The following is a 1153433-nucleotide window of genomic DNA, read 5'->3' as shown; positions in this document are numbered from 1 at the left end:
TATGATAGCTATTCTGACAGGTGATATCTCATTGTTTTCATTTGCATTTCCCTGATAATTGGTGATATTGAGCTCTATTATTGGCCATCAATATGTTTTCTTTGGAAAAGTCTATTCAGGTCATCTGCCCATTTTTAATCTGATTTTTTAATATTTATGAATATCTAATTTTAATTTGGTTAAGTTCATTACTTTTGCTTTATACTGTATGTGCTTCTGTTTGTTCAAAGATATATTTCACTTCTTATCCTGAAATCATATGTTACATTGCAATTTGTTTTATTCTCTCTAGATTTTATCTTTCACATTTAAATATTAAAACTTTTGTATTTTAGTTTTGTATATAGGGTAGAATTATATAGAGTGAGTGAGTGAGTGAAGTCACTCAGTTGTGTCCAACTCTTTGCGACCCCATGGACTGTAGCCTACCAGGCTCCTCCATCCATGGGATTCTCCAAGCAAGAGTACAGGAGTGGATTGCCATTTTCCTTCTCCAGAACTGTATAACATAATGGTTAAAAGATGATTTCTGAGGACACACTCAGGGGGTTTAAGTTTCAGCTTCATCATGAACTTCTTAGGCAGTTTTCTCACCTTTAAAATGAGAATAATCGTTTATACTTAAAAGTTTTTGTTTTTTTTTTAATGAAAATTAAGTGAGTTCTGTAGGACTGGGCACAACGTAAGTGATATCATTAGGTTAGGATCCAATCTCATATCTCTTTATATAATGACATTATTTCTCCAAAAGCTGTAATTCAACTTTCTCCCCAGGACTATGTTGCCATTTCTTCCGTGTGCCAATCTCTCACCTGTGTGTAGCTCTATTTCTAGGCTACCTGTTTGGTTGTGTTTTCTTGTTTGCCATTTCTTACAAGGGATATCACACTGTTTTTATCCATCATGACTTCCCAATATATCTTAATGTGTAGGGCATGTTCTCCATTCTGAGCTTACTTTCCAAGACTACCTTAGTCTTTGGATAACTTAATTCTTTCAGATACATTTTAGAATGACTTTTTTATGCTGTCCATCAAGAAAAAAAAGAGGTTAGTCATTTATTAGTTATATTTATAGATTAATATAAGATAATTTATATTATTACAGTAAATCATCTCTTTCACACCTACGGTATATGTTTCTTTTACTCATGAGTTAAATTTTTCACTATGTTAAATATTTAGTTTAGATTAATAAATAGTTAAAGATTTAAGTTAAATATTAAAATAGTTAAAGATTTTTTGCATAATTTTTTAGGTGAAGGCCCATACTCTATGGTAAATGCATCTTCTATTATATCTAGTTATTGATGTTAATGAGGAACACAACTGATTTTGGTGTATTAATTTTTTGCAGCCCCTATGTTGAGCTCTTTTTGTAGCTTTAATAGCTTAGTGATTTTCCTGTGTTCTCAATTAAATACATGATCAAAACAATCTACAAATATGGCATTCTAATTTATACTCACCTAAACTTTCTATCTTTCTGTTTTTTTCTCAATACACATATCATTATTTTGCAAGGTTCCAAAGGTCAGTTCCAATAGATCAGTAACATTAGAAACATTTATCTCAATTCTCTCATTGAAAGAATTGCTAATACTAAAAAAAAAAAAACTAGGAGTGTAATAATTTTTGTTAATGTGTACATGTGCCATGTACTTTTAGTATATAACCTTTATCAAGGAAAGATAGTTATTATCTGGATCTAGTTTTATAAAATTTACCTTATCCAATAGACTTTGAACTTCATGGGATGCTTTTTATCCCCTCTATCTAAAAAAAAAAAATGTTCATATGATTTCTCCCTTTATTTAACTAATACATGAATCACTTTAACTGATTTGCTGATACTGAACCAACCTTGCATTCTCAAGGATAAACCCACTGGACTATATCATATTACTGTATAGGTTAACTTTTGCTATATTACAAACTACCTCAAAACTTAGTGGCTTAAAATCACAATTACTTGGTAATTTGGGACTGTATCCATCCTGTCCCAAATAGGTAGTGTTTACTTTTGGTTTTGTCTGGGCTCATTTATACAGCTTTAGCCAGCTGATAAGTCAGCTGAGTGAATGCTGGTCATAGAAAGCCTCACTCATATGTGTTTGGTGGTTGGCTTGACCAATGGGAGCACCTGGTCCGCTTGTCTTCAGAACCAAGTAGACTAGTCCATGGCAACTAAGCAGTCATGCTGATTTGCAATTATCTGGGTCAAGTATGCCAAAACCCCAGTCATTTTGAAGTGATGACCTAGGGATGAGGGTTTCGAAAGGGGATTATACTATCATTTTTGAAACATCCTATCATAATATTTTAATATACCTTAAAACTCTGTTGAATAATATTGTATTTAGATTTTCTTTACTTATATTTTTAACAGGGGAATTTTGATCATAGTCTTTTTTCTGTTATCTCTATTTGGTATGATATTTTTCTTCAGTTTGATCTCTAATTTAAAAATTGTTGGCAAGAAGTATAAACAGTGCTCTAACACCATGGCCTAATAGAACTACAGAACAATTTAAGGTTATTGGATCCAAATTCATATCTTTCATATGAAGAACCTGAAAATCATGCATTAGTGAATGATCTCTAATTCTGTCGTTCCAGATGCTATTTTCTATGTTGAAGAACCGAATTTGAGAGAAATAAGAAGGGATAAGGTCAATTTAGTTTTAAAAACTAGTGGAGAAATGAAGATTATTTACCTCATAGTTTGCTGGTAGATAGAGGCCTTCTATGACTGGTTGTCTCATTAAAATAGGGAAATATAGGACAGCATCCAGGAAATCACATCAGTAGCCAGGGCAAACACACCTTTAACTTCATTTGTATTATATAGTATTTTAAATTATGAAATTGTTTTCTCTTTTCAGATCAGTTTCTTTTAGTCATGTGGGTTTGTTCTCTATTTACTCCTCCCTCTTTCCTTCTCTTTCTCCTTCTCTTCCTTACTGTCTTTCTGTTAGTGAATTGGAAAGAAGGTTTCCTTGTATTTGCTAAATTATGCAATGCTGCTGCTGCTGCTGCTAAGTCGCTTCAGTCGTGTCCGACTCTGTGTGACCTCATAGACAGGAGCCCACCAGGCTCCCCCGTCCCTGGGATTCTCCAGGCAAGAACACTGGAGTGGGTTGCCATTTCCTTCTCCAATGCATGAAAGTGAAAAGTGAAAGTGAAGTCGCTCAGTCCGACTCAGCGACCCCATGGACTGCAGTCTACCAGGCTCCTCCGCCCATGGGATTTTCCAGGCAAGAGTACTGGAGTGGGTTGCCATTGCCTTCTCCAAATTATGCAGTAGAAAGTCTCAAATGTAACTAATATTTTATAAATAATATAACTATAATGATAACTAGAAAATATTCCAGTGAAAAATCTTGGGAAACTGGAAGGAATTTGGGAGTCTTTCTGTCTGGAAGGAGTTTGGAATGTGAATTTTAAGTTCTCTTTTTTAATGCAGGGTTGCTAGCTGAGCTTTTGTTTCCAAAAAAACAATCAGCTTACATAGGTGATAGCTTACTTTTTTTTTTTTTTGGTAACAAGGTTATCTTCACATTTGGAAATTAGTAATGATTAAAAAGAATATTATATACTTAAGTGATGTCTTCTTTTTTTTTCCTCATGAGCTCAATGTACTTCAGTTTACAGCCCTGATCTGTTTAATTTCCAACAATCCTGAGAGGAAGCAAAGGGGCAGATATTCTTCCCTCATTTCACAGATGAGAAAACTGAGGTTCGAAGAGGTTAAAGTGATTCTGCCAAGGTCATTCTCTGTCTGAGGTGATGCCAGAGCCAGAAACAGCGCCCCTAGCCTCTTATTTTCTCTTATGTGATTCTCCATTTGCTGATTCGCTCTGATTGTAAAAATGTACTGTACCAGGCCTCACACAGTCCTTGAAGTGTCCTTGTACTAGGGCACTATGATAATGAGAAGACTGACCAGATACAAAAATGCTATAAAAGAGGACTCATCTTTTCTGTTGACGCTGTCCCATAAAATTCTGCAGCCACACTTCATGAGAAACACGAGACATCCATTAAGATCATGTTCCCATTAGTTCTAGCTAGAACTCGATTTTGCAGAAATTAAAGATACATCTTGTGGCCTGACTGCTAAAAATGAGTGTCTCGGGAGTCAGAGATGCATTGCTGCTCAACTAAGTCAAGAATGCCCTTTGTTAATTGTTTCTCCTCCATTTCTGAGAGAATTTAAATTCATGATCGGCACCATATATTATACTTCAATACTATTCATCATCCATCTTGTACATATTTGCAAGAAAGAAAGTTGCCCAAGTCATTATGATTCACAATCTTATGACATTAGGTGGCAGCCCAGAGGGAGCTTCCCAGTACCTTAAATCATCCCTGTTGTGGACATACAAGAGCATGACCTCCGACTTACCAAGCTGTCTCTCCATGAGATGAAAGTGGAACTGAGAGTTTAGGGGAAAGTTTTGAAAGTGTCTGGCTCTTGTAGTCATCTAATGAGATCCTTATTTCTAGCTGCTAAGCCTGTCCTTTAACTTGTGGCTCAGCTGGTAAAGAATCTGACTGCAATACGGGAGACCTGGGTTCGATCCCTGGGTTGGGAAGAGCCCTTGTAGAAGGGAAAGGCTACCCACTCCAGTATTCTGGTCTGGAGAATCCCATGGACTATGTAGTCCATGGCTCACAAAGAATCAGACACGACTGAGTGACTTTCACTTGTCACTTTCAAATCAAAAATCAATGATACTATTACTATCCAACTCTATATTTCTCTTTGCTTTCCATCCCTCATATGCCCAATAAAGGAAGCCACCTATTTGGCCATTATCTTGTGTCACTTACTATTCAAGGATCTTTTTTGTGCTCCTTCAGAAAAGCCCTGGGATTGTATTTTTCACTTGCTTAACAGGAAAATAGCAGAATCCTTGGCACCGATTAAAGCCTCAAAAATGTTAGATGAGTGGATGGATGGTCAGTGGTTTGCAGCACATAAGCAACTACCTAACATTGTGATTTTTTACTGTACATACGAGGAAATGACTTCAGGCAGGAAAATAAATGCCTAGCACATATGCCACCACTTTTCCCTTCCATCTTCATTTCAGTCCTTACTAATTTATTATGACATTTTTTCCCATTGGATCTAGACATGACCTCAGGATCCTTGTAGAATATAAATAGGACTGCAATATAAACCTTGTACAACACAAAGGCTGCGTTGCTGTTTGATTTGAGTTGGGCCACAAGAAGAATCCTATTTTCCATTCAAAACATAGACATCAAGAATAATAGCTAGTGTTTATATAAACATACAGATTTACAGGATATAAAAAAATAATTTTTAAGAAATAACCTAGTAAAGACTCAGGGGGAAATATTTGTCAACTTGATTATAGAAATTTGGTTCAACCACTCAGCTTCATCCTTGAAAAGGCATGTAAATTTTTATTTTAAAGCATCTTATGGATCCAAGATGTAGCAAAACAAACCATACACCTTGCAAAATAGAGCCTTTCTAGATATGATCTCTTTGGGACCTGATCCACCATGATCATATCTGTAGAGAGGGATAATGGCAGCTTCCTTACTGGAAAGGTGGATCGGAGGAAGAGAGAGAGATAGAGGTAAAACAGGTAATTCTAGGTTCTCATGGTCACCAAGAATTCTTATGAAAAATAACTTCTGATAAGTAGAATAAATCAACAATGAGAAATAGAGAGGATTGGAATTAAGTAGACTCATCACTAGTCTGTGGTTATTGTGTGTGTTAGTTGCTCAGTTGTGTTCAACTCTTTGTGACCCCCATGGACTGTAGCCCACCAGGCTCCTCTGTCCATGGAATTCTCCAGGCAATAATACTGGAGTGGTTTGCCATTCCCTTTTCCATAGGATCTTCCAACCCAGGGATTGAACCTGAGTCTCCTGCATTGTGTACCATCTGAGTCGCTAGGGAAGCCCAGTCCATGGCTATTACCAGCGTACTAATTTAGCAATGAATTAATCGAGGCAAATGATGCTAGATACTATAATAAACACTCCTTAAATTCAAATTTCCTTACTCAATAAATGTTTATTTCTCATGTCAGAGACCAATGTGAATTAGGTAGTTCTTTCTTAGCAGATTGCTTTCAAGTAGTGAATCAGGAACCAATGCCCCCTCTACCTTGAGGTGTTGTCTTGAGTACATGACTACCTAAATTACAGCAAACCTTTGAACAAGAATGCAAAAATACGACATCTACCTAGCTCTAAGGGAGGTTAGAAAAGGTAATGGTCCTATGTGTCCAGGAAGAGGGGAATGAAATGCATCTCATCGTCTCATCTATAGCTGAGGGCAGGTAATCTGTGACAGAGAGCAGTGTATACAGATGGTGATACATGAAGACTGAGGAAGATTGATTCTTTAATCATTAAGGACAACTGTCTCCTCTAAATTCTGAATGGTAATAAATTAAATCATTCACTGAGAATTTACCCATTCTGTTTGTGTGCAGGATAATAAGAATTATAGTCTTATCATTTATTTAGTAGACCAACAAATATTTACATCTACTAAGCATGGTGCCAGCAACTGCAACCTACCAGTCCTTCTTTCCTGGGCCCTGGGTAAGTTCCAGGAGTTGGTATCAGGATCTGAGCTCTCCACTTGATGTGGACACTAGACCCCTTTTAGCCCTCTTGTGGGAACTGCTAACCATTCTCAAAAAAAAAAAAAAAAAAAAAAAAGAAATGGACAAGAATTCCTGTTCTGCTAATCAGCAAATGTCTCCTAAATAATTTTCCTGGCCACTTTATAATAATTCTATGCTTCTTCAAATTTCTTGGCCTACTGAACATTATAATCAAATTCTCCCTCAGTTTTTATTTTTTTTTCCTGACGTATATACAACTACATTTTCTTCAGCCTGTTTTTGAAAAAGGACAGTTATTTGGTTTATCTGTATTTGGAAAATCTAATGAGATGACATTAAAAAATCACATACTACACAAAGATAAATAGTAGTAATTCCTTCTGGGACTTTTTTGTCCCCTTACCCAGCCAATTTTAGATCTCATACCCCCTTTATTAGCAACTTTTATTAATTTCTCATGTGAATATCAGAAGTTTTCTATGGACATAGGAAAAGGTATATATGTATGCTTCAAAGGTTATTGTAGCATGAATTTAAAGAATCCAGCAACCGGAAAAAGTTATTAAGTGGTCCTGAGCACTCCATTTCCAATGAGAGAGTGTGGAGATTTCCTCACACCACCAAGCAATGCTCATACAGCTGGGTATCTTGTAATTCAATTCAATTCTGGCACCATCTCCATGCAGATAGCATCGGATCTCACAGCTTAAGGGTTCAGTCCCACAGACATGCTGAAGGAGGGTATGGTGACCCACTCCAGTATTCTTGCCTGGAGAATTCCATGGCTACAGTTCATGGGGTGGCAAAGAGTCAGACATGACTGAAGTGGCTTAGCACACATGCACCCACAGAAATGCACATACACACACACACTTCAGATGCCAGTCACCAAGTACAAGTTATGCATTGTGCTTCTGACCCATGCACTGTAGATCAGAAGTTCTCCAAACCCGCTTCTTAGCTTTAATTAATTTGCTCAAGTGCCTCAGAGAGCTCACAGAAACATTTTACTATTAATAACTAGATTAACTGGTTTATTATAAAATGATAAAACTCAGCAACGGCAGATAGAAGAAATGTATAGGATGCAGTATGGGGAGAAAGTATGGAGCCAACTCTCCATGAATCTCCATGTGCTCACCAACTGGGAGGCTCCCTGAACCCTGTCCTACAGGGATTTATGGAGGCTTTGGTACACAGTTCAGTAGCTCAGTTGTGTCCTACTCTTTGTGACCCCATGGACTTCAGCACACCATGTTTCCCTGTCCATCACCAACTCCCAGAGCTTGCTCAAACTCATGTCCATTGAGTTGGTGAATCCCTGACTTGATTGGTACACAAACAAGATTGAGTAAATCCCTGGCCACTGGTAATTGAAATCTATCTTCTGCTGCTCTTCCCTATCTTGAAGTCAAGGGAGTGGACTCTCTAAATATAAGGTTGGATCTACTGGCTACCAGCTCCCATTCAGAGGCACTTTCTAAAGGTCACTGGATGAACATAACAAAAGCCTCTAGTATGATCTCATCACTTAGGAAATCCCAAGGATTTTAGGAGCTGTAGGGCAGAAACAGGGACAGGGATCAAGAATATTTCTTATTATAAATCATAAATCACAGTTATCTAGGTAAATGTTTGTACACCCCAAATAGGCAGTGGTCACTAAGGAAAATAAGTTAATTGTGTCTTTTCTATTAATTTTTTAGAATCAGATTTAAGAAGAGATTTTTAATGGTGAATGAAAATGTCTCCTACTTTTGTTGTTGTTTAGTTGCTATGTTGTGTCTGACTCTCACAATTCCATGGACTGTGGCCCTCTGAGCTTCTCTGTCCATGGGATTTCCCAGGCAAGAATATTTGAGTGCATTGTCACTTCCTTCTCTAGGGGATCTTTCCCACCCAGGGATCAAACCCTCGTCTCCTGCATTCGCACCTGAATTCTTTACCACTGAGCCACTAGGAAAGCCTGTTTCCTAGTTTAGCTCTTGGCCTATTTCTACTTCTCATTTATTTTTTCAGTTTAGTTTTGAAAATTCTCTTTAAGTTTTTTTGAGGTTAGAACTGAACCTTCCAAGGTTAAAAATTATTGCCTGTCTTAAAAGATTCTTTTAGACTTAGTGAAATGAATATGGTGAAAGAGAACATGTGACATCATGCATAAGACCTTTTTGAATTGATTTGCATTATATCAGCTGTACAGCAACAGAAATCAATAAAGAAAAACAAAACTGATAATTAAGGCAATTTTTTAAATTGATGACATTAGATTATTAAGATCTCAGTTTTAAACCAGATTTTTTCCTCTAAATAGCAATCCAAATAACTCTAGTTTTATGAATGAATGAAGTTGCTCAGTCCTGTCGGACTCTTTGCGACACCATGGACTGTAGCCTACCAGGCTCCTCCATCCATGAGATTTTACAGGCAAGAATACTGGAGTGGGTTGCCATTTCCTTCTCCAGGAGATCTTCCCAACCTAGGGACTGAACTTGGGTCTCCCACATTGTAGGCAGACGTTTTACTGTCTGAGCCACCAGGGAAGTCCATAGCCTTCTGATTGTTTAGTGCCTTCATTTAAAGGTCTAAAATATCTTGAATATCACCAAGGTTTCTGTGGGACATTAGTAAATGTGATGTGAACAAAAATGGAAAAAAGGGGAGGAGGGAAAGAAAAGAAAAAGAATTTTGGAGTAGAATAAATTTGAGAAATGCTGGGTTCTGTAAATTTAAGCATGTTTCATGATTGGAGGACTTTTGAGATGTGGAATGAGCCATAATATGAACTGTAAATTTCCTTGTTAAGTGAAGTGTTTTTTAACTTTATTTGGCTCTACAGCCCTTTGTCACTGGAACATTTTAAATACTCTTGTTTCTAGCAACTTTGGTAAATGCTGTGCTAGTCTCAGTTAAGCCGTTGAAATCTCAGCGCTTGGAAACAGGCCCACAAGCAAGCTTATCCAATTTCCTGTATGGAAATCTACACTGTATCCATGCTATAGGCTCACTCTGCTGTACATGAGTATTTTGATAAGAAAATGCTCACTACCCATAAATCAGCTAATTTTATAGTCGGACTGCTAGTCTGTTAAGAATTTTTAACTTTTTAAGTGCCTTTTACCATTAGAAAATATTTTAAAATTTTGTCTACTGGACCTAGATCTGATAATTGGATTAAGAATAAATCCTACATAAGTAAAAGAATCCTTATTTTTCAAGGATGATTGGTACATGAAAAAAAAAAAAAAAGCCAGATAATTGAAATCATCTGTAAATTGTGACCACAGAATTATTGACAAATACATTTTAAAATAATTTTAATTTGAAACTTATGTCAATATGTTTTTATATAGATAAATCCAGTACATTTTCTCTTTATAGCCAATAAAATTTAAGTTAAATTGTAATTGATAGAATTTTTTAAAATATTTTTTAGAGTGATTACTTCAACAAAATTGAGTTATGGAACACCACCTTGCTCTTCACTGCATACTTAATGTTAGCAGCACAGTCAGACAGGCTAATTTGGTAAAATTCATCAATTTTTCCAAGGTCATTTCTCAAGTACTTAATACTCATTTTTTGTTTACTTTTATTGTATCTCTTTCTTTTTTAAATTGTTAACTATACATCCTCATTTATCAGTGGGTTTGTCTGTTTATTACAACAGAGCTCTGGTATTATTTACAATGGCTTTGTAATATTACATCTTTGAAATTTAGCATTTCACTTTACAGTTGATTTGAATTTTATTTTCATTATATGGTGTTAATGTTTATGTTGTGAATCCTTCAGTGGCTAATTTGCTGAAACAAAATGAACAGGTTGCTAACTTAGAAGGGCTGGAATCTATGGATATCTTGAAATTAGGATGTAGATAATGAATAGTTGGATGACAAAAAGCCCTGTTATATGAAAACATAGGGACACTAATTATCTCCAGTCTTATCCTTTCTAGTCTTATCTTTTCTTCAAATATTAGTTCTGGAGTCCTTAGTTCTCCTTTCAATATTAAATTGTTGACTATTTTTAGCCTTCCCACCCTTCTCCCCACTTCTAGGTTCGGGTTTGAGGAACCTTTTGGTTTCATCCTTTATTTGTTGAGTGGTGGTCTAGTCAAGCCAGAAGATCGTGCCACTAACGGTTTAGGGTTGTAGTAATTTTGGTGGCAAGGACAAGTTGTCTTTGGCCAGTCACAGTCTTCCACCCAGCCTGCAATAGAAACATTACACATCCAGACTGAATGATTGAGTCCCCGAGTATAACTACCAATTAACTTCTCAACCCTGGCTTCCCCAGGCATGCCATCCTTCCAAATCATCCTGCCAAATAAAATCTCAATCCCCTAGCTTGGCATGGAACATACTTATATACTAATCCCTCCAAATCTACTTCTGGTAGTTCTCCCCCACTTCTTTCTTTCATACAGCAAATATCCACTTACCCAATTGCAGTCAGTTATCTGGAGTACAAGTTCTTTTACTTCTCTTTTATTCTGATGTATCCTGGTTTTGTCTGCCTAGGAAGTCCCTTCAAATTCTTCACAATCCTAAATTCTAGGTGGTCTTCACTTTTCTACCTTTACTACTGGACTTTAAGAAAATGTTTGCTTTCCAAGATAAGTCAATCAATCAATAACTGTTAATAAGTTCATAGGTTGCTTCAACAAAATTCTCAATACAAAATAGCTGTCAATTTTTAATAATGGCAACTTATATTGATTCCAAAGAAGTATATTTTAATTCACAGATTTGACATACTGTTATCTAAAATGATAATATAGTGTTCTTCATTGTGCTAGTTACTTTCATGTTTTAATGTCCCTGTGACAGTAAAACCTCTCTGAAGCCTTAAAGTATATGTTATACATTTTTTTCAGTCTTTTAGTGTTTTACACTTAGTGAGTGTTCAATAAATATGACTTTAACATTGTACAGAATGAATAAAATTTTTCCTAGTCCTACCTAATCCTATGAGTGTGGGCCCCCTCTTTCTTTTCACATTACTTGTTTATGGCAGCTGGGTAGTTGTGTTTGATAGAAATTCAAGGAAAATAAATTCTGTATGTTTCAAGACGGAAGCCAGTAAGCACAGTCATATGAGGTCCATAGTCAGCAGCATGAATACTTCCTTAAACATATACAATGGATTTGCACTTTTCTGATTTTGTGATGAATTGTATGTAAAATAGCCATTAATATTTTAAATATCTTTAAGAATACAATTTTTTTTTAATTTTTCTGAACATAACAATTATTTTACAGTTAAGAGGAGTCAAAATATTACAGTTGATTTTTTCTTGTTGTTCTATTTGTTTGTTTAATCCCATATTGTATCTTGGAGATATTTGGGCAACTTATATTCTATAGTACTATATAGTATACATGCACAATATTTTTAAAATCTCATGTGTAAATATTGAATTTTACTGTCTACTAGATGGCAGATATGCAAAAAACGTGATTCATTAAAATATTTCTAATGTCCTGATTTTAAAATAGGAAGCACTTTCTCAGTGTTCATCTCCTCATACAGTCATAAAATTTCCAACCTTAACAAAAGTCACTGGGTTCTGTGCATGCCAATGAACTTGAATGTTAAATTTACAAGTTCATGCTAATGTGGTCTATGCTAAATTTGGGAAATTTCAAATATCCATTGATATTTCACTATTCTTCATGGTGGTGTAAATGTTTGGGTGAACTTGGCATAAAGCCATCCAAATTTATGGAAATTAATGTAGAAATGGGACGATAGAGTTAAATATCATAATTAATGGACTTGATCATCCCATTTTCTTTGCCCAAATGTATTAAAAGTAGACTGTTTTTACCTAAGACTTGGTCCTACATGTAGTTCATCCAGAAGCAAAATTATTCCTAACTAATCCTGTTTTTCAACCTAACCCATCAGCTTCAGCCTGCCTGTACATAATGACAAAGTCAGACCTTGATTGGTTTTTCTCTCTTCCAGCTGGGGTGTAGTCAGGAAACAGGAATCTTGTGTGAGAAGAGTTTCTCTTATAGACACAGAAAAAAAATTTAACATGGCACGGTTGTTTATGTTATGAACATAACATAATTCATTGATCCACTCATTTATTTATTCTTACAAAGTCCTATATTCATTCATTCAGTTCACTTCCTGCATACTTACCATGTACCAAATACTGAAACTATAGTGATGAGCAAAACAGGCATAGGCCATGGAGTCATGGATTTTATCATTTATCAGTGTTGATTTTATTTTTTTTCCCAACTACAATTTTATTTTATTTTTAAACTGTACAAAATTGTATTAGTTTTGCCAAATATCAAAATGAATCCGCCACAGGTATACATATGTTCCCCATCCTGAACCCTCCTCCCTCCTCCCTCCCCATACCATCCCTCTGGGTCGTCCCAGTGCACTAGCCCCAAGCATCCAGTATCCTGCATTGAACCTGGACTGGCAACTCGTTTCATACATGATATTTTACATGTTTCAATGCCATTCTCCCAAATCTTCCCACCCTCTCCCTCTCCCACAGAGTTCATAAGACTGTTCTATACATCAGTGTCTCTTTTGCTGTCTCGTATACAGGGTTATTGTTACCATCTTTCTAGATTCCATATATATGCGTTAGTATACTGTATTGGTGTTTTTCTTTCTGGCTTACTTCACTCTGTATAGTAGGCTCCAGTTTCATCCACCTCATTAGAACGGATTCAAATGTATTCTTTTTAATGGCTGAGTAATACTCCATTGTGTATATGTACCATAGCTTTCTTATCCATTCATCTGCTGATGGACATCTAGGTTGCTTCCATGTCCTGGCTATTATAAACAGTGCTGCGATGAACATTGGGGTACACGTGTCTCTTTCCCTTCTGGTTTCCTCAGTGTTAGACATTTCTCCAAAGAAGACATACAGATGGCTAACAGACACATGAAAAAATGCTCAACATCACTCATTATCAGAGAAATGCAAATCAAAACCACTATGAGGTACCATTTCACACCAGTCAGAATGGCTGCAATCCAAAAGTCTACAAGTAATAAATGCTGGAGAGGGTGTGGAGAAAAGGGAACCTTCTTACACTGTTGGTGGGAATACAAACTAGTACAGCCACTATGGAGAACAGTGTGGAGAATCCTTAAAAAACTGGATTTTATCATTTAGAAAGCACAGCTAGGACTAGAGTTACCTTTAGAGAGAATAGATTTAAATATATAGTTAGAATAATCACACAAATGTGTGAAATGAATAATGAACATATGATGCTGTTAAAGCAAAGGAGAACTAGTATTTTGGGGAGCTCAAAGAGAGACTTTTGTGTCCATACAATTCAAACTGAGATAGAAGGGTTGCATTACTAAATGATGGTGGTGATGGGGAAAGTACAGGAAGATGAAACTTTATTAATTCACATATTCATTCATTTATAACCTACTACCCACTCCAGTGTTCTTGCCTGGAGAATCCCAGGGGCAGGGGAGCCTGGTGGGCTGCCGTCTCTGGGGTCGCACAGAGTTGGACACGACTGAAGTGACTTAGCAGCATGCCAAGAATACACAGAAGAACTGTACAAAAAAGATCTTCACGACCCAGATAATGATGATGGTGTGATCACTCACCTAGAGCCAGACATCCTGGAATGTGAAGTCAAGTGGGCCTTAGGAAGCATCACTACAAAGGTAGTGGAGGTGATAGAATTCCAGTTGAGCTCTTTCAAATCCTGAAAGATGATGCTGTGAAAGTGCTGCACTCAATATGCCAGCAAATTTGGAAAACTCAGCAGTGGCCACAGGACTGGAAAAGGTCAGTTTTCATTCCAATCCCAAAGGAAGGCAATGCCAAAGGATGCTCAAACTACTGCACAATTGCACTCATCTCACACGCTAGTAAAGTAATGCTCAAAATTCTCCAAGCCAGGCTTCAGCAATATGTGAACCGTGAACTTCCTGATGTTCAAGCTGGTTTTAGAAAAGGCAGAGGAACCAGAGATCAAATTGCCAACATCTGCTGGATCATAGAAAAAGCAAGAGAGTTCCAGAAAAACATCTATTTCTGCTTTATTGACTATGCCAAAGCCTTTGACTGTGTGGATCACAATAAACTGTGGAGAATTCTGAAAGAGATGGGAATACCAGATCACCTGATCTGCCTCTTGAAAAATTTGTATGCAGGTCAGGAAGCAACAGTTAGAACTGGACATGGAACAACAGACTGGTTCCAAATAGGAAAAGGAGTATGTCAAGGCTGTATATTGTCACCCTGGTTATTTAACTTATATGCAGAGTACATCATGAGAAACGCTGGACTGGAAGAAACACAAGCTGGAATCAAGATTGCCGAGAGAAATATCAATAACCTCAGATATGCAGATGATACCACCCTTATGGCAGAAAGTGAAGAGGAACTAAAAAGCCTCTTGATGAAAGTGAAAGTGGAGAGTGAAAAAGTTGGCTTAAAGCTCAACATTCAGAAAACTAAGATCATGGCATCAGGTCCTGTCACTTCATGGGAAATAAATGGGCAAACAGTGGAAACAGTGTCAGACTTTATTTTTGGTGCCTCCAAAATCACTGCAGATGGTGATTGCAGCCATGAAATTAAGACACTTACTCCTTGGAAGGAAAGTTATGGCCAAACTACATAGCATAATAAAAAGCAGACATTACTTTGTCAACAAAGGTCCATCTAGTCAAGGCTATAGTTTTTCCAGTGGTCATGTATGGACGTGAGAGTTGGACTGTGAAGAAAGCTGAGCCCTGAAGAATTGATGCTTTTGAACTGTGGTGTTGGAGAAGAGTCTTGAGAGTCCCTTGGACTGCAAGGAGATCCAACCAGTCCATTCTAAAGGAGATCAGTCCTGGGTGTTCATTGGAAGGACTGATGCTAAAGCTGAAACTCCAATACTTTGGCCATCTCATGCGAAGAGTTGACTCACTGGAAAAGACCCTGATGCTCGGAGGGATTGAGGACAGGAGGAGAAGGAAACAACAGAGAATGAGATGGCTGGATAGCATCACCAACTTGATGAACAAGAGTTTTGGTGAATTCTGGGAGTTGGTGATGGACAAGGAGGCCTGGCATGCTGCGATTCATGGGGTCGCAAAGAGTCGGACACGACTGAGCAACTGAACTGAACTGATGTGTCTATATTATTTTCAGCCTTGAAATGTAAGGGAAAAAAAAAAAAGAATGATTAAAAAAAAAAAGTGGTAGCTGGGTGTAGAAAGGGAATGTTGCAAGATAGGGCTGATTTTAGGTAACCAGTGTAAGGAGCTCTTAGGGTTTGCCCGAATTTAGACCTAGTTGTCTCCTTTTGACTGAGGAGTTTCATGTATTCCTAGTGACTCTATCCAGAAGGATCACAGCTATGCTAATCCCTAGCTGTATTACTTCAGGCAGGTTACTTACCGGCTTAATGTCTCAGTTTTCTCAGCTATCAAATGATAAGGTTGATTGTACCCACCTTCTAGGCTCTGGTAAAGATTTGGTAAGATTTTTATGTTCACTACATGGTCTCTATATAAATATTAGATATTGTATATAATTACATGCATTTTTACCCATAGTTTGCTAAATTAGAAAAACTGACAAAAATAAAAATAATTCAATAATATTGAATATTGATAGCAGATTTATTCAAAGGAAGATGCAAGTGACACATAAAACTTTCCATACAAGTTCAAATTTCAGGTAGAGAAACAACAAAGAAAATCTTGAAAGAGGGGAAAAATGATGATATGAACTGTTTAAAATATATGCATTATAAAATGACACTTAGGCAAACTGAAAATCAATGAAGTTGTGTTAATTGCTTTTTTTTTTTTTTTTTTTTGGAAAGGGAAGATGGATGGTTGCAATAAACTTAAATGAAAGATTTTTAAAAATGGTTCCCTGGGAACAGAGAGGCGCAAACAAATGCTCATAATTTTGTGGCTTGGGCTGAAGCATTTCTCAAATGTCCTTGAAAGTTCCCAAAGACAATCTTTCCTCAGGAAAGTATTTCTCCTGTGAGTAAATAATGTTCTTGCCTAGAAATGAAATGCAGTAATATATTACATTGCCACTGAACTGATAGGAAGACCGGCAGCAGAAGTTAAAGAAAAAAATGTCAGGTCACAATCTAGAGTTTGAGGCTCCATATCTGAACTTTGACACCTTCTAAAGGGATTCCTTTCACACAAAATCAAAAGAGTCCAGAATAGAATTTTGACTACTTTACTTAATTATTAGAAGGGTTTACTTGGAATTATTGTATCATATATATTCTGCCTTAAATTTTCTATGATTGAGTTGCACAGTCGATAAGCTAAGGTTTCTCTTCACCATAGAAAGGCTTCTTTTAAGGAGTCCAGTAGTAATAACATTTGCTTGCTTTTGAAGAAAGCGTCATACTTTCCAAAGTGCTTTATAAATGCACTTCTGTAGGGCACGTGGAACACCTCATATCAGTGGTACTTTGCAGAAGAGAAAACGGAGGCTGTAAAGCAAAGCTGCTTGCTCAAGGTCATTCAGTGAGTTAGGCAAATTTTCATCACAGGAATACTCGCAGTTCAGCAGGGAATCCAGCAGAGAAAGCTTAAGCCTTTAGTCCATCTTTACACCAGCATTTTTGCATAAATGAAAAATTTTACCCCAAATGAAGTGCATTAGGTACCTAGTACCTCCTTCATGTTTCTTAGAGTCTAGTGAGAGGTTCAGTCTTAGCATATTGTATCCTGATGGAGATAACTTAGATCATCCTGAGACTGGTCTCATGCACTTTTAGAATTGAATTCCAGCTTCATCCCTTACATGAAGGACATTTCTTAACCTTTCAGAGACTGTTTCTCCATCCATTAAATGGCAGTTTTAATGCTGTCTTATATGTTTGTTAACTTATTCACTTAACAAAGCACCTGTTAGATGCCAAGTACTCTGCTAAGAATGGTGAAGCTTCTAGAATGTCAGAAGGCATTGTTCAGGGCATAGCAGAGATCAACAGAGGTTGAAGATGAAAGGCTCACATGACAAGGAAAATTGGAAAAAAAAATACTCTTATCCAGCTTAGAGAGATAGACCTGGAGACATTTGGGGTGACAAAATTTGTGACTTGGGATGTACCCCAATTCCTTCCTCAGTTTCCATATCTTAGAATTGGGAATGATGATTAAACATGTCTCACAGTATTCATTCCATAGAGATTAAATAAGCATGGAAAGTGGCACAGGGCAAATTTGGTAAATTATTATATACGAAAGTGTGTATAAATAAAATCAGCTGCCAGGACCCCTCTCTATACCAGCTGATCACAGCACTCTTTAATCTTCAGGCTGAATCTGGATATGGATGTGTAACTTTATTCAACCAGCATGTGAGGCACCCCTTAACTTTTTGATTGGTTAGAATTTTTGGCCCCTCTGTTCTAATATAATTTTAATTTTGTTTGGAAGGCATGTGAGTTAAAATAAAGGAGAATTTTAAAGAAATACAATTCAGATTTTAAGTTCAGAATTATGGGAAAACATTCTTTCCATATTTTTTGTTTTACCTTTGGGTGCACTGACCAGTGACTTCTGCAACCAGGCAAGAGGGATTCTGAAGAAAACACATTAACATTTTGATTTCAGATATGAGATAGTGAGAGCCTCTGCCTGCTTGATTTAGATTCAGCTCACCTTCAGTTTTAGAGGGGCACTACGAATTGAGGCACTTTTTATACAATTTCAAGTTATTTAATTCCTGAACTATATTCAGCCAGGATAGAGAATTGGGATTTGCCTAAAATATCCATCCTTCCTTTCCTTGTACCTTATCTTGTTCAGAGAGGACTTTTGACTATTCCGCCTTTAATTTCTCAGCCAGTTAAGTTGCTAAAATCTAATCTCCCTAAGGTGAAGCTTAGTTTCTGCTGATTTAATCTACTCAAATGAGAGTGTGAATTTCTGAATTTTTTAGCAAATATTTACTATGCCTTAAAATTATTTTTTAAATACATGGTCTTATTTGCTGATGTTACTGGGAAATAATTAATTAGGTTTTTAGTTTCACAATAAAATTGGACAGAAGGTACAGAGATTGCCCACACACTCCTCTGGTGGGAATGTAAACTGATGCAGTCACTGTAGGAAACAATATGGAAGTTTCTGGATAAACCAAAAATAGAACTGCCATATGACACAGCAATTTCACTCCTGGTTATACATCCAAAAAAAAAAAAAAACAAGAGCACTAATTTGAAAGGACATGTGCATTCCAGTGTTAATGGCAATAATATCTACAATTGCCAAGACATGGAAACGACCTGAATGCCCATCAACAGATGTGTGTGTGTGTGTGTGTGTTTGCTGTGTGCTTAGTCACTCAGTCGTGTCCAACTCTTTGTGACTCCGTAGACTGTAACCCAACAGGCTCCTCTGTCCATAGGGATTCACCAGGCAGGAATACTGGAGTGGGTTGCCATCTTCCTCCAAGGGATCTTCCCAACCCAGGGATCGAACCCAGGGCTTCTGCATTGCAGGCAGGTTCTTTACCATCTGAGCCAGCAGGAAACCCATATATTATATGTATATAATATGTGTATATCAAGTTCATAATATATATAACATAGTTAACATATATAATATATATAACATATATGAATACACACACATATATAATGGAATGTTAGTCACAAAAATGAATGAAATTAATTTTGTCATTTGTAACAACATAGATGGACCTGGAGGGCATTTTGCTAAGTGAAGTCAGACAGAGAAAGATAATACTGTGTAATACCGCTTATATGTGGCATGTAAAAAATAAAACTAGTGAATACAACATAAAAGAAGCAGACTCACAGATACAGAGAAGGAACTAGTGATTACCAGTGGGGTTGGGGGAGAGGGGCAATGTAGGAGTCAGAGTGGAGGAGTTGGGGTACACACTATGGCTGTAAGAGAGGCTCAAGGATGTATTCTGTAACAGGGAATATAACCAATATTTTGTAATAACTGTAAATGGAAAGCAGCCTTTAAAAATTGCATTAAAAGATTTTCTTATTTTTTTAAAAAGATACTTCTTACCTGATAGAAGCTTTAGAAAAGTCTATGGAGGCAGATCATTTTAAAATTGCAGCATATAACTTCTGGATACTGGCTGACATTCTCAGAGGAACCACCGTGAAAATTACTTTCAAAAGCATTCATCACCTTAGCTTGAAGGATTCTATTCCTTCAGCGTGTATTAGTCCATGCTGCATCCTTACTTTGACTTATCTGTGTGGTTCAGTTCTAGCCCCTAGGAACAAAGGCTGCCGAGAGGCAACTTGTTTAGCTTGGGAGCCTGCCCGATGTGAAAAGTTTGCAGGCAAAATCAGAAAGAACAGCTGCAGGAGGAGAGATGTGGTAGATGACAGCTAATGATTCAGAAAACAATTTGCATGAGAGCTTTCTGCTTCACAAGAGGCGGCATGTGCTGGGTGATGGTTTACTACCCACTGCCACGCTGGTTTCTATACCCTGAGTCCTCCTATCAATACTTGTGTCCTGAGGTAATGCCCAGCCACCAGCTTCTACTTATCTGAGTTAGCATGACCTGCCATCTAGAAATTCAAAGAGCTTTCCTTTATTAACCCACATGGATCTACTTTATCCTGAGGCTCAGGATGATAGTCCCATACAAACTGATTTAATAACAAATGTTTAAATGCAAATCCAAGGTTATCTAGATAATATCCTTTGACGTCTTATTGGACATGAGACACTGCACTGTGCACTTTATATGCTGTATCTTATTTCATAACAGACCTCTGAAATGGATGTTTAAGGTTCCTGCCAAGAGCTCCATGCACAAGAAAAAAACAGTCAGAAAAGATTGAAGTATTATTTATTATTAATGAGCTAACCTCTGAACCTCATTTTGGAATTCTAAATGAGGGTTTCCTTCTCTCTTTTTCTTACCCCCACGTCATGGATGAGTAGGTCTTGGGACAAGCCTAAGCTAATATGCCTTATTGTTTGAATCACAGGCTGAGCTTCTGGGACAGAACCGTGTGACAGGTCTGTCACTTTCAAATGTGACAATTCTCATTGCTCCATAGATGTTCTGGTTATTGATCAATAATGTTAGCAATTCCTCTTCTAAGAATAGGATGGAGGGGGAAGTCACTGAATCTCCTGTTCCCTCCCAAACATGTGAAGACCAAAGCATAGTGGAAGGAGAAGCAAATCTGTTTATAATATGTTTTATTCTCCATTTTTCAGAGGTGCCCATGGTAGATTCAAAAGGCTGAGTAAGTTGTCCATGTCATGTAGCTCATGCTTTTAACCCCTTTATCATACCACTTATCCTTCTCACCTATCCATTTGCCTTTTACGCCAATGTCCTGACAAACGGATCAGTGTACAGGATAGAAATAAACAACAGCAAATAAGCTGTAAATCCATTTCTGTTTCCATTAGCTAGGATAGTCACTTGCTTCTTTTAAGTGAGGTCCTCCACATTTTTAGGGTACTGAGTAACTAAGGTTGTGCTCCCATTGGTTAGGCAAGATTTCTCCAGCCATAATATTCCAAAGAGGAATCATATATGTAAGCCCTATGTATGTTTCTAGAGTTTAGATTCTAAATCAAATAGGTTTCTGTTTTTCAGTAAAAAATGAACACAGGATTTCACTTGTAAGTTTATCAACTATTTTTTTCTCTTTCTAGCAACAAACAGAGGCGGTAGTTGAGTTGGTGGATATGGTAGAGACAGCTGTATCCTTCAGAAAATCACAAATTTTAGGAATCATGGAGCTTCCTAGGTGGCTCAGGAGTAAAGAATCCACCTGCCAATGCAGGAGGCACAAGAGACACTCATTCAATCCCTGGGTTGGGAAGATACCCTGGAGAAGGAAATGGCACCCCACTCCAGTATTCTTGTCTGGGAAACCCCATGGACAGAGGAGCTTGGTAGGCTACAGTCCATGGGGTCTCAAAAACTCAGATACAACTCTGCACACATACGCACACAGCACACAGCAAGTGTGTAGCTCAGAACTTTAAAATGAGACCACAGGAAGATTAACATGCTTGAAAGTATATTACAAATCAATATTGAAATAGAGCTTAACATACAATTCATCTGGAAAGAAGCTCAGAACATGGCTTTAATATTTAATATTCTGGTCTCAAAAGAGTGGAAGTGCTATTGAAATATGGCATTTTGATTGCCATTGGAATGGTCAGGTTTCAAACAGTAGTTCATTAGTTGTGCTCAGATGGGTAGACTGTTGAATAATAAAGTGAAGATGAGAAGGGAGATTTGTATTCTAATCTTGTCTTGGCCAATGACATATGGACTTTAAACCCATCACACAACCATTTACCACCTTGGTTTTCTCACCTGTAAAATGAAGAAATGACTGTAATGATTTCTTTGATTATAGTTCTATAATTCTAGAATTATAGATTTAATACAGTTCAAGGATTTATTCCTAAACTCTAACAAGTAGAAAAATGTTCTTTTATTTCTAAAATGGCTTTGATATTGCATTAACAGAGCAAACGAAATCATTTGAGGATTGTTCAAAGAATCACCAACTTAAAATTCAACCCCACTGTTGGTTTTTATTGTCTGTTTAACTTTTACTAGATCTATAATAGTTTTATTTATTTTCCTTTGCACCTGGACTGGCAGCCTGAGTGGTTGGAGAAACACATCAACAGTTATTTTAGATATTTTGTTATCAGAGCCAACTCTGTGATCTTTGCTCTTCCTATGAATTATGTATTTAATTTGATGTGTTTTTCCCTGGATTCATAGAATTTCCTTTTGTCGTGATGTTTCTTTCCATTTGTGGGACTGTAAACACAGCTGACTGAGCCTCTCCAATGGCTGAATATATATAAGGTCTTTTGTGTGAAGGATGCTAGCTAACCTTCCTGTTCACAGGCCCACTACATTTTGAGTCATTTACTTTTTTCCAGCTCATCCCCAATAGTATCACTGTGGAGTAAATAAAATAACAATAAATACCATTTATTTAAACTAGATCAGAAAACTTGATCTTTCCCTGCTTCTTAGGTTTGCTCGCTTTGTGGCAGTGTGCACACCTATTTTCCTCTGAATCTCAATTCACCTTCTACATAGGAATTATTATGCCTACCATTCAACATGATGAACATAAAATAAATTCTACCCATCTGCTACCATTTTGGACAAAAATAATTGGATTGAGTTTCATCAAATTTGGAGGCACATATTTACAATGACTTGTTTGAAAATACTGACTACATAGGGTACAGTGGGATACTCTGAAGTCACTTTAAAGAGATACACCAATACCTCCTAGAACATCAACAACTAAAATAAAGTGAGAAGCATGTTTATTTCTCCTTAGGAGACACATGTTGTGATGTGAATGGTTCTTATATCAAAATATCCTGGGGAGCCTTTGATCATCTTAAATTTATGATCATCTTAAAATTACCAGTCTGTAATTTGTACCAATTAAATATGAATTTCTTGGAGTTGGACTGAGATACTGGTAAATTTTAAGGTTTGGAGAATGTGATGGTTAATTCATGTGTCAGCTTGACTGGATCATGGCATACACAGATATTTTGGTAAACATTATTTCTGGGTGGGTCTCTGAGGGTGTTCCCAGATGAGAGTAGCATTTCAAATGGTAGCTGGAGTAAAGCAGATTTCCCTCCACAGTGTAGGTGAGCCTCATCTAATCTATTGGGAGGCTGAAAAAAGTAAAATGTCAGAAAAAAGGAGAACTGGCTCTCTCTGCCTGAGTGCTTGTTCATATCTCCTGCCATTTGACTGTGACTCACACATTGGCCCTCCAGTTCTCAAAACTATACCACCGGCTTTCCTAATTCTCCAGCATATATTTAATATACAAGTATATTTAATACTTAGCATATGTTTAATATCAATTACATATGTTACAGCAATTATATATATATATATGTACATATCAATTCAGTTCAGTTTAGTTGCTCAGTAGTGTCTGACTCTTTGCGACACCATGAACTGCAGCACACCAGGCCTCCCCGTCCATCACCAACTCCCGGAGTTTACCCAAACTCATGTCCATTGAGTCGGTGATGCCATCCAATGATCTCATCCTCTTTCGTCCCCTTCTCCTCCCACCCTCAATCTTTCCCAGCATCACCCTCAATCTTTCCCAGCATCAGGGTCTTTTCAGATGAGTCAGCTCTTCGCATCAGGTGGCCAAAGTACTGGAGTTTCAGCTTCAACATCAGTCCTTCCAATGAACACCCAGGACTGATCTCCTTTAGAATGGACTGGTTGGATCTCCTTGCAGTCCAAGGGACTCTCAAGAGTCTTCTCCAACACCACAGTTCAAAAGCATCAATTCTTCAGCACTCAGCTTTCTTTTTAGTCCAACTCTCACATCCATACATGACCACTGGAAAAACCATAGCCTTGACTAGACGGACCTTTGTTGACAAAGTGATATCTCTGCTTTTGAATATGCTATCTAGGTTGGTCATAACTTTCCTTCCAAGGAGTAAGCGTCTTTCAACTTCATGGCTGCAGCCACCATCTGTAGTGATTTTGGAGCCCCAAAAAATAAAGTCTGACACTATTTCCACTATTTCCCCATCTATTTGCCATGAAGTGATGGGACCAGATGCCATGATCTTCATTTTCTGAATGTTGAGCTTTAAGCCATCTTTTTCACTCTCCTTTTTCACTTTCATCAAGAGGCTTTTGAGTTCCTCTTCACTTTCTGCCATAAGGGTGGTGTCATCTGCATATCTGAGGTTATTGATATTTCTCCTGGCAATCTTGATTCCAGCTTGTGCTTCTTCCACTCCAGCGTTTCTCATGATGTAATCTGCATAAAGTTAAGTAACCAGGGTGACAATATACAGCCTTGAAGTACTCCATTTCCTATTTGGAACCTGTCTGTTGTTCCATGTCCAGTTCTAACTGTTGCTTCCTGACCTGCATATAGGTTTTTCAAGAGACAGGTCAGGTGGTCTGGCATTCCCATCTCTTTCAGAATTTTCCATAGTTTATTGTGATCCACGCAGTCAAAGGCTTTGGCATAGACAATAAAACAGAAATAGATGTTTTTTGGAACACTCTTGCTTTTTCGATAATCCAGCAGATGTTGGCAATTTGATCTCTGGTTCCTTTGCCTTTTCTAAATCCAGCTTGAACATCTGGAAGTTCACAGTTCACATATTGCTGAAGCCTGGCTTGGAGAATTTTGAGCATTACTTTACTAGCATGTGAGAGGAGTGCAACTGTGTTGTAGTTTGAGCATTCTTTGGCATTGCCTTTCTTTGGGATTGAAATGAAAACTGATGTTTTCCAGTCCTGTGGCCACTGCTGAATTTTCCAAATTTGCTGGCATATTGAGTGCAGCACTTTCACAGCATCATCTTTTAGGATTTGAAAAAGCTCAACTGGAATTCCATCACCTCCACTAGCTTTGTTCATAGTGATGCTTCCTAAGGGTCCCTTGAGTTAGGTCTAAAAGGGAAATATGATCTCAATTTTAGAAGTTGATGTCAAGTCTTCTAACACTTCATCCAATGTAAAAAAGTATGCACCTGCAGAACTTTGAGGTAATTATTTTTTAATTTATTTTAAATTGGAGGATAATTGCTTTACAAATTGAATAAGCCATATCTCCCCTCTTCCTTGAACCTCCCTTCCCAACCCACATCCCACCCTTAGGTCATCACAGAGATAATTATTATCTTTTCTATGTTTGCATTTACCCACTTATATATGCATATATATTTATATAAATATATGTATTTATATATACTTATATTTATGCCCATTTATTAATAATACTATAATGCACTATTTACATAATTTTTACTTCTATTACATCTTCTCCTAATGTTATCATAACAGTTTCCCACATGATCTAACATTCCTCATCTAGATAATTTAAAAGTTATTTAATATTTCAATGTATGATATCGGTTTAAATAATGTGCTGTTGTTGGAAACAAATTATTTCCAAGTTTTTCCTTTTTAAATAAATAGTGTTCCAGTAAATGTCATGGTACCTAGATTTCTGTGAAATCCTTAGAATACATTGCTACATATGTACTCACTAGGTCAAATATCCAACTTGTACTCACATGGAAAATGTTTTTAAAAATCTACATTCAGATCTGTGCTTGAAGTTTCCTGACCAAGGACTCTTTCTTCTCTTTCCCCCAAACCCCCCACCCCGCCCCATGCCTTTCCCCCTCTTTCTGGATAGCTTTGTTTGGGGCAGATGGGTGTGTGTGTTCTCTGATCATTTTTCCAAAGGACTATCATCACCTCTCCAGATTCCCTCTGTGTTCCCCCTCCCTGCACCTCCTCTCCTCACCTGCTTCAACAATGTTTTTTCAAGGCTGATGGGGGTTGAGGGGGCAGAGAAAGAGTGAAGAAAAGTTGCAAATGTCTCCTCACTTCCTAAGCCTCCCGCCCCACCCATCCCTCTAAGCAGAAGATAATATAGTGAACAGAAGAGGCGGAGGAGAGCATGGGCAGGATGGATGCGGGCACGAGTGCAGCAGCCCTCCCATCTCCACCGTGGTGCCTCAGTCTGGGAGGTGAGAGGGCCCCTGTGGGGAGATGCTGTGACAACTTTCATTTCCCCCATCCCCTGAGGGAGCAGCGAGGTCAGAGGCCCTCAAAGACAAGACATGAATAATCCATTTCACAGAAGAAGAAACTAAGACCTTAATTTATCCAAATCCCAAAGCAAGTAAGAAGCAGCAGTGACTTGGAGCTGAGACCTTCTGACTCATTCTCAGAGATCAAGCTCTGAGCTTTTGGAGTTGGAGCACAAACTCCAAGACCCTAGACTTCAAGAGAACTAACCTTTGGGAGTATAAAATAGTGAGCATCCACACTAAAGAAAGCACTTGAACATAAGACCCGGCATCACCCAACCACCAGTAGCACCTTGTGCAGGAAAGAAAGAAAGAAAGTAAAGTTGCTCAGTCATGTAGCTCTTTGCCACCCCATGGACTGTAAGCTACCGCACTTGTCCATCCGTGGGATTTTCCAGGCAAGAGTACTTGAGTGTGTTGCCATTTCCTTCCACAGAGGATCTTCCCAACCAAAGGATCAAACCCAGGTCTCCCGCATTATAGGCAGACACTTTACCACCTGAACCACCAGGGAAGTTGCCTCATCTAAACAACAGACAAAACAAAAATACAAACCAAATCATCAGCAGACAGGATCACCGCCTCACTCAGCCTTGCCCATCAGAGGAAAAGCAAACAAACAAAAAGCCCAACACAAATCTCACCCTATGTGAACCAACCTTAGGAGGGCAGAAACCAAAGGGAAGTATGAACCAACCTTAGGAGGGCAGAAACCAAGAGGAAGAAAGAATTAAACCTTGAAGCCTGGGAAAAGGAGACCTCAAACACAATAAGTTAAAAAAAAAATAATGAAAAGGCAGAGAAACACTGCACAAATGAAGGAACAAATTAGAAGCACAGAAATACAAATAAATGAAGAGAAAATAGGGGAACTACCTGAAAAAGTATAGTCAAGATGATCAAAAACCTTGAAAACAAAATGCAGAAATCAATTAACAAAGATCTAAAAGAATGAAAGAATAAACATACAGAGACAACAACACAATTACTGAAGTTAAAAATACTCTGGAAGTAATCAATAGCAGAATATCTGAAGCAGAAGAACGAATCAGTGAGCTGGAAGATAAAATCGTGAAAATAACTTCTGAAGAGCAGAATAAAGTAAAAAGAATGAAAAAAGCTGAGGATAGTCTCAGAAATCTCTGGGACAATATCAAACACAACAACATTCGAATTATAAGGGTCAAAAAAGAAGAGAAAAAGAAAGGGTATGAGACAATATTTGAAGAGATTATAGTTGAAAATTTCCCCAATATGGAGAAGGAAATAGTCAATCAAGTCCAAGAAGCACAAAGAGTCCCATACAGGACAAATCCAAGGAGAAACACACCAAGACACATATTAATCTAACAAAGACTAAACACAAAGAAAGAATATTAAAAGCAGCAAGGGAGAAGCAACAAGTAACATACAAGGGAAAGCCCATATGTTTAACAAGTGATCTTTCAGCAGAAACTCTGCAGGCCAGAAGGGAATGGCAGGATATATTTAAAGTACCAAAATGGAAAAATCTACAACCAAGATTACTATACCTGGCAAGGACTACATTCAAAATTGATGGAGAAATAAAAAACTTTTCTGACAAGCAAAAGTTAGGAGAATTCAGTACCACCAAACCAGCTTTACAACAAATGTTAAACGGACTTATATAGTCAAGAAATACAAGAGAAGGAAAAAGATCTACAAAATCAACTTCAAACAATTAAGAAAATGTCAATAGGAACATACATATCAGTAATTACTTTAAATGTGAATGGATCAAATGCTCCAATTAAAAGACACAGACTGGCTAAATGGATACAAAAACAAGACCCATTTATAAGCTGTCTACAAGAAACCTACTTCAGACCTAAAGGCACATATAGACTGAAAGTGAGAGGATGGAAAAATATATTCCATGAAAATGGGAAGCAAAAGAAAGCTGGAGTAGCAATCCTCATATCAGACAAAACAGACCTTAAAATAAAGATTACAAGTGATAAGGAAGGACACTACATAATGATCAAGGGCACAATCCAAGAGGAAGACATAACAATTGTAAAGATCTATGCACCAAATATAGGAGCACCTCAATACATAAGACAAACTCTAATATACATAAAAGGAGAAACTGACAGTAACACGATTATAGTAGGAGACTTTAACACCCCACTCACACCAATGGACAGATCATCAAAACAGAAAATTAGTAGGGAAACACAAGTCTTAAATGATACATTAGATGAGATGTGTCTCATTGATATCCTCAGGTCATTCCATCCAAATGCAGAAGAATACACCGTCTTCTCAAGTGCACATGGTACATTCTCCAGGATAGACCACATCTTGGGTCACTAATCAAACCTCAGTAAATTTAAGAAAATTGAAATTGTATCAAGCATCTTTTCCGACCACAATGCTATGAGACTAGATATCAGTTACGAGAAAAATACTGTAAGAAACACAAACACATGGAGATTAAATAATATGTTTCTAAATAACCAACAGGTTACTGAGGAAATCAAAAAGGAAATCAAAAAATTTCTAGAAACAAATGACAATGAAAACACAACAACTCAAAACCTATGTGATGCGGCAAAAGCAGTTCTAAGAGGGAAGTTTATAGCAATACAATCCTACCTCAAGAAACAAGAAAAACATCTAATAGACAACCTAACTTTACACCTAAAACACCTGGGAAATAAGAAGAAGAAGAACAAAAACAAAAAACAAAATTAGTAGAAGGAAAGAAACCATAAAATCCAAGAAGAAATAAAAAGAAATGAAAGAAACAAAAGTAAAGATTAATAAAACTAAAAGCTGGTTCTTTGAGAAGATAAACAAAATTGACAAGACTTTAGCCAGACTCATAAGAAAAAAAGAGAGAAGAATCACATCAACAAAATTAGAGGTTACAACAGACAATGCAGAAATACAAATATAGATGAGTGGATACAGGAGTTTTGGTACCTATACACAATGGAATATTACCCAGCCATAAAAAGGAATGACTTTGAGTCAGTTCTAATGATATGGATGAACCTAGAACCTATTATACAGAGTGAAGTAAGTCAGAAAGAGAAAGATAAATATCATATTCTAACACATATATATGATTTAGAAAAATGGTACTGAAGAATTTACTTACAGAGCAGCAATGGAGAAACAGACATAGAGAATAGAATTATGGACATGGAGTGAGGGGAGGAGAGGGTGAGATGTATGGAAAGAGTAACAGGGAAACTTCCATTACCATATGTAAAATAGATAGCCAACGGGAATTTGCTGTATGGCTAAGAAACTCAAACAGGGGCTCTGTATCAACCTAAAGGGGTGGGATGGGGAGGGAGATGGGAGGGAGGTTCAAAAGGAGGGGATATATTTATACCTATGGCTGATTCATGTTGAGGTTTGACAGCAAACAACAAAATTCTGCAAAGCAATTATCCTTCAATAAAAAAAAAAATCTACATTCAGACCTTTACATTCACAACTATATCGATTGTTTCTATTTCATTTGTTTTGCTCTCTTGTTTTCACCTTGTTGATAGGTAGGCAGATAGAGAGATAGACGTTTATTTTAATACATCTTTCATTAATATCATTGCCTCACACCTCTGTCTCTTCTGAATATTTTTGCAGTTTTGATGTTAACTGGGTGTTTTGCCAAAATGTCAGTTCAATTTTCCTCTGATAGTTGCTCAATACTGCCCCCCTCCTCAGGGACTGAAAAATGAAATTCTAATGATTTGTTCACATATGTCAATATAGATAAGATTAAGGCCCACAGTTTTCTAATGAAAACTTACTATTTGGGGCTTGTTTCACAGAAATATTATAACATTATTTGCAGTCAAGTTGCATTGATATTCCATATATGCATCACAGCATATGAGTAAACAAAATCTGTGAAATGATTTAAATATGAAAATGATTATGTAAATGATAAATATTATTTATTACTAAATATAATTAGTAGTTGTCAAGCAGATCCTTTTCTGCTAGTCAAAGTGCCACATACCTTTCAGAATGAATGCTTGTAATTAAAAGTATTTAGATAGGGGAAAAATGAATTCTTCTCAACGTTTGCATCATAACCCAGATACTGCCAGGCAAACAACTTGATAGAATCAATGGAAGCTTAGTTAAACAGGTGATAATCTTCTCTTACCCTCCAATTTATCACTAACTGGCTTTTCCATAGATTGCAGTCATTGAAAGTTTGTAATTGTAGCCTTCTGCTATATTTACCATTAGAAAATTCCCTTTTAAATGGAGCAGGCTATGCTAATAAGTGGTGGGTTTGTCACAAACTTGTTTATCATTCACAGTGATTAGGTTCCCCTTATTTGAACTGGTATATAAAATGCTAGTTATTGTATTTTTAAATCTTTTTTTTTTTTTCTATCTGTTTTTCCTGTTAGTGTAACTGAAAGTGAGGTCCAGCTAGTCCTCACTCAAAAACCAATGAAAAGACAAGTTTTGTGGAATGGAAAGTTTGCTTTATTTTAGGTGCCAGCAACCTGTGGGGAAGGTATCCGCCTGTACAACAGTCAACTCCCACCCACAACAGTTGAGGACAAGAGCTGCTATATGTTGAAGGAGGGCCTACCTCAGAAATAGCACAGTCAGTTCTGACAGCCGTCTTGAAGTTGGTCATCAGTGGTCTGACCAGCGTCATCTTGATCATTGTACAGTTAGGCTTCAGTCCAGGATCAGTTTGTTTCTGTTTCTTTGAGGCCAGACTTGATGGACGTGAGTTTGATTGAACTCCAGGAGTTGGTAATGGACAGGGAGGCCTGGCGTGCTCCGATTCATGGGGTCGCAAAGAGTCCGACACGACTGAGCGACTGAACTGAACTTGGAACTGTGGCAGCCTACCTCATGGCTACAATCTTGGTCATCATGTAGTTAACTTCTCAACCTGGCGGGAGTTTCCAACAGCTCACAGAATATGGCTCAGAATATTACCTATAGCCACTGAGGAGGAACTAAAGGTCCTTGATTTTGCTTACTGCCTAAACTAGTATTATTTTGTCCAGTTTCTTTTTTTCCTTGCTTCTGCATTTTTCTCATTTTCTCACTTCTCTGATTAAACTTATTCTTTGGCTAACGTTTTTCCAGACGAAAGGCAAGCGGAGGACTTGGGGGGTGGGAAGGACTGTAGGGTCCTGCCCTGTTTCATTAGGAGCCTTGTTTAGGTGAGTAGTTAATGTCTGCCACATTTAGGCTCTGCTAGAAGAGGAGAGTGACGTAGGACACCCACGGCCGGCTTGGAAAGCCAAGAAACACTGAAGTGGGATGGCGCTGTCTGCAGCGCTCTCAGTCTGTTCTGTTCAGTGTGATATTGCTGTTACAGCACACGCTGAGCTGTCAATAAGAGAGTTAGAGCATTCTGTGAAGTAGAGGGAAGTGTGGGAAAAGGGGTCATTCCAGTTACATAAAGACGGTGCATCTGGTTGGCACAAGGGCCCATTTTATCTTTAATCAGGCACCGAGTTTCTGTTCTCCTTCCTTGTCCCCATTATTCATCTGTTTCAGTCTCCCTGCCTCCCTGACTGCCTCCCCCCACTTCGCAGCTGCTCATCTCTGTAGTTACTCTGGAGTGACTACCAGAGATGGCACTGAGATGCAGGGCCTGATCTCTGTAAAAATGAATCCGTCTTTCATGAACATCACAGAACAAAATGAGAATCAGGAAAGCAGTGACAGGGGACATAGCTAAAATTGAATAATTATACCTTGGTACCCTGTTTCTAAAGATGATACAGCCTACTTCCTGCCATATTATCACCCAGTAAGTTTTTTTTTTTCCCCAGAGAAGAGATAATGCATTTATGTCAATCTATTCATGCTTGAGACTCACGGTGCATATTGTCTATAATTGTGAGATAAATCTTGGTGGGGATATAGATGGGGGTATTTGGCTTCAATAAATTGGCTGGGGCAGGAAATGGACCCTACATCTGGTCCTGTTTACAATAAGTGCATTTATATACGAAGAAAAATTAATCAACATATGTAGCCACAGGGAGGATGGGAAGTGTTGATCACACACATTGCTCAGGTGCTGTCAGAGAGATTCCCGGGCTGGTGGAGGCTCAAGGAGCCCTAGGTCTTAGTAGCATCCAATGGGAGCAAGTCTGTCCCCTGCAGACAACCCACTCTCCCCCTTCTGAAAGTCAGGCCCCTACAAATGTGGTGTCTGGGGTGATCCTCTCGTTCTCCCTAATCCACGTGGGGCTGTGGAATGAAATAAAACTAATGTGCAGGCAAACAAAGGGTAGAGAAAATGACATGAGCTCTGGAATGCTCTCTCTGGAGGAAGACAGAACTGCATTCAAATCCCAACCCTGTCATTTTTTGTTATGTAAATTGAACAAGTTCCTTAAATTCTCTGAACTGCAGTTGCCTCATCTGTGAGGTGGAAATCGGGTCAGTCCTTACCGGATTGTTGTATGTATTATGAATAACATATGTAAAAGGCCAAGCACAGAACTGACATAAAACAAAGTGGTGATTATTACTATAACTCAGGAATACTACTCTGCCCAATGTAGACAGTCCTAAATGGAAACAATATATAATAAAATCTTATTCAGAAGAACTTGTAAGTGGGCAAGGGTTCAGTGAATTGGCGGCTGTATCCTGTGGCTATAGGTCTCAGTGTATCAATTCATATCCATGGAGAGTCTCAACATGTAGTGGAAGCAATGCATTTCCACTTAATGTCATCATATGAACTAAATCTTTGTATCTCTTTGGTTTCTAAGTGTTTGATTTTTCAACCTTAATAATGCATTAGAGTACTCCTGAGTTTAGCTCCTGCTAAATTATAAATGCTTTCATTTTATACCTGAGATGCATGGTTCTCTCAGTGCAGGTAGGGGGAAAGAAAGCAACGTGTTTTTGACTGACTGACTGACTTGCTGGAGTTCTGGTACATAGACTCAGTGGTGAAGTCAGTAAAGCTAATGAGTGTCCATTTCTAAGTGAACGAGAATTAGGTCAAGATACTCGTTGCCAATCACACATACTTTTCTGATGATCATTTATTGTTGTAGCGTAAAGATACCGCTTTCCCTTTGTTTTTGAGAACATGTTAGTTGTGTTGTCCCAAGTAAAAACTGTGATGTCGTGAAATAAATCACTTTCACGTATAAGAAATCACTTTCACACATTACAGTTTATTCTTGGGGCATCACAGCTAACATGTTCTCAGAAACAAAGGGAAAGCAGTGTCTTTACGCTCGGTCATTTCTCTCACACACAGGAGTAGCCTCAAATGCTTGCTCCCACCAGTTACTAGGATGCCCTATATTTTCCCACCATGGTTACCTTCATCATCACGTCATCACATTCATTGTAATCACCCCTATCAATTCAACACCTAGAATGAGCCAGTCTTCTTATCCACTTACAATCGTCACTGCTTTTATATACACACATACATGTATTAGCTCGGTTTGCTGGCTCTTGTTCCCCTCAAGCTGATATCAGACTGCTTATTCATTAGGGGAAAGTGGTATTAACCATTTAAATGAGGAAGGGCAAAAGAGTATCATACTGAGTGTCCATTTTGAAAGATTGGTAGTGGCTGCAAGAGCCACTGAATTAAGAAAACATGTTAAGGCTCTGTCCACTCTGTCCAGGCTTTGTAGGAAAAGAATGCCATGACTGATTCACAGTGTCTGCCTTGAAGACAGAATAGAAATAGAATGAGTTACATGCGGGACTTAAGGGATGGTGATCCTTAGGCTCAGTTTCCTTGTTTTTTATAAGCTACTTAGAGACACAAATAATGTTTCAACTTCCCATCATGTTGCAGCAGTGTTCATTTCCAAATTATTTATTTCTTCACTCATCCACTTACTCTTGCTGAGTCCTCCTTGACTTAGAAACTTCACACACTCTGTTCCCTTATGCTGAACCTCATATACTCTAAAAAGCTTCTGCAGGGAGGCCTTGTCCTGTTTATCCTAAGAAATTGCCCTAGATTAGTATATATTGCAGCATCATTCTCCTTTATGCTATAGAACTTGTATGAATTTGTAATTATTTGTTAGAATGTTTATTTGTGACTTTACTGTTTCCCTCACTGAACTCTAAATTTCGTGAGGTCAAGAACCACATCTCTCTTTCTGACAAGCCATCTTATACCCAGCTCACACATCTAGGAGAGTGTAGACATTTAATATATATTTGTTCAGATAGGGCTTCCCTGATAGCACAGTTAGTAAAGAATCCGCCTGCAATGCAGGAGACCCCGGTTTGATTCCTAAGTCAGGAATATCCACTGGAGGAGGGATAGGCTATCCACTCCAGTACTCTTGGGCTTCCCTTGTGACTCAGCTGGTAAAGAATCTGCCCACAATGTGGGAGCAGGGTTCAATACTTGGGTTGGGAAGATCCCCTGGAGAAGGGAAAGACTACCCACTCCAGTCTTCTGGCCTGGAGAATTCCATGGACCATATAGTCCATGGGGTCGCAAAGAGTCAGACACGACTGAGCGACGTTGACTTTCACTTGGTTGAAACAGCAAATCTACTAAACTTTGGAGATTTAAATTTAATAAAACACGTATCCTGGCTTCACAGAACTCATATCCTAGTGAAGGGGAAAGTTGATTAAATAAATGATTATGATTCCATGTGAAAAAAAAAGAAATACAGATATAAGGAAATTTTACTGCCTGGATCAGGAGACAGCTGTTGGGGAAGCATTCCAGAAAAGATGTCAAGATTGAAAAGTAAGAAAATGTAAACACAGACTTTTAAGGAGAATCAAACACTGCAACTTGTGCTATTTGAATCTGATATTTTCCATCATTAAAATTTTGGAGAAGGGCACGGCAACCCACTCCAGTATTCTTGCCTGGAGAATCCCATGGACCCTGACTATAGTTCATGGGGTCACAAAGAGTCGGACACGACTGAAGTGACTTAGCACTAGCACCATTAAAGTTTTGTTTTTTAATCAAGCAAGATATATTTTGTATTTGTAGTATAGCCCTAAAAATGTTTTAAAGGAAATATACCAGATATCTTACCTACAGAGGCACTCAACTGAGCTTTTCTCTCAAGGAGAGTCTTAGTGTTAACCCTTTGTATTGCTTTTTACTTGACATGTCCTCTAATTGTTCTGATTTAGTGGCCTTGATAAAGTTCTTGTCTTTTGCAAAAGGGTCATTGGGGATTATGAACAAGAGTCTTTCAGAATTTTAAGTAGAAAATTGCTCAAGCATCTCCTACAGTTAGAGTACATGTGGTTACAGTAGACTAATTCAGAGAAGTAAAATTGGGTTTGTCTTTTTAGGTTTAAAGATAGGACTTGGGGATAGTAAAAGAAAAAGTATTATAGTACAGCAAGGGATTTTTCAAATAAAAGATGGTTTTAGGTAAAACACTAACTTTCTTACAGCATCAGTGATATTGTTAGGTATTATATTGATGGTAGAAGGAGGTAACATGTCCCTTTAAGGTTAAAGCTATTTACAAATAAGCTGGAGAATTTTTTGGCAGAAATATTTGGTTATTCTTTTATAAGGTAAGGGGGAGGAATGGGAGGGATAAATCAAGGAAGTATGGAGCAAAACACTTCCTTAAATCACATGTAAAATAAGGTAGAGTGTAATAAAATACAAGAAGGTAGACTGAAAGGCAATACTAAAATTAAAAAAAAAAGCTTTTGTAATTATAGTACTTGAGAGAGCTGTGGTGCTTTGTGTAGGACTTTAACATTTCCCCCAGATATGTTCATTTGCCTTGATTCAATCATGAACACAGAACAATTTCTTTGTTGGGTTGATAAAGCAGAACTATACTCAGGCTCTAGCTGGATCCAAACATGATTGCAATTCTGTACAAACGTGTGTGACACATACAGGCAGAATCAGTAATATGTAACCCTGTTCTGCTTTGGTTCATTGATCATTTACTAAACTTATTTCACCTGTACCTGCCACCCCTCCACACATAACAATGCACTAATTAATACCCCTATAAGATATATTGAAAGTGTTGAGTTGGATGACTAGAGTGTGATCAACGTTATTCCTCCAGTGAGAGAGAGCTTTAGGTAGAATGAAAGGGAAATTGATTGAGACCCTTGAATCATCCTTTTTCTTGATTCCACAAAATGAGTAAGGCTAATCTAATTCCTTTAATAGGCAACATCCACATTGCATTTGTACTTAAACTTTGCGTTGTAAGTATATGTAGAGTAAAAGTTATTGAGTGAATATTAAGTTTATCGGGGAGCTCAGTTGATTATTGTATTTTATTTTTGTGCATAGGAAATCTATTTACATTTACATTGCTGGTTATGTCAATGCTTCAAGAAAAATGAGAAATGAACTGGTAATCTCCCACCCAAAGAGAGCCATTGTCAATATTTTAATACTATATACACTTTGTGTCTTTTTTTGGTCAAAAATGGCATTTTATTGCTTGGCTTTGCATTTCCCTAGTTAAGTATGTGATAAAACTGTTACAATTTAATTTTATTGAGGTAGTCTTGGTAGAAAGCATCACTACGAACAAAGCTAGTGGAGGTGATAGAATTCCAGTTGAGCTATTCCAAATCCTGAAAGATGATGCTGTGAAAGTGCTGCACTCAATATGCCAGCAAATTTGGAAAACTCAGGAGTGCCCACAGGACTGGAAAATGTCAGTTTTCATTCCAATCCCAAAGAAAGGCAATGCCAAAGAATGCTCAAACTACCACACAATTGCACTCATCTCACACGCTAGTAAAGTAATGCTCAAAATTCTCCAAGCCAGGCTTCAGCAATATGTGAACCGTGAACTTCCTGATGTTCAAGCTGGTTTTAGAAAAGGCAGAGGAACCAGAAATCAAATTGCCAATATCCGCTGGATTGTGGAAAAAGCAAGAGAGTTCCAGAAAAACATCTATTTCTGCTTTATTGACTATGCCAAAGCCTTTGACTGTGTGGATCACAATAAACTGTGGAAAATTCTTCAAGAGATGGGAATACCAGACCACCTGATCTGCCTCTTGAGAAATCTGTATGCAGGTCAGGAAGCAACAGTTAGAACTGGACATGGAACAACAGACTGGTTCCAAATAGGAAAAGGAGTTCGTCAAGGCTGTATATTGTCATCCTGTTTATTTAACTTATATGCAGAGTACATCATGAGAAACGCTGGACTGGAAGAAACACAAGCTGGAATCAAGATTGCCGAGAGAAATATCAATAACCTCAGATATGCAGATGATACCACCCTTATGGCAGAAAGTGAAGAGGAACTCAAAAGCCTCTTGATGAAAGTGAAAGAGGAGAGTGAAAAAGTTGGCTTAAAGCTCAACATTCAGAAAACGAAGATCATGGCATCTGGTCCCATCACTTCATGGGAAATAGATGGGGAAACAGTGGAAACAGTGTCAGACTTTATTTTTCTGGGCTCCAAAATCACTGCAGATGGTGACAGCAGCCATGAAATTAGACAGACGCTTACTCCTTGGAAGGAAACTTATGACCAACCTAGATAGCATATTCAAAAGCAGAGACATTACTTTGCCAACAAAGGTCCGTCTAGTCAAGGCTATGGTTTTTCCTGTGGTCATGTATGGATGTGAGAGTTGGACTGTGAAGAAGGCTGAGCGCTGAAGAATTGATGCTTTTGAACTGTGGTGTTGGAGAAGAGTCTTGAGAGTCCCTTGGACTGCAAGGAGATCCAACCAGTCCATTCTGAAGGAGATCAGCCCTGGGATTTCTTTGGAAAGAATGATGCTAAAGCTGAAACTCCAGTACTTCGGCCACCTCATGTGAAGAGTTGACTCATTGGAAAAGACTCTGATGCTGGGAGGGATTGGGGGGCAATAGGAGAAGGGGACGACAGAGGATGAGACGGCTGGATGGCATCACTGACTCGATGGACATGAGTCTGAGTGGACTCCGGGAGTTGGTGATGGACAGGGAGGCCTGGCGTGCTGCGATTCATGGGGTTGCAAAGAGTCAGACACGACTGAGCGAATGATCTGATCTGATCTGATCTGGTATAAACAGTATATGTTTCATGTGTACAATATTCTGTTTCAACTCTTTTTATTTATTCAGCCTCATTTTGAAATTCAGTTTCTTCTTTCTTTTTTTTTACTTGCTATGTGAAATTTGATAGGGCCCTTTAAAAAGCTTTTCCTTCCCCAGCTGGTGTGACGTTGGCCTTTACTAATAGCCTGCACCTGAGGAGCTTTGCAGAGAAAGGTGCCGCTGCGTGCCGCCCCGGTGTTTGCTGGGAAGGTCCCTGGTGGCGTCTCCAGCGTCCACTCCTGCAGACTTGGGAGCCTCTTCTGCTCCCGGGCTCAGGACTTCTCCAGTAGGCGGCTTCAGCGGCCAGCCCCAGACAACAGCTTCCTTCCGCCACTCATATCAAGCAGTTTTGGAGTAGTGTCTCAGCTGCCGTCTATGGGGTCGCACAGAGTCAAACACGACTGAAGTGACTTAGCAGCAGGAGCTCAGGTGAGAAATCTCGTCATGAATAGCTTTCTTTGGAATCCTAGATGCTGGATTTCCAGCAAGTTACAGAGGGCATATTTCCAGAAAGTTCCACCACGGCAACTTCTTTACCTTCCAGTGAGCCATAGTCCTGCTGTCTTCAACCATGTCTGGACTTCAGTCCGGGCAGGGAGGAGGTCTTCTTTCTCATCTCGGGGGTTAGTGGCTCTTCTGTTTTCTTTCTTTTTAAAAATTATTTATTTGCAATTTTTAGTTATTAACTTTCCGCTGCACTGGGTCTTCCTTGCTGGACACGGGTTCTAGTTGTAGCGAGCAGGGGCTGCTCTCTGGTTGCGGAGCAGAGGCCCTGGTGTGCAGGCTCAGTACTGTTGTGGAGCAAGGACTTAGTTGCTCCGCGGAATGTACTTCCCAGACCAGGGATAGAGCCATCATCTCCTGCACTGACTGGCAGATTCTTAACCACTGGATCATCAAGGAAGCCCTCTCCTTCTTACTTCAAAGTCTGTGTGTTTTGGAATGCTCTTGTTGCTAATCATTTCTGATTCTAAGCCTCTTTAATAATTAATAGTTTTATCGTTACACTTTCCCACATTCCATGCTCAAATTAGTGTGTTTTTTCCCCCCCACTTCTGGTTGGACCCAGAATAACAACTAAATCCCCTAATCTAATAATAGTGCATGTACTGCTTTAAAAGTATCATAAACCCCCTTTTCCACATGTTTTGTTTCTACATCATTACTCTAATGGTTTAATAGTAGTCCATGTAGTAGTAAATACTTCATGCATATTGTTATACAGTTTATAATGTATGCATTTTCATTTTCACAACTGTAGACAATGCTTTCGTGAACATCTCAGTACACATCCTTTGCTCCTATCAACAGTGGATTTCTTACTATTAACTATCAGTCTCTTGGTCATTTTAGTCAGAGAAAAATGACAAATATACCACTTAAAGTGCTTTATATATTTCTAGGAAAATACTGAACGTATTACTTAGTGTCATAATAAAACGTCAGAAAAAAAAGTGAGAAATCATGGTTTTTATTGTCTTCTTCCAAACTCTAAAAGCAGGAATCTGAAAAAAACTCTAGTAACACAACTGAAACTGAGTTTGAGATTGAGCCATTAAATGCCAGTTATAACCAATCACTGCTAGCTGCCTCTGATCAAATGCTTTCTTTGTGTTTACAATTGGGGAGTCCACCTCTTGAAAAGAATGATAAATGGGAAAGAAGTAAATGATTCGGAATATCCAGGTTGTTCTTGGGAGAGAATGCTCTTACAGAGCAGACTCTTAACCTAAATGTCTTAAGCACACTGAGCTTGATGGATTTGCTGTAGCTTCAACCAGAAACCCGAAGTCCCTGGTCACTGGCTGTTTTTTTTTTTTTTTTTGACATAACTACATCACAGGTATAAACAATCTGAAATATTGAGCTAAGAAGATCTAAACTGCTGAGAATCTTTCAGGTTAACTTGAACCAATAGACAATGATCCAGATTGGCAACCATGGAAAGTTCTCTCCCAGTGGGAAGTGCATGGGGGCATCCCTTCTACTAGTGAGTCAGACATGCTTCAGAGACTGCTCCTGGAAGCGGTCATCTTAATTCCGTGTTTGTTTCTGAGCTCCTCACAGATGTTTCTCACCAATACTTGTAGAGCCACTTGGCAGTTTCCAAAAGAGGCTATGTTAGTCTCAGAACAAGGAGATGTATTATATGTGATGTGTAATCACAGTATAATGATAAAAAATAGACACATGGCATCACTGTCACGTTCATCGTAAAAAACAGAGTCCCTGTCACTTCCTGGGTGCCTACTGTGTAGACAACAGTCTCTTGTTCATGGATTAGTTTGGTTAATCCTCACAAAGCTCTCAACAAGTAAGTACCAAAAATATCCCCATTTTACAGATGAAGACACTGAGGAAAAGGAAAGTTAAGGGTTTGTCTATGATAAGTTATCCATCTGTTCAGCCAGGGTGCAAATTAGCTGCCTGACTCCAAGATCAGGTGAGTGCAGTGGCCTGAGCACCATGCTTGACTGCTTCCCACATTTAGGAGCTAAAGGAAAACACAAGTGGGCCTTAAAGAAAACCATCTTCTACATCCTTCAACTCCTTTTGCTCTCGTTTCAGTGAAGTGTCTGACTTACTATTTCATGTAGAATTATCAAGTTGAGTGACTGCATTTCCCCCCCTTAATTGACCAATTTGAAGTGCATTGCATTGATTAACCTGATTTTTATAATGCATAGTGGCCTAGCATAACTATTGCCAGCCTCTCCCCGAACATCACCACACGTGACAAAATTCACACGTATGACATGCTGGCATGTGCTTGTCCAGAATGAATGCACAGAGCTGCAGAAATAAAAGTCTGTGGTTTCTGTACAGTTTCTTCCAGGCTAGCTGCTGTGTCTCCCACTCATCCTGGGGTCAGCAGTTAAGGACCTGCAAATCTAGACAAGAGTTGGATAACTATGGTGGGCTTGTCAGGGATTAAAAATAATAAGACAGACTAGGAGTCAGGCTTCGACACCATTGATAAAAATCACTTCAATCACCAGGTGGTGAGAAAACGAGGAACGTGGGGAGAGGAACATGTCCGCAGGGTATGCTGTGTATGATCCATTTTCAAGTTTCTTAATTGGAATTTTACCATTCAAATGTGGGCCACTTCTGGGAAGCTGTGTACCATGAGGTTTTTGCTTAATATTTAAAAAGCCTGATGGAGAGATGAACAGGAGACAAAGTAGGTGCCTCAGAAAGTTGGGTCCTTTGACAGGGGCAGGTCAAACCTGCCTCCCAATCCCAAAATTACTGCATTGCTATCCAGTAATATAGAATCCCTATTAGGATTTAGTGTTTATTAGTGGCAGCATGGCATAAAATCAGGATAATTCAGTGTATAAAATCCCTTCCTTGTGTTTGAACTTATGACTAGTATAAATACTTACAGGATTTATACTTACATGAATACTTAAATCTTATACTCTTACATTTAAATATGTTTTTGTACAAGTGAGAATCACGGAGTCACATGATGCTCTAAGGAACACTCAAGAAATAACGCAAACCTTCATTCTAGTGATAAGGAAACTGCAGCTCAAATAAGAAGTGACTTGTTCCGTGCTCAACCAAAACAAACAAACAAAAAGAAGTACAAGAGTTGTAATCAGAAATATCCAGTTGTCCAGTTTCCTATATTCTTATCCCTCTACCTCACCATCAATCAAAAAATCTAATTCTTTGAATAAGGAACACTTTGACTTGGCTTTATATAGCAAGATTAAAAAAAAAAAAAAAAAAAAGGAACAAGCAGCAAAAATTAAGTATATATGGGATTTTTCTTTTTTACCCGGGGTTGTTTGCATTGTTATTTTTAACTCAGAGCAATAGATTGATGCCACATTTAAATGGAAAGCATATCTACTCCATATTTATAAATCTTCAGATTCTGCATGTGTCATGAAAAATGTTTTACAATAGTGAGCTGTATGAGATTAATTTCTATTCTATGATGAAAAGCTCTGTGGTAGGTAATTAAAGCATGAAACACCAGCGATTGCTGCCTTAAAGACTGCATTGCCAGATGAAATTATAGATTTCAAATCTTATCATTAAACTGGTATTTATTTTTTATTTGTGTGGTCTAGGGAGTATATGGAGAAGGCGATGGCACCCCACTCCAGTACTCTTGCCTGGAAAATCCCATGGACGGAGGAGCCTGGTAGGCTGTAGTCCATGGGGTCACGAAGAGTCGGACACTTACTGAGCGACTTCACTTTCACTTTCATGCATTGGAGAAGGAAATGGCAACCCACTCCAGTGTTCTTGCCTGGAGAATCCCACGGACGGCGGAGCCTGATGGGCTGCCATCTGTGGGGTCGCACAGAGTCGGACGCGACTGAAGTGACTTAGCAGCAGTAGCAGCAACAGCAGGGAGTATATGATCTTAAATTGAATATTTACCTAATCAGTAGGTTAGGGGTATCTTCTGAGTTCTGACCCCTTCAAATCTAGAACGCATTATCTAATTGTGAATATTAACATGTTGCTTATATAGTAGGGTATTACTACTTACTATTTTCACTTCATGGAACTCCTATAAAATGATACTTGTATGCTGTAGTAGGATAAACTGGAGGGGATCTAATGGAGGTTTGTAAAAATTGTGTATCCTTTATATTAAAACAATGATAAAAGAAGTCTAATATAAATAAAAATATAAAATAATCAGCTATAATAAAGTATAAGCTGTTGGGGAAGATATCAAATAATTTGCATAAAATTTTCAAATACTATAATGTCAGGATTTTTAGTGAGAAACTTGTGCTTGCTTCCACGAACATAAGTTTTTCTACCAGCTCTTACTCTTCAAGTGGTGACTACAGTTCTAATCAAAATGTTTTAGTAACATTGTCTTTCAATTTTTGATGATCACATTAGATAAGAAAATTTTAATTTTACAATCATTCAAACATGATCATGTTTTTAAAAGAATCTAGTTTCTCTCTTATTTCCTTGCCACACAAAGACTCATTGCAGAATCATCAGATAATGTGTATGAGATTGAATTCTATCTTAAGTTTGTGGTTGCTCTCATGAGTATTTCCCAATAAGGATGGTAGAAGGCACAGGCTATGGTAGAAGGCACAGGCTGTGGTAGAGATTCCACATCCACTAGGAAGTCGTATCTTTACCTGAAGACAGGGACAGAGGGTGACTACCTAAACCCATGCTGATAAGGTCTCTCTGAACTCCCACCTCTGAGCTGCGGAATCTGTGCTGTGGAACGTTAGCAGTTCTAGAAATCTTGTGTTCACCATGAGACAGGCATCCTCACTACTACCGTTGTGGAAATTGATGCCCACTGATTGGATGAGGGGCGGACTTTGGACCCATGGGTGTGGAGTTTCTCACTGTGTCTCTCATCCGAGACCACTTTTGACCTTCTGACTTTTCTCTATTGCATAACCTTCCTGGGAAATCCAAGAGAGGCTTACTTGTGGCTGATGTGAATAGTTCAAGGGTTCCAGGTAGCCCAGGCTTCACTGGGGAGCCCCACGGGTTGAGCGAGTCATCATTTCATGTCCCAATTTCAGAATTAGACTCAAAACTGTATACCTAATCAGGCTGCTTGGGACCTTCTGGTTTAGTTATGTGATTTAAAACAGCCTTGAAGAACCTTGAAAGTAGTACCCAATATGGCAAACTTCTCTATTTTACCCTTTCTTCATTGAGATTAAACCTGCAGCTTCTCAGGAGTGGAAAAAGTATTTATTCTTTATCTTTTGCTTGAGATGACAGAAAGGGAACACAATTTTGAATGAAAAGGGACAGTTCAAATTAGGTTGGTGCTTTGTCTAAGCAAGAAAGGTTTATGGAGAGAATTGGAAGATGAAGAATGAAATAGAGAAGCTTTTTTCTTTAACCTTAATGGTTTGACTTAATTCTCTTATTTGAATGGTTTTAAATTGATTTAGGCATGCCTACATTTAAATATAAGTTCAAAACTGTATTCTCAAGTCAAATGGAGAGTAATCTATGTGGTATTGATATGAAAATAGTCATTTTATTCTCTGTATACTCTAGTCTCTCCACTCATTTATTCATACCTGTGTTCATGTATTCATCTATTTACATACTGTTTCATATATTCACAAAATATGTATTGCTGTGGATTCTGTAGTTGGTATCGATCTGGGTGCTGGGCTGAAAAGGTGAAGTCATTGTTACTATGTTAGAGGCTCTCCCAGTCTTGAGGGGAGTCATAGAGGTTAACACATCATTATTATACAGTTGAGCAAGTATCACTGTAGTCTTGTCAGCGGAATAATCAGGAGAAAATTGTTTTCTCCTTTCTTATTATATATTTGAGTGTTTACCTGCCCATATGGATATTTACATAACAGAGGTTGTGCTTTTAAGGATACAATCTGTGTTTTTATCACCTCATTTACATGTGTTGCATCAGGTACTGCTCATGCTATTAATTCTATTTTATGTTTAGCTCTTTCTTAGGATTCCTCCCTACATTCCCCTTCCCCAGAAGTGTGGGTTTTATTTTTGTAAAGAGGCAAAACTACCACAGTTACTAACAGTAAGGTTATGAGGTTTTAAAAAAATGATGCCTGGTTTTTAACAGCTTTTTGAAGTATAACTAGCATAGAATAAATTGCACATAATTTAAATAAACACTATGGTAAGTTTGGACTTGTGACTAAATCTGTGAAACCTGTCACGGCAATATCCAACACCCACAAAGTTTCCTTATTTTTGTGTGTTACTGTAGATTCATTTTGTAATCTTCTAGACACCCACAAAAGCTTGCTTAAACATTTTTTATTACTGTAGATTTTCTAAAATGTTAAAAGGAAGGACTGACACAGTTATTTGTCTGGCTTCTTTTACTCAGAATAATTGAGACTCATCCAGGCTATTGCAGGTATCAATAGTTTATTCCTTGTAACTATGGGAATAACTTTTTACATCCTATGGAAGAAACATTGTATGGAAGTAACTTTTACATCTTATGAAAGTAACTTTTAAACTTTTTAATTTATGTTAGTTTTATTTTTACCGTGGATATCTCTTATTTATTCTCTTAGCCTTATTAGTGACTAGAATCTCTAGAACAGTGTTGAAAACAAGTAGTAAAGGATTATATCATTGTCTTTTCTCTGAACTTAGGAGGCAAAACAGACATTCAGTCTTAAATCATTAAGTGTGATGTTTGCTGTAAGTTTTCCATAGGGTCTACCTACTCTTAATTTTCTAATAACTTTTATTAGGAGTGTATGTTAGTATTGTTAATTGATTTTTACATCTATTGAGATAATTTTATGGCTCTTCTTTCTGTTTGTTGATATAAGTACAGTGTTTTTTTTTTTTTTTTTGAATGCTAAAACAACCGTATGTTTTCAGAATAAAAATGCATGAATTTTTTTTTCATGATAACTGGTGTTTTTTAAAATATTGTTAGATTTTATTTTCTAAAATTTGGTATAGAATTTTACTGTATGTATGAGAGAGGTTGATGTGTAGTTTTCGTTTCTTGTAATGAAAGTGTAGTTGTACTTTCTTTCCCTCCTGATTTTGGTATCAGGGTAGGGTAACACTGGTTTCACAGAATGAGTTGAAAAACATTCCCCCTCTTCAATTTTCTGGACTTTGTGTATAATTGGTACTGACTCTGTTTTAAATATTTACTTGGTATAATTTATCAATGAAGCTGAATGAATTATCAGTTTTGCTGAACGAGCTAAATCAATGAAGAATTTATCAAATTATCTGACCTGGAGTTTTTATTGTGAGATTTTTTTCCTCCAGTTTTGATGAATGTGGCAGATACATACCTGTTCAGACTTTCTATTTCATGAGGGAGCTTTGGTAACATGTAACTTTTATCTGAGGTATCAATTTATTGGCAAAATATAGTCATAATATGCCATTATTATCCTGTTATCCTTTTAAAATCTGTAGAATCTACATTACCTCTCATTTCTGATATTGGTTATTTACATCTTTCCTCTTTTCCTACACTCAGTCTGACTAGAAGCTTACCAATTTATTGATTTCCGCCCCCCACAACCAAATTCGATTTGTGGTCACATGGATATTAACACTTTTTGGTTTGCTCTGTTTTCTGTATTATGGATTTCACTCTGACCTTTATCGGCCTCTTTCTTACTGACTTTGAGTGTCATTTTCCCTTCTTTTTCTGGCCCTTCGTGTGAAAGCTGAGGTCTTTGATTTGAGATTTTTCTTTTTCCAATAAGGGCATTCCCTGCTGTACGTCTCCTTTTAAGTACTGTTTTAGTGGCGTTCCACAAGCGTGGGTGGACTGTGTCTTTATTGATATTTAGCTCAAAATAGTTTTAAATTTCTGTTTTGATTTCTGCTTTTATCAATGGTTCATTTAGAAGTGTGCTAAAATTTACAAATATTTAGAGATTTATTTCAGAGGCCATTCTGTTACTGATTTCTAATTTGTAGAACTTTAATCCTTTTTAAACTTCCTGAGGCTTGTTTTGTGGCCCAGAATATTGTCTATATTGATAAATGTTTCAAGTTTATATTTGTGTGTTCTACTATTGTTGGGTAAATATTTCTATAAATGTCAGTTAGGTTAACTAGTTGAAAGTGTTGTAAAAGTCTAATATGTCCTTATTGATTTTTCTATCTTCTTCTGATTATTTTGCTTCATGCATTTTGTAGCTCTGTGGGTTTTTCTTTGTGTGTGCTTGTTGACATTTAGGACTATTATGTCCTGTTGATATATTGATTCCTTTATTATTATGAAATGAGTTTTATTCCTGGTAATATTCTGAGCTCTGAAATCCACTTGGACTGATCTCACTATAGCCCCTCAGCTTGCTTTATGAATTATTATGAATATAGGTTTAAGTCTGTTATTAATGATTAAATTTAAGTCTCTGATGTGTTTTCTGTTTCTCCAGTCTGTTCGTTCTTTGGTTTCGAATATTCTTGAACCTTTTTCTGGAATGAATTTATGTTACACAGAATACTTCCATTCTTTCTGGTGTTGCTTTTAAAAGTTCTGGGAAAGATCTAGCCCTAAATTTGATTCAGGGCTAATTTTCACAGACAAATGAGGCCAGGCCCTTCTGAATCTTTCTCTGGATAGTAAGAACTGGCCCTATTTCAGGCCTTGTGTGCATCTGGCTCTGTTGCCACTAATTCTTTTGTACTGTTCTCTCTGTGCTTTCTGATGTCTTCTTCACAGGCATATTCTAGTCAGTATTCTTCTAAATGTTTGGGGAGAATTGTGGGCCTATCCCTGGAGTTTTCTCCTTTCTGATTTTCTATTCTATCAGCTGTAATGCCTTTGATCTTTTCAGGCTCTCAGCTTTATCTTCTCAACTCGAAAAGCCTGCCAGGCTCTCCCTGTCTTCCCTTCCCTGCTCTGAGGTCATCTATCAGTGCAGCAAGCTGGTGCAGTCACTGGACTCGCCACATTTGTGTCCTTCTTCTTAGGGATCATGAACCTACAGCCTGATAGAAATCCAGTTTCCTGAAGAATTTGCTTTATATGTTTTGGCTTTCTTTTCTTTGTTTCAGATAGGAAGTGCAAATGCAGTTCCCATATTCCATCTTAGCTAGGATCAGGCATATGAGAGCATACACAATTGAGTTAACAGGAACATATGCCTGTCTGTCCTATAATACTCTATTACCAACATATTCATGGCTAAAATGAAGTTTCACAGTTCCCTTTTCCCAGTGTAGTCATGATGCAAAATTCTGATGCCAATGGATAATTGACTGCACAATACAACATCTGTTCTTAATGAAATAAAGACTTTTCACATTTCTGTATTAAATTGGTGAGGGTTATATGAGCTGCTTAATAACAAATCTCTATCTGTTAGTAACCTAACATTAAAAAGGCTTATTTCTTGTTTACATAACAATCCAACATGGTGTTTTAGATTTGCTGAGAACTTTTCTCTATGAAGTGAAGCAAGAATCCAGTCTTCTTCTCTGTCTTGATTCTGCTATTACCTAGGGCCTCCAGCCTTTGGAATATAGTTCGTTGGAAGACAGAGGACAGAAGGCTGTAGAGGCTCTGCTCTTCATCACCTCAATCCAGAAGTGGCATTCATGACCTTTGCTCACATGCCGTTCACAAGGGCTAGGTGTAGGAAGTGCTGGGACATGCAGCTCTAACAAGCTAATGTCTGAAAACAGTTTTAAACAAAGGAAGGCAAGCGAGCTCTGTGCTGTGTTGCTTGCCATCTCTTGACAAAAGTAAGGAGCTCTGGCCTTTTACCTCCTTCTGACATATATGATTCATAAAATTATTTTTTTCCATCCCTCCAACTCTAATCATGGGCAGCAGTCTAACTATGTCTTCAATATTTTATCCACTGGTGCTGTCAAGGGAGGTCTCTTCGGCACAGCAAGCAAGGCACATTGGGTTTATTTTTATAGCCGATTTCCCACATTCATATCAAAGCCACACATTACATCTCTCCAGGTGACTGCAGAATAATCTCAGAAATGTGGCTTCTATGTAAAAGGAAGAGATGATTTGCTTCCAACATGTTTGTGGGCCAGAATTTACTCTGCTCCCCTTAATAGATTGATTAGCACCTGTTGGGGTTGACTTGCAGGAAGACATCATAGGCTTCATGGTATCTGGTTGTGAGGGTTAAATGAGATATTTTATATCAAGTGCTAAGCAGGACCTCAGGCATATATAGAAAGCAATCCATAACTGAGGCTCTTGTCATTGCTAATTAAGGTTAGGATATTAAGCTGAAATGGAAGTGTCCTGCTTGTGGAGGGGGGTGATATATTGAAAAATTTAAACCTGTATTATATTTTGTAACTAATTTGTAATAAGATTTAAATGTGTGCTTGCTGTCTGATACCCCAAGAAAATGGATTTTCTCCCTTATCACATAGATTAAGGTCTGACTACTTGTAACTGAATTCCCTTTTAGGATTTCACTATTGGATGAAAGATGCTGCCTTTAAGAGGCACCAAAGTATATTAATAGAGTATTGGTTCTAAACTTGGAATTTAAGTTCTTTGTGCATTACTTACCAGCTGTGTGACCTTGATAAACTTGTTTCTGAATCTGTGGATGTTAGCCAGTGATTTTCCTTTGAAGGGACATTATGGCAAGAATGAAATGACATGTATATAAAACACTTTGCAGGGAAGATGACATACAGCATGTACCTAATAAAGATTACTTTAGTCACCATGATTATAAAGAAGAAACAGAATATTGAGATTAGGGTCAGATAACTTGAGTTTAAATCCATGTCCTGTTTTTAATCTTACTGAACCTCAGTCTCCTCATCCATAAAAAGGGGCTTATAATCCCTTCACACAGTTGATCTAGTGATTGTAAGGTATGTGAAAGTACATGGAATCCTGCCTACAACCTGTAAAATAGTAAATATGTGTTGCAGTTCTTTTTGTTTGTAGTATCTGTGGTCCTAGGCAAGTTGATCTTCCTCTCATATTGATTATGCCTCCTACTTGGTCTGTTACATTTAACCTTAAAAGATGAAACAAGGAAATAAACCCTTAAGCAAATGTGAAGAATAGTACTATATATAACATTATTATTTAAGAAGAGGATGGCATTCTTTTCCTGAAGGATTTGGCCATTGGAATTATGGAGGAAAACCATCTTGGAATTTGTGTGATATTTTGTTAACACATGGTGTGATATGGGTTGCTTTCATCACACAATAGGGAAATAGTTATAATTTTATAATCCTTAACCCAAGTTAATTTTAAAGTCATTAGTAAAGAGTCATTCCATTTTAATGTTTAGTACCCTGCTAGAGAATCTCTTGCTACTGAAGTTTAAAATTAGCATAAAAATCCAGAATAGCACTAGCCTATAGCACATAACATGTGTTATGGAACACCATGTTCCTGGGGAGCCCAAGTGTGAGGTCCACAGTCAAAAGGGACTGTAATCCACGAACAGTGTCCGCAGTGGGTATTGGCCGATGGTGAGGAGCTGGTGCCCTTTTACCCTCCCTGTGTCCTCAGGTGGTTTCTAATCCAGGTTAGATCATTGCACCATTAGAGAGAAGCTGTGCTATGCCCAGGTATTTTTCTCAGACTTAGGACAAACTCAGGCACCGTAAGATTTTTTTTTTTTTTTTACAAGTAGAGAAACCTGAGAGGTTTCTTTTGTGTCTCTCTTGTGCTCCTTCTCCTGTTCTCCTGCATGGATGCCCTTCTCTGTCTTATATCCCTTTCCCGGTTTAAGAACCCTTCAAGAGTAACCTCAAAGCCCATTGCTTCTATGCAGTTACTTGTTCCGCACTGTTTATGTAGGTCTGTATTCTTCTTATCCCCTTGAAGCACTATTCATGTCTTTTAGCTGAGTGTTAAATCACAGAATTCCAATCATTTAAGTGGGTTACTATGTTTTATTCAGATAACACAGGGGCTACTTTCTTTGAAGGGAGAGGCCAATCCCTGAAGGCAGGAATTGATTATGTCTTAAATTACAATTTGCAACTCCATGGTATGGAACACAATGGCTAAATAAACATTGATTCAGTTAAAATACTGTGCATTTACAAAATTTTGATGGCTTTACAAAAATGTTAAGAATAACATCATTTTCGTCAAATTGAACATCTAAAAATAGCTAGGTGAGTATTTAACCCTCCATTTGTATATATAGATATAGCATAAAGATTTGCACATTAGGACATTATGTTCATGATAGGTCATTGCAGCTGCCTTGAGTGACCCTATAAGCATCTCTTTAAGATTACCTTTGGACCCTGGTGTTTCATCTTGGGATTGTTGCCATGTACAGTTCTAAAATTTTCCATAAAGGCTCAATCTTGCTTTTATTTCATGAGACATTTCCATTTAGTTAAAATTAATCTCTGAGCTACAGGAATATCTCGCAGGACTCAGAGCTCTCCCTTCTTGATTAAAGTGTCTAACCTGCTACCTTCCTGAGAGCAGTGAGCTCAGAGCATAACTGGATGACCGTGAAATCCCAAAGCGATGTGATGTCACTTCATTCCAGAATGGGTGTTCCCTGAGGGCCATATCTAACCCATGCACAGAACCTCCCTCTGAACTTGCACTTCAATACCATTTCTAAAACGTGAACTTTGTTCTTTGCTGTCCCGTAGCTAGCACAACTTGCACAGTTGTTTTTAGGTTGTATTCCACTACCGTGTAGATTCTTCTTTTTTAAAAACTGGTTTCTGCAAGTGTCTCAAGTTAAAGCATGACTTCCTACCTACCTCACGCCCTCTCCTGTCTGCTCCCACCCCTCCCTTGCACACTGGAGCACAGTAGCAGACACCTTTCCCCACATCTACATTCTGTTGCCCTCTCCTTAGAGAACCTGATTTGACAGGAGGGGACTCTCCCGGATACTTAGCTGAGACCATGATGCTTCATCTTTTCATTCATTGAGTTGGGTTTATACAAAACACAGGGAGCAGAAGGGGCCTAATCTCTTTTGGCATGTAGCTGGCAATCCATACGGATAGAAGGACATTAAGCAAGCAGGTATGCTGCTAATGATTAAACAAGTTTATGATGAACATAGAACAGGAACTGAGAGCCAACCTGGTTGTAAGTAGGTGATCAGTTTGACTGATAAACAGTCAAACAGTTTGACTTTTTAATACCTTTATTGAGGTTTAATTTATATACATCATTCATTTCATACTAAACAGTGTGAGGTTTAATAATTGTGTAGACCCACAAACTCATCATTGCAATCAAAATACAAATTATATCATTCCAAATGCTTTCTTGTGCAGCTTTGCAATTCCTTCTCTCTATGCTTTGCTCACTCTATGTTAGGTCACATCTGGAATTTTATAAAAATGACCTCATGCTCTTTTTTCCTATTCTGGGTTATTTTACTCAGCATGATTGTGAGGTTTACCCATATTGTACATATTGCTAGTTGATTCTATTTATTTATAAATCTATATAAATATTGGGCTTCCCTGTGGCTCAGATGGTAAAGCGTCTGCCTCTAATGCGGGAGACCCAGGTTCGATCCCTGGGTCAGGAAGATCCCCTGGAGAAGGAAATGGCAACCCACTCCAGTATTCTTGCCTGGAGAACTCCATGAACACAGGAGCCTGGTGGGATACAGTCCATGGAGTTGCAAAGAGTCTGACACGACTGAGCGACTTCACTTTCACTTTCATATAAATATTTGTCTACAAGTCTTTGGATGGTACACTTTCATTTCACCTTGGTGAAGAATTTAGGAGTGGGATTGTTGGGACATACTTTCAGGACTTTGGACTGATGCAGCAGCATTAAGAGGTTGGGGCACATACAATATTGGGTGTTTGGAGAAGGAGAGTTGACTCAACTCTAGGGTCCCTTCATGGATAACTATATAGTTCTAATGTACTTCAAATTTGGCAAGTTTTGAGTCTCAGTTCTCAACTTTCTCTTTCTAATGTGGTCCCTTATCTGGGAAGTTGGGCAACACAAAATCAGCCCTGGCACCTGCCTCTCTTTCACTCCCATTATCCTGTTGGTCAAGTCCTACCATTTTTCCCTCCTGAAAATCCCTACCATTGGTACTGCCCATGCTCAAGTATGGGTCGCTGTGACCTGGTCCCTTGGCCAGTGTGCAATGGGCTCATTGCCACCGCCCCCAACACCACCACCACTTCCCTTGACTTATACTCTCCATCCATTTCCTGTGGCTAGATAAAAATGACCTTCCAACCTTGATATATGCAGTATAAACCTGGGTATATCACTTCACAGATTAAATTTTTAAATAGCCCTCTATAATCCTTAGGAAAAAACCCAGAATCTTCACCATGGTTTACACAGCCTGCATACCCATGTCCCTGCTTAATGTATACACTCAGCGTTATGACTCAGTATTTTCCTCCTGTTCCATTTTCTGTTTCACCTACATCATCAGCTTTTCCAAAGTTCTTTATTACCTGTGGACCTTGGCACTCTCAATGTCCCTTTCTTTCTCTTCACTTACATGTCTAACTCTTACTTAAGCAACTTAGAATATCATTTCCCCCTGGAAAGCTCCCATCTAAGTAAAATAACTTAAGCTTGATTTTCTGTGCCAATCTTAAGCTATTACAATGGTGGAGATTCTGGTCAGCCTCCATAATTAAAAATAGGACCTAACTCATTAATACTGCATTCCTAATACTTAGTACAGCAGCATGTCTTGAACAAATTAAGTGCTCTAGCACATTTGATCATTAAATGAGTGGTTATGACAGTGATCTAGGCTTTATATAACAGATAACCTGACAACCATTTGAAAAGTTGAGATTAATGAAGTTCAAGAAATGATTCAAAATAACCACCATGAATATCACCAGTGTCAAATACTAGCATCCATGACTTTGCTTATGAGAGAGTCCCTGGGGCTCTCATTCAAAATTTATTTTCTCCTTAGTTCATACTGTCCTTGTAAATTCAGGTATCAAGTTTCTTATACTTGAATATATTAGAAGCAGAAAATCCAGTTGTTGAAGAGAAAAAAATTAATGCAGACGTGTATAGGCACAGATGCTGCAGCAGAGAGTGAAGATCCTGAAAAAAACATGAAGCTGCAATTTAAAACTTCAGTCTAGGGTCATTTTGTCCAGGTTCAAATGATGTGATGCCATGATGTGATTAGAGTGGAGGCAAATTTTGATGTTACTAATTAAAATACTGATCTGATAAGCTACTGATAATCATAGGTACCTTTAATTGTGTTCTGTGTGACAGAATTGGAGTTAAGCTTTCTTTACATTATCTCATCATATTCTCATAAGGACCCTATAAAATTGGTATTGATTCTATAGAAAAAGTCTAGGGAAGTTAAAAATCTTGGCCTTCATTTCCTAGCTTTCAGACATGATTCTAGCCTGCTTAGTCTAAGTAATCAAGAAAGGATTAAATTATGTTCTTTTGCCTTATTTAAAGAAACAACAAAGTGTAAAAGAAGTCTATTGAAACAGACTATTTTCTTCAAAATTTGGATTCTCCAGGGGGATGTTTGACTTAACTAATAAGGTAGGAACATTTACTTCTCAATCATGCCAAATAAATGAAGTTTTTCTCTAAATGCTTTCTCATGATTACTTTACACTTACGACTATATGTAAAATTACAAAAAGATTCTAGCAGACAGTGCTTCCTGAAAAGTGCTAATAGCATGATGCTGCCACAAGACAATGTATTACTCCATAAGGGCTCATTAAAGGGCCTGGTTTTCATCTTTAATTGCAAAGAACATATATCGCTCAAATGAGTTTGTAGCCACTTTGATCAGAAGCACCAGAAGTGTAAATAGAATCTATCACCAGATCCATTTAGAACCCATTTATCTTTATGACTATATATGTTATGGATCATCAGCCCACGATCACACAGACCCCATCAACACTCATCTCCCTTATGGCAATTTTGAAATGCAGTGTCTCTACTGGGAAATTAATTTTTTTCCACACTCCTGAGTGATAGACTCCTATGCTCCTAAACAGATTTTACCTCAAGTAATTAATTCCAGCCTTGCATTAGGTAAATCTATAATCCCCAGCTCTGTCTTTTTTTTTCCTCCTGCTCTGTCTTCTAAGACATGTTCACCTCCAGGCAATGACTCAAGGACAACCCACACCCAATCCATTCCTCCTCTCTCCTCAGCCTCTTCACACTGTCTAACTTCTGTCTTCCACACTTTTTGATACATTTATGCTCTTGGATTTAATAAAGTGCCCCCCAACCTCGGTTCTGTGGTCCAAGTAGATATAAACTTTCTCTTCCCCAGCCACGACCTCAGCTTTCTTAAGCATTTCTAAAGCCAACCAGTATGGTGTATAAACAACACTTCCCACCAGTACACATCAGCTTCTCTCTCTCTCTGTTTTCACCACTCATTCATCTTCCCCCAGAAGACCAACAGGATTACTCTCACCATTCTTTTATTTCTATTTTACTTTGTAACTACCAAGAGTCCAAGCATTCAAGATATTTCAATACTGAATTTTATCTCCATAGCCCCTTAAACATTTTGATCTGATCTAATTTCCCATCTCTTTCCAATTCCTCGCTCTCCAAATAGTTTCTTATGTATCCTTTGAAATAGATAGTTTTCCATTACCAAAATTCCTAATCTTCAGTATTTTCTTCATCTTCTGGGGCTTGAATAAAAAAACCGACTTCCTCAGATGACACAGCTTTCCTTACAGTCTCCTAAGAGAAGGATAACTGTTGTAGAGCTTAAAGACTGGATTGTCATTCTCTTTCTCCTCCAGTAATCTTCTAAGACATTTTTCTAATTATAAAAAAGAAAAAAACTGAGCTTATGTGAACTATGTGCCAACATACTGTACTATCCTGGCTGCCATAATCATCTATTAAATCTCATTCTTTCTCCTCAATTCCTGGATGTGTTTGCCTGTAGCCTCCTATCTTTCTGTCACTATTCTTGTCATTGTTTTTGGAGATTTCACAATGTGCCCAGCTCATCTGCTCCAAAACGCATTCTCTCAGTTCCTTGGCCTCTGCACATTTGATGATTCTCTCCTCCACCAGCCTTGAGACATTTTTTTTTTGGATGTACCTGTCGTCATGGGTAGGAGTGCATTTGTCACATCTCCTGTTGCTAGCATCTCTCATCCTCACAGCTCCCTCTCTTTCAGTATCACACAAATAAGCTCACTCTTCTACTTTGCTTCAGATCCCTAATAACCCATCCACATCAGTTCCTCCTTGCGCAGTTCAGTAGCTACAACCCTCCTCATAACCACTGTCTTAATCATACCTTTCATTCCTTTCCTTCTTTTCCATCCATTCTACTTTCCTGGCAACTCTGTTCTAACTCTTCATATGTTAGACACCTGAATATGTGTTGAGAAAAATTCACAAGAGTTCAGACTGGTCTCACACTGGTGTTTCAGTGGACCTCCCCACTGACTGGAATTCCTGCCTCTTACCCTCTGTCAACCACACCTCCTCTCTGCTTATATGTCCATCCTATCTATACCATCCATCCTCCTTCTTCTTCTTCCTCCTCTCTCTCTTCCCTCTCCACTTTTTCTTCCCTCTTCCTTTCTCCCTTGTCTCAAACCTGAGAAACAGGATTATATTAAAACACCTTTCAACAGTCTGTGAAGACAGAACTCATAATGATTAGTAATGGTGACATATATTCTTTCTCATCCAATTGACCCATTTAATATATAAGTGAAAAGAGGTTTAACTTGAAAAGGTTTATTTAAGCACAATTAATTTGACTAGATTCACAAGACCAGTGGTGCCAAGACTGGGATTCAAACCCAGAACTGACTGGAGTTCTTGCTCTTAAATCATTGCATCATAGTGCAGAGTGAGTTACATCCCCAAAGTAGTGAAGGAGCTTTCATTAAGAAGACTCAGTTCAGTTTAGTTCAGTTGCTCAGTTGTGTCTGACTCTTTGCAACCCCATGAATTGCAGCATGCCAGGCCTCCCTGTCCATCACCAACTCATGGAGTTCACTCAGACTCATGTCCATCGAGTCGGTGATGCCATCCAGCCATCTCATCCTCTGTTGTCCCCTTCTCCTCCTGCCCCCAATCCCTCCCAGCATCTGGGTCTTTTCCAATGAGTCAACTCTTCGCATGAAGTGGCCAAAGTACTGGAGTTTCAGCTTCAGCATCAGTCCTTCCGATGAACACCGAGGACTGATCTCCTTTAGGATGGACTGGTTGGATCTCCTAGCAGTCCAAAGAACTAGCAAGAGTCTTCTCCAACACCACAGTTCAAAAGCATCAATTCTTCAGCGCTCAGCTTTCTTCACAGTGCAACTCTCACATCCATACATGGCTACTGGAAAAACCATAGCCTTGACTAGACAGACCTTTGTTGGCAAAGTAATGTCTCTGAAAAGGTTTAAGCACAAGTAATTTGACTAGATTCACAAGATCAGTGGTGCCAAGACTGGGGTTCAAACCCAGAACTGACTGGTGTTCTTGCTCTTAATTGTTATGTCATAATGCGGAGTGAGTTACATCCCCCAAGTAGTGAAGGAGGTTTCATTAAGAAGACTAACAACTGGATAAAGCAGAGAGAATTTGTTCCTTAAAAAAATGAATATGGTAATCATTTTACTTTTTAAAATATAAGCTGCTTACTTGTCTCCCGCTATTATCAATCCTGAAGTGATTGTGAGGAAGTGTACTTCAAAGTTAAATGCAGGGGAAACTGCCTTCATCTCTGGAAAACTGCCAGAGGACCCATGCTCAGTTCCTTCTTCTGCAGTGTATAATTAAAGCTTTTCTAAATAATGTTAAAAAGAGGCTAGTCAGACTTTGGGAGTCCTTATTTTCTTTGGGGATGTTTTTCAGATGGCCAGTGTTCTGCAAAGTGGGTATAACTGCTGTCTCAGCATTGCAGTTTTGCCAGGAGAGGTAAATGATTTTCCAAAAGAGGGCCATGTGGAAAACTCAAAAGTTGAAGGTTCTTAAGAACTTTTACTGGTAGATATTCAGCTTTTTTGAGCTCAGCAACCCCAAGTACCTACTTTATAATTAAAAACATCTGCATAATAGTGTTGTCAGAATCCAGATGTTTCTGGATGGGTAGAAATACAAGAATATACAGGTAGACTGCTGCCCAAAAAGAAATGTCCCTGCTAATGAGTCATAAACTGGAAAATAAAAGTGATAGCCCTAAAATTCAAACACACACACACACATACACAAGGGCATTTCTGAAGTCAGGGCATAGCTTATAATTGATAAGGACTGTAATTTAATTGGTAGAAATTTTGTTTCTTTTGTAAGAGAATGATGTGATCTACATGGGTAGCGTCCTAATTTCAATGAAATAAACACTGATATCAAGAATACACTTAGATGAATTAGCTTCCTTTTTTAAAATTTACAATGTGTACATGAGATTTTGCCAAGCTATAGTTCTGTTGGCATTTTTTCTACTTTGTACTCATTTGTTCATGACACTTCATTCCTTCAAGCAACTGCCTTCATTTCATCATTTGATTTCTATAAAGACCTTCACAATTGTTGCTTCCCAGTTGTCATCACGACTTACCAGCCCTACGCCCACTTCCTTACTCAAGGCTCAAATGAAACTGCCCTCTTCAAGGCCAGCAATAGCCTCTTAAACACCAAATTTAAAAGTCTCTTGATAGCTTTTGACACTGCTAAGCATCCCCTTCTCTTCAAACTTCCTCTTGCCTCCCGTGGTTACTTGCCCCACTTCTCCAACATGTCAGGTCCGTCCTTTACTGACTACTTCTAACACATAACAAAGATGTGTCCTAAAATTCAGTGTTTAATCCAAATCAGTACCCCTCTTTTAGTCAACAAAAGCTTCTCTTAAAAATATATAGCTAATAATTTTCATATATCTTTATATATAATGCAGATTATATATAATCTTTGTATATCTTTATATATAATCTTTGTATATATTTATATATGATGTATATTGTATGTATAATTTATGCAATGCATAGTATATGTATAATCTTTACATATAGTGTATAGTATGTGTATACTTTTTATATATAATGTATATTATATATAATCTTTATATACTGTGTAGATTATATGTATAATATTTGTATATAATTTACTTATATACATTTTATATATGTGTGTGTATATATGTATATATATACATATATAAAAGATTCAGTTTTCAGCTCTCTGCTCGTCCTTCCAAAATCAACACATTTTCCATCTTCATCTGTATTCTCTATGTTAATCCTAAAAGATTTGTTTCTGTCATTCCCTCTCTTGAGTCATGGTGTCTGTCTGATGACCATTTTCAACTTTCTTTTATGCTTTTGCATCAGCTGAAAATTGAACTCATTGTGGCTCTTTTACATAGGCTTCCATCCAGACCTCTTGGGATCTGACCACAGCAGCATCATTCTCCCTACCTCAGTGTCAATCTTGAGTGCCACTTTTTCCTTTTCTTTGACCTTATGTTGGATTATTCACTGGGTGCCACAGATGTTTTCTTCCAAATGTGTTTTATCTGCCCTTCGTCTACTGTAGTTGCCACCACTCTGACCCAAAATTCATGCTTCTGATCAATTCATCCTTGAAGGAAATCTGAGTACCAGAGAAGTGCCATGGCACTTTCTACCCTGACCTTCACTAGATTGGTACCTTGTAGAGATCAAAGCCCAAGCTCCATGTTTGGCATACAGGAGTCACTCAGCACCATTTGTCAAATTGAATTGGATTGAATTGTTCCATGATAACCCACAAAGAGTAAGGATACCTGGGAGACAGGGAGAGATGATGATTGTTTTCATATACCAAGAAGTCTGGAGGATGAGCTGATGAGAAAGAACCATGACGAGTTTCGTTCCAGGTACAGATGAAAGCAGAAAAATACATGTGCAAATGGTTATCAGACTTCAGTCCTGAGTCAGAGGAGGATTGAACCCTAAACACTGCAAGGATTTCACCACTTCTCTTGCTTCCTCAATCCTGCTAAAGCCACTTCTTTTTTTAATTTTCTAGATGCCAACATGAATGTTTAAAATCTCATTGTCTTCTCTGTTTCAAGCCCTTTCAGGATTTCAGACAGCTTTAAAAAAGTTTTGAGACAAATTTGTGAAAAGAACTCTGTAGTCATATATATGAGGTTCAATGTCACATGCAAACTAGAATTCTAATATTATTTCAGCTGCACCTCACTTAATTTTTATCCAGCTTTATTGAGATATAATTGACAGGTTAGAATTGATACATTTAAGGTATCTGTACAGCATGGTATTTTGACATACATTGTGAAATAATAACTAAAATCAACTTAATACAATATTAATACAATTAATCCATCACTTCATATGGTTACCTTTCTATTTTTATGATGAGAGTACTTAAGATCTACTCTCAGCAGATTTAAGGTTACAGTACATTATTATTAGCTGTAGTTACCATGCTGTAATTTTATGTCTCCAGAACTTACTCATCTTGAAACTAAAATATTTTAGCCTTTGATCAATATCTCCCCAATTCCTCCATTTACCTCAGCCCTTGGTAACCACTATTCTGTCCTGTTTTTATTAGTTTGATTGTTTTAAGTTCCAAAAATAAATGACATCATGCAGTATTGGCCTTTGTAGGCTTTGTCTGTTTCATTTAGCATAATGTCATCCAGGTTCATTCATGTTGTTGCAAATGGCAAGGTTTCCTTTTTTTTTTAAGGCTGAATGATATTCCAGTATATATTCTCTCTCTCTCTCTCTCTGTGTATGTATATATGTATGTATATCACAATTAAGTCTCATTTAATTTATCTTAAAAATGGAGATGATAAAGCCTGCCATACCTACTTTGTAAAGGTGCTATAAAGATCTTCTCAGTTAACATATGTAAAAGACATTAATCTGACTTCTAATGTTACTGTTGCTAATTTAGAACCTTGTCCTTTGAGAATTGTGAAACAGAGAAACTTTATTATTCATTTTTTACCTGTTCAAGACCCTTATAAAAGACTCTTTGTTGACATATTTTTTCATTAACTGCACCACCAGTAAAGTAAACTTCATCCCTCCTCTCTCCTTCAGAATTACTCCCTTTACCCTTGGCCTCATATATACTCTAATTCAATTATGAACTAATTCTTATCTAAGTGGCACTGAGTGAAGTGACTGATAAATTAATTCACATTAAGTGTGGCTTTTTGGATGACTACCATAATAATCCTTCAAGAGCTATATATCCTTAAACATTCCTTTTTGTTTAAAGGCAGTATATTAAATGCTATGATAAATTATATGCAATCTGAATGTCAGTTGTATTTCTAATTGTTGTTTAATGTTCCATTATATCAAATTAATTTTATTTTCTAAAACCTAGTCCAAAAAAGGGAACATTTCTAATTGTTGCATAGTATTCCATTCTATTTTATGATGTTAATTCCATTTTATAAAGCCCGAGAGTCTGAAAAGGGAGGTTGGTTAACTTAATTCCTATAATGAAATACCACTGAGTCATTAGAAATCATAATGTACATCTATATTGGTTTGGGAATATTTTATGAATGTTATTAATTTCATAAAAATATTAAATTATCTATAATATGATATTTGTATTGTGTATGCATTTGTACTTGTGTTTGTCTAAAAATATGTGCATTTATATATAATATTCACAGTGATCAAATTCTTTTTAATATTTTTCTTCTCTGGATTTTCAGATATTTCATGTAATAGTCAATTTAAGTCATATTAAAATTAAGTTAAATGCATTTGAAAAGACCATAAATCTGGGAAAGATTGAAGGCGGGAGGAGAAGGGGATGACCGAGGATGAGATGGTTGGATGGCATCACCAACTCAATGGACATGAGTTTGAGTAAACTCCGGGAGTTGGCTATGGACAGGGAGGCCTGGCATGCTGCAGTCCATGAGGTCGCAGAGAGTCAGATACAACTGAGCAACTGAACTGAACTGCTGTTACCTATTTTAACAGGTGCCAGTGATTTATTCATTTAGATGATATTTACTGAGCACTTGGAAGGTGAATGATAAATTAACAGACTGTACTTGTGTGTACCCCATCATTTAATGAAGGAAACCAATATAAATAAAATTATCACACATATGTACAAGCACAAAAGGTAAGAGCTGTAAGGGAAATGTTAAGTGAGTTTCTGAAACTCGCAGGTGGTATGCGTATCTTTTAAAAAGGCTTTATTGACAAAGTGGGGTGTTGGCTGAGATCAGAGGGATACAAGTAGGTGGTGTTTGGTGGCGAGATAACTGAAGAAAGGTCCCCAACAGTGGGAACTCTGTGTCTAAGACCTGGGGTGGGAGGGAGCCTGCCACCTGCCACTTGAGAGGAGCTGATTGAAAGCCAGTGAGAGTGAAGCACAGAGGGGACAGGAGGAAGCTGCTTGAGCATGGTTCTGGTTCTCTTGGACTCGACAACTTTGTCTTGCAGACAGCACCTTTCACTTCCACCTCTGATCTTCACCTGACAGCTCAGGTAGGTGCTATAAGGAGACCCCTTTTAAACTTAAAATCTTGGTCTGCCGCTCATCCTTCCCAACCCAATTTCTGTCTGCTTGAACAACCACTTTTCATTGCTTTCTGGAGAGAATAAGTGGATACTGTTCTGCTTACATCAGTGGAAGGGTCTGCTGGTAACAGACAGGGGAAGGAAGGAAGCTGAGCAACTTTCAACATTTCCACTAACAGGTCACACTAGAGATGGTAAACACTGCCCACACTGCAGAAAGTGCTTTGATCATCTGTGCCACCAAACCCTATCATTTCTGCCAAGGCGATCTGAAGGATCTTCAAACTTGGGAGAAGAATTATTTTTCAGGAACTTCCTAGAGGGAATACTGCTACATTTGGTGGTTGTATTAAGTGCCCATTAGGCTTTCCCAGCCCAGGTGCTTGTGATGGTAATTCAAATTTACTGTGATTCTACCAGTACTAGCCAGATTCAAGGAACTGTGCTCCTGGAATTTGTGTATTTCAATGGCATCATTTTAATCTCCACCATCAGACCACAGAAGAGAAATGCAAACAAGCAAAATGGCTGTCTGAGGAGGTCTTACAAATAGCTGTGAGAAAAAGAGATGCCAAAAGCAAAGGAGAAAAGGAAAGATATACCCATTTGAACGCAGAGATCCAAAGAATAGCAAGGAGAGATAAGAAAGCCTTCCTCAGTGATCAATGCAAAGAAATAGAGGAAAACAAAAGAATGGGAAAGACTAGAGCTCTCTTTAAGAAAATCAGAGATACCAAGGGAACATTTCATGCAGAGATGGGCTCAATAAAGGACAGAAATAGTATGGTCCTAACAGAAGCAGAAGATATTAAGAAAGGGTGGCAAGAATACACAGAATGATACAAAAAATATCTTCACAACCCAGATAACCACAGTGGTATGATCACTCACCTAGAGCCAGACATCCTGAAATGCAAAGTCAAGTGGGCCTTAAGAAGCATCGCTACGAAGGTGATGGAATTCCAGTTGAGCTATTTCAAATCCTAAAAGATGATGCTGTGAAAGTGTTGCAATCAATATGCCAGCAAATTTGGAAAACTCAGCAGTGGCCACAAGAGGGGGAAAGGTCAGTTTTCATTCCAGTTCCAAAAAAAAAGGCAATGCCAAAGAATGTTCAAACTACCACACAGTTGCACTCATCTCACATGCTAGTATAGTAATGCTGAAAATTTTCCAAGCCAGGCTTCAACAATACATGAACCATGAACTTCGAGATGTTTAAGCTGGTTTTAGAAAAGGCAGAAGAACCAGAGATCAAATTGCCAACATCCGCTGGATTATCGTAAAAGCAAGAGAGTTCCAGAAAAACATCTATTTCTGCTTTATTGAGTACGCCAAAGCCTTTGACTGTGTGGATCACCACACACTCTGGAAAATTCTGAAAGAGATGGGAATACCAGACCACCTAACCTGCCTCTTGAGAAACCTGTATGCGGGTTAGGAAGCAACAGTTAGAACTAGACATGGAACAACAGACTGTTCCCAAATAGGGAAAGGGTTACATCAAGGTTGTATATTGTCATCCTGCTTATTTAACTTATATGCAGAGTACATCATGAGAAATGCTGGGCTGGATGAAGCACAAGCTGGAATCAAGATTGCCGGGAGAAATATCAATAACCTCAGATATGCAGATGACACCACCCTTATGGCAGCAAGTGAAGAAGAACTAAAGAGCCTCTTGATGAAAATGAAAGAGTACAATAAAAAAGTTGGCTTAAAGCTCAACATTCAGAAAACTAAGACCATGGCATCCGGTCCCATCACTTCATGGCAGATAGATGGGGAAACAGTGGAAACAGTGACAGACTTTAATGTTTTGGGCTCTGAAATCACTGCAGATGGTGACTGCAGCCATGAAATCAAAAGACACTTACTCCTTGGAAGAAAGTTATGACCAACCTAGACAGCATATTAAAAAGCAGAGATATTACTTTGCCAACAAAGGTCTGGCTAGTCAAGAAAATGGTTTTTCCAGTAGTCATGTGAGAGTTGGGCTATAATGAGAGCTGAGTGTTGAAGAATTGATGCTTTTGAACTGTGGTGTTGGAGAAGACTCTTGAGAGTCCCTTGGACTGCAAGGAGTTCCAACCACTCCATCGTAAAGGAGATCAGTCCTGAATATTCATTGGAAGGACTGATGCTGAAGTTGAAACTCCAATACTTTGGCCACCTAATGCAAAGAACTGACTCATTTGAAAAGACCCTGTTGCTGGGAAAGATTGAAGGCAGGAGGAGAAGGGGACAATAGAGGATGAGATGGTTGGATGGCATCACCGACTCAGTGGACATGAGTTTGAGTGAACTCCGAGAGTTGGTGATGCACAGGGAGGCCTGGCGTGCTGCAGCATGAGGTCACAAGGAGTTGGACACGACTGAGCAACTAAACTGAACTGATCAGGCCACATAATTAGGAGTAGGTAGAAGGTGAAAGAGTTGTGACAATATAATCTTCCTTCTCAACTGGCTATACCGTTTTGCTGGTCAAAATAGAATAACCTTAAATAGTGGGAGAAAGATGTAAGGATGTAAGGTCGAACTAGCAACATAGAGAGTTTCTAAGCTAGGGTGTTTTCTGGGGGCTCCAGCTATGCATGGACAATCCTTTATTTTTGGAGTTTGCATTTTTTGTCCAAGGAGTGCAGAGCCAAATTCTACTGACTGTTGGACTTTCCAGAGATTGCTCTTTAGATTGGGTTCAGTCAAGAGTTTGTACACCTGAAAGTACCACATTATTGTAATTTGACTATACTTGAATTTTAAAAAATGAGTTTGTACAACCATTTCCCTTTCTTCCTATCGTCACTCTGCAAAGACACATTTTAAGATTGAAACCCATTTTTAACTTCAAGATATGTGATAAATCAGTGTGTCTAAAGCCAGATATTGAAATGGTGGCAGTAACTGATCAGTGAAGCAGAAGTTTCTGTAATTGTTAATAAACAAAATACACAGAGCCCAGATGTTGTAGCCAGAGCAGGAGTTTCATTGGGGCATCAGCGTTGGCTTTGTCATTTATAACTGATGTGACCCTTGGCGATGAGGCGTAACCATTTTCAACTTCAGGAGTCTCACCCCTAAGGAGGAATGATAAAAGCTTGCAAAATTATGATGAAAATTAAAATTGATTAAATAGTATCAAGTGCGTGAATGTGTTGTAGCCTAGTGACTAGAGCATTTTACTTGCTTTCAACCAATACTAGTAATCACCATCAGATCAGATCGGTCGCTCAGTCGTGTCCGACTCTTTGTGACCCTGTGAATCCCAGTACGCCAGGCCTCCCTGTCTCTCACCAACTCCCGGAGTTCACTCAGACTCATATGCTAAACCATAGTAAGCTCCCTCTGACTTCCTGTAGTTGGATGATTCTATTGTTAGATACGTGTCTTCTCACTTTTGTACTTCTTCACTTTTGAAGTTGAAAGGAGTTTATATAGCTATACCATAGAAATTGTTGTATTTGGGGTGTTCGTGGAGAGGGATACTGTTTTGGGGATGGGTATTTTAGCTATATAATCAGCTAGAATGGACGGTGTTTGATACTGATGTAGAACAAATTTAAAAGAAAAAACTCGTGTTTCCTATATAAATATGTGATGTCAGTGTATGATCTTGATGGCAGGTGTGGAGGCCAGACAGACCTGGGTTGGGATCCCCAGTCTATCACTTCATACTGTGGTTCTCAATCCTGGCTGTACCTTAGAATCCCCTGTTAGGGTGCCACCCCAGGTGATTAAATCAATGTCTGGGTGAGAAAGGGGGATGGTAAGAAGATCTGAGCATTGCTACTTGTTAAAAAAACAAACATTCATGTCAGGTTAAGAATTTGATAGCTATATGCGTTAAGGCCATCTGTGTATCCTCTGTGAAACTTAATGTATTGGTTTCCTGGGGCTGCCTTAACAAAGCCCTGCAAACTGTGGGGATTAGAATACCAGAAATATATCGCCTCATGTTTTGGAACCCAGAAATCTAAATAAAATCAAAGTACTGGCAGGCAGACAAAGAACTTCCTCTGAAGGTCCTAGAAAAATATATCTATTTCATGCTTTTCTCCTATCTTCTTGTAGCATTAGGTGTTCCTTGGCCATCACCTCCTTCTCGTGTCTTTTCAGTCATCTTCCTTACACACCTGTCTGTCTCTGTGTCCAAATTTCCTCATTGTTTAGGGTTACCAGTCATAGTGAATCAGGACCAACCCTAATGACCTTTTTTTTTTTTTTTTTGCATCTTATTTCCTTTTTAAAGACCATATTGTTAAGCACAGTCACATTCTCTGGTATTGGGGTTAGGACTTACTGTTTGGTGAGGACTTAATGTTATGGGTTTGGTGTTCAACCCATAACACAGGGGATGCATCTGGAACATGGAGATAATAACCATACTTCTTCCACTGTCTTGTTAATAGAATGAAATTGGATCATTTGTATGCTGGCCATAGCATCTAGCTAAAAATAAGCAATTCTAATGTTAGCTACATTGTCGGGATCATTTATTGTGATATTTTGTTCTCGTTATTTACACGGTCCTCTTCTCTTCTTAAAGAAACAGCCAAGACTTTTGAGTTGCTTTGGCTCAGGGGAGGTTTTTATTGTAGTTAAGAGGTGCCAGCTGACTGAAAATGTTCTTCTGTCTTTTGAGCCATCATGAAAAGTGTCCCAGAGCAGAAAGCCGAATCGTGCTACCTGTACCATACGTTTACCAGGAAACGATTACCGTTAGGTGAGATATGGGGCCATGCTGTCAATTTTCTTGAGCACTCCAAAAAATCCAATTTGTATATGAAAGCTACCAAAGATCAAGTGTTAGCAATTATTTCCATCTCTTCTAAACTCCAGTGTCAATGATGTCATGTTGGTAGCTTGAAATTGATTGTGATAGGTGTACTTAAACCACTGAAATCAGTAAACACCACAGACCAGAGGGTTTTGGTTTCTAGGTGACCTGATAATTAAATGTTTAAAGAACAGCCCTTTTGTTGTGGTGTTTTTTTTTTTCAGTTTCTGAAATTTGTAGTTTTAAAAGTTGGCCCCATCAGGGCAGAGTAGATAGTATGTCATAATAATGCCATAAGAATTAATATATACCTGCCTAAAGTAGGTCATGTTATAAATAAGTATGGCCCTTGACAGTTTGGAGAAATATTTGTACACATAATGTCTTTTCATCTTCAAAATAGCCATGGAAGATGATCACTATTAACTCTGTTATATAGATGAAGACACTAACTGCTCAAGGAGGTTTATGAAATTTCCTGAGGTCACACGGTTAGTGAAAGGTTAGCGAATTCATGAACATAGACTCAAACTCAAGACTTCTAAATCCACCCTCTGTGGCTCATCTCATTTAGGACGTTATAAGGAGTATCAGAGATACCAAAGGAACATTTCATGCAAAGATGGGCTCGATAAAGGACAGAAATGGTATGGACCTAACAGAAGCAGAAGATATTAAGAAGAGGTGGCAAGAATACACAGAAGAACTGTACAAAAAAGAGCTTCACGACCCAGATAATCACGATGGTGTGATCACTGACCTAGAGCCGGACATCCTGGAATGTGAAGTCAAGTGGGCCTTAGAAAGCATCACTATGAAGAAAGCTAGTGGAGGTGATAGAATTCCAGTTGAGCTATTCCAAATCTTGAAAGATGATGCTCTGAAAGTGCTGCACTCAATATGCCAGCAAATTTGGAAAACTCAGCAGTGGCCACAGGACTGGAAAAGGTCAGTTTTCATTCCAGTCCCAAAGAAAGGCAAGGCCAAAGAATGCACAAACTACAGCACAATTGCACTCATCTCACACGCTAGGGAGAAGGCAATGGCACCCCACCCCAGTACTCTTGCCTGGAAAATCCCATGGATGGAGGAGCCTGATAGGCTGCAGTCCATAGGGTCGCGAAGAGTCAGACACGACTGAGCAACTTGACTTTCACTTTTCACTTTCATGCATTGGAGAAGGAAATGGTTTCTCCCACTCCAGTGTTCTTGCCTGGAGAATCCCAGGGACGGGGGAGCCTGGTTGGCTGCCGTCTGTGGGGTCGCACAGAGTCTGACATGACTAAAGTGACTTAGCAGCAGTAGCAGCAGCACACTCTATGCTTAAAATTCTCCAAGCCAGGCTTCAGCAATATGTGAACCGTGAACCTCCTGATGTTCAAGCTGGTTTTAGAAAAGGGAGAGGAACCAGAGATCAAATTGCCAACATCTGCTGGATCATGGAAAAAGCAAGAGAGATCCAGAAAAACATCTCTTTCTGCTTTATTGACTGTGCCAAAGGATTTGACTGTGTGGATCACAATAAACTGTGGAAAATTCTGAAAGAGATGGGAATACCAGACCACCTGATCTGCCTCTTGAGAAATTTGTATGCAAGTCAGGAAGCAACAGTTACAACTGGACTTGGAACAGCAGACTGGTTCCAACTAGGAAAAGGAGTACGTCAAGGCTGTATATTGTCACCCTGTTTGTTTAACTTATATGCAGAGTACATCATGAAAAACGCTGGACTGGAAGAAACACAAGCTGGAATCAAGATTGCCGGGAGAAATATCAATCACCTCAGATATGCAGATGACACCACCCTTATGGCAGAAAGTGAAGAGGAACTCAAAAGCCTCTTGATGAAAGTGAAAGTGGAGAATGAAAAAGTGGGCTTAAAGCTCAACATTCAGAAAACGAAGATCATGGCATCCAGTCCCACCACTTCATGGGAAATAGATGGGAAAACAGTGGAAACAGTGTCAGACTTTATTTTTCTGGGCTCCAAAATCACTGCAGATGGTGACTGCAGCCATGAAATGAAAAGACGCTTACTCCTTGGAAGGAAAGTTATGACCAACCTAGGTAGCATATTCAAAAGCAGAGACATTACTTTGCCAACAAAGGTTCGTCTAGTCAAGGCTATGGTTTTTCCTGTGGTCATGTATGGATGTGACAGTTGGACTGTGAAGAAGGCTGAGCGCTGAAGAATTGATGCTTTTGAACTGTGGTGTTGGAGAAGAGTCTTGAGGGTTCCTTGGACTGCAAGGAGATCCAACCAGTCCATTCTGAAGGAGATCAGCCCTGGGATTTCTTTGGAAGGAATGATGGTAAAGCTGAAACTCCAGTACTTTGGCCACCTCATGTGAAGAGTTGACTCATTGGCAAAGACTCTGATGCTGGGAGGGATTGGGGGCAGGAGGAGAAGGGGACGACAGAGGATGAGATGGCTGGATGGCATCACTGACTTGATGGATGTGAGTCTGAGTGAACTCTGGGAGTTGGTGATGGACAGGGAGGCCTGGTGTACTGCAATTCATGGGGTCGCAATGAGTCCGACACGACTGAGCAACTGATCTGATCTGAAGGAGTAATGGGGATATCGTAGATTGTGTAAGACCTGTTTTTCTGACCTAGCAAAGTAAGTCATGCGTGAATTAATGAATTAGTTGGATAAAGGGAAATTCATCAGTTCTTGAGAGTTCCTGGGGAATCTATGAAACACCACCATGATTTTACCCTGACCATTCCTTTTCTTGGGAAGTTGGCAATTCCAACCCACACTGAGACTTCAGAGCAAGATAGTGATCATTAATTGAGGGCATAGTAGGTCCCCATCCTCAAACAGATTATCCACATGGCATTTCCTAGAGCACCAGGGAGTTACCAGCAAGAGCAAATACTGGCTATGACTGGAATGTCAGCTCTCACTTCTCCAAGCCACCTTCAGATGGTGTAAAGCAGAAACACAAATATCCTTTCCTAAGAAGTGGGAGAAGTTTCCTCCCGAGGAAAGTAAGAAGCACAGTGGACAACCCCCCAACTCGCTCCACACTGAGAAGAGAACTAGGCTAGAAGGTACCTCTTTTTGTAAAATTACAATTCCTTTTATCCAACTCATTCATTAATTCATGCATGACTTAACTTTGCTAGGTCAGAAAAACAGGTCTTACACAATCTACGACATCCCCATTACTCCTTATACAAGAAAAGAGATATTTCCTGTATTCTACCTGGTCCCTAGGAAGCAAGGAATCAAGGCATGTTTCAGCCTCAGAAAGACAGCCTCGCCCCCTGAAGCAGCTCCAAGACTTTGCTTTTTGATCATCTACAGACTGGATCTAATGTCAAAATCACTGAAGTATAGTTAGGGGCTGTTTATCTGTCAAACCAGGGTTAGCCAGGCCTCCCAGGTAAATCACTGGGTTCAAACTTCTTATTTTATCTTCAAAGGTAATTTCTTGAGTTTAAAACAAATAAACATCAAAAACAACAATAAAACACTTTTTAAATAGATCCTAATCAGTATGCATATTTTAAAAACGTTGGCTTCAAGCCATGTACATCAACAAAAAAGAAGTAAAAATGTAGTGGATATTTTAGCCTTTTATTATTTTGAAACAATTGCAAACATAAAAGGTTTAAAGTAATAATTTTTATTGAGAACCATTTGAAAATCAGTTTGCCTCCTAATGCCCATGTTGTTGTTCAGTCGCTCAGTCATGTCTGATTGTTTGCAAACCTATGGACTGCAGCATGCCAGACTTCCCTGTCTATCACCACTCCTGGATTTTGTTCAAATTCATATCCATTGAGCTGGTGATGCCATCTAATCATCTTATCCTCTGTCGTCCGCTTCTCCTGCTTTCAATCTTTCCCAGCATCAGGGTCTTTTCCAATGAGTTGGCTCTTTGTGTCAGGTGGCCAAAGTATTGGAGCTTCAGCTTCAGCATCAGTCCTTCCAGTGAATATTCAGGGTTAATTTCCTTTAGGATTGACTGGTTTGATCTCCGTGCAGTCCAAGGAACTCTAAAGAGTCTATTCCAGCATCACAGTTTGAAGGCATTGATTCTTTGGTGCTCAGCCTTTTTTATTGTCCAGCTGAGCCATGAATATTTTTAGATCTCACACACAAGAACATTTCTCTTACAAAAGCTCAGCATCACCATCAAAATAAAGATATTGGCATTTGCTACATAACTGATGTTTAATCCTCAGGCCCAACTCATTATTCGAAAGGTGTCTCTTACAGGGGGAAAAAAAAGTTAGTTCAAGATTATACATTGCAAAATATTTAACTTCAAAACATTTTAGACATATGAATACTAGCTTCCCTATATGTTTGTGTTTATGTATATTTAGCTCCATATTCTCTTTTTTTTACTATGTATTTTAATTCATTCGTTCACTCATTTAATGGAGACAGGATGTGCATTAAGAAACCCTTTTAAGAAATGAAGGGAAAAGTCCTACTGAATAAAACTAAAGTATCAACTTCTAAAGATGTCATCACAGACATTTTACTCAAACTAAAAGTAAAACCTAGAAATTAGATTTTTAAAGGACAGTTTTTATTGCACTTCTTTAGTGTAAAAATGATAATAGCAACTAATGCTTATCAAACATTGTACCAACCTTTTTACAATATATTTTCTTATTTAATCCTCACATAACTAAGCAGGTGTTATTGTTATTGTCTCTGTTTTATATTTGAGGCATCTGAATATGTTTGTCATCTTTTCCAGCTAAATTTGTAAAGGCGATTTTTACTACCAGCACAAACTTCCAACAGTTATGTGGGTTGCATTAAATGATGTTTTTCTCACCTCACTGATGTCAGAACATGTAGTACCATTCCCTTTTGAAGTGTTTTTGGAATCCCAAGGCAGAAAGGCACTCAGTTATTAAAATACTCCTGTGACTTTTCTCTGAATTAGATTTTGGTTGTGTAGCCTCTTCGTCAAACTTCTTCAGCCCTATGGAAAACTCTTTCCACAGTGAGAGAGTTCTGATTTTCTTTGTCCCTAAGTCTTCTGAAAGAAGGCAGAAGATAAGGTGAAGAAGAAAAAAAAAACTGTCATTTTTGCATAGTTGTTCAGAAATATATGATACAGCATATCTGGTGAGGTCCCTTGCTTTCACTTACTTTCCACACAGTGCCACCCCTCGGGTCCATTGGGTATCATCTGTTGGCATGTGCTGGTTTGGATTTTCTGAAAGGTGGATGCTGAGATGAAGATAGTAGTGCAAAAGGTCTATTATAGAGGAACTTGCGGGACTAAAAGAAAGGAGTCAAGAAGGGGCAGGGGGAGCCATCAGGCCGGGTCTTATATCAGAGGCGTCTGTGCCAGTCTGGTGGGCAGCCCTGGAGCAGAGGCAGGTGTCCAGAAGCATCTTACACCCAGCAGAAATGGGGATGTCCTTGTGCCATCCCCTTGTACAGTCGTTTGCATCTAGAATAGCTTGAACTCAGTTCAAAAGCTGAGGGGGATCCTGATGAAGCCAACAAAAAGGCTGTTAGCAAATCACAGCCCTTTTACTTGGACAGCAAATTACTTCTTGAAGGGGCAACTGAATGGCAAGTCTGCATCTGCAACAGGGCGGTGTACTGGTGAAATATTCTGGGGGGAGCTGAGACTGGACACAGAGCCAGAGGACGGCTTTTCCAGTTTTGGTTTCTCTATGTCCTGGTCCTGGCATCTGGAGCCTTACTTTCCTCCTTTGTAAAATGGAGCGTAATATACATCAACCATTGAGAGTGGTGGAAAGGCATAAATGAGGCTTTGCAGATGCTATTGTGGTACATAAAAATGCTTTGCATTTTATTGTGGTGGGTGTATTATTATTGTTATTCTTGAATAGCGTTCATTCATAAAGTGAATAACTTTTATGAATACACCCCAATTTACATATCCACTTCACTTTCTTTAAAGTTATCTTTTATTGGAGTGTAGTTGAGTTAAAATGTGTTAGTTTTTAGTGAACAACAAAGTGAATCATATATATATATGTGTGTGTATACGCACACACATGCATACATACATATATACCCCTCTCTTTGGGATTCTTTTCCCATATAGGTCACCAGAGTATTCAGTAGAGTTGCCTGTGCTATGCTGTAGGTTCTTATTAGTTGTCTATTGTATATATAGTAGTGTGTATATGTCAATCCCAGTCTCCCAATTTATCACCCCCCCATAACTGTTAGTTTGTTTTCTACATCTGTGACTCAATTTCTATTTTGTAAACAGGTTCATTTTACTATGTTTTAGATTTCACATATAAGTGATACCATACTTGTCTTTCTCTGTCTGACATACTTAGTATGACAGTCTCTAAGTCTGATATACTTAGTATGACAGTCTCTAAGTCTGACATACTTAGTGTGACAGTCTCTAAGTCTGACATACTTAGTGTGACAGTCTCTAAGTCTGACATACTTAGTGTGACAGTCTCTAAGTCTGATTACTTAGTGTGACAGTCTCTAAGTCTGACATACTTAGTGTGACAGTCTCTAAGTCTGACATACTTAGTGTGACAGTCTCTAAGTCTGACATACTTAGTGTGACAGTCTCTAAGTCTGACATACTTGGTGTGACAGTCTCTAAGTCTGACATACTTGGTGTGACAGTCTCTAAGTCTGATATACTTGGTGTGACAGTCTCTAAGTCTGATATACTTAGTGTGACAGTCTCTAAGTCTGACATACTTAGTGTGACAGTCTCTAAGTCTGACATACTTAGTGTGACAGTCTCTAAGTCTGACATACTTAGTGTGACAGTCTCTAAGTCTGACATACTTAGTGTGACAGTCTCTAAGTCTGATATACTTAGTGTGACAGTCTCTAAGTCTGACATACTTAGTGTGACAGTCTCTAAGTCTGACATACTTAGTGTGACAGTCTCTAAGTCTGACATACTTAGTGTGACAGTCTCTAAGTCTGACATACTTAGTGTGACAGTCTCTAAGTCTGACATACTTAGTGTGACAGTCTCTAAGTCTGACATACTTAGTGTGACAGTCTCTAAGTCTGATATACTTAGTGTGACAGTCTCTAAGTCTGATATACTTAGTGTGACAGTCTCTAAGTCTGACATACTTAGTGTGACAGTCTCTAAGTCTGATATACTTAGTGTGACAGTCTCTAAGTCTGACATACTTAGTGTGACAGTCTCTAAGTCTGACATACTTAGTGTGACAGTCTCTAAGTCTGACATACTTAGTGTGACAGTCTCTAAGTCTGACATACTTAGTGTGACAGTCTCTAAGTCTGATTACTTTGTATGACAGTCTCTAGGTCCATCCATGTCACTGCAAATGGCATTATTTATTTATTTATTTATTTTAATGGCTGGGTAGTAATTCCATTGTGTATATGTATCACATCTTCTTTATCCATTCTTCTTTCGAAGGACATTTAGGTTGCTTTAATGCCCGGACTGTTATAAAGAGTGCTACAATGAACACTGGGATGCAAATATCTTTTCAGATTAATGGTTTTATCCAGATATATGCCCAAGAATGGAATTGCAGGGTCATATGATAGTTCTGTTTTTGGTTTTTTAAGGAATCTCCATACTTTTCTCCATAGTGGCTGCTCCCATGTAATTCCCACTTAGAACATAGGTTCTGAGTGAGTTTCCCTACTGGAAACAGAAAATAGGAGTTGGTTGTGACCCTGGAAAAGAAGTAAGAGAACGTGGAGAGAAAACTTGAAGCTGGAGAGTTGGTAAAAGGCTATAGACTTGGGGACATGGCCCCTCTTCATGACGTGCAGTGTGAGCTGGTGAAATTACTGAAGTAACAAAATGCTATCTTAGGAAGGGATTTTTCCCTGATGCAAAGCTTTGCTTGAGCTAAACTTTAACCTGCCTTAGAACAAAACTAAGTTAGAAGCAATGGATACAGAGGTGAAGACAAACAGGGAGTCTTAGCAGGAATTTGGGAAAGTCATGGAATGGAGCTCAGTTAAAGTTTCACCAAAACTCTGAAGGATGTTAGGACCCAGCTGACTTCTGGATTACATATTTTTGATATTTAAATAATAAATGTGTGATTCATTTATAATTCAGATGTGTTCTTTTAGGGGAAAATATCTTGGCTTTAAAAATCTAATATAGTTACATGCACAGGCTAAATTTAAGCATATTATGTAATTCACCACAATTTCTGGACTTTTTTTCCCCACTGTGGGTGTTTTCCTCCAGCACTTTCTTTGTTGAAGGTGAATAAGGGCCTTGGAAGAAGACAATGGCATCTTCCCATCCCTGCCCAAAATTATTTAAATGAGGCTCCAGAAGTGTCCTTCGTTCCTTTTATAAATAATTGTCTATTTCCAAAGGCTGGTGTTGGTCTGTCTTGGGTGTGAAAATTGCATTGCAGGATAATTACTTGGAGCATTAATTGTTCTCCTTTGTGGAGGGAAATCGCCTCCCTCTCATGTGATTCTCTGGTCACTTGATCTCCCTCAGATTGATAGCCTCAGGTTTGCTAGACTACAGGACAGGACTGTGTATTTTTTTATTGAAATTATATTTTGATCTGTGAGGATACATGCTACAAGGAAGTCGGTGGGGAGAAAATAGAACATAGCATGTTAAAACCAACTATCAGACATTTTTTCCCTCCAACTTTCCTTTTTAAATTATGGCACAGTGAAACTGATTTTGGTGTATATAGTTCTTTAAACTTGATAACATGTATAGATCAGTGGAAACGTCAGTCAGGAAACAAAACAATCCTGTTACCCTCCAGAAAAATCCTCCCTCAAGCCAGCCCTGCATGGTCAGAGTCTTCTCCAACTGCTGACCTTGAGCAAACCACCCATCTGTTATTCACTATAAAAAATTTCATATCAGTGGAAGCTTACAGTATGAAACTGGCATTTTTCATTCAGCATAATGCCTTTGAGATTCATCCAAGTTTGTGCATTTCTAGCTTATTTATTATTGCTGAGTAGTATTCCATTTAAGGATATACCACAATTTGTTTATTCATTCATCCATAAAGAACATTTGGGTTGTTTCCAATTTCACGATGTTATTCATAAAGCTATTAGGGATATTTATATACAGGATTTTGTATGCATATACTTCTTCATTTTCCTAGAGTAAATACTCAAGAATGGAATTGTTCATATTGGCTTTTGAAAACAAATTGGTGGCAAAAGTTATTCTTAAATTATTTTTGATTATCAATTCATCTCTACTCTTCTTTTAGAAATTCTCCTTTTATTGATTTTTATCCTTGCCCTGAATATGCAAACATGAAGGATTGCGGAAGTAATAGGATTGCTAGAAAATTTAGGCCCAAGCAGAAACCACTAAAAAGTGGTACATGTCTCTGACTATTCAAGAGTATTTGGGAAGAAAAGTTGCCAAGTTAATTAATAAAAAGGGGAAATGATAAGTTATGAATAGTTCATTTTCAGGATAATAGTTTCATTTTCATGGCACATTAAATCTGGCATTACCATACTGGAGTAGAACAGGATCTGACATAAACCCACCAAGGAAAACTTTGAGGGTTTCTGTGGTTAGGAATCTTTGTGGGTTGGTAGAAGGAAGGGTTTACCCTGCTTAATGGTTTCAGAAAGTTGGTTTGTCGAGTACTAAAGGGACGCATCAGTGACACTTTGTGAATTAGGTGTTTACTGAGGGTCTCATTGTTTAGCATAATTGTCATATGTAAAATGAGCTCAAGGTTTATTAAAAAACAACAAAGTTTCATGTTTCAGTGGAGTGTTACAAACCTGTAAATCATTGTAGAGTATTTCTTTTTTCTGGCTTGACATTGTGAACAGTGCATTTCATGTACAAGTTAAACATTGTGGAAGAATCCCACTTTTGTAAAATTCCTGTTTGAAGATTTAAATACATTAAACTCTATCTACAATTCTACTCTCAAATGACTTTTTTGTTTTGTTTTCTCAGTGCCAAAAATTGATTTTATGAAAAAGACTGCCTCATTTAATCCATAAAACTACCAGAATCATCCTTGCATGGTTTGTTTTCTTATAGAACAAAGACCTTCTACCAGCATAGGACAATGACAGGTGGACACTTTCATGGCATAACTTGAAGGACAAATCAAAGCTCACCTGTTAAAAATATTTCTCTTGCTTCTCTGCCACATTTGGTATTTAAGGACCTTTATATATTCTTTAAACAATTATCTCCAATGAACCTGGCTAAAATTGGTACCTTATCTTGGGGACAGTATACCCTTATAGTTAAGAAAGTGATTTATAAATCCAGTCACTCAATGAATGTACCTATATTATTATTATTGTTTCACCAGTTTCAGTTCAGTCCCTCAGTTGTGTTCGACTCTGAAACTCCATGGACTGCAGCACACCAGGCTTCCCTGTCCATCACCAGATCCCGAAGCTTGCTCAAACTCATGCCCATTGAGTTGGTGATGTCATCCACCCATCTCATCCTCTGTTGTCCCCTTCTCCTCCTGCCTTCAATCTTTCCCAGCATCAGAGTCTTTTCCAGTGAGTCAGTTCTTCGCATCAGGTGGCCAGAGTATTGAAGCTTCAGCATCAGTCCTTCCTTTAGAATTGACTGGTTTGATCTCCTTGCTGTCCAAGGACCTCTTTAATGACAAAAAGCAGAGTGGGGAAAAGGAATACTATTTCATCAGTACAATTAAAATCTCTTCCATTGATAATCCTGCTGTCTCATATGTATTCCCCTAATTCTTTTAAAAGTCGATGTGTTAAAATGACAGTCCTTATTAAGGAATAGATAGATTTCATCCCATCAACATTTATTGAACTCATCCATAATCTATTTTCATTAACGATTGATTGCCAGGCATTTCATACTAATCATAGTAAAAAGCAATGTATCTGTGATACAGAAATTAATTTTTTTCTTCCCAAAGCTCCTTTCATTCCCCCACACAATCCCATATCCACTGAGAACACATCTTCTTCTATTTTGCGGTAGAACAGACATTCTTCTGCATATTGCAGTCACCCTGAATGTTTTCTTTAACCTTTATGGAGGGAAATTGTCAGACCGCCCTTCTGGTACACTGCACATTCTGATGATGGTTCTGAGGTCAGAGTTTGCCAGAAAATAAAGTGCAAGAAAAGTGAGGCCATAGACTGTTGAGAAGCTGTTTCTGGACTGGAATTAAGCCTTTCCCCATTGAGACCTAGAAAGTAGGCTGATGACTTAATGCATTTCATGATGATGGGTCTGCATGTGCCAAACAGTTTGTGTATATGTTTATGGAGGAAAAGCAGCCCTTTTCAGTTCCTCATCTTTTTCTTCAGCTTCAGACAGACCACAGAGGCTGGGGCACTGCTGGAGGCAAGGCTCACACCTCGCTTTGTTTTTCTGTCATTCGTCACGTTGTCAGGGTACATTTCCAAACCATTTCCACAAGCATCACATTGTTTAATCCTTACCACATGCTTGTAGGTGTACCTTATGGGTTCTGTGGTATAGACGAAGAAACTGAAGGGTTACATGACTTGCCCAGTGTCACAGGGCTCATAAAAGGTAGACCATGGGTCCCTGTTTGCCCATTGAGCTCCATGTCCCTTTCCACTCTTCCACAGCTGAAGTGGAAGGAAAGGGATGCAGGTCCTGGCACAAGCCCTTTGGTCTCTATGTACCAAGAACAAGTGCCAACTCTGGGAAGGAGCTTGACACCAAAGGGGTACATTTATAAAGATACATGTGGTACCTCAATATTTTTCTAAAATAATGTGTGAGAAGAGCCTCTCTAGAGATATCACCAAGACTCACGTTCACCTAGTTCAGTTCAGTTCAGTCGCTCAGTCGTGTCCGACTCTTTGTGACCCCATGAATCGCAGCACACCAGGCCTCCCTGTCCATCACCAACTCCCGGAGTTCACTTAGACTCATGTCCATCGAGTCGGTAATGCCATCCAGCCATCTCATCCTCTGTCGTCCCCTTCTCCTCCTGCCCCCAATCCCTGCCAGAATCAGGGTCTTTTCCAATGAATCAACTCTTCGCATGAGGTGGCCAAAGTACTGGAGTTTCAGCTTTAGCATCATTCCTTCCAAAGAAATCCCAGGGCTGATCTCCTTCAGAATGGACTGGTTGGATCTCCTTGAAGTCCAAGAGACCCTCAAGAGTCTCCTCCAACACCACAGTTCAAAAGCATCGATTCTTTGGCGCTCAGCTTTCTTCACCTAGTTAGGGACTTTCAAAACGCCCAGTAATCCCACCATAAGCATTTATTTAATTCCCAAAACTCATTACTTGTTTTCCTCACGTGCTCTGGGGTCACCTTGTTGAGGTTCATACCTGGCTTCTGCCTCCCACCTGACTAGTTATTTCATGATCATGGAATTAACCACGATGATTTTCTAAGCACTCTTTGCTTCTGCCCCTTGAACCCCTGTCTGGAATAGACCCTTGCCGTCTTTCACATGACTAACGTCTGTGTGCTCATTAGAATGCCATTTTTCAGGAAGCCTGCACTGGCTTCATGAACTCTGTGTGAGGGTCAGAGGTCCTCTTCTGAGTGTCACAGCCATTCTTTTCATGTTTCCATCTCAGCGCTCTTCACCCCTCTGTCATTCACCTCTTTTTTCCCTCTCTAGTGAGTGAGTGAGCTCCTAGGCCAGGAGTATCAGGCCTTTCATCTCCATACTTACAATTCTTAGCATAAGTCCTGTTACTTTGTAAGCACTTAATAAATGCTAAATTAATTAATACATGATGTATTTTTCCAAATTTAATCCTGACCTCTGTTACTTAGTTCTTCACCCATTCAGATACAGTTTTGTCTCCTCCCCATCCCTCTTAAACCTTTTTTTTTTTCCAGTTTATTTTTCGCCTCTGTCACTTCCCTACCTTTCCTTTCACCTCCCTCCCTATTTGCCTTTTCCCCTCATTCCTTCTAGCCTTCCTTTCTACCTTATGGACAATTGCTTCTGGGTACTTGCTATGTGGTAAGGACACACAAGAGTCCCCAAAACAAAATGGTGAAAAATGCAGACAATTTCCCTACATTTAGGGCACTAACATTCTAGTGATCAGGGAGACAGACAATGGGCAAATAGTAAAAAGAAAATAGTTTTAAAATTTGTCGCTGCTGCAAAGAAATAAATTAATAAATTTATTGAAAATAGCTGACATTACCTTAAACAAGGTGTGTTACAGAGTCCAACCTTGCTCTGCTCATTGCACAATAGGCCAGTATTCCAAGAGACAAGGTTTGAGGCAAGGAAGAGACTTTAATTGAGGAGCTGGAAGACCAAGAAGATGTCAGGCTAGCACCTCAAAATAACCATCATATGGGGTCTGGATGCCAGGTTCTGTTATAGACCAGAGATGAGGGGAGGTTAGGAAGCAAAGTGAAAAGGCCATTAATCTTCAAACGTATCCTGGAATGGCAAGCCTCAGGCTGGGGATGGTATTAATTTCTTCCTTCCTGCCATCCGCAGGTGGACAGGGTTCTGAACAAAGGCACTCTAGTTTAACAGGCAGAGGGGCAGAATTCTCTGAGGCAGGCCATTCTGTATGATTATAATAACAAAATCAACAAAAAGCAAGTCATAAAACAGTTCCAGCACGAAATCAGAATTGGCTTCTCCCTGCAACAGGTGGGCGGGGAAGACTTCTCTAAGATCGAGCCAGCTGAGTTGAAACTTGAGTGAGCTGGAGGTGTTCGAGGAGCAGACAACAGAGGAGTGGACGGACACCGAGGGAACGTTTGAGAGCACAAAGTGAATGCCTTGTGCCTTGTACCACTGTTTCTTAAGTGCAGTGGGAGGCTGGTAGATTTTCACAGGAAAGTGGCATGATCAGATAACCATGTTTAAAATGTAGCAGTGAGTGCTATATGAAGAGTAGAGTATTAGGGCCCAATGTGGGAAGATTTCTGGAAGAGAGACTGGAAGAAGGCTGTGGACGTGGTCCAGGGAAGACCTGACAGTGGTCTGGACCAGGTTGGTAACTGGAAACAGAGATCATCTTTTTGGTATCTTTGCTTCTTTTCAGAAGAACAGTGTAACCTTCAAGGCCCATACAGTGTAACCTTCAAGGCCCATAGTTAGACTGCTTTTCTTCGTGAATTGGCCCTGAGAATCAGTCTGGCACTTAGGGGAGCTACAGGAATTCAAGCTTTCATCAGTCATCGTGGTCATTCTGGACCACTCTTTTAGGAAGTAGCAGTTGGACCTTTTTGAATGATCATCAGAAGTTCCAGCAAGCACCAGATAAACCCAGTGTTCTCTGAGAACTGTCCAGTCACTGAAGGTATTAACTTTCTTAAAGCACTATGTTTCTTTTCCTACTTACTGAGTCTCCTAATGACAGGTCTTAATGTTATTATTGTAATTATTAACTGTAAAAGAATCAGCACTTCTCAACGCTAGTTCAGTATACAGAATAACATATACTTACTGTGTTCTTTCCACACAGAACTTTATAATGTTTCATATCATTTTTTTTTCTATTTCATACAACAGTGTTAGAGATTGATGTATTATAATTTAATTTGCAGATCTTCCAAACAGGAAATTCTCATAATGTGCCAAATTTTTCATTTGGACTGTGAGTTCCAAATCATTTATATTTTCTGTCTTTTGAATTGCAAATTATCAAGAAAGTTGGCAATGTTTTCACTCCATGTACATGAAAGATTGTTGTTAGGCCATGTAAATAAATGTTCCTAAGGCAGCATTTCTCAAAGACTCAAGTTGATGCTTGAGCTATTAATAGATATCATTGCCAAATAAAGCTCCTGATTTCCTGTCATTTTTTTAAAATGATAGTTTAACTGAAATCCACTTCTTCAGGAAGGGATTTATTAAATGAGATATGCTGTGAAGCTCTCAAAGTGGGCATGAGGTGGGGAGAAGGTACCATATTTCTCAAAGTAAATCAACAAAATAGCCCGTCTACACAAAGCTTCTAGAAGTAGTGGTCTGTGGAATACACATAAGGAACATCATTTGAAGGTGTTTATATGTTCCAAAAGCAGTTTGGAAGATTATTCTTTAGACCAGAAGAAATATCACTTCAATGTTTAATACACTTCATATACTTGACTGGATTTACTCATGCTATTAATACTACTTAGATCAACATAGAATAGTAACTCCACAACATGAAAAATTTTAAAGGCTACTGTTTTATGTTTATAAATGAGAAAACTCAGAGTCATTAGATGAGGTGAATTGCCTGTGGTGGCAGCTGGTTAGAGGAAGAACCCAGTATTTTATTCCTTATTCTGCTATGTTGGTGTCCACCATAAATGAGTGAAAGACTTAAGCTTATCTCAGACTTCCTTCCTCCTGTTAGGACCTCTCTTCCTTTTCCCAAATCATTACTCTGGATCATACACCTGTTAACAATTATGATGACAAATACATAAGTTATCTAAAACCACAAAGTACTGTAAAGGGGATTGTCCAAACCAAAGAAGCCAGAAGTGAATGCGGATAGGTAGAAGTTCCAAAATTTAAGTTCAAAAAGTCAATAACTCATGACTTTAGGAGTGTTATTGGCTAGAGGAACGCTGGGGTCTTATTGATCACTCACCCAGTATGAGTCATCAGTGTAACAGAGCTGTGAGAAAAGCTAATGTTCTCTTAGGATGCATGACCAGAAATACAACTTCCAGGATAAAAGAGGAACACTCAGATGTGCTAATGTGTCTTCTCCTGGAACACTGGCTAAACATTCAGAAATGTGAATAGCAGTTGCTTCCATTATCTTAAGAGAATCTCATCCCTAGTTTGCTCTTTTTCTGTGACTTCCTAGAGCACATGATGCCAGCTGACTCTCCCACTTCCTCTTTGATTACCTATATTCCTTCGTTTCTAACAAGCTGTGTCTTAACAGAGCAGTTAATTGTTTATGCCAGTAGGGGACATCCCTTGGATTTTTTTTTTTTTTTTTTTTGGTGTGTTTTTTTTTTTTTTAACTCAATGATTTATTTATTATTATTATTATTTTTTACTTTACAGTATTGTATTGGTTTTGCTGTACATCAGCATGAATCCACCACGGGTATACACGTGTTCCCCATCCTGAAACTCCCTCCCTCCTCCCTCCCCGTACCATCCCTCTGGGTCATCTCAGTGCACCAGCCCCAAGCATCCAGTATCATGCGTCGAACCTGGACTGGGAGCCAGATGCAGGCAATCCCTTCCCAGCTTCTCCTTTTATCTTGAATTCCTTGGAAACTGAAGGCAAGTGGCGGGATTCAGGATTTGATCTTTATTTTGCCAAAATCTGTGAATGATGGAGGTCACCTAGCCATATACTTTAGTCCTTTGCTTCCTTGATATTTAAAAGTTTCATGAGGAGAAAATACATTCAAAGCAAGCAAACAAATCTAATGGTACAATTTCACATATTATTTCGGGGTGGGGGTGGTAATCCAAAAATGAATAAATTTTACTTGTTAAGGTCTATTAATTCTGGATTAGGAGACTGTAGTTAAGAATTACATAGAAAAAATACATATATATTTGTTTTTTTTTTCTTCCAAATGCCAGACATCCAAGACATGTAAAAGTTACTACTGTTATCCCAGTTTTCAAAGTTACTAGTGGGGAATATAGACATGTTAATAAACATTTTGTTTCCTTAATTTTGGCATTTAAGGAGAAACAAGAGGATTTGGAGAGATGGAAACAGGAAGACGGAGAAGGAGGTATTGTCACCGAAACAAAGGCAGAAGTGGAAAGACAGGATACTGGGAGATTACAAGTGTAGCGACAAAAGATGCATGTTAGTTTTGAAAATGGGCATTTGTCAAAAAATTGCTCGTAATATTCTTTCCAGGCCTTGTCTATTGTGCTGTGTGTTCTGTGACATAATTTACTACTATTCAGTAAACTCAATTTAACAAGTATTTATTGAGTCTCTGTATGTGCTGGATAGTCTGTTGATTATTTGGAGTCTCAAAGATAAGTATTTAACTAGAAACCACTTACAGTCAAATGGAAGAGATACTTTGCACATACATATAACAGAAATGCAATGCAGAACTGGCCATAGGTCACCAAAATGGGAAGAAATTGCCTTTGGTGGCTCATAAGTGGGTTATGTCACCATTTCATATCAATAAGGCTGCCAACAGGGAACAGAATCCAACTCAGATGATTCAAAAAACTTTAATGAAGAAACTATTTTTAGAGGTCTGGATGGGTTCAAGGGAGCTAAAAAGGGATGTTGAGGTTGCAGAAGTAGCAATCACGGGAAGCTATTAGCCCTAAAGCGGCCAGGAGAGGAAATGGTTTCCTGAAGCCAGGGGAGGAGAGAGGCATGGAGACCTGCCCCACAGGAGCTGGCGTCATCAGGAAAAGCAGCACTGCCTGAAAACATGGCCTCAAACAAGGAGAGAGGGAGAAGTATCTCCAACTGTCTCTCTTCCCACCTTCTCATTTCTTGCTGCCTCATCCCACTGGCCAAGGCCAACTCACACTTGGCTGCTGTGGGAGGTTGGATAATGCAGTGAGTGAGGTCAGCTTTCTGGGACACAGAGTAGAGCAGGGAAAGATAGAAGAGCAAACTAAGGATGACGAAGGAGATAGAGGTATCAAAAAGGAGCAGGTCTCATAATGATACAAGCCTTGGCACTTAATGACATGGTTGGTATCAGGGAAGGGCATTCCCAGGGCCATGAACAGATTGAGGAGAGGCAAGGGAGTAGAAAATCAAGAGACAATAATTCAAATTGGCTAATATATGCAATATAAAATATATGGCATATGTTGGGTAAGTGGTCTGGAGAAGAGATGGAGGGAGGAAGCCTTAGATGTCTAGCCAGATGGTTTGTACTGTGGTTAGTAGTCAAATAGTTTTGACCTAAAATAATAGCATGTTGGAAGAAGTAATCTAGTGTCACAAAGGAGAGCTTGGTGCTGTAGAGACTCTACACGGAAAAACCAGGCAGGAGTATATTGCAGTGTTCAAAATTTGCAATTATGTTGGTCCTAAAAAGGTATTGGAAAAGGGAATAAAACAGGAAATTATGGTTCTGGAACCAACAAGGCTTAGCAATGGGTTAGACATGGAAGGAGATGTAGGAATAAAGGCTTTGGACCTGGGTGATCTGTGTAATATCCTAACACAAGGAAGGAAGTCAGCAAGAAGTCGGACTGAGGAAGGCAGCAGTGAATTCATTTTCTTTTACTTGATGGGGGATGATAATTTGGAAATGGGTTGCAGCATGAAGTTGCAGATTTGGGAGTCAATCGCATAGAGATGGAAATTGCCTAAAATGAAAAGGGTTGTCAAGAATAGACAATAACATTAAATTTGTTAGAGGAAATTTAGTGAGTAACATCTTAGTAAATGTAATTATTAAAAAAAAGAGTTTAATACAGGATGTAGACAGAATTATTTTGAAGTAAAAGAAGAATGGGGGATACATACTGGGCCTTTAGAGTACATTAAAAGAGGTATTTTTCAAGGTAAAATATTTCTGAGTGTTATTTTCTCTGACAGGCAAGAGATTGTTGGGTTGGGTTGTTCTGTAAATTACTCTTCCAGAGACTTTGATGGTCAAGAATCAGCATTAGCAGAGATCAAATGTGGGGAGGTGACAGAATGAATGTGGTTTTGTTTTTCTGGTAAAGGAGATATGAGCCTGTTTACAGGGAGAGGGGAAGTGATTCTGCTGGTCTCATGTTTTCTGCCTGCTTTTGTGTAAATGAAACAGTGTTTGTTTTCTTTAATAGAATTTATTAACAATATGCTGCTGCTGCTGCTAAGTCACTTCAGTCGTGTCCGACTCTGTGTGACCCCATGGATGGTAGCCCACCAGGCTCCCCCGTCCCTGGGATTCTCCAGGCAAGAACACTGGAGTGGGTTGCCATTTCCTTCTCCAATGCATGAAAGTGAAAAGTGAAAGTGAAGTCGCTCAGTCGTGTCTGACTCTTAGCAACCCCATGGACTACAGCCTACCAGGCTCCTCCGTCCATGGGATTTTCCAGGCAAGAGTACTGGAGTGGGGTGCCATTGCCTTCTCTGAGCAATATGCTAAAAGTCCATGAGATGGAGACACTAGTTTTTTAAAATGACCCAATAAGCAATTGGGGCTTCCCTAGTAGCTCTACTGGTAAAAAAAAAAACCACCTGCAATGCAGGAGACCCCAGTTCAATTCCTGAGTGGGGAAGATCCTCTGGAGGAGGGAACCCACTCCAGTATACTTGCCTGGAGAATTCCATGGACAAAGGAGCCCAGCATGCTGCAGTCCATGGGGGTGCAAAGAATTGGACATGACTGAGCGCCTTTCAATGAGTAATTAAATTGCCATAATATCCCAATTTTTAAAGTAGAAAGCTAAAGTTCTTTTTTTGTTGTTGTTGAGAATTTTAAAAGAAATTCTTTAAAGGACACCAGTAGCATGTTTTTTCCTGGACATACAGTCTTTTTCTCTGAAACATCACAATTTTTTTGAAAAGTCGACTTCTTGCAGAGTATGATTTTTATTTTTGTGGATTTTGACCAGTGATGGTGACATAAAGTATTTTCTGCCACCCTTTTAATGATCATATGGTAGATGCTTAAAAAATACCTTTTAGTATTTTTCTGAGCTCTTTCATAGTGAAATTGTGTGTCTGGATTGCTGAGTTTTGTATTTGTATGTTTAGAAGTAGATTTTTAAGGATGTGCAGTTATTCTTTCAGTTGTCTCTACCCAGAGCACTCAGGTTACACTTCCTGCTGTCTTGAAGTCAGTCAGGGTCACATGAGTTGCTTTGGCTAATGAAAAGTAAGTAAAAGAGACGCATTTAAGAGTTGGTACACCTCCCCATGCTCTGTTCTCCTTTGGCTAATCCATGTTGGCATCAGAAGGCTGGAGCGATGAAGGCTCATCCTAGCACCCTGAATGACCTTCAGCCTGTGTTCTTCATGAAACCTAAGTGATAAACTTTGTTACTATAAGCATAGGTTACCAAATGTTTTCTGAAGAAGACAGGAAAGAAAATGTTTTTGACTCTTTTTAGGTCATACAGTCTCTGCCACAACTATGCAACTCTGCCATTGTAGCAAAAAAAGTAGTCAGGGAGAATAAGCACCCCCACCAAAAAAAAGGAGCATGGTTCTGTTTCAATAAAACTTTATTTGTAAAAGTGGGCAGCAGCCAAATCCATCCTGTAGACCATATTTTAATAACATGTGCTATAAGCCACTGAGTTCTTGAGTTTGTTATAGCACATATAACCTAGGCTATACTGTCTGATATGATACTGCTATGTCAAAGGAATTCTTTTTGAGGTCTGAAGAAATACAGTGGTAATTTGTGTTTCTCTATGAGACTTTTTTTTTTAAAGGCACCATGCACAATTGATTTGGGTTTAGATCTTTGCTTAATCTGACTGAGTCATATCTGGAATCAAAGAAATAGTGACATAAAAATTGCATGGAAGAACTAATTTTTAAGTGGTGCAAACATTTAGAAATTTTCATCAAAATAAAACACACAGAAGAGAACACCAAAAGAGCACCTCTCTGAGAAGATACGGTGAAGGTGAGAGAATAGCATCTAGGGAAAAAAATTATGTCCAACCAGGGGTCAGAAGGAGGTTTTCTCACTTCTTCCATTTCACTTAAACCCTATTAAAAATGAAATTTGAGTTCACATGATAATTTTTGAGGTCCACAAAGAGCCCCCAGTAGGCTTCAGGGACACTAGTAACTTTCTGTTTGTTGAGTTCATTGTCAATTGTATAGTTGTGCTCTCTTTGTAAAAATGCATATAACTGCACAGTTGCAACAAATGCCCTTTTTTGCACTTAGTATACTTAAAATTTATAATGAATTATTTAACGAAGTGAAGTAAGACAAATTGTTTCTGAAGGCAGTGGTGAAGCTGGGTGATGCTGCATTTGTGAACTGGCTCCCAAACTGCCTTATTAAAAAAAAAAAAAAACTTCCCTTAGTCAACCTTTCAACTATTGGATATCTTTTTGGTGAGAAAAATGCATTGGATTTTCTCCTTACATTAACAGTGAGAGTCATGTCAGCCAAATTTGTTCCATTCCTCACATTTTCTGATATAAAGGCCAAGGGTATCTTCTTCCCTTCAGCCATTATGTCTTATCTCCTGTCATTTATGTGGCTGATTTCTTACTTCTTGCAAACAGAAGTCTGAGCCAAGGATTCCTAATGGGAGCTAGAGGGTCTTATTCAGCAGAATCAAAATCCATGGCAAATAGATCCAGGGAAAGAGGCAAGCACAGAGGCAATGAGGAAGGAAAATTATGCACTTAATTGTCTGGTCTACAAACAGTCTGAATCCAGATAAAATGGCTTCACAATAAAAAAAAATATATATATGTATATATGTATCATATATCTGGAACATAGTAAGTAGGAAATTCTGATTAAAAACAAAAACATATGCCAGTAATTTTAGAATCCTGTTTTTAATTATATTTTGCTCACTATATGTAACAGTAAAAATTTTAATATGTCCATAGTTAATTCATCATTCCATAGATGTCATATTCTGTCTTTTTTTGTTTTAAACCTGGTTTTATTAGCCATATTGGACAATTAATATTTTCTTAGTCCTGTGCCATGAATGACGTTGATTTTCTACAGGGATAATTTATTTCATCTCCTTTTAATAGAAACTTTGGCTTAATATCTTGATAGCATAAGTTAATATGATTACATTATTTAAAATAAAAGATGTGTTAATTTTGTTTTTAAATTAAACTTTGGAACATAGCATACGTTTTTAGTAATAAACTACACTGAATTCATTATGCACTATATGAACATAGCAGAGTGGCTTACATAGTATTTTTCAAGATCTATTTTCTCATATTGAAGTTTTTATAATAATTTTTCATCAATATGAATATTTTCAAAAATAATGATGCAGAGTTTGACATTTTACAAAGCACGTGTTGAAGTTCCTAACTGTAACAGGAAAAGCACGAACTAAAAGTAGAAGTAACTAGCTGCTGCTCAGTCGCTTCAGTTGTGTCCGGCTCTGTGCAACCCCATAGACGGCAGCCCACCAGGCTCCCCCGTCCCTGGGGTTCTCCAGGCAAGAACACTGGAGTGGGTTGCCATTTCCTTCTCCAATGCATGAAAGTGAAAAGCGAAAGGGAAGTCACTCAGTCGTGTCCGGCTCTGTGCGACCCCATAGACGGCAGCCCACTAGGCTCCCCCGTCCCTGGGATTCTCCAGGCAAGAACACTAGAACTAAGTTTAATTTCCATCTGTACTACTTGTTTACTCTGTGGTCTGGAACAACTTAGTTTCTCTGAACATCAGTTCCGTTATGTGTATAACAAATACAGATTCCTACCTCATGTAGTTTTGTCTGAAACAAATGGGATAGTGCACATTCAATACATGGTCCTGTCTCTTGTCTTCCAAAGATTATATCTCCTTTAAGTTGCACAATAGCCCTATTGGAAAATGATTGTTTCAATCAACTGCTTTAAATAACAGTCCTGAAATGCTGGTGGCTTACACCCAGAGGTCTTCTGGCCTCACACCCAGAATAGGCCAGCAGCTTTGTACTGACTTAACACATTTCCAGATCTTTTTCTTGGAACTTAGGCTCATGTAGGGTTTGGGGTGGCATTTTTCCATGGAGTAGGGAAAGCAAGGGACAGAGCCAAACTTTTGCTTGAACATGACCTATGACACCTCTGCTCACATTCCATTGGCCAGTGCAGGTTAATGAAGAGGATATGTTAATGAAGACGAAAAGGTGAATCAATAATGGGAAATAATATAATATGCCCCATGGTGTTATCAATTAGGCAATACTCAATGCAGTAGTGAGTAATGCAGTAATGGCCTTTTTCATAAAGTTCTAATCAAAAGGTGATGGTAACTGATACCCCAGCCAACATAACTCAAAATGAAGAAATACATAATAAAACAAACAAAAAAAGAAACTATGGGAGAATTTACAGTCATGTAAAGGTTTATAAAAGCTATATTTGTGTACCTATAAATATGATGTAGTTTGAAGGGGGGCATATATGTTACTTTTATCTATGTATAACTTATACATGAGCTAGTTAAATATGAATTTATCTGTGTATCTTTTAAGACCAAATTAATATATATAAATATGATGTAGTTTGAAGGGGGCATATATGTTACTTTTATCTATGTATAACTTATACATGAGCTAGTTAATTATGAATTTATCTGTGTATCTTTTAAGACCAAATTAATAATATTTATATATATATAATATATATATAAATCAGCAAACAGGCTTTTCCCATATATAAAGAATAGATTGTTTCAGAGTTTAAAATATAATAAGATTAACTTTTAAATTGAGTTGAAAAAAGTATAAGTTACAGATAAATTGAGTTACTAGAATGGTTTCACTTTTAAAAACTGAATTAAGGGTTTTGAAATTAATTTATTTTTTAACAAATTATACTCAATGAAAGTTTCATGTATTAACTTGTCTTTTGACCAACTGTTTTGAATAAAAAACAATTATTTTAAAACTTAAGTTTTCACATTTATAGCCCTGCCTCAAAGTTTTCTCTGTAATAAACATGAACTGTAGTCTCCTGGCAGGTAAAGGCTCCATTGGCATTGGGCTCATATTGCATGGACAGTTACCATAGTATGCACTCAGTCCTCCAAACCAGTAACTTCTTTGAGATAATTCATTTTAATCTTATGCGTTTTTGATTAATGTTGGGAATATTCTTAAATTACATCCTTAATATCCCATTTTAATTAATGGGAAACATTTTGGGACAGTTTGAGAGCCTTGCTTACATATCTTTTGTTTTAGTTTTAAAAAGTATATGTGTGAAAAGCATTCTGAAGAAAGACTCATACCTTGTCACTTAGTGGTTAGAAGCATGGACCTGTAATCAAACAGACCTGCCTCATTTCTGATCTCACTCTACTACTTTCCAGATTTGTGTTTGGGAAAGTTTGCATAGTCTTTATTAAACTCAGTTTCCTCGTGTGGAAAACAGTATAACAATAGGTTTGCTCTGATAATTAAATTAGAACTCCTGTGCCTGGCAGGTTGTTGCTGTTCAGTCACTCAATCGTTTCTGACTCTTTGCGACCCCATGGACTGCAGCACGCCATGCTTCCCTGTCCTTCAACAATGCAGTGTCAGTCATTAAATCATAACCTTTGTACTGTCCACCATTTAACATAAGGCATGATGTTTGGACATACAGATTACTAATAAAGAATCACTAATACACACCTGTAAAATGCTTAAATATATTTTGAGTACATAAATGAAAGGGCATTATTAAATACCGACTTTATCAAGAGCACTCTATTAGCTGCTTAAAGATAAGAGAGATGTGAAAAATCACCAGTGATGCCTAGCCTAACGGAAGGGGCATTAATAGTTACAGTGCTCTGCATTAAACATGTACAGTAGATAGACATTTCTTTGCATAAAACTCTATACAGTGATCTAACATTTTTGGATAGGCCTCAGAGAATTGTAATATACAAAAGTCTGAGATGTTGCTGGAAAACCACTATGTATTTTCTCATTGTAAGACCAATATGTAGAAATGAATGACTGAACTAGTGATTGACTCTAGGTCTCTGTCAAGCAGATGCTTCAATTTTGTTTTCTTTTGCAATTTTAAATAAGTGCAGACTGATTGCTATTATAGCAGTAATGTAGTGTAGTACTATAATAATGATCCAAGGCACTGGTGTATGTATCTGTTCCTGCGTAACAATCTCCCCCTTAAAAGTAGTAGCTTAAAGCACCAGTAAATACATATTATTTCATGTACTTTCTGTGAGTTAGGAGTTGTTAAAGTTGCTTAACTGATTCAGGGTCTCTTAAGAGGCTTTAGTCAAGTTGTCAACTGAGGCTGAAGATCTGGTTGGAATTGGAAGGGCCACTTACTAAATGCTACGTTCACATGCCTGGCAGGTTAGTGCTGGTTGTAGGAGAGAGGCTTCAGTTCCTTGCTACCTGGACCGCACCAAAGGGAAGTTTGAACATCTTAACATTATGGCAGCTGGATTCCCCCAGAATAAGTAATTCCAAAGGGCTCATGGCAGAAGCCACATAGAGTTTTATGATCCAGCCTTAGAAGTCATTTATGCAGTATCCCATAGTGATACATGCAGCCATAGGTGATAAAGGAGGTGACATAATGAAAGAACAAGTAAATGAACAGTAAGACCTGAGGATAACTGGGACGCATAGTAAGAGACTGACTATAACAGTAAAAAATGAAAACCCAGGGTGTGTATTTCCAGTACGAAAATACAAGTGAGGTTGGTGAAAATATCCTTTTTTAAGTATAACTTGTAGAATAAAAAGTAATAGGACAGATATATAATACTGAAAAGATAAATTTTTAAAATAAAATCATTTAACTTATTAGTAATGAAAAACTTACATGATATTTACATGTTTCAATGCCATTCTCCCAAATCTTCCCACCCTCTCCCTCTCCACAGAGTCCATAAGACTGTTCTATACATCAGTGTCTCTTTTTTGCTGTCTAAAGTACACAGGGTTATTATTTACCATCTTTCTAAATTCCAAATATTTATGTAATACTCCGTTAGTATATCATTTATTTTCTGAGTTGAGCTGTAGGAGTTGCTTGTATATTTTGAGATTAGTTGTTTGTCAGTTGCTTCATTTGCTATTATTTTCTCCCATTCTGAAGGCTGTCTTTTCACCTTGCTAATAGTTTCCTTTGATGTGCAGAAGCTTTTAAGTTTAATTAGGTCCCATTTGTTTATTTTTGCTTTTATTTCAATATTCTGGGAGGTGGGTCATAGAGGATCCTGCTGTGATGTATGTCAGAGAGTGTTTTGCCTATGTTCTCTCTAGGAGTTTATAGTTTCTGGTCTTACGTTGAGATCTTTAATCACTATATTGATTCTTCCAATCCATGAACATGGTATATTTCTCCATCTATTAGTGTCCTCTTTGATTTCTTTCACCAGTGTTTTATAGTTTTCTATATATAGGTCTTTAGTTTCTTTAGGTAGATATATTCCTAAGTATTTTATTCTTTTCATTTGCAATGGTGAATGGAATTGTTTCCTTAATTTCTCTTTCTGTTTTCTCATTATTAGTGTATAGGAATGCAAGGGATTTCTGTGTGTTGATTTTATATCCTGCAACTTTACTATAATACCATATATACCCATTTAAGAATTACATCAAATTAGGTTTAAAGATTATAACAGCTCTTTCTTTTCAATTTGTTTTGATAATGTGGATGGATTTACAATCCAGTCACATTTTTTCCAAGTCTAGTGTTTCAAAATAATGATGAAGCTCTAATTTACAAAATGCATTGTGTTGTTGGATTAGGGATGTGACAACAGGTTTGGATGCCTATTTTTTTTTTTAATCAGAAAAATGCCTCTAAAAAATACATCAGAAAGTGGACAGACAAATCAATATACAGTTATACAATATACAAATATGTAATATACAAATCACTATACTTGAATTTCAGGCAGCTGACTGGAGTTGTGAATAGCAGAGAATAACAAACAGAATAACCTTGTTTGCCATGCCCAGGTATAGTCCCCTCTATGACTTACACAAGACTGCGTGCTCGACACTATAAGTCTGATTGTACACCTTATACACATGGGGAGGTCCACATTTTACAGTCAGTTGGCTGTTGAGATTGACGTTCAGGTGGTAGTTCATGATGTTTGCCAAATTTCCACATCATAGTGAAGCAGCGAAGACTAGATGTGGTTCATCATTCCTACTGCCAGTAAGGACCAAGGGCTTTACAGTCTTACTCAGTATTTCCTTCTGTGTAAACCTAAAGAATCTCCTCACAGGTGGAGAAGGCTGTCCTGGGAGATCCAGCCAACTAGACATTGGTTGATTTTACTTCCACCCAAGAGAACGGAATCCACATCCTTTGACAGAGTTATTTATGATGCTCATGCAACATGTTAGTACAGTCACTCAGTCGTGTTCGACTCTTTGCAAACCCATGGACTACAGCACGCCAGGCTTCCCTGTCCATCACCAACTCTGAGAGCTTCCTCAAACTCATGTCCATCGAGTCGGTGATGCCATCCAACCATCTCATCCTCTGTCGTCATGTTAAGAGTCTGATAAATTAATTTTTTTCTGTAATCCAATTCTGACATCTTTAAAGTTCTGGAAGTGTCTCAAACCTTTCAGTCATACTGCATTTTATGAATAAACATATTCATTCTTAATATGCTAATTTGAATGTTTGAAGATACATTAAGATATGCTCCTTTAAAATATTTCATACAGTGGTTTTCTAACTTGGCTGATCATGAAACTCAACTGGGAAGGTTTGTATGGTTTTTAAAAACTGATGATTTTAGGCATTGTTATTTATGACTGTTGCACTAGTAAGTATCCAAAATTGAATTTAAATGTAAAAGTCCAGGATTACTTCAGATGTAGGACAATCCAGAAGGATCAAAAATGATACCAGAATATTTGCTGGAACTCTGCTGTCTCATCTTATAGGCAGCAGCAGGCTTATTTCCTATGTTCACACTGTGCTTAGACTAAAGAGGGTGTCTGTTTCCTAACAGCTCCCACAAGGAGCTCACTACTGAGTCTCATTTTCTTACTGCTGAGCCATGCAATGTGGTCATTACAGAGCAGTGCTCTAGCTGGCCAGAGCTGTCCCATGTGCCCACTCTTGTAATGAAAAGTAGAGAGTCAGTTCCATCCAAACTACATCACTGAGATGCAGGAGAAGGAGTGCTTAGTTGCTAAGTTATATCTGACTGTGACTCCATGGAATATAGCCTGCCAGGCTTCTCTGTCCATGGGATTTTCCAGGCAAGAATACTGGAGTGGGTGGCCATTTCCTCCTCTAGGGGATCTTCCCGACCCAGGGATCAAACTCATGTCTCCTGCATTGCAGGTGGATTCTTTACCCGATGAACCATCTAGGAAGCCCCACAGGAGAGGCAGGATTCCTCAAAGGAAACATGAAATGGTATAATCAGAAAAAATAGATACTTGGCGACCCTCCCACTCTCCCCCACCCTGCCCTCCAAATCCATTATATCAGCTAGTCTGAATTTTAGAGGAGTAGGATTTGGATCTTCATTTTGAAAGAGTTCCCCAGGAATTTAGAAACCACTGGTCTACTGTATATTGTAGCCTTTATAATTTCTAGATAGATAGGATAACAGAAAACTAAGTGGACCATTAATTTTTACTGAAGCTGAATCGATAGCCTGAGCTTCAAAGTCACACCAATTAGATCAGCAAAAAGTGTGTGAAGAGCACGGCTCTATCTGCTGTGAACCATTATCTCAGAAACTGTGTCACTCAGCATGAATGTCCATTGGATAAATCCCTGTTAATATCATTTCTTCATGACTTGATGTGCATCTTTCCTTCAGATCAAAGAGATTGCTTATCTAATTGTCTTAGCCTTTTTACTCTAGATGCAAGGAAGGTCAAAGGGAAAGTTATTGTCTTGCCACACTAGTAGCTATAGTCTCTGTAGCTGTTATATCTTCTCTGTCTTTCATCATAACTTTGTTATTCAGTGTCTCATATTATAATAATAATAGAAAACACAGTAAATCATATTCAGAGGAGAAATTTGAAATACTCATTAAGTTTCATAGCTATAAAAATAATTTATAAAAATGCCTATACACATGTGAATATATATATATATATATATATATATATACACTTACAACAAAAAGGCAAAAGGGGAATTGATTTTACTTCATTAACTACAAGTATTTCTAGTGAATTTAGTTAAACAAGCTCTTACTTAGCACCTACTAGATGTTGATGCTGCTGCTGCTAAGTCGCTTCAGTCATGTCCGACTCTGTGCGACCCCATAGACAGCAGCCCACCAGGCTCCCCTGTCCCTGGGATTCTCCAGGCAAGAATACTGGAGTGGGTTGCCATTTCCTTCTCCAATGCATAAAAGTGAAAAGTGAAAAGTGAAAGTGAAGTTGCTCAGTCATATCCAACTTTTAGCAACCCCATGGACTGCAGCCTACCAGGCTCCTCTGTCCATGGGATTTTCCAGGCAAGAGTACTGGAGTGGGGTGCCATTGCCTTCTCCAACCACTAAAGACCTGTGTAAATAACTGCAAACCATGCAGACTCTCTCAAGGTGTATATGAGGGTCCATTTATTAAGAATAGCAATAAATCTTAACATACAACTGGATAGAGCTAATGTGACAGTTATTTCTGGATAGATTGAATATACTGCACCAAGGTATTTCAGCTTGGATCTGAAGCTTAAATGAGATTTCTTAAATGATTTAGTGACAGTGTGGCCAGTGATGAGAGGGCTCATATCTGGGGCAGGTGACCTTCCCTTGACTCTTGGCTCTGCCATTTAAAGCTGCCATGTGTCCCTCATCAAGTTTCTTTGGCTCTTTAACCTTCTGTTTCCCATAAATCAAACCATATCTGCACCTACTCTGTAGGGTGACTGCAAAGATTTAATGGCATAGTTTACATAAAACAGCATAAGCATTAATAGAAATATTGGTTATTGATATTATTGGTCTTTGAGATATACCCTATAATTTTAACTCTCCTGTAGCTGATATTATACACCCAAAATAGAGATAATATCTGTTAACTTACTCAGAGACCCAAGTCTAATAGCAAATCTCTCTCAATATTTGAAATAATTCAAAGTCCCTAAGCACTAGTTATCTCACACTGTCTTTACTTTCCCAGTTCCTGCCACTGCACCTCATGGCTTAAGGTAGCCACATGGCTTAAAATAAAAAGTTTGCAATCACCAACCCCTGTCTGAATTTGCTCTGAAAAATTTGGTGTGCATTTTCCTCTTACTAGAAATTTTGATATTACTTGTTCAGTTCAGTCGCTCAGTTGTGTCTGACTCTTTGCGACCCCATAGACTGCAGCAAGCCAGGCCTCCCTGGCCATGTCCAACTCCTGGAGTTTACTGAAACTCATTGAATTAGTGATGTCATCCAGCCACCTCATCTCTGTCATCCCCTTCTCCTCCTACCTTCAGTCTTTCCCAGCATGTGAAAAGGTTTTAAATTTTCTGATGACCCACAAAAGTTCGAGTTCATGCATTGATTGTTCCTTTCTTGAGACAGAAAACACTAAGTTACATACAGTAGTTGACACTGGCTTCAAATTAAATCCAAACTGAAACCGCAGGTTTAACAAGTTTCAATATTGGGGAGGAATCTGTTTACTCATTAACGGATAGTTCACACTGAGGACATTTCGTCCTTGATCCAATTGTCCCTTCAGAACTAGGAATACAAGAAATGTTCAAAACACTCCCTCTCTTCCTGTCCTGCATTCAAATTAAGGTAAATTATATTTTTTTTTTTTTTTTTTTTTGAGGCCAAACGTTCATGATATAACAAGGAAATGAAAGATGTCACAGCCTTACCATGTGTCATAGCTAGATGGAACAATGTTTGCTTGAATGACATCTGCAAATTACAATAACAATGTAACTGAAAGAAATCAAAGATGACACAAATTGATGGAGAAATATAACATGTTCATGCATTGGAAGAATCAATATAGTGAAAATGAATATACAATCCAAAGCAATCTATAGATTCAGTGCAATCCCTATCAAGATACCAATGGTATTTTTCACAGAACTAGAACAAATAATTTCACAATTTGTATGGAAATACAAAAAACCTTGAATAGCCAAAGCAATCTTGAGAAAGAAGAATGCAACTGGAGGAATCAACCTGCCTGACTTCAGGCTCTACTGCAAAGCCACAGCCATCAAGACAATACAATACTGGCACAAAGACAGAAATACAGATCAATGGAACAAAATAGAAAGCCCAGAGAAAAATTCATGTGCCTAAGGACACCTTATCTTTGACAAACGAGACAGGAATATAAATGAAGAAAAGACAATCTCTTCAACAAGTGGTGCTGGGAAAACTGGTCAACCACTTGTAAAAGAATGAAACTAGAACACTTTCTACCACCATACACAAAAAGAAACTCAAAACGGATTAAAGATCTAAATGAAAGACCAGAAACCATAAAACTCCTAGAGGGAAACATAGGCAAAACACTCTCTGACATAAATCACAGTAGGATCCTCTATGACCCACTTCCCAGAGAAATGGAAATAAAAGCAAAAATAAACAAATGGAACCTAATTAAACTTAAAAGCTTTTGCACAATGAAGGAAACTATAAGCAAGGTGAAAAGACAGAATGGGAGAAAATAATAGCAAATGAAGCAACTGGCAAAGAATCTCAAAAATACACCACAGCTCATGCAGCTCAATACCAGAAAAATAAATGACCCAATTAAAAAATGGGCCAAATAACTAAACAGACATTTCTCCAAAGAAGACATACAGATAGCTAACAAACACTTGAAAAGATGCTGAACATCACTCATTATCAGAGAAATGCAAATCAAAACCATGGGGTACTATCTCACACCGGTCAGAATGGTTGCTATCAAAATGTCTTCAAACAATAAATGCTGGAGAGGGTGTGGAGAAAAGGGAACCCTCTTATACTGTTGGTGGGAATGCAAACTAGTACAGCCACTATGGAGAACAGTGTGGCAATTTTCTTTAACAGAAACTGGAAAGAGAACTTTCATATGACCCAGCAATCCCACTGCTGGGCATACACACTGAGGAAAGCAGAATTGAAAGAGACTCATGTACCCCAGTGTTCATTGCAGCACTGTTTACAATAGCTAGGACATGGAAGCAACCTAATTGTCCATCGGCAGACAAGTGAATAAGAAAGTTGTGGTACCTATACACAATGGAATATTATTCATCTATTAAAAAGAATGCATTTGAATCAGTTCTAATGAGGTGGATGAAACTGGAGCCTATTATACGAGTGAAATAAGTCAGAAAGAAAAACACCAATAGAGTTTATTAACGCATATATATGGAATTTAGAAAGATAGTAACAATGACCGTATATGCAAGACAGCAAAAGAGACACAGAGATAAAGAACAGATTTTGGACTCTGTGGGAGAAGGCAAGGGTGGGATGATTTGAAAGAATAGCATTGAAACATATATATTACTATATGTGAAATAGATCGCCAGTCCAGGTTCAATGCATGAGATGGGGGCTCAGGCTCAGTGAACTGGGACAACTCTGAGGGATGGGATGGGGAGGGAGGTGGGAGGGCGGTTCAGGATGGGGGACACATGTACCCCCATGGCTGATTCATATCAATGTATGGCAAAAACCACTATAATATTGTAAAGTAATTAGCCTCCAATTAAAATAAATTAATTAGTTTTTTTAAAAAAGAATGCAACTGAAAAAATAAGTAAACTCTTCTTTATCCATCTGACATTTAACCTAAATGTTCATGGACATTTAGTTTGTTTCTGTGTCTTGGCTGTTGTGAATAGTGCTGCTGTGGACATAGGAGTACATGCATCTTTTTGAGTTACAGTTTTATCTGGGTATATGCCTAGGAGTACTACTGTGCCAACAAAGGTCCATCTAGTCAAGGCTATGGTTTTTCCAGTGGTCATGTATGGATGTGAGAGTTGGACTGTGAAGAAAGCTGAGCACCGAAGAATTGATGCTTTTGACCTGTGGTGTTGCAGAAGACTCTTGAGAGTCCCTTGGACTGCAAGGAGATCCAACCAGTCCATCCTAAAGGAGATCAGTCCCGGGTGTTCATTGGAAGGAATGATGCTAAAGCTGAAACTCCAGTACTTTGGCCACCTCATGCAAAGAGTTGACTCATTGGAAAAGACCCCGATGCTGGGAGGGATTGGGGGCAGGAGGAAAAGGGGACAACAGAGGATGAGATGGCTGGATGGCATCACCGACTTGATGGACATGAGTTTGGGTAAACTCTGGGAGTTGGCAATGGACAGGGAAGCCTGGCATGCTGCGATTCATGGGGTCGCAAAGAGTCGGACACGACTGAGCGACTGAACTGAACTGATGTCGAGGAGTGGGATTGCTGGATAATATGGTAACTCTATGCTTAGTTTTCTGAGAAACCTTCATACTGTTTTCGATAGTGGCTGCACCATCTTGCAGTCCCACCAACAGCGTAGGAGGGTTCTCCACACCCTCCCCAGAATTTGTTATTCATAGACTTTTAAAAGATGGCTCTTTTGACCAGTGTGAGGAAGTACTCTTTGTAGTTTTGATTTGCATTTCTCTAATAATTAGTGATGTTGATCATCTTTTCTTGTGCCTGCTGACTATCTGTATGTCTTCTTTGGAGAAATGCCTATTAAGGTCTTCTGCCTATTTTCGACTGGGTTAGTTTTGTTATTTTTGTTGAGTTGTATGAGTTGTTTATATATTGTGGAGATTAAGTCCTTGTTGACTGCATCATTTGCAAATACTCTCTCCCATTCCATAGGTCGTCTTTTCATTTTTTTGTGGTTTCTTTTGCTGTGCAAAAGCTGCTGTTGAGGAAGTCCCACAATGGAATACTACTCAGCCATAAAAAGAATGAAATAATGTCATTTGCAGCAGCATAGATACAACTGGAGATCCTCATATTAAGTGAAGTAAGTCAGAAAAAGAAAGGCAAGTACTGTACTTATATATGGAATCCACAATATGGCACCAATTAACTTATCTAGAAAACAGACTCACAGACATAGAGATCAGACTTGAGGTTGCCAAGGGCGAGTGGGGCTAGAGAAGGAATGATTGGGAGTTTGGAGTTGATAAATGCAATTGAATGGACAGAGTAAAATCCTACTGTATAGCACAGGGAACTACATTCAGTCTCCTGGGATAAACCATAATGGAAAATAATATTAAAAACAATGTGTATATGTATATAACTGTGTCGCTTTGCTGTACAAAAAGAAATTAGTTATACTTCAATTAAAAGCGAAAAAATAAATACAGGTATCCTTTGGTCTCTTTATCCTCTTTACAGTAGATGGATTCTTTCCTTTTAACGAGGTATCTCTAATCCAGAAGTCATTGTAGGACTAATTGGCTTTGAAACATCTACACAATATCCTGACACCTCAGCGGAAGCCAAAATTTGCAACTGTCTATTGTCTTTGTCAAGAATGGACTAGTTAGTTGATTATATTCAAGCTCATCCTTGTGTAGGGTCTGGGCTTTATGGAACTCACTTGGTATTCAAAGCAAACACTTGGGGGGGACTCTGATGACAGCTCACATCATCATGGGAGACCTTTGGACACCACTACACAGATTTGCCAAATGTGTTTACATTTAATTAGGAGAACTCTTCTCAACCAGGAGAAAGCTGATGAATGAGAAGCTTAATTATTTGGAAATTTGCATCCCCTCCAACAGACAAAAGGAAACAAAATTAAAATACCATCTTGTTAAAGAAAAATGATTTGCAGAGAGAAAAAAACTACTGGATGATGAAGTTGTTCCCCTCAAATACTAGGTTGTACTTCCAATTTAAAATGAAGTGTTGTGTTTTTATCCCATTTTAGGGAGCTCAGGTCACCTTAGCCTCTGATCTCCTTTGTGGTCCTATTCTCTCTTCCTCTCTCAGAATGAGCTCAGAACTAATGGATAAGATCCCGATTCTATCTGTGCTGCATATCAGTAGTATGAATGTCAATAAAACACCTGACTTCTTTCAAACTCAGGTTTTCTTATCTGTAAAATGCCAGTGATGATAATAACTATCAGAAAATTTATGTGAGGATTGAATTAAACCAAGAATATGAAAGGACCATCTCCAAAACTGTGAGTCTTTATTATTAGCATCTAGTGACTTCTTTAAAGGAATAATATCAATATTAATTCATCATTGCCGTCATGAAGGCCTTTGTTTATTCCAAAGCAAATAGTTGCTGCTTTATTCATTTAAGCCAGTTTCTACTTTTCTGTCCCCAGAAATGAAACAACTGGTGCCTCCTTAGCCTTTCCTTGGTTTTATTAGGGTTCATCATGTCGTAGTGATAAAAACATCTGTATCATCCTGTCTTCACCATTTTCATAAGTATTTCATGAGTATTTACTGTGCTGAGCATTAAACCACATTATATAATTAACACTCCAACAACTGTGATATGATAACTAGAATTAAGACAACTTTAGAGATGAGGGGATTGGAGTTTGTAGAGAGCTTGTCAAGGTCATAGAGCTGGTAGGTGGCAGAGCCAGGTGCATACCCTCCTGTGTGCCTGATCCTCTGTGTACTGCCTGCTTTCCGTTGTTAGAAAGGATTGATGTGCTTTTGACACTGCATGTGGGGTAGTCACAAGAGCGAGAGTTCTTACCCAAGAGTCTAGGAGAGCCCTCAGGTGGGCTTTGAGAGTCTGATAAATCTATGGAATTGGATGCAATTGTTTTGGTAGTTGACCAGCTTATGGATTCTTAGACTCAACTCCAAAAGACTAGGACCCAGAGCCATATTCTAAATTACCTCTAACTGCTTGGATCTTTATCAAAGGAAACCCTTTCTCTAAATTCAGCATTAAAAACAATGGGCTTTCCAGCTACACCTGCAAAGCTGCACCTGCAGCAGGAGATGGGGAGCCAGTGGGGAGGGGCAGCAAACCTCTTTCAGGGTTCAGTCTCTTCGCAGAGAATTTACTGGGCAAAATTATGGATATCTGAGGCCATAGAACGATCAGGAAATACAAACACAAAATTTTCCTGCAATACTGCCCCATCAGCAGAAGGACCACAGAAGCAGAGTCAGGGGTGAAGGGTTTTCCACATCCTTTGAATCACATGGTTGATAACTTAGTTTAAGAAAAATAGAGCGGTGCACATAGGCCAAGAATGTCAGAATGGTTAGAATGTCAAGTCATAGTGTTAGGTCGTATCCTGTTTTTCTTCTTGATTAACTCTACGGTTTATGAAGATTTTATACCCAAAACCTTGGTTCTCTTATCTGACATAAATGTTCAGGTAGAGAGGTTAATAACCATAATTAATCTGTAAAATTGTTATGTGAAATACATGATTCATACATGCAGCTAGAATGGTACCTTGCATATGTATTAATGTTATTATTAATAATTATAAATAATAGTATTAGCATGGACATAATTGAAACCCCTATACCCCCTCCTCTTTTAAGTAAGAGGAGGCTTTCCTGGTGGCTCAGTGGTAAAGAATCAGCCTGCCAAGCAGGAGACACAAGTCCGATCCCTGGGTTGAGATGATCCCCTGGAGAACAATATATAAAAGAACTTTCTGCAAATACAAGAAAATAAAAACTTTGTTATCTTTAGCTAATTGGTCTCTGGTGTTCTTAGTGTTGAGTTTTCTCTTTAAAAGCGTTTATACATTGTTCCACTAAATATCTTAATTTTTAAATGAGCTTTTTATACAGTGGTATATGACCACCATGAGATGCTTTTTTGGGACCAGTTTTAGTCTTTGCATCCATTTTCCCCCATTTTAATGAAGAGAACAGACAGGGTAATTACTTCCTATTTTTCACTTACTCAATGCCAGTGATTTTTACAGAGAAAAATGTGTTTTATCTAAAATGACATCCATTTAAAAACATCAAAAACTTATTCCTATAATTGACTAACAATTGAAAGCAAACCTAGAAACAGAAAAAGGCAGAGTTTCCTGTACTAAGAGCCCTGGTATTATAATTGGAGTCTCTTTTCTTCAGTCCTGAAGGTTTAAAAAGAGATTTTAAAATGTTAAGTGAATCTGTAATAGAAACAGTAGGAAAGGTATCATTTTATATTTTAGCTCCTACAAAAGCCTTAGGAAATAGCAAATCAGCCATTTGAGTGTCTGGTGGTTCATTTTTATTCTGTCCTTTGTCTTGCAAATAAAGGTTACTCGAAGAGAGCTTTCCTCTAAAATAAAGCTTTTGAATTAACCTCAAGAAGAGGTTAAAATGTTGAAATCAGATTAACCCTGCCTGTGAGTTGTGTCTTGGGCTGTATTCTCCTTCCTGGCCACTAGAGCACCAAATTACAGCTTTGGTTTCCAAGGTGGTGCTGCAGGAATGTCTAGTTTCCCTAGAGATCAAATACACTTACTGTCCAGAAATATAACAAACAGGAGTGAAGCTGGTGCAGCAAAGGCACAAGAAGCAATGAGGTCATGGTCAACTTGAGACAGTTCTATGTGAAGAAGAGATCTCTCAGCTCTCAGGTCCAATTCCTCATTGTCTGATCCTTGGATATCTTTTAAGAGGATTTGAAAACCAGAGTTTTAATGGAAATATCCTATTAAAAAAAAAAGATTCATTATTATCCCAAACACATATAAAAACAGAAAACAGTATTTAGTCTTTTAATTTTTTTTATTTTGTATTGCAGTGTAGCTGGTTAACAATGCTGTGATCATTTCAGGTGAACTGGAAAGGTGTTGCAGGAAGGGGGCTGCAAACTGGGCCCCTTTCCAGGGCCCGAAACGGGGCTCTTGCCTAACACTCAGGAATGAATTGTCCAAGGAGACACATGTGCTGACAAAGCAAGAGATTTTATTGGGAAAGGGTGCCTGGGTGGCGAGCAGTAGGGTAAGGGAACCCAGGAGAACTGCTCTGCCACATGGCTGGCAATCTCGGGTTTTATGGTGATGGGATTAGTTTCCAGGTTGTCTTTAGCCAGTCATTCTGATGCAGAGTCCTTCCTGGTGGTGCACACCTTGTTCAGCCAAGATGGATGCGAGCAAGAAGGATTCTAAGAGGTGGTCGGACATGTGGTGTCTCCTTTTGACCTTTCCATAACGCTTCCGGTTGGTGGTGGCTTATTGGTTTCCTGTTCCTTACCGGGACCTCCTGTCGAAAACAACTCATGCAAGCAGACTGTGGTGTCTGGCCAGGGCGGGTGGTTCTAGTCAGTGTGCTTCCCCTAACAAAAGGACTCAGACATACATATACGTGTATCCCTTCTCCCCTGGATTCCCCTCCCATCCAGGCTGCCACATAACATTGAGCAGGGTTCCCTGTGCTATACAGAAGGTTCCTGTTGGCTTTCCATTTTAAATACAGCAGCATGTACTTGTTGATCCTTAACTATCCCTTTCCCCTATCCTTCCTCACCCCCCACCCCAAGCATAAGTTCCTTCTGTAAGTCTGTGAGTTTATTTCTGTTTTGTAAATTACTTCATTTGTATTATTTCTTTTCAGATACTCCATATAAGGGATAACATATGATATTTCTCTGATTTACTTCACTTAGTATGACCGCTTTCTGCTTTCAGTTTTATAAGGAGCCTCTGTTCTCTTCTCCACAGTGGCTCTATCAATTTACATTCCCACCATCAGTGTTGGAAGGTTCCCTTTTCTCCACACCCTCTCTCAGCATTTACTGTTTGTAGATTTTTTTATGATAACCCCTTTGACCAATGTGAGGTGATCTGACTAATACGTCATTGTAGTTTTGATTTGCATTTATTTAATAATTAGGGATGTTGAACATCTTTTCATGTGCCTCTTGGCTCAGGTCTTCTGCACATTTTTTTAAATTGGATTGTTTTGATGATATTAAGCCTCATGAACTAAAAAAAAAAGGAAATAACATTTAATGAAACTCCATTTACTCATCACTGAGCTTCCAAATTTATCAGTCCCTAGTCTTTCTTGTCCCTGTTCTTCATTCTGCCTGATTGTTTTGAGGCAAAGCTCAGCTATCATATTACTCCATCTGTAATAATTTCAGTAGATGTCTGTAAATGTCAGGGACTTTTTAAAAATTTGGTCAAAACATTATGATCCCTGCTGCTACTGCTAAGTCACTTCAGTCATGTCTGACTCTGTGTGACCCCATAGACGTCAGCCCACCAGGCTCTCCTGCCCCTGGGATTCTCCAGGCAAGAACACTGGAGTGGGTTGCCATTTCCTTCTCCAATGCATGAATGAAAAAGTGAAGTGAAGTCGCTCAGTCGTGTCTGACTCTTAGCGACTCCATGAACTGCAGCCTACCAGGCTCCTCCATCCATGGGATTTTCCAGGCAAGAGTACTGGAGTGGGGTGCCATTGCCTTCTCCAAAAACATCATCAAATATATACTCAGTGTTCAAATTTTAATAATGGTTTCATAATTTTCCTTAGTTTTAAATATGTATCTTTTTTCGCTTCTAAGAGTTTTTTTTCTTTCTTTCTTCCTTTTTTTTTTTTTTTTTGAGAGCTAAATAAAAGCAATGCATTGTAATTGGTTGGTATATAAGTTAAAAAATTTTAACCTATCAATACAGGTTTTCTTATTTTTCTTATTTTCTTATTTTTCTTGATATTAATTAGTGGAAGAAACTACATTATTTTTCCACAGTTTGGATTTTTCTCCTTGTGATGTTTACATGTTTGATCCTCCTTGTAGTTTAGAATATTGATAATTATATATATAATTTTTATCACATTCTGTTTTTTTAAAGAATATGTGTACAACCATAGTGGTCTTTTATATACTTCCATTTGCATACATGTGGGGTCTGAATGCCTGTGTTTTAGTAATGTTGCATCTCTTGATCACAGTTGCCTGAGTGTTAGTATACAAGGGTATTAAAACAAACAAACTAAAGCCCTGGGTACTGTCATCACTAGCTTCTGACTCTGCTCTAGGTTTTCTTGCTTCTTTTGAAGCTGGGAAGAAAATCAGTTCAGTGTGTACCAGTGTGACTAAATCCATGACATTAGCATATCTGTAAAAAACTTAATGTCAGCTAAAATTTACTTTACCATGTTCTACCTCAAGTAATTTATCAGATATTTATTGTATAGTTACTGCTTTACTTACCTTGACTGTAAGCTCCATAAGGAGAAGGTCTGCGTTGTATTCCACTATCATATCCCCAACATCTGGAAACCACTTGAAATGTAGGTTCTCAATAAATGTTTGAGAAATGGATGGATGTGAGAATGACTAAGTCATTGAATGAATATATTAATACATCCTCTTTTAGATCCTTTGCTTTCAGTCTATTAGAGAACACAGATGAATAATAATGTATCAGTTATCTCTTGCTGCTCAAAAAATTAACAGAAATACTTAGCAGCTTAAAACCATAAAAATTATTATCTCATAGTTTCCATGGATGGAGAAGGAAATGGCAACCCACTCCAGTGTTCTTGCCTGGAGAATCCCAGGGATGGGGGAGCCTGGTGGGCTGCCGTCTCTGGGGTCACACAGAGTCGAACACGACTGAAGTGACTTAGCAGCAGCAGCAGCAGTTTCCATGGAAGTGAATGAGATATCACTGTAGAGGGGAGAGCAGTGAATTTAGGGTTTTAAATCTGGGTTGAAATACAGACTGTCTCATTAGAAGCTAAATGTGTGAACTTGGGCAAATTATTTTCCTTCTTTTGATCATAATTCTGACCATTGAAAAAGTACAGAATTGAACTTGACTGAAATAGTAATATGGAGAAGGAAATGGCAACCCCCTCCAGTATTCTTGCCTGGGAAATCCCATAGATAGAGGAGCCTGGTAGGCTAGTCCAGGGGGGTCACAAAGAGTTGAATATGAATAAATGACTGAGCACATGCATGTAAAAGTAATAATAATAATATCACTGGTTACATGTCAATAATAGCATAGCACTCTAAGTGAAGTATCTTTCTGTCTTCTTGGTAGTTACTTCTGTTTTGTTTTTGAGGAGAGGAGATGAGACACATGGAGATTGAGTGACTGGTCCAGGGTATGGAAACTTCCAGTCATAAATATAATTCTAGATTCTGTACATTGTGAAAGATAAATACATTTAAAAAAATGAAACTTTAGATATGTTACTGTAGTAAGACTATTGATGTTTTCACATCTTTCCAGACAATTAACAAAGTTAAGGAGCAACATTTAGCCTTTATAAAGAGATAAAAATTTGATATTATACTTTAATAATTATACAATACATAAGACAAGGGTTTGAGAAAATTCTGTCTTCACACCCAGAAGAGAATGAAAACTTGTTTAAGTTGCCTAAGCACAAACACCTACAGACTTCTAGAAACTGTTAGTTGTCTAGTCTGCTAGCTGGAGCTGGGTTGATTGATGCCAGAAAGCATTCAGACATCCCTCAGACAAAGGTATTCTAATGAGGAGGATCTGAGGCCCCTTTACAGTGTTTAGCATTTCACAGTAATGGTTTAAACAATGTTCATGCAAGTCATTTTTGCTAATTAATATTGAACAAAATCTTATAGAAATTGAGAAAAGTTTCAGAGCATTTGACGTTCATAAGTAACTACAGGAAAGGTAATAGTGTTCCTAGAGTCTGTCGTTCATAGTCATATCTCCCCACGTTCAATGTGGATAAGATAAGCTGTCTAGACAAGCTTTGCCACTGATTCTTCACTGGCTACACATTATAACCACATGGGAAGTTCCTAAAAACACTGATGCCTGGGCTCATCCCCCAGAGATCCTGACTTACTTGGTCTTCAGTGAGTTCCTCTTATCAGAATATTTCCAAAAGCTGCTCACATAGTCTAATTTGCAACCAGAATTTTTGACTTAGAGAATGACTGAGAAGGATGATTTATCTTTGTTCGTCCTGATGGCTGGGTTAATGCTGGTTGAATGGGCAGAAATGGAGATAAAATGAAAAGTTACATAATCATCTCTTATCTCTTGTCCTGGTAGATTTATTGGCTGGGTCCTTTGGTTCCAAGCACCCTAATAACTACCTGTGAGTTAATAAAGAGGCAATTTTCTGAAGGGTGTGGGATGGTCCACAAAGCTGATAGTAGTGCTAGCCAACGTAAATGAGAACTACTACAAATCCAGTTTCTAGGAGCCATGCTCTTTAAGAAAAAAAAAAAAAAGAGTAAAAACAACCAGGTAAGAATAATCATGTATTTTATTTAGCTGATAAAATTATCGTTTTAAAAGCCCTCTATTTCCATTTTCTACTCTACTCTCAGTACTTCTGATATCAGATGTGTGTGAGCTTTTCCAACATCAAGCAGTTCTCCAACCTGTTCACTACGTGGGCTTAGCACAGACTGCACAGGTTAAGGTTTCAGTCCCAGAAGACTGGTCTCCACCTGTTCACTGAACTGCCTCAAAAGTCCAGGTTGTCATCTGTGCTTCTGATGACAGGCTGCAGGTGGGAGGTTCCCAAACTCTCTGCTCAGGTTTAATAATTTGCTAGAATGGCTTACAGAACTCACAAAAAGAGTGTACTTCCTAGATTATCAGTTTATTATGAAGTGATAGAACCCAGGAATAGCCAGAGGGAAGAGGGGCATAGGACAGGGTATTGGGGGAGGGGTGTGGCTTTCCATCTGTCCTTCCGGTGTGCCACCCTCCCACACCCCCATGTGTTCAGCAGCCCAGAGGCTCCCTAACCCTGTACTTCAGGGATTTTCATGGAGGCTTCATTACATGGGCATGACTGATTAAAGCTTTTGACATTGGTAAGGGAACTCAGTGTCTAAAACCGTCCCCTTTGAGGGGTTGTGGACACCAGGGAAGTTGAACTTTCAAAACCTCTAGTTATCTGGTTGGTTCCCCTGATAACCAGCCCCCTTAGGAGACTGTTCTGGGTCACCTCATTAACGTAAACTCCAGATGGGATTGAAGGGGGGCTTCAGTTACAAAAGTCACATTTTTTACCTTTATCATCCTTAGCACTTAGGGAATCCCGAGGGTTTTAAGAGCTCTGTGACAAGAATGAGGATGAAGACCGAATATACATGTCTTACTGTAAATCACAATATCACAATTGAATATATTCCAAATAGCATTTCAACATGTAATCAATATAATGTTATTAAGAAGGCATTTCTGTCCTTTTTTATACCAAAATCTTTGAAATCAGGTGTGTATTTTATATTTAGAGCTCAACTGAATTTGGACTAGATGTATTTCATGCCAGTTTATTTGGGAAGTGATTGCATAGAGTTGGAGTGAGGAAAGGGTAGAATTAAAGAGAAGGGGGAAAAACGCATTACCAAATTGGCAGCACCTACAGGCTCTATGGTGTTTACCTCATGGAACCTTCTGAGGAATCTTGCTAAATATGCCTGAAAATTTTGTACCTTGGGATGAACAGAGAAAAGTCTTATCCATCATCCCCTGGGTGAGGATGGCCTGCATGTCTGGGTTGCCTAGGCCTATGGGACAAGCTGGTTCCACTGGGTCCTTTGGTGGAGCCTTTGGGCAGCACACACCCTGCGCAGGACGTAAGCAGAAACGTGGCGCAGGAACGATGCGATGTGCAGTCAGTGAGCTTGTGACGGACTGGGAGCCGAGAGGAAATCGTTGTTGCAGCTGTGGTTGGAGTAGGGGTGGGACTGAGCAGCTCTGAGTAGCACAAGAGATGTCCCACGTTCTAGACAATGCCAATTTCTGGGCAGTTAATGGTTAGAATTTTGTGAAGTTAAAATTGTGACAATATATTGTATAACTTTACCACTTTTAATGTATAACATTATAGTGGATATTACCATATCTCCAAGAGTGAGTTGTAGCATACAGTCCTGAAAGTGTTCATTCATCCAAGGAACACTTTTGGTGAGATGTGTCTTGTAAGACTAGTATATCATGTATCACATTTTAGAGACATCCTATACATCTTTGCTACTCCAGGTGTGCGTTCCATGGAACCGGCATCCTCCGCATGTGTTTATGTACATTGCCTAAATGCTCCTGGGAACATACAAGGGAAATAGAGAATTCGTCACCTTAAGGGGCATAACTGGGAGCTTTTCGGAATGCGGAATTCCAAGCTCACCTCAGACTCAGTGAGAATCTGCATTTTAACAAGATACCTGGTAATTATGTGCACAGTAAAGCTTCAGAAGAACTGTACTGCTGCATGATTTGCTGAATTAAGTTTTATGATGCTCTTATAATGATTCTTTCAGTGTAGAAAGTAGGTATGTTTCTAAAAAGTAAATCATAACCTGGATGTACAATCAGATGCACCAAAGAAGACCTCACTGTTTACAATAATGTTTCTCAAATTGTTTATCAGAGAGTAGACTTCTGTGTTCAAAGATCCCTGCCTCATACCTTATAGCTATGAGATCATAATTTCTCATGAAGCCTGCATTTAAAACCAACTACCTATACAAATAATGCATCCATTAAAGTTTGAGAACTATAATCCAAAGGAATGTAATTATGAAATCTATTGCCTAAAGTCCCCCTTTTAGTCTAAATACAACATCATAAATATTATCCTGATTACCTTATATGTAAACATGGAATTTTAGTGTATTGATGCTTTCTGATGTATTCTTTTCTGAGTGTCTACTACATGCAAAACTCTGCTTAGATGCTGGGAAACTCATGATAAAATATTATCTCTTGTCTAAAAACGCTCAGTTTGGTTGACAGACAATAGATTTTCATTAGCTTGCTGATGGCCAAGTTATACAATGGAAAGTTCTGAGAGTCATGGAGAGAACATCCCAGCTATAACTCTGGATAAAGTTGTTTAGTGGGATAGTGAACCAGATTTCTTTTTAAAATGATACATGCAAAATGATGAGGTCAGATCACCATAATAAACTCTGCCAAATTATGTGTTTTCCAGATACAAATTTTTATTGATTCATTGATCATGAATATAAATGTGATAATAATTACCAAGTCATTATTTTCAAGCTATTAAATATTTGCATTTTCTCTCTCTTCTCAAACAACTATATAGTCTTTAAGGTAATGAATTCTCTATTTCCCTTGTATGTTCCCAGTAGCGTTTAGGCAAAGTATATAAATGCACAGATTGTCCAACTAATTCAAAAATATCTTGTTATAATACACTGAGAAGCAATTTTGTCTAATGGAGAAAAAGCCACTATTTTAACTGATGCCTTTTTTCTTTCTCAGGGTGGGGATAGGTATAGCCTGCTCACAATTATCCATTTAGTATATCAAAACCTTAAGCAAATGAACTTAAACTTACTAGTCTTTGGGTTACAGCAGTGTCCTCTTACCTAGAAATAGTCACGTGTGTGGAAATTGTCAGTGGATTGCAGGCTGAACCTCCAGAAACTGTCTCAGGTCTACACAGGTCTCTGGGGAGGAAGAATAGTTCTGATGAATGAACCAGAGGTGACCTTTGCCTAGGAACTCTTAGAGGGAACCTTGGTTTTAAAGGTTTTAAGCCAAGTTTTGTTTAATTTAAGCATTCTTATCTTTCTGCTTGTTAAAGATAATTTGTGGAATGCTTGCCATTTGCTGTATGTTGTTTCTGTAGTACATCACACGGCTGGAAACTTGGTGTGACCTCAGCATTGCCCACTGTGTTACAGCACTAAGAGCCTTTCGTATAGAAATGCATTTCACACCCTGCCAGCTATGTAGTTAACCAGATGTAGTCCTAGCTGAAAGAAAACTCTAAAAAAGACGTATGGACACTGTGAACTGTGTGGTGATGTCATGAACCTCTGTCCCAGCTCAAAGAGTTCCGATTTTGTCGGGTTGCGCAGGATGTACTGAATTATTCAACAGGCTTCTCTGGTGGCTCAGCAGTAAAGAATCTGCCTGCAATGCAGGAGATCTGGGTTCAATCCCTGGGTTGGGAAGAACCCCTGGGGAAAGGTATGGTAACCCACTAGAATTCCATGGACAGAGGAGACTTTTGGACTATAGTTCATGGGGTCGCAAAGAGAGTCGACTTAGTGACCAACATTTCACTTCAATCAGTCCTGGGGCAGAGGCTGCATACATCTAGGAGCCCAATAAAATAAGATCCACAGGAAGAAATTGAACTTCTAAGTTAAAGAAAATGGTTGAATATATGATCTTAATACATTAATCGTCATACCAATGCAGTTGTAAAATATAAGTTTTTTTTTTTGTAAAGGAAGAGACCCAGGCAAGCAAAAGTAACAACCCCATGAAGGACATTGTGCAGCCATAGCAGCAAAAACAGGGCCTCACTCAGTGTCTGGGGGTCTCTTCTTTTTTGACTTACAGGCTTCCTTCTGAAGACTATTAGTGTCCTAGATCTACTATAAAAAGGACCACAGACTGGGTGGCTCCAGAAAACAGAAAGCTGTTGTTTCACAGTTCTGGAGCCTACAAGTCCAAATGCAGGTGTTGGTAACCTTCTGAGTGTCAGTCCATTTCATGTCTGTCTTCCAGCTTCTGGTGACAACTGCTAGTACTTGATTTCCTTGGTTTGCAGCTGCGGCATCTCAGTATTTGCTTGTCATCACATGATATTCTCCCTGTATGATTTTATCCATTTTCCTCTTCTTATAAGGACTCGTCATATTGGATTAGGGCTGGCCCTAAAATTGTTTCCATGGGGTAATCGGAAGGGCACCAAACAGAATGGGTGGTACCCTCCTGAGGGCAGAGCAGTGAGATGCTGGTAAAAGTCATCATGGGATGTGTTGGTGACAGAAGCCCAGCCTCTTGTCTCCCGTCAGCTCTGTGATCCTGTAGTAACTAGACCACACAGGCCTTTATCCCAGAGCAGCAGGCCCACTTCCTTGCTGGACAGTCTGTTCAAATAGCTCAGATAATGTCTCTCCTCCAGGTTCTTTTTAGTTCTCAGAATATCTTACCACCTCTTCCTATTTCTTTCAGAGGTGATCTTTCCTCACATCTTCCTCCTGTCTTATTAACAAGAGACCTATTTAACTGAAAGTTTAGTCATGGAAAAGCTATTTCCTCTTACGTAGGTCAGAGAAGTCTTAATGTTTAAACCTTCTCCAGGAGGGAGGGGTAGTAGAAACCTTCTTGCTAGTTGGCAAAGAAACAGCAACCAACCCAAACCCACCAAACCAAACACAGTCATTTTGGTTCCCAAGTAAAGCAAACTAATCAGTTATACCCTGATATCACCATCATGCCACAGAGGAGAGAGTTCGTTCCTTTTTTCTGAGCAGGAAGACAGGGGGCATAAAGGCCTCGTAGAGGAGATGGTGAGAAATTGAGGACTGCCGGGCACAGAGAGAGAACTTCAGGGACAAGCCAGTGGGGAGAGGATCCCAGGCAGAGCCCACAGCATGAACAGAGACCCCAGGGTGACAACAGATGACAGATTCACAAAACGGCAGTCGATTGTGGCCACAGGACTAAGAGTGTGGGGGCACAGAGCAAGAGCTGAGCCCAGAGAGGACTGTCCATTAGGCATCATTTTACCATTACTCTATTTGGGGAGCTATTGAACATTTCTCTGTAGAACTATCTCTGTTCCAGGAATCTCACTACATAAAAGTGATATTGCAGTTGCTCATGGGGCATTTTCCATGGCTGCTCTAAGTAATAACCATGAACTTACAGGCTTAGAACCACGTAAATTATTTTATCATCTGAACACCACAAATTGAAGTGAATTGCATTGGGTTAAGGTATTGGCAGGGCTGTGCTCCTTTCAAGAGGCTCTGGGGAGGAATCTGTTTTCTTACCTTTCCAGCTTCTGAAGACTAACTACCTCTATTCACGGCCCATGTTTGTCTTCAAAGCCGCCAATGGCTGCCCCCGTCTGTCTCGCATTGTATCACTAGGTTGCTTTCTTCTGCCTCGCTATTCCACTTAGGCAGCCCTTGTGAAGACGGTAAACCCACCAGGATCATCCAGGATATCTCCCCCTTTTAAGGTCAGCCAAGTAACATCCTCAGTTTCATCTACAATCTTAATTCCCCTTGCTATTGACAGATGTGTCCTTGGGCTCCCGGGATTAGGGCATGGTCCCCTCTGGAAGAGGACTATATTCTTTTCACCATAAAGTTCCTCGTGTACACAGAGCTGGTACAAATCTTTAAATGACATCACAACATCCCCTGAACTCCTCCCAGTCAACTCTTTGAAGGCTGGGCCATCATCTCCTGAATCACGCCTTTGTTCCTGTGAGTATGTTTTCAGAACAGGATTATAGGTGCACCCCTCTGTCCTCTTTCTCTCTTCTGTATCTTCCCTGGTTTTTCTGTTTCTGGCCTTCCTACAGGTGTGCTTACTCTGCTTACATCTTATTCTAACAGCAGCCTCCTGTGCTCTTCTAGAAGCCTCATTACCCAGACATCTAGTTAGAGGGAATTAGCAAGTGACCATGACTGGGAGAATGGCATTTGTAGCATCTTCATTTGGCAAATCCTACACTGCATGGAGATCTACTATTTAGTTACAAGCAGCAGGAGTCTCTGGCGCCAGGATTAATGCACTAATGTATTTAAACCCCTTACATAGCTCACAGTACCTAGCTTGCAAAGCCTTGTATGACTAAGAAGATACAGCTAGGTGATCCTTATGATTCTTTATTATCCCCCTACTCCCTGACAGTGACTAACCTGCATTTTCTCAAGGGTGATTACCTACTTCATACTCCAAGCAAAAAGCAGGTGGAGGCAGAAGGACTGGATTATGGCAGTGTCACAGCTGTCCTATTGGAGAGCCTGACGAGACCTGATGCAGCCTGGTGATTTGGGGAACATGACTCTTGCAGCCTCTCTGTCTGAGGCAAGCTGGGGTGCACTCTAGGCAACAGCTGAGATCGTTACCTCTCAGGGCCAGGCACCTTGTGTGGTAGGATCAGGAGTGATGGCTCAGCACTTGGCAAATCCACTCCGTTTGGAAGAAATAACCACACCATGGATAGCGTTAGGCTTCTCTTTCAAAGGAGGATGGCTGAATCCTAAATCAAAGGCCTCTTTGAGGTTCCCGTAGTGTCTCCTGCTTACAAATACTGTAGGGCCAGAGGACTCATGGCATTGAAGGTTCAAGGGCTTTTCTAGCCCTGGGAGTTTGCTGTTTTTGAAAAAGAGATTAAGTGTGCCTTTAATCACAGTTTGGAGTATTTATCACCATGACGCCTATCTAAAAGAGAAACTTCCTGCTGGCACTTAGAAGAGGGAAGAGAAATCTCTCATTTATGAAAATGCATGCTCAGAACTTATGCTTGTGTGAAAGTAATCATTGATCATATCAACTCAGTTTTTCTCCAGCAAGTTCTCTCTTGCCCTTCAATTAGTTGATTTAAACATCTAATACAACAGTTGCTAAGAGAGCATAATTGTTGAGTCACTATTCCCTGACTCTATCTCATGGGAAAATATAGGATCAGTTTATAGCATGTCTGCATTGAGTTTCATAGCTCCCCGAATTCATGTGTTTGACCTACTTTCCAGTTTGATTTACTTGTACTCTATTATCAAACTTCTCATTCTAACCCGTGAACTCATCTTAATCCTAACAGCTCTTGGGTTTTCAAAACTCATTGATTTGGCACTAACTGTGGCTTCTGTCTAAAATGCCCTCCCCATGACATTCTGCTACTTCAGAACACGTAGCCTTCAAGGATCACTGCAAATTCCACCTCTTCCATAGAGCCATTCCTTAGCCCCATCGTCTATCTCATGGTCACCTTTTAATCTGCAAAATTCACAACACAGATTTCAGTCTCTCTTTTCCCAGATATCTATATCCAGCCTTCAAATTCTTTTGTATTATCAGTTGATACCAGGGACCACAAACTGTTGGCCCTTAATACTATCCTCTCATACAGACATTTTGAGGCATTCCATAAGGTATTCCAGAATTAGAATGTCTTAAAAATCTGGGTGTCTGGACCCTTGAAGCATTAGAGTAGTTGGCAATATTGGGTCTATATAGAGTGTCCGTAATTAACCAGAATGGAGTGGCAACCATTCTCTGTGGCTAGGAGTGTATCCTTCAGTTTGCTAAAGATCACACCATTACCTTTTAGTTTTATCTGGCCATCTTCACTCACTCATATTCTTTCATTATCCCCCCCTAGCACTCTGCATTAACACACAAACTGGCTTTTACCCTTGTTTCTGTTTTTTTCTTTTATTTATTATTCTTCCTCCCTACTGTTGGCCATTCATGAAGAAAGTGGGATCATCTTTTTTAAAGGGCAAGGAGACAAAAAGTACCTAAAAGATTGTCATCACTTTATTGGTTAGCCTCTCCCAAACCCCAGTGATTTTCTGTTGACTTAGAGAAATTTTCATATTCCTATGACAGCCTTGGAGAGGAATATGAGACCCTCACTGGAGACGCCTCTCTCAGTCACTTCAGCAATATTGTCTTTCTTCCTCTTCCTTGAATATATCAAATTGTTCCTCCTAACATGTTTGTTTTTTCTCCAAGTCTTTTTTTCAGTTTTACTGAGTTATAATTGACATGCAGCATTGTGTGAGTTTAAGGTATACAGGAGAATAACTTGACTTACATATATTATAAAAGAATCAACACATATCAACACAAAAAGATAAATTAACATCCATCATCTCATATGGATACACTCAAAAATTTTTTCCTTGTGAGAAGAACTTTTAGGGTTTACTCTTTAGCAAGTTTTATATATACCATTCAGAAGTGTTGACTATAGTCATCATATTAGACAATATGCCCCCAGTACTTATTTATCTTGTGTGTTTTGACTGCCTTCATCTAATTCTTCCACCCCTCCCCTATACCTCACCTTGGCTCTCTGCTCTAGTAACCACAAATCTGATCTGTTTGCAGTGAGTTTATTTTCAGATTCCACATAGACAGTGTTTGTCTTCCTCGGATTATTTCACTTAGCATAAAGCCCTCAAGGGACATCCATGTTGTCAAAAATGGGACTGAATCATACTCCATTGGGTGTGCGTGTGTGTGTTCATCTGTTGATAGGTTCTTTTCATGTCTTGGCTATTGTAAAACAGTGAACATGGGAGTGTTCAATGAACATTCAATGAACATGGGAGTGTATATATCTTTTCCAGTTAGTGCTTTCATTTTTGTTGGTTAAATATCCAGAAGTAGAATTGCTGGATCATAAGCTAGTTCTGGTTTTAACTTTTTAAGAACCACCATATTAGGGTAGTTTTTCATAGTGGCTGCACCAGTTTACATTCCCAACAGTGCACCAGTGCACAGGAATTTCCTTTCCTCCGTAATCTCACAAACACTTGTTATTTCCTTTCTTCTTGGTGATAGCCATTCTAACAGATATTGAGGTAATATTTCATTGTGGTTTTTTTTTTTTTTTTTCATTTCCCTAATTATTAGTGTGGAGAAGGCAATGGCACCCCACTCCAGTACTCTTGCCTGGAAAATCCCATAGGTGGAGGAGCCTGGTGGGCTGCAGTCCATGGGGTCGCTAAGAGTCAGACACGACTGAGTGACTTCACTTTCACTTTTCACTTTCATGTATTGGAGAAGGAAATGGCAGCCCACTCCAGTGTTCTTGCCTGGAGAATCCCAGGGACGGGGGAGCCTGGTGGACTGCCATCTATGGGGTTGCACAGAGTCAGACATGACTGAAGTGACTTAGCAGCAGCAGCAGCAGCAGCAGCAGCAGCAGCAGCAATGATTAGTGATTTGAGGCTTTTCTATCCTGGTGGCTCATGGACTTCCCTGGTCACTCAGAGGGTAAAGAATCTGCCTATAATGCAGGAGACCTGGGTTTGAGCCTCTAGTGAAGAAGATCCCCTGGAGAAGGGAATGACTACCTAATCCAACATTCTTGCCTGGAGAATTCCATGGAGAGAGGAGCCTAGTAGGCTACAGTGCATGGGGTCTCAAAGAGTCAGACAACTGGGGCGGCTAACACTTTCATTTCCAAATCTTGACTTCTTGGTTCCTTCTCACCATTTAGGTCTTAGGAATTATTTGACTAAAGAGCCACTCTTATTCCTCCCAAATCTTATTTCCCCCATTATCCTACCTTATTTTCTTCTGTTGCTTATCTAACACGATCATGTGTAAGTATTTCCTGATTCCTTCCACTGGAATGTAAGCTCCTGGAGGGCGGAGAATTTATCTTTTTTCATTTTGGTTGTCCCTCTGCTTAGCACAAAGCAGGGCAAACCTAGGTGGGCGATAAGTTAAAAAGCCAGCTTACTGAATACTTCTTATCTATCTGACTTCTAACTTACAATGTCATATAAAAACTGTTTCTCATTTTTCTGCCAAGTGAGTTTCTAAGCCTCTTGTAAATGAGCACCTGTCTTTGCTGATAATTTTGAAAGCACTAAAAAAGGAATTAGCTCTTTATAGTATTTATGATACATTTGACAATAAGTTTATAGGTTGACTCAAGAGTTAATTTAAAAGGCCAGGGTGAGGAAATGTACTTGTTATGTTAGCTTAAAAACGTTCATATAGTAACAGCCTTGGCTCAAAAATAGTCAATCCAGACTTCCACTTTCTGGCCAAGATGGAGTACCAGGTCCCAGATTTATTCCCTTGCCTGAAACAATGGTTAAGAAAAAGAAACTATATATAATAAACTAATGCTTTTTAAGACACTGAAAATCAGGCAGGTAAGAACAGATCTTCCTGAGGGGTGGGAAGCAAGGTGTGATCCCTGTGGTCATGTCAGCTAACTGCACAAGTAAATGCAGAAAATGATGCTCAACACAGTGAGTCATTAGGGAAATGCAAATTAAAATAAAAACACCATGAAATAGCGCTACACACCCATGAGAATCTTTAAAATGAAAAAGACTGATCATATGAAGTGTTTGCAGTGACACAGAGAAGTAGGAAGTGCTAGATGGGATGTGTAATAATGCAACCACTTTAGAAAACAGCTTGGTGGTTTCTTAAAAAGTTAGACATTCAGAAAGAAATGGGAACTCTTTCACATTGCTGGCAGGAATATAAAGTGGTACAGCCTCTGTTGAAAACAGGATGGCAGTTCCTCAAAAAACTGAACCTAGAATTGCCCTATGGTCCATAAGTTCCACTCCTGGAATTGAAGGCTAAAACTCAAACAGATATTTTACACCAACATTGAGGGCAGCACTGTTCACAATAGCCAGAAGTGGGAACAGCCCAAATGTCTTTTGAAGTATGAATAAAATGTGTATGAAATTCTGATGCCTGCCACTGTTAATGAACCTTGTAGCATTAGGTTAAGTGAAATAAACCAGTCACACAAGGACAGATAGTGCCTGATTCCAGTTATATAAGGTACCTAGAACAGTGACATTTATGGGGTGAGTATGATGGTGATTTCTAGGGTGTGGGAGAACACAGAGATATTTTTAATGGGTACAGAATTTCAGTTTGAGAAGATAAAGTTCTGAAGATAAATGATGGTGATGGTTGCAAAACAATGTGAATGTACTTAATGCCATTGAATTTTACACCTAAAATACTTAAAATGATAATTTTTTGTTTTGTATGCTTTACTGCAATAATAAAGTTAGGCATTGACTTACAATGTGACCCAGCCATTCCACTCCTGAGTTTTCACCCAAGAGAAAAGAAAGCATACATCTCTACAAAGACTTGTACGTAGATGTTCTTAGTGTTTTACTTCTGGCCACAACACTGGGGACAATCCAAGTATACGCCCACAGGTAAACAGATTAAAAAATTGTGTTATATGCACAATAAAAGAATGCTAAGCTGTTAAACATGAATGAACTCTCAAGCACACACTGATAATGAATAACAAAATAATTGTTGAGTGAAAGAAGTCAGGCATACAATCTATGATGTTATTTGCATAAAACTTTAGAAAATACAGTTGAGTCTCTAGTGACAGAAAGCAGGTCAGCTATGGCCTATGGGTTTGTGAGTAATAAGGAGGACGGAGCGGGCAGGGTAGCAAGGCAAGATGGGTTCCCAAAGAGCAACTAGGAAATTATGAGAAGTGATGGATATTGTCCTTCTGTATCTGGCTTATTTTACATAGCATTATGCTTCAAAGTTTATCCCCACTGTAGCAGGTGTATGAATTTCAGACTCCACATTATGCTTTCCTCTTCATGTCATAGGGTATTTGGGTTGTTGCCACTTTGGGCCATTATGAATAGTGGTCATTGTGGTGGTTTTCTAATACTTAGTATTATATATGTCATAGAACACCAAATTGAACACATTAAATATGTGTTATTTTTCTGTTGTACGTAATAAAGGGTGTTAAAATAGTAAATCTAACTTAATAGCCATCCTGTTGGATACATGTGTTGGATGTTTCAGAAGGCTTGCCTTCTGATCCAAAAGCCACTGTTATTTGTGAAGGGCAGAGCCAAGACCTGGCTCATAGTCACAGTAATTTGATCAAGCTAATACTGGTAATCATTGACTTTGAGAGATGGAATATATTTGGTGTCCATGCATCTTAATGAAAATTAATGATAATGATTTATAATTTAATGGATCTCTTGCAGACTTATTGAAATTTAATAGAAAATGGTATAGTATAATTTGAAATCAATTTAAATTATCCAAATGAATAATTAATATGCCTGTCATAAAATTGTCTAGTATCTATTATTTAGAAGCAAATGATTCCGAATCAGGTTTACCAAGTATTCTAGCTCTCTTGAAGTGTAATGTTAAAGCATCTTTCTCTCTTGGCTCTCTTTGGAAGTTCATGATACAGAAGAAAGAGGAGATTCTATGTTGTACTTACAGAAAAATACACTTGTAGCAAGAATTACCTTATTTTGTATGACATATGTATATATATATAATGCATATTCATAAACACTATTGCATTATTCCTTATGTAGGAAATAAAAAAATTAATGCCACTCTGCTCATTTTATAGTTGTAAAAATTTCAATATCTGTAAATTAAACTCAGGATAAAAATGCAGTCACTTCATCCCATGTCTCCCTCTTCATTGCTTTTAACTTTGCTGTGCTTGCTTGCTTTCAGTTCAGTTCAGTTCAGTTCAGTCGCTCAGTCGTGTCCGACTCTTTGCGACCCCATGAATCGCAGCACGCCAGGCCTCCCTGTCCATCACCAACTCCCAGAGTTCTCTCAAACTCACGTCTATCGAGTCGGTGATGCATCCAGCCATCTCATCCTCTGTCGTCCCCTTCTCCTCCTGCCCCCAATCCCTCCCAGCATCAGAGTCTTTTCCAATGAGTCAACTCTTTGCATGAGGTGGCCAAAGTACTGGAGTTTCAGCTTTAGCATCATTCCTTCCAAAGAAATCCCAGGGCTGATCTCCTTCAGAATGCTTTAGCATCCTTCAAAACACCAAGTCCCTTCCCACATAAGACTCCTGCAAACCTTTCCTCCCTTTCGCTTAACTTGCATGGTACTTTCATGTCTTCAGAGTGACCTTCCTTACCCCATACACTTTTTCTTTATAGTCCTTGATATTTTTAATATCATGTGCTATTTATGTGTTGGTGTGTTAATATATTAGTAGATAACTTTATTTAATTTTTTGTTTCCCCAGTATACCAGACGTTCTGTTTCCATTTTGCTCACTAATTTATCCCTAGTATGTACCACCAGGCCTAGCACAAATAAGCATCTGGTAAATATAGGGTGGAAGTCAATCAGTCAAACAGAGGCATGGACAAATTTAGTGACTTGGCCAAGGACCTTCTGACTTAAGCCTTCTCTGTCAATACCCTTGGACTCTTAACATGAATTCAGGGAATGGTAACAGTGCTTCTCTTTCTAAGGGAAAGGTTTGCAGATAAATACTGCATTGGAAGTATCTGATCTCCTAAAATATGTAAAAGACATCTCACACAGATGTCAGCTGGGAGTCAACTGGGGAAACCAGCTTGTGGAACAATATGTTCTTATGGTTTAAATTATGGTTTTGCTGTCTAAAATGTATGTAGGCCTTCTGCTGGAGAGGAATGTAGAGTCTATACTTCATCCCCAAACATGACTGATTAAATAGCTGTGGACACGTGTGACTTTAAGCCTGAACTATGCTTATATGCTGAGAAGGCAATGGCACCCCACTCCAGTACTCTTGCCTGGAAACTCCCATGGATGGAGGAGCCTTGTGGGCTGCAGTCCATGGGGTCGCTGAGGGTCAGACATGACTGAGCAACTTCACTTTCACTTTTCCCTTTCATGCATTGGAGAAGGAAATGGCAACCCACTCCAGTGTTCTTGCCTGGAGAATCCCAGGGACGGGAGAGCCTGATGGGCTGCCGTCTATGGGGTCGCACAGAGTCGGACATGACTGAAGCGACTTAGCAGCAACAGCAGCATGGACTGTAGCCCGCCAGACACCTCTGTCCATGGGATTCTTCAGCCAGTAATACTGGAGTGGGTTGCCGTGCCCTCCTCTAGGGGATCGTCCTGACCGCCTGGGATAGAATCCATATCTCCTCCAGTTCCTGCATTGCAGGTGGATTTTTTTTTTTACCACTGAGTCACCAGGGAAGGCCCACCTCTATAATATTTCATTTCAATTCCATATGACTGTGGACAATTAAAGAGGATAATATGAACAAAGCACTTTAGAGATTAAAACCTAGTAAGTACTCAGTAGATGTTCATTATTATTATTACTCCCTTGCTTAGGATAAAGTTGACCAGAAATACACTTGGAGACAGACCCTGTCTCCTTCCCAGCAGGTGAAAATCTTCTTCCCAACTGTATTTTCAGTCAGATTTCCTAGAGTGTGTTTTAAAGCAGGAGCAGATAGACATCTTGAGTTTCAAGTTATTTGTTCTGAGAAACTGTTGTTTGTGTTGTGAGTAGAAAGTGACTGGTAAACCTAGTGACAGAATGGTAATACAAAAATAGCTAAAAGATTCTCTCTGATCGTGAATTACGAGGGGTTGGAGGAAATTCTTTGAAAATCATCTCATTCTACTCCATTTTCTCATTTTGCAAGTGAGGCAATTAGAACCCAGTAAGTAACGTGTTCAAAGTATTAAACAAACAAAAAAAGTGAGCCAAAGACAATACTGGACAATACTGGGATTAGAATTTAGACTCTGTTTCCTCACTGCAGTGGTCTTTCCAGTGCCCTTCAATGTATCCACTTCTACAGCCAGTTACTTTGCAAGGGCTGACATAAGGAATTATCACAACTGGGTGGAGATTCATTCTCTCATGGTTTCAGAGGCTGGAAGCCTGAAATGAAGGTGTTAGCAGGGCTGGTTCCCTCTGGAGGGCACCGGGGAGGGTCCATCCCATCCCTCTCTGCCTGCTTCAGACAGTTGCTAACAATCCTCCACATTCCTTGGCTTGAAGACACATCCCTCCAGTCTCTGCCTCTCTCTCCACATGGACTTCTCCTGTTTGTGCATCCATGTCTCTGTCTCTCCTTTTAAAGGGTCACCAGTCATTGAGTTTAGGGCCCACTTTAATCTAGTAACACTTCATCTTAACTAATTGGAAAGAGCCTAAGTCCAAATAAGGTCACTTTCTGAGGTTTCAGAATGGATATGAATCTGGGGATATGCTATTCAACTCACAAAATACAGAAAGTTATCATGACCTGTTAAAGAAAAGAAAGAGTTTAAAGTCAAGTTTTCATTGTTTTGTGCTGTTACTTAGTCATAAATATCAAAGTATTGATATTGCAAAGCAATACTATTTATGTAAACACTTTCAACATATAACTGCAAATCTAAAGTTCCTCTCATGCTTAACATATATATTCTCAGGTTTATCCTTGAAAGGTACTTTGTTCACAGCTCAGCCATTTATAAATGCTTCTGAAAGGCATCTCCCACTGCCAAGGGTAGGCCAAGGGGGTGATTTTCCTCTGGGTAAGATTTTGCCAAGTGCCTTGAATTATCTCATTCATCATTGCTCATTTGTTCCTAAATTGGACTCATTACCCATGTCACTTGGGGGAACATCTTTGGGGGGAAAATTTTTTTTCTGATCCCATCTCCAGAAGTTTAATAAGTCTCTGGTAGGGATTAGAAATCTGTGTATCAGAAGCTGTCACAGGTACTTCTGATAATCAAAGAAATTTGAGAAGAAAAATTAAATCACTGAAATATTTGACTTACATTTGAATTATCAAAAAAGAACCCCAAAGCATTGACTGAACAGATAACTTTCACAAATAGAAGTATTTCTACTTGATTTACAGCTATTTTAGAATAAAGCATAAAAACAATAATAAAATTTGAATATTATGGCTTCTTCTAGAGTTTAATAGCCATGTAATTTGAGAACCCTAGGCTCATCACGCGGAGAAGGCAATAGCACCCCACTCCAGTACTCTTGCCTGGAAAATCCCATGGATGGAGGAGCCTGGTAGGCTGCAGTCCATGGGGTCGCGAAGAGTCGGTCACGACTGAGCGACTTCACTTTTACTTTTCACTTTTCATGCATTGGAGAAGGAAATGGCAACCCACTCCAGTGTTCTTGCCTGGAGAATCCCAGGGACAGGGAGCCTGGTGGGCTGCCGTCTATGGGGTCGCACAGAGTCAGACACGACTGAAGTGACTTAGCAGCAGGCTCATCATGAATGGTACTCTCTTCTCAGTTTTAAAGATTGTAATCTCAGAGCCTAGGAACATATGTCTGCAATGAAGGACAATAAAAAGTCCGATCATGTGTGTACAGTAAGCAGTATCCAATGCAGCTATAGCATGACTGGCCAAGTCCATTTCAGGTGGACGGTTGATGTCTGCGTTGATCTCCTACCCTCTCCTAAGGTAGGAGATAATATTGTAACATGGCTTAGACAGCATGGCGGTATGGAGGGAGGCCTCTCCGATGTTTAGGAAGTATGAGGCATCCAGAGAAAGGAAGGAGCCGGAGGATACAGACCTGAATCAGGCTTGTACAGAGAACACAGCTTCATGGATGGTGGTCTTCACTTGGTTCGTGGGGAGGCCCCCAGGTATGCAGTTGGAAGAGCATGTGGATGTATGAGTCCTAGCACTGGCCACCTTTTTGGGACTGAGCAACGGCACCCTCTGAGGGACTGTGGGCTTACCCTCCAGCAGGAAGGATAGCATTACTTGTCGATAGAAAATTCCTCTCTGACATCACGGATGCACAGTGCCTGAAACACCAGAACTCTGGACCACTGAAATAGAGGCAGGAAAAAAATGAAATCAGAAGAGTCTAGTTAGAGTTTCTGGCTGCTCAGTTAGGGAAGATGACATTGCAGCATCTTTCTCCAGTAACGTAGAATCCCATTGGAATACAATGCAATCACCTTCAGAAGAGGACAAGAATAGAAAAGGTGGTTTCATGGTCTATACAAAGAGTTGCATAAGAAAAGTACTCTCTGCAAGGAACAACCCAAATATCACGTTTTCTTTTAGACCTAATTTAAGAGGAATTATCATGACTATGATCTACCTTCTCATGAGCCTATAGACATGTGAAAGTGAGGAAGTGTCAAAGGTATGAGAGACTTTCAGAGACTAGTCCCAGAGCCACCTTTTCAGCTTCCTTGTCTTGAAATCTTCATGGTTTCTTTAAATCCAGGAAGAAGACGTATGTGACTTAAGCTTGCACTGATTTTTTCTATGTGTTAACATTTCATTGAGTGTGTACTACATACTAGACTCTGTTGCTAAAGTTATGACTACAGTCCCATGTTGAGGTGGCATGTTCTGTTCCCTTTAACTTACATCATTTTGCTTATTCTTAGCCACAAATGATAGTGTTTTTATTACTCCCATTTTAAAGATGAGACTAAGAGTGGGAGAGCCGAATTAATTTGTCTGAGGTCAGAAAGCCAGAGAAGGACATAAATCTAGGTTGACCAAACTCCAAGTCAATTATTGTGTAGCCCACGTTGTAGAGGTTATTGTATTATGATTTGTAGTTTGTACAATAAATATCTCTGAAAAGGGGTGATAAAGAAGAGGCTGATAACTGAGTTGTGGCCATTGGTTTAGAGTAGAATTGAAAAGAAAAGCAGAAAATAAGAATGTTACAGCATAAGGACATTTAGATGTAATTTCCATGGCTGATTTTATTTATGAAAGTGAATTTGCTTGTCTTTTGGGGTTAGAACACACCTCATATTGCTTGAACACTGTCTGAATGATAATTTTGAAAGTGAGAAGAGCTCCGGAGGTCATAATCTTCAGGACAGCATCCAGATAACCATTCTAGGAGATGATCATGGAATCTCTACCTTGTGTATCTGATCCTGTGGGAAAGGGGGAGAGGAAAAGCAAAATACAATTAGAGTTTAACAAATAGTTAATTAAACTATAAAACGGACATTTTATTTGGACAGCTTTTTTGTTAAAATCTTCTATACTTTCACTTTACTAAATGGCTAGAAAGAATTTCTATTTAATACAGTAATGACATCAAATTTTATTTTCTTTGTTAGTGTCATAATTTTGCAGTTTAAACCATTGTTTTTCTAAGACATAGAAACATCTTTATTGCTTTTTCTTAGCAGAGTGAATAGCAGTTAACAAACTTACCAATTTTGAATAAGATTCAGTTAAGTCCTGAACTGTCCCATGTTTCAAATCCCTCCATCTACAATGCTCTGGCCAAAAAGTTCCTGGAAATTTATGAAACGAGGGAGGGTGAGAGAATGAGAGCCATGTATGAGTGGGTCTATCTTGAGTGTCAATTTTCTCCAAATGTGAAACAGTCTAACCAGTGAGCCCCCTGAATTACCTGAAATGAAGATGGCACAGCACTGTGAGTAATCAGTAGATGGATGGCTTAGGGTGTTGCAATGTTTATTAATAGTTACAATGATGCTTTATCAAGTACCTAGGGATACCTTTCGGAGAAGGCAATGGCACCCCACTCCAGTACTCTTGCATGGAAAATCCCATGGATGGAGGAGCCTGGTGGGCTGCAGTCCATGGGGTCGAGAAGGGTTGGACATGACTGAGCGACTTCACTTTCACTTTTCACTTTCATGCATTGGAGAAGGAAATGGCAACCCACTCCAGTGTTCTTGCCTGGAGAATCCCAGGAATGGGGGAGCCTGGTGGGCTGCCATCTATGGGGTCGCACAGAGTCGGACACGACTGAAGCGACTTAGCAGCAGCAGCAGCAGCAGCAGGGATACCTTTGGCCTTGGATAAATACCTAGAAATATTTAAATAGCTGTATGAGTTTTTTCCCCAACCAGATGAAAAGACATCAATATTTTACTTGAGTTTACTGGCTAACTCAACTGATGAGCCTCTGGTGGACTTTATGTTACCTATATTAAGAACAAAGTTGTGCTGATCAGGTTAGAAGACATCTGCTCTGTACATTACTAAGTTGTGAGGAATCAGGATACCAGACTCCATGGGTTTTAGTAGCTTTGTCACTTATTACCAGTAAATCTTCAGGTAAATTATTTAACCTGCTCCTGTCTCAGTTGCCTCATCTTGAAAACAAGAATGATGAAACTATATCCTGGTCTTGTTTTAAGAGAGTTCATGCACGTGAAGTGTTCAGAATAGCGCCTGGCACACAGGAGATGCTGGATCAGCATAAGCTCTTTACTTTTCTCACCTCAGTTGGAACCAGGGTGCCCTTCTACAGAGACATACAATCTTTACCACACTTCTTGAAACACTGAAAAGAACTTGAAACACAACATATCTGATTGAAAAAAAGGAACAAAAAAGTGTATTTGATACTGTGCTAAATGCCTGTAGGAACAGGAAAGTTTTACTTGATGCAAATATTCTAATTTCCTCAAGAAATAGATTCTGTTACTGCAGCAACAGTCACACATCTGACTACAATGAGTTCATAAGATAAAAGAGAGTAGTCATAGAAACCACAGAGGGGAAATTATATTCTAAGCAGAGTTTCAAGCCTCTAGTTATTAAATAATAAACTCAGACCTCATAAACATGGAAATATATTCTAAATGTAAAGTACTCAGGCTTTCTTACACTAATTTAACTAAACTCTTAATTGTTTTCCACATTAAAGAGATAGCCTTTTTTTTAAGCCTGCTACTGTTATGCTGATGAAATACAAGAAATATTATTTCAGTCAATAAGAAAATTGTTTCAAACTAATAAAAGTTTTCTCCTCACATTTCAAAACCCATATGTTGACTGAAGATGGGTTGATCCACTTCAGCTTTTGATAGCTCTGTCCTCAGGGACCAGGATGTCCAATGCCTGAGTGTGTGCATGCTCCATCCTGTCCCACTCTTTGCTACTCCATGGACTGTAGCCTGCTAGGTGCCTCTGTCCATGGAATTCTCCAGGCAAGAATACTGGAGTTGGTTGCCATTTCCACCTCCAGGGAATCTTCCTTACCCAGTAATAGACATTACATTTCCTGCATTGCAGGCAGATTCCTTACCACAGAGCCACCTGGGAAGCCCTATCCAATTCCTAGTGCCCCTATATAAACTTAAATTCTCTTGAGTAATATTTGGAAAAACTATCCCAACCAACTTCCACTCTATAGCCAGCCTGGAAAGGAGGCTCCAAGGCATTCATCAGCGCACAGCCTAAGAGATCAGTCTTCTTAAGAATATGGATTCTCCCTCTGCACTCAACCTTACTCTCCTGCCAACTATGGACAGATTTGCTCAGTTCTCCTTTCCCTTTCTTATGTCCTTGAACTCAAAAAGACTTTTACGAACAGATGAAAGAAAAGCAAAACTCATTGACTGGCTGCTACCCAAGAAAATGCTTAGCTTTGAGAGTCAGAACTCATGGGTAGGAAGGGAAGAGCTTCATACAGTAAGGAGGTGGGAAATGATTCACCTGGCTCAGAGACCGAGGTTCTCCTTCCCTAGAGGCTGCGTAGCTAGTATCTATGTGATTAACTGCTGTGAATGATGATGGGTTGGCTAACATTTATTCATGCCTCCATCCTGCCATGCAACGATAAATTTGTTACAAGCATTTTTCTTTATAATTCTCTCATCAGTTAAAAAAAAGGCATTAATACAATTATTATGTTTATTTTATTGATGAGGAAGCCGAGGCTTGGCCAGTACTTGCACTGGGGGTTGAAGGAAGATCATAAGGTGGTTAATAAATACCCAAACTGTTTTGTTTTAGTCCAACACTCATGTTCTTAAGTTTTATGCCAGTTCTTCTCAAAGTAGAGTCTCCAGAAGGCATCAGCAGCATGACCAGGGAATTAGAAATGCAGACTCCCAGGCTCCATCCCAGACCTTCTGAATTAGAATATCTGGATGTGAAAGCCCAGCCATCTGTAACTCAACATGTTTTCCAGGTGGTTATGATGCATGCAAAGAGTACAGACTACTGCTTTATGCTCCATTGCCTCACTGTTTAAAAAAAAAATCTCTTGGTTCAAGTATCAAAAAATGACAGCTGAGCTTGTTGGGTTTCTTTTAAGCTTGTAATTATGGAATTTGCACGGTTCCTTTGAAGAAGGAACAAGTTGTTAAGAAAGACTTGGGGTAAACCCAAGACTTCCACATTTCCCAAATTCCTGTCATGTGGTGGCATGCAACTTATGATTCTAACTATAAAGGAAGGCAGATGACATGGGGAAAATTGACTTAATCTCAAATGAGAAAGTGTTTTTTTATGTTTTGTGACAGGTATTATATGGATCAAGAAATTCCACTTATGTCTTTATTTCTCTAATGAAGTGCACTGAAGTAAAAAAGTAACCTTCCTTATCCTGAGCATTTGTGACAGCTTATTTCCTTTCAGGGAATTAGAGCAATACATATGCTAATAAATCTATAGCGGCATCATTTTACTTGCAAAGATGATGATATAGCAAATGCATGTTACATGTATAACATTGGATGTGCTGTGATAGGAGAAAGCAAAAAAGATAATTTACACCTAGGAAGTGTCAATCAATACAAAGTTGACATTTAGTTCAGGAGAAATGTCATTCTTTTGTTATTCTGACAGAGTAACTAGGGAAAAAAAAAAAACAACAGAAACCTCTTTGAGAATTCCTAGAGAAACTACAATCTGTTCCCCCAACTGTGGATTTGATCTGTTGTTGCTCATCTGTCTTTTGTAGCTGAGTGGCTCTTGTGAATATGAAGACTGGTATTTCCTTTGATATTTAATGTTTTGCAGTGTTTGTGGGTAGGAAAGCATATCCAGTTTTCCTGGTCCTATCCATAGCATTTTAAAAATGATGGATTTGCCAAGTTCTGGAATGCCAGTCATATTTGTTACTTTAGCTCCAGTACCAGGCACACAGCGACAGTTTAATAAATATCTGTTGGGTTAGATGGATGCTGCTGCCTTCGTCTGTGAAGTTATTCCCTAGCCTGTGGCCAGCCCTTGTGTTGTTTTCACAAGGCCAATACAGCCTTTCTATGGCCACCTTCCAATACTGAGAGTTTATAAAACATATTTTTTGATGTTTCAGTTTATTGAATCATCTAATTTTAGCATTGCAAGGAAGCTCAGAAATATTGTAGTTCCATCATCTCTACAACATGACTGAATACTGATGACTTTTTCAACACCTCTAACAAAAACCTCACTGCTCCACTGAGGAGTGTGTTTCATGATACTACCTTCTCTCTGCCACCCTATAATCCTAACCTTGTTGCCTAGTTCTGTTGTCTAGGGCACCAAATACGACTCTGGTCCCTTGCTGCTTCAAGGATTGTCCTGAGACCAGCAACATGGTTTGCATCAGGCACATGTTAAGAGATGCGTAGGAGTCTCAGGTACATTCCAAACCCGTGACTCAGAATTGTCATTTTAAGAAGTCTTCAAACATTCTCTTCAGAGGTCTCTAGTCTACTTTAAATTTTATCCAGTGTATTTTTTCGTGTTGGACATCATAGTTTTCATTTTTAGAAGTATTGTGTGCATCTTTTTCTCCAGTCTCCCAAGTCTCTACTTAAAATGAATAGTCCTTCTAGCTTCTTGAACATATGAAATATAGTTATAGCAATTGTTTTAATAAACTTGTCTGCTAATTCTATCATTTCTATCATCCCTGGGTTGATTCCAGTTGATTGGTTTTCCTCCTCTTTGTAGATCAAAATTATATATATATATATAAATTTTCTTTAGGTATAAATGATCATTTCTGACCCACTTGTTTATTTTTTATTTTGTTTACTTTGCTTTTGGAATCTTTACCAAGTCTTTGTCAAAGAACTTACCCTCCTATATTTTCTTCTGAGAGTTTTATGTCTTTAGGTCTTATGTTCAAGTCTTAAATTCATTTTGAGTTGATTTTGGGGTTTGGTGTAAGATAGTGGACTACCTTCATTTTTTTTTTTTTTCCATGAGACTATCCAGTTTTCCCAGCACCATTTATTGAAGAGACTATCCTTTTCCCATTGTATATTCTTGGCTCCTTGCTTGTAAGTTATTTAACCATATATGTGTGGGTTTTTTCAGGCTTTCTGTTCTGTTTCATTGATCACTGTGTCCCTGTTTATGATGGTTATTTTGCTGTTTTGAGTATTATAGCTTTGTAACATAGTCTGAAATCAGGGAGTGTGAAGACTCCTGCTTTGTTCTTCTTCCTCAAGATTGCTTTGGCTAGTTGAGATTTTTGTGGACCCACACAGATGTCAGGGCTTTTTTTTTTTTTGGTCTTTTTCTGCAAAAAAATGGCATTCAAATTATTTACAAGGATTGCCTTGAATCTATAAATTGCTTTTAGTAATATGGACATTTTAACAATATTAATTCTTCCAATCTATGGGCACAGAACAGCTTTGCATTTATTTGTGTCTTCAATTTCTTTCATTAATGTCTTTTAGTTTTTAGTGTACAGGTCTTTCACCTTCTTAGTTAAATTTATTCCTAAGTGCTTTATTCTTTTTGATGCAATTTTAACAAGACTGTTTCCTTAATTTCTCTTTCTGATAGTTCATTATTAGTGTATAGAAATGCTGACAATTTTTGTATATTGATTTTGTACTTTGCAACTTTATTGAGTTTGTTTAGTTCTATCATTTTTTGACAGTCATATATATATATAAAATCATGTCATCTGCCATTAGAGATAGTTGATTTGGATACCTTTTATTTATTTTTGTTTTCTAACTGCTCTGATTTGGACTCTAGTACTATATGAGTAAAATGGAAGAATGGGTATCCTTGTCTTGTTCCTTATCTTGGAGGAAAGTTTTCAGTTTTTCAACGTAGAGTATGATGCTAATTTGAGGCTTAGTATATATGTCCTTTATCTGGTAATTTTTGATTGGTTATCCAAACTTGTGGATTTATCTTACTGAGTTCTGGATCTTTTTATGCTTTTACAAATGTTATTGAGCTTTGTTCTAGGAGGTACTTAAGTTGCCTGGAGCCAGTATGATTCTTTTTTCATCTTTGTTTTAAGCTTTGACAGGTGGAACCGGATCAATGTTAAGTAAAGAGATACTTGCTCCTCCACTGATGAGAAAAAACATTCTTCTGAGTATTCTATCCAGTGATCATGAGTTGTGAGGTTTTTCATATTGGCTAGCAGAGAACTAAATTCCTTAAGTTACACTGAATGAGAATGAGCAATTTCAACTCTTAAGTTCTCAAAAAGTTCCAGAATGAACTTTATCTGATAAAGATCACTCACGCTCATAAAGATTTTTTCCTATCTCTTTAGTGAACTTGTATTGATATTTCTTTTATAAAGCCCAATTTGCAGGTCATTTATTATTCTTATGTCTTGACAGAGTTTTGCCATGAAATAAGTTGAAGTATTTAATTTCCATTCCATTGATACTTATCATTGCATCACTGGCCAATTTTTCTTTCTAGTTTTAGGTTTTAGTATGAAAGTTCAACTATCAAACATACAAATAAATGAAGTTTTATAAAAACTACTCTCAAGTGCACTTGTGACCACTAATGCCATGTGTTAATGTGGGAAAAGGTGATGTGCTTTTGATGTGTGATCTGTCCTTGTTCATTACTGAGAAATGTTACAAGGTTGAATTTCCTAAGTTTTATATTATAACTGCTAACCTCAGCTGTAATACATTACACAAAATCTCCATGGTGTAACATCTAAGCGTATACATTCTAATCAGATGTATCGATAGACAGCCTTCAATGTAAGGTGCCTTCCATCTTGTGATATGGACATCTTACAGGACCTCCTCCTGAATCTTCTGCACCTGCATGGGCAACAAAGAAAGAATGCAAGAAACCTCACATTTCAAGGCTTTACCTTGCATGGAGGAGAATTGGGGCTCTTCTTGAAGACCATGAGGAGGAAAGAGAAATCAGTGAGCTAGCCAGATGCAGTCACAGAAGAGGAGGCGTTTTAGACTGCTCTCACTATTTACCACACTGCTAAGAGTTTTTAACATGCTCATTTTTTTTTTTTTTTTTTGGTTATACTTGCTACTCCATTCCTGCACTGCATAGTAAAAGTCAGCATTACTCTGATGTGGTTGGGCACTGGTCTCATGGGGTTTTTACCTCACTTGTCTATTAATGTCCCTTCTCAGTTTGGTGACTGGACAAAGCATTGTGTTATCCTCTCTATCACATTTGTCTGACTCCTGAGCCTGTGGTGTGTTTCTTAGGATCAAGCAGGCCTTAACAACTCAAAGAAACTCACGCAAGTGTTTGATGAGTAATCCTCTCTGGCACAGTGGTGAAGAGTCTGCCTGTTAATGCAGGAGATGCAGCTTCAATCCCTGGGTCAGGGAAGATCCCCTGAAGGAGGAAATGGCAATCCACTTCCATATTATGGCCTGGGAAATTCCATGAGCAGAGGAACCTGGCCAGCTATAGCCCATAGGGTTGCAGAGTTGGATACAACTGAGTGGCTGAGTGTGTGCGTGAGTGCACACACACACACACACACACACACATAATGCTCTGAAAAAACTGGATAGATTCCCTCTTTTTCCTTTTCCTTTCTGCTGCCCCTCACTAAGAGTGTTGCAGGAGATCTTGCTTTTGAGCATCCCATTAGGATTTGAAACTGTTGCTAGTTGCACCCTTTGTAGACTTTCTTAAACAGGGCCCTAAGGTGAATTTGAGGTCGTGAGTGTGAGTAGCTAGCAGAGTTATATTATGGAGAGCTGCAGCTAGACTCATTCCAAATAATTTGCATGTTACACTATTTATAACTTCTGTCAAATATCAGTGTTTCTTCAACATGAGAAACTACATAAAGTTATTAGCATTTTGCTTGCAGTTGGAGGTTGATATGATGGGAAGATGGATTTTTTTTTCAGAGTTTGCCTTTGCTTGCTGTCATTTTCAAACTTTAGCAACAGCCAGGTTTGTTGCATATTCTGGTTTGCAGTTTTGTCATTTCCAGGATATTTTGCACATTGCACTCCTCTTCAAGAGGTGGAGTTTATATCGGTAACTAGCTGTCCTGTCCTAAAGATTTATTCTGAGCGATAAAGTCAGGTGGGTGAGCGAATCTAGATGCAGATGATTGAAGAGAGAAGGAATGGATACTTTTGCAAGAGTTCAGAGGCAAAACCTTATCTGATTGATGAAATTTAGATCCTGGAAAGAATAATCTGGCATGGAAGCCTTTGGATCCATCATTGCCAGAAAGTATTGCATTTTTGTTACAAACTGTGTTCTAATAAATTCTGGGAAGTAAATCTGTAGGGGCAGTGAAGTGGTTTTTATAAAGAAAGAGAAAGACAGAATAGTATATAAACAAAGAATGAGTGAAGGATAAGGAAATGAACTCTGAAAAGAGATATAGAAATATTGATTACATATGTCTGAACCATTTGGGCAGGTCCAAGGATGGAATTGAGGTTTTTTATTTGCAAATCCATCATTGTAGTTGCTATGGTATATATCAGAGACTGGAAAAATCTACTGTATGGGTCGTATCTGTTCCACCACCTATTTTTGTAAATAAAGTTTTATTGGAAAACAACTCACTAATGTATTTTAATTGCTACTTTTACTCTACAGTGGTAGAATTGAGTAAGTATTACACAGAGACTCTGTAGCCTAAAAAGCTGAAAGTATTTACTATCTGGTATTTTTCAGGAAAAGTTTGTCAACACTATAATACACAATAAACATATAAGTACTAGAGAATTGTTGTTACTCAAATCCAGTGTGAATGGTCAGGGCTTCCATGCAACTGGGAAATAGGTGTCTGACTTTAAAAAGAGCTTGGTGGTTTGTTGGAGTGTTCAATCCAACCTCCATCTCTCTTGCCAGGATAAAACCAAGAAAGATGAATTGACTTGCCCAAGGTCACAGCTAGTAAGGGACAAAGTCAGAATAAACCTCCAGGCCTCTACATTTTCAGCCAGAACTTTTTTCAGATGTTGATAAAGAAGGTGTATCAGTTCAGTTGCTCAGTTGTGTCTGACTCTTTGCAACCCCGTGGACTGCAGCACTCCAGGCTTCCCTGTCCATCACCAACTCCTGGAGCTTGCTCAAACTCATGTCCATTGAGTCAGTGATGCCATCCAACAATTTCATTCTCTGTCATCACCTTCTACTCCTGCCTTCAATCTTTTCCTGCATCTAGATCTTTTCAAATGAGTCAATTCTTCATATCAGGTGGCCAAAGTATTGGAGTTTCAGCTTCAGCCAGTCCTTCCAATGAATATTCAGGACTGATTTCCTTTAAGATTGACTGGTTTGATCTCATTGAATTCTAAGAGACTCTCAAGAGTCTTTACCAATACCATAATTCAAAAACATCAATTCTTCTGCACTTAGCTTTCTATATAGCCCAACTATCACATCCATACGTGACTACTAGAAAAACCATAACTTTGACTAGACATGCCTTTTTTGGCAAAGTAATAATGTCTCTACTTTTTAATATGCTGTCTAGGGTGATCATAGGTTTTCATCCAAGGAGCAAGTGTCTTTTAATTTCATGGCTGCAGTCACATTATAAATGAATAAATGGTCTCTCTTATTTAGTAAAAATTTCACCGATTAGGGAGCTGATGCTTAGTGGAATGCTATATTCTGGATTCTACCTAAAGATGATTTAATCTTTAGAAATGATAGAAAGACCTCACTGTAATGTAGAGTTATTATTTAGTGAAGATTATGGAAAGAACTTTTGGGTCACCATTATCATAAACCTTGAGTCATCTTTCACAGAATATCTGTATTGCTTCCAAAGATGATTTTGCTCTTAAAAATCTCTATCTTTATTTTGAAAATTTCTATGAGACTTCAAATTCTCAGTTCTACCAATGTAATTCAGACCCTTGCTGCTTAATTATATTTCTTTTCAGTTGCACTTTCTTGATGCTAAGTATTGGCAATGTGAAGATTTGGATGCTAAATAACTTCCTCTGACACGAACATAATTAATGATCTTTATTTTGAGTTCAACATTCAATGAAATGGAACACAGCTGAATGTGTGCATCAAGTTCTTGGAATATTAAAGTCCTCCACAAAAGTTTGATTTCCTATATTTTTAATTATCTCCGACTTACATTGTCAAGCAGAAGAGATAAGCAAAGTAACAGATTACATTCCAAATTTTCTCGCACCTGATCCAAGCATAACTGAATCATTGTTTTTTTAAATGTCAAAGCCTGTAGCTCAGAGTTGGGTTAGCATCTACCAATGGAGAATGGCATAGTTTTTTCTTCCTTGTTTATTGTGATATTGTTTATACGAGATGTACACAAAATTCAATACCTTGTCATTAAAATCAGTGTCTGATGTGTTCTCATTAAATGAGAGTTCATTGAAATTTATGCTGAATTGATGCTTGTATTTTTGTTTTGCTGACCAAAATAGATTTAGGTTATCAGTTTAAAGGGGAAAAAAAGGTGGCAGCAGCAGCTTTGGGGTGTATTAACTTACTTAGAATTAAGTAAGATTTGTAGGTTTAAAAAGACAAGCTTTAATTCTCCTGTACAATTTATTTCTCTTAAGAATTCTGTTCCTCAGGTAAAGCCAAGTGTGTTTCTGGAAGTTGTATAAGTGAATTATCATAGTGTGATAATTCAGGGATTATACACATACTAAAATCTCGAAATGAAGCATCTCCGTCATCCACATCCATGTATTCTTTTCACACTCACTCGTTAAACAAGTGTTGATTTAGAGTTCATTCCATGAACGGTGACCCAGCCAGACGCCGCTGTTCTCACACAGCATGGAACATACACAGTGAGGGAGGCGGCTATTACTAAAGTCATCCCACAGAAGTTACCATAGGAGTATAGCCTGAGAAACGTGCAGAGGAAAGAGCATGCACAGAAAACTGGGCAGACTAGGTATTCAGGGCCCCTTCCTGTTTTCAGATTTTACTGAACTGAAAGCTAACGGATAAGTAAGGTGTTAATTAAGGGGAGGATGGTTCAAGGGTCAACTAGTGCCCCATGCAGAGTAAGCTGCTTGTATAGAGATTCCCTTACAGAGGAGGCAGATCTCTGACTTGTCCAGAAAATGAAGACCAGCCTAGTTCAGTGTGAGAAGCTGTGGACACAGAAAGTGGAGATACCATCCTGCTACAGAGTTTTGTCTCTTAAGGATCACAACCACTGGAGGGTTTGATCAGAGAAGTCCCATGGTGATGTTTTAGAGTGTAAATGCCTCTCCTGCTGCCAGGGTGGTACTGAATTAGAACAGGGGTGAGGGTGGAAGGTCATGGGAGGTCTGTGCTGAGTGATACATGCAAGGGGATGTCGCTTCATGCTCCACTCCTTCAAGACTATTAGGGTTTTCTGTGGACCTCATGCAGGTGGTTTTTTTGTGTGTGTGTGAAACAGAAGACTTCTGCTAATGAAGAAAGAAGAAAACTGATGCAAAGGTCGGCTCTGAACCAAAAGCCTCCATGCATCGAACTGTTAAATGTCAGCTTCACATTCCATAAGGGAGTCCCATTCTTCTTAAGAAGAAATCAAGCTTTAGAAATCTTCAGGGACTCTCAAAGTCACATAGCTGCTTTAGCTTGGGATTGAAATTTAAATCCATGATAGTTTTATTTCTAAACCCATTTTTTTCCCAATTTAGTCACCTCAGATTCCTCCCTTAATGGAAATACTTGAATAGGGATCAGTGACCAAATAGATTCTTTAGTAGAATCTAATAAAGTTCTGGAAAGTTAATCTACATTTTTTTTTCCCCCGAGGTACAGCAAAGAACCTCAGGGGCAAATTAAATCATAACCTAAAAAAATGTAGGGAGGAAATCCATAGAACTTCATTTCAGTGTACTCTCCAGTAATTTGTACAGAAGTGTTTTTATACTGAATATTGCTTATGTAATGTGTTCTTCTGCCAGAATTTAGAATAGAAGAGCACCCAGAATGTCTTGTTGTTACAGTAGAATTAAATGATGTTTCTCCTTTCTCCACAGTGTTTAATTCTTCATCAATTAGATGCCAGTTGGAAGAAACTTTCAGTTGTTTTGAAGTCAGGATTCTCTTTATTTTACTTTGGGTTAAATGTGTCTACATGTGAAAGATCCTCAGGAAAGTGTGGGTAAAAAAGTATTAGAACTTAATTTTCCCCATTTATAAAATGTCCTATATATGTAGAAACTACATACCTTTACACATGTATACATGTACATACAAACGTGTTCTTAGAGTTTGAAGATGGCTAATTTAATTTAAGGTAAAAATCTGATGGTGTTTGCCTTTGAGGAAACATGGAGTTTACAAAGTATGCAGAATCAAAAGCATCGTCTTGGAGAGGAAAATTCCTTATCAAAAATCCTTTAAACTTTCCAAAAATGCTCACTTTTCTCATTTGATATTTACTGCAGCCCTGTGAGATTGATTTGGTCATTAAAAATAATGGTTGGCCTGAATTTCATGAACCAGGGTGGTTCATGTCTGGTGAGCAGAAGTGCATAAATTCCTGCTCAAGCTCAATGTGAGTGTAAAGTTTCCAATGAATTGTAAGGGAAGATAAAGTGAAGCTGGAGCCAAGATAGTGATCTATGAGTACCTTCCCTTCTATCTTCCAGGCCCTCAGAGCACACATCTCCAGATGTGAAAATCTGGATGTTTTGGAGAGTTTAGCTGTGAAACACATAAGCATTTGAGTCTTAAATGAGTTTTTCCTTTTAACTGAAGCTACTGCTAAAGAAAATTCTTTGAGAAAGTTGGTTCATGGAAAATTCCATAGTTAGAAATGTATGGAGTGTGAAGAGACTCCCACTGCACAGGTTGGTCAGCACAGACCTCCCCGTGGCCTTGCAGCCTTGAAGTGTCCAAAGGAATTAGGTAACCATGATGCTTTCTCTTTTTCTCCCACCTCCTTGTGCCCATAGTTTAGCAGATTGATTTCAGTTTTTTAGAAATTAAGATGAAGTCAGCAACTTAAAATACCTTTTTAATGCAAGAGCATGTCTTGTGTTCTGCAGTGGTTCCTATTGATTTCGGCCAGAACAATATTTCTAGAAGGATTCAGAGTAGATAATGAAAACAGGAAGAGATGCTGACCTGCTAGATCAACCTATAATCTCAACATCAACCTGCAACTTTATTTAATAGTTTAGGAACTAAATAAATCTAATCTAATTAACTTGCTCAGCTGTAAAAGATATTTATGTGAATGAATTTTTAATTCTTTGTGCCAGAAGGCACGATGATGCTCCCCACCCCCTTCATAGAAGCAGAGTCTTAACCTAATAAATTAGTTAATCATGTTAGGGAAGAGTGATCTCACTGCTTTAGAAATTCTCTTTCTTCTTATACTTTGCTCCATGGGGCTAATTTTGGAGCTCCCCAGTTATGAAGAAATCACAGAATATTTTGACCAAAACTGTATTTTTTTAAAATTAATGATTGTTGCAAATGATTGTTTACCTTGAAGTTTGATTGCCTTGATTTTTAATTGACATCTTCATTACCTGAGATACCATGTGGTCAAAACTATTTATCCATCTTGCTTAGTTCTCTGCTTAAGGAGAGTACCATAAAAGTTCCATATTATACTTTACCTGTTGGACTCTTTGAGAATTGTCCAAATCTAAGTATTTAAAATTTAACTTTCATTGACTTTTTTCTTCTATTTTAATATTTTCATTAGTTTAACCATAGTATAATTTACATATAAAATCATCAGCTTTAGTGTATAATTCTGTAAGTTTTGAAAATCTAAATCCCCACCCCAGTCAAAATATAGAACTTTTCCATCATCCTCCAAATTTCTTTGTGTTGACATCTCTCTAAATTCAGTTCCCTTCTCCCACCCCCAGACCCTAGCAAACACTGGTCTGCTTTCTATTCCTGTAGTTGATCCTCCTCCATAAATGAAATAAAACAGTATTTTGAAAAAGTTAGTTCATGGAAAATTCCATAGTTAGAAAAGTGTGGAGTGTGAAGAGACACCCTATTGCACAGGTCAGCCAGCACAGACCTCCCCATGGCTTTGCAGCCTTGAACTGTCCAAAGGAATTAGGTAACCATGAAGCTTTCTCTTTTTCTGAGTGGTATTGCATTGTTGAGAGACATCATGGTTTGTGGGTACTCGTGTTCACTACATGATGGATATTTGGATTCTTTCTAGTTGAATATTAAGAATAAAGCTGTTGTAAATGCTTTTGCACAAGTCTTTGAGTGGACCTATGTCTTACTTTCTCTTGGCTAAATACCTAGCTGCATATTGCTAGGTTTTATGTTAAGTGTGCATGCACCTTTAAAAGAGTGTTAAACTAAACTGTTTTCCAAATTGGCTATGTCATTTTGCATCCCAACCAGTATCTTATGAGTAACCATTTTTCTGTATCCTCAATGACACTTGAGTTTTCTTTTTTTAATTTTAGTCATTCTAGTTGGTGTGTTGTGGTATTTCACTGAAGTTTTCATTTGCATTTTCATAAGGCTTAATTATGTTAAGAATCTTTTCATGTTCTTATTTGCCATTCATAAATCTTTCTACTGTCTCCACAGTTTTACCTTTTTCAGAAAGGCATGCATTTCAGATTGGCTTCTATCACTTAGGCATATGCATTTAAGGTTCTTCCGTATTTATCCTGGCCTTTATAGCTCATTTCTTTATAATGTCAAATATTCTATTGTCTAGATACACCACAGTTTATTTATCTGTTTACCTACTAAAAGACATCTTGGTTGCTTCTAAGTTTGGGCAATCATGAGTAATGCTCCTGTGAATGTCCTTGTACAGGTTTTTGTGTGAACATACGTATGTACCTTCATTGGGTGAACACCAAGGAGCGGAATTCCTGGATCATATAATAAAAGTATGTTTAGTTTTCTAAGAAACCTCCCAGCTACCTTCCAAAGTGTGCCTACCATTTTGCATTCCCATTGAAAATGAAAGAGAGACCCTGCAGCTCTTCCAGATCCTCACCAGCATTTGGTGCTGTCAGTGTTTCAGATTTTGGCCTCACACTAATAGGGGTATAGTAATATCTCATGGTTGTTTTAATTTACATTTCCCTCATGGACCATCTGTTCATATGCTTATTTGCCATTTTCTTTGCTGGGATATCTATTAAGGTCTTTGGCCCATTTTTAAATCACATTTTTTTCTTTAACTTTCTTTATTTTTTTTTATTAAACTTTTTATTTTGTATTGGAATATGGCCAATTATCAATGTCGTGATAGATTCTGGTGGACAGCAAAGGGACTCAGCCATACATACATGTATCCATTCTCCCCCAAACTCCCCTTCCATCCAGGCTGCCTTTCAGATTGGCTTCTATCACTTAGGCATATGTCTCCTAGCATTTCTGTCACATAATGTTAGGCAGAGTTCCCCGTGCTATATAGGCCCTTATTGGTTACCCATTTTAAATATAGTAGTGTGTACCTGTCCATCCCAAACTCCCTAACTGTCCCTTCCCCCACCCTTCCCCTGGTGACCATAATTTGGATCTCTAAATCTGTGAATGTGTTTCTGTTTTGTAAATAAGATCATTTGTATCATGTCTTTTTAGATTCCACATGTAAGAGATGTCATATGATGTTTCTGCTTCTTTGTCTGACTTCACTCCGTATGACTATCTCTAGATCCATCCATGTTGCTGCAAATGACATTATTTCATTCTTTTTGGTGGCTCTGGGTGATATCCATTGTATATATGTTCCACATATTCTTTATCCATTCATCTGTTGATGGACATTTAGGTTGCTTCCATGTCTTGGCTATTGCAAACAGGGCTGCAGTGAACATTGGACTGCCTGCATTCTTTTGAACCATGTTTTTCTCTGAATATATGCCCAAGTGTGGGCTTGCAGAGTCATATGGAAGTTCTATCTTTAGTTCTTTAAGGAACCTGCATACGGCACTCCATAGTGGCTGTACCAATTTATACTCCCACCAACAGTGTAGGAGGGTTCCCTTTTCTCCACACCCTCTCCAGCATTTATTGTTTGTGGATTTTTTTTAAATGATAACTATTTTGACTGGTGTGAGATATCTCATTGTAGTTTGATCTGCATTTCTCTAATAATTAGCAATGTTGAACATATTTTCATGTGCCTCTTGGCCATCTGTATGTCTTCTTTGGAGAAATTTCTATTTAGATCATCTCCCCATTTTTCAATTGTAAAGTTTGTTTTGATGATGTTGAGCTTCATGAGCTATTTGTAGATTTTAGAGACTAATCCCTTGTCGGTCACATCACTTGCAACTATTTTTTTCCATCTGTGGGTTATCTGTTTTGTTTATTTTCCTTTGCTGTGCAAAAGTTTTTGAGTTTAAGTAGGTCCCATTTGTTTATTTTTGTTTTTATTTCCATTATTCTGGAAGATGGATCAAAAAAGATATTGCTGCAATTTATGTCCGAGAGTGTTCTACCTATATTTTCCTCTAGGGGTTTTATAGTGTCCAGTCTCACACTTAGTTCTTTAATCCATTTTGAGCTCATGTTTATGTATTGTGTTAAAGAATGATCTAATTTCAATTTTTTTTTACATATAGCTTTCCAGCTTTCCCAGCACCATTTGTTGAAGAGACTGTCTTTCCAACATTGTGTAGTCTTGCCCCCTTTGCCATAAACTAATTGACCATAGGTGTGTGGGTTTGTTTATGGGCTTTCTATCCTGTTCCGTTGATCTATATTACTATTTTATAGATGTGTCAGTACCATATGTGTGTCAGTACAATATGTGTCAGTGCCATATTGTTTGGATAACATTAGCTTTGTAGTATAGTCTGAAGTTGGGAAGCCTGGTTCCTCCAGCTCTGTATTTCTTTCTCAAAATTGCTTTCACTATTCAGGGTCTTTTGTGTCTCCATACAAATTTAAAATATTTTTGTTGGAGTTCTGTGAAAAATGCCATTGGTTATTTGGTAGGGATTGCCTCCAATCTCGGAGAAGGCAATGGCACCTCACTCCAGTACTCTTGCCTGGAAAGTCCCATGGACGGAGGAGCCTGGTAGGCTGCAGTCCATGGGGTCGCTAAGAGTTGGACACGACTGAGCGACTTCACTTTCGCTTTTCACTTTCATGCACTGGAGAAGGAAATGGCAACCCACTGCAGTGTTCTTGCCTGGAGAATCCCAGGGAAGGTGGAGCCTGGTGGGCTGCCGTCTATGGGGTCGCACAGACTCGGGCACTACTGAAGTGACTTAGCAGCAGCAGCAGCAGCCTTCAATCTATAGATTGCCTTCAATCTGTAGATTGCCTTGGGTAGTATAGTCATTTTGATAGTATTGATTCCTCCAATCCAAGAACATGGTATGTCTTTCCATCTGTCTCTTCTTTCATCAGCGTCATATGGTTTTTAGAGTACAGGTCTTCTGCCTCTTTAGGTAGGTTTGTCCCTAGATATTTTATTATATTTGATGCAGTGGTAAATGGAATTGCTTTCTTAATTTTTCTTTCTGATCTTTCATTTTAAGTATACTGGAGTGCAAGAGATTTTGTATCATGCAGCTTTACCTAATATATTGATGAGCTGTAGTAGTTTTAAGGTAGCATCTTTAGGATTTTCTGTGTGTAATATCATGTCATCTGCAAACAGTGAAACTTTTCATAATTTCAACTTTATAGAGGTATAATTGGTGAATAAAAGTGTAAGATATTTAAAGTGTACATTGATGTTATTTTATATATATATATAATGAAAGAATTCCCCATGAAGTTAATTAACACATTTATTATCTCATATTTATGTTTTATTTGTTTGGTTTTGCTGAGAACATTTTAGTATACTCTTTTAGCAAATTTTGGTTACAAAAACTATTGTCACCGTGTTTACATCAGATCCTAAAAGCTTTTTCATCATAGATGTGGGTTTATATTCTGTTACGAACTTTTACTTGTTTTCCCCTATCTCAAAACTACTGATAACCACTTCTCTACTTTCTGTTTTGATGAGTTTAACTTTTTCTTTTGTTTATAGATTCTGCATATAAGGAATACTATGGATGATACCACTCAATATTTACCTTTCTCTGTGTAGCTTATTTCACTTAACCTGATAACCTAAAAATCAATCTGTGTTGTTGCAAATGGCAAGATTTTCTTCTTTCTTAAGGCTGTAAAATATGCCTTACATGTTCTTTATCCATCTGTTTATTAATGGACACTTAGATGCTTTCCGTATCTTTACTACTGTGAATAATGCTGTAATGAACATAGAAATGTCAATCTCTTTTAATATCCTGTTGTCATTTCCATTGGATATCCTACTCAGAAGTGGGACTGCTGTATCATATGGTAGTTTTATTTTTATTTTTTTTCAGGAACTTTCATACTATTTTCTGTGATGGCCACGCCAATTTAGATGCCCGTCGAAAAGTTCACGAGGGTTCCCTTTTCAAAAATACTTGTCTTTTGATGATAACAATTTTAACAGTTGTGAAATGATGTCTCATTGTGGCTTTGATTTGTATTTATCTCATTAATAATAACACTGTGCACCTTGTCATATACCTGTTGGCCATTGAGGTGTCATCTTTGGAAAAATGTCTATTCTGCCCATTTTTTAATTTTTTTTTTTAAATTTGAGCTGTATGAGTTCTTTATATTTTGTATACTAACCGCTTATCAGATATAGATGGTTTCCTACTTATGGTCGGTGGTTCAGCTTCTGACGTTTTGACTTACTAATGGTGAGAAGGCAATACGCATTGAGTAGAAACCATACTCTGAATTTTTATATTTTCCTGGCCACTGATATGCAGTATGACACTATGTTCTGAGAATGTTTAAGGTAGCTGAGGATAAGCTAAAATGTTTGATAGATTAGGTGTATCATATGCATGTTTGAGGTAGGCTATTTTCAACTTATTATTGGTTTATTGGGATGTACCTCCATTGTCAATCAAGGGAAATATGTATATGATTTTTGAGATTTTCTTCCATTGCATGTGTTGCCATTTCATTTTTGATCCCTCATAGCTCAGTTGGTAAAGAATCTGCATGCAATGCAGGAGGCCCTGGTTCAATTCCTGGGTTGGAAAGATCCCTTCGAGAAGAAAATGGCAACCCACTCCAGTACTCTTGCCTGGAAAATCCCATGGATGGAGGAGCCCAGTAGGCTACAGTCCATGGGGTCGCGAGGTTTCGGACACAACTGAGCGACTTCACTTTCACTACTTTGCTGTGCAGAAGCTTTTCAATTTGATGTAGTCCCATTTATTGATTCTTTTGTTGCCTTTCTTTTGGAGTCAGCTCTAAAATTTCAATGCCAAGACCTATGTCAACTTATTGCCTATTTTTTTTTCCCCAGGAGTTTTGTGGTTATAGGTCTTCAGTCACTCAGTCGTATCCGACTTTTTGCAACCCCATGGACTGCAGTGTGCCAGGCTTCCCTGTTCATCACCAACTCCTGGAGCTTACTCAAACCCAGGTTCATCAAGTCAGTGATGCCTTCCAACCATCTCATCCTCTGTCATCCCTTTCTCCAGCCTTAACTCTTTTCCAGCATCAGGGTCTTTTCTAATAAGTCAGTTCTTCACATCAGGTGGCCAACGTATTGGAGTTTCAGCTTCAGCATCAGTCCTTCCAATGAATATTCAGGACTGATTTCCTGTAGGATGGACTGGTTGGATCTCCTTGCAGTCCAAGGGACTCTTAAGAGTCTTCTCCAACACCACAGTTTGAAAGCATCAATACTTTGGCACTCCACTTTCTTTATAGTCTTAACTCTCACATCCGTACATGACTACTGGAGAAACCACAGCTTTGACTAGATGGACCTTTGTGGGCAAAACAACGTCTCTGTTCTTTAATATGTTCTCTAGGTTGGTCATAGCTTTTCTTCCAAGGAGCAAGTGTGTTTTAATTTCATGACTGCAGTCACCATCTGCAGAAGGAAATGGCAGCCCACTCCAGTCTTCTTGCATGGAGAATCCCAGGGACGGCGGAGCCTGGTGGGCTGCCATCTATGGGGTTGCACAGAGTTGGACACGATTGAAGCGATTTAGCAGCAGTAGCAGCAGCAGTCACCATCTATAGTGCTTGTAAAGCTATGAAAATAAAGTCTGTCACTGTTTGTATTGTTTTCCCATCTATTTAACACGAAGTGAAAGGACTGGATGTCTTAATCTTAGTTTTCTGAATGTTGAATTTTAAGGCAACTTTTTCCCTCTCCTCTTCTACTTTCATCAAAAGGCTCTTTACCTCTTCTTCGCTTTCTGCCGTAAGGATGGTATCATCTGCATATCTGAGGTTATTGATGTTTCTCCCAGCAGTCTTGATTCCAGTTTATGCTTCATCCAGCCCAGCATTTTGCATGATGTACTCTGCATATAAGTTAAATAAACAGTAACAATATACAGCCTTGACGTACTCCTTTCCCTATTTGGAACCAGCCTGTTGTTCCATGTCCAGTTCTAACTGTTGCTTCCTGACCTGCATACAGATTTCTCAAGAGGCAGGTCAGGTGGTCTGGTATTCCCATCTCTTGAAGAATTTTCCACAGTTTGTTTGATCCACACAGTCAGGACTTCTGTACACATTTTAAAACCATTTTGAGTTGATTGTTATGTGGTGTAACATGTCGATCTAGTTTTTTCTTTTCTTTTTGTATGTGGCCATCCAGTTTTCTGACACTTTATTGAAGAGAATGTACCTTCCCCACAGCATTATTATATAGGAATGTTTCTGGGCTCTATATTCTGCTCAGTTGGTCAATGTCCTTGTTTTTGTGTCAATATCATACTATTTTGGTTACTCTAGCCTTGAAATGTGTGGAGAAGAAAATGGCAACCCACTCCAGTATTGTTGCCTGGAGAATCCCAGGGGTGGGGGAGCCTGGTGGGCTGCCGTCTACGGGGTCACACAGAGTCGGACATGACTGAAGCGACTTAGCAGCAGCAGCCTTGAAATGTAGTTTGAAATCAGGAGAGTTGATGCCTCCAGCTTTGTTCCTCTTTCTTAATATTTCCTTGGTTATCTGGGATCTTTTGTGTTTAATACAAATTTTAGGATAGTTTATTCTATTCCTGGGAAAAATGTCATTCTTTTCATTTTTTAGGATTTTATTCCGGTACAGTTAAATTACTTGAAAGGCCTTTTATTCTATTGAAGTTTACTTCTTCAGTTCAGTTCAGTTCAGTTGCTCAGTGGTGTCCGACTCTTTGCGACCCCATGAATCGCAGCAATATATGAATATATATATATATACATATGTATTATATGTATATGTGTATATATTCATAAAAATATTTATTTTCACATTTAGTCATATGAATTATAAATACATAGTCCCATTTTCCTGTTGCCTCATGTGACTTTACAATGTGTAAATCTGGTCTCCGTTATCCCATTGGACCCCAAAGTAAAAGTTCAGTTATTGGTTTTCTATCAATCTTTTTTTTTTGCCTTTCTCATTTTTGTTTGTCTGTTTCTTGCTTGGACCAAATACAAATCATCTATAGTTTCTGAATGATATTTCAATTCATTCTCTAGTATTACAGTTAAGATATCTAATAATATGTTGGAATTTTCTTTTTCCCCTCTTTCCCTTCCTTCCTTGCTTCCTTTAGGGCAGGGTTGTTAGTTTTCGATACCTATTTCCCATAACCCTTTTTAAGGCTAACAATTACTCTTAGGTTGCCAAACAAGCTGGCTGCATCCTTATTTAAATCATTTATTTTACAGGTGGTACCATTATCTTGAATTCATGCTTAATGACTATCATCTTTACACATTAAAACCAGGAAGTTAAGTACATGTATTCTGCATTTGCGCACACTCATGGTCCTCTTATTGTTGACCAGGAGAGTCATTAGGCTTTGTTGAATAAGGGCCCTTCACTGCTCACCTGAAACTGCCACGACATTGTTAATTGGCTATGCCCCAATACAAAATAAAATGTTTAAAGTTTGGATAAAAAAAATAAGGTCCCCCCACGCTACTCACCTTGGAATAACTATGCCCAGTTGTTCGAGAGAGAAGCAGCTCACGAGTAGATCGACTTTGAAGCAGCTCTGGAAAATGACTGTTTTTTTAGTTTGTGGTCTGTTTTCTATCCCAACTCAATCACTATGGGATCTCTAAAGAAAACTTTCTGTGTGCCATGTTATCTGTTTGTGTTAGATATGACATCAAGATATTTTTTAAAAATTTTGTATCACTTTTCAAATAGTGAGGTAACAAAGAGACACAAATCTGAATTATTTTTCTCTAAAATTAGTACAATATTTTGTTACATCATCAGCTTGAATTTGAGTTGTTATAGTAATGTATTTTAGTGCTTGATTTTACTGTAGCCCTTGTAGATGTCCTTATTTGTTATAAGGTTTTGAAAATGTCATTTTCTTTTTTTTATCTGATTTAATTTTCTACACTAAATTAAATATACTAATTTGACTTTCAGAAGTCTGTATAATGATGTGAATTAATGAAAATATTAAAGGAATTCAGTTCGGTTCATTTCAAGACCATTTGGTATGAAAAGCTATACTGATGAAGTAAGCGTTGTCTAGATAGATTCCCTAGGAAACGTGTTTGAATTAGTAGATTGGAATGATTTTCAATTAACATATGGGTTGTTTCTATGCAAATAAAGGTTTCTCAAGTGCTTAAGGGAATGTTTGAGAAGTTCATTTAATTACAATAGTTCTGAGTATTACCTCTGAAATCTGTTTACCCCTGTATTTATACATATCTTTTGTTTTATAGATGATCCTTCATTTCAAATAACCTATTTGAAACTGGAATTCCCTGATAGCTCAGTTGGTAAAGAATCTGCCTGCAATGCAGGAGACGCTAGTTTAATTCCTGGGCTGGGAAGATTCGCTGGAGAAGTGATAGGCTACCCACTCCAGTATTCTTGGGTTTCCCTTGTAGCTCAGCTGGTAAAGAATCCCCCTTGAATCTGGGAGACCAGGGTTTGATCAGCAGGTTGGGAAGATCCCCTGGAGAAGGGAAAGTCTACCCACTCCAGTATTCTGGCCTGGAGAATTCCAAGAGCTGTATATAGTCCATGGGGTTCCAAAGAGTCAGATACAAGTGAGCAGCTTACACTTTCACTTTTCATTTGAAGTTAGTATAGTACAAATGTAATACAGTGGTTATCTCTAACTGTGTAAATATGGATGATTAACTTTCTTTTTTAGCTGTTATTTGACTGTTTTTTGATACATTTAGTCACCTTTTCCCTAAATAATTAATTCTCATCCACATTGTAGGTGAAAATGCCCAAAAACTTTTTCTCTAACAAATCATTTTCCTTTTAATAATTGAATTTTGGCAAGTCATTGCTTTTCACAAAGAAAAATATACTGTGGTATTTCTAGAGAATATATGATCTATAGCATGTATGCTTTAGAAGACTGGGATGATTCAGTTAGATGAACTGATGGATAAGCTTTTTTTCTAATTTGAATTTTCCAGTTGGAGAAGTTGAGTCTCAACAAGATGTTCCGGCATATTGTGATAGCCTCCTTTGAAGTCGAGTGAATCATTCGGATCTTAACTTTTATGAGTATAACCACATTGAGCATTCTGTATTTTGTAAATTCAGATCCCCTTTTATTGAAATCCAGAAGCTTGGCCTTTGTGAGATGATTGATTATATCAATTGTTCTTTGAGCTTCCTGTACTTCTAGGTAACCATCTATACAAATGTTTACAAACTAATTATAGAAAATGTCAACTAAATATTTTTTTATTTATAGATTTATATTCTGTGCATTTTACGTTTGGAAGAGGTCAACAGAGACATTAAAGCTTTTGGTTCCGTGTAAATTGCGTAATTTAGGATCTTGCATTGATCCATACCGAATGTTATTTTGGAAAGACTTGGCTCTGTTTGGTCCCACTGAGGTTTTTTGTTTTTCATCATGCAGTACTGCCTTTAGGTGCTTATGAATCTGGGGTTTTGATTGTTGCCAATTTTGTCAGTTATTCGGTTTTACATTTACTAGTATTTTAGTATTACATAATTTAAGAAGGACAGAGTGAATCCAAACAAGATTGAGAATGTTTAATTTTTGAATGTTACAGCAAAATGGTTCATATCTCTGAGCTGAGCCTAAAGAGTGAATATAGGCTGCCTCTTTTTATACACTCTCCTCCTTCATTTCCTACTACTGTTCAACTTACAGATGATAGTAATTGGAAAAGGTAAACTTTATTTTAGAAAACTTCTTATTCAATTTTTTCACTGTGATATAAGAAAAAGGAGATCTCTCGAGATTAAGAGGTTTGTCTATATTAGTTCTGATCACTCATCATTGATCATGACTAGTATTGAATATTCCCCAGAAGATTGCTAGAGTTCTCTAAATGTAACCTAAATCTTGCTAAAATAGTTTCTTTTCTTAAAAGTGGACAGTGTTCATATGCTTGGCAAAACCCAGCCTCAGTTCTTTCCCTGTATTCTACAGTTATTTGAGGGAAAGAAGGACAGCATCTAAGAAGATGGAACTAAGTTTCTTAGGAGGTCTCTTCCACTTGGACTTGATTTCTTTCCTTTTGTTGCCTTTAAACTATTGGCAGAACCCTTGGACTCAAAACTGCAAGTGTCTCCTTTAGAGCATTTAGCTGGTCTATGTGCGGCAGAAGGAGACCAAGATACCAAGGTTCCAAGACTGTGGTTCCTGTGCTGTAGTTTGATATAAAACCATCGAGAATGGCTGTCTGGAGGGACTGACTGTACAGCTGCCACCACTGTCACATCACAGCATCCTCGCTTTTCAGGGAGACTGTATAACTAATTTCTGCTACCTGAGTAGGGGTGGAAGGATACAGCATTGTAGGGACAAGATGTGAGAAACAAATGTGTGTTTTCTCTCTTCCCTTCCTTTGTTGACTGAGCCCAGAGGAGGCAGTGGTTGTGGGAGTCACCAATCTAACAGTAGAAGCAATCCCTTTGGGGACAAGAGCTGCCTATGAATCAGGACCATCCTTAACGAACTGTTACAAGAATGAGAAACAAACGTTGGTTTTGTTAAGCTACTCCAGTTTAGGAGTTTGTTTGATGCAGCCACTGACATTACAGTGACTCAAACGTGCCTTTTTGGATTAATCATGTCAAAGAAAAATAATATGCTTATTTCTTTACTGCCTAGATATATTTCCCTGTGTCTATAAAGGAAAGAATAGCCTTATTTTTATTGTGAAAAGTAGGGAAGAACAAAAATCGTATGGGGAATCATAAAGGCTATGTCTTTGAAGCATATGTTTATATTTATATACATTGTTTATCTCTCAAGCAGTTTTCCCATATCACATGAGAGGCATCATCCCCTTTCACAGAGCCTGCTGTCATACTGGGTGACTAATATATACAACACATTGCCATGGAATCCTTAAGCCTTCTCCAAAGCTATTTCTGTGAATGTAGCGTAATGCCCTTTAAGCTCTATTTGGAATTCACTGTCGTGTTACTACGGGCGTTTTGTGATGTGCTTTCATAAAAATACTAAGATTTATATGCAGGCCAGACTCCTGAAAAATCACATCCCTCATACGAGCATTTGGGGTATGTAAGATAAATCTCATAAGGCTTTACATGAAAAATCAACATGATATGGATACAGCTCTTTTATATTGGTTGAATTGTTCTTTAGTACTTATAGAGTGACTGCTGTTGGCTATAAAACATCACAATAATAATTTTACAAGCAGTTACAGTAATAATAGCTAGCCTTCTTAGAGCTTTAGCTATGTGTCAGATACTGTTCAAAGTTTATAACATATAATTAACATTTAATTTTTCATAGAAAATGTCACTAAAATTTTACACATTTACAGATGAATAAAGTAGGGATCGAGACTTGAAGTAACTTGTGTAAGTCTCTGCAGATAGTAAGCTGATGTTCAAACTTAAGATTGGTCATTGTTACTCATCACATTACACTACCTCCCAGTTAAGACCTGGAAATTGTGATAGGAAAGAATAAAAGTTTATATCTTGCTCATCCTTTATGGGAATAGCCAGGACTGCACATGAATTAGATTCCTCACCAAAGAAAATGATAAATCATCGATTTAATGAGACGCTGCACATTTGATCCTAATGCTGGCTGGTATAAACACTATTTGACAGAGAAAGAGAGAAACAGGAACTATTATATGGGATTCTTTACATGTCCAAATCTCATTTACTATCCCACGCCACCCCCCACCAAAAAAAACAACAACAACAACAACAAAAAACCCAGCATTGTTTCTGCTATTGAGTTTTGAAGCAAGGTATCTGAAGCTCAAGGAGGTTAAGTAAATTTCTTACCAATCTAAGAGTAAATGTAAGAGGTGAGATTTGAACTCAGCCTTTTAAAACAGTAATAGCAAATTTCCCACATTGTTATCTATATAGTGTGTTAAACAGGCTTTCCAGGAAGGAGAGTGGTATGGGAACGCTTACAGAAATTAACATGGTAAGAATCAAGCAGCTTAGAAGGATTTTAGACAATGAGGGAGAAAAAGCATGGGAATCAGGAGATGAGTACTTAAGGGACAGGAGAAAGCTTTATATTGAATATATATGAACATGTGTACATCATTGAACACACACTATATATGTATGTGTGTGTATATATTTTTTTCAGTGAATATGAACAAAATAGTGTACCATTTTAGTCAGAGTAGGGCCACAGAGTTTCATTACACTATTTACTATATGTACAATATTACACTAAGTTTTAGAAAAAAATAGAAATATAAAATGTGGTTTCTGTAATTCATCACCTTTAATTGTGCCAATCAATCCAGAGTGTTTTCCATTTTGAAGAATGTGACCCAGATAATGGGACAGCAAGGCATAATTTGATAATGGTAATAAACAACAGAAAATTTCAAGTACAAAATATACTTTTAGCATATGTGTCTAAAGCTGTATTCTCAGATCTCAATTCTATGAAATTGTCGATCTGTTCAAAAACAGAATCTCTATCAATATTAGTTATCATCAACAAACTTAAATTTAGGTAATGTGCCAAACATAGTACATAAGAGGGATTTGCAAAATACTTATTTTTTCTGTGCCTCTTCATAGAGGAATAGTTCTATAAGAGGGGTAACTTATGGTTAGCCATGTCCCTTGAAAAACTGTACTAAAACTGTAACTGAGATAAGTAGTGATTGTCTGAGGGGCCATCTGATTTCTGTCGGTGTTCTGGGGAGCCATGAACACCAGGGCCATACCAAGAAAAGGGCACTGTGAAGCATCTGTTTCCTGTCTCCCCTTCGCAAAGTAGCACAAACACGATTTAGTTCATAAGGCTGCCATTTTGTCCGCAGTTCGTCTACTGTTTCTTATCCTGCACACACTCCCTGATGTGTAGCTATCTTGTGGGCTAGCCCTCTCCTGCCAAGACCAGTTGGTCGATAAAGTAACACATCAGGAGGGCAATTAAGACCTGAATAAGGCTTGGTATACAGGCTCACTGAATCAGAGATAATCTTCATGTATTAGATATATATTCTTTTTTAGTGTCTTTTCCATTATAGGTTATTATAAGATACTGAGTGTAGTTCCTTGCGCTATACAGAAGGTCCTTGTTGTATATCTATTTTATATGTAGTTGTGAGTACATTTTAATCCCAAACTCCTAATTAGCCCCTACCCCCACCGTTTCCACTTGGGTAACCGTGAGTTTGTTTTCTGAGTCTGTGGGGCTATTTCTGTTTTGTAAATAAGTCCATTTGCATCATTTATTTCTAGATTCCACATATAAGTGATGGCATATTGGTCTTTCTGTGTATGACAGTCTACTTAGTATGATAATCTCTAGGTTCATCTATGTTGCTGAAAATGACACTTTTTCATTATTTTTGATGGCTGGGTTATACTCCATTATATATATGCACCATATTTTTATCCATTCATCTGTCAGTGGACACTTAGATTGCTTCCATGTCTTGGTATTATAAATAGTGCTGCCATAAACATTGGGGTGCATGCATATTTTGAAATTAGTTTTCTCTAGATATATGCCCATAGTTACCTCTGTCTATAGTTTGCTTCCTGGAAAAGGCCCTTTTTGTAAATTGCTTTAGTCAGTTAAGGGGAAGGTAAAAATAAAAACTTCATGGTCTTATGTTTCTTAAAAGTAATCAGCCTCAAATAATCATGCCAAAAAAATACATTTTAGGGTGGTAAATGTTGTTCCCCTATACCATATTGGACCATGAGCCTGGTGAGTTAGCAGGGGAAGGTAGTGGTTGGAGAAATGATGGGGTGGACATGTGGAAAAAGCAGGAAAAAAAAAAAGCTGTGCCTAATATGCAATAGATTTTTCAGTTCCTGACATATGCTGATTTCTTTGCACAAAGTTCATTATCCATAAATTTAGTAAGACTCTATATACCTTAAAATGATTCCTTTTTTGTGAAATAATTTGGAAAAGTTTATAATCCTTATAAGCAAAAGTGTCTTGGTTAAAACACATCAACTAAAGAAAGAAACCTGTTGGCAAGTAGCTGAAACTCCCTGCTGGATCAGCCCCCAGATTGTTCCTCATGCACTTAAGTGCTGGATTACATGCTAATTAACACAAAAATTTTTTAAAGTTACCTTTTGGGTCTCCATTTGAGTTTTCAGTTTTTGAATACAAACCTAATGAAGTCCAACAGAAGCTGTACATATTAGTTAAGGCACCAAAAGGTGGTATAACAGATGAATCTAGATGTCTCTATGATTTAAAGCAATGAGAACTGGTTTCTAACTCATGTAGAATAAAAAATGGTGGGTCCATAGGTTCAGAGCCTCTTACCCTGCCAGTCATTCAGGGGACTAAGCTGACAGAGAGTCTGCCATATTTAATGTATGACTCCCTAGAATACTATAACTGTCATCAGACAGCAAAGAGAGAAGGGGAAAAGAGCATGGGGGCTGGAAAGAGGCATCCGTGGTTCAAGTCTGTAAGGATGACATGCTGTTTGTGTCCAAATTCCATGGGCCAGAGTTTAATCATAGGGTCATACCTTATTGCATGTAAGCCTAGTTCTGTGCCTAGAAAGAAAGGAAAAAATGGGTTTGTGCCATGATATCTCAACTTCTATTATCCATCTTGGTTACAATGAAATATAATAATTATGATATAAATATATCATCTTTCATTTAAAGTAAAGGAACAGTTTGACCCGCACCTCAGCCTGTTTATAGCAACTGCTACCTGGTGATGTAGTTGTTATAGAGAATAGAACATTTTAGATATATTTTCATTCATGAAGACTTCCCTGGTGCCTCCGATGGTAAAGCATCTGTCTACAATGTGGTAGACCCGGGTTCCATCCCTGGGTTGGGAAGGTCATCTGGAGAAGGAAATGGCACCCCACTCCAGTACTCTTGCCTGGAAAATCCCATGGACAGAGGAGCATGATAGGCTACAGTCCATGGGGTCTCAAAGAGTCGGACATGACTTAGTGACTTCACTTTCACTTTTCACTTTCATTCATGATGCGTCAGGATATTGCATTTATGATGCTGAAAGAAGAAGTCTTTATGACAAATCATCAAAGACTGGGAGATTGCATGGAAATGAAAAACCAAATTCAGGTGTGCTTTTAAAATACTTAAAAGTAATTACTGATAGACTAAAGGTAATGTATGTGCTACATCACCAGCAGAACAACTGAGCAAAGGGAAAAAATGATAGCTTTGTAGAGGTACAGTCTGTTCTGGTACAACACGTGCTCCTGAGATGTGAATTAACCCATAAGTTATTTGTAAACAGGAAAAAGATGACAGCACAATATGGAAGTCACCTTGATTTATACACTTTCCCCCCAGCTTGTTAAAGGCTTTTGCCATCTAGTAGCAGTAGCTAAACAGAAAGGATACTAGCAGAGCTGCTTACAGTACACAGTGGGGCACGGTACTGTCCTGTGCACCCAGTACATATTATAGACTTCTCTGAGGACCAGTTTTGATTATATGCTCTTTTATTAAAGCAATGTCTATTTATTTATTTGGCTACACCAGGTCTTGTTCTGGCTTGCAGGATCTAGTTCCCTGACCAGGGATCAAACCTGGAGCCCCTTGAATTAGGAGCACAGTCTTGATCATGGAACCAACAGGGAAGCACCCATATACTCCATCTTGAAAATATTTTGTGCAACATCGCTTACCTCAGTTTGTTTATATTGAAAGTACAGTGTATTTTTCAAAAATGAGGTGGTGTTTTATTAGGATTATTTTTGCTTGTGAGTGAGACACAGAGTTATAATTGTATAGGTTTTGAATGCTTTGCCCTCAGACCTCCTTTTTCTCATAAACCGTGTAATTTTTATTGATGTTGCAGAGTATGAAGTTCTCAGCACTGCATGCATTCCATTATAGTCTTTTCAGTTGCCAGTGCCACAAACCCAATCAAAAATTAACCTCAGAGAAAGTGGAAATGTACAAAATCACATGACTGGAATGCTCAGGGGTTTACCTGAGTTCAGACATCCCTGTACCCATGCTTAAAAACTGATTTTTAGGTATTTATCACTTTTTTTCCATCCCTTAGCTGGACTTCTCTCAGCTGGATTTTAGCTTGAATGCAAGCTTTTTATGTAAAGTGGATCAAGTCTGCATTTTCAGACTAAGGCCTTTTTTCATAATGTCTGTCATACATGCATGCATATATGTGTAAGTATATACACAGACACACATACACACATACATATCAGTCTAGAATACAGGAAAGCTACAGGAAAGAAATGGCATGGTCAAAGCGATAGTTAAAGAGACTTAAATGAGGAAGCGGGTTTGCAAGTTTCAGGCAGGTTCACAGACGGCTACTAGGGGTGGTGGGGCAGTGTGGGGTGGTGGGGGTGGGAATGTTTGCAGTCACAGACTGAAGGAGTAAGTGGTGGATTGGGTTACCAGAACCATCCGGTGCTGCAGTTACAAGAGAGGGCCACCAAATTGCAGCTGCAGACTTCAGTAGAAAAACACAGCCACCCCCAACCTGCAGTTCAGGGAGAGAAACCGGGTGCAGAGTCCAGCCTCTCTCTTCATTCCCTCTAACCTTCTAGTGCCTCCCAGTGCCAAACCCACCTGAATGTAAGAGAATCCAGTTGGTGCCGGCTGTAGAGGTCAGCTTCCAAAGGTATGGAGCAGGGTGAGGATTAAGTATTGAAGGGGAAAAAGAGACTGTCTAACATGCCCAGGTTAGACACTGGAGTAAAAAGGTAGTTTTTCTTCCAGCAGGTATGTGTGATTTTTAGGAATACTTCTCATTGGCTCTGTGTGGACCACACATCCACACACGTGGCAGTGGAGATCTGGTGCTCTGGTCCCATGCCTCTGTCAGTATGGTGTCTGGATAGAGTGATTAACAAACTGGCTGAAAGCTCGTAGATGGTGGAGGAACTTTCAAATAAAACACGTCTGTGGATTTAAGAAGCTGATAACACAAGACAGCGACATGGTAGACCCTGTGTTAGGTCTTGAGACACCAGTTTTCTCCCACAGGTGACTTACCCCAGCAGAGCTCAAGTATTTTGCATTCATAACAGTCTGATGATTCACTTTTCCACAGAGAAGGAAGAGGAGTGGATACTGAGGGTGAAGGGTGTACATTAATCACAGTATTTTCCTTTGGGAAGACAAGTTAAGTAGCCTTTGGGAAAATGTATGGAGATGGAGGAAGAGCACGCTTTCTCATAACTCAATAAATATTTATATCCTCAAAGTCTAATACAACATTGGAAGATAAAATCTTGTTAATAAATGTTTTAGAAAATGGGGAACAATATATATTACAAGAGTAATCATTTCCAAACTGTATTGTTTAAAATTCCCTAGATAGCTGAGAAAAAGGGAAACTCACCTGTTTTAGACTGCTGCTACTGCTGCTGCTGCTAAGTCGCTTCAGTCGTGTCCGACTCTGTGCGACCCCATGGACGGCAGCCCACCAGGCTCCCCCGTCCCTGGGATTCTCCAGGCAAGAATTCTGGAGTGGGTTGCCATTTCCTCCTCCAATGCATGAAAGTGAAAAGTGAAAGTAAAGTCGCTCAGTCGTGTCCGACTTGTAGAGACCCCATGGAACTGCAGCCCACCAGGCTTCTCCATCCATGGGATTTTCCAGGCAAGAGTACTGGAGTGGGGTGCCATTGCCTTCTCCGTTTTAGACTAGGTAGTGTCTAAATCCACACTCCAAATGCTTAGCACTTTGTCCTTATGGAATAAATATTTGTTTAAATTCCAAATGAATGCTAGAAGTTAAATTGATTTGCTATTAATATATTTTATAGTCAGTGCTACAGAAAAATACAATAGTATGTAAATACTATCCAAATCTGAGTACATAAGTTGTTTTTCAAGTAAAATCTGTTCTTTGGTTTGATAGAAATAGTCAGACACATAACAAAAATTAATAAAAAAAGCTGTGGGAATGTAATCAACATCAGCCTGATTTTTCTCCCTTTTCCAATGGTAATTTGTACCTTGAGAGAGCTTCTGAATGACTTAGTACAGACAGTTGCTCATAATTCTTTTTTAATATTGTGAGGATGCAACTTTAAATGATTGAGGGGTAGAAGAACAGAGATATGGACAGCACTAATGAAAATTTTGCACATCAAATAGAGGACTATTGACTTAAATATATATATATATATATATATATATATATATATATATTTCCCCCACCAAGAGTACTAGTATGACACTGGGCTTATGAATGCTAAACTGGGTTCAGTTCAGTTCAGTCTCTCAGTCATGTCCGACTCTTTGCGACCCCATGAATGGCAGCACACCAGGCCTCCCTGTCCATCACCAACTCCCAGAGTTCACTCAAACTCACGTCCATTGAGTCGGTGATGCCATCCAGCCATCTCATCCTCTGGCGTCCCCTTCTCCTCCTGCCCCCAATCCCTCCCAGCATCAGTCTTTTCCAATGAGTCAACTCTTCGCATGAGGTGGCCAAAGTACTGGAGTTTCAGCTTTAGCATCATTCCTTCCAAAGAACACTCAGGACTGATTTCCTTTAGAATGGACTGGTTGGATCTCCTTGCAGTCCAAGGGACTCTTAAGAGTCTTCTCTAACACCATAGTTCAAAAGCATCAATTCTTCAGCACTCAGCTTTCTTCACAGTCCAACTCTCACATCCATACATGACCACTGGAAAAACCATAACCTTGACTAGACAGAATTTTGTTGGCAAAGTAATGTCTCTGCTTTTGAATATGCTATCTAGGTTGGTCATAACTTTCCTTCCAAGGAGTAAGTGTCTTTTAATTTCATGGCTGCAGTCACCATCTGTAGTGATTTTGGAGCCCCAAAAAATAAAGTCTGACACTGTTTCCACTGTTTCCCCATCTATTTCCCATGAAGTGATGGGACCAGATGCCATGATCTTTGTTTTCTGAATGTTGAGCTTTAAGCCAACTTTTCCACTCTCCACTTTCACTTTCATCAAGAGGCTTTTTAGGTCCTCTTCACTTTCTGCCATAAGGGTGGTGTCATCTGCATATCTGAGGTTAGTGATATTTCTCCTGGCAATCTTGATTCCAGCTTGTGCTTCTTCCAGTCCAGCGTTTCTCATGATGTACTCTGCATATAAGTTAAATTAGCAGGGTGACAATATACAGCCTTGACGTACTCCTTTTCCTATTTGGAACCAGTCTGTTGTTCCATGTCCAGTTCTAACTGTTGCTTCCTGACCTGCATATAGGTTTCTCAAGAGGCAGGTCAGGTGGTCTGGTATTCTCATCTCTTTCAGAATTTTCCACAATTTATTGTGATCCACACAGTCAAAGACTTTGGCATAGTCAATAAAGCAGAAATAGATATTTTTCTGGAACTCTCTTGCTTTTTCGATGATCCAGCAGATGTTCACAATTTGATCTCTGGTTCCTCTGCCTTTTCTAAAACCAGCTTGAACATCTGGAAGTTCACTGTTCACGTATTGCTGAAGCCTGGCTTGGAGAATTTTGAGCATTACTTTACTAACGTGTGAGATGAGTGCAATTGTGTGGTAGTTTGAGCATTCTTTGGCATTGCCTGTTTGGAATTGAAATGAAAACTGACCTTTTCCAGTCCTGTGGCCACTGCTCAGTTTTCCAAATTTGCTGGTCAACTGTGTTGCTGCTGCTGCTGCTGCTGCTGCTGCTGCTAAGTCGCTTCAGTTGTGTCCGACTTTGTGGGACCCCATAGACAGCAGCCCACCAGGCTCCCCCATCCCTGGGATTCTCCAGGCAAGAATCCTGGAGTGGGTTGCCATTTCCTTCTCCAATGCATGAAAGTAAAAAGTGAAAGTGAAGTCGCTCAGTCGTGTCTGACTCTTCATGACCCCATGGACTGCAGACTACCAGGGTCCTCCATCCATGGGATTTTCCAGGCAAGAGTACTGGAATGGGGTGCCATCGCCTTCCCCGGGTCAACTGGGTTACCAACACTCAAATGACTGTTTTTTTTTAATTTGCCTTTGAAATTATTGTCCATGACTTACCATTTCAAGAGTGCTGAGAGTTTTCCATTTTAGATCCTCTGGTGAGACAAAATGTTCCTTCTACACAAAAATAGTGTGTTCATTTAAAAAACTCAGCTTCATGTTCTGCAGTGAGCTAAACAGTGGGTCCCACTTGAGTTAACTGTTAGCAAGTGATGGTGGATTTTTTTTTTTTTTCTCTTAGATTCTTACCTAGACCCATTTATCTTTCTGAGTATTTTTTACAGATGCTTCCCATTTTCCAGTAGAGTATTTCTGTCTTAGGGGAAAAGAGTCAGAAAAAGTTGATGGGAATCAAATAGGTGACATTTTTCTGTCACTGTTAAAATAACATTTTCACACATCTCAAAGGAGCATCTAGGACTTGAGAGATCCAACAAGTTTCATCTGGATAAAACTTCCTACTTCTGTCCTCTTTATTGGGGAGGAAAGGTATTCTAACCCTTGCAGAGGTGAGGGAACATTTTCCTCTATTTCCTAAACATTGTTAGGTTTCTCAGTGTTTTCTCCTCAAATGTTGGGATGGTTTCATGACTCACTGCCTTTGCATTAGAATGAGCTATGTCTAAGAAATAGATGAAAACCTCTTGTTCCTCCCCCTGTGGATAGAAAGATCCATCACAAAAGGAACCATAAAACAAAGATCAGGTCCTTTGCTTTAAGTATGTACAATTTTTATCGATTTGGAATCATACCAGTCAAGATTTACTGTTTTGACAACAATTGGATTATTTTTGGTATCAATCAGTGACTCAAGAAGCTGCCTCTGCAGTCAGCTGATGCATGAAGTTATTATCAAATTCTTATGGGAATGAATTCCATTTGGTCATGTTAAACCTACAGAAGCATCACTACTGATTTATAATAATGCTTAGTATTTACTCAGTGTTGCTTAATCCAGAGAACTAAGAAAAAAGTAATTGAGTGAAATGTTAAATTCAGCCCCACTGTTACCATGACAACTGTGAGGAAAAGAAGACATCTGTCTGCCCCTTTCATGGATAAATTCCCATTATATCTTAAGATTTCCTCCTGCTAGTAGTCCCGGGTCACTCTAGGTGACAGTAAGATGCTCAGTTCCTATGAGGTGAGGTTTCTGTTTGGAAATAACCTGTAGCATCTCTTGTATGTGGGTCTGGTGTCAGTGTAATCCCTTCCCCCACTGCTTTGTTCATGATCCTAAACTTAAGCATCTGTCATAGGGGCTATTCTCTAAGTCCATCAACCCTTTAGTATTTTTGGTAAGTTATCGTCTGTGAGTTCATGTATCTGGTGGACTGTGTTGTACCTAAAGGTGTCACCTCAAGTTACTAAAGTTGAAAATGTCCTTTAATACTGTGCACCAAAAAACTGTGAAAGATACTGATACTCTTAGGATTTCAAAATGTGTATCATTGTTTGAGGGCCTGCTGGGTTTTTGAATCATATCACCCTGGCTGAAGTCTGACTAAATTTAGATCATGATACTGAACACCCTCAATGTGAGTGCTTTCCTCTGATTTTTGTGGGGGCCTTTAAGAAGGATATAAGGGGTCAAACGGGGAGATTCCTCTAGTAAGTAAACCTTAAGATAGCTAATGAGATATATTTTTACATGGTAGCAAGGACTACAAAAATATTTTTTATCTTTTATACTTATTTTTATTCCATGTCAAGAACCACTATTTTAATAACAAATATACAAAATGCATAAGCAATGTGGTAAGGATCCTTTCAGATTGATAAGATGATAAAATAGTTAAATGGATCTGTGATATGAAGAAAGAGCTTTGAATACTTTGCCTCTTATATCTCAAAGTGATGCATCTCTGTGCTACACCTGTTATCTTGTCAAAATGGGTGCTGATTAGCTAATGGCAATACAGTTTGAAAATAATGGTTCATATCCCATTAAATCCCCATAGCTGGAAAGTATTCATGACAAGTGAGTGGTTAAGCCCCTTGTTCCAAGGCAGCTCTAGACCTTAGTTCTACAAACAAGTAGACCATCTTCTTGTTTATTTGAACAACAAAACAATTATAATCCTTCCTTCATGATTGCTGGCCAGGTTTGAAGAAATCTTTGATACCCAAGTGACTGTGGGATACTTTAAAGATTCATTATAGAAAAAGAAACAAAGTCTCCATGTTCATTTAATGCAAGACACTTGAGTTCTGTCAAACGTACATGTTAGTCCCTTGTAGATAGTTTATGCTACAATTTCCAAGTTTGACAGGTTATTGGGACTTTACCTTAGTAAGTATTTACTGAGCTCTGACTAGCTTTAGGATAGATGAGGCAGTCCTGATTAAGATGAGGAAGATGCCCTCATGGTTTCTTGCTCTCATCTGTAAGAAATAGACTGGCTAAATAGAGACTGTGTCCTGCCTTAGACAAAAGCTGTCTCAGTGCCCTGAAGGAGGTACAAGGGAAAGGTTATTGAGATGAAGCATTTCATAAATGTTCCCTTACTGTTGGATTTTTTCTAAATCATAAAGATAAAATAAAAATATACATTGTGGCAATTTAAAGAGAAAGATCACTGGATAGTGTTGACATGTAAAGCAGCACTGCGAGGGCCATACATGCGGCAGGAGGAGAGGGATGAGGAAGAAGAGGTTTATGTTGTTACAGTTAATATTGTAGCAAAAATCACATTCTGAATGTTTCCAGTGTACTAAACTGTATTCTGAGCGTTTTACCTTCATTGGATCATTCAGTCTTTAGAATAATGCTCTGGAGTTTGTTCTGTCGTTATCCCAGTTTTGCAGCCAGAATGAAATGGGGCTTAGAGTTTGATGCACTTGCCTAAAGTTGCCCTAGTGGTGAGTATTAGAGCTCACATTCAGATCCGATTAGTCTTATAACTGTCAACATGAAGTTAAATCATTCTGTTTGAATCACAAGGCACAGAGAGGTGACCAGTAGGAGCTAAGAGTGGAAGCATTCTTTGTCCTTTGTCAGATGCAGTATGTGAAACATTGTTTTCAGATCTGTGTGATGCAGGGAGCACCACTTGGAGTGTGCTTCATGGACTTGTGCCAGCGGTGTTTGTTACTGTTACGTAATTGCAGTGTTCGACCTAGAGATCATCATACTAAGGGAAGTAAATGAGAGAGAAGTATTATATGAGATATATATATATATATATATATAATTTATATGTGGAATCTAAAAAAATAGTACAAATGAACTTATTTACAAAACATAAATGGACTCACAGACATAGAAAACAAACTTATGGTTACCAAAGGAGAAAGAGGTGGGATAAATTAGCAGTACTGGATTAATAGATACACACCACAATATATAAAATAGATAAACAGTGACCTACTGTGTAGTGCAGGGAAATGTATTTAATAGATTATATTAACATATAATGGAATAGAAATAAAAAAGAATATAGATACATAATATGATTATGTATAACCAAATCACTGTACTATACACCTGAAACTAACACAATATTGTAAATCAACTTTACTACAATTAAAGAAAAAGGAATCAATATTTCAATTGTAATGACAATTTGACAGTAATTTTATGTCTGTTGAATCTACTAATAATTTTAAAACATCTAAAATTTATATTTTTTTATTTCATATTTCTAGGGCTTTATTTTTTAATGTGTTATACAAGTTATGATTGATAACATTTAGGAGAAATTCTTGTTAAAAACTGGTATTTTATGGTATATCATCTGAATACCACCAACGTAGTATAAAGACCATCCTGGTTTCAGTTAGTCTATATTATTCTTTCAGTGGATTTAATGTCTACCTAGCAATATTGTTACAGAATTTAAGAGCATGAGCAAATTAGCAGCTTTTAACACTCTGTTTTGCAGAAGGTAGGTTATTTCGATCAATGCTCACTAAACTAAACGTGTCACCATAAGAATGAAAACCAAGAGTTGCTAATCAGCATTTTCACTGCGGCTCAGTGGAGAGAGCACTGTGGCTGCAGGAGGGGAACTGAAGCAGAAACTCCTCTCTGGCAGATCCTCCTTCAGCCAGGCTGTTTCTGTAATTTGATCCCAGGGGAAAGAGGCAAATGAGATGAAAAAGGCACCAGTCAGAGATTTACGCAAAAAGAATTTGCAAAGAATCTGGAGTCAAGAAGGACCCAGAAGCATCTTCTGCAGTAGTTTGCAGTGAAAATTGCTGCTTTAGGATGAGGACTGGAGCTCGAGGGACAGCTGTCGGAGGGGATTGCCCTCATGCTCGGTATGTGCCCAGAATGCGCCCCACCACCCCCACCAAGGCAGTGAGGGGAAGATTTTGAACAGTAAAGTAAGGAGGCAGCCTCAGCTGTTGCCTTCAGGGATGTCAGCCTCAGGTACCATTTTGCTGGGATCATCTTCCCTTTGACTTCTGGGCCTCTGAGGCCCATTCTCTACCCTCCTTCACTCCACATGGATGGTTTACTCTTGATCTCTTTTCTCACTACCAATCATCCCGCTTCAAAGGCCTGAATTGCTACATGACTTTTCACAGAATATTCTAGAGTCTTTCATTGAACATTCTGGTCCCACTGCAAACTTATTTTAGCAGTTCTCTGTGCCACATGCCTAGAAGAGAGAATTTTCCCTCCTATGCTTCAAAATGACTTTATATTCTGGCTGTCTTCTTCCATCCCAGATTCTGAAACCTTAATGAAAGTAATTACATTTTGGATTTTAAAGTAAAAAAGAAAGGAAAACCTTTACTAAATGAATGAGTACTTTGTGAAAATTTACTGTTTCTTCTCTGTGCAAGGCCCTCTGCTGGGTAGGAGGAGAATGCAAATATAGATCAGTTACTCATTCAGTACTTATTGAGGAGCCCACTGTAATACACAGTAGGGATAATTCTAAAGTGTAAATGAATACACCAATTTAAATAGAATAAGACAAAATAAAGAAAGTCCATTGTTTTCTTCTGTACCCCGTGAACCATCTGGACCACTGCTTAGGCAAGTCTACGCCACTGTAAAGACCATGATTCAGAGATGATCATACAGATGCTAGATAAATTTATCACAAAGTAGAAAACTATGTATCTTAAGAGTTGCCAATAAAATGATATGAAGTGATCGATTGGGAGCTATTATGTTAAACTGAATGGATCGTAACCATTTGTTTTAAAACACTCTCTATACATCTGGTTCTGAGTATTTATAAAACAAAATTAACATGACAGAGGGCGATGCTTAAGAGCAGAAGTTAGAATACTCTTTCAAAAGAAGGGACCTGCTAGTAAATATTTTAGGTTTTGCAGGCTGTGTTGTCTTGGTCTGAGCCAACTCAACTCTGCCATCTGCAGCATCAGTGAACACAGCCACAGGTAACGCTTCAGTAGCAGGGTCTGGCTGTGTTCCAGTCCTGCCTGCGGACTTCAGTGTACTGAATCCTGCTGAAGAGTGCAGGCTTTGGATTCATACTGGGCGATGAACTCTGGAATCAATGCAGGTGTGTGGAAACGCGCCAGTTATGTAAACACCCCGAGCCTTGGTTTAACGCCTCGGTGAGAACCCCCTGGGTGTCACCTAGGAAATAGTTAGAAGTGCAGAATCTCAGGCCTTGCCCAAGGTCTATAGATTCAGAATCTGCCTTTGAACAAGCTCCTCAGGGTATTAGTTTGTACTTTCTAGTTGGAAGAACCCTGGGGTCAGTAGTGGTGATGGTGAGAATACCTGCTGACTAGGACTGCTTAGCTGTGGTTAGTTGAGATGATACTCTTAAGGGCCTTCCAGCAAGCCTAGGGCTGAAACAATCTCTCCTGCGATGGTTGCTCATGGTGACTATGTTAGGACTTCTCAGAGAGCTTAGAGTCTAGTGGAATATAGAAAGGTATTTTATCAAACTGCCCTGGAATGATGAGTAGGATTTGGGTTTCCCCAGTGGTACAGGGGTAAAGAATCCACCTGCAATGCAGGAGACACAGGTTCAGTCCCTGGGCTGGAAAGATCCCGTGGAGGAGGTCATGGCAACCCTCTCCAGTATTCTTGCCTGGAAAGTCACATAGACAGAGGAGCCTGATGGGCTATTGTCAGCAGGGTCGCAGAGTCAGACACGATGGCAGCGACTGACCACACATACACATGATGAGTAGTATTTAGTCCTGCAGTGATAAGGGCTACAGCTTAGTAGGGTCACTGTACATATGCGCAGGTTTAAACAAACATAGCTGCACTTTCAACAGTGAGTGAGTAAATGGTGTCTATGAATGGGAAAAGCTAGGCCTACTCCCTGTTGGCATTTTTTAAACCCTCTTGGAATCCTGATTTTTTTTTTTTTTTCATTGCGTGCTTGTGATAACTTGAGTTAATAGATGATACAGAGCAAGAACTCAAAAAAAAAAAACATTATTTGTTATTATACATAGAAAGCCTGATGCCAGTTTATTTGACAAATGGTATTTATGTGAAAGAAGGAGTTGTGGATTTTCTTAATGTAGCCGCCTTTACTCTTTCTACCCCTTACAGGCAAGCTTCTAAAAACACCTACTCAGCAACATCCCTATGCAGACTCTTTGTTACCTGTTTTCTAGTACTTATAGTGTCTCCATTTCTTCCCTCCCATTCACTCCACAAACTTCTCTAAACTGCTCTTTCCTTCACAAAACTCCATCAGAAAAAGTGGTCCCCAACCACTTTGGTGTTTTTAAGGTCAAAGATTGGTCATATTAAGTCAGTCAGTATTTTCAACACTCAAGGATTTTTCTGTTCATGAAGCACTTTTCCTGCGGGCTTTGTAATCCTCGACTTTCCCTTGGTCACGCTTGGTCCTCTGCTCACTGTACACTTTGCTTTGGAAATGTCATCTGTAACCATGAAGTTATTAACTAACCTATGACAAGTTCAACAGGGAGGTTGTCAGTTGGTTTTCACTCTGACTTCACACTAACAGATAATCCTACTTATTTGGCATCTCTTGTTAGCTGTTTCCTAGGCAACTAGACTGTAACAAGTCCAATCTACATTCCTGAATATGACATAGTCATCTTTGTTAGATAATGTACTCTCCTAGACTATAGTATTCCATTAGCTTCATCTCATCCTGTGATTAGACCTCAAAATACATGGTGACTATGTGGTCTTTCCCCTCTAGCAGACTAAAAATGGAAACAACCTTCCTTCCTCCTTCAATTCCTCCCGTTCCTCCTGCCCTTCCTTTCCTAACTCTCTTCCTTCTCCTCCTTTTCTATTATCCTTACATGCCCTATACCTAGATAAGTATTCACATTTGACACTCAAAATATTCACTGAATGAATTAATCTGCTTCAATGAAAAAAGCATAGTCTAAGCCACAGAGGCATACAGACTTGACTCAGGATCCTAGGCCCTGCCTCATGCCTTTGTTTTTTTCAAAGTAATTATGTGTCTTTCCTGAGTCCTCCTCTTATTCTCTTCAATTCAGTTCATTTCAGTCACTTAGTCGTGTCTGACTCTGCAACCCCATGGACCACAGCACACCAGGCTTCCCTGTTCATCACCAACTCCTGCAGCTTCCTCAAACTCATCTCCATCGAGTCAGTGATGCCCTCCAACCATCTCATCCTCTGTCATCCCCTCTTCCTCCTGCCTTCAATCTTTCCCAGGATCATGGTCTTTTCTAAAGAGTCAGTTCTTCGCATCAGGTGGCCAAAGGATTGGAGCTTCAGCACCAGTCTTTCCAATGAATATTCAGGGCTGATTTCCTTTAGGATAGACTGGTTTGATCTCCTTGCAGTCCAAGGAACTCTCAAGAGTCTTCTCCAACACCACAGTTCAAAAGTGTCAATTTTTTGGCACTCAGCTTTATGGTTCAATCCTCACATCCATACATAACTACTGTAAAAACCTCTTTTCCTCTTATACTCTTAGTACTATTCATAAAAACACCTACAGTCCATGGTTCTTGTAAGGTTATAAATGATGCCATAAGGGAAGTATCCATCATGGTGCCTGATACAATGCAAAGTAAATACATATTAATCCATCACTCCTTTTCTAGGGCTATATCTATTTATTTTTTCACTATTTGTTCCCATAATGTATGAGCAGCCACTATGTGTAAGAGGATGCTGTTCCAGATGCTGAGGATCCAGCAATAAACAAAATGGGCCATGTTTCTACTCTTGTGTTTACTTATATTTTCATGTGGGGAGGCAGGAAATAATTAAATACATTTACTAAGTTTTAAATACTTTCTCTGGGAATGCTAAGAGGAAATAGGAAAACCATTCTGGTAGGGTGCCATTTGGAGAAGGCAATGTGGCATCCCACTCCAGTACTCTTGCCTGGAGAATCCCAGGGACAGTGGAGTGGAGCCTGATGGGCTGCCATCTATGGGGTCGCACAGAGTTGGACAGGACTGAAGCGACTTAGCAGCAGCAGGGTGCCATTTGCACATTCCTGGGGAAAGCAGCCTGCCAAAATACAGAGGGTGAGGATTGCAGGCAGAACCACTGGCAAATTGAGCAGCACTGAGATGGGAATGCATTTGGATATTCCCGGAGCATCTCCCAGTACAGCTGGAGAGGATTCAGTGGTGAGAGGTAGGAGGGGGCCTCGGTGCTGTATAGGGATCTATAATCTAGGTCATTATAGAAACTCCCGATTTCTCTCTGAGATAGGAGTCATGGGTTGATTTTTAAGAAGAGAAGTCACATAATTTGACTTGGATTTAAAGCAGATCATCTGGACTACTTTCTGGAGGGAAAAGTTGGCAGAACAGGGGCTGAAAAGGGAAAGCAGAGTGGTGTCTGTCAGTCTAGGTAGAAGATAATGGTGATTTAGTCTATGATGGTCTTTCTCAAGGGTGTATCCCAGAGCAGCATCAACATCACCTGGGCCCAACTTTCTGAACTGCAGAGACTCTAGAGGTTGGTGAGGCCCAAGAATCTGTGTTGTAACTACCCTCCCAGGAGATACTGATGCTCAGCAACAGTGGGGAACCCCTGCTCCTGGTCATTAATGTCTTTAAAAGCAGTTAAAAAGTGGTCAGATTCCTGATATGTTGAATGTAGAGCTGATTGAATTGACTGATTTTCTGTAAAGTATGTGTGAGAAATGGGTGATTATGTGGTTTTTGAATGAAGTAACTGGTAGAATTGAGTCACCACATGATGAGAGGAGCCCCTCAAGGAACATTTGGAATGGGATCACTTTAGTTATGGCTGTATTCATTTCAATGTATCCATTAGACATTCAAGTGTGGTTTTTGAGTAGGCAGATGGATATTGAAGTCTAGAGTTCTGTTTCTCTTAATAAATCTGAGTAAGTTGTTATGTGGAGACTGATAGATTGCTATTCTGGAATTTTTTAATTCAAGAAGTGAAACTAGAAGAGGACCTACAGAGATTAAAGAACTATCTAGGGCAGCATTTTTAAAATTAGCTCAAAAGGAAAAGTGAATTCTGAAATTTCTCCAGAGACGAATTCCTTCAACTTGTCATATGCTGTGGATCACCTAATAGAGTCCCTTAAATGTGTAAGTGTGTTTTAATGAGCCCGGAAATGAAAATCATTCCATGATTACTTTGAAAGACAAAGGTGTTATGAACAGTTCATATCCTTTGGTAGCACTATGTATCTGATTTAATAGCTTGCTGAGGGGCTGGGTTGCTTTAGAAGTCCATAGTGTGGCATTTTTATGTAGATCCTACTAAGGATTTTAATCGTCTGTGAAGTCTGTTTCACATTAGATCTTTTCAAAATCTTCTAGGCCTAATTTGCACCAATCAATTTAATTTTGAACAGCCCAGGTTCAAAGTTATATTGGATAGTAATACATAATTTCTTTTTTTACAAAATTCACATACCCGAATTATGTATTGTGCTATCCAATTTCCTCTTTGTTTAAAATACAGTAGATTTTCTTTATCTTGAAAGAATTGAATGTTTTTATTTTTTAACTCACCATATGCCTAAATTTATAATAGAATGATTGTATTAAAACTTGTTGCTGAATTAAGAATCTAAACTCATGACATTATTATTTACCTAAGTGTAAGAAAGAGTACTTGCATAGTTCTGCCCTGAATTATGGTTCTGACATATTTTGATGCTCCAGAATTTCAAAAGTGGCAAATTTAGAAGGAAGTGTTGGAAAATAGAGTAAACTCTCAAACTAAATATTTTTGGTGTCTTGAAAATTGAACAAAGATGTATTCAGTGCAGCTAGCTTTTAAAAAAACTTTTATATTTTTAATTGAAGTGTAGTTAATTTGCAATGATGTGTTAGTTTCAAGAGTACTGTAAAGTGGTTCAGTTACATACATAGACACACATTCACACATGTATTCCTTTTCAGATTTTTTTTCCATTATAGATTATTATAAGATATTGAGTATGGTTCCTTGTGCTATACAGTAAGTCCTTGTTTGTCAACTAGATTTTTTGCTGAGTCCCAAAGTATGAGCAACAGACTGGTTCCAAATAGGAAAAGGAGTTCGTCAAGGCTGTATATTGTCACCCTGTTTATTTAACTTATATGCAGAGTACATCATGAGAAACACTGGACTGGAAGAAACACAAACTGGAATCAAGATTGCCGGGAGAAATACCAATCACCTCAGATATGCAGATGACACCACCCTTATGGCAGAAAGTGAAGAGGAACTCAAAAGCCTCTTGATGAAAGTGAAAGTGGAGAGTGAAAAAGTTGGCTTAACACTCAACATTCAGAAAATGAAAATCATGGCATCCGGTCCCACCACTTCATGGGAAATAGATGGGGAAACAGTGGAAACAGTGTCAGACTTTATTTTTCTGGGCTCCAAAATCACTATAGATGGTGACTGCAACCATGAAATTAAAAGACGCTTACTCCTTAGAAGGAAAGTTATGACCAACCTAGATAGCCTATTCAAAAGCAGAGACATTACTTTGCCAACAAAGGTTTGTCTAGTCAAGGCTATGGTTTTTCCTGTGGTCATGTATGGATGTGAGAGTTGGACTGTGAAGAAAGCTGAGCGCCGAAGAATTGATGCTTTTGAACTATGGTGTTGGAGAAGACTCTTGAGAGTCCCTTGGACTGCAAGAAGATCCAACCAGTCCATTCTGAAGGAGATCAGCCCTGGGATTTCTTTGGAAGGAATGATGCTAAAGCTGAAACTCCAGTACTTCGGCCACCTCATGTGAAGAGTTGACTCATTGGAAAAGACTCTGATGCTGGGAGGATTGGGGGCAGGAGGAGAAGGGGATGACAGAGGATGAGATGGCTGGATGGCATCGGTGACTCAATGGACATGAGTCTCAGTGGACTCCGGGAGTTGGTGATGGACAGGAAGGCCTGGCATGCTGCGATACATGGGGTCGCAAAGAGTCGGACACGACTGAGCAACTGATCTGATCTGATCTGAAAGTATGAGCTAAGTGGTTGTCATACTAGGTGGTAACTATTAAGTTAAAAATCTCTGCGGGAGGGTGGGGGGGTGGGCTTCAGTGGTCCTCTCAGTCTCTTACTGAGGAACCGTGTCAATGGCCAAAATATCTACCTTCTCATCTAGAAGTGGAAATGACCCAGTCTGGAAACATGGATCTTGTTCAGTTTTTAAAAGTCATTAAAGGCTATTCAGACCCAATAGAAATGTCAGCATACTTTAAAGATGCAAATTTATGAGTCAGATATAAAACAATATGTGATGTGCATAATTAAGAAGATAAAGTACGTGATAAAAATTGTTATGGCAAACTTTGAGCTGTAATGACTTGGCTTTAAGTTGGTAAGGATAAAGTTCTTTCCTGGGTGAAAAGTTTGCTGAAATTGATTCTTTGAGGAAAGACCCATTAATCCTATGTATCTAATAACTGCTAGCTCTGTGTGCTCGTGGCTGTTCCTGCTTATCCTCATGTATTCTGCAACCGCATTTCTCTGTGCCCTGTAACTTTTCCATTCACGCCTGGCTTAGCTCTTAGCTGCTTCACCTTGACATCAGCTGCTTGTAGTGCAGCAGGCGTTCATGCAGTGCACTGACTTGCCCTTCCTTGCTGCTGCTCTGGCTTTGTGAGAGACTCTGTTCTGTTGTTCAGTGTGTGGAGAGACTCAGAAATGATGTTTGTGAACGTGCTTTCCCTGATGGGTATGTTTTGCACACCTCTTCCATGGTCTCCTCTCTGGACGTGCAAAGGTTTTCTTTCAAGTTTAGTTGGAAATATGGATAGGGGTTGTGGCAGGGGTGTTTTGTTTTCAAAGTGAGATGACAGGATATTGCCCTCTGCAGTTTTGGCTGGAAAGTGTCTAGCCCAGATAAGAGACTGTGGTAATTTTCTGCTGTTTTACAGCTATTACAATTCCAATTTGTCTGAATAGGTTTCAAAATAATAATCCTTCTAATAATAAACCCTGAAATAAAGGGGATAGCTCATACTGAATTCCTTACAAACTCCTACAATGTAAGGCTCCTTCTTGATTTATTTATTTAGAGGAATATTACACTGCTTACAGAACACAAGGGAGCCCAAAATAACCCGAATCAATGCTCGTTTTGGGTACTTACACAGGTTATGTAACAACCACAGAGAAAAGTTAAAAAGAAAATTTAGATAGATTTGCTATATACTTGTGAAAATATTACCTCACAGCTATAGGTATTTGGTATCATTGCAAACATGTCTTCAAATTCACTTTACAAAGTAGTAAGTAGTTACCTTGTAGCAATAATGATTATATACTTATGGGTCAGTTGAAAAAAAATGGTGCGTTCTAATATTATGGAACTCCATGTTTTATCTTGGGATAACATTTTTAGGAATAGGATTATACTCAAATTGAATAAAAATCATCTTAACAAAAAAGATAATATAAGAAAATATATTACAACACATGCTCTAGTGAAAACAAAGGCGGCAATGTTGAAGCACAAGTAGATGTTTAAAATAAAACTGTTTCATGAATCTTTAGTGGAAGTAATAAATGTATAAATCTATTTATGTACATGTAATACAATTATATATATATACACACACACACATGTATATTAGTTACTCAGTTGTGTCCGACTCTTTGTGACCTCATGGATTGTAGCCAGCCAGGCTCCTCTATCTATGGAATTCTCCAGACAAAATACTAGAATGGACTGCCATTCCTTTCTCCAGGGGATCTTCCCTACCCGGGGATCGAACCTGAGTCTCCTGCATTGTAGACAGATTGTTTACCCTCTAAGTTACCATTATATTTGTATATCTTTTAAAGCACAACCTTAGCTAAACAAATATTATAGATAAAATTAATCATATGTATATCCTATCATATATATATACAATGTACATGTGCACGTGTGCTGACTGTATATAGTTGGGTTGGCTAAAACATTTTATTTTATTAAATTTGAGATCATAATGAAAAGAGACGATCTGTTTAAAATTTGAGTGATTTCTTTTCTGGTGCAGATGGTGTTTCCTTATTGCTCTTCACATTTTATCTCTCAGTATGTGTAGTTTACATTGTTATAATCCTTTTTAAAAATACAAATGTCCCCTGGGAGGACAAACATAGTATCAGTTATCTTTACAAGCATTGTGTTTTTAACATTTAGTTGAACAATGAATATGTTAGTTTTTACTGGGCAAAGCAGTAAAGGGCTGTGTGATATTTTTGGAGAAGCGTGAGGAATTGGAACTGAGTTTTAATTTCACCATTGTAAAATTCGAATCTATTGCTATTGTTGTTAAACTCTTTCTTCAAATGTACTAAAAAAATCTCTGCTCTAATTATGTTAGTTATTAGGAAAATCCAGAAAGATTGTAGAATCTTAGAAATGTAAGACAACCTTCCAGACTATTATATTGAACCAATGCAGCCTTTTTAACTTCACTCCTAGTTCTCCTCCCTGGAACCATACTGTGTCTATAGATATCTTGCAATTTGTGACTGGCTGGGTTTTGAATTTATTTAGAATGGCCTTCCAAAGTGGTGCTTTATAAGGATCAATAAATATGCATGTGAGGGTGTATGTGTGTAAATCTATATGTGTTTATAAATGTTAAGACTTACAAAGCCTTTTAGGAGCACAAGTTCTTGTTCTTCTTAAACATGCATCAATCCTGCTAGATTGAATTTCAGCATTCAGAACTTTTGTTAAAGTGAAGAACTACATGAGAACATTGGATTTCTAGAAGGTAAAAGTGAGGGATAAATAAAGGAAGTATTTCCAAAGAAATATTTCCTGTCCTTTGTGATAGTCACCTGCTACCCTGGTGACTCCGGTGCAGATAACTCTTGATTGGAAGGACTTGGGCACAGTCGGATTGTTGTTCAGTTGCTAAGTCATGTCTGACTCTTTGTAGCCCCTTGAACTACAGCACACCAGGCTTCTCTGCCCTTCACTATCTCAAACTCATGTCCTTCGAGTTGGTGATGTCATCCAACCATCTCATCCTGTTACCCTCTTCTCCTCCTGCCCTCAGTCTTTCTCAGCATCAGGTTCTTTTCCAGTGAGTCGGCTCTTCGCATCAGGTGGTCAAAGTATTGAAGCTTCAACTTTAGCACCAGTCCTTCCAATGAGTATTCAGGACTGATTTCCTTTATGATTGACTGGTCTGATCTCCTTGCTGTCCAAGGGATTCTCAAGAATCTTCTCCAACACCACAGTTTGAAAGCATCAATTCTTCAGTGCTTATCCTTCTTCATGGTCGAACTCTCACTTCTGTACTTGACTACTAGAAACACTGTATCTTAGATTATATGGACCTTTGTTGGCAAAGTGATGGCTCTGCTTTAAATATGCTGCTGCTTATGTTTGTTATAGCTTTTCTTCCAAGGAGGAAGCATCTTTTAATTTCATGGCTGCAGTCACTGTCCAGTGATTTTGGAACCCAAGAAAATAAATCTGTCATTGTTTCCACTTTTTCCCCACCTATTTGCCATGAAGTGATGGGACCAGATGTCATGATCTTAGTTTTTTGAATGTTGAGTTTTAAGCCAGCTTGTTCACTCTCCTCTTTCACTTTGATCAAGAGGCTCTTTAGTTCCTCTTGCTTACTGTCAATACAGTGGTATCATCTGTATATCTGAGGTTGTTGATATTTCTCCTGGCAATCTTGATTCCAGTTTGTGCGTCATCCAGTCCAGCATTTCACATGATGTACTCTGCATATAAGTTAAATAAGCAGGGTGACAATATACAGCCTTGATGTATTCCTTTACCAATTTTAAACCAGTCTGTTGTTCATATCCAGTTCTAACTGTTGCTTCTTGGCCTGCACACAGATTTCTCAAGAGCAGGTAATGTGTTGTGTTATTTCCATCTCTTTCAGAATTTTCCACAGTTTGTTGTGATTCATATAGTCAAAGACTTTAAAGCAGAAGGAGATGTTTATTTTCTGAAATTCCCTTGCTTTTCTGTTGTCCTGAGGATGTTGGCAGCTTGATCTCTGGTTCCTCTCCCTTTTCTAAATCCAGCTTGTATACCTGGAAGTTCTTGATTCATGTACTGTTGAACCCTGACTTGAAGGATTTTAAGTATTACCTTGCTCACAACTGGATATTAACTCATCTACTCAGCACTTTGTTCATTTTTCAAAATGAGACGCGCCCAGGAGATCTAGGAGCTGCTTACCACAGAAAGCTGCAAAGGGCCTAGCATGTGTCAGAGAACTGAAGGGAATAAGGAGTTAGCCTCATATTTGTCCTTTATTCTTAGGCTTGTGTAATTAAAAGACAAAATAATAGAAAGAGGAAATCTGGGCTCAAGAACTCAGGACAGGAAACTTTGCTTCCTGGGGAAATCCCCTCTGGCTGTGATGGGGGAGCCTGGGCTCCTGTTTCAGAATTGCAGCTTATCACGATTCCAGTTGGTGTAGCTGCTATCCTGGGTCTTCTTTCTGAAAATAAATAAGGACATGAAACAGGCACATTTCCTGGATGAGGCAATGAATGCTAAATAAAGGAAGACATTACAGAAGGCCAGAATGAAAGTAAATAGAAGTGGAAAACCCTGATTTGTAAATTTAGGGGCCATACAAAAATCACTGTCAAATATCTGATTGATAGGCATTCCTTTTATTTTTAAACCTAAGAGATCTTTTTAATGATTAAGAGATTTTGTTAACCAAGAGAGTTTTTCCAAGTTTTCTAGATAAAATAACCTTCCTGAGAGGTTAAATTTTGTGGAATGTATCCCTTCTGTCTTCTGAGTAAACAGTTCTCTTAATTGCATTAAGTTTTTGGATGTGACTGATGGTTCTATCTGATGAGGGCCAAGCTCTCTGCTAAGTGATTGTATATCTTCTATGTTGGAAAAGACTCAGTTTTTTTCAACCTAAATAAAAGATTATTTATAGCCAGCATGACCTTTTTCCAATTGATAGTTAGTACAAAGACAAGCTCATTTACAGCTGAGAGAAGAAAACTTTCATTATGTAGGAACCTGAGAGAGACAATTGAAGGTAAAGAAAGATAGGAATTTTTTCAATATTTTTTATTCTCTGGCAATTTGTCCAAAATCACCAAAATTTTAAATATTATTTTAAGTCAATACTCTTTTGATGAAAGAGATTAAATGAGGAATGAATGATCTCAGAGCTAAGAGCTGCCTAGGGAAGATGTATTACAGAGGCAGTGCAAGGACTCCGTAGCACTGGGGTTTCTCACATTAATATATCTGTAGCAAAGGAATGATACTTTGCCTACCTATGAAAAAGGTTGTACATGACCTGGTTAATATTGCTATAAAAACACTACTATTTGGCCACATCAGCTAAGACTTATCAGAGATACAACATGGTTTCCTGGACACAACAGCTGGATGAGCCATACGTTTTGTAGTCAAAGAGGCCTGATTTCTTTACTGCTTCCTAACTATGTGCCCTTGGGCAAAGTACTTGACATCTTTGAACCTCACTTTTCTTTCATGATCTGTTAAAATAATAATGTCAAACCTTAGGTAATGGTCATACTAAGAAGACTAATGTATAGTAACTAGTAGTAAACCTGTAAGTGGTCCACAGAACTTACCCATTAATTTCCATTACTCAGTCCATTTGATAAGGGTTCCACACCATTATCCCACTCCTGGCACATAGACCTGAGCTTCCCTACAGAGGGGCCTCAGGATGGAAGAAAAAGTCAGTCCATCCTTTCTTTATGGATGTCCATCCTTTCTTCTTGCCAGAATCTGACTTCAGGGAAGACACTGCTGAAATATATCTTGAAGGAAAAGCTAAGAGAATCTTTAAAACATCTTTCAGTAGGGATCTAAAATGGATTATGAAGTCAAGAATTTGAGATTTACATGGAATTGAAAGTGGCAGAAGCGGGTACATTATAAATGATGTTTACCTACAGTAGATGGGTTTGGGGGTTTTGTTTAATGGCTACCATTGTGCCAGCGATAATATGAATCACAGTTATCTAAGTATGTGGCTTGGAAAACTCATGGTTCCAGTTTCTACCCTTAAACTCTGAGTGTGAGCTGTTGAGAGAACCCCTTTATTCCTTTTCTCCATCTCTAAAAGTCACCCAGATCCATGGTGGATCCCTGCAGTTTCACTGACTTCTCATCCCATAGGAGCCCCAGTGGTGCCAGTTGGTCCCCTCCATCCTGGCACCCTTCTGATCGAAAGATTGGAGAATGGGAAGCTACTTTTTAGAGCTACATGCAGAGGATGGAAAAAGGTTTTTCTGTTTTAAACAATTAAAAAAAAAAAAAAAAAACTTAGTTAAGACTTTTCTAAATGCCCTCAACTTATTATTTGGTGAAGATAACATCTTGAGATGATGTATTTGTGTGCACATACCACTGGTAAAAGTAAGAACTTACACATTTGCCAACTTGCTACTGCTCTTGCTCAGAAATAAAAGGTCAGCTTTCCACAACCCAAAGGAAATGTCAATTACAGAAATTGTGTGAAGTTTTCATTGCTTTTAGTATAAACTCTCAGTTTCCTGGTGATTTTGATAAAAAGTATATCTTTTGGGAAATTCTAATTTCTCTTGCTAGAGTTATTTCAGAGTATTCACCTAATGCCTCACAGAATTCAGTACTACCAGGCATAGCATAAAATCTGTAGAAGAGAAAATAGGATAAAGAAATATTATAAAGAAAACATCAAGTCATAAAATCAATGATAAAGGTAAAAGTACAGACTTATGATATTATATAATTTTCTTGAATCAGCTGTGAGTTCCACATAATAAGCTGTTTTGTGTATCCACTTCTTTTGAAAGCTGTTTGTGTTTCTTTCACAGTTCTCCAAACATATTCATTCTTACTGAATAGTATTGGTTCAGCTAATGCTGACTGTGAGCTGTGAGAAGGCAGTAAGTGAGAAACAAAATAAATGATCTCAAAATTTAATGACATAGTCAGGAATGAGGATGGGACTATGAATTGACTTCTAAACTTTGTTTGAAAATTTGGAACCTATACTACATCTTCAAAGACCTTGTGTTGGAATTGTCAGAGAAAGAGGAAGATACAACATCAAAAAGTTGGAAAATAACTGTATTTCAAGGAGTGCTGAGATAGGCCTTACTAGAGCAGTTATGGAAGACAAAGCCAAATGCTTCTATTAATATTGAAATTACATGAATTATAAGGAGTATAGTGGTTTTTTAAGTGGATAGGCACGTGATGAGTGGGATTGGTGTATGGCAATGATGTCATGAGGACTTGGGTTGTTTTTGTGTGTGAACAATGGGCAGGCAGCCAGTGAGGAGGATGGTCTGAAAGATTTACTGGTAAACTGTGGACAGCTTAGTGGACACAGAGCATTGTTAGGAGGCTGTATGGGTGTAATCATGGCTTTAGTGAAGTGCTGTTGGAAATGGAACAGGGGTGGATGTAGGAAACAAGAAAGTTTCCAGAACGCGGTGTTGATTCAGAATGCAAGACTGTTCTCAACTGTGACGCTGCTAGGAGACTCCACCCACCTCTTTCTAAACTGAAGACTTTGACCTACAGCCACTCAGATCTGATAACTGATTAATTCATTGATACTCTATGATTATTATTATCATGTCTGTAGGCAGGTATGCTTTTTTCTTAATATTGATTTATTTTTTAATTTCTTAAAATTTTTATTGAAATACAGTTGATTTAAAATGTGGTAATTTCAGATGGACACCAAAGTGATTTGGTTGTCTGTGTAGGTGTGTGTGTGTGTGTGTGTGTGTGTATACACACATCTCTTGCATCTCCTGCATTGGCAAGTGGATTCTTTACCACTGTACCATGTGGGAAGCCCATATATATTTCTTTTTCCTTTTTTTGCATTCTCTTTCATTCCACTATGGCCATAGGGAATTGATAGTATTCCAAATCAAAGACTAAAAAAAAAGGATTTCATTATTCTATAGACAGAGAACTCTTATTTCTACCATCTGTTGTCTTTAAGGAACTCAGTCTAGTAACTTGTGATAGGTAATAAAGTAAAAAAAGAAAAGACAATAAATTCTTGGATTGAGAAAGTGATTCTTTAGCATATGGTAGCTTCTAACTCAGGGTCAGCAATAAGCCTTTAAAGTTCTAAGGAAAATGAATTTAGCTTCTTGCAAAAAAAAAAAAAAAGAAACAAACTATTATGGGAAAGTACAGAGCTTTTTCAAGCAATAACTTAAGAAAATAGCATGGAGGTTAAGAAATATATTAGAATAATATGGACATGTTGAGATGAACATGAAAATTTGACTCTTAAAATGATTAAAATACTAAATATACCTGTAATTATTTATCCCAAGATACTGACATTGTATGTTTCCTATTTTGGAACATCCTGTGGAATTTATATTATGTAAAAAGTAATTCATTCAGCTGTTCAGAAAGATAGAGGATGCGTGCAGTTTCTTTTTTTTTTTTTTTTATTTAACTTTGCAATATTGTATTGGTTTTGCCATATATCAAAATGAATCTGCCACAGGTATACATGTGTTCCCCATCCTGAACCCTCCTCCCTCCTCCCTCCCCATACCATCCCCCTGGGTCGTCCCAGTAAGTATCAAAGGATCCATCTCTGGGTCCAGTGGTGACCTGCCAGAAGGTACCTGTGATGGAGTAGCCGATGAATTTGTTCAGTGCTGATAACTAAAGGTAACTCTTGGGACTTAAACATCCTCAACGTCCTGTAGCAACATAGAAGGATACCACAGCAGGTAGCAGAAGCACAAGACGTTATTTCTGCCATTTGATAGAAGATGTTTATTATCTTCGTCAAACACAACACATAAAACACCTTATAAGTGGCTGCACAGCACATTATGAAGTACCTCCTGGTGAGCTGATGCTAGTCCATTTTGAACACTTCCCTGTGCTACAGGCATCAAGAAATGACCTTTTTGGCAGCATCTGCTCCCTTTTGGATTTGCACTCTCATCTAGAGTCCCATTATCTCATTAAATCATTTATGTGCAGGAGGAGAGCTGCAGTGGTGAATAGCAAAATCTCACAATTTGTTTTTGATATGTTCTGTCTTTTCGACAAACACATTTGGAATAAAACCTATATAAATAACTTAATTAAAGTCAGGCCTTTTATGTCAAGAGTGAGTGTTTTTGACAGTGTGGTACAAGCTGAGTTTAACAACTTAGAATAATTTTAGAAGCTCTGAATGATCCAGTAGCTACTTAGGCTACTTTATACTTTAGGTAAGATTTTTTTTTTGCCTTAGCACAATGTAGGCAAGCTCTTTCCTGATGAATTTTGCAATTATCAACCCCTGACCAGTCACATGGGGTCACTTTGCTACTTGGAACTTCGATTTTCTCATTGGTAAAATGGAAAAATACATTGAAAAGTAAAGATTTGTTGAAGCCATAGAGTAAAGGAATCAATGAGACAACGATAAAACAGTTCAGTATCTAGTTACAAGTGTCCGAATCAACTTTTTCTGATCCTAAATTAGTCACCTTCAGGACAGAATGCTTAATATAGTTTTAGTTGATCTTAAATTAGACAGATTTATTGTTCTGCTCCTAGTCCTAAGAGCAGAAGTTTCAGCTGCAACTTGATGATTCATTCTGGAATTCACTAGTTGCTAGTTCTGTGTTTTTAGACAATTGATTACCATTTTGTACTTCTGTTTATTTTTCTATAAAATAGTTTATTGGAAGTTTCCGGTAAGATCATCTGCATTAATGGCTGAATGCGGACTGACACTTAGTGAGCATGCAGACTCAAATAAGTTCCTTTTCCTTTTTATCTGTGTGGATGTTTTCAGCTGTTATACTCTTCTTTGCATGTGGGCATTCAATACCTTCATAAATCCCTTAAGATTCTGAAGGAATCCCAGGGCTCTGATAATTACTGTGCCCAAGACTGAAGATTAGGGTAATTTGTAAGAAAGATGGCAGTCAAGTTTATAAAAGTGCCACTGGAGTATTTGGAGCTAAGCAGAAAGGTGGGCCCTCTATACTTTCTCCCAATATTAAATGTAAAGAAGTTACTGAATCTTTAAACTCTGATTTAGGAGGGCTGCATAGAACATTGCCATTTACTCTCATTCACTTAGAAACTTGAGGTGATTAAAATAATTTTAGTTTTTCAGTGAGGCAACTTAGGCCCAGTTTGGTTGATTGACTTTCCAAAGTCATATAGTCAAACAAAGGTAGAGAAGTTAAATAATACTAGGTCTATGGCCTGGGAGTGAGAGAGAGAGAGAAAGAGTGAGTGTGTGTATGTGTGTGTGGGTGTGGGTGTGGGTGTGTGTGTGTGTATTGGGAGAAAAGAGAGGATTCTTATACTCTTTGCTTAAGTACCTGTTTTGCTTTTTAAAATGTGAGATATTGGAACCAGGTAGAGTTTTATGCTAAGCTGCAGGGAACCTCTATTGAGTACGTACTGTGTACCATGAACTATTACAGTTATTGGCTTCTGTGCCATCCCACTTGATATAATGTGGTTAGAGACTAACAATCCGAGAACAACTAGCCCAAGTGTAGGAGTTTAAAATATATACATATATATATTTTCTTGCTGTATACTACTAGTTTATCTTGGATATTGAATTCTTTAATCATTCTCTCTCGTTGACTTACTCATTCAGCAACTGCTTAGTAAATGTCAACCAACACTATTCTAGATGCTAGAGATACAGAAGGAGCTAATATAAATTAGCCCACTGCCTTCAGAGAGCTTTCATTTTAGTGAAAGAGCCAGTAAATAAATGGATGACTAATTTAATGTCAGGTAGTAGAGATGGTGTGTAGACAAGTAAAACAGGCTAAGAAATGCACGATTCCTTAAGGCAAAGAACAAGTGTGACACACATTATCTTATTGAGTTGTCTGCATCCCGTCTACATAACTGACCGCACAACCTACTTTATGCATACCAGGTTTAGGCCAAATTATGACACAAAACCATTTTATACAGGAAATGGCTTTTATCTCAAGGATGACTCAGAACAAGTAAAGACTTAGGAAATCTCCTAGGCCATTTTCTTAGTTCACAGATAGATTACTAAGAATTAACTTGACCAAAACCGAAGAGGTAGGTAATGGCAGAACTGGGCTTAAAATATGTCGCCTTTCTCCCAGATATAATACTCTTTTCCTTGTACCAGATGGACTCCCATCTGGGCTACACTTTTGCCTAAACTTAATTATCACATGGAAAAAGTTTAAATAGCTTTTGTAGGAAGTATAATTAAAATTTTAGGCTATGGAGTTTATACTTTGGCTCTGCTACTTCGCTATATAAATTGGGGCAAAATAATTTAACTTGTTGAGGCTCCATTTTATAATTTGTAAAATGGGAATAATAAAATGTATTAGAAGCACTATAAATTGTGGAAATTAAATGAGTTCATACATGTAAGTCACTTTGCACATAGTCTAGAATAAAATAAATGTTAAAAAATATTAGAACTTTATTTAATCACGAGTCTCCTAATTAATTAATGCATTGCAGTGTTTAGTGCAGGAAGAACATTATTAATGTTTGATGAATAAGATAGAAAAGTGCTACTTCAGTTGAGACTGAACACTTTTTTTTTAATCTGGAGAGTCTTTTCCATCCCTTTTGTTTTAGTTACTTGTCCCCTGTAATATGCTCTTGGGTTGCCTTAGTGGAATCTCTCCAGTCTCTAGTGTTAATTTATGGAAATGCCCTATCTCATAAGCAGAAGGAAGAGAATTGCTGAAAGGAAAAATATTCACCTTCAGCATATTTCAAGAAATTAATTAATCATCTCTAAATCTCTCAAAAAAGGTAAATAACTTTAATTGTGTGACAGATGGAGAAATAGAAGCAATGAGTCCCTAGACTCTGCTCTTTTGCTTAGATTACTAAGTGGCTTTAGTTCATCTATAAACTCATTAACTTGATACTTGGCACTTTCTTTTTCATAGCAGTCCTCAGTGTGGAATTTATCACAAAATTGATACCCCTTTTAAAGAAATGACCAAGTTTAATGTCTGTCATTTTGCTTGCTTTGAATATTTGAATATTTGCCTGCTTTTGTTTGTAACATAAGAATTTATTCACATTGGTTGTACCCATTTTGGGGAGCCTCAGATTTTGGGAGAGGCAAAACAGCATCGTTTTCTACTGATTGCTTGGAATGTAAGTCAATGTTATCTGTTTTATTGGCAATAAAAAACTTCTCATTTCATATAGAATATATTCTATATTATCTTCATGGAACACAGAGATGAAATAAAAGTACAAAATGTCCTAATGAATGGGGTCAAAATTTTGGTTTCAGAGGAAATGTTCTTTTTGTGTATACTTGGCCATATTTCTTTCTGGCTGCTGGTTTAATTTCTTTACCAACTTCTCTTTGGATCCTCTAAGATGTTCATTTTCTCAAGGAAAGTAGCAGACTTATTAAAAACCAAAAATACTAGTTAAAAAAAAGGTCTTACCTTAAAATAATAAATAGTGCATAATTACTTTTTGCATCAAATTCTAAATAGTCAAAATTAAAGTATAGTGGAAAAATTGAATAATAATTGTTCCTGGAGCTTTGGGAAGATGATTATAATGTTAGTTGATTATAATGTTATATATCTCTTGAATCATATTAGGTGTATGAATTTGTCAGAACTTGACAAACATCACTCAGAATTTGTGCTTTACAGTATATGTGAATGTTACACAAATTTAAAAAAATATTGAAACTAGGTAATTATGTGCATTTTGAAGTATTTAGAGGAAAGTATTCTGACATTTATAGGTTACTCTGAAAACATGAAAAGTAACTTAGATTGATGGATGGATTAGAGGAACAAGTTTGTGATAGGGAATATGATAAAATGCCAGTGGTAGAAACAGATAATAAATAACATGGGTGTTCTCAGTAAATATTTTTAAACTTTGATACTTGTTTGAAAATGTCTATGAAAATACTGAAAGTATTTGGAACAAAGCTAAAGAGCTGAGGACTTTCAAGGGGTTGCGTTTCAAGTGAACTTTGGATTCAGAAGCTATCTATTCCAAATCTCAGGTGGTGCTGGTGGGAAAGAACCCACCTGTCAATGCGGGAGACAGAAGAGATGCAGGTTCGATCTCTGGGTCAGGAAGATCCCCTGGAGGAGGGCTTGACAATTCAGTCCAGTATTCTTGCCTGGAGAATCCCATGGACAGAGGAGCCTGGCAGGTCTGTGGACCATAGTGTCACACAGGGTCGGACACAACTAAGCAACTTGGCACACAGAATGAACTGAACTGTAAAGAAAATGAAGATTTGTGACATTTGGCTGTTTGGCAGATAAACACTCATCTATCTTTAGGAAATTCTAAACCACATGAGTGTTGCTGGAAGGCAAAGTCTGACTTCCACCAAAGAAGCCAAAATTGCTTCGCTTGTAGTTTGGTTAAAAACCTTTGCAATTTATGAACATGAGTTCAAAGCTCAGTCCATGAGGCTCATTTAATCTCAAGCTTTGAAATGGAAGTTCATGAATCAAAACCACAGTGTTGAACTCATTTTTAGCTGCGACAACCAATTTCCAAGGAGTGTTGTGGTTATAGTAACAGGCATCCATATTCTATGCTGGTGGTGATTCTAGCAACAGACGTTATTTCCTTATGACATTAATTTATCCCTATTTTGACAAGGTTCAGGCCAATTTTTACACCTGCTTTCTGGCTTTCCTGTCATTTCTGGAAAAAACTACTTAATATCTTCTACCCTTTGAGAATATGTGTGTGTGTGTGTGTGTGTGCCTATTTTATGTATGTATATGTATGGGTGTCTATACATGTAGTTGCATATACATATATATTTATAAACATATATACATGTATATTTATATAAAAAGATAAATATATATATGCACATAGGGGGTTGAGCTCTCGTGTGTATATATGTGGCTTCCCAGGCAGTGCTAGTAGTAAAGAATCCTCCTGCCAATGCAGGAGATAAAAAAGGACATAGGTTCATTCCCTGGGTTGGGAAGATCCCCTGAGAAGGGCATGGAAACCCACTCTAGTATTCTTGCCTGGAGAATCCCATGGACAGAGGGGCCTGGCAGGCTACAGTCCATGGGGTTACAGAGAGTCAGACATGACTGAAGTGACTTAGCATGCATGCACATGTATATAAGTATGCAAAAACATGTAAATGTATATATAAGTATATACACACATATATATTTTACACACACACATATATATTTACACATAATATACATAGTAAAATATACCTACACTATATATAAAGTATTTGTGTGTTTATATGCACATATAACACACATATGCTTTCCATTACTTGAAACCAAGGCTCTTGAAAATAATGTATTAACTTTGTAGTTATGTGAATCAGTTATTTTATGAATATATTTCAAATATCTTCTGTATAAACTTCTTTATCATGTCTTCAAAAATAGTCTGGTCTCCTCTATCCTAAAGATATCTAAGCCAGCTGGTTTCTTCAGGTTCTATTCTGTTCTAGCCCCGTTGGCTAACATCAACTAGGTGTACAGCAATATGATTCTGATACTAACACCAGAAGTAAGCACAGACCTCTTCAGTTAAGGGCTCAGTCTTCCACAACACTGCTTTTCCTTCAGATGCCAGCAGCATGTGGAGGGCCTCCAAGTTTTCCACAATTCTGAGATACCCCAGTAAATAAGTAAATCCCATACTCCCATCAGGTTCAGATTTCTAGGGTGACTCACAGAACTCAAGACAGAGTTATACTCAGTGATCACAGTTATTTTAAAGGATTTCATGCAGGGTGAGGGCTGGAAGGAGCACAGGGTTTCCATGCTCTCTGCCCTGGGGGCCAAGGTACATCAACCTCCAGGAATAACAGTGTGTTCACCAACTAAGAACCTCCACTGAGTCCTGATGTTCAGATTTTATTGAAGTTTTGTTGCATAAGAATAACTGAATAAATTATTGGCCACAGGATTAAACTAAATCTCCAAACTCCATCTCTTTTCCAAGAGGTTGAGATGGTCCAAACTTCCAGTGCTTGACTCCTATCTTTCAGCTGATGAACCTGCATCCTGAAACTAGCTAGGGGTCTATTGTAGGTCATTCATTTGCAAAACAGACATGCTTCCATCATTCAGGAAGTGCCAATGGTTTTTAATGCTTTTGCTAGAAACCATGGACAAAGACCAGGTACATTATTTATTATACTAAAGATATTTGTAATCAAAATTTCCAGTAATTGGGAAATGAAGGCAAAAACAAGTGAGTATTAACAGAATTGTGGAGCATCCTTCTATGACCTTTCCTTCCATCTGAATTATATAATTAATCAATAACAAATACAAAAGACTTGAATGTGGAGCAAATGACAATACAGTCTGGATCTAGGGCCTAAGGGAACGTTCTCACAACTTCACTGTTCTATTGAAGCCATCATGCTTGCAGGACAAAGGAAACCTTTTCTTTTACCCACTTATGGATGAAGAAGAATGGCAGATAGAGCCAACCCAGATGTTGAGAACCTGATCCCCTCACCTTTTAGAAAGACTGATAAAGTGAAAAGTGTGCCTACACGCTGTCATGTCTAAGAGCATGTGAAGCAATTAGTGAAGCAAAAGTGGCTATGGCTGTGTTTTCCAGTGAGGTAACAATCTACTCTGGTGAAAAATATGAACCTTCAGATACTAGTCCCTTTTTCCAATCAGATTAACTGTTCCCACAACATTGGCCTGAAAGGAGTGTTTTATGGAAAACTGTAAACAGTCCCTGAAACATTTCTTTTGCCTAGGGAGTGGTGTCTCAGTGTCCTTCAATCAGTGAAACCTTGAGGACAGCATTGAACTCATCCACTAACAATAAAGTGTCAGTAGAGTGGTATGGAATATGAAAGAATTGGGATAACTGGAATAAAGAATCTCCGGTTCACTCTACATAACACTGTGAATAAATAAAATACTTTCCACTACTTCCCTTCTGTTGTCATGCTTGCTAGTTTGGTCTCTATACTCTTGACACTACTTAGAAATTCTTCTGATAAGTCAATTAGCTCAGCTCAGTTGCACAGTTGTGTCCAACTCTTTGCGACCCCATGGACTACGGCACGCCAGGCCTCCCTGTCCATCACCAACTCCCGGAGTTTACTCAAACTCATGTCCACTGAGTTGGTGATGCCATCCAATCATCTCATCCTCTGCCATCCCCTTTTCATTCTGCCTTCAATCTTTTCCACCATCAGGGTCTTTTCCGATGAGTCAGTTCTTTGATTCAGGTGGCCAAAGTATTGGAGTTTCAGCTTCAGCATCAGTCCTTCCAATGAACACCCAGGACTGATTTCCTTTAGGATGGACTGGTTGGATCTCCTTGCAGTCCAAGGGACTCTCAAGAGTCTTTTCCAACACCACAGTTCAAAAGCATCAATTATTCAGTGCTCTGCTTTTTTATATAGTCCAACTCTCAAACATCTATACATGACTACTGGAAAAAAACATAGCTTTGACTAGATGGACCTTTGGTGGCAAAGTAATGTCTGTGCTTTTTAATATGCTATCTAGGTTGGTCATAACTTTCCTTCCAAGGAGTAAGTGTCTTCTAATTTCATGGCTGCAGTTACCATCTGCAGTGACTTTGGATTTATTTTAGAAGAAAATAAAGTCTGTGACTATTTCCACTTCTTTTCCATCTATTTCCCATGAAATGATGGGACCAGATGCCATAATCTTAATTTTTCTGAATGTTGAGCTTTAAGCCAACTTTTTCACTCTCCTCTTTCACTTTCATCAAGAAGCTCTTTAGTTCTTCTTCACTTTCTTCCGTAAGAGTGGTGTCATCTGTGTATCTGAGGTTATTGACATTTCTCCCGACAATCTTGATTCCAATCTTCTTCTAGCCCAGCTTTTCTCATGATGTACTCTGCATATGAGTTAAATAAGCAGGGTGACAATATACAGCCTTGACATACTCCTTTCCCTATTTGGAACCAGCCTGTTGTTCCATGTCCAGTTCTAACTGTTGCTTCCTGACCTGCATACAAATTTCTCAAGAGGCAGGTCAGCTGGTCTGGTATTCCAATCTCCAAGAATTTTCCAGAGTTCATTGTGGTCCATACAGTCAAAGGCTTTGGCATAGTCAATAAAGCAGAAATAGATGTTTTTTCTGGCACTCCCTTGCTTTTTTGATGATCCAGTGGATGTTGGCAATTTGATCTTTGGTTCCCTGCCTTTTCTAAAACCAGCTTGAACATCTGGAAGTTCATGGTTCACATATTGTTCAAGCCTGGCTTGGAGAATTTTGAGCATTACTTTGCTGGTATGTGAGATGAGTGCAATTGTGTGGGCGTTTGAACATTCTTTGGCATTGCCTTTCTTTGGGATTGGAATGAAAACTGACCTTTTCCAGTCCTGTGGCCACTGAGTTTTCCAAATTGGCTGGACTATTGAGTGCAACACTTTCACAGCATCATCTTTCAGGATTTGAAATAGCTCAACTGGAATTCCATCACCTCCACTAGCTTTGTTTGTAGTGATGCTTCCTAAGGCCCACTTGACTTCGAATTCCAGGATGTCTGGCTGTAGGTGAGTGATTACACCATTGTGATCATCTGGGTCATGTAGATCTTTTTTGTACAGTTCTGTGTATTCTTGCCACCTCTTCTGAATATCTTCTGCTTCTGTTAAGTCGATACCATTTCTGTCCTTTATCGAGCCCATCTTTGCATGAAATGTCTCCTTGGTGTCTCTAATTTTCTTGAAGAGATCTCTAGTCTTTCCCATTCTTTTGTTTTCCTCTGTTTCTTTGCACTGATCTCTGAGGAAGGCTTGCTATTCTTATTCTCTCCTTGCTATTCTTTGGAACTCTGCATTCAAATGGATATATCTTTCCTTTATCCTTTGCTTTTGGCTCCTCTTCTTTTCATAGCTATTTGTAAGGCATCCTCAGACAGTCATTTTGCTTTTTTGTGTTTCTTTTTCTTGGGGATGATCTTACTCCCTATCTCTTGTACAGTGTTACAAACTTCTGTTCATAGTTCATCAGGCACTCTGTCTATCAGATGTAGTCCCTTAAATCTATTTCTTATTTCCAGTGTATAATCATTTGGGATTTGATTTAGGTGATACCTAGATGGTCTAGTAGTTTTCCCTACTTTCTTCAATTTAAGTCTGAATTTGGCAATAAGGATTTCTTGATCTGAGCCACAGTCAGCTCCTGGTCTTGTTTTTGCTGACTGTTTTTCTCTTCGTCTTTGGCTGCAAAAGATATAATCAATCTGATTTTGGTGTTGACCATCGGGTGATGTCCATGTGTAGAGTCTTCTCTTGTGTGGTTGGAAGAGGATGTTTGCTTTGACCAGTGCATTCTTTTGGCAAAACTATTAGCCTTTGCCCTGCTTCATTCCGTACTCCAAGGCCAAATTTACCTGTTACTCCAGGTGTTTCTTCACTTCCTACTTTTGCATTCCAGTCCCCTATAATAAAAAGGACATCTTTTTTGGGTGTTAGTTCTAGAAGGTCTTGTGTGTCTTCACCATTGTGAAGTCCACTGGAGACTTCCAATGTAGTCCACTGTAGTCCACTTCCAATGAAGACCAATGTAGTCCACGGGAGAAGGGAATGGCAAACCACTTCAATTTCCTACAAACTGTTCCATTTCTGCTTTTGCAGTATTACTAGTCAGGGCATAGACTTGGATAACCGTGATATTGAATGGTTTGCCCTGGATATGAACAGAGATCATTCTGTCATTTTTGAGATTGTATCCAAGTACTGCATTTCAGACTCTTTTGTTGTCCATGATGGCTACTCCATTTCTTCTAAGGGATTCCTGCCTGCAGTAGTAGATATAATGGTCATCTGAGTTAAATTCACCCTTTCCAGTCCATTTTAGTTTGCTGATTCCTAAAATGTAGATGTTCACTCTTGCCATCTCCTGTGTGATCACCTCCAATTTGCCTTGATTCATGGACCTAACATTCCAGGTTCCTATGCAACATTACTCTTTACAGCATCAGACCTTGCTTCCATCACCAGTCACATCCACAGTAAAGATTTACTGAGCATGGCCCCACCCATGAGAACAAGACCCAGTATCCCCTCAGTCAGTCTCTCCCATCAGGAAGCTTTCATAAGCCTCTTATCCTTCTCCATCAGAGGGCAGACAGACTGAAAACCACCATCACAGAAAACTAACCTATCTAATCACATGGACCATAGCCTTGTCTAACTCAATGTAACTATTAGCCATGTCGTGTAGGGCCAGCCAAGATGGACAGGTCACGGTGGAGAGTTCTGACAAAATGTGGTCCACTGGAGAAGGGAATGGCAAACCACTTCAGTTTTCCTGCCTTGAGAACCACATGAACAGCATGAAAACGCAAAATGATAGGACACTGAGAGAGGAACTCCCCGGGTCGGTAGGTGCCCAATATGCTACTGGAGACCAGTGGAGAAATAACTCCAGAAAGACAAGTCACTGAACTTCTCAATTGGAAAATTCCGTGGCTTAGTCTACATGTAAAAATTAAGGACTCCTCTGCCTCATTTAACACTTGTAATCACCCTTTTCTTCTTAGAACATTTTCCTGTTTTAGTCATTACCCAGCATTCTTTGAATTTGCTGTTCCTCTGGCATGTAGAAGTTCATAGGAAAGCACTGAATCTCTTTGAGGAGATGGGTAACTGATGAAAGTCCAATGTATTATATAATCTCTGCTATACCCTGATGACAAACATTGAAGTGGCTATGGGACAAAAGCAAAATAAAGACTGAAATGTATGCATTTTGTGTTTTCAAAGTAGCTGTTAATTTTCAAAATTGAAACTGAATCCCCAGAATGATTTTTAAATTCTTTACAGAATTCCCTTATTTCCCTAGTAATAGCTGTTTCCGTCTTCTGGTGATTCAACTTCGTGTGTCATGAATGTTGAAATGGTATGCCAGGTAGTGTAATCCATAGCACTTAGAGTGATTGGGTGAATAAATGAATTTCAAATCTAGTGGACAGTTATTTGTTGAGTCCTTCTTATGTTAAAATAATAACAGTAAAACCCAAATCTGTAGAAAGATGGATTAGACTACCTTGAAAATCTAATTCACTGTTTTGTATTACATAATTCTGTGGATAAACTAGCACCATCTAGGTTCACTTCTAACCTGTTAAACAAATAATGATGTTATTAAGAAATGTCCACCAATCCTAAAATTTAGAATCAGATGTTTTATTCTTACCTGTGAGTTAATTTCATATATTGTGTTCCACATATTTATATGGTCCACTAAAAAGCAGGGAAGACAACTGAAGAACTTCAGGGTGAAATTATGTCCTTCATTTTTGGTTTTACTCTTCAATGAGACTATAATCGTAGCTCTGGTGGAGAAAGCTGTTAAATATTTTAGGTGAAATTGAACAAAAACAAACATTTAAGATGGGTAATAGACTGATGGGAAGAGCTGACTCATTGGAAAAGACCCTGATGCTGGGAAAAATTGAGGGCAAGAGGAGAAGGAAGTGACAGAGGATGAGATGGTTGAATGGCATCACTGACTCAATAGATATAAGTTTGAGCAAACTCAGGGATATAGTGATAGACAGAGAAGACTGATGTGCTATAGTCCAAGGGGTCTCAAACAGTCAGACATGACTTAGTCTCTGAGCAATAACAACAAAGATGGGTAATAACCATAGGATGGGCGTTGTACTGCAAGAAGGTGTCACAGTCTCTTTGAGCTCGTTATGGTGTTTGGCTATGTATACGGTGTACTTTTCATTTGAGGAAGAGATGAGACTTGACATGTATACATGTTAGATGAATAATGCTTTATTTCTTCCCTTGAGAAATAGTGTTCAAACACAGGCATGCTTAAGTAGCTGTGAAATATGTTCTCTGATACTCAGGAAGCTTTCTTTCTTCCAGCACTTATTAAAAAGTTTTAACATCTTTATTTAATTACAGTTAACTGTTATTGGACTCTGAGTTTGTTAAGGCCAGGATCTGTATCTTCTTTCTTCTTGAACTTGTTTTACCCTAATATTCTTTTATTGTAATAGTTTGGCAACTGTTGTGATTGAATGAATGAATAAATACATGCACAAGGAATGAAGAAAGGCATTAAGACCAGAAAAGTTCACAGGTTTAATGACAAAAAGAAACATGCGCAGTCTTTAATTTCTCCACAGAATGTCATAAGCACTAACTCACTTAAATTTTCAGTGGATGTAATAGGAAAATGGAAGAACCTAAGCTTTTATGACGTGCTAACATATTCCTGTGTACTTTTCATTTCTTGTGATGACTACTTAAGTACGAGCTTTAGAAAATTACTTGGTGTTCATGGACTGCATCCTTGGTAATACGGGAACTGAACGTCTATCTCTGGAATCAAAATTCAGGCATTTCTTGAAACTGTGTTAATTGGCATCCCTGTAGTTTTAAAAAACCTGATGCAGTTTCCCAAGGGATCACTTCTTCCCCCGCACCCCCACCTTCATGGGAAAAAAAATGCATGAAAGGAAGATGTTGCTATTAAACAGAAACTAGGAAATTCTTTGATAAGCCAAAAATACCAGCCTAAATTGTAGTATAAAATCCCTGGCTCCATGTAATGTTAGCAAGTACAATGTGGAAAAGTGAAAAAAAGTATGAGGCTTGAATTTAGATGAGCTTTAAAATTTCAGTTCTATCATGATTCAGAAACATGATTTTTCTCATTTTAGAAAAATTTACATACAGTGAAATTCTCAGATCTTTTTTTTATTTTTAATTCTCAGGTCTTAAGAGTAAAACAATGTGTGTTTTCATAAATGTCTATTCCCACATAAGCATTTGACCATTTGTCTTAACAAGATGCAGAACCACTACACCTACTAAGATTTAGAACATCCTGTTCAACACAAAAGGCATCTTTTGTGTCTTCGGACCAATCCCTACCTCTAAAAGCAAGTCATATTTTGATTTTTATTGAAGTATATTTGTTTTGCCTATTATTTAAAGTTACATGAAGGTAATAATATACTATGCACTCTTTTGCATCTAGGCTATTTTGCTTCATGTAGTTTTTTTTTTTTTTTCTCTCTTCTCTTAGTATAGGTTTTTGAGATTTGTCTATATTGTTGTGTGCTTTAGGAGTTTATTTCCATTGCTGAGTCATATGCCATCTTACAAATAGCCCACAGTTTATCTAGTCATTCTGCAGTTGATGGACATTTATGTAGATTTTAGTTTGGGGTTATTATGAAAAAAGCCATTCTATGTCTTCTGTACAAGTCTTTTTGTGGACAGTGTTTTCATCCTTTTGGACAAATAATCAGGAGTGAAATTACTAGGGTATATGGTAGCATCATTTAAAGGGGGAAAAAACCTGCCAAACTATCATCCAAAGTAGTTGTCCCATTTTTTTGATTCCAACAAATAGTGGGTGAGAGTTCCAATTGTTTCATAGCTACTTCAACTTTTGATATTGCTAGTCTTTTAAATTTTAGCCTTTCTGATTGATGTGTATTTGTATCTTATTTTGGTTTTAATTTGCATTTCTCTGTTTGTAGACTTGTCAGATGTGAATATAGACTATCAGCTTTCTTGTGCTCACTATTTGCATGATTTATCTTTTCCCGCTTCTTATTGTCCTTCTATTTAAAGTGCAGGTCTTATCCAGGGGTCTCCAACCTCAGGGATCTTTTGTCTGATTCTCTAAAGTGGAACTGATGTAATGATAATAGAAACAAAAGTGAAGTGAAGTCACTCAGTCGTGTCCGACTCTTCGCGACCCCATGGACTATAGCCTACTAGGCTCCTCTGTCCATGGGATTTTTCAGGCAAGAGTACTGGAGTGGCTTGCCATTTCCTTCTCTAGCGTTTAAACCTTGTAAATAAGCATTGGCCTAACAAAACTAAGATGGTCAGCCTGAGTGAAGTTGGACAGGGTGAGAGCAGAGTTGAGAGCACGAGAGTCAGTGCGGGGCTAGTGGGGCCGCAGTGGCCCCAAAAACCCAGGACAGGAACTTTCTAAAACGCATCTCCTCCAATGTTCCTTTCCTGTTTCATAGTCCAGTGAGTCCTTTCTTCCTTCTGCCTGCCCATCCATTGTGGGAAAGTTTCCATCTAAAAATTCTCACCGTGAAGCATCAGAGTAGAGCTCCCTTTAGTTTCTAGTCTAAAAACCTGAACAATCCTTGCCTCTAACTTCTTTTGGAAACTTGCTAGAGCTGAGTCAATATCCAGAGAGGACGCTACGATTTTCCCCATCCCTTATTCATAAAAAACTCAGGTGACTCAAATGTCATGTCTCCGGGGCCTGTTTCTGGTGACTGAAAATGCGACTTCCCAGCATTATGTTCAGAGGAATTGGACGGGGAGCAGAAGTGGGCACTGAAATTGCCGCTCAGAGGGAAACGTGAGTGCAGGGGCCCCGCAGTGACGTCCGACTCCAGCAGCTGCTCCTGATCAGGGACCCCCGAGGCCAGCCTAGGGGACGGGAGGTCCTGTCGCCGTCATCCACGTGTGTGCTGTAAAGGAGAACACGGTGGAACATACTTCTCAAGGAGAGACCCCAGCAAGCGAGAAAAGAAACGTGCTCCTCCGAAACCTCTAGAGGTGGGGACGCTGGTTGTTCAGCTCGCCGACCATCCTGATAGTTTCCGTTTCGTCGCTGACATAGAGGAGGGAAAAGAGGAATAGAAACGAAGTGTGCAGTGAATGTGATGTGCTTCAATCATCCCCAAACCATCACCCCAACCCCAGACCATGGAAAACTATACTCCACGGAACTAGTGCTTGTTGCCAAAATGGTTGGGGACCCCTGTTAGACAGTATATAATTGTGGCTGTGTTTTGTACTTAGTTCACTTGAATATTAAGTACAGTTCCATGTGATATAAACATCAATATTGTTGAATCTACCATTTTCGCAGTATTTTTATCCTATTTCTTTCTTAAGTTGAACTTTTCCTCCTTTCACACCTGATCTTGGATCAATTAAATATCTAATGGCTTGTTTTCATGGCTTTTGGCTATAAATTTTTGTTGTTATTTAGTGATTTTTTTTATGACTAGCAAATGGAAAAGGTCAGTTTTCATTCCAGTCACAAAGAAAGGCAATGCCAAAGAATGTTCAAACTACTGCACACTTGCACTCATCTCACATGCTAGCAAAGTAATGCTCCAAATTCTCCAAGCCAGGCTTCAGCAGGACATGAACTGTGAACTTCCAGGTGTTCAAGCTGGATTTAGAAAAGGCAGAAGAAGCAGAGATTGAATTGAAAACATCCACTGGATCATAGAAAAAGAAAGTACAAGAAAAGTGTCTACTTCAGCTTTATTAACTATGCTAAAGCCTCTGACTGTGTGGATCACAACAAACTGTGGAAAATTCTTAAAGAGATGGGAATAGCAGAACACCTCACCTGCCTCCTGAGAAATCTGTATGCAGGTCAAGAGGCAGCAGTTAGAACTGGACATGAACAACAGACTGGTTCCAACTTGGGAAAGGAGTACGTCAAGACTGTATATTGTCACCCTGTTTGTTTAACTTATAATCAGTGTAGAATGCGAAATGCCAGGCTGGATGAAAGACAAGCTGGAATCAAGATTGCTGGGAGAAATATGACACCACCCTTATGACAGAAAGCGAAGAACTAAAGAGCCTCTTGATAAAAGTGAAAGAGGAGAGTGAAAAAGTTGGCTGAAAACTCAACATTCAGAAAAGTAAGATCATGGCATCTGGTCCCATCACTTCATGGCAAATAGATGCAGAAACAATGGAAACAGTGAGAGATTTTATTTTTTGGAGGCTCCAAAATCACTGCAGATAGTGACTACAGCCATGAAATTAGAAGACGCTTGCTGCTTGGAAGAAAACTTATGATCAACCTAAACAGCATATTAAAAAGCAGAGGCGTTACTTTGCCGACAAAGGTCTGCAAAGTCAAAGCTATGGTTTTTCCAGTAGTCATGTATGGATGTGAGAGTTGGACTATAAAGAAAGCTTTGCACTGAAGAATTGATGCTTTCAAACTGTGGTGTTGGAGAAGACTCTTGAGAGTCCCTTGGACTGCAAGGAGATCCAACCAGTCCATCCTAAAGGAAATCAGTCCTGAATATTCATTGGAAGGACTGATGCTGAGGCTGAAACTGCAATAGTTTAGCCACCTGAATCGAAGAACTGACTCATTGGAAAAGACCTTGATGCTGGGAAAGATTGAAGGTAGGAGGAGGAGGGGCCGACAGAGGATGACATGGATGGCATCACCAACCTGTTGGACATAAGTCTGAGCAAACTCCAGGTGATGGTGATGGACAGGGAAGCCTGGTGTGCTGCAGTCCATGGGGTCACAAAGATTCAGACACAACTGAGCAACTGAACTGGCTGTCTACATTCTTAATTTATCAGTCCATTTAGAGATGGTATTGTATAACTTCATATAAAATAAAAAAGCCTTGCAAAATTATACATTCCCTTAACTTGCCCCTATCCATTGTGAAATTTCTGCAAGCTATTTCACATCCACATATATTATATATCCCATAATACAATGTTAAAATTTTTGCATTCAACAGTTATCTTTTGCAGAAACTAAATAAAAATAGTCTTTCTTTTCTCACATATTTACAGTTTCTGTTTCTGCTCTTTCCTTGTTGCATTCAGCCTGAAAAAACCTTGAATTTCTTTTATACAATTCTGCTGCCAACCAAATGTCTTAGCTTTTGTTTGTCTGATAATGTTTTATTTTGGTGGTTGTTGCTGTTGTTTGTGTATGTTTTGCCTTCATATGGATGATTTTTTTTAAATTTCTGAATATGGGATTTTAGTTAAATGTTCTTTTTTTAAGACTTTAACAAGTCTATTCCATATACTCTGGCTGCCATTGTCTGAAGAGAAGGCAATGTTTCTTCAAAACTCAGTATTCATTCCTTTATAATGTGCTATTTTTCTCTGACTGTTTTTGATATTTTCTTTTGCATTTTTGGTTTGCTACACTTTGACTATGATGTACCTAAGTGTGATTTTCTTTTTTTTTTTTTTTTAATCATGCTTGGAATTTATCAAACTTCTTGAATCTAATGGTTAAGGTGTTTTTCTTAACTATTTGGGAAATACATGGCTAGTGTTTCCTTAAATATGTTTTCTATGCATTTTTCTCACTCCTTTCTTTCTGAGACTCCAATTTTGCATATGTCTGATTATCTGATGATTTTAGCTTGTCCTGTAAGTCACTAAGTCCAGTTTAGGGGTCAGCAGGGATTTGAGTTTGCCAAAGTAAAGTTTTTGCAGCCCGTGTTTTCAGTACACTTGGACACTACACCTTTCTGGCCTGGATACTGCAGATATTTGGATTCCAACACTGAGTTCTATTTGTCTGACTCCTTATCTTTTCTTAAATTCATGTCCATAATCTGATTTATTTCTTCTTTCCTTATGTTATAAAATTATATAGAATGGGAGGCTCTTTTAGCTGTAATGCATAGATAAAAAGTGGAGACCTTTTTCAAGAAACTTCCTTTCTCCTCATTTTCCAGGCATTCTGACACCTGTAGATATTCTTCCCTATAAACTGGGCAGTGTCCCCGTGTGATAAACCAAATGGACAGTCGACCTCAACCAGAGTAGTTCTTTTCTTCCAGAATCTCCAGTTCCTACCTGGTGTTAGTCACTTTCCAGTATCAGTTCAGTTCAGTCCAGTCACTCAGTCATGTCTGACTCTTTGTGACCCCATGGATGGCAGCACGCCAGGCTTCCCTGTCTATCGCTAACTCCTTGAGTTTACTCAAACTCATGTCCATTGAGTCGGTGATGCCATCCAACCATCTCATCCTATGTCATCCCCTTCTCCTCCTGTCTTCAATCTTTCCCAGCATAAGGGTCTTTTCCAATGAGTCAGCTCTTCGTATCAGGTGGCCAAAGTATTAGAGTTTCAGCTTCAGTGTCAATCGTTCCAGTAAATTTTCAGGACTGATTTCCTTTAGGATGGACTTGTTGTATCTCCTTATAGTCCATCCAAGGAACTCTTGACAGTCTTCTCCAACACCACAGTTTGAAAGCATCAATTCTTCAGTGCAAAGCTTTCTTTATAGTCCAACTCTCACATCCATACATGACTACTGGAAAAACCATAGCTTTGACTTTTTGGATCTTTGTTGACAAAGTAATGCCTCTGCTTTTTAATATGCTATCTAGGTTGGTCATAAGTTTTCTTCCAAGCAGCAAGCGTCTTCTAATTTCATGGCTGTAGTCACTATCTGCAGTGATTTTGGAGCCTCCAAAAAATAAAATCTCTCACTGTTTCCATTGTTTCTGCATCTATTTGCCATGAAGTGATGGGACCAGATGCCATGATCTTACTTTTCTGAATGTTGAGTTTTCAGCCATCTTTTTCACTCTCCTCTTTCACTTTTATCAAGAGGCTCTTTAGTTCTTCACTTTCTGCCATAAGGATGGTGTCATCTGCATAGCTGAGGTTATTGATATTTCTCCTGGCAATCTTGATTCCAGCTTGTGCTTCATGCAGCCCAGCATTTCTCACGATGTACTCTGCATACAAGTTAAATAAGCATGGTGACAATATACAGCCTTGACGTACTCCTTTCCTGTTTGGAACCAGTCTGTTGTTGCATGTCCAATTCTAACTGTTGCTTCCTGACCTGCATACAGATTTCTCAAGAGGCAGGTCAAGTGGTCTGGTATTCCAATCTCTAAGAATTTTCCAGAGTTTGTTGTGGTCCACACAGTCAAAGGCTTTGGCATAGTCAATAAAGCAGAAGTAGATGTTTTTCTGGAACTCTTGCTTTTTCGATGATCCAGTGGATATTGACAAGTTAATCTTTGGTTCCTCTGCCTTTTCTAAATCCAGCTTGAACGTCTGGAAATCCACGTACTGTTTAAATTTCCAGTATAGTCGAGCATTTTGTCCTTAATGTTTTGACCACATGTGAAAATTGTTACCTGTGGAGTTTTAGTCCAATACGTGTGAGAAGTCTTCCACTACTGAAATAATATTTTTGAAAGTGAAATTTTTTTAAGCCTCAGCTTTGTCATCTGACAAGTCCTTAACAGCTGTTTAAGATTAAATTATGCAAATGCAAATTTGTTGCGATTAACGTCACGTCATTGTGCAGTTGTTTTTCTGAAGCCCTAACCTAGAGATTGAACTTTTCAGCATGCAGGGTCTCCCTCGTGAACCTAACTCTAATTTCAGTTTTTTGAGATCTCCTAGGGATTTTTCTCTTCAAGTCTTTGCTATTATCATGGATACTTCAGACATTGTATGCATATCTCTTTCAAGGAATGAATTTGTGGACATACAGTTACAATTGAACTAGCTTTATGAGGGTCCTAATACATTAGTCCTTCTAGAAATTGGTTGCTGATATGTGCCCTGCAGTTAGCCTGTGAACTCATTTCTTTATCTTCTTAACATTCTTTATCTTCTTGGGGAGACAATGGGTAAACAGAGAGCACTATCCTGTAGTTGCTGCCTGCCAACTCAGACTTCATTCAGCATTGAATGTTAACAAGTAAAATAATTCCATAATCCCTTATTCGTTTTTTAAAGCAAATCAAAGTATGCTTTGCGAATGAAAAGATCTTTAGTCAGGGGAAAAAATACTATTGATAATAAATCAAAGTGGGATCATGAAAAAATGAAGGAAATTAAAAAGAAAAAAAAAAAGATTAGAGAGGCAGAGATTTCAACAGAGGCAAGCTCATGATTGCCCGTAAACATTCAGTGGCCTGGAACCTATGCCTCAAGTCAATGATGAGCAGGCCTAAAACAATGCATTCCTTTAGGGAACAGGGATAAAACAGGCCAGACTTGCTCTCTGTATTCAGCCTTCTATGCCATGCCTCCTCAATCAAACACGTTTTTATGTTTCATTGCATATCTTTTACACACCATGCTTATGGGCTGCTCCTTAGCCTTTGATTTCTTTTTCTTTTTCCTGTTCTTCACTTCTGTGATGTAAATCTCATGAATACTTCCTGAAATCTAGAGCCCACCAAATTAAAATTGTTTGTGCCAGTGTTTTCAATATACCCACTCAATGACCATTATGGTTTATTGCTACAGATGTTTAAAATTTCAACATTGGTTTCTTACCTTTCAGTAGCTTCATAAATTCTCCTGTAGTATACTATGGGTTGAATTCTGTCTGTAGGATTCATATATTGAGATCCTAATACCTATTGTGTTAATATTTGGAGATGGAGGCTTTGGAAGGTAATTAGGTTTAGATAAGGTCAAGAGGGTGGAGGCTTTATGGTGAGTTAAGTGCTCTCATAAGAAGAGACACCAGAGAGCCTACTGTTTCTCTCTGCTATGTGAGCATACAGTGAGATTGTGTCTGTCTGCAAGGTAAGAGGAGAGCTCTCATCAGAACTTGAACACACTGGCACTCTGATCCCAGACTTTAAGCCTCTAGAACTGTGAGAAAATACATTTCTGTTTTTTTAGCCACCCAGAGTGAGGTATTTTGTTTTGGCAGTTGGCACTGAATAATACACTGCACTTTCAAAATTTGTTTGCCTTTATTTTTTTTTTTTTTCCTGTTTATAAAAGTTACTGTGTGAATTGCGTTCCATTGACTACCACTGCAAAAACAATTCTCAAATCTTGGTGACTTCAAATCTTGAAGCTATACAGTTTGTTTCTTGTGCATCCAATGAATATAAGTTGGATTGAAAGGCTACTAGAAGGGAAGAGCAAAGTAAGACTGTTTCACCATCCTTTGAATTTTAAAAAGGTTAGTTGCCAGTTACCAGGAATTGGTGGTTTCCCCGATGATTGATTATGCCTACATTGCCTCCTTAAAAGAGACGAGATTCTGACACATGCTACACTGTGGCTTGAATTTGAGAACATTATGCTAAGCAAAGTAATCTAGACATAAAAAGGAAAAAAATAATCAATGGTTCCAGTTAAATTAAGTGCCTAGAATAGTCAATTTCATGAAGATAGGGAGTAGAATGGTGGTTACCAGGGCTAGAGGGAGCAAGGAAGGAGGAGTTATTATTTAATAAGTATAGAATGTTTGTTTCAAGATCAGAAGAGTTCTCGAGATTGGTTGCATGACCGTGTGCAACTTAACACCACTGAAGTAACACTTAAAAATTTGTTAGGATGATAAATTTTGTTAGGAATATTTTAGCACAAATAAAAGTTGTTTAAAAAACATATTTCTATGACATTATGTTCTGGATGCTACTGTAAGTACCTAACATATTGTCATTTAATAGTCTGTGATTTCATAGTTTGTTCCAAATGCATGCAGTTATTATCTTGCTCTTGCCAAGTAGGCATAAGGGATTATCAATAGATGCTTATATGTTTCATTTTCCGTATTTCTGAGATATTCAGAGTTTAAATCCTGACATATTGTTTAGCATTCGTCACAGTGATGTTGTAATAAAAATAAGAATCTTAACATGTATAGAAACTGAAGATTTTCCATAGTTTAGGATGGCCAGGTATGGGTTGTTGGCCTAGAACTAATTGGCAAATTTGGTTATCTAGAGTGAATGAAAATCGCTGATGTCCTGCATCTGTAACCACCTATCTACCCAGAGATCCAGCTGTGATGTTGACCTGGTTTCGGTTTTGCCTCCTTTGAGGTCATCCTCTGGCTCTGAACTCTCTCTCTCTCATTTTAGAGCACAGGCAGTGGTGCCATGACCCAAGTCGTATTACAGCAAGTTTTCCAGGTCCCTCCTGGAGGAGTTACTTTTAGAACTGTTGGTCCATTCTCCATGTTTTTTGTTGGTTTTTCTAGCCTCGTTCAATTGACTAAATTGACTAGACATCTGCAGTGTTAGAGACCAACAAGCTGTCTCTTAAATCTTTCAGAGATTTATGTTGTGGAAACTATTCTTTCTTCACTTACTAAAAAACGAAAAAAAAATTTTTTTTGAGATCTTGGAAATGTTGATAAAATCTCATTCATTGATTTTGTCAGCTATCACATCTACCATACCTTCATTTCCTTTGTTTGCTTTAAATTATTTCACGTATTTGGTGAGATAGTGGAATAATAAAGTTAGGGCAAACTTTTAGAATGGAGTGGGAGGAATAACTTAAATGATTTTTTAGATATAATATTTGAGATTTTTTTTAAATAGAGAATTTTGATTACTATTCAATGTTCATGATAATATGTTAAAAATCAATATTGCAACTTTCTTTTACTTAGCAGTAATATTAGCATAGCTTGAATTTAATTTCAAATGTCCCTTGTTTGGAATTAATAGTGGTCTTTATTGACATTTTCTCTTTAATTCAAATTACATAGTACAATTCTGCCTGGAAAGTCATTAATTTCTCAAAAACCTTATTTGGAAAATATACATAGGTTTTATGTTCCCCAGTCAACTCATTCCTACTTTTCTGTTCATTCATTCACTCAGTTAATATTCACCAAATGACATGCTTTTAAATTAAAACTAGTGACTTAAATCTAAAATAGAAATATCAGGTATTTTGTGCAAAATTTAAATCTTTGAGAAATTGAAAGAAATCGGAGAAGGTCAGTATAAATTTCTTTAATATAGTAATTAAGATGTTTTTCTTATTTTTGTTCTTTTTTGAAGCCATTCAGTTTCCTTACCAGCCACACTTTTGGTCCATTTTTTTTTTCATCAAATGCCTGAGTTTTCAAACTGCTTGGACATTTCTATGTTAGGCAACTATCAAAAAAAAAAAAAAATCCAAATGCAGATGATAATTTTCAGGAAAACAAAGCTCCAAATGAATGGGATGCCTATGCATTTCCAAGAATGGGCCAGTAATCAACAAATGAATAATGGCAACAGCTGAGTTGGAACACACACAGGATGATCCAGCTGAAGCAAAGGCTACAATTGGATTAATTTGGCACTAGGTCCATTTCAGTTCTGTTATTTGGACCACATTTGATTTCTGCTAGTGACCTAGTTCCACCTGCATTTGTCATTGCTACTTTTAGACACTTGACAAACTATTTGTGGAATGAAATTGGAATGGTAATCTGGACTAAGGCGAACACATATTGTGTTTTCTATTCAGCCATTTACTGAATGGCTACGAGGAGACAGATTGTGTGTAGCACACAGGTAATAAGCAAATCTCTAGCAGTATTGTCTGCCTGAGACAACACTCAGCAAATGTCTAGAGAAAATCACTCTGTTCACTGAACAAATGATTCAATGTTTAGTGCAAAGTCTGGTGGTTTCCTAGGGAAGTAATTGTGACCAAAACCAACTGTCGTTAAGGCACTAAGCTGGGAAGGAGTTACCTTTTTAAACTGATGTTAGGCGCAGGGGATCATGACATATGGATTGAGGGGCATGCTAGCCTGACAGTGTTGATAAGACAAGACAAACTTAGATCATGTTGTGTTTATTTTCTTTCATTTAACTGAGCGTTACTGAGTGCCCTTTGGAATGGAGGTCCTCTCTTAGCCACTAAGCAAATGGTATAGAGGTAAACAGACATTCCTTGTTCCTGTTCATTCTTGGATGATACAGTCTATTTTGTTCAGTAGTTAGATAGATGTCTGCTGCCCAGTAGGAGCTTAGTAAATGTCTGTTGAGTGAATATTCAGCAAATATTACAATATTCTAACTGTAATAGACTTTGTAGTCAAGTCTACACCGGTTTTCCCAAGTGGTCCTGTCCCACAAATCTATTATTTGAATGGATATATTTTTAAGGGGGAGTTTCCTGAGGACAACAAAGATGTCAATTATCATAGCCATGTGCATATCAATGTACTTTGTGCTAAGTGAGATACCAAAGATATGTAATAGACATTTGCCACAGTAAAATTCAACCCTGGAAAAATATCCTGTGAAATAGCACTAATCACCCATGAATATTATGGAAAAGATGCTGGGCTAAGTTCTAGTAGAGCCAGTAGCTTTGACATTTTATATTTTCAGAAGGTATACTGATAAAATAGTTGTAAGTAAAGTGTTGTTCATCATGCAGTTGATTGCAGATAGGTTGGCAAGACACCTTTACAATAAGTTAACAGTTATTGAAGAATTTCAGAAAGGAAAAGGTGGTCATTTTCACCATACTACCAGAAGGACAGGCAAGATAGTATCTAAAAGGTAAAAACTAGGTTTGGGATTAGAATATACACACTGCTATATATAAAAGAGATAACCAACAAGGACCTTCTGTATAGCACAGGGAAATATACTTAATATCTTCTAATAACCTATATGGGCTTCTCTCATATCTCAGTTGATAAAGAATCCACCTGCAATGCAGGAGACCCTGGTTCAATTCCTGGGTCAGAAAAATCTGTTAGAGAAGGAATAGGCTACCCACTCTAGTATTCAATAACCTATCAATAACTCCAGTATCCAATAACCTATATTGAAAGATAATATAAAAAATGATCTTTACATTTATATATGTGTGTCACTGAATCACTTTGCTGTATACTTGAAACTAACACAACATTTTTAATCAACTCTATTTCAATAAAAAATTACTTAAAAAAAACAAAACACTAGACTTGGCAAGCTAGGAGTTACTTGGCCTGTTACTATGCTGGTTTAAGTGGCAGGATATTGCCAAAGACTCAGTTTCAAAGAACTGAAATAAAACAAAAACAGGACATGTTTTTGAATATTATAGGATGCTTGACAGTGAAAGTGAGGTAGGCAGAGAGAACAACAATTTGTGTGCAGGTCGAGAAGAGGTACATGTGAGCCTTTGGGGGAGAGTTATTTTCCTTTTTGTTATTCACTGTTCCAAGCAATATGGTTGTTTGCTCGGGCAGTAGCATTTTTAGTGGGAATGGTTTTGTACAATGATTGGAGCTGGTTTAACTTTATAAGTAGGTGCTGGTTGATATAGTGTTCAGCAAACCATTGAGTCTTCTACAATCTATATTTCAGAGTAAAAATTGATTGTCAACAAGCATATAAGGGAACTGTGTTAGGCTCTCTGACTGCAAAAACGGAGTGATATGGCCTGGTGGCCTTAAGTGACGGGGGTTATGAAGGAGTCTTAGAGCAAGTACAGCTAGGTTCTGTGGAAACCTGGAATGTTGCTGATTTATCATAGACTATCGACCTGCTCCTCTGATTCTGAGGAAACAGTGGTCTTATCTTCCATTAGAAACACTGTTTGCTGTGACTTTTCTGCACCTCAGACTCAACTGTTTGTATTTTCTGATTTTTCTTTCTTTCTTGTCCTCTCTCAAGATCTCTGCATCTCTATTACTGTGCTGTCTTTTCTCTACATCTTGTGTTCATGGTGACAGCAGAGGAAAGATGGGTGCTGTCACGCCCCATCCATTACAGACTCTCCCCTTTGGATTTCTAATGCCAAGTAGACAGAGGATTCTGGACTCTGACATCTGCCTTGGGCCAGCAGGTAGTTTCCTGGTCCAGTTCATTATGGCTGAAGTGATAGAGGCACAGGCTACACAAAGCAGACCACTTCAGTGGAGTGAATGTCCCAGTGTATTAGTCGTGGAAGGAGCTTGCCAGTCACGTCAGGTAGATTCAATGTAGATGAATCTCCCCCATTTTCTATACCACGATTTGACTCAACATAATAGTAGCAGAATTCATGAGTAAATTTTTCTCAAAGGTAGCACACTATTGGAGATTTCATGCAGTATCTTTCCCCAAGAGTAATGTTAAGTCTTATTTTTTTTGATTTAGAAAAGTATCTCAGGGACTGATAAGTGATGAAGGTCTGAGTAGACAGACTCCTAAATAAACATCTGTGACCATGCCCTGAGGACAAGACGGGCTGATACAGAATGGGGAGGCGCCTACATTCTTAAATTTGTTTTCCCGAATGAAAGTGGTTCAAGAAAGTGGTTACTTTGAAGTTTGATCATCAAGAAAAGCTATGAGGAGAGAGCTACACTTAGAAAAATCAGAAGCAAAGATTAGTCTCTGTTTTGTTGTTTAGTTGCTAAGTCTTGTCTGTCTCGCCACCATGTGGAGTGTAGGCCACCAGGCTCCTGTATTCATGGGATTTCCCAGGCAAGAATTCTGAAATGGGTTGCCATTTCCTTCTCCAGGGAATCTTTCTGACTCAGGGATCGAACCCACGTCTCCTGCATTTTCAAGTGGATTCTTTACCACTGAGACACCAAGGAAGCCATTCTCTGTGTTAAATCTGTGCACTTTATGTTGTTATATTGTTGATATAAAGCTATTAATTTAACCAAATTCTGTGCCATCTCTGAATGTTTTGCCACCTCCCTCCACTCTGCCAAACTACTGTCCACAATATAAATTTAAAGTCAGTCTCATAAGTTTTTAAGTCTAGCTGTTTTGTTGGTTGTATTTTGCTGAGACATGTGATTATCTATAGGAAAAAGAATCACTGCCATAAGCCTACTGTTCAGGAATAGACAAACAATGGCCCACATATGATGCTCCTCAGGACATTCTCTACCATTCTCCTCTGCTGTTTCAATTCAGCACGGAGGAGGTTAGACGCTTTTTCATCTCGTCTGCTATATTCAGTTTTACATGCTAAAAATAAAGGCTTGCTATACAAATGAATTGATTCACTTGCCAGTAAAAGGAAACTTCCATCTGTGTATTTATTTAATCTTTTTGGAAATGGATGCAGGTAATACTAATTTAGAGAAAGACAACACCATTGCATGTAATTATGACAATTTCCCCCTTCTACCCACCATCATGAGGAGCATGTCCATGATCCCATTATAAATGCAATCTTCTCATCTAGAATGGATTTTTCTTTTCTCATGTTTTTATCTCCCACTTTTAAATTAAATCAGTTTAGCTTCCCTTAAATTAGATGAACAAAAATCAAAGCCAAACTGTTCTATCTACAAATGCATTTCATTGCTCCTCTGACTGTAAATAGCAGTATTTAAAAAAAAAAATTCTATAGGACATGAGGGTATTTCACCCTGGAGACTAAATCTCATTATTTATTTTGAAACGTTGAAGCTGCAAAACTTCAATCCATTGATTGTGGAAAATCATTTAGTGGCCAAGTAATTTAATACTGTACCTAAATTTCCAACAAGTTTTGCTTATGGCAAAAACTTTTTAAAGACTTCAGTGCATGATGTTCAACCAATTCATACTATAGGCATATTGATTATATAGTATTCGTTATAGGAAACTCTGATGTAAAATATAGCACCAATTTGTAGAAATGAATAAGAAACATGCCAAAAAATCTCACAAACACATGGAATGAGCTAATTAAATTAACTTGCTTAGACTTAGGTTAATTATTGCAATTTAATTCTTGCTAGAGGAAGCCTCCCATTTCAGTGAATCTTCTGGTGTTCATTTCAGTTCATAAAGCATTAATAGATCACCTACTAAGTGCCAGATGCTAGACTGAGAGTGACAGAGTGAACAAGATGTATAGAAATATTTGTTGACTATTTTGGGGATGGAGCAGGGGAGGAAGTATAAATAAACAACAAGTGATGACAAGATCCACAGAAGTGTACACACTCTGGAAGTGAACGTAGATGAGGCACATTCAGCACAGCATGGGTGGTGAAAGGCCTTGAAAGATTCTTCCAGAAGATGATGTCTGAGATACTAGCTGAAGTACAAGCAGTGAGCCTGAGAAGTAGGGATGTGGGTAGGGGCTGGGAAGAGGAGTTGGGGTGAGGAAAAGAATCCTGTTTCAAGTCAGTGCAGCAGCTGGAGTGGAGCCACAGGATAGTGAAATGGCCTGGTATAAGGGGAGCTTCATCAATTTGAGGTTAAACTGCAAGGCAAGGGGTGATGTTGAGAGGTTGCAGAGGCTGGCCATGCCCTGATAAAGGTTTTTGTCTCTCAAGCTCAGTGCTGATCTTGCCCCATGGACGGGTCCCCAAAGTAGCTTGTTAAGCAGGGCCTGGCATGCAATTGAATTGATTCCTTCAGGGTACATGGCGACTCAATGGCTTGCAAGTAGACAAGACTAGAGCCCAGAATGCTTTCAAGTTATTCTGTTACAGAGGTCCAGGGAGGAAACTATGAGGGCCTGATACTAGGGATAAAAGTCAAAGACCAAGTCAAGATGCATTTATGAAATCAAATCAGTGAGACTTGGTAATTGCTTCAAGACAAGGAGAAGAGAGAGAATGGAAGAAAGTATCAGTAACCCATTTCTAACAGGAGTGGCTGAGAGGTGGTCTTACCCTTCACTTTAGATTTGAATGAGCAAGAGGTTCAGTTTAAAGAATCATTATAGTTGTAACTAGATCTGTTGTTATTAAATAGGAAAAATAAATATATATTTGATTATTGCTATATTTTCCCTGTATTTTTCTTCAGAATATTTCAAGACCTTTTTAGATTTTAAATTATAATATGTGTTCAGAAAAGTACATGTATCATCACTACATAATGGTTTTCACTATGTGAAAAACTCATTGAACTGAAAAATTAAGATTGGTACACAGCTCCTTTTTTTTTTTTTCAAAGTGAGCATAGGTATGTAAATAGCACCTTGGATTAAGAAGCAAAAAAGATTATCTGTCCTCCAGAAAGCCCCATTTCAGGGCTTTTTAAAGATAAGCCTGAGACTGACTTTCTGTAAAAAGCATGTTGCTCAGTTTGCCCAGTATTTTTGGCAAGGGGCTAACATTGATGAGATTGAAATTTAAGTTGGCAGGAGGGCAAAAGGCAGGGGATTTATGGAAGCTGTTAATACTATATGGGGCAAAGGGCGGATCTCAGAGGAAGTGAGGGTTATGCAGTTTGTACATGACTTAATACCAGGAGGTCATTTTTATGGAGGGGGATATGCTCCCTGTTAATAGTCTGCCAATTTAATTTCATATTTTATCATTTTTTAAAATAAATTTTTGATTTTTTTAAATCTCTGACAATGAAATGTGTCCTACAGCTGCCTACTAAGTTCTGGCCATTTGCCTGGCAGGTAGCAACTGTCACTCAGTTGCCTGCCTCCTGTGCTTGCAGCCAGGCTGAGCTCTCACCGTCACCAGCTCAGCTGAGTTGTGTGCATGGCTGGTGCCACATATGTTGGTGCCATGTGCTGAGTAGTGCCACCAAAAGCAGGAGAAATCGTTCCACTTCTCACATAGAGGAAAGGAATGTCAAAGTCACCATTGACTGGTGTGACCGTTTCAGCAGGACTGCTGGGAACCCCTGGAACAATAGTACTGTCTTTGAGCAGAAGCTGCCTCACTTGCAGTGGCTTCTGACTCACTAAGTTGTGTGTGTGCTCGTGCTCACTTTCTTATCCAAGTCTTTGTGCCCCTAAGTATTGTGCCCACCAGGCTCCTCTGTTCATGGCATTTTCCAGGCAAGAGTACTGGAGTGGGTAGCCATTCCATTCTCTAGGGGATCTTCCTGACCCAGAGATCAAACCTGCATCTCCTGTGTTGGCAGGTGGATTCTTTTACTGATGAGCCTCTGGGAACACCAGTGGCTGATTCATTAGAGAAAGAGACAAAACTGAATTTGGTCAGGTTGGAGAGTGCTAGCAGCAACACTTAAAATGAGCTTAGATGAAAATTCTGTAGAATATAGTAGAGCACAGACGTTGATGGTTCCCAGGGGAAAAGTGATAGAGAAGAGCTGGATCTTGCATGTGATGGAATGTTATAAATTAATTTGTATTGAAGTATAGTTGATTTATAATGCTGTGTTAGTTTCTGTTGTACAGCACACTGAATCAGTTATACATACACGTATATCCGCTCCTCTTTAGATTCTTTCCCCGTACAGGTCACTATAGAGTGCTAAGTTGAGTTCCCTGTGCTACACAGGAGGTTCATACTAGTTACCTATTTTATAAATAGTAATGTATATTCAATTCCAATCTCCCAATTTATCCCTCTCCCCCCTTTACCACTTGGTAACTATAAGTTTTTACATCTGCGACCCTATTTTTTTTGTAAGTTCATTTGTACTTTTTTTTTTAGATTCCACATGTAAGCAATATCATATAATATTTGTCTTTCTCTGATTTCACTTAGTATCATGATCTCTAGAGTCATCTATGTCACTGCAAATGGCATTATTTCATTCTTTTTATGACTGATTAATATTCCATTTTACATATGTAAAATATTCCAATTTACATTTTACATATGGATAAAATCTTTTTATCCATTTAGGAATACCTTAACCACTTCATTTTTTACACTTTTAAGCCATACACTAAAAAAAAGTATGTGATTAAAATGTTTCAATAAGTGTAAAATAGGACTGCATATAAATGCAAAATAATTCTAAGTAATAAGAACATGTGTCATAGCCTATTTGTAGCATTTTATATTATTGTTGTTCATGTGAAAGTCTCTCAGTCGTGTCCTACTCTTTGCGACCCCATGGACTGTCCATGGAATTTTCCAGGCCAGAATATTGGAGTGGGTAGCCTTTCCCTTCTCCAGGGGATCTTCCCAACCAAGGGATTAAACGCAGGTCTCCTGCATTGAGGGGGATTCTGTTCTTCAGTTCAGTTCCGTTCAGTCACTCAGTCATGTCCGATTCTTTGCGATCCCATGAATCGCAGCACGCCAGGCCTCCCTGTCCATCACCGACTCCCGGAGTTCACTCAGACTCAGGTGCATCGAGTCAGTGATGCCATCCAGCCATCTCATCCTCTGTCGTCCCCTTCTCCTCCTGCCCCCAATCCATCCCAGCATCAGAGTCTTTTCCAATGAGTCAACTCTTCGCATGAGGTGGCCAAAGTACTGGAGTTTCAGCTTTAGCATCATTCCTTCCAAAGAAATCCCAGGGCTGATCTCCTTCAGAATGGACTGGTTGGATCTCCTTGCAGTCCAAGGGACTCTCAAGAGTCTTCTCCAATATCACAGTTCAAAAGCATCAATTCTTCAGTGCTCAGCCTTCTTCACAGTCCAACTCTCACATCCATACATGATCACAGGAAAAACCATAGCCTTGACTAGATGAACCTTTGTTGGCAAAGTAATGCTTCTGCTTTTCAATATGCATTCTAGTTTGGTCATAACTTTTCTTCCAAGGAGTAAGCGTCTTTTAATATCATGGCTGCAGTCACCATCTGCAGTGATTTTGGAGCCCAGAAAAATAAAGTCTGACACTGATTCCACTGTTTCCCCATCTATTTCCCATGAAGTGATGGGACCAGATGCCATGATCATAATTTTCTGAATGTTGAGCTTTAAGCCAACTTTTTCACTCTCCTCTTTCACTTTCATCAAGAGGCTTTTTAGTTCCTCTTTACTTTCTGCCATAAGGGTGGTGTCATCTGCATATCGGAGGTTATTGATATGTCTCCTGGCAATCTTGATTCCAGCTTGTGCTTCTCCCAGCCCCGTGTTTCTCATGATGTTCTCTGCATATAAGTTAAATAAGCAGGGTGACAATATACAGCCTTGACATACTTCTTTTCCTATTTGGAACCAGTCTGGTGTTCCATGTCCAGTTCTAACTGTTGCTTCCTGACCTGCATACAGATTTCTCAAGAGGCAGGTCAGGTGGTTTGGTATTCCCATCTCTTTCAGAATTTTCCACAATTTATTGTGATCCACACAGTCAAAGGCTTTGGCATAGTCAATAAAGCAGAAATAGATGTTTTTCTGGAACTCTCTTGCTTTTTCAATGATCCAGTGGATGTTGGCAATTTGATCTCTGGTTCCTCTGCCTTTTATAAAACCAGCTTGAACATCAGGAAGTTTGCGGTTCACATATTGCTGAAGCCTGTCTTGGAGAATTTTGAGCATTACTTTATTAGCATGTGAGATGAGTGCAATTGTGTGGTAGTTTGAGCATTCTTTGGCATTGCCTTTCTTTGGGATTGGAATGAAAACTGACCTTTTCCAGTCCTGTGGCCACTGCTGAGTGGTGTATTAAAGGACAATGGTGCATCTTACAGTGGATGGAACTACATGTGAGGAGTTACAGTAAGTCTCCCACCTGTCCAGCTCATAAGCCATCACCAGGATCCTGTGCAAGCTATTAACAGTTGGCCGTTCCATGATGATGGCTAAAGAGAAGATGTGTGTCTACTCAGCTTTGTCTGACTCTGTGTGACCCCATGGACTGTAGCCCGCTAGGCTCCTCTGTCTGTGGAATTCTCCAGACAAAAATACTGGAGTGGTTTGCCATGTCCTCCTCCAGGGGATCTTCCCAGCTCGGGGGTCAAACCCATGTGTCTTGAGTCTCCTGCATTCTCAGGTGGGTTCTTTACCACTTTGCCACCTGGGAAGCCCAAAGGAAAGATAGCAGTTGGCATTTGAGTACTTAGTATTCATTAGATATTCTGATAAGTGGTTTGCATGTATTAATTTTAATGATAGCATCTCTATAAGATATCTTATTATCCTCCTTTTATAGATTAAGTACCTTCTCAAAGATATACTAGATCTTCAGGTTTGGATTTTCAACCTATATCTGTCTTATTTCAAAAGCCTTGAATTTAGTAACCATGCATATTGTCTCTTAGACAAGTAGAGACCAGAATCTTTTCTAACCAGCTATGTCACAGAAAATATTGTAAGAATCCAACTTACTGGAAATAAAACTTCAAATTTGGGAAAAACATTTAGGAGTTCAAGATTTTTTTTTTTTTTTTGTAGTGTTTTGGTTACTGAAGTTCAGATGTGAACAGTAGCACATAACTACTAGAAGTGGAAATCTTTGTCTCACTCTTAACTCCGGGAGTTGGTGATGGACAGGGAGGCCTGGCGTGCTGCGATTCATGGGGTCGCAAAGAGTCGGACACGACTGAGTGACTGAACTGAACTGAACTGAGCACATAACTACTAGAAGTGGAAATGTTTGTCTCATTCTTAAACTTTAAGAGTTCAGTGAGCAGCAAGGTCATCACATGAACACAGCTAGTTTTGAAGATGTTCAGTCCATTCACATACCTCACTTCAGAGTCTTTTTGCCAATAATAATAACAACAACGATGCCAGAAAGTCTGTATTCTATTAAAACCTCTTCTCCAATATGTGGCCAGAATTCTTAAGCTCTTAGTTTATATGTTCACATTTGATGGCTCCCTGATAAACTCAGGAACTTTGTTCTAAAACCCAGAAGAATATATATATATATATATATAAAATAAAGTTTATATAATTATATATAAATAAAACTGACAGATTTATTTTGTATAAATTAATTCATATGAATAAAATAAAGGTGTACATCTAGAAAATGCAGTCTCCTTCTGCAAGAGAAAAGGATTTCTTTTCTAATAAAGCCAGAAATAGTATCAACCAAGCTATTTAATCCATCTTGGTGTAAACAAAAAGGGCTAATTGATAACCACACCCCCCAAATTTACCTGGTTCTGCTGGAATCACCCCAGAACTTGTGTCCTTGGCATGCTTAAAAAGTCTGCACTCTGGGGAAGCTGTGAGTATATCACTAATTAATCAGTTGCGAGTAGAAGGCTGAGAGTCTGGGGAAAAAGTCAGAATCGGGCCTGAACCAAGTTTCATCAGTTTCCAGTGCCTGTTTCGGGGTGCTCTGACCATTTCTGGTCTCAGGCCCAGCTGTCAAGCATCATTGCCCTCAGCTCATGTTTCACCCTCTCCTGGTAATGGCATGCCCATCTCCCCAGGTCTGCCTGTAATTGGCTGTTCATGAGAAGGAGGATGGACGAGGTGGTGAAGACCACCACTTGATGAGCACTGGCTGTGTGCCAAGTGCTGAGAGACAGAAGGTAGCATGAGTCTTCTTTGTTATCTTACCTCCCACAGATGTGATCCCAAGTCGCAGAGGGTCTGTGTTGTTGATCCAAAGTCATGTGTTAGATTTTAGGATTCATGGACTTGAGGAGGATTGGACAGTCTTGGTTCGTAGTCTACTTCAGCTTCTTGCTCCACATCCCTGTGCAAATTGTTTAATCTTTCTACTCTGTGACTTCCATATCCATGAAACTCACATTGACAGATTTGCTGAAGTTTTGTAAAGAATGTTTATGACAGTGTGTGCCAAATAACTGAGTCAGTGCCTGAAATATTCTAGTTGCTCAGTACATGTCAGCATCTCTCAAGTTCCTTTACTCCGGTGTAGTTCTGAGCAGAAACTTACCATCTTCAACTTTTAGGTATTTTTGTGCTTTGTGCCAACTGTGAGCTGATAGATGGATGCCAAGGAATATTTCCTAGAGCCCTTTTCTCAGGTTAGGATCTATAAAAGGCCCGTGGATGATAAGCTTATATCTGTTTTCCAGCCTGTTTATGTTCATTCGCTTAGTCGTGTCCAACTCTTTGCAACCCCGTGGATTGCAGCACGCCAGGCTTCCCTGTCCTTCACAGTCTTCTAGGGTTTACTCAGACTCATGTCCATCAAATCAATGTTTTGGTGAAAGTTTTCACTTTTGTCTCAGGCTCAAAGGATTTGTTAACAAAATAAGCCACTCATTATATACAAAGAAATCATACAAATATTTATCAGATAATTAAAGAAAAGAGAAATAACACAGAGAATACAACCAAATTGGGTTTTGACCAACATCCAGACTTAATCAGCACTGGGAAGTCCTATGTCACAGCACATCTAGAGTCCCAGTTGGGAAAGGGTCCCAGTCAGCACATCTGTTCCACGGGTAAGACTTCAAGGATTGCAGTTCAGGGTTCCCACCTATAATCCCAGGACAGACACAAACTAATACAATCATCAATCTGTGACCAAATTGCAAGCCTGGTTTCCTGTTAAAGTTGTTTGTTTTGTCTTGTAAAATTTCAGTTCATTCATTCAGTTGTGTCTGACTCTATGTGACTCCATGGACTGCAACACACCAGGCTTCCCTGTCCACCACCAACTCCCGGAATTTGTTCAAACTCATGTCCATTGACTTTGTGATGCCATCCAACCATCTCATCCTCTGTCGTCCCCTTCTCCTCCTGCCTTCAATCTTTCCCAGCATCAGGGTCTTTTCCAATGAGTCATTTCTTCACATCAGGTGGGAAAATACTGGAGCTTCAGCTTTAGCATCAGTCCTTCCAGTGAGTATTCAGGATTGATTTCCTCTAGAATTCACTGGCTTGATCTCCTTGCACTCCAAGGGACTTTCAAGAGTCTTCTCCAACACCACAGTTCAAAAGCATCAGTTCTTTGGCACTCAGCCTTCGTTATGATGCAACTCTCACATCCATACATGACTACTGAAAAAACAATACTTTTGACTATAGAGACCTTTGTCGGCAAAGTAATGTCTCTGTTTTTTAATACGCTGTCTAGGTTGATCATAGCTATTCTTCCAAGGAGCAAGCGTCTTCTAATTTCTGGCTGCAGTCACCATCTGCAGTGATTTTAGAGCCCAAGAAAATACAATCTCTTACTGTTTCCATTGTTTCCCCATCTGTTTGCCATGAAGTGACGGGACAGGATGTCATGATCTTAATTTTCTGAATGTTGAGTTTTAAGCCAGCTTTTTCACTCTCTTCTCTCACTTTCATCAAAAGGCTCTTTAGTTCTTAGCTTTCTACCATAAGGGTTGTAAAACTTGAATGTTGCTAAGCCTGGGGCTGGGTTGCCCAGGCCCCCTTCAGGGGCCAAACAATCACTAGATTCCTCCCCCATCATATCTGTGGTGCTGCAAGTCTTACACTCACAGCAGACAGTGACTCACAATCACTCCCTGTCAGGGCAGTGTCCAGGCAGGTTAGAAGCAAGGTCAGAGGCCTGTTCTGCTTTGTCTCTGAAGCCTAAACAAGATTATTTATTTAATTTCCCTAACAATCAATGATGCCATCCAACCATTTCATCCTTTGTAGTTGCCTTCTCCTCCTGCTTTTAGTCTTTGCCAGCATCAGAGTCTTTTCTAATGAGTCGGCTCTTTGCATCAGGTGGCCAAAGTATTGGAGCTTCAGCGTCAGTATCAGTCCTTCCAGTGAATATTCAGAGTTGATTCCTTTAGGATTGACTGACTGGTTTGACCTCCTTGCTATCCAAGGGACTCGAAAGAGTCTTTTCCAGCACTACAGTTCAAAAGTATCAATTCCTCAGAAGGGCTAATCTACTACAAATGTTGGTCTTTCTTGGAGACTGTTATGGAAAGTTGCTCAGGACAGGTCTCTGTAGCAGTGTCATTTAGATCACCTAGTGAAATGATGTCTAGGCTCTGACTACTCCAGAGAGTGCCCAGAATGGAATGCAATGCATTTACCCTTTTCTAGAAATATTCCTGATAATTCTAAACAAATGGAAAGGCTGGTAAGAGAAAACTTGAATCAGTAATGTATATTGCCAGGATTGAAATGAGTCTTTCAACCTCCTAGAAACATCTAACTCGTGTAAATTAATAACCTGGCATGACTTCCTTTGACCACAAAAAGGACTAAGAAATTATGTTGTTTATACATTGTCTTTTAAGTGTCTGATCATGGCCACGCCAGAGGGCTATTATGCAGGGCTCCTGGCAATACAACTGCAACTGTGGAAGTAAGGATTTTAAGGTCTTAAGAGTTGTGAGGATTCTTTCCTAGACCTCTTATCAGTATATTCCACAGGTGCATGCTTCTTGTGTTTGATGCAGATACTTGGACAGTCTGAACAGAGTGGTGGCAAAAAGAATTCTTCCCATTTAGAATGGATAGTTTACTTGAGGGGCAGTTTTACCTTCTGCTTAAAATCCCAAATTGTAGTGATAACTGAGGTGCAACTAGCATTGATCCAAGGCTTTATTGTTTGTTAGGCACTGTTAGATACTCGACTTATATTTACTTCCTTGAGTATATACAGCCTGTCATCATGGCCCTTATGCAGATGAGGAAACTGGGGTGCAGAAAACACGGCTAATAAGTAGAAAACCACAACTTTGCATAGAGTGACCTGACTCTGAAACTTAGCTCTGCCCCTCACCATCTCTCACTGTCTCTATTCATACCTTTAAGAGTGAACTGCCTTGCATTTGCAAATAAGTGACATTTCAGATCCTAAAAGAGGATGCTGTGAAAGTGCTGCACTCAATATGCCAGCACATTTGGAAAACTCAGCAGTGGCCACAGGACTGGAAAAGGTCAGTTTTCATTTCAATCCCAAAGAAGAGCAATGCCAAAGAATGCTCAAACTACCACACAATTGCACTGCTCTCACACACTAGCAAAGTAATGCTCAAAATTCTCCAAGCCAGGCTTCAGCAGTGTGTGAACTGTGAACTTCCATGTGTTCAAGCTGGATTTAGAAAAGGCAAAGGAACCAGAGATCAAATTGCCAACATCTGTTCAATCATCAAAACAAGCAAGAAAGTTCCACATAAACATCTACTTCTGCTTTATTGACTATGCCAAAGCCTCTGACTATGTGGATTACAACAAACTGTATAAAATTCTTCAAGAGATGGGAATAGCAGACCACCTTACCTGCCTTCTGAGAAATCTGTGTGCAGGTCAAGAAGCGATAGTTAGAACTAGACATGGAACAACAGACTGGCTCCAAATTGGGAAAGGAGTACAAAAAGGCTGTATGTTGTCACACTGCTTATTTAACTTATATGCAGAGTACATCATGTGAAATGCTGGCTGGATAAAGCACAAGCTGGAATCAAGACTTCTGGGAAAAATATCAATACCTCAGCTACACAGATGACATCATCATGGTGGCTAAAAGTGAAGAGGAACTAAAGATGAAAATGAAAGAGGAGAGTGAAAAAGTTGGCTTAAAACTCAACATTTAGAAAACTAAGATCATGGCATCGGGTCCCATTACATCATGGCAAATAGATGGGGATACAATGGAAACAGTGAGAGACTATTTTCTTGGGCTCTAAAATCACTGCAGATGATGACTGCAGCCATGAAATTAGAAGACACTTGCTCCTTGGAAGAAAAGCCATGACCAACCTATACAGCCTATTAAAAAGCAGACACATTACTTTGATGACAAGTGTCTGTATAGTCAAAGCCATGATTTTTCCAGTAGTCATGTATGGACATGAGAGTTGGACTATAAAGAAAGCTGAGCGCCAAAGGATTTATACTTTTGAACTGTGGTGTTGGAGAAGTCTCTTGAGAGTCCCTTGGACTGTAAGGAGATCCAATCAGTCAATCCTAAAGGAAATCAATCCTGAATAGTCATTGGAAGGATTGATGCTGAAGGTGAAACTCCAGTACTTTGGCCACCTGATGTGAAGAGCTGACTGACTGGAAAAGACCTTGATGCTGAGAAAGATTGAAGGAATGAGGAGAAGCCGACAACAGAGGATGAGACTAAACTGAACTCATATGATTACTTTGCCCTTACAAGAATGCAGTAGCTTCTCAATAAAATAGAAAAGCAATGACTTGAAGTGGTACCAATAAAAAATAATTCTACACCACAGTTACTGTACAGATGTTGGTCTTTGGGAGGAAAATCTAAACCTCCTTTTTTCAGATGATCCTCTAGTTTGCTGCTTCTTTTTATATAATGCCAATGTTGGTAAAGAATTGCCAGTGCCAATGCGGGAGACCTGGGTTCTGTCTTTGGGTTGGGAAGATCCCTGGAGAAGGGAACACCTACCCACTCCAGTATTCTGGCCTGGAGAATTCCATGGACGGCGTAGTCTGTAGTCTGTGGGGTCTCAAAGAGTCGCACACGAGTGAGCGACTTTCACTTGTTAACTCACTGATTTTCATTTTGCTGTAAAACAATTTCATCAACACAACACAGTACTCATAATTTGGATGCCTTTTGAAAAAGCAATTGGAAAGTAAATGGGCCCTTCCTAACTATTCAGTATTTCAATGACTTGTGATTGTGGAAATGGATTATTTACCATACCCAGAAATTGTTGTTGTTTAGTTGCTGAGTCATGTCTGAGTGTTTGTGACCCCATGAACTGTTTTGTGGTCCACTGGAGAAGGGAATGGCAAACCACTTTAGTATTCTTGCCTTGAGAATCCCATGAACAGTATGAAAAGGCAAAATGATAGGATACTGAAAGGGGAACTCCCCAGGTCAGTAGGTGCCCAATATGCTACTGGAGATCAGTGGAGAAATAACTCCAGAAAGAATGAAGGGTTGGAACCAAAGCAAAAACAATACCCAGTTGTGGATGTGACTGGTGATAGAAGCAAGGTCCGATACTGTAAAGAGCAATATTGCATAGGAACCTGGAATGTCCATGAATCAAGACAAATTGTAAGTGGTCAAACAAGAGATGGCAAGAGTGAATGTCGACATTCTAGGAATCAGCAAACTAAAATGGACTGGAATGGGTGAATTTAACTCAGATGACCATGAGCTGTAGCCCACCAGAATTCTCTGTCCATAGGAATTTCCCAGGCAAGAATACTAGCGTGAGTTGCTATTTCCTTCTCCAGGGGATCTTCCCTACCTGGGAATTGAACCCACATCTCCTGCATTTGCAGGTGGATACTTTACTGTTGAGCCACCAAGGAAGTCCTCAATATTTTATCAGTTAATATATTAAGTTTAGGGCTTGAACCCAAGTTGGATAGTAAAGCTTTGGCTTTGGCAATGTGATTTTGCATGTTAAGGTGAAACTATAAGAAGGAATTATTTTTATTTTTTTTATAAAAAAAATAAAAGACGCTTACTAAAAAAAATTAAAAAATAAAAAAAAAAGAAGAAGGAATTAGTAGGAGATGACAACACCTTTCAGCACAGGCAACCTGATCACCTTTGGGGATACAGAGAGAAATCAGTCCCTGTCTTGAAGCTTTCCGTCCACTCGAGGAGGTGGAGGAGCACCACCAGGAGAGCATTGCAGGGAAAAGGATCACAGTGTTCAACCTGGTGCGGTGTTGTTTCCCCTGGGATCTCCATCATCATGGGATTCAGGGTGGAAAAAACAAGTCCAGATCAAAATGCCTGATCTTTTTATCTTCTCCTCCTTTTCTAACAGTGTCTGAAAAGAGGAAATAACAATGCAGTTCTTGCTCCAAAGGCCTTTGGTTCCGGTAAAATTCTGAACCTAGCATTTCATCTTCTGTTCTTTTCGTTGGAAGCACACGGGGACCACTTGTATCTACGATGCTGCGTGGACCTTTCCTTTGTAGAACTTGCTCTCAGTAGAGGGTGGCATCTGATTCCTTCATCGGGGTGCCTGACGTAATATCCTGAAGCTGTATCCTCCCTGGTGTAAGAAGACCTGGAGTTGAGTGCATTGCCCCTCCACTGCCCTTATCTTCCCCACTCAGTTCCTCAGTCACTCCATAGTTCAAGGAAGAAAGAATGTGATCATTCATTTAAGAAAATCTAGTTTAAAAGCCCCAATTCCACCCCTACCACTGTGTGAAGTTGGGCAAATCCTTGGTCACTATAGGCCTCAGTGATGTCACTATAAACTGGAACATCAGACACCACTCACATGTTTGCACTCGAGAGTGAATGAGGTTTCTCCAAACACTTGGCTCATAGAAATCACCCAGGATTAAGTTCTTTCCTCCTCCTTCTTTTACTTACTAAAGCTAAAACCCTGTTTCTTGCCATCAACATACCTGTAGGACCATTTTGATTTATCTTCTGTTAGATTTCAGAAGGCCAGGGCCTTGTATGTATAGGAAAGAAACTTAATAATCACACATTACAAAAAATAGAAATTTCCATCACAGGAAAAATACTTTCCAAATATAGAATTTTGTGTAAAAGCTAAGAACTTTTATCAGTATAGTAAACCTTTTTGAGATAAGGAATATGATTTAATCTAGTCTTTCCTTTTGCTGTGGCACATAAAAAAAATTGTAGGAAACACTAGTTTTATTTTGATTTATTATCAAATGGCATTATATGTGGTTGATTTGGGTGTTGGACCAGCTCATCCCTTCCAAATCCTATAAAAAAGAAAAAAGGAACAAGAGGATGAAGGAAAAAAAAACCCATATTCCTCCTTTCTAATGATGAGATAAAAATGCTATCGTTCTCTGTGGTTTTTGTGACACTACCTGCAGATGATAAGCTAGCACCTTTGGAAACTTGCCAAAGATACTCTTTGGCTTTTTTTTTTTTTTAACTTTACAATATTGTATTGGTTTTGCCAAATATTGAAATGAATCCGCCACAGGTATACGTGTGTTCCTAAAACACTGAGAACCAGAAAGCTTTTTCTTTTTTTTTTTTTCTTTTTGATCATAAGAACATCAACATGTTCACCTTCCCAAATCTTTGTACATCTGCGTTGCATACTACATGGGAAGTTACACTTACATCTTAGAAGTGTAACATTTATAATCATATCTTGGCCTGCCTTAAAGCAATAATTAATCTCTCTTTCTCCTCTTTTAAATCTTTGGGAGTTTTCCAGTTTCTTGACTTTAAGATCTAGCAACATCTTTCCTATAGAGTTTTGTTAAATTTGGCTACCTCTGAAGAAATATGGTAGTTTCCTGCCTCTGAATAACCAATAATCTCTCATCTAGACATTTGGAGTATCAAAATTATTTTATAGTGTGTTTTTGCAGGTCTAATATTCTTCATCACTGTAGGTATCAGGGATTTACTTGAATGTTAAATAGCTCTGAAATTATGAGTTGGAAACACATTTTTTAAATATATATTGGGGGAGTTATATATGCTCTGAGTAGTTCATAAATAATAAACTCTTTTTTTAAGTTATTATGAGCAAGATTGCTTATTCCTTAAGTAGCTTTTAACATTCAAATAGGCCCTTATTGAAAAGATTCCAAAGCTTTCTGATATACAAATTTCTTTTAGTCCTATTGATTTCTTTAAAAAAAAAAAAAAAAAAGAGTTGAATTTCCCAGCCATTCTTTGTTGTTTCTTCCCTTATTAGAAATTGTATGTATGTGTGTGCTGTTGCATATTTATAACCAGGTATATCATTCTAGTGTCCCAATGCCATATAGACTTCTGCATAACATGCTCCCCCATTTTCTTTAAAATTCTCTATTATCATTTTCCCATATGATACATTCACATTTTTAGGGATGGATTTGGTCCATCATTTCTTTTTGCCTCCCTAGAACTTTTCAAAACTGGACCCTTAAAAACATTGTATGATGATTTTACTGAACCTCTTCTATAAACTCGTATACCTGCTAGGTAAGAAGTCCTTTGTGCTTTCCTGAGATGTCATAGACCATTAGGCTTGCAGTGCATGCACCTTAGAAATCTGGGAAGGTGCCTGGACAGAAGAAAAGTAGCTGACACTCAAATTTACTTTGCTGTTTTAAGCATTATTAGATATTTGGGATACACAGTGAATATTCTAGGTGGATCATTTGAAACACGCTTTAACATCTATAATCTGGGAATGGATATTTCCATGTGGCCACTCACATTACACCAAATTCTGGGTATTAAATGATTAGTCTAATTGTTCCTGTCAGCTTCTCCACTGTTCTACTTTGAATCAGGAAAAAGTTTCACTCTTTTGTAGATGAATTCAGATTAGATTTGTTCCAAGTAGAGCAAAATTGGGTTCCTATATTAGAAGATGACTTCAGCTCCCCTTCACTCTGGTGGGAGCTCTGATTTACATAGCTCATTTCCTCCCATTATAAAATCTGTTTACATGACATTTTGTTTTGTTTTGATTTAATGTGGTTTTTCCTTGTAAGTGTTCTAGAGAGGACAATCTCTCATTAAGGTAGCAAATGATGACTTTTTTTTTTTCTCCAGTCTTTCTTGCAAATAAATCCCAAGAGAGTGAGAAATAACATAAGCACGCACAAAAAGTTTCCAGTAATATTTAACAGTACTGAAGACCTTTGAGATTTTGTCTCTGGTGGACAGAGCTAAGAAGAAAGGGGTAACCAGACAAAAAAGGCTGGAAAATCCTGATGATATTCATATATCAGAAAGCCTATCACAAGGAAAAAACAAACAAACAAACAAAAAAACTCTGGGTCAAGTGTGGAAAAATTGAAATTTTTGTATGGGAGACTAGAGTTCTGAATGTCTAAGATCTCAGCCTCCCAAATTCACACTTGAACGGTAGGTAGTTGTCAAAGTTTACCTTAGGGTAGCTAACGTGTTTAAGTAGTGAAAAGCTGGGGAGATTTTTAATGCTCATGCTCTATCATCATTATCATCAATATTAACTTAATGTTTCTCCAAGGATCACACAGAATACTGCTCTTGCTATAGACGTGCCTAATACTCTTAGGGACTAAACGTTTTCTATCAGACACTTATAGTTTTGTGGGAACATGATAAGATTGTGTAGCAGTTGACTTTAGTAGATAATTTTATAAGATTATGCCTTGATTCTACTGCATGTATTTAGATGTATTGCAAGTATTGTAAAGGTGATATGCATATATATGTATATTTATAGTACTATACATATATATATATATGTTGTCCCATATATCTATATCAACAAATATGTGTATATATATATATATATTTCACATAAAATATGCCAAAATTTTCAACCACATGTGTGGATCAAAGACTTTTTGCCATTTCTAATATCAACCAAAACCATAAATCCATTAGCTTCTTAGATCAAAAGTATTCATTTGACCAATAACCTTAAAACCCATATAATATTCTACATGCCTGGAGCCAGTTTTATACTTAGCCCTCAATAAGGTTACCTTTATAACTTCCTAGAAAAATAACTTTTCTTAGGACAGTTGGGATGATAAAACTCAAGCAGCAGAGAATCTTAAATTGTCACTGAGCTCCATCAAAGCGTATTTGCCCTGCGTCTTGCCCTCGTTAACATCCTGTACTTTACTAGATCTCAGCACTCGTCATGTTCCATTATTGTGACCTTTTCTTCCCCTTCTCTCTCCAAATCCACAGATTAATCTCCTTAGCTGTTACACGCTCCCAGTCCTAGCAGGGTTCCTGACTCATACAGAGCTCAATCAGTATTTACGGAGTGAACCCTAGGTGAAAATAGCATCATAAGGTCCTTCCACGGCTACCAGGGATATTCTTTTGGACTTGGCCCCCGAACTCAAGGTATCTTATGACAGATTACATTAAGAGGGAGTGACTAAATGGCCTTTAGCCCCAGCTGCCACGTATAGAAAGCCAGACCATTTGAATTTTGCTCTAGTTTTAGTTTCTTGCGTGGTTTCTGCCATTTCCCATCTACCCATTCATCCATTTTAAAGAATGATGTTTATGTTACTTTGCCTGTTATGGTGTAGATTTGTTGATGAATGTGTGACTGCCTTCTTGAAGTTTTTATGATGCATTCTCTCTTAAATCTATGCCCCATTCTGGTGTATTTAAGTATCACCTTAGTTCAGGCTGCTGTAGCAGAAAACTGTGGACTAGGTGTGTGTCTGTTGCTCAGCTGTGTCTGACTGTTTGTGACCCCATGGACCGTAGACAGCCAGGCCCCTCTGTCCATGGGGTTTTCCAGGCAAGAACACTGGACTGGGTTGCCGTTTTCTTCTCCAGACCATGGACTAGATGACCTACAAAAAACAAATTTATTTCTCATGGTTTTGGAGGCTAAGTTCCAGATGGAGGTGCTGGCAGGTTTGGTGTGTGGGGAGGGCTCGCTTCCTGGCTCACAGATGACCATCTTCTCGGTGGTCATGGCTGATGGGACAAGGGGTCTTCCTGGGTCTCTCTCTTAAACTACTAATCCCACTCATGAGGGCTCTTCTCTCATGATCTAGTTACTCTCAAAGGCCCAAACTCCTCAAACTCTGATGGTTAGGATTTCAACATATGGGGAGAGGAGAATAAAAAAAATTCAGTCTGTTGAAAATATTCAGGTGTGGATTCTCTTCCCCAGATACCCTTACAACCAGGCTCTGATTTGAGCCCCCACTTCCTCCTACTTCTGATTCTTTTCAGTCTCCCACTCAGTCCCTGTGAAAGGATCCTCATAGAGCAACTGGACATACACTGAACATCTGTAGATATAAGGGCACATGAAACTACTAGAAGGTAAAGACCAATGAGGGAGCAGAGATGGAATTTACGGATGATGCTGAAAATGATAGCAACACGTGCTGGCCAAACCCAAGCTTGGGCAGAGACATAGCTCGGGTAGCTGTGGGTGTCCCTGCTTGGGAAGGTGAGATTTAGCAGTCCATCTGCAGACATGTTAGTAGGCAGTACAGTCTTATATTTACTACATTTTCCCAAAACATTGAGTTCTTTATCGTAAAGACTGCTTTGCCTGCATTGCAGGCAGCTTCTTTACTGTCTCACACAAGGGAAACCTGTCTAAAGAAGTAATAACCATAAAGAACAAAATGTGTGCATTGTACAAAGTGATTATTTAAAATTCACTGAATACTGTGTATAATAAACTGGTAAGCTGTCAAAACAGATTAGAAACCCTTTCTCCAAAGGACAAAATGACTAATATACATATTAAGAATTAGTCAAAGTATTGTTATATGTGATTAGTATGGTTAGCTCTTTAAACTGTGCAAAATAATTTGGTAAAACTACGTATTTCACCAAGATGACTTTTGCAGAAAATGGTGGTAAAAATGCTTTGAAAACTCTGGCTAACTTACCTATACAGTAATTATCTAACTTTTATTCTGCTTTGAAAATACTTACGAGCAAAAGATATTTCAGTGCTAACATTTTAAATTATTGAAGCTTATAGTAAGAGAACGTTTTCTGCATCTAGCACATGTTATTTAGCAAACATCTGTCAGGATAGATTCCTGCCATTAGATACAAATTAGTTTTCAAAAATAATAGTTAGCTTTTAAGTCTCAGGTAAATCGAAGAGTGAAAGCAACTAATAAGCTCTTAGCGAGGATGTTATTGTGAGAAGGGGCATCTGTTTAACCTTGAATGTCAGCAGTAGGATCAACCCAGTAGCTATAAAAAAGCAGCCCTGGGAATTTTTGAAAGGGTTCCATTTTCCCTGTTGAGAAACATATGGAAATTATGCACCCTTGCTCAAAGTGAAATTGGTAAATTGGAATTACTGTAATAAGCAGCTCATCTTTGAATGTGTCAGTGGTGAATACACAATTCACACATGTAATTTGCCCATCGTGTATTCTTTTACACTCTTTCTTTCTCCTCCTCTATTCAGATTCACTTCTGTTTATCAGCAAAGGAAGGTTTGCCAAAAATTTGCGAATGCATTCTTCTATTCTTTTGGCTGCTTAGATGAGGATGACCAATGTCTTGGGGGAAAATGGAGTTGGGGAAATTGATGTGTTTAAACAGTGAAAATCAGGTACCATACCTTATTGTCCATTGTACAGGCAATGGCACCCCACTCCAGTACTCCTGCCTGGAGACTCCCATGGACGGAGGAGCCTGGTAGGCTGCAGTCCATGGGGTTGCTTGAGAGTCGGGCACGACTGAGCAACTTCACTTTCACTTTTTCTTTCACGCATTGGAGAAGGAAATGGCAACCCACTCCAGTGTTCTTGCCTGGAGAATCCCAGGGACAGGGGAGCCTGGTGGGCTGCTGTCTATGGGGTCACACAGAGTCGGACATGACTGAAGTGACTTAGCAGCAGCAGCAGCAGCACCCTTGTTAAACAAGTGGGATGCCTCGTTGTTCGGAAATACACTACCTTGGGGATTATCCTTGTGACTCCCTCACTGGCCACTCTAGTGGAGGCTCCTTAATAATGCAGTCATCACCCTTGGATCTCAGTGTTTTCTGGGCCTGTCTTTGTCTTTAAAAGAACAACATCAATGCCTCTGTCTCATGGGGGGGAAAATCTTGGCTGTTTAGGTCTTGTCTGCTGGGACTTTGATCCAGCCATCAGTTCCTGTGGATCAGTTCCCTGTCCTGCCCTACTGTCTGTTCGTTGGGGTGTCTCCGTTTCACTGTACTTCTGTTTTTAGTATACTCCTGCCTGGACCCATTCCTATGCCTTCATGTCCCACCCTTGTCTTGATCTATTGTCTGTTCTAATCTTAGCACTTTTGAGTGTATTTCTCCCCTTTCTCCTCACCCCTAATCTGCTACTGCTTACCCTGTAGTATAATATATAATTACCTGTGATGGAGCTGCCAAGAATATGTTTGTTTTTTATGGCATTCATCAGTATAGTTGAAATAAAAGGTATTATTAAATCAGAAGTTATACCTCTGACCTGTAAGTGTACACCTTGATTTTGACAACATTGTGGTTGAAGAAGCAGCCTGACTTCAGGAAAGTTACAAGTGAAGTATAGAATCCTTAGATTTAAATAAATGTGGTGATGCAGGCCCTTTTATTAATATTTTTAAATGAGAGCTCTAGAGAATCCAGAAATTAGGAAAAATTAAGACTTGGAAGGGGAGGTATATTAGAGATAAGATCTGGAACCTGGCTAGCCCAGAATCATTTTGATTAAATTATCTAATAATAAAAAGCTCATTTATTTTTCAGGATAAGTATTACTAGGAGCAAAATTTAGCTTGTTTTCAGTTTCTTGGATTATACCAACTATGCTTTTGTTTAGTAACAGAGAGGTGGTTCAGACATTTGTTCATAGACTGACTTCAATCCAGGGCTGTTTCTCCTCAAAAGGAACAACTTTTAGAAAGAAAACAGATCCAAGAAAGAAACTATTTCAGAGAAGGCAATGGCACCCCACTCCAGTACTCTTGCCTGGAAAATCCCATGGATGGAGGAGCCTGGTGGGCTGCAGTCCATGGGGTCGCCAGGAGTCAGACACGACTGAGCGACTTCACTTTCACTTTTCACTTTCATGCATTGGAGAAGGAAATGGAAACCCACTCCAGTGTTCTTGCCTGGAGAATTCCAGGGATGGGGGAGCCTGGTTAAAAAAAAGAAAAAAAGAAAGAGACTATTTAATATAATAATTGAATACACCCATGATACAGTTGCACAGGCTAACCTAGTGCTGCCTTCTGTATATGAGACATACTATGCTAGCCTAATGCAGCAAGGAGAAGGAAATGGCAGCCCACTCCAGTGTTCTTGCCTGGAGAATTCCAGGGATGGGGGAGCCTGGTTAAAAAAAAGAAAAAAAGAAAGAGACTATTTAATATAATAATTGAATACACCCATGATACAGTTGCACAGGCTAACCTAGTGCTGCCTTCTGTATATGAGACATACTATGCTAGCCTAATGCAGCAAGGAGAAGGAAATGGCAGCCCACTCCAGTGTTCTTGCCTGGAGAATCCCAGGGACGGGGGAGCCTGGTGAGCTGCCGTCTATGGGGTCACACAGAGTTGGACACCACTGAAGCGACTTAGCAGCAGCAGCAGCATGTTGGCCTAAAGTGAATATTATTTGTTTAACTTACAGTATTTCCTTTATTTTTGTCTCATCCCAATCCTCACATATGTACTTTACTCTCTGGGCTTTTCATAGAGCATGCATAGAACAAAGATTGCCCATTGTGGGCAAAAATAATCTGAGATTTAAAAAAATCTCTCAGGCTAACAGATTTTTAGCTTGTATCCAAATGACTAAAGATAAGAAAGCTATAATGTCTCCTTAATCCATTCTGAGCTAAAATCTCATATTGCAGCTGAGCGGTAACGTGTTCCCACCACAAGCTACCCGCTTGCTTGTTTTGTGTCTTTTGAACGGTAGCTCTCATTTATCTCTGTGTCCAGCGCGCTGACATGACAGCTCTGAGTTAGCCTCATAAGGGCCACTTGCTGCAGTGGCTTTCACGTCACTCCACACCATATTAGAGTCAGACTGGCAGTAAAATTACTTACGGCAAGGGAGTCCTCTCTTTGTTCACGTTTTCCCCTGTTGTACTTGCTGTCATCTTTGTGACTGCTTCCTTCTCGGGGCAGTGAACCAGCTAACGACAGCATCCACACTGTATCTGTTTTGAAGGTGAGAGGCTTGCCTTGCTTGCATGGATAGAAGTGGGGTTTATCCATGACAACTGACAACCGAATTGTCACCTTCCCTTCAGGTGGTTTCCTAATTATAATTTGTTCTGTGCAGTGTCAGGGAACCCAAGAATAGAAAAACAGAATCTCTTTGTTGCAAAGTGAACAAGATCAGGACAGCCTGGGAGCCAAGGAAAGTGAGACTGGAAATAGCTCCAAGATGCTGGCTGGTTGTGAAGATACGCTACTTGGGAAGGCTACTCAGGTGGCTCAGATTGCCTGAACTTGACTGATGATGGGCTCCGTGATTTCTGTCTCAAAATAGGCTGGTGCTCTGGTAGTTTGTTAAGATTTGAGATTGCCTTTTTGAAAGTGCCATCTATTACTATAACTTTGCACTCAAACTCCCACTTTTAAATAGTCAGTAGAGGTCAAATGTGCAACACTCAGAGAGCAGTGAATTCAAAATAACCCTGGACATGTCCACCGCCAGGCTCTAGACAGCATAGGTTGTTTTTTAAATGGCTATAAGAACCCACCAGTCACATAGGAAGTGTGACTGTCAGCTTTGATGGAGTCATGATTTGGTGGTTGAAAGAATGATCAGGCTTATAAATGCCTGAGTATCTTGTTTTCCAGTTCTTGTTTCATTTATAACTTTTCAGTGTTTCCAGGACCATGTGAGATTTGGAGGGTAAGTTAGTTAATTTCTGTTTACAGCATGGGGAACTTGAAAGGATACTTAGTTTACAAAATATTAAACCTCCCAAGATAAAAGTTATTGTCTTTTTAAGAAACTGTTTGAGTTACTCTCCTCCTTCTTTCTCTTTTTCTCCCTCTTCCATGTCTCTTTTTCTCAGTCTTTCTGTTTCTTTATCCATTATTAAGCTCTCCATTTTCCACTCTCTCTCTCCCCCTCTATGACTTTCCCCTATTTTTTCTCATGGTCATAGAATTTGTAGTTTGTTTTTTTAATGCATTTGGATACCTTGACTCTGAGATATTGGAAGCAAGTTGCACATAAGCCTCTTCTAACAGATTGAGTAAGTCTCAGTTATCTAAACCTTTTTCTTCAGAACAGTCATGCAAAGGTAGGCAGTGGGCAGAGCTGCAGGCTGCTCCAGACTGACCTGGTGCTTGTCTTCAAAGAGTTCACTTGTGGAATTATCTGGAATTCTGGTGTTCTACTGGGAAGGTTGAAGAAGATATTTAGAGAGAGACTCTCCGTTTTGTATTTAGAGACATCTTTCATATATTTTTGCATTGTCATAGCTCTCTGTCCCCTAAAGAGAGATCATAGCTCTTGGTATCCCTCATACTGTCCACACAATGGCTCCAGTGAAGTGTTCAGTGACGAGAGCTGATCAGAGAGAGGATCAAACCAGTCACTGTGGCTGGATTCACCCTCACAGCTCCACTGGTAAAGAATCTGCCTGCAGTTCAGGAGACCAGGGTTCGATCCCTGGGTTGGGAAGATCCCCTGGAGAGGCAAATTGCAACCCACTCCAGTATCCTTGCCTGGAAAATCTCATGGACAGAAGAGCCTGGTGGGCTGCAGTCCATGGGGTTGCAAAGAGTCGGGCACGACTGAGTGACTAACACTTACTTACTTACTTACTTACAGAGAAAATGGATTAGAGCTTCCAGGTCAAACAACAATGCTGTATCATCTCACACAAATTAGAGCTAATGTTTCCACATTTTTTATACTGCCAACTGCTAAATTCAAGATGATTGCTTCCTATTTCACTTTAAAAAATTTTTATTTTATACTGGAATATGTAGATTTACAGTGTTGGGTTAGTTTCAGGTATATAGCAAACTCTGTTTATATACATATATTCATTCATTATCAGATTCTTTCCCCGTGTGCGTTATTACAGAATATTGAGTAGAGTTCTCTGTGCTTTACAATAGGTCCATGTTGGTTATCTGTTTTATATGGAATAGTGTATATATGTTAATTTCAGACTCCTAATTTACTACCTCACCTTCCCTCTATGGTAACCATAAGCTTGTTTTCTATATCTGGGAGTCTGCCTCTGTTTTGTATATAAGTTCATTTGTATCTTATTTTTTTAGATTTCACATATTGATACAAGGGATATCATATAATATTTGTCTTTCTGTCTGACCACTCAGTATGGTAATCTCTAGGTCCAACCATATTGCTGGAAAGGGCATTATTATTTCCTTCTTTCCTATGACTGAATAATATTCCATTTTATGTATTTATTTCTGTGTGTATGTGTACATACACTGTGTATTCTTCACCCATTCATCTGTTGATGGATATTTAGGTTGCCTCTATGTCTTCGCTATTGTTAATAATTCTGCAGAGAACATTGGGGTGCATGTTTCAAGATACAGTTTTATCTGGATATTTTATCCCCAGGAGTGGGGTTACTGAATCATGTGATAGCTCTGTTTTTAGTTTTTAACCAACTCCATACTGTTCTCCATAGTGACTGTAGCAATTTACATTCCCACCAACACTGTAGGAGTGTTCCCTTCCCTCCACATCCTCTTCAGCATACATTGTTTGTAGCCTTTTTAATGGTGATCATTCTGACCGGTGTGACATGATACCTTATTGTGGTTTGACTTTCATTTCTCTAGTACTTGGTGATGTTGAGCTTCTTTGCATATGATTTTTGGCCATCTGTATGTCTTCTTTGGAGAAATGTCTAATTAGATCTTCTGCCCATTTTTGATTGGCTTGTTTCTTTTTTTGATACTGAGCTACATGAGCTGTTTGTATATTTTGGAGATTAATCCCTTGTCAGTCACATTGTTTTTAAATATTTTCTCCCATTCTGTGGGTTGTCATTTCATTTTGTTCATGGCTTCCTTCCACTATTAATGTTCTTTAGAAAAGCTTTTAGTTAAAATATTCCTTAGAGTGTAAGTGGGTTTTTAGGTTTATTTTCTTATACTAACTAGGAAGATGTAAACTCTGAATTACATAATAGTAAAATAGAAAGGTAGTAAATATTACATTACAGACACAAGCACACATACACCTACACATGCTGCTAACTGCTGCTGCTGCTAAGTCGCTTCAGTCCTGTCTGACTCTGTGCGACCCCATAGACAGCAGCCCACCAGGCTCCCCTGTCCCTGGGATTCTCCAGGCAAGAACACTGGAGTGGGTTGCCATTTCCTTCTCCAATGCATGACAGTGAAAAGTGAAAGTGAAGTTGCTCAGTTGTGCCCCCGACTCTTAGCGACCCCATGGACTGCAGCCTACCAGGCTCCTCCATCCATGTATTTTCCAGACAGGAGTACTGGAGTGGGGTGCCATTGCCTTCTCCGACATACACATGGGATATGTACAAATATTTCAAAACCTAAGAGCGACTAGTGTGGAATTTTCTCACGTTTGTTTTATTTAGAATATTATTTGCCAAACTCCAGTGGTCAGTTTTCAGATTTGGAAAGTTTTAGGTGAATTATCTGTCAGAAGCAGAGAAGTCAGCATTCCTTAATATGCTTATTGATTTTACTGTGGCAGTAGATTAAGATCAGAATGAAAAGTGAACCCTTTTCTCTGAGGTATAATAGAGCCAGCCTGGGTAAATAGGATTCTTTTAAGTAGGAAGCACATACAATGCAATATTAGACAGATAAAGTTAAAAGATGGCTAAGGGAAGACTAGAAAAGTTCAAAATTAAATAAATGTATGTGATCCTTTGCTTAAAAAATCTGGCAGATATAAAACAAGATGACAAGTATTGAATAGAAATTAGAAAAAAATCTCTACCTGCCATCATAGTTCTTTAACTTTGAAAAAGTTACTTAACAGTTATTGATCTTGAGACCATTTAAGATTTGTGACTTAAAAAAAAGTACATCCATTCCCTGTAAGAAATGAGATATGTCTTTATAGCTTTGATATTTTAGCAGGAAAATTATATTTTATTTCTATTTTATTTTCTGTGCCTTAATGTAAACATGAGTCTGACTGCTAGAAACCAGATACCTAACACCCATAGGCATAGGGTACCTAACATAGGTACCTAACACCTTGTAGCTCATTGCTACAGGATATATGGCGTGATCATAATGATAACCAGATATCATGGATCTTTTATTTGGGATTATGTTTTATAGCTTTAAGTGTTTTCCTGCCACTGGTAGTGAAGAAATCAAGAGTTGCAGCTTAATTGCTCAAAGTGGTGAAGGTTAAGGGAGCTATCTTTCCAATCCATAGAGGGACATTATTGCTGGAAAGAACCAGAAACTTGACTGAATTATCACCAAGTTGTGATAAGTTGAAGTTTGAAAAAACAAATATATATAAAATTAAACTTCCCATATCATAAAATTTTTTAAAACAGTCTCAGGTGGTAGAAGCTTGAACACTTTTATTAACATCATGGATGTTCATAACAGAAGAAATGGGGAGTTATAAATAAAGGTCATGCCATTCAGTTCAGTTCAGTCACTCAGTTGTGTCTGACTCTTTGTGACCCCGTGGACTGTAGCATGCCAGGCTTCCTTGTCCATCACCAACTCCCGGAGCCTGCTCAAACTCATGTCCTTTGAGTCGGTCATGCCATTAGATGCACACAGATTTAGTGCCCAGAAAGTTTGGATGTGAATAGGAGTACTGCATGGGGGTTATTTGTAAGCTAATCCTAATGGTAGGGCTGCCATCAGTATTTATCACCTGCGGTCGATATATGGTGAGTACCCTATTAGGGAATTATTGACTGTTGATTGTTTTCTTTGCCTTGTAAATAATTGTTTAAAGATTGATTTAATCATATCTAAATTGTCAGCTGTATCTACTTAATAGTTCCTGCCCTAGAGCCACACATGGCCAACTCATCCATCCTTCAGGATTGTGGCAAGTGATAGTCACTCTCTTCCTATTAATTCTACTTCCTTAGGGATAAACCTCAGTTTTATTTGGGAAGACAGTGTACACAAATAAATGACTACATTTTTTTTCAAAAATATTTTCCAGCAATTAGGTTTACCATGAAACTATTTTGGACACTGGTGTACAGATGGAAGTGTTGTGTGCAAAGCTTGGAAGTTGCCATTGAAGGACTTTACCCAATTGCAAAAGGTGCCCTTTTGTCTTTGTTCATATATCCCATCTTGCTGTCAGGAATGAGTCTATGGCTGCTGGAGCTTTGACAGTGTTCAGGACCCTAAGTGGCCTTGAGTATGGCAATAACTTGATATGATGCTGGAACAGAGAAGTATAAAGAGCTTGAGTCCCTGGAAACCATGGGACTTTCAGGCCAGCTCTGGACCTTTACCTGTCAACTTCATGTGAGAGAAATAAATGTTGAACAACTGTTATGTGGGATTTTCTATTTTTACACTCAAATTGGTTTCTAATTCTTACTGCTTAAAAATCAAAATGTCACACTAACTCTGAAATATAACACAGAGAGGGACTGAACACTTGAAACAGTAGAAAATTTTAGAAGATCACTATAGGACCTAGTCAAACAAAGATTTTAGTCCTTTCCCGGTCACTGTATGACAGTGTGTGTTTTGATAAATTACTGTCCCTCTCTGAGTATCATTTCCTTCTGTAAAAGTAGAGATCTGAATCCATTAGCACTAACATTGTATCCTTGACCATTTGAGAAGCATTGTCCTTGCAACCTGACTTCTAAAGAAAAGGTCAGGAAGAGGACAAAATGCTGAAGTCTAGCCAAAGCTTGCCTCTACTGAGAATCCATGCAGTGTGGAGGGGATTAACAGTTCCATCTCTCTTTCCAGAAGCAGCTGCATTAACTAACATCCACCTAGTAGAGCTCCATTGATGACATTCTCTTTCTCATCCTCAGTCTCCACAGGCAGCAGTCAACCTCAAATTACATGTAAAAATATGCAATCATGGTAATTAGAAGATGATATGGTAGCAGGTAATGAGATAGCAGAAGCTACAGGATATAGGGAAGGATTCTTAAAAATGGTAAATTCTGGAACAAATACATATTTCTGACAATGTGCTGTGAAGAGAACCTACCAGGCTACCACACCCTGAACAATATCTTGAGAATTTTACAGTAAGTACTTTGTCACATACATATTTAACTGAGAAACAGTCTCCTGATTCTAAAAGCTGCAGCTAAAATAGGGGTGGGTGAAATAATTTTATTTCTAGAGGGAGGTGTTTGGGCCAATGAAAGACGTGAGAACAGAAACCATTACAAGCCCACTGGCTTGCTGTTTGCATTCTGTTTAATATAAATTCAAATATTTAACAGCAGTTATATCAAGTTCTATTAATCCTAGATGAACGTCACAATATTTTGGATGTCTGGTTAAAGCATAACCATTCCAAACCTTTACTGTTTGTTTTCCCTTATATCTTCTTTGTCCATCCAGAGACTAGGAAGATGGGCTGAGAGAAAATAGACAAATGTTCAGCTTTGTTTCTTCCACCATTCCCTGTGATCTGCAGGCACTGGAGTTCCTTATGAACAAAATCAGCAGATTCCTTATTGCCCCTAAAGCAGGGAATAGCCTGCTTCTGATACCAAATGAACCATGTGAACCTTTCATCCCAGAGACCTCATTGAAGAATCACTGACATTTTCCCTGATTGTATCCATGTTAAGAGATGCAGGTATTTGAGTGAAGGCGCCCCTTAATTATTACCGTGGAGGTATTTGGGACTTAGTAATAACTCTTGGAATTTCTGTTTATGTGTCACCTAACTGTTCTCCCGAGAGTGCTGTCACTGATGTTACAAAGATGTTTCATGTTTTCTTAGCCTATAAGAATAATTACTGTAATAAGAGAAGATACAAAATAAATTTAAGTAGACATTAAGTTTACTTTATCATCTTATCTTATCCTTTTCTATAAATAAAGTGGAATTATGGATTCTACCATCAAGCCATACAAGTTTCTCTATTTTCTTAAGAAGAAGCCTGCCCTTCATTACTCTCTACATTTGTCTTTATCCTATCCAGAGCAGGCTTTTCTTTGCTTCTTTGCTGGGGAAAACCGCCTTCTGTCCTCCACTTAGCTTCAACATCTCTTGGTCACGTCTTCTCCAAAATTCCAGTTTCTTAGGGTTGTTCTCACCTTAGTGACCCTTCAGTATTTGATTTAGACCAGTTTCCCCCACCAAAGTGGTTTCTGGGGAACAAGACTAATCTAATGATTCTGTGGAACAAAAGGATGGTAGACCAAATATAAAAGTCACGCATTATATTCCATCACATGTGAGTAACAATGTGTGAATGCATTCAGGGAATTCTTTATGCATTCTTCAAAAAAATTCTTGCATGCTGCAAGTATGTCAAATTCAAGTTAATTTTTGTGTCTCTTGCCATGAGACACAATTATTAATTTGCCAAATATTCACTTATCTATCTTCTTTCCTGTGAAGAGAATCCAGACTTTCCCCGTAGAAAAAGGAAACCCATCCTCAGGGGATGAATCATAAGTCAGTCATGGCTATCATCGCTTAGAGGAGGGATGATAATATGATGAAGTTTCAGCCAATGAGTTCTGAGGAAAATATCATGAGGAGAGGAACATTCCAAAATAAAATCTCCTTGGTCAGAAATCAGATAGATAAAAGCGAAAGGCTTTGTCTACCAGAGCTCTCCCTTCCTTCTCTATTGTTGTTCTTATTAATTGGTGGGGGCGGGGTTGCTGCACTGGGTCTCTGTTGCTGCCTCTGGGCTTCCTCTAGTTGTGGTGAGCAGGGCTACTCTTCACTGTGGTGCACAGGCTTCTCACTGTGGCAGCTTCTCTCACTGCAGAGCATAGGCTCTAGAACGTGTGGGCTTCAGTAGTTGCAGCGTGGGGCTCATTTGCTCCTTGGCATGTGGCATCTTCCCAGACTAGGGATCGAACCCACGTCCTGTGCATTGTTAGGTGGACTTCTAACCGCTGGGCCACCAGAGAAGTCCTACCTCCCTTCCTTATCTTAATGTCATGTGGAGTGTGATGCCTAAAGCATCAGGAATCACCTTATGAATCTGACACAAAGGTGAAGAGAACATCAGGGAAAAAATCTAATGCCCTGGCATGGTTGCGTCACTAAACCAATCTGAAAACCAGGTACCTCCAGATTTATTTTGTGATTTTATTTTCTAAGTCACTGCTTATTTATTTATTGAAGTATAGTTGACTTACAGGGTTGTTTTAGTTTCAGGTATGCACAAAGTGATTCTGTTACACATATATATGTATCTATTTTTTCTTTTCAGATTCTTTCTCCTTATAGGTAATTACAAAATATTGAGTATGGTTCCCTATGCTCTGCAGTAAATCCTTGTTGGTTCCAACTCACTAATAATTGAGTAATATACATCACTATAAGGTTACTTGTAGCCCAAAGTATCCTCACCTGTGACTTTCAGATACCAATGACACCTCAATATTTCTGCACATTTATATTGTACATGATGTGGTCTGATAAGATACATAAAAGAAAACATAGTTTCTTTCCTCATGGAATCTCATAGCATGCAACAATGGTAATAATAAAAATGGGATGAGAGTTGAGTCACAGCAGAGAGTGATGGAGGACCCAAGAGAGAAATCTTTGCTGTGCTGGAGAGGATCAGGGGAAATTCCACAAAGCAGTTTGTATATAATACATCTGCATCTTGAAGCAGTATTAGGATTTAAATAAGCAAAGATAGGAGGCAGTTATTTCAGACCTGTACATAAGCTTATATTTAAATAAGAGAAGGCCACAGTGAAGTAAGTGCATTAGTCTGTAAAGTGGTAAATAAATGTATTTACTGTAAATGGTCTGTAAAGTGGCCTGGGAAATGTATCTGGTCTGATAAACTTAATTACATATGTATTTTGGAATAACTTGGATGTTTTCTGTGAGTGTGTGTGTGTCTGTCTGTCTGTCTATGCTTTAGGACACTTTGGAGGCTTTAAAATGCTACTTAGCTCAAATTTTACCTTCTCCCTTTCTATGGTACCACTCCAAGTTATTCTCTTATTTAACCATTTTGTTTTCTTCACAGTCTGTATCTCTGTGTGTGTGTGTGTGTGTGTGTATAATATGCTGTGTGTGTGTGTGTGTGTGTGTGTGTGTGTGTTATAAGCATGTGTATGTCTGGGTACTTTTATGGTTGCATGTATATTTGTATGTAAACACACGTGTGTGTGTGTGTGTGTATATATATATATGTATACGAGGTACTTATGTGTTTATATATTAGGTTGTCAGACTTCTAAAACTGGTTTATCTCCTTAATTATTATGTATATAGCTTCTAAACTTTACAGCTAAAAAATGGTCATATGCTTCTTCTGTAGTTTTGCATTATCTGAATTAAATAATAGGAATTATTTACTGTGCAAAACTCTTATGAATTATCTTTTTTGCATTAATGCATAGTCATCAAATTCTTATTTACTTGAAATTTGAGCCATATGAAAGCTAAAACAGGCAGCATAGTTTTCCTCTTTTTTTTGTGAGGGGAAAAAGTAAATAAGAAATGTTTGTCAAGTAAGCCTCTTTCAGGGAATCAAAGGATCAGCACAGATTTGACTTCACCTTCTGGAATGTCTGCATCTGTAGTCTTATAAAATGAGAGTCAGGGTGCCTGCCGCCCTGCCAGACCCTGACCCTGAGAGTGGTTTCAGAATCGTTGAGAGAAGATTGCATCCTATTCAGGAGCATTTCGCAGTACACTCTATTACGCTCTTGCTTTTTCACAACTGGAATTTACACAAAGGCTAGCTCATAGTTTGCTAAAATATTCAATTAATTATAGTGCTTCATTTTCAACCATCCATAATAATCAAGTTTTTTTTTAAACTATAATGTACTCAGGAAGGTGGCAATGGTTCTCAAACAGAAAATAAGTTTATTTTTTATTTATTTTTTTTCAATTTTATTTTATTTTTAAACTTTACATAATTGTATTAGTTTTGCCAAATATCAAAATGAATCCGCCACAGGTATACATGTGTTCCCCATCCTGAACCCTCCTCCCTCCTCCCTCCCCATACCCTCCCTCTGGGTCGTCCCAGTGCTCTAGCCCCAAGCATCCAGTATCGTGCATCGAACCTGGACTGGCATCAGTTTAGATTTAATTTCATTCTCTCCTGAAAAGCACTGTCTTCACTTTAAGGGTTTCCTGGCTGCATCCCTGTAAAGGACTGAGCCTTTTGGTAGCACTGTCATTGTGCTCTCTTCCTAGAGACCAGATGACTGAGGTGGCTGGGAACACACTGAGCTTTGGGTAAGTGGGAAAGTTGGCAGGTAGAACAGAAAAACAGATGAGATAGAGAGGCCACAAGACAATAAAAAAGATCTCCTTTTATTTTCACTTTGTGACCACGTTGCTGTGACTGTGGTAGTCCCTTTGCCCCGACAAACCTCGCCCAGTGGTTCTCAACCACAGCAATTTTGAACTGCCTCCCTGCTCCCTAATGCCACACACACACACACACACACGGATACTTTGCATTGTCTGCAGTCATTTCTGATTATGAAAACTGCTAGATACACTACTATTATCTGGGGACAGAGGTCAGAGATACTCCTGAATAGCCTACACTGCACATGATGGCCCTTCTTCCTACCACACAAAGAATTATCTGACCCCGACATCAGTAGTACCAAGGTCAAGAGAGGTCATTCTGTAGAGATTTGACATTTATCTGTTGGAGAAACACCTTAAAATAGCTAGGGCATGGAAGCAACCCAGATGTCCATCAGCAGATGAATGGATAAGGAAACTATGGTACGTATACACAATAGAATATTACTGAGCTATAAAAAGGAATGCATGTGAATCAATTCTAATGAGGTGGATGAAAGTGGAGCCTATTATACAGAGTGAAGTAAGTCAGAAGAGAAACACAAATACTGTATATTAACACACACACATATATATAGAATTTAGAAAGACAGTAACCATGATCCTATATGCAAGGCAGCAAAAGAAACACAGGTAAAGAACAGACTTTTGGACTCTGTGGGAGAAGGCGAGGGTGAGATGATTTGAGAGATTAGCATTGAAACAGGTACATTACCATATGTAAAATAGATGGCCAGTGAAAGTTTGATGCATGAAGCAGGGCACCCAAAGTCAGTGCTCTGGGACAACCTAGAGGGATAAGCTAGGGAGAGATGTGGGAGGGGGCTCAGGATGGGGGAACACATGCACACCCTTAGCTGATTCATGTTGATACATGGCAAAAACCATCACAATATGTAAAGTAATTACCCTCCAGTTAAAATAATTAATTTAAAAAAAAGTCAGCCCTTTGGGTTTGAAACCAAACCTCTAGGTGTAAATCTGAACCTCAGAGGCCGAAAGAGACCTACGATCATTTCTAATGTATTAAGAAATGCTAAGTATTTATGTTGATTACTTTTTGTTTCTTAATATATGATTGTGTATAGGAATACTGGACAGAAAGAAATATTTCATAGACATGTAAGATTAGTATGAACCCTGAAAGGTCGTAACAGTTATTTCTGTACTTTTCTTCTCTTTTTGTTTCAAATATATGCTAGTGATTTCTGTGGTGCCATGTTGGGAGGGAAATTTTGCTTTGTCCATTGTCATTTTATGTTATGGAAAGATAGGTAGAAGTGTTTCTCTAATCTACAGAAGGCCTCAGAAAGCCCGTTTACATGCTGCACACACACACACACACACACACACACACACGTGCAACCCCTCACACACTCGTAACCAGAGTGCCTATCTAAGTAGATAGCACCGGACAGAACAGCCCTGTATGTGACTATGATATGTACCATTTTCATTTGGAAATAAGTCATGTTTTCCCTGAGGTACATCTTAGGTCCGTCTGATTAACTTCATTTTATGGATAGAGAAATAATCCTGGAGAGTTTGTCTGACCTGATGGCAGATCCAGGTGTTTCTGTTTTGGCTGCTATAAACCACCCTGGAGTTACAGTTTTCTCTTGATCTTGTGTTTGAAATGGGGAGAGACAAGTTTTATCTCCAGTCTTGTTTCTAAGATTTGCCACCTGTGAGATGTGAAGGCTTTCCTCCTTTCCCCCAGCAAAATCATCTTCATTGTCATCACTAACCACAGGCTTAGATTATTATCTCTCAGACATTTTGGTAAGAATGTTTCTTTTGTCTGTTAATTCTGACCTTGCCTCAATACTGCATCTCTCGTGTTCATTCACCTTGGCCTGGATCATGTGTGATTCCCTCTGTCAACCATGTAGCTAAAGGAATCCTGTGTTTTTGTTGATCAGCTCTTGTCACACAAAGCATGTGGACCCTTCTGTACCGTCATCTCTATGCAAGCTACAGGAACTCAGTGATGTGGAAGGCAAAATAGTCACTATTTGTGGTAATATGTGTATCCGTTACATTGTTTAGTCACTAAGTCATGTCTGACTCTTATGACCCGAACTGGAAGACCCGAACTGGACGACCTGGACGGTAGCCTGCCAGGCTCCTCTGTTCATGGGATTCCGTAGGCAAGAATACTGCAGTGGGTTGCCATTTTCTTCTCCAGGAGATCTTCCCGACACAGGGATCAAACTCCCATCTCCTGCTTGGCCAGTGGGTTCTTTACCACTGTGCCACCTAGGAAGCACGTGTCTATTATAGGGTGTTGCAGAATTCCATGGAATTCTATATGTAAAGTACTGCATACCCCAAAGCCTGGTAAACAGATATTTAATCAATCTATAATAAAAATAACATTCTTTGAAATATGCTGCTGCTGCTAAGTCACTTCAGTTGTGTCCGACTCTGTGCGACCCCATAGATAGCATAGATGGCAGCCCACCAGGCTCCCCTGTCCCTGGGATTCTCCAGGAAAGAATACTGGAGTGGGTTGCCATTTCCTTCTCCAATGCATGAAAGTGAAAAGTGAAAGTGAAGTCACTCAGTCGTGTCTGACTCTTAGCGACCCCATGGACTGTAGCCCACCAGGCTCCTCCATCCATGGGATTTTCCAGGCAAGAGTACTGGAGTAGAGTGCCATTGCCTTCTCCATTGAAATATGCATTAGACTTATTTGCCTTGCAATCTATGCATAAAATTACTTGGTTCCAAGAAGATGGTTACTACCACTTATAGAATATTGAAGGTATTTGGTGTCATGCAATTAAAGAAATAAAAGGCAAAGGAAAAAGAGCTGTAATATTTGATGATAAACTCTGTCATGAGTAATTTAAAGTTGAGTGAGATTCCAGACTTTAAATGCATTCAAAAGTATTAGTCATTCCTCAGTACTTTGAAATAAAGAACCCTATCAAAAATCAGAATTGAAACCCACCCATCCTAATGTGAGCAGAGGTGTTATCTAGGGAAGATATACGTATAAATCATGGAGAGTGATGCTTCAAAGAATGAACCTGAAAGGATTATTTCACCATTTCTTCCTTTTCAGGGGGATCCATATCAATAAAGCTTAATAAGAACTAAGAGTAGAATTACTGCCAGCTGTGAATTTAATAGTGCCCCACTGGGAGTTCATTAATATCTCAATAGGTACACTGAAGCATTATCTTAATTGCTCATGATACTTCCAAAAATTGCCTTTTACAAGTTTTGTGGAAACTGCCCTCTGGAACAAGTGTTAGTACATTTTGGATTGCCTTTCTTTACTGTGCAAATTCCCCAGGAACATGGAACCATAAACCTCATTTACTTTTCCAAAAGTAAGAAGTTCCCAGGTGACTTTGTTATAAGCACTTCCCTTATAGCATAAACAAGAAGAAGCTCAAAATGTGTGAAACAGTTTCAGATCTTTGATTTCTTTCTGTGTAAATGAAATGGTTCTTTCATTTTTATAAATACTTAGGCATTTACTTTTTTTGATGGCAATCAAATTTGTGTCAGAATACTGGCAGGAAGAATTTGGATGTTTAAAGTATTTATATTATTGTAATCTGGTCCACATCTGGATTTGGGTTTTTGACAGATGTTGAGACTAAGATGATAACTGCAGGATTGTATTTCCAAGCCCATGGGATCCCTTTGCCTTTAGAGTGATTATGGAATAAAACTAAATTTAGAAGGAGTCTATCTTGACAACACTTGGAAAGTGAAAGTGCTTCATAGCAAGGTTGTCTTGCAGAGTTAGCCTGAACTCTGGGTACTGTGGTGTATGTTGCTTGGAGTTGTCCAGTCTCAGACATAAGAGGAGGAAAAAAAAAACAGAATGAACAGTCCCTAAGTGACTCCCTAGGTCTCTTTATCTTTGAACCCTGTCTGTGTCAGCATATCCTATATTCCAGTGATGAAGAGGGGAATCCAAGGGGAAAATGTGCCAGGAAAAAGAAAGAATAAGAATAGCGCTTGCTGCTGTGACTGTCGTTGCCCCTGAAAGCCACTGCTTGCAGGCAAAGGCCACTCACAAGTGTTGAGGGTCCCTATGGCAGTAACAACCCTATGCATGAACGACTCTGTTCCCTCCTGATTATTCCATTCATTACTTTACTGGCTTTCCCTTTCATTCAGTAAATAATGATAAGGTTCATATTCTATACCCAGTGCAGTGTATCTAGTAGTGATAAAATGATGAAGAAGGTCTTTACCCTCCACAGGGGCCAGTATACTCCAGGAAAGATGCAAACAACAAACAGACAATTTTAATAAGTTGTGACACTTGTTATCAAAGAAAACGAGTGCTCTAAGATAACCCGTCAGTTGACTCATGCTTTCTAGGCAAATATGAGAGAGATTAGGGGGGAGCCTTGAGCGCCGCTTAGTGACTGGTGTGTGCCACTGATTGGATAGAATTTAACTTTGGAAGATTCCTTCAGTTCAGTTGCTCAGATCAGATCAGATTAGTCGCTCAGTCGTGTCCGACTCTTTGCGACCCCATGAATTGCAGCACACCAGGCCTCCCTGTCCATCATCAACTCCCGGAGTTCACTGAGACTCACGTCCATCGAGTCACCGATGCCATCCAGCCATCTCATCCTCTGTCATCCTCTTCTCCTCTTGCCCCCAATCCCTCCCAGCATCAGAGTCTTTTCCAGTGAGTCAACTCTTCGCATGAGGTGGCCAAAGTACTGGAGTTTCAGCTTTAGCATCATTCCTTCCAAAGAGATCCCAGGGCTGATCTCTTCAGAATGGACTGGTTGGATCTCCTTGCAGTCCAAGGGACTCTCAAGAGTCTTCTCCATCACCAACTCCTGGAGCTTGCTCAAACTCATGTCCATCGAGGCAGTGATGCCATCCAACCATCTCATCCTCTGTCATCCACTTCTCCTCCTTCTTTCAGTCTTTCCCAGCATCAGGGTCTTTTCCAATGAGTCAGTTCTTTGAATCAGGTGGCCAAAGTATAGGAGCTTCAGTCCTTCAAATGAATATTTGGGACTGATTTCCTTTAGGGTGGACTGGTTGGATCTCCTTGCAGTCCAAGGGACTCGCAAGAGTCTTCTCCAACACCACAGTCCAAAAGCATCAATTCTTTGGTGTGCACCTTTCTTTATAGTCCAACTCTCACATCCATAGAGGATTACTGGAAAAACCATAGCTTCAACTAAACAGACCTTTGTTGGCAAAGTAATGTCTCTGCTTTTTAATATGCTATCTAGGTAGGTCATAGCTTTTCTTCCAAGGAGCAAGGGTCTTCTAATTTCATGGCTATGGTGATTTTGGAGCCCAAGAAAATAAAGTCTGCCACTATTTACTCTGTTTCCCCATCTGTTTGCCATGAAGTGATGGGACTAGATGTCATGATCTTAGTTTTTTGAATGTTAAGCTTTAAGCCAACTTTTTCACTCTCCTCTTTCTCTTTCATCAAGAGGCTTTTTAGTTCCTCTTCACTTCTGCCATAAGGGTGGTATCATCTGCGTATCAGAGGTTATTGATATTTCTCCTGGCAAACTTGATTCCACCTTCAGTCTACCTAAATTCAGTCAACATAATCACTTGTATTCAGTCACTTCAGTTAAGTTGCTCAGTCATGTCTGACTCTTTGCAACCCCATGGATTGCAGCACGCCAGGCCTCCCTGTCCATCACTAATTCCCGGAGTTTACCCAAATTCATGTCCATCAAGTCAGTGATGCCATCCAACCGTCTCATCCTCTGTAGTCCCCTTCTCCTCCCGCCTTCAATCTTTCCCAGCATCAGGGTCTTTTCCAATGAGTCAGTTCTTTGCATCAGGTGGCCAAAGTATTGGAGTTTCAGCTTCAGCATCAGTCCTTCCAATAAATATTCAGGACTGATTTCCTTTAGGATGGACCGGTTGGATCTCCTTGCAGTCCAATCACTTGTGTTGGTGAGATACAAATATTGATGAATTGAAAGTTTTTTATAGTGTGGAGAAGATGTAAGTTATCTATATATCCATTTTAACTATCTTGAAAGTATTTTTCCCTTAACCTATTTCTTAGATTTATAGAGATTCTTGGTGTGTGTTAGACACTCAGTTGTGTCCAACTTTTTGCAACCCGATGGACTGTAGCCTGCCAGACTCCTCTGTCCATGGGGATTCTCCAGGGAAGAATATTGGAGTGGGTTGCCAGTCCCTTCTCCATGGGATTTTCCCAACCCAAGGAACGAGCCCTGGTCTCCTGCATTGCAGACGGATTCTCTACTGTATGAGCCATGAGGGAAGCCATCATAGAAATCCTTAAATGTGCATAAATATTTCAAAAGTTAAATAGAGTGAATTGGGCCTTTATTCTCCTCCTTTAAGAATAATACACAAACTGGAGAAATTTTACATGTGATGACTTGAAGGATTATGGTTTTTATTTCTTTTACTGTTTGGCTTTCACTGTTTAAAAAGGGTCAGGAAAATTGACTTCTACATAGATTTTTGAATGATAACTTTGAGGTACGAGATGATTTTAACCTGATTTGGCATTCATCATTAATAAAACCATTTTTGTGTGATGGACAAATTTTTATTAAAAGTAAAGAATAACAATGAGATGAAAATGTAGTTCTATGATAAAGATGAAAAGTGTTTTTGGTTTTTAAATCAGAGAAAGGAAAGCTCAAAGGGAGATGGGATTATTTTTATATAGCAGAAGTGTGATTATACTAAATTGTCTTCATCAAAAGATTAGTTCTGCATTTCTAAAGGAGACTGGCAACAGGGTAGAGTTTCTATAGCAGAAAAAGAAAGTATATCTTACCAAGTGGAGTGTGTCAGTTAATCACTAAAGATGACTAGTAAGAATTTGGTCAGTTTCAGCTACCAGTTATAATAAGCAGTTCAAACATTTTGTAGGCTTAAACATTTGTTTGAAAACAGGTAATTACATACACAGAATAACAGTTGATAAGTAATAGCATATTTTATAGATTACATACATTCTTACTCTTTTTCATCTCTTATTGCTGCTGGGAATTTCTTTATATGGCCATATTTTTATCTCAGAAATGAAATCTGTTTATTCATTCATTCCTTATTCTAGGATCATTATATGTATAATATACAAATAAGTATAACTGAATATAGGATGTGTATGTGTGATCGTAAAGGAACCCTGTGAGTCTTAATCCAGTAGGTGTTTCTTATTTGTAATGAAAGGGATAAACCACAGACAGCAACCATTTCAAAGGGTATTGAGGAAATAAATCTGCTACACTAGGATTGTCATTACTAAAATTTGGGGTGAAGTTTAGAAAATGCATTTGCGTTGGAGGCATTTCACAGCTGCAATGTTTTACAGCAGCTACATAAATGCAAATTTAAGTAGAGAGTGGATGTATCTTTATTAGTCCTCCTTCAAAGGTAGAAAGGGATTTTGGCAAGGAAGTCATCTGTGCAACCACACAAAGATTTTGCATTTCCCCAAGTTGAAATTGATGGAATTGTACTGCCATGCTTGGCTTCTTCTCTTTTTATTTCTTGTAAGAAAAGTATTTTTCTTGCTGCTCCCCTTGTTTCCTTTAATTTTTGCCCAAAGCCTTTATTCAGTTGATATTTTTTTCACTTAAAATTTATAACCCCTCAATGAAACATAGGATACTCAATCTATTTACATATCTGTATAATCTTTAATAAGACACCTAAGTAAAATGTTTGAACAATAGTCTAAGAGTGACCTGTAAGATTATTTTCAGTGGCTCTAGAGTAGGTGCTGTGCATGAAACGTGACTTACACTCCACTAATATACTACTCTTTCTTCTTTTATGCTTATTGTTAATAAGTTTTAGCAGTAATTTAGCAAAGTATAATAGTTAAGAGTTCAGAAGTTTGCATTGGGTTAAGTTTGAATATGGCTCTTTCTTACAAGTTTGTGACCTGAAGCAAGCTTATATTCTATTTTTAAGGCTCAATTTCCTCTTTCATAAAATGATTTAATAATTGTATGACATGAAGTGAAAATGTTAGTCACTCAGTCGTATTGGACTTTTTGCAACACCATAGACTGTCTCCTCTGTCCTAAAGGATTCTCCAGGCAAGGATTCTAGAGCGGGTAGGCATTTCCATCTGCAAGGGATCTTCCTAACCTAACCCAGGGATCAAACCCAGATCTCTTGCATTGCAGGCAGATTCTTTACCATCTGAGCCACCAGGGAAGCCCTAGTGTAGTATAAAAAGTATAATGAAGAATGTTTACTGATGGTTAGATAAGGGGATGCATATAGAACTTTCAGTGATAACCAACAAAGACCTATTGCATAGCACAGGGAGCTATACTCAATATTTTGTGTTAATCTGTAAGGGAAAAGAATCTGAAAAGGAATATATTTATGTGTGTATATCCCATGGACTGTAGCCTGCCAGGATCTTCTGTTCATAGATTTCTCCAGGAAAGAATAATGGAGTGGGTTGCCGTTACCTTCTCCAGGGCATCTTCCTGACCCAGGAATTGAACCATGGTCTCCTGCATTGCACGCAGATTCTTTGCAGTCTGAGCCAACAGGGAAACCCTATATATGCACACATAGGTGTGTGTGTATGTTTGTGTATCTAAACTACTGTGCTGTAAAGAATCCACCTGCAATGCAGGAGACCTGGATTTGATCCCTGGGTTGGGAAGATCCCCTGGAGAAGGGAAAGGCTACCCACTCCAGTATTCTGGCCCAGAGAATTCCATGGATTGTATAGTCCGTGGGATTGCAAAGAGTCAGACACAACTGAGTGACATTCACTTCACACATATGAAACTAACATGATATTGTAAATAAGCTATATTTCAACAAAAAAAATGAATAAAACAAAATCCCTCTCTAAACTTTTAGAATATTCCTGTTACATGATGAAGATTTAAATAAATACTAAATATTATTTCTAAAGCAATAATACTAGGAATATGTAAACATTTTTTAGGACAGTAAGTGAAATGCTTTTGCTAGTGTGTCACAGAGAAAATGGGAAGTCAAATGTAGAAAATGGGTAAATATATTAAGAAAACACATGATTTTCTCTATTTGATTGTTGATACCCCATGTAATAAGTGCCCACACTGTTCCAGGAATCACACTAAGCAATCCCCATTTGTTATTCCAATGCAATCTTATTCTAATTAATAATGTAACCAACTCAATGAAGTGAAATACCCAGTAAACACAAGTGAAGAGAAACATCAGGCTTCTATTCCATATATTCTAAATACAAAATCCCATTTTCTTTCCATTGCCCTTCATTCCCCCTGTAATTGAGAAATTACTCAAATGAAGACCATCAGGAGACTTGGAGACTTTCTCAAAACTGGCTTTGGATTTTGAGGCAGAAATGGAGAGCCTGCTCCTAGTGGTCATAAATCAGAACTGCATCAGGGACCGGCTGCATGGGAAAGTTCAGTTCAGTTCAGTTGCTCAGTCCTGTCCGACTCTTTGCGACCCCATGAATCGCAGCACGCCAGGCCTCCCTGTCCATCACCAGCTCCTGGAGTTCACTCAGGATAGCATCACTCACGTCCATCGAGTCAGTGATGCCATCCAGCCATCTCATCCTCTGTCGTCCCCTTCTCCTCTTGCCCCCAATCCCTCCCAGCATCAGAGTCTTTTCCAGTGAGTCAACTCTTCCCATGAGTGGCCAAAGTACTGGAGTTTCACATGGGAAAGGGTGGGTCATCTATTCCCAAGTGGTTCAGTTCAGTTCATTTCAGGCTTAGTCATGTCTGACTCTTTGTGGCCCCATGGACTGTAGCATGCCAGGCCTCCTTGCCCATCACCAACTCCTGGAGTTTACCCAGACTGCAATGGCACCCCACTCCAGTACTCTTGCCTGGAAAATCCCATGGATGGAGGAGCCTGGTAGGCTGTAGTCCATGGGGTCGCTAAGAGTTGGACACGACTGAGCAACTTCACTTTCACTTTTCATTTTCATGCATTGGAGAAGGAAATGGCAACCCACTCCAGTGTTCTTGCCTGGAGAATACCAGGGATGGCGGAGCCCAGTGGGCCTCCATCTCTGGGGTCGCACAGAGTCAGACACAAATGAAGCAACTTAGCAGCAGCAGCAGCAGCAGCAGCATGTCCATTGAGTCGGTTATGCCATCCAATCATCTCATTCTCTGTTGTGTTTCCCAGCATCAGGCTCTTTTCCAGTGAGGCAGTTCTTTGCATCATGTGGCCAAAGTATTGGAGTTTCAGCTTCAATATCAGTCCTTCCAATGAACACTCAGGACTGATCTCCTTTATGATGGACTGGTTGGATCTCCTTGCAGTCCAAGGGACTCTCAAGAGTCTTCTCCAACACCACAGTTCAAAAGCATCAAATCTTTGGCAGTCAGCTTTCTTTATGGTCCAACTCTAATCTGGAAAAACCATATCTTTGACTAGATGGACCTTTGTTGGCAAAGTAATGTCTCTGCTTTTTAATATGCTGTCTAGGTTGATCATAACTTTCCTTCCAAAGAGTAAGCGTCTTCTAATTTCATGGCTGCAGGCACCATCCCAGGTGGCTCAGTGGTAAAAAAATCCACCTGCCTATGCAGGAGACACAGGTTTACCCTGAGTAGTGAAGATCCCCTGGAGTAGGAAATGGCACCCCATTCCAGTATTCTTGCCTGGAGAATCCCATGGACAGAGGAGCCTGAAGGGCTACAGTCCATAGGGTCTCAAAGAGTCAGACATGACTTAGTGACTAATCAGGCATGCAATACTGTTAGGACCACGAGACCTGCTAAGTCACTTCAGTCGTGTCTGACTCTGTGCGACTGCATAGATGGCAACCCACTGGGCTTCCCTGCCCCTGGGATTCTCCAGGCAAGAACACTGGAGTGGGTTGCCATTTCCTTCTCCAATGCATGAAAGTGGAAAGTGAAAGTGAAGTCGCTCAGTCGTGTCCGACTCTTCGTGACCCCATGGACTGCAGCCTACCAGGCTCCTCCGTCCATGGGATTTTCCAGGCAAGAGTACTGGAATGGGGTGCCATTGCCTTCTCTGATAAGACCTGACTACAATGCTAACCTAGAGAGGTTGGTGGAGAAACTTGCTTTATAGAAGTGGTAACCAGCTTTAAACAATAGCAAATGGGTAAGCTTTAGGCCAAATGCCCTCAAAGGAGAAAAATACATTAGTACTGGGTAGAATTTTCAGGGCTCAAAGAAATAACTTGAGTATAGCTTTGATGTCTTTGGGGCAAAGAGTTGGACTGTTGGTCTTTGAGCAAATATCGAAACCGGTTTTTAGATACATGAGATAACCTTATGCTACAGCAGGGATAAATCCTAGGAGAGTTACAACTGGAGTTTTGTAGAAGTTGGTCATTCTTACTGATAGGTAAATTGTACCTTTCATGGTCTACTGCATGCTATTGTTAAGAGAAAGAACTGCAGTGTATTGCATTGTAAAAACAACTAGCCTAGAGATCCTGGAGTTAGACCCTAAGCTATGTTCCTCATCTATGGCTGTTTCGGGTCTTTCCCTAGTGTATTTGTGATCCCAGGTAAACATTTTTTTTCTAGGCTTCTTTCTATGCACAATTGGCTTTAACTAAGATCACTATATCAGGACTACTCAGGTATTGCAATCTCACATGATCCTGGTACATAAATATTTTGCCAGCCAAGAGGAGTATTCTGTTCATTAGACTGCACTCTTGGAACCAGGGTCTTGGTATAGGATGACTCATATAGACACAAGTTCTAGAATTCTTGAGACATTTGGTTAATCACATGTGAAGCTGAGGGTCAGATAATTCTGCAAAGGGAAAAAAATAGGAATCAGAGGTCACTGTCATTCAATCAAGACTGTCAGCCTCTCTCAGCATCCAAATGGAAGCTAAAAAAATTTTGAGAAAGGCCTTCCAAAGTGCATAAGCCATTGAAGTGATGGTGGGGCAGGGAACCCTCTTGCCTTGGTCTTAGGGCATTAGTGATCTACTTCATAATGTTCTTATGAAAAATAAATAACGCATGAAGCTTGCTTAGATATTTCCTCACAGGTGATCAGCACTCAGTCAATGTTAGATAGCTAATTACATCCACAAACATTCTCAAGATGTGTCAAATAAATCAACCTTTATATACCAGATAGGCTGTCCTGTCTTTTGTTTGTATTAGTGTATAGTAACTAAAGCATTATTCACAATGTTAGAATGGTTATATTACATCATTTCACCATGATGTAAGTAATTCCCACTCCATTCCCATTCCTTTCTCCAAGAGGAGAAAAATAAAAGGTCATAACACAAAAATAGATGCATTTGGTTGCATTTAGGTGGTTTACACTTTCATGCAGTGTTTGGCAAGCACACATTCTCTTTGGAGCTCAAGACCTGTATTTTAAGTAAATTGTCATAAGTACAAATGAAACTCTCCCATCTTGATGGTGCCCTCATGTAGTGCTTTCTTGTCTTTTCAGATCCCCCAGATTAGTTATGCATCGACGGCACCCGAGTTAAGTGATGACCGACGCTATGATTTCTTCTCTCGTGTGGTCCCTCCCGATTCCTTTCAAGCCCAGGCCATGGTAGACATCGTGAAGGCCCTGGGTTGGAATTACGTGTCTACTCTCGCATCGGAAGGAAGTTACGGAGAGAAAGGTGTGGAATCCTTCACCCAGATTTCCAAAGAGGCAGGTAGGATGAGATCACAGTGGTCAAGATGTCCTCTCTAAATGTCTGTGGCTTTAGGCTTCTTTCCACCATTAGTGAACACTGTTGACCATAACCCTGTTCCTACCTTCACATTCCCCATTGCCGGTGAAGCGAATCTACAGAGTCCTCATTTATAGCACGTTGTGATTTGGAAGATAATATTTTCAAAGATGTGAAACTGAAATGCCTTAAAAGTGGAAGAAGTAGAGAGAAAATAATAGGTACTAAAATTGCTGTCTGACTTCTGTGCAATAGCTGGTAGTGTGGATTAGATTATCTCTAAGGAAAATAAGCAAATATGGCTGAATATGCCTCTTCATGTGTCCTTGCTCTTTGCCCCTCTCCAAAATGAAGAGACTTGCTTAAATTATGAAAACCCAACTACAGTCACACTGGGCTTTGAAGGTGAGTGATGGTAAGGGCTCTGAATGACTTGGCCAAAACAAATTAAATGAATTATCCAGGCAGTAGAGTGTACTTAGATATCCTTTGAAACTGTAGATTCTTTTGAGACAGTTCTATTAGAAAGCATTTGGAGAAGGTTCTTTTATGTTTGCTTATTAAACTCAAAATGGAAGGTAACGGGTTCAAATGTTTGACAGATTTTGTAAAAATGAGACATAATCTTCAAACTTAAGAATCATGACAATGCATCTGCTGGCTTCCCCATATGGAAATGTTGAATCTAGTAAATATAGATTTTTTTTAAAATTGCATGCTTCGATATTCCTAAAAAGTTTTTAGGCTAAAGTCTGGTCCTTGGTTTTGGTGTTAAGGATATTATCCAAACTGTCATTTATCAGTATAGTTAACTAACTGTAAGGCCAACAAACAGAGCAGTAGAAACAGAGGTTCTTTTCATGAGGATAGATGCCATAAATCCTGAAGACATGGCTTGGAGCATTTGACTTTCAGTCTATGTCCTCAGATATACGATGCTCCAGCATATGGATGGTGTGTCTGTACATGGCTGCTGAAAGAAGGGAGCCATGACTTCTTTATGAATCTTGTGCTTCTTACTCAGAGCCTTATCATTATGTCTCATCTGAAAATGTCACTGGAGGGCTGGGTTATTATACTCTTCCTTCTGGCTGAAATCCTGTTACTCTCAGCACCTTTGACTGCATAGCTCCTAATGATTTACAGGGTTCATCCCTAATGCCATTTCTAGGTCCATACACACGTGTATACAAAAGCTTCTGGGTTCTGTCAGTTTGGTCTTGTGTTTCTAGTGACCTCTTCCACACCAGTTATCACCAGTTAGCATAATTTGTTGTTGCTGTCATTTTCTCTCTTGCCTCATAGACTCTAAAAGAGAATGTGTCTTTCTGAGTCACTGTTGTACTCCCAGCTATGCTGTTTCTAAGGGAAACATTTCTGGAGTGATTCAGTGGGAAACTTTCTGATTAAGAAATAAGTCTTAACTCTGGCCTTGTGTCTTCCATGCTGTGATTTATAAGACTCATTAACAGCTGAATTCATGACTCTTTTGAGAACAGCCTAACCACTTTTGATAACTATGCATTTCTTTCTTTCTTTGTTTCTTTGACTTCTGCTTTAACGAAAATAATGTTAGAGGCTGACTTAAAGGCATATCTAAAATATGGGCATAATAACCAATAGGTAGAATAAAATGAAGAGAAAATATGGGTAAAGTAGTAAGATAAAGCTCAGAAATAAAGTTCAGATACCATCTTGTCCTACAGAATTTCCACAGGTGAATCTCAAATTTAATACTGAACTTTGTACTGGACAAAGCAAAGGGTACTACCCACTTTGCTGCAAAATGTGCAGTGTTCAAAAGGCCAAAATCATGTTGAATGTTTAGTAAAGGACAGGATCAAGACAAATGTTGGCCTTTATAAAAGTCTGTATTCTATAGTCAGGTCAGTGCTGAGTTTCCAATGGTTGTTTATACTTGGTGAAAACTTTACATATACAAAGTCTGCTGTATCTGACTCTTCAAAAAGGAAAGGACCTTGTAATATGACCTGAACTCCCCAGCTTATCATTTTAGCTAATCATACATTGAAATGACCCAGCTCAAAATAAAATTATTGGCAGCCATTTGGGATAAAACCCTTCAATCTGAAAGCCTTTGAATTTGGGTATGAGGGTAACTAAAAAGCCAGCTGCAGAAATGCCAGAAAACACTGTGAGTTCAAGTAATATCTTGCAATAAGTTCTTCTTCATTATGACAGTTGACATGCATTTATATTAAATTTCATTGGAACCATACCATATGTACAATGAATTTAAGTAAATTCATTTGTGTGCTTAACAGACACCCCAGCATTCAACTCCCTCCTTTCTCCCCAAGAAAGGAGGAAAAAAGAGGAGGGAAACTTATAATTGAAGTGGTGTGTGATAAGCCTGCTCACTCAATATGTGTATTTCTTAGGAAAAAAATGTGAGATGGGAAGCATGATTCCATCATTTCTTAGGTGGGTGTCACTTCTGCGGGCTGCTCATATTGTGAGCACGTTGCCAACCCAAAGGTGATTCCAGTGTATAGAGGTAAATATTCATTTTCCACGACTTGTAAGAAGACTCCAGCTACCTTCTCTGGCATTCAGAGGAACAACAATATATTCTAATTCAGAGTAAAAGAAAAAGGATTGTAAAAATTTGCCCTATTGAAACTTCAGGAAAGTATACATTCTTAGGGAATTTTAGGTAACTTTCAAGGGTAGTTTTCAGTGTTTACTTTTTTTCTGTGCTAGTTCTAGAACTTGATCCTCTAGAAAGACACAAGTCAAAGTGCATGTAAGGAGAGGTAGTGTGGCATACTACCACTAATGATAAGCTAATGCAAAGGTATCAGAAAGACATGGATTTGGATAATGATTTCCATCACTTGTATTCTGTGTAATGTTTGACACATAATTGAACTTTCCAAATCTCAGATTCCTGTTATAGAGAATGAGATTAATAAGAATAAGATAAATTAAATCCTGTATGGGAAACACAACACCCAATGATGCCTAATTATTAGTGTTTCCACACTAGTTTCTTATAAATCAGTGAAGTTATTGAAGTTATTCTTGAGTTTGAAAAGATTGAAAATAACTGGCGTGATAGATAACACTTCCCTTTAGTCATAACTCAAAGGTTATGTATGTATGTGTGTGTGTGTGTGTGTCTGTGTGTATATAAAATACAGCTGAGTTGCTATTCTTACTAACATGCTTTCATTGTATAAGAAGCATACCAAGAAAAGGAAGTGAGCTATTCAGGTTGACCTATTCATGTGGTAGGTGTGTGTATTTGTGTGTATGTGAGGGTAAGTGGGGAGAGCAAGCGTAAGCTCAAGGATAATGTTTCTGTGTTCTGCTGGAAGGTTCCCAGGAGTTACTTCCATTCTTTCAAACAGTTTGAATATTGTGGTTCTTCTTTATAAGTGTCTGTAAAAGTTGCACTGTTTTAAAGTGTTTCAGTTCCAAACTTTAGTTTTACTTATAAAACTGGATCCTAAAGGATCTTCACCATGCATGTAGGCATAGCACATCGGGTACGTGCTCCTTTGTTAGACTGATAGGACAATTCAAGACAATGTCAGAAAAGAAAGCTGTCCTTCAACAAGGGGCCATCTAATTTGTCTGGGACATGAAAGTTTATATACAGTTTCTCTAAGCTGCCAGAAGACCTTAATAATTGTCCTCTCATGTATAGTCATGGGATATTTAAATATGCATGGAAGCTTCTCCTTGTTGAACTTTCAGAGAGGACTGTAACATGATTTTCTCAGATGATGAGATTTTTGTAAAACAGTTATATTTGCATAAATTGCCCTGTTTATTTGAATGGCTGCACATGCAATATCAACAAAAGCAATTTATTGCTTAATATCCACAGAATGAGAGCCTATTCACTCCCAATGTGCTTTAAAATTCAGGTCAGCATAATAAAATAAGTAGTGTAAATTAGAAATAAAGACTTCTTTTCTCAGTGAGGGTCAAAAGAAGTGCTTATGATCGTGTAAGGCAGTAATATAGTCCAGAGCTTTTGAACCAAATTTGGGTCAAGGATTATGAGAGTAAGGACATCACATATAACTACTCTAGTTTGTCACAATTTTCAGGGGAATCTCATGACCACTGCTTCATAATGTGACAGAAATAGTCACACTCCATTATTGTCATGGTGTCATGAGACGTATCAACTTTTCAAAACCAGAAAGAATATTTGAACTATCCTTTGGTAGTTCATGCTAGTCACTTAATTATTTCAGCTGGTCTTATAATTATTAGGTAAACTCTGCTGCTGCTAAGTCGCCCACCTGGCTTCCCTTCCTGGGTGTCCAGCTCTGTTGCGGCCCCATAGACAGCAGCCCACCAGGCTACCAGGCTCCCCTTCCTGGGATTCTCCAGGCAAGAACACTGGAGTGGGTTGAAATTTCTCTTGACCTAGAATAGTTCTCCAAAGCATGTATTAGTGAAAAGTGAAAGTTGATTTGTTCTGTAGGATTTGGTTATAAGGCATGTCCCTCTCAGATGCAATGACGATCCCATGAACTGCAGCCTACCAGGCTCTAGCCTAAATTTTTTAGAAACTATTGCTAGTAAGATATTTGAACTCCTTCCATGGGATTTTCCAGGCAAGAGTACTGGAGTTGGGTGCCATTGCCTTCTAGTATGATGCAACAGGGCTATAATTCACAATATTCCCATCTATATTTCTATGCTAACTTTCAGGATTTTCCAATTTTGTTTTGCCTCTGTCTATATCATGGTGAATATAGAAAACTCTGAGACAGTTTAATATCTGCTTGGAGTGTTTCCTTAATGAACTGTTCAGTGATCCCATTTTAAATTACAGGTGTTGAATAAGGACTTAATTTCAAAACACAAAATCACAAGCACTCTCATGATATCATTTATTTTCAGTTGTGATTAAAATGAAACTAAGTTCCTCAAGAAGAAACTTTATTATTTTAATTTTTGGACCTTTAGCAGTTAACACAGTACTTCAGATTTTAACCCACACCCAATTTGTTACCACATCTTGGGTATATCCCTTATCCCCAACTATCATTACAGTTACTTTAGTTCTGAGCCCCACTTTATTCATAATGGTTCATAGCTTCAGTTGTCCATGCCTCCAGGTCAGCTCTTCCAATATAGGATCTGTTTAACTAAGATGATCATCTTTTCAAAAAACAAATACAGAAATTACGTTATCTGTCCCAGGCTTCCCTTACTCCATCAGTTCAGTTCAGTTCAGTCTCTCAGTCATGTCTGACTCTTTGCAACCTCATGAATCGCAGCACTCCAGGCCTCCCTGTCCATCACCAACTCTCAGAGTTTACTCAAACTCATGTCCATCGAGTCAGTGATGCCATCCAGCCATCTCATCCTCTGTCATCTGCCATCCAGCCATCTCATCCTCTGTCGTCCCCTTCTCCTCCTGCCCCCAATCCCTCCCAGCATCAGAGCCTTTTCCAGTGAGTCAACTCTTCACATGAGGTGGCCAAAGTATTGGAGTTTCAGCTTTAGCATCAGTCCTTCCAATGAACACCCAGGAATGATCTGCTTTAGGATGGACTGGTTGGATCTCCTTGCGGTCCAAGGGACTCTCAAGAGTCTTCTCCAACACCACAGTTCAAAAGCATCAATTCTTCGGCATTCAGCTTTCTTCACAGTCCAACTCTCACATCCATACATGACCACTGGAAAAACCATAGCCTTGACTAGACGGACCTTTGTTGACAAAGTAATGTCTCTGCTTTTTAATATGCTATCAAGGTTGGTCATGACTTTCCTTCCAAGGAGTAATCGTCTTTTAATTTCATGGCTACATGCATGATATTTTACATGTTTCAATGCCATTCTCCCAAATCTTCCCACCCTCTCCCTTTCCCACAGAGTCCATAAGACTGTTCTATACATCAGTGTCTGTTTTGCTATCTCATACACAGGGTTATTGTTACCATCTTTCTAAATTCCATATATATGCGTTAGTGTACTATATTGGTGTTTTTCTTTCTGGCTTACTTCACTCTGTATAATAGGCTCCAGTTTCATCCACCTCATTAGAACTGATTCAAATGTATTCTTTTTAATGGCTGAGTAATACTCCATTGTATATATGTGCCACAGGTTCAATGCACGATACTGGATGCTTGGGGCTAGTGCACTGGGACGACCCAGAGGGATGGTATGGGGAGGGAGGAGGCAGGAAGGTTCAGGATCAGGAACACATGTATACCTGTGGCAGATTCATTTTGATATTTGGCAAAACTAATACAATTATGTAAAGTTTAAGAATAAAATTTAAAAAAAAAGAAAATACATGGGGAATAATACTCAATATCTTGCAATAACCTATAATGGAAAAAGAATCTGAAAAAGAATATATGTATGTATAATCGAATCACTCTCCTGTACACTTGAAACTAATAACATTATAAATTAATTATATCTCAATTAAAAAAAAGAAAATGACAGAAAAAAATAATAATAATTTCATGGCTACAATCACCATCTGCAGTGATTTTGAAGCCCGAAAGAATAAAGTCTGACACTGTTTCCACTGTTTCCCCATTAACTTCCCATGAAGTGATGGGACGAGATGCCATGATCTTAGTTTTCTGAATGTTGAACTTTAAGGCAACCTTTTCACTCTCCTCTTTCACTTTCATCAAGAGGCTCTTTAGCTCCTCTTCACTTTTTGCCGTAGGGTGGTATCATCTGCATATCTGAGGTTACTGATATTTCTCCCAGCAATCTTGATTCCAGCTTGTGCTTCTTCCAGCCCAGCGTTTCTCATGATGTACTCTGCATATGAGTTAAATAAGCAGGGTGACAATATTCAGCCTTGACATACTCCTTTCCCTATTTGGAACCAGTCTGGTGTTCCATGTCCAGTTCTAACTGTTGCTTCCTGACCTGCATACAGATTTCTCAAGAGGCAGGTCAGGTGGTTTGGTATTCCCATCTCTTTCAGAATTTTCCACAATTTATTGTGATCCACACAGTCAAAGGCTTTGGCATAGTCAATAAAGCAGAAATAGATGTTTTTCTGGAACTCTCTTGCTTTTTCGATGATCCAGTGGATGTTGGCAATTTGATCTCTGGTTCCTATGCCTTTTATAAAACCAGCTTGAACATCTGGAAGTTCACAGTTCAGGGTATTGCTAAAGCCTGTCTTGGAGAATTTTGAGCATTACTTTACTAGTGTGTGAGATGAGTGCAATTGTGCAGTAGTTTGAGCATTCTTTGGCATTACCTTTATTTGGGATTGGAATGAAAACTGACCTTTTCCAAGCCCGTGACCACTGCTGAGTTTTCCAAATTTGCTGGCATATTGAGTGCAGCACTTTCACAGCACCGTCTTTCAGGATTTGAAATAGCTCAACTGGAATTCCATCACTAGCTTTTTTCGTAGTGATGCTTTCTAAGGCCCACTTGACTTCACATTCCAGGATGTCTGGCCCTAGGTGAGTGATCACATCATCATGATTATCTGGGTCATGAAGCTCTTTTTTGTACAGTTCTTCTGTGTATTGCTGCCACCTCTTCTTAATATCTTCTGCTTCTGTTAGGTCCATACCATTTCTGTCCTTTATCGAGCCCATCTTTGCATGAAATGTTCCCTTGGTATCTCTAATTTTCTTGAAGAGATCTCTAGTCTTTCTCATTCTATTGTGTTCCTCTATTTCTTTTCATTGATCGCTGAGGAAGGCTTTCTTATCTCTCCTTGCTATTCTTTGGAACTCTGCATTCAGATGCTTATATCTTTCCTTTTCTCCTTTGCTTTTCGCTTCTATTCTTTTCACAGCTATTTATGAGGCCTCCCCAGACAGCCATTTTGCTTTATTGCATTTCTTTTCCATGGGGATGGTCTTGATCCCTGTCTCCTGTACAATGTCACGAACCTCCGTCCATAGTTCATCAGGCACTCTGTCTCTCAGATCTAGTCCTTAAATCTATTTCTCACTTCCACTGTATAATCATAAGGGATTTGATTTGGGTCATACCTGAATGGTCTAGTTGTTTTCCCTAAAGAATTCAGAAAGAATCAAGGGATGGAACCAAAGCAAAAACAATACACAGTTGTGGATGTGACTGGTGATAGAAGCAAGGTCTGATGCTGTAAAGAGCAGTATTGCATAGGAACCTGGTATGTCAGGTCCATGAATCAAGGCAAATTGGAAGTGGTCAAACAGGAGATGGCAAGAGTGAACATTGACATTCTAGAAATCAGCAAACTAAAATTGACTAGAAAGGATCAATTTAAGTCAGATGACCATTATATCTACTACTGTGGGCAGGAATCCCTTAGAAGAAATAGAGTAGCCATCATGGTCAACAAAAGAGTCCAAAATGCAGTGAAAGAAAGTGAAAGTGAAGTCGTTCAGTCATGTCCGACTCTTTGCGACCCCGTGGACTGTAGCCTACCAGGCTTCTCCATCCATGGGATTCTCCAGGCAAGAATACTAGAGTGGGTTACCATTTCCTTCTCCAGGGGATCTTCCCGACCCAGGGATTGAACCCGGGTCTCCCGCATTGGAGGCAGACGCTTTAACGTCTGAGCCACCAGGGAAGCCAAAATACAGTACTTGGATGCGATCTCAAAAATGACAGAATGTTCTCTGTTCGTTTCCAAGGCAAACCATTCAGTATCACAGTAATCCAAGACTATGCCCCAACCAGTAACACTGAAGAATCTGAAGTTGAATGGTTCTATGAAGACCTATAAGACCTTTTAGAACTAACACCCAAAAAGATGTCATTTTCATTATAGGGGACTGGAATACAAAAGTAGGAAGTCAAGAAACACCTGGACTAACAGGCAAATGTGGCCTTGGAGTATGGAATGAAGCAGGGCAAAGGCTAATAGAGTTTTGCCAAGAGAATGCACTGTTCATAGCAAACACCCTCTTCCAAAAACACAAGAGAAGACTCTACACATGGACATCACCAGATGGTCAACACTGAAATCAGATTGATTATATCCTTTGTAGCCAAAGATGGCCGAGAAGGCAATGGCACCCCGCTCCGGTACGCTTGCCTGGAAAATCCCGTGGACGGCGGAGCCTGGTTGGCTACATTCCATGGGGTCACTGGGAGTCGGACACGACTGAGCGACTTCCCTTTCACTTTTCATTTTCACGCATTGGAGAAGGAAATTTCAACCCATTCCAGTACTCTTGCCTGGAGAATCCCAGGGATGGGGGAACCTGGTGGGCTTCCATCTATGGGGTCGCACAGAGTCGGAAGACTGAAGCGACTTAGCAGCAGCAGCAGCAGCCAAAGATGGAGAAGCTCTATACAATAAGCAAAAACAAGACGGGGAGCTGACTGTGGCTCAAATCATGAACTCCTTATTGCCAAATTCAGACCCTTACTCCATAGGATTAAGCAAAAGATGCCTAGCCTGGAGTATAGGTTATTTCTGACCTGGTACCTGATATAGTCACCAGTCTTACTCCATACAATGCCTGTAATCTTTGATTCCTACTTCAAGCCCCCATATATTCATTTCTTGTCCTACCCCAGTCAGCCTTCTGTGGGTGTTAGGTTATTCTGTGCCTTTGTTAGTCCTTTGCTTTCTGACTCGACTGTGAGCTAAGTCTTTTCCCAAAACATAACACCTTGAAAAAAGTTACCCCTGACTTAGTCTCCCTTCATGGTCCTGTTTTGGATCACAGTATGTACATGTGTCTTTTTTTAATAGCACAGCACTGTAAAGTCCCTCTCCATGAATAAAGTCATGGGATAGACCAATTGCCAAGTCATGATGAGACAATGAGGGTGCATATCATGGTAGAGCCAAAAGGCCAGCAATTCTTGTTCCAGCCTCCCTTGAAGTTAGGACACAGCAATGTCACCCAGTCTTGGTGAATCAGACATACTCAGGCATACTTGCCATAGGTTGTTCAAGAGCTAGAGACACAAAGGAGGGACAGTGGAATTCCATTTTATTGACAGCAACATCAGTAGCATCCAGGATCCAGGGGTAGATGTGCTATCCAGCATGAAATGGCGGTGGTAGCAGAATCTCCTACTTCCCATTTCCAAGAGTAGCAGCAGCAGGGCCCAAGCGAACTTGGCCCTGTGGTACATTATTATTATTTTTTTTTACCTTTGATTCTAACAGCCTAGTCATCCTTTGCTTCATCTTTTGACTTTGGTTCCTTGGTCTCCCCAGTGATTCTGGAGATTATCTAGAATAATTTCAATCAATATTTTACTACTTAATGTAGAAAGTCTTAGCTTATGTTATTTGGCTTCCATCTTCATAAATGTAATTGAGTGTTGCTTCTAAGAGTTCTGTAACACTTTGTGCATAACTATTATGGTATTTGTTGCATGTCATTTAATCATTATAATCTATCTAATCCTCTCCTATTTGAATATGAGTTTATTTTTTTATTTTTCTTAGCATGAAGATTTGACTTTTATACATCACAAAATGATTATCACGATAAGTTTAGTGAGCATTCATCATCTCATATAGATTCAGAATTGAAGATATAGAAAAAACATTAATTGTGATGAGAACTCTTAGAATTTAATCTCTTATCGAGTCTCATGTATAATATATAGCAGTGTTAATTGTGTTTCTCATGTTGTATATTACAACTCTGATACTTATTTATCTTATAACTGGAAGTCTGTACTTGTTGACCACCTTCACCAGTTTCCCCTCCTTCCGTCCCTTATCTCTGGTAACTAGAAGTTTGACCTGTTTTTCTGTGAGTTTGTTTTTGAAGTGTAGTCGACCTACAACACTGTGTTAGTTCCTATCATATGATGTGGTGATTCAGTGTGTCTGTACATTTCAAAATGATCATGACAAGTCTAGCTACATAGAGCATGTCACGACACAAAGATATTACAGATGACTGTCTTCCCCACACTGTACATTGCATATCTGTGACTCATTTATTTTAGAACGTAAGTTTACTGAAGGTAGGAATTATGTTGTGTTTGACTTTTGGTACTCTATATCTAGGATAATGTCCAACAGAGATTAGGCTCAGTATATGTACACTGAATTTAAAAATACAATAGTATAAGAGTATACTATTATAAGAGTGTATGAGTATAGTAAAATAATATAATGGTATATAATAGTATAACTCCAAGGTTATAGTTGGAAATTTCTTCCAATTTTAGCTTTCAAGGTTACCATTAATATGCTATAGTAAACTTATGAGAAGAGAAAAACGGGGTAAAGCATCTGGTGGTGTGTCTTATACTGTGCATGTCTGAATACTTTCTTTGGGTAATGTACACTATGAGTAAATAGGAGTTAGCAGATAAGACTGCCCTAAGGCTGCCCTAAATGGGGTAGTGAGTGACATTTTAGGAAGAGGTTGTCATGTAAAAAAACCCCAAGAGAAAATTGTTTAATAGCATTTAACATTTTAAATGTTTCAAATGAAACAGAATCACTTTGAAAGAATTTTGACTCAGATTTCTAAATGGAGAGTGCTCTTTCTCTCAACATAAAAAGTACTGCAGAAAATGTTTGGGCTCTGGGGTTAAGAACTTGTGCTTCCAGCCCTAATAGTTTTGGTAACTGAGAGCCGGCATCTTGCTGCTTTGGTTTGCAAAGTCATCACCTATTTATTGTGAAAAGTAGCCTCTCTTGGTTCAGAGAATTCTAATCCACCTTGATTGAAAAAGATATGTTTCCTCTGGGCAATAGACCATAATTGTTGATGTGGGACGAATGTGGATGATAACACTATTTTCACTGCAGGTAGAAATACAGTGAAAAAGTGTATCTCAGCAAGTCCTCCTCATGTCTTCCACCTACCTTCATTGCAGCTGAGCAACGTGGAGGAATGTGAAAAGATATGAATACGAAATGAACCCCTCCTTTATTCATTGACTTAAGTATGATTACCATAAGTTTCATGTGCTGAGGAGAAAAGGGATATAGGATTCTGGCATCAAAGTTAAAGATGTAGTGAAGAGGCACATAGGTCATCTTTTAATATAGGAGTGGAGACTCAAATATAGAAAATTCTTTTGAATAATAGAATTTTTTGGTCATTTGAGTAGAGGGAAAGAGAATCGTGCTTCTGTAGTAGTTATCATCATACCACTGAACTTCAGAGGCAGAACATGGAACTTATTGCCCCTGTTGAGTGACACTGCATTTAGCATTCAAGTGAACTTTTCTTTTCCCAGTCTTTACAAAAATGCTCATTGCATGAGACTCCCAGTTTTGAATCTCATAGGTTTTGATAAATGTCAGCAAGAGAGAGAAAATATTGGAAGAATATTAGGTAGCTTATAGAATAGGAGGAAGCTATATAAAACCTGAGTGCTTATGGGGCATACCTATACTTTGCTTGTGGGAAAGTACGACATTTTGATTTTGAGTCCCACTAAGACTACATGGCAACCCACTCCAGAGAACTCCGTGGACAGAGGAGCCGGGCAAGCTAGAGTCCATGGGGCCACAAGGAGTCAGATAGAACTGAGCAATTAACACACATACAAGACTATACACAGCAAGGAAAAGTTATTTCCATTGTCATTTCAGTGCTCTAACTGAAACTGGGGTGGTCGGAGTCTAAACAATGCTGTCTTTTTGGTTGCCTTTGCCAGAGTGTTCCTCTACATTGGAATAGGCAAGTACACACACCCATGTAGAAAAATAGCAATGCTTAGCAAAACAGAGGCAAGGAGGGGGGTCCTGGAATTAGTCAAATGGATCAATGTCAGTTCAGTTGCTCAGTCGTCTCCAATTCTTTGCGACCCCATGAATGGCAGCACACCAGGCCTTCCTGTCCATCACCAACTCCTGGAGTCCACCCAAACCCATGTCCATTGAGTCGCTGATGCCATCCAACCATCTCATCTATTGTCCCATTCTCCTCCTGCCCTCAATCCCTCCCAGCATCAGGGTCTTTTCAAATGAGTCAGCTCTTTGCATCAGATGGCCAAAGTATTGGAGTTTCAGCTTCAACATTAGTCCTTCCAATGAACACCCAGGACTGATCTCCTTTAGGATGGACTGGTTGGATCTCCTTGCAGTCCAAGGGACTCTCAAGAGTCTTCTGCAACACCACAGTTCAAAAGCATCAATTCTTCAGCACTCATCTTTCTTTACAGTCCAACTCTCATATCCATACATGACCACTGGAAAAACCATAGCCTTGACTAGATGGACCTTTTTTGGCAAAGTAATGTCTCTTCTTTTTAATATGCTATCTAGGTTGGTCATAACTTTCCTTCCAAGGAGTAAGCATCTTTTAATTTCATGGTTGCAATCACCGTCTGCAGTGACTTTGCAGCCCAGAAAAATAAAATCAGCCACTGTTTACACTGTATCCCCATCTATTTGCCATGAAGTGATGGGACCAGATGCCACGATCTTCGTTTTCTGAATGTTGAGCTTTAAGCCAACTTTTTCACTCTCCTCTTTCACTTTCATCAGGAGGCTCTTTAGTTCTTCTTCACTTTCTGCCATAAGGGTGGTGTCATCTGCATATGTGAGGTTATTGATATTTCTCCCGGCAATCTTGATTCCACTTGTGCTTCCTCCAGCCCAGCGTTTCTCATGATGTACTCTGCATATAAGTTAAATAAGCAGGGTGGCAATATACAGCCTTGATGTACTCCTTTTCCTATTTGGAACCAGTCTGTTGTTCCATGTCCAGTTCTAACTGTTGCTTCCTGATCTGCATACAGGTTTCTCAAGAGGCAGGTCAGGTGGTCTAGTATTCCCATCTCTTTCAGAATTTTCCACAGTTTATTGTGATCCACCCAGTCAAAGGCTTAGACATAGTCAATAAAGCAGAAATAGATGTTTTTCTGGAACTCTTGCTTTTTCAATGATTCAGCAGATCAAATGGATAGTTCTGAATAATAGATGGATACTCCAGCCCAAGAAATATTAAATTGATGGGTCGTTCCTTGAAAAATATCTATTTACTGGAGTTCAGTCTTTCCTAAATTATTTTGTGGTTTGAACAACTTGATGCCTGTAAATGTAATTTCTTTGGGACCTGCACAGAGGGATCTGTTTACCTTTTATTTGGCAAATAGACCCCTGCTGTTAAATCTTTCAGGAGATTATAGGAAATTCTACAAAGCCCCATATCAATTGCATTACTGCTCCCCAGGCAAACTGAAGCCAGCTAGATGATCAATATCTCAGCAGTAATAGTAGCCATCCTAAAGAAGTACCGCACTGACTGACTGAGGTCCCGGACCACATATAGCTCCAAATTTGCCTATTCCCAATTCTTCACATTTCTTGTTACCTATAAATAGCAAGCACTTAAAACATATTGCCAACAATCATTAGATGATATTATTCCACTGAATGCATTAATATGTTAGATTCAGCATGAATTATCAAGCAGGCTCTTTATAGGTTGGTATTACTGGGATGTCATCACAGTGTACAAGCCATAGTACTAGGGTGATCCTTTGAAAGACTAGCAGAGAGACTAAAACATAGGATTTCCATAAAGGGGCAAATATTAAAAGTGAAGTCATCATAACAACGTTAAAGGTCTCAAGAAAAATTCAAGGTATTTATTAAAAGGACTTAAAAATAAACAGTATCTACTAAACATGTCAACAAAAAAAAAAAAAAAAAAAAAAAAGGTTAATTTTCCTAGAGTGTTGGTGATCTTTTGGATTTAAATATAAAAGTTTAAAAAATCAACATCACAGTGACATGCTGGTATATTTTTTAATGAAGACAAATTCTCTTGGTTTTAATTCTGTTGAAGTTGTCAGAATTAAAACTATAGAACTTTTGGTGTTTGGTGACTAATTATATAGAAATATGTTATTACCAATGTCTTAATCCTAGAGGCTACAGAAATCATACATTCCTCTGGGATAATTTTTTTTTTTTTGGCTGAAAGTACTTAATACTTAGCTCTCTAAAAGGATCACACGTGTTATTTTCTAAAAACCTGATATATGGCGTTGCACTTAGTACAAATTCTACTGCACACTTTTGATTAACTAATATAAATTGTGTTGTCAGTCTGTTCTTATGGGTGCTTTGTTCAACAGTTACTGGTAATTAAGATCGGAAGTAGACATTAGAATGGCTTACAGTAGACTCACAGATGGCATCCTGCTTTAGGTGTTCCATCATTTATCTCTTGGGATCCCACTCTATTTCCCCCCAGCTTTCTTGAAATATAATTGACATTTAATGTTGTTCAAGTCTAAGGTGGACAACCTGATGATTCGACACTTAATATTTCAAAATGATTGCCACAGTAGGGCTAGTCAGCATCTGTCATCTCACACAATGACCATTTCTTTCTGTGGTGAAAACATCAAGTCTTACTCTCTCAGCAGCTTTCAAGTGTGTAATAAAGTATTATTGACTATAATCATCTTGCTGTACTTTAGATTCCTAAAATTTATTTATATAATAACCAAAAGTGTGTACCATTTGACAGACGTCTCCTGATTACCTCCTCCCTATCCCCTGGAAACTACCATTCTACTTTCTATTTCTTTGGGTTCAGCCTTTTAAGCTTCCACGTACAAGTGATATCATATAGTAATCGCATTTCTCTAACTTATTTCATTTATCATAATGCTTCCAAGTTCCATCAATGATTGTTGCAAAAGTCAGGATTTCCTTCTTTCTCATGATGGAGCAATAGTCCATTGTTTGTATGTATGTGATTATAGCACATTTTCTTTATTCATTCATCCCTATATGGACATTTATGTTGCTTCTTTATCTTAGCTCTTGTGAGTAATGCTCAGTAAACATGAGAGTACAGATATCTCTTTGAGATCCTGATTTTATTTGCTTTGAACATATACCCAGAAATTTAATTGCTGGATCATGTAGTAGTTCTATTTTTAATTTCTTGGGGAGCATTCCTACTGTTTCCCATAGTGGTTGTACCAATTATATTCCCACCAGCAGTGCACAGGAGTTCCTTTTTTCACCGCATTCCTGTCAACACTTGTTATCGCTTACTCTTTTTGATAATAGCTTTTCTAACAGATGTGAGATGCTATCTCATTGTGGTTTTAATTTTCATTTCCCTGATGATTAGTGATGTTGAACATCATTTCATGTACCTGGTGGCCATTTGTTTATCTTTTTTGGAAAAATACAAATTCAGCTCTTCTATCCATATTTTAATCAGACTGTTTTTTTTTTTTCTTGGTTTGTATGTTTGTTATTGAGTTACATGACTTTCATATAAATATTTTGGATTTTAATCCTGATAATGACTTCAACTTTTGTAGGTTGCCATTTCATTTTGCCTTTTGAATAGATAATTTAATCTATTTACATTAATGGTAATTATTGATAGGTAAAGACTGCAAGGAGATCCAACCAGTCCATTCTAAAGGAGATCAGTCCTGGGTGTTCTTTGGAAGGAATGATGCTAAAGCTGAAACTCCAGTACTTTGGCCACCTCATGTGAAGAGTTGACTCATTGGAAAAGAGTCTGATGCTGGGAGGGATTGGGGGCAGGAGGAGAAGGGGACGACAGAGGATGAGATGGCTGGATGACATCACCGACTCGATAGACGTGAGTTTGAGTGAACTCTGGGAGGGAGTTGGTGATGAACAGGGAGGGCTGGCGTGCTGCAATTCATAGGGTCGCAAAGAGTCCGACACGACTGAGCGACCGAACTGAACTGAACTGAAAGACTGCTAATTTCATTTTATTGAGTGTTTTCTGGATGTTTTATAGTTCCCTCATTCCTTTTTCCCTCACTACCTTCCTCATTTGCTGGTTTTCCATAGTAGCTTTGATTCTTTAGTTTATCTTTTGTCTGTCTACAGTAGGTTTTTGTTTTGTGGCTACCATGAAGTTTATATAAAGCATCTTATAAATATAGCAGTCTTTTTAGGTTGATAGCAACACAACTTTAATTGCATATAAAACTCTACCTTTTACTTCCTCGCTCTTTTATATTTTGATGACATAATTTACCTATTTTATATCATGTATTTATTAACCTATTATTATAGCAGTAGTTTTTAATTTTTTTTATTTTGACCTTTCTACTAGAGTTATACATTTAAACACCACCACATTGCAGTATTAAGTATTCTAAATTTGACTATATACTTGAATTTAATTACTTACCTTTACTAGTATGTTGTATATTTTTATATATTTTAATATTAGCTTCCTTTAATTTTAGGTTTGAGAATTCCTTTCATCATTTCTTGTAAGACCGTTCTGGTGGTTAAGTAGTCCCTCAGATTTTGGTTACATAGGAAAGGTTTTATCGCTTCTTCATTTCTGAAGGATTGTTTTGCTGGATAGAACATTCTTGGTTTGCTTTTTTTTTTTCCCTCCCATCTCTTTGAACCTGTCCTCTTAATCTCTTCTGCTGAAAATATGACAATAATCTTCTGGGGGTTCCCTTGTAAGTTACAAACTTTATTCTCTCTAAGATTCTTTCCTTGTCAAAATTCTTTGATTTTGACAGTTTAATATAATGTGTCTTGGAGAAGATCCTTCAAGTTGAATTGTTTGGCAACCTATGAACTTTACAAACATGGATATCCAAATCCCTTTCCATATTTGGGAGGTTCTGAGTCATTATTTTTAAAATAAGCTCTTTACCCTCTTCTCCACTTTTTATCCTCTGACACTCCAGTGATTCATATATTGCTTCTTTTGATGGTATCTGATAGATTGATCACATTGGCTTTCCTCATTCTTTATTCTGTTTATTCCTCACTCTTTATTCTTTATTCAATTATAAACTGAATAATTTCAAAGTCTATAGATTCTTATTTCTGGTTGATTTATTCTGCTATTGATGTCTTCAGTTGCATTTTTTATTTCATTCATTGTGTTATTTAGCTTTAGATTTTATTTGGTTCTTTCTTATGATTTCTCTTTATTAGGCTTCTCATTTTGTTTCTGTGTTTTTTGTTTGTTTTGTTTCATCAAACTGTGTTTTCTGTAGCTCACTGATCTTCATCAAAACAGCTACTGTGGATTCTTTAGTGGATGAGTTGTAGCTCTCCATGTCTTTGGGATTGGTTATTGGAAGATTAGTGTGATCCTTTAATAGTGTCATCTTTCCTTTATTTTATACATTTCTTGAGGTCTTACAGTGCTGTATTTGCATTTGTTGTAGCAGTAACTCCTCTAGTCATTGCTGACTGACTTCAGGGAAGGAATATCTTCCATCAGTCCTGATAGGAAGTCTGAACCTTTTCAGTCCCTCTGTGGATATGCCTGCTCCATGCTTGTTGCTCCCTCTTGTGGCAGAATTCTTAAGCTTATATGTCTTTTTTTCCTCCTTCAACACAGGTTGCTGGGTGCTGGCAACCTCCCTTTTGCTTTCCTAAGGGTGGAGCATAAGCTCAAGTTTGTGGTCTATCCCTGGTCACAGATTTTTATGAGTTTTGTACGGAAGTTCACTAGATAATCTGCCAAAGATCACACTTGCTATCATCAGGAGCACAGATAGAGAGCCATTCTCTGTTTAGGGGTTTGTGGGATGAGCTACAAGAAGCACTGGGGAGTGTCCATGAGCCAATAAAGGGGATCTGTAGGCAAGTTGTCCCCAGCTATTCATGGTAGACTTCTTGATGGTGTTTGTGATGCACTTAGCAGGACCTGTATCCCTTTAATGCCTTTTAAGAGTCCCATATACTTCTTTCCCAGTGTATTTTTATCCTCCCAGTCTTGAAACTCAGTACTTGGGATAGAGTGAGATAGCAGTGAGCCTCTTTAGAAATGTCCCATGTAGTGAGCTGGGTACTCACTCCTCTTCCTTCCCCTCTGGGAGATACCATGGGCCAAGAAGCTTTCCTCTGGCTCTGAGTTGAACCTCCATGAAGGACAGTTGATGTGAGTAAAGTAGAACTGTTTCTGTTGCCTTCTCCGGTGCATCTGAACATACTTTGTCACTCCACCACTATGTGGGAACTTCTCCACTGAAAATCTGAACTTCCAGCAAGGGCTCAGTTGTCTGTGGCAGCTTGTCTAAGACTGTTCTCCAGGGGCTCATGGGCCATGGCCAAGGGGAGCTGTCTTCAGTTAATGGGCCACTGTAGAGTTCATATCCAAGGTCTGTACCCTTATTCCTCATTGCGTGAGTGGTCCCTGAATCCCTTGATGTATTGTGCTGGATCCCACTGACAAAGACACTTTTGTCTGTGGATAGATGACTAACTGTTTTTACTGAGGGAGGGATATGATGTGGGGTGTCTTACCCATGTTGCTAACACCACTCCTCCTACATTTTTAAAGAATTGAATATTGAGTTTTACTTGGGTATCCTAAGTCTAAATTGAAAGGAAAAGATAGAACAAGCATATTTTTTTAATAAAAACATGTATGTCAATGCAAGTGACTGTTTTTTGAAGAATTTTTGCTGGATCAACTTTCACATGTTTCACCATTATTCTGTATGTTTTGCTAAATCAATATAGATCACTCAACCAAGTTGTAGTAGTCTATTCCAAACTTCTTAAAATTTCTAAATAGAATTTCTTATTGATTAGACAGACAGAAAGGCAGACAGAAGATGCTGGTTGGAGGTTAAGCATTAGTGATGAAAATTACTAGAGTAAAGATACTGAAAATGAGGAGGAAGGGTATGGAGTATAGAATAATCAGGAGATAAAGGGCCCTGGTAATAAACCCCTTCTCTGCTTCCAATGTTCTCCTTGGAGAACAGTGGTTTCCTAGGTGCTCCCTTAATATTATTGAACAAAGCAAAGTTTCAGTTTTCCTGTACATGGTAAACTAAGGTTTAACAGTAGCTTGCTTTCTCTAAACAAATTCTCTCAGCCTTAGAATACTGCATTCATATTAGAGTAATGGTTTTGGTGGCAACCTGTATGAATAACATAAGACATTTCTACTGAGCTGTCTGATTTCCAGTTTAACTGGCTTTTGACTGATAATTATTATTTGCTACCTGGCTTGTATCCACTCCTTTAAAAGTGGAACTCATCCTCTATTCGCATCTATTATGTGAAAACATAAAACCTTATTTACATTGGAGTGTGTACAAAAAACAACTTTAGCCTTGAAGTCATCCTCCTAAGTGTAAAATGCATGCATTACTTCACAGTGAAATACTGTTTTCATTTTTATATCATGACCTTGTATTAAGCTCCACAGAGACAGAGCTGGTGCCATGAGTCATAACAGTAGGATTTCTAGTTATTTTGAAAGTTGTTTTTAATCATTGTGGTTTCATTGTTGCTGTTTTTATTTGTTTACTATTATTTAAATAATTTGGTCAAAAATTTTTGAGAATTATTAAAAAAAAAAGCTAAGTATAAGCAACATAAACTAATGATAAATGCAAAAGAGAAAGATGGATCTATCTGGAAGGTTATGCAGCAACCCAAGGAATTAGAGGAAAGAACAAGGAATTAAGCTTAAAACAGACAAGTAAAAGTCGACTCTAATAACTCAAAAAAAAAAAGGAGATGATGATCTCTTTGGGGAACCACCAACAGGGTGAATCAATTCCAGCTCAGTTTAAGCCATCAGTCCTATTCTCCAAACTCAGCTTCCAAGAAGATGAGAAACCAGTGCTCTGCCGTTGACCATGTGCCCATTCCATTGCAGTTGATTGACAGTTCTGCCAGACAGTTTTTTGGAGTTATTATAGACATCTAAGGTAAACATCAGATCTGAATATCCAAACAGTAACTAGTAGGGGGTTTGTGACAAAGGCACAGTGCCATATATGATATGGTAATGTCTTACCATGCATATATAGAATGTTCTAGTGGAAGCAGTTCTGTTAAATTTCTGAAATACAAGTGTTTTCCTTTTCCTTTAAACAGATCCTCAAGAGAAATAACTAACTACTTAAATATTTGTAGAGAATTCCCCAAACTACTGGCTTTCTAAAGACATAGAGAATGCAATTTTCCAAGCTTTACATCTGCGACAGCATTCATTGAGAGTCAGATTCCAATCATCTGGTGATCCGATTAGCTGTACTTTACCCCATGACTTGAGGTATAAGAAATATGAGTAGGGCACAATTTATCACGACTGCTGGAAAATCCCACAGTATCTGAGCACTCACTCTAATGGCAAAGGTCAAGAAGAGCATTTTTACATGATAAGAATGTGTTTTTCTCATTTATGCTGAGCAGCTTGGAAAAAGAAATGCGATTTCATTTTTTTTACAATCGCAGATTTCCTCCAAGCCAATCTTTCTGGCTGTAGGTTTTTGATAATGGAAATAAATAAACTTTCTTTGAAATGTAGAAGTACCAATAGACAGGGCTCATTCCTAAGTTCTTCCCTGTAGGGAGATGAATTTAATAAGGTGGCTGAACATTCTGAACATTGAAGCCCAGGAGGAATGAGACTTGTTGAGAAGGAAATGACAGGACCCACTGCATGCTAGTATAGGGATGAGAGACTTCTGGTTGTGTTTGGTATGAAACCTAATAAATCACTTTTCAAAAACCGTGAAAGACAATTACAGACAAAAAAAGTTTATAGTAAAACTAGCTTTATAGAACCTACCTTTAATTGCTAAGTTGAGAAAATGCTATGGGAAAGAGGAGTATTTAAAACACATGACTACTTTTCCAAGATCTGAAAAGCATGTATAGAATTGAAATGCAAACACTTAGGTGTGAGTTATTCTGTTACAAAACAAAGTTCAATGCATGGGATGATGCAGAGAAAGAAGACCGACACCCTTTTCTTCTGGTTTAAATTTATGTCCCCTTCTCTCAGCTTCTTTTGGCCACTGGCCTAGTTTTTCCTTTGTCCTTTATTTTCCCTGGACAAACCTGTCCCCAAACACCAAATATTGCACCCCTCTAGGCTTTGACTCAGCCAGTTTCTTCTGCCTGGAATACCCACCCCCATCAAGCTTTGGTGACTGGCAAAATCCCTCAGTGAAGTTTCTTCAGTATGTTCTTTTCTGCTCATCTCTTCTCCTGTGTTTTGTTCCTCGTGCTTAGACACATACGTGTAGCAATACTTATTTCATGTTGTCACCATTAGGATACAAAAGATTATGAACTCCTCAAGGGAAGCTACAGATACTAAAAATGATAAAGAAGAAATGAAAATTCTTGGGTGTTTCCCTCAATCCATATGCTGACCAGAGCTTCTAACACCAGGCCATGAAAAATGTTAAATACTAAATAAACACTTGTTTAAACCTAGTGTTAACATTGTATACGTTTTGTAATTCATCATAAACTCTCAGCTAAACCAGCCTTAAGAAATGAGGGAATACATGTTTCTCTACCAGATTGCCATGGCAGCTTGTCCCTAGTATTACACCAGGTGGGATGAAAGGCTCTCTGGAGAGGTGAGATTTACAAAAGATTTGAATGAAAAGGGCAAAGATATTTATGGATTTTAGATGCCAGAATTTTACTATAATTTAAAGATTGTAAAATTAGTGAATTTTTTTTATCAGTGTTGTTGAGTTGTTATTTTTTTTTAAAGCAAGACCTAATTTAGTTATATTTTAAATTGAAATTTAAACTAATTCTGCCCATGGACTAAAGAGTTTTTTTTTTTAATATATTCAGTACATGAAGTAGATTTTCGTAGATTTGTATGTGTGTGTTTGTGTCACAGAAAGGTTAAGAGTAAAATAGACAAATGATACATGTTTGGAAGCAAGATAATTAACAGCACATTGATTCTAGTAAGTTGGGAGATCAAAAAGTAAGTATTTTTTCTCTAAATTAAGAAGAAAAAATTTACCATGAGAAACAAAAATCACTAAGCTTCAGGTGAAATCTCTATCTCATAGGGCAGAACTAGTACCTGATTCAAGACCAACTTGCTTTAGCTTTTGCAGCATTCAGATTCTAAGTAGACTCATCAGAAAAGGGAAGGGGGTGACACTAATTTCTCTTTTATTTATTTTCTTCCAAAGAGGAGGGGGCTTAGTCAGGGAGAAAAATCAAATTTCATTCTAGTTCTTTGGGGGAATAAAGAGACTGCTACAAGGAGATGGGGAAATACTCAATACTTGGCACCTATTCTTACATCCTCCTCTCCCTTTTTTTCCCGAATTTTCCATCATGTGCCCAAACATCAATACAACACTCACATATTCTTGTTTTATAGTGGTTAAGAGCATGGTTAAAAGTGAGATGTACCTACATTGAAAATCTAACTTTGCTCATTAGTGAAATGTGTGAGTCACTTATGCTCATAAAGGATCCATTTCCTTGTTTATAAAACAGAAATAATACTAGTTCATTCTTTCAGAGGCTTTTATGCAGAATAAGTGAGCTAATCCAATGCATAAAATTGCTTGCAGTAGTATCCATCATAGAGTAGACGTCCCATAAGCATTAGCTGCTACAATGATAATCCTAATCATAAAGATTATGCCTATAATTATATAATTATAATCATAAAATTGGACTATAAAGAAAGCTGAGCACCAAAGAATTGATCCAACCGGTCAATCCTAAAGGAGATCAGTCCTGGCTGTTCATTGGAAGGACTGATGCTGAAGCTGAAACTCCAATACTTTGGCCACCTCATGAGAAGAACTGACTCATTTGAAAAGACCCTGATGCTGGGAAAGATTGAGGGCAGGAGAAGGGGACGACAGAGGATGAGATGGCTGGATGGCATCACCAACTCGATGGACATAGGTTTGGGTAAACTCCAGGAGTTAGTGATGGACAGGGAGGCCTGTCATACTGCAGTCCATGGGGTTGCAAAGATTCAGATACGACTGAGCGACTGAACTGAACTGAACTGAATCATAAGGAGAAAAATAATAATGATAATCCTTGTCTTTTACTTCTATTTTTCACATATTTCATATATTTGTTGGGTGTCTATTGTCAAGCATGGTTCTGGATGTCAGAGATGAGAAAGAACTAGTCCTTTCCTGTACATTCTAGAAAGATGAGAAAAAAGTAAACATGTAATTATTTGTTGGGGATAGATCAGTGAGAAACAAAGACAGAATTCATTCATTTTTTTTCCATGCCTCTTTATTTCAGTGAGCCCCTAACTGAAATTTGGGGTTTCATTTGATTATAAATGTGGACAACTGACTATAGAAGTAGGAGAAGTTCTTTTTTTGTTTGTTTGTTTTTATTTATATATATATATTTTTTACTTTACAATATGGTATTGATTTTGCTATACATCAACATAAATCCACTGTGGGAGAAGTTCTTGTGACTTTGTAACCGTTAATAGAGATAACACAGTGCAGTTGTTGCAAATACTGCAAAATATTCAAATAGGATCACTCCTTGGAAGTTATGAAAGTTATTTGCTACAACAATGAATTTGGTAATGTCTTTTCACTTTTGATGCTACATTATAATGGGGGACCCAGATGGCTTTAGAGAGGGTAAACGGTTTGAGACGGTGACAAGCACTTGGTTCAAGGTAGAACTAAGAGTACTCATTAATCACTGGGATATGGTGTTTGAATGACATTCATTATGAATCAGAGGTGTTTGTTGTATGCAGCTAATTGGATGTTGACACTAATTGGTGCCTTTTTACTGAGGTGTCGGAAGCAGGTTTGGGGAGAAGAGAGAAAATTAGAGCCCTATTTTGTTCTTGTAAAATTTCAAATGCCTTCTATATATCCACGTGGGAAAGCTGAGTGAGAATTTGATTGTACAAATCTAGAACTAAGAGGAGAGGTTCACAATAGAGATCTCATTTTGAGACTTCACGAGGGTATAAATGGTATTTAATGCTGCAAGAGGGGATGTAATCACTTTAGCATAGAAGACACTGAAGGACTGAGCCAATATAATAGTTACAAGTCTAGAATTGGGATGGATCCAGCACAATGGACTCAGAAGTGCCTGAAGAGGTAGAAAGAATGCCAGGAAGTTTGGTGCCCCAGATACCAAGTTTAAAGTGTTTCCAAGAAGCGAAAATTGAGGAACTGAAAATCAGACAAGACCAGACCTGAGAATTGATGATTGGATTTATGAAGGCGGAGGTCATCATTGGCTTTGAAAGAGGTACTGGTTAGAAGGTGAAGACAAACTTCAGTAGCATAAGTTCAGTAAAGAATGAGAGGAGATTACATTGGACAAACTGAAGAGAGAGTTTAACAGAGGAGTATCATAAAAGAAATGAGAAAGCTGAGTTGTGAGGGGTCTAAGAAGACATTTTTGGAGTGTTTATTTGTTTTTTACATTTACTTCCTGTTCTGTTAATCCCATGTTTATTCTTCCCATTCCTCTAATCTCCCCCCAACACACACAAAAACACTCCTTTCATCCTTCCTTTTTTCCTTATCTTCTCCCTCTTTCAAAATTCTGCTGCTCTGAATTATGGTGGACTGAGGATACGCATATGAAATGACCGGGCCTGTCTCTCAATTACTCATTGCCCAGGTCCAATCCATGTGAATAGTATCACAGGGTATCCTGGCTCTAGGGCGGGCTTTCAGGGATAGATAGATAAGCTCAACAAAAGTTGCAGCCTGGGTATTTGTCTCCGGTAGTATTAAGGAATGTTTTCTTCCTGATCATAGTTAAATGGAAACATAAGAGTCTTGTTCAGAAGGTGTAACCAGCAGCCCCTCCTTTCTCTTGAACAAGTATAGAACTGAAAGTATAACTTTCCTTTATATTTATTCATCAAATGATTAGTGAATGTCTGCTCTGTGCTCATCACTGTTAGAGTTCTTGAGTTATCCGTGTTAAATAGTCATTATCCTCATGGATTTTATTTTACTAGGTGAAGATAACAATAAGCAGATAAAAGAGATTCAAGGGAAAGAGGAAAAGGAGTCTGTGTAAGATGTTGTTTTACATAGAATGGTTGGAAAATCCTCTCCAAAGAGATGTTTGAACAATAGATGAATAAGGTGAAGAACTGAGCCATTTTAAAATTAGGGAGAGATTATTCCAGGTGGAAGAAACAACAGTGTTTAAAGAGCTTGAGGTAGGAATGTCTTCAGTTCAGTTCAGTCACTCAATTGTGTCCAATTCTTTGTGACCCCATGGACTGCAGAGCACCAGGCCTCCCTGTCCGTCACCAAATCCCAGAGTTTATTCAAACTCATGTCCATTTAATTGGTGTTGCCATCCAACCATCTCATCCTCTGTCATCCCCTTCTCCTCCCACCTTCAGTCTTTCCCAGCATTAGGGTCTTTTCAGTTCTTCGCATCAGGTAGCCAAAGTATTGGAGCTTCAGCTTCAACATCAGTCCTTCCAGTGAACACTCAGGCCTGATCTCCTTTAGGATGGACTGGTTGGATCTCCTTGCAGTCCAAGGGACTTTCAAGAGTCTTCTCCAACATCACAGTTCAAAAGCATCAATTCTTCGGTGCTTTATAGTCCAACTCTCACATCCATATGTGTCTTACACCTCCAAAGAAAGGATCTCATTGTGTGGAATGATTTAGTTGAGATCATGCATCTGCCATTCTTTCAAACGTTTATTTGATCCTTTCCTAAAATCTTTATAGCATCTTTGAAACAAAAGGCTAACTCCTGAGGTACTAGTATAACCTCCTTTCCAGTTCACAAGTCCTCTTGACAGCTTCCCTGTTGGATGAACTTCCTTACAGCCTCTGTGGTTAAACTTCACTGGCTGCCTCTGAGATCATCCCCTTTCATTGCTTATCAGGAAATAAAATCTCAGTATAGACTCAGATTTAGTCTCCTTATACCTCTGGGCACTTATGAGAGTGAAGCAACTGAGAATGGTGAGACTTTCCTCAAAAGTGCATTTCTGCAGTCAGTTATCACCCATGCCCCAGGCCATCAGTCTAACACGTCCTGCATCCAGCATCTCCAGTAACAGTCACACTTTCACCTCTTCCTTTGCACTCCCATTAGTTGCTCTATGTTATTCTTTTCCATTGATGTTGCCATAGAAATCAGAATTCTTTGGTTGCAAACAATAGAACCAAACTGTCACTGATTTAACTATTAAAAAAAAGTGTATTGAAATTAGCAAGAGTAAAGTACCTGATGAGAACCTGAAAGTTTTAGTAAGAGTCACCCACTTCCTACTGGCTTTGCTATTGAAATGAATACATTTCCACTTCTTCAGTCCTTCTAACACTTGGCGATTATTCCAAGGCAGTTCTAGGAAAGAAGGCTTCAGTTGGGTCCACTGGGCCCCTTGCCCATGATCGGGTGATAGGAGTGTAATGAGAACCAGTTGAAAAACAAATAAAGAAAAACAAAGATAGAAAAATAAGTCTCTAGGAGCCATGCTGTTCCCGTAGTGGGAAGATAGACATTTGTATTTATTGCTTTGCTAACACTGTGTATTTTCCCATAGATGTTATCAGGATGCCACTAGAGATGGGAATGAATCCAGAAAGCAAATATACCAGGTATCCACTTTAGATTTTTATTAGCCCTCACTTGAGACACTGAGGTAGCGTTTCCTAGAATGCTTTTATTCTTCCCACCTTGCTCACCAGCCCTGACTCGGCTGTCCAATGAACTATCCCAAGGCACACTCCCAACAACCACATTTCTTGTTTAGACACCTTTAGTGATTTCAAGATTAAGTATTCTGTATAGAGCAGTCATAAGCCAGATTTGCTCATAGAAGACAAGTCTCTGGCTTTCTGGTAGAATCATGTATAATATGAAAAAAAAAAAAGTTTAAACTATCAGAGTAATTTGAATCAAATGCTGTATTTTCTATGTTCAATTCACTATACCATTTGAATATATAAATATATTTTAATGTGTTAGTCTGTGCTCAGTTTATATTTTGGTTCAACTTTCATGAAGTTTTGAACAATAATGGACTCAAGATACACCCGAGAAGAAGAAAATCTTTCATTAATATAAACTAACAGTAGAATTGCAGTACATACTGGATAATTTCAGTATATATGCAGATGACACCAACCTTACGGCAGAAAGTGAAGAAGAACTAAAGAGCCTCTTGATGAACATGAAAGAGGAGAGTGAAAAAGTTGGCTTAAAGCTCAACATTCAGAAAAATAATATCATGGCATCCAGTTACATCACTTCATGGCAAATAGATGGGAAAACAGTGGGAACAGTGGTTGATTTTATTTTTGGGGGCTCCAAAATCACTATAGATGGTGATTGCAGCCATGAAATTAAAAGGCGTTTACTCCTTGGAAGGAAAGTTATGACCAACCTAGATAGCATATTAAAAAGCAAAGACATAACTTTGCCAACAAAGGTCGATCTAGTCAAGGCTATGGTTTTTCCAGTAGTCATGTATGGATGTGAGAGTTGGACTGTGAAGAAAGCTGAGCACCGAAGAATTGATGCTTTTGAACTGTGGTGTTAGAGAAGACTCTTGAGAGTCCCTTGGACTGCAAGGAGATCCAACCAGTCCATCCTAAAGGAAATCAGTCCTGGGTATTCATTGGAAGGATTGATGTTGAAGCTGAAACCAATATTTTGGCTACCTGATGCGAAGAACTGACTCATTTGAAAAGACCCTGATGCTGGGATAGACTGAGGGCAGGAGAAGGGGACGACAGAGGATAAGATGGTTGGATGGCATCACCAACTCAATGGACATGAGTTTGGAAAAACTCTGGGAGTTGGTGATGGACAGGGAGGCCTGGTGTGCTGCAGTTCATGGGGTCACAAAGATTCAGACATGACTGAGCGACTGAACTGAACTGACACTTATTAAATTCAGTAGCTATACTTAACACAATAAAGAACTTAGGTACTTATGATCATAACATTAGGGGGAAAGTATTGGTTACAACAGTCTCTTTAGGAATTGTTATTTAAAAACATATATTAATGATAAACTCCTTTAAAGCTCTAAATGAAATGTTTAAAATTTCATTTGAGCCATCTAGCTTTCCAAATTTATATTCTAATGCCAACACTTATATTATTTATTTGGCTTTGCCAATTAATTTTTCATTTCCATGAATTTTCACAGTAATTGCAAATTCAATTTTGCTTTCAAAGTAGTTTTAAATTTTGAAGTATTTAAAGATGTCAAGAAAGGAGGAGAACTTGGTTTTGGTCCATATAAAAGTTAACTTTGCTTTATCTTGCTGTTATTCTTAATATGTTATTTGGAAAGCTCATTGATTTGGCTAAAGGTTACCACCCATTTTAAGAGTAAGAGAAACTGAGGCAGAGAAATTTTGTATAATTTTATACTTAGCAGTCTTTCCACACTGAGGGACAAGGTACTGGACCTGGTATTTGAATTTGTAGAATATTACAACATTTTTCCTCTAAGAAAATGAGTTATCCATGTGTATAAATAGGAAAACATTTTTCTTTCATGTCTAATAGAGGCATTGGTGAGTTCTTTTTCCCTGTCCATATGTTACACCTTAATCATTGTAATATTTTTGAGGACCAAGGAATTGTGTTCCCAGTTGAGCCAGTAGCCTTAAAAGCATTTTAAATAAGAGCCATTGATGTATTTTTGTTGCCCACCCCCACATTAACTGATGAATGAGTAATCCAATAGTTAACAGGAGACATTTTCTCTGGGATGACAAAGGGGTGTGACCCCTCCCTTGCCCTTCTCCAGTCACTGCCTCTGCGCAAATTAGGAGGCAGTTTTAGTGTCATAAAGACTTTCATTCCAAGGCAGACTGAAGTGACAGTAACAGACCTGGGACTCTAGCCCAGAAATGTGGACTCAGCCTGCTGTTCTAACCACTAGAGCATGGACACCAAATCCATGCATTTTCTAAGCCAATTCCAGGGCAGCTGCTTATTAACAAACAGATGTCATTCGATGGCATTGACATCCATCAGAGAAAATGATTCTGCGTGAACCAGTCCCGGGCAGTGTAGAAGTCACCATTGTGAACATCATCCCAGGATTCCTGCATTTTGCTTTATTAATAATGAATGCCAATGTTGCCTTGGCATTTATCTGACTTGAGGAAGTGAATAAAATTTGACTCTTTGTGTTTAAATGAAATGCCTTGTAAATCACGGCAACCTCTGCATTTTACTCTATTTCGTTTATTACAGAGTAAAGTAAGCTCTGGCCAGCTGAATGGGATGGAAGCTCATTATACCACAAACAAACTGATAAAAGAACAGTTTTTTAATAACACAGACAACATGACTCTTTGTGTTGTAGTATTCACTATTCTGTTGTTAATGGAATCTTAAGAACATGATTTTGTTTTCAGTCAAATATTTCCAGTCACAACTCTAAGCAAAAATACTATAGTAGTCTCTGTTCTTTAAAAAATATTGTCCACGTAAGAAATGGCATCCCTAATAAGTGTAATTTGCATTAGCCACACAGTAAGCATTCTGTTTTGAAACTTGTTAGTTTCTTATGCTGCTGCTGACATACCATCTCTAATCAGTATACAGTTGACGATAGCTACACTTTTTCTAAGCCTTACTGACATTAAAGTCTGCAGTTTTTCAAATATCCCTACTGTGTCTTTGCAGCGTGCCATTTTGTGCTTAGTTAAGAGTCCTTTGGGACTTCCTGGAGGTCCAGTGGTTAAGATCCTGCACTTCTAATTCATGAGGTACAGGTTCAATCCCGGGTCTGGGAAGTCAGATCCCACATGTCACATGTGGCGCAGCCAAAAAAAAAAAAAAGAGTTCTTTGGTTGCAAATAACAGAGATTGATTTTTACCAACTTAAAGAAAATGTTGAATTTATTGAAAGAATACTTGCCTATGTCATAGTAATCAAGGCAGATTAGAATAAGTGGCTCCTGGAAGGATAAGATCAAAACACACCAGGACCTCTAGCAGTAGGTGTTCAGGAGTCTTCTTTTTAGAATCTTATCACATCAGGAACAATGACTGAGTCTGTCATACTCAAGGGGAAAAAAAAAATTCAAATCCCTAAGACACTGGGCCAATTAAAATCTGATACTCTTTTTCAGATCAGGATCATGGTGGTAGTTCTGAGAGAAAAGGAGGTTAGTGTGATCTACCCAAGAGTGCCTGCTATGTTCCACCCCAGTAGATTCTGAGAATATATAAGCACCTCCTTTTTATATAAAACATTTATTATAGCACCTGCTGCTGCTGCTGCTAAGTTGCTTCAGTCGTGTCCTACTCTGTGCGACCCCATAGACGGCAGCCTACCAGGCTCTCCCGTCCCTGGGATTCTCCAGGCAAGAACACTGGAGTGGGTTGCCATTTCTTTCTCCAGTGCATGAAAGTGAAAAGTGAAAGTGAAGTCGCTCAGTTGTGTCCGACTCTGAGCGACCCCATGGACTGCGGCCCACCAGGGTCCTCCGTCCATGGGATTTTCCAGGCAAGAGTACTGGAGTGGGGTGCCATCGCCTTCTCCATTATAGCACCTAGCACTTTATAAATGTGCAATTAGGTTTCCATTGTTATTTTGGTGATTGTTATATGATCTTTATTTTTGTGGCTTATTGACCCCATTTAAATGCATTCCTGTTAACATAATTTCAATGTGTACACAGCGTTAAACATTTATTTGCCTTTTTCTAATGGGAGAAAATGCACAGTGCTACTGATGACTACATTCAGAAGTGATGTTATGGAATAACTTCCTCGGGTTAATAAGCGACTGCTTCATGGTAGGATTTCATCTTGTTTTGATATTAGCATATAGTGGACTGAGGTATAATATGATCACCTTTGTGTTACCTAGAGAGAAAGAATGAGAACAGAAAAGAAACAGTATTTTCATTCTTCATGTGCATGAATATTCTCACATACCTTCATTTTTGTCTAGATGTCTGTGTATATTCAGAGGCTTTATAAACCACTTGTAAAGCCACGTCCTGTATTCAGGACTTCAGCTCCCTGCCACATCCCTGCCAGGACCTCTCCTGCTTTCCCTTTAAACCGATTCCTTTCTCTTTCTTTGCCTAGAGTGTATCCCCATCAGAGCTTCCCTTTTATAGAGAGTCTTGTCTGTATAGGGGTGGGATTATTTGTTGGAAGCCTTTCTCTCTGGAAGTGGAAGTACACAGCCGCTCTAGGTTTTCCCTGGGATTCTGTCCAATACCACTGGGCATCCATTTTGCAGAAGTACCCTTTAGTCTCTGTGTTAATAAAGGTTCCTCATTCCAGTCAACAATGTGACTCCAACTGTTGCCCACCTAATACCTTCGTGTTATGAGGAGCTCCCAGCTTCAGCTACGTGGTTCCATCTTGGCGTTGCTGGGTGAAAACAGTATTTACTTAAATTGAGTCCTTAAACTTCCAGACCAACTAAATTTAAAAAAAAAAAAGAAAAAGAAAATTGGGTGTGAGGTAGTGTGAAGAAGTCTAAAATTATATCCTTGAGTGAGATGTAAAGAGTTATGTTATCTGAGCTTTGAAAGGTAAATGAGGCAGTAAATAGCAATGAACATAAGTAGAATTTCAGGTAAAACTATACTTTAGTTTTGTCTTGCATAAAGTATTTGATCCATGTACTATTATTTTATACATTGTTCTTAGGATAAAGGTCTATTGTCATGCATCCACTTATGATACAAACATGGTAGACAGGATTCCTGAGGCAGTGATTTGCTCATTTTGGCACAAAGAATAAGAGAAATGTTTCTTTGCCAATCATTAAACAATTGTGCCAGTTGACTCTAAACACTGAGGATATACGTATAAGACAGGGGTTCCCCCAGGAAGCTTGGAGTCTGATAGGAAGGAAGACATTTTTAATACCAAAAAAAAAATTATTTAAAATGGGAGTATATAAAGGACAATGTTTTGTGACTTTTAGTTTGTATCAGAATAACCTAACAACTTGTTAAAGCAAATATTTCAGGGCCCCGTCCCTAAAGCATCTTATTCAGTTGGTTCAGGGTTGTGCCTGAGAATTTCTGTGTCTAAGTCCTTCCTGGATGTTTCTGGTCTGAGGACCAAGCTCTGAGAACCAATGACATGAGGACCTATGTAGGCATGATGGAGGTCTGTCCTCCTCACCCTGGGGCAACTAGGAGAGCAAGTCAGTTATTAAGGCTCTGGGTTATATAAAGCAGATTGTAGCTGTTTTTGGTATAAAGAAGATTAAATAGATACCAGGTGGTTCATGGGGAATCAGCTTGGAGGCCAGCTCTCTAGGAATGGTGCACCAAACCACACCAGGCAAGCGGTCTGATGACTAACTGGCCGACGAGACCTGAGCAAAGGTTACAGCTGCAGCTTCAGAACTGCCAGGGGCCTCACTCCCCAGCAGTTGTGGTTTTGCCAATGTGGAGATCGCTTCTTAAAACTACTAGCATCCCTGAGTGCCAGATGCCAGAGCGTTTTCCTCACTCTTGGATTCTGGGTGGAGGTTTCTTTCCCCCCACCTTGCTTTATCTGAGACTAATTGTCACAGAGTTGAACCTAATTGGTGGATCCTTGTCATATACATAGACATTAGATGTGAAGGAAGCTGGGGAAGTGACACTGTAACCAGCCTAGACCTATCTTCACACATAGCTGCTAAGTCACTTCAGTCACGTCCGACTCTGTGCGACCCCATAGACGGCAGCCCACCAGGCTCTGCCATCCCTGGGATTCTCCAGGCAACAACACTGGAGTGGGTTGCCATTTCCTTCTCCAATGCATGAAAGTGAAAAGTGAAAGTGAAGTCGCTCAGTCATGTCCGACTCTTGGCGACCCCATGGACTGCAGCCTACCAGGCTCCTCCGTCCATGGGATTTTCCAGGCAAGAGTACTGGAGTGGGGTGCCATCGCCTTCTCCGATCTTCAAACATAGCAGGATTATACAAATGGGACTGAGCATATGGAAAATGGTAAGGAATCCACCTGCAATGGAGGAGCTGCAGGAGACTCAGGTTTGATCCCTAGGTCAGGAAGAGCCCCTGGAGGAGGAAATGGCAGCCCACTCTAGTATTCTTGCCTAGAGAACCCCATGGACTCCAGGAGCAGCCTGGCAGCCTACAGTCCATGGGGTCACAAAGAGTCATACACAACTGAAGCAAGTTAGCAGCATACAGAAAACATGTCCACTTCAGGGAAGTGTTATGGAAATTTGACTGCTTCTGCTTAGTAGAGAAGGTTAAGGATGGCCTGTTTTATAGACTGAGAGAAAATGCAAGAAAAAGATAGAGCTCCAAAGAGAATCCTTAGTGAGTCCTACATAGCTCTTCATGATCTGGCTTCAGCACCCATTTCCCACATCTTTTTTCCTTTCGTTTTCTCCTGGTCCTTAAACTCCAGAAGGGCTGACTGTCCTTCAGAGTCTTATAAGTGCTGAAATACTCCCATTCCCATCCTTCTGGGAGGGGGTAGGATTAGCAAAGTGATGAGGTAGGCACGTAAAATTCTTAAACGAAATCACTGGATTTACAGTCCTCTGTCATTTATACATTACCTGTAGTTGTTCTAGAGATACGGAAATGAACTTGGTGATTTTCCAGTCATATTTCTGTGACACTGTGACTTTAATTCATAGAACCGTAATTCCAATAATCTTTGCTTATTTTTTCCAGAACTCAGCCAATTTAGTTGAATTCTGTTCCCTGCCCCTGGAGTAATTGTTTTCTATCTGTTTCCTATCCTTGGGGGCCGGACCTGTGTTATGCCATAATGCAGTGCCACAGACTGGGAGGCTTAAACAGCAGATGTGTATCGTCTCAGTGTTCTGAAGACTGGAAGTCCAAAATCAAGGTGTTGGCAGGATTGATTCCTTCTGAGGGCTGTGAGGGGAGAGTCTGACTCACAGATACTTGCCTTCGTCCTGCATCTCTTCACATTGTCTCCCCTGTAACGTGTGTACATGTGCCTGTGGCCCAGCTTCTCTTTTTCATAAGGACACTGGTCTTATTGGACTAGGGCCCACCTTTATGACTCATTTTAACTCGATTACCTCTATAAGAGCTGACTCATTGGAAAATACCCTGGTGTTGGGAAAGATTGAAGGCAAAAGAAGAAGAGGCAGCAGAGGATGAGATGGTTGGATGGCATCACCAACTCAATGGACATGAATCTGAGCACACTCTGGGAGATAGTGAAGGACAGGGAAGCCTGGTGTGCTGCAGTACGTGGCGGTCACAAAGAGTCAGACATGACTTAGTTTCTGAAGATCAACAGTAACATCACCTCTATAAAGAGCCTGTCTCTAAATGAGGTCACATTTTGGGGGACTGTGGGTTAGAACTCCAACAGATCCTTATCTGCAGGGCACTATTCAAGCCTTACCAATAGGTGTCATACACCATGGAGTTCTAATTCTAGAACACATTATGCTTATAATGCTGTTACTTATGCAGTGATGTGTTTGTCTATCTCCCACTGGATCATCCTCCCTAAGAACACAAGGTCTGCACCTCAGAGGTGCTAGAGGGTACGTGGTAAATAAACAAAAGGGAAGAGACCTGCGTGCCAGGCTCAGCTGTTTGGTCCTGGTCATGTGGTCCATGAGCCGCAGCAGCCTGACTTGTTGAGAACTCTGGTTTAGGAAGTGGAAACAGCACCTCCTCCTTGGAAACCAGCATCAAGTCAGTGCCAAGTGCATCATATGTTGCCAAGTGAGGGTCGTGTGCAGTCAGGAAAGCTTCACAGTTTAAAGCTTCTCTATGCAGCTTCCCCTCAGAAACAGTCCATCAGCAATGAAGTGGAAAAAGTATTTGGTGTCTCCTGTGTACTCATTCCCGCTGCAGCAGTAGGTTTAGAGTACATTCTTGCTAGAAATATGTATCTTTCAGCACGTATGTGGGAAAAGGACTTCCATGCTGGTACTTGAAATTGTCAATGTGCAGCACGCCAGGCCTCCCTGTCCATCACCAACTCCCAGAGTTCACTCAGACTCGTGTCCATCAAGTCAGTGGTGCCATCCAGCCATCTCACCCTCTGTGCTTTCAAAACAATGCTGACATCTTCTGCAGCTCACAGTCCCCAGACCACCATGATAATCATAATGTAGTCTTCTACCCCCCCATTAATATAGTACAGTGTTGCATATTTATCACAACAGGACATCATTGGGCATTGTATCCATGGCAATAAACTTAATTTCTAGTGTTATAGTTTTGGAAAGAACACATTCTGAGTATTTGGTGGCATGATAGTAAGAATTTTGAGTTCTCTGGGAAAATAGAAACTTCCTTTGAAGGATTAAACCCAGTGGTACCATTAGATTAAATTTTAGAAAAAGGATGTGTATAATAAACTGTAGGTTTTAATGTATCTCTATTGATTCTCTGTTAGAGTCAGAAAATATTTCTATGGTAGTCCCATCCTTAAGAAGATAAGCATTTTACCAGGCGAGGATAAATATATACACGCCTACAGTATCATAGTAAATATAATAACAAATATGCACATATAAACATATATATGTATTAGACATCATATTCAAAAGCAGAGACATTACTTTGCCAACAAGGTCCGTCTAGTCAAGGCTATGGTTTTTCCAGTGGTCATGTATGGATGTGAGAGTTGGACTATAAAGAAAGCTGAGTGCCAAAGAATTGATGCTTTTGAACTGTGGTGTTGGAGAAGACTCTTGAGAGTCCCTTGGACTACAAGGAGATCCAACCAGTCCATCCTAAAGGATATCAGCCCTGGGTGTTCTTTGGAAGGAATGATGCTAAAGCTGAAACTCCAGTACTTTGGCCACCTCATGGGAAGAGTTGACTCATTGGAAAAGACTCTGATGCTGGGAGGGATTGGGGCAGGAGGACAAGGGAAAGACAGAAGATGAGATGGCTGGATGGCATCGCCAACTCGATGGATGTGAGTTTGAATGAACTCCAGGAGTTGGTGATGGACAGGGAGGCCTGGCTTGCTACGATTCATGGGGTCGCAAGGAGTCAGACACGACTCAGTGTCTGAGTTGAACTGAGTTGAACTGAACTGAACTGAACTGAGTTCATATAGAAGATATGTATCCTAAACAGTCTTTAAGGTGGGTTCTATTTTCCTTGTCTTCCAGGTGAAGCTACTGGGGTATCGTCACTTGTCCAAGATCACAGAGCTAGCAAGTGACAGAGACAATATTTGAACAGTGGCTGTTAGTTTGGCTTCTGAGCTCCTGCCTTAAATTGCTGTTTCACCCAGAAGTGTTACTAAGTCACTGGTGAATCTAACTAACTACATTTAAATTAATCATCAAGTTATCTATCTTGCCTTTACTACTTACAGTCTTCTTAGATTCAACCACTTCTTTCCACTTCTGCTGCCACTTCCCTGGTCTAGATCAATGTAATGCCTGAGATCATTACAGGGGACCACAGCAAAAGCTTACCAGCTCCTTTCTCCACCTCCTCACTTAGTCTCACTGATCCATATGGCACCCGTAACAGCTTTATACAACACGTTGCATACATCATTCTTTCCTAAACCTGTCCAGTGAATTACCAATCCTCCCTGGATGAAGATCAAAATCTTCATGTTTGCAAGGCCCTTTAGTGATCTGACTGCCACCTGGCTTAGCACAGTGTCATGTGTTCCTGTGTTGCTTGTTTGTGTCCTCATCACACTGGCCTTTTTCATTCCTCGGATGTGCCATGCTATTTTAGACTTTAGGATTAAATATATCTTATTCTCTCTACCTAGATTTTCCCCCCAGTTCCCTCAGCATCATCGATTATGCATTTGCCAAATAAATTCTACCCATGCTTCACAGCTTGGCTCAAATTTCATGACCCCATGGAAGTCTGATTTCTTGCTCCAGACTGAGACAGGCCTCCATTTAATCAGTTGACTTAGAAACCTACACTCCCCTTTATGTCAGTTGATATCAAGTCATGGTTTATTTTGTCTGATGTCACTCCCCTGTAAAATGTAAACTCATAACTAAGAATGGTCTTCTCTTTTGTTTCCTGCTGCAGCCATTGTAAATAATGTACAGTCTTTCATGGTTGAACTGTTGAATTTCTATTGAAGGACCAGAGTAAGAAAACTATTTCTATTGAGGCAAGTAGAAAGCAGCATTGGGAAGTCACATTTAATCTCCATTTTGAAGGGTGACTAGGATCTAAATAAGGCTAAGGTTAGGAGTGGGGAAGAAGTCTTTCCAGGAAACAGAAATCACTTGAAAATGTTAGTGATAAAAAAACACAGTGTTTAAAGATGTTGAATAGTGTAGATTTATTTGAATGCAGGGTGAGAAATGACAAGTAGCCCATGATTTTGAAAAGTTCGCTTAGGTCAAATCAGAGAGTTGAGTCGTACATTTATTCTATAAATAATGAGAAACCACTACAAATATTAAGGATGGGACTGATAACATGGTGATTTAGGGAGAACTATTTGCTAGGAATGTGCTTAAAATTTAAAGTCTTATAACCAGATATATTATGTTTCAATCCCAGTTCTCATCTTTACTTGCTCTTTGACCTTGGAAATTATACTGAAGACCTGTATTAGTTAGGGTATTGGCTTTTCTATCAAACAAATCCTAAAGTCTCTGTATATAATAAAAGTACAGTGTAAGTTAATTTCTAGCTGTTGTCCAATATGGAAGTCCTTGGTAACTATTCCTTAGTCTTCATTCCTTTCATCTGACGTTGTGCAGTCTTCTAAGAGATTGCGGTGTTCAGCTGGCACAATGGGATAGAGGAGGAGATCTGCTTGCTTCTTCGAAGTTTTATCTTTACCTTCAGTGGGTAAAAACTTGTCACACGGTCATACCTGGATGCAAATATACTTGTTGACTGGCTAGATGCCATCTGGACAACTCCTGTGTAAAGAGGAATTTGAAATTTTGACAAGCTGTCAGCCAACTTTGCTGTGTACTCTAAGCCACAACTTCTTTTTCAGTAAAATGAGGATGTGAATAATATCTAATATAGAGAGTCATAAAGAAAAACAGTGGTATATTATATATGAAATGTCCCAGTATAGTGTTAAGAATATAAATGATCCACTCCTTTGATTAAGGGGAAAGATCAGAGACTAAATGCCACTGAAGAGACTAGAAAAGGAAAGGCCTGGGAAGGAAACCAGGAAAAGTGTGTGTTAAACTTGGTTCTTAATTGATGTTTTCAGTTTCGCTTTTGGAACATATATTTAAACTCTTGAGAACTTGAATGAAAATGATAACTTTCCTGTATTCAGCTAGAGACAGCTCTGCAATGCAGCCAGCAGCTGCTCTCAGCAGTCCTATTCTATGCAAATATCATAGTCCTACATCTATCGTTAGCCCAGTGTTCAAAGATTGCCAGGATTCTATAATCATTAGCAATTTTAATTTATTTTTTAAGATTCATTGATACTGTTTAGTGTCTCAGTGAAACAAACATTACTGGACTTTGCTTGTAACATGGAAGAGATGATTATATCACTTCTTGCTGTTATTGTTTAGTGGCTAAGTTGTATCTGACTCTTCTGAGACCCCATGGACTGTAGCCTACCAGGCTCCTCTGTCTATGAATTTCTCTGTCTATGAATTTTCCCTATGAATACTAGAGTGGGTTGCCATTTCCTACTCCAGAGGAATCTTCCTGATCCAGGAACCAAATCCACATCTCCTGCATTGGCAGGCAGATTCTTTACCACTGAGCCACTAGGGAAGACCATATCATTTGAAAAAATATGAAAACAATTTAATAATGGATAACTCTGTAAATCAACTTGAAATTTTATCAGTAAATATCATCACAAGTAAAACAAAATTCCTCTAGGTTGATACATAGCCCCTGTTTGAGTTTCCTGAACCATATAGCAATTTCCCACCTGAGAAGTCAACACAAAATCCTTAAAAGTAGAAGTAGTATCTTCATCATTGGCCAGTTTTGTTGATGTCTCTTTTCATCTATCTGTCTATCCATCCATCTATCCAATCTACCTACCCTATCATTTAATCATTCATATATTAATACATGCATTTGAAATGTTATACTTGCATTATTAGTTATAATCTTTTCTGTGTGTTGTCAGATTTTGACATTGGCTTGACTAAGATGATATCCTGTGACATGGAAAGCTTAGAAAAATGGATTTGCATTTGTAGACTAGATTTTAAAAAATCAAATAAAGCTACAAAATGTGATACTTCATGTTGCAATTTTACAAGCTCATCCTTTCATCTTTATCTTTCAAAGAAGAAAACAAATGGAATTGACCTGCTAAATTTATCTGCAAAACCAAACTCTTCTTTTAAAGAGTTATTAAATATTAAGCGATTTTAATGACTCCTAAAAAAATAAGATAGTTAAAAATAACCTTTCCAAGTACTCAAACTGAAAACCTTGCAGTTATTTTTCCACCTGTGTTACTTCCTTGTTTCTTTGAGCTGTTTTACTGGCCAAAACTTTTGAGTTAATTATATCTTGGTCACACTCCATCCTTCTGTCTTCACACTGTCTATGTTTACTCGTGTCCTTACCTCAACTAATAGCCAATTAGCTCAACCAGTTTTCCATTTTGCATTCGTGACTTAGTGAATCATCTTTATTCATGTCACTTAAAGTTCTGTGACTCAGTATTGCCTAAAGAAACATAGAAGCTAATTTTATGATGAAGCTTTGTTTATTCTTGTCCCTAATTTCTTACCTAGCATTTGAGTGTGAATTTGTCATTCTTCTCCATACAGACCCCAACGTTTTCCGAAGACTTCTCTGTGCTTATTCGGTTCTCTTCTTTCTTAACTTCTAATCTCTACAAGTAAGGGTTCAACCAATTCTTCAAGTCCTGAGGAGTCAATGTTGGAAGGACTAGGAATTCTTAAGCTAGAATTCCCTAATTCTGATCTCAGTGCTGCTTTTTTTTGTTTGTTTGTTTGAAGATCATTGAGCAGGCTGTTTAACTTCTGCAGCTTTGGCTTTCTCATTGCTTACATAGGCCCCCAATTGCATGGCATTAGGGCTCTTGGAAGTTGAAATATCAAGGTGGAAGTAACATCTATTCCTTCAGAACAACCAGGGCATGTTTTCTGTTTTTCTAAAATGATAGGAACCTTTTCTATTTATCTTAGGTACTGGTTTTATTCTACGACCTGAATATGAGCTGTTTGAAAATATAGTAATTATGTTTGTCATCTTGGTATTTATTTAGCCCCTACATTTATAATGACAAAGACCAATGTCTGATTTCTCTGGGTATCCCATTAATAGAGTGTGATTATTAGTTGAAGGAAGGAGAAAGAAAAGAGAAAAGGAGGGAAGGAGAGAAAGAAGGAAAGAAAAAAGAGAAATAATGTTTTTGTTTTTACATTTTGAGAATATGGTCATATAATGTGTTTTTAATCCTACTGCTTATTAAACCACTTGTGTTCATGTATGCTCTTAGGACTCAAAAGTGACACTTTCTTATCATTACTATAATTCATTATTAGTTAAGTTCCCAAGTTTGATTAAATTCTGTCACAAATGAAGAAACTTTTAAAATAGCTTTAAAGTAAAAATTTTCATTCTAGTAGTTATATCCTTTCCTCCCAGAAATAATTTCTTTTACATCTTGTTCAAAATATACAGTCTTGTGTTAAATGTTAGTTTGCTTTTTAGCTTAATTTCTTTCTTGCTTTTGCTCAGGTTTGTTGATTAATTGCCTTCCTTATTAGAAGATGTCTCTAATAAATTTAACATTTTGTGTAAGTGTATCTTTCAGCTAATGTGAAAGCAGGATTTCTTAGAGCATAATTTGTCTGTGTTTTATTGAAACCAAAGTCATATTGCGGCATCAGAAAGTCTAGACAGAACGTCTAAGAACATTTACTAGTTAATTGAAATTACCCAAGGCAACACTTCTGATGTATTGGGCAAAGACCAAGATAAAAATTGATTTAGAAACCTTTTTAGTCTTCATCAGGACCTAATTCCTGCCATTGTCTTCCTGACTTATTATACATCATTTATTTTACATTGTGTTACCAAACTTTTCCTTCTTTTTGCACTTTGAATTTAAATGGCCAAGTGGTCCTGCTCTGCCTTAAATACACCCTATCCATGTAGATCACTAGCTACACATTAGCTGTGTAATAAGAATATCTCAGTGCTTAGCCCATGAGCACACCACAGCCCCAGCTCTGATTCCTCTCCTCTAAAGAGAGGGGTTTGTATAGGCAGATAAGCCGAGTAAAATGGTTAGGTCAAGAGTCAGCCCATGAGGCAGGAATTGTATACTGCCAAAATTATCCTTGAGAATCCCATACAGAAGGACAAAAGTTTCAGATGGACCCATCTTTCAGTTGGTCTAACACAATTTTTTTTTTTTCCTTACTAAAACAGATACCTATTATCCAGTGGAATAACAATTAACTGTGTTTGGTTTGTTTCAGGGATAATAGCTAAAAAATACCTTGATACACTAGAATCTAACTTAAGACAGCTCATTATGGTCAGAGAAACTCAGTATCTGAAATCTGTGGAGGGAATGCCAGTCATGGCTTCCTCATCCCTAGCCCCATGGATACTCACAGGAAACATTCACCACAGGGTATAAGCAAGTGGAAGCATCTGCTGTATTTAATTTCCCTCCTCCTAATTATCTTTGTTTGTTTCAACAAACAAACTTAATTCATGGAAGTGACTACTATATCGGAACTATAGTAGAAGACTAAATCTGGATTTTCTATGTGGACAATCCCAGCTTACCTATGTATTGGTTTTCTTCACAATAGCCTCTTGTAGATTAGAGAGATTAACCACTGGTTCTATTTTCTACTCTGTATTTTAAATTCAAAACAGTCACTGGAGTTGAAGAAACCTCATATCCCTGAAGAAAGATGATCAATTTTATCTACTAACTTGTTAAACTGAAGTGACTTGTTTGAATTTAACAAGAGTTGGTTGAACTCTTCTTCCCTGTAGACACCATGTAACTTGCCTTCTCCTTGTCTCCTCTTGGTGACTTGGGAGTTCTAATATATCTAGGGCTGAGTAAGATGTGTAAGGTTCATCTTAAACTTTATACATAACACAAGCTCTGTCACATTAAAGGGAGAACAGATCTAGCTAGGGATTTAGTTCAGTTCATGCAGACACAACCAAGTCATAGAGGAAAAAAACAGTTTTACTTCAGTATTTTTTTTTTTTTTTGCTTTACCTGAGAAACAAAACTTTGAGGAGTCTTCAATACCTTATTCACAACTCAGAGATTCACTGTATATTTCTTTATTAGCAGTTTTAAGAAGCCTTGAGTAGATAACTTTTACATTGATATCTCACTTTGGTTTTGAGTTGCATTTCCCTAATGATTAGGTCTTCCCTGATGGCTCAGTGGTAAAGAATCACCTGATTGTGCAGGAGATGTGGGTTCGATCCCTGGGTCAGGCAGATCCCCTGCAGAAGGAAATGGCAACCCGCTCCAGTATTCTTGCCTGGGAAATCCTGTGGACAGAGGACCTGGTGGGCTATAGTCCGTGGGATCACAAAGAGTCAGACAAGACTGAGCATGCACGCAAGTCATACCCATGACACAGTTACCTCTCATAGATGTAATTCATTCCCATCACAGCTTCTAGTTTGAAGAGCTAGAGTTCAAATCTAGAACCCTAAATTCTGACCACAAATTTCAGATTCTTTTTTCCAGTAGACCACGAGTCAAGCCAAGGATTTACAGATGCTTGTTTTTAATAAGGAAACCCTCTAGCAGATGGCTGTCAAACTTATGTCTCCCATTACTCTTGAATATGTTTTCTGTGCCTGTCATTGAGTTAAGACATATCCCATCTGATTAGGTGAGTGAAGTCGCTCAGTCATGTCCAATTCTTTGCAACCCCATGGACTATAGCCTACCATGCTCCTCCATCCATGGGATTCTCCAGGCAAGAGTACTGGAGTGGGTTGCCATTTCCTTCTCCAGAGGATCTTCCTGACCCAGGGATCGAACCCGGGTCTCCTGTGTTGTAGGCAGACGCTTTACCCTCTGAGTCACCAGGGAATTTAGGAGTCTGCATCTAATACCTTTTTGCTTCTAGTTAATTGAACTTTTCTTTCCTATTTGTTACCTTTGAATTTTTAATTTTAAGCCCGTCTGTATTTTCCTAAATGCATCTGCTACTTAAGTTCTGTTTCTAACAAGTCATTTTGTTTTTAACTGAGCAAAACATGCCATGATAATTTTTAAAAATTTATTATTTGACTTTGCTGGGTCTTAGAGCATGTGAGATCTAGTTCCCCAACCAGGGATGGAACCTGGGCCCTTTGCATTAAGAGCACAGAATCATAGCTGCTGAACCACCAGGGACGTCCCCCATGATCATTTTTTAATAAATGAATCCGATTAAGCAAAGCCTCAGTAATTGCTGAATTATTTCCCCCTATTCCAGTCTTCAGATCAGATCAGATCAGTCGCTCAGTCGTGTCCGACTCTTTGCAACCCCATGAATCGCAGCACGCCAGGCCTCCCTGTCCATCACCAACTCCCGGAGTTCACTCAGACTCACATCCATCGAGTCGGTGATGCCATCCAGCCATCTCATCCTCTGTCGTTCCCTTCTCCTCTTGCCCCCAATCCCTCCCAGCATCAGAGTCTTTTCCAGTGAATCAACTCTTCGCATGAGGTGGCCAAAGTACTAGAGTTTCAGCTTTAGCATCATTCCTTCCAAAGAACACCCAGGGCTGATCTCCTTCAGAATGGACTGGTTGGATCTCCTTGCAGTCCAAGGGACTCTCAAGAGTCTTCTCCAACACCACAGTTCAAAAGCATCAGTTCTTCAGTGCTCAGCCTTCTTCACAGTCCAACTCTCTCATCCATACATGACCACAGGAAAAACCATAGCCTTGACTAGACAAACCTTTGTTGGCAAAGTAATGTCTCTACTTTTCAATATGCTATCTAGGTTGGTCATAACTTTCCTTTCAAGGAGTAAGCGTCTTTTAATTTCATGGCTGCAGTCACCATCTGCAGTGATTTTGGAGCCCAGTCTTAGTCCCTACTTATTATCTATGTTTTGAGCAGGAATATTCAATCATAGATATTAAATATGGTTTCAAATTTCTTTCCAGTCCTCCATTGTAAACTACCGTAGACATCTTAAGCTAGTGCTCCTTTCTCTTCTTACCGTACCTGGTGGCCTCCATAATGACTGGACGCACTGCATTCTCACATTTGTCATGCTGTGTTCCCCCTACACTTTTCCTTTCAGTTGAGGGACCCCCTCAATTAGATTTGTCTCTCTTTAGCATAGATCCATTTTTGCCAGGCTTTAAATGTTTTCTTTCCCTGAATGCCCATCGTTTTGGAGCCTTAGCCAAGGTTTCAAAATCCAGATTCCACATCTTTGGCCCTAACTACCTAGACAGTTGTTAATTTCCTCTTTTCTTGTGTTTCTTAAAACATGTTGAAAGTAGCAACAACAGCAAACAAAAACCTTTCTTTTATAAGCTCTGTTTGACACGCCTTATAGGGAAAATGTCTTTGGCCCCAGCTTTTAAAGCAATGTTAAATTACACAAAACTTAAGAAAAACTATAAGCATTTAGTCTAAGGGACTAATGTGATATGCTATCAATCTATTATTTTCTTATCTGAGTTCACAGCTAGAGATGGCCCAGGCCCAAAGTGGTGTGGTTTTATTCTGCTTATGACTATTCTCAATGTTTACATCTTTTGCCCACTTACTTCATTGTCCTTGTTTTTACATACCTTCAGTTTTCAAGTTAGAGAATTATGTAGGTAATAAAAAAAACTTCTCAGAATGTACCGATAATGCAAAAATCACCCTATTTAAATAAAAGAACATTTTAATGTATTTTACCCTTTAGATCGCCTAAAGCTTTTCACCCCTTAATGTGCCATTATCCAAGCATTGTAAAACTAGCTACCCTGCAATTAGCTATTTTGTCGTAGCTTGCAGATTTTCCTCCCTTTGGTATCTTTTTGGGTACCTTTTAAACATTATTGCTTCAATAAAAATCTTTTGGACAAGATTACTTTTGTTTTAAGTGTGTTTATTTATTTATTTTTACCTTTAGTTTCCCAATAAAAAAGGAAGAGAGATCTCAGGGGAAAAAAATGGATGCAGTTGCAACCCAATAAATCTAGCAGTTTGTGTTCTGCTTGTAGCTCCTGTTAAACATCAAGTTCAGAAACGGCACCAACTTCTTCAAAGTCGCTTTGTATTTCCAATTGCTCAAGTAGGAAAGGTTCACTTAATTGTAACAATTTTTTTTTTTTTTTTTCCTGAAGAAGCAATGTTCTGTAATCTCACCAATAGTAAGAAGTCATGCTCAAGGTAAAAGAATTCTCTCTAAAGTCGATGGAATTCTTTCATTGATAATGTCTTCCATTGCTGATGTCCACAGGGAAATAGACTATTTTATGAAATCATGTGTGATTTTATGTAGTAGCTTTTTTTGTGACCCTACTTTGTGCTAGGTATTAGGTACAGGGGTGGAAAATATGTTACAAAGATAAGAAAACTGTGGTTTTGAACTCTAAGTTGTTTTCAAGGAGAGTATAATTCAACCGATAACATCACATCTTGGTAAGTATAGCAGAATAGCATGGTGACGGTGACTCTCAAACAAGCTGGGTCAAAGTGAATTATAAACCTTTAAAATATATATTCTTGGCGTAAGAAAGGGAGGGATAGGTGAAACAGCATTTTTAGGACAGTGGATGTATTTCATATGTTGTAATGGTATATATGGTATATATCTTATCATTTTTCCAAACCCGTAGACTATATGATACCAAGAGTGAACTCTAATGTAATTATAGGCTTTGGATAATTATGATGTGTCCATGTAAATTCATCAGTTGTAACAAATGTACCCCTCTAGAGGGGAATGCTGATTAGAAAGGAGGTTGTGCATCTGTAATCTCCAGGTATATACGGTTAATTTCTGTGTCTTACCATTAACTTTGTGGTGAATGTAAAACCACTCTAAAAAATTAAGTCTTAATAATAGTAAAAAAAATAGATGAATAAAATGATAGAGTTAGCTCAAAAGGGAAAGTGTGGGTGATATGAATCATCTGATTAAAAATTCTCATCAATCAAATAAAGCTATTAAGGTCTTTCATTAACTCTCTCTGTAGATAGGTAGACAGATTGATCTATCTACCTATTTATCTATCTATATATTTGCCTTATTCCAAGAGATTCTGGTTCTCTAGTTCTAAGTTGTACCTTAGCATCCATAGTTTTTAAAGTTCCACATGTAAATCCAATGAGCATTCAAAGATAAATGTCAGTGATGTCAAATCAAGTGTCTCGATGTCAAAGACCAAGACATTGGTTGACGAAAAATCCATAGCTAAGTCTTATGTATTGTACTTCCTAATTCTATACCAGGGAGAAAAATACTTCATGCCTTTAATACCTGAAGTTTTATATTTTAATGCAACTTGGAGAAGTAGTGATGCATAGAAAGGTCTCGTCTTGGGCCTGGAACTACGTAAAGTGAAAGTGAAAGTCACTCAGTTGTGTCCAACTCTTTGTGACCCCATGGACTATATAGTCCATGGAATTCTCCAGGCCAGAATACTGGAATGGGTAGCTGTTCCCTTTTCCAGGGGATCTTCCTGACGCAGGGATCGAACCAGGGTCTCCTGCTTTCCAGGTGGATGCTTTACCAGCTGAGTTATAAAGGAAGCCCTGGAAATAAGTAAGTGTTCACTTACTGTTAATTTTTATTTGTACCATTGTTTTTAATGTGGTTATTGCGGGTGCCATTAACAAAGATGATGTGAGTACACACGCGTGCAGTGTGATAAAAACTCAAAGAAACAAAACAGTTCAGGGTGGAGAAATTGAGATAGCCTTTAGGAAGGAAGAGAAATTTAATATGAATTTCAGACAATGCATTGAGTTGAACTGATGGGAAAAATAATACTCTGAAGACAGAGAATGGGTTGTCCTGAATGTCACGTTTAGAAACATGGCCCTGCTGAAAGATACCACTTAGAACAATTAATGTTTGTCAACAGATGAATGGATAAAGAAGATGTATATGTATGTGTGTATTTTTTTCCCAATGGGATATCATTTAGCAAAGAGAAAGAAGGAAACCTTGCCATTTTTGACAACGTGGATGGACCTTGAGGATGTTGTGCTAAGGAAGACAGATAAGACAGAGAAAGAGAAAAACTGTATAGCATGACTTTCATCTGGAATATAAGAAAGCCAAACTTATAAAAAACAGAGTTGAATGGTGGTTGTCAAGGGCAGGGAGACGGGGAAAAGAATGTTTCTTAAGGGTATAAACTTTCAACTAGTAGTAAAGAAGTCCTAGAGATCTAATGCACAGCGCAGTGAATAGAGACAATATTATAATCCTCAAACTTTCTAGGAGACTAGATCTTAATTACCATACTACAGACAAGAAATGAGAATAACATGACATTAGAGAGGTCCCGACTATCTCTACAGTAGTGATTGTTTACAGTTTATAAATGTGGAAAATCAGCATGTTCTTTACCTTAAAGTTACAATGTTATATATTAAATACATATCAATAAAAATGAACTTTACATGCATGCAAAAGAAATAAAACTAATAAACATATATGGCAAAAAATGTGACATCAGATTTGTGTTTTTAGGTGATTAATCTTATGACAGTGGGGAGAGATAATAAGGGAGGGAAGATGAGAAGATGGAATATAAAGTAGAATGAGAGAGACTAGAGGCAGAGCCATTGTATTAGGGGTACAACATACTCAGTAGCACAGGTTTATAGTAGAAGATGCAGCTTTAAATGGAAAAGAATCTTGTCCCATTTTTGAAACAGTAAAAAGAAAAGAAAAAATTGTGGCTGTCTACATATATCCTGTTCTAAAGAACTATTCCCCTACTGTGATCTCTGTCTTTTTATATAGCTCCTTGTATTAGCTGAATTAATTGGTTTTATGTATCAATTTCCAAAATAGAAGTAATTTTATTGTTTTAGCCTAATAAAAACAGTGAACCACAGTTTAAAATATATGCACATATGTATGTATACGACGGAATATACTATATATACTTTTACATTTATATTGCAAAGGAAAAATATTCATATGATAATGTAAAATATGTTAATTATCCTGTTGTTCAGTGATAAATACTATTACCATTGTGGAGTATAACTACATTCTAATGTAATTCTTCTCTGACTTCCTGTGTGCATCTCTTCCTCTATTTTGTATGCTCTTTTTTTTCCCACTCAATGCATCATAGTATTTTTACATATAAATAAATTAAAACTACATTATCATTTTTAATGACCATATGCTATTTCACCTCATGAATGCTGATATATTTAAACAGTCTACTCATGATGAATATTTATATATTCAAATATATTTGTTTTTACAAACCATGTTGTGATATACACCCATTACATTATTGATTTCTGGTCCTATTCTGCCTTTTTAGTTCTTATTGTTGATCCATTTTTATTTCACTTTGTGTTTCTACTTACTGATGTTCTGTGCTCACCCAATTGTCAACAATAGTAGTAATAAACAAAAAATGTTGAGTATTTAGTGTCTCAGGCACTGTACTGAGTGTTTTAACACATTATCTATGTTTTTAAGTAAGATATTGTTAGAGTAGTTTTAGTTTCACAGCAAAACAAAGGGAAGGTATGAGTCCCTTAGCCCCACATACACAGCCTCCCTCTCATTAGCATTCCCCAACAGAGCTGTGCCTTTGTTATAATTGCGGCACTTACATTGATACATCATCATCATCCAAAGTTTACTCTTGGCATTTTGTATATTCTATCAGATCAGATCAGATCAGATCAGTCGCTCAGTCGTGTCCGACTCTTTGCAACCCCATGAATCGCAGCACGCCAGGCCACCCTGTCCATCACCAACTCCCGGAGTTCACTGAGACTCACGTCCATCGAGTCAGTGATGCCATCCAGCCATCTCATCCTCTGTCGTCCCCTTCTCCTCCTGCCCCCAATCCCTCCCAGCATCAGAGTCTTTTCCAATGAGTCAACTCTTTGCATGAGGTGGCCAAAGTACTGGAGTTTCAGCTTTAGCATCATTCCTTCCAAAGAACTCCTAGGGCTGATCTCCTTCAGAATGGACAGATTGGATCTCCTTGCAGTCCAAGGGACTCTCAGGAGTCTTCTCCAACACCACAGTTCAAAAGCATCAATTCTTCGGCACTCAGCCTTCTTCACAGTCCAACTCTCTCATCCATACATGACCACAGGAAAAACCATAGCCTTGACTAGACGAACCTTTGTTGGCAAAGTAATGTCTCTGCTTTTGAATGTACTATCTAATTTGGTCATAACTTTCCTTCCAAGGAGTAAGCGTCTTTTAATTTCATGGCTGCAGTCACCATCTGCAGTGATTTTGGAGCCCAGAAAAATAAAGTCTGACACTGTTTCCCCATCTATTTCCCATGAAGTGGTGGGACCGGATGCCATGATCTTCATTTTCTGAATGTTGAGCTTTAAGCCAACTTTTTCACTCTCTACTTTCACTTTCATCAAGAGGCTTTTGAGTTCCTCTTCACTTTCTGCCATAAGGGTGGTGTCATCTGCACATCTGAGGTGATTGATATTTCTCCCGGCAATCTTGATTCCAGCTTGTGTTTCTTCCAGTCCAGCATTTCTCATGATGTACTCTGCATAGAAGTTAAATAAGCAGGGTGACAATATACAGCCTTGACATACTCCTTTTCCTATTTGGAACCAGTCTGTTGTTCCATGTCCAGTTCTAACTGTTGCTTCCTGACCTGCATACAAATTTCTCAAGAGTCAGATCAGGTGGTGTGGTATTCCCATCTCTTTCAGAATTTTCCATAATTTATTGTGACCCACATAGTCAAAGGCTTTGGCATAGTCAATAAAGCAGAAAGAGATATTTTTCTGGAACTCTCTTGCTTTTTCCATGATCCAGCGGATGTTGGCAATTTGATCTCTGGTTCCTCTGCCTTTTCTAAAACCAGCTTGAACATCTGGAAGTTCACAGTTCACATATTGCTGAAGCCTGGCTTGGAGAATTTTGAGCATTACTTTACTAGTATGTGAGATGAGTGCAATTGTGCAGTAGTTTGAGCATTCTTTGGCATTGCCTTTCTTTGGGATTGGAATGAAAACTGACCTTTTCCAGTCCTGTGGCCACTGCTGAGTTTTCCAAATTTGTTGGCATACTGAGTGCAGCACTTTCACAGCATCATCTTTCAGGATTTGGAAAAGCTCGACTGGAATTCCATCACCTCCACTAGCTTTGTTCGTAGTGATGCTTTCTAAGGCCCACTTGACTTCACATTCCAGGATGTCTGGCTCTAGGTCAGGGATCACACCATTGTGATTATCTGGGTCGTGAAGATCTTTTTTGTACAGTTCTTCTGTGTATTCTTGCCATCTCTTCTTAATATCTTCTGCTTCTGTTAGGTCCATACCATTTCTGTCCTTTATCGAGCTCATCTTTGCATGAAATGTTCTTTTGGTATCTCTGATTTTCTTGAAGAGATCCCTAGTCTTTCCCATTCTGTTGTTTTCCTCTATTTCTTTGCATTGATCGCTGAAGAAGGCTTTCTTATCTCTTCTTGCTATTCTTTGGAACTCTGCATTCAGATGTTTGTATCTTTCCTTTTCTCCTTTGCTTTTTGCTTCTCTTCTTTTCACAGCTATTTGTCAGGCCTCCCCCAACAGCCATTTTGCTTTTTTGCATTTCTTTTCCATGGGGATGGTCTTGATCCCTGTCTCCTGTACAATGTCACAAACCTCATTCCATAGTTCATCAGGCACTCTATCTATCAGATCTAGTCCCTTAAATCTATTTCTCACTTCCACTGTATAATCATAAGGAATTTGATTTAGGTCATACCTGAATGGTCTAGTGGTTTTCCCTACTTTCTTCAATTTAAGTCTGAATTTGGCAATAAGAAGTTCATGGTCTGAGCCACAGTCAGCTCCTGGTCTTGTTTTTGCTGACTGTATAGAGCTTCTCCATCTTTGGCTGCAAAGAATATAATCAATCTGATTTCGGTGTTGACCATCTGGTGATGTCCATGTATAGAGTCTTCTCTTGTGTTGTTGGAAGAGGGTGCTTGTTATGACCAGTGCATTTTCTTGGCAAAACTCTATTAGTCTTTGCCCTGCTTCATTCCATATTCCAAGGCCAAATTTGCCTGTTACTCCAGGTGTTTCTTGACTTCCTACTTTTGCATTCCAGTCCCCTATAATGAAAAGGACATCTTTTTTGGGTGTTAGTTCTGAAAGGTCTTGTAGGTCTTCATAGAACCGTTCAACTTCAGCTTTTTCAGCGTTACTGTATATTCTATGGGTTTGGACAAATATATAAATGGCATGTATCTATCATTATGGTATCATATAGAGTACAGTCAGTACCCTAAAAACCCCATGTTCTGCAAATTCATCTCTTCTCCCGCCTCAACTCTTAACAACTACTAATCTTTTTTGCTATTCCCATAGTTTTATTATTTCCAGTATGTCGTATATTTGGAAACATACTGTACGTAACCTTTTACTTTGGCTTCTCTCTCTTGTAATACACATATGCATCTCCTCCATGTTTTTTGTGGCTTGATAACTCATTGGATGTGCTGCAGTTTACCTGTTCACCTGCTGAGGGGCATCTTGCTCCCAAGTTTGGGCCAATTATGAATAAAGCTGCTATGATCATTACTGTGCAGGATTTTGTGGGGACTTAAGCTTTCAACTCCTTCAGGTAAATACCAAGGAATGCAACTGCTGAATCACTGTAAAGATTTTTTAAGTGTTATTAGGAGTTGTCAAACTGCATTCCCACCAGCAATAAATGGGAGTTCCTGTTAACTCGGCATCCTTAACAACACTTGGTATTGTTGGTGTTCCGGATTTTGACCCTTCTGATAGGAGTACAGCAGGACCTCGTCTCATCATTGTTTCAGTCTGCATTTGGCATATGGTGTGGAGCATCTTTTCCTGTGTTTATTTGCCATCTGTTTATTATCTTTGGTGAGATGTTTGTTAAGGTCTCTGGTCCATTTGTAAATCAGCTGGCTTATTTTCTTATTTTTCAGTTTTAAGAGTTCTTTTGATATTTGGATACCAGTCCTTCCTGAGATGTGTCTTTGACCAATATTTTCTCCCCGTCTGTGGCTTTCTTATAGTTCTCTTTAAAAGACATGCAATTTCATATTATTTTTATGAGTTAAGTGGTTATTACCAGTATCTTACAGATAAGGAAACAGAGGCTTAGGAAATTTAAAAAGACTTGCCCAGGTTGACGTATTCAGTAAATGCTGAAGCAAATATTTGAACTCTAGTCTTTTTGAATGCAGGTACAGTGGCCTTAATTATTAGACCGTATTATAATGAGGGTGAGGAAAATAGCTTCTACTTTTATCCTTTGATATTCACCTCTCCCAAAATAGACCTCAGTACTTTCTCAGGGAGTTTGGAAGGGCTGGTTATATGTCACAGTGCACAAAGGGAGTTGAGAAATGACTTTTTTGGCCACAGTTGTTATTATGTCCAGAAGTTTGTCTGAGCCTGCTAGCTAATTAAAAACCTCAGAGAAGAACTGAAGACGATTTATGCCCCGTAGAAAATAATCATCTTGGCTAGGTTTCCTCAGTGTTCAGTCGATCCTACTATGCAGTGCTATTTGAACATTTTAGTTAGGCTTCTGTAGCTGTTTTGCTGCTACCCACTAAGAGTGAGCTCATTAAAAAGCAGTATTGTTTCATAGGAGATGCTGTCCAGGCATCCTCAGACTGTGCTATTGAGATAGCTCTTGGGTATGGTCCCTGAGCATCTACGTCACTGATGTCCTGTGAGACATGCAACATTCTTGGGGTTCACATCTCACCCACTAGCATAGAAACTCTGGGAATGGGGCTCAGTGATCTAATTTACTAAACTCCCTAGGAAATTCTGATACTGCCAACACATGAGATCCCGTGCATTATGCCCGATGTCACTAACTGTGGGTACCTGCTCTTAAAAGTCCCAAATTGTGCAAACACTCGTATCTCTGGGGCCAGAGCCAAATACCTTTCCAGGAAATTGAGAAAATTGTGTCTCTGAGGATATTTTGGCCTGTCCTTTCTCACTTTTTCTGGTGGAAGTTATACGGTCTAACTAAAACTACAAGTCAAGATCTGTAATTTTCCTAATAAAATTTTGCTAGTTTCTGCTGGAGCAGGATATGTCTTCTGTACACCAGGAGACAGAACCTGTTTTCCAGTCATTCTGTGGAGAACGGACTCTCTACAACCATGTGGCTTCTGCCAGAAGCCTCCCTAGATCTGTTGGCATTCAGAGTGATGCTGAAGCAGAGTAACGGGTGCAATAATCATCCACAGTTCAGATTGTGTGTTTGTCTTTTTGGTCTAGCACTCTGTCATTTAAAGTCAACAGAAAGTCAAGTGCTTGAGATATGTGCTTTTTTTGTTTGTTTGTTTCTTTCTTTTTTCCTTAGGGAATTCAAGTACAGATAGGTACTTCAAAATATGCTATATTCTAGAGTTGTCCTTTTAAATATTATATATGAACGTTTTATTTGTCTTTGTATGAGAATCGAATCCAGGTAATAAGTTCTGTTGAAAGTTTACTGCCAGGAGAAGTGTGAACTGAATACCTTGATGTCAATCCTAATTGTTCATTAAATAAATTTTAGTGAGATTGATTAAAATCTGTAAGTCCATGGCATAGTTATTAAAAAAACAATCTCACCAAGTATTTCAGCCATTCTAGTTAACTGATTCTCTTCCTTTAATCAGACAATGTTATCTATCTCTTGCTCTCTATTGTGTATTTTCATGTATTTTGTGTTAGTTACTGTCTAGCTTAGGGAAATATTTAATACACTATTGTAATAACCTTCTTTAGTTCATCTCTCTGAGATAATCACAGTTTCCCCTGGACTATATTACGTTTCCATTTTTATTTTAATGATCCTGATGTTAATTAGTCTTCTGTTGTTAGTAATCTCAAACTTTTCCTGGAACTAGTATAATTATAAATAATGTTTTATTTTATTCCAGGATACCAATGTGTGTAAGACAGCCTTCATATAAGCAAGCCACAATTAACCATTGGTTTGGTCTGAATTCTTGTATCTCCATCAATTGAATGCTTCTCGTTCCCTCAGCAAGAGAGCAGAACACACACGCACACATGCAGGCATACACTCATGCACACACCATCTTCTTTTCTCTAGCTAGGACCAAGATGTGTCTTTGAAATCAGACAGACATGGCAGGAGAGAAAACTATTACCTGCATACTTCCCAGGCTACTCTCTGATTCCCATTGTCATCACTTACAGTCTTGTATGATCATTGCCTTCTGGTCTTCCTATGGGTTTCCCTGGGGCTCAGTGGTAAAAATGCACCTGCCAATGCAGGAAACATTGGTTCAGCCCCTGGGTCGGGAAGATCCCCTAGAGAAAGAAGTGGCAACCTACTCTAGTATTCTTTCCTGGAAAATTCCATGGACAGAGGAGCCCTGCTAGCTACAGTCCAGGGGGTTGTGAAAGAGTCAGACATGACTTGGCGACTAAACAGAAACAACTTGTGTGGTTTTTCTGGTTCTTCATTCATTTCTCAAAGGCAAGGGCTGTGGCACATGCATTGCTGTAGTCTCAGTGGAGAATGTACAGAGTAGATTCCCAAGAATAAAATTGGTGCTAAACAGTGTGATGCAGGGCTTCTCTCTCATTAACTTAGACGAAAAACAAAAATAGAAGGATCAGAGTTTCCTGGTGAAGGTTTATAGTGGCAAAGACATGGCCTGGACATTGCCTGAGCAGCTGTTGTATTTGGCATCGAACATGGGCAGAAGCTTAGATATGTGTTGTCCAGGGGAGGTCTAACCTAGGAACAAGAGATTTGTTTGTAGTGGAAAAGAGATTTGTTTGTAGCGGGGAATGAAGAGATGACTTATTTTGGGGGTGGTAACTGGAAGTAAAATGGGGAAGTCTGCATTACCGGCCTGAACAAGAGCCAAAAATCTGGGAGAAAACTTTACAGCTGAGAAACAGAAAGCATATGTCCAAAGAACTTTGCAAGTGGGTATGCAGTATAATTTGTAATTTAACTTTTAGTGTGGCAGCAAATTCTAAGTTAGGGGTTGGCAAGCTATGGCCTGCAGGCCAAATCCAATGCACAGCCTCTTTTTGCGGGTCCCTCAAGGGAAGATTTTTTTTTTCCACATTATTAAAGGGTAATTAAAAATAGAATATAAAACACTGAACTTTTGTGGCTCTCAAGGCCTAAAATATTGTCTGACCAGAAAAGGGTTTCCTGGTCTCTGCAGGTGAAAGAGGTAGGGAATGATGAGTAAAGATGCTGGAGGAAAGGGTTTACTTGAATGTGTTAGGGCAGGAAAGATAGCAGTAACAGATGGAGCCGTCTGTTTCAGCAGCTAAACACAATAGTTTCTCTCTCACGCATGTTTTTGGTGGGTGGTTTCCTCTCTTGTGGTGATTTCGATAGCCAGGGTCCTTTCTTCCTGTGGCTCTTAGGTTCTGTAGGATCTCATCATTATTGTATCCGAATAGTGAAAAGAAAAAGAGAGTAACAGACATACCTGCTTATTAAAAACCTTGTTGTAAGCTGACCCATATCCCTTTTATTTACTTTTCATTAACAATAACTTGTTGTGGAGCCTCACCTAGAAATAAAAGCCTTGGAACTTTTGCTTCTTGGCTGAGTAAGATGGGGGGTCAGCCACTGATCTGTGTTTGGCTATCTATCTAGATAGATAGATCTATCTCTATCTTTAGCTCTGTGTTTGTCCTTTCTCTCGGGGTAGGAGGTGGTTGTGTCAGTTAACTCAGCTGGGAGGGGATTGTTTCCCATAACAGTAAAACCAGAGCCATAGAGTAGCACATAGATCATGTCTGTGTGTGTCTGTATACACATTTATATATGTAATTATACACATGTATGCCTTAGGTACACACACATACACATGTATAAATGGGGAGGTGATGAATGAGGGTGGGTTGGAAATTGAAAGCCTGGATCTCTCCTACTTTCTGCTGTCCATTTTCTGTATTTCTCTCACTTCTCTTGGAACTTCTGACTTTCCTAAATTCCAGTTACGATACTGAGCAGTGTGTTATCCTGTCTCATGTACTTTTCTCCGAATGAGGATTATGTAGCTCTTGGCTTGTAGTGAAGGTTACTGCTATGAAGCTTTAAGATCACTGCCTGGCCAAATAGTAAATGCTCAGTAAAAGCTGTCTGCTACTGCTATAGTTATCACTATTTATGTTGTGATTGCCTTAAAATATCCTAAGGAACATTTATGGGGCTTATCAACAGCTGGCTATGGATGGATGGAAGAGAGACAAGAAGCACAATGGCCTCGATATTTTGTCTTATATGATGGGATAAATAGCAGGGAAGATGGGAAGAGCTGGTATTCTGGGTGAATCTGAAATATGTGTCTATCAGTCAGGCAGAAAGGGTAATGAAAATAATTTGTGCACCCATGTGCTTCTCAGGGACTCTGGAATTTACTGGTCATGAATCAAACATAAAACATCGCAGAAATGCCACATTGACAAGTAAGGAATAAATAGTGATTGCTCCAGCACCATATTAGAATGACTAAATAGTGCCTCTTTTGCTATCACACTGAGTATTTTATACACACGCACACACATGGTTCACAGTTTTCATGATAAGCAACTTGTTTTTTTTTTTTTTTCTTTTCTGAGAGGTTGTTGAATGTTGATAGAGTCTTCCTGTCTGTATCGGTCCTGTCTTCTGTCCTAAACCAGAAGCCGTGGTCCTGATTGTGATGACGCTCTAGTCAAATAACAAGTCCATGAGTGATTTTTGCAAATATCCTTTATGCATCCTTCGTGGTCCTCTCTAGTGTGTACAATTTTTAGAAGCACGTTGATCAGAGGAAAGCAGGTCTTCAGCCTCATTTCATGTAAACCAGTTTATTCCTTGACCAACTTAAGTCTTTCCAATAGTTATTCTCCACATACAATATATCTTCTGGTAACAATCCCAAGCGGATGTTTTCTTATGAAAAATAAAGACTCAGAGGCAGATTTCAAAACAGACACCTGCTGTTTTTAGACACATGGATTCCTGGGCCTATTTTTAAAGCCAAGGGAAATTTGAACTCTCTTGTTTTTTCCAGTGTGGGAGCAAGATCTGACAGACCATGGTTCCTTCCCTCTTACTTCCTAAACACATTTGCTTTATTTTGTTGAGTTGTTTATGGAGAGCTCCACTCATACTAAAACAATGCTTTTTTGTGCCAGTTCTTCTGATTTCTGGTGTGAGGCAAGACTCTAGGAATCACCATTTTGCAAGCTTGTTACTGATTGGTGGCTGCCTCTCCTGCAAAAAGAGTACTTATGGTTCTTTTTTCCCATGGGAATCCCCATGCCGCACACAAAGACAGGGTGGGGTCCGCAAGTAACACATGCTGTTGAGTGAAGCATTCTGTTAGACCTGGGGAAGGACAGGTGCAGCTCCTGGCTCACCCTCGCCAGAGATCAGACAGACATCTGGCAAAAGCTGGGCCCTGTGTGGGAATCTATTTCCCATCATCCCCAAACCATGATTTCACTTCATAAAAATGATGAAAGTGCACCTGATCTCACTTCCTACAGCATTAATGACAAACAGCTTTCATTGCTACCTTCCCACCTCTTTTGAAATAGGCATGCCCTTTGATGCCTGAGATATATATTTATTTTATATATAATCTCCTTTATTCTTTACCAAGCCTTCACTGACTGCATATTATATGATAATCTTTTGATACAGTTGTGAACAAAAATATCTCTATGAAGCTTTTTTAATTTTAATTTTTACTTGATTCAGATTGGTTATTGCTTTAGAATCTACATGGTCCTATAGTGCCAACTATATGAGAACAGAAGATGGTCCTTCCATATGATCACACTGGCCTTGAAGTTGAATATCTTGATATTCAACCCATAGGCATAACTTCCATCTTGAGCCACTGCATCTCAACCCTTCCTTCAATATTTTGTAATAACTGTGTGTATGTCTATATCTCCCACTTTGTTTTGAAGTACGTTCTGCATCTTTTTCAACTTTGTGATAAGTCCTGTATATCTAGACAGTTAAAACTTCATTTTATACACAACAGCGATTCAGTAATAATTTGCTAATGAAAAAAGACATCATCTTTGTAGAAATCTCACTCCTGGATATTTATGCTAAAGGAATAAAAGCTCATCTTTATACAAAAATCTACACAGGTGTTCATTGCAGCATTTTTCATAATCATAAAAGCTGATAACAATTGAAATGTCCATCAATTGGTAAATGAATAAACAAATTGTGATGTACCTACATATATGTGAATACTAGTGAGTCATCTGACAAGTATTTGTCTGACTAGTATACTAGTCAGATCAAACATGGTGGCTCAGATGGTAAATAATCTTCCTGCAATGCAGGAGACACTGGTTTGATCCCTGAGTTGGAAAGATGCTCTGGAGAAAGGAATGACTACCCATTCCAGGATTCTTGCCTGGAGAATCCCATGGACAGAGGAGTCTGGCAGCGTATAGTCCATAGGGTCACGAAGAGTCAGACATGACTGAGGGACTAACACACACAGCAATGCAAAGGAAATATATTGACAGGAGCAAAAACTTGTCTGACTCTCAAAGGCATTATACTGGGTGAAACAAGTCAGTCTCAAAAGCTTATACCTTAGGATTCATTTATATGACATTTTTAAAAGGGCGAGAGTATAGAAATGGAAAACAGATCTATTATCAGAAGTTTGTGATTAGGGGAGAATTTGACTACAAAGCGAAATTTAGCTTTTTATGGGGATGGAGGCTGATAGAACTGGTGTAGTTGTGACTATAAAAATTTATGAATGAGCTAAAATTAATACATGCCAATTTTTCTAGGTATCAATTAAAACAATACAATGAAAATACCTTTTGTGAACTCATATGGCACAGGTAATACTCCTAAACAGGCTCCGTCACATCTAAACTTTAGCTCAGTGTTCTTAAACTTGACTGATCATCAGAAATATCTGGACCTCTCATTAACAGTACAGACCCCAGAACTCTGCTGAAGATGGTGACTCGTAGATCTGGCTGAAGGTCAAGAATCTACACTGTAACCAGCATGTGGGTGATTCTGGGGAGTGAGAAAGTTTGAAAATTGCTCTAGGTCAGTGTTTTAAACTTCAGTGAGAAAACCTAGTATGGTCTGGAATGGCACCTGTACGTCAGCATTATGAGCAAGGACTCAGGGGGGATCCAGCTCAGGAGGTGTGTGAACACACCTTGAGAACTGCCAGTCTAGCTCAGCGCTATCAAAGAAATGTCCAACTCAGCTGGTTCTCTTGTGTCTTCTCAGTAATTCTCAGTATCCTCGTTTGGCCCTCTCTCCCATTCTCCAGTGTAGGTCTGTCATGCGTGCCCCAGCCTCTTCAAATTCTCTACCCGACTCTCCTGTGTGTGCTAGTTGCTCAGCCGTGTCTGACTCTTGGCGACCCCATGGACTGTAGCCCCGCCAGGTTCCTCTGTCCATGGGATTTCCCAGGCAAGAATACTGGAGTGGGTTGCCATGCCCTCCTTCAGGGGATCTTCCCGACCCAGGGATCAAAACCAGAACTTCTGCATTGTGGGCAGATTCTTTACCATCTGAGCCACCAGGGAAGCCTGTACCTCACTCTCCTGAGTAATTGCTTGAATCTTGCCTTTGCCACCTGGAAAAACAGCATTTTGACATGAACTCTTCTTCACCTTCCTGGTCTTTTACTTAAAAAAAAAAAAATGTAGGGGATTACATGTAATTCCATCCTGTTTCCAGTACCCAAGAAAGAGTGTGTCTCACCTTCAGAGCATACATGTTTCTGCCTCTGCACTCTTGATCTGAGTGTCTCTTGATCCCCTACTCTCTCTCTCCTGCACCTTCAATCTCTCCCCCTTCACCATCTATGCATGTGTTCAGGTCACTTCCGTCTTACACTATCCACTCTCCTTTGACTTGAAATATCCTTTACTGCTCGCCCTTTCTGTTTTTCTTCACAGCCAGACTCTTCAAGTAGATAATCTCTGATTACAGTTTCTATTGAGTGTTTGCCCTTCACTTTTCAACCCATCGTAATCAAGCTTTTATCTCCAGCCTTGCACTGAGATGTCACAGGTAAAACCTTCCAATAACCTCCTGGGTACCTAATCCTCTGGACCAATTCAGTTTTCATCTGACTGCATCTTGCCTAGTCCTCCTTTCTTATTAAAAATGTTACACCTTTTCTGTTCTTCTAATTTTCTGTATGTTTATTCCAGTTTTTCTTCTCTATCTCACAATTCTTTATGCTTCAGTGTCTGCATTATTCAGGGCTCTGTCTTAGACCCTCATTATTTTTTAAACTGGATTATTTTTCTTTGGGAAATTGCTTCCAGGCCCATGACCTCAGCCACCACCTACAAGCTCATGATTCCTATAACTGTACTTCTGGTTAAGATTATTGGCCTGGAATGAATAGGTGCTTAGTGAGAGTTGGTTTAGAGAATAAATGGGCAACTTCCTGGGTGGGTTGATAATGGAATGAATATAGTGAACTAAAGAAACATCACAGAAAAAGGAAATTTGTTGTTCAGTTGCTCAATCATGTCTGACTCTTTGGGACCCCATGGACTGTAGCATGCCAGGCTTCCCTGTCCTTCACTATCTCCCAGAGTTTGCTCAGATTCATGTCATTGAGTCAGTGAAGCCTCCAATCATCTCATCCTCTGTCATACCCTTCTCCTTCTGCCTTCAATCTTTCTCAGAATCAGGGTCTTTTCCAATGAAATAGGTTACTGATATCTGATTGTGTGAGTTTATTTATAGGCAGAGACAAACTTTAAGTTGCTTATTTGCTTTAATTAATTATTTTATCAGCACTTAGGGATAATTAGGACATTACATTATGTTTATTTTGGAAGCTCTGTGACGGAACCTAAAACCTTGTTGACCACTGGACACTTTGGGAAGGGCGAGAATTCAGTGGACCTCTCATTCTATTTTCTTCCAAAGACCTGATTGTCATTACAAATTAATGATGACAATAAAGCTATGAATTAATGGGGCAAGCAAATGGCAATATATGGGTATTGCATCTTTGAAACATCCCTGATGACTAAGATATTTTGTGACATACCCATTCATATCCATTCTGTGTGTGTGTGTGTGTGTGTGTGTGTGTATGTGTATATGAGATCCCCTCCCTTCTGTCTCTTATTCCCTCTCTCTTACTCTTATACTCTATTTCTTGTTCTCTCTCTCTCTCATTCACTCACATAGACTTACAGGGATATGTTGGGATAATTTATTAAACTAAGGAGCAATATTTTCAGAAGGACTTAAAATATAAGCTATGACAAAAGTATAGGAATTTTGACACACAAATGCATGTGAAACCAGAAACTAGTCTTGTCACAATTAGAAGAAACTTCATAGAACCAGGGATTGGTGAGATAATCATGAATGTGAATGCAACCTCAGGACCTTGATCTGCTAGTGGATATCTGGACTATTTGAAGCTTCAAAATTACAATCCATTGGCTCCAGAAAGCAGTACCTAATATAGAATAGAACACAGAATATAGAATTGGAACACAGTACCCAATATAGAATAGATACTCAAAAAATGTTTGGTTCTGTTCTCTTTTATTCCTTTTCAAAAAGAGAAGTTCTCTCTGCTTTAAACATCCTCATGTAGGCCAACCATTTCATCTCTGTTATTTAATGGAGAAATTAATTCTGTGTATTAAATATGTTTTCTGTTCATTTAAGTGACTTTGCCTTTTCTGGTCTGTAGTCTTCAGTTCACTCCCTTATATAGTCTTCAGACTTTTCCAGAGTCTGTAAGTAAAATCAGTCCTTGTCTTCTGCTGATTCACAACAGGCTCTATGTTTCTGTGAGTCTCTCCTTTCTCCTCATGAGAACAGGGAGAGGAGAGGTGGAACTGCCTGGTAGGAATGGTGTGAGATAGGATAGGCTGGAGCCTACTGGTGAGCTTACCACAGAGTTTGGCTTATAAGGAGCATTACAAAAATGACAGGTGATATTATTGATGGCAGATGTCTATTTAACATATTGGGCATTTTCAGTCCTTGCATCCTCCATACTAGTCATGTCTCAGTCCTTAGGGGGACTTTTCTGGTTATCCTATCTAATGCGGTACCCCAGTATCCTCCTCTCACAGCACCCAGTGGAGCATGAGAGTGAGGATCACACACTGTGGAGCCAGAAAGCAGATCCTGGCTCTACCTAGTTTCAGCCAAATTTACTTACCTCCTATTGACTTAGTGCCCTAATCTGTTGAACAAAAGTACTAATAGTACCTGTCTCGTGGCGTGTGATGAGAGTAAAATGAGTTCATATGAACAAATTGCTTAGTATAGTTTCTGGCACAAATTGTATGTTAAGTGTTTGTTCTTTTTATCATCACAATCACAGCACTCATTGCTTTCTGAAATTACCTTGCTCAGTTATCATATTATAGTCTCCTACACCCCTCCAGAAAAAAAAAGAAAAGAAAAAAAAGAGGAGCCAGTGAAAGAGGGAAAGATTCATGCTTCATCTCTCCTTCTTCACTGCTCTGTCCCCAGAGTCTTGCATGGGACTTCGCATCCATCATGTCTTTGTGAAATGAATGAAGGAGTGGTGTACATAATCAGTCACTCAGTCCCTAGTATCTGGCCTGGCACATTGTGAAGAGTAAGTTATCAAAATACACTGGATGATGATAACATTTAAATGCTGTCTTTTTTTTTTTTTTCTTTTCTTTAGTAGAAGTCATGCAGGCATTGTATGGTAAGAAAGTTGAGTGACATTATTGCTATTTGAATTGTGTGGATTCTTTGAGAAGAATCCTGACCTCCCTCCATGCTCCAATGAGCCAGAGGGGCTACCTTTATCACACTTCATTTAGTTTGGTGGCTTCCCTTGGATGGAAGCCAGGAAAAGAAATTATAAGAAAACCCCCCACTGTGTACCTTAATTCAAAGAAAGTTCTTCACAGATTTATTTCTAGTAGGAAAATAAATTGATGTTTGTCTTAACTTGAGGACCTGGACTGAATTTTTCTTGCCATTCCACTATACTCCACATACAAACTCTGGAGAAAAAGAAATTTGGAATTTGGAAACTGTGTACTTGGTATGCTGGGGGCCATGGAATTAAATTGGCTTCAAAGCAGCTGTATTTTTGTGATTTGTCCAGTAAAAGTTTTAAAGCAGGCAGCTGCAGAAACTTTGAGATTGGACTTTATTAAATAATCGGAAGGTGCGAAGCTATAAAGGGCATACCAGAGAATATTAAAGGGATAAAGGGACTTTGGGAAGGCTGTGAATCTGGCAGTCCTTTCTAGAAGTCTGTTCTGATCTACTAGGATAAAAAAACATGTGCAGACTAAATATGTGATGGTCATTATTTGCTAACAGCATTTGTCTGCAATAGCTCCCAATTCGAATCTTAAGTCTTACTGTATTAGAGTTCTCTAGAGAAGCAGGACTGATAAGATATGTGTATATATGATATAAAAGTCTTGTAGGTCTCATATCTAAAGGGTAAGTCAGTGGAATGGAGATCCAGGGAAGGGCCAGCATTGCAGTTCAAGCCAAAGGCCTTCTGACCAAGCTCTCTCTTGCTAAATGGAGACAGGCTTTTGCTCTATTTAGGTCTTCAACCTATTGAACAAGGCTGACCCACATTGTGGAGAACAGTCTCTTTTGCTTCAGACCCACTTATTTAAATATTAATCTCAACCAGAACATTCTCACAGAAACACGAGAATAATGTTGAACAACATACCTGGGAACTCTGGCTCAGACAAGTTGATACATGAAATTAACCATCACCCAGAGCATGGTGTGGCTCCTTGCTGACTCTCTTTTGGGATCAGTCATCTGCTTCAGACACAAGGGCCTTCTTTCATTTCCTCACAAACACATTTCTTCTCCCCACTCTGGGGCCTCCTTACATGCTCTTCTTTTTGTTAAAAATGCTCTTCATCCTACTTGTGGCCTGGAAAGCCCCTCCCTGTACTTCAGTCTCAGCATAAATGGCATTTATTTAGTGGAGATGTCCTTGATTTTATTAAGATCTTCACTTTAAGCCTCATACTTTTCTCATTACACTTATCATAGTCATATTTATAATTACAAGCATTTTCATGTAGCTTTTCACCATAAGACATAGGTATTTCTTGAAATAAGAGAAGTCTTAGATGGAGGATCCTGGTAGGCTGCAGTCCTTGGGTTCGCTGAGCGACTTCACTTTCACTTTTCACTTTCATGCATTGGAGAAGGAAATGGCAACCCACTCCAGTGTTCTTGCCTGGAGAATCCCAGGGACGGGGGAGCCTGGTGGGCTGCCTTCTGTGGGGTCACACAGAGTTGGACAGGACTGAAGTGACTTGGCAGCAGCAGCAGCAGGCCCTTGCTTAAAAAACAAAACATATTCTTTAGAACCACGCCCCATGTGTGTCGGTAGATTATGAGGTAGAACTAGAGAATCTTGCTTTGTAAAAGGGGCCCAAGTCACTGATGTTTCTAGTTAATATACCAGCATCTCTTGTTCAGTCTCTCAGTCGTGTCCGAGTCTTTGCGAACCCGGGGACTACAGCAGCCAGGCTCCCTGTCCATCACCATCTCCTGGAGCTCGCTTAGACTGATGTCCATGGAGTCAATGATGCCCTCCTGTCACCTTGTCCTCTGTTGTCCCTTTCTCCTCCCGCCCTCAATCTTTCCCAGCATCAGGGTCTTTTCTAATGAGTCAGCTCTTTGCATCAGGTGGCCAAAGTATTGGAGCTTCAGTTTCAGTATTAGTCCTTCTGATGAACATTCAGAACTGATTTCCTTTAGGATTGACTGGTTTGATCTACTTGTAGTCCAAGGGACTCTCAGGAGTCTTCTCCAACACCATAGTTCAAAAGCATCAATCTTACATGTTCAGCTTTCTCGATGGTCCAACTCTCACATCAATATTTGACTACTGAAAAAACCATAGATTTGACTCAGTACAGTTCAGTCCGTCAGTCATGTCCAACTCTTTGAGAGTAAACTGCAGCATGCCAGGCCTCCCTGTCCATCATCAGCTCCCAGAGTCTACCCAAACCAATGTCCATTGAGTTGGTGATGCCATCCAACCATCTCATCCTCTGCCATCCCCTTCTCCTCCTGCCCCCAATCCCTCCCAGTGTCAGAGTCTTTTCAAATGAATCAGCTCTTCACATCAGGTGGCCAAAGTATTGGAGTTTCAGCTTAAACATCAGTCCTTCCAATGAACACCCAGGTCTGTTCTCCTTTAGGACAGACTGGTTGGATCTCCTTGCAGTCCAAGGGACTCTCAAGAGTCTTTTCCAACACCACAGTTCAAAACCATCAGTTCATAAGCACTCAGCTTTCTTTATAGTCTCACATCCATACATGACTACTGGAAAAACCATAGCCTTGACTAGATGGACCTTTGTTGGCAAAGTAATGTCTCTGCTTTTGAATATGCTATCTAGGTTGGTCATAACTTTCCTTCCAAGGAGTAAGCATCTTTTAATTTCATGACTGCAGTCACCATCTGCAGTGATTTTGGAGCCCCCAAAAATAAAGTCAGCCACTGTTTCCACTGTTTCCCCATCTATTTGCCATGAAGTGATGGGACTGGATGCCATGATCTTATTTTTATGAATGTTGAGCTTTAGGCCAACTTTTTCACTCTCCTCTTTCACTTTAATCAAGAGGTTCTTTAGTTCTTCTTCACTTTCTGCCATAAGGGTGGTGTCATCTGCATATCTGAGGTTATTGATATTTCTCCCAGCACTCTTGATTCCAGCTTGTGCTTCTTCCAGCCCAGTGTTTCTCATGATGTACTCTTCATATAAGTTAAATAAGCATGGTGACAATATACAGCCTTAACATACTCCTTTTCCTATTTGGAAACAGTCTGTTGTTCCCTGTCCAGTTAACTGTTGCTTCCTGACCTGCATACAGGTTTCTCAAGAGGCAGGTCATGTGGTCTGGTATTTCCATCTCCTTAAGAATTTTCCACAGTTTATTGTGATCCACATAGTCAAAGGCTTTGACTAGACAGACCTTTTTTGGCAAAGTAATGTCTCTGCTTTTTAATATGCTATTCTTTTTGTCATAGCTTTTCTTCCATGGAGCGTCTTTTAACTTCATGGCTGCAGTCACCATCTGCAGTGTTTTTGGAGCCCAAGAAAATAAAGTCTGTCACTCTTTCTATTGTTACCCCATCTGTTTGCCATGAAGGGATGGGACTGGGTGCCATGATCTTCTTAGTTTTCTGAATGTTGAGTTTTAAGCCGCCTTTTCACTATCCTCTTTCACTTTCATCAAGAAGCTCTTTAGTTTCTCTTCATTTTCTGCCATAAGGATGGCATGTGGCACATCATCTGCATATGTGAGGTTATTTGATATTTCTCCCAGAAATCTTGATTCCAGCTTGTGCTTCATCCAGCCCAGCATTTTGCATGTTGTACTCTGCATGTAAGTTAAATAAGCAAGGTTACAATGTGCAGCCTTGACATACTCCTTTCTCAATTTTGAACCAGTCTGTTGTTCCATGTTTGGCCCTAACTGTTGCTTCTTGGCCTACATACAGATTTCTCAGGAGACAGATAAGGTGGTCTGGTATTCCCATCTCTTGAAGAATTTTCCACAGTTTGTGTGATCCGCACAGTCAAAGGTTTAGGCATAGTCAATTTTTTCTGGAATTATCTGGCCTTTTCTATGATCCAGTGGATATTGGCAATTTGATCTCTGGTTCCTCAGCCTTTTATAAATCCAGCTTGAACATCTGGAAGTTCTCGGTTCACATACTGCTGAAGCCTGGCTTGGAGAATTTTGCGTATTACTTTGCTAGCACATGAAATGATTGCAGTTGTGCAGTAGTTTGAACATTCTTTGGCATTGCCCTTCTTTGGCATTGCCATGAAAACTGATCTTTTCCAGTCCTGAGGCCACTGCTGTGTTTTCCATATTTGCTGGTGTGTTGAGTACAGCACTTAAACAGCATCATCTTTTAGGATTTGAAATAGATCAACTGGAATTTGATCACCTCCACTAGCTTTGTTTGTAGGGATGCTTGCTAAGGCCCACTTGACTCCACACTCCAAGATGGCTGGCTCTAATTGAGTGATTACACCATCATGATTATCTGAGTCATGAAGATCTTTTTGGTATAGTTCTTCTTTGTATTTTTGCCACTTCTTCTTAATATCCTCTGCTTCTGTTTGGGCCATATCTTTTCTGTCTTTTATTGTGCTAATCTTTGCATGAAATGTTCCCTTGATAGCTCTAATTTTCTTGGAAGAGATTAGTCTTTCCCATTCTGTTGTTTTCCTCTATTTCTTTGCATTGATCACTGAGGAAAGCTTTCTTATCTCTCCTCGCTATTCTTTAGAACTCTGCTTTTAGATGGGTATATCTTTCCTTTTTTCCTTTGCCTTTCACTTCTCTTCTTTTCTCAGCTATTTGTAAGGCCTCCTCAAACAGCCATTTTCCCCTTTTTGCAGTTTTTCCCCTTAGGGATGTTTTTTTATCACTGCCTTCTGTACAATATTACAAACCTCTATCCATAGTTCTTCAGGCCCTCTGTCTATTATACCTAATCCCTTTAATCTATTTGTCACTTCCATTGTATAGTTATAAGAAATTTGATTTAGGTCATACCTGAATGGCCTAGTGATTTTCCCTACTTTCTTCAATTTAAATCTGAATTTTGCAATAAGGTGTTCATGATCTGAGGCACAGTCAGCTCCCAGTCTTGTTTTTGCTGACTGTATAGAGCTTCTCCATCTTTGACCACAAAGAATATAATCAATCTGATTTCAGTATTGACCATCTGGTGATGTCCATATGTAGAGTCATCTCTTGTGTTGTTAGAAGAGAGTGTTTGCTATGACCAGTGTGTTCTCTTGGTGAAACTCTGTGAGCCTTTGCCCTGCTTCATTTTGTACTCTAAGGCCAAACTTGTGTGTTACTCCAGGTATCTCTTAACTGCCTATTTTTGCATTCCAGTCTCCTATGATGAAAAGGATATATTTTTTTCCTGTTAGTTCTAGAAGGTCTTGTAGGTCTTCATAGAACCATTCAGGTTCAGCTTCTCTGGCATTACTGTTTGGGGCATAGAGTTGGATGACTGTGATATTGAATGGTTTGCTTTGGAAACAAACAGAGATCAATCATTCTGTCATTTTTGAGAATGCACCTAAGTACCACTTTTTGGACTCTTGTTGACTGTGAGGGCTACTCCATTTCTTCTAAGGGATTCTTGCCCACAGTAGTAGATATAATGGTCATCTGAGTTAAATTCACCCATTCCTGTCCATTTAATTTACTGATTCCTAAAATGTCAGTGTTGACTCTTGCCATCTCCTACTGACCACTTCCGATTTTCCTTGATTCATGGACCTACCATTTCAGGTTCCTGTGCAGCATTGTTCTTTACAGCATCAGACTTAACTTTTACCACCAGACACTTTCACAACTGGGCATTGTTTCTGCTTTGGCTTAGCCATTTCATTCCTTTTGGAGCTATTTCTCTGCTCTTCCTCAGTAGTATGTTGGACACCTCCCAACATGGGGAGTTCATCTCTCAGTGTCCTATCTTTTTTCCTTTTCATACTGTTCATGGGTTTTTCAAGACAAGAATACTGAAGTGGTTTGCCATTCCCTTCTCCAGTGGACCATGTTTTGTCAGAACTCTCCACCATGACCCATCCGTCTTGGGTGGCCCTACATGGCATGGCTCTTAGTTTCATTGAGTTAGACAAGGCTGTGGTCCATGTGATCAGATTGGTTAGTTTTCTGTGATTGTGGTTTTCATTTTGTATGCCTTTTGAAGGATAAGAGCTTGTGGAAGCTTCCTGGTGGAAGTGATTGACTGTGGATAAAACTGGGTCTTGCTGTGGTGGGCAGGGCCATGCTCAGTAAGTCTTTAATCCAATTTTCTGCTCATAGGTGGGGCTGTGTTCCCTCCCTGTAGTTTAGCCTGAGGCCAAACAATGGTAGGGGTAATGATGACCAGCATCTGGGAACTATGTTATTAGTGTCCATGCATGCTAAGTCACTTCAGTCGTGTCCAACTGTGTGCAACCCTATGGACTGTAGTCCACGAGTCTCCTTTGTCCATGGGATTCCCCAAGCAAGAATACTGGGGTGGATTGCCATATACTTTTCCAGGGGATCTTCCTGACCCAGAGATCGAACTCAGGTCTCTCATGTCTCCTGCATTGGCAAGCAGGTTCTTTACCACTAGCGCCACCTGTCTGAGAAGATATGTTAGTAGAGCAAATTTTAAGTCAGGCCGATTCCCACCACTGGTGATGGGAGTACATGGAGAGCATACTTTCAAATAATTAAAAACATCTCTAATCGCCTCTGTTTCTTCATGTTCAAAATAAGATTACCTCAATGATGATTGCTCCTTTCTGGACCCTTAACCTTCTCTTATTTCTTCAGTTCTTTAATACATGGTTCCTCCAAAGCTGTAATTATGAGACTTAAGCAGTACTCTTTTTCTTGAGGTATTCCTAATATAGAAGAATGAGAGTTTCTTCAAGGTAATGTAGTCCCATACATAGTGACCTCTGTTTAGTATTTTTTTCCCTTGACTTCTGCTCCTTGACTTGTTCCTAATCACCTCACGTGAAGAGTTGACTCATTGGAAAAGACTCTGATGCTGGGAGGGATTGGGGGCAGGAGGAGAGGGGGACGACAGAGGATGAGATGGCTGGATGGCATCACCGACTCGATGGACGTGAGTTTGAGTGAACTCCAGGACTTGGTGATAGACAGGGAGGCCTGGCGTGCTGCGATTCATGGGGTCGCAAAGAGTCAGACATGACTGAGCGACTGAACTGAACTGAAGTGAATCAGTTTATATCTTTGAAATCTCAGTCAAGTTTTATGTTTTCAAAATCCCTGCTTGTAATTGAGGTAATACCTCTACCTCAAGAGAAAAAACTTTATACCTCAGTGTTTCTTCCAGATTAGCAAGAAACAACATGAACTTTCTTGTGTTATGATTTCTTTACTAATCAGCTAACAGAATACGTAGTCACTGCAGTGTTTAAAAACTCAGAATCAAAAGCCCAACCAACTCAGGGCCATGGAAATCAGTTTCTCCATTCTAAGACCCAGGGAGGCTGAATGAAAATGAAAATTTGGTGAAAGCTGAAGATTATGGGAGACCCAGTTGAGTATTCTGTTTGTTGAGCAATGTAATATTTTAAAAATAGATTGGTATGATATTGTGGGGGCTAGCTATGGATTTATTTTGAAAGTAGTAGAGAACCAGTAGAGCTGATGATGAGTGTAGACACTGTGAGAATTCCATGCCTAACCATTAAGAGAGCTGGAACCTTCTACTCTCTTGGGAGATCTGTCCGTGGTGCTAGAAAGCAATCTCGTTTACACTGACAAATGCTGAGGCATCACGTGGACAGAGAGAGCTCTGAGAGACCCGATGTGTGAATGAGGTATTCATGCATCTTCCAGTTCAGCTGTTATCAGAAGGCAACTGAGGGAGTGTTGGGGGCTGATGCCACATGGAATAGAAGAGCCACTCAGCCATCCCTTTACTGAACTCCTGACCCATAGGAACAAGTGCATGGTTGTTAAGTTCCTAAGCTTTGGAGTAGAGTATCACACAGTAATAGATAAATGCAACCATTTTCTTCTAGAACAGTGGCTCTCAATGGAGGATGAGGGGATTTTGTCCTCAAGGGGACATCTGTCAATGTCTGAAAACCTTTTTAATGGTCATAACTGGAGAGGCTGTTACCAATACCTAGTTGGAGGAGGCCAGGAACATCACTAAACTTCCTACACAGCTCAGAATATTCCCACAACAAAGAATTCCTTAGCTCAAAGTCATTACAGTGTGAAGCTTAAGAAGTCTTGATGCAGAGCAATGATTCATCACTTAGGTAGTGCCCAGAAATTTTTCTCTAAAGCTATATTTTTTTAAACATTTCTTATATAATTATCTGGTATTAATGTTGTATATAATTTAAAATCATCCCAGACTTTCAGAACCAGAATCTCTAGGGAAGGGACTTGGGAAGTTATATATATTTTTACTTTAATGGAAGTTTAAAAAAAAAAAAAAAAAACATTGCCTTAGTCCCCGATTTCTCAGATTTCAATGTGTGTAGAAAAAAATCTGGGCATTTTGTTAAATTGTAGAATCTGATTTCCTTGGCCTGAGATGAAACCCAAATTTCTGATATCTAAAAAGCTCCCAAGTGATGACCAAGCATTATTTTTGGACCACACTTTGCATAAAAAGACCCTGGAGCAGTGGTTCTCAAAATCTTAGCTTTCCTCAAACTTTAGGATCACCTGGAAAGTAGGGACTGCTGGATTTGCCCCTAGAATTTGATTCTGCAGGTTTGAGATGGGGCCCAAGAATTCGTAATTTCAGTAAGTTTCTACGTGATGCTAATACCAGGAATGAAACTTTGAGAACCAATGCCCCAGATTATTATTTAGCACATCTAAGTGTGTATAAAGTTTCACCTAAGTGACTACAAACACTGAAGTTTCTCAGAACTCTCCCCATATCATACTATATATCTTCCTTCAGAAGAAATGAAATAATTCACATTTTAATAAGGTGCCTCACCTGGAGTGATTCTAGTATTTGTAATAGAGGACGACACTTTACAGGGATGTTAGAATATCTAGAGTTTGAAGGAGGAGCATGGGTATTTTGGAAAAATGCATATGATTTTATAAGTGGTTTAATTTGCATCTAATTCCCATTCTGAACTTATTTTGAAATATCAGAAACTATTAAAACAGTAGAGGACATTTTTATGCTTATCAAAGGTGTCCATGGCTTATATACTAGAACCAGAAGTCCTGTCTTAGGAAGGATGTTTTCTCCCTGGGGCAGTCACTCAGTTTTTTGTACCTAGATTCTCTGTAGCAGCTACAAGTGGGATGCTGCTGCCAGTTTAGAAACAAGGCATTAAGAATAATGACTGCAATTCAACTTTCTTGAAATTTTGCTGTGAAGACATTATGTCAGTCTCTTGCCAGTGCTGTCTAAGATGATACACTAGATAATCCCTTCATATGCACTTATTATCCCCATTGAATGGATGGGAAAATGAAGGCATACCAAGTTTAAGATACTTGCCTAGGAATCTATAGCTAGTTGTTAATAATATCAATATCAGTAATAATATTAATCTAATGATATCAAAGTCAAAGTTTTTCACCTGGTCTAATGCATAACTAATAGGCTAACTGGTAGATGGATAAGAGATAAGATACAAGCTTCTGTTTTTCTTGTTGTACTAACCTTTCCTAATACATTCATATATTCTTCCTACCCTAATATTAGGAGTGAGACTTTTGAGGATGTGCGTTTTTCAGTAGTGCTTTTAAACTTGTTGGCACAGTTAAGAAAGTTCATAGTCATTTTGTGTCAAGTCACATATAGTTTTCAGGGTTATCTTGCTCTCCACTCTCTGATTATGTAGGAGGTGAATGTTTTCCTGGCCATATGCTACCTTCTTCTACTTAATACCTGCATACAGGTGAGGTTTCAGACAGACTTTTGCTCTTGTCATTTGTCAGGTCCATATTCCCAAGCCGAAATACAACACATTTTAAGACAAAAACACACATGTAAAGTTTATTTTGCTGCTTTTATAAAAATATAACTTCCGATTCTCAGTGACATCAAACATACAATCACCATCTTAAACATATCTGAAACCTTTTGAATCAAAAATCTTCATAAAAAAGATTTATAAAATTGTTTTGAAGCTTTATGGAGCTTTGAGCTTGTACATTAATCTCTGTTTCCACAATCTGGGTTTGAGCTGCAATTTTTTAGAAGGCTAGTGGCATTTTAGAAGCGATTCTTACTAATTTTTTTTTCAAAATGCATTCCTTTTTGAGTCCAGACATTAAAAAAAATAATATAGTAATACCTTCTGATATATTAGGCATCATATAATAAACCAAATATTGTGTACTCATACACAGCAAATGGATGCTGTTGTGTGCTCTTATTCTTACCACTGTAAATTTTTATACTGGATGTTATATTGATTTCAGGACAAGCAGGGGGACTTGCTTGGATGGATGAAATTGAACTGTGCTGAAAGAAATATGCAGTTGTTAAGGTCCAGGCTTTTTAATTTTAGAGGAAGGCAGGGTATCAGTGTTTGAGTTATGAATGGTGGGAAAGAAGAAAGTTCAGACTCACCCAATATAGGGAATATATTGTTTCAGTTAAAGGAAGAAGTTCAAATATCTGGGCCTCATGCTGGGAGACAAAGTTGAGAGGAGATGGTCACTCCCAACAGTTCTCTCTTAGGAATAAGGAGATGTGTTCTTCAGTGCCTGGAGCAATAGTTCAGTAAGTTATATTGGCCAATATTGGGTTGCCTGCCAATTATTTAACCAGTCCCCTTAGCCAGGAAAATTTCATGAAATGCATTGGCTTAGCCCTGCGTTCCTGAGCCCATCGCTGGCAAAGGGAAAAGGATGCCCTTAGCCTTATCAGGTCTGAAGATCAGGGCAGGTCTCCCTAAACTGTGCAGACTACCTCACAAGGAAGGATGGACACATACATGAAAACATGAAGAAATGGGCTCCGGGAAGACATAACCAGTATCGAGGACTTGCCCAAGTCAGAAGTCTTCTTGGTTGCGTCATACATCATAAACTGACTTCTCCATTGCTGGAAGCTCCCTTGCTTTTTAATAGAAATGGAAAAGTACTACATCTAGTGCTGCATTAATTGTAGAGCAGTGTTTCTTATGCCATTTATAAATGAATTCATTAATAATTACTCATATTAAAACTAAGTTTATAAGAGGGAAATATATGAAATGTATGTTCTGGGTCAATTTGTTGGGGATTTCTGAGGTGTTTTTCACCTGTGAATAACTAATTCAGTGAAAATCAAAAAGGTTTGGCTCTTGATAAGTAAATAATTAATAATCAGCTTGCTTTCTGGGTGATTTATTTAAATATTGTCTTTAAAGTTAAACATAGGAAGAAGAAAGTAGTGTGGAAGGATGTTGATGTATGTTCTGTATATTCAGATTGAATCACGAGAATATGAAACTAGGGTTTTAGACTCCCAACAGTGTTAATTTCTCTTTTTTGTTGTTATTGTGTTACCTCTGTAAGAGGGGTGTGTGTGTGTGTGTGTGTGTGTGTGCATGTGCTCACTTATGTCTAACTCTTTGCAACCCCATGGACTGTAGCCCACCAGACTGCTCTGTCCATGGAATTTTCCAAGCAAGAGTACTGGAGTGGGTTTCCATTTTCTAGTCCATGGGATCTTCTCAACCCAAGGATCGAACCCACGTCTGTTGCATCTCCTGCATTGGTTTCTTTACCACTGTGCCACCTGGGAAGCCCAACTGTATAAAAGAGCTGTTCCCAAACACCATGTTCTATCTTTCTGGGTTAACATCAATGCTCATACAAAGTGGTCATCAGAAACATACTAAAAATAATAATGTAATCATTTCAAAGGACCTGATCTGGGACTCTTAGGTTGCAAATGGTACATTCAGTTTATTGTCAGCATTTTCCAGTGCAGTTTATAATTTTGAATTAATAACTTGGGAAAGATCTTTAAATAGGGCCATAAAATTGTTCACTTAAACTTCATAGCTAGGTTAACCAGTTAACATACCCTCCTAGTGCCATTAGGGAATGGAGAGTCAGCCCTGAGGGATGCTTCCTAGTTCAGGGACACATAATTCATCAGGTGCCAGATACTAAGTGGGACTGGTAAGCTGTGCTGTTTTTATGCAATACTTTTACATCATGTTTCTTTTTTTTTTTTCTGTTTTTAAATTGCTTCCCAATAACAAGACTCATTGACTTTAATGTTCTCTAAAATAGTAAATCTTTGAGGATGACTTCAATATTTGAAAATACAACAAAGCCAACCAGGATGGTGTGTGGTTAATTACATGAGTATGGTAACCCATTGCAGGGAAGCAGAGAAGGACAAACCAAGGTATGAGCATAGAGTAATGATTGTGATTTTCCTGTAGGGCTAGTAAATTGACCATAAGGATGATTTCTGCAAAGGGAAGTAAAATGATAATCTGCTCGTTTTCACCGCATTGAAGACTCATTTGAAGGACCTACATTTTTTGTTTGTTTTGTTTATTTAAACATCCTGGTGAAAGTAAGAATGGCTAGAGTTATGTTATGTATCTTTAAATCCTTCTTAAATTTCCCCCAGCTCCCTTAGTGTATCAGACATCATTGCCTTGGTTTTAAGGTGAATATACACTGAAATTTTTTAATAAAGAGAGAAGGCTGTGCCATAGTCCTCATTGGTGTAACTTGGCTTGTGGGGCTTGGAATGTACTTTCTTCTATGTTCCTTAGTCTTTTTTGCTCTATTTTCCTTCTCTTTCTCACTGCCTACTCCTGGCCACTTCTTTGCTCGTTAGATCTCTCATTACAAGGCAGATAGGGAAATCAAAAGGTAATGAAACTTAAATCTGCTAATTTGGCAACTTGTTAGCAGCTCGTATAAAATGTTCAGTGGGAAAGACACTATCATTATTAGCTAAAAGGAAGCGTAGGGATAATCTATGGAATGTATTTATCTGTTACTAATTCATTAATAATTGATCATTAAATTAAGCCAACTTAATTTATTGCACGACTAAATTACATCATGTGTACTTTCTCTCTGCCCATGGTTAAATTTTTTTCCTGGAATAGAAATCAAGTTTTATGTAGTTAATAAGCCATAGATTTCATAAAACAAGGTTCATGACCTGGCAAAGCCAACCTCTCTTATCCCCTGGCATGTATAACAAGTGCTAATAATGGGGACGCTGAATCATCTTGGACCAGAAAAAGAAAAATAACCCTATAGATTCTGAGGTGCAAGACAGGAGAGTCTATATATCTGCTAAACCTTTGCAAGAAAAGAAAAGCAAGAGATAGCATCAGAGAAAATCCACAACTATTGGTAGATTTCAGGGCCCAGCTTGTGATAGTGTGACTCTAATTGGTTTCAAGAACAAGGTGATGTAAAGGAAATTTGAAGCTATTTCAGCCTTCTTTTATCATTTGATGTGCTCTAATGGATGCTTGCTTCCAAACAGCTGGCTTTGTAATAGAATCAGAACCCCCAGGTGCCAGGAAAGGCTTCAGTAGCTCTGGAAAAGGAAGTGCCACCGCACTCTCCTTTCCATCCACAGCTCCTTTTTATATCCTTTTTTGTATAATCTGATTTTTTTGGCAAATTCTTTTGAAAATCTGGACAAGATACCTATGTAAAGTGAAGTAGAAATTTCGGCTTAGAAATCATTTCCATATGGACTGTTTGCATGGAGAGAGAGTAAAACGATGAAGAAAGTGAGCGTGAGCAAATTAAATGTAACCTGAAAGAGAAATAGAAGAAAGTAAGGGAGAACAAAAGGTTGTCTAGGGAGCATGCAGTAGATTAGAGTTACTGAGCTTCTCTCTGGTTCAGTTTTCTCATCTGTGAGGTACAGATTTATTTATCAAGTGTCCATTAGCACCTTCTGGGTGCCGGACATGGTGCTAGGTGAGGGAGGCACAGAAGGGCATAGCAACAGGGAACCTTGCCCACAGGGCATCTGTTACACAATTCTTACTGTAATGAATACAAACCACCATCATTATATCATCACAGGACTCTTTTGGGGGATTCAGGACATCACAGGTGATTACTGTTATATCCTATGACAGTCCTACTAGACAAATTATTTTCTTTGATTTTGTTTAACCAAATGGTGACCTCACTCCATGCAGCTCTGAAGTGTGTCTTCTCTAACAGCACTCAGGCATCAGGGTTGGAAACAAAGAACAAATGTTCAGCATCAGATCAGATCAGTTACTCAGTCGTGTCCGACTCCTTGCGACCCCATGAATCGCAGCACGACAGGCCTCCCTGTCCATCAAATGTTCAGCATAGTCTTGGATAATTTTTTTTTTTTCCAGGAGGATGTGATAGATAGAAATCAAGTGATTCCAGGATTCTATGTTATCATGGTGGAATGTACCTCCTGCAAGTTGAGATATCTTATCTATGCTACTTACTACTGGGTTCCCAGGGGTGAGTGATGTCTGGCAAACACTAGGATGGAAAGAATTGATTGAATGAGTAAATGAATCAAATAAGGGACCTAAGTGGGGTAGATAAAGGAGTAGGACATGAGGGGAGGGGTTTGACCTCCAGAGTCAGTGTGCTTGCTGTAAGCGAGGGAGTTCGAAAGCTGGAGAACATGAAGCTGGTTGTCAGAGGTCTAGGTGTTTTATTTGAAGCTGAAAAAATATCAAAATCCAATTAGTGACTGCACTGTGGCATGTATAGCCAATGTTTTATGTACAAGAAAAAAAAATTCTATGGTACTAAGGAGCTGCCTCTTGATTGGGTAGTTTAAAGGCAGACAGAAGTCATCTGGGAGTGAGTGTTCAGGATTGAAGAGGCAGAGTATGAACCAGATGTGACATGTTCAGGGAACATGGAAGTGGGAAGGAGATGAGCCAAGAACCATAATACAGGGCAGGAGATGAGGTGGGGAAACAGCTGCTGCTGCTGCTAAGTCGCTTCAGTCGTGTCCAACTCTGTGCGACCCCATGCACGGCAGCCCACCAGGCTCCCCTGTCCCTGGGATTCTCCAGGCAAGAACACTGGAGTGGGCTGCCATTTCCTTCTCCAATGCATGAAAGTGAAAATTGAAAGTGAAGTAGTTCAGTCGTGTCCAACTCTTAGCGACCCCATGGACTACAGCCCACCAGGCTCCTCCATCCATGGGATTTTCCAGGCAAGAGTACTGGAGTGGGGTGCCGTTGCCTTCTCCAACAGAGGAAGGTATAATTGGTTGGCATGAGACTGAAAGGATAATGCTCATTTTAGTGCTTTGCAGGAGGACAGAGAAACAGTAGTTTAAACTTGGCAGGAGAGACGTGTCATCTCACTTTAAGGAACAAGGACGAGAGGAGTGAAGCAAAAAGACCCAGAAAGTAAAACTTCTCAGCAAGATGGCCTCACATGTACTAACTCACTCCTGTCTTTGTAGAGAGGATCCTTTAGGCATGCTGATGAAGTGTTTCCTTTCAGGCTACTCAGGAGCCTGTTCTTCATCAGGCCATTCACAGTCCGATCATATCCAACATCCAACACCTCTTTGCATTCAACTATTGCCACATTCTTGGAGATAATTGGAAGTGGCTTGGGTGCTGAGTCAAGGAATCCTAGCTAAGAAACTTCTCAATGAGCTTTGGCTGCACCGAGCCAGCACAAGTATTATCAGCTTAAACAAACGGAGGATTTGCTCTGTTCTCATCTCTTAGCTGTGGTAGCTTCACAGCCATTAGAAATGTATCCAAAAAAGTACTCCCACCACTGTCTTATAAACCTTAGTGTGCCATTCAGCATACAAATGAGGCTTGGGTTATCTTCAGAGGGTTTGTTATCGAGAATGTAGAGCCCTTATACACATACACATATTTATACACATGTTCTTTAACTGATATGCTTTAGGAAATGTAGGGATGTGGAAGCATAGGCCAGGTGTTACGGAACAAATATGTTTTTAAGAAGCAAGAACAAAAGTGCTGAAAGCACCCCAGATGGGATTTTAAAGGAACTTCCCTTCTAATTTAAAATCCTACTCTCCAAAAATAAAAGGAGTATTCAAGAAATGTAGTATAAAATGAAGTATCTGCATATCTCAGCATCAAAGTGAAACTTGAGGACCGTATTCACCACAAAAGCCTTCAGTGACCACTCTGCTTTCGGCTCACACATTCCAGGAGTGTGATGTGACAAGACACAGTGATACAGCTGATGGACAGTTATGCACGTGTTGCGTGTTGGTGTTTTTGAGGAATTACAGTGTTTTTAGTTCCATTTTGTACCTTATAAAGTTTAAACCATTGTTACTTTGGTGGAAGGCTGGTGTGATGAATAATTGAATAAATAGTAAATAAAACTGAGGCTATACAATATTAAAAATGGAAACCATTCCAGTATTAAATGGAAAAGTTTCTTACCCCTGGGGGTGCTGAATCAGGAGAGAAATATTATTCACCAGTTTTACTCCCAAGTGAAAAGGCAGCTCCACAAATAAATACATGATCCACTAGGTGCTTATTTGTACTCATTATTGAGGTGTTCAGGCTTTTACACTGTATGATATTTAGCATGAATAAAGAAAAAAGTAGACTTTTCCTTATTCCTAGACAATTGATGAGAGCACCTCACCTTTGATAAAATACGTGTATGATTTGATGAAGCTTTCTAAAAGGGAAATGCACAAATGTGAGTTCTGCGTAAATCCGGTTGTGGTTTTGCAAACTGCAATGCACATGCAGAGCTCCTGGGGTGCTTATTATGTTTGCAGAAGCTCCGATTGGACTCCCCATTCAGATTCTTTACCGGGAAGGCCCAGTCCCTCTGGAATTCTGATGCAGGTTGGAAGAAAAACAGACACTGAGAGAAACTGGGTTTGGTGACGATCATTGTGTGTTTCTGAGTGGAACTTCTAGAGCCTTGAACCCATAACTGGTAAAGCCTGGCTGTAGTTCTTACCAGGAAGAGTAAGGTAAATCCACCACCTGTGAATGTCAGAGGTAGGATCTATTTTGAAGACTGAATTTTATGTAAACCTTTAAAGAGGGCCAATAAATTCCCAGTATTCCAAATTAGCCTTCTGAATTTCTGAAAAAAAAAAAAAAAGGTACCCAGGAGAAAATATGATATGATTTTGCATATCAGCTGGGAATAGCTATACAAAATAAATATGGACAAAAACTCGTTTTGCATTTTAGGCTTCCCATTGAATTTAATAGCGGACATGATTAATGAGGAATGTGAGGGAGCCGGCTCTTCTTCCTGACCCCGCTCTTGCCTTTGCCACCACTAAGCATGGCTGCTTTCATTAAAACTCTCCCACTCTTGGCTTCCCTGACCGTTCTTTAGCCTCCCTGGATCTCTGACCATTTTTTGACTAACTTCTTTTGGGGGGCCAGCAACTGTTCTTTCCAAATTAACAAATGTCAGTCCCTCCACATCAGCATTTGTTTGTGAACAGGATCCACTATTACAGGCAGGCACATCCCCTTCTAAACCACCTCCCCAGACTTGACTTTGTACATGCATACTCAGCTGCTCAGTCATGTCTGACTTTTTTGTGACCCTACAGACTGTAGCCCACCAGGGTCCTCTGTCCATGGGAATTCCCAGGCAAGAGTACTGGCATGGGTTGCCATCTACTTCTCCACGGGATCTTCCAGACCCAGGGATTGAACCTATGTCTCTTGGCATCTCCTGCATTGGCAGGTGGATTCTTTATCACTGCGCCACCTGGGAAGCCCATTATCTTGACTTCCCAAATTATGTAGGTTCCCAATTGAAGACGCATTCTTGTATATCAAACAATGAAATTAATCCCCCCTTTCTCAATGAAGCATCATTTTCCAAACTCCTCTTTGTCCTCTTTCATTGTCTTGCATCTTCTTTCTGTGTTTTGTTTTATTTTATCTATTTATTTTTTACACTGAGCTTTAGATCCTTTCCAACTTTTTCATTTTTACCAAGTGGTAAGAAAAGCAATAGGCGTGCTTGGTTTCCCTGATTCTTCTCCCTTCTTTTTCTTCTTCTTCTTCTTCTTTTTTCCCCTCTTTCTTCATTTCCTCCTCCTTTCTGTCTCTTTCTGTCTTTCTCCATGTATCCACTCAGTACTTATACACCCATCCATACACTATTCTATAAATATTTAAGTGAAATCTATGTGATAGAAATTGTGCTCATTGCCAGAGATATAATGGGTAAAAGAGAATGGTGTGTGCAGCCTTTAAAGGAACTTTAAAGATTAAAAGTTTAGTGAAATATTGGCTCAAATATATAATTGCAAACTTTGAGCACTGACAAATGTCCAGAATGCTATGGAATCCATGAATGAACAACCTGATCTCCTGAAAGTTCAGGAAGGGATGAAGGAGGATATTTCTGAGAAAGATACTTTCTGACCAAAAGACAAGGAGAACTTACCTGGCTAAAGTTGAGTATGAACAATTAAAGAACATTCTACACTTTTGTGTTTTTATTTATCCATTCCTTCATCAGTCAAGTAGTAACCATTATTTGAGTGAATATCTTTATGGTGCTAATACCTGGAGATTCAGTGGTAAGCCATACCTTCAACAATTCAATCACTATTTATCATATATCTATTATGTGCCAGGCACTGAGAAGATACTGCAGGTTGAGTTTCCATTCCTCATGCACACATGTGTATCCCTGCAGGGACACACCACCTTTTCTCTGATGAAGATCTTATGAAGTCTGTATTGTATCCAACCTAAACTGTCTGAAAGGGCTGTCATAGCTTATCCCAACCAGACTGTAGTATTGGATTACTGAGATTCCAGTATTTTTGGTTAAATGTATCACTTTAGGATCCTCTGTGACATGGTATTTTTACTTTGGTACTTACTTGTCTCCCAGTATATTTCCTTGGCTTGGACACTGCCCTCCAGGAAGTGGCACAGCTAAGAGGAAAGAGAACAAGTCATGGAGACAGATTCAACTTAAATCCTATCTCAAGCAGTCACTTGTCATGGACCCTTGGGCCAGTGACTGAACCTCTCTGACTCCCTTTTTATCACCTTCAAAAATGGAGAAGAAAACAAGCTTGCCAAGTTATTTTTCATGATTAAGTAGGACTCAGTTATGCCTAGTACATAGTGTGTGTCCAGTGAAAGATAGTTGGGGGTGAACAGACTGTTGGTAGCATTATAACAGCGATGATTGCAGTTGCATTGCACAATTTGGTCCAAAGCATTTAACTGTTTAGAGGACTTTTCGGATTTTCACCATTTGATTCTGTTTCATTTTTACATGTTCGTTTCCCCATGCTTTCGCTAAGCTCCAAGTGAGATACTTACTAGCCAGTTCCATCATTTCTTGCTCAAGTCAAGGAAATCTCCTTTATACATCAGCTCAACAAATCAGAAATGAAATTGTTAGAGGATTGTCTTTTTGAGTTATTTTTTGTGTCATCTTGATATGAAAATTGGATTTGAACAGTATTAGCCACATACTCCCTCCCCTACAAGATTGATAATAATCATGATTTCTTTCTTCCAAAAAGTCTATGGACTTTACCACTCATTTGTCTCATAATAACATTATTGAATGGGAGACTCATAAAACTGTATGGGTAGGGAAGTCCTTGTAGTTCACCCACTTCAATCTTTTCTTGTTACACCTAGAATAAAATCCAAGTCCAGGGGTATGAAGGGACTTCATTATAGTTATGCAAAAACCATATACAACCTTAATACAAGGTTGGATTGTCTGGGATGTAGGTATAGGATACCTACAGATGTGTGTGCAGGAGGTTTATTGAGAAGAACTCTTTGGAACACTTGTGAGGAAGTGAAGGGAACAGGAGGGTAGAGGAAGATGTTGAGCATCCATGCAGTCCCAGTGAAAGCCTCATATGGTCCCATAGTGGGCTCTGGGCGAGGATGGCCCTTCAAAGACAAACTGCCTTGAGGTCTTAGATTGGTGCAAAAATAATTACAGTTTCAGATCCTGGATTTTAAATTATTCTAACTAGACTCAGGCACATCTTTATTAATCAAAATAGGGACCAATACAATAAAGCATTTTTGGCAATGAGAAATAATTTTGTTTATTCCGGTAGCATAAAAATCCATGCTTCAGGATTTGACAAACTCTTGGAAAGCATTTTCTGCATCCTGCTGGTTGTGGAAGCATTTTCCTTGCCAAAAGTTGTCAATATGTTTGAAGAAGTGATGGTGAGAGGACAGGTGAATGTGGAAGAGGAGGCAAAACTCTATAGCCCGATTCTTTCAACTTTTGAAGATTGGATGTGCGACATATGGTCGGGTGTTGTCTTGGAGAAGAATTGGGCCCTTTCTGTTGACCAATGATAGCTTCAGGCATTGCAGTTTTCAGTGTTAATTTGCTGAGCATACTTGTCAGATGTAATGGTTTTGCTGGGATTCAGAAAGCTGTAGTGGATCAGAGCTGCAGCAAACCACCAAATAGTGACTGTGACCTTTTGGTGCAAGTTTGACTTTAGGAAGTGCTTTGGAGCTTCTTCTCGGTCCAACCACTGAGCTGGCTGTCTCTGGCTGTCTTATAAAATCCACTTTTCGTTTCATGTCACTATCTGATCAAGAAATGGTTTGTTGCTGTTACACAAAATAAGAGAAGATGACACTTTAAAATGACAAGGTTTTTTGTTTTGCAGTCAGCCGATGAGGCAACCATGTATGGAAAGTTTTCACCTTTCCAGTTTGCTTCAAATGCTAACTATCATAATATGGTTGACATTGAATTCTTGGACAGCTTCTCATGTAGTTGCAAGAGGATTCGCTTCAGTGATTGCTCTCAGTTGATTGTTGTCAACTTCCAATGGCCAGCCACTGTGCTCCTCATTTTCAGGGCTCATGTCTCCTTTGCAAAATTTCTTGAACCTCTAATGCACTGTAAGTTCATTAGAAATTCCTGGGCCAAATGCACTGTTAATGTTGCAGGTTGTCTCTGCTACTTTTTGAACTTGACCCCTTTTGAACTTGAAAAAGAAAATTGTTTTTCATGTCATCTAATATCAAAATTTGCCTTTTGTCTAATATCATTTCCATAGTCTAAAATACATATAAAATAAACAGCAAGTAATAACTTATTAGCAAAAAAAAACCATAAAGCAAGAAATATGCATTAAAATTATATATAACATAACCACATTTATTTAAGAATGTATTCAAATATCAAATGGAAAAGTTCAGCAATGCAAAACTGAAATTACTTTTGCACCAACCTAATGCATGTACAAGCAACAAAGTGTGGGCTGTCTCTGGGGAGCGGACATGACCTTGGACAAGGACAATTCTAGGAATGCCATGAGTTTCCAACAGTTCTGGCCACTGGAGGAATGAGAGTCTTGGTCCTGAAAGGAATCTAGGAGGCTCACTACAGCATCCATCATACAGGATGAGCATAATTTCATCACTTTATCTTCCAGTAAAGAGAAGCAAAAAGCCTATAATTGATTCCTTAGTAAGTGTCCCATTACTGGGCAATATCTCCATTCTTGTCTTTTAAATAAAGAGTAGTATTTGAAGAAGATCCATTTGCCTGAAAACCTCATTCAGTAATAGTTTGTGATGTTCATAAAGATCATATGAAAGAGGAGGAAGAAACACTTAGTGATGGTTATTGGGGATAGGAGCCCACAGTCAAAAGAGTCAAATGCTATTTGAACTGCATTTTGGAAATTCACCTACAAGGCTCTACAATGAATGTAGAGGTCAAAAGTATACACCATACAGGAAAGTGAGAAAAGCTTATCTCACTTTAAAAAGATAATTGGACAAGAAATTACTGTTTCTCAAAGTCTTAACTCCATAAATCTTTGTTGAGCCCCTCTGTTCCTGGTGCTGTTCTAGGTTCCAAGATTCAGCAGCAAACAAAGTCAAAGTCCCTGCCTTTAGAACCTCCACTCTTATAGGTCATTCTATGTGTTTTTACAGGTCTTGCCCTGTGTTGTGAATTTCTGAAGGATGGAGCTGTGTTCCATTTTTCTTTATATCTCAAATGCCTGAGTTTGTGTCTGGCATGTAAATATTTGTTGAACGAAACAAGTTAAATGAAACGAGTCACAAGCTCTTCTACACATGTAGACAAGTACCTGAGCTTCAAACTTCACACTTCTAAATATTTAATTGCCCAACAAGTATTTCATCTTGAGCCAGATTTCAGAGATCTCATAAATCATCTGAGGCGGACTAGAAGGAAAGGAAATGCTGCCAGGTTTGAAAAATCCATGCAGAAGAAAAGAGTATGATTTGCTAGTCACTGAAATAAGAAATCTTGGCTTTGATATTTTTTGTTTGTTTGTTCTCATTTTCTTGACATAGTTATTCAAACGCCTACAGACTTTACCTGAGAAGGTTTCAGAGTTTGTAACATTAAATTTCTTGTACATCCCAGGACTTGTCTGACATTAGTGTTCAGAAAGACCTAGAAGCCTCATTTGTCAATGATTATAAAATACGCCCCCATTGGAACTTCTTTCAAAGTGAGTAAATATATTTGCTGCTTCATAAACTCATGTTTTATGTGTTTTAAAAAAGACCTCTGCAAAAAAAAAAAAAGACAAATGATTTTATCACACGGTAACATGCTTAGTCTTATATAAGCCCCCTTGTAAAATTAATTAAATACATATTTCCCTAAGATTTTACCCTAAAGCTCTGATTTTAAAAGTTGGGCAAAACCTTGTAATCATTCATTGCTGAGCATTCAGAATTGTTTAATACGTTGGAAAGAACAGAGACTTTAATGTCAAAAGTGAAGTCTGTGTCCTGACTCTGATGCTTATTATTTCCTGGCTCTAGGCAAGCCCCAGCCAGGAGCTTACCTGTGCCTCCATTTCCTCGATGTGTTTGAAGTGATATTAATGTTAAATGTCTTTTATACTCTTAGAAGTTTGTTAGCATATATTTAAGATGTGAGTATGCATAGAAGTGTTTTATAAACCTTAAAAACTACGCATATGACCTTGTGAATGAAGTGCTAAAGAACTAGACATGATGCTTCTAACTCACTACCCTCAACACAGCTGTTGCAAAATTAGCCAAAGCTCAACTTTCCCACCAAATGAATGTCTAATATCAACTGGGAGATTCCATCCAGTTGTCCTTTTTTGGAAAACCTTGCAAAGATATCCCATATCACGGGACAAGATTAAGAATTGTCAAATAGTCACCATTTAAAAAAAAAAAAAAAAAGTTTAGCCCTATGTCTGTGTAAAGGTTTAAAATTTTTCTGATCTCTTTAAAATAACAAAGTGAGTATTTTCCCTGATCTGCTCTGATTCTGTTTTTATTTCCAAAAGGTTTTAGGAAGGCCTTGGAAACTTATCTCTTTCTGCTAATCTATTCACTTTATTTAACGGGTGGTTGAGTGCCAGTGTTTGTCATTTAGAAGCTGAGGAAAGCACAAGGTGTGAATTTTCTGTTTTCACACTATTATCATATGTTAGCATCAGCTCAGTTCAGTCACTCAGTCCTGTCTGACTCTTTTTGACCCCATGGACTGCAGCACTCCAGGCCTCCCTGTGCTTCACTATATCCTGGAGCTTGTTCAAATTCATGTCCATTGAGTCAATGGTGCCATCCAGTTGTCTCATCCTCTGTCGTCCCCTTCTCCTCATACCCTCAGTCTTTCCCTGCCTCAGAGTCTTTTCCAGTGAGTTGACTCTTCACATCAGGTGGCCAAAATATTGGAGCTTTAACTTTATCATCAGTCCTTCCAATGAATATTCAGGGCTGATTTCCATTAGGGTTGACCTGTTTGATCTCCTTGGTGTCCAAAGGACTCTCAAGAGTCTTCTCCAACACCACAGTATGAAAACATCAATTTTTTGGTGCTCAGCCTTCTTGATGTTCTAACTCTCACATCCATACATGACCACTGGAAAAGCCGTAGCTTTGACTATACAGACCTGTGTCAGAAACGTGATGTCTCTGCTTTTTAATATGCTGTCTAGGTTTGTCATAGTTTTTCTTCCAAGGAGCAAGCATCTTTTCATTTCATGGCTGCAGTCACCATCTGCAGTGATTCTGGACCCCAAGAAAATAAAGTCTGTAATGAAGTGATGGGACCAGAGGTCATGATCTTAGTTTTTAATGTCGAATTTTAAGCCAGCTTTTTCACTCTCCTCTTTCACCTTCATCAAGAGGCTCTTTAGTTCCTCTTCACTTTTTGCCATTAGGTTGTAGTTGTCTGCATATCTAAGGTTATTTATATTTCTCCTGGCAATAACAAGGGTAGTCTTAGTTAATAGGAAGCCAATGTGTGTGTGTGTGCATGCATGCATGCATGTGTGTCTGATGGACTTCTGAGTGTAGAATTTTAAAAATATAATTTCTCTAAGATAAGTAGACACCACAACTGAAGACAGAGTATTTGCATGCTGTCCTTGCCAACACTGTGAAGAGATGAGACTGCCTCAGCTCTGAGTGGTACATAGAATTTGAAATTGCTTTAAAGTCCCGTTGAGAATTAAAAAATAACATCTTTTTGTGGCCACATTGTTTTATATGCAGTACTAACCAATAATCACCAAAACAAAATGCTCTCTATTCTTGCAGAAATTTGATAACAAATGTTTCTGCTAAAGTTGAAAGTCTGCATCTTTCAACTTTAAGGGTGTGTTTAAGGGTGTGTGTGTGTGTGTGTGAGAGAGAGAGACCCAACTGACAGCTTTAGAGATGGCATCAGATATGCCAGTACTCAGTTCTGCTCCATCACCACATGTTAGGATATTCATGTCATTGCAGACATCAATCTTTGATCCATGATTCAGGCATCCCTGTAACCTGTTAGATGTAATGATGTTTTTAGTAATTTATATAATCACATCATTTACTTTTTGCATCCTGAGGGAATGGTTCCCTCTCTTTAGGCAAGCTGGTATACCTAGGGTCATTTGTCTGCTTTACTGTTGCTGAAATTGAGGGGAAAAAAAAAGGAAAAAAAGGAAAAATAAAAAGTCAAAATGCCTTTCTTAACAAAAGAGAGCTCATTTGAAACAGAAATGAGGGACTGAGATGCCAGACTGAGATAGGAAGCAAAGAGGCTCTACAGCATTACAAAGGGGCCACCAGTCAGCCTGCTGATGGGATTCTGGCAAGTTAGATTTTTGCTCCAATGGAGTATTGACTTGCGTGTCTGCTGACTGACCTAATTCCCACTCAGCTGGCAGAGTATGGAGTTATGACTGTTTCCCTATGGCTTCCTGGTTGTCCTCTTCAGCCTTATTACCTGCAACTGATTTTTCCATTCAGGTTCAGGTTCTTACTACAGACTTTTTAAAATGGAAATGATTATCCAAACCTAAAATTTGAAGGAAAAGATTATAAATCACCGAGGCTGTTATACTTTTTTATTTCCTTTAAAAGACATTGAAATAAAAATAGAATTGTGAAAACCATAATCACTCATAGTCCTTTATTTATGTATTAGTGAGGATTTTCTTCTTTACACATCAGATCAGATCAGTCGCTCAGTCGTGTCCGACTCTGCGACCCCATGAATTGCAGCACGCCAGGCCTCCCTGTCCATCACCAACTCCTGGAGTTCACTGAGACTCACGTCCATTGAGTCAGTGATGCCATCCAGCCATCTCATCCTCTGTCGTCCCCTTCTCCTCCTGCCCCCAATCCCTCCCAGCATCAGAGTCTTTTCCAATGAGTCAACTCTTCACATGAGGTGGCCAAAGTACTGGAGTTTCAGCTTTAGCATCATTCCTTCCAAAGAAATCCCAGGGCTGATCTCCTTCAGAATGGACTGGTTGGATCTCCTTGCAGTCTAAGGGACTCTCAAGAGTCTTCTCCAACACCACAGTTCAACAGCATCAATTCTTCAGGGCTCAGCCTTCTTCACAGTCCAACTCTCACATCCATACATGACCACAGGAAAAACCATAGCCTTGACTAGACAAACCTTTGTTGGCAAAGTAATGTCTCTGCTTTTGAATATGCTATCTAGGTTGGTCATAACTTTCCTTCCAAGGAGTAAGCGTCTTTTAATTTCATGGCTGCAGTCACCATCTGTAGTGATTTTGGAGCCCAGAAAAATAAAGTCTGTTTCCACTGTTTCCCCATCTATTTCCCATGAAGTGGTGGGACAGGATGCCATGATTTTCGTTTTCTTTTTTTTCTAATTTTATTTTATTTTTAAACTTTACATAATTGTATTAGTTTTTCCAAATATAAAAATGAATCCATCACAGGTATACATGTGTTCCCCATCCTGAACCCTCCTCCCTCCTCCCTCCCCATACCATCCCTCTGCGTCGTCCCAGTGCACTAGCCCCAAGCATCCAGTATCGTGCATCGAACCTGGACTGGCAACTCGTTTCTTACATGATATTTTACATGTTTCAATGCCATTCTCCCAAATCTTCCCACCCTCTCCCTCTCCCACAGAGTCCATAAGACTGTTCTATACATCAGTGTCTCTTTTGCTGTCTCGTACACCGGGTTATTGTTACCATCTTTCTAAATTCCATATATATGCATTAGTATACTGCATTTATGTTTTTCCTTCTGGCTTACTTCACTCTGCATAATAGGCTCCAGTTTCATCCACCTCATTAGAACTGATTCAAATGTATTCTTTTTAATGGCTGAGTAATACTCCATTGTGTATATGCACCACTGCTTTCTTATCCATTCATCTGCTGATGGACATCTAGGTTGCTTCCATGTCCTGGCTATTATCAACAGTGCTGCGATGAACATTGGGGTACACGTGTCTCTTTCCCTTCTGGTTTCCTCAGTGTGTATGCCCAGCAGTGGGATTGCTGGATCATAAGGCAGTTCTATTTCCAGTTTTTTAAGGAATCTCCACACTGTTCTCCATAGTGGCTGTACTAGTTTGCATTCCCACCTACAGTGTAAGAGGGTTCCCTTTTCTCCACACCCTCTCCAGCATTTATTATTTGTAGACTTTTGGATCACAGCCATTCTGACTGGTGTGAAATGGTACCTCATAGTGGTTTTGATTTGCATTTCTCTGATAATGAGTGATGTTGAGCATTTTTTCATGTGTTTGTTAGCCATCTGTATGTCTTCTTTGGAGAAATGTCTATTTAGTTCTTTGGCCCATTTTTTGATTGGGTCGTTTATTTTTCTGGAGTTGAGCTATATGTTGAGCTTTAAGCCAACTTTTTCACTCTCCACTTTCACTTTCATCAAGAGGCTTTTGAGTTCCTCTTCACTTTGGGCCATAAGGGTGGTGTCATCTGCATATCTGAGGTTATTGATATTTCTCCCGGCAATCTTGATTCCAGTTTGTGTTTATTCCAGTCCAGCATTTCTCATGATGTACTCTGCATATAAGTTAAATAAACAGGGTGACAATATATAGCCTTAACATACTCCTTTTCCTATTTGGAACCAGTCTGTTGTTCCATGTCCAGTTCTAACTGTTGCTTCCTGACCTGCATACAAATTTCTCAAGAGGCAGGTCAGGTGGTCTGGTATTCCCATTGCAAAAGTAATATGTGCACATGATGAAATCTTTAAAAAATTTATAAACAAGTATCTATAAGATGAAAAAATACTTTATAACATAAAATTATATTTCATATTTAAAATGACTTATAACTCCTAAACTTAAAGGTTATGGTTGTTCATATGTGCATAGGGATATATATGTAGCTGTGTGTGTATGTATGTATGTGTATATATAAAACATACACTTTTTTTACAAATAAAATAAACCCTACATTATGTAATTATGTTTCTCTTAGGACTTACAATAATGCAGTCATCCTCTGATATCCTTCTTATCCAAGATTTGTATTTCTTTAAAAATTGTGATTTAAGTACCATAGTATTACACCTATTATATGGCTTTACCAGGATATATTAAGCCAAATCCTATCGTTGAACTCAAGGTTGTATCTTATCGTGACCATGTGTGACTGAGATGTGACTGACTTTGTAGCAGTTAGTTTTATAGGTAAGCCTTCAAAAATCCCAGATTATTTCTTAACATAAATTCCTAGAAATTCGGTTGTTGATTGAAAAGCATATGTATGTTTAAATATTTGATGTACATTTTCACATTCCTACAGAAGTCTCTTATGGACTTACAGTCTGAACAGCACAGATAACATCAGTTTACTGAGTATTATCCATGTTTTTCAGCCTCGAAAATGTCTTAGGTAACACAAGATATTGCCTCAATTAGCATTATTTTGATTTCTACTGAAATTAAAAATATTTCTTATTTTCACATCTTGACTGTTATCACAGTGCTACAGGCAGTGTTTTTGCATGTCATTTGTACATGTATGAATCAGTCTGTATGATTGAAATTGTTGGATATGTATTTATTTTTAAATGGCATTGTTTTCACTGATAAAACAGGATGTTATGGTAAATAACATGATAATTGAGTACAGTTGGAGACATCAGTATAAATTCATGTTTAGTTTATTGTAGTCACAGATGGTTACACATAGAAATATTTACAGCTATCTTTATATGTGTGAGTTAGTGTACACACACATTTTCTTGCTCTGTTCGTGTCAACTGAGAGGACCTGGAAACAACTACACCTCAGTAGAGTTGTAGGAAGGGGGACCCCTTCTAGGGCCCAAAACTGGGCTCTTGTCTAACACTCGGAAATGCATTTCTGAGGAGACACATGTTCTGACAAAGCAAGGGATTTTATTGGGAAAGCAGGAGGGTAAGGGAGCCCAGGAGAACTTCTCTGTCACATGGCTTGCAGTCTTGAGTTTTATGGTGATAGGATTAGTTTCCAGGTCATCCTTAGCCAATCATCCTGACTCAGAGTCCTTCCTGGTGGTGTGCACCTTGTTCAGCCAAGATGGATGCCAGAGAGAAGGATTCTGGGAGGTGGTCAGACTGGTGGTGTCTCCTTTTGACCTTTCCCAAACTCTTCTGGTTGGTGGAGGCTTATTAGTTCCCTGTTCCTTAGCAGGACCTCCTGTCATAAAACAACTCATGCAAATGGTTACTATGGTGCCTGGCCAGGGTGGGCGGTTTCAATCAGTGTGCTTCCCATAACAGTAGCATCAATGTACCTGGCACCCAGGTCTTGGTTTCCATACCATTCTCCAATAAATAGAGCCAAGCCTCCTTGGGAAAATGGCTGATTTTATGATTGGGTCAGAAAATATATGAAATGAATCTGAATCATTTTACAGTTTTAGAAAGTAAAATTTTTTTTTTAAGGTGCTCAAAATTTTAAAAAGCCTCAATGATAGGAATATATAAATGGGACACAGGAACCAATGAAGAGAGTTCTCAATGGCCAAATTTGTAAACATCATAGCAACACAATGAATAAAGCAGTATCAAATTATAACCTGAAGTGTACAATGAGTATCCATCAGTCTGTACTGATGTAAATAAATGGCTTACTAAATAAGAAAATGGAAAAGAATAGAAAAGTCTCCCACACTAAAGAATTCCAAATGCAGTAATTTCTATAACTACTCCATCTTTAAGGAGTTAAGAGGTCAGTCTCCATTCTTTAATATGGGCAGCATAAAGTGACTTTCATTTAAAAAACACAGTATGACAAGGAGGGGAAAGAGTAACTCATAGTGGAAAAACCTGACCAACTATTTCAGTCAGGTGATTGAGGTGAAAAGCAGTAGTAAGTTGTGTTGATAGTACATTCCCTTAAAACGAGATCATGAGAATGACACTTCTTGCCTTCGCAATCATCTTTCCAAAAATGCATACCCACACTAATAATTAAAAAAAAATGCAAGTCCCTACTGAGGGGCTTTATGCAAAATACCTGTTCAGTACTCTTCAGCATTGCCAAAGTCATCAAAAACCAGGAAAGTTTTAAGAAAACACCATAGCCAAAAGAAGCCTAAGGAGGCATGCTGACTAACTAAAATTGTTAGCTGATACATCTAGAACAGAAAAAAGGATGTTAGAGAAAATAAGGAAATCTTAATAACGTGTGGTGTGGACTTCCATCAGTGCATCAATACTGGTTCATTAGTTGTGATACATGTACCATACTTATATAAGATACTAATAACAGGGGAAATTAGGTGAGAGGTATCTGCAGACGTTTTCACAACTTTTCTATAAATTCAGAACTGCTCTAAAATAGTTTCTTTTAAAAAGAGAAAAAAGAGAGAGATTGCTCAGTCAGCCTGCTCTGAGGTTTTATGCATCTTAACTCCCAGCAGCAGTAAGAGATGTTTCCATTACAAAATACACATCAGGCATTTTTCATTTCACTACTCCGACAGGCTAAAGATAGAATCTCTGTTTCAAACTTTATTTTTCTTCTAATGAGTAAAGCTGAACAGCTGTTTAAATGTTTAAAAAAAATTTTGTATGTTTTTCTGTCAATGCTCCATCCATTTCCTTTGCTTATTTTTCCACTGAGTTTCTTTCCCCTGCTTTGGATTTGTAGGAACCATGCAACAAATAGTTTTCCACTGTGTCTTTTATTTTTGTTTCTTGATATGTAGATGTTTTCTCTTTATTTAGTTGGCATAGCCAATCTCCTTTTACATGGGTTCTGTATTTTATATCATAAGTGCTTCTCACTCTGTGGTTATTTAAATAGCCTTCCACATTTTCATCTAGTATTTTTATACTTATATTCTGTACTTATTTTCATATATTGTCTCTAATAACAAATTTTATTTCTTTCTAATGTTTTTGTTACATATTTACTTCCTTCTGTTCTCCTTTATCTGTGTTGGTATCTGGTTTGCTTTCTCATTTCTCTTGAATGATTTGAAGGAGACACATCCTATTTTTAAATTTCATAATAATTACCTTTAAGTTAAAAATATCTTGAAGTTATATTTTTGAGTCATCACCAACAATATGATAATACATCTGAATACTTCCTTACTAGATGTGATCGGCAGGATTTCAAGCTACCCCTTGATCATTCCTCTGATCATTCAAACACTAAGTGGTGCTGTAAGGAGATTTTGCAAATGACATGAGTTGATATGAAACTAGGTAGATGGTCAAAGATTATCTGAAGAGGTCCCATATATCTATGTGAGCCCTTACATGTGGAAGAGGAAGGCAGAAGAGTTAGTCAGGGAGACATGTCTGGAAGAAGAGAAGAGATGAGGCAGAAGAGAAATCTTTAAAATAGATTGGAGAGTATCTGAAGGACGTGTGTGTGTTAGTCGCTTAGTCATGCCGCACTCTTTGCAACCCCATGGACTGCAGCCCACCAGGTTCCTCTGTCTATGGGATTTTCCAGGCAAGAATACTGGAGTGGATTGCCATTTCCTTCTCCAGGGTATCTTCCTGACCCAGGGATTGAACCTGGGTCTCCTGCACTGCAGGCAGATTCTTTACCATCTGAGCTATGAGGGAAGAATGAGAAGGACCCAATTCAACTCAAGGTTTTGAAGATGGAGAGAGGGTCCATAACCTAAGAAATATGGCAGTTCCGGAAGCTAAGACTGACCCCCCAGTTGACACCAACATGGAAGCAGGACCACAGTCTTACAACCACCAAGAACCAAATTCCTGCAAGCCAACAGCCTTGCAGGAGAGTCATCCCCAGACTCTCTGTAAAGGAATGCCAGCCTTGCTGACACTTGGATTTCAGCCTGTGTGACTCAAAACAGACAAACTAGTAGCGGCCACCAGCCTCCTGACCTACAGAACTAGGAGATAATAAAGGGATATTGTTTTAAAATGCTAAATTTGTGATTGTTTATTGTGGCAGCAATAGGAAATTAATACAGCAGGCAGTGAAATTAGCTTGATCTCAGTTTCCTTTTACACACTACTCCAGCCTAGATTTGTTGGTGTGATCTTGCAATTTGCATTACATTTCACAAGTGTTAATTAGAATTCATTTTATTTTAAAATTATTTCTGGGTTCATTGCCAGTCTTTCAGTAATTTTACCCAGTTTGTTTTCTTAGCACTTGGATATGTACATGTACGAATATTTATTTCTTGCCATCAACATAAATGACAGCATATCTGGACAGTGAATTTTGGAGTCAGTTTCTTTCTCGTAATTTTGTTCATATTATTAAACTAATGTTGGAGGGGAAACAACTTATTTTTCCCTATCATCTATGGTATTTGTCTATTTAGATACTTGTTCTTCAAAATAATGCTGATATAATTGTATATATGACTTTTTGCTATTAATATTTCCTATTTGCATCTATACTCAGAAAATGTTTGTGTGTTATTCATTAATGATTATCTGACTTCCTTTTATTTAGTCTTTGAGGACTGCCAACATCTCAATTTTTGTTTTCTTCTGATATTCATACTTCAGTTTCATAACTCTTATTTTATGGGCCCTTGTCTTTTTTCCTTCTGGATGGAACTGTATGAATGCTTAAGCTTCCATCTCCACCACCATATTGCTTATTTTCTTCACTGCTTCCAGGGCTACTACTTTTAGTTCTGCAAAGTATCAGCAGATTTTGTCCCATGGTTCATCTCTCATTTCATGCTCTATCTTCTAATTTTATTGTAATCACAGGGTATAGTCTCTGTAATATTCTTTTTCCCCATAAGGAATTGTTTTTTCAAAAATAAATTTCTCCTTCTTGAGTTATATATAGTCATCCCTTTTTACAGAAGCTTTTCGTGGTTTGGATATTTTTGGTTTATTCTTCTGTACATGGAGAAGTCTATTCTGGTCTGATCTTCTCTATAAACATGGCAAGAAAACTCCCTTTTTCTGTATCATTGCCCACAAGGACACTCTTGAATTTTTGTTGTTATTGTTGCAACTTAATATGGAGAGACCAATAATAGAAATACATATGGCCATTGTAGGAGCTTTCTAGCTGGGAGACTGAGGAGGCAGCTGCAGGTTACTGGGCAAAGGAATTTGATCTCTTCATGGTTTCTTCTTTAAGTTAGTAAAGTTACTCTATTATCTATTTTTTATACCTTTATTTTTAACTGGGTCTTCATTATTTTATAGAGTATAGCTAGTCATTATCTCTTTCCTGTTGCTTTTATTTTTGTCTCAGGGAATATTTCTTGGCTTTCTCTTTGATGTCTTTTTTGGCTTGGATCATCCTAGAGCAACTACATTCAAAAGTTGCTGTTTGAGAATAGGAGATAATTGCAGGGTAGTGATCCCTTGTGGATTCCACAGCTAATCCTATTGACCAGTGTTTGTTTGTTTCCTATTTAAGAAGTGGAAGAGAAGAAGAGAGACTACTGAGTGTGTTTATTAAGGAAATTATATTTCTTTCATTCTCTAAACCACTGATCCTAGCAAAGTACCTCAAAATCTTTAGATATGTTTTCAGTGCCAGCAATTATGGAGGAACTTTTTTCTCTGCATGTATGTGTGCTAAGTCACTTCAGTTGTGTTCCACTCTTTGTGACTCGCTAGGCTCCTCTGTCCATGAGATTCTCCAGGGAAGAATACTAAAGTGGGTTGCCATTTCATCCTCCAGGGGATCTTCCCAACCCAGGATCGAACCCGCATCTCTTATGTCTCCTGCATTGGCAGTCAGATCATTTACCACTAATGCCGCCTGGGAAGCATGTTTATAGTTTTGACCGTGTGGTAGATGTGTATTTGATGCAGTGTGTATAGTGTGGGAGGTAGGGGACAAGTCATACAGACGGGTGGGCACATACACCGAAGTCACCACTTATTCCCAAGTATCAAACATTTCATATATCCCATGCTCAGTAGTTTTGCTCAGCCTTATGTGTCCTTCTGTTATGCTTTGTATATTACAAATTGTGTACTAAAATATTAATGTTCTTTTTAGTTTTGATAATTATAATTTTATAGCCATTTAATATAATATTCCAGTAGTTTGTGCGCCATAATATATAAATTGCTTCCTTGCTGACTCATTATAGTTTACTCTTTGCATTAATAGAAAATACTGAAATTAATAGTATCATTTTAATGTTACTTTTGGCTTTTTTACTCACATATATTTTAAGAAAGAGTAGGGTTAATATATTATAGTGTAATTTTACCATTGGATTCTTCACTCATACTTTTCAAATTGCTTTTCAAGATATTTATACCAGTTTATTTATGAAACATCTTTAACAATATGTAACCATGCTTTCTATTCAAACTTAGCAGCATCTGGTGTAATGTCTTCTATATGTTAACTGAATCAATAGCAAGAAATGGACATGTCCAAATTGGCAAGGTGATTATTTTCTTAGCTTATTATAAGTTTGCTGGTAGATTAAACATATATAGAATAGTTTTTAAAAATTAATATGTATATTTAATTATCTCATTTATGTGATAGTGATGTCCCATGAACTATTTGAAGGGAGATTCTGAATTTCTGGAGCTGAAACAGTAGTTTACAAATGGTACCTAGAACATCAGCTTCATCTGATAATCTACTTGTAATAACTATTTATATGGCTCTCTGTGAGAATAGCAAAATCTCTGGTAAGCAGTTTAGAAAGTTTATATCATGCCCTAAGATCTTCATGGACTTTTTTGAAATGAAGAGTACCAGTGCCTTCTCTTGGTAAGGTTGTATTCTCAATTATGGCTTCAAAAAAAATGACATTCACTTGTTAAATATTTGCTGTGTACCTATTCTATGTTGGGTCTTCAGACCCATCCAACCTACAAAACAACACAAATTTCAGAACAGAATGTAGATCAGTTTTCTGTCACTATGTCACAAATTACCATAAATTTAGCAACACACGTTTCTTACCTCACAGATACTGTAAGTTACAAGTCAGGGCAAAGTTACATGTCTGCATTCAAGGTGTCGGCCTAGGCTGGCGTGTCATCTGAGACTTGACTGGAGAAGAAGGCAATTTCAAGCTCACTGAAGTTGATGCCACAATTCATTTCCTTGTTGCTCTGTGACTAAGTGCCCTGGCTTTTTACTGGCTGTCAGATGGAGGCCACTATAGTCTAAGGCTCATGACAGTTCCCTCCCATGTCGATCTCTCCATGGATATTACTTCTTCAAGGCCAGCCGAAGAGACTCTCTCACTTCAGTGTGCTAAGAGGAGTCCCATAATATGTAAACATAGGCGTGATGTGCCCAGTACCTGTGCCGTAGTCTAGCGATCAAAATTATCTCTCTGCACTCAAGGGGAAGTGGTTATACAAGGTTTCATATCATCATGTCACCTTAGTGTGTATCCGAAACAGAAGGTCATCAAGAGAGTTTGAATGTTTCTCTTTGAAATTATATAAAACAAGAGCCTCCCGCCCTGTTCTTCTTTATGTTCAATTGATTCTCTCATTTATCTACTTTGTTTTTGTGAAACTCCTCCTGCTGTGTTACACTCTTGAGTCTGTACTTGGGGAATTTGCATGATAATAAAACTCTATTTTAAGGGTTTTTATTATTTCATCACAAACATTTGTTTCAGGATCAAACCATACAAAGCCTAAGAGTGGCATTGCTTTAATTTGTTCCCATAAATAAATTTCACTTATCATTAAGCATATTCAAAGGGCACTCTCATGGTCATTTTGATTTAACTAAGACTTGCTGGAAGTTAACGAATTACCTATCCATTATTAGAAGAAAATAGATTTCAACTGTAGTATATGGTTGTAATTTTCATCTAAATTATTTTAATATTTATTAAGGTGTCTCCTGCAATATTTAGCCAATTATTTAACTATAGAAGTCTTATTTAGTCATGTATTAATCATTTTCTGTATTAGATATCATGATTTCTTTTTGAGTTACATTTTGCCATTTGTGATTTTACCACTTACACTAATCCATGGGAAATCATGAAAATTCAATTTATGTGAGTGAATGTTTATAATTCAGGCACTTGAAGCAAAGGACAGTCATTCATTCTAGAATAATTGGGCAACTCTGTACAACATGGTTGTTGGAGTTCTAGCAGACAGTGGTATAGCTAGCTGTTGCCTCTGGAGTGCCTCCCCTCGTATGTCTGACATCTTCTTTCATTTTCTCATTTAATTCACTATGTTGTCCCTCAGAAAGTACAGTCATTGAGATCACAGAGACCTAGGATTGTGCCCACCTCTTTCAGTACAACTTTAGATAAAATACTATTCTCTCCTTTGAAATTCTCATGGGAATAGTCATACATACATCATGGGAATAGTAATACTACCTTCTTCCTGCAGATGTGACTGCTCTTAAAGTGAAATGTCAAAACAAAGTGCCTATCACTGAAAAAATACCAAGAACTCAACAAACAGGAGCTGTTTTTTTTTTTAAGTCACAGTTATTCCTAAAAGGCATAAAAGGGCAGCATCACCGCCACCTGTCAGCATTGGAACCAAATTGTGAAAGAAATTTTCACTGGCTATCATCAGATAAGACTCTTTTGGTTGTAAGTGACATAAATACAACTCACAAAAAAAGGCAGGGAATATAATTTCTTAGAAAATACAAAAATCCAAGGGGGTTCCTTGTTTTAGGGATTGTTGGACCTCCGGGCTCAAATACTTGGTCAGACTTAGGTCTCTTCCATTGTCTTGCATATACTTTACAATGAATAGTCTTCGCTTAGTCACAGTCACTCCGTTTACCAAAGTGACCAGAAAGGTATTCCTTCCTAATATGTTTCTTAAAAAAAGTACCTGTCTTTAGCTCTGGTGTTACAAATTTATGTCATATTTCCATCACTGATCTTACAGCTGAAGCACATGGACCAAGAATAGATGAGGAGAAGTGCTGATAACCTGAGGGAGAAAGGGTTAATGCTGGATATTATATCAATAAATAACACAGCAGACATTCATTATAGCTATGTTTAAGGTAAATGCCCAGGTATATATAAGTTACAGGGGTTTTGGCAGTAAGAAATAGATATTGATTCTAATTAACACTAGCAAAAACTTTATTAGTGGGTAAACAGGATTTAGGAATTTCAGCATTTTCAGGAATCCAGTCTTGAGCTCTTGTTTAAGGAGAATGTCCTCTAAATCTTGCATTGTTGAAATAAAAAAATTAAATTATTGGGCAAGTGTGAATGATTCACCCAGCTTGGATCATGTTCCCATCCTTTGCACAGCAGTGGAGGCCGTTGTGAGGCCACCATGCCCAGCACTGACTGCATTCAGAATGTTTCCACAAGGAGGGGGGCGTTTCCCAAATCATAATCGAATGGACTTTTCCCAAAAAAAGTGGAAATGGACACTTGACAGGCGAGAATAACAGAGGACTCCATAGCCATGTTCTCCACGCTCATGGTGGAGTCCTTTCCATAAGACACTCAAGGAATGTACAATCATATATTCTGGCTTTTAATCATGGCTCTGCTACAAAGTATGTTGTATTACTTAATATCTCCATATTGTGGCTTTCTTGATGTGGATGGTATTGATATCTATGATTTGAATATCTAGAACAGGAAATGATAGTAGCTTTGATAATGATGAAGATGTGGTCAACCCCCTGTTGACTAGGGTGATATATTAATACTTTTGAGAAGGGCATGGCAGCCCACTCTAGTATTCCTGCCTGGAGAATCCCCATGGACAGAGGTGCCTGGCAGGCTACAGTCCTTGGGGTCACAAAGAGTTGGACACAGCTGAGTGATAAAGCACAAAGCATACAGATGAATACTTTTATCTAAAAATTTGACAGTGTTGACATAGTAGTGAATGTGTATTTTTACCCCAAAGGAATAGAAATCAGAATCTTCTTTTAGCTTCATAGCATCATTCACTGGAAGGATCCATGGGGTGAGAATGAGTAGATTGAATGATTTCCCTGATGTAGATTGTGATCAGCTATATGACCCCCTGGTGGCTCAGATGGTAAAAAATCTGCCTGCAATGCAGGAGACCCAGGTTCCATCCTTGGGTCGGAAAGATTCCCTGGAGAAGGGAATGGCAACGTACTCCAGTGTTCTTGCCTGGAGATCCATGGAGAGAGGAGCCTGGAGGGCCACAGTCCATGGGGTCACAAAGAGTTGGACACGACTGAGTGACTAGCCCTTCACTTCATATGACCCCTTAGAAGAGGTCTCATAATATCCCTGGGCTCAATTATTAATCTGAGGGGTGGTGTGGGAGAATGCATGGTCTTGTATTTACCTTCTAGCCTTAAAATTTATGACAGTGAAACAGACAAATGAGAGACAGGTTACTGTATAGAACTATCAATATTTTCACCATAGATAGCCTTTTGAGCATTGACTAAGAGATATTCATTTAAACATGTACATGTATTAATTCGTTCAGTCTTCATAATGACCCTATGAGGTAGACTCATCATTTCCTTGTTAGAACTGAGGAAACTGAGACACAGAGAGTTAATAAGATTGTCCAGCTTCTTCCATGTAGAAGTGGCAGAGTAGGGTTCAAACCCAAACACTCAATAAGTATTCTGTAAACTGTCATCCATCTACATGCAAAAATACTGATTATTTATCCACTATACTGACTAGTAGACTCAATGGGATTTTTGTAAGATGTTGAGGTGGCTTGAATATAGCAAAAAATAATGAAGAGTGGATGAATTTTAATGGGAAATTCTCTCTGGAGAAGAACAATAGCAGTGGGAAAAAGAGAGAAAACAAATGAGCGTCTTCCCATTCCCCATTCAGCTTCCCCTAGACACACTTTTTCTTTGGTTGACAGATGTTTAATGCTTCTTTATGTTTCTAGACTCCATGTATCAGCAGTTTCCCACCTTTTACCCCTATGTAGCAAAGAAATTACCTACTCAAACTGATTAAATTAATAATGATATAAATACAGGTTCACAGATTTAATAACCAAAACAAGCACAATGTTATACCCAGCACTTGAAATAAAATTAATATAGAAAAGGCACCATGAAGATGCTTATCATTTTAAAGTAATACATATCTTAAGAGCAGCCAAGATCATATAATGCAGGGTTTTTTTTTTTTTTGCATCCTCTTTCAGAGGTCACCAGGTTGCTCTTCTGTAGAAGTTACATGAATCATTGTCATCTGATTAAGTATGTGCCAGAACTGCTCTTTAGTGTTCAGCTCTGAGTTAAGGTTCATTTTTCAGTAGGAGGCACTTGGTATAATTTTGGTTCTTCTCTTGTAAATGTTCAAGATTCCTCTGAAGTTAATGAAAGCAGTGGAAAGTAAGGAAAAACTCAATCATACAATAGAAGTTGGATATGGGCCAGTGCTTGAAGGAACTTTCAAAGAGATTTTGTTTATGTAAGAACACACACACACACACATATATATATATATGCATATATATATATATATATATATATATTCTGAACAACATTTGTGAATAGACAGTAGTCTGAAAGAACTTAAAATATGTGTTAATGGCATTGAAACATGTATAATATCATGTGTGAAACGAGTTGCCAGTCCAGGTTCGATGCTCGATACTGGAGGCTTGGGGCTAGTGCACTGGGATGACCCAGAGGGATGGTATGGGGAGGGAGGAGGGAGGAGGGTTCAGGATGGGGAACACATGTATACCTGTGGCGGATTCATTTTGATATTTGACAGAACTAATACAATATTGTAAAGTTTAAAAATAAAATTAAAAAGAAAAAAAAATTTTACAGACAGCATTAAGCATGCCTCAGGGGAAAAAAATAATGGAGTGAACCAGGCTGTGAATGTAGGAGTAATTCTGGGACATGGCTATTGCTCAAGACCCTTGTGGTCCATTTATGAATCTCTTAGTGGGGAGATGGTGATATGGGTCATTACCACCTCAACTGGACTACACGAAATAGTACTTATACCCGCCCATTCATTCCTTATGAGCATCAGCACTGAAAACCTTCCCAGCAATAGGCTTAAACATGGAGCTGTCACAAATTGTGTATGTAGTATGGGGAGGGGAGTGGGGAGTGGGAAGACGGAGGAAAAGAGGAGGACTCTGGTGGGCAGTACTGCAAGGAAAAAAAAAATGTCTGGATGTCGCCCCTCCTTTTGGAAGTTTCTAGCAGTGAGGCCTGAATTAAGCATTTGGCAAGTGGGTTAGTGATTCTCGGCTTTCAGTCAGTTTTCTTGTTCCATACATAACCCATCCAAAGAACATGTGCCCTACAAAAGTTGTTCAGATAAGCTCAGCAACCAATTGAAAGGTGTTTCATAATACAATATCAGCACTTAAATATTTCCTTAGAATTTCATCAAATTGGCCATATGAGCATATGAACAGATGGCATTCTAAAATATTTTTATCTGAAGTCATTTTTTAATTGGGAGTGTATTTTTTCCCTTCTGGAACACCTTGTGTATTGGCCAAATTCCAAGGCTAACCAATGAAAGCATCTTTGCTGGGATCTTCCTGGGCAGTGACGTGAGGGATCTGTAGAGGCGAATCACCATAACGACTGCAGCGACAGAAATCACCATAGCAGGTGGCGTATACGGAACACTTACTACGTGGGAGGCACTGAGCTGAGGACTCTCCGTGCACTCATTATTTAATCCTACAACCTGTCTGTGAGACAGATACGATCATCTGTTTACAGAAGGGAAAACCAAGGCATTTGGTATTTGAGTAAGTACCCAAGATTCCACAATTAGGAAGAGGCAGATTTGGATGTAAACAACAGTCAGGTTCTAAATCTGCCCCCCTTAATACTGCCCTCTAGCGGGGCAGTGCCTCAGTTCACCATTTATCAGGACCCGGTCTATACCAGTCATGCTGCACCGGATGCCCATGACAGAAAGGAACCCCAAGCCCCTGTGAGCGGCTGGGCGAGACAGATGTGAGCAGATAACTACAGCACCACACTGAACAGAAGTGTATCATAGATAATCAAGTCAGAAAGAGGAGTAAGTGATTGACTGTAAGGAAGCAGGAAAGGAAAGACTTTCTGCATGTGGTTGCATTTGAGATGCTTTTGATGCACAAGTAAGAGGTTTAAGAAGTAACGATACAGAAGGGAGACATGAGCATATGGGCACAGTGCAGAGACATGAGAAAGCTCTCTCCTGAACATGGGGAGAGTCTCTTCCAACATCTTTTCTCACTCTTCCAACATCTTTTCTCACTTAGATCTTGTTTTAAAAAAAATGCCAAATTCACAATGTTGGCTCTGGATTGAACCAAAATATACATCAATTTTTCACAAAACATAGGGCAACTTTCCCAAGTTAGACTGAGCTTTTTTTCTTATTTGATTAGTGCTTTAAATTATTTTAGACTTTATAAAGACAAGTTTTAGGTTCACAGCAAAACTGAGAAGATGTAATTTCCCCATCTACCCCCTGCTCTCATACATGAGTAGCCTCTTCAATTATCAACATCCCTAGCCAGAGTGGTATGTTTTTTACAATTGATGAACTTACAATGACACATTATAATCACCCAAAGTCCATAGTTTACATGAGGATTCATTCATTCTAATACTGTACAATCTATGAGTTTGAACAAATGCATACTGACGTATATTCATCAAAACAGGGTAAGCTTTTGATCATAGAAGTTGGAGCAGAGACATGATAAAAAGTAGGGAGATAAAGTCTGAGCATTTACCTCCCCTTTGCCTACTATACACTTTTTCTAGACCAGACCAGATGACAGTAATCTAGATGCAAGTGGAAGAAAGTGGACTGAAGTATCAGAGGGTAGGAGGAGAAGTAAAGAGGGAAGGATTTCTCAGAGTCAGTTTGTTTGAAAGGGATATGAATCAGTCAGTGTCATTTTGAAGCTCTTGCAATTCCTGAGAGATGTATGTGGGACTCTCTTACAGTGATATGATGAAAAACTAGTATGTGGGGGCATTTGCCATGTGCCAAACACTATGCTGAGTGGTTTGTCAGTTATAATTATTAAAGTTCAATCTACCTGCTCACCTACCTGACTGCAGTAGCTACTTTTATTAGTGACAGTTTGCAGATGAAGACTCTATAACCACTAAGAAGCCAAGTTAAGATTCTAACTTGAGGCCTGATGGACTCAATTTTGGTTGCTTAGGATGGACTTTCAGCCTCCTGACTTAGCATTATCACAGTCCTTTCTAGGTGACTCCTTTCTGTGAATCTTCAGATGATAGTGGAATCTGGATATTTATGGAGGAATATGAGTACCCTAATGGGACTACTCAGTAAATTAAGAGCTTGTCTGAATACAGATTCTTATTTTCACAACTATAGGGAGAGTAACGTTAAAATAATTCTGTGTTGAACAAATTTAAAGCTGTTACCAAGTTTTGGTTCTGACTTTTTTTTTGCTTCAGAATCTGATTATGTGTCTTGAAATAGAGACTAGAATATATATGTCCTAGTTTAGAATTCTGGAAAACTTTGTAATTGAAGTTAGAGAATTACATTTTGAATTGAGAAAGCGCAATTTATTTAATCTGCTTATTTCAGCTTTCCAAGATAAGATTTGTCGGAAGGCTAAAAAGTCTTCCTGACCACTGGCAAGTTCTTCTAAATGGGCACTTTGATTAATTATGATCCTTCCCCTGATTAAACATCAATGACTGATTCTCTAATACAGGGGGAAGGAAGCACTGCTATAATTGCTGGAAAATGTGTGGATAGAATTTGGAGAAAAATATAGTTATGATTATGATATCAGATTGTACAAGCTATTGTAATTAAAGTTTCTTAAAGTCTTCCACCTTATTTAATCTGTGCAAGGAGAATAAAAATTTGTAATAGGAGTTTTGAAAGACTCTATGATCTTTTTGTAATTGTACAAACTATAAGCAATACAGCAATGGGTACTTAATGAATATCCATTATGTGGGAGACATTTTCCTGGAGGAAAGAAAAGTGTGAAATGGCTAAACTGCTCTATTAAGTTTTCACAAGTATCATGACTTTTGATCAAGTCAGAACCTTCCTTTTACAAAATGACTCCAAACTGCAGTGAGTAAACCCAATGATGGGATTTCCATGGAATATCTTGGCTGAAGGGAGGCCATCAAATCCCTTCCCACTATTATTTAATATCTTCTTATCTTCAACATTCCTTTTGGGCGACTACCTCGTCTTTTCTTGAATACTTTGCACCATGAGCAATTTATCATATCCTAAAGTGGTTCGGGATACTTTTAAGGAAAGTGAAGAGGAACTAAAAAGCCTCTTGATGAAAGTGAAAGAGGAAAGTGAAAAAAGTTGGCTTAAAGCTCAACATTCAGAAAATGAAGATCATGGCATCCGGTCCCATCACTTCATGGGAAATAGATGGGGAAACAGTGGAAACAGTGTCAGACTTTATATTTGGGGGCTCCAAAATCACTGCAGATGGTGACTGCAGCCATGAAATTAAAAGATGCTTACTCCTTGGAAGGAAAGTTATGACCAACCTAGACAGCATATTAAAAAGCAGAGACATTACTTTGCCAAAAAAGGTTCGTCTAGTCAAGGCTATGGTTTTTCCTGTGGTCATGTATGGATGTGAGAGTTGGACTGTGAAGAAGGCTGAACGCCGAAGAATTGATGCTTTTAAACTGTGGTGTTAGAGAAGACTCTTGAGAGTCCCTTGGACTGCAAGGAGATCCAACCAGTCCATTCTGAAGGAGATCAGCCCTGGGTGTTCTTTGGAAGGAATGATGCTAAAGCTGAAACTCTAGTACTTTGGCCACCTCATGTGAAGAGTTGACTCATTGGAAAAACTCTGATTCTGGGAGGGACTGGGGGCAGAAGGAGAAGGGGATGACAGAGGATGAGATGACTGGATGACATCACCAACTCGATGGACGTGAGTTTGAGTGAACTCCAGGAGTTGGTGATGGACAAGGAAGCCTGGCGTGCTGTGATTCATGGGGTTGCGAAGAGTCGGACACCACTGAGCGACTGAACTGAACTGAAGTGTTCTTCCTGCAATTGCTCCCTGTGGGTCCTAATTTTAGTTTCACTATAGTCTAGTATTTGTTACACATTTTTTTTTTAAGTGGCTTTCAATTATTGGTTTAGATGTTCATGGGCTTCCCAGGTGGCTCAAGTGTTAAAGAGTCTGCCTGCCAGTGCAGGAGATGCAGGAGACATGAGTTTGATCTCTGGATCAGGAAGATCCCTTGGAGTAGGAAATGGTAACCCACTCCAGTATTCTTGCTGGGAAATCCCATGGACAGAGGAGCCCTGTGGGCTATAGTCCATGGGGTCGCAAAGGGTCAAACACAACTGAGGACACAGGCATGTGAATTCGATGCTTATGTGATCCATAATTCAAAAATGCACGTTAAGTTACCATTTGGTGCTTATTGTAAGTTAGCAAAGACCAAAGAGGTTAATGTCACAGTGTTGGCAAGATTTAGAAGAACAGGCATCATCAAACACTGTGGATGGGGAGAGTAAATCACACAAGCTCTTTGCAAGGCAGTTCAGCAATATCTGTTAAAACTGCAACTGCACACACACGATGACCCTCTAATTCCATTTCCAGAAGTTTATCCTATAAATGTGCTGTGTGTGTGTGTGTGTGTGTGTTAGTCACTCAATAATGTCTGATTCTTTGTGACCCTATAGACTGTAGGTAACCCACGAGGTTCCTCTGTCCGTGGAATTCTCCAGGCAAGAATATGGGAGTGGGTTGCAATTCCTTTCTCCAGGGGGTCTTCCCAACCCAGGTTTCGAACCCAGTCTCCCACATTGCAGGCATATTCTTTTTTTTTTTTAATGTTCAAGCTGGTTTTATTTTTTTAATTTTATTTTATTTTTAAACTTTACAAAATTGTATTAGTTTTGCCAAATATCAAAATGAATCCGCCACAGGTATACATGTGCGCAGGCATATTCTTTACCATCTGAGCCATCAGGGAAACCCAAGCATACTGTAACAGTTTTAAAAGTCTAAAGTAGAAACCTTTATAATAGCCAAAGAAAAGGAATCCTGATGCAAATTGCAATGGAATTTAGGAAAACGAAATTATGTCATATTTAAGCAGAAGGAAATGGCAACCCACTCCAGTGTTCTTGCCTGGAGAATCCCAGGGATGGCGGAGCCTGGTGGGCTGCTGTCTATGGGGTCGCACAGAGTCGGACATGACTGAAGCGACTTAGCAGCAGCAGCAGCAGCAGCAGCAGCAGCAGCAGCTTCATTAGTATTAATAATTACCTACAATCACCTGTGTGTGCACGTGCATACTCAGTCATGTCCAGCCCTTGGGACCTCATGGACCATAGCCCTCCAGTTCCTTTGGCCATGGGATTTCCCAGGCCAGGATACTGGAGTGAGTTGACGTTTCATACTCCAGGGGATCTTCCTGACCCAGGAATCTAACCTACACAGGTCTCTTGCATCTCCTGCATTGACAGGCAGATTCTTTACCACTGTGCCACCTGGGAAGCCCATAATCAACTATACTCCAGTATAAAATTAAAATGTAAAAAAAAAAAAAGAAACTTTTAGTAGTTAAAGTGGATTCCGACTGCCTGGTTTGGGTTCCCCTCTCTACCATTTACCATCAGCACCTCTTCTGATGAGTTACTTATGTCTCTGGGCCTCAGTATCATATCATAGAATCCTTGTATGATTGTGATAAGATAATGCTCATAAAATACTTAGCATTGGGCCTAGTCCATAAGACCACACTCAATAAAATCATCCTTTAACAAATGTCCATTAATGACACATGTATCAAGTATCTAAGATTGATTCTTTATATGACACAGTGTGATAACCTATCTCAGGGGAAAATGCTTTTTTCCACATTTTTTTTTTCCTGGCAACACTAAAAGATGATATTTTCTTTATGTTTTGAGGAAATGAAACATTAGGTTACAGACACTTTTTGGTTGCAAAATAGTGCAACCACTGGGATTTTCAAAAAATCCTAAAATAATTATTGAGGGATAACTGTTAACCTAACAGATAAGAAAAAGGTTTGTGACGTGTTTCCATATATACTCTCCATTAGAAACGATGTTTTGCTTTCCTCTTTAATATTCTTGAAAGAAGTCAGATCAAAGATTCTTTCATTAAACACATAGAAGTTTTTTTTTTTTTTTAAACCCGTCTTAGGCCCGGCCCCTGCAACATGACATTCATCTTTCTTTGTACTGCCTATAATGAGACTGCACTCTTCAAAATATTCATTTATGTGACCCCACTCTAAATCCATGTTGATACCTAATTAGTATCTAAGCACCTCCCTTTATTAGAATACAATTTTCAGTCTTTAAGTTAGATAACCAGGTTTTAAAGCCCTTTGCTTTAAACTGATGTTACCTTGCTTATTGCTACTAATCAACTAGGCAGTGAATAGCAGGAACAGCCAGTGCTTTTCTTCCCTTCTATTTAGATGTGGATGTCCTGGGTATTTGTAATAGTCCTTCATGCATTGTGCTGCTGTAATTTTCTGCTCCTGTAAATAGTGTTTTTCAGCTCCTAGTATGTAAGCCAAGTTGCTCAGTATATTTGAGACAGCATTCTCTGTACACAGGCAGGTACAGACTCTTTTGCTTCTTAAGTTTCTCTGAAGAAACATTTATGCTAGTAACTTGGCCACCACGTACATGGATGGCAGTGCTGGTCAGCACTCCCTGCCTGTCCATGCTGCTCAAGTATTGACCAGGCTTCGTCTCCAGTCCTCAAGGACTGTGACACAGAGTTACACCCGCACCTCCAGACATTCGACCTCAGCCGCCAAGCAGACCCTTCCCAGCAAGGCACGGTGCATTCCTTATCTTGCATTCCCATCTTGCTTCTCTGTGTACCACTGTCACATGAAAGATGCAAATGCATTCAACTCTCAATGGAAACATAGCCTATTTTTGTGCTGCCTACACAGATAATAGCCATCATTTCTCAAGTAGGTGAGAAGAATATACATATAATTTGTTCCTCACCCAGAATTAACTATATCTGGAGCTCAGAATTTCTTTGAAAGGAAAAATACAACCTACTTAGAAAATGTTTGAATGAATCATAATGCATAAATTAGATCGATACAGCAAAGGCAGCAAGATTTCCTTACTGGGTGCCTAGAATGTGCCACACAGTACTTAGATCTTTTAAATATCTTATCTCATTTTATCTTTACTACAGATGTGGATGGATATTAGCATTTTCCTTTTTCAAAAGAAGGGAAAAGAGGAGGTATGGAGGATTGATTGTAGTTACAATATTTTGTCCTTCCCCTGGCCATGCCTCAGGCAATGCGACTCGATAGCAACTCTTATCGAGAGAGAATTTTCCCCACTGCTTGAATATGGGCTGCCCTGGTGACCTGCTTTGACCATTAGAGTATGTTGGAAATATAGACATTATGCTAGTTTCCAGTGCTAGCAAGAGGCAGTGCCTTCTTTTACTTTCTGTCTTTGAACTCTGCCCAGATGCCTTAGCAGCATAGATGGGCCGTTTAGATGATAAGAGATCCAATGCTCACTTACTACACTTGTCGGGACAAGAGCCAGCCACCCACCAGGCAGATGAGCCATACCTTTCCTAGAACATCCAGTCCCAGCCTGTAACTCAGCTGACTATAGACCCATGTGCCAGCCCTAAAAGGGCAGCCATGCCCGACCCAGATTGGCAAAACCACTCACAGATTCCTGAGCAACAATAAATGCCTGTCGTTTCAAACTGCTTAGCTTTGGGGTGGCTCATTACACAGCAACAGCTCTCTGATACAGGGAGCTCTCATCCTTTAATTCTTCCTTCTCAGCCACACACGGCACCAATGCTGTTAATTTTTAAAAAGGAATAATTAAGGGCTTATTCGTGTACAAGCCTGTGAGGACCAAAGTTCACTCATTTGTTCCTCAGTGAATGTCAGAGAACAGTATTTTATCTCCATTCACGATCAGAGGAGGCCTCTTGCCTCAGTCACTGGGTCATTAGGGGCAGTGCTTGAATTTAAGCAGAATCCTGAGGCCCCTGTCCTTTCCCTTTTGACACTTCTCTTGTCTGCAATCCCTTTCTGATGTTGATGGTTAGCAGTTGTCTTAAGAAATGTCTTTGCTGGGGATTCCACAGAATGTCTGGTAGACAATTACTCTTTTTTTTCTGTCCTTTGCAATTTGGGGCCACCTTAGGTGGTAGGGAAAAACCCAAAACATAAGACCCCATTTCTTCTCTTGAAAATCCAACCCTACAGTATTAAAGGATATATTGCTCACACTACAGAAGTGGATCAAAATGATGTCTAACACAGCATTCTTCAAATTGTGTGGAAAGTTTCTTTTTCTGGGTGTGGTAGTTTGCTCCTCTATAAACTATCAATATGACTGCTGCTGCTGCTAAGTCGCTTCAGTCGTGTCCGACTCTGTGCAACCCCAGAGATGACAGCCCACCAGGCTCTCAGGATTCTCCAGGCAAGAACACTGGAGTGGGTTGCCATTTCCTTCTCCAATCCTACCTTATAGACTGATTGTAAGTATGAAATGAATAACTCTCATCTGGCATGTAGCCCAGTATCCAAAATATGATAGGCTCTGAATAAGGGAAATTTCTCCTATCACTGTTCCTTCTCAGTTTAGTTCAGTCACTTAGTCATGTCCAGCTCGTTGCAACCCGTGGACTGCAGCATGCCAGGCTTTCCTGTCCATCACCAACTCCCGGAGCTTACTCAAACTCATGTCCATCGAGTCAGTGATGCCATCCAACAATTTCATCCTCTGTTGTCCCCTTTTCCTGCTGCCTTCAATCTTTCCCAACATCAGAGTCTTTTCCAGGGAGTCAGTTCTTCTCATTAAGTAGCCAGAGTATTGGAGCTTCAGCTTTAGCATCATTCCTTCCAATGAATATTCAGGACTGATATCCTTTAGGATTGACTGGTTTGATCTCCTTGCAGTCCAAGGGCCTTGCAAGAGTCTAATCTAACACCAAACTTCAAAAGCATCAGTTCTTTGATGCTCAGCTTTCTTGATGGTCCAACTCTCATATCCATACATGGCTACTGGAAAAACCATAGCTTTGACTGGATGGACCTTTGTTGGCAAAATAATGTCTCTGCTCTTTAGTATGTTGTCTAGGTTGGTCATAGCTTTTCTTCCAAGGACCAAGTGCCTTTTAATTTCATGGCTGCAGTCACCATTGCAGTGATTTTGGAGCCCAAGAAAATAAAGTCTCTCACTGTTTCCATTGTTTCCCCATCTATTTGCCATGAAGTGATGGGACCAGATGCCATGATCTTAGTTTTTTGAATGTTGAGTTTTAAGCCAACTTTTTCACTCTCCTCTTTTACTTTCATCAAGAGGCTGTTTAGTTCTTCTTCGGTTTCTGCCATAAGGGGGGTTTCATCTGCATATCTGAGGTTGTTGATATCTCTCCCGGTAATCTTGATTCCAGCTTGTGCTTCTACCAGCCTGGCATTTTGCATGATGTACTTTTCATATAAATTAAATAAGCAGGGTGACAATATACAGCCTTGACATACTCTTTTCCCAATTTGGAACCAGTCTATTGTTCCATGTCCTGTTCTAACTGTTGCTTCTTGACCTGCATATAGATTTCTCAGGAGGCAGGTAAGGTGTCTGGTATTCCCATCTCTTTAAGAATTTTCCACAGTTTGTTGTGATCCACACAGTCAAAGGCTTTGGTGTAGTCAATAAAGCATAAGTAGATGTCTTTCTGGAACTCTCTAGTTCCTCTGCCTCTTCTAAATCCAGCTTGAACATCTGGAAGTTCTCAGATCACATACTGTTGAAGCCTAGCTTGGAGAAATTTGAGAATTAATTTGCTAGTGTGTGAGATAAGTGCAATTGTGCAGCAGTTTGAACATTCTTTGACATTGCCTTTCTTTGGGATTGGAATGAAAACTGACCTTTTCCAGTCCTGTGGCCACCGCTGAGTTCTCCAAATTTCCTGGCATATCGAGTGCAGCACTTTCACAGCATCATCTTTTAGGATTTGAAATAGCTCAGTTAGAATTTCATCACCTCCACTAGCTTTGTTCGTGGTGATGCTTCCTAAGGCCCACTTGACTTCACACTCCAGGATGTCTGGTGAGTGATCACACTCATTAAGATCTTTTTTTATGTAGTTCTGCCATGTATTCTTGCCACCTCTTCTTAATATCTTCTGCTTCTGCTAGGTACATACCATTTCTGTCCTTTATTGAGCCCATCTTTGTGTGAAATGTTCCCTTGGTATCTCTGATTTTCTTGAAGAGATCTCTAGTCTTACCCAGTCTGTTGTTTTCTTCTATTTCTTTGCATTGATCGCTTAGGAAAGCTTTCTTATCTCTCCATGCTATTCTTCTCATACCTGTCCAAATTTAAGTGAAGCAATGATCTGAATAGGAGTTTGTGTGGGCAGACTTTATCTCAAAGGGTCACACAACTTCTATAACAGCTACCGGAGTGTGCTGTTGCAGTGCAAATATAGCCATGGTCGATATCTAAATAAATGGATGTTGCTGTGCCAAGAAAACGTTATATACAGAATCCAGACAAGACTCTATGGGCCATGGTTTGCTGAACCCCTGATCTGAAGTCTGTGTTACGTTTTGTATCAGTTCTGCCTTTATTTTGGCTTTTTCTTCTTTGGCTTGGTTCTAGGTTTTGTGAAGTTCAACAGAAGCAGAACCTTCCCAAGACTTAACCCTCTAGGTTAATTTCTACTCTAGGAGTCTCCCTTCCTAGCCCTTGAATTTTCTACGAACATCCTCCTAAATATCCATAAGTCACACCACCATCTCTTAAGAACATAATTTCTGACCCTGAGCGTTATAGGTAGAGGAGGACATTTTTTTTTTTTAATCTAGAGAATTTTCCTGAGGACTTTTAAGAGATACTGTTCATTTAACTGGTTTTCAAAAGCCAGTGTCTGAGAGCAAGAAACACAGGGGTTAAGGCTTTGTGCTACTTCTTTCAGCATGAGGCTTTCTCTCAAGGCTTCAATTCACAAGTTAGTTCTGCCCTTCTTCTGAAATTAGAGCATCACACACAGTACCAAGTAGCCTGAATGTAACTTTTGATCACATTTTCAATTACTTTTTGCTGCAAGCAATCACCCAGATTTTAACAAGCATCCTGAGTAAAGACACTATCATTTTATCAATTAATTCTCCATACCCTACTAGAGATAGTGCCTAATAAGAGCAGATATCCACTCTTCCCAGTGGATTTCCATCGAACATCTGTGAGTTAGGAGGGGCAGCAATCTTTTAGCATGGGTTTTTTGTTGTTGTTGGTGGTGGTGGTGAGTTTTTCATTCTAGTCTGACAATCTCTTAGAGACAGTGGAGGCAGATATTGGTGGTATGGAACTGAAACTTAGTTCTGGTGGTGGGAGGCCTCAAAAAATAAATGCTGATAGTGATATAGACACAGATATAAAATGAGGTGTAGGACCTTGCAAGGATCTGTGTTAGTGAGAAGCCCTGCACTGAACATTCATTAACTTTGCATTGCATCATGGTCATCGAGGAGGGTAGTAGAAATCTATGGATATAGGGCAGAGGTCACAGTCTCTAATGTTTGGATGGGCTGAACAAGTAATATAAGACAGTGAAATGAGCTCAGTGTATGCACATTCATGGGGGGAGCGGTAGGGCTCTGACACTCTGTAGAAGACAAACCTTTTCTAAATAAGGGGGCTGCTAGTCCTCTTCAGGGCTACCCTAGTGGCTCTGTGGTAAAGAGTACACCTGCCAATGCAGGAGACACAGGGGATGCAGGTTCAATCCCTGGGTTGGGAGGATTCCCCTGGAGAAGGAAATGCCAACCCACTCTAGTATTCTTGCCTGGGAAATTCCATGGACAAAGGAGCCTGCGGGCTACAGTCAGTCTATGGGATCGCAATAGATTTGGACACAACTTAGCAACTAAACAATGACAAAAATTCCCCTTCAGCTGATTGTGGCCATGCAAGCCCTCTACTGCCACATCCTGGAATTTTTTTAAAGCATCTAGACATATATTTTTTTTTTTTATTCTTCCAATATATTTTTTTAATTAATTTTTTTAAATTGAAGTACAGTTGCTTTATGATGTTGTTAATTCCTGCTATACAGCAAAGTGAATCAGCTATCAGTTCAGTTCAGTTGCTCAGTCATGTCCGAATCGTTGAGACCCCATGGACTGCAGCACGCCAGGCTTTCCTGTCCATCACCAACTCCCGGAATTTGCTCAAACTCATGTCCATCAAGTCAGTGATGCCATCCAACCATCTCATCCTCTGTTGTCCCCTCTCCTCCTGCCTTCAGTCTTGAAGACTGAAGAATGATTGAAGGCAGAATCAACTATACCTATACATATGTCCACTCATTTTTAGATTTCCTTTCCATTTAGGTCACTACACAGCACTGAGTAGAGTTCCCTGTGCTATACAGTAGGTTCTCATTAGTTACATAATTTATACATAGTATCAGTACTGTATATATGTCAGTCCCAATCTCCCAGTTCATCCCACCCCTTCTTCCCCCCTTCTATCCATTAAGCTTTTTCTCTACTTCTGTGTCTCTCTTTCTGCTTTGTGGATAAGTTCATCTGGAACATTTTTATAAATTCCATATATAAACAATATTGTACACTATCTGTTTTACTCTTTCTGACTTACTTCACTCTGTATGACAGTCTCTAGGTTCATCCACATCTCTGCAAGTGACACAAATTTGTTGCTTTGTGTGGATGAGTAATATCCCATTGTCTATATGTTCCATATCTTCTTTATCAGTTCCTCTGTTGATGGACATTTAGGTTATTATTTTTAAATCTTAAGGCTCCCAATTTTAAGATGCACCAAATAAATATATCTGTTGGGAGTAAATTTAACCTACTGATTTATAGTCTCCAACCTCAAAAATATTTTTTATTTGCAAGAAGACATTGCAGTAGTTTGAAATATGGATGATGGAATTATATATAATAATTAATTATATGTAACTATTAATATGTGGTTAAATGTTGACATATACTGAAGGTCTAGCTTGTAAGAAGGACAATACATCTCACTCAGCTCTCAAACCTGAAATACCTAAGTCTCCCACTTCTGGTATTGATACAGGATGTTAAAAAAATAAAAAAATGTTTTACCTTTTCCCAGTACTTTTCTAGAAAATTTCAGTCTTATCTCATACTGCTTATTCCTTCACTCATTCTTTCTCAAATGGTTCTTAGCACAGTGTCTAGCACCTAAGTAATCAGTATATGGTTATTGAATTCATTAAAATGTAATTCAGCCAAGGTTTCCTTAATGTGGACTTTCCTTATTTGATTTCAAATTTGAGAGGACCTTAATCAATGAATGACATAGCACATGACTTCATTTGATCAGAAAGGTTTGCTTTGATTTCTGTGTGGGTTGTGAATGAAGGTATCTATATGAATTATAAACATGAATAATAATAATAGTACTGCCAATAATAATTGTGATTATAATAATTACTTATGCTTATATATGTGTCATGCACTATTTGAATGAATTACACATATCAGTTAATGTAATACTCATAATTGGCATTATTGATAACCTATATGATAAGGTTACCTACACAATAACTACCTATATAGGAAGTTGCTTTTTTAAGTTTAATTTAGGAATTTTTAAAAACTGTGAAATTATTGAATAAGACCATCCCATAAGCCTGAGATAAAGCAAGGAAAAGGAAAACTTAAAGGCAAGACTATTTACTTTTGTGTTAAATATACTCAGTCAAGATAGATTATTTACCTAGTGTGAGCTGGATGCTGGATTAAATACCAGACTACGCAGTTTGGTGAGCTGGTTATTGAAGGTGTAAGCAGATCTTGAATTTCTAAAGTTGTTCCAATCTTCTGTCAGTATGAAAAATGGGAGATGTAGGAAGCTGGTGGTACTTCAGATTTGCCAGCTGAGTAAGTCACATGGTTTTTCTGACCAGCTTTCCAGGGCACCTCTCCTGATTCCCGTGTAGGCACAGATGCGTGTGCTACATGTTAGAACATTTCCGAGATCTGTCGGCTTTTAAGGGTCCCAGCTCTGTCATCGTGCCTTTGGGAGCAAGTTTCTCAGCAGTGCTGGCTTACAGCGGCAATTGCTATGCCTGTTTTTTTTCCCCCTAAATCCCCTGCTGAAATCCCTAGTTTTTACTTATGGAACTTTTTTATAGCTTCAGTGTAATGGGATGGAAACAATGTCCTTATTTCTGAGAAAAGTGAACAGACACTGGTACCACCAGCTGAGCTGTTATAACCCCTTTTTGTGCTTGATCTTTTTATCTGATTCCCTGCTGGATATATCTTAGCATCAGAAGAAGATTAAACAAAGATGTCAACTTAAATCATGGTTCTCTGACTGGCTAGAGCTAAACGGTCCAGAGAAATAGGGCATGCTGTTTACTTCCCAAGGAACCCCTCTGCTCACGATACGGGATCTCTTACAGGATGTGTATGACAGCCGTGGTGGAGGGTAATGTGGCCAGAGAACCTATATGGTTCATCAGAAAATGATCAGATTGCGAATGGCCCTTCTCATCTTTAAAATGACAGAGTTGAGTTAGCGTATGGGTTAAAATCTCTTCCCACATCATGCAGTGGGTCTTTCTCCATGAAATTTGATATGACCACCTTCAAACTATGCCTTGTCCTATGCAGTAGATTATTTGAATGCTGTTGCCTTTATTTTTGCAATTGTTTTACACATGGTAATGCAATTATTTAAAAAATGGTGAGTATTATTCAATGATGGAAACCTTAGTGTTCACTGGGCTTTAGACTGAGTATCTACTTTTGGCAAGTTTAAGACTTTGGGGTGTAGGATTTTCTCAAACCTGGACTCTGCCACAGATCATCTAGGTTTAAGCTGAAGGACACTGACACATTTTAGAAATTATTTTTCTGCAAACTCATCTCTAGTCCCCCTGAGTGTTCCAGGGTTGTGTGTTAAATGTCTTTCCATTTGTTAATTATGCCTTTTAATTTGTTTCTTTCAGTGTTTACATAACCCCTTTCCCTTCATGCTTGTACAATATGTCTTCAGACTTTGCCCTTGGAATTTTGCATACAGAGCTGACAATATGGAGTCATAAAATGATATAGATTAAAAATCCATTAAAGAGCTCTTTCTCATTTTTCATATTATAAAAGTGAAGTTAGATACACTAAATGGTTTGCCTAAGGCAGTGCTTTACAAACATTTTCATAGCAGTGCACAGACAGAAGATAATGATATGTATATGACAAAACTGAATAACCTTTTGAGACTATTAGTGGCTTAAACTGACCAGCCCAGGGCCTCCAGTGACTGAAAGTCTTTTCTGGCCTTCCTAAAGGTGGAAAGAGTAATATTAAGCATAGTTTTCACTCATTTATGACACATTTCATAATACATTAGGCTTCCCTGGTGGCTCAGATGATAAAGAATCTGCTTACAATGCAGGAGACCTGGGTTTGATACTTTGGTCAGGAAGATCCCCTGGAGAAGGGAATGACAACCCACCCAGTTTTCTTGCCTGGAGAATTCCACGGACAGAGGAGCCTGGTGAGCTGCAGTCAATGGGATCACAAAGAATTGGACATGACTGAGCAACTAACACTTCATAATGTTTCATTCGCAAAGCTCTGACCTAAATTCACCTGGTAACAAAGCTACCAGTAGGCTAGTGTCTATTGGCTTACGTTAAAATGGCATTTATTGCCTCATGCTGGAGAAGGCAATGGCAACCCACTCCAGTACTCTTGCCTGGAAAATCCCATGGATGGAGCCTGGTGGACTGCCATCTATGGGGTCGCACAGAGTCGGACACGATTGAAGCGGCTTAGCAGCAAGAGCAGCATTGCCTCATGTAACATAGATCAAGTTGAGACTTGTGCTGTGTATCCAGCTTCCCTTGGAACATCTTTAGTCCTTAATTGCACTGGTTCCTGTCTAGTGTGCCAGCCATCTGTTGGCCACATTCTCAGGAGGTCGACAGTGTCCTGATGGCAGCAAAGTGGCATCAACAGTTCCAGACTTTTCAGACTCCTAGGTTAAACTTCCACAAGAATGAGAAGCTCCTTCCCAGGATTCCTATAGAAAATCTCATGTCTCATTGGTTCTGAATGGAACATGAGCCCAGCCCTAAATCAATCAGTGTGCTCAGAGAGTGACTTGTGAGCCTGACTCAAATGGGAAAATAATTTTTCAAAGCAAAACTACAGTGCCCCAAAGAAGAAGTGATTCTCTGTAGTCTGAAACCTGGATTTTCAGATTTCTTTATCACCTAAACTTTGTATTATAATCAGGAGAAATACAAAACAATTAAAATAACTAAATGGAAACCTAGAACTGAAAAATTCAATATTTAAAGTCATAAATTTATTAGATGAGATTAGCATAATGTTGGACTTAATAGATCTTTTGTTCAATGAGCTTTAAAAAAAGGCAAACAGGAATCAATTAATGGAAGCCCAAATGATTGGAAAAAAAACCAAACAGCTGAATAAAACCTTAAAAAGCTATGAGATAATATCCAGTTGCATAATGTATGTCTGTTTAGATTTCCAAAATGGGAGGAGAGAGAAAAAGAGGTTGAAGATATATCAAAATAAATAATGCCAAAGATGTTTTAAAATGAAGAAAACAATACCTTCCACATCAAAGACTCTTACTGACCCTCAGGCAGAATAAGAAGAAGAAAATCATATCTAAGCATATCATGGTCACTTGCTGAAAACCAAAGAAAAGGATATTGAAAGTAGGCAGAGAGAGAGAAGAGAGACATGAGAGAAAAAAAAGAAGACATGATCAGCGATGCCTGACTTCTTATGAGGAATAATAAAACATCCTTAAAATGTTGAATTGGAAATAAAATTTAAAAATGTTATAAAACCCATAAACCTTGATTCCTAGATCCAGAAGAAATATCTGTGATGGTTAATTTTATGTGTCAACTTGACTGGGCTAGGGGATGCTCAGAAAACTGATAAAATGTGATTTCTGGGTGTGACCCTGAGGGTTTTCTGGAAGATACTAGCATTTGGATCAGTAGACTGAGTAATGGTGACAACCTGAGCACTGCAGGTGGGCATTACACAGTTCCAAGAGCACCCAGAAAGAACAGAAAAGTGCAGAGAGGGCACTATGCTCCCTTCGTGATCTGAAGTATCTGTCTTCTTTCCTCAAAAATTGGTGCTCATGCTTCTGAGGTCTTTGCCCTTGAACTGGGACTTAAACTATTGGCCTCACTAGGTTCTCAAGCCTTTGGACTTGAGCCGGGCTCCCCTGGTTCTCAGGACTACAGGTTGGGATTAGAATTCCAACACCAGGTTTTTCTGGGCCTGCAGTTCACAGATGACAGATGATGGAATTTCTTAGCCTCCATAATTGCATGAGCCAGTCCGTCATATATGTACACGTCTATATATGTATATATGTCTCATATATGTACACATAGCCTATTGATCTGTTTCTCTGGAGGACCCTGGCTAATACAGTGTACTTCAAAAATAAACATGGGAACTTGGAGAATTAATCTCAACAAACTTGCACCAGAGGATATGACAAAGGAAATTCTATAAACATTAGGAGAATAATGCCTAATAGAAAGTTTTATCTTTGGAAAGGAGTGAAGAACACTAGAAATGTAAACAGTGATAAAAATTATGATTTTGTTCTATTCTTAAATTCTTTTTTTTTTTTTTTGTTATTTGGAGGCCTTAATCTCAGAAGTATCATAAACAGTCCATCTTTGATTCTGAGTATTTACTTTCTCTTTCTGATAATTTACAGTAATTACAAGTATTTCTATGGTTGTTTAGTTTTATGATGATATCAGGAAATCAGAGTCCTGTGCCCACTACAGCTCTATTTAGCAACCCCTTTGCCCCAATATTACCGAAATTTCTATCTGTATTATCCCCCTGGGAGGCCACATAGCAGTAATGTGTGTGGTCTGTGCCTCAGAGAGCTCTGTGTTAAAATCTCTGCTACTTAATGGCTGTATAATCTTGGACAGAGGTTCATTCATTCTTTACTTCATTAAAATTCACTTTCTTCATTTTCAGAACAGAGGACATGTAACTGAAAAGCTTGCTGTGAGTTCTACATAAAAGAAAACATATAAACTAGCAGTGTGTGGCATATATTAGGTGCCTAAGAAATGTTAATTGGACTTCCTAGGTGGCTCAGACAGTAAAGATCTGCCTGCAATGCAGGAGACCAGGGTTCAATCCCTGGATCCGGATGATCCCCGGGAGAAGGGAATTCTCCAGAATTCTTGCCTGGAGAATTCCGGGGACAGAGGAGCCTGGTGGGCTGTAGTCCATGTAAATTCTTTACAATTAATTATTGAAAGCAAAAATGATAGCAGTTGTTTAGGGGCTTCTGATATATGGGCAGATACAAATTGCAGTGGTAGTAAATTGTTCACTTGTGAGTTTCTTAAATTGTTAGTGTCCTCTGAAATATCATCAAAATAATAAACTACTTAGTAATAAATTGAACACATTATGTGTGTGACTTTTACCCTGAACATTTCAAACATTGCTGAAAGAAATGGAAGAAACTATAAATGACTGGAGAAATTGAAGTTGCTCATTGTTAGAAAGATTTAATATTATTCATGTGCCTTTGAATGCATTTTAAATAAAATCTTTTCCCCTGTGTTAGAACCTACATTTGTTCTCAAAACAGAGCATGTTTCTAACCACAATGAAACTTTATTAGAAATACAAAAAATTATGAGATTTCTGCAGTTTTCTAGCTCTTCTCCCTTGGAAATGTGAAAGAGTTGAAGCACCGGTGATATGATGATTGTGAACGTTAAAGTGTTGGTTGCTCAGTTGTGTCTGACTCTTTGTGACCCCATGAACTGTAGCCCATCAGGTTCCTCTGTCCATGGAATTCTCCAGGCAGGAATACTGGAGTGGGTTGCCATTTCTGCCTCCAGGGGATCTTCCCAACCCAGGACTCGAATCCAGGTCTCCTGCATTGCAGGCAGATTCTTTACCATCTGAGCCACCAGCGACTGTTTTTGATAATTGTAACCCCAAGCAATTAGCTTATTGCCTCTACCCAAGAAGTATTATAAATTGCTGGAGGAAAGCCTTAACTTTGGACTTCCTTTCAGTTCAGTTCAGTTCAGTCGCTCAGTCGTGCCCGACTCTTTGCGACCCCAAGAATCGCAGCACGCCAGGCCTTCCTGTCCATCACCAACTCCCAGAGTTCACCCAGACTCACGTCCATCGAGTGAGTGATGCCGTCCAGCCGTCTCATCCTCTGTCGTCCCCTTCTCCTCCTGCCCCCAACCCCTCCCAGCATCAGAGTCTTTTCCAATGAGTCAACTCTTTGCATGAGGTGGCCAAAGTACTGGAGTTTCAACTTTAGGATCATTCCTTCCAAAGAAATCCCAGGGCTGATCTCCTTCAGAATGGACTTCCTTTAGTGAGCGGCATATCTCTGGAAGGAGCCCTAGATACTGTGTCTATGAAGTTATTACAAGAGACATTGGCTCCTGTGTGCTTAGAGCTTCTAAGGAAAGTGAACCTCATGTCCACAGTGGGGATTGTGTCCCCTTTCACCCCAGCTGTCATCACTTTGTAGATCAAAGACAGTCATTCCTGGATGGCTATTTAAATAGACATTAAGTTCTACTTTGAACAGAACTATACCCTGCTGACAAGTTCTTACCCGATCTAAATCCTTTCTCATAGACTGGTAACAGTGTGGCCAGCTTGGACCATGTGAGTCTGAATGAGACACAAATGAGACATTAAATCACTTCCTGGTATAAATCACTGTCAACTTTCTAGTCATCTATAGATTCACTGCCATCCCAGTTGAATTCCCAGAAGGACTTTCTTGTGCAGAGATTGTAAAACTGATTCTACAGTTTATATAAAAATGCAAGTGGACTACAACAGCCAGTAGCCAAAACATTCTTAACAAGGGAAAATATTCTTGGAGGATTTACAGTCCCAGATATCAAGACCTATTATAAAGCTACAGTAATTGAAAGACTATCACATTGACATACAGATAGAAAAAGAGATCAATGAAATAGAGTCCAGAAATTGCCATTACTCATATATGTCAATAGATTTTCTACAAAGGTCCCAAGATAGTTCAGTAGGATTAGGAAAGTCTTTTTAACCTATATTGCTTGAAAAACTATGTATCTCTATATATTTTTAAAATGACCTTCAACTCTTAACTTCTCAACATACATAAACATCAAACAGAAGCAAAAACATTAAAACTATTAAGCTCTTTGAAACAAGGGGAAAAAAACACATAATAGTATACATGCATGACCTTAGGGTAAGCAAATATTTCTTAGGATATAAAAACCACTAATTATAAAATAAAAGAAAGAATAGGTAAATTTGCCTTTGTCAAAGCTGAAGGTTCTGATCAACAGAAAGGCAAATCACAAATTAGGAGGAAACCTTGTGTATAAATATCTTGTATATATTGTGTCTTAGGAAGAAAGAATGCCTGCAAATCAATAATAAAAAAAGACATAATCCAGAGAAAAGTTTGAAGACTTAATGAAAACTTCACAAAAGAAAATATGCAAAAGGGAAATAAGCATGTGAAAAGCACCCACAATGTCATTATCATCAGGGGAAGGCCAGTAAAACTGTGTGAGATGCCACCTTGCTACCACCAGGATGGCTAATAGTAAAACTCATACTAAAAACAGTTCTGACAATATCAAACTGGAACACTCACGTATAACTGGTGGGGATATACAATGGTATAGCTGTGTTAGAAATGTCTGGCACTTTCTTTCAAAGTTAAATACCTGGTCTATAACCCAGCTGTGTCACTGCTGGTTTGTTTTTTGAAAAAAACAAAAGCCTGTGTTCACTTAAAGACTTGAACATAGATGCTGCTAGCTGGTTTACTCCTAATCATCAAAATTAGGTGTTACTCAAATGTTCATTAAGAAAAAAGGACAGTAAGGATTGTGCTATACTCATACATGGAAATAATATTTACCAGTAGAAAGGAACAGACTCCCAATATATACATCCAGATGGATGGATCTTGAAAACCTGTGGAATAAAGGAAGTCAGACATAAAAAAGGCATACTGAATAATTTCATTTCTATGACATTCCTGAACATTGAAACCCAAAATATGGTGATTAAAGTCGGGTTTATACCTGACTTTGGAGAAGGAAGTGGGTTTAAAGATGATTTGGGAGATTGATAGAAATGCTCCTGGTCTTGATTATGTTTGTCAAAACCTGTTGAAACTAACAATTCTGTACATTACATAACATGGAAATCATTCAGTTAAGAAAAGTTTTTGGATATACAATTAACCAGTAAGGTTAATTTTATCCAACATGATAAGGGGGTTTTGAATTCTGGCTCCATATTAAATGATTTTAGTTTCAAATATGTCACTTTTTATAGGGTGAAGGCTTTGACCAGTGATAGAAATTATCTATACTTCACATACACTATGTGTAAATTAACTACATAAGATATTTAGTTTGAAGGTCAAATAAGACAAGATGTATTTAGTACCTAGGGCACAGGAGGTCATCAGTACTGATAGCTTTGCTCCTCTTATTGCTTTTCTCACCTTTATCATCATATGTAAGTGAAGATCAGAAGGAGAACACAATAGTTTATTTATTAAGCACTGTTATTAAAAATCTAGGAGACAAATATATAGTTTGTGATAAAAATAGAGATACAGATACTTAAATAAATGTCAGTCTAGATGTTTACTCTGGAATTCACATCTGGTCTTCTACAAGTCTGTGAAGTGACTTTAAGAAATTAAATGTTAAGTGCATGTGTGTATTGATATGTACTTTTGCAGAGATAGATCTTCCAACACTTTGTTGAAATTTTCAAAGAGGTTTTGTGACCTCCACTAAAAGATAAATTATATGTATTCATGGAATTACCTGTCATTAGGTTATTTTATTCCAAGCAGTTATCCAGCTTTAAAAAAATTTTTCTATTGGTGTATAACTGATTCACAGTGTTGTGAGAGTTTCAGGTGCACAGAAGAGCCACTCAGCCATACATATGCATGTATCCATTCTCCCCCAAACTCCTCTCCCGTCCAGACTGCCCCATAACACTGAGCAAAGTTCCCTGTGCTGTACAGTAGGTCCTTGTTGATGATCCATTTTAAATACAGCAGTGTGTACATGTTGATGTCAAACTCCCTAACTGTCCCTTTCCCCCAGCCTTCTTGAAAATAAAGGCAGAAAGACTCTGGAGAATAACAGTTAGTTCGTCATCTGCAGACCTCCTCACGTATGTTTATTGGGCTCCATTTAGCTTTTACAATTACCCATCATTTCTTGGAGTGAAGGTAAATGAGCAGGGAGAGAGAAAGTTATCTCACTATTATTATGGACAGAATAATCCTATGTGTTATCAGCCACATACATATAAACAATTAGAAAGTGTGGGTAGGGGACATTTTTGAATGCTTATCTTCAAAACCATAGTGTTTTATGATATTAAAACTTAAATATGGTTTAATAAAATAGAAACCAATTCTGATAAGGGAAATATAAATAGATTTAAAGGCAGAAAAGAGCATGACTGAACATATCACTTCTTAATCACCAAAATTAAAAGTATCGTTACAGACAAGTTACCACATTAGAAAGTGGTTGCTTCCTCCTGAATTTTCCATGTGAAAAATCTGTGGAAATACTCAAGGATTGATATTTCTGTATTTGTTATAAATACAACTGTGTGTAAGGAGGTTGATTCAGGTTGGATTGTGAGGTACCTTCCAAAGCTTAGTAGGAAATTTGAATATTATTCTGTAGGCAATTGGGAGACATAAAGTGAATGTTATGTTATTAGGTCTTCACTGATGATATACTGAGAGGGAATTAGGCAGAGTTGATGGAGTTCAACAAGGGGCTATTAAAATTGTAAGAAGCCAGGAGAATTTTAATGCTTCCAAAGAAAGGGTAAAAGGAATGCGGTTCATTTACTGAGAAAAGTGTACTTAGCTAGGAGTCAAGAGAATAATTATTCTCTCAAAGCCTGACCTTAAATCACCTACTTTTTTTTTTTTTTTTTTTTAAGGTTTCAGGGTCAATGTGAGGGTATTGTTATGCTTTTCACAAAGACAGCGCGGCAATAGAATGACAATATGCATACAACTATGGGAAAAAATACTACATGGGATTCAAATCTTATATGCTTTGATCATTTAAATATAATCATAACAGAGCAAATAGATGTTTAGGTTAAAGTAGTGTTAGGCTATTCTGGTCCTTTTGGTTGTGATAACTTGTTATGAAATAGAGAACCACTGTAGGCCACTTTTTGGTTTAGATGGTAGCAGCACAATAATATTCAGAGCAAACTGGCCACTAGTTGGATTCACTCCCAAGACATTCACTTTTTTATTCCATGAAGTCAATTCATGTGCCTGATCCTCTAATAGATCCTGCAAGTAGAGTGACTCGCTCACAATATCCCTGGTCTGCAGGTCAGGAAGCAACAGTTGGAACTGGACATGGAACAACAGACTGGTTCCAAATAGGAAAAGGAGCTCGTCAAGGCTGTATATGGTCACCCTGTTTATTTAACTTATATGCAGAGTACATCATGAGAAACGCTGGACTGGAAGAAACACAAGCTGGAATCAAGATTGCCGGGAGAAATATCAATAACCTCAGATATGCAGATGACACCACCCTTATGGCAGAAAGTGAAGAGGAACTCAAAAGCCTCTTGATGAAAGTGAAAGTAGAGAGTGAAAAAGTTGGCTTAAAGCTCAACATTCAGAAAACGAAGATCATGGCATCCGGTCCCACCACTTCATGGGAAATAGATGGGGAAACAGTGGAAACAGACTTTATTTTTTTGGGCTCCAAAATCACTACAGATGGTGACTGCAGCCATGAAATTAAAAGACGCTTACTCCTTGGAAGGAAAGTTATGACCAACCTAGATAGCATATTGAAAAGCAGAGACATTACTTTGCCAACAAAGGTCTGTCTAGTCAAGGCTATGGTTTTTCCTGTGGTCATGTATGGATGTGAGAGTTGGACTTTGAAGAAGGCTGAGCCCTGAAGAATTGATGTTTTTGAACTGTGGTGTTGAGAAGACTCTTGAGAGTCCCTTGGACTGCAAGGAGATCCAACCAGTCCATTCTGAAGGAGATCAGCCCTGGGATTTCTTTGGAAGGAATGATGCTGAAGCTGAAACTCCAGTACTTTGGCCACCTCATGTGAAGAGTTGACTCATTGGAAAAGACTCTGATGCTGGGAGGGATTGGGGGCAAGAGGAGAAGGGGATGACAGAGGATGAGATGGCTGGATGGCATCACTGACTCGATGGACGTGAGTCTGGGTGAACTCTGGGAGTTGGTGATGGACAGGGAGGCCTGGCGTGCTGCGATTCATGGTGTCTCAAAGAGTCGGACAGGACTGAGCAACTGATCTGATCTGAAGATTTAAGACCTTTAACCCCCTTGTATGTATCAAAAGTCATATGGATAACCTGCCTTCAAGAATGAATTATCAAAGTGATTTATTACTATTCCATTTCTGTTGCTAGAAATGAGAGGCCCAAAATGGATGAATAATTTCCCTTAGCCAAAGGACAAAGGGCTTTTTTTTTTTCCAATTATCAGAAGTAAATATTTAAACTGAGGGTGGAAGCACAGGGAATCCGCTCTCTGCCTCCATCCTCCAGAGTAAACATCAATGCAAGATGTCTGACTTATATTCAGATTAAATTATAGCTCTTTCCTCAGCTGACTTTTGATACTGAAAGAGAGAAGAAAAGATTATGTGTATGAAATCAGGCAGAGAAAACAGAAAGTGTAGTAGAAAGGAAGCCCCCTGATGCTAAAAGCTAGTTTGAGAGGGTTCTGATGTTGGCAGTAGAAATGACTGTATTAAAGAGAACAAGTTGTATTTCCCTTGTCACCTGTTTCCCCCATTGCCCTGGTGTCCTTCTGGATGCAGAGCTCCACACCATCGCAGAAGGTCTTCTAAATTAGAACAGTTTTCCCTGGGCTGAGGAATGTTGGTGGTCCACTGATGCTCTAGAGTTGGAGTTCTCACTCTTTTTTGGAGCTCACACCCCTTTGAGAATCTGATGGCTGTTACCCAGCGAAGCTTGCACAATGTTTGACTAGAGGATGAGGTTAGATGCCATTTGACATGCCTAGGGTATTTAAATGAAATTGAATTCATTGTCAACATTGAAAACTTGGGAGATTTCTTGCAAATATCTAGATGTCTGGCTTTCTAGGGAAAGAGAGTTGGTCTCACTGGCTATAAAGCTGAGTGGTTGATGATCCTTCAGAAAAAGATACGCTTTCTTCATTATAAGCATTGCCTGCCATTCTATTTTTAAAGTACCAACTTCATTTATTTGCATTCATACCGTATTGATTTAAGGTAGATATTTTAGTTTATAATCTCTTGCTTTTAGTTCCAGCTGCAGGAAATGAGGAGGAGGGTGAGGATGGTGGTGGTGATGAATACTTCTGTAGTATTCAACATTTGCCAGATGTTATTGTAAGAATTTTACACATTTAAGTTCATTTAATCCTTTAAGGCATCCCTATGAGTCAGTTGTATTTCGAGTCCCACTTTACAGCTGAGGAAACTGAGACACAGAAGTTAAGGACCTTGCCCAAGGTCACAGTGTTGCGATGTAAAAGACTAAGGATTCAGGTGCAGGCGTTAGACTCCAGAGGTAGGGCTTTAAAACTGTTCTAATAATTTTGCTGACCATTCAGACTAGACTGAAGTGCCCCCAGCCTTTTGAGGGACGCCCCACAAGGATTTCTTGGGCAGTGGGTTAAAGGCCTCTCATAAAGTTCATCATGAAATAGACAATTATGGAAACTGGAAATTGAGTTGTTTCATTACCCTTTTATAAGAGTTGACTGTATCAGAACGTGAAACCAAAATTGTTCATCATTTATGTAATCTGACAAATGATGGCTACGTAAGTATTGCTTTAAAAAGGGAGATAATCAGTGAGTGAGCACTGCCGAGTATAAGGAACAAGGCTTTGCTATTGTGACCCCTTATGGTATGTGACCATTATGGATGGCCTTCTCCCCCATCCCAGTAGCTCATCCAGGACTGAAGGTGTGGGAAAGAATCACGTCCCTTCCTTAATCATGGAGATCACCATGCCAGGCTCTCTTGGGCACAGTAGTTTCACAGATGATATTATCAAGGCTGTATAAGGAGCAGGGCCATCTTCATCCCACCGGGCCCCATGGTTGCTTCAAGGCTCTGCTGTTGCCATTTGGAACCTATAAATATGTTTTTTTTTTTTTTTCTTCAAGGTCTCCATTTTCATTTTGTACTGTGCTCCACAAATTCTGTAGGCAGATCTGATCAAGAGGCAGCAGGTCTTAGGGTATCACTTCCCAAAGGCAGGGAGCTTTATCCATCTGTTTACTGAACTTCCAGAGCACCCAGAACTGTGCCCCCACACTGTAAGCAGCCAATGAACATTCTTAAAGAATGTTCAGAGTACATGCTCCAGTTCAGCAGATGTTTTCTGTGAAAGGCAAGATAGTAAATATCTTGGCCTCAGCAGCAATATGATCTCTGTTGCAAATTCCACAACTAAGCCACTGTAGCTCAAAAAGCAGCCATGAGAGCAAAGGAAGCAGTGAGCTCAGCTGTGTCCCAAACTGTATCTGTTGATTAGTAGATAGTGGAAGGCAATGGCACCCCACTCCAGTACTGTTGCCTGGAAAATCCCATGGATGGAGGAGCCTGGTGGAGTCCATGGGGTTGCAAATAGTCAGACACGACTGAGCGACTTCACTTTCACTTTTTACTTTCATGCATTGGAGAAGGAAATGGCAACCCACTCCAGTGTTCTTGCCTGGAGAATCTCAGGGACAGAGGAGCCTGGTGGGCTGCCGTCTATGGGGTCGCACAGAGTCGGACATGACTGAAGTGACGCAGCAGCAGCAGCAGCAGCAGGCTGGATGTGGTCAACAGGCTTAGTTTGCCGAGCTCTGCTCTAGAGTCACACTGCTCAGATTCTAACTCTAATGATACCATGTACTCTGTGACTCTGGGGTAGTTGTTTAACCTCTCTGAGCTTTATTTTTTTGTAAAATTGGGATAATAAGAGTACTTTCTTCATGAGATGGTTGTGAGGATTAAATTGAAGTCATGTATAAAAGGCACCAAGCCTAGCTCAGCACATGGAAATAATGTAGTTGTTACTTCTCTAATCATTGCTATTAATGGGTTTACCTTCAAAACTCTAAGCATTCTACAGATGATAAACAGATAAGACTCAATTTCATCTGATCCTTTCCTGGATCAGTTTTGAGGGAAGAACAAGTATTCTGTTAGTTATTCCAAGGAAGTAGCCTATCTCCACTTTCCTCGGCAAAATTTTTCATGGTGAGGAAGTAACAAGTTTGGTCTTCATAAGGCATCCATGCTTACTGGAACTAGTCAGTGAGGGGAAAAAGACCTCCTTTTTCCTCTGCAGGAGGCCTACTGTCTTTGAATCTCCGTTTCTCACCAGTTAAAGAAGGGGCCGCACTAGAAAAGCGTCCAAGGCCCATTTTGAAATGGAAGAGGTACCATAATGTAGACATTAAGCACTTAGACTCGGGAACTACATTTTTTTGTTTGTTTGTTTTTTTGTTGTTGTTGTTTTTTTTTTTTTTTCTATGTATGGATGTCTTTTTTTTTTTTCTCTCTAATTTTATTTTATTTTTAAACTTTACAATATTGTATTAGTTTTGCCAAATATCGAAATGAATCCGCCACAGGTAAACCTGTGTTCCCCATCCTGAACCCTCCTCCCTCCTCCCTCCCCATACCCTCCCTCTGGGTCGTCCCAGTGCTCCAGCCCCAAGCATCCAGTATTGTGCATCGAACCTGGACTGCCGACTCATTTCATATATGATATTACACATGTTTCAATGCCATTCTCCCAAATCTCCCCACCCTCTCCCTCTCCCACAGAGTCCATAAGACTGATCTATACATCAGTGTCTCTTTTGCTGTCTCGTACACAGGGTTATTGTTACCATCTTTCTAAACTCCATATATATGCATTAGTATACTGTATTGGTGTTTTTCTTTCTGGCTTACTTCACTCTGTATAATAGGTTCCAGTTTCATCCATCTCATTAGAACTGATTCAAATGTATACTTTTTAATGGCTAAGTAATACTCCATTGTGTATATGTACCACAGCTTTCTTATCCATTCATCTGCTGATGGGCATCTAGGTTGCTTCCATGTCCTGGCTATTATAAACAGTGCTGTGATGAACATTGGGGGTACACGTGTCTCTTTCCCTTCTGGTTTCCTCGGTGTGTATGCCCAGCAGTGGGATTGCTGGATCATAAGGCAGTTCTATTTCCAGTTTTTAAAGGAATCTCCACACTGTTCTCCATAGTGGCTGTACTAGTTTGCATTCCCACAACCAGTGTAAGAGGGTTCCCTTTTCTCCACACCCTCTGTAGCATTTATTGCTTGTAGACTTTTGGATCGCAGCCATTCTGACTGGCGTGAAATGGTATCTCCTAGTTGTTTTGATTTGCATTTCTCTGATAATGAGTGATGTTGAGCATCTTTTCATGTGTTTGTTAGCCATCTGTATGTCTTCTTTGGAGAAATGTCTATTTAGTTCTTTGGTTTTAAATTCTGTCTCCACTAGTCTCTATTCTGTGATATTCATTTAACTCTCAGAGGGCCCACTGCCTTTTCAGCTCTGGGAGTAAATAGTCTACCCACTTCCTTCTCGTTTGTCAGATTCTTCATGTAGAAAATAAGAAATCAACACATTATCTTGACTATTCAAGTATGACTTTAAATTAGGGCTAGTATTTTATAAGAGGATGCTCAGAAATGTCTCCATTTAAACTACATGCTTTGGCAACACTGTTTATTTGTTTCAATATTTTCAAAGAACAGAACCACAAATGGTCTCAAAACCAAGTTGTATACTCATTCAACATGTTTAAACCATAAATTTTCAAATACAAAAGATGATGGAGAGAAGTTGGTTGGGTGAAATTTTTAGCAGTAATAGTTTGATTTTTCCCTTAAAGATAATGTTGATGAGAACTTAATTTTTTTTTTTTTTTTAAGAATTAACTCAGCTTCTATCTGGATTCCACAAAGCACACCAACCAGCTATAAATGTTATCCCCAAATGACTTACCACAGATTTCCCCTGTGGGGTTTCTGAGTTTACACTCTTGTTTTCCTACAGTCTGTTTCTCTACAGAGCTGTAGAAGTCATCTTATAAAACTGCAGATCAAAGCATGCTGCTCCCCTGGGTAAGTTGCTCCATTAACCCACAAAAATGTGCATCCCTCACCAGGTCACAGGCCTAATATGGATGTTCCTGCCTCATCCTTTCTGTCCCTCACTCTGTGTACTGACCTCTTCTCTGTTCCCCCAGCGTGCCATGTTCATCTGCTTCCACGGCCCCTGCCTGGCTGGTTCCTCTGTCTAGAACAATATTTTCCCAGATCTTTGCATGCTTGCCTCCTTGTTACTCTCCAGGGATAATCTCAAACATCAGATCACACTTACTACTCTAGGAAATTCTCTGTTTCATTCATTAATGTATAGTTTTGTCTGTTAGAGGGAAATCACCATGAAAAAAAGACTGTCCTGTTTAGTCCCTAGATCACTTCCTGATACATGGTAAGTGTACAGTATTTTTGAGTGGATAAATGAAAGAATAAGAATTATTTCTATTTGGAGTTTGTTTAAAGGAACACTTTTGAACAAGTGGAAAAGCTTACCTGCTCACCATTTTATCACTTCAGTATCAGAAAAAAATGTTTGGTGATAACTGGAGTGCCTCTATGGTTTTCTCTAGTTAGAAGTTTGGGGAGTTTTTATAGTGAGGTGACACACTTGATGTAATATGATGGTTGTTTTGTCTTTGAGACTGTAGACTTTCTACACACACACACACACACACACACACACACACACACACACACTCAATAACAGACATCAAGTTCCTAAAGAAAGGTCCCAGGAACCATTTGCTGAGCACCTACTGTGTCCTAAGGAATATTCTAGGCTCTGGAAATGCAAAGCTGAATAAGCATGACACTTATCCTTGAAGAATTTATCATCTAGTTTAGAGACAATTCAATAAATAAGTATTACTTTGATAAATTTCTGGTGAAGATTGCTAAAAGTTGCCGAGAGAATCTAAGATAGAGTGATTACATTTCTCAGGGAATTTGAGAAGCCTTAACTAGATAACTAGATCTCAACAGTAGGTTTTGCCAGAAAAGATGAGGGTGTGATTTCAGAGTATCTGCATAAGCAAAGGCTTGGAAGTATGGAAGTGGATTGTACATGATATTATTTCCCCCTTTTCCCATGTCTTACATTAAGGTTCTGGCTACTGAGTAATGCAAGTCACTCCTTCATTAGTTATCAGATTCTTTTTTGGAAGTCCTAAATGAGCGAGGCCCTTGAGATAGGGGCAGGTTGGGTGAGGGGCCTATATGGTTTTTTTATGGAGGGCCTCTCTGCTATCAAAAGTGTGTTCTTAAGAGACCATGTCCATTTCATTATTAATATATCATCTGCACAGTGTTTATTTTATCTTCAGTCTTAGCCATAAAGGCATTTTCTGAGGAGATCTTGACCACGTGAGATTAAGAATCTTCCTGGTCAAGAGTAACCTAGCATTTTAACTACCAGACCAAATTCCTATGAATGGCAATTAAAATGTGCTTACTGCTTGTCAAAAAATTTAGGAAGCTCAATACCTCACATGAATGCTAGTATCTGGAGAGTAAATCTGTGTTTGCTCCAATTTAGCTTCCACTCCTTTCTCCTTCCCCCACAAGAATAAGAATTGAGCAATGAACACAAATGTACGAAATGAACTTTTGGTTACCAAAGTGGAAAGGAGGGGAGGGATAAATTAAGAGTTAGTAGCATATATGCACTCACGTCAGTTCAGTTCAGTCACTCAGTCGTGTCTGACTCTTTGCAACCCCATGAATCGCAGCACGCCAGGCCTCTCTGTCCATCACCAACTCCTGGAGTTCACTGAGACTCATGTCCATTGAGTCAGTGATGCCATCCAGTCATCTCATCCTCTATTGTCCCCTTCTCCTCCTGCCCCCAGTCCCTCCCAGCATCAGAGTCTTTTCCAATGAGTCAACTCTTCACATGAGGTGGCCAAAGTATTGGAGCTTCAGCTTCAGCATCATTCCCTCCAAAGAAATCCCAGGGCTGATCTCCTTCAGAATGGACTGGTTGGATTTCCTTGCAGTCCAAGGGACTCTCAAGACTCTTCTCCAACACCACAGTTCAAAAGCATCAATTCTTCGGTGCTCAGCCTTCTTCACAGGCCAACTCTCACATCCATACATGACCACAGGGAAAACCATAGCCTTGACTAGACGGACCTTTGTTGGCAAAATGATGTCTCTACTTTTGAATATGCTATCTAGGTTGGACATAACTTTCCTTCCAAGGAATAAGTGTCTTTTAATTTCATGGCTGCAGTCACCATCTGTAGTGATTTTGGAGCCCAAAAAAATAAAGTCTGACACTGTTTCCACTGTTTCCCCATCTATTTCCCATGAAGTGGTGGGACCGGATGCCATGATCTTCGTTTTCTGAATGTTGAGCTTTAAGCCAACTTTTTCACTCTCCACTCTCACTTTCATCAAGAGGCTTTTTAGTTCCTCTTCACTTTCTGCCATAAGCGTGGTGTCATCTGCATATCTGAGGTTACTGATATTTCTCCCAGCAATCTTGATTACACCTTGAGCTTCATACAGCCTAGCATTTTGCATGATGTACTCTGCATAAAAGTTAAATAAGCAGGGTGATAATATACAGCCTTGACGTACTCCTTTTCCTATTTGGAACCAGTCTGTTGTTCCATGTCCAGTTCTAACTGTTGCTTCCTGACCTGCCTATAGGTTTCTCAAGAGGCAGGTCAGGTGGTCTGGTATTCCCATCTCTTTCAGAATTTTCCACAGTTTATTGTGATCCATACAGTCAAAGGCTTTGGCATAGTCATACATATATGTGTGTATATATATATACATATATACATACATATATACATACATACAAACATACACACACACACACACACACACACATATATATAACTGAATCACTTTGTGGTACACCTGAAACTTAACACAAGGATTATAAATCTACTATACTTCACTTAAAAAAATATAAAGAATTGAGTCATGAATATAGTTTTCTCACATCTATTCCATGAGCTTATTTATTCAAATCCAAATAAGCCTAGATAAAAACCCAGCAGTAGGAAACCAATTTTGTACCTAAAAATTAACTAAGGTAATCAATGCTTTTGCAAAACCATTCATGTTATTATTAATTGGATTTCATATGTCCACCTGTAGCCTCTTCCATAGATCCCATTACAGTTCTGTGAACTTTTAAGTGTCTTTCATTGACCCATACAAGGGATTTCCAGATGTATGGCAAAACCAATACAATATTGTAAAGTAAAGTAATAATAATAATAAATTAAAAAATTAAAAAAGAAAAGTTTATACTCTACAAAATTTCATTCCTTCCCCTCTTCTTTTTTGCAATTGAGTGACTTCTCATAGGAAATCACAGGGACTATTATCCAGCTACCTTCTTGCTCTTCTGCATTTTTTAGTTTCTGGTGATTGAGTCATCCATGTATTGAGTGTTGTGCAAAACCTTTTATTTAACCCTTACAGTTTATCCCTAAAAGTGAGGTAGTGCACATTTGCATCATATATTTTTCCAGTTGAGGCTACTCAGGCCCAGAAAATATAGTATTCAGGCACGTGCAGTGAGTGACATGGTGGCCTGATTCAAAGCCCGTTATTTAACCACTTTTATTTACTTAATTTTGTTAAACCATTATTTAACACAGTATTTCCTTGCCAGCTTATTCTCTTTCTCTGTCTTTGCACTTCCCTGTTTCTTAGCTAGCTCTCTCTACTCAATCCATTTGTATTGTGTCTTGTAGCATCATTGGAGGTTGGAAAGAAGCATGCTTAAACCTGGAGTGTAGAGGACCAAGAAACAGGTGATCAGGTTGAGAAAGTAGGCTTTATGCAAAAATTCAAAAACCTAAAGGCCTAGAATCAAAATAGATAATACTGCCAAGAAAAGCAGACAAAGAATGAAAGCAACGGGAAATAGTATGAACAAGGGCAACTGGAGGGTCCACATCCTTGTTAGAAATGAAACTCCTGTTCACCCTTGGACAAAGGGACCCATTGGCTAAGTCCTCTCATTCTCGAGGAAGAACCGTAAATCCAGATTTTTCTAAGAACATTCCAGTTTTTGACTTTGTGACCACTAATTTGAATCTGTGAAGACAAAGTATAAACAAAAAACTCATGCAGCCTAAGCTTAGGCTGTGAACTGCTAGTGTACCCCTTTATGTACTCTAAGACTAGGGATGTTTGCCATCATTCTTTGTATCCTCCTATTTTATTTCAAGGAAATCTGTGTTGTACATCGAGTGTTTTGTTGCTACTCTAAGAGCTTAGAAAGAATCAGAAGGAAAGGAATATGGCAAAAGGGTCGTTGAGGGGGAAGGAGAGTCTGGATCTTGGACACAGGTGCTGAGAGAGCAGAAAATAAAGATATGGAAATCTGGTAATCCAAGGTGAAGACTGAAATCCCCAAGGCTTTTGTAAAAGTACTTTACCAGACTCACTTAGGGTATGTGTGGAAATGAATGAGGTTCCTGCAGCAGGTTCCAGATAAATAGTATTGGCACTGGTCTTTGCTAGGCTGGAGCCAGATAGAGCAGACAAAGCTGACAGTGCAAATGATCCATTTGTGGTCACAGCTCTTCATCCCCTCATTTGGAGTCTCTTTTTTACCTCTTTTCTGCTAGAGCATTTGGATAGCAGCAGGCACTGCTTAATTGGAATTCTAAAGCCCACCTTGCTTGCTTGATACATTTTGCACTTTTTAAAGAATGTTACTTTATTTGTGAAACAGAGGTCTTGGAAACACCCAAGCCACATGGAGGAGCCTTATGCTTCATAGGATGTTAGAAATGAAGGGGAAAAAAAAACAGAAATGAAGGGGGAATCCTGGAGAAAGGTTGTGACTGGAAATCTACAGGGAAGTGGTCACTGGAGGTAGTCAACAGCACTGATCCTTCACTGTTTTTTGTGGGGAGGGCTCTGGTCAGCAGTTCTGATTTTCAGCAGTCACAGAACGTTAACTGCACAAAAGCCCCTTGAGATGCTCCACCATGCTCCTCTCATTTTGCCGATGGAGAGGTGAGACTTGGAGATGAACTGAGTCTCCATGAAGAGAGGCTGCATCTTGTTCTCTGCATCCCAAAGGCTGGGGCTAAGGGTCTGCTCTGATTATGGGTACCATAAGCAGTGGAGTCTCTGAGACTAAAATCCAGACTCTGCTAGCTTCTAGCTCAGTGACTTCTTGGAGTTGAGTGCACAGCTCTATAAACTGAGGATTACTAAGTGTGTGAATAAATGAAAAGCTCTTGGCACTAGATATGTCAAAACATATTAGAGTCACTCTCTGGGGCTCAGTTCCCTGACTGTCAAGTAAAGGTAGCCCAAAGTGGTGAATGTATTTAAGGCAGCTTGCATTAAACCTGCCAGTGAATTAAGAGTCAGTAAATGTTTACTTGATTATGAGTGAAGAGTTAATATTTTTTTTTTTTGCTTTTTGTTGGATCTGTATGTATTTTTCCCAGTATGTATTGAGAATATTCATGTAGTGACTGGTGAAGAGACAGTTGTTCAAATTTAATTTTCAAATCACTGGTATGCGTCTCAGCAGGCACCTTTTCTTTTCCAGGTGAATGGGCAGTTGGGTATTTGTGAATTCTTTCCCAAGAACTCAGGCCACATTCACATAAATCCTATGCTAGATAGGGGGTCAGAAATGATACAGCCCAGCTGCCTTTGTACTAGGATATAACACCCTAGCTATTTCTGTTTGGAATGGAAACCATTTTAGTCTGAATTTTTCAATTGACTTCAGGTTAAATTAAGGGCAGACCTTTAAAGGAAGTACCTATATGATTCTGGAGAAAGAAACGGTAACCCACTCCAGTATTCTTGCCTGGGAAAACCCATGGACAGAGCAGCCTGGCGGGCTACATTCCAGATGGGGTCATAAGAGTCAGACATAACGTAGTGACTAAACAACAACAGTCTATTTGTGATTTACTTATTAAAAAATAGAAACAATGTTTATAATCTGCCAGACTCTTCTACAATCATAACTCATAATAATTCTGTTCAGTTCAGTCACTCAGTCATGTCCAACTCTTTGTGACCCCATGGACTGCAGCACGCCAGGCCTCCCTGTCCATCACCAACTCCCGGCGTTTACTCAAACTCATGTCCATTGTGTTGGTGATGCCATCCAACCATCCCATCCTCTGTCATCCCCTTCTCCTCCCGCCTTCAATCTTTCCCAGCATCAAGGTCTTTTCAAATGAGTCAGTTCTTCACATCAAGTGGCCAAAGTATTGGAGTTTCAGCTTCAACATCAGTCCTTCCATTGAATATTCAGGACTGATTTCCTTTAGGATTGACTGGTTTGATCTCCTTGCAGTCCAGAGGACTCTCAAGAGTCTTCTCCAATACCGCAGTTCAAAAGCATCAATTCTTCGGTGCTCAGCTTTCTTTACAGTTCAACTCTCACGTCCATACATGACCACTGGAAAAACCACAGCTTTGACTAGACAGACCTTTGTTGGCAAAGTAATGTCTCTGCTTTTTAATATGCTTTCTAGGTTGCTCATGACTTTTCTTCCAAGGAGTAAACTTCTTTTAATTTCATAGCTGCAGTCATCATCTGCAGTGATTTTGGAGCCCAAAAAATAAAGTCTGCCAGTTTCCACTGTTGCCCCCGTCAATTTGCCATGATCTTAGTGTTCTGAATGTTGAGCTTTAAGCCAGCTTTTTCACTCTCCTCTTTTACTTTCACCAAGAGTCTTTTTAGTTCTTCACTTTCTGCCGTAAGTGTGGTGTCATTTGCATATCTGAGGTTATTGATATTTCTCCCAGCAATCTTGATTCCAGCTTGTGCTTCATCTAGCCCAGCATTTCTCATGATGTATTCTGCATATAAGTTAAATAAGTAGGGTGACAATATACAGCCTTGACATACTCCTGTTAGATGATAATCCTGTTAGATGGATATTATTATTATTATTCATATGTTATCCATCTTTTAATTTTATGTCTACAGTCACTGTCCACAGTGATTTTGGAGCCTAAGAAATGCTCTGGGAGGCCAGGTGAGGTTACAGGGAAGGGTATTTGGCCATCTGATGTTGCTTTAGGACCCCCTGAGCTAGACAGTGGTGAGTGCCACGTATGGGGCATTGTTTCCATCCTGACTCCAGGGCCACTGGGTAACCCTCTGAGCCCTTTGTCTCCACAACAATGAAGTGAAAAGTTAAAAATGGTTCTAAAAAATAGAAAAGAAAAAGAGACGGGGGTGGGGAGAGAAGGAAGCTCTGATATATCTCACCATGATGAAATGACCAAAGGAAGGTGTGATTGGTATAATAATACACTAGAAGAATGAAAAATACTAGTCTGTTGTTCAAGAGGAAAAACCGAATCTAAAATACAAGTTAAAGGCAGTGCTATTAAAACTCACTTTTTTCTGGCTAAAAATTGAAAAATTCAGTACAGCAAAGTGTTACTTTTCAAAAGAAAGCATTTAGTTTGAATACACCATGCTTGACAATCACCTAAATTACTGCATGAAATTACAAGAACTGGTCTTGAACAATAAAACCATGTCATGGAACATGGAGTTTCTCATTGGGGACAGAGGCTGCTGGAAATTGCTTTTTGCAAGGAAGCCCAAGTGACATCAGAAAGGATTGTTTGTGTGTGACCAGAGTTGCACCCAGAAATTACATGCAACAAACAAATCTCTGTGAATTAGAAATGCTTGAACATTGTTATTACTCACCCTTGAAAACCTTATGTAAGGAAAACAATGTGCCTACTTACTTATTTTTTTTTACCAAACAAAATGATTTCTATTTTATTCTATTTTTTCAATCCAGCAGAAAATATTCAGCTCAGGATTTTTGGCATGAACTCTGAAACCCAGAAAAATGTATCTATTTTATGACAGTCTAAACAGAAACCATGCATTGTATCACTTTCAAGTTGCTGAATGTACTTGAACCTCCAATCATAAAACCACATTCGCTTTTTAAACTTGAATAATTCACTTTTTTTTCAACAGAGGTAACTAACTCTTCTGAAAATAAGCTTTATTCAATATCCATATGTAACTTGAGCTTATTTTACATCCCCTGAACTGATCCTTTGACTTTGGAATTGTATGAGGCCCGTTTAGTGTCTTAACTGGCCATTTAATTAGTTTTGTAATAGCAGTTGATAGTTTTCCAAACAGAGGGGAGATATTTGCTGAAATTGGGTATTGTTCTCTGGTGCTTTTGTCTGTTGTTTCAGGGAAACTCATAACACTTATTGTGCTCTGAAATTTGTTAATTGTATTTTTTCCTTTTTTTGAGGGGAAAAAAAAGAATAATGTTGGAAATTGCTTCTTTGTGGAAAACTGAAATGCACTGATTTATACTGGTTATAGGAACTTAAAAGGCCCACATTGATTTTGGCAACTATTGATTAGGCCCACCTCACTACCTTTGGTTAGCAAGGAGACAAGAAAACTGAAGTTTTCCTTGTTGTTTTTCTTTCTCTATTAGTAAAAAAATTCAGAAAGAATATTCTGTCTCCCATAATGAAATCATGCTGTTACCACAAGGCCTTGAAATGTTAAAAGTGTAGAATGGGTTAATGAGAAAATTGTATCAGTTGATATTCTAATGAGAAATCCAGAGGCAAGGGGTTAAAATTGTATTGTTATGAGAGCTTAGTTTTGCAGAGTCTGGGAAAGAAAGGAATAGACACTGGCCCGTTGGTTATAAATACCCCTTGAGGCTTTCCATTGGACCCCGTAGAGACTCCTCATGATCCCATGTCTCTCAAATGTTTTCACCCCTAATTTAGAGTCAGTCATGTTTAAATATAATCCTGCAATAATGGTGAAATCATGAGTCTCATACAGATTTAAAATGAGCCCATTGAAGTTTTTATTTAAGTATTAACAGAGGACCCTGGGTGATGTTACAGCCAGTTCAGAAGAGAACCAAAGAACAGACACATTTAGAGATTAGGAATACTGAAACACACTTGCACATGGATTCAAAATTGACTAGGGGGAGGGGTAGTCAATAAAACTTCCAGCAGGTAAAGCTTCCATATATTCGCATGTCTTTGGACTAGATTATTATTTCCTATTGCCATCAGTTATCTACAGTTTGAGATTGTGACCTATCTCAAAAGAAATAAAAGCACAAAACCCCTGTATAATCAGAAGCAGATGACCTAGAAGGAAGGATGTTCTCTGAACTAGGCTGTCTTCCATGGAAGCATATGGTTTATACTACAGTTGTATGGTGGGATCCATGATTCATTTTGTTCATGAAGATACACCTACAGTTTAACAGAAAACTTTTCCCAGTGTGAAAAGATAGGACCTGAACAAGAAATGGGCACTCCTGTATTCTTTTTTGCCTTTTTGTTGTTATTCAGTTGCTCAGTCTTGTCCTACTCTTCGCGACCCCATGGACTGCAAGCCTGCCAGGCTCCTCTGTCCTTCACTATCTCCTAGAGTTTGGTCAAATTCATGTCAATTGAGTCAGTGAAGCTATCTAGCTATCTCATTGTCAGCCACCCTCTTCTTTTGTTTCTTGCCTTAAGCAACAGCAAAGATATTCTACCAGAAGCATAACTTTGCTGACTCATTCTTTCAAACTAAATGGTGCATCAGTCAACCCTTGCTGCTCATTAGAACCATCTGAGGAGCTTTAGAAAAACCTGATGCCTGGACCCAGCCCCAGATATCGAGTTTAATTGTTCTCTGTTCACCTCCTGCATCTGTTTAGAGCTCCTAGGGTACTTGTAATATGTGAGCAGGCTGAGAACTACTTCCCTAAAGAGTTGAGTACCATTTCTCAACTGTTTCTCCTGTGATGAGTTAGCCAAAGTTGCAAAACCAAAGGCATTTAGGGACCAGGCTGATGATGAAAACGCATGAAGAAGACCTGCTTCTCCTTCTCAAAATAAAGTTGAGTTTTCTGCTGCCTAAAGGGATAAGAGCAAAATCAGCCTTTGGGCTGCTCTTTCCTGATCCAAGTCCTATTGCTGTGAAACATTTCCCCTCTTTCTTTCGAACCTTCCCTCCCCTCCACTTGGTCTTTTGCAGATTAACTCCTACCCTTCCTTTAGGCTAATATTTCACAAACTTTAGCATGCCTAGGAATCACCTGAAAGGCTTTTAATGTGCATACCCCTGGGTCCCACCCCAAGATTTTCAGATCCAGTAGATGTGGGATAAAGCCAGAAAAAGTTGCATCACTGACAAATTCTTGTGTGATGCTGATGTTGCTTATATGGGACCATAAGCTCAGAACCGCTGTGTTAAATCTTAACTTGTTGTGATTTCTTCGTTGAAGGTTTGAAAACTGAATTAGCTCTCCACTGGCATTTAGCTAGACTGTGCCTCTTGTGATCAAAGATGGTCTTTTGGGGACCATAGTATCTTTAGTGTGTGTACTGAAGTATGGACAAAAAAGACATTGGTGGATAAACATGAATGCTTAAGAAGCAGTCATCTTAAGACATCAGTTTTTCTCAGCACGTCCTCATTTTCTTTGAGTTACTTTTTTCCAATTCTCAGTTTATTACATCGCTTCTTATCTATTCAGAGATAAGCTGTGACACCTCAGCTTGGTTTAAAAATGGTTCCCTCTCCAAGTTGCATGTTCTTTATCCTCGGAGCTTCACAGCTTCCTCATCACCTGGTATTTGTTAGAAATCCAGAATCGCAGACCTCACCCTGGGCTCCCCGAATCTGAATCACACTATATTAAAATCCCCAGCTGAGCAGTACAGAGGACCACACTTCCAAATTCAAGAAACACTCTTATCAGCCTAAATGCATCCTCAGTCTACCCTGTATTAGTATTAAAACAAAACAAAACAAAAATACAAAGCCTCTTGAGCTAGTTGCTGCCTTTGTTTTCAGGGCCGTCTTGGCTGAGTGCCTTTCGAATCTTACCACATTTGTGCTGCACTCTTGGCAGCTGATAACTGCTTCATGTATCCTTCCTGAGAGATCTGTGTTCCTGTTTTAACAGGGTCTTTCTCAGCCCCATCTAAAAGAATTAAGGAAGCAGAACTCTTAAATATTGTGACAGATTCATGGAGAAGACAGACATAGAGAGCTTTAAATCATATACACATTTTATGGAAGAAAGCCATCTCTGCCTGGTTATGATACAATCATTATTTTTACACCCCAGCTTCATCTTATTTCCCCACTGTCATCTTTTTGATCCCTCTTCCCCACCTCTTTCCTCTCTCCCCTCCATGACCTTTTCTCTTCTTCCTCTCATATTCTCAGACATTTTTACATTATTTTATAATGTAAAGCAACTCATTTGGAGTCTCAGCTTCCAAATGACATAGGCCAGAGAACACACATAATCAATTTCCACTTGAGTAACTACGGCTAGAATGATGCAACCTTCTGATACACTAACTGGAGATCATGAGTTTGACCTAGTCCTTTCAAGCTCTGGCCCCGGACACAGCAGTCATCACAATGTTGGTGCCCAAGAAGAACCAGATTGCCATTTATGAACTTCTTTTTAAGGAGAGGGTAATGGTGACCAAGACGGATATCCACATGCCTAAGCACCCCGAACTGGCAGACAAGAACATGCCCAGTCTTCATGTCATGAAAGCCATGTAGTCTTTTAAATCACAAGGCCATGTGAAGGAACAGTTTGCCTGGAGACACTTCTACTGGTAGCTCACCGAGGGCATCCAGTATCTCCGCAATTACCTCCACCTGCCCCCCTGAGGTTGTGCCTGCCACCCTGCACCACAGCCGTCCTGAGACTGGCTGGCCATGGCCCAAAGGTCTGGAGGGAGAACATCCTGCAAGACTCATACAAGGGGAAGTCAATGGAGACACCTGCAAAGCACCATGCCCCCTGATACTGACAAGAAACCCAAGACTGGGGTTGGGTCAGCAACTGAATTCCAGTTTAGAGGTGGATTTGGTTGAGGACGTGGTCAGCCACCTCAGTAAAGTTGAAAGGGATTGTTTTGTGTTGAATAAACCTGTAGCCAGGAAAAAAAAAAAAAAAAGAGTTTGATCTAAACTTCCCATGAGTTGCCACTGAGAATGTAACCTTATGTCGTAGGACTGTATTGGAGGGCATGTTTTAGGTGATTGCAGAAGATGATGCACTACCACACTATTAAATTTCTCGTTTTAACCACTACCTCTTTAATGAAATACATGTATAAAAATGCTTCTCTTTATTGTAAACACATTGCCTTGATATAAGAGAAAATGAACAACCTCTAAATTTTAGTATCTCCCTTACAAAAGTGTGACTTCCATCCCAACACAGTTAATTACAAAAGGCTAATTTGTTTGTTTTTTCCCTTGATTCCCTGCCAAGATGCACTTCTAAAAGAATATCCTGTGTCAGGCTCCCCTAGGTGGGAGCCTCTTTGTATGCTAGACTTAATCTTTAATGTACTCCGACTCCTGGTCTGACGAAGGACTTAGTGCATGCTTCATAACTATCTGAGATGAAAATTGCTGCTGGATCAATTGCTAAGATACAGGACTAGAATATACCCTTAGAGTTCTAATTGTCAAGTTCTTTATGGGTTATATTTCATACTAGCTCAAACCAAAAATGAGGCCACATGATCAGTTACTCATCTTTTTGACCCACTGAAATCTAGCCCTAGCCCTTTTGATATATAAATGCCTAAGTATTTTTGACTTTTTTTTTTGATTGTACAGCAAGAACCACATATACAGTATAAAGTATAGAAAAATACTTCGTTGGTATAGTAATGTGTCATATGTTATTATTATTGTTGTAATATTGTCGTTATGCTCAAGGATCATTGGTTTATTGTAAAAGTGTTGCCAAAAGGAGTGTGGGATTTGGCTGCTCTCTGCTCAAAAGCCAATAAACAGGCTAGGTTGATGGCAAGGAAAGTTTGCTTTATTTCAGATGCAGGCAACTAGGCGAGGAGGGGCAGACATTTGTCCAAAGACCAACACTCAAGCCCCTGCACTGGCAACCAGTGGGCAAGAGCTTTTATAGAGCGGGGGAGGGGGGAAGGGGGGGAGCGCATGTTACAAGCAGAGGCCTCACAGTCAGCATTTGTCTGAGGACGAATCTCAGAATTGTGGCAGCTCATGTCCTGGGTGCACTCTGGTCATCATGTAGTTAAGTTCTCCCCCTGGTGTTTTAGTATCTGTAAGATAGCTCAAAGGATGTGCCTCAGAATATTATCTGTAACCCTGAGAAAGAATTAAAGGTCCTTGACCATGCTTAATGACTACATTATTATTGAGTCTCCTTTCACTGTTTTCCTTTTTTCCTGCATTTCTCTCTTCTCTGATTAAACTTATTCTTCCACTAAAGTTTTCCACAGACAAAAGGCAGGCAGAGGACATGATGGGGGGCAAGGGCCATAGGGTCCTGCTCCCTTAAAAAAATGCAGCGCCTTGCCAGCTTAGCTTACAGTTAGGTTTTGTTATGAGGGTTGTTTGGTTTGAACTTGAACCAATGAAAAACAATATTACAATTCGTCGTCAGTCCAGTCAAAGGAAGGATGCTTAATCTACCACGTGATCAAACTCTCATTGCTTGGGCTTCAGTGAATATATAGACACAAGCAGTGCACATGTGCACGTGTGTGTGTATTATAATATTTAATCTCGGCACCCCAGGGCCCAGTCAATTTGACACATAAAAAGAACCATTACAACCTAGAGTGCAATTTTGTCCTCATGTTTTCTCCCACATAAAGTCTTTGGCTTGCCACCCTATCTTCTGGAATGTTAGGTTTCATGAACCAGACAGTTTTCTAACAGAACAAAAGTGTGAGCTAGAAGGAGATTTCCAATGCTTTATTTTGCCATGACCATTTAAAACAGAATCTATTTCTATTTACTATCCACATTATTTTGTAAAAGATGAGTATCTCTTATTGGCCACATTTGATCAGAATGGATATTCTGAAACAGTCAGTAGTGGCCTGGGGTAAATGTTAAAATGGTATGAATCTAGCTGTCTGGATCTATATCTATTCATTAAGAAGAAATAGTTGCTCCTATACATTTTAAATATTTTCATTGCATTGTCTATGTTATTATGGTTTTCCTTTAATAAGACTTTAAAAAGGAATAAGTTGAGAGAGAATAAGATGAAGAGGAAAGAAAATGGACAGGAAGATATTGGCATGTTTTGCATTTTTTATAGTTACTAGCTAAGAAAAATGATTGTGATACATATATGTTATATTTGAATCTCTTTTTCTCCCTAGGCTATTATAAGACAAAGTAGTAATTTATGATTTTTCAAGATATTAAGAATTCTATGTAATATATTATTGTGAGGACACTTTTTTCTTTGATATCTTGTCTTTTTAATATTTGCATTTCAGTTGTTATTGAATAGCATTTTGATTTCTTTTTTTTTTAATTTTATTTTATTTTTAAACTTTACATAATTGTATTAGTTTTGCCAAATATCAAAATGAATCCGCCACAGGTACACATGTGTTCTCCATCCTGAACCCTCCTCCCTCCTCCCTCCCCATACCATCCCTCTGGGTCGTCCCAGTGCACCAGCCCCAAGCATCCAGTATCGTGCATTGAACCTGGACTGGCAACTCGTTTCTTACATGATATTTTACATGTTTCAATGTCATTCTCCCAAATCTTCCCACCCTCTCCCTCTCCCACAGAGTCCATAAGACTGTTCTATACATCAGTGTCTCTTTTGCTGTCTCGTACACCGGGTTATTGTTACCATCTTTCTAAATTCCATATATATGCGTTAGTATACTGTATTTATGTTTTTCCTTCTGGCTTACTTCACTCTGCATAATAGGCTCCAGTTTCATCCACCTCATTAGAACTGATTCAAATGTATTCTTTTTAATGGCTGAGTAATACTCCATTGTGTATATGTACCACTGCTTTCTTATCCATTCATCTGCTGATGGACATCTAGGTTGCTTCCATGTCCTGGCTATTATAAACAGTGCTGCAATGAACATTGGGGTACACGTGTCTCTTTCCCTTCTGGTTTCCTCAGTGTGTATGCCCAGCAGTGGGATTGCTGGATCATAAGGCAGTTCTATTTCCAGTTTTTTAAGGAATCTCACACTGTTCTCCATAGTGGCTGTACTAGTTTGCATTCCACCAACAGTGTAAGAGGTTCCCTTTTCTCCACACCCTCTCCAGCATTTATTATTTGTAGACTTTTGGATTGCAGCCATTCTGGCTGGTGTGAAATGGTACCTCATAGTGGTTTTGATTTGCATTTCTCTGATAATGAGTGATGTTGAGCATCTTTTCATGTGTTTGTTAGCCATCTGTATGTCTTCTTTGGAGAAATGTCTATTTAGTTCTTTGGCCCATTTTTTGATTGGGTCGTTTATTTTTCTGGAGTTGAGCTGTAGGAGTTGCTTGTATATTTTGAGATTAGTTGTTTGTCAGTTGCTTCATTTGCTATTATTTTCTCCCATTCTGAAGGCTGTCTTTTCACCTTACTAATAGTTTCCTTTGATATGCAGAAGCTTTTAAGGTTAATTAGGTCCCATTTATTTATTTTGCTTTTATTTCCAATATTCTGGGAGGTGGGTCATAGAGGATCCTGCTGTGATGTATGTCAGAGAGTGTTTTGCCTATGTTCTCCTCTAGGAGTTTTATAGTTTCTGGTCTTACATTTAGATCTTTAATCCATTTTGAGTTTATTTTTGTGTATGGTGTTAGAAAGTGGTCTAGTTTCATTCTTTTACAAGTGGTTGACCAGATTTCCCAGCACCACTTGTTAAAGAGATTGTCTTTAATCCATTGTATATTCTTGCCTCCTTTGTCAAAGATAAGGTGTCCATATGTGCGTGGATTTATCTCTGGGCTTTCTATTTTATTCCATTGATCTATATTTCTGTCTTTGTGCCAGTACCATACTGTCTTGATAACTGTGGCTTTGTAGTAGAGCCTGAAGTCAGGTAGGTTGATTCCTCCAGTTCCATTCTTCTTTCTCAAGATTGCTTTGGCTATTCGAGGTTTTTTGTATTTCCATACAAATTGTGAAATTATTTGTTCTAGCTCTGTGAAGAATATTGTTGGTAGCTTTATAGGGATTGCGTTGAATCTATAAATTGCTTTGGGTAGTATATTCATTTTCACTATACTGAGTCTTCCAATCCATGAACATGGTATATTTCTCCATCTATTAGTGTCCTCTTTGATTTCTTTCACCAGTGTTTTATAGTTTTCTATATATAGGTCTTTAGTTTCTTTAGGTAGATATATTCCTAAGTATGGCTGAATGGATACAAAAACAAGACCCCTACATGTGTTGTCTACAAGAGACCCACCTCAAAACAGGGGACACATACAGACTGAAAGTGAAGGGCTGGAAAAAGATTTTCCATGCAAATAGGGACCAAAAGAAAGCAGGAGTAGCAATACTCATATCAGATAAAATAGACTTTAAAACAAAGGCTGTGAAAAGAGACAAAGAAGGTCACTACATAATGATCAAAGGATCAATCCAAGAAGAAGATATAACAATTATAAATATATATGCACCCAACATGGGAGCACCACAGTACGTAAGACAAATGCTAACAAGTATGAAAGGAGAAATTAACAATAACACAATAATAGTGGGAGACTTTAATACCCCACTTACACCTATGGATAGATCAACTAAACAGAAAATTAACAAGGAAACACAAACTTTAAATGCTACAATAGACCAGTTAGACCTAATTGATATCTATAGGACATTTCATCCCAAAACAATGAATTTCACCTTTTTCTCAAGTGCACATGGAACCTTCTCCAGGATAGATCACATCCTGGGCCATAAAGCTAGCCTTGGTAAATTCAAAAAAATAGAAATCATTCCAGGCATTTTTTCTGACCACAATGCAGTGTGATTAGATCTCACTTACAGGAGAAAAACTATTAAAAATTCCAACATATGGAGGCTGAACAACACGCTGCTGAATAACCAACAAATCACAGAAGAAATCAAAAAAGAAATCAAAATTTGCATAGAAACGAATTAAAATGAAAACACAACAACCCAAAACCTGTGGGACACGGTAAAAGCAGTCCTAAGGGGAAAGTTCATAGCAATACAGGCACACCTCAAGAAACAAGAAAAAAGTCAAATAAATAACCTAACTCTACACCTAAAGCAACTAGAAAAGGAAGAAATGAAGAACCCCAGGGTTAGTAGAAGGAAAGAAATCTTAAAAATTAGAGCAGAAATAAATGCAAAAGAAACAAAAGAGACCATAGCAAAAATCAACAAAACCAAAAGCTGGTTCTTTGAAAGGATAAATAAAATTGACAAACCATTAGCCAGACTCATCAAGAAACAAAGGGAGAAAAATCAAATCAATAAAATTAGAAACGAAAATGGAGAGATCACAACAGACAACACAGAAATACAAAGGATCATAAGAGACTACTATCAACAATTATATGCCAATAAAATAGACAACGTGGAAGAAATGGACAAATTCTTAGAAAAGTACAACTTTCCAAAACTGGACCAGGAAGAAATAGAAAATCTTAACAGACCCATCACAAGCACGGAAATTGAAACTGTAATCAAAAATCTTCCAGCAAACAAAAGCCCCGGTCCAGACGGCTTCACAGCTGAATTCTACCAAAAATTTAGAGAAGAGCTAACACCTATCCTGCTCAAACTCTTCCAGAAAATTGCAGAGGAAGGTGAACTTCCAAACTCATTCTATGAGGCCACCATCACCCTAATACCAAAACCTGACAAAGATCCCACAAAAAAAGAAAACTACAGGCCAATATCACTGATGAACATAGATGCAAAAATCCTGAACAAAATTCTAGCAATCAGAATCCAACAACACATTAAAAAGATCATACACCATGATCAAGTGGGCTTTATCCCAGAGATGCAAGGATTCTTCAATATCTGCAAATCAATCAATGTAATACACCACATTAACAAATTGAAAAATAAAAACCATATGATTATCTCAATAGATGCAGAGAAAGCCTTTGACAAAATTCAACATCCATTTATGATAAAAACTCTCCAGAAAGCAGGAATAGAAGGAACATACCTCAACATAATAAAAGCTATATATGACAAACCCATAGCAAACATTATCCTCAATGGTGAAAAATTGAAAGCATTTCCTCTAAAGTCAGGAACAAGACAAGGGTGCCCACTTTCACCATTACTATTCAACATAGTTTTGGAAGTTTTGGCCACAGCAATCAGAGCAGAAAAAGAAATAAAAGGAATCCAAATTGGAAAAGAAGAAGTAAAACTCTCACTATTTGCAGATGACATGATCCTCTACATAGAAAACCCTAAAGATTCCACCAGAAAATTACTAGAAATAATCAATGACTATAGTAAAGTTGCAGGATACAAAATCAACACACAGAAATCCCTTGCATTCCTATACACTAATAATGAGAAAACAGAAAGAGAAATTAAGGAAACAATTCCATTCACCATTGCAACGGAAAGAATAAAATACTTAGGAATATATCTACCTAAAGAAACTAAAGACCTATATATTGATTTCTAAATTAAGTTTACAATAGCATTTAAATATTATGGGGAATTTGATTTACTTAGCAAAAATATTGTTAGCAGTGAAAAGATGCATAAATTCTATATTTAAGATATACTCAAAGTGATAAGGTCATGTTTAATAGAAGATGCCCTAAAGCAATTTCCAAATAAAAATTGTTAATTAAGCAGTATTAGGCTCTTGGTTTGATTTTGTTTTTATCTTTAATTTTATCATGGTTAAACTAAATATAAGATATAAATGAAAATTTGATAAACCCCAAACTACAATTTGTCTTACTTGAGCAAACCAGTATTCAGATAAATTTAAAAATATATATATAATTATTAACTGCATAGTATTTTATGTTTAAAAAGTGAGTGACATCATTGCTTTAATTCATCTTGTTAAGCTTCTTAAAGGACCATCTCATTTCCTTTTTTCTATTCTTCTTTCTAACTTACTTATTGATTATTTAATATATAGACTTTTGGATTCATTTACTATTGATCTGACAAGCATCTATTGAACACCAATTTACATAGGCATTTACTTGGTGTTAAGGACATATGATGAGTCAGTTGTGACTGCTGGTATAATATGGTAACTATCCAGTTGGTAAGAAAAGTACATGATCAAGCTCAGAGCGTGTATGGCATGTGCCATGATGAAGTATAAGGTTGAATTGAAAAGAATGTTAGGAGAAAAGATATAGTTAGAAAACAGGGAATTCTCAGGTCTTTGCTGAATGAATTGAATATAAACTGAGTCATTTCAAAATAAATAAGACATATCAAACAGAGTTGTCATTTCGTTTTTTGGGAAGGCTAAGATGTAGTCAAATCTCTATGACTATATATAGAGAGTAGGACCCTAAATAAGGCTGAGTGCCTTCTGTGGATGAGTGAAAGCTCATGTTATGAGGGACCAGAAACCACGAGGAAGCAGAGAAAGTTCTCTGTGAAGGTAGGAGTATAAAGTTGAAAGAAGGTAGCAAGGTAAGGCATCAAACAGCTGTAAGGTGTGCCCCAAAGAGAAAGTGGGGAGTGGCCACCCTTGACTTCGGGCCTTTTTAGCTGCACTCCTGTAAAACTCAGCTAAACACCATTTCCACAGTGTGAATGCTTCTTCAGGACTTCATACTTCCTGATGTGTGTGTCTGTGCCGGTGTGTGTAAGTGGAAAAGCAAGCTTTACTTGGTTTATATTCATTGAACCCGAAGAACTGCTTCTATGAAACGCCTGTTGAATTGTGGTTATGGTTTTTCCTGCTGGGAATCAGTTTTATGAAATAAATGGTCACATCTGGACTGTTTATCTTGGTCCTGAAAACCATGGCCCATGTTCTTCCCTATAAACTTCTCTCTTGGTTCAGTGCCAGGAAGGGGACCTCATGACCACAAGGGAACTTCACCAGCCTGAGTTTCTTCCAAGGCATGGATGGTCCCATCAGAAATAGGTGTGTTTGCTCTGTTAAAATAAAACTTAATTTATTGTCTAATTGGAAAGTCAGAAACATTTAACACTTTGTATACTCATTAGTTCTAAAAAGGCTTGTTGATATTGTTGTTGTTCAGGTACTCAGTTGTGTCCAGCTCTTTGGACAGCAGCACACTAGGCTTCCCTGTCCATAGTCTCCCGGAGCTTGCTCAAACTCACATCCATTGAGTCGGTGATGGCATCCAACCATCTCATCCTCTGTCATCCCCTTCTCCTCCTGCCTTCAATCCTTGCCAGCATCAGGGTTTTTTTCCAGTGAGTCAGTTTTTCACATCAGGTGGCCAAAGTACTGGAACTTCAGCTTCATCATCAGTCCCTCCAATGAATCTTCAGAGTTGATTTCCTTTAGAATTAACTGGTTTGATCTCCTGGCTGTCCAGGGGACTCTCAAGAGTCTTCTACAGCACAGCACCACAGTTCGAAAGCATTGATTCTTTGGCGCTCAGCCATCTTTATGGTCCAACTCTTAACATCCATGCATGACTACTGGAAAAAATATAGCTTTGACTATATGGACCTTTGTTGGCAGAGGAATGTCTCTGCTTTTTAATATGCTATATAGGTTTGTCATAGCTTTTCTTATTCTTATGGGTAAAAGTTGAATCTATCTACACCTATCTATTGGCCCTTAAAACCACGACCCATGTTCTTCCCTATAAACTTCTCTCTTGGACCAACTTGGACTCTTGGACTTCTTGGACTCTTCTTCTCTCTTGGACTTCTCTCAGGCCAAACTATCTATTCATTGAGCAAAACTCAGTGAAAGGTAGCATGCTGACTCACTGTATCTGGAACAGTTGGAAAGTCCTTGATCTCTGAAAGGCAGAATGCTGCCTTTAAATATGACTTCCTGTGTATGACACTTGGCATGCCACGCTCCCTGTGTATCAGTTTCATCATTTAGACAATTTTGTGTCTTTTTTAATTATGACAACAGTTATATAATTATGAAATGAGTTCTCTCTGGAACCGTATCCTGGATTAAAGTCCTGGCTCCTCTGCTGGTTAGCTGTGTGACCATAGGCAACATATGTGGTGATGGATGTGGTGATTCTGTGTTTTGGCTTGTGCATCTACAAAGTTAAAATTGTGGTGATACCTATTTATAGACTGTCATGAAATGTAAATATGATAAAACATGTAAAGCCCTGATACAAAGCCTCAGCATGCCTGGCACAGTAGCAAGAGCTCAGAAAATTGTTTCCAGTAAGTGTTGACTATTATAGAGTGCTTTGTAAATTCTACAGCCCTGTACACATGTGGTAATGTTGAAACAAAGGTGTCTCGAGTCACGGAACAATGTATTTTGAGTTAATCTTTAAACTACCTACAATCGACAGCTTGCTAATGGTTGAGCTTGTAATATCTATCTCCTTATATAAAGACCAGTTAAGTAGAAATGGTCCAGAAATGAGCTCTCCTGTGGGACTGAGCAGTTTTATGAAAAAGCTTTTATCACCATTGCCAGACTTGCAGGTAAGGAGAATGCATTCGTTTCTAGGGATTTTAACTTGGCACCTTTCACGGACACTAAATTTACTCTGAAAAGAAAAAAGAAAAAAAGCATCTGTTCTTTTTGTGCTGGCAAGGTAGCAGAGAATGGTTCTCTTTGGCATCCTCTTTATTACTTAAGCCCTTTTTCCTCCCCCAGGCAGGTAAGAGGTGAGATAATTGATGAGGCTTTCTGGTTCCATCCTCTTGGGTGTTTCTAAAGCAAGGATGAAACATCGGGAATAAAATTTGTTTTAAAGTACAGTTTTTAAGAGAATAAGGCATAAATTTCCAGAGTCTTATTTTATATTTTATTTTATTCTGTGTGACTCTAATTCTTTTTACAGTGCTAAACAATTATTTTAGGTGGCTTTGTGGTCAAATTGAAAATATTTCGTAAGACCTCCTCTTGTGCCTCATGCTTCTTCTGTCTTATTAGTGATGCAGATTATTTCTAAATTGTTAGAAATAGGAGACACCAGTGAATTGTGACATTTCCTTCTGCCCCCTTTGTGTAGAAATTTTTCTGTGTCATAAACATTGATGGATGAAGCAATACTTACAAATCTATTTCCTTGATTGTTTGTCTTCAGGTAGTCATTTTCTGTTTGAAACTTCATGGGATTCGTTTTACCAAAGTTTTCCTCAGAAGGCTAGAGTTGTTTTGGGTTTGTTTGTTTGTTTGTTTGTTTCTTTTTTGGGGGGTGGGGTGGGGTGTACACTTTTAACTTTGCTGCTCTAAATGTGAATGTCAACCAGCAGCATCAGCTCCAGTATCACCTGAGAGGTTTTCAGAAATGCAAAATTTTAGGTCCCACCCTAGACCTATAGAATCAGAATCTGTATTTTTAAAACACTCCCACACAATTCATGGTCACATTAACATTTTAGAGAAACTATATTGAAATGTCAGATTTCCATTTTCCACAAGCTTTTAAGATGTGTCTCATCAAGCCAGGATAATGGACTAGGTCTGTATTTCCAAAATTAAGTTTGACATTGGGTGTTGCAAGGAGCATGGTGTATTCGTTTCCTGTGTACCACTGTAGCAAATTACCTTAACAGCAGTGGCTTAAAACAATATAAAACAAGATGGACTATCTTATCGTACTGAAGGTCCAAGGTCCAAAAGGTGTCTCAGGTGTCTAAAACCAAGGTGTCTGCAAGTTTGTCTTCCTTCTGAAATTTGAAGAAGAACTTGATTCCTTCTATTTTCTGGATTCTAGAGGTTGACGCCATTCCTTGGTTCGTGGTCCATCTTCAAAGCCAATAGTGTAGCATGTTTGAAATTCTCTCTGACTCTTCTTCTTTCTCTCATACAGTGACCCAGGATGAGCCCACTGGATAATCTCATCTCAAAGTCAGTTACCTAACAGTCGTAATTCCATCTACAGTCTTATACTTTCCTTTCCATAAAATCTAACCTAATCAACATTTCTGAGATGTAAGCAGTGAACATCTTTGGGGCATCATTGTGCTGCCTATACACATAGGATCTGTGAACTAGTAAATCTGAGCAACATTGATTAAACAGAATTAAGAAGGTGTCTTTTATGCAGGACTTGTCAAAATCTTTGTAATATTAAAGTCACATTATGAAACACTGAGAGAGAAATATTGTGCAATAATCCCCAAATGTGTTTGTCAAATTACTCTTCTGTTCACATCTCCCAGAAGAGGGAGCTTCACTTGGGAAATCTGGACCAGAGGAATTTCCCTTCTTCCTTTCTATCCTGTCCAAGGATTAAGCAGCAGACAGAGGGCTTGGAGTTTTAGACTGTTTTCATCACTGGACCTGATCTCAAATTGTAGGCAAGTTAGCTTACTCTTCTGTTTCAGTTTTGATTGGTTTATTGGAAAACTTGTATTCACATCTTCAACCTACCATTTGCTTTTTGCGGCCTTGATTTTATTCTAATTCCAAGTTCTGAGCTGTGGGAAATGTCAAGAGCATGGGTCCTAGGGTCAGACAGCTGGGGTTAGATGTTAATACTATAGACTACAACACAGAAAAAGGGTCTTTTTCTTTAACTTCTTTGTGCTTCAGTTTTCACATCTGTTAAATGAAGGCAAGAGTGGTGTCAGCCTCATAAAAATGTGAATTTAAAGTAGGTAGTGCCCATGAAATGCTAGATGCAAAGCTTAGCACACACTAAGTTCTCAGTTCAAGTCTGGATGAGGATCTTATTTTTCAGTTATTATCATTAATATTAATAGTAGATAAAGACAAACACCAAAGTTGTATGCAAACTACAGTGTAAGAAGGACAAGCCCCATGTTTATGGGATCTTGATTTAATGGATATGAAAGAGCACTTTTGACTCTTTAAAATAAGAAAGAATTTGAAGTTAAGCTTTACTGTTAAATGCAAACCAACCAGGGAGAAGAGTTTGGAAAGGCATTTCATTGTATAAATAAGAATTGAGTTTAAAGGCTTTGGGGCATTAGTTGGCAGAAATACTTTTATCAAGAGTATCATTCCAGAGCAGTATCTACACAAATGTAACTTATTGGAGCCCAAATCACTGAAAGAATCTTCAAAATTGTACACATGGATTTTTCCTGGAAGTTAAAAATTTCAGAAAGAGAATTATTGACATACATAAACCACTTCAGCAGTTTTTCTAAAAGAAATAAATAGGGTTCCTGACATGATATTTTATTTTAAAATTCTAATAAAACCAATTTTACATGAAAGCTTATTCCAGCAATATACAAATCAAACCAATTCAGAAGATTAGGTCTTGTAATTAAAAGTGCTGTATATACCTTTGTAAAGTGACAGTTTCAAATATAACTGGAACTAGGGTGTCAGTATCTTTCTGAAGAAGGAGAACATAATCGGAAATCTTAATTTGTCTCTATTGCACCCTAATAACTCATTTAAGTTGTGATAGAAAAATGAACTTTGAAGGAAATTGAGAGAAACACACTAACTTCCCTAGGTTTAATTAGCTAAGTAGAAATCACAAAACTCATAATCACAGATACACATAGTCATGAAATACTGATTACCAAAATACTAGAATATTTGGCTTCAGGAGTGAGAATGTGTGGTGTGTGTGTGGTCATGGTGTGTGATGTATATTTGTGTAGTATGTGTGGTGTGTGTGTGTGAGAGAGAGAGATATAGGTGTGCACTTGTGATATCTGTGTGTGTATATGTGTGATGTGTATTGTATGTGGTACATGTATGTGATATGTGTATGTGGGTATGTCATGTGTGTGTGTGTGTGTACTCAGATCAGCACCCTAGTGCATAGAACTGATGCTAACAGTCAAAATGGACAGATTTTTTAAAAATCAGTACTGTATTACGTAATTAATAGGAAGTGCTATGTCATCTGCTTTGAATAGGGAATGTAGTTTGGGAAAGGTTGGACTAGGTGAATTTATAAGTTGTGACCTCCTTCTGTCTCTTTATTGCAATTCATATTTAATCAAGTCTCAGTAGATCACTGGGTAGGAAACCTAGGGCTGGCTTTCCATGTTATAACTCAGGTTTGCTCCAAGTCATAGCTATTGTTATATTCTGTTTATAGTCTGTTTATGATGTAGTGGGATATTATGTTATATAGTTAGACCTACTTTTTTTCCATTATGGTTCATTATAAAATATTGAATATAGTTATCTCTGCTTTACAATAGGAGCTCATTGTTTATCTGTTCCATAAATAATAGTTTGCATCTGCTAGTCCCAAACTCCCAATCCAACCTTCCCCCCACATCCCTGACCTTGGTAACTGCAAGTCTGTTCTCTATGTCTGTAAGACTGTTTCTATTTCATAGATAAATTCATTTGTGTCATAGTTTAGATTCCCATGTAAGTGTTATCATATGGTATTGGCTTTCTCTTTCTGATCATCTCTAGGTCCAACCATGTAGCTACAAATGGCATATTTTCATTCTCTTTTATGGCTGAGTAATATTCCATTGTATGTACTGTGCCACATCTTCTTCAATGGACATTTCAGTTATTTCTGTGTCTTGGTGTATGTGTATTTTCAAAGTATGGTTTTGTCCAGCTTTATGCCCAGGAGTGGTATCACTGGATCATGTTGTAATTCTATTTTTAGTTTCCTAAGGAACCTCCATACTGTTCTGCAAAGTGACTGTAACAACTTAAATTCCCACCAGCAGTAAAGAGGGGTTCCCTTTTCTCCACATTCTCTCCAGCATTTCTCATCTGTGGACTTTTTAATGATGGCCATTCTGAGCAGTGTGAGGCCGTACCTTGTTGCATTTTGATTTGTATTACTCTAATAATTAGCGATGTTGGGTATCTTTTCAAGTACCTATAAACTTACTTTTGAAATCAGACTTAATTTACCTCACAGCTACTCTTGGAAAAATCACTTTCTCATCTTTTCCTCCATTTTTGAAAGAAACATGCCATTTACCTTTGGTGTTCTTAGCCTATTTGACACTGTCACAAAATTTCTGATGACTTTTTCCTCTACATTACAAAATTATTTCAATAATAATCATGACATGAAATGAATAATAGTAATAATGAAAAAGTTCTAGCAGTAAACTTAACTTATTGCAGTTCATATGTCTACACAGGCTTGTAATAAATATACAAATAAATTTACAGTATAGAATGGAAAAACAGTAAGAGAAGATGAAATTTAAATGTATCATCTTTTTTACTAAAAGGAAAAATCCTAAATGTCCATATCTGTTGGCCTATTGCAGTAACAGATAACATCCCAGTTTCTGTTTGCAGGCTTTAACTTTAGTGAATTTAACTATTTTGTAAAAATTGATCTTCTTTGCATATTCATGTTCTTTAGACAGCTTAACCAGATTTGTTAATCTGAATTTGTTCACAGTTGATCAGAGAGCCCTTTTTACTCATTTTATTTCAAAAAGAATTTTTCCCCCACAAGAAGCAATAAATAAACAACTAGCAAAACTCTTATAGATAACCATAAAATACAAACTTCATGAAATTCTATAAGTTGTCAGAACATCAGTGTCTGTACTTCTTTGATATGAATTTTTCAAATGTTTTCACCTTTGGATATTTTCCCCTGAAATATGTTTGTAAAAACAAATCATTAATGTAATCCATATTTTGTAACACTTTCTGAAATTTTATTTCTATAAAATAAGATAAAATGGTGACTGATAAGTCATTGACATTAATCCATTGCTTTACAACAATGAACAGAATTGAAGTATTAAGTGTTCTTCCTGTCTGCAATCATCGTGTGGTTATTATTACAAATGTACTTTTTAAATCTGAGAATATGCAATGCTAGAGGAATTGGAGGGTTTCCCTGATAGCTCAGTTGGTAAAGAATCTGCCTGCAATGCAGGAGACCCCAGTTTGACTCCTGGGCTGGGAGGATTCTCTGGAGAAGGAATAGACTACCCACTCCAGTATTCTTGGGCTTCACTTGTGGCTCAGCTGGTAAAGAATCCACCTGCAGTGCAGGAGACCTGGATTCAGTCCCTGGGTTGGGAAGATCCCCTGGAGAAGGGAAAGGCTATGCACTCCAGTATTCTGGCCTGGAGAATTCCATGGACTATATAGTCCATGGGGTTGCAAAGAGTTGGACATGACTGAGCGACTTTCACTTCATTTCACAGGAATTGGAGGCATGAACTATGCCTAATGTGACTTGGTTGATTCCTAGCTATAATGAACTTATTTCTGAAATGTGTACATGTATGTGTGACTAAATCTGTGTAAGTCCGGAGCGGATGCATAATTTGGGATTCTCTGAATTCAGCTCTATGTAGGTGATGTTTGTTAAAAAGAGTAAATGATAAAAGTTGCACTCATTTGAAGCTTGTGTATATATTACCAAAACTCAACAGTTACTGCAGTGTGTAGAACTTAGACCAAGAGTGGTCAGTAAACTTTGACCTTTGGGTTAAAGTTTTTCAGCTGTCTATTTTTATAATTATTTTTTTAAATTACCATTTTTTTTAACATATTGTCTAGGGAAAATGGCTGCTTTTATGCTAAATTGAGTAGAATTGAGTAACCACAACAGAGATCACGTGACCTACATGGTCTGAAATATTTACTATCTGACCTTTTACAAAAAAAGTTTGACAGATCCTGGTTTTGACTGACCAGAGTTTTTGGAGGGGAGCATATTTTTCCTGCCATTGTTTAGAATTGCTAGCCCAAGTTTGTAAAAAAAAAAAAAAAAAGCAAACAGATAACTTGTAGTTATTTCTTGTTGAGATTCCCTACAAATAGTGAATCTCTTATTGCCTGACCATTTGTACCACCCCATTTCAGTATTCCTTTGATTCATCCTGTAGTATTCTTGGGTTATTTTATTGAATGAAGGTCATACCTAAACACCAAGTAGGGTCTAATGCATAGCAAACCTCCCAGGATTATTAGTGTGCTTTCCCTTGCAAAAGCACATGACTGTAAATTATAAGGAGAGAGAGCCTAAAAATATAGATAGCAGAATTTTGGGTAAAATGTTGTAAGGCGCAGTGCACATACGCTTACAACATCCAGGTAAACCCTATATCCCTGAGGGCCAGGCAGGACGCAGTGTGTGATGGATAGCCGCTGAAATTTTAGATCACCCTCACTTACACCTGGGGCTTCCCGGGTGGCTCTGTGGTAAAGAATTTGCCTGCCACTACAGGAGGCACAGGAGACCCAGGGATAAGATCCCCTGGAGGAGGAAATGGCAACCCACTCCAGTGTTCTTGCCTGAAAAATCCCATGATCTGAGGAACCTGGCGGGCTACTCAGCCCAGTGGGTCAAAAAGAGTCAGACAGTACTGAGCAACTGAGCACACACACAGCTTCCACATAGTCCACTCCTTTATAAAGCTGAAATGTGATGTCAACCGTCTTTTGGTTTTTAATCTGTATTTCATATTGAACTATAATTGATTTACAATATCGTGTTAGTTTCAGGTGCACAGCAAAGTGATTCAGTTATTCATATACATGTATCTATTATTTTTCTAATTATTTCCCCATTTAGGTTATTACAGGATACTGAAGAGGTCCCTGTGCTATACAGTACGTGCTTATTGGCTATCTGTTTTAAATATATCAGTGTATATATGTCAGTCCTAACCCCTTTTTGATTAGACAACTCAAACTTTGGTTTGAAAGGAAAGAAGATTCTTGACTTTTTTTTTTTTAATGTCTTGCCAGTCTTCTATTTATCATCTTGTTTCATGTAATTTTCTTCTTCCCATTTATCTCTTTGAGTAATTCCTGAAGCTTGCAGTTGATTTCAGTGGGGATACAGGGTTCAAAACTGAAGTCTCTGTGTCGTTCACAAGTAACATGAGTTGAATCCACATTATATGTGAATATAGAACATCTCTTTAGATACAAATGATCTGTGTGTTCATTCCATTCTAATTCTCAACACTGTCAAAAAAGTAGCAATCTAGATCTGACCCTAGTCTCTAATTAAGGTATATGAGTGACATACAACATGTACCTTCCCCTTAAAGGAAGGAAATTTAACAGAGCTAGCTCAAAGCTTGGAGCTCATATCATCACAAAGGTGATTGCTTGGTTCAGCCTAAATTAAAACCCCTATTCATTGTTACAAGATTACATGCATTTTCTTAATATTTTGCGAAACACTGGTTGATTGCACTGTATTTTGTATAATCACATTTCAAGATGTAATTTGGCATTATTGGGACAATCAGTAAACTTGAGGTTTGTGTGATTGCTGACTTACTATGCTCTGGGTGGAAACGTTTGTTCTCTTACATTCTTTCCTTGTGGGTGTTGCTCTAACACTCACCTGTAGCTCTGCCTACCAAAAGCAATCACATTGCAAGCCCAGCCGCTTCAAAAACCTCAGTTTTATTTTTATGCATGAAACATAGACTTCTCATTAATTATTTCATTTGTTTAATTTAAGTAGCCCTTTGCATATGCAATAATAGGTGGCTGTGATGCCTCATCTTCTCTTACTCATTTTTTCTCCACTTTGTGACCCAAACATAAATCCGGTCATGTTAAAAACTGGTCATGTTTTATTTAGTCACTCATATCTCTTTCTGGAGAAGGCAATGGCACCCCACTCCAGTACTCTTGCCTGGAAAATCCCATGGACGGAGGAGCCTGGTAGGCTGCAGTCCATGGCGTTGCTAAGAGTTGGACACGACTGAAAGAATTCACTTTCACTTTTCACTTTCATGCGTTGGAGAAGGAAATGGCAACCCACTCCAGTGTTCTTGCCTGGAGAATCCCAGGGACAGGGGAGCCTGGTGGGCTGCCATCTATGGGGTCGCACAGAATCGGACATGACTGAAGCGACTTAGCAGTAGCAGCAGCAGCTTTTGAATATATTCTGTCTTTAAGAATGAAAAATTGTTCATTTCTATTATCAAATCACAATAAAGAATGAATATGTCACTAAAAACAAGTATGTTTGCAAAGGCATTGAAGGAAAAAGAAATGTCATCCTGGTTTAATACTAACAGCCCTGTCTTAGAACAGGACCTAGGCTTTATCTGGTACAACTTTGACTAAAACTTATGAAATGGTTGTAGAAGGATCTGTTTCTTGACTCCTGATGGAAGCCTTGCACCCCATCAAAGCTAGAGTGGTTGATAATGTGGAAGGTGGTGAATTAGATATGTCAAAATAATCTTGTCAATAAACTCATATTTCATTTGCAAATGGTAGACTGACCTATCGGGAGAAATTTATTGCAGTAAATTCTTCACACTCTTAAGTGACCTGAGAACTCAGGAAGTACTGATTTCCCAAACTTGATGGCCTGGTTTGTGACTTGGCTTGTGAGAATGCTCTAAAGAAAATTGAGTGCAAACAGGATTTCTCCAAGGGCAGACTAGTAAATTGGAAGATGGAGGAATTCACTTCACATGTCTTATTCTACCCAAGACCCCTGGAAAACTCAATGAACACTTTACTACTTTACTGTTAATAATTCAGTCATCTCTTGGGACATGAGAAGCATTTACACCAAGCCACCTGCTTTAGTCACATAGATGAAAACCCACATGTGACCCAGCATCCTGCTTATGTCTTGTGCTTAAAGAAACATTATCTGTGTGCACATTAATCCTGATAGAAGAGATCACCAACAGAGACCTACTGTGGAGCACAGGGAAATATACTCAATATTTTCTAACAACCTACAGGGGAAAAGAATTTGAAAGAGAAGACATATACAAATAACTGAGTCGCTTTGCTATATACCTGAAACTAACACTATGTTGTCAATCAACTATACTTCAATTTTTGTTTCTTTTTTTTTTTAAAGAAGCATTATCTGGCAAAAAGCCTTAAATATACCCTCAGTGAGGGAGGGGAAGACTTTCTTCTGAGTATGTGAAAAATGGTGGGAGTGACATATTTCTAAAGCCATTAAATGCAGGATCCATTTGTTTCCACTTCTTTGGTTTCAGACATACACACTGATAAATAACAAGGTTCCTTTAACAATGATAAATGCTTGATTTCTTCAAAAATGTCTTTTATTGATATGTGTACTCTTTCAAGTCTCAAGAGAATAATATTTTGCTGCAAATCTAATCTATCTTAGCAGAGACACCAAAGGGAGATGGGGAAGAGAACTACAGAAAAAGATGTTGAGAAATAGCAGAATACTAAAAGTTCAGTTTAATTTCATTTTTTGCATGCAGAGGTCACAGTTTCAATGACAGCTGGTCACATGAGAGAAGTCTAATTTTGATATTCACCATAGTAAACTGTTATCCAAATTGATAGTTAATCATATGAAATTGATGATCTCTTTATGTTTTATAAAGATAAACTCCATGTATTTAAATATTCCATCAGCAATGCTGAATGAGCCTTGAGATCTGAGTATAATTATCCCTTTCTGATGGTGAGGATGAAGACTCAATCAATTTTATCCTCTAAGGATATACAAAGAAACATGTGATTTTTTTGGGGGGGAAGGGGTAGGGATTGAGTTAAAATCTCAGGCACTGATTCATTAAATGAAGAGACACTCTTATAAAAGGTTTAACAGAAATGTTCACTGTATAGAGAAGTTTGATGGGCTAGGTCAAGGGGGTTACATGTGTTCCATCTGTGCTGGTTTATTGATTCATTTAGAGAAATATGATGGAGAAAAGAGTAAGGGTTGGAGCAGTGGGGAGACCCTCATCTCATCAGAATCCTGAGAGCTGGTGGGGACACAACAGGACTAAGGATCAGCTGACCTCGGTTTTTGTCCCAGCACTGATTTTAGCTATGCAGGGTTGGACAAATCAATTTCCAAGCTTCTCTCCTCTCATCTATAAAATGTATGAGTAACCCCACATTTCCCCACCTCTTCCAGTACTTGGTAGTGTTCGAATCTCCTTCATGGATCACAGCCTTGTTGTGGTAAAAGAGTTTGTGTAACTCAGTGAAGCTGTGAGCCATGCTGTGCAGACCTGCCCAAGACAGATGGTTCAGAGTGAAGAATTCTGACAAAACATGGTCCACTGGAGGGGGAAATGGCAACCCACTCCAGTATTCTTGCCTGGAGAACCCCATGAACAGTATGAAAAGGCAAAAGATAGGACATCAGAAGATGAGCACTCCAGGTCAGAAGTGTCCAGTATACTCCTGGGGAAGAGCAGAGGGCAATTACTAATAGCTCCAGAAAGAATGACAGAGCTGGGCCAAAGCAGAAATGGAGCTCAGTTGTAGATGTCTGGTGCTAAAAGTAAAGTCTGTTGCTGTAAAGAAAACTATTGCATAAGAACCTGGAATGTTAGGTCCATGACTCAAGTTAAATCAGATGTGGTCAAGCAGGAGATAGCAAGATTGAACACTGACATCTTAGGAATCAGTGAACTAAAATGAATGGGAATGGGTGAATTTATCAGATGACCATTATATCTACAGCTGTGGGCAAGAATGCCTTAGAAGAAAACTACAGTTGCTCTCATTTCACATGCTAGCAAGGTTATGCTCAAAATCCTTTAAGCTATGCTTCAGCAGTACATGGACCCAGAACATCAAGACATACAAGCTAGTTTTGAAGAGGCAGAGGAACCAGAAATCAAATTGCCAACATTCGCTGGGTCATGGAGAAAGCAAGGGAATTTCAGAAAAAGAAAAAAACCTACTTCTGTTTCACTGACTATGCTAAAGCCTTTGACTTGTGGATAACAAAATCTATGGAAAATTATTAAAGAGAGATGAGAGTACCAGACCACCTTACCTGTTTCCTGAGAAACCTTTATGCAGATTAAGAAGCAAGAGTTAGAACCAGACATGGAACAATGAACTGGTTCCAACTTGTGGGAGGAGTATGACAAGGCTATATATTGTCACCCTGCTTATTTAACTATTATGCAGAATACACCATGCGGAATGCTGAGCTGAATGAATCACAAGCTGGAATCAAATTGCTGGGAGAACTACCAGCAACCTCAGATACACAGATGATACCACTCTGATGGCAGAAAGTGAAGAGGAACTTGATGAGGGTGAAAGAGGAGAGTGAAGAAGCTGGCTTAAAACTCAGCATTCAAAAAACTAAGATCGTGGCATCCAATTCCATCACTTCTTGGCAAATAGATGGGGAAAAAATGGAAGCAGTGACAGATTTTATTTTCTTGGGCTCTGAAATCACTGTTCACTGTAAGTACAGCAATGAAATTAAAAGACACTTGCTCCTTGCAAGGACTTCCCCTGGTGGCTCAGATGGCAAAGAATCTGCCTGCAATGCAGGATACCTGCTCCTTGGAAAGAAAGCTATGACAAACCTAGATATCATATTAAAAAAGCAGAGACATTACTTTGCTGCCAAAGATCCATATAGTCAAAGCTATAGTTTTTCCAGTAGTCATGCACTGATGTGAGAGTTGGACCATAAAGAAGGCTGAGTGCTGAAGAATTGATGCTTTCAAACTGTGGTGCTGGAGAAGACTCTCGAGAATCCTTCTTGAGGACAGCAAGGAGATCATACCAGTCAATACTAAAGGAAATCAACTCTGAATATTCATTGGAAAGACTGATGCTGAAGCTCCAAAACTTTGGCCACCTGATACAAAAAGTCGACTCACTGGAAAAGACCCTGATGCTGGGAAAGCTTGAAGGCAAAAGAAGGAGGTGGCAGAGGATGAGATGGTTGATGGCATCACTGAATCAACAGACATGAATTTGAGCAAACTCTGGGAGATAGTTGAGAACAGAGGAGCCTAGTGTGCTACAGTCCATGGGGTGTTCAAGAGTCGGACATGACTTAGTGACTGAACAATAACAAAAGTGTTCAAATGAGGTTTCCAAATGGGGAAAGGGGTAGGGATAAATTAGGAGTTTGGGGTTAATATATACGCAGTCATATACCTATAATAGGTGGTCAATAAGAACCTACAGTATAGCACAGGGAACCCTACTCAACACTCTGTAATAACCTATATGAAAAATAATCTGAAAAAGAATAGATGTATTTAGACATATATATGTATGTATGTCAAGTAAATCACTTTTCTGTAAACCTGAAACTAACTCAATATTGTAAATCAACCATATCTTAATAAAAAGAATGGAAAAATTAAAAAGGCTTTGGAACCAATAAAAGGAGTCATTATGGGGACATATACTACTTTAGTGAAAGAACCAATCAAGACTCTGAAGACAGAAATCAATTATTAGTTTATTCTGAAAACTAATAGTGTGGAGATTATTTTAAAAATCACTCTAATAGAGTTCTGCAAGAAATGCACATGCAGATTACTAGAGAATTCACAAAAGTAAGAGCATATCTTTAGAACCACTGCCCTAGTTATATAATGAAATAGTAAAATAGTTTATACACACATATGTATATGTATTTACACACATATGTGTGCGTGTGTGTGTGTGTGTGTGTGTGTATGTCTTCCCTAAATTCCCACTGAATTTGAATTATCTGGATGGATTTCCACAGAGATACAATATCCGATTATCCCCTAATTTTCAAGATTTAAAATGAATCACAAAATGTGTCTGCTCCATTTCCCCTATACACAGCCAAGTGAGAACTTGGATAAATGCTACCAGTGGTTTGGAAATACCAGTCCTGTTTGAAATCCATGGCTGACCTCCTTTTTACTGTCCAGGGATGTGTACTGGGCCAGCCTCACAGAGTCGCTGCTTGGAGACAAGTGACAATTGCTTCAGATGGCCCAGGCTCCTCAAGCCACAGGGAAAACCAGTGACTGCAAACAATCAGCCAATTTCTTAGTTCTTGTTTGGGGAAAGGAACAGCTTGCCTTCCAAAGGCTTCCTGAATGAGAGCACATTCTTGATTAACCTGTTCACAACCTGCCAAGGTACCAGCTGTTGAGGAGAATAACTTGATGTTTCACACTGGCTATTAATGAAACTCAGAGCATTCTCAGAGGCCATCAGTTTTGAAAGAGAATTAAGAAGAAAAGTGGTGTTATTTGTATGCATCCCCATGAGAATGAATAGGATGTTTGTCTTTTATGTTGATTTCTTTATCCCTAGCAACTTAAAGTAAGACGTACATACAAGGCAGGTACTTGGTGAATTTTCTGTTAAAGAGTGAATGTGTGGCTATAAAATGGCAAAGGGTAACTCGGAGGGTAACATCACCAGCTGAGAGAGGGTCAAATCTGAAATTTAAGAAGAAAAGCACATTGCTCTCAGAGCATCAGCTCTGTTCCCAAGTTGCCTGGTCAGCTGCCCTTTCCAGACCATTGTCACCATCTTTAAAAGGAGAGGGTTGTACTGCAGCTGCTGCTACTAAGTCGCTTCAGTCATGTTCGACTCTGTGCAACACCACAGATGGCAGTCCACCAGGCTCCCCATCCCTGGGATTCTCCAGGCAAGAACACTGGAGTGGGTTGCCATTTCCTTCTCCAATGCATGAAAGTGAAAAGTGAAAGTGAAGTCTCTCAGTCATGTCCGACTCCTAGTGACCCCATGGACTGCAGCCCACCAGGCTCCTCTGTCCATGGGATTTTCCAGGCAAGAGTACTGGAGTAGGGTGCCATCGCCTTGTCCAGAGGGTTGTGCTAAGTGTCATTAAATCTCCTAGGTTCTCAGATCAAGCCAACTAGAATATGCATGACTGCGTTCAAGTTTGCTTTAAATCCCAGCGTCTCCCAAAGTAAGATGCAAATTCTTCTCAGATACACGATGCTCCTGAAATTGCTGAACATGTTTAAGTGAGATTTGAGGTCTGACATTTCTTGGCTGAAAGATATGATGAATTAACCTGTCATTATCTTGTGCAGACACCACGTGAGTTCTGCTCTCAGCCAGACACGTAGTGCTCCCTGACAGCGACAGAGATTTTTCACCCAAGCATATACTTTCTTCTGGTTTGTCTCATGAAGTCTTGTGCAGTCCCTCCCCAACTCCGTTAGTCTAACCACTGATTTTCATTCCACTTTGCTACGGGCAAGCTCATCTATCCAAGCTCCCCCAATATTCCTTACATTCTGGCTGCTGAGTATTTTATTTTAGTGTCCTTGCTTCCTGCTTTCCATCCTCTCCCCTCTCAATCTAGAAAGGAATATGTGTATGTGAAAGATTATGCAGACAGTTAGTGACTTTGAAAAATCAAGAACCCTGAACTTGTTATTCTCAGGCTTCCAATAAATGTGTCCCCGTCATCAGACTTTTTGCCCTCTCTTCCTCTGACCCTGGGTACCACTTCATTTTTCCATGTGGCAGCTTACTTTCTTCCACTTTGTCTTCCTCTTGCCCACAGATCCATGCAGGTGCCAGTCAGACCTTTGCCACAGCATCCCCCACCACCACACCGTGATTCCTGGCCTTTATTCTGCCTCTTCCCTTTATTTGACTCTTTTGAACCGTCAGGAATTTTCTGTCCTTTTTAATGGGCTGGAAGTTCTTTAAAGGCAAGGATAAATTAGGACTGTGTTCAGCTGCAAGTAACTGGAAACGGAATGCTAGTAATTAAATGAGAATGTGCTTTGTTTCCTCACATATCAGAGGTCAGTGACTGCTGGCAGCATGGCTTCTGCGCAACCATGCATAAGATCAGGGACTCTAGTTCTTTCTGTCTTTCTGGTTTACTGTTTTTAGTGTATCGCTGTTCATTATTCTCCTTGTGGCTGGATGGTGTCAAGAAGGCAGTAAGAGCTCTAGACATAACACCTAAAGGCTGGAGGAGGAGGAATGTCAGCCTTTTTTTTCTCTCTCCTTTTCAAAATGAGCAACTTTTTTCCAGAACTGTCCTCAGCAACCCCTACCTGCATTTCATGGTCATTTCTACCTTGAGACAGAGGCTAGCAAATTTGGAAGCAGAACTGCCCATTTATGTATAATCTGTGATGAACTGTTGCTTGGGACCAGACATCTCTCCACCCTGAGCAAAACCAGGAATCTGTGAGCCAAGAAGCAAGGGAAGGCTGGGTGATCTTATCCATGATGACTTTTCCAATTTGACTTCTGTCTTCCCTCCATTAAGTGTCCTTCCACTGACCCCCTGCACAGATGTGAAACCTCCCATCTGAGACTAAATTTCTTTCATTACACCTCTGGTGATTCCTCTAATTCAATGTGTCAGCTATGTCTTTTTCTGCTTGTATGATATTTGTCATCCTCTCTCCATAATTTGTGAGGTATATTTTGAAAGACAAACATCCTCGCACTCCTCTGTTGTTGAATTTGTAACTTGGGATGAGTTACATCAGAATGTGTCTGTTTCCACCTGTCCGAATGGGAATGTTAGCACATTCCCATTATATGTTATATGGGTTATATGACCAGCCGGTATGAGAGAAAGTACTTAGGATGGCATCTGACACGCACACAGGATTCAGTGAGTGACAGTCCCCCTGCTGTGACCAATACCATTGCTATCAAACTCTATGGACCTCAGCTTCCCTGTTTGTAATAGAGAATGGGACAAGGTCATTTCTGTCTGTTTGTACTGCTTTTATATATTCCTTCAGAAAAATAATTCCTAGAGGACCCTTCACAGAGTAGAGTCTCAATAAATATTTGCTAAGTTGGATTGGCATATCTAAATAGCAGGCCAAATCCTCAGTGGGATTGTATGATGTGGAAGCTCTGACAGGATTGAATTTCAAACTTTAAATGCTTTCCTATTGCTTCTGCTTATTAGATGGGAGAGAATCTATAATCATTTGGGAGAGAAAACTATTTTTAATGGAAGCACTCTTTGGCCTGACTCCTGAAGTTTCTCTTGCAGTTATAGATTGCTTGCTACCACAGGCAGACAGAAAACTGACCAGTTTTTGCAGCTCCAAATTGAGAAGCAGATTGATTCCTGGGATGCTGGAATTATTTCCATGACCTCAGTGGCTTTAGTCCTCAAGCTCCTGACAGTGGGCTTATTCAGTCAGAGCTGACTTGTCGAGAAGGAAGCTGTCCTGGCTGTGACATGTCTCTCCATTTGCAACATGTATGATGATACTGTCCAATTTTCCCCACACCTTTGATCCCCTCCACAAATGTGAATTGGCAGTTGCAATGCCACCCAGCACTGCCAAACTCCAAGTGCTCTTTACACACAAATGAAATATCCCTCAGATGCTAGATTCTTAAACTCAAGGTGCTGAACCAATATTTTCTCAGATATAGATTGCTTATGTACTGTGGTGACTAACATCAGGTATGTAAGAGAGAGAAATCTGAATCCACTGTGAGCGATCACGCTAGAACACAAACCATAGAAAGTTCGCATCCAATAGGGCGGTAGCTTAAGATGAAAAAATTGGCTACATGTCACAGGGTGCTGGGTTATCACCATGAATGAGAAATAAGGTAACTGATATTCAAACGCCAGAAGTGCATGTGTGTGCGTGCGTGTGTGCCTGTGTGTTAGACCACTTCCTTTCTTGCTGGCACACACACAAGACCTGAATTGTTTTCTCTAAGTGGCCCATTTCTGGCAGGGCATGGTTGGTCTGAATTGGATGCTTGGTTTAAGTCACCTATGTGTGATATACGTACGTTTTTCATCCTGCCGCATTCTCCTGTGGATCTGAGCAAATGAAATGACTGTTTTTCCAGCAGGTACCATTCAAGTCTTCCAAGAGAAGATGATCAAAACAGCATGTTTCTCTCTCATCCTCTGTTTTTCCATTTCCCTTGCATTTTACATTTTAGCTTTATGAACACATCCATTCTCATTACCACATTAATAGCCAGTGTCTCTCCTCTGTTGAGTTGTTTGATTTTACTCACTGTGGGCAGTTCTCTGTAAGACAGGGTGAGCCTCTCAATTCTGCAGTCACGAAACTCCATGCATGGGTTCCCCTAGTGTGAATTGGCTGAGCCCAAAACCCACAAGTGCAGACCGCCCCTCCACTAATCATGGTGCCAAATGGAGTTTGCTCTGATTTGCTTAATCACTCAGCTGTAAATGAATCCTGATGAGAAGCTGACTTTCCATCCAGAATTATTCCCCTTCTCCTGCTGAAAAGGTGGTAAAGTGGCCATTTCTTTTCCACAGCAGCCCCAGAACACTTTGCTCGTGGTTTCATCCATCTCTACTGCCTGATATTTTCCAGATTTGGAGCCATTACAGCCTTGAGACTGTAGTCACCATTACCCAGGGACACTTCTCTAATTCTCTCTCTGCATCAGTGGAAACATTATGATAAAGTGCAACAATCCATCCCTCCCTTCTTTCTGTCTCACTATCCTAAATAAGTAAGTGTTAGTCATTCAGTCATGTCCTGCTCTTTGAGACCCCAGGGACTGTAGCTTGCCAGGCTCCTCTGTCCATGGGATTTACGAGGCAAGAATAGTGGGGTGGACTGGCATTCCCTTCTCCTGGGAATCTTTCCTACTCAGGGATCAAACCCAGGTCTCCTGCATTGCAGGCAAATTTCTTTACCATGAGAGCCACCAGGGAAGCCCTAAGAGTTCCCTAAAAATTTTTGGTGAGGATACCCATGCATAAATTCTTCTTCTATCTAAACTGGCTACAACCAATTGGGAGATACCTAAGAGGAGATCCAACCAGTCCATTCTAAAGGAGATCAGCCCTGGGTGTTCTTTGGAAGGAATGATGCTAAAGCTGAAACCCCAATACTTTGGCCACCTCATGCAAAGAGTTGACTCATTGGAAAAGACTCTGATGCTGGGAGGGATTGGGGGCAGGAGGAGAAGGGGACGACAGAGGATGAGATGGCTGGATGGCATCACTGACTCAGTGGACGTGAGTCTGAGTGAACTCCGGGAGTTGGTGATGGACAGGGAGGCCTGGCGTTCTGCGATTCATGGGGTCGCAAAGAGTCGGACATGACTGAGCGACTGAACTGAACACCAAGCGACCTGGAGAAGGAAATGGCAGCCCACTCTGGTATTCTTACCTGGAGAACCTCATGGACAGAGGAGCCTGGAGGGTCCATGGGGTCACAAAGAGTCAGACACGACTGAGCGACTGAACTGAACTGAACTGAACTGAAGAGAATATTTCTCAGAATCTGATCCCCTGGCTACCTGCAGCAATGTCACCTAGACCAGTGATCTCAAAATATGGTCCCTGACCTGCAGTATCAGTATCACCTGGGGACTTGTTAGAAATGCACATTCACAGGCCTCACCCAAACCTGCTGATGAGAACCTCTGGAGGCGAATGATACATTAGAATCATTGAGCTAAGTGTGTTAGTTGCTCAGTTGTGTCTGACTCTTTGTGACTGTAGCCTGCAAGCTTCCTCCGTCCGTGGGATTCTCCAGGCAAGTGTACTGAAGTGGGTTGCCGTTTCCTTCTCTAGGGGATCTTCCCGACCCAGGGATTGAACCCACGTCTTCTGCATTACAGGCAGTTTCTTTACTATCTGAGCCAGCATGATAAAGCTCTAGTTTAAAATTCAGATTCCTGCATCTGATTCACTACTTACTAAATAAGTATTCATTATAGAGAAGAATGGACAGTCAGGTAGGTATAGATTGGTTAGATAAACAGATGATACACACACACACACACACACACACACACACACACTTGTTGTTGTTTAGTCGCCCAGTCATGTCCGACTCTCTGTGACCCCATGGACCTCAGCATGCCAGGCCTCCTTGTCCCTCACCATCTCTTGGAGTTTGCCCAAGTTCATGTTCTTTGCATTGGTGATGCCGTCCAACCATCTCATCCTCTGACACCTTCTTCTCCTTCTGCCCTCAATCTTTCCCAACATCAGGGACTTTTCCAGTGAGTCATCTGTTTGCATCAGATGACCCAAACTACTGACACTTAAGCATCAGTACTTCCAGTGAATATTCAAGTTTGACCTCCCTTAAAATTGACCGGTTTGATCTCCTTACTGTCCAAGGGAATTTTGGGCGCTTTCTCCAGCACCACAGTTCAAAGGCATCAATTCTTTGGTGGTCTGCCTTCTTTATGGTCCAGCTCTCAAAACTATGCATGACCACTGGAATGACCATATTGTCCACTTGACAATATGGACATTTGTTGGTAGAGTAATGTCTCTGCTTTTCAACATATTGTCTAGGTTTGTCATTGCTTTCCCACCAAGATGCAATCCTTTTCTGATTTCATGGCTGTAGTCACCATCCGCAGTGAGTTTGGAGCCCAAGAAGAGGATCTCTGTCACTACTTCCACCTTGTTCCCTTCATTTGCCGTGAGGTGATGAGGCTGGATGCCATGATCTTAGTGTTTGGCTTTGTTTTGTGTGTGTGTGTTTTAATATTTAGTCTTAAGCCGACTTTTTCACTCTCGTCCTTCACCCTCATCAAGAGGCTCTTTAATTCCTTTTCACTTTCTGCCATTAGAGTGGTATCATCCGCATATCTGAGGTTGTTGATGTTTCTCCTGCCTGTCTTGAGTCCAGCTTGTAAGTCATCCAGCCCGGCATTTCTCATGATGTGCTCAGTGTATAGGTTAAATAAACAGGGTGACAGCAGACGGCCCTGTTGTATTCCTTTCTTGATCTTGAACCAATCAGTTGTTCCGTACAGGGTTCTAACTGTTGCTCCTTGACCCAGAAGACAAGTTAGACGGTCTGGTATTCCCATCTCTCTAAGAGTTTTCCATAATTTGTCATGATCCACACAGTCAAAGTCTTTAGCATAGGTGATGAAACAGAGATAGACATTTTTCTGAAATTGTCTTGCTTTCTCTATAATCCAGTGAATGTTGACAATGTGATCTCTAGTTCCTCTTCCTTTTCTAAATCTAGCTTGAACATCTGAAAGTTCTTGGCTCACATAATGCTGAGGCCTAACATGCAAGATTTTAAGAATGACTTAACTAGCTTGGGAGATGAGTGCAATTGTCTGATGGTTAGCACATTCCTTGGTACTACCCTTCTTGGGAATTGGAATGAGCATTGACCTTTTCCAATCCTGTGGCCACTGCTGGGTCTTCCAGATTTGCTGACATAATGAATGCAAAACCTTGATGGCATCCTTCTTTAGGGATCTCAATAGTTCTGCTGGAATTTCATCGCATCCACTACCTGTATTAACAGCAGTGCTCCTTAAGGCCCACTTGACTTCCCACTCTAGAATGTCTGGCTCTGTGTGACTAACCACACCATCATAGTAATCCAGTTCATTAAGATCTTCTTTATCCAGTTCCTCTGTATATTCTTTCCATCTCTTCTTGATCTGTTCAGCGTCTACTAGGTCTCTACAATTTTTATCCTTTATCGTGTCCATCTTTGTGTGCAATGCTTTCTTGATGTTTCCAGTTTTCCTGAGGAGATCTCTAGTCTTTGCCTTTTGCTGTTTTCTTCTATTATTAAGCATTGCTCATTGAGGAAGGCTTTTGTGTCTCTTATAGCTGCGTTTTGGAACTCTGCGTTTACTGGGAGGTATTTCCCTCTCTCCCTTGCTTTTCGCTTCTCTTTGTTCTTCCACTTTTTGTAAAGCCTCCTCAGGTGACCACTCTGCCTGCTTGCTTTGCTTTTCCTTTGGGATGGCTTTATTCACCTCCTCCTGTGCAGCATTATGGACCTCCGTCCATAGTTCTTCAGGCAAACTGTGAACTAGACTAGTCCCTTGAACCTATTCATTACCTCTGCTGCAAATTCGTACAGGATTTTATTTAAGTCATACCTGGCTGGCCTATTGTTTTCCCTGGTTTTCTTTGGTTTAAGCCTGAATTTTGCTATGAGAAGCTGATGATCTGAGCCACAGTCACCTTCAGGTCTTGTTTTTGCTGGCTGTATACAGCTTCTGCATCTTTGGCTGCCAAGAATATAATCAATTCGATTTTGGTATTGACCATTTGGTAATGTCCATGTATAAAGTCATCTCTTGTGTTGTTGAAAAACAGTGTTTGCTATGACTAGTGCATTCTTTTGGCAGAATTCAGTTAACCTTTGCCCTGCTTCATTTTGTTCTCAAAGGCCGGACTTGCCCATTACTCCAGGTACATCTTGACTTCCTACTTTTGCATTCCAATCCCTGATGATGAAGAGAACATCTTTTCTTAGGTGTTAGTTCTAGGAGGTCTTCTAGGTCTTGACAGAACTGATCACCTTCAGCTAATTTGGCATCGGTGGTAGGGGCATAGACTTGGATTACTATGATTTTGAATGGCTTGTATTGGAAATAAACTAAGATCATTCTGTCATTTTTGAGGTTGCACTCCGCTACTGTATTTTAGACTCTTTTGTTGATTATGAGGGCTACTTTGTTTCTGCTATGGTATTCTTGCCTACAGTGGTAGATATAATCTTCATCTGAATTAAATTTGACCATGCCCATCCGTTTTAGTTTGCTGACTCCTAGGATGTTGATGTTTATTCTTAGCATCTCCTGCTTGACCATGTCCAGTTTTCCTTGATTCATGGACCTAACATTCCAGTTCTATACACTACTGTTCTTTGCAGCATCAGACTTTTGTTTCATCCCCAGACACATCCATGACTGAGGGTTGTATCCACTTTGGCCCAGCTGCTTCATTCATTCTGGGGCTATTGGTAATTCTCCTCAGCTCTTTCCCAGTAGCATAGTGAACACCTTCAGACCTGGGGAACTCATCGTTTGGTGTCATATCTTTTTGGCTTTTTATACAGTCCATGAGGTTCTCACGGCAAGTATACTAGGGTGGTTTGCCATTCCCTCCTCCAGTGGATCACGTTTTGTCAGAACTCTCTGCTATGACCTGTCCATCTTGGGTGACTCTGCATGGCATGACTGGTAGCTTCATTGAATTATGTAAGCCCCTTTGCCACGACAAGGCAGTGATCCATGAAGGGGACATGTGTACGCACACATGCACACACATATATATAAATACACACACACACACACATATATGTGTGTAAATTTAAGTTTTACTTTGAAATTTTAAATTTATAGAAGAGTTATAAAGAAAATTCCCACAGACCCATCTAACAAATGTTAATACTTTAAATAACTAGTTTATCACAATTGAGAAATCAACAATGCAAAAATACTCTAAACTACAGACATTTAAACTTCACCAGTTTTTGCATGAATGTCTTTTCTCTGTCCAAGGATCCAATCCAGTTTCCCATGTCTAAGTCTTGTGTCTTGTGACCTTGACAGTTTTGAAAAGTGCAAGTCAGGAATTTTGAAAAGTAGAATGTCCCTCAATTTGGATCTTCCTGACATTTTTTCATGGGTAGATGAAAGTTATGGATTTGGGGGAAGAATGACATTCAAGTGGGGCCACCCTTATCACACCCTCTCAGGGTGACTTAGCACTAGTGATCTTAACTTAGTGGTCCAGTTACAGTGGGTTTCTCCACTATTCAGTTATTCTTTTTCCTTTGCCATATTCTTAAGAAGTGAGGCACTAAGTCCAGACTACATTTAAGGGCAAAAACATTATTCTCCACCTCTTCAAAGGAAGAGTATCGAAGAAGTTGTAGGCATATGTTTAAACTATCTGAATGACTGGTAAACATTTGGAGCAAGACTCTTTTAAGCTGTATAAATGTTCACTGTCTTCTTAGAGTTTCCCATCCTTATTTTAGCATTCATCAGTGGACCTTGCATGCAGCAGTTTTTCCTCTAATGCTCTAACAGTGATAGTCTATCCTCCTTATTTGATTCTCCTTATCCTTCAACACTTGTTAGTTTGGATTTTTCTGTGAAGAAGATTCATCCCATCTTTCCGATTTATTGATTGACTTGGTCATTTTTAATAGTATGGATTCCTGAGCATGTATTGTAGTTTTTGGATAGTCACTAATTACCATCATTATTTATTTTGTTGCTAACATTATTCTAGCTTTGTTCACTGGGATCTCTCTTAAGTTGGTTCCTATGTCGTATTGACCTCTCCCCCTTTACTGTTTATTTTTTCTCTTTTGTGAACTTCTTATTGCCTGACATTGTCTTTTATATGCTTCCCCTCAACTTGAGAATCACTCATTTCTCCAAAAGACCTTTGGTTGAAAGATGGTATTTCAAAACCAGTATCACCAGGTGTGTTTGCTGCTGTGGAGTATCATTATTTCTAGACTCTCTCACCGGATAGTAGTAGGGTCCATGTGTATATATGTATATAACCCATGTGTACATGGATTTATGTATAAAATGACCCATCCATGGAAGGATCTTGCTATAAACCATGAGTTTACACTATATCTAACTCTTCCTCACACCACATGGTCCATTCTTTCCACATTCTTGTTTATATATAAATTCTTTATCTCTCTCTGAGAAACCTGCCTCCCCTTATCTACAATTCATTTCCTGTTTTGTTCGCCTTGAGTATGGAAAGCTGTTCCAGTATTGCTAACTCCTGTGAAAATTTTACAAATCCAAGTACCATTTTATGTGCAGTTCTTGTCTTTATCCTTAGTTGCTGGTTGCACACTATTTTAAAAAGTTGCTTAGGCCAACTCCCCTTCCACCCATCCCCTTCAGTGAAATGCTCTGGAACATTCTTAATGCCATTCATCTCATTTGTCACAGTCCACATCTCGTAATATCTTGGTTGATTTTGCATATAGTAAAGTCCGGTTGTTGTGACACATCGTTCTTCGGGTTTTAACAAGTGGATAGAGTAGATTTCTGCATCCCATACCATACAGACTGCACGCACTGCCCAGCGGTCCTTGTGCAGTCCCTGTGTGGTCAACCCCTCCTCTCGCTCCTAAATCTGGACATCCACTAATCTGTTTCCCAACCCTATGATTTTGCTTTTTTTTCCCCCTGGAATGTCATATGAGTAGAATTATGTAATATGTACTCTTTTTGGTTTGACCTTTTCACTTAGCAAAATGCATTTTTGAACCATTCATGTTCTTCTGAGAATCAGTAGTTGCCTTTTGTTGCTCAAAAATTTCCTATCACCTGCATGGGCTATGGGTCATTTATCCATTCACCTGTTAACAGATGTCTTATTGTTTTCAGTTTTAGTGATTAGGAATAAAGTTTCTACAAACATTTTGAGCACATTTGTGTGAACATAACTTTTCAGTTCACTTGGAAAAGCACCTAGCCTCGGAACCACTGCTTTATATGTTAACTCTATATTTAACATTTAATGCCAACCTGTTTTCCAGACTATTTGTACCATTGTGTGTTTCTACCAGTGATGAATGAACATTTCTGTTGCTCTGCATCTTCTCCAGAATTTGAAATTTTCATTGTTTTTAAAAGATATTTTAGGAGTTATGTAATAATATACCATTGTGGCCTTTTCTGCCTTTTGGGAAGTGAGTTATTTAACTCTTCTTTGTCTTATTTATTAAAGTGGAAGCTTAGGTTACTGATTCTGTGTGTTTCTTCTTTACTAACTTAAGTGTTTGATTATATCTATTTTCCTGTAAACATCAGTCTAGCCATAATCTATACATTCTGAGATGTTACAGTTTAGTTTTCATTTAGAGATATTTTAAAATTTCTTGGTACTTCCTCTTTGACCCATGGGTTATTTAAATGTGTGCTGTTTAATTTCTAAGTGTCTGGAGATTTTCCTGTTATCTCTGTGTTATTCATTTCTAGTTTGATTCTCTTATGGTCTGAGGTCATAAGGTTCTTTTAAATTTGAGGGTATTTTTCTCTTTTATGACCCAGAAGATGGTCCAGCTTCATGAATGTTCCATTTTCACTTGAAAATAATGTGTATTCTTCTGTTGTCCTGGGGATTATTCTGTAAATGTCAATTAGGTCAAGTTGGCTGACAGTGTTGCTGTACTTAATAGGACCATTGGTGACTTCAAGCACACTGAAGGTTGAGAGCCACTTACAGAGAGCTGACACTGATTAAGTACAATGGATTAAAATGTAATGGAGGCTCACTTCTGGATTAGAGTTTATATTTTTCTATATTTATGGAAACCTGGTAGCATCCGCACAGTTGTCCATGCTTTGGATATAAGCTCATTGGTTACGGGCATCTCCAGGTTACAAAGAGAACAAAGCTTTCCTCTTGTTCTGCCCCTAGGCCTTCTGCCCATTGGATGACCTTTGAGGCTTGACCTCCAGATATCCTCTCTACCCCTTTTGCCTATACCAGTCTTTCTTAAGGTGTATACAACACTACATCAGGGAGTAACTACTAAGCAAGAGTTGGGGTAGTGAGGAGGATATCAGTTGCTTCGTAAATGGCTGCGTATTGATAGCATGACAGCCTTGAGAAGTCTGCAGTAAATACATCTATTTATTTATTTAATCAGATGGTGACTGCAGCCATGAAGTTAAAAGACGCTTACTCCTTGGAAGGAAAGTTATGACCAACCTAGATAGCATATTCAAAAGCAGAGACATTACTTTGCCAACAAAGGTTCGTCTAGTCAAGGCTATGGTTTTTCCTATGGTCATGTATGGATGTGAGAGTTGGACTGTGAAGAAGGCTGAGCACCGAAGGATTGATGCTTTTGAACTGTGGTGTTGGAGAAGACTCTTGAGAGTCCCTTGGACTGCAAGGAATCCAACCAGTCCATTCTGAAGGAGACCAGCCCTGGGATTGCTTTGGAAGGAATGATGCTAAAGCTGAAACTCCAGTCCTTTGGCCACCTCATGCGAAGAGTTGACTCATTGGAAAAGACTCTGATGCTAGGAGGGACTGGGGCCAGGAGGAGAAGGGGACGACAGAGAATGAGATGTCTGGTTGGCATCACTGACTCGATGGACGTGAGTCTGAGTGAACTCCGGGAGTTGGTGATGGACAGGGAGGCCTGGCATGCTGCGATTCATGGGGTCGCAAAGAGTAGGACACGACTGAGCGACTGATCTGATCTTATCTGATTTATTTAATCCCCTTCTCTTCCAACATGAAATGGGCAATGCTAACCACCTTTAAGGTTTTTAAGATCAGGTAACATACATAAAGCACATTATTTGTAGCCTGAGTATATAGCATATAGTCAAAAAAATTCATTACTGTGATTTATAATAGTTGATCTTTTTCTTATTGTTGTTTTATTTTTTTGATTTATTCCATTGTCTGTGAGCTTGAAAAGTTGAGATGGATATGAAGGAGGAAAATTATGAGACTGTAAACACCAGAAAAGTAATAGAAATTGACATGAGTTTTATCTCTTAGAGTACTTTTCTTTAATATATATATTGTAGCTGACTGTGGTTTTCTTGTAGCATATAATGTTCATTTTAAAGGCCTCCCATCCAGTTTGTCTCCCTAAACCTACCTCCCCAGAATCACTATCATTGGTATTCCTGGGCATACCTGGCTGTTTCCAAGTACCTTGAGGCTATGCCATACCATGGAAGGCATGCCAAGTATGAATGACCGCTCAGGACTCAGCTTACTAGCCTAAGCCTTCCTCATTCAGCAAGATCACCAAGGAAGAGCTGTGTACTCAGAATTCATAATTCCCTCCTCCCTGTCTACTTTCCCTGGTTCCTTTGGTATTTCTTCAGGAACTTAATTGACATTCTGCTTTCTTTTCTTGAACAGGTGGGCTCTGCATTGCCCAGTCCGTGAGAATCCCCCAGGAACGCAAAGACAGGACTATTGACTTTGACAAAATTATCAAGCAGCTCCTGGACACCCCCAACTCCAGGGCCGTCGTCCTTTTTGCCAACGATGAGGATATCAAGTAAGGCTGCCTGGTGAAATTCATTAACATGCATGTTGTAGTTTAGGAGACAGAAAGAATCGAGTGCTGGCACAGAAAGGGAGAAGATAACATAGAATCAAATTGCTAATTACACGGTGGCAAGGTCCGTTCGTGCTTTCTACCCCTACAGAAGAAGTCAGAGCGAACCGTGGAAGCAGCAGCCTGTTGCTGCCATGAATTTCCCCCTCATATTTGCTAAAGAACTGCTTTCAGTTACTTGTAAAAGGAGAAAACCACTGGACTTTGCAAAGGTTCTTTTACTAAAAATATATATACGCATGTGACAGACTTTTATCTAAAGAATAGTTCTTCTAATGTATAAGAAAACATGCCTTATATTTCTGGAAGTATTGCTTCTGCTTTGGACTTTGTATGTTCAAAACCAAGCTGGTCATGTGTCTGCATTCTCCAGTCCACGTTTTCTTCTGTCTCTTTACCTTGATGCTCTTTGACGTCAAAAATCTGAGTACAACCTTGACTTTCCCTTTTAGCTCATGACTTGCATTGTTGGCCAAGCCATGGGGTGCTAACCTTTGAAATTGTTTAGAGAATACAGATTTGCCCTGTGTTGTTTCCTGACCACTGCCACCTTCGTCCTGAATCCTTAACATTTTTTTTTTTTTTTAGAACAAACAGTAATTACCACTGATTTAAAAAATCAAAACGTGTTGAGAAATCTAGAAATGAAAAAAAGTTGGATTCATTTTGTCCTCTAGCTAACAGGTTCTCCTTTCCAGATGCGAATAATAACTGTGTATTTTGTAACTTTTGTATTTTGTAATGCCACTGTGTATTTTGTGATATTTGTGTATTTTTCTAGAGGCAGTGTGTGAATTTTTACACAAATGGTGGAACACTGTGTTATCTTCTACCCCTGCTCTCACCTTGGCTTACTCTTTCATCAGGGAGGTCTCCGAACATCAGTACTTTTCAACAGCCACACAGAATTTCATTTTATGTATTTGCTGTAATTTATCTATCCTCTCTCTTACTGACTGACATTTGGTTACAGAATTGTGTGATTATTAGGGGCTTCCCTGGTGGCTCAGATGGTAAAGCGTCTGCCTACAATGCAGGAGACCCGGGTTCGATCCCTGGGTCGGGAAGATCCCCTGGAGAAGGAAATGGCAACCCACTCCAGTACTCTTGCCTGGAAAATTCCATGGACAGAGAAGCCTGGTGGGCTACAGTCCATGGGGTCACAAAGAGTCAGACACGACTGAGTGACTTCACTTTCACTTCTTCTTGTGCAATTATAAATTACCTTGTGGTAACCATTGTTTTCCACAAATCTGTGTGTGCCACAATATGACATTAATGTGCACACCCTTTACAATGTATGGATACATTAACATAATGCAAATAATAATACATAAATATATTACTTTTTGTATTAATAACTATTTAAAACATAAATTCCTGGAAAAGGAGCTTCCAGGACAAAGATGTGTGCTTTTTTTTTTTTTTTTTTTTAAATTTTATTTATTTTTAAACTTTACATAATTGTATTAGTTTTGCCAAACATCAAAATGAACCCACCACAGGTATACATGTGTTCCCCATCCTGAACCCTCCTCCTCCTCCTCCCTCCCCATACCATCCCTCTGGGTCGTCCCAGTGCACTAGCCCCAAGCATCCAGTATCGTGCATCGAACCTGGACTGGCAACTCGTTTCTTACATGATATTTTACATGTTACAATGTCATTCTCCCAAATCTTCCCACCCTCTCCCTCTCCCACAGAGTCCATAAGACTGTTCTATACATCAGTGTCTCTTTTGCTGTCTCATACACAGGGTTATTGTTACCATCTTTCTAAATTCCATATATATGCGTTAGAATACTGTATTTATGTTTTTCCTTCTGGCTTACTTCACTCTGTATAATAGGCTCCAGTTTCATCCACCTCATTAGAACTGATTCAAATGTATTCTTTTTAATGGCTGAGTAATACTCCATTGTGTATATGTACCACAGCTTTCTTATCCATTCATCTGCTGATGGACATCTAGGTTGCTTCCATGTCTTGGCTATTATAAACAGTGCTGCGATGAACATTGGGGTACACGTGTCTCTTTCCCTTCTGGTTTCCTCAGTGTGTATGCCCAGCAGTGGGGTTGCTGGATCATAAGGCAGTTCTATTTCCAGTTTTTTAAGGAATCTCCACACTGTTCTCCATAGTGGCTGTACTAGTTTGCATTCCCACCAACAGTGTAAGAGGCTTTCTTAAATGTGAATATTGTCTTCCAAAGAGGTGGTGTCACTTTACACCTCTGCAGATGGAAAAGCTCTGTTTGGATTTTTTAACCTTTTGTCTTATAGTTCAAATAATAACTAATTTAATTTGAAAGTGAGCATCTTATATGAAGGGCAAAGTTGAAGGGTCCAGGCCATTACCACCCCCCTCCACAACCAGTCGGCCAGTCCTGTGTCTCCCTTCCTTGTGTGGCCTCCATGCTCCCCCTGAGTCCACCCATCTTCCCAGCCCTGAGCTCTGACTGTGGGTGGCAGGACTATTAAATGAGAAGAGCATTAAACCTCAAGTCAAGATACCTGAGGGTTTTTTTTTTTTTTTTTGCAATGACCACTGTCTCACCTTGGGCAAGTCCCATCCCACACCCTACTTCTCCAGCTCTTTGAGGTCTCAGTTTTCCCATCAGTAAATCCATTTGCACTCTTTCTATGATAATCTGGACTTCTACTTTTCTAACCTTATTTCATTCCATGCCCCCCTCATGGTTTGTGTGCTGTAGGTGAGGGCGCCCTTGTGTTTCTTCCTTCCCAGGGTTTTGCTCATTCTCTTCCCGCTTGCTGGAATGCTTCCCTTCCCCACGTCATCATTCCAGTGCTGTCAGTAGCGTTGCTTCTGAAAGATGTCTCCAAACAGTGTAGCTTTGGAAAATTTGTCATAACAGCTTGGTTGCATGGTTAATGTCACTGAGGGCATTCTGTACTCTTGGATCATGTAATTGGAGTCTATATTCTCCACTAGTCTGCATGCATCATTAAGATGGAGGTGATGCCCCTTCTGACTTCCTTTCATATCCTTAGCCCCTAGCACATTGCTCGGTTAGTGGTGGACGCTCAGTACACATCACTGAATGAATGTATGCAGTGCCCAGAGCAGTGTCCGCTATTTAAGTACAAGCCTCTCTCTCTGAACTTCATGATGCTTTAAAATACAGTCCTGTTTTTGCATGTAGACCCCACCTTCATGCACCCAGTTCTCCACCTAAGATGCATGACTGACACATCAGTGTACCTTAACAGCTCCTCCATCATGGTCTTGGCTCGTGGTGTTTCTTCTTTCCTTCTCTACCTGTTGAAATTCTGTTTTTCAGACATGCCCTTTTCCGTGAAACCATTTCTGTCACGCCTTAAATGTGTGTTTGTCTCCTTACAAAACACTGATTCTGCTGCTCTTAGGGCATTTTCTGCCATACTTTGTGATTTAGTTATTCAAGGCACTTTGTTTTTATGACATGACTCTTTCTCTTTTTTTTTGCTCCAGATTTGTCAACTCATACTTCTCTTAATCATCTCATATATGATTTTCATACATATTTTGTGCATTTCAAAATATGTCATATGTTGATAAAGGTGGCCCCGTGTTCACTTTCATGTACATGGCACTTAAAAGATTTGTTACTAATACCTATGATGCCTAATTGGTCATAATATCCTTGATTTGCAGATTGTGTGAGGTTTTAATTGGCAGTGTTAAAAGGTATATAGTCAGCTCAATAGCTGTGCTTATCATTTTTTGCATGGGGATTTGTTTGTTGGAACCATTGTGTACTATGACTCACAGAAGTGATAGCAGTAATAGTTCTTGGCTACAGTAATAAAAATCAAGTGCATATCTTCCAAAACAGGAGCTTAAGCCCACTGATGTCTGATAACCCACAATGTTATGTTATTTCTTTTCTCAGAAGATTTACACTGTAGATGGGAAATTTGGAGATTTCTTAGAACATTAACTTCAAATACTTTGCCGGAGAATACCAGTGAGAAGACATTAATATCTAGATTTTGAAGCTAAGATAAATGCTCAATTGTTATGGGTATTGATAATTTGAATGTTAGACAAGAGTGTATTCTGTTCCTGAGATACTTTTTTTTCTGATTATAAAAGTAATATTACCTGGCTATTTTACTCCATTGGAAACTAATGGAAATATTTTTGTTGTTGCATTTTAATAAAAGGAATTCTACCTTTACTCTGCCCCTGATTATCTAAAAAAAATGAAAGGTTAGAGAGAATAATCACAAACCATGATTGTAAGTAACCCCCTATGACACTTAATATCTTAACACTCGGAGATAACCACTAATAAAATTCCTGTTTAACATTTGCAGTTATTTTATTCTAAAAATTTTCCCTAGTGGATTCAGATTCACACAGAGTTTGATATTCTATTTTTTGCAGTTCACATCTCACTTTCAATACTATAATATGTTTAAACAGTTTAATCTTATTTCTCTTAATAAATTAACCCACATTTTTATGTAAGCATATTAAGGTGAATTTTTTTTTTCTTTTTGTATGGGTTTGTCTTTCTTACTTTGTTTCAGTTGGATTCTCCGCATCCTTTTCATACTTCATCAGTAGGTTCTCAATGAATTGTCATTAACAATGAATTACCTATTATCCATATTTTTCTGTGCTCTCATACAACCCTATACTTTTTTTTTCATGGAATGTTAATATGCATCTATTCATTTATGCAGGCCAGTTTTCATTATTGTAAGAAATGACTAATCATTTGCAGTATTTTTAATTTGACTTTTTTTATTCTTAACAGTACCCTGCAGAAATCCAGCTCTGTGTGTTTTTCATTGGCCTCTGATGCATCCTTTAGATTCACTACCATTTCTTTAACCACTTCCCTGCTGCTCTGCATTTAGGTGGTCTCCAGTAATGCACATATGATTTTGACAGCATCAGTGATCATACCCTTTGGTTAGATTAATAGAGATGGTATCTCTAACTCAAGAGTACAAATGATTGTGTGAAAATAATAAATGCACATAATTTAAGAGTAACAAAAATGTAATTAAAATACTTTTTATGCAAAGCCCTAGTATCCTTTTCCATCCCATCCCACTCTCTGGTTCTGTTCTTCTTGAGCAATTATTTTGATTCTTGAAACTAATTCTTTAGGTCTTCTCGAAATGTGCCTGTATTGCTATTTTGGAATCATTAATTTAAAATATTGTCTATGAATTCCTCTTATGTTATTTAGAACTTGTCTCATACCTCCTTTATCTTCCTAGCATTATACTATCAGATTTCCATTTAGTAAAAATCAGAGTTGAAATTTTGAGCATGTAAATATTATGTACTACAGCAGTATTTTTTCCATGATGTGATTTTACAGGTAGCTTTTTTTGTTCATCAAGTTAATATGACAGATTTTTAACTTGCACGGTTACCTTTAGTATTTTATTATTAATGTCCTAGGTCTATCACTTTTCTCATATGTTTATACACACATATATATATTTAAAAAATAATCTCTGAGTTCCATTGTTTTTCTGTACATTTCCCTCCAACTCCATCTTTCTGTTTTAAACTAGGCTAGTCTTTATTATTTTAACTTTTTTGTTTTCTTTCTCTTTCCATTTCTTTTATTTTTATTCATCATTTAGTTTATTTTTTTTGGGGGGGGGTGGCTAGAATGTACCCTCCAGTAATTTTCTTGTAAAGGATGAATTAAAGAAAAACATTTTTTGTGTTTATGACTAAAAATATTCTTCACCTGCCTCCATACTTAATTACTAGTTGGATATGTAAAGTGTGGTCACATATTTATTTTTAAATACATCATCCCAGGCAAATAAATGATTTATAGCAACTATCTATGGGGACTAATAAGTTACAGAACTCATAACTTGCAAGGAATTTGAGATTCTGAGTTTGGATAGAAAAATCTTTAATATCCCCTGAATATCTATCTATCCATCCATCCATCTATCCCTCCCTCTCTCCATCCATACCCATCTATCTAGATGCCAGTTCTATTTGTATAGAGATTCTCTATTTGCATAGAGATTCTATATGTGTTAAATATTAGAATTCTAGATTACAAATTTTTTTTCCTCATAATTTGGAAGGCATTACTCCATCATCCTTTTTTTTATTTTTTCCTCTCTCTGGAGAGGTTGGTAATATTCTGCTTCTTATTACTTTCCAAGAGTCCCAATTTTCCCTTGAAAGCTTTATTCTCACTTTATCCAGAATTTGTAATTCTGTGACATTTGGTTTTTCCCTATTAATTTGCTGGATGTGTGTGTGTGTGGTTTAGTCATTCAGTCGTGTCCGACTCTTTGCAACCCATGGACTGTAGCCCACCAGGCACCTCTGTCCATGGGATCCTCCAGGCAAGAATACTGGAGTGAGTCCCTTTAATTTGGAAAGTCATACTTTCAGTTCCTTGGATTTTTCTTTCATTAAGAATTATTTTAAAAATTACTTTAATTTCTCATTATATTTGTTCTTGAAATATTGTTAGTTGGATGTAAGTCCTTCTGTGTTTCTTTCTTTAAGATACTCATCTTTTCTTGTATATGCTATACCTTTTTGCTATTGTTTTGCTTTCTGAAAATATTTCTTCACTTTATATTTTATCTCTTCTAACATAATTTTAATTTCATACTTTTAATAACTAAGATCTCTTTTTTATTGTTGTTTGTTTCTTATTCTTGATAATCTTTCTTGTTCCTGATAATAGAGATCCTGATTCTTATTTAGCTACATTTTTTTTTTTTTGGTATAATTTCTTCTCCATACCTCACACCAGTTTCCTTTTTCTTATTTATTTGGTTTCTGTTTTATATTGTGGATTTTCCACAATGATGGGTCATTTCGGGCAGTTCCCATTTGAGTAAGACACAAGAAAATTCTACATACATGGGCAAAACTTGTCAGCTGATAGGCCTCTCAGTGGACTGGTCAGGTATCTAGGTGTCCATTCGCTTAGAAAAAGTCTCTATGTCAGTATCTAGAATCTTTTTCATAGGGTAGTTCAGATTTTTCCAGAAAAGTTGTTTTCTGCCTGGGGCAACACACTCCTGATTTCTAGAATTCTATAAGCAGAGGTGAAATTTTTCTTCATGAATAATCAATTTCCCTTTTTTTTTTTAATTCCTCCTTTTTTTTTCTTGCCCTTGCTATTTACATACTATTTTAATTTATAAACATGGATTGTACATTTTTCAAGCTTAATGTGAAGCTCTGCTTATTTTAATAAGTAATTTAAGATGCTTCCTATAGACTGATACATTGCTTTCCAGAAATGATATGTACCACCAGCAGTGAATGAGAGTGCTCATGTCTCCAGCCTCATGTCAAAACTCATGACACAAAATAAAACCAAACAAACATTTTGGCCAAAATAAGGAGTGAATTTGATAGATCGTTCTCATTCACATTTTCCTCCTTTTTAATATATGTGAATAAGCAGCTTATTACTTACTTATATTTCCCCTTTTATCTTTTGACTTTGAATACTCTGCCTATTTTCCTCAAGCTGCCTCGAATTTTTTTATTGGCTTACAATATCTCTCTATATACTAAGAATGAAAATCCTTTGGCTTACTACCAGCTTATTTGCTTTTTGAGAAATAGTAGCTTGTTTTCCTTCTGCTTGATTCCGAATATGTCTATGTATAATAGCTGCTCTTTATCATTAACATATCTTTTTAATGTTCCTCTCCACAGGCAGATCCTTGCAGCAGCCAAAAGAGCTGACCAAGTAGGCCACTTTCTCTGGGTGGGATCAGACAGCTGGGGATCCAAAATCAACCCGCTGCACCAGCATGAAGATATTGCAGAAGGAGCCATCACCATTCAGCCCAAACGAGCAACTGTGGAAGGTATGAGTTTTGTCAGTAGTAGGATTTGCTGAGAGAGCGGCTGGTGCTGTGTAGAGTGGCTGGGGCATGAGTCTCCTTGAGGGTTGGGTGTTTTTACATAATTTATGCAGGATCTGTTCAAGCTTCCAGCTGTGAAATACAAATGAAGCCCTATATCTGGTCTGTTATTTTAGTTGATAGTCTTCTCTTGAAAAGATCATGTTATTCTCATAATAATATCACCATTAGCATATATCTTTGTTTTATTATGCTGCAAGAGCTTTCTGTGAGATCATTATCTTTAATAAGAGGTGAAATAATAACACAGTCCAAGTATGTGTAAGTGAGGTGCATTTTTTTCTGAGAGAATGTTTTCCCTTTGTAATTTGTCATTGCTTCCGTAGCAGGACACCTTTTTTTTTTTAATGCATTTACTTATTTGATTGTGCCAGATCTTAGTTGCCGCATGCAGCATCTTTGACTTGTGGCATGTAGGATCTTAAGCTGTGGCATGTGAACTCTCAGCTGTGGCATATGGGATCTAGTTCCCTGACCAGAGATCAAGGCTGGGCCCCCTGCAAAGGAAGTCTGGAGCCTTAGGCTCTGGATTCTTTCCCCCATTACCTCTAGGGTCTCCTCCAGTCCCCAGGATCATATGGCATACCACCTGTCCCAGGCATCACCATCATTTTTCCTTCCTGGGTCTCTTTTGTCCTTGCATTCTTTTTCTCTTAAGCTTCCTGCCCCTTTTCTTTCCCTTTGCCTTCCTTGTAGCTACAAAGATTCTTTAAGAGGTAGAAGGAGGAGAGAGCATTTATTGGCATCTTTCTGATGTAACAAAAGTTGCTGATTACAATTTATGTTCTCCTTTAATTTGAAGATAAGTTACTTCTGAAAGAAGATACTGTAAAGAAAAGGAACTCCTCTGCTGGTTTTGGGTCTTTGTCTTCCTTTTCTGATGGGCCAGGTCTCCGAAGATTTCATAAAGCATGCTTTGCATGTTAAAAGAACTCTATCCACTCACTCAAAAAAGATCAAATATTTGTCTTTCTTTCTATTCTGTCTCTACTCCAATCTAATTAATTATTCTCCCTAGAAGGCTGCATGGTCTATGTGGGCTTTTTAAACAAGCCAGGTTATGGTTTTGTCACTGTTCCCTTTCTGTGTTATCTCGGGGAGATAAAAATCCTATAAGTCACCCATGTGGTCATGGAGAGCCTTTGAATTAATTGCAGTACAAGTCCAAAGAAGATTGCCCATCTTCCAAACCAGACCAGTACATCTGCAGATGAGCTGCAAAAACAAAAGACAGTTTAACTATTTCCATTCCTTTTCACTCAAAAATTTAAGTATTTACTGTGTGCTTTGCTTTGTGCTAAGTTGGAAAAATAAGGACAAAAATCCCACCCTCAAAGCAAACACAGCTGAGTAAATGTATCAGAATGTAGTTGTTGACTGTGTAATAGAAATACTATAAACACAGTTTAGAATGGATGGTTTAGGTGAGGTAATGTGCCAGCTTGTCTAGGGTGGTGATGCTGTGGTTGTGGAAGACACCTGAGAGATGGAACAAAATGATGTGCTAATGCTCATCGGACCATAAGAAGCTCCTCTACTCTCAACCCACGTGGTGGGAACAGGAGCAATGGAGCAGGGCGTACTGGGCAACATTAAATCATTCATTCGGCAACCCACACCTTCTTTGTAGCCATCCTAAACTTCTTCCAGCTCTTCAAAAATGTTCTCACTGATGTTCATTGGGAAAGCTCTTCCCTCTCCTACAGTTATGGTCACTGCACTGTTTGCCTGATTAACTCCTTTCTAACATATGTGTCCCTGATTAGATATCATTTTTCCTTGGAAGCCATCTACAACCATTGCACTCCAGCCAGGTCTGGTTAGGGGCTCCATGTGTTGCTCTTATGGCACCTTCCCATAGCTCCTACCATTGTAACATCTCTTTGTCTCTTTCTGGAGACTTATCCTTTACATGCCATCAAACCACAAATGCCTTGATCTTGGCCTGGACTGGAAGGTGATCAATTGGTTTTCAAGTGGTTGGATGCCTGGCTGGATGGAGGAAATACATGCCACATAAGGACCTGGCACAAATGGCTGAGAAGTGGACCAGGGTTGGATCATAAAAGGTCTTGTAAACTACTCTGAGGAATTTGTATCTTACTCTGAAGTCTAGGCAGCGTCTGAGGATGAAAATGGGATGTTGTAAAAGGGAATGAGGAAGCTCACTCAGATGACTCTGTAGAGGGATGAAGTGTCGAATTTGGGTGAGGACCAAAGCAAAGCACATTACAGGGTCTGTGCTGAGGCCCTCTCTTCCCAAGCTGTAGACACGTCATAGGCATATTAGTAACTCCATGGTTGCGAGATCCAGGTTCAACATGTCTCAGGAAATGACTAAGTAGCTTAATACAAATTATTGAAACAAAATGCATTTTCATATGTTTCTAGGGATACTCAAAGTTGTTAAAGTAGACACAAGATAGCATCCTGAATCTGCTAAGCAAGAAATATGGCCTCAAAAGCAAGATGGTGAGGAAATGCTCTTATCAATGAAAGTACTTTTGAAATGTGGCAAAACAGCATCTCTTCATGCAAAACTCTGCATGGCTACCCAGAAAGAACACGAGGCTTTTCATTTTGTTCTTTAGGACTTGTGTGGCTTCTGTCTACCCATGTGGTCTTGTGCATTGATACAGAGTGGAGATTTGTTCATTAATATAGAGGATGGGATCACAGGATTGTGGCTGTTTATTTGGTGTCACTCTCCTAAGGAAATGAAAAAAGAAATGCCTTCAGTTGCATTAAGGTTTCTAAACACAGCTGTGAAATATATGAAATGAAACTACAGAGCATATTCCATATGGGCAAGTATGTTTTCCTCTCCTACTTTTTTATCTTTTTTCATTTTGGGGATGTTCCGTAGTGGACTCTACTGGAATGGAGCATTATCCAAATACTCAGAACACTATTGCATCCCTTTTAATCTTTGACTGTGTTGTATAATGTTGTACCTTCAAATGGAAATAAGAAAAAGCCAGTCAATAATCAACATGATTTTTTTCCCTTTAGATCCATATTTGGAACACATTTAGCAAACATCTATACTTTTGGCTCATCATCTCTATATTTGCATGAACAATTAACAGTACATTGCCTTAGGCCAAAAGGCTAGCAAGGGCATGGGTCCTGTGAAAATCATGTTCATCAACTTTTGTCTTCTATTTGTATTTATTCTCCATTTATAGAAAACAGGGCCTCAGTGCTTGCCAGCTCAGGGGGTCATTTCCCCTATTTTGAATGAGACAATGATAGCAACTGTGCCCAGGAAAGGTCAGCTCTGGCCCCTTTGGCTGCTCTCTACATGGGATATAAAAGAATGTCTCTAGATTTGGCAGCGCTTCTCCAGCTCCTGAGCCAAAACAGCTCCATGATTTTTAATCTTTCTGTATTGTCTGATGAGCCAAGGGATCCCTAGCATTTTTCTATTTTCTGTTGCCCCATTAGCAGGGTCCCCCAGTCATCCTCTCCAGCCCTCAACAAGTCCTCAAAGCAAAATGGCCAAATCGCCATGGACTCTGCCATCTAGGGTGCTCAGCTTCTTCTAGAGTAGGCTGTCCTAAACATCCTCTAATTATAGCCAGCAAGGATCATTGGCCAGGCTCTTTTCGTCTCTGACATAATCATTAGCATCAGGGAGAGAACATAATAAAGGATGAATTTTCAAAGACAACTCTGACAGCTCTGACTATTGGTGATGATTTTCCAGTGGGTCTATAACACAGCTTGGTTCTTGAATTAAATCAGTGATGTGTGTAAGAAGAGACAAAAAGTGCTGTGGATCTGGCATGAAAAAGTTGGTTATTTAATGCATTTATTTTTTTTTTTACTCAACATAGAAAGACATTCTATATTTTTCTCAAAACCAGAGATCAAAGCTATGAAGAGCTGAATGAAAATATTTCTGGCTCCAATATATATATGCCCTACTTTAGTCTTTCTGATTACCTGAAATGTTCCACACACATCACAGAGTTTTGTTAGGGGAATGACAGAAAATGCGAAGCAATAAAATATCACCTTAAATCACAATAGTATTTCTAAGCAATGCTATAATTAATAATAGACCTATAACCTTGTTTGATGAAAGAGAAGTGAGAATATTGCATGTTCAGTGTTATGACAATGTTTTTCATTAAATCTGTCATAAATGTTTATAAGCTTCTAGCACGGTATCAGCCCTTGATCTAAAAACTGAGATATATAGCAGATGACAATCAGATCACACCCCTGCACTCCTGAAATTGCCCTCTTAATGTGGAGGTGACAGGTGATAAAGAAAAATGTAAATAAGAAAATATCATACTAGAATAATTACTATCAAGTGCATTTCCTTAAGAACCAACTTGTAAATCAGAGAGATACAGATGGCAAAGAAAGAAGAGAGACAAAGCACCAGTATACCATGCAGGCTGAAAAAACATCAATTTGGAGGATGTATAGGGAGGTCAGCAGCTCAAGCCTCTCTGACCTGTTCTCAATTCCTGGCATACATTCATATCAGATCCTTTCATTGCCAATATGCCAGGGCTTTCCATTGCACCGTTTCTTGTTGATCTGGAAAATATAGGTTATTTGTGTATGTGTGTGTTTGTGTGTGAGAGATCAAATCATTAATTTTTTTTTGAAAGAATTTCTCCTTTTTTTCAGAATTAGCCTACCCTGCAAAACCAAGCAATACTCCTGCAGTTCAAAAGGTATCACATACCCCCTTTATGGCAACACAGATTATACTCTCGGGCTTCACACCCAACTGGAATCTGATCCTTCAGGGCAGTGTCTGAGACCCATGGGTTCCATGGGATTATCCATCCTTTTTTTTTTTTTTTTTTTTTTTCCCTGAAACTTTGGCAATTACTAATAGACCTAGCATATATATGACTTGACGGATATGGTTGAATATTAGGATGTCCTTCTTATAACCCCTGGTAGCTCAGACAGTAAAAAATCTGCCTGCAGTGCAGGAGACACAGGTTTGATCTCAGGGTCAGGAAGATCCTCTGGAGAAGGAAATGGCAACCCACGCCAGTATTCCTTCTTGGAGAATCCCATGGACAGAGGAGCCTGGCGGGCTACAGTCCGTGAGGTCACAAAGAGTCAACCATGACTGAGTGACTAACACTTTCACTTTCTTGTTGCCATCTTGTTTCACCCTTTATCTTGTCTGAATTGCATTCTTTCCAAGTGTCATTTACTTCACAGAGATGCCCCTCTCTCCCTTTGCCTCTCTTATGTATCCCTCTTCTAAGAAAAACTATACATTCTTCAAGTCTCACCATCAGTCTCATCTCCATTTCTCCGTTGATGTGTTTGGTCCTTCCCTCATCACCTCAGCCTCGCTCTGTACTCATCACATTCAGAAACTTTCACTTTACAAATATCCTTCCCTCTTTATTTTACCTACCTACTCCAGAGTTGTATTCACTGTCTTCACATCAAAGTTTAATGTTTCTTTGTATCAGAGAACTATAGGTAATGGGCTGTTTAATGTGGAAGAGACCATTTATTGTCAATCAGTTAACAAAGGTTGACTGCCTCCTATCTGTCAAGCACTGATTAGGTACTGGTAACCAGGAAACAAAAATTACTCTCCTCGTGGAGATTAAAGCACAGCAAAAGGAGAGTAATAATAATAATTTATTATTATTATTAATAGGCATAAGAAATAAGTAAATAGTAGTGTTAACTGTTGGTAAACAGTATAAATTCTATCTCTTTATGAATATTCTCATTTCATATATTCATCATTTTCCTAGTGTTTAGTTCCTTGCTCATTATTTTCTTCAAATATTTGAGTATATTTAAGATGTTGATTTAAGGTCTTTATCTGGTAAGTCCAGCATCTTACTAATCAGGGCATACATTAGGTCATACCAATGGATAGTTTGTATCATTTTTTTCCCTTGAAGTGGACTGGACTTACCTATTTTATTGTACACCTTTTGATTTTTTTGTTGATAACTGGGCATTTGAATATTGTACTGTGGGAACTCTGGAACTAAGATTCCCCATTTGCCAGGGTTTGATGTGCCTGTTTGTGGAAGGCTGAAGTTGTTGGTCTGTTCAGAGATTTCTCCAAACTTAAAAAGACACTATTCCTTATCATTTGTGTAGTCACTGAAGTGCCTGCTCTGTTAGCTTGTATTCAGTTAGCATTTTGACAAAAATTTCCTTAAATGCCAGGAGCTAAATCAAAACAAGATAAACAAAAACAACAACAACAAAACATGCCCTTCACAGCCCTGATTAGTTAGTTAGGGCTTCCATAACAAAGTACAGACTGGGTGACTTAGACAACAGAAGTGTGTGTGTGTTTTTTTTTTTTTCCCCGCAGGTTGAAATGCTAGAAGTCCAAGATGAAAGTGTTAACAGGGTTATTCCTTCTCAGGGCATGAAAGTATACCTGTTCTTTGCCTCCTGCCCATCTTCTGACAATTTGCTGGCAAGCTTGGCATCCCTTGGGTTGCCTTCATCATCACATGATGTTCTTTCTCTGTGGCCTGATTTTCCTTCTTATAAGGAAGCTGTTCATATTGGATTAGATCCACTCTGAAGACTTCATCCTGACTTTACTAATTACATTCATCATGGCCCCATTTCTGAACAAGTTCACATTTGAGGTACTGGGGTTTTGGACTTCAACATATGAATTTTGAGATAGACTTAATACATAACACTCAGTCTTGGTGGTTTTGCTCTGTTCTGAAACATGCCTTTAACACTTAGCTAGGTTATTTGCAATTTTGCCTTAACCTTCACTACCTGCTTCTGCTGATCCTCAAGATTAACCAAAGATGAAAGTCTTCTCATGAGTTTTCTCAGCCTCCATCCTGCTCTGGGTATGTATGTGGCTTTCTAAAACCCACCCCTCTCTAGTGTACACAGGCATTTGCTAATGCCCTAATTTCCCAAGGAAATACTCTTTCAGATTTTCCTCCCAGGGTTTCAGGTATCACTTGTGTGTTTACATAATAATCGTTTGCTCCAGGTGACTGTAGGTTGTTCAATCACTTTATAATGTGTATAAACAATGTCTGCCTTTTTCTCTCTCTGAATGAGTCCCAGGTTAGGTAAAACAGAGAGAAGTGTGTTGTACCCATCCTTCAGATAGTCTCCAGAAATATTACAATAGAGAAAAACAATACTTTGCTAATAAAGTCTGCTATGCACTCTCTGGTATGTACTAGGGTCCCCCCCAAGAATGTGGGCTGTGGTCTTCAGGTCTTCAAGACTGCCACTGAGAGAGGGTAGGGGTTGGAAAAAGAAAAAAAAAATCCACAAAGCTTTTCTATCATTTTCAAGCTCGTCTTTTTCTTAATTTAGCATTCAGCATTGTTTGCTGCAAAACTTTGGTCATCTTCCAGAGTTATAGCAAAGTTGCTTTTGACAGTTTCTGTTGTTTTCAGTTTTTGAATTGAGGGACAGGAGTTTGGAGCTGCCCACTCTGCCCCTTTGCTCACATCACACCTGGCAAGTGCTACAAAGAAAGAAAAAATAGAGAAGGCTAAGGGGCTCATCAGCGGTGGTGGGAGCACTGCGGTGTTAAGTAGACTGGTCAGGATGAGCCTTATTAACAAGATGACGTTTGGTCAATGACTTAAGGAAGTGAAGGGACCATCCAAGTTAATACCTGGGTGAAGATTATACAGAGTATAGAAAGCAGCACCGGTGTGCTAGGGCTGGAGAATCTCTGGTATGTGTAAGGAACAAAGATGCTTATGAGGCTGGAACAGAGAAAGAAATCTGAAGTGTGGGGTTGATGTTTACATATTACTGTATATAAAATTGATTATCAGCAAGGACCTACTATATAACATGGGGAACTCTATTCCATATTCTGTAATAATGTATATGGGAAAAGAATCTGAAAAAGAATGGGGATATGTGTGTATATAACTGAATCACTTTGTTGTACACCTGAAACGAATGCAGTGTTCTAAATAAGCTATACTCCAATATCTAATCTGAATTACAACAAGAGATAATGCGAGAGTTGGGTCACATAGGACCTTGAAGGCCATTAAAAAATGTTATCACTTTATAGAATTAAAGTAGAAGATCTTTTCAGCACTAAAGCACAGGAATAGCTTGTATTCTCCAAATGTTAAAAAGAATAATACCGGCTCTTCAGTTCAGTTCAGTCGCTCAATCATGTCCAACTCTTTGTAACCCCATGAATCGCAGCACGCCAGGCCTCCCTGTCCATCACCAACTCCCGGAGTTCACTCAAACTCACATCCATCGAGTCAGTGATGCCATCCAGCCATCTCATCCTCTGTCGTCCCCTTCTCCTCCTGCCCCCAATCCCTCCCAGCATCAGAGTCTTTTCCAATGAGTCAACTCTTCGCATAAGGTGGCCAAAGTACTGGAGTTTCAGCTTTAGCATCGTTCCTTCCAAAGAACACCCAGGACTGATCTCCTTTAGGATGGACTTGTTGGATCTCCTTGCAGTCCAAGGGACTCTCAAGAGTCTTCTCTAACACCACAGTTCAAAAGCATCGTTCTTCGGTGCTTAGCTTTTTTTCACAGTCCAACTCTCACATCCATACATGACTACTGGAAAAACCATAGCCTTGACTAGACGGACCTTTCTTGGCAAAGTAATGTCTCTGCTTTGCAATATGCCATCTAGGTTGGTCATAACTTTCCTTCCAAGGAGTAAGTGTCTTTTAATTTCATGGCTGCAATCACCATCTGCAGTGATTTTAGAGCCCCAAAAAATAAAGTCTGACACTGTTTCCACTGTTTCCCCATCTATTTCCCATGAAGTGATGGGACCAGATGCCATGATCTTTGTTTTCTGAATGTTGAGCTTTAAGCCAACTTTTTCACTCTCCTCTTTCACTGTCATCAAGAGGCTTTTTAGTTCCTCTTCACTTTCTGCCATAAGGGTGGTGTCATCTGCGTATCTGAGGTTATTGATATTTCTCCCAGCAATCTTGATTCCAGCTTGTGCTACTTCCAGCCCAGCGTTTCTCATGATGTACTCTGCATAGAAGTTAAATAAGCAGGGTGACAATATACAGCCCTGATGTACTGCTTTCCTGATTTGGATCCAGTCTGTTGTTCCATGTCCAGTTCTAACTGTTGCTTCCTGACCTGCATATAGATTTCTCAAGAGGCAGGTCAGGTGGTCTGGTATTCTCATCTCTTGAAGAATTGTCCACAGTTTATTGTGATCCACACAGTCAAAGGCTTTGGCCTAGTCAATAAAGCAGAAATAGATGTTTTTCTGGAACTCTCTTGCTTTTTCCATGATCCAGCGGATGTTGGCAATTTGATCTCTGGTTCCTCTGCCTTTTCTAAAACCAGCTTGAACATCTGGAAGTTCACGGTTCACATATTGCTGAAACCTGGCTTGGCTTGAAGAATTTTGAGCTCTACTAGCATGTGCTGCTACTGCTGCTAAGTCACTTCAGTCATGTCCAACTCTGTGCGACCCCAGAGATGGCAGCCCACCAGGCTCCCCTGTCCCTGGGATTCTCCAGGCAAGAACACTGGAATGGATTGCCATTTTCTTCTCCAATGCATGACAGTGAAAAGTGAAAGTGAAGTCTCTCAGTCGTGTCCGACCCCTAGCGACCTCATGGACTGCAGCTTACCAGGCTCCTCTGTCCATGGGATTTTCCAGGCAAGAGTACCGGAGTGGGGTGCCATTGCCTTCTCCGACTAGCATGTGAGATGAGTGCAATTGTGCAGTAGTTTGAGCATTCTTTGGCATTGCCTTTGTTTGGGATTGGAATGAAAACTGACCTTTTCTAGTCCTGTGGCCACTGCTGAGTTTTCCAAATTTGCTGGCATATTGAGTGCAGCAGTTTCACAGAATCATCTTTCAGGATTTGAAATATATCAACTGGAATTCCATCACCGCCACTAGCTTTGTTCATAGTGATGCTTTCTAAGGCCTACTTGATTTCACATTCCAGGATGTCTGGCTCTAGGTGAGTGATCACACCATTGTGATTATCAGTACTGGCTCTTAGGTTGACTTTAAAATATAGGAGAATGAAGGATGAAGTCTAGGAGAATGGTTCTGATGCTATTAAAATAAACTAAGTGAGAGATGATAATGGAGTGAAACAGGGAGGTAGCAATGAAGATTCTGAGACGTGTATGGGCTTAAAATACAATTTGAAAATAAAGTCAACAGAATTTTGGACATAAAAAAATATATGAGTCAAGAATGATTGCATGTTCTTTACATGAGCAACTGGAAGAATGGAATTGTCATTAGGTGATGGAAAAACTGACAGCAGAGCCATTTTTAGGTCAACAAACAAAATTTGGATGTGTTGAACTGAAAATATTTACTAGATAACCAAGTGGAGAAATGAAGTAGACTATTGAGAATGTGAGTCTCAAATTTATAAGAGGCTTTTGGAAATAGAATTATTTTCTTGGAGTCATTGACGTAGAGATGGCACTGAAAGAAGTAATATACAGAATAATAGGGAACCAAAGAGTGGTTGCTCTGACATTTCAGCATTAAGAGGTTGGAAAGAGGAGAAAGTAGATTGACCAGTGAGATCAAATGAAAGTAACATGAGCCTGTTTCCTTGGAACCAGGCTAAGGAAACATTTCAGAATATAGGGATTTTCATCAGCATCACCAAAATACTACTGCGTAGTTGGGTAGAACTATGGAGAATTGATCATTTAACCTGGCAGTGTGGAGCTCATTGTGATTTTTTTTTTTTTTTTTTTTGCAAACTGTTTCATCTGAGTGGTGTTAACAAAAACCTGGTTTAAGAGAGAATTGGAGGAGTGTATTCATAGTTAAGTATCATCCCCTTAAACTCCTACTACCATCTCCCAGTTTGCATATCATAGACCTCAAGGAAGGAAGACATGGTCACCCAGATCTTTTGAGTATCTTCAAAGGTAAATGACAGAAAAGCATAACTGTATGGGACAAGTAATAATCCTGTCCTCCAGAATATCAAGCTGGTTTTGGACGTGAAGTTATGTCATGACATATAGAGTGAAAGCCTTAGGGGAACTTCCTAAGGCATGTATTTTTTCTATTCTAGCAACATGATGCAGTGTCCTTCTAGGCATTTGTTTCATACTATAGAACTTGATTATATTTTGCCTTATAGAAAATATGGGGTGTGTATGTGGTTTAATCATCGCCAACTGCATCGCTAGATACAGAGATAGTGAATTTACATATGAATCTGACCAACATCAATTGTTACATTTCACCACCATCAAGGTAGGGCGCTACGTAGCCTGGGAAATTTTTTTCCGCCAGTCCAGTTTTCTCACGTTGAAAATGAGTGGATAGTATTAAAATGATTGGTGAGAAATGTTACAGCTCTAGTTTTCTCTTATAAGCTATTGAAAAAAACGTGTGTGTGTGTGTGTGTGTGTGTGTGTGATGTAGTTAAAGATAATGAAGGCAAGAGTGTTGCTGAGAGGAATAGGGAAAAGAAGAAAGAGAGGAAATCACAAGTAAAGAAAAATACTAGGGGCAGAAGTAAAATAGATGGAAACAAAATTAAAGTACCCATCTAGACTTTCCTGGTGACTCAGATGGTAAAGAATCTGCCTGTAATGCAGGAGACCCAGGTTTGATCCCTGGGTCGGAATGTTCCCCTGGAGAAGGAAAAGGAAGCCCACTCTAGCATTCTTTCCTTGCCAAGGACACAGGAATCTGGTCAGCTACAGTCCATGGGATTGCAAAGACTGGGACACAACTAAGCAACTAACATCATCTGAGTTTTATTCAAGTACAAGACAGTTAGAAAACAATGAAATGAATAGAGGAAAAGTTGAAGAAGAAGAAGTAAAAAGAAAAGTTATCAGGGAGAGGTAAACTGTAAAATCGGAAGCTGAGAGAAAGGAAAAGGGAAAGTATTAAGTCGCTCAGTCGTGTCCAGCTCTTTACAACCTGTGGGCTGTAGTCCACCAAGTTCTCCTGTCCATGGAATTCTCCAGGCAAGAATATTAGAGTGGGTTGCCATTTCCTTCCCCAGGGGATCTTCCTGACCCAGGGATTAAACCCAGGTCTCCTACATTGCAGAGAGATTCTTTACTGTCTAAGCCATCAGAGAAGCCCAGATATATATAAATTGAGTGGAGGGGAAGAAAATCACAAATACCTTAACAGTTTGAAAAGCCTATCTTTGAAATTGATGAAGCTAATACATAATTTTCTTCTCCTTTCAGAGCTATTTTTAACTGCTTTTTTTCCCCTTATCACAAGGAAAAGGAAACAATTTTTATTTTTTCAAATTATCCTTATATGTGTATATGATCTTTTATACTTTACTTTTATTATATTTATTTTTAATTGATTGATGATTGCATTACAATATTGGTTTGCTTTCTGTCATCCATGAACATGAATTAACCATAGGTGTACATCACCATTTGTGAGAACATGGACTTGACCCATTACCTCCTTCCATCACCGTGGACTGAGAATAAGATTTCCCTTCTTTGTGCCTGGGGGGTGGGGACGGGAGGAGGGGTTATCCCAGGAGCCCACAGACTCACCTGTGGTCTGTGAAGAACTGCACCTACAGTAGTTAAAAATGTCATTAGTTTGAGTAAGTGTTAATAGTAAGACAGAAGCCCTTGAAACTATTAAAGGCGGAACTGTGAAAGCAAATCTGTAGTAAGAATTCAAAGGGCCATTAACTTAGCCATAAGGGTGGCTGGAAGAAAAATCATTTAAAGAAATTAGAAGACTGAAGAGGCTTCTTTCATGTTCTTTAACAAAAACTAGATGTTTGATAATCTCTTCTTTCTTGGATAAGAGGAGGAACAGAGATCCTTTATTTTTTTCTCCAGTTCAGCATGTTCTTGATGTTAGGTATGTGCTATTATGTTAAATAAGATTTTAAAGTTAAAATTACCTCCTTCCAAATTTACATAGAGACTTTTTTCTTCTCTTAATCAATTGTAAAAGACTTTTCACACTTGTCACTTGACTTAGAAAATTGCTTCCCTAACCTCTTAACACCCTGTGCCTTTTAAAATTGCTAAAATTATTTTTTTTTTTTCCCTTACAATTCACATTTTAGACAGAAATACCAGTTTGTCTTTTGGATTCAAGGAGCTTTGGGCACAAGACAACATGTTATTACTTAACATAAATTCAACACACTTCACCTGAATACAGCCCAGAAATCTTAATAAGTGCTAGTGATGAGATAAGATGCCACCCCCATAGTGAAAGTACCCCTGGTGTATTTGGGAAATCAGAATTTTTTTAAAAAATCAGATTATCAGACTAATCTTGCAGAGAGATTGAGCAATCCTGAAATAAATGAGCTTAGTTCCCTGCCCAGGAATTGAACCTGGGTAGCCTGAATGAAAACCAGAAATTCTAACCACTAATCTAGGGGTTGGAGGCTAGAAGCAGAGTAGCCCTGGCTCTTGCTTCCATTTGAAAGCAAGAATGTTTCAAGGGAGGAAAAAAAAACCAAACAAGCAAACAAACAAACCAAAACAGGTACACAGTTTATTATTAGAGACAGAAGTCAGGGAGCACACAGAGAAACAGTTTTAAGATTGAAACAAGGCGGAATTACAGGCCCAGAGAGAAAGTGTGTGGACATCCTCTAATGACGAGGAGCACAGTAAAGAAGCTGATAAATCACTTACGTGGGGCAGTTGTTCCAGGTCTTTGTTTACCTTTAGCCAATTATCTTGTTTCTTTTCCCACATCCAACCTGTACGAGGATCCTCCATTTTCAAGCGTATCTTTTCACCAAGATGGATTCCAGTGCAGAGACCTATGGGGGGCTTGACATCACCTATTATGAGCATTGCCGCCCCCTTTTTGACCCTCAAGGAGCCTTCCTGCACATGTGTAATCAGGAAAGTTTTCCTTGACCTTTCAAGTGGTCATCTTATCTCTACCTCAGCAGAGCTCAGCTCTTGCCACCAGCTTTGTCCTTGAAGTGTCTTGGGAAAACAAAGCTTCAGTTTTACTACACTTGACAAACACCAGCTGTCCAGCCCAGGGGCCCATCCGTCTCCTACCTCAATAATGTCAGAGGATGAATTGTGATAATAGGGGTTTCTGTGAACACTAACAGGTAGAGGGCATTATCTGACAAAAATAGGTGACACACGAATTAATCCTTAAAGGACTAATAGAAGTTGACCTAGTAAAGAAGCAGTTGAGGTGTTGCATTTAGCGAGAGCAGATTAACAATTTACAAAGGTCTCAAAGCAGCAAATGGCATGTCGACATGTTAAAAAGAGCTGGAGGTTGTGAAGGAGTTTGGGTGAGTGGTGGAGAGACTGGCAGGAACTGAATCATAAACAGCTCTGAACATGCTCTCCTGGGAGCACAGGGACTGACCTGAGCCTTCGGAATTTTGATTCTAGGACTTGATATCAAGGTAGAGCTGAGACTAGTCTTTCCTTTGATTTCTAATGGATACCAGAATATATCCTAAGATAACCAGGATGCCTATGATGGAGCAAAATGCTCCAAGAGTGACTTGCTACTTGGAAGTATCTAGGTCCAGCCTTTCCAAAACTACTAGTAAATTCTACACAAGTCAATAAGCTAAAGATAAGTTAAAGTGACCAAGTTAACCTATAATAAACATTCTTGTGTTCTCACAAGAATGTTTCTTGTGTTCTCTAGGTGCACTTCCTATAAAAATTAATTTATCTTTCTATCCTGTTGGCTTATTTTTTTAACTTTTTTATTGAAGTATAATATGCATAGATGAAAATATGTAGATCTTAAATGTACCACTCAATGATTTTACACACACAGCTACATGTGTGTGAATATATGTGTGTGTGTATATATATGTGTATACACATATGAAGGTAACCACCACATAAATCAAAACAAAAAAAAATATTTGTCACACAAGATAAATCCTCTTGGTTCCATTTCCTATGACTAATAGATTAACTTTGTCTTCTCTTTTACTTAATGTAAATAGAATTATTTATCTTGAAAAGTGAAAGTGAAAGTTGCTCAGTTGTGTCTGACTCTTTGTGACCCCATGGACTATACAGTCCATGAAATTCTCCAGGCCACAGTACTGGAGTGGATAGCCGTTCCCTTCTCCAGGTAATCTTCCCAAGCCAGGGATCGAACCCAGGTCTCCCACATTGCAGGTGGATTCTTTAGCAGCTGAGTCCCCAGGGAAGCCCTATTTATCGTACAGAAGATCAATTTTGCCTAATTTTGAACTTCACTGAATCACATATATTCAAATGGAATCAGACTTTGTATGTGTGTTTTGTGTACATGTACATGTGTACGTGAGTTCCTTCACTCAGTATAATGCTTTAGAAATGCATCTTTTCTATTATATATAATAGTAGCTTCTTCCTTTTATTGCTGTGGAATATTCCAGTATATGAATATACCACAGAGTGTTTATGGCTTGATACATCATAAACATTTGTTTGATGGTGCTCTGCCAGTGTCATTCCTGATATTTCCTATTTCAAGCTGAAAGACTGTATTAAGAAACAAATATCCCTGTTTTATTAATTTTGAAGAACATGTCTTACTGGGTAAATCCATATTCTTGCACATTTTTCAGCTAAGATACCATTTTAACAAAGTATCCCACTGCTTTTTTCCATCATCTTATGTCTCACTGTCATTGAGCACCCTTGATGAGCTTTTGATGCAGTCATAAAAAAAGCTACAAAGAAAAGCAATTCAGATGGATGGAAAATCATGGGGAAGTCAGAGAATGCAGAGAGAGGTAGCTATATAATGCAAGCTGTATTAGAAAAAGATTATTTATGATCTAAGCCTGAGTTGTCTCACAAGTATTATGGAGTTCATAAGTTTCTGATATTAATGATAAAATTAAGAGGTTTTAAGTTCAGATGAATTTCTGTTTGTAGTTATATGTATAAACTCACTTGCCTCATGACTTGTGTATATACATAGCAAATGTACATTAAGTAGAGAGTTCAATTATTTGATGACTATAGAAACTAACCTCTGATAAGTACTTAAGGTGGAATAATTTCCTTCTTAGAAAAAAAATTTTTTGTTCTACTTGTGATCTCTCTGTTTTATATTATTTTCTGTCTTTATTTTTCTTTTCCCATTTTAGTACATAGTTTAACACTCTCCCGGAGAAGGCAATGGCAACCCACTCCAGTAATCTTGCCTGGAAAATCTCATGGACAGAGGAGCCTGGTAGGCTGCAGTCCTTGGGGTCACCAAGAGTTGAACAGTGACAATGATGATGATGATAACAGGAATGGCATTAGTACACCTCTTAAACCCTTGTAATATGCCAGGTGCTATGAAATACAATCTTGAAAGTATGAACTGCTTTATCTGCATCTTATAGATCAAGACAATAAATGTGTGGGTTACATAACTTGCTCAAAGCTAAACAAGACAATGTCTGCATTTCTGTAAGAATCACTACATATTGAGTCGTTTAAATATTTGTAGCATAAAAATTAATATGGATATTCTTATCCTTCCAAATGATGTAGCAATGAAAGCTTTGGTGTTTGTGGGCTTTCTTTTCACTTATTTAATTTATTTATATATATATATATTTTTTTTTTTCTCTCTTGGCCATGAAGAAATATTTCCCTCAACCAATTCATGGGTGAGAAAGCACACAGAAACCAGACTGGAGCATGTGTCACATCCTAATGCATCATTGCTTAAAGGAGTACAGTTAACCCTTCACATCCAACACCATGTTGAATCTGCAGATGCAGAACACATGGGTTCAGACAGCTCACTGTATCTTTTGTAAAATGAAATCTACATTGTCTAAGGAAAACAAGCTACCCCTTATATTCTCCCTAGACCAGTGCTTATATTAGCCCTAGACCAGTGAAAAGAGTTTTGAAATTAGATTTCAGGGACAACCACACTCATTAAGGGTTCCAACATCTGTTGAACAACAGTGTGTGCATGCTGAGTCACTTCAGTTGTGTCTGACTCTCTGCGATCCATGTACTGTAGCCAACCAGGCTCCTCTGTCCATGGGATTTCCCAGGCAAGAATACTGGACTGGGTTGCCATGCCCTCCTCCAGGGGATCTTTCCACGCTGCAGATCAAGTCTGCATCATCTGAGTTTCCTACATTGGCAGAGGGGTTCTTTACCACTGAGCCACAGGGAAGGCTGTTGAATAAGACCCTCCAGTCTTTTTTCACTGTTTTTGAAAGGAAAATAAGAGCTTAATCATGCAGTTTTATACAAGAAGCTCTACTTAAAATTTAAATGATAGTTATTAGATAAGAGTCTCTTTCTTTCAATGTTAGGCTAATTTTGTTATGAATACTTATTCAGTGTAACTGCAGGTGAATTGCTAATATAGTCTTTTTACCTGGGAATGGTGATATGTCACAGTGACTCTAGCGTTTTTTATTCGAAGGGCTCAACAGTAAAGGTGTTTCCAGATGACATTTTTGTTAGTTATTGGCTGTATTGTTCAGTTCAGTTCAGTTCAGTCACTCAGTTGTGTCCTACTCTTTGCGACCCCATGAATCGCAGCACTCCAGGCTTCCCTGTCCATCACCAACTCCCGGAGTTCACTGAGACTCACGTCCATTGAGTCAGTGATGCCATCCAGCCATCTCATCCTCTGTCGTCCCCTTCTCCTCCTGCCCCCAATCCCTCCCAGCATCAGAGTCTTTTCCAATAAGTCAACTCTTCACATGAGGTGGCCAAAGTACTGGAGTTTCAGCTTTAGCATCATTCCTTCCAAAGAACACCCAGGACTGATCTCCTTCAGAATGGACTGGTTGGATCTCCTTGCAGTCCAAGGGACTCTCAAGAGTCTTCTCCAACACCACAGTTCAAAAGCATCAATTCTTCGGTGCTCAGCTTTCTTCACAGTCCAACTCTCACATCCATACATGACCACAGGAAAAACCATAGCCTTGACTAGATGGACCTTTGTTGGCAAAGTAGTGTCTCTGCTTTTCAATATGCTATCTAGGTTGGTCATAACTTTCCTTCCAAGGAGTAAGCGTCTTTTAATTTCATGGCTGCAGTCACCATCTGCAGTGATTTTGGAGCCCAAAAAAATAAAGTCTGACACTGTTTCCACTGTTTCCCCATCTATTTCCCATGAAGTGATGGGACCAGTTGCCATGATCTTTGTTTTCTGAATGTTGAGCTTTAAGCCAACTTTTTCACTCTCCACTTTCACTTTCATCAAGAGGCTTTTGAGTTCCTCTTCACTTTCTGCCATAAGGGTGGTGTCATCTGCATATCTGAGGTTATTGATATTTCTCCCAGCAATCTTGATTCCAGCTTGTGCTTCTTCCAGCCCAGCGTTTCTCATGATGTACTCTGTGTATAAGCTAAATAGGCAGGGTGACAATATACAGCCTTGACGTACTCCTTTTCCTATTTGGAACCAGTCTGTTGTTCCATGTCCAGTTCTAACTGTTGCTTCCTGACCTGCCTATAGGTTTCTCAAGAGGCAGGTCAGGTGGTCTGGTATTCCCATTCTCTTGAAGAATTTTCCACAGTTTATTGTGATCCACACAGTCAAAGGCTTTGGCATAGTCAATAAAGCAGAAATAGATGTTTTTCTGGAACTCTCTTGCTTTTTCCATGATCCAGCGGATGTTGGCAATTTGGTCTCTGGTTCCTCTGCCTTTTCTAAAACCAGCTTGAAGATCTGGAAGTTCACAGTTCATGTATTGCTGAAGCCTGGCTCAGAGAGTTTTGCGCATTACTTTACTAGCATGTGAGATGAGTGCAATTGTGTGGTAGTTTGAGCATTCTTTGGCATTGCCTATCTTTGGGATTGGAATAAAAACTGACCTTTTCCAGTCCTGTGGCCACTGCTGAGTTTTCCAAATTTGCTGGCATATTGAGTGCAGCACTTTCACAGCATCATCTTTCAGGATTTTAAATACCTCAAATAGCTGTATTGTTAATGAGGTTTAATCAAGTGGTCTGTGTATCAAGAGAGAAAGGGAGAGACATTGGAGAGAAGTAAAGTACATTTAGAAAGAGGAGTTGGGACTGAGGTCTGGGTAACAGGGTAACTGAGAGGGATTGAGAAAACAAGAGGTTGAATGGTGATCAAAGGGGAGATGGAAACAAATATAGAGAGAGGAAGTGGACAGACACATGTGGAAAAGAAACAGGCAGACAGACCTATGGGGAAAAAAAAAGAGAAAAAGTTAAGACAAGCTCCAGATTCATGACCTTGTGGTCAAGATTACATGGGGTGGGGATTGGGGATGGAGGGAAGAGAGTTGTGTGTGTAAGTCTGCTTTGAAAGGAGGAACTTTCCAGGTGAATATACATTATACAGCCAGTCACAGAGCAACATTTTCAACAAAGGCAAACCACTGGAGTGGCAAGAGAATGTTTATTTTTATCTTTTCATGTCGAATCCAGTCCTTCCTGGTTACTGTGGAACTTGCTTGGGGAGGCTGAGATCATGTGACTCTCCTTCTCAGGTCCTTCTAAGCAACCCTCATTTGACTGGGTCCTGTGCTTTGTGATGGTCTTCAGTGAGCGCAGCACCACGGTGTACCAGCTGAGAAGGGGCTTAGTCCCTAATTATGCAGAGAGAGGGGCTCCTCTGGGCAGCTACGCAGAAGCAATACTGTGACCTACTACTTGGGGGACGGAGGGGACTTTGGAAATATTTAGTAGTTTCTCTTACCTGCCTACAGTGTCTACTTGGGGGACGGAGGGGACTTTGGAAATATTAGTAGTTTCTCTTACCTGCGTACAGTGACAGCCTGTTTATTGTAGCTTTTTAATTGAAAATGCTTATAGTTCATACATGTAAATTGCTTGAGAAAGTGCCTTGTTGTTGTTCAGTTGCTCAGTCATGTCTGACTGTTCGCAACCCCGTGGACTGCAGTACCCCAGGCTTCCCTGTACTTCACTATCTCCCAGAGTTTGCTCAAACTCATGTCTACTGAGTCAGTGATGCCACCCAACCATCCATCTCATCCTCTGTCACCCTCTTCTCCTTTTGCCTTCAATCTTTTCCAGCATCAATCAGAGTCTTTTCCGAGTCAGCTCTTCGCATTAGGTGGCCAAAATATTGGCGCTTCACCATCAGTCCTTCCAATGAATATTCAGGGTTGATTTCCTTTAGGACTGACTGTTTTGATCTCCTTGCTGTCCAAGGGACTTTCAGGAGTCCTCCAGCACCACAGTTTAAAAGCATCAGTTCTTTGGTGCTCAGCTTTTTTTATGGTCCAACTCTCACATCCATAGATGACAACTGGATTAAACCATAGCTTTGACTGTACAAACCTTTGTCAGCAAAGTGATGTCTCTGCTTTTTAATACACTAAGTTTGTCATAGTGCCTAGCACCTGTTAAATATTCAAAGGTAATTTTTTATTGTTGCAGTTGCCAGGACTGTCTAAGTTATTACTACACCATTTTATCTCTACAGCCACTTATCTACACACCAAGCATGCACCCATCATTGCTCAGCCTTCATCTCTCTGCATGTCTTCATATCTGATTGAAGAGCCTTCATTTGTCTCTTCTCTGTCTTTCTTGTTGACCTTCTAGCATGTATCCATCTATGCACACATAAAAAATAGTATTTAAAATGCACTTTGCACTTTCAATGATGTGAAGTCTTTGCCATTTCTTTTGCCTTCTGCAAAAGCAAAATATTTTTTTTATTCATTTCCATAATTTGTATGACATTTGATTGGGACATGAAAGTCACTGAGAAGAGAGGTGTCAGATTTTGGCTCCTTCTCACCTGAGGCCAAAAGAGCCCTGGATGACTTGACCTGCCTCCTTCTGGGCCACATCTGGCCCCATCCCTTGCGATTACAGAACTCCAGGTGTGCTGACCTTCCCTCGAGGTTGCAAGTGTTTCCAAGTTCCAGGACAGCTCATCTTTAATATTTACACATTTACAATTTAGCCTTGGTCAACGTGTTCCCTGTGCCTCCAGTGTTTCTAACAACTGATTTGCCCACCCCTCTTTGATGTATCTCTAAGGACCCTGTGCTTTGCTTCACCACAGTAGTGGTTTCTATTATATTTTAGGACTTGTCTGCGTAAACATTTGTTGACTGTCTCTCTGTGCTAGGATTGAAGCTTCGGGAGAGTACATATTGGTCTTTCTTGTTCACTCCCAACATGGGGCCTGGTATGTAATAAGTACTTAAGAAACTGTTTAATTAATTAATTAAAGTGATTTTCTGATACCTCTTGGCCAAAACATAATAATCCTGAACATGCTTGTGAATTCATTGTTAATTGCTTAAATTGCATTTTCTCAAAAAGGAAAAAAAAATCAGTGAGGGAAAAAATTGTTGCATTGAGTATCTCATTGCCAGACCTTGAGTGTCCGTGCCTGCCTGCTAAGTCTCTTCAGTGGTGTCCAACTCTTTGCGACCCCGTGGACTGTAGTCCACCAGGCTCCTCTGCCCATGGTATTCTCCAGGCAAAAATACTGGAGTAGGTTGCCATGCTCTCCTCCAGGGGATTTTCCTAACCCAGGGATCAAACCCACATCTGTATGTCTCCTGCCTTGGCAGGCAGATTTTCTACCACTGCGCCTGGGTTGTGAATTCCCTTTTTTTTATACCAATCAAAGATACTGGTAACTCCCCTCTGCCTCCAGAAAAAGATACAGAGAGAAAGAAGTAAGAGAGAAGGGAAGAAAAAAAAAAAGTAAAGAAGGGAAGGGACAGATAGAGGGAGAGAGAAAGGGAAAAAGAAAGAAGGAAGGAAGGATGAAAAGAAGGAAGAAAAAGAACATTATTATGGACCTTTTCCCTCAGATTGAATATAATTCAATGATGCAAAATTCACTTGGGGTCTACATGATAAATATTATACCTTCAGGATAACATTCATATTTTTCTTTCTTTCTTTATTGAAACTTTGACCTTAATGTCATCTAAGTGCAGAATTCTCTTTCTACATTTAACCCCAAAGCTCATCTTGCTATTCCCTCATTAAAAATACTCTTACAATGAAAAAACAGTTGGACTTCTTTGATTTTTCACATCAAGCTTTGTGCTTTAATCTCCATTGTAGCTTATTATAAAATAAACATGCCTGATCCCTATCTGATTGACTAGATAAAGAGGTCTCATAATAATTGATTCTTTATTTTTTATTGAAACATAGCTGATTTACAGTATTATATTGGTTTCTGGTGTATAGCAAAGTAATTCAAAGTGTATTATACATACATATATATATAATAATCTTTTTCAGATTATTGTCCACCATAGGTTATTACAAAATGTTGAATATAGTTCCCTGTGCTATACAGTAGGATCTTGTCATTTACCTATTTTATATTTAGTAGTTCGTGTCTGCTAATAGCAAACTCCTAATCTATCCCTCCTCACCCTTCCCCTTTGGTATCATGTTTGTTTTCTGTTTCTGTGAGTCTGTTTCTGTTTTGTAAATAAAGTCATTTGTATCATTTTAAAAATTAGATTCCACATTTAAGTGATGCCATGTGATACTTGTCTTTCTCTGCCTGACTTCCTTCACTTAGTGTGATCGTGTCTATGTCCATCCATGTTGCTGCAAATGGCATTATTTCGTTCCTTTTAACTGTTTTATATATATATAAATATATATATATTTATTATAAAAATATATATATATATCACACTATATATATATAGTGTGATAAATATTTGCATTAAAACAAATCTATCAGGTCATCCTGATGTGTATTCCAACTGATTTTAAACTCACATCTATTTCCAGAAGCAGTCATTTAATGAGCATGTGTTTTGAGCTGGACAGTGTTCTAAATAATGTATAAGAACAGTGTAAGTCCTACAGGAAAGCTATGAAAGGAAGGTGGTATCTTATAGATGCACAAAACGGGACTTTGAGAGGCTGTGATTTTTGGTCAGGGCTGTTAGCTGCCAGTGACAGGGTTTGAACCCAGGGCTCTGAAATGCTGAAACCCCCAGTTTTCTATCACACCCCAGCATTGCCTCCTAAAATCCAGTCTAAACCACAATCATGGAATTAAACTCTAGGGTTAACAGAAATTTCCCCGTGGAATGCCTTGTATTGTACATGGTCGACTTACCAAAGATAACAAATTAGGAAAAATTTACTAACTCCCTTTCATGATTTTATGTCCTGTGGTTTTTAAACAGGGGCTCTGTATCAATCTAGAGGGGTTGGATGTGGCAGGAGATGGGAGGGAGTTTCAAAAGGGAGGGGATATATGTATACCTTTGGCTGATTCATGTTGAGGTGTGACAGAAAACAAAAAATTCTGTAAAGCAATTATCCTTCAACAACAACAAATAAAAAATAAAAAAGTTATAAAAAACAGATCGAGTTCAAAAAAAGAAAAATACTGTTGACACTATGCATACCCTGATCATTTGGCCTAGTTGAGAAATCCCTGAAGAAGGATTTAATTTTACAGAAACTATTGACTTGTGTGCCCCAAATCACTGCCAGTCTCTCCCAGCTAGGCCACGTCTAAATATTTTAGCTTCCATGCTGCATAGAGGTACCAGGTAACTAGGTTTTTCCAGGAGACGTGAGTAGCACAGCCCTCTGTACCTTGAGCTGCCTCCATGCCTTACACATGGACGTGATGCCTAGTCCTGCCATCTTTCTCCTGTGAGTCCTTAAGCCAACGTGGTAAAGACAGCAGGGTAGAAATTTAAATAAACCTTCATCTCTGATGACATCATTGATCCTTAACACAGGCCTAAGACTTAAGTTTTCAGAATATTTGTTAGGAAAAAAAAAAAAGTCTGCTGTCCTTTTATGGCCCTCTTAGCCATTTATTCTATGCCTTTTTAGCTAAATGCATTTCTCTCTGATGTGAATTTTATTAGATATAGAAAGCCACATGGTAAGCCCCTCATAGGTCAGGTTTCTGATTTATTTCTACAGTGTCTCAGATTGCGGTTTCCACATGGTAGGAACACTGCAGATTTTTTGTGTGGGGGGGGATGGTATGTGTCATGTCTGTTTGATGTTTCAGTGTGTCTGCCTCATATGCACTGGGCCTGCTAGTCTCTCTGTAGAGTCTCTTCCTTCAGAACATAAATTAAAGTTTACTGGGAGTTAGCGTCAATAAAGAACTTAAAACCATATCCCAGGCCCCCTTATATTTATAACCTGGCCTGTGTTAAGGATGCTAGCTGCATGACATTACTATTAATCATAGCCTGCCTTCCACCACCAAAGACATCATCAAAATATCCGAACCAAAGCCACGAGTCACTAGAGGAACATTCTGATGACAAATTCTCCCTTGGACTTGGTTACTTTGCTACTGCTTCTGCAAGGAGAGGAACAGATTCCCCAGATGCTCATTGCAAGTAAGCCTGCAAGACAGAAAGCTGCTCCATCCATCATTCAACACATGGGTCCCTTCAGCCCTGCTTCCCCATAAGGTGCTTTAACCTGCCACCCTCTATCATTAGACCTTGCCGAGGCTACTTGACCCAGGATGCGTGGAACTGTACCGCTAGTAATTGAGGAGTTGCAGTCTGATTTATTCTGAGTATGTACAGCCCCTTACAGGTCAGCTACTCTTTTCTTTGTCCTGCTTTGAGGAATTGAGACAGGTTTTCAGAATAAAGCCAGGTGAATCAATTCAGACCATAGCTTTGGAAAGGACAATGTGTATCTTCAATAAAATGATTTTAGGTATACATAAATGAAGGTTTAAAAAGTTTTAAACACATGCATTTTATGTGGTTTAAGATATATCTAGCCTATCACCTAGACAGCATATTAAAAAGCAGAGACATTACTTTGCCAACAAAGGTCAATCTAGTCAAAGCTATGGTTTTTCCAGTAGTCTTGTATGGATGTGATAGTTGGACTATAAAGAAAGCTGAGCATGGAAGAATTGATGGTTTTGAACTGTGGTATTGGAGAAGACTCTTGAGAGTCCCTTGGACTGCAAGGAGATCCAACCAGTCCATCCTAAAGGAGATCATTCCTGAATATTCATTGGAAGGACTGATGCTGAAGCTGAAACTCCAGTAGTTTGGTCACCTGATGCAAAGAACTGACTCATTTGAAATGACCCTGATGCTTGGAAAGATTGAAGGCCAGAGGAGAAGGGGACAACAGAGGATGAGATGGTTGAATGGCATCACCAACACAATGGACATGAGTTTGAGTAAACTCTGGGAATTGGTGAAAGACAGGGAAGCCTGGCGTGCTGCAGTCCATGGTGTTGCAAAGAGTCGGACACAACTGAGCGACTGCACTGAATTGAGCATATCACATTCCTGATTTCATAGATATTCAGTAGTGTATTTGCATCTATGCATGGTTTGTTTCCCTTTAACACATGATTATATGTGTGTATGTGTGAATGTACATATACATATGTACATGTATGTATGTATTTCCTTTAAAATAGGCTTATTTGAATAAGAGGTGGTTTGTTTTAGAAAAATATATCAGTCACTGGTACAGATGATACATGAATTTAGGTCCATGAATGATACTGTTTGGGAAGCACAGGATAGAACCAATATTAACCCTAAGAATACCACTGGGGAAAAGGAAATGTAATTATGCAACACAGAAGATAATTTTAACATTTCCCAATCACATAAATTGAGACGTGAAATATCCACTTTAGATAGATGCAGTCCTTCTTAAATGAACCCCAAATGTCTCATAAATGTCATATTATATTCAGTCACTCAGTCATGTCCAACTCTTTGCAACCCCATGGACTGTAGCCCACCAGCCTCCTCTGTCCATGGAATTTCCCAGGCAAGAGTACTGGAGTGGGTTGCCATTGCCTTCTCCAGGAAATTTCATGTTACATTTTGTCAAATAGGTATTGAATTTGTACTATTTTTTTAGCCGTGTCTTAGTCCTGTCAGAGGCACAACGAATGTCCAAGATGCACTTGATGTCTCCAATGATTCTGTAATAATACAATGGAGAGCTTGCATGAAACCCTCCAGTGACCTCTGTTTTACTCAAAAAAAAAAAAAAAAAAACCAAGTTTCTGTGTTGATTTGTGAGGATTATAAGCTGACCTCCATTCTCATCTTCTAGCCTTCTGCTATCTGTCCCTTTATATCAGTCATATAGGCTTAGGGCAGAAGGAGATATGTTATAGTCAAAGATAATCCATCTTGAGACAATAGTCTATCTTCACTATATCAAATAGCTTTTCTAAGTAACATACATACACTTTGAAATTGTGGATTTATGTCTTTGTCTATTTCCCCTCAGGGTCATCTGTGAATCTGTAACTGAATCAATAACAACAAAGTTTTGAAAGATCCTTTCCTTCAAGTAAGGATACATTTCTTCCACATGAATCTTCATAATAGTTGGTACTCAGGAAATCTGAGCAGCATCTTATGACTACCCAGAGAACAGTGACCTTTTGAATTTCATGATCATGAATGCTTTATAAAAGCATGAGTATCGCTTGGAGTCACTGTTCCATGGGTGTTAAAATTAGCAAACTCTCCATTTGAGAACATAACCATGGGGATGATTGTTCATCATCCCTCAAACACAACTATAAAGTTGAGTATCAAAACCAGCAAATTGTCTCTGTTTGTTTTCATCAGTGTAGAAACAAAATTTGGCCTGGAAGCTTGACCTTCCACTAGCTGAACACCAATCTTGCCATCATTTCAAAGACTATTCTCCAGGCCAGAAAAGCTCCCCATAATCAACACCCCATACTATTATCTTTTCAAATCTCTATCAATTTGGTTCAGTCACTCAGTCATGTCCCACTCTTTGTGACCCCATGGACTGCAGCATGCAGGCTTCCCTGTCCATCACCAACACCCAGAGTCTACGCAAACTCATGCCCATCGAGTCGGTGATGCCATCCAACCCTCTCATCTTCTGTCATCCCCTTCTCCTCCTGCCTTCAATCTTTCCCAGCTTCAGGGTCTTTTCCAGTGAATTAGTTCTTCGCATCAGGTTACCAAATTATTGAAGCAGCATCAGTCTTCCCAATGAATATTCAAGACTCATTTCCTTTAGGATTGACTAGTTTGATATCCTAGCAGTCCAAGGGACTCTCAAGAGTCTTCTCCAAACCAAAGTTCAAAAGCATCAATTTTTCGGTGCTCAGCTTTCTTTATGGTGCAACTCTCACATCCATACACCACATCTCTATAAGTCAGAAAAAACATCAGAATTTACAAAGTAACATTTTAAAAATAAAAAATCCTTAAGGCACAGAAAATTGTGTTTAAACCATAGTTTGATAATCCACAGTAGATCATAAGAGCTGTATCTCTAACATGCACCAGGCAGAGATATAAATACTTGGAATCTCTGAGAAAAAGCACTGGAAAAATCCATTTCAACTATTATGAAATTTTAGAGTAATAGTGACTGTTCAGAAGTCACTCGAGTAGCCTCTAGACTTAGATTGGAAACCAGTAAAAAGGACAAAGATCAAGACAGTTAGTAAGTGCCAACTTATACTCCATTTCTGACTTGCCACCCTTTCCCTTTACCAAGCAAGCTTGAGACATACAGGAATATATCTCTTCAGTAATTATAGTAATTGTACACAGGGTATAAGCTTTCAGTGAAATAGACATTTCACATAAATATGGTGTCTTAGGCTTACTGGTCTCTGATAGAATCTATAACGTCTGCTGTGGAGTTAGGGTAATATTAATTTCTGGAGGGCTCTGTCAGAATTTTAAGATGGCCTCTCTGAGTTCTATCATCTTAAGCTTTTAGAATCAACTGGAACAATAGTTAATGGCATCTAGAAGATTAGCTTACCTAGTGTACAGTTTCCATGTTTCAGAGGAATTGACTTAAAGGAAAATTGAGCTACCTCATGGAAAGGAACAAGGTCAGTCATATCTCAGCAAGGATGGGAAAGATGAATTGATGCACTTTGCTGAGAACTTCCAAGGTGTTTGGAAAAATGAGCTATGGGACTGTTTTCCCTAAATAACTAGGGAGTCAAGTTTGTTCAGCTACCTCGAAGAACATGTTCTATCAAGTATACGACACCTCCAGTGACAGCTGACGGCTTACATCCATTTGGACAGCAAAAGAAGAAAGACATAAGCCAAAAAACAGTATATTTTTGGCTCAAAGATTGTTATCCAAAAGTCTGGATCTTTGGGAAGCTGAGATATAACTTTCCTAAATATAATCTTAAATATGCAGGACAAAAGTAATATGATTATATTTCTTCTGATTCAAACATTCAAGACACACTCCTTATATGTTGAATAAGCAGTCTAACATTACAGTCACTGGGATAACTTTTGATCTTCCTTCTGTAAAATAATAAGCCCTTACTTCTGAGAAAGAATGGCATTACACTCATCTTTTTTGGATATCTTAACAGCATGCCAAGTCAGTTCAATCTACTTGAATATTCTACATTTTCCATAAACATCTGTTACTGTGAATTCGTATTTCCTCCTGGTTAGGAGGAGGACATCCTCACAAGTGAAAGCCCTTGCCTTCAACCACGATATTATGTCAGTTTTAGGTCAACCATTTACATTGTTTTATCCTGGAGAGGGGAAATGTAAACATCCATGATGAACAATAGATTTAGTAACTGCCAATCTCTGACCTGTTAAGTAAGAACACAACAGAAGAGAGTAAGAAGAGGTGGCAAGAATACACAGAAGAACTATACAAAAAAAGGTCCTATGACCCAGATAACTATGATGGTGTGTTCATTCACCAACAGCCAAACATCCTGACCCCATGGACTGCAGCATGCCCAGCTTCCCTGTCCCTCACGATCTCCCAGTTTGCTCAAACTCATGTCCATTGCATTGATGGTGCTATCTTATAATTATCTCATCCTCTGCCACCCTCTTCTCGTTTTGCCTTCCCAGCATCAAGTTTTTCCCCGCATCAAGCTCTTTTCTCAACTGGTTACCCTGTCTCAAGATTACCTGCTTGGACTCTGCCTGACTGTATGTCTGGGCTGGAGCCAAAGAATTCCTGATTCCAACAAGTTACCAGGTTTTGCTGATGTTTCTTGGCCAAATATCACACTGTGAGGACCATTGCTATTTAATTAGGATTATCAGGGTTGAGGTCATGGGCTCCAGAGCCAGATTACTTGCTTCATTGCCAGCCCCACCACTTACGAGGTGTGAGGCTTTGGTCAAGCTATCAGGCTTCAGGGTGCCTGAAATCCCTGAGAGGTAAAATGTGGTAATAATAATGTCCCTCATGGGGTTATTGTAGGAATTAAGTGAGTTCAAATATGTTAAGTGCTTTAAAGAGACTGGAGCTTAACAGGTTCATTAAAATATGTCAGCTAGTATTATTTATTCATGGTGGTTAATGCACTTGGCATTTACTCAGATGCTCAGTTTATGGGAATTAACATTCCTTCCAAGGAAAATGCATTTGATATCTGGCTTCTTTCAGCCACAGGGGACACTGAGATTTAGGAGGTTACCATAGTTTACAGCTATTTTAGGAGATTATTTTTACTTGAAATGTTAATTTACAGACTACATTACCCATTGTTTGAGTTTTTTGATTATGAAGTTGATTGGCAAAGAGAGGAAGTTATTGATGCTCAGGAAAAAAAAAAAAAAAAGGCAAACACTTGTTGTAAAGAAGAAAAAGTGAACTGCTGAAACTTCTTCCGTGCTGCCCTCTTGTTAAAAGCAGAGCAGGATATTTCTTTTCAGAAATGGTGGGAGAGCTTGAAAATAATTGTGTTGTCACACACACAAAAAATAACCAAACCATTGTTTTATGACTGGCACTTCTCATGATGTTGATTGAAATCTGTCATCTGAAATCCTTTACTCTTTTCATCATTCCTTATGTGTCCACAGTGATGCAGTGGTCATGATACTCCTTTTAAGCTGGCAAACAACAGCAGACGGGGAATGAGGGACTTGGGGATTTACTGCCCTGATGCAGAGGCTGCAGCTGAAAGGGTGACTGTCTGAACCTAAAATCAGAACACACAAATAAGCAAAAGCTTCTTTTCTCTGACTTGTGAGGTTTTATATGTATACATAACTGTAGTTGTATGTTTACCAAATTATGTTTACTAAGAAAAAAGAAAAGAAAATGCATAAAATGGAAAGTGATGAAGAATCTAGAATGTACGATTATTGTAGAGAGAAATTGATCTGCTATATAAGAAGCAGATCAGGAAGATCCCTTGAAGCAGGAAGTGGCAACCCTTCCCAGTATACCTGCCTGGGAAATCCCAAGGAGACAAGAGCCTGGTGGAGTCACAAAAGAGTCACACACAACTTGGCAACTAAATAGCAACAAATTCTGATAGGTATGAGGTGGTATCTCATTGTGGTTTTTTTTTTAAATTTTATTTTATTTTTAAACTTTACATAATTGTATTAGTTTTGCCAAATATCAAAATGAATCCGCCACAGGTATACACGTGTTCCCCATCCTGATCCCTCCTCCCTCCTCCCTTCCCATACCATCCCTCTGGGTCGACCCAGTGCACTAGCCCCAAGCATCCAGTATCATGCATCAAACCTGGACTGGCAACTCGTTTCATACATGATGTTTTACATGTTTCAATGCCATTCTCCCAAATCTTCCCACCCTCTCCCTCTCCCACAGAGTCCATAAGACTGTTCTATACATCAGTGTCTCTTTTGCTGTCTCGTATACACAGGGTTATTATTTACCATCTTTCTAAATTCCATATATATGCGTTAGTATACTGTATTGGTGTTTTTCTTTCTGGCTTACTTCACTCTGTATAATAGGCTCCAGTTTCATCCACCTCATTAGAACTGATTCAAATGTATTCTTTTTAATGGCTGAGTAATACTCCATTGTGTATATGTACCACTGCTTTCTTATCCATTCATCTGCTGATGGACATCTAGGTTGCTTCCATGTCCTGGCTATTATAAACAGTGCTGCGATGAACACTGGGGTACACGTGTCTCTTTCAATTCTGGTTTCCTCAGTGTGTATGCCCAGCAGTGGGATTGCTGGATAATAAGGCAGATCTATTTCCAGTTTTTTAAGGAATCTCCACACTGTTCTCCATAGTGGCTGTACTAGTTTGCATTCCCACCCACAGTGTAAGAGGGTTCCCTTTTCTCCACACCCTCTCCAGCATTTATTATTTGTAGACTTTTGGATCGCAACCATTCTGACTGGTGTGAAATGGTACCTCACAGTGGTTTTGATTTGCATTTCTCTGATAATGAGTGATGTTGAGCATCTTTTCATGTGTTTGTTAGCCATCTGTATGTCTTCTTTGGAGAAATGTTGCATTTCCATGAGGAAATGTTGAGCATCTTTTACTGTACCTGTTGAGCATCTGCATTTTCTCTTTGGAAAAATGTCTATCTGCCCATTTTTTAATTGGGTGTTTTTTTTTTTTTTTTTGATGTTAAGTTGTATCAGCTGTTCTTATATGTTCAGCATTAATCCCATATAAGTTATATCATTTGTAAATATTTTCCCCCATTCAGTAGGTTGTCTTTTCATTTTGTTCATAAAGCTTTTGAGTTTAATTAGGTCTCATTTGTTTATTTTTGGTTTTATTTCCTTCATTTAGGAGACGAAGCCAAGAAATTATTGCTGCAATTTATGTCAAAGAGTGTTGCAAGATGTTTTAAACCTTAAAAATATTGATGTATTAATGTAAGGTACAGTTGCCGCTTTTAAGCAGAATATAAACACATTATAATTAGCAATGTCAATATAGAGAAGTAATAATAAACTATAAATCAAGCCATATTCCTCTCCCACAAGTAGATTGACCACATTTCGCGAAAGCTACTAATTATCGGTTAGCCACTAATCTAGCCATTCATACACATAGCAATATGCAGCAAAGACCTTCATTATGTTCTATTTGAATTAAATGACGGTGACCGTAGTTGAGGGAGGAACATTCTCATAATGCATTTTCTATCACTGATGGTCTCTGTGCCTTGATAATTTCAATACCGTGGAAGCGCGGATTTCAGATGTGACGGTTTATTTGTCTGCAGCTAGCCTTTACTATATCCACTGTCACGTGCCGCTCTAGCAGCTCTGAGAATCCGCCTCAGTTTTCTCAATGTGGGATTTCATGAATTTCAAGAGTGATCGGACCTTCGGGTTTCAATTTGTGTAGAAAGTAGATGACACGACTCTCATTTTTCAAACTAAGCAAGAGTTGAAATACTAACAAAAATCCCATGAATTGCCCTAGGATGGCTAGTTTGATTTCTCCAGTGAATCATTTTCTTGTGAGAAAAATCATATCTGCAGTGATGCAAAAAGAACAATGACTCCCTGGAATGTCTAGATACAGGTGCAGTGGTGTGGGAGAGAAGAAAAAAAAAAAAGTACTGTGTTTTCATTTATTACTCCTCTGGAAATGGGTAATTATAAGATTCATATTTTTCTTCATCTTTCTATTCTTGTTCTGTTATTAAGTGAGCCATAAGGCACCCACTGGTAAATGTATTGCCAGTGAGCAAAGGACACAGGATATACTTCCTTTTTAAAAATAGCTTTCCCAATTTTTGTAATTTTATCATTTAAGCTGCATCCTTTGTATCTAATATGATACTTTCTTTTAAGATGGGAGATTCTAGTTGTGCTCTGGCACCAAGAAAGACTGTCCGTCTTAAAACATGAAATCTTAAACCTGAATGACAGCTCCTAACTCCTACCTTGGGACTTTTGACTTCAGATTTAGTGAGATCCCTTGCAATACCTATACTCTTTTAGAAATAAACCAGATGGATAAAATGATCAGGCAGATGGGCCATGGAAGAAAAACACTGCATTGAAAACAAATAGGACATCCACCAGGGAAAAACGCCCTTGAGGAACTTTTAGTGTTTAAAGCTTCTCCAAGTTTTCAATCAATCCAGGTCACTTAGTGAAATCGATAAGATGTCATCACAGTTCCAAAGAAGCCTTCAAGTATGTTTAGAGAGAAGGATGCCTCTGAAATTTAAATGGAGTGTTGTTGCCACAGTGTGATCACCCCACATTTGGAAATATTCCACGGCTGCTCCTTAGAGTAGTTTTGAGTTTATGACAACATGCCTGGACTTCTGTCCCACCTGCCTATTTCCTGGGTAAATGGATATTTGGATCTTACTGTATACCACGCAGTAACCTCACAGTGGATATGCCCACTTTCTGAACCCTTCTTGGGTTACTTGAGAATCTGCTGATGTGCCAACAAAATATGCTTGGGAATGAGTCATCTTAATGTGGAAAATATTCTCTCCACTGCCATGAACGAAATTTGGAGAAAATCTTTTATCATAGGTAAGTAAGTATTAGTCACTCAGTCGTGCCCGACTCTTTGCGACCCCATGGACTGCAGCCCACCAGGCTCCTCTGTCCATGAGATTTTCCAGGCAAGGATACTGGAGTGGGTTGCCATTTCCTTCTCCAGGGGATCTTCCCAACCCAGGGATTGAACCTGGGTCTCCTGCACTGCAGGCAGATTCTTTACTGATTGAACTATAAGGGAAGCACAAGGTAGGCCTATGATTATCTGTTAATCCAATTACCATGCAGTGAGTTCTTCTTTCAAGTAAGTATGCCAACCATGGCCTATTTTGGCTATGGATGTTTGGAGGTGTGTAATATATTTAATACAAACATCCCAAGTTCAGGGGTGTCTACCAATCCACTTTTTGTTTTTTTTTTACCAATCTACTTTTGACCAAATGTGAACAATAGATAAAGAATAAAAAACAGAAACAAACAAAAATACAACAGGTCATTGTTTTGCATCCTCCTATCTTTGCATCTTCTGCTTTTCTATCATTTATCATATTCTTTGTAGGCATCCCAGGTTAAAACATTTAATCTGTGTCCCAGTCATCCCTCTCTAATATGCAATTGGTTACAGTGTCCTCAAAATGCTCCTTTGATACTGAATTTATTCCTTCCATTTCTTTCATCTAAATTCTGGCCTTATAGCTCACAGTTATTGTGGGTTCACAGCAAAACATTTGTGCCAGATGTTTTTCATACACATTTGCATTTAATCCTTGAAACAACGCTGAAAGGCCATTTTCTTATTTTACAGAAGAGGAAACTGAGGCTTTAATTGATCAAGGGATCTTGTCACAAAGTCACCCTGCTAGTAAATCTGAATGGCTCTGAGTCACGGTAATGGGCTTCTACAGGGCCCACTGAGCTCTCCATCCTCAGCCCTTTAATCTAAACTTCAGGACATTATTCTTCTAAGCAGTAATTTTTAACAGCCTGGTTGAACTATTTCCTTATAAATTTCTTTTCATTCCTTCTTTTGAGTTAAATTTCCTATCTATGACTTTCTAGGCTATATTACCAAGGACTCTAGTTTATATCTGGAGACTTAGATACTCATCACTTGTTAATGCAAATTGTTTTCTTCAGCAGAGTCACTCTCTTTGTTGACATGTCCCAACCATTCCAGGACCTCCATTTCCATTGTCTCCTGTTGAAGTGAAGTGAAAATTGAGTGAAAATTGCTCAGTCGTGTCCAGCTCTTTGCAACCCCATGGACTGTATAGTCCATGGAATTCTCCAGGCCAGAATACTGGAATGGGCAGCCTTTCCCTTCCCCAGAGTATCTTTCCAACCCAGGGATCGAACCCAGGTCTCCTGCATTGCAGACATTCTTTACCAGCTGAGCCACAAGGGAAGTCCTTGTCACCTGTCAGTCGCTCCTTTTTTCCCACCCCCATCATTGTTTTTTTTTTTTTTTTTTTGGCTTATATTTGTTCTTCCTAGAAATATCTTCTCTTGCTTATTTACTTCAAGTCCCAGTTAAATATGAACACCATGCTTGAACATTCCTTATTCACTTGCTTTATTGTTTAGAATGGCAGTGACTGCTTTATCAGTGTATAAAGTTGCAAGTATAATAGAAACATAGAAACATATGTCCATGATCAGCAGGTGGTTTTGTTGATGCAGTTACTCAAGGACCCAGACTCCTCTTACCATCACATGGCTCCTCCAGCCCTCAGATAGTGGTCCTCACGCCAGCAACATCCACATCACCTGGAAACTTAGAGATGCACATTATAACACTGCATCTTAGATCTACTGCATCAGAAGCCATGGAGAACAGGCCCAGAATTTTGTGTTTGCACAACCCTCCAGGAGATTCTAATACACAGTCAAGTCTGAGAATCGTTACTGTCCAGCCTCATAGCCATCTGTATCCAGCCTGTGGAAATTCAGAAAATGGGGACAAGATATACATGCTTCTTATAAGTGTTGTCTCAGGAACAATACACATCACTTCCTTTCATGTCTTACTGGTGAGTGCTAATTAAATGGCCCTTCATAATGCAAGTGAGATGGGAAATGTGATCCCTGTAGTCCTCATCTTAGCCACATACAGGTGGACAAATGTGAGTGTAGTCCTTTAAAAAAAAAAAAAAAAAAAAGCTGCCTTCTATCCCTTGATTTTCGTAAAGCACCCTCTCAGAATGCCTTCTGACAGGCTGCTAAAGTCTGTTTCAGGGTTTTCTTCAGCTTAGTTCCTCACAATGAACATTTTTATTTCTTTTTGCTGTAGCTTGATTTGCTTAATCATGTCCTTGGTGAAAGCTTGACATAAATTTTCTCTATTCATCAATGGGCCAGCCACTGCAAACTTTCCCATTGCAGGTCGTGGGAACACGTCAGCTTATTTTCTGTCAGCATAAAGTGGTCCACCTGGTGAGCTTGTGTTGCAGAACTCGGGGACGAGGTGATAAGCTGTTCCTCAAGCACAGGCGCAGTGGTTCTCATTTTGAATTTGTCTTTTCCACACATATTCTACATGGAGACTCACTGCCTTTCAGGTCCTGAAGGTATTCATTGACAAGAGGGGGCGTTTTTTAACTCACAGTATCAAAATAGAGAAAGCACGATATTTTTGTGCATTCTGGCTCTGTGCAGTAAGTCTAGTTCATTACTGTGACTAGGTGTGGCCTACAGAAAGCATTTAATGGTTTAGGGGATGACCCAGTCACAAAATCAGATATATAATTAATCCCCTAATAAGACATAACCTTCTGTGTTCCCTAGAACACAATTCAAAAAATTTTTTTTTTTGCTAATTATATATGTAAATATCAAGAATAGATGGAATTAATCAAATATCTATTTATACACTTTAATCTACTGACTTTGTTCTCTATGTGTATTTAATCTATGTATAATATATTATTAGTTCAGACATACTCTTCTTGTTCTTTTCATAATTATGTTCAAATGTTTCCTGAACATCTTTTGTTCAATTTCCTTGTCTTCTCTAGAGCGGCTTTTTTAAACATCTTACAGTTTTCCAGAGCATGCTATCTTTACTTCCACCTGTGTTGTCAAAAATACCATCCTAAATCAATCAGCATATGAATCTGTTGCTGGGCCATTGATCATAGTACAAGTAGTCAACCATAAAACATAAGGACTCTGTGGTTTTGTGTTGTTCAGAGTTTACTCCAAGTGTTTCTGATGTTCCTTTGCAATATAACATGGGATATTGTGTTCTATAATGACTTTGAAAAGGTTCTTTTTAAGGTTGCTAATACGTTTCACTTTATAATTCACCCCACCAAGAGTAATCCATAATTATCTACTACACTTCTTTGGCTCTTCTTTTAAAAAATTTTTTTACTTTTTTAATTGTTGACTGTCCTGGGTCTTTGTTGCTGTGCAGGCTTTGCTGAAGTTGCAGAGAGAGGAGACTCGTCTCTACTGAGTTGCACGGGCTTCTCATTGCAGTGGCTTCTCTTGCTGTGGAGCACAGGGTCTTGGTTGCAAGCGCTCCAGTCGTTGTGGCACATGGGCTCAGTAGATGAGGCTTCCGGGCTCTCAAGCCCAGGATCAGTAGTTCTGGCGCATGGGCTTAGCTGCTCTGCAGCAGGTGGGGTCTTCCTGGACCAGGGGTCGAACCTATGTGCCCTGCATTGGCAGGTGGATTCTTTACCACGGAGCCACCAGGGAAGCCTTCTTTGTTTTACATGCAGCTTGATCATACACTAAACTGTCATTAATATTATTGCATGTTAGACTTTTCCCTGATGGTGTTCTGCTATTCCAAAATAAACCAGAGAATGTATAATTATATGAATGATTTATACGGATTCAATTATAAGCAATTTCCATCTAGTTTAAAGCATAAAAGTAAATATGTTTATGATCAAATGATTAAGGGATAATCTCTGAGATCTGTAGGTTGCTGCTGCTGCTGCTAAGTCGCTTCAGTCATGTCCGACCCTGTGTGACCCCATAGACGGCAGTCCACCAGGCTCCCCCATCCCTGGGATTCTGCAGGCAAGAACAGTGGAGTGGGTTGCCATTTCTTTCTCTAATTCATGAAAGTGAAAAGTGAAAGTGAAGGCGCTCAGTCATGTCCGACCCTTAGCGACCCCATGGACTGCAGCCTACCAGGTTCCGCCGTCCATGGGATTTTCCAGGCAAGAGTACTGGAGTGAGTTGCCATTGCCTTCTCCAGAGATCTGTAGGATATCGCACTAAATCCTCATCACTGAAGACACATCACCCCATTTATTCTTATTGGCCATATGAGATTTACATTTATCTTCCTGTCTGTTAGGAGGATGCTGAAACTTAAGTGATTTTCACAGTTCCCAGTCAGTAAATAATGAAGCCAGGACTCAAACTCTGGTTGGTCTCACTCCAAAGAGCATAAGATTTATCTCTTCTTCTCAGAGAAAGGAGTTTTTAATGGGAACAGGCTCCTTGCTTCCATCAGAGGATAGTGATAGGATAGTGTGCTTGTCTTTGGATATCAGAGCTTATAGAAGACATTGATCTTCTGTCCCAGGAAGCTCAAACCATCCCATGGACTACATGCAATTTTCATGACATGTTCAGGATCCTTTCCCCAGCTTCCCCTCAGCTCCTTTATAAACTGAACCAGGTCCTCTCCATCATCATAAAAATAACATGTATGCCTTTTTGGAACCCCCACTGAAGCTGTGACTCACACAGTCTGAAAGGCAAACATAAGCAACAAGGAACCTGATGCTTTTTACAGAGTCCTTGAAGAATACAAAAGGGGAGGCAGTTCACGAAGCTCAGTGACACCACTTGGCTTCCATTCTTGTCAGTTTTCTTTCATCCTGAAACACTTCAGAACTTCTTAATTACAAAGACTTTTCCAAAATTGCCATTCCTCCCCATCTCTTAAGACATATTTCTCTTCTCATCTTTTCCTTATCCTGAAATCTCAATCTTAGAGAAGACATGTTTTCTTTCCCAGGGTGCTACAAAAATATTGAGGCAATATTTAAAAGCCAGAGATTTCTCATAGCATCTGAATGCCTGGCATCTCTGAGAATCAAATAAGAATGGCTTGCTGCACTGCCTGTTTTCCTGGATGGTGACAGAGCCGGATAGCTTCCTGCTGCTAAGAATAGCATCTTTGGTCAAGGCCTGTGCCACCAGAGCATCAGAAACCCAGTCATTTTTATTCCTTCTCATGCTCAAGCTGGCTGGTCACTGGGTGTCCCAGATTTTGCACTCTCACGTTCCCCTACAATAAGGAAACATATTTCTGTGTTCATGTCTTTATCAAAAATGGGAAATTGTAAATCTGACCAAGAAGATTGCACTTTAGTTCAGTTCAGTCACTCAGTTGTGTCCCACTTTGCAAGCCCATGGACTGCAGCTCATCAGGCTTCCCTGTCCATCACCAACTACTGGAGCCTACTCAAACTCATGTCCATCATGTCTGTGATGCCATCCAACCATCTCATCCTCTGTCGCCCCCTTCCCCTCCCACCTTCAATCTTTCCCAGCAGCAGGGTCTTTTCCAGTGAGTTAGTTCTTTGCATCAGGTGGCCAAAGTATTGGAGCTTCAGCTTCAGCCTCAGTCCTTCCAATGAATATTCAGGACTGATTTCCCTTAGGATTGACTGATTGGATCTTCTTGCAGTCCAAGGGACTCTCAAGAGTCTTCTCCAACACCACAGTTCAAAAGCATCAATTCTTCAGCACTCAGCCTTCTTTATAGTCCAATTCTCACATCCATACATGACCACTGGAAAAAGCATAGCCATGACTAGATGGACCTTTGTAGGCAAAGTAATGTCTCTGCTTTTTAATAAGCTGTCTAGGTTGGTCAGAGCTCTTCTTCCAAAGAGCAAGCATCTTTTAATTTCATGGCTGTCACCATTTGTGACTTTGGAGGTTTGAAGTTTGGAGGATTGCAGGTAATAAGCAAATTAGCTGTTTGTGGCTAGGGAAAAAAAGCACTTTCAGTCCAAGAAGTCAATGTTCAGACTGCTTACCTCATGTTGGTTTCCTGCATGGGCCCTGTAGACATGAAAATAGAACCTCAAATATAGATCTATATAATGTTTTGCTCCATCCCTCCCCTATTTCTTCGTCCCCATCCTCCATGGATCAGTCTTCCTTCAACCCATTCCAAGATGACACATTACAAACTCCTCAGGGCTGGAAGTTGAACACCAAATTACCACTTTAGGGATGCCCTTTGGAGAATTTGGGGAAAGGGACAAATCTATAAAGACCTCCAGGAGTAAAAGGAAGGACCTTTCACATGTGGAAGATTATGATTCTAGAGTCCCTATGATGTTAAAGTAAGGAAGGACAGACTTGAGATTATTAGCAGAAATCTAGTTAGGACCACACCCAAGAATGCATGAATGGAGTCTCAGGACTTCATCATTTCATTAATAACAACTATTCTTAAAAGTTGAAGGGATTCAGTGATCCTGTGGACCAGAGTTTCCTAAATGTCTTTCATAAAGCTCTAGTGTTCAAAACTCTGCTCTAAAAATTCCCTGGTCAAAATAATTTGGAAAATAGATATTTACTTTTTATTTTTTCTGAAAGATTCATAATAGATTTTAAAACCGCAAAGACTCTGAAAGGTCTGTAATAAAAAAACCAATTTAACTTTAACCTCTTTTCAAACCTTATTTTGGTATAGAACTCTTCTATGCAAATATTTTTTTAACTTCCTACAGAATTTAAGTTCCACATTATGCCTCTTGTGATGTATTTCTATTGAATACAGATTGTATTTATGGGTGACCATCGCTTTTGTCAGTTCTTTTTATTTATAAGCTTGTCTTTTACTATATTGTACAAGTGTTTTGTAAATTTTAACTTAGAGCAGTTCCTTACGTCTAGGGACTTTGTTTTTACCATTTTATCTGTGTGTGTGCACACGTGTTTCTGCATGCTTGTGTGTGTGTGTGTGTGTGTGTGTTTCAATTTGTTACTCAAGTTTTCCTTTTTATTAGACACTTCCTGAAAAATAACTGAACTAAATGTTTAGTAACATTCTTACTAAATGTCTCTATCCAGAGAATATACTCATCTCTTCTCTCGTTACTTTTTTCTTTGTAACCCAATTTTTAAAGTTGACTTTGCATCCTCATCTCATAAATGAGTTCTGCTCATGATCCATGATAGACATGAAGAAAACGTTTATGTAACTACACAGAGTAGATTATAAATCTCATGATGAGTAAGGCTTTTATTCCCATGATTCTTGCCATTTGCCTATTATTTACTGTCTTTTTCAGAATTCAGGCTCAAACAGGATTCTCCTTCTGGGTTTCTTCTAATGAATGAGAAGTGAGTTATTAGGCAAGGCAAATAAAATCTTTATCAGTCACTGAGATTTTTAGGAGACATCAATTGCCAGTAGAAATCTGGCTGTTATTAGAGATCTGTTTTACAGTGATCAGTGTTTCACTCTGACATGGGGGAAAACTCAATTTTATCTTTAACTTTCAATTGTGTAAAATTGGCAGGGATGAGAATGCCTTTGCAGTATCTGTGTGTGTGTGGCATGGGGAATGGGGATAGAATGTAGAGAGAGTGTAGATCCATGACTTGACATACATCTTTGGATCAACCTACATGTGTCTATTCACAAGTCATTTGTACCACAAAAGAGAGTGATATTAACAAGTACTCAGAAAATAAACCCTGGAATTTACACTTTAAAAATCATCTACATTTAGGTTATCTGAAAAAAGGGCAATTAAAATTAGTAAACAGTCATAAAATATACAAATACACTCTTAAGAGAAATAAAACATGACAAAGAATGAACCTTTTAAAATACACTTTAATGTATTGGGTAAAAATATTTGGGATTATCATAAAAATTATGTAAATTGTTTCCAAAGTAGAGTAGTGGTTTGGGGAGTCAGTGATATTTAAATATTTTCCTAATATTGCTGCTCATCAGTATCTTTATTAATCAGTTCCGTTGTTTACCTCAGCTTCAGGAATTCCAGTCCATTGGGAGCAATAATCTCCTAGGCAAACAAATGAGACCTGCTAAACCATTTTTCCCATTCATGACTGAAAAGAAAGGTATTATCCCAATATTGCTAAAAGTTGGGTTCTACATATACTCTGGATGCTGCTGCTGCTGCTGCTAAGTCGCTTCAGTCATGTCCAACTCTGTGTGACCCCATAGATGGCAGCCCACCAGGCTCCCCCATCCCTGGGATTCTCCAGGCAAGAACACTGGAGTGGGTTGCCATTTCCTTCTTCAATGCATGAAAGTGAAAAGTGAAAGTGAAGTTGCTCAGTCGTGTCCGACTCTTAGGGACCCCATGGACTGCAGCCTACCAGGCTCCTCCGTCCATGGGATTTTCCAGGCAAGAGTACTGGAGTGGGGTGCCATGGCTTCTCCGATACTCTGGATAGAGCTTGTTAATTATGCCACTCAAACTTTCTTTCCCCTAATAGGTACATTTATGTAATCTCTGTGTTTCTGAGAAAGATGTGGTAAAATGATCCATTGTGATTGTGTGTGTGTGTGTGTGTGTGTGTTTCAAATTTCTCTATGTAATAATATCAATATTACCTAAGAGAGATAGAACATTTGTTCTTCCTGGTGAACTTTCCTTTCATATCACTTTAATAACTTTAGTTTTGGTAACTATTTTTGCCTTAAATTTTGTTTTGTCCCTTATATAGGCTCTCTCAGTTTTGTGTTCAATATTATGTTTACTGAAGGTCTCCTGTAAGCCACAGCTATCTAGATTTCTAAAAGTTAGCTTGGGCATCTCTGTCCTTTTAGTAGAAAATTTAAGTGGGCTCGCTTTATTGTGATTATTGGATTTAATTTCTACTATTTTATTTGTGTTTTCTATAGTCAACAGTTTATATGTCTTTTTATCTTTTTATACTCCTACTGGAATTAACATTTTTTCAATTCCTTTTCCTTTTCTCTTTTAGAAAGTTATACATTATATTTCTTTACTGATTACTGTGAAACTACATGTTTGACTTAAAAATTTTAAGTCATTTGATGCGTCTTTTCTCCTATCAAATAATACTAGATATTTTGAAGACTGTAAGCTGCCCACCTAGTTCCATATTCCATGCTTGATGTCCACTTTTGTTACATTCCAGTGCTTATAAATCTCTTAATACATGTCCTTATTTTGACTAGTGTTATTTATAACTAAAATTTTGATTATCATATGATAGAAAATTCCTTTTATATAATCATGGCATCCAGTCCCATCATTTCATGGCAAATAGATGGGGAAACAATGGAAACAGTGAGAGACTTTATTTGAGGGGGGCTCCAAAATCACTGCAGATGGTAACTGCAGCTATGAAATTAAAAGATGTTTGCTCCTTTGAAGAAAAGCTATGACCAACCTAGACAGCTTATTAAAAAGCAGAGACAGTACTCTGCCTACAAAGGTCCATCTAGTCAAAGCTATGATTTTTCCAGTAGTCATGTATGGATGTGATAGTTGGACTGTAAAAAAAGCTGACCATTGAAGAATTGATGCTTTTGAACTGTGGTGCTGGAGAAGACTCTTGAGAGTCCCTTGGAGTACAAGGAGATCCAACCGGTCCATCCTAAAGGAAACCAGTCCTGAATATTCATTGGAAGGATTGATGCTAAAGCTGAAACTCTAATACTTTGGCCACCTGATGTGAAGAACTGACTCATTTGAAAAGATGCTGATGCTGGGAGGGAAAGGGGTGACAGAGGATAAGATGGTTGGATGGTATCACCAACGCGATGGACATGAGTTTGAGTAAGCTCTGGGAGTTGGTAATGGACAGGAAGCCTGGCATGCTGCAGTCCGTGGGGTTGCAAAGAGTTGGACATGACTGAGTGACTAAACTGAACTGAGAACATTCCTTTCTCATCTTTTCTTTTGCATCCTCCTTGCTCACCTACTTCACTTGTTTTTGTTTTGTTTTTTTTTTTCTTCCTTAAGTATAGTTTTTATTTATTTCAGTAAAGGTAACTGAATGGTAATTTTTGTCTAAGTTCCCCCTACTTTCCCTATGCCTTGATGGATAATTTAGTTAGATATAGAAAGAAATTAACAATTGGTTATGTTTGCCTCTCCACATCATTGGGGATAAAATTCTATAGTTCTTTGGTTCTATACATGGTGATTGGTTTGCTGCCTGTCAAATTGTTTTTCAATTTGAAGTAATCTGCTTTTCTTTTTATTTTTTTAAGGCACACCCTATCCCTTTGTTTTCCTAGAATTATTTCTCTTGGATAAATGCATAAGTAGTTTACATGTATAAATGAGTGTGCTCTTTGAAATTGAATTTAACATATTTCATAAAGTTAAGGAAACTCTTAGTCGCCAAAAAGAATTAGGGTTAGGGTTAATTAGGGTTAGGGTTAGGGTTAGACTATTGGCTATAGTCTATCTTAGACTATTGGCTCTGTATTCTTCCTAGTTTCTTCTTATGGAAGTCCTTCATAGTGTCTCCATCCCCATGCCTGGTAATATTACTTTCATTTTTTTTCTTCTGTTCATTTCATTGTGCTAAATTCCATGAAGTTTTCTCAAACTGTTTTCTAGTTAATGTATTATCTCTTTTTCTGCATCAATCTGATATTTAACCCTTCATTATGCATTGCTTTATTCAAATTAAGGTTCTTTTCTATATTTTTCATTGTCATCTCAGATAATCTGCTTGCCACTCTCTATTCTATCTTTCTTGTTCACCACAGTGTTCTGTTTTGTGTTTGTTTTTAATTGTATACCTGTATTTTGGGCTTCCCTGGTGGCTCAGAGGTTAAAGCATCTGCCTGCAATGCAAGAGACCTGGGTCCGATCTCTGGGTCGGGAAGATCCCATGGAGAAGGAAATGGCAACCCACTCCAGTATTCTTGTCTGGAGAATCCCATGGACAGGGGAGCCTGGTGGGCTACAGTCCACGGGGTCGCAAAGAATTGGACACAACTGAGAATTTTATCTCATTAATAGTTTAGGCTCAGTATGTTGTAGTCTGTTTCACATGACTGTACTACGTGATTCATGAAGGACTAGTTTAACTGTTTGCCTTCTCCATCAACTCTCATTCTCTTACATGGTTTATCATTTTTGCTAGATAATCTATGCACAAAGTGCAGAGATTCTGGATAACTTGCTGTATGAAAGAGTGGCTACAGAACAGATTAGTAGGTAAGTTGCCAGGGATCTGGGAATATCATCAGTCTAGGACCAGTTTTAATGTTAAATACTCAGTGTGAGAATCTCACAGTCCATCAGTAGAGTGAATGTAAGCTACAAAATAGTACATGATACAAGCTTGATAAATTTTTCTGTTGTCACTTTTCTGGACTGGAGAGGCCAATTATGTTTCCTTTTCCTTGAGTATATGGAACTACCTTTTCCAGTTTCTATCTCTATGCAGAAGTCTGTTGTCTCCTGTTGACCAAAGTCATAGCTTCATTCCCAAGAGGACTTTAGTAGCGTGGGCTATATCTGGCTGCTATTACCTTCTCTGCCTCTCTACTCTGACCTCTGTGGCTTTATAGGTCTGTCTTCAATTTTCTATATATTTTTGACATATGGTCACTTTGTCTTTACACTATCAAAATCATCAATGTAACTGAAAAATGTAAAGTTTTCTGTCATCCACACTGTTTTTTTGTTTTGTTTTGTTTTACAACTACTGAAAAATAGGTAATGGTTGAAAAAAAAAGAAAAACTATCTAAATACTTTTCAATGTTTGTTTTGCAAGCTCACCATGTTGCTAGAAATAGGAGTAGTTCTTTTCAATGTCACAAACACATTGTCATAAAGACTTTTTGAGTAAAGAGCATTCTTAATTAGGTTAGATTCAAGTAATGAATTGGGGAAATTGAATTTTCTCAATCATGTTCTATGTTAGCCTGATTAGAAATTATCAAAAATCATTCTCCTTATTTTTCTATAAATGTATACCATTTAATAATACTTAAGTCTTTCTCTGGTGTTGAAGGACCTTGCATAATCTAAGATATATCATTTGTGACATAATCTTACTGTATAAAATGGAAGAAAAGATTGAGAAAGCTACAAGAGAAGATGGCTGCATGGGTTCTGAATCACATTGACTAGAATTTCTGTATATCATAAGACTGTCTTATCATTTCAGTCTTTCTTCTAAAAGTGATATTAGCAAAAGCCATGGGAAATTAATATTTCTATTTAATCAAAGTAAATAGTAATAGGAACTGGTCAGATAAATTATAGTGCTCGGTTATGTTATACATTTAATGAGTTATTTTAATTAACTTCAAAATTATCTTGGAAGTATCTTTTCCTACTTTTACTATGAATCCCCCTAAGGATTCTTGTAGGAATATAATAAAATTATGTTCAAAGTGACATGTAGGTGCTCTCTACAGTTGTGCTACTTAAGGTTTCCTAGGGTTTGTCCATCCATTTTTAGGTGAGTCTATTCTTACTCCAAGAGTGTTGACATGGTTATTCGATATGCTTTCTAGATAAGAATAATCTTACTGAAGAAGGGTTAGGATTATAACGCATTACCCTTTTTCCTCCTTCATGACATTGTTTTTTGAACTTTTTTTTTCCCCAGCATGCACAACATCACTGCTATGTATCCAAAGACATTTGTTGTTCACAGTTTATCTTGAAAATGAATTTTGGTATTATTGAGCTCTTTTTGGAGGATATTTTTATTTGTAAGAATAGTATTGATCTAAAACCTGAATGTAACAAGAATCAATTTATTTTATATGCCAACTCCATTACTGAATATATTGAGAATTCCTGACAAAATACTAGAACAGTGTTTTAATGTGTTTACTACAGTATGACTGCTATTAATCTTTACTCTAATTTTCCATTCTGTATTTTCTTTAGAAGAAGTTGAAACCTACAGGAGAATAAGCGTGGGATTGGGGGATGGCCCTGAATAAATATTATACCTGAGTTAAAAAAAAAACAAAAACTTCCATTAGCTTCTCAAAATGCAAGTGTATTTTAACCATAGAGTATGGAATGATTGTTCTAAAAGAGAGGAAAAGCAAACCAAAAAAGTAGACTCACAGTTGAAAAAGTTCTAAAGAGAGTCTGGATAATCAGGCATGTAGAATTGTTCCTATTGGTAGCTAATCCAAACCTTTCTTCAAAAATTCATATTCTACATTATTTGCCATAATTATTCCTTAAACCTGCCCCTTAATGATAAAACAGCATCAGTTCTCAAACACAGAGAGAAATAAACAATAAGTAGATTAAGAATTATGAAAAGGCTTAAGAGAATCAAGGAAATAATATCTTTATTATTCTTCAGTCACTCAGCCATGTCCAACTCTATGCAAACCCATGAACTGCAACACGCCAGGCTTCCCTGTCCATCACTATCTTCCAGAGCTTGCTCGAACTCATATCCATTGAGTCAGTGATGCCATCCAACTATCTCATTCTCTGTTTCTCCTTCTCCTCCTGCCTTCTGTCTTTCCCAATATCAGGGTCTTTTCTAATGAGCCAGCTCTTTGCATGAGGTGACCAAAGTATTGGAGCTTCAGCTTCAGCATCAGTTCTCCCAAAGAATATTCAGAATAGATTTCCTTTAAGATGGACTGGTTGGATCTCCTTGCTGTCCAAGGGACTCTCCAGTCTTCTCCAATACCACAGTTCAAAAACATTGATTCTTCAGTGCTCAGCCTTCTTTATGATCCAACTCTCACCTCCTTATGGTCCAACTCTCATATTCATACATGACTACTGGAAAAACCATGGCTTTGACTATATGGATTTTTGTTGGCAAAGTAATATCTCTGCTTTTTAATACACTGTCTAGGTTTGTCATAGCTTTTCTTCCAAGGAGCAAGCATCTTTTAATTTCATGGCTGTAGTCACAATCTGAAGTGATTTTGGAGCCCAAGAAAATAAAGTATGTCACTGTTTTCATTGTTTCCCCATCTATTTGCTTTGAAGTGATAGGACTTGATGTCATGATCTTAGTTTTTTGAATGTTGAGTTTTAAGCCAGCTTTTTTACTTTCCTCTTTCACTTTCATCAAGAGATTCTTTAGTTCTTCTTTGCTTTCTGCCATAAGGGTGGTGTCATCTGCATATCTGAGGTTATTGGTATTTCTCCTGGCAATTATGATTCCTGTTTGTGCTTTATCCTGCCTGACATTTCACATGATGTACTCTGCATATAAGTTAAATAAGCAGGGTAACAGTATACAGCCTTGACATATTCCTTTTTCCCAATATGGAACCAGTCCTTTGTTCCATGTCTGGTTCTGTTGCTTCTTGACTTGCATACAGGTTTCTCAGGAGGCAGGTAAGGTGGTCTGGTATTCCCATCTCTTGAAGAATTTTCCACAGTTTATATTTGTTGTGATCCAGTGGTCATGTATGGATGTGAGAGTTGGACTGTGAAGAAAGCTGAGTGCCGAAGATTTGATGCTTTTGAACTGTGGTGTTGGAGAAGACTCTTGAGAGTCCCTTGGACTGCAAAGAGATCCAACCAGTCCATTCTGAAGGAGATCAGCCCTGGGATTTCTTTGGAAGGAATGATGCTAAAGCTGAAACTCCAGTACTTTGGCCACCTCATGCGAAGAGATGACTCATTGGAAAAGACTCTGATGCTGGGAGGGATTGGGGGCAGGAGGAGAAGGGGACGACAGAGGATGAGATAGCTGGATGGCATCACTGACTTGATGGACATGAGTCTGAGTGAACTCTGGGAGTTGGTGATGGACAGGGAGTCCTGGGGTGCTATGATTCATGGGGTAACAAAGAGTCGGACACAACTGAGCAACTGAACTGAACTGAACTGAACACAGTCAAAGGCTTTGGCATAGTCAATGAAGCAGAAGTAATTTTTTTTAATGGAATTCTCTTGCTTTTTCTATGATCCAATGGATATTGGCAATTTGATTTCTGGTTCCTCTGCCTTTTCTAAATCCAGCCTGAGCATGTGAAAGTTCTCAGTTCATATATTGTTGAAGCCTAGCTTGGAGAATTTTGAGCATTGCTTTGCTAGCGTGTGAAATGAGTACAATTGTGCAGTGGTCTGAACATTTGTTGGCATTGCCTTTCTTTGGGATTGGAATGAAAGCTGACCTTTTCCAGTCCTGTGGCCACTGCTAAGTATTCCATATGTGCTGGCATACTGAGTGCAGCACTTCAACAGCATTGTCTTTTAGGATTTGAAATAGTTCAGCTGGAATTCCATCACCTCCACTAGCTTTGTTCATAGTGATGCTTCCTAAGGCCCACTTGACTTTGCATTCCAAGATGTCTGGCTCTAAGTGAGTGATCGCACCATTGTGGTTATCTGGGTTATTAAGATCTTTTTTTATATAGTCCTTCTGTGTATTCTTGCTACCTCTTCTAATATCTTGTGCTTCTGTTAAGTCCATACACTTTCTGTCCTTTAAGTCCATACACTTTCTGTCCTTTATTGTGCCCATCTTTGCATGAAATGTTCCCTTGGTATCTCTGATTTTCTTGAAAGATCTCTAGTCTTTCCCATTCTATTGTTTTCCTCTATTTCTTTGCATTGATCACTTAGAAAGACTTTCTAATCTCTCCTCACTTCTCATCTTTTTCAGCCATTTGTAAGTCCTCCTCAGACAACCATTTTGCCTTTTTGTATTTCTTTTTCTTGGGGAGGGTTTTGATCACTGCCTCCTGTACAATGTAACAAATGTCTGTCCATAGTTCTTCAGGCACTCTGTCTATCAGATCTCATCCCTTGAATCTATTTGTCACTTCCACTGTATAATCGTAAGGGATTTGCTTTATGTCATGCCTGAGTGGCTTAGTGGTTTTCCCTATTTTCTTCAATTTAAGGCTGAATTTGGCAATAAGGAGTTCATGAACTGAGCCACAGTCAGCTCCTGGTCTTGTTTTTGCTAACTGTTTAGAGCTTCTCCATCTTTGGCTGCAAAGAATACAAATCAATCTAATTTCAGTATTGACCATTTGGTGATGTCCATGTGTAGAGTCATATCCTATGTTGTTGGAAGAGGGTGTTTGCTATGACCAGGGTGTTCTCTTGGAAAAACTTTGTTAGCCTTTGCCCTGCTTCATTTTGTACTCCAAGGCCAAACTTGCCTGTTACTCCAGGTATCTCTTGACTTCCCTGTTTGACATTCCAATCCCCTATGATTAAAAGGATATATGTTTTTGCTGTTAGTTCTAGAAGGTCACGTAGGTCTTCACAGAACTGTTTAATTCTTCAGCCTTAGTGGTTGGGGCATAGACTTGGATTACTGTCATAGAGAATGGTTTGCCTTGGAAATGAAAACGACAGATATTGTCGTTTTTTAGATTCCACCCAAGTACTGCATTTTGGACTCTTTTGTTGACTACAAGGGCTACTCCATTACTTTTAAGGGATTCTTGCTCACAGTAGTAGATATAATGGTCATCTGATTTAAATTTGCCCATCCAGTCCAATTTAGTTCACTGATTCCTAAAATGTAGATGTTCACTCTTGCGATCTCCTGTTTGACCACTTCCAGTTTACGTTGATTCATGTCTACTTGGAAATAATGTCTACTTGTAGAAAGTAGAACAAGCGTAAGAGATTCACATCAGATGGAAGACCATCACTCTTTAAGGAAATGTTTTACCTCAGTGGGTTTCTCACCTTCCTGGAAGTGTGCTTAAGAAGAGTAAGAAGACATTTATGGGAGTTCTGCTCCCTGGAATATAATAGCTTGTCAAGCTACAACTTATAATTATGCCACTAATTAAAAAATGGAAGTGATTTGCAAAGCTAGAGTGACACATGATTATATTCCTCAACACTTCACAAAGCAAATTATTTTTCTTTATATAGGGTTTATTTTTGTATTTTTTTAAATTTTGTAAAGTTCATAGAGTTTGTTGGAAACAGGTAAAGTGGAACTCTGTAATAGTTTTTTTTTTTTTTTATTGGTAGTAATGGATCATTTACTTTAATTCTTTTCCATTCATAAGGCACATGCCTTTGGGTTGCTTCATCATATACTGTTGGAAAATAGGAATTACCTAGTTCCTACTTTGCCTCACATTACTCCATGGGGAATTGCATGATTTAGTTTGTGAAAGTATGGGCTTTAGCAACAAGCAAGCCAAATTTGGTTCAGGGTACTTAAAAATCCTCTGAGATTTGTCCTTCTAATCTGTAAATGTGTGATGGTTATAAGCCATGCGGTCTGGTTTTTTTTTTTAATTTTTATTTTATTTTTTAACTTTACAATATTATATTCGTTTTGCCATATATCAACATGAATCCACCACAGGTATACACATGTTCCCCATCCTGAACGCTCTTTCCTCCTCCCTCCCCATACCATCGTTCTGGGTCATCCCAGTGCACCAGTCCCAAGCATCCAGTATCGTGCATTGAACCTGGACTGGCAACTCATTTTATATATGATATTATACATGTTTCAATGCCATTCTCCCAAATCATCCCACCGTCTCCCTCTCCCACAGAGTCCAAAAGACTGTTCTATACATCAGTGTCTCTTCTGCTGTCTCGTATACAGGGTTATTGTTACCGTCTTTCTAAATTCCATATATACGCATTCAGATCAGATCAGATCAGATCAGTCGCTCAGATTAGTCGCTCAGTCGTGTCGGACTCTTTGCGACCCCATGAATCGCAGCACGCCAGGCCTCCCTGTCCATCACCAACTCCTGGAGTTCAGTCAGACTCACGTCCATCGAGTCAGTCATCCAGCCATCTCATCCTCTGTAGTCCCCTTCTCCTCCTGCCCTCAATCCCTCCCAGCATCAGAGTCTTTTCCAATGAGTCAACTCTTCACATGAGGTGGCCAAAGTACTGGAGTTTCAGCTTTAGCATCATTCCTTCCAAAGAAATCCCAGGGCTGATCTCCTTCACAATGGACTGGTTGGATCTCCTTACAGTCCAAGGGACTCTCAAGAGTCTTCTCCAACACCACAGTTCAAAAGCATCAATTCTTCAGTGCTCAGCCTTCTTCACAGTCCAACTCTCACATCTATACATGACCACAGGAAAAACCATAGCCTTGACTAGACAGACCTTTGTTGGAAAAGTATTGTCTTTGCTTTTCAATATGCTATCTAGGTTGGTCATAACTTTCCTTCCAAGGAGTAAGTGTCTTTTAATTTCATGGCTGCAGTCACCATCTGCAGTGATTTTGGAGCCCCAAAAATAAAGTCTGACACTGTTTCCACTGTTTCCCCATCTATTTCCCATGAAGTGATGGGACTGGATGCCATGATCTCCGTTTTCTGAATGTTGAGCTTTAAGCCAACTTTTTCACTCTCTACTTTCACTTTCATCAAGAGACTTTTGAGTTCCTCTTCACTTTCTGCCATAAGCGTGGTGTCATCTGCATATCTGAGGTTATTGATATTTCTCCCAGCAATCTTCATCCAGCTTGTATATCTTCCAGCCCAGCGTTTCTCATGATGTACTCTGCATATAAGTTAAATAAACAGGGTGACAATATACAGCCTTGACGAAGTCCTTTTCCTATTTGGAACCAGTCTGTTGTTCCATGTCCAGTTCTAACTGTTGCTTCCTGACCTGTATACAAATTTCTCAAGAGGCAGATCAGGTGGTCTGGTATTCCCATCTCTTTCAGAATTTTCCACAGTTTATTGTGATCCACACAGTCAAAGGCTTTGGCATAGTCAATATATGCATTAGTATACTGTATTGGTGTTTTTCTTTCTGGCTTACTTTGCTCTGTATAATAGGCTCCAGTTTCATCCACCTCATTAGAACTGATTCAAATGTATTCTTTTTAATGGCTGAGTAATACTCCATTGTGTATATGTACCACTGCTTTCTTATCCATTCATCTGCTGATGGACATCTAGGTTGCTTCCATGTCCTGGCTATTATAAACAGTGCTGCGATGAACATTGAGGTACATGTGTCTCTTTCAATTCTGGTTTCCTCAGTGTGTATGCCAAGCAGTGGTATTGCTGGATCATAAGGCAGTTCTATTTCCAGTTTTTTAAGGAATCTCCACACTATTCTCCATAGTGGCTGTACTAGTTTGCATTCCCACCAACAGTGTAAGAGGGTTCCCTTTTCTCCACACCCTCTCCAGCATTTATTGCTTGTAGACTTTTGGATTGCAGCCATTCTGACTGGCGTGAAATGGTACCTCATAGTGGTTTTGATTTGCATTTCTCTGATAATGAGTGATGTTGAGCATCTTTTCATGTGTTTGTTACCCATTTGTATGTCTTCTTTGGAGAAATGTCTATTTAGTTCTTTGGCCCATTTTTTCATTGGGTCATTTATTTTTCTGGAGTTGAGCTGTAGGAGTTGCTTGTATATTTTTGAGATTACTTGTTTGTCTGTTGCTTCATTTGCTATTACTTTCTCCCATTCTGAAGGCTGTCTTTTCACCTTGCTTGTAGTTTCCTTTTTTGTGCAGAAGCTTTTAAGTTTAATTAGGTCCCATTTGTTTATTTTTGCTTTTATTTCTAATATTCTGGAAGGTGGGTCATAGAGGATCCTGCTGTGATGTATTTCAGAGAGTGTTTTGCCTATGTTCTCCTCTGGGAGTTTTATAGTTTCTGGTCTTACATTTAGATCTTTAATCCATTTTGAGTTTATTTTTGTGTATGGTGTTAGAAAGTGTTCTAGTTTCATTCTTTTACAAGTGGTTGACCAGTTTTCCCAGCACCACTTGTTAAAGAGATTGTCTTTAATCCATTGTATATTCTTGCCTCCTTTGTCAAAGATAAGGTGTCCATAGGTGTGTGGATTTATCTCTGGGCTTTCTATTTTGTTCCATTGATCTAGATTTCTGTCTTTGTGCCAGTACCATACTGTCTTGATGACTGTGGCTTTGTAGTAGAGCCTGAAGTCAGGCAGGTTGCTTCCTCCAGTTCCATTCTTCTTTCTCAAGATTGCTTTGGCTATTTGAGGTATTTTTGTATTTCCATACAAATTGTGAAATTATTTGTTCTAGCTCTGTGAAGAATACCGTTGGTAGCTTGATAGGGATTGCATTGAATCTATAAATTGCTTTGGGTAGTATACTCATTTTCACTATATTGATTCTTCCAATCCATGAACATGGTATATTTCTCCATCTATTAGTGTCCTCTTTGATTTCTTTCACCAGTATTTTCAAGGATCAGATGGGTTGTGCATGGAAGAGAACTATTCTGGTAGCAAAAGTATAGCCTTTGCTCTCAGGGACTGTGTCTAGTCTTGATTCCAGTTATACTTCTAACGTCAAACACAGAGTTTAACATAGCTTGCTGCTAAGTTGCTTCAGTCGTGTCCGACTCTGTGCGACCCCATAGACGGCAGCCCACCATGCTCCCCAGTCCCTGGGATTCTCCAGGCAAGAACACTGAAGTGGGTTGCCATTTCCTTCTCCAATGCATGAAAGGGAAAAATTAAAGTGAGTTCACTCAGTCGTGTCTGACTCCTAGTGATCCCATGGACTGCAGCCCACCAGGCCCTTCCATCCATGGGCTTTTCCAGGCAAGAGTACTGGAGTGGGGTGCCATTGCCTTCTCTGTAGCATAGCTTAGTCTGATAAAAATTTCTTGAATACAAAAAATAATAATGTTAGTAATCAGTGTTTTCCATGTTCTCCCCTAACCCACCAACTTATTATTCCATTTTCAAAAATTCTGCTAAGTACCAAGCATCTTTAGTGCTCACTTATTTGAACTTACCTGTCCTAGAGTTCTCCCCATATTTCACAATTCAACTGGAGAGTTCTTTCTAAGGGACATGAGTAGTAATGTTGCACACTGATCTTAAGATGACATCCTAATGTCTTACATAGCTTTAGGATCCAATATGGCCCAGTTCCTATCTCATACTTCCATCTCCTCTTTCACCACAAGCTTCTGCATGCTCTATTATCCTTTACACTAAATAGACCCAGAAAGCTGACCCAGGCTTTCTGTTAGTTAAGGTATATTTTAAGCTGCTGTAATAAAGAGACCCCATAAAGAGATAGCTTAAACAAGATAAGCTCTCTCTCCTTTATATAGCTGGATAGAAGTGAGTAAGTCAGGTCTGGTGAATGACTCAGGTCTAGTCAACATGTGTTTTCATGTATGGGCCCTTCTTGTGTTTAGTGAGGTGGAAGGAGAAAAGAGGTCCAGACAAGAAGGGCATGTGTGCATTCCTTTCCAGAGCGGCAACCTTTACTTCTTTTTACATCCCCTTGGATGAAACTTTTTTATACGGCCACAGTCAATTACAGGGGGAGCCGGGAAGTAGAGTATGTAGCTGGGTAGACATGTCCATAGTCACAACATGGGAAATCTGTTAATAAAAGGTGAGGGGTGGATGTCAGGGTAAAATTTTCAGTCATTCCCAGAGGAAATTTTATAATTCCCCCCTTACATCACATTTTTCCTAAAAAGTTGTCAATTCATCTTGTTCCATTGTATCCTGCTACAGTTTGGAGTTTCTGAAGAAAGGAAATATGCTTCCTTCCTCTATCATTTTATCACTAATACTGACTATAGTTTCCACTCTACAATAGGTGCTCAATCCTAAGATCAAGGTACATCTTGCAGAAATATGTGGTAAAGAGTATACATATGGAATAGCACAACTGTTCTCTGCTTTACCGTTTCTTTTCTCACATTTTTCTTGTCTGTATTCTTAACTAATCAGGGATCCTGTAGATAAAGGAAATAGCTGAAAATCCCTCATAGGAAATTTCTCTGTGAGAAATAGCAACAAGGCAAAATTTGATTATAGACACTCTGCCTAGCATAGTCTATGGGGTGACTACATAATGTATTAAATGAATTCTGTTGAAAAGGTCTACTTTCCTGAGTTAAAAAAAGAAAATGTTTTAGCTCTTTCAGAGAACTGAAAGATATTTTGGTATCTGAACCAAGACTTAAATAGCTGATAATGAGGGATTTTTTTTCCCTCCAAATTAGTCAATGGAAAGTTCTATAATAAATTGCCCAATGTCCATTAGTGTCATATGTTAGTAGAATATCTCCCTCAACTCATTCCTAGAGAAGGCAGTGGCACCCCACTCCAGTTACTCTTGCCTGGAAAATCCCATGGGCGGAGGAGCCTGGTAGGCTGCAGTTCATGGGGTCTCAAAGAGTCAGACACGACTGAGCGAGTTCACTTTCACTTTTCACTTTCATGAATTGGAGAAGGAAATGGCAACCCACTCCATTGTTCTTGCCTGGAGAATCCCAGGGATGGGGGAACCTGATGGGCTGCTTCTAGGGGATTGCACAGAGTCAGACACAACTGAAGAGACTTAGCAGCAGCAGGAGCAGCAGCAGCAGCAACTCCAGCAGCAACTCATTCCTCACATCCACATATATATCAAGCTTGGGTGATTTGAATCCAAGTTGGAGGAAGGGAAAGGGTTAAAGATGTCCCCAGAAAAACCCAGCACCTGAGGGGCAAATAGCTAAATGGCTATAAATGAGACCAGAAATAATCCGTCTTATCCCTTTTTGCCTTCTTAGCTCACTTTCCCTCATGGAAGGAGTGGTGCCTGTTAATAGGATTGACACTTCAGGGAATGTGTGTGATATTACAAACATTAAAATCAGAGTTCATAATTCCTCTTTCATTCTTAAGGTAGTGGTGTGGTAGTGTGTCTTACACATGGTCGAAGATGTTTTTAAATTAATTTTTTTAAAAGGATAGAACAGTCTTTTGGACTCTGTGGGAGAGAGAGATGGTGGGATGATTTGGGATAATGGCATTGAGACATGTATAATATCATATATGAAACGAGTCGCCAGTCCAGGTTCGATGCACGATACTGGATGCTTGGGGCTGGTGCACTGGGATGACCCAGAGGGATGGTATGGGGAGGGAGGTGGGAGGAGGGTTCAGGATGGGGAACACATGTATACCTGTGGCAGATTCATTTTGATATATGGCAAAACCAATACAATATTGTAAAGTTAAATAAAATAAAAATTAAAAAAAAAAGGTTCTGAAATTCAGGACCCAATAAATTAATCCAAGTTTAAATCTCAAGTCTTGAATTTGATTTCAGAAGTCTGACTCATTGTTTATCTGTGTATGCTGCTAACTTGAGCAACAACAGAGATTCTAAGTAAAGCACTATTTTAAATATTTTTCCTTCACTCAGAACCTAGTGAGTATTCAGTGAGCATCTACTGTAGATCTGTCTGTGGAATGTACATAGTCTAGGACAGTGCAACTCAAATCTTCAGTAAAGCTCTATTTTTTATTTTTTAGTAATTTAATCCATTGCAGACTACTGTTCCCTGTGAAATAGAAGTAAAGTACTATAGGTAGCTTCTGTCTGCCCTCTGATTAATAAGGATAAGAGCCTTATGGAAGCTTCCTGATGGAAGACTGACTGTGGGGGAAACCAGGTCTTGTTCCAATGGGCTATGATGGAGAAAAGCTATGACCAACCTAGATAGCATATTAAAAACAGAGACATTACTTTGCCAACAAAGGTCTGTCTAGTCAAAGCTATGGTTTTTCCAGTAGTCTTGTATGGATGTGAGAGTTGGACCATAAAGAAAACTGAGTTCCAAAGAACTGGTGCTTTTGAACTGTGGTGTTGGAGAAGACTCTTGAGAGTTCCTTAGACTTCAAGGAGATCCAACCAGTCAATCCTAAAGGAAATCAGTCCTGAATATTCATTGAAAGGACTGATGCTGAAGCTGAAACTCCCAATAGTTTGGCGACCTGATGCAAAGAACTGACTCATTGGAAAAGACCGTGATGCTGGGAAAGATTGAAGGCAGGAGGAGAAGGGGACGACAGAGGATGAGATGGTTGGATGGCATCACCAACTTGATGGATATGAGTTTGAACAGGCTCCAGGAGTTGGTAATAGATAGAGAAGCCTGGCGTGCTGCAGTCCATGGGTCACAAAGAGTCAGACACGACTGAGTGATTGAACTGAACTGAAGTAGCTTCTGAAAGCTCTTTCGAATTTTGAAGCCCTCTCACTGTGGATCTCAGTAGCAAGCAGTCCACAGACAGACTACACTTTGAAAGCACTGATCTTGGAAACAGAGAAATTGTATTTCTCCTCTCCAGTTGCTGACAACTTGGTGAGAGACAGCCATAATTAATTCATAACTAAGAGAGATAATAATTTCAGTAAGTGGCTTATAACCCTTGACCTGAGCATGAAAGAGTGTTTCAAGATAGAGGCTTGTTAAGCTAGATGTGATTAATGGTAGTAGCTAATAATTCTTAATTGCTTATGGTATGCTAGGGACTAGATTAAGCTCTCTTTACATGTATTGGGTCATTTAATTCTCAGCAATGCACGAGGAGGTGGCAGCTACTGGTAGCCCAGTGTTGTACAGGAGAAATAGACATTTCTCTGCCTCTGTCACTCATTGTCCCTCTCTGTTTCCATCTCTGTTCTCTCTCTCTGCCTCATCCCACCTTCAGTGTGTGCATACCCACACACACATGCACAGTAGATCTTGGATTTACACTCAGATCAGTCTGACTCAAACAGCTGTCGATGGACTTAACCTCTTTGCTATAATGCTTTGTTTAAAGAATTGAGTTTTGAAAAGGGAAGATGTTACTGAGACTCAGCAAACAGAATCAACCAAGGTATAAATCAGTGAGTTAGTGGGCTTGCTGTATATCAACCAGTGTTCTAGAGTGGAAGGCCCTGAAGATCTCAGTTGAAGATGATCCTAAAGAAGTAAGAGATGCTCAGAAAGAAGAGAGAAGTCATTGGACCTGCCAGAGGCGGGGAGGTGTGGGGCGATGTCTGAGTCTGAAGGAGGAGATACCCACTCAGAGACTGTGTTGCTGTAGGTGGGGGGTCTCACCTAATGCCGTAGAAGCTTTAGCCATCGGCAGGTCTGATGGGCAGAAGCACAGGCGCTGTAGGAGCGAGGTGCTGCTGCTGAGGAGAGTGAGGGATAACTAAGGAAAAAAGCATATTGGGGGGCAGAAGATAGAATTCACATTAGAATTTGTTGGGTTTCAAATATTAGCAAGGCAGTAATGTAAAGATGTATGTATATGTGGAATTTCTCAAGCCCCTAAAGCATTTCAGACACTCCTGGTGCTGGAAATATTCACCTTGTATCCTCAGGTTGTTCACACGCTGTTGACATTGAACATATGTTGAGAAATCCAGGTATGGAGTCACAAGTGAAGTCTTATCTTTAAGGCTCATGGTCTTAGAACCAGAATTGTAGGAAGCAGTCTGCATTCATCAGACCCCAGCCTATCTTTGAGGCTGTAACTGTACTGGACACCCTCGTGCCCTTCATTGTAGGCTCTGCTCCCAGTTTAGAGGCTGTAATATTTCCACAATTAATCATCCTTGTACCCTGTATCAGAACGAATCAGGATGAGAGCTCCCCAGGAGGAGCAGGTCTTTCTGAATTCAGCACTTTGATACAAAACAGGTAACTATTGATACTTGGAATCTTCAGCATGCCGTGTCTTCCCACAGCAGTTTTGATGTACATCAAATTATACCTACGATGCATGTGAGAGGAGTGTGTTAAGAGTGGGGGATAGGAGAGAAAAGAAGAGAGCAGAAAGCCCTCCCCCTTTTTTTGTTTAATTTTCAAGGAAACATGTCCTTGGCAGTGGAGGACAGTTGCAAGATACTTTCTCCTTCTATTTAATGTATTTTCCTTGAAAAAAGAAAAGCCTTATATAATGTACCACTAAGCCAACATAATTCAAATTGCCATTTGGAAAGCATAATTAGATCAGCATATTTGAAATCTTCCTGGAATTTGGAGTTATGATCCAGCCATATAAGAAATCTGAAGGCACTCAAACTGTTTCATTTTCTCTCAAGGACACTTTGAATAGTCTTATAGTTCAAAAGAAAGCTCCCACTATCTGCTTAATACCTTAATTATTTGTGATACCTTATCTTGGTTACCACTGATACCTTGCTTTCTAAATCCTGTTTGCCAAGTTTTTCTTTCAATATCACAAGTAGCTTTTATTCTTGGTACCCAGAAAATGGGTCATTAATTTTCTTTCCAAGACTGCCTGATTTGGTTAGCTTGAGTTTGTTTGTGATATTATCTCAAATGATGTTCATTTGGCCAGTTTTATTTTATTCTATACACATGGGTATATTAATATGAAGAAATCAGATTAGGTGAACACTTAGACTAAGCTTTAATCCCCCATATAGTGTCTGTTAGGTAGACCTTCTTTATCCATCTTCTTTAGTTAATCTCCAGTTTCCCTTAAAAAGCATTAATAAACATAGCACCAAGAAGCGGGACCTTTATAAGAAAATCCCAGAACATCTTTGCCTAAACTCCTCTCTCTCATTCATACTCTGCTTTCCCTTGTTTTACTGTGGAGCTCGTATCCACAGATGGGTCTCTGCTGCTGACGGAGACAGAAGATGAAATGGCAGCCGATGCCCCTTGGATCTGGTTTTTGACATCAGAAGTCTGCTTTGAATCTTCTCCTTTAACAATCTTAAATGAGGCATGCATCTTTAGAATGTCATACTCCAGAGGAGCCCCACTGTTTATTAATAATAGAACTTTCTGCCAGGATGAAGTGTCTTCTCTCTCTGCTGTGCCATTTGGTCTCCACTTGTCATGTGTGGCTACAGAGCACCTGAAATGCTGCTTATAAGAGTGAGGGGCTGCATTTTTCAATTTTATTTATTTTAGGCCATTTAAATTGAAATAGCCACATGTGCCCAGTGGCTGTCATGCTAGGGAAGTGCACTTCGAAGAGTAGTTATCTTGTGGCATGCTCTACAGGAGAAGCAGCGTGGTAGATTGGAGTCCAGCCTTTTCTTGTTATTATCTCTGGGGTTTTAGGCATGTTACATGTGTCTCTGAACCTCAAATTCCTTTCTGGAAAGAGTCCATGTAAAAACGCTTCCTTGCATGAGATAAGTCACTCACAACATGGGTATAACACATAGAGATCCAGCACATAAAGGCACTCTGGAAATAGTTATTTAAAAATAGAAAAAGGAGAGCATGAGATAGAGGACCTGAATTCAACCTCAGCATCTATATTTGAGATAGTAATTAATAACTAAAATTTTCAGAGGTTGTCGTCTCTTATTTAATTCAGTGAGTTGGTAATTCCTGGCCTGCCTATTTGGGAGGATCTCTAGGTCCTGAAATTGTTGCCGCCTGTCTTCACTGAGTCTGAAGTCCCTCCTTTCATCCACCCCTGTCTCCTCTCTTTTGTGGAGGACACAGCAGCCTCCTCCCCAGCCTCCTTGCCTCCACTCTCCTCAGATTTCAATTTTATACTGTGACGTGAGCTTTGAGATTTGACCTCTGTGCTGTCCTTCATCTAAAGATTCAAGTGTGTACCCTTCCAAATGGCAACAGAAGACAAACCAGGAACTGGCTCTCATGTAAACATCCATTCTTTATTTTATTTCCTTCCCCAAAGGGAATCTTGGGCTTCCTGACCTCCTTTCATGCTCCTATCACACACCACATGTCCTGCTGTTTCTCACCCCTGGTTTTGCTGTCCCTGTGTCTGCAAAGTCCTCCTTCTCTCTGCCGCCATCAGCACCCCTCACTTTTGATTGACTTCTCATGCACTGATTTAGCACTCAACTCAAGCAAGACAACCTGCCCAAAACCCTGTGACCCCATCTTCCCTAACCCTCCCCCCCAAACCAGGCGACATCCTCATTTTCTTCCAGATGAAGGACTCTCTGACTGAACGTACACCATCGTTCTCTCTCTTTCTTCCCTGTGAGACCAAAATGTTCCTGAAAGAAAATCTCAATGCTCACTGGCCTTTGTAACCTAAATATGTGTTAGTTCTAGCTCAGAAAGATTTATTGAGGAGATGAGATTGTCCCAGGGATGCCATGGAATAATGCAGGTAGAGGCATTTTCAAAATGGCAAAGCATGCCAAAGATAAAAGGTGGGACTGTTTTAATTAAACGGTCCCGCTGACTTGGTGTCTGTCTCCTGCTGACCAGCTTTATCACAAGTCAAGAGCTCACCCCTCATGGTTCCAGCTGTCTGAATGTTTCTCACCAGGTAGGCCAGACAACTCCATTTCAAACAGAATGTTTCCTCTGCCCTCTGCTTCTCACTTGCTAGCTCATGGCCCATTGCCGCAAGTACTCTTGTTTACTGTCCACTCATAAATGCTGGAATCCTCAAACCAGGCTGTGTCCCTAATACATGCCAGGTATATATTTCTTCCTCCTGTACAAAACAGCCTTCAGGTTCAAAAGGAGGACATAATAAAGTATTTCCAAAAAGCTAGGATTCCCTGGTAGTGTGAGTTGAAATGATTGCTTACTGGAAAATAGTCTTCCTGAGAATATGTGTAATAGATAGACCTTCAGCCACCTTTGAGTCCAGCTTAGGCAGCTTCAGAACCCCTCTTGACTAGAGACTGGTAGTGTATGACTCTCAGGACAAACCTCACCCGTTTCTTTGTACGCCTGTATGCGTGGTGAAGCTTTTTGGAACATAGCCATGTCCATTTGTTTATGGATCATCTCTGCTTGCTTTCACACCACAGAGGTTTACTTAAATAGTTGAGCTAACAGTTAGTTGAGCTTAACAAACTTTATGACCTGCAAGGCCTGAAATGTTTACTGTGTAGCTCTTAACAGAAAAAAAAAAAAAAAGACCTGACTTCTGTTCTAAAGCAGGTTATTTTTTTAAGCTTATTTTTTTCAGTTTTATTGAGATATAACTGACATTCAGATAAGTGTGTATAAGATATGCAACATAATGATTTGACTTGTGTACACTGTGAATTGATCACCACGATAAGATTAGTTGGCATACTTCATCTCATACAGAAACAAAAGAAGAAAAAAAAAGAAAGAAAAAAAAAGATTTCCCTGTAATGAAAACTTTTAGGATTTACTATCATAACTTCATATATACCATACAACAGTGTTAACTAGAGTGATCATGTACATCTCTAATACTTACTCATTGTATAACTGGAGGTTTGTAGATTTTGACCACCTTAATCCAATTATCCCTCCCTAAACTCCCATCCCCCCCATCAAATCTCTAACCACAAATCTGATCTCTTTGAGTTCCTTTGTTTTTAGATTCCACAGGTAAATGAGATCATATGGCATCTGCAGTTCTCTGTCTTACTTATGTTGCTTAACATAATGCTCTCAAGGCCCATTTACATTGTCACAAATACGAGGACTTCCTTCTTTTTTTCTTTTTTTTTAAATGGCTGAATAATAGTCATGTGTATATGTACATATCACAATTGTCATCCATTTATCTTAAGTGTTTCCATGTCTTGGCTATTGTTAATAAAGCTGCTGTGAACATGGGGTTGCAGATTTCTTCATAGTAGTGTATTTGCTTCCTTTGGATATATTCTCAGAAGGGAACTGCTGTATCATAGACTTTATTTTCTTGGGGTCCAAAATCACTGCAGATGGTGACTGCAGCCATGGAATTAAAATTGCTTGCTCCTTCGAAGAAAAACTATGACCAACCTAGACAGCATATTAAAAAGCAGAGACATTACTTTGCCAACAAAGGTCTGTCTAGTCAAAGCTATGGTTTTGCCAGTAGTCAAATATGGATGTGAGAGTTGGACCATAAAGAAGGCTGAGCACTGAAAAATTGATGTTCTTGAACTGTGGTGTTGGAGAAGACTCTTGAGAGTCCCTTGGACTGCAAGGAGATCCGACTAGTCCATCCTAAAGGAAATCAGTCCTGAATATACTTTGGAAGGACTGATGCTGAAGCTGAAGCTCCAATATTTTGGCCACCTGATGTGAAGAACTGACTCATTGGAAAAGACCCTGATGCTTGGAAAGATTGAATGTGGGAGGAGAAGGGGACGACAGAAGATGAGATGGTTAGATGACATCACGGACTCAATGGACATGAGTTTGAGCAAGCTCCAAGAGTTGGTGATGGACAGAGAAGCCTGGCGTGCTGCAGTCCATGGGGTCCCAAAGAGTGGGACACGACTGAGAGACTGAACTGAACCGAACTGATGGTGGTGTATTTTTAATGTTTTGAGGAATCTCCATACTGTTCTTTCTACTGGCTGTATCACCTCAAAGAACCACTAGCACTGCATAAGAGTTCCCTTATCGCTACATCTTTTCCAGCATCTCTTATCTCTTGTCTTTCTGATGATAGGTATTCTATAATAATAGGAATGAAGTGATATCTCATTGTGGTTTTACTTTGCATTTACCTTATGATTAGTGATGTTAAGCATCTCGTTCCTTGGATAAATATCTATTTAGTTTCTTTGCTCATTTTTAATTGGTTTGTTTTTTACTATTCAGTCATGAGTTCTTTATATATTTTAGATATTGACCTTTTATTGAATATATGATTTGCAATTATATCTTCCCATTTCATAGGTTGTCTTTTTGTCATTTTGTTTATCATTTATTTTCCATGTAGAAGCTTTTTAGTTTGATATAGTCTGTCTTAATTATTTTCTATTTTATTTGCTTGTGCTCTAGGTGTCATATCCAGAAAATAATTATCAAAGATCCATGTCAAGGAGATGTTTTTTCTATATTGTCTTTCTAGTAATGTTATGGTTTCTGGTCTCACATTTAAGTCTTTAATCTATTTCAAGTTAATTTTTATAAGTGATGTGAAATGGGGGTCTAGTTTCATTCTTTTACTTGTGAGAATCCATTTTTCCTGGTATTATTTGTTAAAGATGCTATCTTTTCTCCATTATATATTCTTGACTCCCCTTGTCATATATTAATATTGCATGGATTTATTTCAAGGATCTTGATAATGTCTCATTGATCTCTATGAGTTTGTTTTTATGCCGGTACCATACTGTTTTAATTATGTGTTTGCGCTCAGTCACTTCAGTCATGTCTGACTCTTTCTGACCTTTGGACTGTATCCTGCCAGGCCCTTCTGTCCATGGAATTCTCCAGGGAAGAATACTGGAGTGGGTTGCTTTGCCTTCTCCAGGGGATCTTCCTGACTGAGGGATCAAGTCTCCTGCGTCACAGGCAGGTTTTTTTTTTTACCGTCTGAGCTGTAACCAGGAACTACCTGTAGAGGTCTTTTACTTCTGTGGTTAAATTTATTCCTGAGTATTTTATTGTTTTTGATGCCACTGCAAATTGAATCATTTTCTTTATTTCCTTTTCAGATAATTCATGGTTAATGTATAGACGCTGAAGCAGTAGTTCTTAACCTCAGAAATACTGCCATTTGGGGCAAGATAGTTTTTTGATGTGGAGGTGGTCTTGTTCAGTGTGGGATGGATGTTTGGTAGCATCCCTGGCTTCTAACTCACTAAATGGGCAACCCCACCTCATGTGTGACAGCTAAAAGTGTCTCCTTTGCTTGTGTGCTCAGTCATGTGGAATCTTTGGGATCCCATGGACTGCAGCTCACCAGGTTCCTCTGTCTGTGGGCTTTTTCAGGCAAGAATACTGAAGTGGGAATGGCAATACTGAAGTGGGTTGCCATTTCCTTCTCTGATTGGTTGGTTTAGTCACTAAGTCTTATCCGACTCCTGTGACCACATGGACTGTAGTCTGCCAGGCTCCTCTGCCCATGGGATTCTCCAGGCAAGAGTACTGGAGTGGGCTGCCATTTCCTTCTCCAGTTTCCTTCTCTAGTTTTTGCCAAATGCCTCCTGGTAGGACAAATGCCTCCGAGTTGAGAAACACTGCTCTAGAATAAATTAACCCAAATATATTTTAGCAGAAAGGGCAAATCATCCATTTAAAAATGTAAACAAGTCAGGTATATCACATTCTTTCTTTCCTTTGGCAAATTCATTATGCAGATCCTATTGACCTAGGGCAATATCTTCCTATTTGCCTGGTCGGGAGAGGAAAAACTCAGATTTTTCTAATCTGGTCCCTATTACTGTCCTTCAAGCAGAAGTTCAAGATAAGTAGTCTGTGTGCACTGGCAGCCTGGCCACAGGGTGTGGAGCACAGCCTGTGACACCTACAAAAACTGAGTTTGAGCCTGAGGCTTTACAACATACCGACTGTCTAAATTGGGGCAGTTTACTTTATTTCTCTGAACCTGAATTTCCTCATTTGTAAAATGTTACTAGAATTACATGAGATCAAGTTTTTATAAAGCACTTTGTGATCCCAGGTGGCCTTGGCCTGCAACAGCTTAAAGTGGGGCTTGAGTTTCCATCCAGGAGGTGAGGTCATGTCATGGCGGTGAAAGCACCAGATTCCAGCCACTAGACCGGTGCTCAGTGACAAGGGCCCTGGTGCTTTGCCTTTGCAGAAAAGAATTTCCACAAAGATGGAACATGGTGAAACAAGTAAAGTGTTATTAAGAGGAGAAAGAGTATGCTATGTATGGATAGACACACACGGGCAGACTCAGAGTCGCTGAGTCACTCCCTCGCAGCAGTTTGACTTGCTTTTATGGGGCATTTCCTCTGTGTATCCTTTGGCCAGTTATTTTGATTTGCCTGGTCCACAGTCCATATTTGGTATACCTCAGGATGCTCCCGTGTGTGTGCCTGCAGCTCTTAGCCAAGATGGATTCTAATGCAAAGGCATGTGGGTAAAGCATCCTTTGACATTGCTACCCCTTTGACCTCCAAGGAGCTTTTCTGTGCATGGATGGTCGGTAGGTCTTATGACCTTGAGAATGAGAAATATGTGGTCTGGGCAAGGCCCAGCCTCTTCTCTTAACCATCCTGCTGTTCTTGGAGTTTCAGTCCAAACGGAATGGATCTCCAATCAGTTTACCCTGAGGAGGTCCATCTACCTCCTGCCTCATTAAGACAATGATGATAGCAGTGATAAGAAGGGTGGGAGTGGTGTGGGGAAGAAGGAACAGGCAGGGAGAAGAAGGAGGGAAGGCGAGCCAGAAGAAACTAGTCCTTTCATGCACCACCTGGAGCCACAGAAATAAACATTAAAACTGTAATGTGTTAGGATTGAAAACCATTAAAGGAGCTTCAGATGTTGGAATCCCTGCCATGCCTGTGTGTTTCTGTCCCTTGCAAGTTGTGAACTAGGTCTTTTGATGCAAGACATGGTCCAATTATTCTAGCAGCTACTCTAAAAGACCAAATAGAAATACTTACATAACAAGAAATTATATAAGGAGAGTTAAAAATACTGAACACTGGTTGTGCTCATGGAATACAGAAATCTTGCCTTTAGAGTCTCAAAGACATCAGAAGTTTCCACTTAGTTAACTAAACAATACAGTTTTTTATTTGCAGAAAAATCTCTGATCTTTAGTTCGGCATCTCCCAATTGGCCCTTTCTGGCTCTCTGCATCCTTAGCTGTGTGGGATTCAGTGTTTCCATAGAGGCTGATACAGAGTCTTCCTCATCTGTTTCCTCAGTGCAACCTCACACACTGCTGCCTCCCCTTCTGTCATCTCCCTGGGTCTCCAGCTCTCTAAGGCTTCTCCCCTTATTTTTTGCCCACTGAGAGAAAGCAGTGCAAAGTTAGCTTACACCTAACTTTGGTTCCACACCAGCTCTAAATGAGGTTTCAAAACTAGTGAAAGAAACTTGAGCAACAAGCAGGGAAGGCTGGCATGGCTTGAAATGTGAGAGTTCATATTCACAGATAAAAAGATGAATGTGGGTTGCCCTTTGAGAAAAATATGGTATTGTTCAGAGGCATGTTAGATGTGTCCCACATGAATGCAGACAGTGCTTTGAATGATCTACTTTGGACACAGTCTTAACATCCTGCTGTGGAAGCTCTGTGCTCTTGAGGCTAGGAGGTCAGTAACAAGAGGAAAAGAGAGAATTTGTACCATGCATATTATATTCTGTTCAGAACATGTTATATTCTATTCAGAAGATATTGTGTATCACATAGGCATCGACTAGAGTTGAAATATTGATGGATGAATACCCTGATGGAGAATGAATTAGTACACCATCAGGTTGATGCCCTGCACATTTATTCTCTCTTGATGTCTCTATTCCTTTTTCTCTGGCTTATGATCCATCCCACATGGATAGTATAAACATCTACTTGGTAAGTCAGTGAATTATTAACTGTCTGGGTCTGAGATGTTGTACCAAGATAAGTACAAAGGACCCCTGGCCCCTTCTAGCCTATTCAGGTGGTAACATTCAGTCTTTTGAGTTCTGCTCAGTTGTGACCATGCTAATTCAACTTGAAGATAGTGGAGGGGAATGCAACTAAATATGTGTGCCCCTCCCCCCCCACCCCCACTGATCTAGCCCATGAAGGTTCAATCCCAGGGTCAGAATTTCCCTACATCCCATCGGAACTGCTCAGCCAGGTAGGTTTCTGCTCCTTCTGTTCTGTTCCTCTTCGCAGTGTATAACCTTTGGGAAACTGGTATTTTTCCATTGTAACATTGAAAATTTCTGTGAAAAGAGATGTGTTAAGGCGAAGAATATGAAAGGAAGGCTGTGTGTTTTGAGGTCATAAGATAAGGTGTTCAAAAATGGCACATTATAATTGAGGAAGGATAAGGTGACAGAAAAACTCAGATTTGGAAGTGGGATTCATTTTCCTCTCGCAGCTCTGGCCAGTGGAAATGCAGAGCCAATTTCACTTGCCTCTCATACATTTTTGTATTTCATCTGTCTCCTTCCCTGGTTTCATTCTATTATTTAGTGTATTTATTTTTAATGCTCAACCTCATTACTCTTAAAATCTTATATATTTTAAAATTTATATATGTGTTTTATTGTTTCATCTGCAGTATCTGTGGCCCTGGGATCAAGTAGACCTGGATAGGAATCCAGGCTTTCCTACTCAAAAGCTACGCAAATTTGGACAGACTCACTCCTAATTCATTCCTTCTTTTACCTATTCATTAATTTATTTTGCCAATATTTATTGAGTGATAGCTAAGTCCTGCTGCTAAGTCGCTTCAGTCATGTCCGACTCTGTGCGACCCCAGAGATGGCAGCCCACCAGGCTTCCCCATCCCTGGGATTCTCCAGGCAAGAACACTGGAGTGGGTTGCCATTTTCTTCTCCAATGCATGAAAGTGAAAAGTGAAAGTGAAGTCGCTCGGTCCTACATAGTGTATAAACATTGGAGTTTCAGTGGTGAACAAAATTAGCTAAGGTCTCTGTTCTTGGAGATTATAGTCCATTGGGGAGGCAAGCATAAATTTATCATACAAAGAGGTGTAAGTATAAACTGAGACAAAATCTCTAGATAGAAGAAAAACAAATGATAAATAAGTTGGTTCTGTGAAAGTATTTCCAAAGAACCTGACCATACTTAATTACTTGAATCACCTGATTTCATTAGGCCTCAGTGTACTCATCCATAAGGTGGAACCAGTAAGAGCGACTAGAGTGTGTGTTTGTTGTGAGGATCAATGTGATACTGTGGAGAAAGTGTTTAGCATAATGCCTGGAAGAGTAGGATCTTATTAACATAAATGTTCAGTACTACTGTGATTTTTATTGTATTTTATTCATATTGAAATAATAGAATAATTTCACAGTTAGAGGAACATTTGACATAATACAGTTGAGAATAAGTGGACCTCAGAAGAGACCACTGTGATCAGATACCATAGAGCTTTGTGTATGTCCATTTATTTCTAGGATGATGATCCATAGGTTACATCAATTTTTTTAATCTACAACTCAAAATAAGAATCACTGACCATCAAGTCCTTAGATAAGAAAACCAAGACACATTTTTCAATAGTGTTTTGTGAAATGTTCCCTAATTATCCTTCATCTCTCTCTCTTTTTTTAAAGTACTGCCCCCCACTGCCACTCCCCACAACCGGGTTACTCACAGTTTCTTTTATTGTTTAAAATGGGATATTTATTGAGATTTCTACCTTGTCCTTATGATATGAATGAAAGTTGTTAATTTCGACTTGTTCATATTTACCAAGCACTGTTGTGAACTTTTATTACCTCTAGATCGCCGTGGATTTCAGTGTATGAAGGTATTTTGGATGCAAAGTATGATGAGTTTGTATCTTTCTTTCTAATCTGTCTGTCTCTGGTTTCCTTTTCTTCTTTCCTTGTGGTAGAGAAGCTACTGGTTGTGGTGCAGAGGAGGGCAATGGTGCTGTGTCCGTTGGCCTTACTCTTGAACTTTCCTTATCCCTCATCCAACCTTCAGAATTTATTACAAGCAACAAAACCTGTTTTGGGATCCTTAAGAAGAATGTAAACGCTATGAGGCAAAAATGTTCATCTGTCTCATTCCCTAATATTTGCATTCACTGTGAATAATAAGTGTCACAGAGAAGACCCTCAAAAGTTTCTTTTTTTTATTACAATCTTATTTTTATTATTTTTTAATATAAATTTATTTTAATTGAGGCTAATTGCTTTACAATATTGTATTGGTTTTGCCATACATCAAAAGTTTCTTGAATAAAAAAGGGGAACCAAAAGCAAGAGCAGAATAGCAAAGAACAAATTGGTCTAAGAATGGATATTTGTCCATATTTCTTTAGTTCTTCAGTTTTGTTGTTGCTGTGTTAGTCGCTCAGTCCTGCCCGACTCTTTGCGACCCCATGAACTGCAGCCTACCAGGCTCCTCTGTCCATGGGATTCTCCAAGCAAGAATACTGGAGTGGGTTGCCATTCCCTTTTCCAGGGGATCTTCCCAACCCAGGGACTGCAACGGGTCTCCTGCATTGCAGGCAGATTCTTCACCGTCTGAGCCACCATGGCTTCTTTATTTTAGAAGCGGGCAGCTTAAAATAACATTAGATGAAGGTTGGGAAGACTTCCCTCTCAGTTATGTGAAGGAATCAGACTTGGAAGACAGTTAAGAATCTGTATTTCTGTATTCTTTTTTTCCATCTGCTTCTTTGGTTGGTTTGCAGAACTGTGGTAGTGAAGAGGACATAGGAAAAATAGGAATGACAGGATGATGGTGTGGGGTGGAGTCGAAACTATAAACTTTAGGATCCAAATAGGGAAAAGTGAAAAATGAGCGTTAAAGCCACTTCCATGTTATTAAAAAGTAACACCTTGTGTATATAACCATACAAAAAAATGATACAAATTCACTTACTGCTTATATACTTTCTTTCCTACTGAATTATTGTAGAGTAGTATTTACCTGTGAAATAAAACGTTTCAAAATCCAACAAAGTTTTCTCTTTAGTACACAGATTTTTTTTAAATTTTATTTTATTTTAAAATTGTATTAGTTTTGCCAAATATCAAAATGAATCCGCCACAGGTATACATGTGTTCCCCATCCTGAACCCTCCTCCCTCCTCCCTCCCCATACCCATGCCTCTGGGTCGTCCCAGTGCACTAGCCCCAAGCATCCAGTATTGTGCATCGAACCTGGACTGGCATCTCGTTTCATACATGATATTTTAGATGTTTCAATGCCATTCTCCCAAATCTTCCCACCCTCTCCCTCTCCCACAGAGTCCATAAGACTGTTCTATACATCAGTGTCTCTCCATCAAGAAGCAGTTCAATGTGAAATGTCACAGATTTCCCCAGAGACTATTTAATGGATCTTTTGGCTTTCTTCACTACATTGGAAGGCAAAGATATTCAAACAAAAACAGATCTGCATTTAAGTCATCCAAAATTAGCCCAATGAAATAGACATAAGTAGACCCATACCACAGTGGGAATAGAGAAGTCTACCTCAAGATTTATTTTAATTAACCTTAATGTTTACCTTTTTAAGTGGAACTATAATTTCCCTAGCCTCTCTTTAGCTTTGTGGAGTTTCTTTTTTATACCTAGACATATAAAGACTTTTCACTAGGAATAAGTTAACTACCTAGACCTTACTGTAAGTATAAAAATGAACTTCTATGACATTACAGACCAAAAAATAATAATGCATTTATATTCATTTGAGGAATATAATGAAATAAATATATGAATGGGGAAAGAACTATGGAGTTTTAGAATATTTTATTTTCCCTCTACCAGTGCTGTTCAGTAAAAATATAATACAAGCATATATATAATTTTATAGCATTAAGAAAAGTAAAAACTAAATTATCTCTAATAATGCATTTTATTTAACCCATATATATCAAAATAGGATCATCTTAACATATTATCAAACTAAGTCTTCAGAATCTTGAATGTATTTTCTATTTACAGCACACCTAAGCTCCTCTTGCCATATTATTATTGCTCAACCACCAATAGCCACAGTTGTTGGGTGGCTACCTAGATGGATGGTGCAGGTGTTTGCACAGCCAGCAAACAGCTAAAGTCTCACTGCCTTTTGGAATATAAGAGATCGTTTAGGAGGGTATCACCTTTGCCTGATCAAAGCTTTTCATTGCCCTTCCCTTAGGACTTCTCTGGTGGCTCAGACGGTAAAGTGTCTATCTACAATGTGGGTGGGTTCAATTCCTGGGCTGGGAAGATCCCCTGGAGAAGGAAATGGCGATCCACTCCAGTACTATTGCCTGGAAAATCCCATGGACAGAGGAGCCTGGCAGGCTACAGTCCATGGGGTCGCAAAGAGTTGGACATGACTGAGCGACTTCACTTTCCTTCTTTTTTTTTCCAGTAAGCATCAGAAAGGAACTTACTACAGAAATCAAATATCTTACAAATATATTTTAATAATGCATTCTACTAATAATTACTTTAAAAGACAATGTTTAACCTTCCTTTGTAAACTTCCTTTAAATAGAAACTATTTCATCTGTAAAACCTCAAACTAATATTCAGTGCTCACATTTCCCCTCAGGAGTAAAGAAGGAGATTAAAGACACCTTTTAAAAATGCAAACAATACTCTAAAAATCCTGTATCAAAATAAGGAAAAATATATTTCTGGGAAATTAAACTGAGTTCCATTTGATCATATAGAATGTGACTTTATTTTAATATAATTTATGTTTTTTTGAAAGGAATGTATTAGATATATTGATTTTAAAATAAAAGAACTTATTTGTGGTCAAGATATATTGGCAAACCTGAGTTCATATAAAATACGTTCAGCTGTTATCATTAAAGTTTTTGAATCATTTTTATATGTATATCTTTATATACAGAGGTGTCAAAAGAATAGGTTTAACTTGCATGATTTAGGTTGTATGTCTTGGCAATGGAAAATAGAAAATAATTTAAATAACAACTGTAATATACTTTTATGATTGTTCTTCCATGTGCACACAAATGCACTGTAAGACCTGAACAAAAATATCCATAGCATTCTCGTCACCAAAAGACAAAGATTGGAAGCAACTTAAATCATCTACCAGTGACAGAAAGGATAAAAACACTGTGATACATGCGTATCCTAGAAACTATATAATAAAAATAAATGAGCCGTAATGGAATGCATCTATAGGAATGACTGTTCATATTGTAACAAAACACTGATCAAAAGATGCAAAATACTAAATGCATGCAGTATACTTCATTTATATCAAGTTCAAAATATTATCCTGCATTTCTACATTGTACCTGGTGTGTACTGTAGGCTAAAATGATAAAGAAAAACGCAGAATGCAATGGTGAGGGGACAGCTCCTGGGGGCGAGCAGCGTTATCCTCCTTGACCTGCTTGTTGGTTGCACAGATGCTTGGTTTATAAGTATTCATTCTACCATGCAATTAAGTTTTATGCAGTTTTCTTCATGTGCATTATACTATTAAAATGGCTTTTTGAGTATGCATATTTGTTCCACTGAATTTCATCCCATTCATTTCTGACTCTGTGTGTCTCCTAGCGCGCACTTAACTTTCTTCTACATTTCCAACTGCGGAAGAATACATTCAGTGTATGAACTCAGTCTTAACTCAGTCAGCTGTTGATGAGAACCATGAAAAGATCGAGACCAAGGAGAGGTCGCAGTAACATACCATTTAGCTACCTCTCCTCAGATGTAGTGGTAGTGGTAATACTCAGTATCAGTAATGATAATTAGAGCAATAATCAAATGGTAGATTTTCCTCAGCTTCGACACTACATATTTTACAGTACCATTTTATATAATGGAAAGTGTTGTTGTTTTAAATCCCAAGTCATTATTGCTATCCTTACCTTAGAGCTAAACCCGGGCTTAGAAAAATTTAAACAACATTCCCAAGGTCACAGGGCTCTGAGGGAATAGAACCTGAATGTGAACCCAGATTTGCCTGATTGCAAAAGCTGTGTCCTTTCTACCCCTTTGCCTTAGTGCTCTGTTTTGAATCATTATTCAACAATAGTGTTTAGTTCAGTCATCTGTAAATCAACCTACTCACATCTCTCCACATGGTAGATTTACACAGCATTTTTTTTTTTTTTTTTTAATTTCAGTATAGTTGAATTTCAGTGTTGTGTTAGCAAAGTGAATCAGTTACACACACACACACACACACACACACACACACATATGCACACACATTGTTTTTCATATTCTTCTCCCTTAGGATTTAACACAGAGTATTGAGTATAGTTCCCTGGACTATATAGTAGAATGTTGTTTATCCGTCTTATGTAATAGTTTGCATCTACACAGCATTTCTTTTGTCTGTTCATGGGATCTGTAAAAGATGGTAATGAAATGAACATGCCCAATGAGGACACATAAAATGTTCTACATGTTTTTCCTGCATATCTTGCCTGGTCAGTGAAAGAGAAAGTCCATGTACCTTGTTTTTGTCAAGATCCATTCAAGTATTTTATTATGTTTACCTATCACTTGTTATTTAAGTGTAGAAATTGTCCAAAGAATGGCATCTTTTTTTTTTTTCTACAATTCATTTTTCTTTATTCTATCCTTTTTAAGACAGGGGAAATATTTTCTTTTTTCTGTCTGAGATGGCAACTCTCGAATTCTTAGAGTTGTCATCAATTTCTGGAAGTCTTCCTTCAATCCTACCAGCATATTCATAGTATAATTGGTCTGGACCTAAATTTGAACTCATTAAAAGTGACAGGACACCCTCTTAGTCTGTCCTCAGCTGGTTGGAGATTTAGTTCCCATTATATGTATATATATATATATATTTTTTTTTTCTACTCTAAGTATAATTTTCTTTAAATGAAAAAAACAAAGTCAAAATAGACTTTGTACAGCCTCATTTACTTTTCTTTTATTTGAATCACATCATATTCACCAAATAGGGTCCACGTTTGTTCTTAAAATATATTTTAAATGACTTTTATTGCTTGTTTTTTTCTCTTCCACGTCAAGTACAGACTTTAATTCAGCATCTCTTCTTTTCATCATTTTTTCACCTAGTTAAAAAAAAAAGATTAAACCCAAAACATCATGTTTCCTCTTTATCTATGATTTTCATAGACCCTTTCCTATAAACTATAGGATATAAGTTCTTTGTAAACAAAGGGGAAATACAGAGTCACACAGGAATCTGTCATGTTAATCTTCCTTGAATGTGTCAGGCTTTACCCTCTTCCCATCCACATGTTCATTTTTTTATTTCAAAATTTAAACACTTTCTTTTCCTCTGATTATAAAATTTTTTTCTTATTAACAACTTAAAGAGCATGGAAAATGTGAATAAGGAATAACTCCCCTGCCCCAAAAAAAAGTATAAAGAGGAAACTGAAGCTCACCCTATTCAGGGAGGTTTACCATATTGAAATTTTAATTACCATCCTTCCATGCATCATAAAATTCGTATGTAACTTGAGAAACATGATGTCATACACTAGACACATTTTTTTACATTCATTTTTAAGCTGATTTAAAGAAACCTGTAATTCAGTGAAGCAAATACTGTACATCTATTAAAGACATTGTGTAGAATTGTTTTGTTTTAATCAGCGGTTCTCATCCAACAGTGATTCTGCCCCCAGGAAACATCTGACAATGCCTGGAGACATCTGTTTGTCACTTTGTGGTGGAGAAGATGATGCTGGCATGTAATGGGCAGAAAGCCTGGGATGGTGCTCACCATCCTGCGATGCACGGGACAGCCCCCCCTAGTTAGATGGGACCTCAAATATGTGGCACATACCCAAGTTACAAATGACCTGAGTGATGGAAAAACTCCCTGCCTTATCGTTTTTGAGAAAGTTGAAGAAAATGAGAAGATTCTGTGTAAAAATGACTGTTGCGATCCCAAGCTTCCTACTGTCAGCCTCGACTGCGCATGCTCTTCGCCTAGTGTGGGCCACAAGTTCAACCCTGCAGGAACCAAGCGGCTGCAACGCCGAGCGGAGGAGGCAGGAACCCGAAGGCAAGCAGGAGCTGGGTGGGGACCATGGCCGGGACCACTGTCATGGCCGCGATCGCCGTCACTGAGGCAATGAAGTGCAAGATCCAGGTTCTGCAGCAGCAGGCCGATGATGCAGAGGAGAGGGCCAAGCGCCTCCAGCAGAAAGTGGAGGGAGAAAGATGGGCCCGAGAACAGGCTGAGGCTGAAGTGGTCTCCTTAAACCGTAGGATACAGCTGGTTGAAGAGGAGCTGAACCGAGCTCAAGAGCGCCTGGCCACTGCGCTGCAAAAGCTGGAGGAAGCTGAGAAAGCTGCTGATGAGAGCGAGAGAGTTATGAAGGTTATTGAAAACCAAGCCTTAAAAGATGAAGAAAAAATGGAACTCCAGGAAATCCAACTCAAAGAAGCTAAGCACATTGCAGAAGAGGCAGACAGGAAGTATGAAGAGGTGGCTCATAAGTTGGTGATTATTGAGGGAGACTTGGGCGCACAGAGGAGCGAGCGGAGCTGGCAGAGTCCCGTTGCCGAAAGATGGGTGAGCAAATCAGACTGATGGACCAGCACCTGAAGTGTCTGAGTGCTGCTGAAGAAAAGTACTCTCAAAAGGAAGACAAATATGAGAAAGAGATAAAGATTCTTACCGATAAACTCAAGGAGGCAGAGACTCGTGCTGAGTTTGCTGAGAGATCAGTAGCCAAACTGGAAAAGACAATTGATGATTTGGAAGATAAACTGAAATGCACCAAAGAGGAGGACCTCTGTACACAAAGGATGCTGAACCAGACTCTGCTTGACCTGAATAAGATGTAGAGCACCCCAGCCCCGCCCTGCCGCTGCTCCTCCCTCTCATCCGACTCCACTGGGGCCAGCCTGCCCGAAGCTGACCTTTAAACGGAGCGCTGATCTTTAACTGGAAGGCTGCTTTCTCCTTTCGCCACCTCCCCCACCCCCCATACTCCTGTGTCCTTTTCGCCAAACAGTCTCTGCCTCTCCCCAGAGATTCCAGTTGGGCTAGAGGCTGAGCACCTTTGGGAACAACGTTTAAGGGAATGTGAGCACAATGCAAAGTGTCTTTAAAAGCATGTTGTGATGTACACATTTTGTAATTACCTTTTTTGTTCTTGATGTTACAACCATTTGTAAAAAAACATTCCAGATAATTCCGTAGAACTGAAGCAGCAGTCTAATCCCTTTCTCACTTTTGGAAGGTAACATTTCAGCTTAATGCATATTGCCTTCTCCAGAGAGAAAGGGAAAAGGTTTGGGCCTGTCTTACTGAGAGCCTAGCAGCCCAGAGAAAGGCTCCATTTGGGGAAACCTCATTGCCCTGTAAAAAGTACCTGCCAAAGCAGAAAGATGATTCCAGAAGGAGTTAGCCAAAAAAAAAAAAAAAAAGTGCTGTTCAGGTTTTCAGCTTTACGGTATCTTTGGACAACTTTTTTTTTTCTTTTTTCATCAGAAGTGACCAAACAATTAAGATGGTAAAACCTGTGAGACCAAATCCTTGTCCCAGCTCTACCCTGTTCCCAACTGCTCACAGAATGGATCTTGTGCCCCTTATATTGAAGTGACCACTTATTTGCTCTCCTGCCTCCTTGAAAGAAAGGAAAGAAAATTATGTTTTGCCACTGATTTAGCCATATGAAACTCATCTCATCACCCTTTTCTGGGTCTGAAGCTGCTGTCTCTAAAAGTGCCATCTCACTGTGCTTTGTATCGGTTAGTGCTAGAGAAATCTTGAAAAGCGTATGTACAAAACTTGTAAATTTTTATACTTTGGAACTTTGCTTCTTTGGGGTTGAGGCAAACTGGTCACCCCTCTGCCTGTGAGAGCTCTCTACAGTCTGTGGGCTAGCAGTGTGCTGATCTTTTAAAGTTTCTTTCCCTACTCAATCCCCCTTTTTTGATGAGGTTTCAGTGAGGTCTGTTAGGGGTGCATCCTGCAGCTTAATTGGCTTAAAATGTTCTCTCCTTTGGTGTGGTCTCTTTGGGGACCAATTGGGAGAAAAAAAACCAATAGTGTAACTGTTTTGATACTGAAAATTGATAAATGTCTTTTTGAAATAACCAGTCCCTCCAAAATAAATAAATCCAATATGAAAAAAAAAAGAAAAGAAAAAAAAAATGACTGTTGCCCTTCTAATAACGTTTTGGGGTTGCCATGTGGAGATTAATTCAATTTACAGTGATGCATATTCAGAAACGTTAAGTTGGATGGCTTGACCCATAAATATTAACACATTGAGAAACCATCTAAGTGGTTCAGAACCACTTCCATTCATTAGTATTTACAGAGTGCCTACTATGTGCTAACCTCATTCTTGGCAGTTGGCAGGAAAGATTATAGAGTGTTTGTGGGGCACAATGTTTGAAATCAGGTAAATCATGAAAGAAGTGACACAGCAATGCAATTAAAACATACTTTGTTTCTTCCAATCTAGGACCAAGACAACTGTATACATGTTATACAGAAACAAATTTTAGATTACCAAAAGATGCATATAGGAATAAAGAAAAAGGTTCCTATAAGCCCAAGAATCCACTCAGCAAGGAGCTAGCCCCAAGATATAGCAAGTTCCTTGTGAATGGATATATTAATAGAGACATTTAATAGCCCATAGATGGGAAAATTTTAAAGAAAAATTTATTGACTGAGAATTGGAAAAGATCAGACCTGAGATCTTCCTAGGATTGGCTACATATTTTTGTGGGCTCCAGTGTAAAGTAAGAACAGGACCCTTGCTCAAAAATTATTAAGAATTTCAAGATGGTGACATGTGAGAAATAAAGCTGAGTGCCAAAGAATTGATGCTTTTTTTTAAATTTAATTTTATTTTTTTTTTATTTTTTTTAAATTTTATTTTATTTTTAAACTTTACAATATTGTATTAGTTTTGCCAAATATCAAAATGAATCCACCACAGGTATACCTGTGTTCCCCATCCTGAACCCTCCTCCCTCCTCCCTCCCCATACCTTCCCTCTGGGTCGTCCCAGTGCACCAGCCCCAAGCATCCAGTATCGTGCATCAAACCTGGACTGGCGACTCGTTTCATACATGATGTTATACATGTTTCAATGCCATTCTCCCAAACCTCCCCACCCTCTCCCTTTCCCACAGAGTCCATAAGACTAATCTATACATCAGTGTCTCTCTTGCTGTCTCGTACACAGGGTTATTGTTACCATCTTTCTAAATTCCATATATATGCATTAGTATACTGTATTGGTGTTTTTCTTTCTGGCTTACTTCACTCTGTATAATAGGCTCCAGTTTCATCCACTTCATTAGAATTGATTCAAATCTTTTCTTTTTAATGGCTGAGTAATACTCCATTGTGTATATGTACCACAGCTTTCTTATCCATTCATCTGCTGATGGGCATCTAGGTTGCTTCCATGTCCTGGCTATTATAAACAGTGCTGCGATGAACATTGGGGTACACGTGTCTCTTTCCCTTCTGGTTTCCTCAGTGTGTATGCCCAGCAGTGTGATTGCTGGATCAACTTTACAATATTGTATTGGTTTTGCCATATATCAAAATGAATCCACCACAGGTATACCTGTGTTCCCCATCCTGAACCCTCCTCCCTCCTCCCTCCCATACCATCCTTCTGGGTTGTCCCAGTGCACCAGCCCCAAGCATCCAGTATCGTGCATCAAACCTGGACTGGCGACTTGTTTCATATGTGATATTATACATGTTTCAATGCTATTCTCCCAAATCATCCCACCCTCTCCCTCTCCCACAGAGTCCAAAAGACTGTTCTATACATCAGTGTCTCTTTTGCTGTCTCGTACACAGGGTTATTGTTACCATCTTTCTAAATTCCATATATATGCATTAGTATACTGTATTGGTGTTCTTCTTTCTGGCTTACTTTGCTCTGTATAATAGGCTCCAGTTTCATCCACCTCATTAGAACTGATTCAAATGCATTCTTTTTAATGGCTGAGTAGTACTCCATTGTGTATATGTACCACAGCTTTCTTATCCATTCATCTGTTGATGGACATCTAGGTTGCTTCCATGTCCTGGCTATTATAAACAGTGCTGCGATGAACATCGGGGTACATGTGTCTCTTTCCCTTCTGGTTTCCTCAGTGTGTATGCCCAGCAGTGGGATTGCTGGGTCATAAGGCAGTTCTATTTCCAGTTTTTTAAGGAATTTCCACACTGTTCTCCATAGTGGCTGTACTAGTTTGCATTCCCACCAACAGTGTAAGAGGGTTCCCTTTTCTCCACACCCTCTCCAGCATTTATTGCTTGTAGACTTTTGGATCACAGCCATTCTGACTGACGTGAAATGGTACCTCATAGTGGTTTTGATTTGCATTTCTCTGATAATGAGTGATGTTGAGCATCACCCTTCACGGTTCAACCATCACCTAAAGCACAGTGATTTGGAAATCACACCATCTTTCTAAAAAAAATAAAATAAAATCCTCAATCAACCAACCAATTATTTTCTCAAGTCTTTCTTGAAGCTATGCTCAACCTCAACCATTTTTTTTCCCAAACTCTAGATTGAATTACCAAGTGTCTGTTTTTTCTTCCCTGCAGTTTCTTGTTTTCCATCTATACCCATCAGATTTTTCTACTCTAGTTGACATGCTCAATAGTTGGTCAGTTGCCTCTGTAATTGAAAGGCTCATAGGAGAACAATGAGCACAAACTCTAGAACCAGAGAATCTAGATGAAACCCCATTTCATCCAGAAATGATAGAATGTTTTGCCCATCTCCATGGGCAAATGACCCAAGCTATCTCTGCTTCACTTTTCTCATCTGAAAAATGTGGTTAATTCAGTTCATATGTCAGGTGTTTGTGAAGATTTAAATACATAATTTCATGTATGTCACATAGAACCTAGAAATAGTAAATGCTCATCAGTGTTAATTTTTATTACAGATTTCCAATGTCTCTTTGCTTAGTGTTTTCACATTGAATAGTTAATTAAGAGTCTGGGTTTTCAAGTAAACAGGCCAGGACTAAAATATTGTGTCCACCTTTGCCGTTTGATGACCTCAAAAGAGGCATCTTCCCTGACATCCAAGTACGGACATGATCGTTTCTACATTCCAGGGTATGACAAGAGTTATAGTAGACCTCTCGTATGAATGCTTCTGTCACATTTTCACAACAAATAAGAACCCTTCTCCTGCTCTGGCTAGTTCTCCTCAAGTCCTTCTGTTATCATGGTATCCACTCTTTAAGAACCAACCCTCAATGACTTCACAATGCTTGTGAGATAACATCCAATCCCTTGGCTTTATGACCCTCCAGCATCTGATTCCATAGCGTCTTTATGTAAGATTCTCTGCATAAAGCCTTCATTATGGTCAAATTGGTCTGTTCATCACCCAGAAACATGTACGATACAACCATCTCACCTCTTTATTATTGTTTTTATCCTCTGCCATCTGTAGTCCTTCCCATGTATATGAGTCTGCATCTTCAAGGTGGGACTTAGATCAGAGTTCCTCCATGGTATAAATACAGATAACTCTAGTCTGGCATTCCCCTTCTGTCCCTGAATTCCTGTAACATTAATAGAGCACTTTTCAAAATTTTATATGGATTTATTTTCTCATTTCTTCTTGGATCGTGGCTGGGAGTTTACCCTTTGGAATGAGGCAGATTGTGTTCAGGTTCTGCTCATTAGATATGAGCCTTTGGGCAACTTATTTACACTATGTATGTTTCAGTGTATTCATTCACAAAATGGGTATAATAATGGTGGCTAATTCATACAGAGGAGAGTGAAAAAGTTGGCATAAATCTCAACATTCAGAAAACTAATATCATGGCATCTGGTTCCATCACTTAATGGGAAATAAATGGGGAAACAGTGGAAACAGTGTCAGACTTTATTTTTGGGGGCTCCAAAATCACTGCAGATGGTGACTGCAGCCATGAAATTAAAAGAAGAAAAGTTATGACCAACCTAGATAGCATATTCAAAAGCAGAGACATTACTTTGCCAACAAAGGTCCGTCTAGTCAAGGCTATGGTTTTTCCAGTAGTCATGTATGGATGTGAGAGTTGGACTGTGAAGAAAGCTGAGCACTGAAGAATTGATGCTTTAGAACTGCGGTGTTGGAGAAGACTCTTGAGAGTCCCTTGGACTGCAAGGAGATCCAACCAGTCCATTCTAAAGAAGATCAGTCCTGGGTGTTCTTTGGAAGGGATGATGCTAAAGCTGAAACTCCAGTACTTTGGCCATCTCATGCGAAGGGTTGACTCATTAGAAAAGACTCTGATGCTGGGAGGGATTAGGGGCAGGAGGAGAAGGGGGGAGGACAGAGGATGAGATGGCTGGATGGCATCACTGACTCGATGGACGTGAGTTTGAGTGAACTCCAGGAGTTGGTGATGGACAGGGAGGCCTGCGATTCATGGGGTCACAAAGAGTTAGACATGACTGAGCAACTGAACTGAACTGAACTCATACAGTGTTTGTGAGGATTGAAGTAACACATTTAACACTAAGCCCAGGATAATGGTTTATATTTTTTCGGTAAACATTACTCAGTATTACTGGTATTGTTGTTTGTATTTTCTTATCTGCTTTCAAAGACTGAAAGTGACTTGGGGGTGAAGATTGCGTATTGTATGTTTTCATAATTTCTCTGCTGTGGGGCCTTTTGCTTTAATTAATGTCTGCTGTGATTAATTGCTCTATTATGCTATTTTCGGATTTCATCCAAGACACATTTGAAGTTCAGATAACAAAAGAGCAATCCCTGGTGACCAAAATGGGAAGGTATTCCTTTGGATAATGCCACAGACCTGGGTTAGCAAGCAGAGGCTTTGCCTGTAATGGTCACAAAACTCTCCCTTAGCACTCAGCGTGCTGCCTGCTCCTTAGAGGAGGGGAAAGCCCTGAGCAGGGCTCTGGTACAAACAGCGCTGACCATACTTAGTTGTGGGAAGCATCATGTTCAAGGTGACACCATGTTTATTATATTGCCATATGGTTTGAATACCAAGTGCATTCCATAGCTACACTAAACTGCAGAGCATGAGGCCCTCCCTCCAGCAGTGTTCCACAGTGGGAGGAAAAGCAAGGGTTTCTGTGCCTCAACCAAAGGCAGAAAACTGAACTTGTACTCCTGCAACACCAATTACCTAGGAAAAAAACTGAAAGAAAAAAGCGTTTGTTATCATTCTAGACATGTTCTAGACATTGATTAGATATCACTGTGCTAAAAACTTCCCTGATCTACCTTTACCAGAGCCAGAATGTTTGCTTGTTCTTGTGAAATTATCTATCATCTCATCTCTATAACTTTTGAAACTGTCTCCCTTTGATTAAAATTATCTGTGTGTATCCTCCTGCTTGGCAATCTCCTTGAGAACAAGATCCATATCTGACTTATCCCTACATCAATATTAGTTACAACCCTGGTAATTGGCAATCGATGGAAGATACCCATTGGGATTTGTCCAAGCACAAAGGAAGTGGGATGATTTATCGTAAAGAGATATCTTATAGAACCCAAGGGAAAAGAATATATCTAGGTATTAGAAACAGATTAGAAGCACATATTTGAGCCCTGTAGAAAATGCAAGACACTCCTCTTTTTTAAAATATTTATTTTACTTGGCTGTGCTGGGTCTTGGTGTGGCGCGTGGGATCTTCCATCTTCCTGTGGTATGCAGTTCTTTAGTTGTGGCATATGAACTCTTAGTTGAACTCTAGTTCCCCAACCAGGTTTCGAACCCTGGCATCCTCTGTTGGAAGTGTGGAGTCTTATCCACTGGACCACCAACGAAGTCCTGACATTCTTTTTTTTATCTCCATGTCTCTTCTCTCTTGGGCTCTGATGGTCTCATTTTGCTCTCGCAAAGCAAACCAACTGTTTCAACCGTCCAGTCTATTCAGTTGCTGTCAGGAACGTATCTGAGTTTGCCTCCTACTATTAAAGGAGTCTGGGTTGACACTGAAATTTTATCTTTTCGAATTTTGAGTTCCTAAGAAAGGGAAGTTGACTGACCCTGATTGAGTTAGACACTCAACCATAACTCAGTTAGTGGACATGTAGTATAACCATATGAATGTGTAAGTAGATTCCTAGAAATAGGATATAACCCAAAAGCAGAGGAGAGCAGAGTTCAGAACAAATAACCATTCTTATTGTAGTAATTCATGCAGTATCTCCATCTCAGAAATACCTTGGTAATGGGTGGTGAAAGGATAAAACAACCTGAATCTGCTTCCTGAACTCGATCTCTGCATGAAGACATTTATTCACATGGGACAGCTATTCTCAGGTTGTTTTTACATTTCTGAAAGTATGATGTCTTTATTAGTATGGTAAATAACACACAGAAAATATACATCAAAATAGCAGGCACTCGGAGCTGCTAAGGTAGAAATAAAAAAATGAAGATATTGAACAGTTTTACTAAAACCTGAAAAGTACCCCCAAATAAAAGTCACCTATGTCATGAATTATTAGGTAATATTTTAAGTAGTAAGCTTTTCTTGGTCTATATGTTTTCTTCTCCTTTTGATTTATATTCCAAATAATTCAACTAGTAACAGTCACATATTTGGGACACTAGAATGATTATTCCACCAGGTTTTCTCTTCCTTATTTTTATCTTTTCTTTTTTTTTCCTGTCTCTCCAATCAGCATAACTAAAGCCCTTCCTTCAAAATGTTTTTTTTTTTTTTTTTTTTTCTTTCACTTGATGTTTAGTCAGTGGCTAAATCTATGACTAGGAAGAAAATGGAATATCATTTTGAATAAAATTCCTTCTGCATTGTTATAGATGTTTGATTATATAAGTTTAGGTGTGGAGCTCACCGAAAACTTCTGGCTGCTGAGACATTTTTAGATCAGAGTACAAAATGAAGATGGTAACCAGGCAACATGGTTCTTGTACGGTTATTAAAAATAAAATGTGAAGCTTCCACGATGCAGAATAATTTTCTGACAACTTTGCCTGGTTTTTGCTTTGTCATTGGCTGGAAAAATAGGTAGAAATTCCATTTGTTGAACTCTGCATTGCTTTATCTGGGTTTAATTCATTATTTAAGGTCATGATTTTTGGAAAATCATATATATGTACATGAATGTAAGCATGGTAATTTAGTATGACTCAGAAAATTCTTAAACATTTCTGTACTATATATGTAGTGCAAAAAATTAATAATTTAAATTATATATATAATTATATATACATATATGCTTGACAAATGTTCACAAAATTTACTATGGAAACAAATGTGATCTTGCATTCATTAGAATGTTTTGAAGCTTGATTAAACATATGTATATTCCTTATATATCAAGGTATTGTTGATTAAAATCTTGGAAACCTTTCATATAATGGATACTTTTCAAAGACTGGCATTGAGATGCAGTCAGTTATGGCAACATGCTTCAATACTATCTTGATACATATAGCAAAAATGGATACACTCAAAGTACCTTGTCTTCTGTTTCTGGTATCCCTTGGACCACTCTTCTGAGGCTGTGTGTAAAAATGGACATTTGAGTGATCAAGTCAGATAATATTCTAGAGCAGGTTTTGTCAACCCAGACTGCACATAAGAGTTACCTGGGGAGTTAGAAAGTCAGTGCCTAAGCCCACTAATAGATACTCTGATTTAGTTGGTCTGACTTGGGCTCCAAGTAGAGTTCCACTGTATAGCCAGGTATATGAATTCTGTTCTAGACATAAAACACTCTGCAAGCACTCATTTAGAACAGAGGGCAGTTCCTGGAAAGAGGAGCAATGCACAAAGGATCTGTGCATTGTTGTCAGTCCAAGGTGGATGTGTCTGTAGCCTCAGGTCCTGGCAAACACTGCTCTTCCAATTTAAAGGCTGTCCTCTATGAAAGATGAATCTAATTCAGGAACTTTTCTAGCAGATCCTTCGTGATTGTCTTTGATTTCATAGGATCCTCTCTAGCTAGGTTATAGGGCCAACTGCCTCTGTGAGAACTTACTTTCCAGTTTCTTCCTGAATATTGAGAAAGTATAGAAATTAAGACAGGGTCTTAGAGTTTAGGAGACAGACAAGGAACTCTGGTAGATTCTTGAAGATTTGCTCTTTGAAAAAAAGGTAAAGAAGGAACTTCCCTGAGATCTAATAATCATAAGGCAGGTCTTCAATGTTGATGGCAACAGAGATAGAATATCTAGTTATGTTCTTTGAAATTTAGAAACATTCAACCTAATTCTTCTCTCCTACCACAAAGCCTATTGGGACCTAGTAGAAACTCATAGGAAATCTAAACTCTTTGAAGAGCTATAAGGAAAAAAAAAAATCACCTTTATCATGCAAACAATAAAATCAAATCTAAGACACTGACTAATCAATAAACAATGTTTGCAACACACCCTACCATTCTTATTTTTCCATAAAGACAATCTCTACAATCTGCCACATTGATTTTGTGAATGTAATTAGCAGATTATATTTGGCAAAAGCACCATATGGTTTTCCTTAGTATTTTCTAAGATATATTATTGGACTAAGAGTTCTTTGAGAGCAAATAATGATGTTTTTTATGTGATGTCCAATATGTGAAATGCATACAAGGTATTCAGGCCAAAACTTCTAGAATTGTAGTCAACTATTAAGTATTAGATTGTATTATCATTAATTTATTTAAATATCCATATACAAGAAAACTAGACTGATATACAGTAAATTTCCAGGAACAATTGCTTGAAAATATACAATCATATCAAGGATATCAGGCTTCCCTGAGAGCTCAGTTGGTAAAGAATCCACCTGCAATGCAGGAGACCCTGGTTCATTTCTTGGGTTGGGAAGATATACTGGAGAAGAGATCGGCTACCCACTCCAGTATTCTTGGGCTTCCCTTGTGGCTCAGCTGGTAAAGAATCTGCTTGCAATGTGGCAGACCTGGCTTCAATCCCTGGGTCAGGAAGATCCCCTGGAGAAGGGAAAGTGTACCCACTCCAGTATTCTGGCCTGGAGAATTCCATGAACCGAATAGTCCATGGGGTCACAAAGAGTCGGACATGACTGAGCGACTTTCACTTCATTTCACTTCACTTCATCAAGAATGGCACATAAATTTATCTTATAAAAAGCCTGATAAACATTAGCTTTCTGAAGCACTGACTGTAGGAGTTGGAGACCAGGTTCCTTATGACTGATTATCATGATTGATTGGTGATGTCTGCTATGGTTGTAGATGCAGGAAATGATGACATGAGTATATTTACTATGCATACTTTACATAAAGTCATAAATAACAGATTCATAAATTGTACTTGTGAAAATCTGATATATATGGAAGCAGAAATTAACTTACCTTGGAGGAAAGCTGTTCTTCTGCAAAGTATTATTTCTTGCAGGAAACTGAATAGTATGGGGAATGGGTGTATATTAATATTCTGATAATATATATTTATAAAGTATATGTATATGTGTATATATACATATATGTGTATATATATGTTTTTATATGTGTGTATGTTTTTGTTTATATATATAATGTATCATAATATATAAAGAAATGGAAAACATGGTTGAGCTAAAGTAAAATAAACATCATCTACTCTCCAGTTAATAACTAACTATTGATATTTGATGAGTATTACATATGAAAAATAGCCATACTATCAAATTATTTTTAAAATTTTAATATAGCACACTAAGTTTAATTTTTGGTTCCTAGGTATACTCTTCAAATTATATTAAGTTGGTGAAAAAGTAATTGTGGTTTTAGACTGAATTTTAAATCATTATAACTAGGCTCAAACACATCTTTATTAATCAAAATAGGAACCATTACAATCAATGCATTTTTGCTAGCAAGAAATGTTTGTTTATTCCTGTAGATTAAAAATCCATGCTTCAGGATTCAGTGAACTTTTGGAAAGCATTTTTTGCCTTCTGCTGGTTATGGAAGTGTTTTCTCTACAAAAAAAAAAAGTTGTTAAGATGCTTGAAGAAGTGCTAGCTGGTTGGCAAGAGGCCAGGTGAATATGGTAGATGAGACAAAACTCTGTAGTCCAGTTTGTTCAACTTTTGTAGCATTGGTTTTGTGAAGTGCAGTCGGGCATTGTCATGGAGAAGAATCGGGCCCTTTCTGTTGGCCAATGCCGTCTGCAGGCTTGGCTGTTTTCAGTGCATCTCACTGATTTGCTGAGCATACTTTTCAGATATAATGGCCTCACTGGGATTCAGAAAGCTGTATTGGATCAGCCAGGCAGCAGACCACCAAACAGTGACTATGACCTTTTTTTGGTGTATGTTTGGCTTTAGGAAGTGCTTTGGAGCTTCTTTTTGGCCCAGCCACTGAGCTAGTTGGTCATCGCTAGTTGTTATATAAAATCCACTTTTTGCCGCACGTCACAATCTGATCAAAAATGACTTTTTAAAAAAAAATTTGCGGTCAGCTCATACTTATTGGGTTTTTTCACTTTTCAAATTATCTTCAAATGTTGGATGACCATAGAATGCTCTACATTGAGTTCTTTGGCAACTTCTCACATACTTGTAAGAGGATCAGCTTCAGTGATGGCTCTCAGTTGGTCACTGTCAACTTCTGATGGCCGGCCACTGCACTGCTCATCTTCAAGGCTCTCATCTGCTTTGCAAATCTTCTTGAACCAGCCCTACACTCCATGGTCATTAGCAGTTCCTCATCCAAATGTGTTGTTGATGTTGTGAGTTGTCACCACTGCGTTATGACCCATTTTGAACTCAAATATGAAAACCCCTGAAATTTGCTTTTCATCTAACATCATTTCCCTAGTCCAAAATAAATATAAAATAAACAGCAAACGGGCTTCCCTGGTGGCTCAGTCAGTAAAGAAACCACCTGCAATGCAGGAGACCCAGGTTTGATCCCTGGGTTGGGAAGATCCCTTGGAGAAGGGAATGGCAACCCACTCCAGTATTTCTACCTAGAGAATTCATGACAGAGAAGCCTGGAGGGCTACAGTAGCCAATGGGGTCACAGAGAGTCGGATATGACTGAGTGACTAACAGATAGCAATTAATAAGTCATTAGCAAAATAAACATTAAGTGAGAAATAGGCACTGAAATGATGTATAATATAACTACATTTATTTAAGAATGTATTCCTGTATAAAAAGGCCAAGGTCAACAATACAAAACCGCAATTACTTTTGCACCAACCTAATACTTTCCTGTCATCAGATTCTAATGCCTACATATACTTGCATCATATAAATACTGTTTTGTCATGTCTTCAGAGTATTTGTGATGATTCTAGGTTTTCATTGTTATTAACAGTGTGCAAATCCTCATTTTCATAGCAATTTTAAAATATTCTATTATAGAATTTATCAAACATACATACAAGTATAGAAAATTGTGTAAATAACCTCCCATGAACTGACAACCCAGTTGTAAATGCCATCAGTATCCTGCAAATCAGGTATAACTGTCCCCTCTGAACTTTTATTGTGAAGGGACAATTGAAATTGAATTTCAGACATTATGTCTTCTTACCAGATTGAATTTCAGACATTATATCTTCTTACCTAAAGTATTTCAGAATGCATTTCTAATTGATAAGAACACTATAATCACCATGCTGCATATCACACCTGAAAAAATTAAAAATTCCTCAATTCACCTAGTACTTGACACATTTTTTTCTGAAAAAAAAAATGCATGTTCTACTTCTATGAGCATAGTATCTTGAAGTAAAATTGCTAGAGCAAAGAGTTTGCACCTTTTTTATGACTTTTGATAAGTAGTATCAGTATCTGTCATGGTAAGGATTGATGCAGTCAAGATTGCTCAAATGTAGTGTCACAGCTCTGATATTCATTGTTACTGGGGAGGAAAGAAAGATATGGAAATTTGGGACATCTTGAAAATAAAATAATATGGATGTAGGAAGGAGAAGATGAGGAAGACAGAATGGGAGGAAGGCAAGAAATTACAATGACAATAAATACCCGAACGAAAGAGTAATGCTGTAATCTTAGTGACTGGTGCTTCTGAGTCAGGTTCTTTACCAGGGTTCTGTACAGAATATTGAAACAGTGAAGTTAGGGTTTCAAGTTGAGCTTCATAGTACAGGTTGGGTAGCAGAAAGAAGAGCAGGGATCTTCTAACATGCCCTGACTCACCACCCAGTTCACACACTGCAGAAGCAGCTTGTGGCCTCCTGGAGCTGGCCTCTTCAACTCTTACTTCCTAAAGGATCTGCCAGAGGGATGCCCTTGTACCTTTCATCTCTACTGACCTGTGCATCCTGAGCTGCCCCTAAAGCAACAGATGCTCATGCTTTGAAGTTGACATGACTGCACATGGCATAGGAGAACAATGAGGGACTTGACTCTCTAGTGTCTATGACTGATACTAAAACTGCAGACTTAGAAAACACAAATATATAGTTGCCAAAGGGGAAAGAAAAGGGAGAGGAGGGTAAATCAGGAGTTTGGGAATAACAAATAAATGCTACTATACATAGAATTGATAAGCAACAGTGACCTACCATGTAGCATAAGGGACTGTATTCAATAATTTGTAACCTACAATGGAAAAGAATATTAAAAAATTACATAATTGATTCATTTTGCTATACACCTGAAATTAGCACAGTATAACCAACTATACTTCAATTTAAAAAAAACAGCTGTACACATTAACAAGAGAAAATGAACCATCATTTACCATCATTTAATGAACATCATTTACTCCACAACCACAAAGGTGTTAGTGGTTTTTGACTTAATATTTTTCAATCTTTACATCTATCTGTAAGGAAAGTACTACCATCCTCATTTTTATACATGAGAAAAATGGAAGTGTCGCTTAAAGTCTTTTCTGGAATGAATGAAAGAAAAAATAACTAAATGAACAAATATAGAATTCATCAACAAAGAACAAGTCATAGAAACCTGAGTGATTAAATTTATATAAGATAAGTTAAAGAAAATAATTTATTTGATAGAGCCAGGATTCAAACTCAGGTCTATGTGAGTTCAAAGCCAGGTCTATGCATGATAATTGAGTATGTCATGCATAGTCCCTAGTGTTTAACTCTAATTTTCCTCTTCTTGTCCATTACCACCTTTTCTGTGTGAATATATGTGTTAATTTTCTATTAACTTAGTTAACATTTATACTCTTACCCTGCACCATGAGTGTGACTTTGTTGTAAACACTGTATACATCCCCACGTGGAAGCCTGCCATCAATCCTGTGGAGTAGGTGCTATCGTCATCCATATTATAGGTGGAGAAACTTAGACTGATCAAGTTACTTGCTCAAGGCCATCTAGCTAGCAAGTAACAAAGTCAGGAACCGAACCCTAAAATTCTAGTTCCAGAATCTGTTTTTAATCATTTTAACTATTAAAATATCAATTTAACATGTGCTGTTTACATCCATATTTTTTCTCATATAACTATACTCAGATTGTATAAATTGCCCTTCTATTTGCCAGGCAGTTTAAAGGAATGAAAGATGGCAGGCATTCTCTCATTAAATAATATGCAGCAGCCCTTTGGAGGCATTTTGTGAGATAATATTGCAAACATTATTCCCTCCACCTCATCCATAAATGCCCCACATGGGATTTGTGTTCTTTGTGGAATAATTTCCATTGCAATAATTCTTATTTGTTTTCTCAAAAATAATGGCTGGTTTCTACCACTCTCATCAGTAGATACAGCCGGCAAATTTGTGGGCGCTGCTGAGAGTCTAAATTTGTCCCAATAGATCAGTAATGATTTTCTTGCCAAACTGATTTACATGTCTCCAACTTCAATTTACTTCAGTAAATGTTTACAAAAACTTGAATCGGGGAGGCAGAGATAAGCAGGGCACAGTCTTTTGTCTGCCAGGAACTTCGAGTTTCTGGGAGAAAAGGACAAAGAGCTGTCTGCCCACAGCACTGGCCCAGTACCAGCAGGGCCAGTGCAGGGAGTATCCGAGAACACACCACATGTACGGAAACCCACTGCAGACATCCTGCAGTAGGTGACCTCAAACCAAGGGCGAAGGATCCCCAGTTTATACAACTGTGCAAAAGTCCTCCTCTTGTGAAGACTGGAAACTCCACATTCATGGTTAAATCCATGCACTGCTTTCCATATTTCTTATGGATTAATGCAGTGTTAAATGTCTGCCTGGGGTCCAATGTGATCCCTATACAATTATGTTGGAGGAGTTTACTTGGAGGATTTGACCTTCGATTGACTCTCAGGCTGGACCTACCATTCCCACAGTGGGAGCCATTTTCCAGGAAGCAGACTTGAGAAGGAAAGGCATAATTGAGACCATCTGAATGGTATAAAGGCCGGTATCTCAACTTTTAAGATTCTGGCAGGTGGACACCCAATACTAGCCTCGTCTGTAAGTTCCTTGGCTTATTAAAGCTGCCACCTACCCATCAGAAGTGCTCTGTCTCTTTCTTTGGTCTCTCCTTGTGCTCTGTATACAGGGGCCAGTTTCAAATTTCACCCAGGAAACTCCCAAGTTTATAAACCAACAAATATCCTACAGGTTGATGTTTGTTAGATTATTATTAAAAGGTTACTCTGTTTGTGGTGATTTGAATTACTACCTTTATTTTTTATTATAGGAAATTTTCATATGCAACTGGATCTATTTCTGAACTTTCTGTTTTATTCCAACAGTCCATTGATCTCTTTGGTCTTGTGTCAAATTTATTATTTTTCTTCCTGGGTATTTATAATCTGCTGTCACAATACCATACCGGGTAGGCTTTGTCTTCCTCTACTTCACCTCCATTCATCAGCTTCCCCAAACACTCATGCACACTTGCTCTTCTTTTTCAGAGTTCTCTTGGTTTTTATATTTTCTCCATATGAATGCTAAAAGCAGCTTATCTAGCTCTAGAAAAAGTAAATGTGTATCTTTTCTATTAAGATCACAGAAAACTTACAAATTAGCTTCAAGGGAGTAGACATAAGGGAAATTTTAAAATTCTAATGAAAGACAAAAGTCAACCTAATTAAATGAAAAGATACACTTGTTCTTGGATAGGTGATTTTTTGTAGCTATTTTAGTGGTGGTTCTCTCTGACACATCTTGTTAGTGGTTTTCTTTGTGTATGTGAAAATAATCTCTCAATTTTATATCCTGATGCTTTTCAGCTTTCCTTTATAGTAGCTTTTTCAAGGATGTATTCTTGAGATAATGTTTCTTTTTTTAAAATTTTATTTTATTTTTAAACTTTACAATATTGTATTGTTTTGCCAAATATCAAAATGAATCCGCCACAGGTATACATGTGTTCCCCATCCTGAACCCTCCTCCCACCTCCCTCCCCATACCATCCCTCTGGGTCGTCCCAGTGCACCAGCCCCAAGCATCCAGTATCGTGCATCGAACCTGGACTGGCGACTCCTTCCATATATTATATTATACGTATTTCAATGCCATTCTCCCAAATCATCCCACCCTCTCCCTCTCCCACAGAGTCCAAAAGACTGTTCTATACATCAGTGTCTATTTTGCTGTCTCGTATACAGGGTTATTATTACCATCTTTCTAAATTCCATATATATGCGTTAGTATACTGTATTGGTGTTTTTCTTTCTGGCTTACTTCACTCTATATAATAGGCTCCAGTTTCATCCACCTCATTAGAACTGATTCAAATGTATTCTTTTTAATGGCTGAGTAATACTCCATTGTGTATATGTACCACTGCTTTCTTATCTATTACTCTGCTGATGGACATCTAGGTTGCTTCCATGTCCTGGCTATTATAAACAGTGCTGCGATGAACATTGGGGCACATGTGTCTCGTTCAATTCTGGTTTCCTCAGTATGTATGCCCAGGAGTGGGATTGCTGGATCGTAAGGCAGTTCTATTTCCAGTTTTTTAAGGAATCTCCACACTGTTTTCCATAGTGGCTGTACTAGTTTGCATTCCCACCAACAGTGTAAGAGGGTTCCCTTTTCTCCACACCCTCTCCAGCATTTATTGCCTGTAGACTTTTGGATCATGGCCATTCTGACTGGTGTGAAATGGTACCTCATAGTGGTTTTGATTTGCATTTCTCTGATCATGAGTGATGTTGAGCATCTTTTCTTGTGTTTGTTAGCCATCTGTATGTCTTTTTTGGAGAAATGTCTGTTTAGTTCTTTGGCCCATTTTTTGATTGGGTCATTTATTTTTCTGGAATTGAGCTGTAGGAGTTGCTTGTATATTTTTGAGATTAGCTGTTTGTCAGTTGCTTCATTTGCTATTATTTTCTCCCATTCTGAAGGCTGTCTTTTCACCTTGATTATAGTTTCCTTTGTTGTGCAGAAGCTTTTAAGTTTAATCAGGCCCCATTTGTTTATTTTTGCTTTTATTTCCAATATTCTGGGAGGTGGGTCATAGAGGATCCTGCTGTGATGTATGTCGAAGAGTGTTTTGCCTATGTTCTCCTCTAGGAGTTTTATAGTTTCTGGTCTTACGTTGAGATCTTTAATCCATTTTGAGTTTATTTTTGTGTATGGTGTTAGAAAGTGCTCTAGTTTCATTCTTTTACAAGTGGTTGACCAGTTTTCCCAGCACCACTTGTTAAAGAGATTGTCTTTAATCCATTGTATATTCTTGCCTCCTTTATCAAAGATAAGGTGCCCATATGTGCGTGGATTTATCTCTGGGCTTTCTATTTTGTTCCATTGATCTATATTTCTGTCTTTGTGCCAGTACCATACTGTCTTGATGACTGTGGCTTTGTAGTAGAGCCTGAAGTCAGGCAGGTTGCTTCCTCCAGTTCCATTCTTCTTTCTCAAGATTGCTTTGGCTATTCGAAGTTTTTTGTGTTTCCATACAAATTGTGAAATTATTTGTTCTAGCTCTGTGAAGAATACCATTGGTAGCTTGATAGGGATTGCATTGAATCTATAAATTGCTTTGGGTAGTATACTCATTTTCACTATGATTCTTCCAATCCATGAACATGGTATATTTCTCCATCTATTTGTATCCTCTTTGATTTCTTTCACCAGTGTTTTATAGTTTTCTATATATAGGTCTTTAGTTTCTTTAGGTAGATATATCCCTAAGTATTTTATTCTTTCCGTTGCAATGGTGAATGGAATTGTTTCCTTAATTTCTCTTTCTGTTTTCTCATTATTAGTGTATAGGAATGCAAGGGATTTCTGTGTGTTGATTTTATATCCTGCAACTTTACTATAATTACTGATTAGTTCTAGTAATTTTCTGGTGGAGTCTTTAGGGTTTTCTATGTAGAGGATCATGTCATCTGCAAATAGTGAGAGTTTTACTTCTTCTTTTCCAATTTGGATTCCTTTTCTTTCTTTTTCTGCTCTGATTGCTGTGGCCAAAACTTCCAAAACTATGTTGAAGAGTAATGGTGAAAGTGGGCACCCTTGTCTTGTTCCTGACTTTAGAGGAAATGCTTTCAATTTTTCACCATTGAGGATAATGTTTGCTGTGGGTTTGTCATATATAGCTTTTCTTATGTTGAGGTATGTTCCTTCTATTCCTGCTTTCTGGAGAGTTTTTATCATAAATGGATGTTGAATTTTGTCAAAGGCTTTCTCTGCATCTATTGAGATAATCATATGGTTTTTATTTTTCGATTTGTTGAGATAATGTTTCTAATTTCAGTGGAGTTTGTATATTGCTGAAGTTTCAGCCAATGTGTGTTAGAGAGAGATGCTTTTCTTGGTGGTGGAAAGCTCAGTGTCTACCAAACCACACCCATCCTACTGAAGATAAAAGAGACTCAGGTAGACACCATCAGAGGTGGTAATGATGGGAGAACAGATACTGTAAGCTGAAGAGCTCAGGCCACCTGAAGGTATAGATGTTCTTCACCACTTGCTGACAGCTGCCACTGTAGGAATGGGATCTGTGTTCCCAGACTGTCTTTTCAAGGAAAGCTAGAAATCTGGACTTAAAAATAACTCTCCTGATTCTCTAGTTGGCTTTAAAAATACTCTGAGGCAAAATAGAAAGGACATGTCTACAAGTTAAATATATTCCACAAGCCCTCAGTGTATCATATTTGGGAAACAAATGATGTCATTCAGATGAGAGAGAAGTTGGAAGGAATGATAGATGGGATTTTTGACTTGTTATGGTTGTATTCTGATGACAAAGGCCCATATAGTCAAGGCTATGATCTTTCTAGTGTTCACATATGACCATATATGACCATATGAGAGCTGGACCATAAAGAAGGCAGAATACCAAAGAATCAATACCTTCAAACTGTGGTTGTGGAGAAGACTCCTGAGAGTCCCTTGGACAGCAAGGAGATCAAACCAGTCAATCTTAAGGGAAATCAACCCTGAATACTTGCTGGAAGGACTGATACTGAAGTTGAAGCTTCAGTATTTTTGTCATCTGATGTGAACAGCTGACTCATTGGAAAAGTCCCTGATGCTGGGAAAGATTGAGGAAAGAAGGAGAAGAGGGAGTCAGAGGATGAGATGACTGGATGGCATCACTGATGCAAAAGACATGAACTTGGCCAAACTCTGGGAGATGGTGAGGGACAGGGAGACCTTCCATGCTGCAGTCCACGGGTTTGTGAAGAGTCAGACATGACTGGGTAAGTGAAAAGCAACAAATGGTTGTATTCATTTCCTGGGGTTGCCAAAACAAGTGACCACAAACTTGTTGGTTAAAATAAGAGAAATTAATTCTATTACAGTTCTGGAGGCTAAATGTCCAAAATTAAGGTGTTGACAGGGTCGATTCCTCCTCTGGAGGCTCTGGAAGATGATCTTTTCTTGCCTTTCCAGCTTCTGGTGGCTCCAAGCATCACTTGACTTGTGGCCACATCACTTCAGTCTCTGCATCACTTCAGTCTCTGCATAACTTCAGTCTCTGTCTCCATCCCCACACAGTCTTCTCCATGGCCCTTCTCTCTGTGGGTGTCTGCTCTGTGTGTCCCTGTTGAGGATACTTGTCATGGGTTTCAGGGCCAACACAGATAATCCAGGATGACCTCAACTCGAGAGTCTTAACTCCATTTGTAGTATAACTTCTTGTTAGGTAGACACCATCCAAATGCTTTCCCTATAAGGTTATACTCACAAGTTCAGGAGGTTAAGAAGTGGACATATCTTTTGGGGTCCACAGTTTAACATACTACAGTGAATTATGTAACCCCTGGTGGCTCAGAGGTAAAGAATCCACCTGCCAAAGCAAGAGATAAAGGAGAAGCAGGTTTGATCCCTGGGTTGGGAAGATCCCCTGGAGAAGGGAATGGCTACCCACTCCAGTGTTCTTGTCTGGAGAATCCCATGGACAGAGGAGCCTGGCGGGCTACAATCCACAGGGTTGCAAAGAGTAGGACAGTGCTGAGAGATAGCACACCTATGCACAATGCACAGTGGGTTATAGAAATAGAAGAAGGTATAAAACAAATACTTGTTTTCAGAATATATCATTCTGATTGATCCTCTCAGAAGGAGAGAATGTGAGTTCCCTGCTGTTTTTCTTTGTCAATGTCTCCATCATCCCTTCCCACCCTCCATCCTCTACTTCCTGTCCTTGCTTCTACTTGCTCACTTTTCTTTCTTTGTCTCCTCCCTCTCCTCTCTCTCTTTCTGTCTCCATCTGTCTTTTCTCCTCTTCTTTTTATTTGCCAATTCATTCTTGTCTTAGTGTTGTGTCCCTATGATGTGCTAGGAAAGGTGTTTCTGAATCATGACCATGCCCTTCCTGTGTCAGAGGCAGACCAGGAAAAGCTAAGCACCTCTTGTTTACAGGTTCCTGCATAGGAAGCTTTGGGTCCTCCCTGCCAAGTAGACTAAACATGAATATTCTACCCTGCAGTTCATGAGCTGTGTGGATAAGCCAGTGATCAAGGCTACTGGTCAGTTTCTGATGCCTCATGAAGCTCCATTAGTACCTGACAAGCTCAGCTTCACCCTGGCTGAGCTGGCAGCTGTGTCCTCTGACCCCCTCTTGACACTCTGATAGTTTTCCTTTCATCTACACATTTGTGAGAGCTTTCTTCCTTCTCAGCTGGAAAGGTCACCTCCCAAACATACTGCCTGGGATGAATTATGTGTCTATTGATTTGCACATTCTTGTCTTGACTGCAAATTTCAGGAGTTTAAGGGCAGCACCCCTGTTAAAAGAACAAAGAATCAGATAAAGGTAGTTTTGTAATACTAGCTAAAACCTTGCTCATTATGTCTATGCTGATCTTAGTTTACTTCCAGGATTATAGGAATATTGTTCACCACGTACCCAATGGGATATTTGCTTTGGCATCACCTGCAGATTTAATTTCTGAAATTAAAATTGTCTGTCTAACAAAAGAAGAATTTAATATAAAACATTTCATCAACTCCACATAAAAGATGACCTTTCTTCCTGAATATAATTTTTACTGTGTTTTCTGTGAACTGAAATCATAGTCTTTTAAAATTCTGGTAATTTAACTAATAATAAAGGGATATCTGTACAGATCACTTTTCTTCTGAGCTTTCAGAAAATGAGAAGAAAATATCAGTTGACTGTTATTCACACAGATACACATCAATATGCATATATTATTAGATTATAATTATTCTAATTTCTGCTTCAATTCCTGAATCTCTGTTGCTCCTTGGTGACTATGGTGACTACACTTAAGTAGTCTGTTCTTTAAAAAAATAGGAATATAATATAAAAAGTGTATATAAGTTCCACAGAATCATTTTCAAAAATGGGAAAGGAGTAGGCCAAGGCTTGTCACCCTGCTTATTTAACTTATATGCAGAGTACATCATGCAGAACGCCAGGCTGGATGAAGCACAAGCTGGAATCAAGATTGCAGGGAGAAATATCAATAACTTTACGTATGCAGATGACACCTCCCTTATGGCAGAAAGCAAAGAAGAACTAAAGAGCCTGTTGATGAAAGTGAAAGAGTAGAGTGAAAAAGCTGGCTTAAAACTCATTACTCAAAAAACTAAGATTGTGGCATCCAGCCCCATCACTTAATGGCAAATAGATGGGGGAACAATGGAAACAGTGACAGACTTTATTTTCTTGGACTCCAAAATCACTGCAGATGGTGACTGCAGCCATGAAATTAAAAGACGCTTCCTCCTTGGAACAAAAGCTATGACCAACCTAGACAGCTTATTTAGCTGAGACATTACTTTACCAACAAAGGTCCGTCTAGTCAAAGCTATGGTTTTCCAGTAGTCATGTATGGATGTGAGAGTTGGACTATAAAGAAAGCTGAGCACAGAATTGATGTTTTTGGACTGTGGTGTTGGAGAAGACTCTTGAGAGTCCCTTGGACTGCAAGGAGATCCAACTAGTCTATCCTAAAGGACATCAGTCCTGAATGTTCATTGGCAGGACTGATGCTATAGCTGAATCTCCAATACTTTGGCCATCTGATATGAAGAACCGACTCATTGGAAAAGACCCTGATGCTGGGGAAGATTGAAGGCGGGAGGAGAAGGGGATGGCAGAGGATGAGATGGTTGAATGGCATCACTGACACGATGGGCATGAGTTTGAGTAGGCTCCAGGAGTTGTTGATGGACAGCAAAGCTACAGTCCATGGCGTTGCAAATAGTCAGACATGACTGAGTGACTGAACTGAGTCATTTTGCACTACAGCAGAAATTAGCGCAGCATCATAAATCAATTATACTTCCACAATGGCAAAAAGGATAAAAATAAACAAATAAAAATATAAGTTAAATTGCGAGACTGTAGTAATTGTAATGAAGTGTGAAAGTGGTTAGTCGCTCAGTTGTGTCTGACTCTTTGTGACCCCATGGACTGTAGCCTGTCAGGCTCCTCTGTCCATGGAATTCTGCAGTGAATTTAGTGATCTGTGATGAACTTGAGGGGGTAAAAATAAAATAAAGACCAAATCTGACCTTCATTGAGCCTGACCTCTGTGTTATCAGCTCTCCAGTTGTTGTTGTTATTGTTTAGTTGCTGAGTCAGTCAGACTCTTGCTACCCCATGGACTGTAGACTGCCAGTCTTCTGTCCATGGGCTTCTCCAGTCAAGAGTATTGGAGTGGGTTGCCATTTCCTCCTCCAGGGGATCTTCCTGACCCAGGGATCAAACTTGCATCTCCTATTTTGGCAGGCCAATGTTTCCCCACTGTGCCACCTGGGAAGCCCAACTATCTCCCACAGTTTGCTCATATTTTTGCCCGTTGAGTTGGTGATGCTGTCTAACCATCTCAACCACTGCTGCCTCTTTCTTTGTGTTCAGTCTTTCCCAGCATCAGGGTGATTGTGAGACCTACCCAATTACATGAATAGTGATTCATATAATTCATGATTCATATAATTCATTCATATAATGAATAGTGATTCACTGCTCTACATGAGAAGAAACACCAGGGTCTGGAATTAGCCAGACTTGGACCCCAAATTCCTCTCTGAGCCTTAGTTTCTATCTCTAAAGTATAAATAACCTAAATTTAGTACCTAGTTTCTAGGATTTATGTGACACTTAATAAAAATATATATATAATACTTATTATTTTTCTAATTATAACTATTGGTACAACTTTCTATATAAACAAATATAAATCTGTGTGACATCAGGATTTTTAACAAGTACTTGGGAGACTTATTCATATATTTATTCATTAGATAAACATTTATGCCTTGGTTTATTAGAATTTAGTAGCAATACTAGATAGCATATACATGGAAGATGGTCCATTTATATGTGTTGATTTTGAGGCCAGCTGTCCTGGGTGTTGTGTAATGTGAGAGTGACTTTGATATTCCTGTTGTTGTTGTTCAGCCACCAAGTTGTGTCTGACTCTTTGCAACCCCATGGACTGCAACACGCCAGGCTTTCCTGTCCCTCACCATCTCCTGGAGTTTTCCCAAGTTCATATCCATTGAATCTGTGATGCCATCCAACCATCTCAACCTCTGTCACCCTCTTCTTCTTCTGTCTTCAGTCTTTCCCAGCATCAGGGTCTTTTTCAATGAGTCAAGTTTTCTTTGCACCAGGTGGCCAAAGTATTGGAGCTTCAGCATCAGTCCTTCCAAAGAGTATTCATGGTTGATTTCTTTTATATGGACTGGTTGGATCTCCTTGCTGTCCAGAGGACTCTCAAGAGTCTTCTCCAGCACCACAGCTCAAAAGCATGAATTCTTCAATGCTCTGCCTTCTTTATGATCCAGCTCTCAAATCTGTACATGACTCCTGGAGAGACCAGAGCCTTGACTATATGGACCTTTTGTCAGCAAAGTGATGTATTTGCTGTTTAAAACACTTCTTTCCTGCCAAGAATCAATGATCTTCTAATTTCATGGCTACAGTCACCATCTGCAGTGATTTTAGAGCCCAAGAAGAGGAAATATGTCCCTACTTCCATCTTTTCCCCTACTACTTGCCTTGAAGTGATGGGACAAAATGCCATGATTTTAGTTTTTGTTTGTGTGTGTATTTTTTAATATTGCATTTTAAGCTGGCTTTTTTACTCTCCTCCTTCACCCTCATCAAGAGACTCATTATTTCCTCTTCACTTTCTGCCATTAGAGTGGTATCATATGCATGTCTGAGGTTGTTGATATTTCTCCTGGTGATCTTGATTCCAGCTTGTAATTCATCCAGTCTAGCATTTTGCAGGATGTGCTGTGTATAAATTAAATAAACAGGGTAACAATAAACAACCTTGTTGTACTCCTTTCTCAGTCCTGAACCAGTCAGTTTTTCCATGCAAGATTCTAATTGTTGCTTCTTGACCCGCATACAGGTTTCTCAATAGACGGGTAATATGGTCTGGTATTCACATCTCTCTAAGAATTTTCTCTAGTTTATTATGAGCCACACAGTCAAAGGGTTTAGCATAGTCAATGAAACAGAGGTAGATATTTTTCTGGAATTCAGTGAACGTTGGCAATTTGATCTCAGGTTCCTCTGCCTTTTCTAAACCCAGCTTAAACATCTGGAAATTCTCAGTCCATGTAATGCTGAAGCCTAGCTTGCTGAATTTTGAGCATAACCTTACTAGCATTGGGAATGAGTGAAATTGTCTGGTGGTTTGAACATTCTTTAGTATTTCCCTTCTTGGAAATTGGGATGGGGATTGACATTTTCCAGTCCAGTGGTCACTTCTGGGTTTTCCAAATATGCTGACATATTCAGTGAAACACTTTAATAGTATCATAACTTAGGGTCCCATCACCTCTACTAGCTTTATTGGCAGCACTGCTTTCTAAGGCCTACTTGACTTCACACTCCAGAATGTGTCTGGCTTTAAGTGAAAGACTACATCGTCATGGTTATCCAGATCATTAAGATCTTTTTTTATACAGTTCTTCTGTGTATTCTTTTCATCTCTTCTTGATCTCTTCTGCTTCATTTAGGTCTTTACTATTTCTGTCCTTTATTGTGCCCGTCATTGGATAAAATGTTCCTTTGATATTTCCAATTTTCTTGAAGAGATCTCTAGTCTTACTCTTTCTGTTGTTTTCCTCTACTTCTTTGCATTGTTCATTGAAGAAGGCCTTCCTGTCTTTCCTTGCTGTTCTCTGGAACTCTGCATTTAGTTGGGTGTACCTTCCCCTTTCATCCTTTCTTTGTGCTTCTCTTCTTTCCTCAGCTATTTGTAAACCCTCCCCAGACAACCACTTTGTCTTCTTCCTTTTCTTTTTCTTTGGGATGGTTTTGTTTGCTGCTCCCTGCACAGTATTATGGACCTCTGTCTATATTTCTTCAGGCACTCTGTTTACTAGATCTAACCCCTTGAATCTATTTGTCGCCTCCACTGTATATTCATAGGGAATTTGATTTAAGTCGTACTTGACTGGTTTAGTGGTCTTCCCCAGTTTCTTTAGTTTAAGCCTGAATCTTGCTGAGGCTGATGATCTGAGCCACAGTCAACCCCAGGTCTTATTTTTACTGACTGTATTGCTACATCATCAGCAACAAAGAATGTAGTCAGTCAGATTTCGGTATTGACCATTTAGTGATATCCATGTGTAAAGTTGTCTCTTGTGTTGTTGGGAGAGAATGTTTGCAATGACCAGGGCATTCTCTTGGCAGAAATCTGTTAGCCTTTACCCTGCTTCATCTTGTACTCCAGGACCAAACTTGCCTGTTACCCCAGGTATCTTAACTTCCTGCCTCTGCATTCCAATCTCCTATGATGAATAGAATATAGTTTTTTGATGCTAGTTCTAGGAAGTCTTCTAGGTATTCATAGAACTCATCACCTTCAGCTTCTTTGGCATTGGTGGTTGGGCCATAGACTTGGATTACTGTGGTATTGAATGGTTTGCCTTGGAAATGAACTGAGATCATTCTGTCGTTTTTAAGGTTGCACCCAAGTACTGCATTTCAGACACTTTTTTTGATTATGAGGGCTACTCCATTCCTTCTATGGGATTCTTGCCCACAGTAGTAGACATAATGAATTAAATTCACTATTTTCCATCCATTTTAGTTCACTGATTCCTAAGGTGTCAATTATTTACTTTTGCCATCTCCTGCTTGACCACACCCAATTTACCTTGATTCATGGGCCTAGAATTCCAGGTTCCTATGCAATATTGTTTTTACAGCATCGGATTTTACTTTCATCACCAGACACATCCACAATTGAACATTGCTTCCGCTTTAGCCCAGCCACTTCATTTTGGGGCTATTGGTAACTCTCCTCTACTCTTTTCAGTAGCTTATTGGACACCTTCCAATCTAGGGGGCTCATCTTTCAGTGTTAGATCTTTTTACCTTTTTATACAGTTCATTGAGTTCTCATGTTTAAGATACTGGAGTGGTTTGCCATTCCCTCCTCCAGTGAATCATGTTTTGTCAGAACTCTCCACTATGACCCGTCTGTCTTGGGTGGCCCTACACAGCATGACTCATAACTTCATTGAGTTACACAAGCCCTTTGCCACGACAAGGCAGTGATCCATGAAGGGGATATTCCTAAGGCATAGCTATTCCATGTGAATGAATGTCCTATCTCTGCTCTTATCTGCTCCCTGGTTTTCCTTTTTTTTTTTCTACCTACGTATCTACTCTCTCCAGGAAGCCCTCTCTGACTCCCTAACACAGTTCTGTCTCTGTGCTCCCCAAACATCATGTAGCCTTCTTTCATAGAAGCCATCATAGTTGTAATTTTATATTTATTTAAATGGTGCTTGTTAAGTCTATCTTCTCCATCAGACTGGCTCTTAATCTCATGAAGGGCCATGTATGTTTTAATCCCAAGGTCTGTGAGTACAGAGTAGAGTACCTGTCACAGGGTAGCTGCTCCATAAATGTTTAATGGATGAGTGTGTTTACTAAAGAACAGTTCGTATTTTACTGGAGCAGGCACAGTGCTAAGTGCTTGACACATAGTGGATTGTAAAGACCCACAGATCCGTAGCAGGTCTCCTATGGGTTAGCAGTTCCAGTCTCTAGAAAACCATCCAAAAGCCAGTTTATGCTAGGTTGGTACCTGGCTAAGGGCTCTGAGTTTTCCTTGAAGGCGATGGGCCTTCAGAAAAGGTAATTAACATGTGACCAAAATTGGGGTCTGGCTGCTTGCCACTCAAAAGCCAATAAAGAGGCGCAACTCGTGAAAAGAAAAGTTTGCTTTATTTCAGAGGCCAGCAACCAGGACCAAGGGTAGACTTGTGTCCAGAGGTCAACTCCTCCACTGACAATCAGTGGGCAAGAGCTTTTAAAGGGGACTTTCAGGGGTGCACAGGCAGAGGAGGGGCTACATGTAGAAACAGCACAGTCAGCTCTGACAGTCATCTTCAAGTTGATCATGCCATGGTCTGATAGTGTCATCTCAGCTGTTTTGAGTACAGTTAACCTTTAGTTCCAGGGTCAATGTGATCCCACTTTGTTGAGGCCAGTTCTCAGAATTGTGGCAGCGTATGTCATGGCTACACTCTGGTTATCATGTAATTAACTTCTTCCACATGGTGGGGGTTTCAGTATCTATAAGACAGCTCACAGGACATGGCTCAGAATATTATCTGTAACACTTAAGGAGGAACTAAAGGCTCTTGACTTTGTTTAATGCCTAAACTATTGTTATTTTGTCCTGCTTGACTCTTTTCCTTTCCTTCTGCATTTTCTCACTTCTCTGATTAAGCTTACTCTTTGGGTAAAGTTCTTCTACAGGCAAAAGCAGGCCGATGACATGCGGTGAGAAGAACTGTAGGGTCCTGCTCCATTTCAAAGGCACAAGGCTATTTCAGGTTAGCTTCTTAGAATCATTAAAACATTGAACCAGGATGAAAATTCCTGAGGTGGGGAGTCCAGGGCATTAACTGGAGACATGGGTGAGGAACACAGTCTTTGAGGCTGCAAAGGAGCTCCAGGCAACAATGAAGCAAAGACAGTAGGAAAATTCACTCATAGGCCACCCCGCACCCTCCACCTCCCCCCAGCCATCTGCAGGCCACAGGAGGCAAAGCATGGCTCCTGCCATGCTGAGCAAGGTATGGTGCGAAGCAGAAGTCTCAACTGCAAAATGAAGACTCTGGCATCTGAACCAGGGCAAACATTCAAGGTTGAGAAGGTAACAACGCTGAGAGTTAACAAATTGGGCTGAACCCACTTGAATCCCAGCTGTGGAGACTCCAGAGTTTCTCTCGAGCCCTGCTTCTCACAATCTAGGCAACAAGAGCAACACCTGGAGCTTGTTAAAAACCCAGGATTGGAGAAGCCCTGCTTCTCAAAACCCGAGATTCATGCACAGCACCTGGGGCTTGTTAAAATCACAGCCTCTTTGGTTTCACCCAGAGCCTCTGCATCTTATGAAATGCCCAGCAAAGTTGGTCACTCATTCCTGGGGGGGCATGAAAGCCAAATTCAGCCTACAGGTGAGTCCCTGATGTGAGAAAGAAACTGAGAGTGAACTTGGTGTGTGAGGAAAGGATGGCAGTTGCAACGAGGGAAGCCTGCTACTTGTCCTCTTTCTGTTAGAGTGCAGGCTTTCTGGGAATCGTTGGTTCTAGAGGGAGGAACCTGCTGCTTTCTCACGCTCGCCAGCGTGTTCACTAGCTGCCCCTTGGTCCTTCCTGACCCAGCATGTCTTTGCATTTCCAGCAGATACCAGGCTGAAGAGAGAGGTGTTTTGAAGTGATGGACTTTTTCAGTGATGAGGATTCCTCTGAAGATGTTTTCTTCTGAGCTGGGGAATGTAGGTATGGATGCAATGTTTTGAGCCATTTTAGAAGCTGCTCTTCTGAGCCTGGTTTGAGGCTCAGACCTGTGGCATGTGGCCAGGGAGTTTATTTCTATGTGTGTTCTTTTGAGGCTGTGTCTTCCTTAAGGGTGTGTTGTTCAGGGCTCAGAGTGCTGTGCCTAGGCAGGAGCATTTCACTTTGTCTGTGGCTGCAGAAATAAACCACCTCAACTATCAGTGATTGAGAAGACGAGTCACTCCAGTTCTGCAGCCGGGGATGGTCTCGGCTGAGTGGTTCTGCTGCCATCGGCAGCAGGGGTGTGAGGTTCCAGAGAGGCTTGGCTGAGAGGGTTGGGGTCTGGCTGGGCTCTTCTCTTTGCACATGGTTTCCTATCCCCCAGGCATTCCTGTTAGAGCCTGGTAGCTGGATTCCAAGCAGGAGACTCTCACAAGGAAGGGGCGCAGTGAGGAAAGGGTTTTCCAGACTATTTGCATCACACATGCCAATGGTGCATGAACAAAAAAGCCACCTCCATAAGAGGGGATGTCACAGGGCATGGAGCTTAGGAAGTATGGTCTGCGGGGCCCCCAGGGCCACTGTTGCTCCCCTGTCTCAGATGGAGGGGCAAAGATGGAAAGAGAAATGAAAGTTTAGTCACCTGTGTGAGTGGATGTGTGTATTTACATGACCAAGGGTGTATGTGCAGTATTCCTGGAAACTTTTGGGGACTCACCTGTGTTTTTCACAGAGATTCCTTTTATGTAGGAATTGTCATTTTACTGAACAGTCATTTGGTCTCAGGGTTATGGGAGAACAGTGAGGCAGGAGGGGACTTCCAGCAGACTCACGAGTCTGTCAGTACCAAGATCAGGCTGAGATCAGACGCTATAGCTTGATTACATCAAATCAATGAAGTCAGGAGCATAGAAAGACTAGATACTGGGTCAAGGATTGTGTTCTGACAACACCCTAGAAAATAAGCAAGAGATGTAGACTATTCTGTTTATTTTCCCTAAAATATTATGCAGTCTCCTTTTTTCTTTGCTGTTTCTTTGTCTCATTTACTTATTTCAAGTTTTCCACTTATAGTAGGGTTACTGTGTATTGAGCCAGGAAGATAGTGTGGATAAAATTAAATCAATGTGCTCCTCTTGTGAAATTTAGTTGGGACCCGCCCCTTTCCTTAGGGCTTTAAATAAGTTTAACTTTGAATGATTTAATTAATGTGAAAATAAATCCACCTTCTGTGGTTCTTGATCTTAAAACCAGTGAGTTTCCAAAGTCTTGCCATGGCTAGAAAATAGATGCTGTGAGGGAAACAGGTAGTGCGGTTTTCATTCTACAAGTAAATGAAAGGGAAATAAGACCACTCCAGCCTGTACTTGTTCATGTTTCCATGACTTACTGAGATTTGTGGAGTTGGGATTCAATGCCCGCTCTTCTGATTCTGAGTCCAATTTGATTCTTGAAGGACCATTGGATCATTTAAGGCTGAACCATACTAAAGAGGTAGCTAAAGATTTCCTAGGAACTTATACTCTCAAGTCTGTTCATCTAATGCTCTTCATAAACAGCTTTACACTCATGTTAGGGTCAGTTTACCTATGATCTCTACATAAACTTACTTTTTGAGTGGAAAGTCAGTTCCATAATGGATCCTTACTAAATGCAGGAAGGTTCTTAGAATGATAATCACAGGTCATAACTTACATGATTAGGGATGCAGAATATGGCATAATGATTGACCTTAGGCATGGTGCTATTTCTTCTCATATGACTATATTAAGTTGCTAGGTCACGTTTGACTCTTTGTGACTCCATGCACTATATAGCCTGCCAGGCTCCTCTGTCCATGGGCTTCTCCAGGCAAGAATACTGGAGTGGGTTCCCATTCCCTCCTCCAGGAGATCTTAGCGACCCAGGGATCGAATCCTTAGTCTATTACAGGTAGTTTCTTCACCATCTGAGCCACGAGGGAAAGCCCTATTTCTTCTAAGGCTCTGTTTTTTCCCTGGCATAATGGAAGTGGTAGCAGCTGGCACACAGGTTGTTAAGAAAGAACGACCTTTCATTTCTCAGTGAATGAAAGAAAGAACCTATGTCAAGCAGAGTCTAGTCCATAGTAAGTACGGGAATGATCACTTATTATCTCAGTGATGATAAAGATGCTTTGTCCCTGGTCTAGTTCCCAAGAGGCACAAGGGATGCTGTGGTCATCATATTATCGCTAAGATCTGTAACTCAGATTTCTCTGTGAAATGTCATTTGTCCGCCACGCATCTGCCTGACAGAATGAAGTAAAGATTTAGCAATGTGTGTTGGCATTAGAATTTTTTACCTTTTTCTTATTCTTTTTTTTTTTTTGATTGACACAAAAGAGCAAGCATCCAGTCCACTAAAACAAAGAAAAACTATTATTGGTATTTTTATTTCCAAATGTTCCAGCAGTGCCCCGCAAGCAATGACCTTTTCATTTAACTCTGTTTAGGGTTCGATGCCTATTTTACATCCCGCACTCTTGAAAACAATCGAAGAAATGTGTGGTTTGCCGAATACTGGGAGGAAAACTTCAACTGCAAGCTGACGATTAGTGGGTCAAAGAAAGAAGACACAGATCGCAAATGCACAGGTAATCTCATTCTCGTTGTCCTTCTCCTGTTACTCTACGTGGCCAGCATTGAAATTTCTGTAGAGCTGACAGAAGGAAGCTTGGCTGGAGACAAATTGAAAAAGTAAATTGAATCTTACTAGATTATTCAGAAAATGGAACAGGAGCATGAGTCTTGCAGGACAAAAACACTACGGACAAGAATGTATTCTTTTCGGCCTGTCCATCTAGTGATAATTGACATTTTCATTGATTCTTTGAATTCAAAAGGGGTCATGTTGCCTTGAATGCTTTCACTGATAAATATTAGTTTATGTTGTAGCCAGGAGTATAAAGTCATTTTCACAGAGGCTTAAATCTCTTACCAATTCCATATCAGCATCAGAATGAATGGTCAGCAGAGACATGACTAAAAATGCTAAAATAACATATTTGATGAAGGAAACAAAGTGTATGTTGGGGTCAGAGTAATGAGGATTTCAGTGGATTTTCATAATGTCCAAATTGAGTTACCTGCTATTTAAAATATGCTTTAAGATACTAAGCCTCATATATAACCTTATATAAGTATTCTAAATAAGAAACACAAGTGTTTACCATTTATTTATGTGTAGTCCATAATCAAAAAGCAGAATCACATATTTATTCATGGATTCATTCATAAATACGTATTGAGTGACTCCTTTCTACTCATCACTGTGCTAGGTCCTCCTGATCCAATGGGGAGTAAACCAAGTAAGTAAACCATGCTTTCATGCTGCTAGAGAAAGTAGGGGGGAAAATCTACATTATTCCAGTGACCTTTCTATGAATACATAATTATATACTGTAATAAATATTCTGAGAGTGTATGGGCATATAATCAAGGAATTTTACTCATCTTAAAGGTAGAAGCTTTCTCAAAAGATGAGTAGACACTGGCTGGTTAGGAATGGAGAAGAACAGGCTGGAGAGTTTCTGAGAGAGGAAGAGCATGGCACAGGGCTCATAGCAAGAAAAATGATGATGCCTCAGAGGACTTGAAAAGCAGAAAAACATGCTCTAAAGAGAATAGGATGCATGTGTGAGTCAAAGCTGGATGTATAAAGATATGGACAAAGGAATAAGCTGTGATGGGACATGTGTGGATTTGGGTCTTTATCCTTCGGATACTGGAAATCGGGGGAGATCTTGCACCAGGGTGTAGCCTATCCTGCCGTCTTACCACCTAGCCCTGTATTACATAACATTCACCGATTTTATGCTTAAGTGGGCTTCAACATTTGCAAAGATGACCTTGAGGTAGCACAAACACTGAAATGTCTTTAGTATGATCAAGAAAGAGACCTTCATATTGTATATACTCATGAGGAGTCTTTCTCTGCAATGTAGGTCTTTGAATATTGGCCATCCAGATATTATAGATTCACCCATTCAGCAAACATCTCACACGCTAGTAAAGTAATGCTCAAAATTCTCCAAGCCAGGCTTCAGCAATACGTGAACCGTGAACTTCCTGATGTTCAAGCTGGTTTTAGAAAAGGCAGAGGAACCAGAGATCAAATAGCCAACATCTGCTGGATCACAGAAAAAGCAAGAGAGTTCCAGAAAAACATCTATTTCTGCTTTATTGACTATGCCAAAGCCTTTGACTGTGTGGATCACAATAAACTGTGGAAAATTCTGAAAGAGATGGGAATACCAGACCACCTGACCTGCCTCTTGAGAAATTTGTATGCAGGTCAGGAAGCAACAGTTATAACTGGACATGGAACAACAGACTGGTTCCAAATAGGAAAAGGAATTCGTCAAGGCTGTATATTGTCACCCTGTTTATTTAACTTATATGCAGAGTACATCATGGGAAGTGCTGGACTGGCAGAAACACAAGCTGGAATCAAGATTGCCAGGAGAAATATCAATAACCTCAGATATGCAGATGACACCACCCTTATGGCAGAAAGTGAAGAGGAACTCAAAAGCCTCTTGATGAAAGTGAAAGTGGAGAGTGAAAAAGTTGGCTTAAAGCTCAACATTCAGAAAATGAAGATCATGGCATCCGGTCCCACCACTTCATGGGAAATAGACGGGGAAACAGTGGGAACGGTGTCAGACTTTATTTTTTTGGGCTCCAAAATCACTACAGATGGTGACTGCAGCCATGAAATTAAAAGACGCTTACTCCTTGGAAGGCAAGTTATAACCAACCTAGATAGCATATTCAAAAGCAGAGACATTACTTTGCCAACAAAGGTCTGTCTAGTCAAGGCTATGGTTTTTCCTGTGGTCATGTATGGATGTGAGAGTTGGACTGTGAAGAAGGCTGAGCACTGAAGAATTGATGCTTTTGAACTGTGGTGTTGGAGAAGACTCTTGAGAGTCCCATGGACTGCAAGGAGATCCAACCAGTCCATTGTGAAGGAGATCAGCCCTGGGATTTCTTTGGAAGGAATGATGCTAAAGCTGAAACTCCAGTACTTTGGCCACCTCATGCAAAGAGTTGACTCATTGGAAAAGACTCTGATGCTGGGAGGGATTGGGGGCAGGAGGAGAAGGGGACGATAGAGGATGAGATAGCTGGATGGCATCACCAACTCGATGGACGTGAGTCTGAGTAACTCTGGAAGTTGGTGATGGACAGGGAGGCCTGGCGTGCTGCGATTCATGGGGTCACAAAGAGTCAGACACGACTGAGCAACTGATCTGATCTGAATGTATATTGAGCACAGTACTAAAATACCATGAATGGTGTGAGGATGCTGAAATTTAGACCTTTACTTCAAGGAGTGTTCTTTGTGTGTGTGTGTGTGTATGTATGCATGTGAAGAATGTGTGTGTATGTATGCATTTGAAGAAGGGGAGATAAGATATAAAGAGACATGAGTTACAATAATGATTTGAAAAATCTGTACAATACACAACTGGATGTGTGACTCAGTTACCTAGAATATCAGATTAACCACATTCTCTAGACCATAGTGTATAACAACAGTGTTGTCAGTAATAGGATCCTTATAACGTTGTAGGGGGTTGGGGAGAAAAAAAATTAATTCAATGTTGACTAGACCTGGGTGACACAAAGCTTTCAAGTGGAAACCGAAAAATTAGTTTGACATGTGGATAATTTGTCTCTATGACAGGGGACATCCAAATGTGCTGGAAGTATCCAAATGATTGATGACAGTTTTCTGGCTCTTTCTGACATTTGATGTTTTGTAGAGTCTGAAAGGGGGACTGAATGCTCTAATGGCCATTAGGATCATTCTCAGGCCCATCTCCAGTCTGTATAGATACTCTAACCAGACTGTTTTGTCTGCAGTCATATTTTAGTGCTGATTATCGAGAGTTTAAGTTTATAAAAACATGCAAGCTCATTATCCAAACCACTACTTTCAGAAATAGAAGCAGCAGTGTTTGTGTTCTCATATCATGCTTCCTCCATGCGAAGAGTCCATGATCACATCTGCTAAATTACCTGTGACCCCAAATTATGTAAATATCTTCTGTTTTCTTACTTCCCACTTCCCTTGCAGTAGCAGCTGCCATCCTACCTGAAGGTAGATGTTACCACTATCAGTGTGTCTTTCGTTCTTCCCATTATTGGCTATAAGAACATGGCTGGTCTGTGCTTGTTATTATTTCTTATACTTTCTTTGCCCAAATTCAACTAAACTTGTATTTTCTTTGAAAGTATCCCCAAAATACTATTTCAAAAATCCTGACACTTTGGAACTTGGAAAAATGGGGGAAAGGACAGACTGAGATTTGCTAGATCACAGGGAAAGAAAACATGGAGAGAAATGACATAATAAATGTATTAATGAGAATTCTTGCATTGAGAAATTGTTTTAATTAAAGAAAAGAGTGGATGGGAGTGCCATCCACTTAAGTGCCATTGGTGCACTTAAGGATATGGGGTGATGTGAGGCAAAACTTGTGTTGGTATCAGATTTTGAAGCATCAAGAGAATGGGCACGTGGGGAAGAAGCAACCAGAGGTGGAAGCAGGCTGAATCATCTGGCAGTGCAGAGAGTGTAGTTAGTAGATGTCTTGACCTGAGGACTGCAGAAAACAGCCCCCTTCGAATATCTGTCTGTGACTGGTCTCTGCTGAAAAAGAAGAAAGTCTTGAAATATCCATTCCTAGTATTTGGACACAAACTAGCATGCACACCTTTTTTTTTCTGGAATATATATTCTCTTTAGCCATCAGTTCAGTTCAGTCGCTCAGTCATGTCCGACTCTTTGTGACCCCATGAATCACAGCACACCAGGTCTCCCTGTCGATCACCAACTCCCGGAGTTCACTCACACTCACATCCATTGAGTCGGTGATGCCATCCAGCCATCTCATCCTCTGTCATCCCCTTCTCCTCCTGCCCCCAATCCCTCCCAGCATCAGAGTCTTTTCCAATGAGTCAACTCTTCGCATGAGGTGGCCAAAGTATTGGAGTTTCAGCTTTAGCATCAGTGCTTCCAAAGAACACCCAGGACTGATCTCCTTTAGCCATCATGAGCTACTTATTATCTATTAGTTCCAAGTAGTCTTGGATCATTCAAGATCATTACATAAGTTATGAGGTGTGGTATCCATAACTATTTAGAGAGAGCAAGTCCCTGAGATCAGGGGAAAACAGTGAGATCTAAAAGACCCAAGATGGTACAAAGTCACAAAAAGGAGAATAATTGTTAAACAAGAAATTATCATTAAAAAAAAAACTGTGTATGCTTTATAATTTAATGTGCTGTTACTTGTGCATAGATTCTTTTTTTTAATTTAAATGTATTTATTTTTTTAATTTTATTTTATTTTTAAACTTTACATAATTGTATTAGTTTTGCCAAATATCAAAATGAATCCATCACAGGTATACATGTGCATAGATTCTTATAGGAACTTACGTGAACAACCATATAATTTCTATTCCTGTAAATTTTCCGTATGCACTTAAAGTCACCTTCAAACAAGGAAAGCTACCACATTCCTCAGTGTTTTAACAAATCCCAACTTTCCCTGATACCCAGTTCCAAGATCTCTCAACACTGAGAACTGGACATTCTTCATGCCGCCTTCCCCAGAGGTTGCCTAATTGTTACTGATATAAATTAAGACTCGCCAGGGACCGATGCTGCTTGTTGGTTGCCTTGGCTGCCCTTCCCCAAGGGGTCATGTCCTTGAGATTTGTTGGTGTTTTAAGCTGTCACAGAAAGCACAAACTCTACCTGACAGGTACTAATGCCATTCACGCTACTTCGTGGAAGAGTTCCGTCTCCTTATGCATGCAGTGGCAGCTACACACGTCATAGAGGAGGTCATTTTAGATAGTTCATTATAGATTATGTGTCACATATGAAAAGAAAGAGCGGATGTGATATGTTTTTCAGGTTAAATGTATGCTCTGCCACCCCCGCCCCACTGGGTAAGTGTTCACCCTTAATGCTCACCAGTATGTTGCTGACGTAGAGACCAAGCCAGTGTATGATCTCTTTGGGAACAGTATGTTTTTGTGGAGATACCAAGGTCAAAAGAAGTAGGAAAACACATAAAGTGATGTGTCTGCAGAAGAGATTGAGGCCATCTTGACATCAGAAAAATCACTCTACCAAAATGGTTGTGAAACTGTCTGTCATGAAAGAGGCTAGGACTGTGTTCCAGGGCTGTATCTTCACATCCCTGTGGGAGATTGGAAAATATTGCTTAACCTCTCAAAGCTTTTCCTCATCTTTGAGATGGGAATAAGAAAAGTTTACTTCCAAAGTTATTGTGGGGATTAAATTAGATCACTCAAACAGGGGATCTAAAATGATATCATTACGTAGTAATAGCTCAGTGATGGCAAGTGTCTGCTGTTCTGGGCTGAAAGCAGTTACCTGGGATGTAGGGGTGGCAGGTCATGAAGATCCTACTGCCTTATGTCAGTCCTATGGAAAATCAGCATGCATATCAAATTCTAACAGGAAAATAAAGTCAAGGATTTGAATAAGCATGTATGTATACACAGGAGATTCTCACTGGAGTGCACATTGCACAGCAATGTACAGAGGCATTGAACAGTTTGTAGGCAGGCAACATTAAACTTTGTTACAAATGGAATGATGAAATGAGGCTCAAAGATTATTTAATTTCAGCGCCAGAAGGACTTCCCTGGTGACTCAGATGGTAAAGAATCTACCTTCAATGAAGGAGACTCGGGTTCAATCCCTGGGTTGGGAAGATTCCCCTAGAGATGGGAATGGCAACCCACTCCAGTATTCTTGCCTGGAGAATTCCATGGACAGAGGAGCCTGGAGGGTTACAGTCCACTGGGTTGCAAAGAGTCAGACATGACTGAGTGACTAACGCACACACACATGCACACACTCACTGGTAGAGTGTCCCCAACCATTTTTGGACTTTGGACTTGCTGAACACCTCCTGCCTCAACTTTTGTACCATTTATCCCTGACGCACCATATCCCTATGTGGTTAGTAGCATCCCCAAGGTCTTTGCTTGTAAACCCATTATTTAAAGTCAGAAGGTCCTGAAAATCTGAATGTGCTTGCCTGTGGCAGTCCATAAAAATTATCACTGTGTCATATTTTAAGGCTCACACAGACATTTGTCTAACTAACATTATCGTCCTGCCAAATGTCACTTTGTAAATACTGATTCATCAGAATTATCTCTGTTGAAAAGAAGGAACTCAGCATTTAGAAATCCATCATCCCATGAAGGGATAATTTGACTTTCAGAGATTTGTTCTTCTTTTGAGATGACAGAGGAAGAATAAATTGGTGACATATTTTTTGTTTTGTTTTGTGGCAAAAATATAATGTATTCCAATTTCAATTGGAATACAATTGAAATGTATTCCATGTCTGGAATTCAGTTGGACGTGACTGCAGCAACTTAGCCCACACACACATTTTCAAGTCACACAATAGGCAAATTCAGTTTTGATCTGAGTCACTAATCAACCAATATTTACTGTGGATGTATATCAGGGACCAGAGAGTATCCTTTGGTAAATGCCCATGTTTTGGGAGGCCAGTATCATTAAGCTGTGTTTACACCTTACTTGTCAAAATTAATAGTTTAAGTAAAGGCCACTCTATTGGGAGTGGGAGGTGGCAAAACCCTATTAAGAAGTGCTGTTAGTGAAAATGGATTAAAGATCTAAATGTAAGATCAAAAACTCCTAGAGGAAAACATAGGCAAAACACTCACTGACATAAATCACCACAGGATCCTTTATGACCCACCTCCCAGAGTAATGGAAATAAAAGCAAAAATAAACAAATGGGGCCTGATTAAACTTAAAAGCTTTTTCAAAACAAAGGAAACTATAAGCAAGGTGAAAAGACAGCCTTCAGAATGGAAGAAAATAATAGCAAATGAAGCAACTGACAAAGAATTAATCTCAAAAATATATAAGCAGCTCATGCAGCTCAATACCAGAAAAATAAACAACCCAATCAAAAAATGGGCTAAAGAACCAAGCAGACATTTCTCCAAAGAAGACACACAGATGGCTAACAAACACATGAAAAGATGCTCAACATCATTCATTATCAGAGAAATGCAAATCAAAACCACAATGAGGTACCATCTCATGCCAGTCAGGATGGCTGCTATCCAAAAGTCTACAAGCAATAAATGCTGGAGAGGGTACAGAGAAAAGGGAACCCTCTTACACCGTTGGTGGGAATGCAAACTAGTTCAGCCACTATGGAGAACAGTGTGGAGATTCCTTAAAAAACTGGAAATAGAACTGCCTTATGATCCAGCAATCCTCCTATTGGGCATACACACTGAGGAAACCATAATTGAAAGAGACACGTGTACCCCAATGTTCATCGCAGCATTGTTTATAATAGCCAGGACATGGAAGCAACCTAGATGTCCATTGGCAGACGAATGGATAAGAAAGCTGTGGTACATATACACAATGGAATATTACTCAGCTATTAAAAAGAATGTATTTGAGTCAGTTCTAACGAGGTGGATGAAACTGGAGCCTATTATACAGAGTGAAGTAAGTCAGAAAGAAAAACACCAATACAGTGTACTAATGCATATATATGGAATTTAGAACGATGACACTATATGCAAGACAGCAAAAGAATCACAGATATAAAGAACAGTCTTTTGGACTCTGGGGGAGAAGGCGAGGGTGGAATGATTTGAGAGAATAGTATTGAGCCATGCATATTACCATATATGAAATAGATCACCAGTCCAAGTTTGATGCATGAAACAGGGCACTCAAAGCTGGTGCACTGGGACAACCCTAAGGGATGGGATGGGGAGGAGGTGGGAGGGGGTTTCAGGATGGGGGACACATGTACACCCACGGCTGATTCATGTCAGTGTATGGCAAAAACCACTACAATGTTGTAAAGAAATTAGCCTCAAAAAAAAAAAAAAAAAAAAAATACTGGAGTGGGTAACCATTCCCTTCTCCAGGGGATCTTCCCAGCCCAGGAATCAAACCCAGGCCTCCTGCATTGTTGGCAGATTCTTTGCTGTCTGAGCCACCAGGGAAGCCTATTCCAATATAAAATAAAAAGTTAAAAAAATAAAATTTTCTTCCCATGTGTTAAAAAAAATGATATTAGTGAGAACAAAGCAAGCATTTCTCAAGTCTTTTGTTTTTACCTGAGACCTGGGCCCAGGAGAGACTATATAATTTGTTAACTATCAGGACAAAGGAGTTACACTAAAGTAAGTTAAATTCTCTGAGACTATACAGGCATGGCGGAGAAGGCAATGGCACCCCACTCCAGTTCTCTTGCCTGGAAAACCCCATGGATGGAGGAGCCTGGTAGGCTGCAGTCCATGGGATCACGAAGAGTCGGACGCAACTGAGCAACTTCATGTTCACTTTTCACTTTCATGCACTGGAGAAAGAAATGGCAACCCACTCCAGTGTTCTTACCTGGAGAATCCCAGGGACGGTGGTGCCTGGTGGGCTGCTGTCTATGGGATCACATGACTGAAGTGTTGGACATGACTGAAGCGACTTAGCAGCAGCAGCATATAGGCATGGGGAGAGGAAGGATTCACTCTACTAATTAGTTTTCCCTGTCATTTTATTATTCTATTCTGAATTGACCTTTAATAGTTATATAGATGTTATATTGTGATTCCTCATGTATTCAGCATGATTAAGGGATCCACATCAAAATGCTATAGACAAATAGTCTTACTCCTTGTTGCTCTAAGACTTTTTGAAGCCATTTTGATGAGAAGTAAAGTAAAATGTATTTTTATTCCCTTTTGCCTTGTTAAACTAAGGTTCGATGCAGATTAATTGTGATTTAATCTGCATAGAACATCCATTATGGATTGGATTGTGTGTTAATATGGTTCTTGGTTAAATTTTTAATTCTCTTCCTCTTCTCTGAACATCAACATCTTGTTTGATGTCTGTCTTGCTACCATCACCCCTAAGTCTTCCCCTACCTCCCTCCACAGTGATTGGTTTCTATCTGTGTGGAAACTGGAAGTATGAACCAGATTATTATAATTTTTACATGTTGACATTGTTTTTAAAATGAATATTAAATATGTATTAAGTGTCTCAGAATCATCTCAGAATGGCTTTGTGGATATAGGACAGCATTTTATAGCAACTCTTTGGGTGAATTAACTAATAAAATTTAGCTAGATGAAATGGTAATCACTATAGTATTACCCAAATTAGAATTACCTGAATGTCACATCTGAAGTCATCATTGTTCTTGGAAAACATATTTTAAATACTTTTTGGAATAGAAGTGTTGAATAAAAATCCCACGTTCATAAAAGATGATTATAGGTATGACTTTGGGTCCCTGTATGTACTAGGTGACAGAAAGACTTCAGCGGAGCATTAAATCATATGAAAGGCCATCCTGATTCTGTGGCTTTACTGTTAATTCAATTAGATACGAAAGTTTATCTTTCTAAAGAAATTTTAGAACGAAAGGGTAGCCTGATTTCAGTGGACATCTTTCATCAAATATGTCAGTTAGGCCACTGGACAAATTTGAAAGAAGATAATGACACGTGGTAAGGCTGCTTCTGAGAGCGGTGATCCCTGCACTCTCTCCTGCAGCTAAGTTACAGAAAATACAACTCAGGGCCACAAAACCAGTAGTGCAAAAACTACCACTTTTGATTGTTTTCTGTCACTTTGTTTTTGCACTTCCATTCCAGTGATGTGTAAAAGTTTAACCAGTCTTTTTAGAGTCCCTCCTTCCTTCATATCAGTGTGGTTGAGGCTTAGTTACAGAGGGCTCTATGAAGGTGGGGCACTGGAGTTGTTTGTGAGGTCCCTTTGCTCTGAGCCTTTGACATTTTCCTGTGACTCCCGCCTGCCCAGGAATCCATCCCCAGGAACGTGGTACTATCTCTTAGCAGTGGAGATGTGGTGGTGAGCACAGCATGGTCTCTTGACCCCGCCTCAGGGCTTCTCCGGACTCACCTCTGATCATGATGGCTTGTCCAGCTCTCCTGAGGCCGCGAGGTGGGAAAGCATGGAGCCAAGGACTCTTTCCAGGGGTGCACAACCCCCTTAAACTTAGAGGCTTCCACTCAGTCTCTTCCTTTTCATCTTCTATTCCTGACTGTCTTTAGTAGAGGCTGAGAGAGAATGCTAACTTAGGTCCAGCCATGTCCTTGTAATTCTTTGGCATGTGGCAACCCTGTATGTCTTGAACCCTCCAGGACTCCAGCCTCTGAAGCTCAGAGCTTTCTATTGACCACATGATGCAAACTCAAATCAATCTTTTTTTTTTTTTTTTTTTTTGCCATGTTCTGTTATAAACATCTTAAAAGCAATGGATAAGAGCTTTGGAGCTTACAATGACATATAAATATATAAGGATATTACCGCCAGGCTCCTCACTCCAGGCAAGAATACTGAAGTGGGTTACCATGCCCTCCTCCAGGGCATCTTCCTTACCCAGGGATCGAACCTGCATGTCCTGAATTATAGGCAGATTCTTTACTGCTGAGCCCCTACCTTAGCAGGAATATTGCTGGAGAGCACTATATCCGTACAAGCAAAGTTCGAAGAGTCATGCATGGCAAGCCAGGCCCTTGTGTTTAAACAGTGCGGGTGTAGCACTAAATTCTTAAAGCTCACTTTCCCACGTCTTGACCAGATGTGTAAGGTAGAGGCTAGCTGCCTTCAGCCTTCTCAAATAGACGTGTAAAGACGGACTCTGCAGAAAAATGGATTCTTCTTTCTGCCGCTGATCCTCCAAAGCATGAAAAGGGTTCTCCAGCACACACCATTGTACTTTAGGGCATACGACTCACCAGGGGATCGATGGTGCCAGGTTAAATTCTGTGCAGAATCAGGCGGATTGTGGAACACCATATTGAAAGCCCAGGGGGATCCAGGCAAAAACCATTTCCATAAATGGTAGAAGGGGTAATTATTCAAAATTAAATGTGTGTCATTTCTTTCTCATTAGCTTCCATAGGCGATGGCTTTAAAAACTGAAGTTGCGGCCTTGCCACATTTTGTAAACTCTGTCAGGCTGCGCAGTTAATGAGAAGGAATTCCCGAATGAGGGGAATTAATGCATCGGTGTCATCTCAGCAACAGTCCTTGTAAACAAAGTGCCTCTTCTAAGCAATAGAAGTATTATAAATTGGCTGCTTAGACTCATTCTAGTAGGTATGAGAAAGGGCTGTTGCGTGACTTATCAAGTATCATCAAGAAAGTTAGACTGGAATATAGTTTTCCTTTGGAAGCATTTCTAGTAATACAAGTTTCCCTCCCTGCCCCCCAACCCTTTTACTCCTTCCAAAGAGAAATATTGGTACTAAAAGCATTTTAGGCTTTTACAATGTGTACAGCATCATATTCATTTTTTCTAGAGAATAAAAACTGTGCTCACAAAATAAACATCTACCCTTTATATTAACCCAGATAGAACTGTCCAGGGGTACTTCTAACTTTGGTTTAGTGTTTCCAATCACACCTGATCAGGTATCTGGTGAACACATGGGGAGGCTTCCCATTTCCTCATCCTCAAATAGTATATGTTTGCCCTCTTGGTGCACAGAGCTGTTATGTAGAAACAGTATTCAAGCTGCCTGATATAGTTACACTAATTGACGCATGAAAAACGGTTGAGACCTGAAGAGTCCCAGTGCCAGGTGTAAGCCCCAGCTCTCTCCCATACTGTGTCACCATGGACACGTCACCGAGGCTGTCTCAGCCCCATGTTTCCTCAGCTGTAAAATGGGGACAACAGTAGTCCCTGCCACGTGGTCTCACTTGCCAGGACTTAATAGAATGATGCCCAGTGGGAATAGTTTATGTGCCATTATTGTGGTGGGTGGTGGTGACTAAAGTTAACTTTGGCTTTGTTTTTATAAAAAGCATCTCCCCCATGACTGAAACCCTCTGTCCTTTTTAATGTTCATACTCAGTCTTATTTCTCTCTTGACGTTAAACACCCTTGGTCTTGTAAAGTACTATGCACAGGTTAGAGAAGGCAACGGCACCCCACTCCAGTACTCTTGCCTGGAGAATCCCATGGATGGAGGAGCCTGGTAGGCTGCAGTCCATGGGGTCGCGAAGAGTCAGACATGACTGAGCGACTTCACTTTCACTTTTCACTTTCATGCACTGGAGAAGGAAATGGCAACCCACTCCCATGTTCTTGCCTGGAGGATCCCAGGGACAGCAGAGCCTGGTAGGCTGCCGTCTGTGGGGCCGCACAGAGTCGGACACGACTGAAGCGGCTAGCAGCAGCAGTAGCATGCACAGGTCAGTATACCTTTATGTGTTTATATCCTCCCGAGTGGTGCCCCATCAGCCTGGTGAGATAAACAAGATGTGTATCATCCTCCTTTTACAGATTAAAACAGAAGTGAACCTTGGAGCAATTCTGTGACCTGTCTGAGAACCTGTTTGCTAATGAGAAAAATAACCCCAGTAACTGGTGATACACACTCATTTTCTCTCACATTCTGTCCCTCATTCATTCATTTGGAAAATATGTGTCAGGTACCTGCATAGGGTGAGCAACTGAGCTGGAAGCAAGATATAGGCTCTGCCCTCAGGGAGCTTCTATTCCAGTCCAGAAGGCAGGTGGAAAACCAAAAGCAGACGAATAAAATCATTGCAAGTTATGATTTGTGCAGTGAAAGAAATAAATAAGAGGTTAAACTAGAAAACAACAGTTAAGAATTGTTCCAAGAAACCTTAAACACCCTTGGTGTTTAAGGGTGTTTAAGTTCTGCCGACTTAAGAAACCATTGCCACAGCCCTGACTGTCTGTAAGAGGTTACTATTCCCGTTATACAGATGAGGAAAGCATGGGTCAAAGGAATCAACCACATAATAAATGCAGCTGATATCTCCCTGTGCTCTTTTTCCTCTGACACCTAATTGCCTTCCTAGACCCTTAGGATGTAAATAGGCACATTCTCCTTTGGGAATCAGTTTCTGGTTTTGTTAATGCAGCAGTTTCCTCATTGCTGACACAGAGCCCATAAAGGATTTTCAGTAGAATGCCTCTGATCATGATCCTGGATGAATCCCTCTGGTCCTCACTTAGAAATGGCTGTGATGAAGAAGTGAGTTGACCTGGTTTCTTCTCTCCTCTCCTGAGCTCAAAGCAGGGCAATACTTTCCGGTTTGTGCTCAAACTTTGTTATGTTGATGAAAAGCTAGTAGCTTGTACCAAGAAAAAAGACACAAATACACATGCCCTGTCTAATAGGCAGCTTAATCACACAACAGGGAATTGCAGCCTGAACTATAAAGTTCTCTCTGAGTGTGTCTCATGCTGGTGGGACTCTCTGTCCTTTTAGGATGGGGCGAACAGTCCTGCCACCTTATGAAAACAGATGGTGGAGACCGAAATCATGAGAAACCATATGAAGTACAAAATAATACCTTTAAGGAAAAGCATCCCAATATCAGAGTAGCAGTTATAAATTGAGCTACCAAAGTGGTCTGATGCTCTGGCAGGAATGGGCAATTTACTATGGTAGGAAAATGTCGGAATTAGGAGATGCTGTTGCTTTTTTCATTTGAGAAAAATGCAACTGTCACAAGCAAGTTTCAGGCAAGTTTGTAACAAATGGCTACATTTTAGAATTAAATTTTAAACCACCAAAGAATCAAAGGAAAACTATGCCAAGAGCGAAGCGGAAGCAGTTCTCTTTCTGTGGATACAAGTGTACAAAAATCATTAGGACAAATAGTTATTGGACTTCAAATGTCTGACAGCCCGCCTGTTAACTTGACTACATTAATCATGCCTCAGGCATGGACTATATTTCAACAGATTCTCTCTTTCCTTGGACAAGTTTTAAGATTGCAGAAGTGTTATTGAATTTCAAGAAGGGCTCAAAACCTAAATCAGTGCTATTTTTAGCATGCAGAACTAATCCTGCTACTGCCAATATGTAAGACATGTTATTGTTCATACATCGTTCACAGGAAGAAGACAAGCTCTGAGCATGTCTCTAGGGCCCCATCTCCTGTTGCTGCAGCTCTGACCTTCCTTTATTTCTGTAAATGCTACTGAATTCTTGCTACCACAGGGCCTTTGTACATGCTATTCCATCTGCCCAGAACTGGTTTTCCTCAATACAAGACTTGATTAGTTAAGACCTACTCACACTTCACATCTCAGAGTGTCACCCCATTTAGAAAGACTCCACTGATGCTCCCTTCCATGATCAAGTCAGTCTCTCTGCTGTCTCTTCTCCCAACTTTCTTTCCTTCTGAAGGTTACTGGCCTCAGTTTGTGATGTTACCCTCCTTAGTGTGAATTTGTGGTGAACACCTCTCTCCTGTACTCTGCTGCAGGTTCAGTGACACCGGACACTCACTTTTTTTTCAATACCCAGCTCAGGTCAGGCATAGAGTAGAAGTTTAATAAGTCAGTGTTGAGGAATTAATTTTACTTGCCATGCTTAAAAATCTGCACAAAACCTATCAATTCAGTTGATTAGGTTGGGAGAGGAGGGGCAGGTGGTATGTGCCTGTGTTTTCCAGAAGGTGCTCAGCTTGCTGCTCCTTTCAAGTACTGAAACAGAATCTCTTGTTTGGAGAATCAACCTGGGCAAATGTATTGAATCAGGGGCTCTGTAGGATTTATGTGCTGCACATGTTAAATGTTTCATAACTCCATTATGTTGGTTTTTATATGACACTGAAAAAAAAATGCAAGATCTGCATTTATTTGAGTTGACGTGCTCCATTTTAAGTAAAAAAATGAGAAATTCCCCAAATTCAATAAAATATGATGTATAAGCCATCCCTGCTTTAAAAGAAAAAAGAATCACAGGAACAGAGGACTAAGGGATGCATCAGCCTCCCAGGTTTGACCATATCCTTCCCTCTATTATTGTTATTCTCATAAATGAAGAATTGTTACATTTTACATCCTATGAGGAAGAAATTAGATCTAGGGCTAAAACTTTAGTAATAAAAATTACAAAATAATCAATGCTTATTAGGTCCTTACTTAAATGACAGTCTCTCATCATGCAAAAAAAAAAAAAAAAAAAAGTAGATGAATACAAATCTAAATGAACAAAAACCTTCAGCTTTTTGCAAATGTTACACTTAAGATTTTCATTTTGAGTCTTTTTTTTAAATTTTATTTTATTTAACTTACAAGTAATATAGTAACTAATATTTATTGAATGCTTGCCAAATGCCAGCTACCAGACCAAGCGCTTGACATAGATAATAATGATCCTCAAAATGGGAATTATATTTTTAGCCTCACTTTTTTAATTAAAAGTTTTATTGAAGTAGAATTGGTTTACAATATTGTGTTAGTTTCAGATGTACAGTGAAGTGATTCAGTGTGTTTGTGTGTGTGTATATACACACATACACATATATTCTTTTCTCACATTATTTTCCATTGTGGTTTATCACAGGATATTGAATATAGTTCCTTCTGCTATACAAGAGGACTTTGTTGTTTATGAAAATGAAAGTTGCTCAGTCATGTCTGACTCTTTGCAACCCAGAATTCTCCAGGCCAGAATACTGGAGTGGGTAGCCTTTCCCTTCTCCAGGGGATCTTCCCGATCCAGGGATCGAACCCAGGTCTCGCACATTGCAGGTGGATTCTTTACCAGCTGAGCCCCAAGGGAAGCCCAAGAATACTTGAGTGGGTAGCCTATCCCTTCTCCAGCAGATCTTCCTGACCCAGGAATTAAACCGGGGTCTCTTGCATTGTAGGCGGATTCTTTACCAACTGAGCTATGAGGGAAGCCAGAAAATATGGATCAGTTCATGAATTTGCTGTTTATGTCCATCCTAAATTTGCATCTGCTAATCCCAAACTGCTGATCCGTCTTTTCCCGTATCCCCACCCGCGGCACCCACGTCTGTTCTCTCTGTGACTTTGTGTCAGTTTCATAGATATGTTCATTTGTGCCATATTTTGGATCCCACTTATAATTAGTGTCATATCATACTTGTCTTTCTCCGTCTTCGTCCGTTTAGTATGTTCATCCCTAGGCCCATCCATGTTGCTGCAAATGGCATTATTTTGTTCTTTTTTATGAGTGAGTAAGTCCATGGTGCATATGTGCCGCATCTTTATTCATTCACCCATCAGTGGACATTTTGGTTGCTTCTGTGTCTTGGCTGTTGTAAATAGTGCTGCAGTGTATGTTGGGATGCATCTATCTTTTCAAATTATGGTTTTCCCTGGATATATACCCAGAAATAAGATTGTAGGTTCATATAACAACTCTAGTTTTTTTTTAAAAAACCTCCATACTGTTTTCCATGGTAGCTGTACAAATTTACATTCCTTCCAACAGTGTAAAAAGACTCCTTTTTTTCCCACACCCTCTTCAACATTTATTATTTGTAGACTTTTTAATAGTGACCGTTCTGACTGGTATGAGATGGTACCTCATTGTAGTTTTGGTTTGCATTTTTATAATAGTGAGCAGTGTTGAGCATCTTTTCATGTGACTGTGGACCATCTCTATGCTGTCTTTGGAGAAATATCTGTTTAGGTCTCCTGCCCTTTTTCCTGCTGGGCTGTTTTGTTTGTGTTGTTGTTGTTATTGAGTTGTAGGAGCTGTTTGTATATTTTGTAGATTAAGCCCCTGTTGGTTGCATCATTGGCAAGTATTTTCTCTCAGTCTGAAGCTTTTTTCATTTTGTTGATGGCTTTTCAGTACAGAAGCTTTTAGCTTTGAGTAGCTTCCACTTGTTTGTTTTAATTTTATTTCTATTGCTTTGGGAGAGTGACCTAAGAAAACATTGGTACTGCTTATTTCAGAGAATGTTTTGCTGCTGTTCTCTTCTAGGAGTTTTATGGTGTCTTATCTTATATTTAAGTCTTTAAGCCATTTTGAGCTTATTTCTGTGCATGGTGAGGATTTCTTCTGGTTTCATTGATTTGCATGAGGCTGTCCAGCTTTTCCAAAACCATTTGCTGAAGAGACTGTCTTTTCCCTATCCTCAACTTTTAGTTGATGAAAGTGAAACACATATTACCTTCACAACGACTCTCTAGCATAGCTAGGGTTTTCATTTTTCACCATTTTATAAATGAGAAAATGGAGGCAGGCGGAGGTGCCGCTCTTTGCCCAAGCTCACATGGCAGGAAGCTGCAGCCCAGGCTTAGGGAGCTCCATTCTGCCTTCAGCTCTGGGTCATTCAGTCAGAAAGAATGCAAAACCCAGGTCTGGCCATCTGGAAAGGCTTTGTCAGTATTTGTTTCTGCCGTCCTGTGCCGCCCTCTAGGGTAGAGGCACTTCATGGTAAATACGCTATAATGTCACAGCATTCGGAGCCCAGGAGGGGCTACCACTGTGGCAGCAAAGAAGGATGACCCGGCTGACTCCAGGCTTCTGGGCTTTTTGTTTGTTTGCTTCTTGAGTGTCTGTTCTAAACTTGGGTGTCTGAGAGGAGCTCTGGTCCCCAGGTTTGTCTTTTGTCGATTTAGCCAAATGAGAGAGGTCTGTCTGCCTACCTTTAAATCCCTGAGCCACTTTTCTACACATAAGTAGGGAAAGGGCATGGCCAAAGGAAAAGCCATTGTCCTTGAAAGAGAGGTTCACTCCTCTGATGGAGAAAGGTTGCAGTGAAATAAACTTCAGGCTTGTGTTCTGATAAGAACTTTCTTCCTTTCTCTGGGGACAGCATATCTAACTGTTCACTTATATCTGGCTTTCTTCTGAGGTTAACACCAGAGTGTGTAAGCTTTTATTAAAATAGTGAATTCTGTCTCATTGGCTCTGTCTTATTCGTTAGCACTCATAGAAAGAAAGACTTGGGGATGATGTTGTTGGGCTTCCTGACCTGGATTTGTCGTTTGTAGGAAAGAGACCTTTATAGTCCTTGAGAATACATGGAATGCTGGCATGGGCAGCACTAGGAATTCTGGCAGTCTTGTAGTCCTAACATGGTGATGATAAGAAATTGAGGTAACTTTGAATTTAAAAAATACGGATCATAAATACTGTCCTTATTGCTAGTTTTCTTGATTATTTTAAATATCATGCAATAGTCAAGTGATTTGGTTTGCCATAATTTGCTGAATCTTTACTCATATCACTTCCAAAATTGGTGGGTATATGTGCTTCAGTCGTGTCTAACTCTTTGTGACGCCATGGACTGTAGCCTGCCAGGCTCCTCTGTCCATGGGATTCTCCAGGCAAAAATACTGGAGTAGGTTGCCATGCCCTCCTCCAGGGGATCTTCCCGACCAAGGGATCGAATCCACATCTCTCACATCTCCTGCATTGACAGTGGATTCTTTACCAGTAGAGCCACCTGGGAAGCTCTCCAAAATTGGCAAGTATATACAAAACACATTCAGAAATATCTCTAAGACCTCTTGTTCTTTTCTTCTGTTGGATTACTTTCTGAGGATGAATTTATAAAAATCATTAAATGAAGTAGTAAAGAATGAGGACTTTGAAACTAAATCACCTTACATCAATTGTGTTTCTTGCCCCCATTCTGTTGGATTGGCCAAAAAAGTTCATTTGGGTTTTTCTGTAATATGTCACAGAAAAACACAAACTTTTTGGCCAGCTCAATAGCTATGAAGCCTAGCACTCATGAGCTTGCATCTCTGTGCCCCGTTTCCTAATTTGTAACATGTAAATGATAATCAGAACTTAATAGAGTTTTGTTTTGTGTTTTGAGGAGAAGTTCTAAATGAGCTTGTACGCTTAACCCTTGCTGAAGACCTGTTTGAACTACACAGGTCCACTTGCATGGAGATTTTTTTTAGGAGTAGATACCATGGCACTACACGGTGCGTGGTTGGTTGAATGAGAGGATAACAAGGAACCATGGATGCAGAGAGTTGACTGTAATCTACAGGCAGATTTTCAACTGCATGACGGGTTGACACCCCTAGTCCCCACATGGTTCAAGGGTCACCTGTCCAAGTAGAGTGTTTAGTACAACACCCGACATATAGGAAGCATTAGACAAGCAATAGTAAATGTATGTTTAATAATATCAATAGTAAATAATGAAAATACTATTTTTATCATTGCAGATTGAGAGTAGAAAAAATTTTTGATCAATTGAAGAGTAGTTAAAATTTTTTTTTGAAAGCACTGTACTTATTTATTTAGCCACTGGCAAAACTACTGAAATATTGCCTCTGTTTGGTTTGCCTTTCTTGGAAAACTTGCAAGGTGAAATATTTTTTTTTCCATCTCTGTGGGTACTGATTTATCTTTTTTATGAGATGCACTTTAGAGTCTTTAAATTGTTTTAGTATCTCCTGTGTCATTTGATCATCCCTACAACTCAGCAGAGTTGGCAGAGCTGGTAATATTTATAGTCAAGTGAAAGGGAAGATAAAAGCAAAGTTCATAAAGGTCTGATGAGTGGTTTTCTCCCAGTCACTTGGCTAGTGTCTAGCAGTACTGGGATTTGAACCAAAGCATTTTGCTTTACTCTTGAAAACAATGACTCAAGAAGTGGTACCTATTGGCATGAAAGGATTAACATTTCATTAAAAAATGGGGTAAAAAAACCCAAAAACATAAACTATGCATAACTTTTTCCTGTAAAAAGTTTATGACCTTAGGAGAATATGATTTAAACAACCTATAAGCTGCTTTATAGAGACCTTACATTCTAACTGACTCCTTGAAAGATGAATGAAGTGGCAAAGGATCACATTTAGAACTTGAAGGTTATTGTGGTCTTGCAAAGTATAATTTAGTGGCTGCAGTTTATTATAATTTTAAAACAAATTATATACATATACCTAAATTGAATTATTATAATTGACCTACACCACTATGTTAGTTCCAAATGTATAATGCTTTGCTATCTGTATACTCTACAAAATGATCGTCAAAAGTCTATTTACCATCTGTCACCATATGAAGTTATTACAGTGTTATTGACTCTATTCCTCAAGTTAGAGATTTCACCCCCAACAAACATTTATTTTGTAATTGGAAGTTCATACCTCTTAATCTCTCTCATCTGTTTACCCTATACCCCCACCCCTCTCACAGCCACGTTTGTGATATGTATCTATGAGTCTGTTTCTGTTTAGTAATGTTTGTTTAATTGTTTTTTAGATTCCACGTATAAGGGATATAATATACTAATCTTCTTTCTCTGTCTGACTAATATAATGTCTAGTAGGTTTATCCATGCTGTTGCAAATGTCAAGATTTCATTCTTGTTTATGGCTAAACGGTATTCCATTGTGTGTGGCTGTGCCTGTTTGTATGTGTATATATCACATCTTCATTCATCTATCAATGGACACTTATGTTGCTCCCATATCTTTGCTATTGTTAAAAAAAAAAAAAAAAGACTGCAATGAACATGGAGGGGTACATATCTGTTTTCAAATTAGTGTTTTTGTTTTTTTCAGAAAAGTACCCCAAAGTGGAATTGCTAGATCATGTAATAGTCCTCTGTGTGTGTATGTATGTGTGTGTGTTTAAACATATGTTTGCAAATGTGTACTTGTTTTTTGACTAGGTCTTCATTTCGGCTTTCTCTAATTGCAGCAAGTGGGGGCCACTCTCTAGTTGCGGTGTGTGGGCTTCTCACTTTGGCAGCTTCTCTTGTTCCTGAGCGTGGGCTATAGGGTATGTGGGCTTCAGTAGTTGTGGCACATGGGCTCTGGAATGTGAACTCAGCAGCGGCATCTCACAGGCTTCATTGCCCCATAGCATGTGGGGCCCTCTCAGACCAGGGATCGAACCAGTGGTCCCTGCATTACAAGGGGAATAATTTTTGAGGAACCTCCATATTGTTATCCATAGTACTAGCTGTGCCAATTTACTTTCCTTCCAGCCTTACACTAGGATTCCCTTTTCCATACTTCCTTGTCAACACTTATCATTTGTTGTCTTTTGATAATAAACATTCTGATAGATATGAGGTGATCCCTCATTATGCTTGTGATTAGCCAGGTTGAGTATCTTTTCATGATTCTGTTGACCATCTGTATGTCTCTATGGAATAATACCTATTCAGGTCTTCTGCCCATTTTTTAATCAGGTTGTTTGTTTTTGATAAACTGTATGAGTTTTTTTTTTTAATATTAACCCCTTATCAGACATATTATTTGAAATATATTCTTCCTCCATTTGGTAGGTGGCCTTCTTTTTTTAACAGTTTCCTTCACTGTGCAAAACAGTTTTATAGTTTGATGCAGCATCATTTGTTTAGTTTGGGGTTTGTTTCATTTTCCTGGAGTGGTATATCCAAAAAATGCTCCTAAACAATGTCAAAGAGTTAGCGTATTGCCAACATTTTATTCTAGGACTTTCCTAATTTCAGGTCTTACTTTCAAGAGTTTAATATATTTGAGTTTAGTTTTATATATGTGTAAAGAGTAGTGCAGTTTAATTCTTTTACATGCAGCTATTCGGTTTTCTTAACATCATTTATAGAAAAGTTTATTTTTTCCACATTATATGCTCTTGCTTTCTTTGTTGTAGATTAATTGCCTGTATAAGCATAGGTTTATGTCTGGGCTCTCTATTTTGTTCCATTGATCTATTTATATGTTATTGTTGTTAGTACCATGCTGTTTCAATTGATAGTTTTAAAGTATAGTAACTTTAAAGTATACCTTGAAATCAGAGTGTTATATCTCCAGCTGTGTTTTTCTTTTTCAAGATAGCTTTGGATATTTGGGGTCTTTTGTATTTTGATACAAATTTTAGAATTATTTCTTCTAGTTTAGTGAAAAAGTCCATTGCTATTTTGATAGGGATTGCATAGATGATGTAGATAGCCTTGGGTAGTATGATGACTTTCACAATATTTTTTTTTTCATTCCATTAACATGGTGTATCTTATCATTTGTTTGTGTCATCTTCAGTTTCTTTCATCAATATCATGGATTTTCTAGTACAAGTCATTGTCTGTTTCATTAGATTTATTTCTAAGTATTTTATTCTTTCTGATGCCATAATAAATGGAATTGTTTCTTAATTTTTCTTTCTCATGGCTTGTTGTTAGTGTAAGAAGCAAAACAAAGTTCTTTATAGTAATTTAGTCTCCTGCAATTTTACTGAATTCATCCTTTTAGGTACGGTAGTTCTTGATGGCATCTTTAGGATTTTCTATTTATAGTAGTGTGTCTTCTGCAAACAGTGACAGTTTTACTTATTCCCTTCCTACTTGAATTCCTTGTACTCCCTTTTATTATTATTACTATTTTTATCTGATTGTTGTGATTAGAACTTCTAATTCCTGTGTTAATAAAAGAGGTGATGGTGGGCATCATCCTTATTTTGTTCCTGATCTTACAGGAAATACTTTCAACTTTTCACCATTGAGTGTTATGTTAGCTGTGGGTTTATCATAAATGGGCTTTATCATGTTGAGATATGTGTTCCCTCTGCACCCACTTTATTGAAAAATTTTTATCATAAATGGTGAATTTTGTCAAAAGCTTTTTCATCATCTATTGAGATGATCAGATGATTTTTATTCTTCACTTAGTTAATGTGGGATGTAACATTGATCAACTTGTGGATATTGAGCCATCCTTGCATCAGTGGAATAATTCCCACTTGAGGATGGTATATGATCCTTAGAATGCATTGCTGAATTCCATTTGCTCACATTTTGTTAAGGATTTTTGCCTCTGTGTCTATCAGTGATATTGGCCTATAAATTTCTTCTTATTATTTATTTATTTTGTGTGTGTGTGTGTGGTGTCTTTTATCTGATTCTGGTATCTAAGTGATGCATAAATCATAGAATTAATTCAGAAGCATTTCTTCCTCTTCAGTGTTTTGGAAAAGTTTGAGAAGATTAGGTGTGAAGTTTCCTTTAAATGTTGGTAGAACTCATCTTTGTAGTCCAGTCCTGATATTTTTGTTGTGGGGAGAGTTTTTAAAAATTACTGATGCATTTTCATTGCTGGAGATTAGTCTGTTTATATTTTCTATTTCTTCTTGATTCAGCCATGTGTAATTGTGTATTTCTAGCAATTTATCCATTTCTTCTAGGTTGTCCCTTTTATTGGTAAATAGTTGTTCATAGCAATCTGTAATGACCTTTATATCTCTGTGGTGTCAGCTTTAAATTCTCTTTCACTTCTGATTTTATTTATTTGGGCTCTCTTTTTATCCTAATGAGTATGGCCAAAGGTTTATCAATCTGATCTTTTAAAAAATCTAGCTCTTAGTCTCATTGATTTTTTTTAACCATTTATCATTTATTTATTATTATTGTTTTTTACTTTACAATATTGTATTGGTTTTGTCATACATCAACATGAATCCGCCAGGGGTGTACACATGTTCCCCATCCTGAACCCCCCTCCCACCCCCCTCCCCGTACCATCCCTCTGGGTCATCCCAGTGCACCAGCCGGAAGCATCCTGTATCCTGCATCAAACCTGGACTGGCAATTTGTTTCTTATATGATATTATACATGTTTCAATGCCATTCTCCCAAATCATCCCACCCTCTCCCTCTCCCACAGAGTCCAAAAGACTGTTCTATATATCTGTGTCTTTTTTGCTGTCTTGCATACAGGGTTATCGTTACTGTCTTTCTAAATTCCATATATATGTGTTAGTATACTGTATTGGTGTTTTTCTTTCTGGCTTAGTTCACTCTGTATAATCGGCTCCAGTTTCATCCACCTCATTAGAACTGATTCAAATGTTTTCTTTTTAATGGCTGAGTAATACTCCATTGTGTATATGTACCATAGCCTTCTTATCCATTCATCTGCTGATGGACATCTAGGTTGCTTCCATGTCCTGGCTATTATAAACAGTGCTGCGATGAACATTGGGGTACATGTGTCTCTTTCAATTCTGGTTTCCTCACTGTGTATGCCCAGCAGTGGGATTCCTGGCTCATAAAGGCAGTTCTATTTCCAGTTTTTCAGAAAAATAACGACCCAATCAAAAAATGGGCCAAAGAAATAAATAGACATTTCTCCAAAGAAGACATACAGATGGCTAACAAACACATGAAAAGATGCTCAACATCACTCATTATCAGAGAAATGCAAATCAAAACCACAATGAGGTACCATTTCACGCCAGTCAGAATGGCTGCGATCCAAAAGTCTACAAGCAATAAATGCTGGAGAGGATGTGGAGAAAAGGGAACCCTCTTACACTGTTGGTGGGAATGCAAACTAGTACAGCCACTATGGAGAACAGTGTGGAGATTCCTCATTGACTTTTTAAATGTATATTTCACTTATTTATGCCCTGATCTTAATTATTTTTTTCCATCTACTGACTGAGTTTTGTTTGTGGTGGTTTTTCTAGATCCTTTTGATGTTAGGCTAGGTTGCCTCATGTAGGAGATGTTCTTTAGGATTGAGCTACACTCTCCCCTCTAGTCACGAGGGCTCTCAGGGTGCCCACTGTATGAACTGGGTGGCCCCTCTGTTGTGGGAGAGCTGACTACCATTAGTATGCTGGTGGGCAAGGCTGGCCTGACCTGGTTGGCTGTCAGGAACTGCTTCATGTGGAGACTACTGCCCTGATGGTGGATGAGACTGGGCCCCAGTGCAATGGACTGTGTGTCTAGGGATCCCAGGCTGGGTGCAGGCCATTGGTGGCCTGGGTCCCAGGGCAGTTAGCTGTGAGGTCTGGGGTCCTGGGGCTGGTGTTGGCCCACTAGTTAGTGGGGCCAGATCCCCACACCACTTGTTGCTTGGTCTGAGGAATTCCAGGACTGGTACCTACTAGCTGCTAGACAAGTAATCCCCCAGTACTAGTAGGTTCGAGAACAGGATTCCAAACAGCCTCATGGTAAAATGATCTGCCCAAAATGGCTCCTGCTAACATGTGTATCCCTGGGAGAGTTGCATTTACCTCAAGTCTCTCCAGGAGGCTTTCCAAAATCAGAAAGTGGTTCTGATCAAGGCTCCTTTCAAGTTACTGTGTCTGTACAGGGTCGTGGAGTGTGAGTTTTGTGCACAGCCTTTGAGAGCAGAGTCTTTGTTTCCTATAGCCCTCTGGCTTTCCCGCACACCAGTTCCATTGAACTTCAGAGCCATATGCCCTGGGGGCCTTTGCTTTTCCTCCTGGAGTAGGACCCTGGGCTGGGGAGCTCAATGTGGGGCTCAGACTTATTACACCTTGTGAAAATTTTCTGCAGTTATGATTTGTTGTTGTTGTTCAGTCGCTCAGTTGTGTCCAACTCTTTGCAACCCCATGGACTGTAGCATGTCAGGCAATTATGATTATCCTCCTGTTTGTAGGCTGCCTCCCGATGGATGTGTGTCTTGACCCCACTTATTGTCTCCACCCCTACTACCTGTCTCATTGTGACTCCGTCTTTATATCTTTAGTTGTAGAAAATATTTTCTGCTAATCTTCAGATTGTCCTCAATGATAATTGTTCTGTAAATAATCATTTTAGTGTGCTTATGGGAAGAAGTGAGTTCAGGGTCTTCTTACTTAAGCATTTTGGCTACACCTCCTTCTTAAATAATACCATTTAACCATCATTCAGGCATTAACTCTGTGCTCTCTTGGACTGTTGTACTACTCTGATAGAGAATCTGCATAGCCTGCGATGCTGAACTTCTAAGACACTTAGAACATGAAACTGTTATGTCTAATACAAATGGTCAGTGGCATATAAAGAAATTGAAGCTCCTCATTACTCATTAGAAATGCTTTAAACCACAATGAGGTTCTAATTCACACAGATAACATGGAAAAGACTGATAGCATCAAATGTCGGAGAAGATATGGAGAAGCCTGCATTGCTATTAAAATACAGTGGTATAAGTTCTTTAGAACATGGTGACACCTTTAAATGTTAAACATGAGCTTCTAATATAGCAACACTTATTCCTAAATGTCTCTAAATATTTACTCAAGAACAGTCACAACATATAACCACAAAACTCTTGTTCTGAAATACTCATAGAAGCTTTATTCTTAATTGACCTTTGGGGGGACAGTCCTCTATTGGTGTCCTTTGCTATACCGAGGGCAGAGGAACTGATTATCTTTCCAAGATATTTTTATATAGCAAATGGCCTTGGAAGATACAGATAGCATATCATCAAGAAGCACAGGGATGGTTTGTTTACTATTCAGTATATGAAGATAATATCTCTCTCTGGAAAAAAGGTCAGGTAGCTTTGCTTGAAGTCCTTTATAAAAGATTCAGACTCCCGAAGCTCAGAGATTGAAAGTGTTACTATAAGCTCATTGTACGTACCTGGACTGTGCTTTGTCACCACCTTGGACTTGAGGTGGTAAGGAGAGGACTCTGAGAGCACATTATGTTCTTACTGTACCCAGCTCTGAACCAGGAGCCTCGAGTCTTCAGCCAGTATCCACACAACTGTAGCAGGCTGAACTCTTACACATAGAATAAACTCTCAGAGCCTCCATGGGGCTTGACAAGCCCCAAGCTAAAGATAGCCCAGATGTCCATCCAGAGGAAAATGGATAATTAAACTCTAATACATCCATTCAGTATAATGGTACTTAGCAATAAAAAGAATGAGTTTTGATACATGCCACAAACTGAATAAATATGAAAACTATTATTCTGGGTGAGAGAAAGGAGAGAGAAAAATGCATATTGTATAGTCTTTATATGAAATTCTAGTATAGGCAAAATTAACTTAGGTTACAGGTCAATGGTTACTTTATAGTAGAGGGAGAAGGGTTAATTGTAAAGGGACACAGGGTAACTTTCTTGAGTGATGAAAACATTCTGTATAGGGCTTCACATTTGTCCAATTTGATTAAACAGTTCATTTATGACCCAGTGTTTCACTATATTCAGAATGTATGACCATTAGAAATACCACAGTTTGAACTGAGAGTCAGACAACTGCACTCAGCTCTTTACTAGACACTTGTTATCTGTGTAATTCTGGGGATAAGTTATTTAAATAAAGCTTCAGTTTCCTTACCTGTAAACAGCAATATAACAACAGCATCTTCATCATTGTGTGATTATGAGAATTAAATGAGCTAATGCATGTAGAGTGCTTAGAATAGTTTTTGGAGAATAGAAAATAATGAATGTTAGCTATTGTTTTTCATTGCAGTACTCTCTATGAATACCAGACAACTTGAATTTTGTAAAGTAGTCTGATAAAAAGTTATATAACTATGCTTTAGTCACAGATAAAATGCCTGCAGAGGCAGAATCGCAACCCAGATATGTCTGATATCAGCCTGCATGTTCCTAACTCTTGCCATGGTTGGTCTGAAGATAGGAGAGATGGAAGTACCATCACTTTGGTTTCAAAATATTGAGATTTTTTAAGAACTTTTTTCTCATTAAATCATACTGGCTACATGTGTAAATTTCTAGATTTTACCTCAAGAACCTCCTCTGCACTGGCCCATGGAGGGGTGTCATCCAACACTACTTAACTTCCTTCCACTGTAGCATGGATATGTAGCTAGTTGCTCCTCAGCCAAATCACCCTGTGTGTTCTGGATGTTGAACTGTCAGTTTCAGGCTTCTGGTTATTACTTGGTTAAGATTTTTTTTCCTTGCCAGTTTAGCTGTTCTATATTTGTTTTTTATTACAGATGACATGTGATATTCCTAGAAGCTCAGAGCCTTTGTCTGAGAAGCTGAGAACTGCCAAGTTGAGAACTGTATCGACTTTATTTCTGTTATGAATGTTGTTAGGGTTCAGTAGGAAGAAACCTATCTATTTCATTTCTGAATGATAACAATTAAATGGTCAATAGAATATATTATAAGGTATAGGTACATGTGTATAAAACAGTGTAAAATCAATCTTGCCTTGAAGAAAGCTAACTCAATATTTTTTTTATCATGGTCACTTGAATAACTTAATTGAAACCAGTGAGAACAGTGATAAGTAGAGTTTTTAGGCACTAAGAACCCTGTCTAAGAGAAAGATCCCAAATATCAGGGTTCAGTGACCTCCTATTTTCTCAGCATCTTTGTCTGCAGCCATCTGCTCACCTAAACTAGGTATTCCTTCTCAGTCATTGGCTATCCATGGTAAATGATTATAATCTTTGTTTTCTACCTTTTTACAAAAGTTACTTTCGTATTATTTCCCTTTCCTTTCCACTATATTCACTCATCCTTTCCTCCTTTCTGGATGCCCACTATACCCCAGGCCCTTTTTTGGAGTTCTGGGTATATAACAATGCTTAAAAATCAGACTTGCTTTTGGGGAGTTCCACATAAATATATACATTTTTCCTTTTTATTTATAGTCACCAGCACTGGATATGGAACTCAAATGGAGCTAAGCCATGGCTCTTTCTTTTTATTTATACTTCATTGGACTGATGATCCCACAAATCCTTTCAAACCTCCTCGTGGGATCAATTCCCTTATGCCCTTTCTCTGCATCTCTCAAGGCAAAGAGGCATTATGCCAGTGAGATGAAATCATTCCATCCCCACAGCATGCTTACCTTGCTTCAGGAAATGACTTTGGACCCTAGGACCCTGCTTGTATCTGTACTCTGTATGCATGTGTGTGTGCTAAGTTGCTTCAGTCGTGTCCAACTCCTTGTGACTCCATGGACTGCAGCCTGCCCAGCTCCTCTGTCCATGGGATTATTCCAGACAAGAATAATGGAGTGGATTGCCATGCCCTCTTCAGGGGGATCTTCCCGACTCGGGGATCGCACCTGTGTCTCTTACGTCCACCTGCGTCTCTTACGTCCACCTGCGTCTCTTACGTCCACCTGCACTGCAGGCGGGTTCTGTGTGCTCCTCCCTATGTACCTGTGGAGCAGAGTCATACTCTCAGCCCTGAGGTGAGAGCTGGAAGCTCCACATTTCAGCAGAAACACTGGAGTGGAGCTGTGAATAGGGAGAGCAGGGGAGGGTTTTGTGTTCATGTCTGTGTCTCTTGGCTCTCTTGGGTGTTTGGCACGTAATTCCAGGCAGCTGACTTCACCGCCTCTGTTTTCTCCCTGTTTCCCCTTTTCTTCAACCCAATTGTCTTCTTTTTCCTCCTCCTCCTCTTTTTCCCATTTCCTTATCCATCCTCTTCTTTTCCCTCCTTGTCTTCCTCTTTCTTACCCCCGTCTTCCCCTTTCCTCCTCCTTCTCTTCTGTTTCTCCTCTTCCTACTCTCTCTGTTTTTCTCTCCTCCTCTTGTTATTTTTGTAAATATGTGATCTTTCAAATAAACACAAAAAACAGAGGGGATACTGCAGTAAAGCCCCGTGTATTCATCACAGAACCGCAACAATAGTCAATATACAGCCAGTGTATATTCACATGTACTCCACATGTTTTTCTCTCACCTCTGGCCATTTCAAAGTAAACCCAGAGATTTTTTTTTTTTTTTGATACTTCAGTATGTTTTCTAAGAGATACTCTTAATATGACACACAAACACACACAGTAGTTCCCCACAATCATCCCATTGGCTCTCCTTTTTCTCTTGAAGTCTTCTTAAAATTTTTAAAATGTTTTTTCCACTTTTTTAACTTTTGCAATTTACTGTTGAAAAAAATAGATTACTTACTATTTTTGTAGAATTTCTTACATTTGGATTTTGCTTTCATCTCTGCAATGTTGACTTGCATGTGTATTTTCTGTACTTCCTGTAAATTAGTTAATACCTCCAAAAGTTTAGTCAGGGTTTACGATGTTCTTTCTTTCTCTTTATTTTCCTCTCCTCTCCTTTTCTTTTTATTTCCTCTTTCTTTCATACTCTTTCTCCCTCCTTCCTTACTTTCCTTCCTCCCTACCCCCCATTTTTTCCCTTTCTTTGTGTGGGAATCTGTTTATTGATCTGACAAAACATTTACCAGTTGGTACTGTACATTTACCATTGCCTCATATCCAAAGACAGATATCTGCCTTTAATTTTGTGAGATGTTAAGATCACAAATGAAAATGTTTCTATTTAGGGAAGAACAAATACTGGGGGCAAAGAAGCTAAATTGATGTTTAATTTTTACTCTGAAAACTTATCTTTTTGTATACTCTTATGCAGACTCACATATACAATGTCATTGTCTAAATTAAGGCAAATAACTTATAATTTCTAAAACAAACAAAGAAAGAGGATGGTGGAAGAGAAGGAAGAGGACAAGAAGAAAGGGAAAGATTAGCAATAGTTCCAGTATCATCCCCCTGACCTACTGTCTCTAAAGTTCTCATCAGCCTGCCACCTCAGGGTTTTAGTAGCTATTGGTGATGATAGTAGAGACCCAGTATTTCACCTGATGTTTAATAAGGTGAAATTTGATGTTTAATTTCTAATAAGTTGACTAGTATTCTAAAATTTCAACCCAAACATAATTCTTGGAATGGCATAAACAGAATTTCAGAGAAGTAGAATGTCATTAATGAAGGGGTTCTGCTGAGGGGTCAGTTAGCAGACAAGGCATCTATGAGTGTCTTTTTCTTACTCTTGTAGTCATTGCCAGAAAGATTGTTTCACCAATAAATTTACTGTTTGTGTAGAAGAAGCAGCCTAACCCATATAAACAGAAACTTAGCCTAAGAAATCAGAAATGTAGGTGACAGAGGAAATCTAGGTGAGAAGCGGAAACTGAATCTGCGCACTGTAAGAAGCCCCGTCTTCTTGTTTGGTGTATCAGGGTTTCTTGTGTGAGTTTCAGAAGCACTGCTCTTCCCTGTGCTCAATTGGCTGGCAGTACCCACAACAGACTTCTCTTGGAAGTCAAGTCCTTGATTGAGTCTCTCAGAACACCTTCTACACGTTGGGGGTGGGTGAAACTTGGGTCTGAACTATAGTTCCTTCCAATTTGGTGCCTTGTATGCATTGTGTAATAGATATATATAGGTTTTTCCCTGGTGGCTCAGACGGTAAAGCGTCTGTCTACAATGCGGGAGACCCGGGTTCGATCCCTGGGTTGGGAAGATCCCCTGGAGAAGGAAATGGCAATCCACTCCAGGACTATTGCCTGGAAAAGCCCATGGACAGAGGAGCCTGGTAGGCTATAGCCCATGGGGTCGCAAAGAGTCGGACACAACTAACTGACTTTGCTTTCGCTTTCTATGCATTGTATAAAACCTACCCCTGCTAAAACATGTTGACTCACTGCATGTATCATTGCCTGCACCCATCATAAAATAAAAAATGGAAGTGCAGAGAAAAACCCAGCTGTGCCAATTAAGTGGTCTTCTGGGAAGCATTCTCCATGGAAAATGGTAAGAAATGAGGGTTTGTGGTCAGACATTCTTTTATTCTTTGCTAGAGTTGTTTTGCAATGGCACCCCATTCCAGTACTCTTGCCTGGAAAATCCCATGGGTGGAGGAGCCTGGTAGGCTGCAGTCCATGGGGTCGCTGAGGGTCGGACACGACTGAGCGACTTCACTTTCACTTTTCACTTTCATGCATTGGAGAAGGAAATGGCAACTCACTCCAGTGCTCTTGCCTGGAGAATCCCAGGGATGGGGGAGGCTGGTGGGCTGCCGTCTATGGGGTCACACAGAGTCAGACATGGCTGAAGTTACTTAGCAGCAGCAGCAGAATTGTTTTTGCATCTATAGCAGGATACTTACTGAGTTCACTGCAGAACATTACTGTTAGTGGTTTGAGTCACAATTTAGTCATCCGAAGTGGAGGATCAATTATTTTATTGTGTTCTTTTGTTGCTGTTCCTCTGCCAGCCTTTTGGCAATGTCTCTGGGCATTAACTTTTCCACTCAAGAAAAGGTCAGGGGAGACTATGATGGTGGTTGACAAACTGTCCATTTTCTCCTTTCAGGAAACTCACGTGAAACATTTGTTGGAGTATGAGGATGTAAAACTCAGGGCTAGCATGAACTTTGAGGTTATTTGTGGTTCTAAACTCAAGTTGGAAATAGAAATAAACAAAGGGAAAGCTCCAGGTTCGTGGCTTTTCCATGTGCAGCTGTGGACGGAACCATTTAGTGAACGGTCTCTAAATGAAGTAACAGAGGGATGGGAAATGGTACCCACGAAAGCGCTGGGAAGTTTTAGCGTGAAACCGTGAAAAGTGCTTAGCACAGAGCTGTTGCCCAGGAAGAGCATAGTAGGTGCAGGCTGCCTATTGCACTATGACAAAAACCACCATTGTTCTTTGCACAAGTGGCTTGACTCATTCAGTTCTTACTTAGCCTCAGCTCCAAACAGAGGCCCAGTGGCAGTGAAGGCCTTTGGTCTCAATCCAGAACTTCTGACTTTTCTTCTACTGGTGTTTCTTGGCATGATTTGTTACCAGATTCTATGAATGGGGAGGTCACTGTCAAAAAAAAAAAGAAAAAGCCACAAAATAAATTTGCATAAAATAGAGTTTTATTTTACCATTGACATTCATCTTAGAAAGCTGGACCCATGAGAGAGAAAAAAAAAAAATCTCTCTGAGGTAGTATTTACATATTTTTAAATTATGGGAGGGAGTACAGTAGCATTTTCATAAGGCTTGCCTGGTCACTGTAGTGTTTTGAGAACTTGCAACATTTTCTAGTGCTCCAGGATATCCTCTTTACCTAGCTAGATGCTTTCCCTACATCCTCTTTACCCGGCATCTAGCAGTTCCGTCACCACTTGAATATGCCCCGACTCTCTCTGCGACATATCTTTTTCTTGTTTTTGTTAAAGCATTTATCATTTGCAAACTACCCAAGCATTAATATTTTAGTTAATTATATACAGTACCACTCAGGACTTTAGCCTCAAGAAATTTTTACGTTTGTGGCTTTATGGTCAATAAAATGTATTTCTGTAGTGCAGAAGCCCAGTCTGCAAGAGCATGTCTACTTCCAAGAGGTCTTCCTGATGCAAATAACTGCCATTAATATGTGAAATCAAAATAAAAATTATAATTTATGAATCCGCTAGAAACATAGGATAAACACCTGGCCAGTTGTTCATATCTGCTTTTGGGTAGGTTTCTCAGTTCACACTGGCAAGTATCTTTGGTTTGTTTCCTGCTTAAGCCCAAACCCCTCTTTCTTTTAGTTTAATTTTGCAATAGGATTATTTCTATTAATAATTTCAGATCCATAACTTCTTACATTTTCTATTCTTTTTTTCTCCCTAATAGTTTGCTCTTACAGATTACCTAAAGCATATATTCTGAGAAAATAGTATATTAAAATCGGCAAGATAAGTAGGTCTTTCAAAGAGAGAAGACCTCGCTAGCAGACCAAACACTAGAAATTCTGGTTGTGAGAGAGTTTGTGTAGAGCAGCTGACAGTTTATTCAACAAAAGCTTACAGGAGTGTGCATTTAAAGATAAATACTGGACTGTTTGGGTAAAAATAAAAATACATCAGAAAATCAGGAGATTTTAAAAGGAAAGCTTCTTTGCATGCTGAGGAAATAAATAATTAATGCTTTAGAGTTCTCATTTTATCTAAATCTCAAACCCTTTCCTGGGAAATGTGATGAAAAGGATGAACTTCATTCAAGAAAAGAATATAACGACATCTCAGTTCATCAGAAAGCCTGAAAGAATGAGGTGTTAACTGTGAACTGACTGAAAATGTTTTCTTTTTTTTTCTATTTTAATCTACATTGTTAAAAATATTTCTTGAAACTACCCTTCTTTGCAATTTTGTTGGGGAGAAAGCGTTCTTATGCTTGTCCCTTGAGATGTTATAAAATGGTACATGGATAAGAAGTGCAGTGTTCAAAAAAGCCTGGGAAACATTGATTATCAAGCTTTTTAGTTAAATAGATATTGAATGTGTCACTTAGAAAAAAGTGTACAGTATTCTTGGCTTGGCTAACTCACAGCTCAGTAGTATTTTCACATCACTACCCCATTTTTATTCTGCTGTTATTTGTATGCTGGGTAATTGGCTCAGGACCACAAAATGACTAGAGTAATTGCAGAATGTGTGTGTGCAGATATGTGCGTGCCTGTATATGTGTATGTGTTGGGAGTGTATGAAACGTCTGATACAATTGAGTTCCATCTCTCTTTGAGAGCAAATGAACTTTCTCAGGAATTCTCCTATATACTTAACATTTTTATTGACATATAGTTGATTTATAGTTTTGTGTTATTTTCAGATATACAGCAGGCGATTCAGTTATATCTACATAATTGTGCTCTACAGTAGGTCCTTGTTGTTTAACTATTTTATATACAGTAATGTGTGTCACTTAATCCCAAACTCTTCATTTGCCTGACTTTCCCCTTTGGTAACCATAAATTTGTTATCTGTGTCTATGGGTTGATTTTTGTTTTGTAAATAAGTTCATTTTTGTTATTTTATATGTGGAACCAATAAACTCTTTTCTTACATCTCATCATGTAGAATTGTAACCCTGGCCTGTTCCTAAATTAGTGCTCGTTGAGGAGGAAATTGAGTTGTCTTAGTAAATGAGGATTGAGTCAGTGAGGCTCAGGAAACGTCCAGAAGCCCGTCCTCCTGCAGTGGCCGCCGGTACCAGAAGAGGCCAGATCTCAGTTAGGGGAGGAGGGTAGGGTGGTAGATGAAAAACCAGAGACTCTGAACTTGGTACACAGTTGCATTTACCACGGTAGGGGAAATAAAGTTAGCCTTTTGTTGTTGTTAATGAACTCGATGTTGTTGCCGAAACACAGCCTCTGATCACTGGTACTGAACAGAAATGCAGAGACAGAGTTTTGGGTGAAGTAGAAAAGAGTAGCTTTTATCGCTTTGCCTGGCAGAGGGGGCCCACAGCGAGCTAATGCCCTCAAGACCATGTGAGGGGGTTGTGAGGAGTTTTATAGTGTTCAAGAAACAGGGCGTGGTCAGCAGGAGGATCATTCTCTGACTGGTTGGCATCAAGGTGGAGTTTCAAGCATCCTCGTTCTTCTGGTTTCAACCGTCTAGGGTCTATGTACTTGTGGTCAGCAGTTTTCCCCTGGAGGGGGTCTGCTTCCTGTAAAAACAGCTTAGACCTTTGTCAATATCTTTTGGGTAACTGGGAGTTCAGTGATTCTGTCATGTGGCAAATTTATGGTCTAAATTCTTACCAGTTCTCCAGCCAACAGCAACTCTTTGTTTCTACATCTTCACATTTACCAAACATTAACTCTTCAGCTAGCATTTTACTTAAGATAAAGACACAGGGGCCATACACAGTTTCATTATGAGGCTACATTTTTCAAGTCCTAGTGGCCCCAAAGACAAATGTGCACCTTTTCCTCACAGCCTTTAATAAGCTAATATATCTGTCTGGTGACTGTTCCAAAGAGGGATAAAGCCTATAATGTTTCACACATAATAAAGTATTTCATCATTTAAAATATTGCAATTATTTTTCAAGGCATTCCATCTGATATGAATGTCTTTATAAAAGTAGTTGAAAAAGTGCTGTCTTGAATTACTAGTCTGAACCTGTTTCATAATGTATATTTTGTAATGGTCATAACACCTTCAAGATTGCCTTTTTAAGTACTATAAAAAATAAGAGAAATTTGTAAAGTAGCAGGTTATAAAAGTAATATTAGAAAATGAATTGCCTTATATCCGTAAGTATAGTAAAATGTTAATACGAGAACCTAGTGAGTTCACTGTAAAATTCTTTCATCCTTGCTCTACATTTAAATTTTTTCATGGCAGAAAGTTGGACAATAATAAACAACCACAACAAAACGAGGAATAATTTTTTGTATGCAACCATAAACCAGTGGAAGTACTCAGGAAAGAAAGCCATACTTATAATTGCAAAACCAAGTAAAATACCAAATGCTAACTTTCCACAAAACACTCAAAACTCACGTGAGAAAAATTTTAAGACAGCATTAAAGGAAACAAAAATAGACGAGCAAATGGAAAGTCACACATGGGCATTCTCACCTTTGTAGACTTGTGTTCTAGCTAAGTGCTACAGCATATACAAATACAGTGTAAACCCAGGAAATGTGATACCAATTTTTTTTTTCTCTTCTCAAGATAGGTAAGTAGTTAGTAAAACTCATTTGAGTACATAAACAAAAACTACCAGAACATTTGGGGAGGGGGAGGAATAATAATTATAGTGAGAGAGAGGTTAAATCTACCAGTTATTAAAATACATTATAAAGACTTTATAAATGAAACTGTAGTGTTGGCTCATGAATAAACAAATCAAACAGTGAAATAAATGTTAAAAATCCAGAAATATATCTAATTACACATGGAAATAGTATATAATAAAGGATACACTTCATATCAGTGAGAAAAGTTGAACTGACATACGTTACAATAACTAGTTATATGAAAAAAGATAAAATTTTAATTCTTCACATTGCACACCAGAATATATTCCAGGTGGATGAAACATCTAAGGTTAAAAAATAAAATTATATAAGTGCTAGAAGAAAGCATGGATAAAAATCATTCTATACTCTGGGAGTGGGGCATTTTTTCTAGCTATGATTGAAAATCCAGAGGCAGTAATAAGAAAATAAATTGATTTTTTTAAGAAAAAGTATTTTTATCTAATATAATTTTATGCAGAAAATATCTAAAGTGAGTAAAAGAAAAATGACAAACTAGGAAAAATATTTGCAACTTAATCTGAAAGAATGAATATACTTTATTAATAAAACTATTTTTTAAAACAGAAGAAAATGACTTTTAATTAAAACATATAGCATAAAATAAATACAATAGCTTTGAACTGTATGCAAATATATTCAACCTCCCCTGTAGTAAGAAAAATGCAAATAAAAATATACTGTTACAGCATTTCTCACCTATATGACAGAAATCCAAGTTTGAGGACATGCTCAGTTGTCAAGTTGTTGGGAAATGAACTCTCACTCTTTGCTCGTGGGAGAGCAAATTAGTGCAACCCCATTAGAGGGGAATTTGCCAATATTTAGCAAAAAACTCTTGAGCACAGCAATCGCCTTTCTCAGACTAAATGACCAAAATATTCAGATAAGAACTGAGAAACACACATTTTCCAAGGCTGTTCATTGCACTACATTTTTAGACTGTTGGTTAGCATGATTATTATTCTAAGAATGTTACCTGTTTATTACAGAATTGAGGAAATAAATAGTTGTAATGGTGTCATTAAGAACCAGGATTTTCCTCATTAAAAAAAAAAAAAAAAAAAAAGGCAGACGTGTAAGGGTGTCGAGATAAGCAAAAACCCTGTGGTCCAGAATTTGAATTGGAGGGAGCAGTGTGGATTCATGACAGATTTTATCTTCTCCCAAACAGATCCCTGCTCTAAACACACTGCACAGGTCTAGACCCAGTGAAGAGCAGTGAGCACAAGGTTGATTGGTACTTGAATGGTATACATATGAAACACAGAAGTGTCTGCCATTTGAGATACTAACGTGTGCTCTGTAAAGCAAAAATACGAATTCACATAATTTGGGGAAATTCTGAACTTCCACCTTGGAAATTATACTTTATGTTAAATACTCTGAAACAATCTCTCAGTAAAGAAATCAGGTAATGTTGAACACAGTGGCTGTGGGGAGCACTCTGTTTTGTAGGGGAATGGACTGGGATTGTAGAATCCCTGTTGTTTCATTCCTACACAAATGTGTCATTGAAAATAGTCTGGGCAGTGCTGCTGTGAAAGTGAAACTCAGTCTGTGGTTCACTATTTGTTGTAGAGGTTTGGGAGGTCTAAAGAGAGTTCCTGGTATTATCATGTACTTAACAAATGACTAATACAAGTGTTTTTTAGAATCTATCAGATATAAATTCTGTGTTCAGTGCTGGGAATGTAATGGGTGTGAAAAGGAAAGGACAGTCTGGTAAAGCATTAAAATGCAGTGATACTATTAATTTGATTATAAAGATTTGAAACATTTTATGAAGATCTTTGTGATCAAGAAGCTAAGTATAAGCAACAATTATACTATGCCATGGAGTGAGAATTAAATTATGATGAGCAAAAGCAAGGAGGGAAATTTCTGGCAAAGCAAAGAGCTTGAGCAAAGATAACCTAATATTAAAGTTGATGTTTACAGGAAAAATAGCCATACTTGTCTGGAGCAAAATATATGTGTGTGCGTGCCTGTATGCTAAGTTGCTTCAGTCGTGTCCAACTCTGCAACCCTATGGACTGTAGCCCGCCAGGCTCTTCTGTCCATGGGATTCTCCAGGCAAGAATACTGGGGTTGGTTGCCACACCCTCCTTCAGGGAATCTTCCCAAAATGTGTGTGTGTGTGTGTGTGTGTGTGTGTGAGATTGTGAATTCTAGGAAGAAGGTGAGGTAGGGCCAATGAAGTCAGAGAAATGTTGCTTCTGGGTTCTGGAAGCGGGGGTTGTTATCATTGCTATTCCCATACATGACCTTGGGAAGGTGATTTCATTTCTGTGAGGCTCAGCTTTCCCATCTGTATAATGAGGACTAACGATATTTAAGTCACAAAGTGAGGATAAAATAAAAAATCATGTAAATAAAGCTTTCAGCACAGTGGAGGGCACTTAATCGCTGCTGGTTCTTACTGTTACTAGGCAGAGAGGAACAAAGTGATGACTATCCTCCATTGTCAAGGGAAAGCATTTGGATTTCATTTTGCAGGCAGTGAAGAACCATTGCAGAATTCTGAGCATGAGGGTGAAGTGTTTAGCTCTGTGGTTTGGAAATATGAACATGGAAGAATGAGTGAATGAAGAGGGACACCTGGCATTGTGTCCTGATTGGAGACGAGGAAGCAGAAATGGGACACTTGTAGTGTGGCCAAAACTGTTCACTTTTTAAGAGATTTTGGCTATTCGTTAGATATATGTATGTAGGAGGGTGGACTGAGAGACAAGAAAGAATTAAAAAAAAAAGACATCAGGGTTTCCAGCCTGAGCATCTGAGTTGCCAGTAATACCAAAACCTGAGACAGACAACAGAGGAAGAAGGGCAGGTATATAGAAGGTAGTGATTTCAGGGGTAGTATTTAGTTAGTTTTCTCTTACTTTTTTTGGTCCATCCCCTTCTAGAATAAGTGAGCTTTGAAGATTTGAATGTGGTGGCCCAGCTTCTAATCCCATTAATCCCTTGACTCTCTGGGACCACTGTGTTTTAGAAAGAATGTTGGCTTATTACAAAGGTTGTGATTGTGATCATTAGAAGTGCTGCTTCTGAGATCTATCAAATATATCAGAAATGAACTCCCAGTAATGAACTCCAGTAATGAACAAATAGCCAGGAATGAACTCCAAAGTCAAACACCCAAAACCATCAAAGCAACCCAACATGGTAGCCAAATGTAGATATGTGGCCTGCAGGACTGTGTTCCTCAAAGCATTGCTTTCTTTAAGCAGAGTTGAAAGTAAATGCAAATTGAAACATTCTCCTCAACACCAGTGTTTGTGTGTGTTCCTTGTTTCCATGTGCAGGACAGGAGAGAATTGGGAAAGACTCCAACTATGAGCAGGAGGGCAAAGTTCAGTTTGTGATTGACGCAGTGTATGCCATGGCTCACGCCCTTCATCACATGAACAAGGATCTCTGTGCTGACTACCGGGGTGTCTGTCCAGAGATGGAGCAAGCTGGGGGCAAGAAGTTGTTGAAGTATATCCGCAATGTGAATTTCAATGGTGAGTCTCTGTGTATTTTTATCCCCCTCAGGCTGACATGGGGAGTTTATGTTTTAGAAAAACAACACCTAGAGAATGCCATGCAACTCTAGTATGTCTAAAGTATTATATGTAAAACGCTCATAATGACAGTGAAGCATTGATACCAAAGTACTTTATGAATCTAAGAAGTCACATTATGGCAAGTATGATTTTAATGCTCTTATATATTTACCAATATTCTAATATGCTGACATGTGGTAAACCAGATAACCAGAACATCCAATAGTATAACTCTGGGTGATATATAACTTGGTGGCATTTAAGTCTTTTGGCAAGACAGAAATGTGTCATAATCATCTGGTATATTTTTAAACAAATATTTCAAAATTCCAATATCTTGATCATGTGATATATTTTGCTTGCGCTCATTAAACATATTTAAACATCTCTATTCCAGTCTTTTTTGGAATCCTAAGTGCTGATATTCTGGTTTCATTGGTTAAGTAGTCAGATTACAGTTTACTCTTGAGTATGTGGATTATATCATTTCAAATTATTGTATAAATGCTAAATGTATTATTTAGCAGTGAGTGAGCAAATGAATAAATAAATTGGGGAGGGTTGTAGTTTACCTGGGGCTGTCCTAGTGGCTCAGAGGGTAGAGAGTCAGCCTGCAATGTGGGAGACCCAGGTTCGATCCCTGAATTGGGAAGGTCCCCTGGAGAAAGAAATGGTAACCCACTCCACTCTTCTTGCCTGGAGAATCCCCACGGACAGAGGAGCCTGCAAGGCTACAGTCCATGGGGTTGATAAGAGTCAGACATGACTGTGCGACTTCACTTGCACTCTCATGGTTTACCCTCTTTTTCTTAAAACAGAAGTTTTTTTTTGTTTGTTTGTTTGTTTTTTTTGCTGAATTTTTCCTTGGTGAACATCAGTAGGAATGGGAGTGAATAAGAGGAAAAGGAAGGGCCAGTTCTCTACGTGCTCAAGTTAATTGAAATAATGATTATGATTTTCTGTAACACCAAAATCTCATATTAGAAACTTATTTCTCAAGGTATAATACTTTGGTAGAAATTAATAAAGAAAGAAAGTGAAGTCACTCAGTCATGTCCAACTCTTTGTGATCCCATGAACTGTAGTCTACCAGGCTTCTCTGTCCATGGGATTTTCCAGGCAAGGGTATTGGAATGGGTTGCCATTTCCTTCTCCAGGGGATCTTCCTGACCCAGGGATCGAACCCAGATCCCCTGCATTGCAGGCAGACGCTTTACCCTCTGAGCCACCAGGGAAGCCGAGAAATTAAATAAATGAGTAGAGATGAGTAAGGAATATAATAGGAGATTTATAATGAGCATTGGCTGACACAGTTTTGGAGACTGACATGCCCCCACGACCTGCCACCTATAAACTGGAGAACCAGAGAACCAGCGGGGTGCTTTAGTCCAAGTGCACAGGCCTTGGGGTCAGAGGGTCAGTGGTGTAAGTTCTGATCTGCTTCTGAAAGCCAGAGAACTAAGAGCACCAATGTCTGAAGACAGGAGAGGATGGGTGTCTGCTTAAGCAGAAAGTGTGAATTTGCCCTTCTTCTGCCTTTGGTTCTAGTCATACTTTCTAGGGATTGGGTGGCGCAACCCCACATTGGGGAGGGTCACCTGCTTCATTCTGTTCAGCAATTCAACAATTCTTTATTCGCTTTAACCATTCTTCCAGGAACAACGTCATATATACACAGAAATCAAGTTTTGCAAGCTGTCAGGGCTTCTGCAGTCAAGCTGACACATAAAATTAACCATCTTGAATGTCAATTATATCTTGATTAAAAAAGTAATCTCTACATGGGATAATGCAAAATTTTATACAGTAATAAACCTAATATATTGCATATGAATAATGTAACCATACTGCAGGGAGTGAGGGAAAAAAAAGAATGCAAGTAATTTTTGAAGACAGTATTTCACTGTATACTGTCAGTCTGAAGATATGAAGAGTAGTACACAGATAGTGCACAGTAGCTAGAAGTTAGTATGTTTTTTCCCCACAATTCTGAGGCTTATTTATGTGCATAAGAGAACTGAGAGATTTAATAAAAAATATTGCAGATAATGAGCATCAGGTGTCTCATTGTCAGGGAGAGAAATGACTAGTAAGGATGGGAGAAAATTAAAGTAACACTGTGTTGACTATACCAACATGCAGTATACGCACACAGTCGGAGAGATACAGAAATGGATAGGGTTATGTCTGTATGCGCACAAACCTCTACTGTTAGTTCTGTCCACTGAGAGTGCCTAGGAGTGATGACATCCTGATAGAAATAACTGCACCTTCATTCGCATCTTATTTATAAATACCATTCTCCAACGAAATAGAGCTAGGGATCTCTAGTGGAACTCGTAATTCAGGGGCTGGAGCAGGGCAAGTAGAAGATGAGCTTGAAACCGTGTTGCGCCACAAAGTAAGAAAGTGCTCAAAAATTGATGGGACCATGTCGAAGGGGCAAAGGAACCAGCTTGAAGAAGATCCCACCAGCTAATTCTAGACCAATAATGGATTTAACTGATATAATATAATAAATATCAATGAGTTCATGCTCACAGAAATAAATAATTGAACACACACATGCGGGAGAAGGGACAACATGATGGGAGGATGCAAAAATGGAGATATGAAATTCACCAAAGACTTCAGTAATAATTACTTAAGGCAAGAATCATCAATGGATGCTAAAATTCTGGGGCTAGAGTAAGATAAGAAATAAGATATTTTCATAGCATCAAAGTGTCATTCATCATGGAACATATTAATTACAAAGGGGAAAAGAGCAACTTTGAAGTAGAAAAACCTGGAACACAGTACTTAACCAAGTTATCTAGGTTAATGTCACCAATAATGAGACTTAACAGCATCACATGCTGCTAATCATTAGAGATATATAAATCAAAACTTGAGTGAGTACCACTTCACACGAGTTAGAATTATCATTATCAAAAAGTCTGCAAATAATAAATGCTGGAGAGTTTTTGGAGAAAACAGAATCCTCCTACACTGTTGGTGAGAATGTAAATTGGTGCAGTTACTCTGCAGAACAGTATGAAAGTTCCTTAAAAAATTAAAAATTGTGCTACTATAATATATGATCCATCAATCCCACCCCTGGGCATGTATCCAGTCAGTCAGTCAGTTCAGTCACTCAGTCGTGTCCGACTCTGCGACCCCATGAATCACAGCACGCCAGGCCTCCCTGTCCATCACCAACTCCCAGAGTTCACTCAGACTCATGTCCTTCGAGTCAGTGATGACATCCAGCCATCTCATCCTCTGTCGTCCTCTTCTCCTCCTGCCCCCAATCCCTCCCAGCGTCAGTCTTTTCCAATAAGTCAACTCTTCACATGAGGTGGCCAAAGTACTGGAGTTTCAGCTTTAGCATCATTCCTTCCAAAGAAATCCCAGGGCTGATCTCCTTCAGAATGGACTGGTTGGATCTCCTTGCAGTCTAGGGGACTCTCAAGAGTCTTCTCCAATACCACAGTTCAAAAGCATCAATTCTTCGGTGCTCGGCCTTCTTCACAGTCCAACTCTCACATCCATACATGACCACAGGAAAAACCATAGCCTTGACTAGATGGACCATAATTTGAAAAGATACATGCACACGAATGTTTATTGCAGCACTGTTAGAGTACTAAGACATGGAAACAACCTGAATGCCCATCGGCAGGTGAATGGATAAAGAAGACATGGTAGATATATTGATATGTACAATGGAATATTACTCAGCTGTAAAAGTGCAACCATTCCATTTGCAGCAACATGGATAGACCTAGGGATTATTATATAAAGTGAAGCAAATGAGACAGAGAAAGACAAGTATCATATGATATCACTTGTATGTGGAATCTAAAAATAATGATACAAATGAACTTATTTATAAAACAGAGACAGACTTTGAAAACAAACTTATGGTTTCTGAAGTGGAAAGTTGATGGAGGGGATACATTAGGATTTGGGAATAATATACACTTATTACTATATATAAAATAGATAATGAACAATGACTTACTATAGCACAGGGAACTAAGTATTTTGTAATTATCTATATGGGGAAAAAGCTGTGTATATAAATCTGAGTCACTTTGCTGTATACCTGAAACTAACACAACATTGTAAATCAACTATACTTTAACAAAAATAAATTAATTTTAAAAAGATGCCCTGAGAAGGTTACAGCATCACTTCTGAGGTCTTATTGCCAAAAATATATAACCTCCATTTAATCATGAAGGAACATCAGACATCCAAATTGAAGGGTATTTTAAAACATAACGGGCTCATACTCCCAGGTCAGGAGAAAGACAGATGGATGAATTGTTCCAGATTGGAAGGAATTTAGGAGACATTACTATTAAATGCTATATGGAAACATTGATCTTAAACCAAAAAAAGATATGAATGGGACAGTTATTTTAAGAACATCTGTTGATTAGTTTTAACTGGCATGATAACAATGTTAATTTCCTGGTTTAGATAATTATGGTTTAAAAAATCTTCTTGCTTCTTTTAAATAATAACCCATTTAAACCCACAATATTGAATCAATCTTTCAGGAGTTACTTAGCATCAGGGTGAAGAAAAATCATATCCAGTTTGGGAACCAACAGTTTCCAAGCTGAGATGGAGACAAAATTGACTGTGAATACAACCAGAAAAATAATTCAACTACAAATCACCTTCTTTTTGTAGTTTTCTTGCTCATCATACAGAATCTCCTAAAATATATAATTTTCCCAGAACCAGGTACATATAAATTTCATCATACATCCTGGGGTCATTTGCTAGGCTTTGTATTCTGGTCCATAGATAAACATCACCATTCAGAGGCCAGTAACAAAAAAAATTGGTCATTTTGAGAATATTTTTGGTGACTCTCATCTGATTCTTCTTCCATAGAGTGCTTGTAGACTCATTTAGTTAAGATGGTCTTACCCGCTGATGAGCCAGAATTGCTGAGTTACTGACTGAACTCAGGGTCTATGTCCCAAATAAATATGTGCCAGAAACTGTTCTAAGTACTTTTTTGTATACTGGCTTCTTTAATATTTATAATCCCAGATGGCTTAGGTATAGTTATTTTCCTTCTTTTTTTTTTTCAACAGATAAACTAATTTATAGAGAAACTAAGAATCTTGGTGTGTAAAGCCACGTGGTTTTGTAGTGATGATGCTGTTATTGTTACCTCGGGTACCTAACTCCGTGGCCTGCTTTCTTGACTTTAATTAAGCGTTTGAGAGAAATGGCTTATTCCTGCTATTCCATCATGGAACACGGACTCTGTGGGAGAGCACAGGCAGGGCCAATTCATTCCCTTTCTCTGTTGTCATTGTAATCATGCTCTGATGTCAACATAATCTCCTTTCTCTGAGGAAATTCTTTCTGCCACATGGACAGGCAGGAGACTTCCAGGGCCGTGTGACATTTGTTAATAGCAGGGCTCAACGGTTTTATAAAGCAAAAAAAAAAAAAAAAAAACTGTTAGATTTAGTTAAGTGGCTTTCATGTCACTTTAATTGAGCAATTATTAGGGTGAAAAGAAATTTGACTTTTTGTACTCATTCAGTGTCCTGACTTTTAGACAAATTAATCAGATGCTAGGGAGGAGAAAATATTTGTCCAACACTTTACAGCTAGCACATGACAGAGACAGACCTATAAGTTAAGATTCTTTTTTGTGAAAAATGTCACCTCTCTTTTGTATATTTTAGAAAAATATTGATGTTTCTTGATCATAGTAAGCTTAGTTGTGCTCTTCTGTTACTTCAGTACAGAATTTTTCATACCCCTGGGAGTTTTTTTTTGCAGTACAGTTTAATAACCTCAACCTTCACGTCTACAGAAACGTCAATTTAGGAAGTGATAATAGAATGCTCTAAAGGATTGCTACATCTTCACCAAGCACTTAACCTCCTCTTGTGTACCAACAGAAAAGATGGCTAATTTTGTCTTTATGACTTCTAGCCATCTTTCCTGCATCCCTCATGAATGCAGTGACCTGAGCCTAAATTTTAGTTATCTCAACGTTTGCTTATCCAACCAGATGTCAGTATTTGTAAATTTACCAAATTTGTTCTCATGGGTACATGATCATAGATAATTGCTCTATTGCGAAGTATTTAATCTGAAGTATGTCTGTACCTAGAGTTAGTTATTACTTTCCAGAAAACACATTGGGTTGTGGTAAATTTTGTAAAGATGATGCATCTCTTGTTGTCGTCTTGAAATACGTAATTACCTTTCCTTCATCAAGGGTGAAATCTGAGTCCCCTCTCCTTGAATCTGAGTGAGCTTGTGTCTAATACCGAAGTTGCAGTCTGTGAATTTTAAGCCATAAACTGTCATAGGGCCGTTGCATGGTTCTTTTGTGACTTCTGTATTACAAACCCAGCTAGCACGTTAGGAGGAAGCCTAGAAGCTAAGAAACAGGTTGCATGTGAGTGTTCCTTTCATGGCTCCAGCTGAGATTACAGCTGATAGTCAGCATCAGCCTTTAACCATGTGACCTTCAAGCTGCCCCAGCTGATGTGAGTGAAACAGAGAGACCCTTTTTTCTTTGTTTAAAAATAATCTTATTTATTAGTTTTTGGCTGTGCTGGATCTTCATTGCTGTGCAGGCTATCTCTGGTTGCAGTGAGCGGGGACTGCTCTCCACTTACGGTGCTCGGGCTTCTCATCGTGGTGGCATCTTTTGTTGCAGCTCCTGGGCTCTAGAGCACAGGCTCAACAGTTGTGGTGCACAGGCTTAGTTGCTCCAGAGCAAGTGTGATCCTCTGGGATCAGGGATCGAAACTGTGTCACCTGGGCTGGCAGATGATCTCTTTACCACTGAGCCACCAGAGAAGCCCCCAGAGAGGCCCTTTTTGTGCCAAGCCCTGCCCAAATTGCAAAATACACATTGTCCTTTTGTCAGCACTCCCTGTTAGGATGGTTTGTTGAGAAGTAAAAGGTAATAAACAGAAATCAGTGCTGTGTTTCTGAAACCTATGTTCACTTCAGTTCAGTTCAGTCGCTCAGTCGTGTCCGACTCTTTGCGACCCCATGAATCGCAGCATCCCAGGCCTCCCTGTCCATCACCAACTCCTGGAGTTCACTCAAACTCACGTCCATCGAGTTGGTGATGCTATCCAGCCATCTCACCCTCTGTCGTCCCCTTCTCCTCCTGCCCCCAATCCCTCCCAGCATCAGAGTCTTTTCCAATGAGTCAACTCTTCACATGAGGTGGCCAAAGTACTGGAGTTTCAGCTTTAGCATCATTCCTTCCAAAGAACACCCAGGACTGATCTCCTTCAGAATGGACTGGTTGGATCTCCTTGCAGTCCATGGGACTCTCAAGAGTCTTCTCCAACACCACAGTTCAAAAGCATCAATTCTTCAGTGCTCAGCTTTCTTCATAGTCCAACTCTCACATCCATACATGACTACTGGAAAAACCATAGCCTTGACTAGATGGACCTTTGTTGGCAAAGTAATGTCTCTGCTTTTTAACATGCTATCTAGGTCATAACTTTCCTTCCAAAGAGTAAGTGTCTTTTAATTTCATGGCTGTAGTCACCATCTGCAATGATTTTGGAGCCCCAAAAAATAAAGTCTGACACTGTTTCCACTGTTTCCCCATCTATTTGCCATGAAGTGATGGGACCAGATGCCATGATCTTCATTTTCTGAATGTTGAGCTTTAAGCCAACTTTTTCACTCTCCTCCTTCACTTTCATCTAGAGGCTTTTTAGTTCCTCTTCACTTTCTACCATAAGGGTGGTGTCATCTGCATATCTGAGGTTATTGATATTTCTCCCGGCAATATTGATCCCAGCTTGTGCTTCTCCAGCCCAGTGTTTCTCATGATGTACTCTGCATATAAGTTAAATAAGCAGGGTGATAATATACAGCCTTGACGTACTCCTTTTCCTTTTTGGAACCAGTCTGTTGTTCCATGTCCAGTTCTAACCGTTGCTTCCTGACCTGCATGTAGGTTTCTCAAGAGGCAGGTCAGGTGGTCTGGTATTCCCATCTCTTTCAGAATTTTCCACAGTTTATTGTGGTCCACACAGTCAAAGGCTTTGGCATAGTCAATAAAGCAGAAATAGATGTTTTTCAGGAACTCTCTTGCTTTTTCAATGATCCAGAGGATGTTGGCAATTTGATCTCTGGTTCCTCTGCCTTTTCTAAAACCAGCTTGAACATCTGGAAGTTCACGGTTCACATATTGCTGAAGCCTGGCTTGCAGAATTTCGAGCGTTACTTTACTAGCGTGTGAGATGAGTGCAATTGTGCGGTAGTTTGAGCATTCTTTGGCATTGCCTTTCTTTGGGATTGAAATGAAAACTGACCTTTTCCAGTCCTGTGGCCACTGCTGAGTTTTCCAAATTTGCTGGCATATTGAGTGCAGCACTTTCCCAGCATCATCTTTCAGGATTTGAAGTAGCTCAACAGGAATTCCATCACCTCCACTAGCTTTGTTCGTAGAGGTGCTTGAAACCTGTGTATGGGTTGGCAAAAGGAGAAGAGAGCCTATCAGGTCAGTGCTTTGATGCCGAAAGGCTGTTTTGTCACTGGAGCAGCCTACATCCCAAATCATTCTCCATCCAAGGAAAAAAAGAAAAGTTTCACTCTGTTGCTCTCATTGGGAAGATTTCCTCCTTGCATGTGTTCCGTCACCTATTCTCTCCTTTCAGCCTCCCACCTGATCAAGTGGCCCTGCTTCCTTTACCTTAGGACACTTCTTTTCTGGCCTTGATACCTTGTAGACATTTCTGCAGGGAATCACTTGTCCTTTGATAATTTATTAATCAAATAAATTTCCTCTGCAATTTTTTGATCCTTTTTTTTTTTGATACAGATTTCATTGAACACAAATCCCCTTTTTTCTCTTACAAACAGTTCAGGGGTGATGTTAAAAGGGAGTTTTGTGTGTGAAAGGGCAGGGTGAGGGGGGACTGTAAAAAAAAAATGCCAGTTGCATTGTAGAATCCATCAAAAAGGTCAGAGCCACACCATGCATTACACCTCACTTAGGCAACATATTCAGCTCTTCTGCCTTATATGTTTTTAAGAATGATCTTTAATGAGTATGGAAAGGGCACTACAAGAATCATTTCTCCTCAAAAGGATTGTAAGGAGGGAGAGAGATGAGGCAGTCTATACCTTTTTCATGAATATTTACTGGGTAGGGTGAGATCCTTTGGAGCCCCAGGCCTCTGATATTCTTCCTCTGTCCTCTCACAGACTCTGAAAAGCTCCCATCCTATTATTTAATGAGTAGAAGCTGCAGAATTATAGCAAAGCACAACATGAATCCTAGTATCCAATGTGAAAGAAAAGAGCTGTATCTGAATAGTAATGTCTTTCTGAAAAATAATAAGAAAGACTTCTATTGATTCCTACACAGAGAGGGCTTGGGGGGTGTCTCTGTGGACTGTGGGGCTAGTGTCTAGGTGAAGCAGAGAAGAAACACATTGAAATGGAGCCCTTGGCCACACACAGATTCAGCCACTGATTCAAGTTATTAGGACCAAATCAGTGTTACTCATAGATGAACACCCATTCCCAGAATGGATTCTAGCCTGCTGTTTGGAAGTTTTTTTTGTTTTTTGTTTTCAATGTGTACACCAATGGAGAAATTTAAATTAAATGCCAGTTAGAAGAGACAACTTTGATGCATTGGGAAAAGTGATTAGTCTGGGAGGACTTCCCTGGTGGTCCAGTGGCTAAGACTCCATGCTCCGAATACAGGGGGCCCAGGTTCAATCCCTGGTCAGGGAACTAGATCCCACGGGCTGCAACTAGAAGATTCCACATACCACAGCAAACATAGAAGATCTCACGTGCCACAGCTAAGACCCAGTGCAGCCAAATATATATATATATATACACACACACACACACATATATAATATATATACACACACACAAAAGATTATTAGTCACATGTTTGTATGCATTTCAGCAAAGTAAATGATAATAAAAGTGAAAGCTATTTTTTAAAAATGACCATCTATTGAGCATTTAGGGCATAAGATTAAGCACCTTGTGCACATTATTACATTTAATTCTCTCTAACCTCTTGAGGGCTTCCCTGGTGGCTCAGAGGTTAAAGCATCTGCCTCCAATGTGGGAGACCCGGGTTCGATCCCTGGGTTAGGAAGATCCCCTGGAGAAGGAAATGATGGCAACCCATTCCAGTATTCTTGCCTGGAGAATACCATGGACGGAGGAGCCTGGTAGGCAAAGGTGTTATTACTTACAATAAGAAGTAGAGGGAGTATGAATAGCTTGATTCAAGTCACACATACAGGAAGTGTTAGACCTGGGATTTACAGCCTTTCTGGTGGATTCCAAGGCCAGTTGTTGTGTACTCTTCTAGTTCAATGAGCTCAGTGGACCTGGGGCAAGTGACTTGCCATCTCTGAACCTAAAGTAGCCGTCCTCACCCGTAAAGTTAGGAAGTTTATTGTTCTGTGTCCTCCAGGTCTATATTGGTTTCCTGTTGCTACCATTAAAACCTACCATATATTTGATTGCAGTTGTCCAGTCTCTAAGTCATGTTCAACTCTTTGCGACCCCATGTTCTGCAGCACGCCACGATTCCCTGTCCTTCACCACCTCCCAGAGTGTGCTCAAACTCAAGACGTATATTTGGTATTAACAGCTTAAATGCCATATGTTTATTGCCTTACAGTTCTGTAGTTTGGAAGTCTGATACAGGTCCCGCTGAGCTTCGGTTATGGTGAAGACAGGGCTGGATCCTTTTAGAGGCTCTGAGTATCTGCTCCCTCGGTTTTTCTGACTTCTGAAGTCCACCTGCTCTCCTGGACTCAGGAGTCCTTCCTTGCATCCTCCCAACCTCTTGTTCTCATCCTCTCACCTCCTTTCTCTTTTGACTCCTGCTGCTTTACTTAAAAGGGCCACTTGTGATTAGACTGGGCCCACCCAGATTATCTAGGTTAATCCCTCCCATCTCCTGATCCTTCATGTAATCACACCTACAAGATGTCATTGCCAGGTATGGTGACATTCACAGGTTCTAGGGGTTAGAACTTGGACCTGCCTGGGGGACCATTATACATCCTGTCACAAGCTCTGATTTTTTTTTTTTTTGTAATAGGCAGAAGCTATTACAAACTGTGCCTGACACTTGTCGGATAGTATAGAGTTCCTTTTAGTTGCCTCTGTACCCTGTCTACAAGCTGGACCGTCTCTTCCAGCAGGGGTAACTGGCAGGCCCAGATTGCAGTTCTGTATACCTCTTGTCACTGGGTATATTGTCCTACTTTCTGGACCCTTTTTTAAACTTCATTGTTGTGTTGATTGATCGTTTGTGTGGAATCACTCTCAGCATCATGCTTGCTCCCTGAAGTGTGTTTACACACGTGTGTGTGCTCATTTGTGTCCGACTCTTTGCAATCCTATGGACTCTACATAGTCTACTAGGCTCCTCTGTCCATGGGATTCTCCAGGCAAGAATACTGGAGTGGGTTGCCATTTCCTAATCCAGGGTATCTTCCCGACTCGGAGATTGCACCCGAGTCTCCGGCATCTCCTTCATTGGCAGGTGGATTCTTTACCGTTGTGCCACCTGGGAAGCCCTTCCTGAAGAAGACATCCTTTCTTACTGGATCAAGCATTCTCTCTCCTTTTCAGTTAACATGCCTTAGTTCTTTCATCCATGTCATTAATTCAAATACCATGTTGGCCCAAGTTCTGTAGAAGCTAACAACTACTAGCCATATGCAAAGCTCTGCCACCATCAGCATCTTAAAATTTTTAATGAGAATTATCGAAAGTGTTTCATCTCTTTACCCAAGATTTACTTGGCCCCTCCCCCTAAAACTAGCAAAATGTTCTCAGTGATTCTGTTTCAGCCTGTAATTGATCTATGAACTTCCTTGTAAACAGCAGGAAATAGAGCACTGTTTTCTGTTGGAAATATAGATCATGTATTAACTTATAGGCAGAGCAGACATACCCTGAAGTCACATACCCTGAAGCCAGTATTATTTTTCCTATTTCTCAGAGATCATGAGTGAAATAATGCTCAGTTAGAAACTTCTGGTGATTCTTCTTTAACTGTTGGTAAGGTAACTAAAATTCACATCTTTTATACTTTGTATGTGATTTGCCTCTTGTTCCCTATGGTTAATATTAAGGAACTTTTCACTCATATCCAACTTTTAAGTTATATATTTTTTCAAAACAATGCATTAGTCTTTTGAAATTGGCTTCACTATCTAATTGTTTACAGTCTTAAGATAGATATTTTAAATAAGACCCAAATAGAAAATTGAGAAAGAATCCATTGTTTGTTAAGCATTCACCAGGCAAACTGCTAAGCATTTCAGCTGCTTATCGTTTAAAGCCAATTAGAAATAATCAGCCAAAAATACTTTTAAATGCAATCAGTATTCAACTATGTATTTAAGTGAATTTTTGAGCTTGTTTTTCACTTCTCTTGTATTTCATTTTAAAAATATATTTATTATGTCTTGATTCTTTATGCACAATTTAGTGTTTGGTAGAAACTAAAATAATAATAGTAGCAACAACAATAAAGCTTAAGATTTTCTCTGAAAAATAATGCATTTAATTTTTATTCCTTACAAGAGAAGACAAAGTAGAATAAAATGCTTTAAGACATTAAAGAATTGCGCTGTTCCAAGGAGGAAACAAATTGTCTTCCCACCTTATCTACTGATTCACAGAGCATAGTGATGACTTGTCCAGGAGTTTCAGGGAGCATGCTGGGGAACCTGTTAAACAACAGGGCTACCTCTAGGCTACCTTGCTCATCACTAGGTCTTCAGACTATTCCCCAGGGCACAAGAGATTGATGGAATCTTGTTTAACTATAAAATTTGTCACTGTCTTGTCTTCCCCAGGTAGTGCGGGCACCCCAGTCATGTTTAACAAGAACGGGGATGCCCCTGGGCGTTACGACATCTTCCAGTATCAGACCACAAACACCACCAACCCCGGCTACCGACTGATTGGACAGTGGACAGATGAACTTCAGCTCAATGTGAGTTTTGCTGGCCCCTCTTCCTTTGCCTGTGAAATGAGTGAGCAGGTTTTTAATATGCTCCATGAGGCAGATATGTTTATGAGTATCCGCAAGTGCACTTGCAGCTTGTTAAGAGCATCAGTAGGGACTGATAACCATCATAATGCAACAGTGAGAGCATTGATGATGATGGTGGTGATGGGCATGCATGTGGAGTTCATGCCTGACTGAACTGGGCAAATCTGTGCATCATCTCATCTAAACTGAGGCTCAAGTTGCTTAACCAACAAGGTAGCAGCTAATACTTCAATACTTTCATGAGATCTTTCTCATGCTCAAATTATTTTCCTTCCTCCCTTCCTTTATTTGCTCGTAGATTTTTTTTTTCTTTTAATTCATTTTACTGAGTCACTTTGACTTACACTGAGGTTCTCTGGGTAATATCAGTGTTGGTTAATTTCCATAACCTCTCTTTCATTCTGTAAAGCATGACCTTGAGTGAGTAACCAGTTATTTATGCAAGGTTATGTCAGAGTTCACCAGGCACAGCCCATCAGGAACTCACCTGTAGTCAAACACAGTGAGGTTTATTTACCCCACTACATGAAAAACAAACTCCTGCCAGCACTCCTCTTCTTCAGGGTGGAGGAATTCAGATGAGATTTGTTGAGTTGGGAATTCTAAGGAGGTTTTGGGAAGCAAGGACCAGTTTTGGGTTGGGCCATTCTTAGGAAGTAAAGACCAATATAATGATTGGGTGTCTTGGTGATTTTGAACTAGGAGGTGGGAGGATAAGAGCTGGGCAAGAATGGTCACTAACAAAGGAATGGTTAGATCTCATGTGAACTGGAAAAGGAAATGTCTAGATATTTTTGTAGCTGCAGAGTGTCCTGTGTATCTAGTTTCACACATGATGGCCGAGTGGCCTTGCTTTGTCTTGTTCTCCCATAGTCATGGGATGGCCTCATCTGGTTAGCATTTATATTCTTCTGAAGTTTGAAAGATGCCTGCCTAGGTATTAACTGACAACTCTTCAGCCCCTTTTTTATTTATTTGTGTTTTAATTTCTTACTATTTCAGGTTCAACATTCAATAATGTGCTTATAATAATTCTTACAATGCCCTATTTGAAGTTAATGTTTAGTCTAAATGAATATGCTTGTCTTCCTGAGGAGTAACGAACACTTGGGCCAGGATCCTTCTACCCTGGCCGGGCCCAGTACAGCTCCTCTTTCTCCCCTCCTGAGAAAGGATGTCAACTGTCCAGCCCTAAGCCTGGTGGCTGGGGTCCTGGAGCCTGAGGGCTGTGGCAGGGATGCTCTAGGGCCTCTTTTTCTGAGATATGTCGACTAGGGGGTTGTACTTCAAGAAGTTCTACAGCAGATCCCCTGATGTGGCCTTGAGCTCACATACAATGTTCACCTGGGATGCTGTGGACAAATACATTGGGTTGGGCTTATGAATCAGGTAGGGCTCCTTAGTTCCAGAGACCTACTTTGAAATAGTAATATATACAATGCATGATTGTCTTACGAGCCCTGTATTACTATGAGTTCTCCAGAGAAGCAATAGGATAGGCCGGTAAGTAGATAGATAGAGAAATAGATATGTTGTAGAAATTGGCTCACATTTATCATAAATGCTGAGAGGTCCAAAGATGTGCAGTTGCCAAGCCAGGGATCCAGAAGACTCAATGGCTTAAGATCCAGTCTGAGTCCAAAGGCAGCAGAAGACTGATGTCCCAGATCAAAGATAGGCAGAGAGAAAGGGTTCTCTCAGGCTCAGGCTTTCAGTTCTGTTCAGCTCTTCAACAGGTTGTTTAAGGCACACACACATTGGGGAGGACAATCTGCTTGAATCAGTTAACAGTTCAAATGTGCATCTCAGCCAGGAACACCCTCGCTGTCTGTAACCACATACCAGGGCACCCATAGCCCATTCAGGTTGACACATAAAATGAACCATCACAGGCTGTGTGCCAGGGAAGTCCTTCTAATGTCTCTTCCAAACCTGGAAATGATGCCATTAGCCTTTCCTCGTGTAGACCTTAGGAGGCACTTTGGAAATGATTGAGAGTATGGGTTTTTGACCATAAAACACAGAATGGACGTCTTGGGGCTGGTACAGCTTGGGTTATGGTTTTTAGAAGAGAGGATTGTGCATGAGATGGGTTGGTCAAGCCATGATAGGCCATTTACATCCTTTGAACATTGTCCCACCTGGTTCTGCTTGTATCTGTTCAGTTCTTTCCCTCTCAAGGTCCACCGTCCCAGTGAGCTGATGGGAAGGTTGTTCTTTGGTTTGTATTTTAATACAAATTGTGTTTATCAGCCATTCAACAAGTCTTTGTTTTGTTTTTTGTATTTTTAAGTACCTGTCCTGCAATAAGCATTGTACAAGGCAGTGGGTGCATAATGGAAATCAAGACATACATAGTTCTTGTTTGTACATAATTGAAGATCTTGAATAGCATTACATGGTAAACAAGAGATATGAGTGTGAAAATTCCGAAGTGTGGTAAGAGGCATGGCAGGAGAAAGAATGATGGAGGTGAAGAGAGGAGGTGAAGAGAGGCCTTGCAGATGAGGAGCAGACCATGGGGAGAGAATGAGTGATCCACAGAGCAGGTCAGAAGTAGACACAGCGATGGTGTAGCTAAGGGAGCGGATGGGAAGGAGGGATGAGAGGAGAAGTTAGGGCATTAGGTAAGAGCCAGAGCCATCCCTTGTAGACCATGATAAATATTTTAAAGATTCTATTCTGAGTACATTTTAAAACCATGAAGAAATATTAAACAAAGGAGTGGCTGGCTCAGAATTAGGAATAAAATATTGCTTTGTCTACTGAGAAGGTGATGAATAGTAAGGGGCAAGCATGGGAGTAGAAAGACTAATGAAGACTACACTGCAGTTGTCCAGCTAAAATAGGGTGGCTTAGTGAAGGAGTTCTCCACCTCAGTATCCAATGGAAACCATCTGGAGGGCTTGTAGAAACACATCTGCTGGGCCCATTCCCAGGGATTCTGATTCAGGACATCTGGGAGTGCAAGGAGGCCCAAATATATGTCTTTCGAAGGAGTACCTGTGCTATGCTGATAGTACTTGGAGAACCACTGGTTTAGAGAATGTGGTACTAGCAGAGATACAATGAAATGAGTGGAAACATTTATATGTGTACTATATATATATATATATATATATATATATATAGTATGTATATGCATATATAGCTATAATTGCATTTCTTACAGGAAGAATAACATAATTGGGATTTAGTACTGGAGGCAAAGGAAGAGTAATACTGGGATTGGAGGAAAATAATCAAGAGTGAATCCCAGGTTTATAGCTTAAGGAACCCTGTGGATGCTCTAACAAGAGAGTAGGGAGACAGCTTGGAACAGGAGGGAAAGATTGAGAACCCTGATTGAGTCTTTCCAAATCCATGAGGGCCAAAATGAAATGGATATTAAGTCTGAAGCTCAGAAAAGAGTTTGGGGCTATAGTTATTAAAAAGAAAAAAAAAAAGAAAAGCAGTTGTTAACCTATAAATGGCCTTGAAATGCATTAGAGAAAGAGAGAAAATGTAATAGCAGAGAACCCAAGGCCTTGAAAACCTCATAAAGAGTGTCACAGTTCCAATCCAACTACTCCAAATAACACCCAACTTAAAAGAGTCTGTCTCATTTGCCTGGAAAGTTGGGCCAAGCTGTATTCTTTGAATTTTTATTTTTGTTTATGGAAGCTAGACAGGCATATATGCTTGATTTAGCACTAAATAGGAACAGCTTTGATTCTTCCTTGTCATGCTGAGAGGTTATGGTAGGAAGAGCAGACAGGACCACAATTCCTCAGCTGAACCCAGTGACTGATGCTTGCTATAGCATGCACCTTAAAATTGTGAATGGCTGAGCCAGGGGGAGGACTGGTTTTAGACCCCTGAAAGGCTGAGTTAATTCAGAGGGTGACCACTGAGATAACTGGCCTTGCAAAGAGGTTACCCTGTTGATGTCTTTTATAGACTCCTTAAGATACTGTAAAATCTAATTGGAATCACAAAGAAAAGACTTGCATGCACTCCCCAGAGGGTACTCCACCCATCTCACCTGGAGCCCCAGGCCGCAGCTGCCAGTCTGTCCATGGTGCGTGTCCTGTCCATCCAGGGCCATCCTGCTCCCGATGTTACTTCTGCTCTAATTATTCTGATTCACCTCCAAGTTTGGTGAGAGTGGACTTTCCACAAACTTAGTTTGGTAGGTTTTCTTGCTCCTTGTCAATGAGATAAAACAAGTATTTTAAGTAACATGTATGCTTATCATTTAGAAAGACTACAGAGTACTGTTTCAGCCCCCAGTGAGATCATCTCAAGGAAATGGAGTTTTCAGGAGAGCTTTCTCTGTGGTCAGTAATTGCAAATACATTTCTTAGCTAGGAGGTGAATGTTTTAGAATCTCATGATCCCAGGGTTATAGACCAGACTGCCTGGCATTCTGTATCCGATCCTCTGGAATTTAGGTGTCTGAGAGCGTCCGGTCTATTACAGAATGCCACCCTGAGTCCTCACTGCTGAAGTAATAGCTCTAGGCCCTGCTTCTTCTTGGGCCAACAGATGACCACAGGGTTTGCTATTTGAATGTTCCTTCTCCCAACAAGAATTCATCAGAAGGACGTCATTAGGAAGAAAGCCATTCATTCTCCCACTTGCCACCCCTACAGAAAGAACTCTGCTTTTTGCCTCAGGTTTGTGTGGTACCATGCAGAGATGCTGGAAAATGTTATTCCTGGCAGAGAAACAGTCAAGGGAATAATGCAGTACATATCCATTGCTTACCCACAGGGTGTCAGGAAGGATGGAACTACTGGAGATGTTGGGAGAAACAAGGGGACATGTCCCTGCACTTGGAATTCCCAGGATAGGGTCAGGGCTCTGTAATAGATAACCTCCATGTCAGGGTTTATTTTATTTATTTCCACTTTATATATATATATATATATATATGTTTTAATTGAAGGATAATCACTTTCCAACTTTGTGTTGGCTTCTGTCATATGTCAACATGAATCAGCCATAGGTACAGGCATGTCCCCTCCATGTTAAACCTCCATCCCATCGCCCACTCTATCCCACCCCTCTAGGTAGTCATGGAGCACTAGGCTTGTGCTCCCTGGGTCATACTGCAACATTTACAGGGTTTAGATATGCGCCGATTTAAGGCACTGACATATATTTGAACTGGAATTTGAAGGATAAGTCATAGTTCCCAAGATGGAGATGAAAAAAGTATTTGAGAATGAATAATGCAATACTATGTAGAAACTAGGATGGAAGTATGTTGGGGATAAGGGCATAATATGAAAGGTAGAGAGTTATAAAAGCTATACATTTATGATGTGATTAAGCTCCACAATTATTCTGCATATTAGAAACAAAATTTCTGTCATCTTTCAGTTATTTGCAGTTAGTAGGACATTTAGATATGCCTGCAATGTAAATTTTTCTAATTAACTGAAATCCTTTAAAATCCAAAAATGTTAGTTTTTTTTGTTGTTTTTTTTTTAGGAACTACCCTTAATAGGCAACTTCCTACAGTGAACTGCACACACTCTTAAATGGAAGACTGAGTAAATATCACTTAACCTTTTCCGGCACCTTAGTCGTCAGTCACTCTACAGGGTAGTCCACCTTTATAATCTTCTGAGGTGTGTGGGGGGCTTTTTAAGAAATTTGTTCCCTATTAAATTTACCTTCTAACTAGAGATTGAAATCTCCTAAAAGATAGAATCCGTGTTTTAATTATTTTTTTGTACAATTACTAGCATACTACCTGGCACTCACCAAGCATTTGTGTTTGTTACTGTTGTTACTATATAAAACCGTGGTAAGATTAATATGATCTCTTTAATGGTAGAGATTTTCTGCAATAAGCAGCCACACTTCTTCCCTCTGGGAAGAGCACCCAAGCGTCCTCTTAAGTCATGTGGTCTGCCTTGCACAGTTCCTAAATCCAGAGGCAAGACTGCATTTAGCCTAAACCCATGACCCGTGTTCATAGTGATGACAGGCAGTAAACTGTCCAGTTCGGATGAACCACTTGATGCCTGTCAGCTAGTCTGAGACCCCACCTCTTAGAGGAAGCGGGTGTGCCTCTCAGGAGCCACAGGCAGACATTTGGAGGCCACAGAGCAGGAGCTCCAAGGAAAAGGAGGCAGAGCTTAGAGCACCTAGGCTGGAGGCAACATGCTTTGAGCCCTAGGAAACCTTTGCGTGCATGCTAAGTCACTTCAGTCACGCCAGCTCTTTGTGACTCAATGGACTGTATCCTGCCAGGCTCCTCTGTCCATGGGATTCTCCAGGCAAGAGTACTGGAGTGGGTTGTCATGCCCTCCTCCAAGGGATCTTTCCAACCCAGTGATCAAACCTGCATCTGTTATGTCTCTTAGGTCCCCTGCATTGGCAGGCAGGTTCTTTACCACTGAAGCCCTGGAAGGCATTTATAGTGCTCTCTGGATTGTTCCCTTATCAGTAACTGAAGGAAACTTAAGTGTCTTACTTTTCTACTTGCAACTATTTCACTACAGCAATCAAAAATTAAAAAAAAAAAAAGTTTTTGTTTTAGTACACCCAAACTTGGGTAAATAAAATGTCAGTCTACACTTAATAAGCTGAATTTTTAAAATTTCATTAAACTAAGGTGATTAAAAATTAATTTTAAAAGTTGTAATTTTGTTAAATATTTGAATCTTTCACTCTGGTTAGAATTTTGTCTTTCACTGGCGTTTAAAGACAAAAAGTATGGTTGATTGCAGCAATCACTGTTTAATCAAATTATCTCTTCCCAAATCAATACTTACTTATACTGCCTATAAAACTCCTAATCACTCTATTGTTTCATAATTGCAGCAGTAAAAATGTTTTAGAAGTCTAATCATGCTTATAATTTACAAAGTATTACATGAGATATGGGGTAATGGATAGCCATAATCAAAGTAATGTTGCCAAAGAGAAAAATATGTAAGTTGTCAAAATCTAGTACTTCTTTAACTTCAGTTTAAAGGCTGCTTTTATGAAATTACCCCACTGATCATCATAATGAATGACTCATATCTTATAATGTATAGTTTTGTTATTAGTAACTAGGGCTACAGGCTTTGTAGCTAATGTGATTAAATGGGAACTGAGTCTTCGCTTCACCAGTTATGAGCTGTAGAGGATTACAGAAGTACCAGTTTCATAAGGTTATTGCTAGAATTAAATGTAGTAGTATATGTAACAAACTTAAAACAGTGCCTGGCACATTGTAAATATTTAACAAATGTTAGCTGTAATAGCAAAAGTAATAATAATTTAATATCCTTAGTTTATCACATAACTGTTGAAAGTGTCAGTTTCTAGTGCTCCACTGTATTTTGTTTTCTTTATCCCCCTACACCTAGTAAGATGCTTATAAAATGATTGTTCTATATGAAATAGATGAGTGGATGAGCAGACAAACAGTTGGGTTATATTATAAATTACTTAGGAATAAGGGTGTCTTTTTTGATTTAGAATCCCCAGTGCCTATTGCATGAATGGATGAGAAGATGTATCCAGAAATCTACTGCAGTCAGCAATTCTGTACAATTCAGGGATCCACTTAAGACCTTGGTTCACCAGACAGGTTTCTTAAGAATTGTATATGTGGTCTGTAAGCCAGTTCACATTGCAGAGATAGATTCTTTCAGTCTCTGAATGATGGAGCAGGGCGGGGAACGATGAAAAGGAATATAAGAATTGGTTTTAATTTTTTCCAATTGATTTTTCATTTTAGAAACCTACCTGTGGCTATTTGAGAACATAGGGTGGGATAACTGTTCTTGAGGGATTGTGTCAGGGTGTGAATGGCTACATTTGTGTTAGTGAAAGTGAATTGAAAATCACACCACTGAAACTGATTCCATCCACCGCCTACCTATCTAGTTTTTAATGTCTCATTGGAGGAAGAGTCAAAACAGCAAAGGATTTAGGATCGTGGCTCTCATGGCTGGGCCCAGATCCTTGGTCTGTGAACCAGGACAAGAATGGCCTCTCTGACAAAATGGCATTTACCCTGAGACCAGAGGGCCAAGAGTTATTTCCATGTGTCAATATCTCTGAATGTGTGGCATTTTACACAGGACATGTACAAATCCAGAAGTACTGCTTCCAGTTGAGGTGCAGCCTGAGACTACAGATCCCAAACTGAATACAAACAGCAGGAGCGTTTAAAAATGTAATGCCTTGCTCATATTTTAAGAATCAAGAAATTTTCAAGAATAACTTTTTGACTTTTCTTTTCAAAATCAGATCAGGCAGTAATGTGCCTTTATTCGATGCTATAATAGCTAGTTGGATCTCAGGAAAGGTTTCCCACTTCTCTGTGTCTCCACAGACCCCACTCTCCCCCATTGCCTGACCCCCCTCCCCGATCTCTGCTCCCTCACCTGTTTCCTTATGCCCATAGGTATCTCATTTCATTCACTAAATCTAGATGTAGATTTCAACTTATTTCCACTAATTTGGTTTCCAGATATCGTTGACTTTTTATAAATGATCTCTAGGAATTGTTTTTCAAAGTCTTCAATAATATACTAATAGTGTCAGTGACTCAAAACAGCCGTAAGAATGTAACAGCTTTTTTAAAAAAAATGGTAAGTACAGCCTTCTAAAGAGAACTGCTTTAATGAAGACAGTGCTTTTGTTTGGAGACATGTATTTGTGCAAATTCTGAAATATACCGAAAATGAAAGAAACCAAGATCACCCTTTGTCGTGAGCATTTCTTCTTGTAACCAATGGTGCATAATTGTATTCTGTCTATGAATGTCTAGAAGATGCATAGTATTTATAATTATCAATATGTTTTCATAAGCATGTGCATTACAGAAGCCTGAACCCCCATTATTTCTTGTTTGCATTGTAGGCGTTCCAGCAAATCACTCTTGTTTATTAATATACAACTATGTTCTGTGGGGAAATTGTTGAATTTCATTACTTACTATGTTTGGAGCTCAGGCAAAATACATTTGAAAGAAGAAGTAATAAGGATGAGTTTAGAGAGCTCAGATGTTATAACAGGGATTCTCACTTGCTATTGCCAATCCAAAATTAGAAAAGGGAAAAGATGAGCTTATGTACCCTCTGCCTAACCATTTGCTCTGGGAAGCCAAAAATCCAAGGGTGACATGATGATGTTAAAAAGGAAATGTAGGGATTAGGTTAGAAATGTTTTCAACATGCTGTGAGATAGTCTTATAAAGTGGGATAGCATCAGAAAGCCCAAGTTTGAGTCCTACGTTCTCAGCCACTTGTGGCTAAAGCAAAGCATACACTATCCTTGAACCCCAGCCCCTTGTCTATTTAAAATCTAATCAAGCCAAGCAAAAGAGCTACTTCACAAGGACACTTTGAAAGTGAATTGCTATAATCTTCCTGATAGAAGTAAGCATATGGGATTCATGGTCATACTTCTTGTTGTATTTCTTGCTGCCGTAAATAATTACCAGAAACTTGGTTGCATAAAACAGCACACCTTTCTTTTCTTGTAGTTCTGAGGGTCACAGGTCCCATAGGGATCCCACCGGGCTAATATCCAGGTGTCAACAGAGTTGTTTCTGGATACTCTAGGAGAGAATATGCGTCCTGCTCATTCTGGTCCTTGACAGTATTTAGTTCCTTTTGGTTGTGGGACTGAGAGCTCTGTTTCTTTGATGTCAGCCATGGGTTGGCCCTGGCTTCTCGAGGCCACCTTGGTGCATTGGCTGGTGTCCATGTCTCCATCTTCCAAGCTGGCAGTGGTGGGTTGAGGCCCTCTCATGCTTCCACTGCTTCCTGCCTCCTCTCCATAAGTTGTATCTCCCACTGACTCTTCTGCCTTCCTCCTCTACTCCAAGGGCCACTGTGATTATCCTTGGCTCATTCAGATAATCCAGAATAATCTTCTTATTTTTAGTCTGTAATCTGTTCCATGTGCAAAGTCTCTTTTGCTGTAACATATTGATAAATGAAGAAATTAAGATATGGAAATCTTTGTTGGGGAGAAAGGTAAAGGGGGCAGATTATTTTGCCTAAGTACTGTTCTTTACTACCTAAATTTGTTTTTCTGTGAAATCTGTAAAATCCATATTGTCATTCAGTCACTACGACATGTCCAGCTCTTCGTGACCCCCATGGAGTGCAGCACACCAGGCTTCCCTGCCCCTCACTGTCTCCCAAAATTTGGTCATATTCATGTTTATTGAGTCAGTAATGCCATCCAGCCATCGCTGCTGCCCTTTCTCCTTTCGCCTTTAATCTTTTGCAGCATCGGAGTCTTTTCCAGTGAATCAGGTCTTTGCAACACATTTTCATTATTCTTTTAATTTTTTATTTTTATTTTCTTTAATTCAATATGCCTCTATCATTGTCATATTTTAATTAAATATTTTTGTGCAGTGAAAGTTTGCTTTCCAATTACAGTTATTAAAAATGTTGCCTGGTATTCCCCATGTTATAAATGTATTGTTAAGCCTATCTAAAATAGATAACATAGTTGTATAAATAGATAAGATTTGTATGAGATTTTCTTAAGCATCTTTAGTATCTATCTTGACTTCCTTGGTGGCTCAGATGGTAAAAAAAAAATCTGTCTGCAATGCAGGAGACCAGCATTCTATCCCTGGGTTGGGAAGATCCTCTTGGAGAAGGGAATGGCAACCCTCTCCAGTATTCTTGCCTGGAAAATTCCATGGTCAGAGGAGTCCGGCGTGCTACAGTCCACAGGGTTGCAAAGAGTAGGACATGACTGAGCTACTAACACTTAGTAGCTAATTGAGCTAATCTGTTTGATAAATGTTCTAATCACATACCTAGAAAAGCCTAGAGAAGAACCCTGAATTAAGAACCCTAAATTAATGATAAGCAAACATAATCCCTCTCAAGTGAGGAGTCAGGATTGAAGAGGAACAAAAGAGTAACACCATAGGAGGCTTAGCTAAACCTCCAGCCTTGTCCTAGTTTAGCCTCTACAATCCTGAGCATTTTGCTTCCATTGCATTATTTCTCTAAATGACAAAGCAGAAATGCAGGGAAAGAGAATAGATTGGCAGTTTCTGAAACAGTTAAACATAAAATTGCTGTATGAACTAGAAATTCCACTCTTGGATGTATACCTTGTTCTGACCTTCTTTGGTCTGTATTAAAGGTCATGGAACAGTAGAACATCATAGTAAATAGCCTGGAATTTGGAAGCTGTTGACTGCTGACTCCCTGACATGGCTACCAAAGTTGTCTATTGATAATGCAAAGTTGAGTTTGTAGTTTACTCAGTAAGGGGGCCACCATCTCCAAAGAGTCTTGGTAGAGTCTCAGGAGAGGGAGGTCAAGGGCAGATACTTTTGAAATTTGGGGGTCTGGAATAAGGTACTTCTTTCAGTGGGGGAGGTTTGATCAGAATTGGGCAAAGTCCAAGATATTTTCGTTTTGTATTAGATCCAGCGAGGAGGGTTTTAAACCAAGTCTTTTAGCATAAACTCTTGTTTGATGAGAGACTATATCCCAATTGAGTGATAATTGATCCTGAAAATGAGCTATTTATCCTAATGGAAATTTATTTTTTTTTTTTGGAGTGATATATTGTGCACATGGATGGATTTTCAGGGAATTCCTAAAACAAACCTTAAAAAATACATATTTGTAACTTTTATCTTCCTGAATAAGAATTTCTTAGTTTGTAAAATCACATTAGCATAGACAGTTTTACTTTCCTTGATTCTTTTAAGCTGGGTAGTTGCAGGCAATCTGTTCTGAGGAGGTAGACAGAGTTAGAATCCTTTAGTCTCTGATAAACCATCTGCGTTCAGAGCCATCCCCGATGGAGGTCTGGGACACTTCGTGGTGGGCTACTTGGTGGCATCATTTTTCCCCACCGTCAAGGTTCATTCTTGTTCCAATGTCTTGGGCCATAATGAAAAGTGAAGCTTCTCTCCCTTTTCTACTGTCCCCCACCCTTCAGAACCAAAATAGCACAACCACTGAGCACATGTCATCCTAAACTACTCCAGCTACTTAAGCAAGCCAGCCCCGTAATCGATGCTATTACTGCCTTCCTGTTTACATTACATTGTCTGTCCTAAGTAGGGGCCTTCGTCTAAGAGAATTCATTTTTCTGGTTACTGTACCTGGAAGACCCCCACCCCCAGTTTTCTCTGGTGAGCCCTGCCATTCCTAGGGATGTTTTGCTCATTCCATCTTTAAATGTCGTGAATTTGATAGGATCCTGTCTACAGACAACTTCTCCAAAAGATTCTTCAGTTGAGAGTAGTAAACAATCCCCTAAAATCTAAATGAGCAGCATCCCCCCACCCCACCCCCGCCCATCCTTCAATTGGACAAATTCATGAGTGTGTTTTCCATGCCTGGAAACAGGATCTGGCTGGTCTTTACACAGCTGCACAGCCAGTTTCCCATTGTTAAGAATAAAAGTGGCTTCAGTGAACTTCTGACCCCAGAATTTACCCTCTCTCATTTGATTGATTCTGGAGCCCAAAGAGATTTCCAAGACAGAAATCTCTGTCCTTGGAAAATGGGGTAAGGGGAGCCTAGGAGAAGTAGTTGTCTCACCACACCCTTTGTCTCACGTCTCGGAGTCATCTCACCCGCTATTCAGACAAGCTCTTTGGTCAATAAGTGTTCATTCCTTACAACCTCCTGACAAACATTCATCCACTCATCGATGTAGGGGGTGTTTTCATTTCCCTACTGAACAGTCCTTTTAGCTATGACAGTGAGGAAGAAATAACAAGCAGAGAGCAAGAAAGACAGAAAAGATGCAGTGAGAAAATACCAAGAAGGCAAAACTTCTCATAAATAACAAAGGCATTCTTGATTTATCATGTGGCATTAGTATAACAGAGCCTTCACAGTAACTGAATGGGACACGAAGGTCTTTATCTTAGCAGGGAACATGATGTCTTCCATTTGAAATCACACCGTGGAAGCGAGCTTTAACACAGTGATGGATATGCATGGGAAAGGTAAGTGGTTCTTTGAAATTGCCCTGAAATCATTTATGCTCCAACAAGAAGCTAGCTCGCACCAAAGTTGGTAAATAGTCAGTTGCATGATTTGTGTGTATATTTCCTGATAGTTAATTTTTTTTTCTATTAAAAGTATAGATCACCTTGACTATAAATGACAGTTTACAGGATTCAATCAAGAGTGCCAGATTATAATAACAGGAGTCTGGCAAGAAGGGGTGGAACCAGTAGCTCTTCTCTCTCATCACTGTTATTGTTACACAAATGAGTTCATCCCACTTGATGTGACTGTCTGCAGAAGACTAACTGATCTGCTTTGTAGCCATTAGCTTGCATTTTATAGTGAAACCATTGAAGATTCCCTGAAAGCCTCGCAAATTTTCACCATCAAGCATCTTACTAGGAATAACCAATATTATGAGCATTTTGATAATGGACTATTCAGGATTTAGGGATTGTCTATTGTAGGCTTTTTTTTTTTTTTTTTTAATTTGTCCTGACTTGAAATTTTGAAGTTCCACCAGGGGATTCCCTGGTGGCTCAGACAGTAAAGCGTCTGCCTGCAGTGCAGGAACCCCGGGTTCTATCCCTAGGTTGGGAAGATCCCCTGGAGAAGGAAATGGCAACCCACTGTAGTACTCTTGCCTAGAAAATTCCATGGATGGAGGAGCCTGGTAGGCTCCATGGGGTCGCAAAGAGTCGGACAAAACTAAGCAACTTCACTTTCTTTTCTTTCTTTCAACTTTAAATTTGTCGTTAGAGATAAGCAGAGCTAAAGTGGCTGAGAGGGTTATTTGTAAACAGAAAATACTAGGGCTTCTCTGTGTGACCTTTCTAGACTCTTACCTGCTTTCTCTGCCTTAATTTTCCTTTCTGAAAAATGGAGAGGAATTTAGTAGGTTAATGTTAACGGATACGATATCTGCTGACACAGGTCATCTCTGAAGAGGTGATATGACACAGTGTTAAAACACAAGGGTTGGGGAAGCAGGCTGCCTCCTTGTCAGGCCCAAGCTTCAGCACTCTCTAGTGCTACCATTCAACTTGCTTCACTTCACTTAATTTGCCTCACTTGCCCTGTCTGTAAAACGGGACTCATAGGGACCTATCCCATAGGACTGTTTTGAGAATCAAGTACCTGAAAAGTGGTTAGGATGATGACTGATACAATAACATAACCCAAACTCTTTACTAACTTGATGTTTGTGTGGACTGCTACTGTATTTGTTACTGCTTTTCTTAAAACCTGAATTGACCTTGTTTCTTCTTGGTGGTAACATCCCCGCCTGTCTCCCTTTCCTCTCACCTCCTGCCTTCTCCCCCTGTGGCCTTTGTCTCCCCCAGCCTCCATGCTCCCGTCACACAGCCCACCCTAATGTGTCTCGAATCTGTCACATGCTCTCTGACCTTTCTATATCTTGTCACATCTGTCAAAATGCCATAATCCACTGCTGAACCGAACACTGGCCCGGGAGGACATTCCGGCTTCCTTGGAAAGACCTGCATCAAACATTTTCTCTACCTTTTCCTCGCAAGAGGGGCTTCCCCTCTCCCTATGGCAGCTTCATTTCTTTTACCTCCTCCATGACGTTCTCAGAGGTCCTGGCCCTCCCAGCGCCCAGCACATGTTAGACACCGAACTGATGCTTACAAATTAAGTTGCACAATGGTCAAATAATACAACCTTGGATCTTTTCTCTGGAAGCAACTTGCTTCATTTCAGAGAACTTTGCAGTTGCAGTATAGGGAGAAAGGATATTGGAGCAGGCTGAAGTGCCTTGAGCCTAAGTTTATTCATAAAATGCACCCAACAGAGTAAGGTGCCCTGAAAAATGCAGCTCCCAGAGCCTCAGAGCACAATGTCACCCCAAGAGACAGCTGAGTGGGGACAGGAAATTTTTCCATAGACAGAGACTCAGGTAATGTTAATTACCCTTCCCCTATCCTTCCCAACCCTGGGGTATACTTTAGACATCTTGCCTCTTTAATTCCCTGATTCCACCTGGCTTTCAGAATGAGTCAGTGGAGACCAGTTACTATCCGAAGTGGCTATTTTCAAAAGACACCCGTGTATATGTGGCCAGAGATAATAGACTGAGCTGTGTTAGATAACTTCTTTAGGCATGAAAAACCCTCTGCAGAGGCCATAGCTCTGGGGCTTCCATCAGCCTGCTGCGCGTGTTGATCGTTTCTCTCTGAGATGTGTATCTTCATTATTTCTGTTCTCCTCCTCTTCACTGTGATTGACACAAAGAAGAGTCATCCCGGGTTTCTTTCTAAAAGATGCCTTTTGAAATTTAATTTAAACGTCTTTGACTCCTATTTTGCAGCCGTTTCTCATGGGATTGCTAATTTCCCTTTCTCCCTGCAAAGTCTGTATCTTCCAATTAAAAAGTGAAATCACATATGAATATATTCAGGAGACTTCGGTACATATCAGTTTCTAAGCTACAGTGTGACATGAAAGGGGTTCTGATGTCCAGTTGTTGCATCCAAAGGAAGTGTTGGTCTTTAATCACAAGCCCTCGTTCCTTCCCCCAGAAGAGCAAGCTCAAAGTGTCAGGAAAGGTGACTTCATTAACGTGAAAAATGCAGCTGTCCAAGTCTCAACGTGAACTTGGCCGCCGTTGTTTATCTGTTCTGCTGGTACTTCCCTTGCAGTCATTTTCCTTTGCTCAGATCACCGAACTTCACACTGATAGCGCCTTTCAGTAACCGTGAATTTGCAGGCTTAGTCTTTCGCAGGCCAACTGGAGGGAAATCTGGGAGTTACTGACCTGTTGAAACACCATATGTTTCTGCCATCTTAGGTGGAAGTCTTCACAGCTAAGCACTGGGCTGTGTTTCATCAGCTCTCGTGCTACGGGAAAGGCTCTGACTGGGTAATTGCTCATGGCATTAAAAATTTATGTTGGCCAACGTATCACACAGACATTTATTTTTCAGCTGTGAGATGAATGGGGCCTTGAAAAGGAAAAGGAGGGGAAGAAACATGGGGTTTAACTAGTAAATGTCTTTGCCCGTGCTCCTCCTTCTTCCAGGAACATCGACTGCAAATATTGAGTAATGAGTGAAGTAGACCAGTAGTCACCAGTCCTTGCTGGACAGGAGTCCTGGGAGCTGCTTACTGCTGTTAACCCTTAAGCCGCTGGATCATGGGCAGACCTAGCAAAGCCCTGGAGGAAGGGGGACCCTGGAGGGAGGAGGGCGGTGCTGTTCACCAACTTGGGAGAGGGCATGTTTGTATTTTAACAACTCACAAGATCATTCCTGTGTATCTGATTGCATGTGAGTCCTGTCTCAACCTGCCTCCTCCAGGCATGTCGTTTCCTATATGTCCTTGCATGTGTGGATCCAACATCACTCTCTCTGCAGAATCTTCCCTAATTCCCAGCTTATTTGACTTAGCATCCCCAGAGCGCTGTAACCATGACTGAAGGCATATGCCCAGGACCAGAGAACAGTTCCATCATGGAGGAGAAAAGAGTATGGCCTCTGGAAGGCAGTTAACCTCTCTGGGCCTCAGTGGATACAACCTGGAAAGTGAGGACAACAATACTGTCCTGAGCTACTTCCCCCAGAGGCAGATTATGAGACAAGGGTTTGGGTGAAGCATTAAGGAGATGATGGCAGTAAACTTGCAAGAGGATAGGTGAGGAAGAGGGGCCGGACAGAGTGTGTTCACAGATAGGCTCCCATTGCGAGTGCCTGGAGCCAAAGCTCACTGGAGACTCTGAGAGAGTGTCTGGAACATTCTTACAATCATAGCAAGGAAGCTGCAGGACTTCCTCTGCAAACTTCCATGCCTTGCAGGCTGAGGGATGCTCCATGGACACTGTCTGCACAGCATTTCCAGCTACTCGTGGCCAGAAACCACCATCAAGCAGGTGACAAGCAATGCCAGGGTCAGCTCGTTGGCAGAGCAGTTAGCGTGTACCAGAACTGTCTACCAGGGACTGATGATGTGGGCCAATAACAAGCAACTCCTCTATAATTACCTCCTTTGTAGAGTTTCTGTGATAATCTGTGCAAAGGAGCTAGCTCCATGTCTACCACATAGGATCATGAGATCTGAGATTAATAACAATTAGTCATATAGGGGACATTTTGATTACCGACTGTATGCTGAACACTGTGCTGTGTGCTCGCTCGCTTAACTCTCAGGGATAATTTATTAGGTAGGTACTATTTTCATCCCCATTTTACAGATGAGGAGTCCTAGATCTTCAACTACATTGTCGGTCAATGTTGCCTAGCTGATTAATGAAGGTGATATGCACACCAGGCCTTCTGGTTTCATAGTCTGCACTCATAACCACTGTTGGCACATGGTCTGTCTGTGAGTAAGAGGAAAACAAAAATTGGTTGAAAAAGAGCTTTAGATTCACACAAATGTTAACTTACTCTTACCTTACCCTTTTTTTGCTGCTCAGGAAATGTGTATGACCCCAAAAGCAGACCTCTAGGATAAAGGTCTTGGCACTTCTCTGAACTTGGACCAGGCCCTTTCATTCTCATGACGTGGTGGCTACTGGGCTTGTGGTACACAGAGGCCATCATTGCTGCTAAGTCCCTTCAGTCGTGTCCGACTCTCTGCGACCCCATAGACGGCAGCCCACCAGGCTCCCCCGTCCCTGGGATTCTCCAGGCAAGAACGCTGGAGTGGGTTGCCATTTCCTTCTCCAATGCATGAAAGGGAAAAGTGAAAGTGAAGTTGCTCAGTCGTGTCTGACTCTTCATGACCCCATGGTCTGCAGCCTACCAGGCTCCTCTGTCCATGGGATTTTCCAGGCAAGAGTACTAGAGTGGGGTGCCATTGCCATCATTAGTCAGAAGCATTTACTTCAGGTCTCTCGTGTGCACAGTGTGATTGCCAGGACTGTGAGGAGTCACAGAAGGGGTGGGGGAGATAGGATGATCCATCACAGAGGCTAACAGGCTAGTAAACATGCCCAGATACCTCCCTGGGTGGCAGAATTGAAAACTAAACAGGCAGCTCAGCCAGGCCTCTCAAGGTAGCAGAATTGGATTCTTCTTCTGCCCCTGCAATGTCTCCCCCAAGTTCCAGCTGGTGAAAATACAGATCTCAGGCCACATAATAGAAAAAGAAATCAGAGAGTCGGGTATGGAAAATGGAAGGGCCTGCCTCTTCATACCCAGTAGAGAAAGCAGTTACACCTAAACAAACCTCCCAGTGAGTGGCATTAAGCTGGGCTTTAGATTTAGAGCTGTATTAACAGCAACTTAACCACTCTTAGATTGAGCTTCGAAGTATGAAATTGGCCCGGTAATATTCAACTCACCAATGTGTTGCATTGTTAACTAAAGAACTACCCCACAACATGATGGTCCATCAATGTTATTTTCTTCCCTTGCTTGCACTCTGGAAGTAGTGATTCACTGTGAGTGTTGAAGACTCATTGCTGGTTGGGTATAGGAGATGTTAAATGTGGAGTTTAGAGTTTCAGTTATTATTGTTATTTTGGTCGTGCTGGATCTTCACTGCTGTGCACAGGCTTTTTGTAGTTGTGACGAGTGGGGGCTTCTGATAGCTCTGGTTTCTCTTGCTGCAGAGCACAGTCTTTAAAGCACAGGCTCAGGAGTTGTCGCTCACAACCTTAGTTGCTCCACAGCCTGTGGGCTCTTCCTCGACGAGGGACTGAACCCATGTCTCCTTCAATGGCAGGTGGATTCTTTTCTATTGAACCACCAGGGGAGTTTTAGAGTTTCCATTTTTGCCATACATGTGGATAGATTGCCATACATGCTGCTGGGAGTGAATGAATGGGATGGATGTTGAAATTGAGTTTACCAGAGGCCACAAGCACCTTCAAAATTCTGATTCACTAAAAGCAACATCATTTAGTGATGGAGATAATTCAGAGGTAGATGAACTGTGGCCCATGCTTTGAGAAACACTGGCCCACATAATTAATATAATGGTCAAATCACTACTTACTTATGTAAATTTAAAAATGGATTTAGAAAAGGAGACACATTTTAAAATGGGACTATGTCTATTAGGGTCCAGAATGGTTACCTAGATTAGAGTGGTGCAAAGGGTGTGAGTGGGTGGGTAGGCTTGAGAGAAGGCCACGGGTTGCATCAGTCTTTTTCTTTCTCAAATCAAGTTCAAAGTCATCCTTAATTCAGTGCATATGATAGGCAGCTAGTGAGATGGACTGGGAATCCTAGATTTGTCAAATAATGACTACAAAGCCTTAAGCAACTTTTATGGCCTCTCTGGGCCTTAGATTCCTCAGTTGAGAAAGAGGGAATAATATCCAGCTAATAGGGTTGTTTAAAGGATTAATGATCGTTGTTATCACTGTGACTAAGCTCTCGGTATTATTTGGCAGCAGAAACCTTTGTCAGAGAGAGAAAAGGACTCATGTCTATTACAGTGAATATTGACCATGCATAGTACATGCTCAAGGCTCTCAGAGAATCCAGAAGCAAGATTTTCAGTGTCTCTGGGCTGAGCATAGGCTGCCGCCGTGCAGACTGCCCTGCTGTGAGCTGCAGAAAGCACTGGAGCTGTGAATGCACTTCAGAGGTCAAAGCGTTTTGCTAATTAGAAATGAATATTTCACACCATGGCAGGTGAGTTGGGTCCTGTGAACCCAGTGAGTTTGATTAAATGTGTCTCAATCTCATAGACACTGCTCTAGACACAGTATCTGCCACTTGACTGCTTCCAAGTATCATCACATGCCACCTTGTTGAACTGCGAATAGGAGAATAAATTGAGAGTTGGTACCAGCAATTTGACTCTGCCTGGGGAAACTGGGAAAGGTCATTGAGAGTCAGTGGCCTGGCGTGCTGCAGTCCATGGGGTCACAGAGTCAGACACGACTCTCAAGGAGGCCAGACCCTGGTGGGTCCTGAGAGCTGAAGTAGCCACTGGGCTGGTGGAAGGTGAACAGGAGGGAGAGGGACAGGTGACAGGGTCAGTGGCTGTCAAGGACCAGTATGTCTTGCATCCTGGGAGGAAGTGTCTATACTTCCATCAAAGTACAGTGGGAAGTCATAAGGCTTTTAATTAGGATTCTATCACTGGTTTGGGGACTGAGGCTAAGTAGAGAACAGAAGTAGGAAAGGTAGTTAGGCCACTTGGTTTTTATTATTCCAGGTGAGACAATGATTTATAATGACTTTAAACTGGAAATCTCAAGGAGTAGAAATATCTTTTAACATTCTCAGTTTCTCCTACTTTTTCTCTATATAGGTAGATAGGTAGACAAAGATATATCAGTATATGCTTATGTCTACACACATATATTAATATATCAGTATGTGTATATATAATATATATAATATGCATATAGATGTACATAATATAACATATATGTATAAAATAAATTATATATTAAGTACTATAATGTTATTTAGAAATTATAAAACACAAAATAAATATTAGGAATCTGCTAAAGAGGAAAGAAACATTTTAAATAATTTATTGTTTTAAAAATAAAAAATCACTCTTGCTAAAATCTTATTAAAAGCACTGGTGGCTCAGATGGTAAAGAATCCACTTGCAGCATGGGAGACCTGGGTTCGATCCCTGTGTTGGGAAGATCCCCTGGAGAAGGGAACTGTTACCCACTCCTGTATTCTGGCCTGGAGAATTCCATGGACAGAGGAGCCTGGTGAGCTACAGTCCATGGGGTCACAAGGAGTTGGACACAGCTGACCAGTTTTCAATATGATGGAATGTGCTCCATCCTTTGAAAAAGTCAGTATTTGGTTTAATACCTTCTGATCAAGAGACTGAGAGACCTGGCTCTTAAATCAGTTTATTTCCAAACTTGTTTTTGAATGGTGAATAATTTATTTATGAGAAAGCACTTCATAAAGAAACAGTATGTAAATGTGACATACATAGGCTTTAGTGTGTTACTAACAGTAGTGGAGCAATCTTTACTTTCGATTGCCTTCCTGATATGTTTGATTTTTATGTGTGAACTTTGTCAAATCTAATTGGATCAGAATATTTTATACACTTAAATGGCACTGAAAAGTGAAAATGAAAGCCGCTTGGTCATATCTGACTCTTTGCGACCCCATGGACTCATGCATGGAATTCTCCAGGCCAGAATACTGGAGTGGGTAGCCTTTCCCTTCTCCAGGGGATCTTCCCAACCCAGGGATTGACCCCAGGTCTCCTGCATTGCAGGCATAAATGGCACTGAAGAAAGAATTTTTAAAGTGACAGTTGTGCTATTATCTTAATGTTCAATTGTCTAGTAGTAATATTTTTATTCAGTCCAAGGTCCCATTTGAATCCATTTGTCCATATTGTGAGGCTTACTTTACATTGAATAATGTCAGTATACTAAGTAGAATACACGGCAGTTCTCATAATGTGTGAAAATACGTCTCCTCCAATGCCCAGATCTGGAAGAATCATAGAATACACTCCAAACCCCTAGATGTGAAGATGATTGAAGGGAGGTCCAGACAGGAGGCATGGCTTGGAACATCCTCCATGCATTGTTTCTTCGAGTTATGTGTCAGGCACTGTGCTTAGAACTGGGATTCAGTAGGATCAAAACAGAAGAGAAATAGTCCCATGTGTAATATGCTTATACAATTTCCTTATAACTCAACTTCACTGATCTCTAATGCTGAAAAATTTAGGATTAGATCACGCCTTCCAGTCTCTTGTGGCAGGGCTTCTCCAGTGATGCTGAGTGGTCCTCACCTCCTGGACTCACGCTCTTGAGAACTCCCTCCCCTGTGTGCATCAGCCAAAACCAGTGACTCACTTCTAACGGATAAAATACACAAAGGTGTGGATGTTCATTTCTGAGATGTGGTTACATAATGACTCTGGCATCTTCCTCGGGTGTTCTGTCTCACGCTCACCCTTGCTTACTCCGAGAGAAGTTAGCTGCTGGGTTGTGAGTTGTACTGTGAAGAGACACACATGACAAGGAGCTGAGCCTTCCCGCTGACAATCAGGAAAGAACTGAGGCCCTCGGTTCAACAGCCATGTACTGTCAGCAGCCACGTAATGAGCTTGGAAGACCACCCCCTATCTGAGACTCCAGAAGAGACAGTCCCAGTTGTCAGGTGTAGAAGTCAGTGTAACAGACTCTGAGCCAGAGGACCCAGTTAAGCTGGGTCCAAATTTCTAACCCACAGAATATGTGGCAAATAGATATTTGTTGTGTTAGGTCAGGAAATGTTGAGGTGCTTGGTTACAGCAGTAGGTATAACTAATAAGCCTCCTTTACCTTAGCTTCATTCTTTTAATGCATACACTCTCAGGAGGATTAGAACTTACCAACAAAATATTCCTTAATGAGCTTCTCAGTTCACCTAGTGCCCAGGCACATCAATTAGATCCATCTCGTTGGGGAAGTATGCCATACAGCAGGATGAAGGAGCTTAGGTCTAACATCGCCAGTCCTTAAGTTTCTGGGAGATAGATTTGTTCAGATTGTACTTGTCATTTCACATCACTTGTCTCAGTACAACACCAAGAGAACTTCTGGTGCCTCTGTGTAAGAAGTTAATGGCATAGATTGTTAACCCATGTTCATAGACTATCTACGTGTAAGAATGAAGCTGAGAATTGGAAATACTTAAACATTTGGCCTTTCTCCAGCAGTTCACAAATAACTGCTGCTACTAAGTCACTACAGTCGTGTCCGACTCTGTGCGACCCCATAGACGACAGCCCACCAGGCTCCCCTGTCCCTGGGATTCTCCAAGCAAGAGTACTGGAGTGGGTTGCCATTTCCTTCTCCAATGCATGAAAGTGAAAAGTGAAACTGCTAATAGAAGCTATAACTTGAGGCACCTTTAACATGTTGACGTAAGTAGATGTATAATTCGGAGAAGGCAATGGCACCCCACTCCAGTACTCTTGCCTGGAAAATCCCATGGACGGAGCAGCCTGGTAGGCTGCAGTCCATGGGATCGCTAAGAGTCAGGCACGACTGAATGACTTCACTTTCACTTTTCACTTTCATGCATTGGAGAAGGAAATGGCAACCCACTCCAGTGTTCTTGCCTGGAGAATCCCAGGGACGGAGATGCCTAGTGGGCTGCCGTCTATGGGGTCGCACAGAGTCGGACACGACTGAAGCGACTTAGCAGCAGCAGCAGCAGCAGCAGATGTATAAGTAAGTGCATATGTGTATAAACAGATATATGATACATGCGATCAAGTCCTCCAGAAGGTTTCTAGAGGCAGAGTTTCATAGACTTTAAGCAAATGCTTTAAGCTTTTTGAGAGAGTTCAAGAACAAGGTGAAAATGTGGATTTTAAATGTTGCTTCTTGATCTGACCCTGATCTAAGAATATGGTTCACTCTGCTCTAATGAAATACAAGTAATACATAAGATTTTCATCGATTTTAGTGTATCTGGTTAACTTTATTAGTTTTTTTTTTCCCCGTTTTATTTGTGACATTTTCTTGTTTCTTAAGAAATGATGATGGTAATGATGGTGATGATAGGCTGTCTTATTTGTTTTTATGCCCTTGGAAAAATAGAAAGTTAGTTGTTTTTTTTTAGACTCCTCTCCCTACCGTTTGTCGTTCTACATTCTGGAAACCACTGATCTAGAAAGATCTTTGTTTTTTATTCTAAAATGAGGCATCGGTGGTAGACAAATGGAGTTAGAGTCACATCAGATAACACTCCTCACATAGATGGGGGTCTTCCCTGGTAACTCAGCTGGTAAAGAATCCGCCTGCAATGCAGGAGACCCTGGTTCAATTCCTGGGTCAGAAAGATCCCAGGAGAAGGGATGGACTACCCACTCTAGTATTCTTGGGCTTCCCTGGTGGCTCAGCTGGTAAAGAATCCACCCACAATGCCAGAGACCTGGGTTTGATCCCTGGGTTGGGAAGATCCCCTGGAGAAAGGATCGGTTACCCACTCCAGTATTCTGGCCTGAAGAATTCCATGAACTGTATTGTCCATGGGGTCACAAAGAGTCAGACGCGACTGAGCGACTTTCACTTTCTCATTTTTGGAGACAGAAGGACAGTAACACTGATACCAACAATAACTAATAACTAGTAATTGTTAACCTGCAACAGGTGCTCACCTTGTGCAGGTGTTGGTTCAAGTACTTTAGCTGTTTAACATTTAGAAACAACCATATGAAGTAGGTACTGATACCATCCTCAAAGTATCAAAGTGTCTACACAGATATATTTTTGGAGATTTTTTTTTTTTACTTTGGTACACAGTAAGAAACATATCTTACATCACAACTCACACACATACATACTCTTACTACCACACAAACACACCCACGGAAAAATATTTTCTAATTCAAAATATACATGCCTCCCAATGTTCATTGCAGCCCCATTTATAATAGGCAAGACATGGAAGCATCCTAAATGTCCATCAACAAATGAATGGCTGGAAAAGATGTGGTACGCATATACAGAGGAATACTCTGAAGCCATAAAAAGAATGGAGCGATGCCATTTGCAGCAACACGGATGGACCTAGAGATGATCATTTTACATGAAGCCTACATCAGAGCACATAAACAAGGACCTTAGAAATATAAAAGAAGGAGTTCGGTTCAGGTCAGTCACTCAGTCGTGTCCCACTCTTTGCGACCCCATGAATCGCAGCACGCCAGGCCTCCCTGTCCATCACCAACTCCCGGAGTTCACCCAGACTCACGTCCATTGAATCAGTGATGCCATCCAGCCAATCATCCTCTGTCGTCCCCTTCTCCTCCTGCCCCCAATCCCTCCCAGCATCAGAGTCTTTTCCAATGAGTCAACTCTTCACATGAGGTGGCCAAGGTACTGGAGTTTCAGCTTTAGCATCATTCCTTCCAAAGAAATCCCAGGGCTGATCTCCTTCAGAATGGACTGGTTGGATCTCCTTGCAGTCCAAGGGACTCTCAAGAGTCTTCTCCAACACCACAGTTCAAAAGCATCAATTCTTCGGCACTCAGCCTTCTTCACAGTCCAACTCTCACATCCATACATGACCACAGGAAAAACCATAGCCTTGACTAGATGGACCTTTGTTGGCAAAGAAATGTCTCTTCTTTTGAATATGTTATCTAGGTTGATCATAACTTTCCTTCCAAGGAGTAAGCATCTTTTAATTTCATGGCTGCAGTCACCATCTGTAGTGATATTGGAGCCCAAAAAAATAAAGTCTGACACTGTTTCCACTGTTTCCCCATCTATTTCCCATGAAGTGATGGGACTGGATGCCATGATCTTCGTTTTCTGAATGTTGAGCTTTGAGCCAACTTTTTCACTCTCCACTTTCACTTTCATCAAGAGGCTTTTGAGTTCCTCTTCACTTTCTGCCATAAGGGTGGTGTCATCTGCATATCTGAGGTTATTGATGTTTCTCCCGGCAATCTTGATTCCAGCTTGTGTTTCTTCCAGTCCAGCGTTTCTCATGATGTACTCTGCATAGAAGTTAAATAAGCAGGGTGACAATATACACCCTTGATGTGCTCCGTTAGAAGGCAGCAATCACAAAACAGATGCCTAATATAGAAACTGTTCCACTTGTCCAGAGGTGGGGGGAAAAAAACGACATAGAGCAACTGAAACATGAACTTGGATGGTATTTAAGTATAGGGGACCCCAGCCTCCAAGATCTAATCCTGGATGATCTGGGGTGAAACTGATGTAATAATAATAGAAATAAAGTGCATACCAAAAGTAACATTCTTGAATCATTCCAAAACCATCCTCCTACCTCTCTAGTCCAAGGAAAAATTATCTTCCATGAAACCAGTCCCTGGTGCCAAAAGAGCTGGGGACCACTGAAGACATATACAAAGATACTGACAACAATTCATGGTCTCATAATTAATGGTAGTGGTCTGTAGTTCTTGTTTTGTGTATTGGCCTTTGCAGGATTTTGTTATCAGAGCAATGTTGACTTTATAAGATGAGCTGGGAAGTGTTTCCTTCTTTTTTCTAGAAGAGATTAGATTAAATTGGTGTTAATTCTTATTTATATGTTTGGTAGAATTGTTCAGTGAAGCCATCCAGGCCTGAAGATTGCTTTGTTCAGGAGATTTTAAATTACAGATTCAATTTATTTGATGGTTATAGCACTATTCAGATTGTCTATTTCATCTTAATTGAATTTAGGTAGTTTATAGTTTTCAAAGAATTGGTCTATTTCTTTTAAGTAGCTGAATTTAGGAATGTAAAGTTGTTGGTTGTCTTCACTTATTGTTTTAATGACTGCAAGATCTGTTGTTATAGATCTTATTTAATTTCTGATGTTGTTAACTTGCATTTTCCCTTCATTTTCATCACTCTTGCTAAAAGTTGATCAGCCTTATTGATTTTTTTGAAGAGTCAGATTTCTATTTCATGGATTTGTTTCTATAGATTCCCTATTTTCCAATCATTTCTATTCGTATTACTTCTTCTTTCTGCTTGGTTTGTATTGATTTTGCTCTTGTTTTTTTAATAGTTCCTTGCAGTTGGAACTTTTTTCATTTCTAAAGTAAGCATTTAGTGTTACAGATTTCTCTCTTGGCGATGTTTTAGCTATGTCCTAAATATTTTGATATGTCAGGCTTATGTCCATTCATTTCTTGGATATTTTAAAATTTTCTTTGAGATTTGCCCTTCAACCCATGAATTGTTTAGAAGTGGATTGTTTAATTTTTTACATGTTTAGAGATTTTTCTCTTGTCTTTCTCTTATTGCTTTCTTCTCTGATTCCATTGTTGTTGTAGAACTCTCTTTCTGATTTTAATTCTTAATTTATTGACACTTGTTTAATGACACAGGATATTGCCTACCTTGGTGAATATTCTGGTGACACTTTTTAAAAATCTGTTTTTCTCTTGTCAACTGGATTCTTCCCATTGACTTTATTTTTGCTATGTTCAATATCCTTGCTGCTTTTTCGTCTACTTATTTAACCAGTTGCTGAGAAGGAAGTGTTGAAACCCCCAGCTATAATTGTGGGTTTATCTGCAACACTTTTCTGCCATATTAATTTCTTTCCATGCATTTTGGCACTCTGTTTTTTTGATGACAGTACATTTCAGATCATTGTGTCTTCCTGGTGGACTGATTCTTTCATTATTGTTATAACATTCTCCTTTGTAGTAACTATTTTTGTTCTGAAGTCTGCTTTATCAGATATTAATATAGCAATTTTTTAATAATCATTGCTTGTTGTATTATTCCCCCTTTTAATTTCAGTGCATAAGTAATAGAATTTGAAGTGAGTTTCTTTTAAGCAGCATATGTTTTGGTCATATTTTTATCCATTCTGCCAATCTCTATCTTTTGATTGGCATATTTAAGCCATTTACATTAAGGATAATTATTGATATATCAGTGCTTCATTCTGCCATTTTACATACATGACTTATTATAGTTTACTAGAATCAACCATTTACCCCTTTGAGTGAATTTTGGAGGTCTCACTTCTGTTTAGGTCTCTTTATCTTCCTCACTTTTAAACATCATTGACTTGTATGTCAGGCAGTGTTATAATTTTTGTTTCAGTTTCAAATCTTACCTATGAATCTATGAGGGAGATGATGAAGAATTTGACAAAATATTAAAAGTTGGTGGAAAAGTATCTGAAGTTTTTCTGCATTGTTTTTTGCTACTTTTATATAAGTTTAACAGTGTGGTGTGAACTATTTTTAGTGGTGTGTGAAATTTATGTCGCCTCAGTAGATAAACCCTGAGGTGCTTCAAAGCCGTCCAGACACAGCAAATCACAGCCAAGCCATGACATGAGTGCGTAAGTACGAAACGTGACAGGGGTTTCTCACAGTGTATCAGAAGCCACGTACAGGTCTCTCGTGGAGCCTGAAGCCACCTGCAAGATCTGTTAGGCCTCATGAATCTTTCCTTCCTCCCAGCGGCTTTTGATTCTTAGATTGCTCTCCATGTAGCCATTGTCTGTAGATTTTAGTGCTTATCTAGATTTATCTTTTGGTCTCAGGATCCTGTTTTCTTACAGATTACATGTAGCACTCAGTATACAGAGCATATCCACATACTCCTTGTTAAATGATTTTCTCTTGCATCTAAAAAAAACAAATGGAAGACTAAAGTGTTTTGTAAATATTAATATATATATTCTTATATATAATTCTTATGTATAATCATAGTATGTATATTCTTTTTACTTCTTTATATGCATTATATATTATATATATATATACTATTTTCCATTATGGTTTATTTCAAGATATTGATACAGAACATGTATATATATGTATTTATGTGTATATATCTATATACATTCACACCCACACACATGTCTATACATAGATGTATATATGTATAGTTCTCTGTGCTATACAGTAGGATCTTGTTATCAACTCTATATATAATAGTTTGCATCTGCTAATCCCAAACTCCCAATCCATCCCTCCCTTATCCTTCTTCCCCTTTGGCAACCACAAGTCTGTTCTCTGTGAGTCTATTTCTGTTTCAAAGTTAAGGTTTTTTGTGTTGCATTTTAGATTCCACATGTAAGTGATACCATTATATCTATCTTTCTCTTCTGACAGACTTCACCTAGTATAATCGTCTCTAGACCCATCCGTGTTGTTGCAAATGGCATTATCTTATTCTTTTTTATGGTTGAGTAGTATTCCATTGCATATGTGTACCACATCTCCTTTATCCATCCATCTGTTGATAGACATTTAAGTTGTCTCCTTGTCTTGGCTATTGTAAACAGAATCACAGTGAGCATAGGGGTGCATGTATCTTTTTGAATTACAGTTTTGTCCAGACATCATCCCAGGAGTGAGATTGCTGGATCATATGGCAAATTTATTTTTAGTTTTTTGAGGAAGCACTCTACTATTTTCCATGGTGACTGCACCAATTTACATTCCCATCAATGGTGTATGAGGGTTCCCTTTTCTACGGGTTGGGAAGTATTTTAGAAGCCAGATGGGTCATGTAGTAGCTTCTCAACTTACAAGTGGACATGGCCTTCGTTCATAGTTGTCCTTAAGCAGCATGAACACTGTTGCTTGGTAGGCAGTATAGTTCACTTCAGGAGTGTTGTTGTGTTATTCTAATTGGAAGTGTGGGCCCTGAGATCAGGATATCTGAGTTCAGATCCTGCCTCTGTTCTTCTGCAGTGGATTTATCTTGGGATGGTGGGGATGGTGAACATGTAAAGATTCATTGTACAGAAAACACTTGGCACTCTGTGTGTAGCTTCAGATTCGGGCATTGCTATTACTCAATGTGAATTTCAATTTTGAAACTGTGAATCTAGAAAATATTGGAAGTATTACTGGCTTCAATAGCTTTCACACATTTTCTTTGATCAGTAGAAGCCTTGTTTCCTTAAAATGAAAAAAAAAATGTATAAATAATTCCAAACTTCTGGGAGATGGTGAGAGACAGGGAAGCCTGTCCATGGAGGTGCAAAGTTAGACACGACTTAGCAACTGAGCAGCAACAACAGAGAATTCGAGTGCAGGAAAGCCAGCTATCCTAACTGACATAGAGTCAATCAGAACCCCACCCACTGTGGCCACCCTGGCCCTTTTCTTCCGCTGCAGTGGCTATAGGATCACTGCCATCTCATCTGGGTCTGTTGGTCCATGATGCATCATGGGGAAGCAGTGAATTAAAACAAAATCATTGACTTTGCCCCTGAATCTAAAGTTCACTAGATCTGGTAAGACAGGTCTCCAGATTCCACCATATAGTTGCAGTCAGGTGGTGCCTGGGCCTGGCAGACATTGAAGTCTTTGCTCCAAGTCTGATTCTGGGTATGGATGAAAAAGCTGGTCACTTAGAGCATCTCTTACTCTCTGTAAGGTCTTGGGATGTGGCCTTTCTGTGTGGCTGCCTTAAGATCTCTGGGCTTTTTACACGGCATCTGGCACCTCCCAGAGAGGGCACCCCAACCAGAAACCAGCAGAAGCTACAGGCTGTATCTTGTCTTGCCTCAAGAGTTACCTGGAGCTTCCAAGATGTTCTATTCCTCTAAGTCACAGACCCACCAGATTCAAAGGGAGATGGCTCAAATACTGCCTCTTATTGGTCTATGAATTTGAAGATCCTTATCAAACACCACCCCTTACAGTCTAGAGATTCTGTTTTGAAGATCCCTGATAGAGTAAATTCCTTTACACTCTCGTTATAGATGCAATGATGGTCATGCTGCTGACATCCATAAAGTCTAATATGAAATGAGAGATTACTCTCTACCAAGTACTACTTTAAACACACAGACATACAAACAATCATAAGATATTATGAACAATTCTATGCCAATCAAATGGGCAACCTAGAAAAATGTGGATATATTCCTAGAAACATGCACTCCCCTATGGCCAAATCAGGAAAAAATGGAAAATATGAACAGACCAATGAATCAGCCATTTTCAAAAACCTCCCACCATATAGCAGTCCAAGACAAGAATTCATAGGTGAATTCTCACCAAATATTTAAAGAAGAGTTAACACCGAGCCTTTTCAAACTTTTCCAAAACATTGACTAGGAAGAATTACTTCTTAACTCATTCTCTGAAGTCAGCATCACCCTGATACCAAAGCCAGAAAAGAAGACCACAAAAAAAGAAATTACAGGTCAGTATCTCTGGTGAGCAGAGATGCAAAAATCCGCAACAAAATGTTAGCAAACCAAATTCAATATTACTTTAAAAGGATCATACATCACGATCACAGTTAGGAATTAAAGCTCAAGTCTTGACCACTGCAAAGGTAAAACTGCTGAGCCTGAGAAATCAGCCACCAGTCAAAATAGGACACTTTAATTACAGAGTAGGTGCTAGACACTGTGCTTTCTCACTTCCCTATACCTCACACCATTTCACTCTCACATTATTCCTTATGAGCTATTTTTGCAAACCTGTTTTGACAAACTAGAGTAAGGTGCCCCCTTAAATTCACTCTGAAACTCATGTGAGTTCATGTCTTTTTGGGTTTAGGCCTCCTTTTGGTCCATTGTATATTAAACAGTCTATTGAATCAATTTCACGGTATTCCTATATCACCTGTCATCTGATCTGGAAAGAAATGGGTTTTGTTTTGAGGTAGATTGAAAGTGTCATCTCTTAGATGATAATCAGGGTTGGGAATTGGCATTTGCTTCACTGTGCAGTGCCCTAAGCTCTGACTTTCCTTAATTGGAGTTTCAAATGCATCCTGGCTGCCAGAAGGTCAGTTTTCTTCAACTTAGTATGCAGGAAAAGCTTTAGAGAGGAATTGAACCTGCCCTTATCCAGTTCTCTAAATCCTAAAGGTTTAGCTGTCTGGAGACCTGGAGGGAAGTTTACTTGATACTGGATGATAGTGATTACATCGGTCTATCCAATTTGTGAATGCTTGGAATCCAACCATCATGAATTTGATGAGTAGTTATCAGATCTTCATTCCCATCCCTCACCCCTTCAGGCAGATATACCTCTCTTATCCACCTTCTTGCTTTGGGCCACCTGACTTGCTGTGGTCACTAGACTGAGGCATGATTTGGCTAACGGCTGCATTCCTGAAATTCACAATAAGATAAACATGTGTTGGGGATCCACTGGTAAAGGAGGATGAGAAAAACACAGATCAATTTCAGACTCAGCCTGCAGCCTACATCCAAGTCCAGCCATCCCATTTCATGAAATGGAGCTGCCCAGCTGAGGCCAGCCAACCTCAACCAAATCAGTCAACCTGCAGATCCGTAAGAGTAAGAAAATATTGGTCATTGTAAACCACTGAGGAATTTCTCTTTTAGCTTCTTTTTCATAGAATTAATGAAGCAGAAGATAACTGATGTACCAATTAACATTTTAGGAACTAAATAGTTGTGATGTGATTTAAAATAAGAAGTATATATTTATATTTGGGTCCCCTTCCTTTCTAGCACAGAGACTCTAAAGCCCTGGGAATTTCCTAAGTGAAGTGAAGAAAGTGAAAGTGAAAATCGCTCAGTTGTGTCCAACTCTTTGCGACCCCATGGACTATAGTCCATTGAATTCTCCATGCCAGAATATTGGAGTGGGTAGCCTTTCCCTTCTCCAGGGGATTGTCCCAATCCAGGGATCAAAACCATGTCTCCCTCATTGCAGGTGGATTCTTTACCAGCTGAGCCACAAGGGAAGCCCAAGAATATCGGAGTAGGTAGCCTATCCCTTCTCCAGCAGATCTTCACAACCCAGAAATCGAACAGGGATCTCCTGCATTGCAGGCAGATTCTTTACCAACTGAGCTATTAGGGAATCCCAAGTGAGGAGACCAATAAAAATGTCTTTGATTATGTTAAAGAGGTGACTTTTGGAAAGCACCAAAGGTTGGGGCTGGTTGCCAGCAGTCAAGCATGTGATTAGAGGGTTTGAATTCTCAGTCCTACTCCACCCAACCTCCAAAACCCAGTCTCCAGGGAGGAGCTGGAGATTGAGTTCAATCACCAATGGTCAATGATTTAATCAGTCAGGCCTATATAATTAAGTCTCTTTAAAGACCCAAATGGAGAAGGAAATGGCACCCCACTCCAGTACTCTTGCCTGGAGAATCCCATGAATGGAGGAGCCTGGTGGGCTGCAGTCCATGGGGTCATACACAGTCAGACACGACTGAAGCGACTTAGCAGCAGCAGCAGCAGCAGCAAAGACCCAAAAAGAGTTCAGAGAGTTTCTGGATTAGGAAACACCTGGAGATGCTGGAGAGCATGCAAGCCCCACCCCCTTTCCCTGTACCTTGCTCTGTGCATCTCTTCCATATGACTGTTCTTGAGTTACATCCTTTTATAACAGACAAATAACATGAGTGACTAAAATGTTTCTCTAAGTTCTGTTAGCCACTCCAGCAAATTAATTGAACCCAAACAGAGTCAAGGTCATGGGAGCCCCAGATCTATAGCTCTGTGATCAGAAATTCAGGGAATAACCTGACCTTACAATTGGCATCTGAAGCTAAGATGGGGGTAGTTTTGCAGGACTGAGTCCTTAACCTGTGGGATCTGATGATTTCTCCAAGTAGGGAGTGTCAGAATTGAGTTGTAGGACTCCCAGCTGGTGTCAAACATTGCTTGGGAGTGTAGAGGAAACCCCCCACACACTGGACTTGGTATGTCAGGGTCTTAATATAAGGTGTTGGCTATTTTAAAGTTGGTCTTAGTATGTAAGATGTGGTGTCAGGCACCACCCAAGCGTGTCATTCACTAATTCTCAAACAAGTCTATAAAGCAGATAATACCATTATCTCTGTGTTAGTCTTAGTGAAGACTTTTCCTTTGATAAAAATGATAAAAATAGTTAATCAGAACTTTCACTTTTGAACAAGGAAACAAAGTGGGTTTTGGGAATCCTTCTTAAGATCAGAAAAGCAAATGCTTCTGAAATTCTTAGGAACACTGACAGCATATGCCTTATAAGAAAAGATCCTGGTAGAGTCATGCAGCAAACCACTGTCATAGGCATAGCTGGTAAAAGAGCAGTGATCAAGACTGCTGTTTACTGATTGCTTGTGTCAGAGTGGATGCTTTGATCATATTCATGAACCCACAGTAGCCATCTGGGGTTGCTAACCTTTATCCTTCTGTATTATAGCTGGACAATTGAAGTTCAGAGAGGTTATGTAATGTACTTAGTCTCACAAATTGTAGATAACTGAAGTGAAAAGTGAAAGTGAAATTCGCTCTGTTCTGTCTATTTTCCACCCCATGGACTATACAGTGCATGGAATTCTCCAGGCCAGAATACTGGAGTGGGTTAGCTGTTCCCTTCTCCAGGGGATCTTCGTGACCTGGAAATTGAACCAGAATCTCCTGCATTGCAGCAGATTCTTTACCAACTGAGCTTTCAGGGAAGCCCATAGGTAACTAAAATGGAATTCAAATACAGGCCCAAATTCTTATCTAATAGACTAGCTACCTATTAGTAGCCAACAGTCACTGGATCATAGAGAAAGCAAGAAAATTTCAGAAAAAACATCTACTCCTGCTTCATTGACTATGCTAAAGACTTCAACTGTGTGAATCACAACTGTGGAAACGTCTTAAAGAGATTGGAATCCCAGACCACCATACCTGTCTCCTGAGAAACTGAACCCTGTATGTGGGTCAAGAAGCAACAGTTAGAACTTGACATGGAACAACAGACTGGTTCCAAATAGGAAAAGGAGTATGTCAAGGCTGTATATGGTCACCCTGCTTATTTAATTGATATGAAGAATTTGTCATGCAAAATGCCAGGCTGCATGAATCACAAGCTGGAATCAAGTTGCCAGGAGACATATCAACAGTCTCAGATATGCAGATGATGCCACTCTAATGGCAGAAAGTGAAGAAGAACTAAGGAGCCTCTTGGTGAAGGTGAAAGAGGAGAGTGAAAAAGCTGGCTTAAAACTCAACATTAAAAAATACAAGATCCTGACAACCAGTCCCATCACTTCTTGGAAAATAGAAGGGGGAAAAGTAGAAGCATAGTGGATTTTATTATCTCAGGCTCCAAAAATCACTTAAACAGTGATTGCAGCCATGAAATTAAAAGATGTTTGTTCCTTGGAAAAGCTCCAATAAACGTAGACAGCATATTAAAAAACAGAGACATCACTTTGCTGACAAAGGTTCATATAGTCACAGCTACGATTTTCCAGGAGCCATGTACAGATGTGGGAGTTGGATCATAAAGAAAGCTGAGTGCCAAAGAATTGATGCTTTCGAATTGTGGTGCTGGAGAAGACTTTTGAGAATCCATTGGACAGAAAGGAGATCAAGCCAGTCATTCCTAAAGAAAATCAACCCTGAATATTCATTGGAAGAACTGATGCTGAAGCTCCAATAATACTTTGGCTACTTGATGCGAAGAGTCAGCTCGTTGGAAAAGACTCTGATTCTGGAAACAATTAAAGACGAAAGGAGAAGGGGGCAACAGAGGATGAGATGGTTTAATAACATCACTGACTCAATGGACATGAGTTTGACCAAACTCTGGGAGATAGTGAAGCTGGGAGAGAGTGAAAGACAGGGGAGCCTGATGTGCTGCAGCTCATGGTATTGCCAATAGTTGGGCACAAATCAGTGACTGAACAACAAAACCTATTACAGTAGCTATTTCTTTGCTGCATGATTTACCACCTTGCTCACAATGATTTCTCTGTATCAATGTTACAGTTTTATTTAAATGATTTTAACTTATTTTGCAATTTTTCCTTACACAGATAATTATTGAGAATATAGTTTGTGCCAGGCCTTGGACATACATTCTAGTGTTATCAAGTTGGTCCCACTGCTCACCAGTTTACAAAATCACTACCCACAGATGTTGGTAGAACGGAAAAGTGCCAATAAACAGAGTGATCACAATCTAGGGAGGTGGTGGACTCAGTGTTTCCCCAAAAGCCACCCCTGAAGATTCTGTTCAGCCATGAAAGCTTTTTAAAGAAAGCAGGGAAGTCAACTCACTTTATCACTGAGATAAGGGCTTGGAGTCTTTGCCATCAACCCCGATGCCTCGTGATCTGTGTTTAGATGCTATTTGTTCACAAGGTTTGTTCGCTAGATTACTGAAGGGGAAGCTAAGGAAGAGATCTGCCATCTATTGCTTACTTACTTTTCATTTCTACTTCTTTGATCTATGGAAAGAACCAAGAAGTTAGGCAGAGTATTATATGATCAAATGACGTGAAAAGTGTGCTAGGGCCATAGACAAGTAGAGCATGGGGGTACCTGGTTGAAGGTTAGTGACATGACAAAGGGGCACCTCTTGCAGAGACCCCTTTCATGCAAATAGCTTTTTCCTGCCAAAAGCTGCTTCCACTGGCTCTATGTGTGTGTTTAGTTGCTCAGTTGTGTCCTAGTCTTTGCAACCCCATGAACCACAGACCACCAGGCTCCTCTCTCCATAGGATTTCTAGAGTGGGTTGCCATTTCCTCCTCCAGAGGATCTCCCCAACTCAGGGATCAAACCTGCATTGCAAGTGGATTCTTTATCCACTGAGCCATCAAGAAAGCTCACACTGGTTCTGCTTCTACCTAAGAACTTGGGCAAATTACCTCACCTTGCTAAACCTCACCATCTTTTATCTCTGCAACTTTAAATATAGAGCACATCTCTTTTTTATTTTTTTTTTCTAATTTTATTTTATTTTTAAACTTTACATAATTGTATTAGTTTTGCCAAATTGCTGTGGAGTGAAGTGTGGAAATGTGCTAAAGCTCCCAGGTCAAAGACTGCCCCCAGTAAACAATCAAGAAATTATATAAGAATAATCTCTATTGTCTCTGAGGGAATTTTGTTCAGGCCACTCACCGTCTGGATCATTCTCATTGGAATATATCCTCATTTGAAGGCATTACTCCTAAAAACATTACAGAAGTGAACACCTTTTTCTAGCTGATTTTCAGCAGTGGGTGTGTGGACACCAAGCGGTTATCAAGTCTGTTCCTATCCTGGGACCTCAGTTCTTTGACATTAGAACATTTGGATTAGGTCAACTTTGGGATCCTTCTGTCTGTAGAACAAAACCAAACCGAGTAATAAACCAAAATGTATGATTCAAAGAGGAAATCTGGGTGAATATTGATTCTAATGTTTTTGTGTATATCTATGCATGGCTGAATGTTTCTAATTGGTCATTTTTAATAGGTTCACTGTTATCTCTGTCTCGTGAAATGTTTTGTGCCCCAAGAGGCTCAGAGGAAATGTATGGTATGTTGGTATTTCTTCAGAAAAATGCTTCTCTTCTGCTCACTAAATAGCTGCTGCTATCCAAGTGGGTGAGAATCTTGGTTGCAATAAATCAAAAGCAAAATACAAGATTTTTTTGTTTGCTGAAGTGGTGGTGGTTTGAATATTCATCAACATCCATTTGAATTCTGAGGCAGCTCTTGAAGTGTGATAAATCCTGTTTCACAGATGATGAAACTCAGAGAGAACACGTAACTTGGTGGTTTCCATTCAGTTTTATAGTAAATTATGACTTGTGATCCTTACATTCCTGCTGCTTTTTTGTCCATATGTAGACTTAGTAATAACTGATGGATGTAACTCATTCTGTATGTGCATGCTCAGTTACTAAGTCATATCCAACTCTTTGCAACCCCATAGACTATAGACTGACAGGCTCTTCTGTCCATGGGATTTCTCAGGCGAGAAAACAGGAGTGGATTGCCATTTCCTTCTCCCAGGGTCTTCCCGACCCAGGGATTGAACCCATGTTTCTTATGTCTCCTCCATTGGCAGGCGGGTTCTTTACCACTCAACCACCAAGGAAGCCCATTTGGTTCTGTAGGATATTACTGTTCCTGTCATTAAAAAGCAGGGAGGGTGAGAATCATCCTGGGTGGCATGATTGCTTTCCTAAGGTAAAGATATCCCCCCATATCAATATATCTAACAAGGTCGAACAGCCTAAAGAATTCTTAAAATTCATTAACAAATGAAGATAATGTTCATCTCCCTCATTTTCCTCTACTGTGGCCTCCACACCAGGAGGAAAAAGAGAGACATTTTCCAGGATTTGCCTGAGACATCCTTGTATATTACATCATATGCAATCTGTTTGAGTTCCATCACTTTCTAGAAGCATACCAGACAAATCACTTACACACCCTTTGGCATATCTCTAGTGATTATTCCTTAAAAAAAATATATCAGTTGTGCTGGAAACATTATCTTTTAATCATCTCCTATAGGGGGACCCTGCACTTGGTAGTATGTTACATACACCCTCTGTGTCTGGTGCTAATGCAGTGTATTAAATGTGGTTATTTCTGGGTGTTAGCGAGATTGGAAGGATCTGTGTGTTTGTCATTGTTAGCTAAATACTGTGAGGTCAATGGCTAATTATAAGAGATTGTAACTTTAGGGACTGAGCTGATGAATCCGATTGAACTGTCAGCCTTTCTAGGCTAGATTGGATATATAAAGAATCTCCATCCTAATTGCTTTAATTAATGAATGCAGAGATGAGGCCACCCATAGAGGGAAACACTGCAGCGTCTTTACAGCTTCATTGCCACACGTGGTGACAGACTAGCAATGATATGGCCTGGAGGGGTGCTTGGCATCTCAGTTGCTCCCGTTTTATGGGACACCTACCATGACCATAATGTGTGGGATATAAACAAAGAGTCTGACATCTCCCAGGCTCTGAAAAGGCTTATAATTTTTACTAAGAAACAAGCCTCAAGTGTACCTAACAAGTTTAGAATAAATAAAAATGTGTTAAAATAATTTTAGAGAAAAGGAGATGTTTCTTTGGAGTGGGGTTTGCCCCCAGGGATTTTATTGCCTCGGGTGATTACAGGGGCAGATTGGAGAAATCAGGGCCCATTGACTGGATCAAACCCTTCATCCTCTCACCTGGAAATTGCCAACTTCTTTCCTCCTGTCTTTGTATTTAATAGTTATTCTACCCTTCATATGGATTCTTGTTGTCCCAGCTATTCACATGGCTGCCTCCCTTTCTGTGGTTGGGTCTGAACTCTATCATTACCCCCACAGGTTCATCTCTCCATCACCCTATCCAAAAGGACACGCTGTTCTTCCTTGTCTTCTACCCCTTGTCTTTTACCAGTCAGCCCTCACCACCGTTTTCATAATCACCTCTTCTAGGCTGTGCGCTCCTGTGAGCAGAGACCTAATGTTTGCCCATCACTGAATCAAAAGCACCAGACAGATGTGGGCATTTAAAAAAAAAATTAGTGGAAGAAATGGTTTGTCAGCTAGGAACATTTTATTGTAAGCAGTAGACACAGACTCTGGTTAGTGGAAGCAAAAGAGAATTAAATGGTGTTTTCTCTTGTAAGGTTGGAGAACCAGGCTTGGAAACAGGCAGTAAACAGCCCAGTCTTAAGGACTAGGAGGCAGGAACTACGTAGAGGGCTCAGCAGGGAGCATCTGCTCAGGGCACAGCTGTTGGAGTTTGTAAACACCAACCACATCTTTTAACTTTGAACATGCACAGATTTGCATTTCTACATTGAGAAGTTTGAGGAGATAGGAATCAAATGAAGTCCTGAGAGAGAGCAGCTCCGACCCTGTGTGTCTTTATTTTAGGGAAAGCTGCTTCTGGGAAAACACTGGCTATATTCCAAAGATTTGTCAGGCTAAAGGGACTACCATAGTTGTAATAAGGTGCACACGCTAGTGAAAGCCAGTTAACCTGGCAGCAGATGAAAGCTGAGGCCACATCCTCTCTTAATGTAGAGTCCGACTAGAAAACTGATCCCACTAACTTTACATAGGATAGATGGAGTAAAGCTTGAACTGACTATTATTTGGTCTCCTTAGTGGCTCACATAGTAAAGAGTCTGCCTGCAATGCAGGAGACCTGGGTTTGATCCCTGGGTTGGGAAGATCCCCTGGAGAGGGAAATGGCAACCCACTCCAGCATTCTTGTCTGGAGAATTTCATGGATGGAGGAGCCATGAGGTCGCAAAGAGTCAGACACAACTGAGCAACTAATATTACTAATTAAAATAGAGACAAGGCTTGTTGTTCAGTCGCTAATGTGTTCTGATTCTTGGAAACACTGCTTATCTTCAGACTTCTGTGTACTTTATTTCTCTTTTAATGATTTCATAATAGATCATGCAGCGTTTGGTTTTATTTCAAAAAAGGTATAATTTGTAATATTTTTATGTCTCAATTTGGTTAGAAAAAGAGATAATTTCTGGTTACCATTTGCTTATTCAATGCCTATTTGCATTCTTCTGGTAATAGTATGTTGATATTTAATATGAGCAATCACTCCTCTTCCCATATCCTCTTTCCAAGAGTAGATTTGTAGTATCTGAAAGCAGAAAAATGCCTTATGTATTATATGCTTATTAAGTATATTAAAGACCAAAGTGATATTATGAATGTCCAGGCACTAAAAACACTGGGCTGCATTTTTTCCTTCTCAGATATTTAATTAATGCATTACTAATTTCTTATACTTAAACAAAAAGTCAAATAATTGGTCCTTGTGAATGGAGGTGGTAAGGGATATAGCTGTAGTGAGACTGTCAAAATCAGAATATGTATGTTAGCCTGTGAGTGATAAAATAGCACTAGAAGTAGAAATCACATTTTTAATAAGCCCTATTGGAAATACAGAAGGAAAGTGAGGATTAAACTAGGGAGTGGTAAATAATGGTTGAGATATCAGGGAGAAAACACAGATCTGCTCCACAAAGTTGTATAACTTTAATGTTACTTCAAATAGTGTTTTTTTTTCTTTTATTTAAATGTAATTATCCAAGTCAATACCTTGTATGACCTGAAAACAAATACCAGAAAAACAAACAACCCAGTCAAAAAATGGGCAAAAAAATGAAACATATTTCTCTAAAGAAGATATACAGATGGCTAATAAACACACGAAAAGATGCTTAACATTGCTCATTATTAGAGAAATGCAAATCAAAACTACAATGAAATATCACCTCACACTGGTCACAATGGCCATCAGCAAAAAAATCTACAAACAATAAATGCTGGAGAGGTGGTTAAGGGATATACCTTACCACCTCTTGCCCTGTTGGTGGGAAATGTAAATTGATACAGCCACTATGGAAGACGGTATGGAGATTCCTTAAAAAACTAGGAATAAAACCACCATATGACCCAGCAATCCCACTACTGGGCATATACCCTAAGAAAACCAAAATTGAAAAAGACACATGTCACCCAATGCTGACTGCAGCTCTGTTTACAATAGCTGGAACATGGAAGCAATCTAGATGTCCATCAACAGATGGATAAAGAAGCAGTGGTACATATATACAATGGAATATTAATCAGCCATAAAAAGAAACACATTTGAGTCAGTCCTAATGAGGTGGATGAACCTAGAGCCTATTATACTGAGTGAAATAATTCAGAAAGAGAAAGACAATGGTCTTATCCTAAAGCGTGTATATGGAATCTGGGAAGATGGTACTGATGAATCTATCTGCAGGGCAGCAATGGAGACAAAGATTGAGACAGACTTGTGGACCTGGCTGGTGGAGGAGGGGGAAGGCGGGGAGGCAGAGAGATAGTAGCATGGAAACGTACATTATCATGTGTAAACTAGATAGCCAATGGGAACTTGCAGCTTATGTTTATGTTTATCTAGTTTACCATGTCTTAAGGTCAACCCAGCAGCAGTCTTTAGTTGTACTTCAGAACAGCTTGATAGAAAAGGCAGCTGCAATTCATTTCCTCTGAGTATATGGCAAGTGGGCCTAGGCTTATATCTTCAGCTGGTGAGATTATCTTTAGTATTAAGAAGATGTTCCCAAAGCTAAATATCAAGGGGTAAAATTAAAAAATATGAAAGATATGCAGCCATCAATAAGGAGTTGAAAAACCAAAACCTTGGTTCTGCTTGTTTAATTGTATATCATCTTGGAAGAGAGTTAGATAAGACCCCTTTATTATATGTGATTCTGTCCACACCTGGCAAACCATGAAAGTAAGCCAGTGTGATCACTAATATTTATTTAGTCAAATATTATTTTAGTTAATATTATTTCTTTGGTTAACTATTAAAAATGTCTTAAATTGAATGCATTTTTTTACATTGATTTTTGAGATTTTGATTGTTTATTCCTTTACCTTCTCACTAGTGTTTCAAAGTCCCTCTTTGGTAGACTTTACCTTGTTTCTATTTCTAGAAGCTCAATCATCTGGGCTTTCTCTTGCCATTTAAAACTTTGTAATTTTCCCCCTCTGAACATGCCTTTGGAACATCCAAGCTCCCCAGGGAGTGTCCTGTGCAGCCACAGGTGATAATTTAAACCCCTATCTTTGTTTCCCATCAGGATGGTCCATGCCTGCAGTATAGAAAGCTCCCTGAGGAAGACAGGATGGTGTTGCCCTAAATTATGGCTGTATTTTCAGTGCCTGCTACATACAGTCCCTGGAGCATAAAAGGTTCTCAACACAGATTGAATGCATGAATGAACAAAGAAGGAACTGAATAGTATTCACTGGGGAACCTTGTAGCCAATGTTCTTTAGATCCAGATGAATTCAGTGCACATTATAGTCACACTTCTTCCCTTGAAGGCAAGAGAAACTGACTGCAGTTAGATTAGGTAAAATGAAGGGAGTTAGTAGAGGGAAGTGCCTTGGCCCAGAGGGAGTTAGGGGTCAGGTCAAGTCAGTTCCTCTACCTGTTTTTATAGCCCACAAGCTAAGGATAGTTTTTACATTTGCAAATAGTTGAAGCAAATCAAAATAAAAACAATTTTCTGACAGCGTGACAAGTACACACAAGTCAAATTTAAGTGTCCCTAACTAAAGTTTTATTTTGACACAGCCATGCCTTCTGTTGATGGATTTCTGGGACTATATCTGCATTGTGATGGCAGAGCAGAGTAGTGGTGACTGAGACCTTATGGCCAGCAAAGCTCAAAATAGCCTCTTCTTGGTCATTTTCAAAAGAAGTCTGCTGATTCCAAAGTTAGCCTATGGAATTCAAGCCAGGCAGTTAGAGCTCAGGGAATTCAGAAACCAGAATACTGTTGGGAATTTAGGTGGCAGAAAGGAACAGATGGTGTCTGTTGCATTGCCACCATCAGAGGAAATCTGTTCACCCCCATCTTTATTCCATTCAGATCTCAAATTCCCGTCAGACCGGAGCCTGGTTGGTGTGGCTTAGGGTCCACGCCCACTCCTTGACTATAGGGATGAGGATGGAGGGAACCTTGGTTAATATCCCCATCAAGAGACTTAGCAAAAAGAGCAGATGTTCACTACTTGAACAGCCACAGCAAGATAAAATCATAGCTAAGCCTGTTGGCTTCTGCTTCCAAAGATACACAGTAGCTATTTGCTACCTGGTCACATTCAGAGGCTGCTGAGTGGTGGTGGATACATACCTGACCCCGTGACCTCTTGTCATTAAGATTGAGTGGACTCCTCATTATGGAGTGTGTTCCCATTCATCACAATGTCAATTTCCATCTCTTCAGCTGTGTGCTGTTCAAGCTGATCATACCCAGAGTTGCACCATCTCATGCCAACGTAGCCCAGCACCATGGCAGGCACTGGACTTCAGTTTTAAAGATTTCTTTTGATTTTCAACCAAATTTCAAAACTGCTTTCAATCAGTTTTGAATGGAGCTAAACTGGCAATGTCTAAATGAGACCACAGAGGCATCAGTGCTTGTCCCAAGAGGTGAAAGGAAGGCAGACTGGGAAGCATAGGCCTACTCAGCATCCTGTCTTTGGTGTGTGTCCAGCCTCCCCGCTCAGGAGTTGGTAACATGAAGTTTAAAAGCATCCAATCAGTGACCATGGAAAGGCTTATTATAAGCAACAGGTCTCAGTGCAAAAAACATTTTACTTTTGTTCTTTCTCAGAGACTCATGTTAAACAGGATAGGAGATGTAGGTTACTTCCAAGCCTGAAAAATTCAGGCTTGAATTTGAATGTAAAAATTAAGTTTTATTAAAAATATTAAATGTTTTTAAATTTTTAATAAACAAACAAAAAAAAATATTAAATGTGATAGAAAGATGAGAGTTTGATTATTACCTTCCGGTATAAGAGTCAGCAGAGTCGAACATGACTGAAGCAACTTAGCATGCATGCATGCATGCATTGGAGAAGGAAATGGCAGCCCACTCCATTATTCTTGCCTGGAGAATCCCAGGGACAGAGGAGCCTGATAGGCTGCTGTCTATGGGGTCGCACAGAGTCAGACACGACTGAAGCGACTTAGCAGCAGCAGCAGCATAAGAGTCAAAGTTTCTCTGAAAGAAACTCAACTTCTGTAGAGCCCATGTGAAGCTGTTAGAGAAAATGAGCCTGAATGTGTGTGTGTTGTATATAATGATGTGAAATATTTGACATTTTCCCATGGCCTTGACATGAACGTGTTGTGACTCAATCTTTATTTTCCTTCTTCCTGGGATCCAGAGGAAGAGACCTGTTTTGAGGAGTCTTTTTTGGGAGGAAGTGGATATGCAGGAAGGGAGGTAGTATTTATCTTTTTCTTTTTTATTCATTTATTGTTTTTGGAACTGAGGAGTCTTTTGGGAACTTGAGGGTTTGGAGAGAATTTCAAAGTGCTGGTGGGTATACTTCCTTCAAGTCAAAGATACTAAATGACGTCAGTTTCTATTAAAATGCCTTGCACTGATGCTGTGGACAACATTTTAACCCAACCAGGAGCTCACTTGGGAGCAACCCCAGCAACTGTTGCTCTGAGAGGAAGAAGCTAAGATAGGCATTCTTGGGGAGGATGGAGATGAGGCAGGATGGGGAGAATGGGACTGGTCGGTCTGGACCCTGGGGCTGTCCTTCCCCACCCAGACAGTAGCTGCGGTCACCATGTTTAAAAAATTCATCAATGTGACAGAGGCAGGAATACTAATTAAGTGTTTTGAGCATAATAGAAAATCAATTTTAATTGTCCCAAATGGAACTATTGTTTACAGTTACAGATGGCTGCCAGGCAGTACCTGGAGAAGATAAATGAGTCTGGGGAGTAGGGAATTGCTTTCAGTTCTTGGGAGTATTGCAGAGAAGCCGTTCGAGAATTCTGCGTAAGACGGTTATTGCCCAGAAAACAGATTACCTATAAAGTCTGAAAAATAGTGTTTCCATTAGGACCCTGCAGTCCGTGGTATCATCGATTTGCACGTTCTCACCTGCGGCCTGGTGTTTCTATAGAAAGACAGAGCGCCCAGAAATAATTATGTCTCCACGTGGATTAAAAACCACAGAAGCAACCAGCACGGCCTTACCCAATGTTCACTAGGTTAAAACTGTTGCATGTGCTCAAGGCTTATCTTTCCCCTCATCCACCTTCTTCTACTTCTGTGCTGTGTCTGCCTTAAGAATGGTGGAATGGATGACCACATACCCCGCACCCAGATTCACAAAATGTTTACCACTTCACAAGGGGGGCAAAACCAACCCTTCCATGACTGAGCATGTAGAGACCAGTTCAGTTATCTTCTTGTCCCTTTTCTTTGAAGAAATATTTGGATTCTACTACATAGAAAAATGTATAATTTTCCTGTTGAAAAATTCCAGGAAAGGACAAAAATAAGAGGTTGGAGACAGAGGCTCACTGTAAGAAATGCTCAGTATGGGCTGAAAGCAATAATTATAAGAGCTTCTTGTGACAGAACTACCTGAGGTACTTGTTAACATTGTCGATTCCTATTGAATAGGAATCCCTGAAACGGGACCCCAAAATACTTGGATTTTTCATAAGCTACCCAGGTCATTCTGATGAAAGCTAAATTTGGAGATTTTTGTCAACGAAAAATGATGAGCCATGAATTTACTAAGAGGTGAAACCCAAGTGCTGGCTATGATAGGGGCCAATTTGTTTTCTCATCAAAGGGCCCTCCGTTGAGATGGCTATAGCCAGTCAGCATCCTAATTGGTTTCTGCCCACTCCCCTGAGGATCACTGATTTCTCAAATAGTCTCCTGAAGCTTTGGGGCACTGCTCCTAGGACTTCCCTGTCACAACTATCAGACCACGTCATTTGTAGGGTGTAATAAGGAACATACATCATGGCATGGTACCATCTCAGTTCAGGGTGAGCCCAACTTTGCTCTGAGTATGAACTGCAATTGAAGGAGACATTGTGGCCCTTCTCCCACTGTACCCCAGTGGAGTACTTTTCATGAGACACTAGCACTTGAGTTCCAGAGAAGGCAATGGCACCCCACTCCAGTATTCTCGCCTGGAAAATCCCGTGGACGGAGGAGCCTGGAAGGCTGCAGTCCATGGGGTCGCTAAGAGTCGGACACGACTGAGTGACTTCACTTTCACTTTTCACTTTCATGCATTGGAGAAGGAAATGGCAACCCGCTCCAGTGTTCTTGCCTGGAGAATCCCAGGGACGGGGGAGCCTGGTTGGCTGCCGTCTATGGGGTCGCACAGAGTCGGACACGACTGAAGCGACTTAGCAGCAGCAACAGCAGCACTTGAGTTCATCCTCCAGAGTCCTTCTCACTGAAACTTTGCTCAGATTCTAATACCGCTAAAACTTAATTGGCATTTGAGAATTAGCTGGATATTTTTTTTCCCAATTTTGAATTAGGAATCTGAATTCAAAGAGGATATCTAGTGTATCAAACAAATCTGGGTTTGAATTTTGTTCTTCTGTGACCTCAGGCAAGTTCTTCAACCTTTCTGACCCTCAATCACCCCATGTATAAAATGGGAATGCTGATGGATACCTCAAAGCACCTTGTGAGACTTAAGAATACATGTAAAAGTACTTGCTACCCTTGCAGAGTCCCACAGGTGGTAGTTTTTTTGTTCTGAAACACAGGAGCAGTGTTAGAAGACAAAAAAAGAGAAAAACATTCTCTCTTAACTAATGGTTTCCCAACTTCAGGACTATGACTTCGTGAGCAAGATAATTGATTATGTGTTTGTTGTGGGGTGGCAAGGGGTGGGGAACAGGGATGACGGAAGCTGTCCTTTGCATTGTAGGAGGTTTAGTAGCGTCCCTGGTCTCTCCTCACAGGATGTCAGTGGAACACTCGTAGACCTATTAGGATGTAGCAAAAGAATCCAAGTTCATCCCCCGGAGGACTCACAAGCAATCAATGACTTAGCCACAGCAAAGGACTAGATTCTCAGCCTTGAAAGGCCATGCCCTCAGACTTTCTTATGTCCTGGATCTTAGGGAACTAGGGCTGGGTGTCTCTCATTGCACAAACTAGAGAGCAATGACCCTGGCCTGAGGCTGATATAGCAGTAAGATGGTTGTTTCATTGCTCTGGAAAATGAGCTGCAACTGTCAGGAATAGCTTCATTCAAGTTAGTGTGCACAGCGCAGTTGATGCCTAAAATAATCGCAGTGGAAGCCAAAGCTGCCTGTAAGAAGCCTGGAATGTTGGGTGGCACCCAGACGTAGGAACCTAATGAATCTATCCCTCGATGGGGCTGTTTACCTGTGAGGCACTTGTAAGTTCTTTGATGGGTATAGCCGACACCGCCTCAGCCATCTGACTCTTCCTCTGCTTCCATGGTCCTCCTTCCACTTCAACGTTTTTTCACTAAGATTTAATCCAATCCTATTAGACTTAATGCCTTGTTATTTGCATTGAGACAATTTTGTGAATCTCTATAGGAATCTAATGTGTTTTTATTGGAGAAACTTAATTCCAAGTTTCAAGGAGGCACCTCTTTCTAGATCCCCTCTTCCACCTACCACCTGGAAAACCACAGCCTCCCCAGAGTATGCCAGTCACATCCAAAATTTCTGTTGCAAGTAGGGCCATGATAGCTTTCTCACTCTGTGACTCTCCTTGCATCACAGTCACAGGACATGTTGAGAAGGGAGACAGCAGACTAGCCAGGGCTGTGTGAATCACACTGAGACCCCAGCTGTGCCCTTGCCTTCCCTGGTGGTAAAGTTTTGAGGTGGGAGCCTGGAATTCGTTATTCTTGTTTTTTGTTTTGTTTTGTTTTAACTGCACAGAAGTTGTTTCATTCTCACTTCACATGTAGTTATGAAACATTAATAAATATTGATGGAATGAGGAATAAATGCTATTTGCCTCAATTAACAAATGTTTGGTAGGATTGTTATAACATTGGTTATTACTTATTGATATTAGGTGCTGGTTCTTTTTAGGGCTTATGTGGCCCAGCGAATCACATTTTGTATGGACTATCCTAATTCATGTACATAATGGTCCAATGAATCAGAACTTCTTGTCTTTTTTGGGGGTGGTGTGTGGGGAGCACTCAGCATGTAGGATCTTGGTTCCCTAACCAGTGATCAAACCCAAGCCCCCTGCACAGGAATGCTGACTTCTAGACTGCATAGAAGTCCCCATAGAAGTTGACTGACTTATAGTCAACTTCTAGACTAAATAGAAGTCCCCAGAACTTCTTTTATCCCCAAGTTTTAAGTGAAGTACCCAGAGGATATGTGACAGAGGTGGGATCTGACTGCTGCCCAAAGGGCAGATTTCAGGTGGCTGATGACCCCAGGAGATAGTCTGCCTGTCATAGCTAGATGGCTCCTGTCAGATAATGTAACTCAGGCATCATCAGCTTCAAACAAGAGTACAGAAAGATACTAGCCACATTGATCTTTCCTCTCTTCCTAGGAAACGATTCCATATCTAAGACTGCCCTTCCTAATTTTACCTGGCTCCTTTCACTAAGCCTTTAACTCACTGACATTAAAATGCTAAGTAAAATATTTCTGAACCAATTGGATTTGTCAAACATAGAAATTACGATACTGTAGCCACCAGCCCTGGTTTCCTGTAGCTTATGTTTTGACTAAAAGCCTAACATCAGCCTGTCAGACTCTGAGAAGCCAGGGGAATTTCAAATAATAGCCGCCTAAATAGAAATGAATAAGACGGTTATCAGTAAATGGAAAATAAGTGTCATGTAATACCTCTGAACATAGGTTAATGAAGTAAGTCCTTAATTTCCCTCAGTGAAAACGAGACCTCTGACTATGCTAAAATTTAGCTGGCTATCTTTAACATTAATCCTTTTCTAAAAAAAAAAATCTCTTGAAATAACTCTCATAATTCTCATTCATGTAATAATTTTGAGCACTTTTCTCTCTATTAACCCACTTAATTAAATTTTCACAGGAACTTTGCTATGAGACATTATTCTCAACCCAATTTGAATTTCAGGAAACTGAGGTCTGGATACATTAAGGGACTTGCTCAGCTAGAAAATGACACTGTAAACGTTTCAACCCATCTTTTTCTCCCTGTAGAGGTACTGCTCTTCATGAGATCAAGTGGCTTCTCAGTAGAGCTTAATAGTATTTCCTTGCATTAGTAAACCTGGTTTACTATAATTTTGCCATTATATCCTTTATGAAAATCAATATGTTCATCTATCATGTAGTCTGGGTCTAGAGCCTTTGTTGTTGGGTGGGACTTGATGTTAACTTTAATATCCAATTCAGATAACAGTATTCAACTAACAGTATATGGTTAATTGAGGCAGAAGGGTCAGAGGTCAAAGGTCTTAGATAATTCCAAGTTACCAATGAAGCAAAAATAGGATCATTTCTGGATGAGCCAGGGATCAATTTATTAGTACCTTTCTGTGCCTGAGTAATATTAGGCACCTGCATTTGTTGGCTTGGGTTTCTATAATAGAGTATGTAGAATGGATGGCGCAAACAACAGAGATATATTTCTCCCCGTTTTGGAAGAGACCTATTCATCAGTAAGTTACCTCTAAGCAATATAAAAAATTACTCTGAAATTTCATGGTTCAAAGCAAGATACATTTAATTTGCTCATGAATCTGTAGTTTGGGCAGAGTTTGCAGGGGCTAGCTCATCTCTGCTCTACTTTGCATCAGCTGGGGTAGCTCAGAGCCTGAGCATTGGACTCTTCTGAAGCCTCATTCACTTGCTTCGGTGTTGCTTGATGCTGGTTGTTGGTTGGGGGCCTCAGTTCTGCTCCACATGGGCTTGTGCATGTCATCTATCTGTGGCTAGGTTTTGCTTCCTTATAATATGGTTGCTGGTTACTGAGGAAAAACATCCTAAGAATGATATTGAGAGAGACAGGTGGAAGCTGTAGTCCAAGGACCCAGCCTTGAGAAAAAAAGTATAGCATCATTTCCACTATACTCTGTCATCTGGAAGAAAGATGAGCACTGAAGAACTGATGCTTTTGAACTGTGGTATTGGAGAAGACTCTTGAGAGTCCCTTGGACAGCATGGAGATCCAAACAGTCAATCCTAAAGGAAATCAGTGCTAAGTATTCATTGGAAGGACTGATGCTGAAGCTGAAGCTCCAATGCTTTGGCTACCTGATGTGAAGAACTGACTCATTGGAAAAGACGCTGATGCTGGGAAAGATTGAAGGCAGGGGGAAAAGGGGATGACAGAGGATGAGATGTCTGGATGGCATCACCAACTTGATGGACCTGAGTTTGAGCAAACTCTGGGAGTTGGTGATGGATAGGAAAGCCTGCCGTTCTGCAGTCCGTGGAGTTGCAAAGAGTCCGACAAAACTGAGCAACTGCACTGTACTGTCATCTTGGGCAATCCCATTCCCTGACCAGTATCCAAGAAGAGGGAACGAAAATCTCACTACCTGAGGGAGAAGATGTCAGTAATATAATAAGAAGAGCTTGTGTGATGGGCTGTCTTTGGGACACATCGTCTTTCCATAACAGCTGGGTCATCAGTTTTCCATGGTGTTAGAACCCTGCAGGAAAGGCAAGACCACAGCAAAGAGGCAGACACATTCCTGCTGAATTAACAAGTTTAAGAACCACTTTTGTGGTTCACTCGGTATATGTCTGGTCTTACATTTATTAATCCTCCTGACTTCTGATCTTCCTTGTATATCACTTAGTTCTCTTAAATTCCATCCTATTAATGTCCCAAATTCAAGTGACCATTATCTGTCCATTAAGATAAAATGTATCTAAAACCCACAGTCAACTGAAACTGACCCCAACACAGGGAGTAAGCCAGGCTCTCAAGCAATCTATATAGCTTCACCAAAGGGCTCTTACAACCTTGTGTGTGCGTGCATGCTCAGTCACTCAGTTGTGCCCGACTCTTAGTGACCCCATGGACTGTAGCCCACCAGGCTCCTCTGTCCATGGAATTATCTAGGCAAGAATACCAGAGTGGGTTGCCATTTCCTTCTCCAGGGGATGTCCTCAACCCAGGGATTGAACCCCATCTCCTGCCTTGCAGGCAGATTCTTTACCACTGGGAAGCCCTTCCTGGCAACCTAGAGGAGACCCCAATCCTGAAGGAAGAGCAAACTTTCCTGATATGCATTGAGTATCTGTTTAGTGGTTGACTTCCATCTTCCCCCTGGCCTGGTTGAAATCAATAGGAGACTTAACGAAGTGAAGATGAAATCAATAGTTAATTCCCACAGGTAAGAGATACTTCCATGGTCTACATTCAGCTGCCAACTTCCCCCAGCTCCAAAGGCTAATAGGAGATGGTCCATCTCCACCTCATACCCAAGACTTATCCCTATGCTTTCTTCCTTAGTGATTTATTACTTTCCTGGTATGTGTCAGGCATTATGAATACAATTTTACTGCACCCACACAATAACTCCCACAAAGGATTTGTTGACTGAGCATTAAGTAATAGCACAGATCAGATCAGATCAGTTGCTCAGTCATGTCCAACTCTTTGCGACCCCATGAATTGCAGCACGCCAGGCCTCCCTGTCCACCACCAACTCCGAAGTTCACTGAGACTCACGTCCATCGAGTCAGCGATGCCATCCAGCCATCTCATCCTCTGTCGTCCCCTTCTCCTCCTGCCCCCAATCCCTTCCAGCATCAGAGTCTTTTCCAATGAGTCAACTCTTCGCATGAGGTGGCCAAAGTACTGGAGTTTCAGCTTTAGCATCATTCTTTCCAAAGAAATCCCAGGGCTGATCTCCTTCAGAATGGACTGGTTGGATCTCCTTGCAGTCCAAGGGACTCTCAAGAGTCTTCTCCAACACCACAGTTCAAAAGCATCAATTCTTCAGTGCTCAGCCTTCTTCACAGTCCAACTCTCACATCCATACATGACCACAGGAAAAACCATAGCCTTGACTAGACAGACCTTTGTTGGCAAAGTAATGTCTCTGCTTTTGAATATGCTATCTAGGTTGGTCATAACTTTCCTTCCAAGGAGTAAGCATCTTTTAATTTCATGGCTGCAGTCACCATCTGTAGTGATTTTGGAGCCTAGAAAAATGAAGTCTGACACTGTTTCCACTGTTTCCCCATCTATTTCCTATGAAGTGATGGGACCAGATGCCATGATCTTCGTTTTCTGAATGTTGAGCTTTAAGCCAACTTTTTCACTCTCCACTTTCACTTTCATCAAGAGGCTTTTGAGTTCCTCTTCACTTTCTGCCATAAGGGTGGTGTCATCTGCATATCTGAGGTTATTGATATTTCTCCCGGCAGTCTTGATTCCAGTTTGTGTTTCGTCCAGTCCAGCATTTCTCATGATGTACTCTGCATAGAAGTTAAATAAACAGGGTGACAATATACAGCCTTGACATACTCCTTTTCCTATTTGGAACCAGTCTATTGTTCCATGTCCAGTTCTAACTGTTGCTTCCTGACCTGCATACAAATTTCTCAACAGGCAGGTCAGGTGGTCTGGTATTCCCATCTCTTTCAGAATTTTCCACAGTTTATTGTGATCCACACAGTCAAAGGCTTTGGCATAGTCAGTAAAGCAGAAATAGATGTTTTCAGAGAGTACTAAATACCTTAAATACACCATCTCAGTTAAGTCTCACTGCCGCACTCTGAGGTAAATGTTATTATCTGAGTCTACAGAGGAGGAAACTGGGCACAGAGAGTTAAAGAAATTTGCCCTGAATATTGCAGAGCTTATATTTGAGCCTATGTCTGGCTAATTACTCATCATGGGTGTTTAACACCATTCTTTGCTATCACCCATTTTATAGACAAGGAAACTGAGTCTTAGAGATGACTTTGTAGGCCACACAGAGCTAGTTAAGTAGTCCTTCACTTTCGAAAGTCTGTTCCTTTGAAGTACAAGTTAAATATCCAGTGTCCCATTTGTCCTGTTTATTAAGAAGCTACAGTGAACACGGCTCTATACTCAGTCCTGTGGGAACTATAAAGTTGAAGGCATGGTCCTCGTCCTTACAGAATGTATGGTCTACTTGACATCCATATGAGAAGTGGAAACAATAAGCAGTATGTGGGAACCCAGACATGGCTCAGGTGGTGAATTCATCAGCTGCCTCTGGCTGCAAGAAACAGAAATCCATGACTCAGGCTGACTCAACACATAGGAGTTGCATTTCCTCACAATGTAATGTAAAGACCATAGGCAAGTGGGCTGGGGTAATTCATTCTGAATCTCAGTATTGTTAAGATGCAGATACAGGCTCTTTCCCCCTTTCTGCTTTTCCACCTTTGTTTTGTCATTTGTAATCCAACTGATCTCCTTCATTGTTTCAGGGTCATTGTGTGAGTATTAGGCGTTCCCTTCAGAAATGACCACAAATGGACCACACACCATCCCTTCCCATTGTCTCTTTTTCAAGAGTGACAAAACCTTTCCTGGGTGTCTCCCTGAGACCCCAGGGCCTCTTCAGCCAGAAGTACTTACTATGCATCCTCCCAACTATTAGTGTCTCAAGAAATGGGACAATAGTACTGACTTAGAGGACTTGAGGAACAGTACTGAGATAACTGGAGGAGGATGGGTATTGGAAAGAAAAATGAAAATTCTGTTTGAAACAAAGTAGGGGAAAGTTTCAGAGCATCAGAAGGGGACAGTATAGCTTTTAGTAATAAACCTGAGATGGTCACGTGGTAGGTGTAGGACCTTGTGGGATGACTGTTACTGGCTTTGGGAATGTCATGAGAGGTCAGAGGGAAGCTTGGGGCCATAGAGACGACAAGCACCTCTGCCTTTTGGGGGACTTATAAGGGCAGCACACAGGCAGGTCAGCCATGCAAACTGGAGTGTGACCTTCATACCTCTGAGCTTCAGCTTTCTCTCCACTTTCTGCCAGCTACTCTGGCATGTCCCTTTCCCCTCCCTCTCCATTTCTTTTCTCTGACTATTTAATCCTTGACAGATTGATTTCTGATAGCATCCACTTTCCTGACAAAAGCTAGGGTTCTTGACTCTCAGCTGAGTCCAGCCCTGAAGAGCTACCTATGCAGACTGAAGGTGGATGTCAGCTCTAATGAAAAGCTGTTTTGTGAACTGAGTGTGTGATTCTGTGGCTTGAGGCAAGCAGCCGGGTACACCAGGGCAGATGCTGGAGAACTGGGAGGACAAAGGGAGTAACTCTCCAACAAATTAAACAATAGATGAAAAAGGCAGGTGGATTGCTGGCATTTGATCTCAATGCAAATGCCTGCAGGCCCTTGCTTTTGTTGTGAAGTGAAGTGAAGTCGCTCAGTGCTGTCTGACTCTTTGCGATCCTGTGGACAGTAGCCTACTAGGCTCCTCCACCCATGGGATTTTCCAAGCAAGATTACTGGAGTGGGTTGCCATTTCCTTCTTCAGGGGATCTTCCCGACCCAGGGATCAAACCCAGGTCTCCCACACTGTAGACAAATGCTTTACCAACTGAGCCACCAGGAAACACTTGTCTCGTGGTTCAGACCTCAGGTCAGCCCCATAAAATGTGCTGGAGGCCTGATAGATGCAGACAATGCATGAGCAGGATTATTCCCCAGAGATGGATTGCAGAAGCTTCCTCCTCTCTGAAAGGCAGGCTGGTGGAGAAGGGGGCCTAGAGGTGATCAGTTTCATATAAATGCTTCACCTGAGGGTGTAGATGTCCATATTTAAGAGAGAAAGTCTACTGCTTTTGACAGATTATGTTAAGGACCCCCATCAAAGTATAAGAACCACTGATCTAGGGCAGTACTGTCTACAATTTGGATCAACATGACAGAAAATAAAATTTCCGCAGAGCTTTAATTTTTTTTTAAAGAGTCGTGGCAAGATGAAAAGAGTATTTCAAAAGAATGTGCCCAGTGGCAGCATCCAAAGTTGAGCTGTGTTTAAGCTTATCGTTTCCTTGTTTCTGCTGTTTGCATGACTCACTCAGGGGTTTGTGCCTCTGCGGGTGATGCATTTTGATTTAGGAGCATTTTCTCTGGCCCAGTTTGGCTACTATTGCCTCTGGGCTAGGAGCACATAGGCCAGACCTGAGGAACTGTGTCAGTAAATGCCCTCTTTACACAAGTCTGAAAAGTATCCAGGTTGAATTGAGTCAGCTTTGTTGATTGGTAAAAGCGTATTAGTGTGTTGGCAGTTTTTGAAGTATTGGTAAACTTACATTCAAATAAGGAACTGTTAGATAGTGGCAGCTAGATGTCAGATTGAGGGCTCTGTAGCAACTAGAAAGAGGGGAAAAAAAAGAAATGTGACAAAAAGAACATATAATTACACACAGCACAATAGTTTTTGAAGGATTCAGAAGGACTATTGACTGTTTGAGGAGCATTACATACAGATTTTGTTTTTCCTTTTGTTTTTCCTCTTTTCCTAACAAAATCAACTGAATAAATGCAGGATAAACCTATGTTATTAAGCAGGTTGTCAGAACAGGGACTTGGCAGATCAGATGTGATTTTATGCTTGACTGCAGCTCATTTCAGTTCAGTTGCTCAGTTGCGTCTGACTCTTTGTGACCCCATGGACTGCAGCATGCCAGGCTCACCTGTCCTTCACCAACTCCAGGAGCTTACTCAAACTCATGTCCATAGAGTCAGTGATGGCATCCAACCATCTCATCCTCTGCCATCCCCTTTTCCTCCTGCCTTCAATCTTTCCCAGCATCAGTGTCTTTTCAAATAAGTCAGCCCTTCGCATCAGGTGGCCACAGTATTGGAGTTTCAGCTTCAGCAGCATCAGTCCTTCCAATGATTATTCATGACTGATTTCGTTTGGATTGACTGGTTTGATCTCCTTGCAGTTCAAGGGACTCTCAAGAGTCTTCTCCAACACCACAGTTCAAAAGCATCAATTCTTTGGTGCTCAGCTTTCTTTAGAGTCCAAGTCTCACATCCATACATGACTACTGGAAAAACCATAACTTTGACTAGATGGGCCTTTGTTGGCAAAGTAATGTCTGCCTTTCAATATGCTGTCCAGGTTGGTCATAGCTTTTCTTCCAAGGAGCAAGTGTCTTTTAATTTCATGGCTGCAATCACCATCTACATGATTTTGGAGCCCCCCAAAATAAAGTCTGTCACTATTTCCATTGTTTCTCCATCTATTTGCCATGAAGTGATGGGACCAGATGCCATGGTCTTAATTTTTTGAATGTTTTAAGCCAGCTTTTTCACTCTCCTCTTTCACTTTCTTCAAGAGACTCTTTAGTTCTTCTTCACTTTCTCCCATAAGGATAGTGTCATCTGCATATCTGAGGTTACTGATATTTCTCCCAGCAATCTTGACTGAAGCTTGTGCTTCACCCAGGCCAGCATTTCGCATGATGTACTCTGCATATAAGTTAAATAATCAGGGTGACAATATCAGTCATGACATACTCCTTTCCCAATTTGGAACCAGTCTGTTGTTCCATGTCCAGTTCTACCTGTTGCTTCTTGACCTGCATACAGATTTCTCAGGATGCAGGTCAGGTGGTCTGGTATTCCATCTCTTTAAGAATTTTCCACAGTTTATTGTGATCCACACAGTCAAAGGCTTCAGCGTAGCCAGTAAAGCAGAAGTAGATGTTTTTCTGGAACTCTCTTACTTTTTCAGTGTTCCAGCAGATGTTGGCAATTCGATCTCTGGTTCCTCTGCCTTTTCTAAATCAAGCTTGAACATTTGGAAGTTCTTGGATCACTTACTGTTGAAGCCTGACTTGGAGAACTTTCAGCTTTACATTGCTACTGTGTGAGATGAATGCAATTGTTCAGTAGTTTGAACATTCTGTGGCATTGCCTTTCTTTGGGATTAGAATGAAAACTGATCTTTTCCAGTCCTGTGGCCACTGGTAAGTTTTCCAAATTTGCTGACATATTGAGTGCAGCACTTTCACAGCATCATCTTTTAGGATTTGAAATAGCTCAACTGGTATTCCATCACCTCCACTAACTTTGTTCGAAGTTATGCTTCCTAAAACCCACTTGACTTCACATTAAAGGATGTCTGGCTCTAGGTGGCTGATCACACCATTGTGGTTATCTGGGTCATGAAGATTTCTTATGTATACTTCCTCTGTGTGTTCTTGCCACCTTTTCTTAATATCTTCTGCTTCTGTTAGGTCCATAACATTTCTGTCCTTTATTGTGCCCATCATTGCATGAAATGTTCCTTTTGTATCTCTAATTTTCTTGAAGAGATCTCTGGTCTTTCCCTTTCTGTTGTTTTCCTCTATTTCTTTGCCTTCCACTGAGGAAGGCTTGTTTATCTCTCCTTGCTGTTCTTTGGAATTCTGCATTCAAATGGGTATATCTTTCCTTTTCTCCTTTGCCTTTCACTTCTCTTCTTTTCACAGCTATTTGTAAGGCCTCCTCAGACAACCATTTTGTCCTTTTACATATCTTTTTCTTGGAGATGGATGTTCTTGATCACTACCTCCTGTACAGTGTTACAAACCTCTGTCCATAGTTCATCAGGCACTCTGACTATCAGATCCAATCTCTTGAATCTATTTGTCACTTCCACTGTGTAATCATAAGGGATTTGATTTAGGTCATACTGGAATGGTCTAGTGGTTTTCCCTGCTTTCTTCAATTTAAGTCTGAATTTGGCAATAAGGAGTTCACGATTTGAGCCACAGTCAGCTCCCAGTCTTGTTTTTGCTGACTGTATAGAGTTTCTCCATCTTTGGATACAAATAATATAATCAATCTGATTTCGGTATTGACCATCTGGTGATGTCCATGTGTAGAGTCTTCTCTTGTGCTATTGGAAGAGGGTGTTTTCTATGACCAGTGCATTCTCTTGGCAAAATTCTGTTCACCTTTGCCCTGCTTTATTTTGTACTCTAAGGCCAAATTTGCCTGTTACTCCAGGTATCTCTTGGCTTCCTACTTTTGCATTCCAGTCCCCTATGATGAAAAGGACATCTTTTTTGGGTGTTAGTTCTAGAAGGGCTTGTATATCTTCATAGAATCATTCAACTTCAGCTTATTCAGCATTACTGGTAGGGGCATAGACTTGGATTACTGTGATATTGAATGGTTTGCCTTGGAAAGGAACAGAGATCATTCTGTCATTTTTGAGATTGCATCCAAAAAGTGCATTTTGGACTCTTTCGTTGATTATGAGGGCTACTCCATTTCTTCTAACAGATTCTTGCCCACGGTAGTAGATACAATAGTCATCTGAGTTAAATTTGCCCATTCCAGTCCATTTTAGTTCACTGATTCCTAAAATGTCAGTGTTCACTCTTGCCATCTCTTGTTTGACCACTTCTAATTTCCCTCGATTCAGGGACCTAACATTCCAGGTTCCTATGCAATATTGTTCTTTAGACCATCGAACTTTACTTCTATCACCAGTCACATCCAGAACTGGGCATTGTTTTAGTTTTGGTTCCATTTCTTCATTCTATTTGGAGTTATTTCTCCACTCTTCTCCAGTAGCATATTGGGCACCTACTGACCTGGGGAGTTCATCTTTCATTGTCATATCTTTGCATTTTCATACTGATCAAGACCTGCCTTTGAGTGGTTGAGTGTCTCCTGTGGAGGTACAGGTCAGCAGTTGCCTACTGCAGGGGCAGAGGTTCTGGGTGCAGCAGACCTGGCTGTGGCATAAGCCTTCTTGGAGGAGGTCGCCATTAACCCCACCACAGAGCCACCAGAACTTACACGGGACTGGGGAAACAGACTCTTGAAGGTCACAAACAAAACCTTGTGTGCACCAGGACCCAGGAGAAAGGAGTCTCCAGCAGAGGCGTGGGTCGGGGGTGGCCTGCTGCAGGGTCCAGGGTACTGAGTGTGGCAGTGGGTGCACAAGACCTTTTGAAGGAGGTCGCCATTATTTTCATTACCTCCACCAAAATTTAGTCTCAGGTCAAACAACAGGGAGGGAACACAGCCCCGCCCATCAGCAGAAAATTAAATTAAATTAAAGATTTGCTGAGCATGGCCCTGCCCATCAGAGCAGGACCCAGTTTCCCCCACAGTCTGTCTCTCCCATCAGGAAGCTTCCAGAAACCTGTTATCCTTATCCATCAGAGGGCAGGCAGAATGAAAAGCACAGTTACAGAAAACTAATCAAACTGATCACGTGGACCACAGCCTTGTCTAACTCAATGAAACTATAAGCCAAACCATGTAGGTCCACTCAAGATGGATGGCTCATGATGGAGAGTTCTGACACAATGTGGTCCACTGGAGAAGGGAATAACAAACCACTTCAGTATTCTTGCCTTGAGAACCCCATGAACAGTATGAAAAGGCAAAAAGATATGACACTGAAAGATGCCTGCAGCTAGTAGAAGGAAAACCTGAATTTTCACTGTGCTGTGCCTTTGTTTTTTGGAGAGGAATGCATAGCAGCCTCCACCCTCAATTTAAGTGTCCCTTCATCAAATGATGCAGAATTTGGTTCCTCTTCATGGACCTCTAAAATTAACTTTCAGATGGTTGATTCTTATAGATGAGCTCTGGGATTCTAAATACACAGAGGTTGTCAAAAGTATCTGCTGAGGTCATTCATTGTGTCCAGGTCAGCAGAGAAATGAGCTGCATGATAAAAGGGCAGACCACAGGACTCTCCACCCAACCCAAATCTTGACATTTATTCCCTGGCCTCTGGCAGAGTTTGATGCAAGTTTCTAGGGAAAAAAATCCTAGAATGGATAATGTGCACATTTCCATGAAAAATAAAATGCACCTTTCCTCTTACAACTTACAGGAAGTTCCTCTAAACATCTTACTGAACATTTTTTTTTTTTTTAAACCCAGTCCCTCATCAGTCACTGATAGCCTGGGAAAGGCAGACCACAGAAATGGAGAAGGAGAGGTTAAAAGCTTAAATTGTTAGGGTTCTTTCAGCCTTAAGAGTTCATTAGAATTGTAAATAACATTGGCACTGAATTGAATTTCAAAGATCACTTGTCTTATTTAGTTATTAAAATATCGTGTGTGTCTCTGTAGCACAGGCAAGAAATACTCCCTGTATTTTCTTTCCTCTCCTTGCTTCTATTGGTGTAATAAGGACAACTATCAATTTAGAAAGCATTTTCATATCTATTATCATATTTGCTCTTCTTAATAACTTTGCAAAGTGGATTTTCTTATTATACCCCTATTTAAAAAACACAAAACTCTCTGTAATCAAAAGACAAGATGGTAACAGGTGTTGGCAAGGATGTGGAAAAATTACAAACCACGTACATTGCTGGTGGGAATGTAAACTGAAGGAACTGCTTTGGAAAATAGTTTGGCATTTTCTGCAAAGGTTAGCTATGGGTTTACCAGATGGCCCAGCATCCCCACTCCTAGGTACATATTCAAGAGAGTTAAAAACTTATGTCCACAAATAAACTTGTACATGAATATTCAGAGTACTGTTGTTCATAACAGTATGGATGTTATGGAAACAGTGCAATTGTCATCAACTGATGAGTGGATAAATGTGGTCTTTCCATTCAATAGAATATTGTTTGACAATAAAAAGAAATGATACTGATCCCAAAATGATTAAATATCAACAATTTCATAAAATACAGTTTTTTACAATAAATGTAAAGAGGAGAATACTAATTTGGGCTCAAACATTCTGATCCTAAATTTAACTTAGTATACACTGCAGATGGTGATTGCAGCCATGAAACTAAAAGACACTTACTCCTTGGAAGGAAAGTTTTGACCAACCTAGATAGCATATTTAAAAGCAGAGACGTTACTTTGCCAAAAAAGTCCGTCTAGTCAAGGCTATGGTTTTTCCAGTAGTCATGTATGGATGTGAGAGTTGGACTGTGAAGAAAGCTAAGCACCAAAGAATTGATACTTTTGAAATGTGGTGTTGGAGAAGACTCTTGAGAGTCCCTTGGGCTGCAAGGAGATCCAACCAGTCCATCCTAAAGGAGATCAGTCCTGGGTGTTCGTTGGAAGGACTGATGTTGAAGCTGAAACTCCAATAATTTGGCCACCTCATGCGAACAGTTGACTCATTGGAAAAGACCCGAATGCTGGGAAGGATTGGGGGCAGGAGGAGAAGGGGATGACAGAGGATGAGATGGCTGGATGGCATCACTGACTCGATGGATGTGAGTTTGGGTAAACAACAGGAGCTGGTGATGTACAGGGAGGCCTGGCGTGCTGCGATTCATGGGGTCACAAAGAGTCGGACACGACTGAGCAATTGAACTGAACACTTTTGGGGTTAAGTTTTGTACCAGACTTTGTTAGGTTCTGATGAAATAATGTTAACATTAGCAAGAACAGTCAACTTTTTATTAGGTGCTTATTATGTGCCAGGCACTGAGTAAACCTTCATAGAAAGTCTGTTATTCATATTTCACAGGTAAAATTGTGGATCAGTTTTAAGAACTTATCCAAAGTGATTTGGAGTGCTAGTTCCTGTGTTTATGTTTGTTTGTTTTGAAGTATAGTGGCTTTACAGTGTTGTGTTTGTTTCTACTATATGGTGAAGTGATTCAGGTATCAGTCCAGTTCAGTTCAGTCGCTCAGTCATGTCCGACTCTTTGCAACCCCAGGAATCGCAGCACGCCAGGCCTCCCTGTCCATCACCAACTCCCGGAGTTCACCAAGACTCACGTCCATCGAGTCAGTGATGCCATCCAGCCATCTCATCCTCTGTCGTCCCCTTCTCCTCCTGCCCCCAATCCCTCCCAGCATCAGAGTCTTTTCCAGTGAGTCAACTCTTCGCATGAGGTGGCCAAAGTACTGGAGTTTCAGCTTCAGCATCATTCCCTCCAAAGAAATCCCAGGGCTGATCTCCTTTAGAATGGACTGGTTGGATCTCCTTGCAGTCCAAGGGACTCTCAAGAGTCTTCTCCAACACCACAGTTCAACAGCATCAATTCTTCGACACTTAGCTTTCTTCACAATCCAACTCTCATATCCATACATGACCACAGGAAAAACCATAGCCTTGACTAGACGGACCTTTGTTGGCAAAGCAATGTCTCCGCTTTTATGTATACATAAATCCCCTCTTTTATGGATTTCCTTCCCATTTAGGTCACCACAGAGCATTGGGTAGAGTTCCTTGTGCTATACAGTGGGTTCTCATTAGTTTATTTTATACATAGTATCAATAGTATGTATATGTTATTCCCAGTCTCCCAATTCATCCCACCCTGCCTTTCCCCCTCGGTAGCTATATATGTGTTCTCTATGTGTCTCTATTTCTGCCTTGTAAATAAGATCATCTGTACCAGCTTTTTCAGGTTCCACATATACACGTTAATATAAGATACTTGTTTTTCTCTTTCTTACTTGCTTCACTCCATATGACAGTCTGTAGATCCATCCTCATTTCTGCAAATGACCAAATTTCTTTCCTTTTTGTGTCCGAGTAGTAACACGTTGTATATCCTACCTCTTCTTTATCCATTCCTCTGCTGATGAATGTCTAGGTTGTTTCCACGTCCTGGCTATTGTAAGTAGGGCTGCAGTGAACATCGGGGTGCGTGCGTCCTCTTGAATTATCCTAGGTTTTTACTGAAGTCCAACATAGAACTATAGGCTCCAATTAAAACAAACGAACGAGCTAGCCCTTTCCATTTTTAATGTAACAAACAAGGCACCATCATTTTTTGTTTTTTGTTTTTCTCTCAGCTACTGCAAGTCTCCAGTATTCCCCACTGCCTTTTTGTCCTGTCTTCAGTCACACAGAATAAAATCTGAATTCCTTCCTGGCATCTCTGAGTTGGTGTTTGTTTCCTAGAGCTTCCATAACAAAGTGCCGCTGGAGGGCTTAATATAACAACAACAGAAATGTAATCTTACTGTTCCAGGACCTAGAAGCTCTAAATCAAGGTGTCAGCAGGGCCATTCTCTATCTCTCTGGGTGAAATCTTCTTGGCTGCTTTATAGCTTCTGGTAGCAGCTGAAAATTCTCAGCATCCCTTGGCTTGTGGCTACATCCTTCCAATCTCTGCCTCTTTCATGACATTCTTTTTGTATGTCTGTCCTGTATCTTTAAAAAAAAAAAAATATGTCAACTAAAATATATGCACAACTTGAGAGTTGTGAGTTAAGTTTTAGTTGAGGCAAAACGAGGGCTGCAGCCTGGGAGGCAGCACCTCAGTTAGTTCTGAGACACTCACTGCTCCAAGGAGGCAGGAGGGCAAGTCCAACTATATACAAGCTTGTAACAAAGGGAGCAGGCAGTCTGAACATCAAAGATCAGGTATCAAGTTAAGGAATTTAGCATTCTTTGTATGGGAAGATGCAAGCCTCTGGGCTCACTGAATTCATTTGTGTGGGCGGGGGCAGCATCTGTTGGATCACAGTTTTGGGAGGCCTCATTCACATTTGGAGGCCAGAAATTGCTGATAGCTGTGACATTTGGAGAAGGCAATGGCAACCCACTCCAGTACTCTTGCCTGGAAAATCCCATGGATGGAGGAGCCTGCTGGGCTGCAGTCCATGGGGTCGCGACTGAGTGACTTCCCTTTCACTTTTCACTTTCATGCATTGGAGAAGGAAATGGCAACCCACTCCAGTGTTCTTGCCTGGAGAATCCCAGGGACAGTGGAGCCTGGTGGGCTGCCGTCTATGGGGTCTCACAGAGTCGGACACGACTGAAGCGATGCAGCAGCAGCAGCAGTGACATTTCTTGCTTATAGATATGGCAGGAGATATTTTCATTTCATAGGACATGGATCATATTTGATTCGTTGTCGTTGTTCAGTCACTAAGTTATGTCTGATTCTTTTGCAACTCCATGGACTATAATCAGATTCCTCTGTCCATGGAATTCCCAGGCAAGAATACTGGAGTGGATTACCATTTCATTCTCCAGGGTATCTTCCCAACCCAGGGATCAAATCCATGTTTCTTGCATTGGCAGCAGAGTCTTTACTACTGAAGGCCCAAATACTGGGCTTCCCTGGTGGTGCAGTGGTTAAGAGTCTACATTCTCAGTGCAAGGGGCCAGGGTTCAGTCCCTGGTCAAGGAACTAGATCCCATTTGCCATAACTAAGACCCAGCACAGCCAAATAAAGAATCTGGGGGCTTCCCAGGTGGCACTAGTGGCAAATGTTGTGGCCTGTGCATGGGTTGGAAAAGAATTTCAAGACATGAGGCAGGATTAGAGGAGAACAAAGTTTATTAGAGTGGGAGACACTGTTAGAACCGCGGGCCGGCTCAAGGGAGAGCCGACATTGAACAGGGGGTCATTAGTCCATTTTTATACCCAGCGTACAAGGGGCAGGTTAGAGATCTTGCAAGTCATTTGCTGATTGGATGAGACATGTATACTGGGTGGGGGAAGAGTAGGGCAAATACCTTCTCTCTATGGGGTAGGAGGGGGAGATAGGGTATGTTGCTCCAGAGGACCTGAAATTCAGTAATAGTTACACACGGGTGCGGGGATTGGGGGGAAGGACAATAAGGGACTAGTTTTTTCCATTCCTGCATTCCAAGGCCCTCCTTGTTTTTTTTTTTTGTTTGTTTGTTTGTTTTGTTTTGTTTTCTGTTCTTTTGTCCTTGGGCTGCTACCACAGTAAAGAACTTACTCACCAATGCAGGAAACAGAAGAGACCCAGGTTTGATCCCTGAGTCGAGAAGATCCCCTGGAGGAGGGCACAGCAACCCACTCCAGTATTCTTGCCTGGAGAATCCCATGAACAGAGGAGTCGGGTAGGCTACAGTCCACAGGGTCGCAGAGAGTCAGACATAACTCAAGCGACTCATCATGCATGCACCCTAATCAAGTGTGACCTCATCCTAATTTGATCTTATTAAGACCTTATTTCCAAATAAGGTCACATTCTGAGGTTCCATATATAGTTATGGAGGACACAATTCAACCTATATCAGTGGTCTTCCAAGACCCAGTGCCCATCTCCCCAGTATGCTACTGCACTGACCTTTCACTTCCTAGACAATCCAAACTAGTTTCTACCCCAGGATCTTTGCATTTGCTACTCTCAGCTTGCAATATATTCCCTCAGCTTTTCTTGACTTTCTTGTTCTCCATCTTTAGGTCTTAGTTTTAAATAACAGCTCCTCTAAGATGTGTTTTCTGCTCTACTCTCTCTCTTAAGCAGACCCTTATTCCTCTTTATCATTCCATTTATCTTTATTCTCTGACAGTTTACTTCAGTTACACCTAAAAACAGTTTATAAATATTTAGTGATTTACTGCTTATTTTCTGCTCCTTGCCCCTCTCCGCCCAAATATAAATGCTATGAAGGGCAGAAATCTTGAGTCTTTGGTTCTTGATTGTAGCTCTCTGCTTGGCACACAATGAGAATTTCAGTTTTTTTGTTGTTTGTCTATTTGAGTAAATCAGTGAGTGAACAAATAAGTAAATGAATAAGTTTGTATTTAGTTTGTATATGGTACTTGCATACTATACTAAGCAAGTATAGTTGGTCTTCTCTGAAACACACAGCTCTATTGGGAAGTCAGTTTTATATAAAAGGTTCAGAGCAGAGAGGTTAAAATGAGACAGACCTTTCATTTCTACCACTTAGTATATGACCCTGACTTATTTGTAAGTCTCTGTTATACTGTCCAGACAGCGAGGTTGATCATAGTACCTACTCAGCTCAATAAATAAGGAGCAGGAGGAGCAGCGGGGGACATAGGTGATGGAGGAGGTAGTGGTGGAAGGACGATTGGGGAATTTATCAGAAAGCAGAGATGTAAGTCATAGCCAGCCCAGAAGCTCCCAAAGGAGCAGTCCTGTCTCCCTCAGGTCATGCACCTGCTCCAGAAATCTGGAAGAGACAATTATCTTGAGGCTACTTTGTGTGTGCATTTCACTTTTGCTGGCACATTTCGGCTGTTTGGTTTTTCAACAATTTTGCCACCAGGCTGGCAGGTCTGGCCATCCATCCATCACAGATGATAGTTCACATCCTTGAAGCAGGAAGGTGGGAGTCCAGGAACTGGAAAAGTTACATATACTTCTGATAGTATGAAGGAAAAAAAAAAGAGGCTATGAAGGGAATATTAGCCAGGATTTAATACAAGAAAGGGATTCTATGCATACACATTTGTCGGTGTGTGCTCAGTCCCTTCAGTTGTGTCCTGCTCTTTGAGACCCCATAAACTGTAGCCCGCCTCTCTGTCCACAGGATTTTCCTGGCAAGAATACTGGAGAGGGTTGCCATTTCCTCCTCCAGGGGATCTTCTGGGCCTGGGGATCGAACTCACATCTCCTGTGGCTCCTATATTGCAGGCAGATTCTTTACAACTGAGCCACCAGGGAAGCCCTGGATACACCTTGAAGAGGCAATAAAACACCACCAAAGTCTGCAACCAAGGGAGAGCACTTGCCCTGGGGCACAGGAGATAAAATTCAGGTCTGGGGATGGCTCTGCACTAGAGATTCCTTTAAATGAAAGGCACAGATTCCTTCCAGTGACGCAGTAAGAGCTGAGTCTCTGTGCGCTCTTTAGCAAGGATCTTAGCTGTTCCTTAAATTAGAGCTTTTCACAATCAATCATATAAATTCTACAGTTACATCTAAAAAGTACCTAGACATGAAGTTCTTAGTTGATTACAGGCAGGATGGAGTAAAGTCAATGTTTGGTGTCCAGAGAAGACAGACTTGAGATAGAATTCCAGATCTGTCCCTTGTAAGACCAGAGAACAAATGCTCACTTGAGCTTAAATCAGTTAGAAAGACAAACTGGCGTGAAATCAGATCAGCTTGCTTACCGGGAGGGACCATCTAGTAAAGGCTATGGTTTTTTCCAATGGTCATGTATGGGTGTGAGAGTTGGACTGTGAAGAAAGCTAAGCACTGAAGAATTGATGCTTTTGAACTGTGGTGTTGGAGAAGACTCTTGAGAGTCCCTTGGACTGCAAGGAGGTCCAACCAGTCCATTCTGAAGGAGATCAGCCCTGGGATTTCTTTGGAAGGAATGATGCTAAAGCTGAAACTCCAGTACTTTGGCCACCTCATGTGAAGAGTTGACTCATTGGAAAAGACCCTGATGCTGGGAGGGATTGGGGGCAGGGGGAGAAGGGGATGACAGAGGATGAGATGGTTGAATGGTGTCACTGACTCGATGGATGTGAGTTTGAGTGAACTCCAGGAGTTGGTGATGGACAGGGAGGCCTGGCGTGCTGCGATTCATTGGGTTGCAAAGAGTCGGACACGACTGAGTGACTGAACTAAACTGAAACTGAACTGAAGTAATCTTAGATGATTAGAAACCTAAGTGAGCACAGTATCTCATTTGTAGATCAGAAGATGATAATTGCTCCAAGAATCCCTTTAGGTGGCAACCTGAGATCACATCCACATCTCCACTTATGAGGACTTAAGAGTTTGTTCTTCTTGGGGCCCCCGCATGGCTTCTGTTCTAATTTGCATGATTTAGTTTTAGTGCTGTCTTCTCCCATAGCCTATGTGTGTCTCTTTGTTTTTCACAACCGCCCATTATGGAGTATTTTTGACTTTTTCTTTTTTTTCCTAATCGTGCTCTCTCTTCCCCATGATATTTTAATACCATAGATATTCTCTATATCAGTTTGTACACTGTGGTCCTTTGAAAGGCCATGAAACTTTCTAAGATTTATCAATCCAACCCCTTTAAGTCTATTCTTGTCCCCTTGGGGGCAATATTGCCCCCTGTTGAGAACGTGTGCCTCAGATTGTAAGCTAGAAATCAGCAAGAAATATGTGTCTTATGTACAAGTTTCCTCAGCACATGACATATAAGAAATGCACAGTGAGATTTATTGGATGGGGAGGAGGTGTGAGTCAATAAATGGACAAAAAGATTAATTGAGAAGAATGTCAAGAAAATTCTTAGTCTTATATCAGCTACATAGTAGGTAACAAATGCATGTATTTATTCCTTCTGCTAAAATCCAGTCTGAACCTTCTAATAACCCTGATCAAAATCACATCCGGTCTTTATTTTTATGAGTTAATGCCTAACCCTCCTATTGATAATGTTGAGGGCCTCTGTTAATTGCCTATTGCTCTGTATCATCTGCCTCATCTGTTCACTGTTTAATAAGTGAATACATGCAAGGAAGAATGGAAAAGTAGTGCTCATCTCATCCTTGGTTGGACCAGTTCTGAGTCTGATGACCTCTGCACTGGCCAAGGAGTGGAACCTCAGATATGCAGATGACACTACCCCTATGGCAGAAAGTGAAGAAGAACTAAAGAGCCTCTTGATGAAAGTGAAAGAGGAAAGTGAAAAAGTTGGCTTAAAGCTCAACATTCAGAAAACAAAGATCATGGCATCCAGCCCCATCACTTCATGGCAAATAGATGGGGAAACAGTGGAAACAGTGGCTGACTTTATTTTTTTGGGCTCCAAAATCACCACAGATGGTGACTGCAGCCAAGAAATTAAAAGATGCTTACTCCTTAAAAGGAAAGTTATGACCAACCTAGACAGCATATTCAAAAGCAGAGATATTACTTTGCCAACCAAGGTCTGTCTAGTCAAGGCTATGGTTTTTCCCAATGGTCATGTATGGATGTGAAAATTGGACTATAAAGAAAGCTGAGCACTGAAGAATTGATGCTTTTGAACTGTGGTGTTGGAGAGGATGCTTGAGAGTCCCTTGGACTGCAAGGAGATCCAACCAGTCCTTCCTAAAGGAGATGAGTCCTGAATGTTCTTTGGAAGGACTGATGCTGAAGCTGAAACTCCAATACTTTGGCCACCTGATGCAAAGAACTGATTCATTTGAAAACACCCTGATGCTGGGAAAGATTGAGAGTGGGAGGAGAAGGGGACAGCAGAGGATAAGATGGTTAGATGGCATCACCGACTCGATGGACATGAGTTTGGGTAAACTCCGGGAGTTGGTGATGGACCGGGAGGCTTGGTGTGCTGCAGTCCATGGGGTCACAGGGAGTCGGAAATGACTGAGTGACTGCACTGAACTGAACTTTCTTCCCCGAGCTTCAGTTTCCTTCTTTATAACACAGAATATGCCAGCACCTCCCTCACTGGTTTGATGTGAGGATTGAATGAAACAGAATACAATTCAGTCAACAGTGTCTGGTGTCTGGTTCCTTGTTTATTTGTTACTATTAATTAATTTGTATCCATTATCATTATTCATTTAGCGCAAATTTATTGAGACCACACCACAAGTGTCAATCACTGTTAAATCACGTGCAGGAAGGGTCTAAATACAGAAACGGGGTAAGATGAGTTTTTTCTTTCTCTTCAGCAGTCCATCACAAAAATTTTCAAACACACAGAAAAATTGAAAGAAGAGTACAGTGGACTTGCATAGCCTTTTCATACTCAACATTTTACTGGATTTGCTCTTTCATGTAGCCATCTATCTGCCCTTCCCTTGGACCATAATTGGGCTTCTTTTTGCAGAGACCTGACCAGGGCCCTGGGGTAGAGACAGCCAGGGAAATTTAGTATGGAAAACAATGCACTGGGTTCAGGATATGTCCCAGATAAACTTACCCACGTGGTGGCATTGAATAATTCAGGTCTTCCCACCCAAACCTCTCAGCAGTACAGAAGCAAAAGAGCTTGCTTTGGGAAATGGAGGTAACACGGCTTCAAGGCTTCTGTATCCTCCACAGAAACAAAGCCTTCGGCTGACCTTGGCTTGGCTAAGCAGCCCAAGAAGTAAATTCTCCCTAGGAACTTCTGAATTCATGAATTAACACTGACCTTAAATGAGCCATATTTTCCACTGAATGAATACTGAAAAACCTAGCATTATTTTTCTCGCCACAGACATGCTGAGTTTCTGTATTCTAATTTTTCTATAATGACTATGGATCATTTGTACAGTAAGAGCATTTGTTTGGGTTTCTGCTTTAATAAATTGTGGTTCTGCCTTAATGAACAAATACAAATAATTTGTAATTGGTCCATTAATTATTTGCATGTAAATGCCTCTGTTAGAGTAACTTAATACGCCATTGAAAAACATCCTGCTTTGCCAACTGAGTTATATGCTATTTAGAAAGCAACTCTCTTTTGGGGAAGGTTGTTTATTTTGTTTAAAAACAGGGAGCCATTGGGAAACTTAATCAGACTGAATCTCACGCATCTGAATCCTCGTGAATCCATGAAACCTCAGGTAGTAAGGGGGGCTCCATGAAAGTCTGATTAATTGAAGGGTTAACTAATGAGTCTATCCTTCTGAAGTTGATGAGAAAGCCCCTAGGAGAGGGCTGTTTCCAACGCAGGCGTCCACAGACTGAAGTTTCAATAACTAGAACAGTGTTTGCCAAATTTTGCTGCACAGAATCACCAAGAGAATTTCAGAACATCCCAATGCCCAGGCCCCACCTCCTACTAATTAAATCTGAAATTCAAGGGTGGGAACCCAGTATTAGTATTATTTTATTTATAATATAATGGGCATGTGACATTGTATTAGTTTCAAGTGTCCAACATGCCTTGATATTTGTCTATATTGCAGAATGATCGTCATGTAAGCCTTGTTAACATCTGTCTTCACACGGAGTTACAGACTATTTTTTCTTTTGAGGAGAACTCTTCAGATTTATTGTCTTAGCAACGTTCAAATATACCGTACAGTGTTATTGACAACAGTCACCATGTTCTACACTGCATGCCTGGGACTTGTTTACTTTATAACTCAAGTTTGTTCCTGTGGACTCTCTCCACCCATTTTGCTCACCCCTCACCTTAGGCAACTGCCAATCTGTTCTCTGCAAGTTCATTTTTATTTATTATTATTTTTTTAATTCTGCATGTCAGTGAGAGCATAAGCATTTTTCTCTTTCTCTTTCTAACCTGTTTTACTTAGCATGATGCCCCTAAGATCCTTCTCTGTTGACAGGCACCACTGTTTGTTGCTGCTACTGCTGCTGCTAAGTCGCTTCAGTAGCGTCCGACTCTGTGTGACCCCACAGACGGAAGCCCACCAGGCTCCCCGTCCCTGGGATTCTCCAGGCAAGAGCACTGCAGTGGGTTGCCATTTCCTTCTCCAATGCATGAAAGTGAAAAGTGAAAGGGAAGTCGCTCAGTCGTGTCCGGCTCTTAGAGACCCCCATATGGTTCCCAAGTATAGCAGAGTTTGTCAAATGCTGGCCTGGGAGCTGATCCTCCTCCTTCATCTGTTCCCCCATGTACCCAAAGGAAAAATACAGTAATGAAAACAAACAAATACAGGCATAAATGCCCCCCTAGGCACATACATAGTGTAAGAAGCGCCCTTCTTTTGGCTTTTGAAAATACAGGTGACTTGCAATCAGGCTAGTCATTTGGATAGCCGGAGATCTTTTCTTCAAGAGCTAGTTTGGAAGGGGAAAAAAGGGCAGACTGTGGCTCCCAAAAGGAAACCCCAGGAAAGGACAGTGCTGGAGATGGGTGGAAGTGGCAAGAAGGAGGGAAACAGCACAGGTAAAGATGTGTTGAGTTGGAATCCTAAGTGATTCCAGCCAGCACAACCAGCACCCCAGAGCGTGACAGAGAAATATTCCAAAATAAATCTAGGTTTTATCTAAATGGGAAAACTGAGGCAAAAATATTTTACATAATTTTTTTAATGTGTTTTTTGGGGAGTGTCTGAGATTTTTTTGACTCTTCTCTCTACCTTGACCACCTGGAATTACCTCTCATTTGTCCAACTCAATTTAAATCACACCTTGAAGACCTTCTAGAGAAGCAGAACAGGAGAGTTAAGAACAGGCTTGCGTCTGGCTTGGGCTGCCGTGCTAGGTGTTCACCTTCCAAAGAATCATGCCACCCCCCACCCCCTCCCCATTTTTGTGTTGGGAACCCGGAGATGAAAGTTTGTACAGTTAATGTGAAGGTAAAATGAAATTGTGACCAAAAGCACTTCTGAGTGTCTAGAACTTTGTGGGACTCAGTACATGAGGATGATGGCTATCATCCAGTCAGCTTATGTGGGTGTCTTAGTATTTCCAAAGTTCACTTTGTGAGCTGAGTGTAGAAAGAGCACGTGCCCTTGAGATCTCTGGTTGGTTGCATGGGAGACCTTATTCTTACCATCTTGTAACAGCTCATGAGGGCTGCCTATTAAATTTCTAGGATATTAGTGAGTTTGTTTTTATATATTCTTTTTCAGGTTCTTTTCCATTATAGGTTATTACAAGATATTGAGTGTACTTCCCTGTGCTGTACAATAGGTCCTTCTTGGTTACTTGTTTCATATATAGTAGTACGTGTATTTTAATCTCTAACTGCTATTTTATCCCACTTCTCCCTTTTCCCTTTGGTAACCATAAGTTTGTTTCCCATTTCTGTGAGTTTATTTCTGTTTTGTAAATAAGTTAATTTAGATCAAGTTTTAGATTACATGCTTAAGAAATATCATATATTTGTTCTTCTCTGTCTGACTTCACTTAGTATGATAATCTCTAGGTTTATATGCTACAAATAGTATTATTTTATTCTTTTTTATGGCTGAGTAATATTCCATTGTCTGTATGTTACCACTTCTTTATCCATTTGTTTCCATGGACACTTAGGTTTCTTCCAAATCTTGGCTGTTGTAAATAGTGCTGCAATGAACATTGGGGTACATGTGTCTTCTTCAATTATGGTTTCCTCAGGGTATAGCCCAGCAGCAGGATTGCTGGGTCGTATGGTGGTTTTATTCCTAGTTTGTTTTGTTTTGTTTTTCGGGAATCTTCATACTGTTCTCCATAGTGGCTATATCAATTTACATTCCCACCAACAGTGTGGGAGGGTTCCTCTTTCCCCACACCCTCTCAGGCACATATTATTTGTAGACCTTTTAGTGATGGCCATTCTGACTGGTGTGAAGTGATACCTCATTCTACTTTTGATTTGCATTTCTCTACTAATTAGTGGGTTAGTTTTTAAACAATCATTATTAAACTTAACACAGACTTTCAATTGGTGGTGATGGTGGTGGTGGTTTAGTCAATAAGTTGTGTTCGACTCTTGCAACCCCTGGCTACAGTCCATGGGATTCTCCAGGCAAGAATACTGGACTGGGTTGCCATTTCCTTCTCCAATTAATTATAATAAAAATAACAAATACTCAAATTTATAATTTCTAGTTATTTCACTACATTTACCATTATCTCTGTGCTTGGGACTGTTTATATCATTTGAATAGTGGAAATACTATTTAAGGGTATGCTATGCCACCTCATGGCATCGTATTAGCAAAGTGAGACTGTCTATTTATAGCATAGAAATCATCAAATACTACAAACTGAGGTGTTTCCCTCTGAAAGCTTATCAGAAACATGCAGGCACACCTCCAGGGAAAGGCAAGTGTATGAGGAAAGGAAGGCTTAGGTACAGCTGAAGCATCTTTGCTATTTTTAGGAAGCACAGTCATAAGTTAGAACTTCGAGGAAGATTTTCCCCAAAGTTTTCTAGAAAACCAAGTAGAGAGACAGGGGGGTGAAAAAAACTCTTAGCCCCTTACTTAGAAAAGGCCAGACGAGAAAAGAAATCCAACAACGAGCTGCGGAATCCACACTCTACTTTCAAATGGCAAAATCAATCTGTTTCCATGAGTGATGATGCCAGAGAATTTTGCAGTTGCCTAGTGAAGACCAGCTTTCTCAAATGCTGAGACTTGATCTTACAGAACAGATAATCCTTGATCATAAATTTTTAGTGTTTACATTTTTAAATGTAACCTTTAGAAGAAATGTATTAAGGTGGCCCAAACAATCAGAGCTTATAGAAAATTATGAATGTGTCTGCCATCTTTCTAATATCCCCACCAGTAGTATCATTCCTGTTCTTTTTATACATACTTTCAGGTTCTTTTTTGCACATATAAGTAATATAAACATAGATTTTGATGACTGTCATCCTTTCCCTTATTACACAAATTGTCAAGTAATATACTGACTCTTCGGTACCTTTCTATTTTTCCATTAATAATAGTTTTTGGGTACCTTCCCATATGAGTGCATACAGAGCTCCTTCATTTTTTAAAATAATAGCTGCATAGTGTCCCATTAATCATATGAGCTCTAATTTATTTAATCAGTTGCTTAGTTGTTGATCCGGGATTATATCCAGTCTTCTGCTATTGCATAGTACAATGATAGCTAACTTTTTATAATGTTGGCAGCCTAAGGGGTGCCTGTTTCCTCACAATCCAGCATAGTGAATGAGTGGTCAGAGTTTTGGGTTTTGCCAATCTAAGAGCTGAACAATGGTGTATCCAGGGGATTTAATTCCTAGTTCACTTCATTCTGAGTGTCAGGGAGCTCTTTTCATATGTTCAGAAGCCATTCTCATCTCTTTTTGTCTGGCTTGCTTTATATATGTATTCTCAATGTGTTAGCTGTTCCTACCCTTTGCTCATTTTCCTTTGTGTTGTTGCTGTTGTTCAGTCTCCAATTCACGCCCAGCTCTTTATGATCCCATGGACTGCAGCACCCTAGATGTCCTTGTCCTTCACTATCTCCTGCAGTTTGCTCAAATTCATATCCATGGAGTCAGTGATGCTATTTAACTCTCTCATCCTCTTCCTTGTCCTTCTCCTTTTGGCTTCAATCTTTCCCAGCATCAGGGTGTTTTTGAATGAGTCAGTGCTCCTCATCAGGTGGCCAAAGTATTGGAGCTTCAGCTTCAACATCAGTCCTTCCAATGAATATTCAGGTTGATTTCCTTTAAGATGGACTGCTTTGATCTCCTTACTGTCCAAGGGACTCTCAAGGGTCTTCTCCAACACCACAGTTTGAAAGAATCAATTCTTTAGGGCTCAGCCTTCTTTATGGTCCAGCTCTCACATCCATACCTGACTACTGGAAATCCATAGCTTTGACTAGATGGACCTTTGTCAGCAAAGTGATATCCCTGCTTTTTAATACACTGTCTAAGCTTGTCATAGCTTTTCTTCCAAGGAGCAAGTGTCTTTTAATTTCATGACTGCAGTCACCATCCACAGGGATTTTGGAACTCACGAAGAAAGAAATCTATCACTGTTTCCACTTTTTCCCCTTCTATTTGCTGTGAAGTGATGGGACCAGATGTCATGACCTCTTAAATGTTGAGTTTTAAGTCCATTGTGGGAGTTGTTTGATTCATTAGAAAGCCTGTAGACATCACCTCACAAGTCTTCTAGGACAGAGCCTGTATCTGATGGCTGGCGCCATCTAATCTGTGTTGCTCTTCCATCATGCTCTGCTCTCAAATGGATGGAGGGGAGGCAGTCACAGTGTGGTGTGGCACAGGCAGGTTAGCTAATCTGAGAAGAGGAGGCAGGTCCCTCCCCAAAATGTCTGTCCATTTGGATACCTCCATTTTGAATCGGATGACTGCTCAGGGCCTGAAGATAATAAAGTTAAAATCAGCCTCCAAAGTCAGGTCTGGCTACTCCTTCCCTCCCCCTCCCTCTATCCATCTATCCATCCCTCTCCTGGTGTTCTTCTACTTCCTCACCACGGGGTCTTCCCCCTTCATCTTAGCAAATGGTGCTTCCTGTTCTCTCCATGCCTTTCTTCACTTTCTTTGCTTCTCTTGAAATGCCCTGGGTCTCCCAACAAACTCATGGGGGGGTCTGGTGTTTGGTCAGTAGCTGTGGTGTGAGGGGGAGATGACCCAGTCTCAAGTTGGATGCTGTGGATCAAATCTCACTTCACTCATACACTTAACAACCTTCATCTACTTACTCCTCAATTCCTCTAATCCTTATTTCCTGCTCAAAAAAACCTGGAAGCAGTGTTGCTTCATGGCTGGGGGTGTGACATGTAGAGCTAGTCTGACCATGGTTGAAATCCCTTATCATCTTCCTAGTTATGAGTTAGTTGGCTGGGTGAATTATTTAATGACACTGATCCTGTTGACACATTTGTGAAATGGTTGAAACAGATCTCCATGGATCTCTCACATTTCGGCACATTTTGTGAACAGATAAATTCAGCTTTTGTTTCAGACTATTTTTTTCAAGGATATTTATATAGAGAACACTCTAGAAGGTAGTAATAAGAGTCTCCTTATATGGAACATGGGATGGATTTGTTTTCTGCCCCAGATAATGAAAATAACATCTCTATCCATGGCAGAGCTTGAACAGGTTTGCGTGTCAGCCCTGTAAGATACTGGAGTTTCCTGAAATTAGGGTTCTGTGCTTGGAATGTGACCCAGAGCATGTGCAGCATCCATCTGGCTGTCTACACCTTGCCCTGTGGGAGTGGGGCTTGGGAAACCAGCGCAAATGACGTGACTCGAGCTCTTGCTATGACTGTGAATAGTAAACGGCCTTTGTAAGGACGTAACCCAGAGGTCACATATCTTCTTCCAGTGTCCACAAGACCGTGGCAGGCTAACTTGATAGCAGGTAGGGTCAAATCCCAGAAGCTTTATACTTCTTGACATTTACTTCATGGATCTGTTGTAATAATTAAATGTAAAAATGTGTAAAGCACATAGGATGATGCCTTTGCCTCATTCATAACAGTTATACGATAAATGTGAGCTTGCCTTAGTATTTTCCCTGTTATTAATGTTAAGATCATCTCAGATGATTGACTGGGGACTAAGGTAAATAATACTAGCATAATGTCTGGCCCACAGTAGGCTTTCAGGCACAAGATTTTTCCTTTTATTCATATATTGTATCATATTAGGGAGGCTACAATAGCAGGAAGGGACTGCAGACCCACCTGGAAGGTGAATTTAGTTCTTAATCTCTTTTCCAAAACTCAGCTGAAGGAAGGTGGCTCCACAGGGCAGGGGACAGGGACCTCAGGCCTCCTTGAAGCTTGCTAGGACTGTGCCCTCCGTTCAAAGCCATGGTGAATCACACCAGACAGAGTCCTGCCAGATCGAGGGACAGCCCTTGGTGCTGTGTTCTAATTCCATACAAATTCCCCTCTCTGAGAAGAATATTCTCTCCTTGCACCTAAGGTTTCCATTTAAGTAAATGTTTGCAGACACTAACACTCTTGCTTCTTGAACTATGCTCTGTCCCATGCAGTCACATGTCACGGGAGGAAGCGCTGTGTGACCCAGTGTCCCTGACCACTTGCACTCACTCCTTAGCCTTCCAACCTTGATCTGAAAAATCTGATCACATGTTTGCCAGAGGTTGGGCTTTTGCTGTGCTCTAGCTACAGTGGTGGAGGAAAGAGACTTGGCCCCTGCCCTCAGGGAGATTAAAATTGAGCAAAGAAAGCACCACTGAGTAAGTAACATCCTAATGAAATAAGATTGTAACGGTGATGATTGCTGGAGGAGACCGGCACTGTTGAGTCACGATGGCTTTGAATGGAGGGCATGGTCCTAGAAGCTGCAAGGAGGCCTGAGTTAAGGAACCCACTTGCAAATTTCAGCAGCTGAGCATCATGAAAGTGTGTCTCTTGCTTATGTCACAATCCAGTGTGGTTCGACAGTGGGGATTTGGGTTGAGGTGGGTATGGAACGGCCTCTTGTCCTTCAATCTTTTCAGGATCCGGACTGTTGCTCTAATCCCTGCGCTCCTCTGTGTCCAGCTGGCAGACAAGCCTGTCAGTGGCTCACTTTGCTACAGTTTATATTATAAATTCAATAGAGGCTCAGAAACATGGTCTACCCAGGTGCCTAGAAGAAGCTCTAGTTGTTTTCTGACACAGAGGAGATGGCAGGAGAGAACCAGGTTGTCAGGGATGGCATTGCCCATAAAGAGTCTTTGTTAAGACCCCAGATTCTGGAGGCATACTGCCTGAGTCCCCTCCTGGCTCTTCCACTTGCCAGCTGGGGACCTTGTGTTTAGTTTTGCAGTAAATTATGCTTCACTCTTCTCAGCTATGAAATGTGGGTAAAAATAATAGAGAGTTCTGAGAAAGCAAATGAAATAACCTGTGCACTTCAAGAACATTTAGTACAGGGTTAGCTCATTGGTTTATTCTAAGTACACTGGTACAGTTAAATTATTATTGTGGTCATCATTAGTAATGGTAAGGCAAAACCTGAAGGCATTAGAACGTTAAGCCCATGTGGCAGAAAATACTGTTGTCTAACTCTTTGGTGTCCTACCCTCCATTCCCTCCTCACCTGGCGCTTTGCTAACTAGTACTGGAATAGCCTACAGTCTCCTCCCTTCTGGTAATTTCTCTGGTTATATCAGATTCCCCATGCCTGGCTCTGAATTAGCACTCTGGATCCGGGTAGGTGTATGGTTTTAATTTTAACTCAAATTTTGCCAATTTTGTTGTTTCTTTACCCTCTTTAAAGTGTTTCCAACTCACTTTTCTCCAAGGTTCCATTTTGTCCTAACAATCTGTGTAACTTGTCATGGGAAATTAAAACATTATGATGACTGCCTGGATTCCAGGTCTTGTGTTTGGCAGTAGGAATCTTAAATGGGCAAATAGTTTCCTGGACTGGCACTTAGATTGGAGGCAAACACCAAGAGTTGAGTAGAATCGTGACTTGTCACAGTGGAATGACTAGCTGCCCCTCAAGTCATCAGTCTGCTAAACGTTTTCCTTTTGTGCTCAGTAGAACCAGCTTAGACTCCTGTCACTCGAGTAGCTGGACCTCCATGTAGTCAGAAGACTGCCCCTTCTACCCGCATGAAAGGCACAATCTGCATGGGCCAGGGGTATTGTTAAACTTTATAAAATTAATCTCTAGATTAAGTGCTTAAAGCAGCACTGGCATTTCAGACATCATAGACTAGGCTGTATGTTGGCATTTTCTTCACCTCTGTGACGTAAGGTTCACTTTCGTCTTTATTGGCTGTCTGTTTCATGCCCAGCACTGTGCTGGCTGATGAGGACATTTGATGAAACAAACACTGTCCCTGCCCTCAGTGAACCTACCACTTGGCAGGAAGAACAGATGACAGCCAAATGCTAACTCATAATACAGTACCTAGTGGCATCATAACAATGAATGAGGCTGTAAGTGTCCATTGCAAGGCGATTTCACTGACATGGCTGATGAGGAATACCTTCCTTGAAGAGGTGGCCCAGGAGCTGACAGCTGAATGATGGAGCAGGAGTTATCCAGGCACAAGGGGAAGGAAGGCCATCCATCAGAGGGAGCAGAATGTGCTCAAGGGACTCAAATGTGGGTCAGCCTTTGAAGAAAGTTCACGGGACCTAACAGAAGCAGAAGATATTAAGAAGTGGCAAGAATACACAGAAGAACTATACAAAAAAGATCTTTATGACCCAGATAATCAGGTGTGATCACTCACCTAGAGCCAGACATCCTGGAATGTGAAGTCAAGTGGCCTTAGGACATATCACTATGAACAAAGCTAGTGGAGATGATGGAATTCCAGTTGAGCTATTTCAAATCCTAAATGATGCTGTGAAAGTGCTGCACTCAATATGTCAGCAAATTTGGAAAACTCAGCAGTGGCCACAGGACTGGAAAAGGTTAATTTTCATTCCAGTCAAAGAAAGGCAATGCCAAAGAATGCTCAAACTACCACACGATTGCACTCATATCACACACTAGTAATGCTCAAAATTCTCCAAGCCAGGCTTCAGCAATACCGTGAACTGTTAACTTCCAGATTTTCAAGCCTATTTTAGAAAAGGCAGGGGAACCAGAGATCAAATTGCCAACATTCGCTGGTTCATCAAAAAAGCAAGAGAGTTCCAGAAAAGCGTCTGTTTCTGCTTTATTGACTATGCCAAAGCCTCTGACTGTGTGGATCATAGTAAACTGTGGAAAATTCTGAAAGAGATGGGAATACCAGACCACCTGACCTGCCTCTTTAGAAACCTGTGTGCATGTCAAGAAGCAACAGTTAGAACTAGACATGGAACAACAGACTGGTTCCAAATAGGAAAAGGAGTACGTCAAGGCTGTATATTGTCACCCTGCTTATTTAACTTGTATGCAGAGTACATCATGAGAAACACTGGGATGGATGAAGCACAAACTGAAATCAAGATTGCCAGGAGAAATGTCAATAACCTCAGATATGCAGATGACACCACCCTTATGGCAGAAAGTGAAGAGGAACTCAAAAGCCTCTTGATGAAAGTGAAAGAGGAGAGTGAAAAAGTTGGCTTAAAGCTCAACATTCAGAAAACGAAGATCATGGCATCTGGTCCCATCACTTCATGGCAAATAGATGGGGAAACAGTGAGAGACTTCATTTTTGGGGGGCTCCAAAATCACTGCAGATGGTAATTGCAGCCATGAAATTAAAAGACGCTTACTCCTTGGAAGGAAAGTTACGACCAACCTAGACAGCATATTCAAAAGCAGAGACATTACTTTGCCAACAAAGGTTTGTCTATTCAAGGCTATGGTTTTTCCTGTGGTCATGTATGGATGTGAGAGTTGGACTGTGAAGAAAGCTGAGTGCCGAAGAATTGATGCTTTTGTACTGTGGTGTTGGAGAAGACTCTTGAGAGTCCTGTGGACTGGAAGGAGATCCAATCAGTCCATCCTAAAGGAGATCAGTCCTGGGTGTTCTTTGGAAGGACTCATGTTGAAGCAGAAACTCCAGTATTTTGGCCACCAGATGCAAAGAGCTGACCCATTTGAAAAGACCCTGATGTTGGGAAAGATTGAGGGCAGGAGAAGGGGATGATAGAGGATGAGATGGTTAGATGGCATCACTGACTCAATGGAGATGGTTTGGGTAAACTCCAGGAATTGGTGATGTACAGGGAGGCCTGGCGTGCTGCAGTTCACGGGGTCACAAAGAGTCAGACCCGACTGAGTGACTGAACACAAGGGGACTGTGGCATATGGGTGAGGCCAGAAGGGCAGGTGCTGCTGGAGGCCACCATGTGAATTATGTACTTTCACTACAGAGCAATGAAAACCCACGTAAGGACTTTGCACAGAGAACTGCGCGGCTGCTGTGACTAGGTCAGATTTGCCTCTAGAGAAGATTGCTGGGTCTTGAGGGTGGAGTGGATGTATGTGGACCAGAGGAGAGGTTCTTCTATTGTCAGGGCTTCATGAGAAATGAAGAGAGCTCAGTGTCTGGGGGATTGAGGTAGACAATGAGAAATGTAGGCAGCTCTGGCAGGTAATTGGATGGTGAAATCTACAGGACTTGACAACGGATCACATGTGGAAGATGAGAAGGAGGGAGTGTCCATTGAGACTCTCCTAGGATTCTGACTTCCTGACTTGCATAGAAAGCCTTGCCATCCACAGGCATGGTGCCAAATCTGGTGAGGGAGAGCACAGAATAGTTTTGAAGTTTAGAACATATGCCATCATTTGTTGATTCGCAAAAAAAAATATATTGTGGAAAGAAAGAAAAGGAAATAAATTATTATGTCTTCACCATCTCCTACGTTTGGAGTGCTTTTAATGTATCTTGGTTTATCTTTCTAGTAACCTTGTAAGGCAGACACCACCCTCATCTATCAGCTCAGAAAAAGGTCCTGAAAAATATGCTGACTGGCCTGTGCTGTGCCATGCTTAGTTGCTCGGTCATTGCCGACTCTTTGTGACTCCATGGAGTTAGCCTGCTGGGCTCCTGTCTATAGGAGTCTCTAGGCAAGAATACTGGAGTGGGTTGTCATGCCATCCCAAGGGGATCTTCCCAACCCAGGGATCCAACCCAGGTCTTCCACATTGCAGGCAGATTCTTTACTACTTGAGCCACCAGGGAAGCCCAAGAATTCTGGAGTGGATACCCTACCCCTTTTTCAGGCCCAGGAATCGAACTAGGGTCTCCTACATTGCCTTCGGATTATTTACCAGCTGAGCTATCGGTGAAGCCCTGAGAACATACAATTAATGATTAGAAAAATATGGTTTTGATCACAGGTTTTTGTGAAACCACAATCTTCTACAGGCTTTTCCAGCACAAAATATTTTATCTGTATCTACTTGATGTTGGTTTTCTGAGAAACAGCATGGAATTCTGGCTCTCGAGAAATTTACAGTGATCGCCTAGGAAGGTGTTGGTTATAATCCCACAGTGGTGGATGAAACAAGATGTCCTGGGTTTATGGAGGAAGAGGTTTGGGACTGCGGTGTGCACGTGACGGGATCTGAGCTGTGTCTGAACAAGATATTTACTCTGACCAGGGGCAAGAACATATAGAGCTGCAGATGTGCTCTGGCCTGTACAGGCTGGAGAGATTGATGAAGGGGAGATGAAGAGAAGGGAAACAGGGAGAGGAGAGAATATATAAACACATATCTGAGTAGTGAAAACTCTTTGCTATATTGAGAAACTTAATTTTGCCCATGAACTCAGTAACCAAAAGTCAAAATTAAACAGACTTGGTAACAGTAAGAGACTTGAACTCCTTAACAGTCTTCAAATAATTTATAATTAGTAATATTAAGAAGAATTCTGAACAGGGTCATGAATATGCAAAACTCCTTTGTGTTCCCTTAAGCCAGCAATTTCCAAACCCAGACACTCTCTTCCTATTTGCACATAACCTCAGAGGGCCACAGAGCTGGGTGAGGAAGAAAACAATTCTTACAAAGAAGCTGGATCAATATTTAATGATTACCATTTTGACCAACCTAGATAGCATGTTCAAAAGCAGAGACATTACTTTGCCAACAAAGGTTTGTCTAGTCAAGTCTATGGTTTTTCCTGTGGTCATGTATGGATGTGAGAGTTGGACTGTGAAGAAAGCTGAGCACCGAAGAATTGATGCTTTTGAACTGTGGTGTTGGAGAAGACTCTTGAGAGTCCCTTGGACTGCAAGGAGATCCAACCAGTCCATTCTGAAGGAGATCAGCCCTGGGTGTTCTTTGGAAGGAATGATGCTAAAGCTGAAACTCCAATACTTTGGCCACCTCATGCGAAGAGTTGATTCATTGGAAAGGACCCTGATGCTGGGAGGGACTGGGGCAGGAGGAAAAGGGGACGACAGAGGATGAGATGGCTGGATGGCATCACTGACTCGATGGACGTGAGTCTCAGTGAACTCCAGGAGTTGGTGATGGACAGGGAGGCCTGGCATGCTGCGATTCATGGAGTGCAGAGTCAGACACGACTGAGCGACTGATCTGATCTGATCTGATCTGATTTTGAACCTCTCAGAGCTCTTCTTTATTTTTCTTCTTGTATCTCCTGGAAAACACACGCACACACACACACACACACACACAGACATTAACATAAGCAATGCAATTAATGCAGGTATTTTCACAAACCCACTACAACACATGTAGGAGACTGCTAATAGCATTTGCCTCCACAAAGTTGGTTGTAAGAATGAAAAGGCGACCAGCTTTTCATTGTCTGTGATTATGCACCTCTTAAGTTTTTAGAAGATGAGTAACGAAATACACTTTCAAAAGTCCATTATGTTTGTGGCTTGAAAGGCACCAAGAAGTAAATAAAAAAGTTATGGACTCAGATTCATACTACCTGAGCCCGAGTTTCCTTATTCACAGAGTACAGGAAATAATTCTTACCTTGCATGTTGTTTCGTGTGTGTGTGTGTGAAGTTTATTTATTCATTTTCGGCTGTGCTGAGTCTTCGTTGCCGTGTGAGCTTTTCTCTAGTTGTGGCAAGCAGGGGTACTCTCTGGTCTCAGTGCATGGGCTTCTCATTGCAGTGTCTTGTGTTTTTGTGGAGCGAGGGCTCTGGAGCACATGGGCTTCGTTCAGTAGTTGTAGCGCAGAGCTTGGTAGTTGCGGTCGCCAGGCTCTAGAGCATGCAGACTAGGCAGTTGTGCTGTGCAGGCTTAGTTGTTCCATGGCATGTGGGATCTTCCCTGATCAGGGAACAAACCCATGTCTCCTGCATTGGCAGGCGGATTCTTTACCACTGAGCCACCAAGGAAGCCACCCCCCCCCGCTTGCGTGGTTTTCAATGAGGTTTTAGGGATAGAGTGTATTTAATACCTGGCACAGAGTGAATGTTCAATCATAAAAATTGTACTATTGACAAATGCAAGTCTTTTTGATAGTTTGTAGCTAAATAAACCATTCTCTGGCTAAGTTTTAGGTCTCCAGAGGTTTTGCAGGTCGCAATACTGATCTGGTTCAGAAAGGAAAAGAAAAGGCACCTGGCTTTGATGTAGTGCTTCTGAGTGATGGGAGAATTCCACAATTTCAGTGCAATTAACCTGCTGGGAGGGAAGACAACAAAATAATAACAATAGCCATTACTGTTATTGTTATTAATGGCCCATTATTATGCCCAGAAGGCTTATTTATCTGACACAGGCCCAACCTAATTTCATCTCCATCTCATGTATTTAGTAAGAGAATTAGGCGTTCATATATTTCAGTGAATTGTGTTGCTTCTATGTTATTGACATACTCTGAGCATTAAACTATTATCATTTTCAAGCCCAGGATTAAGAAACTAATTACGACGCTTTAATAGTTAAATCCTAGCTGCCAAGTCTTACGAATATTGCAGCACTGTCTATAAGGCTGAATAATTGTTTGATCTGCTGACACGGTAACTCTTTTGCAGAAGCAATCTGAAAGGTTGCCTTCAATCTTTGAAGCAGTCCTCAAGCATTGTGTTCAGATATGGCCACTGCAATCTGGAAGGCTTGTTATTAAAAGCATGACCAGAAAAGTGGTTAATTTTCCTGTGAGAAGATGTCAATTAACCCTAATAGAGTTATTTGGGGGCTGATTTTGTTTAATCAAACATCACAAAATAATTGAGCTGTGAACAAATGGCTTATCATAGAAATGTGTAGGTTGGCAAAAAAGCTTGGAGAGTGCCTTTCAGTAACTCCCATTTATTAACAGTTACTTTTTTCATTCAAATGGGCAATTACCAAGGGGCCTTGTGCTCAGAGCCTTAACAGGATCCTGTGGCCCTTACAGAGTGCTTGGCTCCTCATCCAAGGCAAGGTCAGATGCTTTGACAGTGGACACTGGGAAGTTTGAAGGAAAGGGAAGCTTTACTTCTTATTTATCACCTATCAAGTCTGAAGAAGGACAAATCCAAGGTTCGTGTCCCACTTTTATTTATAGACATCATACTTACTGTCCCTCTGGGTTCTCCAGAAGCATCTTTAAAAACATAATTTAACCCATTGTTTTAGACTTCTTAATGCATTTAAGAATCATGTGTGTGGATGTGTGTGTGTTTTGAGGAAAGTTTTCACTTTCATCTCAAAGGATTTGTTAACACAATAAGCCACTCGTTATATACAAATAAATGATACAAAAATGTATTAGAGAATTATTTAGCTTACTTTCAATATACTAACGTTAAAAGAAAAGACAGAAAGCAGAGAATACATCACCAAATTGGGTCTTGACCAACATCCAGATTTAAATGGCGCTGGGAAGTCCTGTGTCATAGCACAGCTGGAGTCCCAGCTGGGAAAGGGTCCCAGGCAGTGTGTCTGCTCCATGGGTGAGACTTCAAAGATTGCAATCTGGGGTTCGCTCTTATAATGCCAGGAAGATCGCAAACTGCTATCACCATCAATCTGTGAATATGCCTAATGGCTGGGACCCGTCCCTAAGCAATTAAATCAGAATCCCTCTGGGTGGAGGCTGGGCATGGGTATGTTTCTAAAGCTCCCAGCAAGTCCTGGGCAGAGGACCATTGCTTTAAGCCATCCATCATTTCTGGGATCATTTCTCAGCTCATCTGCATAGGTGAGTGAGCACAAAGGATTAGATTGTCAAATGTGATTTGCATTGGTGATCTTACCCAGTGTACCAGTCAGCTGGGACTGCTGTAACAGAATACATGGACAGGGTGGCTTCGATAACAAACATTTGTTTTCTCATCGTTCTGGAGGCATCACCTTAAAGCCTCTGTCTCTAGTTGTTTTGCAGGGTTAGAGCTGCAACGTAGGAATTTGAGGAAGGCGCTCTTCAGTCCTTCGCAGTAATCAATGTTACTCCTAATTTCAGAATTAAAAGTAATTGTAGATACAGGCAAATTTGGGAGAGGTCCAGAAGTATCAGTATCCCTCCCCAAGTCCTTTCTTGCCTAAGTTCATACTTTGGCCCAGGATAATAAATTAAATTTTTAAGTAATGTATGGGTCTGTATACAAAAGTGAGAACTGTTTTAGTCGTGAAAAATTATTAAACTTAGGTACACGGCTTCATGATGTTTTCCAGGGACTCATACGCTATAAATTGACTGACTCCGGATTTATTTATCAAAATCCATCCCAGACAGACTACTACGTACATCCTGCTAAAAGCATTCCATAGATACAAAATCTCAAGTTAAAATACACCAGTTGTTTGTTCTCCATGAGATCTGTTGTTAGCAAAGGTCTCCATGGACATTTGATCAAACGACCTTTCTTGTATGTTTCTGGAAGATCCTCCCATATTCACTGCACTCCTGCCCCAAGAAAGGAGGAGGACAAAATATAAGCCTTCTTCTAAACACACCCTTTCAAATGGGGCATTTGCCAGTCTTGAGCTGACCTTATGCATCCTGACACTCTCCTGGAGAGTGTTGTTTCCCTTACCACGAAGCTCCAGACAAACCCTGTGACTTGTTTCCTCTAACAACTTTGGCCCTAAAGTGTGCTTCCCAGACCTGGACCATCCCCTGGGAGCTTGTTTAAAATTCAGACTCTCAAGCCCACCCCAGGCTGAGTAAATCAGAAATTGCATTTTAGCAAGGGTTTCAAGGGATTTGCTGGCACATTCAAGTTTGAGAAGCACAGTTCTAACACCCCAGGTCTTCCCTGCTTCAGGGCCTTTACACCTGCCCTGTGTCCTCACCTTTCAGGGTCACAATTTAAAAATCACCTTTTTTGCCTCTCTTGTCTTCTCTTTAAAGTAAATGCACCAGTGTTACTCTAGCACTTGCATTCCTACTGAAAACTTGCTGTTGTTCAGTTGCTAAGTCATGTCCAGCTCTTTGCGACCCTATGGCCTGCAGCAGACCAGGCTTCCCTGTCCCTCACCAACTCTTGGAGTTTGCCCTAGTTCATTTTCCACTGAATCGGTGTTTCCTTCCAATCATCTCATCCTCTGCCACCCTCTTCTTCTTTTGCCTTTTGTCTTTCCCAGCATCAGGGTCTTTTCCAATGAGTTGGCTCTTCACATCAGGTGGCCAAACTATTGGAGCTTCAGCATCATTGACTAAACCAATCAATCCTAAGGAAAATCAACCCTGAATACTCATTGGAAGGACTGATGCTGAAGCTGAACACTTGTTACAATATACATTTTATTAATTTGTTGTATTGTTGCTTCAGCTGTCCCAACAATTCTAATTCAATTCCTTGAGGTCAGAAGTCTTAACCAACCTGTTTATAAGCCGTCTCCTAATGAATATCACTTGGTGTATTGGGTGGGCAGTGAACAGTTGTTGACTCAAAATGAGTAAACTGATAGTCCACGATTTGGTACCCACCTGCATCTCTAACATTATCTTCTTTATTCCTTTCTTGCTCTCAACTTAAACTACCTATAGCCCCTCATCCTCATCCCCATCACTGAATCAAGTGCCTTCTTGGATTTCCTTAAGCTGCTCACTCTTCCTGAATGATTTTCCCCATCTACTCCCACTAAAGGACACTTAGTCATCCTCAGAGACTCTGCTCCAATATTCTAGAAAAGACAGCTTAGGGATCATTTGGGTCACAATTGTATTTTGAATTATACTGAAGTTTAGTGAGTTTGCATGCATTTTCTACTATGACACCAAGATCCTCTAGGGGGAAATGGAATCGTTGTTTGTCATATCTGTATTATCACTGCTTAATGTAGTGCATGAGACACAGGAATGGCTCAGTAAATGGCCTTTGAATCATGAGCCAGGAGAAATATAAGAGGATGTGAGAAGGATAATAGAAAGAAAGCCCATCTGTGTCAACTTCAAAATCCTGGCATAGAAGGAAGAGAATAGTCCCTGTGGTCTCATGTGGACTTTTCTTGATGAAAAAGTACTTTTCATCTCCCTCATCTTCTAGCAGTCCTGGAAATAGAAGCTGAATCAAGTAAACACTTCATTTGTCTCACTTTCCAAAGAAAACTTAACTTCTCAATGTAAAAATAAGCCAATAGGCTGTCTTAGACCATTCAAGCTATTAGAACCCAATGCCATAGGCTTTGTGACTTACTATAAAATAAATGGATTTCACACAGTTCTGAAGGCTCAAATGTCCAAAATCAAGACCCCAGCAGATTTGGTGTCTGGTGAAGCCTGCTACTTGGTTCATGGATGTCTGTATTCTCCCTCTTTCCTAACTGATACAGGGACTCTCTGGGGTCCCTTTCTAAGGGTATGAATCCTATTCATGAGGGCTCCACTCTTACAACCTAATCACCTCCTAACAGCACCCCCCACCCCCAACACAGACATTCAGTCCATAGTATGTGCTGTTGGTAGAAGCCACTTATGTCTTAGCTCGTGGACTAATAAGTGTATGAGACAGTAGACTCAATTTCTGAAATAGCCTAATGTTGTTGGTATACCTGTGGATATAGACATCAACACACATACATCTCAAGAGCTTTCTGCAGAACTGCTTAGGGCATGGAACGAATTCAGGAACAGTATGTGACTACTTACTTAGATGCAGTATGAAGGGTAGCAAAGAATCACCCACCCAAATATGTCACATCCACCACATCTTCTGAGCTGGCAACTGAGCATAAGAGTCTGACTATTTGTGTTGTTTCCTTAGATTAACATGGAGGTGTCAAACAGATGACTGTTCAGCTCTTCATTGGACAGTATGTGCCCTGAAACAAAACTTGTGGGCTTATACTCAGTCTTTAGGGAGTGGTACCCAGGTCTCTGTAGTACAGAGGTAGTCTTTTTAGTTTGACTTCACTTGGTGTTCACCTGGAGACATATTTGGCTTAGTCTTGATGAACTGAGTAGGGGAGAGGACATGCCAGTGAGTAAGGGTTTCGTGAACCTATGGAGACGTTATGCAAGAGAAATCTGAAAGCCATGTGAAATGAGATCTTCTTTGTCTTATAATGAAGATCTGAAAGGCAATGCTAGAATCCCAATCAACATATTACTTAACCAGTGTCACTGTTTCCTACAGTCTTACTGGAGGGGTGCAGATTCTGCAGTGTGTGGAGATAATAAATGTTACAAGAGAGGACTAAATTATTTGGTCTGGACTCCAGTGAATTAGAAAGCACTGTCTTAAATCAAAGCATGTTCTCTCCTTAATAGCATTACTTCTCAGGGTCTTTAATAAACTAATATGCATTCTGGCTCCCCTGACATTGTGATATTGAACCGTGTGGTTTTCTATGTTCAAAAGATAATGTTTCAGTGCTCGTATTCATCAGAATGAAATACAGGAAAATGGTGCTAAATAATCTGTATAAAAACAGTTTCTATCCTCTAGTTCAGAAAATGGAACCAAGAGATTCAGAGGCTTGGGGCGGGGGGGAAGAAACTAGAAAGGAGGGAAAAGGAAAAAAAGAAAACAGGAAATCAAATGCTCTTCCTGTCTCCGTGGGTAAACTTAACTGATCAGCATGCTTCCCCACTTACCTGGCAGAGAGCATGACTCAGCCCAGGTGAGTGGGTGAAAAGCAATTTGCAAGTTGTCTGGAGTGTGAAAACCTATGATGAGTGGCTGAGCTGGATAGAAAAGAAGATTTAGTAGCAGGAGTAGGAGGACTTCTTTTGTTCTCGCATGTATAGTTTGTCATATTTAAGCAAGTCAGAGTTGGAAGGCTCAAAAAAAAAGGAAGAATAAGGAGCATTCAATGCAATAAAAGGAGGCATCCTCTCCTAAGGATTTATACCTTTATGTCTTTCTTGGAATAGAATTTGCCCAAGTTCCATTCCACCTTTCAGGCTCTATAGGAGATTTCAAAAAATGCATAGTAGCCCTATTATCCCAGTGGAAGTAGAAGAGGTAGAATAGTATAGATAAAATGCCAAGAGATTTCAAAAGAAAGTAAGGACATCAGAGAAGGACATCATCAGGACATCAGAGAGGACATCAGCTTACAGGCATCAGAGAAGATTTGGGTTATTTGAATGGTTGCAGAATTAGGGGAAAAACATGACAGATAAAACGATGCATATAAACTAAATAATGCCAATAGGGGAGCCATGGGGTCTTGAAGAGAAGCACAAACATAACCCTTTACTAGAAGGAAAATGGATGTTGTGGGCTGGAGACTGATGAGGCTGGAGGAAAGGGTTAGGGGTTTGCTCTGCAGTAACTTGAAGGCTAAAATGAGGCATCTGCACTGTCTCAGAGAGTAATTAAGAGAACACGATAATGTAACTTTAATAGAGCAGCATTTAAGGACAAGAGGAAAGGGGTTTATGGAAATAAATTGGAACAACTTATGCTATTTTTTCAGGGGAGCAAGGTGGAAAGGGTGTCAAAGATGACAGTGTAGTCACTAATAATAATTGCGGTAGATGTAACTCATTCAGCTTTTTACTTTGGCCCATACTGTGTGCTTATATATTACTTTTCTCATTAATTCTGAAGCCAAATCCAATACCAAATTAATTCTAAAATACAGTTTTGGATGAAGTATAAAAGAATAGATTTATTGATTTGCCAGGTAAAAGGGACAGAGTGGGCTAGTACCCTCAAAACTGTGTGTCCTAACGGGGGTGAGGGGAATGGCATGAGGAATTTTGTAGTCAAAGGGCAGGGTTGTTGATAAAAATTAAGGTGCCTAAAGGGCCTGAATACCTTCAATCAGGAAATCTTCTGGCTTCAGATGATGATGCATGAACTGGAACTTTCTCTGGAATGAATGGAGTTTCATCAAGTAGTCAACACTTTCCATTTGGTGGAGGTTTTAGTTCTGAGGACTTCCCTGGTGGCTCAGATGGTAAAGCATCTGTCTACAATGCGGGAGACCTGGGTTCAATCCCTGGGTCGGGAAGATTCCCTGGAGAAGGAAATGGCAACCCACTCCAGTACTCTTGCCTAGAAAATCCCATGGACAGAGGAGCCTGGTGTCCATGGGGTCACAGAGTCAGACACGAACTGAGCAGCTTCACATTCACATTCACGTTTAGTTCTGCAGAAGAGCTCAAGAGATTGTTAGGTGTATCCCTTGAGGAGAAACCAGGATGCTGTCCTAGTGAGTGAGTGAAGTCGCTCAGTCGTGTCCGACTCTTTGCGACCCCCATGGACTGTAGCCTGCCAGGCTCCTCCATCCATGGGATTCTCCAGACAAGAATACTGGAGTGGGTTGCCATTTCCTTCTCCAGGAGAGCTTCCCGACCCAGGGATTGAGCCCAGGTCTCCTGCATTGTAGTCAGATGTTTTACCATGTTTTGCCACCAGGGAAGTCATTATGCTATTCTTTGCTCCCATATCTCTGCAACCTGTCCCTTCCCTATTTATAATCTGAATCTGCCCTTTGGATTTCAGGGAAGGGGACACAGAAAGGCTTTTCTTTCCAGGAGCCCCATAGAGTCATCCTCAGTTTCAACTCTAGGAGGTAGTTCATGGGGTCACAAAGAGTTGGACAGGACCGTGTGACTGAAGAATAGTTCAGTTCAGTTGCTGAGTGGTGTCTGACTCTTTGTGACACCATGGACTGCAGCATGCCAGGCCTCCCTGTCCATCACCATCTCCCAGAACTTACTCAAACTCATATCCATCAAGTCGGTGATGCCATCCAACCATCTCATCCTCTGTTGTCCCCTTCTCCTGCCTTCAATCTTTCCCAGCATTAGAGCCTTTCCAATGAGTCAGTTCTTCACATCAGGTGGCCAAAGTATCGGAGCTTCAGCTTCAGCATCAGTCCTTCCAATGAATATTCAGGACTGATTTCCTTTAGGATGGACTGGTTGGATCTCCTTGCAGTCTAAGGGACTCTTAAGAGTCTTCTGCAACACCTCATTTCAAAAGCATCAATTATTCTGCACTCAGCTTTCTTTATAGTCCAACTCTCACATCCATACATGACTACTGGAAAAACCATAGCCTTGACTAGACGGATCTTTGTTGGCAAAGTAATGCCTCTACTTTTTAATATGCTGTCTAGGTTGGTTATAACTTCTTCCAGGGAGCAAGTGTCTTAATTCCATGGCTTCAGTCACCATCTGCAGTGATTTTGGAGCCCAAAAAGATAGTCTCTCACTGTTTCCCCATCTATTTGCCATTAAGTGATGAGACCAGATGCCATGGTCTTAGTTTTCTGAATGTTGAGCTTTAAGCCAGCTTTTTCACTCCCCTCTTTCACTTTCATCAAGAGGCTCTTTCGTTCTTCTTCACTTTCTGCCATAAGGGTGGTGTCATCTGCATATTTCTCCTGGCAATCTTAATTCCAGCCTGTACTTCATCCAGTCCAACATTTCTTATGATGTACTCTGCATATAAGTTAAATAAGCAAGGTAACAATATACAGCCTTGACTGAAGAACAAGAACAAATCATAACTGTGTTTCACAGATAAAAAAAATAAGGTTCAGAAAGTTCGAATGGCTTGACCAGTGTCACTCTGCTAGGATTTGAACCCATGTCTGTTGGAGTCCAAGGCATGTGTGGTAAGATTTGGAAAATGAGAAGGAAGGCAATACTTACAGGCTCTGAAATGCCATTATTACATTAATTGCTGATACTATGTGACTGTAAGAATAAAAGCTCAAGAGAGAGGCGAGGCCTGACAGTGGCCATCTTGAAGTTTTTGCCTAGATTAAGTTGATCATTGAAACCAAAATATCATAGCCATAACACTCCAGTAAAAATAATAATTATTTAGAAAGCTACTCAGGCACTTGCCTTGCACATGTTATCTCTTTTATAACAAATGTCTCAGTCATAACAAATAAGGTTGGGCAATGGATGCTCCAAGTTGTTGACTTGCCTTTGGTCACAGTGTCTGGAGAGACGAAGCCTGCCTTTGAACCCAGGAAAGGCTGACTTCGTAGCTCCTGTTCTTTCTATTTTGAGCTGTAGCAAAGTTTACCAGAGGAGAATGTACAGAGAACAGTCAGCTACCTATTGAAACCCAGTTGTGTCCTTGTATGCAGACTGTTGTTTGTTTTTTTTTCGCTCTCCATGGTGTATTAATTATGTTCCACTACCTAGCAACTCGGTTCTCCAGATTTAATTCCCTTTCTTCCCTCAAAATGCCAAGGACATTTCAAGTGTAAACGTACACTCTATAGATGTGTGTGTATTAAATGAACAAAAAATAGATGAGACTCACATAAGTCCTTATGGATCCTTTCATCAAGTCTAATTACAATAAAAGTGCATAAAACTGCAATTTTGGCTGGGGAAAAATCCCTTCTAGAGGAGGGGTCAATCTTTTCTCTCACCTCTTTCACCTGCCAGGGCCCTTGAGTCCACTCTCAGATACTGAGCATCCATCACTGAATAAATGGACAGAAGGTCTGACCTCATGGAGTTTACAGAGGAGTTGGGGGACAGACTTTAATGAGTCGCAGATTTGCATAATTACAAATGGTGCTAGAGTCTTTGAAGAGGGATCCACGAGGGGTTATAAAAGGAGGAATTAACCCAGTGGGGTGAGTGTCCTGAGCAAGAGCTGAGTGGGTCGAGGAGTTGCTGAACATCCCGTGACAGCAGAAGGCGCTCTGTGGGACAAGATGCTTCCTGGGACTCACGTAGCCAGCCAGGAGAAGCCACCTACTGTGTGTCCCTGACAGACAACACTCGCTAACAGGTCTAAGAGCAAGAAGAAGTCACTGAGGAATAAACAAAAAGATGACCTGGTCAGATCTCCACTTAAATCCGTCTAGCTGTAGTCAGAGGATGGGATTAGAAAATGCCAGCAGGAAAGGGAGGCCAAGAAACCCCACAGAATACTTTTGCAGAGGAGGTGTGATAACAAAGGCAAGAAAAGAGAATTCACTTCTCGAAAGTGTTCATTTTTGACTCCTTTGGTCCTGACCCAGGAAGCTTACTTACTATACAGTTTGTTGGATAAACTAATTAATGTACATGATGACAAGAGATAAATCCAGCACAGGTTGTTGATCACTTGGATATGGGAGGGGGAGTAAAGGAAGGGAAGAGGTCTAGGGTGACACCACTCCTGATTTATGGACTGATAAAGCTGCCATGTGCTAGGGCTTTGTTCTTCTCTTTTCATTTCCTCTGAGTCAGCCAGAGTTTTCTGCAAAAGACCAGATAGTAAATAAGTTGGGTTTTACAGGCCTTGCATTCACAGCTCCTCCATTCTCATTGTAGCGTACAGTCAGCCATAGATAATATGTAAATGAACAGTGTAGTGAGGGGGGTCCGATAGAACTACTCATGAAAATAGATGGTGAGCAGGATTTGGCTCACTGGGGCCATAGCTGGCCAGTCCCTGGTGAAGATCATAAGTTCAGTTTTGACCAAGCTTGCTTGAGGTATTTTTGAGGCATATATGTGAATATGTTTATGTTATACATTATCCTAAAGTCTATGCTTTAAAAAAAATAAACTACTTTCAGTTGTTTTTAATAAATAAAGCACGATTAAATGCCTAATGTTTATTGGTAAGCATCATTTAGAGAACTGTGTCCCCGGAGAGGGATTAAATAAGAAATGATTTGTGGTTAGCATGTAAATTATAAGGAAATGGCTCCTCTCCTGGCAGTATTGTTTCCAAAAGAGATAGCTGACCAGTGTCAGCTCAGTGTGGCCATCTGAGTGTATGGTATTTTTGAAGCATGTCAACATTGTGAAAAATTGGAGGTTCCACAGAAAGCTGATTCTTCTGGGGAAAAGATAAATAAAAGGAAGTTCTCAAGCCAAGTCAAGTCAACCCTTTGTAATTAGAGGGATAGAAAGGTTTGATGAAGAAAGAGAAATCTACAGTTACTGTAGGGATAAACTGTTCAGTCAGTCTGGGAGCTTTTAATTATGCAAATGTAACAAGAACTACCCCATTTTCCATTGTGTTTAAGGAAAATGCAGGCATTGAAACAGTAAATGCAGATCATTTAGGCAGAATTGTTATGAAATCTGTTCTTGATGTGTAATTTAATATATATATTTATATGGACATATAATTTGATTTGTGTTCCTTTAGCCTTTGTTTTTTGGAGCAAGAATTATTTCTTACTCCCACCCACATCGTTTGTTTATGTGCTGGGCCTCTGTAGGCATTTTCTGTTATTTGGCCAGTAACATTATGAAACATAAGTCTGGAGACCTTTCTGAACTGTGGAAATTTGTAATTCCACTACAGCTCCATACTTTCCCATTAAATCATAAAAAGAGCATAACTGTACATTTTAGGTGACCTTCTCAGACTTTCATTAAAAGTGCATTAAAAGAGCGAGTGCATCGTAAGGTCAAGAATAGAAGCCTGCGGTCACTAGGTTCTCTAAACAACACAAATATTTTCTTCCAAACCCCAGCCCTTCAGAGAGTATAGTTCATCAGTTCCCAAACTTGTCTACATATTATCAAAGGAGCTTTTAAACACAATGCTGCCCCAAGAAGATCCCCAAGTGATTCGTATGTACAAGCAAGCTTGGGAACAACATCAGAAAAAAATGTCTCAGTAACAATACAGAACTATCTACATCTCAGAGCTCAAGGGACTTGATAGTGAGATGAAGCTCTGAGTCCCTCTGTGGATGGCCAGTGACTACTGTAGTTAAAAGCCAATCTTTTACATACTCTTCTATGTATTAATCTTTTATGTACAGTTTTATGAAGCAGGTGTACAGTACTTTCTTCCTTGAGTACATTAAAAATGATGAATTGTACAAGTAATTACACATTTTGAATACGTAGTATCCGAATTAAGTGTGTTTATAGCAGTCCTGAAATTCTGTTTTATAGTCCAGTCGTGCTGCCTAAGGTTTAACAATCAGGACTGAGTCTCAAAAAATAAAAATAAAAAAAAAGGCATAGACATGCTACAAAACTCCTTGTGAAGCCGTTCCCCCTTACCCACTCCACACTGGAACCTAAAGCTGGTTCTTTTCTAGTGTTAAGTGTTCCACATTCCTGTGCATTTTTCCTGAAAAGATTTTTCCATAAATTAGCCAGGACAAATATATTTTAATGAACAAATGGAGTTTTAATAGAAAGCTCTTTTTTAAATTAGCTCATTCTGTTACGGTTTTAATAAGCAAAAATAATATTGCAGGGAATTGTGCAATAAAAGCACCAGCCAGCCTGCTCTACAGAGCATGCGCTGGAAAGATGCACATGGAATTTCACAGAAGAAGATATCTCTGGAGTGACACAATTTTCTTTCAAAGAGAAGACGTCTGTATGGGGAAAGGAACAGATCTCTTCTAGATAAAAATGGATGCACTGAACAGTGTTTATAAAAATCCTCTCAGTTTGATTCCTGCATTTGGCAGTAAGACAGAAACTCATTGGGTTTTATTTTAAAATTCCAGTGATTATAAGGTTTCTGCACCCCCTATGGAGTATAGAGCCAGACCTTTTTTTCTTTGCCAGCACATGTGCTAAGAAACTTCAGCTGACAGGTGCTTTTTCATTGTCTCTGTATGAGCCAGAAGCAGCGGGATCACAGCTGATTTTCTGAGTCCAGGTCTTCCCCACCCTCTTTTCTGAGTGCTTTCAGGAGACAAAACCAAGTGTTTCTGATTTCGTGTAATTCACAAGTTTGCTTTTCTTCTGGAACTCTCTACTAATCATGCAAGAGCTTGAATTGTTGGCTAACTGTCCACTAGTCTCAGGCCTTCACATACCAGATGCAGAAATAAGAAAGAGTGTATTAGAGTGTTTGACTGTAAGCAGTGGGGTACCCATGAGGTGTTGGTTAACCAAGGGAAGTTTATCATTTCATGTTTACAATTCAGGGTTGGGTGGTACCAGTATTGGTTCATGTGGTTGACATCATGATGTCACTGTTAAAAAATGATTAAAGAAGACAATTTAGGTGGTACCAGCACACTTTACTTAACACTTTGTGGACAGTCTTCTTTCAGAGAACTGAAAAATGGGTGGAAAGCAGAAAGCTCCTATAGGATAAAAAATGAAGAACAAGGAAAAGACATATAAAAATTATCTGATTAGCCCACATAGTCTTTTTGGGGTGAGAAGCTCCTGAATTCACTTAGTCTTTGAAGATTGGCTAATGGCTAAGTGGACATACTGCATTCCTGGCTGAATGAAGCTTGTTTATAGGAATGTGAAAGTTGTGTAAGTGTTGGCTTACTAACATGACACCCCATAGAGGAGTGGCTCCATGTTGACCCTAGAAAGTTATTTCAACCCCATCAAAGATACAAATTCCATTTTGGTTTCTTTTACTAGCCTCAGCATGTTGGCTTTATTCCTTCAGTTTGTGTCTTTGTGGTGGCAAAACGGCTGCTTCAGCTCCATGTTTCACATCTGTGCACATCAAAGACTGATGACACCATGTCAATTCTTTGTGTCTCTTCTTTAAAGAGTAAAGAACACTTTGCTTGGATACCACAAAAGACTTATTTTTGCTTTCATTAGCCATAATTGCCTAATTTTCTCTTTATTAAACTTTTGATTTGCTTACTTATAAAAATCTATGTGCCACCCATGGTGCTAATTAATGGTACTAGCTCTACAGCAAGCTCTCTTGCCAAGAACTGAGATCTCAGCAGGCCTTCTCCGTGAGCCAGCTACTGAGCTGATCCGGTCTCCATTAACCATAAACTTTGGGTGCCCAGGAAGGAGATGCATCCTTATCAGGGAATTTAGAACTGTCTTCTACAGAAGATAATGGTGACCATCCTAACATTTTTTCTAGTCTTTGCAAACCTGAAACAAATAGACTGATATACATTGTTCCAGCAAAGATGGGTTTATTTGAACAAGGGAATTATAATTTGAAATCTGAAACTATGGCAAGCCACATGCAAGATCCCTCACAGCAAGGGAAGGAGAATACTTTTATGGTGGGGAAAAGGAAGTTGGAGGGCAAAGGGTCCCTCAGCTCTTCATTGGCTGAGTCCTTGCCAGGGAAGAGAAGTCTTCCTCCTTTTGAATTCATCTGTGGGCACAGGGCTTGGAATCCTCCCTTTTTGGTCACCTGACACTCTTTGAGATTTCTATTTTCTTTTTTTTTTCTCATCTTTCTGCAATTTTATTTTGCTTTCTGGCTAACTGAAACACAGTTTTGTTGCATAGTTCAGAGCAAACTTCAAATTTGCATTCTTTCTAGCCTTTTGACAAAGTCAATTGACATTATAGTCGAGTATTTGTCAAAGGATGAGATGGCTGGATGGCATCACCAGCTCAGTGGAGATGAGTTGAACAAACTCCAGGAAATAGTGAAGGATAGGGAAGCCTGGTGTGCTGCAGTCCATGGGGTTGCAAAGAGTTGGACATGACTGAGTGACTGAACAACAACAAATCCATAGCCCTAAATTATTATTCTCTTTTAAACAGGTGCCCATGACATTTGCAGCTGTTTATTCTTATTAAACAAGGCTCTGAATTTGTGTGGATAGGTAGAGATACAGACAAATCATGTGTATTGCTTTAACAAAATTCTCACTTACTGGAGTTCTTAAAGGTTAGTCAGTCCATTTATGGAACATAGATTATATTTTCAATAATGATTCTTGTTGTCAAAGCAAGTAAATTAGACTTTTGTTCATTTGGAGCAAGAGGCAACTTTGCTGCTTTAATATATACAATTAAATTGAGTGGAGATCTACTTTAAATGAAAATTGAAAACAAATTAAGTAATCAGTCAATGTAATGTTTGTGGTTATAGCTTTTGTATATATTTGGTTAAGTCTGAGGGAAGAAAATCTGTTCAACTTTGCTGACCATTTTGTTTGAAAGGAGGAGGGGGTTGCAAGTTGGCAACACTTGAAATTGGCTTTAAAATATTACATATAATGATAATTTGTTTTTATATTTGAGCCCTACATCTGTTCCATAGATCAAGTTTAATCATATGACATTTTAGTTTCCACTCATGTTGGAATCAGGCCATCTCAAGCTTAGCTAATGAAATTTATTTGTAAGTTTTTTGTTGTTGTTGTTAATATTTCTTACTGATCATGAGTAGGGCCTTTTACTTTGACATTTGGAAACATTTGTATTAATAATAGCAATTTTTTTAGGCTCCCACTTCTTGAAATTGGACATTTATAAAGTTAATGCATGTCTCATTCTCTCTTATTACAAATTATTTCCTTAATTTTATGATTTTGGGACAGCTGCCAGTGACTTACTGGCTCAAAAATGATGATGTTGAGAAAGAAATGATTACATTTTAAATTTAGTTAGATTTATTAATGCTGGCTTGGGCTTTGTGTTCATGCAAATGAGTTCATAGAAGTCATCCGAAGATTCTTGGGTCTCTGATTAAAGTTTAAATTCAACCACTAGGTTATATTTTATAAAGTTTAATCTTTGAACCATTCTTTTTTTCCAGAGTTAACTACATTTGATTTGGATGTTAAATGTAGTTCTCATTCAAGTTTTGATGGAAATATCACACCCTGCTATACACTGCATCCTGTTTTAACACAGCAATGGAATTTCACTGTGCAATAAATTAGTAACCCCTCCCTTATCTCTTAAAAGTAGGCATTTTTTTAAAAAGTCTCAGACTTTCCAGTATCTTTCTAATCTATATTTTAGTTCAAATATCATAAAAATTTAATTAACTAGATATGGGGATTATCAGCCAAATTTTTTCATTGGAATTTATTCTGTATTTTTCTCTTTTAAGTGAATCTTTTTTGCAGATTACAGATACTGAAGTTATTAGTTGGTATATTCTTCAAGACCCTTCAGTTCAGTTCAGTCACATCCAACTCTTTGCGACCCCATGGATGGCAGCATGCCAGGCTTCCCTGTCCCTCACCAACTCCTGGAGTCAGGACGTTTGGTGATAAGTAATATAAATGCAATTTAAAGTATTTAAGCATCACAGAATTTCCTGGCTCACATAATGACACAATGTATGGAAAACCTGCTTCAGGCACAGCTATATCCAGGAACCTAAGCAAGCTCATGGATAGAGAGTCCTCTTCAACTCTCTGCTCTGTTTTCCTTTACATTGGCTTCCTTCTCTGACAAATGCCTTTCTTCTTGTAGCCATGCACACCACATCCATATATCCTGGAAACTGCAAGTCCAGCAAAAGCAAAGATTTTTGTCCTATGTAATCTCTGTAAAAGTAACAAAGTTAAATTCTGCATCATGCCATAATGACCCCATTCCTGATGCAGTCTCTGTGACTGGGAGGTTGGAACATGTCAGTGTTTACAAGGTGTGACAGAGAATCTCTAGATACACCATCTGAGATTTTGTTAGAAATACATACTCTCCAGCCCCCTCCTAGTCCCAGTGAATCAGAAAATCTGAGAGTGGGGCTCAGCATCAGTTCAGTTCAGTCACTCAGTTGTGTCCAACTTTTTGTGACCTCATGAATTGCAGCACACCAGGTCTTCCTGTCCATCACCAACTCCTGGAATTCACCTAAACTCTCAGTGATGCCATCCAGCCATCTCATCCTCTGTCGTCCCCTTCTCCTCCTGCCCCCAATCCCTCCCAGCATCAGAGTCTTTTCCAATGAGTCAATTCTTTGCATGAGGTGGCCAAAGTATTGGAGTTTCAGCTTTAGCATCATTCCTTCCAAAGAAATTCCAGGGCTGATCTCCTTCAGAATGGACTGGTTGGATCTCCTTGCAGTCCAAGGGACTCTCAAGAGTCTTCTCCAACACCACAGTTCAAAAGCATCGATTCTTCGACACTCAGCTTTCTTCACAGTCCAACTCTCACATCCATACATGACCACTTGAAAAACCATAGCCTTGACTGGACAGACCTTTGTTGGCAAAGTAGTGTCTCTGCTTTTGAATATGCTGTCTAGGTTGGTCATAACTTTCCTTCCAAGGAGTAAGCGTCTTTTAATTTCAGTCACCATCTGCAGTGATTTTGGGGCCCCAAAAATAAAGTCTGACACTGTTTCCACTATTTCCCCATCTATTTCCCATGAAGTAATGGGGCCAGATGCCATGATCTTCGTTTTCTGAATGTTGAGCTTTAAGCCAACTTTTTCACTCTCCTCTTTCACTTTCATCAAGAGGCTCTTTAGTTCTTCTTTGCTTTCTGCCATAAGGGTGGTGTCATCTGCATATCTGAGGTTATTGATATTTCTCCTGGCAGTCTTGATTCCAGTTTGTGTTTCGTCCAGCCCTGCATTTCTCATGATGTACTCTGCATAGAAGTTAAATAAGCAGGGTGACAATATACAGCCTTGACGTACTCCTTTTCCTATTTGGAACCAGTCTGTTGTTCCATGTCCAGTTCTAACTGTTGCTTCCTGACCTGCATACAGGTTTCTCAAGAGGCAGGTCAGGCGGTCTGGTATTCCCATCTCTTTCAGAATTTTCCAGAGTTTATTGTGATCCACACAGTCAAGGGCTTTGGCATAGCCAATAAAGCAGAAATAGATGTTTTTCTGGAACTCTCTTGCTTTTTTCATGATCCAGCAGATGTTGGCAATTTGATCTCTGGTTCCTCTGCCTTTTCTAAAACCAGCTTGAACATCAGGAAGTTCACGGTTTACAATTTGCTGAAGCCTGGCTTGGAGAATTTTGAGCATTACTTTGCAAGCATGTGAGATGAGTGCAATTGTGCAGTAGTTTGAGCATTCTTTGGCATTGCCTTTTCTTTGGGATTGGAATGAAAACTGACCTTTTCCAGTCCTGTGGCCACTGCTGAGTTTTCCAAATTTGCTGGCATATTGAGTGCAGCAGACTCAGCATACTGGGTTGTAAAAACCCCTCCAGGTAATTGTCAAAGAACCTCCCAATATCTCGCAGGAAGCACGTGGTGGGGATGAAATTCAGAGGACTGATATCAGGAAAATAAAAATAATAGATGCTGTGCTGGAAAAGATGAGATGTCATCCCAGCGATAAAGCTCTTATTTGTATCTAATGCCTTTACTTCTCAGAAGACTTTTAATTATGAATTCCCCTCCAGAAAGCCAGTATTCTAATTAAGTAAGCATACTTTCATCTTCCTCTAGGATATAGTGTTTCAGTTTAAATTTCATCTTCAAATAGGTACATGGCTAATCTTTAGAGGTTTCCAGACTGTATTATTTTCTTATCAAATGCTTCCAGAGCTACAATTAAAACTTTTGATAATGAACCTTATCACTCCTCTGTGAGAAATAGAATAGGTTCATTCAGTTCGAAACTTCTCAATGAAATGGCAGTGATGCTTACAGAATTTTAGAAAAAGTGGCCAGCTCTGACATATCTTCCAAAAGAACTGAAAAACACTTTTTTTTTTTAAAGCATCTAATCAGAGAAATGAGTGTAGCATTTCATATTAAAGATTTTTAACTTAACTTGGGACATTTGCACTTCTTGTCCAGGAGACGGCAGTAGAGAGCGTGTCAGTAATCACTGAATAATTTTAAGAATCTTCTGAGTACTTGTTGAAAATAAAGCTCCAAAGGCTCCTTTTCAGGATATTCTTATTTTGGGGTTCTAGGTGGGAACATGAAATTTGTACTTCTGAAAGCTACCCCAGGGATTCTTATAATCAGGCATGTTCGGCACACTCTGTAGTAGTTAGGAGGATTTCCCTGGTGGCTCAGATGGTAAAGCGTCTGCCTGCAATGCGAGAGACCCAGGTTCGATCCCTGGGTCGGGAAGAATAAGGATGCTGCAGTGAATGGTGTGGGTCGAATCTTGGTTGTAGCTTCTACCAGCTGGGGTTAGTTAGTTTACCTCGCCAGGTCTCACATGTTGCTGTAATTACTGTTTGTTTTTTCCTCTTAACTAACCTACCTGTTTCACCCTCTTATTTCTTGCTACAGATAGAGGACATGCAGTGGGGTAAAGGAGTCCGGGAGATCCCCGCCTCTGTGTGTACGATGCCCTGCAAGCCTGGGCAAAGAAAGAAGACACAGAAGGGAACTCCTTGCTGCTGGACCTGTGAGCCCTGTGACGGCTACCAGTACCAGTTTGATGAGATGACGTGCCAGCATTGCCCCTACGACCAGCGGCCCAATGAAAACCGAACTGGCTGCCAGGATATCCCCATCATCAAACTGGAATGGCACTCGCCTTGGGCTGTCATCCCCGTCTTTCTTGCCATGTTGGGAATCATCGCCACCATATTCGTCATGGCCACTTTCATCCGCTACAATGACACTCCCATCGTTCGGGCGTCTGGGCGGGAACTGAGCTACGTTCTGTTGACGGGCATCTTTCTCTGCTACATCATCACCTTCCTGATGATAGCCAAACCCGACGTGGCAGTGTGTTCTTTCCGGAGAGTTTTCTTGGGCTTGGGTATGTGCATTAGTTACGCAGCCCTCTTGACCAAAACCAATCGGATTTACCGCATATTTGAACAGGGCAAGAAATCAGTGACAGCCCCCAGACTCATAAGCCCAACGTCACAGCTGGCGATCACTTCCAGTTTAATATCAGTTCAGCTTCTCGGCGTTTTCATATGGTTCGGTGTTGACCCACCTAATATCATCATAGACTATGATGAACATAAGACGATGAACCCCGAGCAGGCCCGGGGGGTTCTCAAGTGTGACATTACGGACCTACAGATCATCTGCTCCTTGGGATATAGCATCCTTCTGATGGTCACGTGCACTGTGTATGCCATCAAGACTCGGGGTGTCCCAGAGAACTTTAATGAAGCCAAGCCCATCGGATTCACCATGTACACGACATGTATAGTTTGGCTTGCCTTCATTCCAATTTTTTTTGGCACCGCTCAATCAGCAGAAAAGGTAAGTGAAAACGCACACCACACCACACGTTTCAAAGACGTGTTTCTTTTTGTAAATATTGAAACCAGATTGAATGTATAGAGCGAGAGGTTTTAGAATGTAGAATGATATTCCCAAGCCTAGGCAAATCCTAAATTAGTACAGATGGATGCTGCAGAAGTCTAAAACCTGCGTTGAGCTGAGCTACATTCATTCCACTGGAAACCAACCAAAGGTAAGCCTTTTCAAGTTAACTTATTAGAGTGATTCAGTGTAGCAAGAGATTATCCAGCATAAAATAATCTGTCTCAACTAAGCCTTCGTATTCATTCATTACCCACTCCCTCTTCTTTCATACCTATTTCCTCAGGATAAGAGAGGAGGGCATAGTCCATTATTCCCAAGGATGAGGGTGATCGTTGCCAGCTCTCTTTCTTCGTAGCAGCTGTGTAGGCACTCCTTGTGGATTAGGTCATGTATGTGAGCTATACAACATGTATATCTACATGGATCTCTAAATTGGTGGATATAGGAGAACTTTGATGTTGATTCTACTCTAGGCTCCTAACAGCTGGATGTATATTAATTGTTTCAAATGATGGAGTTAATGTAGCTGGATTAGCTATATTCAGCCACAAAAGTTCAAAGTTTTCAAAATGATTGGGCTTTACTATGTTGGTCCAAGGTATGTTCAGTATACATGCTCCCATCATATAGTTACATGTTTTATAGGAGTCGGTAAGTTTAGCAGTTGTAATATGTTGAATCTTAATGCAATCAGTGTGTGTCTATCTGGAGATGTGAATGTGGGCAAATCATGCAGTGCTACAGTGTTGATTCTGAATGTGATTTATATATATCTGAGTTCTGTGCTTACCCGTGTATGGTTGTGGGTATATGCAAATTGGGCAGTCCTAACAGGTTGATCTTAATGAGCTGTCTTGTCCGTTCCTCACTGAAGTTGGCTCTGATTGGCTGGTACGGCTGAAACCAGAACTGGGACTAAGCCCTCACTGGATGCTCTAGAGAGAAAGTGCAAGTGTAGCTTGATGAGAGGTCAGCACATCAAATGTGGAGCCTGATTCCATGCTACTTTGGAGAAGTCTGTTAAACATTGAAGGACTTAGTGCCCTAAATGGGGAAAACAAGGACTGAAGTCGAAATGGCTACAAATTTACATATCCTTGCTTCTCAAATTAGTTGAATCTGACTGCTTACATTGTTACTTCTGTTCTCTGTATAATCATAGAAGGGATTAGTGGACTTTGGCTAGTTTTCCAACTGAAAATATGTCTTTCCCCTAAATGGTTTGATTCAGCAGCTAGAAGTTGGGGCTGTCTTTAAAATGAAAATGAAACCACATAGTATTCTAAAACCAAGGACTGTGAATGGTTCCAGATTACGGTTTGAGTCATAAAAGGAAGTCCTTAGAGTAAGTTCTTCTAAAATATATGCTCAAGGAGCATAGTATGTGTCAGAAATGTGTTTCAAATTCATAACACATGTGTACTGTGAAATCAATTGAATATCATTTCATTACTTTATCTATCCTTGGGCCAGAGGAATAGTGCCATGCCAGTTGGAGTAGTGAAATGCAGTGTATGCCAGTAAGTTGATAACCATGGACATGTTCATGGGGAATGATGTGCAGCATCAAAGTCTATGGACGTGATAAGTATTACCCATGCAACAGGTTAAAAACATGAAATCTTTTTCTTGGAAATTTATGCTTGAGAAATGTGAAAGGCAGGCATCATTGCAATTGTTCTATAGATGAGCCTTGTTTTAATGAATATTTGGCAATATAGGTCTCTACCATTTCATTTATTATTTCTGGTCATGATTTTTAATCTTGTCAGTTAACATCAGGGATATAATTTACCCACTTAAAAACTTGAGAAGTATAAAAGTTTTCAGGATTTGAATTCACTGATTCTAAGTGTTCTAGAAGACATTGCATTGGGAGAACAGGATTACAGGAATAATTAAGCTGTCTTTAAGCAATATGCTCTGTACACCAGGGTTTAGAAGGCATATATTTCTATTAGTGTATTCTCAATGGATTATAATGTTTTACATTGTTGATTCACACAGTTAAAGGTACTCAATTGCCAAATGGAAACAGTGAATTTTGTATGAAAATGTGCATGCCTTTGTGGTAGGCATATGGCTAGAGAAGCATGAGTGATCAATTAAAAATATTTTTCTTCTGTAAATGAAACCATGAAATTTGAGTTGTGGAAGGCAGCAAATTGCAAAATGCAAAAAGATATCACACTGAAGGCGTTATTGCCAACCTAAAACATACAAAATCACAGTCCTTCCATTTTTGTTTAGATTTAAGAGTTGAAGTATTTCAAATGGAAGAATTCCATTGTTATAAGACACACAAAAAAAGGCAGATTAAGCAATGAGCTCAGTAATAACTGTTTACTCTTTCAGGAAATTGAATTTGTTTTGATTAACGATATCTTTGTGAAACTTCTCATCAGTTGAGTTCATTAGCACAGCATAAAGTACGAGTACGTACATTAGCACAATATGAGAAGTATTGTCTTGCAAAACATCAACCCTCATGAATTTGATTTTTGCTTTTGTTAAGGAGGGCACAGAATATGACCATTGTCTTCTCTTTTCCTTGCTAACCTTGTGACGTCTAGAATGAGGATCTTGTGACATGGTCAGGGATGGAAGAGGGAAACTCTAGCCATAAAATAACGTTTCCTTATCTAAGGATTAAATTTATGTGTCTGAAATGATTCAAGGAAACACTGTAAATGGTAGAACAATAGCACAGCAAGAGCTAGCTTGTCTAGAGAAGTGCTCTGATATCCTGTTGTTGCACACTGGCACAATCTGTGAGAGCAGTCTCACAGATTCACGGAAAACAGGCGTGGCTTGTGGGCATATCTTTACAAAAACTTGTGTGTGCACCCAGGGACGGATACAGGTTACCCTGCCCAAATCTGGGAAACCCTATAGATGGTGTGTTTATCTGGGGTTTTTAGCCAGTTGTCTGGAGAACTTTCTAGGTAAGCCAATATTTCGTTTCTTACACATGGTCAAGAAGACAAGTTTTGTACCCATTGGCTCTACAAAGGCAATAAGAGAGTCCCTTGGATTGCAAGGAGATCCAGTCAGTCCATCCTAAAGGAAATAAGTCCTGAGTGTTCATTGGAAGTACTGATGGTGAAGCTGAAACTCCAATACTTTGGCCACCTGATGCGAAGAACTGACTCATTTGAAAAGACCCTGATGCTGGGAAAGATTGAGGGCAGGAGGAGAAGGGGACGACAGAGGATGAGATGGTTGGATGGCATCACTGACTCAATGGACATGGGTTTGGGTAAGCTCTGGTGATAGAAAGGGAGGCCTGGCGTGCTGCGGTTCATGGGGTTGCAAAGAGTCAGACACGACTGAGTGACTGAACTGAACTGAACAAAGACACTCTCTAAATATGTCCTGATTTCTAATTTAAGCACCTTTTGGAATAAATTAATTATCATGCCAAAGAAATGAGGGATCCATCAAAGAACCAAAAGGTCAGAAAGATACTATCCATGGTCAGAGACAAAGTATAGAGTCAGAAGGTCTGAGTAAAGCATCAACGTCATAGTTTGGACTGGAGCTCTTAAAAGCTAGGCCCAAGGCACTGGCTCTGAACCAGAGATAACAAGAGAGCAGGCAGGGAGATGTGTTCCCCAGGAGTATTTCCTGAAGGACTAGGACTACACACCAGACCTTCTGATTTTTCATTGATAGCAGATAACACCCCAGAATCTGAACAAAAAGCAAGACCAGCCCAGGATCAGAAATATTAGGCAGGGAGGTAATCATCCCCTAATCCATGCCCAAGGCAGACATCACTAATCAATCATGGCATGCTTCCCCTGAAACCCTGGAGTGGGGTTTAAAATCTTAAGGTCTTAAAATCCTTATCGTTACAGTGTTTAGGCAACCACTACCAATGCATCTGAACTAGAAGGAACTTGACATCCATATGCTATTTCTGACTTAGTGTTGGGTTCCAACGAATGACTGCCGATACCTCTTCCCATCGAGCTGTTTGTTGTTACTGTGCTAAAGACATTGAACAGTTTTCATTAAGATTAATCTGATTAAAGGCAAAGAATAGTCAGGGAAATGGGATGTGCTTTAATTAGTCTTCCTTTTGTCTCTGATCATACATCTCTTTTTTTTTTTAATTGCCTAGTGCCATGCAGGAAGGAAAAGACCTAGTTCTCTTGGAAAGTAATATATTACTTTATGCTTCAACGCTATTTGAATTGATTAAAAATTTCTTCTGGTTTTCCAGCAATTGAAAGAACTATTATGAAATACCTAGTATGTCCCTAGTGCTCTGTGAAGGTCTCTGATGCAGATGTAAAGACGACACCATCCTTGTAGGATGGGAACGGGAAGCTAGTGGTCCACACAGGCCTCTAAAAAACATCAACTTGTATAGGATAAACTATAGTTGTCACACAAAAAGTACAAGATGGACACACAGAGAAAGGGACCTCCAGTTAAGTGTCAGGAAAAATGCAATAAAGAACCAGAAGTTAACAAGCAGAGGAAGTGCTAAGACAATCCAGTAAGAAATTATATCCAGTGTGAATAAATAAAAGGAAGCTGCTTTAAACATATGGTCTGTGGAGGGAGGAATTAAGACTGCATTTAGGATATTTTGACTTTGCAAACCTGAGAGGGTGTAATAATAAAATTTAATTAAAACCTCATCATATGGGCAAAGTTTGACACAATGTGAACACCATGTTTCCTTCTCATATCAAGCTTTTGGCAAGAATCACATCTTTTGGGTGGGCCAAGTGAATTTTAAATACTATAGCGTGTAAACTGAAACTCCCAGTGTTCTTTCTTAGGATGAAATACTCCCTTACGCATATGTTGACTTAGGCATGGTCTTCCCTGTGATGTGGGGCTTCCCCGGTGGCTCAGATGGTAAAAAATCTGCCTGCAATACAAGAGACCTGCATTCGATCCCTGACTCTGGAAAATCCCCTGAAGAAGGGAATAGCAACCCACTCTGGTATTCTTGCCTGGAGAATTCCATGGACAGAGGAGCCTGGTGGGCTACAGTCCATTGAGTTGCAAAGAGTCAGACATGAATGACTGAGTGACTAACACTTGTTCCCTGTGATGCAACCCTCACCTTCTTCTCCGGTTTTGGGGGCCTAAACTCTGAAACAGATAATGATGAAGTGGAAGATTAACAAATCCAAACTGTGAAGGGCTGTGTTTGGACCTTGTCCTTAGAGCTATGGAGATCCATCAAAAGTTTCCAAGTGTGGGAGGAATGTCAGCATAGGATATCTTGGAAAGTGAATCCCAGCAATAGTACTGGAGGATGAACCAAGGTGAGGCGACTAGGTGACTAGTTAAGTAGCTATTGTCATACATGGATAAAAAGATGGCATTGGCTTGAAGGAAGCCTGAGGGACTAGAAAAGACAGCAGGTCTAAAAGCTGTTTTGAATGGTTTGAACGTTAAAAGAATATGTAAATAGGCTTTACTTTATCTTTCTTTTTGTGTTATTCTGCTTTATTGTTGAAATAAGAGATATGGACTTTTTTGTGTATGTAGGTTTTTGCAAATAACATTGCCCACTTTTAGTCTTTTCAAATAGTAACTAAGTAAGGAAACAAAGGGCTCTTACCATCCAGCCCTCTAGAGACAATCATTGTCAACAGCCTGATGGCTCTACCTCTATATGTATGAGTACACTCCCCCACCCACACACACACATTTTAAAATAAAAGTTATTATTTTCCCTTCTGAAATGCTCACTAAGAACTTCACCTCACATCCAAAGATAGTGGAGGGAACTATCCTAGGCAACAGACGATGCTGAGGCCCTCTCTTCATCCACCCACACTGTGATGGGCATGGATATTCATGGTAGAGATGTTACTTCTGCCCTTTAGTCTTGTCCATTCAAATCTTTATCAAAAGCCTGTGAAACCATCTCTTCTCTGCTTCCTACTGTGACCTTGGTGGTAGCTGAGCTTCTCTCCTAACAGTCCTCTGAAGCCGGCTGTTTGCACATCTGATAGTACCAACAGCATGAGATAGGACAGTCCTCCTGTCTCCCTTCATGATGCATCAGCTAATTTCAAGAGCAGAAAGCTAGGACAGTTGGTGTCTTCACCATCTTCGTCCTTTCCTTTAACCAGAAAAGGTCATTTGACAGGTAAAACCCAAGATCCTGCGTAAAACTGAACTGAGCTAGAACTAATAAAGAAATAACTTAGTACATTAAAACAAAGGCCCCAATCGTTAAAGGTTTGAACACAGTGTCCAAACCTTGTTTTACTCAAGAAAAACATCTCTGCTAAAAAGATGACTCAGCAAGAGTCTTGAATCTGCTCCTCCCCACAGTATGCTCCCTGGAGCCCAGTTTCCCCATTAGAAGTCTTTCATTTTGAGACCTCAGCCACTGAAATACTTGGTAACAGAGACCAAGGCCTCACTGTTATAACTAGGATAAGGAGAATCAGACAAATCTCTGTTCTTAGGCAAGTCTAAAAGTGTCACAGACCACTCATCATTATGAAGTAATGTGAGAGAGTGTAACGGGGAACTCTTCTCAAAGCACAACTCTTCTCAAAGCAACTCTTCCTACTCTTTTTCATTGGAAATCCCAACGAAGCATGGTCTACTCATGAGCAGTCAGAGGATTGCCAAATCCAGGCTTGGGGGCCTGAGGTCCCCGTACTGTAGATCATAATACTGGTCCCATTAGGGTTTCTTTCAGGTCCCAGTTGCCCTCTGGTCCTGAAAGACCATTCCTCCCTACTCAATCCTCCTGTGGGTCTCTGAATCTAATCATCACACATCTGGAGGTGTGTCATTTAACCTTTCTGATCCTAGGGTTTATCATCTGCACAATGGGTATAATTATTTCTGCTCCGAGGTTTGTTTAAGACCAAATGAGCAAAACATTCAAAAGGCTGAAGAGACCAGATACTAGTGAGGCTGTGGGGCAGGAACTCTCATACTCTGCTGGTGGGAGTGTCAACAATAGGATAATCACTTTGGAAAACAGTTTGGCGGGTTCTTAAAATGGAAAGCATGCACCAACCATACTCCTAGCCTTTTCTCCTGTCTTCACCCATGAGGCATGAATGAATAAGTACACAAGGGTGTGCAAGTGAATGTTTTTGTAGATTTATTTTTTATTGTTCAAAATTGAAGACAATCCAAGTAAACATCAGGAGGTGAATTGATAAGCAAATTACACTCTATAAGATAGAATACTACTCTTCAGTAAAAAGCATTGGGCAGTTGATACATCCAGCACCATGTACAAATCTGAAATAATTATTCCAAGCGAAAGAAGGCAGACTAAAAAGAGAATGCATATTCATGATCCCATTTATATCAACTTCTTTTTAATATACAAGTGAATCTATAGTAATAACAGATCAGTTGTGGGCTGCAGGTGAAGATGGTACTGAAGAATTACCAGAAGCAGGAGGAAGCTTGGAGGGTGATGTATGTATTCGTCTCTTGATTATGGTGATGGTTTAGTGTGTGTGTGTGTGTGAAAGTTCATAAAATTGTATCCTTCAAATGTGTACAGTTTATTATGCAACAGTTCATTGTTAACTGGCTCAGTCATGTCCGACTCTCTGCAGCCCTGTGGACTGTAGCACTCCAGGCTTCCCTGTTCTTCACCAACTCCTGGAGCTTGCTCAAACTCATGTCCATTTAGTAAGTGATGCCTTCCAACCATCTCATCCTCTGTTCTCCCCTTCTCCTTCCACCTTCAATCTTTCCCAGCATCAGGGTCTTTTCCAATGAGTCAGTTCTTTGCATCAGGTGGTCCAAGTATTGGAGCTTCAGCTTCAGCATCAGTCCTTCCAGTGGATATTCAGGACTGATTTCCTGTAGGAATGACTGGTTTGATCTCCTTGCTGTCCTTATATATCAATAAAGCCTTTAAAAATTGCTTTGCACAGAAACCCTTTTCTGCCTCTCCTTTTCCTTCTTTATCTCCAAATGTAATAGTAGTTTTTTTTTTTTTTTTTTTTCTTTTAATATAAATTGATTTATTTTAATTGGAGGCTAATTACTTTACAATATTGAAGTGGTTTTTGCCATACATCAACATGAATCCGCTACGGGTGTACATGTGTTCCCCACCCTGAATCCCCCTTCCACCTCCCTCCCCATCCCATCCCTCTGGGTCATCCCAGTGCACCAGCCCTGAGCATCCTGTACCATGCATTGAACCTGGACTGGCAATTCATTTCACATATGATAATATACATGTTTCAATGCCATTCTCCCAAATCATCCCACGCTTGCCCTCTCCCACAGATTCCAAAAGACCATTCTATACATCTGTATCTCTTTTGCTGTCTCGCATACAGGGTTATCATTATCATCTTTCTAAATTCCATATATATGTGTTATTATACTGTATTGGTGTTTTTCTTTCTGGCTTACTTCACTCTGTATAATAGGCTCCAGTTTCATCCACCTCATTAGAACTGATTCAAATGTACTCTTTTCAATGGCTGAGTAATACTCCATTGTGTATATGTACCACAGCTTTCTTATCCATTCATCTGCTGATGGACATCTAGGTTGCTTCCATGTCCTGGCTATTATAAACGGTGCTGCAATGAACATTAGGGTACATGTGTCTCTTTTTTTTTTTTTTAATTTTATTTCATTTTTAAACTACAATATTGTATTCATTTTGCCAAATATCAAAATGAATCTGCCACAGGTATACATGTGTTCCCCATCCTGAACCCTCCTCCCTCCTCCCCTCCTCCCTCCCCATACCATGTGTCTCTTTCAATTCTTGTTTCGTCGGTGTGTATGCCCAGCAATGGGATTGCTGGCTCGTATGGCAGTTCTATTTCCAGTTTTTTAAGGAATCTCCACACTGTTCTCCATAGTGGCTGTACTAGTTTGCATTCCCACCAACAATGTAAGAGGGTTCCCTTTTCTCCACACCCTCCCCAGCATTTATTGCTTGCAGACTTTTGGATTGCAGCCATTCTGACTGGCGTGAAGTGGTACCACATTGTGGGTTTGATTTGCATTTCTCTGATAATGAGTGATGTTGAGCATCTTTTCATGTGTTTGTTAGCCATCTGTATGTCTTCTTTGGAGAAATGTCTGTTTAGTTCTTTGGCCCATTATTTGATTGGGTCATTTATTTTTCAGGAATTGAGCTGCAGGAGTTGCTTGTATATTTTTGAGATTAGTTCTTTATCAGTTGCTTCATTTGCTATTATTTTCTCCCATTCTGAAGGCTGTCTTTTCACCTTGCTTAGAGTTTCCTTTGTTGTGCAGAAGCTTTTAAGTTTAATTAGGTCCCACTTGTTTATTTTTGCTTTTATTTCCAATATTCTGGGAGGTGGGTCATAGAGGATCCTGCGGTGATGTATGTTGGAGAGTGTTTTGCCTATGTTCTCCTCTAGGAGTTTTATAGTTTCTGGTCTTACATTTAGATCTTTAATCCATTTTGAGTTTATTTTTGTGTATGGTTTAGAAAGTGTTCTGGTTTCATTCTTTTACAAGTGGTTAACCAGTTTTCCCAGCACCACTTGTTAAAGAGATTGTCTTTTCTCCATTGTATATTCTTACCTCCTTTGTCAAAGATAAGGTGTCCATAGGTGTGTGGATTTATCTCTGGGCTTTCTATTTTGTTCCATTGATCTATATTTCTGTCTTTGTGCCAGTACCATACTGTCTTGATGACTGTGGCTTTGTAGTAGAGCCTGAAGTCAGGCAGGTTGCTTCCTCCAGTTCCATTCTTCTTTCTCAAGATTGCTTTGGCTATTCGAGGTTTTTTGTATTTCCATACAAATTGTGAAATTATTTGTTCTAGTTCTGTGAAAAATACCATTGGTAGCTTGATAGGGATTGCATTGAATCTATAAATTGCTTTGGGTACTATACTCATTTTCACTATATTGATTCTTCCGATCCATGAACATGGTATATTTCTCCATCTATTAGTGTCCTCTTGATTTCTTTCACCAGTGTTTTATAGTTTTTTATATATAGGTCTTTTGTTTCTTTAGGTAGATATATTCCTAAGTATTTTATTTTTTTCATTGCAGTGGTGAATGGAATTGTTTCCTTAATTTCTCTATTTTCTCATTATTAGTGTATAGGAATGCAAGGGATTTCTGTGTGTTGATTTTATATCCTGCAAGTTTACTATATTCATTGATTAGCTCTAGTAAATTTTCTGGTGGCGTCTTTAGGGTTTTCTATGTAGACGATCATGTCATTTGCAAACAGTGAGAGTTTTACTTTTTCTTTTCCAATTTGGATTCCTTTTATTTCTTTTTATGCTCTGATTGCTGTGGCCAAAACTTCCAAAACTATGTTGAATAGTAGTGGTGAGAGTGGGCACCCTTGTCTTGTTCCTGACTTTAGGGGAAATGCTTTCAATTTTTCACCATTGAGGATAATGTTTGCTGTGGGTTTGTCATATATAGCTTTTATTATGTTGAGGTATGTTCCTTCTATTCCTGCTTTCTAGAGGGTTTTTATTATAAATGAATGTTGAATTTTGTCAAAGGCTTTCTCTGCATCTATTGAGATAATCATATGGCTTTTATTTTTCAATTTGTTAATGTGGTGTATTACATTGATTGATTTGTGGATATTGAAGAATCTTTGCATCCCTGGGATAAAGCCTACTTGGTCGTGATGTATGATCTTTTTAATGTGTTGTTGGATTCTGTTTGCTAGAATTTTGTTAAGGATTTTTGCATCTATGTTCATCAGTGATATTGGCCTGTAGACCTATTGGCCTTTTTTACCAGTGCTGACACTAGAAATTGCATTGGAAGTAAAACTAGAATTATATGAATAAGAGTATAGAGAGCACTTCAACACTCTATGATAAGTACTCAATAAAGAACAACTGTGTCCTCCCATGCTTGGCTCCCCGTAGCAAAAATCTCTCTTTAAGTCAAGGCAGGAGGGTGAACCTAGGTAAAATAGTCATGTATTTGGGGAAACTGTAAGTATAGGCTGTTGTGTGGATTAGAGGGAAATCAAGAGTTAACTCAGGAGAGGTGGGTAGAGCTGAAATCTTAAAGGATCCTATACACTTGACCTTGTTTTCTGGGGAAGAGGGAGGTGTGCTTCAGTGATTTTTAGAACAGAGGTGTGACCTTGTTGGATTTATATTTTAGAGCGATTACTCATGGCTTGTGAGTAGTGGTTTGCATGATAGTTGTCATATGGTGATTTATAAAATGAAATACATATTTGATCTTCATCCCATTTATGGCACCTGCCTTGTGCCACACTCAGTCACTTTAGTTGTGTCTGACTCTTTGCAACCCCATGGACTGTAGCCTGCCATGCTCCCCTGTCCATGAAATTTTCCAGGTAAAAATACTGATCAGATCAGATCCGATCCGATCAGTCGCTCAGTCGTGTCTGACTCTTTGCGACCCTTTGAATCGCAGCACACCAGGCCTCCCTGTCCATCACCAACTCCTGGAGTTCACTGAGACTCACATCCATTGAGTCAGTGATGCCATCCAGCCATCTCATCCCTTGTCGTCCCCTTCTCCTCTTGCCCCCAATCCCTCCCAGCATCAGAGTCTTTTCCAATAAGTCAACTCTTCGCGTGAGGTGGCCAAAGTACTGGAGTGGGTTGCAATTCCCTTCTCCAGGGGATCTTCCTGACATAGGGATCAAACCTGGGCTTCCTCCATTGCAGACGTATTCTTTACCAACTGAGCCACCAGGGAAGCCCAATGGTAGCTGATACATATTTCGGGCATTAGTAAGAGTTTATTTTGAAGAGTATCTACATGCTAGAAATACTGTCTGTGTGTTGCCACTACTCTGTTTTCTTCCGAAGATAATGGTTCTGTGGGTTTTGAACTGTAAACAGTGGTTGCTAATGAATAAAGCTGTCCTCAGCTGATTGGCCTTGTGTCTTGAGAATCAGGGTGCACATCATCTGCTGTGGAGTTATACACCCTCTGATTGTGCAGCTTATTATCCTATGCCTTTGGTTTCCCCCTCTCCCAGCTCACACTGCACTTGACTCTCTAGGTCTGACTGGGTTTGGACATAAAACCATTGGGAAGCCAGTGTATCAAGAAGCAAATTGTCTCAAATGGCATGCCACTTATAGACTTTGAAGAGGCTCATGTGGAATTTCTCACCTCTGATTGAACAAAAGTCACATTTCCCCATTTGAGTCTCAGGCAGATACAGGTATTAGAGAATGGAGGGGGGCCACCAATAGCCAAAGAAAAATCTGGGGCCAAGGCTGAGAGTATGCTGTAGCAAGGAATTTAAAGGACAAGTCTGTGCCTCTCAATAAGCAGTCCTGTGAGGTTTTCAAAAGTCTAGATACACAGGCATAGAGAATAGATCTGTGGTCATTGTGGGGGAAGGGGAGTGGGGGATGACTTGGGAGATAAGAATTGGCATATATACACCGCTACTGCTGCTAAGTCACTTCAGTCATGTCCGACTCTGTGTGACCCCATAGACGGCAGCCCAACAGGCTCCCCCGTCCCTGGGACTCACCAGGCAAGAATACTGGAGTGGGTTGCCATTTCCTTCTCCAGTGCAATAAAGTGAAAAGTGAAAGTGAAGTCGCTCAGTTGTGTCCGACTCTTAGCGACCCCATGGACTGTAGCCTACCAGGCTCCTCTGTCCATGGGATTCTCCAGGCAAGAGTACTGGAGTGGGGTGCCATTGCCTTCTCCAATATATATACACAACCATGTGTAAAACAGATAGCTGGTGGGAAACTGCTGTATAGCACAGGGAACTCAGTTCTCTGTGATGACCTCGAAGGGTGGGAAGAGGAGGTGGGAGGGAGGTCCATGAGGGAGGGGATTTATGTATAGCTGATTCATTTCATTGTATGACGGCAACTTACACAAAACTTAAACTTTACCCATTGTAAAGCAATTGTACTCCAATGAGGGGGTGGAAAAAGCCTTTTTATGTGTGAAGGAAGAACCTCAGACACAATGGATCATCAGTAAAAATCGTTTGGTGGACAGTTGAATAATGAAACATAAAGTCCTATTTTCTTTTCTGTATTCATTCTTCACTGTGAATGTAGACACAGTCATCTAACTTTTCTGATTTCTTTCTTGCAAGAAGCTAAAAACTGTTTCCAAAGAGGCTTTATTTATATATAAGGAGTCAGTTTTTCACACCTGGGAGATTCTGGCTAACAGACCTAAAGCCCAGATCAGTTTGTGGTGATTGGGTTTTCGCCTCCAAGATCGGATATGTAGGCTAGCTAAATCTACCTTCCAGTTCTATCAATTTTGTTGGGTTTCTCCAGCAACCTTCCCAGTGCCACGTCAAAGTGACTAGATTGGAGTACCATGGCCAGACTGCTCTGTAGATGTGGTAAGGGCTGCTGCCGGTGCTGACCCTCATGCCAGATGAATGAGTTGCTTAGTTTTAACCCAGTAATCACATCATTATCTCCCTGTTTAACATTCTAGATCTTGAGATTTAGAAGTATGTTGTGCAATTTTTTTCTATTTTAAGAAATTTAACTAGAGGCAAGGAACCACCCACATGTTTCAAGTAGAAAAAAATTAAAAATTTAATTTAGGAGTAGAGATTAGTGTATAGGACTTTGGTATTTTCATATGTTTTGAAATTGAGGCATTACTCAGTTATATTGTAGTGGGACATGGGCTCAAAATCTTCAGATTTTCCACTAGTGAAAATAGGGCACAAGAGCTTATGAAGAAGAAGAGCAAATTGCTGACACAGGAATTGAACTGGACACTCTAGGAATACCCATGTAAGAGGAGGAGACGTCACCATCTAATTTCAGGATTACGAGCTGTGCAGATTTGTAAGAAAGCTCGTTCAATTTTCAATCCTAATAAAAAAGCATTGGAGAATGGAAGGGACTATAATTTTGTCATAGAAATCCAGTTTCACACTACAAAAAGAAAATGTAAGAAAATGATTTTTTAATGGTGATGTTGGCAATCGGTTTGCCTGATACGGAAGCATCGGTATCTGTAACGGGTCCTCAGATACCTAAAATTGAAAATTGTGTCTCTAATGTGTCTGTGCATTCCATTCAGCTGTATGTTCCAGTTGAATGCTTGGCTTATAACCAACAGTCAGTTTTTGGATACAATGCCTCCCACTGCACAGGTCTGAAAAAAAACAGTTTAGTAGATGTACTGAAACCAGAATATATGAAAGTTGTTTTGGTTTTTTTTCCCCCCAACAGTGGCACCATTTTTTTTTCCCCTCCATGCCTACTACCTCTGAGCTAGATATTGTAGGAGAGAGAATTTTAAAATGGTTTCCTTTTCTTTTACAATGTCCCTTGTTATTTAACAATTGATTTAAGTGCCTGTAACATGAAAGGTCCAGAGACCTCAACAACTGAGGATCATATACCTCCTTTAAAAATTATATGTATATATTCAGTGGCTTCTCATTGATAATAATAATAATAATTACAATAATTACTATTACTCCCTCCTTACCAGTATCAGAATTAGAATAGTATTTAAGCACTTCCTTAGAGCCTATGAGACTTAAATCAAGGGCCATAAAGCCCATGAGCCAAATCCAACCAGCTGCTTGTTTTTATAAATAAAGTTTTATTGGAACACAACCATGTTCATAAATTTACATATTCCCTATGACTGCTTTCATGCTACAAGGGCAGACTTGAGTAGGTGTGGCAGTTAGTATGTCTGCAAAGGCAAAAATCTTTGTAATCTGATTTATTAACCAAAACAGTTTTGTGTCTCTGACTTAGATAATCTCGTGCCTTCATATTTCTCTGATCCTTGTGTCCTATGCATTTCATGCTCATTGACTTTTTCTTTTTTCGATTGGAGGGTAATTGCTTTACAGTGTTGTGTTGCTTTCTGCTGTCCAACAATGTGAATCATCCATAATTATATATATGTATCTCCTCCCTCATAAGCCTCCCTCCATCCTCCAACCCTACCCCTCTAGGTCATCACAGAGCACCAGGCTGGGCTCCCTGTGCTATACAGCTGCTTTCCACTAGCTAGTTACTTGACTCATGATGGTGGACATATGCCAATGCTACTCTCTTGATTCATTCTGCCCCCTCTTTCCCACTCTGTGTCCACATGTCTGTTTTCTATGTCTGCATCTCCATTCCTTCCCTGTAAATAGGTTCATCAGTATTATTTTTCTAGATTCCATATATATGTGTATTAATATGCAATACTTGTTTTTCTCTTTCTGACTTACTTCACTCTGTATAACAGGCTCTAGGTTCATCCACCTCACTACAACTGACTCAAATCTGTTCCTTTTTACTGAGCTAATGGTGTATTAGCTCAGTAATACACTATTGTATATGTGTACCACTTTTCTTTATCCATTCATCTGTTGATGGACATCTAGGCTGCTTCCATGTCTTGGCTGTTGTAAATAGTGCTGCAGTGAACATTTGGGTACACATGTCTTTTAGAATCATGGTTTCTTCAGCTTATATGCCCAGTAGTGGGATTCCTGGGTCATATAGTAGTTTTAATCCTAGGTTTTTTTTTTTTTTTTTTAAGGAATATCTGTAGTGGTCTCCAATCTCTTTGGTCTTGCTGATATTATTTCTTCTCCTCAACATTCTGAGACCATTTCCTTCTCAGGACCTTTACTCAGGTGTTCCCTCTGTCTCAGATGCTGTCACCTGGACCTTCTCACGCTGCCTTTTTCATCACTCAGCTCTCAGTTATAGACATATCAGAGGGGTCTTTCAACTCTCCTCCATCCAAGTTCAAGTCCTCTCTATCCCAGATATATTCTGTTTCTTCCTAGCACTCATCACTACCTGCCGTCGGTTATTGTTTTGTTCATGTGTTTTTCACCCAAATGCTTGGTTTGTCCGGTTTTTCTCTGAATCCCTGGGACCCCAGGCAGTGACTAGCCATAGTAAGCAATCAGTGAATCTCTGTGTGTTGAATGAATGAATAACCAGTCAAAGGAATTACTCTCTTTTGAAGTAAGATGCAGTCCTGACCTCAGCAAACTGTTTAGAAGTAGGGAGAGTCAAGTAAACTAATGTCTGTGAGAAGTGCTAAAATATAAAACCATAGGGAACTTGGTTTATAGATAGAAATGAGAGAAATCAGCCTCACTGAAGGAATATATGCATGAAGACAAAGCAAATCTTCAAAGATGACCATGCATTGTTGGACAGAGAAAGGCTTTCTAAGCTGGAGAAATTTTCCATGTACAGATTTTTATGTGCTTGGTAACATTCATCCAAAGGTATTTCTTTTTTTTTCCCCCCAGCAATTATAAATGGATTGTTTTCTTAATGTCTATTTCTGACAGTTTGATAGTGGTGTATAGAAACACAACTAATTTTTTCTATATTGATCTTGTATCTTTGTATCTTGTACCTTTACTAAATTAGTTTATTCTATTAGTTTTTATGTTGAAGTCTTCGGAATTTTCTATAATATAATGTCATCTGCATATAGACACAGTTACTTCTTCGTTTCCAAATTGAATGCCTTTTATTCATTGGCCTAAGTGCTTGGCAAGTCTTCCCGTACTGTGTTGGATAACAGTGTGGTGAGTGGACATCCTTGTCTTGTTTCTGATCTTAGAGGAAAAACTTTTAGCTTTTTCTCTATATTAGTTGTGGACTTGTCACTGTGGCCTTTGTTATGTTGAGAGATGTTGTCTCTCACCTAGTTTGGTGAGAGTTTTTATCATAAGTGGATGTCAAATATGGTTTGTCACATACTTTTTCTAACACCTATGGAGATAATACAGTATTTATTTTTCATTTTGTCTCTGTGGTATATATCACATTGATTGATTTCTGCATCCCAGTTAATCATGGTATGTGATACTTTTCACATACTGTTGAATATGGGTTGCTAAAATTTTGTTGAAAATGTTTGCACTTAGGTTCATCAGGGATATTGGCCTATAATTTCCTTACTTGTTGTGTCCTTGTCTGGCTTTTGCATCGGAGTAATGCTGGCCTTGTAAAATGAGCTTGGAAGTATTTACTCTTTCAGTTTTTTGAGGAGTTTGGAAAGGATTTGTATTACTTCTTCTTTAAATGTTAGGTAGAATTCAGCAATGAAGTCATATGGACCTGAAATTTTCTTTGTTGTGATGTTTCTGATTATTGATGTCATATCCTTACCAGTAATCTATCCTTTAAGGTTTTGTATTTCTTCCTGATTTGTTGTTTGTAGGTTGTATGTTTGTAGGCATTTTCCATTTCTTCCAGGCTGTCTAATTTATTGGTATGTACTTGTTCATAGTAGTCTCTTATGATCCTTACCCGGGTTTAATTACTTAACCATTTTGTGTATCAACTCCTTTATTTATAAAATGAGAATGTCAATAATATTTATATTAAAAGATTATCAGGAGGATTGAATTGGTTAACTCATTTTATATGTGTATTTTGTTGTTCAGTCTCTAAGTCATCTTTGACTCTTTGCAATCCCATGGACTGCACCACAGGAGGTTTTGCTGTTCTTCTCTATCTTCTGGAGTTTGCTCAAACTCATGTCTGTCACGTCGATGATGCCATCCAACCATCTCATCTTCTATTGCCCCCTTCTCTTCCTGCCCTCAATCTTTCCCAGCATCAGGGTCTTTTCCAATGGGTCAGATCTTCACATCAGGTGGCCAAAGTATTGGAGTTTCATATTTGTGTGTATATGTCATATATGCATTCCATATATATGGGATATATATATGTGTGTGTGTGTGTATGTGTATATATATGTGTGTATGTATACAATACACACACCAGATATGGTTGTATATGGTGAGGAAATAGCAGGAAGCAAAAGAGATTAATTTATCAGTCTACGTTCCAATGCATGGAAGAAAGACTTTGAATAGATATAAGAAACATGTAGAGAATGTCAGACTTTGGCAGGTAATATGGAACAAAGTAAAGGGGAAAGTAAGTGCCAGAATCAGGGGAGGGGCAGTATTTGAGATTTTACATAGGTACTCAAAATCAACCCCAAATACTCTTTAGAAAGACTGATACTGAAGCTGAAGCTCCAGTATTTTGGTCACCTGATGGGAACAGCTAATTCATTGGAAAAGTCCCTGATGCTGGGAAAGATTGAGGGTAGAAGGAGAAGAGGGCATCAGGGGATGAGATGGTTGGATGGCATCACAGATGCAATGGACATGAACTTGGGCAAACCCCAGAAGATGATGAGGGACAGGGAGGCCTGGTGTACTGCAGTCCATAGGGTCACAAAGAGTTGGACATAACTGGATGACTGGACAACAACAACTCAAAGAAGGCCTCACCGGGAAGATGAACTGGGAGCAAGAAGCAAACTATGAGATCTGGGAGAAGAACATTCCAGGTTGAGGGAAGAACATTGCACAGACCTGAGGCAGAAGGAGGTCAGGAATGTTTGAGAGAACACGTAGGACAGTACCTGTAAGGAGGTGAATAGTAGGAGACATAAACAGAAGGACTGGGAACACAGCACTGACTCACGTGGGAATTGGGTTTGATAACAATGGGAAAATCTTAGAGGGTCTTGTATGAGAGCAAATTCATTTCACTTAGATTTTTAAAGGATCAGTCTGACATCCATTTTATTTTCTGTGAAATACAGTCATGGCCTGGTACATATTAAGTAGATTAAATGCTCCATCAATTCATTTCAGTCTCCCAGTCATGTCTGACTCTTTGTGACCCCATGGACTCCATGCTTCCCTGTCTTTACCAACTCCTGGAGCTTGCTCAAACTCATATCCATCGAGTCAGTGATGCCATCCAACCATCTCATCCTCTGTCATCCCCTTTTCCCCCTGCCTTAAATCTTTCCCAGTATCAGGGTCTTTTCCAATGAGTCAGTTCTTTGCATCAGGTGGCCAAAGTGTTGGAGTTTCAGCTTCAGCATCAATCCTTCCAATGAATATTCAGAAAGATTTCCTTTAGGATGGACTGGATGGATCTCCTTGCAGTCCAAGGGACTCTCAAGAGTCTTCTCCAACACCACAGTTCAGAAGCATCAATTCTTCAATGCTCAGCTTTCTTTATAGTCCAAGTCTCACATCCATACATGACTACTGAAAAAACCATAGCTTTGACTAGATGGACCTTTTTTGGCAAAGTAATGTCTCTGCTTTTTAATATGATGTCTAGGTTGGCCATAACTTTTCTTCCAAGGAGCAAGCATCTTTTAATTTCATGGCTGCAGTCACCATCTGCAGTGATTTTGGAGCCCAAAAGAATGAAGTCTGTCACTGTTTCCACTGTTTCCCCATCTATTTGCCATGAAGTGATGGGACTGGATGCCATGATCTTCGTTTTCTGAATGTTGAGTTTTAAGCCAGCTTTTTCACTCTCCTCTTTCACTTTCATCAAGAGGCTTTTTAGTTATTATTTGCTTTCTTCCATAAGCATGGTGTCATCTGCATATCTGAGGTAATTGATATTTCTCCCTGAAATCTTGATTCCAGCTTGTGCTTCATCCATCCCAGCGTTTCTCATGATGTATTTTGCATATAAGTTAAATATATAACTTTGACATACTCCTTTCCCAATTTGGAACCAGTTTGTTGTTCCATATCCAGTTCTAACTGTTGCTTCTTGACCTACATACAGACCTCTCAGGCAGGTAAGGTGGTCTGGTATTCCATCTCTTTAAGAATTTTCCAGTTTGTTGTGATCCACATAGTCAAAGGCTTTGGCATAGTTCATAAAGCAGTACTAGATGTTTTGTTGGAACTTTCTTACTTTTTTGATGATCCAGCGAATGTTGGCAATTTGATCTCTTATCCATCTGCCTTTTCTAAATCCAGCTTGAACATCTGGAAGTTCTCAGATCACATACTGTTGAAGCCTGGCTTGGAGAATTTTGAGCATTACTTTGCTAGCATGTGAGATGAATGCAATTGTGCAATAGTTTGAGCATTCTTTGGCATTGCCTTTCTTTGGGATTGGAATGAAAACTGACCTTTTCCAGTCCCGTGGCCACTGCTGAGTTTTCAAAATTTGCTGGCATATTGAGTGCAACACTTTCACAGCATCATCTTTTAGGATTTGAAATAGCTCAGCTGGAATTCCATCACCTCCACTAGCTTTGTTCATAGTGATGCTTTCTAAGACCCACTTGACTTCACATTCCAGGATGTCTGGCTCTAGGTGAGTGATCACACCATCATGCTTATCTGGGTCATAAAGATCTTTTTTGTATAGTTCTTCTATGTATTCTTGCTACCTCTTCTTAATATGCCCCATAAAATTTAGATATTTTTGTTTGAAGAATTAGAATCAGCAGCAGCAGCAGCATCTAGCTTGAATACATTTTCTAAAATTTACCAACACACACACACACACACACACACACATATATATATATACACATACACATTTTTATTTTTTTAATAAGAAAACCTTCATCTTCCCTCATTCCCTTACACACCTATACTCACACCAAGGTCCCACCATGTAATTCGTGCACCAGCCCTGCCCAGAAACTCAGCCTAGAAGCAGTTAAACCCAAGTGGAGCTGGGCAGACTGGTGACTTCATTCCTAGGACCAGGCACTAGGGCTCCTACATGTCATCATGCAGTAATTTGAATACAGTGTAACAGCTTGGAGAGTCTTTTTACAACGCATTCATCTCTACAGCTTTGATCTGACAATAAGAATTTGGCATTTCAAATACTGTTTTGATGCAATCATTGCTCTGGCAACTGCCCCACTGTACTTCTCTTTTGGCCTTTTGTTAAGTGTAGCTTCATCAGGTAGCTATAGTGAGAGAATGGTTCCAAATCCACAGCCGTGTTTTCCTGTGATTTTCTGTTTATTCACTCTGCTTTTGACAGTTTCCAGTTTCCAACAATACTCATTCATCCATCCCACACATATTTACTGAATGCCTACTATGTGGCAGGTAACTTTTCCAGGTGTTGGGGGAATAAAACAGAAAACAAGACAGTTCTCTGGTCTCATGGAAATTACATTCTGGTGGAATAGTAAGAAAGTCCACAAACAAATGGATGATGATGAGAAGAAAATTGGAGAAACACAGGAGAGGTTGGAATAGACTTTTCAGGAACTCTGTTTTAGGTAGGACTGATCAGGGAGGGCTTCTTGGAGGAGGTACTTTCCAACCTGCATGAAATGAAATAATAGAGGGAACAGCGTGGATAGGGTCCCTCGGAGGAGAGGGACTTGGCTTGAAAAAGAGAATGGGGGGTTTAGAGGATGAAAGTAGGAGGCAGAGTCAGGGAGAGTGCTGGGACTTTAGAATCCATTCAGAGCAGGATGGCTAACAACAGGAGGCCTCAGAGTATGTTGTCTGATGTATGTTGTAGAAAGACAACTTTTACTGCCTGTAGAGGGGAAAGGAGAGGATCAGAGAGGCCAGACAGAGGTTTCATAATCACCTGCACATTTGATAGAACTTTTGAAATCATACCCTTAACACAATCCATGGAATGAATAAAGACAGTGATCTACCTACAACATAAGCATCACACATTCCTACCTTTGGGGATCCCATTTTTATCAGCACAATCAGGCAGGCAAGGTTCTACAGCTTCCCTCAAGTCGTAAATCCCATGGGCAGTGTCCCAGGGTTCCTGACCCTAATTGGCCCTCCCTTCTGAAAGGTTGCCAATGCAAGTCCTGTGCTACCCTGGGATTCGTGACCTCCAGAGGAGAGGATTTTGATCTAGGGTCAGAAACCAGGCCTGACCACTGGAGCTTTTTGTATAACAGAATTTTATTAAAGTATAAGAGAGAGAAAGCTTCTGATATAGACATCAGAAGGGGGCAGAAAGAATACCCCCTTGATAGTTTTTAGCAAGATGTTTTATGTCTGTTAGCAAGCTATTAATCAGATAAGAGAGACACGTCAAGGCCGAGGGAGTTTCACCAGGCCCCTCTCCCACAATATGCATTTTTGAGATAAAATGGCAGGAGGTGTGTCATCCCCAGCCTTAAAACAATTGACATGAATACTGGTTTGTTGAGCCATTATCAGCCCAAGGTTTGAGAAAAGAAAACAAGTTAGTCTTAGGAGGAGCCATTTTGAAGAAAGGCAGATTCCAAAGCAAATACATAGGTTCATTAACATAGCTTAAGAGAAACATTTCCACACGAAAAACACATTGGTTAGTTCAAGGCAGAACCAGTTGTGTCAACAGAGAAATAAAAGAAGCCTCTTTGAATTTTGTGTAGAGAAGGAAAAGAGAAAAGTCTGCCACTTGGAGACCTCTGGCCTTCCTACCTGTTACCCTCTCACTTCTCTGAAAAGATGCGGGTGTTGCAGGCCCTCCCGCCTGCACAGAGCCACCTGAGATAGTTCCCAGAAAGCAGCGGAGCCTCCCAGGCTTTCCTGCCGCGAAGCCCACTCAGCACATTTTCTAGTGCAGCTGCCGGCCATGAATCAGGACCACGAGGAGGGGGCATGTGACTGCCTCCCGCGCATGCCCGGGGCTGCCGTTCACACAGCCTGTGAGGAGAATTCTGTGGACTTGCACAGTGAGCAGCCTGCCGAGCAGTCCTCCGCGTCCTGCCTCTGTGCTAGGCAGAGAGAACAGAGCTGACCAAAGACATCGTCTTTTCTCTTCCTAGGGGTTACACAGTATTGACTTTCTAATGAGTTCACTTATCAACATTTAAAATCTTTTTATTTATTTATTTTTCTCTGTGCTGGCTCTTCGTCGTGGCATGTGGGCTTTCTCTAGTTGCGTTGTGAAGCTTCTCATTGCAGTGGCTTATCTTGTTGCAGAGCACAGGCTCTAGGGCACACAGACTTCAGGAGTTGAGGTGCATGGGTTTAGTTGCTCTGCAGCATATTTTATCTTCCCAGACCAGGGATTGAACCCTTGTCCCCTGCATTGGCAGGTGGATTCTTACCCACTGGACCACCAGGGAACTCCCTATAAACATCTTTTATGTAAATATAGGAGTGGCTGGACTAACAGCAGGGTGCATTTCCCAAAAAATGAACTCCCCAACCTGTCTCCTAGACAGGCCTGGAAACCCATCATAAACGTGTTATATCAAAGCAGGTAGCAGAGGCGAGCTTCAGCCTGGCTGATTGGACATTCCAGACACACCCCTGAGCACCATCTGGGCCTCTGCTGGAGCATCTGCAGTCTCTCCTCAATGCTCAGGGCCCTCCCACCATGAGCAAGATGAGATATATGATCTAGGAGAAACCAGTAGATGGCAAGTTGCCTCATCTCTCTTGGGGGTTAAAAGCATCAACTGAACATCATTGTGGGAGGAGAGGTAAAGTTGCCATCTATTTGCAGACCTTTTCTCTGTGTGTGTGTGTGTGTGTGTATACATGTGTGTTTCTGATGTAGTCCATATTTTCTCATCTTACGTGCTCTGGTGCCTTTTATTACAAAGAAATCATCTGTTCAGTCAGTTGGTTCATTCATTCATTTATCCATCCCTTCTTTCACTATGTATTTAGGAACATCACTTTTGTGCCTGGCACTGTCTAGGCTGTGGGAACAGTGATCAAAATTGACAAGGCTCATGTTTTCGCAAAACTTACATTCTAGTGAGAGAGAAAGCTTAACATACCGTTTCAGAGAGTCTTGGGTATTCTGAAGAAGTAAAACAGACAATGGGGGAATAGAGAGAGCAGTGCAACTTCAGATTTGATGACCATGGAAGGCTTCACAGAGGAGCCATGATATTTAAGATGCACCAGTGATGAGAAGGTCCAGGGGGTAAACATGATCTGTTCAGCTCACTCACACTAAGGAACCAAATACTTCCCTTTATCCTTCCCCGCCCCCCATACCCTTGTTTCCTTTGTTCACCAAATATGCATTGGGCATCTACTTTATGGCATAAAAGAGTTAAAGAGTCATATTACCTGTTCTCATGGTATTTCAGTTCTAGAGCAGGAGAAACATATTAAATTTAGCAAATGAATGTGTAATATAATGCCAGTTGCTTAAATGCTGTGATATGATGGGCTTGAGAGAGGAGAGGCCTTGGTGGGGGGTTACATTTGAGCAGAGAACAAGGCAGGGGAAGGATCTATGAATATTCCTGGATGTGGGGGGCAGAGGATGGAGGTGGGGGAGATGAATGAGCAAATGCAAGCTCAAGAGCTGAGACAGGAGCATCACTTCCTAGAGGAGGAGCAAAGAGGCAGAGGGGGTAGGAAGGGTCCAAGAGGGCAGGAACCAGATGGTTTAACTGTACGGGCCATGGTGAGAAAGTCTGATTTTATTCTACATTGTATGGAAGTCACTGGAAAATATTGAGCAAGGACATGATGTGACCTGACTTACATTTTACACAGACCATCTGACTGTTGTAAGGAGAATAGACTCTAGAGGTTAAAGTAGAAGCAGGGACATGAGGTAGGGAGATGAGGAGGCAATTACTGTAACTCAGGCGAGAGATGACAGGAACCTGGCTCTGGAGGAAAACTGGAAGAGCTGACACAAGGTCATTTGATAGGGAGATGTGAAGATGAGCCAGACAGAATTTGGTGATCGGTTTTATGCGTTAGTCACTCATCCTGCCCGAATCTTTGCGACCCCGTGGACTATAACCTGCCAGGCTCCTCTGTCCATGGGATTCTCCAGGCAAGAATACTGGAGTGGGTAGCCATTCCCTTCTCCAGGGGATCTTCCCGACCCAGGGATCGAACCTGGGTCTCCCACATTGCAGGGAGACAGAGGCTTTACCATCTGAGCCACCAGGGAAGCCCCTGGTTTTGTATGGGGAATGAGCAAAAGGGAGAAATCCAGATGGCTGTGTGGCTGTCAGTGTGAAGAGTTGGGTAAATGGAAGTGTCACTTTCTAAAATGGAAGCGACTAGGGGAGGGGTGGATGTGGTGAGCGTGGGGTGCCCTTGGACATGTGAGATGCCCACGACAAATGGTGACAGTGTCAGGAAGGGCGGGATATACGATTCTGAAATCCAGGAGAGATGCTGGGGGTTATCGAATTACCAATGATGCATTAAACCTTGAGACCTCCATGAGATCATTTAGGTGTGAGTCTAGGCAGAAAGGTCAGAGGAATGATCCTGAAGATGTGCTGATACTTACAACTAAGGAAGATGAGGGGGAGGAGGTAGCAGAACAAGAACATCCAGGTAGAGGTGAAGAGAACTGGGTGAGAACCATCTGCCAGAGGCCAAGGGACAGGAAATGATCAGGAAGAGGAGTAAAAGGTCAGATACTGCAGAGAAGTGGAGTAAGATAGAAACCAAGATTCACCCATTGGATTGGGCAGTGGGGTCATCGGTGGAGACCTCAGAGAGTGGTCTGATGGAGTAGCAGAAATGAAAAGTTAGAGTAGATGCAAGGGAGAATGGGAAGACAGAGTTACATCAGTGAGCATAGTAAATGCTATGAAAGGGCCTTACTGCAATGATTCCATAGAACATCCAAGGATAGCTGTAAAGACCCAAATGGTGGGTGGAGAATGGGGTAGGCTCGAAGGGGAGGGTGTCTTTGAATGTTTGTGTGGAAAAGACAATGATCTTGCAGAGAGAGAAAACTGAGAAGAACTAAAGAGCAAGGGGACCATTATAAGACTGACATGATTGTTGTCATTTGCTTATTTGTTATTTACAATCTTTTAAACGTGTTTAAAAAAATGCTTTTACAGCTTTCAGGTCATACAAAAACAGGCTAGGTGTACAGGTCACATTTGGCCCATGAGCCATGGTTTGCTGACCTCTGCTATCCGGTGGACTAGTGAGCTATCTTCCTTGACTGGAATTGGATACTCTGGTTTTAGCACATTACTTCTGTGTGTGGAGGTGTCTTCAAACTCCAAGCCACTGCCAAGTACCTCCTGTCAGACCAGCAGCGGCGTTAGATTAGAAATCTAGTATACAATCCCTGGAGAAGGAAATGGCAACCCACTCTGGTATTCTTTCCTGGAAAATCACATGGACAGAGGAGTCTGGTGGGCTGCAATCCCTGGGTTGCAAAAAAGTTGAACACGACTTAGCAACTAAACAACGAAATTAGTGCACGATAAATGTGATGTGCTGGAATCATCCTGAAACCATCTACCTTCACCCCTTTGCCCCTGTCCATGGAAAAATTGTCTTCCCCAAAACCAGTCCCTGGTGTCAAAAATGCAGAGGCTGGGGACCTCTGCATTAGACAGTGTTCATAGTAAGGCTTCAGATCGCTTTGTTTCTTGGTGTGGCTCTTTTTTTGTGTTTCCATGAGGATGAGATTTTTCCAGTGTGTTATGTGCTGGAACGATGTCCATCACTAGAAGTTAAAATTGCAGCTGTCAACAAATCGATCCCATAGTGCTGGCTGATGCCAGGGAAGGAGGAGAGCGAGGATGGAAGCAGCACACGCTCTGGTTGCCCAGGACGTGTCACAGATAAGGAAAAGGGCAAGTTCTGGGACAAACGACAGAGCCCTTATTGTATCCGAGACAGTAGGGATCTCCCTTCTCTTTCTGCCTCCTACTCTCCCAACAGCTGGCGAGTGAGAGAGAGCTTCATTGTTAGGAAGGCCAGAGGACAGAGGCCTCTTGACCATTGACGCTGGGTGTTTTAGCCTCGTGAACAGTAAAATCTGCATGCATATCAGGACCTTCTCTAGATCTCAAGATTCTCTTCTACAGTCATCAATATCTAATGTAAAGATGTAAAGACCTAGTCAGTCCAGCCTAGGGAACAAAGACCAATCCGCACATCCCAGTGGCTGCTGACAAGGTCAGGTTTGATGAAGGTTGGGCAGAGACTCTCTATCCTCTAGGGATGCTTTCTAGAACACGTGACTTCAGAGGTTGCAGTAGCAGAGGAGGGTAGCAGAGGAGATGCAAGGAAGGACCTGGGAACTGGGCAAGCTGCAGCTCTGCCCCCAGGATCTGCTGTCACCACCCACCTGTCTTTGGTAACACAGGTACAATTCGGTCATATTCCCACCCACTCATCCAGCATCCTCAGTGAAGACACAGTGCCCCCAACCCTTCCAATAGAAGAAAGATACTTTCTTTAAAACATTTTAATGGTACCATTGAAGGAGTCTCTTGCTTATGAACTTTGATTACGGGGTCTTTCTAAATAGGAGTATAATGACTTAACAATGTTGTATTAGTGTCTGTGGTACAGTGAGGTGAGTCAGCTATATGTAAATATATATCCCTTCCCTCCTGGACCTCCCTCCCACTCACCCGCCATCCTGCTAATAGGATTTTCAGAAAGTTGAGCAAGAAGTTGTCCTTCAGAAGACACTATACCAACTAGAACTTTTTAATCCTTGGAACAACTGTAAAGTTAATTTTAGAAGTTGTGACCTTTGTTCAAGTTTCTGAAAATTCTGTTGGCAGTTCTGTAGTTAATCAGGCACACTTCAAAGTGGTCTAGACACCCGTACGTCCTAACAGGGTGGAAGAGTTGCTCCGTGCTGAAAAAAATACGTATTTACATCAATGGTGAAATAATTAGTAACTGACTTTGGTGTATTAAAAATGGATCAGTGATGACTTGAAATGTGCATTTGACTTTCCAGAAGAACTACCAGTTTGAATATAATGAAGATATCTAGAGTTAATGAAAGCAAAAGATAGGAATGCACGGGCTTTTTTTCTTAAATCTTCATATTTGCCTCTTGGAAAAGAATTCTCACTCACAGGATATTTGAACTGGAAGGAAATATAGATGTAATCCGGTGCAGTTATTTTAGTCTCTACAGATCTGAGGACAGAAACTCAGATTGGAAATGACCTGTCCAAGGGTCCCATCAACATTGGCACCCTTGATTTCATCTAACTGGGGCTCATGTAAATTATCTTTCCCATAATGCACTGAGAACACCTCAATATCTTTACTAATGGCCTTTTTCATCATTTTTAGAAATCATTCTTGATTTTATTTATTATAAAAGTTATGTTTGCCATTTGACCTAAATCAAATCCCTTATAATTATACAGTGAAAGTGAGAAATAGATTTAAAGCACTAGATCTGGTAGACAGAGTGCCTGATGAACGATGGATGAAGGTTCCTGACATTGTACAGGAGACAGGGATCAAGACCATCCCCAAGAAAAAGAAATGTGAAAAAGCAAAATGGGTGTCTGAGGAGGCCTTAAAAATAGCTGTGAAAAGAAGAGAAGCCAAAAGCAAATGAGAAAAGGAAAGATATACCTATTTGAATGCAAAGTTCCAAAGAAGAGCAAGGAGAGATAAAAAAGCCTTCCTCTTCGATCAATGCAAAGATATAGAGGAAAACAATAGAATTGAAAAGACTAGAGATGTCTTCAAGAAAAGTGGAGATACCAAGGGAACATTTCATGCAAAGATGGGCTCGATAAAGGACAGAAACGATATGGACCTAATAGAAGCAGAAAATATTAAGAAGAGGTGGCAAGAATACACAGAAGAATTATACAAAAAATAGGATTTCATGACCCAGATAATCACGATGGTGTCATCACTCATCTAGAGCCAGACATCCCAGAATGTGAAGTCAAGTGGGCCTTAGGAAGTATCACTGCGAACAAAGCTAGTGGAGGTGACTGAATTCCAGTTGAGCTATTCAAATCCTAAAAGATGATGCTGTGAAAGTGCTTCACTCAATCTGCCTGCAAATTTTGAAAACTCAGCAGTGGCCACAGGACTGGAAAAGGTCTGTTTTCATTCCAATCCCAAAGAAAGGCAATGCCATAGAATGCTCAAACTACCACACAATTGCACTCATCTCACACGCTAGTAAAGTAATACTCAAAATTCTCCAAGCCAGGCTTCAGCATTACATGAACCGTGAACTTCCTGATGTTCAAGCTGGTTTTAGAAAAGGCAGAGGAACCAGAGATCAAATTGCCAACATTCTCTGGATCACCGAAAAAACAAGAGAGTTCCAGAAAAGCATCTATTTCTGCTTTATTGACTATGCCAAAGCCTTTGACTGTGTGGATCACAATAAACTGTGGAAAATTCTGAAAGAGATGGGAATACCAGACCACCTGACCTGCCTCTTGAGAAATCTGCATGCAGGTCAGGAAGGAACAGTTAGAACTGGACATGGAACAACAGGCTGGTTCCAAATAGGAAAAGGAGTACATCAAGGCTGTATATTGTCACCCTGTTTATTTAACTTATATGAAGAGTACATTATGAGAAACACTGGGATGGATGAAGCACAAGCTGTAATCAAGACTGCTGGGAGAAATATCAGTAACCTCAGATATGCAGATGACACCACCCTTATGGCAGAAAGTGAAGAACAATTAAAGAGCCTCTTGATGAAAGTGAAAGAGGAGAGGAAAAAGTTGGCTTATAGCTCAACATTCAGAAAACTAAGACGATGGCATCCGGTCCCATCACTTCATGACAAATAGATGGGGAAAAAGTGGAAACAGTGGCTGACTTTATTTTTTGGGCTCCAGAATCACTGCAGATGGTGATTGCAGCCATGAAATTAAAAGACGCTTACTCCTTGGAAGGAAAGTTATGACCAACATAGACAGCATATTAAGAAGCAGAGACATCACTTTGTTAACAAAGGTCTGTCTAGTCAAGGCTATGGTTTTTCCAGTAGTCATGTATGGAGTAAGAGTTGAACTATAAAGAAAGCTGAGCACCGAAGAATTGATGCTTTTGAACTGTGGTGTTGGAGAAGACTCTTGAGAGTTCCTTGGACTGCAAGGAGATCCAACCAGTCCATCCTAAAGGAAATCAGTCCTGGGTGTTCATTAGAAGGACTGATGTTGAAGCTGAAACTCCAGTATTTTGGCCACCTGATGCAAAGAGCTGACTCATTTGAAAAGACCCTGATGGGAAAGATTGAAGGCAGGAGGAGAAGGGGACAAAAGAGGATGAGATGGTTAGATTGCATCATCGACTCAATGGACATGAGTTTGGGTAAGCTCCTGGAGTTGGTGATGGACAGGGAGGCCTGATGTGCTGTGGTTCATGGGGTCACGAAGAGTCGGACACAACTAAGCGATTGAACTCAACTGAACTGAATATTTGCCCTAAAAATTAAACACTGGAAATTCTATAGTCTTTTGTTCTTTTTCTTTTTACTGTGAAACCTTAGTACTTTAATGCTGCTGCTGCTGCTAAGTCACTTCAGTCGTGCCCAACTCTGTGCAACCCCATAGACGGCAGCCCACCAGGCTCCCCCGTCCCTGGGATTCTCCAGGCAAGAACACTGGAGTGGGTTGCCATTTCCTTCTCCAGTGCATGAAAGTGAAAATGAAGTCACTCAGTCGTGTCCAAATCTTAGCGACCCTATAGACTGCAGCCCACCAGGCTCCTCCATCCATGGGATTTTCCAGGCAAGAGTACTGGAGTGGGGTGTCATTGCCTTCTCCGAGTACTTTAATACATTTACATTAATATAATGTATTAATACATTATGTAATGTAATACAAATGTATTAATACAATGTACATGTATTTTAATAATAATATATTTATTAATACAAATACATGTATTTTTAAAATTTTTTTATTTTTAAACTTTACATAATAGTATTAGTTTTGCCAAATATCAAAATGAATCCACCACAGGTATACATGTGTTCCCCATCCTGAACCCTCCTCCCTCCTCCCTCCCCATACCATCCCTCTGGGTCGTCCCAGTGCACTAGCCCCAAGCATCCAGTATCGTGCATCGAACCTGGACTGGGAGAAGGTGGGAAGATTTGGGAGAATGGCATTGAAATATGTAAAATATCATGTATGAAATGAGATGCCAGTCCAAATACATGTATTTTAACACATTTACTTCCTACTAGCTATTGTACCTTCTCAGAGTGGTTCAGAGCATCACTTGAGGATATATTATGGGCATATGTTTACACCTTAGTCCCTGTATCCTGAATGAGTGATGAAAAATCTGGTCCTCGAAAGACTGTCATTCAGTTTTTGCACTGACACCTGGTGTGTGAGTTCTCATAGTTGGGAGCCTGCTCTTCTCCTGTACACGGTGGCTGGCACAGGGACATCTCTGCTTGCTTCAGTATCAGAAGAAAAATGCAGGCTCAGTGACTAGCGGGGCACCACATGGAGAAGCAGTCTTTACATGACTGTGAAAGCTGGGGAGGGATTGTCTGAAGGACACGTGGGAGCAACTGACAAGGGATCTTGGTGTCTCGAAGTTCTTGTAGATTACTGGCAGCTTGAACCTGTGCAGCCCTAGGTAAGGTTCTCACCTACCTGCTATGATTTCAGGGTCACACAGTTGGAGGCTGGGTTTTTAGACCCTGACATATGTGATTAGGGATATGTGTTTCTAGTGAGAAGTTAAAGGTTGTTCCGACCCTTTGAAAGTTCCTCCTGGTTTTTTTGTTTGTTTTTGAATGATAGAGTGGTATATTTCATCAGCTGTTTTGCCACCTTAGCAACAGTTCAAGCAAACAGGTCACTTATCATTGGTCATACAAAATACATATCTGGACAACTCAAGTTTTTACTGAAGCTGATGAACTGCCCAGAAATGTTGCCACCATAGAGATACAATGGCTGTCTCCAGGAAAGGAATTCGTTCTCATAGTTAAATTGTTCAAAAGGCACACAACGGCACCATGATTTTTATGCTTCTTATTGTTTTTTTCTTCCAATGGATAATTAAAAATCAATTTATTTTTATTCTGGTGTGTACCAGGGGTATAGTGTTGGTTAGGATGAAAAAGCAATTTTAATTTAGTGGGAAATGGATTTTCTTTATCACAGAACAAAGTGTAGACTAGATGAGAGACACACCAAATAAAACTCTCATTCTCCATCCCAGGGGCTGAGGTGGGGAGATGGGCCTGACAGGAGGACGAGTTGAAATTTTGATAATTCTGTTTGAATCTCTCCTTAGAGCTCTTAGTTGTCAATAAAAACTCTTGGTTAGCAACACAAATGACCTAGTTATTCCTTTCCCGTTGAACTGGGTGTTCAGAAGCAGCAGAATACAATGAATTAAAGGCCCAGGGCCTCCAGCCGGCTCTGCATTGGTCTACCTGTGTCGCCTCCAGCAACTGATCTCTCTTCTCGGGGCATCAGTTTCCCCATGCATTAAATTGATTTTACCACCATCTTGAGTCTCAGATTCTTAAGTTAACGGAGAAAATGTCTTCTAATTTGCCCATATCATCTCAATCAAGGTTTTTTGACGATAATTGACTATAGATGATAGTGACTCTGGGAAAATTGGTGTTTAACTGAATTGATGAATAGACCCATTCATTTCTAAGGCTGCATCTGCAGTTTCCTTTCTATAATTATTTCGTTGTCCTTTCCTGTCCTATTTCAGCCAATTCTTATGCTATTTCCTTATTATAGTTATTTAAGTGTGCGTGTGTGCATGACTCTGTGTGTGTGCACACGCACGTGAGTGTGTGTGTGTGCATGAGAGGGACAGAGAGGAGCAACCCATCTTCACTGATGCAACTTCATTCATCGCCTTCTGCTCTTTTTCTGTTATCCAGTTACTCCGTCCTCAGCCCCCAGTACTCGCCACATTTCGCCCTGCCACAAGGCCTTTGCACATGTTAAAAACTCACAGACGTGTTCAGATCACATTAGACTCATTACAGCTACCTAAGTGTATCACTGCTGTTCATCACTACTTTGTAATTCTGCTGGCTATTAAACCCTCCACCGTGATCTTATTATTCAAGGCATTGATAGGGAAGCATGTATATGATAATATCACAGTTTTAGAAGCACTGTCCTAACTTTAACATATCTTCTTCTTTTCTAACGCCCTGTATCTTATCCTATGCATCTAAAGTCAGTATTAGGAGAAAAGGTCCACAGGTTTCCCCAGGTTGCCAAAGAGACCTTTGGGTACCTCAAAGCTGAAGAAAATCTGTGTGAGTCCATAAGTTAGAGAGAGCGGGAGTTGTGTCTGACTCCATGCATCAGAGTTTTTGGCAGACTACTGGTGCTAAATAATTGCATACTGAGTTAAAAAAGAAAAAGAAAGAAAAAAAAAAGCAGAGATAGAAGGTTAGAGAAGATAAGTATTCAGAGATTTAGTTATTTGATATAACCTCTGAAAGTTGCTCGGTCAAGTCTGACTCGTTGCGATCCCATGGACTATACAGTCCATGGAATTCTCCAGGCCAGAATACTGGAGTGGGTAGTCTTTCCCTTCTCCAGTGGATCTTCCCAACCCAGGGATCAAACCCAGGATTCCCGCATTGCAGGCAGATTCTTTACCAGCTGAGCCACAAGGGAAGCCCAAGATTACTGGAGTGAGTAGCCTATTCCTTCTCCAGCGATCTTCCTGACCCAGGAATCAAACTGGGATCTCCTGCATTGCAGGTGGATTCTTTATTAGCTGAGCTGTCAGGGAAGCCCTGATATAACTTGCTGAAGTTTAATTCTTGGAGAAAAGGTATATTAAGCCTTTTGTATATTTAAAATGGTTAGGCCACAAAGAACAGAAACCTGACTCAAGCTGCCTAGAAAACCAGAGATGTGTGTTCATGAGTCCAGAGGTGGCCAGGCTTCGGGTAGAATGTGGTCAGTGTCTCCACAGGCCATCGGGAGTGCGGCTTCTGTCCATGTTTGTGTGCTGCTCTCTGCATTCTAGATCACAAGATGCTGCAGATGACAGCTTCTTTGTTTGTGTCCAGTAGCAAAGAGAGATCCTCATCCCATTTACAGGAAATACATTCTCCCATCAGTCTTGTGAAGCTAATGTAGAATTCATGCCATTCCCTGGACCAAAAGTAGCTGCCAGGGGAATGTCACATGTCAGTTGGGTAAGACCACACAGAACCCAGCATGGCAGCCGAGGTGGGGAGATTAAGGAAAGAAACAATAGGGCATGTAGGAAGGAGGAAAGGAGACAGGTTGGGTGGGCAACAGGCAGAGTCAGAGACTCGTAACTCTTCAGGAAGGCTCATCAGAGAACACATACTAGCAGGCCAAAAACAAAAACAAAAAAACTGCCATTCTATGTATGTTCAACTCTCATCTTTGTCAAGGACAATACAGGGAGAGCCAGTCTGAAAGGCAGTATGCTCCTGCCCATAATGACGTACAGTTTTGCAGGCCTGCCCCCTGAAGGGGAGATGCTGTCTCACATGTGAAGTGACCATTCACGTGTTTCCAGTCTTGTCCCCTGCGTCGTAGCATTCAGCATCAGGGAATGACTCATGCATAATTAGCCTTCCATTGATTTCCTGAAATTTCCACTCTTGGAGTAGAAATCTTTATGAAGATGCCATTGTAGTTAATTTGCCTGCTACTGTTTCATAATAAAGAAAGGTACTTCGGGAGACATTATGCTTTTATAAGCTAGAATTCTCTAAGGTAGGCTGGTAGTCAGTGTGAAATTCTTTGAAGCTTGCAAGTTTTATGCTTTGATGGGTTTTTTTTTTGGTAGAAAATCGGTATTCTGCCATTGTTGCCAACTATGAGTAATTATTCCAGCCACCTATATACTATTTCCAGAGGTTTGTTGGCAGCAGGGTATAAATGAGTGAGTTAAGCTTGTAAGTTTTAGGTTCTCTGACAAGCAAAGCGTCTACTGTCAAAAGAGGGGTTATCTTGTGAAATTTTTATAGTAGGAAATGAGACATAAAATCACAGGCATCCAATTTCCTTTAAAAAAAGATGCGTACCTCAGAAAGAAACCGTCTGGTACAACCACCGTTGAATATGGCAGTAATGCTCAGGTTGTTGTTGTTCAGTCACTAAGTTGTGTCCGCCTCTTTGCCACCCTGTGGACTGTAGCCTGCCAGGCTCCTCTGTCCTTGAGCTTCTCCAGGCAAGAATCCTGGAGTGGGTTGCCATTTCCTTCTCCAGGGGATCTTCCCAACCCAGGGACCAAACCTGCATCTCCTGTGGCTGCTGCCCTTGCAGGTAGATTCTGAGCCACCTGGGAATCCCAATGCCGAGATAGGTACCTTTTCATCAAACGTGTCTATTTTCAGTTAATATGCAAGAGTTTAGATCTCTTTCCTGAAGACCCAGACATACACCTTGCTCAAGTGCAAACCTTTACTTATTTAATGGGGGTGGGGGGAAATCTGTCCAGTCAGATGTTGAATCCACAAGCCTGAGGCTGCCTTTTGTAACCTGGGAAAAGGCAGGTCGTTGCTGGTTACTGTGGTGTGCCACTTAATGGAAGTTGTTGTTGTTATTGCCTATTTGTTTTTTTCGCTGCCCTCTGCTGCCAAGTTTATATTATTTTATGATACATATTGACTTCCCAGGTGACGGATGAAGAACCCGCCAGCCAAGGCACGAGACTCAGGTTTGATCTCTGGGTAGGAAGGGTCCCCTGGAGGAGGGAAAGGCAGCCCAATCCAGTACTCTTGCCTGGGAGATCCCATGGACAGAGGAGCCAGGCAGGCTACAGTCCATGGGGTCACAAAGAGTCGGACATGAATGAGCGACTAAACAACAAGAGAAACATAATACATGTCACAGAGACCAGGATCCCTAATAGGGCAGAAATAGCACTAGAGTAAAAGAGTCATCCTTCTGAATTTTGGTGCCTCCCAGAGAATGAAATTGTGCAGTTCAGTTGTTTCCAGAATAGCAGTTCATGGCAGTGGCATCCTGTATTTTCCTTATGGTACTGTCACATTCAAATGCACTATCGGACTTACATACTTATTTTATTCGTTGTTCCTGTCCCTCCTTTAGAGTGTAGGTTATAGTGAAAGGATTTTGTCTATTCCACCTGATTGTCATATTTGTCATATGTTTTAGTCAAGCACGAAGGTGGGATGGAAGTTAATTCGATACTTTTGAAAAAAAGCCCAACTTTGCCAGCAATTTCCAAGAAACATTCCTGTGTATGCTTCTTATTTTATTGTATAGCTGCTCCACCCAGATAGCGCAAGCAACTGAAAAGAGAAAACCAAAGAAGCACAAATTTGTGTGGAATAAACTTGATATGAATGTATAAATAGATCCAAAATTGGCTTTTGCTTTAGGGTCGGGGTGGGGGTGGTTGGAAAAAATCAATTTCACTCCTGGAAATACTGCACAGACTTATCTCCTTGTCTGTAAACAAGAACTATTTTACATTAGTGAGTTAACTGTAAGTTATGGAGTGTACGATACCTGAAAGGCAATGAAAGGCCGTCAGGTAACCAGAAAGGCTTGCTCTAAAAATGCAGTTTTCCACTACACATTTCCCTAGTTTGTCATCATTTTGCATAATCTCGGTTTTCTTAGTCTTCTTCCCTTTGGATCACAGAAATCTCAAAGTTTATTCTTAAAAAAAAAAAAAATTAGTATAGTTGAATTACAATGTTGTGTTAATTTCTGCTGTATAAGAAAGTGATTCAGGTACACCTATATATATATATATATATGTTATTTTAAAATATTCTTATCCATTATGGTTTATCATAAGATACTGACTATAGTTCCCTGCACTACACAGGAGGACCTTGTTGTTTATCCAGTTTTTCTTGACTGCAAATAAGCCTGGGCTCATGAGACTTGGCCTGGTTTTTGACATAGGTGCAGCTAGTGTTAATTTACTGTCTGCAACAGCTTAAGTTTGTTCTGTTGGAAGTCTTTGTAAGGAATCCAAGATTGGACCTTGAAAGGCTCTACCATTCACCATTCTGAGGCCAGAAGGCCAGCTCCAATACTGCAGGGGAAGCCTGCCAGATTTCCCCTTCAGTATTTATAAATTTGGGTAAGTTGATCTCTTCTTGAGTTTCCTGAATTATTCCAGGACTCTTGGCCTGCCAGAAAGTGACATTCCTTATCACTTGCAGTGCTGAGACCCCTAAAGCCAGATACCAAACTCTTTTTCTTGTGAGGGCTCCAGAAAAATGAAAGTGATAGTTGCTCAGTCGTGTCTGACTCTTTGTGACCCCATGGAGCGTACCCCACCAGGCTCCTCCGTCCACGGTATTCTCCAGGCAAGAACACTGGAGTGGGTTGCCATTTCCTTCTCCAGGGGATCTTCCCTCCGCACAGTTTGAACCCCGGTCTCCTACATTGCAGGCAGATTCTTTACTGTCTGAGCTACCAGGGAAGCCCCAGGGCTCCAGAAAAATCAGTGTTATTTCCTTAAATGTGGCTCACCCTACTCGATTAAACAAGTATCATCCTCAAGTATAATATACTGGGCAAGGCGTTGGTTGCAAAACTAGGATTTCCTATATATTTTGGGGAAAAAAGGGGGACAGACTCTTATTTAATCTCTACAAATAATGATACAGTTATGTAAAGTAAGTAAATTCAGTAAGTTTCTGAATTGGGGATGGGAGAGTCAGTAAAGAAGCACAACTCAGAGAGCAGTTCAAATGTTTCATTTCCGTTTACAAAAGCAGAACCTACTGAATCTGTTCTGAGTTAGAGAAAGCTTAAGGAGGAAGAGTCACCTTATCTATTCAAAAGTTAGGACTTTAGGCCACATCAAGCAAGTAACAATACAGTTTATCTCATTAGTCCATTCAGTCCTAGGTAATTCATTTTTATTCCATTTGGACTGTTGGGTAAGACCTTTATGAAGCTGCCTTTTTTTTTTTTGGTAATTGATGAGTTCTGGAAATCTTGATAAGGTCTGAAAGTTGTGCTGATGATACTGTCCAGGTCAGATAGAGCCCTTTCCCTCGGGGTTCTGAAAAGGTCTGTAGCTGATTACAAAGCCTTCAGGGAAAAGGCAGAAAGAAATGAAGAGACTTATAGTGGCTGTGGTTAACCTGAAGGTCCACTGAAAGTTCAAATCAAAAATAATGCAACTTGCAAGGAAATGTGGTTGTTCCTGTATCATGTAAAGCCAGATGAAAAAGCTAATCCTGGAAAAGTTTTAGACAGGATATCTCTAAGAATCATGGTTAAGGCTACTCTCAAAGAAGAGAATGGCTGCTGCCTATCTTTCATATACAGTAAATGAAAATAATTTTTACAGAGGAAACAATGTGAATGTGTAACATAATAATTTTGAGACCTCATTTATGTACAATACCAGTGATGTACCAAGAATATGGCAGGGATGTCAATTAATGAGATTCAGTAGTTCTGAAGTAGGTCGTAGATGTCTACACTTTTATAAAACTCCTTAGGTAAGGCTGCTGTTTATCCCTAATTAAAATCCATTGTTCTAGAAAATGCTAGATTTAAATGAAAGAAGTGATGCTGTGGCCAAGTAAGCCTTTTGATTAATAAATGAAATTATGGAAGGTAACACTGTACAAGGAAATTGCACACATTTTTGGTAGAAGGTCAATTGGTACATCTTTTTGCAGGTGGGGTGTAAGCTCTCTGTGACTGCCGACTACTCAACTTTGCTGTAATAGTGCAGAAGCAGCCATAGACAGTATGTCGACAAATGAGCTTGTCTATGTTCCAGTAAGACTTTGTTTATAAAAACAGGCAGTGGGCTATTGTTGACCAGTGTCTGTCCTGTGCTGTTTTTGCCTGCTATCATCAGAGAAAGCATAAGCAAAAGTCTGAAGAAAAGAAACAGACAGAGTGAAGACACTGGTGACTCTCTAGGAAATGCCCACAAGCCATGTAATTTCTGATTATTTATATTTGTAACATTGACCTCATACAAATTTAATCTGGGGAAGGCTCATCAGCTTTTCTAAGTTAACTTTCCCCCATGGAACTCATAAATAGTAACACAGCAAATGGATCTATTTCTAGCCCCTCTTTTTATAAGGTGAGAGAGCAAATCTTTGTGATTCTAAATGTTCTCTATGAAATCTCAGAGATAGTTTTAGGCATAAAAGATAACCTGAGAGCTTTGCTCTTTTTCCTACATTAAGAATCTCATTTGTGGAAATTTTTTTTTTTTTTTTTTTTTGTTAGAGATGATTTGCACTCTTGATGATGTGATAGTAAAACACAAGGTAAGCATACAAACTAATACCACTTGTAAAGAAATATAGGGTCTTTATAAAAGTGAGAAAGCTTTGTTTTCTTAATAATCAAGGCATACTAGGGTTTCCCTGGTGGCTCAGACATTAACAAATGTGTCTGCAATGCAGCAGACTTGGGTTTGATCCCTCAGTCAGGAAGATCCCCTGGAGAAGGGAATGGCAACCCACCCCAGTATTCTTCCTGGAAAATCCCATGGACAGAGGAGCCTGGTGGGGGCTACAATCCATGGGGTCACAAAGAGTCAGACATAACTGAGCAACGAACACTTTCACTTTCTTTCAAAGGCATAATAAGGTCATCAAAAAGCATAGAAAGTCTTGCAAAATGAAATATTTGTTACCTAGGTAGATTAAACAGGAAAAATGTAAGTCTTCATATTGCAGCTTATTGAGTTAATCAGTACATGAAAAAAACGTAGTGCACCATAGCTGAAGAAATTTATTAATATTTGAATACATTTATAGCTTTTTAGATTCAGGTCTCATAAACAAGGGCAAATACATTTTATCCTCCAAGTAGTGTCAATCATGCTCTTTGTAATTCTGGATAAACCAACACTTCATTTTAGGACAGATCTCAAGAGGTCCATGAGGTTGGAACTAATTGTACATTATCCCTAAGATGTTTTTAATACACAGTGTTGTCATATGTGGTATCATCACCTTAATCATTATATAAGCTTTGTAAAAATGGTTTCCTTTACATTTCCAACATGGTAAATATTGATATTTTCAATCTACAAATAAAACCTCCTTTGAGTCTTCAGTAAGTTTTAAGAATGTAAGAGTAGATGGTGTGTACAGAGTGTAAAGTTTAGAGTCTAAAGGAGACAAAACCAACAACAAAAAAGTGATTTTCCACTTCCCTTGAAAATAGAGTCTCTAAGTAGGAAGCAAACATAATTAAGTTAGCAGTACAGTGTTCTCTATTAGAAATGATCTAGATATCCAAAACTCCAGAGAGGCTGGGAAGTGGTATTTTAGGCAGTGAGGGAATTGGCATATATGTATGTGGATGCGGAGATTTAGTGGACAGATGAAAAGTGATGTTGAGGCAGGCTGGGTGGAGGGGGGTAGTGGAAATTGCCAGAAACATTTCCTTGAGTAGGGGAGAGTAGATGAGCCCCAGAGCACCAGTGGAACAATTAACTGAACTGAGGATAGATGGGCCATCCTGTCTCCAGGAGGGAGGCAGAGTCTGTGGGCACAGATGTATATCACTGAGTAAATGTGGATTTGGAAGATGGTGGAAATTTCTTTTTGGTGGCATCTATCATGGCAACCCACTCCAGTATTCTTGCCTGGGGGATCCCATGGATGGAGTAGCCTGATGGGCTACAGTCCACAGGGTCACAAAGAGGTGGACACGACTGAGCAACTTCACATCCTGTGAACTAGAATGAAAAGTCATCAGATGAGGATGAAGGCTAGGGGTGGAGGTGTTGAGGTCTTAAGGAGAGGGGACAGTATATGAAATGGTCAAGGGAGCTGGAACGCATAGCGCCAGCAATACAATCTGATGGTTGGGTCATGTCCAGAACACAGTAGAGTTGTTAGTGTTGAATTTCAAGTAAAAACGGCCAACTTGGGGAATCCACTTGAAGAACACCTCCCTTAAACCAGGAATACCAAATAACTGATGCCAGAAGGAATCACATTCAGAATATAAGTGGCCCATTTATACCTACGTGTTCACACCACAAGATTCCTAGTCTGTTAACACTGGTTCTCAGCTGACTTTGGTTTTACTTATACAAGATAGACTCAGTACTGCTGTCCTATGGCTGGCGCATATATTTTACCTTTATGAGAAGAGAGGTGATCATCCAGCAAGTGTGACTGGGCATTTCTCTCACTGAATAAAAGGCACTTTGACAAGTTCTTGGCTAACTGCCTTGAGCTTGAATTTTAAGTCTACAATAGCATAGGATTCTAATGCCTCAAAGTGGTAGTTAGCTCTAGGAATAATTCTTTAAAAATGTGCAAAGTCACTCATGAATTGTCTACTGAATAAAGAACTAACTATAATAGAGACGCTTTTCCAAGTAATTTGAACACCCTCCCTGGGAACGCCAGTTGACATGTCAGTTCATTATCAGGAATTTCCAACAGCCGTGCTGATACTGGTTTAATCTAGTCAAATGAAGCAATTACCTTGCAGATGAAACAACCAGATAGTATGTTTTTAATCTCTCCAATGTCATAAGGCATTTTCTTTTATGTTCTAATTTCTATTAAAATACACAGCAATGGCCATGAAACTAGTCCTTAGAATTAAAAGATCTGTTCTGTATTTGGGGGATTTTTTTTTAGTTTTCAGTGAGTGGTTGGCCTAACCAAAAAGAAGTACACCAGAAAAATGCAAAACAGCTATTGCAAAGGAGACAAAGTGGATGAGGTGTGAGTCCAGAAGAAGCATCTTTAAATTTTGTTTCTTATTTTCATGATTCAGGTCTGGTCTATGCTGTTGTCTTTGTAGAAATTTAAACTTTAGTCTCCCACAACCTCCAGATCCTCCCCAAGGCTACATGTTCTTAGATGTGAAGGATTTTTTGTTTTGTTTTTGGTTTCTCCTATAGGCATCACATTATTTGATGTAGTGGAAAATCATAACCAATAGGATATTGTTAGCAGGAACAGTTCTTGGACCATCCTGCTCTGAAAACAATACAAAAAACAAATATCAGTAAAAATACTTTTTTAATATAAATTTATTTATTTTAATTGGAGCTTAATTACTTTACAATATTGTATTGGTTTGCCATACATCAACATGAATCCGCCACGGGTATACACGTGTTACCCATCCTGAACCCCCCTCCCTCCTCCCTCCCCGTATCATCCCTCTGGGTCGTCCCAGTGCACAAGCCCCAAGCATCCAGTATCATGCATTGAACCTGGACTGGTGACTTGTTTCATATATGATATTATACATGTTTCAGTGCCATTCTCCCAAATCATACCCCCTCCCTCTCCCACAGAGTCCAAAAGACTGTTCTATACATCTGTGTCTCTTTTGCTGTCTTGCATACAGGATTATCATTACCATCTTTCTAAATTCCATATATATGCATTAGTATACTGTATTGGTGTTTTTCTTTCTGGCTTACTTCACTCTGTATAATAGGCTCCAGTTTCATCCACCTCATTAGAACTGATTCAAATGTATTCTTTTTAATGGCTGAGTAATACTCCATTGTGTATATGTACCACTGCTTTCTTATCCATTCATCTGCTGATGGACATCTAGGTTGCTTCCATGTCCTGGCTATTATAAACAGTGCTGCGATGAACATTGGGGTACACGTGTTTCTTTCCCTTCTGGTTTCCTCGGTGTGTATGCCCAGCAGTGAGATTGCTGGGTCATAAGGCAGTTATATTTCCAGTTTTTTAAGGAATCTCCACACTCTTCTCCATAGTGACTGTACTAGTTTGTATTCCCACCAACAGTGTAAGAGGGTTCCCTTTTCTCCACACCCTCTCCAGCATTTATTGCTTGTAGACTTTTGGATTGCAGCCATTCTGTCTGGTGTGAAATGGTACCTCATTGTGGTTTTGATTTGCATTTCTCTGATAATGAGTGATGTTGAGCATCTTTTCATGTGTTTGTTAGCCATCTGTATGTCTTCTTTGGAGAAATGTCTGTTTAGTTCTTTGGCCCATTTTTTGATTGGGTCATTTATTTTTCTGGAATTGAGCTGCAGGAGTTGCTTGTATATTTTTGAGATTAGTTGTTTTTCAGTTGCTTCATTTGCTATTACTTTCTCCCATTCTGAAGGCTGTCTTTTCACCTTGCTTATAGTTTCCTTTGTTGTGCAGAAGCTTTTAAGTTTAATTAGGTCCCATTTGTTTATTTTTGCTTTTATTTCTGATATTCTGGGAGGTGGGTCATAGAGGATCCTGCTATGATTTATGTCAGAGAGTGTTTTGCCTATGTTCTCCTCTAGGAGTTTTATAGTTTCTAGTCTTGCGTTTAGATCTTTAATCCATTTATTTAATCCATTTAATCCATTTATTTTTGTGTATGGTGTTAGAAATGTTCTAGTTTCATTCTTTTACAAGTGGTTGACCAGTTTTCCCAGCACCACTTGTTAAAGAGATTGTCTTTTCTCCATTGTATATTCTTGCCTCCTTTGTCAAAGATAGGTGTCCATAGGTGCATGGATTTATCTCTGGGCTTTCTATTTTGTTCCATTGATCTATATTTCTGTCTTTGTGCCAGTACCATACTGTTTTGATGACTGTGGCTTTGTAGTAGAGCCTGAAGTCAGGCAGGTTGATTCCTCCATTTCCATTCTTCTTTCTCAATAGTGCTTTGGCTCTTTGAGGTTTTTTTGTATTTCCATACAAATTGTGAAATTATTTGTTCTAGCTCTGTGAAAAATACTGTTGGTAGCTTGATAGGGATTGCATTGAATCTATAAATTGCTTTGGGTAGTATACTCATTTTCACTATACTGATTCTGCTGATCCATGAATATGGTATATTTCTCCATCTATTAGTGTCCTCTTGATTTCTTTCACCAGTGTTTTATTAAAAAGACTTTTAATATGCAAGGAGAGTGTTCTGTTCCCTAGACATAGCTGAGCCAAAGGAGTACTGTCAACTCTCACATATTCAGATAGCATTTGAATACAAAGCATCCTAGATACTATGTAGAAAGGACTTGTACATTTCCTCATAGGCCACACCCAGTTTAATTCTACAATGTTCATGTTACTTAAGCTTGCTGAACCTTGTATTCCTCATCTACCAAGTATAGGTGCTAATGGTACTTATCTTCTTGGACTGTTGCTGGGATTAAATGAATCAGTCCACCCAAATTCCTTGAAACAGTGCCTGGCCAATAGTGAGTGCTAATAGTAATTATGGGAAACTGTTCCATTACTGTATGAAGGAGTCTCTTACTTTGTAGAGAAGGGTGGGTGTGAGATCATTGTGCTGTGATATGTAGATGAAAGCCCTCTGTGTGATGAGGAGGAAACAGGAAGTTGGGAAGGACCCATGGGGATGCAGAAAGTCCTTTGAGGACAGTGAAATAGCCTCTGATAAAGTCCTTTCTGAAATCTGTGTCTGTAATCCCACTGTTTTTCCTATGTCCACTGCAACCACCTGAATATGTGCTGCCATTTCCCTACGACTGATGACACCCTCTGGACTGGGAGCTCCATTTGCATCCTAACATCCTCTCTTCTCCAAAAAAGTGAGAGTTTTTTGTTTTTTGTTTTGTTTTTTTTTTAATTTAAAACAAGAGATTATGTTTTTACCCAGGTACAATTTTCTAATGCCTTCTCAGTCATCCACTATTATTTGTAGAAAGTCTAGAATTTCAAAGACCAAAAGGACTCATGGTATTTCCGTTCTAACCAAGCTCACCCACTGTCTTGTCAAAGCCTTCACTTTCTTTATCCCCAAGTTTTCTCTTTCCATTTCTTGGGACACATGATGCTCATTCCCTATTATACTTTGACTACTTCTGTACCACCTCCTGATAAGTATAGAACCTGCTTTCTTCAGCTGCTCTCATACCTCCAGGCTAAACACAAAGGCCTGCTCCTCAGAGAAGCCCTCCATGGCTGCACTGTGGAGAGTGGCTCTCCTTCTCCCACGGTCAGGGCCTCCCGGGTCCCTGTAGGTCACAGTTGTGTTTAGTCATCTCCACAGGACTCATCAGTGGGTGTAATTAGGTTCACTCGTGTCAGTTGTGGGACCATCTGATTCAATTCCCACCTCTATAATAAGTCCACTCTAATTATCCTAGCTCAGGAGACTGATGTATAAAAACAGAACTAGCAGACTATTAGTTTGCAGTGTCAAACAGAACTGTCACAGAAACCAGCACGTCCAGCTCAATATGAAGAGTCCTTTTTCTTATAGTCAAATGATGTGGCAGCAGATGGCTGAATGGTTAAGGGCTTCAGCTGAGTTAACCTAGTAACTCTCTCCTCAGTCCAGATACTCTTGCGGAGAGAACTGGACACACCTGTCAGTACCTGGCTCTTAGATGGTACCGTCTCTAAGTTGACCTGGTGGACCAACCCCCTCATTTATTCCCTGAGGGTCTTTTGGCCTCATGTCATCTTTGGCCTTAGACTTCTAGGCTTGGTCTTCTTTTCTAAGGTGGCTTTGCATATACTGATCCCTTATGGTGGGCTTAAAGATTGAAGAGAAGCATCTTATTTTGGGGACAGTAGTGAGAGAAGACTCTATATACTCCCAAATAATAATAATAATGGTTACAGTGGGATTGAAAAATGATGCTGGTAAGCTGTAAATAACTTTTGAGAAGGCAGGTTATGTGCTTGAACCTGTAATTTACTTGAGAGTGGTGTCGGAGAGGAGGGGACAGAAACTAGCATCTGTTGAATTTCTACAATGGGTCAAAGTGTAAACATCACCCATGGGATCCTTTTGGCCACCCAGTATAGGTTAGGGATTACTTGTGTTTATAGAGAAGGCAAGCAGAGTTGGGGATGTCCCCATTTGTAAGGCCTTTCTCATCCCTAACACACTTATTGGAATCACACCTAAGATACCAAAGAGTCAACCAAAAAAAAAAAAAAAAAGAGGCCAAAGAGAAAGAAGATGTCATAGACTTAGGAAGGCTGGACAGGGTCTTCATAATTCCTGAGGCCCAGCCTCCCAACAGCTGGAAATGGAAATGGAGCCCACAGGACTAGACAGCTGTGTCCTTGCTTATTAAAGTAGACCCATGGACCCAAAGCCTTGGCATCCTCTGAGAACCTGGGAGAAATGCAGAATCTCAGGCCTGGCTCCAGACTTGCTGCATCAGAATCTGCATGTGCCCCTGAAAGGCACAAAGCACAGTTCTGTGGTCTAGGCCCTGAGAGGTCTAGACATATGGACCGCTGTTGTTGTTCAGCGGCTCAGTCATGTCCGACTCTTTGTGACCCCATGGACTGCAGCATGCCAGGCCTCCCTGTCCTTCACGCTTCCATGTGGACCGTGGAAGGACACAAATCATTAGCATATGGCTCAGAGAATTTTCTCAAAAAGTACTTTTTCTATAGTATGGACATTCTGGTGATTTAATTTTTTTTCTGTGTCTGTTTACTTAAAAATATTTTTGCCTTAGTTTCTGCATATAGCATTCTGGTTTCTCCACTATCTTCTCACTTGCATCATTTCCAACAAGAAATCTGCTATCATGCTTGTCCCTGTCTAGGTAACACTTTGATTTTCTCTTGCTGATTTTAAAGGAACTATTGATAATTTAGGCTTGAAAGTGTCAGTCACTCAGTCAAGCCTGACTCTTAGCGACCCCATGGACTATAGCCCACCAGGCTCCTCTGTCCATGGGATTCTCTAGGCAAGAATACTGGAGTGGGTTGCTGTTCCTTCTCCAGGGGATTGTCCCGACCGAGGGATCAAACCCAGGTCTCCCACATTGCCAGCAGATTCTTTACTATCTGCTCTTTAGGCTTGGAGAATACTCAATCATACATAATAATTTTTAAAAGCAATGGACAATATTTTTCTTAGATATTCACAATTCTCATGAAGACTTTTATAGAAAGAGTTTCAGCCTAAAAGCCTGGAATTTTGATCCTAACTTTTTTTTTTTTTTTTTACCTTAAAGTCCCTTGACCTCTCTTAGAATCACTCCTTTACCCATGTGGCTTTGCTTGATGCTTTCTAATATCCTTCTGAAAGACTTGGATTATAATTCTATATTCATGGTACTAAGAGTATAGGAATAATAAGATGATTAGAGAGTAGCTTAGCAGCAAAAAGCCTAGACTCCAGAGTCAGATCTCAAACACCCTGATACCCGCTTACCACTGTTGGGTTATATGCCCTTACTCAGGTTTCTTTAACCACTTTGTGTCAGTATTTTTGTCTGTAAATTGGGTGTGTCAACAACAGTAGCTACTTCCTAGAATCTGTTTTCAGAATTAAATTAGTGTTTACTAAGCATTTAAAACCATTGAAAAACATGTGTTTCACGTGCCAGGTCCTGAGCTAAGTTAAGGTGATCAGAAGTGAAGAGAAGCCCCTACTTTTGAGCAGGAAACTCCAAGCTGAAACTCCTTGGGTAGATTGGACTCAGGTTAGGGCTGGATTAAAGTGAATGACCGAGTTTAAGAGGATCACTGAAAAACTAAGCTCTAACTCAGGGAGGAAATAGGATATATTTAACTCAGCCAAAGAGACATAATAGCTTTCTTAAAATAGACAGCAGGTTGTCAGGGAGCAGAGGCTCAGATTTGTCCCTGTGGCATCAAAGTGCAGAATGAAGATAAAAGGTGGAAGCGGTTGTGGATGGGTGACTATGAAAGATCTGGGAAATAGCTGTTCAGATTTGTTAATATATGGGAAGGCTTAGATTTAGAGGAGAGAATGCTATTTATTTGGGCACCAAGGAAGAATCCTGAAGACAACTTCAGTAAAACTGCATGAATTTGAATGAGTTCGTGGAGAGGACCAATGAGATTCAGTAAAAAGATCCATTGCTTATCTTCAAGGAAGAAGAATTTCATTTCTTTTCAAATATGCACAGTAACTTGAACCAATTACTCTTTCAGAGCAAATTAATGAGCTGCTTTAATGAACAGATAACATGAACATATAATTATCAGCAATATGAATATATAATTACTGTTTCAAAGTCTTTTCTCACATATTTATGTGATGTAAGGACCTTATAAACAATCTCCCAATGTATTTACCCTTTCAGTTTGCCTGGAGAATACTTTTTATCAGCCGTGTTGAATTCTGCCAGTTTTGCTTTGTCAGAATGACTGTGGATATGAAATCGAGGGCTACAGGATGCGAGAGAGTTTGCTTAGACAGTGAAGGCGTTTGGTTAACTTGACCATAAAAGACCTGCCCTGACTCTTGTCCTTCACCTTCTGGAGAGCATTCAGCCTATGCAGTCATTGTCCTGAGCAGAGAGCATCCACATGTCAGGCATATTTCAATAGGATTCAATTATAGCTGACAAAACATTTGTAAAGGCAACTAAAATTCAGCCCAGATGGTGACTGGGCATTTGATGAACACTCCCAATATGTGGCATTATTCATCCCTGACACTCAGAAAATAAACATAAGGCCAGCATTTCTCCCGGGGCAGGGAAGCAGAGAACAAAAAGGTCCTCCTCTTCCAAATGTACAGAGTTGCTGTTTTTCTCTAGGAGTTGCAGAATGTTTTTGGCTTTTTAATTAAACAGTTTAGTTCAGTTCAGTTGCTTAGTCATGTTCAACTCTTTGCGACCCCATGGACTACAGCACACCAGCCTTCTCTGTCCATCACCAACTCCCAGGGGTTGCTCAAACTCATGTCCATCAAGTCGGTGATGACATCCAACCATCTCAACCTCTGTCATCCCCTTCTCCTCCTGCCTTCAGTCTTGCCTAGCATCAGGATCTTTTCCAATTGGTCAGTTCTTCACATAAAGTGGCCAAAGTACTGGAGTCTCAGCTTCAGCATCAGTCCTTCCAATGAACACCCAGGACTGATCTCCTTTAGGATGGACTGGTTGGATCTCCTTTCAGTCCAAGGGACTCTCGAGAGTCTTCTCCAACACCACAGTTCAAAAGCATCAATTCTTTGGCACTCAGCATTTTTTATAGAAACTTTAACAAGGGAGGACATTCTTAAATGTTTTCCCCAGGATATGTGATTTGTAACTAGGGAAGTAAATGACCCAGCCTGGGTTTTTTTTCTATGGCTCCTTCTAAACAGCATGAACAGCAGAAGATGGTGATATTCAGTCTTAACTTGTGACATGAATATCCTGTGTTGGAATTTTGATTAATCTACACACCCTACCTAGGTTATAGTACAGGAAAAGTCTGGAAAAACTTATTTTTTTAGTATTAGAAGTTCTGATAAGATCATTTAACTTGTGGAAAGCCCTAATTTAAAAAAAGAAAATCAACAAGTTGATTAAAGAAAGTGCCTGAACCATATGGGGACATCTCAAAGAATGTTCATGAAATGAGTACCTACAGATAACCCTGGCCCAAATAGGTAATCAGATTAATTATCAGCATTTAGAAATCCCTTTTGTCCCCCCCTTTCTGTCACTCACTCCTTAGTAGACGTAGTGATGGCAGAAACTGAAGAAGCTGGTGGAAGGTGAAAACCCAGAATCCCCAATCTTGGCCCCTTCTCAGGGGGTTTAGAGTAAATGGCCAAGTTCAAGAGGAATATCTCTTCTCCCCTTTTACTTTCAACTTTCTGTCCTCTTGCATTTAAACTATCAGTATATCACTGGATTTTAATTTATAACTTAATCTAGCAGGCTTGATCTTTTACTCTGTCACGCTTGATTAATCCAGAGGAAAGCAAGAAAGGAACATAAAACAGATGTATACTTTTTTCATCACCCTCTCCTGCATTAATCTGTTATGCAGGTTTTTAGTGACTGCTAAAAGTACAACAGGCAATCTTGAGTCAAATACTAATAGAAATAATTACCTTTACCATTTTTTTCTCATAGTGCTGTGTCTTGGACTAGTTACATGAACTAATTACACAAACTCCCTTCCTTATTTATCAGTCACTGTTGTCATGCATTCTATACCACAGAAGTCAATACTGTTGTATACTAGATTTAAGATTCATTTATACCTTCCAATTTATGTATTCTTTCTGGCATTTCTTTTCTTCTTAAATCTCTGAATGATGATCTGAACTCATTCTTCCTTTTGTCTGTCATACTATTGGACAGTTCAGTTTTTGTTGAGAAATTTAATTCCACTTAATTTTTTTTTTATTTTTACGGAAATACACATGACTTACTATGTTACACATTATACCTCTATCCTTTTTCAGATTCTTTTCCCATATAGGTTATTACAGAGTATTGTGTACCATTCCCTGTGCTATGGGTCTCAAGGTCCCTGTATAATAGTGTGTATATGTTAATCCCAAACCCCTAATTTATCCCTCCCCCTTTTGCCCTTTGGTAACCATAAAATTGTTTTCTATGTCCGTGAGTTTGTTTCTGTTTTGTAAATAAGTTCATTTGTACCATTTTTATTTTTTAGGTTCTACATGTAAATGACATCCTATGATATTTATTAGTTCCACTTTAAAGATAGTGTTTTATGATATATAAATTATATTGTTTTTGTTGAGAAGTCAGCCATAGTTTCTCCTTTTTGAAAGTAATATGCATAATTTTTTTTCTGTTTTTAAGATATCCTCTTTGTTGTTCATCGATTGTGTGTTGTGTGTGCGTGCAGCATGTGTGTGGGTGTGTGTCACCATCCTGCCAGAGAGTTCTGCAGCACTTTTTAAATCTGTGTATCACTGTCTCCATCATGTTATCAGTTTTGTACATTCTGACCCATTATCTAATTACGTATTATGTTTTCCCCATGCTTGCTCAGTTTTAATTAATACTGAAATTCTAAGTAACTTAGAATGATTTAATGCAACCATTCTTTTTCATAATTTTCTGCTTTTGGTTATTTTCTTCTGACAAATCTTCTAAATCTGTTTTCTCTTGAGCTCTGTCCTAATGCACTAAATTCCGAAAAAGCACTAAAATTGTTGTCATCTCTAACAGGATTAATCCTGTTACCTTGACCTTGGATACCTAATAATCAATGCCTGCCTGCTGACACTGTATGGAAGAAATTGTACAGATAGGTTGACATAGTAGATACTAATACTTTATCCAGAGAACACTGACCCTTGCTTTTAAGCACTGCTAAGCTGATTCCCTAGGCATCCTTATGACACTAAGAGGTCTCAAACTAAAGCCTGGATGTACCGGAGGATTTTCCAGAATAAGCATACCCTTGTTGAGGAAAAGCAAAATAGAAAGGGGAGAAAGACGGCCCCAATACCACAATTGCTTCACTATGATTTTTTTTTTCTGGCTTCAAATAATCCACCTGGGATTCTTATCTGCCTTGTTAGCTCTTCAGTGCTTAAAACTGACTAGATAATATATTTAGATATATCTTAGAGCGATAGACGGGTGAAAATATATTTAATTTTGTTCAGTTTTTTCTGTTGTCCTCAGTGGAAGGGTTGCTCTGAAGTAGGTTGTAAGCCATTAGTAGAAATGTCCCAAAATGAAACTTTTAATGGTATTCTATTTGGATATTATTTTAATTTATGATAAAATTTTAGAAGTTTACTTTCTATGTAGAAAATGTAATATCTTGCACTAACAGACTTTACCACTGGCAACAATTTGCACACATTGTTTTAAGTTTCTAAAGTGAAAAGCACAGAGCTCTTTGAACTCTAAAGACCACCCCCACCAAAAAAAGTTTTCTTCGTGACTCAGAGTATTTTCAAGTATAGAAATCTGTGTATTGTATGCTTGTTACACACAACATACACCGTCCTTCCCAAAACCTTAAAGCCTGGGATGCTAACCTAGAGTTCCTGTGTATGTGGGAGCTAATGCCTTGTTGATGGCACAGGCTGCTCCAGACTTTCAGCAGGTCTGTAAGGACTGAGCTCCTTTCCCCACCTCTGCCAAGTCCCACTGGGACTCCAGCCACACTGAACTCGCCTCACACAACAGGCCAGCACTCGTGAACTCCTGCATCCTGCAGCTTCTTCTTGTATGTTTCTATTTTCTTAGAAAATATGTACGTTTGGTTTCTCCTACGTATGTGTAATAAAATTCTTAAGGAATAGATAGGACACACAAGAGAACCTCAAAAATGTTTTGAGCATCACAATGGGAAGCCTAAAATTACTAATTAAAGGCACTGATTAGCTCAGAAACCCTGCCTTAGACAATATGTATGTTCAGTTTTATTGCTATAATGAATGACTTCAGGAGGGGAAACTTAAAAAGATGCCTTATGAATTGAGAGAGAAGCTTTAGGAGGGAAAGCAGAACTGATTATTCAGTTCCAAATTCACCTATAGATTCAATGTAATTCTGATGATAATTGTAAATGAATTAGGTAAACTGATTTAAAGACAATCTGGAAAAAAATAAGAAAGATAATTTTGGAAAAATGAGTGTTAGTGACTTACATATCACATGTCAGGATATACATCCAAGCAGATGCAATTAAACTGCTGTGGTATTATTGTAAGAGTGATAAACAGTTCACATGAACATAACAGAGAGCCCAGAAAGAGACTCATGTTTTTGGGAAAATTTGTTTTATAATAAAACTGTCATTGCATATCATGAAGTTAGGATATTCTGCTCAGTACAAACTGTGAATTGAGCTGAAATATACATTATGGAAGGAAAAAGATTTCAACCCATATTTCATGTCTTATACAAAAAAGAAACTCTAGATAAATAAAGCAGCTAAAATTAAAAAGAAAAATCTATAAATATAATAAATTTGAGAAATATTTGAAGGCAATAACTTTATCAGAAAAGCAATAATCAAGAAGCTGTACGTAGATATACACACACAATACATACATCTACATAAACCATATATATGTAATTATTGCAAGTAAGGAAAAAAAGTAAATCAAGGAGAGGAAAACAAAATGAAACATAAAACAACTCCGAGACAGAGCAGACAGGCTCAGTAAAGTTAGAAGAACAAAATGACGGAGTGAAAGCAGGAAGATTCCTAATATAGTAACTTACTGGAAATCAAGATCTTGGAGAGATTTGAGGGGAAATCTTCTGGGCAGACAATTTCAGATATTCACCCTTTATTAAAGGATATGGATTTTTAAAAGTAAATCAAAAGCATTTCAATTTAGTAACAAATACCCCAGTACGTGGGGGCACAGTGGTGGCGGGACAGGGGAGGGGGTCCAAGTGTTGGTGTTAAGAGTGCTGGTCTGACCCTGCTGTGCGGGATGCAGAATTAGACCCTGGGCAATCCATGAAGGCCCACTGGGCCCCAGGAGTGCACAGTGGAGGGGGCGGGGGGAACACTTGTAGCGCAGGATGCTTATCTCGGTGACAGGCACACAGTGCGTGCATTGTAATTGTTGGCTGATATGGTTATTACTTTTCCTTTGTTTAATTTTATATACCGCCAAAAATCAAGCCCCATCTCTGCCTGAAAGTAGAAATAATTTAGAGTGAATCGTTTACCTTTCTGGCCTCAGTTCCTTCATCTGTAAAATGGAGAAACTGTGGTATCTGTTTGCATAAGTAGGGTTCCATGATCATTAAATAATACTTCGAATCCTGGGTGTTCTTTGGAAGGAATGATGCTAAAGCTGAAACTCCAGTACTTTGGCCACCTCATGCGAAGAGTTGACTCATTGGAAAAGACTCTGATGCTGGGAGGGATTGGGGGCAGGAGGAGAAGGGGACGACAGAGGATGAGATGGCTGGATGGCATCACTGACTCGATGGACATGAGTCTGAGTGAACTCGGAATTGGTGATGGACAGGGAGGCCTGGCGTGTGCGATTCATGGGGTCACAAAGAGTCGGACACGACTGAGCGACTGAACTGAACTGAACTGAGAAAGCACTTTTGTTTTGGAACTGCCATAGCATTCATTAGATCCTATTTAAGTTTTTTTTGTTTGTTTTATTAGAGTATAATTGCTTTACAATGTTGCATTAGGAACATTCTGTTGTACAAGGAAGTGAATAAGCTGTAAGTATACATACATGCCCTCCCTCTTTGACCTCCCTTCCACCCACCTCATGCCTGTAGGACATCCCAGAGCACTGAGCTGAGCTCTCTGTGTCACACAGCAGCTTCCAACTAGCTGTTTTGCACACGGTAGTGTACATATGTGGAGAAGGCAATGGCAGCCCACTCAGTGTTCTTGCCTGGAGAATCCCAGGGACAGAGGAGCCTGGTGGGCTGCCGTCTATGCGGTCGCACAGAGTCGGACACGACTGAAGCGACTTAGCAGCAGCAGTGTACATATGTGAGTGCTATTCTCCCAATTCGTCCTACCCTTCCCTTCCCACTCTGTGCCCATATATCTGTTTTGTGTATCTGCCTTTTGTTCAAAGAAAAATGCTGGGTCTAGCTAGCCAAAAATAACTGTAGCAAAGGCTGTGGGTTAAATGTCAAAGGGAACAGTTGGGAAATTTAACAGTTAATTACCATTTTCAAAGTAGGAGGGACAGGGGAGCAAGGCTTTTGTTTTTTGATTTTATTGTTGTTAGTAGGTCCAAGTAGGTTCTTTTCTTTTCTTTTTAATTTTTATATTGGAATATAGTCAATTTAAAATATTGTGTTAGCAGGCTTAGAAAACAAACTTATGGCTGTTGAGGGGGAGGTGATAGTTAGAGACTTTGGGATAGTCACGTACACAATGCTACATTTAAAATGGATAAGCAGCAAGGACCTACTGAGTAGCACTTGGAACTCTGCAGTGTTATGTGGCAGCCTGGATGGGAAGCGGTTTTGGGGGAGAATGAATACATGCATATGCATGGCTGAGTCCCTTCGCTGTTCACCTCAAACTACCACAACATTGTTAATCAGTTATACCCCCAATACAAAATAAAAAGTTTAAAGTTGGGGAAAAAATAAAATATTGTATTAGCTTCAGGTGTACAACAAAGTGATTCAGCTATATATCATAATATCCATTATTTTTCAGATTCTTTTCCCATACAGCTTATTACAGAATGTTGAGTAGCATTCCCTATGCTATACAGTAGGTCCTTCTTGATGATCTATTTTGTATACAGTAGAGTGTATATATTAATACCAAACTCCTAATTTATCCCTCCCCCATTTTCCCCTTTAGTAACCATAAGTTTGTTTTCTACACCTGTGAGTCTATTTCTGCTTTATAAATAAGTTCATTTGTATCATTTTCTATATTCCACATGTAATATCATATGATATTTGTCTTTTTCTGACAAGCTCACTGAGTGTGATAATGTCTAAGCTCTTCTGTTTCCAAAGTGACTTAATGAGCCCAGTTAAATATTGCGTATAGAGTAAGAGTAGACTGTTGAATTGAATCAGGATGAACATTATTTTCCAGAGTCTATTTTGACTGTAACCTAGAATCCCTTGCATAACTCACCAACACAGATCCTCACACCTTTCAAGGGAGCTGTCAGCAACTGCTCCATCCGCTCACTTTTGTAGACCAACAGACCTTGACGGGTGTCAGTCACAGTGGGACAGGCATGTCCACAGCTCCTTCACGATATTAACATAGAAAAGCCATTGGAAGGTTCGGTCCTCCTGACCATGGGCAGCAGTCTACAAGAAGAAATTGCCTACGTTCAGCTGGAGAATGCAAACCTATAGTGAATGTTGCTTGGTAAAAGGTTCATCTCTGGTGGTCCAGAGACCGTATTTTCAGAAATTGGTCATGTATCAGACTGGAGAGTATGTGGGTGATTTTTCCTTGAACCCTAATGCTAGTGAGGACAAGGTGACAAGGCAGAGGCACAAGAAAACCCAGGATGTTCAGGAAATGAGATGCACTATGCAGCGCTGTTACCCGTAATGAAGGTAATTAAACGTAATTTGAAGGCAAATATTCTTCCTCTTGAGTGGTATGATGCAGCTCCTGCTAACAGTTTAGGTTATTGACCTAATGTGAAGGCTAAATTGGCCCTAAAGGATAAAATTGAGGAGTCTGAATGTCACTCAAATTTCAAATAAGTTCAGTTCAGTTGCTCAGTCATGTCCAACTCTTTGCAACCTCATGAATCACAGCACGCCAGGCCTCCCTGTCCACCACCAACTCCCAGAGTTCACTCAAACTCATGTCTATCGAGTCAGTGATGCCATCCAGCCATCTCATCCTCTGTCGTCCTCTTCTCCTCCTGCCCCCAATCCCTCCCAGCATCAGACTCTTTTCCAATGAGTCAACTCTTCGCATGAGGTGGCCAAAGTACTGGAGTTTCAGCTTCAGCATCAGTCCTTCCAATGAACACCTAGCACTGATCTCCTTGCAGTCCAAGGGACTCTCAAGAGTCTTCTCCAACACCACAGTTCAAAAGCATCAATTCTTCGGCGCTCAGCTTTCTTGACAGTCCAACTCTCACATCCATACATGACTACTGGAAAAACCATAGCCTTTACTAGATAGACCTTTGTTGGCAAAGCAATATCTCTGCTTTTGAATATGCTATCTAGGTTGGTCATAACTTTCCTTCCAAGGAGTAAGCGTCTTTTAATTTCATGGCTGCAAACACCATCTGCAGTGATTTTGGAGCCCGAAAAATAAAGTCTGACACTGTTTCCACTGTTTCCCCATCTATTTCCCATGAAGTGATGGGACCGGATGCCATGATCTTCATTCTCTGATGTTGAGCTTTAAGCCAACTTTTTCACTCTCCTCTTTCACTTTCATCAAGAGGCTTTTGAGTTCCTCTTCACTTTCTGCCATAAGGGTGGTGTCATCTGCATATCTGAGGTTACTGATATTTCTCCAGGCAATCTTGATTCCAGCTTGTGCTTCTTCCAGCCCAGTGTTTCTCATGATGTACATTGCATAGAAGTTAAATAAGCAGGGTGACAATATACAGCCTTGACGTACTCCTTTTCCTATTTGGAACCAGCCTGTTGTTCCATGTCCAGTTCTAACCGTTGCTTCCTGACCTTATATAGGTTTCTCAAGAGGCAGGTCAGGTGGTCTGATATGCCCATCTCTTTCAGAATTTTCCACAGTTTATTGTGATCCACACAGTCAAAGGCTTTGGCATAGTCAATAAAGCAGAAATAGATGTTTTTCTGGAACTCTCTTGCTTTTTCCATGATCCAGCGGATGTTGGCAATTTGATCTCTGGTTCCTCTGCCTTTTATAAAACCAGCTTGAACATCTGGAATTTCACGGTTCATGTACTGCTGAAGCCTGGCTTGCAGAATTCAGAGCATTTTTTTTTAACTTTACAATATTATATTGGTTTTGCCAAATATCAAAATGAATCATTTCTTTACTAGCGTGTGAGATGAGTGCAATTGTGCGATAGTTTGCGCGTTCTTTGGCATTGCCTTTCTTTGGGATTGGAATGAAAACTGACCTTTTGCAGTCTTGTGGCCACTGCTGAGTTTTCCAAATTTGCTGGCATATTGAGTGCAACACTTTCACAACATCATCTTTCAGGATTTGGAATAGCTCAACTGGAATTCCATCACCTCCACTAGCTTTGTTCGTAGTGATGCTTTCTAAGGCCCACTTGACTTCATATTCCAGGATGTCTGGCTCTAGGTGAGCGATCACACCATCATGATTATCTTGGTCATGAAGATCTTTTTTGTACAGTTCTTCTGTGTATTCCTGCCACCTCTTCTTAATATCTTCTGCTTCTATTACGTCCATATCGTTTCTCTCCTTTATCAAGCCCATCTTTGCATGAAATGTTCCCTTGGTATCTCTAATTTTCTTGAAGAGATCTCTAGTCTTTCCCATTCTGTTGTTTTCCTATATTTCTTTGCATTGATAGCTGAGGAAGGCTTTCTTATCTCTCCTTGCTATTCTTTGGAACTCTGCATTCAGATGCTTATATCGTTCTTTTTCTCCTTTGTTTTTCACTTTTCTTTTCACAGCTATTTATAAGGCCTCCTCAGACAGCCATTTCGCTTTTTTTTGCATTTCTTTTCCATGGGGAGGGTCTTGATCCCTGTCTCCTGTACAATGTCACTAACCTCCATCCGTAGTTCATCAGGCACTCTATCAGATTAGTCCCTTAAATCTATTTCTCACTTCAACTGTATAGTCATAAGGGATTTAAGTCATACCTGAATGGTCTAGTGGTTTTCCCCACTTTTTTCAATTTGAGTCTGAATTTGGCAATAAGGAGTTCATGATCTGAACCACAGTCAGCTCCCAGTCTTGTTTTTTGCTGACTGTATAGAGCTTCTCCATCTTTTGCTGCAAAGAATATAATCAGTCTGATTTTGGTGTTACCATATGGTGATGTCCACGTGTAGAGTCTTCTCTTGTGTTGTTGGAAGAGGGTGTTTGCTATGACCAGTGCGTTCTCTTGGCAAAACTCTATTAGCCTTTGCCCTGCTTCATTCCGCACTCCAAGGCCAAATTTGCCTGTTACTCCAAGTAGCTCTTGACTTCCTGCTTTTGCATTCCAGTCCCCTATAATGAAAAGGACATCTTTTTTGGGTGTTAGTTCGAAATGGTCTTGTAGGTCTTCATAGAACCGTTCAACTTCAGCTTCTTCAGCGTTACTGGTTGGGCATAGGCTTGGATTACCATTGTATTGAATGGTTTGCCTTGGAAATGAACAGAGATCATTCTGTCATTTTTGAGATTGCATCCAAGTACTGCATTTCAGACTCTTTTGTTGACCCTGATAGCTACTCCATTTCTTCTAAGGGATTCCTGCCCACAGTAGTAGATATAATGGTCATCTGAGTTAAATTTACCCATTCCAGTCCATCTTAGTTCGCTAATTCCTAGAATGTTGATGTTCACTCTTGCCATCTCCTGTTTGACCACTTCCAATTTGCCTTGATTCATGGACCTGACATTCCAGGTTCCTATGCAATATTGCTCTTTACAGCATCGGACCTTGCTTCTATCACCAGTCACATCCACATCTGGGTATTGTTTTTGCTTTGGCTCCATCCCTTCATTCTTTCTGGAGTTATTTCTCCATTGATCTCCAGTAGCTTATTGGACACCTACCAAGCTGGGGAGTTCCTCTTTCAGTATCCTATCATTTTGCCTTTTCATACTGTTCATGGGTTTTCAAGGCAAGAAAACTGAAGTGGTTTGCCATTGCTTTCTCCAGTGGACCACATTCTGTCAGACCTCTCCACCATGACCCTCCCGTCTTGGGTGGCCCCACACGGCATGGCTTAGTTTCATTGAGTTAGACAAGGCTGTGGTCCATGTGATCAGATTGACTAGTTTTCTGTGATTATGGTTTCAGTGTGTCTGCACTCTGATGCCCTCTCGCAACACCTACCGTCTTACTTGGGTTTCTCTTACCTTGGACGTGGGGTATCTCTTCACGGCTGCTCCAGCAAAGTGCAGCTGCTGCTGCTCACCTTGGACGAGGGGTATCTCCTCACAGCCGCCCCTCCTGACCTTGAACGTGGAGTAGCTCCTCTCGGCCCTCCTTTGCCTGTGCAGCTGCTGGTCCTTGGACATGTGGGGTCCTCTCAGCTGCCGCCCCTGACCTCGGACGTAGGGTAGCTCCTCTCTGCTGCCACCCCTGACCTTGGACGTGGGGTAGCTCTTCTTGGCCGCTGCCCCTGACCTCGGATGTGGGATAGCTCCTCTCAGCCGCTCCTGTGCTGTTGCAGACTGGCACTCTCGGCCACCGCCCCTGACCTCAGACATGGGGTGGCTCCTCTCTGCCGCTGCCCCTGACCTCGGACGTAGGATAGCTCCTCTCAGCTGCTCCTGTGCTGATGCAGCCTGGCACTCTCGGTCGCCAAATGTCAGGTGTCAGTAAATGTCTGAATTAGACTGTGCAACACAGTGGCAGAGTCTGCCTGTGGGCACTTACATGGAAGGGAGAAAGGGGTGGATTTCAGAAAACATTGGCCTTTGCATGGAAAGAGCCGCCTGGTTTCAGGAGGTTGGATGAAGAAGACAAAAAGCAAGATATCAAGGGTCTACGTGCTACCCAGTGTGACTTAGTGGAGTAAAGGAGGTCGGTTTTAGAACAAAGCGAGAGTGTGAGGTGTGACTCCAGAAGCCACTCCAGAGGGACCCATCCAGCAGGGGCTCATTGTCAGCCGCTGTGCTGGCCATGTCTTCCGAGTCAAAGCACTGAAACATGGATGTTATCCAGGGATTGATGTTTAAGACACCATTCTAGCTATAGATGATGTGCCTACGTAGGCAGCACTGAGTGTGCGGAGGGCCTCCTCAAGATTGATGTCTGTATCAGAGCAGGCAGCATACTGTCATGTGGGCCCAGCACCAGTATTATAAATACTCCCCATCCGTGTGTGTATGTGACTTTGGTCCTGAAATGACTGTTATATGCTGGTGGAGGCATGTGGCCTGTTACTTTTCTCTTCATTCTGATATCCAGTTATTGAGCACAGAAATTGCTTTAAAATGACCCAAAAGGTAAAAACTCCCATTTAGCAATTCCTGTTCAGGAAACAGATTCCATCTTCTTGCCAGTTGCGTTATAGCAGCCTTGTCCAGAATTCAAATAGTGTGCCTGTGTTTCCTTGTCAGCAGTGGAGCAGACTCTGGTGGTAAAATGACCAAAATGAATATTCTTGCCTCACAGGAATAAGGAGGAAAACCCATCTCAAAGAAGCAGGTGAATAATTAATTTCCTGGTTGTCACAGCACTAGCCTAACACATTTTTATCTTCTCCTTGTTAGACCATAGAATAGGGATTCATTTCCCCACCCCCATGGTGAATTCAGATCTATTTTTATGAACTTCAATATCTCTCTAATTGAACATAAATAGGAAGGACCTGGAAATGATTAGAACTTGGCAAACCTGAGTGAAATGAAAGACTCCTTATAATGACATGTGTCAGAAATGAGGAGCTTCCCGTTTCATTAGAAAATGACCAAATCCCCATTTAGAAATAACCATAAACACATGCTGTGCAGAGTTGTGTGCTTGATGGGCTCCAAAATAAAGCCATCCTCATTTTAAGAATTATGATGGAGCCAATGGTTTCCATGGCTACCGTTTGCTCTAATTGTGATACATGAGTAGAAACAAGGATTGGATGGCTCAAGTCATTTAGTTAATTAAACACAGGATGTGGACTCTGCCAGAATTATGCATGAAATTCACGTCCACCGGCATGTACCTGTAAAATGTGTATCACATTAGTCCTGGCAGTTGAGGGTGAGAGGGAAGGGATGTGCTTGGATATTCAAAACATGCCTTTCTTACCCATATTCCATCACAGGACTCTCTTCATCATTTAGTTTTATAATGCCTTCTCAAATGAAAGACAACAGCTCGTATCAATGAAACGTGGTTTCTTGGTTGTGGCTGCTCAGACCAAGGAAATATGTGAGATTTCATTCATGTGTTGGAAGGTGACAGCTCACAGCAATTACAGAAAATGATGAAACCAGAGAGTCTCCACTAGCACACTGAGCTCCTGAAAATAGGAGTTTATAATGGAAAAAGCCGACTGAGGCGTAACTGTGGCAGCCTGCTCTGTGCTGACATCAGGGGAAGCCCAGTGGACTTTTCACCAAGAGAAGCCGGGACATGATAGTTGAGTTCAAGATAAAGGGGTGTGCTGCTGCTACCGCTAAGTCGCTTCAGTCGTGTCCGACTCTGTGCGACCCCATAGATGGCAGCGGAGGGGGTTAAATTCTGCTGATGAGTCTGGGGGAGAGCCTAGAACGGCAGCCCTCTCTCCTCATCAGACTTTGTAAGTTTATGTCTGGATCCATTATGTCACTTAATAGGTGCAGTTCTAGAAAAAAGGTATGATAACCTCCATTTATTTGTTTTATTGGAGTATAATTGCTTTACAATGCTGTGTACAGTTTCTGCTCTACTGCAGATGAATCAGCTACATGTACATATATCCCCTCCCTCTGGAGCCTCCCTCCACCCCACTATTCCACCCCTCTAAGTCATCCCAGAGCCCCGAGCTGAGCAGCCTGTGCTGAGCAGGTTCCCACTAGCTATCCGTTTTACATACAGTAGTGGATATATGTCAGTCCTAATCTCCCAATTTGCCCCACCCTCCCCTCCTCCCTGTGCTCACCTCTGTTCTCTACATGTGTTTCTATTCCTACCCTGCAAATAGATGCATCTGTACCATTTTTCTATATTCCATGTATATGTGATAGTATACACTACTTGTTTTTCTCTTTCTGACTTCTCTCTGTATGACACTCTAGGTGCATCCACATCACTACAAATAACCCCTTTTTGCTCCTTTTTATTGCTGAGTAGCATTACATTGTAAAAAATGTACCACATCTCCTTTATCCATTCAGGTAATCTCCATTTTTCAGACAAAAGAGCTGAAGCCTGGAAAGGAGTAACCCCAAATCAGACACCAGAATTATTCCTGTCCTGAAAACTGCAAAGCAGAGAATCATAAATAGCTCAGGGATGGATTTTAGGGCGTCAGCTTGTTCAGTCATTTAGTGATCATATTCGTTAAGCACCTGCTCTGAGGTAGGCACACGGGGTAGAAAGCTGAGCAAAATCTAGGCATGAAACGTGCCCACCCACATCATCCTGCCTGTGCCGTGCCGCCCTTTCTTTCAAAGTGCAGGAGGGCACCTTGGCTTTGAACATGTGCTTTCTCACTCGTACTTTCCACAAATATCCATTGAATGCACACCCTGAGGAAGGGTCCCGCTGTGAGCAAAATGGACATGGCCCTTGTTGTCAGGAACTGTGGGCAGGTAGAGGACATGGCGGTTCTTTTTGTCATCCCACAAATAAGTGGAAAATTACAGTGATGATAAATGCTATGGCGACAGATGTAATGTTCTGGGGCACAAAGCAGGGTGCAGCTGACCCAGTTTGAGCAAGGATGGAGGTGAAATCTGAAAGCAAACTAGTGCAGGCTCAGTAAGAGGGGCAGAACCACCAGGGGGCTGCGGGAGCTGGCGAAGCAGTGTCAGTAAGACAGGAACTTGATGCTGAAAAGCCAAAGCCCCCAGGACAGGCACAAACCCCTCTGAGTTGCAGCCCTTTATAAGGAGAGGTAATCAAGTCCAATAAACAAGACTCTTTGAGAATTAGATACAGCAACACACCAAACTCATCAGAGTTCACATTCGACAAAAATGCAAAAAGTGAGCTGACGGCAATTGCTGTGACGAAGAGTAAAGCGTGTGAGAGATCAGAGCGGAGGGTTGCTGTTTCACACGCGGGCTGAGGATGGCCGCTCTGAGTCATGCCATGTGAGGGTCGGCGACGGGATGTGAAGTAGGACCTGCAAAGAAAATTGTAATTGTGCCTACACACTCAGCAACTGCAAAACTACAGATCACTCACATCTGGTTTTAGAATAACAATGCCGTTACACTTGGTTGTGATAATCCTAGTATCCTGTAAGAACTGCTAAGAACACCGGCAAAACCTGCACGTGGAGTTCAGTTTACAGAATGCTTTTTCACACATTATAAAATTTTAATGTACAACTATGGCTGACTCATGTTGATGTTTGGCAGAAACCGACACAATTTTGTAGAGCAATTATCCCTCAATTAAAAATAAATTTAATTATTAAAAAAATTAATGTCTAGAAAGTGCTATATAGTAGCTTGCAGGTTTTCCACTTAAGCTATTAGCAAATTATCTGTAGAGACCTGGGTTCGATCTCTGGGTTGACAAGATCCCCTGGAGAAGGGAAAGGCTACCCACTCCAGTATTCTGGCCTGGAGAATTCCATGGATTGTTTAGCCCATGGGGTCGCAAAGAGTTGAACACAGCTAAGCGACTTTTACTTCACTTTGCTTCGCTTCACTTCACTTCAACAGTGATGTAACCTACTATTTTTGAATTGTCATGAGGTTTTAATGAAATCATGTATGGAGAGTACCTAACTCAGAGTCTGAAAAGTTTGGGGGCCTCAGTGAACCTGAGTGTATCTTAAATTTTTTTTTCTTACTGCAGATAGGTTGAGTTATAACCTTCTGACTGTTCTTCTTTGTCTTTTCAAAGTCTGTATTTCCCCTGGCTAACAACCCTGGGAAGATTGGAGCAGGAAGGGAAAGTCGGGCTTTAGGAAGGCCTGTTTAGACACATCAGTGCTGACAGTGGCAGTGGGAACACTTCCAGGACAGGAGGACTCTTTCAAATCCTCTAGTAGTCACCCATTGTGTTGAGGGTGGGCTCTGAAGTGGCGCCTTGGGAATGCTGAGTCACATCCATGCAAGGGACCTTTCAAAGATTTGAACAAGATTTGTTGGAGAAAGTAGGAATGAGAAGAATCCCAAATTCCACATCTGGAGGGCCAGAGAAAATGATGAAATTCTAGCATAAAACAGGGCAACAAGTACAGCGGTTAGATAGATATAGATATTTTATATCTGTTGGCATCAAGGCACTTCACTAACAATATCAGCAAAGGGGAGAGGAGAGAAAAGGTGAGCAGAGACAGAGTTAAAAGAGAACAAGAAGGCAGAGAATGTGCAGGTTATATATATATTGTCATTAGAGCCCAAAGAAGGGTCATTTCTTTTTTTTTTTTTTTTAAGAAGGGTCATTTCAAAGGGGGCATGTTGTTGGTCATCGTAGAGCTGTTCTCTGGGGAGAATGGGAGCTATTTTAGGATAGCAGGAGATCCAGAGATCTTATCACAGGAGAGGAAGGAGGCCCATTTCAAAGGCCAGTTTCTCTGGCAGCTCTCTCTTCTGGGACTCCTCCAGTGTCACCCTGGGCCCCTCCCTTCCAGGCCTTACCTGACATGTGGCTCCCTAATTGTACTGGGTGGAAGTAGCCATCCTGTTTGGTAGTAAAAAGTAGTTCTGTGAGGTAACTGGACAGACTGGATCCTCCAGAATGAAATGTCTGGAAGGCAGACCCCCTCTATCAGTTCTAACACCATTATCTGAGGATCCTTGGTATGAGGACTGTATCATTTGCAAGGACACTGAATCAAAGGAGCACAGACTAGGTGGCTTAAACCACAGAAGTGTGCTGTGTCACAGCCCAGAGGCGGGGGGTCCTCTGTGGGTGGGGCTGGCTCCTCTGAGTGCCAGGGCAGGTACTGCTCATTGCCGCTCCCCCAGCTTCCGAGATTTTGCTGACAGTCTTTGGTGTTCTTTGTAGAAGCAACACTCCATCTTCTGCCTCCTCTTCACCTGGCATCCTGTCTGTATGCGTGACTGTGTCCAGATGCCCCCTTGGCATGAGGGCACTCGTGCACATGGCTAAGTCTTGTCTGATTCTTTGAGACCCATGGATTGTATACCATCAGGCTCCTCTGTCCATGGAATTCTCCAGGAAGAATATGGGAGTGGGCTGCCATTTCCTTCTCCAGGGGACCTTCCCGACCCAGGGATTGTGTGACCCCATAGACGGCAGCCCACCAGGCTCCCCCGTCCCCAGGATTCTCCAGGCAAGAACACTGGAGTGGGTTGCCATTTCCTTCTCCAATGCATGAAAGTGAAAAGTGAAAGTGAAGTCTCTCAGTCGTGCCCGACTCTCAGCGATCCCATGGACTGCAGCCTACCAGGCTCCTCCGTCCATGGGATTTTCCAGGTGAGAGCACTGGAGTGGGGTGCCATTGCACTAGTCCTACTGAATTACAGGCCCACCCACTCCAGGATGACTGCATCATAACTAATTACATCCACAGCGGTCCTCTTTCTAAATAAGATCACATTCTGAGGCATCAGAGGGTTCAGACTTCAGTGTGTGAATTGGGGTGCATGCAGTTCAGTCCATAAGAAGAATCAAATAGTTGGTCATATCAGGATCTAACCTTACTAATGTCTTACAGTAACCAAGTCCAAGGGCCTAAGCAAGAAGTTCTTTTAGTTTGCCTTTTCTAGATACTCTTAAGTAATAACTGTTGCCTGCCTTTGGCTGGTTTAAAAGGGTCAGTGGTTGAGTGGGAGAGAAGCATCATTGGACCACTCTCCTATCTCAGCTGTTACCAGGCTCTTCAGTTTTGAGTAACCTTTTGAGCCTCAACTTTCTTGTCTATAAGTTGGAAATTCATCCTTCCAAGTCTGAGTGTTGTGGTTCAGATCAAATCAAGTGCACAGGTCGGAAAAGCGATAAAGCATACTCCATGTTATTTTTGGCACTTACAGTTAATGCATATAAAACCAAGATGAAATCTGGTCTTTGCAATTTTTTCTCACATGGATCAAAGTATGTTTGAAGTCATGCACACACCTAAGGTGGCAAGTTCATCTCAAAAACATTACCTGGAATACAAATGAATGCTCTGGCTTTCAGAGGATGTGGATCAGGGATCATGTCCTCTGTTTCAAATGGTATTAGTTCCTTAAAGTTAGATATCTTAGGAAATAATTGTTCTCTATTGGAAGAGTAGCAGCTCATAGTCAAGACAATGAGAAATGTTCCTTTTGAGGTGAGAAAGGTCAGCATGACAGATCTACACACAGTGTTAAACCCACAAGATCTCAACTAGTCAGAGGCAGAAGCTTGTTGCGGTAACTTGCTGCAAACACTTGTGTCTCAAGTTATGGGTGGGGTGGGGCTTCATCATCAGAAATGCATCGTCTCACAGACCTGGATGCTGGAGGTCGGAAAGGAAGGTGTGGGGTTGGTTCCTTCTGAGGTCTCTCTCCTTGGCTGGCAGAAGGCCATCTTCTCCCTTTATCTTCACATGGTCTTCTCTCTACTCATGTGTATGTCTGTCCCCAGATTTCCTCCACTTAAGGAGACCCATCATATTGGATGAGGGCCACTCTACTGACCTCACTGTAACTTAATTAGTTCTCTAATAACCGTTTTTCCAAATACAGTCACTTTTTGGATCTATTGTGGGTTGGGATTTCAGCATATAAATTTGGGGGAGTACAATTCAGGCAATAACACTCAGCCCTCTGACCCCTCCAAATTCATGTCCTCCTCACAGGCAGAATATATCTGCCATTTTACTTTAGAACCCCAAAGCATGGCTCCCAAGATTTCTTTTTTTTCTTTTTAGTGAACTGAGGCAACTTTTCCTCGAAACATCAAGGGTCACTGTTCCTTCCTCTTAAAAATAGGTGGGAAAAAAAAAAATAGGTGGGGTATACACCCATTATTGGAGAAGGAAATGGCAACCCACTCCAGTATTTTTGCCTGGAGAATCCTATAGACAGAGGAGCCTGGTGGGCTACAGTCCATGGGGTCACAAAGAGTCAGACACGACTGAAGCGACTTAGCACATACATCCATTATAGTATAGGTATGAGCTGATGTAGCCAGCACACTTTTCCTGAAGGCCTACTGTGTACCAGCAACTTCAGATCTAGTCCTTACTCCAACAGCCTCCGGGGTGTTTCACAACTTGCTGAGGCCATGATTTTACAAAGAACTGGACCTATTTCTTCTCCCTCTCCCTATCCTCGGTGCTTGGCACTCAGTACTCATTACCAACTGGCTCTTCTCCTTTCAGGTACATATTAAAATTATTCCGGGTATAAATATTTTAATGTGCAGAGGTAAAGTGTGGACTGGGAGTCCTGATCCTGTGAGCTCATTCACCTTACATTTTTCAGCTGTACAATAATGTAATTTTGATCAGAAATCTCTAAGTGCATGTGCAACTCACTAATCCTATGTTTATCTCAAGTGTGTGGAATCGAGTCTCGGAGGAGGAGGCACCTGTGATCCACCCCCACATGTTAGCGTGAGTTGGTTGGGGGGCACTCTGTGCGGTGGCAGGATCAGGAGTGACAGTGGTCCCAGTGAGCTCCTAGAGCTTGACCCACCACCCCACCTCGCTGGTATTTGAGCCCAAGTCAGGAAGATTCCCCGGAGGAGGAAATGACACCCGCTCCAGTACTCCTGCCTGGAGAATCCCATGGACGGAGGAGCCCGACAGGCTACAGTCCGTGGGGTCACGGAGAGTGGGATGCACCCGAGCACACAAGCACAGGAGACACGTTTAGCTGTCACACATGGGGCAGGGTTGCCCACCCAGTGAGGAGAAGCCGGGGGTGCTGCAAAACGCCCCACACTGACTGCAGTGAAGTGAGAATTCATGAGGAGGGAAGGGTACGACCCAGGGCTTCCCTGGTCACTCAGCAGTAGAGAAGCCACCTGCCAGTGCAAGAGATGTGGGTTCCGTCCCTGGGCCGGGAAGATCCCCTGAAGAAGGAAATGGCAACGCACTTCAGTATTTTTGCCTGAGAAATCCCATGGACAGAGGAGCCTGGTGGGTTACAGTGCAGGGGGTCCCTAACAGTGAGACACGACTGAGCCACTGAAGATCAATGCTCACCTCTAGAGAGAGGCAGAGGCGTCATTCCAGCTACACACTGACCACTTGGTTGTGCATCTCCACTGATTCATTCCATTACCGGCCTTTACTTAGTGTTTGTTTTGTGTGTGTGTGTGTTTACCCTCAACTGCTGTCCTGTTTCGAGTAGACACGAGGATTTATAGTCTGCATCTCCAGCAACCCTATACCTAGAAATAGCAACAATCTAGAAAAGACAGTGTGATTCCAGTAGGCTAATAGATAATATTATTTATGAAGACTCTGTTATGGAGGAAAGAGACTTGACTCTAACAGCTTAAAATATGTGGACTTTGGGACAGCTGTTTTCATTATTTAATTCCTGTAAATGAGATTTCACTGCCTATATGGTGCAGTGCTTATCGGATCAAACCAGAGGAGTAGGTTGTTGTTCAGTCGCTCAGTCACATCTGACTCTTTGCGACCCCATGGACTGCAGCACACCAAGCTTCCCTGTCCTTCACCATCTCCTGGAGCTTGCTCAAACTCATGTCCATCAAGTCGGTGATACCATCCAGCCATCTCGTCCTCTGTCGTCCCCTTCTCCTCCTGCCTTCAATCTTGCCCAGCATCTTTCTAATGAGTCGGCTCTTCACATCAGGTGGCCAGAGTATTGCAGCTTCAGCTTCAGATCAGTCTTTCTAATGAATATTCAGAACTGATTTCCTTTAGGATTGACTGGTTTGATCTCCTTGCAATCCAAGAGTCGCCTCAAGAGTCTTCTCCAACACCACAGTTCAAAAGCATCAATTCTTTGGCGCTCTACCTTCTTTATAGTCCAACTCTCACATCCATACATGACTACTGGAAAAACCATGGCTTTGACTAGAGAGACCTTTGTTGGCAAAGTAATGTCTCTCCTTTTTAATATAAGATAAATTGGTAGAGTTGTGTATAATATGCTCAAGCTGTCAGGGCAAAATGCCAGAAGAGTGGCTTAAACAACAGACGTGTATTTTCTCACAGTTCTGGGAGCTAGGATTCTGCACTCAGGATTCCAGCAGGGATAACTTCCAATGGGTTCTCTTTTCTTGCTGTGTTTTCACGTGGCCTTTCCTCTGTCTGCTCATCAAGAGAGAGTTGTGTGCCCTCTCCTCCTTTCCCTATAAGGGCACATTCCTATCTGATTAGGACCCACCCTTATGACTTCATTTATCTTTAACTACCCCTTAAAGGCTCTTTCACCAAATACAGTCACAGTGCCGGGGGGTGGGGGGGCGGGGGGCGGCAGTTAGATCTTCAGCCTATGAATTTTTGGAGTATGTGTCCACTTCAGTAAGCATCTGTCTTGTGTTAAGTACCATATGGACCAGGTAACCAGAGCGCATCATCTAAAGTCTAAAATAGTCTCTCAGAAGGCAATTTTGAAAAGATAACCAAATTTCTTAATTCTCTCTCAAAGATGAGAAAATTATTCTACATTCCGTCCACCCCACCCCCACCCCCTGCCTCTCTCTCAGCCTGGTGCATTTTAAAATAGATCTGAAACCCAGGAAATTAACACCTTCAATTTATTCCCAGAGCAGAAAGCTAATAAGTAGGGAAAATTAAAATTTTCAGCCAGCTCACTTTCGTGTTTTATAACACATACCACTTTGGCTTTGGAGTAGTTTAATTTGAATTAATCATTAGACTCTCTTCAGAGTTAGAAATGAAGTGGTATTTAAAGTAAGTTATATTGTTAGTATAATCTGACACGGAACGTGTAGCCTGAGGTGTGCAGTCATACATAAGCCTGATAGTCTGCCTAATTTTTGTCCCCCAAATTTTAGATGACAAGGATGATTTCCAAGCTCCAGGTTAAATAATTTGAGGGTGAGGGGAGACACATGAACAGGCCCCTCAGGAACACAGACAACAGAGTGGAGGGTTTTCCACCTCTTCTTCAAGCTAAGGAATCCTCCCTGGGATGTTTGCTCAGCCACAAGGAAGTGTGACGATAGAATGGGCTGGTCTGCCGCAGCATTTTCAGCATCTGACCAAATCCACACCAGTTTACAAAGACCGCTGACCGTCCAGTCACATTTCAGTGATGACCTGCATCTCGGGTGAACCTCCCCCCACTCTGCCAGAACTAGCTACACATCCTCCTGACCAGAGAACAGAAACTCAGGGGACAGGGGCTGCTCCTTTGACAAAAATGTTCTCTCATTTTGCTGAAGATGTTTACAAATCACTTGGAACTGGGAAGGCAAATGTGCCTAGTCCCTTAGAATATAGTAGAAGGTGGGCCCATCCTAACTCTCCAGTCTGGGAAGCTGACCTCTGCGTCCTTTGAGAATTGTTGACATTATCATGAAAGCCAAGTGATCTCCTTATAGAAAGGAGAGCAGGACACTTTCTAAGAAGAGTTAAGTACATGTCCCCTTTCTGAATTTCATAGACTTGCAAGTTTGGGTGAATCCTGTTGACCCTGAGGGAGCACTTCACATTCACTGTTACTTGGCAGCCGGGGGCATGTGACGTATGTCATTTCCTTTTTAATCTCTGTCCTGTCATCTATGTTGCCACCATATGCATAGTCCAGTAGGTAAAGGAGGAGTGTGTGCTTCTAATTGAGGTTTTTTAGTTTAATTTTCATTGGAGCATAGTTGACTTACAATATTAGTTTCACGTGTACAGCAAAGTGAATTAGCTACACATACACATAGATCTATTCCATCTCATATTCTTTTCCCATAGAGGTTATGCCAGTGCTCTGCAGTGTTCCCTGTGCTCTGCAGTAGATCCTTAATGATGATCTATTGTATATGTGTTAGACTGTATACAGTACTCCCAAACTCCTAATTTATCCCTTCCTCCCACATTTCCCTTTTGATAACTGTTAATATAAGTTTTCTAGGTCTGTGATTCTTTTCTGTTTTGTAGATAAGTTCGTCTGTGTGTGTGTGTGTATATATATATATATTTTTAGATTACACATATAAGTGTTATCATATATATTTGTCTGATTTGCTTCATATGGTATCATATGGTAATTCTACTTTTATTTTAAGGAACCTCCATACTATTCTTAGTGTCTTGCACAAATTTACATTCCCACCAACAGTGTAGAGGGGTTCCCCTTTCTCTACCTTCTCCAGCATGTATTGTTTGTTAGACTGTTTGATATTGGCCATTCTGACCTGTGTGAGGTGATACCACACTGTTATTTTTGATTTTTCTAGTAATTAGTGATGTTGTGTGCATTTTGGCCATCTGTATGTCTTCTTGGGAGAAATGTGTTTAGATCTTCTGCCCGGTTTGTGTTGGGTTGTTTATCTTTGATATTGAGCTGCATGAGTTGTTTGTATATTTTGGAGATTAATCCCTTGTTCATAGTTTCATTGGCAAATATGTTCTTCCATTTTGTAGGTTGTCTTTTTGTGTTGTTTATGGTTTCTTTTGCTGTGCAAAAACATTTAAGTTTACTTAGGTCCTGTTTATTTTTGCTTTTATTTGTATTATTCAGGGTGTTGGAGCCAACAAAAATGTCTTGCTGCCATTTTTGTCAGAGTTTTCTGCCTATGTTTTCCCCTAAGAACTTTATAGTCTCTGGCCTTCAGGTCTTTAATGCATTTTGAGTTTATTTTTTGTGTACTGTGTTAGGGAGTGTTCTAATTTCATTCTTTAACATGTAGCTAGCCAGTTTTCCCAGCATCATTTCTGAACAGACTGTCTTGCCTCTTTTGGCAGATTAACTGACCCATAGGTGCATGGATTTACCTCTGGGTTTCCTATCCTGTTCCATTGATCTATATTTCTGTTCTTGTTGGGCCAGTACTATAGCTTTGTAGTATAGACTGAAATCACGGAGCCTGGTTCCTCCAGATCCATTTTTCTTTCTCGGGATTGCATTGGCTATCCAGGGTTATTTGTGTTTTCATAAAAAAATTTTTAAACTTTTGTTCTAGAGGAATTTTGTTTTTTAATGATGAGGTGATTTCTGCAGAAATGCCACATATAATCGCCACTGAAATCCTGAGATATTACAGAAGGGGAAATGCCTGAGAAGTTCTCATTTGGGTCCCCTCTGGATCCATACATAGTCTGTTTCAGAGCCGAATGCTGGCGTCTAAGTCAAAGATGTTTCATGTTTTCAGCTGTGGGGGCCTGACAGTATGAATACAATTGGTCCCTCCAATGACACAGTGCTGCACTGCTGCATCAGACCACTAGGGGGCAGTCAGCAGGCTGGTATCCACTGTGCTTTGTCTGTGCCCGACAGGCCTCACCTTTGGGTAAGTCTGTTTTTGCTGTAGATCTCTAATTTTGTACATGACAAGATTTCCAACAGAGGAATACTTGATGCTTCAGGTATAAGTAGACTTCAAAGGGGAGAACTGGAGAATCTCGGGCAAGGATGCTTGTTTTGACGGAGCCCATCCCAACAGAATGGGATTCCAAGTAAAATGTGAGGTCTCTGTGTTCGGATAGTTTCTGCTCTGAGGGACTTCATCTACCTTTTTCTCCTTGATATTATCCACTCATGCATCCAAGAGGGTATTTTCTAGGTTCTGGGACCACAGATAAATAAGCTGGGGAAGGCACTGCCTTCATAACGCATTTCAATACAGTGGTAGAACTAGACCAAGGTTTCTCAGCTTTTGCAATATTGACATTTTATGTTGGATAATACTTTTATAGGTTTGTGAGGGGGAGAGGTGTCCTGTGCATTACAGGATATGTAGAAACATCCCTGGCTTCTACCCAGCATTTTCCATTAGCATCCCCCTTTACCTGGTCATACCAACCAAAACTGTCTCCAGACATGGCCAAATACCATCCCACGTCCCCTGAATCCAGTTGTGGGTAGGTATAACTAGGCTAAAATATAAAAAATAAATAAGTATATATACACACGTTTTTATATGTATATTTTAAGTGATAATTAGTACCACAAAGGAAACGAAGTGGTACTAGTTGAGAGAGAAATGTGAAGAATGGGCTTTGATGCTGTTTGGCTGGTTAGGGACCATCTCTTTAAGGAAGTAATATTTAAGGAAGACCTTCAGGAAGGTAACGGTGAATAACATTGGTGTGTTCCAGAGAAAGAACAGTGGGGAAACCCTGCAGAGGACAGAGCCTGATCTGTTCAGGGAACTAGAGCCCGTCGGTGCACATGGAGATTCTAGAGGGAGCCACAGGGGCCGTGTGGACCATGGTGGGAGCTTGTCTTTTATTGTAAGTGTAGTGGGAAGGCTTTGGAGAATTTTGAGCAAGGAAGAGAGATGACTGAACTTACAAGCAATGGTTTTCTTCTGTGATGTCACATATATATCTGGCAGGGATGACGTGGGATAGAGGGTAAGTCACCATCATCATTCTCATTCTCTTGTGTGAAGTTTTTCTTAAGTTTGGTGCTTGTGGGTGGAGAGTGTAAAGGAATAGGACCAGGAACAATCTGGAAGAACCTCATCAATAAGGGACAGAGATTACTTATGTACCAGTGAAGACTGAGGTCAGTCAAGCTTTATTCCAGTGACAGAAACGAATCCCTCAAATGGCAGTTAATAACAGTAATTGAAGTAATTATGCCCATGAGAACAATTTAACGTTAATCCTGTTTAAAATTTATCCCAGCGAATTTTAAGATCTTACTGGTTTTATTCAGTGATTCTGAATCGTGCATCATCCAGTCTAACAGATGGGAAGGAACTGTGAGGAGCTGTACAGGGAGACTTTTTCAGTGACATAGAGTCAGTGTACAATGTTGGGGTGGTTAGTCTCAGGGGGACAGCAAAGTGACTCCGTTATTCACCCATATACATAATTGTTATATTCTTTTCCATTGTGGTTTATTACAGGATAATTAATATAGCTCCCTGTGCTGTATACAGCAGGACCTGGTTGCTTATCCATCCTGAATGTAATAGTTTGTATCTGCTAACCTCGAACTCCCAGCCCATCCTTGCCCAGCCCCGCCCTCTTGGTAACCACAAGTCTGTTCTTTGTCTGTGATTCCATTTCTGTTTCAGAGACGGGTTCATTTGTGCTATATTTTAGATTCCATATATAAGTGATACCCTATGGCATTTCTCTTTCAACTGACTTCACTTGGTATGATCATCTCTAGGTCCAGCCATGTTTCTACGAGTGGCATTATCTCCTCCTTTTTTATGGCTGAGTAATAATTCCATTGTATATAGGTACCACTCTTCTTTATTCATTCATCTGCCAATCTGCATTTAGGTCATTTACATAGCTTGGCTATTGTAAATAGTGCTACTAGGAATGCATGGGTGTGTGTGTTTTTTTAATTGTGGTTTTCTCTGGATATACACCCAGGAGTGGGGACTGCAGAATCAGTCGGTAATTCTATGTTGAGTTTTTTTAAAAGAACTTTTCTGCTGTTCCCCTCCATAGCGGCTGCAACAACATACATCCCCTACCTCTCCACTCTCTCTGCAGCAATTATTTGTAGACTTTATGATGATGGCCATTCTGACTGGTTATAGGTGACACTTCATTGTAGTTTTATGTGTATCCCACGGACGGAGGAGCCTGGTAGGCTGCAGTCCATGGGGTCGCTACGAGTCGGACACGACTAAGCAACTTCACTTTCACTTTCATGCATTGGAGGAGAAAATGGCAACCCACTCCAGTGTTCTTGCCTGGAGAATCCCAGGGATGGTGGGGCCTGGTGGGCTGCCGTCTATGGGGTCGCACAGAGTCGGACTCAACTGAAGGACTTAGCAGCAACATACGTACACATCTCATCATCTTCATCCATCCATCCGTTGATGGACATTTGGGTTGTTTCTGTGTCTTGGCTGTTGTGGATAGTGCTGTTGTGAACACAGGGGTACATGCATCTTTTTGAATTATAGTTATTGCAAATCAAAACTATAATTAGGCACCATCTCGCATTGGTCAGAGTGGCCATTATTAAAAGGTCTGTGACAAATGCTAGAGAAGATGTGGAAAAAGGGAAGCCTCCTACACTGTGGCTAGGGATGTGGAGCCTCTATGGAAAACAGCATGGAGGGTTCCTCAGAAAAGTAAGGACAGAATGAAAGATGTTATGGGTGGAAGGGCGTGGGAAGAAGGCAATTTACACTAGGCTAAAAAGCAGGTTCGTTATTGCGGGGTTCCTTTCCTGTAGAGGATGGTAGGGCTCAGTCAGGCAGATGACCTAACTAGTGGATCCAGCAATTCCTGATGGACTGGTTGAAGATTCATTTCTAGGAGAGTCAAAACCTTCCTTAGGTTAGGTCTTGGTTTGCTGAAGTGGAACTTAGTGTAAGAAACTCCACTGTGTGCTTGTTTCTCCTTGTGTTTAACTATTTCCCCCTTGGAAATCAGACTCACAGTCTGAGAGATGTGATAAAAATTTAAGGTATCAGCGCCCCCCCACCACCAGTGATGGCTCTTACAGTGTTTTGCTGAATCTCCGTGGCATTCAGAGGTCACAAGGTCAGATCTGCATTCTTTATGTTGCTCAGGCTCTTCGATCCTTTCCTCATGTTCCAGTCTCAGGGTGATCATTTGTGTGGTGGTGATCAGCTGTGAACATGCATTTAAAAGCTTTTGAGAGTATATCTCACTAGGGAGACCACTATGATTATCAGCAGAATACCCAATGTCTGTGTGCTGCAGAGACATGCTCCCCAAGTCCCAAACCTATCAGAGAAAGCCAAAGACAGACCCCAGTGATAGTCTGGGGAGCTGGGTCGCAACTTCCTCAAAATGTCGATTCACCAATAGCAAGCGGTGTTCATGTCCCATGGCATGGACACCTTGGTTAGTTAAGAAATAATGAAAGGTTGTCTCATTATCAAGAACAACTTTGAGCAAAGAATCTGGGAATTTCTGTCAGGCAGCTCTTGCTTTAGCAGCAGATTCCAAGAGCAAGGAACAGTTTCTGATCATAGCCTCATTTGCAGTAAAGGTAAGCATACTAGTCAGTTTAGTAGGAATCTGCTGAAGGAAGTAAAGTTGGATTCATGAAGGCATCCTGGTCATTCCCATTTGAGTCTGTGGCTCTGGACTGGAAAGATGACAGTCATGGAGGCCAGTGAAGTATAGGGTCTGTGAAACGGCAGATGGATTTATTGTGTTTCTCCTTGCCTCGTGTCCCTTTCTTTGTACAGAGCCTAGATGCAAAGTTCCCCAGGCTTGGGAGTCTAACATGAAAGATAAAGAGGCTGAGTTTCTTTCTTTGAGAAACCCGAGGCTTTGACGGAATTACAGAAGTACCAGAATCCTGGCAAATCCAGCAGTTCTTTGAAGGTTGGATTAGTATCCTCTCCACCCTAGTAATGGGCTGAATAGAACCAATGGCATTATCTTTCCAGGCCAGAGCCAGGCAATAAAAGTAGACAAATGAATCGTAAAGACCTTCATAATGTAAGATGTAGGAAAAGGATGATCAGAGGAGGAAGGAGAAATTAAACATTCTTGATCTGACTTCTTACCTCTATGTCAGCTAATTCTCTTTCTACTCAGTGTGATTTTTGAGGTCTCCATGTTGGCACAGGACCGGATGTCAGGTAGAGCCTATGTCACCTGTGAAAATGCACCCAAGTTTCAATAGCTAGTAATTTGGCAAGTGCTGTCAGTGATCAAGAGTACACGGTAGGATTCTTTTCATGAAGTTGACTTTTGCAAACACAGGGTGAAATGAAAATAGACTTAAAAATGTCCATGGTTGCATTGCGTGTATCCTAAGTCGCTTCAGTTGAGTCTGATTCTTTGTGACCCCATGGTCTGTAGCCCACCAGGATCCTCTGTCTGTGGGATTTTCCAGGCAAGAACACTGGGCTGGGTTGCTGTGCCCTCCTCCAGGGGATCTTCCCAGCCCAGGGATCGAACCTACATCTCTTATGTCTCTTACCACTGAGCTAGCAAGGAAGCCCTTACCGGGAAATGAACATGGGCTGTGGTGGTGAAAGTGCTGAATCCTAACCACTAGACCACCAGGGAAGATTTAAAAATGTTCATGGTTAATCAAGATAATAGCTGGGAAAATATGATAACATTATTATATAAGAACATATCAAATTTCTAGGATGTTACACAGTTTCAGAACATTAATATTAACAGCATCAGTTCAATTCAGTTCAGTCGCTCAGTCGTGTCTGACTCTTTGCGACCCCAGGGACTGCAGCACGCCAGGCCTCCCTGTCCATCACCAACTCCCAGAGTCCACCCAAACCCATGTCCATTGTGTCGGTGATGCCATCCAACCATCTCATCCTCTGTCGTCCCCTTCTCCTGCATGCACCCATACAAATATAACCTAAGAAGGCTTAGCATCACTTCTTATTTGATAATGCTTCCTGCATAATTTAACATATCAAATAAACCTAATTTATTTTAACATCTTACCATAGGAGAAACAAATCCCTTGACATTTCCCAGAGATCCTCTGGGAAATATCAAAGTTAGTTTGAGGTCAAAAAGACTACATAAAATTTGATTTGGGGAAAATATCAAAAAGTTTGAACATTTGATTAAATAGGATCACAGATCATTATTAGATAATGCTTTAGTCATTATCTACTTAGCTGAAGTTACAATAAAAGATGGTAAAGGTAAAAACAATTATGTAGTTATAAGCAAAACTTACCTCTTTTAATATTAAGAAGGTTGAGTTTTCTTAAGGAATTCAAGACCTAATAGAGATAACATGAAGCACAGTCAGTTAATTTGGTCAATTATAAAACTTTGCAGTCCAGGCAGATTACTTTTAAAAGGTAAATTTTCATAGTCTTTATGAAAAGAAGACCAAGAGTACAACACTTGGCTATTTTAATGGAGAGGAAACCAAATTCTGATTTTTCTACAGTGAACTTAATCCATTCCAAACTAGCTTGACCACACATAAAATTCCTTTCCCAAGAGTTCTTTTCTGCAAACCTTCTACAATTTTTCTTGTGTTCAATCAAATTGTGTCCTATTTTATTTTCAGTTGGGAACAACCAGTTTTTTCCTTTCATACTTATTATTTCTAAGTCATTATAATTCCATATAGTGATTAGAAGTCTTATCCTTTAGAATCCTTCCTTCCTGGTATAAACTAAGAAGTGAGCAATTGTAGACTGTTAAGCATTCTGGGGATTGGTATAACATTTCATAATTTCCCGAAGTATATTTATCATAATACATTTTTCAATGTGGTGTTTACTACTAGATCCAAATATCTTTAGTTCCTCAGTAAAAGGAAGCCAAAAATAAGTTTGATAAACTTATATTCAGTAATAGTTTCAGTATTTTATGGTATTTGAAAATAATCTAGATATTCAGTAAATATCCATCATTTGACTTATTTCAATACAACTTTAGGGTTCCAAGTTACCAAAAAAGACCTTGGAAAAGACCATAAAGCATAGTTACTGTTGAAAAGTGTATTTATAAATTTCTGTTTAATTACATTTAGATACTGATGAAAAGTTCATGAGACATTAAACAGCTAACCATCACCTTAAGTTACCTTTCTTGCAAAAAAAAATTCCATAATACATTACATGAGCTTATTGGACTTTTAGTAAGCCTAGGTAGAATAAAAGTATTATATTTAATATTGGTAACTCTAAAGCATGCTTGTTTTAATTAAATCAACAAGCTTAAACTAGCTTGTTTATTGAAGATTATCATAGATCACATGATCTTGGAAAGTATTTGTGTGAGTTTTTATATTTCTGAAAGTATATTTGATTAATAGAATGTGTGTTTGTCTTTAGGCCAATTCAGCAGAGCTCTTTACATATTAACATTGGTAATACCATCTGCATGTAGGAAAATATCACACATCTATAGCATACACGGGCTTCCCTGGTGGCTCAGAGAGTAAAGAATTCATCTGCAATGCAGGAGACCTGGCTTCAATCCCTGGGTTAGGAAGATGGCAAGTGGAGAAACCCATGGACAGAGGAGCCTGGTGGGCTACAGTCCGTGGGGTCGCACAGAGTCAGACATGACTGAGCACATAACATACACACACAGATGGATGCAGACAGAAATCTTAATAGATTTTGTTTTACAATTTTAGCCATGAGGCAGGTATGATCATTCAAAAGTCACTAGTTTATAAAAAAAACAATTGGATACAAATTCTGGATTTGGCAGATGGAGTAAAGTAAGGTTATGTACTCAGATGGTAAAGCCTTTTCACTAATCAAAGATTTTCTACCAGGCCTAGGTTTCAAATAGCTATTCTTTTACCATTATTTCTTCTTTGAGTTGTTTTTTCTTTTTTCTTTCTGATGAGAAGTATCTTCCTTCCTAGAGAAGACCAGGCAAAATATCCGCATCTCAGAAGGCACAGGGAAAGGACGTAAGTCCCCCCGAGAAGGCCTGGCTCCTAAGTCCAGGTCTTTTACAGTCTCCACAGGCTTTCTGGCTCTGTGCGTCCCCATGGCTGGGCGAGGTTTGGGGATTGATAAGGAGGATGGGTGGCCCTTGAATTGCTTTTAGAGCTGCATTTCTGTTGTTGTAAGACTTAAGAACAGTCATTTTTTAATTCTTCATAGACTGGGGGTTGCAGCCTGAATGACATCCTAGGCTGACCCACCCACCCAACTACATTATCTTCAAATCACCTCTGAGTATCCTGGAGAAGACCTTCAACTAAGATGGAAAAACAAAGCAAACAAACAAAAAAAAAAAAAAACTTGTATTCTAGACTTAGAGCTGCTTGTTTTTGAAAAGATTTCTTTCCCTCCAGGTACTTAGGTTCATTTTGGCTTAGGGGAGAGGGCCTAAGAAGCATTTTCCTCTGATTCTGGTGTGTGTGTGTATATGTTTAGTCACTCAGTCGTGTCCGACTCTCTGTGACCCCATGGACTGCAGCCCGCCAGGCTCCTCTGTCCATGGGGATTCTCCAGCTGATACCAGCTTCCAATTTGGACAACTTCTGGCAAAGAAGCTGCTTAAAAAAAGAAACCTTTCAAATATGTTTGTCAGGTTTCAGCTGGGACAAACAGTAGGTATCCCCGGCAGTACTGAACCCACCCCAAGGACATGAGAGGTGTCTCCCAGAAGGGTTCAGAAGACACCACCCTCCCAAGATCTAGTGCTGTGTGCTAAGTCACTTCAGTCATTTCTGACTCTTTGCAACCCTACGGACTGTAGCCTGCCAAGTTCCTCTGTCCACTGGCTTCTCCAGGCAAGAATACTGGAGTGGGTTGCCATTTCCTTCTCTAGGGGATCTTCTCGACCCAGGGATCAAACCCATGTCTCTTATGTCTCCTGCATTGCCAGGCAGGTTCTGTACCACTAGCGCCACCTGAGAAGCCCACCAGGGTCCAGAACTTCGGTTTCAGAGCCACTCCCATAGATGACCAAAGGAAAGCAAAAATGATGAGTAGGCCCCGACCAAAAATGGAGCCCAACCCAAGTTCTCAGGACAGGAAAGTAGACAAGCAAGATGAAAGATTTGTATCCAACTGTTCTTTTATAAACTAATGAATTTTACAGTATCACACCTACCTCCTGGCTAAAGTTGTACAACAAAATCTACTAAGATCTTGGTTTGCATCATGTGTTTATGTATGTAGATATGTAACCAAGATTTAGAGAGAAAGGGACAGGTAAAATTTCTCCTTGCTCCCTCACCTAGCCACTGCACACATTCAGGAGACGACCCTAGTAAGGATGCTCAGCTTCTGTCAGTTTTCCTAGGCCCCTATCTGTAGCTCCAGATGACTGAGGTTTAAAGCAGAGAGCATAGCCCCAATATCTACCAGAATTTTACAAGATTGTCCACTAATGTTAGTTTTGCATTAGCTTTTTAAAGGTGCAATTGGTAGCGGTTTACTTGAGAATCCTTCAGAGTCCCATCACCCCTGGAAGGGACCCTCCTTCCAGGGTTGATATGGGGATGTCCATGGGGCCACTTACTTGGAAGACTTTGGTTTCAGTCTTGGAGCCTCTTCAGAGTGGAAAGTCAGTCCAGGTGGAAGACGAGCAGATTGCAAATGCTTAGGTAAGGAGCCTAGAGAGGAGAGCAGGAGTCATGTTAGTCTTCCCACCCTTTGTTCTAGGTACTCTTGCATCTTTGATCTCTCACTAGTCTTCCGGAGACCTCTGCAAGACAATCAAAACAAGTACCCCATCCTGCCTGACTTGGGGGTCTTTGCTTTCAAGAACAGTTAAGTGAATGGTGGCGTTGACCCGGAACATTCATCAGCATGGCCACTGTAGTTCTAGGTTGTGTCAGGAAGGTTTTACCATCCTTCTAGGACCTCAGTTCTTAGACATACAAATAATAAGCCGTTGTGCCCAAAGGGGGTGCACTCAATTATTTGAAATGTGTGGATCTCACTTCTTTGCCTAAGCTTGGGTTCTACTAGAGCCAAATTAATATCCAATTAATGCGCCTGTGTTTGGGATTGTAAAGGGTATGATGTTTTAAATGTTCATCAACAGAAGAAAGGATAAAGGAGATATGGTACATATATACAATGGAGTATTAGTCATCAGATCAGATCATAAAAAGAACAAAATTAGATCACTTGTGGAGATATGGATGGACCTAGATTCTGTCATAGAGTGAAGTAAGTCAGAAACATTGAAACACATATTATATATTAACACATACATGTGGAATGTAGAAAACGATGTGTGGGGGGGGGCTTCCCTAGTGACTCTGATGGTAAAGAATCTGCCTGCAATGTGGGAGACTCAGGTTCGATCCCTGGGTCAGGAAGGTTTCCTGGAGAAGGGAATGGCAACTCACTCCAGTATTTTTGCCTGGAGAATCCCATGGGCCGATGAGCCTGGTGAGCTACAGTCCATGGAGACACACACAACTGAGCGACTAACACACACACATTCCTGCATTGCAGGTGGATTCTTTACCATCAGAGCCACCAGGAAAGCCAGAAAACACTATCGACTATCTTATTTGAAAAAGAGAAATGAGAGACAGACATAGAGAATGAATGTGTAGACACCAAGAGGGGAAGGCAGCTGGGATAAATAAAGTGTACCTGGTCGCATGAAAGTCTCTTTGAAATTAGGGTGATGTATCATCACTGTAAGTCATTCTGTGAACACCTGACTCTAGGATGGGAGTCCGAGTTGGGTGGCAAGCACTCTGATGGCTTTTTAGTGCTCAATCCATGCCCGCTGGTTTTGCAGCTTTGCCTTCTAAGATTCCCATTAGCAGGAGGACTATTATTCTCTTCCTGCATGTACACATTAACAAAATCCAGTAGTAGCTGGGGAAATTCAAGTGTGGATACCAGCAGTCACCAGTGAGGTGGTCCTGGGGACTGGCCAAGAGAAGGCCTGAGGTGTGCGCCAAAGCGGCTCCCAAGTATAACTGGGAACTGATGTGACTGTGGACTGACAAGGGCTGAGGACTAGCACTCTGCTACAGCCTGTCCAGACTGACCCAGGACTGAAAGGCCAGTTGCATAAGGAGCTCAGACCTCAGGGGAACTCACACAGTGCACTTGGGAATGATGAGAAGCCAGCGAAGTTGAAGGGTTCATGGGGACAGATGTCTGTGTCTCCCATTGTCCTCAGAGCCATTGGTAGTCTTCTTCAGATTCAACCACTGCCATCAAACTGTAAACAAACAAAATTCAACTAGGTAAACTTTACAGATTTCATTGGCTTTATTCAATAATTCAAGAATCAGGCAAAATCTAGTCTAGAAGATAAAAGGATCTCCAAGGAGCTGTAGAAAATGAAAGACTTCTGAAGGCAGAAAGGAGCAAGAACAAAGATGTTATACTAGGCAGAAAAGTAGGCCAGCTATTGCGAGGTTGCTCTCCTTTAGGGGATGGCAGGGGTCTGTCTGGCAGCTGACCTAACTAGTGCTGGTCCAGAGATGCCCAATTCTCTGGTATAAAATTCTGTTTCTGGGAGGGCTAAAACTAACACAGTTAAGTGTGGAGCTTAATGGGACTGTTTTTGTTTTTATTTCCTACATATTTCTCAAATTCATCTGCTCTATTGACCACCATCTTTCCCTTCCTCTACCTGGACTTAATCATGGAAGTTTGCATGAAACACATTTTAAACTTTTTTTTAAAGACACTACATAGTAAGTTGCATACATATTTATTTATTTATTTATATATATATATATATATATATATATATATATATAAAGAAAAAAAGAAAACCCTGCAGCGGAACAATCTGGCTTCTTAATATCATTTATAGCATTGATACCCAGTCTTGAGTTTTACAGAATGAACCTAATTATACCCCCACGTAGAAAAGGGGATTATACTTTGACAGAAACAGAATCAGGACCAAACTGTGCCCTGACGGATCACCCGGGGAACGTAGAACCAAGCAGTCATTCATCCACAAATCTGGACTGATGGCTACTCTGAAGGGGCTACTTGCCAGGTCTTGGGGTAAGATGGGCATCAATGTCTAGAATGGTCCAGACCAGTGCAAGAGTGCAGGAGGCACACATGTATACATAATGATCACCAGGATTCAATGTGAATTTGAGTATAAAAGTACTGCCAGGCTTTCCTGATGAGGACATTGTGCTACTGATGACATATACAAATACAGCACTTACTGTGTGCCTAAGAACATTCATAATTATGCTCTTATTCATTTAATACTCATAAGAACCTGACAGAGTAGGTATCATTTTATAGAAGAGGAAACTGATGACTTCGAAAGATTTAGTCATGTGTCCAAAGCTACACAGTGAACCAGGACTGAAAATTAAGAAGTTTCTTTCAGAGTCAGTATCTTAATATCATAACCATTATAATACACTGCTGCAGAGATAAACCCACATACCTTTGGTCACCTAATCTATGACAAAGGAGGCAAGAACATACAATGGAGAAAAGACAGTCTCTTCAGTACGTGGTGCTGGGGAACCTGAACAGCTACTTGTAAGAGAGTGAAAGAACAGTCCCTAACACCATACACAATGCAGAAAAGACCTAAATGTAAGGGCAGACACTATAAAACTCTTAGAGGAAAATATAGGCAGAACACTTAACATAAGTGGCAGCAGGATATTTCTTGCCCTACCTAATGAAAAACAAAACTAAACAAGAGAGACCTAATTAAACTTAAAAGTTTCTGCACAGCCAAGGAAACCATAAACAAGATGGAAAGACAACCCTCAGGATTAGTCTCCAAAATATACAAATAGCCCATGTAGCTCAATATCCAAAAAACAAAGAACCCAATCAAAAAATGGGTGGAAGATATAAAGACATTTCTCCAAAGAAGACATGCAGATGGCCAACTAACACCTGAAAAGATGCTGAACATCACTAAATACTAGAGAAATGCAAATCAAAACTACAATGAGACATCACCTCACTCCAGTCAGAATGACCATCATTTAAAAAATCTACAGATGATAAATAGTTGAGATGGTGTGTGGAGAAAAGGGAACCCTCCTACCCTGTGGGTGGGAATGTAAATTGATACAGCCACTATGGAGTGCAGTATGGAGTTTCCTTTAAAAAACTAAAAATAGAACTGCCATATGCCCAGAAATCCCACTACTAGTTACATACTCTTAGAAAACCATAATTCAAAAAGACACACATGCCCCAATGCCTGTCACAGAACTACTTAAATACAATAGCCAGGACATGGAAATAACCTAAATGCACATCTACAGACAAATAAATACAGAAGATGTGGTACAAGATACAGTGGAATAGTACTCAGCCATAAAAAGAAATGGAATTGGGTCATTTGTAGAGATGTGGATGGACTTAGAGTCTGTCATACAGAGAGAAAAAGAAAGAGAAAAACAAATATCATATGTTAATGCATATATGTGGAATATAGGAAAATGGTACCGTTGATCTTATTTGCAAAAAGAAATAGAGATAGAGACGTAGAGAACAAAGACATAGAGAACAAATGTATGGACACCAAGGGGGGAAAGAGTGGGAGTGGGATGGACTGGGGGACTGGGATTGACATATATACACCACTGATACCATGTACAAAATAGAATCTACTGTATACTTCAGGGAAATCCGTTCTGTGCTCTGTGGTGACCTAAATGGGAAGGAAAGCCCAAGAGGGGATATATGTATACATACCAGCTGATTCACTTTGCTGTACTGCAGAAACTAACACAACATTGCAAAGCAACTATACTCCAAGAAAACCAATGTAAAATTAGACAACTAACAAGGACCTTCTGCATAGCACAGGGAACTCTACTAAGTAACCTATATGAGAAGAGAAGCTGAAAGAGAGTGAATATATAAACGTGTATATCTGATTCACTTTGCATAAGACCTGAAACTAACACAGCGTTGTAAATCAACTACACTCAAATAAAAATTAACTTGAAATACATATATCTGCAAATTAGGAAAACGGGTGAGAGAGAAACAAACTGGGCCTGAAGACCAGTCAAGTTAGTGCTTAGGGGGAGGGAAGGATACAACCAGAATTGCTGGTGCCCCAGATACTGAAGCCCCTTCTGATTCTCCACTGCTTAGTTTCTGAAAATAAGACAGAACTAGTTCCATTCTAAGCACAGTAGCCTATTAGAAAATGCTAACAAAAAATTCCAAAATGATGCTTGATGCGCTTTTCCCTGCAAGGCATCGCTATTTCTTTCTTTCTTTCTATGGATCCCCATGGTTTCCCAACAAGACCCTTTCGGGCTGACCTTTTCTTCTTCATTTTTTTTCTTCTTCTTTCATTACAGCTCATTCTCACCAACTCAATTACACCTCAATAAGTAGGGCTCTTTCTTAATTAGCTATGTCCTCCTCCTTGACCTTGGGGTATATGTATAACAATAGATATTGCCAGCAGCCTAAGAAAAAAATACCCCAGTTCATCTTATGCTTCCTTTTCATTCACAAAGATGCTGCTGCTAATTTAGTGTTCAAAAAGCCTTGTAAACTTCATTTCATCTGGAATAAAATCATATATTGGGAACTCCAACATTGTGTTTAGTATATATGGTATCATACTCAGAGGTCCATTCCCCTTTGAGTGTAGAGTGACATTTGGATGACTTGGTCAATAATGTAATAGTAATCTTAAGAAAACATTAGGTTTCAGCTCAGAACTGTTTAATCTTATTCTACACCAGGTAGTTTATCAAAACTTTTCTTTCACCAACAACTGCTTATAATATACTAAATTGTCACATATCAACTTATTCTTCCCTAGGTCAGTTGGGAACCTGTGTCCTCAACAACAGCAAAGAAAATATTGACACTCCAGTCTTTTTTCCATTGCAGAGTTAAAGAATATGCTATTAAAACATACTGTCAGATTTTCATGAAGGGTGAGAATTGTTGGGATCCAATGTTGTACTTCCCCCCAGCCCCAGAATCTGCCATCTGGCAAGGTAACTGGTCAATTGTCCAGGTGTTTGAATATACTAGCCACAAAAATCAATATAGACAATCTCTTGAAGAGCATAACATACTTCACTTATGATATGGGTAGGTGGGATTCCCAGGTGGCTCAGTGGTAAAGAATCTGCCTGCCAATGCAGGAGATGTGGGTTCGATGCCTGGGTTCGGAAGATCCCCTGAAGAAGGAAATGACAATCCACTTCCGTATTCTTGCCTGGAGGAGCCTGGTAAGCTATGGGGTTGCAAAGAGCTGGACATGACTGAGCAACTGAGCATGCAAGCATGAAGATGGAAATTTTCTACAAATGAATTGTCCAGTATGGTAGCCATAGACTCAAATGCCTATTGAGCACTTAGAATGTGATTGGTGGAATAAAATACTGAATTTTTAAGCTTAAACAGCACATCTGTGTAGTGTCTACCATATAGGACAGCCCAGCTATAGATAGTTTCTTGGAATAAAAGTGAAAGGAAGAAGCCAGGAATTTGTAAATCCTAAAACAACTGGCAACGAGTAATGGGACTTGGAAAGCCTGAGAAATGACTTCAGCAGATATACATAGATTCAGTCTCTGAAATTACTAAAGAAAACTTTGGCTGGAGTCACGCAGAACTTACTTGATGGATGTTAGGCACTGTGTCTGTTTCATCAAGAACTTTGAGGCATGGGGCGGTCACATTTTAATGAAATGGCATCTTCAGTTAACTCTCCTAGAGGATACTGTGTCATTAGTGTTTAAGATGGGATTCTTTATTTCTCAGCTGAAACCTATAGATTTCCTTGTTGCCTTTCGATGGAGCATCTTTAGAAGATAATTACTCAGATCCTTTTTTGGAGTTGTTCATGCTGATTGATCTAAGGCCCAGAAGAATCCTCTAACAGCGTCCTGATCCAAGGCCAGTGGTGCTACAGATATGTATGAGCTAATTCACTCTGCCACAAAAGTACATCTGATAACTTTATCATTCTGAATATATACTACAATATCATACCCAGAAAATTTTAACTATAGGTTGTTCATCTTGATGCATGTTTAACTTGTGCTTGAAATGCCCTTCCTTATCGTGTCCACTTGGCTAATTCCCATCCATCCTTCAGTATTTAACTTGAGCCTCACTTATTTAGTATCATCTTTTCTTGCCTCGCTCCCCAGTTCCTAGACTTTTTCTCAATCATGATGAGATGGCAGTGATGCAGGGGTTACATATTTTGTTACTGTACTTCAACTACATGAAGCCAAGTTCTCTGTCATATTTATCTTTGTCTTCCTTATAGCCCAGTGGTGCTTGGGCACAATAAACACACTCTAAATGTATGGCAGATTAATATACATTTACTCTAAAAGTTACATAAACAATTGCTTGAGAAAAATGCCATGAGAAATGACAGAACAATTTCAAGGGTCAGGTCTCAGTCAAGATGATAAGTAGACATCTGCTTGTCTATATATCAAAGTCATCAACTGGAAAGATAGACCAGGCAGGTTTTTATAAATGGTCTTAAGGAGCTTTGCCTTTAAAAAATATGCAGTAGACCCTTGGCATTCAAGATAGATTCTGGATGCCTTTTTTAAATTAATTAATTTATTTTAATTGGAGGCTAATTACTTTACAATATTGTAGTGGTTTTTCCCTAAAACCAATGTTTTCTAGAAGATACAATAATTTCCTCAAAGAGCATACTCTGAAATGCTCCTTTGCCTTGATATGGAAACAGCCTTTAAGTTGGTGGTCACAGCACAATATTCCAGATGAATTGAGGCACACCAAATTTTTGATCCCTTGTTTTTCAAATAGCTACTACAAAAGAATGGTTAGCATAAATCCATGTGTAAAGGGGCTACAGATATTATGAATAAAGTATCTGCCCCCCCCCAAAAAAAAAAACAAGAAGACCTAATCTCCTAAAAGAGATGTATTAGAAAGGTTCTTGATAGGATATCCCTTAAAAAAATGATCATACACCACCAGCCATTTGGTCAAGGAATGTCTGGTTTCCTTTGTTGAGTAGCTGTCCCGGAGAATAGCAAGTCTAAAGCGCCAGGCACCACAAGCTATTAAAAAAAAAAAGTCCAAAAAAAGCACAATACACATTGGCTTCAAGTGCACAGGGAACATTGTCTAGGATATATCACATGCTAGGCCAAAATAAGCCTTAACAACCGAAGATGACAGAAATGATATTAAGCAGTTTTTCTAACCACAGTAATACGAAAGTAACCTTCGATTACAGACAGGAGAAATGGAAAGAGAACAAATACGAAAAGACTAAACAATATGCTACTAAAAACCCAGTGGGTCAATGAAGAAATCAACAAGGAAGTCAGAAAATACCTCAAGAAAAATGGAAATACTACAGTCTAAAATCTGTGGGATGCAGCAAAGCAGTTCTAAGAGGAAAGTTTATAGCAGTAGAGCCCTTCTTCAAGAAACAAGAAGAATCTCAAACAATTTAACCTACCACCTAAAGGGATTTGAAAAAGAAGAGCATAAGTCAGTAGAAGGAAATAATAGAACAGAGCAAAGAAACCAAGAGCCGGTAGAATAAAAAGATAACTACAGGTGATCAAACTGTAGCCAGGCTCACCAGGAAGAAAAGAGAGAGGCTCCAAAAAACAAATTAAGAAATGAAAGGAGAGAAGTAACTGAGACCACAGAGTTACAAAAAATTTTAAAAGAATACTCATTATAGTTATATGCCAAACAACCTAGAAGACAGCCGACAAATTGGACAACCTAGAAGAAATGGACAGATTTCTAGAAATATACCACCTGCTGAGGCTGTAGAAGCACTAGACAATTGGAACATACCAATCACTAGTAACAAACTTGAATTTGGTGTACACACACACATACACACCTCCCAGCAAATAAAAGTATAGGCGTGGATAGCTTCACAGGTTAATTCTACTACACATATGAAAAAGGAATTAACACCTATCCTTCTCAAATCAATCCAAAAATTTAAATAGGCTAGAATACTTCCAAATTCATTCTATGAGGCCACCATTACACTGACATCAAAACCACACAAAGATGCTACCCAAAAAATTACAGGCCAAATCTCTTATGAATACATATGCAAAAGTCCTAAATATTAGCAAACTAAATTCAATGATACATAAAAGAGTCATATACCTGAACCAATTGAGATGTATTCCAGGGGTGCAGGGCGTTTCAAAATCAAATGGTTCAAATCAATGAATGTAATACACCACATTAACAGAAGTATAAAAACCACATTATCATCTCAATAGACTCAGTGAAAGCATTTGACAAAATTCAACATCCATTCATGATAAAAACTTATTAAAATTGATACAGAGGGTACATGCCTATGTAAAAGCCATTTATGACAGACCCACAGCTAACATCATATTCAACAGTGAAAAAGCTGAATGTCTTTCCTTTAAACTCAGAATTAAGACAAGGATGCACACTTTTGCTACTTCTATTTAACATCATATTGAAAGTCCTAGCCCCAGAAATCAGACAAGAAAAGAAGGTGACATGCTATTATACATAGAAAATCCTAAAGTTTCCAGTAGCAAACTATCAGAACTAATAAATGAATTTAGCAAATGGGCAAGATACATGATTACTATACAGAACTTTGTTGCTCTTCTATACACTAATAATAAACTATCAGAACAAGAAAGTAAAAATAAAATTCAGTTTAAAATAACATCATCATAAAATACCAGGAATAAACTTAACCAAGGAGGGGGCAAGACCTATACTCTGAAAAGCATGTTAACACTGATAAAGGAAATTGAAAATGACAGAAAGAAATGGAAAGTTAAATCATGCTCTTGGATTAGAAGAATATTGTTAACAATGGATACACTATGCAAAGTTATCTAGATATTTAATGTGATCCCTATAAAAATACCCAACACATTTCCCACAGATCAAGAACAAATAATCCTAAAATCATACAGAACTCCAAATACCCCAGTGTGAAAAAAAAATGAGAAAAAGGAACAAAGCTGGAGGTATGACCCTCCCAGATTTCAAATTATGCAACATTACTATAGTAATCAAAACAACCATACTGACACACACAAAAATCATAGTCTAGAAATAAGTCCACACACTTAGGGTCAATTAATCTACAACAAAGGAGGCAAGACTATACAGTGGAGAAAAAACAGTCTCTCCAGTAACTAAGTGGTGGTAAAAAAGCTGGACAGTTCCATACAGAACAACCAGGCAAGCATTTCCTCACACCATCTACAAAAATAAATTCAAAATCTATCAAAGACCTAAATGAAAGATCTAAAAACCATGAAACTCATGGAACAGAACATAGGCAGACCACTCTTTTGACAAATTGTACCAATACGTTCTGGATGTCTCCTAAGGCCAAAGAAATAAAAGCAAAAATAAAGAAATGGGACCTAATTAAACTTAAAAGTTTTGCACAGCAAAGGAAACCATTCAAAACATGAAAAGATAGCCTACAGAATGGGGAGAAAATGTTTGCAAATGGCGTGTCCAACAAGAGGTTGATATGTTGTTGGACATATAAACATATAAACAAAAATATATAAAGAGCTCATATAACTCCGTTAATATAAAAAAACTCATAATTATTTTAAAAATTTTGTTATTTAAAATGGGCAGAAGATGTGAAAAGACATTTTTCAAAAGTAGACATACAGATGAATAGCAGGCACATGAAAATATGCTCAGCTTCACTAATTGCTGCTGTTGCTGCTGCTAAGTCGCTTCAGTCATGTCCGACTCTGTGCAACCCCATAGACGGCAGCCCACCAGGCTCCCCCGTCCCTGGGATTCTCCAGGCAAGAACACTGGAGTGGGTTGCCATTTCCTTCTCCAATGCAGGAAGGAAGAGTGAAAGTGAAGTCACTCAGTCGTGTCCGACTCTTCGCGACCGCTTGGACTGCAGCCAACCAGGCTCCTCCGGCCATGGGATTTTCCAGGCAAGAGTACTGGAGTGGGGTGCCATTGCCTTCTCCGAAGGTAAAACAGGAGAGTGAAAAAGCTGGCTTAGCACTCAACATTCTAAAAACTAAGATCGTGGCATCCAGTCCCTGCCTTCACGGCAAACAGAAACAGAAAAGTGGAAGTAGTGACAGAGTTTCTTTTCTTGGGCTCCAAAATCACTTCAGATGGTGGTTGCAGCCATGAAATTAAAAGACGCTTGCTCCTTGGAATAAAAGTTATGACAAACACAAACAGCATGTTAAAAAGCAGAGACATTGCTTTGACAGCAAAGGTCTGTGTAGTCAAAGCTATGGATCATCCAGTAGTCATGTATGGATATGAGAGTTGGACCCTAAAGAAGGCTGAGCATCAAAGAATTGATGCTTTCAAACTGTAGTGTTGGAGAAGACTCTTGAGAGTCCCTTGGACAGCAAGGAGAGCAAACCAGTCTATCCTAAAGGAAATCAACCCTGAATATTCATTGGAAGGACTAATGTTAAAGCTGAAGCTCCAATAGTTATGGCTACCTGATGCGAAGAGCTGACTCACTGGAAAAGACTCTGATGCTGGGAAAGATTGAGGGCAGGGGGAGAAAGGGACAACAGAGGCTGAGATGGTTGGATGGCATCACCAAGTCAATGGACGTGAGTTTGATCAAACTCCAGGAAATAGTGAAGGGCAGGGAAGCCTGGCGTGCTGTAGTCCTTGGGGTCACAAAGAATCGGACATGACTTAGTGACTGAACAACACCAGCAGATGTTTATAGCAGCATTATATATGATAGTCAATACATGGAAGCAACCCAGATGTCCATCAGCAGATGAATGGATAAAGAAGATGTGGTATACATACACAAAAATAAACTTACAATGCATTAAGCCTTAAATGGAAGGATGGATAGTGTAATGCTTAGAGGAAAACACAGGCTGAACATTCTCTGACATAAATTGTAACAATATGTTTTTGGATCCCCCTCCTCCAGTAATTAAAAGCAAAAATAAATGAAATCTAATTAAACTTAAAAGCTTTTGCATAGCAAAGGAAACCATAAACGATATGAAAAGACAACCCACAAAATGAGACAAAATATTTTTAAATGATGCAACTGACAAGGGATTAACCTCTATAATATACAGACAGCGCATGCAGCTCAATATCAAAAACAAACAAACAAACAACCCAGTCAGAAACTGGGCAGAAGATCTAAACAGACATTTCTCCAGAGAAGACATACAGATGGCCAAGAAGCACATGAAAAGATGTTCAACCTCACTGATTACTAGAGAAATGCAAATAGAAACTACAATGAGGTATCATTTCACACTGGTCAGAATGGCCATCATCAAAAAGACAACCCAGAGGGATAGGGTGGGGAAGGAGGTGGGAGGGGGTTTCAGGATGGGGTGCGGGACACATGTATACCTGTGGCTGATTCATTTTTGTATGGCAAAAACCATCACAATATTGTACAGTAATTATCCTCCAATTAAAATAATTTGTAAAAAAAAAGTCTACAAACAATGAATGCTAGAGAGGATGTGGAGAAAAGGGAATCCTCTTGCACTGTTGGTAAGAATGTAAACTGACACAGCTGCTGTGGAGAGCAGTATGGAGGGTCCTTAAAAAGCTAGAAATAAAACTACCATATGACCCGGCAATCCCAGTACTGCGCATATACCCTGAGAAGACCGTAATTCAACAAGACCCAGTGTTCACTGTAGCACTCTTACAATAAAGCTAGGATGGAAGCAACCTAGATGTGCACCAACAGATGACTAAAGAAGCTGTGGTACATATATACAATGGGATTATTCAGTTCAGTGCAGTCGCTCAGTCGTGTCCGACTCTTTGCGACCCCATGAATCGCAGCATGCCAGGCCTCCCTGTCCATCACCAACTCCCGGAGTTCACTCAGACTCACGTCCACTGAGTCAGTGATGCCATCCAGCCATCTCATCCTCTGTCGTCCCCTTCTCCTCCTGCCCCCAATCCCTCCCAGCATCAGGGTCTTTTCCAATTATTATTCAGCCATAAAAAGAAATGAATTTGAATTGGTTCTAGTGGAGTGGATGAAGCTACAGCCTGTTATACAGAGTGAAGTAAATCAGAAAAACAAGTATTGTATATTAACGCATGGAGTGAAGTAAAAGTCACTCAGTTGTGTCTGGCTCTTTGCGACCCCATGGACTGTACAGTCCATGGAATTTTCCAGGCCAGAGTACTGGATTGGGTAGCCTATCCCTTCTCCAGGGGATCTTCCCAACCCAGGGATTGAACTGTGGTCTCCTGCATTGCAGGTGGATTCTTTACCAACTGAGCTATAAGGATAGCTATAAGCTATCCATATTATATCCATATTAATGCAGGTATATGGAATTTAGGAAAGTGGTTCTGAGGAACCTTTTTGCAGGGCAGGAGTAGAGACGCAGACAGGGAGAACAGACTGTGGACACAGTGGGGAAAGGAGAGGGTGGGATGAACTGAGAGAGTAGTACTGAAACATTACCATATATAAAATGGATAGCCAATAGGGATTTTCTGTATGATGCAGAGTGTGTGAGCTTGTGCTCTGTGACGACCTAGAGTGGTAGGATGGGGTTGAGGTGGGAGGTTCGTGAGGGATGGGACATATGTATACCTATAGCTGATTCATGTTGATGTATGACAGAAACCATCACAATATTGTAAAGCAATTCTACTGTAATTAATTTTTTTAAATCATCTAAAAAGGTAGACTTGAGATTAAAATTTACACTGTATAAAGAAAAGGTCAGGAGAAGAAAGAGCATTAAATGAAATATGAAGCATTAAAAAAAAGTCTACAAACAGTAAATGCTGGAGAGGGTGTGGAGAAAGGGGAACCCTTCTACACAGTTGGTGGAAATGTAAATTAGTACAGTCACTGTGGAGAACATCATGGAGATTCCTTAAAAAACTAAAAATAAAACTACTATATGATGCAGCAATCCCACTCCTGGGCATATGTCCAGAGAAAACCATAATTCAAAATGACACATGCACCCGACTGTTCACTGTAGCACTATTTACAATATCCAGGACATGGAAATAGCTGAAATGTCCATTCGAAGGATGAATGGACAAAGAAGATGTGGTACATGTATACCATGAATCTGTCATAAAAAAGAATGAAATAATGCTATTTACAACAACATGGATGGACTGAAAGATGGTCATACTAAGGGAACTGAGGTGTGATATCACTTATGCCAAAGCCTTTGACTGTGTGGATCACAATAAACTGTGGAAAATTCTGAAAGAGATGGGAATACCAGACCACCTGACCTGCCTCTTGAGAAACCTATATGCAGGTCAGGAAGCAACAGTTAGAACTGGACAAGTAACAACAGACTGGTTCCAAATAGGAAAAGGAGTACATCAAGGCTGTATATTGTCACCCTGCTTATTTAACTTATATTCAGAGTATATCATGAGAAACGCTGGGCTGGAAGAAGCACAAGCTGGAATCAAGATTGCCGGGAGAAATATCAATAACCTCAGATATGCAGATGACACCACCCTTATGGCAGAAAGTGAAGAGGAACTCAAAAGCCTCTTGATGAAAGTGAAAGAGGAGAGTGAAAAAGTTGGCTTAAAGCTCAACATTCAGAAAACGAAGATCATGGCATCTGGTCCCATCACTTCATGGCAGATAGAAGGGGAAACAGTGGAAACAGTGTCAGACTTTATTTTTTTGGGCTCCAAAATCACTGCAGATGGTGATTGCAGCCACGAAATTAAAAGACGCTTACTCCTTGGAAGGAAAGTTATGACCAACCTAGACAGCACATTCAAAAGCAGAGACATTACTTTGCCAACAAAGGCCCGTCTAGTCAAGGCTATGGTTTTTCCAGTAGTCATGTATGGATGTGAGAGTTGGACTATGAAGAAAGCTGAGTGCTGAAGAATTGATGCTTTTGGACTGTGGTGTTGGAGAAAACTCTTGCGAGTCCCTTAGACTACAAGGAGATCCAACCACTCCATCCTAAAAGAGATCAGTCCGGGGTGTTCATTGGAAGGACTGATGCTGAGGCTGAAACTCCAATACTTTGGTCCCTCGTGTGAAGAGTTGACTCTGATGCTGGGAGGGATTGGGGGCAGGAGGAGAAGGGGACGACAGAGGATGAGATGGCTGGATGGCATCACTGACTCGATGGACGTGAGTCTCAGCGAACTCCGGGAGTTGGTGATGGACAGGGAGGCCTGGCGTGCTGCGATTCATGGGGTCGCAAAGAGTCGGACATGACTGAGTGACTGATCTGATCTGATCTGATCTGGATAGCATAGGGAACTCTACTCAATATTCTCTAATAACCTATATGGGAAGACAATCTGCAAAAGAATGGATATATGTATAACTGATTCCCTGAGTTGTACGCCTGAAGCTACTGCAACATTTTAAGTCAGCCATATTCTAGTGAAAGTAACTCAGTCGTGTCCAACTCTTTGCGACCCCATGGACTATACAGTGATCCCATGGACTATACAGTCCGTGGAATTCTCTAGGCCAGAGTACTGGAGTGGCTACCCTTTCCCTTCTCCAGGGGATCTTTCCAACCCAGGGATCGAACCCAGATCTCCCACATTGCAGGCAGATTCTTTACCAGCTGAGCCACCAGGGAAGCCCAAGAATACTGGAGTGGGTGGCCTATCCCTTCTCTAGTGTATCTTCCCAACCCAGGAATGGAACTGGGGTCTCCTGCATTGCAGGCGGATTCTTTACTAGCTCAGCTACCAGGGAAGCCCTATAGATCACCATACTTTAATTTAAAAAAAGGCAAATTAGTTAGACACGATGCCTCTCTCAAATTCCAAAGAAAACCAACAAAGACAGAACTCAGTTCACGGAAATTGTCTCTGGCATGGTTTTGCCTTGGCTCTTCAAACATGCCTGGAAGTCCACTGACATAAATACACCTAAGGGGGTGGGGACACCCTCAGTGGCCCATTTGCTGAGGCGACAGGGTTGGCCAGTCTCAACAGCAGTGTTGCCCTGTCACTGTGGCGTGTGAACCTGATGTCCTAGTGACAGCAAACAGCTACTACAAAACCAGCAGTGACACTCAAAGGCACAGACCGACAGGCTGGGTTTCTGAGTAGCTTCTCCCCTGGGAACTGGTTTCAGGGCAGTCTTTATTCACAGAACCTGATCTGACAATTCTGACATCAACTTCATCAGACTTGTAAAGCTGTATTTGCCCCTGACAGCACTGCGGTATACAGCTGCTGAATGTCCCCCTGAGCAAAGCCCGATGACTTCTCCCGGGCAAATCTCAAAGAACTCAGCCACAGTATAAGAAGCCAAGAGAAAGAAACCCCAACCCCAAAAGTGTATCTGATTATGAGTTCAACAGTTATCCACTTCTCTCCCACTCATTTCCACACTTCTTCACTCTACTAAGGCCCTTTCGGTAGAAGGTGAGGTCAAGTTCCAAATGCACAAATTTTATCTTGGCAACAGACTAACCTGCCTTGTTGTCCTGGGAACCCACTCAGCAATACAGGAAGTAGCGGCACCACAAAATACAAGGACTTGGTCATGATGAAACAGGATAGCAAGTATTCAATCTTCTTCCATGATTTGGGGTTTATAATGCATTTTGACACTAATTAGATGATACTCAAAATAACTCTTTAAGGTGGACATTGTTATCTCTGTCAGAAGTGGAAGCTAAAGCCCAGATGGAAAGATTTTCCTAAGATCACAACTTGACGATGATAAAGATCGGTGGCCTTGATTCTTGAAGTTCCTCCCACACAACCCCCCCGCAAAACAGTGAGGCTTCCCAGGAAGTGAAGCCCTTTTTTTTCTGGTGAAGGATTAACCTGGTGTTTGGGTGTCTCAAGTTTTTGAGGTTGTCATGCCATTATCCCTGAGTTGGGACTGGTTTCATCATCAAGGTGGAGGCCCTTTTCAGGGGATCATCTTTGAAGGAACATTCATATCACCCAGATGAGTTTAAAAGCATGTATACCTGTGGCGGATTCATTTCAATATATGGTAAAACCAATACAATATTGTAAAGTTAAAAAATTAAATTAAATTTTAAAAAATAAATAAATAAAAGCTGAGTCCTCAGGATATCAGAAGGAGCTCAGCACAGAAAGACAATGTTGAAACAACAGATGCAGCTGTATTTGCTTCTTAGATCAGTTGTATCCAAGGGCTCAGTGAAGGAATTTAAGTCCAAAGAATTCCAAGGAACAAGAGAGCAAAATATGTGGCAGAATCTCCTAGGAGCCTCTGGTCTGAGCTGCTCGACTTTGCTGACTACTGACCGTGTATTCAAAACATGCTTACTAATACTGAAGTACACAGTGGAAAGTTGCTAAGAGAGTCCATCTTAGAAGTTCTATTCATAAGGAAAAAAAAACACAGCAACCAGTAGTGACTGATGTAAGTTAGACTTCCTGTGGTGAACCTTTCACAGGGCACACAGCTATCCAGTCACAATGTTGAACACCTGAAACTAACAATATTCAATGAGAATTATCCATCTTTTTTTAATGTAATTATTCACCAGCCCTGGTTTTTCTCTTACTTAAGATGCCCAGCAGTTCCTCTCTGACCTCTTTTTCTTCCTGTGTCACTCATTTGCTGATGCCTCCTTCCAGCGACTTGTAAACCTTTGACCTGTCTCCCTGACCTGCCACAACCAGACACCTCAGAGACAGCCCCATGCCAGCATATTACACTTGTTCCTTCTCTCTGTGCAGTTAGTTCTCATTAAACAGGTGCAGCACCAACCTTTGCTTATTCAGAAACTCTAGCAGCCTTTTCACTCATTTTCATCAACCTCCTCACCCTCCTCCCAGCCGTGGGACACACTGGGGCCTGACGCATCATGCCCAAGTGCGGATACAGTCACATCTCTCTGCTGCCTGCAAAGAGGTAATGGCACTCCGTTGACCTGACAGACAGCTCCCACAACTCTACTGCAAATATTACTTTAACAACCGCCCTGTGCTCACAAGACTCACTGAACTGCTGAGCCTTCCATGGACACTCCCTGAAGTGGTTCTCTGCGTCATCCCATGGAAGTGATCTTATTAAACACTATTCCTTTTCTGGCCCATCTCAGTGTCACTGCCTCCTAAGTCTTTGCAAGTTTACCACTTCTCCTGCCTTCAAACTGCTATAGCACTGTTTTTAAAGGAATGATTATACACACATAAACACACACACCAAAGTGAAATACACAAGTTTTAAGTGTATTGGGGATGAATTTTCACATATGCCAAAGCCTTTGACTGTGTGGATCACAACAAACTATGGAAAACTCTTCAAGAGATGGGAATACCAGACCACCTGACCTGCTTCTTGAGAAACCTGTATGCAGGTCAGGAAGCAACAGTTAGAACTGGACATGGAACAACAAACTGGGTCCAAATAGGGAAAGGAGTATGTCAAGGCTGTATACTGTCACCCTGCTTATTTAACTTATATTCAGAGTATATCATGAGAAACGCTGGGCTGGAAGAAGCACAAGCTGCAATCAAGACTGCTGGGAGAAATATCAATAACCTCAGATATGGAGTTGATACCACGCTTATGGCAGAAATCGAAGAACTAAAGAGTCTCTTGATGAAAGTGAAAGAGGAGAGTAAAAAGTTGGCTTAAAGCTCAACATTCAGAAAACTAAGATCATGGCATCTGGTCCCATCACTTCATGGCAAATAGATGGGGAAACACTGGAGACAGTGAGAGACATAATTTTGGGGGCTCCAAAATCACTGCAGATGGTGATTGCAGCCATGAAATTAAAAGACACTTGCTCCTTGGAAGAAAAGTTATGACCATCCTAGACAGCATATTAAAAAGCAGAGACATTACTTTGCCAACAAAGTTCCGTCTAGTCAAAGCTATGGTTTTTCCAGTAGTCATGTATGAATGTGAGAGTTGGACTGTGAAGAAAGTTGAGCATAGAAGAATTGATGCTTCTGAACTGTGGTGCTGGAGAAGACTCTTGCGAGTCCCTTGGACTGCAAGGAGATCCAACCAGTCCATCCTAAAGGAGACCAGTGTTGGGTGTTCATTAGAAGGACTGATGCTGAATCTGGGACTCTAATACTTTGGCCACCTGATGCAAAGAGCTGACTCATTTGAAAAGACCCTGATACTGGGAAAGACTGAGGGTGAGAGGAGAAGGGGATGAGATGGCTGGATGGCATCACTGACTCAGTGGACATGAGCGTGAGTAAACTCTAGGAGTTGGTGATGGACAGGGAAGCCTGGCGTGCTGCAGTCCATGGGGTCGCAGAGAGTTGGACATGACTGAGCGACTGAACTGAACTGAACTTCACATATGTGGACACTCATTCACATCAAGGTAGAGATTTTTAGAACCAAGAAAATTCCCTTTGTCTCTTTGCAGTTATTTTGCAGTTTCACTGTGTTAGTCACTCAGTTGTGTCCAGTGCTTTGTGACCCCATGGGCTGTAGGCCATAGGCCACCAGACTCCTCTGTCCATGGAATTGTTCTGTTAGGAATACTGAAGTGGGTAGCCATTCCCTTCTCCAGGGGGAGCCCCCCAACCCAAAGATTGAATCCATGTGTCCTGCATTGCAGGCAGATTCTTTACCATCTGAGCCACCAGGGAAGCCCTCTTTCTAGTTAGCACCCTATCTAAATAACTAGTATTCTGACTTACATATTCATTCTGCATATTTTTGAACATACAAATGCAATTATACCGTACGTACTCTTTAATATCTAGTCTCTCTTAACCCCCCAGAATTTTTTTTTTTTTTTTTTTGAGATTTCATCTTGTCATTGTTCATGTATCTGGGTCTGAACTCCTTGGGCACCTTGCTGCCACATCTTCTAAGAAACCCTTACTTTCCTTCATCCTTTTTGTCCCATTGCTAACAATTACCCCTTATAGGCAGTGTTTTCAACCAGTTTATCTTTTGTCTCCCACAATACCCACACTGGGTTCTGAAGTATATTGGATGCCCAATACATATTTCTTGAATGAAACTGAGTAAATGATCAATTCCTTTACTGGGTTGCCAGATCACTTCAGCAGAAAGGATCACATCTAAGCAGGATAGCATGTCCTATTGTGAAACAATAAACCACTGGAGAGCTATTTTATAGAGATGATGGGTTTATTAGGCATGATGTGAAGAGGGAGGCCAAGCAATATCTGAAGCAGTTTATCACATTCGGTGAGAACTGAGAGCAAAGCCTCAACACGTCATGCAATGAAATTCTGTGCTGTGACATGACCGTATGCCTGAGATAAGTTTCCATGCCCTGGATTCTGTGGGTATTGCATGCTAAGTTGCTTCAGTTGTGTTTGACTCATAGTGACCCCATGGACTATAGCCCAACAGGCCCCTCTGTATCTGTGGAATTTTCCAGGCAAGAATACTGGAGTGGGTTGCCATTTCCTTTTCGAGGGGATCTTCCCAACCCAGGGATCAAACCCCGGACTCCCACATCATAGGCAGATTCTTTACTGTCTGAGCCACCAGGGAAGTTCTATATTACAATCACAAATTTGAAACTAAAATGTCCAAAATTCTCCTTATTCTCAAATAGTAGAATATGATGAAGTTCAAGAATTTAAAGTCTGAATGCCACTCAAGCAAATATTCAGAAGGGGAATATATTGTTTGCCCTTTTAGTCTGTGTAAACAGTGAACTTAAAGGGAGGCAGAGGTATTATTTATCGGAGAAGGCGATGGCACCCCACTCCAGTACTCATGCCTGGAAAATCCCATGGATGGAGGAGCCTGGTGGGCTGCAGTCCATGGGGTCGTGAAGAGTAGGAGACGACTGAGCAACTTCACTTTCACTTTTCACTTTCATGCATTGGAGAAGGAAATGGCAACCCAATCTCCAGTGCCTGGAGAATCCCAGGGACGGGGGAGCCTGGTGGGCTGCCATCTATGGGGTCACACAGAGTTGGACATGGCTGAAGGGACTTAGCAGAGCCTGGGACTTCAAGCTACTCAAGTCTTAGGAGGGAGTGGCAATGTAATGGGACAAAGAAAACAAGAGGACTTTCGCAAAGGCTTAAAAGCCTTCTGCAGTGACGCCATCTGCTTTCATGGACAAAGGGCATATTACTTTGTCTCCAAGCTGAAGTTAGGACTCCATAATGCACTGTCAAGACCTCTGCCTCTCAAGTAGAGCATGACAATGGCTACACGAGATGCCTCCGCTGGTGATAGCCCCTCTGTCCATTCATAAACCACCTTAGACTCAGGAGAGGAATCAGTTATATAGCAAATGTTCAAGAATAGATTCTTAGAGGCTCTGGAGAGAAGGACATTACCTCTGGGCCATTTGGGTGATTATTATCAAGACTGTGATTGAGTCTCTCTAAACTGAGCAATTTACTCGGTTATATTCACCAGTTCAGTCAGTGAAAAGCTAAGTTTCCAACAGTGCCTGTTTGCAAATGAAGCAGTAAATGCAGTTCTAAATCCAATTCTTCCTGCTTCCTCCTCAAACTGTGAGGCCAGAATTTATTACTTCTCTGGTGTTACTTTCTGACCCTTAATGACTACACTGAAAAGTCATCTCGAGTTTGCCTGTGAGACCAAATTATCTATTGGAATTAAAAGGAAAAAAAGTAGAAGAGAAAGGTGAGCTGAGAGTATTATTCAAAGAGTTCAAATATATCCTGGTTTGACCCCAAGATTATATCATAAACTAGAGAAACAGATATAAAATAAAACCATGAAACAGTTAGAAGCTCATATGGGTGAATGCCATCTGATCTTGCTACAGGGAAGGCCTTTCTGAAGCAGTAGTACTCAACTCTGATGTCACGGTAGAATCAGCCAGGGAGCTTTTGAAAACCCTGATACCTTTGTAGGACACCAGACTAATCAAATCAGGGTACCTGTGGGTAGAGAAAAGAGGAAAACTCAAGCACCAGTAGTTTTCAAGGCTTTCCAGGTGATTCCCAAGTGTAATCAAAGTTGAGGATCACTGTTCACTGCTCTCAGCACAATCAGAACATAAAGAAAATAATAATCAACAACTTTACTACATAAAAACAAGAAGATTTTTATAAACAGTACAAAAACCAGGGAAATACTGACAGCACATGTAAAAGACAAAGTGTTAACATCCTTACTGCATAAAGAATCAGCGGAAGACAACATTTTTTGCATTTTTAAAAACTTTTCTATGTGCCCACACTCTACCACTTCCCCACTGTGTTTATTTTAAATCAAGATGGGGGAAAATGTCATTAAAAACACCAACATTTTCCAAGCAGGCCATCGTGTAGATACCCCAGATACTTTATATTCCCTACTTCCTAGCTCATTTGCATCTGAAGATCCTTATGATATAAACCCATAAACCAAATCAGACACATCTTGGGACATGCCCTCCATCACCAACCCCATTTTGAGATGTAACAGACATAACAGTTTGTAAGCTGAAGTTGTACAATCTGACAACTTAAGTACATATATGGAAATGACGACCACAAGAAGGTTCACTGGGACTGTTAACACAAAATCTTACTCAGGGCTTTTCAGACATCCATGTGCGTGGAAGTAACCTAGGGATCTTGTTGAGTGTAGCTTTGAGCCTGAGAAACTATATTATGAGCAAACACCTTGAAAGTACTGACTGATACAGATGGTCCTGGGACCACATTTTAAGTATCTAGTACTTAGTTATCTTTGAAAATTTTACAGAGTGCTAGAGTTTATATATATCTTTTGTTTCCCTAAGGATTTCAAATAAATAGGGGCAGTATACATACAAGCTAACTTGGGTTTCCTAGGTGGCTCACTGGTAAAGAACTCGCCTGCCAATGCAGGAGACATAATTAAGAGATGTGGGTTTGATCCCTGCATCGGGAAGATTCCCTGGAGGAGGGCATGGCAACCAGTATTTTTGCCTGGGAAATCCCATGGACAGAAGAGCCTGGCAGGCTACAGTCCATGGGGCTGCAAAGAGACATGACTGAGCAACTGAGCACGTACATACAACCTAACTTAGGTACATGCATCTTTATACTCTCAGAGACTAAGGCAAGCATTACAGTTCTTGTGGTTTAACATCATCAAAACAAACAACCCAATCAAAAACTGGGCAGAAGACCTAAATATACATTTCTCCAAAGAGGATATACAGACGGCAAAGAGGCACATGAAAAGATGTTCAATGTCGCTAATTATTAGACAAATGCAAATCAAAACTACAATGTGGTATCACCTCACACCAATCAGAATGGCCATCATCTACAAATACACAAATAATAAATGCTGGAGAGGGTGAGGAAAGAATGGAACCCTCTTCCTCTGTTGGAGGGAATGTAAATTGATGCAGCCATTATGAAGAAGAGTTTGGAGGTTCTTTAAAAAACTACAAATAGAGCTACCATATGACCCTTCAATCCCAGTCCTGTGTTTATATCCAGAGGAAAACATGGTTCAAAAGGACACACACACCTCAATGTTCATAGCAGCACTGTTACAGCTAAGTCATGGAGGCAACCTAAATGTCCATTGACAGATGAATGGATAAAGAAGATGTGATATGTATATATAATGGAATATTACTCGGCCACTAGAAAGAAGAATATATATAACGGACTATTACTCAGCCATTTGCAGCACCATGGATAGATCTAGACATTGTCATACTGAGTGAAGTCAGTCAAAGGAGGAGAAATATTGTATGATGTCCCTAAAATGAAGAATCTAAAAAAAAAATACACAAATGAACTTATTTACCAAGCAGGAACAGACTCACAGACAGTAAATGAACTTAACAGTTGCCAAGGGAGAAGGATGGGGAAGGGATATTTAGGGACTCTGGGATTGCTGTGTACACACTGCTATATTTAAAATGGATAACCAACAAGGTCCTACTGCATAGCACAGGGAACTCTGGTCAACGTTACGTGCCAGCCTGGATGGGAGGGGAGTTTGGGGGAGAATGGATGCATGTTTGTGTATGGCTGGGTCCATTTGCTGTTCACCTGAAACTCTCACAACACTGTTAATCGGCTCTGTGAAGGGAAGTGAAAGTCGTTTAGTTGTGTCTGACTCTTTGCAACCCCACGGATTATACAGTCCATGGAATTCTCTAGGCCAGAATACTGGAGTGGGTAGCCTTTCCCTTCTCCAGGGGACCTTCCCAACCAAGGGAAAGAACCCAGGTCTCCTGCACTGCAGGCAGATTCTTTACCAGCTGAGCCACAAGGGAAGCCCAGGAATACTGGAGTGGGTAGCCTGTCCCTTCTCCAGAGGATCTTCCTGACCCAGGAATTGAACCGGAGTCTCCTGCATTGCAGGCAGATTCTTTACCAAGTGAGCTATCAGGGAAGCTCAATCGGCTATACTCCAATACAAAATAAAAAGTTTAAAAAAGAATAAATGTTTGATGAATAAATAAACAGGGTATTTTTCACAGTACCCAAGTGGCATAGAGAATATAATGATCATCAATCGTTTCACAGATAGTGAATGAAGCTAGGGTCCCCAAAATGTTACCCCACCCAGAGTCAGAAAGCAGAGTCACACACATTCTCAGTGTGTGACTGAGACTTGAGGGTTCAATGACAGAGAGGCAGACTAGTTTAATCAAAGGACCAAGGGGACCCTAGGTCTCAGACTCCTTCGACAGGCCCTGGGTATTTTCAAACAGTCTAGTGTTTTAGTCACATTGCAACCTGGGTAATTGTTCAAAAGGCAGATTTTCAGACCTCATACGTAGAATTCTAAGATTCCAGGTCATTCTGAGACCTACTCCATAGAGACAGAAGTAGAGATGGACTTGGTACCAGAGTTCTGATTTCAATTTTCACTTCTACCATTAATTGGCCATTTGATCTTAAGTAGATGTGTTATCCTTCTAGAGAACTGGTGACAAACTCTAGTGATCACAGGAACTGGGCACAGAGCTTAAGAAAGGGTGGGGTATAGTGGGGCTGTGATAAGCTAGCACACACATGCCCTGCTTAGAAGAGGTCACCCTTACCTAGCTCCAGAGAAGTGGTGGCTTGGCCTTGAATTTTTTAAGGAGAGATTGGAAATCCAGAGCTTTACATGAAAAAGAGACTTTTAAATGTTTGTAATTCATTCACAACTCTTCAACACACTGCATGCAGCTCTCTGGGTCAGGATCTGTCCGCTGGCTTATGTACTTTCTCTTAAAGCTTTGCTCTTTTGTCTATCTTTTTAACTGTCAAAAAAGGCTAATAACACCGTAAAGGATTGTGTGGCAGGGGTCAGATAATGTGAGTGGGAAGCACTTTAAACTGCATAAAGCATAAAAGTAAGAAGCTATTAATATCAGTATCATCATGACCATCATTGCACCTCCATGTCTAAGTCTTTTACACATTGAGGAGGAGAGAGACTGCGATTTCTTTTTGAAGACCATCTACCCACTGAGAACAGGTGCTGTATATCCCTTCCCTTATCAGCTTCTTCCTGTGTAAGGAGTGACTGGATAGTCATCTAATGGGCAGTGCCATTCCTTGGTCTTGGTGATTCAGAATCTGGCCTTGGAGAGAAATTTTTCATACACACACACACACACACACACACACATATATATATAATGTATAAATACATATATACATGACCCTCATCATGGCTATAAGTACAGTTAAGTATATGTCATGACTGAGATAGCAATAGAAGACAGAAAGAAAGAAGATACAGCCATAGACATGCATGAACATGTTTCCATGACTACAGATCCACTGACATGACAGTCTGCAGAAATGGTCTTAATAGCACAGACTCAACCCCTCCCTCATCTCCTGGTCACCATTTGATATATATTATGTCCAAGAGTAACATGATTTTTCTTAATTCTTTTTGTCAAGCTAGCTAAATAATTGAATTGCCTTCCAGACTTGTTCCCAGAATATTAACAGACATGGAAACTGAGGAACATTCTTTACTCCTAAGTCTTTATCCCTCCTGATGCTTAACAATCTAAAATGACACTTCACCACACACTCTCTGAAGGACAGTCACTAGAACGCCAGCAGGAGATGGTGACAGTGTGAACCTCATCATCATCATTTACCATAGGAAGTTCCTTGGTCTCAATGATCTGGATTTCTCCAGGTAGTTCTTTAGTCCCATGTTATCTGGAAAATTGCCCCTAACACTTTGCCAGTCCCCAACTGGTCTATATAATTTTGTTGGTTTACGAAAAAATGGTTTCTTTTTTCCCCCAGAGGGAATGGCTTGGCTTCCACGCTCCTGCAGCCACAAAATTAAAAGATGCTTGCTGCTTGGAAGGAAAGCTGTACAAACCTAGACAGTGTATTAAAAAGCAGAGACATCACTTTGCTGACAAAGGTCCATCTAATCAAAGCTATGGTTTTTCCAGTAGTCATGCACAGATGTGAGAGCTGGACCCTATAGAAGGCTGAGCATCGAAGAATTGATGCTTTTGAATTGTGGTACTGGATAAGACTCTTGAGAGTCCCTTGGACATCAAGGAGATCAACCCAGTCAATCTTAAAGGAAATCAACCTTGAAAATTTATTTGAAGAACTGATGCTGAAGCTCCAGTACTCTGGTCACCTGATGTGAAAAGCTGACTCATTGGAAAAGACCCTGATGCTGAGAAAGATAGAAGGCAGGAGGAGAAGGGGACAACAGAGGATGAGATGGTTGGATGGCATCACTAACTCATTGGACATGAGTTTCAGCAAACTCCGGGAGACAGTGAAGGATGGAGAAGCCCGGTGTGCTGCAGTCCATGGGGTTGCAAAGAGTCAGACACAACTGAGTGACTGAACTACTCCCTCTGGGTCAGGTCCAGAGGGAAGAAACCTCTGCTTAGTCTTGGCCGAGTTCCATACATGTCCACCTCCTGCCTGGATTTCTAGCCAGACTCCAGTCTAAGTCCCCTCAGCATCATTCTCATCAGGCATGCCTTTCTGCAGAAGCCTCATTCTGCATGTTGATTCAGCCTGGAACTGGGGTATGAAAGGGAGGGAGATTCCATCCCCTGAAGGCTGAGCTCCTCACACTAAGTCCAGCTCTCTCTCCCCTAAATGACCCTTGCGTCCTGTTAGGCAGGAGGAATAACTGAGGCATGGCCTCGGGAACCACTGACTGCTTCCCTGTGCCTCACACTTTCCTGACCTGAGGAAGAGGAATCAAAGCTAATTCCGAAGAAATTGGATCCCCTGCTGTCAGCCCCCAGAAAAATGAAATAAAATTGACCAGTCTACATTCTCTGTCTTCTAGACCCTGGAAACCCAATGGACAAGCCAATCTCTACAAGGCAGGGTTGTAAGACATGCAGTCTTAACTTGGATCTCAGAGTGCCGTGTTGGAAGCAGCCCCTGTGGTGGTGTGTGTTGCTGGGAGACAGTCCTGAACTTGAACCCTCCTGGACTCCTTGATGAGCTCAGTAGCTCCATGCGTGGTCATCCTCCCCAGTTTGACCTCAATTTTCCTTTCAGTGTCCAAAGCCTCCTGCTATTCAGGAGGACATTGAGGCAGATTTTAACAACCTCAGTTCCTGCCTAAGGAAGCTTTTCTTTTTTTTTTGCCAATGTCTGGGGAGTATCTAGTTGGTTGTTCTAAATCCTAGGGTTTTTTGGCTAAAGTCCTTATAAACCCTGTTAAAGAGCTATCAGAATATTACATCTTCATTTTTCTTTCTTGCTTTTGGACTTAAATCTAATGAGCGGGTTCCAATCTAATGAGAAAAGAGAAGTCTTTGTAGCGATGCAGGGTCTCTGAGCCCCAGCTCTCACACTGGTTGCTTTTCCTGTCTCCACATGTGTTTGCTTGGTTGGGCCACAGTCCATTTTCAAGGCATCACCGGGCAGTTAGCCCTGTCAGATCCAATATCCAGTTTCTTGACAGGCCCTGTTAGTGCCATGCAGGACACTTGGGGCCAGACACATGGTAGTAATTTTCCGTCAACCTCTTCTGCCTTATTTCCCAAGCCCAACAAAGCCGCATGCAGAGTTCTCTCTGCTTCAGAATTTTTTTTTTTTTTTGGTGGGGGAGATGAGTCTGTGTGTATGAGAAGAAGGGGGGCCTCAGAATCTCTAATGACAGTAAATAGCTGTGGCTTGAAACCCCGTTTCTGGTCAGAAGGACACTTTCTTAGGCTGCAGTCATATAATTGCACAGCCCAACGGTTTCATTAATCCGAGTGGGGTTTCCTTGGGGAGCCATGGGAAGTCTGTATTCCGGAGTTCATTTTAAGGGGTGAGGCAGGAAAAGAGCCGTGTCCCTGCATTCCTAGCTGATGCTTTTAGAGGCGAGCTGGGTTTCCAGCCAAGGGCTCGTCCTCTGCCTCTTTCTTTTGTCTCAGTGTCTCCTTGCTCTTTCGCTTCATCCACCCATAGTCACTGCCTTATGAGAGTTGGCCACATACCTGGACAGACGACTACACAGACGGAAAGAAAGAAGAACCTAAATCTGTGTGATGAGGTCGGTGTGGACATGGGTCCCCTCAGAACAGCCGGGCAAACCTCTTCTTTTTCCTCCTGCTCCTAGGTCATGGGGTCCCTGACTGACCCTGGCCTCCTACTCAGTCAGTTCTGGAAGAGCCCCATCCTTGACCTTAGGGAGAGTGGGTGCATACCCCTCCCTTTGCTTCCCTCCCATTATTCAGAAAGCGGTTTTCTACTGCTGCTAACCTTGCCCACTGACACAGCACATCCACCTGAGCCTCCCTGTCCATCTAACTCAACCAGAGAAGAGAAGGACTCTTTAGGGACACAAACATGGAGGACAGTGTGTTGAGACACTCAGGCAAAGAGAAGGAAGGGGCCAGGCTGCATAATGTAGACCCTACAGAGGTCTCTGGAATTTAACGCAATCACAATGGAAAGGTGAAGGATTTTAAGTGTAAGGGTTACATAATTTAATATTAATAATAAACAACCTCCCCCTGCATCATAGAGGAAAAGCAAGAATGAAGATGGAAACCCCTCAGGAGTCTTCCAGGATAATGGCGGCAGTGGAGACAGAATTAAGTAGACAGAGATATGGGTCTGGAATCACAGATAGAACAAGCTGCTGGATGGTGAAGTGGGTGAGGAAAGAGAAGGGAAGATGGAAGGACCATGACTGGCTTTAACAGATGATCTCGCTGTTGAAGGAAAAGTGGCAGACTAAGGAAGAAATGGGTCTTGGAGCAGGGACAGATTGGAAGTCTCCAAATCTATTTGGGATTTTAATCATTTATGTTATTCATATTATGTGTATTCCTATTATCTATGTAGCCCTGCAAATAGAGGATTTCAGCAAGAGGGGAGTTCTCTGGCTTTTGAGGCTCACTAGGCCTAACCTCCATTTTATAAGTTTATGAGCTTGGCTCACCAGCCAGCTGAGAAATAAAATAGGACACAACTTATTTATATGGCAGGAAATCCAAAGCCATGTGTAATCTTTCTCTATCCTTTGAGTCTAAGTGTGTTTAGAGCTCCCAGAGGAGGTTCTGACAAAGAAAAGAAAGAGAAAACCCTTTAACTTATTTTTAGTGTGACTATAAGTGTAAATTATTAACTATGTGTAGCTTTACTTCTGATGCCTGTACCAGAAAAGAGAGTTGTTTTGGTGGGGAGGGATAGGAAAGAGGGGGAAAAAAAACTTAATAGAGAAAAGAAAGGCAGAGAGATCCAGGACACAATAAGGATCAAGAAGAGGCTGTTTCCCTTCACAGTCGGGGCACAGAAGTTTCCTCCTGTGAAGATATCAAAAAGGTTTTCAGATTCAGCTCAGCTAAGCTGTGCACAAAGCATGCTTTCTTCCAAGGTGACAGGCTTAGAGATACCACAAAAACTAGGTCTCCTGGGAGATGCGCATGCCAGAGTGTGGTGTCCACAGACAAGTGGATTGCAGTGGGTTTTTCTTATTCTCCTTCCAGAGTTCTGAGAACTGAAGCCAGAGGGGCCTGGGTCTCTGGTTAATTTCCTTTCACCCCAACCACTCAGGATCATGTGTCTGTCTGACAGCGCCAGGCTCCCTCTACAGAGAAAGTAACTCCCTTGAAGAAATCAAGATGCTCTTCAGCTTACCCTGCCTTTCATTAGACTATTGTGGGAAAATAAACCTTTCTTGTAAAGTTTTCAGTAGACACAGAATGTCTGCCTTCTTGTCGAGGACGATTGTTGTTAAGAGGTTCAGAGGGGCAGAGAAATACCAACGCGGTGAGTGTGTGTGTACTACAGTATTACCCTCCACACACCAGCCCCTTGCTTGGCTGCATGAAATGACTATTTTACACCATCACATTTTTCATAGAGTCAGTTTGCCCTTCTATGGGGAAGTAAGCAGCATTGATATTTAGGTAAAAAATATGAAAACATTTTTCAAACTGCTGTATTATCTATATATCTATATCATACATACATAATATACATGATATGTATATACATATAATATCACTTTTCTGTATATATGAAACTATCACAACTTTGTAAATCAATTCTACTTCAATTAAACAAAAAAGACTGCAGACATTCTTCCTGCCCCAAACTATCGCTAATCATATAATATGGCCTATGTAATTTTCCGCACAACTTTATTTCTTCTACTGGTTAAAAAAAATAAAGGGGGAGTGGGGATAAGGGAGTGCTACCTTAACAAGGAGAGATGTTCTAAGCCAAGATGAATTCTGTTATTGCCACTGATTTCATAGTGGTGCTAATAGATTGTTATGTTTATAATAATTACAGCACATCATTATCCAGGCTTCAGCCGGAAAATGTGAGGAGGGTTATTTGTTGTTATGTTTGCTCTTACATTATTTTGATTTGAATGCTTATGTCTGCATATCCTGCTTATTCAATAAGGAGAGGAACATTTTACCCTGCATAAGGAAAATATGGCAGTTTGAAAAATGTTTTCATATTTTGAAGCCAGTGACCCTAAGCAACTATCAGTGTTTCTCAGGACCTCCCTTGCACTAAGCACGCAGGCTATGGAGTGAAGACTCCCGGGTGGCTCTGGGTCTGCCACTCCTTGGCTACAGGCCCTTCCATTAGGCTCTGACTACTCTGAGTCTCCCTCTCTCCTCTGACCTCTGGTGGTACTAACAGGCCCCACCTGCCCATCTCCCAAGCTGTGCAGAGTTTAAGTGTGGCACGGTGCACACCACACTGAGCCTGTTGGTTATTACACAAGAAAGGTGACAGTTCTTCACATCAGGCCATAGGCGACGTCACCATAATTCCTTGTGCCAACAAAGAAAATACCTCTTTCACCCTGCAGAAGGTGTTCGCCTGGTCACCCGCGGAGGCTCTGGCCTTAAATTGGTTTCAAACATGTAACAATATTAATGACTGTAGGACTACTGGTGTTGTGTGGCATTCATTTCCATTTTACAGAGACTGAGCAGAAGCCATTTTCTAAGAACAGACTGAGAAAATGCAAAGTCCATATTAATATTCATCATAAAAACAAAGTTGGGGCTCCTTAAAATATCGTAGCAGGGATGCCAAAAAAATTGAAGGCCAGGGTCTTCTGATCTCACCCCAACTCCAGCTGGAGTTCCTATTTTTTGAAAGAAATCTGGAAAGGAAAAAAAGTAGCTTCTTCTTCATTCAACACACGAAGTTCAAATAGCACAGAGTGTTCCTACAGCTCAGGTCTACTCTGGATAAATGACAGGATCCCACAGCGGACAGACCCAAAGGGTTTCTTTCTTTCTAATGGAGTTTACCTTCAAGTACATGAAAAAGAGAAATCTAGCCATGGATCTTGTGCTGGGAAAGGAATTACAGCCACAGCAAGAAGGAAGGTGGGGAGTAAGGCAGGAGTCCTTTGAATCCTCCAAAAAAAAAAAAAAGAAAGAAAGAAATGAAACACTTCCTTTGCTTCCCAAGGCATCACGCAAGCTACACCCTTCAGTATTCATTTGCATCGTCTGTGAACTGCCAGTTTATTTGCTTGTAACAGCAGCTTCTCTGCTATTATGGACACGTGGGAATAAGATGGTTATTTATAGGCTTCTTACTGTCTGTCTTACTGGACCGGAGAGGTGGATTTCTAGAAACTGGGAGAACTGGCAAGGCTCCCATTGCATAATTGAGAAGGCCAGTGCCAGAGAGGGTGGGTGGGGGAGAATTATTTACATACATTTCATTAGACCTCCTCAGGAAAGAATATCCAGTCCTGGCTCTGGCTCTGTGTGAAGAATGCTTACTTGCTTCCACAGAGGGAATTTCAACCAAGCACATTTGGTCCAAAGAGCTGCCCATTCCATGGGCTGCCACTGTGAACATGTGGGAGGCTGAGATAACAGAGCTTAACCCTTCACTTCAAAGAAGAAACAGCAACTCAGAGGGAGGAGATGATCACGTGGCAAGTTCATCTCCAGCCCACACGAGTGGGTCTTGGGGTTGAGAGAGGATTCTTTCCTCCGAGCTGCACACTTGCCCAGCATATTCCTCAACCAGTGAGCCCCGGCCTGCACTGGTAAATATTCGGCATAGCCTGTCTGCCTCCGCCTGCCTCACGTCCCTTTGGAATTGGACAGGATCTTAATAGCACACTTTGATCAACATTTGCGGGGGGGGGGGGTGGGGGGAATAATAAGCCTTAAATCTTCCTGACGTGACATCTCTCCTGGCTTCCCTCATTCTCTTCTGTGCCCAGAAACTCAGAATTGTGCTCTAACGCTCATCGCTTGTACCTATCCTTCCTTAGGCTCTTTTTCTGTCTTTTTTTTTGTTGTTGTTTCTGTGAAGAACAGGAGTGTGTGAGGTGTTCAAGGATGAGATACAAATAAAGGCAAAAGGAAAGAAGATAAAGAAACAATAGAGAAAAGCGAGAGGAAAGACGATGGTGAGATGATTCTAGGTGTGTCCAGTGATGGTGCCCAAAGACCCAGCGGTGTGTGCACACCAGCCTTGGGAACATGCATGTGTGGCACTGCATGTGGTTGACCTGCACACAAATAAAGTTACTTCTGCAAAATCGTTGCTGCCGCACTTTTACCACATTTTATATTCCCAAAAGAGTGAAAGAAAGACATGGTGATGCATCCTTTTTCAAAATGGTGTCTTCTCTACTTGGCATTCTTGGGGATCACACGCATCATCTCCCCCATCTTGTGGCCTCAGTGCTGATACAGCACACACCCTCCCCAGGCTCAGCTCAAGGACCCGGGGCTGATGAGAACCCAGATCATTTCACAATAGCTTCTGAAATCTACATGTTTTAAAAATAACGTAAATAGTAGCAAAATGTTACAAATAATATAGCAAAAATGGAGCTAAATAATAGTTACATTTGAAGCCACTACTTCCCATGGCCCTTTGGATAGGTGGTGTCACCAATATTTCTCCAACAATTCCCAACTTTACCTCCATTTGACTTTGGTTCCTTCTCACCATCTCCTCCCATTCTCTATTTTGATGTGTTCTGGGCTTTTTCCTCTGAGCTTACATAGTTTTATGGTAAGCCCCTGAAAAATATCTTTGAAAAAGACCTTTGTGGAAATAGAGGGAACACATAAATAAGTTGCAAGATAATTAATACTATAAGACTGCCACAGGACAGACTTGGACACAAGAATGACAAAGGACGGTGGGGCCAGCTCCGTGCATCACTCCCACAGCTGCTGCGGGTATGTTGAGTCCTTGTGCAGTCTCTGTAATTACAGCATCACCAACGCCAATCATTATTTCTCTCTTATGTCTTTACCTTATGAATGAATGGCCCCAGAAACTTTTTTTTCCTTAAATTAATAAGGTGTCTAATGGAGGGAACCAGAAGTTTTGTTTTGCTTTGTTTTGTTTTCTGGATGAGTTACAGGTATGACACCGTTTTTTCTCATTTTGGTTTGCCTCCAAGTAAAGAGGCTGAAACCTGGGCTTTGGAAATGGAGAGCTTGGCTTGGTCCCCCTTCTGAGTTTATAGGTCTCAACATAGGAATGGGGGTCAAACATCTGAGGCTGATTTTCTGGTACTGAAGTGAGCTAATGTATACATTACTACACACTACACAGAGCACAGCCCTGTAAGTGCTCAAATACTGTTGCCACAAACTATTTGTTGTTCCTATGAAATATTGTCCATTACTTTATTCCTGACTCAGTAGTAGAAAATAATCCCACCGGACTGCCTTCATTTATGTTCTTTGCGATCATCTCTACTGATTGAGAAGACCAGAAATGTACTTCTTTTCCCCACTTTTGTCTCCCTCGTTTCTTCTTCCAGCAATGAAGGAAGTCAATGGGCTTAAATAGGGACATTCTTATCCACTGCTTCAGTTGTTCCTACTTCTGTTTCTGTGAATGGAAATATTTAAGTAAAATGAAATTGCTAAAGACCCAGCTTAAGTCTAGTTTGGACCCTTTCCATCCCAAGAACATACAGGGTAGGTTCTTTCAAAGTAATGTAGAAAAACCAGTAGATGGATGCTAAAATTTCACACATACACAAAAATAAATATACATATATGTGTGTGTGTATGTGTGTGTGTATATATATACACACATATACATACATATACATATACATATATATACATATACATATATATATATATACATATATATATATATATATGAGGTTGATTGTTGTCAAAAACCTGAATGAGATATACAGTTAACTTTGATGCAGAAGAGCAGGAAATTTTCATCAACATCTTCCAAACTGGAAAGACCATGCCTGTTTCTTGAGCTTCTCTAATGAACTACCACCCTGTTGGCTGACAGCTAAACTGCCAAAGAGTAAATTTCACAGACCTGGGCCTGCAGCATTAGCAGGCAAGCTTGGTTTCCTCCCCTCTGAACTCCCAAAGCTGTGGTATTTTGCAGACTCCATTGAGTCTTCTCTTTTGTCTGTGTATAGTCCATGCAGCGGGGGCAGGAGGAAAAGAGGGGAAGGAAGCTGGAACAGCTAAGGGAAGAGAGAGATTGCCCTTCCTTCAAATAATAGCAACAACAAGATCTCCTGTATGTGAACCATTTTCTAAATGCCAACTGATGTATTCACCCACCTATCATATGCATCACTTCAATCATGTCTTATTTCACACACAACAATCCTACAGAGTTACCGTCACCCCCATTTTATAAAAATGAGGCTCAGAGGAATTAAGTCACATGGCCAAGGCCCACCAGCAGCAGAGTGGTGGAGCTCAGTGAAAGGCATGTGGTCATGCTTAATGGACATCGGAGAGCTGGACTCCAAAGACACAGCAGCCTCACACTTTATGCATACTTTGGGGCTGGTTTCCTGGGGATGGCTGCCCCGATCCAAGAGCAGGAATGATTTTCTCACACTGACTTCTCATCAATGATATCTGTCAGCCTATATTTAGTAGATACCTATTATTGATAAACAGAGGAAAGTCTGCATACCAGATCAAGATTATTTAATGTTCTTCACAGAATATCAAAATTAGCATAAGCTTGAGAGGATTCAGGCAAGCTTCTTTCAAAATACAGCCAAAGGGCCACCAGCCTAGATATTACAGGAACTGTTAAAATTCCAGACCCGCCAGACTAAAGGGACAAATGAAAACATATGTCCACACAAAATTACACGTAGACGGTCATAGCAGATTTATGTAAAATCACCAAAATCTAAATATCCCAAATGTTCACCAACTGGTGAATGAATAGACAAATGGTGGTCTACCCCTACAATGGAATACTAATCTGCCATAAAAGTAACTACTGATCCATACAAGCAAATGGATGAATCTCAAAGGCATTATGCTGAACCAAAGGAGCCAGACACCAAAACCAGCAGGCTACGTGATCCTGTTTATATGAAATCATAGCATAGACAAAACTGCAGAGATAAAAAAGCAAATTGGCATTTCCAGGGTGTAGGGAGAGAGAGAGAACTGACTTCAGTCAGGCACAGAGGAACTTTCAGGGATGATGAAAATATTAGTTGTAGTAGGAGTACATGGCTACATGCACACGTGAAAACCCATCCAATTATACAGTTGAAATTGGTGATTTTTACTGTATATAATTATATCTCAATGGAGTTGACCCAAAGATGAAAAACGAAGGTGTAGGGAGAGACAGAATACTGACTTCAGTCAGGCACAGAGGAACTTTCAGGGATGATGAAAATATTGGTTGTAGTAGGAGTACATGGCTGCATGCACACGTGAAAACCCATCCAATTATACAGTTGAAATTGGTGACTTTTACTGTATATAATTATATCTCAATGGAGTTGACCCAAAGATGAAAAATGAAGCTGTAGGGAGAGAGAGAATACTGACTTCAGTCAGGCACAGAGGAACTTTCTGGGATGATGAAAATATTGGTTGTAGTAGGAGTACATGGCTGCATGCACACATGAAAACCCATTCATACAGTTGAAATTGGTGATTTTTACTGTATATAGTTATATCTCAATGGAGTTGACCCAAAGATAAAAAACGAAGGACGTAGGAAGGAAAATGAGTTCGGACTATCTGTGCTTTCTCCCAAAATTTACATGTTGAAGCCCTGACTCCCAGTGTGATGGTATTTAGAAATGAGGGCCTTTGGGGTAGGTGACTTCTCAAGAGCGGGGCCATCATGATGGGATTACAGAAGACAGCTTGCTCTCGCTCCCTGCCAGCACAGAGAACAGGGGACCTTAACTCCATATGAGCCAAGACAAAAGGTCTAAGAATGAAACCTATATGCCAGCACCTTGATTTGGGCGCCAGCACCTTTTCAGCCTCCAAACTCTGATAAATACATTTCTTTTGTTTAAGCCACCCAATTGGTGGTATTCTGTTATGACAAAGAAAAAAAGAAGGAGAGGGAAAAGAAAATAAAGGAAAGGGAAAGGCACCAAGGAGAGGAGGAGGAAGAGAAATCTGTACCAGGGCCATGGTGTCCATGGAGACCCTGTGGTTTGCATAAGTCCCCAGGTCAGCTATGTTAGTTTCCTAGCGTGCTTGTATGTACGCTCAGTTGTGTCCAATTCTTTGCAACCCCATGGACTGTAGCCCGCCAGGCTCCTCTGTCCAAGGGCTTCTCCAGGCAAGAATACTGGAGTGGGTTGCCATGCTCTCCTCCAGGGGATCTTCCCAACCCAGGGATTGAACCCAGGTCTCCCATGCTGCAGGCAGATTCTTTACTGTCTGAGCCACCAGGAAAGTCTGAAATGAAGGAGCTGCCACCAAATTATCAGGAACTTGGTGGCTTAATAGAAACAGCGATGTACTCTCCCACAGTTGGGAGGCCAGAAGTTCTAAATCAAGGTGCTGGCAGGGCAGGTTCCTTTTAGAAGCTCAAGGAAGGGTCTGTTTCTGACCCCTCCCCAGCTTCTGAAGGCCACCAGGCCTCTTTGACTCCACATGTGCAGAAGTCCAAAACTAAATGCATCCATTTGCATGGTTTCCTTATAAAGGAATGATGGGCAACACAGATCTGGGTTATATATACATACTATCTGACCATACCTGTGTTACATCAAGAACCTCAACTTATAATCCATAGTATGAGAATAATACCATGTTCGAAGGCAAAGTAAATTTTTTCTTGAAAAAGTGAAGCATAAAAAATAATGGTCTAGAAGAGGTTCTAGAAACACAAAATAATTGGGGGCCTTCAGATTCTACCCTAAAATATCAGGATAGCAACTCAAGTAACAGATGCTCTAAAATGGGCATAATTCTCTAGTGATTGAGCTGATAAGTGACTGTGCATTGACTAATGCCATTTGAACACTTGTGGTTGTGAAAACATAGTAAGTATTTACTTTGGGTGAAGTACAAGGTTATTTTGAAATTGACAGAGGAAGATCTACAGTGTTTTTATGGGAACGGATGTACTTAACCAGGTAATGGCTGCCCAGCAAGAGATATGTCTGTGTTTAGGGAAGTAAACCCATTTTCCATGCTTCCTGCTGTGTCAACAGAATGTGTTATTTACAAATCAAAATCCCCTTGCAGGGGTAGTGTTATTCTGGAATTGCCCCATTCTACTATCACTAGACTCCCACAAATGAGAAATACATGTTCTGAAAGTAGAAAGGAAAATAGAAAGAATTGGGGCAAATATGGTGTTCCCAAAAAAGTGACTATTTGGGTCATGCCTTTGTGATATCAGAATACCTTGAGTAGAAACCAACGGAGATGACAAATCTCCCATCACGTGTAAACTTAGGTATAACACATGGGCAGAGTTCACTACTGATGTCATATGTTGTTCTGTACTCAGTTGACAGCAAAAGAAATTTTTCAAGTAGCTGGAACATGCTCCTGGAAGAGGAAAAGGGGTTTCACTCAATTTAATTTCTATTGAGGAAGGGTGGAGTTGTGAAATATCAAGGCAAAGAAAAAGATAAGAATTTCCTCCATTTTTTTCAAATAAAAACATAGTATCTGCTACTTTGCTAGTCACTAATGTAAAGGGCTAAATTTCAGAATGAAGATTTCATGCTGCAGAAAGCCTTGAAGTCCAGGGTGGTGGTGGAGGGGATGAGAGATCAAGACATCAACTGCTCCATCCAGTAACTACAGGAGAGGGAACACCTTACTCTGTGGGACAGTTGGAAAGTGCCGTCGCCTTCTCCGATTAAGGACCCCACCCCCCAATAAATGTTCACTATATATCTTTTATGGGTTTTCCAGGTAGCTCAGAGGTACAGAATCCACCTACTAATGCAGGAGACCAGGTTGATCCCTAGGTTGGGAAGGTCCCCTAGAGTAGGAAATGGCACTCCACTCCAGTGTTCTTGCCTGAGGATCCCACAGACAGAGGAGCCTGACCAGCTACAGTCCAGAGAGTCACAGAGTCAGACATGACTGAGCACGCATGCACACATATGTCTTTTAAATAGACAATATTCTAAAGAGTAGGAGAGGAAAACACTTGATTGTGAGACCCCAGGACTCTTCACTTTTAGGAAATGAAAGGTTGCCTCCATGCCATTATGTGGTAGCCTTTTGCCCAGATAGAAGTTGGCAATAATTTTGGTTTGCTTCATCTTATCTTGTCAACTTATTCAATCTGTGACAAACCTAGCCACAGTGAGAGATCCCAGCAATAGGAATGTATGAAGTCCAGTGAACTTGACTCACAGTCAATTTTTGGAGAGAGAGCTAATATAAAGAAAGTTAATGATATCTTCTGTGGTACATGCTGCCTAAACAATTTAAGAGTATTTTGGGGTGAAAAAGGAGTCTGTAAACAGTTTTAACATATCTTAGGAAAATCCATATCATTGTTTATCATATAGTCCACAAAATGGCAAACACCAAAAAATAAAGTGAAATCATCAAATAGTTACTATAAAATACGTGACCTAGATCTATTTGAGTCTTTCAAGTCTTCCAGCACTACCATCTACTTTCAATTTACATTCATTTTAGCTTTTTCCTAGTGCTGTTTTTTAATTAAGCACTAAAATTAAAATTTAATTTTAATTATTATCTTAATAATTATTAAGATATAAGGCATGCAAGTTTTTAAAAAGTTTTTACAAACATTCACACTCACATTGTCTATAAATATAACATTGGTGTATACTTGATAGCAAAGATTTTTTAAATTTCTGCAAATTGAAATTTTTAAATAGTCAAAGGAATTCCTATTCGTCAGTCCAGTAACTGAATACCTCTTGTCTGAATTGTTCATAATTCTGTCTAGCTATCTCCTTTCAAGACCTGCTCTGATTCAAGTCAAATGAGGTGAACAATAGCTGTCACTTGCTGAATCTTGGCAATTTTCCCCATGAGCAAAAAATAAATATTACAGCTTCCCCACAATTTGCAGTACAGCTGTTGACTCAGGTCTTCATGGATGAAAAGGAAGGAAGAAACGCTGTGTGCTGGGAACACTGTGGAGCATGCAGTTTGAGAACAGACTAGCTGCAGAAATGGACTTTTTCACTCTCCTCTTTCACTTTCATCAAGAGGCTTTTTAGTTCCTCTTCACTTTCTGCCATAAGGGTCGTGTCATCTGCATATCTGAGGTTATTGATATTTCTCCCAGAAATCTTGATTCCAGCTTATACTTCATCCAGCCCAGCATTTCTCATGATGTACTCTGCATAAAAGCTAAATAAGCAGGGTGACAATATACAGCCTTGACATACTCCTTTTCCTATTTGGAACCAGTCTGTTGTTCTATGTCCAGTTCTAACTGTTGCTTCCTGACCTGCATATAGGTTTCTCAAGAGGCAGGTCAGGTGGTCTGGTATTCCCATCTTTTTCAGAATTTTCCACAGTTTTTTGTGATCCACATAGTCAAAGGCTTTGGCATAGTCAATAAAGCAGAAATAGATGTTTTTCTGGAACTCTCCTGCTTTTTCGATGATCCAGTGGATGTTGGCGATTTGATCTCTGGTTCCTCTGCCTTTTCTAAAACCAGCTAGAACATCTGGAAGTTCACGGTTCACGTACTGCTGAAGCCTGGCTTGGAGAATTTTGAGCATTACTTTACTAGCGTGTGAGATGAATGCAATTGTGTGGTAGTTTGAGCATTCTTTGGCATTGCCTTTCTTTGGGATTGGAATGAAAACTGACCTTTCCAGTCCTGTGGCCACGGCTGAGTTTTCCAAATTTGCTGGCATATTGAGTGCAGCACTTTCACAGCATCATCTTTCAGGATTTGAAATAGCTCAACTGGAATTCCATCACCTCCACTAGCTTTGTTCGTAGTGATGCTTTCTAAGGCCCACTTGACTTCACATTCCAGGATGTCTGGCTCTAGGTGAGTGATCACACCATTGTGATTATCTTGGTCATGAAGATCTTTTTTGTATAGTTCTTCTGTGTATTCTTGCCACCTCTTCTGAATATCTTCTGCTTCTGTTAGGTCCATACCATTTCTGTCCTTTATGTATTAGAAAGGCTAAAATTTAAGAAGACTGACTATACCAAGTGTCAGAGAAGGTCTACAGGAACTGAAAGTCTCATAGTCTGCTGATAAGAATCTAATATGATACTGCCACTTGAGAATATACTTTGGAAGTTTCTTAAAGAGTTAATTTTATACCTACTATATGGTCCAGCCCCTTTTCTCCTAGGGGGTGTGTGTGTGTGTGTGTATGTACGTGTGCATGCGTGCAGTAACATCTGACTTTGCAACCCCATGGACTGTAGCCCACCAGCCTCCTCTGTCCATGGGATTTTCCAGGCAAGAATACTGGAGTGGCTTGCTGTTTCCTTCTCCAGGGGATCTTCCTGACCTAGGGATTGAACCTGAGTCCCTCACGTCTCCTGCACTGATAAACAGATTCTTTACCAGTAGGGCCACCTGAGAAGCCCTTCTCCTAGGTGTTCATGCAAAATCAAATGAACATATACCCTTATGAAGTCTTATGTATGATGTTCATAAGGGCCTTATTTATAGTAGCCCCACACTGAAAACAACCCAAGTGTCCATGGACAAATGAATTGTTAAATAAATGCAGTACTTCCATACAATGGATACAACTCAGGATTAAAAAGCACTAGACTTGAACTTTCAACAATATGGTTGAATCTCAATGCTGCTGAATTAAAGAAGCTCAACATACCAGAGTACATATTATGATATTCTTTATATGAAGTTCTAGAAAATACAATTAATTCACAGTGACTAAAGAACAGATCATTGGTAGTTTGAAGATGGGGCTGGGTGTGGAGGGGTTAAGAGGACAGATTAAACATTGGTAACAAGGAAGCTTTCGGAGATCATGTGTGTGTTCGTTATCTTGATCGTAGCAATGATTTCACTGGGCTGTATGTATCTGAACATCAAATTTTGCTCTTTTAATATGTGCAGTTTATTATTTACATCAATAAAGCTATTTAAAGACCAAAAGGATGAGGACCACTCAGGAAGAATCTAACAAAATATAACCAACTGTACTGCATGAACCTAGGTTGAATTTTGAACTGGAGAAAAATCATATGAAACATTTTTTTTTAATTGGGGAACTTGATTTTTGTGTATTTGATGACACTATGTAATTACTGTCAGATTTCTTAAGTGTGGTAACAGTATTGTGGTTATACAGTAAAATACCCAATTTTTGGTGATTCGCAGAGTCTGACACAACTGAGCAACTGAACTGAACAGAAATAAAAAAGAGAAAAAATACAATGCATATGGCTTTGAAATTGTTTAGCAGAGAGAGAGAAAGTAAAAAACACTGTGGTGGGATCTCAGTGGGGACTGTCCAGATGTTCTTCATTCTGTGTCTGAGTTTCTGAACATTTGTAAGTTTTTAAAATTGGGGGGACATATGTGTAGTGTATGTGCTTACATTGTATCTGGATGAGAAAGAGGGGAAAGTTTCAGTCAATAGATAGTCCAAAAAGATATTACTCAGCCATAAAAAAGAATGAAATTGGTCATTTGTAGAGCTGTGGATGGGCCTAGAATCTATCATACAGAGTGAAGTAAGTCAGAAAAGCAATAATCATATATTAATGCATATATGTGAAACCTAGGAAAATGGTACAGATGAACCTGTTTGCAGGTCATGACAAGAGGGGTTGGACAGTGGGGAGGTTAAAGAGGGAGAGGATATATGTATACACATAATTGATTCAGTTGGTTGTATGCCAGAAGCTAACACAGCATTGTAAAACAGTTATACTAAATAAAAAAAAGAAAAAGAAAAAGTCAACAGAGAATCTGGAGAAACTGCTCTGGGGAGAGAGCTGGGTCTTGTGTGAGATAGCATGTACTATGAATGTTGTAGGGTTCTCAGTGGGTCTTTGAGGGTGTATGCTGCAAAAGGAATTACAGACTGAGTTGCATTACAAATGTTCTTGATTGCATCAGAACTGAGATGCATGTTACAGTTCTAAGTGATACACCGAGTCTCAGCTTGGCCTCTTAGGAGCACAGGTGCAAGTTTATTTGGAGTATCAACACCAACCAGCAGAAGGAAAGAGGTCCGGGCCAAGGGAGAGGTGGTGCTGTGATGCAGACTCAACAGGGTCTCAGTTGAAGGAGAAGGGGGTGAGGCTTAGGCAGCAGGAGTCTCCTCAGACAAGGCAATTCCCACAGAGGGCCACCAGCTGAGAGCAGAATCCGCAGCATCTGGGGGAATAAATCCAGATTCCTGCTGATCCTGAAAGAGGATCCCACTACAGGACAGCGTGACATCCCTAACACCCTGCCCCCACCCCCAGCTCTTGTACCTGTTGTTCATACTTGTACAAGTTGCACAGGACTATATGTTCACAATGCTTGTGAACTGGTGAATAATTATCCAATCACTTCTATACATTGTGGTATACTGATTTCAAAATTTAAATTTTATTCAAGTCATGTCTTAACTTTCCTCAATTCATGTCATAAAATGGAGACTATAGGTTTTATTTTCCTTACCTGTTGTTAGCTGGAGAAAGTAGGCACTTTCTGGGGTTCAAGGGTAAAGACTGCAATACATTGTCACAAATGTCTTTACAAATGGCCTTGCCCAAATTCCACAACTATGAAGTGGAAGAGAAAAATGAGAATTCAGGTTTCTGGATACCTGAGTCCAGTGACCTCATCTCTACACCCTTAATGTCTGTCTTAGTCCTAATAGTGACACAGACAGCATCACTTTTCTGACCACAAGGGAAGCTTGTCCTGAAACGTCACTGCTGGGTATTAGCTGCACACTGAAGCTTTCTGGTGGAGGAACAAGTGGAACAGTCTCCCCTGTAACACCCTGTAAGCCAAGCCCCCCAGAGTCCAGGAAGATGTATAACTGCTCAGTTCCTTATGGTTACAGCTATTTTCCAAGTCTGAACAGTCTCCTCTCCCCTGGCCAGCTAATCTCCCCAGCTCCTTGATGGGCAGAGGTGTTTGCATATGAAGCCACCCCCAAGGCTGTCTCTGTTTCATGGTCACTGGAGAATGAACCCCCTTTGGTCCTCTCCCTTGACTTGGATCGCCTTCCACAGGGTGCTAGTTCTGGGCCTCATCCCCTAGTCTGTGTAGTCCGCATTTTCCATCTGTTCTGAACATCCATAAAGGATTAGACCTTTCCCACTGCAAGGATGGATCTCCTTTCAGCCTGTCTCTTTATGGGTATTATGCACAAAGAGTCTCTTCCTGGAGAGGAATCGCCAAGTGTCCTTTATCCCATGTTCTGTATAAGCTAAACAGCTAGAAGGTGGATGAAGGGAGACAGAGTACTGTCTCACCACACAAAGAAAAAGACACCGGGGTAGTCAATGTTTACTGGCAAATCACAGAATTCCAACGTCCCTTCCCAGTGAGGCTTAATCCCCCTCCTCCCCTACACCTGGTGTCTTTGGTCTACCCTCGACTTTCTCCAGTCAGTCAGTAATCATCTCATAAACACTTTGACAGAACCATCAGACACTGCAACCTGTTCATGCTTCAGACAATATCTACATTCCATCTATGTATTACTTTTTTTTTTTTTTCTGCCTGCTCAAGCACACTTTTACTATTGGGGCATCTGCCTTGGTGTAAGTCTGTGTACCTTTGGGGAAAAGATAGCAACACTGAATCCTCTTGACAAGCAGCTGGATTTGGCAAGGAAATTGGACACAGTTTCAATCGCATGCAGAGGGTGTTTGCTCATTATTCTTAGTAGGGAATATAGACTTAAATAGAAAACATACTTACACAAATATGCAATCTGTGGTCAAGAAAGGGAATTTTCTGTCAGTTCCCTTTAGAAATAGTTAGAGCTGTTTGTTTTTCCAAGCATTGGCAATTAAAGCCTCGGAGAATGAAAAATTAAACAGTTCTGTGATTTACTCTTTTATTAGATACGCTTTTTAGTTGAATGTGAAAATCAGTGTAGTAAAATAAGCTGTAGAATCAAAAGGATTCAACTTACATCTTAGCTTTGTTCCTGATTACTGTGACCCTGCACAAGTCATGTGAGTGCTCTGCTAACTCAGGATTTCAACTTAACATTCTCTGAATGTACTCACTCTAAGAACCAACTTCTACTCAAAATGTATTTATGGCTCAGAAAGAGAGTTTTACTCATTGGGATGCTTCTATTTGTACCTCACTTTAAAATTACTTTCTGGACTGTTACCCTTATTAGTTAAAATAATATTTTTGAGGTCATTTGTTACAGGTCTATTCCTGCCATCATAACCTTAAATTCCTGTAGGAGAGAAACTGTTGAGATAAATGAATCCATGATTATGTTGATGATCACTGATTGTAACATGCACTATGAGTAATAATAATAATAATAATAAAACAGGCTGCTATGTGAGAGAATCATGGAAGGAGAAAATTCAAGTTGGTGGAGCAGTGGTGTGGCCATAGAAAGTCTGTTCAAGAAAATACATGAAGTTAACCTCAAAGATGGGACAGGAGTCATTTGGATAAAGAACTCAGGCAAAATATCATTGTGGGCAGACAGACTGGTATGTATGGTGTGTGCTAAGTCCCTTCATTGGAAATAAGCTTGAAGCGCCCAAGCAGCCAGCACAGATAAATCTTAGTCAAGAGACTAATCAAGAGGCTAGAATTGCAGCTGGTCCAGAGACTACAGGGCAATGGGAAGTCTAGAGGGGACCAGGTTGTCTGATTTTCAGTTTTTATAGAGATCATCTTGGTTACTCTGAAGAGTACTGCTTAGAGGGAGGCAAGAAATGGAAGAAATGAAACCAGTTGGGATGCTACAATAGCACCCTAGGAACAGTGTCCAAGTGCATCATTGTCTTCACCATCACCGTCATCTTCATCAACCATGAACAGCTCCCACCTGAGAACTTACAAATATACCCTCTGTCCTCTGTGCTTAAGTGTGTTAACTGGTTAATCATACTTAAGACAAGGGCTGGGGCAGTGGGAAGAGAATAGATTCCATAAGTATTTTACAGATAATACTAGCTAACGGAGTAATAGACTACATATAAAGGGAAAATGTGAAGGAACAGCAGGTTTTTAAGAACAACCCTTAAAAGTTCAATTTGTGCAACCAAGTAGATGGAAGTCACAATCCTGAGATAAAGAATATTAGTATTACTTATGTACATATTTATATCTATCTACCTACCTGTATACATACATACACAACAAGGGAATACTACTGAGCTATAAAAGAGAGTGAAATAATGTCATTTACAACAACATGGATGTACCCAGAGATTATCATACTAAGTGAAGTAAGCCAGAAAAAGACAAATACCATATGGTATCACTTACATGTGGAATCTAAAATATAACACAAATGAGCTTATCAGCAAACCAGAAACAGACTCACAGACATAGAGAGCAGACTTGTGGTTACAGGGAGGGGAAGAATGGGGAAGGGATGGACCGGGAGTTTGGGGTTAGCAGATGTAAACTACTCTGTATCGAATGGATAAACAGCAAGGTTCTACTGTTGAGCACAGGGAACTACCTTCAGTATCCTGCAATGAACCATAATGGAAAAGAACATAAAGAATCATTTGTTGTATAGCAGAAATTTGTACAACACTGTAAATCAATGACACTTCAGTAAATTTAAAAGAGTATAAGTACAAAGCCAGGTTTTGCAAGAAAATCTCCACTTTCAACATGGTTTGAGATGCTGATTTGATTGTGGCAGCAGCCCTATGAAGTTGATGAAGATGATAAGCCTTGCATTAAAGATGATAAATATGTACCTGCACGTAACTGAGAATAACCTTTACAGAAACTTCTTCAGGACACTCTGCTCTGTGGGCCTGGACTCTATGTAGATAGTACTCCCACACCATGAAGACCTTTCATGCTTTATCTTTTTCCCATAAATAATGTATGGTGATTTCATGAGTCAAGATGGAATAGAAAATTTGCCATTAAAATTATTTTTTTAGACTCATTCATGCATTTTTCTTAGTTTATATCAAAGTTTGACATGGTTTCAAGAAACAATAGACCTCTTTTCTCCATAAGTTATAATGGCTCTATACATGAGCCTGGGCAGTTTCTGTTGAGAGAATCTACTTGCATGCTTGCCATTTAATCATTTTGTGGATCTCTTTAGCTCTTTCTAGAGAAAGTAGGCTTATTTTCTTAAGAAGGGAAGATTGAGAATTCCAGTTGGGAATACATGCAGGGTAGAAGCTTGGAAAGAGACTCTTAACCAGAGATGTAAATGATGGTGAAGGATTAGCTTTGGGTGATTGGGATTAGATTAGGATATGAGCTCATGAAGCTTGGAGGAGATGAAGCTGGCATAAATTTCTGGGGCCTTGCACTCCAGAAGAGTGGCAGGACTGAACTGTGCTGATATCATTTGAAAGCCTTTGCAAATATTTTTAGTCAGGTTGCTTGGAAAAGGGAGACCACATTTATTTTTTAAGAGAGCTCAAACCTGCTCTGGGTTTGTATAGTGTTGGTGTGATTTCAGTTCAGTTCAGTCACTCAGTCATGTCCGACTCTTTGCGACCCCATGAACTGCAGCACGCCAGGCCTCCCTGTTCATCACCAACTCCTGGAGTTCACTCAAACCCACATCCATCGAGTCAGTGATGCCATCCAGCCATCTCATCCTCTGCCGTCCCCTTTTCCTCCTTCCCCAATCCCTCCCAGCATCAGAGTCTTTTCCAATGAGTTAACTCTTCGCATGAGGTGGCCAAAGTACTGGAGTTTCAGCTTTAGCTTCATTCCTTCCAAAGAACACCCAGGGCTGATCGCCTTTAGAATGGACTGGTTGGATCTCCTTGCAGTTACTAACTTGGGGTTTGCATAAAAGGAGGTAGAATATTAAGAAAGTGAGTCCTTGGTTTTTCCCTTACTTTTCTTTCTTCCCAGTCCAGTCCATCCACATGTTCTTTTATTTTTCCCTCTCAACGTAGCTATCATTTGTCCCCTCAGCACCCCTGATCACTATTATCTTAATCTGAGCCATTCCACTTTCTAAAGGTGAATTTTTTAAGTGATACTTATTGATGATTCAGAAAAGCTCCGGGAGGGATCTGAATTGAACAAACAAAATGCATATACATTAGTAGTTAAGTCAAAGTCAGCATTTTTTGGTCAAAAAAAAAAAAAAAAAAGCAAAACTCAATGACTGAACACGTCATTGGGTTGTCATGGCAACCATTTCTTTTTTTTTTTTTTTCCCTATTGTGAGGAGACAGTTGGGTGCTGACCTAAGCGTTAGCCTATGCTTTTTGAAAGAAAAGCTCCCATCCTTCCAGAAGGGCAGGGTTGTTGATTTTTAGTGCAGTTTCAGGCTCTAAAAGGGTCACTCTTGATAGTTATACTTTCTTGTCTAGTGAACACATGACGGGGGGTAAAGAGGTTAAGTACCAGCGCCCCAGGACAACACAGTCCATCCTTCCCCTTTGCCAAATGAGAAGAACCCCCTTTACAGGGAATCCACAGGAACATTGCACACTTACTTCTTTCTGTCAGGTACCCTTCTGAATCTGTTCTCTGGGATCACCCAGAGACAAAGCCAAAGACCACAAATATAACCTCTTATCGTTGTGTCCCCCATATTTCCTTCCTTACCAGTATCAATGAGGCCCCTTGAATTTGCCACCACAGTGCTAGGTACTGGGGATACGACAGTGAGCTAAGCAGATGCTTCCTGGTGGCAGAAATAGATGCTAATCACACACACACACACACACGTGTTTAGATGTGAATTACTGAGATTGCTTTGGGAGCCTGTAACAGGATGGAAAGACATGGTCTTGGCTAGAAGAGTCTTGGATGAGGAAGTGATGCTGGAGTGGTGAGAGCTGAAGAATGAACAGATGAGGGAGGCGGTGTGGGAAACACTGCAAGGAAAGGGATCCAAACATGCAAAGGCCCTGTGGCAGGAGATGGGCCTCCCTGTTGACTCAGTGGTGAAGAATCCTCCTTCAGGGGAGGAGACCTGGGTTCAATTCCTGGGTCAGGACAATGCTCTAGAGAAGGAAATGGCAACCCACCCTAGTATCTTTGCCTGGGAAATCCCATGGACAGAGGAGCCTGGTGGGCTCCAGTCCATGGGGTGGCAGAGTCAGACATGACTGAGTGACGGACTCTCATACACTCTGGCAGGAGAGAGCAGGGCAGATCCAGGGAAGTGAAAGAGGCCAGTGTGGCTGGGGGCATATGATGAACTGTGACATGGAGATGAGTGAGTGGCTTTGATTTGGGCTTGGGTTTGGCAAATGAGTGAAGACCATCTCATTCATCAACCATATATGCAACTTGTTCCCTGTACCAGGCATGAGGATGCCGAGATAAATTAAAACACGGTTCCTGCCTTGAACTGCTCACTTCTGAATGCTCCCTCCCTCCCCGACATGCACAAAGTATTCTGGTTCTGTTCCTAGTGTAGGGGACAATTTATCTCTGTGCTTTAAATCTTCTGTTTATTAGCTTTGAATGCTTTGACTGGATCAGAGCAGTGCCTCTAGTTACAGGACTGGGGAAGACAGGAAGCCAATGCAACTGCTAGAGGAAAAATTATCTGGAAAGATGGGAAGAAATGCAGCTGTTTGGAAGCAAACAGCCTCTGGATGTGGTTACACCATCCAGCGCACATAAATTGTACCGGGGTGGCATTTAGACCATGGGTTCAGGGTTTAAGAGGTAGGACCACTTATAAGTCATCTCCTCTGCCACCGCTCTGGGAAGTGAGCCCATGCATCTCATGGTGCGTCACTATCCATGCTTGCAAATGCTATGTGAGCTACTTGAGAACCCGCAGGAGTTAGTCAGTGGCAGATCCTACCTCCAGACCCAGAACTTTTGACTCCAGTGCGAGTGCACTTGTCATATGTTTCACTGCTCTTGGCTCACAGTGTATATGTCCTAGATTGTATTCACTCATCTGTCCAGCTGCTATGAACTCAGTACTTTTAAGTTCCAGGAGCTCTGTAGGGTAGGTCAAAATATATGGTCTGTGCTATCAGGAGGATAGTCTATTGAGGGGATACTTATTTATTAAATAGACACTCAACTGAATAATCCTAATTTGTGATTGATGTGATGAAGGGTGACAGTATGTTCTGTGAGCAGGCAGAAGAGGAAGGACATAGTTTCCATTTGAGGGTCAGAGAAGCCCTCCTCAAGGAAGTGAGACTGAGACCCAAAAGGCAGATAGGAGGGAGCCAGGAACAGATGAGAGGGAACAGCATGTGAAGCAGAGGGAACAGCATGTGAAAAAGTCTTGCAGATGAACAGTGCACTGCATATCAGAAGCACTTAGATAAGGTGAGGGAAGGTGGAAGGAGGGCCCTGCAGAGTTCCTGGGGCCAGAAGCAGTCTCTTCATCCAAAGTGTCATGGAAGGTTGAGTTAATGCAGTAAGACAGCTGGAGCCCCCAACACTATAGGCCTCAGCATTGAGTTTTAAAGAGGAATGAGACCTGCAAAAATCCCTCTTAGGTCTGCTAAGAAGTGTGGGCAGGTTCAGAGGGCAGATTCAGGAGGTACAGACAGAGGCAAGACTCTAGGCCCTCGGGAGTGAATGGGTAAGAAACTGTACTTTTGAGATCCATGATCCAGGACCTCAGAAACAACAAGAAAGGAACATGGATCTGGTGACAGTAAGATCAAAGCATGAACCAGTCGGCCACTCCTCTTCAGCCCTCCTCACTCCCTCTTGTTCTGTTTCTTCCTGCAGGATGAGTGTTATTTCTCTGCCCCCATCTCAGAGCCCTCACCATTCCAGTAAAGGGCACAGGCTGAGCAACTTTTTATCTACAATTTGCTGAGCAGCTGGATTGTAGTTATTTTCTCCTGTTAGATTTAAACTAAACCTCAGCTGAGGTCCTCGCTGAGGAGTTCAGAGCACAAGTTACCCCTGGGTGGGCAGTTCTGGCCCTGAGGTCTAGCTGTTAGCCACTCTGCCCATCAGCCATGGCCACCGTTGGCTGAGTGGGTCCCACAGCACAGAGTGGGGCCCACTGAGTCAGGAGAGAAGTTGAGGAGCCTGTGCCTGTCCACACCCACAGTGCTGCACCAGAGACAGTGGGAAAGCAGGGAAGCAAAAATGATACATAAAAAGTATGAGCTAATGCAAGGGGAAGGGCGAATCTGAAGGGAAGGAAGGGAGCTGCCACAGGTCAGCAGTAAGATGGGGAAGGTACAGTCCAGAGCGGACAGAGGAAGACAGACAAAATTAACAGCTAGAACTAAGAGGAGGAAAGACAGCTGCTGGATGATGATCAAAACCTGCCAAAGTTCATCAGAAAGTCATTGCCAATGTCTCTGAAAACTGAGAGAAGGCCCCTCTTTTTATAAGGATTCGACACTGTCTTCTTGTCAGTGACACTCCAGGCCGGTCTCAATGAACACTTTACAAGCCCAATTTAAAACACGTGAACTATTCCCAAGAGATGCCAAAACTGTCTCTCTCTCTCTCAGCCATTAATTCAACATCAGTATTTTCATTGGATTCCTGTCTTTTTTATGTTCACAAGAACCTGAAAGATGACTTTAAAAGTTGGCAAGATGAGACAGCTTTGCACTTCTATAAGTGGAATATTTCAAATGACAGCTTTAGAAGTGGAATATATTAAGTTCTTTTTAATGCCCTGGTTTACTTGCAGAGTGATACAGAACATCATCGTATGTTACCTAATGTGTTCCCCAGTGAGGTACATGTCAGTACTTTCTTATTATAAGACAGGATCCGACACTGCCTCCTACAAAATGCTGCTAGGTTCAGTCTTGAAGAATACGGCCAAGGGTTCCTGGAGAGCCAGGGAATCTGGCAGAAATGTGTCTCTGCAGGCTGACAGCGGGGTGGGGAAGGGTGAAGGGGTTCACCTTTGTATGTTAAATCACAACAAGGCGGGGACCTAACATTTGTGGGGCTCTTGAACCAGCAGGAATGGTAAATAACCTTCTAGATAATATAACAGAACAGACAGGGCCAGTGTTGGCTGTATAAAAGAGTGAAACTCCTGCCTTGTAGCTGGAGGAGGAAAAAAGCTTGAAATCAAAATTGAGGGATAGCAGGGCCGGTGAGGGGGGAAAAATCCTGTGTATCAGTGTGTGTAGGCTGTGCTCATAGGTGCCCAGCAAAATCAGAAGTGACTGCCTGGAAGAATTAGCTATGAGGACGGCCCACAGCTCGTTCGGATGACACGGGGAGTGAAACCCCGGTCTTCCCAAGGATGTGTCAACTGGAATAACAGCATCTCTCTGATGAGGTGACACGGGAATAGACAAAGCATCAGGCTTTTGATCAGGAGAGCAGAGAACTGAGATGTAGGTGATTTCAAGCATAACATAATCCCTTATTTCATGCTCCAGGAACTGATTTGCATTCACCTGGAGTGTGTGTCCTTATGTCCCTCCAAAAAAATAATGTGATTGTGTGTCGACTTAACATCATGTCTGCCTGGAGATACTAAATGAGAAAAACAAAACAGTCAAATGAGGTCTTGTCCAATAATCATCCAGTTCAGTTCAGTCGCTCAGTCGTGTCCGACTGTCTGCGACCCCATGAATTGTAGCACGCTAGGTTTCCCTGTCCATCACCAACTCCTGGAGTTCACTCAGACTCACGTCCATCGAGTTAGTGATGCCATCCAGCCATCTCATCCTCTGTCGTCCCCTTCTCCTCCTGCCCCCAATCCCTCCCAGCATCAGAGTCTTTTCCAATGAGTCAACTCTTCACATGAGGTGGCCAAAGTATTGGAGTTTCAGCTTTAGCATCATTCCTTCCAAAGAACACCCAGGACTGATCTCCTTTAGAATGGACTGGTTGGATCTCCTTGCAGTCCAAGGGACTCTCAACAGTCTTCTCCAACACCACAGTTCAAAAGCATCAATCCTTCAGCACTCAGCTTTCTTCACAGTCCAACTCTCACATCCATACATGACCACTGGAAAAACCATAGCCTTGACTAGACGAACCTTTGTTGGCAGAGTAATGTCTCTGCTTTTCAATATGCTATCTAGGTTGGTCATAACTTTCCTTCCAAGGAGTAAGTGTCTTTTAATTTCATGGCTGCAGTCACCACCTACAGTGATTTGGGAGCCCAGAAAAATAAAGTCTGACCCTGTTTCCACTGTTTCCCCATCTATTTCCCATGAAGTGGACCAGATGCCATGATCTTCGTTTTCTGAATAATCATCCAGTTGCTTCCATTATTTATAATTTCACGCCGTACACCTGTCCACAGAGTGTGTCCCAAAATATTTGGAATGTGCATCTGTATTGTTTTATAGATATTGTCTGTTACTCTTTACAAATTGCCTATTCAAAGATAACAGGTTTGAATGGAACAGCATGAAAATCATGTGCCAAAGATGGGGCCATGCTCTCTCATAAAGACTCGTCCACTTTTTGTGCATGCCACCAGGCAGTATACTATCTTTTAATATTCCAAGTGGTCAGAAGGTCTCTATGGTCATGGTGGAATGAGAGTTTTTATATCAGACACTCTGGTAACAAATTTCTTTGGTTTGAATTTTGACTGACTTGTCAGACGTGAAGTAGTTTGCCCACAGTCACCAACCAATAATCCAAGGCCAAGTTTGAAATCACTTCTAACAAGAAAGATCTTGTTTTCCCATTACACCATCCCTCCAGAAGATGCAAGTATCTTTCCTCATCATTATACTGAATCCTTTTATCATCAGGCATTATTTCATTACTGTGCAAAAGCCTTCAGCATGTTGACCCTCTGGAAACTGAGGAAGTCTTACTGGAAACACCCTGTCTTATTTCCAGCCATGTGTCATTATTATTTCTCACAAATATGGTGACTCTGATTAGGAACCAAGGGGTCCAGGTGGCAAGGATCAAAAACACTGGTCTTAACTGCTAAGAACTTGCATTTAAATTTAGACACATGGGTGTTCCAGACATTTGTCAGATAATAATGCATGCTTTATCTCTACTCTGCTTACATCAGACACAGTTTTCATTTTTGTTGTACAGACTTTGGGATGTCATGAGAACTGTGAAACTTCTCCCATCCTACCAAAGACTCTATGAAAGCCTCCTTGTCCCAGTTTTCAGTGGTCACCTGGGAATGTATTTAATTGGTTATTTCTCATAATAGTCGATGACAGGATAGGGGTTTGAACAGACTTTCAAACAAAATAGAAGCAAACTTAATGAGATGTTTTTCCCTAAAATAGGTTGTCATTCAGTGGATTCCATAAGAAAGATGATCATTTCAAAGTGTATTAATACTAAAATGATATGAAAGAGAACAACATAGAAAACAAGTCATTTTATGTTATAGCTAATAAATCAATCATCGATACAGACAGCCTTGGTTGAGTGGTTCGTACATGCTAGGCACCCTCCTGTGTATTTCACAATGGCCCACCAATTCGATCCCAACAACCTTATAAGACAGCTAGCATTACGGCCTCAACTCTAGAAATAAAGAGCTAGAGACCCACTGCTGCTAAGTCACTTCAGTCATGTCTGACTCTGTGCAACCCCAGAGATGGCAGCCCACCAGGCTCCCCCATCCCAGAGATTCTCCAGGCAAGAACACTGGAGTGGGTTGCCATTTCCTTCTCCAGTGCATGAAAGTGAAAAGTGAAAGCGAAATCGCTCAGTGTGTCTGACTCCTGGCGACCCCATGGACTGTAGCCTACTGGGCTCCTCCATCCATGGGATTTTCCAGGCAAGAGTACTGGAGTGGGGTGCCATTGCCTTCTCCGTAGAGACCCACACACAATAGCAAAATAACGACAATGATGATGATGATGACTAACAGACTACAGATAATCGCTTTCCTTAGAACAATCCTCCATGAATGCCAAGGCTATTTCTAATATCCAACACTTGCTTCAAGTGTAGAACTTACTGTGCAACCAGAATTTAGTGAAGTGCAGGCAGTGAGTTTATTATCCAGTCAGCTCTGCTAAATGTGACATATGCATTCTTAGAAGTCACCATGCTTTGCAAAATTACACAATGAAAGTACTAGATTTATGGGGGAAATTGGGTTATAGGGACACTTTAAGTACAAGGAGACTTTGGACTGAACATCAAATGCAAAACAGGGTATCAGAGGTGAAAAGGTGAGCAAAGGACATGCCCAGGGACAAGCAGGCGGGGCCGAGTACACACTGTGGGAAAAAGGACTGGTGAGCAGTGTCGACACCTTGCATATTTGATTCTAGGCTGTGTTCCTTCTGCCACTAGAATGTGGCTCCCTGACTACAGAAAGAATGCTCTGCCACTGTTACAGCGGCCTGTGTGGCTACTTGGTAGTGGCCTACTGCTGTCCACCACTGTGGATACCTCTGTATCTATGGGTTTCACATCCATGGATTCAGCAAACTGCAGGTGAGAAATATTTGGGGAAAAAAAATTTCCAGAAAGCTCCAAAAAGCAAACTTTGAATTTTCAGCATATTGGCAACTATTTACATAGCATTTACGTAGTATTTATGACTATTTACATAGCATTTGGGCTTCCCAGGTGGCACAGTGGTAAAGAATCCACCTCAATGGAGGAGATGTAAGAGACACAGGTTCTTTCTCAGGGTCAGGAAGATCCCCTGGAGAAGAAAAGGGCAACCCACTCCAGTATTCTTGCCTAGAAAACCCCATGGGCAGAGGAGCCTGCTGGGCTACAATCTATGGGGTTGCAAAGAGTTGGACATGACTGAGCAGCAGGTGTGGCATGGCATTTACACTGCATCAGGTATTATAATTAATCTAGAGATGATTTACAGTATACGAGGGTACATATATGTATACTGCATCATTTTATATAGGGACCTGGGCCTCCTCAGATTTTCGTATCCTCAGGAGGTCTGGGTATCAATCCCTCATGGATGCCGAGGGTGACTAATCTCACTGAAAATGCGAGTGGTAAGTGGATGATGTACCAACACTGGAAAAGAAAAGTCTCTGTCACATAGCCTATCTGGAAAATACAGCTACCGGTGAATTTATACCATGAAGTCGTTAGCGACATGCCCAGGAATCTCTCAAAACTGTCTTCAATTAAACTGATTCTGAAACTTTGACGAAGAGTTGGCAACATGCAAAGTTTGTTCAGGAGCAATCTAGACTTTTTGAATTTCCTAGTATTTTACCGATCAATACTTACAGGAGGAGAACGCCAATAACCCTCAGTGCAACATCTATTTATAAAGCAACAATGACATCTCATGGGGCTTTGCAGTCACATTTATGTGACAATGAACTTTTAGACCAAGATGAGAAAATGCACGGGGCAGATTTAGCTGGGCTTTTCCTGGCCCTGAATTCAGCACAAAGCTGTGTCTCTAATGGTATACTTGCTGGCACATGTCAATCAGACAGGACATGAATAGGCCTGGCTTTTTAGACCCTACATTCTAGTTAATTACTAAGACGTACATTAAAAGTTTAAAATATATGACAGCGAATACTAAGGAAGACTTATCTTAAGGTCTACACACCAATATCCTGATATAAATATTCGGCAGAATATAAATATTAGCAGCTCATATTTCATGTATACGTGTTTCCCAGGCATTGTACTAAGCACTTTCCATATATAAAATGAATTAGGTCATCAGAGTCAGCATTTGAACCCTAAACCATTGTTATCTTCAGTTTGCAAATGAGGAAACTGAGAGCCAGAGGTTCTGTTTATCAGACTTGAAGAACACTGCTTGGTAGAGAAATGTGTAAAACACCACCTGACTTGGAACCCTTTGCCCACATTTTCCTTAGTTGTACAAGCTGGGTTACACATGGTGCTTGGGAGGAAAGCCACATTCAACCAAGGAAAAGAAACTGGTGGAAATGTATTGAAGTTGATAATAAAATTCAGGCTTAAGTATCCCAACACTGCGAGGCAGGGAGCTTCTTTCCCATGAGCTCAGGCCATCAAGGATGGACCATGGTGAGGCAATGAGCCTCAGACAGCCAGATGGGACAAGGGCAGTCTGGGACAGGGGATGGGGGAGGAGCTGACCCCAGTAAAGCTGTATGTGCTAGACCCCTATGTGCTGGTAACAGAGACCAAAATCAACCACTAACACCTTTACATCTCTCAAGAAAGTATAAGGAAGATAAAGCAAAATGATATAAAATATCGAAAATCAAACAGGGTAATTCTACAATCCGCATTGCTCATTTGACAATAAGCATTGGATAAAACAGGAATAGCCTTGAGACTAAAAAATAAATATGTTGTAATCCACCACAGATTACCACGCTGAGCTCCCTGCATCATACAGCAACTGCCCACTAGCTACTTGTTTTACATATGGTAATGTTTATGCTCACTGCTGATCTTTCAATTCATCCCACCCTCTCTTTCCCCACAAGTCCGTTCTCCATGTCTGCGTCTCTGTTCCTGCCCTGCAAATAGGCTCACCAGTACCATCTTTCTAGATTCCATAAATACGTTTTAATATATGATATTTGTTTTTCTTTTTCTGACTAACTTCACTCTGTATAAGAGACTCTAGATTCATCCACCTCACTTAAGTGGGGAGTGAGGAGCAGGGGGAGGTTCAAGAGAGGGGACATATATGTACTTATGACCGATTCACATAGTTGTATGGCAGAAGCCAACACAACATATTGTAAAGCAATTATCCTCTAATCAAAAATAAATTAACTGTTGGAATTTGCTTAAAAAAATTGTACTAAAAGGGCTGCTAGGGTGAAAACTCAGAGTCAAAAAGCAAGCATCCCACCAAAGGCCAAGAAGAGAGCAACTGAGTTCCCTTCCTGGGGCTGAGCTGGGTTGTATCCCCATGAACAAGTAACTCTGGGTTCTCTGCAGACTGGGGTCTTCCTGTCTTTCTACATATGTAACTTATTTAAAAATCCTTTCATAATACTTACTACATGCTAGGTCCTATCCTACTTTACAAATACTCATTTAATCACCACAACAACATCATGAGGTAGGGGGGCTCATGTTATCATCCCCATTTATAGATGTGGAAGCTAAGGCAGACAGAGGCAAAATAATTTGTCCCAGGTCACAAAGCTAGTAAACGGGAATTGAACTCAGATTAGCTCTGGAGTCTTCATTCCTAACCACTCTGCAACATAAAGGATTAAGGGACAGAAATTTGTCCCTTAATGGTCAATGATGTTCCTGTTGGTTTTCACAGATTCCTGAAATGTCCCCCGAAATTACAAAAATGTCAAAACAAGTATCAAAGTCTTGATAGATTCTAGCTTGACATGAACAAAATTACAGACTCCATAAAATAAGCAACTTTGCTACTAGAGTCCTAAATGACTAAGTAGTCTTTCTTGAGAAAAAGCATGTATGTATACACAGACCAGCACAAATATTTACATATGTATAAAGTATACAAATTATGTATATAAGTCATAAACTCAATAAACTACAGATGGTTTCTTCAACTGCAAAATTTGCTTTTGAGTGGAGAAATAGAAGGAAAGCTTAAGATCCCATGGGTCAGTTTAGATCCCTTTCTTTCTTGGACTGACTAATCCATGGTTTGCAAAGCCCTCATTAGCAGGATGACAGCAGTGACCATGGGGGACAAAATGACAGCGTCTAAGTTCATAAACCTCTGTTTCAGGGTAAGACTTTCTTGGACAGGGTGGGCAGCAGGGTAGAATGAAGATGAAAGTCTAAAGGTATTCTAATAGGAAAAGATGAGCTTTAAACATATGGTCTAGTTCACAACCAAAAGGATCATTAATTCAATATTGTTTTGTCTTTATATTTTACATTTATTATGCATTATACAGTTAACGGCTGCCAGCTCCTGTAAAGCATTCAGAAACATGCACATTCAAATTAATGTTTGCTGGAAAACAGTATTCCTTCCAGATGAAAAGCAAAGTCTCTTTTAATTTCTTCTCCAGAGACCCAGATTGAAGAACTAAAGTCAGAAATGGCCAGGCAGCTAATAGATCTGATGGCAATCCCTGTATATTTAGAGAAAGGCTGTCTGACCACTGAGTCATCAGGAGGAAGAAGGTGCCTCTTATCCAAACACAGGAGCTCATCCACTGTGTGCTTCTTAAGTGCCTACTGTCCGTCAGCACCGCAGGCACAGTGACACCACTACCCATCATCACTGCCTTCACTGAACTTGTGGCTCAGTTTGAGAGATGGGCGTTCAGATGATCAGGTTAGTGGGTAGAGGATTACAAACAGGCAGCCATGACCTAAAAACAACAGTGTTTTGAAGGCCTGTATGTAGAAGAGGGCAGCAGAGGACAAGATGGTTAGATAGCATCACCGACTCAATGGATATGAACTTGCGTAAAACCCAAGAGATAGTGAAGGACAGGGAAGCCTGGCGTGCTGCAGTCCATGGGGTCACAAAGAGTTGGAAATGACTTAGTGACTGAACAACAAATGTCATTAAACAAGCTGGCTGAGAGTTAAGGTCGTGGGGGAGGCAGGCTGGAATGGATGTTCTAAAATGTAGAGGAACATTCCACACAGAAGGAAACAATAATAAATAAAAATCACACACCTGCCTGTAGAAAAGTCTGTGGTTGAATAAGCATAGCATCTTCAAGAACTTAAGGAGGGCCATGTGGATGAAATCCTGGGGAGAGAGGAAGGAGAGAGGTGAGGAGAGTGGTGGACAATTAGTCTGAGAAACCAGACAAGGGGAAAGACCATGTGGGCCCTTGTAAAACCCATTAAAGATGGGGGATTTTATCCTCAGACACATAGGAAGACACCGTTGTGGAAAACCATGATCAAATGCATTGTCAAGAGACTAGGTTTTCCACTGATGTAAAAGGCTATAGGAACTGGTCACTTGAACTTTTCTTTTTAAATGTACTTGAAGTGTACTAATTTATTTACCTACCTATTTTTTACCGGTTTATTTATTTATTCATTTATTTTCAGCTTTACTGAGGTTATCACTGATTAATACAAATTGCATATGTTTAGGTTATATAACATTTTTTAAGAGGTACACTGTGATGATGTAATATACATATGTAGATATTGTGACATGATTTCCACAATCAAGTTAAGGAGCACACCCATCACCTCACAGTGAGTCTAGGCTTTAGAAGTCATGAAAACCACAGACGTATCTAAGTGAATGGTGGGCTATGAATCATGACAAGGCACTTCATAAATGCAAACGGACCAAGTCAAGCTGTCTGTAGCTTTCCCCTTACTGATCTTACTCTTCCTCATCCGCTTCAACCCTCATCTTTTCCACTTTAGGCAAGACAATGATATAACACAGTGAAGAATGAGTGAATGGGTGGCTCTACTGATTTCTCAAGAAGCGAAAGAACACAAGGACAGCTGCGAGCACCATCTGAACTACACATAACACATGTCAGGGCAAGGTTTTGTAGCCCCTTAGCAACTCTATAAGCCAATATCACTAGGTCTTGGTCTTGCCCATTGATGCTTTGTAAACCAGAATGAAGCAAGAAGGGCTTACTTTCCAAGGAAACTCAGCTCACTACTCTGTAGGCATGATGAAGGTGAATCCTTTCAAAAAAAAAAAAATACAGAAAAATACATGTGTTGACATAATGACTTTTTCAAATAAGGTCCCAGGGTATCTGTGCAGTAAGAGATCATGTAATGTTAATTGTTTTGTTAATGTATGGGGGGTAGGAAAAAACTACCCCTTACTCGAGATTGCAAATATGACCTTCCTGGTTTCATATCCAGTTGCCATTCTGAGTAAAGGTACTTCAGATCTGATGCAAGGTTGACGCTGAACCTCTACAAAGCAGACTTTCCAGGACAGACCGGCACTCAGAGCTACCCTATGACTTTAAGCCAATGATATTTATGTGTAAACTCGCCAAGAAATGTGCAGAGCCATTCTGTCTCCCCAGGGTTTATGCTTCCTCTCCCTGTCATGGTCGTGCTTGGCATCACGTTAGGTGTTCAGCCTCCCTCTGCAGCCATTTTATTTGTAATAGTGTCTTGTGTGTTATGTCTCCTAGCTCTACATACAAACCACCACGCTTACAATCTCCATGAACCTAAGTGCATCAGTGGCGCTGGGGATGCTATACATGCCGAAAGTGTACATCATCATTTTCCACCCTGAACTCAATGTCCAGAAACGGAAGCGAAGTTTCAAGGCAGTGGTCACGGCAGCCACCATGTCATCACGGCTGTCACACAAGCCCAGTGACAGACCCAACGGTGAGGCCAAGACAGAGCTTTGTGAAAACGTAGACCCAAACAGTAAGTACCTCTCCTTTCCTTCCGTCTCCTCATCCTGCATCTGGAAGCTCTGGCAGATGTGGTGTATGCTTGCCTTTCTTTGGAGAAAGGCCGTGCGCGCTCTTGTCTTCTCGGCTGGGTTGCCTTGGCGAATGCTGCCATTTGCTCCTAAGAGTGTGCTCACCACCTCCTTTTTGCTCCCTGTCGGGAAGCAGCTTTCAGAGGCTCTGCTTCAGATGTGTGAAATCTCCCCCATCCCTGGCTTCTTATCCTTTGGTCCCAAGCCCTCCAACTGACATCAACACAGCTGTTGAGCCGCCTTCCTTGTTCCCTTCCTCTTAGGGGATCAACTTCCTGCTAGGGAACCCCGGACACCCCATGGAACTGTAGCAATAGAGATGAAATTGAAATATTTAAGAACTTTGGAAGCATAATTTCTTTCCACTGGAGCATGAGTGTGGAGAAACTTACGATTCTTTACTAAGGAAGCCTTAGTAAAGAAAGCACATCAGATATTTAATGGAACAGGCAAACTTCCATCCAGGTACACAGGCCCAGACACCACCATGCTAATGGCCTCCCCATGTGGGAAAGCATCTGCCAGATCATTGCAGAGGAGTTTTAGCCCATGAAAAATAAAGTATTTGAGGTGAGATTAAGCAGGAAATGCCAGATTTTATATCTTTGTGGCTTGTCTGCAAATCCTGCATGGCCTTTAGCCATCCCTGCAAATGACTGCAAAGAATATGGACATACAGACGCTAGTTTGTTTAAAAAAGGAAAAGAAAAAGAAAGACAATTTTAGCCGGATTTAAATGCTTAAAATTCCCACTTGCTAACTTTGTTAGTACTATGGTGGTAAGAGTGAATTGCAAATTAAACATACTACTTCCAGGATTGGTTTTCCAAGACAACACTTCATAGGGCTGCAAAGAGTCGGACACAACTGCACCAACTTAGTGCGTATAGAATGAAGCAGATTGGTATGTTCCTGATGTTTCCTGTTTTATTTAGAGGAGGATTCGGGCTAGCCATTAAGCCATTCAAGACTCACTGTCCAGTTATGACCTGATTTTGTTGTACCCAAAGATGTACTGCCAAGCAGAAAGCAATTCCTGTTCTGGATACTCTGAGGTACTCCTTGATGCTCTACAACTGAGATCTTTAAAAACCAGCAAACAACTGAGTTTGGCCCTGATAGCTTTTGACAATAGCCATACAAAGATCCATGATCTCAGCCCAATCCATTTCTCAATAGTTAGCTGAATAAATACAGTGAATGCTTGAAAGTCTGTAGACAAGGAAACAAAGGCCCATTACCAACATCATGGGCTTCACTTAGATGTTTCAATAGAAGAGATTTGGGGACAGGGGAGAGGAGGGAGAAACCGTGGAGGTATAGGCTCTGTTCTTATGTGTGCAGAACAAACGGTCAGTTCCAGGAAGGGGAATAGAGAGAGAATCACTGTGACAATCACTGTGGTATAGGAAAAGACTTTGGGTTGAGACAGACCTCAGTTCAAAGCCCAGCCACTCCACTCAGCAGCTGTGTGCTTTGACAGTCACTGAGTTTTCCTCAAGCTCAGCATGCTCATGTATTAAATGGAGATAATAATATCTAGGTCATATGCATATCATCATGTCTCAGGCATCTGGAGATATGTATGTCAATTGCATGTTAATTTTCTTCCACTTCTGAACAGGTAAAAAGGTTAAAGGCATACCAAACACCACAAGGTAGATGAAACTGGCCAATAAACATACTTCCGTGAACATATTGATGTATCTATTTATATGTATTGTTAAATATACTACATGGTTATACGTCTATAGCATTTGATTCTAGGACCCCTTGCAGGATTTGCATTGTACAAAACCCTTACCCTGAAGATGCTCTAATAGCAGTGTTACATTTATATTTGTGCAGACATACACATTTAACAACATATGGCCAATACTGATAAAAAGAAAACATGATCAAAAGTCTATATGTATTTAAAATTAATGATCAAATTAGCAACTTTGAATTGGGATAATTAATCTAATACTGCGCTACTTAAAAATAACTAGCTTTCAAATAACATTTCTACTGTTTCTAGCCTTTAATGATGAGGGTCTACCCTTGTTGAGGCTGTGTGGAGTATGCTACTGGCTGTTAAAATGTTCATATTCACATGACCCTGATAATAACAAAAACACATCTGTTATCCTTTGAGATAGACATTAAATAGAATGCTCTGGGTGGGAGATCTCTCTTACTCTTCCTGATAACTCTGTAGGCCAGTGACCATTGTTGTCCTTTTACTGAAGAATCCCAGGCTCAGGAAGATCAGGGACTATCACCAAAGTCCTACACCACATAGCAGGGCAGCTTGGTCTGAAACCCAGGTCTGATCCCAAACCCACGCTTGCTGCTCTCTGCTGCTCTGTTTCCCACAACATGAGTGATATGTGATAATCCTAATGCAGAAATTCCTCTTTGGGCTTCTCTGTTTGGCACTCCAGCTTGCATATACAGAATATGATGATGTCTGGTGGCCGACTCTGGTGAAATGTGCTGTGGGACGCATTGCTGTTTGCTGTGTTGTCTGCAAAGACAGGAGCTCAAAGGAGGCTGCCTGGGTAGAGGCCTCATCTGACAACTCAAAAATCCAAGTATCTTAATTACCTGTGTCAGTCACGACAATCGTTCTATTTGGGATTCATCTGATGCCTTCCCCTTGAAAAAGTTTTGTTGGGTTTTGTCATTGTTGGTATTTTGGTGTCTACACAGAACAAAGATAAATAGTTCAAGGAGGGGGGGAAAAAAAAGAGATGAAATCCAAAAGAGCCTTTGTCTCACAATAAATCCAAAAGATGTTTTAAAAATTATTTTAGTTATTTTGGCTTTGTGTAGACACTCCCTGAAAGTAACCATCAATAATGTGCCCAGATATCATCTGAATTATAGGAGGAGATTCATGTACCTCCAAACATTGGGGTTTCTGATGACCCAGCTCTCAAAGGTCCCTAAGAAAAGTCAGAAGACCTTTTCTGCACAAAATCTGTCCAGTAGAGTTTTCTGCAATGATGGAAATGTTCTCTGTGTTGTCCACTGTAGAAACCACTGGTCACATGTGGTGATTCAGAACTTGAAATATGGCTACTTAACTGATGAAATACACTTGAAATTTTTACTTCATTTTAAATAAATTTAAATAGCTATCCATGACTCCGAGGACTCCATCGGAGAGCAGAGCCAGAGATCATAAAAGCAAGGATTTCACTCTGGGACACTCAGTTTGAGCCCATTCTGGAAATACCTCCCAAGGTTTTAGCAATGATGCTGAACTGGGACAAAGTCAACTTAACAGAATGAAATATGTGAGGTAAGACAAAAATGCAAACCTATAGTTACTTTAAATGAGCCCTAAAGAGCCATTAAGATGGAAAATGGTGACATCATAGATAGCCATTATATCCGGAAAACCAGTCCCTAGTAATAGAAAAATGAGTATATAGAGAGAAAGAAGAGTAGTGAAAATTCAATCAATGAAAACAGACCAGGCTGTTTTGATGAGAGAGAATATTATTATTGCATTACTTAATACAAAATGTAGCTCCAAGTCATGTCAAACTTCTGAACTTTGGTAACAGAGACAAATAAATTACTGGCTGAAAGGAAACTTTCTGGTTAAAAAGAAACAAGTAAAAGCACAGACCATGGGCCTGAAGAAGGACTCTCTCTCCAAAGGGAGAGTTCTGCCTCCTGTTCTCAGAGGGAGTGTGTCTGGAAGGATGTTGAATTTATAGGATGAGCTACCTTCCTGTTTCCCTAAACACTTAGTCTCAGTGTATTTCAGTCTTCACTGTTTTCATTTTTAATCATTGCAGTTTATCATCTGGCGCATGCTCACTTCTATTCATCCAACTCCATACAGCAAGTATACATCCATATAAAAATGAATTTGTTGGCATAATATGGGCAGAAATTAAAGCTGCCCCCTACACTGCTTGATTTTTTTCCCCAAGAAGTTTGGTTTTCCTCTTAGGTTGCCTCTTCAGTTCAAATTTCATTGCTTGAAAGAAAAAGTTATTTCTGCATGGATTCAACAAAAAGTAAATCTCAAAAACTGTCATGCATCTCTGTATTGCTGCCATATGGAATATCCAGAATTGGGTCGATGCTGGTTGGTTTCTGAGCTCAGATGAAAAACAGCAGGGGGTCTAAGGGTGTAGCTCCGCCACTTACTGTATTTTTATTTATACAAGCCGTAGTTCTGCTGCTAGAGGACCACGAGTGTGTGACCTAATGTGGGGAGCTTTAGATCTGGCCACCTTGAAGACTTCTCCACACCCCTTCTCTGCAAAGAAGGGCACCTCAACCTCTGGTTCTCGCACCTGCATCCTGAGTTAGGCTCGTCTCTCCCAACTTTCTCTTGTTGACTGGGCAGATATATGTTCATGGCAAACTTGAAGATGCCAGATCAACTGGAGGACTTGGTTCTTGGCTTATGTATGGCCACCAAGACCTTTTTCCAGTTGGATGAATAATATGAACCGAGGCAGCATGGCTTTATTGAGATGGTGGGTAGGAACTGCTACCTTCCTCGCCTGGTGTGGTCAGAATCAGAAGATGCTCTGTGAATTATCCTCTGATCAGATGCTTTCCTTGTAAAGGATTGCAGTGCACAGAATGAGCAGCCCTAAGCTACCTGGTTCTAAACCACCATCCATTTTCTAAGCCAGTGCCCCAGCCAGTGCAGAGAAGCTGCTCAAGTACCCGGACTGGTTACAAATAGTTTACTCTGGACCTTCCTAGTGATTAGAGATGGCAGGAATGTGGACAGCTGGGGCACACCGCCTTTTTGGATATGGGGCAATATGACTGATAAACTGACTTGAGAGAGAAGCTGGACACACACTGTGCAAAAGATTAATTTAAGACAGTGAGCGTATTGTGATGAAGCACATTTTAGAAGAATGGCCTTTTACTACCAAAACAGAAAATCAATAATAAGATTTTAAATATAAGTTTGTATTCTGGTCCTTTGTTGAAAATTATCATTTTGCATATACTTAAGGAAAATATATAAATAAAAACTTGTGCTGCTCAATAAATCCCTCAACTGCTAAAAAATGGATGAGGGGACCACAATCTTCCCAAGTAACAATGCCAAGAAAATTCTGGAACATGCTCCTGTGCTGTGTCAATTAGTGATGGCTTTTGTTTTGTTTTGCTTGTTCATTTGTTTGGATCCCTGACATTCTCTACATTATGTTACTTGTCTCATTCTTCTGGACTAATCATGCAGGTCAGCATGAAAGGTCTAGGCTGAGTCAAAAATAGGATATCAACAAGAAGAAAAATAACCTTCTGAGCAGGTAGATACATTATTTTGGAGCTGGTTCCCTCACCTGCTTCACTTCAAGTAAAGTCCAAATGCTTTAAACCATAAGCCACCCATACTCCCATGTTCAGAGGTACCTGAATTGTGGTCAACTGGTCTACCAAAAGCTACTGAACCCACTGAGAGAGTGGGCATAATGTCTGTGGTCTCTATCGCAGCCTCTTCTCCAAAAGGAGAGAAAAAAGAATAAAAATGAATATTGTGTGCACATTTATTTTATACATACCTATATATTTACTTTTCCTGTAGACTGTATACCACCAGTAAGAAAGAGTGTACAAAAGTCTGTTACTTGGTACACTATTCCACCAACAGTATAGCTTTTGCCTGCTTTCCAAAAGGTAAGAAACAATCTACTTTTTGTTTATTTGTGTGTTCTTGTCTCCACTGAGAATTAGAAATGTTTCCATGAAAACTGTGCATGATGACCTCAAAATCTATGTATACAAAGAAATACATTTTCAAAGATGATGTTTGCTAAGTTTAGTGTAGATGGCTGCTGTGGATCACGTGTCTGGTTTATTTTCTGGAGAACAGGTGATTGGGTGTGTGCATATGTGTATTTCCTGAACCAGATTCAGTAATGGCAGGTTTGGTGCTGGTCACTCTACTTTAAAAGTCTCAATGGTGAGAGCTTATTTTTATATGTATTTGTTCATACTCTGGTTTGAGAAGACAATATGGAAAACTTGGATGAGAAGGTAAAGCTTAGTAAAAATATTTGTCCTGGTTTACTTTTTTATTAAATATATTTTGAGAAATATCAATGAATGACTGTACCACCTCAAACCCAAAATGGTCATGGTTCCTTTTTTGCAGCAAAGAAATAGAAAAGATTTGCTGGCTGGGCTTGATGATGAATTAAAGAGGATATGGGACTCATAATTCTGCCTAAGAGAAACAAGGAACCACCTTCACTTATCCGAGAAAGCAGGGAGAGGTTCAGTGAAAGACCTAAAGAGTCTAAAGATAAATTTCAACATTAGTCAAACCCAAGAAATACCAATAAATACCTCGGGTATTCAAACTTATACCTTAGAACAAATGGTCAATTGCGTGATGTGTGAACAGGCATGGGAATGGTCTGCTCTGAGAGTTGTTACTGACTCACCACTGATGGTTATGTTGGGTTGGCCAAAAAGTTCATTCTGGCTTTTCTGTAACATCTTATGGAAAACACTTGAACAAACTTTTTGCCCAGACCGGCGTATCACTTTGAGCCCTTACTAAAGGATAAATGCTATGAAATAGTAGTAGTAGTAGTAATAGTACCTCCCTGTTTCAGCCTAAGCAATATGATAGAATAGTAAAAAGTAACACTTGCTTTGGCAAGCATCCTTGTCCACCTGGTCAGGGCAATTCATACTGAAGGAAAACAAACAATAGAAAACTGTGGCGGATTCATTTCGATGTTTGGCAAAACTAATACAATATTGTAAAGTTTAAAATAAAATTTAAAAATTTAAAATAAATAAATAAAAACAAAAAAAAAGAAAATATGGAATAGTGTCATTAAATTCATGGGGTGGCTGTGAATAAAAGGCCCCCTTTTGTTTTCCTCTAAACCTCCTACTATACTAATAAAATCAACAGAAGCACTTCTCTCTAGAGATGTCAAGTAAGAGAGCAGACACAGGAGGGGGAAGTATTGCGTCATAATGTGGGCTAGTCTTCCTCTTTCCTATCGAGGACCATTTTGTCAGATCATTGCTATGCTTCTTTCCATCTTTGTTTTTATAATGGTATTCTGAGTACCAATCATATTCTTTTCCTTTTAATCCATTTAGAACTGTAAGACAGGACAAGAGTGCTTTCAAAGTATAATTACATTTACTGTTGATTTAGATGGATGCCAGCAACTCAGTCTTTAATTTGAGATGTATTGTTCACATAGCTATTCCCTTTTCCATATTAACACGGTCTGTCCTAGTTTTTAAATAGGGCATTCTTCTGTCCCAGTGAATTTATAACTGTATTCCAGTGAGATTTCAAGTTTTCCAGTACAAGTACTTGTCAAAACACTGCAGCTCATCACTTTAATAGTCCTCTTACATGAAACTGCCTGAGCATAAATGGGAAGGAAGTTTCCCTGGGTAAAAATGATAGATTTAATCCAAATCCATTAAAAATTCTCCCTAGCTCCATTCTCAGTCGATGCCTTTTGGTTTAAAGGGTGCAAGATGAAAATGTTGTAAGTCAACCTTCCGGTTAAAAAGTACTTTTAGGATCTGCTGCTTAGAAACAAACTTTTTTCTAGGATTTTCTTGTTTCAAAGAGTTTGATTAGGTGCTCACCTTTTCTGCCAATTTAAAAATGTATAAACCTTAATTAGGTTGAATTGGTTAACAGTGCTTTTCAGGTCTACTACATCCTTCTACTTTTCTATCTATTCATTCTATTAATTTTTGAGAGCTTGATACTAAAACTCCAACCAAAAATATTCATCTACTTAAAAATAACTGTAATACATAGTAGAACTATATGTAACTTTGTTCTGTATTTTCCAAATCTTCTGTAAATGTGTTATCATACTTTCATAATTTAAAAACTAAAAAAGAAAGAATATTCAAAGATTATAGAAGTGGCTTCATAAATTAATGATAAACATCTTACACAGTTACTTAAAAATAATTGAGAATGGAAGTTGGTCTAAGTTACAGGTATTCAAAGAGGGGAGTATATGACCATGTTCAAGTTCCAGTGAGACTGGACAGCTTGGGCAAAGAGTGAAAGAAGGCCTGTCATGTTGCTCCTTCAAATCCATCTCTGTGCCTATTTTCAGGGCCACAAAACAGTAAAGAAAAACCTATCAATTCTAGAGTGAAATTCTGTAAAACTTCAGTGTAGGCCACCATGCCCCAACAAAGGCAGATGATATTGAGCAAATCAAACATCTGCTTTTGGGGGATTTAGAGGAAGCAGGTTCAAATTCAGACAGAACAGAATAACCCGATTTGAAAATACTTTCCCTGAAACCCACTCTCCTTTGACAGATACAGTAGATCAGATATCACCTGACTCAGCACTGCCTCTATCTCTTGTCTGAATGGTGTTTAATTTTGAAATTCTGCAGTATTATCAATCCAGTGATATTTATTTTAAACTTCAATGAAGCAAAAAACAAACAAAAACTGATCACATATAAATTAAAATCCTCCATTAATCTGGCATCATCACCAGATCAGGAAACACGTTGTTGTGTTAGGAGGTGTATTTTCATACCACAGGATGGTTTTTCTGATTGGAAAACTTTGAGTTGAATTCAGCCTTGCAAATATGGACAGTCCCAAGTCTGATTTTACATTCTGCTTAAACAGTACTGAATCCTGTTTTGTCCAGGTATATTTGTCCAGGTTCTGAGCAAGTGCATTGGTTACAATATTATGGACAGTTCACTAATGTATTATATGGTATTGTACATCATTTATGTTTTTTATAATTTCTTGTTTATCATTTCTGCATTGGGGTTGTTTCACATTTTTAAGCTTTTCAGAGGTGTGCAATCTCAGTTTTTGTAATGTGTTGAGACGCCCCCCTCCTCTTTGACATTCAAGGTAGTAACCCTGAGTTAACTGAAGATGCCTTCAACTGAAATTCCATTTAAGAACACTCTATAAGTACAGCTTAGCAAGGAATATATGTTCCCTGGCCTTTTACATAGAACCACCTTAGAAATAAATGCAGCTATAAATCTTGCCAGCATATTTCTTTCTGCCTAAGTGCTCTGTGAAGTACCCCCGTTTCTCTCATCAGGGTTTGGTCTCGGCATCCTCAAAAACCAATTAATATCTTCCCTCCCCATTCTGTAACTTTGGTTGGACTTAAAGAATGGAATGAAAAGTCCACATGCCTAGGATGTCTACTAGTTCATGACATCAAAGGAACATATACGTCATTTCCCCGAGTCCTGAAAACTATGTCAACTTTTACATTGAAATCTGGCACCACACCGTCTGGCCAGAGTCTGTGAAACAGAAGAGTGTTTTTAAGTTGGGTCAGTCAGAAAAGTGTTTGTCGAGCACCGGTCCCCTGAGTCAGCCCTAAACTGACTAGGAATGGGGGAGAGAAGCAGACAGTACCCTCAGGGACCTCAGATCTAACAGAGGACTCGCAGGTAAGCAATTTCAATTCAGGTGACAGGGGATCTTAGAAGAAGTAGCAGGAGGGAGTGTGGAGAGCATCACCCAGAGGGGTTTGTTTGAGCTGCTCTTAGATGAAGGCCTCCAGGCAGCCATAAAGAAAAGGCTGGAGGCAGGAAACAAGGAAGCACAAACAAGCTGAGATACAAAGAACGTGCTGGGTCATGGGGTGGGATCACAGTTCTGCGAGACTGCGCTACTACTGTGTACTGAGGCAGAGGGTTTTGAGGATGACAGAAGCTGTGTAGAGAGGGACTGAAACTTGCTCATCTCTGTGCTGTGAATACGGTGCCTGCAAACACTGAGGCCTCAGAAAATGTCTGTGGCATGAATGGAGTGTAATGTATCACATATCAAAGGCTCCCAGCCTCACCCAGGATGCAGTAGGCAACAGTAAATACCTACCAAGTGGGGCTTCCCTTGTAGCTCAGCTGATAAAGAATCTACCTGCAATGCAGGAGACCCCAGTTCAATTCCTGGGTCAGGAAGATCCCCTGGAGAAGGGGCACTCCAGTTTTCTTAGGCTTCCCTGGTGGCTCGGATGGTAAAGAATCTGCCTGCATTGCAGGAGACCTGGGTTCAATCTCTGGGCTGGGAAGATCCCCTGGAGGAGGGCATGGCAACGCTTATTCTTGCCTAGAGAATCCCCATGGACAGAGGAGCCTGGCAGGCTACAGTCCATAGGGTCGCAAAGAGTCAGACACAACTGAGAACAGCATAGAGGAGTTATTAACAATAAGAAAGCACCAAGTCTACAGCTTCAGCAAGCAGAGGCGTAGTCTTCCAGATAAAATTTCTAAAGTCACAAGAGGCAGTATTTGACCCTGTTGTCACAGGTCTCAAAACACTGTTTTTATTGATAACCCTTAAAACTGATGGTCAGCGCTATTCCTGCACTTGCATAAATACCATTCCTACTGATGAGCTACCCTGTGGATGAAACCAGCCAAGTTTTATGCCCATTTGTTTCCTTGTATGGACTGCGGAGACCAGTTTTCATTTGAAGGGAACATCAACTTCAAAATAAATTTATATTTTAAAAATAATAATAAAAATAAAATAAACAAAAAACAGAAAACAAAGTTATCTTTGGAAATGAATCCTAAGTGCTTGAGTTAAATGGTTATAGCTTCTCATTTGGTAAAAACAGAAACATGATCAATGTAATTTTTTTTTTCTTCTAAATATTCAGTGCATTTTCTCAGAGACTGGCATTCAGGACAGAGTTTGTGTTTTAGACCCCCCGTTTAATTTGCATTTGAAAAGAAAACAGCATGTCCTAAACCAAGGTCAGTTAAACTCTACAATCTTTCTTCCTTCCAATTACTGTGAATGAGCATCTTCTCAGGACACAAGCAATGGTGACTCTGGTTTCTGCTACTAAAGACATGTCTCAGCTCCGCAGATGTTCTTTTTTTTTTTTTTTGGCTGTACAATGGAATTCGGATGCATTTTAAATTAACTTTCTCTAGGAATCAAAGGTAATCATTATTTCTTTTTATGATCCACATGAATATTATCATTGTCTTTTTTTTTCTTTTCAAATATAAGATTATTTTTCAGTTCCTTTTATATCTCTGTCCTCTTTCAGAGTAACCTCTGGAGACCCCAGCTTGTTCAAAGAGGATTGAGAAGATCACTCCAAAGCCTCTTCTTGTTGAGCTGATCCAAGCATTTAGAGGACATAACAGGAGTCAGCCATCCCATTCTCTGTAAGTTGTGGTCCTGATATCACTTATGACCTTGTGTGTGCTGTTTCTTTTCTCTGGCTAAGAATAAGGAAACCTGCAGCAGGGTCCTAACCATGGCGCTGATACTCTGAGCGGCATAAGCTTCACCACCTCATGGACCTCTGTGACCTTGAATAAGTCATGTCCTGTATCACCTTTAGGCTCCTCTTCTGTGAAACAGGAGGAAGCTTTCCTTGCTGAGACACTATGGAGATGACATGGAACCACGTACACGAAAACCTTCCTTTATGAACGGCTGTGCATATATAGGGCAGCATTGTTGGTCTGTGATCATCTCTCTGTGTCACTGTAATTGGCTTTTCTTTCCCTTCTTCTTTCATGGTTACATTTTTATTTTATTTTATTTTTTTTGTCTACTGTGAACCATCAGAGTTGGAAGGAATGACATCTGGATTGCTATGAAGTCAGGAACCTTTTCTCTAAGTACCATAAGCTCTGTTTTTGAGATGGGTCACGGTGGTCTCTGATGGGTTATTAATAGTCTTTGGGCTAGGTAAAATTGACACAGAAGGTGATCAGTCACTCAGCAAGACTGCTGTGGGACAGCTAGGCTCATACCACCTGATATAAGAACCACTCCCTGTGATTAACTCTGACAGGTCACTCCAGGCCAACTGGCAAGCTGAAGTGCATTTTAAGTACAAATAGTACTTCTGGGTATGTCTTGAGTGATAGACTAATGGCTGAGTGGAACAGAATCACTCAGTCTTCACTTGTGAAACACATCTGATTTCCTTTCTAGGCCGAGATATTACAACAACATCAATTAATAAGATCTCTAGGATCTCCATTGATACTTTGGTATTTATCAAGCTTACATCAAATACAAGACTGACCCAAAGGGCCAGGCTCATTCATCTCATTATCAAAGGGCCTAGAATTGTGCTTCAAAGCAATAACAATAATATCCATTCTGATGGTTGTTATAACTGCACCATATTATGCCTATAGACTTACAAAGTGCTCAGCCATCCAGTGAGACAGGTCTTACTGTCCCCACTTAACATGGGAAGCCTCAAATGAGGAAACTGAGGCTCAGAACCATAAAGCAATTTCAAGTGACTCACACACCACGAATACGTGCCTGAACTTGGCTTTCGTGGCCAGAATTCTTTCTCATAAACTTCTCTAAAATTGAGTGGAGTAGGACAGAATGTTTCAGTCTACCATAGTCTATCACATGAGCATTTATTGTTCTCATTAGTTGATTCTAGGAGTCTTCAACTTCCTGAAGATGAGAGAGGCCCTTCAGGGAAGAAATCATAAGCTGTTTCCAGGGCCATTTTAGAATAAGATGTGTTTTGGTTTGTTTTTTTCCTTAATGGTACTTTGAATGATAAGGCTTCTTGATGTCATGTCTCCTACTATTGAATTCTTCTGGTGGTCTGAAAAAAGTTAAAGACTATTGTTTCTGCCTCAAAGAACATGGCCTTCTGGAGTTAGAAATGTCTAACTCTTAAGAATGCATCAAACTCCACAGAATAACATACTTGGGCAGGGCGCAGTCTGTTCAGAGTAAAAATCACAGGTCATGCATTTTGATGACTATAAGCAGACTCTACCTCTGCATCAGGTGATCGAATTTGGCATGGGAACCTAAGTGAAGGAAATTAAACTCAGAAAAGGATTTGCTAGCATTAAAAAATGGCACTTTCCTGGCTTACAAAGGTGTAGAGCTAATTCCCTCCCCAGCTTCATCACCTGCTCCTTCTCTCTTCTGCTTCTGCCACCGCAAAGCTCTACAAAGAAGTGGGCCACCAGGGTCATTACTGTCCGTGTTAGCTGAAAATCTGATTAAGCTGGCTTCCTAGGGTTAGCATGAGAAATGTTAGATTTTCATGCTCAGAGCTTAATTCTTCTTTCCCTCGATTCTGTCATGTTTGCAAACTTCATTTGCATTTTAATTTCCCGTGGTTTGCCAAAGTCCAGACTGAGACTTGAGCTGTTGTTTCTGTTCAGGTGAAAAGTCCGACCACAGTGGAGCATCTGCAGTGGCACTCAGTCAGGCAACTGGCCAAGGCAAGTATTTGCTGCCTACTTCTGAGGGTCCCCAGGGAGCTTCGCCACCCAGCCCGCCAATGCACTTAATGAGTAGAGGAGACTCTGTCCAGTTTCCAGAACCATCTTGGTCCTGGGTGGTCCTTACTACATACTAACCAGTCCTCTCAGCATTCCCAAATAAGGGGAAATTATCGTAAATGGGAGTTGGGATCTTGGTCTACTAGGATCATATCATGGGGCTTTATTTAGGGGAGACATCAGTGCCATTAAGTAGGAAAGATCCCTACCGTGAGTTACTGTTATCAATTACCAAGGAAGGCAGTCTCCTCCTGGGGGCTGGATGCTCTGCCTTCTGTGTTCTAGAAGCAAGGATGGTAGTATCAGTGGGGCATCATCCCTGCTCCCAGAGGAGGCAAGATAAATGAAAAAAGGGAGGCATTTATGCCAAGCAGGCAAAGATGATCTTCGGAAAAGGTTATCTCTGCCTCCGTTTTGTCATTGGTAACATACGCCTGCATACAACAGTCGTTCTTGTTTAGTCGCTCAGTCATGTCCAACTCTTTTTGACCCCATGACCTGTAGCCCACCGGGCTCCTGTGTCCACGGGATTAACCAGGCAAGAATACTGGAGTGGGTTGCCATCTCCTTCTCCAGGGGCTCTTCTCAACCCGGGGATCAAACCCGCCGTCTCTGGCATTGGCAGACGCACTTTTTACCACTGAACCACCAGGGGAGCCCTCATACAACAGTAAAGCACTAAGAACAGCGTTGGCACCATGGCCAGCTCTGTTGGAAAGTTAGCCATCAGCGTTGTTACATTACCTACAATTAACTGAACTTTTCTCTGTGTCTTCCCTCTAGGAAAGAACTTGGAGATTTCAATCTGATCCTCTCCCCTGTGATCTCTTGTACCCCTCTTCCTCTGTACACCAACACAATAAAATCCAAGACTGTCAAATAATCCACGTGTGTCTGATGTTTATTTGGAAAAACCTGCCAGATTTTCCGACTGCGATATCAACCCACATCTTCTCTTGTCATATTTAGTATTGACTGTTTAATGAGCAACTGTGCCTTAAAGCCAAAATTTCACTGCACTATCAGAGACCAGAGAAGCTACCTGGGAATGGACATTCAAACACACTTAGTTTCATTTCATTTCATAACAGAGAAACTACTGTCCCAACTTTTGGCATAAATGCATTCAACACAGTCACCATTGCAGCAATGTTTACATTGCTATTACCACCTGTTAATACTCAGATATTTAAGAAAATACCAGGGACCAATTTAAATATCCAGTGTATAACAGAAAATCTGCCGTTAAGAGATCTGAAATGCATTTTAGTTTGTGCTTCTAATTTAAATCTTTTCTTCCCTAACCTGCTGCTCATCAAATGTCACCTGTATGTGTCCTCCCCGGGGACTCTGATGCACATTCAGGTTTGGGAACTCTTTTTTAATCCCTTCTTATAATCAACATGTGCAATGTGGCTGGTGCGATGGTGACACTTACAGAGCAGAGTTTTCCAGAATATTAAAAAGACTAATTAAAAACATATATACACACACACATATTCAGGTTTATCACACCAGCAGCATCCACCACTCACGTTCCCAGGAGCCATCTCTAGCCGTCTGCTAGCACAGTGAGAAGCTATTTCAAGGTCTTCTCTCAAGAGACTCTTCCAGACTGGTACCACAGACTAAATAAAGATGAAGCTAATTGCTGAGCTCTATTATTGGAGCAGAAAACATAGCACCATCTTTGTTTAAAGCTGAGTCTCCATGACAACAGCAGATAAGAAGCTGGGTTAACAGTCATCTTTCCTGCACTTAGTGAGCCCCAGGTCATGCCCTTCATGGGCAAAATGAATTGATACATCCTTATGCAGTCGTTTCAGACTGCTCAGCAGGGCAACTCTGATTTTGTTTAGCTGGGAGGTCCTCAAAGAGATAAACTATTTTCATACTTTTCTTGATGTTTTTCATGCCTTCTTACCCAATCAGAAAGTGAAAACTGTCAGAATAACCACTGTTAAAATGGCCATTGCTGTTAAAAATGCACCGTGATTTTATGAAGTGGCAGCCTAGATGCTAAACCCTACTTTGCCCTGTTCTAGATTGCTTAACTCTCTGTGCATCGGTTTTCTCATCTTCAAAATGGGTATAATATTATTAACTACCTCATACATGTAGGGTTGTTATTAGGATTAAATTAGTTCCTATGTTTAACACAATGTTTGGTATATAATGGCCAAATAATTAGTTGATATTATGAGCATCACCAGTGAAACAATAACCGCTCAGTTCATACAGTAGCCATTGGCTACCTGTGGCTAATGAATTAACTTGAAGTAAATAAGTTGAAAAACTTGTTCTTCAGTTGCAATGGCACATTCTAAGTGCTCAGTGAGTACCTGTGACCTAGTGTCTACTCTGCTGGAGAGCAAAGATGTGGTACACTGAAATCATCACAGACGTCTACTGGACAGCTGAGCCATAGCTCAGGAAAAATAGAGGAGAAGAACTTCCCTTACAGGAGAGAGATGTGTTGTTCTCAGCAGTCTCTGTTGACTGTGCAAACAGTCTTCAGACTCTCTGGGAGCAGTGGGGCTGATTTCTTTTGTAGCATCTAGTCAAGAGTGGTTTCCAGTGTGAAATATGCAATCATCATTGTCAGTTTAAAAAAAAAAAAAAAAGTTTTCTGAAAACAGTTCTCTCTCAGTTGGCACAGTTCCCCATTCCTTTCATACACTCTTTTAATTGCTGTATCTGTTAATTCTATAGTTGCACATACTTCTCGAAAAGCAGGTCAGGTGGCAACTTCATAGCCATCACATGTCTTGCAGTAGAACCCCATGGCTACTGGAGAGGATGGTTTTCTTAACCGCCACTCAGAGGGGACTGATGGGAATGTTTACCTGTCAGGTCAGTGATGCTCAGAAAGAGAAGCAAAGTTAAATATTTAGAGATGGAGACACAGACCTTTGCTCCATCTCAGGAAGCAAGTTTCATTGGTGAATGGTCAATTGTGGATTCTAATGTTGGCTGGAAAATGCTTGGTCCTTTTCCTTAGAGTCAAATTGCCATGTCTTGTTCGTCCTATGTCTGGTTAGGCCCTGATATCATTGCCTGGAAGGTGCTTTGTGAATGTTTGAGAGTGAGAGAAAAACATAGGCAAAGCAAAAGATGTCCAACATTTCTAACAAGTAAAAGTTTTATGTGCATCATGGACAGTTAGTGATGTTATACATGACCCAGAGGAGTCTTTGCTGCCAATTTATATTTTGGGAGAACTTCTACTATAAAACTAGCTTGGGAAGTTGGGAACAATAGCCAGTGAAATGTCCTTAATCTCAGGCCAGTTCTATCAAACTGGTTGAATACACTACAGCTCTGCTGCAGAGAAACCTCTCCCAGTATTTCCAATGCTCTTCCAGACCTCAAGATATAAAAGGGCGGCATAGGGAGAGGGAAAGCAAAAACTTTCCCTTCCTACTCTTGAATTTTCTAAATTGGTTTGGCCAAAAAGTTCATTCAGATTTCCTGTACCATCATACAAAAACCCAAATGAGCTTTTTAGCCAATCCAATAAAACAAAACAAAATAAAATTGATACTACAGGTAACTAAATACTCTCAATAGAAGAGTATCAATGCATCTATGTTTCAGAAAAAGATTTTTTAAAATCCACACAATTGAAATCACATCAACAACTAATGCTTACAGTCGCCTCACCCTTATATGGCATTTCAGCATTTCATAGTTGGGTTTTAACATGCGCTTACACAGACAGCATCTTATTTCGTTATCAGGGCGGCACGATGTGGCAGGTGGTCTCACCCTCATGCACAGGTGCATAAACAACGGCTCCGGGGGTTACAAAAATTGGCCAAGGTGTCACTGATGGAAGAGGCGTTAGAAGCCATTCTGACCCCAGTACACCCCTGCATCCTTTCATTAAAGAAGTGCAATATCTTAGGACTGACAAGTTCATCTTTAAGCAAAAGAGAGAGAGAGAAAAAAAAATCCCTCATTATAGAAGATTTAGATTATAGTGCAATCTGGAAAAAGAATTTGTCTTTCCTGTAGATAATCACCAGCTCTGCGTAGCCATTGGGTCACCTTATCTACGAAAAGGTATATAGCTCAGCCAGGATGGAGAATAAAGATGGATGGCTATAGGAGGAGGAGAGAATTATTAACACCAGATAAAAATGCAGGCCGTTTCTCTCTCCAAGGCCAGGAGGCTGGAGCGGCTGGAGACGCGTGTACTGTGTGTGATGGGAGGAAACAGGGTTCTGTTGGCGCTATTTTAGCTGGCACCTTTCGATGCGGTCACCACATGGGTGATAAAGACACCGCAGAAGCCCAATTTAAATCCAGGGCTCTTACATTTAATCAAATAGCCTTGTGAGGCTGATTAAAGAGATTAAATTAAGTCTGAAAAGAAAGGGAGACATTTCCACTTTTTGGCATCGACTAATCTTGATTCTAATGGAGCCTGACTGAATCCACCCCACATGATTTATGGAGTGCTTACTGCTGTCAGGGTCTGGGTGCACATAGTGGAGACACGGCAAGCTGCCACTCCTTCAGGAATTTATATCGTCCACAGGAGAAGGGAGAACAGCTAGCCTTATTAGACACGATACACGGATGCATGATAGAAGTGTGTGAAAAGGGCTCGGGACTTCTCCAGTGGTCCAGGGTTCCCAAGGCAGGACCTGGGTTCAATCCCTGGTCAGTGAACTGAAGGCTGTGAATTAGACCCCACATGCCCCAAGTAAAGATCCTGTGTGCTGCAACCAAGACCTCAGCCAAATAAATAAATATGAAAAGAGGGCTCAAAGTGGCCCTTGGCTCTCATGAGGGGCACAGGAGGACATTTTCCTTGTGGCTTAAAGAATGGGGCAGTATGGGAGAGGGTGTTCCACACAGAGGGAGGGGAAATGGAAATGACAGACAAGTGATGAAACGGTAGCAGTAGTATCAGCAGTGCTGTGGTAACAGACCTTGAGTGTTTTCCATGGACCCACCAGTGTTCCAAATACTTAACATCTATTAGCTCATTTAATCGTATGAACCTTCTCAGATAGGCATCATTAGGCCCGTTTTACAGATCAGGGAAGTAAGGCACAGACATGTTAAGTAACTTCCCCAAAGCCACCAGGAAGTAGAGAATTCGGTTACAAACTCAGCCATCTGGGCCCCAAGACCATGATTCTGACCAATGCAGTGCCTTACAGGGATAGGTATGTGGTGTGTTTGAGGAAGATCCATTTTCCAGTTCAGCTAGATTGCAGAGCTTCTCAACCCTGGCACCAGTGACATTTGGGATTGGACAGCTCTTTGTGGTGGGGGGCTGTCTGTCAGGGGCGATGTTCGTAGAAGGTTTAGCAGTATCCCTGTCCTTTGTCCACTAGACAAAGATGCCTGTGGCATCTCCATCCTGCAGTTGTGCACATCAGCGATACCTCCAGACACTGCCCAGTGTTCTCAGGGGCACAACTGCCCCAGTTAAGAATCACTGGACAAACGTATGATATGTGAGATCCGAGAGAGGCAGGAAAACGTTATCAGAGCCCCACTGTGAATATCCTCCAGGTCTATGCTGAAGGCTGTGCGAATGCAGACTACAGAAGGAAAGGTGCCACCTGGGGTTTAATAAGTGAGGAGCTACAGAAAAGATATAACTTGCAAAGCATCAGGGCAGGAGGTCCTGTGGGAGTCAACACAGACTTCTGAGTTCTCAGGTTAGGAGCAGGATGTGTTCTCAGGCTTTATAAATTATATGTTCAAAAATCCTAAAGCTAAAGATAGCAAAGGATAATACACAAGAACAGAGGACAAGTCCAGACACTCATTTCACCGACTGGTCCCTGGAATGCAGCCAATCTCTGACCCGAAACCTCAGAACTCCAAGTTTCATTTTAGGTAAGAAAGCTCCTGGATCTGGGAGGAAAAAGAAAAACTAACCACTCAGTTTTCCTAAGAGGCTGCAATGTCAGATCCCATGGCACTGTATAAGTGTGAACACAGTTGTGGTTCTGTCAGATTCAGAGAGTACATTTTTGCATAATTATTTACTGGACACTTGGCCACCATGGAAAAAAAAATGGAAACATTTTATCCCCAAGTTTCTATGTGTGCTAAGCCGTTTCAGTCATGTCTGACTCTTTTGCAGCCCCATGGACTATAGCCCGCCAGGCTCCTCTGTCCATGGGATTCTCCAGGCAAGACTACTGGAGTGAATTACCATTTCCTTCTCCAGGGGCTCTTCCCAACCTAGGGATTGAACATACGTCTCTTATGTCTCCTGCACTGATAGGCAGGTTTCTTTACCACTAGCGCCACACAATTGCAAGCCAAGGATGTTTATGATCAGAACAGCAATTTTATAAACAGGAATAAAAGGCGTATGAACCTTCTAAATATTCTACAATAAACAGACTACTTTTGTAAAGCCAAAGATGGTTTTAAAATGATCTAGCTCAGAATTGTACCTCATGATAAACACCCACCTAATTAAACAATTACATCCATTCCTCAAGCATCCTTCTTTTCCATTACCTGTTTTGATTTCTAGTGAGTTCTTTTTCATGTCATTGGGAAGGATTATACAGAAGTATTTTCTTAGCCCTCTTTACAAAGCTGCAATGACCATTTTGAATCTCGTATAGTTGCAGGCTTCTGGCTTACTTCATAGTTTTGAAGATGGAATTCTCCTGGGGAAAAAATAACTTGATTGCCTAAAGAAAAGTAACCCAATCTCTGAGAAAGCCAACAGCACATCTCTGACAGAAAGCCATCCGAGGGTCAGGGCCCAGGGCTTTGGAATCAGACGTGGCATAACTTTGAGGCCAACATCTTCCCATCTCAGCTGTCTTATCTGGCAATGCAGGGATGTGAATAACTTCATTAATCAGGTTCTTTCAAGGCTGCATGAGGTGGCTGGCCTGAACTATATGATCAGGAGTATAGATAACGTTCAGTCCTAGGTATCCCTTCTGATCCAGAACTTAGAATCATTCAGGACTTTGGGAGATCACACCAACCTTGCAATCTCTTGGAGATGTTTCTTGTGTTTCTTGGAGATAAGGAAACGACCTACCTTCTATAAGAGCACATCCCAGTTACTTTGTGAACCTCTCACAAGTTAAGGGCATAAAACTGCCCCCACAACCCATCTCACTTTGGTCCCAGTGAGATGCTGGAATTGTGAGATCCAAGCCTCTCTCTCAATACCAGTGCTCCCAGGAATAATCTCAGACTCCTGGCTTGCACTATAGTGGAAAAAGATGTAATAGAGAATGCTGTCTCTTCAACAGCTTTGTTTAAGAAAAAAAAAGATTCTCAGGTAGAATGGTGAAGTCAAGTTCAGGCATTAGACTAATACTTTGAAATTTTAAATTTCAAGCTTTACAGTTTGTCTTTGAGGAAAAATGCTAAGCTTTTAGATTCTTCATAAGTATTAAATAGGTTTAATCATAAATACCCTGCAATATGTGCTTTGTTCCTTTTATTTGGAGTCAAATTGAAATTTCCGATTAAACAGGATAAATTATTACACAGCAGCCATTGTAACGGAAAAGCAGTTACCAAGAAGTTTAGTTTCTGTACTGATGAAAGGCGTGTAAAGACATCAAAACTCAAACATCTGCAAGGCCCTGTTGGGAAAGGCGACACTGTGTGATGCCTCGTGACATTTTAAGGGCAGCAGACAGCTGGTGTGAGTGTAAGCAGTTTTAAGATGTCAGGAAGAAATTCAGATCACAGGATTAGGGGATCAGCCCTCATTTCATAGGTGACTTCTTCCTTTGCTTCAAAAATGAAAACACTTTCTTCTTCTCTAAGACAGATGTTAACAGAACAGAAGGCAAGCAGCCAGAAAGAGCAATGGATAAACTCCCGAGAGGGCAGTGAAAATGAGGCTCTCCAGCCCCATCTCCTCCAGAGAAACAGGAGCGTGACATTGTTCAGACCATCTGGGGACTCGGTTGCTGGGTGTGGGGTGGGGCTTTTGTGCTTATGGCTGTGCAGTAGTGAAGGGCTTAGGCAGAACACAGTTGGGACATTTGTTGGCATGCTGCCCAGCCTTTCCCTGAAGATGCTTTTCCTTCTCAACACCAAGGCTCCTCCTCGGCCATTGGAGGCCTGGGCCTAGGAGCCCCCACAGAAGATACATGACATATGTTTGTCTCTATTTCACATCATCCCTTCTGGCCTCAATAACAGTTAGAGGAGGAGTATAATCCAACCAGTGGTATGAACTTCATTCAGCCAACTGCCTCTTAGCCTGAAGAGCGAATGGTCAGTGAACAGGGATACCTAAAGGAAGATGCTTTTTACTAGAATTGTTCAAAAATCAAACCCTAGGTTGAACAGAGAACAGTTCAGTTCAGTCGCTCAGTCATGTCCGACTCTTTGTGACCCCATGAACTGCAGCACGCCAGGCCTCCCTGTCCATCAGAAATCAAACCCTAGGTTGAACAGAGCACAGAGCGATTCATGAAAACCCAGTCTGCTAATGACCATCTCTGGGTAAAGATTTCCAGATGCTGAGCTTTACGGTGATAGGAGCTGCTCTCTTCCTTCTTGTTGCTGCATGTTCACCACTGAGCACCGTCTCTGGCAGGTGGTAGCTGGGCGGTCCACTTTTAGAACTAATATATAAAACACACCAGGCGTGGTGACGCGAGTACTTTCAACTAACATTAACACCACCCTGTGGATTCTGTAGAAGCAGAGGGTAAGAGCAGAAGAGGAAGAGAAGGAAAAACTTTCTTCTTGCTCTTCCTATTTAACTGGGAGCCAAGCTTCTGCTCTGAGGGGAAAGTGAAGCCTCAGCAAAAATGCAAAGAGAATCCAAGTAACTCATTCTGGACACTTCTGCTTGTGCAGTCCCAGGTCCTAGCAATTAAGAAATAATTGAAGAGCTTCTCAAACTCTAATGTCCATGCGATCACCCAAGGATACTGTGAAGTTGCAGCTACAGAGATGCATCAGCTCAGCACGTGTCTAATAAGCTCCTGGGCGATGCCCTCAGTGAAGGTCTTTGGACTGCATTTGGGACTGCGTGGGCTGAAGGGATGCTGAAGGAAATTTGGGCCGATCATGCCCAAATTTCCCCAAACATGCTGACTTTAAAGCCTAACTCTTATGAAAGATGTGAGTCCACTAGACACCAGCATTTAATCTAGCCTCAGGGAGTCACCTTATAATTAAATTAAATAGTGAATGTGAAAACTTGGTGTCATTCAACTGGCTATTGTTACGTGAAAGTGTTTCTGTCTCTCTCAGCAGAAAACATAAAAATATGGAAAGTTGTAATTTCACTTACAAGGTGTTTGAGGTTAATCTCTCATGGATAATGGCACTTGCAGCTAAAGTAATAAAAATATAAATAATAGCATATTCAAGACCCATCTGCACTGTCTTATATATCGATCTTAATTACAGACTGCACATTTTCATCTAATTGCTAATAGTAAGTCAGCTCTGGAATAATTAGGAAGAGGAAGACTTATCATCGTTGGAGCAGAGTACGAAAACACTTTTGTTTTTTTCAAATGTCACTATGACATTAAAAAAATTCAGCAGAGAAAGACAGTAATAACAATGTGAATGCAAATATTAGTCCAAGATCAAAGTCAAGGAAAGGGGGCTCAGATGATCCCTGGCTGAAATACAGATGTTCTGATGCTTTGGTTCTTAGCACTGGCTGTCCCCTGGAAGCACCTGGAGACCTTTTAACCTACACCCATGCCTGGACCCTACCACCCCAAGTTCTAGGTTGTTGCATTAGGATGGGGTGCGGGCAGTTAGAGTTAAACGTCTCCCCCAGTGAGTCTACTGGCAGCCGGGGCAGAGACCCTTGCTCTCTTGTAGAATGTCTCCATTGTGGTCCCCAGCCAGCAAGATCAGCATCACCTGGGGACACAGGCCAAGCACACATTCTTGGCCTCACCCTGGACCTGCTGCAGCAGAAGTCCTAGGCTTGGGGCCCATCCATCTGCACTTTGACCTGTTCTCAGGGTGAGTCTGGTGCATGCTCCTGGAAGTTTCTCCCTGAGAATTCTGAGGGCCCTGTGCTTCTCACCCAGAGATTCTTATGTGGGGCCACTGAAGTATCTCACATAGAGACCTCCCTGCTGGATATCTTACAGCCTGGGCTCTGGTGTTAATTCCAGAGAGGGTACCACCACCCCCAGTCTGGGAGTCTCAGTAAAGGAAGGAAACCTAAGGTCACTTAATTAAAGATTTAATGGCTACTATCTGACTCAATGGATGTGAGTCTCAGTGAACTCTGGGAGTTGGTGATAGACAGGGAGGCCTGGCGTGCTGCGATTCATGGGGTTGCAAAGAGTCGGACACAACTGAGCGACTGATCTGATCTGATGTTACCCCCAAAATATGATCTTGTATAACAGGCTTGAATACTTTTATGATAAGAAACTTGCCAGCATCCAGTCTACTCCTCTTCATCTTCTGATGCTCACTAGGTACACACTCTCTACTTAACGTATTTACAAAGATGACTCGTTTACACTTGGCCATGGTCTCCCATGATGAATGCTGTAATCTGAATTTGACCCCTGTATGAGACGCATTTCAGGGAGGTTTTGAGATATGCAAGGGTCATGTGGTTTCTTACAAAATAGACACCAAATTCTTTGTCTTGAGAACACATAGAAAGTTCATTTTTCAGCACCAATAACTTAAAAGCTGTTGTTAGAAAATCAAACCGATGCTTTCCATTCTCTTGTCTCCAAAATAAATATCCTTTGCTGGTGGTGGTTTAGTCACTAAGTCGTGTCTGACTCTTGTGACCCCGTGGACTGTACGTAGCCTGCCAGGCTTCTCTGTCCATAGGATTCTCTAGGCGAGAAAATTGGAGTGGACTGCCATTTCCTTCTCCAGAGGATCTTTCCAACCCAGGAATCGAACCCAGGTCTCCTGCATTTCAGGCAGGTCCTTTGCTCCTCATACCCAGTATCTAGGACTCTTATCCCTGCTGAGTTCAATTGATCAGCACACAAAACAGCAAGACTATGAGTAGATATTCACACATTCCACGTATACATTAGAATGATACTTTTCCATGTCTTGTTGGCACATGTAAAAAAAGATAATATTCATAAGGCATATTTGGTAAACTGAAGAAGATTTGGGGGAATCTGTATAAAACTTATTAAAAAATCCATATTATTTATAAGTATATTACTCAATAATCAAAAGCTTTAAAGAAGAGGTTAAATACTGAATTTGTGTCAAATTTGAAAACCCAACATTTTCCATTTTTTAAATGAAATTTGGGGCTTCCTTTCATGAAAAGAGAGTTCCTAGCAACTTAAATACACAAAATGGCTATGAACAATTCCCAGTTAAGACTTTGATGATGATCTCTTCAAATTCTTAATAGAGAATATAAATGAAAAACTTTGTATGAGGAGATGATAGAAAGTTTGAAAGCATTTTTTTTTACAAGAATTCAGAATTGTGTAACAGTCAAATCTATATTTAAAGACTACAATAGCTTCTTAATTTAAAAAAGTAATACTAAAATGTCTTGTGAGCATAATAATGTGTTCACATTTTGTGAACACATTATTTGTGAACAATACTGTGAACACATTTTGAATTTAGTTCACGCGTTTTTCCTCTCACATGTTTTAAATAATCATGATGTTTTAATTCTTTGATGCACTTGTATGGTTAGAGCAGTTACCACGTTAGCATGCCTCCAAACATGTGCATCAGTCACAAATGGACGGAAGTATCGATGCATGCGTGAATGCAAATAAAGGCGTCAAATATACGGATGTGGACCTGCAAGGAGGCCCACCGACCATGGTGCTCAGTCGATCCCAATGCATGGTTCCCTGGGCACATCAACAGGGACCCCCTCTCGGAGCTCTATGGGCTCCTGCCCTCCCAGGGGGCACATGATACAGTGAACCTTATATCCAGGTAGGGGAGCACCCTGGCCAAGCCTCCTGGAAGAATGGGGAGAACTGTTACTCATTTACTTTGCACTTCACCTTTGGGAACCTGAGACAAGTCACATTTCCTTCTCTGTTCAGAAAGCCTTCCTGTCCTTGGCTTGAAACACATTACTGGTTATCCCAGGCCTCAGCTAGCTGCTGCAAAAGGGATTATTGCATCATGACACTGCATTTCTGGAGCCCAAGATGGCAACACCCTGGTCAGCTGTCCTACCCATGTCATCCTTGGACATCAAGCACATTTTTCTGAAAGGAGTGACTCAGGAAAAATCCAGTAGGAGGAGAACACCTGAAAGCACCTGCCAGGTACAAACCATGATCTCAGATGGCTATGTTATTATACCATCACTCTTTCCGACTAATATTCGTCCCCAAAGGACTGCTGCAAGCATCCTGCCTCACCATCACTATCTGAATAAAGCTCGGTCTGAAGCCCACCTGCCTCAAAGTGACCTGAAGCTCTTCCTAAAAGTTCAGACCCATAGATACACCCAAATTCAAATTACCCAGTCTAGTTGGGGATGCAGATGGTCAACTTATTGCTAATAGATATGAAACTACAACTATGAGAATACTTTGCTAACAAGAAGTACAGGGAACTAGGAAGATCAAGGAGTACTAACTACACAGATCAACAGTAGCTTTTTTTTCTCATTTAAATTATTTATTTTAATTGGAGGCTAATTACAATATTGTGGTGGTTTTTGCCATGTGTGTATTATGTGTGTTAGTTGCTCAGTCATGTCCAACTCTTTGTGACCCATGGACTGTAGCCCACCAGGCTTCTCTGTCCATGGAATTCTCCAGGCAAGAATACTGGAGTGGATTTCCATTCCCTTCTCCAGAGGAATTTCACAATCCAGGATCAAACCCTGGTCTCCTGTGTCACAGGCAGATTCTTTACCATTTGAGCTACAGGGAAGTCTGTGGGTTTTGCCATACATTGACATGAATCAGCCACGGGTGTACATGTGTCCCCTGCTCCCGAACCCCCTCCCACCTCCCTCCCCATCCCATGCCTCTGAGTTGTCCCAGTGCACCAGCTTTGAGCACCATGTTTCATGCACGGAACTTCAACTGCTGATCTATTTCATATATGGTAATATACATGTTTCAATGCTATATTCACAAATCATCCCACCCTCGCCTTCTCCCACAGAGTCCAAAAGTCTGTTCTTTATATCTGTGTCTCTTCTGCTGTCTCGCATTTAGGGTCATCATTACCTTCTTTCTAAATTCCATATATATGCATTAATATACTATAGTGGTGTTTTTCTTTCTGACTTACTTCACTCTGTATAATAGGCTCCAGTTTCATCCACCTCATTAGAACTGATTCAAATGCATTCTTTTACATAACTGAGTAATATTCCATTATGTATATGTACCACAACTTTCTTACAGTAGCTTTTTAAGGCTTGGTCAAGGGATGTGTGAACTTCCCAGGTGGCTCAGTGGTGAAGTATCCACCTGCCAATGCAAGAGATGCAGGAGATATGGGTCAAGAAGATCCCCTGGAGGAGGAAGTGGCAACCCACTCCAGTATTCTTGCCTGGGAAATCCTATGGACAAAGGAGCCTCATGGGCTACAGTCCATGGGGTCACAGAAGAGTCAGCCTACTGAGCACACATGTGCACATGAAGGATGTGTAGGCATTGGTAACACAAAGTGAGGGGAAAGGCCTCCAGGCAAAGAGAAGAACATGTGCAAAGGCCCTGTGGTAGAAGCATGGCAAATACAAAAGACTGAACCAAGGTCGGTGTGACTAGAAGGAAAAGATCAAGGGCAAATGTAGTTCTTGATAAAGATCCCTGAATAATTGTCAAGTCACACAGAAATGTGTAGAACAAATTAGAAACATCAGTCTTCAGTCTAAAATTGCTGCAGAATCCTTGAAAAGTTTTAAGCAAAGGAAGTGAGAATACAAAGAACAGATAATGCAGTTTATCTTTTTAATATAAATCACTTCAGTAACTGTGTGAAGTAATAGGTACATGTAGACATCTAGAATTTGGTTTGGAGATATTTCATTGGTTGAGGTGATGATGTTAGCTTTGATTACAGAGGTGGTGATGGAGATTAAAGTAATGGGAGATAATGCTTCAGAGGTGAAAGCAACAAGATTTGAAGATTAGTTGTCTTTCAACTCCACTTCTTCACCTGTAAGAAATTCCACTGACTTGCACTCCAGTGCTAACTTACACGCTGACTGCTGTGGCCCTGGACATGCGTCCACAAAGTGGGTTGGTGCCATATTTACAGAATGCAGTGCCCGGATTCAGTTGGTTGGATTTGTTATCACTTAACTGTGCTTTGAAGTGGAGGGTAATCTCCCCAGTTCATAAGGCCAATTGTTTCAAGAACTTTATGAAAATATCGTTATGTTTGCCTCTCTATATTATATGCATGACTCTATGCATTACTTTATATTTGTGAAGAGTTTAGGTCAGTTACAATGTTTAGGGGGAGCAGTCCTCAAAACTGCCCCTGCTCTTACACAAAATGCAATCCTGGAGTATCCCCAAACCACCCTGAGACTTGTTAATTTGCTAGAAAGCCTTGCTGAAAGCTGCTAGACTCACAGTTATGGTTTATTATGTGAAAAGGACACAGGTTAAAATCAGGCAAGAGAAGAAGTGCATAGCACAGAGTCCAGGAGACAAGCCACACAGGGACCTTTCACTGTCCTTTCCCTGCTGGAGTCAAGATGCATGAATGTACCACAATCACAACAAAAGATGTTCACTCCAACCTCAGAGTTTCAGTTAGGGCTCCCTTCTATCTGAATGACTGTGACTGACTGTAGGGTTGAACTCAGTCTCCAGGTCAACTAATATGACCCAAAGTTCCCTAAATCACATTGTTACTATCTGGATAGCCTGAGGCATCCAGGCAAATAAAGGTTTCATCCCAGGATCCAATAACAAAAGGTCAGACCTCTTTTTCTGGAAAGGTTTAATTATTTATCATATGTGAATAACATCAAAAGCTAATGATTTATGCCACTAGCAGTAGAAAAGTAGCTCAAGTTAATATTGCATTGAAATGAGAGGATAAACTTGTGGAAACATGCTCTTTTTCTTATAAAAAGTAGACTACACAAACCAAGGTTAGATCCCACGTTACCCAGAATTAGTTTCGTTATCTGTTAGAAAGCTTCCCTTAAGAATTTCTCTGTTTTTCTTTACTGACCTCAAAATCCTACTTCCTGTGGCCGACTAGGGAAAGTGCAGTTTTTTAAATCGCTGAAAAGGGAAGTCCATTTTAGCATTTTTATCTTATTTCTCCAAATTCTGAGTTTCTTGATTTAGTCATTTCTTGCTTATTGTATCGGTTAATGGGCCAGATTCTAAGGTCTTTCCTTCAGTGGCTGAGGAAAAACCACAGGGAAACAGAGAGACAGGATGGTTTTCTGTTTAGAACGACTTCTCGTTCTAAAGAAGTAACACCCAACAGTTTCCACAGTAAGTTGGCACAGTCACTGATACTCGATCTCATTTTTTTAATTGACATCATCAATTTCAAAGAAGGATGAAAATGTTATTTACAAGATACCAGCAGATGGTGGAACCATTATGGTCACCACAAGTTTCCAGAACTATTTAGGCCAGATGCCTCCAGAGCATGCCTTGTAACTACTCTGACACTTGCTATCTCTGAACATGGAATGTGAAGTTCACAAATCAGGGTAAATTGGAAGTGGTCAAACAGGAGATGGTAAAAGTAAACATCAACATCTTAGCAATCAGTGAACTAAAATGGAGAGAAATGGGCAAATTTAATTCAAATGACCATTGTATCTACTACTGTGGGCAAGAATCCCTTAGAAGAAATGGAGTAGCCCTCCATAGTTAACAAGAGAGTCCGAAATGCAGTACTTGGGTGCAGTCTCAAAAATGACAGAATGATCTTGGTTCATTTCCAAGGCATCCATTCAACATCACCGTAATCCAAGTCTATACCCCAACCAATAATGCTGAAGAAGCTGAAGTTGAACTGATCTATGAAGAACTGGTCATAGCAAACTGGTCACAGACAGCAAGCAAACTGGTCATAGAAAACACCCTTGTCCAACTACACAAGAGAGGACTGGACATCCCCAGATGGTCAATACCAAAATCAGATTGGTTATATTCTTTGCAGGGGAAGATGGAGAAGCTCTATACAGTTGGCAAAAATAAGACCTAGAGTTGACTTTGGCTCAGATCATGAGCTGCTTATTGAAAAACTCAGGCTTAAATTGAAGTAAGTAGGGAAAACCACTAGGCCATTTACGTATGACCTTACGATTATACAGTGAATGTGACAAAAGGATTCAAGGGATTAGATCTAGTAGACAGGGTGCCTGAAGAACTATGGATGGAGGTTCGTAACATTGTACAGGATGTGGTGACCTAAACCATCCCCAAGAAAAAGAAATGCAAGAAGGCAAAACTGTTGTCTGAGGAGGCTTATAAATAGCTGAGGAAAGAAGAGAAGGTAAAATCAAGGGAGAAAGGGAACAATACATACAACTAAATGCAGAGTTCTGGAGAATAACTAATAGAGATAAGAAGGCCTTCTTAAGTGAAGAATGCAAAGAAGCAGAGGAAACAATAGAATGGGAAGGGCCAGAGAACTCCAAGGAAATTGGAGAGGTTAAGGGAACACTGCATGTAAGGATGGGTACAATAAAGGACAGAAACAGTAAAGACCTAACTAAGAAGCAGAAGAGATTAAAAAGAGGTGGCAAGAATACACAGAGCAACTATACAAAAAAGATCTTAATGACCCGGAGAGCCACGATGGTGTGGTCAAGTGGGAAGTCAAGTGAGCCTTAGGGAGCATCACTATGAACAAAGCTAGTGGAGGGGATGGACTACCAAGTGAGCTATTTCAAATTCTAAAAGACAATGCTGTGAAAGTGCTATGCTCCATATGGCAGCAAATTGGGAAAACTCAGCAGCGGCCACAGGACTGGAAAAGGTCAGTTGCACTCCAATCCCAAAGAAGGGCAATGCCAAAGAATGTTCAGACTACTGTGCAGTTACACTCGTTTCACATGCTAATAAGGTAATGCTCAAAATTCCTGAAGCTGGTCTTCAGCAGTATGGGAACAGAGAACTTCCAGATGCACAAGCTAGATCTAGAAAAGGCAAAGGAACCAGAGATTAAACTACCAACATTTGTTGGGTCATAGAGAAAGCAAGGGAATTCCAGAAAAAAACATCTACTTCTGCTTTGTTGACTACACTAAAGCCTTTGACAGTGTTGATCACAACAAACTCTGGAAAATTCTAAAGAGCTGGGAATACCAGACCACCTTACCTATCTCCTGAGAAACCTATATATGCAGGTCATGAAACAACAGTTAGAACCCGACAGGGAACAATGGACTGGTTCCAAATTGGGAAAGGAGTATGTCAAGGATGTATATTGTCACTCTGCTTATTTAACTTCTATGAAGAATACATCATGCGAAATGCCAGGCCGGAGGAATCACAAGCTGGAATCAAGACTGCCAAGAGAAATATCAACAACCTCAGATATGGAGAATTATACCACTCTAATGGCAGAAAGTTGAATATAAACTAAAGAGCCTCTTGATTAGAGTGAAAGAGGAGAATGAAAAAGCTGGCTTAAAACTCAGTATTCAAAAAACTAAGATTATGGCATCCATCCCATCAATTCATGGCAAATAGATGGGGAAAAAGTGGAAACAGTGACAGACTTTATTTTCTTGGGCTCCAAAATCACTGCAGACGGTGACTGCTGCCACGAGATTAAAAGACACTTGTTCCTTGAAGGAAAGGAGTCCACCTAGAGGGTTAACTGGGATGAAGACTTTGAGGTCAGTAGTAATGGTTGGAAAACATTCATCTGCGTGACATCTGATGTCCTATGGTTGGACAATATTCCCCAGCTTATTCAGCAACCTCCAGTGGACCTAAGAAGGGTACCTGGGACCAGGTGTGCCTAGCAGGGTACATCCGGTTGAGCTTTCTTTCTCAAGGAAAACATTACATATAATTATATTGTCTATTATTTATGTATTTTATGAGATATAAAACATCTAATTTTAACATTGCAAATCATGTTTTAAACATGGCCTTGGGTCATCAGGAAGTAGCCCAGAGAGTAAGGCGGCAGCGGGTGGAGGTTGCTGCATGGGCCCCTCTCCTCTGTATCAACCAGAGCAGCTTCTCCATCTTCTGATATATATATATGTGTGTGTGTGTGTGTGTGTGTGTGTGTACATATTTGTTGTCATTGTTTGTTTTTGGCTTCCCAGGTAGGATTCATTTGAGTTAGGATTCTAAACAAGTGTGAAAGCTTGTGATTTCAATAAGCAGCTCAGTGTTTCTCACACTCCCTGCATTGGTTTAGAGACACTTATTTGAGGGGTTCTGGGATTCCCAGGTGGCGCCAGTGGAACTTGCCTGTCAATGTAGGAGACATAGAGATGCAGGTTCGATCCCTGGGTGGGAAGATCCCCTAGAGAAGAGCATGGGAACCACTCCACCATTCTTGCCTGGAGAACTCCATGGACAGAGGAGCTTGGTGGGCTACAGTCCATGGGGTCACAAAGAGTCGGACATGACTGAAGTGACTGAGCAGGCACTCACCCTATAATTTCTGAACCCCTTTTCCTCATAAGAGGGAGCTGGTGTCCACAGAGGGTGGTAAATAGGTCAGTGCAGATGGACCACTGGACTATTCTGGGTTCTAGTCTCACTCTCCGTCTTTCAGCCTTGGCATGCACATTAGCTACTCCCTTCTGCCTGCCCCAAGCTCCTTTTTTCTCTGTCACCTGTCGTTGTTCTAAGAATCCAGACAGACCCTGGGATGGGACCTCTGGATTCTAAATGCTGACCAGCTGCACTGAAGTATAAGAATCATATTATTGCATTCATTTCTAACTTAGGCATACATTTTTCAAAGAGGTTCAGTGTATCTCCTTATGAAGTACATTTAAATAACCATAATTAACCTCATTATCTGGGCAAAACAATGCCTAATGGCACAGATCTGAGCTATTTTCATTAAAAAAAAAAAAATACTCTCAGACTTGAGAACTTCCCAGGATGCATTTTGCTGCAGTGAAAGGTTTTGCACCCAGTACAACCCTGTCACTCACAAACACAGCAATCGCTGGAGATTACTCGTCATTTGCATTAAAGGTAATTTCAGGGTGCTGCGTTTCACCTTGTCACTCATGTTCCTGGGTCCTTGCCAGAGGGCACCACAAGGAATAATTCAGGACGCCAGCCAGAGCCCCAGACCCAAAGGATAAACCTGGATATTCCAGAGCAGACAACATCTCCCTAAATGACAGGGTGGAATCTGGGGTGTTGGTCCTACAAGACAAAAAAAGCTTAGTAGAAGATGCTGGGCTCTTTCTTTCCCCTGACTCAGGCTTCTGCTCCACTGAGTAGGATATGTTTGTCCAGCCTCATCAGCTTGGGATGGCAAAATGCTTGTAAGATATCAGCCTGTCTCATCTCTCCCAACTCCCCGTGTGAATGAAGTCAGAAGGCAGCACAAAGCATCTTAGAACCTGAGCCCTGCAGAAAACTTGGACTCATCCTGAATGCTGTACTAAACCAAGGAGACTTGGGGATGAGATGATGGCACAGCTTCTCTTTAAACATACGAAGCAAAGAATAGAGAATTGTGGCAGCCATTTCGGTACCTCAATCTTAAGACCGAAATCAGACCTGGGTCCCATGTCTGATCTACCAACTTTTATGAATTGCACAGTCTGGTGTGAAAGGCAAGTTCTCCTTTTAATTACATGTGCCATCAAGGTCAAGCCTGATAAACAGAACTTGGCAGGGCTGTACATTTCCAGAAATGTCTGGTCGGTGGGCCAACAACAGCAGCATCACCTCAGGCTTGCTAGAAACGCATACACTGAGGCTGCATCCCACGTTAACTAGGTTGGAATCTGCAGTCTAACAAGATCTCCACGTGGTTCACAGGCACAATACAATATGAAAAGGGCTCTCTGACACCAGTCTGCTTGCCCAGTCCGCCTCATGCTCGTGAACATGTGTGTGTGTATTTGTTTGTTTATCTACCCTGCAGCCTGGCTGCATCAACCGAGGGCCACCAACACATCCTTCCCTCTGTGCAGAAACTCCCCTGGTGAAGAGCTGCTTGGATCCTGAAAGGCTATAACTGAGTCCATTCATTCCCAAGTCCGGAAAGACACCACCACCAGGGTCAACACTGTCCAGCAGAGATAACGGTGCTGCCTGGCTTAGCTCCCACCGATGAGACATGCAGGTGGAAAAATACTACATCAGTCTTGGTTCCAAGCCAAGAGCAGATGAACAGCTACCCAGCTGGTGGCTTCTGTTTCTGGCCAAAGCACCGGCTGAAAACAAGCTTCTCCTTGCCAAAATCATGGGCATTCCAGGCTCTCACAGGACCACAAACATGCCTCTCCATTTCAGAGAGAAATGATCCATTCCTCTCACCTTCTGCTGCTGTGGGTTTTGAAGAGACTATCGCTGAACGTCCCAACCAGGAATTTTGTCACCCTCACCGACAATATTTCAAGCCGAGTGTGATCCGGACATTCAAGGGTCAAAATGTTTCACATCTAATCTGTAGAGACTGGACAATTGTCCATGGATTAAGCTGATACTCTCACTTGTAGAAGTTGATGTAAACAGCCCTAAGAAACAAGAGCACCTACAAATTAAAGACAGTATGATTCCCAATGTGATAATCCCTTGCTCCACTTCAGTGGAAAAAGAACTTTTTTCAGCCCAAACTGGATTATGGTAAAATAGATAGATATCACATACCACGCCTCCCCCACAGCAGTATTCTGAGTTTCCTAAGGACTGGAGCAGTAGAACATGGACTTTCAAATTTTACACCCCAACAGCCAGCAGGCTGACTAGAATGCACAGGATCCATCAGAGTGGCTTTCAGCGCTTCCTGTGATTTTTATCCATTTCTTCTGTAGTCAGTCCTGCCCTTTCCATTCTATATTTTTCTCACTAATTTATACAATGGTTTTGAGAAAAAAAAAAGTTTTCAAATTTAAAACATGCTTACAAGAAGACTATTTCTTTTTTTTTTTTTTTAAGTTCCTTGTAAACTAAAGGAAACTGTGTTTAGAGGAGGGGCAGTGGGGCGGAGGCGGGTTAGACAGTAAGTCTTTACCTCAGGGAATCAGAAAGACATTGCATACCCTTCTCCTTTGAAATCTTTTGGGGAATGTCTATGCAATTCTGAAGATACATACATTGCTTCAACTGTAAGCGTTACTTGGGACCCAACTGCTCTGTGCGGCGGTAAATACTTTCTTAGGTGGAAGAGTCTTAAGGAGACTTAAGGAGAGCCATTATGTAATTTGTAAAAGTAGTGAAGTGGCTATATCCATGGAATGATTACAGCACACAAAATACGGTTGATAGCCATTTCTAAGGAAGCATCTTAATGTTCTAAGAGCCTGATACACCACACAGTCAGTGTTGGTGTTCCTGGTACTCAGAGGTGGCGCTGCGTGCTATTCAGCTTAAGGGACTATGACAAGAAAAGACTGTTTTTGCTATAGGGATAAGGACTTAGTTGACCATGAATAAATAAGAATGATTAAAGATTACTGACTGACAATAAGATCTTTTAGAGTAAGGAAAATATATTTGTTACCTCTGAATGAAAAAGGAGTGATGGCTAGTGAAAAAGATGGAGGCCACGTGAGGATCATCTAGACTCCCTGAGAGGTCGCTAAGGGAAGTAAGTGTTTAGAGCTCACCAGAACAGCAGGGCAATGGCTTGTTGATGCAGCTGGGTCTTCATCACCAACTCTTATGTTCGAACTGAGGTCAAGACACAAGGGAGATTCCTTTTATCAAAGATGGTGGTTAGGAAAACAGATCAGTGAGGTGTGTCTTATAAGAACTGGCTCCGCTGCACTCCCTGGGCAGCAGCCCCTGGTCTGGTTTCTCTGGGCCCCATGGAGGAAGAGTAAGACAAGCCACAGAGCAGGGAAGATGAACCTGGGTTCCTGCCTCTGGGCTTGTGGGAAGAGAAAAATCGAAACCGCCACCCTCCCAGCGAACAATCTTGAAATAGCCTCTGGAAGCTCTACCCCCTGGGTGGTGGGTCTGTGCAAGGCCCAGAAATGGTACCAGTCTTCCTGGGGAGGTTGGTAGCATTGAGAGCAAACGGAGAGGCACAGAGGGCTACTTACAGAGGTCAAAGCCAACAGCATGGTGCTCAACAAATGCTCCCTGTTAAATCTGAACAAACATTCGCATTGCTCTAACAACACACAACCCTCAGAGCATCTGTAGGGAGGACGCTCCAGAGACGCACTTCGGCTGCCCAAGCAGAACAACCCATACCACTCTGCGCTTTAACTTGCCAAGTGAAACACCACACATGCCAAAGGTTGGGGACACAAGTGAAAAACAGTCCATAACCGAAAGCTACATATAGTCCCTTAGTAAGCAAACCTGAACTTCAGAATCGCTTATGGCTCCAAAATGAGTTTACAAAGGAATTCATTACACAGTTCCTACTAAATGAGCAGCCTGTCTCTTATGATTGAGTAATTTATTTCTATACTATGTTTCCAGCTGAAATGAAGGAGATGGAAATCTACTTGCCTGTTAATCAGGAACTGATAAAATACTAATAGCGAATGCTTTTTCAATGATTCCTAAGTGCCAGTGTTATGTGATCCTTAGAACCCCTCAATGAATAGTTTCTGTTGGTATTCCTAGTGAGCAGTTAAGTAAACCAAAGCACAGAGGGGTGAACTGAACTGCCCGACATCACACAGGAAGTGGCAGAGCAAGGATTCAGACTCCCAGTCCCATCCCAGAGTCTCAGTTATTACCTCGTCCCTCCTAAACATGCCGAGAAAGAAGAGAGCACACGAGAGATTACAAATTCAGCTCTCTTTTAATTTTTTAATTACAATCTTCTCTATTTTTTCATCATCTCTCACCATATTGTGTGTGTGTGTGTGTGTGTGCATGCACATACCTGGAGCTCCCAGGTGGCGCTGGTGGTAAAGAACTTGCCTGCCAATGCAGGAGATGTAAGAGACACAGGTTTGATCCCTGGGTGGGGAAGATCCCCTGGAGGAGGCAATGGCAGCCCACTCCAGAGTTCTTGCCTGGAGAATCCCATGGACAGAGGAGCCTGGTGGGCTGCAGTCCATGGGGTTGCAGAGAGTCGGACACGACTGACTGAGCGAGCATGCACATGTGTGCCCTTTCCATTTTGCTCATCTCTACCTCCTCCTACAAACAAACTGCAGGACTTCAGGGGACCGCCCTGGGCCAGGCTCTCCTCCTCAGTGTTATTCCTCCCACCAAATTCTTCACCAGTATCTCCCCTTGACCCACTTGTCGCTGACCTTCCACTGAAACAACCCTGTGTGCTAGAGCACAAGCAGAACCTCAAGGTTTAGTTCAAAAGTCTGGAGCTTTGACCAGTGGAGAGCTTTCCAACATGCTGTGGGGGACGTCTTCCTAATTCAGAGATGTGAGGAATGGAGACACACACCTCCCCACTCCCCACCCCGCCCATTCTCATCCCACTGATGGCCCACAAGCTGTCTCCTCTTTATGGTCCATTCTAAAATGCCTGCTCCTCTGGCCAACAATTCCCCACAATCATTCCATAACCACCCAAGGGCTAGGATGCACTGATTGCCCTCATTTCCATTTCTTCTGCCTACAGAGAAAATAATGCTTTTCAGAATATGAACGGGGGCCTGGAAATTGACCATTATCCACTCCCATTTCCCACAAAAGTGATACTAATATTTAGGACTTCATATGTCAACATCTCAAGGCCCAGGGTGTGCATTAAGAAGAGGAGAACATCTGTAAGCTTTTATGGAAAAGGGAATACAGGGGGCATGGGTAGAGCCGAGTTTGCTCATGCAGTGCTGCCGAGGACACTGAGATGCAATGAAATAAACAGCCCCCGTCCAAGCTGAATACATAATATAGTTAATTTGGATACCCTAATCCCATGGGTTGAATGATTTCATTTTTTATGGTCAGTTCTGTTGCAGAAATGGATATTTGGACTGTATTTACAGGACATCAAAACAGCCAGTTTAAAAGTAAGTAGATTCCTTCAAACTGATTCCAGCAACACTCTGATTAAGTAGTGGGCAAGGGAAGGGATGCGCAAGGCTTATTGAATTTTCTGGTTTGATGGGGTTACCTGGTAACCTCTCTTTGTTTCATCCCTTACCGTTGAAATTCTTATTTTCAAAAACATATCACTTCACTCTGTTTATTTGGTGAAGCATGTTGAGCATGATTTAATCTTTTTCTGCTCAGATGGGAGTTCTGAAAGGGCTTTGGGTTCATTTTTCAGACTGCTGGTGCTAACTGTAGAAAGACTGAAAGTGTAGAAATTCAGAACATTGGTTATCTTCCTGGAATTTTCTTAATTTCTTGAAAATGGATCGTTCTTTTCTATCACTCTTCTCAAAATGCTGATTGAAGACTGTTTTCTTCTTCCCTATCTAAAAATGTATGAACTAGAAGTGGGCCAATGTGAGTTTTCATTTTGAAATCATCAGAAAAATGTATAGAAAATACTTCCAAAATGTTGATCTTAAAAATATAATTGAAATAAGACTAATGTCTTTCCTAGTAATAAATGCAAAGCACAGCCTTCTTGCTGACTGCAGATTTGGAAAGATCAGATTGATTGGAAAATTTACAGCCAGTGATAGAATGTATAGCAACTGCTGGTATATTTATTGTCCCCCTACCCCGCCCCGGGAGAGACCAAAAACAGTCAGCCGTTCAGCCAAAGGTTTTTCCTATCATAGAGTTTCAGTCCATGACCTTTCTGAACTGGTCTTCAGAGAGGCAACAGGTAGATTATCCAAATGCAGAAATTATAACAAGCTAGAAACCTGAATTCAAATACAAGGGCCTGAGACAAATCAAACACCTGTCCTATTGAAAACTGATATGTCCTTGCTTCTGGACATCTGCTGGCAACCTGTAGCTCACCAGATACAATGGCTCATTACCACCAGCAAGGGAGAAGCCTCGGTGCTGGACAGAAATGAGATTCCATTTCCAGGCATGAGCTTTTTCAGAAGCAGGGAGAAAGGATAAGGGTATTTAGAATGGCAAATTCTGCCCACCAGAATCCTACTCTCCACTTTTCAAAACCTGCTACATTTTCTCAGTTCTCTTTTATGGGGCAGCTATAGAGATGCTAGAGCCGGCCAGCTGGAGGGGCCTGACCTGTCACCGAACCCCGATCATTCATTTTCTCCACTCTCCAGCTTTTCCATTTCTTAGAATTTTCTAGAAGTAGGTGAGCAAGAACAAAGCCCATCACAAGAGGAGGTTCACAGTGGTTCAGACATGGACTCTGGAGTCAGATGGCCTGGCTTAGCTAGCTCTATGGTTGTGGAGTCCTACTTTACCTCTCTTCTCCCATCTGAAAAATGGGAAGAAAGAAAGCACCTTCTCAGACCACTCATGTGATGAGCTGGGCACAGCAAGCACTCTACAAATATTAACCCTTACCACTGATTAAACAAATTATCGTTAACTAACCATTTCAAATTATCCCTTCACTCCAATGTCTAACAGCTTATGACTCTTGTTCAACTCCATCCCATACTTTCCCTCCCTGTCCACTTTTCTCACAACTGACAAAAGAGCCTTAATCCTAATAGTTAACTGGTTCTGATTGATCACTGTAAGGGAGTGACAGGTAACAAGAGAAGGCCTTAGCATAAGACAACACTAAAAAGAGTAGGAAACAGTTATCCTAAGTTTCCAGGAGACCTCAGACACGAGCACATGGCATTCATGGAAGGTAGCCAAAAAAGAAAGAAATGATTCACCTAGACACTGGGGATTTGAAAACTAAGACAGTATACCACCAGCATACCAAGACTGGAGGGGGACAAGAAAAGCCAGGAGTCACCCACATAAAAAACCCGGGGTGGAAATTTGAGCAAGGCCTATTGACCACGTCCATGGTCTGGACCTCCAGGTTGACAGGCTGGTGCTTACATCTGCTCCAGGAAACAACACCATGAGTAGAAGGTCATGGAGGACAGATTAACAGCAAGTGACGGCCTTCAGAGCAGTGGAGTCTTTGGTGACCATTTTGCTTAAGTCTGCAGCCTTGGCATGTGCCTACATAGTTTAGATTTTCTACCAAAGCAGACATTCTTCGAAGGTTATGGGGATTCCTTCTATGTCTGTGTACCATCATCGTCCTAGAACCTAGAATGAAAGATGGCTCACATTAGGAATCTGGCAAATGTTTATCGACTGATTGCTATTTTATCCCAAAGAGACAGGGAGTCATGGTGGTGCAATAGTGTGACTGTCACTATAGTTTGAGGTGACATCTCCCAGGGAACAGATGCCTGGAGAATTCCAGGCATAGGGGAGCCTGGTGGGCTGCTGTCTATGGGGTTGCACAGAGTCGGACACGACTGAAGCGACTTAGAAGCAGCAGCAGCAGAGAACAGTTAACAGGAAATACTGTCAAAAAAAAAAAAAAAAAGAGTTCTGTTCTCCTTAGCAATGCAGCAGCCTAGATTTTAAGAATTTCCTGTGTTGCTGTCACCAGAAGTAAAGGAATATCCTAGAAATTAAAATAGTTCTTTAGCCTAACCCTATCTCTCAGGGCCCACTGTTGTTTTCTGAAATGATGTGAAAATCTACCTGCTGTGTTCCTGTGTTTTCTTTGCAACAATACAGTCTCCTGCACAGTGTAACACAGACTCAGAAAGCTACCTCCTCAAGGGTCTAAGGGTTTGCAATGAAGACTGAGTTCAGAGTTTAAAACTCTCTAGTACATAACAGCACAGTTGGCAATTCCAAGTGTCACATCGATTTCTTGTTTAAATGACATCCTATGAAAGAAGTTTACCCTATGAAATACAGGACACCAGCTGAGTTCAGATATGACCATTTTCCTGAATTCCATTATCGTGTAGAGCTGACTAGCTTTCAGTGCTGATCTTAAGATCGTTGCACAATGGAGGGGACGGTAGTGGTGCTGGTGGTGACAACTGCGTTTTCTTTAAAGTCCAACACTGTGCCAATGAACACATGACATCTGATCCTCCCAGCATCGTCAGTATCACCATCTGGATTTTGTAAACAATTGAAAGGCAAGGAATCTGAGGCTTAGAGACCTGTCACAAGATCACGGCTTATGGAGCACAGCTGGGGTTTCAATCCCAGAACTCGGACATGAGAGTCATCTTGTTAACCCCAACTTCACATCACCTCCCACACCACTAAGTGGATCTTTCTCATCTTTGGAGGAAGGCAAAGTCCGCATGATCTTCAGCATTTGTCCTCAGTCATCGTCTTTTCTCTGAATTTAAAGAGGGATCTGTGATCACAACGTCTATTTCAAACCTTCCCTCTAAGCCTGAACAAACATCCCATTTCTTTTTTTCAAAACATTTGTTCTGCACTGGCTTCCTTGGGGAGAAGGAGGGGGCTACTGAACAACCTTGCCCACCAGGTTTTGCTGTCAAGAGTCCCTCACTGCTCAAAGGAATACTTCTCAGTCTCCTGAAATCTATGTATCCAGAATGCCTATTCAGTCATTACCGAGACCTCCTGCAAGAGTCACTGCCTCCTACAACAGGCAGAACACTCATGGGAATTGGGGCGTGGAATTTCAGGAAAGAAGTCAAGGGGTGGTGGATGCTGAAGATCAGAAAGCAGTAAGCTGCAGAGAAGTTTCCTTGGAACTTCCTGTCCAGCTCTGCCTGGTAGAGAGGAGATAGTTGGTAAACATTTGAGTGAGAAAGATCTATGACCCCTGATGTCAGCTTCACCTCTCTCACCCTACCAATAACTAAAGTTCAAAAAAGGTGGGGATATAGGATGTGTTCGTTAGTCTCCCTAACTTGTGATGTCTTTTGTAAGTTCAGTTCAGTCACTCAGTTCAGTTCAGTCACTCAGTCTTGTCTGACTCTTTGCAACCCCATGAATCACAGCATGCAAGGCTTCCCTGTCCATCACCAACTCCTAGAGTTTACTCAAACTCATGTCCATCGAGTTGGTGATGCCATCCAGCCATCTCATCCTCTGTCATCCCCTTCTCCTCCTGCCCCCAATCCCTCCCAGCATCAGGGTCTTTTCTAATGAGTCAACTCTTCACATGAGGTGGCCAAGTATTGGAGTTTCAGCTTTAGCATCATTCCTTCCAATGAACACCCAGGACTGATCTCCTTTAGAATGGAGTGGCTGGATCCCCTTGCAGTCCAAGGGACTCTCAAGAGTCTTCTCCAACACCACAGTTAAAAAGCACCGATTCTTTGGCGCTCAGCCTTCTTCACAGTCCAACACTCACATCCATACATGACCACTGGAAAAACCATAGCCTTGAATAGACAGACCTTTGTTGGCAAAGTCATGTCTCTGCTTTTTAATATGCTGTCTAGGTTGGTCATAACTTTCCTTCCAAGGAGTAAGCATCTTTTAATTTCATGGCTGCAGTCACCATCTGTAGTCACTCAGTCGTGTCCAATTCTTTATGACCCCATGGACTGCAGCATGCCAGGCTTCCCTGTCTATCACCAACTCCTGGAGCTTGCTCAAACTCATGTCCATCAAGTCAGTGATGCCTTCCAACCACCTTATCCTCTGTCATCCCCTTCTTCTCCTGCCTTCAGTCTTTCCCAGCATCAGCCTTTTAGTAAAGTCGGGATAATATTGGTACCTGCCTCATATGGCTGGCTGGAAGGATTAAAGAGTTTGCAAATACTAGGTGCTTGAGATTTTTTTGAACATATTACATGTTTAACAAATGCTACTACATTCAGAGCCCAAGTTTGGACTCATTGATGCCTTGTCCAAGAATCATAGGTTTCTCAACTTCTTGGAAAGAAGAACTATCAAGAGAAAAAAATGTTCATGTCCCGTCAACTCAGCAGTATTGATTGTTTCCACAAGGACTCACCCCACTCCCTTTTTAGTCAACTCAGTTGGAATGCCCTTTGGGATATTACAGGTCACTTGTGGTGTTGTATACATAAAAGCTGCCTGGAAAAAAATGTGGTGGAGTGATAACAGCTCAGTCTGTTTCATAACTAACCTGAGTAACATGGACCCAGAGGTCATAAACATTCATATGTCACGATCACCCGAGGATAGTTTTGGTCTCAGTCTTTCTGATAGAATTGGCTTGATTCTTGATCCAATCTTCGCTTTATCAATGCAGACATAGCTCAATTCCAAACTGCAAATCTGAGCACTGAATGAATAAAGGAGAACTCATCTCAACTAATCTAACTGACAGTCTTAGGACACTCATCAGTAGATATCCAATTTTTTCAATCAAAATGGAAAAATGGTATATATAAACAGATGCACAGTTAAAAAATTCCAGCAATTGATTTTGCCAAAAACCCAACAATAAGTGTCCCTGGAATAAATGATTACCAGCTCCAATACTGCACACAGAGACTGTCTGTAGGAGTAGCAACAACCATTGATTAGGTGTACATGTCTGTCTGGCACAGTAAAAACCCGTCACTGCTGCCACAATATAAAACACCACGCTCTCCAGGTGACCAATAAAACCTCTCATAGCTCAGGATTTCAATATCACACTTCTTCAGAGATGAAATGCTGGCTGATGACAGTGGTGCAAATGGATGGAAGTGGCAACGTGTTGACAATGACTTGACAGATCACGTTCCCAATGAACAGATGAAATCTACAGGTGCTCTGACCACTCCTCAAACCTCCTCAGGGATTGCTGTCAGCACCCTAACAAGCATCCAGTCATCAGTGAGTTTAGTCTCACTATACAGGCAGCCTGACCTGCTTTGGAGGAATTCTTTCTTCCAAGAAAGAAGAATATGCACACACGAGTCAGTGTTATCTATGCGAGAGGAGTTCTCTACATGCACTCAGAGAGAAGACTAATTACAGCTACACATGGTAAAATTACATGTGACCCCATTCTGAGTGTCTTACATATGTTACCACCTTCAATCTTCCTAAGGACCCTAGAGGTTGATACTATTGTTAGGTCCATTTTCCAGAAGAGGAAACTAAGCCACAGAGATGATAGTCCCTTGCCCAAGGTCATACTTGATCAATGGCTATCCTTGTACTTCTTATGTCCTTACATTTTCCCACTGTTCTTTTACTCTGGTAGGGGTTTTCATGATCACTCTTGAATTATGACCAACAGAATTCTACACCAGGCCATGGACACTACTGCAATTCTTTTTATTTTTTCTCTGAGATACATGACTTTGTCAAGAGTATTACTTCTCAGTGGCAGATACTATAAGGTAAAGGTAGAACTATCTCTGAGCAAAGTGCTAAAGCATACATTTTGCTTTGGACATGAAACTTCTCAAACATTCAGAAAAGTTGAAAGAGTGGTGGTATAATCCACTACTGAGATAGTCGCTGTTAATATTTTACCATTTTTGATTCATGCATATCTATCTATCTCTGCCTTGAACCATTTGAAAGTTGGTTATCAGATATCATGAGACATTACTCCAAAATATTTTAGCTTATTACAAAATGCAGACATTCTCCAACTCTACCATTACCTCATTATCACATCTAACCAAGTTCAACATGATTCTCTAATAGCATCTAACGCTCAGTGCCTGGTCTTCTAGCTTCAGTCTCTTTATCCCTCCTGATAGCAAACAACGTTTCAGCTTCCCCATCAAGTCTCTCCAGACCCAGTGCTTTGAATCCAACTCAGTGTTCACTTCCACAAACCCCTGCTGACTTCTAGTAAAGGAAATTTCAGTCCCCTATCAGAATCAATCAAGTTATACCCCAAGTGCTCTAACCAAGACTTCAAAGAGGAACAGGCACTGTGGACAGATCCATTAGACAGCCTCAGGGCAAACAGAATACATTGAAAGAAAGACTGTAAACCATCCATTTAAAATTAGGAATTTGATCATTTGAAAAATCCCAAGGGATTGTTAAATACATTCATATACCTTGAACCTGAAGGGGTTAAACTTCAATGCCAATTGCAATTCACCCTATTCAAATGAACAGATTTGCAATGTGTTTAAGAAAAGGAGAGGAGAGAAAGCACTTTTACACAGAGCAAAGAAGGTAGAAAATCTGGAAGCATTGTAGTTAAGCACAGTTTGTGTGGTTATGGTTGGTAATGGGAGTCCACAGTTAGAGAACCAGGCTCACTATCATCAGACCCCAACCATGACCAAATTCCAGTGCTTTCCTTCCATTTCGCCAATAGAAGCCCCTGTCTGTATTCAGAGAAAGGATGGTTAGGGGTTTGCTCCATCCATCTTTTATGTGACCTTTCTCTTCCGTCAGCTAATACTTGTGATTACTCTTGATCATGCTCTGTAATAAACAACCCTTCAGTTTCCTCTGACTGGGGGACTAGGACTGCTCTATAGCTATGAAGATCAGAGGACTTTCATGCTGCAGGGAACAATCTGGGTCAGGGCTACCAGGTTCCTCATCCCGATTATCTCAGAAAGGAGGAGAAAAAAGCCTGGCAGAAAGTCTAAAGCCAAAAGGAGAAGTTTTAAGGACTATCAAACAGATGTGAATAGGCCCCTTGTTATCAGTTTCAACTGACCCTATCATCTTTAGTCATCCTGTGATAAATGTAGGTGCGTACATACTGAGGGGCACCTGGTCTACCTGACTCCTTGAGGACAGGGGCATGTCTTATTCCCTCTGCATCCCAGGCAGCCCGTGTTTAACACCTAGCAGACATGTGTTTTGCATTTGCTGTAAACTAAAGCTCTGCCTGATTTCTGTCACCTGAAAGAGAATCTAATCCTTCCACCTTCCAAAGCCAGGATCCAGATATACAGTCCAGGGGATGCTCCTGCCTGCACAGAGCTTTAGTTGTCAAGCCCTGCTTTTTATCCACAGGTTAAGCTGAGTTGGATTCCAAAGAAGGAAGAAAAGTGAAGGTTTCCTTTGTCTCTTTCCTTTGCCAAGACTAAGAGTCTTCTCTGGTTTCCCCTCCTTTGAGCACACAGGTCCTCTAAGATCTGCCACTGCCAAACAAGTCAGCTGAACCAAACACAACAGAACTTGATTGTCATGTCACATACAGCCACTCCCAAATTAAAACAAACAGCACAGCTCTGGCCTCAAGGATACCTCCCCACCACAGTGACCAAACAAGCTCTCGCCTACGTCCTCATCCCCAGGACAGCATGATGCTGCTGAGGGCACAGGTGGGCCTAGGAGCTGCTTGCTCACGGATGGCCCCACTGTGGTTTCATCTTGGAATCCCACTCACTACAAATACAATCCTCATCTCTCTGTCAACTCCAAGCTGATCTCCCTTCCTGCACTTCCCATCTTTCACCTCTCTCCTTCTGTCAAATATGGGTAAGATGCTCACAGTTTATCCAAAAATCCAGAACCTTATACCCAGCATAAAATGCTCTTGGCAATCAGATTAATTTCCCTTCCATCTCTCTCCCAGCATTCTTTCTTCTCTTGGTGAACCCTCACCAAACTCCTCAAACTCCTCAATTTTTTTTTTCTCTTCTCTCAAAACCCTGAGCTTTTTCACAGAAAAAACTAATGTGGCACCCTCCAGGTAAAAGTGTGCCCTGACACCCATGTCTCCAGGCAGGGAAATATCTCTAGTTCAAGACACAATTCCGTATTCCCTCTACTTTGAAACCTCTCTCGAGTGTCTCAGGCAAGATTTTCCACCTTCCTCGGTGCACACATTAGTGATGTCACCTCCTGGCAGGGTTGGAATTCTCCACGCACGTTTCACTCTTTGTTCCAGCCACCCTGGCCTGTCAGCTGCCAGCTTCACTCAAGGCTTTGCCCCTGCCATCACTCTGTGGCCCAAATATCTGCATAGCTCCTCTCTCATCTCCTTTCAAACTCTGCTCAAATGACATCCCCTTCTGAATCTCAACGGCCACCTTTCCGAGGACAGAGGTCTTTGCCCGAATCCCTCTCTACTCGCTTTGGCCACCTTTTCCCTGGTGTTTGAGATCACCTGACCTTATCATGGTATTTGAGTCTCAGTATTCATGGACCCCCAATTTGCAGACTCGACTATTTGCTGAAACTGATTGTAAGACTGAAAGCAACACTGCAGTGTTTTCGCAAGTGTTTGTGCAGGGCAGGGGGATATTTGTCACCGAACATATGAAGTCTCAGAGTAGATCAACAGGGCAATATTTTACCTTTTTTCAGCTCTAATGTGCAAAAAAAAAAAAAACACCCAAAACAGTGTGCTCCTGGTCTATTGAATGCCTGTGCTTTACGTATTTGTACTTTTTTGGGTGATTTTACTGTTTCACTGAGCAGAGTACAGTGCTGTCTGAGAAAAGTGAAGGTCACTCAGACTCTTTGTGACCCCTTTGATTGTTGCGATCCCACAGACTGTAGCCCGCCAGGCTCCTCTGTCCATGGGATTCTCCAGGCAAGAATACTGGAATGGGTTACCCTGCCCTCCTCCAGGGGATCTTCCCAACCCATCTAAGCCACTAGGGAAGCTAGAAGTGCTATCTAGGGTTCCTTAAGTAAGGGAAGGTTAGATGTGCATTCCAGGGAAAAAGAAACATGTTAGATAAAGCTTTGTTCAGGCATGGATTACAAACTCAATGTTTGCAGTAACTTCACAGGCTACAACTGCCATTAACAAGAATTGGCTGTATCTATTTTTTGTAGAAAATAATCCGCCTTCCTGCAGTAGACTGTAAGTGCCTCTCTCAAAGGAGAGAGCGCACCTCAGCATAACGCATCTATATTGTCGCTGCCTGTAACAGTGTCTCACACACAGCAGGCGCTCCATAAATGTGTGCTGAATTGCACTGAACCACAAACTATTTCAGAACAGAGACGACTTTTCTCTGCCTCCATGCCACCAGTTTTTAGCCAAACTACTATCACAGTTGAATTTTTGGTAACAGCTGATGAAATAAAGGGATGGATACATAGACTTGTGAAACTCCTGTCCCCAAAGAGTAAGGCCTGGATTTTAGGTCCAGCTTTTCGTCCAGGATCACTAGTACTATTCTGCTACTATTTTATCACTATCGCCTTACTTGTAATGGTACCCTTAAGAAGGGCTTTAAGGCACATCTCAGTCTTGGAGACATCACTGCACTGCATTCAAATCATGCTCCAAAATTCTGGGATCCATGATATACTGAAACCGCCAATACACAAAAGGAGCTCACTGCCTTGGCAAAGTGCATATGAAAAAGTAGAAATCTGTGATGCAGTATTTCAGTGCATCTTTCTTTTCCAAGGCCAAACGTATTTGGCCTCAATCAAATTACCTAGATATCAGCTTTACTAAGCAAAAACCTGTTTCAAAACAGAGACTTTGTATATTTTGCCTTAAATGCACATTTTAAGAACTGTGTAAACCTGTGCTCGACATTCTACATCTTAAAGTACCAATTAGGTTTTTCCAAAGAAACACTAAAATGTTCATTGACTCCTTTCATGTCAGAATTGGAAATTGATGTCTCAATTTTAGCTGGCCTATTTTGGCCCTTCTTGGATGCTAAGTGGGGGAAAATAGTGCTGTGGTTTAACTTAGAAATGAAATCTGAGGAGCTGGAACAATGGTTAGTTTTGTATATACCACCACCACAGGGACGCTGTGGGGAGGAAAAGAAAAAGTGTGGCCAAGTCCATGAGGTTTCCATGGATTTTTTTTGTGCTCTGTTTTTGCCTAAGATCCTCCCAGAGCTGACAGGGACTTCAGAGAGCAGAGGCCCTTCTATAACAACACACATTAAGTAATACATACATTATTACACACATTAGTAAACATGGGCCAGTGACGTTGTATGACCCATTTCCTAGGCACTTGGAAGAGAAGGTCTCTACCTTCCTGACAGTGACAGGTATGTACATCTACACACACATTTGAATTTTTTTTAAGTGCTCAGTAAAACACATGGTCTTTGCGACTAAAGTATTGAATTCCTTGTTATTTAAGAAAAATAAGAAATTAAATGTCGATGAGAGAAAACAACTCTATTTAATTTTACTTACTCCCTGTTTCCCATAATTCATTGGTTCCTATTATATCCATTAGATTATGTCTTCTCCATTTTTGTCCCTTATCCTTTATTTCCTATAGTCTGAGTGACAAACATTTCACAGAAAACACTTTGAGAAATTTTTGTGGGACAAAAAGGCTCAGATAAAATTCAAAAGAAAACAACTAGTTCAGTGAAGTTAATTGAGCTTGATTTTGACAGAACAGCAGAATAAGTTGGGATGTCTGAGCTTTCTTAACTAGCAAAAGTGAATTAGTAACTCATTTCCAAACCAGTGTCTGCAACACTGTCTCATTGTGAATACCAGCTCCTAAAGGTTCTCTTGCTTTCAGAACTTCTGATACAGATGGCTTTAAAAATTCCATAGGGACCATGCCTAATACTCATTGTTCTTCAAACTCATAATCTTATAAAAGAACAAAAATTCTTATTTAACAATAAAAAGCATACTTCCTTACTGAGTACTTCACTGCATGACTATTTTGAACTAAGCAATTTTCTTTCCTAGGCCATTGCTATTCAAATAAATGGAATTATCAGACACCATAGGCACTTATTTTATTTACTTATAAGGCTAGAATGGTTTAAAAATAAACATTCTAATAATTGGACAGTGCTCTGAAAAGTACAGAAATTGTCATTCTAGGAGTTTACGGTTTGTGAGCCCAAGCTAATGAAACTGCCATTTGCGGCAACACAGAAGGACCTAGAGATCGTCATACTGAGCAATGTCAGACAAAGACGAATATAACACCACTTAGGTGTGGGATCAAAAATAATGTTACAGATGAAGGTCCTTACAAAACAGAAACAAACTCACAGACTTAGAGAATGAATTCATGGTTATCAGAAGGGAAGGATGGGGAGAAGGTATAGTTAGGGAGTTTGGGACAGACATGTACACATTGCTATATTTAAAATGCATAACCAACAGGGATCTACTGTACAGCACAGGGAACTCTTCTAAATGTTATAGGGCAGCCTGGATGGGAGGGGTTTGGGGGAGAATGGATACATGTATATGTATGGCTGAGTGACTCTGCTGTGCACCTGAAACTCTCACAACTCTGCAAATCGGCTATACTTCAATATAAAACAAAAAGTTTAAATAAAATTAAAAAATACTCATGGTAGGATCTACACAACTCTATGATTTTGCTGCCAAGTTTCTAAGCTGTTCTGCAGAGAAAGCACGCATGGGTACTAAGCATATGTATGGAACTTTGCAATTTAAAGAGACAGTTATGCATTATGTTATCAGACAAGAAACTGGGATATTTCATACATTTGTACCATTAACAACCTGCAGGGTGATAATTATTCTACCTACTTTCCAAGGCTCGGAGAAGTTCAGTGTGTCATGGGACAGGTCTAAGTCATACCTCGAGTAAGGGCTAGAGCTCAATCAGACCCTGGGTCAGGCGAGCCCAACACAGCATCAGGAGCCCTCATCCCAAGGTTACTAGAGAACACAGCAGACAATCCACTCCAGGCAACAGTCAATTCCCATGATCATTCTCACTTCTGGGTTTTTTTAATGTTCTTTTTTCTTTTTTTTTTTACTATGACCTCATCTTTAAATGCAAATGAATGCTCAGATTTGCAACTCATGGACAATATCTTCTAGCCTACTTACTCTTTGTACTAAGACTCTTACAATGAATATTCCTCCTGAATAATGTGCATTTTATAGTAAAAAGCTTGAGGAATTTCAAATACGTTGGGCTTTTTCCACTAGATGGCTACAGTTATGCAGAAAACAATCTTAATTATCCATGCAAAGAAGTAGTCTCAGGTATCTAGGTCGGGATCAGTTTCTGGGTTTCCTGTTTCTTTTTCTTCCCTTTGTCTTGAGGATGATTACAATGTGGGCGTTTGACAAGGCATGCTGTCACTATTTCTTGCAACTGTAAAGCTGGGGTTTTCTAGATGCAACACTGTAAATAAGCTTCAGAGTTTTAAAATATATATATATATACACACATATATGCATACATTTAGAAAGTTTTCCTTTGTGACCGCAAACCAAGAACTGTTGAAGACAGTGAAGGCCATGATAACAATGGGAACATTTTTAGAAGACTGAGGCATTAATGGAGTCATGCATTTATTGACTGATGATGCACAACAACTAGCCTCATGATCCGATTCTGGGGGATCCCCAATTTCATATAATTATATTGAAAATCTGTATTATATATAGCAACATAATAGTTTTCCCTCTAGTTTTAGTTAATAAATGCAACATGATTTAATAGGGAAATAAGCCTATGTCTTCAAACCAGAGTTTGTCAAGAGACTCTCAATATTTAATCCAGAACCTAAGATCAGCTTTGTTGTAGGCTGTACATGAGCGTATATACTTCTGTAACATACTGACTGCCTTACTCCAAGTACAGAGTCTCTTTTGGTATGTCGCTGTGGCTCTTCCTTGCCTCTGAATTCACACCTAAATCCCTACTTACTATAAAGCACAGGAAGCTCAGCTCAGTGCTCCGTGATGACCTAGGTGGGGTGGGGCTAGGGATATATATATGTACAGCTGGCTCACGTCACTGTACAGCGGAAACTAACACAGCATTGTAAAGCAGTTATACTCCAATAACAACAAGGAAGTTCTGGAAGAATTCTTGCTACACGTTTGCATTAAATGGGCAAAAGATTTAAAACCTAAGAACAGGAAGGAATCAGTAAAAGCTACATGGTGGTTATCTTGCGTCCAACAGAAGCTGATGCAAAACCACAAAGATTTAATGAATAAAGACCATATCAGTTGACAGCAATGTGTATGACTTGATATTGGGAACTAGAATGCAGAGCAGAGACATACCTTGGGATCTCAGTGTCTTTGTTTCCATCAGGAGGACAGGAAAGGGTCTGACTTGCTCATCAGCTGCTCCCCAGTGCCTCTTGTCTGCCATATGGTAGGCAACTGACGCATACCTACTGAAAAAAATGAATGAATGACTGAATGAGTGAATTAGTGAAGATGAGTCCTAAATTCACTGCACCAAATATAAAAAGAATGTAGTCTACATTTAAGGAAAACAAAGTAGTCTATGCACGTTGAGATTCCTGGCAGATTTAAGTAAGCTTCAAACCTTGATGGAAACAATCCTGCAAATGACCATTTACAACTTACTGATGAGAACACTATAAAAGTCAATCTATAGTAATTTGATTGTGTAAATCAGAACCAGAGCAGGCACTCTGGTTGGTCTAGCCTCCTGTCAACCTAAATTAATTCCAGTGACCCAGGACAGACCTTTGCCAAGCAAGAGCCATTTATTATAAGAAGGTCTGGGAGAAGATCACAAAAGGAAATTTACTACAACATGGGTGGGTCCTTTAAGCTAATTGGAAAGCATGAGACCCACTGAGAAATTTACTAATGGTATGGACCATAAAAAGGATTGGAAATAGGTCAGAATAGAGAACCCAGCTGGTTTCAGAATTGCCGGGCATAGCAGATTCTAGCAGATAAAATCCTACAATTAGGCAGAGGAATCCAGCGCCATTTGCACGGTCCCATCTTGACTTGGCACGCAAAGTCATCACAGATCTAATTCTGCTTCTACCCTTGTACATAGAGTCACTGTCACAACTGATTCTTTCACATTTATCTTCCAGGCCCTGCTGCAAAAAAGAAGTATGTCAGTTATAATAACCTGGTCATCTAACCTGTTCCATTCCATGGAACAATGGAGGAGGACGACCCTCAGTTCTTTTGTCACCCAACCTGGCATTGGACTCTTTTGGTCCAGCCTGCTGCCCATCATCGGAGGAGCATCCCCGGCCAGGAGACCAACGGTAGAGGATCCAAGTGTCCTACACAGCTGCTTTATGAAATATTCTTACTTTATCTTGGCTTAATAAGTCACTGGCATCAGCACTGCCAACTCGGCTGCAACTCTGGACTTTTCCCTACCAAAGGGAGCATTGAGACTCAAGTCCCACCCAGGCTCTTGAGGGCGAACCCCTTGAGAGCCTCAATGACCGTTTTTGGGGCTGCCCAGTCTTTCTACGTCTGTACTTCCAGGCTGCAAGGTTTTGAACTTTTCTGTACAGTTTGTGAGGACTTTTGCACTTTGCCATCCAATGTTGTACCTCGGTTCTCTGTTTGTTTTCGAATGCCCTGTTTTCATAGAACCCTATTCTTTCAGACAGCGGGATCTTTGGGGAAAACTTTGAAACGATTAAAATTTTAAAAGGCTCTCGGCAGACTAAAAAGGAAAAATGTGTGTACATGACTGTATAATTATGATTATAGTACCGCTGCAAATCATGTTATTTTTTTTTAAGACAAAAAAAAAAAAAAAGATATTTAAAGACCAAAAACTGTGCTGAGAAAAGTATACCCTACCTGTCTTTGGTATGAGATAGGTCACAAGGGAAAAAGGTATTGGCTGAACGGAATAGAGGTCTTGATCTTGGGAATGCATGCCAGTAATGTATTTTACAGTACACGTTACTCATTTATGTTCAATATTTGTATTTGTGTTCCCTTTTGTTACTTTAATTAGGATATGGGTATTTTGCAATAATTTTAACAATGATTAAACTATTTGAAGGAAAGAATATGGATTTTTCATGTCTTGAGGTTTGGTTCATGCCCCCTATGACTGATCAGTGTGATAAGGACTTTAAAAAAAAGAGCATGTATGTTTTTTACTGTTTGTAAGAAGTACTTTCGTTAATCCTGCTGCTCATGTGCCAATTTAGTGGAGAAACACCCTTGCTGAAAAATCACCCTTTCCATTCTCTTTCAATTCTGTGATATTGTCCAAGAATGTATCAATAAAATACTTTGGTTAACTTTTTTATTTCCTGCAATAAATATTTTTAGTTGTTTATCCCTTTTTAGTGACAGCTGCTTCCATACTTATTTTAAGTTAGGGAACCACGTGGACAGCCAAGCCTGTTAAAACCTCATATCTGAGTCCACAAATGAAGATGTAGCTGACAGACATTTATTAATCCGTTGTCATCATTTAAGTCCCTAAGTTGTGTCTGACTCTTCTGTGACCCTATGGACTGTAGCCCACCAGGGACCTCTGTCCATGGGATTTCGCAGGAAGGAATACTGGAGCAGGTGGATCATTTCCTTCTCCAGGGGATCTTCTCTACCCAAGTATCAAACCCACATCTCCTGTACTGGCAGTTGGATTCTTTACCCCTGAGCCCCCAGGGAAGCCCATATATTAACCCAAAGGTGCTAAATTCTCTCCCAGAAGAGCTGCTTCTAAGCCCACACATTCCATTTCTTCATAATTGAAGTTGAGACCTAAACATCTCAGACACTTTCTCAGAGTTATCTATCCAAAATAGCAAGAATGCGAGAAAGAAGAGAATAATTCAAAAGCAACACAAGCTTCAATAAACAGCAGTCTAGGTCAATGTAGTAAAATGATAAACATACCCCCAAAACTTAACCAAAGGAGAAGTAAATAAAGATAACTACTATACAGCATTTGTCTATATTTTCAAATAAATAGGTGGGCCATGCAGATGATAAGATTAAGATTTGGGGTTACCAAAGCTCAACAGGAGGAATGGCCTCATAGATCAACTTGTAGTAACTTGGGTTTCAGAGCACAAAATAATGTCCCTTTGCAGAGATACTGGTCCTTAGAACTCAGGATTAGACCGTAAAATCCAAAGTGAATTTCAAGAAACCACTGTGCATCTAAGTGTAACTCCTTTTCAACTTTGATTAATAAAACCCACACCTAATCCACCTTTGAAGAATTGATGCTTTTGAACTGTGGTATTGGAGAAGACTCTTGAGAGTCCCTTGGACTGCAAGGAGATCCAACCAGTCCATTCTGAAGGAGATCAGCCCTGGGATGTCTTTGGAAGGAATGATGCTAAAGCTGAAACTCCAGTACTTTGGCCACCTCATGCGAAGAGTTGACTCATTGGAAAAGACTCTGATGCTGGGAGGGATTGGGGGCAGGAGGAGAAGGGGACGACAGAGGATGAGATGGCTGGATGGCATCACTGACTTGACGGACGTGAGTCTGAGTGAACTCCGGGAGTTGTTGATGGACAGGGAGGCCTGGCGTGCTGTGATTCATGGGGTCGCAAAGAGTCGGACACGACTAAGCAACTGAACTGAACTGAACTGGACCTCTTCCTGCCACCCCTTAGCTCTCTCGGCCCAGGTAAGGTATGTGCAAAGAATAGAAAACTCATTTCATTATCAGCTGAAAAAAACTAATCTACCCCCCAGGTTTTCCTATCCCTCAAACACCCTTCAAATTTTGCCATTTTGCAAACCTCCACTCATTCTGGACTAAGGATTAGGGTTGTAGGTTCCCATCATTGTTTCATGGACATCTGTGTTTTTGCTCCCTAGAGTTCTTTAAAATCAACTTCAGGCAAAGTTTTCTATGTACCCACTTGGGTCTGTTTGGATTGTTTTCCTCTCTTTTTCTGGAATCAGGACCAGACAACTCAGAATTCTACACTTAAGTGTTTCCCCCGCTCTTGGGATTGCCATCTTTTTGTTTCCAGAGTCAGGCTTATTACCATATTTTAACTTTTTGAAATCTGTCTTTCCTAAGTCTCATGTGGCCACCAGGCTACACCAGGCTTCTGCCCCAGACTCCAGAGCCCAGATGACACTGGTGTTTTCCCCTAAGCTTTCTTTTGACCAGGTCCTCCTTGCTGGTCCGAATCATCAGGTTCAAGAAGCGCTTATCTTCTCTTCACCACCCCCTTGGGTGTGAAGGCAGTGGTTCAGCATTCAGTCAACAAATGATTTGAGCACCTACTGTGTATCAGACACTGTTCTATATTCATGGGGAAACAGCATTTAGACAGGAAGTCACACCCCTTGCCCTCAAAAAGCTTGCATTTAAGAGGATTATCAAGCATTTCTTGGATGCTTCTCTTTGACCCCAAGCTTCCCTGGTGGCTCAGATGGTAAAGAATCCACCTTCAGTGAGAGAGATCTGAATTCGATCTCTGGGTTGGGAAGATCCCCTGGAGGAGGGCATGGAAACCCACTCCAGTATCCTTGCCTGGACAATCCCATGGACAGAAGAGCCTGGCAAGCTACAGTCCATGGGGTCGCAAAGAGTCAGATACGACTGAACAACCAAGCACAGCACAGCACTTTGACCCGGAGGTGATCTTGTTAGAAGAGACACTACAGTAAGATTCACTGTAGAAATACACAAATTTAGAGCTGGCCTTTCCCTAGTGAGCTTTTTCTCTTCCTCCACTGAGTTTCTTCTCTTTCTCCACAGCCTCCTCACTTCCACTTAGAAAGTCAGACCATGCCAATTCTTTATTCTGCTTGCTGTTCCTTTGTGTTTGTTACCCTGTGGGCTCCAAGAGCACATGGAGAGCCAAGGAGGAAGACCCCCAGCCATGTACACACGTGGTTCCATAGCTGAGAAACTGCATTTGCCTGTCAACTGCAGAGATCTATTTAGGACAAGAAAAGGAAATCCCAGGGAATGATTATTCTAACTTTGAGTGAGCCAGGAAGCCATATCCACTATTAGAGTAATTGGCACATTACTGTTTACCTTCTTCAAACAAGCAGGGCTTTCCAGCAAGTTCTGCACTGGCTACTGAGCAGGACAATGACAGAGTCCATCACAGTGACTGGTACCCCTCCAGTGAACATTTACTACCAGAGAAACTGGTCAGGCAAACCGTACTGGCCCTTGAGCCAAGGGAGGCGGGCTGCCTTTGCTATTGCCTGGACATTTCGTGCATAAGTTCATCAGGTACTTGGTATGTGCTTAGAATTGTGTTAACTGATTTTTATTCATCCCACTTAATCTTAAAAACAGCTCTGTGTGGGAGAGATTAATATTATCCTCATTTTCAAGAGTAAAAATGAGAATGATTCCCCTACCATTGATAAGTAGCAAAGCTGGGACTGGAGGGCTTCCCAAGTGGTGCTAGTGCTAGAAAAGCTGCCTGCCAAGGCAGGAGACATAAGAGAAATGGGTTCAATCCCTGGATTGGGAAGATCCCCTGGAGAAGGGCAATCCACTCCAGTATTCTTGCCTGGGGAATCCCATGGACAGAGGAGCCTGGAGGGCTACAGTCCATAGAGGGTCACAACTAGTCAGACATGACTGAAGTGACTTAGCACACACTCACACAAAGCTGGGACTAGAAGCCAGATCTCACTGACTCTGGACCCAATACTACAAAACATTCTATCGTAATGCCCAGAACATGCTGTCCTGTTCTCCCTGAAACAGCAATTGCAATCACCATAAATAAAATAATAAATCTCTAACTACAATAAGATTTTACAAGATAAGTATTTGTATGAAATATACACTATAATAATTACTATAAGGATAGATTCTTAAAACAGTATTTATAGTAATTAAGAATGTTATAGAAAAATGCCCATACAGTTGTTTTCAATACAATTCTAACTATATCAATACACGTTCATATGCCAAGGTAAATTGAACAAAATATACAAAATGAACTAGGCAAATATGAATGATTATTTTTTACTCAAGTTGTTTTTCCTGTACTTGTTTCCTTTGCAATACACACACTACATTTATAAATCAGTGGGAAATGCTAATTTTAAAACCATCCTGTGGATTTCTGCTAAGATGGCAAGCTAGCACAGCACGTCCTGGCTTCATACTTAAAATCATCTCTGGATGTAAATTCTACAGCACCTCTTCTGGACTCTGCACTGATGTCAGAATTTCCTGGGACTTTTGAAAAATACTGATTTGCAGCCTCTACCCCAGGCTGATTAAAACAGAAATTTTGGAAGAAGACTTAGTTTTAGAATAGATGCAGTTTTTAAATCTCCCCACACATAGTTTTAAGAAAACTGTGGATATGAGGGATAAGGACTTGAATGGATACTAGGAATTCTGAATGATGAACTGTCCCCACCCACCACATCACTCACCTCCCATGGCCCCCTAGCATGGATTACTGAACAGAAAAGCCAACACCCCAATAGGCCAGAGTGAGGGCCCAGAAATGGAGTTGTGCGTATGGATCTTTCTCACAGACAAAATTTTACAAAAGCAGTACACTCACCCATATTATACACAATCAATTCCAGAGTGATTAAGGATAAAAATGTCAAAAATTTTTTTAAAGGCCCATAGAAAAAAATATAGAGGAGTATATTTCTGTCCTTGGGTGTAGAAAACATTTTCTTACAGAAGACAGAAAGAAGGATCAGCGTGAAAGGAACAATTCCTTTTGACTATATTAAAATTGAGTACTGTTCATTAAAAAACACTTTAAAGCAAGTTCAAGCAATCTACTATCTATACGAAGGTATTCACAATACATATACCAACAAAGGATTAATATTATAAGTATATATTAGGAATACATCTACATATACACAAGGTATATACGAGAAATATATTCATTGGAAAGACCAATGCTGAAGCTCCAATTCTTTGGCCACCTGATGTGCAAAGCCAACTCATTTGAAAAGACCCTGATGCTGAGAAAGACTGAGGGCAGAAGGAGAATGGGGTGACAGAGGATGTCATGGTTGGATGGCACTACTGACTCAATGGACATGAGTTTGAGCAAGCTCTGGGAGATGGTAAAGGATGAGGAAGCCTGATATGACATAGTCCATGGGGTTGCAAAGAGTCGACATGACTGAGCAACTGAACAGCAACAACAATCAAATAAAGGTCCTAAACTTCACTATGACTGGATTAAATGAAAAAGATACCCGTTGATGAACTAGTCACTGCAACAAGAGGGTGGGGTTAAGCGTAGGTCCTAACCATCCATCCATAAATTAGAGTAGCTGGTTTTGTCAAGTCATATCTGACTCTTTGTGACCCCATGGACTGTGACCTACCAGGCTTCTCTATGAGATTTCTCAGACAAGAATCCTGGAGGGGGTTGCCATTTCCTTCACCCAGAGATCTTCCCACCCCAGGGATCGACCTTGCATCCCTTGCATCGGCAGGCAGATTCTTTACCACTGAGATGCCAGGGAAGCCCTCAACTACAGTAAGGAACCTACACATGAACCTTCAAGTTCTGAATTTTGAAAGATATGAATGTGCTGACTGTTGTACTGTACTACTCTACTGTTCAGGGAACTATATGGTAGGAAACATAATCTTTATTTTTTATGTTTGTCTGTTTTTTAATGCATTATTTATGTGAAAAGTATTATACACCTATTACAGTATGGTGATATATAGCCAAACGTGTTAGCTGGATACCTAGGCTAACTTAACTGGACTTATGAACAAATTGGACTTTAGAATGAACTTCTGGAATGAAACTCATTCACATGTAGGAGACATGCTGGTTGTGACTCTGTGGCTGTGTATGCGTGTGTGCAGATGCACGTGCACTCAGTCGTGTTTGACTCTCTGCAACCCCATGGACTGTAGCCTGCCAGGCTCCTCTGTACCTGGGATTTCCCAAGCAAGAACACTGGAGTGGGGTGCCATTTCCTACTCTAGGAGATCTTCCTGACCCAGGGATCAAACCCAGGTCTCTTACATCTGCTGCATTGGCAGGCAGATTTTTTATCACTAGCACCACCTGGGAAACCCCATCTCAGGGAAATTGAGATGGTTGATTCTATTAAATAGTAATCCTGAGCAAGTCATTTAACTCTGATATTACTGGCCTCCTGCTCCTTCCTTCTTGAACGGAAGAAATCTTGACCATAGGTCAGAATAACACTCAGGTTTCATACCTGGGTGAGGTCATGTGTATATTTCCAGAGGGAACTTGACAGAGCTATGTATAAATCTAGTATTAAGAGTTCTTAATGCTACTCATGCCGGTGAGGAAGCCACAGTTAGAACCATACATGGAACAACTGACTGTTTCAAAATTGGGAAAGGTGTACGACAAGGCTGTATATTGTCATCCTGCTTATTTAACTTATATGCAAAGTACATCATAAGAAATGCCAGGCTGGATGAAGCACAAGCTGGAATCAAGATTGCCAGGAGAAATATCAATAACCTCATATATGCAGAGGATACTTCCCTAATGGTAGAAAGTGAAGGGGAACTAAACAGCCTCTTGATGAGGGTGAAAGAGAAGAGTGAAAAAAACTGGCTTAAAACTCAACATTCAAAAAACTAAGATCATGGCATCTGGTCACATCACTTCAAGGCAAATAGAAACAGTGACAGGTTTTATTTTCTTGGGCTCCAAAATCACTGCAGAAGGTGACTGCAGCCATGAAATTAAAAGACGCTTGCTCCTTGGGAAAAAAGCTATGAAAAACCTGGACAACATTTTAAAAAGCAGAGAGATCACTTTGCTGACAAAGGTCTGTACACTTCAAGTTATGGTTTTTCCACTAGTCACGTACGGATGTGAGAGTTGGACAATAAAGAATGCTGAATGCTGAAGAATGGATACTTTTGAACTGTGGTGCTAGGGAAGACTCTTGAGACAGCAAGGAGATCAAACCCATCAGTTCTAAAGGAAATCAGTCCTGGATATTAATTGGAAAGACTGATGCTGAAGCTGAAACTCTAATACTTTGGCTACCTGATGCAAAGAGCTTACTCACTGGAAAAGACCCTGATGGTAGGAAAGATTGAAGGCAGGAGGAGAAGGGGGCAACAGAAGATGAGTGGTTGGATGACACCACTGACTCAATGGACATGAGTTTGAGCAGGTTCTGGGAGATGGTGAAGGACAGGGAAGCCTGGAGTGCTACAGTCCATGGGGTCGAAAACAGTCAGATATGACTTAGCAACTAAACAACAACTCATGTTACCACTCACCTGTATGTTTTCTCCATACAAAAACCCTCATTTTGATTTAAAAATGACTTGTATGACTTATTGGGATACATACACCTTCCTTGAACAAAATGTTCTGGGCCAAAGTGTCTGACTTTCAAACATTTGGAATGAGGTTATTACTGACTTCTTACCGTGGAAGTGAAAAACTTGGCTTAAAGCTCAACATTCGGAAAACAAAGATCATGGCATCTGGTCCCATCACTTCATGGGAAATAGATGGGGAAACAGTGGAAACAGTGTCAGACTTTATTTTTGGGGGCTCCAAAATCACTACAGATGGTGACTGCAGCCATGAAATTAAAAGACGCTTACTCCTTGGAAGGAAAGTTATGTCCAACCTAGATAGCATATTCAAAAGCAGAGACATTACTTTGCCAACAAAAGTCCGTCTAGTCAAGGCTATGGCTTTTCCTGTGGTCATGTATGGATGTGCGAGTTGGACTGTGAAGAAGGCTGAGCGCCGAAGAATTGATGCTTTTGAACTGTGGTGTTGGAGAAGACTCTTGAGAGTCCCTTGGACTGCAAGGAGATCCAACCAGTCCATTCTGAAGGAGATCTACCCTGGGATTTCTTTGGAAAGAATGATGCTAAAGCTGAAACTCCAATACTTTGGCCACCTCATGTGAAGAGTTGACTCATTGGAAAAGACTCTGATAGTGGGAGGGATTGGGGGCAGGAGGAGAAGGGGACGACAGAGGATGAGATGGCTGGATGGCATCACTGACTCGATGGACGTGAGTCTGAGTGATCTCCGGGAGTTGGTGATGGACAGGGAGGCCTGGCGTGCTGCAATTCATGGGGTCGCAAAGAGTCAGACACAACTGAGAGACTGAACTGAACTGACTTCTAGAATTACACACAGTTCATTACCTCATTCTCTTTGGAAAGAAACTAAAAAGTGAGAAAGACAAATGATATGTAAACAAGAATTCCCCTCAATTGTCATATACGGAGCAGAATGCCACACTCGTTGCCAGCTCATCAGCAGTGCAGAGGTAGCAGTGTAAATATTAATTTAGCAAGTCTGCTGCTTTTCATTTTATGAGACAACCAGCACAATTATACTAATGATGGCAATTGACACTCAAGAAGACCTGACAGTCGAGTTGAACATTGTCTACAACAGATCCACCGGCCCCCCCATAGGACTGCACTTTCCTTTTATAGTGGTATGCCATAATCTATCCTCCATGATTCTGCTTTTAGGAGAACAAATGTGCACAGTCTATCTCAAGTCAAATTATAAGAAGGAATACATAAGATAAGTTCTCAGCCACTGCTACTGCTACTGCTAAGTCACCAGTCATGTCTGACTCTGTGCGACCCCGTAGACGGCAGCCCACCAGGCTCCTGCGTCCATGGGCAGCCCACCAGGCTCTCCAATGCGTCCATGGGATTCTCCAGGCAAGAGTACTACCAGGTGGGTCTGAGTACTGGAGTGGGTTGCCATTGCCCTCTCAGCCACTACCACCTGATATTGTTTGGTTGTTTTTTTAAGAATACTAGCTGTCTAACTACAATCAACCCCTCCAGGAAGGCTAGCTAAAGGCAGATTGAGGGCTCACTTGCAGCATCTCTGATATGCCGGAATCGAACCTGAGAATCTGTAAGTCCAGCTGATCCTGCTCTGGAAGAACCACACTTAGAGCACAGGGCTTTAGAAGGACTATGGAAACAGGTGGGCCAGGAACACAGGAAAACCACACCCATCTCTAAACTCAGTTGTTCCCACACCCAGACAAGTCCAAGTGTGGCAAAGAAGCCAAATCTGACTCCATGTTGAAAACTTTCTTTGAGTTGCTTTTCATTGCTTTTGTTATTATAATCATGCAGAATGGCTTGCCTCAAAGGACCTGCCACTCTGCCTGACTGTAAACTAAAGTGCCTTTGCTCAGCTCAAAGAGAGATAATCTGACCCCGCCCACCTGTTAACAGAAGAGATTAACATACTCCTTCCAAAGGCTGGTGAGGTGATGTTTTTCAAGATTGAAGACCCTTTCACTTTGCTTCCCCACTGCCTCTTCCTCTCTATTCTGCCTTTTGACTTTAATTCCTCCTTGTTTCTTTCTCTCTGACTCCCCTGGCATCCAGACCATGACAAGATGGTTACTCTGAGACATTAGTCTGCCATCTTCTCAGTCAGGTGGCTTTCCGAATAAAGCTGTTTTCCTTGCCTCAACACCTTGCCTCTTGGATTCACTGGCCTGTAGTGTGACAAGCAGAGTGAGCTTGGACTTGGTAACAGAAGTCTGTATGTCTGTAGGGAGCTTGGCAGAGCCTCACATCACTCTCTCTCAAAGATTCCTTAATACTCACTAGCACAGGGTCCTATATTCCATTGTTGGGAATGGCACATGGGCCATGATCCTAGCTCTCAAGTGGTAATAGAGTTACATGATGAAGCAAAATCTAAGTGGATGATTTTATGAAGTAGTAAATGGGAGGTCACTGTATAATGTTGCCAGTTGTGTGTGCTTCAAAATATCATACTAAAAAAGTAATACCCAATCTCATTTCCAATGTTTGAGTCCTATCTAGCATGACCCCAAAACTCTTTGACCTTAAATGTATTACACTTTTCCCCAAAATGTTTTAAGGGACTACATAAATAACATATGCCTGACACACATTTAAAAATATTTTAAGCCCTGGGATGGTAAGGGTTGGGGACTGAGCTGTCAATGGGTCCATGTGCCCATGTGTGTACGTGTGTGCAAGTGAGACGTATGGGAGAAAATGGACTGTCCACATGAAAGAGGTGGAAGACAGAAAAAAGTTTAAAATACTCAACAAACTGGATGAAACAGGACTGCATTTGGCTACAACCAACAGAAAACTCAACATATATAGATTTATTTTGTAAGAAACCAAATTATTTAGGTAAACAGTTGAGGTCTGTTGCAGTTGGTCAAAAATGATGTTAAGAACCAGAGTTCTTTTCCTTTTCCTGCTTTGCGTTCCTGATGTGTGTAACTTTAATCCACATAGTCACAAAATGGCTACTGCATCTCTGGACAATACACATACTCTCTAAGCAGTAAAAACAGAAAAACTATAAAGATTTTGAGATTTGCCTTTTATTCAGTAAGTGAAACTTTTCTCCAAGAGTCCTTACAATCTCTTGGCCAGAAACATACCACTTAGCCCCCTCTGAAACGTGGCCTCTTCCAACATACAGAATAGAGAACAGGAGTAAGTGGGAATGCATTTTGACTGAGAAAACAGTATCTGTCAAGCTTATGTCCTGGGAAATGTTATATAAACTCTCCCTACTTCTAGCAACGTCTCATAAAATAGTGGTGACAACTATTAAGGACACAAAATCACTACGGCCAATAAGACAAATGTAGGAATTTCCCAGGCAAGAATACTAGAGTAAGTTGCCATTCCCTTCTCCAGGGGATGTTCCTGACCCAGGTATTTAACCTGGGTCTCCTGCATTGCAGGCAGATTCTTTACCTTCTGACCCACCAGGGAAGCCCAGAAAATCTTCAAATAACATCAAATTCTGAAAAACCTACCCCAAACGTTGAGATTTAGGGTAAGGAGAGACTTGTGTGTCGATTTGGATGGGGGCCTGCCTCACTGAGAATTCCACAGAGCAGAGGATCCAGGTGGGCGGCATTCCACAAATCTGTTAGGAAGCTTCCTTAACTGTGTGCTACCCTGAGAGTTGTTTAACTAAAACTCACCGTGGGAAATACCAGGGCTGGCGAGGACCACTCAGATCCATTTTGCATGGCTCATTAGGCTCTTTCAGAGGCCTGCTTGCTCTCTGGGTAGCAGCAACTGTCCGCATATTCGCTCTCATTCCGGGCTGTGTTTGAAGGCAAATTATCTACTCAGCCAAACTCCTTTGCTTGCACATGAGCAATCACAATGAGAAGCTCCATATCAGGCTGCAGTTTCAGTGCCAAGCGGTCTTGGAACAGAACCGAGCCCGGATCTAATTCCTCCCCTCCCTGCTTTAGTCCACTCTCGTCTGCCATATACCAAAATGAAGAGCATTTCCAACTTGTGGAGGTATGTTGTTTCCTTCCAAACTGGAGGCAGAACTCACCCCAGATACAATAAAGAAAGTGTATTTTCAACCCCATCAAATCAGTAGTGAATGGGAGGTATCAGATATCAGATTGAAACCTTTTAAAAGCCTTTGCCCAGGTTACCTACTGATTGAAAAGTTTTTTTCAGTTTCTTTTGCTGACTTGTGTTCCCTCTTCCCAGTTAATTACCTTACTAGACTAGACATCCTGACATGCCTTCAAAATCAAAACAGAAGCCATACAGTCATTTCAATAGTTCAGCCCACTCAGCACACTACTGGCATATTGTAAAAAATACAAAGGTATCCTAACGCTGATGTTTACTCATCAGCAAGTTCAATTCCCAGGCTTATAGTCATCCATCCATCACCTCCAAGCACCTGCCCCATTCTGGGAAGACTCTGAACACACAGAGTGACTCTTGCTGTGTAATGATGACAGGGAAAGTAAGAGTGTCACACCCCTGGCAGCCCAATCTGTGTGTTGATTACTATGGAATTCCTCTCTCAGGTCCCTTCCAAACTTCTAAATGGGAGGAAAAGCTAGATACATTTCCCAGATGCCCTTGCAACTATGACTTTGGATCTAAATTAGTTTTCACTCTCCAAAGGCACACACAGGGGATTTTGACAAGGAAATGCAGTGAATAATAAAAAATATTTTATTCATCCAGAAGGCAGCAAGAAAGGAGAGGAAAAAATAAAATGGTAGGACAAACAGAAAACAACTAGTCAGATGGTTGCTTTATACCTCAGTGGGCACTTTTGTTGAATATAAATGAGCTAAATATGCCAATTAAAACACAGGGACTGTCAGACTTCTTTTTTTAAAAGAAAAACTAAGTTGCTTACAAGAGATATTCCTTAAATTCAAGGCACAGAAAGGTTGCTGACTAAGGGAGAGACTTTTTGGTAGTCCAGTGGTTAAGAGTCTGCCTTGCAATGCAGGAGACATAGGTTCAATCCCTGTTTGGGGAACTAAGATCCACTTGCCATGGAGCAACTAAGCCCATGTGACACAACTAGAGAGAAGCCCAAGAGCTGCAATGAAAGATCCTGCATGCCACAGTGAAGATCCTGTGTGCCTCCACTAAGACCCAATGCAGCTAAAAGAAAAATAAATAGTTTTTAAAAAGTCATCAATGGATATATGGTTAAAAACAAAAAAGAAGAAGAAGAAAGAAAAAAGGGAAAAAAAGTCTAATAGACTGGGCTGAATGGTGGCTCCAAAGACATCAGGTCCCCATCTCTGGGATCTGAACTGTTACCTTATGTGGAAAAACAGTTTTTGCAGATGTAGGTGAATTAAGGATCTTTGGATATGGAGATTATCCTGGATTATCTAAGTGAGACCTAAAGGCCATCACATGTATACTTGTAAGAGGGACACTGAGGAGTGTTTGATACACAGACTAGGAGAAAGCTCCTAGTTTGATACACAGACTAGGAGAAAGCTGTGTGATCAGGAGGCAGGAGCTGGAGTGATATAGCCACGAGCCAAGGATGCTGGCAGCCACCAGGATCTGGAAGGGATTCTCCTCCTAAAGCCTCTTGGGGGAATTCAACCCTGCTGACACCTTGATTCAGCCAGGGGTTTCAGACTTCTGGAATCCACAGCAGTGAGACAATAAATTTAGGTCTCCCGCATTCCAGGCAGACGCTTTAACCTCTGAGCCACCAGGGAAGCCTTTTAAGAAACTACATTTGTGTTAATGTCTTACAGATGCTCTAAGAAACAAATGCAAGTGAAGAATGGCCAACCAAAAGAAAACTAGTGTGACTCTAGTTTGCCAGAGTTACAATCTCTAGTATTGTCTCTTGCCGTAGAGGGGGCACTGCATAACAATAAAGGGAAAATAAAATTGAGAGCCATATTTCTGCTTTGCTTGCCTTTTCTCCTGGAAAAGTAAGGTCTGGGAATCATCAAGCTTTCTTGAGATCTCCTGCAGGCTCTGTGAGCATGAATGCTGTCAGTAATTAATTAAACAACGTGAAAGCATAATCACCAAATAGCCACAGAGCAGAACACCAGCAGGATACCAAGGCACTGAGATACATTAGCCAGTGTGGTCTTAATGCTATGACCCACCAGGGAAGAAAAGGAATATAGACACACACATCTTTAAGGGACAATGCTTCAAATCACCTAAGTCTGGATCCTTCCATGGAATAAGGCAAAGTGCCCACTAAATTTCTTTTCCACCAAATATCCACCATCCACCACAGGCCTTTCTTAAAGACACACAATGAACAGCTCCCTTGACATACGCTGTCTGAGTCTGTTTGGGGCAATCTAACAAACATACTAGTGACCAGGCTGCTTATCAACAAATGGAATTGCTCACAGTTCTGGAGGCTCTGAGCCTAAGATCAAAGTGCTGGCAGATATGGTATCTGGTGGGGACCCATTTCCCAATTCATAGATGGCTGCTATTTGCTGTGCTAGACAAGGGAGAACTCTGGAGTCTCTTTTATAAGAGCATTAATCCCATTCATAAGGACTCTACCCTCATCACCTGATCCCCTCCCAAAGGACCCATCTCTAAACACGGTCATACTGAGGGTGAGGATTTAACATATGGATTTGTGGGGGGAAACACATGTTCAATGTGTGACAGACTTTATTTTCTTGGGGTCCAAAATCACTGTGGATGGCAACTATAGCCATGAAATTAAAAGACACTTGCTCCTTGGAAGGAAAGCTATGATAAACCTAGACAGCATATTGAAAGCAGAAATATCACTTTTCAGACAAAGGCCCATATAGTCAAAGTGATGCTTTTGCCAGTAGTCATGCACACATGTGAGAGTTGGACCATAAAGAAGGCTGAGCACTGAAGGATTGATGCTTTTGAACTGTGGTGCTGGAAAAGACTCTTGAGAGTCCCTTGGACTGCAAGGAGATCCAACCAGTCCATCCTAAAGGAAATCAGTCCTGAATAGTCATTGGAAGGACTGAGGCTGAAGCTGAAGGTCCATTACTTTGGCCACCTGATGTGAAGAGCCAACTCACTGGAAAAGACCCTGATGCTGGGAACGTTGAGGAGGGCAGGAGGAGAAGGGGGCAACAAAGGATGAGATGGTTGGATGGCATCATGGACTCAATGGACATGAGTGTGAGCAAATTCCAGGAGACAGTGAAGGACAGGGAAGCCCTGGTGTGCTGCAAGTCCATGGGGTCGCCAAGAGTCAGAGACATCTTACTGACTGAACAATAGCACACGTTTAGTATACATATTTCCATGAGGAATGTGTGTTATCTTATTATGCCCTGAATCACATCCCAACCCCCATGAAGACACACAGGAAGCATCAACACATACTTGTTAAGTGAATAATGCAAATCAGCATTAACAGTGGCCCCAGTCAAGTGGCTCTGTGGTCCACACTGAGCTCTTATGAGACCATTCACAGTGCAGTGCTCGTGAGAAAATACAGTCCGTCAGAACAAATGGTCATGTGGGACACTACCCAGGGCTTAGACCATGAGGGTAGAACCCTCAGGAATGAGATTGCTGCTGCTCTTCTTTAGCTGTTAAGCTGTGTCCGACTCTTTTGGGACCCCATGGACTGTAGCCCATTAGGCTCCTCTCTCCATGGGATTTCCAACGCAAGAATATTGGGGTGGGTTGTCGTTTCCTTCTCCAGCGGATCTTCCCGAACCAGGAATAGAACTTACAGCTCCTGCATAGCAGGCCAATTCTCCACCTACCTCTGGGCCACCAGGGAACCCCTCGGAATAAGATGACAGGGTTCCCTCACCTCTGCCACCCTGTGAGCTTACAGACAAAGTGGCTTCCTATGAATCAGGAAGCTGGTCCTCATCAGAACCAAATCTGCCAGCACTTTGATCTTAGACTTCCCAGGCTCCAGAACCCTGAGAAATAAATGCTTGCTATTTATAAGCCACTCAGTCTTCCAGCACTCATATCAGTACACATGGACTTAGACACTTGATAGGCCTGTTATGTGAGGACAGAGAACCTGTAGACAGGATCTGTTGGGAGACAAGATAAGACACAGCTAGATAGTTCTACATGAGAGAGAAAGAGGATGAGCCAGAATAGGGAAGAAAAGAATGCTAAGCAAATCGGTGGAGTACTGGGCTCTCAGCAGTGGAAGTGACTGAGGAACAGTTAAAAACAGAAATAGGTAAAACTGAACTTTAAGTATATTTTTTTTTTTTTTTTTTAAATTTTATTTTATTTTTAAACTTTACATAATTGTATTAGTTTTGCCAAATATCAAAATGAATCCATCACAGGTATACATGTGCTCCCCATCCTGAACCCTCCTCCCTCCTCCCTCCCCATACCATCCCTCTGGGTCGTCCCAGTGCACTAGCCCCAAGCATCCAGTATCGTGCATCGAACCTGGACTGGCATCTCATTTCATACATGATATTTTACATGTTTCAATGCCATTCTCCCAAATCTTCCCACCCTCTCCCTCTCCCACAGAGTCCATAAGACTGTTCTATACATCAGTGTCTCTTTTTCTGTCTCGTACACAGGGTTATGGTTACCATCTTTCTAAATTCCATATATATGCGTTAGTATACTGTATTGGTGTTTTTCCTTCTGGCTAACTTCACTCTGTATAATAGGCTCCAGTTTCATCCACCTCATTAGAACTGATTCAAATGTATTCTTTTTAAAATGCTGCGGTATAAATATCTTCATCATTACCAATCTTAAGTCATTTATGATTATAAAAGTCTAGTAAGAGAACTGTCTGGAAGCAGAGGAATACATGTATACAAATTCAAGGAGAACACCACATTTCCACAGGCGGAGGAACAGCTCCCAACATCTGAACTGGCAGGAAGACCTTAGTTGTGATACAAGTCACATTGGTAAGTGACCTTCTGAACTGAAATCTTATCATGTTGTCTACCATTTTAGTCCTTTCCTTTGGACCCACAGGAAGCCAGAATATGCCCTCTGACCTGTGGCCACCCAACAGATGGCCTTCTCTCTCCAGGTAAAGCTGGCCTCTCTCACTAGAGACTCAGCTTTGTCTGTGACACTGAACTTCCTGTCCAGCAGACAAACTACATATTTCAATTTATTTAATGGAAATAAAAACAAAAATAAACAAATAGGACCTAATTAAACTTAAAAGCTTTGGCACAACAAAGGAAACCATAAGCAAGGTGAAAAGACAGCCCTCAGAATGGGAGAAAATAATAGCAACAAAACAACCAACAAATAATTAATCTCAAAAATATATAAGCAGCTCATGCAGCTCTATACCAGAAAAATGAACAGTCCAATCAAAAAAGGCAAAAGACCTAAACAGACACTTCTCCAAAGACGACATAAGGATGGCTAATAAATACATGAAAAGATACTCAACATCACTCAACACTAGAGAAATGAAAATCAAAACCACAATGAGGTATCATCTCACACGGGTCAGAATGGCCATACTCAAAAAGTCTACAAGCAATAAATGCTAGAGAGGGTGTGGAGAAAAGTACACTACTGGTAGGAATGCAAACTGGTACAGTCCCTATGGAGAACAGTGTGGAGATTCCTTAAAAAACTGGAAATCTGGGAATAGAAATGCCGTATGACCCAGCAATCCCACTGCTAGGCATACACCCCAAGGAAATCAGAACTGAAAGAGACACATGTACCCCAATGTTCACTACAGCACTCTTTCCAATAGCTAGGACGTGGAACCAATCTAGGTGTCCATCAGCAGATGAATGGGTAAGGAAGTTGTGGCACATATACACAATGGAATATTATTCAGCTATAAAAAGGAACCCATTTGAGTCAGTTCTAATGAGATGGATGAACCTGGAGCCTATTACATAAAGTGAAATATGTCAGAAAGAGAAAGACAAATACTGTATATCAATGCATATATATGGAATTTAGAAAGATGGTATCTATGATTCTATATGCAGGGCAGCAAAGGAGACGCAGACAAAAAGAACAGACTTTTCGTGTTTGTTAGCCATCTGTGTGTCTTCTTTGGAGAAATGTCTGTTTAGCTCTTTGGCCCATTTTTTGATTGGGTCGTTTATTTTTCTGGCATTGATCTGCATGAGCTGCTTATATATTTTTGAGATTAATTCTTTGTCAGTTGCTTCATCTGCTATTATTTTCTCCCATTCTGAAGGCTGTCTTTTCACCTTGCTTATAGTTTCCTTTGTTGTGCAAAAGCTTTTAAGTTTAATTCAGTCCCATTTGTTTATTTTTGCTTTTATTTCCATTACTCTGGGAGGTGGGTCATAGAGGATCCTACTGTGATTTATGTCAGAGAGTGCTTTGCCTATGTTTTCCTCTAGGTGTTTTATAGTTTCTGGTCTTACATTTATATCTTTAATCCATTTTGAGTTTATTTTTGTGTATGGTGTTAGAAAGTGTTCTAGTTTCATTCATTCTAGCCTATGTTTTCCTCTAAGAGTTTTATAGTTTCTGGTCTTACCTTTAGATCTTTAAGTCATTTTGAGTTAATTTTTGTGTATGGTGTTAGAAAGTGTTCTAGTTTCATTCTTTTACAAGTGGTTGACTGGAGACACAGGGATAAAGAACAGATTTTTGGAATCTGTGGGAGAAGGCAAAAGTGGGATGATTTGAGAGAATAGCACTGAAATATGTATATTACCATATGTGAAACAGATCGCCAGTCCAGGTTCAATGCATGAGACAGGGCACTCAGGGCCAGTGCACTGGGATGACCCTGAGGGATGGGATGGGGAAGGAGGTGGGAGGGGGCTTCAGGATGGGGGACATATGTACACCCATGACTGATTCATGTCAATGTATGGCAAAAACCACTACAATATTGTAAAGTAATGAGCTTCCAATTAAAATAAATAAATTATTTTTTTTAAAAAAAGAACAGATTTTGGGATGCAGTGGGAGAAGGCAAGTGTGGGATGATTTGAGAGAATAGTGCTGAAACATGTACATTACCATATGTAAAACAGATGACCAGTACAAGTTCAATGCATAAAGCAGGGTACCCAAAGCCGGTGTTCTGGGACAACCCCGAGGGATAAAGTGGGGAGAGAGGTGGAGGGGGTGGTCAGGATGGAGGGGACACATGTATGCTGCTGCTAAGTCACTTCAGTCGTGTCCGACTCTGTGCGACCCCACAGACGGCACCCCATCAAGCTCCGCCATCCCAGGGATTCTCCAGGCAAGAACACTGGAGTTGGTTGCCATTTCCTTCTCCAATGCATGAAAGTGAAAAGTGAAAGCTCCTCCATCCATGGGATTTTCCAGGCAAGAGTACTGGAGAGGGGTGCCATTGCCTTCTCTGGGACACATGTATCAGATCAGATCAGTCACTCAGTCGTGTCTGACCCTTTGCAACCCCATGAATCGCAGCACGCCAAGCCTCCCTGTCCATCACCAACTCCCGGAGTTCACTTAGACTCACATCCATCGACTCAGTGATGCCATCCAGCCATCTCATCCTCTGTCGTCCCCTTCTCCTCCTGCCCCCAATCCCTCCCAACATCAGAGTCTTTTCCAATGAGTCAACTCTTTGCATGAGGTGGCCAAAGTACTGGAGTTTCAGCTTTAGCATCATTCCTTCCAAAGAAATCCCAGGGCTGATCTCCTTCAGAATGGACTGGTTGGATCTCCTTGCAGTCCAAGGGACTCTCAAGAGTCTTCTCCAACACCACAGTTCAAAAGCATCAATTCTTCGGCGCTCAGCCTTCTTCACAGTCAAACTCTCACATCCATACATGACCACAGGAAAAACCATAGCCTTGACTAGACGGACCTTTGTTGGCAAAGTAATGTCTCTGCTACTGAATATGCTATCTAGGTTGGTCATAACTTTCCTTCCAAGGAGTAAGTGTCTTTTAATTTCATGGCTGCAGTCACCATCTGCAGTGATTTTGGAGCCCAGAAAAATAAAGTCTGACACTGTTTCCACTGTTTCCCCATCTATTTCCCATCAAGTGATGGGACCAGATGCCATGATCTTCATTTTCTGAATGTTGAGCTTTAAGCCAACTTTTTCACTCTCCACTTTCATCAAGAGGCGTTTTAGTTCCTCTTCACTTTCTGCAATAAGGGTGGGGTCATCTGCATATCTGAGGTTATTGATATTTCTCCCACAATCTTGATTCCAGCTTGTGTTTCTTCCAGTCCAGCGTTTCTCATGATGTACTCTGCATATGAGTTAAATAAACAGGGTGACAATATACAGCCTTGACCAGTCTGTTGTTCCATGTCCAGTTCTAACTGTTGTTTCCTGACCTGCATACAAATTTCTCAAGAGGCAGATCAGGTGGTCTGGTATTCCCATCTCTTTCAGAATTTTCCACAGTTTATTGTGATCCACACAGTCAAAGGCTTTGGCATAGTCAATAAAGCAGAAATAGATGTTTTTCTGGAACTCTCTTGCTTTTTCCATGATCCAGCAGATGTTGGCAGTTTGATCTCTGGTTCCTCTGCCTTTTCTAAAACCAGCTTGAACATCAGGAAGTTCATGGTTCACATATTGCTGAAGCCTGGCTTGGAGAATTTTGAGTATTACTTTACTAGCGTGTGAGATGAGTGCAATTGTGCGGTAGTTGGACCATTCTTTGGCATTGCCTTTCTTTGGGACTAGAATGAAAACGGACCTTTTCCAGTCCTGTGGCCACTGCTGAGTTTTCCAAATTTGCTGGCATATTGAGTGCAGCACTTTCACAGCATCATCTTTCAGGATTTGGAAAAGCTTAACTGGAATTCCATCACCTCCACTAGCTTTGTTTGTAGTGATGCTTTCTAAGGCCCACTTGACTTCACATTCCAGGATGTCTGGCTCTAGGTCAGGGATCACACCATTGTGATTATCTGGGTCGTGAAGATCTTTTTTGTACAGTTCTTCTGTGTATTCTTGCCATCTCTTCTTCATATCTTCTGCTTCTGTTAGGTCCATACCATTTCTGTCCTTTATTGAGCCCATCTTTGCATGAAATGTTCCCTTGGTATCTTTAATTTTCTTGAAGAGATCTCTAGTCTTTCCCATTCTTTGCACTGATCGCTGAAGAAGGCTTTCTTATCTCTTCTTGCTATTCTTTGGAACTCTGCATTCAGATGTTTATATCTTCCCTTTTCTCCTTTGCTTTCGCTTCTCTTCTTTTCACAGCTATTTGTAAGGCCTCCCCAGACAGCCATTTTGCTTTTTTGCATTTCTTTTCTATGGGAATGGTCTTGATCTCTGTCTCCTGTACAATGTCATGAACCTCATTCCATAGTTCACCAGGCACTCTATCTATCAGATCTAGGCCCTTAAATCTATTTCTCACTTCCACTGTATAATCATAAGGGATTTGATTTAGGCCATACCTGAATGGTCTAGTGGTTTTCACTACTTTCTTCAATTTAAGTCTGAATTTGGCAATAAGGAGTTCATGGTTTGAGCCACAGTCAACTCCTGGTCTTGTTTTTACTGACTGTATAGAGCTTCTCCATCTTTGGCTGCAAAGAATATAATCAATCTAATTTTGGTGTTGACCATCTGGTGATGTCTATGTATAGTCTTCTCTTGTGTTGTTGGAAGAGGGGACACATGTATACCTGTGGCCAATTCATGGTGACATATGGCAAAAACCATCACAATATTGTTAACATAATTATCCTCCAATAAAAATTAATTCATTAAAAAAAAATAAAGCACAAAGGGAAAACAACATCCCAGAAGTAGCTGATCCATCCTGTGAGTACCAAGGATGCCTCAGATCATATTGACACATGTGCTGCCATGACACCAATGAATAAACATTACTGAACCAACAGCAAATTGAAAGCTCACACCATGGTTCAGTGTGCTACTTCTAACGGATGCTCCTCATCCTGTTCCCAGGATGTGGCACTTAATAGTTTTCTTTGGACCAAGTTTTGGACCAAGTTTTCTTTGGACTCAAGAAATTACAGTCACCCCTCCTAAATTTAGTCTTGCATTAGGCCAGTTATTCCAGGCAGTTGAAATTATTTTAGAATCTGATTCTTGTACCTTTTAAATAATTCTCTCAAAATTTATCTCAATTTGTGATTCATGAACTCTATCCAAGAGCCTGTGACACACACATAAAGAACATCTCTGCAAGTTAAACAGTGAATCTTGGGTACAATGATCCACCCAACCTCAACATTTGCCTCTCGGTTCCTGTTGCTCTGAGCTGGCCTTGCGGACTTGCATGCCCAGGAGGCTCTGGAAACCCACTGTGTGTGCAAGCCTTGAACTTGATGAGCAGCTGTGAAAGGGTATAAAGTACACAACATTCCCTAGTGATTGGCACAGTGCCTTGCACGGAGCAAACACTCCAACAGCCTGCAAAGTGGTGCTCCACATAGTCCTCTATTTCTTGCCTCCAGGGAAATTAGCAGAACCGATACATGAATCAAGTTGAACATGATCTCCACCTCACAATAACTCAATGTGCAAGGAGACAAAACAAGCCTGATTATTGCCAAGCTTTCTTTCTTCTGCTTATTCAAAAAGCTTGCAAATGTCACCCAATTTGTTTCTAGCCAGCCAGAACTTTCACTCAGGTTTCTGCCATCATCAGATTGAACATTTTAGAGTTTGTGACGTGGAGCCGCAAAAGAAAATGACAAAATTGGAAAGGCAGAGGGGTGGGGACAGGAAACATCAGGCCAATGCGCAGGAAAGGAAATGATGGGAGCTGAGAGAGAAAGGAACAGACAGTTCTGGGCTGTAAGGGGAATGAATGGAAATTCTAAGAAATAGCGCAATGGACTATTTCCCTCTTGCTTAGTAAGTCAGAATCACAGGTGAAATTTTTCAATTATTTTGGAATAGTCCTTTGGTCTTTGGTCCATGCTTCTTTGACCATGGCAGAACTCAACCTGAACCACACGCATCTCTAACTTTTATATATCTGCCCTTTATAGAATGCCTCCATTTCCATTCATCTTCTGGTGGAAGAAAAGTGTTCACACCTTTGCTTTTACTCTTTTTTTTTTTTTTTAATTTTGCCAAGAATACTGCTGAAGGAAACATGAGAAATGGACTTGTGGTTCAATGGTTACAGTGTCTGAAGTTTATTTAAAAAAAGTGAAGATCAAATAGGCTATTGCCTTCTTGGTGTAACTGTATTTTAAAGTGATCCAAAAAGCTCCATACCCTTCTTCCTGGTGTAACTGTATTTTAAAGTGATCCAAAAAGCTCCATACCCTCAAAAAGTTTCCTCAATGTCTACTCATCTAACCTCTTATTCCCACATTTTGAAAAACAATAGATATCTAAAATTCTATAATATATAAGCCCATATATGGTACCTCAGTGGTAAAGAATCTGCCTGCCAATGCAGGAGACTTGGGTTCAATCCCTGGATCAGGAAGATCCCCCTGGAGAGGGAAATGGCAACTCACTCAGTATTCTTGCCTGAGAAATCCCATGGACAGAGGAGCCTGATGGACTACAGATCTTGGAATCGCAAAGAGTCGGATACAACTTAGCAACTAATAGCAACATATTTATATATTATATATTACATATATATAATGTATATATAATACACAATAATGTGTATATGTATAATGTATATATAATGTGTGTGTGTATATATATATATATAATGTGTATATATACACATGGGATTAAGGTATTATCTCCTAAAATAATCTTATTAGGGAAAACAGCATTTCCTGGCATCTACTACACTTCAGATACTTCACGTGCATTCTTTAATTTCTTGCCCATGACATGGGGTTTATTTCCACACTATAACAACTGGTACAGGTTGAATCATATCCCCCAAAAGACTGTGTTGAAATCTTCACTCTCACCACTTCAGTGGGATCTTATTTGGAAAGAGGGTCACTGCAGATGTGATTAGTTAAAACAAGGTTGTACTAGGGTAGGATGGGCAGCCCCTTCATCCAACAGGACTGCTGTTGCCCTTACAATAAGACAGACACAAAAGGAGAAGATAGACATGTGATGAGGAAATAGGAGTCTGGAGCCATCCATCTCCAAGCCAAGAAACGCCAGAGGCTGGAAGAGGCAGAGAAAACTCTCCCTTTAGGTTTCAGAAGAAGCCTGGTCCTGCTGACATCTTGGTTTTGGACTTCCAGCCCCCAGAATAAAGAGAGAGGACAAATTTCTGTTGCCCAGAAGAACACCCATTTTGGGGTTCTTTGTTATAGCAGCCATAGGAAGCTAATACAACATCCAAAAATCAGGTTCTAAAGCCCTATGGAACTGGGGTCTCCATCCCAGCTCTGTAATTACTTGTGTAAATTACTTGGGGTGTAGTAAACCTCAAATTTCCTCATCTATAAGAGACAGATAATGCTGTCTACTACCACACAGTTTTGGGGTTTTTTTTTTAATAAAATGGTAATCTTTGTGCCCTGCTCACTGTAAATTATTGCATTTAATAAATGGCATCCTCTTCTAGGATCATCCTCACAATTGACTTTTCTTCCTCTTTATGAATGAAGAAATTGAAAAACAGGTAAAAACCGTGCCCAGCAGCAGAGCGGGAGTTCAACATGAGGTCTGCCTGCCTCCAGACAGTATGTGGGACTCCAGAAGAGCTGTGAGGAGAGACATTAACATTCGCTCAGGAATCTAGGCATGTACTGAGGAGCTGGATGGTGAGAGGTAAAATCTTTGAGATAAGGCAAGAGGAAAAATGAACTTATAATTCAATATACGGGGTGAAGTCCGGGTGGGAGCCTCTAACAGGCAGTCAGAAATGCTAGGATCACAAGTTTGTCTTCCCCGCTCTGGCCGGCCTCGTCCCCGCACACTGGTCCCCACTGCTACCATCCCGTTCATGTTAACGATATCACTTCTTTCTAAAAACCCTGCTTCATCCTTTCAACATGATCAAGTTCCTAGAAGCTACCCAACTCCACAAAGGCCTCCTATTCCTTAAGAAATCCAGCATATTTCCTTTCATCCAGGCGTGCTTGGTCCCCACCTATGGCAGCACCCCAGGCAGTATGCGACAGGCTCTCGGGGCCAAGCAGAGTCTGCAAAGCCAGCCATGCTCTCCTAGTCTGCAGGCATCTTGGCTTCACACACAAATACAGCACTGGTCCCTGAGCCAGGAGCACCCATAACACTCGGGCAACGATCAAAGTTGGATAGTATCTAAAACTCTTAAAAAGCTAGCCGACACAGCTTCATGAATATCATCCCACAGATTATTTTAAAACCAGAAGAGATTAAAAGGATAAGAGACAAAAGTCAGGGAGATCAGTTTGTTACAATAAATACTGAAGAAGTGGTGCTAGTGGTAAAGAACATACCTGCCAATGTAGGAGACGAGATTCAGGTTTGATGCCTGGATCAGGAAGATCCCCTGGAAGAGGGCATGGTAATCCACTTCAGTATTCTTGCCTGGAGAATCCCATGGACAGAGGAGCCTGGCGGGTTATATTCCGTTGGGTCACAAATAGCTGGGCATGACTGAAGCAACTTGGCATGTACACACTGTCTGGTCCAACTCCCACATGATATATATTTTCCATATAGGCAATGGGAGACTCCGACAAAACCTAATTCCAGCTCTGCCACTAGTAAGCGGTGTGTCCCTGACCCCAGGCTGTGCACAACTAGTGAGTGACGAACCACTCCTAAGACTCAGTCTGATTCTTCTCCCCACTCTGTTCATTCCCATTTTTCCAAAAGATTGCACCCAAAAGTCAACAAATGCAGAACAAAAACTGGAAACTGCATCAGTGAGCATGGGATTCACAGTTCTTGGTCTCTGTCCTCCTTGATCCCAGATTAGCCAGTGAGATTTGCTATCTACCTGGGAATAGGCCTTCCTCTCATGAATACCTCACCCCTTTAACTGTGCTGTTTGCAAAGCTAGACACACAAAATTTTAAACTATTGAACAGTTTAATCTCTCCCTTTTATGCCATAAATACCAGTGAATGCAATTTCTAAGACAAACATTTAAATATTACATTTCTATGTGGAATCTAGAAAAATGGCTTAGGTGGACTTATTTGCAAAGCAGAAATAGAGACAAATACTAGAGAACAAATATAAGGTCACCAAGGAGGGAAGGAGTGGTGGTAGGCATGAATTGGGAGACTGGGATTGACATAAATACACTGCTATGTATAAGATAGATAACTAATGAGAACATTAAAAGACGCTTACTCCTTGGAAGGAAAGTTCTGACCAACCTAGACAGCATATTAAAAAGCAGAGACATTATTTTGCCAAGAAAGGTCTGTCTCATCAAGGCTATGGTTTTTCCAGTAGTCATGTATGGATGTGAGAGTTGGACTGTGAAGAAAGCTAAGCACAGAAGAATTGATGCTTTTGAACTGTGGTGTTGGAGAAGACTCTTGAGAGTCCCTTGGACTGCAAGGAGATCCAACAAGTCCATCCTAAAGGAGATCAGTCCTGAATGTTCATTGAAAGGACTGATGTTGAAGCTGAAGCTCCAATACCTTGGCCATCTGATGTGAAGAACTGACTTATTTGAAAAGACCCTGTTGCTGAGAAAGATTGAGGGCAGGAGGAGAAGGGGACAACAGAGGATGAGATGGTTGGATGACATCACCGACTCAATGGACATGGCTTTGAGTAAACTCCAGGAGTTGGTTATGGACAGGGAGGCCTGGCGTGCTGCAGCCCATGGGGTTGCGAACAGTCAGACATGACTGAGTGACTGAACTGAACTGAATGAGAACAGACTGTATACAGGGAACTCTCTTCAGTGTTCTATGGTGACCTGAATGGGAAGGAAATTCAAGGAAGAAGGGATATATGTGTATGCATAGCTGATTCACTTTGCTGTACAGTAGAAACTAACATTGTAAAGCAACAATACCTCAATAAAAATTTTTTTAAATAAATGCATATCATTTCTATGGGAAGTAGCAATAAGCTGTGAGAGCAAAACAGGGCAGCCACTATTATAGGAGCACATTCCCAAATGGAGTTCCAGGGCAGGGGGAGCACCTTCAGATCGTATAATTCCATGAACCTGTAACCAGCTGTGTAGATGATGACTCAGTTTGCATCTATGGTCAATGGCAGTTGAACTAAATTAAAAGAAACATAGCCTTAAAAACCTAATAACTTCTTACTGGTTATTAAAGTTAAAAATAAAATTAAAAACCTGCTCAAAGTTGCCTATGACAGAGGAGGTTGAGAACTGAAATGTGAATGAATCTTTTATGACAAACCCAAGCTACAATTCTCTCTCAAAATGCCAACAGGAGCTTGCTATCTCGTATCTTAAGGCAAAATGTGCTCCCTTGTCTCCTTTTGTTCTTGTCCTTTCTTCCCTCTCTGTTGGACACTTCTTTTCTGTATTTAAAATGCATGGGGTCATAGAAAGGCCTCTCTGAGGAGACCTACCAGACCCGAGCTTGTGCTATTTGTGGGCTCCTCTCTCTCCTGCCAGGGTCTGCTCTGTTATCTGATTCCTCATGCACCTCACAAAGCCAGATTCAATGCACTGAGATGTGGAGCCTGAAAAACCAGCCAAAACTGCGGGTCTCCACTGCGATGGAAACTCCACAGTGATGACCCGGCTGAACCTGGGTCGTTGAATCCAGGAATCGTGAGGCACAGTGTGAGGAGGAACGGGGAAGGCCATCTTTGAACTTCACCCTTGCCTGACAAAGTGGCAAAGACAACAGGAGGCCCCTCGAGGGGTCTTTGTGGAGGCAGAGCAAACAATGTGAAAATAATATGAGTCAAGGTAAGAAGCAGCTGCCATCGACTCAGAACGCCAGGGCCTACATTCATGGCATCCATTTCCTCAACAACTGAGCATCTTGGCACCTCAGGCAAGCTCCTGATCTCTCCAGAGTTCCTTTTCCTCAGTGAAATAGGGGGAAGGTCAAAACTATCCTGAGAGGTCCTTGGAAGGATGAGTTAAAAGACCTGAAATGAGAAGAGGATGCAGCTTGCCCAACACAGGTTTACAGATCCCAATTCTCTTTTGCTTGCATCGCAGGGACTTGGGAATGGTATAACCATTCCCAACACTGGGCTGAATGAATGCCAGCACAAAACTCAACACTCTGATTTACTCCTTATGGGAGTGTAGACACACATTTCACACTCCAGGGAGGTTTGTAGTAGTGGGAAGGAGCAGAAAGAAAAAGATAGGGAGAGGTGAAAAAGAAGACGTTAACAGGTCACTGAGATGGGATTGCCAGGTTATGGGTGGCAGGTCCGTGTTTGGTCCGTGAACTGAGAACCCGCTGCGTGCACCAGTTTTGAATTTAGCCATGGGGATTCATGGGTGAATAAAGCAAATACAGCAAAAGGAATAAAGCAGCGATAAAACTCAAAGTATGGTCAAAGGCTTGAGGAAACACAGAAAGAGTGTAACTGGTTTTTCCTGGAGGTGGGAACATCATTTCAGTGTGCACAGTGGAAGAGACATTTCAGCTGGAATTGGAAGTTAAAGGGGAACACACCAGCGGGCAGAGAGGAAGACAGGACTGCTGAGAAGGCAGAAAAATGTCCCCTCCCCAGACACCCAGGTCCTCATTCTTAGAACCTAGAGACATGCTGCTTTTCTTGGAAAAGAGAACTGGCAAGTTAACAAAGAGTGCAGACCCTAAAGTAGAGACAATATCTTAGATTATCTGGGTGGAGCCAATCTCATCATGATATCCCCTACAAAGGAAAATTTTTCTCTGGCTCAACTTTTAAAAATGTGAGAGATAAGGAAGTTGGACATATCTGAAGCTTGAGGGGATTCAAGCTGCCATTGCTGAAAGGGGGCCAGGGGTAAGCATGAGAAGGCACATGTGCAGTCTCTAGGAGCAGAGACAAGTTCACTGCTGACAGTGAGCAAGGAAATGGAAATCTCAGTCCTACAACCACAGGGAAATGATTTTAGACAACAATTTGGATGAGTCTGGGGAAGTGATTAACTCTTAGAATCTCCAGAAAGGAATTTAGAGGTGGTGAAAATTTAGGAAGCTCAGTAAGAGTTATTGCAGCCTCCAAGCTTTGATTCCACTTTCATTCATGCATATCTTTTTCATTAAAAGTAATAAAATTCTTAAGTTAAGGGGCACTTGCAGCCTTAAATCATCTCTTGAAGAGCCAGGCAGAAGTTAAGACAAGGACTGTGCTTTTGAATAGAGACTCTTTTAAGAACCACCAAATAAAAACCTATCAATTACTTGAGTAATGCCTCATCTTCACAAAAAAAAAAAAAAAAGAAAGAAAAGGTACTATCCACCTTGCTAATTACACTCAGTTCTAAACATGATTTGGTTGCTTCTAATAACTGATGTACCACCCCAGGACACAATGTTACCAACTACAGACTGTCACACACAGTAAGTCAGAAAGATGAAAACAAATACCATATATTAATGCATATATGTGGAATCTGAAACATGGTATAGGTGATCTTATCTGCAAAACAGAAATAGAGACGCAAATGTAGAGAACAAACATACAAACATCAAAGGGAGGGGGGAGGGATGGGTGAGGATAACTAGCAGCTTGGGATTGGCATACATATTGTACTGCTGGTGCTGCTGCTAAGTTGCTTCAGTCGTGTCCGACTCTGTACGACCCCATAGACGGCAGCCCACGAGGCTTCCCCATCCCTGGGATTCTCCAGGCAAGAACACTGGAGTAGACAAGTATAAAATTGGTAACTAATGAGAACCTACGTATAGCTCGGAGAACTGTACTCAGTGTTCTGTGGTAACCTAAATGGAAAGGAAATCCAAAAAAAAAGAGAGGATATATGTATGCATATAGCTGATTCTGCTTTTGAACTGTGGTGTTGGAGAAGACTCTTGAGAGTCCCTTGGACTGCAAGGAGATCCAACCAGTCCATCCTAAAGGATATCAGTCCTGAATATTCATTGGAAGGTCTGATGTTGAAGCTGAAGCTCCAATACTTTGGCCACCTGATGCAAAGAACTGACTCATTTGTAAAGACCCTGATGCTGGGAAAGATTGCAGGCAGGAGGAGAATCGGATTACAGAGGATGAGATGGTTGGATGACATCACCAACTCAGTGGACACGAGTGTGAGTAAACTCCAGGAGTTGGTGATGGACAGGGAGGCCTGGCAGGCTGCAGTCCATGGGGTTGCAGAGAGTCGGACACGACTGAGCAACTAAACTGAACTGAACTGATACCTGATTCACTTTGCTATACAACAGAAACTAAGACAACATTGTAAAGCAATTATAGTTCAATAAAAATTGATTTAGAAATTATCAACTGGTTCAACCTAATTTGAAGCTTGTTGGAAAAGGCAGTTGTACAACTGATGCCTGGACAGGCAAAAAAAAAAAAGCACCATCCAGATTTTCATAGACTTCCACATTTCAGGATGATTTACAGACCACTGTATCAGTTATTATACTCCAGTCTCTATCTGGAACTATACTTTAAGGGAAATTACACCTGGGGAAGCCTGTTTTGACAGATATCAATTAAAATGATCTACAAGTGGATAACAGAACTCATGAGCGGATTACTTCAAAAACTAACTGAAAAACTAGTAAAGTAATTCTTAAAAAACTAAGATTAAAAGGCATGTAGCTGAGCGGTAAATCAGCTTTGAGTTTCTTGAAAGAAGTAGAACTAAGATGGATGGATTGAGGCCAGAGGAGAGAAGAAGGAAAGCTTGCTAATTGGGATTTGTGAGGATGGAGAAGACTATCCTAGAAGGCAGGCATACCTTAATTAATAGCCGCATGTAAGCCTGTCAGAAGGACACAGTAAAGTCAACAGACAGAAAATATTTACCGGATGCCTATTATGTTACAGCAGATCGGAGACAAATAAAGATATGAGATGGATCACTGAGCTAGAGGATCCTCAAGGTTCCTCCTAAAAGTGATTTTCTTTAATTCTCTGTGTCTTATAGTTAGGTGCAAATATCAAGATGCAAGTTAAAGATCTTCAACTTTCTCTAACAGCAGGTATGTAGTCTCTCCAAAAGATTCCTGTTGTACCTCCCCTCTACCATTGTATGTATCTTCAAAACAAAAAGATTAAGAGAGACAGGAAAGGATGTACACATTTTGTAAGCTCTGAGCCTTTTTCGTGCTGAGGTATTACCCTGATCCCCCAAATACAGGGCCCAACACAAATTCAAGACATTATACAGCTGAGAGCCAGATCTCAAAATTAAACTGTCTGCAAAGCTACTCCATTGAGGATGATACACAAAATTTCTAGCTTTACGGTTGGGTGTTGGTGGGGTATACAGGGACCACCAGTATAACCCAACCACCAGCTGGGTTAGAGAGTGAGTATGTGCATTCTACTCCTAGAAATAACTTCCTGCTTTAAGACAGAGACATTCAATAATCCACACTGATAAACTATTAAGCCAGTATAATAGAAATTGAAGGCAATACAATAGTTATGGACATCAAAGACAGAAGAAAGAAAGAAAAAAGTGGGAGACAGGGCCTCAAAGATCAAGACATCTCCCCCAAATCCATCCCTATTATAACCTACCCTTTCCTGGTATCCTTTGTTATAAAATGTTAAGGTTCTTATCTCATTCATTTGTTTACAGGCCATTTGGGCTGATTTTTGTGATACATGCTTAGAGGATCAAAAATATTTCACTGACAGTCTTGCTTTGGATTTATGGATACAAATGATGGAGTGAAAAAACAACAGCAAAACTACACTTGGAGATAAGCAGGAGTGTCCAATGAACAACCTCAGATACTTTCTCTAGGTTGCCTGGCAACAAGCTCTCTAGGATGCCGACTCTGTCACCTCACCTGGTAGGGCTGCAGTCAAACTCACCTTCATATAGGCTTGTGATCCCCTCAAAGAGACATCTTGCTTTAATGGGTCTCCCTGCTACATGATATTTTGGCCGAGGTTTCCAGGTGCTGAGCAATTATCTTCTGTTGCTGCTGCTAAGTTGCTTCAGTCATGTCCGACTCTGTGTGACCCCATAGACAGCAGCCCACCAGGCTCCTCTACCCCTGGGATTCTCTAGGCAAGAATACTGGAGTGGGTTGCCATTTCCTTCTCCAATGCATGCATGCATGCTAAGTCACTTCAGTTGTGTCTGACTCTGTGCGACCCTATGGACAGCAGCCCACCAGGCTCCTCTGTCCACAGGATTCTCTAGGCAAGAATACTGGAGTGGGTTGCCATTTCCTTCTCCAATAGTATCTTCTAGAACTTGTATAAATATCTCCACTGCCTGGAGTCCAAGCAATCTGGTTGTCTGTGGCCCAATAAGATGCCTCTCATTCTTGGTACATTAAAGGGGATTGCAGCATGGATTAGAATCCTTCTGCTTTTCCACAGCCATGTGATGCTCCCAGACACACTCTGAACCAACCACACTTCTCTGAAGGGTGATGCAGAACCAAAAGGTCCAGCCTTCTGCCCACAAATCCAACATGTATTAAGTGACTGTCATTGCTGTCCATGACAAGTCACTTCATATGACAATGAAGAACAAGTTGTAAATTAAACTTCAGCCAAATTCACAATAAATAATGTTAATGCAAAAACAGCACTCCACAATCAATGAATAGGGAAGGCAAGAACATCTCAGTGGAGTTGTACTTCAATGTGTTATTGTAACATACACCAGGCAGGTGGAAAAGAGGTAGCAGGTAAGGCCAGAGCAAGTGAAGTTTCTTAAATTTGACACCTGTGAGCAATCTTCACTGTTCCTTCCTTGCAAGAAAGGCATGGAATCATGTGAAGGAAAAACTGGGTCCGGGGCTAGATGTGTCCTTCTCTGTCCACCAAGAGACAGAACTCACAGTAGAAAAGGTCTTATGCATGGTCACCATCCATGGAGAGTGACAAATAACCACATCTAGCATGATGTTTTCTGCACATTGTAATGTGCCAGAACCCCAGGGGGACTTCTTCAGCTGTGTTATCTTTCTATTTGAATGCTTCTCTCCCACAAGTGACTAGCTGTTCTAACCAAAAGCCAGTAACTAGTCAGAGTGAGTAAGAAGACTAAAAAATACCGGCATTCAACATTCACCTCCCAAGCCCCGGGTCTCTGACAGGCACTGTAGATGGGAGAACAGAGGCACAGTGCCTGCTGAGACCAGCTCCGAGGGTGATGGAGGAGGAGGAGGTGAAGGGGCAAACAGGCCCCCATAAACAGAAAGTCAAGACAGCCAAGATGTACAGAAGACCATTTCCTCAGCACGTGCAGGTGCCCGATTGACTGTATCTGGTTTAGTCCTCACAGCTAACCTACAGTTGAGCATATTTCTGTCTCCCAGATGTTAAAAACTGTAACCTAGAGAAGCAAAATAACCTCTAGAAGATACACATTATCTCTAAGGACTGTAACAGTGGTATATATGTCGGGGCAGACTCCCTTTGACCACACCTGAAAAACCAACCAGAGGAACTGAATTAGAAGTTAGAAACACCATAACAAGAAGACATTCATGAGATGGAAAGGAAAGGTTGGGCATTCAGGAAAGAGGAAATACCATGTGCAAAGCCATGAGATGAACAAGGGAAATTCAGTGACATTCAATTCCATGCAGCAGATTGGGAGATAAGCTGTGGCTGGATTGTGGAAGGGCATGTGTGCTCAACTAAAGAACAAGAGGTTCTGTAGATGGTGGGCATGCTCAAGACTTGTATGCAGGAGAGAGACAGGTTAAAGCAAGCCACTGGGGTGCCTCATTGCTTATGCGAGACTTAGGCCGCAGAATCATCAACAAGGAGAAAATATCAACATGCAGAGTGAAGGAGTGATGCCCTCCTGAATCTGAAATGAACATCTGCAAGATACAATCACCAAGCATCTGTGATGTGCTGGGCTTTGGTGTGCATGTACAGAACTTTTTTTGAATTCTTCTTCCCCTCCTGATGTGATCTTATAACTCCCTACAGAGATTTTGCTACAACTAGATAACATAGATTTCGTTTTTTGAAATCTTCATCCCCTAGATACTGGTACAAGCCGCAAGATCTAGTTGGAGATAGGAGATGAAGCAGCCCAGAGGTTTAGACTGCTATCGTGTCTTAGCAGGTGGATCACATCTGCCGTAGTCCTCTGCGGATGATGGTGTTTGATGAAGTAATGACTACGTTAAACCCCATCCATTTAGACTACTTGTGGAATGGTCTGTATAAATTAATGAAAACAACTGTGAAAAGAGAGCTAGTTTCTCAACAGCAGATTTTCTCAATAGCAGTGTCAGGAGACACCAGTCCTCGATACTGTGGGAAAAGTGACAGCGGTGGGAAAGTTGAGGGTGAGCATGAAGCTTCTTCCAATCATCTACTGCGGTGTCATAAAAATTCTCCCTGAGCTCAGGAGCTTAAAATATCAACTATTTTATTGTATCTTATGTGGGTCTACTCAGATAGGGCTCAACTGGCCAATTACACCACTGCATGCACCACCGACTAGGGTCACGTGATATTCCCCAAACATCTGGGCTCGCCCATAGGCGCCAGTCTGTTTTCACTAACATCTGTACCCTGATGGGAATGGCTGCAAGGCTGGGCTGGCCTAGGCCACTAGCCCTTTCAAACTGGCCGAGGGCCTATTGATTTTTCATGCAGCGCCTCAAGATGACAGGAGACTGGTGCTGGAGACTGCATTTTCATAAAGGTTAGGTCCCAAACTGCCATCATGTCATTGATGCCATAGTCTATTCGTCAAAGAAGTCCCAGGCCAGCCCAGACGCAAGAAGCAGGAGACAGACATCACCAGCCATCACCTTTGGCGCGAAGTTTGTCTGCAGATCTAAGAGGGGAAGGGATTGTTGATGGCCATCGTGGAGATAGGCTACCATGATGGTGGCCAAGATGATAATGATGACGATGCTATCCGAAGGCAGCATTTGGTCTGACAAACTTTCTAAAGGAAAGGACAGATAGTAAATATTTTTGGCTTTGTAAGCCATCTACAGCCTGTTGCGTATCATTCTTCTTTTTATAATTCATTAAAAACATAAAAAAAAAGATTATTAGCTCACAGGCTAAAGAAAAATAAGCCACAGGCTGGGTTTGGCCCCTGGGCTATAGTTCATCAACCCCAGTTCTAGGGGATTCTGTGGCCAAATAAATTTGTCAAGCTATGTGCTGTAATTTTAAAGCTTCATAACATACATTAATAAACCCAAGATGCTGAAAAGTCTTAAATAAAAAATGTATTTAATACCACCATTTACAAAGTTATATTGATTCTTTTGCACCTAAAACCTACATTAAACAGTGTTTCATAATACATAGTTCTATAGCATATGAAATTAGACTGTGACCAGGAAATAGCTGTAGGACCTAAAGATTTTAATTAACAGATTGAAACAACTCATTAACTTCCTCTTTACAGTAATATTTTAAGTTCATACACATTTAAAGAATATCTATTGTCCTAAGCTACAAAATTTCAGCATATAACTAAAATCTCCCACACTGAAAATTAAAGATTTCAGATGAATAAGCTAGTAAGCGTCTTTTAATTTCCTGGCTGCAATCACCATCTGCAGTGATTTTGGAGCCCCAAACAGTATTCTTCACAGAGCTAGAACAAATAATTTCACAATTTGTATGGAAATACAAAAAAACTCGAATAGCCAAAGCGATCTTGAGAAAGAAGAATGGAACTGGAGGAATCAACCTACCTGACTTCAGGCTGTACTACAAAGCCACAGTTATCAAGACAGTATGGTACTGGCACAAAGACAGAAATATAGATCAATGGAACAAAATAGAAAGCCCAGAGATAAACCCACGCACATATGGACACCTTATCTTTGACAAAGGAGGCAAGAATATACAATGGATTAAAGACAATCTCTTTAACAAGTGGTGCTGGGAAATCTGGTCAACCACTTGTAAAAGAATGAAACTAGAACACTTTCTAACACCATACACAAAAATAAACTCAAAATGGATTAAAGATCTAAACAAAAGACCAGAAACTATAAAACTCCTAGAGGAGAACATAGGCAAAACACTCTCTGACATACATCATAGCAGGATCCTCTATGACCCACCTCCCAGAATATTGGAAATAAAAGCAAAAATAAACAAATGGGACCTAATTAACCTTAAAAGCTTCTGCACATCAAAGGAAACTATTAGCAAGGTGAAAAGACAGCCTTCAGAATGGGAGAAAATAATAGCAAATGAAGCAACTGACAAACAACTAATCTCAAAAATATACAAGCAACTCCTACAGCTCAACTCCAGAAAAATAAATGACCCAATCAAAAAATGGGCCAAAGAACTAAATAGACATTTCTCCAAAGAAGACATACAGATGGCTAACAAACACATGAAAAGATGCTCAACATCACTCATTATCAGAGAAATGCAAATCAAAACCACTATGAGGTATCATTTCACACCACTCAGAATGGCTGCGATCCAAAAGTCTACAAATAATAAATGCTGGAGAGGGTGTGGAGAAAAGGGAACCCTCTTACACTGTTGGTGGGAATGCAAACTAGTACAGCCACTATGGAGAACAGTGTGGAGATTCCTTAAAAAACTGAAAATAGAACTGCCTTATGATCCAGCAACCCCACTGCTGGGCATACACACTGAGGAAAGCAGAAGGGAAAGAGACACGGGTACCCCAATGTTCATCGCAGCACTGTTTATAATAGCCAGGACATGGAAGCAACCTAGATGTCCATCAGCAGATGAATGGATAAGAAAGCTGTGGTACATATACACAATGGAGTATTACTCAGCCATTAAAAAGAATACATTTGAATCAGTTCTAATGAGGTGGATGAAACTGGAGCCTATTATACAGAGTGAAGTAAGCCAGAAGGAAAAACACCAATACAGTATACTAACGCATATATATGGCATTTAGAAAGATGATAACAATAACCCTGTGTACGAGACAGCAAAAGAGACACTGATGTATAGAACAGTCTTATGGACTCTGTGGGAGAGGGAGAGGGTGGGAAGATTTGGGAGAATGGGGTTGAAACATGTAAAATATCATGTATGAAACGAGATGCCAGTCCAGGTTCGATGCACAATATTGGATGCTTGGGGCTAGTGCACTGGGATGACCCAGAGGGATGGTATGGGGAGGGAGGAGGGAGGAGGGTTCAGGATGGGGAACACATGTATACCTGTGGCAGATTCATTTTGATATTTGGCAAAACTAATTATGTAAAGCTTAAAAAATAAAATAAAATTTAAAAAAATTTAAAAAAAATACAGTCTGACACTGTTTCCACTGTTTCCCCATCTATTTCCCATGAAGTGATGGGACCAGATGCCATGATCTTCGTTTTGTGAATGCTGAGCTTTAAGCCAACTTTTTCACTCTCCTCTTTCACTTTCATCAAGAGGCTTTTTAGTTCCTCTTCACTTTCTGCCTAAAAGAGATCAGTCCTGGGTGTTCATTGGAAGGACTGATGCTAAAGCTGAAACTCCAGTACTTTGGCCACCTCATGCAAAGAGTTGACTCATTGAAAAAGACCCTGATGCTGGGAGGGATTGGGGGCAGAAGGACAAGGGGACGACAGAGGATGAGATGGCTGGATGGCATCACTGACTCGATGGACATGAGTTTGAGTGAACTCCGGGAGTTGGTGATGGACAGGGAGGCCTGGCGATTCATGGGTCACCAAGAATCAGACACGACTGAGCGACTGAACTGAATGCTATTAGATCAGTACAGCACCATCAAAACAGTATAGAACTTGAACTTGGGGCCTCTGGATTATGTCACAGTGTTGCCACTTAAAAGCTGTGGACTAAAATAAGTGACTGAGTCTTTTCAATGCTGGTTTCCTGGATGCTGGGAGAGAGAAGGCCATTTCCCTCTTAAGAATGTTGTGGACTGCAGTGAACATCAGCACACATGTGGAAATGTCTCACAGACTCCTAAGCCTTATATAGAGGTAATTTTCCAGTGTTCTACAGAATGGTGTTTTCTGTAAGAGCAGTCTCTTGTTTTAGGTGACTTCAAGTTTATTTCATTTTGTTTCTCTTATGGATCAGTTCAGTTCAATTCAGTTGCTCAGTCATGTCCCACTCTTTGCAACCCCATGAATTGCAGCACGCCAGGCCTCCTTGTCCATCACCAACTCCAGGAGTTCACTCAGAGATAGCCAGCGGTAAAACTGGATGGTGTATAGGTCAGCCTGCCTACGTTTGAATCCTGATTTACTGTCTGTGCAACCTTGGGCAAGATTCTTAACCTGTCTGAGCCTAGACTGTCTCATCTGTCAAAGGACAACACACTGCTTAATGTGTGGGGTCAAGAAAAGAATTCAGCAGGTGGAAATATAAGGAATTTAGTGCCCAGTCTGCAACAATGTAAGCTGCAATCAAATGTAAGTACTGTTACTGTTAAAACTAATAATTATCAATGACCCTACTAAAGGAGGGATTCCCAGGTGGTGCTAGTGAACCCGCTTGCTAATGCAGGAGACAAAAGAAACACAGGTTTGATCCCAGGTTGGGAAGATCTCCTGGAGAAGGAAATGGGAACCCACTCCAGTATCTTGTCTGGAGAATCCCATGGACAGAGGAGCCTGGCAGGGTACAGTCCATGGTGTCACAAAGAGTCAGACATGACTGAAGCGACTTAGCACTGACGCACACTACTATAGGAATGTGATAACTGACTTCAGATTTTAATATTCACTTTCCTATTTTGTCCAAGGAGAAGGAAATGGCAGCCCACTCCGGTACTCTTGCCTGGAGAATCCCATGGACTGAGGAGCCTAGTGGGCTACAGTCCACGGGGTCACAAAGTGTTGGATACGACTGAGCGACTTCACTTCACTTCACTTCACTTTATTTTGTCCAAAATTATTTGATAATGGAAACCAACAACAATAATAATATTATCAGTTAATACTTACAGAGCTTTTACTATATTCTTGTGCTCTCGTCTAGAAGATTTACCTGCAGGAAGGTACTATCATTATCCCTCTGAAACAGGAATGCTACATGATTTACCTGTGGTCACAAAAATGGTTAAAAGCAGAGCTTATATGCCAACTTTGGAAAACTACTTCAAAGTGAAGATTCTCAATGACTACATGATACTGCTTCTGGATGAAGACAGACTGGGAAGAGAAAATCAGACTTCAGTACCCCAAAGAAAAGAAACATTGTCAGCAATATTCAACTGGCAGCAAATAGCAACATCAGTCTACAACATTTAATGCTCTTGTCTGTACCAGCTATACCATGGGATTTCCTTCTTAATGCTCAAGAGGCACATAGCATTACCTATGGCCAGTGTCACAGACAATGCATTCCCTGGAAAATATGAAGCCATGTCTAAACTATTTAATATCTTTCCAGTATCTCCCCAACCTCCCAAGTTTTAGCAGCAGCCAATGCTGCCTGAGACTATGAAAAATGTGACATGACCCACTTGGAATACTAGTTACGTGGGCACACTGCAGTTATCCTGACAGGCTTGTGCGTCCAGGGCATCTCATTTCATCTCTAAAGCGGGCATTTTCCAGCAACCTATCATACACAAGATAAGCCATGTCCTACTAGCTCCTGTTATGGATTCCCTGAGAGTAAATTTTAACTCTAATAATAAGCCTTAGAAAATAGGATTAGGAATATATTAAATTGTAAGCAGTGCCTCTATGAGGCATATTCACTGATTCAATATTTACTGAGTATCTGCTATCAGCCAGACATTGCTCTAAGCACTGGAGATCCATCAGCAAACATGGCAGAAATAAACTCTAACATTCTTATGAAAAAAGTCAGGTAGTCAACTTCAGATAGTGAAAAGGAAATAGAATATACATAAAATGGTGACATAGTGAGGTGAGGCCTTTGGAAAAGAGGGTTGTATAAGTTAGCTACTGCTGTGTAACAGAGCACCTCAGAAATGCTGACTTAAAATAGAAAGTATTTCTTTTAATACAGTGGCTTAAAGTAGCAATTTTCTTTTCACATGGGTTGAGGGGTAAGCTAAGCAGTTCTGTTGATCTAGACCTGGTAGGGCTAATCTTAGGCTCACTAATGAATTTGCAGGCAGGTAAGTGATCAGTTTGTGGCTGGCTTCAACTCACATGTTGCCTATAAGCTGGGATAATGAGATGACTGGGCGCTGTGGTTCTCATAATCCAGCAGGATAAAATCTGGGCCTGTTTATATGGTGGAAACAGGGTTCCAAGAGAATAAGAGAAACATGCAAGCCTCTTGAGGCCTGTATCTAATATTGTGGAACCTTGGCGGCATACTATTGGTCAAAGTTTACATGCCAGCCCGGATTCAAGGGAGCAAGATACATACTTCACTTGTTAATGAAAGAAGCTGCAAAGCCTCATTGCAAAAAGCAGAGGTACTAAGAGGAATAAAATAAGGGACATGCTTTCTATAAACCACCATAATAGTCAATACAGGTCTTTCTGGAGTAGTAGCATTTGAGTTGAGACTTCAATGATGGAAGAGTCAGGGGGACAAAGGGCTTGCCCTAGTCAGACAGAAAGCAATTGCAAATGTTGGGGTGCACTTGTGCTTGAGCACATGGACTATATTCACTGGTGCACATACATGCACATGTATATAAATGTGCATAAGCATGTAGATGGCATGTGATGAGCATGTAGATGGCATGTGATAAACATGAATGGAATGTTCTGCCAACTGAATATGCCTGTGGGCCCCTTTACCCTACCTTCTCTCTTTCAACACTGAAACATTCAACATCAATAGAAACATATGATTTAATGTACTCTAGTTCTACTTCTGACATTGACTGTCTATGATTTTTGATCAAGCTACGTCCCCTCTCTGGACATTATGTTCAAGAATGGTGCCAGCAGAGCACGTTCCTTCCTGGGCTATGAACCTCTTCAATCAATCAGAAATTTACCAACATTTGCAGCACTGTCAACCCTCTCTCTTGTTTTCCCTGTTTCTATGAGAAATAGCAGAGAATCTTGTTGCTAACAGGCAACTTGTCAGAGGAAAGACTGAGCAACACCTTTTCTCCTTAGACAAGAAAACCCTGCCAAAGCATTTTTAGGAAAAAAGTAACTCCATAGTTACTCAGAATTTGAAACTCTCATAGTGGGTAGATTCTAACACATCACAGGACTTGGTTCTCTTCCCAAGTTTTAACATGGACACTGTACTTGGGTGAATGCATAGACACTCCCTCAAGTCCATAAGGTAAAATCTATTCAAAGACAATTAAAAAGACACCCTACTTTCTCACACACTATCATTCACAAATTACGGACAGAGTTAACACCTATTGAGTTCTAACAAGGAATGTAATGAGTTATATTTTCTCATAGCAGAAGTGTTCATGCATGGCCGCTAGCAGGTAAAAAAAAGTTAAATGACAAACTACAAAAAGAATACCATTTATGTAACACAGTGGGTCTCCAAGTTTGGGTATCATATCAGCAGCATCAGCAAAACCTAAGGAATTTGCTAGAAATGCAGAATCCCAGGTCCTCACCCCAGGGCAACCACTTCAGAAACAATGTGAGGAGTCCAGCAATCTGTGCTATAACAAGCCCTCCAGGGGATACTAAGGCATTCTTAAGAAAGTCACTGATTCCAGTGAGAAAAGTGTCACTGAAGGTGGCCCCTATGCATTCAAGCAAAGCTTTACACCAGGTCTCTGTTTTCCTTTGCATTGTCCTGTCTACCTTTCTTGGGGAGTCCCACCATGATTCCCGTTTGGATAACCACCCATTCTCTACTGCATACACTTCTGAAGAGCCTGTCCATCAAACACTCCTGTTTTATTGTAACCAAAGGGTCAACATGGAACCCATGCTGGGCCAGTCTCTTTTCCCTTGGGAACTCTGATTTTGAGTGAAGGCATAGGACACAAGAGGGCTGGAGTGGCTTCACCTCAACAGCTGACACTAAAGAGCATGTCCACCCATTTCTGCTTACTGGCCCCAGAGGGCTGCCAAGACCCTGTATTTTTCAAGTTCCAGTGACTCAGTTTTTCCCTCCATCATATGATTTACCCCATATCCTTCCACTCCAGTATTCCTGCCTAGAGAATCCCATGGATAAAGGAGCCTGGCAGGCTACAGACCACGGGGTGGCAAAGAGTCGGACACAACTAAGCAACTAACACACTTCTTCCATAATAATGTCATATTTTCCCCCCAAATCTGCCAAAGGTAGCTGTTTATCCTTACAAACCATAGAATAATTAGCAGATATATTTTAATTGCCTGAAAGGATCAAGTACCTGAATAGTGAAGCCTGTTGCTAAGCCATTCAATAAGATCAATCTACAGGAAGAACATGCCAACAGTGAGCAGAGCAAACCCCAGCATCCATGGCGCAGGGGAACAGAGGCCAGCGGCAGCTCTCAGCAGTGTAAAGGGATGAAGGCCCACTCAGACGGTATCAGAGTAGAGCTGGAGAAGCACTCTGAACGGGGCTCCAGGGGGAAAGCTTCCACAGCCCCCACTGTTTGGTGGTGCAAGAGATTGCAAGTCCCCCAGGCTCATCATATAGGGAAGAAGACAAGTCACTACATCAGCATCAGTCACTGAAGACTCATCATGTTGCCTAGAGCAGAATTCCCAGTTCAAATGGAATTAAATGACAAAGGAAGTTATTTGTTCATATAACCAGCAGTCCTGAGACTGGGCAGGGTTCAGTTCTACCACAGGTTTCTGAGAGCTTCACAGTCGTGACCTAATCTACCTAAAATTCTTCCAATAATTCCCCCCAGCAACTCCTTGGTTCTCCCACATGCATATACCAGGAAAGAGAGAACATTCCTTACTTCACTCAAACTCTGAGCTTCATGGGTAAAGAGTTGATTCTTGGCAAAGGACTGGAGCCAATACCACTCATATAGAGAAAGGTTAGGTGAATGCGGGGGACAGCTACTTGCTCCACGTGATCAGTCAGGTGATGTAACCTGCAGAGAACTTTAAATAAGCTTGTTTAGAACAAAGAGTGTGCTGGTCAAGAATGCACAGATTGTTGGGGGTGGTCAGTAGGGTTAGTTAAGACTGTCTGAGCCATGTGGTGGTGAAGACCCTGATAAACTAGAGGAAGGCTTGGTGAGTATTTTCTGCTAAGGGTCAGATAATAAATCTTGTAGGTTTCTGGCTCATATGGTCTTGATTTCATCTACCCAACTCTGCGGCTACAGCACAAAAGAAGCCACATATAGTATGTGAATAGTGGGTTGGACTATTTTACAAAAACAATTTACCGAAACAGAGGGTGGCTTGGATTTGGCCTGCTGGCTATAGCTTGCCAACCTCTGCACTAAAGAAGGAAACCCTGTGCTTTGCTACTATTAGTAACAGCAGGTGAGCAGAAGCACCAGAACCCAACCCCTTCATCCCTCGTCAGACAGCACCTGGAGTTTGTTGGCACACGCCTAAGCACTTCTCTCATTGAAGCCATACATTACAAATGCCAGCTTCTGTTCTTGTCTGTCTGGAAGTCGGATAACAAAGGTCCATCCTTCTTTATCTTGGAATCCCTGCCCTACTCCAGTTCATGTGTTCCAGACCAGCATCCCCAACCTGTTTGGCACAAGGGATCAATTTTATGGAAGACATTTCTTTCACAGACCGAGGGTGGGAGAGGGATGGTTTCAGGATGGTCAGGCACATTACTTTTATTGCACATTTTATTTCTATTATTATTACGTCAACCCCACCTCAGATTATCAGGCATTTGATTTCGGAGGCTAGGGAGCCCTGTACTAGACTGACACTGACTACAAAGAGCCAACATGTGGGGTCTAACCTGGCACATTCTGGCCTTGGCTGCTGCCTTGACGACACCCTTTGGCCCCCACGCCATGGCTCTCTCTAGCTGCCAACTGAACAGACATTTCCTTTACTCTCAGCCATCACCACTTCCAAGTAAATGTGCATGCAAACCACACTCTTCCTCTTTCTGCCAAAACCTACCCCCCATTTTATCATCCTGTTTTCAGCCCCACCCCTGTTATTATTCTATGTCCTCCTGGCCTCCTTTTCCATGGATCTCCCCTTTCAATCGGCCATCTGGTCCTGCTGATTCTTCCCATACAACTTGACTTGTGATGGCCTCCTTGTTTACAGCTCCACTGCTGTCATGCTACTTCTGGCCTATAATTCCTCCACACCTTCTCTATTATAATTAGCCTCTGTGCTGTGCTCTTCCTTCTCAGTTTTCCCTCTCCTAATTATCTTCTCTCCATTTCACTGGGAACCCTACCTCTTAACAAGCCATGCTAATAGAGCATTTTCACCATGCCATGCCCCACTTCTTGTTAATTTAGACAAAGCTAGAGGGTCAAGCCCCATAAAACACTTGTTTTGCCTTCTGGCTATAAATTCTTAAGATTTCATGGTGCCATATTGACCCCTTTGATTCAATTCTGGACTTAATGAACCTATTTTTCTCATTGATGAGTCAAGCTCCACTGTCAAATTGAGCATCATTTTGACCATCATCTTTCTCCATGTTACTCTAGTTCCTGCTGCTGCTGCTGCTAAGTCGCTTCAGTCGTGTCTGACTCTGTGCGACCCCATAGACGGCAGCCCATCAGGCTCCCCCGTCCCTGGGATTCTCCAGGCAAGAACACTGGAGTGGGTTGCCATTTCCTTCTCCAATGCATAAAAGTGAAAAGTGGAAGTGAAGTCGCTCAGTCGTATCTGACTCCCAGCGACCCCATGGACTGCAGCCCACCAGGCTCCTCCGTCCATGGGATTTTCCAGGCAAGAGTACTGGAGTGGGGTGCCATTGCCTTCTCCGACTCTAGTCCCTAGGTCTCAAAAACTCCTCTCCTGCAGTCTCATTCAAATCAGTGAGAAGGTATTGCTGGCGATAAAGCTAAAAATTCACATATTCATTCCAACCACCATTTCCCTTTGGTAAGGCACCACTAGGACCACTCACCTTGAGGCCGGCAAGAGCTTCTTATTTCCTTTTGTGTTCTCAGTCCTCATCCAGTCCATTTTCCCACTACAGGCAGACCTGTGGTGGATTCATTTTGATATTTGGCAAAACTAATACAATTATGTAAAGTTTAAAAATAAAATAAAATTAAAAAAAAAAAAAAAAACTGAAATCTGATCAAGTCATGTCCCTGGTTAAAATTTTTCAGTGGCTTTCCACTGCCCTTTTCATTGGTTTTCAGCTCCGGATCAATAGTAGAATGACCTGTGGTTTTCCTAAAAATATGATGCCAGGGTAAGAAACCTGAATTGTCGTTGACAGATTGCTGAAGGCTCTGTGTGGACAATTCCGAGAGTGAAAATACCTAGTGGGCAGCCAGTCATTTGAGTCCAACAATATCGTGATATTTACCTGCCCTGGCTGGACCCAGGTCCCACAGTAAATACCAGAGAAAAAGTCCCCTCAGGCTTCTGGTAAAGAGAATGGAAAAAGAACAATTCTGAAACACACCAGGGCAGTTTGCTTCCTTCAAGAGATCTGTTCTCAGACGAAACTAATTCACTAGAGACAAACATTCTGGGGTATTATCAGACCCTAACTGACCTGGGGGAGGGAAATACCCACCTCCAGCCCACCCTATCCATCCTGAACCACCTAAGGGGGAGAAAGAACTGGGAGATTCTTGTGTGGTTTATGGTCTGGAGGGACAGGCTGTGACCTCATCACAGAACTCTAGAAAGTGTCCCCTCCCCTCACACGTCACCACCCCAGTACTAAGGACCTATTTAGAGCAGTTTCTTTTCCCTGGTACATCATGTGTGGCAACCAAAAAATATAACAAGGCATACCAAAAGGGAAACATCACAATTTGAAGAGGCAGAGAGAGAATCTGAATCAAATGTGGCAAGGATGTTGGAATGATCAGACCAGGTCTATGAAAACAGCTATGATGAACATGCTGAGGGCTCTAATGGATAAAGTAGACAGCTTGTAAGAACAGATGCTCAATATAAGCTGACAGACAGAAATCCTTAGAAAGAGCCAGAAAGGAAGACTAGAAGTAAAATTCACTGTAACTGCAGTTAAGAATGTCTTTGATGGGTTCATTAGTACACTGGACTGCAGCTCAAGAAAGAAATCTCTGAGCTAAAAGATATATCTAGAGAATACTCTAAATCTAAAAAGCAAAGAGAAGATGGAAACAACAACAACGAAAAACAAGACACTATATGCCAGGACTTTAGAACAACTACAAAGTATAGAACACATGCATAATGGGAATACCAGAAGAAGAAGGAAGAGTGAAAGGAAAAGAAGAACTATCTGAAACAATAATAACTGAGAATTCCCCCCAAATTGATGCCAGACACCAATCACAGAGCCGAGAAGCTTGGGAAACACTTATTAGAATATGTGCAAACAAAACAAAACAAACAGAAAAGTTCTACACCTTAGGCATATATCATCTTCGAACTACAGGAAATCAAAAATAAAACAATTCTGCAAGAAGCCAGAGAGATAAGGAATATCTATAGAAGAACATGCTAAAAATTATACCCAACTGCTCAGAAGCCATGCAAGAAAAGATACAAGTAAGTGGAGTGCAATATTTACAATGCTGAAAGCAAAAACAAACAAACAAACAAAAACCCATCCCAACAACAAAAATGAGTAAAGGGTTATGTATCTTGTAACACTATCCTTTAAAAGTGAAGGAGAAATACTTTTGCACACAAGCAAAAACTAAGGAAATTTGATGCCAGTTGACTTTTCTTGCAAGAAATGTTATAAGAAGTTATTTATAGAGAAGGAAACTAATATATGTCAGAAATTTAGATCTAAAAGGAGAAAGAAGGAGAACATCTAAGAAAGAATAAAAAAAGATAAAATAAAGATGTATTTTTCTCCATTGAACTAATATATAACTGTTTGTTCAAAATAATAATACCAACAACATACATGATCATGTATGCTTACATATGTATATATCTGATATATGTATCAATGTCCTTATGTACGTTTATATGTAGGTGAAATAACAGCAATGATTAGGGACAAGAGGGAGGAATCAGTACCATTTTTATTAGCAGAAGGTATTCATTCTACCTGTGAAGTGCTACAGTATTATCTGAAAGTGAACTTGGATTAGGTGCAAATGTATACTGCAAACTGTAGGGCCTCCACTAAACATTAAAATGCTGCCCCATCGGCTTGGCTTTCCCTGACATGGATTCCAAACCAGTTTTAAAGGAAGGGCCTGTGTCTCACACAACTCCATTTATCTGCAGAGTCAGAGCTGAGCTGAATCTTGATGTCCTGATTACTATTTTGTTTCACTTCTTCCATAGGTTGCCTCCGTCACCGCTGACTATCCACACAGTGAGAGAAAGCAGGAAATGATAAAGGCATCTAATCCAGTGACTGCCAAACTTGAACGCACATCAGCATCAGCTGGGGGGCTGGTTGAAATAAACATATTGAGCCTCTGACTCAGTAGGCCTGGCCTGGTCCTGAGAATTTTCATTTCTAACAAGTCCCCCGGTGATGCTGGTACTGCTGCTTCCATTTACCACACTCTGAAAACCCTCCATCTAATCTCATCCCAGTCCCAGTCAGACAATGCTGATCTGTCCAACTTGGTTCAGAACACTGGCTGCAAAGTATCAGCCAGGCATAGAGCTACCCAGACTCCACGTGTTGTTTTAAAATGTGCAAGATGACTGTGAATTAGGACGTGTCACACTATAACTCAAACTCTCAAACTGAGAAAAAAAATTTTCGGGGAAAAAAAGCAGATCTGGATTCTTCCTCCCTTATGACACTGATGGGTTGGAGTTGGTCAACTTTTCTTTGGATCTGGTGTTCTTCATCTTGGCTTCATATCTGAATGGCTTGAGCAGCTTATAAAGCCTGCATGCTCAGACTGCATCTCAGCCCAATTATGTCAGAATGCCTGGGGTGGTACCCACATCTTCTATAAAATGGTAGGTGGATAATTTTACTCCCTATTACCACCATGAAGAATCATGAATGTTTAAAATTAGAACACGAGAAATCTGTCCAGAAATACAAGAATGCTTGAATCCGTATTAAAGGAGTCTACAAGATATCTGTTAAATTTAACAAAGTATAATCAACCCCAAGACATATCCTAGACAGAAATAGCCTGATGGGATTTCAGTAGTGATTGCACTCAACTATGGACTTCCCTGGTGGCTCAGAGGGTAAAGTGTCTGCCTGCAATGCGGGAGACCTGGGTTCAATCCCTGGGTCAGGAAGATCTCCTGGAAAAGGAAATGGCAACCCACTCCAGTATTCTTGCCTGGAAAATCCCATGGACAGAGGAACCTGGTAGGCTACAGTCCACAGGGTTGCAAAGAGTCTGACATGACTGAGTGACTTGACTTTCACTTTCCACTTTCACTTTTATAGATGAGTTACAGAACTGCCATGTGAACAATATTGAGAATTTCAATTCATAAGCATGGGATGTGCCTCTTTTATCTACATCTTTTGTCAGTAATGCCTAACGCAGCTCTCGATCTGTCAGGAGCCGCGTTAGGCATTACTGACAATCTTTAATTTCTTTCTGCAATGTTTTGTAGTTTTCATTGTATAGCTCTTGCCCTTGTTCTATAAACTTATTCCTAATTTTTGTTTGTTTGTTTCTTTGATACTACTGTGATTTGAATTTCTACCTTTCTAAACTTGCTTGTTAATTGTAGACATCTGGCAGATTTCCTAGGATTTTTTTTTTTTTTACACACAAAATTATGTCATCTGAAAATAATGATAAATTTTTTTATGAAACAGGAACAGGCCCAGACAACTAGAGATCAAACTTCTGTTTGCTAAGTGGGAGGGATCAATTGGGAGTCTGGGATTAGTAGATGCAAACTATTACATATAGAATGGATAAATAACAAGGTCTGACTGTGTAACACAAGGAACTATATTCAATATCCTGTAATAAACCAAAACGGAAAAAGAATATAAAAAGAATGTCTCTCTCTCTCTCTCTCTATATATATATATATATAACAGAATCACTCTGCTATGCAGCAGACCTTAACAGTGGAAATCAGCTATATTTCAACTTAAAAAAAATTCACGTTAGCTGTGATCTTTTCATAGATATACTTTATCACTTTGAAGAACTTCCCTCCTCAATTTTTTGAGAATTTTTTCCTCTTATCATAAATGGCTGATAAATGTTTTCAAGTGCTTCTTTTCCATGTGTTGAGAGGATCACATATTTTTGTCCTTTATTCTATCAATATGGTATATTACATCAGGTGATTTTCAAATGTTAAACAATGTTTTATTTTCTTAACAATAAAATTACTAAACTTGATTGTTTGAATTCCTTAGATAAATCTGTTTGCTTATGGTGTATACTCCCTTTTTAATTACTAGATTTTATTTGGTAATTTTGATAAGACTTCTGTGTCTTTGTTCATGAGAGATATTGGTCTATAGTTGTCTTCTCTTTTGGTTTTAGTATTATAATTTTGGTATCATAAAATGATTTGAGAAGAGTCCCCCTCCTCTTTTTGTTTTTAATGAAAAAGTCAGATCAGGCTAAGGATTTTTTCTTAAGAAAGGACCAAAAAAAAAAAAAAATGTTTGCTAGAATTCAATCTCATTCTTTTCTCTTGGTGGGGCAGAGAGAGAGAGCAGGCAGAACCAAGGCAGCAGGAGCTTTTCTGTCCCAGGCATGCTGCTGACCCCTCGCCACATCCGAGTATTATGGAACATGTTCAGTGCAGTCACGCCACGAAGCACACGAAGTCACGTGTGTGCGTGCTGGGGCTGTGGCAGATGAAGGTGAGGAACTTTGAACAGTGCCAGTGACCCTATCTGACCCAGTTAATGAGCACAAATGTCCCAGCAGGAGAAAGAGACAAGGGTATTTATCTGCTATATCCACTGTCACTTTATTTCCAAATGCCTCTAACAATAGCAAGGCGCTTCCCTGATGGCTCAGATGGTAAAGAATCTGTCTGGAATGCAGGAGACATGGGTTCGATCCCTGGGTCAGGAAGATCCTCTGGAGAAGGGAATGGCAACTCACTCCAGTATTCTTGCCTGGAGAATCCCATGGAAGAGTAGCTTGGTGGGCTCTTGGCCATGGGATTGCAAAGAGTTGGACACAACTGACTGACTAACACTTACAATAGGAATTTGTGCCTCTCACATGCTAAGTGAAATATATTTCAAAATGACAGTAGATATTTATCATTCATAGGATCCATCCTGTTTGTTGATCAATCAAAGGAACTCTGACTAGGTGTAACGCTGCCAGGGTGGGGGGAGACTGGTTAAGTGTAACTTATTTTGAGATAGCACACTATTAGCAATTTGTTGACAAGAGTGGTTTTGACTCTCCTAGAGGTTCACTGTTCACCTGAGTTTAGAACCTAAACTTCGAGCCTGACCAGACTTAGGTACATGTGGCATGAACCAGGGGCCAGTAATGAAGCTCAGTAATACAGAATACAAACGAGTGTGCCCTCCAAGATGACTGACTCACTCTGGCAGAGGCGTGAACAAGTCAAACAAAAATAGCTCAGATCTACAGTAAACATCAAATCAGAGGACTTCCTAATATATGTTATCTCAGTGGAATCCTGATAAAGAGAGTGAGTTTCCACAAGAGGAGAGAAGAATAAAGGGAATTCTACGCTTGTGTAATTTAAGAGAAAAGAGAAAAATATCTGAGAAATAGATTTCTCTGTCCACTCTATTTGGACATGTAACCTTGTAAAAGAATAGGGAAATTCAGCATATTCCATGATCATGCAAATAAAATGAGCCTACCACGTCCAGGCACACTAGAGACACACACTCCTACATGTGTATGAAAAATCACGTTCATTTTCTTCACAGCTTTGCAAAAATGAGAAAACAGCCCAATTACCTACCAGCAGGTGAATGCATAAACAGACATACAGTGGGGAGTAGCAGTTAAGGGCAATGAACTTGAACTACTGGGAACAACCAGGCTAGATCTCCACAGATACAGCTGAAGGAAAAAAGCAAATTATGGAATTATATACACCTTATTATGTTATTAATGTGAACTAAAATAAACATAGAATAAAACCATATATTATTAAACTAACAATATGCAACAAAACCAAAACAGTGGTTACTTCAGGAGAAGGTAAGAGGAAATCAGGATTGGCAATGATTATTTTAAAAACTTCAGTTTTAACTGTAAACACGTCCTCTCTTCTGGGGTCTATATTTCCTATATGACTTTTTAAATTCTCTTCATCACTTTTATAAGTAAATAAATAAGTAAACACAGTAAAAATATACAGACATGTACTTTTTAAAAAGTTGGAAGAATTTCTGACAATAACCAACAAGAATTAATTCCAGATAGAACTCTCAATACTATCTGTGTCTTGTGCTTTTCAGATATCTTCTCCATCAATCAAAGCTCTACCCTTCCCTAACCAAAAGCATATAATTAAAATTTGAAAGCACAAAGGAGCTGGAGGCCAGTGGGGAGGATGGTTTGACAGGAACACCACAGAAACTAGAAGATGGGGTCAAAACTGGTACTTGGTTCCAAAAGCCTTTAAATGCAAGGTTAAGAAGTTTAGACTTCATCCTCTGCCCACTGGGAAGCATTACTTGTTTCTGAGCTGGAGAACATCATGGATCAAACAAATAAGTCAGAATCCAACTTGGCCCCCACCTCTCAAAGAGGATCCATTCAGCATCATATCCAACCTGATAGAGCTCTGAGGGGCTCAGACGCTGGGCAGGAACTCTAAAGTTATCTTCTCTTTTCTCCAAAGAGTTTACTGTTTAAGCAAGGATTCAGACTCTTAAGACTTTAAAAGACTTTAAGAAATGCTCTCTTCCTCTCCTGGCTCACGCTTATTCCGCAGCCTGAAAGATCCTAAGGTACTTGAAGATGATACAGTTTTGTTTCGTTTTAACTACAAGGAATTGAAGACATGTAGTGGGCATGTTCAGCCATCATCAGGGGAAAGCATCATCACTTTTCTCTCATCTGCATGGTCCCCAAGGTCCTGACTTTTAAAACAGAAGTGAGCAATCAACTGTAGCGAAAGGAGCAAAACAATTATGAAGAGGATGATCGGGGGAAAAAAAAGAAATGTCAGCTAACCTCATTCCTGAAAGGCCGGGATGTTGCTGCTTAGTTAGTGGAGGCTGAACAGTGGGAAACTATGAGCCAGGCATTAGCTTTCCAGGTTTCACCATGTGCGGAGTGCACATGATCTAGCCCCAAAGTACACTATGGGGAGACATAATCAGATGATTTACAGCAGGGCTCCCCACCCTTTCTGGCACCAGGGACTGGTTTCATGGAGGCCAGTTTTTCCACAGACTGGGGGTGGGGGATGGCTTTGGGATCCTTCAAGCACATTACATTTATTACACTGCCGCTGACCTGACAGGAGGTGGAGGTCAGGCAGTAATGCGAGCGATGGGGAGAGGCTGTAAATGCAGATGGAGCTTCAATCCCTCAACCACAGCTCACCTCCTGTTTTGTAGGCTGGTTTCTAAGAGCCCACAGATGGGTACAGGTCTATGGAACAGGGATTGAGGAAGCCTGGTTTATAGAAAAGGATTCAATGTGAAACACAATCAACCAGAATGAAGGGTCTGCTGAGGGTCTTGTCTTTCAGATTTAAAACAGCCCCATTCTTAATTCTCTTGTCTATAAACTTCCAAACTTTTGCTCAAAATGGCCGAAGAGAGGATGGCAAGAAAACACTTGTGAGAAATAAGACTAAGACAAAAGACAAAAGGAAGTGGTAGGAGCCAGAGAAGGGAGGACACCATCGTGCAGTCAAGCACCTGCTCTCTGCCTGACCGAGCACTAGGGCCTTCATAACTGATGCCTTTCAACCTGCACACTGGTTCCTGTTCAGCCATTCTTCCACCAGCTTCCTTCCACACACCAGACGCTGTTCTGTACACTGGGCATCAGTGGTGAGGCAAACACAATCCTTCATAAGTCTTATTTTCTATTGGGGGTGCAGTTGGTAACAGCTCTAGCAGAGGTCAGGAGACCACCTCCTGTCTAAGGTCCTGGGCAATGCTCCCACCATGAAATGTTCTCCTAGGGATGACAATAAAGTCATTTCACAGAGGCCACTGTGTCCTGTACTTTAATAGGTTGATACTCACAGTGGGCCTCTGTCTGATAGAAAGAAAATTTGTTGGAACAGCCAGCAGGCAGCCTGTTTTCTGAATCTGAGTGAAATACAAAATATTGTCACTAGAGGGCAAGTGGATGTGTGCTTAAAAAATAAAAAAAGACAAAAACAATAGTACATTCTTGGAAACAGAAAACCTTTGACAGGGCCCATGATTACTATGTTATTCTCATGGCTACCAAAATTAAATGTGGAACTGTGCCTGCTAAGTGTTATCCTGACGCATCTCTTACCAAGCATCATACAGGGTTGAGATGTCAAATTACAGTGTGAAGCTTCTTCCCCTCAAAACCACAGGTACATTGGTTCTCACACTTGATTTTAATCATAAAGATTTTAGTGCAAGGCTTAAGGGAAAGTGGATTTTTGTCCTCTTCCTCCCTGCCTGCCTGAGGGATGCCCACTGTGCCTTCTGGTTAGCTCACTCCTCTTTGAAGCCTTTTGCATCTCCCCTTCCCTGAAGGGTCTTGCCATCTTTTATAGGCTGGGTATCCTGCAGGCAGCTGTCACTCACAGCTCAAGCAAGGCTTGAATAATAAACTCGAGAGATGGAGCATCTACCTGGCCTGTGCACTTCTCACCCGGTGACTCTTCTGACATTCACCATCACCCTGTAAGGAGGAGTTACGCCTTCCCCACTTGACGTGTGTAGTAAACTTAAGCCCAGAGTGGTTGGGTATCTACAGCCCTGGCCCTGAGCTATTAGTATGATCATCTGTTAGCAGATGTTTTTACTAGACTGTGTACAATTCAAGGGCAGAGATCATCATGGCATTCCTCGGGACATAGTACTTTTGTCTGCAACACATCACATACTCTATAAATATGAGTGAACAGATGCTCTAAGAACTCCTATCGTATGTCCTTTTTGAGGTTGTAGTCAATATAAATGACATGAGATATGAGAAATGCCTGGCTGTGTGGCTGGCAGAGAGGAGATGCTTAAAAAATTCTAACAAGTATGATTAGCATGTTGTTGGTCTTATGATAGATACTGGTCAGCTGTTAGCCTGACTTCAAATTCAACTTTTTATCTATGATCCTTTAAGATCTGGTCTCTGTCTAAATCTCCAAGTCTGTCTCATGCTTTACTCCAACGCCTAGGCCACACCAGTCAACTGTCTGCTCCTCACATGTGTCAGCTGGCCCCTGCCTCCAGGTCTCGTAGTTGCTTTTCCTTTGGCTTGAGCCACTATTTTCTAGTTCACCATGGATGACTTCTCATCCTTTAAACCTCATTTCAGCCATAATCTCTTCAGAGAAACCTTTCCTGCCTACCCTAGACTCTCACCTCCATCCCTCCTGCCCTGTTTCAATACCTTGCTTTCTTCCTAAGTCCAGCCTGAGACTCTTTCATCTATCAATTGACTTGCATTGTTTCTCTCTCCTTCAACGAGGTTTACAAGGCTGGTTCCCTGTCACCTGCGTGGAACATCAATTCACTGCAATGCTTGATGCACAGTAGGCCATCACTGACTGTGTTTTTGATTGGGAGGATGGATGTAGAGAAAAAGAAACAAATAATTATCCTATGTGAAAACTTGAAGCCTGGAAAGTAAAAGGGAGCCTGAGAAAAGAATGGGCAGTGTTTCAAGTTCAATTCTGTTCCCCCAAATTGTATTTTGAGGTCTTAATCCTATTACTGGAAAATCCCATGGACAGAGGAGCCTGGTGGGCTGCAGTCCATGGGGTCATTAAGGGTTGAACCTGACTGAGTGACTCCACTTTCACTTTTCACTTTCATGCATTGGAGAAGGAAATGGCAACCCACTCCAGTGCTCTTGCCTGGAGAATCCCAGGGATGGGGGAGCCTCGTGGGCTACTGTGTATGGGGTTGCACAGAGTCGGACATGACTGAAGTGACTTAGCAGCAGCAGCAGCAACCCTATTACCTGTGAATGTGACCTTATTTGAGAGCATGGTATCTCAGATGCAATCAAGTTCACATGAGGTCATTAGAATGGGCCCTAATCCAATAGGATCACTATCTTTATAAGGGAAAAAAAAAATCTGGATGCAGACAGAGAGAAGAGGATGCCATGGGATGACACGGGAACAGAGGGAAGACAATCATGTAAAGAGAAGGGCAGAGGCTGGAGTGACGCTGCCACAAACCTCTCCTTGAGCCTTCTGAAGGAGCATGATTCTGCTCATAACACTCTGATTGTGAACTCCAGGCCTCCACTGCTGTGAGAGAATACACTGCTGCTTTTTAAAGCCACCCTATTTGGGGCACTTTGTTCCTGGAGCCTAATGAAAGGAACAGAGGTGGCCAGAATGCTGCAGGGAGACATATACAGGTTTGCTATCAAACACAGCAACTCTGAGCCCCAGCTGTGAGAATGCAAGGTGTCTGTCTTCTGCTCCCCAGTATATATGATAACAATCTTTCTTAGAAAAAGAAACATTTGTGTCTCTGCTCCAAAAGTCCAACAGAACCAGCGACTGAGCTCTCAGAGCAAGGGTAATAATAGTAGACTTTTCCTTCTGCCACCTTGATGACCTCTGCTGACCTCCAACCTTGGGGCTGCGTGTGGTGGGTACTCAGGCAGACTCGCCACCCCAGTCTATGCAGCCTGGGGCTGGCTCTCTGGGCTGCCAGTCCTCCAGCCAATATTGCCATGGCTGTGTGAGAGCCTCCTGGGGCCACCCCAGGCCTCACAGTTCCTGATCCAGGGAGTTCTAAGAGCTCCCACTCAACACTTAAAGTCAAAAAGTCAAAGTGTTAGTTGCTCAGTCGTGTCCAACTGTGTGAGACCCCATGGACTGTAGTGCAATCGGATCCTCTGTTCATGGGATTCTCCAGACAAACATACTGGACTGGGTTGCCATTTCCTTCTCTAGGGGATCTTCCTGATCCAGAGATTAAACCCCTGTCTTTTGCATTGACGGGCGGATTCTTTACCATCTGAGCCACCAGGGAAGTCCCAACCCTTAAAGTACTCAGCACCAAAGCCTGCTCTTTCACTAAAGCTCAGGTCTCGTTCCCAGAAGCTTAGCCTATTACTCTATGAAGTGAGTTCAGTCACTAGACCTTGAACTTACTCTTTTGTTCCCATCTGCAAGTTGATAATTGCATTCATCTCACATGCTAGCGAAGTAATGCTCAAAATTCTCCAAGCCAGGCTTCAACAGTATGTGAACCATGAACTTCCAGATGCTCAAGTTGGATTTAGAAAAGGAGAGGAACTAGAGACCAAATTGCCAACATCCATTGGATCATAGAAAAGCAAGAGAGTTCTAGAAAAACATCTACTTCTGCTTTATTGACTACACCAAAGTCTATGACTATGTGGATCACAACAAACTGTGGAAAATTCTGAAAGAAATGGGAATACCAGACTACCTGACCTGCCTCCTGAAAAATCTGTATGCAGGTCAGGATGCAACAGTTAGAACTGGACATGGAACATCAGATTGGTTCCAAATTGGGAAAGGAGTATGTCAAGGCTCTATATTGTCACCCTGCTTATTTAACTTAGATGTAGAGTACATCATGTGAAATGCCAGGCTGGATGAAGCACAAGCTGGAAACAAGATTGCTGGGAGAAATATCAATAACCTCAGATATGCAGATGATACCACCCTTATGGCAGAAAGCGAAGAACAAAAGAGCCTCTTGATGAAAGTGAAAGAGGAGAGTGAAAAAGTTGGCTTAAAACTCAACATACAGAAGACAAATATCATGGCATCTGGTCCCATCACTTCATGGCAAATAGATGGGGAAACAATGGAAACAGTGACAGACTTTCTCTTTTGGGGCTCCAAAATCACTGCAGATGATGACCGCAGCTATGAAATTAAAAGACACTTGCTTCTTGGAAGAAACGCTGTGACCAACCTGGACAGCATATTAAAAAGCAGAGACATTACTTGGCCAACAAAGGTCCATCTAGTCAAAGCTATGGTTTTTCCAGTGGTCATGTATGGATGTGAGAGTTGGACCTTAAACAAAGCTGAGTGCCGAAGAATTGATGTTTTTGAACTGTGGTGTTGGATAAGACTCTTGAGAGTCTCTTGGACTGTAAGGAGATACAACCAGTCCATCCTAAAGGAAATCAGTCCTGAATATTCACTGGAAGGACTGATGCAGAAACTGAAACTCCAATACTTTGGCCACCTGATGTGAAGAACTGACTCATTTGAAAAGACCCTGATACTGGGAAAGATTAAAGGCAGGAGGAAAAGGGGACAAGAGAGGATGAGATGGTTGGATGGCGTCACCAACTTGATGGACATGAGTTTGAGCATGCTTTGGGAGTTGGTGATGGACAGGGAAGCCTGGCGTGCTGCAGTCCATGGGGTCGCAAACAGTTGGACACAACTGAGCGACTGAACTGAACTGAACTGAAATTTATCTGGAATCTACTATACCACAGAACTCCTCTAAGCAGGAAGCAGCAGAGCTTAGAGAGTCACATAATAAAAGTCAGACAGACCAGCTTCAAATCCAAGCTCTGCTCAGTTAACTCCTTGGTCCATATGTATTCTCATCAGTATAAGGACTCAGAATGGCTGTGAGAGAGCAAAGAAACAGCACTGACCATGACTCACAACCAACACCAGACACTGGCATCTGCTGTACTCTTCCCCATCTTCCTCCTAATGCTGAAATAGCCTAAGGAAACAGAAATACTTACTTGCAGGTTCCACTGAAGCAGACATCAACTACCAGGGACTGGGTTAATAGTGTAGCTCTGGTTTGACTGAATACAAGCTCTCCTCTGACGTGGGGATGAAAGGAGGATTCCCAGGGAAAATCCACTCAAGTACCACTCTCAACTTTCTTTGACTCAAATGTGAAACTGTAACAGGGAAGAACAAGATTGACTGCATATTAGATACCTTTCTTTTACTTTAACCTTGTGGTCCCTTGCCTTTGCTTAGTCATGCTGACTCTGCACCTTTCGTTGAAAGAATGCTGTTTGTAGCCCAAGATATACAGGAGAGCCCATTGTCTGATCTTTAAGAGTCCATTCATATAGAGACAGAGCTGCAGATCAGAGCATAACATTTGTCTTGTCAGAGGTTTATACGAACATCATGACCTGACCACATGGGAAGCTGCAAGAACGAAGGATTCCAACAAGAAGTTTTCCACAACCAACCATGCCCCTTCCTCAGCTTGTCTTTCAAAGTGCTTTCCTGAAACCCTTTGAGGAGTTCGGGGTTTGGGGGACATGAGCCACGCATCTCCCGGCATGGCCCTGCAACAAACCTTTCTCTGCTTCAAACTCCAAGGTTTCAGTTTGGCCTTACTGGGCTTCAGGCACATGAACTTATGTTCAGCAACAAAATCTGCACTTCGTACACCGCTATGATCCTTGCCACAGGAAAATAAAAACAGTGCTGTCAAATCTAGAAATTTGAAAATATACATCAGCCTTCCCAATGCAATGCTCCATCCTGGGTGGAGGATGTATGTGGGTTTTGAAGGCAGAGGATCTGGTGTTATTTTGGGACCATGTTGGCAACAACAGGAGGCAGCATTTACTGGGTCAGTTCCTGTTCTCAGCACCTTCTACATATTCTCTCTTTTACTCTGATCAGAATTCCATGAGATTGGAACTATTTTGTCTCCATTGTACAGATAAGGAAAGTGATGCACATGGTATATAATTCTCGGGTCCTTGCTTTTCACCACTACCAACACTGTTTCCTTAAGGACGGCTACATGGTTTGGGCACCTTCCTGGTCCATGCTGGGTGCTCTCTAAACTTACCTCTGTGAGGCAGACTATCAGAAAACACCACCATGCCATCTGACAAGTGTGAGGTCATGCTCAGAAACATGTATTTTAAAGAATTTTGCAAGCTATCAAGTTTTTTTTTTTTTTTTGAAATTCTATTACCATAAGGCCAGTTGGAAATATTAAAAAGAATTATGGTGTCCCCAACTGGAAAACACAGCAGGGTTTCTAAGCCCATTTTTCAGAGTTATCTGCTTCTACCCTTCTATTGTCCTTGAGCTATATTACCTAAGTTATGTATGTTATTGATACTGCTGCTGCTGCTGCTAAGTCACTTCAGTCGTGTCCAACTCTGTGTGACCCCATAGACGGCAGCCCACCAGGCCCCTCCGTCCCTGGGATTCTCCAGGCAAGAACGCTGGAGTGGGTTGCCATTTCCTTCTCCAATGCATCAAAGTGAAAAGTGAAAGTGAAGTCACTCAGTCGTGTCCAACTCATAGCGACCCCATGGACTGCAGCCCACCAGGCTCCTCCGTCCATGGGATTTTCCAGGCAAGAGTACTGGAGTGGGGTGCCATTGCCTTCTCTGTTATTGATACTACAGCTTAACAAATCATATCTACAGACTTGCAAATACATTCTGTGGCACAGGATCAGTTGACTTCACCTCTTTGCCACAGAAAACAAAGATTTTGGTGTTCACATACACACTCATTTCAACCTTCTTTACTTCATATAAATTGTACTTCTGAGACTTCTCCTGTGAGTCTATGACAACAGCTGTCTGGTTCACTTGCTAATAATAAGTTCAATAAAATTTTTTAACACGTGCTCCTTTTATATCTGTAGGAGAGTCACAATTTTGCATTTTGGGACATAATTATCCTTTAAGATGATTTATTATTTCTATGAAAGAAGAGAAATTCTCTCATTTGTTTTGGCTTACTAATTCTGTTTGTCTATGGGTCTCACAAGGCTTTCACTTCTATGTGCACTATGTTCAACCGCCTTTACCTTAGTGGATGACAACTGGTAGAACACACACCTTGATCTGCTTTCATATGCAGGGGCATCATTGTAAAGTATCATACAGCTGTTGCATCCTGTGTTAAAAAACATAAGTGGGACAATCTGCTGAGATTTGCAGATTTCTGTGAAAATGCAGAAACACATCAACTGTAAACTGGCTTTGCCCTACAAATTGAAGCAAAAAGGAACTCAGTGTAACTGTCAGGAGAGATGCCAGAGAAACAGGTTTCAGAGCTGGCATCTAAGCGGATTGGTACAGACTAGCAAGAGAAAGAAAAAAAAACATCAAAAAGAACAAAGACTCCATTTCCACATATGATATGATATGGTCAGATGAGATACTGAAAACAAATCCTCTAATAACACACAGTTTGAAACAGAAGAATGTGGTAAGTGAAACGGATGAGTTCTTGCTATGACCAGAGAGCTGATAAAGCCCAAAGAGAAAAGGGCAATGTTCTCAAGAGATACTCCACAAATATCATCTTGGAAATGAAAAATAGAATCGAAAGCCAGAGTGGTAATAATCTAGTCTAGCAAGATAGAATGGAGGAAATTTACTTGGCTGGAAAAAAAGGTAGAGCCCAAATAAATGGTTGTAATATGATCCATTTCACTTGCGAGAAATAGTCAAGCCCAAAGCTATTTTTGGAAGGTGTTGGAAAAGACATATGATACATTCCTCTCAATATTTTTTGAAATGGGAGGACAAGTAAGTGTGCAAGAAGTAGACATACAAGCAAACAAACACATACTGTGAGTGCTTAAACACGATAATTAAACACAAGATTAAAGTCAATGTTATTTAATGAAATGGCAGGAGAACAGTTCAGGGTAAACAGAATCAGGACTGAATAAAAGCAGTGGTTTTCACACTTTAGCATTCATTGGAATCCCCACCACATATATGTATTCACATCTCCACATCTTCTGATTCAGGGGATCAGAAGTGGGATTTGAGAACACTGGACTAAAAGAGGTAACAACCAAATGTGAGATATGAAATTTGGTCAGATTCTGATTTTAAAACAAACTCTGAAAGATTTTACAGGGACTGTTTGGGAAAACTGAAGATAAACTGCAAATGAAATATTATTATGCAATTCTTCATTTCCATGGGTTTCATAATGGTAATGGGTTGTGGATAATGTTGCCTTTAACCTGAATGCTGAACGGAGGTAGTTCATATTTCCTGAATTTCTATTGGCAGGACTAAGTTTGTTTGTTTTTCAACTATTCTGTAGAACTCAATTGGTGCAATTCTGCATTGTGATATAATTTAACTTTTCTGCTATTTAACTTAGAGATATTTCCTTTAGACTTCCCTCCAAAGACACTCAGTTGCTCAAGTGTGAGATGCAGATATCAAGCTCACTTTTTAGTCATAAATAACTACCATAGGCATATAATACTTCCTGACTATTCTTGAATATACCTTATGACCTACCAGAAGTCCCTGAATAGAAAAGAAATGCAATTATTTAATAATTAGCATATAATTCTTTAACTCTTAGAATTGCAATTAATGCAGAAAACAAATCTATCTGTATTTCAGTAGAAAGGACATTTAAATGACATGAGAATTTTCCCCCCTGAAATTTCACATTTTCCCCCCTAATTTTATATCATTAATGTGAGCATTATGCTGTCTGGGTTTTCATAAATACTGAAGGATGTCAGTAACAAAAGCTGTCATATCCTGCAAACAACAGATCAAAAACCAATCCTCCCAAAATGTGCCCATGAAAAGTCATGCTTTATTACTTGAGGACCTGAAAACCCATCCAGTATTGATGTCAGGGCTCCCATTTTGTTGATCCCCGTCAAGGCCTATCAACTCTATTTTCACTTTCAATTTCCTCTGTCCTCGTCTAAGCAGTCATTAGCTTTCATCAAATTTTCTTCCACAGAACTGGGCTACCTGACTCTAATCCCTACCTCATCCTTCAAATCCATCTACACCCTACCTACTGTCCGCATGATACTTCTAAACCAGAGGCTGACAGACTATGGCCTATGGGCCTAACACAAATTCTGGTCTTTTGTGTTTTTTTTTTTTAAATAAAATTTTATTAAAATCAATTCATTTTCATATTATCAATGGCTGCTTTCAATCTGTAATGGTAGAGTTACATAGCAACAGAGATGCATGACCTATGAGCTTGAAAATAATCACTATTCTGGCCTTTATAGAAATATTTGCAGATTTCTGTTTTAGACTCTTTCTCCAGGGATCAACAAAGCCTTCTCCAGGGATCAACGACTGATATTAGTACCTCCTGAGAATTTGTTAAAATTGCTTATTACTAGCCCCACTCCAGGACTGCTGAATCAGATGACAATTTAGTAAAAATCCTTAGTAGACTTATATGGATAATAATGTGGCACAAACACTCTTCTAAAGGAGACACATGGTCATAGCATTCCTCTGTTCAAATTTCCTTCTGAAATGCCCTGAACTAGTATCACTAAGAAGTGTGATAGATATGTGTGCAAACAGGCTTTTTTTTTTTTCACACCCAACAGATCCCAACACAAGAAAGACTTAGCCAGAAAGTCATACCCAGGGGATCTGTGAAAAGTACTTCAAAAACTTTATGTAAACTGGACATAAAGGGTTTGCTAAGTAACACAGGGATGACAGTAGGGAGTTTTCATAGTGAAATGAGTAGTGTCTGAACACAAGTAGGGGCACTGGGGGGCAGTGCAGAAAAACAGAACCAGGACTTCCTCCCACAATGAACAACATTTAAGGCCTTGACAAGCCCAGTAGCTTTATACATGTGAGCAGTATCCTAGGTTGGGATGACCTCTTTGGTGCTTGTATAATCAGACTACCCAAAATGGCTAGTCCCTTGCTCTCTGTACATTCCCTAGACCAGTGCCTGCTTCACCTACACTCAACTCACATGACCTTCCTACATATGTGCCCACCCCCTACCCCCGGGACCCCAGTGAAAGACTGTTCTAAACTTAAGACTAGAACATCTCTGCCATGATAGCTTATTAAAGAAGTGGTGAGAGGTGACCCTCTGCTAGTTGGTAACTGATGAGCCAACCTGATGTCAATTCCCAATGTGGTAATCTCCACACTCCCACACCGCAGGAGTAAAGATCGCCACCCTGTCCTGCCAGCCATCTGCCACACACAGTGGAGTAAATAAAGGCTCCAGGACCTTGTTTCAGATATATAAGCTGCCCATCCATCAAACCATGGATGTCTCTGCAGCTGACTCTGGCCTCTTTCTTGGACCTTGAAGCCAGGCAAATACAGGGCTTATAGGCCTGTGGGGTACAGAACAACAGTCCTGCAACCCTCCTCTTTCACAGAGAACTCCTATCACCTAATCCCACAGAAAGCCAGCTGATCCAGCCATGGAAATACTGGTGCATCTGCCTTACAGTGCTTGCCCTAGTGAATTCTTTAACAAGTCTTCAGGAACTGGCTAGTCTTCCTTATGTCTGTTTACCAACACTATATAAGAAGCTGACACTCTCCAGGACTGCCTGTCACTAAACCATACTCTCTCTTACAGGAAGATTTCAGGGGAGGAGACTAGGTACCTTACATTTAATTACTGGGGTCAATTAGATATTTGCCAAAAGAAAATGGCAACCAAGTAGTCCAAGTGGCTTAGGGAAGTTGCTACAGGTTCCCATGGACTACTATCCAGATGCCCTAGATGTTAACATGGTCTCATCTTGTTGTTAAAGGATAAATTTCATAAAAGGTAAAATCACCACTCTACTTTTAAATCATATATAAAATGAAGACACATTAAAGATTTTACTTAATCCATGATTAATGAGGAGATAGGTAAAATTATTACAACCAGTCTGAAGAAGTCAAAGGAGCATACATTTACATGGACCAAAGGAATATGGAAATGAATTTACAAATAAATGAAAGGGGTGGAAAAAGAAGTCAACTGATCCCCCAATTTGGACAGAATTTATTTGCATGCACATAGACATGAATTATTTTGCATTACTATTAGTTACAATGTACTGAGTTGCAAAATAACTCAAAGGCAATAAAAGGCTAGAATCATTTAACCCAGAAAGTTATATGCATAATTTTCCATTGGAGTCACCTAGCACTCTCTTCTGCTTATTCCACATTTCACTTCCTGTGACTTGTTAATCTCTCCATGGTAACATTGGGAGCAAGTCACAGGTCTCCAGTGCCTACAGGGTCTGCAGACCCCTGTTCTCTTTTCTCTGAGCTTTGCAGCACCTTCCTTGGTCATGCATCATCTTTTCAAGAACTTGGCCTGAAGGGGAGAAAAAAACACAGAAGGCCCAAAGGGAAAAGACTGGCTCAGCGCGTAGCATGTAACCTACGCTGTTGTTTCAGCAACACAACTTCTCTTGAAGCCGAAGGAGCTGAATAAAAGGCGTTCAAAGAATGGGGTCTCCAGGGAGAGAAAACACAAACTAGCTCCCCAATAAATTATCTGGCCGCACTGTGAGATGTCTGTGGAAGAAAAGCAACTGGGAGCAGTTTCTTACTAGAATCTATCTAGTATCTCTAACCCTTGGTATCCTTGGCCCTTATTGACAGACATGATCAATAGCCAAGAGGGATTTAAGAACACAGTTCAATGACTCAGCATAATATACTCATGCTGACCTGACAGCCCAAGGATAGCTGAGCTTTTGCCATTTTCACAAACACAAGGCTTACCTTGAACCTCAGCTCTGGTGACAAGCTCCAGCTCTTCATTCCTATCTCACACCCTAGAAATTGCTTCAGTCATCAAATGTCATTACTGCGGAGAAGTGGAAGGATGCTTGCCTTACTCTTGCTGGGATCCCTCTCCACATAAAGTGCATTCTTGTGATGGGTTCTGGGTCTTGTTGCAGCTTTCTGTGATTTGACTCTCCTAGTGAAGCTGAGGTATCCATCCCCTGTTGGACTCCAAAGGCTCCCCAGCGCTTTGGCAGAGCTCCACTCTGGACACCATGCTAGGTTTCCCTCAGCCAGCTGTATCTTGCACCTGACATCCAAGCCCAATCACAAGGTGGAGTTCACCACCAAGGCCTTTGTGGGACCATGCTATCCCCCTTTCCTCCCCTTCCTACCCTGTCATGGGGCAGACCTCCCTAGGCCAGCTCCCTCCAGTCTCAGCAATGCTTCAGAGAACTGACATAACCCTATGTGAGCACAATTCTGAGGTTCTTTCTTGGTGGTTGATGCCACCAAAGGGGACTCTGAAGTAGAGGTTAGCTACCCACCTATATCCTCTTTACTGTGTGTGCTTAGTCACTCACTCACATCCCACTCTTTGTGACCTCATGAACTGTAGCCCACCAGCCTCCTTTGTACATGGGATTCTCTAAGGCAGGAATACTGGAGTGGGTTGCCATTCTCTTCTCCATGGGATCTCCCTGACCCTGGGATTGAACCCCAGTCTTCTGCATTGTAGATAGATTCTTAACCATCTGAGCCACCAGCAAAGCCTGGCTCTCACCTCATTTCTAAGTTTCAGCAAAAATGAGTCTCAGGTCAAATTTTGTCATATCCACACATTTAAAACAAACATCTATTAGCAAATGAGCCAAATCAGTCTGTATAGCTATTCTATAAATTATTTCAGTTTTAGCTCACTGTACTTATAGAGATTCTGCCCACCAGATTTCCAGAAAGATCAACTGGAAACAGATATAACAATATCCTAGAGATATTACGTGTCAGCCTAATGTCAGCATCACTACCCAGAAATCACCTGAAACTGGACTCCAGACCATCTTCACACCTTCCCTGAGGATTCACCTTAGAGACCTCATTAGATTGTTTTTAATGGGAATTTTACACCACATAATATATAGAGAAAAGTTTCACCACTCCCTATATGCCCCTTGCCAACAACTATCTGTATTTTGCCAATTTCATTTTATCTATACTCCCAGGTATTTTTCGTTTTTCTTTTTGATTTTTGTCATCTGTTTTTGTTTGTGGTAGAAAATGTGGTTAGAGTTTTAAAAAACAAATCCCAGATATAAGATACAATATTATTCCATTTGTAAAGACTTGAATACATATCTCTAACAGATAAAGACTTAAAGAAATAATATTTTTTTTAATATCATCTAAAGCCCAGTTGACATTCAGTTACTTCAAATGCCACAAAGGGGTGTGTGTGTGTGTGTGTGTGTGTGTGTGTATACACACATATGTATATTATGTGGCTTGGCTCAAATATCAGAAAATATGATATATATATATATACACACATGCTATAAATATAATGTATCATATATTATCTACAATATACATATCATATATATCATATATGACACATATGATATTTCAAGCTACATAATTCAAATTTTCCTACTTTCACAAATGAGAGCTCATTTCTATCAACCACTATGTTAGTTAGTAAGCAACCAGTCTCTCCAATAAACTCACTTACTAGGCTAGTGAACAAAATGTTTAAGCTACTCAGAAATAAGAATAGCTTAAGCCTCTGCAGGAGGCACCTTCAGAGTAGAACTTTTCTAATCATGATGCTAGTTGATCACTCTAGAGTGTAAATCTCTGATCAAAATTCTAGCTACCTCTACTAACATACATACAGCATGTATCAGGGTGTCTCTGAAGTATTTTTGAGGAATCGCAGATCCTGTTAAGAAGTGCCAGTGTACCCATGGCTTCTCTTGCCATTGATTCATCCGATGATATTTAGATGTGAGTCAAGAGCCAAGACATGGCAAGTCACCAGTAGCCAAGCCAGCGCCTGTACTCCTTTGACAGGAAAGCTAAGAAGGAAGAGGCATTTCTCCCTGCCAGCTGGACACTGCAGCGAAGACTCATGTCATTCTCCGTACCGGGTAAAGCAAGAACTCTCATCCCCGTCATGTGCAGGGAAATTTTGACTCAGAGAGGTTAAGAAACTTGCCTAGTATCTACAGGCACCAGTAAACCAAGTGCTTTCTTGCTTAGAAGTCCTTGTGTAACTGAGGTTCTGTAAGGAAATGGGCAGTGAAGAAGGAAGGTCATTTCTGAAGAGAAGAGGACAAGACATGTTACATTTTCCCACAGCAAACAATCCTCGGGGGACTCTGGTTCCTGTACGTGCTCTGCATTTCATCCTGAACTACTGACCATGTGTACAAAGTGAAGAATCTGCCATATGTGTATAAGGGAAGAAGAAACAAACACATATTACAAATACTCTAACCACAGAAGCAAAGCGGGCTGTTCAGAATTGTCAGACTTAGCAAAGGACCACCAAAAACAAGAACAAGACCTTCCAAGAAAACTCCAAAGGCACAATTTTCTAGAAAATCACTCAGCCTCAAGCGTAGAGAACACATGAGAAACTTCAGCGTCACACATGATGGGCTTCTACTGAACCCTCTCAACAATCTTGTTCGAGAGATGCTATTTTCAGAAAGGAATTATTCTCCCATTTCACAGATGAGGAAACTGACATCAGAGGGTAGGTACCTCACCCCCAAATCCCTTAGCTAATAGGTTCTAGGGAAGGTTGCAGACTTATGAACACGGAAGCACCAGCTCATCTCTATGTCCTAAAGTTTGTAAGAGGTCTGACCTAGACTCACAAGCAATGGGAAGTCATTCCCCAAACCACAAATCTAAAAAATTCTAGTCAACTCTCCACTTGATTCCAAATCCGCCCTCCATATCCACCTACATGCCTTTCATTTTCACAGAAATAGTTGATGGTTTGGAACTGACATTAGGCCACTGATTCTATCTCATGCCTGGTTTAATCTTATTTAAACTGAAAAATCTGGGGTTTTTTATTCGTGTTTTTTGTTTTCCCTTCACTGCTTCCACTGACAGAGGAAGCATTTGAGCTATTCGAACTAATAATTTGGGAATCAAAAATTTCTATAACCACCATTTCTTGACAAAGCAATTTTTGATGAGACCAAAGTAATCATTAAAAGAAAGTTAATTTATGGGAGTTTGCTTGACATCTTAGTAATTAGTATTTTTTTTCCCTTGAAAATGAGCGTTAAGTGTCAATAGTTAATTGTAAAAGAAAAAGGCTCAAATACCATTTTGCAGTCATTTTATGGAGCTGATTTCCCTCCACTAACAGGGCACTGGCATTAGAAGACAGAGTAAAGATTTATGGACTTCATCTCCATTGCTGTAATTAACTCTGTTGAACAACGCTACACTTCTATGAGGCATTAGAAGGACGCTTGCTAAGAAGGTTGAATCTCTGGCCAAGTTCTGAGATGTTTCATCTACCTGAAGAGTTCAGAGCATGATCATTCTACTATTCTCTATAAAGTCCTCACTTAGTGTCAGGGTCTATGCCAGACACTGGGAGCTCATTACCTCCATATTTAAAGGGTGTGAACTATCTGCAAGGAACTTCTATGACATTAGGCATTAGGGATGGAGAGGGAGGGACTGTCCTAAAGAACTTGACCAGCTCTTGTCCCAAGTTTCCAAGAGGGGACCTCTAAATCCTTTGATTTTTCCAAGTGAGAGGAGTGTCTTTGTAACTTGTGGGCAGTCCCTTGGACCACCCCTGACTTTAGGCTAGCGAGATGACATGTGGTGGCTCCTGTGTTTAAGCTAACATAGTGATTTAGCGATCGAAACCCTCTCAGATCTCATCCTATGTCTCTTCTTTTAGCTCCTCCCAACTTCTATCCTTTTACTATTAAAAAAAAAAAAAAAAAACTGTAATAGGGAGTATGGCACTTTCCTGAATTCTATGAATCATTCATAGAATTTTCAAACCTGAGGATATCGAATGAGCTCCCAAATTTTGTAGCCAGCAGGTCAGAAGTGAGAGTGCCCTGGGGACCCCAGACTTGCAGCTGATGTCTAAAGCAGCAGGGAGGAGCACAGTTTGAGGGGACTGTACCCTTAACTTGTGAGGTGTGGCCTAACTCAGGGCAGGTGAGTCACTGAAGAGGTGAACAAGAAAAAGCCCTTATCTCCATGGGACTTGTATCCTCCTGGACAAAGAAGGCAAGCACAGGTACACGGAGCAGAAATCAGGATTTCATCCAGGGAGACCCGCCCTAAAGGTTAGGGAGGCAAATGCAAGGAGAGAGACAGGCTAGAGGAAGGAGGAAAGAGTGTCAGGGCAGGCCTTCCTCACCTCAGAGTGGAGATTCAAAGAAGAAGAAGGAAAAATTCTTGAGGATGGAGACCTGACCTTGCCCTTCTTTGATTATCATCAAGCAGGACAATCCAGGGAAAAAAATCAAGTCAAAATCAGCTACTGACAGATTCTGCTTCCCCAAAGAGCTCTGTGTAAAATATCGACCATGAAGTAAATCTTCCGCTACTAGAGTTACATCTTCCCCATTGATCTCCTTCATAAAATCATGGACAGGGTGTCACGGAAGTTCTGTGACAGTGACAGGCTGCACACACCCAAGAAACCTTAAGTCAGAATGGCATATAGATGAAACCAGGGTCCTGACAGCTGTCAGGAAGCGCTTTCCTCTTAATCAGCTGACTCAAGCGCTAATGCACTCTGACCCAGCAATTCTCAAACTTCACTATGAAAATGAATTAACTGGGAATCTTATTAAAATGAAGATTATGATTCTGTAGGTCTGGGACAGGAGAAGAGTCTGCATTTCTAATAAGCTCCCAGGGAGGGGGGGTGTTGATATCATGGGTCTGAGGGTCTCAATTAGAGTATGAAATTCTAGCTCAGCTGTATCCAACAGAAAGGAAAAGTGAGTCACAAATGCAAGCCAAATATGTAATTTTACATTTTCTAGTAGCTACATTAAAAAAAAAAACTAATAAAAATCTTTTGAAATACAAACATTTTAACCTATATTCAAATTATCATCAAATTACTATCACTTTAAAATCAACAGAAAAATGATACTGAGGTATTTTCAATCTCATATTTGTACTAAGTCTGCAAAATCCAATGTGCCTTTTACACTCAGTGTCTCTCAATTTGAAGTAACCATATTTCAGTTGTGCAGTAGCTCTTATGGGCTGTGCTGACCACACTGGTCAGTGCAGTGGTAGGAGTACAGCTCTAGCTACTGAGGAGTCTGAGAACTAAAGCACTGCACTCACAAAATACAAACCTTTGCCTACTGTTGTTGAAGTAATTCGATTTTAGCATTTTACTTCTTACAAGCAACTTTTAGAACTAGGTAACAACTTTGTAAATTGATTTCTACCTTATTTAATCAAATGTATGATTATTATACATATTTAGATATGAATTATATACGTGACATGTATGAATATATAATGACATATACAGTAAGTCCCTTACATAGGAGCCTTCAAGTTGTGAACTTTCAAAGATGGGAATGTGAGTGCCAGCATCTGTGTGCCAGCTGTTGCACTGTATAACTGTACTTTTCAAGGCACTGTGCTGTAAGACTACCAACATTTTTACTTGTGTTTTATATGCATAGCACTTGTGTGAAAAGTATTATAAACCTATCACAATGCAGGACTCTACAGCTGATTGTATTAGTTGGGTACCTAGGCTAACTTTGTTGAACTTATGAACAAATTGGACTTTCAGACAGACTCTTGGAATGGAACTCATTTGTATGAGGAGGACTTAACTATATATATTACATACATGTATTATATACATAGCTTAAAATATAGATACAGATGAAGATGTAGATGTAGACACAGCATTAGATATTGATACATAGATATAGATATCTGAGAACAGCAGCTGTCATTCAAAGAATTGTTACATTAGTTCCTTATTGGTACAGAGTAGGAATTTTCACAGATATTTCCTCTAAGCAAGGTATCTGGACACAAGAAATGGATTTTTTTCCCCTCTAACTTAATTCTCCTGATCGCTAGCCTACATTAGGCCAAGTGAGCAGGTGATCACGCAAATCACCTAGCTTCTCAGTAATGCTGTTAGCATCTTTCATCCAAGTCTCCCAAGCATATTAGGAGCACAGCAAAAGCTCTGAAATGCCCTGCAACTCAAACAGCCCCAATTTACAAACAAACTGTTAAGGCAGCCGTTGGCAGCACGATTTGTTTCCAATCTCAGGCTGCATTCCAGTGGACTAGCAGTAATCAGAAGCCAGCGCTTCAGGCACCATCTGCCATTACTCTGACTTCCTGTGGACACTGAATTTTCTCCCTTGGATTGATTTTTTCTAAGTCACCTAAAGCAATGGTCTAGTGAAGAATGGTGTTGGCCAGAAAGAAGAAAATGAGCTGTTATGATCATTAAAATAGTGATTTTTCAGATAAAGTCATGTTTGTAAGTAGGTATCTTTGTACAGTGGGAATTATTGATTACTCCAACAAGAGAAAATAAGGTTACAATCCAAGGTAATTAGGCCTAGACCAAAATAGTAATAATATGTTTTATAGATAGAAGGCAAAGTAGATTTTTTTTACCTGAATTGCTAGGAGTGGAAGAAAATCTCCAATAGTATAGACAGGCTTCATTACCCAGGAGACTAGTATCCTTAACTGTCTGGTGTTTCATTGACATGTTGTTCACAGGTCTTTAGTCAGACTCAGGCATAAACATACTTTCATAATTAACTCTCAATTATTCTGAGTGCTTACCTTGATAGCTGCCACAATAAGAACTTCCATATATGTTATCACTGAATCCTCAAAATACTACTAGAAAGTACACACTGTTACTAGTCCCATTTTACAGTTGAGGGAAATTAATGAACAGGTCTAAGATCACAGATAGGAAGCATGACAAATAGGAGTTGAACTCAGATTCTTTACCATGTGAGCCACCAAGGAAGTCCTGCCATGGACCAAAACAATATCTCAATCAATCATTCCAGATAGTATAACTCTTATACTTAAGAGGGTTCATCCAAGTGGCCCCTTTTCTAGTATTTACTGACACCAAGGCATCGACTTCTGCCTTATACTTACTCTGCCCCCCTGTCCTGCTCAGTTGTGTAAAGTCAAGAAAGTTCCTAACACAAAAGAAGCATCAAATACATTAAAATAAATGCTAACCTTCCCCTTTGTCCTCATTAACACAGGCTGAGTTCTGTCATCTATCACCCTTGAAAATTCTCTGGTGGGTCTTCAAGGTATGTGTCCCCACCCTTCTGAAAGCTATTCCGAATCTCTTTTGTATGTAACACTTGCTCCATTGGTTCCCAACCTGAAAGATCAAAATGAGGGAATGAAAATGGACCCAGTTATTCTAAATTAATTGCTGGTGGGGACAGAACACTTTCCATCACATTATAGATTCAGAGGAACTCAATTCCCAGTTGTATCTTCTGAGATTCACAGTGCTTCATGCACTTGTCAATCTTCCTCACTCTTGAGATGACACAGTGGCAGTCTTTGGTAAGACTATTAAGGGATATTAATCAGAAATCAAGCCAATTTAATATATCACTTGCTAAACTGTAACGATTTGGTAATAACTGCTAGCAAATTTTAATTGGTACATTATTAAAAGTATGTGTGTTTCAGGTACCATAGTTACATTGCTTAGAGCAGGAACTCTCTAATTAGACAACCTCTGTGGGAATAGTGACCTTACCACTTATTAGCTCTTTGCCCTTGATCAAGTTCATTGAAACCTCTATTCCTGAGTTTCCATACCTTAAAAGTGAGGCTAATAATACTTTTCCAACAGTTCATATGAGGATTAAAAGAGTCACCAAATTTCTCTATATTTAATATTCTTGAGACACTGTTATTTTATATATCAACAGGAAAAAAAATGAGGGTGAAACGCACACTAATTTTGGAGAAGTTAAATGTAGGGAGGGAAAGAATTGATGAGATCTAATAATACTCAGCAACAAGGAGTTCATGATCTGAGCCACAGTCAGCTCCTAGTCTTGTTTTTGCTGACTGTATAGAGTTTCTCCATCTTTGTCTGCAAAGAATATAATCAATCTGATTTCTGTATTGACCATCTGGTGATGTCCATGTGTAGAGTATTAAAAAGCAGAGACATTATTTTGCCAACAAAAGTCCATCTAGTCAAAGCTATGTTTTTTCCAGTAGTCATGTATGGATGTGAAAGTTGGACTATAAAGAAAGCTGAGTGCCCATGCATTGATGCTTTTGAACTGTGGTACTGAACTTGGACTGCAAGGAGATCCAACCAGTCCATCCTAAAGGAAATCAGTCCTGAATATTCACTGGAAGGACTGCTGCTGAAGCTGAAACTCCAATACTTTGGCCACCTGATGTGAAGAGCTGACTCATTGGAAAAGATCCTGATGCTGGGAGGGATTGGGGGCAGGAGGAGAAGAGGCCAACAGAGATTGAGATGGTTGGATGGCATCACCGACTCGATGGACGTGAGTTTGAGCTCTGGGAGTTGGTGATGGACAGGGAAGCCTGACATGCTGCAGTCCATGGGGTTGCAAAGAGACGACAGACACGACTGAGCGACTGAACTCAACAGACACTGAACAACTACATAATCTTTCTAGCCTTGGTTTCCTCATGAATAAAGAATAGGGAACAGTAAATGCCCAGGTTGTAGGTTCTGATCACAAGATGTGTCACATAGCAAGCACTCAGTAAATATTAGGCTGTGGTAACTCTGGAATTAATAACCTCTCCCTCCCACACTATCACCATGCCGTGTTGGAGTAAGTTCTTTTCTTGTCTATTGTAATTTCTATAAAAACCACTGGGAGCAATAATTATAATCTAATAAAGTTCTTATCACAGTGCCTGGCACACAGAGGTTGCTCAATAAATTGTAGCTCTCTTACAATGAGAATAGAGTACTCTGAGGATTCATCTGAATGTCTAAAGTTGTCTTTCCCCTCATCCTGCTCTCTCTGAGAATGAACTTTACTGAGATGAAGATAAATTTTATGATAATTAATATTACATGCTTTTCACTTAAATGCAACATCATCAGTTCTATCCATGACACTTGCCAGAGTTGTTCTTTCAATTAGCATTGCATATATTGAACTTGAACTCGGTAAGAATTGGGTGGTGGGGTGGTGGTTGGGATAAAAGTACTTCAATAGACTTCTGGAGCAGGGGGAGGCACTCCATGGTAAGCATCCTACTCATCTCTGGGGTTGTCTGGCCTTATCCATTCCTCCCACTACAAAATGAATTAGATAATACAACCTTATTTATTTCACAGATAAGGAAACTGGGACTCTGAGGGTTTAAGTAATCTGTTTAGAGTCAATCTAAAGGAGCAATGGGGACTTCCCTGGTGGTCCAATGGTTAAGATTTCACCTTCTAATACAGGGGGTGGAGGTTTGATCCCTGGTCAGGGAGCTAAGATCACACATGCCTCAGGACCAAGAAACCAAAACATAAAACAGAAGCAATATTGTAACAAACTCAATAAAGACGTAAAATGGTCTACATCAAAAAATCATAAAAACATTTAAAAAAGGTGCAATGTATGATCCCCAAGGATGAAGCCATAAGCTCCATGGCAGGTGGAACTGTTGTCCCACGTTTTCCTTTCCTTGCCTAATTGTTCATATTTAACTTGTTTGAACTTCAGTTTCTTCTATAACATTATGGGGGTGGAAAGGATCAGTGCAGGAATCTTCTAGCCTGAAGGTTCAGTGAGCCTCTGAAAAAATAGGGTATGACTATCAAATATTTCATGCACCCCTCATTTCTGTATATCAAGCAACTTATAAAGAAGTGAAGGGAAAACTTCAGAAGCTAAGTTGAAGTCAAGAAGTGTGTCCTGTGAGGACAGGCGGGAAAGATTAAGGCTCTTGTGACTGAGGTTTATACAATCATGGACCATTATAATTTTCTAAATCCTGGTATATGGAGAGCAGATGGCCTATACATGTATGATGGGGTCATTTTTGCACCATGGAGAATAAAGTGTATGATGCTCCCTCCAGCAGTGAAAACACAGGGTTAATCCTGCATATACTAAACTCCCATCACGTGCCAGGCCATGCTGGGTGCTCTGTATAAATCATTTTATTAGTTCTCATAACCTGTAAAGAAGATTTGGTGTTCATTTTACGGATGAGAAAATCAAGACTTATGAATAGTCAATATTATGCCTAAGCTTACACAACAAATCAATGGTATAGTCTGGGTTTCAGCCCAGGTTTTGAATATTCAATTTGGTGCTAATACTGGCTTGAGGGGGGTTGGATTAGAATTCTCTAGTGTGTTCCTATTAGTAGAGTTTGTCAAAAAAAAAATTTTTTTTTTTTTGTAAATTTGGGCAAAGCTGGGTTAAAATGAAACAGGCTTTCTCATTGTGGAATTGATCAGAAGCTCTGTTAAATTTCAGAAGTGGGATATAGCATGTATCATTTCCCAAATGGAATTTGTTTTTCAAGACACATTTCTTTGACTATTGTTTATACTACAAGTTTGGGGAAACACTGGCAAGATATATTCCCAGATGAACTATGTATTATGGCTACACAGAGAAGTTATTTAGGAGCATTTATTTACAAAGAACTGTAAGGGACACACATCCTGAGTACTGATTTAAGAGATAATTAAATGAAAAAAAAAATACAACTTAGATGAAATATGGTAAATTTGACAGTATAAATAAAGCATTTTAAATAGTTATTAGGTGTAAGAAACTATTTAGAAATTGTCCCAATATTATTTTTTGATTGATGCCATATATGACTTAGTAGTATAACGACATTGTATGTTGGCTGGTGTTTTTGTTTATGTCCTAATATACTGTAACATATGTATATGCTTAGTCCCGTCTGACTCCTTTTGACCTCAAGGACTGCAGTTTTCCAAGATCCTCTATCCGTGAGATTTTTCAGGCAGTTTCATATAAATACCTAACACACGATGTCCTGAAGAATGCATACATTCTATCAGTGATTCACTTTTTTTTTTTTTTTAACAGTTGTACACACTCACATTTGCTAACTTGCTGGCTCCACGTCTTACTTTCACTTTAGCAATTTCATATTTATGTGGGTTTGGATTGAAGTTATAGCATGAGATACATCACTGCAAGCTTTATAAACAAAAGATCGATACCAGCTCAGCTGTCAGCCCCACTGTTCAATCTGTCCCTTATCTATCAGACTGAAGTTTACAGCAGCAGACTAAGTAATTACAATTCTTCATAGCTCTACAAACTTCCTCTGACATCAACATGATTATTTCCTGGGAAGCTGTAACTTTAAACATTTCTCTGAACTTCAAACTGCATGAATCAGCAACTTGCATTCAAGATTTGAAGTGTCAGCGAATCCTCCTTTAAAACTGGATATTTCCTGGAACAGTTGGCTTAAAAAAAGAAAGTCATGCGGTTCTACAAAATTTTCATAGAGGCCTTTGTGGATATTTTTTAAGCACCAGGCTCTCTATAATTACTTAAAAATATTTCTAAAATCTCTAATGATACCAAGAAAAATAGCCAGAAAAATAAAAAGAGTTCTTCGCTTCATGACAATCTAAATTATTAAGATTTGTCAGAGTAAGATGCTTAATTACAAAGGGAAATTTCACCACATAAAGGGTTTTAATGACTGGCTTTAATGAAGAATACGTCTGATGACTGTAAATGAAATGCAAGTTTCTGTGAAGGTTCTCCTTTATCTTTGGCTTCTCTTTTTACCTGGAATTAGTCAGCCTAATGGAGAAGGCAATGACAAGCCACTCCAGTACTCTTGCCTAGAAAATCCCATGGATGGAGGAGCCTGGTAGGCTGCAGTCCATGGGGTCGCTACGAGTCGGATGCAACTAAGCAACTTCACTTTCACTTTTCACTTTCACACAATGGAGAAGGCAATGGCAACCCACTCCAGTGTTCTTGCCTGGAGAATCCCAGGGACGGCACAGCCTGGTGGGCTGCCGTCTATGGGGTTGCACAGAGTCGGACACAAGTGAAGCGACTTAGCAGCAGCAGCAGCAGCAGCAGTCAGCCTAATGATCTTCACTAAAATAATAATCAGATAACATCACACAAATCAATGGGCTTAAAATCTTCTACCAAAAGGTGGTATACAGTTTTTGCATCTTTAGCAGACCGGCTAAGAACAGAACAATTCTCTCAATAAAAACAATATAAACTGTGGAAAAAATATTCATGATGTTGAATAGCAACCAAGGCAATTAACACTGAGATGTCAAGATCTTTGGACAAGGGAAATAAGGATGTGATCTTGACGCTGGGGATAGCTTTTACCTTTGTGGCATTTGCCAGTTCAACTCAGCAGTCTGCAAGCTGATAATAGCACCAGGAGTTACCAACAGTATACCAAAGATACCAGATACCAGTAATGGGTATAAAGCAGTAGGTTGAGAGGCCGACATTGAAAATTAAGTAATCTCGAGGCACTCAAGAAAAAAAACAAAACAGACTTTAAGGGCTACCAATAACAAGGGATCAGGTAAAAATCTCAGACTATGGGTTGAGTGTCTGAAGGGGTTACAACAAAGAAGTGAGGGATAAACGGAAGCAAACTAACATGCACAAAGATTAGAATCCAGTTCAATCAGCTCAACCCCAAACTGTGTTGAGATGTATATCCCCAGCCAAGTGACTGCTAAAAGTTAAATCAAATCTTATATAATACAAGATAATATCATCAGACCATGGAATTCTCTCTGTATTTTTTAAATTATTTATTTCTTTTTCACTGCCCTGTGCAGCACGTGGGATCTTAGTTCCCCAACAAGGGATCAAACCCACAACCCTTGCATTGGAAGCACAGAGTCTCAACCACTGAACCACCAGGGACATCCCAGTCTGTAATTTTTTATACTCATATTTGACACCAAGTTTTTAAAATTATGTCATTCAACTGATCAGGAGTCATGATTAAATGGCTAAAAAGCAAGAGAAAAACAACACATGGCTAAAAATTTAAACAATAAAATACAGTAAAATAAAATATTCACAAGAGATTCATATATTGGAGCTACCATTGTTTTTGTTCAGGTTCCTACCTCTTTACGAACCCCTGAACTATAGCATATTGGGCTTCCCTGTCCTTCACTCTGCCCCTGAGTTTGCTCAAACTCATGGCCACTGAGTCAGTGAGGACATCCAAACATTTCACCCTCTGTCTCCCTCTTCTCCTCTTGCCCTCAGTCTTTACCAGCATCAAGATCTTTTCCAATGAGTCAGTTCTTCACATCAGGTGGCTGAAGTATTGGAGCTTCAGAGATTTAAAATAACTGTTAGCCCATAACATTAGATGATATGATAAAAAGGATTTCAGGAGGTAATTGGAATTAATTAAAAAGAATAAAATGGAAATCATGAAACTGAAAAATACTAATACATGGAATTAGAAAAAATAGTAAAGCTGAAGAGATAATTTTTAAGTTGAGAATTTGCTCAGTCAAAAATACTATAACTAATGCAGAGATATTTTTAAAAACATGAAAAAAAAGGTAAACAATGCGACTGACAAGGGATTAATCTCCAAAATTTACAAAAACCTGGAGAGGACTCTTGAGAGTCCCCTGGACAGCAAGGAGATCAAACCTATCAATCCTAAAGGAAATCAACCATGAATACTCACTGGAAGGACTGATGCTGAAGCTGAAACTCCAGTACTTTGGCCACCTGATGCAAAGATGCAAAGAACTGACTCGCTGGAAAAGACCCTGATGCTGGGAAAGATTGAGGGCAGAAGGAGAAGGGGACGACAGAGGACAAGATGGTTGGATGGCATCATGAACTCAATGGATGTGAGTCTGAGCAAACTCCTGGAGATGGTGAAGGACAGGACAGGGAAGCCTGGAGTGCTGCAGTCCATGGGGTCACAGAGAGTCAGACACAACTGAGCTACTGAACAACAATAACATGCAGCTCAATATTTAAAAAATTAAAATTAAAAAAAACCAGCAGAAGGCCTAAATACACATTTCTATGTGACCCCACAGATGGCAGCCCACCAGGCTCCACCATCCCTGGGATTCTCCAGGCAAGAACACTGGAGTGGGTTGCCATTTCCTTCTCCAATGCATGAAAGTGAAAAGTGAAAGTGAAGTCGCTCAGTCCTGTCCGACTCTCAGCGACCCCATGGACTGCAGTCTATCAGGCTCCTCCATCCATGGGATTTTCCAGGCAAGAGTACTGGAGTGGGGTGCCATTGCCTTCTCCACAGATGGTGACTGCAGCCATGAAATTAAAAGACGCTTACTCCTTGGGAGAAAAGTTATGGTCAACTTAGCATACTAAAAAGTAGAGATGTTACTTTGCCAACAAAGGTCCATCTAGTCAAGGCTATGGTTTTTCCAGTAGTCATGTATGGATATGAGAGTTGGACTAGAAAAAAAGCTGAGCACCAAAGAATTGATGCTTTTGAACTGTGGTGTTGGAGAAGACTCTTGAGAGTCCCTTGGACAGCAAGGAGATCCAACCAGTCAATTCTAAAGGAGATCAGTCCTGAATATTCATTGGAAGGACTGATGATGAAGACGAAACTCCAATACTTTGACCACCTGATACAAAGAGCTGACTCATTTGAAAAGACCCTGATGCTGGGAAAGATTGAAGGCAGGAGGAGAAGGGAATGACGGAGGATGAGACGGTTAGATGGCATCACTGACTCAATGGACATGAGCTTGAGTAATCTGTGGGAGCTGGTGATGGACAGGGAGGCCGGGTGTGCTGTAGTCCATGGGGTCTCAAAGAGTCAGACATGACTGAGTGAGTGAACTGAAAATACAAATATTGCCAGACTGAATAATAATCTTGATTTGAAAAATTAAACAGAATTCTATGCCTTAAAAACAGACAGATGATATACGTAAGGATCAGAGAAGGCAACGGCAACCCACTCCACTACTCTTGCCTGGAGAATCCCAGGGACATGAGTCTGGTGGGCTTGCCATCAATGGGGTCGCACAGTCAGACATGACTGATGTGACTTAGCAGCAGCAGCATACATAAGGATGTGGAAAGGTTGACAATAAAAGTATGAAAATGATATTTTACACTAAACAACTGATATGGACTATACTGTGCCCACGAAAGTCATATACTAAAACCCAACCCCTAATACTTGGAGATATGGCTTTTAAGTGGTAATTGATGTTAAATGAATTCACAAGGTCAGGATACTTATCTCATCGTATTGGTGGTTTTTGAAGAAGAGGCATCTACCAAATAAAAGCCATGTGAAGATGCAGTGATAAAGCAGTTATCTACAAGAAAAGGAGAGTTTTCATCAAACACAACCATACTGGCACCTTGATCTTAGACTTCCAGTCTTCAGGATTGTAATAAAATAAAACTGTTTTGTCTAAGCTTCCCAGTTGGTGGTATTTTATTATGGTGCAGACTAAGAAACAAATGTTAAAATTGATAATTACATTGTGTTTATGTAAGATGACAGTTCCTATTCTTAGGAAATACACACTGAAGTATAAGGTTAAAAAATTCATTCAGGTTTTTTATGTACAGTGTTATAGAAAACCCAGAATGAATATTTTGGCCAACCCAATATTTAGGAGTAAATGCTCATTATGTATGCAACTCATTCTCAATTCGACTAGAAAAAATATTATCCATGTAAAGAGAAAGACAAGGAACATATAGGAAAATATACTTGTAAGGCATAATTGATAAATAATGTATATCCAGAATATGTATAAAAATTTTATGAATAATAAAAAATATCGTCCAATAAAATAATGGGCAGGAGACTTGAACAGATACTTTATAAAAGTAGATATTCAAATGGTAAATAAATATGTTAAAAAGATTCTCCATTTTATTCACTACATATTGTGTGTCTTACCTGTTCACTGACATATCCATGGTGGCTCATCTTAGTCCATGCACAAATCTTTAAATAATTTAAATATCATGCATTGAATTAAGTCAACTAAGTCTTAAAGCATCTGAAGAGGATTTAGCCAGATTAAAAAGTGAAGTAAACAGGGCATTCCAGGCCAGGGAGATGAGGTAAGCAGGGATTTGGAGCTCAGACATGGAATGGGTATAGAGAATCATAAACAAAGCACTGACTTAGGGTTTGGTGCAAAAGATGACGCTGTTGATTCAATCAAGGCAAAATGATGGAAGTCCTTACTCCAAAGCTATTGCCTATGATTCTTAGTTTATTAATTTCTCACTTTCATAAAGTACCATTTTTAAGGTCAAGCTGTTTTATATAAGATTCTGGGTCTAGCAGGCGTATCAATCAGTACAACAACACAGAAGTCCACTGTGCATAAATCAATAGAGTATACATATTCTTGAAACATAGAAGGTAGTTGCTCAGCAAATGTGGTATTAAGATGCAGAAATGTCTCATCTCTTAGGACCCCTCTCTAAGGCTGCTATGAAAAATCACTCACATAGGAATATTTAAAAGAGATAACATAGTAAGTGTAGATATAATAAGCCCCTGAGTATTAAATGAATGATAAATGACCAACATAAATATTTATCTCAATTCTCCATAGAGAGTTGGTGAATCATTTATATTTTCCAATGGATCTTCCTAGTTTTGCTGCTTAAGACAACAGAAATGACTTTTGGGGAAAATACCACTGCACATGAAAGCATTAAAAATTGTTTGTCACAGCAATCTTAATTATGCAATATGACTTCAAATATTTCTGATAAAAACCAACAGATGGAAAAATGTTCTGGACTGCCCATGCTGACACTACCTTTGGAAATGCCTTCTGGTACCCACTTCTGAGAAGTGCAGACACCCTTCACCTTATCCCATTCACCTCTGGAAGTGACCATGAATTTTCTCACTTTAGCATTTCTGGAACATTATCCTTTCTTCTGCATCTTATGCTTCATTTATATACTGTTGGCTGCTGCTGCTGCTGCTAAGTCGCTTCAGTCGTGTCCGACTCTGTGCGACTCCAGAGACGGCAGCCCACCAGGCTCCCCCGTCCCTGGGATTCTCCAGGCAAGAACACTGGAGTGGGTTGCCATTTCCTTCTCCAATGCAGGAAAGTGAAAAATGAAAGTGAAGTCGCTCAGTCGTGTCCGACTCTTAGCGACCCCATGGACTGCAGTCCAACAGGCTCCTCCATCCATTATACACTGTAACTGTTTACTTATTCAGGCTCCAACAAATGAGCCTGTTTACTGCATGACCTCTGTCTTCCCTTCAACGTGGTTTTTCTACGTGTTGGTCTCAGGATGCCTTAGTCAAATAATTCATAATGCTGTCAAAAACAATAGCAGGTAATATGGACAGCTTTATATATACTACATGCTGTGCACAGTGCTTTAAATATATAGAGCCTCATTTAAACTTCATCATCACCCTATAAGGTTGTTTTTGTTTAGTTGCTAAGGCATATCCGACTCTCTGCGACCCCATGGACAGGCTCCTCTAAAGCCTATTAGCAGCCTAGGCATCCACCTAGCAAATTGATGTTCAAGGATGAGATTTTGGTTTTTCAATCAGTTTGTGTTCTTATCTATGACAAATAATGCCTGTTGATTCTTTTAAGAGAGTCCTTGAGTAAAAGTCTTTAGGGACTTGCTTAAATAGATTAAAACCACAAATGTCTAACAGTGTTATAGGACATGAATTGGCACAAGAGAACCATCTATTAATAGTAGCTGGGGATGTACTTGGCAATTTTCACCATGAGATCCTTTGTCCACCATTTATCTAAGTTCTTCACAAATGAGACTTTTTTGTCATTCTTTAATCTTATAAATTTCCTAGAGTATAAGAAGGATATTTGTAAATCAGAGATTTTTTTTTTTCCTGTTAAGTACATCTTTTCTGATCCCTTGCAATCCCTTCTGACCAAGCATTTTGCTTGTACATTTAAGGCTTCCACCAGTAAGCCCGGTTTTGCCTTTCCATGTTCTCTGAGCTTGGATCCTATCTCCAGTCATATCAGAAGACTTAAGAAGGCTATGATTTGTGCTCCTATCAAAACTACTCCATTTATTTGGTTTTCCTTAGATGGCAAATACTTTTTTCACATGCAGATAGTTCTAGCGAATCCTAGGACATAGTTCACTTGATAAGATCACCACTCCCTCCCAGCAAAATTATTTCCACTATTAATTTACTTTGTAAAATATATTTTGAGAAAGAGAAAAAGAAGCTAGATCCCAGTGCTTTCTAAATTAAAAGAGTAAGAGAAGGGAACTAATAACAAGCTTGTGCCGTCCATCCTACAGGTACTTGTTAAAGATCCTTGCATGTATCCCCTCATTTAATCCTCACTACACCCCTCTTAGGCTTCCCTGGTGGCTCTGATGGTAAAGCATCTGTCTGCAATGCAGAGACCCAGGTTCAATCCCTAGGTTGGGAAGATCCCCAGAGAAGGAAATGGCAGCCCACTCCAGTACTCTTGCCTGGAAAATCCCATGGCGGAGGAGACTGGTAGGCTACAGTTCATGGGGTAACAAAGAGTCGGACACAACTGGGCGACTTCACTTTCACACCCCTCTTAACAGGAGCTTGTAACATATTTATTCACTATGGATTTTGTTTTCTTATTCAAGTCTTCACATTAACTTCAAAATGTACCTTCTTGTATGTATCCCATTGTTCTAGATATTTGAGAACAATTTGGATTCTAATATTTTTCTGCTTTTGAGCCTGAGGCCAAAATATGTGTCATAATTCTCTATCTTGGGGGTGTGTGTGTGTATGCATGTACATATTATTTTTCCTTTAGCCTAAAAAAGTCCTATTTGTTTTTGAAACAAAGATATAGGGCAATCTGCTCTTATTGACATGCTAAGTATTTTTTGGCCTCTAAGTATATTCTCTTGCTTTTATACAGAGTCATCCCATAGTAAACTTGGAACACAAAGCAAAGGGAAGGTAGGAGCAGAGTTTTGAACATTTTAAATGCATTCGAAGTAAGATTCACTGGGACTTCACAGGGGACGCATTCCTCAGAACATCTCACAGTTGAAGAATGTTTTCATATTCTGTTTCTGAAAACATAAGCTGTTTCTGGTTTCCATTTGGGGTCATTATGACTGATACCAAAAGGAATAACTGTCAAAAAATCTATCTGTCCATTTCAAACTCATATTCTAACTCAAGATTTGTTGGTCTGTATGGAATCAGAACATCAGGGCTGTCAAATACATGACATGCAGCTTACAGAAAACTGTTACTTTCTAACCAAGGCATTCTTACCCCTCCATTCATTGACAGCCTTTGAAAGATATGAGTTCTGATTATAAGAATGTGCAAATGTACCTTTGGGAGGAGCCAGTGTCTAGGAATTTCACATGATTCTAAAAGGGTCTGTGATACAAAAGAGATTATAAATCACTATTCTGTTTCTTTTCCCCAGCATCACTGAGATATAATTGACATTTAACACTGTGTATTAATCAAGATTGCCGGGAGAAATATCAATAACCTCAGATATGCAGATGATACCACTCTTATGGCAGAAAGCGAATAACTAAAGAGCCTCTTGATGAAAGTGAAAGAGTAGAGTAAAAAAGTTGGCTTCAAGCTCAACATTCAGAAAACTAAGATCATGGCATCCAGTCCCATCACCTCATGGCAAATAAATAGGTAAATAGTGGAAACAGTGACAGACATTAATTTTGGGGCTCCAAAATTTCTGCAGATGGTGACTGTAGCCATGAAATTAAAAGACACTTACTCCTTGGAAGGAAAGTTATGACCAACCTAGACAGCATATTAAAAAGCAGAGACATTACTTTGCCAACAAAGGTCCATCTAGTCAAGGCTATGATTTTTCCAGTAGTCATATATGAATGTGAGAGTTAGACTGTAAAGAAAGCTGAGCACCGAAGAATTGATGCTTTTGAACTGTGGTGTTGGAGAAGACTCTTGAGAGTCCCTTGGACTGCAAGGAGATCCAACCAGTCCATCTTAAAGGAGATCAGTCCTGAGTGTTCATTGGAAGGACTGATATTGAAGCTGAAACTCCAATACTTTGGCCAACTGATGCGAAGAGCTGACTCATTTGGAAAGAACCTGATGCTGGGAAAGATTGAAGGTGGGAATAGAAGGGAACGACAGAGGATGAGATGGTTGGATGACATCACTGAGTTAATGAACATGAGTTTGGGTAAGTTAGTGATGGAGTTAGTGATAGACAGGGAGGCCTGGCGTGCTGCAGTCCATGGGGTCGCAAAGAGTTGGACACGACTGAGCGACTGAACTGAACTGAGTTGAACACTGTGTAAGTTTAAGGTGCACAGTGTCGATTTGATATATATATATTGCAAATGATTACCAATATAGCCTTAGCTAAAGCCTTCATCATGTCCTACAGTTGTCAATCCTATGTTGTTATAAGAATATTTAAGACCTGCTCACTTAAGAACTTTCAAGCATATATTACAGAATTATTAGCTATAATCATTATGCTGTACATTAGATCCCAGTTACTTGTTCATCTTACAGCTGAAAGCTGGCATCCTTTATCCAACATCTTCCCATTTCCCCCACCCCAGCCCCTGGAAACCAGAGCTCAACTGTCTCTAAAGCACTATCCTTAAAGGAAAAGGAAGATTATGAATCTCACAACGCCACTGTCAATTAATTTTTCTTCCACTTTTTACAACGTATCAGTATATGCACAGGCAGAGAAATGACCCCTGCCTACTAATTCCTGTTAACCCAGATGATGTACTAAGTTACTGGAATATTCTAGATAACTGATACCTGGTCATATATACTGTTTTCAAACAAAACAGTTAGGATACTATAATAACAGGATATTTATCACAGGGGTAGAGGAGTAACATATCCACGTAAGGACTAGTCTTAGGCAAAGTAACAATCATCACTTAATTTTACTCTTCCAACAACCATGTGAGATTCGCTCTATTTTCGATTTACAAGTAATAAAACTGGGACTACAGAGGTCAAAATCCTGATCTAAGAAACTGATCTAGTGAGTTGCTGAAATGATGAAATCTGCTGCTGAATAAGTGGAAACTTTGATTGCATCTGAATGGTACTATTCAACATAGTTTTGGAAGTTTTGGCCACAGCAATCAGAGCAGAAAAAGAAATAAAAGGAATCCAAATTGGAAAAGAAGAAGTAAAACTCTCACTATTTGCAGATGACATGATCCTCTACATAGAAAACCCTAAAGACTCCATCAGAAAATTACTAGAGCTAATCAATGACTATAGTAAAGTTGCAGGATATAAAATCAACACACAGAAATCCCTTGCATTCCTATACACTAATAATGAGAAAACAGAAAGAGAAATTAAGGAAACAATTCCATTCACCATTGCAATGGAAAGAATAAAATACTTAGGGATATATCTACCTAAAGAAACTAAAGACCTATATATAGAAAACTATAAAACACTGGTGAAAGAAATCAAAGAGGACACTAATAGATGAATGGTAACTGGTCCACTTTTAAAGGAGACATGAGGGAGGAGGGGAACAGACTGTTTTTCAGGGGTAATTATTTACGTTGATTGACAGACCCAGCAATCAATAAGTAGCTACTTGAAGAACATAAGGAAGGGCCTTTATTTCAAATAACCTCCAATATGAGAGAAATGAAAAGTAAAATATTTACATCGCATATTTATATCACAAATATATAGCCAGCGATTAAAATACCTAAAAAGAATTTAGGTAGATTTAACTACCAGATCTGAAAGAACGAAAAAGTGGAGATAGCACAAAATAAGGTAAAACCTGAGACAGTTAAGATATGAAGTAGTAGAAAATCCATAGTTAAACTGCCTGAAAAAAATTAATGAATGGAAGAAAAATCTGTATTAGGAACCATGAAAGAAGTATTGTTAGGAATGCAGCAGGAATTCTAAGAAACAATTCTTACTCTATACTAGCTAATTTGAAAACACAAAATGGACATGTGCCTAGAAAAATCTAATTTAATAAATCTGAATCAGGAAGGAAAGGATGACCTCAACTTCTATATCTGTCACAGAAATTGAACAAATATTTAAACATTATCACCAAAAGAAAACAAACAAACAGGCCCAAATATATTCAGAGGCAAGTTTTAATGAAAGTCTGACTGATAATTTCCATGTATATAAAAGTTTTTTCCAGAGAATAGAAAGAGGGAACATTATTAATTATTTTTGTTAGTATGGTCTTATATTAAAACACTTTACTGAGGTATGACTGACATGGAAACGCTATACATATTTAATACATACAACTTAATGAGTTTTGAGATAAATAGACACATATGAAACCAGCACCCATGCTTTTAACATATCCATCACCAACCAAAAGTTTCCTCCCACCCTCTTTTATAATTATTATTTTGTGATAAGAACACTTAATGTAAAGTCTTTCCCTTTAGCTATTTCTGAAATACACAATGCGGTATTCTTAAGTGCAGGCTCTGCTGCTATGTGTACAGCAGACAGTACAGTAAGTAGAGAAAGTAGATCTGTGATTTATTCATCTTGCACAACTGAAACTCTGAAGCCTGTAACAAATGCCTCCTCGTTTTTCCATTCCTCCAGGCCCTGGCAACCGTAATTCTATTCTCTGCTTCTTTGAGTTTTGACTATTTTTAGTTCAGCTGAGTGGCTCAGCCGTGTCTGACTCCGTGACCCCATGGTCACCAGGCTTCCCTATCTATTTTAGATTCCTCGTATAAACAGGGTCATGTAGCATTTGTCCTTCCATGCCTGGCTATTACATTTAGCATGATGCCCTCCATGTTCCTCCATGTCATCTCAAGTGGCAGGATTTCCTTCTGTTTTAGGGCCAAATATTATGTATACACCACCTTCTCTTTATTCATTTATCCAAGGATGGACATTTAGGCTGTTTCTTTTTTGCAATGAACATAAGAATTCTCTTCAGAATCCTGATTTAATTCCTTAAGATATATATGCAGAAGTAGAATTTCTGGGTCCCTGGTAGTTCTGTTTTTACCTTTTAAGGAAACTTCATGTTTTCCTACTCCCTAGACTAATTTGCATCCCTAACAACAATGTTCAAAGGTTACTATTTTCTCCCATGTCCTAACCAATAATGACAACCTTTCTCTCTCTCTCTTTTTTTAATAACAGCCATACTAACATGTATGAGATGATACCTCATTATGGTTTTGATTGGTAATCAATTATGGAAGAAGAGACATTATAACCAATGCCATGGAAATAATACAGATCACAGGGACTGTTTGAATTATTATACACCAGCAAATTGGATAGCCTAGAAGACATGGATAAATTTAGAGAAACAAACAACCTACCAAGACTGAATCAAGAAGAAATAGAAAGCCTGAAAAAAGACTAGTACAAAATAAGGTTGAATTGGTAAAAAGAAAAAAAAGAAAAAAATACCCTCCCCAAAAAGAAAAGCCAAGGGCCAGATGGCTTCACAGGTAAATTCCGCCAAACATGTAAAGAATTAATACAAATCTTTCTTAAAGTTTCTTTCTGAAAACAAGAAGGGGGAACACTTCCAAATTCAATTTATGAGTTCAGCACCACCCTCATGTCAAAGTCAGACAAAAACATCACAAGAAAATTTCAGGCCTATACCCTTGATGGACACAGACATAAAAATCCTCAAAATATCAACCTAAATAGTAGATTAAAAGAATGATACATCATGACCAAAGATAATCTTGATTATAAAACCAGTCCTGAATAACAAGATAAAGGAAGATATTACAGGCCAATCTCATTCATGAACATGTTGCAGATTTTTTTTTTTTTTTAATTTGTAGAAATGAAGCCAACAGTGCCTGTAAAATGTAATATAACTCAGTGGGGCTTAGCAAAGGAATGCAAAGTGAGTCTAAACTTAAAATATATTTTAAGGAAATTTAACCTATTAACAAAAATGAAGAGTCACATAATTATCTCAAGAAAAGAAAGAAAGTATTTAGTGAAACAACATCTACTCATGATTAAAAGGAAAATCAAAATGAAAATCCTCTCATTAAGGTAAAAACAAAAAGGAATTTCTTAATCTGCTGAAAGTTAACAACATCAAAGACAAACCTATAGCAAACTTACATTTGTTTCATTCTATTAAATGTGAGGTATTGTTTATTACAAGATGCACCACAGAGAAAAAAAAATGTTACCAATTAAATTGTGGTAATCACTGATTTGTAGGTTTATGACACTAAGAATAGTGTAAATGTGAAAAATCACATACTTGAGAATTCAAACTATGGTTAAATGTGAAACATTCAAAGCTGTCTCCTAAAAATTAGAACTATAATTATGTATCCCTAATACTACTTCTTCTATTCTCATCCCAGTAAAGGTCTTGGTATTGGGTTGAAGCAGTCCAGTGGTTAGGACTACATGCCTTCACTGCTGAGGGCAGAGGTTCAATACTCAGTTGGGGAATTAAGATCCTGCCACAAGCCATGCAGCACAGCAAATAATAATAATCATTCATTCATTCATTTTAAAAAATTTCATTTCCACCTGGGACCTCAGAATATGACCCTATTTGGAAATAGAGTCTTTGTATGTATATATTAGCTATGGATTCTGATCAGAAATCATTCTGGATTTACAATGTCCCCTAATTCCAAGAACTGAACAGGGAGGAAAAACCAAGGGAAGGCAGAAGCATAGTCTAGAGATATTCCGCCACCAAAGCCTGTTAACACCATCAGATGTTGGCAAACCAAGGGATCATTCTTCTCTAGAGTTTTCAGAGAGATCAAGACTCTACACATACTTATGCACTTCTAGCTTCCAGACAGTAAGAAAACAAATTTCAGCTGTTTTAAGCCACTCAGATTGTGCTATTTGTTATGGCCCATGCACGAAACTAATGCAATCCTTTAATACAATTGCAATAAGTCAAGAAAATAAATAATCGAGAGAGAGATCATTATTATTCACAAATCATGACTGTATGGAAAACAGAAAAGTATAGGGAAATTATTTTATTTAGTGAGTTTGGTAACATTGCTGGAGATAAAATTAATATACCAAAATCAATTATATTGGGATACCAAAATGTTCATTCAGGTTTTTCTGTAACATCTTATGGAAACACCCCAACAAACTTTTTGGCCAACTCAATGTGTTTATAAAATAGCCACAAAATATTAGAAGGTATATTTTCTAACATCTTTTAAAATGATACCATTTGTAATAACAATAAAATTATAAACCACTTAGGGATATAAAATATATATAAGAAAATATTTTGAGAAAATTATAAATCTTTACTCAAAACTTAAATAACTAGTTAAGTAAACCATGCTGATATCAGAAGACACATTACTGAAAATATCAAAACTATTCCTGATAAGTGATAAGTAAATTAAATTATAGTGAAAATTTTATTAATATTCTTTGTAAAACTTGACCTACTGATTCTACAATTTACATGGAAGAGCCAAAGGTCCAAAAACAGCCAGGTTATTTCTGAAAAAGAACGTTGGTTCAGAAGATAAGAGGCTCATTTTAGCTTCTATTAAGACTTATTATAAAACCATAGTAATTTAGACAGTGTAGAATCAGCACAGGGATAGACTAATAGACCAGCAGAACAGAATTAGAGAACCCAGAAATAGATCCACGCATGTAAACAAATAATGTGCAAAATTGAGTGCAAGCATTTAAAAAGAATTATAGCAATCTAGAACTGCCACAACATCCAAATTCATGATTTCATAAGTATAGGTCCGTAAAAGATTGGATATTAAAATAAAACAAACAGAAAACTGGTCCCTCATTATTTCATGAGTATTGGCTTAAAGAAAAAAATTAAAAGTATACTATAATCCTGCATTATTGGGCAAAAAGACATCTCCTAGATACACCAAAATAGACAGAATGTTGCAAATCAAAATGAGCAAAGCTGGACAAAAACCAGACCGGTTTCAAATAACTGGGTCAGTGTAGAGAACGATTCAGAGGTCCTAGTGGATTGCAAGGAAACCTAAACCCAGTGTTTATTGACCAGACTTGGATCTGTGCCCTGACAATGTACCCGTGATCCCGTGATGTGAAATACCAACATGGAGTCATGGATGCCCTGAGCTCCCACTGTGGGAAAACGAGTTACCGTGCTGCAACAATCCCTTGGACACAAACCATCTGTTTGCACAGCTACAGAGAAATCAGAGCCTATTCATAGATTCCTAAAGTGTTAAAGCTGGAGGGATCCCAGAAGCCAGAAGGATTTATCTTAAAAAACAAAACAAAAAAACAGCAGAGAGACAAACACTGTGTGGTTGGAAAACTAACCCCAAGATGACCAGTGGCCTGGTGACATTAGGGTATCAGTTTTCTAAGACATTAATAGGCTTCCGCTTGCAGCTTGAAGAAAGTCTTACAAAGTAGGCAGCCCCATTTGCCCTACAGGAAACAAAATTTTCAGTTGTCATAAAAGACACAGAATCATACTTAGCAGAACCATCAAATCTTAGGGGATTGTCCCAGCAACTGGGGAAAAAATACCACCAACTCTCATCCACACGGACTTCCTATCATCAAGTTCAAGGTAAATACTGAGTGAAGAAGTATTTGAGGTGATGAGCAAGGATGGTTAAGTCTACTTTAGGTCCATCCAACTAAATCATCTTGTCTTATAAAATTCAACAACGTGAGTTGAAAAAATCTGTGCCCACATGGACTCAGATTATTTCTTTGATCAATTATGGGTCCTTCCTTATCTCTTTCCTGTGTTTGCAGTTAGAAGATTGACCAAGGGAACCATGAAACCAAACCTAGCAAAGCAACATTTCTGATAGAAGGCATTCTCTAAAGTGTAAACTATCAACATTGATAGCAAATGTATTTAACCTACTCCAGTATTCTAGGGCTCCCCTTGGGGCTCAGCTGGTAAAGAACCCGCCTGCAATGCCGGAGACCTGGGTTTGAACCCGGGGTTGGGAAGATCCCCTGGAGAAGGGAAAGGCTACCCACTCCCATATTCTTGCCTGGAGAAGTCCATGGACTGTATGTATAGTCCATGGGGTAGCAAAGAGTCAGACACAACTAAGCAACTTTCACTTTTTAACTGGTGTGACATCTTTAAAATCTATTTTACATATTTTTAAAATCCATTTGATCTTCACATATATACTATGAAATATTATCATTTATGTTTCACAGGTGAGAAAACTGATGTTCATAGATAATAACTACTTATCTAGGATTTGAGCTAAGAAATCTCATCCCAAATTCAGAGTACTTGCTACTATGACATATACTCTAATATTAGAAAATCTCAAAAGCAATTCATCAGAATAAAACTTGTAAACCATAATGATTTAGTTATTGTGATGGAGGGAATGGAGTCAGAAAAACAAATGTTTATAATACAGAATATGCTTATATAAGTAAGAGTATTTCTGGAACTCTGGGATGTGCTTAGTCTCTCACATTTGTGGTTGGTTCAAACATATTGTAAGAAAAAAGGAGCACAAATTCTTACTATTAATTTACTACAGTCCTAGAAGATACAGTTGGTAGGTAGGAACCAAAGAGTAATGCTGATGTGGGCATTAGAAATTATGTGTGACTAAGAGAAATGTCTTGGAGTGAGTAGACAATAGAAAAAGGAATTTGTTTCTTTCTTTCTTTCTTGCCTTTTTTCCTCACCCTTTACCATGTGACTGGACTTTAATCCCACAGGAGAGAGAATGAATTCCCATACCCCTTGACTTTCAACTTGGCTTCATGACTCGCTTCAGTCAAGAGATATCAGAAGATGAGATTTAAGCAGAGATTTGCTATGTGCAGTGAGGTTGTGTAACAGCAGAAACACAAGAGGACTCAAGATGATCTTTCAACAGGTAGCAAATGACCCTTCAGACTGATTAAAACAAAACAAAAACCACACACCTTATTTGAAACAAACAAAAAGAATAATCCAAATATTTTAGAAAGGGATCATTCTCTAGAACTGCATGCTGTTTGGAAACTAAATTTTCCTAACAGATTCCATGGGTCCTGAAAATTAATTAGAACTTTAAAATTAGCTACAGAAATGTAGTTTGAAGGCAAATTTTAAAAAATGAATGAAAATAACATGCCAACCTTCCAAACCTTTCTGCAAACAAATTTTTGCATCTTGGAAATTACCCTTGCTTTCAAGATTCTTTGGACTGTTTAAATATGTAAACCTCATCTCTGCTCACTTGCTTGCTCCCTGAGCAAGTCTAAAACCAAATAAACTGCTCTGAATGTTTACCACCACCAACGATAAAAAAGTATGTGTGTATAGAATCATTCAATTTAGTTGGCATATGATGCACACTGTACGATAGTGAGAGATGATTAAAGTCTTTCTGCTTCCCATATATCACAAACATTGCTTTGATGAGCAGCCTTGTACAAGGAATGTACAATAGTTTATGTATGCACAAAAATTAAAAAATCATAGAGCAATTCTGAGCCCAACCCACAGTAAGAAGCCAACCATCAGAACCTGCCCCATTGAATCCAGCCTAGATTAGACAGTTACAGTCCCCTGAGCCTAGGGATGATGTGTTATACAGCATTACTGTTGTAAGAGCTATCTGATATAAGCAATGTGAGAGGGCAAGACATCACACTCCAACCAGCTTAGGCAAGAGTTTAAAGTACACGGGCTCAGACATTGCTGTCAGAAACGTAACATGGGTACAGACACTCTGGAAAAGAGCTTAGAAATTTTCTTAAAATATTAAATATGCAACTACTATATAATCTAGAAATTTAACTCCTTGCATTTATCTAGAGAAATGAAAACTTATGTTTATACCGAAATCCATACATAAATTAATCTAGCCACTTTACTCACAATAGCTCCAAACTGGAAAGGACCTGGATGTCCTTCAGTGGGTGGCTGGTTAAATAAACCACCATACATCAACACAAGGGAATACTATTTAGCAATAAAAAGGAATACGCTATAGATATACACAATAAACCAAAAAAAAATAAATAAATAAATAAAAAAAAAAAAAAAGAAATTATATTAAGGGGATTTCAAAGAGATCTCAAGAGCTGATCTCAAAAAAGTTACATATGATATGATTCCACTTATGTAACACTTTGAAATGACAAAGTATAGAGAAATGAACAGGTAAGTGGTTGGGAGGGGCAGCGATGGGTGGGGAAACAGAAGGGAGAGGTGGATGCGGCTAATTAAGGACAATGCAAGGGATCCTTGGGTTGATGAAACTGTTCCACAATGTAACCGTATCACTTATCCTGGCTGTGATAGTCTTACACTTTTACAGGATGTGACCACTGGGGGGAAATGGGTGAAGGGTAGATCCCCTGGAGAAGGAAATGACAACCCACTCCAGTATTCTTGCCTGTAAAACGGGGTAGATTCTGATGGTTGGCTTCTTACTGTGGGTTGGGCTTAGAATTGCTCCATGATTTTTTTATTTTTTTATTTTTTGTGCATACATAAACTATTGTACATTGATCGACAGTTAACTCAAAATATAGACTTGAATTTTTCAAGAGTTCACAAGTATACCAACCTCAGGAATAACAGAATCTAGAGATTCAAGGAATACAATCGAAAGACCATCTCTCACCTCTGCTTCTGCATTCATTCTAAAGCAAAATGATAATTGGGTTCTCCTTTGCATTTCCCTGGTTCCCTGGTAGCTCAGACAATAAAGAGTCTGCCTGTAATGTGGGAGACGCAGGTTTGATCCCTGGGTCAGGAAGATCCCCTGGAGAAGGAAATGACAACCCACTCCAGTATTCTTGCCTAGAAAATCCCATGGATGGAGGAGTCTGGCAGGCTACATGCCATGGGGTCGAAAAGAGTCAGACAAAACTGAGTGACTTCACTTTCACTTTCACTTTGCATTGTCCTGGGCTCCATAGATTTAGAACCCCAATCTGTACGGATGGACCTCAAAACTCTGAACACTTTCCATGTCCTTCTCATCTAAGTTCAGGATGGCTTAAGGGCATGGCATTAAGGGGCACTGATTTTGGAAGGAATGATGCTAAAGCTGAAACTCCAGTACTTTGGCCACCTCATGCGACGAGTTGACTCATTGGAAAAGACTCTGATGCTGGGAGGGATTGGGGGCAAGAGGAGAAGGGGATGACAGAGGATGTGATGGCTGGATGGCGTCACTGACTCCATGGACGTGAGTCTGAGTGAACTCCAGGAGTTGGTGATGGACAGGGAGGCCTGGCATGCTGCAGTTCATGGGGTTGCAAAGAGTCAGACACGACTGAGTGACTGAACTGAACCGAACTGAACTGAGGCATGACTAGGGAGGAGGTCATGACATTTACAAGACCCATCTTGCAAAATTCATTCATTTGTGAATATTAAGCAACTTTATCATTCTATCAGTAGTTTTCTTTAAATCACTTCACTAATCGCCAGAAATTTTTCCAAAAGAAAACTTTACAACCAGAATCAATGGACCACAAATAGATAACTATAAAAGCAAACAAAATGAAAATAAACTAACTCGATCAATGCCTTGTTAAATGCTTTTGTCTACTGTGGAGTTGGAACTTGAGCTATGTTCTTTTGATGAAAAGGAGAGATTCACTGGTGTCAGAGGTGTTTAAGACATACTAGCATTGATCAGAACTTGATCTCTGGAAGCAATTAGAAATAGTGAAAGAGAAATGGAAAAACAAGGATATTACAGAGTGACACAGGACACAGCATTATACATTTCTGATCTTAAGTAGTATCATCCATCAATTCAGTTCAGTTCAGTCGCTCAGTTGTGTCCGACTCTTTGTGACCCCATGAATCACAGCACGCCAGGCCTCCCTGTCCATCACCAACTCCTGGAATTCACTCAGACTCATGTCCATCAAGTCAGTGATGCCATCCAGCCATCTCATCCTCTGTTGTCCCCTTCTCCTCCTGCCCTCAATCCCTCCCAGCATCAGAGTCTTTTCCAATGAGTCAACTCTTCACATGAGGTGGCCAAAGTACTAGAGTTTCAGCTTTAGCATCATTCCTTCCAAAGAAATCTCAGGGAGGGCTGATCTCCTTCAGAATGGACTGGTTGGGTCTCCTTGCAGTCCAAGGGACTCTCAAGAGTCTTCTCCAACACCACAGTTCAAAAGCATCCATTCTTCAGCGCTCAGCCTTCTTCACAGTCCAACTCTCACATCCATACATGACCACAGGAAAAACCATAGCCTTGACTAGACAGACCTTTGTTGGCAAAGTATTGTCTCTGCTATTGAATATGCTATCTAGGTCAGTCATAACTTTCCTTCCAAGGAGTAAGCATCTTTTAATTTCATGGCTGCAGTCACCATCTGCAATGATTTTGGAGCCCATCCATAGTATCATCTTGGTATCATTTTGGTATCATCCATAGCAATGCTCAAATTTCTACAAGCTGCTGCTACTGCTGCTAAGTCACTTCAGTCGTGTCCGACTCTGTTGGACCCCATAGACGGCAGCCCACCGGTTCCGCTGTCCCTGGGATTCTCCAGGCAAGAACACTGGAGTGGGTTGCCATTTCCTTCTCCAAGGCAGGAAAGTGAAAAGTGAAAGTGAAGTCACTCAGTCGTGTCCGACTCTTAGCGACCCCATGGACTGCAGCCTACCAGGCTCCTCTGTCCATGGGATTTTCCAGGCAAGAGTACTGGAGTGGGGTGCCATTGCCTTCTCTGTTCTACAAGCTAGGCTTCAACAATACATGAAACAGGAACTTCCAGATGTACAAAGTGGATGTTAGAAAAGCCATTGGAACAAGAGATCAAACTGTCAACATCACTGGATCACAGAAAAACCAAGAGAATTCCAGAAAAACATCTACCTCTGTGTCTTTGACTATGTATGATAAAGCCCTTGACTACATGAACCACAGGAAACTGGAAAATTCTTAAAGAGATGAGAATACCAGACCACCATATCTACCTCCTGAGAAACCTGTATGCAGGTCAAGAAGCAATAGTTAAAACCAGATATGGAACAACAGACTGGTTCCAAATTGGAAAAAGTACATCAAGGCTGTATATCGTCACCCTGCTTATTTAATTTATATGCAGAGCACATCATGCAAGATAGCAGGCTGAATGAATCATAAGCTGGAATCAATATTACCAGGAGAAATATCAGCAGTCTCAGATATGAAGATGATACCATCCTAATGGCAGAAAGAGAAGAAGAACAAAAGAACCTCTTGACGAAGATGAAAGAGGAGAGTGAAAAGTTTGGCTTAAAACTCAACATTCAAAAAACTAAGATTCTGGCATCTGTCCCATCATTCATGGCAAACAGATGGGAAAAATTGGAAACAGTGGCATATTTTATTTTCTTGGGCTCCAAAATCACTGAGGATGGTGACTGCAGCCACGAAATTAAAAGCCACTTGCTCCTTGGAAGAAAGGCTATACCAAACCTAGACAGCATATTAAAAAGCAGAGACATTACTTTGCCAACAAAGGTCCATATAGTCAAAGCTATGGTTTTTCCAATGGTCATGTATGGATCTGAGAGTTGGACCGTAAAGAAGGCTGAGCACCAAAGAATTGATGCTTTCGAACTGTGGTGTTGGAGAAGACTCTTGAGAGTCCCTCTGACTGCAAGGAGATCCAACCAGTCCATCCTAAAGAAAATCAACTCTGAATATTCATTAGAATGATGGATGTTGAAGCTGAAGGTCCAATGCTTTGGCCACCTGATGCAAAGAGTCAACTCATTGGAAAAGACTCTGATGCAGGGGAAGAAAGAGGACAGGAGGAGAAAGGGACGACAGAGGATGAGATGGTTGGGTGACATCACCAACTAAATGGACATGAGTTTGAGCAAACTCCAAGAGATAGTGAAGGATAAGGAAGCCTGGGGTGCTGCAGTCCATGAAGTCACAGAGTCAGACATGATTTAGCGAATGAATAACAACAAAAGTGTAATGTTGTTAAATTATTTTCATCACATCCATAGGTAAAAAATCACACTGTGCATTCAAGATAATGCCCCATAAAGCTAAATGGAAAAAGAAAAATCCCAGATCACTCTTCCAGATAGATAAGACATTGATCTCTCTTCTCCAAGATAATTTTTGCAATATAAGTACAGGATTTTTTTTTCTGTTTTCTGAGAATTTTTATTTCTCTCAGTTTTTTTTTTAATCAAAGGATTATAATTGTTAAATCAAATGTTTAATCTTACCTATGGAAAAATAGCTGAGAAATATTTACATATCCAAAATTCTTAAGGCCAAATCATACTAACTAGAGATGATCCATAGTTCAGTTTTATTTTAAACACTTGCCCTAAACATTCAGCAATACCTTCCTGATTCAGAGGTGAGATCCTTTTGTTAATATATCCCTGTACATCTACTTCTGAACCCTGTTACTTATCTTTACACATCTCTCAAAAGGAGGTCATCAAACAACACTTAAAAGAAAACCTCTCAGGGAAAGCTTCATGGCGAGGGGCGGGGTATGTGTAGAGGCTGGTAATTGATCAGGGCCTTGAAAGACAGTTACTACCTGACAATGTGGGCATATCTGCAAAGGGCATGAACAAAACCAGAGACTGAAAGGTACAAGGCATGAGGTGGGAAAAGGATCTGGGGGCAGACTGCATGAATGCCATGCAAAGAAGAGTGAAGATCACACAACAGGCAATAGGAAGCCAAGTGTCACTTTCTGAGTGCTTGTATGCTGGGGGCCTTCCAACAGGCAACTTAATAGCTCATGAGCAAGACCATCAGAATACTGATTCCCCATCTCTCCATCAAGAGACAGCTTGGGAGGTGCTCAATCAGCTGCCGATGGCAAGACCTACTGTCAGTTAGAATCAAGAGCCAAAAACAAAATAAATAAATTTAAAGTTAGATTTTCTCTCTCGCTTTCCATCTTTCTACTGTTTGATGTATTTATGAAACATAATAAAATTAAAAATTAAAAATGTCAGGGATTTACAACCTGTAATCCTTCTGCATCATTTCCCTCTGCTTTCAAATGAGGTCAGAAATAGTACCAGCCACCCATGCTTTTATGGGGAATGGGAGTAATGAGTAAATTTTTTGCTGTTGTTTTTTATTCACTATGTTGTGTCCAACTCTTTGCAACCCCATGGACTGCAGCACACCAGGCTTCCCTGTCCTTCACTATCTCCTGGAGCTTGCTCAAACTCATGTCCATAGGCTTGATGATGCCATCCAACTATCTCATTCTCTGTTGCCCACTTCTCCTCCTGCCCTCTGAGTTGACTCATGGCATCAGGTGACTAATACACAGTAAAAATAGAACAGCATCTGACCTATAGGAAGCTCCTCTGGGTTGTAAATGTATTAGTTAATCACATTGGGATAACAAAAGAGAGAGAAGAGGTTACTGCTCTCTTTGACCTGCTAAGTGCTGGATTTGTTTCCATGTCCCCTTCTTCTTCATCCCTGCCACACAGAAAATACCATATTTTCATGTCATTTCTCCATGTTTGTTTGACTTTTCAAGGCCATTGGGAGAAGCCATAAGAAAGCTCTTTATTCTCTGTAACCCAAGGGCTGAGTATCACAGCAGATAACCAGAGAGGCTTAATGCATGCTTGTTAAACACTCCTTTACAATAGCAGCACCATCTCAACAATTATTCTCTACTCTCATCCAAACTAGAGATATTGTGAAATAAATTTCAGCATCCCTCCTTGAAAGTCTGCTAGTCTTCTTCCTTAAAAAAATTTCATGATTTAGAAACAAAAGCAAAAGGAAACAAATGGCGCTACATCAAACTAAAAAGCTTTTGCATGATAATGGTAACTGTATCAACAAAGTGAAAAGGCAGCTTACTGAATGGGATAATATATTTGCAAATGATGTATTTGATAACAGATTAATACCAAAAAAACACAAGGAATTCATATGACTCAACATCAAAAAGAAGCTCAATTAAAATATGAGCAGAGGATCTAGAGAGACATTTTTTTTCTAAAGAAGACATATAGATGTCCAACAGGCACATGAAGAAATGCTCAACATGATTCATCATCAAGGAATTGCAAATCAAAACCACAGTGAGATATCATTTCACATTTGTATAACATCTCACATTCAGTTCGTCACTTAGTCATGTCCAACTCTTTGCAACCCCATGGATTGCAGCATTCCAGGCTTCCCAGTCGATCACCAACTCCTGGAGTTGACTCAAACTCATGTCCACTGAGTCAGTGATGCCATCCAACCACCTCATCCTCTGTCATCCTCTTCTCCACACACCTTCAATCCTTCCCAGTATCAGGGTCTTTTCCAATGAATCAGTTCTTTGCATCAGGTGGCCAAAGTATTGGAGTTCCAGCTTCAGCATCAGTCCTTCCAATGAATATTCAGGACTGATGTCCTTTAGGATGGACTGGTTGGATCTCCTTGCAGTCCAAGGGACTCTAAAGAGTCTTCTCCAACACCACAGTTCAAAAGCATCAACTCTTAGGTGCTCAGTTTTCTTTATAGTCCAAATCTCACATCCATACGTGACTACTGGAAAAACCGCAGTTTTTACTAGATGGACCATTGTTGGCAAAGTAATGTCTCTGCTTTTTAATATGCTGTCTCGGTTTGCCATAACTTTTCCTCCAAGGATCAAGGATTTTTTAATTTCGTGGCTGCAGTCACCATCTGCAGTGATTTTGAAACCCAAAAAATAAAGTCTGTCACTGTCTCCATTGTTTCCCCATCTATTTGCCATGAAGTGATGGGACCAGAGGCCATGATCTTAGTTGCCTGAATGTTGAGCCTTAAGCCAACTTTTTTACTCCCCTCTCTCACTTTCATCAAGAGGCTCTTAGTTCTTCACTTTCTGCCATAAGGGTGGTGTCATCTGCATATCTGAGGTTATTGATACTTCTCCCGGCAATCTTGATTCCAGCTTGTGCTTCCTCCAGCCCAGCGTTTCTCATGATGTACTCTGCATATAAGTTAAATAAGCAGGGTGACAATATGCAGCCTTGATGTACTCCTTTCCTGATTTGGAACCAGTCTCTTGTTTCATATCCAGTTCTAACTGTGGCTTCCTAACCTGCATACAGATGTCTCAGGAGGCAAGTCAGGTGGCCTGGTATTCCCATGTCTTTAAGAAATTTCCAGAGTTTGTTGTGGTCCATACAGTCAAAGGCTTTGGCATAGTCAATAAAGCAGAAGTAGATGTTTTCCTGCAACTCTCTTGCTTTTCCGACGATCCAACTTTATATCTGTGAGTTCTTTTCTGTTTCACAGATAGGTTCATTGTGTCATAGTTTAAATTTCATATGTAAGTGACATATGGTATCTGTCTTTCTCTGACTTATTTCACTTAGTACGATAATCCCTAGGTCCATCTATGTAGCTGCAAATGGCATTATTTCATTCTTTTTCACGACTGGGTAGTATTCCGTTGTGTGTATATAGACCACATTCTCTCTATCCATTCATCTGTCAGTGGACATTTGGTTGTTTCCATGACCTGGCTATTGTTAACAGTGCTGCTGTGAACAGAGGAGTACATGTATCTTTTCAAATTATAGTTTTGTCCAGAGGGATGAACTGATTTGATCTGGACATATCCCAGGTCCTTGATCATATGTGCTTATACAATTTAAGTTTCTTTATTGAAGCCATATCACACAGTAAATTTACATCCTATTTCTCCTGAATCTTACTGAAAGACACTGCTTTGAAGCAGTAGCCTTCCTGTCTCATTCACACTGTTTTATACTATTAGAGAAGCTTTATATTCAGAGGAAGCCTTCATCTATGGGAGGTAGTCCACCGTTCTAAGCTGCTGGTCTTTTTGTTCTGCTTTTGTCATTCAGATACTCACTATGCCTTTCAGCACCACAGCTTCCACCTTGCTGATGAAAATGCCTTCTGAGTGAAGTAAACCAGAAGGAAAAAAACCAATACAGTATACTAACGCATATATATGGAATTTAGAAAGATGATAACAATAACCCTGTGTACGAGACAGCAAAAGAGACACTGATGTATAGAACAGTCTTATGGATTCTGTGGGAGAGGGAGAGGGTGGGAAGATTTGGGAGAATGGCATTGAAACATGTAAAATATCATGTATAAAACTAGATGCCAGTCCAGGTTCAATGCACGATACTGGATGCTTGGGGCTAGTGCACTGGGACAACCCAGAGGGATGGTATGGGGAGGGAGGAGGGAGGAGGGTTCAGGATGGGGAGCACATGTATACCTGTGATGGATTCATTTTGATATTTGGCAAAACTAATACAATTATGTAAAGTTTAAAAATAAAATAAAATTAAAAAAAAAGAAAATGCCTTCTGGCTGATGGAAATGAGGGGCAGATGGAGCTCCACAGGACATCCCTAGAGACCCTCTTTTCTCCGGTGCAGCACCAAGTCTCAACACCTTATTTTACAAATGAGTAAACAGATCTACAGAGTTAAGATGTCTATTTCATACTCCCCAGTGAGTGAGTGAGCCAGAACCCTTTCCTTTAGATCTTTATTACAGAAATGGATTTTTAAAATAAAGGAATAAAAGCGCCAAGTCAGCAATCCTTTCTTGGAAATAACATTTAATAGAAAAATCATCCAGTAGTCAGGGTGAGAGTAGTCATCATGACACACACCAGGACAGAGGCAAAGATGCACAGGCTCCTTGCTCTCAGAGATGCCATCACACAGTTTGGTTTTGATGGTTCTTAACAAGCCAAGATGATGATCTTTAATAATTAAAATGCCAAGAGTTGCCAAGAGGGAGACAATGTCCCTCCCAAGGCCTGCTGTCCACTGGCCTCTTCCCAGAATGAAGCACTACAGGGTGAACAAACAGCAGATTAAACAGCAGGGCTTGCAAACTGCGTGAGTGCAATCCAGCTCTGCCCTGGCCCTTTATAGACACTGCTTATCATATGATCTTTGCAATAAAGATATTTCAGGTGAGGAATGGACAGCCTTGGTCTACAGATGCTTCCACTGTAGACATGTGGGTTATCTTTGCCAGAGGTACAGAGCCACAGGTTCATCATGAGCTCTAATGCTACCTCTAACCCTCAGCCTACAGAAAGGCAACTTGGGGCAAAACTGCTAAAATATTGACTAAGCCACAGAGTGGTGCCTTTTATGGGGTGCTCTGTAACTTGATAATCAAATGTATATGGGAAGCATGGGCTTCCCAGGTGGAACTAGTGATAAAGAACCCACCTGCCAATGTAGGCAGATGCAAGAGATGCAAGTTCAATCCCTGGGTTGAGAAGGTCCCTTGAAGGAGGGCATGGAAACCCATTCCAGTGTTCTTGCCTGAAGAATTCCATGAACAGAGGAGCCTGGTGGGCTACAGTCCATGGGGTCACAAAGAGGCAGATACGACTGAGCGACTTAGCATGCACGCTTGCACGCACCCATGAGAGATATGCCATTCACCAAGACTTCACATGAGCCACAACTCTGCTAATTCAAAAGTAACTATTGTTATTCAATAGTAATTTCATAATAAGAAGAATTAATATCTAGGAAAGGGATATGTTTATTTTTCTTTGAGCATAAATCTGCAACCATATCATTGGTTTGTTCTCCTAAATCTGTTGCTGCTGTTTTGTTTCATTTTAGAATTATCTCTTGTATTATGCAATATGCTTGCTTCTCTGGTAATATCATGGCACATCATTACCAGCTTATCAAATTCAAATTCCAAGCCAGGCTTACTAACTCTATGGAGGTATTTTCTAGTGTTAAAATTAATGCTACTGCATATATGAAATAGCTATTTCATATAATATAGACCATTGTACTTTAATAGTCACTGATGCTATAACTTAAGTATCATATCACTTGCAGAATGGTTGGTGCATATAAGCCACCAGAATATAAAGAATTCCAACAGAGAAGAATACATTCTTTCCATTTCAATAGCACAAGCGGTGCACCCACTAGATAAGAATATCAGCATAGTTTAAACTTTCTGTGGTTTGATAGCTTTGAAGTTTGGGGATTATGTTTTTAAAAATTAGGGATATATCTCATTTCAAATTTGGGGCATAGAGAGTCTTTGTAAATATTTGGAATTAAGCTAATTTTGAATATGTATCATTCAAATCTTCATGAATAGCAATCCCACTGTGATGAGATTTTGGGTTGAAAGCCATTTTATAAATCCAAGTATTTGGAATGATCTACTGAAAAACATAAATGCCACTGCCCCTGGCTGCCTTTGGTGTCTGTGTAATTGGAGGGGGTAGGGGTGATCACTGCCTCCTGCAAAGTCCAAATTGCAGATTGTCAGGGAGGCAGATGATCTTAGACACTCACTCCTATAGAACTGAAAAGGCATGTCTCTCTTTTGAGTGGACTCCTTCTAGACTCTTCTTCCCAAGTTACTGTCTGTGCTCAGTGGGTCAGTGTGACCTCGCTGCATCCCAAACAGTCCCTGTTTGCTCATGATTCTGCACTGAGAGGGCCCTCTCTACCTCCCAAATGTCTCCCCTCATTCAAGATCCTAGGCTTACATCTCACTTTTACTCCAAGACTTACTACCCTTCAATCCTGCCACTATTATCCTCTCCAACCTCTTGGCACTGGAGCATATTCTGTCTCACCAGTATTCCAGCCTTTCTGGCATGTCGAATAAATAAGCACATTAATAAATTTCACGAATATATCAAAATACCTGTATCTGATTCTGGGCAAAGCTGGTCAATACAGGATCACAGAGCCCACTGTAAGATTTTCTTTTCTTTTTTTTTTAAGCCATTCACTTTTATTAATAATCATGTATTAATTTCACACATAGTTGAAATAAAACCTTTTACAAGCCACGGTATGATCCATGATTAAATATAGATCAAAAGTACGGAGAAATATATTCATTTTTTGATATAATGATGTGAGATTTGTGATTTTTACGGCTTACCAAACAAAGCCTAGGAAGCACTTCACAAGCATGGTATACACTAATTCCATGCCTTTTCCAGGAAGGGTTTCTTATGTTTCTAGGTTACCACTGTCTTTACTTCAACATTGTCAAGTAATAATCATGACTTGTGTTGATATTATAAAGATACATCAATATTGCAGTGAACTGTCATTGTGTTCTTACAAATCAAGGATATTACTATTGAAACATTACAACCAGCTTCTGTCTTACTTTAATACATGGAAAGATTAAATGATCACTTATATCATGGCAACCTGCAGATATTTCATATCAATGACAAATACCTCCATTTAGATGTTAATTGTCCATTTTACATTATGGTATCCTTCATCTTCTAATGGAGAATAGATAGAAATGGTTGCAACGCAATATAAAAAAGCTAATCTTTAGTAAACCATCAAAAACCTATGTTTGCAAACACAAATTACATTCACTTCAAATAATCTCAAATCACGTCATGATTAACAAGCATACATACATTGCTAAGAACTGTAACTTTCTAACCATCAGCCTTCCAAGTATGCTGAAAAGCAATGATGTCACCTTGACAGCTTGAAACTAACCAGCTTGGGAATAGTTATACCACAGAAATCGGAGAGTGCTCCAAATCACCCTGCCCTCAAAAAAATAGTGCTGGTTGTTAAACATAAAACAACATATCATCATTTGTAGATGACAAGTTTAAGGACTTTGCAGTCTGAATGCCTACCATCTATTTGACTGTACACAGGTTATTAAATATCTCTAAGCGTCAGTGTCCTTATTTATCAAATGGACATATTCAAAGCATCAGCACTACAGTGTTAAAGTAAAAACAAAAATCAAATATCCATGCTGTGTGGTTGGCAGGATGCCTGAAACATCTTACCCCCTTCAGTAAGTGTCAACTGCTACTGGTGTTATTGTTATTACTACTTTTCAGCATGACAGAAACAGACTCAAAACTAAAGTCAGTATTCACTCAATATACTTTAGTTGGTTTTTGAATAATATTATATCTAAAAAGAAAATTCAGCAAACATCAGTTCAATAAAGTCCCAAAACATTCTTCATAAGTAGAAGCTGGCTTTTCTATATGACAAAAGGATGAGAAATAAAACTTTGATCTAGTTATCAATACCACCATCCACTAGATGTGTGACATTTGGTAAGGTCGCTTAGTCTGTGTGACTCAGCTTTCCCACCTATAAAATGAGGATGAAAATATTTCTTCATAGCATTATTAAGAGCATTATGCAGGAAAAGTAGCCTACACAGTTTCTGGCTTGTTCCTGCTGCGGGTACCTGACCATGGTTAATTTCCTTCTCTGCCCATTTCTTCCATAGGAAAATTAAGACGGCCTATCCTTTGACTGTGTGGATCACAATAAACTGTGGAAAATTCTGAAAGAGATGGGAATACCAGACCACCTGATCTGCCTCTTGAGAAATTTGTATGCAGGTCAGGAGGCAACAGTTAGAACTGGATGTGAAACAACAGACTGGTTCCAAATAGGAAAAGGAGTACATCAAGGCTGTATATTGTCACCCTGCTTATTTAACTTCTATGCAGAATACATCATGAGAAATGCTGGGCTGGAAGAAGCACAAGCTAGAATCAAGATTGCCGGGAGAAATATCAATAACCTCAATATGCAGATGACACCACCCTTATGGCAGAAAGTGAAGAGCAACTAAAAAGCCTCTTGATGAAAGTGAAAGTGGAGAGTGAAAAAGTTGGATTAAAGCTCAACATTCAGAAAACAAAGATCATGGCATCTGGTCCCATCACTTCATGGGAAATAGATGGGGAAACAGTGGAAACAGTGTCAGACTTTATTTTGGGGGGCTCCAAAATCACTGCAGATGGTGACTGAGGCCATGAAATTAAAAGACGCTTACTCCTTGGAAGGAAAGTTATGACCAACCTAGATAGCATATTCAAAAGCAGAGACATTACTTTGCCAACAAAGGTTCATCTAGTCAAGGCTATGGTTTTTCCTGTGGTCATGTATGGATGTGAGAGTTGGACTGTGAAGAAGGCTGAGCGCCAAAGAATTGATGCTTTTGAACAGTGGTGTTGGAGAAGCCTCTTGAGAGCCCCTTGGACTGCAAGGAGATCCAACCAGTCCATTCTGAAGGAGATCAGCCCTGGGATTTCTTTGGAAGGAATGATGCTAAAGCTGAAACTCCAGTACTTTGGCCAACTCATGTGAAGAGTTGACTCATTGGAGAATTCTCTGATGCTAGGAGGGATTGGGGGCAAGAGGAGAAGGAGCCGACAGAGGATGAGATGGCTGGATGGCATCACTGACTTGATGGACGTGAGTCCGGGTGAACTCCGGGAGTTGGTGATGGACAGGGAGGCCTGGCGTGCTGCGATTCATGGGGTCGCAAAGAGTCGGACATGACTGAGTGACTGAACTGATACAGTGTTCTTGCCTGGAGAATTCCAGGGACGGGGGAGCCTGGTGGGCTGCTGTCTATGGGGTTGCAAAGAGTCGGACACGACTGAAGTGACTTAGCAGCAGCAGCAGCAGCATACATCAGGTAAAGTTTGCAAACTATTAACAAAGCTTTGCCCTTCATTATTTGTCCTTAGGTCTTGATTTCAACTAGATTTGTTTTCCAGGACCAAGAGGTAAAATTTGAAGCAAATATGATCATTATTATTAATGACTAAGCTCTCAGAGAGGGAGATTGATGCTACCAATAACAGAAAATTAGAAAGTCTGGAGGGTAAGCTGGCTTGGAGGAAATGATGATGAATTTTATTTCAGATATAAATTTGAACAAAGAGAGCCCTCTGGTTCAGACAATGGGAATAATAGGAAGGGAATCTAGGAGAAAAGTAAGGGTCTGATATGTGGATTTCGGGAGCGTCTTCAAAGAACAGTTAATACCAGGAGGGTGGAGGAAGTTGGGAGATGAACTACCCAAGGAGAATTACAAAGGACAGACAACTGTGGTGGCAGGATCATGCCCCAACTTGAAAAGGGGAGGGAAGGAGAGGAGAAATTGCTCAAAAAAAAAAAAAAAGAAAAGAAAAAGAAATCAAAAGGAAAACTGACAGAACCCCTTCATGGAAAGAGTGCATATAAGGCTACAGCACAGGTCTATGCATATAAGTCTATCTGACTGTCCACAGATCTATTGACTTAAAATATTTGGGATGAGGCTCCAGTTTGGGAAATTTTAAAGCAGGAGTTGCCAAGCTTTTCCTATAATGGGTCAATATCAGTAAGTATTTCAGGCTTCTCAGGCTTTATGACTTCTGCCACAACTCAACTCTGCTATTGTAATAAAAAGTAACCATAGAAATACATACAAATGAAGGGTTATGGCTATGTTCCAATAAAACTTTGTTTACAAAAAACAGACAGCACTCTGGATTTGACTGGGGCCTCTAGTTTCTCAATCCATTTAAAAGGACTGTGATCAGATCAGATCAGATCAGTCGCTCAGTCGTGTCCAACTCTTTGTGACCCCATGAATCACAGCACGCCAGGCCTCCCTGTCCATCACCAACCCCTGGAGTTTACTGAGACTCACATCCATCGAGTCAGTGATGCCATCCAGCCATCTCATCCTCTGTCGGCTCCTTCTCCTCTTGCCCCCAACCCCTCCCAGCATCAGAGTCCTCTCCAATGAGTCAACTCTTCGCATGAGGTGGCCAAAGTACTGGAGTTTCAGCTTTAGCATCATTCCTTCCAAAGACATCCCAGGGCTGATCTCCTTCAGAATGGACTGGCTGGATCTCCTTGCAGTCCAAGGGACTCTCAAGAGTCTTCTCCAACACCACAGTTCAAAAGCATCAATTCTTCGGCGCCCAGCCTTCCTCATAGTCCAACTCTCACATCCATACATGACCACAGGAAAAACCATAGCCTTGACTAGATGAACCTTTGTTGGCAAAGTAATGTCTCTGCTTTTGAATATGCTATCTAGGTTGGTCATAACTTTCCTTCCAAGGAATAAGCGTCTTTTAATTTCACTGAAATTGAAAAATTCTATGAGGTCAGAGGTCATCTCTGATTGTTTACATTTCCCCAAGCACCTAAAAAGGTACCTGGCCCAACTCAGAGTGTCTTTTAAATTGAGATATACTGATGTGGAGAACTGCTCTGAAGCACATTTATACTATGGGATAAATAACCAGTAAAAAGCCTTCTACCAAAATCCAAGACACATATGCATTTTCACTGGCACCAAAACCTCCAGCTACAAGACTGAAGATGAGAGGGTAGAATTACAGATTCAGCCAGCAGAGATTCATGGAGGGGCAAGGGAAGTTTTCTGGAAACCCTACAGAAACACCAAGCAGACAACAGCCCATTTTAAGATGATTTATGAGGTCTCGGGGGCCAAAACACATTAAAACCCCAGAGATATCAGAGTCACAGGTCTGTCTACAACCTCCAAATCCTGGAATTAGAGATATCTTCTGATTTGGAGACCTTTACAGTTGCCCTCCTCCCAGCCACCCATAGTACCTCAGAAAACAGCATTTCTGATGTATTTCAGCAAGACCTACAGAGGTATTAACCATCCATCAAGAACCAAACTCTTCCAAGAGAAATAATTTGATTAATATACAACAGCTCATTCTGTAATAACCTAATAAAAACCTGTAATAAAACAGGCACTGTATTCCAGAGGTAACACATTATTTTCACAGGAGAAGACAATGAGTACCCATGATGGATCCCGCTCCTGTCCCTCTAGAGGCAGAGGCAGTGTCTCTGGGTTACCTGGCTTATGATGAACATGAGGGAGTTCTGCTTTAGCCCTCAGAATGGACAACAGATATTCCTGTCTTTATTTCAGTTTTGGCCAGTTGGAAACACCTCCTGGGACTGATTTATTTATACTCATAACAATGAAGTTGCATGTGTTTGGTAATTTGCAAGCCCCTAGTACTCACTTTTGGTTTTATTGCTACTAAACTCTCAGCTTGAAAACATTCCATTTCGAGAGTCAATGTGCATGTCTTTTGCTAGGGTTTGCTGGCTGGGAGCTGAGTTTTCTGCTGGATTTGAGAATTCATGGCTATATCACCCTTACGTGCAGTCCTTGCTCACCTGGACAAGGCGAGGGGTCCCCCATCTTTGTGCCTCCACCTGACAAGCTCAGACAACAGTGGATGGTGAGAACTTCTGCACTGAGTCTCTCTCTGGTTCACAAATTCACTTCCCTGTTGAGCTCAGCTGGCTGGGCAACAGACAGCCTCTGGGCTCCATGAGTTCAGTCCAAGGACTATCTTACTCACCCCCACATCCCAGGACCTGGCACTCAAAATGCTGACTGTACCACCACTGAGACTGCAGCGCCAGTCTGAGTCTCTTCTCCTCTGGGCCCACTCTACTGCCTCTATGTTCCATTCCACTTAGTACTTCCAAGAGGAAGGCATTTCCAAGCCAAATAGGAAAGAAAAACAGCTCTTATTATTCTCAGGAAACTTAAGTCTCACATAAGCAGACAAACCATCCAAACTGGAAGTCCAAAAAAAATCTCCAAGATCAGGCCAAGTTTCTTTCACTTAGAACCTTAGATTCTCTTCTCAATCTTAACAATAAGTCATCCCAGCTCCCTGCCAAGGGTTTTGCACAGCAGTTTATTGAATGAAAGAAATCTGTTGGACAGATGGATAGACAGGTGGCTAGACAGACCAACAGGACGGGGAAAAAGAAAAAAAATTAAGGTGTAGCCCATTCTCCCAAACCCTCTTGTCTTGGAGAGCCCCCATGTCCATTAACACACTGCTGCTGCTGCTAAATCGCTTCAGTCGTGTCCGACTCTGTGCGACCCCATAGACGGAAGCCCACCAGGCTTCCCCGTCCCTGGGATTCTCCAGGCAAGAACACTGGAGTGGGTTGCCATTTCCTTCTCCTTAACACACTGAGGGCTCTCTATAAACTAAGTGTAAACCAGCCTTTCTCAAACTCACTTATCCTTACAAGTCATCCCTCATATGAGCTTATGTTAATCCCTTTGAACTGACATTCACGTGGTATGTTTTAGAAATTGCTCATTTCTTGATTTTCTTCCATGTTCACGGCAAATTTCTCTACATTATGCTACCAGGAAGAGATTAGGAGAAATAAGTTGGTACAAAGAAACACATAATAAAAAATAAACACAAAAAAATATTGTGTTTACCAAAGAAACATGCATAGGATAACATCTATATAGTCATGTAATCAGAAAGAGGCAATAACTGGTCCCAAACTGTGGACTGAGACCTTAGAGTTTGAGCAGAAATCAAGTTCCCATTTAGACTCTTCAGAATTTCAGGGCCAGCTTATTAGTCCTAGGGTGCTTGTTAGTCTTGAAAACACTTACATCGGGATCTGACATTGTGCTCTTGTTTTTTTCTTTCAAGCAAACTCAGTACTAATTGGTTTTTCAGATGCTAATCAATAAACAACTTTATTTTTCCCCAACAACTTAGGTCAAGTACAGTGCGAAAATTGCAGCCCAATCGCCTCCACGCAACTGAAGAGAAATCAATGTCAGGCCCTTTCCCAAATGAACTGCTGTTTGTACTTCTTGATTAGCATCCATTTCTCCTTTTTCAAAAGTCTACATTTGACTAACTACCTCTCCATTCTTCCCAGTTAGGGACTGGAGTCTCAGGGCTCTCAACATATTTTTAACCTACTGTAGGAATGTCACATTCTTGCTATAAATCACTCTTACTCAAAAGCAAAATCAATGTACTTCATCCATAAGAAACCTATGAACAGGTGAAGGCCTGAAATAAGACTGAGATTTTGGGGGTATTAGAGAATTCTAGAAATGTGTATTGATAGGTATCTATGGAACACAATGATTAAAGGCCAGACTCCTCATAGATAATATTCAGTGACCTATGTTGATGATGTGGTATCCTATAAAGTTAGTCAAAGAAGCAGCCATTCAACTTGTGAATTGTGTGAATGTATGTGTGTGTGGTTTCACTTTGACATGACATACAGCTTTTAGGGGACATGACAGTCATTTCCAAATACTTGAAGTACTCTCCTATAGAAGAGGGTGCCTGGGAAAATTCTCTTTCCTACTCATAAAGCTTTGATGCACAGAGTTGGTAGGGGAAAGTGCCTAGATTCCTTTTCATTCTGTTACTGACAGCTTTACGTTAAATACATGTGTTCAATTTCCGTCCTCTTCCTTGACTGCCTGTTTAGCCTATGATCCTGAACAAGGAGCATACTTAGCTCATACTTAGTTATGTTCTTTCACAAGAATGGGTAGATTTATTTTTCTATCGGATTCATGTCAACTTTTTGTTCTCTTGTGAGTCTCACTTAAACATAAATTAATTCAAAAACAGTTATTTCCAGAAAGATCAACCACAAAATAAACTGTTTTGCCAGTATCAAGTTGATGCAGAGTTTTGCTTTCCACTTGAGCATATACTTGAAATATGAAATCACAAATGTTCATTTTATGCAGATATGCCCAGAGTGATGTGTATGTAGATGTATGCTATTGCTTGAAAATACAAATCAGTTACTAGTGACATGTGTCAGATTGATCTGCTAATTTCAATTCCAGGGAAGGCCAAGAAAATGCCCTGAATGTCACCATCTTTATTACTTCATTATATGAAAAACACTGATATGAATAATAGTAAATTAAAACTAAAGACGCACCAATGACTGTCACACAGTTCAAGACTCTCTGAAGCCTGCTCCTAACCATTTTAGTCCTAATCCGCACAACTTTTCTTTACAGTTTTACCTGGTGCTGTACCACATTTGACTCTAGTAAAAGTACACTCAAGAGTACCCCATCAGGGCAAGGCCGATCCATATCCACACTGATATAAGCTCCACGAGAAGAGGGATTTGCTGCTGATTCCCTACACTAGTTATAGCATCTGTAACAATGCCCAGCCCATAGCTGATGCTTAATAAACACGATGAATACCTGTGGACTACACAGCTGCCTGTAACCATCACAGTAGCTATTCAATACCTATCAGAAAAGATCTCTATTAGTACATAGTAAACCACATTCCCATATGTGGGCTAAGGCAGTGGACATCAGAGCTGCAGCATAGCAGAATCAGGTGGTGCCATTATCATAGTATTAGATGTGGATTTGAGACAGGCATGAAATGGTTGCAGTAAATTACACTATCAGGATGAAAATCAGTGTATCACATGTTTTCGGGTGCTCACAAGTTTGCCCAGTGAGGGAGGAACACATCTGTAATTCAGATCCAGTCTCAGCTTACTCTTCCCACCACAGTAAAAGCCATTTCTGTGAAACATGGACCCAGCAGTGGGCATTTCACAGCATACAACTGGAAAAAAGAAAACTCTTCCTAGCAATACAATTGATTAGAGTATGTGCTTCAGATGAGCTTTGAGCAAATTAAATAAACAAGCAAACAAAAAACGAGCTTAAGGAAGGAGTTATACAAATCAAGAATATGGCATCTGCATGAATACGGGACAGGACAAGAACGGTGTGATGTAACGGTGGAGAGAGCACAATGTCAACATTAGGAAATGAGAACTCTACTGACCAGTCCACACCAAAGGTTCTCACCATCTCTTAATGAACAGGAAACTGTAAACGTGTGTCCTTAGTTGCAAGGGTAATTATACTGCATACTGAATTATACATAAGATCCAGCCATTTTCAACTAGTCCTTTTAGTATCTTTATAAAAATCCAAGGGTTAACTTGATAAACCTAAAATTTGATCTCTGGAATCAGTGGTCTGATCAGTGGTTTGATCTCCCAGTGGCTGCTCCACTGGAAAACTAATTTATACCTCTCACCAAAAGATGCCTTAGCAGAGTGCCAATACAGGCAGAATGTACTGTTCTACAGGGAATTAATCTTTGGATAGCACAATTCTTTACAAGTCTTAAATATGTGGAATGCATACTGCCCACTAAAGAGCAAGAATCTGATTCATTTCAAAACTAGTACAGAGGCTTGCAAACTGTGAATGCTCACTATATATCAGAATGAATATATATCAGAATGAATGCGTATACACACAACTTACATTTCATACACAAGGGAGGAATAAAACTGAGCAACTGCCCCAGGGAAGATGCTAGTTAATATTGCATAATTCATGTCAGCTGGCATATATAAAGCCAAATCAGTATTTAAAAAATTAAAAGACATGTTGGCATAGTAAGAATCATACATTAAAGTGTAGGTTGAAAGGCTACTGTTAGAAAACCAAGGACGGCGCTTCCTTCCCAAGTGGATTGTGTCCTCTATCTTTCTGTCTCAGAGCCATCACCGAACTTCCATTATTGGGACATCTGATGGATGCACGCAGAAGGTAATAAGGAGATGCAGAGCTACGTCGCCTACTCAGTGACCTGGTGTGTGGAATCATGCTAATTTCTACCACTGGATGTTGCTTGGCCCAGCAGTGCTTCTGCAGGATCTTCATACAATAAGGCAAATCATACAAACCTGTCACTCTTTCTAGGTGCTTGCTCTTCTTCACATCATGAAAAGAAAACTTATTTTCCCTCTTAAGTTTATCACTACTTGTGTTACTTTGCTCAGTCTGCCATTACAGGATATCACAGATTGGGTGGCTTCAACAACAGAAATAGATATTCTCACAGTTGTGGAGGCTGCAAGTTCATGTTCAAGGTGCTTGCAGGGCTAGTTGCTTGTGAGGCCTCTCTGGCTTCTAGGCCAACTTCTTACTATGCCCTCACATGGCCTTTTTCTCTATGGGCACCCACTCTTGGCATTTCCTTCTCTTCTGGAGAAGGACTCCAATAGTAACTGGATTAGGACCTCACCTGTATGATCTCATTTAACTTTAAAGATCCTGTCTCCAACACAGTCATAATGAGGGTTTGGGCTTCAACACTGAATTTTTAGGGGGACAAATTCAATCCCTGACACTTCACATAGTGCAAAACTACTAACATCAAGAGACCATACAGAGGTAAGGTTTCTGTCACACAATTATTCTTTAAAAATTTTTTTTTATTGAAGGATAATTGCTTTACAGAATTTTGTTGTTTTCTGTCAACCTTCAATATGAATTAGCCATAAGTATACATATAACCCTCCTTTTTGAAACTCCCTCCCATTTCCCTTTCCATCCCACCCCTCTAGGTTGATACAAAGCCAGTTTGAGTTTCCTGAGCCATACAGCAAATTCCCATTGGCTATCTATTTTACATATGGTAATGGAAGTCTCCATGTTCCCCTTTCCATACATCTCCTCCTCTCCTCCCCTCTCCCCACCTCCAAAAGTCTATTCTCTATGTCTGTTTCTCCATTGCTGCCCTGTAAATACGTTCTTAAGTATCATTCTTCTAGATTCCATATATATGCGTTAAAATATGATATTTATCTTTCTCATTCTGACTCATTTCACTCTGTATAATAGGTTCTAGGTTCATCCACCTCATCAGACCTAAGTCAAATGTGTTCCCTTTCATGACTGAGTAATATTACATTGTGTATATGTACCACAACTTCTTTATCCATTCATCTGTCGATGGACATCTAGGTTGCTTCCATGTTCCAGCTGTTGTAAATAGTGGTGAACAGTGGGATATTTGTGTCTTTTTCAATTTTGGTTTCCTCAGGGTATATGTCTAGGAGTAGGATTGCTGGGTCATGTGGTGGTTTTATTCCTAGTTTTTTAAGGAATCTCCATACCGTCTTCCAGAGTGGCTGTATCAACCTACATTCCCACCAACAGTGCAAGAGTGTTACCTTTTCTCCATGCCCTCTCCAGTATTTATTGTTTGTAAACTTTTTGATGATGGCATTCTGACCGGTTTGAGGTGATATCTCATTGTAGTTTTGATTTGGATTTCTCTAATAATGAGTGATGACGAGCATCTTTTCATGTGTTTGTTAGCCATCTGTATGTCTTCTATGGAGAAAGGTCTGTTTAGGTCTTTTTCCCACTTTTTGATTGGGCTGTTTGTTTTCCTGGTATTGAGTTGTATGAGCTGCTTGTATATTTTGGAAATTAATCCTTTGTCAGTTGTTTCATTTGCTATTATTTTCTCCCATTCTGAGGGTTGTCTTTTCAACTTGCTTATAGTTTCCTTTGCTGTGCAAAAGCTTTTAAGTTTAATCAGGTCCCACTTGTTTACTTTTGTTTTTATTTCTGTTACACTAAGGAGGTGGGTCGCAGAGGATCTTGTTTTGATTTATGTCATCTAGTGTTCTGCCTATGTTTTCCTCTAAGAGTTTTATAGTTTCTGGTCATACATTTAGCTCTTTAATCCATATTGACTTTATCTTTCTGTATGGTATTAGGAAGTGTTCTAATTTCATTCTTTTGCATGGAGCTGTCCAGTTTTCCCAGCACCATTTATTGAAGAGGCTGTCTTTGCCCCATTGTATATTCCTGCCTCCTTTGTCAAAAATAAGGTACCCATAGGTGCATGGGTTTATTTCTGGGCTTTCTATCTTGTTCCATTGCTCTCTATTTCTGTTTTTGTGCCAGTACCATACTGTCTTGGTAACTGTAGCTTTGTAATATAATCTGAAGTCAGGAAGGTTGATTCCTCCAGCTCCATTCTTCTTTCTCAAGACTGTTTTGGCTCTTTGGGGTCTTGTGTGTTTCCTTATGAATTGTGAAATTTTTTGTTTTAGTTCTGTGAAAAATGCCATTGGTAATTTGATAGGGATCACATTGAATCTGTAGATTGCATTTGGTAGTATAGTCATTTTCGCAATATTGATTCTTCCTGCCCAGGAACATGGAATATCTCTCCATCTGTTTATGTCATCTTTCATTTATTTCATTAGTGTCTTATAATTTTCTGTGTACAGTTTCTTTGTCTCCTTAGGTAAGTTTATTCCTAGATATTTAATTCCTTTTGTTGCAATGGTGAATGGGATTGATATATCTTTCTGATATTTCACTGTTAGTATATAGAAATGCAAGTGATTTCTGTGTCTTGATTTTGTATCCTGCAACTTTGCTAAATTCACTGATTAGCTCTAGTAATTTTCTGGTACCATCTTTAGGATTTTCTATGTACATTATCATGTCATCTGCAAACAGTGAGAGCTTTACTTCTTCTTTTCTGATCTGGATTCATTTCTTTTTCTTCCCTATTGCTGTAGCTAGGACTTCCAAAATTACATTGAATAATAGTGGTGAAAGTGGACACCCTTGGCTTGTTCCTGATATTATGGGGAATGCTTTCAGTTTTTCACCATTGAAAATAATGTTTGCTGTAGGCTTATCTAATATGGCCATTCCTATGTTGAGGTAGGTTCCATCTGTGCCCATTTTTTGAAGAGTTTTAATCATAAATGGGTGCTGAATTTTGTCAAAGGCTTTTTCTGCATATATTGAGATTATCATATGGTTTTTATCTTTCAATTTGTTAATATAGTATATCAGACTGTTTGATTTGCATATATTGAAGAATCCTTGCATTCCCGGAATAAACCCACTTGATTATGGTGTGTGAACATTTTAATGTGTTGCAGAATTCTGTTTGCTAAAATTCTGTTGAGGATTTTTGCATTTGTGTTCATCAGTGATATTTGCCTGAAGTTTTCTTTTTTGTGTGTGGTCTTTGTCTGATTTTGGTATCAGGGTGATGGTGGCCTTGTAGAATGAGTTTGGAAGTGTTCCTTCTGCTACAGTTTTTTGAAAGAGTTTTAGAAGGATAGGCATTAGCGCTTCACTAAATGTTTAATACAATTCTCCTGTGAAGCCACCTGGTCCTGGGCTTTTGTTTTTGGGGAGATTTTTTATCACAACTTCAATTTTGGTGCTTGTAATTGGGTTGTTCATAATTTCTATTTCTTCCCGGTTCAGTCTTGGAAAATTGAACATTTCCTCCAGGTTGCCCATTTTATTGCCATATAGTTGCTCATAGTAGTCTCTTTTAATCCTTTGTATTTCTGCTTTGTCTGTTATAACCTCTCCTTTTTCATTACTAATTTTGTTGATCTGATTCTTCTCTTGTTTTTTCTTGATTAGTCTGACTAAAGTTTTGTCAATTTTGTTTATCTTCTCAAAGAACCAGCTTTTAGTTTTAAATCCGTGCAAAGAAATAGAGAAAAACAATAGAATGGGAAAGACTAGAGATCTCTTCAAGAAAATTAGAGATAACAAGGGAACATTTCATGCAAAGATGGCCAGAATAAAGGATAGAAATGGTATGGATCTAACAGAAGCAGAAGATATTGAAAAGAGGTGGAAAGAATACACAGAAGAACTGTACAATAAATATCTTCATGACCCAGATAACCACGATGCTGTGATCACTTACCAAGAGCTAGACACCCAGGAATGGGAAGTCAAGTGGGCCTTAGAAAGCATCACTATGAACAAAGCTAGTGGAGGTGATGGAATTCCAGTTGAGCTATTTCAAATCCTAAAAGATGATATTGTGAAAGTGCTGCACTCAATAGGCCAGCAAATTTGGAAAACTCAGCAGTGGCCACAGGACTGGAAAAGGTCAGTTTTCATTCCAATCCCAAAGAAAGGCAATGCCAAAGAATGCTCAAACTACCACACAATTGCACTCTTCTCACATGCTAGCAAAGTAATGCTCAAAATTCTCCAAGCCAGGCTGCAACAGTATGTGAACTATGAACTTCCAGATGTTCAAGCTGGATTTAGAAAAGGCAGAGGAACAAGAGATCAAATTGCCAACATACATTAGATCATCAAAATAGCAAGAGAGTTCTAGAAAAACATTTACTTCTTCTTTATTGACTACACCAGTCTTTGACTGTGTGGACCACAACAAATTATGTTAAATTTTTAGAGAGAGGAATAGCAGACCACCTGACCTGCCTTCTGAGAAACCTGTATGCAGATCAGGAAGCAACAGTTAGAACTAGACATGGAACAACAGAGTGGTTCCAAATCGGGAAAGGAGTATGTCACAGCTTTATATTCTCACCCTGCTTATTTAACGTATATGCAGAGTACATCATGCAAAATGCCAGGCTGGATGAAGCACAAGCTGGAATCAAGATTTCCAGGAGAAATATCAATAACCTAAGATGTGCAGATGAAGAAGAACTAAAAGCCTTTTGAAGAAAGTGAAAGAAGAGAGTGAAAAAGTTGACTTAAAACTCAACATTCAGAAAACGAAGATCATGGCATCTGGTCCCATCACTTCATGGCAAATAGATGGGGAAACAATGGAAACACTGACAGACTTCATGATTTTGGTGTCGAAAATCACTGCAGATAGTGACTGCAGCCATGAAATGAAAAGATATTTGGTCCTTGGAAGAAAGCATAGACAGCAACCTAGACAGCATATTAAAAGCAGAGACATTACTTGGGCAAAAATGTTCTGTGTAGTCAAAGCTATGGTTTTTCCAGTAGTCATGTATGGATGTGAGAGTTGGACTATAAAGAAAGTTGAGTGCCAAAGATTTGATGCTTTTGAACTGTGGCATTGGAGGAGACTCTTGAGAGTCCGTTGGACTGCAGGAGATCCAACCAGTCCATCCTAAAGGAAATCAGTCCTGAATATTCATTGGAAGGACTGATGCTGAAGCTAAAACTCCAATTCTTTGGCCACCTGACATGAAGAACTCACTCAGTCACTGGAAAAGACCCTGATGCCAGAAAAAATTGAAGGCAGGAGGAGAAGTGGACAACAGAGGATGAGATGGTTGAATGGCATCACCGATGTGATGGACATGAGTTTGAGCAAGCTCCAGTACTTGGTGATGGACAGAGAAGCCTAGCATGCTTCAGTCCATGGGGTCGCAAAGAGTCAGACACGACTGAGCAACTGAACTGAACTGATGGTTTTTTTCATTTCTTTTTCATTTATTTCTGTTCAGATCTTTATAATTTCTTCTTTCTACTAATTTTGGGGGGTTTCTTGTTCTTCTTCTTCCAATTGCTATATGTGTAAAGTTAGCTTTTCTATTTAATGTTTTCTTGTTTATTGAGGTAAGATAGTATTGCTATCGGAGAAGGCCATGGCACCCCACTCCAGTACTCTTGCCTGGAAAATCCCATGGATGGAGGAGCCTGGTAGGCTGCAGTCCATGGGGTCTTGAAGAGTCAGACACGACTGAGTGACTTCACTTTCACTTTTCACTTTCCTGCATTGGAGAAGGAAATGGAAACCCACTCCAGTGTTCTTGCCTGGTCAATTCCAGGGATGGGGAGCCTGATAGGCTGCTGTCTATGGGGTCGTACAGAGTCAGACACAACTGAAGCGACTTAGCAGCAGCAGCAGCAGTATTGCTAAAAACTTCCCTCTTAGAACTGCTTTTTCTGCATCCCATAGGTCTTGAGTTGTCATGTTTTCATTTCATTTGTTTCTAGAACTTTTTTGATTTCCCTTTTTATTTCTTCAGTAACCTGTTGGTTATTTAGAAATGTGTTGCTTAATCTCCATGTGTTTGTGTTTCTTAACAGTTATTTTTCCTGCAATTGACATCTAGTCTTATAGTGTTGTTGTTGGAGAAGATGCTTGACACAATTTCAATTTTGTTACATTTAATGAGGTTTGATTTGTGACTCAAGATGTGGTCTACCCTGGAGAATGTTCCATGTGCACTTGAGAAGAAGGTGTATTCTTCAGCATTTGGATAGAATGTCCTGAAAATATCAATGAGATCCATCTCATCTAATGTATCATTTAAGACTTGTGTTTCCTTATTAATTTTCTGTTTTGATGATCTGTCCATTGGTGACAGTGGGGTGTTCAAGTCTCCTATTATTGTGTTACTGTCAATTTCTCCTTTTATGTCTGTTAGTGTTTGTGTTATATATTGAGGTGCTCCTATGTTGAGTGCGTACATATTTACAATTGTTATGTCTTCCTCTTGGATTGATCCCTTGATCATTATGTAGTGTCCTTCCTTATCTCTTGCAATATTCTTTATTTTAAGGTCTATTTTGTCTGATATGAGGATTGCTACTCCAGCTTTCTTTTGCTTCCCATTTGCATGGAACACATTTTCCATCCTCTCTCTTTCAGTCCATCTGTATCTTTACATCTGAAGTGGGTTTCTTGTAGACAGCATATATATGGGTCTCATTTTTGTATCCATTCGGCAAGCCTGTGTCTTTTGGTTGGAGCACTTAATCCATTTACATTTAATTATTGATGCATATGTTCATATTGCCATTTTCTTAATTCTTTGGGGTTGATTTTGTAGATCTTTTTTTCTTCTCATGTATTTCTTGACTATACAAGTCCCTTTAACATTTGTTGTAAAACTGGTTTGGTGGTACTGAATTCTCTTAACTTTTGCTTGTCTGAAAAGCTTTTTATTTCTCCATCAGTTTTGAATGAGATCCTTGACGGGTACAGTACTCTTGGTTGTAGATTTTTTCCCTTTAAGTACTTTAAATATATCCTGCTATTCCCTCCTGGCCTCCAGAGTTTCTGCTGAAAGATCAGCTGTTAGTTAAGTGTATGGGGTTTCCCTTGTATGTTACTTGTTGTTTCTCCCTTGCTGCTTTTAATATCTTTGTGTTTAGTCTTTGTTAGTTTGATTAGTATGTGTCTTTCTGTGATTCTCCTTGGGCTGATCCTGTACAGGACTCTTTGTGCCTCTTGGACTTGATTGACTATTTCCTTTTCCATGTTGTGGAAATTGTCAACTATAATCTCTTCAAAATTTTTCTCATACCATTTCTTTTTCTCTTCTGCTGCTGCTGCTGATAAATCGCTTCAGTCGTGTCCGACTCTGTGTGACCCCATAGACGGCAGCCCATCAGGCTCCCCTGTCCCTGGGATTCTCCAGGCAAGAACACTGGAGTGGGTGGCCATTTCCTTCTCCAATGCAGGAAAGTGAAAAGTGAAAGTGAAGTCGCTCAGTCGTATCCAACTCTTAGCGACCCCATGGACTGCAGCCCACCAGGCTCCTCCATCCATGGGATTTTCCAGGCAAGAGTACTGGAGTGGGGTGCCATTGCCTTCTCCGGTCTCTTCTTCTGGGACCCCTTTAATTCAAATGTTTCATACGGTCTCAAACATCTCTGAGACTGTCCTCAGGTCTCTTCATCCTTTTTACTTTATTCTGCTCTTCAGAAGTTATTTACACCATTTTACCTTTGGAGAAGGAAATGGCAATCCACTCCAGTACTATTGCCTGAAAAATCCCATGGACAAGAGGAGCCTGGTAGGCTACAGTCCATGGGGTCACAAAGAACCCGACTCAACTGAGCGACTTCACTTCACTTCACCTTCCAGCTCACTGATTTGTTCTTCTGCTTCAGTTATTCTGCTATTGATTCCTTTTAGAGTATTTTCAATTTCAGTAATTGTGTTGTTTGTCTCTGTATGTTTATTCTTTAATTCTTCTAAGTCTTTGTTAATTGATTCTTGCATTTTCTCCATTTTGTTTTCAAGGTTTTTGATCATCTTTGTATAGGGTGAGACTTGTGCTGAGTTTTTGTTTGTTTCTTTGTTTTTCCTCAGATGGAAGGTTGAGTGAGGGGGTAATCCTGTCTACTGATGATTGGGTGTGTATTTTTGTTTTGTTTGTTGTTTAGATGAAGTGTCCTGCACAGGGTGCTACTGGTGGTTGGGTGATGCCCGGTCTTGCGCTCAAGTGGTTTTCTTTGTGTGCGTTCTCACTATTTGATACTCCATAGGGTTAGTTCTCTGATAGTCTAGGGTCTTGGAGTCAGTGCTCTCACTCCAAGGCTCAGGGCTTGATCTCTGGTCAGGAATGAAGATTCCACAAGTGGTTTGTTATGCATTAATGAGATTAAAACAAATACCCAAAAATGAGAAACCAAAGATGAACCCCAGACAAATGGCAGTTACAAAATCAGGCAAATAATAAATAAATAAAATAATAATTTAAATGTTTGAATACACACACTCATAAGCAAAGTGAAAACAGTCCAACAAAAATAAAGTACAGTAGATTTGCCTGGTGAACAAAGGAAATCAAAAATTATATTTACCAGTTAAGAACAAAACTAACTAAAGCACAAACTAGAAAACAAAACTAAAGCAAGGTGCCAAATGGGGAATAAAGCCATGAAAACAAAACTAACAAATACGTTGATAAGAAAGGAAAGAAAGAAAGAATAGATATGCAAAGTTAAATAGAGGTAGATGAAGATAATTTATATACATTAAAGATTAACTACAAGACCCTTACTCCTTGGAAGAAAAGTTATGACCAACCTAGATAGCATATTCAAAAGCAGAGACATTACTTTGCCAACAAAGGTCCATCTAGTCAAGACTCTGGTTTCTCCAGTGGTCATGTATGGATGTGACAGTTGGACTGTGAAGAAAGCTGAGCACCGAAGAATTGATGCTTTTGAACTGTGGTGTTGGAGAAGACTCTTGAGAGTCCCTTGGACTGCAAGGAGATCCAACCAGTCCATTCTAAAGGAGATCACCCCTGGGATTTCTTTGGAAGGAATGATGCTAAAGCTGAAACTCCAGTACTTTGGCCATCTCATGCGAAGAGTTGACTCATTGGAAAACACTCTGATGCTGGGAGGGATTGGGGGCAGGAGGAGAAGGGGACGACAGAGGATGAGATGGCTGGATGGCATCACCAACTCGATGGACATGAGTTTGAATGAACTCCAGGAGTTGGTGATGGACAGGGAGGCCTGGCGTGCTGCGATTCATGGGGTCGCAAAGAGTCGGACCGACTGAGCGACTGAACTGAACTGAACTGAACAAGGAGAAAAGAACAGTAGAAAAAGCAAAAAAAGGAATAAATGTAGAAAAAAATAGCAACAGGTTTAAAAAATAAAAGTTAAAATTAAAAAAAGAGAAAAAAAAAAAAAAAACGGTAAACTCCACAGAACTGCAAAAGCCCAACACAGAGGCAGAGGTTTATAATAACAATAAAAAATGTAGCTAAGGAAACACAAAAATCAAAACTCAAAAGGCTAATTAGATTTCATAGTGCCAATAAAATTGACAACTACAACAGACGGTGGGAGGGGGTGGCGCGGGGGGGGCAGGGAATGAACAAAAAAAGAAAAAAAATCCAAAAGAATCTACAGAACAAGTCAAAACATAAGGACAATAAATGCTTTTCTTGAGTCACTGCTGTCAGTCATTTCCATCGCTAGGAGTCGCAGTCCCCCTCACCTCCCTAGGATGCCCTCCAACACTGTGCTGATCTCTGGACCTGCAGTGGGGGCAGCTCAGATTCTAATCTGGTCCTACTCCTGTGTGTTCTTGCTTCCAATGTCCACAGCTATCAGAGCTAGTGCGTTCTCTTTTGTGGGAGCTCTCAATGACCTTTTATATATTCCATCGACACAGAGTCCGCTTAGTTGATCGTGTGGATTTAATCTGCAGCTTGTATAGCTTGGTGGAAAGGTTTTGTGTCTTCTTTCCTTATCCACATTGCCCCTGGGTTTCAATTGTAGTTTTATTTCCACCTCTGCATGTGGGTCACCCACTGGGGTTTGCTTCTGAGGCTGCCCTGGAGAACTTGGGTTTGCACCTGTGAGGGCCAGGTGTGGAGGTGGGGCAGCTGCTTGGGTTGCAGGGGTTCTGGCAGCACCAGGAACTCAGGGGAGTTGGCGGCTAGGGCAGCAGGAAATATAGTGCTCTTGAAGGGTATGGCAACCAGTATTGGCCAATACGCTCCAGTATTCTTCCCTGGAGAACCCCCCTCCCTGACAGAGAAGCCTGGCAGGCCACAATCTACAGGGTTGCAAAGAGTTGGACAGGACCGAAGTGACCCTGTGTGCACAGATGCAAGACTTTTTTGCCTGTGGCAGCTCTGCCCCAGTGAGAGCCGAGTGTGAAGGTGGCACAGGTGCTTGGCTTGTGGGGACCCTGGAGGTGCCACGTGTGCAGGGACACAGACTTCCTTCACTTCAGGAGTTATGTCCCTATCAGAGTCTTTTTTTGAGCCTCTTGTAGCTGGCATTCAGAAGGCCTCTTTGGCCAGTCTTTCTCTGTAGCTCAGCCCATTCAGGCACTTAGAGGGCTCCCTTGCCTGGGGTCCTTGTCTGTTGTTTGGCACATCAGGCACATAGAGGGGGCCCCCCAGCTGGGGTCCTACTCTGTAGTTCAGCACATCAGGCATTTGATGGGCCAGACTCTCTATTGTTCAGCTGCCAATGCTGGCGTGTGGAGAAAGAGAGGCTGTGGTGATGGCTCCACCTCCAGTGAGTGACTCAGCAGTTTTGCCTTACTTCCATGGCTACCTGACTTTCCTCCACAGGCATTTCCCACCACAATCTCCTCCTTCACATCCCCTCAATCTGTCTCTTCACAGTCAACAGCAGCCCTCACCCTGGGATTGCTCCACAATCCCTAAACTCCAGCTCCTAGCTGCTGCGTCTTCTAGGGGATCTGCGTTCCTGTTCTGGGTATGTATGGCTGTGGCAAGGGCTATCTGATTCTCATTCCATTTAGGCTGTCGCAGATCAGCTGTTTCACTCTCAGCCTTAAATTTGTTTCTCCTCTCTAAGATAATTGCCCCAATGTGGGGATCAGACCTCTACATCAATTCCCCCAGTGGCCAACGGCAGGTCCATTCCTACTAACACTCCTGTTTTTCCCCCTAGTTCCCTCGTCCTACCGAGTTTTTCATGGTTCTATGTATTCGTTTCCACTGGTCAGGTACTCCTGTCCACTCTCAGCTGGGGCCCTGCATACACTTCTGCATCTGAAAGTGTATTTCTGATGTATCCATGCAGAGAGACGTACTCCACGTCCACCTACCTCCCCACCATCTTGTTCTCCCCTCACACAATTATTCTTTAGTTCTGCTATCTACAAAAATGCTTACGGAGCTAACATTTAAAAGACTTAACAAGCAATACAACCTGAGTCTTAACCAATCAAAACTGAAGCTGAAGCAGGGTTTTGCAGGCCCTGGTAGTTCTGGAACCTGGAGCAAAGGCAGGAGCAATGGGAGGAGGGTCTTGGGTGGCTTGTGGTAATAATATGGAAATATTTCAATATACTAAATATCTGTGGGCCTCCTCAGGTGCATAGGGTCTTGCACAACTTTAAATATTGCTTAAGTGGAAAATGCTTATCATAATTTCTTTAAAAATGGAGTCTTTCCTTTTTTTTTATGTTCTCACTGACCAAAGGGGGAATCAAATTATAATCAGGTTGATTGATCACATCACACTTCTTTGATATGTGTGTGTGTGTATACATATATATATATACACACACACATATATAATACTCTGTAGCTGCTGCAGTACTTTTGCTTTCTTTATGCCATTTTTCTTCCATGATTAAAATGCAACAACAAAAACCAAACTATATAACTGACCCTGAAATAATTATTAAATAGATACAACAGAAACAGCATGAGACAAAGTAGAGTGCTAAACCTTGTGTCAGCAGGCTTCAATGTTATCTTTTAATTTAGAGATACTCTTCTGTTTTCTGGTCTGCTTTGTATTTGGGGTGGGACAAACTTTTTATTTCATGTCTCTTCATCCCTACCTACACTCTTATGGAGATATATATATGGTTTTAATAAAGTCACATTTGCCTAAGTGGAGTACTTTGTAACCCAGTGAGCATCTGTATCTCATCGCCAAGGTAACCACAGCCTACCATGGCCTAAACAGTCCTGCTTGACTTCACTACCGGTGGTGTGATGTCCTGATTCTCCACCCCTCAGATGTCCCCTACAACTCCATGTGTCTTCTGCATCAGCCACCTGAGATCCTTGTGAGGTCACAAATGATAAACAGTAAGCCAATCGGCTAGGTGCACTAACGATACATTCTCATCCTGCCATTTGTTGGCACTGTGATGTAGAATACCTCACCTTGTGACAAATATTTCTAGTTTCTGAAGACACAGTAATAGGAGAGATGAGCAAGGTCCTTGTTTTTTCAGGATTGAAATTTCTAGGTGTTTCTATTCTTATATGTGTTAAGAAGCCCCAGTGAACATCAGTGTCCTTAGTTGTAAAATGAGGTGAAGACTTGCAGGTCTTCTCACCAAGATTATCCTCCAACAGCATCTGTATTTACACTTTTGTGTTCAGATCATTAATCTTATCCATCTTTCCTAGACCACTACTGAGGTATGAGAAGTGTATTGTATTTATTTAGTCAATGATGTTATATTAAACCAAGAAGGTCTGGATTTCAACTTGGATATGGATGGCACTTCAAATAATCACTACAATGTTGAGTTCTTTTCTCCCCTTCTGAATCAGGAACTATGTCCATCAGAGTCCAGGCAGGAAAAGAAAACTCACACCAGATAGCTTCCCAGAGAGGACTAAATATGAGGAATTGTTATAACAATGTTAGAGGAGCTAAAAAAGCAAACATAAAAGGTGTTAGCAATACAGAGATCAGCACATGGAAGAAGCTGCTACCTCCTTTAGGGCTGGAGTGACCAAGTAGGAGACGGTGGCAAGGAAGCCCAGGAGTCGGTATCTCCCGCGGAAACAAACATCACACTGGAGATTTCTGGGAGGTACCTACCCACACAGAGAGGAGCTAGGTGGTAGGAGCTGAAATTAAGGTCTGCCTGCAGCAACCATGGCTGGAAGCCACATCTCAAGCAGTGAGAGGGGAAAATACCCTAGTTTTCTCCTTCTTCCTGGCCTCCTCCTTTCTCTTGTCCTCTAAGACCCCACTAGTGCTTATCCTTGCTGAATCAGCCAGAAGGCAACAGTAACAAAGCTGGAAGTGTAGTTTAAAGGGTCAGGACCCCGTCATCAAGAGAGGGCAATGAGCAAGAAAAGAATCTGAGGAAAAATAAGCAAATGAGCAGAATAGGAACCAAATGAGAATTAAAATAAAAGGCACTGACAGATGGAAATCAGAATATTTAGTGTACTACTGAGAAAGCTCTTAGGAGAATATGGCTTTAATCTTTGGGCAAGTGTGTTTCCTATTATTAACCCTGAATCAGACAGATTTACCTCCCCTGTACTGGGCAGAAGTGGATAACCAAAGGCCACTGCTCAGAGGGCATACCCGTTTTGTTGATGGTGCACATATTAGTCAGAAGGATGTGGTTTTCATGTTCCTTTTTAACACATGGAAATTAATTCACTATCTTTGCCAAGATCATAGGAATCATCTCTGGGAAGTTGCAAGTATGAAATGAGCAGACACACAATCACAGGTTATGATGCCTGTCAAATCAAGGCCCAAGTACATTCAAAAGGCTGTCTTTATAAATAAGAGAAGATTAAATGATAATTTTTTAAAAGTTTGTTTAATTCTATGTTTCTGTGGTGATTAGGGAGTGCTGTTTAGAAGTAACCAATTTCTTGAGGATGTATTAGAGAACTACAGTTCATAGTGACAGGAAAAAGGGCCAAGGATTCGAATCATGAGCTTAGACTCCAGGTTATGGGAACTGAAATGGTCAACATCATACTTTTGAAGGAAAAAGCTGGTATATACTGGAAAGTGACGTGTCAGAAGGGTATATGGACGACAAGCAGATTTGTCAGTGGATGAAGAATGAAGAGGACATGAAATGGTCAGGTTTGAAATGGGGGTGAGGGCTTGAGGAAGGTTCATTTAGTCTAATTTCTCATGAAGCCATTTGTTGCTCACAGTTCATGCATCCACCACTCACACGGTCCCTTTACTCTGAGATCACACATCATTCATATCCCTGCCCTCCACTCTTCAAACCCATGCCAATCATTCCTTTCCAGAAGGCTGGGGTGTGCCCTCAGCACACAGCTCCACAGAAGACTCCAGAAGCTAGTCTCATTCAATTGTATCAGCAGCTACCTAGTGATGGAAGTTTTAGTTCTGCTTTTAGGTGCCTTCCTTCTGAAACAGCTTTGACTAACAGATCCAACCCTCAATTTCTTACAAAAATTTGGTATTCTAATAGCTACCCCATAGCTGTTATAGTCTTCAATGAGTTAAAAGATGCGATGTCTTCAACACCATGCAAACCACAGAGTAGACATTCAAAACATAGTCATTGTCCTCATTATTACAGCTAAAGTCCTTGGGCATGGAAAGTCTACACACAATGGCGCCTTGGCTACTCCTCCTATATTCTTTATCTGGCTTACTTTCTTCTCTCTTCAAAGTCAAGTTCAATCTGCCTTCCTCTATCTAACTGCTCCCTGAAATGGTATCAGGATGGATCTGCTTACATGCATGTGTCCTGGACCAGCTGGAGAGTCACTTAGAGTTTGGTACATGACTTATTTCTGTGACTCAGCTTTCTTGCACATGTAAGTACTCAATAAACTGCTTAACTAGTGAGAGCCTAGATGGGGGTGATAAGTGAATTCCTAGCAGAGAATCTAGAACTGTAACCATGCTTTATGCATAAGGATGAAGTACTCGGAAAACAAGAGCAAATATAAACAAGTATTTCCACTGCTATAAAATAAGAATAGAAACCTCTAGAGACGTCAAGAGGATTACACAAGATATCACATGCACCAGACTCACCACTAAGCATGCCAAACAGTGAGCTTTCTGGAAGCAGCAGTGACCTGGGGTTAATGAGAACTTACACTCCGGTGCTGCCACCATGGCAAGGGCCAACCTAACATGCCTTTCCTAATAAATGCAGATGAGCAACCTCTATTCCTTGAAGCCTGGGCATGCAGTCTGAAAGTGTTAGAAAGAGCCAGCAGAGGCACCATTCTGTCCAGTCATCCTTAACAACAGAACCATCCATCCAAGAGGCTGCTAAGAGAACCTAGGCCTGCAAGGTATAGAAATGCAGATCCTGAGAAACAACGCTCTTCTCACAAATTTCCTTTTCTCTACGTTCCAGTCAACATGCACATTTTTAAAAGTAAAGCAAAATCGCCATGTATCAAGGTTGTTACACTTTTGGTTGGTTTATTTGCTTGCTTGTGTATTTGTTTATTTAACGCTTCTACAAGGATAGGAGTTGCCTTAAGAGGATCGTGTAAAGTAGCCAAAGACTGAATGGAATTCACCCAATCAGGAAAGGAGTTAGACCATGGCCTAAGAAACTGGAAAGGAAGGAAGGGAGGAAGGGAGGGAGAGAGGGAGGGACGAAGGAAGATGCAAAAGTGATAAAGACTGGTGGCCAGTTGTTTCCAAACCGTGTTTGAAAAGCAGTGTAATGCACCCCCATGTTTCCTAAACGACAGCCCTGGAGAAAATATAAGTTGTTATCATATCCCCATGCCACCTCTATTTCTTAATGCTTTCCTTTGAATGAACTCACTTTCTACTAAATTTCTATTTTAAAAAGTAACTTTATATAGCTATTGCAAACATAAAAACAGTATCACTTCTCAAACAGAGACGGTAACTTGTGAAACTAAATTCAATGGAAAAAAAGCTGTGCTATTAAATCTAGCAGAATTTAATGAGGCTCACTGTCTCTGCTACACAACGATTAGCAAGAGTTCTCAGAGTTATGGTCTGACAATGAACTAAAACGATCTGCTTGGGGTCTGAAAGAGGATTGAAGAGGGAGTTACTGTTTCAGCATGGGCCCTCTGAACTCATCTCAAGGATCACCAACAGAAGCCCCTGCAATCTGGGAAATGATGATGCAGCAGAAAGAAGAGGCAGAGAAATGAGACCTTTACCCCAGCTCCACCGTTACTCATTCTCAGTTTCACCTCCTGGAGGAATGTTATCTTCCTCTAGAGCTCAGTTCTCCATTTGTAACAAGGATGTGGAGTCACTATATTGTATCCCATTAGGCACAAGGAAAAAAAACCATTGTATTCACCATGTTCTCCAGGGTGGATAAAACAAGTAGAGATACAACACAGTCTTCAAAATTTTAGTTCTCATATAGGTTCAACAGGAACATCATTAATAATAGAAGATACAGTGCCATTCTACTTTAGTTGCTCTGTCCCAATAAATGGTAGTGGGCCCACTAGACTTCAAAAAGGAACAATCCAACACGAGATATAAGATGGCAGTGAGGGTTCTGCGTCATCAGATCACCTATGCTCAAGAATAAGGATGACTCAGCTTATCACAGTTACTGATCTGTGTATGTGGGAGAAGGGCCTTCAATTATACTTTAACAATAGTAATTCATGTTTTAAATCCCAAAGGCAATTCTAAGGAAATGCATCTGCTAGACACTAAATCTCAACAACACAAGACAATAGAAGATGTTCATTTAGTCCTCTGTTACAAAGGAAAAACTGAGGGCAGGAGGAGATGGGGATGACAGAGGGTGAGATGTCTGGATGACATCACAGACTCAATGGACATGAGTTTGGGCAAGCTTCCGGAGATAGTGAAGAACAGGAAAGCCTGGGGTGCTGCATCTATGGGGTAGCAAAGAGGTGGACACAACTGAGCGACTGAACAACAGTACAAGGGCCCAGATTTTAATTTTTTTAATGGTGTTTTCAATAAGTGTAGTGTACAATTTCTTCCTGATTACGAATGTCAGCACAAACCAGTGTCTGGCCCTCGATCAGTCCAGCAGAGTTCTGAAAGGCACAGTTGTTAAAGGAAATGCTTGCCACCAAGGTAAGGTGGCCACAAATGTGTGGATGACACACTCCCAGGCATGTCCAGTCTTGAGGCAAAGGCAGGTCTGGGACAGGAGACAGAGCAGGGGTGTGTTTATGCAGTGAAAGGACGGCTCTACCACTTTCTTCTCTTTCAGGCTCAGCTTTTGCTTTAATCGAGCCTTCTGGGAACTAAAACAGGTGAGTGATGTTTATAAAAGCAGATGAAACGCTCCCTTAGTCTTTGATAAAAATGTAAAAATAAAGCACACAATGGCCCCAGCCTCCTGGAAGAGAAGTATGAAATTAACTTCTTGGAAATCTAATGAGGAGGAAGGAAGAAATCCTAGTGAATACATTGTGTTTAGCAGCATTATCCTTCCTTTCCTCTTGAGGCTTATATCTCCCCAAACTTTTTGCTCCCTCCACCTTCTACCTTCCCCACTGCCATACAATAAAGTTCTGATGGTGTCAAAAGAGCACTTCACACCTCCAACCCACCATCACTAAACCACCCTTGACTGGTCCAAGAATTATGCATGTGACCTCCTAAGCTGGCCAGTCATATTCCTGACCCCTCCAATGATGGCAACTGGCTCCAAGTCTGGACAGCACAGCCAGTAGCGTCCTTCCATAGGTTTAATATGCAAATATTGGAGGGAAGAATTTTGTTTTATTGGTTGGCTTAAGTTCAGCAGTGCTGCTATAACAAACTCCTAAATTTCAATAGTTTTCAACAACCAAAGTTTCTTTCTTGCTCCAAATATGATGCCAACACAATAAAAGAGGTATACTTTTCCCACAGAGAGAAGTACTACAAAATCATTTTGCCAAAATTGTTATTAATGGGTCAGGAATGTATATTACTCCCACAGCAAATATACTGAATATTAATGTATCTTTTATATATTTTATTAACATCTTTTGGGAAAAATAGGCTACATGAATGTTATTAGCAGCCATGTGGCCCATTGGAAGAGAAACTATCAAGTAAGATTTTAATGGAGTAGTCACAAAACATCCACCCATTCCCAGGGAAAACATGTGACCTAGGTATAGCCCATCAGGGCTGGCCATCCCCTTTGCTAACAGTAATCCAAATGGAAAGTCATAGAACAAGTAGGGACAATCAGAGTCCTTCCCTAAGGCTGACTTACAGATAACAGAGAAGGGGATCCCTTTCCTACAGGATTTCTTGGCTAGAAGATGTGATTTTCAGGATGTTGGATGCCCCCTAATCTGTCATATCAGGAAGGTCTGTCATTAGAGTGAAGCCAAATAGGCACAAATAAAAGTGAAACATAAAGAGGAAGAGAGAGACAGGCAGAGACAAACAGTAATGAATCCATATCTCGAATGCCTTCAATCCCAGTTCCAGTTTCCAGGGCTTGCTTACAACTGTTTACTAAATGTTCTCCTTGGATCTGGTGAGTTATTTTTCCCAAGTTAATAAATTCTTATTCTTCATTGTTGTTTTTTTTTTTTTTTCCTTCTTCTGCGGTGGGTGGTGGTGGTGGGAATGGTTTCCTGGTTAATTTGAGAGAGCTACAGCTAATATAAAATATTTGGTCTGGGAGAGGTTAAATAGCTAGTATCAGTTCAGTTCAGTCATGTCTGACTCTTTGTGACCCCATGAATCACAGCACGCCAGGCCTCCCTGTCCATCACCGACTCCCAGAGTTCACTCAGACTCATGTCCATCGAGCCAGTGATGCCATCCAGCCATCTCATCCTCTGTCATCCCCTTTTCTTTCTGCCCCCAATCCCTCCCAGCATCATGGTCTTTTCCAATGAGTCAGCTCTTTACATGAGGTGGCCAAAGTACTGGAGTTTCAGCTTCAACATCAGTCCTTTCAATGAACACCCAGGACTGATCTCCTTTAGGATGGACTGGTTGGATCTCCTTGCAGTCCAAGGGACTCTCAAGAGTCTTCTCCAACACCACAGTTCAAAAGCATCAATTCTTCAGCACTCAGCTTTCTTTATAGTCCAACTCTCACATCCATACATGACTACTGGAAAAACCATAGCCTTGACTAGATGGACCTTTGTTGACAAAATAATGTCTCTGCGTTTTAATATGTTATCTAGGTTGGTAGATACTTTCCTTCCAAGGAGTAAGTGTCTTTTAATTTCATGGCTGCAGTCACCACCTGCAGTGATTTTGAAGCCCCAAAAAATAAAGTCTAACACTGTTTCCACTGTTTCCCCATCTATTTCCCATAAAGTGATGGGACCGGATGCCATGATCTTCATTTTCTGAATGTTGAGCTTTAAGCCAACTTTCCACTCTCCTCTTTCACTTTCACCAAGAGGCTTTTTAGTTCCTCTTCACTTTCTGCCATAAGGGTGATGTCATCTGCATATCTGAGGTTATTGATATTTCTCCTGGCAATCTTGATTCCAGCTTGTGTTTCTCCCAGCCCAGCGTTTCTCATGATGTATTCTGTATATAAGTTAAATAAGCAGGGTGATAAGATACAGCTTTGACGTTCTCCTTTTCCTATTTGGAACCAGTCTGTTGTTCCCTGTCCAGTTCTAATTGTTGCTTCCTGACCTGTATACAGGTTTCTCAAGAGGCAGATCAGGTGGTCTGGTATTCCCATCTCTTTCATAGCTAGTATAGTACATGCTTTATAAGCTGACATACAATATCCATCTTGAACTGGTTCTACTGCCTTCCCAGACTAATCGTCTGACCTCTAGCCCACTTCACACCACCCAGTAGAAGTGCTGGCTTTTTCCCAAACACTTTCTACTTCTTCTCAACACTGGACATTATATATACACTTCCTATCTTTTGAGATACTTCTGTTCCTTGGGAGAATGTTCTGGAGAGAAGAAATGGCACAAAAAAGCTGTCTTTGCCCAACTTTTATCCAACCTTGGCATCTGGGTTTCAGCTTAGATTTAACTTCCAACAGGACCAGGAAGTCAGCCCTGACACCCAAAGACTGCACGAGCTTTTCCTCCTGCAAGCTCCCATGCTATCATCCTTACCGCAGATATTAGCACCTATCACATGGGTCTGTAATTATGTATTACTTCACAGCCAGTAAAGAAGGATGTGGTATGTCCATGTGTATTTATCTAATAATGGTGCCTGAAAAAAGACCTCAAATATTTGTTTAATATATGAATTCTAATATCACTAGATAGGAAAAAAGATGTATCTGGATCTAGAACCCATGAGTTCTAAGAAGCAAATACTTTCCCTAACCCTTCTTTGTATCAATGTATTTACAGATACCTGCAAAGTATATTAAGTAAAGTTTAACATTGCTGAATGGCATTCTTTCCAATGAACCATTTTTTCTTTAATTTTTAAAAGGGACCTGAATGTAGGGGGAGCTGGGAAAATAGGTAAATGTCATGATAAAGGTACTCGCCTACAGCAGGTAGGCTCCTGCAGGTCCCTCTCCAGCCCCCTGTTAGTAGGACATCCTCTCAGTAGAGAACTACATTCCCGAGATGCCCTTGCAGGAAGGTGTGTAGGCGACCTAGGTTCAGTCAGACAGACACAGTTTTATCATACTGGAATCTAATTATGAGCAGTATGGGGAGGTGGCAGAATGCAGAGAGAGTGGACCTTGTGCCAAGCATGATGGGGAAAGTGTATGGTTCTTCTGAGTCCCCAACGTTACTGTTACCAAGTGACGTGAAGGACAAGAGTAGGGTTTCACTGAGAACAGTCCATGCTGTGGTAGGGCATCTCTCCCAGCCACATGATCTTGATCATGTAGGTCTAAGTTTAGGTTCTGGACTTCCTGGAAATTCTGTAAGTTACCTAATGCTCTGTGATTACTTTCTTCCTGCTTAGCCACCATGAGTAGACTCCAATATCTGCAATAACCTTGATCTTCCTCATCACTTCTCATGAAATAGCCTTAACCTTACTACCCACACAGTTATCTGTGAGGTATTATAATCTGCTCTGAATAGTGCTTCTAGAGATGAGAAAGTCAGGCTTTGGGGGACTGTTGTTGTTTAGTCACTCAGTCATGCCAAACTCTTTGTGACCCCACAGACTGTAGCACGCCAGGCTTCCCTGTCCTTCACCAACTCCCGGAGCTTGCTCAAACTCATATCCATTGAGTCCATGATGCCATTCAACCATCTCATCCTCTGTAATCCTCTTCTCCTCCTGCCTTCAATCCTCCCCAGCATCTGGGTCTTTTCTAATGAGTCAGCTCTTCACATCAGGTGGCCAAAGTATTAGAACTTCAGCATCAGTCCTACCAATGAATATTCAGGACTGATCTCCTTTAGGATGGACTGGTTTGATCTCCTTCCAGTCCAAGGGACTCTCAAGAGTCTTCTCCAACACCACAGTTCCAAAGCATCAATTCTTTGGCAATAAACCTTATTTATGGTCCAACTCTTACATCCATACATGACTACTGGAAAACACATAGCTTTGACTATACAAAACTTTGTTGACAAAGCAATGTCTCTGCTTTTTAGTATGCTGTCTAGGTGTGTCATAGCTTTTCTTCAAAGGAGCAAGCATCTTTTAATTTCATGGCTGAAGTCACAATCTGCAGTGATTTTGGAGGCCAAGAAAATAAAGTCTCTCACTGTTGCCACTGTTTCCCCATCTACTTGCCATGAAGTGATGGGACTGGATGCCATGATCTTCATTTTTTGAATTTTGAACTTTAAGCCAGCTTCTTCACTCTCCTCTTTCACCTTCATCAAGAGTCTCATTAGTTCCTCTTAGCTCGCTGCCATAAGGGTGGTATCACCTGTACATCTGAAGTTATTGATATTTCTCCTTGCAATCTTGATTCCAGCTTGTGATATATTCAACCTTGCATTTTGCATAATGTACTCTGAATATAAGTTAAATAAGCAGGTTGACAATACACAGCCTTAATGTACTCCTTTCCCAATTTGGAATCAGTTTGTTGTTCCATGTCCAGTTCTAACTGTTGCCTCTTGACTTGCATACAGCTTTCTCAGGAGGCACAGAAGGTAGTCTGGTATCCCCATCTCTTGAAGAATGTTCCACAGTTTGTTGTGATCCACATAGTCAAAGGTTTTAGCATAGTCAATGCAGCAAAAGTAGATATTTTTCTGGAATTTTTTTTTTCTATGATCCAACAGATGTTGGCAACTTGATCTCTGGTTCCTCTGCCATTTCTAAATCCAGCTTGTACATCTAGAAGTTCTTGGTCCATGTATTCTTGAAGCCCAGCTTGGAGGATTTTGAGCATGACCTTGCTAACATGTGAAATGAGTACAACTGTGTGGTAGTATGAACATTCTGTGGCATTGCCTTTTTGCAATTGGAATGAAAACTGACCCTTTCCAGTCCTGTGGCCACTGCTGAGGTTTCCAAATTTGCTGACATATTGAGTGCAGCACTTTCACAGCATCATCTTTCAGGATTTGAAATAGCTCAACTGGAATTCCATCACCTCCACTAGCTTTGTTCGTAGTGATGCTTCCTAAGGCCTACTTCACTTCACATTCCAGGATGTCTGGCTCTAGGTGAGTGATCTACCCATAGTGGTTATCCAGGTCATTAAGATATTTTTTTTATAGTTCTTCTGTGTATTCTTGCCATCTCCTCTTAATATCTACTGCTTCGTTGGGTCCATACCATTTCTGTCCTTCATTGTGCCCGTCTTTGCATGGAATGTTTCCTCGGTATCTCTAATTTTCTTGAAGAGATCTCCGCTGCTGCTGCTGCTAAGTCGCTTCAGTCGTGTCCGACTCTGTGTGACCCCATAGACGGCAGCCCACCAGGCTCCCCCGTTCCTGGGATTCTCCAGGCAAGAACACCAGAGTGGGTTGCCATTTCCTTCTCCATGAAGAGATCTCTAGTCTTTCCCATTCAATTATTTTCATCTATTTCTTTGCACTGATCACTTAGGAAGGCTTTCTTATCTCTCCTTGCTATTGTTTGGAACTCTGCATTCAGATGGGTATATGTTTCCTTTTCTCCTTTGTTTCTCACTTCTCTTCTTTTGTCAGCTATTTGTACCAAGGCACATTAAGTCATGTTAGGAAAAAAACTATTGTAATGAGGTGTGAGGGTAAACAGTCCCATCACAACTTATATACCACCAAGAAAAAGATTTATGGGGTGTATTATTTCTGTTATATTTTCCTAACTAAAGGTTTTTTCACACTATATTATTATCAAGTATGCTTCATCCTCTATTTGTTTTTGAAGGAAATTCTTTTACTCAGTAATGTTGATTTCAAAAATCAACAGATGGGGAGATTTATACTATGAGGAACAAAGTATTAACTTCCATCTGAGTTAACAGGAATTGATAGAGAATGGCAACACTGTTGATTCAGAGCTCAGAGGCATTCATCTTACTTCTCAGAGAATCCGGGCAAATGTATATGTATATCTTCTTTGAGGATTCTAGATGATTTAAAATTTTTCTAATTTGGAGCTTCCTTTTACCTTTGAACATACATGATTTTATTTCAGGACGGTGACAGTACCCCTTTGTTTAAGGATTAATGCCTTAAATAGCAGTCTTTCCATTGTTTAAAATAAAATAAAAAAGACACTGTGATATTTGATTCGGTTTTATGCTTCAGTGAATTACGAACGTATCCTCTCTTACTTTTTATTGCATTGCTGCTGCAGGATTTATTTTTTAAAGAAAGCTTAATGGTTTTATCGTTAGATAGTTGATTACTTTTCACTGGACTTTTTCTCTCAATGAGAAGAAGTAGGAATGAGGACTGATCAAGAAAACAAGGTGGCCGTTCAGCTATTTGGTAGAAAATATGGACGTTAATGTAAATGATGACTATCTGGGGATTTGTAGGCTCTTGTATGTCTGAATGTATGGATTTATACACAGAAACTCATTCTCTTTTTCACTTCACAATGTGTCCATAGGTGTGACATGAGCAGTTATAAAAGATGAAGCACCTTAGAGATGATCTTGACTGACCTGCACTTTGCACAGATTAGAATCTCAGATACCAGAGAGTTGGGAAATGTCTAAACTGAAGTCACGTGACAGGCAGGGAGCATGTCCCAGGTGCTGGATAATGACTCCCAGAGATAAACATTCAGCTTTCCCTACTGCTCCATCCCAGAAATGGAGATGGAGAAGCTCTTTTCCTTTCAGAGCTTCCACCACCAACTCTTTATATCTTTATATATTCCATAGTTCTGCTAAGGAGAATGACAAAGCCGGTGACCCCACTCTTCACGGGACTGGGAATCACAGACAAAACTCTGCTCAAGCTTTGGGTCTAATTTTTCCCAATAAGGCGATATTTTAATCATTTTTTTTCCCTCTGCTATATTCTCAGAACCTAGATGTTGGCCTATGACTTAAATACTGAATGAAGGACTGAATTATTGACTGAATGAATAAATCAAGGAGTAAATGGATGAGGGAATTAATGAAGCAGAGACAGACAGTCTAGGATAGGAGCAAAAAAATCCACAAAGGATTCCACGCCTGCCCACCGCCAATAGAAGGGAGGTGGCCAGTGGCCCGACCAGGGCTGACCAGAAATCAGCAGAGTAGATTGTGACTGGGGACTGATTTCCCCAAATCAACCCCCTCCTTCCCTTCTGATGAACAATTTTCTCCCTTGGCAGTGAAAACAATCTGAAAAACTCATTCGATTCACCTCCTTATAAGACACTGATAAATTCTAGAAATATCAATAAAAGGGTAATCCAAACATATTTCTGGTCTAGAGGAAGTTCCCATTTGGAAAGCAGATGAGATCTAGAAACAGAGTATCTGTACTCTGATGAAAGAAATACTACCTCTTCAGTCCATTTAGCATAAACAAGGCATCAACACAGAGAGCCATAAATGCAGGATATGAGGCAGGTGAGGGGAGAGGGGACAAAATCAAAGAAGGGTCAGAAGGAAAGAAGCAATATTCAGTGTGCGTCTTGAGAGATGAGTAGAACTCTTAAAGATGAACAAGAAGAGAGAAATAAGGTGGTGGTGGGGGTGTTGGCATTCTAGGCAAAGGAAACCACCTGAGCCACGTCCAGACACATGCTGCACATGTCTGTCCCTGACCCGGAGCTCTGTCCCTTCCTCCCAACCACCTCCAATCTCATCAGCTGGCACCACGATGCAGTTAGCTGCCCAAAGCCAGATCAGTTATCCCTTTCTTGGCCAGTCTCTCTCCATCAAGATGTCAGGTCAACTTTAGCTTCTAAATGGATCTCTCATCACATTCTCTTTGTCCATCTCTGTCAGCACCCTGGTTCTTGTTACCCTAGCCCCTCAAGTGGGTTTCCACAATGTTTGTTTGCTTGTTTACTATTTTCCTTCATCCTGCAGTGATATGTTTTTTTGCTTGTTTTTGTTTTATTTCTTTAATAACCAACTGATCAAGGTATTTCCCTATTTCAAGTATTTTGATGGTATTATGGACTGAATTGAGTCCCTCTCAAATTCATAGAAAGTCAGAGGCAAATTTACATTAAGCTTCAATGTGACCATGTCTGGAGACAGTTTTTAAGGAGTTAGTTAGGGTTAAATGGGGTCATAAAGGTGGGGTCCTGATTCAATATGACCAGTGTACATATAAGAGGAGGAATTGATACCAGGAATGTGCACGCACAGAGGAAAGGACAGTCAGAAGCCTGCCATCTGAATGCCAAGAAGAAAGATCTCCAGGGGAAACCAGCTCTAACAGCCTCCTGATCTTGGACTTCTGGTCTCCAGAATTGTGAGAAAATGAACTACCGTCATTTAAGTTACCTAGCCTGGGACATTCTGTTATGTCAGCTTTTCACATTTCTTTTGCCACCATCCAAACTCCTGTACATGGTGAAGGAGGCCCTGCCTGGTCGGACACTCATCTATATCTCCTGCATTATCTTATGCCACAATCCCCTCCCTCTCTCCCCTCCAGAAATATCAGTCCTCTCTGTTCCTCTCTGTGTCTCTGACTGACCCAAATCATCCAATTTTGAGTCTTCAGAACTGCATTCCTATCCCATCCCATTAAACAGGGTGGCGATTTGATTACCGTTGGTTTCCTCCACCAGTGTGCAGGCTTCAGGAGAGAAGGAACCACACCTATTCCTACTACCACTGTAGCTTATGCCTAGTGTTCTAGTTTCATATCTTGGCATGCAGTTGCTGTTTGAATATTTGCATAATGAATAAATAAAGGAGTATATTGGTCCAACTTAACCAATGGAGACTAGCTTGGTCATCAGAACATAGCACTAGGAGAGTAGCTGGAGATATAGCCACAGTTAAGTTACCTGATGCAAAGAACTGACTCATTGGGAAAGACCCTGATGCTAGGAACAATTGAAGGCAGGAGGAGAAGGGGACGACAGAGGATGAGATGGTTGGATGGCATCACCGACTCTCTGGACATGAGTTTGAACAAGCTCCAGTAGTTGGTGATGGACAGGGAAGCCTGGCGTGCTGCAGTCCATGGGGTCCCAAAGAATTGGACATGACTGAGCCATTGAACTAAGCTGACATGTCAAAAAATATTGGCAAACATTCAGAAGACTGACAAAAGCAAGCATCACAGAGGGTATAGATACATAAGATCTCTAACATTCCTGATGTTATACCAATCTGTACAATTTCTTTGAAAAATTCCCTTGGCTTTAGCTGTGAAAGCAATGTTTCTCAACCAGGATGATTTTGCTGCCCCTCAACCCTGAAAGGATATCTGGCAATGCCTGGGGTTATTCTCAGTTGTCACAAGTGGGTTACACATGCTTTCCAGCATCCAGTGGATAGAGGCCAGGGATACTGCTAAACATCCTACTGTGCACAAGATAGCCTCCAAAACAAGAATTAACATGACCAAAATGCCAAGAACACCACATATGAGAAACTGTATACTAGAGCAAACTATGTATCATATATATCATATGTGTCTTATACATAGATCAAATAAGCAACCCACACTTAACAAGAAGAGACATTACCAACTGTAGCAGAACTAGGTTAAATGCCCATCTTTGTAGAATACATTGTGGTATATTCACCCAAAGGAATATTAGACATCAGTCAAAATGAATTAACTAAAATGGTATAAAACAAGCTGGATGAATCTTAGCAATACATTATTAAGTGGAAAAAAAAAAAAAAAACCAATATACTTTAGCAAGTTAAAGCCAGTTAAAATTATGCTTCTTACTTTTATAAACATATAAACATATAATTTATAGAGATATAGAGAGCCATTGAAATTATTAAAAAATAAAGCAAAAGGATTGATAAACATGAGATTCAGGATAATGACTTTTCAGCTGGGAAATACCATCGAGGCATGGTATTGTGGAAAGTCATGCAGTCATGTAAGTTAAGGTGCTACATTTGCTTGGAGTTATGGGTTTGTAGGTACTCAGTACATGATTAAAGATCACTAAACTAATAAGTAAACAAAACACCAGGCAATCCTTAGATTAACGGTAAGAGCACATCATGAATCCAAGATGAAGGTTAAAATGATTCCATGCAACTGAGGCCCAGCTTCAGAGTAGAAAATTTCCTGCTGTGGACTACTGGTTCTCAAAGAATGTCCTGAAAGGCTGCATTGCTATAAGAAAGAGGTCTTTTATATGTTTTTAATGGGTCCAACACCTATGATGTCATTTAAAAAAGAACATCTGCTTCTAACATAAAATATAAAACATAAAATGAAAAGTTTGAAAACACCGTTGTAAGTGAGAAGTCAGTGAATGTTTTAAAAGGGAGGGTATGAGATCTGTGACATAAAAAATTACACAGTGTATCAAGGGGGTGACAGTGATGCTCACAGTTCAAAGAGGACAGCACTCGACTGCAAAGGGATGACTCACACATGGCATGAATCCAGAAATCAATCACAGGAAGGGAAGAGGAAAAAGATATTTTCAGGTACCTCCAGGCTGATCACAGCATGGAAGTGAAGAGAGACTGAAAGAGACGGATATACACGTGTAATTGAACCTACAGTAGTATAGTGTGTTAGAGGCCAATGAACAAAGAAGTTAGAAGCAAGCTAGTCCACCTGTCTGCCCTCTTTCTTTTCTTAGAAGCCATTAGGACCAAAGCCTGTGCAAGAAAGGTGGACAAAGCAAGAAAGATGGTGTCCTATATGGTTTAAAAGATGGATTCCAATAAGGGAGAAGATATGGGCAGCCAGGTTTCTTACTGTTGGGGAAATGAGTTACATATCCAGAAAAAGAAGACACTTAAGAGACACTCTAGTGTTAGACTGGAATTGAAGCATAATAACTCATGGTTTGAGAAAGTGAAACAGAGTTGTAAATGTGGGTATTCATACACACAGACACACACACACATATATATATATATTTCTTAGTTCTATCTACAATGAGAGGCTTCAAGTCCTAGTTTTCAAGACTTTCTTCAAAATAACTGTCTCAAACTCTTGAAAAAGTTTTAAGGAAAGACTCAGGAACTTCAGATTGATGGAGACTACAAGAACAGGACAACTGTGTGACCCTGTATTGGATCCTTTGGCTATAAAGGATGTTATTGATTTATTTGACAATACTTGCATGGAACCTTTGGATTGGAATGTTACTAATGAAGCAACATCAATTTCCTGATTTTCCTTACTACTGTATGATTATTCTATAAACAAGGAAAATGTTTTTATTTGGAGGAAATTCATGTTGAAGTATTCAGGCACACTACCTGTGTATTCTCAGATGGCTCAAAAGAAAAAAAAATTGTCATTTACTTTCTGTTTCTCTCTTAAAGTATTTTAAATGATAAAAAAAAAAGTTCACAAATGCTTTTATTCTTGTAGAAACAAATTACATACAACTTGAAAGGGGAAATGGTTAAGAAACAAAATTATGATACTGGGTGTTTAAGAAGATGGTTATAATACAGACACACAGGGGGAAAATAAGTGAGTTATTAGGGAAGCTTCTTCATAAAAAAGCAACAGGAAAGTAAATGAAGCTTAGGTATAGGAAGGAAATTTTCACTGGAAGCCTGGTGTTTTCTATCTTGTTTTAAGGTAATATGGAGAAGTGGTCATTGAACTGCCTTGGATTTGTTTATATAAAACAATAAAAGTATTGGTAGCAACTTACAGAAAAAGCCAAAACTGAGGACTGAATATGCTTGTTGAGGGATCTTGTAGTCACAAGCTTTTTAGACTAATAGTCAAAGACACCAACACTGTTTATCAGTTAATTGGGAAGAGTTAAACAGGAGACTTGGACGGTAATAGCAAAATGGACCACGGACTGATATTTTCACATCTAACTAATTGTTCTCTCTTCATAGCATTTACCTAAAGAGGATCCATCAATAATGCTGAGAACTATTCCTTCTTTCCGTAATCAACTTCCTAGGGGCAGATCATCTCCATAAAATTGAAGAAGAATAAAGATGGGATTAATAAAGGGGTGTGTCTACCCCTTCCCCATAAACAATCACAAGATTCCAGAAATGCTTATCCCCGTTCAAATAACACTGAAAGACAAACATAACTCACACTTACCTTGTAAAAAGTCTGCTTTGGGCTAGATGCATTTTGTAAGTCGTCTTACTGTGTACTTTTGGCAGTGATGAAAAATAGGTATTATCCTCTTCTTGTTAAAATAAAGGAATGGGGGCTCAGAGAGGTTAAGTAACTTAATCAGAGCTACACAAACTTGAAATAGGAGTAGACATCTATTTTTTGTCTTATCTTGAACCTCATTAATCTTTAGGTATATACCTTGTAACCTAGATATCACTGCCCCCATATTATAGATAAGAAAAGTAGTTTAAATTCATGCCTGGTTTAAAGTCGTGTTCCTTTCATCCCTTTAATCTTTTTTCCCTTTAGTAATACCTGAGGTTTCTAACTATCATCTTCATTATATGATTAATTACCATAAGAGTAGCTACAGCATGAATATTTGAAAAGCACTTTGTAGTTTACAAATGCTTTCAAGCACACTAAATTTCCATCTTATCAACAATTAAAGAGGAAGATGTTTTTTTCTCCCAATTTTAGAGATGTAGACATTGAAGTTCAGAGTAGTTAAGGGAACAGCTCAAATCACATAGTAATAGACTATTACTGAACATAGTAATAGTCATGACTGAAATCTGGAACAAATAGTCATGACTGAAATCCCCCATTATGTAGGGGAAAACAGCAGTTTAATTTATTACCACAGTAAGTAAGTTACCTCCCATTGAATTAGGCAAGAGACTTCAATGGGAACTGAAGCTACTCAGCGACTGACCAGTGTTTCTGGATTTAAACATTTAGTGTGTCTCCTGCTGGAAGAGCGGAGAAGGCAATGGCACCCCACTCCAGTACTCTTGCCTGGAAAATCCCATAAACGGAGGAGCCTGGTAGGCTGCGGTCCATGGGGCCGCTAAGAGTCGGATATGACTGAGCGACTTCACTTTTACTTTTCACTTTCATGCATTGGAGAAGGAAATGGCAACCCACTCCAGTGTTCTTGCCTGGAGAATCCCAGGGACGGGGGAGCCTGGTGGGCTGCCGTCTCTGGGGTCACACAGATTCGGACACGACTGAAGTGACTTAGCAGCAGCAGCAGCTGCTGGAAGAGAAATGATGTACTAGAGAAATAAGGACCCTCAGAAACTTGGCTGACAGTGGATCTGCCCGGTAGCGACTGTTCTGAGCATCTAGGAATTCTGCTGGTCCCTTAGTTCTGCCTCTGGACCCTGACAAGTGGTCAGAGCTTGCTTGCAAAGGATCATAGACGAAAGAAAGACAGAAAGCCACTTCTGGATCTTCTCTGGCGGACTCCTCCTCCCTTTCCATCCTACATCAGAGAGGACCAGAGAACACTGTCCGGATGGCCAGCTGCCTGGACAAGAACCACCGTCTGTGTAAACATGCCTGGAAAATACTCTGTGGCTTGTACTCGTGGCTCCGGACCATGTGCTGAGATGGCCCACAGAGGAGATAGTGAGGTGGTTCCCTCAAGGTGAAGAAACTAAAAATGAGCTCGTCAAGTCTTTGTCAAACTGAATCTAGTGACTTTTTCCCCAAACTTCTGAAACAAAGAATAATGAATTATGTTTTGCTACATCAATGTTCTGACTTTTAGAAACATCTGCTGAGAGTTTTTCTCTGATAGGCCCACTTGATTTCTGATCGCTAGTGAGTTAACTATGGTGCAGGAGAAGATTCTTGAGAGCAAGGAATTCCTTGAGAGCAAGGATTTCCTTGGACAGCAAGGAAATCACAACAGTCAGTCCTAAAGAAAATCAACCCTGAATATTTATTGGAAGGACTGAGGTTGAAGCTCCAATACTTTGGCCACCTGATGCAAACAGCTGACTCATGGGAAAAGACCCTGATGCTGGGAAAGACTGAGGGCAGGGGGAGAAGGAAGTGACAGAGGATGAGACGGTTGGATGGCATCATTGACTCAATGGACATGAGTTTGAGCAAACTCCAAGAGATAGTGAAGGACAGGGAAGCCTGGTGTGCTGCAGCCCAAAGGGTTACAAAGAGTTAAACATGACTTAGTGACTGAACAATTAACAACAGTGAGTTAATGTGCTCTATTAACTCTGTGAAAGCTGAGGCACCATCTTTCCTATGGTTTAGTGCCCTGGGTAGTGCTCAGCACACAGCAGCTACTTGGTTCACACTATGATAGGTGAATGTACAGAATATGATTCCTTAATACAGCAGAATTTGATGTCATTGAATGATCAGTACTTTAGACTCAATTCCTTAACTTCCAAAGAGAACATAATTCAAAAAGATACATGCACCCCAATGTTCACTGCAGCACTGTTTACAATAGTCAGGACATGGAAGCAACCCAAATGACCATCAACAGAGGAATGAATAAAGATGTGGTACATATATACAATGGAATATTACTTGACCACAAAAAGGAAAGAAATTGAGTCATTTGTAGAGATGTGGATGGACCTAGAGATGGTCATACAGGGTGAAGTAAGTCAGAAAGAGAAAAACAAATATCATACATTAACATTCATATGTGGGATCTAGGAAGATGTTATAGATGATCTTATTTGCAAAGCAGAAATAAAGACATTGATGTAGTGATCAAACATATGGATACCAAGGGGGAAAGAAGGTGAATGAATCAGGAGATTGGGATTGGCATACATACACTACTATGTATAAAATACATAACTTTTAAACACACTGTATAGCACAGGAAACTCTACTCAGCACTCTGTAGTGACCTGAATCGGGAGGAAATCTAAAAAAGAGAGTTAGAGGATATACACACACACACACACACACATATATATATATATGTATGCATATATGTATATATATGTATGTGTGTGTATATATATTCATATAGCTGATTTACTTAACTCTACACTAGAAATTAACACAAAACTGTAAAGCAACTATACTCTAATAAAAATTAACCTAAAAAAGAGAATGAGTAAGAATTGATAACAGTACCAAGATTTCTTTCAACTCCTCATTCTCTCCTTGCAACTTTAGAGAATGCACCGTTCCTACCTGTGTACTTTTGTTGGGAACAAAGGTGACTATAAGGAATCCAAATCGCTTTATTGTCGTATTCGGAGAATCCTCCAATAGTGAAAAGCGGGACATGAGAGGGATGAGCCAGCTCACAGTAAAGATCCAAGAATTAGAGAAGCCAGTTAGACATTCAAGAAAAGGACTTAAAAGAGCAACACAAATTACCCCGTGACAACAAACATATATCCAAGATGGCAGCTCGCAGTAGGGAAGACCGCTTTTCAGGGTCAACCAAAGTCGGTTTCATTCATTTGCAAACAAGAATAAACTTCCATTCCGGGAAATACTGCCAATAGGCAATTAGAGTTGCCCAGTTTCCTGTAAGGTATTATACACTTTGGAGAGGAAGCAAGAAAAACCACTGTGTTAGGTGCTTGGGAAAGCTTTCCCTAGCAGCCTGGTACCACGAGAAGGAATGCGACATGGAGGCAGTGGCATTTTCAAGTGATGAACTCTGATGACTTTGACACAATATCCAGATACATCACTCACTCATTCTTCCATCCACAACTATTAATTTAGTGCGTACTATGTGCCAGGAGTTATGCTAGATTCCAAAGATGTGGCAGTAAGATGTAAAAGTCTCCAGCCCTCTCAGGTCAGAAATGTGGGTCCTGAGATCCAGCTGCCTGCACGGGAATACTGGTATTCTCACTTCCGGCTATGAGATCCTAGGCAGGTGACTTCACCTCTCCATGCCTGTCTCATCAGTATGATAGTATTAACAGCATCCACCACATTCAGTTGCTGTATTAATTACTGATAGTGCAGTACCCCATACAGTTATTGTGTTAATTTATTTAACCCTTCCTGTAACGCTTGTAGAACAGTCCCTCATATGAATGATGCATCTGATATGTTAGGAGTGACTTCTTTTCTGAATTTTATCAGTAGTAGCATTGGATGAAAGTTGGATACAGAAGAGGCAACAGATAAACATAATACATTTGAAAAGTGCTGTAAACAAGGATATGCAGAAAAGTGCATGTCAAAAAGATGCATACTGAAAAGAAAAACCTAGAAAAGCCATTCCAAACAAGTAATGCCTAAACTAAGACCTGAAGGGTGTCTGGGAACCATTGAGTATGAGTGGGAATGGGCAAAGCTGGAGGAAACAGAATGTCTATAGGGTCAGAGGATCGAGGAGGTATAGGAGGTTAAGAGAAATGAACCACATTCAGCATGGTTAAAGGCCATATGGCAAGCAGAGTGGTGGGGAAGGGAGAGGGAACACAGTGATGGGAGCTGGAGAGGTAAGCAGGAGCTAAAGCATGACAATTCATATTAAAGACCAGTGGACATCCACTGAAGAGCTTTGATCAGAGGAGAGTTATGATCAGCAACATTCAATGGACACAGTCAAGAATACACTGGAAGCCCACAGGGAAAGCATTTAGACCAGTGTTTCCATGACAAATGGAGCTGACGTGGTGCTTAAGATACATATATAGGAGCAGAGTAAAGAGAATTTGGTAATCTATTCAAGGTAAGAAAACCACAGGAAAAGGAGAAATATAAAATGAGACCCCAGCTTCCCCCACAGACCATAAGATAGAAAGTGGTGCCCTTTAATGGAATATGAAACCAGAGGAAGTAGTAGATTCAGGGTGAGGGAAAAGTGAAGGTAAATTTATCTGGGGGCAAATTGACTTTCTGATAAAATTCAGAAAAGAATTCTAATATATCAGATGCATCATTCATATGAGGGACTGTTTTACAAGTGTTACAGGGAAAATTAAATAAATTAATGCAATAACTGTATGGGGTACTGCACTATCAGTAGTTAATAGAGTAACTGAATGTGGTGGATGCTGTTAATACTAGCATAATATCATAGACGCCATGGGGATTACCTAGATAGGTAATTCCAGTAGGCTTCCATGGGGCTCAGGGTCAGAAGTACGAGCTGTTGATTTAGAAATGAATGCCAGTGGCAGTGAACTGGAGACATTATTGAAGAATGATGTGTTGACTGAGAAGATATCCTAGAATGGAATCCAGAAGGAAAAACTATCACTTAAGGAAGGGTCTGGTCAAAGGCTGTGAAAAAGAATGGAAGGGAGCAAGCAGGGAGTTAGGAGCAAGCCCAGAAAAAGCACCAACATAGACTCCAAAAAGGAGGGATTGCAGCAAGAGGTGTCATCAACATCACAGAACGCTGTAAAAAGTTCCAGGACGGTTAGAAATGGAAACTGTCAGCTGGCAGAGTGGTGCCCAATTAGAAGACCGGTTTCAGTGATGATACAGCAAACCAGTTTCTATGGTTTTAGGATGAGAAAACCAGACTAGTAACAGGTTACGGATGGATGTAATAATAATATAATTTAAAATTAAGGAGAAACAGATGGAAGATGAGGAAGTAAGACAAATAATACAAACAATAATTTTAAGCATTCTACCTGTAAAGAATATGATAGATGTAATATTAGAGTAGTTGAAGGGCGGATCTGAAGGAAGAAGTATGAAGAGACTTGCTTTAGGACCCTTTCTCTGACAACCGTTTCTTTCACTTCACCAAAGAATATACTTCTGCTAAGTCCAGCCATTGTTCAAAGATGCTATACAAGCTATTTTAAAACACAGTGTGAAGGCCACATAGAAAAAACAAGTCTACCTTTGGCCCAGAATAACCTGGAAAACATCATAATCTTGAAGATCCAACAGTTTTAGATTTATGTATATCCTGAAATATGTTTAAGCTCCTGAAGCATTTATTTATTTTAGTGCAGATGATTTCTTGGGACAGCCACCTACAACTTTCCTCAGTTTACATTCCTTTTATATTTTTGTCACCTTTTTGACAATAGGATGCCATAGTACCTGATTATAAAATGATTTAATTTTGACACTTTTTATAACATTTGACAAGTTCGTTTTCTCCATGATGCTCATATTTGAACTTTGTTTATTTTATTATTTGTGTAACTGTATGTGTATGCTTCAAAATTTTGAAACCAGATGCTTTCATTTTACAATGTGATGAATTTCAGGTTCTGGGAATAATAATTTAGATGTAATAATAATATAATTTAAAATATGTTTCACTGACTTATTACACCAATGTTGATGCTGTTAAGAGAGCTTAAATGAATTAAACTCAGTACAAACATAGCAGAAAAGGGAGATTTCTAAGCAACAAACAACAACAAAAATAGGTTGAGACTTAACCATCTGGAAGTTTACTTAGAAATTAACAACTTTGGGGAAATTTATCAAAGTAAACAGCTAGATCAATTACATTTTCTTTTGGAAATGGTAACAGATGACATCCAAATTGCATATGATAAGCAAATTGGGTATCAGACACTGAAAATTTGAGATACAAACCAGACACTGAAAATTCTGTTAGGTAGCACAACATTGATTCAGAAGGCCCAGCACTGTGATGGTGAATTACCTGTGACGTTGCTGTATAGAGAGGCTGAATCTCATGGTCCTTGGAAATTTCCCTCTGTAAATTTAGTAACTGTGGCACACTACAGTTCAACTACCTCTTTTTGTTAGGGCTTGAAAAAGCCCAAATGCACTTTTTTGGTTAACGGAAATGTTTAAGCACTACTGCAAACAGCAAATAAATTTTCAAAAAACAATGTCTTAACTATGCACTTAGTTGAATAAAAAGTTGATGGTAGAATCCAGGTAGAGTATATAGATGTGCACCATATAATTATTTCCATTATAGTATATGCCTATGTCCGCTGGTGGCTCAGGTGGTAAAGGATCTGCCTGCAATGCAGGAGACCTGGGTTCGATCCCTGGGTTGGGAAGATTTCCTGGAGAAAGGAATGGCAACCCACTCCAGTATTCTTGCCTGAGGAATTCCATGGACTGGGGAGCCTGCCAGACTACAATCCATGAGGTCACAGAGTAGGATGCAACTGAGTGACTATGACTAACACATACACATAGTATATATGCCTCAAGATAAACTATTAATTCAAGGAGGAGGTTTGAAACAGGTTTAAATATGACAGGTACAACCAGTCCATCCTAAAGGAGATCAATCCTGGGTGTTTGTTGGAATGACTGATGCTGAGGCTGAAACTCCAATACTCTGGCCACCTCATGTGAAGAACTGACTCATTGGAAAAGACCCTGATGCTGGGAGGAATTGGGGGCAGGAGGAGAAGAGGATGACAGAGGAGAGATGGCTGGATGGCATCACCGACTCGACACACAGTGAGTTTGGGTGAACTCCGAGAGTTGGTGATGGACAGGGAGGCCTGGCGTGCTGCAATTCATGGGGCCACAGAGAGTTGGACGTGACAGCGACTGAACTGAACTGAATAGTAAAGTAAAAATACACAGATGAAATCTTAAATTAGCACAAAACAAAAAGTATTCATCTTATAAGTGAAAACACAAGGTAAATAAAGAAAATATGAAAAAAGACTAATAGATAATAAACATAAAATATGGAGGAAATAAGACAACATATCACAATAGAGTTAAATGGCTGCATCCTTTTACTAAAGACAAATACCTACCTATGTGATGCCTATAATAAATACCAGCAACACAAAAGGGGAAGGAAAAGTTTTAAACAGTAAAGGAAGAAGCAAAGAAAGTAAAAAGAAATCTCTTCAATAATTCTACAAAAACAGAAATTATTTAAATATGCAGCCTTCCTTTGAATCCAAGCCAAGAGGGAATGGTTTGATTTTGCCTTTTTGGATGTTTCAATCACTTTCTTCCCTCCTTCCTTAAGTAAGTTAGGAATCAAGCTGAGTAAGATACTAAGCAGCAACTTAAAAGGCCGAAGTTAAAAGTGTTGATTTGCACTCAAGTAGATTTCATAGGCTTTGGTCTCTTTCTCTCCGGAGTTGGGGGTTTCCTTTCTCTGTATCCTTTTCTCCAAAGTGTTGGGCTCTGAGTCTCAAAGGGAACAACATGCTTGATTTTCATTTCTTAAAGGACATCTGACTCTTTGGGTTTAGAATGTCAAGAGCTTACATAATAACTTATAGCATAGTGATTTACCAGGTGTTCAAGTCTCATAGCAACCCAGAAGATTGGGGTAAAATTATCAGACCTCAAAACAACCACATGAAAGGTGCAAGACCCAAGCAACTCTTTTGCCTATATGATGATATGAGACAAGTTCGTAAGAACTTTCAGTAGCACGGAACCCTCACCATCATCCTCAACAAAACAAACGCCTCACACGTCCCACAATACTCTAGGGGTGGTGTGGGATCAGGGGAGTCAACACCTCACCTTGTAAACAGAAAATAAGCGAATACGAGCACTGAATGTCTGCTAAATATTTCACTCTAGAATAGGTGGGACTGTTGCATGATAGACTATAGTTCAGATGCAAGGATAAATGTAATACACATTTGCTTCTAAATTCTGACTATGTCCCAGGGATGGGGAAAACAGCATCAACCCATTTTTATTAGATATCATAGGCTACTCTTTAAAAACGGACAATTGTCAAAACATTTCAGTAAGAAATGATGACTTCTCAAGAGTTATCCGGAGTGAAGGAATATTCACATCCTACTAATTGTTTTCTGTGCCATAAACAAAACACAAAATGTTTATGGTGTGTTTAGTTTATGCCAAGCACTATGCTATGTGATTTAGGAAGACTATTTTATTTGGTCTTCATGAGTAAGTCCTGTTACTGTCTCTTTTCACAGAGGAAGAGAGACAACCTCTGAGCATGTCAGGAACTGACTTCTGTGTGTGTGATTCTATCCAGTACCAGAGCAAAGACTTGGGCTAGGTTCTACCTGACATCCGATCTGATGATTATTTTCCCACAAGCTCTACAGACTCCCTAAGAAAGTCAGATTAGGGCAGTCATATATTGAGATGAGGAAAACTGTGTTGTCTCATAGGAGGTTTGGCAGATATTAAACTCTTTCTATGTGAATCCTAAAACAGTTAAATAATTTCTAAGGAAAAAAATAAACTATGGCATACTGCTTAAATTTGGGAATCTTGAAATTAACATTGAGAGTATGGTGGGAGTATACCTACTTCGTAGCAGTTTCTAAAAGTCTCTCTACATTATTATATGCAAAAATAATACCCCATTATTAATCAGTTCTTTTTATATTATTTCTCTTATGTTAAGTTTCTCTCCTACCTGATGCCTTTTTCCCCATCAGTTACAATTTCCTGGACTCCCTAAAAATGCAGAGGTGGTAGATAGCACAATAGCAAATAACAGTGAGTGCCAGGACTTTTTCCCCTCATTTTCTTTAAGTTATCTCTGATTCTCTTGATAATTTAAGAGAATAAAGGAAACCTGGACTTCTTTCAAAGTTACAGCAAGCCAATCTTTGTAAAATGGCACATCAATTTTAAGATTTGGGAAATAATTTCAGATATAAAAGGGTAAACACAAAACCTAACTGAACTTGAAAGTTCACAGCCATAATCATGAAAGTTAATACAATACATAGGGAAAATTCTAAAAAGTTCAAAGCACTTAATGCAGCAACACCTTACCTGGCAAACACAGTCTATTCTTGAAGTAAAGAAGAAGATAGAAATGAAAAGATTTGAGCAACCGAAAGAGTCCGCTGTAAGTCACAAGCACACTTGCCTACAGAGGTGAGGCAGATGCTGGACTGGGAAGGACCCGTGGGGACCATGAGGATGCTGCATCTATAGAGGGCAACAGCTACCCAGCGCCAGTGGATTTCTGCCTCGTAGGAGTGTGGGGTCCAGGTCACAGGCTTTTCCAAGTTTCAAACATAAGAAGGACTTTCAGATGTTTCATGTGGAATTTTCTCATATTTAAAATATTGTGAGGCTCAGAAAACAACAACAACATCGCTGCACCCAAACTGGAGCCAAGATAAAGCAACAAGTGGCTCAACTCCTGGCTACTTTCTACTATTGTAAAAATAAACAGAAACCTTAATTAAAACAGAGTCAGGAGGCCAGACTGACTTCTCATGGCCTACAAGGAGAGCAGAGTCCAACATGAAAGAGAAGGACTTTCCTTTCTTTCCTGGCAAGAGCTCAGCCAGTGAGAGACTGTCACAGTTCAGCCGATGAAAAGGCATCCACTCTTTGTTTACTGTGACTCTCCCAAATCTGTTTCCCCTCTACAAAAGAGTTCTCCCTCTCCATTCTCCCTCTCCATTTTTGCTAGGGAATTGCTAGGGGTCACTATCGTTGTAGACCCTGAACCACAATTCTTTGATGACCTTGAATAAACCCACTTGAGCTGGAGAAGTAGGTGGCAGTCTATTTTAGGTCAAGGTCACCCTACTTAAGCATTGAAGCCTAGGCAAAACATATAACTCATTCAAAATCAGACATTTAGAAAGAGACAGGCTTTAAAATAGAAGCCAGCATCCCTCACCCTCTCTCTATTTATGTCACAACCCTCAAAGAGACGATGGATGAGGCTTTCTTGTTCACTGTTCCTCTAGGACATAATGGCAAGCCCAGAGCTGAGCCATCATCTGGGGAATAAACTGAAGACAAGCAGTAAACAGAGACAACGCTCTGCACTGTAGCCCTTCTCTGTCCATCAGTCAGTCAAGGATGCAGTATTAACTCCTTAGAAATAGCAAGTTCTACCCTTGGGCAGGCTGTTAGCATCAATAAAGGTGATTCTTCTTAGCGTGTTCACCATTAAGTGAATCGAGAACCATGCTTGGGAGAAGAATCATCACTGAAACACGACACAAGGCAGAAAATAAAAATAAAAACTAAGTTTATTAGTATTTATGTCATATGGCATTTTTCTTCTCAAAGTGTTTTTCAAAATTACTTTAAAATACCAATTCTTGCCTGCAATCACGTCTCATTAGAAGTCAATGAAAATTCATGTCTCTCTTGCTCCTTTATTACTCAAAGCACTCAGAGAGCCACAGAATGAGATTAAGAACATCTCACACTCTGAGATTCTCCACAGGAGACTTGTGTGGTCCCTCACATATATTGAATCAATCTTCTGCTATCCCAGGCTTTGGTCTCATCCCAAGCAAACCCACAGACTGGCAGACTCAATATGTCATTTCTATTTCCCAACTATGTGAAAAACAAATTCAAAATTAGTAAGGAAAAGAAACTTTGCCCTCATATCATCCAAAAACATCTATTTTAACCCTCTCCCTTGGAGAAATTCTGGTCTAAATGCAGCATTTTACAAACTTTAATGTTACCACAGCTTCCTGATTTCTGATAATGATGTTTCCTTCATTATGAAGTATCCAGTGTTACAGGGAAATGCATTTCCTATATTATATCTGTGCAAATATTAAGAGTAATACAAAATACATGTTGTCTTAAATGTGTCAGACATTCTGGCCTGTCTATAGACATTCTAGCTGTCTATGAGACAGCTACTATTGACTCCAAGGCACAGATGAAGAAACTGGGACAGAGGTAAGTTAAGTAAGTGGCCAAAGATTATCAAGCCAGTTGTGGCAAAGCCAGTGCTTCAATCCAGGAAATCTACCTTCAAAATCCAAATACTTACTAGACCATGCTCCCTCACTACAAAGCATCAGCAAGAATATTCCTGGCTGTCTCACACCTGCATGGTTAACAGACACACTACGAGGAAGCTGAGGTCCCTGCAGTCTTTGGTCCCGTACTAAAGGCTCTCCTCAGGACACTCTAACCCTAAGGGCATAAGACGTAGGGTCATCTTTAATATGGGCTCTTGAGAACTCAGTATTATTCCGGAAGCCATTACAAGTCTGTGGGGAAATTTTTTGAGGAGATAAAGTCTATCTATACAATGAGGGGGAAGAATTATCTACTTAGCCTTAAGACTGTTGCATTTTATCTCTAAACAGGAGACATATTGGGGAAGATCTGAAACAAGCAAGAGCAAGTGCGAGGTGCCTTCCTATCCAGCAGACTACCCAAAAAGTGTTAAGTAGCTCAGTCATGTCTGATGATTTGTGACCCTATGGACTGTAGCCTGCCAGGATCCTCAGTCCAAGGGATTTCTCAGGCAAGAATACTGGAGTGGGTAGACATGCCCTTCTCCAGGGGATCTTCCTGACCCAGGGATCAAAGCTGGGTCTCTTGCATTGCAGGCTAACTCTGTACTGTCTGAGCCACCAGGGAAGCCCAGCAGGCTCCCCAAGACCTTCCTGCATGCTGGCTGCCTGCAGGCTGAGGAGGAGGAGGGGCCAAGAGGGCATTAATGGGAGATGCAGGATCACACTGGATTTAAGTCAATAACATTTAGCAAGTAGTCTGCAAGCTCTCTCATTTCATTCTTCTGGTAATTCCAAAAGGCAGATGTTACTGTAACTGGACACATAAAGAAATTGAGGCGCAGAGTTTTTAAACCACTTAACTAAGTTCAGCCCTGTTGGGAAGTAAGACCCAGAAAGCAAAACCTCAGGCCTATGTGAACAAGTTTATGCTCTACAAGCAGTGGAGGGGGGAAAAAAAAGACCATCAGCCAGATACTCCTAGATTTCAATCATTCATGAAAAAGTATAAGCAATATTAAGTCTATGGATTTTTAAGGTGTTTTCTCAGGATGCTGTTTATTTTGATATCCACATTACACTGTGCATATGGCTCTGTGAAATGGTCCCCATTTATAATCAGAGAAAAGCAGAGAAAATAAATAGGCTGGCATTAAGTATGCTGGAACTAGAAATTACAGCATTAAAGAATATGAAGGCACTAGCCCTCGAATTTCTCAAGGAAATTTCTCAAGGAAATGCCCCTCACCCTCCAAGCTTCCAGATTTACAAATGACACCTCCCAGAATGCAAGGAATTAAATAAGAGCAGAAGCCAAACTTGGGCATCACATCACAAATGGCAAAACTCAACATGTCAGAGAACGTCTACCCTGATTTAGCGCCCACCAAACAAGGTAAAAAGAGAAATGGTGGTTAAAAAGTCAACTGCCCAAGGTCAAAGAGCAAGCCTGCTGGACAAGCACAAACATTTGGGTCATCCTTGTTATTAGATCAGGATACAGTCCTCCACTTTCCAGTTATCGTGCAAGGCTTATAAGAAGAGTGCAGGATTCAGGACTCAGGACTCAGATGAACTAGGTTTGAAGTTCTGATGCTAATACTGATTTGTGACCTTGACCTATCTGTGCACACCTTGGTTTCCTCATTAGCAAAATAGGGCTAATAACAGTGCCCACCTAGTAGAGTTATGATGAGAGAAAAGACGCCAGAGTTAGCATGCACATCAGCAAGGAGCCCAGTCCAAGGCTGTGTTGAATAACTGTTATCAGCTTATTATGATGTCTCTGAAAATACATTATAAACCATAAAGTACCACTGGATGTTATTACAGTCTATGTTTTTCTAACAAGGAAATATACCATTGTATATAAGTCTTTTCTTCCTTATACATCATAACAGCACTTAGGGAGTCGCAAAAAAATCTATAAAATCATCTTGCTTCTCATCTTCTTTAATAGTCATAAATGTAAACTGCATACATAGTCATTTTTAATATACTTCCATACCAGAGTCCAGACTCGGATAGTAACTGCCTACTTTCACAGTACTCCAGATCAGCCAAACAGCCCTCTCTGACAATTTATTCAAAACGTAATTGAAAGGTGTGATCTAAAAAAAAAAAAAAATATCTGTGGTCTTTGTCTGGAGCTCCTGGCAGAGAGCACCTAAAATCTTTGGGATTTCTTAAATGGTAGGCATGTCTTCAGTTGTTTGTAAAAGTCCTCTTAGCTCATACACTAATGAAATAACTCACAGCCAGGCTGCTAGGTAGCCTCAGATTGGGGGCTGGCAACAGAAACACCAAATAGGAAGAATGCGTGGGAAATTTTAACCCCACCCCTCAATCTCTGGGGAAAGGAAGGGGCTGGAGACAGAGTTCAATCATGTGATTTCTCAACCAGTGATTTCTCAACCATGCCTCTGTAACGAAACCTCAATGAAAACTCAGCAACACTGAGGCTCAGAGAACTTCCAGGATGATGAACACGTTGATATGCCAGGTGGGTGGTATACTGGAAAGGACATGGACACTCTGAACCCCCACACATCGTCCTCTGTGTCTCTTATATTTGACTGTTCCTGAGTTATAGCCTTTATAATAAAACTATAATCATAAGTACAGCTCTTTCCTGGGTTCTGTCACTTGTAACAAAGGGGGGTCATGGAAACTTCTGAATTTATAGATGGCCGAGTAAAGTGTAGGTGGCTTGGGGGCATTGAGGCCTTAGGGCTACCATGTGAAATAGGGTCAGGCTTGTAGGACTGAACCCTTAACCTGTAGGGTCTGTGCTAACTCTTAGTAGTCAGTGTCAGAATTGAATAGAGATGTTAGACCCCTGTTTGGTGTCAGAAAATTGTTGGGATGATGCAAAAGGGAACTTCTTTGGTTTTGAGTCTTCTTTCACATGTTGATAACTGGACTGGGTACAAGCTCTAACTTTTCTATCTCCTCTCGTGATTTCTAGATTCATTCTCTAGAGGGGCAGGAGAGGCTGTCTGCCCCTGAGGTTCTCAGGCTGTTTGTGGTTATGGAGATCCAAGGCAGTCACTGGATATGGTGAAACTGAACTGTTGGGTTGCCCAAAATGTTCACTTGGGTTTTTCCATAAAATGCTATGGAAAAGATGTTAAGATTCTATTTCAGTCCAGTAGAATCTTAGAAGCAACCTTGATTGATCTACTAGGAACTTTTCTTATTACAACCATCCCTGGCATTGAGAAAATCCTACCAGCTATATATGACAAAGATGTGCTTGCTTCCAAGATATGTACAAGGATATGAGTCAGCCAGAGACACAAGCAGTTCTCAAGAAGTATGTCGAACCAGACCCCTGTGCTTTCAGCCTTGGTTCAACATGTTTGAATTTAAAAGATCTCATCAAGGTCACACAGCTAAGGTATCTTCATTTCCACATTCACACCATAAGATCTGATCTGATCTTCCCCTCGCTCAGTCGTGTCCTCTTTGGGAACCCATGGACAGTAGCCTACCAGGCTCCGCCATCCATGGGATTTCCCAGGCGAGAATACTGGAGTGGGCTGCCATTTCCTTCTCCAGGGGATCTTCCCAACCCAGGGATCGAACCCGGGTCACACAATAAGAAGTCATAGTAATTTTGAAAATGTGTTCTAAGAGCCACCTGTGTTAGACTCAACTGGTAGCTTGCAATGTCAGGTTACATTGCCCAGGATCTGATGAATCAGATCTGAGTCTGTGACCCTGGAATCTACATTATTAACAAGCACTCCAGGCAATTCTGATACCCAGTAAAAGTTGCCAACTTCAATGCATAGCTCCTTTTATTCCATGATCTCAATCTATTACCCTACTTCTATCATAACATTTTTCTAAGTGAGAAATAGGTAATTATTTGAGTAAGGGCACTAACCATGCAGGCACTGCATACTCCAATGTTAAGTATAACTGAGTGGTAATTCTAGTTAGAGAAAATCACCTCTTCTGCAATGTGTCAAACTAGGTAATTCTCTCTAATGATACTCCCAAATTCCCTGTACAACTTAACAACTTAATCTTTGTAGTAGCTCCTTTTGTGTGAGTTTTTCAGATAATGGTATTATCCTTCCATTTAATGGGTCTATACACCAAAGCAGTTGCAACTTTTGTGACTGATGCGGTAATTTCAGGCAATAAGCAAATACGTTTAAATAGTTAATGCTATGATGTATTACTTTTTAACCATTATAAAAGTACTCCTCAGAGTAAAACTGGATATAATTCATGTATCCAGTTTTTAATGTATTTAAATATGATGTATTTAAATATGCAGTTAAATACATATTAAATATGTATTTAAATATGCAAATGCTTCTAAACCTAAACACTCAGTTCAGTCAGTTTGGACACAACTGAGCAACTGAACTGAACTGAACTGAATTCATTCTGATGTATTTAAATATGCAAATGCTTCTAAACCTAAACATTAGCACTGACTAATAAAATGCATCTCCTTCAAAGGACATCCACTGTTGCAAAGTTTCAGATTTCTGTTCCACCTTTTTTCTCTTCTTCCCTCCCATTCCTACCTTTTTTCCCTGCCTTTCATGCCGTATTTGAATTATTATCTGAGATGCTTGGCAGAGGTCACTGGTTTCCTTATTTTTAAGGTAATCTGCCCTTACACAGATATCTTTACATTTAAATATCTATACTTTTCAAAGCTTCTCAAACTGGCATGTTGGGAAAATACAGGATGACCTGGATAATCTACTGGATCTACATTTCTGCCTCCTTCATTTTAGGGGCCCTTAAACTGATGCCTCAATTCACAGATTGAAGTCATTTGCCATAAGTAAGGTAATTTAGGGTCACTTCAATGAGGCTAGGAAAATCTCAGGTTCACCAAAAATATTATAATGGGTAGCTTAAAATCAAGACTGTCTTGGATGGTGAAGGTCTCTAATTTTTATTATTACAAACATTCCAAAGGAACCCAAGAGTCCTCAAGTTTTGATTCATCTTTATATACATGAATATCTTCCCATATGCTAACTACACAAAACAGACTCTCTGAACATGAATCCTAACCATTTGGGAAAGAATGAGTAGGATAGAAGCACATACGACTTTAACAATATGGTCAAAGCTACAGACCATCTTCACCCTCCAGCATGAAAAGGGCATACTCACACTGGGCTGTGAATGTTCCTACATAGGTCTTCAGTCATAGCTACTCAAACCGTAGGCCATCAACAGTGCTGGTCTGTGAGCTGTTTGTTCCTACTCTACAGCAAGCACTAAAATTGAGAATAAAGCATTATGGAACTTCATAGAGAAATGACAGAATAACTTCATGCTTACTGGATCTAATAATATAAAAAGGGAGCTTGTACCATCAGGGAACAAGAAAAGTCTCAAATAAACAACCTAAAATTATACTGAAAGGAACTATAAAAAAGACAAACAAATCCCAAAATGTTAGTGGAAGGAAAGAAATCATAAAGATCAGAGTAAAAATGAATGAAAGAGACTTTAAAAAACAAGATGACTGAAACTAAGAGTTAGTTTTTTGAAAAGACAAACAAAACATAAAACTTTAGCCACACTCATCAAGAAAAATGAAGAGAGAGCTCAAATCAATCAAATTAGAAATGAAAAGGAGAAATTACAGCCAATGCCACAGAAATATAAAAGCTTATAAGAGACTACTATGAACAACTATATGCCAATAAAATGGACAACCTGGAAGAAATGGACAGATTCTCAAAAATGCATACTTTCCCAAGAATGAACCAAGAAGAAATGGAACAATAAACAGACAAATACCGGTAATGAAACCGAATCACTAAATAAAAAATTTCCAACAAACAAAAGTCCAGGACCACATGGCTTCACAGGTGAATGTTAACTGAGGAGAAGAGTTAACACCTATCCTTTTTAAACTATTCCAAAAAATTGCAGAGGAAGGAATGCATCTAAACTCATTCTACGAGGCCAGCACCACTCTGATACAAAAGCAGACAGAGATATCACAAAACAAGAAAATTACAGTCCAATATCATTGGTGAACATACACGTAACATCTTCATCAAAGTACTAGCAAACAAAATCCAACAATACATTCAAAAGATCAAACACCATGATTGAGTGGGATTTATTCCAGGGTTGCAAGGATTTTTGAATATTTGTAAATCAGTGTGATATACCGTCAAATTGAAAAATGAAAAAATATGATCATCTCAACAGATGCAAAAAAAAAAGCTTTTAATAAAAAAAATCAACATCCATTTATGATAAAAACTCTCCAGAAAATGGTTCTTAAGGGAATACACTTCAACATAATAAAGACCACATAAAGAATAGCAAGAAGAGATAAGAAAGCCTTCCTCAGCGATCAATGCAAAGAAATAGAGGAAAACAACAGAATGGGAAAGACTAGGGATCTCTTCAAGAAAATTAGAGATACCAAGGGAACATTTCATGCAAAGATGGGCTCAATAAAAGACAGAAATGGTATGGATCTAACAGAAGCAGAAGATATTTAGAAGAGGTGGCAAGAATACACAGAAGAACTGTACAAAAAAGATCTTCATGACCCAGATAATCACAATGATATGATCACTGACCTAGAGCCAGACATCCTGGAATGTGAAGTCAAGTGGGCCTTAGAAAGCATTACTACGAACAAAGCTAGTGGAGGTGATGGAATTCCAGTTGAGCTATTTCAAATCCTGAAAGATCATGCTGAGAAAGTGTTGCACTCAATATGCCAGCAAATTTGGAAAACTCAGCAGTGGCCACAGGACTGGAAAAGATCAGTTTTCATTCCAATCCCAAAGAAAGGCAATGCCAAAGAATGCTCGAACTACCGTACAATTGTACTCATCTCACATGCTAGTAAAGTAATGCTCAAAATTCTCCAAGCCAGGCTTCAGCAATACATGAACCAGGAACTTCCTGATGTTCAAGCTAGTTTTAGAAAAGGCAGAGGAACCAGGATCAAATTGCCAACATCTGCTGGATCATGGAAAAAGCAAGAGAGTTCCATAAAAACATATATTTCTGCTTTATTGACTATGCCAAAGCCTTTGACTGTGTGGACCACAATAAACTGCGGAAAATTCTGAAAGAGATGGGAATACTAGACCACCTGACCTGCCTCTAGAGAAATCTGTATACAGATCAGGAAGCAACAGTGAGAACTGGACATGGAACAACAGACTGGTTCCAAATAGGAAAAGGAGTTCGTCAAGGCTGGATATTGTCACCCTGCTTATTTAACTTATATGCAGAGTACATCATGAGAAATGCTGGGCTGGAAGAAGCACAAGCTGGAATCAAGATTGCTGGGAGAAATATCAATAACCTCAGATATGCAGATGACACCATCCTTATGGCAGAAAGTGAAGAGGAACTAAAAAGCCTCTTGATGAAAGTGAAAGTGGAGAGTGAAAAAGTTGGCTTAAAGCTCAACTTTCAGAAAACGAAGATCATGGTATCTGGTCCCATCACTTCATGGGAAATAAATGGGGAAACAGTGGAAAGAGTGTCAGACTTTATTTTTGGGGGCTCCAAAATCACTGCAGATGGTGACTGCAGCCATGAAATTAAAAGACACTTACTCCTTGGAAAGAAAGTTATGACCGACCTAGATAGCATATTCAAAATCAGAGACATTACTTTGCCAACAAAGGTCCATCTAGTCAAGGCTATGGTTTTTCCTGTGGTCATGTATGGATGTGTGAGTTGGACTGTGAAGAAGGCTGAGTGCCGAAGAATTGATGCTTTTGAACTGTGGTGTTGGAGAAGACTCTTGAGAGTCCCTTGGACTGCAAGGAGATCCAACCAGTCCATTCTGAAGGAGATCAGCCTTGGGATGTCTTTGGAAGGAATGATGCTAAAGCTGAAACTCCAGTACTTTGGCCACCTCATGTGAAGAGTTGACTCATTGGAAAAGACTCTGATGCTGGGAGGGATTGGGGGCAGGAGGAGAAGGGACCGACAGAGGATGAGATGGCTGGATGGCATCACTAACTCGATGGATGTGAGTCTGAGTGAACTCCAGGAGTTGGTGATGGACAGGGAGACCTGGTGTGCTGCGATTCATGGGGTTGCAAAGAGTCGGACACGACTGAGTGACTGAACTGAACTGAACTGATGACAAATCTACAGTTAATATCATACTCAATGATGAAAAATCTAAAAGAATTTCCTCCAATATCAGGAAAAAGAAAATGATGTCCAGTCTCATCAAGGATGCCTAACCTTCTCATGAATGAAGATTCATTCAACATAGTTTGGAAGTCCCGGCTGCAGAAATCAGAGTATACATATAAATCAAAGAAATCCAAATTGAAAAGGAAAAAGTAAAACTGTGACTGTTTGCAGATATTAAGATAATAAACAATAGAATAATACGATAATAAACCACCAAAAAACTACTAGAGCTCATCAATGAATTCAGTAAAGTTGCAGGATACAAAACTAATAGACAGAAATCTTGCACTTTTATACACTAATAACAAATTACCAGAAAGAGAAATTAAGGAAACAGTCCCATTTACTACTGCATCAAAAAGAATAAAATACCTAAGAATAAATTAACCTACAGAGATAAAAGACATGTACTCAGAAAACTATGAGAAACTGATGAAAGAGGCTGAAGATGAAACAAAAAAATATAAAGATATACTATGTTCTTGGATTCAAAGAATTAATACTGTTAAAATGACTGCTGTCCAAGTCAATCTACAGATTCAATGCAATCCCTACCAAAATATCTAGGGCATTCTTCACAGAACTAAAACAAACAATTTTAAAATGTGTATGGAACCACAAAAGACCACAAATAGCCAAAACAACCTTGAGAAAGAACAGAGCTGGAGAAATCAAGCTCCTTAGCTTCAGACTATATGGCAAAGCTACAGTAATCAAAGAGTTTCCCAGATGGCCCAGGGGTAAGGGATCCACCTATCAAGGCAGGAGATGTGGGTTCAATCCTTGGTCTGGGAATATCCCTTGGGGAGGAAATGGCAACCCACCCTAGTATTCTGGCCTGGAGAACCGCATGGACAGAGGAGCCAGGCAGACTACTGTCCATGGGATTTCAAAAGTCAGACACAACTCAGCAACTGAACAGCAACAGTAATCAAAACATTAAGATACTGGTATAAAAACAGACACACAGATCAATGGAAAAAAATAAAGAACCCACATACTTATGGTCAATTAATCTATGAACAAAAAGGCAAGAATATAAAATTTCAAAAAAAGCAGTCTCTTCAGTAAAGTATTCTGAAGATTCATGAATGAACCTTCACATGCACAATGAATCAAAGTGCTGGGAAAACTGGATGGTGACATGTAAAAGAATAAAATTAGAACATTTTCTCACACCATATACAGAAAAAAACTCAAAATGGATTAAAGACCTAAATGTAAAACCAGAAAACACAAAACTCCTAGAAGAAAACATAAAACTCCTAGAAGAAAACATAGGCAAAACGCTCTTTGATATAAATCACTACTTTTTTTTGTCTCCTAAAGCAAAGGAAACAAAAGTAAAAATAAACAAATGTAAACTAATTAGACTTAAAACCTTTTGCACAGCAAATGAAATCATCATCAAAAGAAAAAGACAACTTACTGAATGGGAGAAAATATATGCTAATAATATGACCAGTATAAGGACTTAATATCCAAAATATATAAACTACTTATAAAACTCGACTATTTTTTAAAAAATCCAGTTAAAAAATGGGCAGGAGACCTGAACAGACATTTTTTTTTTTTCCATAGAAAACATATAGTCAATAGGAGCATGAAAAGTTGTTCAACATCAGAGATATGCAAATTAAAACTACAATGAGGTATCATCTCATACCTGTCAGAATAGCTATCATCTAAAAGACCACAATTAACAAATGCTGATGAAAATGTGCAGAAAAGGGAACTCTCATATACCACCAGTGGAAATGTTCAATAAACTGGTGCAGCTACTGTGGAAAGCAGTATGAAGGTTTCTCAAAAATCTAAAAATAGAAATACCTACCAAATGTTCCAGCAATTCCTGGGTATATATCCCCCAAAATGAAAACACTAATTCAAAAAGATACACGTACCCCTAACTCAACCTGGGACTATAACCAACTAGAGAGGTGGGATTCAGGTTCAACAGGCAGGGGACATATACATATCTATGGCTGACTCATATTGATGTATGGAAGAAAGCAACACAATATTGTAAAGCAAGTATGTTTCAATTAAAAATAATAAAATTTTAAAAGATACACGTACCCCAATGCTCATCACAGCATTATTTACAATTGCTAAGATATGGAAGCCCTAGTGTTCATCAACCAATGAACAGATAAAGAAGATGCAGTATGTACAGAAAACTATTTAGTTGTAAAAGTGAAAGTGTCAGTCTCTCAGTCATATGTGACTTTGGAACCCTGTGGACTGTAGCCCGTCAGGCTCCTCTATCCATGGGATTCTCCAGGCAAGAATATTAGACTGGGTTGCCATTTCCTTTTTTAGAGGATCTTCCCAACCCAGGGATCAAATCCATGTCTCATGCTTAGCAGGTGGATTCTTTACCATTGAGTCACCTGGGAAGCCCATATTTACTTAGCCATTAGAAAAGAATAAGATTTTGCCATTTGCAACAACATGGATGGACTTGGAGGGTATTATGCTATTAGTAGGGCTGACTTTATTTTTCTGGGCTCCAAAATCACTGCAGATGGTGACTGCAGCCATGAAATTAAAAGACACTTACTCTTTGGAAGGAAAGTTATGACCAACCTAGACAGCATATTAAAAAGCAGAGACGTTACTTTGTCAACAAAGGTCCATCTAGTCAAGGCTATGGTTTTTCCAGTGGTCATGTATGGATGAGAGTTGGACTATAAAGAAAGCTGAGTGCTGAAGAATTGATGCTTTTGAACTGTGATGTTGGAGAAGACTCTTGAGAGTCCCTTGGACTGCAAGGAGATCCAACCAGTCCATTCTGAAGGAGATCAGTCCTGGGTATTCAATGGAAGGACTGATGTTGAAGCTAAAACTCCAGTTCTTTGGCCACCTGATGCAAAGAAATGACTCATCTGAAAAGACCCTGATGCTGGGAAAGATTGAGGGCAGGAGGAGAAGGGGACGACAGAGGATGAGATGGTTGGATGGCATCACCGACTCAATGGACGTGAGTTTGAGTAAACTCCAGGAGTTGGTGATGAACAGGGAGGCCTGGCGTGCTGCAGTTCATGGGGTCGCAAAGAGTCGGACACGAGAGAGCGACTGAACTGAACTGAGGGCATTATTCATATTAACTGAAATACATCGGGTAAAGAAAGGCAAATACTGCATGATATCACTTATATGTGGAATCTTAAAAAATAAAACAAAACCAGTGAATGTAACAAAAGGGAAACCAAATCACTGATACAGAGAACAAACTAGTGATTACCAGTGTGTAAAGTGAGGGGGGGAGGGGCATGACAGGGGTAGGGAAGTAAGAGGTGCGAACTGCTATGCATAAAATAGATGAGTAACAAGGATATATTGTACAACACAGGGAATATAGCCAATACATTATAATAACTATAAATGGAGTATAACCTTTAAAAACTGTGAAGCTCTATGTTGTACATCAGTAAATTCTATAATATTTTACATCAACTATATCTCAAATTTAAAAGGAGAACCCATATTTTGTTTTTAATTTCATTAACTTTTATTATAAACAAAAATTACAACAGGCTTTAGTTAGTCTCATCTGTAATGGTTTCGAAATTTTAAGAACACTGGTCCTTCTCCATAGATCATTTGAGAAGCATTGCTCTGCATGGCAGCTTGCACTTACTTCTCATGAGAAATCTCAGAAATGATAGAATTCCTAAGGCATAATGAGCCCATCTGTACAGATTCTAAAAACCTATGCATTCCATATACAGGATATGGGCATGCCATACCCCGTATAGGAGATGCAGCCGCAGAGAAATGGCAGGCTACCTCATGCTATGTGTGCCAAAATTTAGTCAAGAGCCATAACTCAGGATCTCCAGGATGAAAGAAGTGATCAAAAAGCAGGAAACACAGGGCAGAGGTGGCTGAGGCTAATGTTATAGACTCCAGACGTGAGCTGCAAGTCCCTGAGCTCAGCAAGCGCTAGGAACCTTGACCTGGGTGGATGAACTAGGCCCTCTGATGAAATACTTAAAAGTGCACTCAAAGGGAGAGCCTCCTGGCTTGTAACAGCTGCACCCAGAGGCCATAGGTGGTGAGTGCTGCAAAGGACAGCAAATGCGGGTTACAAGGACGGTGGGAGACTGTGAGCACATTAACATCCCCTGCTCAGCTTCTCTAAAGGGAAACGAATCCAGTATGGAAGCTGGGAATCTCAAGTGTCAGAGCTCTTGATAAGAGACACAAATAAGCATCTAGTCCAGGACAATGAGGGGCTCTCTGAAACAAGTCCATGGGCCTCTTCCCAACTCCCCTACTCATGCGGGAGGGGGCTCTCTGAATTCATGGGGAGTGGCGTGGGCTAGTTCCCTCCAGCAGCTTGTCCACAATGAAGCGAGTGTTCACATGCAAGAGAGAACATTCATAGCCCACTCCGGGAGCCTTTGCAAATCTGTAAAAAGGCAGCTTTCTCAATAATGAACATGACTATATCCTTCAGGCATTGCACAAAAATAATGTTCAGGATGACCCTTGATTGTACTATTCTAGGTATAAGGTGCAACTAGTCAAACAAGCCACGTACTGAGAAATAGGAGAATGAGTTTTCATGCTGCCCCAATCCTCCATCAACCCTCAACCCTCACACACACACACACACACACACACACCCCTCCCATCACCAGCTCCTGGCGTGACTCAAGGTTCAAGGTTAAGGGTGACTTCTCCACTCTGGGTCTGCACCCCACTCAAGGTGTACAGAGACCTGTAAAAATCCTCAGCTCAGGACTTCCAACCTAGAGCCCCACACACTTTCCATGTCTCTGATCTATTTTAAAAGTAAACAAATTCTGTACTTACTGATTCCAACTGAAGGCAGGAAATGTCTTTAATTATTTACACCCAGCAAACACATTCCATCTTAGATCCTGCGAGAAACCCACGAAACATCAGCTTCAAACCCATTTTTTTTTCTTAACTGATCAGAACTTGATATTGCAATGGAAAGATGTGCCTGTATAAACAGGCAAAATGGTTAATAATAATTATATATCCACAAAAACAAAGGATGGGAAAAGAAAAAACAATGCATCTAACCAAGTTTCTGACTGAGAAGTGGGACTTTTCAAAGCAGTTTTAAGTTTAAGGATTGATCAAAAAGGTGTACGTCTGGTAGACAGGGAAAAGGTTGGTGCTACCAGAATGGGTCCAATGACCCAAAAAAGCCAAATCCTTGTCACATCTCCAGAGCCACGAACCTCTGAGAGACCTGCTGCTGGATGGGAGCTGTGTCAGTGGCAGGGGTAATGACCTCTAATGCTTGAGGATTCTTAGTTTCTTCCTGACTCTTTCCTTCTCCAAGGAAAATTCAGTCTTGCTTTCTAGGCCTGACCCATCTGTCTGTCTTTGCCGTGGAATTTTGTTTACCAAGACCATTTGTAACTCCAAAGACAAGTTTGATGTCTGTGATAAAAAAAAAAAATCATAAAGGCCTGAAGATCTAGTGAGACTGACATTGGAAACGGAAGGAACCACCAAGTTGGAAGAGGGAAAAGAATCTGAGAGAAGTGGCAGGAGAAAAGTCCACACAGCCTTCAAGTCCAGAGACCTGGGGACATGCAGTGATGTGGGGGAGGGGAGCTCTTGGCATGAGACATAGCCAGAGAAATCTGGACAGTGATTACAAGGTTCTATTGTGACTATGAGCCAACGCTTGAGAATCTGCTTTGATCATTACCCAACAGTTGGCAATGAGGGGAGGCATAGGGAACAGTGGCATTTTGCATCACTGACATACCAAGGCACTCTTAACAAGCTTGCAAGGAATTATTTAGCTCTCTGGAAGACTGTACTTGTGTTTGACACAACTGTTTACTATCTGATTGGAGCTCAAGACACTGTAAAGTTACGTGTTAACTTGTTAATTTATGCCCAGTACAAAAGATATCCCCATACATTAAGGTTTTTATTATTCTATATACATTAATCAGCCTTTGTATCAAACCTGGCAAACTCAGGCTAACATTTCTAAGTTCATATAGATGTCCAATTTCTCAACTGTTCTTATAATCAGCTTGAACATCTCATCTGTGTCCTTAGGAATGAGTTAAGTAAAATTGTCACATGTTCATGTTATATGTGTATCAAGGTCACATGTTTAACCTGTGAAAATGAGACTATGACAAGAGTTAAGGGTATAAGACTCCTGCTGCTGCAATCATTACCATTTGCTTTTGTAGTAAAGCCTCATTTTTTTTTTTAATTAGTTTTTCAACTGTTAAACTCTTTCTTTTAACAACAACAAAAAGCCATCTGAGTTGCTGGGGAGTATTAACTCTTTCACATTTTTCCCTGAGTGGAAGCTCTACTTGGGGATGTCCTGAGGCCTGGGGGGCAGTGTAACTTCTAGGCAGGACTCCGTGAAGTCTCCCCATTTCTGGATGTTCTCTTGGTTCTAAAGGCTTTTGCATAGCACCCTTGCCTAAGGTGGCAAGAATATGCTAATACTTTCTCAGTTTCCCACCTTCTTCAACAAAGAAGAAAATAAAATCACCACTGATGATCAAGCTGAGCCTCTTGGAACCAACTAAAAGAGGGAGAACTGCTTTCTAGCTAGAGAAGAAAGTCACGGGACCACAGTGAGGCCCAGCAGAAAAAGTGCTAGTGAACACAGAAAAACTAAGTATCGCAGGGCTCTCAACCCTGCCAATAGTAAATCCCTCAGCAATTTGCAAATTGCATTTTCACCTTTGGGGGCGGGGGAAGCAGAGAAACATTTCCATTGCTGTCTCTGAAAGAAATCGTGTTTAGACTCCAATATCAGCATAAACACATGTGGATCTGTACTATTTTTCCAGTCATTGGAAGTGTTTATATCTGTTGAATATGTATTATTAAATTAATGCTGATTGGAGTTAGGAGGCAATTTTAGATTGAAATGTGTTTCATTGTGCTGTAGGTAAAGCTGAGTGTGGGAAGCAAATTATCTGCCAAATTGAACTTGCTGCACTCCAAATACCCATTCCCGGTGAACACTTGATTTCCTGATTATCTGCTTGGTTTCCTTCCCCAAGCTGACAGGCTCCTTCCAGAGCTGCCTTCTGAATGTGGGGAGAAATCAGCGTGTGGATGGAAGAGACATGAGGGACATGCCCTAGGTCCTGACGAAGGGCCCAGGTCTCCCAGTGGTCCTTTAATTTAAAAATACTTCATGGATTGGGGGGGGGGGTGGGCAGCCACTTGTGGGTTCTGTTTGAGTTTAAGTAAAGCCAGAATTGATTTTTGAACTATATTAAGTCAAGACAAGAACTATATTCAGTGAAGAAGGCATATGGACTCCAATAAACTTGATAGGGAAAAAAGAGTGAGTGAGTCAGACAAAGGGGGTTGGGTGGGTCTAAGCGGAAATGATCACAGTTCTTATACAGCTTCAACAGGGAGAAACTGGTACTCGTTGCCCTATAGGACAGATTACTATAAATGGCTGGAGTTTCCTGGGTGTGGCTGCTCCAAACTTCCTACTCTCTCCTCTTCCTGTGTCTTCACCATCACAGCAGCAAGGCTATGCTTCCCCAAATGCTGCTTCCTGGCTTTACCTAGCTAACACTGGGTGGACCAGAGAAGCTACAGAGGAGGGGGCAGGGTGGAATGTGAAGAGACCCAGAATCTAGGAGCCCCAGCCACTTAGATAAGCTGCACAATGGAAAATTCTCTGTACCAAGGTTCTGGGCCACATAAATGCAGTCACAGGAGGGTCAGATGCCAGAGACAGTCAACACAATCGAAGGCTACTCCCCACCACGGCACTGTGCCTGCTCAACGGTGAAAAGAATAATATGATGTATCTGTTTTCAGTGGAATTTGACATATTTTCCCTTGGCCATCCGCTTGATGGCTGATAGGCTCAGCCCAAGAAAAATAAACTGACAGGACAGCTATTTCAAGGAAGTCTTACTCAGTTATCCTGGGCTTCCCTAATGGCTCAGATGGTAAAGAATTGGCTTGCAGTATGGGAGACCTGGGTTCGATTCCTGGGTTGAGAAGAACCTCTGGAGAAGGGCATGGAAACCCACTCCAGAATTCTTACCTGGAAAATCCCACAGACAGAGGAGCCTGGCAGGCTACAGTCTATGGAGTCACAAAGAGCTGGACACAACTGAGCTGATAACCATTTCAAGAAAGTCCAATTCAATTATCTAGCTAATTGTAGCAAATTAAAATACAATCAATAAAATTTTCTACTTTTCTGGTGGATTTTCTACTGCTACTTGGATTTGAGGAGGGAGATACTACATTTTACCACATTGGCTTTGTGGTCTCACTATATTTGGGGATGAAACAGGCTGAGTCCCATTTCCACAAAGACCAGTCTTGGCTCGATTAATGAACAGAAATAACCATGAAGCAAAGGACAACAGCTAAGATTTCCTGAATGCCTACAATGTGGCAGGCAGACACTCTTTTATACAAATAACCCCGATTTAAATCTCACAGCTCTATGAGGTAGACTATACTTTTCTCTCCATTCTACACAGATGAGGAAACTGAGGGATGAAAATGCAAAGTAACCCACCCAAGGTCACACAGCCAGCACCTTAGTCAAGAAGCTAATTTCTATACCAGGCTGTCCTAAAATCTCAGTGACCCACTTATTAAAAGGGCATTTCTTTCTCCAATTAAAGTCTAATTCAAATACTTCAGGTCAGGCAAGCGCCATCCTGGTTGGGAGGCTCATTTTCATGCAATTACTCAGGAGTCCAGGTTAAGAGCAACTTAGGAAACAAAAGCCTTCAACACATGGCTGAGGAGAGCATCACAGAGCGAACAAAGTGTGAAGGAAACATACCCTATTCTTAGAAACTTCTTAGGTCAGAATGTGGCATGCATCATTGCCTCTCACATTTCATTTCCTGGCACAAATCACATGGTTCCACCTACATGCAAAGGAACTCAAAAATGTAATAATGTCTGGCTGGATAACCACTTCCCAGCAGGAACACACCATTGTGAGCAGAGGCCATCAGCAATAGAGACTAGCCGCCTCTCTGCCACAGCTAACACACGACTGAGCTGAGATCTGAAAGTTAGCTCTTTAAACCCTCTGCTGGATCAAATTTTGTGTTAAGAAGTAGCACTGTTTTTGTGTTTGTTTGTTTTTAAGATACAAAAGTTTGTTTCTAAAAGAAAACTTCTAAAAATATTAGACATTATAGGGGCCAGGCAAATCATGTAAATAATTAAAGCCAGCCAAGGGAAACAAAGAGAGTGATGCTCACAATTGCTGTTCAGGTTCAAGGCCAGTGAGAGAGAGTTGGGGATTATGTAGCTAACTCCATCTATGGACACAAGCCCACATATACCAAGTGCTCAACAGAAACTACCTGTTATCATCAGACAGACCATGAGTTTGGTCTCCAAGGCTCTCTTCTTTCTCATAAGGGTCATCCTGGCCCCTTCCAGCTGATTCAAGACAAAGTCAAGAAGAGTTAGATCTATAGGTCATCAGGGACTCAATTGTACTGAATTCAGATGAACAGACTCAAATGTGGTGATAAGACGCCCCACACCACCTTTACAAAAAACACCCTCCTTTGCAGTTCTGGATAGACCAGACTGAGCCTGTCCTCAAAGACAAACTGAACTAACTTCCAATATTTCCTTCCCTTTACCCAACTCAACTATGAGTGTCCATAAAACCTCTTTGGATTATTTATCTTGAAAACCGTGGGACCATTTGGTACCAATGAAGAAAGGTTTATAGACAAAAACTGTTTAGATGAGACCCAATCAACAGTATTACTAGAAGTAGTAACTACTACTTAGAGTAAACAAACAAAACAATGAATTTAGTGGCAGGTGGTGATTAAGGCTCAAGACATCCTCTAGATGATCCCTTCCTAAATAAAAAAAATTTTTTTAATGAATAGCGTGAAATAGGAAAGGCACAAAACATATAAATCAGGGTTGTGCTATTACACGAAGTCACTCTATCATCTTATAATCAAAGTTTCTAATCCTTTTAGTTTTTATCCTCAGGGCGACATGGATCAATAGCAACAGTTTGTGGACCTACACTGATCTGTGGATTTTCTTTGGGGTGGCATTGACTTATACCACCAGCTGGTTCACGTTAAACTTCAACATTAAGCTATTTACAACTGCCAAATGGAGATGATATGTGTAGACCTTGGAATAATGCCCAGCACATAAGTAAGGGTTCCATGGATGTTAACTATTATTGCCATCTGACTCCACCTTCTCTTTCACCCTGACTTCATAATGAACTCTCAAGTCTCATTAAATTCATCACTTAATTTCTTTCCTGTACTTATCCCTCCCTTTCCATTTCCATAGCCATGACTTCAATGCCATTTAGACAGATCCTTATTACCATGCAGCTATAGTATTTCAATAGCATCCTAACCAGAAGCAAAGGCAGCTCCAGAGTACAAAGTTTGGGTAACTGGATGGTCAGTGATTCCACTGGCAAAAATAAAGGACATACTGAGTGAGCCTAGGGAAAGAAAAAGGCCAGTCTGGGAGGCACAGAAGCAGTGCATAGCTGGAGGCCCACCGGATGGCTGAACCCCACAATCCTCATCTGACCATGTCTAAAGTTCAAGTTACTGTGTCCCATTTTCTGCAAATTCCAGTGACCTTCATTTGCAAGAGGCAAGGCAAGGAAAGGTGGAGGAAGCCTTCATGACTTCTTGCATGTCTTCTCAGATGACATTTGGCCAGCAGTAGCAGAGGAAGATGGAGAAGGAAATGGCAACCCACTCCAGTGTTCTTGCCTGGAGAATCCCAAGGACAGCAGAGCCTGGTGGGCTGCCGTCTATGGGGTCACACACAGTCAGACACGACTGAAGTGACTTAGCAGCAGCAGCAGTAGCAGAGGAAGAGAAGGCAGGGAAGGGAATGGATAAGACAGTAAGGATGGACACGGTGGGGCTGACCCTTCTTTTGAAAGTACAATGATGTATCCATTGTGAGCGGACACAGTGTTATAAAAATATATGCCTCTATGTGACTCACACTCTACATAACTCCTAGAATCATTTCCAATGATTCTGCCAGAAATCAGTCTGGAGAGGACTGTTGTATTAGCAGCTTGCAGTGACAGAACTCCTAGGTCACTGGACTCCGACCTACTAGGCCCGTATGACACTGGTCTAGGACGCTGACCACTGCTCGGAGTCCTAGAACTTAAGATATGTGACACCCTTGATCTACACACAGGAATTTAAATGTCTGCATCATGGAAGAGCATGGTTCAGGGGCTGTATCTACCTAGAGTTTTTCAACACACTAACAGGTGCCAGAAGGACAACTGGATGCAACTGTCTATTACAGACAACTAGAAATTCAGCTCAACAGAGTTCAGCTTTAGAGAGAAGAAAGTACACAAAGAAATGACAGTTATATGACATATGGTCAGGTCAAAAGTATGAAAAAAAAAAAAAAAAAGAAATCTTTATCAAGGGAGGATCCCAGTATTAATAGAATCCTTGCATTTAAGGGTGAAATAAGAGCCAGAGGAGGAATATGTAGAAAAGAGGAAGGAAATCCAGAAAAATAAGCAAAAAAAAAACCAGCAATAAAATATCAGAGATGATGCCAGTGAAATATATTTTAAGAAGGAAGTGATGTCCACATGAAAAATAGTGAGGAGCAGAAAGTTACTGAATTTAATTACCAGGAGGGTTATCAGGGACCTTTGAGAAAGCAGGTAGAATAAACGGGACAAGTCAAGGAGTAAATAGGTGGTGAGACAGACAATCAAAAAATCAGAGGATAATTTTAAGATTGCAGTGATACGAGAAACAAAGCAATTACTCATTATTTTATCTTATTTACTCTCAAGTGTTATCCTAGTTCTTCCTATTACTATGAATGCATTGCCTTGCAAAACCTCAAACACAGTTTTTTTTTTTTTTTTTTTAAAGGCAATTTTCCAGGTCAATCAAGTCAAAAGGTACCCACTGGCCATAGTGACCTGGACAAGACAAAGGGGAGCATTCAGTGACTTGGATTATCTAAGATTCCCCCTCTATCTTCAACTTTCTATTAGCAAAGCCTGGGGTTAAGAGCACTAAAATATAAAGGTGGAAAGAGGACAGAAAGACAAGCACCTGCATCATCCACTGAGCCTCTGATTATGCAGCCAACATGAGATAAGAGGCTATGCACAGCAGCTATAGTCTCCCTAACTGCTGGGTTTAAGGCCAAGCCAGCCCAGCCAGCCCTCTGTGGTTCTCAGCCCTTTATATCATCAGACAGTAGTGTTACCCAACACAGAACAGAACTTGGAACCAAGCCAATTAATCAGACCTCCACTTCTTGAAGAACAGGAATTTTGGCAGCTTAAGCTAAATTTTAGAGAAGCGCTTTAAGTCTTGTGTATGAGAGGTGTTTCTGTTTGTTTGTTTTCCTGGAAAAGGTTAAAAGGATGATTATGTTTGGACAAGTGATATTAGAAAGCAGCCTGGACCACCTTTTCCTATTCTTCCTGCTCCTCCTTCTGGCTCCAAACAGACAGATGGTCACTACCCCCTACTCACCCCAACCCATGCACAGCTCCACTGCATGGAGCCCATTTCCAGTCTTGGCAACTCCATGTATATGTCACCTCCTTCATAAGACCTTCAAAAACCAACCTGGTGATACAGTCTCCACTTCCTCTGACCCCTGCTTATACCCTTCAAAACAACTGCATAAGTAGAGAACGTTTTCTGTCTGTGCCCCATCTCTGGCCCTTCACATGTATCCCACATGGCATGAGTTGTTCACTTACACCTCAGAAGCCCAAACACCAGTCTTCCACAGCTAAAATCAAGATGGTGGCAGGGCTGAGTTCCTTCTGGAGGCTCCAGGGGAGAATCTGTCTTTGCTTCTCCCAGCCTCTAGAAGTTGCCCTCATTCCTTGACTTGGGGCCTCCCTCCAGTGATGGTATCACTTCAATCTCTCCTCCAACTTGGACCCATTTATAAAGAGCTTTGGGATTACACTGGGCCTACCTGGATGATCCAGGCAACTCTACAGCATTTCAACATCCTTAATTTAACTGCACCTGCTACATCCCTTTTGCCACATAAGGTAATTTATCCATAGGTCTGGGGCTAGAATGTGGACATTTTTGATGGGTCATTATTCTGGGTACCCAAGAGGAGGGAAGAGCAATGAGAGAAAGAGAGGTAGGGCAGGAAAGGAGGGAAAATTCTCTCCCAATCTCTCACTCCTCTTATCCCAGGCCACCACCTAGAACCTGAGTCCCCAAAGAAACTTTCCATTGGAATAGTGTCTACTCTCGCATCTCCTGGTCACTCATCTGAGTTTCTGTGAGCTCAGACTGAGGTTAACAAAATACCATGATCAGTCCAAAGTTGTATTTATTCTTATTAATCAAATATGCCATCTTTAGTTGTTAAAGACTAAGAATAATGGATTCTATTCAGCGCATTCCATAGCAAAATGAGCAATTTTCATCTGTTTAAAACCAAGATAAAAATCAGAATGTTAAGAGTCTCTGGGAAATAGATCAAAGTGGCAATAACTGGCAAGTATTTCATGTTTCTGAAGAGAAGTGCCATCTATTTGTTTCAATGAACGTGACCAGCTCAATTCCCTTAGACAGCCCTTCAAGATAGTTCTTATTAATTGTTCAACTCAGTCAAAATGGCCAATCCAGAAACAGTTCAACAAGTTGTTACCAGTAGGAGAAGCACCAAGTAATTATTCTTATTGCCCCCTTATGAATTTTTATGGCTATTTTCATATTATGTAAAAGAAGCAATAAAAAACAAAATGTGTATTAGATCTATAAACATGATTGATTACAAATGGGCACCAATTCTTCAGAAATTGTGTTCTTTAACAGTATTCAGCAAAGTATCAGTAAGCATTAGATATTATGATAATTATCCCTATGACTCTTAACTTGAAAATGTCCAGTCATTAGCAGCTAATTTGAGAAATGAAATTTTGGACTTCTTTTAAACTATCTTGATAATGTCTTTTTCTGAGGCCAAGATCCTCCTCAAAGCCTCATGCTGACTTTCAAAGTAGGATGGATTCTATATTCAGAAAACTCAACAAAATTCTTTCCTTCCTCTCCAGATCCTAGACTCTGTAGTTGACAGAGTATTTCATTATGTTGCCTGCAGTTCTCGACAAGAGGTGGGGAAAAAAGAGGAGGGAGACAATTTAGGAAACAATTGAAATGAGAAATGTCACCTTGAATTTAGTTTCAGTGAGCTTATACCCAGCATTTGGCTGGAAAGTGGTTGATGGAAGTAAAATAGCATTTACAAAAAAAATACCAATCCTGTGCATGAACAAATCTATCTTTCATTAATATTTGATGTTTTTGTCCCCATATTGATTGTCATGACATGGCTGTCACTCAGCTGAGTCCCACAACCTCTATTGCAAGCAATTTCCTTACAGAATTACTTTCCTGAAAGGACTAGATGTTACAGAAGCCTGTCAAACTACACACATGTCAACAGCATTTGGGAGTGACTCTTCAATAATTAATTTACTAGGCTGAACTCTCGGTTCAATTTGAAAAGTTTCTGCTTGCTGTCCATGCTTCTTGAGGCCAGTAGCCCAGAAGTTATCATGATAGGACCATGTATAACACAAATGCCAGCTGGTATAGTCCGGTATCATTAGCTAGGACATGTGTCCTAAAGAAAGTGGGTCTAGAAATAAAGACGGGAGCTAGGAGGAACCGTTACTCATTGATCATTATATGAATGACCCAGTAATCCTTTAACTCACTGATTTTACAGAATCTGTGGTATTTATATTTATAAAACACAATTAGAAAAGTTTGTTAGCTGGGACATTAAAACAACACATTTTTATACTATTCTTCATCATGTGAAAAGGAATCAAAAGAATAAAGCAGAACTAATTAGTTATAGATGCTCTCAAGAAACACTGAAAGAGAACAGAAGTTATCTTTGGGGAAGTATGAAATATGACATGTTACAACCATAGAAAATTAACAGTGTGTCTCAAGGGATTATTATTAAATGTCAATAATTTCAGAAACTCTACCTGGGTTTTTTAAGTTGAGATGAAATCAGTTTCTTGCATCAACTTTTCATGAAAAATTCAGAAATCTCTTTCAATTTAACATTTACACAGGTTATAGGTATTATAACCTATAAGCTGTCCCATAAAATTTTACCTGTAAGTCACGAAACTGTAGTGGGAATTCACAGAGACTTGCTGCCCTCCTGCCCTGCTTCCTCTGCAAAGCACAGGAATCCACAAGGATCACAAACCCTCTGTGTGCAGAAATCATATAATTTGGGTTACATCACTGCCCTGCTGTAAAGTCTTCAGGGGGGTATCTCACTGCCTAATTACTGAATTCTTATAAGCTGAATTCTTATATCTCACTCTTCTTCATATTTCCTAATCCTCCTCAAACTTAACTATCCATTCATAATGTGTTCTTCTATTATAATTGACTTAAAAAAATATCTGCCATGCTATGTCTCAGGCACCATTCTCAGAACTCTATTGGTTATTAGTAACAAAGAGTTCCCCAATCCCAACCAAATGAACATTCTGGTGGTGGCGGTGGGGAGGAGTCAGAATCCTCAGAAAGTAAAACATAGCACAATTTTGGTTAATGCCATGGAGAAAATGAGGTGATGGGGTGAAGTAATTGGATAGGGTGATCACGGAAAATTATACATGGCTTTTTACAAATTTTTATTAAGAAACTTTTAAAGGATTCAGCAAAGTATAGAAAGCATTTACCATACATGCTTCCAAAATGTTTCTGACTAAATATTTTAAAGTAATTTATAGACATACTTCATTTTTCAAATACTTCAGTAATCTTCGAAAAACAAGTGCATTTTCTTATCTAACACAACACTATAAATATACAGAACACGAGAGATACTTTCTAAATGTCAAATTCCTGCATCATATTAATATAAGAAGAAGAAAAGGTGTAGTCGCTCATTCACATCTGACTCTCTGTGGCTCCATGCACTGTAAGCCCGCTAAGCTCCTCTGTCCATGGGATTCTCCAAGCAAGAATACTGGAGTGGGCTGCCATTCTCCTCGCCAGGGCACATTCCCAAACCAGGGATAGAACCCAAGTCTCCTGAATTGAAGGTGGATTCTTTACCATCTGAGCCACCAGGAAGCCACAGTTGTCCCTCAGAAGTCTTTTATAACTGGTTTGTTCAAATAAGGTTCAATCTTTAAAATAGGTTATATCATTTTTAATCTTATAAGGATCCTGTCACCCCATTGTTCCTCTCCCTCCCCCATATTGTATTAATAGTTAAAGATACTGGGCAGGTTCTGGATTTGCCTGAAGTGTGTGTGTGTGTGTGTGTGTGTGTGTGTGTGTGTGTGCACGCACACATGCGTGTATCTGTGTGTGTGTTTATGCTGGCATTTAACTTGTTTTTTTCTCCTGTATTTCATACAAACCAGAGGTAAGGGGTAAAGCCCTGACTGGATTCAAGTTAGACATTTTGGAAAAACTATTTGCCTGGTAATGCTGTGCTCTTGGGCTTCCCTGGTGGCTCAACATGGGCTTCCCTGGTGGTTCAGACAGTAAAGAGTCTGCCTGAAGTGCGGGAGACCCGGGTTCGATCCCTGGGTCAGGAAGATCCCCTGCAGAAGGGAATGGCAACATGCCTCAGTATTTTTGACTGGGAAATCCCGTGGACGGAGGAACTTGGCAGGCTGTAGTGCATGGGGTCACAAAGAGTCAGACAAGAGTGAGCGACTTCACTTTCCTATTAGATAATGTCAAAAGGAACATAACGTCTGGATCTACCCCAGCCCCAAACCTTCCAGGTTAAGGTAGTGACAGCCTGATCTTGCCTTTGAAGAACGACATTTCCTGACGTGCTACCAGCATAGTACACAGAGACAGTACATCTGAGTTACTAGGGAAGCCCACATGACACAGCATGCATACCTGATTCCTTATCAATTACTCATGGATAAAATGATTTAGGTGATGTTCCCTGATGGCCTTAACATGTCACTGGGGAATTCAAAGCGTCATTTGTCTGTTTTGTTTCTCTTTTGTTTTATTTGTATTATTCAAGAAGTCATCTATTAAATAAAAGAAAAAAAAAGGAAGAAATAGAGCTTTCATTCAATCACCCTGACATGAAGCTGACAGAAGGAAGGCAGAATAAGTATCTCTTTATTTAGAACTCTAAAACAGAATAGATATTTGCATACCTATTCTAATTACTCAATATAAAATAAAAATTTTAAAAATCAGTTTTAAATTGCTGTCACAATTTGGCTTTACTTTGGATTTTTCTTTTTTGAGAATGATATGGACTTATTTAATATATTAATAATGCTCCAGTGCAATTAATTAAAGTTATTCTCACTGTTACTTGAGTTAAATCAACTGTGGACACTAGGAGCACTTTAAACTGGCTCTATGTCTTTTTTAATGACCACATTTGTCCTTAAATATTCTCAGCTTTCCAGTACATCCGGACTGGAAAGTATATCTACGATATCCCAGGAACAGCCAGAGCATTCTCTGCACCAGAGATAAAATCAGTCATTTCTCCAAAGAACCCTAAATTCCTTGAATGAGATATGGTATTAGGGAATAAAACAGAAATGCTAGGAATGATCATTGGTCCTGAGAAGTTAGTGCCTCCAGGCTTTTTCAATGTAGCGATAACAAAATCATCTTTAAAAAGTTATGAGTTAATTCTGAGACATCCAATTCAAATTAAGCCATAAAAGATTTACTTAATATGTTCTTAAATTTTATAATTGTACTTTTCTCTTGCATTGGAAATCCATTTGTTTCCAATTATAATTGCATAACTGTTTACTTACCTTAGCCTGTAATTTAAATATTATGGTTTCAAGATGGCAAAACCAACATGATTCCTAAAATCAAATTATTCTGTGCTGTTAAAAACTGTGCCCCTGTTTTGTCTTTGACATATATCTCACAGAAGCACTAAATCAAAAAGATATATGCACCCCCATGTTCAGTCCATCTTTATTTATAACACAATGGAATACTATTCAGCAATAAAAGAAAGGAAATTTTGCCATTTGAGAATACATGGGTGGACTTGGAGGTCACTATGCTGAGTGAAATAAGTCAAATATCATGATCTCACTTGTACATGGAAGCAGAAAACAAATTAAAAAAACAAACAAAAGCAAGTTCACAGATACAGACCAGGTAGATAAAAAAAATTGGTTAAGATGACCAAAAGATACAAAATTCCAGTTATAAGTAAGTCATGGGGATGTAAGGTATAGCAAGGTGACCAGAATTTATTATACTGTATTGCATATTTGAAAATTGCTTAGAGAGTAAATCCTAAAAGTTATCACCGCAAGAAAAAAAAACTGTAACTTTGTGTGATGATGGATATTAACTAGTCTTATTGCAGTGATCATTTCACAAAATAAACAAATTTCCAATTATCCAATTATGTTGCTGTATATCTGAAACTAATACGTTATATATCAATAACTCAATTAAAATAACTAAGTAAAAAATAAAAATAGTACATTTCACAAAGAATACAGTCACTAGTCTTTCAAAAATCACTGGAAACAGTTCTATTTTTGTGGATATGTTAACAATTTTATTCACGTAGTTTCACTGGATTGTACATTCTAGTTTGTTTTCAAGTTCAGAGACAGTAAAATTTCTCTAATTAATAATGTGTGAGTGCATGCATGCTCAGTCAGTTCAGCTGTGTCCAACTCTTTCCGACCTATGGACAGGCTCCTCTGCCCATGGGATTCTCCAGGCAAGAATACTGGAGTGGGTTGCCATGCCCTCCTCCAGGGGATCCTCCTGATCCAGGGACTGAAGCCTCGTCTTACATCTCCTGCACTGGCAGGCAGGTTCTTTCCCACTAGTACCACCTGGGGAGCCCAATAACGTGTAGTCAAATTAATGTACTTAAAAGTCATCTACATGAAATCATTGAATCTGTGTGGCTTTTATATAGTTAGCTGTCATTGCTCCCATTTTCTAATCAACATTAATGAGGTGATTAAAAAACAATAAAACAAACCATTTGAAGTCTATCCATTTGACAGGATTTTAACTTCAAATTCTTCAGAAATCATCACAATTAAATCACAGAATAATTCCATTATCCCAAGGTTATACATGATCCCTTAACATGCATACCACTTTCTTTTAAATGAATTAATTTATTTTAATTGGAGGCTAATTACTTCACCATGTTGTGGTGGTTTTTGCATACATTCACAGGAATCAGCCACGGGCGTACATGTGTCCCCTGGTCCTGAACCCCCTCCCACTTCCCTCCCCATCCATCCCTCTGGGTTGTCCCAGTGCACCAGCTTTGAGAGTGCCCTGTTTCATGCATTGAACTTGGACTGGTCATCTATTTCGCATATGGTAATATACATCTTTCAATGCTATTCTCTCAAATCATCCCACCCTCACCTTCTCCCACAGAGTCCAAAAATCTGTTCTTCATATCTGTGTCTCATTTGCTGTCTCACATATAAGGTTGTCATTACCATCTTTCTAAATTCCAGGCTGCTGAGTCCTTTCAGTTGTGTCTGACTCTGTGCAACCCCATAGAGAGCAGTCCACTAGGCTCCTCTGTCCCTGGGATTTTCCAGGCAAGAATACGGGAGTGGGTTGCCATTTCATTCTCCAATGCATGCATACATGCTAAGTCGCTTCAGTAGTGTCCAGCTCTGTGTGACTCTATGGACAGCAGCCCACCAGGCTCCTCTGTCCATGGGATTCTCTAGGCAAGAATATATATGCATTAACATACTGTATTGGTGTTTTTCTTTCTAATTTACTTCACTCCGTATAATAGGCTCCAGTTTCATCCACCTCATTAGAACTGACTCAATTGTGTTCTTTTTAATAGCTGTGTGATATCCCATTGTGCATATGTACCACAACTTTCTTATCCATTCATCTACCAATGGACATTTGGTTTACTTTCATATGCTAGCTCTTTTAAGCAACATGCATACCACTGTTATCCTTGTCCTCTGATTTGCTGTCAAGTTCCAAAGGTTTATTTTAGGTGGCTTTCTTCTTTTGGAAATTTATGTAATGAAAATTACACAATATGGTCTATCTTTATTAATGAATGGCATTTCAGTGTGTGTGTGTGTGTGCACACACGTGCACATATTACATATACACATCAGAATTTATCTATTCACCAGGTAGTGGTCATCTGGGGTTTTCTAGGGTTTTTGCTTGCTTTTTTGGTGTGTGTACTTGTTTATATTTTGCTATATAGTATAAAGTGATGATAAGTCCTTTATGTATAAGTTTTTGTGTGTCTATGATTTTATTTTAATTGAGTGAATATACAGGTGTGAGATTACTGGGTTGCCAGGCAAATTTATGTGAAGTTTTATAAGAAACTCCCTTTTCTCTGAAGTGGCTATATAACTTAACGCACTCTCAACAGGAATGAGTGGGGGTTCCAGTGGCTCCCCATTTTTTCCCCCAAATTTTATACTTTTAGTATTTTCTAAAATCAGGTTAGTGATATATAATTTACATAACTTAAAATTCACCTTTTTGCATCTCATTTTGATTTGACAATGCATATTCCTAGAAACATCATCAAAATCAATATACAAACAGTTCCATCACCATAATAAACTGCTCTATGCCTCTTTGTGATCAAGCCCTCCCCTACTCCCAGCTCCTGGTAACTCCATTTTTTTTTACATCCCTATAGCTCTTGATTGTCCCAAAATCAAATCACAGAATATGCAGCCTTTGGAAACGGCTTTTGGAAGTCAATGTGAGGTCTGTCCGTGTTGTTGCATGTGTCTGTATTCCATTCTGTATTATTTTTGAATAGTATGTCCTGTATAGATAGGCCGGACCTTATCTATTCATTTAACAGTAGATGGATATTTGCGTTGTCTCCAGTTTTTGGATATTGGAATGAAGCTACTATAAACACTTGAGTACTGATTTTCAAGTGAACAGAAGTTTTTATTTCTCTTGGATAATGAGGTCATGTGATGATTATGTATTTAACTTAATGAACTACTTATCTCTTCCATTTTTCTCATCATTTTCATTTTTTTCTTCTGACTTTCTTGAATATATGGAGCTTATTTTCTGGCAGCTATTTTAACATCTGGTAGGTATTTTTTCACCCCTATTACTCCTGGTTATGTTTGTATTAAGTGGTTTTTCTCATGGCTATGGGTTATACTTTCCTGTTACTTTGGATGCCTGGTAATTTTTGATTGAATGCTTAGCATTGGATGTTTCATGTCATTAGTTGCTGGACTCAGTTTTATTCCTTTAAATAGTAGTAAATTACTTTCAAGCACTCAAGTTACCTTGAAACAGCTTATGGCTTGCTTTTAAGTTTTATTAGGGCAGGTCCCAGAAAGCCTTGGTGTAGGCCTGCTTTATCTCACTGATTAAGCCTATTAAAAGGCTATAACCTCCTGAGGACTCAAAAATCAAGGCCCCATATGTTAGACAGCTTTCCAAACTAGTTACTAGAATAGAAAATATTCTTAGCTTGTAAGGAGCTCTGAGAGTCAGTCACCTAGCCTCCCGCTCACCAGCGGCTCGCCCCCTGGCCTTGGGTCATTTCCTCTCATCACACAAAGACCAGGACTTCAGTCAAAGACTGAATGGGATGCCCCCAAAATTCCTGCACCCTGGGCCTCCTTGGGTTTTATCTCCTCTGCTTTTGCCTGGAAACTTCCAGTAGGCAGTTGGCCTCACCTCAGCCTTCTCTCTTGAGGGATCACAGTCCTATACTGTGAGTTGTACAATGACTAAAAACTGTATTTCATATGTTTTATCCGTTTCCTTTTTATTTAAAGTGCAGGATGAATCTGCTCCTCCTTATTCCATAATGTCCAAAAGTGGGAGTTCTTACAATTGCTTTCCTCCTCATTTTCCAAATGTTCATCGCGAGTGGCTTCTGCTTGTTTGCAATTTTAGGAATGACATTTGCCACTGACAAAACTTTGTGTTTACATGTTTCCAAGTAAAAATATTTAAAAATAAATTCAGAGCAGTTACATTTAGGCCCTTTTATTCTCCAGCCACTCCTTTGGATAACCATTTTATCAGTTTCAGATGGATTCTTTCAGTGTCCAGAGTTTTCTGGAGTAGTCTTATACAAGAAGACAGCTCTGTAAAGATCCTGGAGATGGCAGTACAAATGCTCTGATACCTTAAAAAGCATGGCTTACTGAAAAAGGGAAAAAGAGCAAAGGGAAAGCCCACAGTACAGCCAGAGTATTATAGTGCAGAAAGGAGAGAAAGCATTTATTTCAGGTAACAGACAGCAGAAATCTTATCAAGTAGGGTCTTGTGTGCTAGAATAAGAAACTTAGTTATCCTCAGTGCAATAGGAGGTAACTGAAGAGTTCTAAGCACTGAAGTGATAGGATAAGGTTTTCATTCTTCAGCTATCTCTCTGATAAACAGAATAAGAAGAGTGGATTGCTAAGAGGACAAGAATAGAAGAAGTGGAGAAAAAATGGCAGGTCACAGAGAAGTCTAAGTTACAGATAATGCTAATTTTGTCCAGATAAGGGACTAGAGCCTAGATACAAAGGAAGAGAAAGCTTCAGATTAGAATATTACAGCAAAACAAGAGTTGCTCATGACTTACATGTGGGCTTCCTTGGTGGCTCAGAGGTTAAAGCGTCTGCCTCCAATGCCGGAGACCCGGGTTCAATCCCTGGGTGGGGAAGATCCCCTGGAGAAGGAAATGGTAACCCACTCCAGTATTCTTGCCTGGAGAATCCCATGGACGGAGAAGCCTGGTAGGCTACAGTCCACAGGGTTGCAGAGTCGGACACGACTGAGCGACTTCACTTCACTACATGTGAATGGCGAAGGGAAGGAAGTATATTAAATATGTTAATTGGAGAAGCTAGATTCTCTGAAATACCTCCACAGAGAAACAGGTTTTGGGGACCAAGATTTTTATTTTATCCATGTGAGATCTGACATACCTGTTCAGCTTTCAAGTACACAACATCAAGTGAGAGGTTGGACATGTTGGTCAAGACCTCAGGAATTGGAAGTTGCAGAGAACAATTTGACAGGCAAAGCACAAAGCACCAGATTGAACCTTCTAGGAAAGCTGTGTGTTCAAGAATAAAAGGGGCAACACCAAAGAATGTAGTACATGTCAACATTCAGTTCTTGGGTCCAATCTCAAAAATGAATGAGCTCTGTTCATTTCCAAGGCAAACGGTCAGTATCAGTGTCTATGCCCCAACCACTAATGCCAAAGAAGCTGAAGTTGAACGGCTCTATGAAGCCCTACAAGACCTTCTAGAATTCACATTGAAAAAAGACGTCATTTTCATCATAGGGGATTGGAATGCAAAAGTAGGAGGTCAAGAGATACCTGGAGTAACAGACAAGTTTGGTCTTGGAGTACAAAATGAAGCAGGGCAAAGGCTAACAGAGTTTTGCCAAGAAAACACACTGGCCATAGCAATCACTCTCTTTCAACAACACAAGAGATGACTCTACACATGTACATCACCAGATGGTCAATACTGAAATCAGATTGATTACATTCTTTGTAGCCGAGTATGAGAAGCTCTATACAGTCAGCAAAAACAAGACTAGGAGCTGACAGTGGCACAGATCATGAGCTTCTTATTGCTAAATTCAGATGTAAATTGAAGAAAGTAGGGAAAACCACTAGACCATTCAGGTATGACCTAAATCAAATCCCTTATGATTATACACTGGAAATGACAAATAGATTCAAGGGATTAGATCTGATAGAGTGCCTGAAGAACTCTGGGCACATAACATTGTACAGGAGGTTGTGATCAAAACCATCCCGAAGAAAAAGAAATGCAAAAAGGCATAATGGTTGTCTGAGGAGGTCTAATAAATAGCTTAGAAAATAAGCTAAAGGCAAAGGAGAAAAAGGAAAAATAAACCCATCTGAATGTAGAGTTCCAAAGAATAGCAAGGAGAAATAAGAAAGTGTTCCTAAGTGATCAATGCAAAGAGAGGAAAACAACAGAATGGGAAAGACTGAAAGAGTTAAAAAGTTGGCTTAAAACTCAACATTTAGAAAACTAAGACCATGGCATCCACTCCCATCACTTCAGGCAAATAGATGGAGAAACAATGGAAACAGTGACAGACTTTATTTTGGGGGTCTCCAAAATCATTGCAGATGGTGACTACAGCCATGAAATTAGAAGACACTTGCTCCTTGGAAGAAAAGCTATGATCAACCTAGACAGCATATTAAAAATCAGAGACATCACTTTGCCAACAAAGGTTCATCTAGTCAAGGCTATGGTTTTTCCAGTAGTCATGTATGTGAGAGTTGAACCATAAAAAAGGCTGAGCTCCAGAGGATTGATGCTTTGGAACTGTGGTGTTGGAGAAGACTCTTGAGAGTCCCTTGGACTGCAAGGAGATCAAACCAGTCAATCCTAAAGGAAATCAATGCTGACTACTCATTGGAAGGACTGGTGCTGGAGCTGAAGCTCCAATACTTTGGCCACCTGATACAAAGAGCTGACTCATTAGGAAAGACCCTGATGCTGGGAAAGATTGAGGGCAGGAGGAGAAGGGGACGACAGAGGATGAGATGGCATCACGTCCTCAATGGACATGAGTCTGATAAAGCTCTGGGAGATGGTGAAGGACAGGGAAGCCTTGCATGCTGCAGTCCATGGGGTCACAAAGAGTCAGACACAACTGAGCAACTGAACAGAACAAGAAAACCACACAAAATCAGATTTGTTATTTCCATTTGCATAGAGAAACAATAGCACAGCAAGGTTAACCAGTTTTCTATGGCTTGGATTTCAAACTAATTTGTAGCAGTGACGTTTCAAACCAAAGTTTGCCTTCAAAATAACAAGTGAGGTCATTATTTCAAAGTACATGATATATAGATAGATAGATAGATTTTTTTTTCCCCTCAGCACATCCCATATCATTGGGCAATGTTCCATCAACAGACTTTATCTGTGTCACTCACCACTCTCTACCCTATGTGATGCACAGATAATTGCCTAACTTGTCAACTTGATTAGGAAAAGTCAATGACAGGACCAAGAAAATTAGTAGAAAATATTTTTTTCTGAACATGATTCAGATTAATATGTACATAACATCACAGAAAACAAAAATCCACCAAGTAAAGAGAGTTGAGCAGTAGTATAAAATCATGAAAGCAATGCATTGAATTTAGGAGAGAAAAACCTGCTACACAGAAAGAAAAAAAAAAATTAGAGGAAATTCAAGGGATCATAATTTCAGCTTGGGACAAAATGTACTTTTTTCTATATGTTGTACAGAAATTATTATACAAAAACAAAGTAGCACTGGTCTTGTTTCAATAGTCTTGAAATAGAGCTAAAAGAAGAAATCTCAGAGGTTGAAAATTCCAAACACTATGTTTAACAAATATGGACACTGAGACCCAGAGAGGCTAAGTTTCTTGCCTGAGATCAAATGACCGTTAGTAGTTAAGGAAGAAAATAAAAAATCAGGTGTCTTTCATTCTATGATTGAGTTTTTTCTAAGACTTTATGGTACATCAACTGAAACCTAAATATATGCATAAAGGATGATATTCATTTGTAACTCAGTTATAGTAATGCAGATTTAAGTAAAATATTAACTGAACTTCCTTGATTCTGAATACTTCATTAATTCTAATGCCATTTCAGGAATTTTTTTTTTTTTTTTAATTTCCATCCCTGTTTTTCTAACAAGCCAAAGAGCAGACCCTTCATATTTGGGAAGAATTTGTAAAGTGTTTTACTGTTTTAAATAAATGTGATGAGAGATGGAGGCTTCATGGGAAATTGCTGTAGCCCCATGTGTACTGAGAGGTTGAAATGCAGGAATATCTGCATTCTCAAAGAGGAAACATCAAAAGGGGTCAAAGACCGAGTGTGCACATGAGCTGACTTTTCTCCCTTTCTTTAGAAGAACATTTGGCTTTGGAACTGCCTAGTTTCAATCTCAAAGGTTTTGGAGTTATCTAAAATCTTTGAAGTGGTAAGAGGGGTTTCTTGGCAAGAAAAACTGGACATTGTGAGTAAGCCACAAAAGCACCCAAAGCCAAAGGTTTTCAACTAATCTAGAACAATGGGTCTTATCCTACTGGCCTTTACTTGAAAATAATCCTTGGAAATAAAACCAAAAGTAGGATATCTGAGGAATCCCTAATTTCAGTACAAATGATGAAACAAGGTCTGCTTATCAATAAGATAAGTGTTGCCTTAAGTATTGGGTACCTAAATTGTATGCTCATATCTACAGCTACTAGGTATATGATCTTGACCAGGTCACTTTTTTCTCCAAGTGAGACACTTTTTCTTATCTCCAACATAAGGAGATAATATCAGGCTGGTTATACATTTTGGGCCAACCAACAGTCAGTAGTAGACAAATTGTCTCAATTAGTATTAAATCACAACTACAACAAGTGCTGTCTACCAGAAAGGTGGCTGAAGTATAAAGATACAAAGAGGTTAAAAGTAAACAGATGGAAAAAGATTAAGCATGCAAGCACTAAAGACGAGACAACTGGATTACCTATATGAGAGGGAGATATATTAGTCATTGGATTAAGGAAGATTTCTGGATAAAAAGATATTTCATAATGATAAAAAGCACCAGTACATAAAAAGGACATGAATAAATGTGTATGCACATTACAGAATTTCAAAATACATCAAAAACTGACAGAATTAAAAGGAGAAAAGTATACAATTACAGCTGGTGGTTAACACTTCTCTCTCAGTGAATGACAGACAAAACAGAAAAAACAGTGGTAATACAGAATTGAACAACTTCACCTGTATCATTTTTTCAGATTCCACATATCAATCTAAGTGATATCATGTTATATTTGCCTTTCTCAGTATTATACTCAAAACTCTATAATCACCTATTTGGGAAAAGAATGTGAAAAATTACATATGACTATGTATAACTAAATCATTTTGCTGTACAGCTGAAACTAACACAACACTGTGAATCAACTCTACTCCAATATGAAATCAAAAATTAAAATAACCTAAAACACACATAAAAAGAACTGAACAGAATTGAGAGCATAGCTAGGAAATAAATACAGCATGTAAAATAGAGAGCAAGTGAGAATTCGTCATGTGAAACAGGGGAGTTCAACCCAGTGACAACCTAGAGCAGTGGAATAGGGAGGAGGTGGAAGGGGCTTCAGGAGGGAGGGGACATATATCTACCTGTGGCTGATTCGTGTTGATATGTGGCAGAGACCAACACAATATTGTAGAGCAATTGTCCTCCAGTAATCATATTTTGTTCTATGCTTCTCAATATTATACAATTATAATCATCTTTGATAATTATTAGCTTCTCAAGAACAGTTATGCTTTATGAGTACTGCTCACTTGTCATCACCAATAGAATGATACTCAGATGTATTCTTTCTATAAAGCTTTGTAAGTAATGAGAGAGAGAAAACGAATTGACCAGAACTGTAACCAACTTCACCCGACTGACATATATCACAGAATATCACACATTCTGAAGAACATTATCCAATTGCATATGGGCCATTCCCCATGATAGATTGACAACGGCTGAAAATTTTTCACAATTAAGCATGGATCTGCAGATTAGAGGACAAGGCATCTGAGAAAATCAGTCACAAACTCACAGCTAGACATTTTGTAGTAAAACTACGGAATACTGAAGAAAAAAAGGTACTAATAGAAGCAGAGACCTTAGAATGTTTTAAGTCCTACTCACTTTTGCTTAAAAAAACAGATAACATATAAAGCATTAATAATTAGACTGACAGAAGACTTTTTAGAAGAATGCAAGTCAGAATACAGTAGAACAGCTTGTTCAAAGGTATGAGAGAAAATAGCTTGCAACCAGAACCGCATCTCCAGCAAAAATATCTCTCAAGAAAAATACACATTATTTTCAGATAAACCAAAACATAGAGTTCACCACAACATACCTTCCTTAAAGGAATTTCTAAAATACATACTTGGGGAGGAACAAATAAACCAGAAATATCTGAAATGCAAATAATGAATGGTGAGCAAGGGAAGTCAGTGAACACGTGGGTGAATTCAAACAAGCTTTGACTCTGTAAATTAGTAAAAATTCCTTTGGAGTTAAAAAGATAAGGTAAAATGCAAATACTGAACAACAGAAGTTCATAAGCCAAGCAAAAGTGAGTAGGATTTAAACATTTTAAGGTCTCTAGATTGCCCAAGAACGAAATATTTTTGATTAACATTAGATTTCATGAAATTAAGAATATAGGAAAAGGTCAAATTTAAGAATACAAAGGCTCTAGAATCTCATGGATGGAGTTGAAGGTGAAAGAGAAGGAGAAGAATGGGAATTAGGGGGGTTGATCTGTGCCGAGAACTGAATCGTCCTTGGGGTAAGCTAGCTCAATAGACAAACGCAGTAGGGAGGACCACCGGAAGGTGAGCCTGTGGGGGTGTCGGGAGAGAGGAGTTGCTGTTTTCTAGTCACTAAGTCATGTCCGACTCTTTGCGACGCATGGACTGTAACCTGCCAGGCTTCTCTGTCCTTAGGATTTCCCAGGCAAGAATACTGGAGTGGGTTGCCATTTCCTTCAGGGAGAGAGGAGGCAGGAGAATAAATGGCAAGAAAATAAGGAGAATGAAGGGCATGGATATTAACTGACAACTGCCTTCTTCCAGATACTGAGGTGCTGTGGTTTCCAGAAGACAACATATTAGAGCTTTCAATAATATCTGCATGTTGCAGGCATACCTTGGGTGCTATGGAGAAGGAAGGATAAGACTAGCCAAGAAGCGTGACCTTGACCTTGAGCATCCCTTCTTCCTCTGGAAAAGTGTCTAAAGAATCCTGTTCTTTGTTCTAGTTCTTCAACTCCATAACATCACCTCACTAGAACCGGGCCCTAAACATAACACCGGGGTTTATTTAGGGTATTAATTACAAAGTGGGTCAGACTGGCCCCTCCTCACCAAATCCCCAGGCATACTGAGGCACACTGACAGACTCTAGTGCATCTTCACTCAGACTGTGATTAGAAAACACATCTGAAACAATTCTTAGTATGCACTATTATAATATTTAAACATTCTTCATTTAATGTCAGTTTCAAGAACTTAAAAGCAATAAAAATAGCCACCACAGTCATCACACCGCCACCTTCCAACAGCCCCAAAACACTTGAAAGCCCAGCAGTTCTAAACTGCCTTAGGAAATAAAGCCAAAAAGAATAAAAAATTAATAGGAATTCCATTTTGTTTTGGGTATTTGCAAATATTCAGACTCAAGTAAGAATGCTATGGAGAGAAAAAAAAATCCATAATAAGGCAATCTCAAAAGTGAAGTTGACTGACAAGCTGAATATTTTAACAGTGCATGAGATAACAGTCAGCTAAACCATTTGCTGTTTTCACTCTGTGCCCATCAGATACCGCTGACGTTATCTGCTGCAGAAACTCCATCAGTACAGCCAAAGGCCAGAACACTCTTGACTATTGCTGCCTTTTTACAATTTACCTGATCCAGAAACTACACAGCAGTTCTCATAATGAAATATAAGTCTTGGGCCACATGCACCATGGACTGTAGGCAAGATGGGCGAGACTGAGGAGGCTCCCCTGGCATCTAAAACCTCCTTAATCAACTGTGCCTTATTCCCCTAATCCCAGCTAAATGGTCCATACTATAGCAATTTCCTAAGAACTCTTTGTAGCAGGCGTCAGCAGACTATGGCCCATGAGTCATACCTGGGCCACCATGAAGTTTTTGGACATCAGTTGTTATTTGACCATCACTGTCTATATTACATTGCCTATGAAAACTTTTCCTTCTACAAAGTGAGTTAAGTTGCTGCAATAGGGACCATTGGCCCCATCTGCCTAAAAGATTCACTATCAGGATGCCTCCAGAAGTAAGTCTTCCCACCCTGCCTTACACTCACGGGCTGTAAAACTGAGGCAGCAGAGGACTAGATGTTCCTCAGAACAGTTTTGCATCTTCATTCTACCTGCTGCCCTCCCAATGCACAAATAGGTTAGTGCGTGTTACCTGTTAATGCGACGCTGGATGCTAAATGCAGTGCATTAGACACAGCAGACATGTCACCAGGCTTCAGAACCCCAGGACAGATGTCACAAAACAATCACAGCACTTTTTCCTCTAAGTCCAGATGTCAGCTCAGAATCCTTCCCACACAGTTCTCCACGCAAACCAGTAACTGACTCGGGATTAGCAGAAAAGATGAAGTGTTTTTGCTCTCTCTCATCTAATTAATTTTCATGCTGTTATTTTAAACCATTATCCTTTAAATCTGTCCACACAAATCTCTCTTCCACTATTTTTTTAATCTACTGAAACTTTAAACTGCACTTAGTAAGTCTAACTCTTCCCTGAAATGTCTTACAAGGTTAGAAAAACACATCGCAAGTGTGTAAAATTGGGAAAAAGAAAATAAGTGACTAAAAAAGGTTTACACACAAGTGCAGGGGATTGTTTTGACAGTCCTGTTTTCATAACACAATTTCCAATTATGTTTGTGCATATTGCCAATTAGTTTGTGGCCAACAGGAACCCAAGGCAGGGGGTCCCAGTGTGGCAAACCCTAGAGACTCTAGAAGTCTGTGAGCCCTTAGTGAAGTTCGCCAGCCAGTTAGGAGTCCACACCACCGTCCCACTGGAGCTTACACCTCACCTGTCTGAACACGAGAAGGGCCTCTTCCTGAATCCAGGACACACAGTGGAGAGGTCACTGCCCCCCTCTCCCAGGGGACCAAGCTGTCTACAGCAGGCCCAGTGGACTGGGCAGACCACGGGTCCCTCCTGGTGCTGGTGCTCCGGTTCCTCTTCCATCCTTTCACTCATTCACTGTTTCTTCTCCCCATCTCTTCTCCATAAGTCTCCACATATGCTCAAAACCCTTCTCCACTGTGGTTCCAGACAAGACGCGTTCCCTCCCCAAGCCACCGAATTGAATGTTCTTCACGATCTGAACCTCTAGAAGAAGGGTCGTCACAGGCTGAGGATATTAGTCACCAGGTGATTCTAATGGTGGTGTGAGTGAGGCAGCAGCTGCTCTGTCCACAGCCAAGTTTGAGTCAGATCACCTGGATGGTTGTTAAACAGGCTGATCCCTGGGTTGCTTTTCAAACTCAGTGGCACAGACTCGCTTCACGTCTGCATGTCCTGACACAAGTTTCCAGTGGGAAGCATTCAGAGGAAACCTCGCTTAAGCCCCTGACGTTCATGGTACAATGCTCGCTCACCAGGACCAACACTCTCCCGAGCTTCCTACACCGCACAGATCCTAGGCTCCGCCTCCTAGGAACTGATGCCAGTTAGTACGATGCCCAGGTGATCCTCATCTTCATGACGGTTTGCAAAACACTGACCCAAGACCAACACTGAACCACAGAACCAAGCTTATGAAAACTGTTCTGCCTGAAAATGTCCAAAGCTTGATTTAAGGTGTCACCTGACTCACTGAATCCCTATCTCTAGATGATAATGATAATGATGACGATGATGATGATGATAACACACAGAAAACTTTAACAGGTGAATAGCTGTCTGTCTTGGAAGTGGAGGCCAGCATGGCCAGGTGATCTGTGTCTGCTCTGTATTCTCAAAACCAGCTGATTGGTTTGGGATGTCTACGGCAGAATCAGCAGCCATTTGGAACTTGGCAATAATAGAGCCTCGAATAAGGGGAATGGCTTCTCATCCTGGGCTTTGGTTCCCCTGTCTGTAGAAGGAGGCTGGTAATGCTCACTTCACAGGTCTACGTAGAGGATCAAGATGACACCTATAAAATCCAAGTTCAGGGAGTGGCACGAGGCAGTGTTCTATGCGTGAAAGGGAGTCAGGAAGTTAGGAGGGTTGGCAGTATTGACACGTCTCAAAACTCTAGTTAACCCTATCCTGCATGATTGTCCTGTCTTAAGACTGTCAAAGAAGGAAACACAAATAATTGTTTCACACTGATATCATATTTGTGAATATGCCTGTGGATAAAAGACAGGCATGATCACAGAAAACACCTTTCCCACAGAAGCCAACATTTATTTAGAGCTCTTTTGTCCCATCCCTTTATTGCTCACTCACAACTCTGAAATTTCCTCATATTTACTAAAACCTGGAATAATAAGGTTCAGACCCAAATCTTAATGGTTGATGAGTTTTGAATTATAAACTTCCGAATTATAAACAGCATGACTGCTTTTGATCTTTCCTTCAGTTTCCTTGCTTCAGATAAAAAATGAACACTGAACTAGAGATGCTGCAACATTTTTCTTTCCTGTATAATTTCAAGCACCCATTACTTGAGCACTTCCTATGTCCCAGGCGCCACACTAACTGTATATGCATCCTTGTTTCATTATTTCCTTCAACACTCATTATAATCCTATGAATTAAAAACTCATGTTACAGCCACTCAATAGCAGAGGAAACTGAACTACAGGTAGGTCGATATCTTGCCCCTCACTGAGATGCAGGTGACAGCCAGCCACTACCTGACTCCAGGCCCAGTGTCTTTAGTGGTCTGATGGGGGAGCGACTGTGTGCTGGGAAATGAGTCTATGACAAGGAATTACAGATAGTTTTTGCCCTCAGAGGTTTGTGACCTATCAGAAGACTGCTAATGCCAGGATGGTAACCCCAACCACAAGTCACCATTGCTTTCTACTTGCCCACAGCAGACATCATTAATTGATCCTAGTCTTCCATTGAATCTTGACTTGGTCATATAGAACTTAGTCACATAGAAACCACCCACCAATTGCTTGAAGTTGACATTGGATGTGATTTTCCAGTCTTAATCCAGTGTGAATAAATTTAAAACTATTTATCTTTACTGCATCTAGATCTGGCCTATGATAGAGGCAAAAGAGGGTACTGATATTATGTGCAATTCACAACATTAGAGATTCAAAATTCTCTGCAAATAGACATAAGCCTAGGAAACAGAAATACTACGACAGTCAAGCAGCCAAGAAGGTTGCTTTCACTCACGTAAGTTTCTCAGGGAAGACAAGCCTTCTACCTTATCCATATCATGTCACAACACCCTTTAAATCTCTATAGTGCATGTAAGCTGGTTGAATTTTCTCCTTTCAGCAGTTAAAAATGAACAGGTATAAAAAAAAAAAGGAAGGAACTAAAACTAAGGTTGAAATAAGGATATGATACAACTATATTTGATGTCAGGGGGGTAGAAATCTACCTTAGTGAACCCATTATAAGCAACCTTCCACCAGTTAATTGAAAATGAGTTAATGTGCAGGTGGGCTGAACTAAAATTAGCATAAAAGAAAATTGCTTTTCTCTTTATATAATTTGCATGCCTTTGTAATCAGCAAAATGACAGATCAGACAAGAGGCCTACCCACTGTGATGCAATCTTTAATCTCTGTCACATATTAATCATTCCCTTGTAATATAATAAAGCTGCTTCTGTCACGATGGCATTGAATGTAAATAGTTCCAATTACTGGTAATTCTCAACTGTTTTGCACAAAGAACAGTGAGGTATGATCCATGGGCTTTGGAAGGAAACAAAATAATAAAAGAAGGTAACTGAATTTTATCTGTTGGATGAAACTTTTCTGGAATCTTTCCAGGTTCTGTGTTGACTTTTCTTAGACTACTTCTAAAAACTGAAGCAACAAAGAGGAAGACCCCTGGGAGCAAAACATCCTTCAGTTTATAAGGTTCAGGATGATTTTAATAGGCTGAAAGTGAGTAGGCTACTTGCACTGCTAATTTCCCACAGGCATTTTCCAAGTTTTTACCCATTACAGTGTGAGGCCTTTGAATAAAAAGGTTCTGTTTGAACCAAATACCGTTGTTGCTCTTGTGGCACATGAGAGAGAAGTAAAAATATCTCCAGCGGTGAAAGGGAGCACAAGACATGAAACTAATGTCACACCTGCCTAACACTGGGATGTGCTTTCCTCCAAGGTGCCCCTCAAATTCCACCAGCATTTAAAGCTTGCAGTGCTGTCAGAAAATAAATGATCCTTACCCTTTGCATGCTTCTTGAAAGGCTGTTCTCCAAAGGGAGATGATTCCTGGGACTCTAGAGAAAAGCTGTCATCCGGGTTGGAGGGCTCAGATGAGGTGACAAAAGCAGTCAAAGTGCACCACTCTTTCACCAGTGACAGACATCACTAATCAATCTCAATGCTTTTTCACACTGAGCTTACTGGCAGACATCACAAATCAGTTTCGGTGCTCTTTCCCATGAGCCCCTGCTTAACCTTCTGATGGAGTCCTCTGGACAGCCATTAACAATGAAATGAAGTTGAAACAGGAAGTGAAAAACATTTGCCAATTCTTTTTTTCCCTCTTAAATTTTAACTGCTAGCTAGAGACAATGATACCCCTGCTATTCTGTCTGAACCATTTATTCACTGGTAAAGGTAGAGCATGACCTTCTCAATTAGAAGGAAATCAAAATGAAAAGAAAACGTTAGATGAGATTCGATAAACAGCCCCTCTCCTGAGCTCCTACCTGCCCCCATCTTCTCTATAAGAAATAATAAAATCAATTATAGAAATTAAAGGCAAGGACTCTTAATTGTGCTACCAATGTCTAAGAATTAAGATATTCCATAAGTTTATTTTTTTAAACCTCTGCTTATTTTCTCCCTTATTTAGTCTTGTAACTCTGTTCCAGTAGTAACAGTAAACATGGAACTATATTTTCCATAGTTTAAAACATCTACAGGGGATTTCCCTGGTGGTTCAGTGGTTAAAATTCCATTCTCCCAAAGCGGCCTTGCCCAGGGAGCTAGATCTCACATACCTCAACTAAGAGTTTGCATGCCACAATTAAGGATAACATATGATGCAACATATTGACTAGCCAAAGCCTATGACTGTGTGGATCACAACAAACTGTGGAAAATTGTTGAAGAGATGGGTATGTCATACCACCTGACCTGCTTCCTGAGGAATCTGTATGCAGGTCAAGAAGCAAAAATTAGAACTGGACATGGAACAACACACTGGTTCCAAATTGGGAAAGGAGTACATTAAGGCTGTATATTGTCACCCTGCTTATTTAACTTATATGCAGAGTACATCATGAGAAATGCTGGGCTGGATGAAGCACAAGCTGGAATCAAGATTGCTAGGAGAAATATCAATACATCAGATATGCAGATGACACCACACTTATGGCAGAAAGCAAAAAAGAATTAAAGAACCTCTTGATGAAAGTGAAAGAGGAGAGTGAAAACATTGGCTTAAAACTCAACATTCAGAAAACTAAGATCATGGCATCTGGTCCCATCATTTCATGGCAAATAGATGGGAAAACAGTGGAAACAGTGAGAGACTTTATTTTGGGGGGCTCCAAAATCACTGCAGATGGTGACTGCGGCCATGAAATTGAAAGATGCTTGCTCTTTGGAAGAAAAGCTATGACCAACCTAGACAGCATATTAAAAAACAGACATTACTTTGCCAACAAAGGTCCATGTATTCAAAGCTATGGTATTTCCAGTAGTCATGTATGGATGTGAGAGTTGGAATATAAAGAAAGCCGAGCGCTGAAGAATTGATATTTTTGAACTGTGGTGTTGGAGAAGACTCTTGAGAGTCCCTTGGACTGCAAGGAGATCCAACCAGTCAATCCTAAAGGAAATCAGTCCTGAATATTCATTGGAAGGACTGATGCTGAAGCTCCAATACTTTGGCCACCTGATGCAAAGAACTGGCTCACTAAAAAACACCCTGATGCTTGGAAAGATTGAAGGCAGGAGGAGAAGGGGATGGTACAGGATGAGATGGTTGGATGGTATCATCTACTCAATGGACATGAGTTTGAGTAAACTCTGGGAGTTGATCATGGACTGGGAAGCCTGGCATGCTGCAGTCCATGGGGTTGCAAAGAGTCGAACACAACTGAGTGACTGAACCGAACCGATGCTGTAACTAAGACCCAGTGCAGCCAAATAAATATTTTTTAAAAATCCACAGTTTGTTCCAACTCCTCATTAAAAACATTACGTTATTTCTAGATTTAAGTACTGAATCTCTGGGTGACATATAAATGGCATCATGGCAAAGGACTCAGATTCTACACCACATTTTTCTTTAAAATAAGGAAACAAAGGAAGACAAAAGCCAAAGAAGGGGGCAAACCAGAAATCCAAATAAGTTATCTAAGTCATATATATCTTTGAGTGTCTGTGATAAATACCAGCTTAGCCTTGAGAAAAAAACACAGTCCATTATGTCATCTCACAAATCCAAATCCAAGAATGCTCAATTATCCCTGCAGGGCCCACATAATGAGATATGACCCACATCTCATAGCAGCCCCATGTCTTATCCATTCAAATGCATAAACAAAGAGAGAGTGAAATACATGTTGTTTTTTTCCTTTTTGTCATGTAGTAACCAGTAGCCCAAAGGGCCATACAACTGAGATTGTGCCTGTATGCTAAGTCACTTCAGTCATGTCTGATTCTTTGCAACCCTGTGGACTGTGGCCTGCCAAGCTCCTCTGTCCAAGAGGATTCTCCAGGCAAGAATATTAGAGTTTGTTGCCATGCCCTCCTCCTGGCACAGAAACCCACTCCAGTATTCTTGAGGAAGAGAAAGATCCCATCCTCCTGGGGATCTTCTTGACCCAGGTATAGATTCTGACCAAATGGATCAGTAAATTCCCTTTGCTTTGGGGAGACAGGCTGGAGTATTTCCTCCTCTGCAACGATTTAATTCTGGAACCTACAGTTGCATCACCGATAATTACTGTTCATCATCCACCCTCTCTGATCTCCCAAATCACTGCTAGTGTATACCACACAACTTAGGATTTCACCTCTATTTTGATGTCTCTGATTGAGTCACATGAATACATTGTTCCCATCTAGACTCTAGAGTCTTTCATGATGCAAACACCTGTACTTATGTGTATCCCACAGTTGTTGATATTGTGTATTTCACTTGGTAGGTTTAGGTTATTTGCTGATTTGATTAAGATTACTTGCCACTGCTAATACGTATGTGATTTATTTAATTATGCCTTGATCAACCTAATTTTGCCAAAGTACTAACATTTCTTTAAATTTTGTTCTAAATTGATGGAGATTTTAAAGGGAGCATCGTGATAGCAATATCTTCATTTAAAATATCTAAATGAAAATACTGAATTTGGTTTTTTTTAATTTTAATCACCGAGAATTTTAAAATTATGATAACCTAGAGAAGGTGTTTGAAGACCCACTGGAGAAGGGAATAGCACGCACTCAAGCATTCTTGCCTGGAGAACCCCATGGACAGAGGAGCCTGGCAGACTATAGTCCATGGGGTCGCAAAGAGTCAGACACAACTGAGAGACTTTCACTTTCACTTCACTTTTCAGAGGAGGTGTTTACCCATGAAAATGAAAACATATACCTACAGAAGACACCAGTCTATAATGTTTATTTGTTGTTACTGCTGTTCAGTCACTAATTTGTGTCCGACTCTTTGCAATCCCATGAATTTTAGCACCCCAGGCTTCCCTGTCCTTCACTGTCTTCTGGAATTTGCTCAAACTCATGTCCACTGAGTCAGGGATGTCATCCAACCATCTCATCCTCTGTCACCCACTTTTCCTCTTGCCTTCAATCTTTCCAGCATCAGGGTCTTTTCCAATGTTTATAGAAGCTATATTGAAAAGAGCACAAACTGGAAACAACCCAAATGTGAGTACACTGTACTGTACTCAAAAAATACTGCACAGAAGACAAAATGAATTACCAATATATACAATGCTGATAAATCTGGGGGGGGGGGAAGAAAACATGATGTTGAGAGGGGGCCAGACAGAAAAGAACAGGTACAGACCTTTGTTGGCAAAGTAATGTCTCTGCTTTTTAATAAGCTGTCTAGGTTGGTCATAACTTCTCTTCCAAGTAGTAAGCATCTTTTAATTTCAATGCTGCAGTCACCATCTGCAGTGATTTTGGAGCCCCAAAATATAAAGTCTGCCACTGTTTCCCCATCTATTTGCCATGAAGTGATGGGACCAGATGCCATGATCTTAGTTTTCTGAATGTTGAGCTTTAAGCCAACTTTTTCACTCTCCTCTTTCACTTTCATCAAGAGGCTCTTTAGTTCTTCTTCACTTTCTGCCATAAGGGTGGTCTCATCTGCATATCTGAGGTTATTGAGATTTCTCCCAGCACTCTTTTTTTTTTTTTTTTCCTCCCAGCACTCTTGATTCCAGCTTATGCTTCATCCAGCCCAGCGTTTCTCATGATGTACTCTGCATATAAGTTAAATAAGCAGGGTGACAATATACAGCCTTGATGTACTCCTTTCATGATTTGGAACCAGTCTGTTGTGCTATGTTCAGTTCTAACTATTGCTTCCTGACCTGCATACAGATATCTCAAGAGGCAGGTCAGGTGGTCTGGTATTCCTATCTCTTTAAGAATTTTCCAGAGTTTGTTGTGATTCACAGTCAAAGGCTTTGACATAGTCAATAAAGCAGAAGTAGATGTTTTTCTGGAACTCTCTTGCTTTTTTGATGATCCAGTGGATGTTGGAAATTTGATCTCTGGTTCCTCTGCCTTTTCTAAATTCAGCTTGAACATCTGGAAGTTCATGGTTCACATAGTGTTGAAGCCTGGCTTGCAGAATTTTGAGCATTACTTTGCTAATGTGTGAGATGAGTGCAATTGTGCGGTAGTTTGAACATTCTTTGGCATTGCCTTTCTTAGGGACTGGAATGAAAACTGACCTTTTCCAGTCCTGTGGCCACTGCTGAGTTTTCCAAATTTGAGGCAGATTGAGTGCAACACTCTCACAGCATCGTCTTTCAGGATTTGAAATAGCTCAACTGGAATTCCATCACCTCAACTAGCTTTGTTTGTAGTCATGCTTCCTAAGGCCCACTTGACTTTGTACTCCAGGATGTCTGGCTCTAGGTGAGTGATCAAAAGCAAAATCAAGACAGTCCAACAAAAATAATGTACAACAGATTGACCCAGTGAACAAAGGATACCAAAAATTATATCTAACAGAACAAACCTAATTGAAGCACAAATTGGAAAACAAAATTAAAGCAAGGTGCCAACTGGGGAATAAAGCAATGAAAATAAAACTAACAAATATGTTGAGAGAAAAGGAGAGAAAGAAAGAAAGAATAGATATGCAAAGTTAAATAGAGGTAGATAAAGATGATTTACATACGTTAAAGATTAACTGCAAGGGAAAAGAACAATAGGAAAAGTAAAGGAAAAAATCAGAAAAATAATAATAGTTTTTAAAAATTAAAAAAGATTAAAAAAAGAGGAAAAATCCACAGAACTGCAAAAGCCCAACATAAAGGCAGAGGTTTATGACAACAGTAAAAAATGTGACTGAGAAAAAAGAAAAAAAGCTCAAAAGCTTAATTGGATTTCTTAGTGCCAATAAAATCGACATCTACAACAGAGGGGGAAAAAAGAAAAAAAGAAAAAAGTCCAAAAGTATCTATAGATCAAGTCAAAACATAAGAATAATAAATGCTTTTCTTGAGTCACTGCTGTCAGAGTCCTTTCCCACACTGGGAGTCACAGTTCACCTCACCTCCCTAGGATGCCCTCCAACTTGTGCTGATCTCTGGACCTGCTGTGGGAGCAGCTCAGATTCCAATCTGGTCCTACTCCTGTGTGTTCTTGCTTCCAATGTCCACAGCTATCAGAGCTAGTTGTTTTCCTTTTTTTCTTTTGTGGGAGCTCTCAATGACCTTTTATATATTCCATCGACACAGTCTGTTTAGTTGACTGTGTGGATTTAATCTGCAGCTTGTACAGCTGGTGGGAAGGTTTTGGGTCTTCTTCCTTAGCCACACTGCCCCTGGGTTTCAATTGTGGTTTTATTTCCACCTCTGCATGTGGGTCACCCACTGGGGTTTGCTCCTGAGGCTGCCCTGGAGGGCTTGGGTTTGCCCCTGTGAGGGCCAGGTGTGGAGGTGGTGCAGCTGCTTGGGTCACAGGGGCTCTGGCAGCACCAGGAACTCAGGGGAGTTGGCGGCTAGGGCGGCAGGAAATATAGTGCTCTAGAAGGGTATGGCAAGCAGTATTGGCCAATACACTCCAGTATTCTGGCCTGGAGAATCCCCTCTCTGACCGAGAAGCCTGGCAGGCCACAGTCTACAAGGTTGCAAAGAGTTGGACATGACCGAAGTGACCCTGTGTGCATAGATGCAAGGCATTTTTGCCTGTGGCAGCTCTGCCCCAGTGAGAGCTGAGCGTGAAGGTGGCGCAGCTGCTTGGCTTGCGGGGACCCTGGAGGCACCAAGTGTGCTGGGACACAGACTGCCTCTGCCACAGGAGTGATGGCCCTATCAGAGTCTTTTTTCGAGCCTCTTGTAGCTGGCAATCAGAAGGCCTCTTTGGCCAGTCTTTCTCCATAGCTCCGCCCGTTCAGGCACTCAGAGGGCTCCCTTCAATACCTTTGTTTTTATGTTTTTGTCCCCTGGCCTCTTTTCTGATAATAAAATATTCAGTGGTTTAGGTGAAAAAATAACTTTCTCATCACTGGTCACAGAGTTTAAAATGATATTTCTAGCCAGGCAACCATTTTATCCCCCAGTTCCAAATACTTTATTCGGTATTCACTTGTGAATGACCAAAATCTCAACTCAAAGCAGTCAAAACAAACAAACATTTACTGACTTGAAAAGCTGAGAGTTCAAGGAAGTGTCTAGGGTCAGCTTTGGCTGAATCTGGGTGCTCAGAAGACTCCTTTCTCTGCCTGTCTTCCTGCTGAAACATGCACCATGAATCCAGAGGTACCAATGAGAAGGCCAGGCCCTTAGGGCTCCGAGGCATGATCTTTCCTGCTACATGGTTTCTGTCTGCCTGGGACTGATGGACAAGACCTACTAAAAAGGCTGAGAGAGCTCAGAGAAGGAAAACAAGCTCCATGAGTATTCGAGGCCCCATACTCTTATTTGTAAACTTGAAGGGTAACAAAACAAACAACAAACCCTTAAATATGAGATGGCAGGCATCTTTACAAAACAAGTCATAAGCAAAATAGAAGGCTTATCTTTTGAAGAAAAAGGTGGTTGTCTTGGGAGTAGCTGTGATAAAATTCTCATCTTCTGCTAAACCTTCCTGATCAACTGGGCACTGAGGTTATATCGGGCAAATGGCCAAATGCCTGTGATACCATACTTTCCTTTCTTAACGTCTGGGCTTTATTGTTCAAACTTGTGGGAAGGGGTAAAGCTTCCCCTGTATAATTAGCAAGCTGTCAATATGTGAGTTGAGAGTACTTACACAAACTTCAGGTAACTAAATATCAAGCCACTATGGAGGGACTTCCCTGGCAGTCCAGTGATTAAGACTCCTTGCTTCCACTGCAGGGGGCATGGGTTTGAACCCTGGTTGGGGAACTAAGATCCTACATGCTTCATGATGTGACCAGAAACAAGTAAATAAAATAAATTTAAAAAGACATTTGTGGAATGCCTACTGAGTGCCAGGTAATATGATAGGTAGGAAACCAATGGTGGACAAACTGGATAAGATGGGAAAAATTCTATGTCCTGAAAAGCAGAGAGTGATTCTGATTTAAACAAAAGAAATTTTAAAAACCTCTAGGTACTTCTCTGGTGGTCCAGTGGCTAAGACCCCCTGTTCCCAATGGAGGGGACCTGGGTTCAGTCCCTGGTCAGGGAACTAGATTCCACATGTTGCAACTAAGAGTCTGCATGCCACAGCTAAATCTCCCTCAAGTCTCAGCTAAGACTTGGCACAGCCAAAATATAATATATATATATATATATATATATATATATATATATATATATTTAAAAACCTCTACGTGCAGTAAGAGGGAACTGAGAAAGCAAAAACTAAGATCACCAGGACCTTTTTCTTAATGGAGGCATAGTTGGTTACAGTACTATGTTTCAGGTATCAGTTCAGTTCATTTCAGTCACTCAGTCATGTCCGACTCTTTGCAACCCCATGAATCGCAGCACGCCAGGCCTCCCTGTCCATCACCATCTCCCGGAGTTCACTCAAACTCATGTCCATTGAGTTGGTGATGCCATCCAACAATCTCATCCTCTGTCGTCCCCTTTTCCTCCTGCCCCCAATCCCTCCCAGCATCAGAGTCTTTTCCAATGAATCAACTCTTCGCATGAGGTGGCCAAAGTACTGGAGTTTCAGCTTTAACATCAGTCCTTCCAATGAACACCCAGGATTCATCTCCTTCAGAATGGACTGGTTGGATCTCCTTGCAGTCCAAGGGACTCTCAAGAGTCTTCTCCAACACCACAGTTCAAAAGCATCAATTCTTCGGCGCTCAGCTTTCTTCACAGTCCAACTCTCACATCCATACATGACCACTGGAAAAACCATAGCCTTGACTAGACGGACCTTTGTTGGCAAAGTAATGCTCTGCTTTTGAATATGCTATCTAGGTTGGTCATAACTTTCCTTCCAAGGAGTAAGCATCTTTTAATTTCATGGCTGCAGTCACCATCTACGTGATTTTGGAGCCCCGAAAAATAAAGTCTGACACTGTTTCCACTGTTTCCCCATCTATTTCCCATGAAGTGATGGGACCAGAAGCCATGATCTTTGTTTTCTGAATGTTGAGCTTTAAGCCAACTTTTTCACTCTCCTCTTTCACTTTCATCAAGAGGCTTTTTAGTTCCTCTTCACTTTCTTCCATAAGGGTGGTGTCATCTGCATATCTGAGGTTATTCAGATTTCTCCCAGCACTCTTTTTTTTTTTTTTTAACTTTACAATATTGTATTGGTTTTGCCATACATCAACATGCATCCACCATGGGTGTATACATGATCTCCATCCTGAACCCCCCTCCCACCTCCCTCCCCATACCATCCCTCTGGGTCATCCCAGTGCACCAGCCTCAAGCTTCCTGTATCCTGCATCAAACCTGGACTGGCAATTCATTTGTTATATGATATTATACATGTTTTAACGCCATTCTCCCAAATCATCCCCCCCCCCCGACAGAGTCCAAAAGATTGTTCTATACATCTGTGTCTCTTTTGCTGTCTTGCATATAGGGTTGTCGTTACCTTCTTTCTAAATTCCATATATATGCATTAGCATACTGTATTGGTGTTTTTCTTTCTGGCTTACTTCATTCTATATAATAGGCTCCAGTTTCATCCACCTCATTAGAACTGATTCAAATGTATTCTTTTTAATGGCTGAGTAATACTCCATTGTGTATATGTACCACAGCTTTCTTATCCATTCATCTGCTGATGGATATCTAGGTTGCTTCCATGTCCTGGCTATTATAAACAGTGCTGCGATGAACATTGGGGTACATGTGTCTCTTTCATTTCTGGTTTCCTCGAGGTGTATGCCCAGCGGTGGGGTTGCTGGATCGTATGGCAGTTCTACTTCCAGTTTTTTAAGGAATCTCCACACTGTTCTCCATAGTGGCTGTACTAGTTTGCACTCTCCTGGAAATCTTGATTCCAGCTTGTGCTTCATCCAGCCCAGCGTTTCTCATGATGTACTCTGCATATAAGTTAAATAAGCAGGGTGATAATATACAGCCTTGACGTACTCCTTTTCCTATTTGGAACCAGTCTGTTGTTCCATGTCCAGTTCTAACTGTTGCTTCCTGACCTGCATATAGGTTTCTCAAGAGGCAGGCCAGGTGATCTGGTATTCCCATCTCTTTCAGAATTTTCCATAGTTTATTGTGGTCCACATAGTCAAAGGCTTTGGCATAGTCAATAAAGCAGAAATTGATGTTATACAACATAGTAATTCACACTTTTTTAAAGATTATGCTCCATTTATAGTTACTATAAAATATTGGCTATATTCCTATGATGTACAATATATCCTTGTAGCTTATTTATTTCTTACATAGTAGTCTATACCTCTTAATATCCTACCCCTAACTTTCCCCCCTTTTCTGCTTCTTCTTGGTAACTCCTAGTTTGTTTCCTATATCTGTGAGTCTTATTTCCTTTTTGTTATATTCCTTGGTTTGTTTTATCTTTTAGATTTCATAGAGAAGTGATATTATATAGTATTTGTCTTTCTCTAACTTATTTCACTTAGCATAATACCCTACAAGTCCATTCATGTTGCTGTAAATAACATTATTTCATTCTTTTTTATGGTTGAATAGTATTCCATTGTGTGTATGTACCACATTTTTATTCATTCGGCTGTTCATGGACACTTAATATTGCTTCTATATCCTGGTAAGTGTAAATAATGCTACTATGAACATTGAGGGGCATGCATCTTTTCAAACTAGTGTTTTTGGTTTTCTGGATATATAGAGAGAGTCATCAAATCTTACCAGGGGTCATCAAGGAAGGCATCCCAGAAGAAGCAACCGTTGTAACGATGGCTGGAAGTTAGCCAGCAGAAATAAAATATAGTAAGTGGGAGTAGAGGGACCCAGAGAGGAAAAGCAACATATACCAGGTTCAATGCCAAGACTGCTTGGCTCTGCTGAAGGACAGAGCAAGTACAACAGGGGTCTCGAAGGTGAATGGGGGGAGTGACAAGAACTGGAGTGGGAGAGGAGTCTGGGACCAGACTCTGAGAGGTTTTCAAAGTCACAATAAGAACTTTAGACTTTATCCCAACACTGTTGGGATGATATTGGTGGGGTTTAAGCAATGGAGCAGTATATTCAGATTACACCTTTCAAATATCACCTTATTACTATGTGGGAAGTGGATCAGACAAGGGCAGTGGTGGAGGAAGGTCAATTATACAACACAATAAAGCAAGTTGAAATGCATGCTGAAAGCATGTAATTTCTGCAGATGTTGTCTTCAAATATAATGCAATTTGTCGCTTGTTATATTATGTACCCTTATTTTGTTTTAGAACTTTTAAAATATCCTCAATTATTGCCTATGCGTAACCTCATTAACTGAGAAATAAAGAAATAGGCACTTTCTCCTCATTAACAGAACTGGATTTCTTTTCAGGATGGTGGTGTGATAAACCCCAAATATAGAATCATTACTAGTCTAGGCCAACTAAGACAATTCTTATTTCTGATGTGTAATTGGCCCTAGAAGTAGGGATGAAATCTGGCCCAATTCTGGCAACTGAGAGTGAAGTGGAACCTTTAGGGAGAGGATCCTGGGAAGCTTTTCTTCCCTTAAAAAGAAACTAGAGGCAGCTGGTACTGCCTATCTGTATGCAGCCTTGGTCCCTGGAAGTACAATAGCCAGACTGCAATGCCACTAGGGAAAGAAGCAGAACAAAAGCTGATATGCAAAGAACAGCTGAAGGATGGCTGCTGAGGGTAAAGAGAGGAATAATGTGAGTCCCTGAAAGCACCAATTTTCAAATGCTAGTACTTTTGTTATATTAATATAAGTAAATTAAGCTCTTATTTGGTTAAGCCACTGTTTTTGTTACTTGCAGCAAAATGTATTCTTAATTGATATAATAACCCTCCCCTGGTAGCCCAGCTGGTAAAGAATCTGCCTGCAATGCAGGAGACCTGGGTTCGATCCCTGGGTCGGGAAGATCCCCTGGAGAAGGGAATGGTGACCTGGAGAATTCTGGACTGGAGATCTGCATGGACTGTATAGTCCATGGGATTGCAAAGAGTTGGACACAACTGAGTGACTTTCACTCACTCATTCAACCCTCAAGAAGAACAAATGTTTCACTAAAATACATTCAACTTTATCCTGAGGTTTCCTGTATCACCAGGCACAGCAAGGCCAGCACCCCAGGGAATACATGCCCCTGGGCTAGAGAAGTATAGCCTTGGGCGAACACTACCACTTTCAAATGATTCCACTCTTCTGTCCCGTACAAACTTCTTTTTCTTTGCTTAGATTCCACAAAGGAGCAGTTTAGACTCTAAAGACTAAGAAGGACAAGAGAAAAAAGCCTTTTATCCTGTGTATCTCGCCCTCTGGTTGGGAAATGCCCAGGACACCCTTACACACAAAGTGTTTTTAAATTAAAGAGGTAGTACATTAGCACAAAGAATATTTACCATTTTTAGAGGTTTTTTTTTTTCATTTGTTTCCTTCAGGGCTAATGCACTGTCATTCAAGAGCCCCTAAGTTGCCTGAAGCATCAGCTTTCACTTTTCCATATAATTTATGCAAGAAAAGACAAAAAGATAGATGTCCTCTCAACATGACCTTCCTCACAATGTTGCCTACGGAACAGTGCCTTTCATCTAGCGGATGAACTAGAACACATAAGGGAAGATGGCTCATGTACTGTACTTCTCCCGCTTGAAACTCCTCCCCTTCGCAGCAGTCCTAAAGGCACATGCCAGCTGCACAGTGTGCGCATGATTCTCTGATGCTATTTATGAGCAAATATTGCCTTTTCCCAGACTCTACACAATCAATCTACTTCTGTAGTACTGAAAGATGTTAAGTATAGCCATTAGGAGGAAAGAGACCATTGTGTGACAAATGCAAAGATGCTGTGGCTTCATGTGATTTATTATCGATGAATGTGAGAGAATATAAAAAACTATGTCATTAATTTCATTTCCATTTTAGTAGTTCTGTGGGTTTAGCTGCCTTGAAAAATCTTTTCATTCTCTCAGGAGAGAGATTTGCAAAACTACAAAATGGCTGAATGTGTTTTAGCATAAAAACAATGGAATCATCCTTATGAAGCAAGTTCTCTTAGCTTCCGCAGCCTTGATTCCTATAATGATTTTGGGGCAGTGATAGGTGCTTGGGGTCTTCTCTAAATCTATGCATCCCTAGTCTAATAATAGTGTCATTATGCCATCCCACTGATTATACCTAGGTTATCACTTCATCCATTCATATTTAAGCCCATCTGTTCCTTGAAGGGGCTCAGTAATGTTTACATGAGGAAACACTAATAGCCTGCTTATGCTTTCATATCAGGGAAGCTCTTTTTAATGCCTTCCTTACATTTCAAAACCCAGATTTATAACTGATCATTTAGAAGGAGTCATTTTAAATATATATTAATTTTACAAATTCCCAAAGATGTCTTCAAGGCAGGAATTCCCAATCATATCACAAGTTCTTGCTCTATCTCAGCATAACTGGCAGAGAAGTATCTTGTATGAAGCAAAGAGGTGATAACATTAGCTTCAACTTATTGGTTTCTTATGAACTCAGCACTGTTCCTAGATTTCTACAAACATCATCTAATTTCAGCATCTGCTCAGCTCTGTGGTAGAGATGATTATTAGTGTTTACCTTACATAGAAAACAACAACCAAAAATTTAAGTTGTCTAAGATGATCCATCTGTTAAATAAATGGCAGAGCCCTGCTTTGGAGTCCTGTGTTTAGATTCAGAGTCTAGGCTTTTAACTGCAGTACCACAATGCCTCAGATAAGCATATTTAAGAAAAACTATGTTTTGAAATCCCTTAATTTTTAGTCCTGTTATTTCCTGTGGGTATTTTGAAGCAGGGGACAGAATTAGTAGGAGTACATATTTTTGATCATCAGCCTAGCATCATTTTTCCTCCCTTCTTCCTTTCAAAATAATTATTTTCTCAGAAATCCACTCTGTTTCTATAACTACATCTTCATCTCCAGAAGTGATCCTTGACTAGTCAAAGCAAATTTTGGTACTCCTGTTCTCCATAATGGTGAGTGGATTTCCAGCTTGAGCCAATCTGCCCTGGAAATTCTCCTAGTAATCATCACTGATCCAGGGGTGGGCTCTACATGTAAGGCAGTGTATTAAGACTGAAGAGAAGAATCCTTATCCTATGGTTAGGGAGATGGATTATCTCTCTTCTGCTAGAAAAAGCAGCACCTGGCCCATCTTATGATTATGAAGAAAGCCAAGCTGAAAACAAGATTGAAACAGAGGAAAGAGGAGTCCAAAGGACAGTATAATCCAAATATTTCTCAGTCATGTCCAACTCTTTGTGACCCCATGGACTGTAGCCCACCAGGCTCATCTGTCAATGGGATTTTCCAGGCAAGAATATTAGAGTGGGTTACCATTACCTTCCCCAGGGGAACGTTCCCAACCCAGGGAACATTCATAGAACCCACATCTCCTGCATTGTAGGTGGATTCTTTACCCGCTGGGCCATCTTGGAAGCCCAGAGGACAGCATGGAAAGAGCCAAATCCCAGGTCACTGAGGCCTGACCACACACCTCTTTCTGGGAATCTAAGCAAGGCTTCCCATTCTACTTAAGTCAACTTGAGTTAACAGTTTCTTTGTAGGCAAATGCATCCTGATAATACAGAGGGCCACTCACCTGGTGTGATTTCAGGGGCACTGAATGGCAGATTGCACGCATCACAACTACCTTCTGCTGTGGCACCTAAAGTCCCTTCAAATCCAGTCTCCTCTGTAATAATGCTGTCAGCTTTGTAAAAGTAACACCCTATTCACAAGGGATGCTTAGGTGCATCTGGTCCACAAGCTAGTGTAAGCCAGCTCTGCTCAGAACCCACCCCCTTATTCTCCAACCTCACCCTACCCTTCCCCACCCCTTGCCATACTGCCTTGCTCTCAGGTCTCCCAATTCGCTGTGCCCTCTTCTGCTTCAAGCCTTGGCTGCCACCATTCCCTTCATAGACACACACATATGCACATACCTGTGATTTCTCTCAGCTTTCTTAGCTCAGCTTAGTAAATATTTCTTCAGGGAAAACTTTTCTGGTTTCCCTTGTATAGATCAAATCTCCCTGTGAACCAGTCTCTGGGCAACACTGTAGCAGAGACTGTTTCTTCCTTTCCTATGACTGCTCTTGCCTTCCTCAAAAGTAGAGCCCCAGATTTTTAACTGAGTGCACAGCTGACTAAAATAAAGACTACATATCTTGCCTTCTTTAGAGGTGTCTGCAGTTCAAATGTTATAACTGATGCTAATGGTGCCTGGTCCGTGTCACCTCAGTAGTCATCATTCCAGTACATTCCAACCTCATCCTACTGAAAGCACGGGATACTCACTGCCTTAAGGGCATGAGCCTAGGGCTGGCTGGAAATGATTGGGAGTTATAAAGCCAGAAGCAGCCCTCAGTCAATAAAAGATTAGCATAGGAGTATAAATACCTCAGCTTCCTCAGCTGGTGGTGGTATAGCTCTGAAGTATGTTCCTTATTATCTCCTGGAGCCCCCTTTGGTATTCAGCCTCAATGATCCACAGTGGTGACCAGTTCTAGAAAATTTTCATTATTACCGTCCTTCCCTCCTTACTTCCCCACAACCCTGACAATGCTTTCTGGGATTATCTTCCAAATCAACCAATCATCAGTCCCTGTCTCAAGGTTTGTGTCTAGAGAAATCCAATCTAAGATACAGTACTCTCTCCCCACAAAGGCTTCCCTGATCGTCCCAAGCTAAATGTGGTCACCTATCCGTTCTGAACCCATTTACAAGCATTTTGTATCTGTCTTATGACATTTTTATCGTTTCCCATTTTACTGGCTCATCTCCTCAATGAGAATCTAAATTCTTTTGAGTATCAAACTAAAAGCTCAAATTCTGGTGTCAGACATGTTTCAAACCCCAGTCCCCTTACTATATTCTCTCTGGGTTTGTTTCCTCATCAATAAAATAAAAATAGTAGTGACACTTAACTTTTAGTGTTTGGGGGAAGGATTTAATTGGGTAACCCATGTAAAGCATTTAGCAAAATGACTGGTACAAATGTTGGCCTGGAAGGCTACAGTCCATAGGGGCATATAGAGTTGGACGTGGCTGAAATGACCTAGCACTCACACACCACATTATTACTGGTATTATTAGCATTTGTGATAATCATGGCATACCCCACAGCACATAGTACACCATCTATTCAACACATATTAATAGTAAATACTAAACTGATATTTGTTAATTAAATAATAAATGATGAGATAGAGTAGTGCATTCTGGTTCCATAATCGTCACTAAGCCTTGATTCAACCCGTGGATTTTTATAGCACACACAACAGAAGTACTGATAAACCACTCAATCCTTCAGATTTCTCACAAATGTAAATATAAACTACAAGTGATCTTCCATCTGTTGCATGAACAATATTCATCCCATTGTCATTTTTCTTAGAAGCTTAAAGGCACAAATGCATGTGTTAGCTATCTGTCCTCTCCTTCAATCTATTCAAGATGAGTTCAAAGGGACGAATGTAAAGAGGCGCTACACTTTGCATGTCTATATGGAGAGAGGATTTGGAAGCAATGCAGAAGCATGATGCATCATTCTCCCAGCCACCCTCTGTATCATGCCAGAGTGACCCTCATAAACCAAAGCTGACCAGTTACCCCTCAGCTAAGATATTCTCAATAGCTCCCAAATATCTTACTCTAAAACATGGCTTACAAGGTTGTACATGCCAGCCCCTCCAGACACATCACCCCAGCAGGACAACTCTGATTCCTCTGAAAACTGTCGGCTACTTATGTCCCATTGCCATACTGACTTCTCTTTCAGGAATGCCCATTTTATCCCTGTTATTTTTTTTAGGTGGGTGGTGGGAGCAGCTGGGTTTCCCAGGAGGCACTAGTGGTAAAGAACCCAATTGCCAGTGCAGGAGATGTGAGAGACATGGGTTCAATCCCTGGGTCGGGAAGATTCCTTGGAGGAGGACACGGCAACCTATTTCAGTTTTCTTGTCTGGAGAATCTGATGGACAGAGGAGCTTGGCAACCTATGGTCCACAGGGTCACAAAGAGTTGGACTGAAGTGACTTAGCACGCACTCATGCACACACAAGGACAGCTGGCAAATTATCTACTTACCTTCCAAGACTCAGCTTAACCTCTACCAAGAAGACTTTCCTACCTCAAAACCCACTCATCCAGTAAAACTGATCATTTCCTTGTAAGCCTTTCCCTCAAAAGGTTTGGGTTAGGACTTAGGATGAGAGATGATATAGAGGACTCATGTTCTGCAATATCCAGATGGTATATACCAGAAAGAAAGAATTCTGAGTTGCCGTGAAACTCAAACATATTTAGCATCCAAATCAGAGGATATTCTCCATTGTTCCCATGGGGATCCTTTTCTGACCAAACACTGCCCACTCTAGATGGGGCATCCCCAAGTCACTTCTCCCTTCATTACTTGCTGTGAGAATCTACCCCTTTGCCCTTATACAAGTTTATGGCTCCATCAAACCATCCCATCATCCTCTGTTTGAAACAAGGAAGACCTCTACCTCAGGCATCCAAGGCTGAAATGGCTGAGATTCACATTTATAAGACAAACCCTCTTTTGAATCATAAAGCAAGTTACTTAATGTGACTCAGGTTCCTTAACTATAAAGAAAATAATGAAAGGCCCTATTCCATGAAGAAGTTATGAGTCTAAACAGGTAACATAAAGCATTTAGAAGAGTATCTGATACATAAATGCTCAGTTAAGGTTAGTTCTTGTTTGTTTTAACAATAATAATAATATTAGCCATATTACTAGAAATAACGATCACCTTTCACAGGATAACTTCCCAGGGTTATTATGCTCAAAGACTCTCGACTTCCATCAAGGAGTAAGATGGAAAGGAATGAAAATGCACAAGGACAAGACTATCTTGAACCACACGTTTGTTTGTTAATATAGGTGTTCTTTTCCTCTTCCCTCCATGCATCCAATAACCTGTGAGCACCCTGAAGGGAAGATCTATGTCATGCTTCTAGTTGTCTCTAGTCCAGGGCAGGGGCTCGGTTAATGCCTGCTTTATTTTATCGGAAAACCTAGACCGCAACTTGCATCCACCCATTGTTGGCACTACTTGACAAATTCCGGGATAAACAAAGGCTGAAGCCCCTGGTTATGTGTTGATTATGGGTTATATTGGAGAAGGAAATAGCAACCTATGCCAGTATTCTTTCCTGGAAAATCCCAGGGACAGAGGAGCCTGGTGAGCTACTGTCCATGGAGTCACTAGAGTGGACACGACTGAGTGACTAAACCACCGCTATCAGGCGTTATATGTCAAGTTCTTTCCAGCTAGTGTTTTATTACTATCCCACATCTTCACAGAAGCACAGAGAATGCTTAAACAACATGTAAAGAATTTAACTTTTTATTGAGAAATGGATTTGGTATTCAATTATGAGTCTGTAAATCTCAACTCTTCCATGGGCATCTTCCCATTAGATTTGGGACCAAGAAGAGTATCCGGAAGAAAGTAGGTGCTCAAAATAGATATTTGTTGAGTGGATCCCCAGGAGACGCTATGCGTTCTACAAGAGTTGCAAACTAGGAAGTCAGAAAAGCAGGAGAACTGAGGTTTCCAGAAATGGGTTATCTACACAGTGATTATGCATATCCCCAACACAAAGGGAAAGTTTAGGAAATCTGTTGGGGCCTAATAGCTTAAGAGCTGATACATGTATCTCACCACCAGCCAGATGCCATGGACAATTTCTGACTCTAATTCTTTTCTAGAACATATTAATTTATTTCTGTAAATTTACTTTTTCTTTCTTGAAGAAAAACTTTAAATGTGCACAAGGACTATACAAGAAAAAAAAAGATATCAAATTTTATCTTCTAGAACTACAGAGGAAAAAATAATGAAAAAACTGCAAAACACCTCTTCATAAAATAACTTTATAAGCAAATACAAACTAACATTTATTATAGAATGAGGAATTTTAAGAGGAGAAATGGAAAAGCTTTTAAATCAAATCCAGCACTCTCGCCTCTGATTCATACCCTAACAGAACCATGTAATACATGATAGATAAGGAGGCAAAATGATATGCAGACCCATTCAGAAGCCACTGGAAGGCTCTGAAGTCATTTCAGAGACCAGTATGTTGATATAAAAGGTAAGAATATGAAGCGACTGGAACCAGATAAATGCAGGTGGGTTTCTCCTCATTTAGCCGGAAGAATTTAGCTTTATTACCTAAACCAGACACAACTCTACACCAGACTTTGCCTCTTCTTTTTCATTCTGTTTTTTTTTTTTTTTTTTCCCAGCTTTCTTTATGGATAGGTAGGGGAGTGAGACAGAGAAGGCAATGGCATCATCCCACTCCAGTACTCTTGCCTGGAAAATCCCATGGACACTGCACAGTAGGCTGCACTCCATGGGGTCGCAAAGAGTCTGACACGACTGAGCGACTTCACTTTTCACTTTCATTTTCACTTTCACTCTTCACTTTCACTCATTGGAGAAGGAAATGGCAACCCACTCCAGTGTTCTTGCCTGGAGAATCCCAGGGACGGGGGAACCTGGTGGGCTGCCGTCTATGGGGTTGCACAGAGTCGGACACGACTGTAGTGACTTAGCAGCAGCAGCAGGGGAGTGAGGGATAAGCAGTAGGAATATTCTCAAGGAAAAGGGTGATCAAAGTAGGTCTGATTCTGAAAGCAGTATTGAATCCTTAAAAGTATATTAGCAGAAGGGACAGGCAAAAGCAAACCTGTGCTTGGGGGATATTCCTGAAGCAGCCCTGGACACAGAGGATTGAAAGAAAGAGATACTGAAAGAGATGGATTTGATAGACATCAAGAAAGAGAAATTGGCAGGAGTTGGTGACTGATTGGCTTGGCTAGAGAAGGAAGAGTTATGGGTTTGTGTGCTTAAATGAATGGCAATGATGACAGAGCTATCAAATTTATTTATAAAATACCTCAGGGTTTAATGTAGGTCACTTAGGTTATTTAAAAAGCTATTGGCACAGCAAGAAGTCAACCTGAAAGGCAGAAAATTAGATGCATTTTATTCAAGGAGAAAGTGGAGACTGGTAAATGAAAAGATAATTAAACTTATATATTGTGAGAAAAGAACTTTTTAATCATAGGAATCAAATAATTGGCAGTAGTGTTTATGTTTCAATATGATTTTTTAAAACACATTTAATTTAGTGAACCAAAAAGATAAACATTAACATCCACTTAAAACCATCACATAGATTTATTTTAAATTGGCAGTTTTACTGTAAAACAGAAATTATCTTGAAGATTGTGGTAAATTTCTACAAATTAAAAAAATCTGTGCACAACCGTCATACTTTTTGAGAGATCAGGCCCCTAAGGATGTTACTTTTAAATTAGGATATGATTACAGGTCCATTTATCTTGTTCAATTCCAATCCATGATCATCTTTCTGGTGCTGTTCCTCGTCTCAAACTTGAGCAGCCATCTTTGGAAGTACCCACCCAGCCACATCTATGTTTTTTGAGAACTAATCTCCCCTTTACCAAATGAATGCATATAGCCATGTGTGTGCCCTGTGACTCCACCTCTTGGTCACAGCTGATTGGGCCAGAGATAGTCAGATGACGAATGTGGAGCGAATCAAGAATTCTCTCAAGATATTGGGCACTTGAGTCAGAATAGACTGGAACATTTGGCTGTAGGAGGGGTCTTGTAAAAAGATGTGGATTTGGTAGCCAAAGGGACCATTTGGGGAGTAGCTGTGATGGTCTGTGTACAAATGAAGAAGAAGCTACCTTTCTTCTTCTGAAAGTAAATGCTGAAAATAGAAGGGACAGAGAGCTTACAGCTGCAGAGGGAGATGAAGACTCAAATTTCTTTGGCTTCTGGAGGCATACCTGTGTTGCAGGAGACCAAAGTGCATACACTGTCTATGTTTGAACTTTCTGAGAAATCCAGAGTTTATTTGGCTGTGATAACCCTTAGACCTGAGGGACAGAGCTTATCAAATAAACAAAGACTTTGCAACAACATAAGGTAATTATACTGGCTTTTTAGAGTAGTATGTGGAGGTGTCCAAATCTTGATAAGCCTCTCTGCTTGATTTCAGCAAGCAACCTTCCCCATTAGATTTCTGATGCTCTGCTCCTCTAAACTTCTAGTCTTTATACCACAAACCACTAAGTTTGCATATGTTTCCTAGAGTTAGTTAGCTCTTTCATGCTTACTAGTGAGAAGAGTTTCCCTATGTTAATTAGTGCACTGATTAGCTTATAATGAGCGTACTAATTAGCTTAATAAATGCACTGATCTAATGAGAAAGGTGTGCCACGGGATGATGCTTTCCTAGGGTAACCAACCAGCATTCTAATGTAAAAACCACTACTCATCTAATTGGGTGGGTAAATCAACAACGTGAAAATATGACTTGCATCACTTCCCTCTATCTATTCACTTTTGGGGCTAATATATCACCCTATGGTACCACTAAACCAACCCTAAAAGATAAAGTATCCCCTGCTTTCATCTGTTCACACATAAACCACATCTCTCTGGCAATACCCTCAACAATTTACAGATCTTTGATGAATCACAAAATTGGTTAATCATTGTGGGAGCCTTTGTGAGACGATATTTCTTACTCCCACTCTTCTCAACCAAGTGGAAGATATTTCCACTTCCACTCAACCAAACTGACACCATCAATCCTTACAATGGCATGAGGTTTCAACATACGCTTATGCCTGTGATTGTGTATTTTAATGCTTGTCTAAAATTCTCCAGCAAACACCTTTGTCCTCCTTAACATCATAACCGAGGGAAAAGTCCTTGAAAAAGATGCTCCCATTATTTCTGGTCTCCTGGTTTTGATAGCCTGGTGGTTATATAATCTTTTGAATATTCCAAGGTGCATAATGCATCAAACCCTCTGACTGCCAAAGGAGCATGAGAGACAGATGGTATGTGTGATGAGACTGAAGCAGTGGAGACAGATCTTTCTCAAAGCCGGCTGATGACGTTAGTGAACTTACATCAGCATGATGTGAGTTCTTCAAAGAATGCCATGAGCCAAGAATTGGAGGATCTGGAAAATAATCCTTAAGTCTTGTACAGCTGCTCATCCAAAACACAGAGACCTTGGCAGGCTGGGGGCCAACATTGCTGACCCTGTGTTAAGCAGTCTGGAAGGAGGTCCAGAGCCCTGCTAAATTACTTGCCTCTCACATCCCCAGTGCCTTCTACTGAAGTATTAAACATTTTGATCATGCTTGTATCACTTTCACTGAATTAATAAATACAACAAGCCTTGTCCCTGTGCTGAGCCTCTGGGTCAGACTGGAGCCTGAGGAGTCCATCTGACTGGCAGGCATCCTGACTACCTGGGAACTCAAAGATGGGCTGTGAAAACCAAAGAGAGGGAAGAAGACAGAAGAGAGAGGGCAGATGTGAAATGTAAAATGAAAAGGATGAACAGAAGGAAGGGTGAGGAGGAGGGAGGTGAAAGAAGGGACAGCAAGCAAGAGGGGAGAGGGCAAATGGCAGGGTGAATGTAACATATGAGATGGGGAGGAGAAAAGGTGAAAGTAGGGAATAAATAAGAGGAAAAAGAAAGAAGGCAGAGTGAGGGCAAAAAATAAAGGTGGAAGATAAAGTAATAAAGGACAGAGAAAATAAGGAAATATAAGGGAAAAGAGTGAAAGGAGCAACAGAGAACAGAGAGAGGGAAGAAGTCAAGGATCCGTCTGTGTAAGGCATGCTGTCTATGGTTCTAGATGCTCTCAAAACTAACTAGAGGAATACAAGAGAGGGTGCTGACCCACGTCCCTCTGACGGGCACCTGAGGCTGATCAAGCAGAGACACTTGTAACCCCAAGTGACTTTGAAAAAGGTGGGGAAACTCTACATTATATGATAGTGGGCAAAGAAAATAGGATCATCCATCCATGTTTCCCCAAGCTTGTGTCCATGTTCTAGACCAGAGAACATCATCATCCAGGCTCTTCTTCAGAACAGCTGTGGCTGATGGCTGGTGGCTGACGTCAGTGTTAGTTACCCTGCTGAGACCAGGGCTTTCATGCTCCAGCCATCACTGAGGCAAAGTCTAAGCAAAATGGGAGGACACAACTTGGGTTTGCAAAGATCCCCACAGAGAAGGGAAGTGATATGCTCATCACGGAGTAGTGCCACCCCGTGACCAGAGATTCATCTGTCCCCCACCCCTGCCCCCACCCGATTCTGTCATCCAATGCCTGAGCTCATTCTTCCCTAGTCAATTCTTCCCTAGTCAATTTCCCCCCGTGTTGTAACCACTTGTTTAAATCCTATTGGAGCATTTTATGCCAAGACTTGATCAGAGAAGTGTGGGATCATTATGGGATTAACTTTTAACTTACTTAGGAAGGAAAAGTTTAATAATAATACCAGGAACCAAAGCAGTCTTGTGGCCAAGATTTGCTGATTGGTGCGAGGTCATCAGTTTTGCTATTATACTGTAGTTACAGCACTTAGTCCATAAAGCAACTTGTCGTTTTTTCTCCTTCCCTCACCTCCCAGGGGAGGACAGTGGGTGATGTCTGTGCCATAAGCAGAGGGTCTCAGGCTCTATCCTGCAGTTGCTCTGTGTCTTAGATCTTGGCTGCCTCCTTCTCCAGTTCTCCAAAACAGGAACTATCCTTGCCCAAGTGCCACCACCTCACTTGAAAGAGTTCCTACTCTCCCCTCTTGCTGCAGGTACAAAAGGCTGGGCCCCTTGTCTCAAGGTAGTCTAACTCTGCATCATGATACACAATGCAGAGCTCCCTGTGGGTTCCAGCTGAGGCAACACGTACCCTGAAATAGTATTTTTGCCTCACTTTTTCCTTCACTTCCCTTCTCTTACATGTGTTCCCTCAAACTACTTGCACTAGGCTCTCCACCACAGGCTCCGCTCTGGAGAATCTAAAAGAAAACAGCAAGACCAGCACCAACAAAACCTCACTCCTAGCAGCAGGGGATTCTGGAAATAGTCAGCATCATTATCCTAACTATGACTACCTGCAAAACCATCTGCGTGTCTATGAAATGGTATTTTCTGAACTACAGTTGCTTCAATGGTATTGAAGCCAAATATTTGAGTTGGGATCTCTGTGCAGACTCACTTAAGGGTTAATTTATCTAGAAGCTCATTTGCATACTGGTAGTGAAAAGTTATTTTCAAGGAATATATTAATGAACTGTTCTTTTGCTCCATTGTTTACTTGCTTTGTTTAGAAAATACTGCACTCACATTGTAATAATATGAATGCATAACCTCTAGGCTAAGTAGGAAAGTACCCCAACTACTTAATATAACCCTTGTGGCGATAAACACTTTCTTCAGCGTTTTACCATTTACTGACTACATTTTATTTCTGCTTCAATAAGAAGCTGTCAAGTACTCTGAGAATTTCACAAACTCACTTTACCCTACTGACTGCACTGTGCCATAAATTAATTACTGCAAGTGCATAATATTTATTCCCGCCTAAGGCAGTCTGCACTGGTATGTCTTATTAGCATTCATTGAGGAATATAAAAATAAAGAGTATAGCTGGCATGAAAAAAAGCATCAATGCCTTCCCATATCCAATGACAAGGCTTAAAAATAATTTTCTACTTTATTTCTTTGTGGAATTTGTGTCATGGACACCCACTTCACATCTTCAAGCAGGTTGCACAAGACAAATGTAACTCGGGGGTAATTCAAGCTGTGTCAACCATTAAACACCCATATTAAACATTGCAGATGTTTGATAAGTTGGAAACCAGTTTCCGGTTACTTCTATAAGCCAACACATTAAATGATAAAGTTATAGAAAGCAAGAGACATGTCTGTTCTTTTTAACTTGATTTACTTCTCTGACTTTAACAAAACATTCCTTGAGTTCAGTTCAGTTCAGTTCAGTTGCTCAGTTGTGTCTGACTCTTTGTGACCCCATGAATCGCAGCACGCCGGGCCTCCCTGTCCATCACCAACTTCCGGAGTTCACTCAGACTCACGTCCATTGAGTCGGTGATGCCATCCAGCCATCTCATCCTCTGTCGTCCCCTTCTCCTCCTGCCCCCAATCCCTCCCAGCATCAGGGTCTTTTCCAATGAGTCAACTCTTCGCATGAGGTGGCCAAAGTACTGGAGTTTCAGCTTTAGCATCAGTCCTTCCAAACAAATCCCAGGGCTGATCTCCTTCAGAATGGACTGGTTGGATCTCCTTGCAGTCCAAGGGACTCTCAAGAGTCTTCTCCAACACCACAGTTCAAAAGCATCAATTCTTCGGCGCTCAGCTTTCTTCACAGTCCAACTCTCACATCCATACATGACTACTGGAAAAACCTTAGGGACTTGCAAATAACAAGGGATCAACTGACGCTTGTTGAATGGATGAGTGAACTTGAAGCCAAAAGATATAGAGAAAAAGAACCATCCTTTGGTATCTGGACAATAGATTTGGCTGCTGGCCCAATGACAAGCTCAAAAAATGTTAGGTACTCATCTGGTCTTTATATTCTCAGAAGTACTGGGGATCTGAAACCTCCCTTGCCAACCTAAAGTACTGTAACAATGGCTGACCTCATTGATAAACTGAGGAAATTCAATGGTGGAATCAAGTGTTTCTAGGGAATTTCTTCTTTCTCAAACTCTTTTGTAAAGCATGATTCCATGAAAGTCAACTTGAAAATCCAAAATAAAACTGGGCCTTCTGGTACAAAATAACGTAAAGCACAATGTTGCATTTGGCCCCTGAAAGTGATTCATGAGTGGTGTTAATGGCATCACCTGGGAACTTGTCAGACGTACACAATCTCAGGCCCAGTCCCACAGCTACTTATCCTCCAGACCTCCATATTCCTGGGTAAGGGAATCTAAGCTAAAGATCTGGATGTGCTCTGTAGCAGGGCTGTCAGCAGGCTGTGCATGCATGGGCTTTGGGGTGTTCTCACTCCCAACACCAGGACCTGAGTCTCTGTCACAGCTCTGCTCTCAGAACTTGTTTTGTTGTTGTTGTTGTTGTTTTGCCCACAGAAACAGGAAGTGCCTAAGAATCTGCATGTTCTTCAAGGGAAAGTCCTCAACCAATGAGTGTTAGACGGGAGTACAAATAATCCAGAAGCCTAGTTCCTAATTAGACAGCTCTGTTTTCAGAGCTTCTCCCTGGGATTCAGCCAAAGGAAAACTCTGTGGGGCTTTACTTGATTTCACATTCCTGTTTGATCTGCTTCCCTTACTGGCCCTATTTTCTTACTCCCCTACTATGCCCTCATCTCTGGAATAATCCCCAGTAAATCACTTTCTCACAAATTCTCACTGATGGTTCTGTTGCTGGGAATCACAACCTAAGAACATGTCTATCAGTATTATACTGGAAAATGTTCAATAAAAAGTTCTCTGGGGGAAAAAACTATGAGTTTTAGTTTTTGTCAGCTGCCATGGAACAAATTCTTCCACCATTACAGATTTCAGACTATGAACATGAGGTCATGGTCTTAGGAAGAGAGGCTCACAGTCTGCTCTCATGAACCAGGATGAGCCAGTTTCAGCAGAAAACTGAAATCAATCAGTTCAGTTCAGTCACTCAGTCGTGCCTGACTCTTTGTGACTCCATGAACTGTAGCACACCAGACTTCTTTGTCCATCACCAAGTCCTGGAGCATGTTCAAATTAATATCCATCAAGTCAGTGATGCCATCCAACCATCTCATCCTTTGTCACCCTCTTTTCCTCCTGCCTTCAATCTTTCCCAGCATCAAGGTCATTTCCAATGAGTCAGTTCTTCACATTTTTTTACTACTCTAAGAGTGGCACGACGTGAAGAGTAACTACAAGACATGAAGCAACACTTTCTAAATATCCTTCTAAGAGACACTCTTACTGTAGCAAAAAAAAAAAAAAAGGAGAGATGCATTATGCAGGGAGCTGAGCTCCAACACATATTTTTCTTCATTCTGAATTCCTTCTTAATAATGGTTTTAGCTATTTGCATATATTTTCTTGAATGATTTGTGTTTGCCACCTAAATAAATATTGTCTGAACAGCTTACCACTAAATACATAAATGTCCATCTACCTTCTAAAGAATCATGTTCCACCATTCACTGATTCAACATTTATGGATCAATCACCATCACTGCTGCAGGGGCAGAAAGAAAACTGAGTAAGACATACATGGTCTCAATCTCTGAGAAGTTAAGTCTTATGAGGAGAAATCAACAACAACAACAACAACAAAAATCAAGAGTCTCAAACTGTGATTAATACTAAACAGGAACCAAAGAGGGAATGGAGTACTGAATGAATCTGGGAAAGGTCAATTGAGACAGATTCACCTATAAAAGTCCTTCTGAAGATGCTTCATTTAAGCTGAGACATAAAGCAGAGAGAGGAGCTGGCTTTGAAAGAGTAGCATCCTACACAGAGTTATAGCATGTGAAGAAGCCTGGAGAAAGGAGCATGGCTGGAAGACTTGAGAAAGTGACCCCAAAAATTGTTATTGGAGCAGATTATGGGAGAAGCAGATGGAAAATGAGACTGGGTGGTTAATGTTCAGATGAGTCTGAACCTTATAGACCATGTTTAGAAGAAGGGCTTTTATTCTAAATGCAAAGAACATCCTTTGGAGAGTTCTGAGCAGGTGGGGGAGTGACTGGTCTGAATTATGCTTTAAGCTAATTCTGAACATGTGCAAAGTCCACTGACAAGAGCAGAAGCTGGGGGACCAGTTAGGAGGCAGGATGCAGCCCAGGAGAAAAATGTCTTCGGTTTGTCAACTGTAATATAAACTTGGAGAAGTGGATGAGGTGACGATATATTCTGGAGGTGAAGTTGATAGGATTTGCTAATGGACTGGAAGTGGCCACTGACGAAAAGAAAATGAGTCTAAAGTGACTCTGAATTGATGGCTTAAACAACTATAGGCATGCAGATTTTACCTCTTTTTGTGTGTGTCTTTTTCTAGAAGAATCAGTTAATTTGGCTGTCCTGGTCACACCTCACTTTCTTATCCCACTATACTTTCCAGAATCTTTCTTTTCAACTAAGGATGTCAACAAGTTCTTTTAAAATTTATATTACTTTAGAGTCTCACTTTCACCCAGGTTTCCCCACTTATTTACCTATTCACTCAATAAAGGCTCACAAACAGCTGAGCATAATCGACAGAGTTCTGCCGGGAAAAGAGAAACTAACTGTAGATATTACATGTTGCTATTTGATCCCCATCCTACTGAGAAAGAGATGGATTTGATTTGTCCAGTAAGATACACCATACTTCTCAAACAGTAATGTGCATCAGCATCGGTTAGAAAGGTTGTTACAACATAGATTGGTAGGCCCAACTTCGAAGTTTGTGATTTAGAAAGTCTAGGTAGAGCTCAAGAATCTGTGTTGCTAGCAAGTTCTTCAATGCTGGGGACAGTGAAGGTCCAGCATACTGACTTTGAGGCCTATTGAGATATTCTATCAAAGTCGCATTCAGGAATGCCCCAAATCTACAGAGAGAGGCAGGACCAGTGGTTTATTTTTAAGGTTGCTTAACTACGCATGCCATTCTTCCTCCAGGTCTTAGATAGTGAATTCTTCAGTGACACTCTCGGCCTGAGTGTCCACCTGCCACTGGCTATAAAGTGAAAATTACAGCCCCTCAGAGAAGAACACCACTCTGGGCATGGTGGTAACTTCCCATTACAAGAGACAAAAACAGATGAGTTAATCATGGAGTCCCTCCATCTCCTTGGAGGCTCATCATTCCTGTTTTGGGAGTTCAGATAAGCAGTTAATCTGCTGGAAAGATGGGAAATGAACTGGCTGTAACAAAGTATTCATGCCAGAGGGGACCTCATATTAAAAAAAGAGGATACTCATGTATTATCATTAAAGCCTTCTAGATTGTTCAATCAAGTATTTATACTTTAATGTTGGGTTTAGTGAGCCTGCTGGCCTTTCAGTTCTAGGTGGGGGAAGAGTCACAATAAACTCATCAGATGACTGTTCACTACCTTACAGTTTGTAAGGCCTTTAATGGATAATAAATGTATTTTTGACCTTAATCTGCTAAGATAGCAGTTATTCCCTCCATTTTGCAGATAAAGTGAAGCTCAAAGATATGAGTTTTATAATGTCACACAGCAATGTAGAAGCTTAAATTCAGTTCTTTAAGTCCTCATACAGTGATCAGACTCCATGAGAAAGTGGAGACTCCATAATCCTGTGGCTCCATGAGTTCACAGAACTGACTTCTACCTGATGAATCCAAACACTGACAGAGAAAATCCCCAATCCATAAAGTTGATGTCCACACAACCATTAAAATGAACTCATCCAACAAAATACTTTCCTGAAATTTGTACTGTGAGGAGCTATTAGGTCTGATTTCTGCTCACCAGCCTTCTAGGTACATGCTTTTTCTGATGAACTAAGCCCATTGAGATTTTCAGCCCATGTGCTTTGACTACTGAGTACTACTTTCTTTTAACAAAAAGTCAAATCCCAAATAAAGTCCACAACAAAATTATTAGACTGAGGCCTATGAAACTTCAAATTCTGACCATTTTATCCTATAATTTCATATGATTCAGCCACACACAACAGCAATTGTATCTACCTTCCATTAAGAATGATGTTCTGGAGAGGAAAATGGCCTTGGGTCCAGAAGCTCTGGGTTCAAGTTAGATTCTGCACATAGCACTTAACACCTGAGAGCCTCAGTTTCTGACTTGATGAGACAGGAGTGATAACAGTAATGCCTAGAACAAGCACCTCTGAGAGAAGAGTACAGAATCATCTCATTCAACTAAGGTTTACCAAACATCCACCTGGTTACAGATGCTGTGTTAAGTGTTCAAGATACAGAAATGAACGAGACAAGACAGAGTCTATGCCTGCAAGGGGCACAGTTTACAGAGAGAAGCGAATGAATAAATCAGCTGTTGCAAAATAGGAAGTCATAACAAAAATACAACATAAATAGAGAGAAGATGGTAGATAACTCTGTCTGTAATCAGGGTAGGGCTTAGAAGATTCAGACATGCCAAGTCAGAAGACTGTCTAGATCAGTGGTATCTAGAAACAGCTGGGAACTTCTAAAAAAAATACCAGTGTCCTGATGCCCCTTGTATAATGTGTTCATATAGATGGAGAGCAGTGGCCTAGGCTCACTTGCAAGTGAAAAGCTTTTGTAAACTCAAAGGGGTGCACTGTCTTGAGACACTAATACCTTAAACAAAAAAGAGGGAAAGGGACAGAGAATGGTGGCTTTGTTTCTACTGGGAATATTTTCAAACAAAATACTGGCTGAGTGTGGAAAAGGAAGTAAACTTTGGAAATGGGCACCCTGCCTCCTTCACTCATGGTCAAAAATAATTACTACTCAACCAGAGCCACTATATTAACAACCATTTCAAGTTTGGGCATTTGCTTTGGGAGAAAAGAAATATACCAGTCATATCTCCCTGGTTGTCACACTAGCAGCCAGACAGTGCAGGCTCTGTCACTGTGATGCACCACCACTATAACAAAGTTAGGTAGTTGTGCAGCTCCATGGGAGACACTCCTGGGGAAAGGTCACAGGTACAGTGCTCTGGGCTACAGGAATGTGGCCTGTACAAGCTTTACAAGTTGGGGGAGTATACAAACATCCAGAGACCACTAAGCTTTCCTTCCTCATCACCATCTGCATCCAGGGCAGCCCTGTTGATCCCTCAGATTTGCATGCAGTGACTGGGCGGTCACCAGGTCAGACTTGGAATGATTATACCAGGCAGAGATCCAGGAAGATCAGGCCAGATCTAGAAGGACTTGCATTTAGAAAGATGGGTTCTCTAACTCTTCTGTTTCTCTTCCTCCTAATGGAAATTCTGTCAGTCAGCGGTAGTGGATGATTCTTCAACTCTGCATTCCTCCACCCTTGATGTGGGAGAAACACTGATTTTCCTTTGCAGAATTAGTTCTCCCTCATTACTATTTCTTATCATTTGGGTAGAGCTGAGCTCAGGTCCAGCTACAGGGAGACATCCACTTTCCCAGGCAGGTCAGTTATCAAATTTTACCCCTTCTGGCCACAGTATTTGTCAGGGAATATTTTTTAAAAATCCACAATGGTCCCTTTACACTCAATCCTGGGACTTCTGCTGGACTAATCAGGAAAGAGAAGCTCTATTGGGATAACCAGTCAACTGTAAACCTGGGCCTCCTGGGCGCCTGAGACAACAGCAAGACTGACAAATGCAGACAGCAGGAGACGCCTAAGGACTCAAATCTTCTAAAGACAGAGCTTTCTACATTCCAACACAATAGGGGTTCACTTCTTAATTTTGGTATTAAAAAGGAATTTAACTTTCTTCTCTAATGGAGCTTACAGTGTGTGGGGTGCTTGGAATATACTATATACTAATGTTTGTTTCTATCAAAGCAAGCACAAAAAAAAAAAAAAAGCATGTTTGGACAAGTGGGAGCTCAGTCTTTCTCCTTCTCCTTTAACTGACAGCATGTTTCCAAATAGCATGACAGTGACTAGGGGGACAAAGCCTTGAGAATCCACAGTATAGGAAACCAGCCCAGTGCATTTAGGGAGAAGCCAGAAGGATGACAACCATTCTCTAGAAAGGTAATGTGAGCCAAGGGTTAAGTGTTTTCTACCCAGCTATTCAAAAGACCCAGGAGGGAGACTAAATTTAATGGCACTTAATGGCATTTTCTAAATGCCTTAATTACTTGGGATTTTGGTTATTAGTTAATGAGCTGGAAACATGAGATAAGACAATATTAACTCATGAGCAATCTGAATAATTCAGTTAACATAACTAGGCAAGATGTTGCCTACAACCTCGCTGTGATAAATAAAAACAAAATCTCTTTGGTCCAATCAAACTGCACTGAAGTAACTTCAAATGCTTATTTTTCAGTCCTACTTTTCCTTGTCCTGACTGTAACCTAAGAAAAAGAATTCAAAGGACAACAAATGAAATGGGTATAAATCTCTGTATTTGATTAGCCAGAAGTTTCCTCACTCCTACAGATGTTCACAGAACCCAGTGAAAAAAATATGATGTCAAGAGCATTGTAGTGTGTGTTGTTAGTTTTTTTTTTTTTTCCCCCCAATGATTAAGTTAAATTAAACATCTGAGGTAACCAGACTTTGGTTTAAATTTCTGTTAGAAGATGGAGATCCAGGACTTCTCTGATGGCCCAGTGGTTAAAACTTCCCCTTCCAATGAAGGGGTTGCAGGCTCGATCCCTAGTTGGGGAACTAAGATTCCACATGCCATATGGCATGCTCTCCCCAAAATTAAAGCTAAAAAAAAAAGAACATGGAGATCCAATCCCTACCACAGAAAGCTCAATGTCTACCAAGTCATCTGATTTATTTATAACCAATATCCCATGGACAATAATATATAAGCACATAAAGAGCAAAGAGATGGCTCTGATAAGAGAGACTGATAAACTAGGGGTGTTATATGGGTGATGCTGGCCAAGACCCTTCTTTTCCAGCAAGGTCTGGAGTTTGAACAGGAAGAGCTGAACAGCCAAAGTGAAGCTGAAGAGGGTTTCAGGTGGAAAAGTTGGAATAGACAAAGAAACAGAGTGAAATAGTTATTTGTGCAGCTATAAAGTCGAGTACAAGACAGAGGGGTTGGAACAGTGTGCAGGCAGTCAACAGGACTGAGAAAAATTTTTACACAGATAAATAATTAGAGAAAATTACTAAGAAAATAATGTTTTAATATTTTTTAAAAGTAGGCTGTTATCTATGGCTGGTTACTCTGTGAGTTAGCAGGAAACATTTATGAAGATGAGGTCACAGAATCAAGTCCATGTTGACCAGTAGCATCCTCAACTCTGTGTCACAGATAATATTTCTGCCTCTCCCCAGCTATTTCCATAAGGAACATCCCCTACAGCACACACTTTATTGCTGGCAGGTATTTTAGGAGAAGCAGCTGGGTGTCTGAGGGGCTTGCAAATGTATGGAACATTGAGATGGCCCAAGGAACTCTGGAGCCAGCTTTTTATTATAACCAAAAGCCAAATTTTGCATGCTGAGGCTGGAAAGGCTACAAACAAGGGCCAGGAGATGTTATCATCTGTGCTTTCTGGATGGTACCCTGCTTCATCTCTGACATTTTTCCTAGTTCTATTGAAACAGAATGGAAAGGAAGGAGTGTTTTGGACTCAAGAATGCTAATACCTACATGTCAGGATTCTGTTCCTGAACCTAGGAAAGCATCACTAATTAACTATGGGAATCTTTCCACTAATCCTCAAGTATCCTTTGATCTGCCCAGGCTTCTACCAGCCAACTATTAGCATTGGCACAGGAAACGAAGCCTAGTTGCCATCTCTGTCTTAGAGCTAGCCAGCAGAAGCGTTTGTTAACATTGGCTTTATGTGGACATAATCCCAATGGCATACTGTTAAAGGTGGTGGCATCCACATTTGATGAGGCTTTCAGAGGGGGCAGCTAAAAGCCAGCTCTGGCAGAGCCAAGGCAAAATTAAAAGGTAAGAAAGGGCAGGAATAATCAGAGAACAGGTGTCCACAAGTAAGAGCTCAAATAGAGCCCAGACTGGTCCTTCTGCTTGGAATACTCTTCCAGCTTCTCTTTCCTTGGCAAATCTCTATTCATCCTTCAGGCTCCAGCTTACAAATGGCTTTTTCTGCCCTGACCCTCACTTCTGAATTCAGTCACACTTTCTGTGGCACTGAGATCATCCTTGATTGTCTCTATCCTGGCAATGCATTGATTACTGTCAAAGGAAATCATGAGGGCATTACACAACATATACCCTCCATGACATATCATATTAGTCCAACCCACTGTTACAACCACCACAGCAGATGCCAGAGATAGAGAACAACAGGGTCTAACCAGATCATTTCAGTTAAAGGCTACATAGGTTAACTAGGAGACAGACAGAAACAGGGAGACGTTGAAAAAAATGCCTTAGGCATAAAACCCTTCCATTTTTCTGTTATAGCAGAGTCCCATTTCTTTCCCAGGATACACCAAGTCCAAGGGCTTAAAGGCCCAATTCACCATTTCTGCCAGCACTTGATACTTGCCAGTGAATACAATCAGTAGAGGAAAATGTGACCAGAACTTGGTTTGTTATTATAGAAACCCGTATGTACTGTTGTACATACCCCCCAGGTGTAACCTGGATCTGAAAGAGATGATCTAATTTGGAAGAAAAAGCAGAATCATTAGACTCAGAAAAATATGCTTCTTTTTAATTGAGAGGGAGGGGCTTATTATTTCAGTTCTGTACAATCTGGGTCAAGTTACTTAGCCTCTTTGAGTTTCTGATTTGTTCATTTGTAAAATATTTTGCAAACTTGTTGTGAGGGTGAGATATGACATTTATAAAAGCTGACACAAAGTTTAACCCATAAGGGGCACTAAAAGAAATAAAATTACCGGTACTTATTTTAAAACTTATTAATTGGATAAAAATGTATGTATTTATGTCACCTCTTTTGATCCTTATACAGTATGCTCTATTATTATCTCTATTGGAAAGATGATAAAATAAAAGCTCCCTGACTTGCTCAAGGACATCCAAGGAGTAAGAGGCAGACCAAGATCCAAACCTAGATTGGTCTGATTTTAATGCAGTCCACTCTGCCCAGCCCTATGGAATCCAACTGCAAGTAGAGCTCCAGCCTAATCAGCTCATGGAACTTATAGGTGTACACACACACTCCTCAAACTATAAATGATGTTCAACAAAATCTAGGTAAAATTCTTTATTTCCCATCTTCCTGTGAGATATTAGGCAAAAGTTGCAGTGCGGGGCTCCTCCCTTAAATTCTTTAAAAGGAGCTCATTCAGTGGGGAGTTACAGCTTTTCCTCTTTATTTTCTTCCATTGTGTTGCCTGGAACATGAATGTGAAGGCTGGAGCTACAACCATCATCTCAAACGACCATAAGGCAACCTTGATGATGGAAGTCATACTAAGGATGGGAGAGCAGAAAGAGAACCGACCTGGGCCATTGACCAATGTGGCTCCACCTCACCAGTTCTGGGCTACCAACCACTGGTGCTTTTTTTTTTTTAATATGAGAGTAGGAGAAAAAATTTTTTAAAAGCCAAAAAAGACTCCTTCCTTAGTTAGGCCACTGTTGAGTTTTTTCCATATCCAGCTGAATTTAATTCTAACTAATACAGGCTTCCACTATATTTTCAATTTTATATTTCTCAGACTCAGAGATAAAGTAGTAAAGAGACTTCAATTGCATTTTAAAATTTATAAAGCGTAACTGAATCAGGCAAGGTGCCCACAAGAATAGCTAGGGAATACCAAAATGACAGCAGAATCCACTGCTGCTTCTGGCTCAGGAAAACTGTAAAAAATGAAAGGAAAAGCAAATATTCATTATTCCACCTTGGAGTACTCCAAATATTCATCATTCTGTTCCCAAGGGGGAGATTCTCAAAGACTGAAGCTCCTGAAATAAAAACTTCCTATTTATCTCCTCAGAGATAAGTATACGAGTTGGTCTTATCTGTGTGGATTCATCAGAGCACAGGAAACAAAAGTAGCCCGTTGATCTTCATGTTCCTTATAGAAGGTTCCAAGTGTCAGAGATAACAGTCACAACAGCATGGATCCTTTTAAAAGATCACAACGTTGCAAAGAAATTATACTCCAATGAAAAAAAAAAAAAAATGTGATGTAACCATACATTAAATCATATACAGATAGATAGATAGTTATATTTAAATAAAGAAGAAAGAAAGCAAACTACTGGTTACCAGTAGGGAGACAGGGCAGCAAGTTAGGGGTAAGAGACTAAGAGATGCAAACTACTGTGTATAAAACAGATAAGCAACAAGGATATATCGTACAGCACAGGAAATTAAAGCCATTATCTTCTAATAACTTTTAATGGAGTAAAATCTATTAAAAAATACTTAATCACTATGCTGTACACCTGAAACTTAATATTGTTTATCAACTATACTTCAATAAAAAATCAGTCAGAAATAAATAAATATGTAAAATAAATAAAAAGATCAGAATTTTTGGATGCCAGAGGTGGGGTTGGCCAAAAGGCATGAAGGCAGTCAAAAAGTACAGATTTCAAACTATAAAATAAATCAGTCTTGATGATACAATGTACAGTATGATGACTACAATTACTAAAACTGGGTTACATATTTATAAGCTGCTGCTGCTAAGTCACTTCAGTTGTGTCCAACTCTGTGCAACCCCATAGAGGGCAGCCTACCAGGCTCCTCCCCTCCCCAGGATTCTCCAGACAAGAACAGTGGAGTGGGCTGACATTTCCTTCTCCAATGCATGAAAGTAAAAAGTGAAGTCGCTCAGTCGTGTCTGACACTCAGCGACCCCATGGACCGCAGGCTCCTCCATCCACGGGATTCTCCAGGCAACAGTACTGAGTGGCTTGCCATTGCCTTCTCATAAGCTGCTAAGAGAATAAATCTTAAAAATTCTTATCACACACACACAAAATGTATAACTATGTATGGTGACGATGTTAACTAGAATTTTTATGGTGATCATTTGACAGTATATACAAACATCAAATTATAACATCGTATACCTCAAATATATTTTACATGAATTATGCCTCAATAAAACATTTTCAAATTTTTAAGTAAAAAATTCACAATTAAGCTGGTGTTTATATTAGATAATTTTTAAAGGCATCTGTCCACCTCATATTCTATGCTTTCTTCTAAGAACTGTCTCTCCTATCCTGCTACCCATCAAGAAGTTCCCAGGGCCAACACTGGCTACTTTGTACCTCTACTGACCAAATCTAATTGGACCAGCAATACACCACTAACCTGAGCTGGGCCAGTCAGGTTGTCTCTCCAAAGAACTTGAAGTGAAACCCTAGGACTGGGAGCTAAGTCACATCAATGTTGGTGTTCTAGAGAGGCACCTGCTTACCTTGGAGAATTGAGATTCTAGAAACTGCTCAGAGACCTGCCCTTCCTGAGCAGTAGTCTGTCCAGGAAACTCCATTCCTTACCTAAATCAGTGGAGCACAGATTGCTCTCACTGGAATCCAGTCAATTCTTTAATAAGAATTTAAAGATGAATAAGAGCTACCCAGACAGTAACAAGTCAGAATTTGAAGATCTTCAAATGCCGTTAAGGTGGACTTTATCCCCCAAATAATAGTAAGTCAAGGAAATTTTGTGTTTATTAGTGTTTATAGGGTGTTACAACCCTTAAATGAGCAAACTAGCAATGGACTAATGCCAATGAGAAACAAGATGAAAAGTATCTACAGAAGCAGTTGAAGATTCAAAAGAAAATGTCAAAACATTTTCCCCAAATTACATTGGAGTGAAGCATGGCCTCACAGCAACAGGGCCCGTGATGTGTACAATCTGTCTGGATGGTTGTGTGGAGTCCCTTCCACATGCCTTTCCAAATCCTCTCTCCACTGTTCTCCACCGTGCTCTGTGCCCTAAGAGGATCTGGTACTGATTCTTCCCTGTTTGCCCTTCAGACCTAGCTTACGTCTACCCCAGAGTGGTACCTAATCTCTCTTACTTTCCCTCTGCCCTGGCCCACCCTCTGTAAATGCTCCTGTCTTAAAATCTCTTAGAGCTTCCCTGGTGGCTCAGACAGTAAAGAATCTGCCTGCAATGTGGGAGACCTGGGTAGGGAAGATCTCCTAGACAAGGGAATGGCTACCCACTCCAGTATTCTGGCCCGGAGAATTCCATGGACTGAATAGTCCATGGGGTCTCAAAGAATCAGACACGACTAAGCGATTTTCACCTCACTTTTACCAATACTTCAGATGTGAAGACCCAGATATGAGAAATGAGTTTCTTTTATAGCTTCCTACTCAGGAAACAGCCTGATGTATAATGTCCTTTTTAAGGATTGTCTGGGGGAATTCTGGGTTATTACAGTCATAAATACACGTGTTAACAGCCACAGGGAATCAACAGTCTTCTCAAGGAAATTTTCCTATGTTAATCTGAGATGAAGATGACTTCACAGCAAAATGAAAGGGGGGAGAAGCATCTCTTGAGTAACAAGAAAGAGCAGAAAGCCACAGGCAAAGTCCAACAAGCAGGGAGAAGCAGGCAGACTCACCCACCTTGGGACTGGAAGTCAGGGCCCATCAGCAGATGGTCTGAACTCATTTTAACAACCAGCCACAATGGCTGGAGCAACCTCTAGGGCAGAACACAGGAAATAGGGGGGGAAGCAACTTGACTCCAACCAACTCCTTAGAACGTGGCTTGAAACAGGCCACAAAGTGCTCCCCTCACATTATGGACGTGTTACAGAGTCCTTGATACATCTGCGAAAATAGGTAGTATCTTCACTGAAGCCTGACACTTGAATTTATTCACTTCTTCATCTATTCATCTACTCAACAAAACCAGAACGTCTACAAAGAGCAGGACATGGGGTTATGAACTGGATACACAGAAAAACCAAGAGACGGTCCCTAATTACAACCGCATAGGACAGAAAGGCATACAGACAGATAAGGGAACAAGTTAATGATCCTAGGACCCTGTGGCAACTGTGAAGATAATGAATACAGGACATGAGGGGAGCACAGAGGAAGAAGACAAGACTTGGATTCTGAGTGTCATTGGGAAGGGTTAGGGAAAGCTTCATGGAAGAGGTGACAATTGAGCTGAATTTCAATGTTGAATCTGATATAAAAAGTTAAAGTCCATCCAAGCATATGGTATTAGATCACAGGCACTTTAAATATAAACTTCCAAAAGAGCACAGAGTTATATTATTTTTTTTCTTTTTCCACATCCTTCAAGGAAACTGAGTGCCTTAAGTAGTACCCAGGGGCTAAAGCACCCACATCCTCTTTCCAACATGTAGTGTGGTTGCTAGGCAACCACTGCTGAGCTAAATCCAGCCTTATTCTCAATTAATTTGGAAGAGATATTATTTTTTTTTTCAATTCATGTCCTTGGAGCTTCATTTTTACGAAGAAAAGGAAATAGCTTCAGGCCTTTCTATGTGGTTTAATTGTGAATTCTCTAAATTCTCTTCAGTCATAGATCAATCTCAGCACAGACTCAAAAAAGTCACACTTGTCACTGTGAAGAAGTACAGGTATAAACATTCTGAAACAAACCTTTTCTAGTCACACCTGGTAGAAGTCATGAAACTTCCTGAATTCTCTTGGGAAAGAGAAAGGTGATCAAGACAGATTTTGAGTATTTTGTGAAAACACGGAGATCTTGCAAATATAGAGAAAAGTATTTTGTAATTTTATATATAAATGCATATATTCAACTTCAGCTGCCTGTAGCTATGTACTCAACACAATATCAGGTGCAAAGGGATGAAACAGCAATGTATTTCAGAACAATGTATCTCAGTCCCTGGGAACTTATAACAACACAAATGTACCCCAGTCCTGCACAACTAAAAATGATTTTTTTTCAGTTTTGACTCCCAGCAAGAGGTGATCTTTCCTGAAAGGAGCTTCTCAAAGATCCTACTTCAAAACAAGATAAAATATGACAAAAAACATGTACTTACCACTGTCAACACATGGAAAATCAGACTTAGTCACTTAAGTGTATAAATAGCAATTAAAATTAATTACATTGGTTAATAAATAAGTTAATACACAGTTAATACAACTGATTGCCACCCTAGCTCACTAGCTTATCATGTATGACAATGTGTATAGATGTCTATAGAGAAGACAGTATATGTAGAATGTAGATTCAATGCTATAGACAAGTTTTATTAAATTTTGGTTAAGAAATCCCTTCACTCTTTATGGAATCCTCAAACTGGATAACCCTACCTTCTTACTAGATGCAAAATGCTGGCATATATAGAAGGAAGGAAAATAACATTTTAGAATCCATACCCTTGGAACTTCACTTTACAAAGAAAGTACAGAATGACTCATACAGGAAAGTGATTAAATGCAAAATGAAATATGATACACACAGACTATGAAATGTATGAATCACTACATGAAAAGAGGCAGACTTCTATGTTCTTTTTAAAAATTTCTTTTGTGTGTATATGATTTTAAGGGTTACTTTCTGTTTACAGTCATTACACAATCTCAGCTACATTCCACGTTGCGTAGCACATCCCTGAGCCACTCATAACCAGTAGTTTTCACATCCTACTTAACCAGCCCTGTACTGCCCTTCCCCACCACCACTGTAACCACTAATTTGCTCTCTATGCCTGAGTCTGCTTCTTTTTTGTTGTATTTACTAGTTTGCTCATTTTTTAGCATCTACGTATAAGTGATATCATATAGTATTTGCCTTTCTCTGACTTACTTCACTTAGCATAATGCCCCAGCTCCCTATGTGTTGCTGCAAATAGGAAAGCTTCATTTGTTTACAACTGAGTAGTATTCCACTGTGTGTGGGTACGTGTGTGCGTCTGTAAAAATGTCACATCATCTTCATCCAGTCATTTGTTGATAGACACTTAGATTGTTTCCATGACTTGGCGATTGTAAATATTGCTGCTATAAACATTAGGGTGCTCTCCAATTACTGTTTGGTTTTTGTTTTTTCCAGATACACAACCAAGAGCAGACTTTTATGTTCGTATGGCTGCTCACTCACTCAGTCATTTTAGACTCTTTGCAGCCTCAGGGAGTGCACCCTGCCAGATTCCACTGTCCATGGAATTTTCCAGACAAGAATACTGGAGTGGGTTGCCATTTCCTACTCCAGGCAAATTCCCCGATCCAGGGATCGAACCCATGTCTCTTGTGTATCCTGCATTGGCAGGCAGATTCTTTACCACTAGTGCCCCCCGGGAAGCTCAAGAAATGGCTATGTTCCAATAAACCTGCATTTACAAAAACAGGTCATGTGTTGTTTTTGGCCCAAAGGCTATAGTCTGCCAGCCTCTGTTTTAAGGAAATGAGGGGCACAGAAGGGAGTTAGCCATCACATCCCTCACTCTGAAGTTGGAAGGGCTGATTTAAGGGGTCACACCTGCCTCCCTGATGCTATAAGAGCATCCTTCCTGAAGCAGTGTGCTTCAGAAACTCCATCAGCCAGGGTCACGCTATGGTCAGACGCACCAGGGAAGCACTGTCCCAGCTAGAACCTGGCACTAGGGGGCAAGTGAAGCAGAGCGTTCCCATGGAAGGCACACTGAGCTGCCAATCGGGGGATATAGGTTAGGATTTGACTCCCAAATTTGCCACTGTCATCTCTGTTGTCTGTCTGGTTTCAAGCAAGACACTCCCTCTCCTCCTGCAAAATGAGTGTGTTGGGGTATACTATCTCTGAGCTTCCTTAAGCACAAGATTTCATGATATTTGGGATAATATAAATAAATAAAATCTCACAACACCTCCCAAAATCCCCATTTGTTTTTTCTTGTCAGACTGCAGCAATGTTCTCCAGGAACATTCCAGAAGCATTAACACTCAGGACGAACCGTTAATTTAAATTCTACCAGCTCCCTTTCCCTACCAGTCAGCAGGAAGACGACTAAAAGCAGACAACAGAGAGTGAGCACGAAGGTGGAAAAACTGAAAGTCAAGCCCAAGGAAGAGGGATTAAGGGAACCAGGGTGAAAGGAGGTACTTGGTGTCAAAAGAGAAGGTTCACTGTGGATGAGAAAGCCAGCTTCAGTTAGAAAGACAGACAAAAACCTTAAGTGACAGCAAATTTGTTCCATATTGTCCCCAAAGGGAAAAATGAACATTATAAGAAGAAGTACTTGGGTTCAGCTCAAGGAAAAGTGCTACTTTGGGGAAATAATAGATTTCTGAAAATGCTGCAGCTATTATAGGCGCACCTCATCCATAAAAGTGTACAAGAAAAGATGGACCAAACACCTGAGATGGTGCCAGGATAGAATAAGCTGTTGGGCCAGATTCCTGATCCAGGCCTTCCTTCTAGCCCTGAGATTCTACAAATAATAGTTAGGTGCTTTGTTTAATCAGGCTTCTATTTTATGATTCTCATCTTGAATGAATGTGATCAAAAGGTATTCTTTGAGCTCTCTTTCAACCTTGAAAGAACCCGAGAAAGTTTTCTTCCTATGCTGGCAATGCTGTAAAGGACATTTCCACCATTTATTGATAAATTTCTTCTCCAAGTACAGGGGTTATACTTGACACTTGTTAAAGGATTATATTTGACTGGCTGTTAACAATAGCACCCTAGCTGTAACTAATACAAACTTCTCATTGCTCCCCAAAGAAATATGTTACTTTACATTTTAGTTCAAGGGAAAGCTGGGGAACATCAGTCACCATACATGAGATAAAGGGTAATTTGTCCGATTAAATCCCTGAACTAAAAGTTAAACACTGAGAACACCATGCATATTTTATATGATTCTCAGTCCTGAAATGAATGGTCAGGCACACAATGAGACACCAAAACAGGAGTCACACACAGCTGATGACAGGAAGGGACACAGCTTGAAAAAGAGGAGCTTGATGGGAGGTGGTAAGGATATCAAACCGAATTTTTCAAAGGAAACTAGAAGAGAGGAGGATTTTTAGAAAGCAGAGTGGCCTTCATAAGGTCCTGAGGAAATACAGAGTACATCCCATCCCTTCCCTGCCAAAGGCACTTCACTTGGGAGGAAAGGAATGCAGAGGTGAGGGCATGAGGCTTCTCACATCATGTCAAGCAGAAGCTCAGGAGACATGATGATGATGAGAAAGTCCCACCTGATGTGGGCCCTCCCTCCCCCACCTCTAGTCTCAAAATCCTTGTTCATTCTACCCAGCCACTATGGTCTCTCTTCTCTCTCTTTCTCTCTTGAACTTTCTTAGGCATGCCCCTGCCTCAGCACAGCTGTATCTGCTGTCCCCTCTGACTGGAATGCTTCCTCCACCCCCACATAATGCCCTGGCTTACCATCTCACCTCCTTCAAGCCTTTCCTTAGAGGTCCCTGACTTTCTTAGAACTTATCAAAGCATCCTGTTTACAACAGCAATGCCCTGCCCTTCTACCCAGCCACTTTTCTTGCATGCTCTTTCTACCCATAGGACTGTTCACATTGTAACACATCACATACTTTACTCTTTTATTCTCTGTACACCACCCCACCTCCACTGAGTATAAGCTCCATGAACGTGGTGACTATTGCATGTCTGAGTCACTGCTGTGTCCCACATAGTAACCAGCATATTGTTGAATGAATGACAGAAAGAAAACAAAGGTCCAAGGTTGGGAAAGAAAATAAGGAAAAGGAACACTGGAACAGAATGAAAAGAATCAGTGGCAGAGATAACTGGAGGAAGAAGAAGGGCAGAAAGGAGAGCAGCAACGTTTCTGAAGGATGAGCATAAAGAATAGAGCAAGATAAATGGCTCCTGTTATTCCTGCTGTTTCACCTGGCATGGGGGCTTATTGTCCCAGCTCCTGCCTTTTGAAATGAGCAGGTCATACCTCAAAAGTCCTGTTCTGGCTGAAACAGTTACAGCATCACAGCAGAGAGGGGTGGGAATAAAGTATTCTCTGGGCTGCAGTAGCGATGGCAGGGGGCTGGGCAACACGTAAGGCTGGAACTTTCCTGAGCCAAGTGGCTCTTGGTTGACTGTCCATTCCCACCAGACTGCCCAATATCTGGTGGGAACAGAAGGAAAACACACAGCCAGAGAGCGTGCCTCTTCCTGCCAAACAACAGGTTCATCTGACAGTTCCACAGAATCAAAGAATACAAGAGGAATAGGAGGAATAACCCCACGGAATTCCTCTATGGGCTAGGATGGAAGGCAAGATCACAGTAAATAAGAGATGTAACTAATCTGGGGAAGACTCAGAAACAACGGAAGAATGACTAGGTTTCATCCATTTTAAAAGGTGCCTGTTTTTTCACACTTGAACATTTCTAAGATCAAGATGACTTTTACAACTGGTGGCATCTTACAAATTTAGTTGACAGCAATTTTCCCCCTTCGTCATTACTCACTAGACAGTGTGTGAATAAAAAAGAACAGAGAGTGTCACTCATCATCTAGTCGTACAGGGTGAAGTCACAACCCCCTTAGCTGTGCACTGACAGTGCATTCTGAGAAATCAGGATGAAAAATAATAATAATAATGAGGAACTCTGTGCTTCAGATAAAAAGGCCCCAAACAGTTAGAGGCATATCTCAGGAAGAATTTCAATGACCACTGATTCTTGCATCTTTCCATAAATAGGAGAGCACTAAAATCATTAACTTGAGATATCCATTCTTTATGATTAGCAGTAATCTTTTATCAAGATGTATGTTTGACTGCACGTGTTTCTTAGCCAAAAAGTGGGTGTGTGTGTATATATATACACACACATACACACACTCCCAGCCTATGTCTTTGGAAAAATTCCTCAAAGCTGTCTCCCAGGCTATAGTTCTCAATAAGAACTTGGATAACACAAACTCACGACTCCCATGTTGTGGATTTTCCATTAGGTCAACAAAGGGATGGTGCGGCCTATAATCAGTTGCATATTAGATGGAAAGAAACACAGTGGGAGCACAGAGGAATCCAAAGGCTGAAACTACGCAGACCAGATGACTAAGTCAACGAGAGGAAAAAGATGTGCCTTGCAGAACTGCATGAAGGATTGAGGGCTTGGAAACAGCAGATACCATGAGGCTGGGGGGAAGAACAAGGCAGAAAGTTGGTGAAGGAGCCATGGGCTCCCCCAGATCCCTGCCACCTCACACAGTGATGCGGCCAGGCTACTGCTGTGCTCTTCCAATGATGTGGGCAGGGCCACCAGATAAAAAACACAAAGGCCCAGTGAAATTCAAATTTCAGATACCAGCTGGTTGCATGGGACACACCTATACTAAAACGTTATTCCTCATTTATCTGAAATTCAAATTTTACTAGGCAATCTCAATTTTGTTTTTCTTTGAGTAAATCCAAAAGCTTTAGATTTTTGTTTTCTTTGACCAAAGCTAGAAATCTTTTTGAGAAATCAAAAGAGAAGTACACTGAACTCTGAGATGAATTCTCCATGAAGACTGGGGGAGAAGCCAGAAGTAGAAAGCAAGTAGTTTCAGGAAAATCACACTGAATGATACCTCTCTCAGCACTGTGCAACTCAGCTCCAAGAACACTACCAGTCAGAACCATTTGTTCTACCCCCAGTCACCACTGGAAGAAAGCAAAAAAGCAAAGTAAGAAAGTAATGGGCAATTCTCTGGGGACCCTCCGTGTGACAGAGAAAATACCAACTGAATTTGGAGGCTCTTTAATGAACCAGCTAACACTCTACTGAACCATTCTAAAGAGAAGACCACCATTCAACCAGGACCTTACCCTGCTCTTAAAAATCCTAAAAGATGATTCTGTGAAAGTGCTGCACTCAATACACCAGCAAATTTGGAAAACTCAGCAGGGGCCACAGGAATGGAAAAGGTCAGTTGTCATTCCACTCCCAAAGAAAGGCAATGCCAAAGAATGCTCAAACTACCACACAATTGCACTCATTTTGCATGATAGCAAAGTAATGCTCAAAATTCTCCAAGTAAGGCTTCAACAGTATGTGAACCGTGAACTTCCAGATTTTCAAGCTGGATTTAGAAAAGGCAGAGGAATCAGGGATCAAATTGCCAACATCTGTTGGATCATTGAAAAAGCAAGAGAGTTCCATAAAAACATCTACTTTTGCTTTATTGATTATGCCAAACCCTCTGACTGTGTGGATCACAACAAACTGTGTAAAATTCTTAAAGGGACAGAAATACCAGACCACCTTAGCTGCCTCCTGAGAAATCTGTAGGCAGGTCAAGAACTGGACATGCAACAACGAACTGGTTCCAAATTAGGAAAGGAGTACATCAAGGCTGTACATTGTTACCCTGCTTTAACTTATACGCAGAGTACATCATATAAAATGCCAAGCTGGATGAAGCACAAGCTGGAATCAAGATTGCCTGGAGAAATATCAATAGCCTCAGATATGCAGATGACACCACCCTTATGTCACAAGGTGAAGAAGAACTAAAGAACCTCTTGACTAAAGCAAGAAGAGAGTGAAAAGGCTGGCTTAAACTCAACATTCAGAAAACTAAGATCATGGCATCTGCTCCCATAACTTCATGGCACATAGATGGGGAAACAATGGAAACTGTGACAGACTTTATTTTCTTGGGCTCCAAAGTCACTGCAGATGGTGACTGCAGCCATGAAATTAAAAGACACTCGCTCCTTCAAAGAAAAGCTATGACCAACCTAGACAGCATATTAAAAAGCAGAGACATTACTCTGCTGACAAATGTCCTACTAGTCAAAGCTATTGTTTTTCCAGTAGTCATGTGTGGATGTGAGAGTTGGACCATAAAGAAAGCTGAGCACTTAAGAACTGATGCGTTTGAACTCTGGTGTTGGAGAAGACACTTGAGAGTCCCTTGGACCTCAAAGAAATCAAACCAATGAATCTTAAAGGAAATCAATCCTGAATATTCATTCAAAGGACTGATGCTAAAGCTGAAGCTCCAATACTTTGGCCACCTGATGCGAAGAACTGACTCCTTAGAAAAGACCCTGATGCTGGGAAAGATTGAGGGCAGGAGGAGAAGGGGACGACAGAGGATGAGATGGTTGGATGGCATCACTGACTCAATGGACATGAGCTTGAGCAAGCTCTTGGAGTTGGTGATGGACAGGGAATCCTGGTGTGCTGCAGTCCACAGGGTCGCAGAAAGTCAGACACAACTGAGCAATAGAACTGATCTTGCTCCCCTGCACATATGAGAGTTAGTTGTCTAACTTTTAATATGTGTAGGCAACAAAAGACCACTGGACACTTAAAGAAAGCCTGTAACAGGCAGAGAGTTACTGACAAAGCAGGAAAAACTCCTAATATAGAAAGGTGATAAATGGAGGGAAAGAAAACTTGTTAAAGGTAACTAATACCATGTTAGAGGGAAGAAAAGGCACTGCATTCATAAAATAAGACTGCCATGCTATTTTAGAAAGGAATAATGAAAGAATAAGAAAAGCCTCAAAGTTAAAAATGCAATAGTCCACATTTTAAAACTCCATTTACCATATGTGCATGCTAAGACACTTCAGTTGTGTTTGACTCTTTGCAAGCCCCACTGGACTGCAGCCCACCAGGCTTCTTTGTCCATGGGATTTTCCAAGTAAGAACACTGGAGTGGGTTGTTCTGCCCTCTTCCAGGGGATTTTCTTGACCCACAGTCGAACCCATGTCTCTTACATATCCTGCATTGACAAGCTGGTTCTTTACCACTAGCACCACCTGGGAAGCCCATGTATACATGCTAAGTTGCTTCAGTTGTGTCCGATTCTTGGTGACCCCATGAAATGTAGCCCACCAGGATCCTCTGTCCATGGGATTCTCCAGGCAAGAATACTGGAGTGGGTTGCCATGCCCTTCTCTAGAGGATCTTCCTGACCCAGGGATCGAACCTGTGTCTCCCGTAGCTCCTGCTCTGCAGGCAGATTCTTTTCCGCTGAGGCACTGGGGAAGCTCTGGGAAGCTCCATTTACTATACGCTAAGTCACTTCAGTCGTGTCCGACTCTGTGCGACCCCATAGACGGCAGCCCACCAGGTTCCCCCATCCTTGGGATTCTCCAGGCAAGAACACTGGAGTGGGTTGCCATTTCCTTCTCCAATGCATGAAGGTGAAAAGTGAAAGTTAAGTCACTCAGTCATATCCGACTCTTAGCAACCCCATGGACTGTAGCCTACCAGGCTCCTCCATCCATGGGATTTTCCAAGCAAGAGTGCTGGAGTGGGGTGCCATTGCCTTCTCTGCCATTTACCATATAGATGGTAATATCTCTTGGAAAATAAAACAAATGGGCATACAGAAGGAAAACTGAGATAAAAAAATAGAATAGTGGGAGAATCCATTCAAGAAGTGCAACATTCAACTGATAAGAGGTCTTGAAAGACAGAATCTAGAGGGAAAAATGTTACAAGGAAGGGAAGAATCTTGTCTAAAGCCAAAAACATGAGATCCTGCACTGATGGGGCCCGTACAACACACAGGACAAAGAATGAAAACAGACGTGTTGATATGGCCTTTCAGAACAGCAGTGTTGAAGAAGATTCTTAAGTAACTGGAGGGGTCAAGTGGCTCAGTAAGTAGGCACCACATTTCAGGAAAGCTAGCCTCAAGCTCAGAGAAGGCGATGGCACCCCACTCCAGTACTCTTGCCTGGAAAATCCCATGGACGGAGGAGCCTGGAAGGCTGCAGTCCATGGGGTCTCGAAGAGTCAGACACGACTGAGCGACTTCACTTTCACTTTTCACTTTCATGCATTGGAGCAGGAAATGGCAACCCACTCCAGTGTTCTTGCCTGGAGAATCCCAGGGACTGGGGAGCCTGGTGGGCTGCCGTCTATGGGGTCACACTGAGTCGGACACGACTGAAGCGACTTAGCAGCAGCAGCAGCCTCAAGTTAGCACTATGAGATTGCCGACTGAGACGGTGACATCAATGACTAGGTCCAGCCTTCTGGATCACCAGGAGTGGTGCCAAGGGTATGTGAAGTGAAGTGAGCCAGAGCACTCCTGAGCAGTGGTCTACACAGCCTGGGCACAAGACAGCAATGGACTCCATCAGCTCTCGTGGTGCCACAGTCGGCCCCTCTTACAAGAAGCCAAGTTTAGCACCGAGTGTTCTGTGCACAAGTGGTGGCTCCAGATTTAGGACCTGATCATACATAAGTGACACAGGGAATGAGGACGATTTCTTGGCACGGAAGCCTTCCGAGCCTCCCAATATTTGCAAATAAAAGCAATTTAAATAACTGTCATTAATTGACAAAAATAGATAAAACTGGGAAACCTTACCCCAAAAGCTAGGTTTTTAGGTAGTATTGAAGCACATGAAGACCTGACAACAATCAAGCTTATCCTCTTGGAACAGCTGGGTAGGGTTTAACAGCAGATACCTCTTTCAGATTAGTTCCTGACTGGTCACAATCCCTACCATTCCCTATTTTCCTCAAACTCTGAGGTCAGTTGACCATTGCCATTTATCATTGAACAGGCACTCTTTTTCATTGGAAAATAAACTTTTCTCTTTAAGCTGATCAGTTTTTCCCACATACATCACCAGCTTAACTCTGTAGGGACTTGAGTTACTAACCTGCTTGATGGAGCTGTAGCACAGCGTCTCTTCACTGCCAAGTCAAGCTACCACTTCAGTGTTTTGAAGTGAAGATAATTTGGTGAACCTCAGTTTCCTCCTCCAAAAAGGATCTTGTGATATTATGCTGCCAAGTAATATAGTATTAATGTAGTAAGACTATCCATCTACTTCTACTGTGTACAAAAATAATGGCTAACTGAGAAAAGACTATTTCTATTATTAAAACTAAAGTTCTGTTTAATGACTTTTTCCTCACTTGACCCAACTCAAACATGGGAGCCCCATTTCATTGTATCCATTGTACGCATAGTATCTCATTGTATTCTGGGCTTGTTCTTTCTCTAGTTTCTCAATTCAGATCATAGGAAGGGGAAAGAGAGGTAATTTTTGGTTCAGTATCTTAGCTTTAAGACTGTAGACTCAATTCTTCTGTCTTAGTAAAGGGATCTTTCACAAACTCAATAGAGGGTGTCTCTGAAAACTAAGGAGAAAAAGATCAATAACCTGGTGTTATAGTAATAGCTGTGACAATTTATCAAGAATTGACAGAGACATGTTTCATTTGGCCCTGACTAAAAGTGGGGATTCTGTGAAACTCACCTGTAAAATCAGGAATCCCTAATTGTGTGTTGGGGTGGGGGTTAACTCGGCCCACCCCAACTGCTATTTCAGGCAGAAGGATAAAACTTCAGGCAGTGTGCAAAAGCTAGAAGAATGAAACTCCGTGGCTGCTCAATGAACTCTGCATGGTCCCATCTGCTGGAGAGGGAGTGCAGCTATGGGAGTAACGTGGTGTGGATGAAGGGTCATGGTAGGGACTTTGCAGACCCCTTTAGGGAGATGGTATAGGATATTACACTGGATGTGCTCACAGTCCAGAAATATACTCAGATTTCTTTGGACTAAATCTTTCCTGTCTTCTTTGTGATATGCCTCTTCATAAATGTCAGTAACAGAAACCACCTTTTGTTCCACTGCCAAGACTGTCTCTCACTATATTAGGTGCTTGATACCCACCTTCTCTGATCTTCGCAACTACCAGCAAAGGGCATATCCACCCACCATTGATTCAAACATCCATTCATTCTACATGTTTTGTTTTGTTTTTTAATTCCAGCTTCATTCCAGGGCCATTGTGCTGAGCGCTGGGGATGCAACTGTAAATAAAACAGTCAAAGTCCCTAGGTTTCTGAAGCTTATAGTCTGAGGAAGAGTAGGCAATAATAAGTTGGACAAAAGCTAATAAGAAATTAGTAAGCATTCTAAAGAGAACTATGACAGAGAGATAGGGAGATATAATCAAGAGTGTCGGGTGATTACCATATGAACATGTCTGTGAACTACAATTAATTCTATGATAATACAATATGAGAAGACTGTAAAAAAAAAAAAAAATGGGCAATGAGAGGCAACTTAATTTAGACTGTGGAGAGACTGTCAAAAAAAAAAAAAGGCCAGTGGAAGTAAGTAGTAAGTGGCATTCACGCTGAGATTTGAAGGATGAGTGGGTGAGTTAGGCAGATGGAGACAGGATGGGAGGTGAGAGCAGGGTTGTAAACAAGAGGCACAGCACAGGTAAATGCCGGAAAACACAAAGAACTCAGCCTGTTGGGGGCACTAAAATAAGGTCATTGTGGAGGTAGAGTTGTCGAGGGGGGGAGGGGAGGTGGAAAGGAAACACACAAGGAAAAGCTCATGCAGGCCAGTGTCATGTCCAATGAAACAGGTTCATAGATTAAACAGCAGAATCGAAGATCCCAAATGTAGTGATCAAAACTGGATTATAATCCAGGACCATCAAACTCCAAAGCTCATCAGCTTGTCTTGCTCTTCCTGCTATACATGCCACCTCTTTTTTTCCCCTTAACTAAGAAACAGAGAGTGTGCATGCACACACACATCTTTCTCTTGAACCAGGGAGAGCAGCTTAGAAGCAGATCCCTGTGGTTTGACTGAAAGTATTTTTTTTTTTAAAGATTACCTGGGATCATCCAACCCATTTCCTCCAGCACTAGAGGTCATACCAAAACCTGCCTGTCTTCAGTGGGGACCCAGGACTGAGAAGGCAAGTCAAAACGGGGCTGGCAGCACCTAACACCTAAACTTCCAAGGCCATTGGCAAGTCAGAGGAGAAAGGAATAAACAGGGTTATTATACTGCACTCTCGTAAATCATGCGAGAGCCTCCATCACTTTTGTCAAGGTATTTTAATTGCTCTCATTTGCAGGAGCAAATTAGGTGTAGCATTGTTCTCTGGATGCTGTTCAGATGGGTACCAGGAAGAAACTAAATGAGCAAAAAATGAAACCCCTTTCCAAACAAAAGCCCAAGCTCTGCAAGTGAAATTGATCTATAAACCTTGTCAAGGTAGTTTCTAAGGCAAATCTATTCAGGGCATCATGGGGTTTTTAATCAAGGTTGGGAAAAGTCGCTCAATTAACACATGCGTCTGACACCAGTAAAAGACTCCCTTGCACAGAACTCCCAAGAGCAGGACCACATGTCTGTCTGGTCTCCACTTGAAAACTCAGGGCAAAAAAGGATATTTGCTACAGCCAAGCTGTTGGAAGTTTGTTCAATTAAGCCTTCTCTAACATATGCTAAGCAAAATAATGATTAGGGAAGTAATTTGGGGAATGCAGGCAAGCTACACACCACTCTCTGTTTATCTAGGTAATGAAATGTATTTGTTTTCTCTCCACCAATTTGGGTTGTTCTGACTAATTTATTCTTAATGTCCTAACAACAGGAAGGTGGACAGGGAAAGAAAGATTTGATTCAATTCAAAAAAATTTTCATGAGTGCCTACTCTGTACCAGCTATAGAGTATGGTTCTGGATATGGAATCTACAGTTGGTGATGAAGAAACAAGGACCCCAGGATGACAGATTGTGCTGTAAACCCACCCAGACCACCAGTGCCATTTGCAAGGACGGCACAGGCGCTTAGGCAGCTCTGGGACCACACAGACTGGATGTCCTAAAGTAGACCCAATTTCAAGCATTTTGTGCTTTTATCCAGAGACCATCAAAACATTTTCCAACCTGTGAGAATCCAATCTATATTCCCTCTCACCTGGAAATACCCCATAAAATTATTCCTTTGTGTGACCAGGTGAGTTGAGTTTAGATTTTCAAACTACTTTTTGTGTGTTTTGTGTACATTTAAAAAATTATTATCTGCATTGGCCCTTTTGGGCTTACCTGGTGGTTCAGTGGTAAAGGATCTGCCTGTGAAGCAGGAGATGCAGGTTCAAACCCTGGATTTGGAAAGATACCCTGGAGAAGGAAATGGCAACCCACTCCAGTATCCTTGCCTGGAGAATTCCATGGACAGAGGAGCCTGGGGGCTACAATCCATAGGGTTGCAAAGAGTCAGACACAACTTTGTGACTGAACAACAATTGGCCCTTTCACTGAGAACGTTGATTTCTGCAAGCTAAATGCACCTAGCAACTTGGTGTTTACACCCAACTGTTTAAAGCCTTGAGGCTGGAATTTTTCCAATAAAGCAGATCATTAGAGGTGTGAGACTATAATGAAGTTAATCCGATATTAAAAATCAAGAATTCCCACTAGAGGCCCACCTAAGTGGGCTAATACCTACAGAGACACTCTGTTAGGCAGAATTATCCTATAGGTTGAGAACAGGCCTAGTTTAAGTTAGGGGTAAAGGTGAGGAAAGATGGTGAATAAGGCACCAAAATACAATACAAATCTCTGAATAGCTCTCAGAACTAAGCTTAAACACAGTCTTCCCAAAACTAAGTAAGCAATAATGATGTTGCCCTTTCTGTAGGATAAAAGTGGTCAGTTCAGTTCTCTTCAGTCGCTCAGTCGTGTCCCACTCTTTGGGACCTCATGAACCACAGCACGCCAGGCCTCCCTGTCCATCACCAACTCCCGGAGTCCACCCAAACCCATGTTCATCAAGTCGGTGATGCCATCCAACCATCTCATCCTCTGTCGTCCCCTTCTCCTCCTGCCCCCAATCCCTCCCAGCATCAGAGTCTTTTCAAATGAGTCAGCTCTTCACATCAAGTGGCCAAAGTGTTGGAATTTCAGCTTTAACATCAGTCCTTCCAAAGAAATCCTAGGGCGGATCTCCTTCAGAATGGACTAGTTGGATCTCCTTGCAGTCCAAGGGACTCTCAAGAGTCTTCTCCAACACCATAGTTCAAAAGCATCAATTCTTCAGTTCTCAGCTTTCTTCACAGTCCAACTCTCACATCCATACATGACCACAGGAAAAACCATAGCCTTGACTAGACGGACCTTTGTTGGCAAAGTAATGTCTCTGCGTTTTAATATGCTGTCTAGGTTGGTCATAAATTTCCTTCCAAGGAGTAAGCATCTTTTAATTTCATGGCTGCAATCACCATTTGCAGCAATCTTGGAGCCCAGAAAAATAAAGTCAGCCACTGTTTCCACTGTTTCCCCATCTATTTCCCATGAAGTGATGGGACTGGATACCATGATCTTAGTTTTCTGAATGTTGAGCTTTAAGCCAACTTTTTCACTCTCCTCTTTCACTTTTATCAAGAGGCTCTTTAGTTCTTCACTTTCTGTCATCTGCACATCTGAGGTTATTGATATTTCTCCCGGCAATCTTGATTCCAGCTTGTGTTTCATCCAGCCCAGCATTTCTCATGATGTACTTTGCATATAAGTTAAATAAGCAGGGTAACAGAGTTCCCTCATAGCTCAGTCAGTAAAGTTAAATAAGCAGGGTGGCAATATACAGCCTCGACATACTCCTTTCCCGATTTGGAACCAGTCTGTTGTTTCATGTCCAGTTCTAACTGTTGCTTCCTGACCTGCATACAGGTTTCTCAAGAGGCAGGTCAGGTGATCTGGTATTCCCATCTCTTTCAGAATTTTCCACAGTTGATTGTGATCCACACAGTCAAAGGCTTTGGCAGTCAATAAAGCAGAAACAGATGTTTTTCTGGAACTCTTTTGCTTTTTCTATGATCCAACGGATGTTGGCAATTTGATCTCTGGTTCCTCTGCCTTTTCTAAAACCAGTTTGAACATCTGGAATTTCACGGTTCACATATTGCTAAAGCCTGGCTTGGAGAATTTTGAGCATTACTTTACTAGCATGTGAGATGAGTGCAATTTTATGCCAGTTTGAGCATTTTTGACATTGCCTTTCTTTGGGATTGGAATGAAAACTGACCTTTTCCAGTCCTGTGGCCACTGCTGAGTTTTCCAAATTTGTTGGCATATTGAGTGCAGCACTTTCACAGCATCATCTTTCAGGATTTGAAATAGCTCAACTGGAATTCCATCACCTCCACTAGCTTTGTTTATAGTGATGCTTCCCAAGGCCCACTTGAGTTCACATTCCAGGATGTCTGGCTCTAGGTGAGTGATCACACCATCGTGATTATCTGGGTCATGAAGATCTTTTTTGTACAGTTCTCCTGTGTATTCTTGCCACCTCTTCTTAATATCTTCTGCTTCTGTTAGGTCGCTACCACTTCTGTCCTTTATTGAGCCCATCTTTGCATCAAATGTTCCCTTGGTATCTCTAATTTTCTTGAAGAGATCTCTAGTCTTTCCCATTCTGTTGTTTTCCTCTATTTCTTTGCATTGATCACTGAGGAAAGCTTTCTTATCTCTCCTTGCTTTGGAACTCTGCATTCAAATGGGTATATCTTTCCTTTTCTCCTTTGCTTTTCCCTTCCCTTCTTTTCACCGCTATTTGTAAGGCCTCCTCAGACAGCCATTTTGCTTTTTTGCATTTCTTTTTCTTGGGAATGGTCTTGATTCCTGTCTCACGTAGAATGTCATGAACCTCTATCCATAGTTCATCAGGCACTCTGTCTATCAGATCTAGTCCCTTAAATCTATTTCTCACTTCCACTGTATAGTCATAAGGGATTTGATTTAGGTCATACCTGAATGGTCTAGTGGTTTTCCCCACTTTCTTCAATTTCAGTCTGTATTTGGCAATAAGGAGTTCATGATCCAAGCCACAGTCAGCTCCCAGTCTTGTTTTTGCTGACTGTACAGAGCTTCTCCATCTTTGGCTGTAAAGAATATAATCAATCTGATTTCAGTGTTGACCATCTGGTGATGTCCATTTGTAGAGTCTTCTCTTGTGTTGTTGGAAGAGGGTGTTTGCTATGGCCAGTGTGTTCTCTTGGCAGAACTCTATTAGCCTCTGCCCTGCTTCATTCTGTACTCCAAGGCCAAATTTGCTTGTTACTCCAGGTGTTTCTTCACTTCCTACTTTTGCATTCCAGTCCCCTGTAATGAAAAGGACATCTTTTTGGGGGGGTTAATTCTAGAAGGTCTTGTAGATCTTCATAGAACTGTTCAACTTCAGCTTCTTCAGTGTTACTGGTTGGGGCATAGACTTGGATTACCGTGATAGTGAATGATTTGCCTTGGAAATGAACAGAGATCATTCTGTCACTTTTGAGACTGCATCCAAGTACTGCATTTCAGACTCTTTTTGTTGACCATGATGGCTATTCCATTTATTCTAAATGATTCTTGCCCACAGTAGTAGATATAATGGTCATCTGAGTTAAATTCACCCATTCTAGTCCATTTTAGTTCGCTGATTCCTAGAATGTCAATGTTCACTCTTGCCATCTCTTGTTTGACCACTTCCAATTTGCCTTGATTCATGGACCTAACATTCCAGGTTCCTATGCAATATTGCTCTTTACAGCATAAAACCCAGCTTCCGTCACCAGTCCCATTCACAAGCAGGTTTTGTTTTTGCTTTGGCTCCATCCCTTCATTCTTTCTAGAGTTATTTCTCCACTGATCTCCAGTAGCATATTGGGCACCTACTGACCTGGGGAGTTCATCTTTCAGTGTCCTATCTTTTTGCCTTTTCATACTGTTCATGGGGTTCTCAAGGCAAGAATACTGAAGTGGTTTGCCATTCCCTTCTCCAATGGATCACATTCTGTCAGACCTCTCTGCCATGACACAGCTGTCTTGGGTGTCCCTACACGGCATGGCTTAGTTTCATTGAGTTAGACCAGGCTGTGGTCCGTGTGATCAGATTGGCTAGTTGTCTGTGATTGTACTTTCAGTCTGTCTGCCCTCTGATTCCCTCTCTCAGTGTCTACCATCTTACTTGGGTTTCTCTTACCTTTCTGTAGGATAAAAATGGTCAGATATTGGCAATTTTATATGGTTTAAATTAATGTGTTTAAGCCAACTCTAGATCTAGGAACTGCCCCTCAATAAATGAAAATCAGAAGGGGTGGTGGGAGAGGGGGAGCTTTAGATCAAATATTTTAGGCAAATCCTTGTAGATTAAATACCCACATTAGCACATTAAAGTCATATTAAAGTGAGAGGTTTTAGAGTAAAGAAAACTGTTGACTTTATTTCTCAAATGTCTTGGATTACGGAACTCTTATTTTTTGCCCAAGGAAACTTTAGAGATAGTTTGAGAAATACTGCTTTTCACTATCCAAACATGCCACTAAGAACAGTTTTAGGTGACACAATGTTATTAGGGAAAGACAGAGTATTTGTGTGTTGAAAAATGTGGCCTTGGGGTCCCCAGTTGTTTCAATGCAACATCTGCAGACATAGTTCCAAAGATAATCAGAGGAACTACGCCTGGATTTAAAATGAGTTATCTTCATGAGCAAGATATTTTGAAAAACATAAAATCCACCCTCATAGATGTGAGATGACAATCTGAGAGCAATAAATCCTTCCAAATTTTCAGCTAAAAAAAAAAAAAAAAATATATATATATATATATATATCTCCACACATATTCTCAAGTGAATAGAGTGCAATGGGGAGGGGTGACAATTTTCTTTCCTCATATTCACAATATTGACTTTCTGAATTATTACTTTGGGGTACCACTGATAGGATTTGCAAATGATTTGGTTTTGTAAAATGTTAATTAAACAGTGTTCAACAAAGTGGAAACTTTAACAACGTAGGAAGATTGTGCATGAGGCCTTGGATAAAAAGAAAAAATGAAATCTGCTATTATTAAAACAATAGCCTCTGTTTTGGAAAGAGGGTACAAAGATTGGTTCAATGCTCTCCCAGGTAACACTGAGTTGGTTCTAAAAGGGATCTGTTGGAGGAGGAGCAAAGATGGCGGAGGAGTAGGACAGGGAGAACACTTTCTCCCCCACAAATTCATCAAAAGAACATTTAAACGCCGAGTAAATTCCACAAAACAACTTCTGAATGCCGGCAGAGGACATCAGGCACCCAGAAAAGCAACCCAAGTCTTCAAAAGGAGGTAGGAAAAAATATAAAAGACAAAAAAAGGGACAAAAGAGGGAGGGACGGAGTTCCGTCCAGGAAGGGAGTCTTAAAAAGAGAGAAGTTTCCAAACACCAGGAAACGCTCTCACTGCCGAATCTGTGCCGAGCCTTGGAAGCACAGAGGGCAACATAACAGGGAGGAAAAATAAATAAACAATTAAAACCCACACATTGTGAGCCCTATGGTAACTCCCCCAGCAGAGAAGCAGCGCAGACGCCTGCATCAGTCATTAGCAAGCAGGGGCTGGGCAGGGAGGCGTGGCGTGGGCTGCATTGCAAGAATCTGGCCTGAATACCCCGAGCGCTATCTGAGCGAAATAATTTGGGCTAGCAAACCAGACTGTGGGATATCTACCACGCAAAAAGCCAGCCCTAACCTATGACACCGCCAGGCCCGTGCACAGAACAAAGGACTGAACAGAGATAGCCGGCGGCAGACCATCCCCCTCCGGTGATAGGCAGCCAGAGCCGGAAGGCGACAATCACAGCCCCAGAGAGACATTATCTATAAAACTGTAAGCAGGCTTCTTTGCTAACTAAAACTTCTTGGGGTCTGGACGGTCAACATCTGCCTGAGAAGGTGTGCCAGTGCACACCTAGATAACCGAGCAGTGGGGAGGCGATAAGTCGCAGCAATCATGTGCGCCAAACACCTCATCACCTGAGCTGCTCGGATCTGAGAAGGGCACAAAACGCAGGCCCAACTGAGAGCCTGCGCCTCTGAGGACTACCGGAGTGCCTGAACCTGAGCGGCTTGGAACTGGGAAGTGCATGCAGCCCAGGGCCAGCCACGGATGGTTCCTGACGGAGCAACCTAGAGCCTGAGCAACGTGGGCAGAGAGGCCACACGCGCCGTGAACGGGGGCCAGACCCAGTGTGGCTGAGGCACTGCGAGCACATGCCAGTGTTATTTGTTTGCAGCATCCCTCCCTACCTCCCCTCAGCGCGACTGAACAAGTGAAAAAAAAAAAAAAAAAGTGTCCTCCACCGTCCCCTTTGTGTCAGGGCGGAAACCAGACACTGAAGAGACCAGCAAACAGAAGAAGCTATAACAGAGGGAACCGCCTTGAAAGCTACAGGCAATAGATTAAAACCCTGTGGTTACTACCAACTACATAGGAAGGGGCCTATAGATCTTGAGAAATATAAGTCAGACCAAGGAACTAGTCAAAAATGAACTGAACCCACAATACTCACAACAAAACCGGAGAAAGTCCTAGATATATTTTTACTATTTGTACGATCATTCTTTCTTTCTTTTTTTTTATTTTTTTTAATTAAAAAAAATTTTAAGTCCTCTATTATTCCTTTAATTTCCACTTTTATAATCGATTACTTGCAAAAAAAAAGAAGACCCTATTTGTTTTTTTTAAAGCAAACTTTATTTTTTTGACCTTTTTTTTTCCCCTTTTCCTTCTTTTCTTTAACATTGTATTTTTGAAATTCCAAACTCTACTCTAGACTTTAAATTTTAGCTTTTTGGTATTTGTTATCAATTTTGTACCTATAGTTTTTTTTAAATAATTTCTGTGACCCTTTTTTAGTTTTTCTTTTTCTCTGTTTCTTTCTCTTCTTCTTTTAAATAACATTGTATATCTGAAATTCCAAACTCTACTCTAGATTTTCAATTTATGCTTTTTGGTATTTGTTATCAATTTTGTACCTGTATTTTTTTTATAATTTATGCGACTTTGTTTGTTCTTGTTTGTTTTTTTTTCTCTCTTTCTTTTTCTTCTTCTTTTTTTAACATTGTATTTTTGAAATTCCAAACTCTACTCTAGATTTTTAACTTTTGCTTTTTGGTATTAGTTATCAAATTTGTACCTATATTTTCTTTATAATTTTCACGACCTTGTTTGTTTTTGTTTGTTCGTTCTTTCTCTTTCTTTTCCTTCTTCTTTTCTTTAACATCGTATTTTTGAAATTCCAAACTCTACACTAGATTTTTAATTTTTGCTTTTATGTATTTGTTACCAATTTTGTACCTTAAAGAACCCAATCTTCAGTACCCATTTTTCACTAGGGAGCAAGATTACTGGCTTAACTGCTCTCTCTCCCTTCGGACTCTCCTTTTTCTCCACCAGGTCGCCTGTGTCTCCTCCCTAACCCCTCTATACTCTATCCAACTCTGTGAATTTCTGTGTGTTCCAGACAGTGGA

General features: G+C 40.0%; 2 protein-coding genes, 2 long non-coding RNA genes and 2 pseudogenes across 4 annotated transcripts; 4 read left to right on the top strand and 2 right to left on the bottom strand.

The window, feature by feature from the left end:
• Nucleotides 1-73427: 73427 nt before the first annotated feature.
• Nucleotides 73428-74219, bottom strand: LOC138984727 (mucin-22-like). The gene has a single exon (XM_070360053.1). It carries the CDS (start codon nucleotides 74217-74219, stop codon nucleotides 73428-73430), a length of 792 nt encoding a protein of 263 aa, XP_070216154.1.
• Nucleotides 74220-252521: 178302 nt separating this feature from the next.
• GRM7 (glutamate metabotropic receptor 7) lies at nucleotides 252522-845782 on the top strand. Its single transcript, XM_070360052.1, has 8 exons — nucleotides 252522-252743; nucleotides 433140-433281; nucleotides 441025-441179; nucleotides 548909-549049; nucleotides 588671-588871; nucleotides 601783-601922; nucleotides 703930-704865; nucleotides 845261-845782. Exons 1-8 carry the CDS (start codon nucleotides 252632-252634, stop codon nucleotides 845780-845782), a joined length of 2349 nt encoding a protein of 782 aa, XP_070216153.1. The 5' UTR covers nucleotides 252522-252631.
• On the top strand, nucleotides 396339-396830 carry LOC102278154 (small ribosomal subunit protein eS10-like; annotated as a pseudogene).
• Nucleotides 516408-517207, top strand: LOC102278432 (tropomyosin alpha-3 chain pseudogene; annotated as a pseudogene).
• LOC138984733 (uncharacterized) lies at nucleotides 781930-786867 on the bottom strand. The gene is made up of 3 exons (XR_011462014.1): nucleotides 786744-786867; nucleotides 785194-785287; nucleotides 781930-781967 (listed from the first exon to the last, which is right to left on the bottom strand). It is a non-coding gene; the product is annotated as an uncharacterized lncRNA (long non-coding RNA).
• A 10560-nt stretch (nucleotides 845783-856342) lies between the features above and the next one.
• Nucleotides 856343-859718, top strand: LOC138984771 (uncharacterized). Its single transcript, XR_011462058.1, has 4 exons — nucleotides 856343-856496; nucleotides 856607-856727; nucleotides 858726-858785; nucleotides 859629-859718. It is a non-coding gene; the product is annotated as an uncharacterized lncRNA (long non-coding RNA).
• The last annotated feature ends 293715 nt before the right edge of the window (nucleotides 859719-1153433 follow it).

This window comes from Bos mutus, chromosome 22, assembly GCF_027580195.1.
Source record: "Bos mutus isolate GX-2022 chromosome 22, NWIPB_WYAK_1.1, whole genome shotgun sequence".
In the NCBI taxonomy this organism is placed as follows: Eukaryota; Metazoa; Chordata; class Mammalia; order Artiodactyla; family Bovidae; genus Bos; species Bos mutus.
Note: the sequence above shows the minus strand (reverse complement) of the source record. Positions and strands in the feature narration are given on the sequence as shown.

Excerpts from the sequence above, each read along its gene's own strand:
- GRM7 (XM_070360052.1), top strand. The coding sequence starts at position 252,632 with ATGGTAGACATCGTGAAGGCCCTGGGTTGGAATTACGTGTCTACTCTC. Across the intron at positions 433,282-441,024 it reads GCCAACGATGAGGATATCAA|GCAGATCCTTGCAGCAGCCA; the intron begins GTAAGGCTGCCT and ends TCCTCTCCACAG. Across the intron at positions 601,923-703,929 it reads CAGATGAACTTCAGCTCAAT|ATAGAGGACATGCAGTGGGG; the intron begins GTGAGTTTTGCT and ends TTCTTGCTACAG.
- LOC138984727 (XM_070360053.1), bottom strand. The coding sequence starts at position 74,219 with ATGTCAGACTTAGAGACTGTCACACTAAGTATGTCAGACTTAGAGACT.